This window comes from Podarcis cretensis (assembly GCF_951804945.1).
Source record: "Podarcis cretensis genome assembly, chromosome: 2".
Classification (NCBI taxonomy): Eukaryota; Metazoa; Chordata; class Lepidosauria; order Squamata; family Lacertidae; genus Podarcis; species Podarcis cretensis.
In genome coordinates this window covers 1,122,070-2,173,250 of record NC_137171.1, presented here as the reverse complement: position 1 = coordinate 2,173,250, position 1,051,181 = coordinate 1,122,070, and the positions used below count along the sequence as shown (strand labels likewise).

Here is a 1,051,181-nt window from a genome sequence, read left to right as displayed (position 1 = left end):
CCATCACCCACAATCTGCAATATGGGGAAGAGAATAATAGTGATCTACTTTACAGGATTGTTGTAAGGACACAAATGTCAAATAAAATGTCAGCTCTACATCCTTCTGATGCAGATATATACCTCAGGTAGGGATGGGGTGAAATTAGAAGTAAATCGCATTTAAAGGCAAACTTACTTAAGTTGAAATTTTTGAACATTTTTTGAACTTTGCAACTGTACAAGCAAATATTAAAAATTTCTGTGCCAGATATTGCAGAGGAATGTTAATCTGAAAAGTGTGTGATGAGAATTTACAGATGCTTTCATATTTTTTCCAGCTCTAACTGGAGGAGCATAGATAGATAAATGTTGTTGTTGTTGGCAATCTGTCTTGAGAAACAATGGAGTGCACCTTCAGGAGTGAAGTCAAACTGTTGTGTTAGAAACCACCTTCTTGGCCATTGGACCCAATATTCCATTGACCTTTCTTGTAGTTTGGAACCATTGGAACCATTGCTCCGTGTCCGCTTCTCTGGAGCAGCAGAAAACAACCTTTCTCCCTCCTCTATGTGACATCATTTTATATATTTGAACATGGCTATCATATCACCCCTTAACCTCCTCTTCTCCAGGCTAAACATGCCCAGCTCCCTTAGCCGTTCTTCATAAGGCATCGTTTCCAGGCCTTTGACCATTTTGGTTGCCCTCCTCTGGACACGTTCCAGTTTGTCAGTGTCCTTCTTGAACTGTGGTGCCCAGAACTGGACACAGTACTCCAGGTGAGGTCTGACCAGAGCAGAATACAGTGGCACTATTACTTCCCTTGATCTAGATGCAATACTCCTATTGATGCAGCCCAGAATTGCATTGGCTTTTTTAGCTGCCGCGTCACACTGTTGGCTCATGTCAAGTTTGTGGTCAACCAAGACTCCTAGATCCTTTTCACATGTACTGCTCTCAAGCCAGGTGTCACCCATCTTGTATTTGTGCCTCTCATTTTTTTTGCCCAAGTGCAATACTTTACATTTCTCCCTATTAAAATTCATCTTGTTTGTTTTGGCCCAGTTCTCTAATCTCTTAAGGTCGTTTTGAAGTGTGATCCTGTCCTCTGGGGTGTTAGCCACCCCTCCCAGTTTGGTGTCATCTGCAAATTTGATCAGGATGCCCTTGAGTCCATCATCCAAGTCGTTGATAAAGATGTTGAATAAGACCGGGCCCAAGACAGAACCCTGTGGCACCCCACTAGTCACTCTTCTCCAGGATGAAGAGGAACCATTGATGAGCACCCTTTGGGTTCGGTCAGTCAGCCAGTTACAAATCCACTGAGTGGTAGCATAGTCAAGACCGCATTTTACCAGCTTCTTTACAAGAATATCTTGCGGCACCTTGTCAAATGCCTTGCTGAAATCAAGGTAGGCTACACCCACTGCGTTCCCTTCATCTACCAGGCTTGTAATTCTGTCAAAAAACGAGATCAGGTTAGTCTGACATGACTTATTTTTCAGAAATCCATGCTGACTATTGGTGATCACAGTATTCCTTTCTAGGTGCTCACAGACTGTTTGCTTAATGATCCGCTCCAGAATCTTCCCTGGTATTGATGTCAGACTGACTGGGCGGTAATTATTTGGGTCCTCTCTTTTCCCCTTTTTGAAAATAGGGACAACATTTGCCCTCCTCCAGTCTGCCGGGACTTCGCCTGTTCCCCAGGAATTCTCAAAGATGACTGCCAGTGGTTCTGAGATCACATCTGCCAGTTCTTTTAATACTCTTGGATGCAGTTCATCTGGCCCTCGAGATTTGAATACATCTAAACTAGCCAAGTATTCTTGTACTATCTCCTTAGTTATTCTGGGCTGTGTTTCCTCTGCTGAATCATTTGCTCCAAATTCTTCAGGTTGGGCATTGTTTTTTTTTATCGGAGAAGACTGAGGCAAAGAAGGCATTGAGGAGTTCAGCCCTTTCTGTGTCCCCTGTTTGCATTTCACCATCTTCTCCTCTGAGTGACCCCACTGTTTCTTTGTTCTTCCTTTTGCTACGAACATACCCATAAAAGCCTTTTTTGTTGCTTTTAACCTCTCTAGCCAGCCTGAGTTCATTCTGTGCTTTAGCTTTTCTGACTTTGTGTCTACACGTGCTGGCTATTTGTTTGAATTCCTCTTTGGTGGTTTCCCCCCTTTTCCATTTTTTGTACACATCCTTTTTAATCTTAACTCAGTTAAAAGTTCTTTAGATAGCCACCCTGGCTTCTTTAGGCACCTTCCATGTTTCCGTCTCATTGGTATTGCCTGAAGTTGTGCTTTTACTATCTCCCTCTTAACAAACTCCCAGCCATAATGAACTCCCTTTCCTTTTAGTATTACTGTCCATGGGATCTCACCCAGCGCTTCCCTAAGTTTTATGAAGTCAGCTTTCTTAAAGTCAAGAAATTGAGTCCTAGTATGCTTGGCTGCTCCTTTCCGCTGTATAGTAAACTTCTGAAGAGCATGATCACTCGCGCCTAATGATCCTTCCACTTCTGCCCCACTAACCAGGTCATCAACATTGGTTAGGACCAGATCTAAAATGGCTGTTCCTCTTGTTGCTTCTCCCACTTTCTGGACAATGAAGTTGTCTGCAAGGCCAGTGAGGAATCTGTTTGACCTTATGCTCTTGGCTGAGTTTGACATCCAGCAAATATCCGGGTAATTGAAGTCCCCCATTACTACTATCTCCCTTCCTTTTGCATGCTTGGCCATCTGTTCCAGGAAGGCATCATCTATGTCCTCCGTTTGGCTTGGGGATCTATAGTAAACTCCCACAATGAGGTCCCTGTTATGCATCTCTCCCTTAATTTTGTTTTTTTAAAAAAAATAATTTTTATTCATTTTTCAAACACATAATAAAAACAAAGCACAAAACAGAAAGTCAAAACACAAAACAAAAACATACAAAACATTTAAACAAATATAACTTCAAAATTGTATTTTCATACCCTTCTTTCCTTCGACTTCCCCATACCTCCCCATCCCTGCATCCTTGTTTTGTAATTCTTTAGCAACCCTTTGATCAATTTATCCTGATTCCCTTTCATTAAATTTCCTTTAGTTTTTTAGTTACAGCTGTAATTCTCTGTTTCTTACCCCTTGACATCTTAGCATTCCTCAATTTTGCAACAGTTTTTAAGGTATATTTTAAATTTCTTCCAGTCCTCTTCCACTGTCTCCTTCCCCTGGTCACGGATTCTGCCCGTCATCTCAGCCAGTCCCATAAAGTCCATCACCTTTGTTTGCCATTCTTCCAGAGTAGGTAGTTCTTGCATCTTCCAATACTTCGCCAGTAGAATTCTTGCTGCTGTGGTAGCATACATAAAGAAAATCCTATCCTTCTTTAACACCAATTGGCCAACCATGCCCAAGAGAAAAGCCTCTGGTTTCTTAGGAAAAGTCCACTTAAGGACTTTCTTAATTTCATTATAGATCATTTCCCAGAAAGCTTTAATCTTCGGGCAGGTCCACCAAAGGTGATAAAAAGTACCTTCAGTCTCATTACATTTCCAACATTTATTATTTGGCAAATGATAGATTTTTGCAAGCTTGACTGGGGTCATGTACCACCGATAGATCATTTTCATAATGTTTTCTTTTAAAGCATTACATGCAGTAAATTTAATACCGGTAGTCCATAACTGTTCCCAGTCAGCAAACATAATATCATGACCGATGTCTTGTGCCCATTTAATCATAGCTGATTTCACCGTCTCGTCCTGTGTATTCCATTTCAACAGCAAATTATACATTCTTGATAAGTTCTTAGTATTGGGTTCTAACAATTCTGTTTCTAGTTTTGACCTCTCTTTCTGAAATCCTATTTTCCTGTCCTGTTTAAATGTCTCATTTATCTGATGATAGTGCAACCAATCTCGAACTTTGGGCTTTAATTTCTCATAACTTTGAAGTTTAACCCTTTCACCATCATATTCTAAAATTTCACAATATTTTGGCCATTTAGAGTCCATATTAAGCTTTTTCACTTCCTTAGCTTCCATTGGTGACACCCACCTGGGAGTTTTACTTTCCAACAAATCTTTATATAGAATCCAAACATTATACAATGCTTTCCTTACAATATGGTTTTTGAAGCCTTTATACACCTTTGCCTTGTCATACCATAAATATGCATGCCAACCAAAGCTATTATCATACCCTTCCAGATCCAAAATGTCCGTGTTCTCAAGAAGTAGCCAGTGTTTCAACCAGCAAAAAGCTGCCGATTCATAATAAAGTCTTAAGTCCGGCAGAGCAACCCCCCCTCTATCTTTTGCATCAGTTAAAATCTTAAATTTTATTCTGGGCTTTTTGCCCTGCCAGACAAATTTTGATATGTCTTTCTGCCACTTCTTGAAACAGTCCATCTTGTCCAAAATTTGCAACGTCTGAAATAAAAATAGCATTCTAGGCAATACATTCATCTTAATAGTAGCAATTCGGCCTAACAAGGAAAGTTTCAACCTTGACCATATTTCTAGATCTTTCTTTACTTCTGACCAACATTTTTCATAATTATCCTTAAATAAATTCACATTCTTATATGTTAAGTTTATCCCCAGGTATTTCACTTTTTTCATTATTTCCAAACCTGTTTCATTCTGAAATCTCTCTCTTTCCTCCATTGTTAATTTTTTTTCCAACACTTTCGTTTTTTGTTTGTTCAGTTTAAAACCTGCTACTCGACCAAATATTTCAATTAATTCTAATACTCTTTTAGTACTAGTGTCTGGCTATTGCAGGGTCAATACTAGATCATCTGCAAATGCTCTTAGTTTGTAATGTCTAACTCCGACCTGAATTCCTTTGACCAACTGGTCCTTTCTAATCATGTTTAACAAAACCTCCAGGACTGATATAAAAAGCAAAGGGGATATTGGGCATCCCTGCCGTGTACCTTTTTCTATGAATATTTCTTCCGTTACCACATTGTTTACAATTAACTTAGCTTTTTGTTTAGAATATATTGCACCTATACCGTTTTCAAAACCTTGGCCTACCCCCATCCCTTGGAGATTCTTCTTCATAAAGCTCCAACAAATATTGTCAAAGGCTTTCTCCGCATCCACGAAAATCAGAACAGCCTTCCTGTTGATATCGACTTCTAACAACTCCAAAATGTCTATAATGTTCCTCACGTTGTCTGACATATATCTCCCTGGGAGAAAGCCCGTTTGGTCCTTATGAATCTCCCCTATCAACACTCTCTTCAATCTTTTTGCCAAAATGTCTGCAAAAATTTTATAATCCACATTAAGTAAAGATATAGGGCGGTAGTTTCTAACCTGGTTCTTCTCAGTCTCTGTTTTCGGTATAAGTGAGATGAAAGCCTCTTTCCACGATTCAGGTGCCTTTTTCCCCTCCAAAATTTCATTACAAACTTCCTTCAGTGGTTGTATTAGCCATTCCTTCAGCACTTTATAATATTTAGCCGTCAAACCATCTGGTCCTGGTGATTTTCCCAATTGCATATTCTGAATGGCACCCTCTATTTCTTGTTCTGTTATTTTCTCATTCAAGATCATTTTACTTTGTTCTGAGATTTTTGGTAGGCCATATTTTTTAATAAATTCTTCTATTTCTTGTTCGTTAACTGGCCCTTGTGCATACAATTTCTTAAAAAAACTTTGAAAACAATTACTTATCTCATTAGGTTTGTAGATAATTTTTCCATCCATTTCTAGACTTGTCACAGTATTCAATTTCTGTCTCTTTTTCAATTGCCATGACAGAAGTTTCCCACATTTATCTGCTGATTCAAAAGTCTTTTGTCTCATTTGCTTTATTTTCCATTCTATTTCTTGATTCATGAGTTCCATGTATTGCATCTGATAAAACTTTATTTCTCTCAAAATCTCATGGGACTTTGGTTTGGACCTCAATTTCTTTTCTCCTTCTTTCATTTTTTCTAAGATTTTTTCTTTCCTCTCATTTTGTTTCTTCCTCTTTATGGAGTTCTGTTGAATTAGGAAACCTCGCATCACGGCTTTGCTTGCGTCCCAAATTGTTCTTTTCTCCACCTCTGTTCTCAAATTTATCTCAAAGTAATCTTTCAATGTTTTTAGGGCCTTCTTATAAATCTCTTCATCTCTAAATAGGGTGTCATTCATTCTCCATCTAAAGGATCCAGTTGTTGTTAATTTCATCTCCATCTTTACGGCGTTATGGTCAGAGCAGGTTTTTGGGCAGATTTCTATTTTTTTTGTTCTTGGCGCCAGGCTACTAGAAACCCAAATTTGGTCGATTCTTGTCCATGTCATTTTTGCTTCAGAGAAAAAAGTTCCCTCTCTCTCAAGAGGGTTCCTTGTTCTCCATATGTCAATCAGGTCCATAGTTTCAGTCATTTCAAAAAAAGTCTTTGGTAGTCTCCCTTTCTTTGAAATCACCTGTCTCTGTGCTTTATCCATGTTTGTGGAGACGGCTCCATTCATATCTCCCATCATTACGATTTTATAGTCTAAAAAGTCCATTAAAGTCTCATGCAACTTCTTAAAAAAATCAGCCTTCCCCTCATTTGGCGCATAAACTCCAACTATCAAAAATTTTTCTCCTTGAATTTGTATTTCAATTGCCAGGTACCTTCCTTGTTCATCTTTAAATATCATTTTTGGAGCCAATTTTTCCTTTGCGTAAATCACCACACCTCTTTTCTTCACTTTGTCTGATGAAATAAATTCCTGTCCAAGTCTCTTGTTTATCAGCAATTTCCTGTGTATCCTGGCAATGTGGGTTTCTTGCAAACATATTAGGTCTAATTGTTCTCTCTTCAGGATATGAAAAACTTGACGTCTTTTCCGGGGAAGGTTCAAACCGTTGCAATTCCAACTAAGAAGTTGCAGAGACATTTTGTTCTTAAGTACCTGTTCCTCCGACTGCTCCAAGCTTTTGTTCTTCCTCCGATGGTGGTGGTAAAAGTCCGAATGATAGATTTGCAATGTCAGTTGGTTCTTTCTCCTCTACAATTCCTTTCTGCAGGTCTTCCACGTATCTCTCCAGAAACTGTTCTTTGTCTTGAATTGTTCTTATTTTAATCTTCCTTCCTTTAAAGTTGAAGGACAGTCCTTGTGGGAACTCCCATCTAAAGGGTATGGTGTTTTTCTTCAGCAGGTCAACCACGTTTTTGTAGAGGGTTCTCACCTCCAAGATATATTTAGGGATGTCTTTAAAAATCTGTATTTGAAAGTTCTGAATCACCAGTGCCTTTTGATAATGCAGGTTCAATATTTTATCTCTTTCTTCCTTTGATCTCAGTGTAATTAGACAATCCCTTGGTTTCTTGTCCTGCCTCCTGCCTAGCCGAAAGGCTGTTGTTATCTCAAATTCATCTTCTTCCCCCCATTCCTCTTGCCAAAAAACCGCAAAGTTCTCTGTAAGGAAGTCCACGAGGCTGTCCCCCTCACTTTCAGGAACCAGTCTTAATTTCAAGTTTTTCTCTTTCCTCTGGAGTTCCAGTAAAGACAGGGTTGCATCATGTTCATTCACTTTTTTTATGATCGGCCCAAACTTTTCCCTTGTCTCCTCTGCAGTATTTTTTGCACTTTCCGCGATCTTTCGTGTTTCAGAGCTCTCTTGAATTAATCTATTTATAGAATCTGTGTTAGATGTTACACTTGCTGTATTCACATCTAGTCTTGCTGTCAGCTCTGTCAATTTTTTGGAATTTTCTGTAGACAACTTTGTCAGTGCTTCTAAAGATTGATTTATTTTAAGCAGTGCCTGTGTCATAGGATCCATAGAGGCTGTTGCTGCTTTTTCCTGTGCAGCTGGTGTTGTGCCTGATATTGAGCCCCTTTTATTCTGTGATTGCTTTGCTTTAAGTCTAGTTACTATCTCTTCTGTTGGGCCACTCATATCCTCACAGAAAGAACATCCCACTGTTTCTTTTTTGGTGCAACAGTTTCACTTAAAACCCTCTAGAGGGAGCATTCAATTGTGTCCGAATGGAAAAAAGAAACAAAGGAACAAGGAAGCATGAAACAGTAAACAGCAATTTCCAAAGTCCACACTGTAAATCCTCAGTCTTTCAATGTAACCAAAAATGCAGCAGGCTGAATTAAAGTCCAGTAACTTTGTTTCAGACAAACCCCCACTTTGTATCCAGTTTAATCTGACAGTTCACTTTCCCGGTGCCTTGTTTAGGCAGCCTGACCTGGGGGATTTGGCAGTGAAAGATCTTATTTTCCCGTTTATTTTCACGCAGGTTATCAATGTCCAACTCTCTTCCCCCCTTCTCCTGCCTGTCGGGGGGAAGCCTAAGTCCGATGTCAGGTTTGACAGCTTAAAAAAATTATTTTCCCTTCAAATGCAGCTTGCTTTTTTCGTTGCTTTGTTTATCATGCAGCTCAGTGGAGGCAGACTTCCTTAGTTTATGCCTTTCCCGTTTTCAGCCAAATTTCCAAATTTTAGTGTCCCGTCAATCTCTCGATCTTACTCATGGGTGTTGTAGTCAATTTTCAGTTTCAGGAAGGAATCGGCGCTCTCCGTTCATGGCGACGCGGCTTCACTCCGCGGGCTGGGTGACGACTCTCAGCACCGCGCTTACCCCGATGCCGCTCCGAAGCCTTTAAAAAGGCTCCTTCACAGTACCGGGGGGCGCAAAAGGTGCCCACCGAATCTCCTTGTTCACAGGCTCCGCGCCTGTGATTTTAGGGGTCCCCTGCTTGCCGTAGCGGGTCAGACCCAAACTCGCAGAGCAGTCCTGCCTCGGAGCTCGAGGCAAGGACCGCCATTAAACGCTGGCGCTGACCGGAAGTCCATCTCTCCCTTAATTTTGACCCAAATGCTCTCACTTTGGCTTTGAGGTTCTAAATCTTGGATCTCTTCACAGGTATACACATCCCTGACATATAACGCCACTCCTCCTCCTTTCTTGTCTGGTCTGTTTCTCTGAAATAGATTGTAACCCTCCATTATTACATTCCAGTCGTGGGACTTATCCCACCAGGTTTCAGTGATGCCTATTATGTCATATTTAGTTTGCTGTACCAAGAGCTCAAGCTCATCTTGTTTATTACCCATGCTTTGCGCATTAGTGTACAGACATTGAAGTCCATTAATCATTCCCCCGTGTCTCTTATTTAAGGATTTTTTCCTCCCACCACTAGGTCTGCGTGCTGTTTGCTCCATTTGGTCTATGACATTTGGATGATCATGTTCATCAATTGATAGACTCCTACCTTCAGGAGCACTGTCTTCCTCCCCCATATTAGTCAGTTTAAAGCCCTCCTGATGAGCTGCCCTACAAGCTCTGATAAGCTCCTCCCACAGCTAATCACCTACCTCAACAGAAACCCTGCCCCCTCTGACCTTTGCACAGGGAGAACAGCTAATCAGCCACAAGAAACACACACAGGAGAAAACCCTTTTTGCTCCTTCTTCAGCCGCTGCCCTACAAGCTCTGATAAGCTCCTCCCACAGCTAATCACCTACCTCAACTGGTAGGTGTAGTTTGGTAGGTCAATGGTTCCAAACTACAAGAAAAAAGATTCCACCTAAACATTAGGAAGAACTTCCTGACAGTAAGAGCTGTTCGACAGTGGATTTTGCTGCCAAGGAGTGTGGTGGAGTCTCCTTCTTTGGAGGTCTTTAAGCAGAGGCTTGACAACCATATGTCAGGAGTGCTCTGATGGAGTTTCCTGCTTGGCAGTAGGTTGGACTCGATGGCCCTTGTGGTCTCTTCCAACTCTATGATTCTATGATTCTATGATTCTATGATTCATCTCACCAGCTCAATCTGCCAGCGCTTGTCTTCGCATGTAGGGGAAGTCCCTAACTCACTGAGGGGTTTGACACCCATCAGCCCCCCTCACCTGATTTAGCTGACCAGTAAAAACTGTTCCTTGGGTATGCCCACTGTCGTATGCTGACAGCTTCTAGGAGCCATGTGAGTGCTGCTGAGTACAGAGTGGGGACCAAAGGTGGACAAACTACCCCAGAAGAAGCTTGACATGTCCCCCACCAGAGGTACTATCCCTCCCCTAACATCCTGTGTGTGTGTGTACTGATCCCTCAGATTTGAACGAAACCAAAAAAACTGCACCAGCTAGCCAAGTTAAAGAAAACTGTGTGCTGAGAATTTACAATTGCCTGACTGTGTGCTTCTGCACATTTCCTAAAAGCTGCTCTCTGCATTTATGTCCTGTCTGTACTTAACTGTCATAATATAATCAACAAATTAGAAGCCAGGGACAAACACAAAAGAGAATGCCTGCTCTTATGACTGGGCAAAACCAAAGTTGCTCCTCAAATACAAATTCACATAAATGCGGGTGTGGACTGCTCTGGTCCAGTTCAAAAGAGGGGTGGAATGGATTAACAGCTAAATAATGCTCACCTGTAGACAAGCCTGTTTCCAGCAAAAAAAAAAAAAAAAAAAAAAGTTGACAGGCAGTGAGTGAAGACATCCTGGAGAGACAGCTGTGGAGTCCCCTGGTTATTTTAGTTTGCAACTAATGTTAATGGTCTGGACTGTGCCGTCTTCCCCAAATAAGGGAGGTTTATAACTTGGACAAGAAAATTGGCTTTCAGGTGGAAAAATCAAAATTGGAAACAGAATTGTTAGATCCTAAAACTAAGAATTTGACAAGAATGTATAACTTGCTGTTGAAATGGAATACACAAGATGAAATGGTTAAATCTGTTATGATTAAATGGGCACAAGATGTTGGACATAACATTATGATGGCTGACTGGGAAATGATGAAATGATATAATGAAAATGATTTACAGGTGGTACTTGACACCAGTCAAGCTTGCAAAAATTTATCATTTGCCCGATAATAAATGTTGGAAATGTAAAGAGATTGAGGGCACATTTTTTCACCTTTGGTGGACATGCCCAAAGATTAAGACCTTCTGGGAGATGATCTATAATGAAATGAAAAAGGTATTTAAATATACCTTCCAGAAGAAACCAGAGGGCTTTCTCTTGGGCATGGTTGGCCAATTGGTGCGAAAGGAGGATAGAACTTTTTTTATGTACGCCACAACAACAGCAAGAATACTCATTGCAAAGTATTGGAAGACACAAGATCTACCCACCCGGGAAGAATGGCAGATGAAGGTGATGGAGTACATGGAACTGGCTGAGATGACTGGCAGAATCTGGGACCAAGGAGAAGAGTCGGTGGAAGAAGATTGGAAAAAATTTAAAGTTTATCTTCAAAAATATTGCAAAATTAAGGATTGTTAGAAAGATGTTGGGAAAAGAAAATTACGTGGTTTTAGTAGAAATGACATAAAGGATTAAGTAAAAATGAGTTGGTGAAAGAGAGAATGTAAAATTATAGTATATTAAGACAAATTATTAAGATAAAAACAAGGTTGGAAGGATTTGCTGAAATAATTTGAATTAGAATACAAAAATGGGAGGTGTGAGGAGGTCAAGGAAATAAGTAAATGAAAGAAAGCTATGTAAAGGTTCGATTTGTTCTTTTTTTAATTGATTGTATTTTTTCTGTCTTTTTTATTTTTATTTTTTCTCTTTTTTCTTTTTGTAACCTTTAAAATTTTGAATAAATATTATTTTTTTAAAAAAAGGACTGTGCTGTCTTCTCAATCAAGTCAGCGATTAGCAATTTAATTTGGTTATCATCGTGATTTGTAAGTCTGAACCGTTCAAGAAGCTATGAGGACAGTCCTCATCTTTGCACAGGACAATCAGAAAATCCAAATGTAAGCATAAAAGGGGATATGTATATATGTTCCACACATATCTGTGAAGATCCAGTTAAAATGCCACACCCTTCACAATCCAACATGAAAAGAGTTACAATGGCAAAATGTCAGCCACTGGAAAAAGCACACGGTATCTCCCTTTGTCTAGATTAAAATTGCAAGCTTCTCGTGGACAGGAAATGTCTTTTGTTTGTGCACTGATGGAACTATTTAATTAAAAGCCGTCATCACTGATGAAAGGGCAGGGAAAAGGTCATAGAATGAAGACATAACAAGGGAACACACAGTAAAACCATCTGGTGCAGGAGATCCTGGCTTTCCCCCTGCTTCACAACTGGAATTGTGGATGTACATACCAAATAAAAAATGATTGCTAATGCAGCTTTCAATGTAACCCTTTGCCAATGCTTCAGGTAGGTGCTAACCTTTTATGCTGTTTCTTAAAGTGCAGATTTATCCATTTCTCCTCTAACTGGTCATTAACTTTGTTTGCCTTTTTTTCTTTATTTGACACTTTTCCTAAAAGTGCAAACTGCTATGGGAATTTGGGGGAGAGTGTTATTTGGTGACGAGTACCATACAGTATATAGGGACGCGGGTGGCGCTGTGGGTTAAACCACAGAGCCTAGGACTTGCCGATCAGAAGGTCGGCAGTTCAAATTCCCACGACGTGGTGAGCTCCCATTGTTCGGTCCCTGCTCCTGCCAACCTAGCAGTTCGAAAGCACGTCAAAGTGCAAGTAGATAAATAGGTACCGCTCTGGTGGGAAGATAAACAGCGTTTCCGTGCACTGCTCTGGTTTGCCAGAAGCGGCTTAGTCATGCTGGCCACATGACCCGGAAGCTGTACGCCGGCTCCCTCGGCCAATAAAGCGAGATGAGCGCCACAACCCCAGAGTTGGCCACGACTGGACCTAATGGTCAGGGGTCCCTTTACCTTTACCTTTACCTTTACCTTTACCTTTACCTTTACCTTTACCTTTACCTTTACCTTTACCTTTACCTTTACCTTTACCATACAGCACAGCATCCTCAAAATTTGGCAACTATCAGAAACAGAGTGAATTATGATACCTGTTGAGCCCGTGACTGAAGTTTCCTGGACCAAAGTTTCATCATATTCACTTTCTAACAAATGTTATCAAAGCCACACCATCTACTGGGATAATAATGCATTACTCTAGGCTAGGAGTATCGTTTGCATCACTGGTTGATTGTGCTGTACAACTGTACAACTCTGCGCCAAAACTATGCTCCTTACAAATGTTTAAGTAGATTTTATTCAATATGCCTCCTCATATAAACCCTAGGCAGCTTACAAGCTCGTTTCTTTTTGCTGTTAAGGCAAAAACTCCTACAGAGAATCCTCCTTGATACAGGATGGTGTCTTAGGGACTTATGATGCCAACATCACATTATGACGTCACCAGTGAGGTCATCAGCAGTTTCCCAGCAACAGGTAAAAGCTAACAATCGGTCGGTAGGGACAGGCTGCCACTGGCAAGGCGGGAAATGAAACGCCGCCCCAGAAGAAGTGAGATGCGAAGCGACTGCAAGGGAACAAAAGTACTGTCCCAAGTTTTCAGAGGTGCAGATGGGCAGACAGGAGGGAGGTCCCGAAGTCACTCTTTGTGTCCCAGAGTGAGACACACTCCCACCTGCGCCATGCCGAGAAAGCAGGGGTCCGAGCGCTTCCCCCCTTCCCCTTCCAAGGGAACCCCCCCCCGTTCTTTAGTAACCGATCAGAACAAATAGCAATCTTTTGGAGCGCTAGAGAGCGGCTTTCCAGCAGAGGTGTGGGAGCAGCTTGCCAAGAAGTGTGGATAAGCCCTGGGAAATGTTTCCCAGGATTGGGCGTTTTGTCAGGAAGTAGCTGTGAAGAATGATAAGAAATGCTTGGCAGTGACAATCTCCTCTCTTTAAAGGAGGTTTGGCTACGCTTTTGAGAGCTGAAAGTACAGTGGTACCTCGGGTTACAGACACTTCAGGTTACAGACTCCACTAACCCAGAAATAGTGCCTCAGGTTAAGAACTTTGCTTCAGGATGAGAACAGAAATTGTGTGGTAGCAGCGGGAGGCCCCATTAGCTAAAGTGGTGCTTCAGGTTAAGATCAGTTTCAGGTTAAGAACGGACCTCCAGTACGAATTAAGTACTTAACCCGAGGTACCACTGTAATGGCTAGGCTGAATTTAGCAGTCTGAATTTGTGGGCTAGGGGGCGAGATTAGACAAAGACAAAAGCGTACATAGCCTCTTGTTTTCAGGACTTGGGCTAGTGGTTGTCCTCTCCCGCACCTTTTTTGGGATTTCCCAGAAGTTCCTGCTCTGAGGGTCATGTTGGTGAGAAATGACCATGAGAAAAATGATATTTGCCTGCCTGCTGGCATTTTAAAGAATTCCATTAAGCTCTGTCAAGCTTCCCCCCAACCCCAAGGAATGAACAACTGAGTTGCCTTCCTCATTTTGTGACAAGCGGGGCTATAAAACTGAGGTTTACAGCAGATTTTTGCCTAGACAGCCTTAGCTGAAAAAGAGATAGTTCTGAATTCTAAACTGTTTCATTCTTACAACCAAAAATGTTCCTTTTTAGCGTATGTAACATGCCTTTAATATATGGTTGATGTAATGTGATCTGATTGCATTTTAATATTGTTTTGTGAAACACCCAGACGACTTTGCTATTTAAACAGCTAAAGGAAAAAAATGAATGGCTCACTTTCTGAGGAGTATTTAATTACTGAATTTATATCCTACCTTTTCTCCAAGGAGCTCCAGGTGATGTCCATTGCCTAATTTAACCCCCCCCCCTGCAAGGTAGGTTAGGCTGCGAGGCAGCAACTGGCCAAAGGGCGCCTAGGGAGTTTCATGGCTGTGTGAGGATCAGGCCCTCTTAAAGTATTAGTTCAAAGTCCATTGTAATGAGATGGTTCACCTTTATTTATCTGTAGGACACAAATCTTTCCTTGGGTTAGATTTAGCCCTTTCAGCTCCTCCAGACCCTGCATGCGGCCGCCAACCTCTATTGATGTCACCAAAGTTCATAATTACGGGGGTTCATAATTTGCCTCATCATGCTTGGATGTATTCAGATTGGAGGCATGCTCTCTTGGCATTAAATTCTTACTCCGTTTTTTCAGGGGGAAGCCTGCAGAAGTTGTGTTTGCACTTTACTGAATGGAGGGCGGCTTTTCCACGAATTTTAAATTCAGTATCATTTACTTTATTTTTATTTATTTAAAACATCTGTATACCACTTAATTGCTAACATTTCTAAGCTCTGTACAGAGAAGCAATCCACAGAAAATGGGGCAATATAAATGATAAATTTTAGCACCGTGAGCCTTAAAATGCTTGCTGGAATAAGAAAGTCTTAGTTGTGCATTTGAAGTTCAGCAAGGAACCCTGCTTAATCTCATGTCTGGGGCTTTTTTCTAGAGCAGTGAATCTGACTGTGGGGAATGGGAGCGAACTCTGCTGGATCAGACTAGAGAAGTGTCTGCCCAACTGCTTCCCATGAACCTCAACCCTTTATCCACCAGACCTACACATAGCAGATTACACTGTGCTACATCTGCAGGATTAGGAAAGCATTTTATTCCACATGTGATGAGATGTGGAGCAGAAAGGCACTTAATACAGCAAACAACATCACTCAAGAAAGTGAGCCAAGCCTCAGGAAAGCCAACATCTAATTCTGGAAGAAAATTATTTCTGGGCCTTGTGTCTGGAAAATTAGGTGGATCTTTCCCAGACAAAAACTGCAGCTTCCAAATCTTCCTTGCTGGGCTGTATATCTAATACTTTGGCACATATAACTTTGTCTCTATCTCCTGGCAGTGAGTTCCACAGTTAGCACTCATTGGAGCGACGAGCAAGATTTCCCTGATGTCTTGCTGGATGCTGGTCGGATGATGAGGGGCGCATCGTTCAGCCCCCCTGCCCAGACCCCAGGGTAGAAGTATGGGCGGAGGGGTCCAGAGAAGGAGTCTGCAAAGGTAAAGATGTGCGACCCATTATCAGCATTATAGAAGGAAACCTCTCCTGCATCATAGTCCAGGAAGATGCCTATTGCCCCAGGCCTGGCTCTCAGAGCTAGTTCCGTGAGAGGCGAGGTGAGGGCTGCGTACTCATTGCCATTCCTCAGCCACACAGTCCAGAAGCCGGTTGCCGGGGAGGGAATGAAGATTCCTTGGCGGCTCACAGATTCTCGGCACACCCCCAGAGTCCAGCTGGTCTTGCTCTCCACACACACTTCCCAGTAGTGTCTCCCAGCTGTGAACTGCTGACACCCCAGCAGGCAAGTGCATGTCTCAAAGCGGGACAAGCTCTTGGGCAGGTCTTGCTTTTGATCCCCTACTTGCACACAGAGCAGGTTGTCAGAGAGGAGCAGGTAGGGATTCGCTGTGTCCGGGTCGAAGGTCACCGGTACTGCAGGCAGAAAGAGACGCGTTCAGTCCTGATGTGATGTTACTGCACCAATACAGAACATGTGACGTTATAGTAGGATGCTGAATTATAACTACCCTGCCAGGGATTCCCTGCTTGTTGTTCTGCCTGGGCTGACAGCAAAGTATAAAGGGGCCTTCTCAGTGGTGGCCCCCCTGGTTACAGAACTCCCTTCCAAATGGCATTATGATGTCCCCCACATTAGCCACATTCAGGTAACCTTTTTCATTTGCCCAGGCCTTTGGGGTGTAAGTGGTATTTTTGGATGATTTTACATCTTTGCTCTCTAATGTTGTTTTTATTCTACTTTCATATATGGTTCTGATGTAACTGATTACAAGTGTACTGTTGTGTGTGTGATTTTGTATGGTTAGCTGCTTTGTGCTCCCACTGGGAGCAGGGGCAGGATAGAAGGACAAGGTAGACCAGGTCAGACTATTGGACACCTAGTCAGAGATTGTCTCCACTGGTGTTGGCTCTTTAAGGGATGCACAGCCTGAACAGATGTTACTAGACCACAGCTCCCATCGGCCCCAGCCAGCATCAGAGTGATGGCCGTTCTAGTCCAGGAGTAGCTGGAGGGCATTGCACTGGCTTCTCCTCCTCTAGGTTGTCAATCAGGCAAGGGTGTTTCCTTTCCCCTGCTGAGAATCCATTTAACTCCAGATGTCAGGGACTGAACCCAAGATCTTCTGCATGCAAAACCTGTGCTCTACTACCAAGTCATACATGATTCTCTCCCAAGTTTTGCGCATGTGTTTGTGCTTGGGGTTTCAACTTGAAGTGAAGAAGGTGCTCAGGCAAATGAGTACAAGAGCAACCGCGCTCCCTCCAGCTGCCGTTGCTTCCATATTGCCATGCTGACTTGCCATAGCCAAGTTCACCTAACTCAGAGCATTCCAAACTTTTCATGTTGGTGACACACTTTTTAGACATGCATCATCTCGTGACACAGTAATTCGGTTTTACTAGCAAACTGGAGGTTAAACTAACCCCTTTCCAGTCCCAGGAGGAGCGTAGGGAGCATTCGCGTGACACACATACACACTGCAATAGACACACCAACGTGTCGCAACACACAATTGAGTTAGCTCTGACCTAACTCAATAGAGCTGGTGGTGGGGCTGTCAATGAAGGATGAATGCTCATTGTCATATAACCAGTCCAAAAGCAAATTGGAACAAATGATTAAAGCTGGGTATAGGCTAACTTGGTATGTTTTGTGCAAGCAGAATGAATGCTCAGTAAACAGGTTACCTGGAGAAGCCCAAATAAAATCAGCATCCTGTCTGTTGATAGACCTTTCTCTGGTCTTTTATTGCTTAAGAAGGCTACTTGCCATATCTGTCTATACATCACTCAAATCTGGAAGTAGCTTTTGGCTGCAAAGTTCCATACCTAGATGTAACCTAGGTCACTTTAATCATGATGGTAATAAGTCTTAGCCTGCCAAGTGTGTTCAGGAAATTTATTCACCTCTACCCAAGACAATGACGACAAGGGGCTTATGAATGGTAGATGGCAGAAGCACTGCTCATGGAACCACACCTTTACCCTGATACCAGTTTTGGTGTGACGCAGTTGGGTGAGCAGCCGACTGACTCCTGTTATTCCGGCAAGTGCTGAGCTGATGCATAGGCGCATCAGGTTTAAAAGATGTGTTGTTGGCACTCAAATTTGCAGTTGCTTGTGGTTCTTTATGGTTAGAAATATCAAAGCAACTGGTGAGTCATCTTGAAAGGGGAAACAAGCTTTGGCTGCAGGCTTGAATGAAAAGCAGATTTTATGGTTTTGTTTCAATAAACCCAGATGCAAGGAGGGAAGGGCCAGTACAGCTGAAGTAACAGTCATTCAAGAGTCCATAAGTCTTTAGCTGTCACCAGTCTCATCAGTTAACAGATTGGAGAAGCTCATTTTGATTTGTGATTAAAGCTTTAGTTGAGTAATCTCACCCAGTTGAAGTTCAGAGGCTCCCAAACTAAAAGCTACAAATTGTGTGTGACAACCACATGCTGAGAAGAAACCTTTCTCTTTGTTGCCAAGCTCACATGACTAACACAGCTCTGTACCATTGCTCGCTTACCTGAGTATCTCTGGAGTGACTCCATCAGCCCAGGAACATCATATAAGTCCTGTAGATCCATTGAGATGGGCTGGGGTTCCTGCAGTGATACATCCTCACTCCTAAGGAGAACATGTCAGTAATTATCTCCCAAAGCCAAAGGCACCATTTTATGACGCCACAGTGTCATGAATGAGACCAAGTCACAATCCAATGCACATATTCTTGGGAGTAAGCACCAATTAACACAACAAGACTTATTTCTAAGTAAGTGGGCTGCAATATGAATTATAGTTATAATGAGAAGAGAAGACTCCCTGGAAAAGACCCTGATGTTGGGAAAGATGGAGGGCACAAGGAGAAGGGGACGACAGAGGACGAGATGGTTGGACAGTGTTCTTGAAGCTACTAACATGAGTTTGACCAAACTGCAGGAGGCAGTGGAAGACAGGAGTGCCTGGCGTGCTCTGGTCCAGGGGGTCACAAAGAGTCAGACACAACTATACAACTAAACAACAACAACAATAAATTATAGGGTACTGACCTGGTCAAGGCTACCTTAACATCCTAGAGGAGAGAAAAGAGAAGACTGTAAATGTCCGGGGACTAAAACTGACTCATGAAAATTGCTTAAGAAATCCAGAAGTACCAGAATTGCGTCTGCTTTATCAAGGTCATGTTAGGAGATGCCATTCTGTAGAGTCTCACCTTCAGCAGGGAGGCAGCTGGCTGCTGGCATTTCTGCTCCATCTCTGAGATCAGATCCTGTAGTCTTGTGCACTGCCCAAGCAGGAAGGCCCAGTTCATCTGCAGCTTCTTCAGCGTCTCCTGCGCCTCATCCTGAAGCTGCCTCAAAAGCAGCTGCTCCTCTTCAGCCATTGCCTGGCGGCGTCTTTCGTACCCTGACACAATGAGCGCTCTGCGTTCCTCCACTTTCTCCTGCCAGGGACATACACAGAAAGCAGAACTGGCCATTGGATCAGACCAGAGAGAGACCCATCCAGTTCTGCACTCTTCCCACGTGGTCAACCAGATACTTGTGGGAAGCCCGTGCGAGAGCAAGAGCATTCTTCCACTCCTGTTCCCGAGTGACTGCAGACAGAAAAATCTGACAGTTTCAATTTCTCTGTCTCTTTCTCATTTTTCCAGTCCTAAACTCAGTTCTCGACATTTATGTATTATAAATGTTTTTTAAGGAAATTTATCAGTATTTTAGTGTACATTTCTACAAATGCATTTTTATCTATTAGTTCCATGAATACACACATTTTTAATGCACATTTCCCCCCTAATGTTTGTGCAGATTATTTAGTTGGAGAACTGAGTCACAAAATTAGGAGAATTATGAATTTCAATGGTTAGCTGTGTTGCAGTTTCCATATACTTTCAAGAAGTGCAGATCGGGAAGGTGCACCAAACTGAGTTTCTTCCCCCGTCCCTAGCAGAGACTGGTATGCTTCCTCTGATACTGGAGCTAATATGTAGCCTGTGCTGAATATTATTCTTTAGCTGTTTAAAAATAAGTCATCTGTCCCACCTAAAAGGGAAACAATCCATTAAAGAACACATATAAAATCCCATCCATGTTCTTATTAAGGTCCACCAAACACCTAATAAAACTCCCCTGTCATATCTATGGCCTTGTTGCATGATCCTGACTGATATTTAGGCTGGTAATAGTATTTAATGTCTTTTGTCTGTGCTATTTGGCTGGAAGATTATTGGTGTTTTGTAATTTTAGTGCATATTTATAGCTGGAGGAGAGAAAGTCTGCCCACTTTTTAATGAGGTTTTCTTATTCAGAACATCCCTCAAAATGGTTCTGTATGAAGAAGCAATTCCCTGTTTAGTTCCCATGGCAACATATCACCTGCATTTGCTTGACAAAGAGATGTTCCAGGCCAGCTTTCTCCAGCCCCCTAACCTCATATAAACCATATTGTATCTTGTGGCACAAAGGGTCAGTGCACCTGGCTGTTAACCAGAAGGTTGGTGATTTGAGCTACCAAGGGGTGACTGTGGACAGGATTCCTTGAGGCCCCACCCAACTCTACTGCGATTCAATGTACACTTACATTCCAAGGCCTGAATATTAAACTGCTGTTAACAACAAAACTACAGAGGCCTATTCAAAAGCTGGAATTTCTAAGCTTGCCCATACAAGCCCCTTACACTTTTCCTGTCCTGCATGGCTAAGGCATTTCCTACCTCTAATCCATTTGGTTATAGCAATGCAGTGTGTTTTTGTTTTTCAACATAAACAGTATTTCTCAGAGCTGACTTCTCAAACACCTTCTTTCGCCATGCAGTTGCATAACCACATTCCTCAGTGACTGAGAAAGCATAGGGCGGATCTGAGTAGGGCCTTTGTAAAAGTTACCTGAGCTGCTTAGAAGCTGTCCTCACCTTACAACGCCACCACCATCACCCTGTGCTGGTTCCTTGTACAACTTGGGTTACATACTGTATACCGTATTTTTTGCTCTATAAGACTCACTTTTTCCTTCCTAAAAAGTAAGGGGAAATGTGTGTGCATCTTATGGAGCGAATGCAGGCTGTGCAGCTATCCCAGAAGCCAGAAGAGCAAGAGGGATTGCTGCTTTTGCTGCACAGCGATCCATCTTGCTGTTCTGGCTTCTGAGATTCAGAATATTTTTTTTCTTGTTTTCCTCCTCCAAAAACTGGGTGCGTCTTACGGTCTGATGTGTCTTATGGAGCAAAAAATACGGTACTTGATCCAATGACATGCATGAGGGTCAAGTGCCTCTGAGGAAGTGCAGAGTACCTTCTCATTCCCCCTGAAGTAACCACAACCAGCTCCTCCTCACACACGCAGGATCAAAGGTGAAGATTCTCAGGAAGACTCTCAGCTCATTGTATTCTATTTTAGAGAGAGAACTTAAGCAACAGATTGGCCCATTGTGGGTCTTTCCCAACCCCAGGAACAGAAGAGCTTCCTGCTGATTCACATTCCGGGTTGTGAAAGACACAGGGGGCGGGGAGAGAAAACGGGCAAACCCATGCACAGAAAATGATGCTTGTGCCCTTTACATCGTTCAGAAGCAGGAAACAATCGTAGCACACACATCCATCACAGCTTTGTCACCTATAGTTAAAGCTGCAGCAAAACACAGAGAAAATTAAATAGTTGAGTTTTCCCAGTACTTCTCTCCACATGCATGCCAGGGCCAGTAATAGAAAAACCAGCCCACAGACCTATTTAAAAAAGTTGTTGAGCAGGCAGTGGTTTAACTTAGCCACAGGATGATAGTAGAAGCCAAGGAGCTGCCACAAAGTCCTCCACATCTGGTGCTCGAGGAATGCAGAATGATCCTTGGTCCAGCCTACCTAGCACTGACTGGCAGTGTCTCCCCAGAGCAAGCCTATCCGATGTGATGCTATCCATCCACATGTTGTTGGATGACAACTCTATTATCACCCACCATTGGTTATGCTACTTGGGGCTGATGGGATTTGTAGTCCAACAACATTTGTATCACATTAGCTACCACTGCTCTAGCGTTTCAGATGGGTGATTTCCCCAGCTGTGCTTGGAGATGCCAGGAGGCTTCTGTGTGTCAAATATTTGTTCTGTCACTGGGCTAAGTTTCTTGAGGGAAAATCCCATGTTGTCCTTATTTTCATGATACAGGTGTCTGTAGCAGCACCAGTCTACTTGTTTTCCTGCATCCCACTTTGAGCCACAAAGCAAAACATCCCTGAAGAGCACAGATCTCTGTAATTGCAGGCTACTGAAAAATGCACTATGGATGCCTGTTCCATGTTGTGTCCATCACAAGTACAAGGAACTGGAATACAGGTGGCACAAACGTATCAGCTGCTTTTTGAAGGTGCCACAAACACAAGTTTCCTTCGCCATTCATGAATGTTGAGCCATGTGGCATATTGACCCCACCAGCCACCCACAACATTGCTCTGACTTGCAAAAATCTGGATGAATTGAGGGATTTGATCTTTGCAAATTTCTGTTTAACAACCAACCCCTTTATTATTTGGACATGATAAACTACATCCTCCCCCCAGGCTTGTGCACAGCTGCAAGGAAAAGAACAAAAGCCTGCACTTCTAATGAGCATTCTTTCTGATCCCTCAACCATGGCTAGTCTTAACTATGGTTTGTTGAAACAAGGCTGTTCTATAAGCCATGGTTTGAAATTGGCTTGTTTTAAGCAAACCATACTTAAAGATCAGCTGCAGCTGGGCCATGTGGGGAAGGGGAATACATCAGCCTGAGACTCATTCGCATTACAATAAGCAAGGCTGTATCATGATGTGTGAATGCAACCGTGGCACATGAAGTAGCACAGATGCTTCAGCTGGGCAGGTTGTATTTTAAAATACTTTTTTGAGGAGAATTACACTTTACTGTCCTGGATCGCCAGGTGCTCACTGTTTTAAATAGCCTTGCTATTTCAACACCCAACAGACTAGCTGCTATGACTCCATGGCATCGCTTAATGAAGCTTTGATTAGGTACTTACCTTCCACTGAGCTGTCTTCTCTGCCTCTTGGGCTTCCAGCTTTGATGCTTCCCCCAGAACCTTCCTGAGAACATCCACAGCTTCTCTGAGCTTAATCTAGGGGAGGAAGCACAAACAACTATCGTGGCTCTCAGGAGTTTCGCTCCAGGACACTACACTTGGAAGGTAGCAGTATCTCTGGGGGACAACAAGTGTTCTGATAGAGAAGGAGCAGCCTATGGGCAGGATGGGGCCTCCCCACCTGGACTACAGTATCCCCTAGGGCAGGGGTCAGCAACCCGCGGCTCCGGAGCCGCATGTGGCTCTTTTACACCTTTGCCGCGGCTCCGGGGCGGATACTAGCGAGGGGAGGAGGTGCATTGTGCGCCCCGACACTTCCCACTGTGGCGGGCGCTGTACTGGCTGTGACGTCGCATGGGGGCAGTGCGTGTGTTAGTCACGCACTGTCCCGACGTCACCTTCCCACCTGCTGTCAGATCGCGGCTCCGGAGATATATTTGTTTTAAATGTCGCAATGGTTTTGCGGCTCCCAGTTTTTTTTTCTTCGGAAACGGGTCCAAGTGGCTCTTTTTGTCTTAAAGGTTGCAGACCCCTGCCCTAGGGAGGGGAGTCTTCAACTGCTGCTGCAGATAAAGCAAGAAGAATATACAAGAGACAAAGCACTGAATGGGTGCGAAAGCCATTTTAACGAAGGGACTTAATAGAGTTGCCACCTTTCTTCTCCCCCCAGCCCTTCTCTGCTGAATTTAACAGCAACTGACAGCAATTAAGCAAGTGACTCTTTCCCTCTCTTGACTCTCCCTACCAGGAAAACCTCACTTGCTGAGTCTGGGCACATCAGATTGGGGAAAAACCATGGAACAGACTCCCCCGAAAGGTGGTGGACTCTCATCCCTCAGAGGTTTTAACCAGGGCTTGGATGGGCATCTCTCATGTATGACCTACTTGAGATTCCTGCCTTGCAGGGGGTTGGACTAGATGAACCTTGGGGGTCCCTTCCAACTGTACAATTCTGTGATTCTATGAAAGGAAAAGGGAGCAGGGACAACTGGAAAAAGAGCGTGCTGGCAACTCTCATGCCCAAACTGACTCCCACCAGTCAAACCACAAGGTTTGTGGGAAGTTGCTGAAGAGCTGCATACCCAAAAATGCTGCAATATTCAATTCATAAAGGAACCCTTGTCTATGAGCTTGTTTAAAACAATGGTTTAAAACCACAGAAGCATTGGCTTGCTCATTCAGAGTATTATTTTAATGTCCTACAGAACTTGCCTTCCAGCTGGATGTTAAGCAAAAGAAGAAATTGGTTTGAGGTAGGGAGAAAAGCTATCAGATCTCCCTGGCTCCTGTGCTTAAATACCAGGGGCTAGAGGAGGTCTTGTGTCTCACTTGTTTTTAAAAGGGTATGGCAAGGCAGGGGCTTGGTTAAAATTGGAGAGAGTGGAGGTGGCTTTCCATAAGGGCCCCTGCTTCCAGGCACCCCATAAGTCAAGCACAGGCAGACTCAAATTAGGCAAGTCCTTGTCCATAACAAAAGAATCTCAGGTTGTAGCAAAGCCTATTATTGCTATTATTACCAATTTTGGGGGGATCTTTGAGGTGGGGGTCAGAAAAGCGACACAACAAGCCCCCAAGTCTCTGTGTCTACACCTACATTACAGGTATGTCAGGTGCTGAAGTTATTGTTTTTTATGCCAGATAAAGACATTCCCATTTTACTCAGGTTTTTTATGGTTTTGATGAACAACTCTTGTGGCCTCTTCCTTTGCTCAGCTGTTTGTAGTCATATTTCAAAAATACATTTTGGTTTTGGTGTTGTTGTTTTTATGCATTGGGTATATTTGTTCTCTCTCAGCCTGCGGCTGTGCACAAGCTATATCTTTAAAGCACATTTGGGGCACATCTTTTATCTCAGAGAATTCTGGGCACTGTTGTTTCTAGCAACCCTTAACAAACTACAGTGCCCAGAACACCCTGGGGTGTGTGTGTGCTCCAAATGTGCTTTAAAGGTATAGCATGTGCACAGCCCAGCAAAGCTCAGAATAGACCCCTAATACTCCCCACAACATTCATGACTGGTGCAGCAGACACATGGAGAAAACAGAAGGTCTGCTTGCCCCAGCTCATTTCACGGTTATAATTCAAGACACAGGCTCACCTTGTAGTCATGAGCAGCCTCCTCAATGGGCAGGACCGTGTGCGCCCGATGCTCTCGGGATTTGTCACACACCAGGCAGATGGGCTCGCCGTCGTCTTGGCAGAAAAGGCGCAGCTTCTTGCCGTGCCTCTCGCACAAGGCCTCGCCGGGGCCTCTGCCTGGCCGCAGAGCCAGCCGCTCGATGCCCTCCACGATGTTGGCCAGCTGCTTGTTGGGCCGCGAGCTGCTCAGCAAGAAACCAGCCCGACATTGTGGGCAGAGAGCCACCTGGGCCACAGACCCCGCTGCCCGCTCACAGTAGTTGGAGATGCAAGCCTGGCAGAAGTTGTGGCCACACTCGATGGTCACTGGGTCCCTGAGGTACTCCAAGCAGATGGAGCAGGACACCTCCTCCTGAAGCCTCTCCACGGGGTCTCCCACCGAGAAGGCCATGCCTGCCCAAGAAGCCTCCCTCAGTTCTTCCGACGCTCTCCTGAAGCGAGGTCCAGAACTTTTGGCCGTGGTGGGTGTGGCCACCATAGGGAGAGAGATCTGGTTGACAATTTCCTCCTTGGAACCCCTCCATGGGTTTTTCTGCGGCTGGCAGTTTTCATTCCAGACTGCTCAAAAAAACACAACAGCCTCCGAAGCGGAGAAAAAACTGGGAACCAAGCCAAGAGATGACGCCACCACCGTGGAGGATCTCACAAACAAGGCCAAGGATCATGTGACCTTTGCTTGTCCTGCACTGTAATGGGCTGCAGGCATCTTTGAAAGAGATTCCACACAGTATTTCCACTGGGATATCTCCCTCTGCCTCTAGATTATTTGGAAGCAGTGCCAGCCAGTCTCCTCTATTCAGGCAGGAGCCTTTTTATGCTTTCCTACCACATCTTTGCAACAGCCCACACTGTAGACGGTTCTTGAGAAACACACCCACATTCTTCCTGCTGGTTTAGATTGCATTCACTCCCCCCCCCAAAAAAATGCATAGAAACCCCCCGCTGCCACCCTCTGCCACCCTCAAGCAGGGATTAGTTGTAGGTGGTGCCTGTCTGCCACTTATTCTGCTAGCAAACTCAGGTAAGGAGGGTTGACAAGAGGGGGCCAGTGTGAAACAACATGTCTGGGAGAGTGCCAATAGAAAATATTTTAAGACATCGGCCTGAGGAAGACAGAGCATGCTCAGTGACTGCTGGAAAAGACACATGGAACATGACTTGGAAGGAATGGCATGCTGGAACCCTGAAGAGGAGCCCTCCTTTTGTGAGGAAGGAGTCATTGAAACATCAAGTTGCAGATGCCACGTGTCTGTGGCTGAGTACACAGCACATTCAAAGTACATTCCCCACCCCAAAGAATCCTGGAAATTGTAGTTTAACCCTCACAAAGCAACAGGTCCCAGCACCTTCAAAGAAACTACAGTTCCCAGGATGCTTTAGAGGGTGCTTTGAGGGTATGGTGTGAATGCAGCCTCAGAGAATTAGGAAGCTGCAGACACAAAGAGGTAAAACAAAAGTGGCTCTGCAGGCTGGCTGAAAAGATTGAAGAGGGTTGGGAGAGAAGCTCTGGCTCCTCCTCAGACCATCCCTAATGAAGTTTGCATGCTTCCCTCTTGACACATGATAACACGAGAGCAGGCCTTTTCTGCAGTGTCGTCCTGTCTATGGAGTGCTTTCCCCAGGGAAGCTCGTGTGGCAGCTGCATTACATACTGTGTTGTTATGAGTCTGTGGGTGCCAGACCACTCTTATCCCTGGATCCAGCTAGTCTTAAAAGCCAATCAAGCCAGGCTAGCTTCCTGGGTGATGAGAAAGTGGGTGGGGTGGGGCCCTCCTTCAACTCACAGGTAGTGAGAAGGACATAAGGCAGAGTTGAGAGTTGAGATGGGGGGGGGGGGTATGCAACAATATTTTTGGTGCCAGGCAAAATGTTTATTTTCATTCAGGCATTTGGCTGACTAAACCATCTGTGACCTTCTAAATGTGTCAAATGGGAGGTTTTGTTAGTTTGTTTGTTGCTATTATGTATTTTGCTGTCCATACAAGTCCATCACATTCTTCTGGCGCAGGGACTGAACGCAGTCCTCAGGGCCCCTCAGTGTGGCCCTCTGAATTCTCCATAGGCCACACCCATCACAGGACCTGCTTCAAACCCCTTGTCTGGATAGAGAATGTAAAAGGGTGTGTACGTGTGTGTAAAAACCAGCCTACTGTACAAAAGTAACATTTACCATTGTTCCTCTGCTTACTTTTGACCCTAGCCTGACCCACGACTGACAGGTGGCCTTCAGAAGGCTGTCCAGAAAAGAATGTGTCCCTTTGTGAGGTTTGAATGCTGCTCCGGGCATCAGACTCTGCATGCACGCCCCATAGGCTGATATCCCAAGATCCTTTGCAACACTCCAAAGAAAGATTTATGAAAATCAATATGTTCCCAGGGTGCAAGTAAGAAAATGCCGGTGTGTGGTGAATCAGTTTCCTTGAATTTTGGTCCATTCATGTGTGCTAAGACAGTAGTAGGCCAAAGCCTCATTGGAACGAGCTCTCAGAGACGGAGCACAATTGTAATGGGGTCTCTATCCAACCTTAGAACCATGGCCCCTTAAATGTCTTTTGACACCTCAGCTACAGTGCTATAGTCAGTAGAAAGAACAAGGATAAAAGGTGGGAAAGCTATTCACAAAGTCACAGTCCACCAGAAATACACAAGCAAATCTTACTGTATGCCTTTTTAATAGAAAAAAACCACATTTCCATTGAACACTGATAAGTGATATATGGGAGCTTTTGCTCCTTTCTCTTAAGGCAGCAACATGTGGTCCATAAAGCAGTCTTTCTTCGGATCAGGAACCTTGCAGCCTACAAAAGCATCATCGGTAGCAACTGACATGTCCTTTCTCTGGCCTGGACATTGCTGGCACCTACATCCTGATTGCAGAACAGAGAGCAAGGGAACCACCAAGAGAATGAAGAGCTCTCCCATCTGCTTGGTATCTCCCCATCTTGAAAGTAGGGCTAACTCAGTAGTCCTTTGCCCAGGTCAGACAATATGCACATCCCGGGTCCTAGCCTCGGCTTCTGGCAGCATCAGGATTCGAGGTCTCGTGAGAGCCGCAAAAGTTCCTTCTGGCTGTCGATCACTCTCAGGTGCTGGGTGTAGGCCCAGGTAGCAGCTGGGCTTCGTGTGCTAAGAGACTGCTCTGAACCTGAAAGAAAAAGATCCCGATATCAAGGAAGGATTTTGAAAGAATTCATAGATCATTTTAGGGACATAAATTTTAACAAGGTAAAATTCAGGATCTTGCGAGTGACAGAGATTTCTAATTGCCGGGGGGGGGGAGGGGGTTCAGTGATCTGTATGGCTTCTTAATGCTCCTCGTGGTTAGAAATTAAAATCTTCAAAACTAAAAATAAGTTCTATTTGAATCATTTCCTTACCTGGAATCTTACCTAACCCATTCCTTAGTTTGGAGAGATCCTTTTGTAGCTGGATTGGGTCCTTGAGACAAGGAGACTGAGGGTTTTGACAGTTTATTCTGCAAAGTACATGTTTGATGAGGGGATATTGAATGTAGCTCTGCACACATCACACAGGAAATGAACTATTAAGGATGGTATCCCGAATTGTTCAGGCACCTGCTATATTATCCAGGGTGGTGAACAGCTAATCAAACTGCACAATCAGGAGTGTGAAAAAGCCAATCAAATTGTAGACTCCAAAGGGAGACTGAGATGGGCTGGGAAATTGCAGATGTGTAAGGAAGTGTAAATGTAAGGCACATTGGGTCAGAAATACTACATCATATAGCATTCATATAGGCAATGGCTTGTGGCTGCCCCACAATTGAAATATTGGGGTTGTGGCTAGGCAGCTTAATGAATACATCAGCTCAGAAAGCAAGGGTAGTGAAAAAGCAAATTCCACCTAAGAGATTATTATGAAAGGGACTAAATATAAAAATGGATGGTGTCACAATGTCTTCATTAATAACTATCCCTTTAAAGCAAAATATTGCGATCTCAGTTTAATGGAAAGAAAAGAGGACAAAAATTGGAAAAACTAGTAATCTCTCTCTCTCTCTCTCTCTCTCTCTCACACACACACACACACACACACACTTCAGGCAAGCAATAAAATGGGCAAAACCTGCAAAAAAAGGAAGTTTTCTATTTAGAGCAAGGAGATTCCTTATGCCAAGTCCATCTAGCACACTACTGTCCACACTGACTGGCAGCCGACTCAGACAGGAGTCTTTTCCAAGCTCTACCGAGATGGAACCTGGGACCTTTTGCATGAGCTCTTGCAATTTATAAAAGGGATCCCCTGGAAGTTCTAACAGTGCTGTGACTGTTACTGAACCTGGGTTTTGTGGCCCTCTTGCCTCCCCCAAACCTCACCGCCACTAATGGTTTTTTGTTTTTTTTTGGGGGGGGGAGCCTCAAGACAATACCAAAACACTGGAATGTAATTATTTCGATGGTGTTGTGTGCCTTCCCCATAAAAAGTGTGTGAACAAAGGAGGGCAGAATCAGAGAAAAGGGGTTGGTGTGGAAGCACTCTGTGTACAAAACCCCTCCCTTGCTTACAGGTAGAGGCATGCAGTGCCCGGGCTTCTTCCAGGAGGTGCTGAGGACGACTCCGCAAAGGGGAGAGTGGAACTGGAGTGGGGAAGAAGAGGAGAAGGGTTAAAAAAAAGTCTGCTTAAAATCCGTTCTGCTTATTATCATTTAATTTTTTGTCATCCTTTCAGTCTGTTTGATCTACGACTCACCTGCCTGCCTTTGGCTAGTGGCCTTACTTCAATACTAGAGCCCTCACAACATTTCAATTCAATTTCATGGCCTCTCCCCTTCCCTTCCCTCCCCACCCCACCCCTATTTTTTCTGTCTTCTGACCTGTATCAACCCTGAAATAAACCCCCAATAAGCCCCAAGGCCGTAGAATTATATAATCATAGAATTATAGAGTTGGAAGGAATCCCAAGAGTCACCTAATCCAACCTGTCCAGGTGAGCTGTAAAGTTTAATCAATTCTGAAAAGAATTCAACTTAGCGCAAAAGAAGCAGTAGGGCACAATGGTTTGCCTCTGAAAGAGGAGGCCATTCTAGCTGCTCCAACACTTGTATCTGTTTAAATGCATTGACCTGAGGGTCTACCCTTAGGGATGGAGGAGGAATTTGCTTGGTCCACTTTATGCAGAAGACCAGCCCAATTTGACGGTCCAAAACTTTTGGGTTGGAATGCAATGTTTCAAGATTTTGCAATGCAGCATCAGTGCACAAAAATATCTATCTTGTGAGTCCTGGAAGACCTGTCTGCAGCCTTGCTGGCCTTTTCCCACCTGGCCTGGGAGGGAAAACTGACTCCAGCTACAAAAGCTGAGGCTCCTGAAACCATATTGGCTGTGGGTCCTGGAAGTTCTTCTCCCCACCTGGCTTGGGAGGGCGGGGCCCTGGCAGACTGATTGACTGCTGTGGTCTTGTTTAGGTTGTTTCATTTGGGTTTTTCATTGCTATTGATTTTTGTATCTTTAGTTTTAGATATTATTAGGATTTATGTGGAAATTGTTTCAATACTTTTTGATGTGTTTCCTTTATTGTTTGGGTCTTTTGCTATGTTTGCAATGCTGTAAATCTTGTCATGTTGCCTGCTGCCTTGAGCATGGTTTTAACAATGGAAAGGTGGCATACAAATAAAATGATGATGATGATTAAATGAAGATAAAAATGTGCATTTTATGGAAAAGCCCACTGAAGAGTATCAAAAACTATGTATTTGGAGAGAAATGCATACAGTGCCGTGCATGATAATGTGTATAACAATACTGCATACAATATAAATGCAAACCCTTCTTTAAAAAATTCCACATAAAATAAGACAGGGCAGAGCTATAATTGTGTGCCAGTAAAAAAAAGCTCCAAGGGATGAGGTTAGGCTGATCTGTCCATCCAGCTCCCATTCTGGAATGTTAGGTGCACTTTGCTTCCGCTTATCCCTACTGACACCTGTCTTGTGCCCCTGCTCCCCTGCCCCACTCACGGTTGGGGTGACTCCGACAACGATGCACGAGACGAACTGCCTTGGCCATCATGCGCTGCATGGAACAGACAGGTTTAATGTTAGGCTCAATCGTTTCATCCTCATCTCACCCCTAAGTGAGTTATTTGCAGACAAAGAGGACAAGAGAGCATGTTCAAAGTGTCCTTATGCACAACTGAAATTTCTCAACACCTAAAAGGGAACTGTAGCTTCTTCTCTCCAGCAGGGGAATGATAACTTTCTCTAACTGATACTGGCTCCTCCTGCCATTACCATGCCACCCCAGTTTCCCCAGCCATGTCTCTCCACTCACCAGCTTCTCAAAGTTGACAAGATTCTCCACCAATGTGCAGTTACCCTCATGGATGAATGTCAGGTCTGCGAAGGGAGACAAAGATCTGAGTCTGTTCATCACACAGTAGCCCAGGCACCGGGATGCCCACAAGGGGCCTGGCACACACATGTGACGTCAAACATGTGCCCCCAACATCACGCAGGCTGGTGCAGTCTTCCACTAGCTGCAGGTAGGTCTGATGGGGCCTGATGGGCCACGGAATATTGAAATGGGGGGCCTTCCCTCCCCCTCCGATGGTGCCCCTGCACAGTATGTACAGACAGTGAAGTTCAGCAGATGAGCTGATGGGCTTATATATTTAGTATATTCTGCCTTTCTTACATGATGCAACTCAAGGTGACATACATGGGACTATCATGCAGTCTCCCATCCAGGCACTTACCAGACCTTCCCAACTTCATCAGGCTGGCTGCAGCATACGCCCTCAAGCCGGGCCCTGAATCTAGTCTTGTGCCCCACCTTTGCCAAGTAATGCAACGAGCAAGAGCAGAACTCCTCCCAAGGCAGCAAAGGTTATTAGAGGACACCTCCACATTACCCAAGACATTCATTCAGGAGAGGAGCCATAGCTCAGGGGTCAAGTACTGTTACTGAGACAGGCTGGAAAACACAAAACTTGCTTCTGACCATGTGTGAGAATCCCCTGAGCCAGATGGGATGGCAAGTCTGAGTTCCCATGGCCAGACCCCAGTCTTAGATGCTGTTTCTTAATTATTTCAAATGTCATATGCTTTGTGAGTTTAGATCCCTAAGGTCTCAAGATACAAAGAGCATTTATGCATGCAAACCAACAGCCAAGGTAAATTTAGTAAGGAGCATGCAGCTTATTATACCTTTAAGCAGGAGGGGCATAAAGGGAATCAAGGGGGGAGTCAGTTTTGCCATGGCCAGCCTGTAGACCCGGTGATTCCAAGAAGGGTCCTGGAAAGAAGGAAGAAAGATTAGCGTTGGGACTGTATGCAACTGCGTGTGCATCAGGCGCACGGTGCCTCACCCCAAAGCTACACTTTAATGGTGTTCCTTTGCTTGTCCAGGACAGTAGAGTCTAGTTCTCACCAACAGCAGATTAAGTTAGTAAGTCTGTTTCTGGACTATACCATTTCAGGTGAAGGCTTAGAAGATAGCATGCTTCCCCGCCCCTGCCCCCCCCCAAAGAGAGACCTATGCACACAGAACTCTTCTCCTAGATTTTTGGCACTGGAGCATATAGTTATGTGAGTCCCCAGCTGCATCCACACTAAGGGCTGGTTTCACCTAACCCAGTGTGTTGGCTGATGCCTGTGCACTAGCTTAACGGGGCTTTCCACCACCTCCCCCCATGCCCTCTGTGCCACCCACCACCAGTAGGTCAGGAGAACCCCCAGAACAGCACACAGGGAACAGAGAGGGGAAATTGTTCCATTTCGTAAGCAGAAAAAAGACCTTAGAATAAACAAGAATTGACTTTTCATCCCTTCTCAAAAGAGCCTGACTCTTTTGCTAAACCAGCTTGAAGGGCTGGTTGGTATCCTTCTTGGGATTCTTTTGGGAAGCCTGTCTCCTGCTGGATGAGCCAACAGCCACAGAGGACAGTTCAAAAAGCCCCAAGGGAGAAATCTGGGCTCACATCCACATCTCAGCCATAGACTTTATAAGGCAACTGTGCAGAGCACTCTTTCAGCCCCAGTTCCCCATCTGTGAAATGGGAAGAGCAGCGATTTAGCTTGCAGACTGAACACAGTAAAGAATAGCAAAGCGCTTTGCACATGGGGAATGGTGCAGAGATGAGAGAGACACAGTGACAAGGCTCCAGCACCGTCCAAAGATAAACAGGACCACCACTCACCAGCATGCGCTCCATGGTGCCGAACAGCTTTCGCGTCTTGTGTGGGAGCTTCTGTGGAGAGGAGATAGACAGAGGCAGGGGGGTCTTCAGAAATGGCCAACAAATTACTGCAGAAAGTCAGGGCAAGTTCACGCATGCACCGTTTTTACTTTGAGTAGAAGGGATTTGCATTGGGGGGGGGGACAGAATTGACACATCCAGTGCCACAGATAAAACTTTAGTATTTTCCTGCAATATCTCAAACAGAATACATACAGTTAATCTGTGCAAGTGATGTGTTATCAGGCTAGGAGATACAGGCAACATCCAGGCATGTGTGATGTGACCATGATGAGGCTGGGCTCCTTCTCACATAATCACATTCCCCCTTTCAACAGCTGTTTTGCAGCCCTGCCTTCGCTTCAGCCTTCACCTGCACCCCCCAAAAGGAATGCTAGATCCATGGTGGCACCTTACAAAATGGTGGCAAGGACTGGCAATTGAAAAGGCAGCAAATCACTTCTCATTATTGCTGCTGTTATGACCTTTCTCAACCTGGTGCTTTCCAAATGTTTTGGATAACAACTCCCACCAGCTTAATCAGCCTTGTGGCCAATGGTCAGGGGCGATGGGAATTGTGGTCCAAAGCATCTGAAGTGTACCAGGTTGGAGAAGGCTGGTATATAAGCAGTTTCAAAACATGCATGGTTAGTTCAGTTTGTTTCCCTTCCCTCTGTGGCAGAAATGTACCTCCCAGGTCCTAGAGAGGCGGCTGATGGTGGAATGGCTCAGGCCAAACATCACTGCAAAGAAAGAGTTCAGGTTCTTTTGGTCCTTCAGGCTGAAAACAAAGACACAAGAGGCACTCAGCTCAAAGCGGAAGTTTGTGTGAACCCCCAGATGCTTCTCATGTGAAAGCAGGATAGGCTTTACTGGTCCCACAGTACTTAAAGCCATGGTCTCTCCTAGAAAAAGGAGGTGACCTACATACATGAGTGGCCAGAAGCTAGTTCAAACCTACAGGTAGATCTTTGGATCAGTAGATCAGCAAGGATTTCCGCTTTCCAATAGTTTAACAATAGTGATAACATTAAGACCTCTCTCACACATACCCTTTCAATATATTTGACTGTGTCGGGATCTGGCTCTGGTTTTGCTATTTTTCATTCTTGTGACTTTACCCCAGCCTGGTGTCATATTGTGGTAAAGGGTGGCTCAGAAATCTTTTTCAAAAATCAATGAAATAAGGCTGCTGAAACCCAGAGATCTTGGGAGAAAATCAGGAATGGCACTTTCCAAAGGTGACAACTCTATGGGGCCATGGTACCTTCGCCCCTCCCCCGCAATAAAATATTTAGGGGGGCAGCCCCCCAATGTTTTATGCCAGTTGCTGCCTTCCACCCTCCTTTCCTCCCTCTCTCCAAACTGAGCACTGCCCTCTTTCCCAGCCTGACTCCTGGCTTTTGGTGCCATTTCAAGGTGTGTCTATGCCAGGGCAGCTGGGGAGAGGCAGGACCGTAAGAGAGGTGAGTGGGTGATGGGTGGGAGACAGGTGAGCAAGCAGAAACTTCTTGCATGCAGGTGGGGAGTGAGAGGCAAGTGGGGGGAGGCCTGTGCCCAGCTGTGCATGGCTGAGGAAGGTGCACTCTGCAGAAGTACTGGGAGGTGCCCATATAAGTGCCCATGTTTTGTTCAAGTTGGCACCCATGGCATTTTCAGAGAACAGAGTGTAAAAGTTACCGAGAACAAATTTCTGGGCCAAGCATGTCTGTCTCACAAATAACTTATTCCCCTGAGCCACTATTTTGCTCTCAGCTCCGGACCTTGGGGTTCTAGTGAAAACAAAACACAGCCTCAAATTTGCAAGCCTGATGCCTGCTCATTCCTGGCCAACTGCTTTCCTTTCAGCCAAACTCTTACTGTGCAGCCAGCTTGATGAATTTTCGGAGCAGCTGGGCTCTCTTGATAACATCAGGACAGAGGCAGAGCTCGGTGGTGACCCAGAACTGCAGCTCATTGAAACGGCACAGAAAGCGCTCCAGGTTCGCCGTGGTTGCATTGGGAAACTTCTGCGGTCCAAATATGTAGTAGATCAGCTCCACCTTAAAAAACACAACAGCCAGGAGAGTCTCCGCTGAAATCCAACCTTAAAAATGTAATGCTTTGGCTCAGCTCCACTTGAAGACATGCAACCCACTCTCCTCCACCTTAGACATGCAGGGCAGCTGTCAAAATCTCTGCACAATGCCATGGACCTGAGGGTGAGGAATGGCAGGTTGCAGCGTGTGTGCACAGCAAGATCTCCTCAGTCCCAGGGTCTGGTGCCTCACTACAACAGATTTCATCTGGGAACAGATCTCCTTACTTGATGGATGCTTTTGAAGAGGTTCCAGTCATGCTCAGTGAACTGGCTGGCCAGGTCCTTGGAGCTGATGAAATCCAGGTTTTCTGAAGAACCCGCCGTGGGGCCTTGCTGCTCAGGGTGAGGGGCCTGTGCAAATGGGTGGAGAAATAAGTGCAAGCCACTCTGCAGGTGCACCTGTGCGCATGCAGGCCTGTGTGCATGCAATTTGGCCTATAAGGCATTCCCCCAAAACTGTGCCCAGCTGTTGATAGACTGGTATGTTTATTTATTTATTGAATTTGTATACCACCCTTCATCCAAAGATCCTAGGGTGATTCACACAAGCAAAAATACAAAATGAAAACACAAAATACATAAAACAAAAACAAGCGAATAGCCCTGCTCCCACAGATACATTTAAAAGGCCATAGAATGTTAATCAGCCCAAGGCCTGGTTGAAGAGAAACCTCTTCTCCTGGCACCTAAAGGTGTGTAATGAAGGCGCCAGGCGAGCTTCCCTAGGGAATCCATTCCACAAATGGGGAGCCACCACAAAAAAGGCCTGCTCTCAAATATACACAACTTCTGGACCTGTCGTGGAGAAGGCATACACAAAAAGGCCTCCAATGACGATGACAAGGTCCAGGTTGGTTAACATGGCGAGACGGGGTCCAAGAGGTATTATGGTCCTGAGTCGTTTGAAGTTTAGCTGATGCCACTCTGGTGGGTGAGTGGCATCAGCTGGTGAGTGCACCAAGTCTGCAGCAGTGGCACCCACTCCTTCCCACAGGAAACCGATGTGCTGAGCCAAAGCAGAAGGATTTAACCTCCTTACTGCTCAGTTTGTCTATGAGTGCCAGTTCCCCTGCTGTGAACAGGGGTGCACAGCCAAAAAAGCAGGATTTAACCCACCATTCACCAGCTGATGAGCAGCAGAGAATTCAAGCGTGCTTCCTTTTGTCAGATGGTTACATCCATGGGGATTGTGCAGAAGATAATTTTACCAATTGTCTCCAGGGGGTTGAGCCAGAGAATCAAAGTGAGAGCTTTGTGAGAATCTGCAGGGAAAACACACTCACCAAGCTGTGAAGCTCCTGGACAGTGGCAGCAAAGAGTCTCTCGTTCAGCCCCAGGGATGTAAACACAGCAAAGGCCTCCAAGGGCAAGACCTCTTTATCTGCCAGAAAGAAGGAACAAGAGACATGGCAGTGCCCCAAATTGCCACAAGGGAGCAGTATTGCTCAAGGTACCCTTATTGCCAAGCCTAACTGACAAATCTAGGTGTGAGCAGAAGAGAAAATAAACAAACATACATACATACTGGTACATACATACGTACATATATACATACCCTGCCCATCTGGCTGGGTTTCCCCAGCCACTGTGGGCGGCTCCCAACAGAATATTAAAAACACGATAAAACATCAAACATTAAAAACTTCCCTAAACAGTTTATTGGTCCTGAGAGTGATTTGTAACATATCAGCCATGAGTTCCAACTCCCAATTCAACAATGCAAGAACAAAACACCTAAACTGATGCAGAAAGCTAACCGGGGTGGACTTTCTGGCACTGCAAAGAAATTCCAAGGCTCAGAATGTAGTCAGAAGCACCCTGTTCTTTAATTCCAGCTACATGTCTTTTGGACCTGGCTCTGGCTGGTTGATCTTGGGGTTCTAGTAAAAAAGCAATCAATAACCCTGAAATCCGTCCACGAGGGGAGGCCAGTCACTAAGGCAAGACAGGGCAGTTTTCTGCATCCCCAAATCCAAAGCTAGACCACAGCGGTCCTGTGCCCCCGTAGAGTCACATTCATAAAATTCCTATCATTCAGTACTTCCCCGGAGTCTTTTCTCTCTGAGTATAAGCAGAACTTAAAAGAGGTACAGAAATTAATCATGTCTGGAGGGATACACACACACACACACACACACACACACACACAAAACCCCCTATGGTGTGGGCTGGCAAGGTGTGTCATTTTAGGAGGTGAAGCTTAATTTTTGCAAATTTCTTCAGTGAGGGATCTTAAAAACATGTTTTTGGGTGTGACGGATTCAAATATGCTATCATTTTTGTGATTGGTAAGTCTATGTTTGATGAAAAAGCACATAGGCTGTTTTCAGAAAAGCAAAGAATTTTAAATTTCACCTTCTGAAAATATCAGGTAATGCTAAGTAATAACAACAATAAATAAATAATATTAATATATAATATAACTACAATCATTTTTAATGATTTCTAGGCAATTTCACACACATTTTACTTAGCAGGTCAAACTAAATTATGTTAATTTAACCAAAATATCTTGAACGCCCAAATCACGTTACAAGTTCTTAGCCCTCTTCATTTTGGGAATTTGAAAGCTGATAAATTCAGCATGGCCTCCCAGTGGGCTGGCTGCTTCTTTGCCTGCTCATTTAAACAGGGCTCTTTCCCCATCTCTGGCGCTTCTGGAAAAGGTGAGAAGGTGGTGAAGTGGAGACAGCCAATCAACCCAGACCAGCAACAGGTAAGCACTACAAACACAGGGGCAGCAGCTCGGAATGGGGCAAAGAGAACTGGTAGAGGGAACTGAGAATGATGAATACGCACAGGATAAGCTCAGAGGACTCCGGAGGGAGGGAGAGAACCCAGGAGGTTTTGAGGAAAGGCATTGTATTACAAAGGAGCACTGTATATACCCGAAGGAGAATTGAGGGGGAGGGTACTCAAACAGTTGCACGACAGCCCCACAGCGGGGCACTTCAGGCAACACAAAACCATGTGGTTGGTTACCAGGGAGTTTTGGTGGCCCAAGGTGTGGGAAGATGTACGGGAGTATGTAAGAGGGTGTGACCGATGCCAGCGAGCAAAAGGGGAGAGGCGGGCACCGGCGGGGTTATTGGAACCACTACCCACACCAGAACGACCATGGGAGGCAGTATCCATAGATTTTATGACGGATCTGCCGAAATCCAAGGGAAAAACAGCCATAATGGTTGTAGTAGACCTGTTAACCAAGATGTGCCACTTTATAGCATGCTCACATGCGGTCACAGCAGAAGAGACAGCCAAGTTGTTTGTAGAACACATTTTTAGGTTGCATGGCGCCCCCTTGAGGGTGGTCTCAGACCGAGGGAAACAATTTACGTCCAGGTTCTGGAGGAAGCTCATGAGCTTACTGCACGTAGAGGTTAATTTTTCGACTGCCCGACACCCAGAAACCAACGGGCAGGCGGAAAGAGCAAACAGTATACTCCAACAATACTTGAGGTGTTATGTCAATGACAGAGAAAATGATTGGGTAGAAAAGTTGGCTCTGGCAGAATTTGCCTACAATAATGCGGAGAATGTGTCCACAGAGATGAGTCCCTTTTTGGCCAACTATGGGTGTCATCCCAGGGCATTTCCAGGGGAAGGAGGGGAAAGATGGAGCGTCCCGGCAGCAGAACATTTTGTAGAAGAGATGGAAGCGATCCATCGTCAGCTCCAACTCAACCTAGAAAGGGCCAAAGAAGAATACAAGAAGCAGGCAGACAGGAACAGAAGGGAAGGTGAAACCATAAGGGTGGGGGACCAGGTGTGGCTATCGACCCAAGGGTTGCCGTTCAAAGGGGGTTGTAAGAAATTGAGACCCAAAAGATTGGGACCATTTGAGGTCATACAACAGGTCAATCCAGTGGCGTTCAAACTCAGGTTACCGAACCACATGAAACTACACCCAGTATTCCACAGGTCATTACTGTCACCGTACAGGGGGGGACGTGAAGGGGAGGTCACACAGGGACCAGTCATAGAAGGGAACGCAACAGCCACGTGGCGGAAATCATTGACTCCAGGTGGAAGGGTAACCAGGTGGAGTATTTGGTGGCTTGGGAAGGGGAACCAGAGTCAGAAAACACCTGGGTAACTGTAGAGGAAGTCAATGATGAGGTTTTAATAGAAACGTTTCATCAACGGTTCCCAAGGAAACCTCAGTCTGTAACGAGGTTCCGGAGGGAACACTTTGGCACCACCGACGAGGAAGAAGAGTTCGAAGGGTTCCCAGAATCGGAGCTGGAAGAAGGAGTAGACTCCGAGGAGGAGGAGTACCCGGGGACAAGGGACGGCAACCGGTGGAGGGAAGTGTTCGAGTCTTCGGAGGATGAGAGAGGTTCTTTCCGGGGTTTCGCACCCTCACCGCCCGTGGAGGAAGAGGCGGGAGGGGGTGAAGGGAGCCCTGGAGGGGAGGTGGATGTCAGGGAACTGCCATCAGGAGGGCAGGTGGTGGAAGGGCTCACGGAGGTTAGGAGAGACTCGGCAGCAGAGGAGGGAACCAGCAGGGGGAGAGAAGGAGCTCCAAGGGAAAGTGACTCGGAGGGATGGCTCAGAGAGACTTCCAGTGAAAACAGTGGGGAAGTTTCAGAACCTCCTATAGGGACACCCACCCCTCGCCGGAAACTGTCGCGCCGAGAATCCCGAAGACGCGTTTCCGTTAAGGAGCTTCTATGTTGGAAGCGTTTCCGTAAACGCCCACTGTCGGATTCTGCCAGCGATTGAGGGAGTCATGTTCAAGGGGCTCCGCTATAGACAGAGCTTTGTTAACCAAGCCAAACTCTGAGGGACTAAGCTTTACGCACAAGCAGCTCATCCTCCCATCACAGAATTCTTTCCCAGTGCTGCAAAACAGTTTACGTCTGTTTCATCCTTGAGAAAGGGCTGCTGAAATCATGCACATTGTGGGGGCTGCAAGTGGATCCATATCACCTGCATCACCATGCAATACTGGGCTGCCACCAGAGACCATGTATGTTCTCAGAGGGAATCATGAGAGGCTCACTCACCTCCCACGGAATTGATCTTGACCAGGACCCATTCTTTGCTCCAACCAGGACAGTCTGCCAGGGATGTGAGCACTTCCTGGACTGAAGCATTCACCCGAAGCACCGTCGTGAGGCAGGAGTAGTCTGGCCTGTATATGTCATATGGGACTATATAGGAGAAGCGGGGAAAGAGACGGAAAAGGAGGGGACAGCAGCTTTAATGCAGGAGCTAAAGCTTTGTACACTTTGCTCACAGAAGCTTTCAAGTTCAATCATCAGTAATGCCAATTATAGCAGGACTGCATCACCTATGTGGACATATGAATATAAACTTAATAAATAAAAATAAAATAAATCCAGCCAATTGGAACTCTCCAGCCATGTTACTGTAGCCACCTTGGGGGCTGGATATACGTACCTCCCATGTTGGCTGGGGCATCCTGGCATTCTGAGAATTGTCCAGGCGAAAGGGCAAAGCAAAGGGCAGGCTGGCTTGGCGAGCGACCGAGTGAGCGAGGAAGCAACGCTAAATTACCTTTGTCCTGGGCTCGGATAGTATAGCTGCTGTTCAGAAAGGGTTCCTCCTGGCTGGCAAACCAGTCCACTGCACTTTGCACCTGGGGATGACGGAAAGACAGAAGGATGCATGAAGGTGCAATGGGATTCTCTTCCACCCAGAGGCATCTTCAGGCCCAGGCCTGTAAATAAGGCTAAAACCTACCAGCAATAACCTGGAGAGTAGGAAATCTTTTTCTGTCAGAGAGTCGCTTGCCCTGAATGAGCAATGCTTGAAGGGAGGGGCACATTCCCCTGGTGAAGGGGGCAGAATCAAAAGTGGGCAGCACATGGGATGTGGCGCTTGCCTTTGTACAGGAGGCTCCATTCCAGCCACAGAACAGCCAGAGGTCTCTGCCCTCTCCGTCTTGGCGAGATGCCTTGGTGAAGAACTTTGGGGTTATCTGTGCTTGCCTCAAACACAAACTCAGAGATGTGACGAACTGTCACTCCTTGGGTGTGGCACATGCCTACCAACTACGGAGCTAGCCCAAACCTTGAGGGTGAAGCAAACAGGCCCTATTTGATGGCTACATAGAGACCAGAATCCATCTGACAGGCAAGGCTGTGAATTTTTGGATCTTCCTTTTTATTCTGCTGGGGAAATGAGATGGCTCCATCCTAGATTTTATTTTCACATTTCTAGACCTCATTATTTTGAGAAATACATAACCAGGCAAGTTGCCTAAAATGGAAAAGAGGAGAGTTTTGGATAATTCCTCTGCTCCTGCCCCTGGTGCCATGGAATGGAATAACATGACTCTTGTCTGTCCACTGTCTTTTCTTGAGTGTCGCCTAACTTGAGTTCTGCTTTATTTCTGACAAAAATATTTCAAATTAGGGGAGGGGAGGGAGCCGCCTTTTCAAATGAAAATAATTAAGCATGTTTGTCTGCTGTGCGTTGTTTGCAACTGCAGCTCCCTTTAGCGAAGAACTGTTGATTCTCTGGCAAAGGACTTTACCTGAAGCTTCGGAGATGCACAGTTGCTGCCATTTTCTAACCTGTCCAAAGAGGAAAGAGGGACCCCGTCACCATTACTGTTTATTCTAGGTTTGGAAACCCTGGCGAGATGTATGACCCTTCACCTGGCGAGATTCAGATGAAGGAATAAAAGGTATAATGACAGCTGGGTGCAAAGCATATAAACTGAAAGCATTTGCGGATGACCTTGTGATAACAGTAGAAGACCTGATGGTAAGTATACCAAGGGTCTTAGATAGAATTTCTGAGTTTGGCCAAGTAGCAGGTTTTAAGTTAAATAAAAACAAAATGAAAATGTTGGTAAAAAATGTGACAGAACAATACAAAAAAGATTTACAACAAAAAACAGAACTGTTAATTTAAAAAATGTAAAATATTTAGGGGTATGGTTGATGACAAATACAGTGGTACCTTGGGTTGCGAACGGGATCCGTTCCAGAGCCCCATTCACATCCCAAACAGAATGCAAGACGTGACGGCACGATGGCACGATGGCGTGTCTGCGCGTGCACAGGTCGCGAGTGGCGAAACCCGGAAGTAACGCACTCCGTTACTTCCGGGTTGCCACGGAGCGCAACTTGAACGCACTCAAACCGAAGCACATTCAACATTCAAAAATAACACTGTAAACAATTAAAAACATTGGCAGGATTTTAAAAACATTTGCAATGTAACAAGAACTATGGTAACAGCTGAGTTTTAAGGAAATATGGAGAACATTATGTGATGCTGTTGGAAAAGAATAACTATGGAACCCATGAGGGGGGAGGGAAGTCTAGGGATTCAGAGAATCCTATTTGAACATGTGAATGCAAACGTTAAATGTAAAATCGAATAAAAATATTTTTTTAAAAAAACAAAGAGGGAATATTATCAGATCTCAACAGCTATTCATGTTGGCTCAGCTCTTGCAGACTGCATTTGCAGGAAGTGCGAGAAACAGACTCTGTAGCAAAGCAACAACCGCTCAGTTACAGCAATGAAAGAAACCAGTAAGATATTGAGGCCCCCCAGGTGCAACCAAACAGCAGACCTCCCCCACCCATTTAAAATAACTCACCTAGTGTAGAGAAGGAATGACCGGGGGGTGGGGTGGGGGTTAAGGAACACATTTTGTCCATATTTTATGTGACCTTGCTTCTCCCCTTCACCTCTCAGAACAAAAGACACCTGCTGAGTCAGACCAAAGGCTCATCTAGTCCAGCCTCCAGTTCTCAAAGTGGCCACACAGATGCTGCTGAGAAGCCCACAAGCAGGACTCGAACACAATACGCCTCTCTCCTGCTTCTTGTTCCCAGAGACTGGCACTGAGTTGTACTGGAGGTCAAACATAGCCATCGTTGTGATTAGTAGACCTCTCCCCACACCGAGATGGAAGGGCAAAGGGTCTGCAGAACTGAGCCTCTCAGAAGGTCAGAGTTCCCTTCAGATGTGTTCGTGTCATCACAGAGTCTTCCGAAACCACCATCAATCACCTGATGGGGTGAGCACCTACCAGGTAAGAAGAGCTCTTACAGACCAACTTTGGTCTGATTGACTGAGTAGCTGCACATCTGAAGGCTGCTCTAATATGCTTCCTAAATCAGGAAATAAGGTAACCCTGCAATCATCCACATGTGTATTTTGATACACATATCATAACATATCAAATCACATTACAGACATTAAGACTTGCCCTGAGGAAACCAGGTATTTTGCCATTCTTTTTTGCCTCATCTTCCCCGCACATACCCAGATCCTCGCAAACACAAACTGGGGCAGAGTAGAAGACTCACACTCGGTTCCTCCGGCGATCCTGCATCTGTTCCCTAAGCAGGGGAGCCAGACGAGCATCCTGGGCTGCACACTCAGACAGGCTCTGCAAGAGAACAGCCAGAGCAGATGAGCAGAAGCAGCCAGGCTGGTTGCTACAGAGCAAGAAGGAGCAGACCAGCCTCCTGCAGATGCAATCTCATGCCAAGCAAGCAACAGCTTCCCACCAACCCAAGTTGACTTTTATCCTCTCATCCTCTCTTTGTGTTGCACCTATAGCACTGCTCCCTGCACCCATCCTGTTACCTGCAAAAAGGCCACAGAGCTGGATTCTGCCTGCAGCAGGCGCCCATAGAGCAACACCCACTGGTTCACCAGCCACAGGATCTTCTGCCTTTTGCCCAGGATGTAGGCAGCTTTGTCCTGTTCGGTGCCCTCCGACGGCTCCGAATGAAAGGTGAACAGTAGTCAAGGAGACACAGAAACACAGCCATATGCAAGGTGGACCAGGCCTGGCTCTAGGTTTTAGGGGGTCTTAGGCTAAGTCCCTCTGGTCGGAGTCCTAAAAATGGCAGCTAAACCCAGCTGCTGCTTAAAGCTTAAATCAATGAGGCAAGTTAGTCATGATTTACAACTTTTGCTCCCTTAATCTGAGATGCCCTTTTAGTCAAACTAAAGTTTATTAATTGGTTAACCTAGCCAATTAATCAACTAGAATTTACAGCCCTGATTAAAATGTATGCTGTTCAGACGAAGCCACTTTCATTCTTAACTTGGGACACTAGAGATGTATGGAGCATACATCTGGGATCTCTCTAGTGCAAGGATGAGCAGCTAGCAGACCCTGGGCCAAATCTGGTCCCCAAAGTCTCCTCCCCAACACTGCTATTTAGCATCCCAGAGGCAAGGCAGGCATGCACAGGGAACAGCTTGCCAGCAGCCCACCAAACTAGGCCTCTAAAGTAGCCTTCCAAACAGAACTGCTTGGTGACTAGGGCTGTAGGATCCAGCAGAGAAACAAACCACAAAGGATATTGTTGGAGCAGAGCTCTGCACAGCTGTGGTGTTGGCATGAACACATTATGTGTCAGAAGGAAATCTCCAAGGAAGGTGTCTACAGAGATGGCAGAGAAGCATGGTGAAACATTATTACAAGGGCTAGATGATCTCCTAGATGATCTGCATTTAAACTCCTGTAACCTGACAAATAGTCCCATGCGCATTCTTCCAGTGTACACACATTGCCCTGTACACTTCAAGGGAGACGACAACTCCACAAATACAAAGGAATGTGCCTGTGTAGATGCCCCTCTGTTCAAAGTTCTTTCCCCAGTTCTTAGCTCTAAAGTGGCCCATGAACCAAGGACTGGCATGGGGTTTTCTCCAGTGTATTAACTAACCCTTCTCTTTAAGGGTTCTCGACTTACCTATGGGGTCAGAGAGCGTAGAGTCTGGACGCATGGTTTCCAGCAGATAATCAAGTATTTTTTCAGGGGTCCCAGACATCACTGAGTACCTGAACAGGAGAGGAAAGCATGAACTTCTCAGATAGCATGACAATGAGGTGGAAACCAGAAGCAAGCGATGCACCTAAGCAGTAAATGCCCCCCCTTCCCATATCATTAGCTGATTTTGGGGGGAAACAACAACCCAGGTTTGGCATATGAATATTTTTCTCACAAACACATTACATAATAGGTTTTGTAGTCTAGAATTGCCACACAAACAATGAGTGATGATCTCCTGTCCATATTTTGTGCCCACAGTTGTACAGTATCGTATATTTTGTAGTCTTCAGGTTGCACATGAGCAAAGAAGCATGCAGAAGAACTACACTATCGACAACTACCATACTTGCCCAGTGGATCTTACAGAAGCAGACGGAAATTTAAATACATCTTCCTGTGGGGGGAGTGGGGAGCCCCAATGTTTTGGCATCAGGAAAACTCCAAATGTTCTCTCTGATTCTATTTCATGTGGAATCCAACAGCAATGCTACATTAAGATCCTCTAGAAAAAGCACCATGGCAGTTGGGATGAGCTGCTTCTGCAGCTGCCTGCAAAGCACTTCCAAGAGCAGGAGGTACACCCAGCCCTGTTTTGTGGGGAAGGCAAGAAAAACAAGCAGAAAGAGCTTGTGGGTGCATCAGACAGAAGCTACTTCTGCCTCTAGGAGGGAGCACGGAAGCGAAGGGGGCCAGACCGCAGTACCTACTGCTCCCTGGAGTCCCAGGAAGGTGACTGGAGCTGCTGCCTTGCAAATTCTTCTCCAGAACAAGCACCACCTTCCCATGTTCCTTCAGCCGCAGAGTGTTGGCTTCAACATCCTAGACAGGAAAGCATAAGCTAGTGAACTGGGTTGCATTACCATGCTTCAGGCACGTCTACACTGGAGCTGAATAACAGCCACTGGCCCTAGGCCAATGACATCCTCAGATGCTATCCTAATGGGCCTCCTTTAGGGCAGAAAATCAGTGAGTTGTACACTTCTGAATTCCATGTTGGGTATCACATCAAGATACTAGCCTCGTGCAGCTCAGCCCAGTCTGCTCACTCTGCCACACAACTAATTTCATAATGGTGTAAAGCAGGGAAAGAGGCCTAGGATTCTAGTTCTATGCTATATCTGCTGTGAGAGATTGCAGTCAAATCCAACAATGCATATTCTTGCTAGTTAGTAAGTTGAGGGGCAAATAACCACAGGGCTGTATTGCTGATAGGCAAAGGCTCAGACCATGGAAATGTAATGGGTAGAGGGGGCTCTGTGTGATGTTATTTTCCCCTCCTCTCCTGGGGGACAAGGAACATACAGAATTTCCTCTTTCCTCCTCTCTCTTCCTTCATCAAGTCATGAGGGCAGACATGCCCTCTGCTTGTTCCAGTAAAAGGCATGCGTCTGAAGCTGTTTTTACTGTAAATATACCGTATTTTTCGCTCTATAAGACGCACCAGACCACAAGACACACCTAGTTTTTGGAGGAGGAAAAAAAGAAAAAAAAAATTCTGAATCTCAGAAGCCAGAACAGCAAGAGGGATTGCTGCACAGTGAAAGCAGCAATCCCTCTTGCTGTTCTGGCTTCTGGGATAGCTGCGCAGCCTGCATTCGCACCATAAGACGCAAACACATTTCCCCTTACTTTTTAGGAGGGAAAAAGTGAGTCTTATAGAGCAAAAAATACGGTAAGTATTTTGCCTGCATAGTTTTTACTGCTGCTGTAGCTGAGAACCAATGCAAGACCTCGTGTAAGTAAATAATATCTGAAGCTTATTTTTCAGTCTGGGTGAATGAATAGGGGGAGTCAGCTTGCTTCACAGCTGGACACAATTAAAAGAAGGCTTTGCAGACTATTCCTATATGCATACATTTTGCATTACACTGATAAAATGGAAGCATGCGGAGGAAGACCAGCCAGGAATGGGCAAAAGCCCAGGTGAAACAGAGTGACTGGTCATTTGCAACCTGCCCTTCACAATGGACCCCTGCTCAGGTGCCTAAGGGAAAGCAAGGCTGCTTCTGGAAAGCACAGGATAATAAACAACCAGGCTTTGCAGGTGGGATGGAGGGACTTCAAAGCAAGGAGCTTAGTGTACAGAGGAAAGGAGAACATTCAGGCACAGAGGTGTGGCAGAAGTCCTGGAGAAACCGCTGGTAACTTCGTTTATTGCTGCCTCCTGATCCCTTAATGCCCTCAAATTCCTTACATTTGAGACAAAATTCCTTCCCAGGGCAAACTACTGAGCACTGAAAACTGTCAGAGAATGGAAGGACCCCAGCCTCCATGTGTGACCCAACTCCTGGCCTACCTTGAGGATGCGATTGAAGTCCCGTTTGTCCACACGCAGAAAGTGGCAGCTGTCTTCACGGAGGATGATGGTGGCTGCACGGGGGGCATCATTCACCAGCGCCAGCTGCCCAAAGTCATCACCCTCGTGCAGAGTGGATACTAAGCCCTGAAAAGTGAGTGCCCCACGTCCATTACTGCTCCAAGAGACATTTCCATGGCAAATACGGGGGACCCTGCTGAGGGCAACTGAATACCAAGGCCACTCACCAATTCTCCTTTATTTTCCCTCCCCTCGCTGCTGTCACCACCACCCCTCACAATAGGCTTATTTTTGTTCTCTGACTGGCAAAGCATCTACATCTCAGGGCAGCCACTCCTGGTGGGCAGGGGCTCTTCAGGGTTTCATGCAGGTGTCCTTTCCAGACTCAACTCGGGACTTTTTGGGGGCAACACCTGCACTCTTGCTAAACCTGAGGCTGCTGACTCATAGGCTGGGCATTGTTTGGGGGTTTGGGGAGTGGGGTGGGGGTGGGGATTGTTGCTGTTACTGATATTTTTTATGTGGAATTCATTTCTACTTGGCTGTGTACTTTTGGATGTTTTATTTGTTGTTTATGATCATTTTTGATATGTTTGTGATGACATATTTTTCTCCATGTTTCAAGCTGCCTTGAGAATGGTTTCAACCATGGAAAGGTGACATACAAATAAAATTATGTGACTTTGTAACTTGTAAAGTAGCCCTTTCTGCATTGGCAGCTAAGAAGATCAGGAGGAAGGAACTAGATAAAATAGCAGTCAACTGCAAAGGGGATTCGGATATTTAATTTGGCACATTTTACTAGAGAATCTTCTGCTATTCCATTTTATGCAACAAATAATCATGGTAGTTGTGAACGTGGTTTATACTGTATGTGTAGTGCCTGATGATTTTATGGTTATTGCTGTTTTTCCTTTTGTATTTTTCTGAATGATGCCATGGCCTATGATTAGCGCAATAAAAGTCTATGATGATGATGAAATAAAATTATGTTTGTATATATGTAGATATATGAATCACAGTCCTCCCCCAAAGGTATGTTGACTGACTGAGTTATTTTTCAAAAGAACACCAGAGGGAGAGCCGGATCAGCATATTAAATATGACAAGCAAGGTGTTCATACTACCGTGAAACTTTGGGACAAACAAGTGTTATATTGTATATAAATGTAATCTGATCTAAAAGCATCAATATATGACAAGAAACATCTACGTAAATAGATTTCTCTTAGTCCAGATGTGGATATAAAATTTCCTACACACACCGAACTTAACCCCAAGCTGACCCTTTCCAGAGATTAAACATACAAACCTTGTCATGTGTGACAACGTTGACTGATCCCTTCCAGATGATGTACCAGGAGGTGCCCTTGTCCCCTTGGCTGAACACTGGAGGGGGAAAATCCTTCGCATCAGTGCTATGGGACTTATGCTTTGAGACACATGCAAAATGAGTGCCCAAGGGCACAGACCAGCCTTCCCCAATGTGTTTGGGACTACAACTCCTATCTGCCCCAGCCAGAATGGCCATGCTGACTGGAGCCAATGGGAATTATAGTCTGAAACATCTGGCGGTCACAGCAGGGCAGGGAAAGAAGCACAGGCAACATGTTAGAGGCAAAGGAGGAAATGATCAGCTTGGACTAGGGTGGGGTGGGGGGCACAGGAACAAGTGGGCAAAGCAAGAAGAACAGGTTCTCAAGGGAGCCTTCAAAAGAGCTGCCACAGGGAATTGGAAATGAGGATAAATAGGAAGTTTTCCTTCTGAATTGCACAGGGTAGAAGATTGCTGTGTGTCACATTTGACCCTCTCAAAAGTCACTGGGATGATGGCACAGCAACAACACACAAGACCCATCCCCATTCCAAAGACTACTGCAATGCACTCTTCTTTCCTTGCGCCTGATCTGGATATAAAACCTCTGCTCAGAGACCTGCCCTGGTTGCTGATTTGCTACCAGGCCAAGTTCAAAGTGTTATTATTACTATAAAAAAGGTAAAGGTACCCCTGCCCGTACGGGCCAGTCGTGTTCTACTCTAGGGTTGTGCGCCCATCTCACTTAAGAGGCCGGGGGCCAGCGCTGTCCAAAGACACTTCCGGGTCACGTGGCCAGCATGACAAGCTGCATCTGGCGAGCCAGCGCAGCACACAGAAACGCCGTTTACCTTCCCGCTAGTAAGCGGTCCCTATTTATCTACTTGCACCCGGGGGTGCTTTCGAACTGCTAGGTTGGCAGGCGCTGGGACCGAGCAACGGGAGTGCACCCCGCCGCGGGGATTCGAACCACCGACCTGACGATCGGCAAGTCCTAGGCGCTGAGGTTTTACCCACAGCGCCACCCGCGTCCCACTATTATTACTATATAAAGCCCTTAACAGCTTGGACCAGTTTACCTATGCGATCATCTTACCCCCCTGAACACCCACCCGACTGCTTCCATCTACAGAACTGGTACTGTTACAAGTGCCACATAATTAATACTCAATCCACATTTGTAAGGAATTGATGCCTTAGTGTGGCAGCATCCCAATTTTGAACTCCCTGCCTAATGACAGCAGGCAGGAGCCTTCACTGGACTCTTTTTCAGTGCCTTGACAGGCAAGCCTATCAAGACAGGTAGAATGCTGACATATCTTAATCTGGTATTTAGCTTATCGTTGGTTTTAATTATTTTTTGGAGGTTTTAAATTGTTGCTTTTCACTGATAATTTTATTGTTTTGCTCTTTTTTGTAAACTGTGCTGAGGTTTAACTACAATCAAGAAGTGTATAAATATTGTGAAATAAATAAACAAGCCAACTTATAGTGGCTGCAAGATACTGCTCCTTGATAGTGTTTGCCTGGTTGAAATGTGTCCTTCAACACTGATGATACACGTTGATAGCTGGGTGGAAGGGAGAAAAGTGTGTGTGTAGAAAATTGCTCTTTGCACAAAGGTAAATTTGACATTCCTTGCTCTGACCACTTTTGCCTCGGGCACCACCCACCCCTGCCATGTGGCCCCAAGAAGGTCGCTGAGATGAGACATGGCCCTCAGACTGAGCTATGGGAATGCTTGCAGGAAGTCAAGAGAAGAGCTAGGCTGAAAGTGACTAAACCATTGCCGGCCAGTTACTCACACACAGTTCCAGCCTTTGCATGGGATTCGAACAGCAGGGCAGCAGCCAGTTCCCTCTTCACCTGTGGCAGGAGGGAGACAAGCAATGAGCTTGCCCTAGAAAACCACTTGCACAAACAGCTGAGGCAGAACATAACTTTGGTGATTAAAGGTGTTGGCCACACTGGCAGAAGAAGAGGGGGGCGGGGGGAGTGCACCACCCCCGGCAGCGTGATCCTGGTGGGATGCCATTGCGGCTGCTCCCCCCACCCATGCTGGGCGCCATGCCTCCGCAGACAGTGTGCCATGCCCCCAGGATGCACGCCAGCCACGCCCCCGCCTGCTCTCCACCCCCAATGCCAGAGCATGAAGCTCCGCCACTGGTTGGCCAAGCAGGAAGCAAGTTCATGGAAGGTACACGTGCATAAAGGCTTCTAGGGAGGAAACATCCACGCGTGGGTCAGCACAGTTCTGATTCCTACATACTATTCATACTAGTCAATAGCTATACTCCTCTGTAATCTTGGTGGTTCTTAAAGAGAAGTCCACCTAGAAGCTCATTTATGTGTACTAAATTATAGTCAACAACAAAAATGTAGTGATACATATTTCTTAACATCAACATACGGTGCTATATTTGTCAAATTTTGCTGATAATGCTGGATGACAAAGTTCTGGTTACCAGATGCCCCTGGTGGTGGTGAACTGCTCACCACCTAATCTTATTTGTGGACTTAACAGCCAGCTGCCATTCTTTCGTTTTTGATTTCTGGACTGTGCTTAGACTGCTTTGCGTGTTCAAATTGACACAGCTCCCCTCCTCTGATTCACCCATCAAATACAGTCCATTAAGTCACTCAAGCATACTGAGTTCAGAACTGAAGAAAAAGGGACTCTTGATGCAATGGCTCTGTGTGTGTGTGTGTGTGTGTGTGTGTGTGTGTGTTGGAAGTATGTGAGCAGAGAAAATAAGCAAACTGAAATATTTAGAAAACTTGACAGGTGCCAATTCTAAAAGTAGCATCATAAATTCTTTAAATCTAGTGTAACAGCAAACACCCTCCCCTCCTAACGTGCATGTGTTTTCACCCCCTACATCTGTATAGGAGATGGATCCAGTCTGACGCGGGCTCAGGCAGCAGGTGGGCAGGTGTGAAGTGACTGGCAAATGAAAGGAAGCAACCAGGTGGAAATAGGACAAATCTGCTAGATAGGTTCATCCTATCAAATGGAATAGCTCATGGGTGGGGGTGGGTGGGATTTGTTTGGCCATCCCATTGGTTTCCATTCCTAGCCATCCATTACTCATGGCATTCAAATTAAAGATGGGCCAAATGAGGCAGAATCTGACCGTTACTTACAGAACTGGAGAGATGGGCGACAGCTTTGATGTGCAGCAGCTCCTCAAAGATCAGTGCAAGCTCCTCATCTGTGCGCTGGCCAGGGCTGGAGGAGAGTGTACAGGTAAGGCACACATATGTCAGGTTCTCCTGTCACTTTACAGCACTCACCACCACCGCATCCTCATTACCCTGACTCCATCAGAGCAAAGGATGTAAATTCATGGCATAAACCTCCTTGCTTCTTCTGATCATGGGGAAGGACAAGGAAGAGAGCAAACTACCAATGCAGCAACTGGACGTCCTTAACCTCCATCATATCCTCTGGCACGAGGGCCAGACGCCAGGTAGCTTGGCTACAATCATGAGGGCGAGAAATTCACTTTTAAAGTTAGGAAGAGCCTGCTAGAACAGGCCAGTGGGCTATGTAATCCAGGATCCTGTTCTCACAGGGGCCAATCACTTGCTGAATCAGATCTTATCAGATGTGCATAAAATCCAAAGAGAGATTTTCCTTAACCCTGCGTCAATTCAGGACGTAATATCAGATTTTTGTAAAGCATAACTGCGAACAGTGAGAAAAGCTCTCAGACCCAGGGGAATTAATCAGCAAAGAACAGCATCAAAATACAGGTCAAGCAAAAGTGTGAATGAGTCCTAGAAAGGCAGGATTTAAATAAAGCGAATGAATGAAATAATCAAGGAAACAATATATACATTTCTTTCTATCTATCATCTATCCACCTGCATAAATCCACTAATAAACAGAAATGGCTTTGCTGTTCTATCAGCAGCAAAGCCTTAAACCTTCCACATTTCCTCCCTGCCTGCCACACTATTGCTCAGTCCTCACACTCACGGTTTGTGCAAGATGGTGGTGAGCAAGGCGGTAGGGCCCAGTTGGGTGAGCAACGCCAGTGCCTCGAGGAGCTCCTCCCCACCCCGGTCTTCAGCGCTTGGCTCCAGGGCCACGAAGCGGAAGAACTGGGTGTCGCGGTCCTGGAAATAGCTCTCCTGCCGCACTGCACAGGGAAGGCGGGTGAAAGCAGGATGAGAATAAGAGAGCACAAGGGGATGGGGAGGGAACCTGTGGTCCTCCGGGAACTATTGGACGACACCTCCCATCACCCCTGATTGCTGGCTATGTTGGCTGGGGCTGATGGGAGCTGTAGTCATCAGCTACTGGAAGGTCACAGCTTCCCTGCCCTTAGAAGAAGCCAACAGAAGATGTGAAGAGCCCCCTGCCAGCATATCTGTTCCCAGTTGCGTCACCTCTTATAGCTTTCCCTTTCTCCCTGTGACAGGCAGCTATCTGGACAGCGAAGGAGTGCAAAGTGGCATTACAGCTGCTGGGTAAGCCCAGTGGGCACACAAGAACCAAAGGGTGAGGGGTCCTTGGAGAGCACCCAATCCAGCCCCCTTCTCCAGTGGCAGACCTTGGGGTCTCAAATATCAGCAGTGCCCTGTGCAATGCCAAAATTCGGTGCCCCCCAAGGCTTTCCCTGTGGAAACCTGTTCTCTTCTGCTGAATCGGAGCAAAGAGCAATCTGCAGAAAACCCAAACTGCTGTTTGCATCAATTCAGCAGTTCAGATTGGGTTTTGCTGGGGGAAACAGCAGGGCAAAAAACAAAAGTGCTCTGAGGTGGACCGGCTTGGTTAGGTAGCACCGTGAGCAGTGCCTAACGAGCAGCGGGATCCTGAGACTGTCATGCCCCCCCGTTTCTTTCCTCTGGTTGTCTCACCATGAGCCAAGACTCCTTCGTCCACCAGCACCTGGCAGAGTCCAAGGGCCTGACTGCGCGTCTGTACAGAAAACTCTGCGCTGAGCAGTGCATCCACCAGCTCCTTCCCAGAACAGCACTGCCTGGAAGGGAGACATCAAAGAGTGGAGAGTTCATGGGAAGAATTCCCACAATCTGCAGCAGAGCTAGATGAGCAAGTTCTGAACTTCAGATTGGATTTCCAGTTTTAAAGCTCTAGATCTCCCCTCTGCTCCCCTCCCCCTTTCCTTGGTTTTGGGGGTTTCATCTTTTGGTTGTCTGGGACAAGACAAGACATAGTTAATTTCTGGAACTCATTGCCATAAGATGCGGCATTGGCCACTGTCTTTAAGGGCAATTCATGGGGGGGGGTCCTTCCAGTGGCAATTTAGTCATGTATAGCCTTCAAGTTCAGAGGCAGAATGCCTTCCTTACCTACCTGTAACTATTGCCATCACGTCCTATTTATGGTTTCCCCAAAGCTGGTCACTCTGGGAATGGGTTGCTCGACTAACTCAGGGATGGAGAACCTGCAGGCCTCCAGATGTTGTCGGACTCCAACTCCCATCAACCCCAGCCAGCATGATCAATGGTTAGGGATGACCAGAGTTGTGGTCCAACAATATCTGAAAGGCCAAGTTTCCTATCCCAGGACCAGCTGGGCTTTCAGTACAGGATGAATAGGGATGTTAGGTTGGTCCAGCCAGCACAGTGTTGTCTACTCTGACTGGCAGAGAGGTCTCAGGCAGAGAAAGGTATTTCTTGCCTCTTGTTAACTGATCCTTTTAGAAGCTGCAACCTTCTGCTGTAGAAGGCAGAACTGCAGCAATAGCTTCCCAGCCGCAGAGTCACTACCATTTACTGGGGGTGGGGGAGCACTCACAGTGGTGCACCCACTTTGAAATTCACTTTGGGGGAAATTTCAGGGGCAGCTAGTTGGTTCACTCGCAAGAGCCCCCCGCCCCTAGAGGAAGCAGCATGCCCACAGACCCTGCAGCTCACTAGCCGCCCCTGACTCCTTCTAAGAGGGACAGGTATATGCACACCTGTAAAGCCGGAGGTGGTGCTTGTGATCGCGGATTAGGTCCGGGTACAAGATGACCAGATGTGCACAGAGGAGCCTCCCTGCTCTCTGAATTTTGTTCGATGAAGCCTGTGAAAGAATATGGCAAGAGCTTGCTTGCTTGCTACATTTGTAGCAAACAGCCATTCCACCAACCAGTGCTCCAGAATGGCAAATGTGACCATTTCAAACACAACAAAACAAATGCAGGAACAATTAAATACAAGTATTTATGCACCTATTTATCTGCAGCATGGGTGGGGAACCTCTCTATTGCATGAAGGGGGGGAATCACATTAATTGCTCTGCCCACTTTGCTTTTGGCTCTGTGCACCACTGGCATGTGGCCCTTGGAAGGTTGCCCAGAAGGGAATGTGGCCCTTGGCATGAAAAGGTCCCCTGCCCCCTATTCATGGCATTTCTACGCTGCTCCACAACATAGAGCACCCGTGTGGCAAAGCGGTTGGTTTGTTTTTGCTCAACACATAACGAAAAGGACAAAATAAACCATAGTGAGAATACCATCAGTTGCACCTTACATAGAGAATTAATATAAATTTCATAATCCATAATTCTTTCCTTGGTTTGTTTTTTAATTTTTCAGATAGGCTATCTAATTCAGCATAGTCAATCATTTTTTGGACCCACTCTTGTCTTGAGAGAACTTTTTCACTTTTCCACATTGTAGCTACTGCTACTGTTGCATAGAGAAAAATATCATTATTTTTTTAGGAAAGTCCGTATCAATAAATAATACCCAGTAAGTATGCCTCTGGCTTGAAGTTAAAATCTTGAGGACTACATGTGGCGTAGTGGTTACTGTGCAGGAGAAGGACCAGGAAGACCAGGGTTCAAATCCCCACTTGGCCATGAAGCTCCCTGGGTTACCTTGGAGTCAGTCACTGTCTCTCAGCCTAACCCACCTCACAGGGTTGTTGTGAGGATGAAATGGGGAGGAGAAGTATGGATGCCACCTTCAACTTTTTGGAAGGAAGGTGGGATAGGATAGGGTAGGATAGGATAGGATAGGATAGGAAGAAATCACAGTAGCTTACAGAAAATAAGACAAAACTTCCAAAACCACCAAAGTTAAAGCACCAATTTTAAAATGGAGGGACCTGTGCCATATAGTTATTTAAAAGGCCTGGGTGAACAGAAAGGCTTTCATCTGGCACTGAAAAGACCACAAAGATGGTGCCAGTGAGCCTCCCTAGGAAGGCTGCTCCATTACTGGGGTGCCACTACTAAAAAGGCCCTCTCCCTGGTGATTACAGCCTTTGCTTCATTTGGGGAAGCACTCAAGAGTAAGAAAAATATTGAAAAGACAGATAAAACAATAAAAAACACTGAATGCAACCAGTTAAAACCAATTACACTATATTCACAAGGCAACCTGTGAGTCAAAGCTTTGCATAAATGGGAATGTATTTGCTTGGCAGCAGAAGATGAGAGACAGGGCTAGCCAGGCTTCCCCGCTCAGGGTCCCACAAAAGGCACTGGGATAACGAACCTTCTGGCTCAGTCTCCAGATACTCAGTATCTGGAAAGCCCAAAACTAATTTTGGGTTTGGGGGAAAGCAGGGAGGAGAGGAAAGGGATGTTATGCATAGTTGAACAAGTTGTCGTTTGCAGAATAATAAATATACATGAACAATTGTGTCATATTTATAAACACTTGACCTCCAAAGTCAGATATTTTTGTCTCTGGTTCTTTTCAGCCTTCCACTCACTGTTTCATAGAAGCTCAAAGGTTCAGTCCTAAGATATCATCAGTATGGGCCCATTCTTGTTTCCATTGAATACAGAATTTCCTTTTAAAAGCTGATTATTTTGAAGGGAGAATACATGGAAACAGGTTCGTTTTAAACTCCTCTGTCAATTTGGTTTTAAAATCTGATTTTCTTCCAACTTGCATCTTGGCTACGATGATTGGCTCTTAGCCAGACATGGATCACAGGCTTCCGACCAGGCCTCTCAAGTACTTGCCAAATAGAACAGGAGAGGCATGGAGTCCCTATAAGATTATTAGCCTTAATATTAATAATAAATACCTAGTGTGTCTATATCTCTATATATCCCCTTTGACTGCCCGCAGCACTTCACAAACATGGCCTTGTTTCAATAATCACAACCACCTTCTGAAGTAGGTGAGTGTTAGCCTCCCTCATATGGGGGAACAGAGTGGGGGCAGGACTGAGTCTGAGTGGTTTGCCTAGGGACACGTGGCAGATCCTTGTCAAGAACTGAGACTTGAAGAAAGGGCTTTCTGATTTCACAGTCATAAGAACATAAGAATAGCCTGCTGGCCCATCTCGTCCAACATCCTGTTCTCACAGAGGCCAACTAGATGCCTGTCGGAGGCCAGGGAGCAGAAGACGAGCCCCAGAGCCTGTGCTCATCACCACCTGTGCTTTCCAGCAACTGGAATTGGCAGTTGTGATTTCACCAGGCATCATCCAGCACACCTGCAAACTGATCTTCACAATCATGAGGACTAGGAACTTTTTTAAATATAAAAAAATGCAAATAGAGATTTGTAGCTTCAAATTCCATGGGACAGACAGGCCTTTTCTACAGCTACACCTACATCATGTAACACCTTGCCCCTTGAGGTTCTTATACTTCTGCCACCAGCCAGCTTCCACTGTCAGCAAAGACCTTTTCAGGCTTTTGCTGCACCACCATGTACTAATGGGATTTTAGTGTGCAAAAGCTCCCATGAATGTGGCATAAGCCTCAGAAAGGTGGGGTGGAAATCTAGAAGAAGAAGAAGAAGAAGAAGAAGAAGAAGAAGAAGAGGAGGAGGAAGAAGAAGAAATGCTTGCACACATCCCTGAAATACATACACAGACCTGTGTGAAAGGACACACATCATACCACAAGCCTGTTAGCCCTGGGGGGGGGGAGTAACCGCCCCCACTTTTAGGCTGTGCTTCCTTTGTCCCTGTCAAGACGGCTGTTTGATATTTACCTGCTTTAGGCTGTGGCCAGGCACTAAGGCTGATTCGTTGTCTGGAAGAGGGGTCTGGAAAACAAAAAGATCAAGGACATTTCCTTAGTCCATTTACAAAGTGAGGAAGGGGCTGTCGGTTGTGTGTGTTAGCCCAGTACGCAGCCCAGTGCAGAAGCAGGCAGGCATCCTCCCTTGCAAAGGAAGTGGTTCCTCATCCCTGCAAAAGAGAACCTGTGCGGGGGGGGGCGGGGGGCGGGGACAGTTACCAGGCTGACCAGATGTCACATGCTAGGCGCCCACTGAGGCACAGTACATCCGAAGGGAAGAAACACCATGCGGTGCCACAACCCATGCCCCCAAGCCTTCGACAAAGGAAAACAGGTGTCTTTGTCTGACCTTCATTGGGCAAAAAACGGCAGAGTTTGGTAGCCAAGTCAACTGTGGCCAGAATGCTAATGGGAGTTGGCTCTGGGGTGGGAAACATGTGGCTCTCCAGATATTGCTGGACCACATCTCCCACCATCCCTGACCATTCCCCATGCTGGTTGGGGCTGTTGGGAGTAGGAGTCCAGCAACATCTGGAGGTGCCACAGGTTAGCTACTCCTGAGCTAGGAAGTCTGTTTGCACAATGTTGAGTAGGACTTCCCACGTGAATTTGAGCCCCATCACATGATTACACCTGATGGGGAATTGGGAGAAGTAACATAACGGCACGATGGTTGAGATTCACTAAAGGAGAACTGCTCAGAATGATGATAGTGTGCAAACTGATAACTTAAGATGCCTGAGGCAAAGGTAGCAGATGAGTATCACACCTGAATATGCAACCTGCCTCCATTAAAGATAAATTAAAGGTCCAAAGGGATACAAAAGTTTTGCCTATTTTGATCTGTTTGAGCTGTGATGGTGGTCCCTTCACATACATATGCATCAGTTGATAGGCATCATGTGATACTGCTCTCGTCATGTGATGAGCATGCAGGTGCAAACTCATCCTGAGACCCACAGCAAAGTTTGCCCCACCCAAGGAGAAGCGGAAGGGAGCTCCACCCCTTTCTGAAAATCAGCATGCAGCAGAAACTCACACAGAGTAAGAAAATAGTTCTCAGATGTTGGCCTTGTGACAAATGGTTGGCTGGAGATTAGCTGTGCTCTGGGTGTGGTTGGTGGGAATGAGTTTTATATGTAAAAGATTAATAAGGATGCCTTTGGGAGATGTTACTATGGTGGAAAAGTATTGTCTCAGAAATTTCATTTAGTTGCCAATGATGCTTTATATGTGGATTTTTTTACTGCATTTTAGCATTTGATTCTTACTTGTAACCAGTGCTATTTTTCTAGAAAAAGAGGTGCTGGAACTCACCATGAAGACCTCCCTTGTTCTCTTAGAATGGCAACAGCGCTCACCTGAGAGATGGTGGAGCTGAGTTCCAGCAAGTTCCAGCTGAAAAAAAGGCCTGCTTGTAACTCTTTTGTTAAGAGAATGTTTTGTTTACCTGCTAATCATGCTGCTTTAAATGGGAATCTTATTGCATTTGATTTTCTTTTGAAATTTTATATTTTTTCCATTTTGTCATGTTCTATTTGATGTTTTAAGATAGGCTGTAAAACCACTTGGATATTTTTTAGAACCGTGTAGAGGTAGAGAAATGATTTAAATAAGTTCATATGGTAAATAAAGATTATACTTTCAAATAAACATATCTGAAGCTTTATGCAGAATCTACAGAGATTTCCCCCCCAGAAATGTAAATCAGTATAAAAATTATTTAAATAAATGGTTTATTTTCTACTTACTTTAATAGACATATTTGCAGGGACCAGCCTTAAGCACAGCCAGACCTACAATGAGGTAATGTGAGGCAGCTAGCCCAAGAAGCGGATTCTGTGTTCCATTACAGATGGAACTTCCTACAAATGAACCAGATTTGCTACAGAACACAAACACAACTCTAGTTCAAGTGTTTGCTTGGCCAGAAAGCTCTGGAATTTGGAGTGGTATCATGATAGAGCCCACAGAAATATTTCAGCCTTTGAGTGGTTTGCCAAGTTACCAATAGTTTCTTGAGAAACTGCCCAGCACAGAGAATACAGCGCAAGCCCCAAGAAGCATCTCTCCTGGCCTGAGATAGAGTAACACTAAACAATATTCAGAATGGAGGGAAACATCCAGAGAGACAGAGCCAGGGCTCTCAGAGCTCATTTCTGGGTACTCTGCCCCTAAATGCAACCAGAAAAGCCCCAAATGCATGACCTACTTGTCCCTATCTCATTCAGTTACAGAACAATCCTCACTGTGTCTCCTAAATTTCACTTGTGACAAGGGGAGACACCAGAAGCACATCTTCAGCATCCCAAAGGCACATTTCATGTGGCCACCCAGTTGTAATGCCTGCTGGGCTCCTCCTGCAAAGCGAGGTTCCGCTGGAGTGGGGCTGACAGTGGGAGGTGCCTGACTATTCTGCTGTGACACCCACCCAGGGGCACATGGGCTGTTACCTCCCTGTCCTTATGCGCTCCCTCTTGTAGCTGTAGCAATGTGTGTGCATGTCCTTCTCCCTGCCCCACAACCAGGGGGAAAGAAGTTTGGGTCTGTGTGTGGTGTGGCACATTCCTGTGGTGAGACTTCTGGCACTCAGGAGCTGCACACTGCTTGCCCACTTACCATCCTCCCTGGGGCTGCGCTGATCCCCACCCCCAGCCAGTATCAGGGAATATCTGAACCACCGTCCTTGAGAGCACATGTGCGTCTGTGCAGTTGTACTGACCATCCCCTTCTCAGTGAGTGATAGCTAGTAGGAAAGGATAAACAAGCATGACAGGGTAGATTTGAACCAGTGACCTCTCTGGCATGTTTGTGCCTACTTTGCAAACTGCACCACAGAATCCCTTTGCCTGTTGCAGCTTCCTACTTTTGGATCCTTTCCTGCAGAAGGGGAAGGGAAAATGTTCTGTGTGATGGAGATTTCAACCTGCGACTCCTGAGCATGCTAGTGGAAGATCCCTTGGCCCCTGCCTGGTTTTCTGCTTTGTTTGTGCTCGGCGGGACATGGCAATGTGATACGACGCTCCTCCAGCTCAGCCTCCAGAGGTGAGCTCCCTCCAAGCACACACTGCTGTCCTTGTATTGGTTGGCATAGGTGATATTTCCAGGGACACTGGAAGAATGTCTGCTACTTTTATGTAATTTCTCCGCCCCAAGGTTGACATCAGACACAACAACTGTGATTCACTTAGCTGAGATTCTTGCATTGCAACAGCAATTCTGGCACTGCAGGGGGTTGGTCTAGATGACCGCAGGGTGCCTTCCCAACTCTACAATTCTGATTCTACAAACTGCTCTGCCAGCATAGCACCAGAGTACCTCTCTCTCTCCTCATCTGCAAAACTGCCGTAGGAGCACCTCCAGCTACTGTAACCTCAGAGGTGATGGGAAGGTGCTCTGCACATGCTCTTAGGACAAGGCAGAGAACCTCAGCTTGAGGGCTAACGGAGCCCTCCATGCCCCTTTCCCAGCCTTCAGGAGTCTGCCCAGGCCACACAGAGAGACAGACTCTGCTCCATGTCCTTCTCGAGTGGTCTTAACACGGATGGAGAAAGGTATGCTGAGAGGATGTGTGTGTGCAAAAATTCCTTTTGCGTGGCAGGAATTTGGCCTATTGCACAAAGGTCAAAAACGCATCCTTTTCTCCTCCCCTTTTTACCTCTGATCCAGCCTACAACCAGCATGTGGCCCCCAGGAAGCTTTCCATAAAGAAATATGGCCCCTAGGCTGAAAAGCACCCCCTCCCCTGCTGCAAAACATTCTTTTATTTCCCTGCATTTATTCTAGGCCAGAGCTCAGACAGCAAACATGGGCTCCAGGGCTAAAACGCTAAGCCCGCCACACAGGGCCAGATTGAGGTTTGATGAGGCCCTCAGCTACTGAAGGTAATGGGGCCCTTTATATGTCCAGCTGTCCTTTGTCAACAACAATTTGTCACTGTTTTTTGTGTTGAATATATGCTATATGGTAATCTATGGACCTAATAGGTATCTAAAGCCATTTGCACAAAGCAAAATATGTATTTTATCAAAGTAATTTGTTTCTTCTCTTATATTTTGGAATTGTACATCCACCTTTTTTACCTTTAATTTTTTTGGGGGGGGGGGGCCCAAGAGGGTGGGGCCCTAAGCTATAGCTTGTTTAGCTTATACATAAATCCAGCACTGCCACCACAGCACCAACGGGCCCTATTTTAGCACCTTTCTAAAATCAACGCATTTGAGATCAGAGGGAGTGGGCAGGCCATGCAGCAGAAATGCCCGGAGTCTCAGGAAGGCAGCCTCCCTTCCCAAGGTCTCTTGCCAGTTCTCCAGGACTCCTCATTTCCCCAGCTGTGGAGTACAAACAGCACCCCGCCCCTTGGCGTGTTTACACGGCAAATATCACAAGGGCTGCCATCTGTCAGGAGCTGGAGAAATGCCTCCAGACTCAGCAGGTAAGGGAAGAAACACCGGAGAGGCTTCAGCAACTGAGCCCAGCAGGCAGGCAGCCAGGGAGGCCCCAAATTCTGCCGAAGCCTCATCACATTGCCTCGTTTGCAACCCAGAGATCAGAAGAGCTTGCCGATGCCAAAGTGAGACACCCAGAAGTCACCCTGCCTTTCCCTGAAGCAATATCCTCGCGCATCAAAAAGCATGCAGAAAAATAAATGGGTTCGTCCCTAAGAGCTTAGCTAATTAATCATAGAATCATAGAGTTGGAAGAGACCACAAGGGCCATCGAGTCAGGAGTCAGGAGTGCTCTGATGGTGTTTCCTGCTTGGCAGGGGGTTGGACTCGATGGCCCTTGTGGTCTCTTCCAACTCTATGATTCTATGATTCTATGATTCTATGATTAATTAGCTAAGCTCTTAGGGACGAACCCATTTATTTTTCTGCATGCTTTTTGATGCGCGAGGATATTGCTTCAGGGAAAGGCAGGGTGACTTCTGGGTGTCTCACTTTGGCATCGGCAAAGATATTCGTGCTGATATCTTTCACCTGCCCAATAACAATTTAATAATAACAATTTAAACACAGGAAAGTAGTGCGTAAAGCAGAGTGTGTTGCGATGACCCCCAGACTTTGGAACTCCTTGCCCCTTGATGTACACCTGGCCCCCATCACTGGGGGTTTCCAAAAAACATGCAAAGGCGTACCTTTTCACCCAGGCTTTTAGGAATGTGCAATGATTGTTTCCTTTCTGCAAATGTTGTTATTGGTTGGTTTGTCGTTCTAATTGTTTATCTACTGCATTTCATTGTGTTTATGCCATTGTAATCTACTGGTCTTCAATTGGTGGGTCAGGGCCTGATCCAAGGTGGATTGTCATAGCAGCAGCAGCAGCAGCACCATGCAGATGTGATGTAAAAACTTAATTAATGGGTTCCAAATGCATGTTTGGGCTAAAGGTGAATACCAGGTCTGAAAAGGTTGACTACTGTTGTACTCAACCCCGACATCTTTGGTGAAGGGCTAGTAATAAATATGCTAAATATATGCATAGCTCCTCCCCATAGGTTCCGATTCTCACCTGCTCCCCTTAGGCCTCTTTTATCTTCCCTACACCTTTAGACAGCCAGAGGTCAGCTTGGTTATCCACAGACCCACCCAGCACCTGAAAAAGGCCCATCCTGCTGAGATCTCATCAGAACAGGTGCTTTGGCAGCCACACATATTACCCCCAAAAGAGGAAATACATCTCCCTCCTGAAAAAGGACACATATTCCCAACTCATATTCGCATAATCTTTGCATAGAATAATATATAGGCGGCACAGAGGCAAGTTTTCACATACCGTGTTGGCCTGAATATAAGCCGCACCCACAAATAAGCCCATAAGGTTGTGAATATAAGCCACACTTTTCACGGTCAGAATTTGGGAGAAAAAAATAGTGCAGCTTATATTCGGGCCGATACAGTAATTGCTGTCTTTTTTTCTTTTCTTTTTAATGCATCTTGCCATAGTGAAGGCGGCTGTGGCCAGGTGGCCTGTCCGCCTGCTCTGTTAGATGTTCGGAATGGAGTTAGCTGTTGATGGGCAACTTTCTCCCCTAGTGCACCTGCTCCCCTGCACTCCACTTTCTGTTGCATCTCTCCTCATTCCTTAGGTAGGGCCAGCTCCGGGTTTGAAGAGACTACTGCACTAGCTGACGGGTCTCCTCTGTTGGTGGGTGAATCTCTGGAGGCAACAGTGCTCCAAGTAGCACAGTCTAACCTCAAGTTCACTTTCTCACAATGGCCTCAATGTACAGTGGTGCCTCGCAAGACGAAAAGAATCCATTCCGCGATTCTCTTCGTCTAGCGGTTTTTTCGTCTTGCGAAGCAAGCCCACTGACGGCTTAGCGGCTTAGCGCTATTAGCGGCTTAGCGGCTTTTAGCGGCTTTTAGCGGCTTAGCGGATAAGTGGATAAGCGGCTTAGCGGCTTAGGAAAAGGGGGGGGAGGGAAAAAAACCCGCAGGAACTCGCAAGACATTTTCGTCTTGCAAAGCAAGCCCATAGGAAATTCGTTTTGCGAAGCACCTCCAAAACGGAAAACTCTTTCGTCTAGCGAGTTTTCCGTCTTGCGAGGCATTCGTCTTGCGGGGCACCACTGTAATGTTGCTTTGGGGGGATTGTGGGAAATTAAAACAGAAGCTAGAGCCAGCCTCCTTGCTCTGCTTGGAGCATCAGAAAAAGGGGGTGGGGACTAAGGTGGCCCAAAGATGCCATGCTGTCCTGTTGATGTTTCTATCACAGGCAAGGGCCTGGTTTGGAATGAAATCTTAGCCTGTGCTTTTCCACTGACCTCCAATCTTCCCTTCAATACTCCAAATAATCAAAATCCTACCATTTATTACTTTCTAGGGTTTAGGGGGGTCCCCCCAAATCTATAATGTATTTGACACTCTAGGGTGACATTAAACATGGATCCCAACTCTGAAAAGGGTGAAGACGGCTGATTGCTGTAATCACTGCAACTCCTTGTAATCACAGTAGCTCTGTTAAAGAAGCCGGCCTAATCTGCAATCTCAGAAGCTGTTACATCAGCAGGGCAGGCGTGCCAAGCATTCGTGCCAGGGGCCTTGTGCCGCCTCCTGCTTTGCCAAGATAATGTTGAAAAGGCGAGCGGATTAGCACAGGTGAGTCAACCTCCCAACTGATGTGCAGCTGGACCAGCCCTTTCCAAAGCTTATGAGCACCTTCACATTGGCCCCTGCCACATATCTACCTGATAAATTAATCCACCCATGCACATGCTAGTGCTTATGTTAGTCCTCAGCATCTAGGGGGGCAACATCTCCACTGCAGAGGAACTAACTCCTGTTTGAGGCTGAGATGATCAAAATTATTTACAGCATGTGGGACCTTCAGCATAAGATTGCAGTGTAGCCTCACCATCTCGTGGAGTGCTCCTGTGCAAGGTTCCTGCCAACCAGACTGGCCCTTCTCTGCAACACTATTAGTTGTAAGGTGCTCAAGCAATGCATTCCATTCTATTCCCCAACAACGCTCCTTGCCAGGTTTTACATTCCCCCCCCCCAAAAAAAAATACACTGGGTGTTCCGTGGTTAGTGGGTAGTGAGCCTGCTCAGTCCTCACTGGGCCGTTTGTTGGCCCCTTAGCTTGTTTTTCCTGAAAAGCGTGGGGTTTGTTTTCTTTCTTATTACTGCAAGCCTTGGGCTGCTCAGGGCATGCTAATAAATTCCTCTTGTTTCTCAAAAACCCTGCTTTGGCTCCATTTTCGTCATCACTCACTACCTGAGTTTGCTATTAGAAGAAATAATATATTTTGGAGGCATGGAATAGTCCTTAGCCACAAACAAAGTGTCAGGAGCTGGAGTCGGGAGCAGGTCAGAAATAAAACACTCAGTCTCAACTAAGTTAACTCTTTATTCAAACAAAACAGCTCAGGCCTAGTGATCCCAGCAACTCTTCCCAGTAGGTCTTGTCCCAGTAAAGCAGTTGCAAGGACTGAAGTGTTGAAGGACTCTAAGGCTCCTCTCCTGGGTCCTTTCCAAGCAACCTGAGGCTCCTTCATCTTGTCTCTCTTAGCTCTGCCCTCTTCATTCCTCTCTGTGTTCTGGGAGACCAGTAGGGATAAGACCTGGTCACAGCAGGAAGGGAAGACTCCCTGGCTTCTTCAGCAGCCTGCCTCATCTCTGTCCCTTCTCTCCAGCCTCCACTTCTGCCTCTAACTCTGGACTGCTCTCTGCCACAGCCTCTTCCTTCTCACTAAACCCTGTTACCAACACCTCCTCCTCCCAGTCTTCTTCCTCTTCTTCTGACCACACATTGTCATTCCACCACCAGTCCCCTGGCTCTGAGCCTTCTTCCCCTGGGGGTTCCCTAGCTGTTGCCTCTCACCATTTCTCTGCATCCAGCAGGTCCATGACACAAAGCTGCTTTCCAGCAAGTTCTGTTGCCACAGAAGCTACTTTCTGCTGCCATAAGTGAGCCAGTTTTGGTACAGGGAGTTCCATGTGATAAGACACCTAAGCTGCCCAGTCCTGTGGGCTCATAATGGGTAACAACAATTATAAAGCCTAAATATAAATCACTAATGAAAACCAGCTTTTTCTCAGTTATAATGCTAGCTGTTGAAAGCTTGCCATCCCGAAAAGTTCAGAATTAAAAGGGCAATTTTTGCACAGCTGAAATCAACCTAGAGGGAGGACACCTTAATCAGGCAATGGCATATTTCAAGTTTGATGACCCTTGTGTTCACTTTAGTTTATATATTATTTCCTGTGTTTTCTCCAAGGACCTCAAGATTATTATTATTATTATTAATAATAATAATTATAATTTATATCCTGTCCTCCCTGGCCAAAGCCGGGCTCAGAGTGGCTAACAACAGTAAAAATAGCACAATTTACATAAAATCACAGTCAATTAATTAAAATACATTATAAAATCAATTCAGAATCAAATTAATGGCAACCACTGGGCTAGAGTTCTATGAGGATTACAGAAGGAGAGAGGGGGTCAGACTGCGCCTTGACCAAAGGCCTGGTGGAACAGCTCCGTCTTGCAGGCCCTGTGGAAAGATGTCAAGTCCCGCAGGGCCCTGGTCTCTTGGGACAGAGCGTTCCACCAGATCGGGGCCACAGCATATAGTGCTGTCAGCCCCACATTTTATGAGAATTTGAACCTGGTCTTCTTGGTCTAATTCCACAAAAAAACCACTACACCACAGTGCTAAAGAAGCATTTCACTTCTATGAGGCTCACACTGGATTTTCAGTGGAGATTAAGTCACATTTCATTACCACGCTAGAAAGAAAAGCCAGCATCTGCCCCCTTAATCATTTGCCATGAGGATGGAGCTGGGAAGGTCATCTGACAATGGCCTGTGGCCCAACCGTGTTTGCTCTAGAACCACTGCAGTCACCAACAAACACCCAGCAGGGAAAACCATGGTAAACTGCAAGATAAGTCAACACTGATTTATTTCCAAACCATTATTGATCAGGTGTGATGAGGTGGCAGAGGAACTTTCACAAGTAATTCCGCAGCAAAACAAAAGTAGCCAGTAATTATCAATGCAGCATCAGTTACCCACTTTTTTCCCAGCTGTGCCTTTAGGCCAAATCACCTGGAGGTATTTCTTTCCAAGGAAATAGCCGGATTTTAAATAGATATTTAGAATTCCAAGGGAGACAGAGAACGGCACCATTTTCCTTCTCCTTACCTCGGGGTCAGGCAGGTGAATGCCTACTGAGACCATTGGAGCTGCAGAAAGGGGTCCAAGCTTCATAAAAGATGACGCAGGCTCTGCTATTTTGGAAGCAGCAGATCCTTCTTCACTGCCATATCCTGGAGATGTAGCATTTTACTCTGTAGCCACACATGCCAGACACCCTAGGGGCAAAGCTTGGCCAGAAGAGGACCAGTCTGACCTGTTTCTTAGCCAGACTGTTAGAAAAGTCTGGGATGAAGCTTCAGCAATTAACTCCATCAGTCCTGTTTCCAAGCAGGAGGTGACTGCTTGCCAAGGAATTAAGAATCAGATCACTCTGTTTGGACATGTGGCTATATTTAGTTGGCTACTGATTCAAAAATACACAAAAACCAAGCTCCCCACTCGTGGCTTACTAACAGTACATGTGAAAAGGATCATGGGGTCTTGCTTAACATGAGTCAACAGTGTGATGAAACAGCAAAAAAACCCTAATGCTATCATAGGTTGCATCAGCAGAAATATAGTGTCCAGATCAAGGGAAGTAATAGCCCCATTCTCTTCTGCCTTGGTCAGACCACACCTGGAATATGGTGGCCAATTTTGGGCACCACAATATATGGAGGATATTGACAAGCTGGAACATGTTCAGAGGAAGGTAACCAAGATGTTCAAGGGTCTAGAAACCAAGCCTTATGAGAAGCAGTTGGGAATGTTTAGCCTGGAAAAGAAGAGACCGAGAGGCGATAAGACAGCCATCTTCAAATACATAAAGGGCTGTCACATGGAAGATGATCCCAGTACATACCGAGGGCATGAGTTTGCTTCCCTTGGAATAAATGTCACAGGAGACGTATGGTATTTCTGTGATAAAAGGTTTTGTATGCATAGGTATACAGGCTGGGCATAAAATAGAACAGGGCCAGCCCAGAACATTTTGTCGAGAGAGACAAAACAGAAATGCTGCCCCTTCTGCTGCCTCACCCTCTATCACATGCCCACCCATCATGCACGTCCACCCACCGCAACCCAGAGGCAGTGGCAGTAGCACAGTGGCTGGAGGGTGTGCAGTGGGGGAGGCAGGAAGGTGCCAAGTGTGCAACAAAGGAGGAGAAGGAGGAGTTTGGATTTGATATTCCGCTTTATCACTATCCTAAGGAGTTTCAAAGTGGCTAACAATCTCCTTTCCCTTCCTCCCCCACAACAAACACTCTGTGAGGTGAGTGGGGCTGAGAGACTTCAAAGAAGTGTGACTAGCCCAAGGTCACCCAGCAGCTGCATGTGGAGGAGCGGAGACGCGAACCCAGTTAAGAGTCTACCACTCTTAATCACTATCACACTGGCTCTCAAAGGGCAGGAGGTGTTGAGCTCCTCAAAAGCCTGATCTGCAACCCCTTCCAGGTACTCAGAGGCCACTGCCTCGTCTCACCTCGAAATGGAAGGTTCACAACACTAACACTCCACCAGACCCTGCTCCCCAACAATGGGGGGGGGCACTTTAGCCATAGCTTCTCTCTATCACTTTCAGAACCAGCTTTGAGACAGCCAGTCTGTTGTTTTTTTCCACACGCACACACAGGCAGAGGAAGGGGAGAAGAATGGCATCACACTTTTGAGAAAGATGTACGGTACAGCTATTTAGTTTCTGGGACAACACATCACCTGTACTTGGCCATCTTTTTAGTTATGGAAAGACCCACTTTTTCCAATCAGAGGTTTCTCCCAATCTAATGCTGTCCACCTGATTTGACCTTTTTAGCAATATCTTTTTACAACCATGGTCACAGCCCAAATGTCACTGCAACATGTTTCCTTAATTCCCACCACTATAGGACACATCTAGTCCTTTCCCCAGTCTAACCAAAGTGCTGCTTCCCTTGAAGCAACTACACTGATCTTTATCTTTCCACCACAGACCCTTCCCCCTCAGAGTATCTGTAAACATTTTGGAGCAAATTTGGCACCAGCCAGGAATGTGGACTCAAAGAGGCAAGAGAGGAGCCATTTTTAGCACACAGAATCACTTACGTCAGCACATTTATGAAGTGTGAGAAAACAACAGCAGAACAAAAGGCTGTTGTAAAAGATACGCCATGGTGCATGGGCTGATTCTAGCTGTGCCACTACAATGGGTGAGACTGTGTAGGTTGAAATGCAAAGCCCACATGAGATGCACATTGGTTTCAGATGCAACAATGGTCAAAGCCAAATGGGCACCTTAAAGGTGCTTTAATTATCACTCTGTAATCTCCCCCCTCCTTCAGTTTACAAGTATTACCACCATTCACAAATAAAGCTTTTCGAGCTTCAAATGTCACCATGCTCGTCTCAAACAGTGAGGTCCAAGGCACTCCCCAATTTGCCTCCCTAGATGATGGTTCATAATATATTGTAGCCTCACTCAGATGCAATTCCATCATGGCATGTTTTGTGACATTCTTGACAGTGTGTGACCTTCACCCCTCTCCATTTTCTGCATTACCTGCCTACCAGGTGACCTCTCTGACTAAACAGACCAGATTGGGGAAATGCCTTTTCAATTTCCCATGGCTCATTCAAAGGCCCTCTCTTTAAAATGGCAGGGATGTGTACACCAGTAGGCACACACAAGGTAGGAACCCTGCCTCCCTGCAGATATGGTTGGCCTACAATTTCCCATAATCCCTGACCATTGGCTCTGCTGGTTGGAACTGAAGGGAGCTAGAGCCCAGCAACAGTAAACCATAGACTGAGGTTGCAGATGATTGAGCATTCTATAAATCCACTTAGTCAAATGAATGACTAATTAAACATCTGGAGGGCACCAGGTTCCCCACTCCTGATGAGCACACAAAACTGATGAGACAGCTACAAAGCCTTTCCCAGCACTGTCAGTTTCACCACAGACTGGGCAGTGGGGGAGAGAAATGGAAGGGCTGGCCAGGCAGCAGATTCCCATAGTCATGTAAAAAGTAGAGAATGTGAGAATCATAGAATCATAGAATCACTGAGTTGGAAGAGACCACAAGGGCCATCGAGTCCAACCCCCTGCCAAGCAGGAAACACCATCAGAGCACTCCTGACATATGGTTGTCAAGCCTCTGCTTAAAGACCTCCAAAGAAGGAGACTCCACCACACTCCTTGGCAGCAAATTCCACTGTCAAACAGCTCTTACTGTCAGGAAGTTCTTCCTAATGTTTAGGTGGAATCTTCTTTCTTGTAGTTTGGAACCATTGCTCCGTGTCCGCTTCTCTGGAGCAGCAGAAAACAACCTTTCTCCCTCCTCTATGTGATTAAAGTGATTAAGAATCCACAAAAACCCACAAAATCCATTAAAACAACAAGAATCAATTGCCACAATCCAAACACCCTCCCAAATAGACATGTGTCTTTTTTAAAAAAAAAAGATTAAAATTTAAATATTTATAGTAATTGCTTGAAATGTAATGAAACCTTTTTTTTATTTTATAAAAAAGGAGCAATAAAAGCAGCCAGCTACTAGAGGATAAGGGAGAGTCAGGGGGGCTTTGTCCCCAGTGCAGCAGGACCCCTCTTAGTGGTCCTAGTTCTACGCTAGTTTAATCCTTGGCATGCAAGTGTTCTGTGTGCAGAGTGCGAGTGGGTGCACATTGAGAAACAAAAGAACCTGTCCCACATGGGCAGTGTAACGGAAGAGGGAGCAGAAGGGTGTTTGACAGCAGGGGAGCATGATGGAATGTGGGCTGGAGTTAGAGTGAGTGACAGGTGGACCGTGTCTCTCAAGAAGACAGTTGAAGGCTGCTGGGAAAGAGAGAGGCAGAAACAGAGAGGGAAGAAGGGAGGGACAGAGAGAGCTCATCCAAAAGACCTGTTCATTGAGCATTCACCCTCCTTCACTTGCACAAAGCTTACACACAAGGTTAGATGATACCCTGTATTCACTGAGCATTTGATTTACTTATATGGTGGTTATGCAACAATGAGCACTCGCTTTGGTTTGCTTGCACGGTAGCTACATGTCTTCCCATTAAAGGTAAAGGTACCCCTGCCCGTACGGGCCAGTCTTGACAGACTCTGGGGTTGTGCGCCCATCTCACTTAAGAGGCCAGGGGCCAGCGCTGTCCGGAGACACTTCCGGGTCACGTGGCCAGCGTGACATCACTGCTCTGGCCAGAGCCAGAGCCAGAGCCAGAGCCGCACACGGAAACGCCGTTTACCTTCCCGCCGTCTTCCCATTAATCAGTTGTTTATCCCACACTTTTTAGTACAGTCCACTGGTCACTTTCCTAATGGCAAGAAAGCCTGTTGTGGGTTTTTGTTTTTGTTTTTAATGTGGATTTGTTGCACCAGAACACTGCAATCCACTTTAATGGCACAAACCTAAATTTCCTCTATGCAGCTCAATGTCTCCTGCAAAGCCAGTACTGGAGGTGACCAGTGAATGAGATGGAAGGGATAACGAAAGCCTAAGTAAAGGTAGCTTTTTCAGGATTCGTTATGTGAGGTAAGGGCAGCCTTCCTCAAGCCGGTGCCTTCCAGATGTTTTGGGACTACAACTCCCATCATCCCTAGCTAACAGGACCAGCGGTCAGGGATGATGGGAATTGTAGTCCCAAAACATCTGGAGGTCCGAGTTTGGGGATGCCTGCCCCAGGCCAGGCTGGCTGGGACTGATGGGATTTGGAGTCCAACAACATTTGGAAGTCACCAAGCCAGGGAAGGCTGGGTGAGAATATTTGAACTTCTCTTTTAGTATTCTGTAGCGCTGTGGGTTAAAGCCTCAGCGCCTAGGGCTTGCCGATCGAAAGGTCGGCGGTTCGAATCCCTGCGGCGGGGTGCGCTCCCGCTGCTCGGTCCCAGCGCCTGCCAACCTAGCAGTTCGAAAGCACCTCCGGGTGCAAGTAGATAAATAGGGACCGCTTACCAGCGGGAAGGTAAACGGCGTTTCCGTGTGCGGCTCTGGCTCTGGCTCTGGCTCTGGCCAGAGCAGCGATGTCACGCTGGCCACGTGACCCGGAAGTGTCTCCGGACAGCGCTGGCCCCTGGCCTCTTAAGTGAGATGGGTGCACAACCCCAGAGTCTGTCAAGACTGGCCCGTACGGGCAGGGGTACCTTTACCTTTACCTTTATGAAATGGCTACTTGTTCTAGGTACTATATTCTAGAAATAAATACATGTTTACTGTTTTAAATGCCAGTGTTCTAGCCTAGGTTGATTACAAGGTTGGTGTATCCCATCCCACATGTCTAGTCAAACAACAATAGAGAGCGAGAGAGAACCCTTTTGCCCGCTATGACTCAGTAGGTGTGGCAGTACTGTATTGCCAGGACCATTAAGGGGCCTCTAGACTCAGCAGAGTAGCTGATCTCATCACCCTCTGGGCCTCTAGGGGACCCTGAGAACGTCGCAGACCATCTGTAGTAGCAAATTCTAGGGACAGGTTTGCCATAGTGCAGTTCAGGAGCCATAACTCAGTGGCAGAGTACATGCTTGGCATCAATACCTAACATGACATTCTGTGGCTAAAATTATTTCTGGGAGCAGAGCTGGGGAAGACCTCTGCTTGTGACCCTGTATTGCTGCCGCCAGTCAGGATGACTTGGCATGAAAAAGCTGCCTGTATCCTCACCACACACCTGCCCAACTGTGACTCACCAATCCGAAGGCAGCACATCACCCACGCGTGGGTCCCAGTGCAGTGCATGCAGAGAAAGCTGGAAGGGATCCCCACCACACATTCAGGCACATTTGGGCTGGCTGCCTTTTACCATTGCTCATCTTCTTTCTTGGTGACTGCATTCCTAGAATCCTAGAATTGTAGTGCTGGAAGGGAACGTGAGGGTTATGTAGTGCAACCCTCTGCAGTGCAGGGATCTTTTGCCCAACATGGGGCTCAAACCCATGTTCATGAGATTAAGAGTCTCACGCTCCACCAACTGAGCTGTCCTATGCACACTTTCTGAATAAACATGCAGAGGATTGCACTGTTAGCTGCTGAGACGGGATATCAGCTGAGTGAAGCAGAAAGCGCAAGACACACCGGCTCCTCCTTGCCTACACATCTGATTGCTATCCAGATTTTTCTCCATGTCAGCAAGAGAGTCTTTAAACTCCCACGAGGCAAAGATGGGAGCCTGTCCAATATAATGTGCATCTCAGCTGCACTGGCCAGGGGCCTCCTGAACCTTTAATATTTGTGTGGAAGAGGAAATTTCAACAGGTATAGCTTGTCATGCCTGCTACACCTGCTTAAATTCCAACACAACTATTAAAGGTGCAAGAGCTGTCTCTTCCTTTGTATCTGGATTCCTTAAGCTTGGCTCTTCTTCATCCTCACACAGTAGTCCTGAAAGATGGGCTCCTTTTATCCTCATGGTACTAAAGAGGACTAGTGGTCATCAACAACAGGTGGGGTGATGACCAGACTGTACCATTTCAGACTCAAGTAATGAGACGAGGTCTCAAAACAACTGAAGGCTCCTTCATAAGCACACACTAATTCTCTGCATATGAAAATCTAGGTGTCAGCTAGTGGATAAATATATTTTTGCACCTAGGAGCATTGCCTCATACAAACCCAGCCACACCATCTGCTGCTTGGGAGGAGTGGAAGTAACAGGTAGCAGCTGTGCCCTCACAACCTCCAGAAAACCTACTGCAGAGCTGAGCCCTGTATCACCTTGTGCAGACTCTAAACCACAGCAGCAGGGCTGGTGAATCTTTACAACATTCCTGCAAGGCAGGCTGGTATTATTTTGCACAGAAGGGGGAGCTAAGGCTTTGTGGAACATGGAAAGCTGTTTTACATCAGGTCAGACTAGAAGTCAGCCCAGTATTGTCCACTCTGACTGGCAGCAGCTCTCCAGGGGTCTGTGGCAGAGAGGGTCTTTCCCCACACCAGCTACATCAATCCTTTAACAAGATATGGAAGGTGATCCTAGGGCCTTCAGAATGAAAAGCTATGGGCCTTCCAAAGGGCTCGCTGCTGCATTCACTCATGGAAAAGGAAAGAGATGAACCAGGGACTTGGCTCTTAGCTGCTGTAGGAAACAAGCACAATCTGAAGTTGTTTCTACCTTTGGTTCCTATCCCATATGTTTGCCTTTAGCCCTTACAAAATAACATTCCCAGATTCCCAGGATTAGACAGCTGATAAGTTGCATTTAAGCCGTATTCATTGCTGCTCCCACTTACTGCAGTGAGCGGCTGGATTCTGTCTTCTGAAGGCAGCATCCTCAAGCTCCAGCACCCTGCCTTCCTCACCTCTCTGATTTCCTAATACAAGCAAGTTGCAAGCAAGTTGAAACAGGATCAGCCCCAATTGTGTCCTTGGGGTATCCCAATGTTTACATCCCCACCCCACTCTTCCCTGACGACTGCAGCCCCTGTGTTGTTGATCAGGACAGCTGTTCTTCCGGCAGGCAGCGCCAGCTCTGAGCGTCCAAGCAACTTCCTAAGGGGCTGTCACCTCCCCCACTTTCCTGCCTGTGGACGCAGGGAGAAGAGAGTCTGCCTGTCGCCAGAAATCCGGCCTGCACGGGCAGCCAGCCAAACCTGGGGCCTGCCGTTTTCTTCCTGGCTATGTTTGGCTACTTCTGTCCCCAAAAGGCCATCGCCCTTCCTCAGACCAAAGAGAACAGTCAGGAATTCCCCTGGGGAGCCTCCTTCCTCTGGGTTTGATTGTATGGTGGACTGGGCTGGTGATCAAGCAGGCTTGTATGGAATGAGGACTGTTTGCTTGGTCTTGGAACAACTTCCTAGAACTCAGGGACTTGAGGATCTGTCTGCTTACATATGTTGACGTATGCTGCACGGCTTCATTGACAGCCAGTGTGGTACAGTGCTGGACTAGGACTTGGGAGACCAGGGTTCAAATCCCCACTTGGCCATGAAGCTCACTGGGTGACCTTGGGTCAGACACTGCCTCTCAGCCCTGCCTCCCTCACAGGGTTGTTGTGGGGATCAAATGAGGAGGGTGGAGAAGCATGTATGCCACTTCAAGTTCCTTGGGGGGAAAGTGGGATATAAATGAAAGGAATTTCCTTTCTCCTGGTTGCCTTCATCCACTCCTGGCTGCCTTCATACCAAGGTGAAAACCTTGGTCTGCTAAAACAGCTTTGGAAATAATAGCCAAGTGTGGGGGTCCTTCTGAGACCAAGTGCTTGTCTTTCACAGCTGAGTATTGACACCCTGCCTTCTCATCTCTCGGATTGCAAAGGAAGACTCGTATTCTCAGAAAGCAAGTTCAAGTGCTCTCACATACTGGTCAGATGCAAGCTATTGGCTGCATTTATTTTCCTGCTTGTTAGAGATTGGTATCCCCCCCCCCTTCCTCCAAGGAAATCAGCTCACCAGTTTTTGCCTTATGGCAGTGCTGTGAGAGAGGGGAGGCCAAGCGACAAGGCTTTGCCCAAAGTCATCCAAGACAGTGTCCCTTCCCAGTAGAGTCCAAGAGGGAGAGGGCATGGGGACAAGATTTTGTCACTGTCCCATTTCTTCTAGAGGTCTGTTGTTAACTTCCCAAATTCTAGAGACGAAAGGGTATGTTCACAAAACAGCAGCAGCATTTAAGCTGGAGTCCTGGGGGCAGGGAGTGGCGTCCTTGCCTGTTAGCACTAAAATAAAAGAGGGAAAATAAAGTGACTTGTGCTTGTTATAACTTGACACCGATTGCTTGCTTCCTCCAGAGAACCAGGAAAGGAATCCATCATCTCAAAGGGGTGGATGGTGGAGTAGACCAGTTAGCAATAAGCGGGAATCTCATTTGGTCCAGATGTACCACGGCAATGAACCAATGAGCACAGTGGTACAACAATTTTTAAAACTGCCACCAAAGCTAAGGGGGTCTGGGATGGCTCCAAATTGAATGGGGGACCGTGTGCTGAGAGTCCCGCATTGCCGGAGGTTGGACTAGATGACCCTCGGGGTCCCTTCCAACTCTGTAATTCTATGATGAGAAGCAAAGGACTGCAAGAGGTAAGGCTGTTCATGAGCCCCATGACTCATTGATCCATCTCAGATCCCTGGCAATCCCAGCTTTTATTTTATAGTGAAGATTACATTTCAAACTATGTTTTCACACAAGCAGATGTAAAGAAGCCCAATGGCGTTGGATGCAGGCTTTAAAAAACAAAACCATGTGTTATCTCTCCGGTTCAATCCATGCAACTGATTTATAGATACTACACTAGTATAAAGCTAGAACTCTAAAAAAAATAAATGAACGATTTCTTTTTAAAGGAATCTAAATTCAGTGAAAGGTACCAGATTTCATATGTGCACACCTGTGGGAGTAAGCAATCTCATCTGTAATTAGATCTTGATGAAGGTAAAGGTACCCCTGCCCGTACGGGCCAGTCTTGACAGACTCTAGGGTTGTGTGCTCATCTCACTCTATAGGCTGGGAGCCAGCGCTGTCCGCAGACACTTCCAGGTCACGTGGCCAGCGTGACAAGCTGCATCTGGCGAGCCAGTGCAGCACATGGAACGCCGTTTACCTTCCCGCTGGTAAGCAGTCCCTATTTATCTACTTGCACCCAAGGGTGCTTTCGAACTGCTAGGTTGGCAGGCGCTGGGACCGAACGACGGGAGCGCACCCCGCCGCGGGGATTCGAACCGCCAACCATGCGATCGGCAAGTCCTAGGCGCTGAGGTTTTATCCACAGCTCCACCCACGTCCCTTTGATGAAGGTAGGGATAAGCAGTCTTGTTCCACCTCAAAACAGCTAAACTCTAATGATTTTCCTTGTGGGTTGGAGATGTTAAGCATTGTGTGAGAATGATCCAGCATGGTTTGTGTGTGAATGCAAGGGATCCCAGGGCTTAAGGACCCAAAGGACACATTTGCTCCTATACCTTCTAAACATTTGTCCTGTTGATGCTTCTGAATAGGTCTGCACACAGCACAGCTTCTACCCATATGCAGGATTGTCTTATGTTCTCCACATGCATTAGCCTGCTCATTCCTAGACTAGTGCAATCTATGGGTAATACTGACCTAGCTTACATGGTGGTTTTGAAGATTACTGAGCTGGTATGCAGAGCACTTTGCATACTCAGAAACTCTAAATAAATGCTTAATAAATAATAATAATAATAATAATGTGCAGTCCATGTAGGAATTCTAGAACTCCAAAACCTAAGGGGCAGTAGAGAATAGACCTCAACAGGGCTTACATCTCTGACAAAATTCATTGGGATTGGCATCTGTCCCTACTTACTTGGGAGCAAGTCCTTTTGAACTCAGTGGGACTTACTTCTGAGTAGACATATACAGACGTGTGCATATTATTTAATCTCCTGTCAGAGATACAGTGCAGAATAACTGAGCTCCTTGGAAGAAGGCAAGGTACAAATGTGAAAAACAAAGACTGCATGCCTAGTGGCTTTAACCATTTGCTACATTGCCACGATTAGAAAGGGTGTGTGTGGAAAGAGACAAACCGAGCAAAGCCAGTGGCCACACAACTTCTGCAGAGTACAGCACTGAAAACAATTGCGACCAAAGAAGTAAAGTGGACAGGCTGGGTGCTACAAACGCTGGTCCAGGAGACACCTGAGAGAGTGTTTGTCAGCCCTGTGCTAAAAGGTTATGCACACAGACACACACACACACACAGAGAGAGAGAGAGAGAGAGATATTCCAGTTATGGAAAATGGCTTCATGTCTTTTCTGGAGCCAAGAACACGCTGAACCCTGGCCCTGTTTGTGCCAGTGGTTTTGCTATCACATTGATTCACAGCAGCCTGCAAAACCAGCTCTGGGCATAATGACAAACAGGTAGCTTATCCTGAGTGGCTCCACATGCTCACTTGGGGTCAGGAGAAGCCTCCCTGTCCTTCAGAGCCACCTGCCTACCCAGTCAGAACAAAAACCACCTGTTGAGACGCAGCATCCAGCTGCAGAGCATCGGTACTCACCCATCGGATCCCCTGGATCCTGGGGGCACTGCCCACCTGCCCCTCCAGCTGGATCTGATAGCTGTAGCTGCGGAACAAGTGCATCTTTTTCCAAATCACTTCGAGAAGACTTTCTTCTGGGATGGGATCCATGAGCCCCTTGGGGAGCTGGGGCAAGTCTGAGACGTCACCAGGCAGAAGCCCGACATTCCACCTTCTTCCCTGTCCCCTCCACGCCACCTTGGGGAGCAAAGGAAGCAGTGAGAAAATAAAAAAAGGCATTTTGCTCATGCTGCATTCTGCCTGGTCAATGGGAGGGCTGGGCTTCTTAGGAGTTCCTCTGCCCCCCCCCCCCAACAGCAGTACTGTAATATTGTTGTTATTTATATTTCTGTATTACTGCGATATCACAGCACTCCAGGGTGCTTAAAGCACGTTGCCGACACTGTCTTATACTCTTAACGACAACCCTGCATGGTGGGTGAAAATGCTTAACTCCAGGGACTGAAGGTAAGAGCAGTTTTCCTTGCCTAAGGCTACCACTTAAGCGATATTAAGGGTGACATCTGAATTCTGGGCTTCCTGGCTCACAGCTGGCAACTCTAGCATGCCTCCGTTCTCACGGCTCATTCATCTGCCAGCCAATATAGATGGTGGCTGCGCCGGGCATCTGGCAAAAGTGGTGCCGTTTCGTCGTTCTTCCATGGACTCTGGTCCGCAAAAGCTTGTGGCTATCAAACATCCGTTAGCCTTGGTTGGAGGTGTCACGAGGTGGGTTGTTTTTGCGGCTTCCCCTCGGCTGATGCCGCTTCTCGCAGGCTTTTAACTTAGCTGCCCGCACATCCATCCGAGGCGCTGCCAAGCCCGCACCCCACCTGTTGCCAACAGGTAACCTTCCTCGGGCGCCACGCACTCACCTTCATGCCCCCTACTCGGCCCGCCTGGAGAAGCCTGTCCAGAGTGGGGGCGCTCTCTTGGGGGGCCCGGATGGATGACCTTACGGGGAAAAGAGGCGAGCCGAACCATCCTCGGGTAGGAGAAGCCCCGAGGAAGCCAACGCGGAACCCATTGGAAGCGACGGTTTTTTCGGAGCCGGTACGCGCTTTACGCAAACAGCCCTGGCCGGCTGGCCCGCTTAGAGACGCGCGCGCCCCCGCCCGCTGGCGCTGGAGCAAAAGCCGCCAGCAGGATCTTGCTCTGGGCTTCCTGGTCCCACACTCGCCCGCCCGCCGTGCCCAGGACGGAGAGCGGGGGCTCCGGCAGCGCCTTCCCTCTCTGCCAGCCCGGCGAGCAAGAGCGCGACAACGCGCCGCCGGGGCTGCAGGCAGGCAGGCAGGCAGGAGAGCGCCTGGCGCGGCGCCCGGAAGCTCTGGGCTGCAAAAGGCGCTCGCGGAGGCCGGGAGCGCCACGCCCCACCACCCGCGCCACCCCACCCGGGGCTGGGCAAGGGACCTGGCAGGCAGCAACGTTTCGGGTGAAGTGAGTCTGGAGGAGCTCGAAGCAGCCGGACCAGCGCCTCGGCAGCCTTCAGAAAGCAGCAAAGAAACGGGCCCCAACGCCCTCCTACAAGGGCCGGCCCAAGATATTTTGGCACCCAGGCAGACCACAAAATGTGCCCCCTCTCCGGGCTAAAGAAGAAGGGGCGAATGAAGAGCTACTACATCACGAGCAAGGAGGCAGGGAAGAGCTATATCGGTTACAAGGGGTGGGAGGGGGAATTGGTTTGTTTTATGTTTATTTTTTATTTATAAAATTTGTATACCGCCTCTCATCCAAATATCCCAACAGAAAAATACAAAAACAAACAAACCAATAAACCCCGCTCCCACAAACACATTTTAAAAGCCATAGCGCCCAGCTCACCTGGCTTTGGGAAGGCAGAGCAAGGGCTGGTGGGAGACCCTCAAATGTTGCTGGGGGGACGCCCAAAAAATCCTCAAGGGCAGCATGTGGCCCTTGTGTTGGACCACCTTTGTTTAGGATGATGTTAGTCTGAATTAGTCACTTAATACATACAGTGGTACCTCGGTTTACAGATGCTTCAGGTTACACGATTTTGGGTTGCACACCGCACCGAACCCAGAAGTACCGGAAGGGGTCACTTTCGAGTTTCGGCCTTTGTGCCTGCACAGAAGCACTAAATTGCACTTTGCACATGCGCAGAAGTGCTGAATCACAACCCATGTGTGCGCAGACATGGCACTGCAGGTTGCAAATGCTGCGGGTTGCGAACGTGCCTCCCGCACGGATCACGTTCGCAGCCCGAGGTTCCACTGTAATTACATTTTCATTCTGGACTTACAGCTGTCCATGCAGGCACAGGTCAGGACGGCTGTCTACCAGCTCCATCTGGTACGCCAGCTGAGATCCTACCTGCCTGCACATTGTGGCACATGCTTTGGTTCTCCTACTTAGATTATTGCAATGTGCTCTGTGTGGGGCTACCAGTGAAGGTGACTTAGAAACCAGTCCCATCAGATGTCAAGGAGATAAATAACTACAACCTTTAGAAGACATCTGAAGGCAGCCCTATACAGTATAGGGAAGTTTTTAATGTTTGATGTTGTATTGTGTTTTTACTAAACAAATTTGTTGGGAGCCACCCAGGTTGGCTCGGGCAACACAGTCAGATGGGGGACATGTTAAAATACCTATAAACATACTTCCTATTCTCAATATAATATTAAAACACACAGATACACATGTGCAGCAAAAGCAGACATATTAAGTCAGGCAGGCTGCAGATTCATCCAGCTCAGCGTTGTCTACAGTGGGCCAGTCAGGATACAAGGCAGTCGTCTTTCCCAGGCATATCTATAAATGCCAAGGATTGAACTTGGGACCTTTTGCACGCAAATCATGCACTTCATCACAGAGCTATGCTCAGGGCCATCTTAAGCATATCCGGCGCCATGGTGCAAAGATCCCTCTGCCCCCCCCCCATTTCCCAGAGTTGTCAACCTTTTTAAAGGAAAGGTTCCCGAGAGTTGTTGACCTTTTTGTAGGGACCTGACACCACGCTTTCACATTATCTCTAACAAGTCCCTAGAACAAAATAAAATGAAAAGGCAGAGGAAAATCTAATGAAGTCCTCCATTTCAAAGCAAGACTCATTCAAGACTCAGCTGTTCTTCTAATTCATCCTCATGATTCAAATTACCACATATCAAAAAGTTAAAGCAATCACCAGTTTGTTGTTCTTTAAATAAATTGATAAAGACACAGACAATGAAGTTCCCGGCCAATTTGTGTTTAAGTACAAAGTTGACGTTTTCAAATATTGTGGTGGGGGTGTGTGTGTAAAGCAGTGACATCCTGAACCTAAAAAAGACCAAAAACTTGGGTCACAAAGGCTGCAGCCCTAACTGCACTTACCTGAGAGTAAGCCCTGCTGAATCTAATAGGACCTTAAAACCCACCCCCGTCTTTAAAGGACTTTTTGTTGGTGTTTGTTTGTTTTTAACCACTAACTGCATGGAGAGCGCGCTCTTGAGTCCATCCTTACCTCTGAACTGAGTCCTAATGGTAGTGCGCCCCCCCCTCCCAGCTTTCCCCTCCCACCGCCCCAAACCTGAATGAATCCCTCCTCCACCTTTTTCCTCAATGGAAGGGGTGGGGGTGATGTTCTCATCTCCCCTCCCCCTCCCCGTCCTCCCCACCCCCTGCGCTGGGCAGCTCGAGGCTCACTTGCCGCATGGGCTTCCTCAGCAGTCCTGCTACTGCCGCTGGGTGGGCAGGTGGGAGAAGGGTGTTGCATAGCTTTGCACGCCGCTGCCACTGCCTCCTCTCCCAGGCAGAAAGCAAGAGAGCGTGGCTGGCTGTAGGAAGAGCCTCTGCCACTGCCCAGCATGTCCTTGCAGCTGTTCCTGGTCGGTCCCGCACTCCCGCTGCTGGGTGTCCCTGATGGGCAGGCGCCGTGGCGCAGGGTGCCACTAACCCTAATGGGTAAGACGGCCCTGGCTATGGTCCCTCCTCCTTGCCACATCTAGGGGAACATCTAGGAATAATGACATTTGACATGGTGCTGAGTACATGATTTCATCCACTGAAGTCCCGTGACATAATGCAACACATTATACATAACTGCTTATGCTATGGTGTTACCTCATTCAGTGGACCAAACTGATCTTATCTACAGAATTAATTGCCCAAGACAGGGACCAAAGACGTAGTGGGGAGAATACGAAAGATATTTTATAGTTAAATCGATTTGGGGATAATTGGATTTCTCACCTTAACAAAACAATTCTGCATCTTGAAAAATGCAAAACTTAGTTAAGAGAATCTAAGACAGTGAAAATTCAGCTTGGCATCACAGTTGGTACAACTTTGGGCTAGATTTTATTTGGTAGAAGAATGTCCCCAATATCCTAAACCAATTAGTTAATACAGTACTAACTATTCTGCTCTGAAGCCCATCTCTCAGAAACACACAGTCCTTCATGGGGCCTTATTTACTTAACACAGAGGAAACACACCAGACTTATCTTGAATCAAATTCAAAAAGCTGCAAAAATTAATCAGTCATCAGATTCAGATCAACAATATTCAAAAACAAGCCACAATCTTACCTCACTGATTAATTCAGTTGTTAACCATGTTGAAACAAGTCATATGGGTTTATAAAGCAATTGCTCAACTGAACCAGTCCTATTCCAATATTCGCCTGCATCACAGGTCAATCACCCAGTAAAATATCACCCCCTGCACCTTGTGACACCAACCCGTCAGCCACCAGATTTGATGAGCTGGTCTGTATGAAATATTAAATTGATCGATTTCACACATAAGCGCCAGGTTTCCTAAGGCACAGGAAGAGCTTCCATTCAGTCCTGGCTCATGGCAGTTTTTACTGGCATAAATGAGAACAAGGAGATTGAGTTTGGAGATTAGGCAGTTATAATAGCGCTGTCTCTAATGGCCAGTAAAATCTTGGAAGCCTACTTAAAGGCTTCAAGGAAGGAGCATGTGTGAGAGAGATATACGGATGCTGCCTTCGGAATGCTGGATGTTTGGGCCCTTGGCTTGTGCCTTTGATTTTGGCTGTGTCCATACTAGGCTATCCTAGTATCCTGGGTCGCTGTTTCCATATGTGCGTTGATGCATCTTCGTCCACACAGGAGCATTTCAGTTTTAGGCCTCTCCAATCTATCTCAGTGTTTCCTGTCCACACTGTGGGGCTGTGCAAGATGGGATGGATATATTTGTTCTTTGTGCTGTTGTCCTCAGCCCACAATTACAACACTCTCACCCACCATGAATCCCAGAAGCCTGAGGTCCATGGCAGTCAGGTGTGCAGAGGCAAAACTGGGCAGAGCAACACAAGTGATTCTCCCTTTGTCCAGTAGGCTAGTTACTTCACAGACTCCCCCCCCCCTCTTCCTCCTCCCCCCAGGCACGCAAGAACCATTGTCAGAGTTCAGGGACACATTCCAGCCAGGCAAAAAGCAGTGCAGGGTGCAAATCAGGGCCAGGGAGGAGAGTGACAGCGGCATGATAGAACTTAACATAAGAAGAGCCCTGCTGGATCAGACCAAAGGCCACTGAACTCAGATCTCACAGCAGCCAACCAGATGCCGGCAGAAACCCAGCAAGTGTGACCCGAGCGCAAGAGCCCTTTCCCCACTGGACCTTTGCTTGTGTCAGCCAACCAACTGGACACCCACAACTCTAGAGGAAGAAATAAAAAGGCAATAAAGACAGAATAGGTTTGTGAAGATTCCAAAATACTTGTCTCGAATACACTTGGGGGCGGTCAGATGCAGCATTCTGTTCCATCTTCAAATGTACTATTGCTGTAGAAAAAAATCCAAATTGGGGGAAACAGGCTGAGATTCCATCAGAACTGTCTATTTTGTAAAGCAACCCAACCAGGAAAGGTTATCCTTGCTGATCCACAGGAAATGGTGATATGACACTAATCCCTGCTCCTTGAAATCTCCAATTCCCTTCAGCTCCGACAAGCATCATCAGCAGTCAGGGATGATGAGCGTTTAGTCCACCCCCGCTGAACACAGTGAAATCTGTTTTGAAGGAAACACAAACCAGACTGAACTTCTAATTTGCTCCAGCAAAATCTAAATGTCTCATGACACCTTAGAGCCTAACAGCGTTATTGTGACTTTGGTAGACTTCACTGCATAACAGAAAGAGTCATCCCTCCCTAGAAAAGAGGTAACAATGCAGGTCTGCGCCACTTCTTTGTCAGGCTCAAATATATACAAGATAAGAACAGAGTGATTAATTTCATAGCAGCAGCCACTGAAGACATCGGCTTTCAAGCTATTACATGCTAATTTAACACGTGAGAATGAAACCCAAACTGCCCATAAATCCACCCTGAATACAAACATATTGTATTGTATGTTTTTATAGGCCACAGCCCAGCTCAGCAGACGCAAGCCTTTATTATGAGTGCAGTGGCGTGCGCTGAAACTTTTCATAGGGGAACAGGGCTAGAGGTGGCAGCTTGTGAGAGGGAGTGCGCTTGACCTCTAGGTGTCCTATGAGGCATGAGCATTGGGCCTCCCTCCCTAAGTTGGCCAGAAGCTTCCCAGGCTTTGGAAGGGACACACCAGGCCTCTGACAGGATGCTGGACAGGGCCGTCTTAAGCATATCCGACACTGTGGTGCAAAGCTCCCTCCGGCACACACACACACACACACACACACACACCTGTTTCCCAGAGTTTTTTAAGGAGGACAGCAGGGCTGGAGGCGGGCAGTGGCTGGAGGGCGGCTCCTCTGGGGGGAAGAGGCAGAGGCTGGACACGGCGCCTCCCGGCTCAGCTGGCCGCTTCGTGCCGCGGTGGCCACTGCAAACGGAGGCTCCGGGTGCAGTGCTGCTTCGGCACGGCATGGCAGAGGTGGGTGAGGGCAGCAAGCTGATGCCGGGAGGTGCTGCGTCCAGCCTCCGCCTCTTCCCTGAAGCCCTCCAGAACTTGGCGCCCTGCGCCTCTGTGGCTAAGACGCCCCTGATGCTGGAGCCCTGCGGCCTCCTTCCCAAAGCTGCATGGGCTTTGGAATGGTAGTGGGGGGGCTCTTGGACCCATTGGAGCAGATGCCTCCCTCCCTAAGCCAGGCAGAAGCTTCCTAGGTTTTGGGAAGGAGGCGCCAGGGAAACATTTAGGTCCCCCAGTCCACTGACTGCACACCACTGTATGGCACCCTTTCCCTGGCCAGTCTCTGGCACTTGAATACAGACTGAATACAGATCCAAACTTTGGTCTCAGGTAAGACAATTGCCTTTTGTAGGGCCTCACCTTTCAAAGAGGCAGCCTTTGTTTTTAGGCCTAATGATACTTGCATAGTAAACCGTAGTTAATCATAACTGTGGTTTAAAGTGACCTGTAAACTCTGTCAATGGCTATAATTTGTCAGCATTACACAGTTAATCGGACTGTAAACTGGAACAGTACATGATTCCACAGGGCATTCAAGATGAAGGCTGTGCTTTGAGAATGACTTAGTCTGGCATGGTAGTCAGTGCCCTGTGAGTCAATTAACTAAGTTAAGAGACCGTCCTTCCTTCCTTCCTTCCTTCCTTCCTTCCTTCCTTCCTTCCTTCCTTCCTTCCATGCTGGCCCAAGAGAGTCAAAGTCTCCTGCCCTAAGCAGGGACCTTTAGAGAACTTAAGCACTGGGAGGGGGGGGTGGAATCAAGGTGCCTCCTCATGTAATTCAAAATAAGTAAGTAGGAAAAAGAAAATATAAATGGGAGAAGAGTGTCCAGTGGAGTCTAACAAAACTACTCCAATGCTTTTTTAAAAAATCAAATGTTAAATTCTTTCCAATATATCTATCTATCTTGTGTGTGTGTGTGTGTGTGTGTCCCTGCTTGGCTGGTGCCCCCAGCATGTTCTTAGTCTGCCTATTTGGTAATCTAGCCCTGAGCCAGACCCCCAAATGGTGCCATGGGAACAAAAGAGGTTTCTTGGCAGAATTCATGACCAAATGGAACTGCCATGCTTATTTATATACCCCTGTCCTGAGGTTTTTGCATTCAAAGTGAGTTTGCAACAAAACTAAATGCACTAATGTTCCACAACAAGAGAGTTCATTATAAAACCCCTCCATTCCTCAGGTGCCTGGGCAGGAGGAAGGCACACAGCAGACCCTCCTCCTTCCCACAAGCATCTGGACTGGATGCTGCTCCAGAGGGATCTTTTGTTGACCCATCAAAGTTCTTCAGGTATTCAAAAGGCAAAGTTGGCAAAGCTCTGCCTTGTACTATAGTACAATCTTCACAGCTAGCCATAGGGTTGCCAGATGCAAAAAGGGCACAGGGCTCCTGCACCTTTGGTACCGTATTTACTCAAATGTAATGCACAACTTTTTTGGCCATGTTACGTCGTGAAAATTAGGGTGCGCATTAGATTTGATGGTGCATTTTCATTCACCAGCAAATACTTTTTTGGTTTCAAGGTTTCAAAAATTGAGGTGCGCATGAGATTTGCTGGCGCTTGAGATTTGCGTAAATACGGTAGTTGTGAAGAAGGGGGATTTCAGCAGGTGTAGTACCTACATTTTCTGAAATGTCCTCTTCTACAAAACTACATTTGTAGGCACGTTTGCAACTCGCAGGAGCCACGCCCTCTTTTTGCACCTGACCAAGGTGGTCTCCTCCCCTGCTCTTCCTAAAAGCAATTCTTTAAGACCAGTGTCTCCAGGAAAGTCTTTCCTGGGCCACCTGAGCTTCAGCTTACAACTCCAATTCCACCTGGAATTCCCCATCCTTTCCCTGACACTTTTTGACAAACCCTCTCATCTCTATGCACCTGTCGAGACTCATCCAATGAAGATAATAAAACTTCTGTTCAGGGACCACACACTGCCTCTAATCCCCTGCACACAATACCTACAGGGTTGGTATGAAATTGTTTAGTACAGGAGTGCCAATTTTTCAGCTGGGCTTGTAACTGTGCTTTGCTCCTTTGGGCTTTGCTCCTTGATCTGCAGGCATTTAGTGCATAGCTGTCAACTTTCAGATTTGAAAATAAGGGATCAGCAGCCTTGAAAATAAGGATCAGCAGCCTCACCTGTCCCGGGGACAGTCTATGGGATATCTAACAATCCGGGATAGCAGCAGGAAGCAGCGGGAAACGGTGCTGGAATAAGGGAATTTCCTGCAAAAAAAGGGAAGGTTGACAGCTATGATTAGGTGGCAATAATGTTTCTATCTGCTGCAAAAAAAGCTTTACCTGCTGATGTCTGCAGCTGAAGTGCAAAGGATATCTGTATTTATATATATATATATTTCTCTTATGTTGTTAAATCAAAGCAATGAGAAGCTGCTAGGTCCTGACCACTATGTCCACCCTGCATCTTTTATACCAATTGCAAACATCTAATCCAGCAATAAATGAAAGCTGCTGGGTTTGGGGTGGAGGGGGAAGGGATGTGAACAGCAGCCCCAGTTGATTTCCTGTAATTGCCCCATTAAACAGAGCTCTTTCCACCATGTCAAATGCAGGTACCTGAGTCTGCTCTATCTCACACTTATCAGGTTATTTAACTGGCGTTTGCTACCTGTATCTGAGTAATCATTAATCTTGTTTAAGAGCTGCAGCAGGCCCAGGCAGGCTTGCTGCTAACATCACATATATGTGTTGACGTGTGAGTGGTTTTTGTGTGTGAGTGTCTATGTGTGTCCTGGGCAAATAGCAGAACTCAAGAAGGAAACTGAGCTTTCAAAAACACAGCTTTGCAAACTGAGCTAACAGAACTTTTATCGCAAAGCATGCCTTTGGGATGCCAACCTTCCTTCAAGCCCCTGTGAATACAGTGCAGCTTGGATCAGCATGAACTAGCAGGTGATCCTGCGCCACGGGCAGTTTTACCTGCTGATTTCTATACATCAACTACTGCCAAAGGCCAAGAGCAAGTCCAGCCAGGTTTTTCTTCTGGTCGGCTGGCCACCTTATTTCGCATCGTAGCAGCAGCAGCTGTTCCCAAAGGCTTCCAAAAGAGCATTTGGGAAGGGCAAGGAGAAGGACTGGTGAGCAGGGTGAGTCCTGAGGGCCACATCTGGCTTGCAGGCCTAAGCTCCCCACAACCCCGCTCTACGTAGCTGCAGGAGGGGCCCTGCTAGGATGTAGCATCAGGGCCCCCCATGATTTCTGGAGAAGAGGACCCCAACCATCCCTGGACCCCTCGGAATAGAAACAGCAACCGTAGGAATGATGCCAGAAGCAGCTTGAGCGAGGGCAGCCACCTCAGCCTTGCCAGTGCCATTGCCTAAGGAAAATATTTGCAGCTATTTCCTTTCAACTGGAAAAACCCTATTTCCCCATCCCCAATGCCACCAACAAGAAATAAATCTGGCTTGGTTTCATTCCCTTGGGACAGGCGTGACCTGTTCTGCTTTCCATGCTTCCTGACCTTAGAGTAGATGTGGGAGATAAGGACTGTGACGCAGACCTGAGAAGCGGGAGGCGGACCGTGATGGGGAAGTCCAGGAAACTCCGGAAAGGATCGCACAGTCCGACACGGAGAGGGGCTTTTCTGCACCAGCGCTTCATACCAGGCAGTCCACAGAATCCTTAGTAGGGACAAATGGTGCAGAAACACCCAAAGTTGGTCAATGGATGCCTGGATGCAAACATCACAGGAACGGGCAGTAGGAACAGCCAGGAACGGGGTTAATTACTCATTTATCACATTTTGAATCCTCTCTCTCAAAGGAATTTAGGGTGGTGTAGAGGGTTTTCTCCTCTCCAGACCTTCACAACCATCTTGTGAGGTAGGCTTAGAACGAGAGATTATGCCTGGTCACCTGGCTTTATGGGTTAACAGGGATTTGAACCCAGGTCTGGTTCATGTTCACAAGAAAGTACTCTCTTTCTACTATAGCACACTTGCTCTCACCATGGACACTTTATAAGTGAGAATAATCATCAGCCCTGGAACCGATTTTAATTCACATTTAGTTATTTTAATATTTTGCTTACTAAAACAAAAGACCTCTAAGAAGTTTAAAGTACACTTTTCTTTAAAAATATATTTTTATTAGTTTTCAAATTATTATGGAACTACAGAGACAAGTAAACAATATCAAAAAATTCAATAATATATCCAACTAAGAGCAGAGCATATGAAACCTAAATGCCTTAACCTAAACCTAAATGATGCCTTATGAGGAACGGCTAAGGGAGCTGGGCATGTTTAGCCTGGAGAAGAGGAGTTTAAGGGGTGATGTGATAGCCATGTTCAAATATATAAAAGGATGTCACATAGAGGAGGAAGAAAGGTTGTTTTCTGCTGCTCCAGAGAAGCGGACACGGAGCAATGGATCCAAACTACAAGAAAGAAGATTCCACCTAAACATTAGGAAGAACTTCCTGACAGTAAGAGCTGTTCGACAGTGGAATTTGCTGCCAAGGTGTGTGGTGGATTCTCCTTCTTTGGAGGTCTTTAAGCAGAGGCTTGACAACCATATGTCAGGAGTGCTCTGATGGTGTTTCCTGCTTGGCAGGGGGTTGGACTCGATGGCCCTTGTGGTCTCTTCCAACTCTATGATTCTATGATTCTATGATTCTATGAAACACCCAGTAGTCTTGAACACAGAGTGTGAGAGCCAGTGTGGTGACTAACAACACACTGAGCATGTCCCCGAGGCGTCGGGTCTCAAATCCCACTTTAGGGATTTTTATTGTTTTTATTGATTTTAAAATGCAGTGTATAACACACTGAAACATGCAGTCCAGTCCACTGTTCTGGCTTCTGAAGAATATGCTTGGTAGTTTTGACCAGCCTTGTGCAATTTTGTGGTCCTCGCAAATTTCTCTCCCACATTGTTCCTCAAGAATTCACAATGAAATATAGCACTGGTGGTCACAAAATTGCATGGAATGATCTCTGGCAAGATCTCATGACTAATATGATTCCAAACATTGGGTTAGCCTCTTGTCAGAACACGATTATGAATTCAGAAGTGAGATCTAGAATCATATATAGAACTGTCGAGCTGAAAGGGATTCCAAGGGTCATCTAGTCCAACTCCCTGCAATGTAGGCATCTCAACAAGGATTCAAAACAGAGAATAGGGAGAGAGGTTAGAAAATGAATGGCATGAGGGGTATCCAATATCATCCCTTGGGTGCTTTCCAAATAAGGATGGGCCATTAGTCAATAATTTACAGGAGTTTCTCTTAAGAGTTCCAATTGGCCAGCAACACTTTCCTCCAGGAATACTGCATTCTGTCCCTCCAGCCTCATAATTCACTATTTTTATTTTCCCACTGTTACTGAACACAAGAACTTACTGGATTTGTTGGTTTGGTGTACTGGGATTGCTGGAAAGATCCCCCTTCCCCATTTTGCAAGCCTTCCTAAGTATGCTGATACCAACCTTTTTTTCCTTCCTTAGATCAATTTTTGCCCCATTTCTATCAGCACTCGCCATCTCAGTTCACTGAAAACACACTGGACCGTGTACTTCTCACCACTGTTTTGAACTTACAGAATGTGGAATTTCTTTCTTTATTTTATAGTGGGGCGAGGGAGGAAGGGCTTAGGTTTCTGTATTTTATTTTGGTATGACTAGTCAACCATGCACTTTGCACATTGCCCTGGGATCTGGAAGGATGGTTTAGAATATTTTTAATCAATATCTCTGGCTGGAATTTTTGTAGCCATACACACTACTGCAGCCTTGATTCTATTTTATATGATCATTCTTACACATTTGGAAACAGGATTCAATTTTCCAAATCTTAAGTTGGAATCATAAGGCATATCTTTAGCTCATAGAAATAGTTGGCAAGTTTCCTTTTATGCAAATATATGTTCAAACTTAGAGATGATGTACTTGGCATCCCTTTATGGGTGGATGGCAATAAAAAGGATCACTTCCACCTGCAGTTTAAGTGACCAGCAAGGTAGAGGAAACAATGTCTCATCAGTTACATTTGGACCCTGCAAAGAGAAACCTGCAATTGGTTTTTTTATAAATGTTTGTGGGAATGTTTTAAAGTGGACGTTCAGCATCTCAAGAAATAGGATGGAATAGGGCGTTTGACTGGGCTGTATGGAACTAATGTGCTTTAGAATCTAATGCAATGCTTATTTAGAGACTGATCCAGTCAAAATAGTTGTTTGGGGTATACTGGACTCCATGGTGTGTACATGGAAAGGAATCTCAGGCCCAGGAGCCAAATGTACCCTTCCAAGGCTCTGTTTTGGATCCTGGATCCTCCGAAGGCCACCCACCCTCCTCCATCACACCCTCCCCCGGCCCAGTTCCACACCCTTCTCAAGTCTTCTAGCCCAGCTGAAATGTGTCCCTGAACTCTGAGAATGCCTCTTGCTCGCCTGGATGTGTGTAGAAACTATCCTACAGAACAAACTTCACATTCATTGCTCCAGCCTTGCCTCTGGCCCTGCTCACCGCAGGCATGTGGCCCCCAGAAGTTTGTAAATGGTTCCCCACCTGATCTGAGGAAAGTGAGTGGCCAGTGATGCCCATTGACACAGAAGTTCCTAACTTCACATGCACACTGATGGGTCTGAACAGGCTGTGACTAACCAGGGTGTGTGTATATGAAATCACAACAAACTGTTCATGGAAAACATTAATTCAGTATTTGAAACAATTGAAAAGATCTAACAGGCAGTCTTCAAGTAACTGGTCCCATTAGGACAACTATTGTTTGCACAATGGGATTTCAGCAAACCCCCCCTTCCCTTGTACCCAACCCTATTCTGCTGCAGAGGGTGGGAGGAACCCCTAGAATGGATGGGAGGGGAGGGGGGAGGGAGGAAGTCCCACTGCAGTAATCCATACTTAGTGCTGACTTCAAGATACACTGAATACAGCCCAAGACAGGGAATCTTGGGAAAAGAATTGAAAATAAAACTGCCAATATTGCAATGCCGTTCTACAAATTGATGGTGCAGCTACATCTGGAATAAAGTGCAGAGGTCCAGTATTTCCCATCTCACAACAGGAGACACTGGAGCTGGAAGAGGTGCAGAGAAGGGCCGATGAAGAAGACAGGGCTCCTTCTCTACAGGAAAAGAGTGGCCTAGGGCTTTGGGCTGTTTTTGTTTTAGGGGGAAATCCAGAATATAATTAAGGAAGGATGTGGTAAAGATTCTGATGTATGTTGAGGTGTGGAATGAAAGAAAGGAGTCTCCCTCTCTCAGGGCTGGGCAGCCCATGAAACTCAACCTGGCAGAACAAAGGAAGCGAAAGAAGGAATTTTAGAAGGATGTTAACAGCCAATGAATGAGGACCCCTTGTGGAAACATTGTGGAATTACCAGTCTTTGCCAGTATTTTTTGGACAAGCCACTCCATTAAGGGACTGTCGCAAGTGATGGCCTCACCTGGGTTGCTAATGGGCAAGGGGGGCGTGATAGGTAGCCTCCTCCATCTCAGGGTCTCCAAGGGAAAGAGTTCAATGCTGTTTGTGTACATTATTTCCCCCACATAATCCTGGAACCTGTAGGTTCTAAAGGGTCTGGCAGTTGTAGTAGCTGAGAGTTCCCAGGATTCTTTGGAGGAAATAATATCATGGAATTGTAGATGAAAGGGACCCTGAGTGTCATCTAGTCTAACCCTCTGCATTGCAGGAATCTTTTGCCCAATGTGGGGCTTGAACCCACAACCCTGAGATTCAGAGTCCCCTGCCCCATCTACCAATTGAGCTACCCAACATATCAATATTCTCTAAATGTGCTTTAAACGTACAGTTTATATTTTGGTAAATGTCAATGTGCAAATCTTATAAAATTGAAAATGATTTTTTTAAAGGGAAAAAGAGAAAAAAGAAACTAATAGTGTGTACATCTCAAGGAGAGGGCCAGTTTCTGACTCTGTTAGATAATGTCACTGAAAATTGAAATTTCATATTGACAATTTAAATGTCAACATTTGGAATTTTTGAATCAACTTATTCTATGTTTTTATTAATTAGAGTTAAGAAGACTGTTTCTGAGGGTGTTTTCCCAGTTTCTGAGGGTGTTTTGTTTTGGGGGCCTGTAACCCTGCAATGGGACGCAGGTGGCGCTGTGGGTTAAAGCCTCAGCGCCTAGGGCTTGCTGATCGAAAGGTCGGCGGTTCGAATCCCTGCGGCGGGGTGCGCTCCCGCTGCTCGGTCCCAGCGCCTGCCAACCTAGCAGTTCGAAAGCACCTCTGGGTGCAAGTAGATAAATAGGGACCGCTTACCAGCGGGAAGGTAAACGGCGTTTCCGTGTGCGGCTCTGGCTCGCCAGAGCAGCGATGTCACGCTGGCCACGTGACCCGGAAGTGTCTCCGGACAGCGCTGGCCCCTGGCCTCTTAAGTGAGATGGGCGCACAACCCCAGAGTCTGTCAAGACTGGCCCGTACGGGCAGGGGTACCTTTACCTTTACCTTTAACCCTGCAATGAAGACCTAGTTATGCAAACAAATTGCTTACCGACTTGAACACATGGCTGCCCGTCGAGCATAATTGTTTTTTGCTTTGTTTTTATAGTTTGTATTTGGCTTTTTAAGGGGAGAGGGTCAGGGCTGCTGGGGAGTGGGCCTCAGCCAACAGAATGACTGGGGCAGAGAATTTTGGTCTCTGGAAGAGGATAAAGATTTTAAGATAGTAAGTGCGTTCAGACTTGGAAAGGGAGGGAGGAAAACTAGGTCGAGAGACTGTTTGATCTCCCTCAGAACGAAGGAAGAGAGAGACAAGATACTGAGTGCGCACTTCCAGGAGATCAAAGATTCAAGAGTGGAAATTTATAAGGTTATCCCGAAACATCTGCTTGAACTTAGAGCTAACTACGGAGACTTAGTGGCCCTATTGAGAAGCAACAAAATTGTTTTTAGATGGGAATTCCCCCAGGGGCTGTCCTTTACCTTTAAGGGGAAAAAAGTTAAAATAAGATCAGTTGAAGACAACTATTAAGTTGGAACATTCATGGTCTAAATTCCCCAGAGAAGAGGAGGAAAGTTTTTCATTTATTAAAAAAGGAACAATTGGACTTAATTTGTTTGCAGGAAACACACATGATTAGGCTACACAGGAAAGTATTGATTAATAAAAGATTGGGTCAAGAATTTATCTCATCGGACAAGGTTAAAAAGAGAGGAGTGGTTATTTATGCAAAAGAAAGCCTATCACCAAAATTTCTTTTTAAAGATGAACAAGGAAGAATTCTGGCAATTGAAATTCAATCCCAAGGAGAAAATTTTTTGATTTTAGGAATCTACGCACCAAATGAGGGGAAATCGGAGTTTTACAAGAAGTTGCATGAGACACTGCTGGACTATATGGACTATAACAACTTCCGGTCGGCGCCAGCGCTTAATGGCGGTCCGAGCCTCGAGCTCCGAGGCAGGACTGCTTCGTTAGTTCGGGTCTTACCCGCTACGGCAAGCGGGGGACCCCTAAAATCACAGGCGCGGAGCCTGTGAACAAAGGAGATTCGGTGGGCACCTTTTGCGCCCCCCGGCACTGTGAGGGAGCCTTTTTAAAGGCTTCTGAGCGGCATCGGGGTAAGCGCGGTGCTGAGAGTCGTCACCCAGCTAGCGGAGTGAAGCCGCGTCGCCATGAGCGGAGAGCGCCGATTCCTTCCTGCAATTGGAATTTGACCACAGCACCCGTGAGTAAGATTGGAAAAGTAACGGGACATTAAATAAGAAATTCGGCTGAAAACGGGAAAGGCATAAATTAAGGAAGTCTGCCTCCCCGGAACTGCAGAAGAGATAAAGCAACGAAAATCAAGCTGCATTTAAAGGGAACCTTTCTATTTTTTTAAGCTGTCAAACTGACATCGGACTTAAAACTTCCCCCCAGATTGGCAGGAGGAGGGGGGAAGGGACTGGAACGCTGTTAACCTGCTGGAAAATTATTGGAAAATTAAGATCTTCCATTGCCAAATCCCCCTGGGTCGGGCTGCCCAAATAAGGCACCGGGACGTGGACTGTCAAACTTTGAGAAGCGGGGGTTTGCTTGTAACAAAGTTACCGGACCTTAGAATTATTCTGTTGCATTTTGGCCACATAGAAGATAGAGACGTTACAGCTTGGATATTGGAAACTTTTGGCTACTGTTATACTTCCTTGCTTCTTTGTTTCTCTTTATCCTTGCCACTTGGATACAATTGAATGCTCCCTCTAGAGGGTCTCAAGTGAAACTGTTGCACTGGGAAAAGTAACAGTGGGATTTTCCACTTGGAAATCAACTCTGTGAAAACGACCTTGAGGATATGAGTGCCCCTACAGAAGAGATAGTAACAAGGCTGAAAGCAAAACAATCTCACAAGAAAAGGGGCTCTATATCAGGAACTGTCTCAGCTGCACAGGAAAAAACACCAGCTTCCATGGATCCTATGACTCAGGCACTACTTAAAATAAATCAATCCCTGGAAGCACTGACAAAGCTATCGACAGAGAACTCTAAAAAACTAACTGAGTTGACAACAAGATTGGATGTGAATACAGCTAGTGTTAAATCTAACACAGATTCTATAAATAGATTAATTCAGGAAAATTCAGAAACACGAAAGATTGCAGAAAGTGCAAAAATAACGGCTGAAGAGACAAGGGAAAAGTTCGGGCCTATTATTAAAAAAGTGAATGAGCATGATGCAGCCCTCTCCTTACTGGAACTTCAACGTAAAGAGAAGAACTTAAAACTTAGATTGGTGCCTGAAGGGGAAGGGGACAACCTTGTGAAATTTCTTACAGAGAACATTATAACTTTTTGGCAGGAGGAATGGGAGGAAGAGGATGAATTTGAGATAACATCAGCTTTTCGATTGGGTAGAAAGCAGGATAAAAAACCAAGGGATTGTTTAATTACACTGAGATCAAAAGAAGAAAGAGATAAAATATTGAATCTGCATTATCAGAAGGCATTGGTGATCCAAAATTGTCAGATACAGATTTTTAAGGACATCCCCAAATACATTTTAGAGGTGAGAACATATTATAAAAGCCTAGCAGATCTGCTGAAGAAAAACACCATACCATTCAGATGGGAGTTTCCACAAGGATTGTCCTTTAACTTTAAAGGAAGGAAGATTAAAATAAAAACAATTCAGGACAAAGAACAATTTCTGGAGAGATACCTGGAGGATTTGCAGAAAGGAACCGTGGAGGAGAGGGAACCGCCTGATATAGCAAATTTGTCATTTGGACTTTTACCACCACCATCGGAGGAAGAGCAGAAGCTTGGAGCAGTTGGAGGAACAGCTACTTAAATACTTAAATACAAAATGTCTCTGCAACTCCTTAGTTGGAACTGTAACGGTTTGAACCTTCCTCGGAAAAGACGACAGGTTTTTCACATTTTGAAGAAAGAACAATTAGATATAATATGTTTGCAAGAAACCCATATTGCCAGGATACACAGGAAATTACTGATAAATAAGAGACTTGGTCAAGAATTCATCTCATCAGACAAAGTAAAGAAAAGAGGTGTGGTGATCTATGCAAAGGAAAAGTTGGTTCCAAAATTGATATTTAAAGATGAACAAGGAAGATACCTGGCAATTGAAATACAAATCCAAGGAGAAAAGATACTAATTGTGGGAGTATATGCCCCAAATGAAGGGAAGGCCGAATTCTTCAGGAAGTTGCATGAGACATTAGTTGACTTTTTAGATTATAAAATCCTAATGATGGGAGATATGAATGGAGTTGTCTCAACAAATATGGACAAAGCACAGAGACAAGTGATTTCAAAAGAAGGGAGACTACCAAAGATCTTTTTCGAAATGACTGAAACAATGGACTTGATTGATATTTGGAGAACAAAGAATCCTCTAGAGAGGGAGGGAACTTTCTTCTCTGAAGCAAAAATGACATGGACAAGAATAGACCAAATTTGGATTTCTAGCAGTCTGGCGCCAAGAACAAAAAAAGTAGAAATATGTCCAAAAACGTGCTCCGACCATAACGCGGTGAAGATGGAGATGAAACTAACAACAACTGGATCCTTTAGATGGAGAATGAATGACACCCTATTTAAGGATGAAGAGATCCACAAGAAGGCCCTTAAAACATTAAAAGATTACTTTGAGATCAACAGGAAAACAGATGTGGAAAAAAGAATAATCTGGGACGCAAGCAAAGCCGTGATGCGAGGTTTCCTAATTCAACAAAATTCTATAAAGAGGAAGCAACAAAATGAGAAGAAGGAAAAAATTTTAGAAAAAATAAAGGAAGGAGAGAAGAAGTTGAGGTCTAAACCAAAGTCCCATGAGATTTTGAGAGAAATAAAGTTTTATCAGATGCAGTACATGGAGCTTATGAACCAACAAATAGAATGGAAGATAAAGCAAATGAGACAAAGAACTTTTGAATCAGCGGATAAATGTGGGAAACTTCTGTCATGGCAACTGAAAAAAAGGCAGAAAATGAATACTGTAACAAGTCTAGAAATAGATGGAAAAATTATCCACAAACCCAATGAGATCAACAATTGTTTTCAAAGTTTTTTTAAGAAATTGTATGCACAAGGGCCAATCAACGAACAAGAAATAGAAGAATTCATCAGAAAATACGGTCTACCAAAAATTTCAGAACAAAGTAAAAGGATCTTAAATGAGGAAATAACAGAACAAGAAATAGAGGGTGCCATTCAAAACATGAAATTGGGAAAATCACCAGGACCAGATGGCCTGACGGCCAAATACTACAAAATGCTGAAAGAATGGCTGATACAACCATTGAAGGAAGTTTGCAATGAAATTTTGAAGGGGAAAAAGGCACCTGAATCGTGGAAAGAGGCTTTCATCTCACTTATACCGAAAACAGAGACTGAGAAGAACCAGGTTAAAAACTACCGCCCTATATCTTTACTCAATGTGGATTACAAAATTTTTGCAGACATTTTGGCAAAAAGATTGAAAAGAGTGTTAGCAGAAGAGATTCATAAGGACCAAACAGGCTTTCTCCCAGGTAGACATATGTCAGACAATGTGAGAAACATTATAGACATTTTGGAGCTGCTGGACGTTGATATTAACAGGAAAGCAGTTTTGATTTTTGTGGACGCGGAGAAAGCCTTTGACAACATTTGTTGGACCTTTATGAAAAAGAATCTCCAAGGGATGGGGGTAGGCCAAGGTTTTGAAAACGGTATAGGTGCAATATATTCTCAACAAAAGGCCAAATTAATTGTAAATAACGTGGTAACAGAAGAAATACCTATAGAAAAAGGTACACGACAGGGTTGCCCAATATCCCCTTTGCTTTTTATATCAGTCCTGGAGGTTTTGTTAAACATGATCAGAAAGGACCAGTTGGTTAAAGGAGTTCAGGTCGGAGTTAGACATTACAAATTAAGAGCATTTGCAGACGATCTGGTATTGACTTTGCAACAGCCAGACACTAGTACTAAAAGAGTATTAGAACTAATTGATATATTTGGTCGAGTAGCAGGTTTTAAATTGAATAGACAAAAAACGAAAGTGTTGGAAAAAAATTTAACAATGGAAGAAAGAGAGAGTTTTCAGAATGAAACAGGCTTGGAAATAACAAAAAGGGTAAAATACCTGGGGGTAAACTTAACATCCAAGAATGTGAACTTATTTAAGGATAATTATGAAAAATGTTGGTCAGAAGTTAAAAAGGATCTGGAAATATGGTCAAGGTTGAAACTTTCCTTGTTAGGCCGAATTGCTACTATTAAGATGAATGTATTGCCTAGAATGCTGTTCTTATTCCAGACGTTGCAGATTGTGGACAAGATGGACTGTTTCAAGAAGTGGCAGAAAGACATATCAAAATTTGTCTGGCAGGGCAAAAAGCCCAGAATTAAATTTAAGATCTTAACTGATGCAAAGGATAGAGGGGGGTTTGCCCTGCCGGACTTAAGACTTTATTATGAATCAGCAGCTTTCTGCTGGTTGAAACACTGGCTACTTCTTGAGAACACTGACATTTTGGATCTGGAAGGGTACGACAATAGTTTTGGTTGGCATGCATACTTATGGTACGACAAGGTAAAGGTGTATAAAAGCTTTAAAAACCATATTGTAAGGAAAGCATTGTATAACGTTTGGATTAGATACAAAGATCTGTTGGAAAGTAAAACCCCTAGGTGGGTGTCACCAATGGAAGCTAGGGAAGTAAAAAAACTTAATATGGATTCTAAATGGCCAAAATATCATGAGATTTTAGAATACGATGGCGAAAGGGTGAAACTTCAGAGTTATGAGAAACTAAAGCCTAAGGTTCGAGACTGGTTGCATTACCATCAGATAAATGAGACGTTTAAACAGGACAGGAAAATAGGATTTCAGAAAGAGAAGTCAAAACTAGAAACAGAATTGTTGGAACCCAATACTAAGAACTTATCAAAAATGTATAACTTGCTGTTAAAATGGAATACACAGGATGAAATGGTGAAATCAGCTATGATTAAATGGGCACAAGATATCGGTCATGATATTATGTTTGCTGACTGGGAACAGTTATGGACCACCGGTACTAAATTTACTGCATGTAATGCCTTAAAAGAAAATATTATGAAAATGATCTACCGATGGTACATGACCCCAGTCAAGCTTGCAAAAATATATCATTTGCCTAATAATAAGTGTTGGAAATGTAATGAGACTGAAGGCACTTTCTACCACCTTTGGTGGACCTGCCCAAAGGTTAAAGCTTTCTGGGAAATGATCTATAATGAAATTACGAAGGTCCTTAAGTGGACTTTTCCTAAGAAACCAGAGGCTTTCCTCTTGGGCATGGTGGGCCAAATGGTGCCAAGGAAGGATAGGATTTTCTTTATGTATGCCACTACAGCAGCAAGAATTCTACTGGCAAAGTATTGGAAGACGCAAGAACTACCTACTCTGGAAGAATGGCAAACAAAGGTGATCGACTTTATGGGACTGGCCGAGATGACGGGCAGAATCCGGGACCAGGGGAAAGAGACAATGGAAGAGGACTGGAAGAAATTCAAAATATATCTTAAAAATAATTGTAAAATTGAGGAATGTTAAGATGTCAGGGGGTAAGAAGTAAAGAATTGCAGCAGTAAATAAAAAACTTAAGAAATTTTTGATGAAAGGGAATTAAGACAATGGACCTAAGGGTTGCTAAAGAATTATTAAATAAGGATGCAGGGTTGGGGAGGTATGGGGAAGTCAAAGAAAAAAGGGCATGAACCGATGAGCTTGAAGTTATACTGTTTTATATTGTTCTTTATTATTTGTGTGGAAAATTAATAAAAATTATTATAAAAAATATATATATATATATATAACAACATCATCATGATGGGAGATATGAACGGAGTGGTATCCACGAACATGGACAAGGCACAGAAACAGTCTGTAACAAAAGAGGGCAGACTACCGAAAACTTTTTTTGAATTGACTGACAATATGGATTTAATTGACATTTGGAGAACCAAGAACCCCCTTGGAAGAGAAGGTACATTCTTCTCTGAAGCCAAACTGACATGGACTAAAAGGTAAAGGTAAAGGTACCCCTGCCCGTACGGGCCAGTCTTGACAGACTCTGGGGTTGTGCGCCCATCTCACTTAAGAGGCCAGGGGCCAGCGCTGTCCGGAGACACTTCCGGGTCACGTGGCCAGCGTGACATCGCTGCTCTGGCGAGCCAGAGACGCACACGGAAATGCCGTTTACCTTCTCGCCGGTAAGCGGTCCCTATTTATCTACTTGCACCCAGAGGTGCTTTCGAACTGCTAGGTTGGCAGGCGCTGGGACCGAGCAGCGGGAGCGCACCCCGCCGCAGGGATTCGAACCGCCGACCTTTCGATCGGCAAGCCCTAGGCGCTGAGGCTTTAACCCACAGCGACTAGAATTGACCAAATATGGACACCTAAGATAAGAAAGGTGGAAATCTGCCCAAAAACTTGCTCCGACCACAATGCTGTAAAGATGGAAATGAAACTAACACCAATCGGTTCCTTTAGATGGAAGATGAATGACACCTTATTAAGCGATCAAGAGATTATTAAGAAGGCCCAAAAGACCTTGAGAGACTATTTTGAAGTAAATTTGAGAACTACGGTGGAAAAAAGAGTAATCTGGGACGCAAGTAAAGCGGTTATGAGAGGGTTTCTAATTCAACAGAATGCAATAAAAAAGAGGACTCAAAATGAGAAAAAAGAATTTTTTTTGGAGAAAATAAAAGAAAGAGAGAAGAAATTAAGATTGAAACCAAAGTCACAAGAGATTCTGAGAGAAATTAAGTTATATCAAGTACAATATATGAAATTGATAAATCAAGAAGTAGAATGGAAAATTAAACAGATGAGACAAAAGACATTTGAATCGGCCAATAAATGTGGAAAATTGCTAGCTTGGCAGTTGAAAAAAAGACAGAAGTTAAATACCATTACAAATCTTGAGATAGAAAGAAAGGACATCCAGAATCCAGTGGAGATTAGAAGGTGCTTCCAGAGATATTTTAAACAACTTTACAAACAAGGGCCACAGAAAGAGACTGATATAGACCAATTTTTAAGAACAAATGGATTACAAAAAATCTCTCAAGAAAATAAGATAATGTTGAACCATAAAATTACAGAACAGGAGATTGAAGGTGCCATCCAGAACATGCAATTGGGCAAATCTCCAGGGCCGGATGGGCTAACCTCCAAGTACTATAGAAATCTGAAAGACTTTTTAATTCAACCACTAAAGGAGGTTTGTATCGAAATTATGGAGGGGAAGAAGGTGCCTGAGTCGTGGAAAGAAGCTTTTATTACACTTATACCGAAAATTGAGTCTGAAAAGACACAACTTAAGAACTACCACCCCATATCCCTATTAAATGTGGATTACAAAATTTTTGCTGATATTTTGGCCAACAGATTAAAAAAGGTATTAGTTGAAGAGATACATAAGGACCAAGCTGGCTTTCTCCCAGGTAGACACTTGTCTGACAATACAAGAAATATAATTAACATTTTGGAGAAATTACAAGTGAATATTAACACAAAAACAATTTTAATTTTTATTGATGCGGAGAAGGCCTTTGACAATATTTCTTGGAATTTTATGAAGAAAAACCTTCAGGGAATGGGGGTGGGACAAGGGTTTCAAAATGGTATAAGTGCAATTTATTCAGAACAAAAGGCTAAATTGATAGTTAATAATGTGGTGACAGAAGAATTTAAGATAGAAAAAGGAACACGACAGGGTTGCCCTATCTCTCCATTACTCTTTATTTCGGTCCTGGAGGTTCTGCTGAATATGATTAGAAGGGACTGTTTGATTAAAGGTATTCAGGTCGGAGTTAAACAATATAAATTGAAGGCTTTTGCAGATGACTTGGTTTTGACAACACAGGAGCTAGAATCTAGTACGAAAAGGGTATTAGAACTGATCCAAGAATTTGGTAAATTGAACAAGTCAAAAACTAAGGTTTTAGAGAAAAAATTAACACCAATTGAAAAAGAAAGGTTTCAGCATGAGACAGGTTTGACTGTGGTTAAGAAAGTGAAATATTTGGGGATTAATATGACAGCAAAAAAATTGAATTTATTCAAAGATAACTATGAGAAATGTTGGTTAGAAGTTAAAAAAGATCTAGAAATATGGTCAAAATTGAAGCTTTCCTTGTTGGGTCGAATTGCAGTTATAAAGATGAATGTATTGCCAAAAATGTTATTTTTGTTTCAAACTTTGCAGATTGTGGACAAGATGGACTGTTTCAAGAAGTGGCAGAGAGATATTTCTAGATTTGTCTGGCAGGGCAAAAAGCCCAGAATAAAATTCAAAATATTAACTGATGCAAAGGAAAGAGGTGGGTTTGCCCTGCCAGACTTTAAACTTTACTATGAATCAGCAGCATTCTGCTGGTTGAAAGACTGGCTGCTTCTTGAGAACACTGACATTTTGGATTTAGAAGGTTTTAACAATGTTTTGGGTGGCATGCATATCTGTGGTACGACAAGGCATCCTTCTGGACTGTCTGGGGGTGGGGTGGGGCTGGGAGCACTGTTATAGAGTGGTTCCGCTCCTTTCTCCTGGGCTGTGTCCAGAAAGTGGTGTTGGGGGATGAGTGTTCAAACCCCTGGGCTCTCATTTGTGGGGTGCCTCAGGGTTCCATCCTCTCCCCCATGCTTTTTAACATCTATCTACATGAAGCCACTGGGAGAGATCATCAGGGGGTTTGGGCTGGGTGTTCATCAATATGTGGATGATACCCAGCTCTACTTCTCTTTTAAATCGGAACCAGTGAGGGCAGTGAAGGTCCTGTGTGAGTGTTTGGAGGCAGTTGGAGGATGGAAGGCGGCTAACGGATTGAGATTGAATCCTGACAAGACAGAAGTACTCTTCTTGGGGGACAGGGGTGGGCTGGTGTGGAGGACTCCCTGGTCCTGAATGGGGTAACTGTGCCTGCCAGGTGCACAGCCTGGGAGTCATTTTGGACTCACAGCTGTCCATGGAGGCACAGGTCAATTCTGTGTCCAGGGCAGCTGTCTACCAGCTCCATCTGCTACGTAGGCTGAGACCTTCCCTGCCTGTGGACCATCTTCCCAGTGTGGTGCCTGCTCTGATTATCTCCCACTTGGACTACTGCAATGCACTCTGCGTGGGGCTATCTTTGAAGCTGACTCAGAAACTGCAATTAATCCAGAATGTGGCAGCTAGACTGGTGACTGGGGGCAGCTGCCCGAGACCACATAACACCGGTCTTGAAAGACCTACATTGGCTCCCAGTACATTTCCATCCACAATTCAAAGTGTTGGTGCTGACTTTTAAAGCCCTAAACAGCCTCAGTCCTGTATACCTGAAGGTATACACCCCCACCATTCAGCCCAGACACTGAGGTCCAGCTCCGAGGGTCTTCTGGTGGTTCCCTCACTGTGAGAAGTGAGGTTACAGGGAACCAGGCAGAGGGCCTTCTTGGTAGTAGTGCCTGCCCTGTAGAACGCCCTCCCATCAGATGTCAAGGAAATAAGCAACTATCTTACTTTTAAAAGACATCTGAATGCAGCCCTGTTTAGGGTTAGGGTTAGGGAAGTTTTTAATGTTTAATGCTGTATTGTGTTTTTAATATTCGGTTGGGAGCTGCCCACAGTGGCTGGGGAAACCCAGCCAGATGGGCAGGGTATAAATAATAAATTAGTAGTAGTAGTAGTAGTAGTAGTAGTAGTAACTTCCTGCATTGATATCTGGTGGAGGGGTTGGGAAGGAATGAGTAAGCAGTTTTAAGAGTTTTAAATTTTGGCACACTTGATGTGTGTGTATATTTATTTCACCCCTACAAAATGCTGATTTGTCTCAACATGCCCCCCGCCTTAAGCCATTGCTTGCAGTTTCAGTTCCTCTTACCTCTAAAGCCCCATGCTTGCTAATGAGAATCAAAAGGCTGATTCAGATATTATATTTCCTGGCTGTCCCTGGGCTGCCCATCACATGAACAAATGGAGCATGTGAGCTGGCATTATCCTTTAATGGTTGGCACCAACTCCCAGAACTGCAAAGGCAGCATTCCCATACCACTTGCACCAAGCTAAATGCAACCCTCATACCACTTACACAGTAAGTAAGTAGCACAGTAAGGACTCAGTCAACATCCTATTGATCCTGCCTTCATCATTGGGTTTCAGTAGGGAGGCCTTTCCCCTCCTCTGCCTGAAGAGGACAATAAACCTGGGTCCAGTCTTGGCTTGGCTGGGAACAAACACAGCTTGGGGGGGTGGGGTGGAGCAGGGGATAGAAACCTAATGGGGAGCAAGATCTGTTGGAATGTTAGTGCTGTGAGCCCAACTCGTGCTCAGTCTGTATGTATGTGCAAATACAAGCATTGATCACAAAGACATCACACCACCAACTCTGTTGATCTTCATTTCAAGGAAACCAATGTCTAGCAAACCTGAAATCTCTCACTGTTAGGAAATTAGGGTGTGTGCAACAGGCTGATGTGAAGGACATAGAATGATTGTTGTTTTTTTAATTGTGGGGTGGAATTCTTGCATTTGCAAACTGCTATATAACGAAAGCACGGTACCGCTCTAGCGGGAAGGTAAACGGTGTTTCCGTGTGCTGCTCTGGCTTGCCAGAGTGTGTGCAATTGAACATCCTTCTCACATGTGAATTGTACAAAGGGGGCATCATCAGGCAGCCTGCTTCCCTACTTGCTACTTGCAAGCAGGCTGCTGTGTGATCTGGACTCCAGTAAGATCATAACTAATTGGAATGGGGGAGGGTAGCGTTATTTCAAGATTTGCCAAGGGCAATCCTACACAACTTGTGTCGCATAACTGTGTTGTCTCTTGAAGGCTAATTAGTTAATTTATTTGGTTCCATTTATGAATTGCTTCACATAAAATATCTTGTAGCAATCTCACAGCAAAAGTAACTATAAAAACAATACAAAATAATTCTACTGTATATGTAACAAAATTCAATATACACAAACAAGTATATACACAGTTTCATGTGTAAAAACACTTTCAAATCCAAACCTATTTAGGAGCCCTGCTCATACTAAGCTGTAATAATTTAGTCATTTTCAGTTGAACAAGACAAAACTAACTCAGTGGCCTCATTCACACATAACGCAAAACTTTGGGTCATGGTTTCATCCGATCATCTGTACCTGTAGTCCAGCATTTTACCCATGGTTTATTGGCTATGAACAGACCATGCTCATAAGTCAAGGTTTGTTGCCAGTTTATAATGCAAACCTGGGTTTATGTCAGGGGTAATCTTTCATAATATTTTGCCTGTATGAGGCCAAAATTTGGCACCCTCAAATGGATCTTCTCAATTTTGCGTCCCCATGTGCTGGGCCACCCACACCACCTTAAATCTGTCACTGCTCATGTGAACCATGACTTAGCATTATGTGTGAACCCAGCCAGTGTCATGTTTTTTGGCATAACTCAATTGTTGAGCTGGCTTCAAAATCTCTTAATTTCTGTCACTCTGCTCGCCACCCCTACTTTTTTTTATTTCAATAACCAGCTTTCGTTTTCTCACGGGCACTTTCATAAATCAGTGTCAACATAAAATAATTGACTAGGAACAACATAGGTCAATCCCAGCTACTGTGGGAAAAACAGTGAATTCACATTTTTAATGTTCACTATATGTCAAAGCAGATTATTTTCATAGCCCAGCTTTCTCATGAGAGCCATTGGTACTCTTCTCAGTGGTCAATACCGAGGGGACACATTTTTTCTCAAGATGGAAGTGTGCCAGATCTCTGTCTCCTCTGTTGGGAACGGAGCAGAGAGGTGTCTTTAGGCTGCAGATTCTTAGACTTTGTCAAAGTGTGTATGAGGTAAGTGATTCTCATGCCAACCCCATACTCACTCGGATTGCCACGTCTGCACTCCCAAAGCCTAAGAAGCATTGGGAAAGACATAGTCATAGTGTGGGGTTCAGTGCTTGTGCCAGACTATTTTGCACCCCAGGCAAGGCTAAAATGGATGTAGAAAAAATGAAAAGCACAAAACCTGAAACTGCTAAATTCATTTAAATTGCAATAATAAGTGATACAATCATTTTTGATCATCTTTCTCAAATACAAAGGAAAATCACAAAGAACTTATAACCCACCTACTTTCAGCAGCCAGAAACACCATAACCAACCACTGGAGAGACCTGTCAGGAGTAAGCATGGACCAATGGTACCAAATAGTATGGGAAACAAGAATCCACCAACAGCATACAAATCAATATGGCTAACCTGATCCAAAACACCCACCCACCCCACTCACACACGAAAACAAAAATAATCACAGCCAATCACAAACAAACAACCACACCCTAGGCCAACCCCAACCTCTCTCACCATCAAAGAAACACAAATGAACAGCAGAGAACCTGCACAAGCAACGCTGACACCAAACCCTACATACATTAAGCAAAATAGAAACATCGCCACCCGACCCCACCCCCATCCATCTTCCCCCCTCCACCCCTTCCCAATCCCCAGTGTCTCAACAAATGAAACTGATTAGTAAAAATGTTACATGGAAAAAATACGAGAGACATTACACATGCTTCTGTAAAACAAAAAAATCTTTAATAAAAAGAAAAAAGAAAGAAATACAAAGGAAAATGCTTCAGCACACAAATAATTTTGAATAATCTTGTGAATGGTGATGTTGAAATTTAAATCTCTTTAAAGTTTCAGGTCAAGTGCTGACACCTGGGCATGTTCAGCTGATCCTCTACCTGAGCACTGGTTCCTCCAATGCCAGGAGAGGAGAAGTGGGCCATGCTGGGGGTGTCCGCTTCTTGTCCCCTCAAAAATCCATGCCCAGGGCCACGGTCCCTCTGGCACCCCACACCCCACACCCTGCTGGCACCCACAAACTCCTGATGCCCAGGCAACACCCAGTTGTGTAACCCAATATGTGGTAAGTTTAAGTATGTTGCACATACCCAAGACAGTCAATGCTGCCATGTGCTGAGGAGTTCGGAGGAAGCAATAAAAACCTGTTTTCCAAGCTCAGTGGTGTCATTTGAGTCAGTGCCCAGACCAGGAGCAGGATGAAAGACAAATACACTGAAGAAAAGTATCTCTGAGAATGTACAAAGTACCTTTCCCTAAGCACAAGCAAATCCTGCACAACTGAAATTAGAAGGCAGGATATGTGTTTGATGATAAGGAAATGCTACTTTAGTTCAGCAACTTTTCTTTCTTGACATATAATGTAGTTATGCATACTTGTTTTTAAAATCTGCAGCTTTTATCTGCATATTATGGATAATTATGGGCTCCCCCACACTTCCCCTTGTGCTGTGCTTAGAAAGCAAGGGCCCAAGAAGTTTTCTGCTTGATCTGTGCTTAATAATAATAATAATAATAATAATAATAATAATAATGTTACGCAAAAATCTAGGTGTGAGGCTGCTCAGTCACCCAGCTCATAGAATCATAGAATCATAGAGTTGGAAGAGACCACAAGGGCCATCGAGTCCAACCCCCTGCCAAGCAGGAAACACCATCAGAGCACTCCTGACATATGGTTGTCAAGCCTCTGCTTAAAGACCTCCAAAGAAGGAGACTCCACCACACTCCTTGGCAGCCAATTCCACTGTCAAACAGCTCTTACTGTCAGGAAGTTCTTCCTAATGTTTAGGTGGAATCTTCTTTCTTGTAGTTTGGATCCATTGCTCCGTGTCCGCTTCTCTGGAGCAGCAGAAAACAACCTTTCTCCCTCCTCTATGTGACATCCTTTTATATATTTGAACATGGCTATCATATCACCCCTTAACCTCCTTTTCTCCAGGCTAAACATGCCCAGCTCCCTTAGCCGTTCCTCATAAGGCATCGTTTCCAGGCCTTTGACCATTTTGGTTGCCCTCCTCTGGACACGTTCCAGTTTGTCAGTGTCCTTCTTGAACTGTGGTGCCCAGAACTGGACACAGTACTCCAGGTGAGGTCTGACCAGAGCAGAATACAGTGGCACTATTACTTCCCTTGATCTAGATGCAATACTCCTATTGATGCGGCTCGTCGGGCAGAGCCCGCGGGTCCCTGCGGAATAAAGGAAGGAGTTCAGCCAACCGGAGCAAATAGCTGTAGACCAAAGTTTATTGCGCAATAGGTTCAAAGAGCAAATTTGAACCCCGAGGATGGGGTGACAAAGACTTTTAAAACTTTCCCACCCTATCCCAGAATACAGTTCGTACAGCATCATTGCTACATCACTGACATGTCACAAAAGGGGAGGGGTTAACCTTGGCAAACATGTCCAGACAAGTCCTTGGTACAAGATTAGCATAAGCAGACATGTCAGGGCAAGGCTCAGATATAAGATTAGCATAGACAATATGTCTTAAGTACCCACCACCCAAAAGTACAATAGAACTTCCTTTGCATGTCTGGAGCCTGAGGCGAGTCAGGTGATGAGATCTGGCTTCCCTTGGCTATCAATGAGCCCAGCAATTGTCACCTCTGGGAACTTCCTGGAGTCCTTTTTCAAGGGGAAAATAGCTTTGGAATGGAGAAAACTGGCAAAGGAGATGATTTTATATTATTTTTAAAGCTAGGTAACTTCCCTGAGCTGTCAAGTTGAAAGGATACATTCAGGCATAATATTTGTAACATTTAACTTTAAAGATGTGTCCCCCGTAATTTCCATTATTATTATTATTATTATTATTATTATTATTATTTATTATTTGTACCCCACCCATCTGATTGGGTTGCCCCAGTCCATGCAGTCTTCCCCACTCCTCTCCCAGAAAATAAACACTCTTTAGCGATAAAACAAGTATCAATCCAACACTCTTTATGACAGAATCATAGCAAAGAGCAACCTGCAGAAAACCCAATTTGCCATTTGTTCTGATTCAGCGTTAAAGAGTACATTAGCCATTTTTGCAACTGCATCACGCTGCTGCCTCATGTTCAGCTTGTGATCAACTACAATCCCCAAGTCCCCTTTCATATGTACACTGTCATGCACTGGGTCATTTTTGCCAAGATACAACACTTTGCATCTGTTGAATTTCCTTTCCTTTGTTTCAGCTCTTATCAAAATCAATCTGAAATTTATTCTAGTCTTCTGAAGTGCTAGCTACCCCTCTCAGTTTGTGCCATCCACAAATTCAGAATGATTCCCATCAGGCTTTCATCTAAAAATTGATGACAAAATGTATAGAGGTGCTGACTGATTCCAGGACACAACCCTCAGTGCCCGATTACCAAATAGGCAGAGTAGACACTTTTTAGGCGACAATGCATCAAAATAAAATGGATTTGATCTTGAAAGTGTGATAGGAATTTTATGGTCTTAGATATATGGTAATGTTCATAACCGCACATACATAGATCAGCACAGGAAGACCAACCTCGAACCATTTTGATTCCTAAACTGACCAAATGTTTCCTCTGCAAGGTCAAAGTGGAAAAGCCTCCCCATTGACTTTTCCTTCACAAATCCTGTCTTAAGGGTATGTCTGTGTTTGAATAGGGTGATCCTGTGACCTGGCCCAGGAACTACCTATTTATCATTACAAAAGACTGGCCAGGCTCCCCAGGGTATCCAAACAAGTAACCTGCCAGACAGGAGATAAACAACGACAGGAGAAAAACATTCAAATTTCTGTTTAGACCGCCTTTTCTGTGATGTAGGTGTGATGTATCTGAGGGGTGGTCTTAGGTTACACCCCTTCTGTGATGTATGCATGATGTTTCTGGGGGTGGTCTTGATCTACAGGGTGGCAATTTCAAAAGTCTTTATAAGGGCTTGTGCGCCACTGTTCTGGGTTCCTCCTCCTTTCCTGCGGGTGAGGGGAGCACCCTTTTGCAACAGATCAATAAAGACCAAGCTTACTAGCTGCTTTGCTTCTCAATATTCGCTGGTTGGCCTCTGTTATTTTCTCCTACCAATAGGGAACTTACGTAAGGACTCTATATGGGCTCTTGGATACCCCACAAGGGAAAAGGGCAATTTTTGTTTACAACAAAAGAAAATTACAACCAAGCTTCCTTAGTTCAATATTATCCCACTATAGCCATGGGGCCTCCACAAGGTTTAACCCAGCACTGGCAACCCTTCTGGACACACCCTCAAATCTGCCGAGAAGCCACCAACAAACCATTTCTAAGTACGGTAGTTTTTTTGACTCACTGTGAATCCATCTGATGTAACCAGCTTCTTGGCCAAGGTCTCGGGATGGGCTTTATCTGATAGGAAAAGGGATCCCGTGACTCTCCAGACACTGTTAGGCAACAAGTCCCTTATCATTTTGCCATGCTGGTTGAAGCTGATGGAGCATGGATACATGGGGGGGGGCACAGTTGACGCTTCTCACTCTGTCTTATTAATCTAGCTCTTATCTGATGCTGGTTTTTGTCTTTAATTTTGTAGTTCGAAGGCGATCCCTTGATTTTGTTTCTTTTTTCATTGAATCTGTAAACTGGCCTTCAGTCCATTCTTTAGCAGAAATGAGGGGATTAAAAGTAACAACTTTAAATTAAAAAAACTAGATACAGTTAAAACGATACAGATACAGTTAAACTGTATCTAGTTATGAAATTGTTTGGTGGGTCTTTGGACCGCAATAAAGTTTTGATTTGATACAGGGCGGAATTGAAAAAGACAACCACCACCACTTAGGATTGCAAAGCAGTTAAGAGGAGAGATCTGGGTTCCAATTCACACTTTGAGCCAGTCACTATAGAATCATAGAACTGTCAAGTTGGAGGGGACCCCGAGGGTCATCCAGTCCAACCCCCCGCAATGCTGGAATCTCAGCTCAAGCATCCACGACTGCTGAGCCTCCAGCCTCTCTTCAATACCTCCCAGGAAGGAGAGTCCGCCTTCCAAGTTGCCCCGCTGCCTTGCGCTGGGCGTCCGCCCGCCCCGGACTCCGGGCGAAGCCGAGCCTCCCCCCGGCCGCTGGGCGCCGCTGCCGAAGGGGGCGTCTCCGGCGGGGCGGCGAGAGAGGCGGAGCCGGGGAGGCAGCGGCAGGCGGGCAGGCGGGCGGGCGGGCAGGCAGGCGGGCAGGCGGCCTCGGACGGGCACCGGCGCAGCGCGCCTTCTCGGCCGGCTGGGCGATGGCGGTGACGCGGAAGCTGGGCATCCGCCTGGCCTACTCGGCGGCCGGGAGCGTGTCGGGGCTGTCGGTCTTCCTGGTGTGGAACCTGGCGCCCAGCCTGCGGCAGCCTTACACCGCCGCCGCCGGAGGGCTCTCCGGTAAGACTCTCTCCGCGCAGCCTCGCCTTCCAGGGCGCCCCCCCCGCCCGGCCCGCAGGGGAAGCCCGCCTCGGGAAGGGCCCGCTCCGGGGAGCCCCTCTCTCCCCGCGCCCCCCCCCCTTCTCGCCGGGGCTTCCTCGCGAGTCCGCGGCGAGTTTGCAGCACACAGCCGGTGGGTTCGCTTTTGTGCGGCGGGGCCACAGCTTGAAGGGGGCCTGGGGGACTCTCGGCCACCTCAACTTTCTGAGCAGCCAGAGGAGGGTTATTTGCAAACTGGCCTCGCGGGACAATCCACATTGGATTTACAGTATTTCCCCTTCGCTGCCCCAACCGGAGAGCCTTAAAAACAACAACCTAGTGTCCCTACAGTTCTTTCCCCGGGTGCTAAAGGTCACTTGAATTCTTTTAAGTGCTTTTTCTAGTTGTAATACTTACCAGTTGCCCTTGTTGTGAGTATAAATGTGACAAGTTGTAGCTAATCTGTTTTTTAATTGTTGTTGTTGTTATTATTATTATATCTGAAGAAGGGACTCGGATGCTATTTATATGGAGAGAGGCAGTTCTTTGGATATTGCAGTCCTTAGTTACACTTATCCACCTTGCCCCAACAGCTCAGAGTGACATTTTAATCCTTTGCAACCCTGCGACATAGGCTAAGAGATAGCAACTGGCCCATTGATTCCCAAAGAGCTCCTAGCCTATCCCTGTAACCATTAACAGCACTCTAACATATACGGTACTTCAGACTAAAGGCAGTATGATAATTTGTGTGCGTGGAGGGGGAGACAATTATTTTGTTTATTCCTGCATTTACAGTGGTACCTCAGGTTACATACACTTCAGGTTACAGACTCCGCTAACCCAGAAATAGTACCTCGGGTTAAGAACGTTGCTTCAGGATGAGAACAGAAATCATGCAGCAGCAGCAGGAGGCCCCATTAGCTAAAGTGGTGCTTCAGGATAAGAACAGTTTCAGATTAAGAACGGACCTCCGGAACAAATTAAGTGCTTAACCCGAGGTACCACTGTATATTGCATCTTTCCCCCGAGAAGCTGTAGGTGCTGTGTGTGAGTCTCCCTCTCCTCATTTTGTCCTTGCAACAACCCTGTGAGGTAGGTATGGCTGAGAGATGCTGGCTGGCCCAAGATCACCTCTTGGGCAAATGGGGATTTGAACCCTTGTATGCCAGGTCCTGGTTTGACACTCAGACTGCTGCATCTCACTGGCTGTTAGGCTTTAAAGAGCCACCAGGGCACCTAATATTTAGGATCCAACCTTCTACAAAAATATGGATATGTTGATGTTTAAAAATAGCTTGGTTTTGGCATTAAATTGCTAGCAGCTTTGTACTACCAAGTAGCAGTTTTAAGACAGGGCTTAAAAGAACGGAATTTCAGCACTTGGCACCTGTTGAACTCAAGGCCACTCTAAGCATGACTTCTTCTCCCTGCATGTAGAAGTGCAGTTGCATGCAGCCTGTTTGTGGTTTGCAATGCATGCATTTTCCTGATGCCTTTTTGAATACATTCTTCCCCTTTGTCCAGCATCACAGTCGTCTCTTGTAGGCAGGCAGCATGGAGAAAACCTTGTGTCTCGTATAATTGTCAGGTCATGTCAGGGTACAGCATGGCATGATGGGATTTTGGCTACTTTCTTTTTGTACTTCTGTAGTAGTTGTCAGGGCAACTGTCACCCTCTCATCATCACCTTCATGAGAATCATATTCATTTTCATTCTTTCTTTTATCCCCAGTGAATTTCTGAACATGGTTCTGAAAGCATTGATGATGAACCGGTTTAAACCAGAGAGATTTGGGACTTGAAGGAGCACAAGTTCAAATCCCAGCTTCTCTGACTTTGTGACATTGGTGACACTAATCCCTTGGCCTTGGCTATCCTGTCTGTAAAATGGGAACCAGAATAACCAGTCCTGCAAGGGATAGGGATGACTCAGGTGCTGCCTTTGGAGCCTAGAAATGTTTTTCAGTACCTGATCATTATTACCCTGTTAGGAAGGATATTACCAAGTTAAATGAGAAGGATTGATGACTTTGTTTATTTGGGGAAAGGCAGCTGCCATTTAATTACATTTTATTTATTTATCCAGTTTGTACACCACCCTTTACCCATAGATCTCAGGGTGGTTCACAGCATAAAAATACAATATAAAAACACTACACACACACCCCACACCCCACACCCTCCCCCCCCCATTTAAAAGGATTGAGGAATTTAGCCAGCCATATTCATTTCTTTTTTTCTCCATATTCATTTCTTTATTAAGTACATATGAAGCTCCTATATAATAATAATAATAAATTTTTATTTATATCCCGCCCTCCCCAGCTGAAGCTGGGCTCAGAGCAGCTAACAACAGTAAAATAACACAGTTTACATGAATCAATTAATTGAAATACATTCTAAAATCAATTCATTCTAAAATCAATTCAGAGTCAAATTAATGACAACCATTGGGCTAGAGCTCTATGAGGATTACCAAAGGAGGGGGTCAGACTGTGCCTTGGCCAAAGGCCTGGTGGAACAATTCTGTCTTGCAGGCCCCGTAGAAAGATGTCAAGTCCTGCAGGGCCATAGTCTCTTGTGACAGAATGTTCCACCAGATCAGGGCCTCGACCAAAAAAGCCCTGGCTCTGGTTGAGGCCCGTCTAACCTCCCTGTGGCCTGGGACCTCCAAGATGTTTTTGTTTGAAGACCGTAAGGTCCTCCGTGGGACATACCAGGAGAGGTGGTCCCATAGGTACGAGTCATAGGTACGGGTCATAGGCTGTATAGGGCTTTAAAGGTTAAAACCAGCACCTTAAACCTGATCCTGTACTCCACCGGGAGCCAGTGCAGCTGGTATAGCACCGGGTGAATGTGCTCCCGCGGCAAGGACCCCGTAAGGAGTCTCGCCGCGGCATTCTGCACCCGCTGGAGTTTCTGGGTCAGTCTCAAGGGCAACCCCATGTGGAGTGAGTTACAATAATCCAGCCTGGAGGTGACCATCGCGTGGATCACAGTGGCTAGGTCATGGCAAGAGAGGTAAGGAGCCAACTGCTTAGCTTGGCGGAGATGAAAAAATGCCACCTTTGTTATAGCTGCAATCTGCGCCTCCATGGAAAGGGAGGTGTCAAAGATTACACCCAAACTCTTAACGGATGATGCTGGCACTAATTGCGCCCCCACAAGAGATGGGAGTTGCCCCCCCCATCCCATATCGTCCCGTCCCAGCCATAGGACCTCTGTCTTCAAAGGATTTAACTTCAACTGGCTCCCACGTAACCATCCAGCCACAGCTTCCAGACATCTCGCCAGTGTGTCTGGGGCCGAGTCAGGATGGTCATCCATCAACAGATAGATGGCAGCCCAGCCCAAAACTCCGGACAAGCTGGGCGAGGGGGCGCATAAAGATGTTAAAAAGCATTGGGGAGAGTATCGCACCCTGCGGCACTCCACACACCAAGGAGTGGCACGATGACAGTTCCCCCCAAGTGCCACCCTCTGTCCCCAACCAGAGAGAAGTGAGCACAGCCATTGAAGGACTGTATATATAGAGTCAGATTTCTGTTCCATCTTCTGCAGTACAGTGGTACCTTGGTTTGCAACCGCTTTGGATTATAACCATTTTGGATTACAACCATGTCAAACCCGGAAGTGTGTGTCCCTTTTTTTGGATTACAACCCATTTTTATTTTTATTACAACCAATTTTTGGGGGGAGGCCCCATTGGCGAAAGTGTGCCTTCGGTTACAGCCTGTTTTGGTTTACAACCGCACCTCCGGAACGAATTATGGTTGTAAACCAAGGTACTGTACTGTACTGTCTACTGTTACTGACAGCGAATCTTTAGGGTGTTGGGCTGTTGCCTTTTCCAGTCCCCAGATCCTTCAAATCTATTTTGACCCTGAGACTGAGGTTGGAGACCGCCATGCAAAGCATGAGCTCTACCATTTGTCATATATAAACGGCTACTTATATATCGCCACTAATTCTTACAGTCTATTAGAACGTGTTGTGTTCTGAGTCGAGAACCCGTGGCCCTCCAAATATTGTTAGAACACCAGCCCTGATCAGCAGTGGTCAGGGATGACGGCGTTGCTGGCCAATAGCACCCACCCCTGCTCTACTTTTGGACCTCAGCATGCAGGTAGGTATAGGCTTGATTTTTGGAGGCAGAAGGCCAGAAGCAAATCTAGACACCATCCTGGAGTTTATGTCTTCATCCTGGCTGGGTGTTCTGGCCCTCACTGGGGATGGGAATCCCACAGGCCTGCGCATGTCTGTGTGCAATGTGACTATAGCCACGTTCACAACATACATTTAAAGCACAATGATGCCATTGACATCACTGCACTTTCCAGCGCTCCCTGTGAAGAGGGATTGTTTGGTAAGTCACTCTGGAAATTGTAGTTCTGAGAGGGCAGCTGGGCTCTCCTAACAACTCACAGCACCCTTTAAAAACCACAGCTCCCAGACTCTTTTGGTATCACCGTGCTTTAAATGTATGACATGAATGTGACTTTGTGCAAAATCCATAGAGAAATGCAGGAGAACCCACCCATTAATGAGCTTTTCCCCATCTGCCATGTCTAGCATTCTGACAGTTGGAAGTAAATTTTGCTAGGTTGCAGTCTTCTGTCTTAAGACGCCGTGAGCTGTAAGTGAAAGCTTCCTGCTGAACCTCTGGGCTGTGGAGTGCCTTAGCTGGGAGCTATGCCCAGACGGGGAATCTTATACCCTGTATCAGAGCTTGGGTTGGTTTGGCAGTGCAGAGGCATGCCAGTTAAAACATGTTTTGGTTTGGGGTTTTTTTATGAAATCATTTTTATTGATTTTACAAATACAAACTATAAATGAACACAAACTAGTAAAAACATATCTATATAAAGAGATTCTCCAAATCTCAAGACTTCCCCCATCTCCTCCATGAGGGTCTCATTTTAAACATCTACAACTGCATATTCATCCGTATCAAACCATATTGTCCATAATAATTTTTACACTACAAGTGAGTCAAAATCTTGCTCTTGATTCCATTTGCTTACAGTGGTCTCCTAAATAACTTATAATCTTTCCCACTCTTTTATAAAGTTTTTATCCTTTTGATTTCTGAGTTTTCCAGTCAGCTTTGCCATCTCGGCAAAGTCCATCAGCTTGGTTTGCCATTCTTCTCTGGTAGGGACTTTGTCTTCTTTTCAGTTCTGGGATAATAACATCCGTGTGGCCGTTGTTCCATATATAAAGAGTATTTTCTGCTCCTTTGGTATGTCAGTACCTGTAATTCCTAATAAAAAAGCTTCTGGTTTCTTAACAAAAGTTATTTTAAGCATTTTTAAATTTCATTATATATCATCTCCCAGAATGCTTTTATTACCTTACAAGTCCACCACATATGATAAAAGGTACCTTCTTTTTCTTTACATTTCCAGCAGATATTTGAACTTGTCCTATACATTTTTGCTAACTTAAAGGTAAAGGTAAAGGGACCCCTGACCATTAGGTCCAGTCATGGCCGACTCTGGGGTTGCAGCGTTCACCTCGCTTTATTGGCCGAGGGAGCTGGCATACAGCTTCCAAGTCATGTGGCCAGCATGACTAAGCCGCTTCTGGCGAACCAGAGCAGCACACGGAAATGCTGTTTACCTTCCCGCCGGAGCGGTACCTATTTATCTACTTGCACTTTGACGTGCTTTCAAACTGCTAGGTTGGCAGGAGCAGGGACCAAGGAATGGGAGCTCATCCCGTCGCGGGGATTCAAACCGCTGACCTTCCAATTGGCAAGTCCTAGGCTCTGTGGTTTAACCCACAGTGCCACCTGCGTCCCTTTGCTAACTTAGTAGGAGTCAAATACCACCGGTACATCATTTTCATATAATTTTCTTTCAGTGTACAATGTGTTGTAAATTTCAAATCTGATTTCCATAACCTTTCCCAATCTGCCATCTGAATATTATGTCCCAAATACTTTGCTGACTTGACCTGTTCATCTTTTGTGGGCCGCTCTAAAAACCAAACTATACATTTTAACTAATGATTTTAAATAATGATTTAACATTATTTTCTAACAAATCTTTTTGAAATCTTGATAATTCACAACTAAAATTTTCTTTTTATCTATCTTAAATATATCATTTAATTGATGAAACTGTAACCAGTCCATTATTAAATCCCTTATCTATTCATAATCTTTTAGTTTCACCAGCTCTCTATATGTCAGCCAATTAATTCTCATATTCGCTTTTTTCAAATATATTACTTCTAAAGGGGAAAGGCACCAAGGTGTTTTTGGCTTTTTCCCATATCAGAAAGCTTGATTTTCTTATTAGATGATTCTGAAAACCTTTATGCACCTTAGCTTTCTCATACTATAAGTATGCATGCCATCCAAATCTGTTTTCATGTCCTTCCAAATCTATTATATCTGCCTTTTTCAATATTATCCATTCCCGGAGTCACCAAGACAGGATTCCTCATAATAAGGTTGTGCTGTAATAAACCTCTTTCTTTGCTCTCTGCCTCCACAGTTGGAGGCAGCAAGGCTTCTGAATAGAAGCCACAGGAGGGAAGAGGGGCCTTGTGCTTGGATCCTGCTTGCTGGTTTCCCACAGCTTGGCAACAGCGAGAACAGGGTTGGCCTGATCCAGCAGGCTCTTCTTTTGTTCATCTGTGTTCTCTACAGCTCAGTCTTGCAGTAGTTTACAGATATGCTGAAGCTTGTTTTAATGAAACGGTTGCACTTTGTTTTTCCTTCTGCTCAGCAATTTTAGAATATTAAGCAGTTTAGTTGCTTTTAATCAACTAAGTAAGTGGTTGAGGGGGAAATCCATGAGCTGTGCTCCTTCAGACAGCCGATGGCAGCTCACATGACTGAATGCTGATCCATACAAAGCAAATTCCTTCCACATAGAAAAGGACTTTTGGGTAGGAGTGTATTTTGTAAAGGAGCATCAGAGCCCTTTCCTGCAGCCTGAAGCAGTGCAAGACCATGAGAACCAAGACGTGCTGACTTACATTATCCTACCTAACTAGGCGCTGCCCCTACCCAGCTTCAGACTCTGATCAAAACTCTTATTTCAGTAGGTCTTCGCACCCTGAATACACCTCAAATATTTTACATTTTGTTTTAGTTTGTGAAGTTTGTGAGGTTTTATATTCTTGAGGTTTTAAATGATGTATATAGTATGGGGTGTTTTTTTATTATTGTACACTGCTTTGAGACCTACGTGGTGTGAATAGCTCCATAATGGCCAGAGATTAGGAGTCCAGTCTCCTCTGAAAAGGCCACAGTTTCCTCATGCCTACTTTATGCGATGGGAGCTCCCCTCAGATCTCAAGGAAGTGCCCCACTGAATTGGGGAGTGGAGCTCTGGAAGGCGGAAGCCACTCTCCTGATTCTTGGAATGAACCTGCAGGACGATGACATTCATTCTTAAGAAGCTTTTTTTGCTATTTTTAAGTCAGGCAGGTAGTTCAGTCAATTGGATAAAGCAAGGCTTTGGATTAAGATTTTCTCCAAAGGGAGACGTTGCCAGACAAGTGGATCAAAAGTTCAATGTGGATGTGAAAGACGGGAGAAGCAATGGTGTGTGCTGTGCAAAAGTGGGGGGTTGCATTGTGTACAGGGCACACTCCTTTCAAGCTGGCCTGTTCCCTGAGCACTGCTTGTTTTGTAGCAAGATGGTTCCTGTTATTCAAGGATGGGCATCCTGTGGCCTTCCAGGTGTTTTTATTAATGATTACATTTATGTAGCACCTTTGTCTTCCAAGGAACTCAAGGTGTACATGGTTCTCCTCTTCTCTACTTCATTCTCACAACAACTCTGTGAGGTAAGAGATGCCAGCTAACCCAAGGTCACCTAGTCACCCCGACCACATGTCAGGCTGGCTGGGATGGAGGAGATTTGGAGCCCAACAGCACCTGCTTAGGTAGATGGCAGCATTCTGTAAAACCAGAAAATATTGTCTACTTGGCACCTAAATGTATAACAAGCATGTGCAACTGTAGAAATGTTAGGCATTGTGGAATACCTGGAATGAGGCCTTGGAGAGTTGTTAGCAGTCAGTGTAGACTGAATGGGGAATCTGTAGATGCAGTTGGACTCCAATTGCCAACAGCCTCCAGTAGAAGGTTGCTTTATATGCTCATATGTAAAATTCTTTGCAAAGAAATGCTCCCTGTGTGGGTGGGAGAAGAGGCTTCCTGGATGGCGCTTCAGCGTTAGACTGCGTGCATCTCATCACTCCCAGGACTTACTCGTCAAACCTGATGCCACATTGGTGAAGGTTCTGTGTGAAATCTCCTTTCAGTTTTGCCTTCAGGCGCACTTCTTAGCCACTGCTGTGCCAAAGGGTGCCGTCACGCAGTCAAAGCTGTTAATCCAGCTGGCTGCTTTGGTGATTTCTAACAGCCGCAGTTGCCGGCAGGAACACATGGTGAGAATTGGGGGCATTGCAGGAGCCCTGGGGCTCAAATTAGGCTATTGCTGGAGTGTTGATGCTCAAATTGGGGGTGTCTCTGACAGCTGGAGCTTCTAGAGGGGCAAAGATTTATCAGGAGGCATGATCTTGAAGGTTGTTTTTGGCAGAGTGCATGAAAATGTGAAGGAGGCAAGGCTGCTTCTGTCTTGAGCAATGATCTCAAACGTTTCTTGTTCCGTTTCAGGAATGCAGGCCGAAACTTTACCAAGAAATGAGTCCGGGTGCAAGGCTGCATGGGTGTGGGCCAAAAGGATGCCTGTCTTTAGGGCTAGGGGGCAGCGCTGGGTTGCAGAATGGTTCCTCCCTTGAATGCCTTCCTCCTCCTTTCCAGCCAGGCAGTTGCTGATGTCACTTATCTCATTCCAGCATTCAGAAAAGGACAAAAAAAAAAAAAAAGTTCAAAACAACTGTATTGTGGATCTGCCCAGTTGAGCCTGCCAAGGGTTTGTTTGTCCTGGATCTGGACCAAAGAGATCATGCTCAGCTGAACAGCCTTCTCACAATTGCTTGTTGTGCCCAGGGGTCAGGTAGCAGGAAGACACAGAGGAGGCATTTGTACACTCCAGATGTTTTGCAGGGGAAGGGTTGCCACCACTCTGCCCCAGCGGGGTGATAGGACGGCTTAGATAACAAAGACCCTAAACCCCAATCTGAGTGTTGGAGAACTGGAAAGGTCTTTAATGCTGTTACTAGCAGTGAATCATAGAATCATAGAATCATAGAGTTGGAAGAGACCACAAGGGCCATCGAGTCCAACCCCCTGCCAAGCAAGAAACACCATCAGAGCACTCCTGACATATGGTTGTCAAGCCTCTGCTTAAAGACCTCCAAAGAAGGAGACTCCACCACACTCCTTGGCAGCAAATTCCACTGTCAAACAGCTCTTACTGTCAGGAAGTTCTTCCTAATGTTTAGGTGGAATCTTCTTTCTTGTAGTTTGGAACCATTGCTCCGTGTCCGCTTCTCTGGAGTAGCAGAAAACAACCTTTCTCCCTCCTCTATGTGACATCCTTCAACCCTGTGCCTAGTTCAATTTTAATTCAATTAAATTCAATTTGGGAGGCTGCTGTGCAGAGTTCTTGTTTTGCCCAGCATTTTCTGCCAAGTCACTCTGAAGACTTCCCTTCCAAAGATTCCTTTGCAAAGTCATGGTTTTTGGGAAGTGCAGTGTCAGGTGTCCCCTAACACAAGGAGGCAGCCTTGGGTGCTGAATCAGTTTCTGACACGTGAGGGAGAGCCTCTGACCACACACACTTCCTGCTGAGAGAAGCAGACTCTGGAATGACCCTGCATTTTTTTAAAAAACATCCATATTATTTTAAATGTAGACCAGAAGATTGTTTCTTTTTCTTTTCTTTTTTTGGTTTGTCAGCAATGTTGAAAATATTATTTTTAATGTGTTTTTTTAAAAAAAGATTTTCTTGATTTACAAAGGTGTGTGCAATCCCTCTCTCTCTCTCTCATATTTTTTCGCCATGTAACTTTTTTTTTTTTACAAATCGGTTTCATTTGTTGAGACATTAGGAAGAATAGGGGGAAAGAGGTTGGGGGGGGGAGATGGGTGGGGGTGGGGTCGGGTGGTGATGTTTCTATTTTACTTAATATATGTGGGGTTTGGTGTCAGCGTTGCTTGTGCAGGTTCTCTGCTGTTCACTTGTGTTCCTTTGGTGGTGAGAGAGGTTGGGGTTGGCCCAGGGTGTGGCTGTTCGTTTGTGATTGGCTGTGGTGGTCTTTGTGTTCAGAAGCCTGTGTTTCTGTAGCCTCTCTGTGGAAATCGGCACCTGCAATCTGGGAAGTTCCCCTTCTTCAGAGCTGGCAAAGCACTGCTGAACTTCCTGTTTCCCCACCCCTTAAAACTTGCAGGAATCCTGTCTTATTGCACATCTATGGTTCTTCCAGAACAGCCCTTGCCAACCTTGTGCTCTCCAGTTCCTTTGGACTACAGTTGCCATCACAGCCACTGGGCAGGACTGATGGGATTTGGAGTCCAGCAGCATCTCCAGGGGCACATTCCACGCTAGACTTCCCACTTGGGGTGGGGGATCCCTGTCTCTCCAGATGTTGCTGGACTGCAGCTGCCTTCATCTTTTGGCCAGGCCAGCAGGGGCTGATGGAGTTGGAGTCCAACGTTACCTGGAGGGCCCAAGGTTCCCCAGCCCTGGTCTGAATACACCTGGTCTGAGCACCAGAGATGCAATGCCAAAATCACATCAGTGCACATAATACAAGCCCTTCAGACAGAGTAACCTCTTTTGGCTGGCAGAACTGGTAAAAGTGGATCTCTCCCCCCCCCTCAATTTCCCCTCTTGTAAGGATAAAAACACCTGGTTCTAGGAACAGTGATCACCTCCATGCTGCTTCTCAAAGCTCAGGCACTTTTACATAGGTTTGTTTTCAAACCTGTGTTTGATCCCTCAGTACATCCCTGAAACAGCTGCAGATCTTGCACTCAGTCCCCCCCCCCCAGTACTGATGGCTGTCTGCAGCGCTGTTTTTTGTCACAGGAGGGCATTCCTTCCACTGTGTCCTCTCCCTGATTTTATTTGGCAGCTAGACTGGTGACTGGGAGTGACTGCCAGCACCATATAACACCTAAAGGATCTTCACTGGCTCCCATTATGTTTCCAAACACAATTCAGTGTTGGTGCTGATTTGTAAAGCCCTAAACAGCCTCAGCTCAGTATAACTGAAGGAGCGTCTCCACCCCCATCGTTCAGCCTGGACACTGAGGTCCTCCTCTGAAGGTCATCTGCTGGTTCCCTCACTGCAAAAAGTGAAGCTATAGGGAACCAGGCAGAGGGCCTTCTCAGTAGTGGCACCCGCCCTGTGGAACGCCCTTCCATCAGATGTCATGGAGATGAAGAATTACACAACTTTTAGAAGACATCTGAGGGCAGCCCTGCATTGGGAAGTTTTTAATGTTTCACGTTTTACTATGTTTTTATATGTGCTGTAAGCCGCCCAGAGTGGCTAGGGAAATAATAAAATTATTGTTATTATTATGACTACTACCTATTGTGGAAGAGAACCACAATAGGTGTTTGGTGGGCTTTTGGAAAATATTTTTTCCTGCTCAGACTTTTATTTTCTGTTTAATGGCAGTGTAGTGCCCTCCAGCTGTTTCTTGACTCCAACTCCCATCATCCTCAGCACAGCCAATGGTCAAGGGCTGATGGGATTTGGAGTCCAGCAGCAGCCACAGTCTCCCCACTCCTGGCCTAAGACGTGTGTGGAGATGGATGATCTGCCCTGCAGTTCGTGTTGCCATTGCTCTTGATTCTTCTCCTTCTTTGCTCCCCCAGGGGTGCTGGCTCTCTGGACCCTGATCACACATGTGATGTACGTGCAGGATTACTGGAGGACGTGGCTGAAAGGCTTGAGGTTCTTCCTCTTTGTCGGCGTGCTCTTTGGCATCATCTCTCTGGTGGGCTTCTGCACATTCCTGGCCTTGGCCATCTCACAGCATCAGTGTAAGTTGGGGGGCATTTGCTGTTCGGCTATAGCAAGAGCTGAGTAGGTTCTGTGTGGCCCCAAAAGCAAAACAAGCAAAATCAAAATTTTGCTCCCCGAAAATGCTGTATTCTGCAGTCCATAATCCTCAGTGGCAGAACACTTGCTTTGCTCACAGAAGGTCCTTGGTTCAGTCCCTGGCATCTCCACTTGAAAGGATCACCCAGCAGCAATGGGGGTGGAATGGACCTTTTGCCTGAGGCTTTGGCGACTCGCTGTTGGAAAGAGCAAGCTGCACTGAGCTCGATGGGTCAGTAGACTGGCTTGGTCTAAGGCAAATTGGCATGCGCAAAAGATAGAGGGATAAGCCATAGCTGCTGCTTTGTATGCAGAATGTCTCAGGTTCTGAGCTGGGTATCTCCAGCCAGAAGAATCTTAGGGAGCAGGGCTCCAAAATGTCTCTGTGGCTAAGAATTTACAGAAGGATGGCCCAACTTTTTATACCAAGTGGGCTGCAAGAGTATTTTGAACCCACAGGCCGCACACTGCCTGGTTGTGGAGTTGGGGAGAGCAAGGCCAAAATTGGACATGCACCCCCATGCTGCCTACCCAAAGGTGGATAAATGAGGCTCTGGGCTTTGGGAAGGAGGCACGAGGCTCTGGCAGGGTCCTAGAGCCCTCCTTCCCTCATTTCCAAAGCTGGGAAAGCACTAACTGGGCTTTGGGAAGGTGGAGGGAAGACTCTAGGACCCTGTCAGAGCCTTGTGCCTCCTTCCCAAAGCCCAGCATCTCACCTGCCCAACTTTTGGAAGGTGGCATGCTGAGGGCCGTCAGAAAATGCGTTGGAGGCCACATGTGGCCCTTGGGCTGCGCATTGGACCAGCCTGATTTACATGGATGCTACTGTTACGAATAGACAATACTGGGAGAGATGGACTAGCAGGAGTCCAACTGAGCATAAGAGAAGGTCATATTACTTCCATATTAATGCCATTCGCATTACTTAGTGTTTCCATGTGTACTGGGGAGGGGAATTTTTTAGGGATCCTGCCTTGAAGCACTTCACACTGATCCACTTTAGCTTCAACTTGGAGCCAAGGGGAGCTTTGCTTTTGCTTCTGAAGCTTCAGGTGCCGGCCTTCCAAAATGCAGGGAAAGGGATCCTGCGCACCCTCCTGCTACTGCAACTCCCATCACCCTGACTATTGTCTGTGCCGGCCGGAGCTGAAAGGAGCAGGAGCCAAGCATCACCAGGAGGGTCTCAGGTTCCCCATCCCTGCTGAAGTCCATCCTGCCTGGTGATTCCCATAGGAGGCATTTATTCCACTGGCTTCCTTTGGTTGTGGCAACTCATCCAGTGGAGTCTTCAGTAATGAGCAAGGGAGGCTCTGTTCTCTCTCTCTTTTGTTTAACATTATTAATGGTGCTTGTTCTTCTGTTTAGCCCTGAAAGACCCGAAGAGCTACTACCTGTCCTGTGTCTGGAGCTTCATCTCCTGGAAGTGGGCCTTCCTCCTCAGCTTGTACTCTCATCGGTACAGGAATGAGTTTGCAGACATCAGCATTCTCAGTGACTTCTAATAAAGACCCAGACTTTTAAACTCCAGCAAGGAGAGGAGGCACGTGGAAGGAGGGGAGGCCCCCCCTGGACAGACCCTGGCAGGAAGGTGCTGGCAAGGAGGACGACCCCTAGGAGGCCGAGAGCAGGAGCCTGCGTCCACCTCTGCTTTCCCTCCCTTTGCTGGCTTCCGTAGGCGCTCTTCCTTATTCCATTTAGCCTGTCGCTCTGCCTTGCTCCCTCAGTCTCGTACGTATGTGTGTGCTTTTAATTTTCACCAGCGTTTTCTTCCAGCTTGGAGGGATGGTTCAAGGTCCACAGCAAGACCCAAGGTTCTGGTCCAAGTCCTCCTGGGCCCAATACATTTCCCTCTTGTACTTTGGAGCGGTGGGGAACAACATGAAGGCTGAAGAAACTGGCAGAGCCACCATCGCCACCCATAAACGTTGTCTTGTTGCCGCCTGCCAGGTGTGTGGTGAAGGCCCAAGGAGGTGAAGAAAGCAAGGGACTCCTTTCACAGAGAGATGTATTTTCATAAGCGCAAGGCACAAATCCATTTTAAGAGGAAGCTATTTTGAACAGAAACCCTGACCCCGTTGTCGTCTTGCCGTTGCTCGTGGCTTTTGAGGCAGGAAGAACGTGGGGAGTTTCGTGCCCAAAATAGTCCTCCTGCCCAGTTCTTCTCCTGGCTCCTTTTAAATTGTTGGGTTTGACGTTTCAGAGTGAGATTCAGACCAGGGATGGGGAAATTGTGGTGCTTCAGCTGCTGTTGGGCTCCAACTCCCAACTGCCTCAGCCAGCGTGGCCAGTGGGCAGGGATGCTGGGAGTTGTAGTCCAGCAACAACAGGTGGACCACGAGTTCCCCATACCTGGTTCAGGTGAAGCTATGTCCCTGCTGTTGAGGGTTAGCCTTATGGAATTTGGAAGTGACATAAAACACCCTTCAAACCCCACAGCCCAGCCCCCCTTTTAAGGGTCAGTTGCTAATGTCTTCCTTGTATCCATTGTCCAAAACTGTTACATTATAAAGCAGAACAAAGCATTTATTTAGACTCTAATGCTCCAGTCAGTTCTGAGTGTGTCATCTGTGTCTCACACATATCTTTGGACCAAAATACGTAATTAGCCACTTGGTTCTTGCACGTGAGGGTGAGTGGATGGGTCAGTGGAAGAGGAGGTTTCATGCCTGAGGATTGGGGGTGGCTGGGGTACCCCTGTGCCCCTTCACCCCAAAAGCTCTTGGACTCAGCTCCCAACAGCCCCCAGCCAGTATGGGGTCAGGAATTATGGGAGCTGAAGTCTAGCGGTGACTGGGGGGCCCCTGAAACCTTCCCCCCCATCAATTGAAAATGGACTTCAACTAAGGAATTCCAAGATAGCCACTGGTGGTTGCATTAAATAGCATCACATCTGCATTTTATTATTGTAACACTTAACCTTTTAAGATCAAGCCTGGCCAGGAGCAGAGGTGGCTCTATGCAGTGGGTGTGATCTTGTAAGGAGGAATGGGTTCTCGGAATCTCTCTGCATCACTTGGATCTGAATCGTTGCATCTGATCACCTGTGAGGGTTTGCCACTGTGCTCAGAGTGCTCTGATGGTGTTTCCTGCTTGGCAGGGGGTTGGACTCGATGGCCCTTGTGGTCTCTTCCAACTCTATGATTCTATGATTCTTAACCCAGAACCGTTTGCTAGTACCGGATTCTGTGGCGCCATTTCTCTTCTCCACCCCCCGGCTCACACCATTCCCCTTTGCAGTGCTGATCTTTCTGTTGGGCACAGAGGGCTTGCTGAGTGCTTCCCATCTCTTCTCAAACAGAGAGCTGTAACCATCAGCTTGTGTCTGGTAACCTGGGTCTCATCCAAACTAGGGCCCGGATTTCTTAACATAACCTTAAACTTGACAATGTGACTAAGGGATGGATCCACTCTTTATAAACTTCTTACATCCTTATACTCTGAGTGTGTGGACCCTGCACACTGGATGCTCCCCAGGTATTTAAGTGGTGGCTGGCCCTTCTTGTTTCTCGGTTTGCCTGGAAGCAACTTGATGAGAACCATGTGTCCCCTTTGGAGATGCAGGAGTTGTTCACCCACTGAATGTGAGCTTATTGCAGATCTAAATCTGGCCCTTGAAAGAATGCTAAGCAGTTCCCATGCGACATGCCTGGAGACCCAAGGAAGACAGATGTAGCAACTCTTCCCACCTTTCAGTGAATTCTGGATTTTTCATGCGGCCTCCTGCACTTTGTAACAGCTTCATTGTTTTTAAAATGGGCATCTCAATGGCCTCAGAAGTAGATCTTAAGAGATTGGCAGGTTAATGCAGGCACAGCTATTTGTAAAGGTAACTCGGACCCAAACCATTTAGGACTTTAGAACTCATCCCCATCTATTTGAATTGGGCCTAGAAGCAAGCGGTGCAGCTAGCAAGTCAAAGTGTGATGCTCCAACTTCCTGCCCACAACCAGGAGCTGGTGAGCGGCATTCTTTGCCAGCTTTACGTTTCTGAACCATCTCCAATGGCAGCCCCATGTGGAGCACGTGATGATGTCCACTGATTGTCCCCTCCTGAAAACAAGAAACTTTGAGAAGCACAGAAGAAAATTGGTGGCTGCCTATTGTTATCTATTTGCAAATGCAGGAGAAGCAAAAGGGCAAATCCTGTTGCCTCGTGGCCCATTTAATGGAATGAGGGGCAAGCAGGGATAATGAGAGAGCGGGTGACTAGCTAAAGAGGACTTGGCCACTCTGGTGAAAAATAATCTGCCACACCAACATGGGAAGTCAGGTCCATCTGTAGTGCATGCAGGTGTAGGCAGGCAACAGGGTGCTCTCCAGGTGCTGGACTCCAGCTCACATCAGCTTCAGCCAGCATGGACACTGGACAGGCATGATGGGAGCTGGAGTCCAACAGTATCTGGAGGGCTTGAGGTGGGCCACCCCTACCTTTTGTCCTTTGCTCTCCATGGAAACTTTGACCCTCGGCTCATTAGGGGATGGGACCTTGTGATGTTGCCCTGCTTTTGCAGTACAATTCATAGGCTGCTTTCTGTTCCCCTGCTTCAGCCCTTGGAAATAACTTTTACCAGCGTGTGTTTTGTTCTCCCCTCTGTGTGTGCGCACGCGATATTGGGGAGTCAGTGCACAAACTGCTTGCCTGGGAGAAGACTGTCCACATGCCACTTTTGTTAAAAATAAAGGGGGGAAACAGTACAAGGTGTCTGACTGTATTTCTTGCATTGGGAAGCCAAGAGGGGTGTGGGTGGGTGTGGGTGTGAGACCCAGAGAGGCAGAGGGAGGGAGAAACCCCTGTGGCTGGGGAGCTCCTGAGCCAAGGAAGTGTGTGTTTTTGCCTCCCCTGGTAAGAACTGGTCTAGTACACACATGGTCTTGGTTACCTGTCTGAAGCCGTCAGTGGATTTGGCTGCAGGGAACTCATGGCATCAGTAAATTCACACAAATTCCTTTTTCTTATTGGAGCAGAACAACTTCAAACAGCCTTTGAAGAGCTTAGAATCTCAGATATGACAACAAGGGGCAGCTGGGGGGGGAGGGGTGTGTGTGTGGAGGGCTTCCAGTCCTTTAGTTCTGCTGTCCTCAATCTGATGCCCTACAGCCAGCTGGAGGGCACAGGGTTGGGGCAGGCTGGTCTGGTTTCTCTCCATGGTTAGCTGCAAGCCCACATTAGTTAGGTTGCAAGAAGCTGGACTTCAGTGTTCAGTTGCAGTGGGCAGTAGGGCAGATGTTACGAGAGACTTGCAGAGAAGATGGGGAAAGTTTGCTGTTTTGCACATAGCCTTAGGTTGTGTGGTGGCATTATAAGTTCTTTTCCAAAGCTGATGTGTGACTTTTGCAAAGCAAATCCTGTTTGTGCTTCTCACTCCCCACAATTGTGTATTGAAAAGCACAGCCAGACACCCAGCCTTGGATCACACCTGAGCCATGGGCTAAAATGTTCATTGTGTTCCTTATTCAAAACTGGACAGCAGGTGGAAGTTCAGTGCAGCATGCATACAATTGGCTCAATATTTTGCTTCTGTTGTACCAAATTGCTGTGCATGAGTTTGAGTAACAGTTTCCTCTCAATGGTTGCAATTCTAAACTCACTTACCAGGAAGCAAGCCCCACTAAATTTCATAGGATTTACTTCTGAGTAAACATGGTTAGGATTGTGCTGCAAATCCTTAGGCAATGCAATGCTTGCTTTTCAGCTGAGGGTTTGGCAGTGCAGAGGGGGCCTTGAAAGAGCCCTATCCCATAGTAAGCTGAATTACAATGCAGCAAACACATCTGTGGGGTGTACTGACACCTGCAATGCTAACAGCAATAGCAATGTAGGGTTGCCAGGTAGGCAGAGAAAAACCTGAACCTGCTCCCTTCAACAGCACTTTGAACGCAGAAATCAGGCATCACACTTGCCCCAAGATGGAGCGGAATATGGGATGGCCTGCTAATCCTGCAGATCAGAGCACTGTTAAAAAGACGCCAACTACAAAGAATGGCTCAGATTGGCAGCAGTTTGTCTGCAGAGTCTAACTAGAAGTGTTACTATATGTATTGTTTGGCCGTGTGTGTGTGTGTGTGTGTGTGTTTGTTTGTTATAAATTCAAATTCCAGAAAATAGCAGCCAATGGGGGCAGGAGGCAGATCAGAATTCGGACTGTGCTGTGCAGTATTGGGTCATCCCACCCATGACATCAACCTGATCTTGTGGGACAGTCCCATATTTTCCAAGCTCCCCGTGTCAGGGTTAGGAACATATGGTGCTCCAGAGGCTGTTGGACTCCCAGCTCCCATCAGCCCCAGCCAGCATGCCCGATGGTCAGGGATAATGGGAGTTGGAGTCCAGCAACAATGGCAGGAGCTTCTGCCCATTTAACTGAGGGCAGATATTGGAAACCAGATCACCATGTGGAGCGGCAGTGGGCACAGAAGGATTCTGGGGAGGGCAAGTAGGTGTCTGAGAGAAGAACTATGCAAATGTAACTAATGTGGTTTGCCTGGCCTTTTGGCCTGCAAGAGTTACCTATTCCAAATGAAACCTTGCAGCCTAGTTTAAACTAGGAGCATGGGCCCCTGAAGCATGGAGGCTCTAGAGAGTTGTAACGTATTTGCAGATGTTCTCTTTTGCTAAGGAAAGAGACATAGATCATCTGCCAGCAGGCCGCTTGTGCAGTCCCACAAAGATACACGAGGAGGTCTTTCCATTTCTTTCTCAGCCCCCTTTTCTCCATGAGGCAGCTGGCAACCATAACCCTGACCAAAAACACTCTTCTTCTGCCTTACACAAAAGCATTAAAGCAATAAAATGGCATGATCAGAAGGAGTGTGGCATAGCATTCTTGCTGAAGTGAAGGGCTAAACCAAATCAGATAATAGAGATCCATAATTGAAATTGAAATACTTTATTGTCACTTGTACAACTTGTATACAGTGAGATTACACAAGCACCCCCACTCAGATGGACATCACTCTTAATTTTTTGTAAAAGCACCGGTGGGGTAGGGGTGTTTGTGTGATTCATGGTGTGTGCCGGGGTGTGTCTGCTAGCTAGCTCTTTCTTCCTCCACCATTTCCCTTTTCTGTACCCCAAAGCTTTCCCTAAGTGACGTGGAAGCTTGTTCCCCTTGCCAGATGTGGCAACACTACAATTCCCATCATCCCTGACCACAGGCCATGCTTCTTGCAGCTGATGGGAGTTGGAGTCCAGCAACGTCTGAGCAGCCACAGCTTAGCTGCCAACAGAGGGGGAGGGCTATTTTCATTAGAAAATGGTGCAGGGGGAAGGGTGAAACCTCCCCCCCCCCAAGGTTGTGCTGCCAACCTCAATTGCCACAAAATGGGGGGGGGGGGGCTGCGTTGGCATTTCAACTCTTATTAACCCATTCTGACTTCTAGTAGCACAAAGGATTTACGTTTTGTCCCCTGACAGGGTCCTTAATGCAGGCCTGCAGCAGTTTCTCCTAGGCTCCTAGAAGAATAGGGGGAGGGAGGCAAGTCAGGAATTTGGGGTATAGTTAATACAAACTGTCTGAACACGGCACACCATGCAACTCCATGGCTAGGGTCAAGAAAAAGGCAACTTTGGCACACCCAGCTTGCGTACCTTGATGTCCAACTTCACCATACTTGGGAAGTGGTGTTGGGTGGGGGGGGGGGAGAAACATTTGTTTAGAAGATGCTGCCAGACCCTGTTTCAAGTCAAGTTTCCAAGGCCTCAGCCTCTGTCTTGGCGCGTTGACAGGATAAGGCGTGGATGTTTGCTTCTCCTCATCTGTGGATTTTTGTCACAGAGCCAAGAAGCCAAGAGATGCTGGTGGGAGGCCTCGATAATTGGAACATTTGGGATGAATTTGGATCCAAAGGGCTGGGACGGCCTCTCGGCTTTGATAGAGTTCCTGGAGCAGGACATGTGCCAAGGCTCTGTAGCCCTGCGGTTAAACACCCTGGCCCTGCAATTCTGCAGCAGCCAGCTGAAGTCTGGAGCCAATTACAACCGGAGTGAGTTTGGAAGAGCTCAGCTGAATTCTGTCTCTCTTCCACCCCCCACCCAGTTCACTCTGCTTTTGAACATCTGGGCCTTCTTGGAGGAAAAGAATCATCCACCCATCACTGTGGCTGACTATTCCCTGCCAAGGGGCCTCAATGCATGGAGAGCAGAAATGGGTGGATTCAACAGAGGGACAATAGTCAAGCAAAGATTTCTGGACTAAATTTGGCACTGGGGTTCTGGATGCTTTAACTGAAGCACTGTGGGTCTGTGCTCGCGCAATGTTAAAACTGTCCAAACTGCAGAGTATCTCCCATACGCCTTCAATTGAAATATATGGCTTTTCACCCCACATAGTAGTAAAACAGATAAAACAGATATGCTCCTTGCCTCTATGTAACAATTAGTATTAACTGCTGAGCCAGCTAACTTTAAAGTTTTTAAACTATTCAGGATTAAAACATAATAAAATTAGAACAGACCTCGGTGCTGAAGGACAAGCAGCTATACTCGTCCCCATCCTCACTTGGACCACTGGTTTATATACAATAGAGATCCTAGATGAACTTCATATATTGTTTTCTTTCTTCCCAAATCTTATCACTATATGAACCCCTTAACCCACCCTTCACCCTCACAATTATATACCACTATGAAACATTTAAAAGCCACAATTTTCAGTTTCCAAGGTTCCTTATTAATACTGTAGTGTATTAGACTGAAGCTACCAAAACATACTGCTTTATACATATGCAATGTAATGCACTGGCCAGCAGGGGTCATTCATTGCAACAGTCTGCAATTGCTTGCCATTAAATACAATGCTCAGTGTTACTTACAGAGGTCCCTCGGGTTACATATGCTTCAGGTTACATATGCTTCAGGTTACATACGCTTCAGGTTACAGACTCCGCTAACCCAGAAATAGTACCTCGGGTTCAGGATGAGAACAGAAATCGCGCTGTGACTTCGCAGCGGCAGCAGGAGGCCCCATTAGCTAAAGTGGTGCTTCAGGTTAAGAACAGTTTCAGGTTAAGAACAGACCTCCAGAACGAATTAAGTTCTTAACCCGAGGTACCACTGTAATTGGAAAGTGAATGAGAAAGGCACTGCACATGGGGAAACAGTGCAAAAGTTTAAATCTTTCAATGTCCATTGCAAATCCTCCTCCCATTAGCCTTTCCTTTTTTATCCTTCCACCAAGTCTAATTTGGCAAGTGTAGGTTTGGGAACACAAGAACACACAAATACACAGGCACACATGCAGAGAGAGATGCCTTACTCACTCACAAAGACCCAATATTTCTACTGTTGTGGATTCACTTTGAAGTGATGCTGGATCATGTTGTTGTTGTTGTTTAGTCGTTTAGTCGTGTCCGACTCTTCGTGACCCCATGGACCAGAGAACGCCAGGCACTCCTGTCCTCCACTGCCCCCCGCAGCTTGGTCAGACTCATGCTGGTAACCTCGAAAACACTATCCAACCATCTCGTCCTCTGTCGCCCCCTTCTCCTTGTGCCCTCCATCTTTCCCAACATCAGGGTCTTCTCCAGGGAGTCTTCTCTTCTCATGAGGTGGCCAAAGTACTGGAGCCTCAGCTTCACAATCTGTCCTTCCAGTGAGCACTCAGGGCTGATTTCCTTCAGAATGGAGAGGTTTGATCTTCTTGCAGTCCATGGGACTCTCAAGAGTCTCCTCCAGCACCATAATTCAAAAGCATCAATTCTTCGGCGATCAGCCTTCTTTATGGTCCAGCTCTCACTTCCATACATCACTACTGGGAAAACCATAGCTTTAACTATACGGACCTTTGTTGGCAAGGTGATGTCTCTACTTCTCAAGATGCTGTCTAGGCCTGTCATTGCTTTTATCCCAAGAAGCAGGCGTCTTTTAATTTCGTGGCTGCTGTCACCATCTGCAGTGATCATGGAGCCCAAGAAAGTAAAATCTCTCACTGCCTCCATTTCTTCCCCTTCTATTTGCCAGGAGGTGATGGGGCCAGTAGCCATGATCTTCGTTTTTTTGATGTTGAGCTTCAGACCATATTTTGCACTCTCCTCTTTCACCCTCAATAAAAGGTTCTTTAATTCCTCCTCACTTTCTGCCATCAAGGTTGTGTCATCTGCATATCTGAGGTTGTTGATATTTCTTCCGGCAATCTTAATTCCGGCTAGGGATTCATCCAGCCCAGCCTTTCGCATGATGAATTCTGCATATAAGTTAAATAAGCAGGGAGACAAAATGCAGCCTTGTCGTACTCCTTTCCCAATTTTGAACCAGTCAGTTGTTCCATATCCAGTTCTAACTGTAGCTTCTTGTCCCACATAGAGATTTCTCAGGAGACAGATGAGGTGATCAGGCACTCCCATTTCTTTAAGAACTTGCCATAGTTTGCCATGGTCGACACAGTCAAAGGCTTTTGCATAGTCAATGAAGCAGAAGTAAATGTCTTTCTGGAACTCTCTAGCTTTCTCCATAATCCAGCGCATGTTTGCAATTTGGTCTCTGGTTCCTCTGCCTCTTCTAAATCCAGCTTGCACTTCTGGGAGTTTTCGGTCCACATACTGCTTGAGCCTTCCTTGTAGAATTTTAAGCATAACCTTGCTAGCGTGAGAAATTAGTGCAATTGTGCGATAGTTGGAGCATTCTTTGGCACTGCCCTTCTTTGGGATTGGGATGTAGACTGATCTTCTCCAATCTTCTGGCCACTGCTGAGTTTTCCAAACTTGCTGGCATATTGAGTGTAGCACCTTAACAGCATCATCTTTTAAAATTTTAAATAGTTCAGCTGGAATACCATCACTTCCACTGGCCTTGTTATTTGCAGTGCTTTCTAAGGCCCTTGTTATTTGCAGTGCTTTCTAATGCTGGATCATAGTTTTGGGGAGATTGGCAAAGGAATGTTACTGTCTTGGATCCAAGGTTGAAGGTTCTTTAATGGAACTGCAATGACTAGAGAATAGTTGGAGGTATTCCTTGAATGTTTTGAGCAAGAGAAGCCACTGGGACTGGGGAAGTGACTCATCCCCCATTGCCTGCTACCTGGGATGGGTGCAGGGACCAAGCCAAGAAATTTGTGCTCAAGGTAACTTATTGTTGCAATCTGTCTGTCTCGAGAGACAATGGAAGAGTGCTCCATCGGGGATAAAGACAAAGAATTGCATAGTTATAGTACCTGCTATGGCTGTAAAGACCAATATGAGAGAGACATGTTTTATTGCAGCTGAGGTGGATGAAGGCATCCAGTTTTGTTGCTGCAGATGCACCATAGAGTTTCTTCTCTCTGTGCTCCTCCCAGTGGTCATTCCTCCTCTGGTCACTGCTATGGATGCGCAACCTGTCTGCCACCACACACTGCAAGGGGTTCCCACAGGTCAGGGTTGATGTTGCCAACCTTTGTGTCGCATCTGCAGACATCTTTGTAACGCAGGGGAGGCCTGCCAACAGGTCTGGTGCCTGAGGCCAGTTCCTCATAAAGCACATCCTGCCATCTTCCATTCTGTGGACATGACCAAGCCAGCATTGATGTGGCTGGGACAGAAATGTGAACTTGCTCAGAATGTAGGCTCGGAAGAGCACATCTTTGTCTGAGACTCTGTTCTGCCACATGATGCCCAAAATCTTCCTGACACAGCACATGTGGAAGGCATTGAGGTGTTGCTCCTGGTGGGTGCAAGTTGCCCATGGCTCACTTCCATAAAACAGTGTGCTAAACATGCAGTCAGGTAGACCTTTCTCTTGGTATTGGATGCTAGCATCACACTCTCCCACATCCTGTCGGAGAGGTGAGCCATCGCTGTCGCTGCCTTGCTGATATGCTTATCCAGCTCAGTTTCAATGGAAAAGTGACTGGTTATGGTAGAGCCCAGGTAGCAATAGAAGTCATTTTAGAAGAGGGCTAAGGGCTAGCTGGCTGTGCAACTTGTCACCTTCCAGATGTGGTTGGACTCCATCAGGCCCAGTCAGCATGGCCAATGGATGTGGAACTTCTCACTCCTTAGGAAAATGAGGAACACAAAACTCTTACACACTGCCCAAAAAGGGGGGCAAATAAGGACATCGATTTGCATAAACTTTGCTTAAGTGTTTTTGCTGGGCAAGGCTGAGACCTGGTGGCCTGTGTGTGCTTGCTCAGCCTGCTGATGGGCAAGTTCAAGGCTCCCTCCCTGCATGGTGTGAAAGTGGCCTGTGATTCTCTTTGTTAACAAGTTTTATAGGATTTGACATCGAAAACCTGCACAACCTGTCTGACCAAAACAACAGTATGAGAAACAAAAGAAGTGTATTGTGCACACGTCTCTACCCCTTTGACTCTATTGAATCTCTTCTACATAAGGCCTTGCAAGATTTGAAGGTAGGGGTTGTATTTATTTTTAAATGGCAGACGATGCGTAGTCAGCCAGAAGAGGGCAGGCGCCACAACAAGATCTAAACAGAGGAACTGTCTCCATTGGCGCTCCAACTAATTGCAGTTTTTGCAAGAGGAAAATACTTTTTCCAATAGAATTTCACACTACAGCATATTTTTCTTCACCCATCAGGAATTCCTTGAGGCTTATACCTGCTTCATGCATCTTTGGAAGAACTGTACGGTTCCCGTTGTCTTAGGAAAGCAAACAACATCCTGCAGGATGCATCTCACCCGGGATACAGTCTGTTTGCACTACTGCCTTCTGGCAGGAGATATAGAAACATCAAGTCAAGGACAAATAGACTGAAAAATAGTTTCTATCCAAGAGCTGTGGCCTTTTTAAATGCTGTAACTCGATAGTGTGACCTGGGAGTTTGATGGGTGTGGGTGTGGGTGTGGCTGGAATGTGGTTTGTTTGGTTGTTGTTGTTGTTTTGCTTTTGTTGTTTTTAAGGGATGGCATCCAATTTCGTTGCACTTGTGCAATGTTGCACTTGTGTAATGACAATAAAGAATCTATCTATCTATCTATCTATCTATCTATCTATCTATCTATGCATATATTTTAAATGATGTCTTAAAAACCTAAGGTTGATATCCTATGCACACTTACCTAAGAGTAAACACAGTTGGAGATCGGAGTTGCTTCTTAGTAAACACACATAGGATTTCCACTCTTACCAGGTCGTCCTATGCAGCTTTTCTCAGAAAGATATGCTAATATGTTCAATGTGGCTTACTCCCAGGAAAGTCTTGCAGAGGATTGCTTCCTTAAGGTTTCATTTTATGCAGATCGGATACAGATACAGGCTGAAAACACAGAGCTTAATCCAGTCCAGCTGGATTATTGTTTTTGTTTAGTTTGTGAATCAGTTTTAAAACTGTAATGAAGAGGCAATGTGTGTTTGTCTGTGTACGTGTTAAATAAAAAAAATTAAAGGTAAGAATTTAAGAGTTTGAAGGGCTTGCTAAGCACCTGCAAAACACTCTCCTGGTAAATTAATGGAATTTACAACCTGTTTATTCAGCATATCTTGATTTGCTGGCAGAAAGCTTTACATGATGGTTGCACTATTACAGTCTTTACTGAGTATTCATTCTAATTTGTTTATGGGGCAGTTATATGACAAAAAGCATTTCTGCTTATTTATTTGTGGGGTGTTTGCTATTTGTTCATTCTGCCCTTTTCTGCACATTTCTCCATCTCTTTTCCAAAGGCAAAAAGTCTCCTTTTCTTTTCTTTTCTTTTCTTTTCTTTTCTTTTCTTTTCTTTTCTTTTCTTTTCGTGGATTTATTACCATTGAAGTGAAGGCCCAAGACAGGTGTTGATCATGATGTGAGCTGCGCGCAGGTGGTCTGAAGCGAGCGAGCGAGCGAGCGAGCTACCACCATTCCTGTGGAGCCTCCTTTTATTGAGACAAAATATGCAAGCTAGGCAGATACATTTTGGGGCTGTGACCTTTACACATCTTCCGTACCGAGATCGTGGGGTAGTACAAAGCTATTTTGGCACCTGTTCCACAGCGTCATTTTCCCCTTGCACAGTGTATGATGTAGGAGACAAAGGTCTCATGGAAAATGGTTACAGACAGGACACCGCAAACTGCTGAGATTGCGAAAGGTCAGGCCGAGGTAGAACGATGTACAGACAGCTGTGGCTTGTCTGGGGGGGGGGTTTCCCTGCACCCCAAGGTCACGCGTGCAGGCCGACCGTGGCTGCCTGCTGGTGGGGAAGTGTGCTCCCTCCGGACCCCACTCCCCACTCCGTGATATCCCTACAACCATAGAGCAATGAGGTGTTTGACCCACTTTAATTCAGGAAATCTAACTTTCCTGGTACGTACTTGATGCCCTCCTGCAAAAAAGGATAGAGTCTACAGTCACCTTTTAAATGTGTTTACCTTTGCCAGGATTGTGCCCATAACCTACAGATGCTTTTGGATTGGGGGGGATCCTGCACTTACCAGCCTATAGCAGCAGCTCGTTTGTTCACCACACAAGGGCTGTGCTGATAATGCCTTTGCTGATCTCAGCAGCTGCTTTTCCATCAGCAAACGAGGGGTCCTGTCGTCAAGCCCCTCCACCCAGCTCCACAATAATCTGGTGCCCAACCTGCACAAAAGGAAAAGTATACAGTGTTTAATGTCAAGTGGAAACCTGCTTCCTGAATACATTTTATTACACGGACAATGTTCTTTTTAAACGTGTCACATTTGCATGAAGTTGAAATGCAACGGTGGTTGCAGTTTGCAAAGGTAAAGGGCTCTTCCCCATGACCTATTTATTTCATCCTAATTTGGCTGCACGAAGCTTACTTGGAGGTTAGATTGTATCCAGTTTTTATTGAGCATTTGCTCTGATTTTATTGTGGGGGCAGTTATACAACAATGAACAGCCTCCATTCATTCCATCCTTTCCAATGCATTTTCCTGTCACTTTCCTGACTGCATAAAGTACCATATTTTTTGCCCTATAGGACGCATTGTCCCATAAGGCGCACCTAGTTTATTGGAGGGGAAATAAAGGGGAAAAAATTATTTTCCCCCCAGGCACGGGGCTGGGGTGGGGGAAGCCCGAGCTTCCCCCGACCCCAGCCCCCAGAACAGGCAACTCTCCGCAAGCCGTGGGAGCCCAGTGCCGGGCTCCTGCGCCTTGTGGAGAGCTGCGCGAAGTCTGGGCGCACTGAGCTCAGCGCGCCCAGCCTTCGGCATGCAGGCAACTCTCTGCAAGCCGTGGGAGCCCGGCGCGGGCTCCCATGGCTTGCAGAGATCTGTGCAAAGCCTGGAGAGTGAGAGAGGTCGGTGCTCACCGACCCCTCTCGCTCCCCAGGCTTCAGCAAAAGCCTGCATTCGCCCCATAGGACGCACACACATTTCCCCTTCATTTTTGGAGGGGGAAAAGTGCATCCTATGGGGCGAAAAATACGGTATGTTTGCTTTAAAGCTGATTTGCCATGCTAGGGTGGCAAAGCATCCATTTTCATGGCATAAACTTAAATTTCCTGGTATGTGCTTGAATCCTCCCCACAAAATACTGAGTCTGGAGATGTCCAAAACAAATATTGTGCCACTGTTCTTTGTGATGGAGAATAGCTGTAGTGAAGTGTAATAGCTGCAGTGTAGTTGCTACACCCCAGGAATGCCTTCAACTGGCCGGCTAAACCAGGTGAGGGGAGCCAATGGGACTCAAGCCCTCAGTGAGTTAGGAACTTGCCTTGCATGCAAAAACAGGTTCTGGCAGATTGAGCAGATGAGACCAAGAGCGGGTCCAATGGTCAAAAAGATGGTTTCTGCACCTGCTGCAGAGGAAAGTGAGGGGCAGATGAGGCTTATCTACCTGGGAAGGGAGCCCATCTAGGAGAAGGAAAACTCTGATTCCAAACCTCTGCTGCCTTGCAGGAAATTTTCGGGAGAAGAAAAGTCTCAGGAGTCAAACCTACACAAATCTGGAGTGGAGTCCCTAAGGCTGGCAGCTTGTAAGTCTCCTGCCAGCAACTGCGGCAGCCCAGCTGGTAATAAACATCTTGCTTTGCTTTCCATTGGACCCCCTCAGCGAGGCCGAGAGGGGGGTCTTGACATCTGGGCAGCCCAGGACCTCCAGACACACTGTCCAAGCTTGGGCCTCAGGGAGGTCACTTCAGGGCTGCAAATGCAGTTGTTTGACTTCGCCCTCCATGGTTTCTTGAGACAGATGCCAACTAGTGGCTACAACTGTGAGCTGGAAAGCCCTAGATTCAAACTTCTACTTGGCTATGAACTTTCTGGGTTGTAGGGTGCCCCTGCGTTCTACTGTACAGAGCAGAGCCCTCTGAAGAGCTTTCCAGCCCAAATCTGATCTAAAGATAAAGAATCTTAAGATGGGAGGGACCTTGAAGTTGCCCATCAACCATTAGCAACTCCTGGACAGCAGACTGAGCAGGCAGCCACACCCAGGCCACAGTCTTCCCCTCTGCAGTGAGATGCATTGAATTTCTATTACCTTGGATTGCATATCTATCTATACCTACCAAGTAGCACATGCAGACTCCGTACAAATCTGTGTCCTCTCTTGGGCATTGTGTAAGTGGCCATTCTACCATATGGCTTGAAACAGGTCACTGTTGTCTCAGTCTCCCAATGAGGATAGTAATACATGCCATACCCCACAGTTGTAACCATTCCTGGCCTTTATGATGTAATCCCAACACTTCGAAGGCAATATAAATGGGCAAAAAAGCAATAGAGTTTGAGACACTCCCATGGAATGTACCATCAGAGTCCAAACCTGGATGTAAGGCCTATTGATTTCAACAGTACTTGCTTCCAAGGAAGATGTATCAAGACTGTAGTGTCAGTGTCTGGGAACTGGGTCAGAATGATTCCCCATCACCCCCCCTTCCTTGCTTTTGTTGTTGTTTAGTCGTTTAGTCATGTCTGACTCTTCGTGACCCCATGGACCAGAGCATGCCAGGCACCCCTGTCTTCCACTGCCTCCCGCAGTTTGGTCAGACTCATGTTTGTAGCTTCAAGAACACTATCCAACCATCTCACCCTCTGTTGTCCCCTTCTTCTTGTGCCCTCCATCTTTCCCAACACCAGGGTCTTTTCCAGGGAGTCTTCTCTTCTCATGAGGTGGCCAAAGTATTGGAGCCTCAGCTTCACGATCTGTCCTTCCAGTGAGCACTCAGGGCTGATTTCCTTCAGAATGGATATGTTTGATCTTCTTGCAGTCCATGGGACTTTCAAGAGTCTCCTCCAGCACCAGAATTCAAAAGCATCAATTCTTCGGCGATCAGCCTTCTTTATGGTCCAGCTCTCACTTCCTTCCTTGCTACTTCTGCATAAATTCTTTTTCTCCATACATTGTCTTCTCAGAAGACCAGGAACAGGAGTATTTGGTTTGTACATGCATATGCACTAATTTACGTTCTATCTTTATTTTGTACTTAGCTTTATAGTGCTTTATAGTATGCTGGTGTCTCAAAACAAGGTTTAACTTGTTTTGGTGGGCAGGTGAACCAAGCAACCCTGCTGAAATTCAGAACCAGATGTGACTTACCAGCACCAGGTGCAAAACTCCTTGATTTCCCAAGCATTTGAATTGTGGCTGAATTTTTCATGCATGCGCATTATCAAAGCGTTCCTTCAGAACACAGCACTTTGAGCATCATATTACTTTTCTGCCCATTTGTGGTACAGCACCACACTGCCCAACAGATCAGCCTCTTACTTCCTTGTGCCTGGTTTACAGACCACTGGATAGACATGGAGAAATTGAAGGGTTAAAGTAAGTGACCACAGATGCACAAATATGGTGAATACCACCAACTGTTTCTGCTTTTCCATACTAGCTGTGCAGGAGGCAGAGATGCAAAATAGAGAATTAATTCGTAATAAATCTGTTTGTTTGCTTTTTTAAAAATATGAACAAAGCAAAATTTTGGCTCATCGGAGTCAGGGCACATTATACATACAGGAGTTACAAACAGGCTAGATTCATATGATGGACTGGCTATGGACTTGTTTTGGTAGGCAGTTTTATGTTTTTGTGAATTCAGCAGCTTTGCTGGTTATCACCATGATTAGAGAAAACATTCTCTCTCATATGTCCTATATACAGATAGCAAACTCATTCTTGGAGTGCTAAACCTTATGTAGTCAAAGAGAACCACAAGATTTGCAGAAATACTTAAAATATACAGCCTCCCCCACCTCCTGGCCAAAGGTGCCCAATGAGGACTGTGCATGCTTAGCAGACATAGAATGCTGATGACTGTTGCAGGGGGGGGGGACTGAAGGGGAGTGAGGAATGGGATGGAATGTCTCAAAAGAGGGCATGGCTGGCAAGCAGGGCTTTTTCAGCTGGAACTTGGTGGAACTCAGTTCCGGCACCTCTCAGCTGAATGCAGTTGTCATTCTAAGAGAACAAGGGAGGTGTTCGTGGTGAGTTCTCACACTTCTTTTTCTAGAAAAATAGCACTGCAAAGAGTGTTGAGCAAAAGGATTCCATTCTGCAACATCTTACTACAAATATCCCTTGCGGTGCTTCCAGACTCTCACTATTTCGGGTGCGATTCAATCCCATCCCAGAAAAATCAGATGGCGTGATTAAAGCTGATCTGGAGTTCTTCTAAAACAAACTCACTCACCCCAAAATATTGTGAAGCTTTTGTGATGAGGAAAGTGACTGGGGAAATGCACTCACCGGGAAGTGTGGAGATGACACTTGCTTTGGACTCAAGGGCTGTCTCTTCATCCCACAAAGGAATTGGGCAAAATGCTCATCAGGCAGCTGATGTGGTGTCACCTCTCTGGAAGTGACTTTACTGCACTGGCAGGCTAAATGCTGAAGACGCTGTCATGGTCAGTTCTGGTTTTGTGTGGCATACACTCCATTTCAAAGTTGTCTGACAGTCCGGTTACAAAAACAGAAAGCATTTTCTTTACCTCACTTCTATTTATTTAAAAAAGTAGAAATCTGAAAAAATAAAAGGTTTTTTAAAAAGTTAAATAAATTTGGTGATTAATAACCTGTTCAATGTAGTAAGAACCAACCTTTTGAAAATGGCAGGTATCCATCCATGACACTGGAAAGCCAACCCAGGTACGTCTGGCAGCTGAGCCACCCGACAAGCCCCGGCCATTCCTGCCTGTGTCTCAGTGCATGCCTGAGGCTCCGGGAGGGGGCACTGTGGCCGGCTGTCCTCCCCGAGGCGCCGTGCGCCTGGATCCCGTACAAGAGCGCAATGTGGAACGCGTTAATAGGGAAGGAGACGTTGCCTTTGAAGTGTCTCCCTTTGATGTTTCTCTCCCTCTTTCTCTCTCGCACATAATAAATGGAACCTTATTTTCTCTGTCAGACAAAGGGGAATCGCCCCCCTGCAGCCCCAGGCGCTGACGCTCTTTGCTTCTCCCTCCCCCTCCACCCACCACAGCCCACATGCCAACAGGGGCCAACCTGGTGGGGAGAAGGAAAGCAGGGAGAGTGGCCAGAGCAGCAGGCCTGGCTTCTTTCCTCCTGGGGCGGAATCTCTGCTAGCAAGGAAATGCCTTGCGGAAGGACTTTCTGAGCAACCAGCCCTGCAGGGGCTTGGGAGCAGATGCCCAGGCACCCCACTCAGAGGACTTGGCATGGGGGGGGGAGCAGAGCAAGGCTACCTCAGCAAAGCTTGAAGGGAAATACATAGTAGAAATTTCATCTAAACCAATGTGGCCCTCCAGCCCTCTCTGTGTGGCCCTTGGAAACTCTCATTAGGCCACATGCAACCCTGTCTGTCCCCTCACTGTCCTGCTTGGCTCCCCCCAAAGTGCTTTTGCCCAGCTAGAAAGTACTATTGAGCTCTGATACGTGCAGAGCAGAGCAAGCAAGCAAGGGGTGTGGCCTGGGGAGGGGGAATAGTTGGGGAGAGTCCTGAGGGACAGAAAGAGAGGGCTGGAGGACCACTTTAGGTTCTCTGGCCCGGGGTTCCCCGCTCTTGTCTTAGATCTGATGTGGGGAACCTTTGGTGCTGAACTACAAGTCCCATCATCACTAATCACTGGCTATGCTTGCCAGGGTTGATGGGAATTATAGTTCAGCAACATCAGGAGGGCCAAAGCTTCCTCACACCTGCTCACACCTGCAACATCTGCTAGTTCAAAACAGCAGATTGGCAAATGAACAGATTAAGCACAGTCCAAACAATCAGGGATCCCACCCCCTAAAATCTAGTCTAATGATAAATGGTCTATTTTCCCACTTGGTATTTCTTCCTACTGGATTAGTGGACATTTTTAAAAAAACCACCCCCCACCCCCACCCAGAGGCTAGAGCGGACTATTTTGCCCTCTCACACAAGCTTTCCACGGGAGGATTTTCTGAAGTGGCTCAGTCTTAGAATCGGACTGCATGTGCCATATGTTTCCCCCTGAATGTGTGGGTTAGTCTTTAGAACCAGGCTTGGTCTTTCTCCCCTGATGCTGGAGAAAGCTAAGAGAGGGGGTGGCCCACAAGCCTAGGCAGCTCCCCCCTCCCTCCCAACTCCCAGTCTCCTCCTCCATCCTGCCCTCCTGCCCTCCTGACCAAACCTGAGAACAAAAGGTAGTGCTGGGCTGGCACTCCAGGGACGTCCTGCCTTCCCTGGGTTGCCTTTGCACCAATTTCAGCTGTGCAAACATCAGAGCTGTTTGCTTTTCTATGGGCCAGTGCTAGCCCAGCAGTGGCCAGTAGTGACCCAAGGCAGCTCCTTGCCTATATGCTACTGTGAGGGTGAAAGGGGAGGTCATGGGAGCAGCTGCAGGCCCCCATGGGATCCAGGCAACACTCCTTGACTGCCCGTTCTCTACTTAGTAGAGTCCTTGTGGCTGTTTGGCATATTCCCCTCCTATGAACAGTGGAACAATTCACGGGGCGCATTCATGCTTCCCTGCAGACGGGCAACTAGATGTATCACGGAAGATCCATAAACTGGATCTCCAGGTTCTATTTTTTAATAGCAGCTGTGCATGTTTGCCCTTGGGTGGGTGTGTTGGCAGTGAGATGGTGCTTGATTCTCATTAGAACCACAGTGCTGAGGAAGGGGTGTGTGTGGTTATTTGACATTTTAAGAGAATAATACTGACGCTTATTATTTACATTTCTCACCCACCCTTCACCAAGAGGGCAGGTTACAACAATGTAAAATACAACATTAAAGCAGTTAAAAACTTATCACACCCGAAAGAATACAGTAGACCCTCAACTGGGACTCATAGTTAAGCTTTCGCTTCACTCACCACAAGCTGTATCTAGGGATGGGTGAATTTGTCAATTTTGGTTCCTCATTTTCCCCAAGCTTAAGTTCTGTCCTCTGCATTTGCGTATCAGTTTGTGCCTTCTTGAGATGAAATGAAAATCCACCAGCATTTTAGTGCTAATTTCTCCTAATATGCACATTTGTGTATGCATGTTTGCCCAATATACACATTTTTGCAAAGCCATTTCCCCTAATGTAATGCATTTTTAAACATTATTTTCACCAATTAAATGTTATTTCCATGCACACTTAACTGGAGTATCTCTTCCTTTCAACATATTACTCAGCAGGAGCACTGCACTGCAACATTCAGATAAGTGTGAATTATGAAGGATGGCTGTGTTTCAGTTTGCACATTGTTTCAGCCGATGTGGATTAAGTAAATTAGTTCACCTTTAAATGTGAACTGAACCAAATCTCCCCCTCACTCTGAGCTGTAGACAGGATTTGTTCACCATGAATCCCAGTTTGGATTGCACACTGAGCCAAACCTTGACTTAAAGCCCGATTGCACTGCACATTTAAAGCAGCATCAAAGCCCTTTGCACAGCCTTGGCTTCCCTAAAAGAATCCCTGGAAGTGGAGCTTGTTATGAGCGCTAAATTGTTAGGCTAAAATTCTCAGAGTGGCTTAACAGTCAATCCCTCTTCCCAGGGAACTCTGTAGTTCTGTGAGGGGAATCGGGATCACCTCACAATTGTCAGCACCCTTAACAAAATACTGTTCTTAGGGGAAGCCATGGCTGCTTAAAGTGGTCTGATATTGCTTTAAAGGTGTAGTGATGATGGGTCTAGCACTTAGGATGGCATCAAAAAGGACCAGGGAGGAGCAAAGCAGCGATGAGAAACTATCTGGGAGCCTGCAGATTTGTGTGGCCCCAAGAAGCCACCTTTGGGCTTGCTATATTGTGCAAACCAAGCCAAATAAGACACAGGAAGGGATAGGGTCACATCTGCTATTCCATTCCAAAGCCCCAGAATAAGAGGAGAAACATACAGGTTTTAAAAGCAAGAGAGAGGCAATTCTTACAAGAGGAGGTAAACGAAGTTGACCCAACTCCGCTACTTCCCTGCTGTTAACCACCTCCTCCTGAAAACTGTTTTTCTATAAACAAAGCGGTGGTCAAGTTTGAGAACAAGAGTTTGCACGCCACACCTAGCTTGGCCCTGAGGGTCAGACCCTTCATGGAGAAATGAGAACAGCAATTGGGAGAAGCAGAAATACCTCGGCAGCAGCAGCCACAACACAGGATGGCAAGATTTTTTTCCTCCTTCCTGAGTGTTTTCTTCTGCTTTTGTTAAATGCAAGGCTTATTTGTTTTGCATGTTCATTACAGGTGTTTATCAGTGGTGGACTTGATTCTGCTGAGTTAGCCATTTTATTGCCTCCTCTTTTTTTTTATAAAAAAAAACATTTATTAACATTTTAAAGACTGCAAAAGAAAGACAAAGAATTAAACAAAACAAAACAATACAATACAAAAACAAAAACACCACACAACACCAACCCCCCAAACATTAAATTAACAAAACCAAACAAACACAATTTAAAACACATCTAATAAGATTGATTGGTTTATTACGGCCATTGGCCCATATCTAAAAACAATACATCAAAATTTATCCATAAACAATACAATTTAAACAGTTCCAAGTTAAAACACCCCTATAAAACCAATTTTAAGTTCAGTAATAAGTTCATCTAATAAGTTCATCTAATAAGTTCAGTATCTTAACTTTCATTTACTTGTTTCAACGACCTCCTCACACCTCCCTTTTTGCATTCCACTTTAATTAACTGTTTCAGCAATTCCTTTCCATCTTCCTCTGTTTTCTGTCCTGTAATTTATCTTAACATATTCTAACCTTATTTTTCCCTTTAATATATAATTGTCTTAACATATTTTAACTTTATTTTCCCTTTAATACTCTAATAATCTATTTGTACTTAATTCCTTGTAACATTTCTACTAAAGCCATATAGCTCCTTTCCAACATTTTTCTAACACTCATTAATTTTACAATATTTTTATAAATAGTCTTTAAACTTTTTCCAATCTTCTTCCACCGACTCTTCTCCCTGGTCCCGGATTCTGCCAGTCATATCCGCCAATTCCCTATAGTCCATCAACCTGGTGATGTTCTGTCCGATGCTCTTAACTCTTTTCCAAGTCCCTTCTGCGAGTCTTCTTCATATTTATACATGAACTTTACTTTGTCTTCCACTGATCTTATTTTCATTTTCCTTCCTTTGAGGCTAAAGAGTTTCTATTTGTATTAGTCCTTTTAAACTCAATTCAAACAATAAAGTTAGTTTCAATTTTCTGTTACTTTTACTCCTTTTTAAACGCAGACGGAGACCATGGAGACAATGTATTCCTCTTATTTAACTAACTGTCAGTGAACGTTCTAATCACGGTCAGTCCTGTTGGCAGCCCGTTTCCAGGATCGGAGCGGTGGTATATTAACTCTGTTCGCTCTCTCCTGCAGGTATACTCAGTCCAAGACTTTCCCCCCTCTTCTCCTGCCACCAAGGGGGGTTTAGTATTTTTTACTGATGGAAATTTAGTCCTTTACAATAGGCTTTCCGAGACTTCAGCTTGCATCCTCATTGCTTCAGTCTGTTTACAAAAGGGGAAGGTGGACTTCCTGTTTTAGACCTCCCCATTTCGGCACCAAATTAAGACGTTTAAAAATCCAATTCTCCGCTCTACTCACGGGTAGTTGCTTTAAGATCAAATTGTCCACAGGAAAAAGTCAGTGCTCTCCGGCAACAGCTATGTGGCTTCGCTCCATGGAAGAAGCAGTCAAGTCGAAGCACCGCGCCGCTCACCCCACGTCGCTCCGGATCCCCAAAACCGGGTTTCCCCGCGAGTAGGGGAGGCGCAAAAGGTGCCAGCCAAATCCCACGTTCACAGGCTTCACCTGCCTGTGATTTCTAGTGGGTCTCCGCCTTCACCGTGGCAGCCAGACCCGGATTCCTACGAAGCAAATTCCTCCCGATCAAAGGAATTCCGCCATTACCGGAGGCGCTAACCCGGAAGTCCCATTTTATTGCCTCCTGTTTGACAACTGGCTTTTGAAAGCTTATGGTTTGGAAATATTTTTTTTTTTGTCACCTGCCTTGAGCAATAGGAGAGGTGGTCTGGCAAGGTGTTGGCAAAGCACAGCAAGACGTTCTCTCCCCCCATTTTAACTTCATAATAGCGCTAGGAAATGTTGACTCATCCAGTGAGCTTCACGCCCAACATTGGATTTGCCTCCCTCCTCCGCACCTCATGCTCTACCTACAACCTTGCCACACTTAGACCTGGTCAGCACACTTAGAAGATCAGGATAGCTGGATGAGAAGAGGGGACTGTGTTGCTTCATGCCGCAGGGCAGGGATCACATTTTCTGATGTAGGAAACAAGTACAATTCTAGCACAAGGTTGGACAAGAATTTTTCTCTCAGACATGCTTTGTTTTGTTTAGAAGTTGCATGGAATGAATATATACATAGACATTTTTAAAAGATTTGCCGTACCTCCATCTTTTGCAGAAAAACTGCTTGGGGTCTCGGAGTCAGAACCGCTGCTGCCTTGCTGTAGGAGCAGCGGATTTTACTGATTTTACCAGAGGGAAATTCACATCCACTTTCACCCTGTTTGATGTTGAAGGAGAAGGGGGGGGGGCGGCAGGGTGAGAAAGCGTTGGGGGGGGGGAGGTCTCTCTTTCTCTCTCTGCCATTGCCCAGCCTCTAACAAATGGTTCAGAAGGCAAGGAAGAAAAGCAGTGCATCTGGAACTTTGCTCTGGAGATGTTTTCAGTGGCTTTTTAAAAAGTGAAGGCAGCCCGGAAAAAAAGCCAAGGCAGGAAATCTTCCTTACATGCTCATAAGGAGGAACAGCACATCTGCACCTTGGACGCATATGGAGTTCAAAGCAGTCCTTGCACGCATCTCCTGCTCACTCTTTTAGGGCTGGTTTCTGCATCACCTTATCCCAGTACTTGAAAGGAGCCAGTTTGGTTGAATGAAGTTCACAGAATTGTAGAATTGGAAGGGACCCCAAGGGACCCCAACCTCTGCTTATAAACCTCCAAGAAAGGAAAGTCCACAGCCTCCCAAGAGAGACCGTTCCACCGTCAAACAGCTCTTACTGTCAGAAAGTTTTTTCCTGCTATTGTGTTGGAATCTCCTTTCTTGTAACTTGAAGCCATTGGTTTGAGTCCTACCCTCCAGGGCAGGAGAAAACAAGCTGGCTCCATCTTCCATGTGACAGCCTTTGAGATATTTGAAGATGGCTATCCTATCTCCTCTCAGCCTCCTCTTTTCCAAAAGAAAGGCCAATACTCGTGTAAAATTCTCAAAATTCACTCATGTCCCAAATTCAAAAAGTATCCCCCCACTTTCATGGGAGATGAATTGTCCCATGAAACCCTGGGATATTTGGCAAAGCTTTATCTGAAATTCATGAAAAACTAAAATGGAGCACCCATCTTTGTTCCAGTTTTTGCATTACTTTCATATTGAAATGAATATTTCTACATTATTTTAGCTCTGGGGCAGCTGACAGGGTGTCCTCTCATGTGGTTGGCCTACATTATCCTCAGTGTTTGGCCATGCTAGCTGCAGCTAATGGGCATTATAGTCTATTTATTTACAAAAAATATTTATATACCACTATATCATCAAAACAAGACAAAACCATTCAATAAAATAAGACAAAACTATATAATAAAAGCATAAAAAGTAAAAACAAACAACAACAAAGCATCTGGAAGGTACGACACCAGCTACCCTCTGGTTGATTTTTGCATTTGTTTTTGAAACTAATGTACAATGTTAATCAATACAAAGGAATACTATTTGCTCAGATCGCTCATCTTTTCCCAACTTACCTAAATAAATTAAAAATTCTGCACCAGGAAAAGTTGGATTTGCAATACAGTGCAAATTACTCATATTTATCTTTCTTAATTTATTCTGCTCATGCTAGTCATAGTGAAGCTCTGCTCACTGAAAATCCTGGAAATTCCAGGTGTCACTGCCTACTTGAAAATTATTATCTTTGTCGAAAGTGAGACCTAGTTGAGACCACCCTAGACAGTGTCCTCATGGAGAGCAGCAAGGCTGGGAAACCTCCGAACTTTCCAATATTGTTGGATTCCAGCTCTCCTCAGCCCTATAGGAGCTATGGTCCGGTGACCACAGCTTCCCCGTTTCTGCAAATGAGTAAGGGAACATCAGTGGCTTGGGCCTCTCCTTCCTCCGCTCTGAACCAGGGATGGGGAACCAGGCACCTTCATTACATTGCTGGACTCCAACTCCCATCAGCATGCATAGCCAATGGTCTGGTCTGATGGCCGTTGGAGTGCAGCAACATCTGGGAGGACCACAGGTTCCCCCTGCGCTGCCTAGGCTAAACTTTCATAGCTTCCTCAGCTCTTGCCTCATGGTGGGGTGGGGTGGGGACCACGGCTTTAGCCAGCGTCTTTTAGGTTTCCATCCATTTCCAAAAAAGGAGAAGCAGCGGGGGAGGGAGTTCCATAGAGGAGATGTCACAGTGACAAGGAAATGAACGGAGAGGCCATCATCGATCAGGGCTGCAGGCGCCAGGATCAAAGGGACTTTACAGCTCGCCTCCCCGGGATCCTGCATGCCCATGTTCCCTGGGGTTACCGGAGCAACAGCATGTTCCAGCGGATGCTTTGCATTTTTATTCACACCACACATGTTTCCACTCTTCGGCAGGAATAATAAGAAAAACCTGCAAACCCAAATCTGCTGCCCACAACCCCTCCCCCAGTATGTATGCACGCACACAAGGACACATGCGCACACCCACAATCACACCCACCAGGCAGTGGCTATTTATGTCTTCTTTAATTTCTTGGTGCAAGGCATTTAGCCAGTTTTGTTCACTTAAGACTTAATTTTCTGACTCTCTGCCAGGTACTGCTGGATGTCCTGATTTTCTTGATTAGAAATCACTCTTGTATTCCGAACTGCTTTCTGGTGAAAGAAACAGCCTGCACTCATAAGGTATGGATTTGGATGTCTTTAGAAGGGCGAAGGCTGAACATTTTTTTGGTGCAGGTGGCAGTGGGGGGGGCAGTTTAAAGATACAAAGCTGTTCCATACCAAGTAGAATCATTGGGCCACCTAGCTCTCCCTTCTCTGCCCCAGGAGTAGCAAACATGGTTCCCAATGTTGATGGACTACAACTCCCATAATCCCTGACTGTTGACCATTGCTGACTGGGGCTGATGGGATCTGGAGTCTAACAAACTCTGGAAGGCAACACAATAGTAACAAAGAGACGAGTCCTGTGCTTGACTCTCAAGCAGACCCCCATATGCATTTCAGGGAAGCTTCTCCACCATTAGTGATCTTTTCTTTCAAAAGCCCCCTGACGAGTGTCTGAGGAAGCCCAGGGTTCTCTAGCACATAGCACTGCTCTGGTCTACTGAGCACATGAGAGGCAAGAAGGAACACTGCTCTGACACGCTACCAGGGATGGGGAACCTGTGACCCTTCAGCTGTTGGACTCCAACTCGCCCCAGCCAGCATGGCAAATCATCAGGGATGATGAGAGTTGTAGTCTAGCAGTATCAGGAGGGTCATAGGTTTCCCCACTGAAATATACTCCAGACTCTAGGGTTGCTCCTGCTCTGGCTGTGGTGTGTCACAAGCGCCTGCTGAAGGCTGAGGGTGAAATTATGGGATGCAGCTTTGAGTTGGTTCTGGCCAAGCTTGTTGTGGCTCCAGGCACATCACACTGGCCTATGTCACAATCAGGCGCTCCCTCTGTTACTTTCCACTTCTGGATGAGAGTCTTTAATGCAATAGATCTGCTAGGACAAACTTTTTTGCAGATGTGGGTGGTAGTTGCTGTATCAGGGCAAATAGGTGTTCCCTAAGATGGGGTGCGGGGAAGGCATTGGCTGGCCACAGTCCACTTGCTATTTTTGAAAGAGAAGCTGATGGTGGGAGCAAAAAAACCGTGGACTGCTCAAAGGTGTAGTGAGAAGAAGAGAAGAGTTTGGATTTGATATCCCACTTTATCACTACCCAAAGGAGTCTCAAAGTGGCTAACATTCTCCTCCCCCACAACAAACACCCTGTGAGGTGAGTGGGGCTGAGAGACTTCAAAGAAGTGTGACTAGTCCAAGGTCACCCAGCAGCTGCATGTGGAGGAGCAGGGACACGAACCCGGTTCACCAGATTACTGCTCTTAACCACTACACCACACTGGCTCAATGGTGAGTGAACTGAGAATACAGCATGATGGGAATTGTAGTTCTGAGAATGAAAAGTTAAGAAGACAGAGACAGAGTAGCTTTGATGGATCTTTGGACAAGTTGGGAATATAAGATATGGGGAGCCATTGGGGCTAGGAGCTATGGCTAGGCAATACCCGGTTTTCAACATCATGATAGATGACCAGCTAAACATTGCAATATACTGATATATCACAGTGTCTGTCATGACTTTTTCCACATTGTGATTTTTGCATAGCGTGCGCGCGCACACACACACACACACACACAATTCACAACACATTGCCAGGTCAAAAATTAAGAAACCAATATCACGATATGGACTTCAAATCAGTTTTGGATGATATATTGATATATTGCCCAGCCCTACTAGGAGCCATTGTTTGCCTTATCCTCCATGAATTTGCCAACTCTTTTAAAAAAGCCATCCAAGTTGGTGGGAGCAAATTCCAAGTTTAACTCATCATTACACCAAAAATAGGAACCCATTAAAAAGCCTTCATTTTTTCTCTAAATTCCTTTCCACTTCCAAAACTTTCTTCTGCATTCAGCCCTTGTGAGATTATTAATCTCTCTGTCACCTTCCTCACTGTTGCAATAAAGCTATTTAAGGGGAAGGTGTCTGGCTCACAAAGTTCCTGATGTCGCCCAATGCTCATCCATCTGTCTGAAGTGTTTTGAAATCATAACCCATTTTTCCTGTCTTCTGTTGAAAACTGACATGTTTTTCTGATTTGTAATCTAGCTAAATTTGTATGATGCTTAGTAAAAAACAAAACAAAAACCCAATGGTATCCAAAAGCCTTTTTGTTAAAAAAAGAGGGGGGCATTTATAAAGTTTTTATTTGTCAAAAGAAAATAAAGAAGTGGCATTTTTCATGGATCCTCAGTTCACCGAGGAAGCTCCAGAGGCAAATGCAATTGGATCAAGAGTTTTCTTGCAAGGAGAGCACATTGGAAAGTAATGGTGGGGTTTTGTGATGTCCTTTAAAAATGTAGTACTTTCTGCATGAGCAGAAACACTGATAATACAGGGAAAATAAAGCACCCAGGCCAACAGTTATAGTAGTGAAAGCAACATCAGTACCGCCCAAAAGATATGCTTGGAGCCTCCAGTCAGCTGCAAACCTCAGATATCTTCCAAGCTGTTTCTCTCCACCTCCCACCAAGGTTGTGCACATTACTAGCTAACTAATAGCCAACAACCATCAAAAAGCCATTAAAGACATGTATCTTACTATGTATTAGAACTGTAAGCCTGTCATCATGTTGCAGTTTGCATGGCCATCCATAGGTGGCCAATGTAATTCCAGAATAATATCAAAACAGCAGGCAGGAGAACCAACAAGCAGTGTGGGTGGCAGGCGACCCAGGCAAGCTGTTGAAAGGAGGTACTTCAGAGAATAGTTTGGCAAAGCAGACTCTGAAGCACACACCCTCCCAGGTAAACCATCATTGGCCATGCCAGTGCAGTGGTGGGCAGGGCTAGCTACAAAAAATAGGTGGAGCACAAGTAGGTTGCAACAGTTGGGTACATTTCAGATCCACATGTAGCCAGAGGTTTGGTTTTTGCACAACAAGATATCTCTCCACCCAAGGAAGCAAGGGGCTTCATCACAGGTCAGGGATGCATTCCAACCAGGCTAAAGCACTCAAAGAGGATGTGGAGCAGGGCAAGAGAGCACTGGAGCTTAGACAGAGCCCACAGGACTAAAAAGAGAGGGCTGGAGAGCCAAAATTGGCTCCGAAGCCTGAGATTCCCCAACCCTGCAATAAGTAAATTGGAACGCAGTTATGGCAGATGTGGCTATGCACTGTATTTGCACCCAGACACTCATTTGGGTCCCATTGAACTTGATAGACTGGGATTTTGTGAATTGTGAATGGTGCCTGCATGCTCTCTGAGGCGATTTCTTGAGTGTACACCATATGCCCAGAGCTGAAGAGGGATCAAGATGCATAAAATATATTTGATAGACCCCGCTGCCCCCACCACCCAACCATCCAAATATTAATGTTGCAAAAATTGGATGTACAAATCCAGCCACAATCAGCATGTCAAAGTATGCCATTGCTACGGACAAGAGCACATACAAGCAACCCACAGTGCATAGGCTGCATCGAAATTAATAGATCAAAATTTGTCATGTTCATTCATTTCAAGGGGTATACTCTGAGTAGGAATAACATTAGATACAGGCCCATGTTGCTTTTACATATATTCATTCCATACCATTTCCACATTGATCTCTCTTTTGTTTTGCTTAAAGAAAAACAATCCACGAAAAAACACAAATAAGTGAATTTCAGTTTCTTGAATGCGTTCCTAAATGTGTTTTGATGCATTTTTTACTCCGAGAACTGCAGTGCAAAATTTGTAGATGTGCAAAATCTGAAGGATAACTGCATTCTGATCCACAGTAACAACAACAACAACAACAACAATATATATCTCTTACCCTCCTTTCATAAAAAGGTCTCAGGGACAGTTTGCAGCGCATGACACCACAATTAAAACATTAACTTATCCACATTAGTATGGGAGGCATACTAATCCCACATTACTATGGGAGGTCAGTTCATACTGGAATTCCCAAAAATCAAATCCCTCAGGCTTCCCCAGCTTTGACAGTACCAATCACTTCCTTTGAAGGCATTGCAATACCAGCCATCGAAAGTCACTTCCTCCCAACTTGAAGGTCCCGGAAATAACATAAATCATTCACTAACCTCAGGCAGGAAAATGCAACTTTGCACCTCTTAAGACTGGCACCTCTTAAGACTGGAAAAGGTCTACATATTTTAACAATTTAAACTGCAGAGACACCATTAACATTGCTTCGAGCAATCATATGGGCAAAACCGCTTTTAAAAAGATATATTTGGAATTAATAGTTGAATGGGGAGGGAGGATTTGGTTCTTATTTGAATATAACCTACATTCCAAAACAATACTGTGAACATACAAACATACATATGTTTGTATCTTTGTATTTTAAACCAATAAATCTTTAATAAAACAAAAAACAAAACAAGAACCAATACTGTGAACAGAGCCACCCTTCAGAATTCACACTTTTCCAAATTTTGCAATGTATTTCTCCAGCCAAAAAGTTGCAAACAAAATTGTGTACACTTGTGTTTTAAGATGTACATCTTGCTGAAAGTAATATAAAATGTATTGTTTTAAGCAAAACTGCACAAAAAGATAAGGAGAAATGCACATTGTGCTGGTGAACTTTAATAATGCAAATGGATGGAGAAATGTAGCAAAGTGAACTTGAGAATATGAGCTGTGCCAAAAGTGACAGTGATACGTCTCTCCCTCTGCTGGGCACTGGCAGCCCCTCTCCCCTGCTGCTTCTGCTTTCTCCTTCTGGAGTCATCTCCACACCACCCACTCCTATACCACTTGAACAGTCATGGCTTACCCCTTTCAAAGATCCTAATGTCCCACACTAGTCTTGCCAAACAAGACAAACCCCCAGAGTCACTAGTCCACACTAGGTTTTGTTAGCCCATCTGATGACATACACCTACAATGATTTATTAGCATAGCTGCTAAATTATCTGTGGCTTGACAAAATCTGTGGCTTGACAGAATCAAATGGAGTTTGGCTTGCATGGTCACCTGGATTAGGTTTATGATCACCAGAGGCAACCAGACAAGAGGCCTGCCCAATGCTGAGTCATGTTCTGAAATGCCAAACATCTGCCACATTCTGTCCTACAAAGCCCCATATAGGATTGCTACCTCTCAAAGAGAGAGCGAGATTCATTGAAATACATGCATATTAAAAGGGATTTTGCATTGCCTTGCAGTGGAGGTGCACCAGGGCCAGAGTACTGGGTGCTGACTTGGTAAGGTTGCAGAGGCTTCCAAGTCAGCCTTTGACATGGCCCAGTAAGGGCTTGCTGGGTTCTCTCCCACGCCCCAGTTCTGGGAAGGTACACATTCCAACACACCCACCTTCACCCACCCCATCCGCCAGCTCTCTGGAGTTGCCCAAGGCCCGTCTCATTGCAGGGGGTTTGCAGGAAGCTGGATGATTGTAGCCAGTGGAAAGTCCCCAGACAGACACTTCAGGCTAAGGGAAGTGGCCCAAACCTTGGGTCCCTCAGCTGTGTGTGTGTGGGGGGGGGGGACAATCAAAACTGTCCCTGCTCCTTCTGTGCTGCTTGACACAAGCTGGCTGGGTTTTGGAAACAGCAGTGGCTCCACACCGCCTTACATTTCCTCTGCAAGGCTGCAATCCTGTGCTCGCTTACGTGGGGATATCTCAACAAAATGGGGACTGCAAACCTGCAGAGGATTGCTTGGTAAAGAGTACCGTAAGTCTGTTTACAAGTCCCAGAGACAACCCTGGGACATTTATGAGAAAAAAAGCATAGGGTTGGGTTGGAATGCTTGTGTCTCTAATGGAAAAAAAACTACATTTTCAGACTTTTTTTGCCAAAGCATTTGGTTTAACTCTAAAACCAGTATGTTCCTGTGTAAATAGAAGTTGACACAGGGAAGGGACCACTTTACCTACTATTAATCCCCTGTGACTAAGATGGCAAACACCCCATCTCTCTCTGATATATCTATATTGATTTGTTCCTCCTGAGAATAGCCTGCATTGTTATAAGCTTGTGGCACTGCAGTAAGTAGCCCCAAAGAGTCCACCCAGCAGCAGCAAATGCTGCCCCATTTATCTTTTGATCACTGGCGAAGGCACCAACCCAATGCAACAACTGCTTTGCAATCTTCACTGACAAGGTTGTGGGCAGGGGTCAGCCCCGGCAGACCCTTGTCAATTACAGTGGGTGAGGGAAACATCCTCTGGCATCCAAACGGCTGGCTAGAGCATCTGTGCCTAAGGGCTGAGGGGGGGGGGGAGGATGTTGGGGGAGAAGAGAAGAGGAAAGGAAGGCAATCTGGAACCCATAAGCTCTCTTGATGTTTGCATTATCGTGGAGGACTGCATTGGTCTGTGCACGGCCCCTCCCCTGGAACGCCTTACCCTATCCGTAAAGGGCATTAACAACATTTTCATAACGTCCCTCCTCTCTTTAGCCCTTTAGGAAGGGTGGAGGGAAAGGAGGGTGAATAAGCAGATCCTTGAAGGTTGGAGCAACTCAGAAAGCCTTTGCCGCTCTGGAAGCCGTGGGGCTTTTTTTTTGGAAGGGTCCCACCCTTAAGGTTGCCCCATTTGAACCTCGGGTCGCCTTGGCTTGGATGCACCACGGCCTGTTAGATCCAGGTCCTTGCTGCGTCTACTGAGAGGGAAGGGAAGGAGATTCGCAAAGGATGAAAGAGGAAAGCATGTGCCCAGATTCACCGGAGGGGAGCTTGGTGACCAGCGAGGAGGAGAGCGAGAGGGTCCCCAAAAAAGGCCTGCGCAAGAGGACCCAACTAGGCAAACCCTTGGCCTCAGCTCCCCTGCAGGAGTGCAGTGCCCCCTCACCCCAGGGGAAGCGCAGCAAGCGCAGCCCTGTGCCACAGACCTTCGAGGACATGCACACGCAGCGGGTGATTGCCAATGTGCGGGAGCGCCAGCGTACCCAGTCGCTGAACGATGCCTTCGCTGAACTGCGCAAAATCATCCCCACGCTGCCTTCCGACAAGCTCAGCAAGATCCAGACACTCAAGCTGGCGGCGCGATACATCGACTTCCTCTACCAGGTTCTGCAGAGCGATGAGCTCGACCACAAGATCTCCAGCTGCAACTACCTGGCCCACGAGAGGCTCAGCTACGCCTTCTCCGTCTGGAGGATGGAAGGGGCCTGGTCCATGTCAGCATCCCACTGAGACCCACCAGGAAGGTATGTCCTGCTCCATGCTCTTCTCCTGCCTTGCACTTCTTCTCTAGGCTGAGTTCCAAGACCAGGGCATGGCTAGCTGCAGACTGCTCTTTAACTCTAAAAAGTTATAGTGCACATACAAAAAAAGCACAACTTTGGGCATGTGCAAAATATCTTTCCAGTCACCAGTGAACAACCATAACCAGCTTCCAGATATCTGCAACTAGGCATAAGGGCTTTCTGGTCAGAAGGCTGAAAAAGCATGGTACCCTGACAATCTTTAGATTTGAGCAGTTTTAGACTACACAGAGACAATGTGGAAGTTGAAAGTGGCACATTCCTGCAGCCGATGGACACATGCCTTTCTTTCATCCCACAGTCACTTCTGGTCCCCAGACCTGCTTGCCAGAAGATAGCGGGTAAGGAATAACCACACTACAGGCAAATGACTCCTCTCTCTAAGACACCAGCATAAAACAATGTGCACACTGTCATTTGTCCCCTGTAAAAAAACTAAAAAAAAAAATCCCATGGCATTTCATAAAGACATTGAGCAGGGATACAAGAACTGCATCCTAAGCACACTTCTTTGGAAGCAAGCCCCTCTGCATTTGACAACCATATGTCAGGAGTACTCTGATGGTGTTTCCTGCTTGGCAGGGGGTTGGACTCGATGGCCCTTGTGGTCTCTTCCAGCTCTATGATTCTATGATTCTATGGTAGGACTCGCATTCGAAAGACGGTGCTTAGGACTGTGCAGGACTTTGCATGGGACTGGGGGAGAAAGGTAAACTTGGGTCAGCAACTTGGGTTGTTGTTTTGTTAGAAATAGGCCTGGGCTGTTGTTTTTTTGTCCCTCCTAAATTGAGCAGTTCCTGGATTTCAGTAGCAAAACCCACCACAAAGCAGGTGCTGGATCTCAGCTGAAACCGACATGCTTGAACTGGTCATTTTTATGTGTTTGATTAAGCTCAACCTATATGTTCATGTGTATTCAAATTTCATGAACCATTTATTTCTATAAATGGCATTTATGTAAGCAGAAATGCCACAAATATGTATCATTTTCTGCGCCTGATGCAGTTCCAGCCCAAGACGGTCTCCCCCCCCACTCTCTTGGTGCCTAAGCAGAGCCCACCGAGACCAACATTTTTGTAAAGTCTCACTTCACCATTCAAATACCGATTCCTGCCAATGGCTTGTCCACAAATCCAGATAAATTCAGAGATGGTCAGGCCCAGAAGATGCCTTTATCCTTTTAAATGAAAAGCTGGATTATAGGGAATTAAGTACAAATTGCTTTCTGTTTTGGCTGTAGGTTGTAATCCAACGTCAGTCATATTTAGAGTAGAGCCACTGAAATGAATCGAGAGGACTAAATTGTGCCTTCTGATTTCAGTGAGTCAGTTTGGAGTATGACTAATGTTGTATACAATTTTTTATCTTTATTTTGTGTTTGGAAGGCAGACCCATTCCATATCGCCTTTATAAGCAGGCCAACAAATTTTTCACCAGGGACACATTGCATTCATCCATTTCTAATAGAAATATAAAACCTACACCCACTGAAACATACATTCAATCCCCCACAATTCTCCTCCATATTAAACACATTCATAATGAGACAAATAGGCATGCCAGAGCCCCAAACACACTTCATAACATGACTTGCAAAGCCATCCTGTTTTTTGTATATTATGCACAAACCATCTGTCACCCTTTTCATGTTCCTGCAAGAGAAGTCAGCTCTGCTGTTCCCATTTCACAGACTTGGAAATGGAGGTTGATAAAAAGAGCCTATCGCCTGGATGCCTGTTCATGTGCCTGCCCTGGATAACAATGGCACCTCATCATTATTTCTATGTGTGAAAATGATGTATACCTCCCTCAGAATAAAACCACACTTTTGGCATTATATAAATGTAAACAGCTAGCATCTCCTGCCTCCATATGTGAAATCACAAACATGGATTAAAACTGCACCACTGCAGATATGGTTTTACATTGGGATGCCACAAATAGATAAGATAAGATAAACTTTATTTGCATTAGCCAATGGCCATAGCAACATAAAACAAGCAATATATACAAATAAAATATATACAAATAAAATATATACAAATAAAAAATACAGCAATGGGTAAAAAGGGCAATCATATGGCCAAGATTATCGTTCAGATAGTGGCCCTTAATCTCATTGCACCCTCGATAAACCTCACAACCTTTGCTGTTGTCTGATCATTTTTTATGCCACAAATATTTATGCGCTCCTTGCTGCCTCAAGTAGACCTTAAATGCTACCCCACTTCCCTCTGCAGTTAGGGTCAACATTTTTAAAAAGTCTCACTGAACCATTTGGACATAAATTCCTGCCTTCATCTATTCTTTTCTTGCAGAGGGCAATGATTTCCTTTGGACATGGTTTAAAAAATCATGGCAGGCTTGGGTAAATGCCGCTTTTGAAAAGCACCCAAAATTCAGCCGTCTGAAGCAGCTTGCATCACTTTGCTGCATGGTATGATTGGCTCAGTTTTGGTGCATTAAACTGCACATTTCCTGCTGTAAATTCATAGCCTGAATAGTCAGGGAGCCAGTTTGCGATTATTACCATCAGATCCACACACAGCCACCCAAAATTTTTTGCAGGGTGTTGTGCAAACAAGCTAAATGCACATTGGATGCACAGCAATGATTCAAATCAGCGAGAGAAAGGCTTCTATGCTCTTGACCAGGAAACATGATGCACAGATATGCCTACCTCAGTTAATGAAATGCATTGCAGAACAAAGATTCGGATCTGCATTGCAAAACAGAATAATTGTAAATCAGCATGTGGGGAGGCAGAAATACTGTGGCAGGTTTTAGACACCCCTAGTTGGCTACATTGCTTGACACCCTGACAAGTCTGCTGTGACTTTAAGGGTTTCCAGGAAGGAAGAATTTCACTAGCTGTGATCCCTTCCCCTGCCCCCCCCCGACATTTCTCTCATTTAGAAACTGAAGAATCTGGTCCTGGATGCCACTAAGGTTGCCCAGGGAGTTAAAGAATGTTATAAGGTTACTTATTCATATCAAACAGGTATCCAATGCCAAGACAAAAAAAAAAAAAGGAAACTTGCACTAACGTACCCCAAAATTCTGCAACAAGGAAAGCATAATTCTGCAACCCATATAAGATATGGGCAAAATTTCACAACCTCTCTTCTTTTGCATCATTTATCCTACATTTTATTCTTCCTTTGCATACATTTCCCCGCACCTGTTATTTGAAGTTATTTGAAGTGATGCAAATAACTATGTGACAGAGCAGGGAAGCCCAGTCTTCTGGTCGCCAGAACTCTTGTTCAGCAAGCATAGTCTTGCAACCATAAGGACTAGAAAGCTTAGGGGAAGAGATAGAACTTAGTGGTGGTGGCGCATCTGCTTTGCGTGCAGGTGGTCCCCAGGTACAAATCCTGGCATCTCCAGGTCGTGCTGGGAAATAATTCTGTCAGAAACCCTGGAGAGCCACTGGCAATCCGTGCCAAGAGCACGGAGCTTGAGCTGGACAGACCAGCTTCCTATGCCTTATGAAAAAAGCAAGCAAGCCAGGATTCATGTGGCCCAGTCCTTACAACTCTGCTTTCTAGTGCTTAAAGACTTGGGGCAGAGGCCCATGGCGCAACTCTGCATAATATTTGCATATGCTGATTTCTATGGATAGATGCCTCTGATAAATTGCAATGGCAGGTGGGGAGCAGAGGTCTCACCAGGATGAAATAGGGAAAGTGAATATATATTTCTTTTTAAAAAGGGAAGGCAGGAGATCCAAGGCCTGCTGCAAAAGACACGAGACATGGGCCCTCTAGGCCACCTCCTAAATATTCCCCTGCTCAAAAGTTAAGTTCCACTGAACTTTAGGGTTACCAAAACTCCAAGTAAGCATGCAGAGGATGGAAGCTTTCAAAAATGAAGGCTGCAATTGTGCACACATTTTGATGGTTAGTTAAGTCCCATGGAATTCATTGGGACTTACTTCCAAGTGAAGCTGCACAAAATTGTGCTACAAACGCCACAGTCAATATTCCAATTTTGCAGGTCTGGGCTCCCCCCCCCCCCAGTGAGGAGAGGTTTCTGCGGAATGCTGCTTGACATTTTAAAAGACAACCCCGTCCACCTCCAATCATTCTGTTGACTTCTTCAGTACATAGCCTACTTTTCTGGACCAGCTGCTCCCCAAAGCTGCTGACCAACACCTTTATAAAAATGGGAACATTTGATTTCAAATTGACAACTAGCAAGCAAAAATATATATCAAAATCAATACTTGTAAAAACAGGAAATGGCATCAATTCTTCAAAATAATGAGAAATGATTGAATTAAGTAGCTTGCCCTGTCCTCCTAATGGGGTCAATGGAACAAATTTGATCCATCACCCTACCAACACCCCGCAAAGGAATTTCAGAAACATGTAGGTGCAACCCTGGAAATGCCAAAAATTACCTCGGACAGTGGCATCACTCGCAAAAGTGTACATTCAAAAGCACACACTCCAGGATCAGCTCTGCACATGCTGGAACAATCTTCTTGGTTAGCATGTCCCATCCATGGCTTAAGCCCCTGGGATGGGATGAAAACAAAACAGGGCAATTAATGCCGAAGAAAACGGTGATTGCTCTTTGAGATTGCTGCAGGCAGAGTATCACCCGGAAAGAGGAAAGTATATCAGACCTAGCCTGATCTCTGACCCTGTGGCTACTCTCTCCCACAGGGCAATAACCTCTCATGATGCCCCCCCCCCCTTCGGCTCAGCCCCTTTTTATTATACAACAGTGAATTCAGTTTTTGTTTTCTGCCATATGTTGGAAAAATATTGTCTGCTGCCGGAGGAAGGAGAGATGAAGCATGGGGGGGGGGAATCTAACCAACCTGAGAGTCTTTCCCCTTGGCCCCTCAACCTTCAGGATGAGTCTGGGTAACATTAGCTCCGGGGTCATTCTGTCAGGAGGACAACACCCCTCAGCTGGGCTACAGTTAGTTGCTCTTTTTCCCCAGCAAGAACTGATGCGAGCCCGAGACTGATGGCCTATGGAGGTTTCCCTTTTCTCTAGGTTGGTTCTCACTTCGTACCTTGACAATGATCATGGGCACCTTGCAAGCCAGCGCAAAGTGCTTACAGTAAGTTCCAAATATATACAGAACATACTGGATTTTCGTAGCCTGTAAGTCCCATGGTCCATGTGCTCAGTCCTTCCATTAGAATCAATGGGGCTTAAGTAGCAGCTAACATTGGCTGGGCTGTGAGTGCATAAGGAACAATCCTCAGTCCTGTTCAGATCCATCTGTATTCCTACCCGAGTAAGCAGCATCTGATTGGGGCAGACATCAGAGGCATTACTACCCTACACATTTCCTCTTTTTCCTTTCAGCAGGGCAAACAACTCTCACAAATCCAAAGCACAGGGGGAAATAAAGAGAAGTCCCCTAATCAGACTTTAGGCAAGGAAATCTTGGAGCACTTTGTGCTCCTGGATACTGCAAATAGGTTCTTTCTGCTCTTGAAATTCTGTTAGAAAGGCTGGAGCTGCACAACCTGCGGGAGACTTCTGTGTTAGTAGCTGTAGCTATGCTACAGGCCTGGTTCCCCAACTGAAGCACCCATTCACAAAGGTCGTGATTTAGGACTTCTTGTCTGCACTGTCCCCTTCTCCACTTGTCCTGTGGCTCCTTCACTTTACCACATGCAGCAGAAGAGCCGTGGCTCAAAGATGGAGCACCTGCTTTGTACGCAAAAGGTCCCATGTTCAGTTTCTGGCATCTCCTGGTACGGCTGGGAGAAACCTCAATCCAAAATGCTGGAGAGCTGCTGCCAATTAGTGTAGACAATACTGAGCTAGATGGGCCAACAGTATGACTTTGTAGAAGGCAGCTTCTTGTGGTCCTGGGTCACCCTAGATTCACCACACTATATTTGAGTTTCAGATGTTTTCAGGAGGAATGTTGGTGGAACCACCTGCCACCTGGTTCCCATTTAATCTCCTGGGTCCTTTGGTTTAAGTGGCATTTTGCTTATTTATTTTCCCACTTAATTTATATTCCTCTTGACTGTTGCCATTTTTAAACCTGCCAATCAAACAACTCATGGCAGTGAGCACACAAGGAGCAAAATGACTTCAGTTTTAAAAAAACAAAAGATGAAGCTGTATTGCAACAAAAATAGCAAAACCATTACACGGTGAGCTAAATTCAGAGCCACCTAACCCACCCATGCTCACTATTAAAATAAAAGAGCAAGCAAAGCATTTCCCTGCCACCTCCAAAATGTAGCAAGTCTTGCATTCCATCAAGTTACCGATGGGAGAATGTTTCAGAACAAGATTAGATAAGTCCTGCAATGCAGAACATCGAAAGCTACTTTATACCGAGTCAGACCACTGGCCCATCTATTTAAATTTACTGCATTTATATCCCAGCCTCTTTTCATCATGGAACTCAATGTGTCATGCATTGGACTCCCAGGTGGTCACCCATTCAGGTACTAAACAGACCCAGACCTGCCTAGCTGCCGCCAGGTGTCTGCCTCATGTACCTTTAGGCCAAACCCTGGCATCTAGCTCAGTACTGCCTCTAGCAGCTCTCACTGTTCCCTGAAGATCAAGGGAGGAGCAGAAACACTGTCTCTTTATCTTCAGAAAATAGTCCCTACAGAGCAAGAGACCTCATCTGTCCTCCTCATCACTGCGCTGGGCTGGGCTGGGCTAGGAGAGGAACCTCTCCTCCTAGCTTAGCATTGCAACAGGGAGATCACTGCTGCTAGAAAATTTTTGCACACAGGAAAGAGGATGGTGCCGCGCCAGAGGGAGATGGTGCACCTTTGCAAGAACATTGGGTGGAAGAGAAGGAGGTGCCTAATTTTGGGAAAGGGCTGCTAGGCCACCAGAAGTAGCTTTGCAGCCTTTATATATACCTGGGCCAGATGCAGACTGTGGGTTCACCACCCCTGCGGTAGAGTCTCAGGTGAGGTTTTTTCCCCCAGCCCTACATGGAGATGGCAGGGACTGAAGTGGATATCTTCTGCTGGCAAAGCTGGTGCTCATCCAACAAATGATGGTTCTTCCTAGAACAGATTTGAAATGAACAGCTGTGATGGATACTAATTTGATTAACCATGGTATTTGTTGCTACTGGATTTAAAAACAAAACCAAAATGCACAAACCTTACAAATACAAGTTGGGGTCTATAGGGGGTGAGATTCACTGGCTGTATGTTGTATCATCAAGGGGTGGAATCTGGAGAAACTGCCCTCAAATAGGCTCTAGTGCACCAACAGGGTGATTTTCCTTCTCCTTTAGTTCTTTATGGTGCAATCAATCGTACGCATGCTCACTCAGAAGTTAAGTCCCATTGTGTTCCATGGAGCTTAATGCCAATAAAGTGTGCACAGGATCTTAACCCCAAACTGAGAACTGGACTACGATCCCAAGGAAATTGGGAATGTGTGTGTGGAAAGTGTCTCAGAGGATGCATGCATCCCCAAATGCCAGCTCCATCCCCACTTTTAGCCTGCTTGCTGAAGGGAAGCAAACAGTAGGTGGCCCAGATTAGGCGGAAGTCAGTTCCCAACCTTCAGGATCACATATGGTGCCAATGCTTCATTGAAGCATGTAGGAAGCACATATCAGTTTTTGGCTGGCAAACATCATTTTGACTTAAATGTTTTCCTGCAACACTCCCCCCCCCATGCTGCATGCTCCCAGCACATGCACAAACACATGCTCACTTTCCCATACTTTAATTATTACCCAAGTTTATGTATCAAAGTGATTCTGAATAAGAGAATACCACATACCTTATCAACAATTGGTGCTATTCAACCAAGTGTCACTTAGAGTAGACCCCCTTGAAACTGATGAGCATAACCAACTTAAGGTCATTTAATTCCAGTAGATCTACCTTGAGCAAAATTTAGCTGCATAACACCTATCATGAAATTCAGAATAAAATGAATCACAGTACATAGCTCTGAGGTCACATTTCAGGGAAAGCCTCTGAAAAGAAAAATACCAAAGCAAGAGTCTGAAGCTTAACGTGGCTGGTGCTTGCCTAATATAAGTAGGAAAGGTGTTTCATAAGGCAGGTGCTGCAACACCTTCCTCCCGATTATCTTGGAGTGGACATCAAGAGCACAGGGCTCTGCTCAAAAGGTTTCTCCTGACAAACAAGGTGACTGGACAGAAGCACATGGCGTAAGGCATTCCATGAGATATTAATACCACTAGGGATGTGGGAGAAGTTCTATATTGTTTGCATTTTAGTAAGAGACTACCTAATTCACACTCCTTGAACCCAAACACAAGAAATTTGCACTTTCCTGAATTTTGCAATGCAGTTCCCCAACCTAATAATGGGTACAAAATTCATATATTCAGGGGAAATGTGCATAAATGCATACAATTGTGAAAACACCACACAAAAAATGCATTGCATTAGGTGAAATTGCTTGCAATAATATTAGGTGAACTTCACACAAAAATGCTGACAATTTTTTCATGTTTTTTTGTTTTGTTTTTTAAAAACTGAATGGCTGCCGGAATGTAGAAAGCTGAATTTAAGGTTGCAAAGATGAGAAATTGAGGCAAAACAAAACTGATGCATTTGTCAATCCTTAATATCATCCATGCCACCCAAAGCTACTAAAAATGTTTTAAAAAGCAAGAATTCCATGAAAATAAAGGGCAGTCACTGCCAATGCCCCATTTATGTTCCCAGAAGGAATTAGCATGTATATGACAGGGTGCTCAGAAATCACCAGGGAGGGGGCTGCTATATAACTCAGACCCTAGAGAAGTATAGGCTTGTCCCTGTGTGATGAAGCCAAAGCCTCTCGGATCTGGGTTTGGTTCTCAGTGGGTTGTGTTGTTGCTGTTGTTGTTAAACCTAGGATAGTGGTTGCTTCTGGACTTTAGCACTTTCTGCCAGGATCACACATATATTCAAGTAGATGCCGATAACGCCCTTTGCGCAATAAGAATGCATCTTCATAACTCACCATAAAAGAAAAAGGCTACGTTGAAATAAATAACAATGGCTAAACAGTGCTATTGCATAATGGATCCATTTCCAGTAAAGAAATAAGTAGGACTTTGTGTGGTAAGATAAAAACCACTCGGCAGTGATGTTGTATAACGTCTGCACAAATTCCGTGAAAGCAAATCAGAGAGATTACTCAACGTTCGCTTTGTCTGGAAGTGACCACTGGCTCCTTTCCAGGGTTTGCATTTGATTGAAGGCAAAAACCCATTTCTTCTGAAGTGAAATTCCAGTCATCCCTCTGCTGGAACCCTGGAAAGCCCCTGCCAGTCTGTGTGGACAGCACTGAACTAAATGGACCAATGGGTCTGATGTGATACAAGGCAGCTTCCTATGTCTGTGGGGCAGGCTGCAGTTAATGAAAGAAAGGCACCAGGGGCACAGGCGGCAGCTAACCTGGAAGTAGTGTTGTTGTTGTTGTTTAGTTGTTTAGTGTCCGACTCTTCGTGACCCCATGGACCAGAGCATGCCAGGCACTCCTGTCTTCCACTGCCTCCAGCAGTTTGGTCAAACTCATGCTGGTAGCTTCGAGAACACTGTCCCACCATCTCGTCCTCTGTCGTCCCCTTCTCCTTGTGCCCTCCATCTTTCCCAACATCAGGGACTTTTCCATGGAGTCTTCTCTTCTCATGAGGTGGCCAAAGTCTTGGAGCCTCAGCTTCAGGATCTGTCTGTGGGTTAAGAACTTTGCCCCAGGATGAGAACGGAAATCATGTGCTGGCAGCATGGCAGCAGTGGGAGACCCCATTAGCAAAAGCGCTCCCCAGGTTAAGAACAGTTTCAGGTTTAGAACAGACCTCCGGAACGAATTAAGTTTGTAACCCAAGGTACCACTGTATAGCTCAATTCCAGTCTTTACAGTGGGGCCAGAATCTGGCCTGATTCACATATCACTTATCTTTAGGCAGGCAAGCCACAGGGGGATGCTGGATTCTATACTAATATCTCTCTCTCTCTCTCTCTCTCTCTCTCTCTCTCTCTCTCTCTCTCTCTCCCCTCCTATGCATTGTGCAAGTTTAGACTTAAGACACAAGCAGCCCTAGCCTGCTAATTCTGGACGGATGTGGCCTGGGTGACATAGCAGGTCTCCTTGCCTCCTGATGCAGCTAGCCAGATGCAAGCAGCAAAACACAACTAGGATACATTCCCACGGCCTGTGTACCCAGCATCTCCCTCCCTCAGGCACCTGCCCCCCACCCTTCATGGCAGGCAAGAAGGGGCAAGCAAAAGGGCCATGGAAGGAACAGGCAGGAAGGAGCCACAGCTGCCTTTTCTCTCTTTTTAAATCAACCTATTAAAGGGCAATGAAGTGGCAAGCCTGCGGCAAGGGTTGGTGCAGTGCATGGAACATGTGAAGTCTGTGCCCAGAGGGCTTATGGTCCATCTACATGAGGGATGGGGAACATCTTGCTCTCCAGATGTTGCAGGACTCCACCTCCCATCAGCCCCAGTCAGAAAGACCAAGGCTTATTAGAGGGTGATGCTGGGAGCCGTTGTCTAGCAACTTCTGGAGGGCCAGAAGCTTCCCCACTCAGGTCAGCATTTGCTGCACAGATATCGAGTGAACTGGGAGATTAGATAAGTGATTCTCAAAGGATGTGGCAGGAGAGGATGACAAGTGTGGCGGGATACTTTTTCAAAATGAGAGCAAGAGCATTGGCTATTCTTCTACAGTTCTCCATATTGTTGTGAACAGGGATGTTCAACTTGGACAAATATGAAAGACTGGAAAAGAGAAAGGCTTCTTTCTCTTTCTGTTGAGGAGAGAGTTTGTTTGTCTCAAGTAAGACCCAAATGTAAATGAGATTACCCAGCAAAAACATGCTCACTCCTCTCACTGAGTTTGTATACATACTTATTGCAAGAGGCTTGTTTATAATTATATTTTGGGAATGATTCATGTTCCTCTGTAGCTGCATTGTTTTATACTTTCTGGTTGTCCTGTGATCATATTATAAAGTAGTTGCGTTCTGTGCTATAAATCATGCACTGCTGGTTGTTTGTTTTTGTTAACAATTAAAAATCCAGTGCGGCACCAACTATTTTTTTATTATTATTCTTTTTTCTATTTTTATTATTATTTTTTCCAGAGAAAAAAGGACCAATGGATTAGATGATCAGTTTAAGGGTGGGATAGTCTCTGGACAATAGGCAGAGAAGCACAGCTCTGCTGGAAAGATTGTGCGAAAGCAGATGGTCGCAGGGTGGGGTGGAGAACAGGGAGCTTGGCAAACAGGGAGGATCTCCCAGCCCAGACTGTAGCATGTCCACATTACTACTTTTTATACCAGTTTAGCTACTAAGGTTTCTTCCCTGCGCCCCAAGGTATCCTGGGAGTTGTGGTTTCATTAGGGTGCTGTGCTAATCCCAAACACCCTCTAAGCTACAGTTCCCAGGCTACTGGGGCGGGGAGGCAGGGGGGAGAGAAGAGGGAATGGCTGTCGGTCATACATGTCAGCTCAACACGGCACGTTTTACTTGAACGTCTCTTCCACTCCAGCTCATCATATTTAGCCCTGCCACTGTGCTTCAAAGTGCTCAGAGCACTTCACAGATCTCCTATGAAGATCTCCTATGAACCGAATGAAGCTTAAAGCTTCAGGGCCCCTGGTCCTAGAGGCAGTGGGGGAGCATTCTTTGCTGGCACCCAGGGCAGGCACATGTGTGCCAGGTGCGGGAACTGCCTTGTGGGGGGAGGGCGCACTGCTGGAACGATCCCCACCCACCAGAGCTAAGTGGGGCCGCACTGCACTGCACTGCCTGCCCAGCCAGTGCCACCCTGCTTTGAGGAGTGCACTCACGGCGCCCTACAAGCCCAGCACCACTTTGCAAGACTTGCAAAAACAGTGCGGGCTGGCAGGGTGCGTGCCTGTTGCATCCTTCTCACCCACTCTCCAGCTGGATGACATTGTGAGGAATACCCCCTCCCAAAAAAACCCTGCGCCTGGGGTGATGGTGCCCCAGACTTGCCCATGCTACGCCTCTGCCTGGAGGAGCCCCAGAAACTACCTTTATCCACATGAAGTAGCAGCACTCAAATTGGTTTTTGTTGTTGTATATATTTCAACAATCCCAGAGTTTGAGAGTCAGGAGCACAGATGTTGTAAAAGTGTGGTGATCTGTCATGCAACAACCCCATTGAAGGAGAGAACCTTGTTGGTTGCTAAGGGGCCCCCATGACAACTCAAGTTCCAGGGCCCAAAAAATGCAGGTCTGCCACTGCACAGATGCATTAGATGCTTACTAACAACCATGTAAGGTTGACCAGTACGATCATCCTTAAACTGCTTAGGAGAACCAGAAGCCTTCCTATTAGGAATTGTAGGTAGAGAAGCACACAGGCAGAATCAAACATTATTCTTATATGCTACAACTGCAGTGAGAATTATTAGCCCAATGATGGAAACAGGAAGAGATACTATTGAAAGAAGAGTGGCAGATGAAATTAATGGACTATGCCGAATTGGCGAAAGTGACTGGGAAAATTTGGAACCAGTAGGACCAGAATTTCTTGAAAGACTGGAACAAGATTATGTTGTATTTGAAAGATGACTGTAAACAACTGACATCGCTAATAGGGTTACAAGAAGCTTTGTAGGCTTAAATTATCATTTATTACTAAATGCAATTTACAAATTGTTTATTTAAGATTAGGATCTAATAGAAATATTAATAAGAATAAAATGCATATTAGAGATTAAGTTGGAAAACCATTAGTCGAGGAGGAGGGTAGTTCTAGACTTATGTAGCCAAATGTTTTTATTTATTTATTTATAAGATTGATGTTATGATGGAAAATATTTGGAAAAACCAATAAAAATTATTATAAAAAAATAAAAATAAATGAACTGCTTAGGAGAACCCAGTAAGTTTATGGAAGAGACAATTTAAACCAAGAACTTCCTCGTTCATTGCTCAACCTTCAGGGCCACAAGACTAGATTTTATTTTATTTTATTATTTTTAAAGAACTAGAGAGTCCCAAGAATCCATGCCTAAAATTGCACTCTTAGAATCGCTTGTTCAACAACTGCATTATGGTGGAGTGGAAAGAATACCCATCTGATTTTATTCTTATGAAAAGCAGACATGGTCTGCATGATCTTTGAGGGTGCAGAGAGATTTGAATCAGAGCTGTGGCACTGGAAGACAGCCACCGTAGGGTCATTTGGGGGTGGGGCTTTAAGTGTCCACCGTACCAGCAAAGGATGGAGAGCTGCACTGCAGCTCTGTCCCTCTTGGGACTTATCTCCAAAACCCCCCAAACATGTCAGGGCTGACGGAGAAAGAGCATGATGTGGACGACTGAGAGGGGAAGAGCCAAGCCTGTTTTCAGTAAATGCTGGCTTGGGTTTCTTTGTGGGGAGAGGGGACTTTGGCCTTGTTAAATCTTGCATAGAGATTAAAAGGGAGAGGGGTTTCCAGGATGGGCTTTTCAAAAAATCTTGGCTGGTGCATTGTTCGCTCATCCCAAGCATTTCGCTTTTGAAAGCAGGAAGGTGTGAGTTATTGCTACACATAAGGCCAAACTATTCCATGTGTTCCAATGCATGATTGATTTTCACTTGTCTAGATTGTTTTCTTGTTTAATGGCATTCATGGGAAGCGAGTGATCAGGCTCTTGGCAAATGGTGTGGGTGTGTAAACCCCCGTGCTACCACCCCAATAACCCCCTCCCTGAAGATTGGTATTTGCAGAAGGGCCGTTACTATTGAACATTTTTAAAATTTTTCCCTCTGCCAATTCCTCCCCCACCCCCACCCCCCGGAAAAGCATTTCCCCCTGGATCCCCCCCCCCCCGGGCCTTAATGTTCCTCTTTCCAAGAACTGCCCATCAAGGACAAAGGCTCTGTCCAGATTTTTCATCTCTGAGGTGGGCTGGTCCAGGGCACCAGCCCTGCAGAGCTCCCAGGCCAAAAGGAAAACCACAGCTTCTACCACCCCTCCGAAAACTTCCACCCAACCTTTTGTGGCTCCCCCCCCCCCTTGTGGCTCCCCCCCACCAGCTTTGTTAACTGCAGCTCCTTTCCCTCACTCCATACAAGTTGAACAGAGCAAAAATGTTTATTAAAATCAATCAATCAATATATCATTTGTAATGGAGGAGGATGGGGGGAAATGTGCCTCCCATTAAGAAAACTCTTAACGGGTTTTATCCCCCACTCCAAAACAATTATTCAAAAGATCTGAGGGTGGTGGTGGGGAAACATGCTTTTAACCCCCCCCCCCCCATATTGCACTTTAACCTAAAGTGGCAAACAATCATAAAACACTAAAATATGAAATGCAAAAGATTTCAACAAAACAAGATAGTAAAAGTCCAAAAATAAAATAAAATACATAGGAGCAGGATATAATAGCGGGATCTCACTAACTGAAACAACAGCAATCTGAAAAAAATAAAAACCCAGCAAAGTAGACAGACAATGCAAACAGGTTCTGCCGACTCAGAATCATCTTTATAGAGCGGGCTGCTTACAGCCGTTTATTGAGCTTTTGGCTATTTAATGAGCATTCCTTTGAATTTCTTTTCAGGGTAGTTAGGTGGCATTTATACCAAAGCAAGTGTGATCCTGTGCATTTCTTCACCAATTTCCCATCTTTGGGAAAATTGATTTGTTGTGCAACAGCTCGAATCAACTATAATTGTACTTGAATCTGTATGTGATTTGATCCAGTGTTTTGGGGCTAGTGGCATTTTTTTAGGTGGATTTTTTTTTTTTTTTTTGAAATTTTAACTGCACTGGACTCTTTTGGTTCAGTTTCCTTTCATTCTGAAACAAGTGGCAAGTGCAAACACTGCCCCTTTACTATCAAGCCAGGTTCAAGCTACTTGTTTTAATTTACAAAGCCCCCGAATGACTTAGGTCCAGTGTACCTTAGGGATCCCTGAACCCTGTACTTCAACTCAATTACTAAGATCATCTTGAGGAGGATCATTGGCCATTCCCTGAGTTGGTGGCGCTCACTTGAGAGTGACAAGAAACTGAGCCTTTGGCATCATTGGCCCAGTGCTATGGAATCCCCTGCCAACTGAGATCCAGAAGGCACCTTCTCTGCCATCTTTTAAACACCTGCTAGCACTACATAGTTAGCTGGGGAAACAACAAGAGACGGATTTCTGCCCAACTGCTTTGTAATTTCAGCAGCCTTAGATTCAGGGACAAGCAAGCGTCCCATGACTAGAGGCATCATATGGCGTGCACACTCATTTATTTCATCCCACGTCTCAGCTCAAAGAGGTTTGAGAAAACTCTGCAAAACATTTAAGCAGTGAATCCTTCCCAACGATCTGCCCGCATCCCGCTTGCTCAAAAGCCCCTGCTGACATGAATGGATTACTTACGCAAGCAGCTTAATGTCGGAGCAGCAACCTTGCGCAAGTTCACTGCTCTGATGGGACACTGCCCACCCACGGTGACCACTGATGCGATGAGCAGCAGGATGGCCATTTCAAAAAGGTCACTGTAACTGTGTCTCTAAGAGACACTAGCAGAGACAAATGCTTATCTCACGGTGTGAAAAGCTTTACTAAACCGACTGTATCTCAAGCAGCTGCAAGTACAGCAAGAGCTTCTGACCACATCAGGCAGACTGAAACTTAAATATCCCCTATGACTATGGAGAACCAAACTTCTCCTCAACTTCCTTTCCCTTCTTTGTTAGTGATCTTGTTGCTTTCTTCTTTCTTACAACCTGTATTTTAAACTTTGTTTCTGAGTCAAAATGCTGAGTTGGTTTGAAAATGCAAGAGAGAACAAACACATGTGGATCTCTGCCTGCAATTTTAGATCTTCTAAAGGCTAAAGTAGATGTGTTCCAAATATGATGCTGCCACTGGTGGCCTATTGGCACCACTTTTAAGTGTGCCTGAATTCAGCTGTCAGGGAGAAAAAAGCCACTGCTTTGTAGTTTTGGAAAAGCCCACAGAGGCAGCATCAGCCAAAAGCTACAAGTGCATTTAAAAGCACTTTGGAATACCCCCCCCCCCTGCATCAGATAATGTGCATGGCCCCTTCCAGAAGTTATGCTGTTCCTGCCTTCAGGTATCATCACATTCCCTTTCCCTGGGTGGGAACTTGGCTCACACTGTTCTGCACCCAGGAGTGCCAACTAGAATAAAATATTGTGGGGGCCCAGGTAAGCCCCACCCTGCATAATCAATCACATGATGCAGTGCACACACATGATTTCATAAACTTTGTGGGGGTCCAGCCCCCTCAAATATTTCATTGTGAGGGCCAAAGCCCCACAGCCCCTAGAGCTGGCTCCTATGTCTGCATCTAAGTTTGGAAACAACCCCAAAAGGTATCCTTCTAGCCTGCTCCAACACTTTCATTCACACAGAGAGAGCTCTGCAGTGAAACTGACAAGACTGAGGAAAGCCTGATCAATTTCATGAGAAAACAGAGAGGAAGACTTCGAGAGAAACTGTCATCAGGGAAATCCATATTGTTTCCCCTAAACTTGCCAGTTTCAGTAGAAAGCAGAAAATGTGTAGGTGGAGAAACTGGTGAAAACTGACAAGGTTTTCCTACGTTAGTTTGTTGGGGGAGGAAAAGACGAAAAAGAGAGAAAGATTGGGGTGGGGGGCACTGCCACTCTTTTCAGAAGGGATCCAATCACACACCAGAGAATTCAGGTTGCACAATTATAGTTTATTGGGAGGTCTTGCTCAACAAACCCACTTCCATTAAAATGGGAGTTTTGTGGTAAGGAAATTGATGGACGGAAATGCACTGGCAAGTGTGAGGCAACGCTTGCTTTGACGCAACTTCATCCAACCTTCCCAAACAAGCAAACCAGAATGAATGTTCATGAAATAACTTCCCTTGTCTAACATCCCTGCAAACAAATCAGGATGAATGCTCCACAAACAGTTCCTCTGGAAGTGTTCTATACGTATGGAGATAAATGAACGAGAAAGGAAGCAGGAAGTTGTTCTCATGCAGACACCCCTGCAAAAATGGCAGGAAGCGGAATTGTGCTTCAGTTACTTCCACTCACAAGATGCACAATGACAGTATGAGAACATTTAAAAATGCATTGTTGCCTTTCACACCAATGGCAGAAGAAACACTCAACTGTGCTTTTAGGGCGTCAGTTACAGATTGCAGACCCAGCCAAGGCTGTCATGTGTAGTTCAGCCCCAACTGGCATGCTTGAAAGTTGACCGCCTTAGCAGCTCATCAGCTGGTCCATTTCTCCTCCTTGCTTGCATTCCAGGAGGGACACAAGAGGGGAAAATGGGGAGGAGCAGGCATTGAAAGTGTGAAAAGAAAATCCAAGTAATTTAATGTGATGTGGCTATGCTGATGATTTAGTCCAAGTAATTTAAGGTGCTGATGATTTATGGTGCCGGGGGCCTTCTCTGTGGCTACAATCCCAGGCTCCACAAGTCTGGGCCAAGAGAGATCTGGCTAGCCCCACTTCTAGTTACCTTCAGCCAGCAAGATTTTACTTACCGTATTTTTCGCTCTATAACACGCACCCGACCATAACACACACGTAGTTTTTAGAGGAGGAAAACAAGAAAAAAAATTTCTAAATGAAACAGTGGATGTATGATTTTTGTGGTTCATGCTGTGGCCACAGACATGTGATCTGACTGTGAGTTTGGAGTAGCCCAATGCAAAAATCCTGAGGATCCATGTGGATCCATGCTTTGTAACCACGTTTTTGCACCACTGTGGCCCTAGGCAAGTGGGTGTGTGATTTTTTTGGTGCAAGGTGTAGCCATGGAAATGCTATGTGATCTGATGGTGAATTTGGGGTGACCCAGTGCAAAAATCCCAAGGATCCATGTGGATCCGTGCTTTGTAACCACGTTTTAAGTGGGGAGAGAAGGAAAAGCACTCAAGGGACAAGGAGCATGTGTGGGGTGTGTGGAGAAGGATGCTGCTAATAATGCAGGAGAGGGGTTTTGAGGGGAGAAGCACGCGTGGGGTGGGTGGAGAAGGATGCTACTAAGAAGAGGGGTATAAGGGGAGAAGGCTCCTCTCCTCTCCCACTTTGCTCCTTTAAAGAAGCAGGCTCTCTGTCCCTCTCTCCTCCCCACTCAGCGGCTCTTCTCCCGCTTTGCTGTTTCAAAGCGAGCCACGGAGGAGGGAAGGAAGGGGAACCATGGATCCTCTGCTCACGACTGCAGCAGATCCCCCCGCCACCCGTAAGCATTCCCTCCATAACACGCACAGACATTTCCCCTTACTTTCTAGGAGGAAAAAAGTGAGTGTTATGGTGCAAAAAATACGGTAATCAGATTTTCGGTGGCATTTGGATGAGGGTGCTGTGTAGATGCTGCACGAAACTTGTGCTGGCAGCCCCAAGTCCACAATGAAGTCCCCTTTGGAAGGACCCTCCGGCAGGCCTGGCAGGCACAGCTGCTGAAATCCTTTCTCCCAAAAGGTTCAGAATGTCTGATCCTCCCTTTTCTCTACTTTTGGCCCATTAGCCAACATGCAATAAACAAACAAATAAACAAACATTGCAACAGGATGCTTTTACTCTGATGTTTTACCTGTCTCTTATGGCTGTTTTCAACACACTTTGTTGTATTCCATTGCTGGACTCCAACCCTCAGCACCCTTAGCTAGCAGGAGCAGTGGTCAGGGCTGATGGGAGCTGTAGTCCAGCAATAGCCAGGGACCCCACTGTGTCCCTGCTCCCCACCTGCCTCCTCACTTTGCCTAACGGTATAGGTCTGGCCATGAGGATGGTGGTTCCTAAGAGGAGCTCAAGAGGAGGCAAGCAAGGACGACTTAGAATCATAGAATCATAGAGTTGGAAGAGACCACAAGGGCCATCGAGTCCAACCCCCTGCCAAGCAGGAAACACCATCAGAGCACTCCTGACATATGGTTGTCAAGCCTCTGCTTAAAGACCTCCAAAGAAGGAGACTCCACCACACGCCTTGGCAGCAAATTCCACTGTCGAACAGCTCTTACTGTCAGGAAGTTCTTCCTAATGACTTCTGAGCTTCACGTCTTTCACTTAACATAAGTGGCAGCCCTGCCACCCCAGACCCGGTGTGGGAGTGTGGTGGTGTGTAGGGACCTTTGATGATAGCTTTGCACAATGCATTAGTGCTACATGTAACTTGGAGAGTGGAGTATTCCTGTAACATAAAGAGCTGGACTGTAGGTACTTAGCACTCGTTAGGAGCAGATAAATCTTTAAAGCAAGATAGAGTTACAAAGACTTGCTGATCAATATATATATATATATATATATATATATATATATATATATATATATATATAAAATCCTCATCTGGTTTGTGATCCCTGGAAGGATGGTGGTTTTCAGCTGCTTTCATTTAAATAATAAGGAAATGCAGTTCAAAAGGATCAGCTCTCTCATCTCAAAGGGGTTTTATGCATTTAATTTCCTTTGGAGAACAGGCCCCGGAGAGGACTGGGGAAAAGAGAGGCACTAAATATGAGCCAGCCCAGCCAATCAGAAGGTGTAACTTTTAGACGTTAAAGGTTTCCAACAGAAGCAAAAAGGTGGAAGACCTTCAGGCCAGGCCAGTGTCTTCCATATGTCAACATCCTTGAAGGTTTGGGCTTAACCTCCTGAGACTACCCTGAACAAACAGCTGATAGTTTAACCTGTTCAGTTGATTGTTATCACTTCAGACTGGAGACAGGGAATTTTATTATTATACATTGCATTTCTTAATACAGCTCTGCCCAAAGGACTTTCAAAGCAATATATAGCATACCAACCAACAATAATGGCATTGAAAAAAATGAACCAGAGCACAAATGAATTTTTTAATGCCTCCGTGCACAGAGAAATCTAGCACATTGTGGTAAGAGTTGTAGCTTACCCTTCTTGACATACTGGTTTTCTATGTGCCGGGTTGAGTGCATTCAATCCTGCCATCTCCCATTGCAGTAGAGGCTAGAAACTTGTTTACCATGCAATGAGCTACTTGCTGAGAGACAAACGCCCAGGCACCCAGATGGCCTCATCCGTTCTGCTTAGCAGGGGGGAGCCATGGTGATAGTACTTGTTGCATCCAGTATAAATACAGACCTTCTGTAGGCCAGGCTGTTTGTTCCTCTCCCATACAAATACCCCCTGTAAGTTGTCAGTTTGAGTTTGCCAGTGATTTCTTTTTGTGGGTTTTGTTTCTCCAGGTCCATTCAGGAAGGTGGCCAGCAGGTAACACGCTTCTGCCTCACCCAAGAGCAGCAACAGAGGAACTCTTCTCCAGAGAAACTCAGGGCATATACTCTGTATGATTCTCCATCGCCAGCTCAAAAACGAGACCAAACGTGATCACCATCCTCTTGGGGAGAAGAGAGCCCAGCTGAGATCTAGGATGGAGAATCCAGACTTTCCACCATTACTCTGGGAAGAACTGCAGACATAAGCGAGGCAGTGACTCAAAGCAGGCCCAGACTGCTTTTGCTTGTAACAAGCTGATCTCAAAATGTATATCTAGAACTCTTTCAATGAGCTAATTTATTTTTGAATTTGCAGGTTTTAAGAATAATTGTTTTATTTTCAATAGCTTTCTGCTTCCTGGGAGGTTCTTTCCACTTGCTCCCCTCCAGCTATCCACTAGGACCCAAAACAACAGGAATGACTTAAATCCTCTTGAGGTGATCTCCTGTCACCCTCCTTCAACAAGGACTTGAGCTCTAAAAGCCTCACTCCCTCCTCTCCCAATGGGGTTATGGTTATTCCGCTGCCAGAAAAAAACATATTCTGTACATGCTCAGGAGCATTACACTTTTGGTGGTGCTAGTTTATGATTCAAGGCTAAATCCTGCCCCTAAAAAGCAGGACCTGCCCTGGCCTGGTGAGACCCAGCTTCCTCCATTGAGGTCAGCTTGCCCCTTCTAGTGATCCCACAATGGCACATTCTGGTCCAAGTCTCATTGGGATAAGCACACCTTGCTATTGCCTAACACAGCTACTCACCACTGCTAAATGGTCACCATATGGTGGTGGGAAATGAGAGAAACCAAATGCTTCTGGGGTGGGTGTGTATCTATCAGTAGCACAGGCTCAGTAAGTGGTGCAGTGGTCATTCTGTCTCCCCAGGGAACCCTGGGAACTGAGGGACTCATAGAATGTAGTTCTGTGAGAATTCTGAGAACCCGCACCAAACCACAATTCCCAGGAACTGTGGGAGTGGGTGAGCCATTAATCTTAAAGTAGCCTATAAAACAAACCCAAATTTATACTTCAGACTTACTCATTTTTTTCTGAACACAGTGGATTGCAAAGGATGCAAGGCCTTCATTGAGAGACTGCAACTCAGTGGTGGAGCACATGATGTGAACTGCCCTGAGATCTTATGATAAAGGGTGGTATAGAAGTCCTGATGATGATGATGATGATACTTTGCAAACAATGTCCCAGACATCCAGCCTCCAAGGAATGCATTGCCTGCTGCCATGTGACAGCGACAGATGTGGCACACTCTTTCAAGGCCAGATCTGCTGCCTCCTTGACAGTCCTCCCCATGTTGCATCTACAGTGGCCTCTGGGCAAAGAGGAGGTCCTGCTGGCCTCCTGCCACCCTTGTTCCTGATGTAGATCTTCACTCACTACTGACAAGGAGGTGGGCGCCATTTTGTGGTATGCCTCAGGTGCCAAAACGTCTTGGGCCGGCTCTGGTCGCAGACTCAGTCTCTGGCATCTCTAGGTAGAAGGATCAGAAAACTGATGGTGGTGGAAGAAACCCCTCTCCACCAAGATCCTGCAGAGTTGATAGTCCTTGGAAAATGGCCTGACTGGTCCAAGGCAGCTTTCTACATTCTCTCTTTGCCAGGGTTACTTGGCGACTGTGCTAATATCCCATCATTCCCCTTGTTGGGTGGCTTAAGGTTGGAAAATGACACTTCCTCACTAAATGTAACTGACACGTTCTTTGAATTGCTTCACAGGGGGCAGAATAACTGCCGAGCCCTTGCTTGTAAGCTACCTACTGAATTATGGTACATAAACTGGGGGCTTGAAAAAGGGATGAGGCCAGAGGTGACCACTGGAACATATACCATAGAGAGCAGTAGCCCTGGCTACTGACCATGCTTACTGGAGCTGGTGGGAGTTGTAGTTCAGCAGCCTCTGAAGGGCCAAAGGTTCTCCACTCCGGATTTAGAGAGGTGTGGGAAGCAGGCAGACAGTTCCCGTTCCCAGATAGGAGGAGGAGGGAAGGGGGTCACCTGCTCTTGCCTTTAGAAGTAGCTTGATTATCTGCAAAAACCAGAATGGGAAGCTTTTCACTGCCAGCTGGAACATTGCTGGCTCATGCCTGCAGATCCAACTGCTATACAGGCACAGCTGAAGAGGGTGTTAAAACAGCTGGCAACCCTAGCCTCCTGTTTCAAAGAACACAAAGCACCTGTATCCTTGAACAGTTCCCTGATTCTACAAGACAAATGACTATTGTTATGTATGATTATATGGGTCCCTAGAAAGACATTCAAAGGGCATAAATCCCTTTGCAAATGGCAGGAAGGACGTACTTTGTAATTATTCTGCTCTGATAATGCTATAGATGTATAAACATACATATGGAGAAACAGAGGGAGACTTTTTTAAAAAGTTGTTTTGCAATTGTTTAACCCCCCCCCCCAATTCAGGGCTTTTGGATCTTGCTAAATCTCAAGCACTTCAAAACACAATAAAAGCTATGATGGTGCCCTTGTTTGCAGATAAGACTAGTATATTTTCCAAGATTCAAAAACAAGCCAACATCCTCCACCCAATATAACATGTGATTTTGTAGTAAGAATGTTTTTTAGAGAGCCTTACCAACAAGGCTGTCAGCTTTCTGAGCTGCTCCTGCTCATCTGCCTTTAACTGCTGAAGTTAAGCAAACACTTTAAAAAGTTCAGCAGGAGCCTGGAACTTAGGGGGAAAGCAAGGAGAGCTGTTCCTGGTGTGAAAACAAAGTGCTAAATATCTGCACGATGAGTTGCTACTTAAGGTACAGGGACTGCCAGTAATAATGCTGGCCACCCTTTAGTCACAAATTTTACTAGCTATACAGTTCCAGGCTTTAGATGTGCAGTGTGGATGTGAACCTAGCCTGGCATCACCTCTTCCCCACCGCACACAATACAAACATTAATGTATTGTTTTGTATATTATTGTATTGTATATGAGCAACCCAATTCACACATCTTTCAGAATCTAAAACACAGCTCCAATATTCCACAAAAGTCAGTCTTGACACTCACCTTCCTTGAGCAACTTTTCATCATTCAGCAGGATGCTGCAAAACTGAGGGACTTGCTGCCTCCATTTCCCCAAGTCTGTTTTCCTAGAAGAGCTCTTAAGAGAAGCTTGCTTCCCGCTGGCTCTTCCCATCTCCTCTACTAAGCCTAGGCAAGAGCACAGCATCCTTCCCCAGCAGTTCACTTCATGGATTGAGGCCATTGTGACCTCAGAGTAGATTGCACCAATCAAACACATCTTACTTAACTTTTGAGCCCCATCCACCACTAAGTGGGCTGTAGCTACATCTTGCTGCAAGGCTACCTTTTGAGATGGAAAAATGGGCTTATGGCCTGAGATCAGGGCTTGCACAAATGTACCTAGAGAGAGTTGGGGTTGGGGTGGGGAGAGAGGGTGGTATATGTGGGATTTTCAAGAATCACAACATAATGTTAATAAATAGCAAAACCTGCAATCCTGGGTGTCAGGTGTTGCTGTGTATCTTCACAGTGCTAGCTTCCTGATTTCACAGTGGGGTGTGTGTGTGTGGTCTTTCAAAGGGTTTTTGTTAACCTGTGAGTGTGAAGAGAGCTGAACATATTAGGCATTAATCAAGAGTAGCACTGTGTGAACCACCCTGAGACCTGCAGGTATAGGGCAGTATATAAACTCAGTAAGTAAGAATACAGTGGTACCTTGGGTTACAGACGCTTCAGGTTACAGATGCTTCAGGTTACAGACTCTGCTAACCCAGAAATAGTACCTTGGGTTCAGAACTTTGCTTCAGGATGAGAACAGAAATCGTGCAGCGGCAGCAGCGGGAGGCCCCATTAGCTAAAGTGGTACCTCAGGTTAAGAACAGTTTCAGGTTAAGAATGAATCTGCAGAACAAAATAAATTCTTAACCTGAGGTACCACTGTAATAAATAATAGCACCCTGGGTCCACAGTCACAATTGTTAATAGAGATCAACTATTTGCATCTTCCTTTCACCCACAGGTTCATGCTCAAAGACATGACCCCCCCAAAGAACCATAGGGACCCCAGCTTGCCTCTCACAAAGCTACAACTTCCCAGAACCCTGGAATCTCATAATGGTGCAATGAGGAAAAACAATCCCATTTTCCAAGGCTGGCAGGAATGTGAAGTGTGTGAAAGGGGCCCTGGAACTCCCATAAACCAGCATTTCCTCCTGCAAGCGGCTTTGTGTTGGAGCGCCTTCTATGATGATGTAGAGAGTTTGACCTCTGGGTGTAAAAAATGCTCCATTTCTCAGACTTTCTTAGTAATCAGGGAATTTTAGTGCTTAACATTCTGGCTTTCTGGCTCATGTTGCAGCCAGCACCCTAACGATCCCGATACCCCTGCGAGTGTGAGTCAGTCCTGCATCCTAATATGTGTAACAACATCACCGCCACGTCTGGAAGTAATTAAATGTCTCCGCACTCTTGTCATCTGACTTCCTGTTGCAGCTCTCTCGTCCCTTCCTCCAAAGGCCGAAGCAGCCTCTCCTCTTCCCACTTAGCCAGCAGCAGGACTCTTTAATAAGGTCTGGCATACCTCAACCCACCCCAAACAAAACACTCACCTAAACCTTGTGACCTCTCCCTGCTTAGAGAGTCTGATTCCAGACTGGTAATCAGTGAGTCAACGGTTTAGCACATTTGCACATGCATGCTCTGTCTGGCCCTAGGAAGTCCCAGGAGACCCAATCACCTTGCCAATTCCACTAGCCAGGAAGCTCACTTTCCCAGTCTTGCTTCGATCAGGCAAGTTCAGTCCCTGGAAGGAAGAAACCGTCTCATTGTCCATGAAACTAGGCAGTGCAAAAAGGCTTTCTTTGTGGTGGCCCCTGCTATGACCGGAGGTGAGGTAGATCAGCACAAGATGATTTCACAATGGAGGACTCAGCACCTTGAGCATTGCCAGGAGGGTGTGTGTGTGTGTGTGTGTGTGTGTGTGTGTGAGAGAGAGAGAGAGAGAGAGAGAGAGAGAGAGAGAGAGCTGCCCCTCTAAATCAAGTAAATAAATAAAAATTACTTAACCAATTGAATTGCAGATAACTTGGTTCTCCCCACCCCCAAAACCTGCTCCCCAACATAAATCCTGGTTACGCCCGTGCCCAGCACCCTTCCTTTTTAGCAAGATGTGTGCTGACTCCCATAGGCACCACTGATCAATACCTGCTGCTGGAAAAGAGCGTTCCAGAGCCTCAGTAAGAAAATCTACCCACTTTTTGGGCAGAGCTCCAGAAGCCACCACCCTCAGCATCAGCACCAGCTCTGCTACTGTCACCACCACACCTGGGACGGAGCACTCAGCCCATTTCTCATACTTTCAACTCTGCAGATCTGCTTCAACAAACAGCCGTTTATCAGCAAGCCGCCTGATGGCTGTTGGGGCTGGTTAGGGCAGCTATAAATAAAAATGCTGTGCAAGGATATTCCTGCCAAAATCCCCTTTTCTATACCTCTGTTAAAGATGCAGGAGCCCTGGGTCTTTTTTTACCTAGTCACCCTACTGCAGGTTGTGGAGGAGCCACCAGCCCTGTTCACGCATTTTGAGGAGGACTTGTCAATGTGTGATGATGGGGGAGCAGGCACAAGTGTGCTAGCCTCCCTCCCCATCCTTGTCTCCATCGCCCTCTGCATCTTCCCCTGAACTGTGTGCAGCAGGGAAGCCTTCTGTACTCAGGGAGGCTTTGCATGTTTTGGATCCTTGATTTTCCAGAGCTCCAAAACACATTGGATCAGTCAAGGAGGGGGGCCTTTGTGTGCAGTGACATTTACCCACACCCACTGCTGGTATGCTGCCCTTGGAGGGTCGGCAAAGGTTGTGGGCAGCCCTCTGTCCAAAAAGGGGTTCACCACCCCTGCTTCACACGTGTATCTGTATACACACTTGCCAACTGAGAATTACCATTCATGCATTTGATGGAGGAAGCTGAAGTCAAAGAAGTCCAAACCGCAACAAACTTCATTTGCAGCTGTGTTGAACCTCCAGTTTGGGGGCCAAATGCAGATCCACAGGCCATGCCTCCTCCTCAGACAACACCCCTCTCCAGATTGCTCCATGCCCTGCCTCAAGTGCTTTTCCGCTGGTTGGGATGCATCTATAAACTATGGTAATGTCTCATTTGCCTGACTGTAGACAGGCGTGTGTGAATGGAGAAACCTCTGACTTTTGTTGGAATGTAGACTACCATACCAAGGAAAGAATCATATCCATTTGCTTGGACTGCTTTTGCCTCCCTGGCAGATTTCCTATGAGCAAATGCAGTCCTCAGACTGAAACCCTGCTTTAAGGTGGCACAAGACTACGGTTTTTGTAGCTGGTTCTAGTTGTGCCGTTGTTTGAGAAATGGAAGCAGAGCTCAGACACATGGAAGAATGGTCCAGCTTTGGGCTACAAGAAGCAACATGCATGGGCTGCAGCAAAGGCTCAATTTACTGGTTGGTTGAGATCCAATGGTTTCCATACATGGTCTGTCTGTACACTGCATCCTCCCCCCACCCCCATTCCTTAGCCAGACCACCCTGCAGTGTTGCAACCACCCATCTCTCAAATCTGGCCACTGACAATGGGTTGCGGCTCCATTGAACAGGGCAATTTTCCAGGACAGGGAAATTCCTCAGCGTAGGAAAAAATGGCATTGGGATCATTTCCATGGGTGCCCAAAACCAACTGACTGCAGCTTTCCAATATACGTAGACTGCTTGTACACACAGCAAAACGGAAGTGTGCAGAATAGTCACATGTCAATGTGCATGAAGACGACATGCCTTTTCTCTGCATACAAGTGCTTTTGTTTTTTGTTTTCATAGAAAGTTTGCTATGTCAGTAGCAGCCCTTTACAGGTGAGAATTATCTACCATCCCATAAAACCATAAAGCAGCTATGTGGAACAGAAACACTGCTCATCTGAATAATGGAGCACCTGCACATTTTAAAACATAAGGACTAGAAGCCTGTGTCTTTCAAACAAACAAAAGGAACATGGAAAAAAACCCCAAACAAATTAGATTTACAAGAATCCAAAGTCTGCATATTGGTTGGGATAACAGAGGACAAATTCCTCACTCATGTTTTCCATTCTACCCCCACCCCAAGTTTGCTTTTTGGAATAAGGCTGCTTGTTTTCACGAATCAGGGAAAAACAAACCAGCTGCAAGCACCATAGGGTTGTGTATTTACATAGCGCCTTGATGATGGTGAAACAGTGGACCAAGGGCTTTGAGTCCACAAGGAGGTGCAATTGCTCCCCACAAAGTTCTATGGAAGGTAGACAAAGTGTGTGTCTGTATGATCTGTATATAGTGCAACTTAGGAAGGTCCTAGACAAAAAGGGTAAGTTTGGAACAGTGGTTAACAGGAGCTGTTTGACATCCAAATGTCTTCTTCTGAAAATTCTCCCCTTGCAAAACCCAGCTCCTGTGATGATGGGGCATCCTGGCATAAGGTAACGATGTCTTGCTTAGAAAAAGGAAGGGAAATAGCATCTTGGCTCCTCCTCAGCAGGCTCCTTCCAAGTGGTGGTGGGCGGCAGGGGGGGCGTCTTTGGTTCTGGAGGGGAAAAGGCACCACCCCAACGTCAGAGCAAACTCTCAAGTTCTGCATCCAGCCCCCTGTGTCCCACTGGGAGCCCTTTGTGATGTCAGATTTTCAACCCAAGACGATTCCAGAGAGGACTTCAGGTTTGCGACCGCTGCTTGCCCTGTGGAGTTCCACATGAGGCAGCTCCCAGTCACCAATTAATCCTGGCCACCTGCCACAGGCCCTTTCTACAGAGTCTCTGCCTGAACTTTTAGTCCGTTTTCCAGGGGAACGTGGGCTGCATGGCCGGCAGGAGCCTGGGCTGTGATATGAATAAGAAGCCACAAAGGAAGCTGTGTTCCTGTAGGAGGATGAAGCAAGCCTTCACTGGTTCATGGGCTCTTCTTCCATTGGCTCATCCTGCCGCCTAAAAGCAAAGGAAATCAGTTAGGATAATACCTTTGTAAAATCATAGGTGGCAAAAGAGCCAGGGTTCTCTACTGGAGAATGTTGAGATTGTGCAGGTCACTTGGCAACCATCATATGCGCATTTGTAACCTCAAGGACTGACTGCCGCAACACACACTTTATGGGACAATTCTTGAAGACTCTTCAGAAGGTGCAGAATGCAGCAAAAACAGACGTCCTGGTTGGGGTGGGACAGCATATATCATCTGTGCTGCATAATTTGTGAACAGCTGAGGATCAACACACAACCTAAGTAGGAGTAAATTCACTTCCAGCCCCAAATATCAAAGCATATCCTTGACTGTTTCTTGTTGGAGGTGTGGAATAAAGTTATCATGAACTTGGGCCCACCAATCTATTTATTGACCATATTTGCATTCTGTCCTCACAACCTTGAGAGACAGACTGGATGTGAGGCCACCCAGTGGGTTCATAGAGAAGTGCGCACATGAACCCAAGTTTCCCAGATTTAAATCAAATGTTCTCATCTAATATATCACCCTGGCTCTTTCTAAAAGTGGTGGCTGTCTCTTCAAAGTGTGAGCCTCCACTGAAACAGATGCTGCAATCCTCACTGGATGGCCGTTTTGAAATGTTTCCTCCTGCAAACAAATGCATTTCAGCAGTTCCTAAAAAAAAAAAAAAAAAGTCTGATGGAATTCCCAGCATGTCCCAGAAGGGTACATGAGCTCCAGTAGGATTTGCATTTGGGAAATTTTGCTTTTTCCCTTCTTTCAAGTGGTTATCTTTTGAATTAAATGTTGTAGCAGCCATATTTATAGCTGTATGTGTACATGCGTGCACAGTTTGCCTGCAAAACCGACTTTCACCCATGAAACCACTTTCATAGTCCAAGGAGGCATAACTCACCTTTTCTCTGCCATTACGGAAAGTGAGGCCAGTGCTGTCACCGTCTCCACCTCTTCTGTGTCATGATGTTGCGCTTCCAGGAATGAATAGGCCACAGTGGGGGCAAAGCGCCGCACAGAGCTCCAGTACTGGCCTGAAACAGAAGAGCAGGATCAGTGCCTGGCTTGTCCCCACTGGCCAGTACTCAGTCAAGCACCTAAAATGGTGCACAGGGCACAGGAGCTTCTTTGAGGGTCAGAACCTGTTGACCCAACTCCACAACCTCAGGATGCTGCTCTCAGCTGAGTTGTGATGGCAGCCTATGGTAACTCAGGGCAAACAAGACTGGATGGTAAATACACCTTTGCGTTTCATGTGCAGGTTTTTAAACAACAAGCTGCAGCTATTGGTGTGTTGCAATGGCACCAGAACAGGCATGGAAAGGGAATTTAACCTTTTCTCTCTCCTGCTGTGGTCTTGAGGGAAAGGGAAGCAAAGCCTTTCCTTTTGAACTCTGAGATACCAAGGAAAAGGCAAATGACAGAACTAGCTGCTGCCTGTTAGTCCATCCTTCCCACAGGCCTGCCAGCCTGCTGTGCAGGAAGGAAGGGCCTTCACCACACTTACTTTGTACTCGGATCACTGCCTCCAGGGAGCGCACCGCGTTGGCACAGGGCTTCTGCTGCAGGGTTTCCTCGGGGAGAGGCTCAAGCTGTGGGAACAAAACAGGCTGGGATGTGACTCTCATTCTCAGACTGTGCTATGAATGGTTTGCACACAAGCAGGTCCTCCCAGTGAGCTTTATCCACATGTCCAACTGCATGGAGATGGACTCGGGGCTTATCCACACCTCGGTGTGCCCCACCATTTTCCCCTGGGAAAACTCACAGTCTAGTGATGAATCAGAAATGACAATCGGGTTTTCTGTGGAGAGCTGATTGTTCCAATTTAGCACTAAAGAGGGGTTTTCTGAGGGAAAGCAGAGGGGCCAAGGCAAAATCGCTTGGACCCGTGCCTAGAAAACATGGGACAATTGAAATAATAATAATAATTAAAAAATATTATTTATATCCTGCCCATCTGGCTGGGTTTCCCCAGCCACTCGGGGTTGCTTCCAACAGAATATTAAAATACAATAGTCTATTAGACATTAAAAGCTTCCCAAACAGGGCTGCCTTCAGATGTCTTCTAAAAGTCTGGTAGTTGTTTTTCTCTTTGACATCTGGTGGGAGGGCGTTCCACAGGGTGGGTGCCACTACCAAGAAGGCCCTCTGCCTGGTTCCCTGTAACTTGGCTTCTCACAGGGAGGGAACCACCAGAAGGCCCTCGGCGCTGGACCTCAGTGTCCAGGCAGAACGATGGGGGTGGAGACGCTCCTTCAAGTATACTGGACCGAGGCCGTTTAGGGCTTAAAAGGTCAGCACCAACACTTTGAATTGTGCTCAGAAATGTGGAGGAAGTGTGGAGGAACCCTAAGAGAAGAAAAAAGGATGCTTGCAGGCAACTGTTTTACAAAAACTGTTTTTCCATACAGAGCAAGGGGTTTTCAGCCTGAAGGCAACATTCCCTTGTAGAAGGTGTAGAAAATAATCCTGCTTGTTTAAACTGTGTTTTAATGAGTATGGTGCAAGGTGGTCTGCCATTTGTATTGTAAAGTGTGTGATGGGGGAAGTTGGAATGTGCTCAGAGGAGGGCCAAGATAATCAAGGGTCTGGAAACCAAGCCTTATGAGGAATGGTTGAAGGAGCTGTGTATGCTTAGCCTGGAAAAGGAGAGACTGAGAGGTGGTATGATAGCCCTATTCTAATAACTCAAGGGCTGTCCCATGGAAGAGGGAGGAAACTTGTTTTCTGCTGTTCCAGAGGGCAGCTCCGCAACCAGAGGATTCAAGTTACAAGAGAGGAGATTCTGACTAAACATCAGGAAGAACTTTGTGATGGTAAGAGCTGTGTGGCAGTGGAACTGACTCCTTTGGGAGGTGGTGGGCTCTCCTTCCTTGGAGGTTTTTAAGCAGAGGTTGGACAGCCACCTGTCATGGATGCTTTAGCTGAGATTCCTGCACTGCAGAGGGTTGGACTAGATGACTTCCGGAGGCGGCGCGAACGGCAATGGCTGCCCTCTTCTAATCGGGAGAGGGAAGCTCCGCTGAGAACGGGTCGTCCGCTGCGGCGAAGCGGAGACCCATTTTGGAAAACCACAGGTGGCAGAAGCCTGTGGTCCTGGGACCCGGCGGGCGCCAGGAGCAGCCCCCAAAACGTTGAAGGAACCCCGTAAGGGGCTCCGGATCGCGGAGGGGGTTGCGGCGCTGTGGGTCGTTCCGCAGTCAACGGAGCGAAGCCGCGTTGCTGCTGCCGGTGAGCGCTGACCTTTCTTCCTAAAACTTCTGATTCGGAAAGCAACAATCCGTGAGTAATAAGGATTTTACAAAATTTTGAGACCTAAAAACATTGAATTTGGCTGAAAGCGGAGTGACGAAAAATAGGAAGTCCGTCTTCCGCTGACACCGAACTTCAAAGCAAAGAGCTGGAGGAGTGGAGGCAAAGAGTGAACTTTTAACTTAACTGATCTGGGCACCCGTGGAAATTATTTCTAAGCAGAATAAGGACTTTAAGTAATTGATTATATGACTTCTATTTGGACTGTGATACCTTTCTTCCATTTGGATTACAATTTAAGCAAAAAACCCAGGTGCTGGAACTGCCTGAGTAACTGAGCAGTCAGTCTGCAGGGTTGGATATCTTGAACTTAAACTTTGAAACAATCTGAGGGAGTTTGGACTGGCTATTTTGAAGCACCTTTCGGAACACCAGTAAGCACTGTCTGAAATACTGTGGCTTTTTAAATACTAACTCTGCTAAAACCTACCTTATTGAAGGTTCCTGGACATTAAATTAGACTTTATTAATTTTATTGGAATTGATTTCTTCCCTAAAGACATTTTAAGCTCCCCCTAGAGGATTTGGGATTTACAGCAGCGACATTGTTTTACTTTCCTTTTCCCGGCCTCCTGTTTGACTGTTACCATCTGGGCCGTTGTTTTCTCATGGGAACAACTGAGCTTGACCTTGATTCTTAGATAACTTTGGAATGAGTGGTGCAAGAAAAAAGGGACCGAGAACCAGACAAACAACTTTAACAACTTTAACCGCAGCCTCTCTGGCACGTAGATCATCTGTGCCTACTTTGCCTACTTTGCCTATTTTGACTTCTGAGGAAGAAGCTGCTTCTCTGCCACGGGCAGGGGAGGGAAAAACTGAGGAATTACAATTGGAAGAGATGGCCTCAGGAGCAACTGGCTCTGTTTTAGAGAAAATTCTTGAAAAATTGGAATCTTTGGATAAAAAAGTTGATCAGCAAACAGCTAAAATTGATCAAAACACAGAATGTTTAAATAGATTAACTGGACAAGTCGCACAGAATGTACAAGCAATTGGAGAACTGAAGGAGACTGCAGGTGAAAATCAGAAATTGGCTGAGGATACCAGCCAAAGACTGGGAAATTTAGAAAAAGAGGTAAGACCACTCAGCAAACAAGTAGGTGAACACCAGACCTATCTTTCCATGATAGAACTGCGGAACAGGGAGACCAATTTAAGGATAAGGTCGGTACCAGAAGTGGAAGAAGGCAACCTAGCTGAGTTTTTGACTAAAGAATTTTCCAAGTTTTGGAACTTAGAGGAAAAAGATCTTAAAATCATATCAGCCTTCAGGCTTGGAAGACTTATAAAGAAAGAGAAGCCCAGAGACTGTTTAATAACATTGAGATCAAAGGAGGAAAGGGACAAGATTTTGGGCCTGCATTACGGAAAGTCACTGGATATTTTGGACAAAAGAATTGAAATTTACAAGGATATTCCTAAACAACTGTTGGACCTTAGATCTGATTATTTGGAACTAGTAAGACTGTTGAGGAGCAACTCAATCATCTTCAGGTGGGATTTTCCTCAAGGATTATCTTTCACTTTTAGAGGGAAGAAGATTAAAATCAGAACACTGGAAGATAGAGATAAGTTTCTGATCGCCTACGGAGAGGACCTTCAAAAAGGACTTGAACTACCTTCGGGGCCTGGAGCACCAGGGGTGCCTGCACCCTCGGATCCTGAAGATCCAGCGAACAAGGTACCACCCCTAGAAAAATAACCAGATTTATTCAGGCTGTCTCTGCAACTTTTGAGCTGGAATATAAATGGCTGCAACATCCCGGAAAAAAGGAGGAAAATTTTTCATATATTAAAAAAGGAACAACTGGACATTATTTGCTTACAAGAAACACATGTGACTAGGCTCCACAGAAAAGTATTAATAAACAAAAGACTTGGCCAGGAATTTATATCTTCAGACAAAGTAAAGAAGAGAGGCGTGGTGATATATGCAAAAGAGAGCCTGTTACCTAATTTTTTATTTAAAGATGAACATGGAAGAATTCTGGCAATCGAAATACAACATCAAGGAGAAAAGATTCTGATATTAGGAATTTATGCACCAAATGAAGGGAAATCGGAATTTTTCAAGAAGTTGCATGAGACCATGCTGGACTATCTGGACTATGACAACATCATTATGATGGGAGACATGAACGGGGTCGTATCAACTAACATGGATAAGTCACAAAGCCAAAATCTCACAAAAGACGGCAGACTACCAAAGACCTTTTTTGAATTGACAGACAATATGGACTGGATTGACATTTGGAGAACGAAGAACCCCTTGGGAAAAGAAGGAACATTTTTCTCTGAAGCCCAGCTGACTTGGACAAGAATCGACCAAATATGGATAACTAGAGGTCTGGCACCCAAGGTCAGAAAGGTGGAAATCTGCCCAAAAACCTGCTCCGACCATAATGCACTGAAAATGGACATGATACTATTACCAACCGGCTCCTTTAGATGGAAGATGAATGACAATTTGTTCAGAGATCAGGAGACTATTAAGAAGGCCCAGAAAGCTTTGAAGGACTACTTTGAGATAAATATGAACACTACGGTGGAAAAAAGAATTATTTGGGACGCAAGTAAAGCTGTGATGAGGGGGTTCTTGATACAACAGAATGCTGTAAGGAAGAGGATACAAAACGACAGAAAAGATAAGATTTTGGAGAAAATAAAAGAACTAGAGAAGAAGTTAAGATTAAACCCGAAGTCACAGCCGATCTTGAGAGAAATCAAACTCCATCAAGCACAATATTCTAAACTGATAAATCAGGAAATAGAGTGGAAGATTAAATTAATGAAACAAAAAACTTTTGAATCGGCAAATAAATGTGGGAAACTGCTAGCTTGGCAGTTGAAGAAGAGACAAAAATTAAATACAGTTACAAATTTGGAAATTGAAGGAAGAAACATTCAGAACCCCACGGAGATCAGAAAGTGTTTTCAGAAATATTTCAAAAAATTATATACTCAAGGGCCGCAGGATGAGGTTGAGATTAAACAATTTTTGGAGAAAAATGGACTTAAAAAACTGTCACAAGAAAATAGATCACTCCTGAACAGTAAAATAACACGCCAAGAGATTGAAAAAGCCATTCAGAACATGAAATTGGGCAAATCTCCAGGGCCAGATGGGCTAACCTCCAAGTATTATAAGACATTAAAAGACTACTTGATACAACCACTGATGGAGGTTAGCAATGAAATTATGGAGGGGAGGAGGGCGCCTGATTCGTGGAAGGAAGCATTCATCACATTGATACCTAAATCGGATTCTGAAAAGACACAACTCAAGAACTACCGTCCCATCTCCCTTTTAAATGTGGATTACAAAATATTTGCAGATGTCCTGGCAAGTAGACTTAAAAAAGTTTTAAATGAAGTAATTCACAAAGACCAGGCAGGCTTTCTCCCAGGTAGACACATGTTTGCTAATACAAGGAACATTATTGACATCTTGGAACTTTTGCAAACAGACATAAATACAAAAGCAGTGCTAATTTTCATAGACGCGGAGAAAGCCTTTGATAATATCTCTTGGAAATTTATGAAGGGAAACTTAAAAGAAATGGGGGTGGGTCGGGGTTTTGAGAATGGGATTGATGCAATATATTCAGAACAAAAGGCTAAATTGATAGTAAACAATGTGGTTACAGAAGAGTTTAAAATTGAAAAAGGAACACGACAAGGCTGCCCCATTTCCCCTTTGTTATTTATATCGGTTCTGGAGGTGCTCTTGAATATGAATAGAGGGGACCGGTTGGTGGAAGGGATTAAGGTCAGAGCGAAACAATATAAACTTAAAGCTTTTGCAGATGACCTAGTTCTGACCCTGCAGGAGCCAGAATCTAGTACAATAAGAGTATTACAATTGATTCAAGATTTTGGTCGGGTGGCGGGATTCAAACTAAATAAACAGAAAACTAAGGTGCTGGGAAAAAATCTGACAGATACAGAGTCGGAACGGTTTCAGAGAGAAACAGAACTAACTGTGGTTAAAAAAGTAAAGTACCTAGGGGTAAATATAACAGCAAAGAATCTGAGTCTATTTAAGGATAACTATGAAAAATGTTGGTCTGAAATTAAGAGAGACTTGGATAGTTGGACAAAATTGAAGCTTTCCTTGTTAGGCCGAATTGCTGCTGTTAAGATGAATGTATTGCCAAAGATGTTGTTTTTGTTCCAAACATTGCAGATTGTGGACAAGACGGAGTGCTTCCGGAAGTGGCAGAGAGATATATCTAAATTTGTCTGGCAGGGCAAAAAGCCCAGAATTAAGTTTAAGATACTAACTGATGCGAAAGAAAGAGGGGGCTTTGCCCTGCCAGACTTAAAGCTGTACTATGAAGCTGCAGCTTTCTGCTGGCTAAAAGACTGGCTACTTCTCGAAGACACTGATGTACTGGACCTGGAAGGTTTTAACAATGCTTTTGGTTGGCATGCATACTTATGGTATGATAAGGTTAAGATCAATAAGGTCTTTAAGAACCATATTGTCAGGAAAGCAGTATTTAATGTCTGGACAAAATACAAAGACTTATTGGAAAACAAAACTCCGAGGTGGCTTTCACCTCTGGAAGCTAAGGCCCGAAAAAGACCCAATATGGAGGCCAAATGGCCAAAATATTGGGAAATATTAGAAAAAGATGGAGACAATTGGAAATTGCAGAGTTTGGAGAAAATGAAGGATAAAGTGCGAGACTGGTTACATTACGCTCAGATTAAAGAAGTCTTTAAAAATGATAAAAAGGTAGGGTTCCAGGTGGAGAAATCGAAGTTGGAAACAGAATTGTTAGAACCAAAGACTAAGGTATTATGAAGAATGTATAACTTGCTGTTAAAATGGAATACACAAGACGAAATGGTTAAATCGGTTATGATAAAGTGGGCTCAGGACATTGGGTATAATATTATGTTTGAGGACTGGGAAAGGTTGTGGACCACTGGGCTGAACTTCACTGCATGTAATGCTCTGAAGGAAAATGTAATGAAAATGATATATAGATGGTACATGACCCCAGTTAAACTTGCCAAAATATACCATTTGTCTGATAATAAATGTTGGAAATGTAAAGAACATGAAGGAACATTCTTTCACCTCTGGTGGACCTGCCCTAAAGTGAAGACCTTCTGGGAAATGATATATAATGAGTTGAAAAAGGTATTTAAGTATACCTTCACTAAGAAACCAGAGGCCTTCCTTCTGGGTATTGTCGGCCAGAAGGTGCTAAAGAAGGACCGAACATTTTTTATGTATGCAACAACGGCAGCAAGGATACTCATCGCTAAGAGCTGGAAAACTCAAGATCTACCCACACTGGAAGAGTGGCAGATGCAGCTGATGGACTATATGCAACTGGCCGAGATGACTGGTAGAATCCGAGACCTGGGAGAGGAGAGGGTTGAGGAAGACTGGAGGAAATTCAAGATTTATTTACAAAAATATTGTAATTTGGTTGAATGTTAAGAAGGATGCTAGATCATAAATAATTGCCCACCACTGAATTAGATCTGAATTTGACGATAAGTGAGATTAAGGAAAATACAAACTTTTTGGAGAATTGCTAGATTTTATGTAAATGAGCGGAGATAAGATTGCAAACAAGTGGGTAATTTGCTTGGAATTTTTTTTTGTAACGATGTTAAGTGCGAGCGGGAGACGTGAGGGAGTCCAAAGAAGTGACGAAATTATGTTATGATATAAGTAATGTTGTTTATTATTTATGCATTTGTATTCAAAAAACTTTAATAAATATGTATAAAAAAAAATAGATGACCCTTCCCACTCTACAATTCTATGGTTCTGTCTGGTCAGGTGAAAGTCAGAAGGGGTGGAGATGCCTTATCTCAGTAGCAAAAGAGGGATGTTCTGGTTGGTGACTACAGGCTTAGAATTTTCATTTGGACTGTGTGATTGGCTGGTGCTGGGCTAAGAGGGACCACAAGAAGGGTATAAATGGCCAGGTGCTATTGAGTTGGGGCCAATCTATTCCTGTGGGTTGGAGGCTGGGTCCATGTTGGTTTGTGCTAGACTTGAGAGGAAGACCGAGTAGCTTGGTGGCAAAAGACTTTCTTGGGTGACCAGATCACTTGTCTCAGGCTGAAGAGACAAGGGGAGGACCTGTCTGCAGCACTGATGGAGAGCAGGAGGCAGTTTGAAATGCTGCCCTCTGGTGCCTGGTAGCAAAGTCAGAGGAAGACTCCAGGGCAGGCTGCAGTAAAGACAAGGCCAATCGGGCAACAGAGTTCCTCAGAGCTGTCTTGGTGCGTGGACCCATCCAGTTGGACAAAACCACCCAAGCAAGTACAGATCAGCTCCTGTGAGGGCTGGGGGAAGTACCAAGGGCAAGAGCCTGTGGTTTCCCATCCCTGATAAGGCAGCGTTTCCCAGACTTTGGTTCCCAGCTGTTGCTGGACTACAGCTCCCATCGTCCTTGACCATTGGTCCTGCAACATTCTGTGGTTTGCCTCAGGTGCCAAAATGTCTTGGGCCAGACCTGGCTGGAAGAAATAAATTTGTGGAGTGGCCACATCTGAGTGGTGATATCACCTGTTTGGCTTACAGAAGGTCTCAGGTTGGATCCCTGGCACTGCCAGTTTTTCTGTTTCTATTTTAGATTGTGAGCCTCGTGAGATTGGGTCCTATTACACCTGGGTTTTTTGTAAAGTGCTATACACAGTCGAGGGCAATTTCGCATGGGGGTTTCGTTCCTGGCCCCTGTGCATGTCCTGCTTCATCCCTGTACCGCCCATTTCATGACGTGTTGAGTGACATTTTGGGTCAGTTCTGGGTTTGGTGCTGTGTACGCACACATGATGGCAATAATCAGTTGTAGCCTGTACATAGATGGCAGTTACCAGTGCTTGTGTGTGTGTGTGTGTATGTGTGTGTGTAGGTGCTGGTACTCACCATGAAGTTGTTATATTAAGTGCCACACTTTTAGCATTTGGGGAGAAATGGTGCTGGTCTTGTATACCCTTGGGTATCCCCAGTAAAAAGCACTGGCAGTTACCTAACTATATCATTCTAATCCCCGGAGGCTGTCCTTGATTCTGTTAAGGATGGGCTCCACTCACCTCATTGCCCAGCAGGACAGAGACACAGGCCTCTGAGGCATCGCAGATGGCAGTCAGATCATGGCCCCCTTCCAGGGCAAGGACAAGAGCACCTCCAGCCACACTCATCAGCTGCCGGGTCATGTAGCCAAAACCTGGAGGAAATGGGAGAATTAGACCTTGTGGCCCTCACAGACAAGAGCACCCTCCCTGTGCATGGAAGATGTCCCACACTGTCCTCTTGAACACACCCAGACATTCCACACTTCTCTCTCTCTCTCTCCCTTTCTGCCCCCCCCCCCAGCACCCCACTTTCTCTGAACCTCCTTCCCAGTTATAAAGTGGATGTGGCTGATTCATAAGGCAAGCACTGCAATGCCTCCTTCCCCAAGAAGGAGTGACATCTGTAGTCAGACCAGGCTGATGTGGGCATAATGATCAATGGGCCACCTAAGTGCACTAAATCCGTATTTGGCACCCCACCAGCAAGTAATCTTACTGAAGTTTTTGAGTGGAGTGCTAAGCAGACATTGATGCCCCCACCTTTAAACACTTTCTGGATATAACTGAATTGATGGATTCCTTTTCTGGCCTTTTTTAGGACAAACTGGTTGGGAACCCAGATTCCATTACAGACTCTGAAGTCCTGATACTGTAAAGAGCGCTTTTCCTGCTTAGCTACCCTGTGGGTCCTGTTTCTTCAGATACACCACTGTGTAACCAAGGGCTGGTGAGGAGGACACCCTGTTCATGGTGTGAAGGCCACAGTGGGCTTTGAGGCCCTGGTGTTTGATTGTGACATCATTATCATGGGGTAGGTGAGGATGCCATCATTTCTGACCAAACCTGGACCCCCAATCAGTCTTAGGTGATGGAGGCAGATTTCTAATTATCTGGAAAGAAGGGTAAGTTTTTCAGTCTGTCAGCAGCCTTACATTTGGCTGAGACCTTGTAGCCTCCCAGTGGCGGGGGATGGCCGTCAGCTGCATCAAAGCCTGCAGACACCAGTACCACATCCGGAGAGAACTCATGGGCTATCGGCATCACAACAGTCCTGCAGAGGAGGGAAAACAACAGCAGTCTAGGGTGGCTAGCGTCACTGGCACTGGGCTAGCACACTCAATGCTCCTGGGCTTCTGCTCCCAGAGTAAAGCAGAACACACTCTAGCTGTAAGGATGGTGCAGAATTCTGCATCAAACCCCTACCAAAAATTCTGCAATGGAAATTCATGACCAGTGTGTAAGGCACAGAACTGTGTGTGCTTTTACGATGCATTATGCTTCTGCTCGAGACTATCCATATTCCTTCCTTCCTTCCTTCCTTCCTTCCTTCCTTCCTTCCTTCCTTCCTTCCTTCCTCTCTGCAATAATTCATTCTGATCTTTGCAAGTCACATGGAAGAATAAGAACCTACACATGGCATGGCCTGAAGGCACCTGATCATTCAGCCACCTTGCTGAAATTAAGAGGGTTGGGGTCTGATCCCTGACTAAGTGGGGGATCACCTGGGAACCCCATGAATTCAATCCTCAATCCTATTACGGACGGAAAGTGGACTATAAATAAAGCAAACCATAGAACACAAGGCACAGACACACAACCTTCTATGAAATATTAAGATCAATCAACAGAAGACAATGGGCCATATAGAATTTTTACCCCAAGGTGCTGCTTTATAAAGTAATTATGGAAGGGTCATAGCTCAGTAACAGAATGCCTGCTTCTTTTTAGACAAAATGAAACAGGAGATTTTTATTACAGATTTTGAGAAATGCAGTTGAAGTACCAGACAAACAAAAAATAAAAGGGAAAGTTGAAATAGGAAAAGGGGACATGTATTGAGGTGTTTTCACCATATAACCGTTAAATGTAATACAGTATACTGCCCTGCTGACTATGACGGACAAGAAAAAGCTGATCAAATGTTGACAGAGCACCTCCAGGAAGGCCCTTGAAAATCTGACACAAGTAAGTGTGCATTTCTGTCCTAAGACTTTTCCTGAAGCTTTTCTTCCATGGCTAATGAACCAATGTTTTCTTTCTTTCCATAAAGCAGGAGAGGGCAGGAAAGTTTAGGCAGGAAAATGTCTGGAGGGGAGAGGGTTGAGATGCACTCTCCAACCTAGCATAGGTCTTTCAGAGGAGACTGTAGCTGCATCTCCTAAACAAACAAGCAGTCCAAAACACTCCCCCCAAACCAGAACACCCCCCAAACATGAATAAATGAACAGGACTCTGAGGATTTTTATTTTCTGAATGTGGTTCAGCAACATGGATAACTTGGCCAATGTTCAGCACCCTCTCTTGCATCAGAGACATTGGCAGCCATTGTTTGTGCATTTTCCAAAGCTCACTTTAGCAAATTAAGGGCTAGAACTTTTCTTTCTCCAGCTGCGCCTAGTTCGATCTTCTACTTTTTGCTATCTTTCTTTCCTGAGTTCCTGTGGTATGACATGGACCCGGTGGCCTATGGCTTCTCTCTCCCTGCTCCTCTTCTCTTTCAGTGTTTCTCAGATGTTTTGAGCTCAGCCTCCCTCCCTTACCCTTGACACTCGGCCAGAGGCGAGCTGCTTCTCAGCCCTGTGTTGCCAGACTTGCTTTCTGGGACCACTTCTAAACCCTTGCCAGTCGCCTTGGGATGAAAGCAACCCAGAGCCCTTGTTTGCATCAGGAGGCTGTTCTGTAGCGCTGCCTGTGAAATGATGAGAGCTCACGGGCTTGGACCCGTTCCCAGCAACGCCAAGGCTAAGTTGGCTCAGGATTGAGTTCCTTTTTAGATGCTCCGTGGCGCAAGCTTTTCCCAGCTCTCATACAGAAAGTTCAGCAGGCCTGCAATCTTGCCCGCTGGGATGAAATCCCAGCCTACTCCAAAGGCCCATCCATCAGCTGGGTCATGCTTGCCAAGCAACTCAAAAGAGGCACGATATCCATAGGGCCTGGGAGCTGCATTTCTGTGTACAGTGAGGGTGGGGGAGAACTATTTATAGAGCCCTTTTAAGTGCAATCAAAGCACATATGCTGGGCAGCTGTGGGAGGGCGGCCTTTTTCCAAAGCCCAAGCTTGGCACGTATTGGGTTTGTGATTCCAAACTGGGGTTGTGCCAAGCAATTTCAGCCTCATTCATGGGGACAGAGTCCTGGAAGTGCAGGCTCTGGCCACGTGGCTAAGAAGAGGCCTGAGGACCCCTTGTCCCTCTCCCCACTGGAGAGCAACTCCTTCTCACACTGAGAAGGTAACTGACAGCTAGTGGAGAATAGCAGCTAAAGGCCAAACCACACATGACATTAGTCACACAATTGGGTGAGTGTTTTTTGAAATAGCACCTATGGAGACCCTGATCTGCATCACAAAGGTGGGCCTGGGGGGCTTTAATCCCTTGTTCCCCTCTATGCACCAGACCCTGATCAGCCTGCCTATGTTTGCTAGCTTATTTGCATTGTAAGGAGAGCTTCCATCCAGGTCAGACACAGTGCAAAGAGCAGGTATGGTGTGTGTGAGTGATCTGGATTGGGACCATTGTGGGAGTGGGAAGAGTTAAAAATTTCTTTACCTGTTATGTGCTGTGTGCATGCTATATACTTTTCTCACATAATTAACACAGGTGCTAATTGTCTTGCTTGGCCACAAGAGGCTGAGTTATGAATCAGGAAGGTCTCACTTTTGCCTTTCCTATTAAGTCACTGGGTAGCCACACTCTTGGAGCCCCAGACCCTATTCCTTTGAAAATACAGGGATAAGAGTATGGGTCTATCTTACAGAGCTGTTGTAATAACTATAACAAGACAATGTCTGCAAAGGGCTTTGAATATTCCAAAAGTACAAAAAATTAGAATTGTTGCAGTTATTACATGGGAAGTCCAAAATCTCTCAGAAACTGGGACCATGTTTTTGACATTGCCGCCACAGCAGGGCTAGTCCATGTGGGATTCTCTAGATGTTGCTGGATGTTGCCAGCTACCACGGTCAATGGTATGGGAGAGGCTAGCAGGAGAAGCCACGCTGCAGCAAAGCAAACGCCACAGAGCAAATGTGAGAAGGGGCCAAACAGAACTTTGGGTCTTGGCTTAAGGATTCCAGATGGCTTGCTAGGGGGCAGCCAGGGATGGGGGCCAGGGCCTGAGGAGTGTGTGTTGGGGGAAGTGCTGGAGCTGTCAGCAGAGGTGTGCGTGCAACTTTTGACAATGCAGGAAAGAGAAATTTACAGCCTGGTCCTAGGTTTAATCATGTTTGCTTGGAAGTAAGTCCCACTGGATTCCGTGAGAGTCGCTTCCAAGTATGTACACTCAATATTGCAGCCTTAAGGCTTCCTTTCCTGACTCTGAAGTTCTCCCCCCCTCCAACCCCCCCTCCCCCCCTCGTGATGAAAATAAAAAGAAAACCAGGCAACTCTGCATTCCTTCAGATAATATAAAACCAGTAACCATATTCAAACAGTTCATATTGCCATGTTGTAAAGTCAAAAGGGCAGACTGAAGCTTTCGTTCTACTTAGTTTCTCAGATCAGATTGAGGTATCTCCTACTTAGCTAGGTAGTGAAGAAGCTGAGACTGTGTGCAGAATCTTAAACTGAAAATTTCTAACAGCACAGCTTTAGAACAAATATAGGAGCTGAGATTTTGCAAGGATCACTCAGGTTCTGCAGAGCACATTTAATTTAGAATGTGCTACTCTCTTGTGCCTGTTTCCTCGTTCTTCTGTTTCTCCCTCCCAACTTAAATTGTAAAATCAGAACAGAAGTTGACCTTTGGAGGCTCACCATGTGGCAATCCAAGGGAGGGTCTTCTTGGCACCTCAAATGTGGAATTCCCACCCCCTTCTGAAATGGGGCTTTGGGCAACCCTGATCAGTTTTAGATGTCAGGTAAAGACATATGTTTCCGACCAGGTGCTTAATGGGTACTAATGCCTGAGGTCACTTCTGGACAACCTGTCTGTAGAGCATCCATCCTGATTTGTTTGCAGGGAGGTTATATGGTGCTTTGTCGAACAATAGTTATCCTGCACTTTCCAGTGCTTTCCCCACAATCACATTCCTTACCAAAAAAGGTCCATTTTGGGCAGGGCTGAGCAAACTTACTGCGCCTTGGGCCGGTGTCTCCAGCGCCGATTGCATGGCGGGCCAGAGAGCGCGTGCCCATACGCGTGCACACACGCTATTTCCGGCGCACTTCCGGTTCGGAGAAGCACCAGAAATAGCTTGTGTGCATGTGCACGGGCCTCCACCGAGCTGGATGTGCCCCAGGAATAATGTGTGCGCATGCGCAAATAACGTTTGCGCATGCGCACAAGCTATTTCCGGTGCTCCTCTGACCCAGAAGTGTGCAGCTGTGCAGCGCAGTGCCGGTAAGAGCGGGTGGCATCAGTGGTCGCCGCGGGCTGGATAAATGAGTCCCTCAGGCCTTATCCAGCCTGCGGGCCTTAGTTTGGGGACCCCTGATTTTGGTGGTTGGGAGTAGATTAGATTGCCAAATCCACTTTAAATGTGCAGCCTGAATTTGCCAGTATGGAACTGGATCCCACTTGCAAAACAGTGACAAGCTAGAAGTGGCCTGAATCTGTTGTCATTGTGCTTTCGTATCCTGGTTGTGGTGCAACACTCATGTGCGTGTATTAGTTAATATCGCTCTGTCTAGATTGCTTTGCGATGAAGGGTGCAGAACAAATATTTTAAATAAATGAAGAACAATGTTTCATTAAGCCACCAGTAGTGAATAAGAAGAGAATGCTTCTCAAAGAGAAACAGAACTGTGAGACTGGAGAACTCCAGACTGGTGGTGTGTATGTGTGTGTTTTGTAACACATCATTGACACAATGATAATGAATTAGTAGTGGATTTACACTGGACAGTCCACACATCAGCCTGCTTTCTTTAATGTTCTGTGTTTCTTCCCCAAAGTTATGACATAATTGCTGCCTGGAGGGGCATTACTGCACTATGGTTAAATGAACGTGGGAGAAAACAAATAAACTCAAACGTAAATGGTATAAAAAGTCACAGGATTTCAGCAGGAAGCTAGAGGGCATGCACAGATTGGAAATGAAACAGTATGTCCACCCCAAAGCTTTTGTAGGCACAAGCGTTACTGAAGCGTGATCACATATAACCACCCTGATAATATCATGAGCACAAATCATCATATATGCACAATAAAAAGGATGTCTGGAGGGACCCTGAATCCTCCACTTGTTCCGAATGCAACCAAAAGGTTAATACAAGAAGACTCTACTGGTGTTAAAGCTGTGGGGGCCACAGGAAGTCTGGCATGAAGGGGAGGCCTACCGGAAAGCAGCTAAGTACTCGGGGTCCCCCATGGGTGGGTCGAGGCCACCTGTCCAAGCAACGTTGACGGTGAAGCCCTCTCCAGCACCAGAGCCCACCTAAAAGAGAAAACAACACAGAGGCTCCTTATGCAGTGTGTTCTTCTGGCCCATCTCAGCCATACAAAGGGAGCTTTTATTTTAAAAAGAATCAGGGAGGAGTCAGACTTCAGCTTCGCCCCCCACTCCCCTGCATTCAGCTGTGATGAGAGAAGCAGGAGAAACTGAATGCTCCATGGTGGCCACACTGGGTTTCTTGATGTACTAGATAACATGCTCAGAAGACCCGGGCAAATTGGATACACTCTCATCAACACTGGGTATCTATGGAATTGCTTACAATAGTAGGAAAAAGAGCAGCACAAACAATGTAAGTTGGAGATGTGTCCTTAAATCAGTTTTTAAATATACTTTGCTTCTGTGTGATCATATCACAGTGGCTTGCAAGATGGAGGTCCAAATGTAAACTTCTAAAAATGTTCTTTAAAGTACAAAGCAAATCCACAACTTCTCAGGACAGGAGAACCCAGGTGCTGTGTTTTTCTTTGGGAAGGAGAGGGACTGGTGACGAACCACAGGCAGCTTCTCCAATCTGGGGGCAGGGGTGTCTTTATAAGTTGTTGGACTTCAACTCCCATCAGCCCCAGCTAGCACCACAGTCAATGGTCAGGGATGATGGGAACTGTAGTCCAGCAATGTCTAGAGGAAAAATATTGGGGATAAGCAAGGTGTTTTCGTAGAATTTTCCTAGTTCAAATTAGAATTGGCTCTTTTCTGTGCTGCATGATGGATGGGGACACAATGGCATTTTAAGACTCACTAGAGGAAACAGCCTCATGGTGATGACAATATATATCCATTTCTTAAATGTATTAATGTGTCTTTCTAAACATGTACTGAATGCAATGCACAAAAGAAGTTTTTTAAAATAAAAACCCCAGATTGTAAGAAATCAAAACTTAAACGATTGAGTACTTGTAAGTAATGTCAGGGGATCCAGGATCCTATCACAACAATGAAAGGTTTTCACATTGCTGCTAAAGCAGTACAGTGGTACCTCGGGTTAAGTACTTAATTCGTTGTGGAGGTCTGTTCTTAACCTGAAACTGTTCTTAACCTGAAGCACCACTTTAGCTAATGGGGCCTCCTGCTGCTGCTGCACCGCTGCTGCACGAGTTCTGTTCTCATCCTGAAGCAAAGTTCTTAACCCGAGGTAATATTTCTGGGTTAGCGGAGTCTGTAACCTGAAGCACCTGTAACCTGAAGCGTATGTAACCCGAGGTACCACTGTAATTTTAATGTGGCTTGATGGATCTTTGTCCAGGACGGCAGTGTCACCTTTCAGAAGACCCTGCCCTTTTGGCACTGCACATGAGATCCAGAGTAAGGCGTCTCCCAAAGAATTTTGGAGCCTGAAAAGATTTGTAAGGGGAACAGCTCATAGCTGTGAGGCCAAATTCACATACAAAAGTGTTTCAGAAAAGCAACAGAAGTTTTTGATGCATAGAATGGGCAGTTGTTCCTTTCTGAAATATGCTCATGTGGTGTGATACGTTAAGAATGTGAGCAGAGGATTAGCTACTTCTTCCAAGCTGCAGCTCTACGTACAGGAAGCACGCTGACTTCTTTACCCCTCTGCACGGTGGGCCCCAGTTCTACGTTGCCAGCTAAATCAAGAATTATCTCAAAACTTGAGTGCTGATCTGGCATTGGTGATTACCACAGAGAGTTCGGGGCTTGTCTGTGTGCATGTGTGCATGGTCATGTGCACTTGTGTGTGTGTGTCTAAATGCTTGCACCACACCCCATAATGCCAAATGAAAATGCAAGTCCAAAGCAGGTCAAAAGAATGTAAGAGTAGCCCCTGCTGGAGCCAACCAAAGGCTCATGCAGCACCCTGTTTTCCACCCTGGCCAACCTGACGTCCCCATGGGAAGATCACAAGCAGGACATGAGGGCAACAGCATTCTCCTCCCTGTGATCTCTAGCAAGTGGTATTCAGAGGCAGATGCCCGCTGACCCTGGAGGTAACGTAGGTCCCCAAATATGGCTTTTTATTGCTGTAAACAGAGAGCAAGCATAGCCTACAGCAGGACTGGCATATACTAACTTTTATTACATGTATTTCAATGGTCCTTGTAGAACTTTGAGTTGCATGCCAGCTGTTGGAGTTTGCTCCACAGCCTTCATCATCCTTGGGATGCAACCAGGTGACAAGACAGGACAGGAATTTTGCAGGAGGGGCCAGAGCAGTGGCCTTTTTCCATGGTAGCAAGGGTAATCAAACAAAATCAAATGGGAATGGGTGATGGGGGCAGTGGGTGGGTGGGTGGGAGGGAGGAGATAATATCTGGTGTACAGACAACAAATTTATGCATGTCCAATTAACATTGTACATCAGCACAACCCAGAAATGGCCAGAAAAGGGGGCATAACAGGGGTGGGGGCATTGACACACGTGAGGGTCAGAAATACCCCCCCCCCCACCAAACGGTTGTTGCCTGTAGTTCTGCACATCTATATATTAACTTGTATGCTAGTTGGGAGGGAGGGGGGAGGGACCCATACCAGAGGCCCTGAGAATTCTGCTCCAGTCCTGCTTCTCGGCAGAGCTGCAACATCAATATAGACAGTGGGGCAGATGAAGGAGGGGGAAACAGCTCATAAAGCGCAGGGAGGGGAGCCTCGGGTGATACGCCACAGTCTCACAGGGATTCGCACAGCATCATAAACAATCCCTCAGCCCCTTTGATATCTCCTGCTCACAGGGAAAGATGAGAACCAGATGGGAGCCAACTATAGTTCTGGCCACTCTCAGCGCTAAGCCCCTTTGAAAGCAGATTGTAAAACATGATGGATTTGAAATGACAAAGGGAGTTCGGCCGACTCTCCCCAACCCTTGGCTTGCAGGAATCTCCACCATCTCCTGCTAGAGCTCTCCAGTGTTGCCATAAGGAGTTCTCCCTTGAGAATGCTTTCCCCAGCCCTTCAAAGAGGGCACTCATGCTCCTAACTGGGAATTTTTGTCATTTAAAACCTTGTGAATATGGGTGAATGTGGTATGTAAATACTGGAAGCAGCCACTGCTTAAATCCTGGTAGGTTTCCAAGGGCTTATTCATACTGCATTGCACTTCAGACAGTGTAACCTCCTGACTGCTTGAGCTGATGTGTCCACCAATGCCCCAGTTGCTCAGGGAACAAAGTTGGTCAGTCAGGATGAAAACTGTGGGAAAACTGAACTACCTGTGTAAGACTAAGTTATGGGAAGCTGGTTGGGAAGAGACCTTAGAAGGTAGAGAAATTATAGGTCAGAGTGCTCAGAGGAAGGGTGGCTGGAAGAAAAGGGGAGAAACAGAGAAACTTGAAGGAAGGGCAGGTAGAATGAACAGAGGCTTGAGGGCTGTGGGCCATGGAGATAAGAGAGCATGAGGTTGGTAGGCCTTGTCCCTGGGAGGGTCCTGTACTTTTATGAGAGGGATGGGGACTGGAGGCCCTCCAGATGTTGTTTGACTCCAGCAGAAGGGAACATTCTGCCAGCTCTGCCACCTCCCATTTCCTCAATATTGTGACTGGGCAATCATAAAGAAGCAGTGAGGGAGAGTACTGGGTTCTGTTTATCAGTTTGAATGGATCAGTCAATTCCTGGGCTAGTTTTATTTCAGGGATCTGGTGGATGATGCAAACTTCCTGTCTTTTGTGGACAAACAAAAAGACACATTTGCATCACCCATATTCTTTTCTTTCTTTTTCTTGGTGGAGGCACCAAACACCTATCATTCCTGGGCCCTTGTGATGTAGCAATCCATTCACGGTCACATGGTGAGTGCATGATGAGACCTGTCAGCACTTGTGAAATGGGGCTTCCCCTCTCTCCTCTTCATACCCCACACTCTCCCCATATCTGCTTACTTGAACAGATTTTTAGAAGGCATGTGGGCAGAGGGAGGAGAGAGGGAGAACATTCCTTTGCACAAGTAGAAATCCTTGCACCAAAGAAATGTTTGCTTTAGCTTTGCTATTGGCATCCGTCTGTCTCGAGAGACAATGGAGTGTGCCTCCAGTCAAACCACTAGAGAATCACAGCTCCTGCTGTGGCTGCTGAGACTGGCAACTCGTAACTGCTACCTCCTGCATTGTTTTCACTGCATTAGCAGCACCAAAGTGACCTCTCTGGGATGCAAGCCTGGGCAGTGTGTCTGGAGGTTCTGGGCTGCCCAGGTGACAAACCCCACTCTAAGCCTCAGTGATGTGGTCCACAGGGAAGCAGAGAAAGATCTTTGTCACCAGTTTGGCTGCAGGAGTTACAGGAAGGAGGCGTACAAGGCACCATCCAACCATCTTAGGAACTCTTTTGTAGGGTTTACTCTTTACCCTTTTCTTCTCCCAAATATGTCCCACAGGGCGTTCACTTTAGCACTACACAGGATTCTACCCAAAGCTGCTAAGTCAGGATTTGAAGTCAGGTCTCCAGAAGCAAAAAATCACTATTTGATTTTGATTTTATAGCCACACTGGCTATAAAACAATGTTGCTTGGCTTGCATTCCTCAATTCTGTGATGCCTCCTGCCTCAGGAATGCAGACCCTGTGTCCCTCCAGATGCTACTGGCTCTCATCACCCCCGGCTCACATGGTGAATAGTCAGGGATGATAGGAGCTGCAATCCAACAGCATCTGGAGGGCCACAGGTTCCCCCAACCTGTCCTATCTCCTACCCACTTTCCCCTAACAAGGGGCTGTCTTTCCAGGGTTGTGAAGAAGAGATTCATTCAACAAAAGCTCACCTCCTCGGCTGCTCCGCTTCCAGGGAAGAAGTTGCCATCATCATGGCGATGCAAAGACATGTAGAGGACATTTGGGTCCCTGTAGAACACTTGCTGAGTCCCATTGCCATGGTGAACATCCTGAGGAGGAGCAGGAAGAGGGCAAGAGAATGTGAGAGAATGCTGTTATTATTATTATTATTACTGATTAGATTTCTGATCCGCTCTCCACTACAAAGTCACGGAATGGGTTACAACAATTTAAAAATGCAATATTAAAAACAGTTTAAACAGATTACAATCCAGACACCAGGGTGGTGCCCTAAAATAAATATCTCAGGGGTTAAAGGCCAGGTGTGTAAAGAGATGCATCTTCAGCATCCAATGGAAAGTACAGAAAGAGGATGGTGGATGTACCTTGTTCTGTAGGGCTGGGAGTGGGAAGCTGCTGGCCATCTCCTCTCACTGCCTCGCCTGCTTGCTGAACCCTAAGCTTACATTCTACATCCCTGCAAGAATCATGGGAAACCAACTTGCAGTCTGGGAAGAGGGAGAAAGACCAGCTTGGTGGATGGAGACTCACCCAGTCTATGATAAGAATCTTGCTGATTTTCCCTTTCTGCTGAAGCTGCCTGGCTGCAATCGCCACTGAATTGAAGAAGCAGAAGCCCCTGGCAAGGAAGGAGGAAGGCAAGAAGGTCAGCATCCAAGACAGACAGTGCCCTGGGGTACTTCCCCCCCACCTGGGGCACCCAAGGCCCTCCCTTGTGTACTGTTGCCTCCATGGAATGGACCACTCCCTGTCCCTTGTCAAAGGCAAGTCTTATAATATGGAGCGAATTTTGACATTCCTCAAGAGGACCAGATCACAGGCAGCAAAGGTGATGAAATCTGTTGCGCTATTCCATTCATGTACCTCTTTTGGACTCTACAAAAGTGCATCACAAGGACACATTTTTGACCCCCTTGCCACCAGAAAACTGTTTTTTCCTGGAGACTTGCCAAAGCCTGAGCTCAGAATTCCTCTGGCTCCAACATCATGCTCATCGCTTCATGCATGTGTGAATGAGCAACCAGGGGTCAGACACCACATGCAAACCTTTCACATTGTCTCAGACACCATGCTTTTCACTGGAATCTTTTCATGTGCTGAGCTGAGAGCCAACAGGTGCTGTGCACTGAAGTGATGCATCTCACATGTCTGCACCAGGGTGAATCCTTCAAGTGCCATTGTTTCTTGTACAGGCCAAGACTTTTACCACTTTCTATAGGTTAAGACTAGCATCTCAAATGGTGCCTGGATTGCAACTGGGAAATGGTGCAAAGTCTGGAGCACTGGGATGATGGGCTCAAAGGGCACCTTCTCATTAGGATGAAAAGCTTTGACGCAGGAAGGAGAGGACAAAGGGCCAGATTGGACAAAGGGCAAGCTATCGCAAGCCGCACAAAACCTCCAGTTAGCACAACGTGGTTCTGGGAGAAACCCTTAAAGAGCAGGGGGGGGGGAGGAGAGTGGGGGTTGTTCTGTCTGGCAGGCAGAAATGCTTGTGCAGATGGAGCTATCCTAAGAGCACAAGAGGGACTTCCTCCCCGAAAGGTGCGATCCTTACATTGCAGTTGAGGGATCTGCATGGTGTCCAGGAGGTCGAACAACAGCAAAGCCATTCTGCAAAAAACATTATAAAAAAACAAAAACTGGGTGACTGGTTTCATAAACAGCATTGCGGCATCATTGCTATTACTGTTGCTGTCATTACTAATATTTACATTGCTTAAAATAAAACAAGTGCTTCAAGGATATTTTAAAGGTCCGAGTATCAAATCATAGATATTGAATGAGTAATCACAAGTGAAGTGGTTTTTGACTTCTACTTGTTTCAAATCATGTCTGAATATATGTGGCGGCAAGTTAAATAACTGGACTTCCTTCTGTTTTCTTTCTTTCTTTTTCTTTTGCCTTGGTCTCATTATTCTTTAGATCTAGTTACTGCACTTACTGTATTCATTACATTTCATAGGCACATCACAGCCAAAGCGAAGCTCTTCTCTCTGTCACTTAGGTGACTATTTCTAGCATCTGACAAGATAGGCTTTGGCCCCCAAACAGAATAAATGAGGTTTGGTGTGTTTGTTTGTGTGTTAGAAACCCCCCCCCCCCAATAAATGAGTTGGCCTTAAAGATGTCATATCACTCTTCTTTGGTTTTTTTGAAGCAACGTACTAAGAAGGCTGTTCCTTTGGGTAAGATCTGGCTGATTTTGGTGGGAAAGACTTAAACCTGTGCTTGACTATTCCACTGAAATGGTTAGACAAAGAAGCGCTTAACTTAGTTCCCATTTAAGTCCAGGTGAAAACTGAGTCGTGACTAAGGTGAGTCCCACTGATTTCCAATGGGACACAAGTGCACTTTGCTTGCTCTGGATCCAACCTATTAAACAAACTGTGCTGATGAAAATACTGGCATTTTGAGAAAGCTTTTTTGTATAACATGATCTCTTAAACACTCTTAGAACAGAAAGAATGTTATCTAAGAAATGTGTAACTCTGGTTTGATAATATATTACAAAACCTGTCAGGCATGATTCATTTAAAACAAATGCTGTTTCTGATTTATTTGCCTCTCTTGTAGTTTGGGGTGGCTTTATAAAATCAATTACAACACTGCTCACTCCATCAAACTATACATCTAAAGGAAATAACAGCAAACTCATGTAAACACAATTTAATACTGACAGACATATACCACTTTGAGGCTTAAAGCTAAGCATTTAAATGTTTGCCCTCACTCTCAGCTGATTTTGTTTGCCCTTGGTGATGTCATCAATACTTAAATGTGACACCATCACACCCATTATGTTTGCCCTGAGTGACTGGGTTCACTCTACTGGGGGCGGGATGTGCCAAAAGTAGGCAGTGAGAAGGGAAACGAACAGCAGTGAATAGGCTTGAAAAAGCTGACCATTAAGGGGTGGGATTTTTTTTTTTGGGGGGGGAGCATTTTCCCTCATCAAGAGAAAGAGAGAGAAATTCAGCCTGAAAATGGAAATAAGTAAACATTCAGATTAGCCTTAATTAAAATGTCCCTGCTGCAATTGCCAAATGTCTGTGAATAGAAATGGGCACCCCCCCAACTGAAAACCCAGCAAAAGGAAACATTGCTACACCTCCTCTGAAGTTTATGCCAAAGCCTTGGGGCCACTACAGAAAAGGCACTCCTCCTCCCAGCTGCCATTGTGACTTCACTGCAGGATGTGATTTTTGAGCAAGATCTTACTGTAAGTTCCTAATAGCAGCAATTTCTCACAGTAAGTCTACTGGAACAGTCTCCCCTCTCTTCAGATGTGTGTGTGTTCTGCACCATAACAAATCAAAACTTTTGAGAAACTCTAATCAGCCTCATCAGATCACAAATCACATCTATTTCCACACATCTGCTGAGTTTTGCATCAGCTTTTCAGATTCCTGGTTTATTAAATGGCTTGGAATATCTGACAGTGAAACTGGAGACAGAATGGATGAAGGACTAGCTATAGAAAGGCATTCCTCGATCCACTCTCTACCCCATGCAACAATGAGGACTAGACACAAGAAGGAAGGAAGGAAAGAAAGAAAGAAAGAAAGAAAGAAAGAAAGAAAGAAAGAAAGAAAGAAAGGGTTATAGCCAACATGGGTCATAACCAGAGTTGATCCACTCTAATCAGTGGACCTAAAGGCCCAGATTTCGATGGGTCTGCTCTGCATATGACTAATGATGGATATCACCCAAAGAAATATGAGATGCTGAGGACAAAGAATACAAATAGCCTGTCTATGCATTTGCAGGAATCATCTCCATGCCTTTGTCTTTTCCAAGCCACTTCCAGAAGTGTATTTCTCTGCTATGAACTCAGAGCCTACAAACTGTAGAGACCTTGGCCCTATACACCTGGCTGGTTTGGGGGCCTCATCCAACACCTGCAAGCAAATTTTTTCTCCCCCTCTTAGCACTCTGACAATTTGGGTGGTGGCAGCAAAAAGAAAGAAAAGGACAAAAGTAGACAGGGCTGTGGAGAGGTTTGTTGAAATTCTGTGCAATTCTACTCAGAGATTCTGCCGCAGAATCTGCAGAGACATGTGCTCCTTCGTGGAAGGAGGGCTGCCCTGCCTTCCTGTCATCCTCTTACCTTGAGCTGCCTGCTGGCCACTTTGAAGGCCAGTTCTGTGACACTGCCAGCTGCCCAGCGTGCCGCATTGCTGGAGTGCAGCTCGTTCCAGATGGTGTCGCTGTCCACCTGGACGCAGGAGGAAATGAAGAGAGGTTAGCCCACAGCGCCTTGGTGAAGGGCCCCCATCTAATCCCAGATCACACAATGGCGGGATAGGAGCACACAGGGCTATAAAAGCACTGGAAAGACCCCCCAGGGTAGACCTTTAACTTTGGACCAAGGAGGTCTGGATTCAAACATCAACTAAGCTCAGAGCTCACTGAATGGCCTAGGATACCTTTCAACCTTAGTTCTCTGCCTGTAAAATAGGCATTTTCAAGGAATCTGCCTCACAGGGCTGTTGTGAGGGCAAATAAGAATCGCTCAGCACTTTGCATGCAACAAGTGCTCATTCATGATTAACCATGGAAATGTGGTCCCCAACAAATCAAAGTTTTTGTGGGCCTCCCTCAGACTTAACACCATCCTCCCCCCAGGCTGCATTCCAGTGGGGCTCGACTTGCCCAGTACAACCCCCTCTAGGCAACAAAGTAGGGGCAGGAAGAACCCATTCTTTTTACCTTCTTGATTCTATTTGATTTTTTTTTTCAAAAACAAACATCTTGGTTTGATCAGGATCACGTCATCGGCAAAGTAAGAGCCGGAAAACCTCAGAGATTCTCTTCTGATCAACTCCATGTGTGAGCAGAACCCCCCTTCTGCCTGACTGCTCCGGGCGCGCTTCTCTCGCTCTCCCTCTCTTTCTCTCCGGGTGCAGGGGGGCGGGGGGGGGGAGAGGAGCCAAGGCCCATCCGTAAGGACAAGGGGAAGGAAGAGGGATGAAGGTACAGAGAGGCCCAAGAGAAAGAGCGCGCAAGAGGTTAAAGAGAAGGAGAACAGGGCTGGGCTGGGAGGCAGCATCCTGGAAAAGAGAGCGAGAAAAAAACAAAAACAGAAAACAGAAGAGGCACGCAAGAAGGCCATGAACAAAAGTGAGCGTGGCAGAGCGCCCAGAGGGAGGGGGACACAAGAGACAGAGAGAAGGAGGGATGGGGAAGATCCCCCCCAAACTATCCCTATTCCCACCCCAGAGGCAATGAGGGGGCTCCCAAACTGTGACCAGGGGGCCACCCGCAGTCTGCGAGCTTCACTCAGGTGGCCCACGGTGTGTCCACATTTAATACTCATGTTAATTTTGTAATTGTTTTTTCATTGCTTCTTTTATTTCTCATATTGTATTTTATGGGACTCATTTTGTAATGCAATAAAATACAATGTAAGGAACAAAAGAAGCAATAAAAATGCAATTAAAAATCATACAGCATCTAGCACATTGCTAAAACAGGCACAACAGAACCATTAAGTCTGTCAAAACCCTCAGCAATTTCTGTGGGTGGGGGGAGCTCTAGGTTTGAGCTCCAAAGCTGAAGAGGCAGCCACAGTGGAAATACCGTATATGTGCATTTGAAGATGTATGTGATGTGTGGATGATCACATAGAGCACCCCCTTAAAGCTATTGATTTCTGGAAGTTGCAAGCATAAGGCCTAGCTCTAACAGAGATGGTAAGCACATGCACAGGCTGTACCATTTCAGAGGAGGCTCACCTGGTAAAATCCTCCCCCATACAAAAAAACCCAAATAAAAATAATGCAAACCTGTCCTATGTAGTACACTAGATGTCATGGAACAGCCTTGTCTTGGCATCTAGTTTTCTATGCTGACAAATGTACCGAGGAGCATCCTGCCATGTGAGGACCCCCCTTCCCACCACATCTGCAGTCTGAAGTGGGGCAGCACCAGTTTAAGACTTTAGTGAGAAGCAGGCCTTTGAAGCACGGTGGCCAGCTGAAAAAATGGACAATTGCTGTGTAGAAGCCAGAGCTTCACCAGGAGTAGCATGTCAGGTGAATGATATCTGGTGAAATGCCTTCTTCTGCACCAAGTTCTGGGGAGCCTGTCCTTTTCTGCACTCAGTCACCCTACCGGTGCTGGCAGTGAGGTGGCGATGGGGAGAGCATATGGAAGAAGGGAGCCTTGTCTAGGATGTGCTGAACCTCTTGGTCCTGCTTCAGAAATGTTTTGGCTGAATCAGATTTTAAAGGACATCCAGCCAGATCCCACCAAAAGCTCTGGCTGGTGTTCTGGATATCTTCAGGCTCTGCATATGGATTACGGGGTGATCATCAGGCCCTGTTGCAGATGCCCAGAGGCAGCTCTTGTGGGATCTGGTGTCACCAACAATGTCATTGTGACCTCACAATGTTCTGGCGAACCCTGTCTGTGTGTAGCAAAGGCTTACTGGAACCTGCTTTATCCGGTGGCAAGATGCTGCCAAGGCACAGTGCTGGAGCCAGAACACACCAGGGGGGATTCCGGTTGGGGTGGAGGCCATTTGACACTCTGTGGGATGGTTTATGGGGCACCTCCACTTTACCAGTTTACCCCTCCCACCCCAGCCAGGATGTTGGAAAGAGGTCCACGGCAGACGCAGGAAGAAGGAGGTAAGTGGCTGGCCACAAAGAGAAGCCCAAGGGAAGGGGGCTCTCTTCACTGGCCTGTTCCCTTGAGCCAGAGAGAGGCAAGAGCTTCTTGGTGAGGAAAGGCTTGCTGGTGAGCAAGGGTGGCTGGGAGTGGTGGGCAGCCACATAACAAGGGCTGGGGAAGGACTCTTGATCCTCTGTAGTCAGAGACAGGGACAGCCAGAAGGAGAAAGAACAGGACAGGAATATATATCCCCCATTCCTTTGACAGAGCCTAAGGATTGCGTCACCCCCTTAGTCAGATCCTCCTCTTGCCTGCGCTGATGTTGCATCAAGGAACAGCTGGCGGGGAGAGGAGACAGGGGAGGATGGCGCCGTGTGGATGCAATGAGGAGCCAGTGCGTTGGTGAAGCATGGGTCCCCCCCCTGTCACCCCCCTTCCAATCCCCACTGGCCACTCTTGCTTACATCATTGCCTATCCCAGGGAGGGGTAGCTGCAGGCCAGAAGTTGCTGCGACTTAAACTTTCAAGCTGTCCCCCGACACCCACCCACCCTTGTGTATCCCAGTTGAATGCCTCCTCCATTTTGTGCCAGCCTAGCACACAAGCTGACTTGAGAAGGGAGAGCCCCTCACTGGGCGAGGCAAGGTTTGGGAGGGCATCTTTGATGAGAAGAATCTGGTTTGATAGGGAAGAAGCTTACCCCAACCCCACCACAGGGGAGCATGACAAACATCCGCTGGGAAAGGATTCCTGTGAGAGAAAAGAGAGAAAAAGAAAGGGACTGAGGGTGCAGGTGAGCATTTTATGTGCATAAGTGCATTGTAAAACATCACTTTAGAGCACAGCTTCTGACTACAGGCCTCTTTGTTTCCTCTCAGCCTTGGGTTGGGGGCGAGGGGTGGCATGCCTTGGCTCCTACCTGCTAGCTTCCCGTTGTCCAGCTTCAGGCGGCTGAGGGGGTTGGTGCCATACAGCAGCACATGGCGCTCCGTGTGGACGGACTGCAGCTCCTCCAGAGTGGCCTTGCGCCCCCGCAGACACTGGCAGAGAAACAAGTGGCTGTATTAAGTCAAGGGAGCACAAGGGCCAGCGGCAGGCAAAGAGGACCCCAAGGAAGAAGATCTGGAGTGCCGATCAGAGCAGAAGTCTAGGTGGTTCTGACGCAAGGGGCGCAATCCATGCAGGGGAATTTTGCCACATGCAAGCACTGTTCAAATGAGCAGCGTGCCAAAAAAAGGCTTGGCCGGCCTTGTTCTTCATCTCAGGCTCTTCCCAGCTACCTCCCCACGCTCAATGAGTTCTTAAGTCCTCCTCTTCTGCTGCCACTTCACCTGCCAAGATGCCACCATGTTTCAACCTTGGGTAGATGTTTTTCCCCTGGTTCAAAGGCATGGAAAAAGTAAGCTGCCATTGCCTAGCAACCTCAGAGTGACTGAGCCAGTCATGTTTGATTCTTAAGTGGGAGATATGTTTGGCACCCAGACTTGAGGTTTCCTGGACCGTTCTAAAGCCTGCCTTGCAGTTGCCAGGTAAAGAGGGGAGCAAAGAAAAGGATCTACACAGGGAATCCAATTGTTCCAAAAGAAAAATGGCTGCTCATAAATTTCCCAAAAATGTGTGAACGCTTTGGTGAAACACACATCTGCCCAGCATCTGCAAAGCGGGCGTCTTCAGAAAATGTGGCAGTGTTTACTTGCAGGATAGGATTTACAGAGCCTGAGAATGCTTTGCTGCTCAGTGAGTCAACAACTTTTGAATTAACAGGGCCATCCTGCGACACTCATAATTATTTTACGTGCACGTTGGGGAACAAACATTTTAACTGCGGAAATTTGCATTGTTTTACTGTTTTCTTTTCTGAAGGGCATCTTAGTCACTGGTTAGAATAAGTGCTGTCAGCTAGCATGGGTGGGGAAGGGAACAAGGACAGCACTGGGGATCCATGGTCCCTGTTGTCCTGTGATTGTTTCTCTGTGAAGAGCAGGTTTTTCTGCCTTTCATCTTGGGTCTCAAAAACTTTCTTCCTTTCCTCTCCTCTTATAGTGTTCTCCCCCCCACACACACTCAAACACACACACTCAAACACAGGCTTGTTGGGGAATTGGGGAGGAAGAGGGTAGATTCAGGAAAATACACACTTTTTTATTTTGCAGCTTGTTTTTTGCCCCATTCTATAAAAGGGCTCCCTTGGCCAATAAAGCGAGATGAGCGCCGCAACCCCAGAGTTGTCCACGACTGGACCTAATGGTCAGGGGTCCCTTTACCTTTACCTTTATAAAAGTTTAAACTAATAAAAGCTCACTTTAATCACTGTGGCTAGATATGCAGAAATCAGAAGGTGAAGAAGCTTTTCACAGTGTGGAGATATCACCTGTAAAGGTATGCAGATTAAGTGGCTGTTAAATGCAGAGCTACAAAGGCTGGTAAAAAGTTGGCAACCCTTGCTGAATTGCTGTAAAATGCATATATGTTTATACTTTAGAAATGCAACTTGTTGAGATGACAATCACAATTTGGGTTTGCTGGTTCTCTGTGCTCTGTCCTATTTCCAGACTTCTCAGCCACCATAAGAAAGCATGATTAAGCAGCTGCCAAATTAAACTCAACAGATGCATTTCTTTGTTGGGACCATGAGCTAATAAAGCCACATGAGATTAGTGGGGAGAGCTGAGCACACGTCCAGTGTGTCTTTGAAGTTTCTACTGCAGCCACATGCATGGCTGAAGGTGGAAGTAGTCTCTTCTCTCTTTCAATTTAAACTGGAAAGGGGGTTACTTCTTCAGCATACAACAGAAACTTGAAAACACACACACACACACACACACACACACACACACACTCATCGCTCTTCATCATCTTATTACTTTCACCGTGATCTTCTATGAGCACCTGAAAGTGCAACTGTCAACCAGTGGTGTTTCCTGGCTATAGTTTCACGAACAGTTACTCTAAATTTTCTAACCACTTGGACACAAGGGCCACTCCTTCATCCAAAGATAAGAGAAATGCCCTGCTCCTAGATGTACCAAAAGTAAAAATACTGGTCATAAGAGGAGTTAATAGGCACTGTGACAAATTATATGTTTCAACTCTAGCACTTGTGGTTGCAGAAAATTCCCTTTCTTCTACTCCTCTCTGCCACCTCCTTCCTTGCATAGATAAAGGTATCCCAATGAGCTAAAAATGAAAAGGAAGCAGAATATATTATGAAAAGCCAGGCAAATATATCCCTGGATGCTTTGTTTGAAGAAAGTGTTCAGAACACAGAATTTGGAGGGTATGCATGTATGCAAATTTCTTGCAAACTTCCCATCTCAGACTTCCAAAAGCTACAGCAAAACAGTCTCAAACCCTCCATTCATTACCCTGGACCTGCACTGCCTCCTACCTCACACTGACTGCGTAGGCCACGTTCTTGCAGGCGAGACCAGATGCTCTGGATGCGGCCAGCATGTTCAGGGTGGTTGCTGTTGTCACCACACGAGCACTGGTGCTTCAACATGACTGAGTCATACACGATGCCTGCAATGAAAAGAAAAGCAGCACCCAGGTCACTCACAAAGCTGCAACACTCTCTGGGCTTGGTGAGCACTGGAAAACCAACTCGAGCATACAGGAACCATGTGGCACAGCTCTTCCAGAATGCAGTATGGACTGCAGGTGTGGAATTAGGAACTGCAATAATTACTAATGTAAATAAACTCTCTGGTGGGGAACATGTCCTGGTTCTTCTGTCCACCTTTGCTTCCCATCCTGCACTCAGCTCCCACCTGTGGCTCCTAGAAGTTGTCAGCATGTGACAGTGGTCACAATCCCGGGAATGGCTTCAACTGGCCAGGTAAACCAGGTGAGGGGAGCCAATGGGTCTCAAACCCTCAGTGAGGTGGGGACTTCCCCTGTGGTCTTGTCACCTGGGTAGCACAGGACCGCCATATACACAGCCCCAGAGAAGTCACTTCAGTGCTGCTAATGCGGAAAACAACAACACCAAAGCAGTGGTTACAAGTACCCTCTCCCCTGACCATTGGGCCATGTTGGCTGGGGCTGATGGGAGCTGGAGTCCAAAAGCCTGGAGGGCCACACGTTCCCACTCCTCTTGTAGGGAGTCCTTGGCTTGTGTGTGAAGGCTGTTGCATTACCTGTGGTGAAGCGTGGCTTGTTCGACTGCTCTTGCACCGGCAAGGGGATTGCCTTGGAAGATGTGTCCTGGCTCAGGTGGGACGCAGTGGCAGGGGCAGGTGACGAATGAGCTCTGGAGAGCGGCCGGTGGGAGCCGCGGCTTGCCGAGACAAGCAGGGAGTCAGGATGCCTCCGCAGCAGCTGCTGCTGCTGCATGCGCTGTTGCTGCTCCCAGACGTATTGGGCCTGTTGACCGAATTAAGAGAGGCACCATGTCAAACAGGGAACCCCCTCATGTCCCCTGCTACTCCTCTTGAAGTGCAGCTGTGGGGATACCTGCCTTCAGAGAGACGCGGAGTTCGCACCTGGGTAGCTGCTGCCCTCTAGTGCCTCTGCCCTGCATAGGCAGAGTCCCTTTGGTTCGCCAAAAGCAGAGGCTGGCCAAGGAAAGTGTTTCTGGGGTGCTGGGGTCTAGTTATACTGATGGAGCACAGAAACAACGTCACCCTATTTTGCTGGTTTGTGAGTGTTGCAGAAGTGTTTTCTCCCTTATTTTAAGAGAACCATGGTGTGCTTTTAAGAATTTGTTTCTATTTCTTACTCTTGGGAATGTGGATCTGTGGGCGTCTCCAAAGACTTCTTGCATTTGCCCTTGTTCAGGGTATGGCAATGTTTTCTTTTTTCAAGTGGCAATTTTTTCCTTGGAAAATTATATATAATTTATTTGTTAGTCACTTTAACTTGCCCAAGGAAACCCAAAGCAATTTACAATGAGCTAACCAAGCACACAAATGAAAAACCCTACATAGATACATTAAAACCTAGAGGAAAAAGAAATACAGTAAAAACACCCCACCCACTTCTAAAAGTCCACAGATAGTTTAAGGCCAAGGGCTTGGTTTTAGAGGAAAGCTTTTGCCTGGAGCCAAAAGATATATACAGTCATACCTCATGTTATGTTTGCTTCAGGTTGAGCGTTTTCAGGTTGTGTCCCATGGCAACCCGGAAGTACCAGAAAGGGTTACTTCCGGGTTTTGCTGCTCGCGCATGCGCAGACACGCAAAATGACATCACATGCATGCGCAGAAGTGGCGAATTGCGGCCCGCGCACACGCTCAGACACAGGTTGCGTTCTGCTCATGTTGCAAACGGGCCTCTGGAATGGATCCCATTTGCAACCAGAGGTACCACTGTAACAACGGCACCAGGCAAGCCTCCCTGGAGAGTGTTTTCCAATATACATATGCATAGATAGTGTGTGTGTTCACAATTTTAATTAGGAGTTTTTATTTTGCAGTTGCATTCTAATGTTGGTGTATCCCATTTGGCAAACTGGGCTAAAGAATCTGGGTTTTTGAGACAGGAAGGGCTTTAGGCGCTTTGAGAAAACATTTGGAAGGAAAAAGGTGTTAAGCAGAAAATTACCTCAGGGAAAAAGGAGTAATTCCTGACCCCTTGGAGTCAGGAAGCTTAAAGAGAGGCCACTACATATTTTACTATTAGCCCAAGATCACTGCCGTTTCCTGTATGTATGGACTTAGGAACATTTAAAAAGGACCAGAGTCACAGAATTGTAGAGCTGGAAGGGACCCTGAGGGTCATCTAGTCCAACTCCCTGCAATGCAGCAATCTCAAGTAAACTGTAGGGTGCTGGGAGCAATAACCCAGGGAGCTGACTTATGCGGAGTGGGACCATTGGTCCATCCAGCTCAGTACGGTCTACACGGGTCGGCAGAGGCTCAACATCATCTCTTTCAGACAGGGTTCTCTCCTAGCCTTGCCTGGAGATGTTGGGGACTGAGCAGGCGGGGGGACCTTCTGCACGCAAACCTGATGCTCATCCAGTGAGCTATGGATCTTCCCAAACCTGAGGATTGGGACATAGCATAATGCTGACATAGCATTTTGAAATGCAGAAAGCATTGTGTGTGTGTCCCCTTATCAGTGTGTCCCTTTTGCTCTCTTCCAATACCTGCTGAAGGACATGCTCCTCCTGAGGCTGACCCAACCGGGAGCGACTTTCTGTCTCTTTGCTGCTGCTTCCCCCTGCTGGCAAAGGCTCTGCCTGGGCCTGGGCCGGGTCGCTCGGATCTTCTCCTGCCTCTGCCTCCATGTCTTCTGAAGAGGGGATCTGCTGCAGCCGAGGTTTCTCACTGGACTTGGCCATGCGCTGGGGTGGGAGGGAGAGAAGACCGAGTAAATCTGGGCTATGCAGGCTCAAAATAACCAACCCCACAAATTTCACTGGTTCTGCAAATGTAGGCAGTTTGACTGTGTTTTCCTATTCTGCATCCTGTATCTGAAATGCATTGCATACCGATGAATGGCCAGGCACCTTTCCTCAAGAGCTTGTTAGACGAGGGAATTAATCATTTTATTTGTATGCTGCCTTTCCAAAGTTAAAATGATGCTCAAGGTGGCTTACAATATATTAAAAATTACATAGCAAAAGTGCTCATAAACAAAACGCCAACAAGCACACAACCAAACAGAACATTTTCCACATAAATCATAAAATCCAAAGTAAAGATACAAAAATCAACAGCAACCATCCCTCCCCACAATAAACCCCCTAAGCGTTTGTTCTGCAGCCTCAGCTTTTGTAACTGGAGTCAGTCAGGACCGTTTCCTCCCAGGTCAGGTGGGCAGAGAGCAGGTCTTCCAGGACTCACAGCCAAGACAAAAACAGAACCTTGGGTGCTGGGGTTACAGCATGCCCCCTGCACTGCATTACCACACCAGCACACAAGGAGTGCTGCCTAGAGGTTGTTTATGTCAGTGGCCCCTCAACACAGGGACACAGAGAGCTGCTTTATATGAAGTGGGACCGGCACTCCACCTAGCTCAGCATTGTCCCCACTGCTCTTGGCTGTGAGTCCTGGAAGATCTGCTGCCTGCCTTGCAGACCTTTTCCCACCTGGCCTTGGAGGGTAGGACCCAGACTGACTTCGGCTGCAGAAGCTGAGGCTGCTGGATGACTCTTGGGCTGGAGGATTGTTTAGAGGGTTATTGACAATAATTTTGTTTGTAACTTTATTTTAGATGTTATGATTTATGTGGAAATTGTGTACTTTTTGATGTCTTTTATTAGTTAGGGCTACTTTTGTTACATTTGTAATCATGCTAGCACCTTGAGCATGGTTGTAACTGTGGAAAAGCAGCATACAAATGCGTGCATGTATATATGTATGAATGGCAGCGATTCTCCCAGGTTTCTGGCAGGGCACATTCCCAGCCCTGCTTCACGACTGAACCCAGCCCTTCCCCATCTGGAGGAGACCAGAGAAGAGCCTGCCTTGCCCAGCTGGGTCTGCTGCTTCAGCCTCTCCAGGAAGAGCGCATGGTGCTGCTGGTAGGCCAGCTGTTGCTGGACAGCTCTGGGGCTGGACGGCAGAGGCTCCGAGCGTGTCCTTCCCAAGGGCTTGTGGGGCGTGGGCATTGACAATCGCTCTGGGGGAAGCAGCTGGGAGCGGCTGAAGTGGAAAGGGACCGTTCCCAGTCCTGGAACTGCAAAGGAAAGAAGAGAAGCTAAGAATATAATCTGGAATACATCGCTTGTCAGTATTGTTCCCATAGGTGGGAAAGTGGGAGAGTGAAATGTTAAAAACCCAGTGTACATTTCCAGCTAAAGCAGGCTCTGCGTTCACAGCACAAGCGGGAAGGAAATACAGCAAAGCGAGTTAAGCATCACTTTGTGATAGTTCCTCCATTTTCACGTTTCCATCCCACAAGATTAAAATAACAACAACAACAACAACAACAACAACAACAACAACAACAACGCAGCAAGAAAACAGGCAAACAGTTTCTGCTGAATCCTTAGAAATGTCAAAGTGGCCTGGAAGGGGCTTTTGTCTGCCTCACTCATCACAGGCTGCCATAATAATAAAAAAAGAATGGAAGAAAAAACAAGAACAAATTCCTGAATTCTGTTCTGATAACCTACTCCAAATTGTGAAGGAGCAAAATCCTTATATTTTTATTTTTTTTAATGCCAGAAATCTGCTTCTATCTGCTGCTTAAAAAATCTAGAGGAGCAGTGATAAGTGAGGCACATTCACAGCTGTCACAGCACAGGTGGCTAGCTGGGGCGGCAGAATTCAGACGCTGCAAGGTTAGTCTGGAAAACCCGTCCATGATGTTCTCCTCTTCCCCTCATTCTATGTATGGGGCAGAGGGAAGGAGCTGCATGAGAGGGTCGGGATCTCTGTTTGACCGAGCTGATAAAAGCTCATCCTCCTCTGGCCGAGTCCTTCGGAATCGCCCTCGACGTGATTGACGACCTGAGCTTCTGATAAGGCTCCAGGCACAACCCCCATTCAGCAGAGTTTCCAGCAGCATGCGGAAGGATGAGATAGTATGAGCTACATGCTAGGAGTTTTATTTCTAACTACACAGACAGCAAAGAAAAATACATCCTCTCTCTGTGAGAGCAGAGAGCAACTGAAACAAAGGAACAGGAAACCAGTAACGTCACATCCGTCTCCAGTCTCCTGTGAGACTTTCAACAGTCTGGAATGTGTGGAATGTAAACAGAGTCTTGTGACTCCAAAGCACTGCTCAGTGACAAACAGAAACTAACAGAGAGAACACTTAAGCGGGGACCACAGTTCCTCTTCTTCCTCCTTCCCCTAAGATGTCGTGTGGGGCAATCAAAACAAATGTTCTTGCAATAATGCAGTGTGAGCTGCCTCTCTGCATGGCATTTAATTACATAGGGTTTTGTGGCACAATCTTGTCCGAAGGCCAAGATGTAAGGGGGACAATGAAGGACATAGCAAGATGGTTATTGTGGTATTTGTGATGATCATCAAAGCAGCAAAATGAGGAACTGACAAGTGCAAAAACATATATATAACCTGCTTGTTCAGTATGAACGTTATCAGCCTAGAGCATTCTTCTCCCAATAATCCCTCTGCTGCTACAGAACCTGCTATAAACACTACAAAACCCATCATGCTGTGCTATTTTTTTCTCCCTCGCATCTTGCTCATCTTCAATTACCCTTTGAGGAATACTGAACACAGTTCTCTTTTGTCTATGCAAACACGCACCAGTATCTTATTAAGTAAGACCCTTCCCTGCCCTATTGCCCCAAAGTGAGGGGCTGGTACGCACCTGTCACAAGAGGAGAATGGGGGAGAGAGGGCTCCAAGATTATAACAGGCTGCAGCCGAGTGGACAGTGGGTTCCCAGGCTCATGTTGCTCCAAGCTGGTTGGCAGGAAAACGGGCGCATGAGTGCTAGTCAGGACAGGCACCTTGTGAGCAAGGCCTGGGTGTGTCCGATGATCTCCATCGCCCTACAGAGAAAGAATTGGAGACGGTGGATCAAGAGCACCTCCCTGAGCCCTGAACCTGGTCACAAAGTTCTCAAAGCGATGAGGTGGGTGCAAAATAGGTGAGGTACGAGGGATTAGTTCAGATCAGGGGGTGGGCAGAAAGGAGATTGAAGAGGCAAGCAAGGAGATTCTGCCCCATAAAAATACTGTCACTGAAGCTTTTCTTCAGGAGAGAATCTGAGTTTGCTACTCAGAGAACTGTAGAGTTGGAAGAGAGCCCGAGGGGCATCCAGACCAGCCCTCAGCTGAAATCAATGGGCCTAACTTACTCATGCCCACTGGTTTCAGTGGGTCTACTCTGAGTAAACCACAGCAGAATACCACCCCCAGATCACTTGCCCCTTGACAATGCCTGGTACTCTAGAAACGGTCCCAGGTACACAGGAGAAGAGCCCTGCTGGATCAGGCCAAGGCCTAGAGTGGAACACAGGAAGCTGATTTAACCACTGGTACATCTAGCTCAGCCTTGTCTGCACTGACCAGCAGCAGCTGAACATGGATTCAGGCAGGGTTTCCCCCTCCCCCGCCCTGGAGATGCCAGGGATTGAACCTTCTGCATGCAAAAAGAAGAAGAAGAAGAGTTTGGATTTGATATCCCGCCTTTCACTCCCCTTCAGGAGTCTCAAAGCGGCTAACATTCTCCTTTCCCTTCCTCCCCCTCAACAAACACTCTGTGAGGTGAGTGGGGCTGAGAGACTTCAAAGAAGTGTGACTAGCCCAAGGTCACCCAGCAGCTGCATGTGGAGGAGCAGAGACACAAACCCGGTTCCCCAGATTACGAGACTACCGCTCTTAACCACTACACCACACTGGCTCTTAAGGCAGATGCTCTACCGCTGAGCTACAGACCATCTAGCTCAGCTTTCTGTTTCCCACTGCAACCAACCCAGATGACTCCAGAAGCTTCTATCATGGTTGTCACCTCGGCAAAGCCCCTCTAGACATACCCTGGCAGACGCTGCAGAAGTGGTCGGAAGTCCAAGGGTGAGTGCTGGGAGGGAGCCAGTGGTCTGAAGAGCAAACTGAGCCAATGAGCTCTCCTGCATTCTCAGGCGCTGAGCAAGGGGTGTCTGCATTAAAGACAGCAGGTGGGAGAACCAATCAGCTTCAGCGACTTTCAAGCTTCTGGGCTCAAGGGGATGCATGACCTGTCGCCAAGCAACTCCACTGTTGCTCTTCTGCCATGGAACCACTGCATGGCGGAGAGGATTCTGGGAGATCTGCTCAGGTTATGTAGACCCTCTGACAGACCGGCTGGTCCTTCCCATCTGCATAAATCATGTGTGCCTGTGAGAACACTTCCCAGAATCCTCCATCTGCAGGAGATCCTCAGCAGACGTTGCTGGCAGATCCTGGCTTTGATCTTGTTTGAATCTCGAGTCCACCCATTGATGCCCATTCACCCTGATTCCACCACATATTACAAAGGTGAACCAGCAAAAGAGAAGGGATCTGCACAATGACATGTTTGTGTATGGGAACTGTATGTGCAGCAACACATTTACTCACTTTCCAGCTCTCCACTTTTCAACCACTTTGATGTCGCAAAAGCAGAAGAAAGTTGACATATTTACACCTTTCTGCCCCAATTTTCTAAGAAAGGGCCTCTACAACCACTAAAATACCACTGGCAATAACTTATTAACATAGGAAACTGCCTTAAATGGAGTCGCACCACAGGTTGGTCTACGTAACTCAGTATTGTCTACGATTCTACAGCTGAAAGGCAGGGGCTTTGCTGGGTTTCAGGCAGGGACTCTTTGCCCCACCCTGCCTGAAGATGCAGGGGACTGAATGGGAGACCTTCTGCTTTTAAATATATGCTCAGCAACTGAGTTATGGCCCTTCTTCAAAAGGAGGAGGAGGAGGAGGAGGAGGAAGATTTCTTTAAAAAAGAAAGAAAAAAGCAGTAGATAAAACCAGACAGAAAAAAACAGCTTAGCAAATGGGCCTGCTGGAAGAGGCACAGTGGTGAAAAGGACATTTTTTGCAATGGACTTAAAATTTGCCAAATCGTAGTGCAAATAACCCTCAATTATAGGGTGAATGTTGTAAAACTTAGAGAAGATTGGAAGCATTTGTGTGGGGAGAAGGGGCTGATGAGGGAGTGAAACGGAGCCATTCTTACTAGAATTAAAATGATCAAAAGGCAGGTGGAAAGGTGTTTGTGTGTTACAAGACACAACTGCCTCTTTGTGTGATCCTGGTAGGTGGAAGCCAGCATTGGGTAGGTGGGTGGGTGCAGAGCCTAAGAAACCTGCTCTTCCTGCAGGTTTTCTTGGCTTACTGATCCCACAGGCCAGTCACAGACTCCATGGGGATCAACCCAAGTCTCCAGTCCTACAGGGTCCATACCTCTTGTGCAAGTCCTGGCGCGGCCGGCAGGGCTCCGTGCTCTGGCACCAGGCTGTCATTGGGTGAACTGCACCCAGACACTGGGGTGCTGCTGCTGCTGGGAGATGAATCTGCAGGTGAGAAAGAACATGCACAGCTTTGTCTACAGCAAGACCAGGACAAGCAAAGGAAGGGGAAAGAGAATGCTCAGGTACACAGTCATGGGAGACTTGAGGATTACTGGAGGAATGCCATAAGTCTTGGATGCAGTCATGATCAGGTATCGGGAACCTGTGGTCCACCAGACGTTGTGTGACTCTCAGCTGCCACCAGCCCCAGCCAGCATGCCCAATGGTCAGCGATGATGGGAGTGGTACTTGGAGGGGGACAGGTTTCTCATCCTTGGTTCATGCCACACAGGTATGGTGAACCAATCATGCAGGTTCACCATGAAGTTAAGCAGGTTCTATTTTGTTTATTTTTAAGATTTCTTACTCACCTTTTATCATACCATCCCAGGGTGGGTTACGACAATATGGTATGCAATTATAAAAACGTGGAAGAGTTATCAAACAAGTAAAATTGTCTTAACCAGAACAGTATAAATTCAGGAAGTGTCACTCCCCCGTGCAAACAGATGCACATGATAAGTTATACCTCTACCCAGCCACATGAAGTACACAACCTTTCCATCTTATAAGCCATTTCTTTTCCCAGAATACTTCATTCTGTCCCAGGTTTGTACCCAAACCCAACAGTATTCCATAGCTCAGGGGTGTTTTTTTCTTTAGGTTCCCTCCCACCTTACAGGATTATTTCCCAATGGGGGGGCACTTTTGCCATCTTTCGGGTTCCGTTGAACTTTTCATTTAATAAATAAAAATAACTGTGTTGTGGGGTTATTGTTTTTGCTTATTACCATGTTGTATACTTTTGTGTTGTCATATCGTAAACCACCCTGTGATCCTTGGACGAAAGGGGCAGGGAATAACTCTAATAAATAATAATTACATTTAATAAATAATAATAAATTTGATACTTCTCCCTTATGGGCAACACCAGGAACCACACTGGATAACTCTGACCACAGCCACACTGGACTGTTGTAAGGCAAGCCTGCATAGCTTGTGACCCGTCAGCTATACACAGTGGAAGTATCACTGGCACTGAAACGAAGGGGGAAGCTAAGCTTGGGGTGAGCAAGCTCCCCAGACCTCTGTTTCAAATGGGCTCATCTCAGCTGACTGAATGGGGGCTTCTTCACAAACAAGCTCATTCTTAGCCCAGCTGCGTCACAAACTATGGTCCCACTGCATTCCCAACAAAGGCAGTTAATCCTCTGAACCAGGAAATCCTTGGAACCCCGGAGCATCCTCATGGCAGTGGATGCTCCATAGCAAGACCACACCCACCAGACTCTTACCAATGGCTTCTGTCGGGCGCCTCTTCAAGGAAGGGGGTGCACTCTCCTTGCGCGTCAGTGGGTTTTTGCGCCGCTCGCCGGCCTTCTTTGTCTTGTAGCGCAACTTCAGGTTGGGTTCAGACGCTGTAGCAAATTCAGGAAAGAAGGTGAGAACCACCATATTTGACCGCTGGGGGTCAGGAAGTGCACTGGCCAGTGAGTCTTTGCTCTGGCAAGGCAGGCTCAGCACAAAGGTTGGGGATGAGAAGCTCCCCAACTCCACAATGGGGAAGATGCAGGGCTGGTGGAACCAAGGCCAGCCCAAAACTCAGGACCTCTGCTAGTCCCTGAGGCAGAGAATCCAAATGTATGCCATAAGGTGGAACTGAATGAATAAAAGTGATAGGCAACATCTGCACAAAGCACAATCCAATTTCTCATCTCATCTCACATTGGATGGTCATCTGTCATGGATGCTTTAGCTGAGATTCCTGCATTGCAGGGGCTCAACTAGATGACCCTTTGGGTCCCTTCTATCTCTACAATTCTTTGACTCTGTGATTCTTACTGTCATCACCCTTATCATTGCTACTAGACTGAAGGGGTGAGGAGGCCAAAGGATCTGCCCTCTCAGCAGAGGTGGTGGGGAGGCCCCTCTGAAGCTAGCCTGCATGAGACTGCATGAAAAGTTGCTGGTGCACACACATCTTAAGAGACTTCCAGGCTTTCCCCCGATTGTTCTATGCTTCATGCCTGTTACCCTTGAGTCTCCCTAATTATGACATTGTTTTTGTACAGCCCTGTTTTCTTCTTTGTAAGCACCTTTGAGCATAATCTGTTTGTGTGTGCAGAAAAGCAGCATTCAAAAATATGAATGAGTGAATGATTAACCCAGCAGCCATGTGTCTCACAGATAAGCCATTGATCACGTTCCTCTCCAGGTCAGGAAAACCAGGTTTCTGCAGATCAGACCAAGGCTGGCAGCCCTGTCCTCCTTGCCCCCCCCCCCTGGTTCACCTGGCAAACCCCACAAAAATGCTCTCTGACACTGCTCTTCCTCCTCACCTGTTTTCCTCAGTGGAAAGTGCTCTGGGGAGTCTCCGGAGCTGTTGGAGACAGGAGGGAAGAAACTGGGGAGGGCAGGGTTGGATGGGCCTTCATGTTCCATCGGTTCCAAAGATCTGCATGGAGGAGAAGAGAGAGCTTTGCTGCTGACTTGGTTTGACCTGAGCCACATTGTGGTTAAGGGAATGAGCAACCAGGAAGGAAGTCTGCACTTCAAATCTCACCTCAGCTGTGAATTATGGCTGGAGACAGACAGTTGCTGTGTCAAATCTGGCATTGCACATTTACCTGTAAAGTATTTATACCCCTCAGAGCCAGAGATGCTGGGGACTGAGGTATCACCTTTTGTATATAAAGTGTTTTCTCTACCACTGAGCTCATGTGTGTCCCCCACCCCCTGCAAAGTTCATCCTTCCAGGAGCAGCTAATGTCACTCTTGCAACCAAGAAAGGACACTTCAGACCAGTGGCGTAGCGTGGGTTGTCAGCACCCGGGGCAAGGCAAGTAATTTGCGCCCCCTAACCTGTGGATTTGCCCTAACCCCAGATGTTGCGCCCGGTGTGGCCGGCCCCCCCTGCACCCCCCACGCTACGCCACTGCTTCAGACACAGCACTCTTCCTTCCTATCTCCAACGACATTGCATGGGAAGTGACAGTCAAAACGGGTCTTATTCCCAATGACTTACAACAGCCTTCGCCAACTTGGCACATTCCAGTCTATTTGGACTTCAACTCCCATCATCCCCAGCCAGCACTGGCTTGGACTGATGGGCACTATGTTGGCTAAGGCTGGCTTACACTTTCATACTTCTGTGCAAACTAATGACATTCTATTTGATTTGTGAAAGCTGGGTGGTTAAGGACTCTCCATGTGATCAGTGCCTCAGATTTATTAGACCTACTTGGGATATAGGTCAGCGACCTTTGACTCAATTCTCATACTTCTATCATCCCAAACCAAAACCTTCCACACATTCTCTCTGACTTAAAAGCTTTAAATGTAACGTCACGGAGCATTACAGAATGGAAGACCAAATTAAATTATGCAGAATTTTTCAGCGTTCTTTCTAGTTATGACATCATGCTCTTGTGAAAAACTTGGCTGACATGACTTTATCGGTTTGGAGGGTAAACAGGTCTTGCAGGTTTGGGCAGTGCATTCTGAAAACCTGTCAAACATGTTTGACTGAAGAAGGAAGTGGGGAAAAGAGATTTGTGTGGATGACATCAGCAATGGTACTTCTATCATACCACTTTAAACTCGCTTCCATACAACAGTGCTTCTCCAACCTTAGCCACTATCTCTCAGCCTCAGCCCTTTACCTGCAACAAGGAGATGAGAATACTGGTCTGTCTTACAGGACTGTTGCTAAGGCTGACTTTGAGCACTTAGAAAAAGCACTACAGGGATCTCTGCAGCTGGACTCAGGATCAAAGCCCACTGAGTTCAAGAGGATTACTCCTGCACTCAGTGGCGTAGCGTGGGGGTGCAGGCCGCACCGGGCGCAACATCGGGGGGGGGGGCGCTCGCTGCCTCCGGAGTCGCCGAAGAGCCTCGGGCGCAGGCTGTAGCAGAGCCCCATGTCTCGCGGAACCGATGAGCTGTGTGCGCGTCTGGGCTGAAGGAGTCCGGCAGGCAACAGCTCTTAGTGCTCGCCGCGGTCCCCGTGCGTCAGGGCCGCGGAGGGCGCACCAGGCAGCCCCTCCTCACAGCGCCGCCGCCGCCGCTGCAGCTGCTGGGCCATGTTGCATTTTCCTCGCCTCTCTGCCCTCCTCCTCCTCTGGGCAAGCGGCGTCGTTTGGGCGGCAGCGGCAGCTCGCCTCAGATCACCTGACATGGACCCGCCGCCGCCGCCGTGGCTACCTTACCGTAAATACCCCAGCCCAGGCAGCAGCAAGAAGAAGCTGGCAGCGGCAGCAGGTTAGGGGTTAGGGGCGCAAATTACTTGCCTTGCCCCAGGTGCTGAAAACCCACGCTACGCCGCTGCCTGCACTAGCATGCACAAAACTTAAGTACGTCTGCCCCCTGAGTCCTGCCACCCACCCACCGGCAGAGCAGCCTTCTCCAACCTGGTGGCTTCTAGATGTTGCTGGACTACAGCTCCTATCATCTGTGACCACTGGCCATGCTGGCTGGAACTGATGGCACTGTAATCCAAAACATCTGGAGGACATCAGGTTGACGGACTACTACAGGTTTTCTTTCTTCCAGATGTGGAAAGCAGCTAGCACAGCAACACCCCCATTCTTTTTGGGTCTGAAGATACATCTGGAAATGTGTCTCCAGACTAAGCAACTGTTGTGGGCACCATATAATTTCTTTCACCAAAGAAAAACTGGTGGTGCTGGCAAGAGGCAACACATCTACGAACACCCCAAAACAAAACAAAAAAGCAGGCAATACCCGCCTCATAAACCCTGGTACCCCCATTCCAAAAAATAAAACATTTTAAAAAGAAAATATTTGGGATGAGTGGAATAGTATGGATGTTTCTGATGGTGTCCATGGGCAAGATCAGATCAGAAGGAGCAGATGTCCTTTTTCCACGTGAACCTTCCTGACCAGGACCATGAGAAATGACAGGCCCTCACAGGGTATGTATGCATGTATATGGCCGGCACTTCTTTTGTGACATAACTCTGATTGCTGGTAATGTAAATGGGCCAACTACTCTGTCACAGGGTGTAATAATAGAAGTGAAAGCAGGTCACTGGAGATGTGCCCAGGCAAGGCAATGGTGTGCCAAGAGCCAGAGCACGGGAGGTGGGAGGTGTAATACCAGACAGGCTAATCATGATCCGAGGGGTGTGTGAACTGGCTCAGTTTTGCCAGCACACCTAACACCCACAGAAAGCAGGTGGAGGATTATGGAGATGTAAAACCAAGTGCATGAAAAATAACACAGCACCAAGATGTGAAGCAGGGTCCTATGCATGTTTACGTGGAAATACAACCCCTATATTTAAGCAACTTGTGTTGGGGGGCAGCATATGGGCATGTGCACCAGCCCCACCCTCTACCCTCTGACTTCCCTGCTTGAGCAGGGAGCTCTGAAGGGGATTTTTTTAAGATTATTCCTCATGACTGGGAACTCTGATAATTCAGGGTTCCCAACCGTGGGAAGGTCAGGGTGGAGCAGCTCAAGAAGGGTGTGGAACACACACTGTCCACAAGCTGCTTAAACACAGAACGGAGCCTGAATGTGGCTTTTGTTCAGTGGGCCTTGCCCAAGGACCAGGAGCATGCAGGATTGTCTTCTTCATCCAGAATGTCCATTCTAGCCAATGGAGGTTTAATGTTCATAGTACGGGTGCAGAAAATGATATGAGCATATGCTGTGTGTGAAAATGGTGTAAATCAAGGACGCTCACATCTGGATAAATCAGGGTGAAACCCAGGGTATAAAATCAACCCAACCAGCTGGAGATCAATAGCCAAGCCATCCCTGCTTTACATTCTTTGGGGTTTGGGCTTTAACAAGAACTGAGACCTGGCATAGGACACAGCCAGCATACATGTATGTATTGACCTATATGCATCTACAACCAGATCACCTGTATGTAATGACTGGTGCATTGGTCCTTTCCAGAGCGGCCTGCTGTTTCTTCAGGATGACCTCAGCCAGCTTCTGCTTCACAACCATACTCGCTACAGCACCTGTTGAGCAAAAAACCGTCATGAGACGATGCCACCAAGACACAGCTCAGAGCCGTCTTTAGCACCTGCCACCCATCGGAATTAGGCTTCAGCTCCTTTCAGCAAAAGCCACAGCCCCTGAAGCTGTATCAACCCACTGGTAGCAAATCACTGGGAATCTGATTAAACTCAAAATGCATGCTAACATTTTTCAATAAGTAATTAAAGAATGGATTCACTTAAGAAGAGTGTGTGCTTTAAAAGAAGCAGCTTGCCATTCTCACTTTTCAAAAGAGACATTTGGTAGGACATGAAGGCAAATGTTCCCCCCTTTAATCCTCATAATGTGGTGATAATAAGTTGCAAAAGTTAGCAACGCACCAAGTTTTTTCTCTTTGTCATAGGAAGTCATCTTAATTCAACTCAGACCAATGGGCCCACCTACCACAGTATTGTATATATACCAAGGATGGGGAACCTGTGCATCTCTGGATGTTGTTAGACTCCAACTCCCATCAGCCCCAGCCAGAATGGTCAATGGTCAGGGAGAGTTTGTAGTCCAGCCACACCTGGATGGCCAAAGGTGAACCATCTTGTTCTGGTTCTACCTGGAGATGATCTACCTCAAGATCATCTCCTTGCACAGCATGGGCTCCACCACTCAGCAGCAGCTTTGTCCAAACCAATTTCTGCCAACCTCCTTCATTGAACGGCCCCAACTTGTACCACAATCCCCCCCCCATATCCTCACCATTCACAAAACTTTCCACTGTGTCTCTCATGAAAACACTCCCCCCCCCCAAAGTAAGAAGCTCCAAAAGCTTTGGCCTTTTCTCAAATGCAAAGCCACCCTGCTCCCTGATTGGCTGTGGGGCCCAGCAGAATAAGGGTCAAGCTCCTCACAGCCCTCAACTGTTCATTGCATGACTCCAGGGGGTGTGGCATTGGGAGCAGAAGGGGGGCACTCTGACCTAGAGCTGCAGAGATGCCTACTTTGCACATCATAATGATCAGAGAGAAGAGTTGCCAGCTGTGTGCAGGAGCTACCCTGCTTTGATCATCACTGTTCAAAGAAGTGCAGGTTTGTGGGAGGCACAGCAAGAGCTGTGCTGCTTCTCTATGAACACCTATGAGAGATCAAGGAGCAGGATGAAAGCACACACTCTCACATGCACCTTAGAGCACTTTTATGTTATGTAGAATTGCTTGCAGGTTTCCTACAGACATCTGGTTGGATACTGTGAGAATGAAATGTTGGACTAGAACATTTATGTTCTTAAGGCAATGTTTTCCAAACTTGGGTCCCAGTTGACTACAACTCCCATCATCCCTAGCTAGCAGCAATGCTTGTTTTCTAGAAAAATGGGTGCTGGTACTCATCATGAAGTTGTTACAGTAAGTGCCACAATTTTAACAATAAAAATGCGGTGCCGGCACTGCGTACTCTTGAGTACCCGGGGGGGGGGGGGAGCACTGGCTAGCAGGACCAGTGGTCAGAGATGATGGGAGTTGTGGTCCAACAACAGCTGGGGACCTAAGTCTGAGAAACACTGCTTTAAGGGAAAACACACTCAGAACTTGGATGAGGTCACCCTTCCTGTGCCTCCCCAAGAACCAGATTGCTGTTTCCAGTATCGGAACTGTGCTATGTTATTCTGGGGCACAGCACCACCTCCAAAGTGCTGACACAGCATGGGAAGTGACTGAGAGGAATTCCCAGGGGTGTCTCTCAGCAGACCCAAGAGGTGTGAGTGCAAGCCAGAAAGTAGGCTGCTTCCAATCACTATAACACCACCCCAGCAGAGTGCTATGGATGGGCCTTGGGCCAAGGGGCTGAAGTTCACATTCCTCCTAGCCAAGGACTGCCTAGGTCACCGTCTCAGCCTCAGTTCCCTATGTGTAAAACAGGTGCATTACTGAACCAGCTGGCATGTATGGATTTTTTTAAGTTACATTTTTGATTTTTTAAAAAATAATCAGTGCAAGAACATTACAGCCCCACTAGATAAGAAATTCCATTTACAACAGATTAAGTCTGCCATCCTCAGCTAAAGACAGGAATTTCAGATTAATATTGTATCCTTTCATCTACCTATACTGTCACTACCAAATGCTTTTTATTAATACAATGAGATGGCGGCAACCCTATGCCAACTCAGTGGGACTTCTTTCTGAGTAGCAACATATAGGATTGGACTCTACAATGTGTATTTTTCTTTCTCTACTATAATTTATGCTGTGTATGATGCACACACACAAACACCAGACCCCCAGGTATATAAATTCAAAAAATAAAAATAAAATAAAATAGGAGAGTTGTATCTATCCAGGAAGAAACGGGTGCAAACCAGCCCATTGTTCTAATTTTGAAAAATCTCAGGATCTTATGCAGATCCTATGATCCGCAGGGCTGCTTTGAGTGTTATTATCTGAAAACAACAACAGCTGGGTGTAACTTTCTGAGTCACTCCTTGGTCTGAAAAACATTTGAGATTACAATGTTCAAATGGTGCAGGCTCCAGACCTCAGAAGCTTTCTCTCCTGATGATACTTGGCTACCACAATGCGTATGAAGACGTATTCTAGGAAATGGTGGGAGATGCAGCTGCTCTCCATTTTAGAATCTGTGGGGTTGAACACACTTACAATGCAAGAGCAATGCAGCTCACTCGGACCATTAAGCAATGCATCACATGGGCTGAGACTAAGGGAGAAGAAGCTTCAAACAACAGGTGATTTGAAGGAAGGGAAAACAGAAACCAGTGAAACAGGGAAGGTGCAGCTCTAGAGCTGGACGCTAGATGGCAGAAAGGGTTAACATATGGGGACCAATGCCATCAGCAGTATGAGAAATTGGGTGCCCCTGGTTGCTACTGACATGGACCACCTAAATATCTTAGAACTGCAAGAGACCTAAATTAGCTGGCTACTGAGGCAGGGCCATCCACCAGTTTCCTTTCCTGATCAACCACCAAACTCATCCATCTGCTTCCGAATAGTCCTGCCGGTCAACTCACAGGCCCCATCCATACACCCACTTCAGCTTATTTTTTATTAATATATTGATTTATTTGATTTATATACCACCCTTCATCATAAGATCTCCAGGCGGTTCACAGAATAAAATACAGGATAAATACAGGAGTGCTGCCCCTCATGGCCTTTTCCACACTACTGGCCAACGCACAGCATCCAGTTACACTAAATTGCAGCAGGGAGTGGGCTTCATGTGGCCCTTGGATGAAATTTCATGTGAGTGGCAAGGAACAGAGGAGGGGTAGCAGAAAGAGACACAATGGAGCGCCAGCATGCAGCCCCTGACAGATCACCCCCCCCCCAGAATGCAGCCCTCAAAAGAGAATTACGGGCCAGTCCTTTGAAGGATGCCAGAAAGTGCATGGGGCGAATTGTTCATTCCACCCACCGGGGATGTAAAGAAGCTGGAGTCAGACTTACAGGAAGATACAACCAGACTAAAGATTAAGAAATGCCACTAGCTCCCTACCTTGCCAGCAGCACAACTGTGGAGGTGAATCGCCAAGATGTGAGTCATCAAATGGGACATGTAGTTTGTCCCAGTTAACTCTGATATTCTGTATTAAAAGCAGGGACTGTGGATCCTTGGCCCTCCAGATTTTGTTCAACTCCATCTCCCATCAGCCCCAGCAAGCATGGTCAAGGATGATGGGAGTTCTAGTCCAGCAGCATCTGGAGTGCCACATGTTCTCTGCTCCTGGGCTAAAGCATTCCTGCAGGTAGGCTCCCAAACCTGCCTGGCAAGGAGATTCCAGAACCCAACCCATGCAGTTTTCTCTGCTACTAGGCTGCTCTTCAGCCTGGTTCACACATTTCTGGAGTGCTGTGGTTGCTTCTTCTTGGGTCTCGATCCTACGCAGTTTGGGAAGCTGGGAATCATGTGGGATGGGTGCAGCACGTGGATACTACCAATGGCAGCAGCTCCGAACCTCCAAACCTGAGAGCCATGATCTACCTCATCCCATGATTCCAGGATTCCTTCTTCACTGGAACATCACAGGAGAAAGCCATGGGAAGTGGCCATTGTGCCATTCCAGGAACACACCAGCCATGAGCTAAAGTAGTCCAGCAATGAAGTAAATCACCAAATGGAGGAAGCTATAGAATCTCTTGGCTGGGAAGTTTCATGGCACAGTTGGGTAGGCATCTGCCAGGAATGCTTGAGACACAGGATATCCTGTCTTGGGGTAACGAGGGCGAGTTACACAGCTTATTTATTTCCTTGCACTGCTCAAGTACGCACCGTGACACACCCTATTTCATGGAGCATCCGCCTGCCCCATGATTGCTTGTATCGCCTGGACCACTATATGCCACGAGGGAAGTGCAGGCATGAACACAAAGTGCTCCAGGAAGGTGCTGACTGAGCTTAGCAGGTGCCTAGCAGGATGCTGATGCTGGTCACCCATTTCTCCTGTGCTCCCAAATTTAACATGTGTCATAGACTATGCCAGGTCTCCGCAGCCTGGTGCTCTTCAGATGTTTTGGATTATGACACCCATCAGCAGTAGCCAGCATGGCCAATGATCAGTGATGATGGGAGCTGTAGTCGGAAAGAGCTGGCAGGGACCAGGATGGAGAAGGCTGGGTACCGTCATGTGCGCTGTGTTCTTGCATCAAGACTGTGGCTGTAAACTGAGGGGCAGAAGGAGACAGCACACTCAGAACCAAAGGCTTTACTTCTCTGGCAGCTCCCGAGTTGAAACAGGAAGCCTTTTATAGGCCTTCTTCCTGTCTAGAACTGCCCAAAGGCCAGCCACGGTGGGCAGGGCCAGGCCTGATCCTTAGAATACTTACTGCCAAGGAAGCAGATCTAAGCTGTAGTTCCCATAGTTCACCACATGGAGCAGCAGTACACAGAACGAAAGAGTCCTGGATTCTTATGGCTGCTTTCACACATACAAATCCTCAGGGGCGACTATGCTTCCCAAGGAGTACTATCAGGCAAAATCAGCTTACAAATATGTGCAAAAAAAGGCCAAACAGGAATGGCAACTGAACCGCTGGCATGCACTTATAGCTGCCTCAAATACCCGTAACTCCCGAAAATTCTGGCTGTTGGTTAACAGAAAATCTAAAAGTTACCCACTAACCGTTATTCCTGCCCCAGTTTGGGAATCATTTCTAAGGAACTATTTTGCCTTACCAGACCTTAATATTAATACAATCGATGGATTCTATGAGCAGCTCCCTCTTTGGCCACCCACTGACCCGGAAGAAATCCACGGACTCATTTCCAATCTCAAAGTTGGTAAAGCCCCCGGTCCCGACCTAGTCCCGGCGGAAGCGATAAAACTTCATGCACACTGGTGGGCGAAAATCTTGGCCGTTACTTTTGATGCCGTAAACAACAGTGGGAAGGTTCCAAGAATTTGGAAGGATGCGATTATTATTCCAATTCATAAAAAGGGCTCGACAGATGACCCGGGAAACTACAGGAATATCAGTTTATTGTCAATAACTGGGAAAATATATGCACGGTTCTTGTTAACTAAGCTTACTAAGTGGGCCGAAGAGAACAACCTGATTGGGCCTGAACAGGCTGGTTTTAGACCGAATCAGTCAGCGGTTGATCATGTCTTAGTTTTATACCACCTTGCCCGGAAATATTCCGCCCCAAATAGAGGCCAACTTTGTGCGGCCTTTATTGATTTAAAGGCCGCTTTTGACAGCATCCCCAGGGGATTACTTTGGGGAAAACTAGCACGATGGGGAATAGACAAAAGACTTTTGTGGCTAATAACTAAATTGCATGACGGATCAGCCGCAAGGGTGAGAATCACTCCGGCCGGCGACCTCTCAAATTCAGTAACCATCAACAGAGGTGTCCGTCAAGGATGTATCCTTGCTCCGACCCTTTTTAATCTATTTATAAGTGATATGAGGGCGCCTCTGATAGATTCTCAAGAAACGATCCATGCCCCCCGCCTTGCCCAATATCGTTGCCCCCTTCTACTCTACGCAGACGACGCAGTGATCCTATCTTTCTCAAGAGTAGGCCTTAGGAGGGCACTGAAAATTTTTGATGCTTACTGCAAATCAAATTTTCTTACAATTAATCATGCCAAGTCCAAAGTTCTAATTTTCACCAAGAGTCGAAAAACCTATAATTGGAGAATAGACGGAAAAGCCATTGACCAAGTCTTTAAATTTCAATACTTGGGAGTCCTTCTCCAACACAACATGGGCTGGAAGGTCCATCTGGCATATGTATTAAATAGAGCTAAAGCCCTTTCCTTTGCGCTACTGCGTTTTTTCTTTTCAGATGGGGCTTTCCATATTCCATCAGTGTTAAAAGTTTTCAAGGCAAAGGTGATTGCAACAATAGCATATGCAATCCCAATATGGGGGTCCTTTGTTAATCTAACCCAATTGGAGGTAATCCAAAACCAGCTGCTAAGAAGGTTGCTAAAATTACCCAGGTGTGTAAGCAATACTGCTATACGTCTCGAACTAAATGTTACAGCTCTAGAAACCACATTATGGAAATGCATCCTCTGTTACTGGTTGGCATTATGGCATAAACTTCCAAATCTCCACTTGATACAGTGTCTCTGGAGAGATGACTTCCCTAGCCCTTGGGCAAAAATAATACATGGGAAACTTGTGTCCTTAGGACTATCTCCATCTGAACTACTAAAATTGGATTTAATTTCTGCCAAGAGAATTATAACTCACAAATTAGAGGAGATGGATTTACAATTTAATATTGCGACAGGTGGTGGCACCTGTTCGCCAATAAACCTTGGCTTAACACCACCAACGAAGAAATGGATCACTGTATGACTCTGACAGCTTAGCCTAACTTAAGAACCATCAATAAGTGCCAGAACTAAGACGCATATCCCCCAAAATCTGAGGGATTTGAATTGCGGTTGACATAGAGGGAGCTTATTGTGTATACTTTACTTAATTGAAGTAAAATTGGTTTTATAGGGGTGTTTTAACTTGGAACTGTTTAAATTGTATTGTTTATGGATAAATTTTGATGTATTGTTTTTAGATATGGGCCAATGGCCGTAATAAACCAATCAATCAATCAATCAATCACACATACAAGGGCCAACCTGGGTCTGTTAATGTGTCATCCAATCCTAGGCATCTGACAGACATTTCTGTATGATACAGCTATTTGGGAAGACACACAATAGACTCATGCTATGCCTTTTTAAGTGTATATTAAATAGGTAGGCGTGTGCCTAAAAATGCAATGTGTGGTTTCATTTAATCACACTGTGAAGGCAGAAATCACCAAATGGGGGCAGCTGTACTTTAAAGCACCTAAATTAAAATTAAAATAAATCTAGCTGTTTGCATTTGTGCCTCTGTGCCCTGAACAGTTCTGCTGCTTTCTTTGGCAGAAACAGAAGTATGCCAAATAAGCCGATATTTGCAAATTTTATTTTATTATTATTTATGTATTAGATTTATATACCACCCTCCATCATAAGATCTTGGGGTGGTTCACAGGGTAAAATACAGGATAAAAACCATGAAAATAAGTAAAAACAAAACAGCAAAACAACCCCATGCCTCCCCACAGACAGATTTATAAGGCTGTAGAATATTAATCAACCAAAGGCCAGGTTGAAGAGAGAAGTTTTTGCCTGGCACTTAAAATATATATAATGAAGCATTCCACAACTGGGGAGCCACTATAAAGAAGGCCCATTCTCGTGTTGCCACCCTCTGGACCTGTCTTGGAGGAGGCACACAGAGAAGGGCCTCAGACAATGAAAGCAGAGTCCAGGACAGTTTACATGGGGAGAGGAGTCCTTCAGGTATTGCAGTCCTGTGCCGTTTAAGGCTTTATAGGTCAAAAGCAACACTTTGAATTGGACCCAGAAACTAATTGGCAGCCAGTGCAGTCAGGCCAAGATCTGCTAAATTAATGCAAATTTATACGAGTCATTCAATTCAGCTTCTCTTGGTGCTTAATCTGGGTTCCTGAAAGTGACCAAAAAACCTCTGTTAAGTTTTGGAAAGTTTTAGTTTGCAGTGCCATGTACACAGAGTTCCTAACTGCACATGCTGCAAAACGAATCACTCCCAACCAAGTTAGCTCAGCTGGCTACAGCATGGTGCTGATAATGCCAAGATTGTGGGTTCGATCCCCATAGGGGCCAGCTGCATATCCCAGCATTGTAGGGAGTTGGACTAGATGACCCTTGTGGTCCCTTTCCACACTTCAGTTCTTTGATTGTTGGTGTTTTCCCATCAGGACCACAGCACGGGGGGGGGGGGGGAGGTTTAACCCTTTCCTCCACAGCTATGATCCCAATGACACCCTCTCCCTCCATGCACTGCAATTAGCGATGGGAAAAGGTCCCTTTAGGACCAATGGAAGCTTTCCCCATATCACTAATTGCAGTACACAGAGGGGTTGCCATTGGTATTGAAGTTGTGGAGGAAAGGGTTAAATCTCCCCTTTCCCTTTGCTGTGGTCCCAAAGGAAATCACTACTCCTGTTCTTGCTATAAAATAAACAAATATCACTGTCATGACCGCTAGTGACACATTTAATGCCTGTACTCTCCAGGAGCTCAGCAAAGGTCTGACAAAGTCTACTGTCTGTCTCCCCCACCCCACCCCCCACCTGGAGGTGTTTGGGATTGAATCTGGGATCTTCTGTACACAAAGCATGAAGTCTACCACTGAGCTATGGCCCTTCCTAGGAGCATGAGAATTCATGTGTGCAGGGATCTATGGAGCCTCTGAATTCTGTGCTTTTCTTAATGGTTGCTTAAGGGTGACTGCTGAAGAGACCACTCTTCCCACTGTTTTTAGTACCTGCTGTTGAGAAGCAACTTGGTTCAAAACACAATGAGATCTAGTGTTTTCTTACTGATGATTTTGGGGGAGCAAGTTCACCCTTTCGGCTCCCTCATCACCTTGCTGAAGAAGCTTAGGTTTGACTGGTCCATCTGCATCCCTGACGAATGTGCCCAATGGAACATGCTGGTTACATGGAAATGTCCTGCATCTTACAAAACTGCATCTGTTAGTGGCCAAAGGAGGTGGGGGGGGGACACTCAGCCAGCAAACATTTTTGCATGCCGTGAAGCCTCTTCTAATTTTGTGCTGCACTGACACACCCACACCTGTTCCTAGGCAAGCTCTGTGATGCTGGAGTAACACAGCACAGATGGGAGCTATATCTGCCTCACATCATCACTGCAGGCAGCAAACGACTATTGCCAAAGCAGGCAAGTTTCTCAACACTTGTGGGATTTTTGCTCTGTTACAATATCCATACGTTAAAAAAGGTGGGGGGAAGCAGCAGACATCTAGTGCAATGTTCAGGCAGCCTTATCATGACTCCTGCATGCCAGGCAGACAGGAAGAGATGGAATTAGCGATAGGAGGGTCTGAGAAAAACAACACTGGAGGAAAAGGAGGGCGGTTTGCTTGTTTTTCATTTCCCCGTTTCCTGGTTTAACCTTCCTCTGCATTTGTAGTTGCAGCTTAACCCCAAGGATTATACAAAAGATCTAAAATTCCCACCCACCTGTAGGAATTTCATATTTCATTAATTCTCTCAATTTTTAAGGGGGTTAATTTTTGAGGTGTTTCACTTCTCCCTGCTTTGGATGTGTACCATGTGTACATTTAAGGGGTTAATGAAAAGGGAAATGGGGTCAGTTAGATCCTAACACAAGTAAATGAGGAGGGGAACAGAAACCTACATCCAATGTGCTGAGGGTCTCCCCCCCCCCCAAATCTCACATAACGTTATGTTAATGCCTTCCGAATTGCCTTGTGATTCTTTTTGACAATTTATGGTATGTCACAATGAAAACAACAAGGAGTATTGTGGTAACTTAAAGAAACCGTAGCTGCATCCAAACAAAGTGGTTACACTCAGGTTTCACTGAAGTCATTGTGAAAAGTTGGTCATGTCAATGGTTTCAATGGAAAGTGTAACTAACACCGTCAGGATCCAACCCTGATTGCACCATTAGCTTTCATAGGCACTAAACCACTGAGCCTCTTGGGCTTGCCAATCAGAAGGTCGGCAGCTCAAATCCCCACGATGGGGTGAGCTCCTGTCACTCTGTCCCAGTTTCTGCCAACCCAGCAGTTCGAAAGCACGCCACTGCTAGTAGAAAAATAGGTACCATTGTGGTGGGAAGGTAAATGGCGTTTCCATGCATTCTTGTTTCCGTCATGGTTTAGTCATGCTGGCCACATGACCTGGAAAGATGTCTGCAGACAAAACGCCAGCCTGAAAGCGAGATGAGTGCCGCAACCCCATAGTCAAGTTTGACTGGACTTAACCCTCCAGGGGTCCTTTACCATTTTTTACTTCATAGGCATGAGATACAACTGAGAGTGAATGTAATATTCATGCTTTAAATCTGCTGAGTCTTTATAGTTTCAGTAGATACTGAATTTATGTTTCGCTGTCAGCACAATAACATCTTTCACATATGGTTAAGGATTTGTGAAAGCTCTCCTTTTACTTCTATGGGTATTTGCACCTTACCACTTACTGGTATTTCGTATTTGGGACATTTATCTGCAAAAGAGAATGTTGATTTTATTTTATTTTTTATTTTTTGCAGGGGGTGGGCAAACTGGATTCATACTATCGTTATGCATCTTGTGTTTATAATTGTATCTGCTACCGAACTAACAGTGTGTTGAGTTTTCATTCAAAAGCATACCAGACGTTTCTCTATGAAGACATCAATCAGGGTTATGCATCCATTGTATATTATTATTTGCAAATGACTTAACTGTTCCCTGTCTGATGCATCCATTTCTTCACACAGACATTCAATAATATGATTTTTAAACATACTGCCATATCTACAGTTATACACAACAGGGAATATGAACTTTTCACAGAAGAAATAATAATAATTTAAGAAATGATAGCTATTGAAAGCATCTCTATATATATTATTCCCAAGTTTACCTAGAGTCAAATATTGCAAACAATTCTCAAGACATGAATTTTTGTTTACAAATTTAAACCATTTCCCCTTTGTGTCTGTAATAAATCAGAATGTTTATATCTCTAAACCGACACTCCTATACACCCTTACTAGGGAATTAAGTCTTACTGAACTCAGGGCTCCTCCACACTTCTGCTTGCTCCTTGCCTTGAAAGCATTGGGTCCCAGTGGTTTTCTCAGTGTCCCACTTTCTAAGCCTGGGTCCAAGTGGTTTTGCATTTGCCCCAGAGCATTCCCCTGAAAAATATGCTCTTTATTGCTGAAGCAGGATGAACGAAAATCTGCAGAAAAATATGGTTGCCATTTGTTCCAATTCAGCAGTAAAGAGTGTGTTTTTTTCTGGGGGAAAGCAGCACGACAAACAGAAGTGTGGACGAGCCCTTAGTATAGTTTATTTTACAGTAGACATGTACAGGATTGCACTGTAAATGTGGGACCAGATTCCCACCTTGAGTACCAATGGAGGATAATCCATTAGGACAAATGGGGCACTGTCCCACCAATGGCCAGATTCTTGGCTGGGGTTGCCTTCAGAATTCATATAACCTAATCTTTAAAAAAAATGTACAGGCTGACAGTTTGTTTCCAGAGCCAATTCAAGGCGCTCACATTAGTGTTCAAAGTGACTTCAGCCCCAAATATCAGAATGGCTGCCTCCTTTCCTACAGATCCTCCTGGGGGTTAAGCTCACCAGAGAAGACCCGCTTGGTCGTTGCACCTCCCAAAGAAGTTTGGAATGTGAGGAGGGAGAGGGCATGTTTTCGTGGTAGCCCCTAAGCTGTGGAATTCCCTCCCCACAGAGGTACGTCTGGCTTCTTCATGAATGCTACAGACCTCTTCGCCCCACCCTTTCAAGACCTGAGATGTGTGTCTTCAGGGCTCACCCTGTTCCTGTAAACCATTTAAACTTTCTTAATTGTTGCAACCTACCCTGGGACCAGCTGGTGAAGGGCAGGTAATAAATGTAACAGCAGCATCAGCAAAAGCCTCATTTTGTCCTTAGCCAGTCACCACCTTCTTACTTACGACCAATCTAGGGGGCAGCACTGGCTGCCAGCTTCCTCCTTGCCCCTTGTGGAACTGAGCCAGGAAGACAAACCGAGAATCAGTTGGCTCTGCCTGGCTCTGGATCCACCCTGTGCTTGGCCTACCGGCTGCTTGTCCTACCAGTCCAATGGGTGCCAGTCGCCATTGCCAGATACATCATGTCACATAGCAGGTAGAAAAGAGTAGGTGACACAAGATTATGGAACAGCAAGGAAGGAACCGTGGGCACTCCAGTCAGGGGGATGTGGGGGAAGGAGAAAGTGAGTGGCTCTTACTGCGTTTGCTTTTGTCTTTATTCAAGAGCAGCCGCAGCTCCTGTTCCTGCTTCCCAGGCACGGGATCCTGAGGCGGTGGCTCCATCGACACCTGCAAATGCAGAGAAGACGAGGTTTGATGAGCTTATCAAGGATGGAGTCCGAGGGAGGGGCCATGGACCAGAGGAAGAGCATGTGCTTTGCATGCAGGAGGTCCCTGGTTCAATCCTCAGCATCACCAGGTAGGGCTGGACATGTGCCCTGCCAGAGACCTTGGAGAGGTGCTGCCAGCCAGTGGAGGCAACCCTGAGCCCAATGGACCAATTTCCTGGCTCGGCAGAAGGCAGCCTCCTGTGTTCGTATGAGTCAATAACCTCTTCAGGAAGAAAGCTTTGTGTGAAATGACCCACCTGGAGTCTGACACCTGTGTCTGAGACACCTCGGTTCCCAGCACCAGGGATCAATGGCACACCCACGGCGGGAGACTGCTGAGGAGGCAAGATGGTCCCACCCCCCTGTAAGTGTGATCTCAGGCATTAGTTGTGACTCAAAACACTCCTTGTTAACCCCTTCTCTTCCTGTCCTCACACCCTGTCTGGGGTGAGTGTCTCCCATCTGACATTCCTCACAGAGGCTGAGCTTTGCCAACATGCTACTGTTGGCACTTTCTCCATCCATGGCAAAAAATGCCCACGAACACTGTGCATCATTTGGGGAAGGAAGGTCACAGACAACCACCAGATGACAGGGCTCCAGTTGCCAACATACGATGGTACAAAATTTGCTTTGGGTATATAGGTATAACTTGAGGAAACTGCATGCCCTGTCTGTGGAAGCAAGTAAGCAGATGAGGCAGGCTAGAGAACTTGGTGGCCCCTTGACCAGACGGAAGAGCAGCAGAAGCAGCTCCTGGGATTATGGAGAGTCCCCTATAGCACCACAGTTCTTTCATAGAATTGTAGAGCTGGAAGGGGCCCTCAAGGGTCATCCAGTCCAACCCCCTGCAATGTCGGAGGCATGGCTCAATAACACAGGAAGTCTTCGGCTGGAGGGGAGAAGTCCATACGCATGTGTCAGAGCTGCCCGAGGTCGCAGCTCACAAAGGACCAACGCCAGTCCGTTGTTATATATAAAAGTCTTTATTGAAGTGCAGTTTCGATTTCAAACCCGCGGCGCGCAGCTCTACGTCTTAAACTCTAGACCGCTGAAGCTCCGTCTGAATCTCCTCCCCCCAGACACCAGTTTAAGACTCTAGCCTTGCTCCACCTCTTCCTTTGCTCTTTCCTCCTCTGGGTCCGCCTGTCCGCTGGGGTCTTGCCCTTTCTAGACTCTTCTGACGCTGAGTCCCCTGAGTCTTCCCCCTCCCTCCGGCGGGCTTTAGGACCTGGTTCCCAATCCGGGTTTTCTGCTGTGCCGCGCGCCTGTACATTTGAACTTGGTGCGCGCGCCCAACCGGCAACCTTCCTCCTGACCGTTACACTGCTCCTGTCACTGCTTCCCCCTTCGGGGAGGCTAGCTGGACCTGACCTCCCCTCCATTCCCTCACTCTGCGATGGAGGCGTGGCCAGCCCTGATTCATCTTCTCTCCCTGCTGGAGGAGACGCTGGTCCTGACACATGGGACTCTTCCCCCCCACTCCGCTCTGGTGGGGGAACTGGTCCTGATCTCTCGCTGCTGCTTTGGGAGTCCCCGCTGGCCCCTTGCTTCTGGTGTGTCCCCCTTGGGACCCCCCTTGCCCTGGCCGTTGGCGCCCCCCTCTGGGAATCTTCTGATTCGCTGGAGAAGCTCATGGAATCTCTCGGGCCACTTTCATACTCCCCTACGCTGCCCTCAGATTCTTCCCCTTCGCTCTCCATTTCCTCTCTCCCCTGTGCCTCTGCTCCTGAGCCCCTGACAGCATGAAACAATGTTTCCTAACAATGTTTGCTACAGAAGTGCAAAAGGAGCTCTTCTGCCAAAGAAGTGCCATGAGAAGCATCAGGAAGGCAATTGAGGCAAAGCTGACTGGAGACTAACTGCTCTTTGGGGCAGTATATGTATGCATCACCTGCTTCCCTCACCCAACCCTGAGAAAGTGCAGGATACTGACCCGCAGGTGCTGGTGGCTGAGTTGCTCCACTTGCTGGTACTCCAGTCGGGGGTGCAAACTAGCCAGGAAGAGCTGGTGTTGCAGCTGCTGTGTCTGCTTCAAGGCCAGCAAGGCAGTGTCAGGGCCAGGTTTGGCGAGACGCTGTCCAATCCGCAGGTCCATGGGGATGGTCTGGGGGACCCGCAAGGAGACGCAGAGCTTCACGGCGGCTGTGGAAATGACAGGAAAATGCACTGATCAGTATGTGCCCATCACAGATTCTATTAGGTTTTGCCGTTTGTGCCACTTTGAGCTTTTACTCAACTAAGCTGTATGCCTTAGATAAACTTTCCCCCAGCCTGGGGCCATTCAGATGTGGCTGGACTACAACTCCCATCATCCCCAGTTGCAGTCCAACAGCACCTGCAGCCCCAAGGTTGAAGCACGCTGTTCCAAAGCAGTGGCTTGCAATCGGAGTTCCAAGGAACAGTGGCATTTCTAGGAAGCCTGGCAAAGCTTCCGCAGTGGAAAGTTCTGGAATGTTGAACAGGCTTCTCCAAAAGACAGCTGGCTCACATCTGCCCGTAATCGCTTTCAATGCCCACCACAAAACAGTGGTTAGCATTCTGGAGCAGACTTCTCCAACCTGGCACCCTCCAGATGTTTTCAGGTTACAAGTCCCATCAGCCCCACCCAGGGCAGCAAATAGTCAGGAATGATGGGAGTTGCAGTTCAACACCTTCCGGCACACCAGGAGGTTTATATGTATTTAACATGTTTATTCCCCACCTTTCCACTGCAAGGTATTCAAGGTGACTAACAATGCAAAATAAAGCAATTGCCAAATACTACGAAATACACTGACACCGACATGTCCAACTTCCAAGAGACTGCGATCTACGAAATGGTGAAATCTGTTATGATAAAATGGGCACAAGATGTTGGACATAACATTATGATGGCTGACTGGGAACAGTTATGGACCACAGGTATCAAGTTCACGGCATGTAATGCCTTAAGAGAGAATATAATGAAAATGATATATAGGTGGTACATGACACCAGTCAAGCTTGCAAAAATTTATCATTTGCCCGATAACAAATGTTGGAAATGTAAAGAGATTGAAGGTACATTCTTTCACCTTTGGTGGACGTGCCCAAGGATTAAGACTTTCTGGGAGATGATCTATAATGATATGAAAAAGGTACTTAAATATACCTTTCAGAAGAAACCAGAGGCCTTTCTCCTGGGCATGGTCGGCCAATTGGTGCCAAAGAAGGACAGAACTTTCTTTATGTATGCAACAACAGCAAGCAAGAATACTCATCGCGAAGTATTGGAAGACACAAGATTTACCCACTCGGGAAGAATGGCAGATGAAAGTGATGGACTATATGGAACTGGCGGAAATGACTGGCAGAATCCGAGACCAAGGTGAAGAGTCGATGGAAGAAGATTGGGAAAAATTTAAAGTTTATCTACAGAAACATTGCAAAATTAAGGAATGTTAGAAGGATGTTGGAATGAAGTAATGTGGTTTTAGCAGAAATGATATAAAGGATTAGGTAAAAATGGATTTGTTAATTGGTGAAAGACGAGAATGTAAAATTACAGTATATTAAGATAAATTAATTGGATAAAAAAACAAAGCTGGAAAGGATTTGCTGAAATATCTAATTGAACTAGAATACAAAAAAGGGAGGTGTGAGGAGGTCAAGGAAATAAGCAAAGGAAAGAAAGTTATGTAAAGGTTTGATCTGTGTTGTTGTTTTTTAATTGCTTGTATTTTTTCTGTCTTTTTTAATTTTTCTCTTTTTTCTTTTTTCTCTTTGTAATCTTTAAAAGTTGAATAAATATTATTTTAAAAAGAAAGAGAGACTGCGATCTACTCCCAGTACAAAAAACTGGCAGTGACCTACCCATTGTCACTGGAGGAACAAGGAGCATGCGCCAGGTGCGTGTGTGGAAGGAGGTGGCTAACTGGATGTGGGAGGGGGGAGTTTAAGGGGGGGAGGGAAAGGAGGCAAAAATTTGGATCACTGGAGGAATGGCACCCAAGATAAAAAAAGTTGAAATCTGCCCAAAAACATGCTCCGACCACAACGCGGTAAAGATGGTGATGGACTTTACAACAACTGGTACCTTTAGATGGAGGATGAATGACACATTATTTAGAGATGAAGAAGTTTGTAAAAAGGCCCAGAAAACTTTAAAAGACTATTTTGAAATTAACATGAGGACTAAGGTAGAAAAAAGAATAATCTGGGACGCAAGTAAAGCAGTGATGAGAGGATTCTTGATACAACAGAATACAATTAAAAAGAAAAGCCAGAATTACAAGAAATTTTTTTGGAAAAGATAAAAGAGGGGGAAAGAAAATTGAGATCAAATCCAAAATCGCAGGATATTTTGAAAGAAATTAAATTATATCAGACACAATATATGGAGCTGATGAACCAAGAAATAGAATGGAAAATTAAGCAAATGAGACAAAAGACTTTTGAATCAGCTGATAAATGTGGTAAATTGCTGGCTTGGCAAATAAAAGAGACAAAAATTGAATACTGTTACAAATTTAGAAGTGGATGGAAAGAACATTTGCAAACCAATAGAAATTAGAGACTGCTTCCAGAGATATTTTAGACAACTTTATACACAAGGGCCTCAGAAAGATACCGACATAGAACAGTTTTTGGAGAAAAATGGATTGAGAAAGATCTCACAGGAAAGTAAAAGAATTTTGAATCAGAAAATAACAGAGCAAGAAATAGAAGGTGCCATTCAGAATATGGCATTGGGCAAGTCTCCAGGACCGGACGGACTGACTTCCAAATACTACAACGTGTTGAAAGAGTGGTTGATACAGCCTTTGAAAGAAGTTTGCAACGAAATTTTGGAGGGAAAGAGGGCACCAGATACGTGGAAAGAGGCTTTTATCACACTTATACCGAAGACTGAGACAGAAAAGACTCAACTTAAAAACTACCGTCCTATCTCCTTACTAAATGTGGATTACAAAATTTTTGCTGACATTTTAGCGAAAAGGTTGAAAGTAGTTTTGATGGAGGAGATACATAGGGACCAAGCAGGCTTTCTCCCGAGAAGACACTTATCAGACAATGTAAGAAACTTAGTTGATATCTTGGAACAGTTGGAAGTGAATATTAACACTAAAGCAGTTCTGATATTTGTGGACGCTGAGAAAGCCTTTGATAATATTTCTTGGAGTTTTATGATGAAAAATCTTCAGGGGATGGGGGTAGGCCAAGGGTTTGAAAATGGTATAGGTGCGATATACTCTGAACAAAAGGCAAAATTAATTGTAAATAATGTGGTTACAGAAGAATTTATTATAGAAAAAGGGACACGTCAGGGATGCCCAATCTCTCCATTATTGTTTATATCGGTCCTGGAAGTTTTGCTGAATATGATTAGAAAGGACCAGTGGGTTAAAGGAATACAGGTCGGAGCGAAACAATATAAATTGAGAGCATTTGCAGATGATCTGGTACTTACATTACAAGAGCCTGAATCCAGTACTAAAAGAGTTTTAGAATTAATTCAAGAATTTGGTCAAGTGGCAGGATTTAAATTGAATAAGTCTAAAACGAAGGTTTTGGAGAAAAATTTAACAACATTGGAAAAAGAAACGTTTCAGAATGAGACAGGGTTAACGGTGGTTAAGAAAGTGAAATATTTGGGGATAAACATGACATCTAAAATTTTGAATTTATTTAAAGATAATTATGAGAAAACTTGGATGGAAGTAAAAAAAGATTTAGAAATCTGGTCAAATATGAAGCTTTCCTTGTTGGGTCGAATTGCAGTTATAAAAATGAATGTATTGCCTAGAATGTTGTTCTTGTTCCAAACATTACAAATATTGGATAAGATGGATTGTTTCAAGAAGTGGCAGAAAGATATCTCCAAATTTGTCTGGCAGGGCAAGAAGCCTAGAATAAAATTTAAGATATTAACTGATGTGAAAGAAAGGGGCGGATTTGCCCTGCCAGACCTTAAACTGTACTATGAATCAGCAGCTTTCTGCTGGTTGAAAGACTGGCTACTTCTTGAGAATACTGATATATTGGACTTAGAAGGTTTTAATAACTTTTTTGGGTGGCATGCATACTTGTGGTATGACAAGGTTAAAGTTCACAAGGGTTTCAAAAATCATATTGTCAGGAAAGCATTATACAATGTCTGGATTAGATATAAAGATTTGCTGGAAAGTAAAACTCCGAGGTGGTTGTCGCCAATGGAGGCAAAAGCCGTTAAAAAACTTAATATGGAGGTTAATTGGCCGAGATATTGGGAAATTTTGGAGCAAGAGGGGGACAGATTGAAACTGAAAAGTTTTGAGATGATAAAAGGGAAAGTAAGAGATTGGCTTCATTATTATCAGATAATGGAAGTTTTCAAAACAGATAGGAAAATTGGCTTCCAGGTGGAAAAATCAAAATTAGAAACTGAATTGCTAGAGTCCAGTACTAAGAATTTGTCAAGAATGTATAACTTGCTGTTGAAATGGAATACACAAGATGAATTGGTCAAATCGGTAATGATTAAATGGGCACAGGATATTGGTCATAATATTATGTTTGCTGACTGGGAAAAGTTATGGACCACTGGGATGAAATTTACGGCATGTAATGCCTTGAGAGAAAATATTATGAAAATGATGTACAGGTGGTACATGACCCCAGTCAAACTTGCAAAAATCTATCATTTGCCCGATAATAAATGTTGGAAATGTAAGGAAATGGAAGGAACGTTTTATCATCTTTGGTGGACGTGCCCAAGGATTAAGGTCTTCTGGGAAAAGATCTATAATGAACTGAAAAAGGTACTTAAGTACACTTTTCTTAAGAAACCAGAGGCCTTTCTCCTGGGCATAGTCGGCCAATTGGTGTTAAAGAAAGATAGAACATTTTTTATGTATGCTACAACAGCAGCAAGAATACTCATCGCGAAGTACTGGAAGACACAAGAGTTACCCACCGTGGAAGAATGGCAGATGAAGGTGATTGACTATATGAGTTTGGCAAAGATGACGAGCAGAATCCGAGACCAGGGAAGAGAAACGGCGGAAGAGGATTGGAAAAAAATTTAAGGACTATCTAAAGAAATATGCAAAAATTAGTGAATGTTAGGCTGATGCTGGATGAGAAAATAGGGGTTGATAGCGGTAATGGATAAGTAAAAAGAAAATGAATGTTATTAAAATTAAATTGAAATAAGGGGGGGATTTGCTAATAAATTACTGACATGAGAATGCAGAAAGGGGAGGTATGAGGAAGTCGGGAAAGTAAGGTATAAGAAATTAAGATTTGAAATTATATGTGTTTTATGTTTTTATTGTTTTGTATTTGTGTTTTGTTTGTGTTGAAAATTTTGTGGAAACTTTAATTAAAATTAATTTTTTTTTAAAAAAAGTTCTCTCTCTGAGGAGCCAGTCAGCTTATCTCCCCCGGCTCAAGCGCCTGCCCCCCCTCCTTCCCTCCCATTGCCAAAGGGACCAAGGACCCCAGTGAAGGCTGGGCTGGGCGACATTCCTTGCACTTGCCACCCGGCCTGGCCTTCCCTGCTGCGGCAATGGAGGGACCCAGCGCTGGGGGGCAGCAATATTCCTTGCCCACTTTATCTAATCCCACCATTGACCAGGATCACACCCACGATCGACCGGTTGGACATGTCTGCACTAACACATCTGGCAGGCCATCTAGTCGAGGGGTGGAGCATCTCTCTCACCAACTGTTCACCAGAGAGCCTTTGGCCCTTCAGATGCTGCTGAGCTACAGCTCCCATCACTCTGGCCCATTGGCCATGTTTGCTAGGGCTGATGAGAGCTGCAGAGCAGCTTCATCTGGAGGGCCACAGGTTCCCCACTCCTGAGCTAGGGCATTAAGGGACTTGGAGAACATGCAAAGTGCCCAGTGGCAGCTCCTTCTTCTGCAAGAAGATCTGTTGGAAGGTGATCAAAGCAGAGGTGGAAATGTCTGAGCAGAGAGGTAGGTTTGCCAACATGCAAGTCCATGTACTTGTAAGTGCAAGCATGAAAGTTCAATGGTTGCAATTGTGTTTCAAAGTTTGAATAGCTATAAGGCCTTGATGCTATTTGCATTTGTCCAGTGTTTCTGCTTTTTGAACCAGAAAATGGTGCTCATGAGCTTTAACTTAACCCCCCCCCCCAAATTTAAGTATATGGAGATAATGAAAGGTAAAACCTGAGCAGAGTTCCTAAGAATTAAATATATGTCTCTGTTTCCATGAAAAATAGCTTTTCATGTATGACTGAGTATCTGGGTGTGTCTGGTTTCCCCCCCCCCCCCGACATTGCTGCCCCGCCCTACTGCCAGCTTTCCACTGGGGGAATGTGTCCCTCAGCGCTCCCTCCAAAAGGGTTCCCTTCCCCTAAACTAGTCCTGACCCCTCCTTGATGAAGGAAATTCAGAGCTGGACCATCTCTAACAGATGGTCTCCACATAACTCCCTCCAGCAACAGACCCACCACCAGCAAAACAGGCAGTAATGCCAGAGAGATGACGTTATGATTCCCCAAAAGCCCCTGGGAACAAAATGGTATTCACTGGGTGTCTAAAGGATAGTGATGTAGTTGCTAAATGAAGATCTCTGGGGACAGTACTCTATTCCACAATCAGGTCACTGCCATAGGAGGCCATTTCCTCAGTAGCCCCCACCTAACTCCCAAAGCTGGCAGCACCCAGAGCAGGGCCTCAGCTGATGTCCACAATGAAGGGGCAGGTTTGTTCATGCTGCGGAAGAGACATGTGGTGTAAGGAAAAGAGAAGATGCAGGTGGGTAGGGAAGCATGACCAGGAGCCTGCAAGGGAGAGCAAAGAGCCCTCCTGGCCACAGAATAATACCTGGTATCAGAAAGACCAGACCCCGTGGCAGACGCTGCCTTTCCCAAACAAAACTGCCTCTGGCCAGCTTGGAACGCCAGCTGAAAGGAGACTTAGAAATCTATCTGACAGCTAGTCAGTCAGTCAAAGCAGCCACATTGAGGACTAGAATCATAGTGCATTGTTTCCGCTTCAGTTAACTCCAAGTAACAGAATAATCCATGCTGCAATTCTGTTTCCATGCAAAATTCAATGTAATCCAGATCCCAAAGCCATTCTAGTGGTGCTGATCCACTGAAAACCAGTTGTGCTCAAATCCCAATGAAATCAACAAGAGGCTTGGTTTGGGCAAGAGACTAGTCTGATTAATTTTAAACCTCCTTTAAAAAAAAAAAACCCAAAAAGAAACCAGGGCAGTTGGCTGCATTTAGAGTCAAGTACATTCTGTGTATGTTTGAATGTATCATGCCACAGAATATTCAATATTTGGCGCAGAAGACAGCATCCTGGAAGCCTCTGCTTTCATTTTAAAATCCAGCCTGCACAGTTGTGGAGATCGTTCAGGAAAAGTTGCACACCTTGACTGGTGCTAACTTCCAATTCAGCAGGTAGCTTGACAGGAGTGAGTGATATATATCATTCCCTGTCCCCTCCCAGGTTATCTGCGTATTAGTTTCAATTTGGCATGAACAGGCATTTTCCGGGGGCAGAATCTGGGTCAGTTTGGCACAGACTGTGGATTGTGGGTGGCAGTGAAGAGATGGCAGAGTGTACTTAGCCCTGGTTATGCTGCGCTTCTTTATAGAAACTCCCAACTAGCTATCAAGCAGCCTCAAAAGGAAGCCAGCTTAAGATTCCACCCCAGAAAAACAAAACCACTAATCGCATCCTCTCCCTCCAGACACTTACGAACAAGCCCACCAAAACCACCCTGACAGCTAGCGAATGGCTTGCTTTTGTAGCATCTAACATGATCTGACATTTTTTGGTGTTAAACTGATCCTTGGGAGGAGAGCCAATATGAAAACACACACACACACACACACACACACACCCCAACCACCTCCAGTTGGCTCAGAATAGGAGAAGCAGGCAACAGGGCACTTGCAGGAAGGGAAGCAGGAACACCCCAGCCCTGCCCTGCCCAAGAAGCAGAGCTGGCTGGAGGCTGCTGTCTTTGTTAACTTATTCCAAACTTCCTTCCGTGTGTCAGGCCAACAGGATAAACAGGCTTAGAAAAGTGGAACACGAGAAATGAATGAAGGAAAGGCTTCCCACAAAGTGGGTTGCCTGCTGCATCTCTGCACGAGTCACTGATCCAGCACAGCCTATTTCCAATCCAGAGGAGGAAGGTTCCCAACAGTGACTCATGCAGAAACACAACAAGCTGCAACTCTGAGAAGCAGCTGGGCAGGTGACAAATCCTACATCTTGTTCTAGGGCAGAGGACAGGCTCAGTTCCCCACCCCAAAAACAGTATCCCAAAGTTTTATTTTCTCCCCTGAATGGATGCTTTTCATTTGTATGAGGGAAAACAAAACACAAGCTCACATATCAAGTCCAACATAGAGGAGGGAGAAAGGTTGTTTTCTGCTGCTCCAGAGAAGCGGACACGGAGCAATCGTTCCAAACTACAAGAAAGAAGATTCCACCTAAACATTAGGAATAACTTCCTGACAGTAAGAGCTGTTTGACAGTGGAATTTGCTGCCAAGGAGTGTGGTGGAGTCTCCTTCTTTGGAGGTCTTTAAGCAGAGGCTTGACAACCATATGTCAGGAGTGCTCTGATGGTGTTTCCTGCTTGGCAGGGGGTTGGACTCGATGGCCCTTGTGGTCTCTTCCAACTCGATGATTCTATGATTCTATGATTCTATCATAGAATTGTAGAGTTGGAAGGGACCCTGAGGGTCATCTAGTCCAACCCCTGCAGTGCGGATGGCCATCTACTTTGCTGGCCTGTTTTCTGATGGCTGCACACTGTGGTTAATCTGTAGAGAAACATGTTTTTGCCCTCACTCCTCTGCCATCCATCCTCTACCTCGCTGCCTTCTGCCAAATCACACCATTGGCTCATCTCAATGTTGTCCACGCGGCAGGCCCTCTCTCCTGGTCTTAACGGGGGATGGAGCCCGGGACCTTCTGCATGCAATGCACACACTCTGCTGCTCTAGAGTCACAAATCTTCCTTTGTGGAGATCAGTAGCAGAATCTGCAGAGTTTCTAAACCATCTCAGATAGCAGGAGTTCTGGGGCCAGATGAGGCAGGGTCAGCAAACTTTTTCAGCAGGGGGCCAGTACACTGTCCCTCAGACCTTGTGGGGGGCCGGACTATATTTTGAAAAATAATAATGAATGAATTCCTATGCCCCACAAATAACCCAGAGACGCATTTTAAACAAAAGGACACATTCTACTCATGTAAAAACACGCTGATTCCTGGACCGTCTGCGGGCCGGATTGAGAAGGTGATTGAGCCAGATCTGGGCCCCGGGCCTTAGTTTGCCTACCCATGAGGCAGATGGAAGAATAGGCTCACTTAAGTAAGTCCAACAGGCAGCTTCGTGCACATCCAGAAAGCAGCAGAGGAGAACACTGGGTCAGGATCCTGGTAGCAAGAGACACTGCCTCCAAATGGGCTGCAACTTTGGCCTCTTCTTCCAAAGGCCAACTTGGGCAGCCTCCTGAGGTCAAGTCCCTGGGGAAGGTCACATTTGCTCATTATTTCAGCCCTGAATTCAGCTTGGCCCAAACCACTTCTTGCTTGCTAGTTTATTTACTTTTAATGCTCTGCCAGGGTCTCATTAACCAGACCCTGCTGAGAGTGCTGTGACATTCTCAGATTAATGGTGCCCTCTGCCAGCTGCTATTATAGCAGCTTCCATTGCCACCCCCATGCCCATCGAGCCTGCGGACGGGTGTTTTCTAAGTGCTGATAAAAAGCGCAGCCAAACATTTGTGCCTCATGAGAGTTGCTGCAGCATTTAAATCATTGCCAGCACATCATAATGCCGCAGGATCAAAACCTCACAGGGTCTTCAAGAGAACAGACAAGGCGACAAGGAAGCCATCCTAGGAACACTTTCTTAGTGGCAAGTGCCACTGAAGTCAATGGGACCTACTTCCTTCCCACCCTTTCCCCCCAACGGGACCTACTTCTGAGAAGACGAGGCATAGGGCTGCCCTGCCGGTGATCTGGCATAGCAACAGGGTTTGGGCGCAGGTGCCAGCATCCTTCTCACCAGCCAGAGAAACTAGAAAGTCAGCAAGAAGAGTTCTGCTAGTTCTCCCTCTCGATGTGCGAGCACCCCTTTTCCATAAAGGCACATGCTTGCCTGAAATAGCACTGTACAGGAAAGGCTTTGCCATTTGTTAAACATATAAACTGTCCTGGGCTCACCCCATGGGCAAAAAAGCCACTGTTGTTTTTTGGGAATTAAGAGAAGCACCATCCCTGGAGCTCAGGAACACAAACTTCTACCTCTTTCATCTCCCAATCTTTCCCAACAAGTGTTACGCAGATGACTTCTTTCATCAGGTATGTGCTTCTATTTTGCTGAGCTGGATGCTGCCGTGGGTGGTTTAATGAGGCATTATCGCCCTCCCACAGATTCTCCCAACAACAGCTGCTGCCCCAAGGCCAGGGCCGGGCAGCCGGGTATACATAATCTCTGGAAGTCAGACTTCTGGAAGTCCGTTTTACATCCCTACTGTCTTTTCTCGGGGCATCATGCCATGTGGAGGCAGCAGCAGCAGCAGCAGCAGCAGCAGCAGCAGCAGCAGCAAAGCCTCTCCTGCTCCCACTTCCCCTGCATGTGTATTCTGTGTGATCTTTCTTTCTTTCTTTCTTTCTTTCTTCTCTCTCTCTCTCTCTCTCTCTCTCTCTCTCTCTCTCTCTCTCTCAAAAACTAAGTTTCTAAGGCCCTAAGGCCATAGGAAAGAGTATGAGAAAATGTCTGCAGTGCCTGGGAAAAGACTCATAAAGCACACCACGCTGCCTGCAGGTGGGGGGGGGGGGCTTTGGTGACCCAAATTCATCTCCACACCTGTTTCCCTTGCTATGAATGGTCCTTCTGTAGGAGTTTTTCAGGAAAGTGTGCCTTACTTCTGTGGAATAGAAGAACTGCCTTCTGCATTTTCTCTTGACGTCTGGAATTCAGAGGTATACTACCTCCAAACATGGATGCTCTGCTTTAGCATGAATTTTTCTAAACCGGAGGCGGGGAAGCTGATGTCCTCTGGATGCTGAAAGACTACAGTTCCCATCATCCCTGACGATTGGCCATGCTGGCTGCTGGGGATAGTGCAAGTTGGGAGTCCAATAACACCTGGACAGTCACAGGTCATCTCAATTGAAATATGTGGCTACCCAAGAGTTCTGCTTGGTTCTGCTTCCACCATCCAGGTAGCTCTCATTTCTGGAGTGGGCTGTTAGATAAAAGCCATCGCTTGGGCGTGGGCAACTTGCAGCCCTTGGCTGATTTCATGCAGATTGGGGAGCATGGGTGATGCAACAGCAAAGGGGTGGCACAGAGAGAGAGAGAGGGAAGATGGTGAAGGTCCACTTTCCCCCCCTCTGGTCCCTCCCTCTTTTGACCCTGGACCCACCTGTCTCTAGCCCCTGTTCTCCATGGGCTCCACCCACTGGGATTCAAATAGAGCCAGATATAGGGCAGCATGACCAGTTCCCTTGTACCGGGTGTCGGGCCGAGGGGGTGCCACAGGGTGCCACAACTATGATGCAGTGAACTGAGCAGAATGGAAGCCAAGAGGTAGGGGCGGGTTTGTTTGCCAGATTTTGCCCTCTCAAAAGGTGCTGCTGCTGAAATCTGAAATCCCAAAGTCCACCCCTGTTCACCAACACACCCTGGCAGATTACTTGAGGGACAGTGGAGCTCAACAACAACAAAGGGTCCCCAAGCAATCCAGAGTAGTTCTGTTTTCCGAAGGACCCCTATCTGTTCTGTGGGGCAAGTGCAAAACAGCCATAATTCTGACTTTCACTTCAGACTTTGGGATCATCAGGGGCAGGAGGCGGTTTTGCTCCCCACCCAACAGATGGCGACAAGTGGGTTTTGCTTGGCTAACTCAGATGTGAGATCTCTCCACTGACTCTCCTAGGGCTGCAGCGATCACCAAAAAGAAGCCCCCAATGTTCAGATCCTTTCCTCCCAGCCTTTCGGCAGCCAGTGTCTTCCTGATGTTTTGAAGCACAACTCCCGCCTGCCCCAGTCAGCACAGCAGGTGGGAGCTGTCTTCCTGGAGGCACCAGGTTGGGGAGAGCCGTTCTATGTGCACATGCCCCACATGCATGAACACACCTGCCAGGGGAGCAGGCATTCCACTGCTGCTGTGGCTGGGTAGGTGTGTTGGGGAAGGTGGTTTCCTTTCAAACAGCTCCCAGCGGCCATTGGAGAAAGCGGCGTGTGTTTCCCTGCACACGGAAAAAGGCCTGGCCCCCAAGTTGTGGGGCTGTGGCTTTGGCAGCAGGACAGACGCTGTCAAAAAGGGCTGAGCCCAAAGCCTTGGCAAGAGCCCGAGCAAGGGAGGTTTCTGCCTAGAGCGCTTCCTTGCCTAGTCGGGGAGAGAAGGGCCAAGCACCTTGGGAAAGGGAAAGGGAGACGTCGCTTCCCCCTGGAGGATGCAATGGGTTCCGACTGCAAGCTGATTACATCAGCACAGGGAGGATGCGGCAGCAGTGCCAAGGGAAGCAGAACAAAGATCAAAGGCAAAACAAGTGCCTCTGTCCTATTAACGGCCATTTGCATAAGTAGGGGTGGATCTCCCAACTGGTTGGGCTGGAAGTTCACTCTGGGCTGGATGCAGCAAGGCAGCTTGTTCAAAAGGCGCACCAGCCCCACTGCAAGAACACATCTCTCTGTGTGAGAGAGAATGTGGCCCTTGCTCTGCACCAGGTGTGGGGAACCCCTGGCCAAACCACAACTCCCACCACCCCTAGCTTCTGCAGGGGCTGATGTGAGTTCAGCAATACCTGGAAGGGCATAGGTATTTGTGCACATGTGCACCATCAATGTGCCATCTTATGCTCACATCAGAGACTTATGGCACCCAACGCTAAGCCATCACTGTGGGGGAGAGGGCTGTGTCAGCCATTTGTTGTGCTACTGAGTCTTTTCAGAGCCTTTAAGGGTTACGATTTCTATATTCATGTTCTATAGGCTCTCCTTAAGAGTTTAAGCAAAATTGCCTGGCTAAACTCAAACGATCTTACTATACTTTTAATGCTTTTTGTTTATTGTCACCCTTGTCTGCTTTATCATTTTAATGTTTATAAAGGTTTCAGCTGATTTTTATTACTGCTTGTTGTACACTGCTTTGGTATTTGTTTAATTTAAAGCTTTTAAATCCGTAAGTTAACAGAAAAGAAATGGAATGGTTTGGACCAGGGCACTGCGTGTGCCACAACCCCACTCCAGCAAGTAATACAGCATTTATTTGCTTATGCAACTGCCTTTCTGGGGAAGCTCTCCCAAAACAGCATATAGTCATTAAATACAATTAAAATGCACACCAGCACACGAAACAAATAAAACCTAGGAACAGAACCACACAGAAGTCCGGCTTGCCAGGATGCAAGAAGAGCCCTGCTGGGTCAGGCCAATGGCCCTTCTGTTCTCCCAAGGGCCAACCAGATGTTGTAGCTTCCCTGCGTAGAGAGAGCATGGTGCTGATAATGCCAAGGTTGCAGAGTCGATCCTGGTGTGGCACAGCTGCATATTCCTGCAGGGCATCATAACTAGATGATCTTCAGGGTCCTGTCCAACTCTACAGTTCTCCGATTCTGTGTCTATGGGAGAAGGATGGACCATAGCCCATCTTCTTAGGTTCTGCTGTGTCAGACACTTGTGAGATTTTGTTGCTTGGCCAAAGACTCTGAAGTGCTGGGGCTAAATGAGTTTCTTGGAGGAAGGAACCAGGGACAGGAGGGGTCACCATCCTGTCTCTGCTGCTTCTGAACCTCAACTGTTCTGGAAGGCAGGCTTGAGAAGATGGTCGCTGAAGATGAGCTCAAGGCCTGGTAGGCTCATAAGGTTGTAGGCAGTCTTAAAAAATAAATAAATAAATAAAATGCTCCAAACTGTTGCAGGCATAAAGCAGAGCTGTAGCTATGGGGGAAGGGGGGAGCTGTTTTTTTGGGGGGTTTTTTGCCCTGGGAAGCCTCCAGAGGGGTGCCATCGAGGCTTCCAGCCTCTCTCTCTCTCTCTCTCTCTCTCTCTCTCTCTCTCTCTCTCTCTGTGTGTGTGTGTGTGTATACACAAATGCATGTGTGGTGAGTGTGCCCAACCTGGGTGAAATGGGGCTCACATCCTGCCTCAACAAACACCCTCCACCAATGATCGTGGAGATCCCTGGCTGTAGCATTTGACAGCTCTGCGTGCCTTTCACTCTCCCTGTGCTTTGAGCAGAGTGGATTTGATTTAAATCACTAGTCAGTAAGACTTGATTTAAATTTTTTTTTACAGAAAGACTCATTGTTGAGGGTATAATTTTAATATTTACAACAAGACAAAGGTTTCATTTTAGGAATAATAATTTTTCAGAGTAGTTTTGCTTCTACATTCAGGTGCCTATTCTGTACAGTTGAGGGTGAGTGCAGTTGCTGAGACCCAGTGGGATTGGGAAGAGGCTGCCAGCCGTGAAGTGCCTTCAGCACTTGCCTCAAGTCCGAGTTGCACAGACATGAACAATCATTACACAAAGATCCCAAGACTTGTGGAGTATTCTGCTCACAAGGTTGCACTTTCATTTTTACTGCTTCACACTTAGCTACTTGTGCAGATCTATTCTACTCCAAACTATCTATTCATTGAACCTCTTGGAACTTAGCATTTAAGGGGTTGATTCTGTTGTATGTAAATTTGCAAAGGAATGATGGGATTAAGGTTTTTCCCCTCAACTCTGTATTTTTATTTTATAACATTTTTTTCCTGTGAAGAAAAGGCATGCTATCTCTGTAGACACAAATTTACACTTTTAAGAACAGCAAAAACAAGCATCTGTGATAATCTCATTAGAAAAACTGCCCCAAATAATCTTACAGAAACCTCTGGAAGAGCATGACATTGTGAATGGATTAATGAAATTCAGTTACCAAAAAAAATAAACATTGCATATAAAGCCTCATGCTACATAATTTTTTAAAAATCCTTATTTCCTGATGAATAGCCTTTGGACTATAATGTAAAAATAGAAAACTATCTTTAGAAAGATGTTTCATCCAAAAGCATTTTATTTTTAAGAAATCCAATTTAAATCAACAAAATCCAATTTAAATAAACAAAATCCAATTTAAAATTTAAAAATCCGATTATTATTTTTATTTAAAAAAATCAATCATTGATGTTTATCCCCCCGGCTTTGAGCTCCCAACCTGGATGATTAGATGATTACCAGCTATTTGCTGAGCATTCACTCTTATATGCTTGCAGGGAGGTTAGATGATGTTGCATCTAGCAAACATTATTCCACACTTTCCAGTGCATTTTTCCTGTTACTTTGCCTATTACAAAATGCTCAGGGGTAGGTGGGTGGGTGGGTCTGCAGCTCCAAATCCAAAATCAGCCACAGTTGATTTTGATTTCATGTTGATTTCATTTCACAGTTGATTTCATGTTAGAAGGTGATCATGTTTATCTCTGTGAAAATATCCCCCTGCTGTTATCTCTATGTTGAGCTCCTGCAAAAGATACAGGAACAAGCCTCGCCTCGCCCCGCCCCCCTGCCCCGGCCAGTTGGCAGCAGAACTGGCAAGGAACAAAGGCAGAAGCAAAAAAACCGGTTGGCTAAGTTTTAATGGTAAAGGATCAAAGGCATTATCCTTTATGAAAAGGGAAAAGATGCCAGCCAAGTTCCCTGGTTCAGTTTCCTTATAGCCTGCCTACCTGAGGGTTGGCAAGGCAGCCAGCTGATTTTAATCGCACCCAGCAAAGTGCTCCCACTTTTCAGTCTATTCCAACCTTTCCAGTCTAACTGGCAAAGTTGAGGGGAAACTGCCAGCATCCTGAGGCCAGAAGCGTAAGGTGATCTGCATGGGCAGAACAAGTGGGCAGGGATTTATGACCGGAGCAAGGCAGGGTAAGTGGGTGGGCGGTGGATCACAAGCCAACAAATCCTGCCCAACTGGAGATCTCTGCAGGGCCCAAAGAGTTTAGGGTTGTCAGCTTCTGTACTGTACTCTGCTCCTGTGTCTTTAACCACAGGCTGGCTTGAAAACTTCAGGAGGCAAGAACTGCTCGTCAGACACACATTCCTCCACCCTTCCATTCCATGTGATGAAAAGCTTCACCAGCCAAATTCTGAACATTAAGGTGCTGTTTCTAAAGACACAGGAACAGGCCAGGACAGCTGGCAGTCCTTACAATAGTTTTAGATTAATCTGGGCTTGTACTGCTTGTGGATCCACCAAGTCAAAATCAGCCAATAGCCACCCACTGTGTGGCCAAATAATAATATAATTTGGGGGGGGGGGGGGTTGGAGCATGCATAGGAACTGCAAACGTATGTGGGCTGTTATCAAGTGTCCAGAAAGCCATAATACTGTATGCAGCTAGTGGGCTGCCATCAGCTTGGGGTGGAGAGCTGTTTAGCTGAGCAAGCCAGGATCAAGTACTTCACTTTAGAAAGCCATTGATAAATATGTATACATCAAGGAACCTAAGAAGGAGCAGGAAGATGAGGTGCTTGTTTGCTATGCTGTCTATGCCAACTTATTGTATGCACATGCCCCAGAAAGGTAGTACATGAGACCACTCTGTGCTCATCCTTGCTTACAGGAAAAGTGGGGAGGAAGCAAGCACAGCAGGTATGTTCCAAACCTTAGGCTGATTGTGAAAAGTCACTTGTTGCATTGGATTGATTTCACAACTGTTGGCACCTAAGGATGTGAGCAGGGCACCTGGAATGTTCCAGCCAACCCCTCAAGAACCTGACCCAGGTTCCTCCTGGCTGCTGGTCTTTGCTATTTAGGACTGGTTGGCTGGGGTGATCTAGGATGATCAGTGCCTCGCTTCATTTGGGGAGCAGGGGCAAGGGCGGGCAGCAGCTAATTCCTTCCCATTTGAAGGAGAAATTTGTGAGATCTTCAGTAGTCATCCATCCATCCAAAGCAACAATTGGGCTCCCCTGATCTGAACAATTACTGGGCAATCTCTAATGTAACAATTCTGGGCAGGTGATTTGATTATGTGGTGGCAAGTACAGCTCCAGACATGTCTGAATGAAACGAGTTGTTCAGATTGTTATCAGTTTGGCTTCAGGCCCAGTTTTGGTACTGAAGCTGCCTTAGCAACCCTGGTGGAAGAAAGACAGACAGGGAGAACATTGCCCTGTTGATCTTCCCAGGTCCTCTGGGCTGCTTTTGATGCCACTGAATGCAGTCTCCTTCTAGGCTCTCTGGTTAGATTAGGTGTTGGGGGTGCCATTACCCAGGAAAGTAAAAAGCTCCTTTACTCTACCATTAGGCCACCTAGCTTAGGACTGCTCATGCCAGGTGTGGGGAACCTTTGGTCCTCCAGATGTTGTTGAATGACAACTCCCATCAGCCCCAATCAGCAAGACTAAGGATTATGGGAGCTGTAGTTCAGCCACATCTGGAGGGCCAAAGGTTCCCCATGCCTTGTTTACACTGACAGCCAACAGCTCTTGGGGGTTTCAGATGGAAAAGTCCCTACCTCACCTGGTGATGGTGGGATCTTCTGCAGTGGCTTTGACTCCTGTCTGCCAAGCCTGACCCCAGAAGCGGTACAGGGGAAACTGGTGCTGTCACATGGGACTGTCCTGGGGGTTAGGTACTCCTGGTTTGAATTCTAAACCCCTAAAAAGGCTTCATCCAGTGTAAGTCAGGGCACTCCTCCTCCCATCAGAAACCAGCTTACGTGGTGCTTTTGGTTCTTTGAAGGCGGCTTTGCTCTGAGTACCAGCCTGCACTGAAGTTACATTGGCAGAAGCAGCGAGCGAAGCGGTCACAGGCAGTTATAGATGAATCTGTCTATTTGTGTTCTACATCACTTCTGCATGTTTTTACTCGTGGTTCAGTGCTGTTACATTTGTGCATTAATAGTATGTAAATAAACATTTTCTTTTTCTTTCTTTGCTGTTTCTTTTCTGCTTTATTGTTCATCAACACATCTGTACAACATAAACATTCATTCATTATTATCTATAAATCAAAATTGTCAAACATCACACCAACACCAACAAAAAAAGCTACAAACTCTCTGACATTAAATTTTCTTTATCAACCTATGACTTCCTGTCCTTTCCACATTTCTTCTGTCACAATAGCTATTTAAATCCTTGCTTCAGCACTTTTAAATCTGCTGGATGACTTAAGTTTAAAGCTGCACATCAGAGGTGCAGATAAGGTTATTTCATATAGAAATATACAAAGATGGGATTCTTCCAGCCTGCCTGTTCTCAACATGGACCTTATGAAATCTCCCCTCCCTTAAGATTTGAATAGCTCACTCCCTGTTTTATTCTGGCTAACATTTGCATTTGTGGGGGGAGGTTGCAGAGGTTTGAAAAATTTTAAGATTAAACAGAACACAAACACAATTATGTTCTGTGTAAAACTGTTGTTGTTTTTTTAACATGGTCTTTACCTGCCCTGAGAGCACTTTTGTGGCATGTGTCAGAATATAACTTTTCAAAAATAGTAATAGAATAATGGATAAACAGGCCTTAGGTCCATTTAGTTCAGTTTTGTCTAGACCAGGCTTTCTCAACCCTGGGTCCCCAGATGTTGCTGAACTACTAATCTCAGGTCCTGCTAGCGAGGGATGATGGGAGTTGTAGTCCAGCAACACCTGGGGACCCAAGGTTGAGAAAGGCTGGTCAACATGGACAGGCAGTCACTCTCTAGGGTTTCATTCCCAGCCCTACCTGGAGATGCTGAGGACCGAACTGGAAGACAATATTCCACCACTGTGCTGTGACTCCCTCCAAAATTCAACCTTTCCTATACAGTTTTACCTTGGTTTTCGAACAGCTTGGTTCTCAAACGTCTTGGCCCCTGAACGCCACAAACCCGGAAGTGACTGTTCTGGTTTGCGAACTATTTTTGGAAGCTGAACGTCCAATGAGGCTTCTGTGGCTTCCAATTGGCTGCAGGAGCTTCCTGCAATCAGAAGCCACACTTTGGTTTCTGAACCAAACCAAATGTTTTGGAAGTTGAACGGACTTCCAGAATGGATTCCATTCGACTTCCTAGGTACAATTGTACTGGGAATCAGGCTCAGGCTGCCTGGGTGAAAACCAAGAATCTTAGCCACTGGATCATATGGAGGAATGTGAAATATTTAAAACAAATAAATGTTTAAAGACTTAAATAGAGTGTGCTGCAATACATATGCACCACCTGCCCCTGGCCTTTTGTGTCTTAGTGCTTTGACTACAGCCTGCTGAACCAGTGGCAAGCAACATCGCAGCACCAGGTGGGCCAGTAGGAGGCGCTATAACATCCACACTGCTCTTGTCCTAATGTGTCACAGGCTGCCCATTCAATAGCTGAGGGCACTTCTGGACTGCCACTGTGTTTGCATAGGATTCAGTCACATACTGGCCCATTCAGTTAGGGCTCATTTGGAGCTCTTGTGCAACTAAATCAGGTTCTCCAAAACCAACCAACCAGGCTTTTTGTGATCAAGAAAGTGATGCAAAGTATGAGATAGAACTTGCTTTCACACCACGTCATCTAACCTACCTAAAAACAAACCGAAATGAATGCTCACTAAATAGCCAACCGCCAACCGCTAACCTCTCTGCAAACATATCAGGATATATGCTCAATAAACAGTTGGTCTGGAAGCAGCCCCAGCATCCTCCACGTTGGGGACTACAACATCCCTGACTGCAGGCCATGCTGGCTGGGCTGATGGGACTTGGAGCCCAGTGACACCTGGAAGGCCACAAGTTGGGAAAAGACTGTGTTATAGCACATTTTCTTTTTACAAAATATTTGCTTTGCTTTGTTTTGCTTTCTGAAGGTCCCTTCCCTATGGCCTCACACGGTCATGTCTCTTCTCCCCGCTTCTGAGCATTTGGTTTTTTAGACCTTGACTATAGCCCCTTGCAGACGTACTTCCCAACTTTCTCTTGTTTTCATATAGGGCCTGCACAGGGCAGCTATAATGCATGTAGCAGCATTTCTCAAAAACATAACATGAGCTTCCCTTAGAGGAACCAGTCACAGCCCTGCTATTTGCATAGACAGCTGCTGACATGATCGGCTGCAGAGAAGAAGACATGCCAAAGAGAAAAGGGCAACCTCTTCCGCCGGTGCAAGGATATTTACATTTTCATGTATTTTAGCATTTGGCCCACCCTGCTAAATGAGAGCCCAACATTTAATTTAATGAGCAGTCAAAACACAGCTTCAACCAACAACCATACCAGCAAAATAACATTCTAATAGTATGCAACCACAAAAGACACACACAAACCTATCAAATAAAGGATCTCACATTGTTATGAAATTATGAAGCTCCAAGCTTTGCTAAGGAGTTGCAAAGGAAGGGGAAAATCCCAAAGAATACCTCGCTGTGTGACCTCAGGACAAAGGGCACCACCCAAAGCATGGTGGTGAGAGTGCAGGACTAGGACCTAGGAGACTAGGGTTCGAATCCTGACTCGGACTCTCAGCCCTACCTACCTCACAGGGTTGTTGTGAGGGAGACTGCAATGGGGCATGGAAAAGGTGGCCCATGATTAGCCTGTGAAATCTTTTGAACAAGCCCACCAGCTTTCTACTGCTTTCCCGCCTTGGCTTTCATCTTGCTCTAACCACCTTCTCTTGCCTTTCCCAACAGACTTGCTGCTTCCCTCGGGAAAGGAAAAAGAAGCTGGATGGAGCACCTTGAGTGATGAAGCAAGAGGGTGATGGAAGTCACCTCTGTCAGGAGCTGTCACCTGCAGTGCCTCACTGTGAGGTTCCCAAAGGAGCTGAGCAGGACCAAGAAGGGGAGATCTTGCATCTGAAATGAGAAAGGAGTTCTTGAAAATAGGCATGTCCCAGGCTATGAATCTAAGGTCTATGTTGCTGAGCTGCCACAGAAAAATCACTTCCCTGCCTTCTGGGAAGGGATCACATTATTTGGGGGTTTAGAATCATAGAACTGTAGCGCTGGAAGGGATCCAAGGGTCATCTAGTCCAACCCCCTGAAATGGGAAGGATGCCTTCACTGGTATCTGTTTTTGTGTATGCCACTGACGCACAACATACCTTCAAACACCTAGCAAACAACTCTGTTAAATCACTTGGGTGTTACAGAGTTCACACCTTTCTTTATATTTCTTTTATAAAATCAAAAGAAAGAAAGAGGCAACAATAAACCACAAATGAAGGCAGGATTGAGGCTTCGCAAACACTGCATAGATTTTCAGCTTACACAGAACTCTCCAACAGTGAGGTTTTCTGCAAACTGAAAAACCTGCACACTGTCCATAGTTGATTCAGCAAAAGGTGCTACATTTGTGGCTTGTTGCTTGAAGTGCAATGCGCTTCTGTGGGCAACTTCTGTGCAACATGATAACTTGCCATTTGTTTGCCTTCCTCCTGGTTTTAGAGTTCTGCTGTTCTGCTTAATCACAGCAGAACCCCCCACTCAAAGTTCCAGATGGGGCCTGCCAGCTGGCCTCGGGTACCCATCTGAGCATCCTTGTGAATGGCCACTTTTTCTGCACCTTGCAAAAGTTTGGGTGAATGTGCTGCAACTTGGAGGTGCCAGTGGGGGGGGGGGGTAGGGAGCAGAATCTCTTTTGCCCCAAACTACTACAGTGGTACCATGGGTTAAGTACTTAATTCATTCTGGAGGTCCGTTCTTAACCTGAAACTGTTCTTAACCTGAAGCAGCACTTTAGCTAATGGGGCCTCCCGCTGCTGCCGCACCGCCGGTGTAGCACGATTTCTGTTCTCATCCTGAAGCAAAGTTCTTAACCCGAGGTAATATTTCTGGGTTAGCGGAGTCTGTAACCTGAAGCGTCTGTAACCTGAAGCGTATGTAACCCGAGGTATCACTGTATTGCAACATCACCAACAACCACAGCCAACTATTGTGGTTTCTGCCTGGGGTGCTCTTGGTTTTCAAGCTGTGAGAATTGTATTATTAACTCTCATTGCTCCAAATCATCAAAGTAAATAATTAAAAGGCACACACACACCTATTTTGCTGAGGTTGCAATCCACATAACTCCTCCTACTGTAGAGCCCAACTGCTGAAATTGGCCAATTTATCTTAGCGTGCCTTTAATCTGTGAGGGTTCCCCCATTCCCTAAAACATTATGCTGTGCTGTGATTGCCTTTTAACCTGCTGTTTAAGATCTGGTTTTAGCCACTGCTGTTTTTTAATGGTTTGCTTATCCAGCTAAGTCACACTCAGAACAAACCTATTCAAGTCAATGGACTTGAGTAACACAAGTCAGGAGCTAGCGTGGCACAGTGGTTGGAGTGTCAGATTGGGACCTGTGGGACCAGGGTTCGAATCCCCACCTGGTCATGAAGTTTCCTGGGTGACCTTGGGCAGGTCAGTGCCCCTCACCTTAACCTACCTCACAGGGTTGTTGTGGGGATGAAATGATGGGGAGAAACGTGCACCCCACCTTGAGCTCCTTAAAGAGAAAAGGTGGCATATAAATGCAAAAAAAACCAGATAAACCCACTGTATTTCAATGGGTCTGCTAAGTATGGCTAACATAGGATGTTACCGCATGGCAACTGCGTTCAGCTGTTCTAATGGTTTTATTGAACTTCCACTTCTATAAGCCAGCTTTGTCTGTCTTCAGATGGAAAAGCTGGGTTTTGTCTTGTAAATCAAAACAATCAAAACTTTTAAAGATGAAATGCAACAACAACTAGTTCTGGGGCCATTGGAAGCATAAAAAATCCTTTCCACCTATGGCGGCAGAACAGAGTGTGTTGGCCCTGCCAACAGCCCTGCTAGATCCCTTATCAGGTGGGCTTTTGACACAGATCTGCAAATCCCTCCATCCTGTCTGCTCAGGAGAGACTGGCATATCATGCTTGTGTGATGACACAATCATGGCATGAACTCTTGAGATGGACTACATACCATAAGCCAGTCACAGTGCACAATCTCTGAATGCCAAAGGTCCTGGGTTTTCAATCCCTGGCATCTCCAGGCAGGGCTGAGAGACTCCTGCCTAGACCTGGGAGCCCAAGTGTTGGTGGACTCCAACTCCCACCAGCCCAAGCCAACATGGCCAATGGCTGAGGAAGATGGGAGTCCAAGGACCTCTGGAGAGCCTCAGGTTCCCTCCCTACTGCTGCTCTGCACTGGCTGGTAGTGGCTCCCTGGCCCTCCGTATTGAGTTAGGGCATCCTACAGCCCACCACACATCTTTGTCAGTCCCACACTAGGACTACCCTCTGGTCCATTTAGCCCAGAGCTAACAGTCTGACTCAGATGGTAGATACCTACAGCAGAAGACAGCACGAAGTGCCAGTGCTTGGCAAGCCCTCAGATTCCCGATTTATTGCGTGGGGAAGGAAGGAGGCCCTTAGGGAGTTCCCAGCTTGAGGAGGAACTTCAGTGGAGCAGAGCTGGCCACTCCTTGGAAGAGAACTGAGAGCCTCTTCTGCAGCTCTTTAGGCAAAAAGCTTCTCTCCCCCGCCCAGTGGCCATTTCCTTCTGCCTGGCCATTTCTTTAAGGGCTGTAGCTCTGTGGCAAAACATCTCCTTTGCCTGCACCAAGTCCCAGGTTCCATCCCTGACATTGCCAGGTAGGGCAGGGAAAGACTCCTTCGTGAAACCCTGCAGAGCCACTGTCAGTCATTACAAGGAACTAGATGGGCTGTTGGCCTGGAGCAGTACATGGCAGAGTGATTCTTTCAAAAGTAAAGCAGCAGAACCAAAATCTAGCAAATTCTGCCAGCAAGACAGCATGTGCCAGAGCGTAAGCTGTCTCTTGCTGGCTCATTTTACCAACCAGAATCTAAAGAACAGCAAGCAAGCAAGCAAGACTTTATAGGTTGTTCTTTTAGCCTTTAACTGTGTGTGTATGTGTGATCTGAAATAATCTGTGCAGATAGGGGCACAGCTGGGCCACCAAGCCGATGGAAGGCACTCCATGCCTCTGAGCACCTGAGTCTCAAGCAGCAATAGTGGATCCAGAAGGGCCCCGAAGCTGTGCACCAGCTCCTTCAGAGGGACTGTAGCCCCATCAAGAGCAGGCAGCCTCCCATCCACCTGGTCTAGGGAACAGCCCAGTAACAGGGCCTCAGTCTCATCGGATTGAGCTTCAGTTTGTTGGCTCTCATCCAGTCCATTATGGAGGCTTGTTTGTTGCTTTGTTGTAGTTCTTATTTTTATTATGTATTTTGTTGTTTTTATATTGTAATTAAATGTTGCGAATTACACTGAGATCTACAGATGAAGGGTGGTATACAAATTTAATAAGTAATAATAATAATAATAATAATTGGGCCTTGTTTTTTAAGGAATCTGGGTTAGAAAACATTTTTTTTAGGAACCCCAGTTAGAAAACAGCCAGACTTACAAAAGTGTAAGAGAAGCAGAGTTGACAGCCCTGCAGTCTTGAAAGTATTTATAGCCACTTCCCTTTGCTACCATAAGAGTTGTTTAGGCAAATACACAGATGTGTTAATGAATACTGATCTCTGGGCAGATCAGAAAAGGCAGCTCATCCAGATTCATCCCCCCCCCCCTTCTACTATTTCCTCTTTTGAAGCTCCAGGAGGCTTCCTTAATGGCTTTCTCTGCTTTCTCTAAATCCTTGGCAGGAGGCCTCCTGGGGAGGGGGGGAAGTGGAGATGCCATTCCGGGACAGAGCCAGTGACGGCAGAGGCAGTTCTCGCCAACGTCAATGCAGAAGCAGGGAGGGAGAGGGAAGAGAAGTGCTTTTGTGCGCCTTGCCTGCTCATTCTTAGGAGAGAGGGAGAGCCCTGTGGAATGACACCAGATGCACCAGGAACAAAGATTGGCAGGATTAGATGAAATGAACCAGGTGGCAATGAAAATTAGAAAAATAACAATAACTGAAAACTCTCAAGACAGGAGGCAGATCAGGATCTGTTGGGATAGCAGGGTGGTTTGCAGTAGTTCAGGCAATTGCCAATTGCTTCTCAGTCACAGGGGTTGTATCCACACTCAAACAAGGCTGTGTTGTAATCTCTGATCAGCAGATTGGGACTTGTGCATACAGGTCATCCCAGTGGGTAGCTTGTGATGGGGTGCAATCAGCCATGGGCTCTGTGCCCTCAAGTCAGTGTTTTACAACCCAGCTCTCCTTTGTTGGATGGACCTCGAGGTGCTAGTTAAAAAGAAAGCAAGGTAGACCCTGGAAGCTTGGTGTCTGTCTAAAGAGGGAAGAGGGATCCGGATACATTGAGACCCAGGGATCCAAAAAGCTACCAAGCTACAAATGGTGTTGTGAACTTACTTGTCCAGCATCAAATATGTATGAAAAAGTCCTGTAATAGCTTTCATTCAACTGTCAAGGATGCTGCAGAAATGGATTTCATGAATCAGTAGGGGGCTAGTCTAGATGTCCTTTGGAGGTTCCTCTCGACTCTATGATTGTGTACTTCAGTGCTGACTCGACCCTTTTTATTTTCTATTATTTTTATTTTATTTATCACCCAGCCTTCATCATAAGGTCCCAGCATTAAAAACTCTTAGGTACAGTGTGCTTACAGTTTCTGATTCTATGGTTAATTTTAACTGATTTTCTCTATCGTTTCTCTTCTAAACCTTCGTTGTACACTGTTTGGAAACTAGCATGTTGAGCAGTCTATACATTGATGAAATAAATAAACAAATAAACCAACCAACCAACCAACCAACCAAAGTGATGGTTCTTTAAATGCTGCTATGCTAACTCTCGGCCCAACAGAAAGACGCTTATAGCAACATTCCATTCTCATAACCAACAATCACTTTGTGAACCCCAGTTTATGGACACTTGAAGATCTCATCCAGTCTCCTTTTTTGAAGTGAAATGGAGCATATACTGCTCTAGCAACAACTTCAAGGTGAGTTCTGGAAAGTATTTTACAAAGTTCTCGGCTCAAAAGGGGGGGAGGGGCAAACGACAAAAATTAATTACTCCAGATTCAGATCCAATCACTGTTGCACATTCCTGAAGACTCTTCCTCACCTGTCTTGCAGTCACTTACTCTCCAACTGTCTATTCCCCACTGGTTTAAAAGCCAAAAGCTTGATTACTGCTTTAGTTCAAAATTTAACAGTTGCTTGGGGGATGAGGGTCATAACTGTCCAACAAAAAACATAGATCTAAAAAAAGGGTAGACTCGCACACGCTGGCCAGCTTCCCTTTTGACTTGAAATGTTTGCTTTTGGCTTCTCAGAAGTATGTAAACGCAAGAAGCGGGCGGGGGGAGTGCCAGCCCACAATGGCACCCACCTGAGAGGGGCCAGAACTGCACTGGAAAAAAGCACTGCATACAGCCTTACGATCCTCTGCCAACTCCCATGCTCAGGAAGGAGTACATGTTTATATGCTCAAATATTTGTTCAGCACTTCCCCTGCTTTCATTTTACACTTTAAAAAGTGCTCTGAAATTTGGGCTGGGGGGCACCTTTGTGACAGGCACGGGGCCAGCCCATCAGCATTTTGCTCAGAGAAACATAGCACCGTGCAGACATGCCTTTCAATATACATTCCCCCCCCCCCACCTGCAGAATGCTGTGGCCCCCACTCAATCCTACTTCCTCCAGGGACTCTCCATGGCACGTGTGAACTGCCTCACAGGGGAAAGCTTTTCAAATTTTGGGGTTCTTCTTCCTGGCAGAGGTGAAATGGAGATATTTTACCTAAGGCCACCTTGGATTTTATCAAATTGGAAGGTAGCTTGGCTGACATGCCTTCTGGAGCTGTTCTAACCTTCTGCAGCCAGCACCCCCCTTCATCTCCCCCAACCCCTCCAAAAAGAAAGAAAAAGAAAAAGATTTGGGACAAGGGTGAGGCCCGGACTTTGCACCGAAGTAGTGACGGCTGCTGACATCACTTTCCATGAGAACGTTTGCATTGGCTCTGGCACTGCGGCAGCGCTCTCCACCCAGCAGGGACGCTCCCCAGCTCCACTCCAGATCCAATTTCAATGCTTGTTTGCACAGAAAACAACACAGGAGACAAAAGGAATGTCCAGATTTAAGCCGAGGAGCTGCCTTGCACAATCTCCGGCCCCAAGGGGGAGGGACTTCCACAGCCATTCAGAGAGAGAATGTGCTTGGCTCATGGGGATTCAGTCTGACCTGCCCTTCCACTCAGCTCTCAAAAACTTTGCTATACGTTGGATATTTATTCACCGAAACGGGTGAGGAAAGCCCCACCTTCCCCTTCCACAAAAGGCAAAATCATAATTGGCAGCGACGGAGGCTGTTTCTTGGCAGATGGACCTGCAAGAGTCAGACCAGCTGCAATGCTGAGTGGGGTATGTGTGTCCGTACACACAGAGACACACAAACACACACATGCACAGCAGAGACTTTTGTTTATTTGGCTCAGTCACACACAGCCTCTCCCTGCTGACAGCCAGCCAGGAGGATCTTCTGTACCAAAGCATGGTCCATTCTAGGTATACTCTCAACCCTTAGCAAAAAATGGGGGAGGGGTGAAGCTGCAACTCTCCAGATGCTTCTGGACCACGACTCCCATCATCCCTGGCCATTGGCTGTTCTGGCTGAGGCTGATGGGAGTTGGTGTCCAGGCCACAATGCCCTAGCCTAGCCCTTGTGCAGAGCTTCCATTGCACAGAAATAAGAGCTTTCTCAGAGCTTTGCTACCACTGCACTAGCAAAATAAACTGGGGGTGGGAGGAAATAGGGGGTCAGCGGCAGGGGAAACCTAACACTTTGGTGGGTGGGCACTCCAGCCCCCAATAAAAGTGCTGGTTTTGACCTATAAAGTCTTAAATGGCTCAGGACTGCAATACCTGAAGGATTGCCACTCCCCATATGAAGCAACTGAGTAGATGATGGCTCGGTAATTGTATGATTTTGTATTTTTATTTTGTGAACTGTCCTGTGGACTTTGGATGAAGGAGAGAGATATTAGGTCAGTGAGTGCAGCTACAGAAATTCCAGGAAGCCCCAGGCCCTCACTTGCGCAGTGCCCTTGACGCCACCAAGTGCTTCTCCACCCTTCCTCCACGCAATCGGATGCTGCTGGTACTGGAAGGGGGGGTGATGTAACAGGATAATGACATCAGGATGTTTACACACACACACACACACACACACACACACAGAGAGAGAGAGAGAGAGAGAGAGAGAGGGAGGGAGGGGGGAGAGAGAGAGAGAGAGAGAGAGAGAGAGAGAGAGAGGAAGGCTTCCTCAAAAAGAGTCTGCCGTTTTTTGGAACACACAGATATTAAGACACAGGTCTTTGGAGCCCTGCCAGCCCTGAAGAGTATGATGGGGAGGAAAGCCACATTGCAGCAGTAAGGAAGTTTGGCCAAATTCAGCATCTGCATATTGTTTCCAGGGGGGGGGGGGGAGGAAAAAAGAGGAAAAAATAAAACTTGCACACATTTTCCCCACCCTGAGGAGCATGGTGAAATAAAAAGCCCAGGGTCCCAGCATTTCCCATGGCAGGCAGAAGGAGAGTGCCAAGCCCGCTGTTGGCACATGCAGCATGTGCACCGCCCACCCTGCCATGCCCCTCGCCAAAGGGCACTGCAGTGACGCACATCCCGCACAAAACGTTACAAGGCTGTGTGGATCCAACATGTTGAGGCTGCTCCATCCCACTCCTGCCAGCCCTGTGTGCATTCCAAAGTGGATCCTTTGCCAGCACTATCATCTCCGTGCTACAAGGCCTAACTCCCCCCCCCTCGCCCCCCCCTCTTTTAGAAGCACCCAGGACAGATCGAGTGCATTAATTGGAAACACAGGGTGTTGCAATCGCACATGGATGACTCTGCTTTCAGGAACAAATGTATTCATTCTTTGTGCTGGAAGCAGTTCCCCAAATGGAGGGGGCACATTTTTGCTGAATTAGCTCATCCTCCCTCCCAACGTGAAGGCAGCAAACAGCACCACAAGGACCTCGCAGCCCAGGCTCCGGACACTGCAGCTGCGCCCAGGCAGACGTGCTGCTTGCGTCAGAGAGAAGGCCACACAGAGGTGGTAGTGGCTGCCTCAGAGATCCCTGCCTTTCACAGCCAGCGGCTGTTTGGAAGAGCTGGGGAAGAGATTTTACCATGACTTAATTTGAGCCCGAAGGTCAACATCACATTTACAAAGTCAATAAGGAAGAGCAAAATAAAATAATAACAATGGGCAACATCCAGCATTAGTCATATGCAGAGTCAAGCCTGGTGTCAATGGACTTCATTGGCACTACTCTAAGAATCCATTGGGTTCTACCCCATAAACAGCAGCTCCTTGGAACACGAGGGGCTCCTTTTCAAGCTTCAACCCAATTAAAGACATTTTTAATCAAGCAATCATAGGGATGCTAGGGGAGCAGGGGCAAGAGAGTGCTAGAGTCTTGTCAAGTTGCATGGAATCAATTCCTATCTGTTACCTCAGAGGATGTGGACAGGCTGCTTGGACAAGTGAAACCAACCACCTGTCTTCTTAATCCTTGCCCATCCTGGCTTACAAAAGCAAGCTGGGCAGGGCTGGGCAATGGGCTCCACGGGGCGGGGGGGGGGGGCTTCCCTCTGTGAGGGAGCCTTCCCAGACCCACTGAAAGAGGCATTTATTAAACCGATTCTTAAAAATACAAGGCAGCTTCTTACGTTCCTGTGAAATGTCCAGCAGTGCCTCTTGGGAACACAGAAAGCTCCCTTAAATTGAACCAGGCTCTTGGTCTCAGTACAGGGGAAGTGTTGAGATGCTGCTGGACAGCACACCTGCCATCCCTGATCATCCGACATGCTGACCGGGGTGGATGGGACCTGGAGGGCCTTACTTTCCCCATCCCTGATGCAGGAAATAGACACAGCCTTAATCGACAGCACAGTTAGCACGGGGGTTGATCCTGTCCTCGTGTGTGGCTGCTTAAAAAGGTAAAGGTAAAGGTACCCCTGCCCGTACGGGCCAGTCTTGACAGACTCTGGGGTTGTGCGCCCATCTCACTCAAGAGGCCAGGGGCCAGCGCTGTCCGGAGACACTTCCGGGTCACGTGGCCAGCGTGACATCGCTGCTCTGGCCAGAGCCAGAGCCGCACACGGAAACGCCGTTTACCTTCCCGCTGGTAAGCGGTCCCTATTTATCTACTTGCACCCGGAGGTGCTTTCGAACTGCTAGGTTGGCAGGCGCTGGGACCGAGCAGCGGGAGCGCACCCCGCCGCAGGGATTCGAACCGCCGACCTTTCGATCGGCAAGCCCTAGGCGCTGAGGCTTTAACCCACAGCGCCACCTGCGTCCCGTGTGGCTGCTTACCAGATGACTATTCCACAGAAATTGCCTTTCTTCCAAGCTATGAATGATCTCAAACATCTCCCAAGTTCAGGCAAGTTCCAGTTCTGCCATTAACCACCTGCTGTGTGTTTATGGTCCAGGATCTAATTTTAAAAACAAACAAACATCTATTTGTGAAACTATTCCAATCCAAGCAGATGGAAATCTATTGTTCAAATTAAGATTTCGAGGCACATGGCTGGTGTAAACGCTGTACAATGAACTGAGGTGGAAAAGTAGGCTAAAAGCCCTGCCTAGGGCCGTAACTTTCTCAAGTGCAGTGACCTCAGCACTAACCAGCTACCCTTTACCGCTTGAATATTGAGATTTTAATCAAAGGAGCACCTCTAGGCTCAGCTAACATCATGGAATTTCCACTTCTGGCTTTAAACTCATTGGAAAGTTTCAGTTCTCTTCAGTTCTTGAGAGCAATGTCAGAACTCCCCATTCAGGCAAGCTTGTAAATAGCTACTCGCCTACTCTTCTGCGGTGAGTAACCATTGCCACTAAGGTGAACAGCTAGAGAAGAATTTGCAAATTACGTGAGAGCTGCTTCTCTACCCTTGCCCACCCTTTCAGCGTCCTGGGCTGCATCCATACCACACATTTAAAGCAGATGGCTTCCCGCAAAGACTCCTGGGAACTATAGTTTGTTCAGAGCACTGGGAATTGCAGCTCTGCAAGGGGGTAACCTAGAGTTCCCAGGATTCTTTGGGGAAAGCCATGTGCTTTCTATGTGTGGTGTGCACAATGCCTTACACTGGGATAGAGAGGCAGGTGGGCAACTAATCCATGTAGATCAGTGGTGTCCAAACTTTTTTCAAAGAGGGCCAGATTTGATGAAGTAAAGGGCCGTGAGGGCCAGCCAATGGGTCAACCAAAGTGAGACCAGAAAACTCCTTAAAAAAAAAGAAGACCCACCCCTGTTCCTCAGTTTTTGGGGAGTAATTCAATTATGATACTGATTCACCAATAACTTTTAAAACAAACTCACATTTTTTAAAATTATATGAGGTGATAAATGACTGGATCAATGACTGAAAATATATGTAGCACTGAAAATGAATATATAGTGTAGGCAGCAGCATCTCGAGGAGTGTGCATGAACAAAGGCAAAGTGCTGAACCAAACATTTGATTTGCTGGCACAGTACGGCCACATGGTGTGTGCAGGATTCCAACTATGCGTGGGCAAGACCTCGCGCAAAGTCAGCTTGTACCGTGAGATCTCATGAGAAAAGCCCTTCCAGTTCTGGAGCTGTCGTGCAGTACAGGCACTGAGAGATTAAAGGTTTTTTGCCTGCTGCATCCCCTTGGGGTTACCCTGTGCAAAAAGAGGTTTCAAGCTCTTAGCCTTGCTTCCTGGGCTAGACCCACTCGAGGTGCCAGCTCTGTGACTGGTAGGCGTGCTCCCCTCCTCTCTGGCCACCTTATAGACGGCAGGCTGGCCAGACATGGGTGGCTCCAAGGGTAGCACCCTTTTCACATACACACATTACCGTTCGACCTGAACCCCCACGTAAGATGCAGGCTGACTGTGAATGCATCCATCACGTGAACTGCAAAGCCAGGAGGTAGCCTGTGCCACAATGCAGGCTGTGACTTTCTCTTTAAATCTTGTATCTTTTGTCACACTTCCACATTGGGGGAAATTAAGTAGTAACAGTCTTATCTGCCCACAGTGCTGCATTTTGCATGTGTGCCGAAGCTGGTAGTATTTCCAGATAATGTACTTTATTCTTCTACATGAAGCTGGGGAGAAACATGGGGACTATCAGATTTCCATTTTTTAAGCAACCATTTCAAATACATCTGGCAGAAAGGTAACAACTGGTTCAGAGATTTGAAACCCTTCAGGTTCAACACAATGGGCCTATTCACTGACAAAATGCAATTGTGAACTGCTATGTGTGGCTAGATATAGAGAAAATAGTTTGTTTGCATCAGGGACAAAACAAAACAAAACAAAACACCTTATGTATCAATGCACTAAGAAGCAAAGAGAATTTGGCTTCTACCTGCTTCAGTGAAAGGCTCCATCTAACGCAGCTCAACTGACCTGCAGTCAAATTTAGATAGCTTAACCCATGGGTAGGCAAACTAAGGCCCAGGGGCCAGATCCGGCCCAATCCCCTTCTAAATCCAGCACACAGACGGTCCAGGAGTCAGCGTGTGTTTACATGAGTAGAATGTGTCCTTTTATTTAAAAATGCATCTCTGGGGTATTTGTGGGGCATAGGAATTCATTCTACCCCCCCAAAAAAAATATAGTCCGACCCCCCACAAGTTCTAAGGGACAGTAGACCAGCTCCCTGCTGAAAAAGTTTGCTGACCCCTGTACTCTTGTACCCAATTAATCTGGTGATAAGCCCCAGGGGGCTTACTTCTGAATAGTACTGCACTGAATGGGATGTACCAAAGGAACTCACTGAGTCTTTAGACTTCAAGTTATCCCATCCCCTGCCTTAAAGCTGAGAAGCGTTTCTGTGACATCAGAGCAGCAAAGCCAATAATAACACATATAATAATAATAATAATAATTTATTATTTATACCCCGCCCATCTGGCTGAGTTTCCCCAGCCACTCTGGGCGGCTCCCAATCAGTGTTAAAAACAGTACAGCATTACATATTAAAAACTTCCCTGAACAGGGCTGCCTTAAGATGTCTTCTGAATGTCAGGTAATTCTTTATCTCTTTGACATCTGTTGGGAGGGCGTTCCACAGGGCGGGCGCCACTACCGAGAAGGCCCTCTGTCTGGTTCCCTGTAGCCTCACTTCTCGCAATGAGGGAACCGCCAGAAGGCCCTCGGCGCTGGATCTCAGTGTCCGGGCTGAACGATGGGGGTGGAGATGCTCCTTCAGGTATACAGGACCGAGGCCGTTTAGGGCTTTAAAGGTCAGCACCAACACTTTGAATCGTGCTCGGAAACGTACTGGGAGCCAGTGCAGATCTCTCAGAACTGGTGTTATGTGGTCCCGGCGGCCACTCCCAGTCACCAGTCTAGCTGCCGCATTCTGGATTAATTGCAGTTTCCGGGTCACCTTCAAAGGTAGCCCCACGTAGAGCGTGTTGCAGTAGTCCAAGCGTGAGATAACCAGAGCATGCACCACTCTGGCGAGACAGTCCGCGGGGAGGTAGGGTCTTAGCCTGCGTACCAGGTGGAGCTGGTAGACAGCTGCCCTGGACACAGAGTTAACCTGCGCCTCCATGGACAGCTGTGAGTCCAAAATGACTCCCAGGCTGCGCACCTGGTCCTTCAGGGGCACAGTTACCCCATTCAGGACCAGGGAATCCTCCACACCTGCCCGCCTCCTGTCCCCCAAAAACAGTACTTCTGTCTTGTCAGGATTCAACCTCAATCTGTTAGCCACCATCCAACCTCCAACCGCCTCCAGGCACTCACACAGGACCTTCACCGCCTTCACTGGTTCTGATTTAAAGGAGAAGTAGAGCTGGGTGTCATCTGCATACTGATGAACACCCAGTCCAAACCCCCTGATGATCTCTCCCAGCGGCTTCATATAGATGTTAAAAAGCATGGGGGAGAGGACGGAACCCTGAGGTACCCCACAAGTGAGGGCCCAAGGGTCTGAACACTCATCCCCCACCACCACTTTCTGAACACGGCCCAGGAGGAAGGAGCGAAACCACTGTATAACAGTGCCCCCAGCTCCCAGCCCCTCTAGACGGTCCAGAAGGATGTTATGGTCGATGGTGTCAAAGGCCGCTGAGAGATCCAGCAGAACTAGGAAACAGCTCTCACCTTTGTCCCTAGCCCGCCGGAGATCATCAACCAGCGCGACCAAGGCAGTTTCAGTCCCATGGTGAGGCCTGAATCCCGATTGGAAGGGATCCAAATGGTCCGTTTCCTCCAGGCGTGCTTGGAGTTGTTCAGCAACCACCCACTCAATCACCTTGCCCAAGAATGGCAGATTTGAGACTGGGCGATAGTTGGCCAAATTGGCCGGGTCTAAAGATGTTTTTTTAAGAAGCGGTTTAATGACCGCCTCTTTCAGCGGGTCTGGGAAGGCTCCCTCACATAGGGAAGCATTCACCACCCCGCAAAGCCCATCGCCCAGCCCTTCCCGGCTCGCTTTTATCAGCCAGGATGGGCAAGGATCAAGGAGACAGGTGGTCGGTTTCACTCGTCCAAGCAGCCTGTCCACATCCTCGGAGGTAACAGATTGGAATTGATCCCATATAACAGGACCAGACAGAACTCTAGCACTCTCCCGCCCTGGCCCTGCTCCCACTGTGGAGTCTACCTCCTTCTGAATCTGAGCGATTTTATCTGCAAAAAACTTTGCAAAAGCATTGCAGGAGATCTTGGGGTCCCTACCAGGCCCCGGTGGTACAGGTGGTTCCGATAAACTGCGAACCACCTGAAAAAGTCTCCTGCTGCTGTTTTCTGCAGATGCAATGGAGGCGGCGAAGAAGGCCCTCTTCGCCGTCGCCATTGCCACTTGGTAGGCTCGACGTTGAGCTCTAACCCGTGTCCGGTCTGATTCAGAATGAGTTTTCCGCCACCGGCGCTCTAGCCGTCTCAACGATTGTTTCATCACCCTCAGCTCCGGGGAAAACCATGGGGCTGTCCGGGCTCCATGCAATCGGAGAGGGCGCTTCGGAGCCAGACAGTCAATAGCCCTGGTTAACTCCGCATTCCAGCGTGCCACCAGGGAATCAGCTGAAAGGCCATCAACTTGGGATAAAGCATCCCCTACCACTCTCTGGAAGCCAATTGAATCCATTAAGTGGCGGGGGCGGACCATCCGAATCGGTCCCACCTCCCTGCGGAGGGGAAGGGTTGCGGAGAAGTCCAGTTGCACCAGGAAGTGATCTGACCATGGCACTTCTTTTGTTTCGCTTTTAGTTAATGTCAGATCACCAACATCCGTAGAGGTAAACACCAAGTCTAAGGCATGTCCGTGGCTATGAGTTGGGCCAGACTTATTCAGGGACAGCCCCATGGAGGCCATGCTTTCCACGAAGTCCCGAGCGGCCCCTTGTAAGGTCGTGTCGGCATGGATGTTAAAATCCCCCAGGACAACCAAGCTAGGTGTCTCCAGGAGCATATCCGCCACGACCTGAAGCAGCTCGGGCAGGGAATCCTTGGTGCAGCGGGGAGGTCGGTACACCAGTAGGAATCCTGTACTGCCCCTATTGCCCAACTTCCAGAACATGCACTCAGAAAACTGGGTCTTCCCAATAGGACGCCTGGTGCAGACTAATGACTTCCTAAAAATCACTGCAACCCCCCCTCCCCGCCCACATGACCTGGGTTGCTGTGCGTAAGAGAAACCTGGTGGGCAGGCAGCGGCAAGGACAGGCCCATCTGCCTCATCCAACCAGGTCTCTGTCACACATGCCAGGTCAAATCCTCCATCCACAATCAGGTCGTGGATGGCAGTGGTTTTATTCATCATTGACCTGGCCTTGCACAGCAACACTTTCAGGTCATGTGGGTTTCCCTTGCTGATTACTGTATCCTTCCGGTCAGGACCAGACCTGGAGGCAGGGATAGTCCTCAAACAACGACTAAACCTGCCTCCTCGGTAATGACATGGTCTGGTCTTAGCATAACTCCGCCTCCTGCCCGTGATCACTGAGATCGGGTGTCCCAATACATCTCCCCCTGTGGAACCTGCCCCACCCAATCTATTGGCTGAGGCCCACTCCCAGGCAGCCATGACCCTTCCCCTTAAAAGGCAAAATACAAACTATATAATAATTTAACAGAATAATAATAATAATAATAAAACAAAACAGAACAAAACAAAACAAAGCAAGGAACAACAGTGCTGACTCAGTGCTTATCCCACCCCAAGCAAAAATAAAATAATGAAATAATATAATATTATAAAAAACAACAACCACCATTTAAAGTGCTGCAAATTAAAAGCGATTAAAACATTTAAAACCATTTTGTCCATTGCTGCCGGTAGCTGCTCAGGCCTCTTATGCTGTGGGTGTGAGTGCAGGCCCCGCCCCCTAAGCCGGATGGAGTTGGCAGGAGAGGGAGCGGTCCTCCCAACACTCACGCAAGCAGCAGCAGCAGCAGCAGCCGTGTCCCGGAAACCTCAGGCCTCTTATGCTGTGGGTGTGAGTGCAGGCCCTGCAGCTTCCATGGAGATCAGCAGTTCTGGCAGATGACCCTCAGATCATGAATTATAAAGGGCATTTGTCTAGATACATTTTTTTAAAAAAGCACATACCGTGATCACTGCTCTGTCAGCAGATCTTGAAAGGCTGCATGATTGGTCTGAAGTTCCAGTATCTATGTGCAGGCTTGCAATGGAATAATAAGGGACGGGTAATCCAATTACCGTATTTTTCGCTCTATAAGACGCACCAGACCATAAGACGCACCTAGTTTTTGAAGGAGGAAAACAAGAAAAAAAAATATTCTGAATCTCAGAAGCCAGAACAGCAAGAGGGATTGCTGTGCAGCGAAAGCAGCAATCCCTCTTCCTGTTCTGGCTTCTGGGATAGCTGTGCAGCCTGCATTCGCTCCATAAGATGCACACACATTTCCCCTTACTTTTTAGGAGGGAAAAAGTGAGTCTTATAGATCAAAAAATACGGTAGTTCTTAAGAATCTTGCTAACATTAAACCAGGGATTCAAACAAGGGTTGCAGCTGTTGAGACAGAAGTTGACTGCTGCCCCCCTTCTTCCAAATCAAGATGGCCTCCTCTTGCCATTACAGGGCATGTTTTGAGAGATATCCTTACCCTTCACCCCTCAGATTGCTTGGAAGAGTACAGCAAATCAAACTTAGTGAAACAAACAAATGTTAATCTCAGATACTGTTGGTTACACTGCATGTGATAAAATTGGAGAGGGGAAGAGATACCTTTCAAGATGGACAGTGGCACTCCGAAAAATCCATCACCTTCCCCAGTAACTCTTCGGACCATTGGGCTGGTCCTGCTCTCAAACCCAATTTCTCAGGGCTGGCTCACCCATGCAGGAACACTGCTTCATTTCTTTACACTTGACGGCAGATGAATGTGTGAACGTATTCCACTGAAAAGGACTGCTCACATTCACATGTCAGAATAAGCTGCTAGTTTACTATGAATAAGCACTACATGGCTACATGCAGCCTGATCACACATCCCCTGGTGGAAAATGCAGTGAAGTCAAAATTAAGCTTGGTTTGCTGTGCCACCCAAACCCAGGATCCTGGGCCAATACAATGGGGGAGACATGAATGCTCTGTTGGTGGCATCATAGCCATTGTGCTCTATTCACTGCAGTCTTCAGGGAATGAAAACCAGCCCTAAGCATCCTTTGATTGGGTCACAAGGATACTCTGTGTGCATGCACACACACACACACACTTATTTTATAATGGAAAAAGCACTTCAAATTCTTATAGCAAAATGTTTCAGATTTCACCTGCATGAAGGCAGAAGTTGAAAAGCTTTGCTATAAGAATTCTAAATCTTTTTTCTTTCTTTCTTTCTTTCTTTCTTTCTTTCTTTTTCTTTCTTCCTTTTTTTGGGGGGGGGGTCTACCAGGATCTGTATCAAACTTGTCTGTTGTGTTGTTTGAAGCTTTCATTAGACACTTTTATACACTCCAGTCTTGAATGTGTTCAAAGAAAGTGTGAACGCACACGCAAGGGGCATTTCCTGACCCGCAAGAGGGTGTGGCGTGGCAGAGATGGGCTTCCACACACTCCACCCAAGTGGACAATGACCCAGAACGTAACCCATGGGCAAAATGGGGGGTGCCAGTACCTGTGTGTATCTGAGAATCTCAAGACCTACACAGGGACTGCACCCTTCCTTGTAAGAATTTTGCAACAGGAGCTGGTCTTAAGAGGAAGGATTCCAAGATATAACCTGCCGTGTTTATAACAGTAATTTTCCACCACCGCCACCACCTCTGGACGATGTCTCTCTAGCCCAAATCTCACACCACCCCCTACATATCTGTAGGTCTGTCAAACATTCTTTATGCTCAGGGTGAATTGTGGGAAATGGTATCACAGTGTGATTTGGAGAGAGGGAGTGCAGTGTTTAAAAAGAAATAGTGAATTCCACAGGTGCTCAAATCTTATAACAACTAAATTTATGACCTGTATAACTCATGCTGATCACAACATGGTCAGTGTTTTGTTTTGTTTTTAAAGATTTTATTGGGCATAGCCCAGAGTCTTTTTCAAGCAAATCTTCACAACTGTCAGGGATAAAAACTTGTTGATTTTTAAAGGGAGGGAGGTGAGATTCCCTGGAAACTTCCTCCTGACAGAGAAACTCCTGGGCCCCAAGGCAATGTTAGTGAAATCCAAGGCTGGTCCCACTGGTAGGCTTGGCCCCCTTTCAAGATAGGAGTGGCCAAACCTATTTGCGGGTTCTAAATGGGAGGCCAAGGTGGCTGACTGAAAAGCAAGAGCCCCCACAGGGCAGGAGCTCAGGAGTTTGAAAGTCCAGTGGGGAAAGTAGGCCAAAAGAGAGAGGAGAGGGCCTGTACAGGATGTGGGGTGGGCAGGTGAGGAAAGACCAGGAAAACCGAGTTTGACAAAGGAACTCTCCAAATCTTTACCTGCAGGAAGCATGCCTGCAAAAGTGGCTGACTTACACAAGGAAATGCATCACAGGATAAAGGAGGACACCCATTTGCACTGCTTTGCGCAACCGAATTTATATGGTTTGGTGCACATTTGGAAATCATCACTGTAAATTAAGCAGAAATGCAATGCATGCCAAGGGGCGATGGGTAACTTCAAGGCTCCTGCTGGGCCTTTTTATGGCTCCTGATCCTCAAACCAGATGTGGACCAGAAGCCGCCCATCAAAGGCAGAACACCTTCAAGCAGAGGACTGTTCATTGCAGGACACTTGGCCATCTGAATGCCTGCCCCATTCTTCAGTGGAGGACCATGTTCTCTGTGTCCTCTTCCTCCTCCTCCTCCTCCTCCTCTCCTCCACCCCCCAGGCCCTCCTTGCTTGTACCCACTCCCTTCCCAGCAACCCCCACTTTTTTACTGTCTCTGCTGCTTGTTTGCTGCATCTCTTTCCTGCCTCCTCCCCTAAATCCCCTGAGGATCTGCACCCCCCACGCTACGCCACTGGCTTCAAGCAACACAGCCAATGGTCAGCTGTAGCTCAACAACATCCAGAGGGCCACAAGTTCCCCTCCCATGCTATAAACAGTGCTTTTTTCTGGGGTGTATGCAGGGGTATGCATACCCCTAAATATTTTGTGAATCTAAGTTTAGCTTCATTTAGGGGCACTATTTCAATATGAGTAGGAAAATGAAAGTGCCCCTAAACATTTTTTTAAGAAAAAAAGCAGTGGTACATGTGACTATTGTAGCTGGAAACCCGCCCCCATCATTCAGTTTGTACAAACTTCACACACACTCACACTCACACACTACATACGCTACGCTTCTGTTATATATTCATAGAAAATCAACCATGCATCGGATTTGCACTGTTCCACTTTTATTTTACTCCATGAAGGAAGGACTACAAAATGGGGAAGGTTTGATACAGGCCAGCCATAATCCCTTCACCATCCCAGCACATCCACAGGAGCCCTGCCCAGTTGCTATGCCAACCCTGATGGTCCTAGACAGAAGACCATCAAGATCACAAAGAACTTGCATATGGGAGTGGATTCAGCATGGACTGGAACAAAGGACAATGATCAGATCTTCCCTCTGGGGGCAGGAAACTGCCAGCTCCCCTTTGTCTCCTGGAAGTGACTCATGGGGAGGGGGAGAGAAGGGAACCAGCCAGGTGACAGGACACTCAGGTTACCACTGCAACTCCTCCCTCAACCCCTCCTTTCTGTAATGTATGCATGATGTTTCTGGGGGTGGGCTTGACCTAGAGGATGGGAATTTCAAAAGTTTTCATAAGGTCTTGCGCACCATTTTTCTGTGTCTTTCCTCTCACCTGCAAGTGAGGGGAGCACCCTGTTGCAACAGTCAATAAAGGCCAAGCCTACAGGCTGCTGCTTTGCTCCAATTTACTCTGGTTGGTGTCTTTACTTTTTGTCCAAGGGAGCCCTCGGATTTTTCCGGTAACACTATAACCACATGTACCACTACCTAGGAGTAAGAACCACTGAGCCTGATCAGCTTATGGAGCAACAGACTTCTGTGCTTCAAAGTTGCACAGTCATCCTAGCTTCTCAAGAATTTATTTCATAAAATTTACGAACTGACAAAAGAAGTTATGATAAAATGGGCAGTCAATTTTGGATATAATATTGATTATGATAACTGGGTAAAATTATGGAATGAAGGTGTGAAGTTTACGGCGCGTTCTACTTTAAAAGAAAATTTAATGAAAATGATGTACCGGTGGTATATCACTCTGGTTAAACCAGCAAAAATGTACAGAGTGGGTAACAAAGCTTGTTGGAAGTGTAAGTTAAAAGATGGTGAATTTTTTTCACATGTGGTGGACATGTGAAAAAATGAAAAAATTCTGAGACATGATTTATATCGAAATGAAAAAACTTTAAATACACCTTCCCAAAGAAACCAGAGGCTTTAATAGGGGATGTATTAAGAAAAGAGGATCATAAATTATTTATGTACGCCACGACCGCCACTAGGATTCTAGTGGCTCAAAAATGGAAAACCCAGGAAATCCCAACTTTAATGGAGTGGCAGATGAAAATGTTTGAATACGTAGAATTGGCGAAAATGACCTATAAGATTCAGAACCAAAAAGTAACAAAGTTTGAAGAGGAGTGGAGTAAATTTGTTGAGTACATACGGAATAACTGTAGAAGCTTAAAGACCTGTAGCAGGATTAATATAAATCTTGTGATGCGGACAGCGTGTAAATAAGAATCTGTAAGAGAGGATGTTAATTGTGAAAGCCGAAGTAGGGAAGGAAGGAAGTCCGGGTGCGATAATGAGCATGGTAAATAAGAAGATACAAAAATGTTGAATGTAAGAGTATATGTTTTATTTAATTTTGTTTTGGAAAACCAATAAAAAGCATTTTAAGAAAAATTCATAAAATTCATTGACTGCTTAATGGAGAAAAAACCTCAAAGCAGTTTACAAAAAAGTTAAAACTAAATTTTCACTTTAAAAAAATCACAATGATTTAGAGCATACAAAAAATAGACAAAAACAAATTAAAACTCACATCAACTTCTAAACATCTGGGCAGGCAGGCTTGTCTGAACTAGAACGTTTTTACTAGGTGCTGAAAAGAACACAGAGAAGGCGCCTGCGTGACCTCAACAGGCAGGGAGTTCCAAAGTGCAATTGAGTTCTTCTTACAAAGATGGAACGGATATTCTGTGGCACCTGTAATAGTGCCAATTCCGCAATCTCATGAGACTATTCTTTCCTGTGCAGGGATACAGAATTGGATACCAACCTAACTAGCTAACGTTCCACACTGATTTCAATGGGATCTAAAGACAACCAACTTACGCTGGATTCAAACCACCACATCTGCCAGCTCCTCAGAAGTGCAGCATTCTGTACCCTGGAAAATGCAACACTGGCTGGCTGTTCAAAGCTACTGCGATTCCTGCATGGAATGGGACTGAACGGGGTTCAGGGGCATCTCCACGGTGTTTCTGTGCAACAAGCAATACCAAAAGAATCCACAGCCCCCATTTGGAAAAAAAATAAATCCCTTTCTCCAGCATTCAGATCCTAGTATTTTGTCACTGGGAAAATGCAATTCTTCTCTCAGCTAGTGGGGCCCTTGCTTGTTGGAAGTCCTGAATGGAATGTGATTGAGCAAGTGATTAGGCATCTGTGGATGCAAATAAACAAATAGTGACAGCTTCCCCCACCCACCATGCTTGTGCCATTCAAACATGCACCTCTGTGATTATTTTCTCTCCTGTTACACATATTATTCTCCTTAATTGCAGGAGCACACCTTGCAACCATCCAAAATCCACCCCCCTACACACTTTTCACACCAGCCACAATCTAACCCGGCTTTCCTCCAAACTACTGCTTTTGGACTCCAAATCCCACTAAGCCCAGCCAAAACAGGAGGCAGTCAGGGACGATGGGAGCTGTAGTCAAGAGAAATCTGGAGCATGCCGGCTTAGTCAAGGCTGAACTAATCCAGCCTCATCCACTGGCCCTGACCAAAACCGTCCCCATTTTAAGAAATGTCTTGATTTAAATGGAGTGGGAGAGAGAGATCTTACTGGCTATGTGCTCCGTCCCCTGCAGAAACCTCATTCATCCTGCCCTAATCAGTGCGTCTCCCACTGCAAACAAAAACAGAGTTTATCTCCCCATCCCATGACCCCGAAAAAGCACTAGCCCAAGCGTAATGCTGTGGGTAGAATGCTTGTATATAACTTAACTGAAAGGGGCTTAGCATGAGCTGGGCCTGTCTAGAACAGTAATCCTAGGCACACTTAGTTGGGAAGAAACCCCACCAGGGCCGTCTTACTCATAGGCACTAGGGGTGCGGTGCACCTGGGCACCGGGCTCTCAGGGGTGCCAGACTGAGAGTCTGGGGAAGAGCCTGCCCATTTGGGGGCGACTGAGCCAGCGAGGCACTGAGGCGGCCAGCTCCACCCTCCCGTGCGCCGGGGGTTGGGGCACCGGGCAGATCTTTGTACCCTGGTACTGCATATGCTTAAGACAGCCCTGAACCCCACTGAACAAAGTGGAGCTTATTTCCAAGTAAGCATGCATAGAACTATGCTGTAAAGAATCTGCAAGCAGTTGTTGCATGTGTTGGTGGGGCAGGGCCTGGCCTCCCCAGTCCAGTTTGTTTGAGACTGCTGAGTCCAGCAATCCAAGTCTAAGCAGCCAGGATTCCCTCCCTTTTTAAGCACAGCTGGAAGCTTTGGGTTAGAATGGGCAGCTGTGAATAAAGAAAAAGAACAGCATGTATTTGGAAGAAATCAGCTCTAGGCTGTTACCAAATCCCACTTGCAGATCACTGCAGCCTTCACCTACACCTTCTGTTGGCAATTAATAATAATAATAATTTTAAAAGATACAAGGACTAGAAACACTATGCTAAGTTATGGGGGCAGGCAGGTGGGTAAGGTAGCACCGCTGGAGCAAGTGGCTGGTGTGCTAAATGCCACATTTCACACTCCCATTTCCAGATTCTCAGCCCCCATGCCAGGAGCCAAACTTGGTAATGCACCAAATTCCCAGTACATGCTGCTGCTGCTGCCCCATCCCCCAGAGTCTGCAGCTGGCAAAAATCTGCACACCTCCAGAGCCTAAGCTGGCTCCTGAGGCTCTACTGCCTAGGCAAAGCAGCCAACGGTGCTCAGACCACCAGCTCCCGGCAAAGCTGCTGTCCTCAGCCCATCTGGCAAAATCATTCCTTCTCTCACCCCAAGCAGCTCCCCCCCCCCCCCCCCGCCAACACATTTGTTTCTGAACTTGTCTAAACTAAGCAGGGAAAGGAATGTCTCTTTGGGGAGTCTGGCAGGAAGTGGTTTGGGTGCTCCCCCCCCCCCCCGTTTACCCAGGATCCTTTCATTTCCAGCTATTGTGGGCAGAGGAAGCAGCAGCCCCTTCTGAGGATGCACAACTGGAACACTGCAATCCTGGAGGAGCCTCCAAGAGCCCTTCCGCTCAGCCACTCAGGGTGAATTAAACCCACCATTGACGAAAATGCATTTGGTCTATTTATAGCAACTGCCAAAGACTGCCTAAGTACTCTTGCACAGCTTGGAATATATAGTCTCCTCTTCCTCTCCTTTATATAAGAAAGGAAGGGGGAAAGAAATTCCAGCAGAAGTGGGAAGTGGGACAGTCTCAACAAGTTGTAAAGTTGGCTTTGGATACATTCAGTGTTCAGCTGCAAAAAAGCAGTACATTTCAAGAAACTTGTGCTCCCTCTCTATGATTTTTATTTTATTTTCAAACATTTCTATACCAGCCAGGGTGGTTCACGATGATATAACATCAAGACCAACAAATGAGGGAGTTGTGGTCCTACAACATCTGGAGAGCACCCCCCCCCCTGCTTCAATGGTGTGTGTCATTTTGTGATTTACTCTTCCAAATTTACTGACTTGTTATTATCATCATCAACAACAACAACTACTACTTGCTGGTTCTGACCCCTTTTATTTTATAGCAATGCTGTCTTTCATTATAGGTCCTTCAGATTGGTGGCTTTTATCTTAGTTATCCATACTTGGTACTGTTTTTAAATATGCTCTACACAACTTGAAAAAAACTTGAAAAATTTGTGGTCTACAAAATTATGAAATACATATTATCTATATTAAGCCTTCCCCAAAAAACCCTGAAACCCCATAATCCTATGCAACAGAGGTAGATTTCTGAACACCCAAAGCCACCAGGACTATCCCAGTTCTTCCTCAGTCCAGCCACACTTCCATGTCCACACTGCATGAATTAGTGGCTTGCTGCAGGCTCAGTCAATGCCCCAGTACAGGTGATGGGTTGGCACAGGAGAAATGAAGCCTGCTTCCTCCAGGTACTATCCTCACCTGGCCTACATTCTTGCTTTTGAGTTAACGCAGAGACTACACTGAAGGTGAAAGAAGCTGGCATGCTAACACACTCATATGCACTGCCCAGTCATGTTTTTCCACTGGATCTTGAGCCTCAGCCCTCCAAGAGAAAGAGTTTGGATACATATCTCCCTATTTCCCCATATATAGATCAGGGTGGGGAACCTGTGGCCCTCCAGATGTTGCTGGACTACAATTTGCCATGGGAGTTGGAGTCCAACAAGCTCTAGAGCATCACAGGCTGCCAAGGGCTACAAGCCATGGTGTTTCCTCTCCTCTGTCGCAGGCAGCCCACCGCCAAAGAGTTTTGGTCCTGCTTGCGGCCTTCCTTAGGCACCCAGTTGGCTATTGTGAGAGCAGGACACTAGACTGGATGGGCCTTGGGCCTGATCCAACTACATCCTTCTTATGTTTATCACCTCTTCTTATGTTTGCCTCTTAGAACAGGATTTGTATGTGCGAATACTGAAAACTCACATATAAACCTTGAATTTTAAGGCAAAGAAGAATCATCATCTGAGGTCACAGAGGCCATCCTAATCTGTTGCCAATAAAGTTACAACTCTGCAATTGTTCTACATTGCACAACCCACGCCAATTTCCATATACTTGCCACTTTGCATCTTTCATTCTGCTTCTCTTACTCATAGAGACATGCAAAACAATGGCACCTATCCTCTCATCATGGAAAATCCTCCTCGGCCCCCTCCCACTCAAGAGTGCAGTAGGTCAGCCTTTCTAACCTGGTGCCCTCCAGAGGTTGTTGGACTACAACTCCCACCAGCCCTGACCATTGGCCATGCTGGCTGGTGCCGATGGGAGCTGTAACCCAGCAAGACTGGAGGGCCAGTTTTCTCTGCCTTGCAAGAGTGTAAGGGTGAGAATCAGCACCACCTCTGCACCCGACCTCAGAGGACCCCACAGTGTCCTTCCTGACTGGAAGAGAGGAAACCCAATGCCTCAACTCATGGCAAGGACACAGGCAGCATCTTCAGAGAGCCAATGATTCTGCTGTGTTTTTGTCTCAAGAGAAAATGAACACTACAATATAAAAATAGATGCTGCAGAAATAGATGATTTATTCTAGCCCAAGGCTGATTGGAACGAGGAGAGACCAAATCTTTTGCAGAGATGCATTGGGCAACCTCCTCTCTGTGTGGGTATTTCAGAGTCACAGGAAGCTACAGAGATTTCATTTTTCATTAAGGAGCACACAATTTAGTTACAGAGAGCTAGATACTCTTTAAAATCAACCAACCAATCAAACAAACAAACGCAAGAGGAATTCATTTGTGCAACACTTCATTCCACTAACACAGCAAACACAAGCTGAGGAGCTAGTGGGGGTGAACCAACTTGGAAGTGGACTCTTTGCATTGATAAAAAATATATAGTTTAAGAGTTCTAAGTTTGAATAGCTAGTTGGACACTGACCTGGGAAGTGTGGTGAACTTGGGTCTAGGCCACCTCAAGATGGTTTCTGAGATTTTGACAGAAACACATTATTAAAAAATATAAACAAATAAAAGCCTTTAAAAGAAAAATTTGGAGAGTATTCTTATGGCATATGCTCCCAAAACATGTAGGCTCTCCCAACTGTGATGCACATGGCTTTTGGTGTGTCTCTTTTTTCAAAGGTTTATACACTGTAACTTTAAGAGCATGTGCTCGAGTTTACTTTTCTTTTCTTTTTTTAAATAATATTTATTCCAATTTTAAAGGTTACAAAAAGAAAACACTAAATTCACACTAAATACAAACAGACAAAAAAAATAGAAAAGAAAAAAAATAAGAAAAACAGCACAGAAAAATACGAACAAAAAACAAAACAAACCTTATTTTTCATCTACTTATTTCCTTGACCTCCTCACACCACCCTTTTTTGTATTCTAGTTCAATTAGATGTTTCAGCAAATCCTTCCAACTTTGTTTTTATCCTAATAATTTATCTTAATATACTGTTATTCACGTCTTTCACAAATTAAAAAGTCAATTTTAACCTAATCCTTTATATCATTTCTGCTAAGACCACATAACTTCATTCCAACAACCTTCTAACATTCCTTAATTTTACAATGTTTCTGTAAATAGACTTTAAATTTTTTCCAATCTTCTTCTACCGACTCTTCTCCCTGGTCTCGGATTCTGCCAGTCATTTCCGCCAATTCCATATAGTCCATCACTTTCATCTGCCATTCTTCCCGGGTGGGTAAATCTTGTGTCTTCCAATACTTCACAATGAGTATTCTTGCTGCTGTTGTTGCATCAAGTTTACTTTTCCCTCCTCCCTCCTAGTCCTTTTTCCTTAAGTGTCATGTCTTTTTAAATCATGAGCATGAAGGCAGGCACTGTCTTAGCATTGACTTTTGTAAGCTGCTCTGAGAGCCTTTTTAGCTAAAGCACGAGCTATAAAAGCTTTAAATAAATAAATATCAATAAAAATAGGAGTATCATCATATTTACTGTCTAGCTGTTCAAACCGTGCCTACTTAAGTGCACCAGTTTAGCAAGGAAGCGTGGGACTGAAGCTCCATGGTGAAGAACAGCCTTGCTGTTGATCATGAGGCTCCTGTATGGATGCCATACCTTATACCGTAGCTCAGCAGAAGAGAGCACACTTTGAATGCAGAAGATCCCAGGTTCCATTGCAAACACCGGTGGGAAATACTAATGCCAACACACACACACATACTTGGAAATGCTTCAAATGCACTTCACAGCCTTTTCTGAAACCTCTGCCTTGATTTGACTTGGAAGAAGGGACAGGATAGGAAACCAATACTCAGTTGCAAAGAAGGCTGCACCTCTCATGCCACATGGAGATCAGAAAAGGACACAGCAGACAAGAAGGCAAATTGATGCCTGGGGTCCCCTTGCAGATGCCCTGGCAGGAACCAAGCGTGCAGATATGTTCTTGGACATCTCCCACTTAGGAACGAACCCACTGTCCTGCCAGCACTGGGGCCCCTGTCCACTAGCCTGGGAACAGGGAGAGGGAAGTTAATGATGCTTCTTTCAGGACCAGAACTGAGATAATGACGAGAGGAGCTGCCAAGGACAAAGGGGTCCTGACCTCAAGAAAGCCAAAAAACAAAAGCAAAACCTAGAACTGCTTGATGCTACATTGAATAATAAGGGCTGCTCACTGGGCCCTCTACTGCAGCTTGAAATAAGCAGTGGAGGATTTGGCGAACAGCTTGTCTGGGCGAAGGACACACATCAAGGCATTACCTTCCACTGTGCAAGATGAGGGGTCCATCTAGTTAAATCAATGACCCACCTAGTCAATGACCCACCAAAGCAGCAATGTCCTCAAACACAGGTTCTAAGTCTGTCCCAGACCTTCTACCTGAGACCTCCTGTCATTCTGTGCTTGAAGCATCACTGGCTGGGCTATCACAACCCATTCTGGTTAAAGCTATGAATCATAGAATCACAGAATCATAGAGTTGGAAGAGACCACAAGGGCCATCGAGTCCAACCCCCTGCCAAGCAGGAAACACCATCAGAGCACTCCTGACATATGGTTGTCAAGCCTCTGCTTAAAGACCTCCAAAGAAGGAGACTCCACCACTCTCCTTGGCAGCAAATTCCACTGTCGAACAGCTCTTGCTGTCAGGAAGTTCTTCCTAATGTTTAGGTGGAATCTTCTTTCTTGTAGTTTGGAGCCATTGCTCCGTGTCCGCTTCTCTGGAGCAGCAGAAAACAACCTTTCTCCCTCCTCTATGTGACATCCTTTTATATATTTGAACATGGCTATCATATCACCCCTTAACCTCCTCTTCTCCAGGCTAAACATGCCCAGCTCCCTTAGCCGTTCCTCATAAGGCATCGTTTCCAGGCCTTTGACCATTTTGGTTGCCCTCCTCTGGACACGGTCCAGTTTGTCAGTGTCCTTCTTGAACTGTGGTGCCCAGAACTGGACACAGTACTCCAGGTGAGGTCTGACCAGGGCAGAATACAATGGCACTATTACTTCCCTTGATCTAGATGCTATACTCCTATTGATGCAGCCCAGAATTGCACTGGCTTTTTTTAGCTGCTGCGTCACACTGTTGGCTCATGTCAAGTTTGTGGTCAACCAAGACTCCTAGATCCTTTTCACATGTACTGCTCTCAAGCCAGGTGTCACCCATCTTGTATTTGTGTCTCTCATTTTTTTTGCCCAAGTGCAATACTTTACATTTCTCCCTGTTAAAATTCATCTTGTTTGTTTTGGCCCAGTTCTCTAATCTGTCAAGGTCGTTTTGAAGTGTGATCCTGTCCTCTGGGGTGTTAGCCACCCCTCCCAGTTTGGTGTCATCTGCAAATTTGATCAGGATGCCCTTGAGTCCATCAGCCAGAAAGACAGGCCAGCCTACACCCAAAACTCATCCTTAACAGACATCTATCTTAACTTCTCTTTGAACATTTCCAAGGAAGGAGATTCCACAACTCATTGAATTGCTCTTATATAGTCATGATTTCTCTCTCCTCCTCTTCCCTGCCCACCTGCCCAAATCTCTTTATGTTTACTCTAAATCTGCTTTCACCCATCCAATAATCTAAACCCTTTAACTTCCTATTCTCCTATTTTTCCCCTTTCTTACATTCTTCTTTAAATACTTGAGTTTTGTTTTTGATTTTTCAAACAACAGCAAGTCAACATCTCGCTCCTTAATCTTATCTCTCCAGAACAAGCATATCCGCTGCTTTTGGCTTTTCCTCTTCAGGATACTTGATCTTCCTCATAGCTTTCCTCTTAATCCTTTTCAACTTGTCAACATCATAATTTTACTGAACAAAAGTATTCCAACCATGACTTACCAACGCAGCACACAGCGATAACATCACCCCTCTTCTTATTAGGCAAAACACTTGGTATGAGGTCAGGTACATGCTATGCAGATGTTGGATCAGTTCATATTGTTATACCTAACTAGCAGTTCATTTTTCATGTCTGCAAAAGCTGATGTTCTCCCCGCTGCCCCCAGCACTCCTGACTAGTTGTTAGGGCAGTTCACAGATGAAATATTTGTGTTTTGATCAAGTACTGATCCAGCCTCAAAGCAATAAATCCCTGTTTAAAAGGCCTGCAGCACTGCCCTCCTCCCCCTGCTGGTGTTGCACTCCAGCTCCCATCAGCCCCAGATCAAGGATGATTGGAGTTGGAGTGCAGCAGCATCTGAGGGTCAAAGGTTCCCCATCCCTGACTCCATTGCTGAATTGCCCATATCATGTTCTCATGTTCAGCAAAAAGTACCCCCTTGGAGCTAGAAGGACATGATTTAAGCAGGAGCAGTGTACACTGTAGTTAATTGTTGGAGCTTGTCTTCACTTATCCCACCCCACTGCCCTGCTCACAGTTGTGAAGAATATTTCTATGTTATAAATGGTCTGTGTCAACATTAAGAAAAAGAGGAAGGTAGAGAATAATATATATGTGGATGGCCCCTGGATCAAGTGGCTTTTCTTCTTTAAGTTCTCAGAGTTCTTAACCGAGCTCAAGGTTGTCCTCTGAACTAGCCAGATGCTTAACTGAGAATCAATCATAGTCAGTCAATCCTTGGGGGGGGGGAGAGAGAGACACAAGTTTTTAGAGCTGTCGTTATAACATTAAGAACAACATTAAAAACTCTTAGGTCCAGTGTGCTTACAGTTTCTGGCAACCAGACATTCTGTTTTGGTGACTGTAACATTGGTTTAGGAGCCATGTGGCACTTAGCTTATGTATCTGAGTTTCTAACACTGTGTATTGTAGAGATGAAGAATCTGTGGCCCTGATGCAGCTGAACTACATCAACCCAGACCACTGACCATGTTGGCTGGCGCCAATGAAAGCTGCAGTCTAACAACATTTTGAGGGCTAAAGGTTCCCCTGCCCTGTGTCTATTTTGCATGATTTCTGTTTTAAATATTTCTGTTGTTTTCTGATATCTTTATTGTACATTGTGCAGAAGGTGATCACAATAATAATAATAATTCAAAGTACGATCAGCAAAAGGCAGACACATCTGCTGGTTTTGGACTGAAGCAGAAAGAAAAGCAATCTAAATTATTCCTTTTCATAAAATCTGGCTCAAGGTGTGCTCTGCAAAGCAGAAAAAACATCCTTCAGGAATCATAAATTTCACAGTTCTCTCTTGCATTATAAATGGCAATCAATCTAGATCAAATTTTAAACTTTAATCAAAGCTTTGGTTTATTGGTTAAACCCAATCAATTTTCTGAAGCTTGAAGACTGAAACTACAAACTGATTACAACCACCTTCCTTGCCTGGACCGTGGAAACTTTGTTCTAAAATCAATCAATTAACAATTCTGTGCCAAGGAAAAGCTGGATTCTCGACAAGCAGAAATTATGCAAAATTTTCTTTTCTCTAATGCAGCACAATGAATTTATTCCATTTTTAAAAGAAATTGTTTTACAGAACTTATTCTAGCACAGCTAATCACAAGGAGGGTTTTTTGGGGAAACCATGACTGTTTAAAGTGGTACAAAAGGGGGCCTAGGACCTGCAAGACCAGGGATCAGGTCCTCACCCCACCCAGCCAGGGCATGGAGCTCCCTGGGTGGGCTAGTCACTGGCTATCAGTCTTACTTACTTACTTACTTATTTTACTGTCCTCAATCCAAAGATCACAGGGCAGCTTACAATATAAAAGCACAAAAATAATACTATAACAAAACCAAAACAAAAAACCAATAACCAATGACCCCAACAGTTTTAAAGGCCACATATTGTTTAATTAGCCAAAGGCCTGGGAGAAGGATGGTTTTGCCTGGTGCCTGAAGATATGTAAGGAAGGCACTAGCTGAACCTGCCTGGGCACAGCATTCCACAGATGGGGATCCACTGCAGAAAACGCCCATTCTATTGTTGCCCCCTCTTGTGGGGGAAGCACACAAAGAAGAGGCTGATCACAGGATCTGCGTTCATATAGGGAAAGGCAGTCCTTGAGGTACTGAAGTCCTGAGCCATTTAAGGCTTTTTAGGTCAATACCAGCACTTTGAATTGGGCCCAGGAACCAACTAGAAGCCAGTGCAGTTGGGTCAGGATTGGTGGAGTATGCTCAAACCATCTTGCCCCAGTGAGCAACCTAGCCACCAAATTCTCCACCAGCTGAAATTTCCAAATCATTTTCAGAGGCAGTCCCACATAATCTATCTCACAGGGTTGTTGTACAGATAAAATGGAGTGAGAGGAGAGACTACGTCTGCCACCTTCAGGTCCTTGGAGGGAAAAATGTGGTAGGAATGCAATACAGTGGTACCTTGGTTCTCAAACTTAAGCCGTCTGTTCCAAAACCAAAGCGTTCCAAAACCAAAGTGCACTTTCCCATAGAAAGTGATTAAAAATGGATTAATCTGTTCCAGACTTTTAAAAACAACCCCTAAAACAGCAATTTAACATGAATTTTACTATCTAACAAGATCATTGATCCATAAAATGAAAGCAATAATCAATGTTCTGTACTATAACATAAATAAGATAGTATTGTAGATGATAAAAATAATAATAATAAAAATTCTTACCTGCACTGATGATTGTCATTGTTTGGATGGGGGGCTTTTATCCATTTCCGCAGTCACTCACTCAATCAATCAATCAATCAATCACAAAAGAAAAAACAAGCCACAGTCACAAAAATGAAAAAGCCCCACAAACAAAAACACAAAAAATAGCAAAAACGTAAGCACCAAATATCACCTCAGAACACTGCAGTCAGAAATGGAAGGCTTTAATTACGATGGGGGGGGACGACTTAAATTTGCCACACAAGGGTAAAACGGGATGAAAAAAGCCTTAATTACTTTGTGGGGGATTCAAATGAGCTGTGCAGCAGTGAAAATGGAAGCTCAGGAGCACGTTTGGCTTCTGAGGCAAAGTTCGAACATCTACTTCCGGGTTTGCAGCGTTGTTGTTTGGGAACTAAGCTGTTCGAAAACTGAAGTACCACTGTAATAGGCAACGATAAAATAACTTATCTATTTCTGCCTCCAAGGAAGCAGAAAACAACTCCTTGTACCTTCCGGTATCTGAAGAATGCTGTCACATCACAAGTCTCCCCTTCTTCAACTATTCATCACAGAACTTGTTCTCCATCTTCCTGCCCTCTCCTGCATCTAGAACCAAATCCTGCACTTGCAGAAACTGCAGCTGACACCCTACCTGTGGTACTTAGGCAGCACTGGTCTTCAGCTGATGGGTCAGAGCCCACTACTAAAGGGATGGGCAGAACCTATGGCCCTCCAGGTGCTATTGGACTACAGTTCCCATCAGCCCTAGCTAGCTTGGCCAATGGCAAGGAGTGATTGGAGTTGTAGTCCCAACAACACCCAAAGAGCCACCATTTCCTCATCCCTACACTGATGGATCGCAGCCTGATCTAAGGTGGGTCACAACAAAAAACCACCACTATACAAATATATGGTAAAAATAAATGGGCCCCCAAATGTATGGGACGTGGGTGGCACTGTGGGTTAAACCACAGAGCCCAGGACGTTCCAATCAGAAGGTCGGGGGTTTGAATCCCCGCGACGGGGTTAGCTCCCGTTGCTCGGTACCTGCTCCTGCCAACCTAGCAGTTTGAAAGCACGTCAAAGTGCACGTAGATAAATAGGTACCGCTCCGCCGGGAAGGTAAACGGCATTTCCTTGCGCTGCTCTGGTTCGCCCGAAGCGGCTTCGTCATGCTGGCCACATGATCTGGAAGCTGTACACTGGCTCCCTCGGCCAATAAAGCAAGATGAGTGCTGCAACCCCAGAGTCGGGAATGACTGGACCTAACGGTCAGGGGTCCCTTTACCTTTAAATGTACATTGGGGTTAAAAGGTGGGTCCCAGTCTGAAAATGTTGAAGTCTATGACTATACACAGTGAGTCAACCAGCAGCGATCTCAAATGTAACTGCTAGATCAGAGCTTTCCAAACTTTTCATGTTGGTGACACACTTTTTAGACATGCATCATTTCGCAACACAGTAATTCAGTTTTACTAGCAAACTGGAGGTTAAACTAACCCCTTTCCAGCCCTGGGAGGCATAGGGAGCATTCGCTCGACACACCTACACACTGTTGCGACACACAGTTTGGAAAGCTCTGCGCTAGATGCGTTAAAGAAATCTTTAAGTATCCTATCCCTGGAGATAACCAAAGGCTCTCTTGCTCTCTACACATGTGCCAGACAAGTAGAAGGCACAAAAGAGAGAACCTGTGGCATGAGAGCTGGCATTCAGAAAAAGACTGTGATGTGGTTGCAGAACTGTAAAATCACATGCATGGAGTTCCCATTCAGGAGCTGGCATTGCTACAGCTGGGCAGAGTGTGATCAAGAGAAGAGGCAAAAACCTATTGCCTGGTTATTTGCTTCCCTCACAAGCCTCCTACACCTGAGATTAAAAAAACACTGCAACACAAGGACAAAACAGGAATTGTTAACAGTTAACAGTGGCAGCAGTCTAGCCCAAACATGGCCCCTTTTAAAAAGTGCTATTGATTTCCAAAGGGAAGCACCTGCTGAATATCAGGGACAAACCAGAGCAGGTTGAATCCTGAGCATCTCTAGTTGGAAAGATCTGGCACAAAATGATGGGAAAGAAAGACCTCTGCTCTGAAATCCCAGAGAGCCATTGCTAATCAGTGTAGATAACAGTAGGCAAGTATAAGGCACTCTTCTGCAAGTGGACTTCAGTTCTTAACTTTTGTCTGGATCGTGCCCAGTTCTAGGGCCTTATAACCAATCAGAAATAAGAAGGTAGTAAGAGTCCCTGGCATTTATGCGTAGTGTATGCACTATGTGACCTGAGATTGCAACACACTCCTGGCAACTCTGCACAGAATTTGCCATTTCTTCATCTTTGAAGAGAAGCTAGCAATGCCTGTGTTGCCCTCCTCCCTCTAGCCTTGCTTTGCTCTCATGCACTTTTTGGGTGCATAAGGAGAAGGTGCAGGTGGGGGTGGGGGTGGGGAAGCTTGCCCTGGCCTGCTGCAAAACAACAGGCAAACAGCAAAAGACCTAAAAAAAGAAGTTCCCACACAGCATGGACCTGTCACAACTGTGGGAGGAGATCAGCACAGGTGGCAAATGTCTCGACGTGGGTGGGGAGATAGCATCCCCCAGGTTCCACCCTGGAACCTGCCCTTCCTCTTCCACACACCAAGCCATTATCACTTGCCTCATCTGATTGCAGCAAAGGAGAGATTTGCATCACCCACACAGCTGGGACAGAAGCCACTCGCTGGACAGAAAGGCACAAAGGCTGGGCTGGAGCCTTGTCACTCATGCTCACCTTTGCATATACATCAGGTGTGCTGACACTGGGAGCAAGCTAAGAGGTGTGCACTTGTTATGCAAGCCCTAACTGTCCCAGGGACCGTTACTGAGGACCAGTTTCACCACACAGCAAAAAACAAACAAACAAAACCAACCAACTTGACATTCTGGGTCAGCTAATAAAAAATCCACATGGCAAACTCTGCCACATGCAGCCCAGGAGTTGCTTGGAGGATTATTAGCAGATTTGGAAGATCCACAGTGGTTGACAAGGCTACCACATCTGTTCCATGCTGGAAAGAGGATTTGAGCCTGCACTGCCCAGCTCCACATTGTTCCTTAACCTGGGACTCCAGTTCCCATCACCTGCTCTCTGACCACATTGGGTTGACAGGGGTCCATGACACCTGGAGAAAGCACTCTCCCATGTGCCAATTTTGCACACTGAGGAATTGAGGGTGAAAGACAAGTCATGCTCACACCATCCCCACAGAGCCACTGGTGGAGGAACGGGGGCGGGTGGGGGGAGCGCACGCCCCTGGCACCATCAGGGAGGGGGGGGGTACCCGTGGCCGCCCCGGGACACGTGCCGTACACCCCCCATTGTGCTAGGTGCCATGCCCCAGTGGGCGGCACGCCACACCCCCAGGACTGATGCCACATCCCCACAGGTGGCGCGCCACACCCCCGCCCCCCAGTGCCAGAGCATGCAGCTTCGTCACTGCACAGAGAGTGCTGGTCTGGCACTTTTCCATCATCCCTTTCCAAATCACAGATGAGACATTTGCAGAGTAATAGGCACTTTCCTCCCATTTAGAGTCACGAGGAGCTGGTAGGGGGAATCAGCAGCTTGTGCCTTTGGGCGGAAGAAGGGGGGGGGGCAGCGGAGGAGGAGGGGAACAGTTTCCCAGCAGCAGCTCTAGGTTTAGATTGCAACAGAATTATGTATGTATTGGCTAGAATTATGTATGTTGTGTGTTTAAGGGGGTGGGGGCTCACGTCAAAACACACAGAAAACAGAAGGGCAGCTCAGCCCACCTTTTAGGCCACAGTTTAGATGATGGCAGTAAGGGTAAGCAAGCATGGTCCATGCATTCACCTATATTGATCTGGGTACATAGGCTGCCTTTCTATCCCAGCCTTCCTGCAAGTTGTTCAGAGGGGCATACAAGGCTCTCTTCCGATCCTCACAACAACCCTAAGAGATTGGTTAGGCTGAGAGCACATGAGTGGCCCAAGGCCACCAAGGTAGAAAGTTGAACCCAGGCCTCCACATGACACTAACCCTGATTGTTCTGGACTGCACCTCCCATCATCTTTGACCACTGTCCATGCTTGTCTGGGTCAACAGAGTCCCAACAATATCAGGGTGGACACACACACAGGTTTCCCCATCCCTGTTGAACCACTAGGTCACAATGGCTATTACAAAAGACATGCTCTTTGTTGCTTAACACTGTCAGAATGGCCAGAAATAAAGGTCAGAGAGGAGGTGGGAACAGGCTTTGCTTGGAGTCTGGAGGGGAGAGCATCCAGCATTAAAGTACCTCTTGCTGCAGCTATAGAAGTTAGAGAACTCTACAAAATTCCTCTCTCAAACAGACTCCGTTAATACAGACACAACCCCGTAATTTATAGCTCTCCTGTCAAATGAGCTAGATGATCATGAATTTAAAACATCTGGGCTGGAATCAGTCATGTTCCTCTCCCCCTTCTCTATGTTTACAGCTGTTATTCTTATCTTGCTTCCCTTCCCCACCCTCAAAAGTCTTGAACTCCTGACTGCTGTTGGGCAACGTGACTTACTCAACTAGCTGGTGGGCTAAGAATAGATGCCGTCCATGAAATTTCATGTATCCAGGAGCGTAAAAGAGGAATGCTGAAACAGGATGTGGGGAGGAGGCCATGTGCAACATGCATCTCAGAGGCTCAAGAAGGGCCTTCACAGAATAGACACTCTCTGAGCACACACAGTCTGTGGAGATTGTACGTGAGGAAAGTACAACAGTTTGGAATTCTTCAGCTAAGAAAGAAAGAAAAACTTCTCTTCTTTGAAAGCTGGAATTCTCAGGATATAGTATTCAATGCACCATTTCAAATCCCACATCTCATGCAGCAAGACTTCAGGAATCCTAAAAGGCGAAAACCACCACCAATGACTAGGGCCTGATTCCACAAGCCCATCAGCTTGGAAGTGGATAGACCTGCATGATCAGAAGGGGCACAGTGAACCAGCACACAGGACACACAGAAACCTCGGACCGGAAGCCCCACGGCCCAACTACTAGAAGCAATCTCTTGCCTCCTGCTAGCAGTCCAGTAATCAAGGGACGGACGTTTTCCTCTGTGTTTTCTAGCTGCTCCAAACGAGATGGCCAACCTTCCTAAGCCCAAAGGATGCACTCCTCCAGAGAGTCACACACCGGTTGGGCAGGGGGCAGACGTAGGCTAAGCCACTAACATGAATTTTTACCTTTGTATAATTGGCTAGCTTCTCTGTGAGGGTGTGACCTGGGAAGAGTTATAAGGTCTGGAGGGCCGCATTCAGCTCCCAGGCCTAAGGTTCCTCAAGCCTGACACGGCCCACGGGGGGGGGGGGGGGCTGAGAGGGAGTAGGCAGGAGCCTCCAGGCAGACTTTGCCTCTTGCCACAAAAGGCTTAAAGCAGGGGTAGGCAACCTAAGGCTGGTGGACCGGATGTGGCCCAATCACCTCCTCAATCCGGCCCACGGATGGTCCGGGAATCAGTGTGTTTTTACATGAGTAGAATGAGTCCTTTTATTTAAAATGCATCTCTGGGTTATTTGTGGGGCATAGGAATTTATTCATTCCCGCCCCCCCCCATATAGTCTAGCCCACCACAAGGTCTGAGGGACAGTGGCTGAAAAAGGTTGCTGACCCCTGGTTTAAAGGTTATCTGCATGTCCTCCAGCTTTCAGCCCTGGTGAGGCTGGGACTCCACCTGGAGAATGGGGGTCAGTCAGGGTGGTCCACACAGTGGAGGGCTGTGACTAAGACAGTGGCCCAGTTTTAAAACATCAAAACAAAGATGTATCACCATGCATCTAGAATTTCCAGAAATGCACATTTCCCCCCGTTTGGAATCAAAAGGCTGCTGAAGCACAAAATTTGTATATGTGAAAAGGCAGCTTTGACTCTTTGCCCAGAAGCCTGGCCTATAGTGTCAAGCTAAAAATATTTCAATTTATTCCCAATATTTGCATGTATGTGTGTCCCCCTCCCCGCCCCCAAAATATCCATATCTGGAATTATGTATTTCTAGATGCCCAGTGAAAGAAGCTCCCCAGCTGCCTCCCAAAGCCACTTCCTCGCTTTACAGTGTCCATTTGCCAAGCCTGCTCACTTGCTCTGCCAGGAACTGCCTACAGGAGTTTTTTTGGAGTGACTGTTTGTTATGCACTCTGTTGCCTCTGAAGAGCATTCAAATAAAACCCAGCAGAAAGGCAGCTGGCAGGCTCAGGTGGCTTTCTGATCTATTATCCAGGCTATAAATAGCTGCTGGAACCCAGATGCCCGGCTGGCTTCTAATGGTTCTTGGAAAATTCTCAAGCACACCTTAAAGGGGTGGGAGCAGACCAATAGCACCTTAACCCTTAGCAGAACAAGGCTTGAAGGCAGAAAACTTTTGGAAATACCGGTAGGTCGCTATGAAATAATCTTTGCCACTGAACAGTTTGGCAGTGAAGCAGAGGCAAGAATGCTGAAAGTACAAGAAAACAGCTAGCAATGATTTCAGCTCTGATTCTACATTGGGGCTACAGTTTATTAAAATTAGTATTTCAACTAGCAAACAGCCTTTTCAATTGCACCCCAGTTCCTAGCACCATAATTCTGAAACCAGATGATGTTTTTTTTTGGGGGGGGGAGAATGGGGTGAATCATACATCCCTTCCCTTTGTTTTGTATGAACTGTAGTCACTTTGGGGCAAAGACTGCCAATGTTGGGAGATCTCATGCCTGACAGAGCATGGCAAGTTCAAGGATTAAGGGAATGAAAAGGTCAGGGGTTACAGACAGCAATGTTTTTCCAAACATTCTACAAACAAAGAACACTTTAAACATAGGCTGCCTGCTGAGGAACATTGCACAGGACGTTGGGACCACATTTTAGGGCACATACTTGGTTTCACACAAAGCACTGGCCAGGACAGCTGGAACTCCTCATTGGCCCAAGTGAACTGAGTGTACAGCTTACAGGAAAAAATCAGTGCTGGTATAGCATATATTTAAAGAACATGAGTTCCCCCTAAGAATTTTGGGAATTGTAGTTTGTTATGGATGCTGGGAACTGTAGCTCTGTGGAGTTCCCAGGATTCTTTCATAAAAGCCTCGTGCTTTAAATGTATAGTGTATATGCAGCCTGAGCTACAAATCTTGCCATGAAAACACTAGGTGGCTTTAGGTCAGCCATTCTTTCTTAAGTCTCATCCCCCCCACCCCCCCAATCTGGAAAAGGCAGGGCAGGGATAATAATTCTGACTTACTTTACAGGGCTGTTGTTTGAGGTTGCTCAAAGGTTCACAAATTATGAGAACAAGAAAGAAAAAACAGAAAATATAGGGTGAAATTGATCCGAAACTACAACTGAGGTCAGTGTTCGAAATTAGCCAGGCATATTTTGCACCTGCCTATCAACACTTGCAACCGAGTGAAGATGCCTGGGCACCAGGATGGGGCCCGACATCTCCACCATCTGGAGGTGCATACCTGGGGGATCATTTAGTGGCGTAGCGTGGGTTGTCAGCACCCGGGGCAAGGCAAGTAATTTGCGCCCCCTAACCCGTGGATTTGCGCCCCCTAACCCGTGGATTTGCGCCCCTAACCCTAACCCCCAGATGTTGCGCCCGGTGCGGCCGGCCCCCCCTGCACTCCCCACGCTACGCCACTGGGATCATTGGATCTTGACTGTTTTTACACACCAATACCCCATCATGTAGAATTCCATCAGTTATATTTTATCTGCACAATTGGAATGAGTTTCAGGAACCAAAATGCTTTTTCTGTGCAGCCAGAGCAGGAGCAGACACCATTAAGAAAAGGATATGTGGACCATCCCTGGATCAAGTGATTTTTCTTCTTTAAGTTCTCAAAGTTTTTAACCTGGCTCAAGATTGTCATCTGAACTAGGAAGATGTTTCACTGAGAATCTACCACAGTCAGTCCATCATTTGAAAAATAAAACTTTAGTGTTGTCTTGCCCCAAAATGGCAACTAGGCATCCTGTTTTGGCAAGTGTTACCTTGGTTTAAGGAGCCACGGGGCACCTGGCTTGCATATCTGAGCTTCCAACACTGAGGCGGAAGAAAGACATGTACCACTTGTGACTGCAGGTGGGGAAATCACATGCCTGAATGCTTTGCCATGGGGCAGCGGAGAGGAAAGGGAAACCCTATGTAAGGAAAGCAGATGAAGATAGCAAGGCCATCTAGTTTTTGATGTTTGTTTTTTGAATACAGGGAAGAATTTAATAGTCTCTCCCACCCCACCGAAAGGTAACAAGCAGTTTGAAATGGTACAATCCAGGAGCAGCTGTACCACCTGAGCTGCATATTTGAAGAGGAAGGCGTGTGGCTGGGTGGTAGACCCAGAGCAAGAAGCACGGATTAGCTGCAGCTCCCTGTGAAACAAGGCAGATCTCCCCCTCCACTTATCTGGCATACAGGCAGATAAATAGTAAGCCATCGCCCCAGTGCGAAAAGAGGAGACTAATCTCTGAATGCCAGAAACTTTGACTGACCCTCCTCTCACTTGAGGCAAACGCCTCTTGAACATTTTCCAAAAAATGTAAACGTACCCATGATGAAAGCAGAGGTTGCTCAGCAGCAAAGCTGTATGCCAGTTCCCCCAGCCCCACCCACCCAAATAGCACAAGAGTACACGAATTTCACAGGTCTGGCTATTAATACAAGCACAAAATAAAATGATGACAGAGAGGAAAGTTGAGCAGTGTTTTCCACCATTTCATCCATTTTCAGCACTTCTTTTGCGGAATTCAGCAGATTTAGGTTGCCATTGTCCCGTCACGTGTGTACACGCCAGAGGTTCCTTCTGAACCAATGATGTGCAAAGGCAGGACTCAGAGCTTCTTGTAGTGCAAGTCCCACAAGGCAATCACAGACACCAGACACAACACTGAGCAGGAGCTTCTGACGCATTTTCCTTACGGAATCGCCATGGCAGTGGAATTCCCCATTGGAACTCTGACAATAAAACACCAACCACAGCAGCACATGGAATAGTTCAATGCATGGGGCAGCACTCTTAAGCCAAAATCTAGTTGCCTCTTTCTGCAGGGGACCTTAACCAGTACCAGCCTCACCCCCAAAGTCAGTAGTTCCATAGCAAATTGGATCAGGTCCTCCAAATGTTGGACTCCAACTCTAATCAGTCCCAGCCAGCATGGCCAACAGACCAGACACAGACCTGGCTAGCTTCAGTCAGACTGCTACATCATGTGCCCTCCAATCATCGCTTTGACACATTACAATTAAACAGCAGTGATTTCTGAGCTTCTGCACCACTCACATACACACCCCAAATCTTTTTTTAATGTATTTTTATTAAATATTTCCTTGATTTACAAAAGTATATGTAATGTCTGTCTCTCATATTTTTACCATGTAACATTTTTACAAATCAGTTTCATTTGTTGAGACATTAGGAAGAATAGGGGAAAAGAGGGGGGGAGATGAGTGGGGGTGGGGTCGGGTGGTGATGTTTCCATTTTACTTAATATAAGTGGGGTTTTGTGTCAGCGTTGCTGGTGCGGGTTCTCTGCTGTTCACTTGTGTTCCTTTGGTGGTGAGAGAGGTTGGGGTTGGCCCAGGGTGTGGCTGTTCATTTGTGATTGGCTGTGGTGGTCTTTGTTTTCGTGTGTGAGTGGGGTGGGTGGGCACACACCCTAAATCTGAAATGAGGTTGGGACCACCATACACTGAGGACCAGCCATGAAAAAAGTTATAAACTCAAACAAAAAAGCAGCCAGCTCCTAGTTGGACTGCCTGGTCAGCATAGCACACGGAGGCCCAGAGCAAGTGTACCCAGCTGCCCTCTCCTCTGCATGGGCTGATCAAGACTAAGGTATGTGTTGACAAACAGATCTGTACTAAAAACCCCCACAAAATCCTTTGAACACTTGAGATGGAGCTACAGGTTGGAACTCAACCTAAAGGCTGCTTCACCTTGTAATCAGGGCTGAGAGGGAATTGGGGTGCTTAAAACTTTAATTGCACAGCCATTTCCCCCTCCAAATCCTAGACCTTTGCAAAAAAAAATTTGCCATGGTGCAAAGAAAGGACAGGGAGCACCTTTAACTGTGGCACGCCAAAATCCCCTCTACCAAATAACTATTAAAAGTGCAGGAGCCTCCTGTCCCCTTTTTGCATCTAGCCAGCTCAACCACCACTCATGAGAAGGGTTTAAAAAGCTCTGTGGAAAAGATGGATTCATCTGATGCTGCTCGTCAAAAGCCTGTTGAGATACCCACACCTGTTAGAGCAGGTATGGGACCCTGCGGCCCTCCAAGTTCTGCTGGACTACAATTCCCCCTCCTTTCTTCACCCTCCTGCATGGCATGCATCAGGAGGCTGCTGTATGGTCTGTCCCTGAACCCTCGTTTGACTGTAGAAAACACAAAATAGATCCAGTAACCTGAATCAAAATATGGATGGTATAGATCAGGATGAGATAATAGGCAAAGATGAGCAAGGCCTCAAAAGAGAGGAGTCATGAATCTTATTTGGTGAGAAAGATGGGAGAGGGCTCATCCTGCACCTTTAGGAATTGCATATCAAGGCTGGCGGGGGGGGGGAGGCGAGAATATCACTAGGTGGGGCATGGCTCACCCAAGTGCTGCTGAGATGGAAGAAACTCACCTGCTGGAATTCTTTCTTCTCTGAAAAGCACAAACGCACACTCTAGAATTTGACTTCATTCCAAAATAAAAGGCAAAATCTTACACATGTTCAGTGGGGCTTACTCCCAGGTTAAGTGTTAAGTATAAAATTACAGCCTTGAGTTCTTAAGAGATATAAACAAATCAGAGTGATACAGAGGTCAACAACACCTACACCCGGGATAAACCTGTCTGGTGGGACTGAAACCCTAAAAATGTTTGATAATGTAAGAGAAAAATAGTGGATTTCCAACCTCTCTCGTTTTCTGGTTTTTTCTTCTACATGTCAGATGGAAACACTAAAAGCACCAGAATGGTACAACCTCAGCCAGGAAGTGCTTGAAATTTTCTACCCAGTTTCCAGAGTAGATATCTTAGAACCAGGGCTGCCAACCTTTTGGAGCCCATGTGCACTGCACACACCCTGCAACCAAGTGCACACCACAACTTACCCTACTGGCTCCAACACAATGTCTTCTTTCAAGCTGCTTTCAAGAGGGGGGGGGGGAGGTGCAGGGGAATTAATCCTGTGGGCATCAGGGAAGACCTCTGTGGGAGCTTGTGTGTCCATGGGTGCCCTGTTGGAGATCACCAGCTTTAAATGTGTGTATCCTGACTCTGGAAGGAGAGAAACCAAAGTCCCTTAAGCCCTTGATCACATGCAGAAAGTAGAATGGGACTGTGCACATAAGCCTGTCCATGGCTGTAGGCAGCAATGCTTCTGAATACCAGTTGCTGGAAACCTCCGGAGGGGAGAGTTGCTCTTGCACTCAGGTGCTGCTTGTGAGTTTCCTAATGGCACCTGGTTGGCCGCTGTGAGAAGAGAATGCTGGGCTAGATGGACCATTGGCTTGACCGAGCCACGCTTTTCTTATGTTCCTATGAGGGCTGTACATTCAGCAAAAGGGTGGCTATGCATGAGCAGCTGCTCATCTACGGATGCTGCAAATAACTGAGGATCCCACTCATTCAGAGGTCACAATTGCATGGACCACCTACACAACAGTAGTCATGTTCTTAACACAGAACCACAGCTCCATGGTGGAGCATCTGCTTTGCATGCAGAAAACCCCAGGTTCAGACTCTGGCATCTCCAAGTACCTGCCCATCAGAGAAGGTAGACAATACAGTTGCTAGATGGGCCAATGGTTTACCTCATGATATAGTAGTTTCCTATGAGCCGCTGATCACAACTATCCACCCCTTTTGTCCATATTGAATATATAAACATCAAGAGACAGCACCAATGGTGCAGTTACACTCAACCCCACAGCACAGAGGGAGAACCTGCAGGCCCCCAGGTGTTGCTGGATCCCCAACCTATCAGCCCCAGCCAATGATTGAGGATGATGGGAGCTGGAATCTTCCAGAATCTGGAGGGTCAAACTTTCCTTCATTCCTGCCCTACAATTCAAATAACATGAGAAAAGGGTTCTCATGCCCACTGAACATCGCCAGGTCTGTTGCTCAACCACACTCCCTCAGTGTGGTTAACATCCCGAAAGAGAGGCCCTCCTCACATTTTGAGGACTCTTGTTCCTGACCATTTCACAAACTTCAAACAGATTGCACTCAAGGTCCCATGACAACAACCTAACAAAGTATCACATTCAGAGGTGCATACTAACTACCAAAGCCTGAAGTGTGTTGACTTTTCATCTGCACCAAGTCATAAGATCAAGTATAGGGACAAGACCATGAGCTTATCAACACTTACCTTTTGCCTCTGCACTTTCTAGGCACAGCCTGCACTTTCAAGTTCCGGGTCCGAGTGCTCTATTTTGGCTCTGAAGCTTTTCCCACAAAAATCCACTCTTCACCGCAGCATCGCACCAAATTGCAATTCACAGAAAACTCGAATTGCTGTTTGTTGCCCTTCAGCTTTAAAGAGTGAGTTATCATGGCAAAAGCTCCGGGGCGAAAAGAAGAGCGCTCCAGTGTGGACTGGGAAACCACGGACCTGTGCCCAGAAAGTGTGTGGCAAAAGTTAACTGTGGATAAGGCCTGAGACACAATCAGACAGACAGACACCTCAAGACTGCGAAGACAGCTAAGCTGTGCTGCTTTGACCTGTTGTGAGCACACTGGAAAGTCCCCAAGTGATTCTTACCTCCAAAAGGATGGTGAATGAGGATGAAAGGAGCACCACCAGCGCATCACGAACCATCTCTTTACATCCAGAGCTACTCACAGACATTTCTAACTTGGGCTGTGTGTGGGTGTGCAGAAGCTTTAAAGCTACACTTCATTAAATGTGTCGAGCAAGCTGGAACTCATCCAAAGGCCAACTAATGCCACCCATTGCTTCAGCCAAAGCAGCACTGCTCCCTCGTGGAAACCAGGAAGAGATGGCCAGGTCTTCATGCAGACCTGGGGCCTGGCCCTTAAAAGCCCCCAAGGCCCAGAGAACCTAGGAAACTGCCTCATACCAAGTCAGATCATTGGCCCATCTAACTAATAGTGTCCGGGCTGACTGACAGCAACTCTGCAGGGTTTCAGGCAGAGGATATTCCCAGCCCTACCTGGAGACGCCAGGGATTGAGCCTGCATGCAAAGCAGATGCTCCACCACTGAGCTGTACAACCCTTTCCCGAGTGTAAAGGCCACACCATGTCCCAGTTTAAGCTGCAGATTTCGGATAAATTGAAAAGCAGGATGCTGAGAACAACTTAGGGAAAACTAGTCTGTGTCCACAGGTAGATAAATGCAATGCGGCGAGGAGAGAGATTTGCAATCAAGCAATATATATATAAAGCGTTTTGAAAACACAAGACACATTTTTATAAATACCATCTGCTGTATGCAATGCTTAATCTCGGGGTTAGGAGCTTGAGCCCCACAATGAACCAAAGATTCCTGCATGGCAGGAGGTTGAACTAGATGAACCCTTGCGGTCCTTTCCAGCTCTACAGCTCTATGACTCTAGAGGAACATTACTGGGGAAGGAGGGCTGGGAGGAAGCAAAAGGATCTAGACAACTCACGCCAGTGAGCCAAGCCACAATGAACAACGTCAAAGCCATGCACCCAAAGAACATGTAACGGGGCGCAATGACACTCCGGGCAACATCGCGCGCCTTAAAGGTGGGGGGCGGAGGTTGGGGAAATAGGTGAACTACCAGGAAGCCACGAGAACACGGGCCGTTCATTGGAAGCCCCAGTAACTTGCGAGAGTCTTCCCTCGAAGTGCACGCGTCATTGGGACTGCAGCCCCGGGCGCTCAACAAACCTTGCCCTCGGCACAGCACGCGGCCTCTCCGCCCCCCGTCGGCCGAGAAAGAGAAAGGACAGTCAAGCCTCCGCCTCCCCTTTCTCTTTCTCGCGGGCGCTCCGGCCAAGTCCCTCGCCTTGTCACACACACACACAGGCCGAGTCACGCGGGGGGGGGGGGGGAGATGCAAAAAATAGCTTCTGCGGGCCTCGCCGCCTCCTTCCTTTCCCTTTCTGCCGCGCATCCCCGGCGAAGCGCCGTCTCCCTTTGCGCCCTTCGCAAGCGCAGCTGCGCGGGCAGCCGGCACCCCTCCGCCCTGCAGGGCGCAACCGGCCGACCCGCCCTGGCCGGAGAGTCGCCCCCGGCGCGCCGCTGCTCGCGCCTTACCTTGGCTGGAGGCGCCGCGGTCGCCGTCGGCGCTCACGCCCTTCTCGTCGCCTGCCGCTCGCCCTTTAAGTCCATCTGCGGAGGAGAAAAGAGAATCGGCGTCGTGAGTGGCGCTGCTGCTGCTGCTGCCCAGCGCAGGGTGCAGTCCGGGCATGGGGGGGGGGGCTCTCCTTCCGCCGGCTGAGCCCCGTCGAGCCCGCCTGCGGAGCTCACATCCACGGCTCCGCGCGGACCTGCGAGCCGGCTGCTCCCGCGGCCATCAAGCCCGCGACGCTTTTGTCCTTCGCGGCGGAGAGAAAGTCGAGCTCAGCGGCGGGGCTCGGCGATCCCGGCCCGCTCCATCCCTCGGCAGCCCCGGGCGGATCCACCTGCGCCCGGCCCCGAGTCTCCCCGCCTGCTCTCTTCACACCCCCGACGGCAGCGAGCGCAGCGAAGGCGGCGGGGGAGGAGCCGGCGAACCAGAAGGAACAGCGGGATGGAAACGGGGGGGGGGGGGGCGCAAGAGAAAGAAAGAAACCCACACGGGAGGGGGCGGGGGAGAGGCGCATTGTTCGCCAGGGGCGCTCGCGATTGGCGCAAGCGCAGCCAAGAGGCGGGCTGACGGAAAGTTTGCTGTTCAAGCGCTCCATCTGGTGCCGGGATCTCGGGCGCGGAGCCCCGTCGCCAGCGGCTCCAAAGCTTCTCTTGTCCTGGGCCGGACTTTTAGAATAAAAATTTGCTGGAGCCACACCGAATTAATTACTGAGAAGAAATACACGGGGGGGAAGAAGCAAGTTGATTCATTGATTGATAATATTTAACCCAACTACTTTAGAATACGATTATGGGTCATCCAGAAAGTACAAAAGAAAGCAGCTCCATAAGGACACGAATCATTCCCAAAATATTATTATATATGAGTCTCTGGCATGTGCACCATAAGTACGTACAATCCCAATGACAGCTGTGAACTTGCCTTTAGCCGGGTAATCTAATGCATATTAGGTCTCCTTTGAGACAAACACGCATCAACATAAAGAAGCCTCTCCGAACTTTCATGTTTGTTCCCTGTTCACAACATCACGTCAAGGAGAACTGCAGAAGAATAGCCAATGCTCCTGAGAGAGGCAGGGATACTGTATCTGGTTGTATATCCCAAAATTTATTTTGATACTATATGATATGACTCGATATTATACAACCCAAAGCGCACACTGATTCCCACACCCACCTCAAACTGAATTTAATTTCATTTAATTTAGGGTTGCCATATTCTGAAGAGCAAAAAAGAGGACACATTTGCTGACTTCTACGTTTAACTATGGATTCCTATGACAACTCTATCCACGAAAAAGAGGACATGTCTTGGAAAAAGAGGACACATGGCAACCCAGGCCAGCCCAAGACATTTGGCTACCTGATGTGAATGACAAAAGAACGCCCCTCCCTGCCAGGGAATGAGGAGTCTGAAGAATACTGGGTTATAGCTGGGTTGTTTTTATTTTGATCATGTATTTTGTGGTTTTATATTCTGATTTTATCCTGTAAATCTCCCTGAGATTCTTTTGACAAAGGGCAGTATATAACTCAAATAAATAGATACTAAATTAAAGAGAGAGAGAGAGAAAGGAATCAATTTGTGGTGCCTTGTGAGACAGAGGCTGTGGCGGAATGGACAGTTTTATGAGTGGAATGGTAGCAATTCTTCTCTCTTCACCCTTTGGAGCTCCCTGAGTAAACTTCCACTATGGTTGATGGACAAACACAATAAATGTTATTCTCTATTCCATAATGCCCCTACACCATTTTTATTTCTTATTTTTTTATAAATCCTGTTTATTGGAGAATGGAGGAACTACAGCTCTGACTTGACTCACTAAACCATTCTTAAAGAGGGTGAGGGGAGCTGCGGGCTTGTGAGCCAGAAATGTTGGTGTTGGTCGCCAGAAGGTAACACTGTATATACATTTTTACCAGACCCAGATTCTTGATAAAATCTCTTTCCTTCTTTCAGTAAGTTTACAGCCCTCATGGTTGGCAGAGTGAAAACTTGAAAGTTTCATGCGTTTGGTATCACTGGAAGAAGGTGTTTAGCTAGGCAGCCCCTCTTCTCCATCTCCTACCCTGCCCAATACTCTGCATGCTGCAAGCCACACCCTTGGCCCCCAGTTCTCTCTGTTACCACCAGTGCCATAACTAGCATTTCTGAGACCTGTGCAAGCATCCAAAAATATGTCCACCACCAACCAAGGGACCAGCAGTGGAGGGCACTTTAAAGCTGGCTATGAACTTTTAAAGGTGCACTTCTGAAATCCCAGGTTCTTCCTGCTCCAGCAGAACTGTCTCTATTGAGGAACTGTTGTGGAAAATAAATAAATAAATAAAGCTGGTGGCTGTCATCATCAATCTTCTCCTTCCTCACCAAACAGCACCAAACAGGGTTTTGCTGTTTTAAGATGCAGGCAGAGGGCTAATAAGAAACTACTGCAGAACCACTCTGCCTGCCCAAAGCAAGCCTCCGAGATGGCAGTCTGATACACATTTGCTCAGAAAGAAGCTCATCATGTTGAGTGAGGCTGACTCTCAGGTGTGTATATGATGCATATCTGTTTTTCTGAGGAACAACAACCCTCCATTACCAAAACAATGCTGACTACAACAACTCCCCTTGTCCCTAACTATTGGTGATACTTAATGATGGGAATTGGAGTTCTGCAGCAGTGGCTGGGGGTGGGGCACAGGTTCCTCACTTCTGCTGTAGAAAATGAGAAAAGGCACCAGTTCCACTTCACGGAGCCCTAGGGAAAGTATGTGCATTCTGTCACAAAACTTTGGTGCTCTCTAGATAAAGTAAAAGGGACTATTCTTTTAGCACACTCTCCATTAATTGCATTTTCTTATGGGTTCTCTTTAATGCCACTGCATTTACAAAGTGTGATAAAGTAAAGCAGTCCCAAGAAGTGAATTTACCCAGCAGCTGAGTCATCACCTGGCATCTCAAGAAAGGAACTTTACCCAGCCTTTACCCAGTGGTTGAGTCACTGCCTGCCTTATGTGATGAGTTTGCCACTTCATTGGCAAACAAAATTGTTTTAGTTCGGCTAGATCTGGGACTGCTATTCAAACACAGAGGCTGTGTGTGTGTATGTCTATGTATGTGTGTTATTCCAGGTATTTGAATCAAAACCAGCATCAGGGTAATGCAGAAGGTTATGTCTAGGCAAGAGATACATAAAAGGTCCCTTGAGGGCTAGATCCCCATCTTAGCAGGTGAAAGGTCAACTCCCTTACCGAAAAGGGTTATCAATAGAGCTGGATCATTGTTCAAATGTGAACATCTCAGCACTCATAGAACTGCCAGCTCAACACAGACACCTTGCAAAACAGTTTTGCAAAATTCTTCTGGAAGTGAGACATGTTGAAGCAATAGCTTCTCCAGCCCTCTTCCTCTACTAGAGCTTTTGTATTGCTCCTTCCCTATTGGCAAAAGTAATGTACAGAGGATGGGGCAGGACAGGGGTGGATGGAGAAACTGGGTGGGTTATCTTCTATTTCCTCTGCTCTTTCAAAGGTATATGCCAGGGAAAGCTCATGTGGTGTCCTCCAGATGTTGCTGGTCTACAAGTTCCGTTATCCCAGACCATTTGCCATGCTGGGTTGGGCTGGTGGGAATTAGCATCCACATTTAGTATATCACAGAATAATGGAAAATACCCCAGTGTATTTTTCTGGCAACCCTACCTACTCAAGGTAATGAACCTCAATGGCCAAATCTGGGTGCAAAGATACAAAAGAGGAGAGGACTCGCGTGCTTGTAAGAGTGGCATAAGAGAAGGGATTTTTAGCAGATGTAGTTTGTCAGCTATTAAATCCCTGTCTGCTTCTTGCATCTGCCCACCCTACTTGGTACTGGCAATTTAATGGTTATTACCCCAGTTCAAATGTTTCAGTTTCAGTTAAGATTGTTGAGCGAAGAGTTTCTCTTCAGAGTCAGGTATAGCTGGATTTTATCTCCTGTTCCAGACTCCGGTTGCTAGAGAGCAAACATCAGCAAAAGGAAACTATTGTAGTCAGAGGAAACTTTCAAAATTTAAGTACATGAGAAGAGTCCTGCTGTATCACTGCCAACCTTGCATTTAAGCACTAGCCTGGAAGTGGTAAGCAACCAGAAATTCCATGTAGGTTAGTGGGAGGACTGGAGGAGCAGGAACAGATGACTCCTTACCTCCTCTGCACTCCACACAGAAACTAATCAGGATGCTAGAAGAGATAAACCCCCTCTTCTATATCCAGCATAGAAATGCAGTGAACTGCCTGCAGGAGCCACTCCCCCCCCCCCAGTTTGTTTGTTTGTTTGTAGGCTGGTTGGTACCTTTGTTGAGTTTATTAACAAGGCTGTCATATATCCAGATGAGAGTGAGGCTGGAGGTGTTTCATTTCACTGCTGTCATTTCCTGCGCCTGGTCTCCAGGGGACTCAGTTACGAGCTACACTTCCTTTCAAGTGGCTGTTTCTCTGACATTTGATATGACCCAGCTCATCAAAACCAAAACCAAAAACTATGTCAGCAAGGGAAGAGGCATAAAATTAGCACAAGCCGCTCTCATGCGGCTATTTATACCCACAAGACAAAAACAAGACACAAAAAAGGTAGCTTAATTGGATTATCATTACAAGAAAATATATACCAGGGAGCATGACTATCATGGAAGTGGGGGGAATGTGTTGTACAAATCAAGAGAATTCATTCATGTGAAACTAAAAAAGAAGTCCCAAGATGCTAAGGTCCTAGCAAGTGCCACAAGGTCACTCAGAGTGAACATGGTATAGATGACCCAGGTGCGAAGGAGGTAGGAATCTCCTGCCCCCCAATAGTTGTGTAGAATAAAGGTGTGGCTCGCATGGCTTTACAGATATTTGAGGCTACATTCTGCAATTGTAGGAATAACTCAGTCAGTTCCAGAGTAGCACTTCCTATAATATGGACGCTCATTCGCCCTCATACACTCTACCACTGAATTATGGTCTTTCTTGTGGCTCTACTGCCTGATGTGGGGGTTTTCCATACTTGAGACACCAAAGAACCATGTGATGATCCACCAAGCCACCCTTTATGGTGACAAAGTGGAGAAGCCATCAGGCAAAAGCAATTTCCAGCTTCTTGCTCAAGTGCGATGTGACACATAGACCAGCTTCAACTCATCTTCTTCTAAAAGACCAGGAACTGCATTTCTAACAAACAGAATTGCATGAGGTTTCCCTGGCCACTGGATTGCACTTCCCTTTTCCAAAGAAGGAACAGCACAGAAAGAAAGAAACCCATTGACTCCCTCTGCAAGGATGCACATGGGCTTTTCTCTTCAATGTCTCCTTCAACGTCCCCATTGACTGGAAGAGATCGTCCTGGCTCAAGCCAGCAGATGAGAAGCAACTGGGTCCACAAAAGAGAATGCTGGCTGCAAATACAGGATCTGCCTTTCTAAGGGATACACCAGGTAAAATTTCCCTCTTCAGCAGACTCCTAAAAGACTCCCTTTCCTCAACCCAGAAACCTATTTGTAGGCCTCCACCTGCATGGTCTAATTCAGCTTTCCCCAACATGATACCTCCAGGTGTTTTGGAGTACAGCTCCCATCTGCCCTGGTCAGCGTGGCCAATGCTCAGGGATGAAGTGAGCTGCAGCCCAGCAACATCTGAAAGGCAACAAGGCTGGTCTAATGGAAGGACCAAACTGTGACTTAGGGACTGTATGTGGTCCTTGATGATGTTCAAGAATCTGCATGGAAGTTCAAGAAGAAAAGCACCTGTTTCCTCAGAGGAGAAATAAAGGTTTGCCCTTAGTATGTCCTAACAGTCAGGGGTACCTTTACCTTTTTTAGTATGTTCCCCTCCCTTCTCTTGGCCACATGCAGAATCTATGTACACCAGGAGGCAGGTAAGGGAGGCAGCATTGTCACCCCAAATGGGCAGGTAGTATCCATCTCAATCTGTCCTGGAGACTGAAGTCACACATCAAAGTGGGATGCAACAGAGACACTGCTTCCCCCATGTCATTGCTGCCCTGCCTGTTGCTTTGCACACACAGCTCTCAGTGAGACAAAACAAACCTGCTCCCACACCATCAGACTTCATTTTTTTCTGGCTAAAGAAAGTGACAGTGAATGCACCTGAAAATGTGGGGTGCTTGAGGCAACGTTGTTTAACCTCCCTGCAAACAAATGAGAATAAATGCACAATAAATGGCTGATAGCCTCAAACCTCCCCACAAGCTATGTGTAAATGTAATCAGGATGAATGCTCAGTAAACAGGTTGCCTGGAAGTGACTGGTGACTCATGCAGAAGCACAGAGGGATGGCTCTGTAAGCCAGCAATTTGGGTGGGGGTCATGTTCCACAGATTGTGCCTAAAACCAAAATTGCGTGTATGGGTTCAGTGGCAGCTGGGATTGCCAACTGTCATTTCCCCTGGAACCCCTCCCCTGTTTTCTTTTGTTTTGTTGTTTGATTGCCACACACATAAAGCTGAATGTGCCCAAGTTAAATGCTTGAAAGTTCTGGGGTAACTATAAAAGAAATGCTGGGGAAACACAGGGTTCCTCTTTCAGGAAGGCAGCTCTGCAGTGAGCAGAAGGAAAGCAGCACCTAAGCAACTGGATCCACCCAAACTAAATCAAAACCAGAAAGAAGCAAAGGTTGCCTGCAGTGCATGTGTGTCCTACATTTGATTCCAAATAAACAAGACTGTGAGCAACTGCTCTGCTCCTCTTTCTACTTCTTTCAGGAGAGTTACAGTTTGGGCCATCTTCTGCTCAAGGGGAATGCAGAGACCCCCCTTCCCAGCCCCAGGCCTATGGCTCTGTCTCCTAGTGGTACAGGAGAGAGGTTTGCTTTAAATGACTTTACATTAATTTAAACACAAACACACACTTGAAAAGCCCAGTACAAATGGACAGCCTGGAGACATGGTCACATCACAGAGGACTAGTATTTACGATAATTACCCCTCCATTCTGGGAACTCTGCAGAAGTGAAGGGCTGGGTGCTTTTTCAGAGGGGTGAAGGTGATGTGACAGACTCCTTGATGCCCACAGTCTGACTCTCTTTCAACCATCCACTATGTTTGGAAACAGATGACAGGGTGTTTTTTCTCCCCACCTGAGATTTGTAGGTAGATTGGAAGAAGGGGTCAGTGCTCCTAATGTACATAGTACCGTTACAGTTTTATCTCTGGAAAACAGGCTTTGCAGGTTTTTGTTGTTTTAAAACCTACAGAACCTGTTTGACCAGTAGGCAAACAAAAATTCAGGAAGCGGAGCCATCTGCCAACCACTTTCTCTGCATTCTTAAAAACAGTTCACTGTCTCTGTTCTCAGATTTTCACAGTGCTTTTTAAAAAAGCAACAACCCTGCAAAATTCTTTCAGCTAAAGATGGCAGTAAAGAAATGAACACCATTTTCTACCATGCTGCCTTTGACTCTTTTTCTTTTCTTTTTCAAAAGGATTGTCTCTTTCCTCCAACAGGAGGGACAGAAATGCTATGTTGGAAATTAAAGTGAAAGAAGCAGCTGGGTGGTGCAGCAGCAGCAGTGCCGTTCCTCTGAAAGAGTCTGGTTATAGTTAGGGGCCTCTCTGACCTACTTTCTACATCATTTACTGACGGAAATGTTAACATACTCCCCATGCCCCAAACAATATAAACCATGGCATGGCAACTTTTTTATTTTACGGCCAATGGATCGTTCTCAGAAAAATCAACACACAGAGAGACAGAGGGAGAGCGCGAGAGGCCCAAGTCCCACTCGGCCCTTCCTCCTTCAAGCTACATTCGTGTACCATTAACAAATGACCTTAACCGCCACAATTAGCATTTAAACAGGGCTAGCCTCACCCTTGCTTTCAGCAGCAAGACACTCCCAGCACCAATTATAGTTTGGCCACAAACATCACAGGGCTGTGCGGAGCATAATGGCTAAGAGATGGAGCTGCAGATCAGGGCGTCCCAGTTCAAATGTGCTATGAAGTCACTAGATGGCCTTTGCGAAGTCTCTCACTCTCACTCACTCACCTCCTCGCCCCTCCACCTGCAGCATGGGGGATCATTCTTCTTTCTTCCATTCCTCCAAGGTGCATGTAATTGTCTTCCTCCCTATTTTATCCTCACAACAACCCTGTGAGGTAGGTTAGGCTGAGAGGGAGTTTCGTGGCCCAGTGGGAGAATTTGAATCCTGGCCTCCCAGGATCCTCATTGGACACTCTTTAACAATGACACCACATTGGTTTCCAACAGAGCTGTTGCAAATACCCCAACTAGGTAATGACTGTAAAGCACTTTAAGCATCTGAATTGCATTTATCATTCCATTTGTACCCTAGATTTCTTCCCTTAAAATTTAGAATCCCTGACCAGTAGTTACTGCCACACCTACCCCATGCATTCACAGCACATGACTTCTCCTAAGGAATCTTGGGAACTATAGTTTACCCCTCCAATTCCCACCACCCTGAACAAACTACAGTTCTCAGGATTGTGGAAGGCCAAATGCACTTTAAATGTGTTTTCAATGTAGTGTAGATGTGACGTGTACTTGCACAGGCAGCTCATCCCAGCCTATGCCTGATGGGTCTCTGCTGGTAAATGGCTCCAGCCCGTGAGTTTGCACCTCAAAGACACTATTTTTGCACCAAGACCGAAGCTCTGGTTGCAGCTGTGCCTACACACTGAAGCCGCTGAAGCCCCTGCTGCCCCTGTTTCCTTGTTATATGTTTGCTTCTCATCTCTGCTCAGGGTGTCTTGGCAATCGTAACCTGGCTTCAGTTGCCAGAACCCACAGTGTCAGGGCAAGTGAATGATCTTCCCCGCCTGTGCAAATTATCCCCGTTTACCAGAGCCACACTCTAGCAAAAGGTCGAATGTGGATGTGCCCCCGCCCCCAGCCTTGGAAGCCGCACTAATAAATAACCAAGGTAGAAACACACAACAATCACACTGAGGTTCAGAGCAAGCTCCCTTGACTAGGACTGTGAACTTTTTATCCTCCTCCTGACAGGATCGCATGTGCAGTTCACAGTGGTGTGACATACAAAAACCTAACGGGAGAAGCTCTCCCCATAATTATTTATTGAGTACATCTCTCTACCCCATCTTTCCTCTGTGGAACTCCAGGCAGGGCAATGGACAGGGGGTTTCCATGCAATCTCCCATCACCACATGGGCCAGATCTGGACCAGCTGATCTTCATCACAGTTGCTGCACCACCTTGTGCCTTCAGATCCCGTGTGGTAAGAGCCTGCATGTTGTAGGGGTGGGGAACCTCAGGTCCAAGGACGGAATGCAGCCCCCCCCCGGGCCTCTAGAGCTGGCTCTTAGAACTCTCCCCTTCCCTCACCCTGCTTCACCTCTCCAAGTTTTTGCAGCTGGAATGTGCTCCTGAATCCTGATACTGCCTCTTGCTTGCCTTGCTGGAAGATAAAGAGGGTGTGAGCATGTGTAGGAACTGGCCTACTGTACACAAGGAAAATTCACATTAGTTGTTCCACCCACCTTTGTCTCTGGATGTCGTGGACTGGTTGGACGCAGAGGAATAGTGGGAGGAACCAGCTGGGGAGCCCCCAAGGGAAGAAGGCTCAGAGGCTGGGGAGTGATGGTGGGACGACAATGAGTGGTCAGAGGCAGAAGAGGGAGAAGACTGGAAGGAGGAGGTGGCAGAAGCTGAAGAGGTAATGGGGCTTAGTGAGCTGGGAGAGTCTGTGGCAGAGAGAAGTCCAGAATCAGAATCAGAAGCTCAAGCAGGAGAGTGGGATGAGGGAGGCCAAGAGGCAGAGAGGAGTCAGGCTGGTGAAGAGTCACAGGTGTTTCCCCCTCCTGCTGCAACAAGCTCCCCTCTCCGCTTGTCTCCCAGAACCAGAAGTAGTATGAAAAGGGCGGAGGAGAGGTTGGTTGCAGGCAGGCGCAATCTCCAATTGCTTGGGGAAAGCCCTGGAAAGAGGAGACATAGCCTGTTGTGAGGAGGCAGGGATGTTCAATCTTGGCAACTGATTTTCATGGAGGAAGGCCACTGGGAATGAGGTGTTCTGCTCCTTAGGCCTGACACTCAACCAAGTCTGCGGAGGTTGTGTTTTTGCTAATGAAGAGTTATCTCCATCTTTGAACTGTGCCCACCTGCATGCTCCTGTGACCCTGGCACTACTCACCCCTGGCATGAGACCTTTGGAAGGCCTTTGGGATTTGGCTGGCACAGCGTGTGGCAGCAGAGCCAACGAAGAGCATAAAGGGGAAAGTGGGAGTGGTGGGAGTGATAGACCATGTTCTTCACACTGAGCCTGGGGAGCTGCTAGTGGCGTACTTTGGGCTTTCAAATTTCAGCTGTGCCCTGGGCTCCCCCCGCCTCTTGCACTCCATTCAAGTCACTGTTGTGGCACCAACTGCTGTGCACTCTCGGCTCAGTGCCCAGGGTGGGCCAACCAGTAGCATTCCCCTAATCTGCCTCTGATGTTGCTCCATCAAAACAAGCAGGGCACTGCCCCACCAACCTCAACCTGCCCTCAGCCGCCACCACCCATCTGCCTGTCTCCTTTCTTACGACCAGTTCTGGGAGTGGCATTGCCTGTCAGTTTCCTCTGCGGCAGCCTCAGTCTTGCCATTGCCCCTTGCAGAACTCAGCATGAAGAGCACGGGGACAAAACTAGGCCACATCTGTACCATACATTCAAAGCAGTACTGTACCACTGTAACAGTCATGGCTTCCCCCCTGCCCCAGACCCTTATTTCCCCCGCAAAGCTACAATTCCCAGCGTGGTCGTTCCCTCTTCCCAGGAAACTCTGGGAACTGCAGCTCTGGGAGAGGAAAAGGGCTCTCCTAACAACTCTCAGCACCCTAAACAGGTCACAGTTGCCAGGATTCTTTGGGGGAAGCCATGATTGTTTACAATGGCGTAAATGTACAGTGTAAATGGAGCCTTAGGTGGCTCTTCCTGTCACTGGCTCTAGCCTCCTGTTGGCTCGATAACGTCCACCAAAGCTGTGCCACGAGGCACCATTGTGCTGAACTCTTGGAAGGGCAGGATAGACATTTAACAAAATAAATAACTTGGGCTTGCTGTAACTTAATGCAAGGGAAAACCTGGCTGGTTAAGTGCCTCCCTGTGGTGCCTGGCACAGGAGTATTCCCAGGAAATGAGGTCGCAAAACATCTACCCGTAATCCTTGTCAGGACTCAGCTGCACCCCTGTCTGGACAGGAATGGCCTAACTTACAGCATCTGTGCTCTGGCAACCTCTAGTTTAGATTCCTGTAACACATTAAACAGACAGCTGCTTCTGAAGAGGATTTGGAATCTTCAGCTATATGCTCAAGACAGTTTAAGCATATAATGGATCGTGGCCCAACTGCACTGCCTGCCAATTCTGGACCCAATTCAAAGTGCTGGTTTTGACCTACAAGGCCTTAAATGGCTCAGGACCACAATACCTCAAACCTCTCCCCTTATGAACCTACCCTGATGCCGGGATCATCCACTGGGCCCTTCTTCGTGGGCCTCCTCCATGAGAGGTCCAGAGGGTGGAAACACAAGAATGGGCCTTTTCTGTGGTAGCTTCTCATTTGTGGAATGTTCTCCCCAGGAAGGCTCATCAGGTGACTTCATTACAAATCTTCATTACATATCTTTAGGCATCAGGCGAAAACATTTATCCTCAACCAGGCGTTTGACTGAGTAACATTCTTAATAATAATAATAATAATAATAATAATAATAATAATTTATACCCCGCCTATCTCGCTGGGTTTCCCTAGCCACTCTGGGCGGCTTCCAAAAAATATTAAAATATATGTCTATAATGTCTATTAAACATTAAAAGCTTCCCTAAACAGGGCTGCCTTCAGATGTCTTCTAAAAGTCTGGTAGTTGTTTTTCTCTTTGACATCTGGTGGGAGGGTGTTCCACAGGGCGGGTGCCACTACTGAGAAGGCCCTGGTTCACTGTAACTTGGCTCAATGTGAGGGAAGTGTGGTTATTGGTTTGTTTTGTTTTATTACATATTTTGTGTTATCTATGTTGTGAACCATCCTGTGATCTGTGGATGAAGGGTACTATATAAATTACAAACCAACAAAATAGCATTCTTGAGCCCATGAGCAACATAATTGCGCACTGCTGTGACTCTGGCATCTAAACCCTTGGTGGAGAAGGAAGGACGTTGCTCCACAAAACCACTCTCCACCCTATGCATTGTCAGGGCACCACCACAAGTTATTTTTGGAACCCAAACCAGTTTATTCTGGTGAGAGGTTTCCAAAGCGTGGAGTTCCTCTTCTCTCCTCGAAAGGCACGAGAAGTGGGTTTCTCGCCACACCTCAAAGGAAGGCTGCTTGGGGAAGCCATTTTTAGAACGCCAGCTGGGGAAGGAAGGCGCTGCTGGGGTAAGAGCTAAGATCCGAGTCCTTCCTTGCTCACAGCGCGATTGCAAAAGAAAGCATCCGGAAAAATAGAATGTGATTCACCCCAGTGCATTGCGCAATCTCCAGGCTGCAAATGAAGAGAAAAGAAGAGGCGGTCCAGTTGGGAAATATGTGCTTGTTGGCACTCAGTTCTGCCCTTGGATTAAGACCAAAGTAGGGGGCAGGCCTGGGGAGCGTGCTCTCCTTCAGTCAGGAAGAGGATGAACGGGCAATCAGTGTTTCAATTCTGTGAACCCCCCTGAGACCCCGGGTATAGGGTGGTATATAAATTCTAATAATAATAATAATAATAATAATAATAATAATAATAATAATAATACTGTAGGTGCTGCTGCAACCAGGCTATGGTGTCAGTCTCAGTCAATGGTGATGTAAAATGGATCCACAGATTGGCTCTTCCGTCAGCAAAGCCTTGGAAAACTGAACCTAATGAGGTATGGTATAAGGCAGCTGTGGACAGATTTCAGGCTTGCAGGATCTACTTTGATTGATTCATTGATTTTACTAGGATTCCAAGGTCCATGAGGCTCCAAAAATAACAGATTGGCAAATCAAATTACAGGAATTGGTGGAGACGGCTGAACTGACTAGTAAACTCAGAGGAAACTCAAAGCAAAAATTTGCAGAAAAATGGGATGGTTATAGAAGATATGTTCAAAACTACAATAATAGTTTTGACTCCGTGCTAGCATTCGAGTGATAAAAGAACTAAAAGGAGGTGGACAACAATTAAGGATTTATTATGTTTTCAGAATGTATTAGAAAAGTTATATAGAAAGGTTTATTGTTTTGTGTACATTCAAATGTAAGATAAAATATATGCAAAGGGAATTGACAGGAAGTCAAAGTTGAAGAAAAGATTTTGAAAGATAAAAGGGGAAAAATATTTACTTTCATTACTATCATTTTGTGTGAGGGTGTGGGTATGTGGGTGTCTACACATATGAGTGTTGTTGTATGCAATGTTTGGGAGGAAATAAGATGGTAAATAACAAATAAACTAAATATCGATGTATGTAATTTTTATTTCTTAATTATATTCAATGGTAGTATGGCTGTATTGTTTTTTGTAACATAAAATCATTCAATAAAAAATATTATTAAAAAAAAAAAGGATTCCAAGGTCCACCAACTAGATGCAAGGGTCCATGGATTTGCTTCAGGAGGAAAGAAATACAAAAAACCTCATACAAAAGCTTTTGTATGAGTTTGGATTTGATATCCCGTCTTTCACTCCCCTTCAGGAGTCTCAAAGCGGGGAATCCTTTGCAGATGACAGCCAGTGCCTGGAGACAGACAGTCAGGTCGTACATCCACAGCAGTGACCAGAGGACAAAAGACCACTAGCAGGAGAACAGAGAGAAGAAATGTCATGGTGCATCTGAAACCTTCATCTGCTCCAGCTGCAATAAGACATGTATCTCCTGTATCGGTCTCTACAGCCACAGCAGGAACTGTAACTCTCCAACAATTACAGTGACTTTACCCCCAATGGCACACTCTTCCATTGTCAAGACAGATGGATGCTAAAAATATGTTTATGGGCATTTTTCTGTGGAGAGGGTCCATACCCCTCATCTGATTCTGAAAGGGGTCTGTGTGATCCTCAAAAAGGTTAAGAACCACTGAGCTAGAGGCAAACCACAGTTCAAAATAGTGGCTTGTGGGAGGAGTCAGGTGCAAAAAAAGATGGTGGGTCAGGGAGCAGAGCCAATCACCAGATCCATCACCAGGATGACCTTCACACACATGTACAAATTTACTTTGGAATATTTACCAGGGTATTATTCAGCCTATAAATCAGGGGTCGGCAACCTAAGGCCCATGGACCACAAGCGGCACGTGGGGGTCGTTTAACCGGCCCATGAACCCCTGCTGCCTGCTCGGTCAGCTCCCGTGCATCGTGCTAAACTGGTGTGGAGCAGAGCGGGGACTCCTGCAGCAAATGGGAAGCTGTGCACACCTCCTCCGTGCCAGAAAGAGCACCAGAAATAGTGTTTGCACATGTGTGCATGTGTGCGCACTCTGGCCCACCGCGGTGTCTGTGGGACCGTGAACTGGCCCAAGCCACAAAAACTTTGCCAACCCCTGCTATACATAGTATAACCCTACAGTACTCAGTTTGCATGATCTGAACCATATTTGCAGGGCTAGTCAACTTGTGAAGATACACTCCTCAGCTCTGCCATTTTGCACCTCCACTTATGAAGGAGAACAGTTCCTGGTTGATGTGATTAAAGCACCAGGAAGATTGCCAGATAAAAGAGAAATAAGAGAAAGATATAGGTCAGCTAAATTCGTCATAGTAAGAGATGCCTCCCGTGACTTTCCCTCATCCATGCAGCTGGCATCCTTAGGCAGGCCAACGAGATCTGGAGGAGACTACATTGCCTATCCCTAATCTCAGGCAGAGACCCATTCGCATGCATTGACCAACCACATTCCCCACATATAGCTTGCTATAAATCTTGGAAGAAGCAATTCCTTTGTGAACACAGCATAACTTTAAATCACAGCCCTGCCGCCACCCCCCAAAAGGAATTATGGGAACTGTAGTTTACCTCCTCACAGAGCTACAATTCACAGCACCCTTAACAAACTGCAGTCCCCAGAATTCTGGGGGGGGGGGGCTTAGTGTGTAGAGTTTCAAAGTTTGAACTGGATTTAAGTTAACAAACAAAGCTTTTCTACAAGGAGCCTTCAGATCTCCAGTTTTTGTGAGGGGGCTGAGCCAGAATCCCAGGATGCCACTGCTGGATCAGTGCCCTGCAGACACCACAGAAGTCTCCAGAAGTTTATCATTAGACATAGCCCCAGCATGTGTTGAGAACCAGGGACTTTCCAAGAGTAACCCAGGGAAAAAATAATATTTATATGTATATATATTTACAATATTTCTATGCCACCTTTCCAAGGCTCAAGGCAGCTTACAAGAAATAAATGTTAAGGCACATTTAAACAAACGATAAAATCCAAGAGAAATAACTGAAAAATCTTCAAAGACCAGCCAGCAGGACTGAAGGCAGGATGGAAAAGATGTGCCTTGCGAACTCTGCTTACAAGCCAAAGAAGCAGGAGGAACTATTAACTTTTGGGGCACAGACATTCCACATCCTGGGGGCAACTGACGTATTTATTTCTTCCTTATTAAATCCACACCCTTCACTTTTCTTCTAAGTATTCAGGCACGGTTCTGCACAGGCACCATTGTATCTTCACAACAACCCTGTGAGGGTACGTTAGGCTGAGAGTAAGCTTCATGACTGAGTGAGGATTTGAACCCAGAATTCTCCAACCCTAGTCCAGCCCTCTAACCACTACACAGCACAGGTGTAAAAAGCCTTCTTGTGGCCACGATGGCTTGCATCTCATAAGGAGCTGGGCCTTGAAGCAGGGCCTGAATAAATGACCAGCCATAATTGCTAGTGGGAGAAGCAGCATCTAAGACACACACTCTGAACTCTGCGTATACATTACTTTTGAATAGACATTCATAAGATTACAGTGTGAAATATGCAGGATCTGCGCTATGAAGAACTTTTAGTAACAACAGATGTGTGCTCGGAAGCATACTGACAACTACAGCAATCAATGTAACATTGTAGGCTGTGCATATATTTATTTCCCAGGCATCAGGAGACAGGCAAGTCTCACTTCACACCAGAATCATAGAATCACAGAACTGTAGAGTTGGAAGGGGCCACTACAACTGTCATCTAGTCCCACGCCCTGCAATGAAGGAATCCTTTGCCTCATGTAGGGCTCAAACCCACAACCCTGAGATTAAGAGTCTCCTGCTCTACCAACTGAGCAATTCCAAGTCCTCTTCCGAACCATCTTCAACGGCACATTTATTTATGAAATCCCACTTATTAATCACACTTGCATCTTGCCTTCCTCCAAGGAACTAAGGGCAGTGCCCACAAGGGTGTTTCCATTGTATCTTCACAACAAGCCTGCAAGGTAGACTTAAGAGCATGCAGCCGGTGAAGTGAGCTTCATGGCTCAAGGACTTTGAAAAGCTAAGGGGTGAGGAAATAAGCATATTTATTCAACACTCCTTGCCAGCAGTTTTCCCACTTGTTCTATTATTCCAGCTTTTGACTGTTCCCCAGCTGCTTTCCTCACCCGGCTCAGGAAAAGAAGTTGATCTGTCAGACTGGTGGGCAGCCCACAACCTGCTGACTTGAGTGCTGGGATGGTTAGGAACAGCTGGTGTTCTCTATCTTCCTCTGTCTCCTTAATTATTATTATCTGCTGATGCATGGTTCGGGAGAGGAATCAGACCAGCGGTTTCATGCCCTGCCTTGCACAAGACTGCACCAGTGAAGCTGGGAAAGCCACGCTTCTGCTGAGCAGGGACGCAGGGCAGGGCAGGGCTGGGTGTGTTTGGCAGCCACAGGGTTCACACGCACACGGAGCCTGGGACTTTTCAGTGCACTTGATTTGCAACACAAAACCCATCTGTGAACAAACTTTGTTCTAGATGTGCAGCATGAAGACCTAGCCAGATTTCCAGAAATATTTTGCTGACACCAGCAAGGTACAGACTGGATCAGGAGGCAAATGGAGGTTTCAGCTGCAGCACATTGTCGGTTGGGGTCCAAAGATTCCATCCAATCTGTGAACAGGAGGAGTGGAATTCTCCTGCAAGCAGAATTCTCCTTTTGTGAATGGAATTGTGAGAGTGGAATTCTCCTTCCATGAGCGGAATGGAATATTTGCTCCCATTCCATAAGCATGGCTGATCTGAAATGTGTGTGTGTAATGAGGTCTCCAGTTTGCATCCTGGCAGGGAACCCCCTCCCCATATCTGTCACCTTTTAGATGAGCACAACAACAAGAGGTGTGTTTCCTTTAAAGGAGACTGAAGCAGCAGTATGGGTAGCTGATCCTGCCACACTCTAGTATAGTGGTACCTCAGGTTAAGTACTTAATTCGTTCCGGAGGTCCGTTCTTAACCTGAAACTGTTCTTAACCTGAAGCGCCACTTTAGCTAATGGGGCCTCCTGCTGCTGCCGCACTGCCGGAGCACGATTTCTGTTCTCATCCTGAAGCAAAGTTCTTAACCCGAGGTACTATTTCTGGGTTAGCGGAGTCTGTAACCTGAAGCGTATGTAACCTGAGGTACCACTGTATTGCTGTAGATTGGACTTCTAGAAAGCAACGGAAGATGCTTTAAAGGAGAGTGCTATGTGCAGCCCAATTTTCCCACTTTCTTGGCAAGGGAGGAATACCATTTCACAAGAAAAGGCGATTCCCCTCCCTGCTGCTGGTGGGTCCTGGTGTTTAGAACAAAACTCCCCCTGTGTTCCAAAGCATCATTTTCCAAAGGGAAAATCAAACCTCAAAAAATACAATGTAACTCTAATGATAAAATCCAGCTTATATCTCAGCACTTTGGTGACAAAGCAGCTGCATTTATCCAGTGTAGCAGCTGGGGGCAGCATGAATGCCTCCAACAGAGCATGGGCAATAATATGGCAGGTCCAAGATCACAAATCTACTGCCGGCAAATTTGCTTGAGTAAGCCATTGTGTCTTATTCATTATGCCATTATTTTTTAAAGGAAAAATAGTGTTCCACCTCACAGGATTGCTGAGAGGCAAGACACAATGAAGATTGCTAAGCAGTTTGCACAAGCCTTTCCTGTCACAGCTGAGCTGAAGCATGATGGAACTGGAGATCCAATGCCTGGTGCTGCTGCCCCAGTTTCCTCATGGCCCTTGGCCGTGGGTCGCACCCCAACCTGACAGGCTGAACTCCAATCCCATTATGGAGAGAGTAGGGCAGGGGGTGTAGGAAGCGGGAGGATCTGGTTGTCCCCATCCCTCTATAAATCAACCGTCTCCATCCTGGCATCCTCTGGATCAGAGTCAGCCAATGTGGTGACCCCAGATTTTGCTGGACGACACCATCTCTTGCCACTGGCCATGCTGGCTGGAGCTGACATCTCTGTAGGGCACACCGAAAAGCACCACATCAGCTCCTCCTGCTCTGGATGCTGCACTACAACTCTCATCAGTTCCAGCCAGTTAGGGATGATGGGGGTTGTAGTCCGGCGACATCTGCATGGCACCAGATTGGAGAAGGCCAGTGTAAATGCTTGCTTTAAAAGCCGTTGTTCCAAGTGGGCACTGTGTGCCCATGCGAAAGAGAAAAGGCAAGGAAAGGACATCAGGTTTATTTTTTGGCCTTTGGCGCTGATGCTTTTGGCACCAGCATCCAGACACGTCTGTTGCTGTCACCTTTTCCCCTGGTACTCAAGCAGCTCCTTCCCACGGCAACAGGATGCAGTTTTTTAAAAATGTTCTCTTTTCCCCCGATTCCCCCCCTCCTTGAAAATAGGAAAATGTGATTATAAAACCACAAATTCTGGCAAACAGCAACAGAGCAGAAGCAGGGTGCAAAAAATCACTTGCGTCTAAACCAGTCTAAGAATGAGCAATTGGAATGCCACCGTGAGCCAGATGGGAAAGGGCAGCATACAAGTGAAACATAGTGGCTGCTGCTGAGGGGTCTGCAACTGCCTTGACCACCGACCAGCTTCCTGAGCCCTTCTAGGCTAACTGGTTTACTGAAACATGGACCTAGGCAGCATAACAGCCTTCTTCCAAGTGCTGCTAACCGTCCTTAACTTGATGAGTGAATCTAGAAAATGACCAAAAAAAAGTCATCACATACCCTTCATGTCCTGAAATCTAAAATTACCTCTATACTGTACTCATAGTGAAGGCCAAACCAGGTGCCAAATTAAAGCACAGACTACACACATTTGCAGATAAAATTCTGCAATTGGTTTCTTCTTCTTCTTCTTCTTCTTCTTCTTCTTCTTCTTCTTCTTCTTCTTCTTCTTCTTCTTCATTTATCCCCTCAAAACTTGTACAGGAACTTGGGGAAAGGGGGACTTTGAGGTAATACATGAGTGACTGGGTGGGCCCTCAGCTTCTTCTGTCTCATAAGGTTTTTGTGAGAGTAAAACAGCTTAAAGTTTTATGTCATGCCTGAAACTCCTTGGAGGAAAATTGGGGGCGGGGAATGTGATAAATAATTTCTCAGGCATAACCTGGCAGAGCCAAAAGAAGGGGTGGTAAGAAAGGATGAGGAGAGGAGAGGTGGATTGATTTTCCAATGCGTCTTCTGCTTTCTCAGATGCATTTGTCCCACTTCCTGGTCATGGGAAATTTAAATAGAGGTTCATTCAGGAGCACCTTGACGAGTCCTGACATGTATGATATGAAATGTTGGTGGAAAGGCATGCAAAGCAAATGCTGGATTTCCAACGCATCCTCTGCTTCTCAGGGATTGCGATGGCTGTGGACCTCTCCCAGGATAGAAAACACACACATATAAGGTGCAGAGCCAAGGAGAGCTGCAGGTGGAGCTGCCAAATTAAGTGAAAAACACGCCCCATAACTGGAAAGAGATGCGGAGCAACCTAACCCCGTCCCTCTCATCTGAACTCCCGGTGCCTTCAATGCACTCCCACCCCAGGAGCTCCCAGGCCCTTGGACTGGGACACTCACCTCTGTTTCAGCCACACTCCAGGTCAGGGCCAGCAAGATGAACCAGAGCCAGCAAAACCTGTGGTGGCCACACCCATGAAAACGCCAATGATTGTTTCATTAGTAGGTTATTTCTGGGCAGGGATGGCCCAACCATGAAGCATGGTGAGGCGGTTGCCTCAGGCGGCAAACTCTGGACAGCTGGGAGAGGTGGCAGATCCACCCCCCCCCCTTGCACTTGTTGGCCTTCTCTGCTGCTGTCGCTGCCTCACACACAATACTACCCACTCTTCTCTGGCATCCATTTATTCCCCGGCCACCTTCAGTTGTGTCAGGCAGCAGCAGCTGCGGAGCAGGAGGGGGGCTGTGGAGGAGAAGGGGGCAACGGGGGGGGGGGGAGGAGGCATTCTCAGTTTTGCCTCAAGCTGCAAAACCTACTCAGCCAGCCCTGTCTCTGGGGTCAGATGAGACCGAAGCCCAGGTGGGTGCATGGTGTGCATGCTTTGTTGACCATTTTCAGCAGCACTGAAAAGCACCCTCTTGCGCCCTCCCATTGGTGATTTTGGATTGTTTCTTTGATTTAGCTGCTGCATCAAAAGAGGATGAAAGTATCTTCCCCACACAGTGAGGTGACGAGTGCAGGAGGCGTTCCTCTTGATGCCTCTTGCTTGCCTGGGTGGAAAGGGGTATGCATAGAAACCTCCGGCTTTTGCATGGGTGGAACGTAGATTATGGTGCAAAGTTTGGAGTCGCACCTGTTGCTCCACCCATTTTTGCCTCTAGCTTCGTCTTTCACTGGCATGCGGCCCCTCCAAGGTTGTCCACAAGGCAATATGGCCCTCAGACTGAATAAGGTTCCCCATCCCTGACAAACCAAATCCAGTTGGTTACAGAAAAAACAGCAACTTATCAGGAAATGTATGGACTGTTTGCTTTAAATTGGGCTCCCCAGTCGTATCTTTACAACTATGCCAGATGACTTAACAGCAGGAGACTGTGACGTCATAATGGTTGCTACATGATGCAGCGGTTGCTTACATGATCTTCTGTGGCCAGGATCAGTCCCTTTTCTGCCTTTGCTGTGCAGTGTATCTATTTACATTTCCCTATGATAGATTCTTTATGCAAAATAGGAACAAGCCCTTACAAGAAAAACAGCAACAAAGATGCTTCAGCCACGGAAAAGAGGGGAAACAAACAGCAGCAAATCTGCTTGGAGAAAAAGGCTACTTGACATTGTTGATGAAGTTATACAGATAGATATGGTTACAGCTATGGTACTTTTATCACTGCCCCCCCAAGGCCATACCTTTCGGAGCAGACTTAAGGATGCAAACTGCTTCCGCCACAATCTGTGGGATCTCTTCAAACGGATAGGATGTAAGGACTGGCTGGATGCAGAGGAATGGTGGGAGGAAGCAGCTGGGGAACAACCAGGGGAGGAGGTGTCAGAAGCTGAAGAGGTAACAGGGCTTAGTGAGCTGGGTTAGGCTGTGGCAGAGAGAAGCCCAGAATCAGAGGCAGGAGCTGAAGGAGGAGAGGAGGGAGGCCAAGAGGCAGAGATGATTCTGGCTGATGAAGACAGCTGTGGGGAGTCTCTGCAACTGCCTCATGGGGGCAAGACCTGCCAGAGATGAGTTGCTGTGCTCAATAGGCCTGTGGCACTCCTCTGTTGATCATGTTTTTTTCTAATAAGGAGTTAACTCTAACTTTCAGGGTGTGATTTACTGCTGGCTCGCTCTTGACGTGGTCCTACCTATGTCTGGCATTGCATCCATTTACCAGCCTCTTTCAAGGCAGTGGGCTGGCCAGATGCAGGAACACCTCTGAAGGAGGCTGCTACGCAACTTCCTCAATGCCCCGCTAGATTCTAATGACAATTGTATTGTTTAACCACTACTGTAGTCATTCCAATAATAAAAATAGAAACACAGCTTAAATCTGCAGAAGCAGGAAACTATAAAAATACCACAGAGTCCTATCGTCAAAAAGAAATTTCTATTTTGGCATGGTGAGATACTCTATAGCTGCCTTTCCCAACCTTGGTCTCCATATGCTGCCAGGCTACCCCTCCCATCAGCCTCAGCCAGCATGGCCAACGGTGAGGGGTGAGGAGAGTTGGACTCCACCAACATCTGGAGAGAAACCACATTGGCAACCCCTGCCCTATAGGTAGCATATTTATCACAGCTGTGCAAATGGCATTTCTTTTTTTAAAAATAATATTTATTAACTTTCCAACAATTTAAACACTACAAACAACAAAAAGAAAAAAAACCAATACAATACAAAAACACTACTGTCAGGGAACTGCCATCGGAGCCAGAGGGAGAGGGAGGGCTCCAGAGGGATTACGGAGAGCGTCCCAGGAGGGAGAGAAGCAGCCCAGCTATTGGGGAGGGAAATCAGCGTAGCACCAGTGGAGAAGGGGGGCAGATGGGGGAATCGGCGAGGTGGCTCCATGACTCGTCGCTGGAGACCAGCAGGGAGAGCACGGGTCCTCCGCTGCCCACACCCTCCCTGCGCAGAAGGCTTCCGCGCAGGGAGAGTAGGCGGAGACTAGGCGTCAAAGAGCTTCTTTGCTGGAAGAAGTTCAAGAAACGCCCACTGACGGATTCTGCCAGCGACTGAGACAGCGACGGGTGAGTGGCTGTCCGGACAGAATCGGGTTCACCCAGGTAACTCAGCCAGGTGTGGCGACGACTTACGCACGAGCAACCCCTAGAACCATTACAACTACCTAACACAAACACATTAAACTAACAGAACAAGACAAAACAAAAACAACTTAAAACACATCAAACAATTTCAGTATCTTATCTTTCATTCACTTATTTCACATCTCTCAAATCATTTGTTTCTCCAGCCTCTTCCAAGAGGGCTTGACAGCGCCTGTCTCCCGGGAACTGAATAAACAGAGCAATGTAACAATAAAGTAAAAATGACAGAAACATTCTGAAGCCCAGAATCCAGGAGCCCATCAGCACTGGCTTGTTGGCACCTTAGAGCAATGAATAGCTGGTTAGATATTGAGACATTTTCTGAAATTTCAGGATGATGTGTTAGATGGTCATGGAGAAAAAACTGCAATTTATGAGCCTCGTTTATGAATTTATAATATTTGTAATCTGGGGGGAAAGCCAAGACTTGGCTATGATCCCTATTGCCCTACTTTAAGCATGTAATCTTTGGCTAAACATCCATCTGTTTTTCTAGTGTTACAAACTTTGGATCCGTTTAATTGGTAGATGAATCAGCTAAAGCTTTAATTGCAGCTTAAAGTTTGCCTGCCAATTAAGCTGTGAGTTTTGAGTCTGAGAGGCTCACCAGCTTCCTTGGCACCAGTCCAGCAACAGATTATTCGCTACACTTTATGGGCTCCCTCTTCCCCTTGCCAGATACTTAAAAATAACCAAAACAGATAAATGAAAATACACAAGCTGTAAAAATGTAGCTATCAAAAACATTTATACAAAATCCTTTAAGCTGTTATTTGCATTCTCGTAAGCTCTGCTCAATATCTAAACGTTTTCAACCCCTTTAACCATTTCTTAGCTTTACTTGCCAAAACTAAAGGCCAAACTATGTGCTGCCTCCGTCATGACTGACACAGCACAAGCAAACTCTGTTGGCCCCAAAAACATGTCAGTGCAGCAGCTGTGCAATGTGATGTCACTGCAGTCCTCTCCTGCTTCACTGGCTGCCGTTTTGGGGCACAGATAGGTGCTGCTTTGACTAGACCAAGAGTGGGGAACTGGTGGCCCTCCAATTGGTGCTGAACTACAGCTCCCATCATCCCTGACTATTAAGCCACGCTGGCTGAGGATGACGGGAATTGGAGTCCAATGGCATTTGGAGGGACAGAGGCTCCCCACCCCTAAACGAGGCACTGCCACAATATGCAAACAAGAGGTGTGGGTTGGCATCAACCATGCTTTAAATTTAAGGTAACATGTATGATCTAGCTGAGATTCATGCCTTGCAGGGGGTTGGACGAGACGACCCTCATGGTCCCTTCCAACTCTTCAATTCTGTGTTTTCAAGAAGGCAAACCATAATAACGTTCATATGTAGATTAAGTCACTAGCCCTTATGATCCCCACTCTAATTAATTGGTGGGATGGAAATTGAAGGGCACACTTCACCTCTGGAGGCGCACTCCATTGTCTCTCAGTGCAAACGTATGCCAACAACAATAACATCCTGAGCAAGGACTGCAGGGGTATGGAGTCAAGCACACAGGAAAGTCTAGCCCTGAAGCAACCTCTTCCGCCCACAAGGCAAAAGAATAAGACAATCCTCTCTCACCAGAAATCTTTCAGCAGCTTTGACAGACTGACACAACTAGGCTTTGAATCAAGGTGCCTTCCAATATAGTTTTAGGCGAGACAAACCACTGACACTGAAAATTTTGAATTGAAGAAAAGTTTCCTGTGCAAATTAGGGATAAGGTAGCCAGGGGTCTTAAGGTGGTTAACAGAATAAAATCAAGATATAAAACCACAAAATACAGAATAAAAATAAAAACAACCCACTAACTCCCCCAAAAACACACATTATAAAAGGGCATAGTAGTACAGTGGTACCTCAGGTTAAGTACTTAATTCGTTCTGCAGGTCCGTTCTTAACCTGAAACTGTTCTTAACCTGAAGCACCACTTTAGCTAATGGGGCCTCCTGCTGCCACCGTGCTGCCGCTGCACGATTTCTGTTCTCATCCTGAAGCAAAGTTCTTACCCTGAAGCACTATTTCTGGGTTAGCAGAGTGTGTAACCTGAAGCGCATGTAACCTGAAGCGTCTGTAACCTGAAGCGTATGTAACCCGAGGTACCACTGTATTATTTACTGAATTTATATATAAAGGTTGCCGGGCTCCAACTCCTGTCAGCCCTGGCCAATGGTCAAGGATGATGGGAGTTGTAGTCCCAAACAGGCTTCAGGTTCTGGATACCTGCCTTAGAGAGTGATCTACTTTAGCTGACTATTTTACTTGCATGTAGACAACAAAGCCAAAAGCTTGCCTAACAACTGTAGGTGGCATCAAGCTTGCCTAGTTATTTGCAGTTGGCATCGATTCAGTGCTACTAATGAACTCACAAAACAGATTTTTTTTCTGCAGAAAAATAAAGCACTGGACCTCACTGGACACTGGTTTTCATCTGCTATCATCAACAGCCAGCAAATATTGCCTGAGAGAGAACCCTTTCTCCTCTTTGAATAACAAGGGCCGCATGGAAGCACCACTTTAATACTAACTCTGTTCCAAAAGAGCAGGGAGAGAACCTGTGGCCGTCCAGTCATTGGATTCCTGTCTGCCCTGACCAGCATCACCCAGCACGGCACGAGTTCTAGTCCAGAAAAATCTGGAAGGTCACAGGTCCCTCATCCCTGAAACGTAGCACTGCATCAGCAGGTAGGACACACAACACAAGATAACACTTGACAAGTTCAAACCTTGCAGAATAAAAACCTTGAAATAAAGATTGGCTTGCCGGACTAAGGAGTGGATTTCGAATGGCTTCTCTACAATGTAGTTCACATGAAACTATTTAATACAGAAATGAGATATGTAAAGGGTGGAGCTCTAGCACATTTACTGCTATTTAAAGTAATAATGAAATAAAGAGAATGGGAATAGTAATACTATGTCAATGACGTCTTCTGAACGGTGGAGAAGACTTCAAAATGCACTTCAAAGTAGCAAAAAACAGCCTAATACATTATGAATAAAAATGAATTTTAATAACCACACATTCAAGCTTGTACTTTAAAAAATATATTCAGTGGTTTTCTTCTACGGTTTCTGAGACAGAAAGCATTCTTCTTTCCTCTGCGTAAGGGGAAAAAACTGACTCGCTCTGTGACCCCTCAGTCATGTTCGCTTTCTGCTGTGAGCCGCTGGGCGCTGCTTCCTTCACAGAATACCCAGCGACTCAGCAGAAGGCTCTGTGCTGAATCAGATGAGTTTGCAGATGTCAACTGGAAATTATGTATTTCCTTTGAAAATAACAAGGCAGGATGCAACCATATAACCATATTATTGTTGTTGTTTCAAAATCAAAATCAATAATATAGTTGGTCTGAAATGGTTACCCATAAATCAGGATGTCTAAAAATAAGTAGTTGTGGGGAAGGGGGCTTACATTAGCCCCCACAGGGCTCCTCTATCCCGCCACATTTCAAGCAAATTCATCTATGAAAGGGGAGAGTAGGGCATGCTGAAAGCTGCCACTTGCTCATGCACCATCACCCAGCACAAGAAGCACCAGCAGACTTGCAGGCACGGGCGCAGTCAGGGGGGTGGGAGGGGCTGCTGCCCCACCCCCAAATCAGTAAAAAGACATAGCTAGCTGAGGTTCTGCCCCCCTAACAAAATTCCTGGCTACGCCCAAGCTTGCAGGAGTCCCAAGTGGAAAAAAATCTTTTGAGGGATAGAACTGCGGAAAGGAGCACACACATCCCCAACAGCCCAGTGAGGACAGACATTGTTGGACGATATTGGGGTTTGCATGTGTGGAAATAAAGAATAGGGTGGGCGGGGGGTGGAATGGAGTCAGCTGGCTGGCTGGAACAATGAATAGAAGCGCCCCATGCTGCCACATTTTGTTGCAGGTCCCACGTGTGCTTTGTCAGTTACCATTGATGCCTGGCCCCTGGTGGCTGCAGGAGACTGCACCACACACAAACACAGAGAGAGAGACCCCTCCACCTGCTTGGGGGCAGAGCTGAAGGGGACAGGGAGTTTTTAAGAGACAGAGATGTGTGCCTGGCTGGTAAGAAAGGAGGCCAGAGGAAGAGGGTTTCAAGGGGAACTGGTAGTATTGACATCAGGTGGGCGGGTGCCTTGACTGTACTCTTTGCAGCCTTTGCTAAAAGCATTTTTGTTTTGCCAAGCCTACCCAGATATTTAGAATGCCAATGTGGTTTTAGTTTATTGTTGGATCCTCATTCCCCCCCCAAAAAAAAAGTTGTTTTTTTTTACTAATAATATTGCTGCTTTATTCTGTTTGTAAACTGCTTTGAGGTTTTCTATGATCAAGTGGTATATATGTTTTATGAAATAAATAATTGCATAAATACATCAAAGATTGACAGTGCCTGCCTGCTGCCTGCTTCTCAGCTTGAATATTTCTAAGTAAATAAAAAGTAAAAAGTAAATGAACAGATATGACAGATAATTTCAGCATGTTTTCAGCGCTATTTGTGCATAAGGAAACTGACCCTATTAGGAGGTTCTCCAGCTTCTGGGGGCAGCAGGGAGAGCGAGAAATGAAAGAGCGTGCTGCTTCACAGTCACCAGATTACTCAATCCTTGATGGTGACTGACAGCTGAAGGTGTAAAGCGATTGAGCTGAAAAAGGGTTTGCTTGAGGTTGGCATGGGGTGATGCCAACGATGCCTCTGTGGTTTTCCATCTGCAATGGCTCATTCACACTTGAAAGTCATCCTTTCACATGGCGGCTCTATATGTGAACCAGCCTGAAACTTTAATCAGATGCTATAGGAGGAATGGGGACGCAGGTGGCGCTGTGGGTTAAAGCCTCAGCGCCTAGGACTTGCCGATCGAAAGGTCGGCGGTTCGAATCCCTGCGGTGGGGTGCGCTCCTGCTGCTCGGTCCCAGCGCCTGCCAACCTAGCAGTTCGAAAGCACCTCCGGGTGCAAGTAGATAAATAGGGACTGCTTACCAGCGGGAAGGTAAACGGCGTTTCCGTGTGCGGCTCTGGTTCGCCAGAGCAGCGATATCACGCTGGCCACGTGACCCGGAAGTGTCTCCGGACAGCGCTGGCCCCTGGCCTCTTAAGTGAGATGGGCGCACAACCCCAGAGTCTGTCAAGACTGGCCCGTACGGGCAGGGGCACCTTTACCTTTTACCTTATAGGAGGAATACCCCTGGCTTCAAGGTCTTGGAGGAGCTGTCACATGAAACAAAGCAAAGGCATGTGGGGTTCCTTTGTTTAAGGAGAAAATAATGCAATCACTGAGTTAGAGAAGACCTAAAAGGTCATTCAGTCCGACGCCCTGTCAATACAGGGAATCTGCTGCTACCCCATCCCTGATAGGTGGTCGTTCTACTCAGAGGTAAGACCATTGAGTTCAATGGGACTTATTCACAGGTTAGTGTGCACAGAATTGAAGCCTAAGGGGAGCACGTGATAGGGATTTATAAAATTATGAATAGTATAAAGAGAGGCAGGCACACACCCCACCCCAGTATATTTATTTATTTTATTGCACCTCTGTCTTTTCCTCTGAGGAGCTCAAGGCAGTACAGTGGTACCTCGGGTTAAGAACTTAATTCATTCCGGAAGTCCGTTCTGAACCTGAAACTGTTCTTAACCTGAGGTACCACTTTAGCTAATGGGGCCTCCCGCTGCTGCCACGCGATTTCTGTTCTCATCCTGAAACAAAGTTCTTAACCCAAGGTACTATTTCTGGGATAGCGGCGTCTGTAACCTGAAGCGCATGTAACCTGAAGCGTCTGTAACCCGAGGTACCACTGTATATACAGTCCTTCTCTCCCACTTCCTCTGCACAGCAATGCTATAGCTGGCTTAGTGTTATTGACCAACATTCACCACTGAACAGGGATTTGAAAAGGTATCTGAAGAAGTGTGCATGCACACGAAAGCTCATACCAAGAACTAACTTAGTTGGTCTTTAAGGTGCTACTGGAAGGAATTTTTTTATAGGGATTTGAACGTGGATCTCCCCAGGCAAAGTGACACCCTTAGCAGTATAGCATGCGGTTCTCTTTAGGCCCATCCAATGAAAATTGACAGGAGGAAGTATTTTTTTCACAAGCACACACATACAAACATATGGAACTCACTGACATAAGATCTGGAGACAACCACGGGATAAGGTTGTAATCCCACACAATTACCTAAGAGTAAGACCCATTCCACTCACTTTTGAGAAATGACATAGTTAGTTATCTTTAAAAAGATTTATTTCACAAATCTGTGGAGGAGGGGAGGTCTATCAATAACTATCAGCTATGAGAGCCAAGTGGAATTTCCACATCCAAAGTTTGTATATCCCTGACTGCCAGATACTGAGGACACACAACAGGTGTAAAACCAGCACTGTTATGCCCAGGTTGTGTTAAGTGTCCAAAACAACAACATCCATCTCACACATTGGAAAAGATAATATTGTGATGATGATGATGATGATGATGATGATGATGATGATGATGATGATGGACAAATAACAACTTGCTGCCCTTTCTTGGAACCCAAAACCAGCCGTCTGTTGCAGTCATCTCACTCTGTCTAATAGTAGGGCTGGCCCTGAGACAAACTCTGACAGGTTGGCTGCATCCCAACCTATAAGCCCATCAGAGCTCTTCTACCCTTTCTATCTCCCACAGCTCTGTATCCCTTCTGCCGCACGAAGTGAGTTAAACAGCTCAAGAACTGCAGAAGAACAGCTCAACATGTCCATGACCTTGGAAGCAAACACTTCACCCAATAAATATGTGGATATTTAATCTGGTCTGCATCTTTCATTTGGAGGAGCCAAAGCAACTACCAACACTTCAGTCTCCTCCAAAAGATTTCTTCCAAGAACTGACGAGGAGCACCAGCTCCTGAGTAGTCACTTCTCGCCAAAGTTTTTGCTCGTTTTATATAAACTGATCTTGCACTTTCACATAATGTTTCACTGAGGTAACATTGAAAATATCCCAGAAAGGAATTTAAAGCACTACGTGGAATTGCACAATCTTTGCCACGAAGCAGTGATCGACTGGGTACAATGTGAAAAGTCAAGGCTTACTCCATGGGCCGCAAGAAAATAAATCAATAAATCCACCCACTTGGACGGCTAAGTTCTGCAAGATTAAAAGATGTTATAGCATTTATTCAACACTTGGCTTGTACGCAAAGTTGAAGAGACCAGAGCTCTCAAGTACAATCCTTGACATCTTTGGATAAAAAGATCACGTAGCAGGTGTGGGGAAATGATTCAGTGAGGGGAATTCAACGTCACACTATGGTGCATGAATGATCCCCTTCCTCCCCCCACAGGGGTTCTCCTGACACCCCATGAGCCTTTCCCTGGGAGGGAGGGGCCCTGACTGACTCCAGCTACAAAAGCTGAGGCTGCTGAAGAGGCCAGAGACCATCTTGGCTGTTTCTTAGTGCAGACCCAGGTCACTGATCCTGAGCTTCCACAGCTTCTGCTGTGGAAAACATCACATGGTGTGATTTGAGTGGATTTTGGAATATAGGAAGGCCACCAACCCATCTACTATCTACATGGACTGGCCGAGGCTCTCTGCAATTTCAGGCCTGTTTTTCTCCCAGTTCTACCTTGAGACGGCAGGCCAAGAACTTGGGACCATCTGCATGCAAGGCAGCTGCTCTACCACTGAGCTACGACCCCCCCCCCCCCGGAAAACTGCACTTTCCGGGATTCTGTAGTGTGAAGCCATAACAGTGAGACCAGTATAAAACTGGTAGACTTTAAGAGGATCAATATACCCGCAGAAGAGGACTCGGGTGCTGAGCAAGCCACTAGCTCAGCATTTGCAACAGGTCATGGGCAGCAAAGAATCCATGGGAATGCCACAACCCCTTCGTCTTAATTAATTACTTGATTTGACTCAAGACTCATCCAAATCAGGTCAGGTGGAGTTGCCAGATCCTTGTGCCAAGTAGGTCCCTCATGCTCAGTATTGTCTACACTGACTGGCAGTGGCTTTCCAGGGTTTCAGACTGAGGGCATTCCCAGCCCAACCTGGAGATGCTGGGGATTGAACCCAGGACTTGCTGCATGCAAAGCAGATGATCTCCTCGCTGAGCCAAGCAGCTGTTGTGGCTAACACAGCTGGTCCACCACCTACTCCTGGTTTAGTTCTGGGCTGCATACAGTGTTTTATGGTGCTTGGGTTTTTATTCCAGTTGCCTCTTAGCCTTACTGTGGTTTCACTGCATTATGGTCCCATGTTTGTTCTCTTTTTATTTGTACACTGCCCAGGGGATTTATTTTTACGAAGCATCTCATAAATATAAGTAGCATATTGCAGTTGCTAGACATGCCCCCACTTCAAGTTCACACACACATATTGTGTTGCCCACAACAATTCCCCCCCCCCTCCGCCGGCCGCATGGTGCCTTTCTCCCTTTGCAGATGGGGGAGTGAGAACCATTTCACTTCCAATCTTCTGATACTGAGCTTCTTTGTGGCTGAGACAGCAGAGAGGAGAAGTGAGATCGGAGCTTGAGAGTCTGGGGCAGCACAGAAGCCCAAAGTTAAAATGATGCCCCCCACACCCTCCTGCTTCAAATTAAAGCACCCTTCTTTAGAAATGACACAAGAGGTATTAGCAGTAAGAAAGCACTATCCACTTTTGGAATCTGAAGTGCCGAGTTCAAGCTGTTTCACCATGGATAAGACAGGCACTGTTGAGATTCTTTATGAGATCTCAGCATAAAATGCATTCACAGCAGCCTCCACCCCCCACCGGCCACCAATTTGAGACAACAGTCTCATCAAGAAAACTGCTAGCAAATTTGCAAAGCTAAGCAGGGCTAGGTATGGTTTCAAATTGGATGAGAGACCATGTGTTGAGATGCCTGCATCACAGGGGTTGGACTAGATGGCCCTTGGCACCCCTTCCAACTCTACAATTCTATAAAACAATTTCCACCATGCTGGCTTTGTGTGGTGCCAGTTATGGAAGGAGAGCACCTCCTGCTGGAAGTGGAAATACAGTACACTGGACTCAGGACAAATGGCTGCCAAGTGAGGAGGGGAGTGAGACGTTGCTGGTGGGGGGTGCTTAATCCTCCCCCTTCATACATTCCCGCCACCTTCCATCAACTCCTCCCTCCCAGCCACTTTGCTCTTGGAATGGTTGTCACTTTCAAGGGGAAGGCAGTGAGGGATGGTGAGGGCTTCAATGTACAAGCGGGGAAAATTGTGACCCCCCCCCTCACTGCAAGTTACACACCCCTCTCCCACCGAGACTCGGATTCCCAGGTCTGTGTCTACCACCCATCTTGTCCTGCAGTGTTTCCAGAGTACTGTTTGGTACTCAAGACACCACAGATGGAAGCGTCTCTTGTAGCTCATGCAATGCAGCAGCAAATGCAATAGCTGGATCTGCATATGCTTCTCTCTCTCCCCCCCCCCCCGCCTGACACACCCAGGGTCAGTATTTGAGGTCTCGAGGTCTAGGGTCCAGTTTTTTGAAAAATCCCTGAAAAAAGTTACACAACTTATTATTACTACTTGTGACTTTCACTCCCCGCTCAGCGCCCACACATTAAAAGGCACCCCTCTGAATGCCAAGAGAGCCTCCAAATTGGTCCTGAGGCCCCACTTGTTCAGCTTTTGGAAACTCAGACACCTGAACACATTTCCTGCCTGTCTCAACAGCCCCACTCCATCCTCCCACCTTTCTGACAAGGAAAAGCAGATCAACCAAAAACCTGCCAAATGAAAAGCTATCAGAGCGGTACGGCCAGCTGTCTCAGGCAGAGAGTGGGACTGACACAAGTCCACTTTCTGAGAGATGCGGATCATTTCATTGGTTGTGAGCCATGTAGCTGCCAAACATGTTGAGAGTCCAATTCTGTCTGGCAACCAGGCAATAAAATAACAAAAAAGGAATAGTAGCAAAGATTCCAGCAAGCAGTGGGGGCAGCAGCTCAAGTTTGTTTCAGTCTTGCTCACTGCTGCACATAATGGGCTGCGTGTGCCTAGCTTAGGACTGCCGTAAACAAGACTTGACTTGGCCTGCTCCATCCTGTATTCCAGGGGTAGGGAAGCTCTAGCTTAGGGGCCAAATGTGGCCTCTCAAGCTGGCCCTGGGTGCTGTCCCCAGGCTGTATACCCTCCACAGCCACACAACCTCTTCCAAAGTCACATCCCAGATGGGACTTGCTTCACACCCTCCTTGGGTGTTTCTGCCTGGCCAGAATGTGTCCCTGAATTTTGATAATGACTTTTGCTTGTTTGAATGGAAGATAGATAGGTGTGATTTATTGGGGGTAGATACTAGCTCTCATGGACTGGCTGGACACAGAGGAATAGTGGGAGGAACCAGCTGGGGAACCCCCAAGGGTAGAAGGCTCAGAACCCGGGAAGTGGGGGTGGGACAGCAATGAGTGGTCAGAGGGAGGAGACTGGGAAAAGGGAGTGTCAGGTGCCAAGGAGTTAACAGGGCTTAATGAGCGAGGAGAATCTGTGGCAGAGAGAAGTCCAGAATCAGAGGCAGAAGCTGAAGCAGCAGGTGGGAGGCAAGGGAGCCGACTTGGGCCCCAGTTTATGGGCGCCCAGTGTGTGTGGCCTCCTGACATCCTGACGCACATGCCCTGGCCTCAGAGCCTAACTTCATCAGTACAAAATTGATGCGAGTTACAACTTCAGGACATAAGGAATGTATCACTGAACAAGCCCTCACCGTATGCCTCAACACGACATTCAGAGCATCCATCCAGGAAACCCAGCCAGATGGGCGGGGTATAAATAATAAATTATGTATATTATATTATATTTCTATACAAAGTCAAATATGCTCAAAGTAGTAATTTTTGCTAAATCAATTTCAGCTCTACGGAACCTCCAGTATAGATTTTAAAGCAATTTTCAAAAGTTTAGGTTGCATAAAACCTTCTCATTCCCTGTTCCACACTTCTCTAAGTTCCTGAACCAATGAGCCAATATGCACCACGTCTTTCTAGCTGCTAAAATGGAAGGTAGTATAGCTCCCTGTCTTGTGATATTTTGGCCACAGCACCAGCCAACCAAAGCCATCTCTGCAACTATCCAAAGCTAGGGCATTGATAGAAGGAGAAACTATAGCGGACATCTCTTTAGTAAAAGAATAGAATAGCTGCCTCTTAAACACTCTCAACAATACTCAGTTTCTGGATGGGTGATTGTGCAGAGCTTATAGGGGAAAGCAGCACAACAACATTTTGTGGTCAGAGCAATAAGAATCAGTTTAGACACAGCCTGGATCTGGCCACATAATTCACAAGCAAAAATGGGACTACACATTTTAAAATCCTAATTGTCCCATGTCATCTGTAATCATACTTAATAGGTCCCAAAGGTCATGGATGATGGGAGCTGTAGTTCCAACAATACCTGGAAGACCCACACCTTCCCCATCCCTGCCCTAATGTGAATATTTTTGTATGTCATTTCGCCATGTTTGCAAGAAGATTTTGCTAACATGATGCATTTTGCACATTGTTTTCCTCAATACTGCTTTTTTGCACTCGTTATCAAGTTGGAGAGCTGCATGGCAAAATTTGGAGAAGTGTGAATTTCAAAGGATACCAGAATTGTAGTTCATCACATATTTTGGAAAGTACAACATTCCCCCAATGCATCCTTTCCCCTTAATATGTATGTTTGCATACACAACATTTGGGTTGGAAGACTGAGTAACAAAATTCTAAGAAGTGTGAATTTCATGCTTTGGCTGTGGCTAATTGGGGTTGGAGTCCAACAGGATCTGGGGGGAATGCCAATAGCCGCTGCCCCCCCCCCCATGATATATGAAGAGAGAAAGAATCTACTGACATCTTTCAGCAACCCACAAAGGTGAAAGGAAAAGGTGAGAGATTTACAGTATAACCCTGGTAGAACTATCAGGTAGAATTTCAGTTTGTGTGCATGGATACTGCTTACAATGTGACAGATAGGCTCCTGTGCATTGAGGATGCTAGACCACTGTGCCAAGTGGGTTTTTAAAGAGACAGGCATCATAGAATCATAAGTACCCTGGGACCAGGGTTTGATCTGCAGGTACGTTTTGTTTATGCCGTATTGTATTTTATATTTCTTGTGAGACACCCTGGGAACACTATGTTGAAGGTGTGCCACACGAGTTTGGATTCTTAAAAAAAAACAACAACGAGAAAAAAGACACCTCTGCTTTGTTGTTGTTTAGTTGTTTAGTCGTGTCCGACTCTTCATGACCCCATGGATCAGAGCATGCCAGGCACTCCTGTCTTCCACTGCCTCCCGCAGTTTGGTCAAACTCATGTTGGTTGCTTCTATAACACTGTCCAACCATCTCGTCCTCTGCTGTCCTCTTCTCCTTGTGCCCCCAATCTTAACCAACCTCAAAGTTTTTTTTCCAGAGAGTCTTCTCTTCTCATGAGGTGGCCAAAGTATTGGAGCCTCAGCTTCAGGATCTGTCCTTCCAGTGAGCACTCAGGGTTGATTTCTTTCAGAATGGATAGATTTGATCTTCTTGTAGTCCATGGGACTCTCAAGAGTCTCCTCCAGAACCACAATACAAAAGCATCAATTCTCTGGCGATCAGCCTTCTTTGTGGTCTAGTTCTCACCTCCATACATCACTACTGGGAAAACCATAGCTTTAACTAAACAGATCTTTGTCGACAAGGTAATGTTTCTGCTTTTTGATATGCTGTCTAGGTTTATTATCACTTTTCTCCCAAGAAGCAGGTGTCTTTAAAAGGTAAAGGGACCCCTGACCGGTAAGTCCAGTCGTGGACATCTCTGGGATTATGCACTCATCCCGCTCTATAGGCTGAGGGAGCCGGCAGTGTTCTCAGTAGACACTGGAGCATAGGATAGTAACAGGAAAACTGGTTGATAACTCTGCAGCCAAAATGTCAAGCCTGACAGCACTGGTTAAAGAGCAATTCAGGGGAACCAAGAAACAGAAACCTAGTGCTATTTCTGTGGCTGGTGCCCATGTGCGTGTCAGCAGCATAGGATGTTTCAAATGTCTGCTCTGCATTCTGTACATCTCTCCATCTGAGGGGGCCTTCCCTCCCTGTCTATATCTCATCTTGTTCTCTCATGTGGTCTGCATTCTGCATTGTGTGAGAGCCACTATAATTTCCAAGGCTAGTTTCAGAATGACAGCAGCACCCAGCCTTACTGCTGACAGCCTCCTTGCTTGCCCTCTGGATTACCTGTCAATGGCCTGTTTGTCTGTTTGTTTAAAGCTTGTGTCCTTCACTTTCCAATCACAGCTCCTCTGACAGGCTAAAACCTTGCAAGGCAAGTGGTTGCTGACCAACTCCAGGCACACCTGGAAGAGGCAGACCATTTGGATCCCTTCAGGCCTCACCATGGGCCTGAAACTGCCTTGGTTGCACTGATCGATGATCTCTGGTGGGCTAGGGACAAAGGTGAGAGCTGTTTCCTAGTTCTCCTGGATCTCTCAGTGGCTTTTGATACCATCGACCATAACATCCTTCTGGACCGTCTTGAGGGGCTGGGAGCTGGGGGCACTGTCATACAGTGGTTCCGCTCCTTCCTCCTGGGCCGTGTTCAGAAAGTGGTGGTGGGGGATGAGTGTTCAGACCCCTGGGCTCTCACTTGTGGGGTGCCTCAGGGTTCTGTCCTCTCCCCCATGCTTTTCAAAATCTACATGCAGCCGCTGGGAGCGATCATCAGGGGGTTTGGGCTGGGTGTTCATCAGTATGCGGATGATACCCAGCTCTACCTCTCTTTCAAATCAGAACCAATGAAGGTGGTGAAGGTCCTGTGTGAGTGTCTGGAAGTGGTTGGAAGATGGATGGTGGCTAAGAGACGTTGAATCCTGACAAGACAGAAGTACTGTTTTGGGGGGACAGGAGATGGGCAGGTGTGGAGGACTCCCTGGACCTGAATGGGGTAACTGTGCCCCAGAAGGACCAGGTGCGCAGCCTGGGAGTCATTCTGGACTCACAGCTGTCCATGGAGGCACAGGTTAATTCTGTGTCCAGGGCAGCTGTTTATCAGCTCCATCAGCTATGCAGGCTGAGACCCTACCTGCCCACAGACTGTCTCGCCAGAGTGGTGCATGTTCTACTTATTTCTTGCTTAGACTACTGCAATGCACTCTACGTGGGGCTACCTTTGAAGGTGACCCGGAAACTACAACTAATTCAGAATGCGGCAGCTAGACTGGTGACAGGGGGCAGCCGTCGAGACCACATAACACCAGTCTTGAAAGACCTACACTGGCTCCCAGTACGTTTCTAAACACAACTCAAAGTGTTGGTGCTGACCTTTAAAGCCCTAAATGGCCTTGGTCTAGTATATCTGAAGGAGCATCTCCACCCCTTCGTTCTGCCCAGACACTGAGGTCCAGTGCCGAGGACCTTTTGGCAGTTCCCTCCCTGTGAAAAGCCAAGTTACAGGGAACCAGGCAGAGGGCCTTCTTGGTAGTGGCACCCACCCTGTGGGACGCCCTCCCACCAATGTCAAAGAGAAAAACAACTACCAGACTTTTAGAAGACATCTGAAGGCAGCCCTATTTAGGGAAGCTTTTAATGTTTAATAGACTATTGTATTTTAATATTCTGTTGGAAGCCACCCAGAGTGGCTGGGGAAAACCCAGCCAGATGGGTGGGGTATAAATAAATTGTTGTTGTTGTTGTTGTTGTTGTTGTTGTTGTTGTTGTTATGCATCTACAGCAGCACAGCCAGATGCCTTCATCTGCCCCAGCTGCAACAAAACATGTCTCTCCCATGTCGGTCTCTGAAGCCTTCCAACAATTTGAGTTTGACTTCACCCCTAAAGGTGCACTCCTCCATGGGCTCCCAAGACAAGCAGATGTCAACAAACGGCAGGCTCCAGCAGTAGAGGCCGAACATAGCTCCTGTGCTAGTAACCCCCAATAGCCTTATCCTGCAGGAAGTTGTCTAATCTTCTTTTAAAATCATCCAAGTTGGTGGCCATCTTTGTCTCTTGTGGAAGCAAATTCCACAATTTAACTATGTGCTGTGTGAATAATTATTATATTTTTGTCTTCCTGCGTTTTATTGAATGAGCATGAGTTATAGGGCTATAAGAGAAGGAGAAAAACTTTTTCTCTACCTACTTTCTCCATACTATGCATAATTACTCATAGGGGAGTTTACTCCCTCAATAGAGCATTCATAGTCAGCCAGTAGATCTAGTTCAGTACTGTCTGCACCAGGGATGGAGAATCTGTGGGCATCCTGGCGTTGTTGGACTCAAAATCCCATCAGACTCAGCCACCAAAGCCAATGGACAAGACTGATGGGTGCCGTATTCCAACAGCATTTGAGGACCACGATCTACAATGATTGGCAGCAATTCTGCCGGGTTTCATATAGGGTCTTTCGCAGTCCAACCTGGAGATGCCAGGACCTGAACTTGGGACCTTCTGCATGCAAAGCATGTGCTCTACGAATGAGCTACAGTCTTTCCTCTGCTAGCCATCACTAGGGAAAAAATCTCTACTCCATCCCAACTATAATTCCTAAGGTTGCCCATATGCACTGACCGTGCTGCTGTGCCTTTAACAGCAAACTGGCCTGCAGAAATTAAGCAAGTGATGCTTATCTTCACACAGATCTGGAAAATGTTGCTGGCTAAACTGCTGCATGGCACAGGCTGTTCCCACATGTCAGCACACCAGACACACTGGTTTGCTTGGACTGTACTCACTGGGGAGCCACAGCTACTACCTTGTCTCTGATGGATGAACCTGCACTGCTTATTCTCCTACGCCTTACATCTTTAGTGGTCTGCTAGAGTTATTTTTAAAAGCTTTATGTATACACCTTACAAATGTAATGTGCAAAAAAAGAACTATCAAGGCAAAGACAATTAAAAGAGAGAGAGAGAGCTGCCAACACATTTATCTTCCATACTTTAATATGGAAGATTTACAACATTTCAGTGTGGCTGATGATTTTTATTTTTATTGCCTAAAATAATAATTCCACCTAGAACACCACAGTCTTCTAAAGCTCAAGCAGAGGGGTCCTTTCACTCACCCTTCTCTCACACACACCATAGCCCAAGGAAAGGACAGGGAGCAAAAAGCAAAAGTATGAATCACTCCTGTCTATATTCCTCTGTGTGTCTGTTTAACTCCCCCAATGTTCTGCAGAAAGAAGGGGAAATAAGCTGAAGACCATGCATTCTTTCCCCAAATATCCTCCAGCCTGTTAATCTCATGGCCCCTTCCAGAGCTTTCTTCCTGGGGGGACGAAGGTGCGCATACCCCTAAACATTTTGTGAATCTAAGTTTGGCCTCATTGAGGGGCAGTATTTCAATATGAGCAGGAAAATGAGAGTACCTCTAAACATATTTTTAGGGGAAAAGCCCTGGCCCCTTCCATTACAACCTCTCTCTTTCCCTACAGGTCTCTTACCTATTGTAGCATCCATGACTGATCTCTTAAGACGGGTCCACAAAGCATGCTGAGGCCAGTCTCTATCATGGCTGCTCGTAGGTTAATTAAGCTAATGGCACCACGGAAGGCTTGGGTGTCTCGGTACTATCAGGTGTCCTGCACATGCTCAGACATTCTGCACCAAGTGGAGTAAATAAAATAGAACAGCACCTTCCCTGTTGTCATGTGCTGCAACCTAAACTGCTAAACTATTGAAGCACACAGAGGCATAAGCCAAACTAACAAAATGACCAAAAGGTATCTGGGATGGCCAACCGCAAGAGGACATCATCTGGACCTTCCATAGCTCTACTTGTACGGAAGTGAGAAGTTCTGCTGCTCACCTCACTCCTGAAGGTGTAAGCTGAGCCATCAAAAGTTTTCCCTGTGCTGCAAGGATAGGGATCCTTGGCCCGCCAGATGTTGCTGGACTGCAACGCCCATCATGCCTGGCCACTGCCCATGTTGGTTGGGCCTGATGGGAGCTGGAGTCCAGCGAAACTCGGAGGACTACAGGCTCCCCACCCTCAGTTCAAAAAGCAGCATTGCATTTCATTATAAAGTAAAAAAGGTAAAGGTACTCCTGCCCGTACGGGCCAGTCTTGACATACTCTGGGGTTGTGCGCCCATCTCACTTAAGAGGCCAGGGGCCAGCGCTGTCCGGAGACACTTCCGGGTCACGTGGCCAGCGTGACATCGCTGCTCTGGCGAGCCACGGAAACGCCATTTACCTTCCCGCTGGTAAGCGGTCCCTATTTATTTACTTGCACCCGGAGGTGCTTTCGAACTGCTAGGTTGGCAGGCGCTGGGACCGAGCAGCGGGAGCGCACCCCGCCGCAGGGATTCGAACCGCCGACCTTTCGATCGGCAAGTCCTAGGCGTTGAGGCTTTAACCCACAGCGCCACCTGCGTCCCTGCCATTTCATTATACTGGTTTTCAAAAGAATTTTTATAAAGTTTTATAAATACTGGGGGGAAATCATACTCGCAAAAGATTCCTGCATTGCAGGGGTTTGGACTAGATGACCCTCATGGTCTCGTCCAACTCTATGATTCAATGACTCCAGCTCCCATCATCCCAGACCATTGGCCATGTTGTCTAGGTGGCTGATGGGAGCTGGAGTCCAACAACATCTGGAGGGCACCAGGTTCCCCACCCCAGTTTAAGGGAATCTTGGGGGGGTTCCTTGGAAACACTGCAAGACTCCTCAAAGCAGCACCAGCCTAAGAGATGATGGTGCCTGAAGCCAAATGGTGCCACTCAGCCATCCTAGAACCAACATTTCAAAGCCTTTCTGCGCTCCATTTTAACCCTCTTCTCTTCAGGGTCAGCAGCGGCACCCTGCGAGCCGCACCCTTGTCCCAGGAAGCCAGTTCTTGCTGCTTGGCTCCCAGCCTCCTCTTCTCTTCTCATTCTTGTTTATTTAGTTTCTGTTCTGCTGGAGTTATTTTTAGGTAGTGATGCCTAGGGTATTTTGATGAAGGATATCCGGTCTAAGCCACTTTCTGGGAAGCCCATATGCTTTAATTACTAACAGCCCCATTCAGTTGTTGCGAACAAACATAGAGCTGAGTTGTTTCGGTGGGGCATGTTGAGTCAATCAGGAAGCCTCTTGCAGCAGCAGAGAGAGAGAGAAAGCAAAGAACAAGTCCAGGCAACGGTTGCTGCTCAGGGTTTTTGACAGGCTGGAGGGTGAATACTGTCAGATGGTTTGCCAGCAGATACATCTGGAATTTGGAGCTAAGTGTTTCAGCACCAATCTGGATATACTGATCTTTAAAAACCATTTTGGCTTCACATATGGAAACACGATTATAGCTCCCATGAGGGTACCACAGCCATGCATTCTTAAGACCATGTTTTCCTGCCCCCCTTTTCCATTTATAGATATCTGTGGTGGTGTTTATTTGTAATGTTCTGAACCCAATTTTTAAAAAAATGTTTTGAAACTAGTTATTAGTTGCTTTTATTTGGTGGTTGTAAATCACTTTTCCAGTTGGATGGGGAATCGTGTGTTGAGAGTCCTGCACTGCAAGGGTCTGGACCAGGTGACCCCCAGGGTGCCTTCCAGCTCCACAATTCTGACTTCCATGACCTTGACGTTTGTATGAAAGGTGATTCATAATTAAATATAACAACAACACCTGCCTATGGTGCCAGTTTAAAGCACTGGCAGCTGGCAAGATATTCAGCATCCTTCAGATGCTGCAATTCTCCAGATTTTGTGATATGGTTTTCAGCTAAAAAAATAATATTTTTTTTTTTTTGGAAAAAGTAAATTAGAATAAAAAGTGCATACATGGAGATAATATATCTATTTAATTGGCATTTTGAGAGAACACACAGATGTTCTTATTGTTTTTAACAGATTAATGTGGAAATGGGATGGGACGGGCAGATACAAAACTGACATGTGCGAGAAACAGACTCATTCCATCCATTCCTAGATATCTCTGAGAAGCTCATAAGCCGTATCAACTTTCTTCTTCTGCAACATCCTGCCTTGACCCATCCACATTCCTACATTACAAAGCCACATCTTCCTGACACCATTCTGCAAAAGTTAGGATTGTACACAAACAGCATGAGTTGCCTTTAGCCATTAAAACACTTTACACTCACGATGGTACTGTATTCTTTCTCTGAATGTGGATGGTAAGAATAGGTGTGGAGAATGTTTTATAAGACATGCTGGATCCTGAAATGGGGTGAACTTACTTCCACCCACCCCAGTGAAGTTCTGCTTCCTGCCCCTGAATTTTTTGTCCAGCACACAATGAAACATCTGTCGCATCGCTGTCCTAAAATTGAAACACAACACGTACACACACAGCTATGTTCACTCCTCTGATCTGACTAATTACGGAATCTCTCAGGGGAAGCACTGGGTCTGATAAAGAGCCCTCTGTTTTCCCTCCTCCACATTTGCTAACTGAAAAAAATAATCTGGTGTCTATTTTTAACCCTCGAACGCCCACGCCATGGTGCGCCTTGTGCTAGAGAGTACAAGCAGGCTGATCCGCTCTCTGCTCTGTTGGGAGTTTGCCAGTTTCTCAGCTACGGCTGGCAACGGTTTCTGCTCACAAGGGCAAATAACAACTAGAGCAGCACTGCAGCAGATCTGGTGGGGAGCAGTGGTGGAGTAGCTGCTGCCTCCAAAATATATGCACTTGGCATATCTATACAAATTGTTGCAACCCACCCCTGGGACCTGATGGTGAAGGGCAGTTAATAATGATGGTGATGATGATGATGATGATGATATATTGCATGTGCCATATCTCAGCACTTCTCAGACTGTTGATACCCAAAATACATCCCTCTTTTTTAAAAAAAAATGAAATCACTGGATTTATAAATTGCGCTGGAAAGGATTTCCTTTAGAGTCTTTACCTGCCCTCACAGGAACCCACTTTCTGCATGAGTCACTGTTCTGGCTATATGCCAGATTAAAAGGAGACCCACCCAGTACAGTAACTCATGCAGAAAGCCAATAGGCACCCTCTTCTTTAGATTGTTTTTTTAAGAGAACCACAGAATAGAGCTGGAAGAGATGGGGGGGGGGCATCTAGTACAACCTCTTGCTTAAATGGGGATGGGGATTCCACCACATCTCAAGGCAATTTGTTTCTCCATCAAGCAACTCTTACCATTCTCCTAACATTTAACCCCAAACTGCTTTCCCACTATTTCCATCCACTGGAAGGCCACATTTGGGCTCTGAGGTTCTCCACATTTGCTCTACGGGTACAAAAAGTAGAGTAGACATGATAGTCACCCACCCTCCCTATCATGGCATCCTTGCCAGTTATCAACCCTTTATTCTACCCTTTTTTTCTTTCTTTAAGCTAGTATCCTGCAACCAGAGATATTTGGCTTAAGGTAGGTTGGGAGTGGGGAGGGAAGGGATGCTAAGGAACTGAGCATGGGGGGGGGGGGTTGTGTATGTGTGTGTTTGCAATAAACTTTCAAGAATGCTGCATAATTTATTTTTAAAAACCTGGCTTATTTTAACCTGACAATGAATGAAAACATGCTATAAAATATGCCAGTTATTATTTGTTTTATGATGTTGCAATCTGTGTGTCATATGCAGCTCATTCAATTATGAGCTTGCTGCTGAAATGAACCTTCAATTTAGCATCTTATGCTGAGAAAGAGGGTTGGCGGGGGGGGGGAGAGAGAATGCAACTAAAACAAATGACAGAGAACAACCATTGGAATGCATCAAGTCGTTCTGAAACAACGTAAGAATGCTGTGTATTTCCAAATAACCATTGGCATGCATTAGAAATGGGTCGTGATTCTGTGCCCTGTCCCAAAAGCACATCTCTTTCCAAATGGCCACTGAAATGCATCAAAACTGTTCTGGATCCTAATGCAGGTAACTTGCAAGGGGGTCCCCTGTAGGCTTACCCAGACATGCCACTGCTTTCAGTGAGACTTACTCTCAAGCAAGCCTGCACTGGACTGTGGTTTGCACCGATCTTGTACATGAATGCAGGAAGCACAACAAAGTGAGAGGGGTTGGACCACTATTGTGTGCATTGGCTGTTTTCATAGAGTTGGAAGGGAGCCAAGGGTCATCTAGTCCAGCCCCCTGAAATGCAGGAATCTCAGCTGAAGCATCCATGACAGATGGCCATTCAGCCTCTGCTTTAAAACCTCCAGGGAAGGAGAGTCCACTTCTTCCAGTTTATGGTTATTTGACTGGACCTTTTGAGATCAGCTTGCCACCTTTTGGAAAAACTGTTCCCACTCTTGATACAAGGTCTGAAAGAGAGATAGCAGCCCAGTTTCCAGATGGGGCAGGCCACACAAGTTAGCACCTTTTCAGATTTGTTGTGTAAGAGGGGAACACTTTCATGAGCATCTAAGCAGAAGGAGAAGAAGAGGGTTGTTCCTAACTGCTTGTTTCCTAAACTCTGTCTAACCTAGGCCGAAACACGCTGAGAAAGAAGGTTTCCACCCATCCCATGAGGGAGGCATTCGACAGCCAAAGCCCATTCTGAGCAGCTGGGCTGTTACCATGACGTTCAATCTACAAGTTGGTTTTGCAATAAGAGCCCCCTGCTAACATACCATGAGCCCTGAACAACCCACACCCCTGGAGCACTTTGGGAGTTTGCAAAGTCATGCAGATGTCTTGCAAGAGGCACTAGCTGAGGTACTACAGGCCAGGGGTGGGGAATCTGTGGCCCTCCAGATGTTATGGGAATGGGGAACAGGAGACACCATCATCTCCTTTGCTTCAAGCAGCAAAATATATTGGGTCTGCTCTGCACGCTCCTTCTCCCCTTCTCTCTGGCTAACCTCTGGGTAAATGAATACTTGGGCCCTGTTCACACAAGCATGCTCATCCCTCTAACAGCAAGGGAAGACTTGCATGTATAAATGGGTCGGTACAGAGATAACACTACAGGAATAAAAAACCTATCATATCTTTCAGAGGGCTGCTGAAAGGCTAAACAGGGGTTCAGGAGCCGAGACACAGGGGAGAGAGGAAACGGAGAGCGAAGGGGAAGAATCTGAGGGCAGCGTAGGGGAGTATGACAGTGGCCCGAGAGATTCCATGAGCTTCTCCAGCGATTCAGAAGATTCCCAGAGGGGGGCGCCGATGGCCAGGGCAAGGGGGGGTCTCAGGGGGGACACACCAGAAGCAAGGGGCCAGCGGGAACTCCCAAAGCAGCAGCGGGAGATCAGGACCAGTTCCCCCACCAGAGCGGAGTGGGGGGGAAGAGTCCCATGAATCAGGGCCAGCGTCTCCTCCAGTAGGGAGAGAAGATGAGTCAGAGCTGGCCACGCCTTCATCGCAGAGTGAGGGAACAGAGGGGAAGTCAGGTCCAGCTAGCCCCCCCCCCCGAGGGGGGAAGCAGTGACAGAAGCAGTGTAACGGTCAGGAGAAAGGTTGCTGGCTGGGCGCGCGCGCCAAGTTCAAATGTACAGGCGCGCGGGACAGCAGGAAGCACGGATTGGGAGCCAGGTCCTAAAGCCCGCCGGAGGGAGGGGGAAGACTCAGGGGACTCAGCATCAGAAGAGTCGAGAAAGGGCAACACCCCAGCGGACAGGCGGACCCAGAGGAGGAAAGAGCAGAGGAGGAGGTGGAGCAAGGCTAGAGTCTTAAACTGGTGCCTGGGGGGTGGAGATTCAGACGGAGCTTCAGCGGTCTAGGGTTTAAGACGTAGGGCTGCACGCCGCGGCTTTGAAATCGAAACTGCGTTTCAATAAAGACTTTTGTAAATAACAACGGGCTGGCGTTGGTCCTTTGTGAGCTGGGACCTAGGGCAGCCCTGACACCTATCATATCTTTCAGAGGGCTGCTGAAAGGCTAAACAGTGCTGTGCATCTCGGGAAAGGGCAGGGTACAAATGAACCCAGGAAAATAAAGACATACACAGATGCAAGCAATGGCAAGCACTCTAAAGGCACAACACTGCTTGCATGTAACTGTCACACTCTCTGGCCTGGAAACCCATTCCCAAATTCCAGATGTGCAAAGTCAATTGTTGTCAGCAATGTCACTTGGAAGCTCATGTTCACCCCACATCACAAATCAAGCCCCATTTCTCATTAATCCTCTCTTACCCAACTCAGGGTTTAAACTGAGCACCTCCTTCCATGCGGCTGAATGCTGCGACACCAGGGCCCCAGGGCATTTCCCAGGGCTCCTGAGTTCTTACCATCATTGTCCTTCCCCTGGAAACTCCATGTCCCAAGTTCATTGTGCCTATAACATTGCTGGGCATCAAATGTGGGCAGCAGGAGGCATTCAAGCCCTCCCGTGCTCTCATTTGTATCACCAAGTACAATAGCATCTGTATTTTAAGAATGTGTTCAGGCAGTGGGGATGACAGGGGTGGACGGACAAGTTGTTTTCCATTTTTTTTGGAGGGGGAATACTTTAGTATTCTTAGTTGAATTGAAATTAAGCAAAAGGAAGTCCATCCCTATGTTGTTGTTGTTTAGTCGTTTAGTCGTGTCCGACTCTTCGTGACCCCATGGACCAGAGCACGCCAGGCCCTCCTGAGTACGTATCCCTATGTACTCAGCACTAAAGGGAAAGCACACTTTGCATGCTCAGAGGCTTTCTAGGAATAATTGCTTCACAGATTCCATGGGTGAGTCCTGGTTTCCTGCAGTCCTGAGCTAAACCCCAGTGTGCCCCAGCTTAGCTATGCTGCTCCATCACAAAATGTACTACGAAAACAATCCCCTACCCCCTCACACCTTTATGTATGTTTGTGGAATGAAACCATAGGCTGGGTCATGTTTCTGAACCATCATGGCTCCCCATAGCAACCATTAGTGATGTTGCCAAAAGGCAGCCACCAGAGAGAACTGGTGCCTAGGAGTGGAAGTCACCTCAGAAGTGAGAGAGGTGGGGGCAAGAACGTGGTCAGCCGAAACGCAACCCAATAGATATTTTCTTTGGACAGCCTGAAGGCGAGGAAGCCCCAGCTGCGTAACCTGCTCAGGCAAAAAACATCACTCCTGCTCCGATTGGGGCAGGTTTAAACAATTCAGAGCAGGGGTGATGCAAAAGGGTCTCAAGTTTCATGACTCATGGTGATTACAGCGAGTCAGCGGAATCTGCTTTCGAAACCCAAGTTTGGCTCTGGTGCATCTTGCCCCAGGATCACCCCCTTCATGCAGAAGGGAAAAAATAAAAAGGTCTTGGGTTGGATCTCGGGGCTTCAATCCCCAGTAGAATGGCAGGAAACTCCCCAGCCCCAACTCTGCCCACACAGAAAGGGAGGGGGAGAAAGCCCTCCCCATTTCTGCTGGGCTGACCACCACCAAAGGTTGGAAAGCAGAAGAGTGTCCCTTGGAAGGGTCAAACCAGGTGTGGGAAACCTCTTCTGCCCCCCAGACCTTGCTGGTTTAAGAAGAAACATAGCACAGACTTTTAAGTAACCATTCATCTGATTGCCTGTAGTGAGTAAAATTTACCTAGAAGCGACCAGAAAGGAAAACATATTAAAAATTGATGTGTGTGTCCCCCTCCCTCCGCCGCCACTTTTTAGACCACAAATGACTTATGTGGGGATTCTAAGGGCAGCTGGACACGCAAACGTTTTTTGTGGGCGAGCATTTTTGTGGACGGTGTTAAGCAGTTGCACTTTGATGTACAGGTACCGCAAATGTATCATGCATGTATCCTTGATGGTTTGATTTTTATGCAAACAGAACCCATGGTACCTTTCCACCATAAATTTGCTGGTGATACCTCTGAAGGACAAGCGCCATTCACACATGCCTGCTCCTCACTTGCAACATGCATGCATGATGACACCAACACTAAGTAATGGCTTGCAGGATCAAAGGAGTCATTACAGCACAGCACAGATGGAGGGTTTCTGAGTGAGCTCAAACACAGTATGACCATCCCTACGTTTGGGCAATGGGAGAGGCACATGACAATTGTTATGCAAAAGTCTCACAATATCCACAATTAAAACCACACACTGGGATTTCACACTGATCTGGGTTCCCATATCAGACAACAATTATATGCAGTCTGAACCCTCCAGACAGATGTCATTTCCCCCTTCAAGTGACTCAGTGGAAGCACTCTGTACATGCTCAGAAGTACTCTCTCATATCTCCTGCACTTGACTCTCCCTGGCACTGAAAACTATTTCTACAGTTGCATATTGACTCTGTTTTGCACTATATTCTGATATCTTTGTGAAATATGCAATGATAACAACAACAACAATTGTGCACCCAGGGCACCAAAATCAAGAAAGCCTGGATTTTGTGGCCTGCACAAAGCAAGCAAAGCAAGCAGACTTGCACAATTTCATGTATTTTGTGTAATTTATTGTGAAATATTTTGTTTTGCACAATTTGTCCTGGTTTTATTACATGTGGGGAGGGGCAAGAATCTGTGGAGGGCATTCAAACCCTGGCTCCACCCACTAGGAAACATTATTGACACAAACTGACTCCTTACCCCTGCTCCAATGATTGCTGGATCAGAACGAAAAGCCATCTAGCCCAGAATTCTGTTCCCAGTACTGGCCAACCTCAACTGTCCCGATTTAAGCAGGACATTCCATTGGGGGGCATGCTCTCACAAGAGTTACATGACTCATGTGGGAGCACAGCCCCAAGAATGTGTGTCCCGATTTTCCTCTGGGCCACGTTGGAGGGTATGCCAGATGCTTCTGAGAAGCTTACTTGAAAGCAACAACAATCCTCTCCTGTTGTCTATGTCCATCTGATATTCTGAAGAACACAGCCCCCCCCCCAAAAAAAAAGACATACCTAGGCTCCCTTGCACCCTTGGCAAGGAGGTGAATCAGCACCTCCAAAGCCAGGAGGGACCATGGACAAGAAACTCAAAAGTTCGCTTTTTGTGGCGTTTGTGGGCTCCCAGCCACTCCAAGTCAGAGGCAAGATTTTTCCGCCCCCCTGGGCTTGTGCCTTTGACAGGGGCTAACGCAGCCAACCCCTAGGTACACCCCTAAACATGGAGGCTCTATTTAGCTTTTGAGCTTTTAAGCGTAACTTTGTAGCCAAAAGGCTTAGAAATGTGCTTTTCAAAAAGAAAGTTGAGATTTCCATAAAGCTGAATTCTACATTCAGCATCTACACATCCCCTTGACTGTAAGTTTTTTCCTCAGAGGGAAGATGCTAGTCTGCTTCAGCAAAGAGACCTTTAAAGATTAACAAACCGATTGCGGCATATAAGCTTTCATGGAACAGAGTCCACTTCTGATGAAGTCGACGGTGAAGTGGACGGTGATCCATGAAAGCTCATGCCATAATATGTTTCTTCGTCATTAAGGTACCACAAGCCTCATTTGCGGTTTTGAGTGCACTTTGTAGGTCAGGGATGGGGACGCGTGGCCCTCCAGATGCTCCCAACTCCCATCAGCGCTCACCAGCCAACTTGGCCAACAGTCAAGGATGATGAGAGCTGCAGTCCACCAGGAACATCTGGAGGGTCACAGGTTCCCCAACCCTGTGATAATAAACCCTGGAGAATCTTGACATCTTCCTCTTAGTGGGTCAAATGAAAGATACTGTTGCTTACTTCCCGTGTTTGTCTTGTTCTTCGGCATATGCAGAAGCCTAGAGGTGGTGGAGAGAGAGACCTCTGCAAACTCCAGACCTCTTGCCTTTCTTGTCTACTGGAGGCATAAATCTCAGCTGGAGGTTTCCAGAGGGACGGTAAATATTTGGGGATAGTTGCTATGACCCCTTCAAGACTCGCAAATGCTTATTTGGTTGTCGTCATCAGTTATCATTCCCTTGGGGAGCCTGACAATGCAAAACCATGTTCACGGTGGATGAAAGAGAAAATAAAAACAACACACACTCACATAAACATAGAAGACTTCCCCCCCAAAAAAAAAAATAGTGGGGAGAGGGAAGGGAGGGCTTGTTTGAAAAATGAACACGCAGCACAGCCCCTACTTCCTGCGATGAGGAGAGTGAACAGGAAGTCCCTGTTTCCTGCTTGTAGAACACGGAGCCCCATCTGACGCCTCCAATCAGAAAACAAGCATAGCTTTGATTAAACAAACAGAAAGGGCCACAAAAGTCTCTCCAGCACTCACTTGCAGCCCAGGTCAACACCACTGCTGGGGAAACGAGGGAGGGAGGCTTGTAGCGCTGTTAGGATAACAATCCTTCATGTTTGTTTTCTTTGCTGCTGCTTCATCTTACAGCCCCTTCGCCAACCCAGCCCCCTCCAGATGTTTGGGATTACAACTCCCATCAGCAAAATATCTAAGGGGATGCCAAGTTGGCAAAGGGTGACTTACAGCACCAAAACCACCAGGGCAGCCATCGCGCCTGAAGCTATGCCTTGCATCCCATCCTATCAGACTTCCTCCTTGTTTTTCTTTTCTGGCTTCTGAAAGTTTTTATTTCTCCCCTTCACAAACGCGCGCACACACACACACACTCAACCATTCAACTGTAACTCCCATCAACCCTGGCCACACTTTCTAAGGCTAATGGGAGCTGTAGTTCAGTAACACCTGGAGGGTCAAAGGTTCCATTTTAAAAAACAACAACCATTTGATAAAAATAATTGATGCCATTTAAAGCACACACACAACTCCCCCACCCCCCGGTTCCATGCTCTATTGCTGAGTTACATTCTTTCTTTCTTTTTTAAATGATGATTATAAGAAGTTTCAAAAATTACAAAAAAGCAAAACAAAAGAGAGAACAACAAAAAATTAACAAAACATACATAACAATACATCAAAAAAGAGAAAAAAAACACATAAAAGCCAATACACCAATAACAATAAAAAAAGAAACACACATCCATTATTCCATATCTCCATCCTTCATTTACTTGTTTCATCGACCTCCTCACACCTCCCTTTTTGTATTCTAGTTTAATTATTTGTTTCAGCAAATTCTTTCCATCTTTCTCAATTTTTATTGAGTAATTTGTCTTAACAGTCTAACCTATTAGTTAACTCAGCAAATCCTTTCCATCTTTCACTATATTCTGTCATTCAATGTACCTTAATTTATTTTAACCTTATCTTTCTATAAAATACCTTAAAGCTTAAAACTTAATATTTATTTGTACATAATTCCTTATATCATTTCTACTAAAGCCAAATCTTTTCATTCCAACATTTTCCTAATGCTCATTAATTTTACACTAATTCCCAATATAAGTTAAAAAAAAAAAAAAATTCTTCCAATCTTCTTCCAGCGTCTCTTCTTCCTGGTCTGGGGTTATGTCAGTCCTTACTGTCCGTTCCATCTAGTCCATCAACCTGGTAGTCTTATGTCCGAGGCTCTTAAGTCTTTTCCATGTCCCTTCTGCAGATCTTCCTCTTGTTTGTACTTACACTTTACCTTATCTTTTGTTGATCTTTCTTAATTCCTTTCCTTTCTCATTGAGGGGTAGGTGTCGGGGATGTTCCAACTCAAAGATATCTCCGTCTCTCCTCAGCAGATCGGCCCATTCCCCACAGTCCCATTCCCCATTAAAGGCATGTTTCAAAGTCCCTCCAAACTTAAGGGCCCCCACAACTCCAGATCCCCCCTGGCCCACTCCAGATTCAACCTTCGACAACAACAGCTTATGCTCCTGTAGGGCCTCGGGCTTCTCCAATTGTGTTACTTAGGATTCAATAGCAGCCTCCTCCATTATCTTCTGCGTTTGCACTTCCTCTGTCAAAGCAGGTTCCTGAGTTGGCTCCTGGATGGTTTCTGTATTCGCTGTTTGTCCAAAATTTTTAACTGCAACAGTCATCAAGTCCATCTTCTCATGCATCTGCTCCAACAAAGCACTTGTCTTGCAAAAGGCAAGCACCAAAACTTCTTCCAAACACATTTTTGTTCAAGGTCACAGTCTGATCCCACGATCCTTATCACCGCAGCTGTAGAGTCCCAGATCGACTCCAGCAACAATTTAACAAGCTCCCTCTAGAGGAGACAATTTCTATTTGTATCCATCTTTTAAAAGCAGATCCAACAAAACAAAAAAAGTTACTTTCATTTTTCAGATTTCTTGTTTCTTTTAAATGCAAAAGGCAACATTGGAGACAATTTGTTTCTCTTCTTTAACTATCTGTCAAAGGATGCTCCTTTCACAGTCAATGAACTTCACCAAAAATATCTTTCTCTGACACCCCGTTCCCAGGTTTGAGACAGTGGAAATTTATCTTTCTTTACTCTCTCTCCTGCAGGCTTAAACAGTCAAAGTTCCCCCTCTTTACTCCTGTTTCCAAGAGGGGTTTAGATGGTTAAAACAGGAGGAATTAAAAACCTTTATATACAACTTTCCAGACTTTAGCTTGCACAATTTTTGCTTCAGGCTATTTACAAAAGCGGAAGGCGGACTTCCTGTTTAGAACCTTCCCGCTTGAGTGCCAAATTAAAATGTTTCTTAGCCCAATTTTCCATTCTACTCACGGGTACTTGTTTAGAGTCCAATTGTCCACAGGAAAAAGTCAGTGCTCTCCAGCAATGGCTGTACGGCTTCACTCCACAAAAATAGCGGTCGATTCAAAACACCGCGCCGCTCACCCCACGTCACTTCGGATCCCCAAAAAAGGGGTTTCCTTGCGTGTAGGGGAGGCGCTCCTGGTGTCAGCCGAATCCCACGTTCCCAGGCTTCCTCCGCCTAGGATTTTTAAAGGGTCTCCGCCTTCGCCGCGGCGGCAAGACCTGATTTTCACAGAGCAGGTTCCTCTGGATCAGAGGAATTCCGCCATTGCCGATGGCGCTAACCCGGAAGTCTCTACATTCTTTTCCCCCAAGAATGTGCTTGCACTGACTTGGGACCCATTTTACCGAAGATAGGAAAAGAGGTAGTCCTTCAAAGGAATTCAAATTTCCAGGGCTTGATGAGCTGCACTCAAGGGGACTAAAAGATTTTGCAGATGTAATCTCAAAGTCTTTGTCTATGATCTCTGAGAATTCCTGGAGAATAGGTGAGGTCCCTGCAGACTGAAAGCAGGCAAATGTTGACCCCAACTTCAAAAAGGGGGGGGGAGAAGACCCAAGTAACTACCGACCGGTAAGCTTGACACTGATACCGGGGAAGGTCACTATAACAGATAATTAACTGGTTTGTCTGGGAGCAATTAGAAAAGGATGATGTGATTACTAAAACAGCATGCAGTTCTTAAAAACAAGTCATGCCAGACAAATCTCATTTCTTTTCCTTTTTATAGAGTTACAAGCTTGGTGGATCAGGGGAATGCTTCTGTATCTTGCTTTCAGTAAGGCTTTTGACAAAATCCACCATGATATTCTTGCAGAAAAGCTGGTAAAATGTGGGCTGGACGAGGTAACTGTTAGGTAGATTTGTAGTTGGTTGCCTGACCAAACCCAAAGAGTGCTCATTAATGGTTCCTCGTTATCCTGGGTAACTGACAAGTGGGGTGTGCAGGGGTTCTGTCCTGGGCCCATTGTTGTTCATCATCTTTATAAATGACTTGGATGAAGGAATTGAGGGGATACTCATCAAATGTGCAGATTACAGAATTATGGAATCATAGAATTGTAGAGTTGGAAGGGACCCTGAGGATGGTCTAGTCCAACCCCCTGATGATACCAAACTGGGAGGGATAGCTAACACTACCAATGACAGAATCCAGATTCAATATGAATTTAGCAGATTGGAAAACTGGGCACAAACAAAATTAATTTCAACAGGAACAAAGGTAAGGTTCTGCACAAGCAGCAGCAGAAGAAGCTGCACAAGATGGGGGACACCTGGCTTACTAGCAGTACATATGAAAAGGATCTAGGGGTCTTGGTGGAGCACAAGCTTCACGTGAATCAGTAGTGTTATGCAGCACCAAAAATAGCTAATGCTATTCTATGCTGCATCAACAAAAGTATAGTGTCCAGATCAAGGGAAGTACCACTCTATTCTGCCTTTGTCAGACTACACCTGGAATACTGTGTCCAGTTCTGGGTATCACAATTTAAGAAGGATGTTGACAAGCTGGAACGTGTGCAGAGGAGGGCAACCAAGATGATCAAGGGTCTGGAAACCAAGCCTTATGAGAAGCGCTTGGAGGAGCTGAGTATGTTTAGCCTGGAAAAGAGGGGACTGAGAGGAGATACGATAGACATCTTCAAATATCTCAAGGGTTGTCACATGGAAGAGGGTGCATGCTTGTTTTCTCCTGCTCTGGAGGGGAGGACTCAAGGCAATAGCTTCAAGTTGCAAGAAAGGAGATTCCAACTAAACATTCAAAAAAACTTTCTGACAGTAAGAGCTGTTTGGCAGTGGAACAGACTCCCATGAGAGGTGGTGGACTCTCCTTCCTTGGAAGTTTTTAAGCAGAGGCTGAATGGCCATCTGTCATGAATGCTTTAGTTGAGCTTCCTGCATTGCAGGGGGTGGACTAGATGAGCCTCGGGGTCCCTTCCAACTCTACATTTTCTATGATTCTGTGATTCTATGATTGTATGTGATGTTAACTGTCATGGCTTTTACCAAAGAACCCTGGAGATTCTAGGTTGTGGAAGCTGAGAACTCTCTCACAACAATCCCTTGGCCCTCAGGCACAGAGCTATAATTCCTAGAGTTCTCTGGGGCAGATAAGATGAAGCTTCCTTATACAGAGTCAGACCAATGGTCCCTTGCACACAGCTGTCTGAACTAACTGGCAAGTGGCAGTGCAATTTCAAACAGGTCATGTCCCGTCCTCCCCAAGCAAGGGTCATGTAGTTCAGGGGCAGAGCACCTGCTCTGCAGGCAGAAGGTCCTGGTTGAATTCCCCATCTAGGTAGGACTCTGAACTAAGGACTCTGAACTACACAGTTGCTGCCAGTCAATGTAGTCAATTCTGAGCTAGATGGACCAACAGCCCAATTCAGTACAAGGCTACTCTCTGCATGCAAGGCATATGCTCCACCACTAGAGATCTTGCATGGACACAACATTCTGCATGCTTCAAGCTTACTGGAATCCTGGGAGTGGGGTGGGTGTTCATATTAATCTTTTCTATATGCATGACTTTTTTTTCTTTTTTGACTGTAATAGAGTGTAGAGTGTTTGTTTTTAGCTGCTAAGACAGGGTGGGGTGCAACAGCCCTCCTGGTACTCTCATTCAATACTTTTATTAATGGCACTTCCCCCAGCCTTTTTTGTACAGAGCTTAGAACAACGTTAGTGTGTATATTTTAAGATTGTGCCAGCAAACTGCAGCCACCTCCTCATTTGCAAGTGATCATTTGCATAAATTGCCAATGCTATTATTAGCTTGCATTTATTTTTAATGCTGGCTTTGAGCAGTTGTTGTACAGAAGACTCTTGAATTATGGGCTTTTCTCAGAAAAAAAGCTATCACACATGCTAGACAAGCAAGATGGGGTTGTGAGGAGTGGGCAAGATTACGAAATGAACAGGGAGGAAGGAAAGTCTGTTGACTAGGAAGGTGTCAACCTGGTAGACCAAGGCCAGTTCAGGAATGATCGGTTAGTTATTTGCATATGTTTCAGTCACACCCATTCAGCCACTGACTAGACCCAGATCTGCTTAGCTTCAGCAAAGTGGTGGCTTCATATGCTTTCCCACCATAACCTGGTTCTACTTATGCAGAAGCAGCTCTTAAAGAAAGACTTGAGAAGTGAGAGGGCTCAGTGGCAGGGCGCATGCTTTGCCAGGAGAAGGTCCAAGGACCTATCCTTGGCACTTCTAGTTTAAAAAAATGATCAGAAACCACTTCTGAGCCTCTCTAAGGGAGGGATAGCCAACAATGTTGTTGAACTACAGCTCCCATTATTCCTGATCATTGGCTATGCTAGCTGGGGCTGATTGGAGTTGTAGTCAAAAATGACTGGATGGCCCCCTGTTGGCTACCCTTGCTCTAGGGCTTCCTATGGTCAACCTCAGGCTGGAGTCTTCAGCACAGTTTTCACCACCACACCACTTCAGGCACAGTTAGCCACTGCCACACCAGTTAGCCTCAGCTGCCTCCAACACAGTACCAACTCTGCATGTACATAAGAAATGTACACATTTATAAATAGCTCATTGTGCAACACCCAAGTTGGAAAGCAAAAAATGAGTTGAGACACATGCCTTCCGTATAGAGAAGCTGAATTTGGACACTTAACCTCCTGGCCTTCTTGTGGTTACAGATGCAGCTGCTTGTCTTTCGAGTATAGAATACAGAAGGACTTCATTGTAATTAACAAACAAAAAAAGTGCTGTACCAGGAACTTCAAGACAGCTGTTTTCTTACTGGCAGAAGTCTCGTGACATTCAGAAAAACTATTGAGGTGTTTGCTTTCACTCCCCTGAAGCTCTTATAAAGCTTGCCAAGGATCTCCCCAAGAATGGTCCATGGAATTTGCTAAGCCTGTGGTTGATTCTTGCATTCTGTTGTGTCATCTGATGAAGCTTACCTTCTGAATTCAAGTTCCATACAAGTTTTAGGTGACATAACTGGTTTGTTTGCAAGGCTCCTTCCAACCTACTGGCAGAGCTCCTAACCCAGGCCTGCAGCAGGGTTCCTAATTCAAAGGATCAAAAGGAAGGGGGAGGCTGCTATATCCTAGAAGGGGACAGCATTAATTCCCTGTGCTAGTCAATAGGTCAGCCAAACCCTTTTCATTTCAACCAAAAACCACCCCAACCCCTGCTGTCCCAGAGAAACTACTTGCTGTTTTCCAGATGGGAAAAACGAATTAGTCTAAGCCAGTGCTTTTTTCTAAAAAAAATGTTTAGGGGTACTCTCATTTTCCTACTCATATTGAAATACTGCCCCTCAATGATGCCAAACTTAGATTCACAAAATGTTTAGGGGTATGCATACCCCTGTGTCTCCCCCAGAAAAAAAAGCACTGGTCTAAGCTATATTTGGAGCAGGAAAAGTGGTAATAAAATGGCAGATGACTGAGGTGGATGACAGAATGTAATATTTTCAGACTACTGCTTTTAAATGGGGGGGGTGTCTCCCTGCAAGTAGAAAACTAACATAGCAAGCTCAGCTACAGCACCTCTCTCCAAAGCTATAGTTCTTGTTTTTTTGTTTTAAAAAAACATGCAGGGATTTTTTCTTATTAATGTGAAGGAGCATTCCAAAATGGCAACCCCTCCCCTGAAGTCTGAAGTGGTACAGTCCACTTGGCCCCCTCAAGATTCTGCCATCTCATTCAGCTACATGCAGAGACGAGGCCAAAGGCTTCAACACTTTTATGTCAGTGCTGTTTTATCATTTAGCTACACAATCCTATTATGATTGTATGAAACAAAAGATTCCCATTCTTAGGTTAATCTGGGGATAATGCATGTAAAAAATTAGAGGGACAGAAATGCTAATATCTGTCATTCACTGAGGATCTACCTGTCTGTAAACTTGGTTTTCTGAAAACATATTCCTGAAACATCTTATCACGATTCTAAACCGAGGTTCTAATTCCTAGGCAATGTTGTATTTTCTTTGCTGGTATTTTCAAAACTGCTTTGGAAACACTTTACAAAGTCATCAGTGAATCTGATCTTTCTCAGCTCTTTCCACTACATTTTGCAAAATATTTTCTTGTATGCCTGTTTTACCACTAACTTTTTCCTTTGCCATGCTTGAATTTAAGAGCTGTTTTCATGCATGACTATTGGCACTTGGGTGGTATTACCTGAAAACAAAAATGCATGCATATTCAATCAGGCCCACGCTTTTGAAAATGGTTGTTTTCCCCCTTCATAAAAGTAATATATGCAAGCAGGGTCCTACTCCTTTCCCACTCGTGGCTGACACTCTTATCTAACATCACATGCCAGATGTATACCTAGTTACTTCATATTTGGGAAACTGTGGTAACTAATAGCTAAACATCTATGAAGCAACCCTCGGACTCTCTGCCCTCTGAATGAACTCACTCAAAATGCCCACAAATTGGGTCAAGTGGGCTTCCATATTTGCCCATGCAAAAACTGAACACCATTGCTGTGATGCAGTGGCTGAAGATGTAGTCCAACCAGCCAGCCTGGGGAAAGAGGGAACTGTCTGGAATTCAGAATTATTTTCTGAGCTTTAAAAGAAACTAAAACGTTATATAATTCTATGATTCATTGGTGGTTTTCAAACAAAGGTTGGGTGGCCATCAATCAATCAATTTATTTAATTTTATTTTTTAATTAAATTTATATACTGCCCTTCATCTGAAGATCTCAGGGTGATTCACAGCATTAAAATACAAAATAAAAAGACACAATGTATAATAAAAACAAGAACAAAACAAAACAGACCCATAACACCCCTCCCCAAACACACTGAAAAGGACATAGAATGCTAATCAGCCAAGGGGATCTTTAGCTGTGATTCCTGCATTGCAGGGGTTGGACTAGATGACCCTTGGGGTGCCTTCCAATTCTACAGTTCTCTGATTATGTTTCCAGATCTGGACATTACCCATCTTTGTTAACATAGCAAAGTTTCACTGCTAAGCAAACAACACACTAACAGATCAACATACACGCCAACTCAGAAGTAAGCCCCAGGTAAGTGTGTATATAGGTTTACACCCACATCACAAAATAATTTTCTCTTTGAGCTACCCAAAAAACCAGCACCTTGGTCAGCAACTAGTTTTGTCAGAGGGCCACTCTGAAAAGGGAGTGGGGCATGGTCTTCCCAAATGCCTTGCTGCCACTGCACATTGCCACAACTCTTTCTGTAGCAGGCAGTAAAGAGGGACATAAGGCAAGGTGTCAGGTTATAGCCAGGGATAACAAAATACTCACCCTTAGCAAACAGGTTCACGTGAAACTACTTTTGTGTTAGTTGACTTTAAAATAAGAAGACCCTGTTACTAGTACATGAATTACAAGCAGGGACCAAGAGGAGGCACTGTTAAGGGAGGAATGGAAACCCTTTGTAGAGTATTCGAAGAAGTGTAACAGTCAGATAAATTTACCAGTAGGACCTGAACTGTGAGCAGCAGTAATAAACAATTAGATACTAAGCTGAGTGAAAGAGGGTGGCAAAAAATGATATGCAGCAGGACAAGGAGGAATTGGGAAACCATGGAGAGATGGGAGGGGAGTGGAGTAAAGACACACCAGATAGATGAAGGCAATCAAAATTTGTATGTATTAAAACTTTGGAAAAATATTTTTAAAAAAACAAAAAACCAACAACTGACAATGAAGCATTGTCTAGAGACCCATGAAAATATTACTCAAATTTTACTAGCAGAACTCTTCAAAATAAAACAGGAACATCAAATGATACATCCAAAATTATCCATACAATATCTTGTACAAGCTCAGTATCTTAGAAAATATGAAATAATACAAACAGCCCTATAAACAAAGGTCCCTCTCTCTCCACAATCTGCATTCCAGCTTTCATTGCCTTAGATTATTTACTCTCTCTTCATTTACATCCTCACTCCATGAAGTTTGGGAGACAAAGACTCAAAGGCAACTCCCTTCAAAATAGAGACTTGCAACTCAATACCTTCATCACATGATCTAAGATTACAAAAGTTTAGAATAACAGAAAACAATCCACAGGTATTCATTAACCCATTGAGGAGCTTTGTTCTCCTTGGCTTTAATACAGCCCCATGGAAAAACCATGTTAAACCTTCTGCAATATACCTTCAGCCATTTTCAATTTTAGGCCATCATTAATGCACATATATTTTCATTTCTGTGCGAATTATATCAATTATACTTAACAATTCTTACCTAAAGAAGCTCAGACCATCCCTTCCACAAACACTCTGGTTCAAGATGGCTCTTGCTCAATTTGTGATGCCAGATGTGACCCCCAGGTTCTGCAGAACCCAATTACTGCTATTCTATGCTTATTTTTCAATGAAGAATCACTCTTGCTGAAATCAGAGGGAGTTATATCTCTGCTTCCATTTTAAACGTCAGATATTGTGATGCTCCCCACTTCACAAGGCTCTCAAAGGACTCCATTTTTATTCTGAGTAATCAGAGGGGAGGGGGGAAATTGCTCTATGTCAGTGCTTGGTTGCAATAGATATTTGGCTCTGGGCACTGTTTTATCAAGAGGCAAATAAACTGGCAGAAGTTCAGAGAGGAGCAACAGAAACAATCAAGCAGCTGCAGGAGCTGAGATAGGAGAGAAGATTAAAGAGCAGGATACTTCCAAGGGGTAACCACTTCCAGAGGGGCAGCCTTGTTATCCTGTTGCTGTAAAAGTGACCAGGAGTCTCATGGCACCTTCAAGATAGATTTATTGTGGCATAAGTTGTTTTTGTGGACTGGACTCCACTGGTGCATTAAGTCCATGACAGTTTACTACACCGTGATAAATCTGGCAGTCTGGAAGGTGTCATGACTCTTCGTTGTTTTTGCTTCAAGGGGGTGCTCCAAAGAACCACGAGAATGAGTGAGTTTTTACCTAGAAGTCTTGGAAAATTCTGTGTGATCCCTTGGACATATGACACATTTCTTCACACAAGTTTGGGGCCATGATTGTGAAAACAGTAAATTCAGTTTAACAACTCTTCCTCCTCCTCCTCCTCCTCTTCCTCTTCCTTTTTAATCTAATTTATTTTGCATGTTTGCAGTCTGCTTCTCAGCTTGGATCATCAAATGACCAGAAAACAAACCCAACTCAGCTCCTTGTGCCTATGGCCTAACTGCCAAATTTGTTTAAAAGTCAGAATTCGTAGTTGGTTAAAAACATGTCTAAAAAACCGGGACACCCTGAAAGCTGTTGAGCTTTTTTTTACAAAAATGCCAAAACACCAACACAATTATCCAATTGACTTGCCTAAGATCCAGGATAAAGTGCCACATTTCGGAAATTCCCACCCCTGGGCATCATTTCTGCCTTTGAAATCCTGGTAATGTCCAGGAAAATCTGGATGTATGGCAGCCCTACTAAACTGAAAAGAAAACCACAAAAAATTAACACAGTCTTCACCAACCTGATGCCCTCCAGATGTTTTACAGCATGGCCAATGGTCAGGGATGATGGGAATTGTATTCCAACAACATCTGGAGAACCCACAGGTTTTCCTAGTCAGGAAAACACAGGAAGTATACAGAAAACAGTAGGGTGATCAAGACATAGCTGAAAGCTATCCACCTAAGACATCTGTTTTAGATATTTATTAACTTCACCTTTTTCTTTAACATGATTTTATGTACATTTGTTTTTAATTGGTTTGTGTCTATTTTACTCCTGCTTTATATATAATTAAATATGTCGACCACTTGGAGATATTTCTGAGCAAGCTGTTTATAAATCTTCTTAATAAAATAATATAAAGCAATGCATCACCACCATGGCATCTCATGTTGACATCGTTCTTCTCAGTGGAATCATGGAGAGGCTTTAAGGAGGGGGGCAAGTGGCCCTGCAGCTGTGGCACTCCAGATGTTGAGGGACTTCAATTTCCATCAGCCTCCAGCCAGGTCAGGGATGATAGGAGTTGGAGGACAGAACAACACATATATTGAAAGCACATTCAACCCAAATTTAAAGTGCATGGTTTTCCCCCCAGAGGATTATGGGAGCTGTACTTCGCCAGGGATGCTGGAAATTGCAGCTTTGAGGTGGGAACTACACATCCCAAGATTCTTTGGGGGTAAGTCATGCACTTTACATGTATGATGCAGACCTGCCCGTAGCCTGCAGTATCTGCAGTAGAGCCACACAAACTCACCCCCCCTTTCTATCCCCAAGGCAGGCAAGCAAGAGGCATTATCAGAGTGCCATACCCTCCAATGTTTTCAGCAGAAAATGGGACAAGTGTCAGTTGGTGTGCCGGCTGGCTTGGGCAGGAGCACGACACCCAAAGATGCATGAATCAGCTGGCTGCCTACCCTGCTTTAGCCCCTACCTGGCAGCTGCTCACTCTCTTCCCTCTTCGCTTGCTTCCTCCACTTGCACTGCACCTCAAACCACCACAACAGCAGCAGTGGCTTTGGCAGAGGCAGAGAGGGGCTGGCATGAGTGGCGCACATGTCCGCTCTGGTGGGAAAATGCCCCATCTCACCCTGCACACAAGGGTTCTGCTTTACAAAAGTTCCTCTGCTAAGCGTAAGTGCTGGCTCCACCACCACCACCACCACCTCCTCCTCCTCCTCCTCCTCCTCCGCTTGGCAGTGGCAGTGCTGGATGAAATCAGTTTCTTGGATGAAATCAGAAGCTGGGATGGCTTCTGTAATCCCATGAATGTCCTGGGGAAATAGGGACATTTGACAGGTATGGAGTACAAAGACACAGCACTCGATGAGGGTGTGAAGAAAGGCTGGTAAGGGTATGTGGCTGAGGAGGGTGTGTAGCCTAGGGAGAGTGCCAAGGGCCTGATAAAGAGTTCCAAAGGGCCACATTTAGGTTCCCCAACCCTGATCTATTCCTTTGTTATGAGCATACAGACCTGAACAATGAGCTCCAGATGCCTTGAGTAATGCAACATTTGCCTCTCAGCTAGTCATCCACTACAACGATGGGATATATAAGAATGGACCAGCCAGGTAGTGCCCCTGCCCCCACCCCACCCCACCGTCTCATGTGTAGCCTTCTGTTTGTAGCTTTCTTTCTCCTGCTAAGGGCTGCTTTCCTCTTAACTGGGCTCAGATCTCCTCTTTCAAGGACAAAGCAAGATCAAGCCAGGGAGCCCACCAGGAAATGCACCACAAAGAAAGAAGTAAACATCCTCCTCCCTTTGTCCAGTTTCCTTTCTAGGATGTCAATCCCCAAAGAATTTGCCAGACTGCAGGAAAAGCTGCTCAGGTTCCTGCCGCAGCAAAAACAAAAAAACCCCATGCTGCAGTTGACGCCTAGGGGACACAGGAAGCTGCCAGAGTGTCTTCACCAACTGGCACAGGCTCTCCAGGGTTTCAGACAAGGGACAGTCCCAGCCCTAGCTGTAGATGCCAGAGACTGAACTTGGCTGCTCCTGAATGCAAAGAAGAGAATCATAGAATCATGGCACTCTGGAGCTGAAAGGGTCATCTACTCTAACCCCCTGCAAGCAGGAATCTCAACTAGAGATTCATCCATAACAGATGGCCATCCAACATCTGCTTAAGAACCTCCAAGGGAAGAGAGTACACCACCTCTTGAGGGAGTCCATTCCACTGTCAAACTGCTCTTACTGTCAGAAAGTTATTCCTGATGGTTAGCTGAAATCTCCTCTCTTGTTACTTGAAGCCATTGGTCCTCCCCTCCAGAGCAGGAGAAAATGAGCTTGGTCTACCACTGAGCTATGGCCTTTCCATTAGCAGGGAAAGCGACTGGTTGCCACAGGCTTCTTGCCTCGTTGCCCCCAGGTTGCAGGGTATCTCACAAGTCACAAGGCAATCCTTAGCCTGAGAAAACTAGAAATGAAGCAATATGAAGAGTCAGCCATGATTTAGGTCACAGTCCCATGTACAGTTTGATGAGTTTAGCAGTGTGATTCTAGTCAAATGTTCCCTACAGGGAAATTAACATGATTTCAACTTAAGGTTTATTTGGAAGCAAGTCCCATTGAATGCAATGGGATGCGTTTCTGAGTGAGTTGTGCAGGACTGCACTGCAGAGTGAGGCTTCTGAGAACATACAGATAGGACTGGACTTCAAACGGCATTTATAAAAACAGTCAAGCTGCAAGAAAACCTATTCCATGCAGCAGGATAGGGATAAGGAACCTCTGGGCTGAGGCCACATGCACCCCTCCAAGTCCCTCTACTCTGTCAAGACCACACCATCTTTCCAGCTCTACCTGCCCTGCCTCACACCATCGTGGAATATTTTTGCCTGGTTGGAATGCGTCATTGGTCTCCAATAATAATATCCTGCTTGCCTGGACATGTCATAGAGAGGGATGTGTGAATGTGTGTAGGAATGACAAAAAGGCAACATTTACCATTGCTGCTCTGCCCACTCTGAGCAGGTGTGCCTCTCCAGACTGGTGTTTTTTGCTACAACATGCCACTGATGCAATCGCACTGCATCGGCAAAGGATCCGTACTGGACACATTGTTCTGCTTTATTAGCTGCTCAGAGATGCTTTCCCAATGTTGCAGCATTATTGTCATCTAGAGGGACACACTTGTGCTACAGCACAACAAAAGTGGGCAGAAAAATAAACCTGGAACATCTGGGATATAAAAGAGAGAGAGGAATTCAGCAGGAAGCTATAGAACAGGTGCACAAACAGTATTGAAAGTGGGATCAGGAATAACTGCCCTGGTATTACTGTGAGCCTAAATCATGATGACTGCATCAGAAAGGGAGAGGTCCTGAGTGGCTGCATGCACGCGGGAGTAAATTGCCACTTGCTACAAGCTCTTCCACATTCACCCCGTGCAGTGCTTGCACACCTGGAATAAATGGGGGGAAATCCTCCAGCAACGCTTCAATCAGTTTTAGGAACAAATAAACAACCATTTATGTTCACCTAATTCTCATTTCCATCTTGGTACTTTTGAACATTCATGCTGCTGTGATCACTGAGAGTTTTTCAACTGAATATATAATAGATTTTCCATGTAAATCTACAATATTTTATTTTTTTAAAAAAAAATATAAAATACTCAAATGTTTTCAAAAGTAAAATATATAAAGTACTGGATTTCTAAAGTGTTGTTGAATATTTTATTAACCAACAATATTTGATTTAAAAAAAACAACCCATTTTTTGAACAACATTTTCAAATGTTCAGAAATGGAATTCAGATTCAGAGCCCCCTCTGTTCTTCCCTGGTATCGATGTCAGTAGTTACCTGGGTCTTCTCCCCGTCTTTTTTTTTTTTTTTTTTTTTTTTGAAGATGGGGACAACATTTGCCTGCCTCCATTCTGCGGGGGCCTAACCTGTGTGTCTATTTTAGTACAACTCACAAATGCCGAGTCCAGAGCAGAACTGGCTAAATTGGCCAGTGCAGATGCAACTTTATTGTTCTCATCAAACCATGCTTCCTCTCTCGCTCTCAGAAATGTAAATATGTATGCCTTTCCTCTTTTTTTTTTTTACACAGTCATGCTTCTAAGCAACCTAAGAATTCGTTCCACTCACAAAACTCCTTGTGCTTCCTCAGTCTCCCTGCTTTGCTGCTTTTGCCTCACTGTCTGAAACCCGTGTACCAAACATCACACCCTGAACCCAATGCATGCCAATTGCAACAAATAACTATGAGAAGCTCTTGAAGGAAGCTGGTAACAAAAGTGAGCAAACAGCACATCACTGAGGAAAAAGTAATCTGCTCTGGATCTATTAGGCGGCAATTGTACACCCAGTTTCTTGTGAGTAAGCCCCCTTGAACTCAATGGATAGATTGCAACCCTAGCTGGACTTACTGCCAGTGGTGCAGCGTAGTTTGCTAGTGCCTGGGTGGGGCAAGTATTGCGGCCCCCCAATGGACTAGGCAGCTGGGTTAGGGGCATGTGCCAGGGGCATGTGTGGAGCCCATGTGGAGGGCAAACAGAGCCTGCCTCCAACAGGCTCCTCACCCGCTGCCTCCATCCACCTGCCCATTAGACAAACCCACCTGCTGCTGCGCCTCAGCTGCCTCTGGGCCAGGCTACATATTGATCATACTTAAAAGTTATTAACTTCCTGCCTTCATCCAGCCTGAAGATCTCTCCTGAAAGTTCCCTTCCTTGTTATCATCCCCTTTAAAATTCTAGATAGGATTGCACCTTGTCTCCAGAAGGATATCCTCATTGCAACAGCATTCCAGCTCATACTCAGGATGGGCAAGAAGAGAAGGCCAGGAGGAAAACAGCAGCACATTGCCTGTGCAGGCTGGGGTGCCACTGAAAGAGGGGTAAAGCACAAAAGAGGCTGGCTCACTAAAGCAGAGTGGGAGAACCTTCAACTCCCATCAGTCCCAGCAAGTTGTAGTCCAGCACCATCTGGAGGGCCACAGATTTGCCAGACTCACCCTAAAGGCGTGGACCGTTTCACATGCAACTCTTTCTTTTCAGTCAGGTAGAATGGGCAATGCATTCAGTGCTTCAAGGAACAGTTACAACACCAAGCATTTAACTCTATTTCCATGCTTCCCAATAGTAGCATTCTGTGTAACTCAGAACTCTGCCAATTTACCACAACAGACAATGCTGACTAGAAAAGCTAGCTGAACAAACAGTTAATACAACCTAGACAATTCGGTGCCTTGCCCATTTTATCCATTCTGGGGACTGAAATCGCTGCTGACTTGTTTTAAGAATGTACATCCATAAATCCAGAGTCTGGCTGCGAAGGCATGCGTCGGAAGGCAGCTATGGCATGGCCAGGCCTGTCACAGGAGCCAGGCCACAGAGTTCTTTCTCTCCCACCACGTTCAAGGGGCAGCATAGTGTCAGGCCATGCTTACCAGCTAGTGGTTTCCACCACCAACTCTTTGAGTGCATCTGTCTGCCTAATGTGAGAAAGTAGGAAGTCACAAGACGCACAGAAAACATCAAGAGCAGCCAGCTACCCGCAAGGCTGCCTGTTCCCATTTTCTTCTCTTAGGCAAATAAAGCAACCTGTGTGAGCTGCAACGACTCACCCCTGTGGAGTCCATGCATCCAGGGCGCTTTCAGTAAAATCCTCGAAGGCAACGTCTCATCGTTCGAAGATAACTTCTCTCTCTCTCTCTCTCTCTCTCTCTCTCTCTCTCTCTCTCTCTCTCTCTTTCCTTTTTAAGAAGGAGGCAGTTTTCTTAAACCACAAGATTTACCGAGGTTCACAGAGAATGAGAGAGAGAGAGGGAGAGACGAGCAGGCAGGCAGAAGGGGAGGGGCTGGGAAAAAGAAAGGCCCAGAGGCCGTATAGAATGACAATGGAAGGAAATGCTTTATCAGACTCAGAAAGACCAGCAAGCCAACTCTACCCTGGGAACAAGGGGCGGAGAGAAAAAGAGAGAGAGAGAGAGAGAGAGAGAGAGAGAGAGAGAGAGAGAGAGAGAGAGAGAGAGAGATCCTGCAGAAGAGAAAAAAGTTAGCCAAGCTGCTGTGGTCCCCTCCCTTGGCAGCAGATGTCCTCTCAAAAGCACCGTGTCACACACAAGGCAGAGAACAACAATGCAACAGTCCACTCCGCTTTCTAAAAAAATAAATGTGAAAATAATAAAATGAGGTATAGTTTCTTTAAGAACCGCGACGTGGGGAATGAGAAAGAGAAAGAGAGCATTAGAATCTGAACAGCATTTTTCAGACACACCCTCCTCCTGTCTCTCTTTCTCTCTCTCTCCCCGACTTCCATCCTTCCAAGATCTTGTGAGTCAAAAGTTAGCAATGTGTTACCGTAATGTTACCAATGTGGTACATGGAATCCGAGAGAGTTTATAGCTAATAAAACACATACACATATGTTGAAGGAGAAAGAAAAAAGGATTCCCAAGTGGCACAACCCATCAAGACAGACCCCTGCCCAGTCCAAACTTGTGCAAAGGACACGTTTGTGGTCCAGGCAGGTCCCCACCACCAAACTTCAAAATCTCAGAGCGATTTTTGTCAACAGCTTCTCTGTCCCTGGGTGAACTCTTCTGAATTTAGGTGCAGAGTGCAAATGATTATTTTGTGTGTTTGTGTATTTGTGGGGTGTTTTGTATTCTTTCTGGTGGCATAATGTATGTTTTGTTTTTAAATGTGTTTTCGCTTGGAGATCTTTGGATAACAAGTGCCATGTTATTATTATTATTAGTAGTAGTAGTAATAATAATAACAACAACAACAATCAGTGCTATTTTTCTAGGGGGGAAATGGTGCCAGAACTCAGCATGAACCCTTGCACTCTTATAGTGGCAATGGCGTCCACCTGAGAGGGGCCAGACCTGAGTTCCTGCGACTTCTGGCTGAAATAATAATATCTTAACTAAGTCTGGGTGTGACGTGGCATTTTCACAACTGTGCTTTTTGCACACATCTTTTAAGATTGGTAGAGGGCAACACTCTTCACATCCTACATTCTTACAGAATAAAGTTTAGTAAAAACATGCAGGTGATATTTTGGAATTCTTTTTGCCTCTACAAAAACAAACTACCTTTGTGTTCTTTGGCTTCTCTACGCACAACAGACTTGAACTGCTTCAGCCAATCCCATTTCCCAGATAATTCTGGGAACTGCAGTTCTGTGGGACATCAATAACAGAAAATTTTCAGCATCCACTCTCGCCAAAATACAATTCCCCAGGATTTTTGTAAAGAGATTTGAGGACTAAAGAAGATCTGATACTGCTCTCTCTGCTACAGCAGCCAACCCCAAAGGGCTTCCTAATTTATGTGTCTATGGCTTGGCATTTCTTATCACTGAGCCTACGCAGCCATCTAAAGCATATTCAATGCCCATTTAAAGCACACAGTGGCTTCCCCCAAATAATCCTGGGAACTATAGTTTGTTAAGGCTGGTGGCAATTGTATCTCTGTGAGGGGTAAGTTATAGTTTCTGGGATTCACATGCTTTAAATGCGCACTGCATGTGGTGCAGATGTGACCATTGAAGGAACCATCTCCAGCCCGGAGCCCTGCAGAAATGGTCAGACTTCAGCTCCCATCAGCCCTGACAAATATGGCCAGGAAAGGTATGAGTTGTATCCCAACTAGATCTGGAGGCACCAGGTTGGGGAAGCCTCTGTTAGAGCAACATAATTTTGGGCCCTAGGATGGATTCAGTTAGAAACGTCATACGTCATATGGTATCTGGAAACACAGCAACAACAACAGTTTACCATGTACAATCTCTGCAGGCAGACAAGACTGGCAGATCTCATCATGCAATGCAAACATTTGGTCCTCTTGCACATTTGTTTTGGAATATTTGTGATGACCCAATAATGTGTGTTGGGAATAAGCTGGTGATTTGGAAGGGCTGTGTGGAAGCTAGAATACGTGTATTACTGGATTTAATAGATGAGGAAAACATGATGTTACTGCCTTCTGAATAACTTAAAAATAAATTCCAGTTTAAGCCAGAATATAGCTGGCATTATATTCACTTATATGACATCTGTTAGTGGAACTATCTAGACCAGATGCCTGCCTTGTCTATAGGATTATACTTATTAAAATCAGCACCAGCTACAAATAATAATAAGAAAAAGTATATGATGTGTATATGTGTGAGAGAGAAGGAGAGGGGGGGAGAAAGAGGGAGGGTTAAAATAAGGATGAAGAAAATGGGTCTTCCAGATGTTGTTGGATTCCAACTCCCAAGCCAGCATAGCTAATGGTCAGCAGGTGATCCCAGCATGTTCAGACTCCTTTCTCTGCAACATCTGCACTGGCTTGGTCATGTCCACAGAATGGAAGATGACAGGACCCCAAAGGACATGTTCTACAGGGAGCTGGCTTCAGGCAGACCAACTCTGCATTATAAACAAGGCGTGCAAGGCTGGCAACATTAACCCTGCCATATAGGAATCTCTTGCAGAGGACCACAGTGCCTGGAGACAGACAGTCAGGTTGTGCATTCATAGCAGTAACTAGAGGAGCAATGACTGCTGGGATGAGTGCAGAGAGAAGAAAGGCCCTGGTGCATCTGCAGCAGCACAATTGGATGCCTTCATCTGCATCAGCTGCACTAAAATATGCCTCTCCCGTATTGGTCTCTACAGCCACAGCAGGCACTGCAGCCGTCCAACAGCTTGACTTCACCCCCAATGGCACACAGGAGTTCCTCCATGGACTCCTGAGACAGATGGATGACAACAAAGATGAGCATCAAGCAACATCTAAATGTCTGGAGGTTCCCCAGTCTGGCTTTAAAGCATTTGCAGGACCCAGCATTATATCACATAATATAGGAAATGAAACTAGAATAAGTATTGCAATTAGTTAATTTGTTTATTCTATCATTTGTGAGTGAGAAATATTTAGTATCCTCCCTTCCAATTTACAACAAATCTCCCAGGACACAGCAGCTGCATAGCTGCAGAGGGGCAGGGACCAAAGTTCTTGAGCTTTTCTTGGGAAATCAAAGTTTTTGAGCTTTTTTTTAAAAAGGAAATCAAAGTTGCCACATTAGGGATTACCATGCCACCCTACAGACCCCCATGGAACCCAACAGACTGCCCCGGCTCCCTATGCTACTGCCAGGACAGCTTACAAAGATAGCTAAAACTCTGCTCTTGCAATCGTATGAAAGGGGTCAGTAGAATTAAAGAAATCCAATGTCAGATTTGAAATTAAAATGTTAAAAGGGCAGGGCAAATAAAAACATATTTACCTGTTGCTGAGGAGACAGGAGGCTGAGCACCAGGCCAGCCTCTTTAGGAAGAGAGTTCCACCAATGGGGAATCACCACCCAAAATGCCTTTGCCCATAGCTTCCTCCATGGAAGCCCCCTCCTGTGGGTCCCTCTTGCAGCAGACTTAACCACAGGGCCTGCTACTCCTCAGGTGGGTGCTGTGCCCTCCATGCAGTGTCCAGCCAAACAACATTTTAAATTCCCTATGGTGTCCCAAAGGGATGCTGTGCCAGGCACTCTGGAACATGGTGGGAAATGTAAAATGGCAACTCGCCGTGGTGCACAGTTTGAAGGCCAAGGTCCTTTCTTATGGCTTTTCTGCCCAGTAACTGGCATCCCACCTCTGACCAAACAGGGTTGCTTTTATCAGTCATCGCTATTAGCTGTAGAAGCCATTGCGACTTCTGGTGTCACTCCTGTGAAGAGGCCTGGTACTGCAGAGCAAGGCCTTTGGCATTCCCTTCCCCCACCCCAGACAGGTCATTGGATCTTCTCATGGGAAAAGGGCATTGGAGAAAAGCCTATTCAATCAGGCACAGAACAGAAGCTGCAGTGCTAAATATGGAGCCCACAATCTCCCCTCCCCCGCCTTTCCACTCCGCCCCCCAGCGCAGGCTACTTTGTGCTGATGAATGAAGCTTTGAGCGTCCCCCATGAATACCGCATGGAAGAAGCTGCATATCGCCTTCCACCCCAGGGAGGTTCCCTTATCAAGAGCCACTGCGTTTTGTTTGGTTCAGGACAGACAATGGGATGCTCTTACCCTCCCCCCACCCCCAACAAGTGTTACCTTATCATTCTTCTACCAAAAGATGTGAGAAAGGTCACTAGCCTAGATGACTTTTTAAAACAAAAACAACAAAAAATAGGCAGATTCGTAAGGAGATAGATCTATAGATGCAGAGCAAATATCACCGGTCATGTTCTCAGCTGCAACAGGAGCCACCAGTCTACCACCCAAAAGGCCTTGTCCTGTCTACAAATTCACACTTTGTTTTTGCAGTGGCCAACTAAGGCAATAGCTCTTTACCAGCTCACATGTGAAAGGCTGGCATTGCAAGTGCATTCAAAGCCAGAACAATCACCACAAACTAGGTCTTTAAATAAATAAAGCTGGAAGGGCAATGAGAAAAACACTGGAATACAATGGCTTGGCAGCGACATCATCTGGACACACTATGGTAACTGAAAGAAGGGATGATAACAACTCCAGGGGAGCCAGCTAGTGCTGGAGCAGCCAAGCAAAGCAGGCTACCTGTGGCTGGAAAAACGTCAGATTGATTCACAGCGGATTAGTGCATCACATGGCTTCTCCACCCTGCATCTGGGGTTGGTTCTTGGTCACAGGAAACTGGAGACAGGGCAAGATGGTAAAGAGTTTGACCCAATCTGACAGAAATGAAGTTCTTGTTTTGGGTTCTGGCACCAGGGGCTGCAGATGGCAGGCAGTGAGCAAGGCTCTGTATCATCTCCAGCCAAAGAGCCATGTCTCAGTTGGACCTCACACAGTATTATTGGGGATGAACAATCAAGGGCAAGAAATGTACACTCCTAGAGTCTAAGAGAGACAGTTGGCTGGAAGGTAAGAACAGATATACACACTGCACTACCAAGTTCTTTCTCAAGGGGATGGGAGGAAGCAATTCTAAGACCTTATAAAAGTATGCAAATCTATCTCATTTGGATAGATTTGGTGATTTAAGCTGTCAACCGCTTAAAATATTTGTTTTTGTCTACCTTTGACCAACTAAGTATAAATCAGTTTACCTATCACCAAAACCTCAGCACAGATGCCGTTTTTAGAATCCAAACTCATGTGAGTAAACTTGGTGCACAAGTTTACTCATATGCAAAGCATGACATCACACATCCAGCTCCTCTTCTGTAGTGTCTGCTAGAACTTTCTTCTTGGGATGTTTCAGCAGCCAATGAGGTGAAGCAGTGGACGTGGTGGTTGATGCAGAACTAGAGCATTGTGACACAACAGGTTAAGTTCTAATAGGTCCCAGGGGCTGGTATGAAGATATATTAAGCAGCCCCTTTGCTGAAGCTTAGCAGGGCTGCATCTGGTCCGTGAGGATGGGTCAGGAATTCTCTGTATGGTACTTTGAGTTCTACCCTGGGAAAAAGGTAAGGGATGTGTAACAGACAACAAAAGAAACCACCATAAAGCAAAACCAGCTGCCATTCTTAGAAAGGACCATCTTTAATATCTTCTTTTTTCATTTCCTTCTACAGTAACTCACCAGAAGCAAAATGGCTTCAGAAATAAGCATTTGTGCCCTCTAAACTCCTTGCCCCTCTCTGGTCAAAATCAGGACTTACTGATTCATCAAGGATGGGGGCGGGAGCCTTTTTCAGACTGAGGGCAACTTTCCCTTCTGGGCGGGCTGCCCCATGTGTCACCACTGAGGGGGGTGACAAAATGCCAGGCAGCACTCACCGCGGGGCCTGCAGCGTGCCCAATCTGCCACCCCTGTCCTTCCACTATGTCTCCAACGTACCGTACTTCTACAAGGCAGTTTATTGTGGACCCCGCACTGCTCATTCATGGCAAATTTTACACAATACCCACACGGAACAGTCCTCATCAAAATGACACCCCGTATTATTTTATGATTTAATCCAGAATGCACCATTTCTGTGGAAAATCTGATGTGTAAGAAAGGCCCACTCACTTGGAGAAAAACAAAGCTCTTGCTGCTATTGTTGAGGGTTGCTTTGTGCATCTCTTAGGAACTGGACATGTTTTCATGTAAATGTGTTTATATTATAACATGCTTTCACCCATGCGTATGCTTGGAGATCAAGCAACTAAGAAGTTAAACTACAAATGATAATGATGGTGATTAGGATTATCAGGGTTAAATGAGGAGTTGTCAGTTGGCATTTTGTGGATGTTGCGAAAAAACTTGCATGCATGAACATCAACTTAAAGAATAGCACATGTTACTGCAGCATAAGCTCTCATGGACTCAAGTGCACTTCATGAGATGCACTTTTCTTCAGAGTGTTTCTTCCTGCCATGACACTGGCACAGTGGCATGGCATGGGTTGCAGGCACCTGGGGCAGGCAAACTGCTGCCACAAGACCACCCTCCCTCCAGAGCCAAGCGGGGACATGCTGTGCCACCTGCCCACAGTGGGGAGCCCAGCCAGCCAATGCAGCCCTTGGCAAATGAACCCCCTGACATCCATGGAAAGGACTGGGGTCACCGTGGGCCTGGCCACCGTAGGCCTGGGCTGCTCCTGCTGCCATCTGGAGAGCTTGGTGTGTCAAGCACAGAGTGAGCAAGCACTGACCAGGTGGCCATTTTGCAAGGGGACCAGCCTTGGTGTGGCCTGGAACCCCCGACAGCAGGCCAGCAGCAGACAGTGAAAGACAGGGAACCGGGGACAAGGGTCTGCCAGCACATGCCTGGGCGGCAGCAGCAGATACCCAACGGGCTGCTCTGCCACCTTCCCTGGGGCAAGACGTGGAAGCCAATGCTTTTGTGGTTGTACCCCTTCAGAATTTTGCACCTGGGGCCATGATCCCATCTGCCCCCCCTCCCCCCGCAGTGGCACAGCTTTCTACTGTGTGCCTGTTTTTTGGTGTGGTTGATTTGCTCTGGCCAGTTGCAATTGATGAATGTTCCTCTGTTGTTTGGCTTTAATCTGTTAATTAAATAAGCAACTGTATTTGTAAACCGCCCTGGGATCACAGATGACAAGCAGTGGTGAGGCATCTAATCATAGCCTGCATTTTTATTGAGACTTGATCAGGGCCTGTATCTTAAAATGAGCTTAAAGATTTTCAAATGTTCATGCTAGGCAGAAGACCAGCTGCCTAAAAACCTTGGCAAGATGTTTTTATTCCTAGACAAGGGGCCCCCCTGATTTATAGCAGAAAACAATTCTCAAAGTCGTAAAAAGGGAATTACAGGCTGAGAGCGAGGACACTGACCCTACATATTACAGAAGATAAAAAAGCAGAGATAAACATAATTAAGAGTGGGTAAATAGTAAAATAAAACCATGTGCCTCCCGTTAAACTTGAGCCATATTTTCCTAAGGTTCAAAGGTCAAGAGCAATGGAAAAGCTTCTAGCTGGCAGAAAGGAAGAGAGTATTTTGGGAAGTCTTTTTCTAAAGTTGTTACTTTCTTAAACTGAGATCCTTTTAAGATTTCTTTTCCTTTTAAAATGTTATTTATGTTATGTATTAAATATATTGGCTTAAATGTAATTATGCAAAGGAATTAGAAACTAAGAAATGTTAAATCCTTATGCTAGATTCTTATTTCATATAGTTGGAAGAGATCACAGGGGCCATCAGCCACCAGCCCAGCCCCCCTGCCAAGCAGGAAACATCATTAGAGCTTTTGTTTAGAGACCTCCAAAGGAAGGAGATCTTTCAATGATGATCCTTGACATCTGTTTAAGATAAAAATTTAAGATTAACCATTTGTTTTGGAGGGCAATAGGGCGAGGTGAGCTGGTAATTAAGGTTCCTTGTTGAGACACATGTAAGATATATTACTACTTATTTGTCATTTACAGATAGAAGAATATATAGCTTTTTGTTTCCCATAAAAGGACAAGAGGAAATGGGTGTATCTTTTGTGATTGGTTCTAGCAAACAGCCAATAGGAATTTCAACCAGGCTGATTGGACAGAGGCAGCCACAGGAGGAGGAAGGGGGCTGGATTAAGGAAATATAAGTGCTGGCCAGAATGGCAAGAGGCCAGGCCAGAGCTTGGTAACCATATACCACTGTGCCTCTCATTTATTTGTCTGACAAATAAATTATTATTTTAATTTCTCTATTGCTGCGTTGAATATTTCATTCCAGCTAAGCGTTAACCACAAGCAGGGTGTTACAGCGGTACAGAAATCAAATCAATAAAACATAGCCTGCTGATTTCAGTGTGGGTGGCTTACACTGAAGTAAACTGCCTTATTTCATATCTGAGAAGTTTGCAGCTGATGTTATTGCCCCTGGTTACTTTCCTCCCTCCTATTTTCTGTAACAATGTGCTCTATGGGGCACAAGAATGCATTTGCCTGGCACCTCTCGGCACCCTCTGCCAAAACACAGCTTGGCTCCGAAGCAGCTGTAATGTGTGGCAGCAACAGCTGATCTCCATTTTATGACTAGTAACTCCAGTTACAATCCATGATTTTTCAGTCTGCCTGGAGCTATTTATAGCCGCTCCAAATAGGAAAAAAAGAGGGGCATGAGGAGGAGGCTGCGAAGAACATGTGCAGCTGTTTGCTCCCCTTTCCTGTCGCAGCCCCTGGAGGGGAGATTCAAATATTCCAACAAAACAGGAAGGGGGGGTTGAATGAGGAACAGCTGCTAAAGGGGAGGGAAGAAATGCAACCTATAGGGAAAGCCCAGCAGACTTCGGGAAATAGACAGCGGTCCACAGATGCTTTAAAAAAATTAAAATGAAAATAAGAGACTTTATTAGGATTCCACCTAGGGATTTAGGGGAGAGCCAGCCAGAGCCTCCACACCCTGATGCTAAAAGGGGGGCTTCCAACACTACAGTTCTATAATTCTATGAAATCACACTAAGCTGGAAATGGATGGACTTTTGCAAACTAAACAGAGACTCAGCAGGGAGAGGCAGCCTGGCTCTGATGGCTTCATTCTCTCCACCCTTGCATTACAACCATGCTCACCCCCACCCCACAGAGCCCAAAGGAAAAATGGTTTCCCACAGTGTGTGCTTGGGTGTGTTTCATAAAGGCCATACCAGAGTTCCAGAAATTTTCTTTTTCTTTTAAGTATGCCTTGGGAAATGGGCCAGGGCAGAGCAATAGATCTCCCTCATTGGATTTCTACTGGTGAATAGTACAACAGCTAGTCTTACCCATGGCATATTGTGAAGCATTCGTTTCGAGTTAGGGTTGCCAACTTTTCTACCTGTTGCTGCAGCTGGGCATTTAGCCGCAGCTAAGCAAGCAGATATCAGCAGGGGGAAATCTGCAATGGTCCCCTGCTGATGTCTGTACATCTTAAGTGGCTGTTTAAAGGTACAGGAACAAGCCTGGTTAGTTCAGTGCCTCCCCTCCCCCGCCAATTAGTTGGCACCTCTATTTTGCCCAGTGCTTCTCATCTGTATCTTTTCTACCCCACCATTTCATAAGTACCCAGCGTATTTTGAGTGTGTTTCTTCTCAATGACTTTTCTTTCTCTCTTATTCAGCTTCTGCTTTCCCTGTGCTGCTGCCTTTTTGACTGCCCCCAACAAATAAAACAACCCACAAAATCTTCTGAGTTGTGCACTGACATGTGCAAGGTGACCGTGTCTGTGTGCAGATGAAGAGGGAAACCTGGGGAGTTGTTTGAATGGTTACTGCAGAGCCATAGTCACCAGGAGACTGCCCCCCACTGTCCGATGGCTGGGATGGGGAATCTGGAGTCCTCCAAATGTTGTTGGACTACAACTCCAATCATCCCTGACCATTAGCAATGCTGGCTGGGGCTGATAGGAGTTGGAAGCGCCCCCCCCCAAAAAAAAAAAAAATCTGGAGGGCCACAAATTCTGAGATCTTCCCCTATTTTCATATTGTTTAACATCTACATGAAACCACTAGAAGTTATTCAGCCTTCACAACTCACCAACCAAGCCTCTGTGCAGAGGAAGTTCTGTAACTTTGGTGCCGCAAAAGAAAAAACCTGTCTCGGGTCCCAGCCCATCATTCATCTGGTGGTGGTGGGATGCATAGTAGAGCCTCTGAAGATAATACTTTATTCGGCTATAAGCCCACAAGGTAAAACAAATCAATAGATAAAATAGCATTTTACAATCTAAAATATCAACTAAAATATTTCAACGCATAATCTCTTTCACATTATTTACAATCTCTAAATATACCGTGTTATGGCCTTGAAGATCAAGATGGTGCATAGAGTTTACTGGATTTTTAATAGTCATGCAGCATTCCATGAAGTCTTTTATATGAAAGAACTGAAATCAGGAATCTAGCAACCTGTAATGTTCTATAAGAGTCAATGTCCTGGAGTAGATAAGCTAGATGTAATTCAGGTGGTTTAGCAGCAATTTCCAGAATGATTGAACTCAGGATACTTGATCGGGGAACAATGTATAAGGGGCAATTAAACAAGATATGATAGAGGGATTCTATTGATTTGTTGTCACATGCGCATAAAACTGAGGTTTTACCATTAGAAAATCTATTGCTCAGAACATTTGAGGGGAACACATTAAATCTGGCTCTAACAAATGCGAATCTATGCGACGCAGCCGATAAAGTAGACAGATATTGAGGTATCTGGGACATAGATGTAATGCCCTGATTTATCGGGGAACATGTACCTCCACCTGTAGTAAGATTTTGTTGCAAATCTACCTCCTCCAATCTTTGTTTGATGACCTTTTTAGCTGTAATTAGATCTAAATTAAGTATATCGGAAGGAGAGATTCCATAAGACAACAGTTTGGAATGGATTTTTGTTGCCCATGGGTTGGTGAATTCATCTCTCCAAAGGCACTGAATAAGATGGTAGTTTGGCAATTTATGCCAAAGGGACAGCCAATAATTAAAGGCATGTCTCCACATCAGAATCTCTAGGGAGGGGATCTTAAGTTCTAGGCGAATGGCAGAGTTGCTTACACAGGAGGGTAGTTTCAAAAGGCGTCTTAGAAAAAGATTTTGCAATGTCACCAGAGGCAAGAGGTTTACAAAGGCGCCCCATAAAGGGACCGCATAGGCCATAGTTGCAACCACTTTCGTACTATAAACTTTTAAGGCGGATGGAACATGCATAGCCCCCTCAGTAAAGAAGAAGCGTAATAGAGCATAGATAAGGGCTTTAACCTTATTTTGTAAATATGTGATATGCGCTTTCCATCCCGTATTATACTGGAAGTAAATTCCTAGATATTGAAATTTGTAAACTTGTTCAATTGGCTTCCCCTCGAGTTCCCATCTATACAGTTTACGACTCCTGGAAAAAATTAGGACTTTAGATTTGGAATGGTTAATAGTAAGTAAATTTGTTTGGCAGTATAACGCAAAAATCTTAAGGGCCCTCCTCAAACCGATTCGAGAATAAGAGAGGATCACCGCATCGTCAGCGTACAATAATAAGGGGCAGCGATAGTCTGCAAGCCTGGGTGCATGAATGGAGGTTTGGGCCTCAGCTAGGGGCGTTCTCATATCACTAATATAGAGGTTAAAAAGATAGGGGGCAAGGATGCACCCTTGTCGTACCCCCTTATTTATTGGTACAGAGTTTGTGAGATCGCCCTCAGGTGTTAACCTCACCCTAGCGGCCGTCCCTTCATGTAATTTAATCATAAGCCACAATAGCCTTTTATCTATGCCCCACTTTGCCAGTTTTTCCCATAACAGCTCTCTAGAGATACTGTCAAAAGCCGCCTTCAGGTCTATAAAAGCGGCACATAGAAGACCATGAGTAGGGGAAGAATACTTCCGCGCCAAATGATATAGAATTATAGCATGGTCAATAGAAGCACGATTTGGTCTAAACCCGATCTGTTCATGGCCTATCAGATTAGAATCTTCGGCCCATTGGGTTAGTCTGGTTAGCAGGAAGCGAGTATAGATTTTCCCGATGATTGATAATAAACTGATGTTACGATAGTTTCCTGGGTCCTCTGGTGGTCCTTTTTTATATATAGGAATTATGATGGACTCCTTCCATGATCTAGGTATCTGGCCCGTGGCATTGATTGCATCGAAGATTTTTGCAAGAATTTTAGCCCACCATGTTGGGTGTTGTTTAATAGCTTCCGCCGGGATCAGATCGGGCCCTGGGGCTTTATCAGTTTTCAGTTTAGCAATTAAATCTACTATTTCCTCCGGGTCAGTATCTGGCCATATGGGCAAGTGACTTGAAAGAGTATCAGATTGAGTGTTGCAGATATCTGTCTGGGAGAAATATTTTCTTAGAAATTGTTCCCATGTCGGGGCTGGGATAACCGTCAATGGGTATTTCCTCGATCTTTTGTTGATTAAATTCCAAAAACTGCGAGAGCTGCGAGGCTTAGAGGCAGCAATCAGCGCTTGCCAGCGTCTTAGCTGCCACTCGTGCTTGGCTGACTTCTGTGCCTGTTTGTAAGCAATTTTGGCCTGCAAGTACTCTGGGGGGAGAGTTTCAGCTCCAGAAGATTTATATCTGTTGTAGATACAACAGAGAGAGAGTCTAGCTTGCTTACATTTGGCATCAAACCAAGGTGCACCGAACCTGGGTTGGTCTCGGTTAACCAGGTGAGCCGGCATCGTAAAGAAGCTAGTTAAATCTGCAGAGAAGTGGGAGAACCACTCCAGTATCTTATTTGGATCAGACAACTCCGCCAATGAAACAATAAGGGATTCGGAGATATTCCTCTGGAAGAATTCTGCATATTTTTGGGCCTGTTTCATAGACCATTTAATGCCTCTTACTTGAGCTGTGGCATTTAAACCTACATGAGTTGAGTGTGTACCGCTAACCGGGTGCCAGTCAAGCGATAGCTTGGCAGCTAGAGGTAGGTGGTCACTGGAATGTATATTATCTACTTTGAAATAAAAGAAGTTTGAAAATAGGTCTTCTGAAACTAGAAGATAATCTAGGACACTATTTGATGATGTGCCCAAGTGAGTGAATTCACCTGGCACGTCTGGAGGGCAGTTGCCATTTAAAATGTTCAAATTCATACGAATGGCCAATTGATAAAGAAGGACTCCCGCCTCATTCACTCTGATGTCCTTAGATCTTCTTGATGTAAAAGAGATTAAATCAGATTTTGGGTAGGGGGGAGATACCCACCACTTGGCCTTAATTATCCCATCCCAGTTGGCAGCTGTACGTGCATTAAAGTCACCACCCATTATCGATGGAATATTAGGGTACATAGCATAGCATGCCAATAAATGATCTTCCAGAGAATCCCATCTATAATGGAGGTCTGATATAAGACCACCTGGAGGAAGATAAACATTGGTGATTAATAGTGAGAATTTTTCACTTGAAATCAGACCAGTAAAAGCAAAAGGAGGAAAAGTCTGCACTAGCAAGAGTTTAGCTCTCATTTTAAGCGATATGGCGATTGCAAGACCGCCTCTGGACCGGCCACCTTTCTGGGAGGGGATAGCTGGAAGTGATATCAGTTCAAAGCCATTTATATCTATTTTATCTTCTTCCCATGTTTCTTGCAAAAGGATTATCTGAAAAGAGTTTATATAGGACAGAAATTCGGGATCTAATCTTTTCCTTTTCCAGCCAGCAATGTTCCAACTTAGGACTGCTAGCTGGGGACTTCTGTGTTGTTCTTTTAACAGTCAAAACGGAGGGGGGGCAGACTCTCTGTTAGAGACAGAAGATGTAACAAAAAAGTCAGTTATTTTACTTTGCGAAGATGGTAACTGTGAGGAGCCCTCCAAATTAAAGTTTTTAACGATTTGGTTCGACTGTTGGCACACCGTGGATGATCCACTGAAAGTAGATCCCTGAACAGGAAGTCTCTTCATTTCGAAATTCTTGGTACAACTTGACAGAGAAATACCCAGGGAGGAAGAAATTAAGTCCGTCGGAGGAAACCCTCTCACAGCTTTATCATCAATTAGGATGATTTTATTGATGCGTCCCATCGGGTCTTCAATCGTTTCCGACGGCGGGTCCCGAGGTGTAACATTCGCAGTTTCCTTTGAGGAAGGTAATTGAGGGGGCATCACGGGGGCGGGAATTGCGGAAGGCTCTCTCAGGGGCATCACTTGTGGACTACTTCTATATCTGGTCGAAACTGGAGAAGATTCTAGCTCTGGCATAGATGAGTGAGTTAAAGAGGGATTTGGGTCAAGCAGGGAAATCAGAATTTCGTCCTTAGGTATGTTGGTCGATGAATATAGATGAAGGTTCAGTGAGGATGGCAGAGCCTGGTCGTCTTGTGATGTAGCGCACGGGGCAGAAACAACTTGAAGATTTGAGTCTTGTCGGATGGTTTTTGTTTTCAGAGTGGGGCTGAGCTGAAGAAGGTCAACCACTTCTGTCCTGTGAGCCCAAGTGGGATTATTTGAGACATCGTTAGTATCTTCCCCTCTATGTTGGACTTGCAAAAGCTGAGATTTAAGCGTGTCAAATCTTTGCATCATCGCCGACTGTTCTTTTGGAGGGAGGGCTCTGAATGAATCAATAAGTTCCCTTTCGTCAAGGGCAGTCTGCAGATTCTCGTCCTCATATATGGCTGTTTGAGGGGGTATCGAGTTTGGTCGAGGATGGCACGCTGCAGAGTCATCGCAGTGGGGCCTGACAGTATTTTGAGGTAAGGCAGAGTCTCTTGTCCTAACGTCCTCACCGCTAGGGCACCTATTTAGAAGGGGTTTGATCTTGGTGTCTGTAAAAACCCTCGTTGCTACGATGTCGGCCATGGACAAAAGCGTTTTCCTCCTAACAATAATAGATGGTATCTTTTCAGAGTGGAACGCAAGTATCACCTTCAAGAAGTTGGTCTGCCGGGGAAGGGGCATCACAGCATATAGGTCAATCTGATGTTTCTTAATTTTTAAAAGTTTGCTTAAACAGTCTTTAGCCCCTTCTAGCGTTGACCATCTTCCTATTTCCGACCTAACAGAAAGGCAACTTTTCTTGGGTTGCAGAGTTAATATCTGATTGTTCAATTGGGAATTTAAGATATATTTAATTTTAGTCTCCTTTATTTTATCTGAATTGGGGTGAGGCAGTAAGTTTTTGACCTCACAAACTGAGGATTGTGTTGTTGATTCAAGTTTTTCAATTTTCAGCAGGATATTGGATAATTGTGAAGATACCTCGTCCAGCCTTTTAAAAATACAGTGAAGGGTCTTAATTACTAAGTGTAACTGCTCACAACCGGGGAACTCCCCCATGTCAGGTGCCAAACCATCTTCCTGTGCTGAGAGTTTATCTTTCGTATTCTCCTTTACAGGCTTTACTTTTGAAGCATTTTGAGTCATCGAAATTGGAGTAGCTTCTAAATCAATTAGAGGTAGGAAGCGATTTTGGGTTTCCACTGCAAAGCACTGCTCGGCATGGTCTGATGTTGAGTACAATGGGTGGACAGGATTCAGTGGGAAGAGGGACTCCTTCAAACATCCTGGTCCCCAAACCATTTGGTGCTTTTAAGGTCAGAACCAGCACTTTGAATTGTGTCTGGAAATGAGTTAGAAGCTGGTGCAGATGACACCAGGTTGTGGCTAAGGCTGATGGAACAATACACAAAGTGGGCTCTAGAAACCAACCTGGCCACCCCATTACGTTGTGGAAAATGCTTCTCACGCTTCCTACATTTCTGTGTCTCAAGCTGCCATTAAAAGTTTGTCAGTGTTTGTAAAAAGCAAAAAAAAAAAAAAAAAAAAAAGAAGAAGGAAGGAAAGGGTTCTGACCTCCCTTTGTCTCTTCAGCCTGGTCCTCGGACCCTTGTCGGCACAAAAGAGTCCACGAGAATATCCTTGCAGAGTTTTATTCTTAAAAGTCTTTGTGCAAAACACGACTGAATAACTATACACACCAGCACTAACCAACCAACCAACCCAAACACCAGCCTCAGCAACAAACTAACATTTCTCACTTATATATACAACCTGCTGCAGGCCGCTGAGTCATGCTGACCCAGCTTTATTCGCATTAAAGAAACAGCGGCCATTTTAGCCGTGACAAAGTTTTGAAACAGGGCCAGGAAAATAGTGGCAATTCTTGCTCACCCACACAAAGAGAGGTGAAGGAATCTGAAGGCTTCAGGCTAGGATGACCACTTGACCAATTCCAGAAGCTCAAACAGTGGTCATAGACATAGGAAGGCTGCAATGCTGAACCTACTTGCTGAGGGGCAAATTTCCCTGATGTTAGTGGGACATATTTCTTAGCAAACGTGCCTAGGATTGCGTTGCCAGGCCCTTCTGCCTCACAGCATCCCTGGCAAATCTCCCAATCTGGGAAGAAAAGAAGAAGCAGGCCAGTGGGTAGAGGTGAAACAGATCTCCAAAATCATGAATGGTGGGGAGAAAGTCGATAGAGAGGAATGTTTCTCATTGCAAACAACAGGCAGGGCCAGCATCAAAGCTTGGTCTGGTTGGGCACCTGCCAAGGGCCCATATCTGAGCAGGGGCACCATTGAGAAGACTCAGCCCACTGGACTTGGTCTTCTCCATTGCAACCTCTTGTTCACTTGCCCCTCACTCTTGCTACCAAACAACAGCTGGGGGGGAGCTAACCACTGGACCTGCTTGCTCAGTGGCTGCACCTGGCAAGAAGTGGTGAGGGAGAGGAGCAGCAACAGCTGGCAAGAAGGGGATAGGCTGATGGATGGGACCTGCTGAGGGTGTCTTGCCTAAAGCCTCCCCCCCATCCCCCAATGCTGGCACTGACAGCAGGACTTCATAGGCAGGAGAGCAGGCTTCACCAGTCATGAAACTGTGGAGCTGGAAGGGACCCAAAGGGTCATCTTCCAACCCCCTGCAAAACAGCCCCAGCCGTGCTGGCTGGAGTTGATGAGAGTTGTAGTCCAGAATATCTAGAGGGCACCAGGTTGGCAAAAGATGCAGTTGATTCAGAAGAAGAAACAAACAAGTTCTTATTTGCACTTTGCATTTTATCTTTTGTTTTTATGCTGTGAACTGCCCTGAGGTTGTAGATGAAGGGCGGTGTACAAATTTAAGAAATAAAATAACTAAATAAATAATTAGCTTGTAGAATTTTCTGCCACAAGATTTTCTGATCACCTCTAGCCCAGACGGCTTTAACAAAATAAAACAAAAATTGGACAAAATGCTGGAGGATAATTCTATTCCAAATGGATCTTCCTTGCTCAAAGATAGTATACCTGATACCAAATGCTGAGGACAAAGCATTGGGAAGGGCCGTTTGCGTTTGTGCCCTGTCTGTGGGCTTTATCTGGTCAGCCAAGAGTGGAAAGAGGCTTCTGGACTAGATGGCCCCACAACTGCTCCAACAGCTTTGTTCTTGCGTTTTTAACCCTGACCTGTAGTCCCTGCAGTGTACCGCCTACATCCCTTACCTGCTTGGTGCTGTGAGGGTTAAAGGAAAGCAATGAGGCAGGAAGCAGTTACATGGGGGAGAAAATGCAAAAACCCCAAGCCTGCCTCTCACTTTTCCCGCTCTGCACCTGCAGTGTGGGTGCTTATCAGATCAAAAGGCAAACCACGGTTCCCATGTCACTCGCAGGTGCAGTGCCTTCCTGCTGGCACCTTCTCTCTCTCCAGGCTTTTGGCACCTGAAGTCTGCTTCTGCAGAAGGAGGTGGCTTGTCCGTTTAACATCTCATTTTTGAGACAACCAGAGAATAAAGGTCCAGGTTTAAGGTGGCAGCAGGGGTGGGGTTGGGGAGGGGGAGGAGGGAGAGGGAAGCAAACAAATGTTGAGCTCTTTAATTTCAAGTAAGAAATGCCTTAAATCAGAGAGTGGCCCTGCAGATGTTTTAAAGCACAATGATGAGAACAGTTGAAAACAACTTACAGTCACAGAAAGAAGGTGCATCCTAAAACCTCTCTCCCCCCCCCCCCAGGTGTCATAAGCCAGAGTAAAGAGGAGGCCTTGGCCACAGCCCGGCTGCCAGTGGTATGAATGATAGAACTCGTAATCCAACAACATCTAGAGAGCCACAGGATCCCCATCCCCAATGGCTATGCCAGTGAGCTGAGCTCTAGAATTAGGGTTGCTAACTCTTAAAATAAAAAATAGCTAAGGAAAAGGACTTGTGGCTGCTGGGAAGATCTGTGGGCAAAGGCCAGAGAGCCCTAATCATTCGTTCATTTTTGCAAGTCTGGGGCAGAGTGGCCAGAGCATTGGAAAGGGCTCCAATTCCCACTTAGCTATGAAGCTCACTGAGCCACTTGCTCCTTCTGAGCCCAACCTACCTCACAGAGCTGCTCTTGCAGCAATAAAATGGGGAGGAGGGAACTTGAAGTCCTTGTGGTAGATTATTGGGGGTGAGCTTGAGAGAGGAACCCAGTTCACAAGCTGCCATGCATTTGGAGTACATTTAAAGCACATACCACTCTCCCACAGAATCCCAGGAACCATAGCTTGTTCAGGGTTCTAGGAACTGTGGCACTGTGAAGGGCACAATTCTTTGGGGGAAGCAATGTGCTTTAAATGTCTGGTCTGGCTCTGGTTGGTAGATCATGCAGTGGGAGAGAGGGTTTGACTGAAAAACAAAGTAGATCTAACAAGCCTGATCTTTGCCTGTCCCTGGGTCTGGGATGCCAACAAATCCCTCCTGAGAGACCTATTCTTTAACTGGTGCATTCAATACTGCCTGTCCAAAATTCTCAGTGTGGTAGCTATGAAAAACCCTGTGAAATATTGTGCACCTTGCCGGTTGAAACTAAATGGCTGATTCATATCTACTGGTGGATGGATGTTGAGGGAAGGAAGGGGATACGACATTTCAACCTGCCAGCTCTTCAAAAGGAGCCTTGCCACTGAACAAGTTGTCAGGGAGTCAAACTGGGGGTGCTTGAGGGGGTATACTCTGAGAAAGAGCAACAACTTTCTCTCCCGCATCCCATCTCTTCCCCACTCCAGTCACTTCCCAGGGGAGGGAGAATGCAACACCTTATCATGGGTGTAGCCAGGGGGTGGGGGGGCAGCTGCCCCACTAAATCAAGTTGTTTCACAGATAACTTGGTTTTGCCCCCCCCATAAAGCCTGACACCCCCTAAAATAATTCCTGGCTCCACCCAGGCACATTATGTATTTCTTTTTCTTTGTGGGAAGAACATCCATGAATTTTGGCTCTGGGACAGCTATAGATATATTTCAGAAGCCAGGAGAGAGAGAAGGTGTGAAGGGGCCAGGCAGAATGACAGGCCTGGGGAGAAATGGGGCCAAAGATGATCCTGTTGTACAAACAAAAGCTATGGCTTGACATTGATGTCTTCTTCATTGCTACAGCTCATATCCTCTCCCTCCAAACTCTGGTGCATCAATCAAAATCGGGAAGGATAAAAGAGAAGCACGGCAGAGACTCAGTGTCTGCTCAACTTTCTCCATTAATGAACCATGGCTTGGCTGCTTTGGGAACACCACTAGATTGTGACTTTGGGACTCACCTCAGGCAGCAGCATTGAGTGGTTTGCCAGTGCCCGGGGGGGCATGTGGGCACTGGGGGGGGGCACAGAGCGCAGGGTGAATGGAGCCTGCTGTGCCACCCCAGCCCTTGCTGCTGCCGTCAGAGCAACCCCCCACCAGAGCCAAGTGGACTTCCTGACTCCTCTCTAGCATTGGGACTGTGTGCACTATCAGACTTATTTCCTGGTATGCTGAGGTTCAGGACATCAAGCATACAATGGGGAAATAGTGTGCCTACTGCCCCATATATGGCTTGGCTTTCACTGTGTTGACCTCTGCAATGAAGTAAGCTCTGGGTCTTGCCTTCTGACCATATGATGCCCAAAGCACCCCAGTTTCAGACCTCCCCTGCACTCCGCTGAGTAATTGTGGCATCTTGGTTAACATGTGTCCTAAATTTCAACTTTCTGGGTCAGGCAGATGGTCTGAAAAAAATAATTGACATACACTTCAGTTCCTTTGTTTTGAGTAATGATGAATAATAGTGTTGAGCAGCAAACTCCCTTCAACCCAGAATCGAATTGGCAATTATGAATACTTGGAGTATGAAATAATTGTCTGGGTTTTTTTGCACACCGCCCTCCTTTCCAGGGTGTCTGTGAGTCCCTACAATGCTGCCTGGGGCATGTAGCATGGATGCAGCATGTTGCCTAGATGACTAGGCTGAGGATCACTCATTGAGCACCCAAGTCCTAAAATGGGAGGCTCATCCCCACCCCCTGCAAAATGAATGACATAAGCGAGCCTCTATGAAGCTAATGCACAATAATCTTTTCCTTGGTGGAGTAAGCAAGATTTGGGACATCTCCCTGACCCACATACTCAGGGCTTTGGCCCAGGGGTAGGCAACCTAAGGCCCGTGGGCTGGATGTGGCCCATTCACCTTCTCAGTTCAGCCCACGGATGGTCCGGGAATCAGCGTGTTTTGACATGAGTAGAATGTGTGCTTTTATTTAAAATGCATCTCTGGGTTATTTGTGGGGCACAGGAATTCGTTCATTTTTTTCCTTCAAAACATAGTGAATGTGCCCATGGCTGAAAAAGGCTGCTGACCCCTGCTTTGGCCTCATCTGCTCGGTTGTGGGTCTTTTGCTTAGCTAGGGCAGGACCCCACCTGAACAGCTACCTATCCTAGGGTTGGGATTTAGCCATCTTCCCGGTTGGGGCTGGAGTAAAAAGTGGGTGGGGCCAAAGGTGGGCAGGGGCAGCCCTTTCTTTCAATTTATTTCTCTTTCCTGCCCTCTTTGCTAACCCCCTTCCCTGCCCCTTGTCACCCAAATGAAACCAAGCAGATGGCTCTATGCACCCACAGATCCCTTCATGATTCAATTGCTTGCACACTGGCAAAGCATGATCTGGGGCCACACCTGATTTTTCTCCCCAAATTTTGAATTTCCTTGACCAACTACAACACACTGTTCTGTGAGTGACATACTCCTTTTAAAAAGTTCTAACTTAAGAAAATAAGAAGAGCCCTGCTGTGTCAGGCCAGGCATTGATCTCGTGCACCATCATCCTGCCCTCGCAGTGCTTGGAGGAAGCACACAAGCAAGACAGGAGAGCAACAACCCTCTCTCCAGTTGGGATTCCCAACAAATGTTAGTCAAATCAACTACAATTTAATCTAGGGTAGGGGGTTAAATCACTCAACTTGTAATTGGTATTGTAAGGGTGATTTAGTGGAGTGTTTGGCTAGAACAGGAGAGGACTTGGGTTCAAATCCCTCCTCTGGCATGAAGCTTTTTCACCTGTTGTTCTCCAGCCAAGGATGATGTGACATCGAGCCAGGTAAGGTGAAAAAAGGCCCACCCTTGGTCTGTATGGCAACAGAGAACCCTCTTTGGACATGTAAATGGAAGCTCTTAACTGGCCAGTATCTCACAAAGAGACTTGTCTGATCCATTCAGTGTAGATTCTAACCTCACTGGATATAGGATCAAAGGCCTGGAAGGGATCCACAGATGTCATCCTGACTGACCCTGCAAACCAAAACAATTACCGTATTTTTTGCCCTATAGGACGCACTTTTTCCCCTCCAAAAATGAAGGGGAAATCTGTGTGCATCCTATGGGGCGAATACAGGCTTTCGCTGAAGCTTGGAGAGTGAGAGGGGTCGGTGCACACCGACCCCTCTCGCTCTCCAGGCTTCAGGAAGCTATCAGCAAGCCTGGGAAGCCCGCGGGAGTTCCCGCAGGGCTCCCTAGGCTGTGGATAGCAGCCTACTGCCCGGTGCGTGGGCGCCCTGAAGCAGAGCGCCCCTCGCGCCGGGCAGATATCCGCAGCCTGGGGAGCCCTGCAGGAGTTCCCGCAGGGCTCCCTAGGCTGCAGGTAGCAGCCTGCTGCCCGGCGCGTGGGGCGCCCTGAAGCAGAGCGCCCCGCGCGCCGGGCAGACATCGGGCAGCCCCACAAGCTCGGGGGACAGCGGGGAGGCGCAGCGCCACTATCCCGCTGTTCCTCGACCTGGTTTGGAGGCTGGCACTGGGGAGAAGCGTGCTCGGGGCCCCACAAGCTCGGGGGACAGCGGGGAGGCGGAGCGCCGCCATACCAGCGTTCCGCGACCTGGTTTGGATTCCCCGACCTGGTTTTGGCGGGGGGGGGGGGGAAATAAAGGGGAAAAAATTTCCTTTATTTCCCCCCCAAAAAACTTGGTGCGTCCTATGGGCCTGTGTGTCTTATGGGACGAAAAATACGGTATATACATGCATATTTTAAAATAAGTCCCATCAACTGCAGTGCTCCCAAGTGAGTGAGTACAGGATTGTAGCCTTGGGCTAGTCACTATCTGCCATTCAACATCCTTGGTGGAAAGCGGAGGGATATAAATATAATAAAATATATAAATGATAAAACAAACTCTCTTCTGAGCATTGGTAGAGCATGAAACTCTTAATCTCAGGGTTGTGGGTTCAAGCCCCGTGTTGGGCAAAGAGAGTCCTGCGTTGCAATGGGGGGAGGGGGGGCTAGACCAGATTACCCTTGGGGTCCCTTCCAAATCTACAATTCTGTGATGCTACATAGGAGCAATGGCTACCAGCTTTAGCGTGCTTACTAGGATAAATGCACATAGGTTTGCAATATTCTTGTCTTAAAGTACAAGCAGAGAAAGAGTGTCAAGGCAAGGGAGCTCTCCTCTGAATGCACCTGGCCATTAGGAGCTGGGCAAATTTGTGTTCTGTGCCTGCTATTTTAAAAAAAAGTTTTGGCCTTATTGCTGTGTTTGAGGGAAACACCCACACAATTGACAAACTTTTCTAGTAACCCTATATTCTCTGAGTATCACACTTTTAGGTAGTGTGGAAGTGTGCCAACAATTCTGAGACATCCATATGTGATCAAGAGAGCCCGAAGGCTTGGGAAAGTGCTCTGTGTGGCTGCGCTGCATCTTTTAGGGCTTCATTGACTGGGCAACGTGGGTTTTCTGAGCAATTCCACAAATAGCTCTGTCAAAATCCCTCTGCTCCTGACACAAATGTTGCCTTTTTTATTATTATTGGCAGGACGTCTTCTGATTGCTTCTGCACTGGATACTTTCTGGGTAATAACAGCACTCTGTTTACTCACTTTTTACAGAATGTCTTCACTACATCATTAACCCCCCCCCCACACACACTTGTATTGCTGTCCCCGGGTTCAGCTTCCATTTTTGTTCAGTGAGTTTCAGTGGGCCTTACTCCCAGGTGAGGGTGTGTGGGGTATAGTGTTTAATCATCCTCCGGATGACAAGATCTTTTTGCACCAGGTCAGTGAAGACCACTTGCTTTTTTAAATTCTCCCATACATACAGAACTCCCTGTGCACTTTTGGACTGTATCTGTTGATTTCCCCCTCTGTGTCAAATAACTGGGGTCAAATAAGTGCTGTTTACTTTTTATAATACATGGAGGATGGATCTCCCTCAGGAGATTCTGGACTCTCCTTCCTTGGAGGTTTCTAAGCAGAGGCTGAATGGCCATCTGTCAGGGATGATTTAGCTGAGTTTCCTACATTGCAGGGGTTGGACTAGATGACCCCTGGGGTCCCTTCCAGCTCCGGGATTCTATGTTTTTCTGCTTCAACAATATTTCATTATGGTCCTATCATTTTAAGTAATTGTATTTTGTATGAATTATTAAAATTATAAATAAAACATGTTCTATTTACAAAAAAACCCCCACATTTATATAGCTACCTTTCTACTGGTAGGATGGGGGAAGCATGAACGTAGCCAGGATTTTTGTTAGGGAGGGCAGAACCTCATATTTGTATTGATTTGTATTGATTTGTACTTATGGGGGGCTGCCCCCCTTAGCTACACCCATGGGGGGCACAGGAAGGAAACAAGGTCAGAAGAGAGCCATGGTCGGAAAAAGGTTGGGAAACACTGGATTACGCTGTGGATCTTGTTCTGTCTATTCATGCCAGTAGCTCATTGGTGTGGGTGACACCCGTACTGATTGGATCTTGCACTCATGTGACTGGATGCATGTGTGCTATATGCTCTCAATAGGATTGTGACATACCAGACCAATATTCCTTGCATTGCATGATACTCTGGTCTCCTTTATAAAAACAACACCACAACGAAGGATTAAATTTTCTTTTGGCTCCACTTGCCACACCTACTGTACTTGTTTGAGACCATTTCATGCATCTGATGATGTAGGGCTGTCATATTTCAAAAAGTGAAAATTTGAGCTAGTTTTAAGGAAATTCTCCAAAATGTAGGCTCCTGACATCAGCTGCCATATGTTTGGATTTCCCCAGACATTTTTAGCTATTTCTGCCCAGACACGGCTTCTGACTGCAGTATTCCAGCTGTGTCTGGGAAATTCCGGGTGTATGGCAACCCCAGATAATGTGTTCTCTGGCTCACAGAAGCTTATGTGACACAATACACTTGCTGCATCATGCGACTTCTTGTTGATTCAGGGTGGGGGAAAGGTGGACGAGTCCAGCTCTACTGTTTGGCAGGGTGATGTGACTCTCTCTCTCTCTCTCTCTCTCTCTCTTGTCATGGCTCTTTATTGGTTGCATTAGATATTACATCTATTCCATTCATCATCAAAAAATATCACTGAGTACAGAAAAGAAAAAACCATGAAAAAACACCCATACTTATTAAAAATATTCAACACCATATATCTCTGTAACTTTAAATCATAAATAAATAATCATCTACTTTTCTAATGTGACTTCCGTCTACCTCACTGCAGGACCTTTCTTTCTTTTTTAACTGCATCCCTTTTCACCTTATCAATCACCATCATCAAATAAAATACATTATCCATCTTTCATGCAATTTGCAAAAAATAATCGAAGCACAATAAAGATTTTATTTGGGAGCAATGTTTTTTAAAGTACTCTATAGCGCTCCCACTCAATTATAAACTTTTTGTTTATTTGATTCCTGATTATTTCTGTCATCTTTGCAAGTTCCAAATACTCAACGAGTTTTATCTGCCATTCTTCTCTCATTGGGGTTTTCTCTCCCTTCCAATCTTTAGCAATCTACATTCTTGCTGCTGTTGTGTATAGGAATACCCTTCTCTTATTGCAAATGTTTGTTTGAAAAAAAATTAAAATTCCTCACCACATGTGTTACATTGTTCCCTCAGCCTGTTTGCACCTCCAGCATATGTTTAAATTTGTTTTTTACATTTTTGGCAATTTGCTGGGGGTCATGCGGCATCTATAAAACATTTTCATGAAGTTTACCTTTAGTGTGTAACAAACAGTAAACGTTAGAAATTTAGTCCATAATTTTTCCCAAGCATCCATCTGAATGGTATACCCAAAATCCTTTGACCATTTAATCATTGCTTCCTTGACTTCTTCCTCTTTTACTTCCCAATCTAGCAGGAGTCTATACATTTTAGGTAATTGTTTGTTTGTTTTTTTTGTATTAAGTCTTTCCCCAAGCGTAAAACTTCTGTCGCAAATCTTTTTCTTCTATCTAATTTTAAAATGTCATTTATTTGATGGTACTGCAGCCAATCCGTGAAATGATGTCTGATTTCTTCAGACTTCCGGAGACTTCCGGTTAGTGCCATCGTCTAATGGCGGATTTCCCTCGGAGCTCCTGAGGGAGATCTGCTCCGCGGGTTCAGGTCCTGCAGCTACGGCGAAGCGGGGACCCCTAAAAATCACAGGCGCGAAGCCTGTGAACTGGAGACTCGGTGGGCACCTTTGCGCCCCCCCAAAGCTGTGAAGGAGCCTTTTTAAAGGCTACGGAACAGCAGCGGGTGAGCGGCGCGGTGCCGAGAGTCGTTTTTACCCAGCCTGCGGAGTGAAGCCGCGTCGCCATTGACGGAGAGCGCTGACTTCTTCCTGAGAATTGGAGCTAAAGAAATAATAATAATAATAATAATTTATTATTTGTACCCCGCCCATCTGGCTGGGTTTCCCCAGCCACTCTGGGCGGCTTCCAACAGAGATGAAAATACACTAAAATGTCACATATTAAAAACTTCCCTGAACAGGGCCTTCAGATGTTTTCTGAATGTCAGGTAGTTGTCCATCGCCTTGACATCCGATGGGAGGGCATTCCACAGGGCGGGCGCCACCACCGAGAAGGCCCTCTGCCTGGTTCCCTGCAACTTGGCCTCTCGCAGTGAGGGAACCGCCAGAAGGCCCTCGGAGCTGGACCTCAGTGTCCGGGCAGACCGATGGGGGAGGAGACGCTCCTTCAGATATACTGGACCGAGGCCATTTAGGGCTTTAAAGGTCAGCACCAACACTTTGAATTGTGCTCGGAAACGTACTGGGAGCCAATGTAGGTCTTTCAAGACCGGTGTTATATGGTCTCGGCGGCCGCTCCCAGTCACCAGTCTAGCTGCCGCATTCTGGATTAGTTGTAGTTTCCGGGTCACCTTCAAAGGTAGCCCCACGTAGAGCGCATTGCAGTAGTCCAAGCGGGAGATAACCAGAGCATGTACCACTCTGGTGAGACAGTCTGCAGGCAGATAGGGTCTCAGCCTACGTACCAGATGGAGCTGGTAAACAGCTGCCCTGGATACAGATTTGACCTGTGCCTCCATGGACAGCTGTGAGTCCAAAATGACTCCCAGGCTGCACACCTGGTCCTTCAGGGGCACAGTTATCCCATTCAGGACCAGGGAATCCTCCACACCTGCCCGCCTCCTGTCCCCCAAAAACAGTACTTCTGTCTTGTCAGGATTCAACCTCAATCTGTTAGCCGCCATCCATCCTCCAACCGCTTCCAGACACTCACACAGGACCTTTACCGCCTTCACTGGTTCTGATTTAAAAGAGAGGTAGAGCTGGGTATCATCTGCATACTGATGAACACCCAGCCCAAACCTCCTGATGATCTCTCCCAGCGGCTGCATGTAGATGTTGAAAAGCATGGGGGAGAGGACAGAACCCTGAGGCACCCCACAAGTGAGAGCCCAGGGGTCTGAACACTCATCCCCCACCACCAGAAACTGCTATCCGTGAGTAGGATCAGGGTTTAAGGACTAATCGGGAACCAAATTGAAAGAATCCGGGCACCGAGACAGTAAAGGTCTAAAAGGAAGTCTGCCTTTCCGCTCTGCAGTAAGATCAAAGCAAAGGATTGTTAAGCTTTAACTTTTGAAGATTTCTCTGGCTAAGTTATCCACCGTTAAAGAGACTGAGACCTTCCCCTCACAGGCAGGAGTGGGGGGAAAGAAACTGTACTTTAAATTGCCTGCATTTACAGAAGGATTTAAAATTTATACCGCTGTATCCTAACCCTGGAACGGACTGCCGGAGAAGGGAAGCCGGCTGCTGACTGTCAACGTGTTAAAGGTACAAAGTAACTGATAAGTTAATTTCGACTTTGGAAAGTTACACTTTCCCTGGAATTATCTGGACTCTGTTGCAATCTGGAAGGAGATTAACATTGTGGCCTTTGAGAAAATCTTAAGAGCTTTGGGGACTATTTTCTATGTAAGAATGTTTCCATGTTAAAACTGCAAAGAGAACACAGTTATTTCGCCCTCTGGAGGAGATTTGGTTGGTTTCAGCAACAAGTGGATTTTAGCCTGCTGAATTACTGTGAAAGAGGATTATGAGTGTGGGAATGACCTTGACTGTAAGATAGTGTTATGGCAAATGACCAAGAGAAAGGAGAGCTACAGGAAAAAACACTGAGATCTGGTAGACAATATAAAACTGAATCTTTCATGAAAAGAAGGGCTTCTACATCTAGAGCCTCTGGAACAGCTGCTACCCCACAGGAAAAAGCAAAAGCTATGTCTGAGGAGGCCCTATCGAAAGTACTAGGGAAAATTAATGATTCTTTGGAGCAGTTAAAAAAGCAAGGCGCAGAATTAAAAAAGCAAGGCGCAGAAACTAGTAAACAAGTTGCTGAAACTAACAAGACAATAGCAGAGATCTCAGGGAAAATCGACTTAAATACTAAAATTATAATTGAACTTGGAAATAAGGTGAATTCTAATACAGAATCAATCGGAAAGTTATTGGAGGAATCATCCACTACTCGAAAGATAGCCGAGGAGGCCAAAGAAATTGCAACTGCCGCTGACGAAAGGTTTCCACCGGTTATTAGGAAATTGGAGGACCATGATTTGGCATTGGCTATGATTGAGATGCAGAGGAAGGAGAGGAATTTAAGGATTAGAGCAATACCTGAGAGTGAAGGAGACAATCTGGTGGACTACGTAACAAAAGAGTTTTCGGATTTTGGGCAACAGGAATTGGAGAAGGAAGAACTTAAGATAGAGAGTGCATTTAGACTCGGCACAAGACAAAGAAGGAACAAGGCAAGAGACAAGGCAAATGCGGTCTTGACTATGCTACCACTCAGTGGATTTGTAACTGGCTGACTGACCGAACCCAAAGGGTGCTCATCAATGGTTCCTCTTCATCCTGGAGAAGAGTGACTAGTGGGGTGCCACAGGGTTCTGTCTTGGGCCCAGTCTTATTCAACATCTTTATCAACGACTTGGATGATGGACTCAAGGGCATCCTGATCAAATTTGCAGATGACACCAAACTGGGAGGGGTGGCTAACACCCCAGAGGACAGGATCACACTTCAAAACGACCTTGACAGATTAGAGAACTGGGCCAAAACAAACAAAATGAATTTTAATAGGGAGAAATGTAAAGTATTGCACTTGAGCAAAAAAAATGAGAGGCACAAATACAAGATGGGTGACACCTGGCTTGAGAGCAGTACATGTGAAAAGGATCTAGGAGTCTTGGTTGACCACAAACTTGACATGAGCCAACAGTGTGACGCGGCAGCTAAAAAAGCCAATGCAATTCTGGGCTGCATCAATAGGAGTACAGCATCTAGATCAAGGGAAGTAATAGTGCCACTGTATTCTGCTCTGGTCAGACCTCATCTGGAGTACTGTGTCCAGTTCTGGGCACCACAGTTCAAGAAGGACACTGACAAACTGGAACGTGTCCAGAGGAGGGCAACCAAAATGGTCAAAGGCCTGGAAACGATGCCTTATGAAGAACGGCTAAGGGAGCTGGGCATGTTTAGCCTGGAGAAGAGGAGGTTAAGGGGTGATATGATAGCCATGTTCAAATATATAAAAGGATGTCACATAGAGGAGGGAGAAAGGTTGTTTTCTGCTACTCCAGAGAAGCGGACACGGAGCAATGGTTCCAAACTACAAGAAAGAAGATTCCACCTAAACATTAGGAAGAACTTCCTGACAGTAAGAGCTGTTCGACAGTGGAATTTGCTGCCAAGGTGTGTGGTGGAGTCTCCTTTGGAGGTCTTTAAGCAGAGGCTTGACAACCATATGTCAGGAGTGCTCTGATGGTGTTTCCTGCTTGGCAGGGGGTTGGACTCGATGGCCCTTGTGGTCTCTTCCAACTCTATGATTCTATGATTCTATGACTGTTTGATAACGTTAAGATCAAAGGAAGAGAGGGACAAAATTTTGAATTTGCACTCTCAAAGAACTTTGCGAATTGAAGATTCCTTTGTGGGAATTTTCAAAGACATTCCGAAACACATTTTGGATGCAAGAGGGCAGTACAAGGATTTGGTGGTATTACTGAAAAGGAACAGTATACCATTCAGGTGGGAATACCCTCAAGGCTTATCTTTCAAGTACAAGGGAAGGAAAAGAAAAATAAAGACTGTGGGTGACAAAGACAAGTTCTTAGAAGAACACGAAGAGGATCTCTACAAAGGAGCGGACTCGGGACAAGAACATCCTTCTTCAGGAGAAGGAACTTTGGACATAGCTAATTTACCATACGGATTGAAACCACCGACAGAAGACGAACAACTACTCGGAGCAGTAGGAGGGGAAGACAAATAGCCCCATCATGGCTCTGCAACTTCTAAGTTGGAATTGTAACGGTCTAAACATTCCCCGGAAGAGAAAAGGTGTTTTTCATATATTAAAAAAAGAGCAATTGGACTTGATTTGTTTACAAGAGACTCATGTGACGAGGTCCCATAGGAAATTACTTATCAATAAAAGATTGGGACAAGAATTTATTTCTTCAGACAGAGTTAAAAAAAGAGGAGTGGTGATATATTCAAAGGAAAAATTGCAACCGAAATTAATTTTTAAAGATGATCAAGGAAGATATCTGGCAATTGAAATTCAAGTTCAAGGAGAGAAATTTCTGATCGTGGGAATCTACGCACCAAATGAGGGGAAAGTTGAATTCTTTAAGAAGCTGCATGAGATATTGATGGATTATATGGACTTAAATTTAATTTTGATGGGGGACATGAATGGAGTAGTATCGACTAACATGGACAAAGCCCAAAGACAGGTAATTACAAAAGATGGAAGACTACCAAAAAATTTTTTTGAAATGACTGACAATATGGACTTGGTTGACATTTGGAGAATAAAACACCCACTTGAAAAAGAGGGAACCTTCTTTTCTGAAGCCAAAATGACATGGACTAGAATTGACCAAATTTGGGTTACTAGAGGAATGGCACCAAAGATAAAAAAAGTTGAAATCTGCCCTAAAACTTGCTCCGACCACAATGCGATAAAGATGGAGATGAAGCAAACAACAACTGGCACCTTCAGATGGAGGATGAATGACACCTTATTTAGAGATGAAGAAGTTTGTAAAAAGGCCCAGAAAACGTTAAAAGACTATTTTGAAATTAATATGAAGACCAATGTAGAAAAAAGAACAATCTGGGACACAAGTAAAGCAGTTATGAGAGGATTCTTGATACAACAGAATGCAATAAAGAAGAAAAGCCAGAATGAAAAGAAAGATAAAATTTTGGAGATGATAAAAGAAGGGGAAAGGAAATTAAGATCAAAACCAAAATCACAGGACATTCTGAAAGAAATTAAGTTATATCAGACACAATATATGGAGTTGATGAACCAAGAAATAGAATGGAAAATTAAACAAATGAGACAAAAGACTTTTGAATTGGCAGATAAATGTGGTAAACTGCTGGCTTGGCAAATAAAGAAGAGACAAAAATTGAATACGGTCACAAATTTAGAAGTGGATGGAAAGAACATTTATAAACCAAAAGAAATTATAGACTGTTTCCAGAGATACTTCAGACAATTGTATACACAAGGGCCACAGAAAGATTTAGATATAGAACAATTTTTGGAAAAAAAATGGATTGAGAAAGATTTCACAGGAAAGTAAAAGAATTTTGAATCAGGAAATAACAGCGCAAGAAATAGAAGGTGCCATTCAAAACATGGCATTGGGCAAATCTCCAGGACCGGATGGATTGACTTCCAGATATTACAAAGTTTTGAAGGAGTGGTTACTACAACCGTTGAAGGAAGTCTGTAACAAAATTATGGAAGGAAAAAGGGCACCAGATACGTGGAAAGAGGCTTACATCACTCTTATACCGAAGACAGAGACGGAAAAGACTCAACTTAAAAACTACCGCCCTATTTCGTTATTAAATGTGGATTACAAAATTTTTGCTGACATTTTAGCAAAAAGGCTGAAAATAGTTTTGATGGAGGAGATTCATAGAGACCAAGCAGGCTTTCTCCCGAGAAAACATTTATCAGACAATGTAAGGAATATAGTTGATATCTTGGAAAAACTGGAAGTGAACATTAACACTAAAGCAGTTTTGATATTTGTGGATGCTGAGAAAGCCTTTGACAATATTTCTTGGAGTTTTATGATGAAGAATCTCCGGGGAATGGGGGTAGGCCAAGGGTTTGAAAATGGTATAGGTGCGATATACTCTGAACAAAAAGCAAAACTTATTGTAAATAATGTGGTTACGGAAGAATTTAAGATAGAAGAAGGGACACGTCAGGGATGCCCAATCTCTCCACTACTTTTTATATCAGTCCTGGAGGTTTTGCTGAACATGATTAGGAGGGACCAGTTGGTTAAAGGAGTGCAGGTCGGAGCTAAACAGTACAAATTGAGAGCATTTGCAGATGATTTGGTACTTACTTTACAAGAGCCTGAATCTAGTACAAATAGGGTTTTGGAACTAATTCAAGAGTTTGGTCAAGTAGCAGGATTTAAATTGAATAAGTCTAAAAAGAAGGTATTGGAAAAAAAATTAACAACATTTGAAAAAGAAAGGTTTCAGAATGAGACAGGGTTAACTGTGGTTAAGAAAGTCAAATATTTGGGGATAAATATGACAGCTAAAAATGTGGACTTATTTAAAGACAACTATGAGAAATCTTGGACAGAAGTGAAAAAAGACCTAGAAATCTGGTCAAATATGAAGCTTTCCTTGTTGGGTCGAATTGCGGTTATAAAGATGAATGTATTGCCTAGAATGTTGTTTTTGTTCCAAACATTGCAAATATTGGACAAGATGGATTGTTTCAAGAGGTGGCAGAAAGATATTTCTAGATTTGTCTGGCAGGGCAAGAAGCCTAGAATAAAATTTAAGATTTTAACTGATATAAAGGAAAGGGGCGGATTTGCCCTGCCAGACCTCAAACTTTACTACGAATCAGCAGCTTTCTGCTGGTTGAAAGACTGGCTACTTCTTGAGAACACTGACATTTTGGACTTAGAAGGTTTTAACAATTTTTTTGGGTGGCATGCATATCTGTGGTACGACAAGGTCAAAGCTCATAAGGGCTTCAAAAACCATATTGTCAGGAAAGCATTATATAATGTCTGGATTAGATACAAAGACTTGTTGGAAAGTAAAACTCCAAGGTGGTTGTCGCCAATGGAGGCAAAGGCTGTTAAAAAACTTAATATGGAGGTTAATTGGCCGAGATATTGGGAAATTTTGGAACAAGAGGGGGACAGATTGAAATTGCAAAGTTTTGAGAAAATAAAAGGGAAAGTGAGAGATTGGCTTCATTATTATCAGATAATGGAAGTTTTTTAAATGGACAGGAAAATTGGCTTCCAGGTGGAAAAATCAAAATTAGAGACTGAACTGTTAGAACCCAGTACTAAGAATTTGTCAAGAATGTATAACTTGCTGTTGAAATGGAATACACAAGATGAAACAGTTAAATCTGCAATGATTAAGTGGGCACAGGATATTGGTCATAACATTATGTTTGCTGACTGGGAAAAGTTATGGACCACCGGGATGAAATTCACGGCATGTAATGCCTTGAGAGAAAATATTATGAAAATGATTTACAGGTGGTACATGACCCCAGTCAAACTTGCAAAAATCTATCATTTGCCCGACAGTAAATGTTGGAAATGTAAAGAAACTGAAGGAACATTCTTTCACCTTTGGTGGACGTGCCCATGGATTAAGGCTTTCTGGGAAATGATCTATAATGAACTGAAAAAGGTACTTAAGTACACTTTCCCTAAAAAACCAGAGGCCTTCCTCCTGGGTATAGTCGGCCAATTGGTGTTAAAGAAGGACAGAACATTTTTCATGTATGCTACAACAGCAGCAAGAATACTCATCGCAAAGTACTGGAAGACACAAGATCTACCCACCGTGGAAGAATGGCAGATGAAGGTGATAGACTATATGGGTTTGGCAGAGATGACGAGCAGAATCCGAAACCAGGGAAGAGAAACGGCGGAAGAAGATTGGAAAAAATTTAAGGACTATTTAAAGAAATATTGCAAAATTAATGAATGCTAAAATGACGTTGGATTAGAAAATAAGTGGTTAGTAGTGGTAATGGTTAATTCAAAGAAAATGAGTAAAATTTAAATTAAGCTAAAAGTAAGGGAAGGATTTGCTGAAAAATTAATTAGAAATTGGAATACAGAAAGGGGAGGTACGAGGAAGTCGGGAAAGTAAGTTATAAGAAATTAAGGGTTGAAATTATACATGTGTTTTTTTGTTTTTTCCCTTTTTTTATATTGTCTTTTGTTTGTTATTGCTTTGTTCTGTCTTGTTGTGATTAATATTTGTTGAAACTTTAATAAAAATTTTATAAAAAAAAAAAGATTTCTTCAGACTTTCTCTATTTTAATTGGTTTTCGTCCTCCTCAAATATTTGTTTATAGGTTGCCCAGTTTTTCTCCATATTTTTCCTCTTTATTGAAATTGCCTCTAGGGGGATAACCACTAAGGTGTTTTTTGTTCTAATAGGTTTTTATACCTATCCCACACTGTATATAATGATTTCCTTATTATATGATTCAGAAAGCTCCTGTGTACTTTGACTTTTTCATAGCCTATGTAAGCATGCCATCCAAATCTGTTGTCCCATCCCTCCAAATTCAATAAATCTGTATTCTGCAAGATTATCCACTCTTTTATCCAACATAGGCAGAATGCTTCATAATAAAGTTTCAAGTCTGGCAATGCAAAGCCCCCTCTATCCTTAATATCAATTAATAGTTTATGCTATATCCTGGGTTTTCCCCCCTGCCAAATAAAATTTGATAAGTCTGGCAATGCAAAGCCCCCTCTATCCTTAATATCAATTAATAGTTTATGCTATATCCTGGGTTTTCCCCCCTGCCAAATAAAATTTGATAAATCCCTCTGTCATTCCTTGTGACCCCCTCAATGCAGCTGATTTTGAGTATGCAGAAAGGATAACAAATAGATCATTCTTTATTTAATTTTCTCCCTTTTACTCCCTGGGACAGTTGCTTGTGAGGTTTTCTGCCTCAGATGCCCCAGGCCTTGGGTCCTGGGCAGCTTGACTCTGGGAAGCTCTTTTGGTTGAACTCTCTGATTTAGAGGCCTGATCAGAGCAAATAACTGTGGTGTAGTTTGTGATGATAAAAGTGGCAGCTAATGTATGTGGGATTATAGGGGAACATATGAGCTGGCAAGGAGGATCACAATTTATTTGGCTGGCTCGTTTCGAGAGAATGCCGGAGCCTTAAGTGAATTTCCATTCCTGGATTTGGGGATTTGGCACAAGGACACAGGAGGATTGCAGCAGCCCTTTGCATAGTTGCTTTGTGGTATTATGATGATGATGATGATTATTCCGTTTGTGTGTATAAGTGAATCCAGAAAAGAAATGGGACTTAGCAAAGCCAGGGATTGTTGAGATCCTGGGCCACAAAGACAGGAATCTCAGATAAACCATTGACACAGAGAGCATTTCCCTTTTCTGGATAGGACTTTGGCCAAACAAAACAAAAAACTCTTTTCCCTCAGCAGGAAGTCTCGCTCAAAGGCTTTTGTTGTGACCAAGTGTAGATGCTGATCACAGACAAACTGGGGAGTCTGATTTGGAGAGAATTATCTCTACACAGAATCCTTTGCCCTGTTCAGCTGTTCAGAGATGTTCTGTTTACCCCAGATGATACTTTCATGCAGAAGGTCCCAGACTCAGCCCCTGGCATCTCTAGCAAGAAGGATCAGGTAGCAGGTGATGGGGGAAATCTCCCTGTCTGCACAATACCCTGGAGAGCAGCTGCCAGTCAGAATAGGACAATACAGGGCTAGACAGACTGATGGCATAAAGCAGCTTCTTAAATTTCCAACAGGGATGTAATCTGAGCTAGGGTTTCCCAGGGCTGGACTCTAGGTAGAGCCTGATCAGTTTTATCCTACCCTTCTTTCTTAAAACAATAAACATTTCAGTTGCCAAAGCTAAAGGTCACTCCACTGAAAGAGCCACTATGAGCTCTCTCTATTTTTTATTTATTTATTTATTTATTTATTTATTTATTTATTTTGCAAAGTCTTCTTTGCCCATAGTTGTTCCGACTGAACAACTGAAAGGAAAGAAGGCAGTTTGAAAGAAGGCTGGCTTGCGCTCATCGGAGGCTCACCTCTGACCCTACTGGCTGGGATGTGGGACTGCTGGCCCTCTAGATGTTTGTTGGACTAAAGCTCGCATATTCCTGACCATTGGCCAGGCTGGCTGGGGCTGATGGGAGCTGGAGCCCAAGAACGCCTTCAGGGTCACAGACTCTTTCTCCTGGGCTGCTGCTCTAAAGCCTGTGGAAGAAAATAAATGTGTGTACATGGCGAAAAGGAAAGCAAAGGCTTCCTCAAGGCACAGCAAGTCTTTTCCAAACTACATTCTAATTTCCGCTGGAGAAGGGATCTTTTTTATATAGCATTAGTGCTGGTCTGATCCTTCTGCAGACAAAAGGAAAAAGACACATTCAGAACCTGGGAATTGGTGGGGGTGGAAATCGGGGGGCTGCTGTCTCTGCTCCCTTACTCCAAAGTGAGCCCAATTAAAAGACTTAGGGCAGCATCTGTGAAAGGGGTTTGCCAGTCTGATCTTTTTATTATTTCACTGATATCCCATGTGATAGCCTCCCAGAAACTCCTCCTACACAACCACTGACCCAGTGAAATTCATGTGGGAGTGGGGAGGCTTGAACCCCAGTCTCCCAGGTCAGAGTCTAACCCCTCCCATACTGATCTGTCCTAGGATTATCAACCTTTGCCAGCCCAGCTGCTTGCAATCCTCTGAAGATGAGGAGACCCAGATTCAAATCCTCACTCCATCATGAAGCCCATTGGGTGACCTTGGGCCGGCTGCACTCCCAGTCTAACTTACCTCACAGGGCTGCTGTGATGATAAAATAGGGGAGGAGAGCCATGTATGCCAGGGTGAGGAAGCTTGATGCCCCCCAGATGTTGTTCCTTAGAGGAAAGGCAAGATGTAAGTTAAATAAATAAATAAATAAATAAATAAATAAATAAATAAATGAAATTTATTTATATCCCGCCCATCTGGCTGAGTCTCCCCAGCCACTCTGGGCAGCTTCCAATCAAGTGTTAAAAACAATACAGCATTAAATATTAAAAACTTCCCTAAACAGGGAAGTAAGTGGAAGTGCATTGTGTGTGTGGTCATATCACACACTCAAGTTTGTGTGTTCACTGACACAGTCCTTTTGAAATGCGTGTGTTTGTGTGTGCACATATTTCTATCTTGGCTCATGCTGTCCTGCGTAGCTGTCTGGGTGTGTCGATGGCTTACAGCCGTCTGTGGTCTGCAGCTCACTTTGCAAGGCCGGGATGATACCCAATTGCCCACAAGGCCCAGAGGATCTGGTTTCCAGTCATGCTCTGAGTCGGATTAGTTAATCACAAACATTGCAAATCCCCGTGCACTTTCCCACGGCCTGATCTTGGGGCTCATCCCAGCTCTGCTTCATAATCTGCAGCATCACTCCCTCTTTCCAGAAGCAAAGGTGGGGGGGTGGGGAGCCACCATAAACCAGCCTGAGCTGCAGATGAAGCCTGACATGAAGCAGAGGTTCCCTGGGCAAGGGCAGGAGCTCGGCAGCAGAGCAGCAGCTTTGCATGCTGAATGTCCCAGGTTCAATCTCCGGCATCTCCAGGTACGGCTCTGAGAGTCTTAGAATCATAGAATCATAGAATCATAGAGTTGGAGGAGACCACAAGGGCCATCGAGTCCAACCCCCTGCCAAGCAGGAAACACCATCAGAGCACTCCTGACATATGGTTGTCAAGCCTCTGCTTAAAGACCTCCAAAGAAGGAGACTCCACCACACTCCTTGGCAGCAAATTCCACTGTCGAACAGCTCTTACTGTCAGGAAGTTCTTCCTAATGTTTAGGTGGAATCTTCTTTCTTGTAGTTTGGATCCATTGCTCCGTGTCCGCTTCTCTGGAGCAGCAGAAAAACAACCTTTCTCCCTCCTCTATGTGACATCCTTTTATATATTTGAACATGGCTATCATATCACCCCTTAACCTCCTCTTCTCCAGGCTAAACATGCCCAGCTCCCTTAGCCATTCCTCATAAGGCATCGTTTCCAGGCCTTTGACCATTTTGGTTGCCCTCCTCTGGACACGTTCCAGTTTGTCAGTGTCCTTCTTGAACTGTGGTGCCCAGAACTGGACACAGTACTCCAGGTGAGGTCTGACCAGAGCAGAATACAGTGGCACTATTACTTCCCTTGATCTAGATGCTGTACTCCTATTGATGCAGCCCAGAATTGCATTGGCTTTTTTAGCTGCCGCGTCACATTGTTGGCTCATGTCAAGTTTGTGGTCAACCAAGACTCCTAGATCCTTTTCACATGTACTGCTCTCAAGCCAGGTGTCACCCATCTTGTATTTGTGCCTCTCATTTTTTTTGTCCAAGTGCAACACTTTACATTTCTCCCTGTTAAAATTCATCTTGTTTGTTTTGGCCCAGTTCTCTAACCTGTCAAGGTCTTCCTGCCTGAAAGTATGGAGAACAGCTGCCAGTCAGTGTAGACAATACTGAGCTAGGGGAACCAACTGTCTGATTTGGAATAAGCCACTTTCCTATGTCCCCATGTTCAGTCCAGAGTGGGGTATGTACAGTGATTTTAGACTCTGGACTTCCTGGCCTTATGAAGGGGACATGTTAAATGGTGTTTTCCAGGGCCCTCTTACTCATTCTACTCAGGAGTCCCCCAGATCTCTGCTCCAAAGTCCTGCTCTGATACGGCCACTGGGAACCTCAGGGTGAAACAGTGGGACATCCCAATGCACACATCTGAGAAAGTCGTCTTTTTGAATGCATGAGGATTGGGCCATTACTTCACCTAGAAATGCTCAGCTTGGCTCTGACCAGGGAACACACATACTCCACCAGTAAGCTGCAGCTCCTCCCTGGCCTCTCTTGTTATAAACCAGATCATCAGTAAGAACCATTTTTGCATGTAACCAAGCCCAGAGGGAGGGCTGGCTCCCTCAGGCATGCTGCAATCTCCCTCTGGTCCCAAGCCCCACCACTGTGCAGTTTTAGGGTAGCACGACCACTGTGGCTGCCCCGGCTGCCATGCTGCAGTGCCGCAGAATGGAGTGTGAGTGGAGGAGGGCTCCGAATTTTAACATCGCACAAGGTGCCACTGAAATCTGAGAGCCCAAAGTCTGCCACCAACCTCCCCTAGGGAAAAGGCTGGTGAGCAAGTTTGCCGGAGCAGCTGCTGATCCTTCTGCTCATGCCCACGGCTTTCTGGCGCTCGGAGTGGGTGAGCAAGTGGCAGGAGGAGCAGGGACAGGAGTTACAGGATCTAAGCGGTCAGCAGCCCCAGGGGCCCCTTCCAAAGCGATGGGCTGTGGCAGCTGCCTGGTGAGACTGACTCTGCAAGCTCCATTTGAGCCTCTTGTCCATTAGGAAGAAAACTTACTCCCGCCTTCCAGGACTCCAGAGTTCTGGCTACTGAGTGCAAAGGCCCTGGGATGGGTGACAGGCATGTAGCACTTGAGAGCTAAACTGTAATAGTTGTGGAAGTCTTTATGCCAGGAGGGGAGGACCTGTGGCCCTCCAGATGTTGCTGGTCTCCAAGTTCGGAAACAATTACCAGCTGCAATTAGACAGGCACCTTGCATCAGAATGTTTAGGCATTTACTTGAAGACTTTTTAAAGAAAGCTTTTCATGACATGTGGCCCATTTATTTATGGGATATTGATTTTACACCTATAGAAATAGTTTTCTTGTTTTTAGACTTCATACAGATGGCTTTATTGTGTTTAGAGTTTGTTGGGGGGGTTTTCTGACTTGGTTGTCAAACTTAATCTGTTCTGGGAGTCCATTTGACTCCTGGAATGGTTCGAAAACCAAGGTGCGTCTTCCGATTGGCTGCAGGATCTTCCTGAACTCAATCAGAAGCCGTGGAAGCCACATCGGACATTCAGCTTCCAAAAAAGTTCACAAACTAGAACACTCACTTCTGGGTTTGCAGCATTTGGGAGCCAAAATGTCTGAGTACCAAGGCATTTGACAACCAAGGCACGACTGTATTTCATTTTTATCTTGTTGGCCCCTGCTTTAATGGCTTCAGGCTGTGAAGCACTTCATAAATTTGAAATATAATGATGGCAGCCTCAGCTCCCATCAGTTCCTGACCAGCAGGTCTACAGACCATGATGGGAGTCGTAGTTGAGCAGCATCTAGCAGGGTGCAGATACCTCTTCTCTTTTTTATGCCCAGTGGGCAACATGTTATGGAAAGTGACATACAACGTCAGGCAGACAGGTCTAAGAGACACATGACCTATCAGATCTGCTGCCACAGCTGTGGAACTTCCTTCCCAGTGTGCCAGGATCTTACTCCTACTCTTTCAAATCAGCAAGTCAACTGATTGATTAATGGATCAATTGAAGGCTTTTTAATTGACAAAAATATCATAGCTGTTGAGGGATGAAAGCAGGCAATGTGCAAACTCACCCTCTGATGGGAACACTTCATCCATCCTTGCTGATCCATCATCTCTAAAAAGGCAAGGGAGGGATTTATTTCTGGCAAGCCTGCTTGCCTCACCCCACCCAGCAACACCCCACCTTCTTTTTATCACAGCGGTTGGAAGACAGTTGAATGTCTCCTTAAGCACAGAGGGTGAGGAAAGCTTTGCTTCTGCAGATAAGGAACCAGGACCCTTTGGGACCTCTTCAAAATCTGCATGTGGACGTGCAAGATGGGGAGGCTGTGCGCCTGACAGACGGCGGACACAAGCAGATATCCAGGAGCTGTGTTTTTGAGGTCAATTAACCGAGTCTCTCTGCCGTTATCTTTGTTTCTGTATTTGTTCCATTTTTTTTTAGCAGGGGGGGTAGTCTTATCAGCTGATTCCTCCTCATGTTTACCTTACGAGCTTGGTGGAGAAGAGCCCTTTGTGGTTAAAGTAGAGCTGCACCACAGGCAAGCGTTGGCCCTTTTGAAAACACACACCTGAGAATAGCAGGGACTGAACCCGGGCTCTTTGGCAAGGGCTGGAAAGCTTATGATCACTCATAGGGCTAAGATCCCTTTCCCAAGCAGACTACAGTGGTACCTCAGGTTACATACGCTTCAGGTTACAGACTCCGCTAACCCAGAAATATTACTTTGCTTCAGGATGAGAACAGAAATTGGGCTCCGGTGGCGCAGCAGCAGCAGGAGGCCCCATTAGCTAAAGTGGCGCTTCAGGTTAAGAACAGTTTCAGGTTAAGAACGGACCTCCAGAACGTTCCCTAAGAAACCAGAGGCCTTTCTTTTAGGCATTGTCGGCCAGAGTGTGCAAAAGAAGGATCGAACTTTTTTTATGTATGCTACAACAGCAGCAAGGATACTCATCGCTAAATGCTGGAAAACTCAAGACTTGCCCACACTGGAAGAATGGCAGATGCAACTGATGGACTATATGGAATTGGCGGAAATGACGGGCAGAATCAGAAACCTGGGAGAAGAACTGGTGGAGGAGGATTGGAACAAATTTAAGGACTATTTACAAAAATATTGTAAATTGTATGAATGTTAAGAAAGATGTAAGATTAGTAACAGTATGGCTTCAACAAATCAAACATAAAAAACATAAATTTAAGCGTAATTGGAAGAAAAGATAAATTTTGGTTAAACTGTATTTTATAATTAAGTATTTTATAAGAGTGATTTTAAATTCCGAAATTTGAGAATTAATTTGGGGAAATTTTATCATATGAATGGAACTAATTTAATAATTTGCTAGCAAAATTTATAAGTCTAGAATGCAGGAGCAAGAGTTGAGAGGAAGTCCAAGGAGGTGCATGAAATATGGATATTTGAAAATACCTATGTATTTGATTGTTTTAAAAAATGCTTAATAAATATTTATAAAAAAAAAACGAAATGAAAAGGAGAGAAAAAAAAAAAAGAACGGACCTCCAGAACAAATTAAGTACTTAACCCGAGGTACCACTGTATACTGTAACTCATCAACGTCAGTGCCCTGGGAAGATGGCGGAGGTTAATCTGTCTCAAGCCAGAAGCGTGACTAAGGAATCACCCAGACTTCCTTTTGTGCCACATTTCTAGGTGCAGGTCCAGCCTTTAAAGCACCATGTCCTGGCAGTCTCTCTCTCTCTCTCTCTCTCTGTGTGTGTGTGTGTGTGTGTTCTAGCGCTTTCCCCAGGAAAACGCACATTTTACTGCTAAATCTGGTTTTTCACATATTACCGTTTGCTCCGATTCAGTAGTAGATTTTGCTGGGACAAAAAATAAATCTGCTTGGACACAGAGCCTGAAAAGCATGGCAGCAAAGGAAGCCTGGATGAACCCTCAGATGAGGTGTGCTCTGTTCAGCTTGGGGGATGCAGCTGCTGCTGCTGCATCCTGAGAACCTGCTTCAGAAGTGGTGCAGGGCAGAAACTCCATGCCGCTTCTGAGCTGGGCTCTGTGCTTTCTTTGCACTGGAAAAGCAGCAGTGTGGATGCCCCCCCCCCCCGAAGCAGCTGGGACAGGAGGTGGAAAGGGAGGGAGAGAGGAAAGAAGGGGCTTCTTTCAGCCTAAGGAGGTAAGAGGTAAGAGGGGCATGGAAGGGAGAGAGTCCTTGCATCTTCCTCTCCTCTCCTCTAGTGTGCAAACCCATCTTCAGATTGACCACTTCTAGGGAGTCTTCACAGTGGCATAGCTCAATAATTTTAGACTGGGCAGAATGGTCTTACCCTGGCGGGTGGGTGCTCTTTAGCCGGTAATGTGTATTACTTCACTTCCTCCAATATGTGGGAAGTCAGTTCTGCTGCATTTGGGGCCCCTCCTGCTTGTTCTGGGACCCCAGACCTCTGTTGTTGGTGCCGGTTGAACCATTTTGTTGAAGAGACTGAGATTCCGGCTCCAGACCTTTGCATCCTTTCCTGTCCCTTCAAACATGGTGGGGCTTGGCAGAGGCGGAGCTTCATGCTCTGGCACCGGGGATGGGGGCAGAGAACAGGAGAAGGCGGGGCTGGCACACATCCTGGGGGCGGGGCAGCCACGATGGCACCCTGCCAGGACCACGCTGTTGGGGGCAGTGCACTCCCCCCGCACTCCTCTTCTTCCGCTGCCAGTGGGGCTTCTCTCTAACTAGCAGGGGCAGAGGAGAGGAGATGCTCTCCTGAACAGTCCTGGGGCAGAACATTGGCAAGCCAAGGCAGTGGCCAAGGCAGTATAAAGGCATGTCCCTAACCCCACCCTTCCTAGTCCCATCATGGAGGATAAGGAGGGAAAGGTCAGCTGGATCTTGATGGCTCTGCTGTGTGCTTCTGTGCTGCTGGAAACTGCAGGAGGGGAGAGTGACTGTTGCTCTCAGGTCCTCCTTTGTGGCTTCCTGTAGGGATCTGGCTGGCCACTGTCAGAAACATATGCTGGACTAGATGGACCTTTGGCCTAATCCAGCAGGGCTCTTCTTGTCTTCTTATGCACCACTGGCTTCATGAGGCTGCCTCTGCTCCACCATGTGCTCCACTCCCACCAGTAACAGTGAACTTGCAGGCAATGCACAGAAAGGTCTTTGACAGCCTCTCTCCTCTGACCTGGTCAGCTTCAATGCCCTCAGCTCCGTCTCCCCAACTGCCTCTCTGTTCATGGGAGCTATCTTCTCCCACATCAGACCATTGGTCCATCTAGCCCAATAGTGACTGTGGAAGAAGATGACAGCAGGACAATCACATTGAGAAGTGAGGGAAGGAACCCCCTTGCACTTCCTCTATAGCATGTCATCCATGGACACCAATTGTTTCTGTGGCACTCCTTTTTTCTCCTTTTTTCTGATCAGCAAATAGGATTCAAAAGCCTTCCGAGATTCTGCCAGGTACTGTCCATGTGCTCTCAAGCATATCAGTGAAACCATAAGGGCTAGAAACTTTCCCCATTTTTAAAAAATCCACCCACACCTTTGCATGAAAGCTGATGTGCCAGGAGGCTGGATTCTGTTGCTGCACCTTTGCTCCACTTGCACAGAATTGTGACACAAACTCAGCCCTGTGGTTTTAATTGTTTGACTTATTCAACCCTCAAATCTTAAGGAGGGGCAGAGGGGGCTGGCAAGTTTAGAAAGCTGCTGTTTTTACAAAGATATGAGAGAAGTTGTTTTGGCAAAAATGGAGGGAGCTGAGAGGTGCGGGATTCCGTTAATATCCCCCCCCCCAAAAAAAAAAAAAATCTAAGCACTGCACATATTCTTAAACCGGGAATAAATCTGACCTGGAGTGGAAGGATTTTTCAGGTTTGTTGTTCAGAGGTTACAAAGGAAGCACTGAGTCAGACACTTTGCAGACTGTCTACATTAAATCTTCAGTCTCTTCCTTTCCTCTGTCTTGGCTGCGAATTGTTCCACCAACAGTAACTGCCCCCATAAGAAATAAGGGAGGGGGAAAGAGATCTTTACTGAAGCCCAAATAAAATAATAATGGTAAAGTAAAACAAAACTGCCATGAGATTTCAGAAGGAAACGAACCCCGAGAAGGCCTCTCCCCCTTCCACTGCAACTGCTTGGGAAAGAGGCAGCGCCACACAGAGCTGTTGTTACGAGACCAGAGGCTTCCACTTCCCATTTTCTAATTAAAGACTCTTCAGAGAACCAGGGGCGTTGCTAGGTGCTAAAAAAGGACCCAGGGGTGCAGGCCTGTGGCACAAATTTGCATCCATTTTGCATATGCTAATTTAAGGATGTCTCTGGGCAAAAGTAGAGGGCAGGTGGCTGAGGACTCCCAGCACTGCCTGCTCGCTACTTTGCCCCATGGTCTGTGAGGGATGGCAAGAGGCAGCAGAGATGTGCCCAGGGCCCAGCTGTCCTGTAAGCAAATTTAAAGAGAGAGAAAAATTAAAATGGGAGAGAAAGGGGCAGGAGATCTTGAGCCAAGGAACCCGTGGGGTGGGATGGAGGGGGGAGAGAGATTTGAGTCACTTCACATTTAAAGCTCTATCAAACGCACAGCGCTTTCAAATCCATATGTTCCAAAATAACACAAGAACCAAAACACAGATACCCTTGGAAGTCCAAGTGGAGTAAGCCCACTTGAACGCAGTGGGGTTTACTTCTGAGTAGACCAAGGGCTTTTCTGTTGGGATGACAGGGTGGCAGGCCTGCTACCTCTAGCAATTCCTAGGACATGATCTATGTTCCACTTCACTTGTGTTTTATTCATAGATCCTCTACAATTCTATATGCTTGTAGAACTTTATAATGGGCACAGCATACAACATCCTAAATAACTAAGGCATACCTTCCAACATTTCTCTGGTGAAAATAGGGACATCCTCTTCTGCATCAGGAAGCTTCTCCTGTGCTTGATCTCGCCCCACACATAGACGTCATGCTCACATGTACACATAGATATCAATCACCTTGAGTCAATGACAGGTTGTCCTTGCAGGATTGTTGTAAAGAAAAAATGTCTGAGGGAAGGAACTGTGTATAACACCTTCCACAGATAAATAGAATAAAATAAAAATTTAGCCTTAAGCTGCCTTGAGTCCCTGTGAGGGGAAAAGGCGGGATATAGTAGCAGTAATGGAAACTGTGAGAAAGATCAGGAACACACGATAGAAGAAATCCTGTTGAACTCAGTGGGATTGAGTTCTGAGTAAAAATGCAGTGTAAGGCTGCCCAGTCTTTACCCAGTTACCTGGGAGTAAGCTCCATTGAATACTGTGGGACTTACTTCTGAGTAGACAGTGTAAGGCTCCATTTTCAATAAAGGAATAAATACTCATTAAAAACGGCTTGCTGCTGAAGCATTGCAGTTCATGGATTTAAAGTGTACTGGTGACCTTTTCCTTCAAAATTACAAGAAGGGCTTCGTATGCCAGATTTACCATTTCCTTCATTGGGTGCAGGGATTTTCTTTTCAGGATAAACAGGACTCTCACTCACCCACACCACTTTTAATTGTTCTCTGAGATGGGGAGGGGAGGAAAAAGGAAAACCGGGACATTCTGGGATCAAATGAAACCGGGACATCTTCTGTAATTTCAGGACTATCCCTGGAAAATCAGGACACTTGGAGGGTATGCTAAGGTTGTGTTGTTGTTTGTAAAAAAGCAAGTTTCTAGACCTCATTGTGGCTGCAAGTATGGATTTCATAGGGAGAAGAGAAGTAGGAAGGTTTAAATGCGCTGCATAGCAGTTGTCTTCTGGAAAAAAACCAGAACAAATGGTCAAATTTGCATGACTTATGCAGGTCGCATCCTTCTGGGCATGTCATTTGAGTGGCTTTGGGTCACGTGTTTTAAATGCATGTATAGCTCTGCCTGTGCCCACCCAGATGATGTCAGTGCTGGTACCTTGGGGAGGATTAGCTTGAGCAGCATTTACTGAAACATGATGGGCCATTGGAGTTCGTTGAGCCTTTTGCCTTGGAGGACAAGAAGATTCACTCCTCAATTAGAGTTTTGATGGTTTCGGAAGTGGCACACTGCCCTCCAGTGGCCAGACAGCTGAACTGAACAAAACAACAACATGTACCTCTCTTCCTCTGGGCTGGGCCAGACGTTTTGCTTCCTGGGAGGCAAAGGACAAGATGGTGCCCCCTCCCATTCCACATACAGAAGCCGAATAGGCTGGCACCGGAATGTTAGTTCCACACTGGTGTCAGTTTGGGAGAGTGAGGCAACCAGGGGCGCTTAGGAGAGGCCTTAGGAGAAAGAGTCCAGGGGATCCTGACCCTGCCCACCAGCACCTGCTGCCTCACCAGGCCTCATGGCAGAGTGTCTCAAGAGACCTTCCATATCAACCCCAATTGTACGACATTACAGCAGGATCATGAGCCCTCTCCCTACAGTGTTGTGCAATGTCTTTCGACTTAACCTGAAGCAAATACATATTAAAATGAATGTGTAGAATCAAACAACAAACTACCAGTGTTCTAAATTTCAAACAGTCAGTTTTCCTGAAGTCCACCAGTGGACAATGCAAGGTACCTGGCCTCCCTCTAGCCAATATGTTCCTGCATCCTGGGATGGAGAGGGGAAGGGACAATGTGGCAGCAAGGTTGTCGCAGTGGAAATGCTCCAGCAGGAGCTGCATTGGTTTGGCTCTGCTGATGTGTTGACCCCATGACAATCTCAGAGTTCGCTGGGAAGAAGGATTGACTGTTAAACCACTCTGGGAATCTGAGGGGAACATGGGTTTCTAATAACTCTGAGCACCCTTAACAAACTACATTTCCCAGGATTCTTTAAGGGAAGCCATGACTGTTTAAAGTGGTGCAGTACTGCTTTAAATGCATAGTGCAGATGGGGCCCCTGTGTGGGCAATGTCTACTCTAGTCTTAAAAGTCACAATGATTGCTAGTTTTCCAGTTGCTATTATGGGGCTGGCCTCAGCACCAAGTTTAGCTCACTGCACATTGCTTATGTCTTAACAGAAACCAGAAGAAGCTGCAAGAAACAGTGAAACAGAACGAGGACTAAATGAACTATATATAAAATTATAATCATAAAATATGCTCATCTGCTTAATTTGAATGACTTTATCCATGGCATAGGAATCCAACTGTCATTGGCTGCCAGAGTCTAGATTAGTGCAGCAGAAATATTTTGTGGGGGGAAATGATTGATCTATCTGTTTTGTGTTTTGTCCTTAGAGCATCAGCCTTCTGACTCATCTGAATTTTGTACACCTCCTCAAATGTGGGAATTGCTAGCACTTTTTGTGAATCATTAGAGTAGGTGGGTAGATCATGCTCTTTGATTTGCTCCAAGGCACTCTGCCTGCCTTCTCTGAGTTCCCCAAGTGCACTCCTGGAAAGAATGGTGAAAGCACCCAGAGCGGCGGAAGTGATCACAAGCCAGTCAAGCTATTGGCTACAATCCTGAAATTCTCAAGACACAGTGAACCATCACTGAGATTTGAAATATTTGTGTTCTCACAGTTCCCACCCCTTCCAAAATTCTGCTTAATTGCTTGAGCGGCACAACTGGTTACCAACCAATTTAACATAGCTCACATCCTGCCAGATGACTGCTGTATGACTGCACATGCCCATTAGGTGGCAGTATAGAGAATGACAAAGAAGAGGGCTGTAAAACACCAAGGGAACAGGGATCGCACTGCTTATTCTGTAGCTATCATATTCTTCCTAATACGGAAGCAGCTTGCACTTGTTAAACTGGGCTGCCCCCCGCTCCGCGCCATGCCATTTTCCTAGGAAGCCTATTGATGCTGTGCCGCAAGTGCCCCCCTCCGCGCCCCGCCAGGATCTCTGAGGCTTAGAAAAGTGCCCAGCAGGAGACACCCATCCATATACAAAGAGGCTGTTGTCTCAAAGCTTCAATAAAGCTTCCCGCTGAGCCAGTGGCGTAGCGTGGGTTGTCAGCACCCGGGGCAAGGCAAGTAATTTGCGCCCCCTAACCCTGGATTTGCGCCCCCTAACCCTACCCCTAACCCCCAGATGTTGCGCCCGGCCCCCCCTGCACCCCCCCCCACGCTACGCCACTGCGCTGAGCAGATTCTTTGGGGGAGAATCGGGAGCAGCGAGCGAACTGGACCTTCACCATGACTAGATCGATTCTGCTATACTAACTTGCCCAGGTATCGATGAATTGCATACAGGTTGAAGGATGGAGCATTCAAGTCAGTTTCAGGAGTTAATCTCTGCCCCTAAAACGGACGAGGTGCTCAAGTGTTCTAACTAGCGGGACCATCACCGCAGAACGTAGCCTACTGCAAGCTATATAACTAGATTCCTTTTATGTAGATTTGGGCTCGTTTAAAAATTGTAGCATTTTTAAAAGGAAATTAAGGCAGTACTAATAAGAAATTTCTGTGGCAAAAGCAAAATCCAGAACTGTGTGACTGCAAAACCATCTACGAAACTGATGTAACGGAGGATGGGCGGAAAGAGGGAAACGTTGCACTTGTTTGATAGGTTGCCGCAGTAGCAGACCAGCTTATGCGTAGAAGATTTCTGGAGAAATTTAAGAAGTCATTGCCTTTTATTGCGGGGGGGGGGGGAGGACGCCAACGTGCCAGGTAAATATACTGCGGTTTGGAGACAAGTGACTCGCTCTCTTCTGAGAAAAGTGGGTGGCTCTTAAAAGAGCCTTTGGGTTCTGGGTGGCCTTTCTCAGCAGCAGAGTCCGCTTACTTGGAGCTGGTGTACTTGGTGACAGCCTTGGTGCCCTCCGAGACCGCGTGCTTGGCCAGCTCCCCCGGCAGCAAGAGGCGCACGGCCGTCTGGATCTCCCGGGAGGTGATGGTGGAGCGCTTGTTGTAATGCGCCAGGCGAGAAGCCTCTCCGGCGATGCGCTCGAAGATGTCGTTCACAAAGGAGTTCATGATGCTCATGGCCTTGGAGGAGATGCCGGTGTCGGGGTGGACCTGCTTCAGCACCTTGTAGACGTAGATGGAGTAGCTCTCCTTGCGGCTCTTGCGGCGCTTCTTGTCGCCCTTCTTCTGCGTCTTGGTCACCGCCTTCTTGGAGCCCTTCTTGGGGGCCGGAGCAGACTTGGCTGGCTCGGGCATCGTGCAGGAAGCCCCCCCACTTTCTGTACCAGCAAAAAGAAGAAAAAGCGAAGGGTGAAGCGGGCTAACTCATCCCAGCCCTGTATTTATAGTCTCCCTATGCAAATAAAGGGTTCCAATGCCGAACGTTTCCATTGGCTGAGGGCAGCATTTTGTAGCGCCGCCACTGCGCACGCACATGCAAATTAGAGTGCTGCAAGCGCCGGCTCTTCATTGGGCGGCAGCTGCCTCTCCGCTCCCGATTGGCCGCCTTTAGAAATTGTCTTCTTATTGGCTCTGCTGTGCTGGTGACAGATCTGACCAATCCGTAATTGCGCTTCCCTGGGCGAGGAGGGCATAAAAGGCGCCGGGGGTTCTTTTCTTCCTAACTGCAGTTTTATTTTTGGTTGCGCCTCTGAGCGGAGCTGAGTCAGGGTCGCCATGTCTGGCCGCGGCAAGCAAGGGGGGAAGGCGAGGGCCAAGGCCAAGTCGCGATCCTCGCGCGCCGGCCTCCAGTTCCCCGTCGGCCGCGTGCACCGCCTGCTCCGCAAAGGGAACTACGCCGAGCGGGTGGGCGCGGGAGCCCCCGTTTACCTGGCCGCGGTGCTGGAGTATCTCACGGCTGAAATACTGGAGCTGGCGGGCAACGCTGCCCGGGACAACAAGAAAACGAGGATCATTCCCCGTCACCTGCAGCTGGCGGTTCGCAACGATGAAGAATTGAACAAGCTGCTGGGAGGAGTCACTATTGCCCAGGGGGGAGTCTTGCCCAATATCCAGGCTGTTCTGCTTCCCAAGAAGACAGAGAGCCACAAGCCCAAAGGCAAATGAGGAAGAAGCGGGCTCTTTCACCTAACAACCTAAAAAATCTGTGCATCACAAAAAGGCTCTTTTAAGAGCCACCCACAAATATCAAAAAAGGCTGAAAAAAACAACTTATAGTGAAAATGCGTTCCCTTTCCCTCCTCCCCCCGCAAAAAAGGGAAAGGAGCTTTTGAATTTTGGGGGGATGCGTATAACGCGTGTTTAAACGGAAGGGAGTCAGTAACTTTCCTTCGCTGCACATAATCTGCAGTATGATTTGGAAACGGGAGGTAAAAGAGCCCTGACGTCTGGCAGCTACAACAAAGTATAAACTTTAGTGGCAGAAAGTTTGGTACATAAGGCTACTTTGTAACAGCAATACAACTCTTTGTTGAAAACATGGATGGCCCTTAAAAGGGCCTTTTGAGTATTTTTTTTGGTAACTGCTAATGCTACTGCGGCATCGCCCAATTTTAGCCGCCGAATCCGTACAGAGTGCGGCCCTGGCGCTTCAAGGCATAGACCACATCCATGGCAGTCACGGTCTTCCTCTTGGCGTGCTCCGTGTAAGTCACGGCATCGCGGATGACATTCTCCAGGAAAACCTTCAGCACGCCCCGGGTCTCCTCGTAGATCAGCCCAGAGATGCGCTTGACTCCTCCACGGCGAGCCAAGCGGCGAATCGCAGGCTTCGTGATGCCCTGGATGTTATCGCGCAGCACCTTGCGGTGGCGCTTGGCGCCCCCTTTCCCGAGCCCCTTCCCCCCTTTTCCACGGCCCGACATCTTAGAGCTTCAAAGACCTTGCGAATGAGAGCGACAGGCAGCAGTTTCAGTTTATATAGTCTGAAAGCCGACCTGAAAGAAAACTTTGAGCGGGGAGAGAACATAGGCGCGTATACTGTTACAACAACGCTATAGGGCAATGATAAGTCAGCTTCTCCAATAAAACGCAGCAGTATTTCAAATCAGCCAGTAATAAATTAGCTGCAACAATTTAACTGCAAGCGCGCGCTGGCGCCTTCCCTGCTTTTGAGCAGGCGTAGAAAGGTATTCTTATGACGTACAATTCACTCGCTTCCCCTTCATTTCTGTGTAGGGTCCCTGAAAACTCTGACCACTACCAGGACAATGGTACAATCTGAGCATATGAAAGCTGTTTTGTAATGTCATCCTATTGGACCATCAAGTATTAAAATACAACTCAGCTTGCGCTGGAGATTGATGTACTGTACCTACATGAGAGGGCATGGGCAACTCTAGTCTAGTCTGTCCTTTAACCCATGATGGCCTTTCTTCAGGCTTGAGGGATACTCTTAAGGTTGCTTCCCTCATTACCTAATTCCTTTCTTCTTCATCCTCACGTCAGTAGGAGGGGAAATTTTTGTGTTTTCCCTGCAGAGATGTGACACCAAGCATGGCTTGCTGCATTCCCAAACTGAGGTAGTTAGAACTAGGACATTTCCTGTAAAACATGTATTTCCTGCACTAAACATAGCCCTGTCCCCAACGCCAAGGTAAAGCGGGCTCTTCCACCCAAGTTCTAGTGTAAAGTTCAACTTCTGCTGATGGAACTTAATCGTCGACATGGACGGAGTTCCGCCTCCTCATTCAGAGTAATGTTGGCGATCTAAATAAATAATTAAAAAAATGTCCAGTAGCACCTATTTTATTTATTTCGACTGCGTCAGACCAACACGGCCTCCTACCTGAATCTAGAATCATGGTTGGCGATCTTGTTTGAATGTGACCCCCTATTTCCCAGGACACATACACTCTCAACCAGGTTCTACATGCTGGATCTGCCTGGACACACTGCAGACCTTTGCCCCCCAAGCTAAGCCCCAGCAGCGTGCAGCGGAGCTTCATCAGGCACGTCTATTCCGCACATCTCTGGGACCTGCGTGTTAAGGGCGAGAAATAAACAATGATTATGGTAATAATTCAAAGGATACATCTATAATTGACCAGCTGTCCACGAGACCAAAGCTGACACATTGACTCTAGGGCGAAATATAGCGCGCACACGACAGAAACAAGCTCTTCCTTATGGCATAATTTAAATTACTTCTTTTAAATGAAGTAATTGAAGAAGAAGTGTGCATGCACACGAAAGCTCATACCTAGAACTAACTTAGTTGGTCTTTAAGGTGCTACTGGAAGGAATTTTTTTTTTTTTTTGTTTTGTTTTCATTCACCAAAGCACACCTCAAGTATTAGAAACACTCTCACCCCTTCTGTCAGACGACTGTAAGAAGAAGCCGCGGAAGATCGGAGTGGGGGCTGTTATGCCCCAACTTTTCGATTGGCTGAGAGGGCTCTTAAGCTCATCCCCACTTGGGCGCGCACATGCAAATGATAAGCCTGTGATTTCCGACTTCCAATTGGATGAACGCGTCGTCTCCCCCTCAGGTTGGTGCAGACTTAGAAATCTTTTTCCCAATTGGTTTATTTTATTTTTTTACTCCATCTCCAGCCAATCAGAAGCGTCATTTTCGAGCCTCTCGGAAGGTATAAAAGCCCCTCGCCGGCTTTGCCTCCCGTAGTTGGCTCGCTTTCCTGGGAGAGGAAGTTGTGTGGATTCAGCGACGACAGCATGTCTGGCCGCGGCAAGCAGGGAGGCAAGGCGAGGGCCAAGGCCAAGTCGCGCTCTTCGCGGGCCGGCCTGCAGTTCCCCGTGGGCCGCGTGCACCGCCTGCTGCGCAAGGGCAACTACGCCGAGCGGGTGGGCGCCGGCGCGCCCGTCTACTTGGCGGCCGTGCTCGAGTACCTGACGGCCGAGATCCTCGAGCTGGCCGGCAACGCCGCTCGCGACAACAAGAAGACCCGCATCATCCCCCGCCACCTGCAGCTGGCCATCCGCAACGACGAGGAGCTCAACAAGCTGCTCGGCAAAGTCACCATCGCCCAGGGCGGCGTCCTGCCCAACATCCAAGCCGTCCTCCTGCCCAAGAAGACCGAGAGCCACAAGGCCAAAGGGAAGTGAAGCTGCTTTTCTGGGCCTCGCAGTTCTCCTTGAAACTGAACCAAAGGCTCTTTTCAGAGCCACCCACACCTTCCAGAAAAGAGCTGACAATCGCCTGATGGCTGTTGCCTCAATCCTTTCTTGCTTTCCCCTTTGCTACAGTTGGTAGAAATGGAGGCCGTATGACATGTGTGCTTTCAAATCATTTATCATTAGTTTTATTTGTTGATGATATGGTTATCAAAGTTGGCAATTATGTCTTTGATATGTTACCGGAAAAATCCGAGGGCTACCTTGGACAAAAAGTAAAGACACCAACCAGAGTAAATTGGAGCAAATCAGCAGCCTGTAGGCTTGGCCTTTATTGACTGTTGCAACAGGGTGCTCCCCTCACTTGCAGGTGAGAGGAAAGACACAGAAAAACGGTGTGCAAGGCCTTATAAAAACTTTCGAAATTCCCATCCTGTAGGTCAGGCCCACCCCCAGAAACATCATGCATACATTACAGAAAGGAGGGGTTGAGGGAGGAGTTGTGGTGGTAACCTGAGTGTCCTGTCACCTGGCTGGTTCCCTTCTCCCCCTCCCCATGAGTCATTTTCTGAAGACAAAAGGTGGTCGCAGTTTCCTGTCCCCTGAGGGTGAATCCAATCACTGTTCTTTTGTTATAGTCCGTGTTGAATCCACTCAGGTATGCAGTCAGTTGTGTCCTTGATAGTCTTCTGTCTGAGCCCATCAAGCCAGCTATCAGAGTTGCCATGCCAACTGGGAAATGATCTCAAGTTTAAGGGATTATGGCTGACCAGAACCAAGCCACCCCCCTTTGATAGTCCTTGTCATATGGAGTAAAATAAAAATGAAACAGTGCAAATCCGATGTATGGTTGCTTTTTCTATGAATTTATAACAGAAGCGTGGCGTATGTAGTGTGTGAGTGTGTGTGAAGTTTGTACAAACTGAATGATTGGGGTGGGGGGTTCCTGCTACAGATCCAAGTTTAAATTACAGCTGTATTGTCATGGTTCTTTTTGGATAAGCTCCTGAGCCTGACAAACCAAACCAAAACATAATGTGTGGTGCTGGGAATGTGATAGCTTGTCAGTTTGGACATTACTTGTTGCAGGCAACTTCAGCACGTGAAGCACCCAAACACTTGGCTGCCAGCCTGTCTCAAAGTGTAAAAACAGAAGAAGAATAAGCACTATAAATCTAGATTAAGGTAAGTAGCCGTGATGGTCTGATGCAGCCAAAATAAATAAATAAAATTGTCCAGTAGCAACTTAGAGACCAACTTAAGTTTGTTCCGGGTATAAGTCTTTGTGTGTATGCATTTCAGGTATCTGAAGAAGTGTGCATGCACACGAAAGCTTATACCCAGAACAAACTTACTGTAGTTGGTCTCTAAAGCACGATAAAGATTTTCTAAAAGTTGCTTGTCATTAAAAACTAGGTATGGAGTTTGCTGTCGGTGAGCAATTCTTCCCCTAGAGCAGGCGTTACTTTCCTGCCATTGGGGGGCCTTTTTCCAATTTTCTAGCTGGAGAATAACTTGGGGAAAGCGAAATGGAAGATGAAAAAACATGCTTGGGCTGCAGCTACCTCTGTGTTGGCAGGGATCCTGTTGTAGCAGGACCCCCCCCCCCCCCATCATTCAGTTTGTACAAACTTCACACACACTCACACTCATACACTACATACGCTATGCTTCTGTTATAAATTCATAGAAAATCAACCATGCATCGGATTTGCACTGTTCCACTTTTATTTTACTCCATGAAGGAAGGACTACAAAATGGGGAAGGTTTGATACAGGGCAGCCATAATCCCTTCACCATCCCAGCACATCCACAGGAGCCCCGCCCAGTTGCTATGCCAACCCTGATGGTCCTAGACAGAAGACAATCAGGATCACAAAGAACTTGCATATGGGAGTGGATTCAGCATGGACTGGAACAAAGGACAATGATCAGATCTTCCCTCAGGGGGCAGGAAACTGCCAACTCCCCTTTGTCTCCTGGAAGTGACTCATGGGGAGGGGGAGAGAAGGGAACCAGCCAGGTGACAGGACACTCAGGTTACCACCACAACTCCTCCCTCAACCCCTCCTTTCTGTAATGTATGCATGATGTTTCTGGGGGTGGGCTTGACCTAGAGGAGGGGAATTTCAAAAGTTTTTATAAGACCTTGCACACCGGTTTTTCTGTGTCTTTCCTCTCACCTGCAAGTGAGGGGAGCACCCTGTTGCAACAGTCAATAAAGGCCAAGCCTACAGGCTGCTGATTTGCTCCAATTTACTCTGGTTGGTGTCTTTACTTTTTGTCCAAGGTAGCCCTCGGATTTTTCCGGTAACACTGTGTGCCCCCCCCCCTTCATGTCCTGGAGCATGGTCTGATTCCTGCCTCCATATAATGTTTTCAACTAGCTGTTGAACCATTTTGTTGAACATATGCATATTTTGGCAGATCCCCCTTCCTTTGGAGGATCTAGTCTGACAGCACCCTTCTGAGTGCTCTTGTCTTAACATACAAATTATACTGCTGCAAGATCATCATGGGGTCACTCAGAGGAGAAGATGGTGAAATGCAAACAGGGGACACAGAAAGGGCTGAACTCCTCAATGCCTTCTTTGCCTCAGTCTTCTCCGATAAAGAAAACAATGCCCGACCTGAAGAATTTGGAGCAAATGATTCAGCAGAGGAAACACAGCCCAGAATAACTAAGGAGATAGTACAAGAATACTTGGCTAGTTTAGATGTATTCAAGTCTCCAGGGCCAGATGAACTGCATCCAAGAGTATTAAAAGAACTGGCAGATGTGATCTCAGAACCACTGGCAGTCATCTTTGAGAATTCCTGGAGAACAGGCGAAGTCCCGGCAGACTGGAGGAGGGCAAATGTTGTCCCTATTTTCAAAAAGGGGAAAAGAGAGGACCCAAATCATTACCGCCCAGTCAGTCTGACATCAATACCAGGGAAGATTCTGGAACAGATCATTAAGCAAACAGTCTGTGAGCACCTAGAAAGGAATGCTGTGATCAACAATAGTCAGCATGGATTTCTGAAAAATAAGTCATGTCAGACGAACCTGATCTCGTTTTTTGACAGAATTACAAGCCTGGTAGATGTAGGGAACGCAGTGGATGTAGCCTACCTTGATTTCAGCAAGGCATTTGACAAGGTGCCCCATGATATTCTTGTAAAGAAGCTGGTAAAATGCGGTCCTGACTACACTCAGTGGATTTGTAACTGGCTGTCTGACCGAACCCAAAGGGTGCTCATCAATGGTTCCTCTTCATCCTGGAAAAGAGTGACTAGTGGGGTGCCACAGGGTTCTGTCTTGGGCCCGGTCTTATTCAACATCTTTATCAACGACTTGGATGATGGACTTAAGGGCAAACAAGATGAATTTTAACAGGGAGAAATGTAAAGTATTGCACTTGGACAAAAAAAATGAGAGGAACAAATACAAGATGGGTGACACCTGGCTTGAGAGCAGTACATGTGAAAAGGATCTAGGAGTCTTGGTTGACCGCAAACTTGACATGAGCCAACAGTGTGACGCGGCAGCTAAAAAAGCCAATGCAATTCAGGGCTGCATCAATAGGAGTATAGCATCTAGATCAAGGGAAGTAATAGTGCCACTGTATTCTGCTCTGGTCAGACCTCACCTGGAGTACTGTGTCCAGTTCTGGGCACCACAGTTCAAGAAGGACACTGACAAACTGGAACGTGTCCAGAGGAGGGCAACCAAAATGGTCAAAGGCCTGGAAACGATGCCTTATGAGGAATGGCTAAGGGAGCTGGGCATGTTTAGCCTGAAGAAGAGGAGGTTAAGGGGTGATATGATAGCCATGTTCATATATATAAAAGGATGTCACATAGAGGAGGGAGAAAGGTTGTTTTCTGCTGCTCCAGAGAAGCGGACATGGAGCAATGGTTTCAAACTACAAGAAAGAAGATTCCACCTAAACATTAGGAAGAACTTCCTGACAGTAAGAGCTGTTCGACAGTGGAATTTGCTGCCAAGGAGTGTGGTGGAGTCTCCTTCTTTGGAGGTCTTTAAGCAGAGGCTTGACAACCATATGTCAGGAGTGCTCTGATGGTGTTTTCTGCTTGGCAGGGGGTTGGACTCGATGGCCCTTGTGGTCTCTTCCAACTCTATGATTCTATGATTCTATGATCACATGGATGATGTATTTACAACAATTATATCCTATGCTTAGGCTTTGAGTCATAAATTTTAATAAGCTGGAAAGGCAAAGAACTTAGAGGTGCACCCCACCCCACCCCGTAACCAAATATATGGCAGAGGGCCTTGGGGAAATGAGTATAGCACGAAAGAGCAGAATACTACCGTATTTTACCTTGTGTCAGGGAAGGTGCTGTTTATGGTGTAGCCTAGAGAGGCCTTTTGAATTAATGTGACGTGATGCACATATCTAACTTGAGTCCAAAATGCAGCTGTGGATATGGGCAGTAGATTTGGGAAGAAGTGCAATGACAGTATTCCACCAGGTGATCTGCTGGAGCCTTTAGGACATATCAAACGTATTTTACTGCTTTGTAGTGGGGAGTGGCCAGATGGGAATTGGGGAAAAAGAAGCACAAACAATAATTTATCAAGCAAAAGACTCCATTTTAAAAATCAGAGCTGCTCTTCAAAGCACAGGAAGGAAAATTGAGAAAAAGCACACAGCATAAAGTCAGCAATTGTGCAAATAATACTTGTTGTTGTTTTACATTTAGTGGTATGGGTAGCAGATGCAAGAGGAAGCCAAGGGCTCTTGCCCCGTCCAAATGGGTGTGGCAGAAGAGGTGCAGGGATGGAAGAAGCTGCACGATCAGAAAACTGCCCCTCTCCTTGACAACTCTTTTGTCCATCAACTTGGGTCACCATACTCTGCATCTCTGCTACCATGGATGCCTTTAAGCCCTCACACTGGACCTCAGATATACAGTGGTACCTCAGGTTAAGTACTTAATTCGTTCCGGAGGTCCGTTCTTAACCTGAAACTGTTCTTAACCTGAGGTACCACTTTAGCTAATGGGGCCTCCCACTGCTGCCGCACCACTGCCACACGATTTCTGTTCTCATCCTGAAGCAAAGTTCTTAACCTGAGGTACTATTTCTGGGTTAGCGGAGTCTGTAACCTGAAGCGTATGTAACCCAAGGTATCACTGTATAGCATCTGCAGATGAACAGAGGCAGAGGCACTAACGGGAAGTGAATGAATGGAGAATCCCCACCTCACATGTATCTGTGGAGTTTTACACACATTCAAAAGTTGCCAATTCAGCCAAAGTACACCCTGCCATCAGTAGAGAATAAATACCATTTAGATTTGCAGAACTGGCACTTGTAAAGTGTTTGCTCTGCACTTGCAGGAAACCAGTTACTTAGTGTGGCAGCTCCTACACTCTGGAACTCACTGCCCATTGATATTAGGCAGATGATGTCTTTGTATTGTTTTCAGTGCCTGCTAAGAACCTTTCAGTTTCAGCAAGACTATCTAGCCATGTGGTTTTAGCATGTGATTTTTAAAGTATAACAGTTGTGCAGTTACTGGTTTTAATTTTCAGTGTAACTTGTTTCTAATGATTTTAACAATATTTTAATGAAGAATTTCAATTGTCTTTTGTTCAAATAAGTGGTATGTAAATTTTGTTTCAATAACTAATCCAGCTTTCCCCAACCTCGTGCCCTCTGGACATTCTGGATGGCAGCTCCTGTTATCTGCAGCTGTCTGGTCTGCACATAAGGTGGATTCAAGCACTGACAAAACCATTGTACTGACATGGGAAAACTAACTTTTGTAAATTGAACTAAACAATTTGTTTTCTAAAAATGATGTTTTAAAACTTGTCTCATCACGTATTTGAATATGATCTACTGCACCCTCTGGAGAGTTTATTTCAGGTGTGTGTCAGAAGGTAGAGGCCCAGTTAACAATGCAAGATCAGTCTTAAAGTGAGCTCCTAGCTGTGTACTATTGGCCTAAGAATCCAAAGAGACCTGGAACAGGAGGCTGAAACATAAAGCTCTGTACTGCATATGCACACATATTAATAGCAAAAGCAATCTCCCTAAGGTGCTACTTGACAATTTTTTTATTTATCCAGATAGAGAGTGAGATAGTAATTTTCTACCCACAAATTTCAGCAAATGAGAGTAGTTAAGAAAGTACTGACTTGATATCTTAGGGTGTTTATGCAATGGCATGTATTCAGTTGAAGAGTAGCAGAAAAGGGTTCCAAATGTACTCAAGCAGCCAGTATCTGCCAGCTTCCACCATCTTATTTGGTTTCAAAACAGTAATTATATCCTAGCTGACAATTATTCAGTCCCATGTGCTTCGTTTAACACAGGATGTCTCCAATGGGATGTTTTTGATCTTGATTTCTGGTTCTTCAAACACAAGAAATGCAAAGAGCAAGGAAAGAGGCTGTTGCAAATTCTCTGGATTAACGAGCAGTTGCTTTCTCAAGCTACCAAGCAAGCAAGCAAGCCTTGGCCTAAGTGGAAATTTAGTGACCAAAAAAAGTAGACTGAAGTGGCCCTCTGGGTCTTCTAGTTGCCAGAGCAGCCTCCAGATTTCCAAGGCCTTGGGTGCATCACAGACTGAAGCAGTGGTTTGTCTTTGAAATTAACAAATAATTCCTTCCCCAAGGGAGTCCCTGCCTCATAAGGAGGACTGGGACCTGGGAAGATTGGTGAAAAAGCAAAGTCTGATCTTTATTGAAAGAACAGGAAAAAACAAAACTGTTGCAACAGGGTCCCCCCTCACGCCATAACAACGGAGTGAGAACCTCGAACAAAGGGCTGCTTTGACTCTTATACCTTTTGGTTTCCATACAGATCAATAACAGCAGAGGTGGTGGGAAGCGACCTGAATGGGGAGAAGAGGGGATTAACATAAGGTAAGTAGGTTGTTGTAAGATCTTGGGAGGTGTCAATTTTGCTGGAGGGCTGGAATAATATGTGCTGAGCTTCTTCTGGATCTGGTTAATGGCTGTTCCTTTATCTACAGGAAAGCTTTCCGTAGCTGCTAATAATCAGTATGCAGATTGTGAGGCTGGATGTTTGGGAAATGGCTTCAGTGTTAATGTGAGATCCTGCTCTGCATTGCTATCAATTCGAGTGTGATAATAATAATAATAATAATAATAATAATAATAATAATAATATAAATAAATAAATAAATTTATTTATACCCCGCCCTCCCCAGCCAAAGCTGGGCTCAGGGCGGCTAACAACAATCAAAATAATCCAACATTCTAAAAACCTTTCATTATAAAAATTAATTAAAATCAAATTGATGGCAACCATTAAGCAAAATTCTGTGCAGATTGCCAGAGGAGGGGGTCAGGCTGCGCCCTGACCAAAGGCCTGGTGGAACAGCTCTGTCTTGCAGGCCCTGCGGAAAGATGTCAGGTCCCGCAGGCCCCTAGTCTCTTGTGACAGAGCGTTCCACCAGATTGGAGCCACGGTCGAGAAAGCCCTGGCTCTAGTTGAGGCCAGCCTAACCTCTCTGTGGCCTGGGATCTTCAAGATGTTTTTATTTGCAGACCATAAGTTCTTCTGTGGGACATACCAGGAGAGGCAGTCCCGTAGGTATCAGGGTCCTAGGCCGTATAGGGCTTTAAAGGTTAAAACCAGCACCTTAAACCTGATCCTGTACTCCACCGGGAGCCAGTGCAGCTGTTATAGTACCGGATGAATGTGATCTCGCAGTGAAGACCCCATAAGGAGTCTCACTGTGGCATTCTGCACCCGCTGGAGTTTCTGGGTGGGTCAGTCTCAAGGGCAGCCCCACGTAGAGTGAGTTACAATAATCCAGTCTGGAGGTGACCGTCGCGTGGATCACAGTGGCTAGGTCAGGGCGAGAGAGATAAGGAGCCAACTGCTTAGCTTGGCGGAGGTGAAAAAATGCCGCCTTTGTTATAGCTGTAATCTGTGCCTCCATAGAGAGGGAGGTAGCGAAGATCACACCCAAACTCTTAACGGACGATGCTGGCACTAATTGCACCCCCGCAAGAGATGGGAGTTACCCCCTCAATCCCATATCGCCCCATCCCAGCCAGAGGACCTCTGTCTTCGAAGGATTTAACTTCAACCGGCTCCCACGTAACCATCCAGCCACAGCTTCCAGACATCTGGTCAGTGTGTCTGGGCCGAGTCAGGATGGCCATCCATCAACAGATAGAGTTGGGTGTCATCGACATACTGATGGCAACCCAGGCCAAAACTCCGGACAAGCTGGGCGAGGGGGCGCATAAAGATGTTAAAAAGCATCAGGGAGAGAATCGCACCCTGAGGCACTCCACACACCAAGGAGTGGCGCAATGACAATTCCCCAAGCGCCACCCTCTGTCCCCGACCAAAGAGAAACGAGCGCAGCCATTGAAGGACTGTGCCCTGGATCCCCACGTTGGCAAGGCATGGTGATCGACCATGTCAAAGGCTGCTGACAGGTCTAGAAGAATCAGCAACCCCGACCTGCCTCGATCCAGCTGCCTGCGGAGATCATCTGTTAGGGCGACCAGAGCCATCTCGGTCCCATGACCAGCGCGGAAGCCGGACTGGAATGGATCCAGAGCCGATGTTTCATCCAGAAACCTACCAAGCTGTTCAGCAACCGCTCTCTCAATCACCTTACCCAGGAATGGAAGATTCGAAACCGGGTGGTAATTGGATAGATCTAAGGGATCTAATGATGTTTTCTTTAAGAGCGAGCGCACCACTGCCTCCTTCAGTTCCCCTGGGAAAATCCCGGTGCCAAGGGACAAATTGATGATATCACCCAGGAGGGTCCGCACTTCGTCTGGACATGCTCAAATCAGCCAAGACGGGCACGGGTCTCATGTTTGCATACTTATTGGAATATAAAACTATTTTGGGTTGGACTCAGTAGATGGCAGTGTGGTGGAGAGTGTTTTGGCAGCTATGATTGGATACATGCAGAAAATACAGCATAGTACAGCGTTTTGAGAAAAATACATTTCAGTAAAGATACATTCAAGGAAAAGTTATATATTTCAGTAAGGATACATTCAGTACTTTCTGATTCCTATACATTTCCATAAGGATACATTTAGATACATTCTTAAGTCAATGAGAAAACACAGCAAAATGATTCATTCTCAAACAATGCATTCTCCAAGGCACAGTTTATTTTTCTTGTGGTATTTATTCCCCTCTCCGACCATGACTCTCTTACGACATCTTCAAGAAGCAAAAGGGCTTGCTATTCTATTCTCAAGGCAGCACCAGCAGCCGAAAGTTACTAAATATGTAGAATAGAACAGCACTGACCAAGAAGTGGATGAGCCACTTCAAAGGCATCTTAGTATATAGACCAACGTCACTAGACCCTTGGGCTATTTTAACAGGGCAGACAAAGTATTGTCTAAGACAGGCATAGGCAACCTTGGCCTGCCAGATGTTTTGGGACTCAATTCCCATCATCCCTGACCACTAGTCCTGTTAGCTAGGGATCATGGGAGTTAGTAGTCCCAAAACATCTGGTGGGCCGAGGTTGCCTATGCCTGATCTAAGAGCTTTCTTTTCCTTCTATCTTTTAAAGATTTGTCCTCCACTACCTTTTAGCATGTAGGGGACGCAGGTGGCGCTGTGGGTTAAAGCCTCAGCGCCTAGGGCTTGCCGATCGAAAGGTCGGCGGTTCGAATCCCTGCGGCGGGGTGCGCTCCCGCTGCTCAGTCCCAGCGCCTGCCAACCTAGCAGTTCGAAAGCACCTCCGGGTGCAAGTAGATAAATAGGGACCGCTTACCAGCGGGAAGGTAAACGGCGTTTCCGTGTGCAGCTCTGGCTCTGGCTCTGGCCAGAGCAGCGATGTCACGCTGGCCACGTGACCCGGAAGTGTCTCCGGACAGCGCTGGCCCCTGGCCTCTTAAGTGAGATGGGCGCACAACCCCAGAGTCTGTCAAGACTGGCCCGTACGGGCAGGGGTACCTTTACTTTTACCTTTTAGCATTGACGTAATCTTCTGCCACAATCTCTTCCCCCATTTCACAAGTTTTCTTCACTTGCCAAAGAGGCTTCCATTTTCCTGCCTCAGTCAAGGGTGGTGTCTGTGCTTTTATTTCCACCAAACATTGCTGCAAGCTCCAGATCTGAAAAAAATCCCTATCAGAGGAGCTGCCCGATGCCGCCTCCCCTGAGTTTTAATGGCCATGTGGGCATTGGGAATGCTGCAAAGGGCAGACTGCTGATGAGCTGGCTGGCTCATCAAGACACCCAAAGCACTACTTGGTCATTTCAGAAGTAACAAGGTAGGCGTGTAGCAAACTCTGCACCCCACCCATTAAAATTTCATCCATTTTTTAATTCTCCCCTGTAATCTTCAAATGGAATTTATTAAGAAAATAAGAACTGGAGGATAAAAACTGGGTTTGAATTGGAAATTGAGAAATGGAAGGATCTCCTTTGGTGGAGATCTGAAGATTTATGGTCTATAAATCTGATCAAGGTGGAAGTTGGAACCTTTCGGCTATTTGGACTTAGAAGGATTGAGAATCAAGACTTGAGCCTAACTTTTAAATATGGAGATCCGGCTGGAAGGAACAGGGACATTATAGGGATAGTGCCCTCCGAGACTTGGTGTTCAACTTAAAAGACTTTCAAAGAAAGAGAGGGTCTGAAAGAGATTTAAGGGCCTCAGACGTGAGGCTGCCAGGCTGATAATAGATGGACAAATGGACAATGGTTTGGGGATCGAAACCGGGGAAGGGAGGGTGGGGTTTGGAAATCCAAAGGGTGTTCAAAAATATTCTGATTTATTCTATTTTTTTTTTCTTTTTGTGCTGTTACTAGTATTAAAATGGGGAATTCGTGGAAGGGAAATTGGGTTGATCTTACAAAAAGTTTTCAAGTATAATGATTGATGTATATATGCTAAAAGTTGATATACAAATTGAATTTAATATAACAACAAATTAAGGTTAAAAATTTAGGGAGAAGAACTTGTTGAAATAGATTTCTGGACAGGGAATACAAGAAGGGGAGGCGAGGGGAAGTTCAGGAAAAAGGGGTATTGAAAATATAGATTGCAAATGTTGAATTTTTCTTTTTTTTTGTTTTATTTTTCTTTGGTTTTTTTTCTATTACTGGAAATTCTAATAAATATCATTTAAAAAAAACAAAACAAATGGAATTTATTTTCTCATCTATTAAAAGAATATTTCTAAACTGCCAGCTCATAAAAAATGTGACGGTGGGGTACAATGAAAGCATGGAGGGATCATAAAACTATAAAATATAGAAAAAAAATGATTACCACAGAATCAGAGTTGGGACCACAAGGGTCATCTAGTCCAACCACTGCAATGCTGGAAACTTTTGCTCAATGTGGGGCTCAAGCCCATGACCCTGAGAATACAGGAAGATCTTGGGCGTGTGTGTTGAGATTCCTGCATTGCAGGGGGTTAGACTAGATGACCCTCAGGGTTCCTTCCAACTCTACAATTCCATGTTCTGCAGACACAAATGTGTTTTCTGAAAACCCTTTGTGAAATGAACATTTTCAGCAGGTAATGAAATACAGTATAGTATCAGAATTGTAGGTACATGTCTCCCTCAGCCTACTCATAGTTATAAGGAAACAGTAAGAAAGCAGCACGACATTTAGGAGAGTGTACACATGGACCCTACCAGGTCACATCCCAATGAGGCATTGCTCCTGAGGAAGAGTGAGTATGCTTGCCATCTACAATTTTTATAAACCAACATGCTCTTTGTAAAAAATGGAGTATTTGTGCCCCTAACTGAAGCATTTGAGGCATGCAAAATATTTAAAACAAAAAAAGACAATGGTGCCGATGTTCCTAGAGTGAAGCAAAGGTGTTATATAAATTTCCCTCTCCCTCCTTGAAGTGTACAGCAAGTGCCAATCAGCACCTGGATTTCCTGACCTGACCTGGATCAGGCTGATCCAAAGATGCCGAAGCCCATTGCAGTCAATGAATGCATGGCGCTGGGCCCAAACAGTGCAAAAGAGACCCAGCAGAATCAAACCACAGAGCAGACCGAAAGACTCCTCTCTTTGCTTGGCTTTGAAATGCCAGTTTCTGGGTGCTTTTAATTGTTAGAAAATGCGTTGCTGAATTAAATCAGGATATTAAAATAAAGTCAATCCATTTCATTTCTCTAGAAATCCCGACCGGTTGCAACCAATGTACACCCATTCCTATTTAAAGCAGGGGATTTCCAGCTCAAAATTTCCACTAAGGCTCAAAGCCTATAGCCACTTACCCAGAAGTCTCAGCAGGACCTCCGAGTGAACATGCACATGGTCATACTGAACGTCAGGAAGGAGAACATCAATGCCCGGTGCCCAAACGCTTGCCGACCTGCACCTGTATTGTGCAGTGCAAATATACTGGCTAGGAAGTAACGACAGCTCCTTTTTTTGTTATGTGGGTGGCCCTTAAAAGAGCCTTTGGGTTATTTCTAGCTGTGCTGTTGCGACTAGGAAGCAGCTCAAGCCCTCTCGCCACGGATACGACGTGCCAGCTGAATGTCTTTCGGCATGATGGTGACCCTTTTGGCGTGGATGGCACACAGGTTGGTATCTTCGAAGAGACCCACCAGGTAAGCCTCGCTAGCCTCCTGCAAGGCCATGACGGCAGAGCTCTGGAAGCGCAGGTCCGTCTTGAAGTCCTGGGCGATTTCTCTTACCAGGCGCTGAAAAGGCAGTTTGCGGATCAGGAGCTCCGTCGATTTCTGATAACGGCGGATCTCCCGCAGGGCGACGGTGCCCGGCCGATAGCGATGGGGCTTCTTCACCCCACCCGTGGCCGGGGCGCTTTTCCGGGCAGCCTTCGTGGCCAGCTGCTTGCGAGGGGCTTTTCCTCCGGTGGACTTGCGGGCAGTCTGCTTGGTCCGCGCCATGGCTCTTCCTCAAGCAGCGAGACGGCAGCTCGCTCCTGCAGGACGAATGCAAAGCGGCCGAGAGGACCTGGGAGCAGAGAATTTATAGGGAAATCCTCCTTCCCTGATTGGCCGAGAACGCGAGCGTAGCGGCTCAGGGGTTTGAATTTCCCGGGCTCGGAAGGGATTGGAGGCCACCTCTGAGCTCTCGGTCCCCTCCCAGACCTTCGGCCTGAATGTGCTCCAGTTATATCATTGATCCTAAGCACACGACCTATAAAATAACCTTTTGGTCGGGGGGGGGCCGCGAATCCCGGCCTATCCTACCTCACAGGGTTGTTGTGAAAGTAAAGAACGACACATATCATGCGTTCATATGTAAACACACATATCATGAGTGTTTAGCGGTAATTCCAGCTCCAGTAGCGCGTATCTTAAAGTTGCTGCCGTTAAAAAGCTGACGAGCCAGATTTGTGCGACCACAGGGCATCCCAACCCCCACCGTTCCTAGTGTGACAACCGTTTTTGGATCAAAGAGAATTTAATTAGCAGCAGTTTTGAGTTGAGGACCTGAATAGGCTTCTTTGAACTTAACAGGCAGAGGCAGTTATAGGGCTAAAAAAACCCGCGCTACGCAATGATTGGTTCAGAATCGTACCCCCTACCGCCGAATCCTTTGATTTTACGGGCAGCGGTAAAAATACCAGGGTTAAATACTATGTGTCAGCTCCCGCGTTACACATACGTAATTCTTTCTCAGGCTGCATCAGAGCCAGATTGCCTTGGCATGCCAATTCGTTTTCTAATATTTATATGTTCGAGTACCCCAAGGTGTATTTTAGATATAAAATGGGGGCGGGTAACGACTGCGTGATCCACGTAGGACATCATTCTTTAACCAAGAGCTGTTCACCAACGGGCATTATTGATACCCCGAACAGCCAATACTTCTCAACCACGGAAAGTACAACTAAAACAAGGCTCAGCTTCACCTAATTTGGTGGAATGGCAATTGTTCTTCGCGGATTTATACGATTTAACCTTAAGAGCTAGGAATATTTTGAATTCCGTTCTAAACACAAGACAACTTGCTTTCCAAAGTACTAACAGCCTGGACTCAGCTCTTTTCTGGAAAACGTGGGTGGCTCTGAAAAGAGCCTTTGGGTTCAGCGTTCAGCGAGGGGTTTCTTTCCTTTGGGGGCAGCCAAGGTTTACTTCCCTTTGGCCTTGTGGCTCTCGGTCTTCTTGGGCAGGAGGACGGCTTGGATGTTGGGCAGGACGCCGCCCTGGGCGATGGTGACTTTGCCGAGCAGCTTGTTGAGCTCCTCGTCGTTGCGGATGGCCAGCTGCAGGTGGCGGGGGATGATGCGGGTCTTCTTGTTGTCGCGAGCGGCGTTGCCGGCCAGCTCGAGGATCTCGGCCGTCAGGTACTCGAGCACGGCCGCCAAGTAGACGGGCGCGCCGGCGCCCACCCGCTCGGCGTAGTTGCCCTTGCGCAGCAGGCGGTGCACGCGGCCCACGGGGAACTGCAGGCCGGCCCGCGAAGAGCGCGACTTGGCCTTGGCCCTCGCCTTGCCTCCCTGCTTGCCGCGGCCAGACATGCTGTCGTCACGGGCTCTCACGCACCACACGCAGCGCGCACAATGCAAAAGCAGCACTGACGGGCCAGGGCCCAGGCGGGGGTCTTTTATGCCTTCCTGGAGCCTGCAAGTGCCATTTCTTATTGGCTCATCGGGCGTCCTGCAGCCACAAGCCAATGAGAAAGCACATTTCCCGACCTGACCAATCACAAAAGTGGAAACGGCACTCTTCCAATAGGAACGTGAAAATCACAGTCCTATGATTTGCATGTGCGTGCGCAGCGGAGATGATATCAGGAGGCGCGGCAGCCAATAGAAACATGTCAGCCCAGCAACCTTCATTTGCATAAAGGGCCTTTAAATAGAGGAAGGGCTGACACCGGCAGCGCCGCATTCCTCTTTGCACTTCGCCGTGACCAGAGAAAGGTGGTTTCCGAGGGCCTCTTATTTTCTCCAGAGCGAAAACTTCTTTTTTTGCCAGAATGCCCGAGCCAGCCAAGTCTGCTCCGGCCCCCAAGAAGGGCTCCAAGAAGGCGGTGACCAAGACGCAGAAGAAGGGCGATAAGAAGCGCCGCAAGAGCCGCAAGGAGAGCTACTCCATCTACGTCTACAAGGTGCTGAAGCAGGTCCACCCCGACACCGGCATCTCCTCCAAGGCCATGGGCATCATGAACTCCTTTGTGAACGACATCTTCGAGCGCATCGCCGGAGAGGCTTCTCGCCTGGCGCATTACAACAAGCGCTCCACCATCACCTCCCGGGAGATCCAGACGGCCGTGCGCCTCTTGCTGCCGGGGGAGCTGGCCAAGCACGCGGTCTCGGAGGGCACCAAGGCTGTCACCAAGTACACCAGCTCCAAGTAAGCAGATCGTGCTGCTTAGCATAGAACTCAATAACCCAAAGGCTCTTTTAAGAGCCACCCACTTTCTCACAAAAGAGCTTGAGTCATTTTTCATCCCGAGTTTGTATAAATGCTGACATTGCACACCAATTTTTATTAACTATTAAAACATATGTGGTGGTGTTCTAAAGACACTCTTTCCCCATGTAAAGTATTATGTCATACAGTCTTGTGGGTTCTGTGATTCTTTCCCATATTGCATGAAACCAAGTTAGGTAGGGCAGTTTATGGGAAAAAACTACTTGCAGGTTAGAGTGGTGGCATAGCTCAAATACACCTTGAGCAGGTGTGCTTCACAAAGCTATGCAAAGTATTTTCAAAAACTTAATAAAAGCTTTATGCAGTAAACTTGAGTTTGTGGTGAATCAAGAATATGCTAAGAATGTGGTTTGGATGATTGGAGCATAAACTTTGCTACAGAATAACTAGGCCTGGCGTTTACAATAGAGACTCCTAATTTCTGGACAAGCTTCTACAACTAATTTTTATGAGTAGCTAAAAGTCACATGTTTTAATTACTGTTCTTCTGTAGCAAAATTTCCCAAAGGGTAGTTTTTAGCAATAATGTCTCCTGGTATCTTAGAGCCTCAGAACTATTATGGTGCTGGGTTTTTGTGTATCACAGCCCCACATCCTTCAAGATACATAGAATTGTATAGTGGGACTAGTTGTTGAGGGTCATCTAGTCCAACCCTCTGCAATGCAAGAATAAATTAGATCATACATGAAGTGCAATCCTAAATTGGAAGGCAAATATAGGTATATCTGACATTTGTTTTGCAACCTATGACAGGCATTCTTCCTCTCTAAGGTCACAATGAGGAGCTACTGAAGGAGTTGATACTAAATTATGAATAAGGTTTGCAAGTTTTAAATTAAAGGGTATTTATTATAGAAGCCCAGATTTGGATGTAGCCTGTGGGTTTTGCTAATTATATGTCTGTATTAAAAATGAGGATGCAGCATAACTTTCATGTTCTGGAACTGAAACTTCCAAATTAAGTTAATTTTGATTGTTCCTATACGTCACCCCTAGTGATGGCATGTAAGGGGGGGGGAACACTTTTATTGGCATTTACCACAACTTTATCCTGCTTTTCTGAGGCTTATAACAGCCCAATAAGGTAGATCTGGTTTAGGTGGTAAACTACTACTACTGAAAAGAAAACCTTGCCAAGGTAGTCCAGTGAGTTTCAAGTTTGATCAGGGATCTGAATAGGCAACTCCTGGTACCATAACTCTTATTTTATTACACTACACTTCGCTCTCCAAAGTCCATTATATATTTGTTTATGTGTTGTTGTTGTTGTTGTTTTTGTGTGTGTGTGTAGAGAGAGGGAGAGAAGAAATCAAATACTTAAGCACACCAAGTAGGAATCGGGACCAGATTTTTTTTTTTTTTTAATATTCCCTCCATCCATGTTCCAAAACACGTTTGGATTTAATCTCATTGCAATCAAAGCAGAAACAGTTTTCAACACAAATGGCATATGCACCAGTTTCTACTGAAAACATGGTCTTCTCCACAGGACTCCTGCAAGAAAACACACTTTTCTTCCTCAGTAGGTGACAGCACGGCTTACATTAAGGCGTCTTTGGCGTCTCTGTAGTTTATTAATTGTATGCAAGTGTTAAAATAATTTATCACAAATGCACATGGGCGCAGGCTGCTCTCATTCCTAAACTTCATTTACAGCGTCAAAGAAAGAGGACCGACTTTTTTATCGAAGGTATTATCAGTCGTTTTTATCTTGCAACAGTTTCACAATTTGCCCTCTGCTAACAAAGTAGCGCAAATAAGCAGGAGAGGGACGAACGAGTTCCGTTGGGCAGTTTTGTATCCATTTTTTGCTTGTTTGTCTGCTCTCTCCTGCCTCCTCTGGGCAACCTGAGAGCGTTCTCTTCTACGCAGACTCAAGAGCAAACGAACGGCGCCAAATTATTCAACTTGAAGCGGCGATTTGCGATTGGGCATTTTGAAAATCTCCCGCTGCTCATTTGAGGAGCAGCGCCCTATAGCGAGAGAGGCGTAGTTAGGTGGCACCGCCCTCCCTGGAGCTGCCAGTTTTCATTCTGGTCCGCTTACAGAGTATATAATTCAGCCGCGTTCTCGTCTCTTCCGCACAAGCCGGTTCTTTCTTTGTTGGTGCGTTTGTTTGGAAGATGTCGGGCCGTGGAAAAGGGGGGAAGGGGCTCGGGAAAGGGGGCGCCAAGCGCCACCGGAAGGTGCTGCGCGATAACATCCAGGGCATCACGAAGCCTGCGATTCGCCGCTTGGCTCGCCGTGGAGGAGTCAAGCGCATCTCTGGGCTGATCTACGAGGAGACCCGGGGCGTGCTGAAGGTTTTCCTGGAGAATGTCATCCGCGATGCCGTGACTTACACGGAGCACGCCAAGAGGAAGACCGTGACTGCCATGGATGTGGTCTATGCCTTGAAGCGCCAGGGCCGCACTCTGTACGGATTCGGCGGCTAAATATTCCTGCAGCGAGCAACAAAATATCCAAAGGCCCTTTTAAGGGCCACCTACTCATTCATAAAAAGCTGAATTTTCCTCATTGAGTAACGTTAACAAGGTAGGGATGGGAGCTTGTGAAAAGGCGGTAGTTGCTTGATTTGCAACTGGTCCGACGTGTATGTACGTAAATCAAGAAAGTCGAGATGTGCGGTGGCCGCTTATAGTTCTGTTCGTTTTTTTAAAAATACTCCTATGCAACGCTTTGAATCATTTCTTTATCTCATGTTTCTGACCGTTTTTTGAGTTAAAAAAGCACCCTATTGGTGGTTCTTCAGTGAAATTTCTTGGGGAGGCGGCCTTTGATCACGGCCCGAGGTTAACCTCGAAGGGGCTTTTTGCGCAGAACTCTGCTCCTCCCTTCGCTGTCCCCCACTCCAGAGTAAGGCTCCAAACTCGCTTAGTAGCCGCAGGAGGATTCCGGACGCTTTTCCTTTAGACCTCGGAGAAAAGCGCGGGCAGACAAAAGGCAGCGAACAAAAGCCTGGTCTCCGGGCTGGAAACCGCTCCGCCTCATTTCCCAGCAGCCTTTGTTCGCCTCCTTGTGACCTTGTGCTGTCTGTGGCTAATGAGAACCTGCAGCGTCATGCCGCCGCTTAGAGACGCAAAGCACTCTGGGATAAGTAGTTCCGAGGCGGCCCGCGGGATTCAGATCCGGGCTGCGCCTTCTCCCTCGCTGTGGAAAAAGGGACGACGGCAGCAGCTGGAGTCCTTCTCTCAGACTTACGATTTTTCTGCCCGCGTTTCTTATTTCGGATTTTCCCCACCGGCTTGTCCAAAGCCAAGGGGGGCACTTGCCCCCCCCCCGTCCAATCAAAATCAATAGAAATCTGAGGTCCTGCGCTCTTGTCGGGCTCTTGGGCACGAAGCCAGCTCCGGCATGTACTGACGGAATGGCTGTCCTGGTTGCCTTTCTTCTTTCTCGATTTGCCTCCTCCAGCTCTGGTCGTTGGCCAGGAGGATAATATTCCGGCTTTGCGGCAGCCCTCGCCCCCCCTCCCTCTGTGCTTGTGCTGCGGAGCCTTCTAGGCAGGAGGTGCGAGCTGAGCATGTCAGCAATTATCTTGAGATGTGTCAGTTGAAATGCCTCCCTTCTAAGGGTGGTGCCGGGGAGTGCAAACAGGATCGCAGCCAAGGCAGGGAAAAGGAGAAACAAGAGGGGAGGGGAGCTTGAAGAAGTAAATCTCTCTCCCTCCTCCCTCCCCCATAACCAGCAATATCTTAAAGATAAAGGTACCCCTGCCCGTACGGGCCAGTCTTGACAGACTCTGGGGTTGTGCGCCCATCTCACTTAAGAGGCCAGGGGCCAGCGCTGTCCTGAGACACTTCCGGATCACGTGGCCAGCGTGACATCGCTGCTCTGGCCAGAGCCAGAGCCAGAGCCAGAGCCGCACACGGAAACGCCGTTTACCTTCCCGCTGGTAAGCGGTCCCTATTTATCTACTTGCACCCGGAGGTGCTTTCGAACTGCTAGGTTGGCAGGCGCTGGGACCGAGCAGCAGGAGCGCACCCCGCCGCAGGGATTCGATCGGCAAGTCCTAGGCGCTGAGGCTTTAACCCACAGCGCCACCTGCGTCCCACAGCAATATCTTAGCAGTAATTAAATAATGGGTTGTATTCAACTAACTTTTATTTCCAGTACACCTGCTTAGGTTCATTAATTCTAATGGGTGTAAAGGTAAAGGGACCCCTGGTTTCCCCAGCCACTCTGGGTATCTTAAAGCATATCTAAAAACAAATAAAAACATAAAGCATTAAAAACTTCCCGAAACAAGTCTGCCTTCAGATGTCTTCTAAAAGTCAGATAGTTGTTTATTGCCTTGACATCTGCTGGGAGGGCGTTCCACAGGGCAGGTGCCACTACCGAGAAGGCCCTCTGCCTGGTTCCCTATAACCTCATTTCTAGTAGTAAGTTACCCCATTCAGGACCAGGGAGTCCCACATATCCGCCCGCCCCCGTCCTCCAAAAACAGTACTTTTGTCTTGTCAGGATTAACGACGCATGGCAATCCCATGCTGAATGCCTAGTTTTTTTAATTAACTTATTAATTGATTCTTATTCATATATACATAAATACATAGCCATTACAAAGTATCTTTTTGTAATATACTAAGATAAGACAGCTACTGAGTCTGAAAAAGAACAAGGTCAGAAAGAGGAAAAGACAATAAAAGGAGAGACCTAAAAAGAAAAGAGAAAGGGAGAGGAAAGTGAAAGAAAGTTAAAACTACAGAAAGAAAAGAGTGTAAAAGGACTTCCAGGTCTCGGTTCTGCATTCTATCTTCTATAAACCGATATTTTTTCAGTATTCAAATCCTGATACTATAAGCTCATTTTCTCTTTCAAACAAAAAATCCACAAGGAATTTCCAATCCTTAACAAGTGTCAGTTATGATTTTTTTTTGACGTGCTTTCGAACTGCTAGGTTGGCAGGAGCTGGGACTGAGCAATGGGAGCTCACCCCGTCATGGGGATTCGAACCGCCGACCTTCTGATTGGCAAGTCCTAGGCTCTGTGGTTTGACCCACAGCGCCACCCGCATTCCTCAGATGTAAGCATAATGGAACTTAATAGGAGGACTAACTTCTGAGTAAACATGCATAGGATTGTTCTGTGCAAAAGAATAAAAACATTCTGAAGAAAAAGGTTGTATGTTTTAATGTTGGGCCAGGAGCCAGCATTGCCAGGCACCTGAGGAGGTTCACTGCCATCTACACTGTCTGGAGCTGTGACTGGATCCCACCATTTTGTGTAGCCTTGTGTGTGTATGCCTCCGCCATGTGTAGAAGGCCACCTAGGTTCCTCCTTTGCCAGAGGAGGAAGAGGAGCCCTTCAGAACCCCTATCCCCCAGACAACAAAGAGGAGCAAGAATAGCATCCACTGGAGGCAGAGAGCTTTGGCAGCTTCTCACCAGTGATGGCAATGAAGAGAACAGGGACTTCTATGGACAGGGGAGGAACAGCAACCAGGTAGCTGCAGAGCCCTCTCTGTCTGGACTCACTGTTGCACTAGCAGTGGTGAGGAGGGAGCTGCTCTCTGGTGGCCCAGAGCAAGGGAGCTACAGCACTGACTTCTGGTGTTCTCCCCTTCGCTGCCCCACAACAAGTGTCTCTATGCATGGGTGAGTGCACAAGGGGGCCACCATGCAGAACACAATCTTTAGGTCTCTTGCCCACAGCCCCAAAACCTGGAGCCAGCCCTGAAATGATGCCCATATGTGGTGCAGTTGGTGTGCCTTAGCATTCCTTCCATGGGGGCGGGGGGGGGGGGGTAGAGGAAGGGGAAGTGCCACTTTGAAGCACCTGCTATCAGTGCTTTGAAAACATATATTTAAAATAACACACTAAAGAAAATATGGTGCCCAATTACTTGAAGGTGCCCTTTTAATTGACCAAATGTTTTATGTAAACTGGTTAATCAAAGTGATTGATCAAATGTGCAATCTTACTCTAAGTAACTATTCTGCATGGGTATAAGTGTCTATGCTACTGAAATATCTCTCCTGCACATTGTCTATACAAAAGCTTGGAATGGCAAACTGCCCATTTGGCCTTAATGGGCAGTGTCACTAGTTGCATGGCACATGCACTGCTTATTGTATCCTCCTTGACAAACCATTCGTCTCCAGGAAAACAGTTTCATTCACAGGCTGACTTTCCCAGGCCCATCTCAAGAACACCATTCATGATTTTCCTTTTGGCATAATAATGATTTTCCTTATAGGTCACATGGCAAGCTTCTACCCTGCTTGGTGAGGATGAAGTTCACCAACCATTATTCAGCACTGGCACTCCTTTTGGGAGATTAGAATTGGCAAACAATTATCTGTGGATACAAATGCCATATAAATTCTTACTGGTGATCATATTAACTGGTTAAGGAGGGTGGTAGGGTGGGGCAGGTGGCCAGGCTTGTGGAACATAATGAAAGAGCCCTGCTGGATCAGGTGCATCTAGTTCCGCTCCTGGTTCTCAAATTGGCCAAGCAGATGCCTAGGAAAAACCCACAAGCTGGACTTGAGGGCAACAGCATCTTCTCTCCACTGATGCTCCCCAGCAGCTTCTCCCTCAGGTGGTAGTGCCATCATGGCTGAAAGCCACCGGTAGCCTTACCCTCCATGAATTTGTTTAAACCCTCTTTGAAAGCTATCTAAGCTAGTAGCCATCATTACATCTTCTGGCAGCAAATCCCATAGCTATAAATATGTACTGTGTGAAGAAGTGCTTATTTTGATCTGTCCTGAATGCTCTACTATTCAGCTTTATGGGAACAAGAACCCTGTATGAGTAGGGCCATAAGACTTTATATGAGTTTTTTGCCAGGTCCCATGGGGCTGCTTTCCCCCACCAGACTTGCACAGTTCTGGCGAGGTTATTTAGAGTCTGAGAAGGTTCACTGAAATATACCAATATCCTTTCAATTTCCCCTCACACTTCTGCCTAGTTTTTGTCCTGGATTTATTTCAAACTTCACTGGAGGCAACATTCCACCCTGTGTTTGTCGCATGCAGCACGGTTGCATTCTGCTGCAGCTTACCTTCTGCCGCAAACTGTGCTATTGGTCTTGCTGTCTGCTGTGGTGAAATTATGCGACTCACATAATTTATGCACTTAATTACATAAAGTATGTTGCTGTTACATTATTCTACCCTGTTCATTTCAATGCAAATAGAGGGAAATGTAATCAATTATGTATCATTTGCGGACTGAAAGCAATAACAACAGCAAATCCCGATGGCATTCGTTGGGTTGATTTCTGTTCAAACATGGGACAAGTAAACAAACATTGGCAAGTCCTGCTCCTTTTTCTGTTGGAAAGCTCTGACATCCCTACTCACACCCCAAGGGACCTGTTGTCTTTAATTCCTCCCCAGCACACATTCCTTATCTGTAAATTCACCAGAACCTGGTAGCTTTAAAACATGGGAGTGGACTGATCTGTTGCAGAATGTCTCTGGTCATCCGACAGAGCCTTAGCAGGGCAGTGGGAAGAGGTGAGGCTCTGTTGCCATCAGGGCCTCACCCACCCTGACCTCAAGCAGGTGTGACCCGGCGCCGGAAACAGCTGCATGTGATGCATTTGAGGAAGCTCATGCTGAGGTGGAAGATGCCTGTGAAGCGAAAAAGCAGGTTGTAGTAGGTGCCAACGGACAGATCCCCTGAGGTGTCCGCATACTTCAGGGCCACCAGCGGTGTGTATAGAGTGTTCGTCTGTGTCCGGAAAGGAGGACGCTCCTTGGCGATGACGTTCACAACAGCCTGAAGGAAGGCAAGGTGGAAAGAGGTTGGTATTTTGATACAGCTGCTTCACATCCCCATCCTAACAACTGCTGCTTTCACGTGTTTGGTCTTCCTTGATTTTGAAGCAGTGATTCTCACAGTGTGTGCAGGAGAGGCCAGTGCTAGACAGCAATAGGCAACTGTTGTTATTTTTTCATGGACGTTTGGGGAGGTGCCTTTCCGTTACGTAAAAGGAAGAGGAATCCTGGCATATTGAGTCCAGCATTTTGCTCTTGTGGTGGCTAGCTCACAAGCAGTGCATGAGCACAATACCCACCCCCCCATGATCCCTAGCAGTTGGTAGTCAGAAGGATACTGCTTTTGACACCTCATTGTTCCACAGTGAGGCAAGAGCATCAACAGGAGCACTGTCCATGTCAGCCAGAAAATCCCCCAGGCCATGCAAGAATCCAGCAGGTTCCATCAGTCTCAGGGTGGACCATCTTAGTGGTTCCATCACCCTTGCACAGGGGAGCAGGCAGCCCAAACCTTACCAGGAATTGCGTGGCCACGGCAACTGATTCAAAGCAAGCAGCTCCCCACCCTGCCCCAGCCATCAAGGTCTGCTCTGTGGCAAAGATGAGGCTGAGGGTGTGGCTGATATACTGACGCAGCCTCAGGGTTGTCATGGAGGCCATGATGTCCCAAGCTGACCTGTTTGATTGCAACTCTCTCCCACAAGAAGTTAAACAGGCACCGTCCCTACTGAGTTTCAGATGCTTGGTCAAAACCAGTTTATTTCTGGATGCCTTTGCACCCTGAATGCTTCTTGGATGATTCAAAAAAACAAAACTTATTAAAAATATATTTTAAATTATGAGGTTTAAATTTCTGGAAGCTTAATTCATGTTTTAAATCCTGTATGTTCTGTATTTTATCGTAGTATGTCACTTTGAGACTTACATGGTGAAAAGTGAGAAATAAAGTTAAAAAGAAGCAAATAGTAGCCTGAGCTGGATCAAGGCATTTTGCTGTCTGAGGTGAAGAAGAAGATGATGCTCCTCCCAGTTCCATGTACAGAAGTCAGGTGGACTGGTGGTTGAATCTCAACTTCAACACTAGTAGCAGGACAACATCCTCCACTGCATCTGATGGGAACAGGGGAACTGAGTGGGACAGGGAAGGCCATGTGTGGCCTGCACAGCTCTGTCCTCCCAACACCTTGCAATCACTCCTCACCATTCAGCATTTGCCACCTGAGGCAGCTGCCTCACTCTGTCAAATGGTAGAGCCAGTCCTGGGTCTGAGTATGCATTACAGGACAGAGCAGGTATCACGACTGAGCCAGCCCAGCCAGCTTTCAGTGGAGGAAGTAGGCAGGAAGAGAGAGGGTTAACTATCAGAAGAGAGGAGCCTAGCTGAGCACCAACTTCCCCACCCTCAGGAATGCAGGTTGCCAAGGGAACTAGGATCTCCCCAGGTCTCTCAAGGGGAGGGAAAAGGAGAGGAAGAGAAGATTGACAGTCTGTCTTTTCAGGAAGAAGTTGGAGGGGATCCAATGAGCCCACGGAGGGAGTCCCACTGGGGGATGGTGTGTGATAGGAGGCGGAAGCAGAAACTTCAGGATCAGAAATCCCATTTAAGTTGGAGGAAGGAGAGGGACTCAGCACAAGAGTCATCGCAATTCATGATGGCGGCAGCTGGGTTAATGCCGTCTGGCGTTATCTGTGTACTTGGTCCATAAATCACCATTTCTACTTAACTACGCTCCCTGTGCTGGATTCCTGACAGCAGGCTAGAGAAGGAGGGACCAATGGATGCCAGTGTGGAACACTGGAAGAGGCCAGTTCCTGCTTTGTCTTATGCAAACAACTCCGTCCGGTGAGGTGAAATCTGTCAGGGAGGCTGTAGAAGAACTACTGGCTTTAAAGCTTTCCTACGTCACTCATGAGGGTGACCCCTACCTTAGCCACATACTCAGGGGTCTGGCCCATGGTGGTGAATATCTCATGGGAGGCCGGAAGATAGACCTCCTTGAAGTACCGCACGGTGGCAGCATCGGCTCCCGGGAACTCAGAGCGGGCCACTTCCTCCATCAGTTTCATCTCAAATTCTGTGTTGACTGGACCGGGCTCTACCATGGAGATGCTGTGTAGAAGAGGGATTGAAAGAGAGCAAGAGAGAGAAAATGAGGCAGCATTTGGGCCTGGGATCTTCCCATCAGATGCCTAAAGTTGGAAGGAAATGGCCAGGGCCCCTGTGCCCTTGCCTGCTTAATTGCCCCAGGGGAATTTCCTTGAATTAATGTTCATTTTAGATATATAAAGGCCTCCATGAATGGGACTTAGCTCTGCCATTGAGATCAACATGAGATCCATTATTTATATATACAGTGGTACCTTGGTTTTCAAACATAATCCGTTCCGGAAGTCCGTTCCAAAACCAAAGTGTTCCAAAACCAAGGCGTACTTTCCCATAGAAAGTAATGCAAAATGGACAAATCCATTCCAGACTTTTAAAAAATAACCCCTAAAACAGCAATTTAACATGAATTTTACTATCTATGTAAGGTCTCTATATGGGCTCTTGGATACCCCATAAGGGAAAAGGGCAATTTTTGTTTACAGCATAACGAGACCATTGATCCATAAAATGAAAGCAATAAACAATGTACTGCAGTCACACAATCAATCAGTAGCTGAACTGGGTTCCACACAGTCACACACAAAAAGAGCCACAAAAACAAAAGTGCAAAATAGCAAAAACAGACAGACCTCGGCATAAGACTCAACAGGATGCTGGACTAGATGGGCCATTGGCCTGATCCAGGAGGTGTCATCTTTGTTTTAAACTGTAATTTAATATGGTGTGTGAACTGGGCCCATCTCTGTTTCTATCTGAGTGTACCTTTCCCTGATGTTTCGGGGAAGGACGTTGCTTGTGCAAATCCCTTCCAGTTTCACTAAATTGGGTAGAAGAATTTAAGCTCTTTGAGATCTGCCCCCATGTCGCTCACTCAACTCACAAAATGTTGAATTTGAGGAGTTGCACAGCTAGGCTTTCACAGAAACCTTCCATGGCAAACTTGGAGGCAGCATACACATCATTGAAGGGGACACCTGGTTGGAAAGCAGAAGGGATTTGAGGTGAGCATACCGTCATAGCACACTGCTCCACAGGTTGCTACATTCTTGATAAAACAGAAATGGTAAGGCCAGAGCCAGCTATACAAATTTTGCCCTAGCCTTCAACTTGACCAGCCCACCTCCTTGCTCGCCCCACGAAGAGGAAGATGAGCAGCTGTGGTGGAGATGGCTGGCAGTGGTGGTGGAGGGACTGGGGACTATGGGGAGAAACTCTTTCTCACTGTTATGGTTGTCATCCTCTTGCAGCCACTGCAGCTTCTTGGCTTCCTCTTCCTGGGGATAGCAAGGAGGAAGACTTTTCTCTTCCAATAAGTGGACCCTGGCTGGAATGTATGGATTCACTAAGTGTGTGCACAGCCGTGACACACCTCTCTCCTTGCTGTTTGGCACCCCTTCCACCTGTCACCTGAGGCATGTGCTCCTCCTGCCCCCCACCTCTTCCTGCATTCAATCCAGGCCTAAGTAACACAGAGGAACAGCTTAACTGGGGCGGTACTTAGGGGCTTGAGGAATATTAATGGTTGCGACACTTGGATGTGTTGCACCAAGGAATAAATACAAACTAACAATCAAAGCAGGATTGCATATTATATTGGAAAATGTGTGTATGTACCCTAGAATCCACATCTGCCAGAACCAAGCAATTTCCAGAACTAACGATTAGAGCCTTAAAAAAAGTCAGATCCTTAATGCTGAAAGTTTGTCACAGATAGGCATAGATCCAGGAAAATGAGACCCAACATTTTATCTGAGAAAAGGTTCAGATTTCTTTTCTAAATTTTTGAGGTAGAACTTGGTGTTCCAAAACTCATTCCAACTCATTCCTATCTCAAATGAAAGATCCTGCATGCTCCTTATCACTTGTGGGAGTTTCACTACTGCTGACAGAGAACTGATCTATGGGGCCATGAGGTCTCTTTAGCTACAGAGGTACAGAGCTAAGCCAAGGCTTTGAGGTTGTATCAGTTTGGATATCTTTGCTCTGCTTCCTCCTGCCCTCCCTATTCCGTTCATACCTTGCAATCCCATGACGCTGCTGATCACTACAATGTGTCCTCTCTGTCTTTGCTTCATTTCAGGGAGAACTGCTTTGATCATGCGGATGGCACCAAAGAAGTTGGTCTCAAAGATGCGCTTCATGTCATCGATGGAAATGGACTCTACAGGCCCAACGAGCCCCACACCGGCATTGTTCACTGGGGAACATAAATTATGATATTAAGAAATATCTATGTTCCATTAATCTCCTGCCAGCATAGCTTCCCATCCTGCCAGAGCGTTGTCTGGACAGGAATGGAAGTCCCACTTTATTTCCACCGCTGGTTTCATCATGCCTCTCCATAGTCTCCTCCTAACAGGAGCTCTTCCCCTGCCCCCCTGCAGTGCTCAATCAATGGCTGTCATTTCTTCCTGCGGATTAGCCCAAGATTACGTCCTCCAGCTGTTTTGGACTACAACTTCCACAAGTCCCTGCCAGCATGGCCAGTAGTCAGAGATAATGACAAGTGCCATTTAACAATATGGGGGGGGGGGCACCAGGTTGGGGAAGGGATGTTAGAGATAGATGTGTGAGCGCTCTAACTCTGTTGTGGACACTTTGTTAGGCCTGAGAACAAGGGATAGAGCCTGGGACAATTAGTATCCCAAGCATGTACTTGGTATACAAAATGGCCTCTCCCCATGGGAAACATTGTGGTTGCTAGGCAACCACAGCATCTCATCATCACAGCTGTACCTAGCAACCCCAGATACAATGCACCCCACTCTTCTTAGACATGACAAAAGGGACTAGGCCATGATGGATGACAGAGGGCCCATTTTGGACAGAGAGAGAGTGTGTGAATTTGCTGCTGATATATCACAGCCCGGTAGGAGCCTCTCAGACTTCCTTTGCAGCTTTTCTACCTGTAGTGTAGTAGAGGGGGATGTCATTGAGGGCAATGACACCATTTGCCACAGCACCAGGATAATAGATAGACCCTTCTTATTCTGGCAGTGGAATGCAGTGATAACAGGGCTCTCAGGTTTTACCATTGTTTGTGACAGATTCGCACAAAGGAAGTCCTACACTGTGGCTGTCAGCCTATTTTAGTACATTCTCATAAACTAGGTGCCACATTATGCCATGTGCTGTGTGTGTGCGTGCGTGCGCATGCCTGCCTGTTTATCTAATAAATAAAACAGCTCCCTGAATTTTGACTCTCCTTGGAAGCAAGGCTATTGTTTTACCTCACTTGAAAGTAGTTTCTGTGCTTGTGAAACATACACATTTAAGGATCTGAGAAAGGTCCTGAGCACATTGAACTGAAAACACAAACCAACATGTAAAAATGGGAAACAGAAACAAAAACAATAAGCTATTTTAGTAGGATAGTGGATTGAGCACCCTGATCTACAAACCAGATCAACTGCAGTTAATTTACGCTTTTATTGCTTAGTTGGAATGTGTCCCTGAGCTGTGATAGTATAGTTTGCTCCCTGGGTGAAGGATGGAGCTGTGTGTGCACGTGGCTTTGGTTTCCATGTGTCTTGAATGCAGCCTAAGGTACAAAGATAAGGATCATGTTCCTTGCTCTGCCCATTTTTTGCCTCCAGCTCCACCCACCACATTCAAACGCCCCTCAGAAGGTTCTCTCCAAGGGAATGTGGCCCCCAGGCTGATGAAGCTCCCACAGCCCCTGCTCTAGAGTGACCAACCAATGAGGGGGGGCATGCGCAGAAAGGAGCAGGCTGGATTCTCAGTGGTGGGTGGGAGGGGGGGCACCAAGGGCAGGGAACATATTTAGCCTCCTCCCCGCAACATGCCCCTTTGCTTTTTTCTTTGTAAGTGTGTGGCAGACAATCTCCCCCTTGAGGATGAAAGCTGCAGAGAAGGCAACTTCTGCCTACCATAGGGGCTTCTCCCGTTTTTCTCTTGGGCAGAGAAAATGCCTGCCCTTCAAGAGCTGAATAAAACCTGCTTATGAAACCTGCACGAGTAATTAAGCTTCAGGAGAGAAGATGTGGTGGGGCATGCGCTTAACAGAGTAGAAAGCACCCTCTGCTGAATTCTCTTTAGCACCTCCCTTTCCTCACCACAGCAGATCGCTGTCGATCGCGGGCTCATTTTCCTTTGCTTTTTGCCTAAGAGCACCCGGCGCCGCTCGCTCTCCCCTGCCTGGATTTTCTCCTGAGCTGTGAGGCAAAATGCTTCCACAGCGCTGTTTTGGTGAGCGACCAAAGTCTCCCCGCCCCCAAAACGGAACCCCCACCTCTAAAAAAAGCTCAACAACTTTGACCTGAACCCCTAAAAAGGGGGGTAGATCACTGCCAGATTTTAATTCTGAAAGTCCCTCAGGAGTTGGCCACCCCTGCTATAGGATAAAGGAGTTCCTCCTGGCTGCACCTTACCCAGAACATCCAGTCGTTTCTCTGGAAGGCTGTTGATGCACTCAGCCACAGACTCATCATTGCAGACATCAAGGCGCTGGATGCTGAGGGTCTTGTTGAGTGTGTCCCCAGCAGCTGCCTCCAGCTTGTCCTTCTTACGCAGGTCGCGCATGGTGGCAATGACTGGAAGGGAGACAGCACACAGGAGCATAGCCAAATGTTCTGTGGTGCTGAGATGCATTCAGAGTAGATTGGAGGGGCATCATGTCCATGAAAAACTGCCAAAGTGTGCATAGTAATATACATCTAACCCCACAGGTTTAAATTAGTATTTTCAAGTGTGTGTGTGTGTGTGTGTATCCAAGAGCTTTGCACTCATTGGACAGAGCACTGAAAACCAGCAACAGGTTTGCTTTTTACTGAGCAATCATGTGGAAAAAAGCCTGTATGCATTTAATCAGATCCCTACAAGGACTAGAGACTTGAATGCATTTTAATGAAAACTGAACATCTTGAAAAGAGTGGGTCAGGAACCCTGAAGCTTCTCCAGTTCAGAAAGAACTCAGAGAGGGGGAGGGGGGTCTAGTAGCTCATAGACATGCTCCCCCGCCACCTCAAAGCAGTGGCATAGCGTGGGGGGTGCAGGGGGGGGCGGCCGCACCTGGTGCAACATCTGGGGGTTAGGGTTAGGGGGCGCAAATCCATGGGTTAGGGGGCGCAAATTACTTGCCTTGCCCCGGGTGCTGACAACCCACGCTACGCCACTGCCTCAAAGTCAGTTTGCTGTTACATAGCCTGACACCTGTGTGGCCCAGGGAGCCAATTGGCTGGCTTAGAGGTAAGGAATGTGAGATTTTTTGCTAGGGGTCAGGAGGGCAATTGAGGATTCATGCATTGTAAGCCGCTTTGGGGTCACGATGCTAAATCCCTCTGTCGTTAATCCCCTCTGTGGAGGGAAGGTGGGGGGGATACTTTGTTGCCAAGACTACTAGCAACATGTGTGTGCACTTACGTTTTTCTGTGCTTATGCTTGGGTTTTATACATGTGTGTGCCAGAAATAATGATGAGGATAATGAATATCAACCACAAAACACACAGACACACCATGGATGGGGAGTTATGTAACAAGAGCACTTAGCATATATAAAGGGCAGGGAACCCTCAAGAACCATCCAAAGCTCTTGGGTGTCAAATAGCTCCTGGAGAGCCCACAGGCCCCCAAACCCGGGTCTAAATATGCTGCAGCAGACAGCTGTATAATACTTAGCATTTAGATAACACATCCAGGGGGTTCAAAACGCATGCATCAACCCAGTTACAGTAATCCTTACATCAAACTTGCAAGGTAGGTTAGTGTTATTACCCACCACCCAAAGTTTGGCAGTTTGGTGGTCAAGGACATACTGGGCATTGCCCTCGGCTAATACCCCTTTGGGGAGGGGCTATAGCCCAGGGACAGAGCAACGCTTTGGACTCAGAAGTTCTCCATTTCAGTCCCTGGCATCTCTAGTTTTTGTTTTGTTTTTAAAGGACCAGGTAAACAGGTGTGAAGGATGCAAAATGTCTCCCTGTGACTCTGGAATCTAAGAGCAGAGAGAATACTGTGTTAGATGAACAAATAGCCTGACCTGGTGTGAGGCCTGATCCTGTTCCACACTGCAGATGATGCAAGGGAGGTCAAGGGAGGGTTGTTCATGTGGAAGGAAGCTGCAAGGCTGACACCCTGATTCATAGCTTTGCTTTATGCTGGCAGGTGAGGATTCTTTGTGCTCTCTCTCAGTCTGGCCTCAAATTGCAAAGAGCTAAAGCTTCTTGTTTGGTTTCAAGCAGCATCCTGCATAGCAGAGGCCTACGGGGCTCAATTCAGGTGGATTGGTTTTAAATTTTTTTTAAAAAATCAAGTTTCTAGACCCCACAATTGTAGACAAACAGCTTTAAATGTTGTAATCAGGCTATCCGGATGAAGCTTTCTCGATCTACCTTGCCCACCTTCCTCTTTCCTTTTCAAAGGCTCCAATCACCTGCCCCAGCAATCTGTCTCCTACTAATATCCTTTAAAATCCTACTCTTCTCCCTCCTGTATTCCAGTAGCTAAGAGAGACTGGGGTGAGGGGAGCTAATATCCTCCACACATGTAATTTAATACAATAGAGCATTTCTCTGTTGTCACAGAATGTAAGGGGGGAAAGGGAATGAGCAAAGAACTCTAGACTCTTTTGGTAATGGTATTTGTGATTGTATTTGCAATCGGAAGTGTGAGTGTTTCATAAGGTTTTTCAGTCTGGGGAGCAAGCGCCACAGTGTGTGTATATACCTGCAGTGTGATTGCAGGCTGTGTTGACTCACTGCGACCACATGTGATACTCTTCTTGTTGTGCATGATGTATGAGGTGACTGTCACCAGTTTAGATGGCCTTAATAAAGGCTTGTTCAAACTCACGGGGAGGCGGGAGTAGGGCTGTTAATGTCTATTGCCCATGATATCAAAATGGAACCTACATGTATAGGAGCAGTGGACTTTAGAATATAGATTTGGGGGGATGGACAAGAAGAGGATGATCATTCCTGCCCTCCCCCTTTTATTGAGCTTCCAGAAACATCAGACTGGCTGCTTCTATAAACAGTATGCTGGACTAGATGAATGTTTTAGCCTGATCTAGCAAGCCTGTCCTTGTGACATTTCTGCCAGTGTGACATGTCTATTTTTTTGTAGATGCACAAATGTGGTGCATGCAGTGTGTGTGTGTGTGTGAGAGAGAGAGAGAGAGAGTGAGAGTGAGAGTGAGTGAGAGAGAGAGAGAGAGAGAGAGAGAAGCTGTGTGGTTTTGGAAAGCTGTGCATACTGGGCAAACAATGTTTGTGTCTGCTGTTGAACACACAAGTGTTTGCATTGCTGCACATATCTGGTGTTTGTGCACATACAAATGTATGTCAGTCCATCATGCCTTACCTAACAGATCACTCTCTACCTAATGCCCTTTGGACTCAGCACCTTCCTGATCTAGTTACTTAACTCTGGACTGTGTGAGCACCACGAGGCTTCTCATTAGGATTCTGCCTCCCATGGCAAGCAAAGAGCAAAGTAGGTGGGACTGGAATGGAGAGGGGGGGGGGCAGAGAAGAGCTGGGCTTTGGTAACATTCTTACCCCCATGCCATGTGTAGTTTGTTATGCAAGTGGCCTTTGGACAGTGTCTGGATCCAGCCAAACTGCTGGGCAAAGAGGAATGGCTTGTTTCTGCTTAGCCTGTGGAAAATAGGGCAGCAGTGGGTTGGGGGAGATTTGGAGGTGGAGGTGGGAAGTGGGCAAAGGCGTTGGTGGCTGGAAGTGTAGCTGCTGGGGGGAAATCCTGGGAAACAGGCAGAGAATATAGCAAAGTTCCTGCAGTACTGAAGGGAGGTCCGACTGGGTGGGCAGCACAGGCAGGCACATTCCCTGGGCGTGAAGATGCCAGGGTGGGTGTGACGGCATGCTCTAGCTGCCAGACCATAACAGAGCCCTGAGAATAATAGCTGGCTCAAGGGAGAAAACCTGAGCATGCTGCATTCTTTTAACTCTCTGATTATCACCCTCCCTGGTTCCACAGTCCCTTCCTGCAAGTTGCAGGGCTGAACAGTGCAGAGCTTTGTGGGTACCCTGTTTCCTCCATGTGGGTTTGCTCCTCTGCTAGAGGTCCCACACCAGAGTTTCAGAATTCCAAAAAGAGCACACAATCCTCCCCTGAGCAAGTTCCACACCAACCCCCTTAGCGGATGCCCCAGTCTCACCGTGAAATCGCTTGCTTGGGTCCTGTGCCAGTTGCACAGCCATGCGCAGCCCGATGCCCGAGGAGCAGCCGGTGATAAGCACAGTGCGCGGAGCCGCCTTGGCCATGGCTGAGCTGCAGTGAGTGGTGCCCGAAGGGATCAGGGTTGAGAGAATGACAGAGCTCCTCCAGCATGTGACCCAGGGATCAGCTGGAGGCTTGAGCTGGTGACAGGGCTGGGCTGGGCGGGGGAAGCTCTGAGCTCCTTCAGGGCAGATGGCCACCCCTCAAAACCTGTGACTGCATTTCCCAGGGCTGCATCAGCTGCGCCTATGGAGTTTTCACCGACAAGCCCGGCATTTTGCCCTGTTATGGTGGGTACATAACACAGCCAGGCCTGGTGGATGAATAGCTGTCAGATCTTAGGCACCTTAGGAAAACATAAAAACTAGAAACCCTATATGTGCAGGCAGGCATGTTAGTGCACACCCAACATGAATGTGTATTTATAATAGGGTAGTTAAACAATAATCAGAATGAAGACTGATATGGTTAACATGCGGCTAAAAGAGTGCTCTATTAGCCAGGAAGTCCCGAGTTTAGTTGGGCAAGCAATGATCTCTCAGTCTTTTGCCCTCCAACTGAAATATGGAGGGTAGGAATTCAGATTTGCCTTATGGAGTCATTGATGAGATAATATGTGTAAAGCCTTTAGAACACTCAGAAGACAACAGTTATGATTTACATCTATATAGTTGTTTTTAAAGAGATGCCTTTCTTCATTTTCCTTCAGTTTTCCAGTCCATGCTACAAATGACATGGGGGAATTTAGTAACATGTTACCAATTTTAAAACAAAACCAGGGGAATGGTACTAATTAAACCACGTGAATTAATGCAGAAAACAAGGGTGTGACAATAGGTAATGCAAGTCTGGGAGAATCGGGATCCAAGTGAGGGGCAGGAATGTGAAGCGATGCTTTATGTCACATGCTTGTATAATATAGGGGTCTAGATCCATTTCTTCCCCTTCTATTTGCCAGGAGGTCATGGCCATCACCCTCTGGCAAATAGAAGGGGAAGAAATGGAGGCAGTGAGAGATTTTACTTTCTTGGGCTCTATGATCACTGCAGGTGGTGACAGCAGTCACGAAATTAAAGGATGCCTGCTTCTTGGGAGAACAGCAATGACAAACCTAGACAGCATCTTAAAAAGCAGAGATATCAGCTTGCCCACAAAGGTCCGTATACTTAAAGCTATGGTTTTCCCAGTAGTGATGTATGGAAGTGAGAGCTGGACCATAAAGAAGGCTGATCACTAAAGAATTGATACTTTTGAATTATGGTGCTGGAGGAGACTCTTGAGAGTCCAATGGACTGCAAGAAGAACAAACCTATCCATTCTTAAGGAAATCAGCCCTGAGTGCTCCCTGGAAGGACAGATCGTGAAGCTGAGGCTCCAATACTTTGGCCACCTCATGAGAAGAGAAGACTCCCTGGAAAAGACCCTGATGTTGGGAAAGATGGAGGGCCCAAGGAGAAGGGGACGACAGAGGACGAGATGGTTGGACAGTGTTCTCGAAACTATGAACGTGAGTTTGACCAAACTGCAGGAGGCAGTGGAAGACAAGAGTGCCTGGCGTGCTCTGGTCCATGGGGTCACAAAGAGTCTAAACAACAAGAGACTAAACAACAAGATCCTTTGGGCCTGACGTTTGCAGTTTTGTGTTTCTGCAGTTCTGTGTTTCTGATCTCTGTCACTAGATGGCGATATACCCCAATAATGGCTCAGGCCTTGGCTGATGATCAAGATGTTGCTTCACCTCTCTAGGCTGTGCTGGGACCAAACAGGCCCCGCTGAATCAATTAGGGAATTGAAAGGATGTGGTTTTAAAAAATAAAATAGAAAATTCCCTAACAGTTTAAATCTGCCCTTTATTTCAAAAAGCTAAATTATTGTGAATTATAACTGCATAGCTTCTGTACACCACTGAATCTGGTCCATGGGGTCACGAAGAGTCGGACACGACTAAACAACTAAACAACTAACTAACTATATATTTATATATTTGATTAACAATACAAATACTGGGTTTTTTTAAGGGGGGGACTTTCTGATTACTTTTACTGCATCTGCAGTATTTGATATGTCTGACCTACGGTAATTAGATTTACCTTACTGTGCAATCTTGCATATATACTCAGAAGCCATTCCCATGGAGTTCAGTGAGATTTGCTTCTGTGTAAATGAGTACAGGATTGCTGCAGTCCCCAGGTGCCATTGCACTCCAGACTGATAAAGAAAGCCCGAAATAAATAATGAGAACCCGGACTCTGCTGCTTCATAGGAAGGATTACCTACCTGACAGAAAACAACAGTGAATCTTGTGGCATCTTAAAAGATGAATAAATTAATTAATTATGGCACAAGCTGTTTGAAAAACCAGTCTAGTTTACCAGGGCATGATTTAAAATACAACATGAAAAACTGTTTACAACAAATTACAATCACAAAAATAGGATGTGCCCTAAAATACATATCTCAGGTACCAAAGGCCAGGTTAAAGATATGCTCATGCTATGGTAAATTGGTTAATTTCTAAGGTGTCACAGGACCTTTTGCTGCCACTGCCACCCGTACTTTAACCCGCTACCAGCCTGTAGTATTATGCCCACTCCCAGCCCCCCATCACCCCCCATTCCTTTCCTTTCCCCTCTCTTTCTCTTCTTCCTTCTCTTTCTTTAAATGAACTTAAGACTGCTTTACAGATCTCCAAGTGGCTTCTCACATGGTTTGCACTTCAGCTAGTCATGTGGGATGGTGTCCAATCACCAGGGCTGTAAGATCTAATTGCCAGTCTGGCTGGCATTTGTATGCAGCAGGGCTAGTGAGTTTGGTTTATTGAATTTATGTGTTGCTTCCCGAAACAGACACTCCAGAGCAATTTACAAGAAAAAACCACAGTGGTACAATAGAAGATTCATAAACATAATAAAAACATAATCAGTGTGAAAGCATCTAGCATTGGTGCTGCTCAGACTCCCAGGAACTCAGAAATGTCTGTGCCAAAAGGATGACAAAGTCCCTGGGAGTGTGTTCTGTAGGTGGGTGGTGCTATCTTCCTTTGGCCTTGGCCAACCAAATGAAGGGAAGTGACAGAGGCTCAGGCACAATTTGACTGTATCTCATTAAAGAAGTACAGTAGGTCCTAGCTGTGTGCCGAGGGCTGATGTTTTCAGGGCCGTTATCTACCTTCTGTTGGTTGCACAATGAAGGTGTGCTCATTTCTCATGCAAAATCCACTTGTAAGATTTGTTCTGTTGAGAAAACACCACATCTTAATAATCAGACTGCCAACTTTCATTATCATGGGTGGTGTAGTCTTCCACTATGTAAAATGGGATTACAAATGAAGATACTTTGGGGCAGAAAATTCATATGGCATCAATCTCCCACTAATCAGCATAGTATACAATCCCATAGGAAATTCTTCCCATTGCTTTTGCATCCCTTCCACTCATTTTTGTGGGGAAACATCATCATCATTATATACCACCCTACCACAGGAGGTCTCACCCTACCCCAGACTGTGTCCAGTCTGCATAGCCTGCTGCACAAAATCCACTGTCTGAGCTGCCCCCTCAACTTTCCACATTAGGATTGCCTCTCCACGTTTCCCCCAACTCTTTCACCAGACAATGGGTGTACCTGTTTTCCATTGATCACCTTCCTCCCATCCTACAGAGATGTAGAGTCCCACATATTTTTGAGAAGGGACTTGACTATATGTTTACCGTGAGGGGAGAGGATGAGAGGGCAAGTGGATCTGCCCTATCACTAGGGTTTGTTGTGGCTGTTCCATTGCACACCCCCTTCCTTCTCACCCCCCACAAGTCCTTGGGGGTGGGAGAATGAGACTGAGTCATCCTGTTGCCTCATGGTATGAATCACTGGCTCAGCTCCGAAATTGTTGACCCAGATTGTTAAGTTCCCAGCAAATATTTACAGCTGTATCTGGAGTAACATCCCTCAGCCCCCAGGCTGGAACCAGCCCAGTCTTCCTGCTGGCCCTGCCTTTATGGCTGCCTCTGCATGCAAGAGCCTAGTGGGGCCTCTGTCTGGGAAGGAAAGCAGCTTTGTCAAGCTTGTGTGTCCATGTTTCATCACAGGACTGAAAGCAGCGAACAGTCAGCTGGGATGTATTGATCAGGATAGGCAGCACAAAATAATAATATAAAGGAGCATGTGCCATTTTTTTGCCCAGGCAGATAAAGGGGAGGGAGCATGTGCCAGCTTACTGCAGGTGCCACCTTACTCCCAGTACGCCCGCTGCTGCTGGGGTGGGAAAACACGACATGTAATGACAACAGGGCATGGGGTAAACTGGACTAAAGACTAAGAGAGCATGCTAGGGAACTTGACACAGCATTTCTATTTTCCATGGCAGATACCATCTTGGCTATGAATCCTGGAAGACCCGCCTTGCAGGCCTTTCCCCTCAGCTACAGAAGACCATCTTGGCTGTCTCTTAGTGCAGACCCAGGTAACTGAGTCTCAGCTTCCACAGCTGCTGCCTGACATGAACTACCATTGGCAGGATTGGCAGCAACAGCAGCAGAGACCACCTGGGCTATCTTTGGAGCTGGAGGAGGAGGAAGAAAGGACAGAGGGTGAAGAAAGAGCTGTGAGTGCTTTCCCCATCCTTTGAACCCCCTTGAAAACACCACAAACTGCTGTACCTAGACCTGTGTGTGGATAACGCAGCTGAATGGGGCACAGCTGTGGGCAGCCTGAGGAAGGACCACCCACCTTGAGCCTGCCCATAAAAGTCCAGAGTGAGAGACTTGGGTGATGTCCACTGTGTCCAGCAACTCTTCTCATTGTCTGCTTTCTGTGGGTGAGCTGAGTTGGTTTTGTCCCTGGGTGAGAACCCAGAGGTGGAGGGGAGGGTGTGTTAGAAGGAAAATGAATTGTTATTGATTTATATAAATTAGTACAGTAACTTTGTATTAATGTAACCTTTTTATATGTAACAATGTACTTTTGTAATATTTTGCTTAAATTGTCTGTTGTCGCTTCTGTTTTCTGTACACACCTTAGATATATTTTTAATATATTACCGTAAGTGGTATAAAAATTAAATAATAAATAAACATTTAGTGACTCCTGCAGGGCTGCTCACATTGCTGGATTCTGAAAATGCACTCAGGAAATCAGAGCAGAAGTAACTTGGACTGGTTGCAACCCTCCATCTAGGACACATGCTCTCCCTCGCTGGTCGAAAGAGAGGTGATTTGTGATTGGGCCTGTTTGGCAACAGGGACATTGGACAGGACAACCCTTTGGTTTCAATGGACACTGTGTTCCTCTGACCCTGTGCCTCAAAGAGTAGCCTGATCGGTAGATATTAAGCAAATCTGAAACTGGAATAATTGGCGGGAAAAGCTTTTTGTACAAAATTTCTATGTTAGGAGACTGCTGCTTAAAAACACAGGAGTAGGGTTTGTCTGTGGTAGGAATCCTACTGGGGTCTTCCAATCTGATAATTTTATTCCCATGGGGGGGGGCTGTTTTATTGGCCGTTGGTGACGCATTCACCCTGTGGCAAATGCAGCAGTGATGCGATGCCTTGTGCACTCAAGTCCTGATTGCGGGTTTCTCTAAAGCCACCAGAACACCACGCTGCACTGAATGTTGGTCTGATCCAGCAGGACTCTTCATCCGCCCTGACGCTGCTGGGACTGAGGCCAATGTAAGAGTGATTGTGTGGGATTTTGTGTCATGTTTGCCTTAAAGGAATATGAGCAGAGCCGAAGATATATGAGCAGGGCTGAGCTGCAACTGCCCTGAGCTACTGCAGCTGAAATGATATGACATGAAATGACTTGATAACATATTCATCAACACAGCGATATTAGGAGTTGTGTGTGATGGATAGAAGGTGCCAAGAAGCATTGTGAGTTGTTGATTGAGAGGTGGGGTAGGTGGAGGAGGAGGAGGTCCCCATGACTTCCGAGCTCAGGCCCCATAACTCAGCACAGGCTCCTGACTAGAAAACTGCCTGATGCTGCACCCCCCCCCCCGCTGGCATCTCCCTTTGGGTGCCCCATCCTGAGAGAACAGAATAAAGAGGAGAGGGCTGCATTGCATAGCTCTCATTCCCCAGCTTCCCTGGCCCTGCGTCCTAACATGCCTGGGCTCCCAGGGGCTTTTCTAGCCTTCACCATCTGCAAGTTGAATGCTGGCACTTGCACCTCCACCAGTATCTCACCCCCACCCCCAATAAAGGCATTCAACTTTACCACCTCCACTACCCTGACCTGGGGGAAGCAGGCGCGCGCACACTGCGAGTGTTCCTGTTTCTGGGCGCTCATTCTAAGTGGGAATGCAAGCACTGCTGGGGGAGTGACGCGCCCTTTGCTGGCCTCCGGTCCTAGCAAATGCCCAACCTGACACCCTCTAGAGCCAGCCTGACCTCCCTATACATAGCCTCAATCTGAACACCACCCAGCTGCAGTATAGAAATCCAATAAAGGATACTAAATAAAGGATACTAATAAAGGATACTAATACAATAAAGGATACTAATAATAAAGTGGGAATTATCAGGTGTGTGTGCTGGGTGAAGGAGCATTTGTATGTGCGTGTGAGAGACAAACAGAGCCAGAGACAGCGTTAACATGCTGTTCATGCTGAGTACCCCTTCATGGATCACTGCCTTGCCGTGGCGAAGGGGCTTGAAGAACTCAGAGAAGCTATGAACTATGCCGAGCAGGGCACCCAAGATGAACAGGTCATAGTGGAGAGTTTTGACCAAACGTGATCCACCTGGAGGAGGAACCGGCAAGCCACTCCAGTATCCCTGCCAAGAAAACGCCATGGACAAAGACAACAGGCATATAAAAGTTATGACGCTGGAAGATGAGCCCCTCAGGTCGGAAGGCGTCCAACATGCTACTGGGGAAGAGCGGAGGGCAAGTACAAGTAGATCCAGAGCTGATGAAGCGGCTGGGCCAAAGCCGAAAGGACGCTCAGTTGCGGATATGCCTGGAAGCGAAAGGAAAGTCCAATGCTGTAAAGAAAAATATTGCATATGCTTTTGAATTATGGTGCTGGAGGAGACTCTTGAGAGTCCCATGGACTGCAAGAAGATCAAACCTCTCCATTCTGAAGGAAATCAGCCCTGAGTGCTCACTGGAAGGACAGATTGTGAAGCTGAGGCTCCAGTACTTTGGCCACCTCATGAGAAGAGAAAACTCCCTGGAGAAGACCCTGATGTTGGGAAAGATGGAGGGCACAAGGAGAAGGGGGCGACAGAGGACGAGATGGTTGGATAGTGTTTTCGAGGTTACCAGCATGAGTCTGACCAAGCTGCGGGGGGCAGTGGAGGACAGGAGTGCCTGGCGTTCTCTGGTCCATGGGGTCACGAAGAGTCGGACACGACTAAACGACTAAACAACAACAACCCTGAGGAAAGTCAGGGCGCGCTCCCTTAGCCGCTCTGGGGCAGCCCGCTCCTCAACTCTTAGCAGCCCGTGGGAGCGCGCGGCGTCCGGCTCAGGGAAGCCCCTTCGCGTCCCCTCCCGCCGGGGCGCCTGTCGGGCGCGATCGGGGGCGGGCGCGGGGCGGGGCCGGCGCGTCTCTCCCGCCCCTCTCTGGCCGCGGCGCTGCCTGCGCGCCTCCCCGCGGAGTCTGCGAGCGGAGCAGGGAAGCGCCCTGTGCGATCCCGGCGCCGAGCGAGGATGGCACAGCCTGCGAGGCGCCTGATCTGCTTGCTGGCCCTCCTGTGGCGCGGACTTCCCCGGACGGGGGCAGGTAAGGGGCGCCGGGCGCTAGAGGGAGGCTTCGCAGGAAGTGGTCTGGGCTGCTGTCCGGGGGCCTCTTACGCGCAGCGCCGAGCGCGCGTCGGACAACGCGATGTAAAGGAGCCGGACCGAAGTGGCCCCTCCAGCTCCATATTGTCCACCCAGGCAGCCAGCAGCTCTCCCAGGGGTTTCAGGCAAGGGACGTTCCCAGCCCGATGCGGAGAAGCCGGGCATTGAACGCGGCACGTCCTGCGTGGAAAACAGGCGCTCATCCACGGAGCCCCTTCAGTTTGAAGAATGGACGTGCCATTTAAAAGAATGGCTTCCAGCAACGCCTTGGGGCAGCCCAGGTTTTTGAGGGCTACCTATGCCAGTGGGTTTGTCACACTGTTTGAGTCTGATAGCTCAAGCTGAGAGCAGGAGACACTTCATTTCAGGGTCCTGGGTTCGAGCCCCACATTGGATTCCTGCATTGCAGGGGGTGGTCTAGATGACCCTCGTGGTCCCCCTTCTAACTCTACGATATATTATTCTATTATCTCCCTATTCCCTGGCGCCTCCTTCCACACCATCACCAGCCACCTGTTCCACAGGTGAGCGAGCAGAGAGCCCTGCGCCGTTTGAGGGGTTCCCGCAGGCATGTGAGGAGGTGTGGACTTTAGGTATCCACAGGCATCGGAGACCCAGGACACCTCCCTCCGAAAATCCGTGCAGGGGAAAAGCAGAAGCCCCCCCCCCAGCCCCACCGAGATGTCGGAGGGACCGCAGCGAGGGCCATTTATCCCGCGCACATCCAGTTCGGGAGAGTCCTCTGCCGAGGGAGGTTTATCTGCGTCATGTTTTGGCTGGTGCAAAGGAGGGAGGCGCCACCTGCCAGTATGGATCCAATTTCTACCTCAGTGTTTGCCTCCCTTTCCAGGGGTCAATGCACATAATCCCAGGGTGCACCCAGGGTGCTTGCCCACAGTATGATGGTGGTAAATATTTATATATCACTTTTTAGTGTTCAAAGTATTCAGTTAGAAAATTTGGTTGGTTAAAAAAGAAAATACAATTTGAGTTTAAAGGTGCCACAATTAATAGGGACAGTGGATTTTTAATGAACACATTATCATTTTTAGTACAAGTGCTTATGGATGTCTCTTCTAAGATGCTGCCTGATGCTGGCATGTGCATTTGCGTCTAAATACAAAGGAAGTGTGATTCTTGCTTCAGAAACTATCCACATGTTAATACATACAAATATAATTGATGGATTAACCAACCTTAATTTAACATAATGCATACTATTGATTGATTAAAATGTATTTAATAGAGTTGCAGTCCTAATGTTATCCCATCATTGTGGACCTCCAGACCTTCTTGGTAGTAACATATACTTAAAATACCTTGATCCCAAACACTCATTTAGCATTCTGAGCCTGCAGAGCATGCTCCATCCTCTGCTCCGAAGAACAGCATCCCTCAAAATATTTTATTTTTGTGCTTCTGCAAACAGTGTGGTTCTCTTAAGCCTGTTGTTAGCTCCTACTTGTGCATGGATGGCACTGGTGTGGCTACAGAAGGACCAGCACATTATGAACAGATCATTATTAGTACATACAGATGGTGCCTACAACAAAGTGTTGCAGTTGTGAAGTGCTAGTGCTCATCATTCCAGCCATTTCCATATAAATCGGATCACTTTCCCAAGGCCACACCTTAAGCTTCATTGTGTTAGGCTACATTGTTCTTATGCAGTTCATGCTTAAAATATGACTTGTAGCACCAAGAATGCATACTTTAAAATATATGTTGGTACATATGCATGCCATGGAGAACTTCTGCAGCTATCATGCAAATGGCTGCAGGATTGTATTGGATATAGCAAGGTCCATAAATTTAAAGTTGCTCAGAATACAGGGGGCAGGTTATAAAATGAGACTTGTTAAATTTCTTAAAATATCTTGTTAAATATCTTCACCACTCGTGTTAAGTTTGGTAGTTTTAGATTCTGGACTTAATGTGGGCTATGTGTGTGGGCTGGTGGGGTGGGATTCCCATTTAGATGATGCAGTAAGTCAGCCCTGCTGTGTTTGGGGGTGGGGTGAGTAGTGCCCTGGACTTCTGTCCCCAACCAAGTTCTTCCCTGATCCTCAATTGCCCCCAGTTTGTTTGTTGGTTCCATTTAAATTGCTGGTCTTGATCTGTAAAGACCCACACAGCTGAGGACTGAGGTTGTTCTCCTGCATGAACCAGCCTGTTTGGTGTGTTCACCGTCTAAGACCCTGCTCTCTGCGTAGGACATTCCCTCTTGTGAAATGCCTTCCTTGGAGGTATTAGGCTGGTTGCTTACTCTTCTTTCTATTAGCATCAACTTAAAATATATTTTCATTGCATGAGTGTTTGGTGGGTGATTGCATAGAAATTATGTCCCTGACCTATTATTTCTACCTGCTGCATAGTTCTACTCCCTATCTATCTATCTATCTCTATATATTTGTTATTTAAGGCCAGCCTTATGTGTATGTTTATAAAAATGTGTTATATTTTCCCCCAAATTGCATTTCTTAATTCTTATGTCAGCTGCCATGAAGATTGCTGTGTAGAAAAGGTGAGGGGTGAGAAGTGTTTGTTAATGAAATGAAATAAGTTAATAAGCAGGAATCTATGAACCACCGAACCACCAGTGTTCCTAAGATCTTACTTATAGATGGGCTGGAGGCAGAAGGCTTGCAAGGGAGACTGGATGGGGCTCCAGGGTGTGTGGGGCAAGCTGTGCAGTTTGCCTTTCTCACAGCCACCCATGAAGATGAATAACGCAGACAGGCACCCACAGCGAGGGGCTTAGATAAACACTGTGCAGCAAAGTACACACTCTTGTATCTACCCTGCGTAGAAGGCAACCCTCAGACACAAAGAGATGGGCAAATACAGATGGGAAATGGACACATTTGAATAATGTTCTCTCTGTATCTCTCTCACACACATGCACACACAAATATTCAAGTGTACATTTCTTGATATTTATTTACTTACTTATTTTCATTGCTTATTTAGAGCAACTACCTTTCTCCTTAAAACAACCCAGCCAAACCTCAGAGTGACAAGCAATGCTACGATCACATTGTTTTTGCACCAGTTTTTCCTAGGAAAGGAGTTTTATGGCATCTGCTTACCCCAGTGTAAGTAGCTATCTAAGGAGACCTACCTTACAAACTGTGCTTGTTAGTTTGTTTAGATCAGAGGTAGGGTACCTTGTTGGCCAGATCTTTATCTCCCCACCAGCTCCTGTGGGCCAACTCATCTGTCAAAGTTGACTTGTGGGGGGAGGGATCTACTTCATCAGCATGTTCCCCACAGGGAACTCTCTGGCAAAGTGGCACCTAATAGGACTGAACCCTGCCCTTCACCCATCAGCTGATTGCACCCTGTGGTTTGGGGGAAATGGTCTTGTGGACCAACTTGGACCCTCTGGTGTCCCAAATTACCCCATGGACTGGAGGTTCCCTGCCTCTTGTTTAAATTTATACTCTGCCCTTTAGATACACCATTGTGATTATGCCTTAAGTAACATAGCCACTCTATAAAGAAAGTATCCATATAAAGCAAATAAACAAAACTTTCAAAACCTGTTTGGGGTGAAGAATATTGTTTCCTGGCAGCCTTGCTGTGGAGAACATTCCAAAACTTGGGGGGGGGGAGGGTGTTGTCATCACTGAAAAGGCCCTTTTCCTGGTAGCCACCCACCACACCTCAGATAACATGGTAAGCTGGAAAAGGGCTTCTGAGTATGGACAGTCTGGCCACTTTCACATACTGTGACCCCTTAAAGAGCTTTGAAAGTTAGGAGCAGCCCTTGAAACTGGGCTCAGAAATGCAGGAGAAGCCAGTGCAGCTGAAAAAGCTCCGCCACAATGTGCTTGTCATGCCCCTTTCCCTGTAAGCAATCTAGCATCTGTATTCTGAACTATTGTAATATTCATTCAGGTAGCAAATGTAAAACACTTTGAAAAGAGAGGCTTTGTGCAAATGCTAAGTGTTATTCCAGGCGTGAAACAAGTAGCAGCAGTACCGTCTAGAAAACAGGTTTGCCGCAACCTGTGCTGATTTTGCACAAGGCTTGATATGACACCTGCAGGGATCAGCATGGGGATCTATGCAATCTTGTAAATTGCAAGATACCTCCAGGTATGCAAACACTAAGCAATGCAAAAGAAAAAAGAAGGAAATCTTGGGCAAGGCCAACGGCAAGGTGGTAGTTTTTACACAACAGCCTTCTGTGACTAGAAGTGCATGCAAGCTTTTGAGCAAGATCTTGAATGAGCAACGGTGGCTTGTGCAGCTCAGAAGCTTATTGTACCCTTGTGCCAAACTGCTGTGGCAAATACAAAAAAAGTTCTTTTCACCCACACATGGATGCTGGAACATGTTTCAGGCTACTTTTGTGTGGCCTGTTCTGGAAGGGCTGGTGTGTTTCACCACGGGATGCCTGGTGCTGAGTGAGTCTCTGTTGGTTCAGATCAGATCAGAAGAATCTTTAGTTGCACCAGCCACTAGCCATAGCAATAAAATAAAATACAATGAACCGAAGTTATAGATAAAGGCTTAGCTATACAAAATACACCCTAGAGGTTTTCATCAATACCTGTAATCAAATAATATATCTTATTCTAATTGCCCCTGCTAATTTTTTTGCAGTTTTGCTGTCACTTGGTTATCTTGATCTGCCTGAAGAAAAGGCTCTGTTGGTTCTTGCACTTGCCTTCATTGATGGTGAGTGGTGAAGACAAAGCCCGTCTGGGGAGCGTAACTGAGCATGCTCAGAGAAGACAAAATGGTAGCGATCCACCAAATGATGATATTTTACTGCTTTTAGGATGGGGCTGGATTTTCACTGCATCAGCAGTAAAATTCTAAGCATAACGATCACTCCATGTGGGATGCAGCACATGGCACAAGTTTCTGCCCTGTCCATGCAAACTGCCAAGATAATAGCTTGTGGTGCCATAGAGAAATTGATGTTTACACAGAGGTGTAGAGTCCTTTGTGGCCTTGGCAAGGAACTGTTTCAGTGCCCCCCTCAAAAAAAATCACTTTACTGTGACCCAATAACTCGCTCTCTCTCCAACAAGTGAGTGCATATACATATTTTAAAAGTACAGGTAAAGAACCCCTGGATGGTTAAGTCCAGTCAAAGGTGACTCTGGGGTTGCAGCGCTCATCTCGCTTTCAGGCCGAGGGAGCTGGTGTTTGTCCACAGACAGTTTTCCGGGTCATGTGGCCAGCATGACTAAACTGCTACTGGTGCACGGAGGACCATGATGAGTGCCAGAGTGCACAGAAACACTATTTACCTTCCTGCCGCAGCGGTTCCTATTTGTCTACTTGCACTGGCATGCTTTCAAACCGCTAGGTTGGCAGGAGCTGGGACAGAGCAATGGGAGTTCACCCCATCACAGGGATTTGAACTGCCAACCTTCCGATTGGCAAGCCCAAGAGGCTCAGTGGTTTAGACCACAGCACCACCCGAGCCACTGTTCAGAGCATGCACACACTGACCTGCATCCCCCGCCACTCAGGCACTGATGTATGTGACATCGGATGTCTGTCTGTGCAGTGAGTATTAAACAAACAGTCTCTCCTTCATGTTGCAGATGTCTGGAAATGCAGCAAAGAGCAGGCAAATGCGTTTGATCACCCTCATGGCCATTGTTGATGCTCGGTAGTGTTAACATCATCATGTCAAACATTTGCTAGGGGAATGCAAGATACTCCTGGCCCCTTAAGCAAGTTCTGACACGGGTCTAGGACAACTACAGAAGGGGAAGAGAAGACTGATAGTATGAGATCTTGATGCTTTATGATGGCTTGGCAGCTGGACCAGAGCTGGACAAAACAGCCCTGTTCTCTTTAACCAGAGCTGAATGAGGGCATCAAAAGCAGAAAGGCCCAAGACATTTGAGCCCAAGAAACATCTACAGCTTCATTCCAAGCTCATCAAAGACTTGTTTAGACATGATGGAGAAAAAATGAGAGGCCTTTCAGGCAGATGAGCTCAGCGTCTGCACCTGAAGTGCCACAGGGATTGAGGGACGGCTCCAGATGACAGTTGCCAGGAGATGGGCTTTGTCTGCATGCATGTAGCAACAAGCTTGCGGGCATCAAATAGTGGTCAAGAACAGAGACAGTCATAGGTGCTTGGTCTCTGTGCGATTTGGATGAATGTATCTCTTTTTGTCAATCACCATTTGATTTCCACCAAATATATAATCACTGAGGACTGATGCTGCTTATTCCACCTCCTAATTTCCACTGTCTCAAGTGCTATATATAGGAACATTTTGCAGAGCACTGGCAGTGCTGCCAGGACTTTTAATCAAAGAATGATAGAGCAGGAAGGGACCTTGAGATCATCTTGTTCAGGGCACACTGTGTGGTGCCCTCCAGATGTTGCTGGACTGCAACTCCCATCCACCCCAGCCTGCATGTCCAGTGGTCGGGGGTGTGTGCCAGTTGTAGTCCATCAACATCTGGAAGGCCCACAGGCTCCCCTTCCCTGTCTTGTCTCACCCAACCTCTTGCTCATTGTGCATGTGTCTCTCACAAACCACATGTTCAGGCAGGGGAGTGGGGGTTATCCTTGTTCTGTGGGCCAGCAGTGCAAGTATGTGAGGGTGGGAGAAAGGGAGGGCTATCACTATGCCTAAAAGTCTATCATAGTTCAAAATAGTAGCCCTAATAACAGGGAGCACTTCTACGGCAAGGCATTTTGTTTCCCATTATCATTGCTCCTATCACTAGCAGCTGGGAGCAGCTGAAACCCTTCAGTCCAGTTTTCCCTCCTTTTGTGTGTCTGTTGCTGCCCCCCTACAACAACTGGTGTCCCCCATGCACAGCCGTCCATCGTTCCACACAGGTGGCTTGCTCTCCAAATATAGTTCACCCCCCCCCAACCTCGGTCACCACCCCAGTTGCTTTTGTGCAACAGCAAAATGCTGGACCCCCCCCCCCACTGCCACGGTGTCCGTTTGATGGGGTAATATGTTGCAACATAGGGAAGTGATCAATTGGCCTTTCTGTTTTGTCTCAAAGGGTAGGAAGAGCAACATGTCCCCAGCCTAGGGTATCCTTTTCCAGACTGTAACCTCTTATCCTGTGCAAGTAGGTTATGTGCAGATTTCCTGAATGACTATTAGCTAAGATTTTGGGAGAATATGTTATTTTGAAGATGCATTTTGCTTCTGATTCTCCATAGTGGTAACTTCATGAGAATGATAAGGAAAGACTTGTTTGGTTCAATATCTTGCAGTCTATGTGTTCACAACCAACTGAATCACCCACAAATCCTGCTAGTCCACATGGAGTAGCAGGATCGTGGGCCGGGGAGGGAGAGGAGGAAGCTATTTTTGCACCCTTTATTTATTTATTTGAAGATATTTATACCAGTCTCCATTATTGTTTCCAGAGAAGTTTCAACAACTAAAAACAATAAAATTAAAATACTATTTAAAATAAAACAGTAACTAAATTCATAAAAAATGTTTAAGTTGCTCAAAAGCCCAGGCAATGTGTGTATAGCCTATGCCTTAAAAGGAGTTGTTCAAGCTACCACTTTTTTGAGGCACTGTTTGTTTTGAGGTACTGTTTTCTTTTCTGTTGTGACTAGTAGGAATGTCACGGATGTATTGACACATCTCTTGAGGGACAGAGAAACTTCAGTTTTTCTAGAACCTGCCCACTTTTATTTAAAAAGCAAGGGAAAAAATAATGATGGGCTGATGTTACTCAAACTCACTGATCTGCACACACAAATTGGCACTGGAAAAGCAATGTTTGTTTCACTTCAGCACTCATGCCATAGTGACTCATGGGAATAAATCATCTGGAAGCCCTCTTAATGATTATACATGGAGATAGATGCAGGATACAGCACCCTGAGAATGTTTGGTTTTGAGTTTTAAAAAGCATAAGTTTCTAGCTCTTGTGATTGCAGAGAAGAACATGAAAATAAATAGGCAGTCAAGAAGTGCAGGTGGAGGAAACCGGGAAGGGCTTTTAGTGAGAGAAAGTGGTGCATAATGGCTAAAAGACTGAGCTGTGAAACAGGAAGACCCAGTTCATATTTTGCCTCTGCCGTGGACTTGTTTGGTTTTAAAACATGGGAACAGTAATGCTGACCTACCTTTAAAAAATAAAATTATTTATACTTTTCAAATATATACATTTCATTGATTTTACAATCATTTTGACATTTTAAAACTTAACTTCCTTCCCCCTCTTTCTGCGGTTCCTTAAATTTATTTTTAATATCTTCTGCATATCCAAATTAACTTAACTTACTCATTTATTTATCTCACACACACACACACACACACACACACACACTTATGTAGCTGCAGGTTATTACAATAATCCTGCCAGTGTTTATATCTGTTTACAATTGATCTGTAAATATTAAATAAACCATTTCCATTCTTTTATAAAAAGTTTGTTATCTTGATTTCTTATTCTTTCACCATTTCTGGGTATTCCATAAGTTTTTGTATCCATTCTTCCTTTGCCGGGACCTCTTCTTTCCAGTTGTGGCCCAAAATGCCCAGTAATGCTGACCTACCTTAATGCTATGGCCTACCTTACAGGGTTGGTGTAAAGACCACATTTTGTGATTGTGAGGAACACTCTGAAAATGGAATATTGCTGTTAATGTTGTTATTTCTACAGGGAAGGGGAGAGATTCTTTATTCAGTTGTTCAACATGTATTTCACTTTTGCAAGATTGCCAGACCAGCAGAGTATCTGGCTTAGATTTTAGCATCCAGACAGGCTCAGCTTCTAGAAACACATGGGAGTTATTTCAGTTCTGGTGTTTGCTGATATCTTTTGTGAAATACCACAAGCTATATCTGAGCTGAGTGGGGTTTTTGGTGGTCCCAGGGTGGGACCTAAATTTGCTCAGCATCTCTTGGTTCTTCCTTGGTGATTACTGTTTTACTGGTCTTACAGTTCACCTCTCCCCATTTTTCATAACTCTCCACACTACATTTGCCCCATTTCTTTCCACAAATTCTAGTTTTGAAATGAGAGAAAGCCTAAATGATTTCTGTATTGCGATCCCAAAGCATATAACTCTCTTGCTCTCTCCCTCCCCCCCCCCCGTGTGTACACAGAGACACACACACATACATATACCTCTATAGGCTGTATCAAATGCTAATCCTACTCAGAGTCCTCACTGAAATTAACGGGCCTAAATTAGTCATGTTAATTAATTTCAGTGAGTTTACTCTGAGTAGGATTAGCAATGGCTGCTATCTTATCTATCTATCTGGAAGCACACTGCATAATTTATTCCAAATCACCCAACATGGGTCTTCTTGTTGCAAAATTTCATTTTGTTTTTTTATTTAAAAATCTTTGTTTGTTTTGATTCATTGTATACAAAGTTATGGTTGAGAACAAGGGCTGGGGCAAATACCTTGGATTCAAGAATGTACACAGCTGCTTGCATTCTGTTCTTTGGCCTCATTCCTGGACAGCTAATACTCAGAAGCATGCAGTTTCAACCACAACTTTCTCTGAAAGGGGGTCAACAGGACATCAGGCCATATAATGTAGCCTGCACTTCCATGCCACACAGGATTGCAAGTACTGCTGCCTGCCAGATATGTCCCAGTATGGTGGCTGCAAATGCCAGTACTAAGGTCTGCCAAAACCAGGCCATCTCAGCTGAGTACTAAGGTCTGCCAAAACCAGGCCATCTCAGCTGAATGTAGGAAGCTACCTTCTACCTTAGTCAAACTGCCGGCCCATCTCATTAAAAATGGTCTAGGCCATTAGTAGTGGCTCTCCTGAGTTTTCAGATGGGAGTCTTTCCCAGCCCCTTACCTGGTGATGTTTGAACCTGGGGCCTTCTGCATGCAAAGTAGGTGCTCCAGCCCCAGCCCCATAACTCTATGATTTCCCCACAATCATAATCATAGAACTAAGAGAATGACACACAGCCTTGGCTTCCAATACTAAACTGAAACCAGCACTAAGTCGAATGTTAAGAACTAAGAGAGTGGCCTTGCTCCGTACTCCAGTATCTCTATGTATTTCTGGCACTGGCAATTAGAAAGGCAACCAGGCGTGTCAAACACCAGATATACGTTAATTGTTGCTAGCCACTCTTGGCAGTGGGTTTCAATTGTCATATAAATAAGTAGGACTGCATTAGGAGTAGCCTTCTTGGCAGTCACAGGGCCAAAGGATCACAGAGATGGATGAAAGGATTGAAAATTATGTGGTGGCTGGCCACACAGGGCTCTTCTAATCTCTATTGTGTGGGGGAGAGAAAGGCATGGATAGACATGTGTCTATATGGAACAGTGCTTCTTAAACTGTTGTCCACTGCAATAAAATATTCGGCTTTTCTAGCACTGGGCAGAGTGTTACATTCTCTAGCTATATAACAGACACATGGGGGTAATCTTGAGAGGCTTCCAAACAAAATCTTCACCGCTTCATTTGCCTTTTCTAAGTGTAACTCAGTGCATCAATATGCTCATGTGGCTGGGATGAAGTGTGCCTATAGCTTGTGAGTGCCTATAGCTTTCCACTGCAGTGCCATGACTGAAAATGCATGTTTTAAAAGGCAAGCTGTAAAATATCAAGAGGTATCGTATGTGTTTCCTTGTGGCTTTTGTATCTTCTTCTCCCCTACTGATGCTTCCTCACTATTGAAACGTAGATTGTAAGCTCCTTGGGGATGGGGGCCTATCTGTTTTAGCTTCTGAAACCCTCAGTTGTCATGTATATTGGAAGTTCATGATGGATATAATTTGCTGCTGCTGTCATTAACTATCATCACCACCATGCAGTTTCTTTATTTTGAAAATGTCTGTGCTGCCCTTCAGTAAAAACCCTCAGGGCAACATATAATGAAAACCAGTAGAAATACAGAGCATAACAGAAATGAAATAGCAGAAGCAGCAAGAGAAACAAAATAAAATTTAGCAGAATGGACAAAATCATAACCAAGACTAGCTTATACTACTTGCTGAAATGCATGTGATTCTGGGAAATGTCCAGTGTTGTGGTATATCAAACATTCTGTTAGTGCAAGCATTTCTGCTTGTCAGATAAAATGACCCCCCCCCTGCTCTGGGGGTTCTCCTGTGCCCCACTGAGCCAATTTCATGGGGCATTGGGGCTCATGGTGGAAGGAGAGTGGGGAAAGCCCCTTTGCATAAGCAGAAGTCCTTGCACATGGCTTCCTGCCCATTCCATTCCATTTTTATTAATAACATGGTGGGAAAATGCCTGTTCAGGTTCCTGATAATGGGACTTGCTGCTCCTTAGAACAGATGACAAGATGGACCTCCTACTGCTGACTTGGACCTTGACTTTCCACTCATACATTTGTACTCACCAGGACAACATTCATTTTCTCTGCAGTGGTGGTTGATTCTCTAATCTAAATGTCATCAGCTTTCCCCTTCATATTCTCCCAGAACAGTTTGTTATCATTGCTTTATACTGGAGGGTTTTATCTGTTTAGACAGCAAGGATAAGTTAATGTTTTTTGTATTTGGCTTCTGAGGAAACTGGAATATTTTCTAGCTCTGGAATGAGGTGAATGATTCTGTGTTTGGTGAGACTCTGTGTTGTGTTTTGCACATCTCTCTGCATTGGGGTGCCTGTTTGTGCAGTTGTTCCAGGCAGCCACTGCAGACAAATTGGCTTCTTGCTGGTTTTGAGTCAGCTTTCCACCTGCTTCTAATATTAGGATGGTTCCAATGGGCTGCACCACTTATTGTTCAGCACCATGGACAGGTCACCAGGGAGGTCACCTGTGCTCAGGGAAGGAGATTCAATAACATGCAGCAGCAGTAGGTGGTGCTTACAGGTTTGACATCATTGGCTCGGGGGTTGCCCTGGAATTTATCTTCTTTTACTGCTGGGAATGGAAAATCCAGATTTTGGCAGGTCGTGTAGATGAGCCAATGGGGACATACGCCCAGCTGTGAACATCTGGCAGGCAAGGGCTCTGGCTGGAGCTCCATGGCCCATGTATCCGGTGGAGGAAGACTTGGCTGGCCTGTTTCCTTTTCCATATTTTTTCCTCCAGTGGAGCTGTTGCTGCCTGAGCTGGTAACTTGTCAGTGTATCTAGCAGCCCCCGAAGCTGAGCCAGGGACACTCATTATCTGGGGCCAGGGATGGTCCCTAGGCCTCTTTCATTTAATCAGTGCTGAAAAGCTTCTGTGTGCTGAAAATTAGCACCATTTTATGTCTCTTGCATGCCCCCCCCCCAATGTTTATGTATTTGCTCCTTTCCTGTTGCTGAATCCTTCATCACACTAGGAATGCTTGGATAACGGAATCATCCTCATTGGCACTCCTTTACCCGAGGGGTCTGAAGTAGCACAATTTCTGTGGTCACAGGAATCTATAGCTCCTGACTTCTACAGGGACCATCACCAGGCAATCCTGCTACTTTGCTGAGTAATGGAAGTAGCCAGACACACAGGGGAGCTTTCCCCTCTCTCCTTTCCTGTGGCTCCCTTTGAGGCTTATAAGCCACCAGGAGGGTCTGGAACCTTGTAGCATCTCTCCAGCCCTGCCCTTCCTTACCTGGCTGAACAGCTTTCTTGTGAGCAAACAGCTGATCTATCAGCTTCCTCTTATTCTTCACGTATATCCCAAGTGATTCTATCATCAGCACATTATAGGATCTAGCTATAAAGGTAAAGGGACCCCTGACCATTAGGTCCAGTCATGACTGACTCTGGGGTTGCGGCACTCATCTCACCTTATTGGCCAAGGGAGCCGGCGGTCATGTGGCCAGCATGATGAAACCACTTCTGGCGAACCAGAGCAGCGCACGGAAACACCGTTTACTTTCCCGCCAGAGTGGTACCTATTTATCTACTTGCACTTTGACGTGCTTTCGAACTGCTAGGTTGGCAGGAGCAGGGACCGAGCAACGGGAGTTCACCCCGTCGCGGGGATTCGAACCACCGACCTTTTGATCGGCAAGTCCTAGGCTCTGTGGTTTAACCCACAGCGCCACCCTAACTACTAGTGATACCTGAATTGGACTCACATCTCTGTATACTCCACTCTGTAGCTTCAATTGGATCTTGGGTACAAGAGGTGATGGGGGTGGAAATAGTGGTGCTGAAATTCCTAGGATAATGAGGAGAAGAGAGTTAGGGCTACATGCAGCTTAGCAGAGGAAAACCCATTTCCACTGGTCAGCCAGCCATTTTGTATTGTCCATGCAGAAGCCAGCTACTCTGAATGGGAGAAAGTTTAGAAGATACTGTTCCACTGGCCTGCTGGCCTATTGTATTGCATGCATATTTATTTTATTAGCCACCTTAAGAAAAAAGAGATAGGAGTTAATGAATAAATGAAGTGTGATGGTTATTCAAAGAGCCGACCTAAGAGACAAACAAGGTGTTATAGCTATCTTGTTCAGGCAGAGTTGTGGGGACGGGTGGCTTTCCCCCACCTAAAACTGATCTTTCTTCAGCATAGTGATGGTATTTTCCCCTTGGTCAGTACTGACTTATGTGCCTGCTTAGCACACACCCCTTCTTCACACTTCGTCTACTGGGAATCTAAATTTATCATCCGTCACTTCCATTCAATCCTAGTTTGTGCTGAGCCACTTCAACTGCAGGTGAGGGAGGAATCTTATTGATTATCTGACCTTCCATACTAGCAAAAATTCCTTGCAGAAGAGCAGGAACCCCAAACCATTGCTGAGAAGAGTAAGCAATAACTTTACTCTCCCTTGTTCCCTGCTTCTGTACGGAGGAGAAATATATGTCTCCTCCCGTATCTGCACTGTGAAGCAGCCCAGCCTAATGACACAGGTTTATTATTTCCCTGAGAGCTAGGCCTCAGACTTGAAGCCTGGTGGGGTTTTCTGCCTGCATTCCTCTCTTTGGTACCAGCACATTATGTTCCTTGGGATCAGATCCTGACTACATGAGGCGGGGCCTGGGATCATCTCAGTTTGGGGCAGAGCAGGTCAGGGCTGGAGCCTACAAGCAGCCAGAGACCACCCACAGTGCATTTTTTCCAGGCCACTTGTGGTTCATCATTTCCTCCTCAGCTCCCAGGCTGCAACTTTGTGAATAAACCTCCTCCTTCCCACCCAAGCTTTCCTAGTATCCTTCATTCCATCCTGACCCTAGCCCTGTCCCTTCTCCACATTTTTGATGCACACCAGGGCAAATTGCAGATGAAGAGGGAGATCCCTTATTCAGCCTTCCAACATCTTTTTTAAAAGGTAAAAACACAGCCATGAGGAGAGGGAATTTAATCCTGCCCCCTTGCCATTTTCCTGATTGAAATTCACCTTCCTGAACTGCTGTTAGCCCCAGGAGGGGAAGGCAATGGGCACAGTATAGGTACTTGTGTTCCTGCTGGGCCTAGAAGTGAGCTTGGGGGACAATTTTGATCAGGGAAATGGCACTGGAGGAAGGGTTAAGCCACCTTTCCTCAGTGTGATGGCCCAGATCCGGTTTTTGCATTCTCCTATGCCTTCTTTTTAGCTTAAAAAGATTTCTGGAGATCCAGTCATGGACCTCCCATGTCACATGTACTTTTGCATTCAAATCCAATTCAGAGCTTTTTGCTGCCTGATGTTATCCAAAAACATTGTGGGGGAATGATAAACACATAGAATAACCGATGCTGGGTCCACTTAGCCCTATGGTTTTCCAACTCCCTACCCACTGGGAAACGTTTCCTCGATTTGCCAGCCAAGGACTCTTTGCACATGTCATTGCAGGAGATTTGGTTGGAGGCAGCTGAAGACTAAGTGGCCAGTGGCTCCATGCAGGCATACTCTGTGCTTCCCTGTGACTGAATTTCAGGAGAAGGTTGGACCTCTTTTAAAGATCATCTTGCCATGGGACCCTGATAAGCTTCCCTGGAACTCCATTTGGAAAGTGCAGATGCCATTCAAAGTTATGCTACCCGTAAGCAACAGCAACATCTGTTAGCTAGAAGCTAATAGCATGAAACTCAGCATCTGGTAGTCAGAGGAGTAGCATAGACATGGAGGCTTAGGTTTGGGCTATTTATTTGGGCTATAGCAATGAGATCTGCAACAAAATGTTTTATTGAACTTATTTCAGATTTTAAAAATATATTTTATTACAGGTTTTGTTTATTTAAAAATTGGAGCCTTTTTTAGATCAATATTTCAGATTCTCTCAGCAGAGGCAGTCAATGACATTTGCAGCCAACTCTGAATGGAGCCTAGCTGGTATCTGTGGTTTTGATTTCCCACCAATCATCCTAGAATATTCCTGTTCTAAATGGCAGGTTGCTCTGAACCACAATGTCATTTCTCTTGTGGCCTCAGAAACATAGTCGGGTTGGGTGATATTTGTCTCGCACGCTTGTGTGAGCCCTTCTCACCGTCTCTGGGTGTGTACTTGCATGAGAAACTGTGTCATGTGAGTCAGGAGCTCATAGATCTTAACCATGGCAACTTCTTCAATCTGAGAACTTTGGAAAAATGTGCTTTCCAGATTGCAGATGTTATTGCAGCCAAGATCCATGAACTCTTGGCTCACATGAGCATGCACTCCTGAGCTGCTGAACTAGCCCTCAGTTTTTTCTCCCCTTTGGCTTCTGATGTGAGATTTTGTACAACTCTTGTTTATTAGATGGAAACAAAAAATCTTGTTCACATCTCTTTGTGTTTGGAACACTGGCACACAGAATGTATCCATCTCAGCTTACTTTAACATGAACAAAGGCAAACCGCATTAGGGATTAATTCAGAAGGCATGTGTGAAACTTTATGGGCAGAATACCATTTTCAATCCCCCTTTGCTGGCTCTAAGAAACGGATTTCCGTGGGAAATCTATCTGCCTGTTCAAATTTTAGTTAGCCGTGTAAGCACACTGTCATTCTTTCAATAATGTCAATTGCTTGTTTCTGTTGAACCGCCCTCATTGTTTTTGTGCACGTGTGCATCACACAAAGTTGCACTGAATCATGGGTTTTGTAGTCTCAAGGCTGAGGTGGGGCAGCCTCTCATTAATGGGCAGTTCCTATACCTGCCATTGTATGTGATGAGGCTGCAGAACTCACGAGCTCTGCCAGCCAGTGGCGTAGCGTGGGGGGTGCAGGGGGGGCCGGCCGCAGCGGGCGCAACATCTGGGGGTTAGGGAAATCCATGGGTTAGGGGGCGCAAATCCATGGGTTAGGGGGCGCAAATTACTTGCCTTGCCCCGGGTGCTGATAACCCACGCTACGCCACTGCTGCCAGCCGAAGCCTCTGCCAGCAGGTAGGCTGGGCCTGCCTCAGATTCCATCCCTGTTTTGCCCCTGTTCCTCTGCTGGCTTACCTTCCCCCACTGCCGACTGTGGGACAAACTTAAAAGTCCTGCTGGTCACAAGAGATGGGGGAAAGAATGAGCTTCTTTCATGGAAGGAGTCAGGAGATGTAACAGCTGCAGCTGTTAAAGGATGGAGGAGAAGAGCATCAAATCAATTATTCTGGAGTAGATGCCTGTACAAAGTTATTGGTTTTGTGCAGAAATCCATTCCCTACTTTTTTCCACCTCAAAGGAGACTGTGGGAGGGCACTGCAGAGTTCTTTCCTGTTCTGCATGCTAGCTGTGAAGCTGTTCCTTCTATTGTAGGCAGCAGATCCCTAGGAAAGGAGTGTGTTTGCAGGAGCAGGGAAAGGTCTTCATCTTCCCCCAGTTTACCCCTTGTCCTCATAGAATCATAGAGTTGGAAGAGACCACAAGGGCCATCGAGTCCAACCCCCTGCCAAGCAGGAAACACCATCAGAGCACTCCTGACATATGGTTGTCAAGCCTCTGCTTAAAGACCTCCAAAGAAGGAGACTCCACCACACTCCTTGGCAGCAAATTCCACTGTCGAACAGCTCTTACTGTCAGGAAGTTCTTCCTAATGTTTAGGTGGAATCTTTTTTCTTGTAGTTTGAAACCATTGCTCCGTGTCCGCTTCTCTGGAGCAGCAGAAAACAACCTTTCTCCCTCCTCTATGTGACATCCTTTTATATATTTGAACATGGCTATCATATCACCCCTTAACCTCCTCTTCTCCAGGCTAAACATGCCCAGCTCCCTTAGCCGTTCTTCATAAGGCATCATTTCCAGGCCTTTGACCATTTTGGTTGCCCTCCTCTGGACACGTTCCAGTTTGTCAGTGTCCTTCTTGAACTGTGGTGCCCAGAACTGGACACAGTACTCCAGGTGAGGTCTGACCAGAGCAGAATACAGTGGCACTATTACTTCCCTTGATCTAGATGCAATAGTCCTATTGATGCAGCCCAGAATTGCATTGGCTTTTTTAGCTGCCGCGTCACACTGTTGGCTCATGTCAAGTTTGTGGTCAACCAAGACTCCTAGATCCTTTTCACATGTACTGCTCTCAAGCCAGGTGTCACCCATCTTGTATTTGTGCCTCTCATTTTTTTTGTCCAAGTGCAATACTTTACATTTCTCCCTATTAAAATTCATCTTGTTTGTTTTGGTCCAGTTCTCTAATCTGTCAAGGTCGTTTTGAAGTGTGATCCTGTCCTCTGGGGTGTTAGCCACCCCTCCCAGTTTGGTGTCATCTGCAAATTTGATCAGGATGCCCTTGAGTCCATCATCCAAGTCGTTGATAAAGATGTTGAATAAGACTGGGCCCAAGACAGAACCCTGTGGCACCCCACTAGTCACTCTTCTCCAGGATGAAGAGGAACCATTGATGAGCACCCTTTGGGTTCGGTCAGTCAGCCAGTTACAAATCCACTGCGTGGTAGCATAGTCAAGACCGCATTTTACCAGCTTCTTTACAAGAATATCATGGGGCACTTGTCAAATGCCTTGCTGAAATCAAGGTAGGCTACATCCACTGCGTTCCCTTCATCTACCAGGCTTGTAATTCTGTCAAAAAACGAGATCAGGTTAGTCTGACACGACTTATTTTTCAGAAATCCATGCTGACTATTGGTGATCACAGCACTCCTTTCTAGGTGCTCACAGACTGTTTGCTTAATGATCTGCTCCAGAATCTTCCCTGGTATTGATGTCAGACTGACTGGGCGGTAATTATTTGGGTCCTCTCTTTTCCCCTTTTTGAAAATAGGGACAACATTTGCCCTCCTCCAGTCTGCCGGGACTTCGCCTGTTCTCCAGGAATTCTCAAAGATGACTGCCAGTGGTTCTGAGATCACATCTGCCAGTTCTTTTAATACTCTTGGATGCAGTTCATCTGGCCCTGGAGACTTGAATACATCTAAACTAGCCAAGTATTCTTGTACTATCTCCTTAGTTATTCTGGGCTGTGTTTCCTCTGCTGAATCATTTGCTCCAAATTCTTCAGGTCAGGCATTGTTTTCTTTATCGGAGAAGACTGAGGCAAAGAAGGCATTGAGGAGTTCAGCCCTTTCTGTGTCCCCTGTTTGCATTTCACCATCTTCTCCTCTGAGTGACCCCACTATTTCTTTGTTCTTCCTTTTGCTACGAACATACCCATAAAAGCCTTTTTTGTTGCTTTTAACCTCTCTAGCAAGCCTGAGTTCATTCTGTGCTTTAGCTTTTCTGACTTTGTGTCTACACGTGCTGGCTATTTGTTTGAATTCCTCTTTGGTGGTTTCCCCCCTTTTCCATTTTTTGTACACATCCTTTTTTAATCTTAACTCAGTTAAAAGTTCTTTAGATAGCCACCCTGGCTTCTTTAGGCACCTTCCATGTTTCCGTCTCATTGGTATTGCCTGAAGTTGTGCTTTTACTATCTCCCTCTTAACAAACTCCCAGCCATCATGAACTCCCTTTCCTTTTAGTGTTACTGTCCATGGGATCATACCCAGCACTTCCCTAAGTTTTATGAAGTCGGCTTTCTTAAAGTCAAGAAATTGAGTCCTAGTATGCTTGGCTGCTCCTTTCCGCTGTATAGTAAACTTCTGAAGAGCATGATCACTCGCGCCTAATGATCCTTCCACTTCTACCCCACTAAGCAGGTCATCAACATTGGTTAGGACCAGATCTAAAATGGCTGTTCCTCTTGTTGCTTCTCCCACTTTCTGGACAATGAAGTTGTCTGCAAGGCCAGTGAGGAATCTGTTTGACCTTATGCTCTTGGCTGAGTTTGACATCCAGCAAATATCCGGGTAATTGAAGTCCCCCATTACTACTATCTCCCTTCCTTTTGCATGCTTGGCCATCTGTTCCAGGAAGGCATCATCTATGTCCTCCGTTTGGCTTGGGGATCTATAGTAAACTCCCACAATGAGGTCCCTGTTATTCATCTCTCCCTTAATTTTGACCCAAATGCTCTCACTTTGGCTTTGAGGTTCTAAATCTTGGATCTCTTCACAGGTATACACATCCCTGACATATAACGCCACTCCTCCTCCTTTCTTGTCTGGTCTGTTTCTCTGAAATAGATTGTAACCCTCCATTATTACATTCCAGTCGTGGGACTTATCCCACCAGGTTTCAGTGATGCCTATTATGTCATATTTAGTTTCAGTGATGCCTATTATGTCATATTTAGTTTCCTCCTCCCAGCATAACTACAGAACTACAGATGCATTAAGCTGCTGTTGAAGTACTTGTGCTGGCTGGATGTGGTCTGGATGTGGTCTTAGTTCCCACTGGGCTCAGCCCTAAGCCTGCATTCAAAACAGGCAGTAGCTTGTGTTGTGTAATGGGCTCAGTTGTACAACTTCAGACTGGTGGTGAGGAAATCACATTTTTGAATGTTTCCTATGTTGTTTTGTGTGGCTTTAAAAAAAGAACATCCCTGCAAGTAGAAAATTTGCTCAGCAGCGGTCTAGGCCACCTTTCTCTGTGTAAGGAGTTTAAAAAGAAACAGGGAAGGGCACTGAAATAGTAGATGACCCTCAGGATCCCTTCCAACTCTACAAGTCTAACTCATGTGAAATCTGTTTCATATAAAACAGAACTGTACATCCAGGCCGCATTCTGTTGCGTGTGTCAGTTTGTTTTATAGAATTTCACTCTATAGGTGGGATTCTATTTTGATTTTGCACATCTAACTGCGACGTAGGCATGCTGTGTGATTCCCAAACTCCTACATTCTCCTGTCCTGGGGCTCCCTGAAACCAGCCTTTGTTGGCAGTGGGTTGCTGGTGACATTTAGAGAGGGACAAGAGATTGTTTGCAGATGCTCAGCTCCCAAGGTCACATTTTCCACCACTGAATTTCTGTGTGCAAATGGGATGGCAGGAAAACAAGCCTCCCCGCACGTCCCCATCATGCCCAGTTGCCATCCCAGCATGTGGCTGCTAATGTGGGAAGGTAACGTGGAAATCCTACTGAATGCTTTGCTTGGACAGGGAATGGTGACGGGGGTGGGCAGAGAGCAGCAGAGCGGAGACAATAAGTCCATTGGGAGCATTGTCAGCTGGAAGCAGGATCTTAGAACTAGGTCAAAGGAGCATGGGAGATGGGGCAGAGTTGTGGCTTCTCTAGGGTCAGAGGTTCCATGTTCCCATCCCAATGCAGGAGGCAAAAAGAATTTGGTGGAAAAGGACTGAATGGACAGACTATGGTGTACTAGAACTCCCCACACAATTCCCAGCAAAGGTTAGAAAATTTGTTCAGGGAGAGAGGGAGAGAAACCATTTTTTAACCTCCAAGGAAATCTTTCTGCAGCCTCCTCACCCATCCCAACCATTGTGGAAGGTATTCTCAGAAGTGGGGGTGGTGCATGCGAAACCTCCAGTTCTCTTGCTACAAGGACCCTTAAAAAAGGCAAACATTAAAAATGCTTGAATCAAGTGAAACAGACCTTCTTGTCAGTATAAGAAGCACACAATGGCCCCAGACTTAATTCTGAAGGGAGGGGGAGAAATGGTAGAACCTTCCCGCCTTGAGAAACTGCCACAGACAGCTTTTTATAACCACAGTGAGTGATTGAGGGGAGGTGTTTAATTTCCATAACCAATTTATTAGCTTTTAAGGAGCCACAAGGCTCTTGGTGGTGTTCAGTTCCAGAGCCATGGGAGGTGCCCGAGCTCAAGTCTGCCAGCTAGGATATGGTTCTCTGCCCTTGTGCCCTTTCCTGATGGATGGAGGCTGTGCATAGATTGTCAGTGCACTCCGCATATGCACAAATGCATTCCTTCCTTTAATGTAGCGTGGTTTTTTCCTGGCTGAGCTCTGGCTTCTTTGCATAGGAGGGGAAGAGAATGGACACGACTCCTCCTTTGCCTCCCCCTCTTAGTCTTTTAAAAATGGCTCTGTAACCCTGGTAGAGAGCCTTGCTCTCTCTCGCCCCTGGACCAATGTACACACACAGGCTAGCCTAGGAGTATGCATGTGTGAAACACAGGCAGAATTTGCTTCTGTAATAAATGCCCAGGCCTCCTCACGGGGCACCTTCCTGCTTTCACAGACTTAGACCGACCTGATGCACTTGTGCTCTGCTTTCCTTTGGTTATGTGGGCAATTTAACACTCATCCTTCTGTATACAGGCCCCCAGAGGAAGGAGGGTAGTGGCTAAGAGCATGAACTATGAGCTCTCAAATCCTTCACTTCCATACCCTCCAACATTTCTCTGATGAAAATAGGGACGTCCCATTCCATGATTATAATTTTACTATTTATACCCCACACATCTTACTGGGTTGCCCCAGCTGCTCTGGGTGGCTTCCAACACATATAAAAACATACTAAAACATCAAACATTAAAAACCTTCCCATATACAGGGCTGCCTTCAGACGGCTCGGGGGTCGGATAACTCCATACCCTCCAACATTTCTCCAAGGAAAATAGGGACATCCTAAGGAAAAGTGGGACATTCCAGGATCAAATCAGAAGCTGTGATGGCTTCTCTAAATCAGGGATGTCCCTGGAAAATAAGGACACTTGGAGGGTCGGCACTTCCAATTCATATCAGCTATATACTCACGGTGTGGCCTTAGAAGCTGCTTCGTGCCATGCCAGGTTTATTGGTCTAGCTCTGTACTGTCTACATGGACCGGCGGTGGCTGGACATTCACCTCTCCCTCTCCCTGACATTGTATTTGAATGATTTCCTTCTCTATGTTTTTAGCTGTTCTCATTTTATCTGTAAGATGCTGTCAGGGAAAAAGGCATACAACAACATAATTGCAACACTAGCCTGCCTTACTGGGATGCTGAAATATATAAAGTCAAATATGGACACAGCTCTGAGAGATGGAATTCTAATGCAAGAAAAAGATAGGCCCCACAAATGGCACCCAACACATTACTTTGAATTGTGCCATCCTTTAGTATAAAGTATCCAGGCAAGCCAAGGGAAGCCATAGAAACACACACACAGGCATTCTGGACATTGCTTTAGTCCTTTACATATATGTGTGTGTTTACGTATAATATTTTGATTCAAATGAAAAATAAATAAACTGAAAGTTACTTTTCTAGATATTTCTGTTATTTCCCTTTACATACCCTCCAACTTTTCTCTGATGAAAATAGGGACATCACATCCCATGATTATAATTTGCGAATGAAAATAAATTCCCCGTCCGGAATATTGGGTCCAGCAAGCTTCCCAGTTCAGCTCCGTATCCCTGGAAACTCTGAGCTGGCCTAGCAGAGTAAATGCAGCGGTCCTGAGTCCATGTGAGAAAGGGATAAATCAAGTCCAAAAGACAGATCGGTTCTTATCTCTAGAAGCATTTATTTACAAGCCATAAATCAGTCTCTCCATCGGAAACCTCCGCCATTCTCCAAAGACATTCCTCCGTGCTTTCCAAAAGCACACAGACACAGCCTGTCTGTTTAGCTGTGTCTCTCAGCGTCTCTCGGTAGAACTGAAAGTAACTCTCACAGACAAAGCCTGTGACGTAAAGCCCTGCTTCCGCCCCCTCCCAGATGCAGGGCACCACGGAGTTTTAACCCTGTCTGTTCCAAACTCCACACCCCCTCTTGTCCTGCATCTGGGGACAATAGCCAACAATGCTTTCCCCATACACAAACCCTCACAGAACTCCTCGTGCTTCTGGAAGGTTAATGGTTTTGTGAAACCATCAGCGAGGTTCTTTGTTGAGGGACAGTATTTCAGAGCAACTAGCCCCTCACGAACGCTCTGACACACATTTTGAAAACGTATGTCCAAATGTTTGGTTCTCGCCTTGAATTGCCCCGTCTCAGCTAATTTAAGGCACGGTTGATTGTCTTCATGCACCACAACGGGCAGACAATCCTCTCCACAGATTTCCTCGACCAAACACACATAGAACTCCAACTCTCTGCAAGCATCTGATAGCGCACTGAACTCAGCTTCAGTAGATGAAAGCGCTATGAGACTTTGCTTCCGGGACCTCCACCCTAGTACTGAGTCCCCAAACTTCACCACTAGACCTGACACTGATTTGCGATCCTCAAGGTTAGCCCAATCCGAGTCCACCCAAGCAGTCAGCTTGACATCTCCTTGAGCTGACAACTTAAGACAAAAGTCTTTGGTATCTTGCAGGTAACGCAGCACCCGCTTTATACCATTCCAGGCCTGCACACTAGGACTTGAGGCCTCTCTACTGAGCAGATTGACAGCAAACGCTATATCTGGTCTGCTCCACTGTGACAGATATAACAGACTACCCAGAGCTGACTGAAAGAGCTCAGTGTTTTCGAACACCACACGTTCTACTTGCTGACACTCCTTTACAAAACCAGCCTCCATGGGTGATCTGGCACCTGCACACTCAGACATCCTGAACTTCTCAAGCAACTGTTCAATCTTACCTTTCTGGCAAAGCAAGAAGCTTCCATCACTTGCTTTTGTGATCTGCACGCCCAAATAGGATTTGACATTTCCAAGCTGCTTCAGCTTGAACCGCTTTCCAAGCTCTCTAGCAAACTTTTCCACCTGTTTACCTGTCTGTGCGATCATCAAAAGGTCGTCAACAAACACCTGGATCACTTCCTGTTTTAAGCCTGACTCTTTAATGTAAAGACAACTGTCTGCAAGAGATCTCTTAAAACCTAGCTCTTCTAAGGCTTCATGTAGGCACATATTCCAATTCCTGGCAGATTGACGTAATCCATAGATGGATTTGTGCAACCGCCACACAACGCCTGGCTCACTGACTTCAAACCCTGGAGGAGGAAGCATGTACAACTCCTCCTTGAGATCTGAGTTCAGGTAGGCGACATCTACATCAAAATGGTTCACCTTCCAACCTCTCTGTGCCGCTATCGCCAAAAGCATTCTCAGAGTCTCCGCTCTCGAGGTTGGCGAATATACCTCTGTGAATTGGATACCCTTTTTCTGTGTGAATCCTTGGGCCACTAATCTCGCTTTATACTGTGGTTCTCCTGCTTCTGTGGATTTCAAACGGTAAACCCATCTGCAGCTAACAGCTTTTTCGCCCATCGGCAACTTCGTGAGAGAGAACACACCTAGAGACTCCATTGAGTTCATCTCCTTCTGCATCGCCTCATGCCATTTGCTAGCTTCTTCCTGAGGCAACTTCTGAACATCCTCAAAGGATTCAGGCTCACATCTAGCCACACCAACCCAGACACTAGTGGCTTCATACCTTTCAGGTGGCTTTCCCTTCGTTGATCTAGCTGATCTCCTCAGCGTGAATTCTGGAACTGCGCCTGATTCACCTGGATCAACTCTACTATCCTCTGTGTCAGACACATCCCCCTCTGACCTGCTGCGCCGTTTCGGGCGTACAGCTGGTTCTGCTGGTGAGGATGGTGCACTCCTTAGCTCAGACTTGACAGTGACCTGTGGAGGGGTCCTGGGACTCCCTTTTGGAGAAACTGGCGCTGGACCCTGTTGCTGTGGACCGCGCGCATCGGCAACAGGTTCAGCTTCGCCTTCCTCCTCTTCCTCATCTGAGTCTGACAGAACATCTGGGTTCCCATGAAGACGCTTCCACCCACTCTGCTCGCAAAACTCAGCACTGCCGCTAATAAGCAGCTTAGACTGGTTGCCAGTAGGGTATGCGAAACGCCATGCCTTTGAACCCGGCTCATAGCCCACAAAGATCATCTTCCTAGACCTTGGCTCACCCTTTCTGCGCATGGCCTTTGGAATGAGAACCCAAGCCGGAGACCCAAAAACATGAAGAAACCCCACCTTCGGCTTCTTCTGATGCAACAAGTAATACGGTGTGTTGCCTACACTGGAATTGTACACCCTGTTCTGTACAAAACATGCTGTCCGATAACTCTCTGCCCAAAAGCGCTGTGGCAAACCTGAGTCTGCCAACATTGCATTCGCAGATTCCTGTAATGTGCGAAGCTTTCTCTCCGCAACCCCATTCTGTTGCGGAGAGTAGGGGGCCGTCAGTCGATGATTGATACCCTTCTGCCTGAAAAACGATTGCAGCGCAGAACCTGTGAACTCCCCCCCGCGATCAGATTGAAAGGAAATCACCCTGGTAGAGAACTGTAGTTCTATCGCAGTGATCCAATCCCTGATCAATGTAGCCGCCTCTGACTTGCATTTAAGCGCAAAAACCCAAGAAAATCTCGAAAAATCATCAATCAGAACCAGAACCCACTTAGACCCAGCTAAAGAAGGTGTTGGCATGGGTCCTGACAAATCTGCATGGACAAGTTCAAAGGGTTTGCTTGTCCTCCTCTCTGATCTGGGATATGGGCAAGTTGTGACTTTCGACTGCTTACAGGCTTGACAATCTAGGTATTTGTCACAAGCCTTGAACCTACAACCAATGGTGTTTTCGGCAGCCTTTCGCACAAGCGACCACCCCGCGTGCCCAAATTTTCTATGCCATAAATGAATACAACCATCGTGTGGTGGGACATTTGCACACTGCACATGGGCATCTTCAATGGACTCTCCACTAGCCCCATTTTCCACCAGCCCCATTTTTCCACCAACCCCATTTTCAACAGGCATCTGCACCAGAAAGAGCCTGTCTGTTCTCTCAACGCTTTAGATCTTCTTCCCATCCCTGTAGAAGGAACAACAAGTGTTAGAGAAATGAACATCGAACCCAGCATCATTTAAGGCTGTTACACTTAAAAGAGAGTGCGCAAGCTCTGGGACAACATAAGCTTGCACCCAACAATCCAAGAAAGAACAATATAAAGACCCAGATTCAGTCAGTGGTCTCTTAGATCCATCTGCCATTTTGACATTTTGTCCAGATTTAACTGTCTTGCAGTTCCTCAGGAGCCCACCAGATGGCACAAGACAGTGAGTCGCTCCCGTGTCTATAATTAGAGATAAAGTGTCTCTCTGGCTGTCTTCCAAAGCTGCCATGGCAACGCTCGCACCCCCACCGGGGTCTGTGTCAATGCCAGTGTCCATCCTGGTTGCCATGGTTACTGCACAGCTGCTACTGCTGTTCCCAGGCTCTGTTGTCTGCGAAACGCTGTTTATCTGCCTTCCTTGCAGGTGGCTGACCTTGCATTCCAGAGCCTCAGCAGAACAATGCCCCTTGCTGTTGGACTTCGCCTCAAAGCACAAACAACTCTTGGAGACTTTGGCTTTCTCAGAGCTCTTGGATCGGCCTGCACCCCCACTCCTGGGTGCCACGTCGCCTAAGGAACAGCTTGCCACTGCTTTCCTCTTTCCAGCTCCCAGCCTTTCTCCAGGACACAGATGTGTTGAAGCATAAAAACAGCTCCCCAAAACAGCCCCAGCTTCTTCTGGGCTTCTCTTAGCTCCCTCTGGGCTTTCTGGGCGTTGCTCAGCCCCTCCTGGGCTTGCTGCTCCCTTTGGGCATCTTCTAGCCCCCTCTGGCCTGGCTACTACTGCTTTCTGACATGCAGTCTTCAGTGCCTGCCACGCGACCCAGGGCTTCTTCCCTTGGAGCTCTGGCAACAGCCATGCATGAATGCCGCCCTTTAAACTGGCTAGCACCCTCTGCTCTCTCTCTAGAGCATCAGCCACGTCTGCTTTGGGCTGGGCCTGGCCTGGATCAGCTTGCGTGCATTCCCACAGCTCCTTTCCCTTTAGCCAGTGGTACATGTGCTCACTCCAGGCCTTCCAGTTGGCCCCATTGAGCCTTTCACCGGGGTAGCTGTCTTGGCCCTGCTGTGCCTGAGCAGCAGCCATTCTCCTTCCCCCGGGGCTTTCAGCGTACTCACTCTGCCAGCAAGCTGGACGTCCGAAGCAGCCGTCTCTCTTGGCTTTTGGCTCCGCTCCCCAGCATCTCCCACTGCCTTTCCTGGCAGGAGATCACAGCAACTCAAAGCTGGCGTTCTCCTCCCTTCTCACACTTGTCAGGAAACACGTAAGATCCATAACCTTTGGGAATGAAAATAAATTCCCCGTCCGGAATATTGGGTCCAGCAAGCTTCCCAGTTCAGCTCCGTATCCCTGGAAACTCTGAGCTGGCCTAGCAGAGTAAATGCAGCGGTCCTGAGTCCATGTGAGAAAGGGATAAATCAAGTCCAAAAGACAGATCGGTTCTTATCTCTAGAAGCGTTTATTTACAAGCCATAAATCAGTCTCTCCATCGGAAACCTCCGCCATTCTCCAAAGACATTCCTCCGTGCTTTCCAAAAGCACACAGACACAGCCTGTCTGTTTAGCTGTGTCTCTCAGCGTCTCTCGGTAGAACTGAAAGTAACTCTCACAGACAAAGCCTGTGACGTAAAGCCCTGCTTCCGGCCCCTCCCAGATGCAGGGCACCACGGAGTTTTAACCCTGTCTGTTCCAAACTCCACATATAATTTTACTATTTATACCCCACACATCTTACTGGGTTGCCCCAGCTGCTCTTGGCAGCTTCCAACATATATAAAAATACAATAAATCATTAAACATTTAAAAAACTTCCCTATACAGGATTGCCTTCAGATGGCTCGGGGGTTGGGTAACTCCATACCCTCCAACATTTCTCCAAGGAAAATAGGGACATCCTAAAGAAAAGCGGGACATTCTGGGATCAAATCAGAAACTGGGATGGCTTCTCTAAATCAGGAGAAATAGGGAAATAGGGACGCTTGGAGGGTCTGCCTTTAATCTAACACAGGTCAAAAGATTAAATACTGTGGCAATAACTCGGTGGGGTTGATGTTAAAGCTGGTGCCTTAATTAACTTAACATACTTCTTGGTACATGATTTGTTAGTTCCTTAACTCTTTGCTTAAACCACAGGTAGGCTTCTTTTTAAAAGCTAAAAAACTTAAAATAAAATAAAAACCTTGTATGAGCAGTCCACTAATAACTGAGGAAATAACCTTATGAAGAACTTTGTCAGAATGAGGGAGGTTGACTCAAATCCCCCTGCTCCGGGAGTTTGCTGGAATCCCTTTGTGTGGAAGAAACTGCCATTATTTTTCGCTTCTCAGTACATTGAAAAAATATATACGGTACAAAGGTTGAAAGGCAGGAAGCATGCCCACCTGTTGGAAGAGAGGCCATCCGAATAGTGGCTCTGGTTGCTCTAGGAACCAGAGAACACCAAGGAAGAGGTCGCCTAACACAGGATAAAGGGAGAAGGTTACTTGGAAGTGACAGGGGGATTCCATTAATGCCTTTGGGTGCTTCCAGATGACTTATCTATAGAGCATTCTTTGTTTGCAGGGAGGCTAGGTGACGTTACAACAAAACAAGCATTATGCCATGCTTTCCAATGCAATTTCCCATCGCTTTCCTCATCACAGAAGTCCCATCTTTTCGGGAAATGGGTTTGTTGAGCTCAGTATCCACTTGAATTGTACAATCTAAATTTGCCAGTATGCAAGTGAATCCTAGCCAAAACCATCAAAGGTCTGGATGCACCATCTCTCTCTCTCTCTCTCTCTCTGAGCATCTAGAGATCTGGGTCTTCAGCAAGCCTATATTGCTTTAAAATACCTGCAACTGATACAATTTTAATAATAATGAAAACTGGGTTTCTGGGATTCTTCCAGTTTAGGAAAGATGCAGAATGTCTCTTGTCACAGTCAGTGGTTTGCCAGTTCTGGTGGGTTTTTAATTTTGGGCTCTAGAAGTGAGCCAAAATTTCCAAGAAGACAAGTTTCTGAGAACTTTTGTGAGATCTTTCTTTTCTTAGGCCCACCCCGTCCCTGGAAAAAGAGGACCACTTTGTAGAATTTTACCCAAATACTGTATTTGGGTAATACAGTAATACAATTTGGGTAATACAATAAAGATTGTATAAGACAATCTTTCCCCCCAAATTTTTTAAGTTTGAAATTGGGGGTCATCTTATACACAGAATGTTGTAATTAAATATATAAATATATAAATACCATGCCACCATCCATATTCATTCCCCCCAGCCTCCCCTCACTATTGGCCTCACAACAAACCCTGCAGGGGTCATCCGGACATTTTCCCATCCACCTGGTTCCCTCAGCCGCCCCCTGGCTACCCAGACCCCCCATTCCCCAAGCGCACTCACTCAGGCAGCTCTGGCAGTCACAGCTCCTCGACCAGCGTCTGCATCTGCTGGCGCTCATGGAGTAAATATGGCACATACCGTAAACACTGAGTCAAAAGTGCAACACACAGGTGGGAGAGCTGGAGCTGCAGCTACAGTGGAGTTGCACTGAGCTGACAGGAGCAGCCGCCATTACACAGCTTGCCTCACTGTTTGATGTTTAAATATACTGTACTAAATATACTGGTGTTTTGAATATTTAATAAAATATAAAAATTGTTCAGTTTGGTGTTTAAAATATTTATGTCTTAATTTGGGGCTCAAAAAATAGGGGTCATCTTATACATGGGGGTGTCTTCAACACGGAAAAATATACTGGCTGCCAGCCTCCAAGCAATGCCCCAGAGTGATACTAGGTCTGGGACATTGTGATGAATGCAAAATGCTGCCCACACAGTCGATGTTGCCATTTGCAGAAGCTCTGCTACTGCCCTGCTGTTGAGTATAACAGATAATGGACATGCAAGTCTTAAATGTGCCAGCTAATAGGCCACCAACACTACTGTTGCTGGGCTGACATGGTCTGCCATATACAAATTTTCTAAGGCTTGGGTCTACATTTCTTAGTTTCCTTTCATCCCACACCCACAGTGGGGCAAGCCTATGGATCAGGCTGGTTTTTATTGGCCAGGAGGGCACTCTGGTCAGCAGGATGTTGTGTTATCCCTTTAACCGCTGCCAATGCTGAAGATGCCTACATGTTGGGAAGGTAGCCAGTGATGGCAAGAATGGCTTGACAGAACCTGTATCCTAAGGCCATGGTGAGACTGGCTTCCACAGGCATTCACTGGATCAGGCCAGAGCCCAGGCTGCCATGAGTCATGCATATGCTGTCGCTGGTCTGGAAAGCTCCAGGGGAAAAGTTATATGGTCTGTTTGACTGATGAATTCCAACTTCTGCTAGTTTGTGATAAAGCAGAAGGCACAGGAATAAATGTAAATGTGCTGCTTAAGATTCAACCAATGCCAGTCCTGTTTTCTTTCTGGATTTTCAAACATCTTCCAGCCTCACTATGGAATCCATTCTCAAGAATGGTGGTTGTGAAGTAGTTTCCCTTGCCTTTTTCATTTTGTAGATGCAGAATGACAAAAAGGTGCAGAATTCCCCCCACTTCCCTTCCCATTCAGTGTGTATTAACGTGCACAGTGAGGTTTCTATCATGATTATTGATGGTGAGCATAGAACAGAAGTGGTAATGATTGTTCCAGATTAAGTTATCCATATTAAAAGTATGACATTCTGTTTAGACTCCTCAGTTTATTGGAATTTGAAGGCATGTTGCCACATGGCATATTTTAGGAATAAGATGCATTTCCCCCCATTCATCCAGCCCCCGCAAGCCACGTGTGCCATGAGCTGAGTGCATGCAAGCCATCAGCCCATCTGCACAGCAGACGGAGATGATGGAAGAGCTGGCATGGCAATGTGATGGTGCTCTGAGCCATGCCGTTCTGCTAGACTTGGCATGGCTTTGTTGTTGTTGGGGAATGATGGTCTCTAATGTGCAATATGGCCGTTATTGAATAAGGCCATCTTAAGAACATAAGAAGAGCCCTCCTGGATCAGGCCAAAGGCCAATCTAGTTCACCATCCATTTCTTCTCAATCACCCACCAGATGCGAAGTTGGGATGCAGGATTTCTGTGCAACAGCACTCTCCTTGTTCGTGATTCCCAGGTCCTTCAGAGGCATACTGCCTTTGACAGTGGAGGTAGAACATACTCATTGTGGTGGTGGTGATGATGATATTAATTTATATCCCACCTCTTCCCCAGTCTGAAACTTAAGGAAGCTTACACAGATAAAATAGAGCAAGCTAAAAAGACAGAAAAGACCATCATAAAAATGTAATTAAACACTAATAGAATTAAAGGTAAAAGGTAAAGGTACCCCTGCCCGTACGGGCCAGTCTTGACAGACTCTGGGGTTGTGCGCCCATCTCACTTAAGAGGCCAGGGGCCAGCGCTGTCCGGAGACACTTCCGGGTCACGTGGCCAGCGTGACATCGCTGCTCTGGCCAGAGCCAGAGCCAGAGCCAGAGCCGCACACGGAAACGCCGCTTACCTTCCCGCTGGTAAGCGGTCCCTATTTATCTACTTGCACCCGGAGGTGCTTTCGAACTGCTAGGTTGGCAGGCGCTGGGACCGAGCAGCGGGAGCGCACCCCGCCGCAGGGATTCGAACCGCCGACCTTTCGATCGGCAAGCCCTAGGCGCTGAGGCTTTAACCCAGAGCCATTAAAATCACAGACAATAACAATAATAAAAAACACACATCACAGCACCAGCCCTTTCCTCAAAAATAGTCAGTTCCCAAAGGCCTGTTGGCATAGAAAGGTCTTTACCCACTGGCGGAAGGACAGCAAAGAGGGAACCAGCGCAATCTCTCTAGTAGCAAAGTTACAAAATCGAGAAGATCCTCTCCTGCCACTGATCTTCCATGATTTTGTCTAATTCTTTTTTAAAGCCATTCACCTTGGTGGCCATCATGACTTTGGATGGAACTTCAAGAGATACCTAAGATGCTGGTGCTGCTTTGGGACAAATACTGTCTGCCTGTGTGTTTGCTTCTGTATCTCTAAATGCCTATGTGTAAATAAATGCAAAATATTAGGAATACAATATGTGTTTTTATAAAGTTAAGGTTGAGGGGAGGAATCTCCTGTTTTTCCATCACCAAATCAAAAGCCCAAAATGTTTCAGGTGCACCCAGAAGTTTTTGGAGTTTAGCTCCCTTTAGCCCAAGACAGCATGGCCAGTGGTCAAGGATGATGGGAGAAGTATGAAATGTAAGAGAGGCGTGGAAAGGGTTTCAGTTTCCATGGTGTCCAAACACTCCCTTTTTGATCCCACATCTACATCTAGCTAAGCAGGTGCTATTGTTTTCAACAAACACATCATCTTTATGGTGTGTGGCAAGGCTTTCTCGTCTCATAGAAGAAAAGTGACCTGTCTGGGCACAGAAGTGAGGACTGCCCTTATTTCCCCACCCCCAGGTATGACTTTGTATTGTGGGCAAGGGGTAACTGTGTACTGTTCTTCCCTTCCAGATGGCCTTGTGGATGTGCTCCAGGCGTTTGGTGTGCGAGAGGGCAAAAATGGGGTCTCTATCGCTGCTGGTATCTGCACCCAGAGAAATGGCTCTGATGAAAGTGATCTTGCCTTCCGCCTTGAGAACCAGACATATTTCAGCGCCCCAACCAAGCAGCTCTTTCCTGGTAAGGCTGGAGCATGAAAACTCATTGGATTGTGTATTGCATCAAAGCTGATGGGCAGACTCTGAGCCTTTTTTGTAATATTTTTTGTTTAAATTTTCAAAAGTTTAACATATATTTCAGTACATGAATTTGTATTTTTCCAACTTCCCATCGCATTTTCTCCCCATCTGCTGCACAATACCTTCTATTTCTTATACCATCACTTCAGTAATGTTTTCTCTAATTCCTTCCCAGTTCTCACTGTCATGATGCATTGCCTTCCTCCCTTGCAGATGGCTCCTTCCCAGTGGACTTCTCAATACTGGCTACTCTGCGAGCTGTCAAAGGAAGCCAGTCATTCTTGCTCTCTGTATATGATGAGCGGGGAGTACAGCAACTTGGTGTAGAGATCGGACGGTCTCCGGTCTTCCTCTATGAAGACCAGCTTGGCCACCCAGTGCCTGAGGACTATCCTCACTTTCGCCGAGTCAACTTGGCTGATGGCAAGTGAGTTGGGATCGGTGGGGTGGGAAGAAGCCACTGAAAGTTGTTATCTGATTTGGGCACACATGCACACAACTGAAAGACCAGTTTAGGTCTACAGTGTCTTATATATTTTCAAAGAGCTGATGGTTGTATAATGAAAGTCTCATGGGGAAGGGCCACAGTTCAGTGGGTAGAGCATCTGCCTTGCACAAAGAAAACTCTTGGTTCAACCTCCAGCATCCCCAGGGCTAGGAGTGTCCCCTGTTTGAAACATGGAGAGCCACTGCCAGTCCGTGCAGACAATACTGAGCTAGATAGACCAGTGGTCTGACTCAGTAAAGACAGCTTCTGTATGCTTCTATCATATTCCCTTGTGCACACATTCCCATCGGCCTCTCCGGTCAAATAGATTTTGCCAATAATCCAAACCTTTTTAAAATCCTTGAACAGAGATAAGAAGAATGAGTGGACACTCCCCACCCCTGTGGACACACCCCAGGCACACACATACACAGATTTTTCCTAAGGTGGTATCCCAGCCCTAACATTCCACTTTCTAAAGATGGGGAACCTGTGGTCCTCTAGCTGTTGCTGGTCTTCAGCTTCCATCAGCTAGAGTCAGTATGGTTGATGGTCACGGCTGATGAGAGTTGTCATCTAGCAACGTCTGGGGGGTCAAATGTTCCCCATGTCTGCTTTAACTCTTTGCTTTGATAATTCCTTATTAAATGCCATTGAATTGTGGTGAGACATTTCTGCTCATCTCTATCCCATGATTCTCATATCCCATATCTGTTCCTGTGGTCTTCTCCAATTACACCATTCCTTTTGGTATGTGTGAAGTAGTGAATAAAGTATTGGGTTTGATCATGCCAGACATTTGTTCACATTATTCCAGGGCCATTAATTTTACTGGATGGTCTTAGCAAGTTCCTTATCACATACTCTGTCAACCCAGCCTACCTCTTGGGGATGTTGTGAGGATAAATGAGATGTGAACTTTTAAATGATATGGAAGCGATTATCAGTGGAGATCTTCAGTCCAAGTTTTAGCTGAGTAGTTCAAATCCATATATCAAAGGGTTGGTGTATTGGATAGATTTTGGACTGTGAAGAGCTGGGTTCAAATCCCCACTTGTACATATTCAAAAAACTCGCTGTGTGGTCTTGGGCAAGTCACTCTCTCTCATCCTAGTCTACCTTATAGGATAAAACAGATAAGCGCACATGTGCTTTCCTGAGTTCCTTGGGAACAGGGTGGGATACAAATAATGTGAATTTTAAGATGTGGGAAACAATCATTATTAATGTGAAAATTCAGTGTTGCCTCTTTTCTCCTCCTGGATCATATTACCACAGCTTCTTTTATGCCAACAGCAAATAGCACTGTTTCCAGTCTCATTCTCTTGGCCTCTCTGGGTCTGTTTCACACCCCCTGTTTCACTATACATGGTGAAAGTCAGTCCACTCCACTGTCAGATGAGAGTATGATCTAGGTCCCCAGTGCCCTGTTTCCAGGCACCTTATTTATCCCACTTAATACCCACCTTTCTGACCTGTACCACCCCTTGGCAGGTGGCATCGCATTGCTCTGAGTGTGGAAGGTGGGAATGTATCTTTGAGCATTGACTGTGAAGACCCTGCAATACTTCCCCTAAAGCGAGGCATGCAGCCAATTGTCAGTGTTGATGGTGCCACCTTGCTTGCAGCTCGCCGGCCAGATGAAGATGTTTTTGAGGTAGGAAATATTGTTCAGAAGTCTCAAATGCTTTCTTTGATCATTTCATGCACCTCTAACTGCCGCCAAAGAGTGTACCAGTCAGTTAGATAGTCTATATTTGCCTACAGATGTCTTCACAAACAAAACTCTAGTTGGGATGCATGACCCACCAAACATCTGGCCTTACCAATGTGCCAACATTGTTTCTTATGGGAGTTACTGAATCCAGAACTCTGTGTACCCAATTCCAGTCATGACACCTTCTTCCGTTGGTCTGGCAGGAATCTGGGAGGCTGCGTGGACTTTAGGCTCACAGGGCCAGATATTTTATAGTGCACAAATCTTATAGAATCCAGATGCCCTTTTCTGCCCTAACAGTCACCTTGGCACCCTCTGAAATGTAAATTGATGTTGGAGCATGGAAAACCAATGACTCGTGCACAGGTCCCCCCACCTCCCGTTTCCACCCTTCACTCTCTGAAGCTTGCTGCCTGTATGGTTGAGGGAGTTCAGCAGAGCCTGCCTTTGTATGCCTGTACTGACTGCCGGATTTACGTTAGGATCTTTCTGTTGGGATACTGTCAGGGAGATATGGCCCATCATGGCCCCCACGTCGCCTCCGGACGATCCATCGATCTCCCGTAGATACAGTATCAGCAATTAGCGACACGAGCTCCAGAAAATAGCTTGCCACATTCCAGAGCTGATGCACGCTCTATCAGCACAATTCGCACAGTGAAAGATGCACGCAGGAGAGCATTATTTAGAAGTTTATTCAGCGTTGGTCAGAACAAAGGAAAAAACATGACTGCCTGTTTGCGTGTTCAGGCACAGAGAGAAAATAAAAGCATAGACACAACAGAAACATCCTGTGAACAGGAAATACGCAGGCTGTGACACAAACATCCTGCTCCCTTTTAAGGTGGAACGGAAATATCCTAACACTTTCTTATGGAGCTTCACTTAATTTCAGGCAGGGACTGCAGACACAGAACTGAATGGGCTGTCCTTTTATGGCCTTGGAGTCACAATGAGAAAGTTAGATCATCATACCATGTGACTGTGACAGTGAAACTTCTGGTATGGGTTGCCTGAGCTCATGAGATGACACAGAATATTGTCTGCAAACATTTCAGCTACTCAGGAATGTTTGCTGTCAGGATCAAATGAAGAAAGGAGACAGTTGTCAGTTTGGCTGGGATTAAAACCTCACATAGGCCTTATGACTGGAAAGAGGTCCCAAGACGTAGTGAAGCTAAAGGACAGGGAGCCCAGAGATAATGTAAGTGATGGAAGGGTGCACAATAGGCAGCAAAAATGGCTTGTCTGGTAGGAGCTGCAGCAAAAGCCTCCGGGCAGTAGTGTCATGGCTGCTTACGGGGAGGAGGAGTAAGGCAGCAACAAGATCAGGGCTGGGTGGGCAAACAGGTGGGAGCACTGGGTTGACTCTAGTGATGTGACTGCATATTCCCAATCTGGCTGTTGCTTCACCCGTCCTCCTCCCAGTAAATGGCAGCAACACTTCTGCTGGGAGGCCATTAAGGTGCCTCCATCCCATGAAGTGAGCCACTGTGGATAGGCAGAAACAGGAACCTAAAAAGGGGTAGGGGAAGAAGGCACGAGGAGAAGGCAGAGAAGAGGAAGCCGTATCTGTCTGCAGTGAGGAGATTCTGCACCTTTGTGGAATGAGTGCCCATATATCTTACCTTTTCCAAACAGAAGTGGAAATAAAGTTTTAAAAGGAAAACCAAGAAGGCAGAGGGCCTTCTTGTTAGTGACGTCCTCCCTGTGGAACGCCCTCCTGTCAGATGTCAAGGAGTTAAAGAATTACACAACTTTTAGAAGACATGTGAAGGCAGCCTGGTATCGGGAAATTTTTAATGTTTGATTTTTTTTATTATGCTTTTAGATATGCTGTAAGCTGCCCAGACTGATTGGGGAAACCCAGTCAGATGGGTGGGGAATAATAATAATAATAATAATAATAATAATAATAATAATAATATTTCAAGTGCTGCAGATGTTTTTTCATCTGAAGAGAAAATCCCCGACCTCGCCCCAGGGATTCCCAAATCTGGGCGGGACAACGCTGGCCCTTTTCCAGTGGTCTCCAGAAGCAGAGAAAAACCCCAGCCGCCTCCTACATTCTTCCCCGAAGCACAAAATGTCAGAGGGCAGAAGGTCTTTGAAGGCATCTAGGCTGGGTCCTGGGGGTGGCCAAGAACAAGCGCTTCTTGTAGTGGCTCTCAGGAAACCTTGGCCCAGAGCCAGTAGCCTCTGGGGAGTTGGGCGGCAGCGACGGAGTGCCTGGAAGGTTTGGATGTGGCCATTTTGGACTGTGGGGCAGCTGTCTGTCTGTTGGGTAGCAATGTGGTGGGAGGGCTCACTGGAACTGTGTGTGTGTGTGTGTGTGTGTGTGTGTGTGTGTCTGTCTGTGTTTGTGTGTGTGTGTGTGTGTAAGGAACCAGGAGGAATGCTCCAAAGCTACATTGTATGCCTGTTCTGTCACACTTCTCTCATAATCCTCTCTCCTACCTCCAGCAAGGAATGCAGCTAATCCTCCTGAGGCAGAACAGAGTGCTCCAGGCAAAGGCACCAGGGAGCCTGCAGTGAGGGGTGGGCTTGAGAGGAACAACAGGGCAAGAAGTGCAGGAACTATAGTTTCACAAGCAGTCACTATTCTGCCTTCTGTCAAATTCCATTCTAGTTAGGTGAAGGGGGACTCTGGGACTCTCATTCCTTGCTCCAGCCCTTCAGTTAAAACCACTCCACACAGCAATCATGCTCATGGCTGCAACACTGGCATTTTCCACAGTAAACAGAAAGTATGAAGGGCAGGTACACATCCCTGGATGTGTGGTGGATCCTTGGCCAACTGAGGCTCCTCAGCATGTGTTTGCTGCCTGTTTCGGGATGCTTAGTCAGAATTTATAATTTCTAAGGAAAAAATGTTTTTTTAAAAGCCTCTGTTGCTAAAGACCTGCTTAAAATATCTGAATGACCCATTTGCAATATTAACCACCTTTCTGCAAGCAGCCAGCCTGAATGTGTGAGAGAGTAGAGTCTGTCTCTTTGTTCGACTTTTGGTGATGCAATTTTGGTGGTTAAAATTCTTGGATATCTCTGTAACCCTCCCTATCTCCAAGCCCACCTAACTGGCTATTCTCCCCACAGAATAAATCTGGGAGGGGGTTATGCACAGAGGGTTCACAGCATGCTTTTTGCTAGACAGTAGTATATGAAAATGTGAAACTCTGCAATTTGGCTGGAAGTAGATTGAATGAGCTGTGACATCAGTGAATGGGAACAGAATGCTAGGAGGTATTTTAGAAGTGTGCCTTAGTAAATATGCATTCACAGGGTCTTAAGTGTATATTTTTTACAAAGCTGGGTATGCAGATGTTCTCTCTCTCTGTGTATGTGTGCATATGCGATTCTATTTGTTTATGTGTCTGGGAATCTGGACACTCTCCCAGTCCTGGCGGCTCCTCCCTCCCTGTGACTTCCTTTTTGACCGAGGGGCTTCCTTTGCTTGATCCAGCCCTCTCTGTCCCTACCTGACCCTTGGGCCATGACTCACTCCCTTCCCCTGTGCTCTCCATTTTGCTGCTCGATTTTTTCCCCTTTCCATTTCCAAATGAATGTTGGGAGCACAGTAATTGTGGGTCCCAGCTGAGCAGGTGGGAGCAGGCGGTTCCGGGGGCTGTGCTGGAAACAGACCCAATGGACATACTTTAGGAGATGATTTATTGGGAGCATATGTTGCTTGTGCACCAGGGCTGGCTAGGATCACACAGGCCCAGTGGAGGGAGAGGGGGGCATGTCCAGCTGCAACTCAAAGCATGTTTGTGTACATGCACAGTCATAACAATTTGGCATACTGTGCTGTTGGCATTGTGGTCCCAGGCAAGAGAGACGAAAAGAAAGAAGGGAAAAGGGGACGATTGACTTCTTTTAGTGCACTCCAAGTTCCATTGGCATATGAGTATGCAGACTTTCAGACTATACAGAGCTCTTTGCCAGGCTCCATCATTGGCTGGGTGCTAAGTTCTGTGTTGCCTAAATGTTTGCTGTCTGGAGCATGGTCCAGAGATAGTGAATCCAAGAGTGGACAGGAGATTATTTGGATTGTTGTGCTGTATCCTTACAAAGTCCATTTAGGAAAGGATGAGATCAGCAGTCAGGCAAATGGAAGAAGAGTCTGATATTCATGAAGCCAATTCTGTATGAACACTGGCAAGGAGGCCTGCTAAGAAAATATCCAAGACCAAGGTTGAATTGATCTGGACAGATGGACACAGGGCTTCTAGCCAATTTGAAGGTTGGGCTGAGGACCAGACAAGGCCTGGGAGTGCTTGCATGGGCAGCAAACAATAGAGAAGATCAGCGTTCGCCAATCCTTCGGGCTGGCTAACTGACTGAAGCTGTGGCTTCTGGAATGGGAGGATCTGGGTTAGAGTTCTGTGAGGTGTGATACCTAAAAACAGCATAGTTCTGGGGAGAAAAGTTATGAGTTCTTATCCTTGCATGGCAGAGAGAGAGCAACCTCCTCCTAAGAGATGATGTGGTATTGTGGTTAAGAGCAGGAATGGTTCTCCCACCTCACCAAGTTCCAACTCACAGGGTGACCTTTTGTAACTAGTAAGGCTTCAGGCTCCCCTTTCCCAATTTTGTAACAGAGGGATAGCTATTCTGATCTTGAAGGCTGTGGTAAAGATTACTGAGTGAATGCCCATGGAGTGCTTTGAGCATTTAGGGCAAGTTATATAACACTAGATGTTGTAGGAGGAGACAGTCCAAGAAAATATACACATTTGTCTCATTTAATTGTCTCCACAGTCTTACCACACTCTCTTCTCATTGCAGTAGAAATGTACACACAGACATGTGGCAGATGGTACATGCAAACATATACACCCTGACAATGACTGCCTGCTCTTTCAGTGTGTGTGTGTGTGTGTGTGTGTGTGTGTGTGTGTGTGTGTGTGTGTACACACACATGGGCACATGTTTGCAACAACATTCTGACATGCTGTGTTCACTCCCCCACTCCTGTCTTCCTTTCAGGGCGATCTCCAGCAGCTGCTGATTGTGCCGGATTCAGCAGCTGCAGCCCACTATTGCCAGCATTACATGCCTGATTGCGACAGACAGCTCACCTACGTGTTGCATGCCCAGGATCCCGAAGAGGTAGGAGAGCAAAGTACAGGGGTTCCCTGTATTCGTGACTATTACCCCAGAGCTGAGCCAAATTTGGAGGCCTATATAGGAGCTAGGGCTGGGGGAGATATTTGATTAAGTCAGCATTTAAAGGCAAGCCTACTTAATTCACACTTTCTGGAATAGTACATGGACTGAAAAACAGCCATTCTGTGAACTCCACCCTCTTCTGAATTCTGCAATGTACAGAAATGCATATACTAAGGTAAAGTGTGCATATAGACGTCTATATTGATGAATGTAACATACAAAATGCTTTATGAAAAAGGCGAAAGATTTATACGATCTGAAGAGAAACCAGAGTATCAGCAGATTCACCCATCCGCCGATGCTCCCTGGCCTAGTCAGTGAAGAAGACCTTTTCTGACCATGGAATGTGACTTATGTGACGTATTAGGCTTGCTCAGTACCATAGATGCTTCCCTCCCCCATTCTTAAAAGTCAATATTTGCTCCCACTTTAAGTCTAACTGACTCCCCTCCATCATCAGCACCTGCTTTCTGAGGCAGTTGCCCCACTCTGGTGAATGGTAGGGCCAGCACTGCTGGTTCCATAGGGGCAATATTGGTTACTTGAGGTGGCAGAATTCCAGAGATGCTAGGCTGATTCAGAAAGCCTTCATACACATACAGAGCTGGAGTCATCCAATGAGTCCTGCTAGGAGAAGCTCATGCCAGGACTTGGGAATGCTACAGCAAAGGCATATTCAGCCTGTGGTAGAGATGTGGAGACTGGCCTTTTTTTTTTTGTTGTTGTACATCATCATGCCTTGCTGAAACCTGGACCTGGACCTGCTTAATGTGGGGGCCTCTGATGTATTCTCCAGATATTGCTTGTCTTCTGCATTTATTACACACTGACAAGGGTTGTGGGGGTGGAAGCAGTATGTGATGGGGCCATGGTCAGGAAATATAGAGCCACATATTTTTGTGTTATCAACTATGGAAATCCCCAGGCTCTCAGCTTCAAAGCATGAGCGTATATAAGCATCACTAAATGGACTGAAGGATTCATGCAGTCTGACCTTTTAAGAGGGCTCATGGGGGCAGGGCAGGGGAATTGATTGGAGGGCAGCATGCTTTGAAATGTCAGTCAAAACATGGAGCAGAGCCTGCTAACTTCAGGGATGTGGGAGAGATAATAGAATCATAGACCTGTAGAGTTGGAAGGGACACCCTGAGGGTCATCTAGTCCAACCCCCTGCAATGCATGAATCATTTGTCCAAAATGAGGCCCAAACCCACAACCCTGAGATTAAGAGTCTCATGCTTGACCAGCTGAGCTATTCTGAGTTATTAATCTGTCGTCTGGGGAAAGTGGATCTCCAGAACCAGGCTACACCCTTCCCATCATGATCAGAATGACATCCATCACTCTGCAGCTGCCTGTGGAATTACTGAAAGGTCTCAGTGCCCTGCTCTGCCTGGATCCTATGTTGGAACAGAACTCTGTGTGGAAACCCCTCTTGCAGGAACTGCTTTTAGTTCCATTTGGTAAGCCCACAGCTAATAGGGCCAGCCCACTTGAGGGTTGATGGAGATTGCTTCTGCAGCCTGTGGGATGTAGTGGGCAAAATGGGGTTGACCCCAAAGGCATCCAGCAGAGCCCTGGGCATGATGGAATGGAGGCAGAACGTGAGTATGTGGGCAGAAGGGACAGGTATAAACTGTTACTGGATCGAGCCATCTTGGCCCCAAAGCAAGCAAGGGCTAGACTATTGGGTGAAGGGTCTCTCTTCTGTGTGCCCTGTTCCCCTCTGCCTACCTGTCTCTTGGGAATGGGCTCCTGGTGGCTGGGGGTGGGGGTGGCATCTCTTGGTGTTCCATGGGAATAGTGGAGTGCCTCTCTTCTTTCTCAAGTGTCTGCTTTCTCTCTCTTTCCCTCCCCCCATCCTTCATTGTTTCCTCCCCTTCTTCTGTCTTCTCCCTCCCTCCCCCCAATCCTGTGCAGAACATTCCCCGCAGGAAGGGCAAGAAGGGCAAGGGCAAGAGAAAGGGCAAGGGCAAGAGGAAAGGGAGAGGCAAGAAGAAGAGGAACAAGGAGTCGCCGGAGACGTCCTCGCTCACTCCGGCCCCTGGCCAGGTAGAGAGTGCAACTAACTGCCCTCTGCTGGCCTAATAACACAAAGCCTCTCCTGGCCTAACCCTCTGCCCGCCTAACTGAGCTGTCCTGCCTAACCTGCCTAACTCGCAGCTTTTCTCCTGCTTTGTCCCAAGCAGTTCTTCAGGCAGAACTGCCTGCTCAGTGCTTGCCTCCTCTGTCCACATGTTGCTGCCCCTCAGGGGCAACCATGAAAACCATGTTCAGCAGCTGCTGGCCTCGGGGGTCATGAACTCTAGGAGAGCCGGGAGTTCTGGGCTCACCTCCATGCTTCTGATTCCACTGGTGCCAGTTGGCCACAAAGCTTTTTCTTCAGACGCGCAGGTGAGTTTACATGCCTGAGGACACATTCTCCTCACCTGTGTGCCAGGTCATGTCTCCTATGGGTCTTCTCCTGATGTTCAACCATCAGTCATTTTCAAAGTCGAGATGAGCCCGTGAGTCGATGAGCTTGATCAGCCAAATTTCCCCAGTAAACTGGAGTAACGCAGGTCGTTTGCATGGATGGGAAGCTACAGTAGCCTCTTGGTAGATCACAGAGAGTGTTCACATAGATTTATGGCTGGCTTCATCATGGTGTGATGATACTGGCCTTTAACAAGGCAGGCATGTTGAAATGTAAATAAAGAAATGTAGGCTCAAGAAAATGGATTGCTTTGGACCTTGATATTTTGAATCAGTAATCAGTATCTCTTAAGACACTGTCCTGTTAGGCAGCCTGGATTTTTTAAAGGTATATTTCCTAAAGGTTTTACTTATACAACACAGTATAGAAAAAAGTGCATTAAGGAAAGGGACATAAAGAATATCAGCTTAATTCAGAACTTGGTGTTGATATTCTTTGTGTCCCTTTCTTTATAGTGCTTCCCCCATATCCCTTGAATTTTGTTGTAAAAATAAAAATGTTCAGAAATCAAGGCTGCGTAATATGACAATGTCAAAAGAGACACATCATCAATTACTGGTCTGCCCTTGAACTTAGACCAGCTTTTCATTTGCTATATTAGGGGTGGGGAGCCTGTGGCCCTGCAGATGTTGTTGCAGATGTAACTCCCACCAGCCTTAGTCATTGGTCATGCTGGCTGGGGCTGATGGGAGTTTTGGAGTACAACAAGGACACTCCTCGTGGAATTCACTGCAGTTCCAGTTTCCTTCCTGAGTGGAAAACCTGAGTTTGCAACTCTGTCATGTGTGAAACAGCCTAGAGAAGTGTTTCAGGTCGGTTAGAACCCCAAAGTTTTGATTCCCCTCCCCCCATGCTTAGGGGAGAGAAATGAACATCATGCCTCCCCTCTATCCAATCCTTATGACATAGGTATGTCTTCCTGTGCCCATTGTATTCTCTTCCTGCATTTTGCTGCCCTCCTTCCTCCCTCCCATTACTGGCTCTTTTATGTCAGGGCAGTATCCAGAAACTTGTGAAATATGGGTCAGGGGGCTGCTGAGCTCATCCTGCCAGTGAGTCACTGTTGGCTTGGCCAGGGAGAACCATTTTCCTGCCAAATGGAGCAGTTGGAGGAGTTCCTCCCTCTGGGATCAGAACTCCAGCTGCTGGACTGCTCAGTACTGGCAGAGAAAAAACATATTTCCCTCTCTTCCCTTTCCCAACTTCTTCCCAGGAAAGAGCTGCCACCCACCTGCCCTTGCTTTTCGCCTTGACGTGGGCTTATCCCTCCCTTTCACCATTCCCCAAACGCTTGGCTATGAGCAAAGTTCAGGACTGCTGGGCAGTTGATCACAAATAGGCATTGGATACTTTTACACAACCCCCCCCCCCCCACCATTTAGCATGGTCAACAAAAATGGATCATTTGGATTTTGGCAAGGTCACCTAGTCTTACAAAGGCTGTGGCACATATGTAGAGATCACACCCTGCTTCATCTTGAGACATCTTGGCAAAGCTCACTGAGCCTGCCAGAGGGCTTGCAAATCTTGTTTGTTATTCCAGAATCAACTAATTCAAATTAAAAACTGCTCGTGTAAACCTATAAAGACATACTGTAACTTGGAGTTGGAGAGGTGGCAGTACTGTTTTGGAGGTCTGAATATCAGGTGTTGTGGGTGGGAGCTAATGCATGTTGGATGCTGGAAGGGAAAATTCTACCCTCCTCTCTCCCCCCCCCCCGGCCAATTTTGGGATCTCTCTGAGATTAAATTGCATAACAGCAGTGCATTTTAAAATAATTTGTTGTGATTATTTACTTATGCCTCACAATGACCCAAAGTTTAAACACTCCCAGGGAATAAATACATGGGAGATGAAATATGCGGCTGGGTGCACTTTGTAAGCAGTGCCCTTGGGTTCTGTTTCCTTTCTTTTCCTCCTGCTTTCTCAGGTCAAACACTGGGTGAATAAGTTAATTAAACCATTTTTATCCAGTTCCCCAGCTGAATAGAATCCTGGAGTTGGAAGAGACCACAAGGGCCATCGAGTCCAACCCCCTGCCAAGCAGGAAACACCATCAGAGCACTCCTGACATATGGTTGTCAAGCCTCTGCTTAAAGACCTCCAAAGAAGGAGACTCCACCACACTCCTTGGCAGCAAATTCCACTGTCGAACAGCTCTTACTGTCAGGAAGTTCTTCCTAATGTTTAGGTGGAATCTTCTTTCTTGTAGTTTGGATCCATTGCTCCGTGTCCGCTTCTCTGGAGCAGCAGAAAACAACCTTTCTCCCTCCTCTATGTGACATCCTTTTATATATTTGAACATGGCTATCATATCACCCCTTAACCTCCTCTTCTCCAGGCTAAACATGCCCAGCTCCCTTAGCCGTTCCTCATAAGGCATCATTTCCAGGCCTTTGACCATTTGGTTGCCCTCCTCTGGACACGTTCCAGTTTGTCAGTGTCCTTCTTGAACTGTGGTGCCCAGAACTGGACACAGTACTCCAGGTGAGGTCTGACCAGAGCAGAATACAGTGGCACTATTACTTCCCTTGATCTAGATGCTATACTCCTATTGATGCAGCAATCTCTGCTTGCAGACTTACAACCTGAAAGGTGCAACACAAAAGGATGGGGAGGAAACAGCGAGGAAAGCAAATTTGGACCAGAATTCTCAAAGTTACAAAGTAGTTCTTATAATGACCAGTTGGAATGGAAACAGTTCAAGGAGAAGAGGGACCGAAACCAGTAGATTTCTCAGCAGAGCTGATGGAATGGCCTTGGTTTCTTTCTCTTCCATTGCTTCAGCCTAGCCTGATAGATTCACCACAAATCACATGTGCTATTCCATTCTGCTGCAGCCTCTTTCACTCCTCGATGGCAGTGGGCCTCAGCAGGAGTAAGAATGGACTGGCCATGTTTATTCATTTGACTGAGGAATGACAGCTCAGTGTGAACCAGCATTCACTGATGCACTTAAGTCCCATGCAAAAATCACACTATGGGTGACCAGTGATCCATAGGATGGGCAGTCATAGCTGGCATGTGAAGCAGATGCACAGAAGTGATTCTGCCTCCCCCTCATGTAGCAGCTGTACTTAGATTTCCAGATATGTAGGTTTTGCTGATATGGAATATGCCTGATGTCAAGAACTGTTAGGGTCGCTGTGTCTTGAGGTTTGGCTTTGAATTTCACCAGCCTTCAGGGTCTCCAGGGGAGGTTGCAGATCTCAGAGTGTTGAAAGTGACAGACTATTTTGTGCTTGGCTTGAGAGCTTCTGCTGTTCATACTGCCTCTGTGCCCACTGGGCTCTTCCCTGCAGACATTATGCAAAGCCATGCTCTTGCCTTACCTGGTGCTAGTAGCACCTGGAACTGCCCTACCAAACTTTATCCCCATATCTGCTAGCAAGTAGCCTTTAGCTCTCAGGCTCCACCCTCTGGAATGCCAGTGCTTGACCCCCCAGGAAACCTGGCTGCCTTAATGCTAGGAGGCTTTAGGGAATGGTAGCTTATTATTTTACATTTCCACCCCAACCAAACCCTATTGGCTCAGAAGCATGGCTGGCTCTAGTTGGTGCAACCTTTAACGTGCTGGGCTCCATTAGCCCTGGTGTTTTCCTTTCACCATGACTGCCCTGGTTGGCTTTTGGCTGATGGCATATTTCTAACTCCTGGACAAATTGTACACCACCATGCGCTCACTGCTAAATATATAACAGCACATCCCAAAAATTCTGTATTTAACATCTTATTTACCTTCTGCCACCCTCAAGTATGAGATTCCAACTCGAGCTACACCTACAAAGGCAGCCACTGAGTCCTGGGAAGAGAGTCCTGGAGTTATTACTGCAGCCACCGTCGCAGTTGGCTTTAACCTCACAGACAACTATGAGGTAAGAGGGCTTGGGGGAAGGACTATGCCAATCATGGGAGAAGTGTTCTCTCTTTCCCAGTGGCCATAGAAAGTCTGATACAATTTTCATGAGTATTTTAGAAAGGGATTACTTTGGTCTAATCTATGTGTTTAGAAGAAAAAATGTGGTTCAGCCTCTCTGGGACTTTACCATGTTAAATTACAAATGGATCACCACACATTTGAAGGCTTACCTTTTGTTGTATTATTATTATTATTATTATTATTATTATTATTATTATTATTATTATTATTTTAACCCACACCTCTAGGCACATGGAGAAGAACATGTTAGAGAGAAGGAATCTTTTGGTCTATTCATTTTTACAGTCTAGTTTTTGACGTGCCAATATATTTTGATGTTTATTTGCCTACCTATGTTTTGAAATCCTCCAGTTTCACAGACACTGTCCCACTTGCTTTTGCCTAACCTCAATCAGCTGCTGCGAATCACAGAGGTTAAAAGGGCTGTCTACAGCCCCCATGATGCTGAGCAGTAATTAAACATAGTTTCTCCACCTCAGCAGTACTCAGCAGTCCCTGCAGTCTGCTGCTTTTCATTCATACTATAACATCCATGACAGATACCTAAACTTTCTTTGAGAAACCTCAGGAGGAGATTCCACAACAATCCGTATTCTCTTCCTGAATGAGCCTTATAGAATGTGCTTTCACTGACAGGTGATTAGAGTTCCAATCCACCGCTGGACCTTGAGTTGGATGTGTCTCCATCACAGTAGGGTTTGCACATGACCAGTCATAGTCGAGTGATTAAATTACTACTGGGGAAATGTAGCTGTAGTTTACTGCAGTTTCCCCAGGGATAATTGAAAGAGAAGATGTGGACGGTTCTAGGGTAGAGAGTACGGTATATCTATCACTGTCTGGGGCAGAAATAATGGGATATTGTGTCCTTTTCAAGGGCAGCATTATTCAATAGAAGGAAAGGAGAGCTGTTAAATTTCTTTCTCTGCATGTGGGTAAAACAAAGAGGGACAGCAGGAGTTTAATCCTCGCATACTGGCAGTGTAAACTACTGCTTAATGTAGAAATTAATGTGGGAGTAAAACCCTGCTGTTTGAAAACATGACATTTCCCTCTAACATTTAACCTCAATTTACATTCCTGTGATTAAAAACCATTGTTTCTTCTCTTATTCCCCAGGCTATTTCACACATGGCCCTGTCATTCTACCCAAAATGCTTGAGCAAGCCTTGTGCTGAAGTGCTACCCCACACAATAGCCATGGAACTAGGGACTGTACACATGCAAATGCATACTTGTAGCCCTTGGTCCTGCTCTATATTCCATACAGAGGAGGGGCGCCCCAAGGGCCACTGTGATTGGATGCTCTCGATTGGATCACTGTAATGTGTGGTTCAGAGCTGCAGCTGATGCAGAATACTGCAGCAAGGTTATTTGGTAGAGTAATAGATGGTATATAAATACCTTAATAACTTTCTTAAAGGAAGTATTGAGACTGATACTCATGTGTAGAATCATGTAGAACTTTACACTGTCTGTGCTGGCCCTCCCAGGAATGGATGAACAAATGCTCTTTACTTTCTTTGAAAGGGCAATAGAATGTCATCATTTGGTCGTGGGGAGGTAGTCTAGCAAAGGAAGCAAAGTGGCTACAGGAAACAGGCAGTCTCTGCTGTGCTTAATTTCTCCTATCCTGACAGGACCTTTTTGGAGAACAGTACGAGATTGGTGAGGACTCAGACCTGGATGCCAATGGCACTTACAGAGCATATGAGGAGAGACTTGACTACAGAGACAGGGAATATGAGGACTACTATGACCGAAGGGATGCGAATGAGGAAGAGCGGTATGATCCGGCTGAGCGCAGTGAAGACACCCTCCAGCTCCCCCCGGTAATGACCACAAAGACACACTTCTGAGGTCTACTAATTCCCCATCCCTGGTTGAGCCCCCAACATACCATAGCATTTGGCCACCTGCCATTGCCCCATTATGGCAGAATTGGAGAACCTGTTACCCTCCAGATGTTGGACCAAAACTTTCATCATCCCTGATCACTGACTATGCTGGCTGGTGCTGATGGGAGTTGTAGTCCAATGACACCTGGAGGGCTGCAGGTCTTTCCCCCTTGCATTGCAGTCTCAATCTAAAGTAAGCAGAGTCAACTTGAGAAGGTAGCCCATCTAGGAGATGGAAAACTCTGATCCTAAACCTCTGTTGCCTTGTGGGACATCTTCAGGAAAAGAGAAGGTTAAGGAATAAACCCTACACAAATCCAGAATGGAGTTATTAATAGAGTTAGATGACACACTGTAACCTCCTTCTGGCAACTCCTGCAGCCCAATGTGCTTTCCTTTGGTCCACATCAGTGAGGCTGGGGGGGGGGGGCTTTTACCTGGGCTTCCCAGGACCTCCAGACACATTGCCCAGGCTTGCCTCCCAGGGAAGTCACTTCAGTGCTGCTAACACAGTGCTTTACTTCACCCTCAGATGCCCACTCCATTGTCTCTCAAGACAGACAAATACCAACAACAGCATAAACTTAGTTTTGCAACGTGTGCTGTGGATCTACATGCCGGCAGTCAAATGCTGGGTCAGCTATCAGTCTTGTTTCCTTCTCATCACGTGTCAGGAAGGGATTTGCCTTAAAAAATATATATGTTAAGATTTATGTATTCATCCTTTATTAGGAGCATAGGAAGGTCAGTATTGTTTACACTGTCTAGTAGAGGCTCTCCAGGGTTTCAGACATGGGTCTCTCCCAAGTCCCAACCCTACCTAAAGTTGTCAGGGACTGAACCTGGGACCTTCTCTATGCAAAGCAGAGGCCCTACCACTGAGTTGTGCCCCTTCCCTTACTGAAAACAATAATTGCAATGTGTTTTAAAGATGTGTTTGAGTCCTTTGGGAACTGCAAAGGGATGTGTGCTGCTGATGGCATGGGCATTAGCCAACAGCCACCTCTGTAACTATCTTCTGCCTCCCTGCTCAAGTGGAACCATTCTGAAAACAGCTGTTTTTAGCTCCACAGCTTCCCTCCAGAAAGAAACAGCTATGTTTGTTTGCAGTGGAGCAGAGGTGCTATGAAGCGACCTCTGCTGTTTCTTAGACCATTGCATCTGTCTTCACCCTGAGAATCGCCAAGAATCCCCTCTTTTTATGAGGAAAGGGTGAGGAATTTAGGAGCAAGTAGACAGCTATAATGTTAATGACAGATGTCTACTTAAAATATTTTTTCCACAGAACAGCTTGTTGCTGTTCCCTCTCCCTCTCGGCCCACCTCACCAATTTGTTAGTCAACTGGCCTGTGCTGGAGTGTTGGCATTTAAACCAGCACATCAGGGAGGAGCAGCAAATGTTCCAAGCTACAGGAGTTGTGTCACTTGCAGAACTGTCTAGATTCTGGCACAGAGGACATTAAAACTGGCATTCTGTGGACGTGCCCAAGCCTAAGGTGGGGCAGCTTTTTGAAGAAGAACTGCAACATGTCCCTGATTAGGCTGAGCTCCAACCAGGACCCCTCCATACCAAGTGAATGGGTTGTAAAATGGCAAATGCAGGCCAATATAAGTGAATGTGGATACATGTCAGGGCAAAATATATATCTATCTTAATTTAACATATAAGGTCATGGGGTCTAAACTGGTGGTGACAGATCAGGGGTGCTTCCATTAGGAAAGGAACTGAAAATAAAACTTCTGATGTTGTAATGACATCATACAAATGTATGGTATGACTGCATTTGGAATAGTGTGTACAGTTCTGATCGCCTTGCCTCAAAAAGGATATTGCAGCATTGGAAAAGGTTCAGAAAAGGGAAACTCAAATGATCCCCTATGAGGAAGGATTGCAGCATTTGAGAGTTTTAGGTTTAGAGAGGGAAGAGGTGACATGGTAGCTAAGTTTATAAAATTATGATGCCATGGAGAAAGTGGATAGAGAAAAGTTTTTCTCATTGTCATAAGACTAGAATTCATGTGCATTCAGTGAAACTGAATGTTGGAAGATTAAGGGCAGAGAAAAGAAAGGGACGTATTTTTCGCTCTATAAGACACACCCGACCATAAGACGCACCTAGTTTTTAGAGGAGGAAAACAAGAAAAAAAATATTCTGAATCAAATGTTGTTGAAGAGGAAGGAGGAGGGAGGATCAGGCTATGGCATCACAACAAGAGGCGCTGTGCAGCTCTCCCTCTTGCTGTGCTGGGTTCAGCAGAGCTGCGAGAGCTCTTCGCTGAAGAGGCTTTGCGCAGCTATCCCTGAAGCCAGCAGCAATCCCTCTTGCTGTGCAATCCCTTGCGCAGCAATCCCTCTTGCCTGCCCACTGCTCCCAAACCTTCCCAGGGCTGCAGGGGGAAGCCCCGGCTGCCGGCAGAGCAGCACAGCTCCCCCAAACACACCAAAGAGCAGCTCAGGAGCATGCCGCACTCTGGCAGTTTGGCCCCAGGGACCACACATTTACTCCATAAGACGCACAGACATTTCCCCTTACTTTTTAAGAGGAAAAAAGTGCGTCTTATGGAGTGAAAAATATGGTAGTTCTTCTTGCAGTTCATAGTTAAACTATGGAACTCAACTCCTACAGGAGGCAGTGATGACACCAGATGGCTTTGAAAGAGGAATAAACAAATCCATGGGGGATAGGACTATCAGCAGTTACTAGCCATGATGGCGATGTTGCACCTCCACTCTCAGAGGCAGTAGATCAGTTGCTGGGAATTGCAGGTGGGCAGAGTGCTCCTGCGCTTGAATCCTGCTTAACATTTTCCCCACTGGGGCATCTAGTTGACCACTGTGAGAACAGGATGCTGTGCTAGAAGGGCCTTTGACCTGGTCCATCAGATTCTTCGAATGCTCTTATGTTAATAGACCTCCACCCAGTGCTATTTTTCTAGAAAAAGAGGTGCCGAACTCACAATGAGTTCTCTTATAATGGCAATGGTGCCCACCTGAGAGGTGCCAGAACTGAGTTCCTGTGGGTTCCGGCTGGAGAACCCCCCCTGCCTCCACCCCCTTTTAAGCTGCTATGGTTTGTTTCTATTCCATGTAGCTGAACAGCAGACTATAAAAGGCTCCTTGTCCATTCATGATTTCCATTTAATTTACCTGTCTCCTTTCTGTTCATCAGGGAGAGATCTCACCCCTTTAGGGGAAAGGCAGCTTTCTCCATGGTATGAGTGACTCATGCAAGTTGGCCATTGCTGTTATTTATATGTTTCCTTTGTGTCTTTACTAGGAAAAGAATCTGAAAGGAGAGAAAGGGGAGCCAGCCATCATAGAGCCAGTGAGTATGGTACATGTTCTGTACTGGTGCTCCTCCATCAGTATGACTAGGGGCTGAAAGCCACTTGGTGATGGGGGTGGAAGGGGTGGAAGATACCAGCAATAAGTTATGGGAAGGTTTTTGGGTGTGTGGCAGGCTGTCAGTAGTAAATATGGGAGACAGTATAGAAGTGATGCAAGCTGTGCAGCAGAAGTCGAACCCTGCTGTTAGGCCCTGAACAATGACCCAATTCTGCTGGCAGTTCCCTTTGGCAAAATGTTTGCTTGCAAATGTGGCTGTGCAAAACCTTTCTCTTTATTTTCTTGGATTTTTTGCCATCTTCTTGCACACTAGCATCATAAAAATAGATATGCCTTTTTCACAAGACAGATCTGAAGCAACCTTGTGCATTGTGTGCATATTATTTTGGCCACAGTGTAGATCTGAAGCACAGTTGTGTTTTTTGTGTATACTACAGTTGTGCATCATGTTTTCCAAATAAAAGTGCTTGCAGCTGTACAAGTCTGCATCACATGCACAATTGTTGATGCCATTCAAAAGCACAGGCCCTAGGAGACATTACCTAGTAGATTTGTATCATTGTTGCATATCAAATATGCAGCTGGCCTCAGTGTTCAACAGCTGGGACAATTAACCCTCTTCTTCAACTGAATAGTAATATTCACAAGTTTACTGTCTGCACAAGACACCTATCCATAACTTCATAACAATAGAACATAGAGTCTTTAGTGGCCTGGAATTGTGGAATACTTTGCCAATAAAGATTCAGCAGACATTTTCTGTTTTAACTTTTAAATGTCTGCACAAGACTTTTCTATTCTGCCAGGCCTATGGAGGCAATTAGTAATACATTTTTCCACAATGGTTAATTGATATCTATTTTTAATTTTTAAACATTTTTACTGTATGGTTTTGTGCATTTTTGTTGTTAACCTCTTTGATTTTTTTTTTATGAAAAAGCAGTCCATAAATACTTTTATAAATAAAGTAAGTGCATATATGTTTATTTCTTTGGAACTGCAAAATCACTGGTATTTCTGGTATCTTTACAGGTACCAAAATGAGGTTTTAAGTGTGTTTAAGAGTGAACTAATCTATATAATGTAACTTAGAGTACATTTCATTCCTTGTCCATGCCATCTGTGTTAACAGCTGTATTAAATCTTTTTCTTTTAATTGCAGGGCAGGCGTTTTGAGGGGCCAGCTGGTTACCCAGGTCCACAGGTAAGGAAAGTAATAAATTCAGGCCGTAGGAGGAGAGCTGGTGTTAGTCTGACACACCAGAGGATTCCAAAGTGGATGTGTCACCTGGTCCCCCGATTCACTTGTTCCTCTGTGGAATAATTGTACCTTGTGCCCTGACTGTATTTGTTGGGCATGTTCTGTACTGATGTTTTGGGCAGTACCCATAAAATATTGATATCATATTGCATGGGTTTCTGAGTGAATTGTTCCACCTTCATGGTTTCAAAGATTCTCTTTGGAGCCATGGGATTCAGCATGGAATTGGCTTAAGCGCACTGGGGCTTTCAAGGATGTTGTAAGTTATTTCTCCCCAGTTACCTCTCCCATATTAGGCCACCAGCCTGTCTCCAAGTGAGAACAATGGGCATCTTATAACTGAGTGCCAGTTTCAAAAGAGTTGAGCTAAGGTTTGGGGAAACAGAGTTCAAATTCTATTCTCCCTCTGCCCCCCCCCCCATTTATGCTAGCCTCTACCATTCAAAAGTGACACACAAAAGTATATCATGGACTGTGGGTATTTCCAGAATTTGCAAATGTGTTGTGGAGATACTACAAACACATCGTTGGCAACAGGGTTGTTTTCTTATTGGATTTCTCCCCAAAGGGTACATCCAGATCCAACAGGAGAAATGGTACTGGTTGGCATTTTGCTGTTGATGGTGTCATGTGGGTTCTGTGAAAAACTTGCTTGCGTGAGGAACACTGATCCCACAATGAGCACTTGCCTGGTAGCAACCTAATTTGCACTTCTAGGGGAGGGACACAATGGAAAAACATATCCCCATTTTTAGCCAAAAGAATTTCCCCAAAGGTTCTGAAACCTGCAACCTGTATAAATTAAACACGTTGGCAGAAGCAGAATAAGGGCACAGGTCCATGCTTAACAGCTCAGTGCCCAAGCGTTTGTTTGTTTTTCTCCATGAAAACCCACTTTTTAGTACTCGGACTCAACGTCAATTTGGGATTTCTACAGATTGCCATTTTCTTTGGTTGAGCATTAAAGGGTGAGTTTTCATGGGGAAAGCTTCAGAGGAAAAAGAAAAAAGGGGTGCTTGGATGTGGAGCTTTAAAGTGCAGGCTGTACCTGGAAAGAGCAGAACAAAGGATAAGTGTGGATAAGCCCATAATGATGGATATTTGTATCTAGTAGTAGTATTCTGTTCTGGCTAGATGTGGGGAGGAATGAGGAGCTCTGTAGAGCATTGATGCTTCACCCCCTGAGTACAGTGGTACCTTGGTTTACAACCATAATCAGTTCCGGAGATCCAGTTGTAAACCAAAACAGGTTGCAACCAAAGGCGTGCTTTCACCAATGGGGCCTCCCCCCCTAAATGGGTTGTAATAAAAAATAAATAAAAATGGGTTGTAATCCAAAAAAAGGGACATGCACTTCCAGGTTTGATGTAATCCAAAACTGTTGTAATCCAAAGTGGTTGCAAACCAAGGTACCACTGTACTTAAAATCTTTGGTACTAGAATCTACTAGAACCAGGGTCAGGTACAGTGTTGGCACTGAAGGCACAGTGGTTGCAATGCTGGCTTGGGGTTTTCTGGTGCCACAGGGTTTCTGTTTGGAAGGGGAACTGGGTGTTGGATTTCGGTCAGTGAGGTGCTTATCTTCATTTTCTGTTTGTCTCTTCCCAGGGTGAGACGGGTCCAATGGGACAGGGAGGGCCAGCAGGATTGCCAGGAGATCCCGGTGAGCGGGTAAGGAAATCTCTGTGCAGTTCAAGAGGCAGAAGGGTAGCCTCCCCCTTCTCCAGCCTGGGGATTCTTAATCTTCTCAGAAGCTGGTGGGGGCGGGGAGGAGAAGGTGAGGAATCACCGGCATGCGCCCCTTTCAGTGTACCTCAGTGCTTGGAGACAGGTCCTAGCTTGATGCAGATTTCTTCTAGCTCAACACTTCCTGGGAATGATTGATGGGTGTTTTCTTGCTTTTTTTTCTGTACAGGGACCCCCAGGACTCCCAGGCCTTCCAGGAGCTGATGGCATTCGTGGGCCTCCTGGGACAATGATTATGTTACCGGTAGGTGATGCAGGATGATGGGTGAAGCGGGTTTGAGGAGCTGAGATCAGGGGAGATCTTTAGGAGGAAGCTCGAACAGCCAGTCCCTTTGGAAAGCAGATTCCAGAGGAACACCATCTTTTGGGCTGGCTGGGATTTAAAACAAAGTCTGAGCTCTACTCCAGAGCATGGGAGCCTCAGTGTACAGCTCTTCCCAAACCAGTGGTGGGAGCCCACTGGATCCAGAGTAACGGGAGTGTGTACCCAGACAATGTCTGAGGGCAAGGACTGCATTGTTTTTATTAATCTGTAAACTGCTGTGGTAGCCTTGCTGAACACTGGGATTAAGAAGCCTTGCAACCACCAAATAAATGGATTAAAAATTGATTAACAAAGAAAAAGGCACATATTAGCCTTTCCGCAATTTAAATGTCTCATTCTCCCATCCTGCCAATTTGACAGGCAATAAAATAGGGATTCAGCAACCAAAATAGAAAGTCAGCTTGAAGCTTGATCACGCGGTGCTTTCATCAAGGAGGATGCTGCCCAAAGTGGGCAGGGCGGTGGCTTGCCTGCCACAGAGGCCGTTTTTGGCAGCATCTGCCTGGTGACTCTGACATGTGCTTTGGTTAATCTAGCCATGATCTCACAATCCCATCATTTCCTTCCCTGACTTTGTCTCATTGACCCATTTCTAGTTCCAGTTTGGTGGTGACTCAGCTAAAGGTCCATCTGTGTCCTTCCAAGAGGCCCAGGCCCAGGCTATTTTGCAGCAAGCCAAGGTACGTGCGGGTATCCCCTGATCCTCTTCTTGTCGTGGGGCTTAAACTCTTTGAATGGCTCCTTTTTGTCATGCAGTCAATATAGCTTCCTTGCTCTTTTCTATGTGTCTAGCCACTTGGCATGTTACATATTCTCTTCCCCACCCCCTCATCTCCGTCCAGATAATAAACTGCAAGCTTCCAAGTGTGGCCCATCACAAAATATTTGCCACATAATCCAACTTCATCTGCACATTGCGAAAGAACGTCCCTCTCAAGCTATAGCAAGGCTCTTATTAACCCACACCATTCTTATTCCCACAGTAATAGAAAAGGCGCCCCAAGCAGAAAGTTGTAGCCCAGCTCAAGGAATAGGCTAGTAGAAATGTTCAAGTCACTTAGGCAAGTGAGACAACATGATATAGGAAACCAGGAAGAAGACCCGCACCCTGTAGGCTTGCTAGCCCACTTGATCTGGGGCAAAATGTTTCTTACTGAACACAGACAAGGTTGATGACTAGGCTGAGAGATCATCTGAAGAAGAGGCCACCATACGAAGGTTTGCTTGATGCTTACCCTGCAGCTGTATCCTAAGTCAAGGGTAGCACAGCTAATGGCCAGGGATTGTGGGTGGTGGGGACAAGGTTGACTACTCCTGCCATAAGTCTTAAGTGAGGAGGCAATTTCCATTTTATCACTTGACTTATGTCAGGTAGATTAGAATCATCCCTGTTTTTAACAGATGAGAGAACTTCCTTAGTTAACACTAATCTCTGGGGTGCTGCTAGTTCCTTAAAAGATTCAGGGCACAGGAGACAGATGCAGTTTGCACCTGCTAATTTGATGTATAGCTGCAAACTCGGGCCAACATTCAGAGTGGAAATAGGAACCATAAGCAAAGTTTTAAGAAAGGTTTAAAAGGGTGAAGGCATAAGAGATTCAGAATCTGGGCCACTCCTCATAGCACCCTGCCATGCCAGCCTCTTGATTTAATAGGATTGTATATACTGCCTAATCATCCAAGCCTCTGAAAGGCTGGCGGCAGTATTGCTTTCCTGTTTGATGACTTACAGTGCTTTAATTTGTTTGGATCTGCCCAGAGTGGCTGGGGCAACCTGGGCAGATGGGCAATATATATAAGAATTACCAATCAAACCAGAGGTTAAAACAAATAAACCTATTCCCCCCAACCCCAACCCCCATGCTCCCAATCCCAGTTTGGTCTCGCATGCACACAATTGTGGTAGAATGCAGCAACAATTACAGAAATCTGTTTATTCCCTTCTTTCTTCCCTACTTCAGTTCTGCCCTGTTGTCCAGCTTCTTCCCACAAACCTCCTTGCTTGCTGCACCTCAGTTTGTCTTTGGTTCTGTTTTAAATTGCATCCCTGAGATTCATTGTTGTATTTCTCTCCTTCTCAGCTATCCATGAAAGGTCCCCCTGGCCCCATGGGACTAACAGGGCGGCCAGGCCCACTGGTGAGTAGCTGACATTGTTTGGAGCTACCCTGTATAGTCTGGGGAGTGTCTTTTTTGTGGAGGGAAGATTTGGACATTTGCCCTTTCTTTCACACCATGCAAGAGGCTTGGCTGAGAAGTGCACTGTGCATCTGGGCTGGAGTGAGAGGAGGTGATGGGGCCAAATTTTGAAGTTTGCATTTCTGCATGGAAAATGCTTCACTGGAGTAATGTGGAACATGGCATCCAGGTGTTTCTACCTCTATTAGAAGATTGGGGCATAGAGGGTGAAGAACATGCTCACCTAGCACCCGTCAGCTGATGGCTGGGGCTCGTGTGCTGGGTGCATGAGGGGGGTGCCTGGTTCATGCCTCTCCAAGATTCTGCACCTGGGGCCATGCCCCCTCCCCCACACTACTGATATTATGACATCACATTGCTCCACTCTCCTCCACCTCCTGCTGTTGGCAACATGCAATGTATGGAGAAGTGGATCATTGTGCTGCCTAGTAAGACAAGCAAAGTTCTCATAGAGTTACAGAGGGGGTTGCTGTTTTCAGAGGCAGATGGGCATCTATTACTGTTTCATCTACATTGCTTCTAGAAATGCACTGCTTCTCCTGGTCTGCCCCGCAGAGGACCTTTTTTTTTTTTTTTTTAAATGATTTTTATTAATTTCCAATTTTTTATCACAAACAAAAAACAACATAAAAACAAACAAACAACAAACTCATATTTTCTTAACCTTATTTTCATAACCCTCTTTTCCCGGACTTCCCCATACCTTTCCCTTTTTGCATCCTTAGTTTAGTACCATTATTCAGCAACCTATCTTACCCAATTAAATATAAATTTGTCCTCTTTCTCTATTCCACCCTAAATTTTTAAACCCAATTATCGCTGCAATTCTACGTCTTCTTTCCCCTCAGCATTTTAACACTCCTCAGTTTTATAATAATTCTTAAGATACATCTTAAATTTCTTCCAATCTTCTTCCACAGTCTCTTTCTCTTGGTCGCGGATTCTGCCGGTCATTTCTGCCAGTCCCATAAAGTCAATCACTTTCGCCTGCCATTCCTCCAGCGTGGGTAGCTCTTGTGTCTTCCAATACTTTGCTAGAAGAATCCTTGCTGCCGTAGTAGCGTACAAAAAGAAATTCTTATCCTTCTTCGGCACCAACTGGCCGACCATACCCAAGAGAAATGCCTCTGGTTTCTTGTTAAAGGTGCACTTAAGCACTTTCTTAATTTCATTATAAATCATTTCCCAGAAGGCCTTAATCTTTGGGCAGGTCCACCAAAGGTGGAAAAAGGTACCCTCAGTCTCTTTACATTTCCAGCATTTGTTATTGGGCAAATGGTAAATCTTCGCAAGCTTGACTGGGGTCATGTACCACCTATAAATCATTTTCATAATGTTTTCTCGTAAGGCATTACATGCCGTAAATTTAATACCTGTGGTCCATAACTGCTCCCAGTCAGCAAACATAATGTCATGACCTATGTCCTGTGCCCATTTAACCATAGCAGACTTCACTGTCTCATCTATTGTATTCCACTTCAACAGCAAGTTGTACATTCTTGATAAATTCTTAGTATTGGGTTCTAACAATTCTGTTTCCAATTTCGATTTCTCCACCTGGAAACCAATTTTCCTGTCTTGTTTGAAAGCCTCCATTATTTGAAAATAATGGAGCCAATCTCGTACCTTGGACTTTATTTTCTCATAACTTTGTAATTTAAATTCACCACCTTCTTGTTCTAAAATCTCAGAGTATTTCGGCCAATTGGTTGTCATATTAAGTTTCTTTACTTCCTTAGCCTCCATAGGTGAAAGCCACCTGGGAGTTCTGTTTTCCAGTAAATCTTTATACCGTATCCATACATTATATAGTGCTTTCCTGACAATATGATTTTTGAAACCCTTATACACTTTAACCTTGTCATACCAGATATATGCATGCCAACCAAAATTATTGTCAAATCCTTCCAAATCTAGAATGTCTGCATTTTCAAGAAGTAGCCAATCTTTTAACCAGCAGAAAGCTGCCGATTCATAGTAAAGTCTTAAGTCCGGCAGGGCAAACCCCCCTCTTTCTTTAGAGTCGGTAAGTATCTTAAACTTGATTCTGGGCTTTTTGCCCTGCCAGACAAATTTAGATATGTCTTTCTGCCACTTCTTGAAACAGTCCAATTTATCAACAATTTGTAATGTCTGAAACAAAAATAACATTCTAGGCAATACATTCATTTTGATCACAGCAATTCGACCTAACAAGGAAAGCTTCAGGTTTGACCATATTTCTGAATCTTTCTTTATCTCAGTCCAGCACTTATCATAGTTGTCCTTAAATAAGTTCACATTCTTAGATGTCATGTTAATCCCCAGGTATTTTACACTCTTTGCCACCACTAACCCAGTTTCCTCTTGGAATCTTTCCCTTTCAACATTTGTTAAGTTCTTTTCCAATACCTTGGTTTTTTGTTTATTCAACTTAAATCCTGCGACCTGGCCAAATACTTGAATTAATTCCAAAGCTCTTTTGGTACTAGTGTCTGGCTCTTGCAAGGTCAGTACTAAGTCATCTGCAACCGCAGAGGACCTTAAGGTCCACAAATGACAACATTTTGAAGGCCCCAAGTTGCAAGGTGGTTAGATTGATCTCAACTAGGGCCAGGGCCTTTTCAGTACTGGCCCTGACTTGGTGGAACGCTCTGTCACAGGAGACTAGGGCCCTGCGGGATTTGACATCTTTCCGCAGGGCCTGCAAGACAGAGCTGTTCCTCCTGACCTTTGGTTTGGTCTCAGTCTGACTTATGTTTCCCTCCCCTTATGGTTTTGATCTATGGGCTACTTTTAAAATGAGGCTGCATTTTAAATTGCATTTTAAGCTGTATTTTAAATTGGTTTCTTTTCCTATTATGTTTTTACTGTAATTTCACTGGTGTTAGCTGCCCTGAGCCTGGCTCTGGCCGGGGAGGTTGGGGTATAAATAAAATTTATTTATTTATTATTATTAGAAAGGATATAAGGGGGAAGAGATTCCACCCCCCTATTTATGGGGCTGCCAGCTCTACTTGCATTCATGGACATAGCCAAGGTGTGGGGTGGGGGCAGCTTTCTCCCCCAAATCAATAAAAATTAATAAAAGTCTGAGGTTCTGCCTCCTCCCAACAAAAATCCTGGCTACACCCAGGCTTACATTCTTGATATTTGGTGAGACATTAAGGGATCAAAACTGCTTATAACATTTTTCTTACCAGCCCACCAGATGAAGGATAATATAAGAAATATAATCGATGTTATAGAATATCTGGAGGTCAGGTATGAGAAACAAGCAGCTTTAATGTTTATAGACGCATAAAAGGCCTTTGATAATATTTCATGGGCCTTCATGAAGAGGACAATAGAAATGATGAACTTTGGAGAGGCTTTCGGTAGAGGCAATATACTCGGACCAACAGGCTATTGTGAACAATGTGATTAAGGAAAAATGTAAAATAATGAAGGGGACAAGGCAGGGGTGTCCCGTCACCATTATTATTTATTTTAGTGTTAGAGACCCTGGCAAAAAAGATACAAGTGGATGAGACAATTAAAGGAATAACGGTAGGAAGTAAAGCATGTAAATTAAAAGCTTTTGCAGATGACCTTGTGATAACTGTAGAAGATCCCAAGAATAGTTTACAAAAGGTTTTAGAGAGGATCCAGGAATCTGGACAGGTAGCAGGTTTTAAATTAAATAAAAATAAAACTAAAATCTTGGTTTAAAACATGACAGAGCAATATAAAAAGGACTTACAACAAGTTGCAGATTTATGCATACATTAAAAAGTTAAATACCCGAGGGTATGGCTGACAGCTAAGAATATACAGTGGTACCTCTGGATGCGAACGGGATCCATTCCGGAGCCCTGTTCACATCCTGAGTAGAATGCAACCCACGACTGCACGTCTGTGCATGTGTGGGTCGCGATTCGCTGCATCTGCACATGCACGTGATGTCATTTTGAGCGTCTGCGCATGCGCAAGCTGCAAAACCTGGAAGTAACGCATTCCGTTACTTCCAGGTCACCATGGAGCGTAACCTGAAAACACTCAACCTGAAGCATATTTAACTCGAGGTATGACTGTAAATGTATTTAAAGAAAATTACATAAATTATTGGAAAGAAGTAGAGAAATTTAGAGATTTGGGGTAGGATGAATTTATATTTTTGGAGAAAGTATCAGTGATAAAAATGAATGTATCGCCAAGAATGTTATTTTTATTTCAGTCAATACCGGTACAGTACACTTCAAGGAAGCAGTGCAGAGCAGCAGTGCAGTGCACTTCAAGGAATGGCAAAAAAATATGTCTAGGTTTATCTGGCAGGGGAAGAAACCAAGGATAAAATATAAATTGCTAACAGATGCTGCCAGATTTAAAATTATACTATGAGGTGTCCTGCATTTGCTGGATCCTGGAATGGACAACATTGAAAAATGCAGATATTTTAGATTTAGAAGGGCATGATAATAGTTTTGGATGGCATGCATATTTATGGTATGAAAAAGCAAAGGTACACAAAGGTTTTCAGAATCTTTTAATAAGAAAATCATTTTTTATGGTATGGGAAAAATATAAAAACTTATTAGAACAAAAAAACACCTTGGTGGCTTTCCCCTTTAGAAGCAATATCTCTGAAAAAACTGAATATGAGAAGTAATTGGCCAACATATAGAGAGCTGAACTGAGGCAGAACACCAGGTGAAACTAAAAGACTATAAGGGATTTATTAACAGATTGGTTACAGTTACAGATAGGTAGCCGTGTTGGTCTGCCATAGTCAAAACAAAACAAAACAAAACAAATAAAATAAATAAATAAATTCCTTCCAGTAGCACCTTAGAGACCAGCTATGCTAGTTATTGGTATGAGCTTTTGTGTGCATCTGAAGTATGCACACAAAAGCTCATACCAGTAACTAACTTTGTTGGTCTCTAAGGTGCTACTGGAAGGATTTTTTAAATATATTTTTTATATTTTATTTTCTTTTGAGATTGGTTACAGTTTCACCAACTAAATTATGTTTTTAAGACAGATAAAAAGAAAGGTTTTAATCATGAGATATCAAGATTTCAAAAAGATCTGTTAGAAAACAATAACAAATTATTGTCGAAAATGTACAGTTTGCTCTTGGAATGGCATACAAAAGATGGACAGGTCGAGTTGGTAATGATACACTGGGCAAAAGATTTGGGACACAATATTCAGATGGCAGATTGGGAAAGGTTATGGAAAACAGACTTGAAATTCACAGTATGTTGTGTGCTGAAGGAAAATTACATGAAAATTATGTACCAGTGGTATCTGACTCCTAGTAAGTGACCAAAATGTATAGGGCAACTACAGACACCTGCTGGAAATGTAAAGAAAAAGAAGGTACCTTTTATCATATGTGGTGGACTTGTAAGGCAATAAAAGCTTTCTAGGAGATGATATCTAATGAAATTTTAAAAAATGTTTAAAATAACCTTTATTAAAAACCCAGAAGCTTTCTTATTAGGAATTATAGGTACTGACATCCCAAAGGAGCAAAAAAGACTTTTTATGTATGAGACAACAGCTGCTCGGATGTTAGTAGCCCAGAGATTGAAAGAAGACAAAGTCCCTTCCAGAGAGGAATGGCAAACCAAGCTGATGGACTCTGCAGAGATGGCAAAATTGGCTGGAAAACTCAGGAATCAAGAGGACAAAAACTTTATAAAAGAATGGGGAAAATTATAAGTTATTTAGGAGACCACTGTAAGCAGATGGAAACATTTCCAGGATTTTAATTTTTCTTGTAATGTAACAAAAATGATTTCCCAAATGGACTACATGGAACTGGCGGAAATGACTGGCAGAATTCGAGACCAGGGAGAAGAGTCGGTGGAGGAAGATTGGAAGAAATTTAAAGACTATCTACAGAAACATTGTAAAATTAATGAATGTTAGAAGGATGTTGGAATGAAGTTATGTGGTTTTAGCAGAAATGTTATAAGGGTTTAGGAAAAAATAGACTGTTAATTGGTGAAAGGAGGGAAAGTAAAGTTACATTATATTAAGATAAATTACAGAACAAAAAGTGGAAAAGATGGAAAGGATTTGCTGAAATAGTTAACTGAACTAAAATACAAAAAAGGGAGGTATGAGGTGGTCAAGGAAACAAGCAAATGAAAGACAAGTTATGGGAAGATTAGCTGTGTTTTTTTGGTTTTCTTTCTTTCTTCTTCTTCTTCTTCTTCTTCTTCTTCTTCTTCTTCTTTCTTATTGTGATGCGTTGTTTTGTTCTTGTTTGATATGGTGTTTTTACTTTTTCTTTTTGTAACCTTTAAAATTTTAATAAATATTATTTATAAAAAACAACAAAAAAAGATTTCCCCAAAAACCCAAAACCTGCTTATAACATTTTTGTTTTGGTAGGGTCTTCCAGGGAATTCTGGTCTGAAAGGAGACTCAGGTGATCCCGGTCCACAGGTAGGTTGCTGGAGATGAGTAGGCAGGGTCTTTAATTACTATGGGATGGAGCAGAGAAATGCTACCCACGTTGAATAGGCAGGAAAGCTCTTTCCCTGCCGCCTTCTCCGAGGGTGTCCTGCCTGCTGGCCTTGGGCTTGGACTTGGGGGATTCCCACAGCTGAGGGAGGGGGAACTGGAGGCCCTCCAGTTGTTGGCTGCTTACGGCTCCCCTGCATCCTTGGCCATTGAGCATGCTGTCTGGGGCTGGTGGGAGCTGGAACTCAGCAACAGCCAGAGGACCACAGGTTCCCCATCCCTGACTTAGCAATTTAAACTTGCAGGCATTTCCTGCTGTGGTGGGGAAGCCCTTGCACTGCAGGGCTCTGGAATTACTTGCAAATGAGTTATGAAGCCCATTTTCTCAGTCTGTTCTCCTTCTCTTTTCCCCCAAGTAGGCAGGGGTGAAAATCTCCCATCTCCTCAGGATCATGTACATCTCTCCCCTTTTGGATCTTTCATCTACATCCCTTTCATTTTTTTCATTGTGCTTTGCCTAATCTCTTCATCCCATACTGACAATTTCCTTCTCCTTTTTTCCTTAAAAAAAAAAAAGTTACTGCTTCCAGGCAGTAATATCCTGCTTCCAGGCAAAAAAAAAAAAAAAAAAAAAAAGCTTTCACAGCAGCTTATGGTAAAAGCAATGATGGAATTCATTCAAGCCATTGAAGCAGTAATACATAAAACAAAGCAGGGCTCCAGGGAGACAATAAGATTGCTTCCTAAGTAAGCAACGTCTTACCACCCTTCTCATTGCAGGTTGGGAATTTGCCAGCCCAGCTTCCCTCAGCAAGGTATCCCAAAATCAGGGACTGCACTAGAGGAGGCCTTCTGTCTGGCAGGGGATCCCAAAGCAGATCCTCTCCTACTTTGAATTGGGCTTGTATAATCTCACTGATGGCCAATGCAGTGTGTTCACTGCAGCCGGCACAAGAAAGCAATCTTGCCATTGCATTCTGGACCCTCTGCAACATCTGGGGAAATGCAACTTTGTAAGATAAATGTTACAAGTCATATCATAAGTTTCCATTGATGGCAAAAGCTTCCACATGTCAATCATTACAAAGGGCTCCATTCTTCTTCTAACATGGAGAAAAATCTTGAGGTGTTAGGAGAGGTGACATGTGAAGCCACTCTTGATCTGAACTGTTTCCCTTTTTGTTACAGGGCTCACCTGGGATCCAGGGATCAATAGGGCCCCCAGGGAAAATTGGCAAGCGGGTAAGCACCTTTGCTCCAGGATCCCATCCCATTATTACATTGCGTAATAATCCTGCCACCCCTTTTCCTAACCCTTTCCTTTCCTTTCTCAAAAAAGGGTCGCTCAGGAGCAGATGGTGCCAGAGGACTTCCAGGAGAAACTGGACCTAAGGTCTCTAGATCTTTCTTGAGGGGTGGAATTGGTGGAGGGGAGGGAGTGAATTCCAAGATGCCCAGTCCCACTGTGGGTTGACATTTCCTGCAGTTGGCACAACTAGTAGGGTGCAAGTAGAGCTAAGACAAATGTTTTCAATTGGTATGTTGACATGGGATCGTTTTCTTTCTTTCTTTCTTTCTTTCTTTCTTTCTTTCTTTCTTTCTTTCTTTCAAAACTTCTTCCTCTGTATTTTGTCCAAGTCCTGGAAGCAAAACAAATGTTGTCTAGGGACATGAGAAGAGCCCTCCTGATGGAACAGATCCAGGGCCTATCCCCCTCCTTTCAATACTGGCTGGCCAGAAGCTTCCACTCAGCCCACAAACGGGGCAGGAGGGGAACAGTCCTTCTCCATTGCCTGTCCTTAGCATCTGACTACAAAAAAACCACACAAAAAAGCCCTAGAACGTATAATTTTTTTAGCAGGAATTAATGGGATGAGCACTATAGTGCAAGAGTGCTCCTCCAGAGAACAGCCACACGGTAATATTGGGGAAGCATTGCAGAACACCCGCTAAAGCAGAATGATGTGTCAGCACACCAGTATAAATCCACCCCATGAACCATTATTGCATCAATTACATATTGCAGAATTCATCTGCCAAAAAAAGGGAACCAACCAAACACCAGTTTAGACAGACAGACAGACAGATATAGATATTACACATACACTTCACTCTACTGGGAATACATATATGGAATATCCCCCCACAGACCTTGCTGGGTTGTCAGGATGGATTTGATCATTACAACAAAGCTTTTTTGAACAATTAAAAGGATTGTAGGAATGAGAAACAAAGATCTTGGGGGATTTTAAAAAGGAAGCATTTTCAATATAGGCAGACATGCTCACTGGCCCAAATATTGGGCTGTCCTTGTGGTGCTAATGCTTCTTTCTTACAGGGTGACAGGGGCTTTGATGGGCTCCCAGGACTTCCTGGAGAAAAGGGAAATCGAGTAAGTATCTCCAAATATTTGTAATACCAGGGCTGCCTATTTTTGGTACCATTTCTAATTCTTGCTTTACTTTTTACAGGGAGATGTAGGTACGCCAGGCCCCCCTGGAGCTCCTGGTGAGAAGGGCCCCAAGGTAAGCATTGATCCAAGGCTTGTGGATGGAAACTGATAGCTGGAAAGTGCAAGATGCAATGAGTGTTGTTCTTTGGAAAAATACTGCAATTGCTCTAAATTGAATTGCATTGGCCCAAATTATTGTGACAATGAGCAGAGAAATGTGTGGTTACGAGATAAGGGCTGCTGTAGCATCACTAGGGTGGCCCAGTGCATTAAAGCTCAAGGGAAAAGGTGGAAAAGGATTGGATCAATATGTGGGATCATCTCATAAATCTATGGAAAGAGGAGATACTTGATCAGTTTCAAAGCAGACCAGAGGCGCCATCTTCTTGAGAAGATTGATGGGGCCTGTGCATGCGATGCCATGACATCATGTGTGTGACATCATGATGTCATGTGTGCAACATTGCATGATGCCACGCAATGCCTTGACATTGTACGTGCAATGCCAGGGGTGGAGCTGAATGCCCCCTGAATATTGAGGGGGCTTGGCCTCCTCCAAAAATACTTCAGGGGGCCTGAAACTGCCTTGGTCCCTAGGAGCTGGTGTGCTTGAAGCAGACATTATCACAATTTATATTTGTGGCAGGGCCACTGCAATGCAAGCAGGGTTCAGGTCTATGATACAAATTTGCATACAGTTTGCTAATTTATATGTATAGAATGCTATGAGAAATTAGTATGATGGATTTCACTAGCACTGCGCTTTTTGCAGTGCACCTAGCTGCTCTGTAAGTGAAATGATAGCATGAAATAAAATGTAAAGAAAGTGTAGGTGCAGGAAATCTTGGGCTTGCTGCAAAGCTTTGGAGCTCAAGCTCCAAGTGCCACTCCATAACATTGCCCCTTCTCTGTGGGTTTTCAAATGGTGTTCCATGGTATTGCTTCTCAGGGATTCTGCAATGAGATCAGTCATACAACAGACCAGCTTTTATGAAAGATGGCTTCCCCACCACTGCCAGCCTTCTCTTGCAATGTACAAATGTAGGGAGGTTATTAGACACTTATGGGAGTTGATTAGAGCCTGTTTAGTGCCCATCATGAACTGGGTGCATCTTGGAACATGTCCCAGAATCCCCTGCACACAGAGGGATGCCACAGGAGACTGGTGATCCTCAGCAGACAGGTCAGTCTCAAAAGTATTCTCTGAAGACAGAAAGGGTCTATTTGGCGTCGGGCGGAAGCTGCTTAATACATAGGAGCTCTTAGGAGCAAAACACACCATCAGAAATATGGTGAAATTGAGGGTAGGGGTGGTGAGTGCACATTAAGTGGTTATTGTGTGTTTCCTCCTTGGGTTTTCTCCTGTGTGTTTCCTCCTTGGGTTTTCTCTGTGAATGAGTTTGTGAAAGCTGGGGAAACCAGCAGCTGGGGTGGACACAACTCAGCACCAGGGTGGTGCTCTCACTCTACCTCCTTCTTTTCACAGGGCTCTGATGGTGCGCACGGCCCCAGAGGACAGCCTGGGGAAGCTGTGAGTATCTGCCCACCAGATGCAGGACTGCTCAGGATGCCTAGGTGCTCTGGGATGAAGTTGGCCTATGCCACTTCCGTGGGGGTGGGAAGCAGCAATGGAAACCAGGAACCTTTGGGGAAACATGCAGTCTTGCTGTAGCTGGGAATGTGAAATGACAGGTACAAGTGGGGGTATCATAAACAACCTAACAACTGCCATGCTGGCTGATTTTTCCTTTTTCCTTTTTCTTTTTAAATGTACTTCAAGGAGATGGCACAAACTGCATGCTTTCAACAATTTTCCTGTCTTTCTAAAGCATTTGTTTCTGAGAAACGAATGAGATATTGTTATTAATGCCTTACCACCTTAAAGTAATAACCAGCTGTTATGCTCAAGTAATAACCATCATAAGTCTCATTTTGGAAAATGAAAGATATAGGAAAGCCAGATAATGCAAGGCTTTAATGTGTTGTTTGCTGTCTTTTTTGAAATACCATGGCTGTGGGGGAAATAATTTTATAATTTATTGAATCAGTGCAATGGTGCTTTCTAATCTCCATGTTAATGTTGCAAAAATACTATATTATATCTAAAGCTACATTTTAAAATAAAAAGAAATAAAAACAATGACTAGGCCAGGCTAGATCAAATGTCCCTCTTAATCCTGCAGTCTTTCTCTGCACTCATCCACACTTCAGTTTGGCCTGAGCTATCCAGGCACGGGTTCAAGAGGTTTTTCTTTTGTCCCACCGATTTCCCTGGGAAAAGCTGGGGTTTACTGCTCAATCAGAACAAACTCAACAGTAAACTGTGGGTTTTCTCAGGGAAACTGGCAGGACAAAATAAAAGCTTCTTGAATTTGTGCCTGGAAATCCCTGGACAAAGGGAAGTGTGGAAGACTGGAGGAACCAAGGGGTAAAACTGTTTCTGGACTGAAGAACTTTAGGCTGCCGTAGTGAAGTTGGATGTTCAAGTGCTCCCACATAAAAAAGAAAAAGCTATGTTTTTTCTGGGAAGGAGCCTTCTTCTTAAGATGTTCTTTTTGTATGCGCAGGGAATGTTTTGGTGGGGAAGCACTCAAATGTGCAACATTGCCACCTACTGCCCATAACGGTACAGTCCAAGAGAAGATTCTTCTCCCCTCTGCCCAAGATTCTATACTGGGCCGGATTTCTATACTCAGTGCCGGATTTATGTGTAAGCTAAACAAACTACAGCTTAGGGCCCCACTCTCTTGGGGGCCCCAAAAAAAATTAAAGGAAAAAAACTGGATGTACATTTCCAAGATGTAAGATAAAAAACAAATAAAATAAAACTGACATACAGCAACAGTGTTTTGTGTTGTGTCGGCTCCTATGATGTAAGTAATGGGCCCCGCCTGCTATATAAAGGGCCCCATTACCTTCAGTAGCTTAGGGACTCATCAAACCTAAATCTGGCCCTGGCTACCCTAAAGGCATTCTTCCTGAATCTGTCTGATGCATTTTTAAGGCCATTTATACTGAGGCGGGATGAAGCACCTGCTCAGGTGGTGGGGCCTTCTTATTGGCAGCTGCTGGCAGAGGGCAGGGAACAGAACATTGTAACAACATAATGCAAAGTGAGGCATGACAGACATTGCAGAAGTGGAGAGAAGGGAGGACCTTTACTGTAATGTCTACCTCTTTGGGGTTGCATTCCATTATAGGAACACCACAATTTTCCATAAATTTGATTCTGCGTATTCATTGCAAGTATAGTCTTTGCTGCAAGTTTTCTAGCATGCACTTCTGGGATGGATAAAGTTTTGCAAAAGGAGGCTCCACCGAAAATAAAATAACGGTTGGGGCACACTTGTCTGAGAATGCAGAAAGGCCTTCAGAAGAACATGCAGTGCACATTATTTAGGCATCACTAACATGTCCCTCTTTTTTCCTAGGGTATCCGTGGTTTGGCTGGCTCACGAGGTGCTCCTGGTCCCCCAGGCCAGATGGTATGAATCCTTTTTCCTCTCCCCTTCCTGCGCTTGGAGAAAACAGAAATGAATTCAAGGGGAGGGTTGGACTAGGGGGCTTCTTCATCCTTCCAATTCTGTAATTATTCCATGGTTCAGTGAATGGGAAGAATAGCATTAAGAGGCAACGTTTAACACATCTGAATTCCTGCTCTGCTATTTGCAACTCAGAACTTGACCTTACCATTTGAATTTGGGGCATTGTTTAACTTTCGAATTTTGAGTTTGGTTTTGAGATTCGCTTTTGATGTTGTGGTATTTATGTATGTATTTAAGGCCCAGTGCAGATATAACATCTCCCAATCCTCATTTAGGAGATTAGGCATGTGCTGTAGATTTGCTTTCACCCTTCCCTCTTCTCTTCCAAATGAACATTGTCTACTCTTTCATGGTTTGTTTTAACCACAGTTTAGCATCACCCTGCACAAGTGCTAGCCATAGGCTGTGCCCAGATGGGTGCATTATCTTGCAAATGGGTCATTCTCCATGTTTTTTCACTCATATAAATTTCTGTTCCTCTGCTTGCCATCCCCCAGCTCTGTGCTTGGCAGAAAATATCCTCAGTATGTTGTTGTTTTGCCTCTCTCCTCGGTCACCCTTCCCTCAGTTAGTTTACAGAACTAAACTTGTTTGTTTGTTTTTTTTAAAAAAAGAAAAGTATTTTTGTACACTTCTGATGTAATAGGATTGTGCAAGATCTGTGGTAGTTTTTGTTATGTGAACTGTGGTAGTTTTTGTTATGTGAATGGTGCCGCAGACCCCCTGGGTGGGTTACATGGACCCCCTGGGGTCCGCGGACCACCAATTGGGATCCACTGCCCTAGTACTTCCTCCTACAGCTGCAAAGGCTCTTAGAAAACAGCAAGAGGCTTCCACCCCCCTCTCAGCAACACTATTCCCAAGGTGCTTTAAGGTGAAGGTCAGTTGGAGATGGCTGGGAAAGAAGAATTACCCTAGTTTACAAGAAGACTGGCACACACTTGCTGTCCCTCTCTATTCAGAGGACTAACTGGACCCAAGCATTTATTTTTAGAGAATTTGTGCAAGTCTGCTCATGCAAGGAGCAAACAGAAGAAGGGGTATGGCAATAGACACCACACAGTGAAGGTGACACACACACACACACACACACACACACACTGCACCAAGGAGCACAAGGAGCATGATGGGATATTTGTTATGACTGGATTTTCTACAGTAAGGAAAATTCTGAAGTGAAGGAGGAAAAAGTACAGGCTGGCATTTTGAGGAGGACAACGTCATGTGGATGGTGTGGATGATATGAAAAGCTTCCAGGCATGAGCAGCACAAAGTCCACCATAAACTGCTGTGTGGAATGGCCTATAGTTAGCATGAGCCAGGATTGTGCTAATAACTGGTTTGAAAAAGGGGTTTAGAGAGAATTTGCAAGCTGTGCTATTAAGCATGAGCCTCACAGCAGACACAGCAATACCCTATAGTTAAATTAGATAATGGAAGGGAGAAGGGCATTCACATGGGAGATTGGAGGAGTGAAGAATCATGTGAGTGATTAGCAAACTCATAATTTGATAACTGTGAACAGGAGATTGGAAATATTACATCTGCATTGGGTCTGAAGGGCAGAACTCACATTTCAGTGGCAAAATGCCAATGACTTCTCAGAGTAGCAGCCCAAAACAAAACAAAAAGCCCAAATGGAGACTAAATCTGAGAATCCTGAAGTTAGAATTTGGAGCTTCCTGTTTTGAAACTGAAAAACAAGAAGTAGTTCATAAGACTCTAATAGGGGTGCCATATATCAAACAGTGAAAATCCAGTCAGAGAAGTTGTTGAGCTTTTGAGGGTGGGGCAAAGTTGTTGAGTTTAGCGATTTCTACCCAGACACTACTTCTGACTTCAGTATTCTGGATATGTCCAGGAAATTCTCGATGTATGGCAACCCTAGATTCTGATACAGTTTCATTCTTGGCAAGTCTTTTGAGTTTGTTCTCTGTTGTGTGTTCCCATCCCATAGGGTGTCAGCGGTATTGATGGGGCCCCTGGACACAAAGGAAACTTGGTAAGAGACACAGACAGTTGTGAATTTCCCTGGTTTATGGTAAAGGGAAAAGTTGACTATGCTCATGTGATAAGGCAGAGACACAGCATGGCTCCTGACAGTCCGGCTTTTGTGTGTCACATTCCTCCAACCAAGGGTTCATCTTCTGCAATGGGTAATCTTCCTCCTCCCTAGGTGGACCCCACCTGTGTTGCTGTTCCAGGACAGTCCACCCTGTTCTATCAAGAAATTTCTCGTCTTGCCCAGTAGCTCAAAATGTGGATAGACAGGCCTCAATTTGCTGCATCTTCTCTTCCAGCAAGGCAACCAGCCTGCACTTGCTGCAGATGTAGTTTTGCACATTCCTGGCAGGAAAACAAACGTGTCACAGGTGTTGCGGTCATGGCAGCAGCTCCCTCACCATCCATGTCTCTTGGTCCCATGTACACCATGAGACAGCGCTCTGGGCCTCCCTTTCATAGCACCCTTGCAAACGCCCCTGTTCACCTAGAATTTAATTCCTACGATGCTGTGGAATATGCTATTTACCGGAATGAGATCCGGAATATGTAAAGGAAAAATAAAGGAAATTGGTCAATCATAGAATCATAGAGTTGGAAGAGACCACAAGGGCCATCGAGTCCAACCCCCTGCCAAGCAGGAAACACCATCAGAGCACTCCTGACATATGGTTGTCAAGCCTCTGCTTAAAGACCTCCAAAGAAGGAGACTCCACCACACTCCTTGGCAGCAAATTCCACTGTCGAACAGCTCTTACTGTCAGGAAGTTCTTCCTAATGTTTAGGTGGAATCTTCTTTCTTGTAGTTTGGATCCATAGCTCCGTGTCCGCTTCTCTGGAGCAGCAGAAAACAACCTTTCTCCCTCCTCTATGTAACATCCTTTTATATATTTGAACATGGCTATCATATCACCCCTTAACCTCCTCTTCTCCAGGCTAAACATGCCCAGCTCCCTTAGCCGTTCTTCATAAGGCATCGTTTCCAGGCCTTTGACCATTTTGGTTGCCCTCCTCTGGACACGTTCCAGTTTGTCAGTGTCCTTCTTGAACTGTGGTGCCCAGAACTGGACACAGTACTCCAGGTGAGGTCTGACCAGAACAGAATACAGTGGCACTATTACTTCCCTTGATCTAGATGCTATACTCCTATTGATGCAGCCCAGAATTGCATTGGCTTTTTTAGCTGCCGCATCACACTGTTGGCTCAGTAGGACTCTAACCCAGTCAGAATTCTTTTGGCCTATCTCAGATTTTAGCCTCTGAATTAGTTGCTTAATTGGAGATTGCATATCCAGAAAAACATAAGATCCAGCTGAAATAGTGCATTTAGGTGCTTTCATTATGCGTGAAGTCATGGGGAGGTGGCTGCATTTATAGTGCAAATTCACACATGAATGCTGAGATTTCTGCAGGGTGGTATTTTTTATTACAAGGCAATTTAATTCAGTAAGTAAAATCACACAAAGAGGAAGTATGCAATGAAGTCATTCCATTTGTGTAAGGACTTCCACTTGAGCATCAGAACCTCCCCTCCCTCTCTTCTCCTTGCCCCCTGATTTGCTCCAGTACGTTGGGGGAATCCCCAGAATAAATTTGGGGGGCACGCATAGGGAGGAGAGGAAGAAGAGGTTCTGTTGCACAAAAAGTCCTTGCATAACTGGGACAATTTTGTTGGATCCAACCCATAGTTTTCAATCAAGCTTTCAATTTTGTAATTCATATAGTTCCTAAACAAAGTACATGCTAACTTGCTGCTGTAACAATTAACACATGCTGATTTGCAACTAAATGCAGCCTTTATGCTACTGAGGAACATAATCCAAAATCTTTATTCATGTGGCCCACATCCTTTTGCACTGCAGAATTATGTCTCCTTAGAGACAAGAGAGTCAATTGTGAAATAATGGATCTCTTGTTTTGCTTTCTGTGCACTTGGAAGGACATTGTAAACAAGATCACTCATTCTGAAGATGAAGGCTACAATATTACCACGGAATTAGGTGTGCTCCTCCAGCATATTTAAATCTGTTGCTGGATTGTGGCCTAAATGTCCAGAAAAGCCTAGAAGCAACATATAGTAATTACTGTACTTTTGTTGATTTGTTTCCATCTGATAGATCATAAGCACTCATGTTCTTTGCCTATCATGCAGTTTAATTATTTGGACTGGATCAATAAATAGGTTAGCTCAGGTTAGCTCAGCGAGGTTAGATGAGCCGGTTCCTAGTCTCTGTGCAGAATTTTGTAACTACACTGAGGTGCTTCTACTTACCTTTAGATGAAATCAGACCCCAGCTCAAACATGTCATAGAATCATAGAATCATAGAATCATAGAGTTGGAAGAGACCACAAGGGCCATCGAGTCCAACCCCCTGCCAAGCAGGAAACACCATCAGAGCAGATAACTGCTGAGGAAGGTTTAGAAGTGGTAAATGCAGCCCAGCACCATAGTTCCAGTATCCCAGATGGTCAAAGACACAAACCTTCCCCTTTTCACACTTTTCATTTTTCAAATCCCTCCAGCAAATTTAGCCACAATTTTGTAGCACTTTGTGTGTTGTCTCTTTTGCTCTATGCTACTTATGTAGCTGTAGCCGTATATGCACAGAATATTGATTGACTGCAGGATTTCATGTCCCCAGGGCATTCAAGGTGAACCAGGCCCCCCTGGACAGCAGGGAAACCCTGGATCTCAGGTGTGTGTTTTTCACTACAGCATATATGTATGTGATGTGGGGAGGGCAAATTAGATGTGATAGAAACATACTGAACCTTTCTTAAAACAGCAACAAACAGTTGATACTGTGTGTGTTGGGGGGGGGGTTAATTTTGAAGGGACTGTGGCATGCTCTGGCTAGGGGCAGCTAACTCTTTACTCCCAACTATGGTCTCGACATAAATGTTCTCTGCACATAGCTGCTGTTAACCCCAGGGCTGAAGTTCCCCTTAGTATCTACTTCAGTCCTGAGAGTGATAACCAAGGGTACTAGGGTTGGGCTTCATTGGGTAAAGACTGGGGAACATAAAACATATGGAAACACAAACAACTCTCAAGATGTGATAAGAGCCTGCTTTGTTCCCTCCTTTACAGGTGAAATGACAGGCAGGAACACCAGCAAATTGAATGCTGGTTCAGCCATCAGTCCCCCCACTCACATTTCAGATGCACAGTGTACCTACTTATTTTTAAAAGTACTACCTGAATATTCTCATCATGGGGGAGCACCTTTCTGATATCTTGGGGGTCTTCAAATCAGTGCTGTGCACAGCTGATCTACTTGAAACCTGCTCCTTTGCCCCAAGTTTAACTCTGGAGGAGAGAATGTATGTTTAAAATTGAACAGAGCAGCCTAAGTGCTCTGAAATCTGTCTTCACCTGTAGAAGCATCAGGAATGTAGGACTGTTCCCCCCCTTTTAATTAATATTTGCCTCATCCCCTCTAATTTGCTTCTTTCTCATAGGGTCTGCCTGGTCCCCAGGGTCCTGTTGGGCTTCCAGGCGAAAAGGTGAGTTGGAGCATGAATGTTTTGAGCCTCGGCATGAAAATATTGCTTATGGGCTGGGTGGGTGTGTTTTAGAGGCCTGCTTTGGAATGTACTGGTTGGCCTGTTGCAGTGTGTCCAGATACATGCTTTTCGGTCTGGGAGATCTCTGAGCTGTACTAGAAAATCCCTGTTCACAAAGCATTTCTTGCTACTGTCAGGATTCACACCTCCTTTGCCATTCACATTTAAAAGGACAAGTTATGGGGCAATATCAACACAAACACATTTACATCGCAGTCTCTATTTTCCTGCTCTGCCTTGAGCAAGACAGGATTCAAATAGTGCCTTGTTGACCATCCCTTTTCTTCCTTGCAGGGCCCACAAGGAAAACCAGGGATACCAGGAATGCCTGGGGTGGATGGACCTCCAGTAAGTGCCAAGGATCCACAAACCGTACATGACAATGGGTGTTTCCTTCTGTAGTTGCTGCAACACCTGGATCAGTGGTGGCTGGTGCCCATTGCGACTGGCTGGGTAGACATTAGGGACACAAACAGAGGTTGAGCCAGAGCCCATGACAGGCAGAACCAACTAATTATAGTGGCCCCCTCCCACCTTCCTTCCTGCTGAGTTCTGCAAGGGCAACACTTGGGCTCACCCACATTTCGGTTTGCCATGCCGCTTTCCTCCAGGAAAACCCTCTCTTTACCACTGAATCGGATCAAATGTCAGTTGGGTTTTCTGCAGACTGACCTTTGCTCTGATTCAGTGGCAAATAACAGGTTTTCCTGGGGAAAGCGGCGGGCAAATGGAAAACCATTCAGACTTCTGCCTAGAAAGCATGGGACAGCAGAAAACCGCTTGGATTTGTGATTTCTTTTTTTTTTTTTTAATAAATTTTTTTATTAAATTTTCACATTTTTTCAAGACAAACACACACACACATAAACAAAGACAACACGTATGAAGTTTCATAACCTTACTTTCCTAACCCCAATTCTTGACCTCCCCCCACCCCCCCTTCATACATCCTAGTTCAATTAAATTAACTCAGCAAATTCATATCTCTCATCCTTTACATATTATTATTGTATATATATATTTTTAAAAAACCTTTTACTTGGCCAGATTTTGCTTATCCAATTTTCTTATTAATATTAAAACCTTTTCTAAGGTCGACTCGAATTCCTTCCACGAATTTCCCTTTTATCTTAAAAATAAATCATAATAATCAAACACAGAAGTCATAATTATTTTTTTTTTAAAAAAAATTCTCCTTCCCCCCCCCAGCCCCGGTTTCTGTCCCTTCCAAATGTCCCCACGTCCACAAAAATAGTTTTTAGCCTGGATTCCTCACATCTGAGGCCTTTAAGTCCCTGTCAGTCTCTCTTTGCCAATCTTGTTGGTGGCCCTCCTCATTGGTCCTCGGTTTCGAGGAAGTTCCAGCTCGGTCTCATCAGAATTTCTTCCATCCAAAGTACTTGACACCAGCTGCTGCAGAAAGTCAACCAATTCATACTCGAAGAGGAAGCCCCAGTCATATTTCTTGTTTCTTTTAAACTCAAATATTCCAAAAGTTCCAGGGGCTTCCTCCCTCCTCTTTCGCATCTTTCGCAGATTTGTAATCCAAGGGTCTTCTTTATATTCTAACAATGTAAGCTTGTGGTTGGTAGTCTCCATCTGTATTGGCCCTTGCTCACTCTCCCCCTGTTCCAAAGTTATCTCTTCTGATTCAGCTGCAGATTTTTTCCCAGTCAAGTCCATTGTGCCTTCAGCAGAGTCACTTATTTTAGAGTTCAAGGTTATGAGTTGTTTACTCATAACCGTGGTCTGCTCCTGCAGTTTTCCCACAAGAAAAAACATTCTTTCTAACTCTGCCTGTAATTTTCCATCTGCAGCCATTGTAATGTTTCAATGTTTCCCCTAGGGGGATCCTGGTTACTTAATAGTCTTTTCCCAATAGTCCTTTACCTTGTTATTTCCCTACTTTGTTTCCAACCACTTTAGTTCGAATGTAGCCAATTAAGTCCAAAAAAAAAAGGTTAAATAATAGAGTTTTTAACTTTCGCTGCCCGTTTGACAGCTCCTTTGACAGCTGTCAAACTCCTCGTTCCTTTTTCTCCAGCTCACATAGAGGACACCCCCGGGTCTGGGGAGGTTTAGATGAAAACTTCTAAAATTCCACTCTTACTCTCCAGCACAAATCTTCTTCTGTCAAATTCGTGCAAATATTATCTTTTACAAAACACCAAAGAAAGAACTCTCCACCTTAGTTCTCCGATCTTTGCTTTAAATTTTCTGTAGGCAGGGGGGTGCGGACTTCCCTTTAGCACATCCCCCGATCGTGCCGAATTCAAGGATAAAGTTTTTAAAGTCCAAATTCCAATCTACTCACAGATTAATTAAGGTCCAAATTTCAGGGAAGAAAGTCAGCGGTCTCCGGCCATGGCTCGCGGCTTTGCTCCACTGCAGTAGCGGTCTACTCACAGCACCACGCCACTCCCCGTACCCTCTCCGCAGCCTTTAAAAATGCTCTTCGTACCCTCTCCGCAGCCTTTAAAAAGGCTCTTCGTGGGTCGGGGGGCGCTTTAGGTGCCCGCCGAGTCACCAGGTCCGCAGGCTTCCGCGCCTGCGGTTTATAAGGGTCCCCGCGTCGCCGTCACGGTGAGACCCGTCTGCAATGGAGCCGATTCCCTCCGGAGCTCGGAGGGAATCCGCCATTAACCGGATTGCGCTAACCCGGAAGTCCCGAGGTAGGATTTGTGATTTCTAGGCTTGGAGGAAGTGGAAGTGTGGATGAGCCTTTAGACTAAGGAGCTGGCAGGCAGAGTCAAACTCTGGACCAGTTGTAAACAGGAAGGCAGGCAGGTGGGGGCTAGGTGGGGGGCAGGCTGAGTTTAGTAGGTTTTGGATCCTATTCAACTCAGTACATAACAGTAGGGTAGTTCACCCTAATGTACCAACATGCATTCTCACTCGCGGGATCATCGCCTTGTTGTGGTGAGTGGGCTTGCACGTTCCTATGACCCTTGTGAGCGAAGCCGTCGGGAATCTCGTACTCCCAGCAGGGTCACCCAAAGCGGTAAGGTCAAAAGGAGGAGCTAGGCAAAGAATGATCCAAAAAGTCCTCAACAGCAGAACAGGTGGATGATAACAAGTGGTATGTTACAACAGCTGTGAGGCGATGAAGGCTGTAGCAGATAAAAATCTGCCAGTTGTCATGATCATCATGCCATTGGAATAGAGCCTTACTGCGAAAATGGGCTGGTGAGCGTGCACTGATCTACACATGTAGAACAAATTTACGCACAGGCGTCTTCCAAAAACCCATCCCAAACCCAAACCCAAAAAAGTCCCATGGCAATCGGCAGATGGTAATGGGGCAAGACTGTGAAATCTGGAAGCACCTAGTCATGAACCGGCACCGGGGCAGTGGATACAGATTCAATCTCTCTGACTCAAGGAATGAGGCAGTTGAGCAGCCCTACTTAGGATCCACTCTGCTCACCCCCAAAAGGGGGAGGGGCTAGAAAAGGTGCCCTAAGCATAGTCTGCCTCCCCTTTTCCCCCGACTGGATTACTGCACCCAGTAGGGTGCACCCAGCGGTCATAAAGGACAACTGAACTTTGGAACATGGAATATACAGACTTCGTTGGATAACACAGATAATGAGCATCCCGAATGCAGAACTGCCTTCATTGCAGGAGAGCTGTGACATTTTAACATTGATATTGCAGTGCTTCAAGAAACTTGAAGAGCAGGTGAGGGACAACTGAAGGAAGAAAAGGGAGGTTACACATTCTTCTGGAAAGGTCTACCTGAACGTCAAATACATGGAGTAGGCTTTGCTATCATAAACGATCTTGTGATGCTCTTGTCAGAAGTCCCTACCGGCATTAATGAGTGACTTTCAACCCTTCGAATAAAAACTAACAGTCTACTATTTTAAGTGCTTATGCACCAACACTGGATGCTGATGAAGACATTAAAGAAAAATTTTACTCTCAGCTGGATACCATCCTATCAGAGACACCTAAGACACATAAAAAACACCTAAGACACATAAAACTATCCTCCTGGGTGATTTTAATGCAAGAGTTGGCCAAGATTTCATTCTGTGGCCTGGGACCAGGGGTGTAGCTAGCTGCTCTGACACCTGGAGAGGCAGGGGCGAGGCGATCCATGCACAGGAACACTGCGGTGATCCGCCCAGGGGGGCAGCACAGTGAGCTGCCCACGGAGTCTGCCTGGCAGATGCAAGCCCCACACTGCCATTTTGGACAATGTGGGGCCCCAAGCCACCGCGTCAGTCCCAGGGGAGATGCATGGCTCAGGCGTGCTGCCTTCGTGGTGTGCCATTTTGTCACTCAGGGATAACACCTGGGGTGGACTGCACCACCCGCACCTCCCTTCCTACGCCCCTGCCTGGGACTATTGGGAAAGAAGGAATTGGCAACAGCGACCAGAATGGAATCTTACTTTTGATGATATGTGCAGCACACAACCTTGTTATTACCAACAGACTCTTTAGACAAAAAGCAATAAAACATCTTGGAGGCACCCCCGGTCAAACCACTGGCACCTCTGAGACTTTGTAATTGTCCGAGCTGAAGATCGCCATGATGTGCTCCTTACCAGAGCTATGATGAGTGCCGATAACTGCTGGGCAGATCACTGATTAATGCACTCCACAATGGCTATCAAGATTATACCTCAACACAGGCTTCAAGGAAGTAAACCAAGGTACAAAATGAACACTCAAGCCCTTCAAGATCCTATTAAGCAGGACTGCTTCCAAATGACTCTTACGGACCATCTGCTTTTGGAGTTCCCTGGTAACAGCAAGGAACACTGGACCAAGCTAAAAACATCCATTATTGCCGTCTGTGACCAAACTATTGGATACCAAACCAAGAAACACCAGGACTGGCTTGATGAGAATGACAGTGAGATTGAATGCATTATTGACAAGAAAAAGAAGGCCTCTGCTCTGGTCAGACCTCACCTGGAGTACTGTGGTCAGTTCTGGGCACCACAGTTCAAGAAGGACACTGACAAACTGGAACGTGTCCAGAGGAGGGCAACCAAAATGGTCAAAGGCCTGGAAACGATGCCTTATGAAGAACGGCTAAGGGAGCTGGGCATGTTTAGCCTGGAGAAGAGGAGGTTAAGGGGTGATATGATAGCCATGTTCAAATATATAAAAGGATGTCACATAGAGGAGGGAGAAAGGTTGTTTTCTGCTGCTCCAGAGAAGCGGACACGGAGCAATGGATCCAAACTACAAGAAAGAAGATTCCACCTAAACATTAGGAAGAACTTCCTGATAGTAAGAGCTGTTCGACAGTAGAATTTGCTGCCAAGGAGTGTGGTGGAGTCTCCTTCTTTGGAGGTCTTTAAGCAGAGGCTTGACAACCATATGTCAGGAGTGCTCTGATGGTGTTTCCTGCTTGGCAGGGGGTTGGACTCAGTGGCCGTTGTGGTCTCTTCCAACTCTATGATTCTATGATTCTATGATTCTTGCAAAGAGATAGAAACTGCTCCACTAAGAAGAAAACCTATGCCAATGCTAAGGCTGAAATTAAAGAAGAACCAAACAACTAAAGAACACCTGGTGGATAAAAAAGTTCAAGAGATCCAGCACTTAGTCAACACTCATGATGCACAGAGTTTCTTTAAAGCCACAAAGACCATCTATGGGCCAATAAATCATATAACCCCTACACTCAACAGATGGTACTACACCTCTAAAAGATAAGCTATTGTACTGCGCTGGAAAGAACATTACCAACATCTCCTTAATTGCATCTCCCCCATAGCTGCTGAGATCCTCTCACAAATTCTGCAAAAACAAATTAGAGATGAGCATGTAGTATTTCCAAATCGGGAGAGCTGTGTACAGCTATTAACCAAATGAAAAACAACAAAACCAGCAGACCTGATGGGATACCTGCCAAAGTCTTCAAAGTGGGCGGAATTGAACTTGCACAACAACTTCACAAGCTCAGCAAAAAAATTAGAGAGAGAGGAGATCCCAGCAGACTTTAGAGGTGCCAAAATTCTCAGTCTCTTTAAAAAAGGTAACAGAATGGATTGTGGAAACTATCAAGGCATCTCTTTATTAGCTGCAGCCAGCAAAATTCTTGCAAGGATCTTAGCAAACCGTCTATTAACAATATCTGAGGTGACCCTTCCTGAATCCCAAAATGGTTTTAGACCTTCTAGGGCGACAGTGGACATGATTTTACCAACTGACAGCTTCAAGAAAAATGCAGAAAGCAAAACCAACCCCTGTATACGACCTGACTAAGGCATTCAACACTGTAAATTGTAATGCCCTGTGGACTCTCCTTCTGAAAACTGGCTGCTCAGATAAATTTGTGAACATCATCCAGTTCCTCCATGATAATATGACAGCAACAACCGCAGATAACAATGGTTCTCAAAGTGAACCATTCACAGTGGGATGAGGTGTTAAACAAGGTTGTTTTATTGCCCCAACTATTCATTATTTTCATTGCAATGATCCTACACTTTGCCGAAGGGAAACTCCCCTCTGGAGTAGAAATCGTATATTGAACAGATGGAAAGTTCTTTAATCTGAGCAAGTTGAAAGCAAAGAGTAAGGTTACTATAACTTCTGTCATAGAGCTTCAATATGCTGATGACAACGTAGTCTGTGCACGCTCAGAAGATGACCTCCAAACCATCCTAAATATATTTGCAGAAGCTTACGAAAAGCTTGGCCAATTGCTCAACATTCAAAAAACCAAAGTGCTGCATCAACAAGCACAAAACAACCCTTCCGCAGCACCACAAATCCAACTCAATGGTGTAATGTTGGAAAATGTCAGTCACTTCTTCTACCTGGGCAGTTATCCTTCCACAAGGGCTGACATTGATGCCGAAATCCAGCATCGCCTGAGCTCTGTGAGTACGGCTTTCTCCCAATTGAATGCAGGGTGTTTGGGGACTGGGACATTTGCAGGAAAACCAAAATGCTTGTTTACAAAGCTATTGTACTACCAACCTTATTGTATGCCTGTGAAACGTGGACCACTTATAAACGCCATCTCCAACTCCTCAAAAGATTCCATCAACAATGTCTCCGGAAATTTTTACACATCACTTGGGAAGACAGGCAAACTAATGCCAGTGTACTGAAAGAAAAAAAGATCAGCAGTGTTGAAGCAATGATTCTTCAACATCAATTTCGTTGGACTGGTCATGTTGTGCGGATACCTGATTATAGTCTTCCAAAGCAACTACTCTATTCTGAACTTAAAAATGGTAAATGTAATGCTGGTGGCCAACAAAAGAGGTTCAAAGACTCTCTCAAGGCAAATCTTTAAAAATGTAGTATAAACACCGACAACTGGGAAACACTGGCCTGCGAGCACTCCAACTGGAGATGGTCATGGGTTTTGAAGACGCTCAAATTCAGGACGCAAGGGAGAAACATGTTAAGAGGAAGGCACGCTTGGCAAACCCTCACCATGATCAACTCCTGTCCGGAAACCTCTGTCCCCACTGTGGAAGGACATGTGGATCCAGAATTGGCCTCCACAGTCACTTACGGACTCACTTTTAAAACCGTGTTTATGGAAGACAATCTTACTTGGCTACGAGTGATCACTAAAGAAGAAAACCAACCTGCATTGATCAGGATGGAAAGAAACCCACAGAGAGATCTATGTTAATGCTGTGGGGTGGGGGAAAATCAGGGTTGAACTATCAGCACTGAACCTGGTAGGGACGCAGGTGGTGCTGTGGTCTAAACCACTGACTTGCCGATCAGAAGGTCAGCGGTCCAAATCTGAGTGAGGGGGTGAGCTCCCGTTGCTCTGTCCGAGCTTCTGCCAGCCTAGCAGTTTGAAAGCATACCAGTGTAAATAGATAAATAGGTACCACTGCAGCAGAAAGGTAAACATTTCCATGTGCTCTGGTTTCTGTCATGGTGTTTCGTTGCACCAGAAGTGGGTTAGTCATGCTGGCCACATGACCCAGAAAACTGTCTGTGGACAAAAACCAGCTCCCTCGGCCTGAAAAATGAGATGAGCGCTGCACCCCATAGTTGCCTTTGATTAAACCATCCAGGGGTCCTTTACCTTTTTACCTTTTATCGAACCTGGTTCAAGCTCTTACCATACCCACACATCCTTCGAGAAGTAGTTTTTCTTAAGTATTTTACATTTTCTTAAGTATTAATAGATTCCATTTCTTTCTCCACATTTCCCAGTATTTCTTTAACAGGCCATGGAAGAAAAACCAGCCAACTAAAAGCAGATGATTGCTGATCCCCACCCCACCTGCCCCCTGCTTACATGTGTTCATAAGCAAAAGCAGGAGCAGCCAGGAGGGAGAGCTATTTTTTGTTGCGGGGGGAGCATATTCCATGTTCAATGGCTCTTTGTTGAGGGCTGCAGTATCTTTAATCAGGCATCACCTCTTCAAGCAGCCGTATCTTTCATCGGTGTCTTCTACGTTTTTTTTCAGGGTCATCCTGGAAGAGAAGGGCCAGCTGGGGAGAAAGGAGCACAGGTAAAAGCCTGAGTCTACATGCTATGGAGGGACCTGAAGATTGTCCCTTGGACTCTTCCTCTATGCTAAAAACTCAGACATAGTATAGACTAGGTCATTTTAATATTAGTGTCTTCAAGAAATGTTTTGGGATGCATCTTTTAAAAAATCTATCTCATTGCTTTTGCTCCCACTGTTAGAAGCTTTTCAAACAATTAAGTACAGATTTCTGAATTCCAAAATCTCAGTAGAGCAGCCAAAAAATCTTGCTCTCTGTTGAGGCCACTCCATATTTACATCACCTGTATGATCCCCACCAACACAGAGCTTTCTCCCTTGCAACATGTAAAGTCATGCCAACTGCAGTCCTGCAGGGAAGATTCTCAAAAATTCCATATTCAGAAAGTCCTTGTCCTTGTGGTAAAACACAAGTCAAAGCCATTGCATGTCTTATTTTACTGCCTGTTTTACACAAAAATCTGTGACAAATATTTAAGGTTAAATTGCTCTGATTTCTCCACAGTTTCCTCTCTTCTGAACAGTTGAGGCATGACATCAGTGAGAATGTAGCAAAATGTCTGAGATATACCATGAAATGATATCACTATAAGACTTTTAAATCTTAGCATGTATTAGTTCTATCTTAAAGTATCTCCTTTTATGAATAGACTCCAATTTAATGCTTTGACTTATAAATTTTTGTGTCCTCTGTATGCCAATAAGAGAGACTGATTGAAAAAAGAACAACCTTTTTTCCTCCAGGGTCTGTCTGGTGCAGCAGGTCCAATAGGCTACCCAGGTCCCCGTGGAGTCAAGGTAGGTCCTTGTTGCCTCCTTTTACTAAGTTCTTTAACCCAGAATGAGAATCACGGCTGGGTTTTCTCCCCCCACCACACTGCCACATGCTACTGGATCCTCAATTTACAGCTGCAGTCTTGGAAGTAAACCTAACGAAAACCAGTGCCATTACAAGCAAGAATTATTGAATCATCATAGAATTGTAGAGTTGGAAGGGACCCTGCAGATCATCTAGTCCAACCCACTGCAAGGCAGGAATATGCAACTGGCCATATGGGGATTGAACCTGCAACATTGGCATTATCAGCACAGTGCTCTAACCAACTGTGCTATCCAGCCATACTCAGGTTATGTAAGGTTCTTCTGTGTACTCCTTTGGTACCTCTTCATACCTGACTTCTTGTTTTTTTAAAAAAATAAATTTTTATTAAGATTTTAAAGGTTACAGAAAAAATAAATAAATAAAAAGAGAACAATCAAAGAAAAAACAGAAAAAACAGTACATATACAAAAAAGACATCATCAAAAAAGAGAAAAGAGAGAAAAAAATAAAAAAATAAAAAACAAGTCAAACCTTTAACTCACTTACTTACATTCACTTATTTCCTTGACTTCCTCACGCCTCCCATTTTTGTATTCTAATTCAATTAGATATTCCAGCAAATCCTTCCAACTTTGTTTTAATCCCAATAATTTATCTTAGCATACTATAATTCCCCTCTTTGTATTCTAATTCATATAAATATTTCAACAAATCTTTCATCTTATTTTTATCCTTATATCTTTTCTTATTATAGTATAGTTTTCCATTCTTTCTTTCACCAAATAACCATCCACTTTTACTTTATCCAATCTTAACTCTCATCAAAACTTATATATCTGTACTTATTCTTAAGACGCTTCCCCTAGGGTCAAAAAAGATTCCATTCCACGATTTCCCCATCTCTCATTAAAAAACAAGAAACAAATTATATTATATACACTTTAAATTCCCAATTTTCTTCCACCAGATCCCCTCCCCGGTTTCGGCCCCTAGCAATGGTCCATCAGTCTCGGAAAACCATCAGCCCGGAGATCTTAAATCCGAGGCTCTTAAGTCTCTTTCATGTTCCCTCTGCCGGTCTTTTTGATAGTTTTTGGTGTTGAAAACCAGATCTCGGGGAAGCTCCAACCCAACGGTAATCATATTCCTTCCTGCCAAACTTCCATAGTTAAAAATAGGGCCTATAGGATATTCCCAATCTTGTTTCACACTCCTTTCAAATCCAAAGGCCCCCAAAACTCCAACCTCCACCTGGCTCAGATTTGTATCCCAAAGGTCATTTGATCTCCACATAGGGTGATCTCTCCATCTTTCATTTTCCAGGCCAAGCCAGGCTTCCATCTCCAAAAATTTGCTTCTCCTTGTTGCCATCATGTAAGGCCTCAAATTGTAGTCCACCATTTGCCTCTGTAGGGTTACAGCTCCCCCTTTCATCACTTTAATCACAATATGATTCTCCTTCTCAAATTTTTCAATTTGTTCAGTTGGAAGAGGTTCCTGTGCCGAGTTCTTGTCGACTTCTTTACTAATACCCACTTTTGTTCCCAAAATTACAACATTAGTAACCATAACATTTATCTGGTCTTGCAGCTTTCCCAAGAGATAAAATGTCCTGTTCAGTTCACACTCGATTTCCTTCCCGACCGCCATCCTTAAACAGTCCAAGGTCAAAAACTGATTTCTCAAGGCTTTTATCTTTAAAGGCAATTTCCCAGCTGCTCCTTACGACAATATCACGAAGCTTCCTCTAGAGGGATTCAAGTTCCTTTTCACTCCTTCCAGCACAGACCCAAAGGTCCCATACGTTAAATTGTAACAGTTCCTTCCTTCTTTAAACGTAAGCTTGTAACAAAAATGGACAGTAGAGACAAAGTCCTTCTTTTGTATCTTGACAGCTAACTTGACAGCTGTCAAATTTATCTATTCACCATCTACGGGCTCTCACAGACCACTCCCGGGTTTACGGAAGTGGCGCTTCAATTCCCGAATTTTAACCTTCTCCTGCAGGTTCCCCTGCTTCCAAAAAAAAATAAAATATTGATGGTAGTTTCAATCAGTGGAATTTAAATCCTTTACATAAAACTCTCCACGACCTTAGTTAACAGGTTCTTTGCTTCAGTTTATTTACAGAAAGGGGAGGCGGACTTCCTGTTTAGACCTTCCCCGATTGGTGCCAATTTAAAAATACTTTAAAAATCCAATTTCCATTCTACTCACGGGTTGTTGTTTGAAATCCAATTGTCCACAAGAAAAAGTCAGCGCTCTCCAGCAACGGCTATGCGGCTTCACTCCGTAAAAATAGCGGTCGATTCAAAACACCACGCCGCTCACCCCACGTCACTTCGGAACCCCTGAAAAGGGGTTTCCCTGTGGGTAGGGGGGCGCTCCTGGTGTCAGCCAAATCCCACGTTCCCAGGCTTCATCCGCCTGGGATTTCTAAAGGGTCTCCGCCTTCGCCGTGGCGGCACGACCCGAATTCCACGAAGGGTGCCTCTCAGTCAGAGGAACGCCGCCATTGCCGATGGCACTAACCCGGAAGTCCTTCATACCTGACTTCTTGGCCTTGTCTTTCCAGACTCAGGATCTGCTCATGTTATCCCAGATCTAGCATAGAGCTCTCTCGAGCTCTCTCTGCGCACATGCCATAAACTGAGTTAATTTGCACTTATTTTGTTTTAAAAGAGGTACAAGAGCATCCATTGGTACTGCATCTTTAATACAAGCCACAATCCCCACTATTTAGTTTGCATTATTTATTGAACCTTTAGTGGAAATTATTAGATCAAATGCTACAAATAATGTAGCTAAAATTGGTCAGAAGAATTTAAAATTAGCTCATATGCAGATGATGTCACACTATTTGTAAACAAATAGAGCAACCATACAAAATCTGAAAAGCTAGCCTTGAACATAAGCCAATAGTTTAAGAGAAAAATTGCATATTGGTCACATTTAATTACTTCATAGTTGGGGGAATTGTTGGGGAAACAGCAGTCTAAAAATGATGGTGTTGCCAAAAATAATACTTTTATTTTTGAATTTACCTTTGGGAATTCACTTAAATCTTCTACAATTGGCTAAAGGTTTTTGTAGATGTTTTTGGTGAAAGACCCAGAGCAGTTCAAAAATCTCTATTTAATGTAGAGTTGCCCCTTTGTTAGATTCCATGTACTGGGTAAATCATTGGGTATATACGGTAATTCAAAGGAATATTTTCCTCTGCAAATTTAAGATTATTCTGTACAGTCATGTTGATCATCTCTTTATTACCTCTGCCAGACATAATGGAGTCCAGTAAGTTCTGAATAATACTGTTTGTTGCTTGACTCTTAGTTTAAAGTCCAGAGACACCCTTGTTATAGAACTTAATACATTTTCCCATTGCTTGGTCGAGACCGAAATCTCAAATCTTTATTCCATTCCTCCTTTAATATCTGTGTATCAAACTGGTTTGCTGCTAATAAACGTTTGTATAAGACGATAGTGGATTTTTTTGTTAAGAATTGATCAGCTGTTTTAATATCTCTATCATCTCTGAAACTGTAAAAACCGCTCATCCAATATTTGCAACTTAGAAACAGTATTCATACCTTAATTACTGAGTGTGGTTCTTTAGGAAGACTCGGTGAATTTGAAACACCAACAAATACATGGAGATGGGTGTGGCAGAATGGGTCATAGAATCATAGAATCATAGAATCATAGTGTTGGAAGAGACCACAAGGGCCATCGAGTCCAACCCCCTGCCAAGCAGGAAACACCATCAGAGCACTCCTGACATATGGTTGTCAAGCCTCTGCTTAAAGACCTCCAAAGAAGGAGACTCCACCACACTCCTTGGCAGCAAGTTCCACTGTCGAACAGCTCTTACTGTCAGGAAGTTCTTCCTAATGTTTAGGTGGAATCTTCTTTCTTGTAGTTTGGATCCATTGCTCCATGTCCGCTTCTCTGGAGCAGCAGAAAACAACCTTTCTCCCTCCTCTATGTGACATCCTTTTATATATTTGAACATGGCTATCATATCACCCCTTAACCTCCTTTTCTCCAGGCTAAACATGCCCAGCTCCCTTAGCCGTTCCTCATAAGGCATCGTTTCCAGGCCTTTGGCCATTTTGGTTGCCCTCCTCTGGACACGTTCCAGTTTGTCAGTGTCCTTCTTCAACTGTGGTGCCCAGAACTGGACACAGTACTCCAGGTGAGGTCTGACCAGAGCAGAATACAGTGGCACTATTACTTCCCTTGATCTAGATGCTGTACTCCTATTGATGCAGCCCAGAATTGCATTGGCTTTTTTAGCTGCCGCGTCACACTGTTGGCTAATGTCAAATTTGTGGTCAACCAAGACTCCTAGATCCTTTTCACATGTACTGCTCTCAAGCCAGGTGTCACCCATCTTGTATTTGTGCCTCTCATTTTTTTTGCCCAAGTGCAATACCTTCCATTTCTCCCTGTTAAAATTCATCTTGTTTGTTTTGGCCCAGTTCTCTAATCTGTCAAGGTCGTTTTGAAGTGTGATCGTGTCCTCTGGGGTGTTAGCTACCCCTCCCAGTTTGGTGTCATCTGCAAATTTGATCAGGATGCCCTTGAGTCCATCATCCAAGTCGTTGATAAAGATGTTGAATAAGACCGGGCCCAAGACAGAACCCTGTGGCACCCCACTAGTCACTCTTCTCCAGGATGAAGAGGAACCATTGATGAGCACCCTTTGGGTTCGGTCAGTCAGCCAGTTACAAATCCACTGCATGGTAGCATAGTCAAGACCACATTTTACCAGCTTCTTTACAAAAACATCATGGGGCACCTTGTCAAATGCCTTGCTGAAATCAAGGTAGGCTACATCCACTGCGTTCCCTTCATCTACCAGGCTTGTAATTCTGTCAAAAAACGAGTTCAGGTTAGTCTGACATGACTTATTTTTCAGAAATCCATGCGGACTATTGGTGATCACAGTATTCCTTTCTAGGTGCTCACAAACTGTTTGCTTAATGATCTGCTCCAGAATCTTCACTGGTATTGATGTCAAACTGACTGGGCGGTAATTATTTGGGTCCTCTCTTTTCCCCTTTTTGAAAATAGGGACAACATTTGCCCTCCTCCAGTCTGCCGGGACTTCGCCTGTTCTCCAGGAATTCTCAAAGATGACTGCCAGTGGTTCTGAGATCACATCTGCCAGTTCTTTTAATACTCTTGGGTGCAGTTCATCTGGCCCTGGAGACTTGAATACATCTAAACTAGCCAAGTATTCTTGTACTATCTCCTTAGTTATTCTGGGCTGTGTTTCCTCTGCTGAATCATTTGCTCCAAATTCTTCAGGTCGGGCATTGTTTTCTTTATCAGAGAAGACTGAGGCAAAGAAGGCATTGAGGAGTTCAGCCCTTTCTGTGTCCCCTGTTTGCATTTCACCATCTTCTCCTCTGAGTGACCCCACTGTTTCTTTGTTCTTCCTTTTGCTATGAACATACCCATAAAAGCCTTTTTTGTTGCTTTTAACCTCTCTAGCAAGCCTGAGTTCATTCTGTGCTTTAGCTTTTCTGACTTTGTGTCTACACGTGCTGGCTATTTGTTTGAATTCCTCTTTGGTGGTTTCCTCCCTTTTCCATTTTTTGTACACATCCTTTTTTAATCTTAACTCAGTTAAAAGTTCTTTAGATAGCCACCCTGGCTTCTTTAGGCACCTTCCATGTTTCCGAAGAGCATGATCACTCGCGCCTAATGATCCTTCCACTTCTACCCCACTAACCAGGTCATCAACATTGGTTAGGACCAGATCTAAAATGGCTGTTCCTCTTGTTGCTTCTCCCTCTTTCTGGACAACGAAGTTGTCTGCAAGGCCAGTGAGGAATCTGTTTGACCTTATGCTCTTGGCTGAGTTTGACATCCAACAAATATCCGGGTAATTGAAGTCCCCCATTACTACTATCTCCCTTCCTTTTGCCTGCTTGGCCATCTGTTTCAGTAAGGCATCATCTATGTCCTCCGTTTGGCTTGGGGATCTATAGTAAACTCCCACAATGAGGTCCCTGTTATTCTTCTCTCCCTTAGTTTTGACCCAAATGCTCTCACTTTGGCTTTGAGGTTCTAAATCTTGGATCTCTTCACAGGTATACACATCCCTGACATATAACGCCACTCCTCCTCCTTTCTTGTCTGGTCTGTTTCTCTGAAATAGATTGTATCCCTCCATTATTACATTCCAATCGTGGGACTTATCCCACCAGGTTTCAGTGATGCCTATTATGTCATATTTAGTTTGCTGTACCAAGAGCTCAAGCTCATCTTGTTTATTTCCCATGCTTTGTGCATTAGTGTACAGATATTGAAGTCCATTAATCATTCCCCCGTGTCTCTTATTTAAGGATTTTTTCCTCCCACCACTAGGTCTGCGTGCTGTTTGCTCCATTTGGTCTATGACATTTGGATGATCATCTTCATCAATTGATAGACTCCTACCTTCAGGAGCACTGTCTCCCTCCCCCACATTAGTCAGTTTAAAGCCCTCCTGATGAGGTTTCTGAGATTTTTGGCAAAAACAGTCCTCCCAACCATTGTGAGGTGCAGCCCATTGCTTGCCAGAAGCCCATCTTCAAGAAACTGCAGTCCGTGATCTAAGAATCCAGACCATTCCTATTTACACCATTTGCGAAGCCAGCTGTTCACTTCCACTATTTTCCCCTCTCTCCCTGGGCCACGTCGTTCAACTGGGAGGACCGATGAGATGACAATTTGTGCATTTAATTCAATTTCCTGCCCAGAGCCTTGTAGTCTCTTTTGATCTTCTGGAGGCTATTGCTTGCAGTGTCATTGGTTCCCACATGAACCAAGAGGAAGGGGTATTTGTCAGTGGGTTTTATGATTCCTTGCAGTCGTTCAGTTACATCTTGGATCTTAGCCCCGGGGAGACAGCACACTTCCCGAGACATCTTGTCAGGCCCACAGATCACTGCTTCTGTTCCCCTCAGTAGGGAATCCCCTATCACCACTACACGCCTCCTCTTAGGTTTGGTCGGGGTTCTTCCGTGAGCTGTCCGTTCCAAGGTCGCCTGCACATTCCCTGAGGACTGACTTTGCTGCTCGTCTTCATATACCTGATTGACTGTAATGAGGGAGAGATCCTCAAATGGAGTCTGCTCTTCGTCTTCCATGCTAGGGGAGAGGACCTCAAAGCGATTGTGTATTTCTAAACAATCAGAGCATACCCTGGGCCTCCTACTTCTTTGAGTCACGTTTCTCCATATATCTGGCTCCTGTGTTGGTGAACTAGCCTCCTTCTCAGGGGAGTCCCCTGTCTCCTCCTTGGTGGAGACGGTGTGCTCTGTTGCTTTCCAAGAAGAGCTCCAGATCTCTAATTCTTTGGAGCGTAGCTACACGTTCCTCCAGTTGCTGGACTTTGTCTTCTAAGAGGGCAATCAACATGCAATTGCTGCCTGCAACCTTTGGCAAGATGGCAAACATTGCCCAGGAACCGCAGGCGACTGCAGCTGTTCCCTCACCCTCCATCTTGAGAACGTGTCGTTGGGGGTGGCTACAGCGCTCCTCCATCATAAAAAGCGTGAAGACAGGACAAATAACTCCCCCCCCAAAAAAACCTAGGTCTCCCCCAACAAACGTTTGAGACTAGCTCCCCTAAATCTAAAAGATGGATCAAACTGCCCTGCAAGCTCTGATAAGCCACAGCTGGGGGGCCACAGCTAATCACCTGCCTCAACAGAAACCCTGCCCCCTCTGACCTTTGCACAGGGAGAGCAGCTAATCAGCCACAAAGAAACACACACACACAAGAAAACCCTTTTTGCTCCTTCTTCAGCTGCTGCCCTGCAAGCTCTGAAGGTCATTGTTAACCTCAAAGGAAGATTCTATAAAATGATTTTTAGATCTTATTTAACATCAAAACATCTTCACTGTATGTATGAAATGGTCAGTGTTGGAGATGTAAGATGCCTAACACACACATCTTAAATATTTTCTGGTACTGTCTTAAAATAAAACAAATTTCGGGATTGATATCGTTAAAGAAATTGAAACAATTGTGGCATATATTCTGCCAGTAGACCCACTTGTCTTCTTATTTGATTGTAATAAGGATGCAGGGACATGGGTGGTGCTGTGGTCTAAACCACGAAGCCTCTTCGGCTTGCCGATCAGTGAGCTCCCATTGCTCTGTCCCAGCTTCTGTCAACCTAGCAGTTCGAAAGCACACCAGTGTGAGTAGATAAATAGATACCACTGCAGTGGGAAGGTAAACATTTCCATGTGCTCCGGTTTCCGTCACGGTGTCCTGTTATGCCAGAAGCGGTTTAGTCATGCTGGCCACATGACCCAGAAAGCTGTCTGTGGACAAACGCCGGCTCCCTCGGCCTGAAGCAGGAGGAGTGCCACACCCCATAGTCACCTTTGACTGGGTTTAACCATCCTTTTTTAACCTAGTAAGGATGCAATACCGACAGATGTCAGAGAGATGGTACTCTAAGTGCAGCCTATATACCTATTGCTTACAACACATGCCATTGGCACATGTCAATGTGCATGACTGGTTCACTAAGGCTGGGGCACAGTCTGTATGGTTACCGTAAATTAACCGATTTGTTTCAGATCAGAGTGGGTTGACAGATTTATGACTCTTTGGCTGAAATATTTTTTGTTGTTAAATCATGTACTGGTATAGTAAGATATATGGAAAATCTAATTTACATGTTTTGTCAAGAATACTGGTACTTTATTTTTAGACTAAGGTTAGTGGATTATTGGACTAAGGCTTGTGAATAGCAGCTATTTCTATTTTTTAATCAAATGTGTTAAATCATTCAAATGGTTTTTTCTTTAACAATATGCATCTATTGTCAAATAAATAAATATTTTTTTAACACTTGATGCTATTAATTTTTCTGGCTAACACTGTTGTACCTTTCCATGTTTCCGCAGGGGGCATTTGGCATGAGGGGCCTCAAAGGTAGCAAAGGTGAGAAGGTGAGTTTTTAGGTGAGGGATCTATTTCAGACAACAGATCTCATGGATTTCTTCTAATCTCCGAATATGACTTGTCTGTTCCTGCTTTCTCTACTTGTTGTACACCATGTAACAAATTATGGAAGTTTAATCTGGGGAATAATCTGGGTTGTCTATGCTCTGGTGGCCTCAAGGTTAAAATACTGCAATGCGCTATGCCTAGGGCTGCCTCTGAAGACAGTGTGGAAACTTCAGCTAGTGCAGAATTCAGCGGCCAGGCTGCTCACTGGAGTGTTCTTTTTTAAACAAGCTGAGATTTTATTTCTTCCTGATGAATTATAAAGTAATGGTGTTAAGTATCTACCTGCCAAATTTAACATCTTCTTTATTTTCTAAAATTCTTATAATTGCCAACAATTTGTAACTGGGAAAAGTGAAGATGTTCAGGAGAATCTGCATTCAAAATTTTGCAAGTAAATTTGAGTTAGTAGTTCTGCTAGCAGGTTTGCCAGCTAATTGGCCTAATACAGGCAATTTGTACCAGTCGCTGGACACTCGGTTCCTGAATGGGACCCCTTACCCTCTCAGAAAACTGGAATATTCCAACACTTCCCAGTCATCCTCCAGGAGCAGTTTTGTGGCTCAGCCCATTTGGGTCCTTTGGAGGGTTTGTGCTGTTGGCAAGGATTGTAAGGGGAGGTTTTGGTAAAAGGTAAAAGGGAAGGCTCTCTGAGCATCACCCAAATTGGGCAGCTAGTACAGCAGAGAAGTTGTGGACACTGGTACTGTGAATATGTATGCTTCTTGATGCCACACCTCAGTGTCAAAGTTAGAGGGACGCAGGTGGCGCTGTGGGTTAAAGCCTCAGCGCCTAGGGCTTGCCGATCGAAAGGTCGGCGGTTCGAATCCCTGCGGCGGGGTGCGCTCCCGCTGCTCGGTCCCAGTGCCTGCCAACCTAGCAGCTCGAAAGCACCTCCGGGTGCAAGTAGATAAATAGGGACTGCTTACCAGCGGGAAGGTAAACAGCGTTTCCGTGTGCGGCTCTGGCTCTGGCTCTGGCTCTGGCCAGAGCAGCGATGTCACGCTGGCCATGTGACCGGCCAGTGTCTCCGGACAGCGCTGGCCCCTGGCCTCTTAAGTGAGATGGGCGCACAACCCCAGAGTCTGTCAAGACTGGCCCGTACGGGCAGGGGTACCTTTACCTTTACCTTTAAAAGGGAAGGCTCTCTGAGCATCACCCAAATTGGGCAGCTAGTACAGCAGAGAAGTTGTGGACACTGGTACTGTGAATATGTATGCTTCTTGATGCCACACCTCAGTGTCAAAGTTAGAGACCTGGGCACTTCTACTGCTTCAGCTACCTGTTGTCTCTTTATAGGGAGAAGATGGATTTCCTGGTTTCAAGGGTGACATGGGGCCAAAAGGTGACCGGGTGAGCGATACCCTTCCCCATATGCTAATGGTTCTGTACGTTTGAGAACTTTGAGTGTGCTAATCACACAGTTTAACACATTTGTAAAGCAAGCTAATGTATACTTAGCTGCATCATTTTCCTAAATGACTCCAGTTCTTGTACTGGGGAATCTGTAAATCTCTGACCTCCCAATATTTTTACCCCCGGGTTCTGCTACAACCACCCTTTTGTTTTTATTTCTGACAGGGTGATGCTGGCCCATTGGGTATACGTGGTGAGGATGGCCCTGAGGGGCTGAAAGGGCAGGCAGGACCTGTGGGGGAAGCTGGTTCTTCTGGGCCAGCTGGTGAGAAGGTGAGTCATTGCCCCATCACCCTCCCTGTGTCTAATTTTAGGAATCCCTGCTCCCCACATTAAATGGGGGGCACCCTTTGCTTGGTCTCGCTCAGCCCCCTGGGGCACCATTAGCGCAGGCTTGGCTTCACCTTCCCCAGGTGGGATACCTGGAGGTCTCCGCCTACCTCAGCCAGTTGCCCAATCCCACCTGAAGAGGCGTTGCCAAAGTGATCAGGCCAGGTAGGGGGAGGGACCACCTGCCCACACAATAGGGGGAGGATCTTACCTGGGAATAGGTAGCTAGCTGCTTTACGCTGGGTTCACACTACTTTGCACCCAGTTCTCTTCTCTACCCACTTTCAAGGACTTGTCTAGTCCTTTTTTGCAGTGGTGTAGCATGGGTTGCCGATGCCTGGGGTGGGGAAAGTGTTGAAACTGGGGAGCAGCTGGGATGGAGGTGCACACCAGGGGGGCCTTTCCCCCCTTGGGCCCTTTCCTGCCTCCCTCCCTCCTGGGTGGTCGGCCATGGCCCCCTCCCCCTTGACTCGGCTGGGTGGCATGTAGGTGGCAGTGGCAAGGCATGTGGGTGGGGGGCACACTGGTTGGCATCCATGCTAGGAGAGCTCAGGGCTGCCCTTGCATGGCCCACTGTTGCCTGCTGGCCATGACCCCTCACTGCTGGGGAGGCCAGTGCCAGGAGTGCCAAGTGGAGCTGCCACTGCTCCTTCCGCAGCTACCGTGGCTCAGCCCCCACCGCAGCCTCTTCCTCCCTGGCCTGGGCCTGGGCCTGGGCCACTCCTCCCTGGGTCTGGGCCACTGCTCCCACCGGCACCCAGTGTTCCCCGGACCTCGCCACCTCACAGGCCAGGAGAGTCAGCGCCTCTGGCCAGTCCAGGGGCAGGGCGCACACAGGCGTCCAAGAAGGAGGCACTGCCCAGCCCCAAAGGATGAAGGTTGAGGGCCTGGCCCAGGCATGGCCCAGGCATGGCTTGCTTCCATGTGGCTCCAGAAGGCAGCAGGAGCTCAGCAGGGAACCTGTTGTGGGGGTGCCTGGTTGCGGTCCTCTCATAATTTTGCGCTTGGAAGTCACCATCCCCATGGCCCCCCACATGCTATGCCACTGTTTTGGGGGCACTTTAAGACTTTGATCTTTTATTTTTGCAGGGGAAATTGGGGGTGCCAGGCCTACCAGGATACCCTGGACGCCAGGGACCTAAGGTGAGTATGAGGAGATTTCTGAGGTAAAGGAAGGATGACATGTCCCCGGCCGTCACCTGTTTTACTGAGACGGTGTGGTTTTCCTGCAGGGCTCAACTGGATTTCCAGGGCCTCTGGGCCTCATTGGAGAAAAAGGCAAACGGGTGAGTGGAGCCATGGGAAACAGGGGCCACATCTGGAAAGCACCATGTGAATGGAAGGTACATCCTGGGTTTGTAGGTGTGGTAGGGCTGCCATATTTCAAAAAGTAAGTTGCTGAGCTTTTTTTAGGGAAACTTGATTTTTCAATTGACTTGCCTCATGAGAAGTTGTGAGATAGTTGAAAGATAGCAAAGAAAAGAGAAGCCAATGAGATTAAGAGAGTGGCATGACAGAGCCAGATGGAGGAAAGGCCACTACATTGGTACCTCTGGTTACGAACTTAATTCGTTCCGGAGGTCCATTCTTAACCTGAAACCGTTCTTAGCCTGAGGTACCACTTTAGCTAATGGGGCCTCCTGCTGCCGCCAGCACGTGATTTCTGTTCTCATCCTGAGGTAAAGTTCTTAACCCGAGGTACTACTTCCGGGTTAGCGGAGTCTGTAACCTGAAGTGTTTGTAACCCGAGGTACCACTGTATAAGCTATGGAATTATAATTTTAATATTTTAGAATTGCTATGTTTCCCTTCATATCATTAAGTAATTGGCACCAATCCATGTTCATCATCATCATCATCATCATCATCATTTTTATTTATACCCTGCCCATCTGTCTGGGTTTCCCCAGCCACTATGATCAGCTCCCAACAGAAAATTAATAATAAAAAAGTGACAACATCAAACATCAAAAACTTCCCTAAAGAGGAGGTGCACACCAGGGGGCCCTTCTCCCCTTGGGCACTTTCTTGCCTCTCTCCATCCTTGGTGGCAAATATGGGTGTCAGAGAACAAGGCCTTCAGTCTTTTTAATAGGGTTCTCTGGCCCACGCCTTGCAATGTACTAGGGCTTAATCTGATTTGGGGTTCAACCCTGAAACCTGATTTCAAAGTGAAGGGCTTAGTTCTGAAATTTATTAAACCAAGATAAAAGTGCATCTGAGCATGTGCAGAGTGCTTTTCCTCAGTCCTTACACATCTAGGATTGAAGATAAGGCTTGCCAGGGCAGAAGGCATGATTTTCAGGGGCAAGCCTGCATCTGAGCTAACTCACCCCTTCCAAACTTGGCCTCCCATCATCCCTCACATTGGCAAGGGATGATGCGAGTTGTAGGCTGACAACATCTGCAGGGCAATAGGGTTTCCATCTCTAGTTTGCGTAATCAAGCGATGAATTGGAGCTGAAAGGAAGACAGCATCTCTGGGCAAGACAGGACTTCTTTGCCTTAATAACTCTGGTGAGTGGAGCGTCCTAGAGGGACAGAGGCCCCTGGGGATGACTAAAGTGCTGAGGCACGGTGCCATGTATGGGTGCCCTACTTTTGTGTCTCATCTTCTGTTTCTCTTTATGTTTCACAGGGCAAAGCTGGCCAGGCTGGGCAGACAGGACAACGGGGTCCCCCGGTGAGCTTTTACCCAATGTGACAGCACAGCTTATTTTTATTGTTATTAACCTCTTTTAGTTGCTTTGTACAAAAAGGTCTCAAAGCAGCATAACAAGATAAAATATAAACAGAAAAAAATAGCTTTAAAACCAGACAATTTGAAACAGTGAACAATTCAAAAATCATAATATGTTCATCCAACAACACAATGCATTGAACAAGACCTACCCCACCTCACTAAAAGATTAGCACCAGGGGACTTCCGGTTAAGGCAGCATGGCGGACGCCACGGCAACGGGCAGGTCCTGAAGCCAGCCAGAACCTACAAAGCTACCTGGCTGGCTCCTGGGCTGCTGGAACTGCTGCTGCCAGCACCACTGGTGTTGTTACCAGCACCATTACCAGAGAGGAACTGGTGGCACCCGGAGCAAACAGCAAGCCCCACCCCCTGACCTTGACCAAACCAGGACCAAGGGCACCCATCCACCCGGAGCTCCGAGTTCAGGAGGACCTCAGAGCCAGCACGGAAGCAGGAGGGGAAGGAGAGAAAGGAGCCCACACCCCACCACTTCTGCCTCCACTGCTGCCAGCACCACCGCCAGAGGGAAACCGGGGTGTCCGGCACGCCTACCGAGGGAGCCACAGCCTCCCTCCCTCCCCCCCCCACAACCCAGTGGAGCTCTAAGTATAGGAAACAGCCTTACTAGAAAAATTAACCAATAAACTGAAACTGACATGGGGACAAATAGAAGAAGATGCCTTTGTTGGACTTGCGTTCGACCGAGCGACTCTTCCGGTCGGTCGAGTCCTCCGACATAATTAATGACCTGAGCCTTTGATGAGGCTCCAAGCACGTTCCCCTATTATGCAGAGTATCCAGCACGCAGGGAAGGAGCCGAGATAGTATGAGCTACATTGCAAAGAGCATTTTATTTCTAACTACACAGACAGAAAAGGAATAAACATGCTCTCTCTGTGAAAGCAGAGAGCAACTGGAACACAAAGGAACAGGAAACCAGTAAACATCACATCCGTCTCCTGTCTTCCGTGAGACTTCCAACAGTCTGGAATGTCTCTGGAATGTAAACAGAGTCTTGTGACTCAAAGCACTGCACAGTGGCACAAACAGAAACTAACAGCCTTCACCCCGGTATGACTCCCCTTTATCATATACATAGCCCAACAAGACAATGACAAAAATCCGCCAACAGCATACAACTCATTATGGCTAACCTGATCCAAAACACGCACCCATCCTACTCACACATGAAAACAAAGACCACCACAGCCAACCACAAATGAACAGCCACACCCTAGGCCAACCCCAACCTCTCTCACCACTAAAGGAACACAAGTGAACAGCAGAGAACCTGCACAAGCAATGCTGACACAAAACCCCACTTATATTAAGTAAAATGGAAACATCACCACCCGACCCCACCCCCACTCATCTTTTCCCCCTCCACCTCTTTCCCCCTATTCTTCCTAATATCTCAACAAATGAAACCGATTGGTAAAAAAAAAAAAAATTACATGGGGGGGGGAAATACGAGAGAGAGACATCACACATACCTTTGTAAATCAAGAAAATCTTTAATGAAAATACATTTATTTTTTTTAAAAAAAGATGAGCACCACAGCAGAGACCAACTAAGCTACTGAATGCCTGAGGGAATAAAAATGTATTGGACTAATGCCTAAAAACATATTGTGGTGCCAGGCAAGTTTCCCCCGGGAGAGCATTCCACAAATGGGGGCAAGGGAGGGACACCACTTCAAAGGCCTGTCATTTTACTCCACTGGAGCGCTCTAGCTATCTCTATCTCTATCTCTATCTCTATCTCTATCTATTGATCGATCATTCAATTGATACAGATCCATGTTGGCCAATTTCCTGTATTTAAGCACCTGTATTCCTGACCCACGCCACCTGAACATACAATTACTTACTGAAAAAACCAATTACAATGATGTGAAAATACTGATAAGAAAAGTGGGACAGAAAGATGTTGGGCCCCTTCAGTGCTGGCTTTTAAATTGGTCTTGAAAAGCCATTTATTCTGAGCTGCTTTTAATTAAGATGCTGAGCTTTATTAGTGTTTTATATTGCTGCTGGTTTTAAACTGTTGATTTCACATTGTTCTTATTGCCTGTTTCAATTAATTTTATAAAAGCTGTCTTATGAAATGTTTTAACTTTAATACTATAGCACTTATCTTTGGTTTTATTCTACTAATGTAAGCTGCCATGAGAGTGCTTTTACTAGGAGGGTGGCCTAGAAATCATTAAAATAAAAAGAACTTTTTAAAATGTGATGGGTAATGGCAAGGACCAGAGCTAAATATGGTTACTTCCATTTTCTGTGATATTTATTCAGAAGAAATGAATATTCTGTGTAACCCCCAGCAATTTACAGAAATTACAGAATCAAAATGCAGTAAATGTACTGCTACAAATAAAGATAGAATAAGAAAAATACAATTAAAATCCTTCATTTAAAACAGTGCAGGCAACTGAACAGGATAGCAGGTGACCTTCTCAAGTGGCCATGTAGTTGTTAAACAGCCTTCAGGATAAGATAGTGGCTTACAGCGCCCTCCGTTCAGCTGCCAAGGGACTGAGGCACCAACGCTGAACGTGACTCTGCAACTGCCTGGCTTCCCTGGCAAGTGAGAGTCAAGCCAATGGGAGACAGTGCTTCTGTGTTGCAGGCCATGGATACAATCCAGGAGAATACCTTACCAACAGTATCAAAAGCAGCTGAGTTAGGAGTCTTGACAGGGACACCCCTGCCATCTTTCCTGGAGAAGGTCATCAGGGTAAAAAACAGACCTGAATCCAGATTGAAATGAGTTCTGACAATCAGTTTCCCTGAAAAAGGCCTGCAGCCGGACTGCCTGCCCTTTTCTCAAGCACTTTGCCCCCAGAAGGAGAGTGGCCAACCAGGCAGGACATGGAAGAAACCTCTGAATCCAGGAAGAGTTGTTTCAGGAGTGGCTGCCCCACTGCCTCTTTCAAGTTCAGGGGCCTTCAGCACCCTTTCCACCCCTCATATATCATATCAGATACTTATACCATCTTTCTTTGCCCTCTAGAGAGCAAAAGGTAGTCTTAGAATTCCTGAGAGCTCAATATAAGGAGGATGAAGGAAAGGCAGATTGCCCGAGCTGCCTCCTCTGAATTGGGGACCTTACAATGCCCACATGTAAGAGAGCTGAGGGGACCAGGTTCAAGAATAGGCAGAACAACTTCATCCTGTAAGCTTAGCAAAGGTCTCTGCAACCAAGAACTCAGGGGCTGTGTAGGATTGACTCAGACACTTCCCTGTGCTGATGTGGAGCTGGGGGTGGAGGAGGCGGCTGCTTACCGTAATTTCAAATACATAGACACTAACAAAAAATTACTTTGCTGTCATTTTTCACCATGCTCTAAAGTTTGATGCTCATCTAAAATTGCACTAACATAACCAGTCAACATTTCCCATCCATCCATCCACTTGGAGCCATGGTGTTCTAATGAATGTAGATGTTATTGGGGGCTGTCTACTATAGAGCTGAAATTCTAAATCAAATCCTCCTGATTTGAATTTGCTCATGAGTATTTGAATTTATATTCTCATTTGAATTTTCTTCCCAGTCTTCATTTTTTCAATTATGGAAGCTTTTAGAGTGGTTTTTTTTTTGGGGGGGGGGTAAGTGATAGTGTGTAAAATATTTGATTTATCAAATTAATTGGCACTTCCTCCAGCTTCCTCCAAACTGACTCTAAGTAAAGTTGAATTTGGTGAGTTAATACCATTATTACCTTAAAACCCACTACGATTCTTTAAAAGAACTTCTAAGTCTACTTTCAGTGTGAAATTTGAACACACAAACATAACATTCAAAAAGATTACTTTAAAATCTTGAAATGTTACTTCACTTTGGATTTGGATGTCATTTCATTTCTGTTCTGGTGCAGATACCAGTTCTGAAAGGAGAAACCTTGCCTTTTGTGCACATCTGCCTGCAATCCTTACACTCTAACACAGGCGCTCTAAGGCCCATGGGTCACAAGCAGCCCACGGGAGTCGTTTAACCCATGAGCCGCCCACTCAGCGAGTCCCGGCTTGCGGTGCTAAGCCGGTGCAGCACGGCATGGGGACTCGCTTCCTTGGTGCCAAAAATTGCACCTGCGCATGTGCAGACTCTTAAAAACATGTCTGCACAGATGCTGGAAATTGTGGGCGCACTCGTGATCCGGCCCACGGAGGGATCTCCGCTGGAGTGAACCGGCCCAGGCAAGGTAAACCTTGCTGACCCCTGCTCTAACACCTCTCTTCCTGCAGCAAGTAACCTATTTCTGTCACTTTGGTCCATAATTCAGGCAGGGGGTTGTGCATGAAGTCATGATCATGTGACATGCCATACCCCCCCCCCCAAAGTTGCAATTCACTCAGTTATCCTCATGCATTCCTAGTTTAGCATGCAAGTGCTGTAATGACAGTGAGAGATATTGTCTTCTGGAAGTACCCAGTCTGGTTGCTCAATTTCATCACTCTAAATCATGTGGGACCTCCAAAGTCTGGCGCAGCCCCCACGTGGCATTTACCAGGCTATGAAATTAGTGTCATTTCTCCCTTTCTAGGGTCTTCCAGGTGAACGTGGTTTGCAAGGACCCACAGGAAAACCAGGACCAAAGGTATGTCTGTCTTTTTGCTGTGCATGTTGTACATTTCTCTGTGACCTCTGTTTGTTCACCTGTGCCCAGTGCTCTCCATTGGAGCACAACACTACTCTCATCTACATAATTTATGTGTTGGCTTCCACTGATCTCATAACAGGACCTTTTTAGACTCTGCCTAGAATATTTTCTAAGGAACAGCCCTGAGGCCAAGCTGTCTTCAAACCTTTTGTTCTCCCCTCCAACCCCCCCCCCGCCCAATCTCTAAGTTATGTAATTTCACTACTACTAAGAGGCAGAGCTGTTCACTAGAGACTACTGTTTCACCACAGGCTATTGTTGAAATCACTTGTACATCCTTTGGGTGGTTTAGCCATGATTACGACTTCTTTTTGCTGTGTCAGTTTCTTGCTTACAGTGCAGTTTCCTTTTAAATGATGTTAATTTAAATGAAGAACCTTTTGACGGTAAGAGCTGTTTGACCATGGGATGGAAGGTGGTGGACTCTCCTTCAATGGAGGTTTTTAAAGCAGGTCTTGGATGGCCACCTGTTCTGGATGCTTGAGCTGAGATTCCTGCCTTGCAGGGGGTTGGACTAGATGGCCCTGGGGAGCCCTTCCAACTCTACAATTCTATGATTCTATAGGTTATTTATGAACAAAGAAAACAAGAATATTAGGCCATACACTCAGTTACCACAACCCTCTCCCCAACTTGCTGCTTTTCCCACAGGGAGTAAGATTTTGATATGGAGGAGCATTCAAACGTGCTATTCAAAATTGAATAGTCGCAGGAACTCTGCACCAAGTCAGCCATCTGGATGAATTACTTGACTCACATGAATTTCTAGTCCTTATTGTGCCCCCAATGAATGAGAGCTTCTTAATGCTGCCTCTTCAGCCTTATTCCTCTAAGACCACTTTACATGCTAGTCCCCAACATTTATTGCAATCAAAAGCTGGGATCTTTTTCTGCCACCCCTCAACAATGCTTTCTTCCCACAGGGTGATTCAGGCCACGATGGAGCCCCAGGAATTGTTGGGGAAAAGGTAAGCTGAGGAATTAGGTCAGTGCAAGGGAAGGAACCCTGGAGAGGGTGATATCAGCAGAGTCCAGTTTCCTGCTTTGGCCGAAGAATCTATGATGTCTTAGATGCCACCAGAGTTGTGGAGGGTGAGGTTTTACTCTAGGTAACAGACCCATGCTGCAGTGGGTGGGAAGAACAACAGCTGAATTGAAGAATACAAATGCCACCAATGAGGTCTAAGAGGTTAAGTGATAGAGATGGGCAGGAGGAGGTCAAAGGCAAGACAAGGAAGATGGAGAAAACCTCTCACAATCACGTTTCCCCTTCTCTTTCCTCAGGGTCCCTCCGGTCCACAGGGCCCTAATGGATTCCCAGGCCCCAAGGGCCCACCTGTAAGTATCCCACGGACCCCCAGGCCCAAGTTCCTACTTGTCTAGAAACATGGTGTTGGTAGTCGTCCCATGAGGCATTCAAACACAAGAGTGTCTTGTGGAAGAAAAATGTACAGTCTAGCTGTTTTAGGCCGACACTTGAATTAGAAGTGCAAAGAAAGCAAAACCCAGTTTAAGCATCTGCTATGGAAACAGCCTGAGATAATATTGTGTCCTTTACAAGATAGGACCCAAGTATGTGAGGGCAAAGGGGGGAGGAGCCCATGGTGACAGCCAAAATGACTCCCTTTTGCCTTTGAGGTTTTGAGGTATTGGGAGGGGGGAAACTAATTCTTTCTTGGAGGTACTCCTCAAGAATCTTAAGAAGCCAGTCCCTGCCTCACTTCTCCTATAGGAAAAATGCTTTTAAAGCCAGTCTATATCTATCTGTCTGTCTGTCTGTCTGTCTATCGTCTTTGTTTGACTCTGATTCATATAACAACTTGCAGTTACTTGTATATTTTGTGAGATGTGTTGTATGGTATATATATTATTTTGAAATGGCTTATTTTTATATTTTGAATGACATCATACTGATTATATATTTACTAACAGTTATTAGCCAGCGTGTTGCATTTGCATTTTTGTAGATTGTCACATTTTGCAACACAGGGGTTTGTGTCTGTTCATGGTCACGGCAGTGCTACCTTTTGATATCTAAGCTTCTGATTTCTGGTCAGTATTTGTTTGAAGGTGAATTTCTGTTCAACAGTTCTGAAGAAATTTGTTCAAATTGAAATCTACCCCCACCCCCGTTTGTTGTTGCCACAGGCGATACATTCTGACAAAATGAACTTTATCTGCAACTTCTAACTGTATGAAAGAGATGGGGGAGGGGGGAACCAACATAAATTGTGAGGCATGTTTCTATCACAAAATTGCAATGTTCATTTTGAAGATTCCTGGAGAGTACCAGGTGGCTGATCATATTCGATCTCAGTTAAAAGAACCCCGCCCGAGCTGTCTTATTCCCATCTCTGCTCTCTGGTGTTTAGACTGGGGTCCAGCTGGCTTGTCTTCATATTCCACTGCCTTCCCCTCTCCTCCCATGTTCTTGATCAGAGCACTTGAAAGAGCACAATCCTTGTCTGCTTTTGAAGGACCCATGATCTGGTTTTCATAGGCTTGAAATGTTTCCCAACTGCTAATCTTTCTCACAGGTTCTTATTACTTTATTGCATTGGTTTTATTAATCTGCCTCAGCACAGGCTGTCCAACATGTGCTGCGTTGTGAAATGGGTACATAGTTTCACAACAATCTCACACCAAAAGACAAAAAGTATTGTAGGCAGTACCATGAAGGGCAGTTATAGACCAGACCGAGTCCTATGACACAAACCTTTTGCACACTTTCAAACTTTCTGGTGTGTGTTTGGAGTGTGCCTGCAGCTGTCTAAGGAGGGATTCTTGGGTAAAGGATCCCTCCTGGCCATCTGAGAGTTTTCTTTTAACTCCTGCTGCTTGTAGGGCCCTGCTGGGAAGGATGGTTTACCGGGACATCCAGGTCAGCGTGGTGAGCCAGTGAGTATCATTTTGAGCACAGTGCAAAGTTGGTTCTAGTCATTTGGGGGCTCTAGGCAAAGGCCATACATTCCAAGTGTTCTTTCCCTGTAACCTCAAACCCTCTTCTTGGCCTGCCTATACCAGCACGGGAACCTCCACCCTTTTCTCTTAATGGGCTTTGCATGCCACTGCTGGCTCTCCACAGTGCCTTCCACTTTGTTGCTGGAGCAAAGGAAAACAAGATACCATTTCCAAGTGAACAGAGCTAGCTGATTGGGCAACAGCTGAACCTCTGTTTAGTAATGGAAATGGTGAGGCAACTGTAGTGCTGGGCACATCAAGCAGTTGTTTGGCAGTGCCTTAACAAACTCAGCAAATGTTCCATTTTTTGAATGGATGAGTGGCCATGATTGAGATCTACATGGGACTCCTTGCTTGGTGCCATTTCTTTGGATCCTGACCTTCATTTCCCCTCCCCTTAGGCGAACCGATTCAGATGGCCCGCCCCTGCCACTTAATGTATCCAAATGGTTTCCAGAGAGTGGTAGGGGATGTTTTATCCCATGTTGATGGCCTTTCAGCTGATTCCCTAGTGACCCATTGGAATGCGGAGTTAACCGGGGCTATCAACTGTCTGGCTCTGAAGTGCACACTCTGAGTACATGGAGCCCAGACAGCCCCGTGGTTTTCTCCAGGGCTGAGGGCGATGAAACAATTGCTGAGACGGCTAGAGTGCCGGTGGCAGGAAACTCATTCTGAATTGGACCGCACACAAGCCTACCAAGTGGCGATAGCGACAGCAAAGAGGACCTTCTTTACCGCCTCAGCTGTATCTGCAGAAAACAGCAGCAGGAGACTCTTTCAGGTGGTTCACAATTTAACAGAACCACCTTTGCCCTTGGGGCCTAGAAAGGACCCCAAGATCTCCTGCAATGATTTTGCAAAGTTTTTTTTACAGATAAAGTCACTCAGATTCGGAAAGAGGTAGACTCCATCATGGGAGCAGGACCAGGGTGGGAGAATGCTAGAGTCCTGTCTAGTCAGTTTCATGGGATCAATTCCAATCTGTTTCCTCTGAGGATGTGGACAGGCTGCTTGGACGAGTGAAACTGACCACCTGTCTCCTTGCTCATCCTGGCTCATAAAAGTGAGCCGGGAAGGGCTGGGCGATGGGCTCTGCGGGGTGGTGAATGCTTCCCTCTGTGAGGGAGCCTTCCCAGACCCACCGAAAGAGGTGGTCATTAAACCGATTCTTAAAAATACATCTTTGGACCCAGCCAATATGGCCAAATATCGTCCAGTCTTAAATCTTCCATTCTTGGGCAAGGTGATTGAGGGGGTGGTTGCTGAACAACTCCAGGCATGTCTGGAGGATGCGGACCATTTGGATCCCTTTCAATTAGGATTCAGGCCTCACCATGGGACTGAAACTGCCTTGGTCACGCTGGTTGATGATCTCTGGCGGGCTTTGATACCATTGGCCATGACATCCTTCTGGTATGTCCCAAGGGGCTGGGAGCTTGGGGCACTGTTATACAGTGGTTCCACTCCCTCCTGGGCCATGTACAGAAAGTGGTGTTGGGGGATGAGTGTTCAGACCCCTGGGCTCTCACTTGTGGGGTGCCTCAGGGTTCTGTCCTCTCCCCCATGCTTTTTAACATCTACATGAAGCCACTGGGAGAGATCATCAGGGGGTTTGGGCTGGGTGTTCATCAATATGCGGATGATACCCAGCTCTACCTCTCTTTCAAATCAGAACCAGTGAAGGCGGTGAAGGTCTTGTGTGTGTGTCTGGAGGCGGTTGGAGGATGGATGGCAGCTAATGGATTGAAGTTGAATCCTGACAAGACAGAAGTACTCTTTTGGGGGGATGGGGTGGGCGGGTGTGGGGGACTCCTTGGTCCTGAATGGGGTAACTGTGCCCCTGAAGGACCAGGTGCGCAGGTGCCTTCTTGGTAGTGGCGCCCGCCCTGTGGAACGCCCTCCCATCAGATGTCAAGGAAATAAACAACTATCTGACTTTTAGAAGACATCTGAAGGCAACCCTGTTTAGGGAAGTTTTTAATGTTTGATGTTTTCTTGTGTTTTTAATATTCTGTTGGGAACCACCCAGAGTGGCCGGAGAAACCCAGCCAGATGGGTGGGATATAAATATATTATCATTATCATTATCATTATCATTTGTTATTTGTTAGGGATTTCATGGCAAAACTGGCCCACCAGGACCTGCTGGAGTTGTGGGACCACAGGTAAGGAAGAAAAGCTTTAGTTTTCATGATCACAGTCAAAACAACAAAAGATATCAGTAGCCACCAGATGAAGAATAGATGGTGGACTAGAGATGAGGGGTTCAGAACTTCACTGTGGGGTCTAGAACCTCCTTTGTGTGATCCTGTGCAGAGGGCAGATTCTGTCAGGCCTTGGCCTTGCTCTGAGTCAGGCTGCAGCTCGGTCCAGTTGAGGCACAGGCAGATAAGGATAAAAAGAGCTGAATGTTAGAAAGCTGATCAATGACAGGGAAGGATCAGGTATCAGCCATCAGTTTAAGGAGGCTAGGAATCTGCTGGCTGTTCAGGGACAAGTTGCTCAAACTGAGCAACTGATTTACTGCAGGAGTCAGTGTGTCCCAATAGTCTGGTTAAATCACCTGAAGATATTCAAGCTGGGAGGTCAGCTGACTTTCTTTATTCATAAGGCCTGGTCTGAGGAACTGGAATCCGGCAGGTGCAAGAGGAAAGGTGTTGGGGACTCTGGTTTGACACACACATACACACCAGTGCCTTGTAGCTTCTCACAACTGTAAGAGGATAATAATTGTCTTGTTTGATTGGAATAAAGTAGGCTGCAGATCTATCCAGTTCAGCCATCAATCTCCACCAGGGGATAGTTAGATACCCCGCGAGATGTTTGCAAACAGAGTGTGGTAGAACTATTTATTCCCTGTTTTCCTTTTAAGGGGTCAAGGCTTTTTAGTTCAGAAGAAAAAATGGGAAAGACACAATCAAGATTTATAGTGATTAGAGAGAAATTGCACACTCCCTTGCTCTATCAATACTCATAGTCATTGATTGGAAATAGGTTCAGAATACAGGAACAGAAATACTTCTTCAGGCAGCTCATAGTTAACAACAATACCCACAAAATGTGATGATGGACACTAATGTACATGACTTGGGCTGGGGGACAGGTAAGAGAATTCATGTAGGAACGGAATTATCCAAGGCTGTCAACCATGATAATTTTCAACAATAGCAACAGCAGCAGCAGCAAAACCCTCCATGCACAGCCGTCATAATCACGGGTGCAGGAAAGAGGTGGTTGGGTGGGAAGGGGCAATCTTTTATCATGCCCTGCTTGTTGCTGCATTGTGCAATACATTCTCACTCTGGTGTCTCATGAGGCCTACCGGGAACTAGGAACCAGCAAAATCCGTTGCCAGTTGTCCCAGTGCATCCAGGCAGTCTCTGCTGGTTTTTGCTTCCAAACTGCTCTCAAGTGGTATACCTTCTCCGTACCACAGGGAAACTCTGGAGAAACTGGTCCCATGGGAGAGAGAGGCCACCCAGGCTCCCCCGGTCCCCCTGGAGAACAAGGGTTGCCAGGTGCTGCTGGAAGGGAAGGTGCCAAGGTGAGTGCTCACCCAGGAAATGTGTGTCATAATAACAAGCTATAAGAAACTTGTGAATTAACACATCAGATCTGACACAAACAAGAAATAGGCTTTTAATGCCTACTGCTAATTTAAATTAATTTATGAAGGCTGGGATTTCATAGAATCATAGAATTGTACCCAGTCCAACCCCCTGCAGTGCAGGATTCTCGACTAAAGCATCCATGGGAGACGGCCACCCAACCTCTGCTCAAAAACCTCCAGGGAAGGAGAGTCCACCACCTCCCAGTCCACTGCTGAACAGCTCTTACTGTCAGAAAGTTATTCCTATTTTTTTTTTAAAAGTTTTCCATTCTTTATTAAGTTTCATACATAACAAAAACAAACATATAAACAAAAAATGTTTAAGTAATCTTATGTAAATATACAAATAAAAATTGATTCAATCTTATACAGTCTCTTTTGTTCAACGTTCTTACTAATGTGTGATAGTCTTCCCACCAACTCCTGGTGCATTTAAAATTTCTATTATCGAATGTACGTATGATTATTACCATCTTTTGATATTTTCTAATACATTCTTACAACATATCGTACCAATTTTCCTTATTTCTTTGTTATTATTTTATACAGAGGTCATTCAAATGCAGCCATAGATGTCACACCACTGTTAAATTTTTGTAAATATCTCTTAAACATGTCCCATTTTTGAATAAATGATAGTTTTGTGTTACCTCTCAACTGATAAGCCAATTGTGCCATTTTTGCATATTCTGGTAATTTATTCTGCCATTCCAATCTCTTTGGAACCCTTTCCTCTTTCCAGTTCATCGCGATTAACATTTGGGTGGCCACTGTTGCATATAGAAAAATTTCTTTTACATTTTTTGGTATTTTCTCTGCCAATGATTCCAAGCAGGAAAGCTTCTGGTTTTTTATGAATGTTAATTTAAAAATCTTTTTCATTTCATCATAAATAATATTCCAAAACTCTTTGGCTTTCCTGCATGTCCACCACATGTGGTACATATTTCCTTCACTTTCCCCACATCGCCAGCATTTGTTTGAGACATTTTTATACATCTTTGAAAGCTTTGATGGAGTGAAATACCATCTGAACTGCATCTTCATTAGGTTTTCCTTGATGGTATAACATGTTGTAGACTTCATATTTGCTTTCCAAAGAGGTTCCCACTTGCTGATCAGAATGGTATGAACAATATCCGGGGCCCATTTAATCATTACTGTCTTCATTGCTGTCTTCACCTCCTCCTCCTTGACTTCCCAGTCAAGGACGAGTCGGTACATCTTTGAGATTATCTTGGTTTTATTATTTAATAATTCTCTTTCCAATTTAGAGGGCTCAGTAGCAAAACCATTATTATTATTATTTTGTCTTGTCCGAATGTCTCAAAAAGTTGGTGGTATTGTAATCATCCAGAGAGCTGATATTTAATTTCATCATAGTTCTTAAGTTTTATTTGATCCCCTTCCTCTATTAATAAAGAGTTATATATCATCCAGCTCCCTAATGTTTAGTCAGGAATCTCCTTTCTTGTAACTTAAATTCATTGGTACGGGTCCTGGCCTCCAGAGCAGGAGCATACAAGCTTGCTCCGTTTATATTTTTCTAGTTCTATGTTTTCTTTTGTTTTGCTATATTTCAGATTTTGTACGCTACTAGATGTAGGAAGTTTAGAAAAAAATACAAAAATAAAATTCCAAGGCATGATTTGATGCATTGAGTTTGGCATCAATATATTTGTTTTTTAAAAAATACAGTTAATCAACAAAACATTTGAGAGTTTTTTAAAGTATTCCTGAGGGTCAAATGGCAAAAGGGTGAAAGCTGTTTTCCTTTTGTGTACAGTGTTGCTTCACTTGTGTTCCTTGCAGTTTATGTGGTACCAGAGGTGGGCTAGATATTTTTGCAGATTTAATAATAATGTTTAGTATTTCCACAGGACTCTAGAATGTGCAGAGTACTTCTATGTTTTCTCACTGCAGCAATACTGTAAGGCAAAACAATATTATTACCTACATCAGGCATAGGCAACTTTCGGCCCTCCAGATGTTTTGGACTACAATTCCCATCATCCCTGACCACTGGTCCAGTTAGCTAGGGATCATAGGAGTTGTAGGCCAAAACATCTGGAGGGCCGAAGGTTGCCTATGCCTGACCTACATACTGCAAATGGGGAACTCGGCTGAGACAATGGTGGTATACTCCATTTAGGATTGTCCCAAACCAGCCATCTTTTCTGAAGAGTTTTCTGCATTTCTGACCCAAGGAAATGTCATGGAATGTCTTGGCTTGCATAATTTTGCTTTCCTGAATAACTATTGCATATTAGGGGTGGCATGCCAATCAATTGTTAATCAAAGACATTACACAGGAACCTCCTGTCATGGTGCAGAAGATAATTTCTTCAAGAATAGAGAGGGCAGCTCCCTGCCATCTCTCCCCATTGGAGTAATGTCTTTCTGCTTGTGACACATGTGGGGGGGAATTTCCCTTTTGAATACCACCCACCAAAATGAGAAGGATGAATCTGGGCAAAGATGCCACCAAACTCTGATCCTAGCCTGAAGATAGCTCAGCTGCCAGCTGTTTTGGAGGATTTCTATCCCAAACAGATAGGAACCTCTCACTTTAGGTCCAGCTCTAGAAATACTAAACTGTAAGGAGCTTTGGATTTACTTTCCCAAAGTTCAGAGGAAACAGAACATAAAAGAGTGTGAATTATATTTACAACATGGGAAGGTTGCTTAACAACTGCTGCACAGAGCAGCATGTGGGGAAGATTTTAGTAAGGAATTCCAGAGAAAATCATTTCAACACCAAAGTCAATGCATTTAAAGAAGGCTTATTTAGAGAAAGGGGGGAAAGTAAGGAAAAGAAAAGCCAACAATCACATGCACACACTTGCAAATCTAAAAGAGGTTCTGAGACAGTGGAACACCAGATTTGGTTATCTGTTTGGATGGTTCCAAGGGGAAGTGAGGGTGAAGCTTGCATATTTATGGAAATCTGAAACCAGTAAAAGCTGATATTTTTATAGTTAGATTGGTGTTTGGATCAACAACTAGGAAATCTCCATCTCTCATGCAAGCATCCATACAAAAATTACACAGAGACTGCTTCTGCCTCTTTAATACATTATTGTAAACAAGGAATTGAAGATGAAAATGTGCAATGAAGATAAAAACAAGGGTGTATATCTACTCAGGGACCACCAGAGGGGTATCAAATCACAGACACTCAAGAGGGAGCTGTTGGTTTTCATCATAATACAGGAATTGTCAAACTGCCAAATTCTGTCTGTAATAGAATCCCTGTTGAAATTTGGATTGTTAATTCATGCAGAGTTCTTTCATGTAGTCCCAACATGGACATCCATGTTAATGTCAATGGATCTATTTCATGTATGTTGCAAAAGTGCTGCATCTGGGTTTTTTTAATATATAGTTTCAGCATTTCGGTAAAAGCCTACATGGGAACTAACAATTTATTTCTGCAGCCTGAAATCTTCAAAATCCAATGCAATGAGACACGTGTGCAAAGTACACATGCATGAAGACATCTGATATCCTTTATGGTCTAAAGTACAGGAGGGAAAACCAGACCAGCCCATATCAATATGGACAGAAGTATTTCCCATGCAGATGGACAAAGAGGGCATAATTTTTCTCCCAAGATTTTGTACCTCTTTCCTTCTCCCTGCATAGTAACCAGGTTTTTTTTCTAGGGTGATCCTGGACCTAGTGGCATCCCAGGCAAAAATGGCCCTCCTGGAATGAAAGGCTTCACTGGGGCTCGAGGTCCTGCTGGGGAGACTGTAAGTGTTTGTCACATGGGTGAGAAGGGACTGGTGTGTGTGTGTGGGGGGGGTGTTACTCCATTGGATATGGAGCAGAAGCTGCAGCTTTGGCATATCCTGCAAAAAGTTTATGTGTGTCTCATTTATCACCTTTCTCCTTAAACTAAGAGCCTCAAATTATGAAGTTTTCAATGCAGCCCTCCCCCCTTCTAAATGCTGCCTACACACCTCTCCCCAAATCAAGCTCAAGCAATCTGCACACATAGAGATCATGCCCACATTTGAGGAAGGTGTAGCACTTAGCCCACCAGCTTCCTTTATTTCTTAGAGCTACTTTCATATCACCCTTCAGTCACCCTTTTTGGCATACTGCACCCTCTGGTGAGAGACTTACCCTATAGTGCAGAAATAGCCAATATAATGCCCTCCAGATGTTGCTGGACTACAGCTCCCATCCCCCTTCACTGTTGGCCATGCTGACTGGAACTGATGGAAGCTGGAGTCTCAACAACATCTGGAGAACACCTGCCATAGTGTATGAACCTAGAAATGAAGTAGAAGCACAAATACAAATGCATTTTGTTTTTACTCTGCTAGAGGCACATTCCTGCTTTCACAATTGGGGTGAAGTTAGCTAAACCTTGGCTTGGGTCTGTTAGTTATACTTTGCCTCTGACCCTAGAGGAGGAACTCCCTTGCCCAAGACTTCCTGCAACCAATCTGACTTTTCATTCTAAATCAATTTTTGCAGGAAACCAAAACAAAGGAAGATGCTTTAGACTGATTCAGGTCATGGACCCATCTAACTAAGTATTGTTTATATTGATTGTTCCCAGCCCTAACTGGAAATGGCTGGGGATGGAATCTGGGATGTTCTGTGTACAGAGGATGTGCTCTGCCACTGAAGCTGCATCCATTCACTTCAGGTCTCAAAAAGATGAACAATTCTGAACCCTCCCTAAATGTTTGTTTTGTTTCCTCCACAGGGACCAACTGGGTTGAAGGGGGCTGAAGGGCCCCCTGGTCCTCAAGGTCCCACAGTAAGTAGGCTGGCATTTCCTCTGGGGCTTAAAAGGAAGGCAGGAGTCCTCAAATATGTGTTCTGTGGGGCACAGTAGTGTCAACTGTTGATGAGGTAGAGCAGCCTTCCTGACACGGTACGGGCTGTGATAGGGAAGCATTTGTTGCAGCAGAAAGGAGTCTCACCTGGAATGCTTGGAAGTGACATTGCAGCCTGTGTTGGTTTGGTAAAGATGACCGTTGCCTCCAGAAAGAGACCTAGAATAGTGAGGACTCCAAAAAAGGAGATGGGTATATATGTTTGTTCTCTTCCAACAGGGTTCCCCTGGTGAACGTGGCCCCTCAGGAGCAGCTGGGGGTATTGGGCTACCCGGGCGAGGGGGCAACCAAGGACCTCCTGGCCCAGCAGGGGAGAAAGGGGCACCGGTATGTATCAGTCACACTCCCATGCCATCAGTGACCAGTCACTGAAAAAGAAAAGTTCATGATTCAACCCATGGGCATAGTCAGGAATTTTGGGGGGGTTGGGCAGAACCTCAGTTAGCTATGCATTTTTATTGATTTAGGGGGGTAGCTCCCCCTCCCTGCTCCCCCTTGGCTATGCCCATGCCTCAACCCATTCAGGAGGCCACACCCCTGACCCTGCCAACTCAATAGGGCTGAGGTGTATTCAGCCCCCAAAGTCTGTTGGGATGGGGCTGAGCCCTCCCCAATATTGAGGGCTTGGGCCTTGCAGCAATAGCGACAAGCCTCGCCAGGCCTTGTGTGTGTGTCGCAACACACTTGATGTCATACAGCATTTCATGTGATCAACTAATATCCAGTTAAGTCCTACTCATAATAGATCCATTGAAATTAATGGACTCAAGTTAGTTGTGCCCATCAGTTTCAGTCAGTCTGAGTAAGACTAAGATTGGACATAAATGCATTCCTTCCTCTCACATTGAATTGGCTATTGTTTGAATTTTTGGATGGGGAGTTTAGGGTTTCTTAGGCAACAACAAATGTGCACACAGACCTCTTTGATAGCCACTCCAAATCTGACTGAGCTGTGTAAAACAGAAAAAGGAGAAAGGAAGAAATAAGTTCAAGAGAGCATTAAGATGTTTCAGTGTGTATCTGAGTGTTGTGTCAAAGGGGAAGAAAACAGGAAACAAGGTTCAGTGATGGAGATTTGGTGTGTCACACTGCTACCAATGGAAAATGTTAATAAGAAAGGAAAAGGGGTTATAGGCAAAGATGGGTGCCAAAGTCAAAAAGTGGGAAAGGTGTTGTAAAACAGTTTTCCAAATGGCCAATTATATTGGTAAACAGGTTAATATTTGCTTGTATGGGTTGCTAACATCAGCACTTTTAAAAAGAAGCCAAAGTGGAATGCTCATCAGGACAGGACAAACAATTCCCTGTGAATTACATAAGCTACATATAGAGCTCACTAGAGCAAGTAATGAAAAAGTCGGATGAAGCAGACATAGCCCGAGACGTTTTAGGGTCCCTGTAAACTACTAGTCTCCATGCCCTCTGTGTGATATTACTGATACTGTTCATAAAGGTAAAGGCAAACCCTCACTGTGATCAGCTCCCGCCCAGAAACTTATGTCCCCATGAAGGAAGGACATGTGGATCCAGAATTGGCTTCCATGGTCACTTACAGACTCACTGTTAAGACTGTTCATGGAAGACAATCTTACTTGGCCACAAGTGATAACCAAAGAAGAAAATAAGAAGACTGTTCATGTACTTACCCCAGTGCCATTCTCTGTCCTACCCCCCCTCCGGTCCTCATTTGTATCTCCCCTTTCCCAGGGTGAGCGAGGCCCAATGGGCCCATCTGGCCATGATGGAATCCCAGGCCCATTGGGTCTGCCGGGCCCAACTGGACCACCAGGACTTGCTGGAGAAGATGGTGATAAGGTAAGCAGCCTGTGCTCCACCTGAATTTGGAGGAAGAGGGGAAACTTGCACAGGGTTCATACAGCTACAAGGACCAGTTTTTGTTTCCCAGACAACAGATTCTTGGCTATCCCTAGCAATGATTTCCACAGCCTTGGTTTCTCCAGCCAAGACTTGACTCAGTGGGCATGTGTTTTGCTTGACAATGGTTTCTGCAGCAATGGTTCCCATGGTGACGCTTTATGTTCTCATGCTGCTCTGCTTCTTTCTGCAGGGAGAGATGGGTGGCCCAGGACAAAAGGGAAGCAAGGGTGACAAAGGAGAAGCGGTGAGTTTGAGGCAGGTGGCTGGCAGACCAGGGTATTATCCCTTAAACTGTGTTGCCATGATTGCTTATAGATTCTTTATTAGCTGGACCAAGGAGATCTTTTGAAAGAAACTAGAAGAGAGAGAATGAATAATTAGGGAGAGCATTGCTGTTTCATGTTCTTTCTCTTCTTATAGGGTCCCCCAGGACCTACTGGGATCCAGGGTCCTATTGGACATCCAGGCCCTGCAGTAAGTATTGACTCCATGCCAAAATCTGTACTGGCCTACATACTCCCAAAACTTTCATAGAAAGGATTGTCTCCTCTCACAGTCCTCTGGGCGCAGCTCAACTACCCTCCCATATCACCATTTTCTTTCATCTGTCACAGAGTTTTTAAAATTATTTTTAACAAAATGAAAATACTTCTTACTCAACAGAGGACCTCTAAGCAGCTCTGATTGATGTTAGTGGACATCACCATATGCTTCAAAACTAGAGGCTTGGCTGAGTGCGATGCCTCCCACTTCTGTAATCCCAACTTTTTGGCTCTACTAACGAGAGATGGAGGGTGTTTCTGTTTCAGTGGGAATCCTGACATGGTGTCTTGCTAACAGGGAGCGGATGGAGAACCTGGGCGCCGAGGGCAGCAGGGCATGTTTGGCCAGAAAGGAGATGAAGGAGCCCGTGGATTCCCAGGTGTTAGTGGCCCATCTGGTTTACAAGTGAGTGCCGGAGCCAGGGGTTAGACAACATGAAACTATTTCATTGGGGGTACCTTGGAATAACTGGGCCTCTCCTTAAGTGAGCTCCTGCAGTGAGAATGAAAGTCAGTGATTTCCCCAGCTTTGTTCAGTAGGTTTCTTTCTCTTTTTTTGTAAATAATTTTTATTAATTTTTGATTATTAAAATCCAATATAAACCACATTTTATCAATCTCAAATTACAATTCAGATTCAAATATATATCAATTATAAAGCCAATTATAAATTTTGTATGACTTCCCGTGTGCTAGATTTCAAGGTGAGATGATTTTATTTCATCCTGCTTCCGAAGTCTTAATTAATCCAATTACATTCTTAATCTTGATCCCAATTACATTCTTGATCTTAATAGCTTATCAGCAGCTACAGAGTTTTTGACTTCCATTCGTATTGGCACATTTAATAAATTGTATTTCGGCAAGAGGAGTTCTGTATCCCATATTGTTCAGTAGGTTTCAAGCCTATCTAGAAATGGTTTGTAGGGAACTTGGGACTGTGACTAAAGCTAAGGCAAACTTCTGTATGAAATTTTAAATTCAGTGAATTCCATGAAATTCAAAATATTTTGTTTTTCTAAACGTTGAGGGTTAAATAAATGGTTTCACAACTGTGGATTGCTGAAAAAATTATATTTGCAATAGTAAAAATTCAAAATTTCTTATTTTAATTTCTGTATTTAAAAAAGGATTTCAGTCAGTTGAATCTTACCACAAGGGCCTTAACTATTCACAGGCACACACATCTCTCCACCAAATTTGAAATTTCTCCCCAGATTGAAAAACCCTGATATAAATTCTGAAATTTAAAACTAAGCATTCACATTTGAATTCTGAGTACTTAGATTATGGCTTTTGAACTCTCATATGTGCCTGCTAGCCAGACTAGTGGAACATCAGCAGAATGGTGGAAATGCTTTACACTTGCTTACTTTGTTGGGGGGGGGGGTCCTTTCTTCACAGGGGATGCCAGGGCCGCCAGGGGAGAAGGGCGAGAGTGGCGATGTTGGCCCAATGGTAAGAGTCATTTGCTTCACCTAAACCTGCCCGCGAGTCATCTGCCTGTGACTCGTTGTGAATCTCATCCTCTCTCTCTCTCTCTTTCTCTCTTTCTCTCTCTCTTTCTCTCTCTCCTCTCTTTAGGGCCCACCAGGAGCTCCAGGGCCCCGAGGCCCCCAGGGTCCCAGTGGGGGCGATGTGAGTAACATTTTTTTCATCTATATAAAGCAAGATGGGGCAGAATTTATTTATTCATGATGACACCACTCTTTAGCCTATAAGACTCTTACAACCGCTTGTATAAGAGTAGTTAAAAATAAAACAGTCCTAGCCCCCCAGGCTTGCAATCTAAAAGACTCAACATAAAGGGAAAGGGGGCTGAGGAGAGCAGATGAAAACAAGGAAACTCAGGCATGCATTCTTAAAGTTACACTGTAGTTCTTAATGACCAGCTGGAATGGAAAAGGGCCTCTTCATCAATCGAAACACCCTGGTTAGACATTTCCTGGACTCGTTCCTCCCCTGGGGAATGGTGGGAGCACCAGCATATGGACCAGAATTTGCTGGATGGGTGGAACTCTGTTGTTTCTGATTTTCTGTAGAGGCTGAGCTCAGGGGCTGAGGAGAAGGATGTGAGGATTTCTGATACCACTGTGGTTGGAATACTATGAATTGATTGTATGATTTAAAAACAAAAAAACAAAAACCCCATAGATTGCATAAAATGGCAGGACAGATAATAAAGCAAAACATAGCATGTATCAACCTCAATCTACCCCTGTTGTGTCACATGCCAGAGATGTCTTCTGGATTTAAATCTTAAATCTTCTGGATTTAAGAATCAACTACGGAGACCTAGTTGCCCTACTGAGGAGAAACAGAATCCTCTTTAGGTGGGAATTTCCCCAAGGCCTATCTTTCAGATTTAAAGGAAGAAAGATAAAAATAAGAACAGTTGCTGATAAAGATAGGTTTCTGAAAGACTATGGAGAAGATTTACAAAAAGAAGCTGAATCTGGAGAAGATCCAAGAGCACTGGAGAAAGGAATACTACACATTGCAAACTTATCATTTGGACTCCATAGTCCAGGGAAAGAGACACCACCGACAGAACAAGAACAGCTACTTGGAGCAGTCGGACGTAAAGCGAAGTAACCCCACCATGGCTCTGCAACTTCTAAGTTGGAATTGTAATGGTCTCAACTCCCCTCGGAAGAGAAAGAGTGTTTTTCATATATTAAAAAAAGAACAATTGGACTTGATTTGTTTACAAGAAACACATGTAACGAGGTTACATAGGAAAATACTTATTAACAAGAGACTGGGACAAGAGTTTATTTCATCTGACAAAGTCAAAAAAAGGGGAGTGGTGATATACGCAAAGGAGAGACTCTTACTGAAATTAATCTTTAAAGATGAGCAAGGAAGATATTTGGCAATTGAAATTCAATTTCAAGGAGAGAAATTTTTGATTGTAGGAATTTATGCACCGAACGAGGGGAAATCTGAATTCTATAAGAAGTTGCATGAGACCTTAATGGATCATTTAGACTATAATCTGATTTTGATGGGGGACATGAATGGAGTAGTATCTACAAACATGGACAAGGCACAAAGACAGGTAGTCACCAAAGATGGTAGACTACCAAAAACTTTTTTTGAAATGACAGATAATATGGACTTGGTGGACATTTGGAGAATAAAGAACCCTTTGGGAAGAGAGGGAACCTTCTTTTCTGAAGCCAAGATGACATGGACTAGAATTGACCAAATATGGGTAACTAGAGGAATGGCACCAAAGATAAAGTAGAAATCTGCCCCAAAACTTGCTCTGACCATAATGCTGTAAGGATGGAGACGAAACAAATATCAACTGGCTCCTTCAGATGGAGGATGAATGACACCCTACTTAGAGATGAAGAAGTTTACAAAAAGGCCCAAAAAACCTTGAGAGACTATTTCGAAATAAATATGAACACTGAGGTTGAAAAAAGAGTAATCTGGGACGCAAGTAAAGCCGTTATGAGAGGGTTTTTGATACAACAGAAGTCAAAATGAGAAAAAAGACAAAATTTTGGAGAAAATAAAAGAAGGGGAAAAGAAACTGAGAACAAAACCAAAGTCGCAGGAGATCTTGAGAGAAATAAAACTATATCAAACACAATATATGGAATTGATGAATCAAGAAATAGAATGGAAAATTAAACAAATGAGACAAAAGACATTTGAATCAGCGAATAAATGTGGGAAACATCTGGCTTGGCAAATGAGAAAAAGACAAAAATTAAATACTATTACAAATTTAGAAGTGGAAGGAAAGAACATACATAACCCAACTGAGATTAGAAACTGTTTCCAGAAGTATTTTAAACAACTATATTCGCAAGGGCCACAGAAAGAAATGGATATAGAATGATTTTTGAAGACAAATGGATTACAAAAAATTTCTCAAGAGAGTAAATTGATGTTGAACTATAAAATATCTGAACAGGAAGTAGAAGGTGCCATCCAAAATATGCAGTTGGGCAAATCTTCAGGACCGGATGGGCTGACTTCCAGGTACTATAGAACAATTTCAATTGGAATACAAGAAAGGGAGGTATGAGGAGGTCTGGAAAATAAGTTAAAAGAAAATAAGTAACGGAAATTCTATGTGTTTTTCTTTTTTTTGGTTGTTTTTATTTTTGTATTTTTGTATTTTTGTTGTTTTTTCTTTTTGGTTTTTCTATTGTATTATTTTTGAAAACTTTAATAAATATTCTATAAAGAAAAAAGAGATGTGGATAGCTCAGTTGGGAGAGCACAAGTCTCTGAATCTCAGGGTTGTGGGATTGAGCCCTACGTTGGGCAAAAGTTTCCTACATTGCAAGGGGTTGGACTAGATGACTCTCAGGGCCCCTTCCAACTCTACAGTTCTATGATCCTATGCTCTGAGTGCATTGATTCCTTGTGGTGAGGTCACACGTTCTGCTTACATGATAGTTATGATGTACTTATCACAGCATGAGTAATCCTCTACATGGTAATGATGTGTGGTAATTGACTATTAAATGAAGTTATAATGACAACTTCAAACCATTATCAAGTGGTGGGTGGCTACCATGGTATTTACTGATTGGGTTTTTATGCCATCATTCTAATAGCTCTAGCTGCAATATAAACAGAACCATAAAACATGGGTTCTTGAAGGTTCTCTGGATCTAAAGGTAGAAAACAAATAATTTAATCAGATTAGTGAATTTTGCCAATAAACCCAGCATATAACTAAAATGATAGCCAAGGTAATAGTTATAATTATTAATTAATAGTAATAATTAATGATTTAAAAAATCAGCCTTCCCCTTTATCAGTAGCACTGCTAAGCAAATTTAATACATAAAAATAAAAATCCACCCCACCACCAAGAATGTCTTTTCACATGCCTATGCTGTACTCATTTGATGGACAGATGATACCACCAGAGGAGTACACCCAGTAGGTCTCATTAGCTGCAACTGTTGAGGATAAATAGGATAAAATAGCATGTAAAGTAACCTCTCGAGGACCTCCAAGAGCATTTAGGCAAGTGCCCAGACTCAGAAGTGTCTGCAAAGAATGAAATGATTCCAACTTCTATACCACAACCTGTATGCATAGGGAGGAGTATCAGGGTTAGGAAATATTTTGCATATATTGATCATCACATTGAAACAGGGCTAAAGATAATAAGTGTTGGTTATTTTCTCTGAGTCTGAGGGGGAAGCTAACAGTGAATGAGTTAAGTTGCAGGATGGAAAATATTTGGTTAAATATTAGTGGGTGGGGAAAGTCCTGAACTGTTCAAACAGGTGATAAGATTTGACAAGGGAGGCCACTGTGGTGGTCTAAGGTGTGCTTTTGTCTTAATGTGTCTCTTTTCATTCCAGGGCCCACAGGGGCAACCTGGTGGGCTGGGACAGCCAGGTGCTGTTGGTGAAAAGGTGAGTCCAAGCCAAGATATTAGGGGATGAGAGCTGCTCTCTGAACTTTGTGGTGAGTTCAGGGACTGGAAGCATTGGAAGAGCCATGGGATTTTTCTCTAGGGTGCTTGCATACTGGGGGTAGAAGCAACAAGAAAGGCATCCTTCAATGTGTAAGGGAAGGAGATGACTGGACTCTTCACCAGCAGCACATGCAGATATGCTCTTCTCTCCAGCAGCAGAGTATTTTGCCAGGTGCGGGGAACTGTGGGTTAAATAGGACAGAGAAAATGCAGTAAGTTTTAGGAAGGCACAAAGTGGGAGCTGTTTGAAAGCTGGAGGTGTTAAAGGGGCTGTAAGTGTTGATTATGTGTGTGCATTAAATGCTGGCATGTGGAGAGAAAATCATAGAGCAAATTGGGGGTCATGAGGTGCATAATTAAACTGGGAGATAGGGAAAACTTTCTCAGAAGAGCCAAGCTCAGTTTACAAAGTGAATAGCGCTCTGGCTGAAACTTGCCTCAGGATATAGTCCTCCTGATCCCAGAGCCCCAATTCTTGAATGTTTGTTTGGAGACAGAAGGCTGTGTTTGCAGAGTCACACAAGAAGCTCCCTTTGCATGAATGCAAGTGCAATCTCCTTCCAAATCATGCATCTGAAACAGATCAGAGAAATCACATCTCCTTCCATGTCATTCTGGCTAGAAATGGGAACTGAGCCATTTCCTGCTTGACCCGCACTTTCTGGGCATGGGTCTGAGTGGTTTCCCCCCCTTGCCCTGCTCCTTTCCAAAGAAAAACCAGCTCTTTAGCGAAATATCAGAACTAATGGCAATCTGGGAAAAATCCCAATTGCTGCTTGCTCCAATTGAGTGCTCAGGAGCAGCTTTAGCTGGACAACATAAGCCCTGGATGAGTCCTGAGAGATGCGTCCTTCTCTTAGCAGAGACCAGCTCATAGAATAGTGACTATATTACTTTACAACCCTATCAGATAGGAAAAGGAGCATCCAGAAAAGGTGTCAATAGGTCCTTGGGTCTTTTCATTTTTTAAAATTGTGTTGATGGAGGGATTTTAATATGTCAGTGCACATTTTCTGAAAAGCCGTTCCAGGTTGGAACTGGAGAGCAGCATGACTGGACTGAGATTTCCATTTCTTTCTCCTCTTCTAGGGTGAAGCAGGGGAAGCAGGAGACCCTGGACCTCCAGGGGAGCCAGGCCGGCAAGTGAGTTTGGGAGAGAAACGGGGGGGGGGGGAATGCAATACCCCTCCCCGGAGCTCTCCTGGAGTATGTCTGCTCCAACCCAGATTCTGTTAAGGCTGGATAAATCACTGTGGCTGAGTCACTTAGCAGAGATGTGACTCTCTTTACTAAGATTAAAAGAGCAGCATGAGAAGCTGCTTTTGCAAAGTCTGTTCCCATCCTAAATCCCATCCCCATCTGATTGGCGTCTCTCTGTGTGAATTTGCAGGGGGTGAAGGGTGATGTTGGTGAAAAAGGAGATTCTGGCCAATCCGGAGCTGCAGGGCCCCCTGGAAAGAAGGGCCCCCCAGGAGAGGATGGAGCCAAGGGGAACCTGGTGAGTCGTTGACTTCGGAACTGAAAAATGGCAAGGGCTACTTTCTTCAGTGATGTGTCAGTTTAGCTCCCAAAGAGCTGCAAAGAAACTCCCTGGCCCTGCTGATCACCCAGTCCTATGATCATAACAGATTCCAATGAAACTGGCACCACAGAGGCCCATTGAGCAGAGTTATAGCTTCAAAGAGACACTCAGAGAAGAGCCATGGAACAATACTAGAAGAGACAAAAGAACCGTTTGTTCTTACCTCTGGCACAAGACAGAACAATCCAAGGCAGGAATGTATGTTTACCCATCAGCCAGTGAACTGTGCAATCAGTGACGGACCTGCATTTCTGGGGCCCTGAAACTTGAACTGTTATGGGGGCCCCTTTGAAACCAGCAATGAGGTCTGGGTAACCACTGTTAGGTTGTTCAACAACAGATCACCACAGGGGTTTTTTGGATTTTTTTTTAATTAATGACTACGCTTCTGATTTTGATTAAAATTGCTGTACTGGATTATCTTACATGTCAAAGTCACTGATGTGGATAAAAAATTCCTATGCATTATAAATTTCGAGTTATGGAGGGGATGAAAATTGGGGAAATGTTATGTATTTTATTTTTATTTACCTACCAAATTTATATACCACCTTTATCACAAGATCTCAGGGTGGTTCACAGAATAATATACATGCATGATACACTTTTAAACCAATGTGGACTATAGTTGTTTCCATTAGTTTCATAGTAGATTCACCCCTGTGTGCCATCCGGACTTCTCTAGGTTTCCTCTCTAGAGAACTGGTGCTTTTTGTAGTCTGGTATTCACCACTCCTATCCCTCCATTGCAGGGTCCAATAGGATTCCCAGGTGACCCAGGCCCATCCGGAGACCCTGGTCCTCCAGTGAGTATCTGAATTTGAAAGGAGCCACTGCATGTTTGGTATCTGGCTTTGGGTGATGGATCCCAGTTTATTGGGAGAATGAGAAAAGTCTTGAAGACATTACTTTTCAGTTTCCAGCACTGGATGAAAACTTAAATATCAAAATGATTGGGGGGGGGCGTTTGGGGAGATCTGAGCATGCTTGGTGATCACAAAATGCTGGCTAGTTGGAACCAAAATGGAAAACTGAGGGATGAGGGAATGGTTCTGGAACCCTGAACTAGAGCACTCAATGCTGCAACATTTTGTTGCAGTTCTCTGTAGTTAAAGCAATTTGTTCCCAGGTGAGAATCGATAGGTTCTGATTCGCTTCTGTCTTCTTCTGCTCAGGGTCTGGATGGAGTTTCTGGTGAGAAAGGTGATATAGGGGATCCTGGACTTCCAGTGAGTATGGCAGATATATTACCCTACATTGGTTATGTTGTTGTTTGGCTTCTTAAAAAATCCCTATGGTCAGGAGCCAAACAGCACCTGTCTGTAGTTTGTGACATACATTGAGTATTGCTTCACTGCATAGTTAAACTGGTTTGCTTCATAGTTACTCTACCCAAAGAAACACAATGAGTTGACATTCATCAAAGAGTTTAAATATCTGTGATGTAGGAAGCTTTCACTCTTTGCATTTTTTCTCACTTTATACTAGGTGTGGGGTGGGGATACTTTGGCCTTCCATGTGTGGATGAACTACAATACCCATCATCCCTTGGCTATGCTTGCTAGAGATGATGGGAACTGTAGTTCAGCAACATCTGGAGGTCTAAAGTTTTCCCACACCTGCTTGATACTGTTACCTAGGGCTGGTGCAAATATAAAGGCAAATAATATCATTTCATGTGGTAACTGACTGTCATTCTTTTTATTTTTTTAATTATTACATTTATGTACCACCTTTATTGTCCAAGGATCTCAAGGTGGTGTATATGGTTCTCCTCCTCCTCATTTCATCTTCACGACAGCCCTGTGAGGTAGATTAAGCCAGGGGTTGACAACCTGGTCCCTACCACCCACTAGTGGGCGTTTCAGGATTCTAGGTGGGCAGTAGGGGGTTCTATGGTACAAGCTGAATCCTCCTTTCATCGAGCACTGGTGGGCGGTAAGGAAATTTTACCATCAAGAAAGATGTGTTAGTGGGCAATAGGGATAAAAAGATTGACTACCCCTGGATTAAGCTAAGAGATGGTGACTGACCCAAGGTCACCCTGTGAGCTTCATGGCTGAGGGGGGATTTGAACCCTGCTCTTCCAAGTCCAAGTTCAACATTCTGGTACCCTTACACACAGTGGCACTCCCAGAGACACTGGCAATGGGACTTGCTGGAGAGTAAGTCTCATTGAGCTCAATAGAGTTTACTTCTGACTTGACATGTAGAGGATTGTGCTGATTTTACAAGAGATTTTCTGTCTCTGCCACCAGAAATCCCTCACCTGAATGATGTGGTGGTTGAAATAATAATCCACTCTGTTTTATTTTCAGGGACCCCCTGGAGCTTCTGGGGAGCCAGGTCCTCCTGGATCACCAGGAAAGAGGGTACGTTGGGGCTGCCTTTCCAGTGAGAGGGAAGTCTAAGAAGCTGCACATTCTCATTTACATTGCTTACATAGATTACACCTTCGAAATAAATGCCAAAGGATTTAAATTTTTGGTTGAAATTATATGTATAAATACTTGGGAGGCTGCTCCATTGAACTCAGGAGCATGATTTTGAAGAAATCACTCGTGAGATTTGGGCTGTGTTGTTTAACAGCATGCTCCTATATCTCATGGTTTCAGAGGAAACCTGCACAATGGCAGACAATTTCATCTTGTGTAGATGTGTGGATCTGTTGCACATCAGGTGCATGCCCGCATAAAGAATTTGATCTAGTCCATAACAAAAACAAAACAAAACATAAAAAAGAATCCTGGCCTAATAAATACATGTTACTAAACAAACTTTTCAAAAAAGGTGTTCCAGTTCCAGTGCAGAGCTCCAGAGCTTCTTGCTGAAACAGGTCATGGATCCAGCCTTGGAATCCATGCTAATGTCTCTGTACATTTGGTCTTCTTCTAAAGTTTGTTACCAAAAGACTGTTCAGATGATACATTGGTTTGCATTTTCATTTAATTACTTTTTGGGTGTGTGTTGTAAGGCAGCTAAAACAGAATTTGAGGGTAGATTAAATAATACTTATGTACATATATCCAAAACAAGAGCCCTCTTCAGTTCTTCCCTGCCATGCGTAGTGCCCACTAATGCAGGGAAGAGGGAGCAGGGCTATTGGCCGTGCCTCTGGTGTTGTGTGCTCATTCCTCCTCTCCTGCCACATCCACACAATATACATATACTTCCACACAATCTGTGCCCTGATCCTTTGTATTTCATACATCTGAGAGGAGTTGATGCTCCAAGTAAGACTGAGAGCAGTAGGTTCCAGAATAGATGGAAAACTTAAGGTCACGAGACCCTGGACAAGGACTGTGGTGTTGATTTAGAGGTTGGTAGGTTCAGGACCATGCTCAGTTATCCAGCAAAGGCAAGGAGGAAGTGCTGGCGCAGAGCAGCTGTTAGAGTGGGGTGGTCTGGGCTAGATAGTCAAGATTAAAGTCCCAAGCCCTGAATGCTACATTTGTCCAGTTAAAGATCACTTGCCTTTTTATGTAGCTGTTTGCATCTTCCAGACTGCTTGGGAGCCTTCTGGTCTCTGGTACCAACTGGTCATGTGAATAACTAGAAGGTTGACCTGTCTCCTCAGGTTCAACCTGCATTTAAGGATTCCTAATCCAAATAGTGCCAACCTTCTTGAATAGCCCACTGGCAATAGGGGTGCCATTGTGTTGCTCTCTGCTTGACATTACTTACTTATTTGTCACCTAATTCAGGACTTGCAAGACTCTCATGAACTTGTGGTTATCTATCCAGGAGTAGGGGGACTGCCAGTCAAATTCAAAGCTGCCTGTTTGGCATAGGAGTCAACTCCTAGGGGATGAGGTCCCTTTGGCTGCTCAATAAAATATTTGAGGGGGCCAGCCCCACCCCCAGTTGATAGGCATTACCATTCAAATGATATGCATCCAGACATACCAGGAGAGTTCACCCACCTGGGGTTAAAATCAAACAGTGTTCTCGACTATGTTTTGGTTTCCCGGGATTTATTTTTGAAAGTCACCTCTTTTAAAATTGATAATGCCCAATTTAGTGACCATCTCCCCCTGACAACCAAGTTATGTGTTGACTGGCAGTTGCTCGACCGCTCCCACCCAATCCCGGTGACTGTGGAGTCGTCCACTAAAATAAAGGGGACTAGATGGTCCCCTGCCCTTGCTCATAGATATATGGATTTTATCAGAGAAAAGTTTCCTGGTAACCAGCCGGATGTAGGAATAGTCCCGTGTGATCCTATTACCTGTATGAATTTTTTTTCTTGCCTGATAGAAGTTTTAACTCGCTTTTTTACTTCTCCAACCCATGGAGTTAAAAACGATTATTTTAAATTTGGCGCCCCTTGGTTCAACTCTGCTTGCAAGCTAGCCAGACTCCATTTACATTCAATATATAATGACTATAAACTTTCCGGCGCTCCGGCCTTTCCTCCATCTTATTCCCTGGCTAAAAAAGCATACAAACAGGCCCAGAAATCGGCCAAACGGGAATGGCATTTAAATCGTTGGCAGACTATAATTTCTGCCTCAAAATCTCATAACTCCCGGAAATTTTGGTCCTTAATAAAGGGAAGAAACACGAAATATCCCTTAACGGTGATCCCGGCCCCTACATGGGAGCAGTTCCTGAGAAAATATTTCTCTGTGGTAGAAGCTCCGGCCACTCATTGGAGACCTTCTAATCCCCTTCCCGTCTGGCCCAATACCGACCCTGCTGAAATCCTAGAATTGATAGCTGAGCTGAAAACTGGTAAGGCCCCTGGGCCAGATTTGGTCCCTGTTGAGGCTATAAAGCTTCATTCTGCATGGTGGGCAGGGATTTTAGCTAAAACATTCGACGCAATAAATGCCACAGGCTTAATTCCAGGAATGTGGAAGGAGGCCATTATAATTCCTATCTACAAAAAAGGCCCTCCCCGTGATCCAGGGAATTATCGGAATATTAGTCTGCTATCGTCCATTGGGAAAATATATGCCCGTTTTTTGCTGGCAAGGTTGATGAAGTGGTCAGTTGAGGCTGACCTGATTGGACATGAGCAAGCTGGATTTAGATTAAACCGATCCACAACAGACCAGGCAATTATACTTTATCACTTAGCCCGGAAATACTCGACACCTAGACGGGGCCAACTTTGCGCAGCTTTCATAGATTTGAAAGCTGCGTTTGATAGTATCCCGAGGAAATTACTATGGGATAAACTTGCCAGTTGGGGAATAGATAGACGGCTCCTGTGGCTTATCTCCCAACTTCATGCCGGGTCCGTGGCCAGGGTGAGATTATCCCCTGCTGGAGACCTGACTAACCCAGTGCCAGTAAATAAGGGTGTACGCCAGGGTTGTATTTTAGCGCCGCTTCTTTTTAACTTATTTATCAGTGATATGAGGAACCCATTAGCTGTCTCACATAAATTTATCCATACCCCTCGTATAGCAGATTACCGTTGTCCTTTACTTCTCTACGCAGATGATGCTGTACTACTCTCTTACTCCAGAGTGGGTTTAAGGAGGGCACTAAAGATTTTTGCGACATATTGCCATTCTAATCATCTGTCTATCAACCTCACCAAGTCCAAAGTACTGATATTTTCAAGGAGTCGAAAACTTTATTCATGGAAACTGGAGGGCACGAAAATCGAACAAGTACACAAATTTAAATATTTAGGAATATACTTTCAATATAATTTAGGGTGGAAAGCGCATGTTGAATATCTTCAAAACAAGACAAAAGCCCTATCACACTCCCTCCTTCGTTTTTTCTATTCTGAGGGGGCCTTATTCATCCCTGCGGCCCTGAAAGTGTATAGCATCAAAGTGATGGCCACAATGGCCTATGCTGCACCTTTATGGGCTGCCTTTGCAAACCTCTCACCATTAGAGTCACTTCAAAGCCAATTCTTACGCCGACTTTTAAAATTACCAACATGCGTAAGTAATGCGGCTATTCGCTTAGAAATGAAGATCCCGTCAGTGAAGTTAGTTATATGGAGGAGAGTTTTGATTTATTGGATATCCCTATGGCATAAACTCCCGAACCACTATCTCATTCAATGCATGTGGCGAGATGACTTCACAAATTTGTGGTCAGGAAAAATCCATGCCAAATTGCTGTCCTATGAGATCTCGCCCACTGAATTGCTCAAACTGGATCTAAATGTGGCAAAAAGGTGTATAAATCAAAGGCTGGATGATGCGGAGCTATACCAAAATTTCGTAGCTGGTGGTGGAGCCTGCTCGCCGTTAAATTTCGGCATAACCCCTATCTACCGCACTCCGTCCTACTTAACATCGCTTATGGCCGCGTCTCACCGATATGCCTTCATTAGAGCTAGGTTTAATGTCTTTCCAACAAACGTGCTGAGACATAGATTCACTAAGGGCCAAGTCCCTTCAACGTGTGCTTGTGAAATGAAAACATCTGAATCTCTACATCATGTTATGTTTATCTGCCCTTTGTACAGTTCAGTCCGTGCTAGCATACTAAACTCCATAATCCAGCCTATGGCTGACAAACCAGTAGAACTACAGCTTGCCTGGGTTCTTCAAGATGTGGATCCTTATATTACCCTAAGTAAAGGTAAAGGTACCCCTGCCCGTACGGGCCAGTCTTGACAGACTCTGGGGTTGTGCGCCCATCTCACTTAAGAGGCCAGGGGCCAGCGCTGTCCGGAGACACTTCCGGGTCACGTGGCCAGCGTGACATCGCTGCTCTGGCGAGCCAGAGCCGCACACGGAAACGCCGTTTACCTTCCCGCTGGTAAGCGGTCCCTATTTATCTACTTGCACCTGGAGGTGCTTTCGAACTGCTAGGTTGGCAGGCGCTGGGACCGAGCAGCGGGAGCGCACCCCGCCGCAGGGATTCGAACCGCCGACCTTTCGATCGGCAAGTCCTAGGCGCTGAGGCTTTTAACCCACAGCGCCACCTGCGTCCCTACAGGTTGCTAAATTCCTAACAGCCGTCCTCTCGTACAAGAGACGGAATGGAATGTTAGCTGATTATTGATAGCTATAAGAATTTTTTATAACGACATCGGATATTGATTTTAGTGTAGTGTAAAAATTTTTTTTTATTTTAATCTTAATCTTTTCTTATGAATGGCCAATATTTGTCCTTGTGAGACGTGAATTGTGTTATACTATTTGTGGCTTGTACGAGTCCGCTGTTTTATTTGATTTGTTTTTGTTGTGTTGAGTTTCATGATGGGCGTAAAGCCGAATAAACATTTTGATGATGATGTTGATGACATGTGATCTATTATATGGGGCAAGGCTTACCTGCCCCCCCCCCCATTTTTTTATTCAAGTTGGCCCCCTTGCTGCTTGGCAACTTTAGCTCATCACCCATCCTGATTTCCCATGCACTAGAACCTAGTAACATAGCCCAAATGATCTAAGGGCAGGGCAGGGACTAGTATCACTTGAGTAGTTCTAGAAACCAACAGACCCCAGGAATTCAGTTAGGAAATGTATTCAAGAGAAATAGATGTGCGGACAATCACTATAATTTCATCACTAATTATAGTTCTATCATTATAATTCCATCATTGTTTTTTCTTATTTGTATTCCTGTATCTATTCCCTGTGTTTCCACTAAGGTTTAGATGGCGCTCCATTTGACCTCTTTGTTTGTTTTTAATTGACAATACAGTGACAATACAGCAAGACGAAAAGAATCCGTTCCGTGATTCTCTTTGTCTAGTGGTTTTTTCGTCTTGCGAAGCAAGCCCATTGACGGCTTAGCGGATTAGCGCTATTTAGCGGCTTTTAGCCTTTTAGCGGCTTTTAGCGGCTTATCAGCTTAGTGGATAAGCGGCTTAGCGGCTTAGAAAAACGGGGGGGGGGGGGGAGTCGGAAAAACTCGCAAGACATTTCGTCTTGCAAAGCAAGCCCATAGGGAAATTCATTTCGCAAAGCGCCTCCAAAACGGAAAACCCTTTCGTCTAGCGGGTTTTTCGTTTTGCGAGGCATTCGTCTTGCGGGGCACCACTGTATGTTTTTTGAAAAAGCATATGTTCAGAACATAATTGGATTTAATAGGACTTTGAGAACGAATAGGACTTCAATCTTTCTCTAGAAGGAGGGGAGGAAAGTTGCTCATCGAACCATTTTATGCAGTGATTCTCTTTCTCTGTTCCAGGGACCTTTTGGGCCAGCTGGCCGTGAAGGTCGACAGGGTGAGAAAGGAGCCAAGGTAAGAGAGAACACTGTCCTGGGTTTCCTCCCCACTGTTTTTTTCCTTCTGTTTCCCTCTGTGGAATTCAGTCCCTCAACTCAAGATACATAACTATTCAAATAATAGTGCAAAACCAGCCACTGCTGTGTGGCGCATCTTGCATCTGCTGGAAACCTGAATCAGTCTTGGATTAATTGAGCATCCCTCCTCTAGGTTTTGATTAGGGATGTTGGAGAATTCTGACAAAGATTGGAAATGGGAGTAGGAAGTGCTGGTGACCGCTTACTGCATGGAATGGAAATCACTCCAGTGAATACATCAGTTATGTAATTTTGCCACAACAGACCGTGAGACAAGTAACAGCTTTGGGCAGAAGAGAAACTGCAGGGGAATGAAAACAGTGCTGCCTGCATGCATCCAATACTGGGCAGAACGGAAAACAATGCTGATATATTTCCCTTTCTGTCCGTCTACAGGGGGAGCCTGGCACAGATGGACCCCTGGGGAAGATGGGGCCTGTGGGTCCGCAGGGACCCCCAGGCCGACCTGGCTCAGAAGGTCTACGTGGAATTCCGGGTCCTGCTGTGAGTATTTTCCTTCACTTGATAACAAATGTCTGGGAAAAGGATGAAAGTAATTAGAAAACTAGACCCCAAACATTTTTTCAACAAAGAGAGTGGACAACTATTCTTCAACATTTTCACTTCAGAGAGGACCAGAAACAATTATATTTAAACTCCAGGCAGCAGGTGAAGTTAAGTTACCTTCTTTTTTAAAAAAGAAAAAGCAGCATTTCCCTAATGCCAAGAGAACTTTGGCAATGAGCAAGGTGCCTTGGGAGGGGTGAAGAAAGAACCCCTACTTTGGGACAATCCCAGTCTTCAGGAGTGAACAGACTAGGTAGTTTGTTAGATCCCTTTCAGATGCAGGCAGTGATTCAACAGAGATGTTGATGCACGAATAAGGAAACCATGTTCTCTTTTTAAAGCAGTTCATTTTGTCAGCTTGATGGAACTGAAGCAGTGAAAAAATGGCAAAGGAAGCTCCAGCTGTGCATGTAGTTGCCTTACACACAAACACACAGAGCTTCTTTAGATTTCAGCCTATTTAGAGATACAGTGGTACCTCGGGTTAAGTACTTAATTCATTCCGGAGGTCCGTTGTTAACCTTAAACTGTTATTAACCTGAGGCACCACTTTAGCTGATGGAGCCTCCAGCTGCTGCCACGCCGCCGGAGCACGATTTCTGTTCTCATCCTGAAGCAAAGTTCTTAACCAAAGGTACTATTTCTGGGTTAGTGGAGTCTGTAACTTGAAGCGTATGTAACCCGAGGTACCACTGTATATTTTGTTTGTGTGTTTCAGTTCTTCAAGCATCCCTAATTGACAATCTTTGCAAATCCCGATACAAATTGACCTGATCTGCAACTGCCAGTCTAATGTGTGGATAAGGATGCAGTTACCAGCTTTCACACTTCCTGAATATCCCAGCTTAGTTCTTGGCTCTAAAACATATAAAAAATGCAGTTCAAAATGTATATTTTGAGGGGGGGGAGTTTAACATTATGTGTTTAAATACATATTTTTATGTATATAGAGAAGTGGGTTTTTTTAAAGAATTGCAGATTAGTGTGGAAATAGTAGGTGCCTCCAGAAAGGGCACAGACTAGAAATTGTCTCCTCCATCCATCCATCCCCATGCCAACCCCACTATATCTGCTATGACTTCATAGGCCTGCTTTCTGTAGTCTCTCCCTCCCCGCCTTCAGCGGGGCTCAAAGCTGTGTAAGTGTCTTTCTTTGCATAATGCTTCCTTCTGTGGTCTCTCACTTTGCCCTTCTTTCTCCCCTAGGGTGAACAAGGTCTCCTGGGAGCGCCTGGCCAGGCAGGGCCACCGGGGCCTGTGGTGAGTGGCAGGAAATGGAGGGTCCAGGGCAGGACAATCGGACAACAGCTTCCCTTCTTCTGGAACTCTTAAAATGGAAGCTGTTTATTCCATGCTACTCCTTTACTAAGCCCCATCCACCATAGAAAGGGTCTTTCACGGGTATTTATTTGGGTGGGGGGAGAGCAGTGCTAGAAGCATATTCCTGGAACTACAGTAAAGAGCAGCCTGGCAGTGGAATAAGTTTCCCAAGTTTGCTTTGTATATTATGAGCATTGGGCATCTGTGGTGAAAAAAGCAAGGGAGGAAAGCAGCTGCTCATTCAGATTGAGCAGTTACTAAAGCTACAGGCCAGGACCGAGTTGGACTGAATTCCCATAGCCATGGGCAGCTGTGAGCTGATGATTTGTGCATGTGAAGCAGCCATCATGGATGAAAAATCATGTCAAGCGAGTCAAATTTCAGCCACATCAATTTGATAAAAAGGCAAAATGATCTGAAACCCTCCTACTGATTCCTGACTGGATTGTGGCCTGCACTGAGTCCAGAAGCTCAGATGAGCTCTTGATGCAGCTCTTCTTCTGTTCACAGGGTCCCACGGGGCTCCCAGGCCTTAAAGGTGATCCCGGCTACAAAGGAGAGAAGGTGAGTGTGAGCAGCACCTGCTTCCTGGTGGGAACAAGCAACTGGCTCCTCCCCCTAACTTCCTAAATCTCTCCTCTTTCCTTCTAGGGTCATGCAGGACTCATTGGGTTGATTGGCCCCCCAGGTGAGATGGGTGAGAAAGGTGACCAGGGGCTGCCAGGGAACCAGGGAACACCAGGCCCCAAGGGCGACCCCGTGAGTAGATGGGAGCTCCGTTCAGATGGAGGGGGGTTGGGAGCAAGGCTGGGAAAAGGGACTCTGGCTGATGCTGTCTCCTCCTCAACAGGGAATCATTGGACCCTTTGGGCCCCCAGGCCCACCTGGATCTCCTGGCCTCTCAGTAAGTACCACCACCAACCTCTTCATCCTGGATTCTTGTCAGTTTCCAGTGCGTGACAATTCAGATCTCTGTACATGTTCCTCAAGAGAACCTCACCAAAGTGATGTCTGAAATGAGGCCCTGTTTGGTACCCAGATCCTCTTCCCCAGGGCAATGCATGTCTGCCAGTCTTCACATTCTTATGGGTTCCCAGGTGCCTCTCCTTTGTTCCAATGTCCCTCTCTATTCATACAGATGCATTTCCCTTGCAACATTTCTGCTCCGCCGCCACATTAAAACATGCTTCCTCCCTGACCCCTCTGCACTTCCTAATCCCCCTTGATGCACAACCCCCTCCTTGCTTCTGGGGCCATCTCACCAGTCACAGGGTGCCCTGCAAGCTCCCTTTCACTCATCCACCCCTTTTCTATCTCCTCAGGGACCTCTGGGACAAAAAGGCAGCAAAGGCTCACCGGTGAGTGGCTCCAGTTCCAACAGGTGTTGTGGGCCAGAGGAAGGTGGGAACTTGCCCCAGGGCTGCATGTAGTGGTAGAAAGAGCTGGCTTCTTCAGCCTACATCATGGGAATAAATGTACCCACATTGCATAGGTTGGCTGGTATATAATTTATTATGCTTCAAGTAGCCATAGGAAGGGTCTAAAAATCTAAACAGTGGGCGGGGACACTGAAATCCTTACTCATGGGAATGCTGCTTAGTTCCCCTCCCCAGCTTCTAAAGGCAAGATTTCACTATTCACTGTTGGTTGAAGCTGCCATGATTGCAAATGAATTGAGACCCTTCACCAGGAAAACTGGATATTGGATGGAAGGATTCCAGTCTAGTTTTCTCTGTGGAAAGAATACTGTTGTATGCAAGAGCATTCAGTCCTGGGAATGGCTAGAATTGCCACATGAGTACATCCTAGATGCAGGTCTGTCACCTTATGAGAACAAAGGCACAAAACCCAAAGTTTGGGAGCCAAGTGGGGTTTTTAGTGTTCAGGAACAGGGCCTTAGTGGTCCTCCCCCTACCATTTCCATTAGGCGTTTCCTATGTGTACTGAGATGAAGGGGTTCTGAATTTGTGCTCAGGCTCTGTTCTGTTGTCCTGCAGGGGCCTATTGGACCAAAAGGTGATCCAGGATCTGCAGGACCCCCAGGGCCACCAGTGAGTGACGGTAGAGAATCAGGAGGAAGGGATTATCCTGGGACCACCACCACCCGCTTCCTCCCCCCTCCCATTGTCCCTTACGTCACACCTTCCCTGCTTCTGGTTCCCCCACTCCTAGGGTCGACCTGCTGAGCTGCGGGAGCCCCTGCCTTTGGAGAGCGGCCGCAAGAGCCGCCGCGACTGGGAGCTCAGGGATCAGGGAGATGCACCCAGGGAGATGGATGCCGACCCCGATGCTGAAGGGATGGCAGAGGTCCTGGCAGCCCTGAGCTCCTTGCGTGACGAAGTGGAGCAAATGCGGTGTCCCCTGGGCACTCAGGAGAGCCCAGCCCGGGTTTGCAAGGAGCTTCAGTTTTGCCACCCCCACCTCACAGATGGTGAGATGAAGAATCGTCCAGGGCATAACCAGGGCTAAACAGGGAGCAGGGAGTGGGTCTGTACCTGTTGCAGTTCCAGCCTGGCAGGAAGGAGGAGGAAATTGTTCCTGCCTTCTTATCTTGCCTCCCCCGTGGTGAATGCTAGATTACAAATGCTGTGGGGGCAGGGACCTTCTTCTCATTAGTCTGCAAAGTGTGCACTTTGATTGTGCTATATAAGTAATCCCATTTCAGACTCAGGGGGGAATTGCCTGATTGAAAAATATCCCCACGGGAGAGCGGGGCAGGAGAAAAATCCCTACACCTACAAAACTAACATATCAGAGAGAAGGCTGATTCTGAAAACTCTGTGGGTGGTTTCTCCTGCAAAGGCTCACATCTGAAACCACTGTGACGTCTCTTGGATATTTTCAAGAAATGAGGTGCCTCAGGGCTAGGGAAGGTATCTGGGCTAGGAAACATTGGCCCAGCTTCAAGGTTGATTTCTCCAAGTTGGTGCAATCCCAACCCCACCCCAAGCAGGTTTGGGAGTATGGTGCTTGCCTTAGCAGTAGTTGCATGTCCTTAAACTTTTTTTTTTTTAAAAAAAAAAAAGCTGTTTAAATCCAGCTACAAGGGAAGAGGTTTAGCAATCTTCCGCCCTTGCATTCCATCCAGTATTTTAAATTCAAGCTTATGGTGGCTTGAAGCAAAAGCTGTGCTGGCCTCCCTGTTTGCCCACTCCCAGCAAGGCTCAGAGAGAAGAAATGTGGCAGCTATAGCTCTCACTAGAGTGTGAGCCATGGCAAAATACCAGACAGGGTGCTGGGGGGTTAGAGGTGGAGGAAAGAGGTAGCCCACCACCGCCTCGCATGAGCCAACACTGGAAAATTTATTTAAAAGGGGTCTCTGGGTAGCAGTCAACTATGTTTTACTCAGAGTAGACCAGTTTAAATTAATTGACCTAACTTGGCCATTCCAGTGGGTGTACTGTGCATAAAACTTGATTGAATACATCCCACTGTAACAAAGCTATTCATCCAAATGTGATGACCCAGCCACCCTCCCTGAAATCTCACAATCGCTATGTCAGTTTTCCTGTGAATTTAAATACTGTACATCCATAAAAGACACTTTTATCATGGGAGTGCAGAAAAGAAACACCTAGTGAGGGGAGAACCTCAATGATCAAAGAGGACTAATCAAGCTTAGTAGCCATGGAAAGCTGGCTGGCTGCTGAAGGAAGAAAATGGAAAACATAGGAGATAGAAATGGAATGGAGTGTTCTGGAAAAGGGTATGACTGAGTGGCTGGGAGAGAAGCACTCTGCACTGCAGCATTTTGTTGCAGTCCACACTTGTAGCCTTAAAATTAGAAGACTGTCATCTAGGAGATAAAGCAGATATTAACTTTTTACCTACCTGTCATGGATTCTTTTAACAAACTCTGGGATTGAAATACTCTCCAAGCATTCATTTAGGCCTCTGACTTCTCCTAGTTGCAGTGGGAACATCATCATCCCCTAAGGATTCCCTGGCCTCTCCTGCACTGACACCTGTCCGTTTGTTGTTCTTCAGGTGAATATTGGATTGACCCAAACCAAGGCTGCAGCCGGGATGCCTTCAGAGTTTTCTGCAACTTCACAGCTGGGGGGGAAACTTGCTTATTTCCTGACAAGAAAGTTGAGGCAGTAAGTAGTTGTGCTCAGTATCATTAGGGATGGCCGAGGGAAAGGACAGAAGCTGTGGTCATAGTGTGTTGTGAACAAGTAGAATGAGGACTCGATGAATATAATAAGGATTGTAAAGTAGTTTGTTCATTGAAAGGTCTATGCAAAGGATTGGTTTTATATACATGCATGGCTCAGGAACCTGAATTCAAAGTCCTAAAATGAGAAACCAATATGCAACCTGTGCCCCTAGGTGCGACTCGCTGCCTGGAGCAAGGAGCAACCAGGAAGCTGGTTCAGCACGTTCAAGAGGGGCAAGAAGGTAGGGCTTTTCCTTCCATTTTGCCACCCCTGATGACTCCCGGAAGCAGTCTGAGAAGGCCATGCAGTGCTTCTCCCCGTCTCCCATGATCTCCCTTGATCAATCCCCAAGTGGATCCCCAGGAGGTGTGCTTGGGGGGGTGGGGATAATCATAGCAGGAAGAGTATACAGCGGCTTTCTACCATTTGGCCTAATCGGGCCACCCCTGTATCTTTCTGTTACCAGTTCTCCTATGTGGATGCAGATGGCAACCCCATGCAGGTTACCCAGCTCACATTTCTGCGCCTGCTTAGTGCCATTGCACACCAAAACTTCACCCTCCTCTGCCAAAATGTGGCTGCCTGGTATGAGGCCGACACCAACAGCCACACTCGGGCTTTGCATTTTCTTGCCTTCAATGGTGTGGAGCTGATGCACAACAGCACAGAAGCCCTTGTACGAGCCTTATATGATGGCTGCCAGGTAAGTTGTTGGCCTTCTGCTCCACTGTGACCATGTCTTTACGTCAGGCTTGCCTTTCCCTATATATCTCTGGAGATGGTCTTGGGGCCTCCTGATGTTCACCCCAGGATTTGGGAGGAGCTCCATGACTTGCAAAGGGAGGGTCACTGTTATGGATGGGCAGCTCACTTTCTGGTCCATCTCAATTTTGCATGTGTTTACCAATTAGATCTCTTCCATCTCATTTCTCCAGTAATTATAAATATCTGCATGAAAATTAATGTTTAAACATGTATTTCAGTATGATAGATTGGCTCTGCTGGTTGGTGCTAGATGAGAGCTGCAGAGCCACAGGTTACCAATCCTGGCTTAGAATAACATATCACTAAGCATTTGGGATGCGGGTGGCACTGTGGGTTAAACCACAGAGCCTAGGACTTGCCGATCAGAAGGTTGGCAGTTCGAATCCCTGCAATGGGGTGAGCTCCCGTTGCTCAGTCCCAGCTTGTGCCCACCTAGCAGTTCGAAAGCACGTCAAAGTGCAAGTAGATAAATAGGTACCGCTCCGGCGGGAAGGTAAACAGCATTTCCGTGTGCTGCTCTGGTTCGCCAGAAGCAGCTTAGTCATGCTGGCTACATGACCCGGAAGCTGTCTGTGGACAAACGCCAGCTCCCTCTGTCTATAGAGATGAACGCCGCAACCCCAGAGTCATCCGCGACTGGACCTAATGGTCAGGGATACCTTTGCCTTTAAGCATCATTAGGCGATGGGGGTGAAGTGCACAGTTCTCTAGAGCATGGGTAGGCAAACTAAGGCCCGGGAGCCAGATCCGGCCCAATCGCTTTCTCGATCCGGCCCACGGACAGTCCAGGAATCAGCGTATTTTTACTTGAATAGAATGTGTCCTTTTATTTAAAATGCATCTTTGGGTTTTTTGTGGGGCATAGGAATTTGTTCATTCCCCCCCCCCAAAAAAAAATATAGTCCAGCCCCCCACAAGGTCTGAGGGACAGTGGACTGGCCCCCTGCTGAAAAAGCTTGCTGACTCCTGGTCTAAAGCAACAAGGTGATCTGTGAATGGCCCATGGTAATTAGCAGAGTGGGGTGGCTGAAATACCCAGGGATTCATATAAATAGGGCTCTAGTCAATCTCTTCCTTAATTGCACGCACACCTTGAACAACAAAGGCAAAGTGAGACTACCGTCTGGCCAAACAACCTTTGCTGCTTGAGGTGAGCAGGAAGTCACACCCCCCCCCCCACCGCACCCACTGCCTGACTTCTGTTGTGCTCTGCTTGATGGCAGACTCAAAGCATTTGTCAGAGGGCTTAGCTCTAGAGAAACCCTGCAAGATAAATAGATGGAAAGAGAAAAGAAGACATGACCCTGTCCTGCAGTCTGAAGCAGTACAGTCAAGACACAGGGTTCAGTTACCACTTTTGTAACTAGCCTTAATTTCTCTGCAGGGATAAAATCAAGGCAAAGGCCCCACCTTTCTTTTCTCTTGGCTGCTGCTTTGTCTAGAGGCTTGTCAACTCCTCATCTGGCAGGTGTCCTGGGTTTTTTAAAGCTTCCTGACAGCCTGAGATTTAACAGATCTGTTTTGTATTCTGAAACCTCGGCCAGCTGGCAGTTGTTGCCTGGAATTCCTGGGCCTGCAAATATAGCAGAAGGAGATGATTGGTGGACTCCCTGGTGATGTCACAAACTGTCCTTCGCTCTGTATGGAAAGGTTGCTTGTTAGTGTTCTTCCTCATGGGGATGTGCCTGCTCTGTCTCCCAGGAAAAGGCTCACATATTCCCCCTCTACAATTCTACAATTCATCCTTCTCAGTGAGAGATACATGCCCTGGCATGTGTGTTGACACTGGTTATTTCCATAGTTAGATAGCTTTCTCCCTTGTCTCTCTGAGTAGACCGCCTTGTCTTTGTGGGTTCAAGGCCATTGCCTGCTTGCCCCCCCCCCCACCTTAACTCAGTGATCTTATGGCTCTCTGACTAAGAGAATTCTTTTGCCTTTCCCAAAACCTCCAGTGAAACCATGAAACCATGTCATCCTCTGTTCCTCAATCAACTTCCCTACAGCAAGCACCCACAACGTGGCTACTTTGCCCACTGATGTGCTCTTCCAGCATTGTCATGTGATTTCCTTACTCCTGTCTCAGGGCTTCTACACAGGCTTCTCACCCCCTACCTCCCCCAAGATTTGGCTCCTGACGTTCTCTTCTCTACTCCTCCAGGTACGCAAAGGCCAGGAGCGGACAGTTCTGCAGGTTGTGACACAACGCGTGGAGCAGCTTCCATTGGCCGATGTGGCTGTTCAGGATTTTGGGGACACCAACCAGAAGTTCGGCTTTGAGCTTGGGCCTGTCTGCTTCAGCGGCTGAGCCTGAAGATGGACAGCTCCCTCTAGACTGTGGAACCACCCCTGGGGAAAGAGAGAGCTAAAATGCTCCATTCTCCCTGAAGTTGGGCGTGGGAGATGAGCCAGCCCTGGAAAGACCTGCCGTTGTATTTAACCAGATGACAGCCTCCTATTTATGCGGCCAAGGTCCCCTTGGGGCTGTGACTCTTGGGGAGCAAAGCAGGGTCCAGACTGAGCCAGGGCCCTCCCTTTCTGCAGCCCCGACAAATGGTGCTATTATGCCGCCTTAGTGAAGCACTGGACTGACTGCTCAGCACTGGCCACCTGCAGGGATGGGGGCAATGGAGACCACATCCCACACTGCTGACCTCCTGCCCGTGCCCCCCAAATGAAGTTCCCAGGGGCATTAAGACCTTGCCCAAAGTATCTTGTAACCTGGGACTTCAGGACCATTCTATCTGTACAGCTTCCCGTGAATGGACATGGGCACAGTGCAAACTGAATAGGGGGAAAGGAAGACTTCCTTGGGTGATCACAGAACAGGATTCAGGTTTGAATTTTACCCAAGACTTAAGGACTGATCGTAGGTGATCCAGAGCTTCTATGCTCTCCCTTTTGAGCTCAGTTTAACTGAAAGATATGTGTCTGGGCATGACAGTGGTATCCAGCTTAGATTGGATAATTTGGGCCCAACAGAACCTCTTAAGATCTTCTAGGGACTAGTGGGACAGGGAGGGGCCCAGCCCCCCAACCAAGAAATGCCTAGATGCTTGGAGTCTGTGCCCCATTTTGACCATTATTAACTCTTGTCTATTTCTGTTCTGGTGCCAGATGGTACCCATGTAGCACACAACACAAAGTCTGGGGAGCTGAGAGGGGGCTGGGTATTCCCCACCCCCACTTTTAGTCCTTCTAATAATCCCAGCTGTGAACTTTCATGCTAGGAATAGGAAATAAGAGGAAGCTCTCCATCCCCTTATCACCCTTGTCTATCATTCCGTCCATGCTGGGCAGAGAGTGAAGAATTCTGGGTTCTGTTCTCTAGGCCCTCTCCCCATTTTTGACAGATGCCTCAAAGATATGGCTAGCGATTCTGACATTCCTGTCCTTCTGTGGAAGGGTGATGATATGGTGCTAGTTAGTTCCCAACTATCAAAGAACCTGAATGTCTGCCAGCTTCCTGTTGACCAAAGCTCCTTGAGAGTGGACGCAGGACAAAAGTCTGAAATGTTTGTTTTCTGTGCTGTCCCACACTCATCCCTTGGCACTGACCTCCCTTCAAACTCTGGTGCTAAAAGCCTTTATTTGTATGCCTTTTCTTTGTATCTCAGGCTGTGGCGCCAAGTGGATATGTGTGTTTATCTGTGAGCGTGTGTGCGTGTGTGTTATTGTATCATCTAACAATCTGTATTAAAATCCTCAGAGCGTGTGACTGCCCCACTGTTTTTTGTGCCAGCTGGCTGTTCGAGAGACACCAGCCAAGCCAAGACTGCCTAGGTGCAAAAACAGAACTCAAAGCTAGATAGAAAGGCTTCCGGGATGGTTTCCTTGCCTGTTGGCTTTCTGGAATGACAAAAACATCGCAGATGACCTCATGGCTTCCCTGTTCTTTTGCTTGGTAACTAGGATTCTGTTTGATTAAAAGCAGATGTGTTTTCCTTTCTCAAGACAAGGGGCTATTTTCTAAGTCAGGGATAAGGAACCTTTTTTCCTCCAGATATTGCTAGACTCCAGCTCTGACCCTCCTTGCTCATTGGCCACAGCGGCTAGGGCTGATGGGAGTGAAGTCCAACCATACCTGGAGGGCCAAAGATCCCGTACCCCTGTGCTTTTCCCTCCCAGAGTTCAGAGGGTGGCTATACTTGCTGCACCAGCACCACTTGTATTGGCAGGACTTGACAGATAAGTTTAAGTCCATGGCTAAAATAGCTTCCTTGAGAGATGAGCACAAGTGCTGAACTAAAATGGAACAGGACAGTGCAAGATTTAGGGTGGTGTGGGTAGTTCCCACCCCCCAGGGCACCAAGCTGAGGTGGGTGCAAAATTGAGAAGATCCATAATTGAAAAGATCCACTTGGGGGTGCCAAATTTTGGCCTCGCTCAGGGTGCCATATTACCCAAAATTACCAAAGTACACCCCGGAGTTATTTACACAAACAATGCACCTGCTCCTCTTCTCATTTTTCCCCCCTCCATCATGGGTAACTATGCACAACCAGAGAGGGATTTAGGAGAAGTGAAATGCCAGTAGGCAAATGTCACAGCAGGGAGTGCTGTTAGGAAGAGAGTTACATTCTGTCTGTCCTCCTATTCAGCGGGAGGTAAATTGAGGGCTTTATATGCACTCCTTGATGTCAGTCCATGGCCAGATCTGATTGGCTAAATAGCACTGTGCTGTCAATGTCATATTCATGGCAGGATTCCCTATTGGCAGCGAAAGCAGTGGGAGGAAGCAGCATATGGGGAACAGTGGCTATGAGCAGGCATGAACAAACATGCTAAAACTTAGAATTCTCTCCCATTCCCACCCTCCCCATGGCAAGTTTCACTGCAGAATGCCTCTCTTACAAAAGATGTGATATAGGACAAATCCAGCTCTCCAAGCTTGGCTATCTATGTTAGTTTTAGCAGTTAACTGTGACATGAATATTTCAGTAGATAGAGGCCTAAATTCTAATATTTCTTTTTCTGTCACTGCCTTCACTTTCCTGAACTTGCTCATTTTATTCATTTTTGGCAATTCTTGGGGCTTAATTGCAATCAGGATTCAGAAGAGCTATTTTTTTTTTTAACACCAGGACATGACCTTACAAAGTGCAATTTTTTTAAAGAGAGAGAAGATGGCAGTGCTTCCAATCAGAGGCAGAGGCAGTTGTGTTCAGTCATCTGCCTGAGCACATGAACATTATATTTGCGGATGAGGTGCACCCACCCCCAGGGCCCTTGTGCATCCCCAAACATCCCTGTATTTGCATTTCATAGGTAGAAATCTCCATGTGATCTGGGACACTTACAAAATCAGGATTCTCCACTGAACATAATGTTCTTCTGGCATATAAGCAACATGGATTGAAGGGACTTGCAGATCTTCCCTTTTCAACACAGGGACTGGCCAGGACAAAGTGTGTGTGTGGATATCATGTGTGAGGGAACAGGGAGTGAGGCGTATGGGCATAGAATCATAGAATGGTAGAGTTGAAAGGGACCCCAAGGGTCATCTAGTCCGACCACCTGCAATGCAAGAAAATCCACTAAAGCATCCATGACAGGTGGCCATCCAACCTCTGCTTAAAATCTCCAAAGAAGGAGAGTCCACAACCTCCTGGGATGCCATTCCCCTGTCAAACAGCACTTACTGTCAGAAAGTAAAAGGAGATAGTAAAAGCACAACTGGAGATAGTAAAAGCACAACTTCAGGCAATACCAATGAGACAGAAACATGGAAGGTGCCTAAAGAAGCCAGGGTGGCTATCTAAAGAACTTTTAACTGAGTTAAGATTAAAAAAGGATGTGTACAAAAAATTGAAAAGGGGGAAAACCACCAAAGAGGAATTCAAACAAATAGCCAGCACGTGTAGACACAAAGTCAGAAAAGCTAAAGCACAGAATGAACTCAGGCTTGCTAGAGAGGTTAAAAGCAACAAAAAAAGGCTTTTATGGGTATGTTCGTAGCAAAAGGAAGAACAAAGAAACAGTGGGGTCACTCAGAGGAGAAGATGGTGAAATGCAAACAGGGGACACAGAAAGGGCTGAACTCCTCAATGCCTTCTTTGCCTCAGTCTTCTCCGATAAAGAAAACAATGCCCGACCTGAAGAATTTGGAGCAAATGATTCAGCAGAGGAAACACAGCCCAGAATAACTAAGGAGATAGTACAAGAATACTTGGCTAGTCTAGATGTATTCAAGTCTCCAGGGCCAGATGAACTGCATCCAAGAGTATTAAAAGAACTGGCAGATGTGATCTCAGAACCACTGGCAGTCATCTTTGAGAATTCCTGGAGAACAGGCGAAGTCCCGGCAGACTGGAGGAGGGCAAATGTTGTCCCTATTTTCAAAAAGGGGAAAAGAGAGGACCCAAATCATTACCGCCCAGTCAGTCTGACACCAATACCAGGGAGGATTCTGGAGCAGATCATTAAGCAAACAGTCTGTGAGCACCTAGAAAGGAATACTGTGATCATCAATAGTCAGCATGGATTTCTGAAAAATAAGTCATGTCAGACTAACCTGATCTCGTTTTTTGACAGAATTACAAGCCTGGTAGATGAAGGGAACGCAGTGGATATAGCCTACCTTGATTTCAGCAAGGCATTTGACAAGGTGCCCCATGATGTTCTTGTAAAGAAGCTGGTAAAATGTGGTCTTGACTATGCTACCACTCAGTGGATTTGTAACTGGCTGACTGACCGAACCCAAAGGGTGCTCATCAATGGTTCCTCTTCATCCTGGAGAAGAGTGACTAGTGGGGTGCCACAGGGTTCTGTCTTGGGCCCGGTCTTATTCAACATCTTTATCAACGACTTGGATGATGGACTTAAGGGCAAACAAGATGAATTTTAACAGGGAGAAATGTAAAGTATTGCACTTGGGCAAAAAAAATGAGAGGCACAAATACAAGATGGGTGACACCTGGCTTGAGAGCAGTACATGTGAAAAGGATCTAGGAGTCTTGGTTGACCACAAACTTGACATGAGCCAACAGTGTGATGCAGCAGCTAAAAAAGCCAATGCAATTCTGGGCTGCATCAATAGGAGTATAGCATCTAGATCAAGGGAAGTAATAGTGCCACTGTATTCTTCTCTGGTCAGACCTCACCTGGAGTACTGTGTCCAGTTCAGGAAGGACACTGACAAACTGGAACGTGTCCAGAGGAGGGCAACCAAAATAGTCAAAGGCCTGGAAACGATGCCTTATGAGGAACGGCTAAGGGAGCTGGGCATGTTTAGCCTGGAGAAGAGGAGGTTAAGGGGTGATATGATAGCCATGTTCAAATATATAAAAGGATGTCACGTAGAGGAGGGAGAAAGGTTGTTTTCTGCTGCTCCAGAGAAGCGGACACGGAGCAATGGTTCCAAACTACAAGAAAGAAGATTCCACCTAAACATTAGGAAGAACTTCCTGACAGTAAGAGCTGTTTGACAGTGGAATTTGCTGCCAAGGAGTGTGGTGGAGTCTCCTTCTTTGGAGGTCTTTAAGCAGAGGCTTGACAACCATATGTCAGGAGTGCTCTGATGGTGTTTCCTGCTTGGCAGGGGGTTGGACTCGATGGCCCTTGTGGTCTTTTCCAACTCTATGATTCTATGATTCTATGATTCTATGATCTAAAGTGACCCTGGCCATGTATGACAAAGGATATCTGAGAGAGATTCCCTTTCGAGCAAAGCCTTTAAATACCGGACTCTTTCTGTGCTATCAAATCCTGACTTATAATGAAATGCTTCCCTTTAAAAAATGACACCTGACCCTAAGCACATCAGGGGCATTTTAAATTGTGTGTCTGATCACTCCAGTCATGCATAGAACAAGGATGTTTTAAAACAGTCTTTCCAAAGCAGAGCACTGCCATTGTGCAACTAATCTGACACTTTCCCCCTTGAAATTTTAAATAAAATTTGACTGCAGCATGACCTGACTTCCACATCCACTCACACAAGAACTCCTTTTAGTGCAGGGATAAAGAACCTGTGGCTTTTCAGGTGTTGTTGGACTGCAGTTCCCATCATCCCTGGCTACTGGCTATGCTGGCTGGCATTCATGGGTGTTGTAGTCCATCAACATCTGGAGGCCAATACTTTGGGGGAGGTTGCTCTAGCCCTACACTCATTAATATGAATAATTTTCCATAATTGCACCCATTATTATCTTCTGTCACAGGAGAATTGTACATGTAGGTCACCCTATTCATCTCTGCAACAATCATATAAAGTAGGCTAATCTGAGAGAGGACATACTCAGGCTCACACAGGCTGGGCATCAGGATTGGGAGTGGATTTGAACACAAATCTCTGGTCCAAATGCAACACTCCATCCACTGTACTACTTTCGTTCCACATAGGCATTCACAGAAAGAGCAGGGGAAGGAATCACCATTTTATCAATAACCAGGAATGTTTGAAGGAGCTACTGAAGCAGCTAATTCACATATGGGATTCTTCCTAGATCTGAACTGGAAGTGCTTGCTCTATTTCATTAACACTTCTAGCAGCAGCAGATACTGCTCCCCCACACCCAATGCTCGAGGAGAAGATATTTGTCTTCATTTAGATTGTCCTCACTAGCTCTTCAACTGACTTTATTTGTCCTCAGTGAAGTCGTCCCCTAACTAGATCTGATTAGATGTGTCTGTTGCCACATGTTCCCATTCACATGATGGGACCAGGACTCATGCAAGAAGAATAAAGAAGCAGTAAAGAGAAAGCAGGGGGCGAATAGCGACAAGGCAGACCAGATAACAGAAGTGAGAGCAGCAATCAGAATCAGAAAAATGTGAATATGCTTTAAAAATTAAGAAGGTTGGGATGGGGAATATTTTTACCCTGCAGTGCTACTTTTGACCCAAATATAAAAATTCAGTGAATTCCTACATGAGCCATCCCTTGGCTATGGGTACAACAGAGTAATTAAAGCAGCATTTTCCAAATTCTTGCTAGTTCAGAGACGCAATGGTTGGGGTTTTTTCCTGTATTGAAATGAGACATGCTTCACTCTTAAAGTTGGATTTAATTTTAGGGCATACAATGACAGCCTGTCCCCAGAGGACCCCCCCCCCCCATGCTTCTGCAACAAGAGCTACTGTTTTGCAGCATTCCTTCTCTTGGGAGACACCTTGCATGCCCAGGCGCCCCCATCCTACAGACCACCTTAAAACCAATGAATAATGAAACATGACAACTAGTATTTGGGTCAAATAAGACAACATTATTGGCTACAGGTGTTGGGTAGAACCAACCATTTCTGACCGGCCTGCTGGGAGGATATTTATTCGGGGTCAATCGGAAGTGAGGGAATTCTTGAGCTGCATCAAGGAGTGGCTCCCTCGCTGGATTGCTCCTGGGGTGTGCTGTTATCCTTGCCCCCGCCTGGACATCTGGACAGAAGCATCACCCTTGATCCCTTTAATGGGATACCCCATTTTTCAGAGAAGCAGGCAGAGACTACAACCTAATGGTCAGGGGTCCCTTTACCTATACCACTTAACAGCTTCCCACAAAGAATCCTGGGAACTATAGTTAGTTAAGGGTGCTGAGAATTGTTAGGAGACCCTCTCACAGAACTACAATTCCCAGCAACCATGACAAACTACAGTTCCCATGTTGGTTTGTTTTTAGGAAGCCAAGATTGCAAAAGTGGTGCAATGGTGCTTTAAATGTTAGGTTATAGATGTGCTGTTAGATGCCACCCAATGAACCCATATTTGGCATTGGGAATTCTGTGCAATTACACAGAGACACCTCTAACACTTCCACAAGTGATGCTGTGAACAACAGAAGCTGCCTTAAACCAGGTCAAGTCCTCTATCCCAGGCCTCATTCACATCATTCATGAAGAGCTCTTTGATACTACTTTACACAGCCATGACTTCCCCAAAGAATTCTGGGTTTACCATAAGATTTTAAGTTTTTCTTAATACAATAAAATAGTGGCTATAACAAATACAAATATAATAAGTAGAATACTGAGTCCTCTTTTAAAAGTAATTCTGGGAGCTGTAGTTTGTTATGGGTGCTGAGAGATGTTTGGAGGCCCCTATTCTGCTCACAGAGCTACAATTTCCAGAGCTCCTTGGAAGAGGGATTGATGGTTCAGCCACTCTGGGAACCGTAGCAGAGTGAGGGGGATAGGCATCTCCTAACAACTCTCAGCATCCTTAATAAACAACAATTCCCAGAATTCTTTGAGGGAAGCCATGACTGTTTAAAGTGGTATCATAATGCTTTAAGTGTATGGGGTGAATGTGGCCCCAGTATTCCTTCTGGAACTTCCAGGTGCAGAAAGGTCTTCTATCACATCACTTGCTACCAGAGCTTTATTCAGCTGGGATGTGTGTGTTTTTCTAAGCAGGCAGGCACTGAAACCAGGACCTCTTAAATGCAAAAGAGGTGCTCTACCACTACGCTACAGTTCTGGTGGGCCAGTGTGGTGTAGTGGTTAAGAGGGGTGGACTCGTAATCTGGTGAACTGGGTTCGTGTCTCCGCTCCTCCACATGCAGCTGCTGGGTGACCTTGGGCCAGTCACACTTCTCTGAAGTCTCTCAGCCTCACTCACCTCACAGAGTGTTCGTTGTGGGGGAGGAAGGGAAAGGAGATTGTTAGCCGCTTTGAGACTCCTTCGGGTAGTGATAAAGCGGGATATCAAATCCAAACTCTTCTTCTTTTTCTTCCCCCCCCCCCTCAGATGGGCTGATGCTGAACTCTGACATCACTTTGAAACTCTCTCTGGGCTAGCAAGCAGAGAAGCCACCCGGACACCTGTGTCCCATTCTCAGTCCTGACAGAGAATGGTTCCTGTATTATGGAGGAAGAAAAGATCAAGACTGACCTTCATAAATCTTTCAGCTGCACTGTTCAGGGTGGTTCCCCCCCCCCCCACATCCAAAATAGAAGTTGCTTGCTCAACACATTTCCCCAAACCTGTGCAAGTTCACAGGCCAATCACCTTCCCCAAACATTTGCAGTGGAAAGTCTGGCAGGCGTTGAATATTCAAAAACTTCCGCTAGCTGCAAGTGTGTGGGGGTGGGGGTTGGAATGGCTATTAATGTGCAAACCAAAGCCAAGGGCCGAGTGAAATTTGTATTCCTGAGCAGGATGAAGGCAGCAGGTAACATTCTTGCATGCTGATGATTTCTGAGCCTTCTGTCCATGTGGGAACTTAGTACTGCATCACCAGCAGCACACAACTTCCCAGCCCCCAACCACCAATAATAATAGCTTCTCAGGAACTCTCTGTTAAGATTTGAAAATGAGAAGCAGTTCACAGATGACAGGGCGCACAAACCACAGGGCTCCCATGCCTTCCAATGCGGCTTAAGCAGCAGAAGACCAGAAGGCCCCTGTGGTGTGTGCTCCCTGTCATTTGTAGACTGCTATTTGTTTCAACGGGTCTACTTTGAGTAGAGCTTTGCGTGGCAAGTTCCCTCCCCCATAAGAAATGAAGACACAGGACACATTATTTAAGGTTAATGGGCGTAAATGGCCACAACTTTATTGATTACAGAATTGAAGGTATTGGCCTTAGGCATTGGCTCCTATCAACTACCCGGCATGGTGACCAGGAAGGGTTGAACACTAACCGTGGGTGTCCTGTTGAAGTACGCCAACTAGGACCCCACGGGTGTCACCGCTCGTGGGCGTGCCGGTGGCCCTTACCTTACTAGGTCTCGGACAAGGCAATGCCCCCGGAGTCCTCTACCGGACTACCCTTTTCCTTGGGGGAAGGTGATGGCATTTCCTTCCCCCCGTCCATTTGCATAACAATTGACCCCTGCCAATGCCTAACCGCCACTCGAGCGGAGCTCGCCGCCAATACCTTCAGGCCTGTAACCAACCCTTAATCCCTGCTATGATGTCTCCCAGCCATATATCATTTCCTGCATCAGACAGATGCACACCATCACACCTGTAGAGGGCCTCATTGCAAAACTGTATGCTAGGGTGCCCAATAATGCACCCGCCCAGCGCCGCCACTCTACGTCTCACTGCCCGCTCCAAAACTTTCCTTGCTTTATTAACTCCTACTGGGCTCACGCAGTCTCTCCACGTCCTCCTTTCAAGCAACGAGGACCATAATATTGTGATGTTTGGGTATGTTGTCATCAGACCGGACAGGTCGTCAAAAATGTTCCATCTCAGATCAATGCCCTTACGATAAGGGAGGTCGTTCTCCCCTAACTGAATCACAATCGCATCGGGCGGCCCCTCAGCAGCCGCTCTCGCCATCACTGCTGGTTTAAATTCACTCCAGCGCATCCCTCTTCGCGCTACCCATGCCAGCTCTACGTTTGAAGGTAATTTTAAGTTGAGGCCCAGCCCTGTCCTCATGGCACGATTCTTGGCCCAGTGCACTATGCTGTGGCCTACCAACCAAATGCGCACCCTCTTAGATCCTGAAAGGCAAACAAACAGGGAAACCAGGGTCAGGGTTACCAATTCTAGTCATAGATTATTTCTGACATAGGTTTTGTAAGCATTGGACTTCCATCTCCCCAATTCCTTTATCCTCTCCGTGGTGAGCCCCAACTGTACTGCAGTGGTGGCCGCTCCGATCCAAAAAGAGTGTGCTGCGAACTCGGCTGCGGGTAGACCGCATGCCGCCAAAGCCATGCGCAAGACCCGAGTGAATTGGTGCCTGGCCAAACAGGATCCATCCGCATGGATCAGGAAGGGGCCAGGGTTTTGGGGTCTTACATATAGAAAGCGCCTCGTATCCCTCACTGGACAAGGACCCTTGTCCTGCACTGCTGGAAGCCAGAGAAGGGCCCCTTTTCCCCGCTGATCTGTCTTTGAGTTGCGAACATGAACGATTAGGTCAGTCTCGGAGAGGGTGAGATCACTTAATAAAATTCCCCTCTGGGCTGGGGCGGCCACTCCTTCACAGACCACCTCCCCTATGCGTAATGCACCGAAAAAGGCTATGGAGAAAGCGGCTGAGAATAGACGTGCTTTGTACTTAGACCAGCATATTGAACGTAATGCTTTGTGCATCTGGGACAGGATGTCATAAGTTATAGGACGCCTCCTATCTACACTGGAGGGGTGCTGTCTGCGCCATCCCTCTAAGGATTTACGTACAATAAAAGCCGCACACAGGTCGGTTGCAAAAAAGGCTTTACAGAAATAAGAAATCCCTGCCGACTGGATGTTAAGTGTCCTAGGGGCCCTGCCTAACCCCTTCAGGTGAGCCAAGTAGCGGAGAATCTCCCTGGTCGAAGGAGTGGCCAAGGGCCTCGAACCAGGTATGCTACTGCGAAACTTAAGAAAATCAGCCCAAGCCTTCTTGTAAGATCGCATCGTGGAGGGGGCCACAGCACCGAATACTCCCTTGATTACTTCACATTCCCATAGTTCCAGAGATGCTCCGGGAAAGGCATTGATGATTGCTCCGCATCCAGCGCTAACGAGCGGAAGCGCTCCATCTGAAAACGAGATAGAGCATCCGCGATGTCATTATTAGTGCCAGGTACGAATTTAGCCGAGAAGTATATATTGTTTTCGAGGCACAGGAGCACAAAGGACCGTAACAGGTTTCCCACCCTGGCGGATCGCGCGGACTGTCTAGAGAGGACCGCTACCACTGCTTGATTGTCGGTATTGAAACAAACCCTGTGGTTACGGAAATGTTCCGCCCAGAGATGTACCGCCACCAGTATTGGGAAAAATTCCAAAAATGTAAGGTCCCGCGTGATGGGTTGTCCCTGCCAGTCAGGCGGCCATTTTCTGGCACACCACTGACCCCGAAAGTAAACCCCGAAACCCAACGACCCAGCCGCATCAGACTGAACTTGGAAGTCAGTACTCAAGGCCATGGAATCCTGCCATAAGGATATCCCGTTGTATTTATCTAGGAATTGCAGCCAAATCCCCAGATCGGCTTTGACTTCTTTTGAGAGTCGCACTCTATGTTGTGGTGCCTTAAGACCTGCCGCCAACCTGGCTAGGCGGTTACAAAATGGACGACCCGGAGCCACAACCCTACAAGCAAAATTTAAGTGGCCTAAAAGGGATTGAATTTGCCTTAGGGTGATCTTCTTCAGGGGCAACAGTTGCTGAATCATTGCTTTGAGCGCCTTGAGCTTTTCAGCTGGCAGCCTAGAAGTCTGGGCCACAGTGTCTAGCTCTATACCCAAATAGACCATGGACGTGGCTGGGCCCTCCGTTTTGTCAGCGGCCAGTGGTACCCCCAGCTCCCCTGCTAGGGCCGTGAAAGCCTCCAGGAGGGCGGAGCACCGCAGTCTGCTATCCGCCGCCAGGATAAAATCATCGAGATAATGTGACACGCCCACCGACTCTGTTCTGAGCCGTAGGGCCCAGTCCAAAAATGTGCTAAAGGATTCGAAAGCAGCGCAGGCTACAGAACAGCCCATGGGCATAGCTTTGTCAATGAAATACGCACCCTCAAATTTAAAGCCCAGCCAACGGAAGTCAGCTGGATGCACGGGAAGAAGGCGGAAAGCCGACTCAATGTCGCATTTTGCTAAAAATGCACCTTGCCCGAATCTGCGAATCATCTTAACTGCTTGATCAAAAGAGGCATATTTCACTGTGCAAAGTTCCTGAGGAATTGCGTCGTTAACTGAGCCTCCCCTTGGGTAAGAGAGGTTATGAATCATCCGAAATTCCCCAGGTGCCTTTTTTGGTACAATGCCCAATGGAGACAGGTGAAGTCCCTCGCAGGGGGGCTCAACAAAGGGACCTGCCACTCTCCCAGCCTTGATTTCTTTTTCTATCTTTTTCCTAGCTACATCAGGCCTTTCCCTGACTGATTTTTGATTTTGAGGGACCCCAGTGTTAGGGGCAACCGATACCGGGATTCTAAATCCTTTGGAGAAGCCCTCCCAAAGATATTGGGCAGCTTTACGATCTGGATATTTGTCCAGTAGGTTTTTTAGTGGCTGCAGGCGGATTGGGGAGAAGGCCAGACCGAGATCCAAATTATTGACGGTTACCTGGTCCCTGATGGGAGGATCCGGGGGCACCTCTGGAATTGTTATGGAAGTACCCCCTGCCCCCCCGAAAAGGCTGCTGCTTACTCTTGTAGCACGCGGAGGCTGGGTGGTTTCCCCAGCAACGCTCGCATTCATGGAGGTACTTACAAAAGGGGCGTGAGCATACGCCCCTGTTGAACTCCCAGCAGTGGCGACGCCGTTTTGTCTCGTTCTTACCCACTTTTGCGAGGTCTTGATTTTTCTTTTCAATGTATGGATTTACATCCTCACCCCAGTAGTTTGGATCCGTAAGGTCCCATCGGGTGGCTGGGAGTAGCGGAAATTCTCATCGTAGGTCAGAGCAGCGTTTTCGCCAGCAAGCGCGCGAGCCCTCCTCACGTGAGCCAGGTACGCCACCAAATCCATGGATCGGCGAGGATAAGCCGCACACACAACTCCCATGAAGATCTGGTAGCCATCTAACCAATTCTCAAAAGTGCGCTCCGCCCTGGGCGTTCTATACCTCCTCTTACCATAAGAGCGCCTCTTTTCACCTTTACCAGTTAATTTAGCCGGAGGGAGGAGTGTAAAGATGTCTACATAATCCCCATTGAGGATCTTATTCCTCTTCCTTTGGGATAGATGGTTCCCCAAAATAAAATCCGTGGGATGGTTGGTGGCAACCTTTACATCCTCCACCAGGGCCCCATCTTTCCAATCAAGCACTCCATTGAATGTCTTGAGGTGTGAATTGGCCCTGCGCTCATGCGCCCACAAAGGGATCCCATGATTATTTTCCCCCTGACCCCAGTACCCATCCATGGGGCCCTCACTATCAGAATCTGAGGATGATGTACCTGAATCCTCTTCTGTCTCCGATTGTTTGCTCCTTTTCTTCTTCGCTGAGGTGTGTTTCCTCTTCGACTTCCTCTTACCCCCGTGCGTGTCTCCAGTATCTGGGTTGGAATTGGCAGCAGGCTGTGGCAGCTGGGGTTCCTCACGCTCCTCATCGGACCCAGAACCTGCGCTGTCATCGGTGGAGCTATGCTGAGGCTGTTGTTCCTGAAAAACACTTGGAATACCTGAGGCTTGTGAAGAGGGGATGTTACTGGCGCCCTTTGCAGGTGCTTTTCCCTTGCTACCACCTTTTATGGGCGCCTTACCTTTACTACTGCTTTGTGCAGCCTTCTTAGATAGTGCGGACTGGGCGCGTGTATTAGGGCGGCTTGCGGATGCAGTCTCAGGCCGTGCACTGGCTGCTTCCGGCTGCCCTTGATTGCCCGGCGGTGTGTCGGGTATGACGTCTTGCGATGGCTCTGGAGCCGGAAGTGCCAAAGGCCCAGGTCTGCACTGCCTATAAAATGTTTCAAATGCCCTGAAAAACTGAGCAAAGGCTTGGGGGTCGCAGGGCATGGCCGCCATGTGCGCGCTTCCATTACTTGTGGTAGGTGCAAACTGATTGCCAGAGGTGGAAGGCTGTTGGTCACCTCCAGAAGCCATTGCCACTCAGGTGCAGTAAATTTAACTAATTTAATTTATTTTATTTTTAATATATATTTATATCTCTATTTTATTTTATTTTATTTGTATTTATTTATTTTATTTTATTTTATTTTATTTTATTTGTATTTATTTTATTTTATTTTATTTGCATTTCTTTATTTATTTTATTTTATCTTTTTCTTTTTTCTTTTTTCTTTTTTTATTTATTTATATATTTCTATGTTTTTTGTTTATCTATTTTATTTTGTTTTTTAATTTTCAAATTATTATTTCTCCTGACTGCTCCGGTAGAACCACCAGTCCGCTCTGGCTTAAATAAACTTTAATCAGCAGGAATCCACTTTATAGCTAATAATGGAGTGCCAATGAGAGAACGGTAGGAGGTGAGTAAGCTATCCGAGGAGAATTTCCTTACTCTAACTGCTATGCAATACAACCAGAAATTACTGGCAAGATTTAGCAGTTCTCACAGTGCCTATGTAAATAATACAACAGCAAGCTAGGTTTCTTTCAAAGTAATCAGCCTTCGCTAGCCCCTAAATTAGCACTGAAGCTATTAGATAAGAGTGTTCACTGTTAATTAGTTGCCAAATGGAGCACTAAATTAATGAATTAAAATTATTATATAAACCTTGGAGCACGATACACTTGAATATAATATTCTCAAGCCTGTGTATAAACTGGTATAAAATAATAATAATAATAATAATAATAATAAAATAAAAATAAAAATTAAAAAAATAAAAACAAAAACAAAAATAAAAATAAAAATAAAAAACTGGGCTTCCTATTTTTTGTCAAAATTGCAATTCCCTAGTCTTTGTTTTAAAACCGAGGGGGGGGGAGTGCCGGGTGAGATAAGCCCTTCCCACGTGGCCTTGCCTGCCTTAAGATGGCGCCTGCCTCAAGCCTATGGAGAATTGAATGAAAGTATACCAAGAATAGGGATTAATGTTTTAGCCCTTAGCAATTATTCCCCGGATAAACAAGCACCATAGGCTGAAAGAAATTAGTTCAGCAACCCTACACACTACGCTGCTTGCCTAAACAGCAGCCTGCCGCTTATGCTTGTGGGGCAAAATAATATTTGAAGTATCCTTCTGGAAACACGCCCTCACTCAAAATGGCCGCCCTGGCTTCAGCGCGTGGCTGGAGAACTACCCACTCTCTGCCCACTCTAAGGCTGGCAGCCCGTGCTGCAGTACTCAGAAGCTGTTATTAAGCACTATAAAACAGCTAAAACTATGTTAAAATGCTGCCGCACAGCTTGTGCTGGTAAAGCTAAATATTTTTAAAGTATCCTGCCAGTGACTTATGCCTCACACAAAATGGCCTCCCCGGCTTCAGCACGTGACCACAAACAAAATGGCGCCGTCGAACTGCCCACACCCCCCGCCTCTTCCAAAATGGCCACCTCCGCTTCACTCACATGCACCACTATGATGGCCCCAGCGACCTGCCCTCACTGTGGCCCTTACAAGAAATGGCTGCTAAGACTTCAACATGCACGCCCCCAGATGCAGGGTGGGCGGAAACCTTGGCAACGGAACACAGCACACCTGCCTTTGGAGTGAAAGGAGAAGGCAACACAGAAGAGGCAACAGGGAGGGGGAAGCCTCAAAACGAACAGGAGTTGAGAGTATTGAGAGGATAGGCAAATCCCCAGATAACAACAAGTGGTGTAATCCAAAAGCCTCCGTGCACGCCTCCCGGCTCAGAAAGGAAGCCACGTGTTAACAATGCTGCTCGCAAGGAAGGAGGATGGTGGAAAAGGGGAGAAGCAGAATCCCTCCCAGCGACCAGAAGCCCTCAAGGAAGGAGGATGCCTGGGAGCTGACTTGGCTCAGGAGCGTCCAGTAGCGCCTACGTTACCCTTTCCGATCCCTATGGTGCGATCCTCCCGCTGGTGTGATCCTGCTGATCCCGATGGTGCAATCCTGCAGAAATTGTGAAAAAATCCGGGCAAGGAAGCAAAGCCTCTCCCTGATTTCGAACAGAAAAGGTAAAAAAAAAGAAAAAAAGAAAAAACCTCTCGGCTGCCGAGGAGTGAAGAGGGCGGACCCGAGGCGTGCCTGGCCTTAAATAGTATTAGGCCACGCCTCCCTGGCCCGCCGATTGGCAGGCAGGGGGGGCAGGCACGCCCAGGGATTCTCTGGATCTCGCGGGGGCTGAAATCCAGCCCCCACGCATGTGGGAGGGGCCAGCCCGCAACCCCCTCTCTTCCCCGAGGCTCAGAAATGGCTTTGTTGGCTATACCTTTCTGTCTCTCTGAATTAGACTAATCTTTACATGGGGAACACATGGGCTTCTGAGACGGCCCAATACCTGGGAAGCCTTGATTGTATGCAGTCAGTGCCCTCTGGAACTCTTTGCACAAAGGTTCTCATGGAACAATACATTTGTCGGCCTGCTTTGGTAATTCTACACAAACCAAGCTGTGATGAAAGGAATCTGACACCTGCTGAAACTACTCTCCCTTTTATTAAGTATTGCACTACATTTTCTTTCTCCTCCCCTGTAGTAATAAAATATTTCACTTAATAAATATTGCACTCATTTTTTATGGATGCAACTTTCTGGATTGTTTAGCAGCATGCTTAGAAGAAAACATTATGCCAGGATTACCGCAGAAGAAGCCCAAATTCATTCTCCTTCCCTACCAACCCTGCAGCATCTGATTGTTTCAGACTTCCACAGTGGCTTGTTTTATGGTTCTGGAGCCCGGATTGCCAATCTTAGAATCACAGAATCATAGAATCATAGAGTTGGAAGAGACCACAAGGGCCATCGAGTCCAACCCCCTGCCAAGCAGGAAACACCATCAGAGCACTCCTGACATATGGTTGTCAAGCCTCTGCTTAAAGACCTCCAAAGAAGGAGACTCCACCACACTCCTTGGCAGCAAATTCCACTGTCAAACAGCTCTTACTGTCAGGAAGTTCTTCCTATTGTTTAGGTGGAATCTTCTTTCTTGTAGTTTGGATCCATTGCTCCGTGTCCGCTTCTCTGGAGCAGCAGAAAACAACCTTTCTCCCTCCTCTATGTGACATCCTTTTATATATTTGAACATGGCTTTCATATCACCCCTTAGCCTCCTCTTCTCCAGGCTAAACATTCCCAGCTCTTCTTGACATAATAAAGACAGGCCAGCGGTGGCCATAAAGAGCAGTATTAAAGAGTCTTTTTTCAGCAAGTGAATATGCTGTATAGGCCCCTGCAGGGGTGAAGGAAGGGGGTGCAGTGGGGGCAGGCTTCCATGGGTGTCACCACTGAGAGGGGTGACAAAATGCTGGGTGGCACTCACCACAGGGCCTGCAGAGCACCTGAGCCTTGCGTCTATCCTGGGAGTGACACGGTGGCTTGGGCGCCCGCAGGCTCCGCACTGCCCAAACAGTTCGCCTGCTGCCTCTCCCCCAGCTGTAGGGCGACTAAGTAGGAGGAGGCAGGCAGACCCTTCGTGGAGCATCCTGCCCCGGCTCGCCCCACCCCACTTGCTTGCTCCACTGCTGGGCCCCTGGACTGAATGCTTTTGCTCTGCTGCAGATGGACCCAGGAGAATACAAGCAATAAAAAGTAAACCAAACCAGATCTTATTGTGGCGATAAAGATATGCTTGAAAGTATATAAGGAATTGGGTGGGGTGTGGAGTACAAGAATGGGCTAAGGATGGGCTTGTGGGGTCTAGTCCCCAATTGTTTTTTCTTTTTGAAGTAACTGAAATGCTTCTGGGTGGTTGATGAATGTGAGGAGAAACTAAATTTGTGGGTGATCTTCCGGGTTAGCGCCATCGGTGAATGGCGGAGTTCCTCCGACTGGAGGAACGGGCTCCATGGAAACTGGGTCCTCCCGCGAAGGCAGGGACCCGCTAGAAATCCCAGGTGGAAGAAGCCTGGGAACGTGGGGTTCGGCAGAGCGCCAGGAGAGCCTCCCCTACTCGCGGGGAACCCCTTTTTGGGGCTCTGGAGCGAAGTGGGGTGAGCAGCGCGGTGCATCAAACCGACTGCTACTTTCACGGAGGGAAGCCGCGCAGCCATCGCCGGAGAGCGCTGACTTTTTTCTGATGACAATTGGACTCTAAAACAAGTACCCGTGAGTAAAAACGGAAGATTTGATCAAACTACAAAATTTATGAATTGGGCGTGAAGCGGGAAGGTCTAAACAGGAAGTCCGCCTTCCACTTTGTAAACAGACTGAAGCAAATATTTTATAAGCTAACCAGCCTGGAAAATTGACTTAAAGACTGAAATTTCCTGCATTTATAAACAACAAAATCCCCCTTGACAGCAGGGGAAAAGGGGGGGGGATTCATCTTCTAAGCCTGCGGGGAGAGAGTAAAGGAACATAAGCCTCCGTCATCCCAAACCTGGGGACGGGGTGTCAGGACAGAAAGCTTTGGAGATGCCCATCAATTGAAAGTGGTTTATTTTTGACAGATAGAAAAAAAGGGAAATAAATTAACTTTAATGCCGCTTTCTGCATTTTGCATGTTAAGGAAACAAAGTATTTGAAAGTATTTGAAAACTGAAAGTAAACTTTCCTTTGTTGGGTACATTTTAAAGATGGATTTGAATTGAAACTGTGTCCCCTAGAGGGAGCTTGCCAATTTGTTGCTGTAGTTTATAGTGAAACTCTACAACTCTGGGAATTAGACCGTGGGACCAGCTGCCTGACCTTGAACAGCAATGTGGGAAGAAACCTTGTTGTCTGACCTTGGCAGAATAAATGCTGTGCTGCAACAGCTGCATGAAAAAGTGGACTTAATGAAGGAAAAGCTAGACTCTATATAGACTTCCGGAGGCGGCGCGAACGGTAATGGCGGCCCCTTTACTGCTGTGAAGGGGAAGCTCCGCGGAAACTGGGTCGTCCGCTACGGCGAAGCGGAGACCCACATCGGAAACTGGCTGAGGACACTAGTAAAAAATTAGAAAATTTTGAAAAAGAGGTAAGATCAATCTGCAAACAAGTAGGTGAACATCAGACTTATCTATCTATGATTGAACTGCGAAACCGGGAGAGTAATTTAAGGATAAGGTCGATACCGGAAGTGGAAGAAGGCAATCTAGCTGAGTTCCTGACTAAAGAATTTTCCAAGTTCTGGAATTTAGAGGAAAAGGACTTTAAAATTGTGTCTGCTTTCAGGCTTGGAAGACTTGTAAAGAAAGAAAAGCCCAGAGATTGTTTGATAATATTGAGATCAAAGGAGGAAAGGGATAAGATTTTGGGCCTACACTATGGAAAGTCACTGGACATTTTGCACAGAAGAATTGAGTTTTATAAAGATATTCCTAAACAACTGTTGGACCTTAGATCCGCCTTCCTTGAATTGGTTAAACTGCTTAGGAGCAACTCAATTATCTTTAGGTGGGAATTTCCTCAAGGATTATCTTTTACCTTCAGAGGGAAGAAGGTTAAGATTAGAACATTGGAAGATAGAGACAAATTCCTGACCACATACGGAGAGGACCTTCAAAAAGGAATTGAACTACCTTTTGGGCCTGGAGCACCAGCGGTACCGTCACCCTTGGAATCTGAAGACTTAGCGATCAAGACACCACCCCTGGAAAAATAACCAGATTATTTCAGGATGTCTCTGCAACTTCTGAGCTGGAATATAAATGGCTGTAACATTCCGGAAAAAAGGAGGAAAATATTTCATATATTAAAAAAAGAACAATTGGACATTATTTGCCTGCAAGAAACACATGTGACTAGGCTCCATAGAAAAGTGCTAATAAATAAAAGACTGGGCCAGGAATTTATATCTTCGGACAGAGTAAAGAAGAGAGGTGTGGTCATCTATGCAAAAGAGAGCCTGTCACCTAAACTCCTATTCAAAGATGAGCATGGAAGAATATTGGCAATTGAGATACAGCATCAAGGAGAGAAATTTTTGATATTAGGAATCTATGCGCCAAATGAGGGGAAATCGGAATTTTATAAGAAGTTGCATGAGACTATGCTGGACTATTTGGACTATAACAACATCATTTTAATGGGAGAGATGAACGGGGTCGTATCAACTAATATGGATAAGTCACAAAGCCAAAATGTTACAAAAGATGGCAGACTACCAAAGACTTTCTTTGAAATGACAGACAATATGGATTTAATCGATATTTGGAGAACGAAGAACCCCTTGGGAAGAGAGGGAACATTTTTCTCTGAAGCCCAGCTGACTTGGACAAGAATCGACCAAATATGGATAACTAGAGGTCTGGCACCCAAGGTCAGAAAGGTGGAAATCTGCCCAAAGACCTGCTCCGACCATAATGCAACAAAGATGGACATGACACTACTACCAACCGGCTCCTTTAGATGGAGGATGAATGACAATTTGTTTAGAGATCAGGAGATTGTTGAGAAGGCCCAAAAAGCCTTGAAGGATTATTTTGAGATAAATATGAACACTACGGTGGAAAAAAGAATTATCTGGGACGCAAGCAAGGCGGTAATGAAGGGGTTCTTGATACAACAGAATGCTGTAAAGAAAAGGAGACAAAATGAGAGGAAAGATAAGATTTTGGAGAAAATTAAAGAATTGGAGAAGAAGTTAAGATTAAATCCGAAGTCACAGCCGACTCTGAGAGAAATCAAACTTCATCAAGCACAATATTCTAAATTGATAAACCAGGAAATAGAGTGGAAGATTAAATTAATGAAACAAAAAACTTTTGAATCGGCAAATAAATGTGGGAAACTGCTAGCCTGGCAGTTGAAGAGGAGACAAAAACTAAATACAGTTACAAATTTAGAAATTGAAGGAAGAAATATTCAGAACCCTGTGGAGATCAGAAAGTGCTTCCAGAGATACTTCAAAAGATTATACACTCAAGGGCCGCAAGATGAGGTTGAGATCAAACAATTTTTGGAAAAAAATGGACTAACAAAATTGTCACAAGAAAATAGATCAATCCTGAATTGCAAAATAACACGACAAGAGATTGAACAGGCCATTCAGAACATGCAATTGGGCAAATCCCCAGGGCCAGATGGGCTGACCTCCAAGTACTACAAGACATTAAAAGACTATCTGATACAACCACTGATGGAGGTCAGCAATGAAATTATGGAGGGGAAGAAGGCGCCGGAATCGTGGAAAGAAGCTTTTATCACATTGATACCAAAATCGGAAGCTGAAAAGACACAACTTAAGAACTATCGTCCCATCTCCCTTCTAAATGTGGATTACAAAATATTCGCAGACGTTTTGGCAAGTAGACTCAAAAAAGTATTAAATGAAGTAATTCATAAAGACCAGGCAGGCTTTCTCCCAGGCAGACATTTGTTTGCTAACACAAGGAATATCATTGACATTTTGGAACTTCTGCAAACAGACATTAATACAAAAGCAGTGTTAATTTTTATAGATGCGGAGAAGGCATTTGACAATATTTCTTAGAAATTTATGAAGGGAAATTTAAAAGAAATGGGAGTGGGACGGGGTTTTGAGAATGGGATTGATGCTATATACTCAGAACAAAAAGCTAAATTGATAGTTAACAATGTGGTTACAGAAGAGTTTAAAATTGAAAAAGGAACACGACAAGGCTGCCCCATTTCCCCTCTGTTATTTATTTCGGTTCTGGAGGTGCTCTTGAACATGATTAGAGGGGACCGGTTGGTGGAAGGAATACAGGTCGGAGTGAAACAATACAAACTTAAAGCTTTTGCAGATGACCTAGTTTTGACCCTGCAGGAGCCAGAATCTAGTACGAAAAGAGTGTTACAATTGATTCAAGACTTTGGTCGGGTGGCGGGATTCAAATTAAACAAACAGAAAACTAAAGTGTTGGGGAAAAATTTGACAGATACAGAGTCAGAACGGTATCAGAGAGAGACAGAACTAACTGTGGTTAAAAAAGTAAAGTACCTAGGGGTAAACATAACAGCAAAAAATTTGAGTCTTTTCAAGGATAATTATGAAAAATGTTGGTCAGAAATTAAGAGAGACTTGGATAGCTGGACAAAATTGAAACTTTCTTTGTTAGGCCGAATTGCTGCTATTAAGATGAATGTATTGCCAAAAATGTTGTTTTTGTTTCAAACATTACAGATTGTGGACAAGACGGAGTGCTTCCGGAAGTGGCAGAGAGATATTTCTAAGTTTGTCTGGCAGGGCAAAAAGCCAAGAATCAAGTTTAAGATATTAACTGATGCGAAAGAAAGAGGGGGTTTTGCCTTGCCGGACCTAAAGTTGTACTATGAGGCCGCAGCTTTCTGCTGGCTAAAAGATTGGCTACTTCTCGAAGACACTGACGTGTTGGATCTGGAAGGTTTTAACAATGCTTTTGGTTGGCATGCATATTTATGGTATGACAAGGTTAAGATCAACAAGGCCTTTAAGAACCATATTGTCAGAAAAGCAGTGTTTAATGTCTGGACAAAATACAAAGACTTATTGGAAAATAAAACTCCAAGGTGGCTTTCACCGCTGGAAGCTAAGGCCCGAAAAAGACCCAATATGGAGGCCAAATGGCCAAAATATTGGGAATTATTAGAAAAAGATGGAGACAATTGGAAATTGCAGAGTTTGGAGAAAATTAAAGATAAAGTGCGAGACTGGCTACATTACGCTCAGATTAACGAAGTTTTTAAAAATGACAAAAAGCTAGGGTTCCGGGTGGAGAAATCGAAATTGGAAACAGAACTGTTAGAACCTAAGACTAAGATACTTTCAAGAATGTACAGCTTGCTGTTAAAATGGAATACACAAGATGAAATGGTTAAATCGGCTATGATAAAGTGGGCACAGGACATTGGGCACAACATTATGTTTGAGGACTGGGAAAGGTTGTGGACCATTGGGTTGAACTTCACTGCATGTAATTCTTTGAAGGAAAATGTAATGAAAATGATATATAGATGGTACATGACCCCAGTTAAACTTGCCAAAATATACCATTTGTCTGATAATAAATGTTGGAAATGTAAAGAAAATGAAGGAACATTCTTTCACCTCTGGTGGACTTGCCCTAGAGTGAAGGCTTTCTGGGAAATGATATATAATGAGCTGAGAAAGGTATTTAAGTATACCTTCACTAAGAAACCAGAGGCCTTCCTTTTGGGTATTGTCGGCCAGAAGGTGTTAAGGAAGGACCAAACATTTTTTATGTATGCAACAACAGCAGCAAGGATACTTATCGCTAAACACTGGAAAACCCAAGATCTACCCACACTGGAAGAGTGGCAGATGCAGCTGATAGACTATATGGAATTAGCCGAGATGACTGGCAGAATCCGAGACCTGGGAGAAGAGAAGGTTGAAGAAGACTGGAAGAAATTTAAGATTTATTTTAAAAAGCATTGTAATTTGGTTGAATGTTAAGAAGGATGCTAGATCATAAATAATTGACCACCACTAAATTAGATGGAATTAGGATGATAAGTAGATCGAGGAAAATATAAACCATTTGGAGAAAGATTAGACTATGTTTAAAAGAATGGGACCTAGGAATATAAATAAGATGATAATTTGCTGGTTAAAATTTAAGAAGATGTAAGTGGGAGCGGGAGATGTGAGGGAGTCCAAAGAGGTTTTGAAAATATGTCATGATATATGCTATATTGTTGATTATTTTTGCATTTGTATTCAAAAAATTTTTAATAAACATTTATAAAAAAAAAGAAAAAAAAGCTAGACTCTATGTCTGTTGTAGCCAGTAAATATGAGCCAACAGAAAATAAGGATGAAGCTCCACAACAACTAATTCAGGAAACTGGCTTGACAGGGCAAGTTCAAGGGCAGATGAAGACGGAAGAGGTTGGGATTGCACCTCAAAAAACACAGCTGGAGAAACTTAAAGTCCTACATGACCAAAAGTTGCAGTATCGCAAGATTGAATATGATGTGCCTCTGGAAGTGTTTGGAGTTAAGGAAGCTTTTAACTCCGGCGGGACTCCGGAACGGGTTGACAATTACTTCTGGAACAACGATTTTTTGGATTATAAAATTAACCTGGGGGAGTGGGCTAGCCTGATGAAAGAAAATGGAGACTATTACCAGTTGGAGTTCCCCGGAAGCCCACCTCCCAAGGAGAAAGGGAAGAAATCACGAAAGAAACCAGCAAGGGACAGGGAAGGATGTAAGATCAAACAGGAACAAGAAAATCTGCAGAGGGGGCATGGAAGTGACTTAAGAGCCTCGGATATCAGAACACCAGATTGATGGACTGGACGTGAGACTGAAAGGACTGACATAACCCGAAACCAGGAAGAAGGGACGTTGGATAAAAAACTTGAGGTGAATTTCTTTTTATTTTTGGAACTAGCTTGATATTAATGAAATAACTGGGAATTTGTTGGAAAGGAAATAATTGGCGTTAGTAGACAGGTTTGAGGAAGTTAAGTATAAATATGGCTTAAATTTTGAAATTATATGGGAAGAAATTTAAGGTCTATTTGCAGAAACAGTGTAAAATTAATGGATATTAAAATGAAGTAGGAATGAAACGAAGTGATTTCTAAGAATAAGGTTAAAAAGGAATATGCAAAAAATGGCTTGATAATTAGATGAGAAATAGATTGATAAAATATGTTTCAAGATAAAGAACGAAGATAAAATAAGGAGGGGGAAATTTGCTGAATTAACTATTTGAATTGGAATACAAAGGAGGGAGGTGTGAGGAAGTCATGGAAATAAATAAATGAATTATAGGACAGAGAAAGAGGGATTTTGTTTTTAATTTGTTCATATTTTTTTGTTTTTTGCTTTTTTTCTGCATTGTGTATCTGTTTTTGTCTCTTTTTTGGATTATGTAACTTCTTTATTTTTTGTACTTTTTTATCTTTTCTCTTTTTTCTTGGAAACTTTAATAAATATTATTTAAAAAAAAAATAAAAAAAAAAATTTGTGGGTTATCTGGGTTACTGGGTAGAGTATTAATTTGGGGAAAATAAATTAATTTAAGATTACTTTTATCTAGAGTTGTATAGTGGTAGTTGAATGGTCATCACTGAAAGAGACTTCAATTCATCTGAAACAGGATCTACTGGAAAATGAAGAGGAAGTGTTGGCACAGGGTGATTTACGGTGCGATTCAAACTAATGGAAGCATTTATCTGGGCTGATCTGGGTGGGAAATTTGTTAGCTTGCCTTCTGGGACGTTTCAGTTCTAAACTTGCACTGGTACTTATAAATTAGGCTGTGCAGATTTTGAAAAGTGCTCTATATAACTTCTGTTGAAGCAGTAAAAAAAGGAGATTTCTCTGAAGCGATCTTCTCCTTCCCCTGCTGTGGCTATCAGGTGTCCAGGTGTTCTGCACCTATTCCTTTATGTACATAGTGGATCCCAAAAGCATTTTGTGAAAACTTTACAGTGCATTATGGTTCCCTTCTCTTCCTCTCTCACACATGCACAATGCCTAGAATTTGCTCAGCTAAGACTACAAGACACTAACAAGGTAGGCAGGTGTGCCTCATGACTAACCTGCACCAAGGCTTGCAGGTGGTCATTTGCTGTCTGTGTGTTTTCTTACAAATCAAGTGCCTAAAATTTGTCCCCCCTCCTACCTTAGCCTAAATCTGAAAGACCAGATTTGTTCCCGAAATGGAATTTTGAAGCCTAGTGCAGAGGAGGAAATCTGATGATGATGACCAACAAGCCCTGACCCATACCCACTGTTGGGGGCCTGATGAATATGCAGAAGGGTCTCTTCCTCTTCTAAGCTTCCTGTGGTCCAATGGCAGGAACAGGCACTAGCTTATTGTCTGGGGATATTAAAGCCTTGAACAAGGAAAGCAAAAATACCAGACCTTCTTGAATATATCCATTGTGAGACCCAGAGACTCCTTTCAGATTAGAGACCCAAAACACAAAGGGAAGATGAGCAAGATCCTAGCAGGAAGCTACATTAAACAATGTTGGTTCTTCACAAGGTAGATGTGGATTTCCTGTTGCTCAGAGTCTAATTTTAGATCAAGTACCCAAGTGGTGTTCTACTCCAACTGGGATGAAATCCACCTGGGGCTTAAATCAGAACTGTGCAGGTTATACTGTATTTTATTCAGTCAGAATGATCATCATAGTTCTTTTGGGTGTCTTTATCCCTGCTGGAGTCCTGGAGATTCAGCCCCACCAGTTATGGGCACAGGAAATGAATCTCTCTTTTCTTGGTCCCAGGCTATGTAGGAAGAACATAGAGAAATCATTGGGGCAATCAAAATCTAAAAAGAAAAGGCCATGGTGTGATTCTTTGCAGAATTAAACAAAAAGGGAAGGAAACTGTGTGTGTGTGTGTGTGTGTGTTTGTTAAAGACATTCACACACATACCCATACCACTGCCTCTCTGTACACCTGATGGCTGTGCTTCTGCTACTTAGCAAGGAATTCCTTAAGAAAGCCAACTTCATAAAACTTAGGGAAGTGCTGGGTGAGATCCCATGGACAGTAATACTAAAAGAAAAGGGAGTTCATGATGGCTGGGAGTTTGTTAAGAGAGAGATAGTAAAAGCACAACTTCAGGCAAGACCAATGAGACGGAAACATGGAAGGTGCCTAAAGAAGCCAGGGTGGCTATCTAAAGAACTTTTAACTGAGTTAAGATTAAAAAAGGATGTGTACAAAAAATGGAAAAGGGGGGAAACCACCAAAGAGGAATTCAAACAAATAGCCAGCACGTGTAGACACAAAGTCAGAAAAGCTAAAGCACAGAATGAACTCAGGCTTGCTAGAGAGGTTAAAAGCAACAAAAAAGGCTTTTATGGGTATGTTCGTAGCAAAAGGAAGAACAAAGAAACAGTGGGGTCACTCAGAGGAGAAGATGGTGAAATGCAAACAGGGGACACAGAAAGGGCTGAACTCCTCAGTGCCTTCTTTGCCTCAGTCTTCTCCGATAAAGAAAACAATGCCCGACCTGAAGAATTTGGAGCAAATGATTCAGCAGAGGAAACACAGCCCAGAATAACTAAGGAGATAGTACAAGAATACTTGGCTAGTCTAGATGTATTCAAGTCTCCAGGGCCAGATGAACTGCATCCAAGAGTATTAAAAGAACTGGCAGGTGTGATCTCAGAACCACTGGCAGTCATCTTTGAGAATTCCTGGAGAACAGGCGAAGTCCCGGCAGACTGGAGGAGGGCAAATGTTGTCCCTATTTTCAAAAAGGGGAAAAGAGAGGACCCAAATCATTACCGCCCTGTCAGTCTGACATCAATACCAGGGAAGATTCTGGAGCAGATCATTAAGCAAACAGTCTGTGAGCACCTAGAAAGGAATGCTGTGATCACCAATAGTCAGCATGGATTTCTGAAAAATAAGTCATGTCAGACTAACCTGATCTCGTTTTTTTGACAGAATTACAAGCCTGGTAGATGAAGGGAACGCAGTGGATGTAGCCTACCTTGATTTCAGCAAGGCATTTGACAAGGTGCCCCATGATATTCTTGTAAAGAAGCTGGTAAAATGCGGACTTGACTATGCTACCACTCAGTGGATTTGTAACTGGCTGACTGACCGAACCCAAAGGGTGCTCATCAATGGTTCCTCTTCATCCTGGAGAAGAGTGACTAGTGGGGTGCCACAGAGTTCTGTCTTGGGCCCGGTCTTATTCAACATCTTTATCAACGACTTGGATGATGGACTCAAGGGCATCCTGATCAACTTTGCAGATGACACCAAACTGGGAGGGGTGGCTAACACCCCAGAGGACAGGATCACACTTCAAAATGACCTTGACAGATTAGAGAACTGGGCCAAAACAAACAAGATGAATTTTAACACGGAGAAATGTAAAGTATTGCACTTGGGCAAAAAAAATGAGAGGCACAAATACAAGATGGGTGACACCTGGCTTGAGAGCAGTACATGTGAAAAGGATCTAGGAGTCTTGGTTGACCACAAACTTGACATGAGCCAACAGTGTGAAGCGGCAGCTAAAAAAGCCAATGCAATTCTGGGCTGCATCAATAGGAGTATAGCATCTAGATCAAGGGAAGTAATAGTGCCACTGTATTCTGCTATGGTCAGACCTCACCTGGAGTACTGTGTCCAGTTCTGGGCACCACAGTTCAAGAAGGACACTGACAAACTGGAACGTGTCCAGAGGAGGGCAACCAAATGGTCAAAGGCCTGGAAATGATGCCTTATGAGGAACGGCTAAGGGAGCTGGGCATGTTTAGCCTGGAGAAGAGGAGGTTAAGGGGTGATATGATAGACATGTTCAAATATATAAAAGGATGTCACATAGAGGAGGGAGAAAGGTTGTTTTCTGCTGCTCCAGAGAAGCGGACACGGAGCAATGGATCCAAACTACAAGAAAGAAGATTCCACCTAAACATTAGGAAGAACTTCCTGACAGTAAGAGCTGTTTGACAGTGGAATTTGCTGCCAAGGAGTGTGGTGGAGTCTCCTTCTTTGGAGGTCTTTAAGCAGAGGCTTGACCACCATATGTCAGGAGTGCTCTGATGGTGTTTCCTGCTTGGCAGGGGGTTGGACTCGATGGCCCTTGTGGTCTCTTCCAACTCTATGATTCTATGGGCAAAGTGATTCTTTAGCATTGATGAAAATGCAAGGAGCAGTGTGTGGGGAGGCTGCTTATTCTTCATACAGATCAATGGCTAGATTCTCAAGAAAGGGAAAATCTCTCTCTCTCTCTCTCTCTCTCTCTCTCTCTCTCTGTGTGTGTGTGTGTGTGTGTGTGTGTGTGCGCGCCTCTGCCTTTTGCATCACTAGCTTCCTGTATGAAGGCAAAAGACACTTCTGTTGCTCTCCCCACTTTTGGCTGTGGCCCCAGCTGCCACTTGCCTGTTCCCAAACCCTGCAGAATTTGCCCACAATAGAATGTGGACTTGGGCTGAAAAAGTTTCCCCAGCCCTATATTAAATAAAATAAATCTGGGAGCAAACCCTCATCACTCAGAAACCAGGTGGAAACATTTGCTAATAAATTTAAAACTCACCCTCTGGAGGAGTAGCTGCCTTAGGCTGCACTCCTAACCACGTCTACTCTGAAATTAGCCATTGAATTCAGTGGGGCTTACTCCCAGCTGAGTGGGGTTAGGAGTGCAGCCTTAGTCTGTCACAGCAGAATGAACAGATTTATTATAGCATAAGCTTTTTGTGGACTGGAGCCCACTCAATCTGATGGATTCTAGTCCATGAAAGTTTATGCTATTATAAATCTGTTAGCCTTTAAGGTGCTGTTTTTCATCTCATCGAGGGGTATTTGGTTTCAGTGAATTCAAATCTGGAAGATTTTCAGGGAATTTTCTGGGGGTTTTGGGGTGGGGTCTGTTTCCCCTTTAAAGCCAACTATATATATGTAACCATGAATGTCCAAAAATGGGTTAATGTTGACACTCATCCAATCTGAGAAATTTACTGTAATATGTAGCTCTTCCCTCTATCCTGTATGAACTTCTTTTGGAAGCAGCTGGAACAAGGGGGTGTTAGTCATGAGCTGTTCTTCTAGACCAGGGATGGGGCACCTGTGGTCCTCAAGATGTTGTTGAACTCCATTTCCCACTAGCCTTTGGTAGCATGGACAGTGGTCAGGGATGATGAGAGCTGTAGCCTTTCTGCAGCTGGAGACCACAAAGTTTGCCACCCCTCCCCTTGACTGCCAGGGAACAGGCTTGCTAGCAAATGGTTAATGTCAGCCAGACTCCGCAGCCACCTCTGGATTTGTGTTAAACAAAATATTAACACTTCCACACTGATATCTCCTGCTAAAGGGGGATAATCTTACAGCTTCTGCTAAAATCTTTATGAGACTGCACTAATCCTATTCTGTAGAGACAAAGTGAGATGCAGGATTTAGTTATCCTCCATGTTTTTTCTCACCCAAGAGGCCTATGGCACACTCTTCTTTTGTGCAAAATGGAGATGAATGACCCTCTCTAGGTTTGCGGCAGCCTATCTTCTTGTTGATGGGGCAAAAAAGGTCATTAATTGGCAGTTGGTTATTCCAAAGATATGGGGCGCAAGTTGCATTCCATCCTAGGGAGGCTGGAGCCTGTTGGCTGAAGAAGGGTCTTTGAGTGCAGTTTTGTGGCGTGAGATGGCACAGAAGATGCTGCTCTTCTACGACTAGTGCAGTCTGTGTTCTTGCTCCTGTGCCCTCATGGCATGAGCGTGGGGGGGGGGGGGCTGCCAAAATGACTCAGGGTCTATTGGCACAAACTTGCATATTAAGCACTTAATTCGTTTCGGATGTCCGTTCTTAACCTGAAATTGTTCTTAACCTGAGGCACCACTTTAGCTAATGGGGCCTCCTGCTGCTGCCGCACCGCCGGAGCACTGTTTCTGTTCTCATCCTGAAGCAAAGTTCTTAACCCGAGGTAATATTTCTGGGTTTGCGGAGTCTGTAACCTGAAGCGTATGTAACCTGAAGCCTATGTAACCCGAGGTACCACTGTATAGGCAGAAATTAAAGTGTTGGGTGTCTGGGATCTTACTGGCACTGCCTTTGGCAATATGCTCTGCAAGCATTTTTTATGTGGTTTTTTTAAAGGTGGGGGTGGAGAAGGGAAGGAGATCTGGAGCTCAGGCTCTTCCCATGGGCCATGGTGGTTTCCCCCACCCCACCCCCCACCCCAAACCACCTATACATTGTTCTGTTTAATGATTTATTAATTTTACAAAGAAAAACAATCGACAAAAACAATACAAATTTGATACATATTACCAAGGGGGGGGGCAGATTCCATTATGACTTCCAATCACCCCAATGTGGTTCCTAAGTTGCATTTTCGACTGCGCACTTTCCATTGTCTCTCCTAAATCGTCTCAATTGTATTGGTTTTGTAAAATTTCCTACCGTCATGCAGGGGTCGATCCAAACCTGCCAAAGAATTTAAATTTTTACAACGTTCTTTTAGGTATACTCTGTAAGTATCCCATTCTCTATTAAATGTTTGTTCTGTAACATCTGTAAGTCTTCCTGTCATTCTTGCTAGCTCTGCGTATTCTAGCATTTTCGTCTGCCAGTCCAACTTAGTAGGAATGGATTCCCCTTTCCATTCTTTTGGTATTAAGATGCTTGCTGCAGCTATTGCATACATAGAAATTCTTCTTAGACTTTTTGGAATATCATTACTCATTATACCCAGCAGAAAGGCTTCAGGCTTTTTTTTTTTTTTTTTTTGAAAGAAAATTTAAACATTTTCTTAAGCTCATTATATGTTATATCCCAAAATTATCTTATTTTTTTACAAGTCCACCCACATGTGGATCATCGTGCCTTCCGCCTCTCTGCATCTCCAACAAATGCCTGACCTAGTTTTATACATTTTGGCCAGTTTTGAAGGTATAAGGTACCAATGGTAAAGCATTTTCATGAAATTCTCTTTCAGATTGTAGTACACAGTGAATTTCAAGTCCTCCCTCCATAATCTTTTCCATGCTTCCAATTGGATGTTGTAGCCAAAATCTTTGGCCCATTGGACCATTACCGATTTTACTTCTTCCTCCTTGACTTCCCAGGCTAGGAGGAGTCTGTACATTTTAGAGAGTGACTTTTCTTTAGTTTGAATTAATTCTTTCTTGAATCTTGATAATTCTGTGAAAAAGGCCTTCTGTTTGTCTTTTTTAATAATAATAATAATAATAATAAATTTTATTTATATCCCGCCCTCCCCAGCCGAAGCCGGGCTCAGGGCGGCTAACAACATTAAAACAGTATGACATTATAAAACATTATAAAAATGAATTAAAATCAAAATTGATGGCAACCATAAACTAAAGCTTTGTAAAGATTGCCAGAGGAGGGGGTCAGGCTGCGCCCTGACCAAATGCCAGGTGGAACAGCTCTGTCTTGCAGGCCCTGCGGAAAGATGTCAAGTCCTGCAGGGCCCTTGTCTCTTGTGACAGAGCGTTCCACCAGGTTGGAGCCGCAGCCGAAAAAGCCCTGGCTCTAGTTGAGGCCAGCCTAACCTCTCTGAGGCCTGGGACCCTCAAGGTGTTTTTATTTGAAGATCGTAAGTTCCTCTGTGGGGCATACCAGGAGAGGCGGTCCCGTAGGTACGAGGGCCCTAGGCCGTATAGGGCTTTGAAGGTTAAAACCAGCACCTTAAACCTGATCCTGTACTCCACCGGGAGCCAGTGCAGCTGGTATAGCACCGGATGAATGTGATCTCTAAGCGAAGACCCCGTAAGGAGTCTCGCTGCGGCATTCTGCACCCGCTGGAGTTTCTGGGTCAGTCTCAAGGGCAGCCCCACGTAGAGCGAGTTACAATAATCCAGTCTGGAGGTGACCGTCGCGTGGATCACAGTGGCTAGGTCAGGGCGAGAGAGGTAAGGAGCCAACTGCTTAGCTTGGCGGAGATGAAAAAATGCCGCCTCCATGGAGAGGGAGGTATCGAAGATTACACCCAAACTCCTAACGGACGGTGCTGGCACTAATTGCACCCCCGCAAGAGATGGGAGTTGCCCCCTCAGTCCCATGTCGTCCCGTCCCAGCCAGAGGACCTCTGTCTTCGAAGGATTTAACTTCAGCCGGCTTCCACGTAACCATCCAGCCACAGCCTCCAAGCATCTGATCAGTGTGTCTGGGGCCGAGTCCGGGTGGCCGTCCATCAACAAATAGAGTTGGGTGTCATCAGCATACTGATGGCAGCCCAGCCCAAAACTCCGGACAAGCTGGGCGAGGGGGCGCATAAAGATGTTAAAAAGCATCGGGGAGAGTATTGCACCCTGAGGCACACCACACACCAAGGAGTGGCGGGATGACAATTCCCCCCCAAGCGCCACCCTCTGTCCCCGACCAGAGAGAAACGAGCGCAGCCATTGAAGGACTGTGCCCTGGATCCCCACGTCGGCAAGGCGGTGGTCCAGGAGTTCGTAATCGACCATGTCGAAGGCTGCTGACAGGTCTAGAAGAATCAGCAGCCCCGACCCGCCTCGATCCAGCTGCCTGCGGAGATCATCTGTTAGGGCGACCAGAGCCGTCTCGGTCCCATGACCAGCACGGAAGCTGGACTGGAATGGATCCAGAGCTGATGTTTCATCCAGAAACCTACCAAGCTGTTCAGCAACCGCTCTCTCAATCACCTTACCCAGGAATGGAAGATTCGAGACCGGGCGGTAATTGGATAGATCTAAGGGATCTAATGATGTTTTCTTTAAGAGCGGGCGCACCACTGCCTCCTTCAGTTCCCCTGGGAATGTCCCGGTGCCAAGGGACAGATTGATGATATCCCCCAGGGGGGCCCGCACCTCTTCTGGACACGCTCTAATCAGCCAGGACGGGCACGGGTCGAGAGGACAGGTGGTGGGCTTTCCAGCTCGGAGGAATCTGTCTACATCAGCTGGGGATATCCAGTCAAAGTGGTCCAATACTGAACCCGAGGACAGTCGAGGGGCCTCCAGTTCCTTTATTGTATCCAAATTGGCAGGGAGGTCATGGCGGAGCAACAAGACCTTCTCCGCAAAAAAGCTCGCAAATGCCTCACAGCTGTGTGTCAAATTGTTATTTAAATTTGGCTGTCCTTCGAGGGACGTTAAAGACCGAATTATACTAAATAATTGCGCCGGGCGAGAGCTAGCGGATGCAATGGAGGCCGAGAAGTAGGACTTTTTAGCGGCCTTCACTGCCATCTCATAGGTTTTCATAAAAACCCTATAAGATGTTCTTGAGGCTCCGTCACGGGCACCCCGCCATAATCGCTCTAGCCGTCTGAGGTCCCGCTTCATTTTCCGGAGCTCCTCGGTAAACCAGGGAGCCCGGTTTCTGCGGGGTCGCAGAGGGTGCTTAGGTGCGATCTCATTGATAGCTGCCAGGAGCTGGGTATTCCAGGCCTCAACAAGCTCAGTCAATGAGTCGCCAGGGGGAGAAAGGTCCCGCAAGGCTTGACGGAATCTATCAGGGTCCATCAGCCTCTGCGGGCGAGCCCAAATTGGCTCGCCACCCAAGCAGGGTGGGGGTGGAACGTCAATCCTGGCTTTCAGAGCATAGTGATCAGACCATGGCACCTTCATCGAAGGAAACATGATCACATCTATACCGACGCCAAAGATCAAATCCAGCGTGTGGGCTGCTTGATGTGTGGGGCCCGAAACAAACTGGGAGAGCCCTAGTGTCGCCATGGAAGACACCAGGTCCAGAGCCTGTGAGGAGGGAGTGGCATCAGCATGGATGTTGAAGTCCCCCAATACCAATAGGTTAGGGAACTCCAAGGCCCAGCCGGCCACCGCCTCCAGCAGGCCTGACAGGGTGGCTGCTGGTGCGCTAGGTGGCCGGTACACCAGCCAGACAGCCAAGCTCACCTCGGAGCCCCACACTAGGCCAACACATTCAATGCCGGGGATCGATGGCGATGGTAGAGCCCTGAAAGAACAATCTTCCCGGATTAATAACGCCACCCCTCCCCCCCGGCCCACAGTCCACGACTGGTGAAGGACGGAGAAACCCGGGGGCGCCATCTCTCGTAAGGTAACAGTATCCCCTTCGCGCACCCAGGTCTCAGTCACACATGCCAGGTCAACCCCCTGAGAGGTGAAGAAATCTCGCAGGGTGGCGGTTTTGTTGCCTATAGACCTGGCATTGCACAACACCAGTGACGGAGGTGAGTAATCCTTGCTCACCCTACCCTCGTCTCTCGGGATGGGGCGCAGATTGGAAGGGGTACGAGCATATCCGTATCTCGATCCCCTTCGCCTATGACATCTGCCCCCACCGCCATACCTCCCTCGCCCCTCCACAGTAGGAATCCCAAGCCTCATACTTGCCTCCATTTACAAAATATAAAAGCAAACAAACAAAACAATTACATGAAAACAAAACCAATCCCCACCCCCACTCCCCAACCACCCCACCCCAACCCAAAATAAATCAAAACAAAATAAAAGTACATGGATAAAAACCACCGCTTATGGTGGTACAACAAAGCAAAAAAATAAAAACAATTTAAAACATATAAGAACACTTCCAACAACCGCTGCAGCAGCACCAGTGTCCCCGAGGCTGCGGCGGTGGTGAGCGTGGGCCCCGCCCCCTGGCCTGGTGGAGAGTGGGCCTGCAGGGGGAAGAGCCCTCCCCACAAACGCACGGCAGAGTGGCAGCAGCGATGTTCCGAGGCCTCCGTGGAGCCTTATATGCTGAGGTGGAGTCTGGGGCCCGCCCCCAGGCCCAAGGTGGAGAATGGGCTTGCAGGGGGAGCGGTCCTCCCCAAGACTCACCGGCAAAGCGGCAGCAGCAGTGTCCCGGGCCTCCTTGGAGTCCTTCACGCTGAGGTGGAGTATGGGCCCGTCCCCAAGCCCAAGATGGAGAATGGGCTAGCAGGGGGAAGAGCCCTCCCCACAAACGCACGGCAGAGTGGCAGCAGCGATGTTCCGAGGCCTCCGTGGAGCCTTATATGCTGAGGTGGAGTCTGGGGCCCGCCCCCAGGCCCAAGGTGGAGAATGGGCTTGCAGGGGGAGCGGTCCTCCCCAAGACTCACCGGCAAAGCGGCAGCAGCAGTGTCCCGGGCCTCCTTGGAGTCCTTCACGCTGAGGTGGAGTATGGGCCCGTCCCCAAGCCCAAGATGGAGAATGGGCTAGCAGGGGGAAGAGCCCTCCCCACAAACGCACGGCAGAGTGGCAGCAGCGATGTTCCGAGGCCTCCGTGGAGCCTTATATGCTGAGGTGGAGTCTGGGGCCCGCCCCCAGGCCCAAGGTGGAGAATGGGCTAGCAGGGGGAGCGGTCCTCCCCAAGACTCACCGGCAAAGTGGCAGCAGCAGTGTCCCGGGCCTCCTTAGAGTCCTTCACGCTGAGGTGGAGTATGGGCCCGTCCCCAAGCCCAAGATGGAGAATGGGCTAGCAGGGGGAAGAGCCCTCCCCACAAACGCACGGCAAAGCGGCAGCAGACATTTTTAAATGTCTGATTTAGCTGGAAATATTGTAGCCAGTCTGTTAAGTGGGTTTGAATTCCTTCAATTTTTTAGGACTTCCGGGTTAGCGCCATCGGTGAATGGCGGAGTTCCTCCGACCGGAAGAACGGGCTCTGTGGAAACTGGGTCCTCCCGCCGCGGCGAAGGCTGGGACCAGCTAGAAATCCCAGGGGGAAGAAGCCTGGGAACGTGGGGTTCGGCAGAGCGAATCAAGAAACTACAAAATATATGAATTGGGTGCGAAGCAGGAAGGTTTAAACAGGAAGTCCGCCTTCCGCTTTGTAAACAGACTGAAGCAAAGATTCTATAAGCTAATCAGCCTGGAAAATTGACTTAAAGACTGAAATTTCCTGCATTTATAAACAACAAAATCCCCCTTGACAGCAGGGGAAAAGGGGGGAAATTTTTTGATCTTCTAAGCCTGTGGGGGGAGAGTAAAGGAACATAAGCCTCCGTCGTCCCAAACCTGGGGACGGGGTGTCAGGACAGAAAGCTTTGGAGATGCCCATCGATTGAAAGTGGTTTATTTTTGACAGATAGGGAAAAAAAGGGAAATAAATTAACTTTAATGCCGCTTTCTGCATTTTGCATGTTAAGGAAACAAAGTATTTGAAAGTCTTTGAAAACTGAAAAGTTGCAAGATGATAATTTGCTGGTTAAAATTTAAGAAGATGTAAGTGGGAGCGGGAGATGTGAGGGAGTCCAAAGAGGTTTTGAAAATATGTCATGATATATGCTATATTGTTGATTATTTTTGCATTTGTATTCAAAAAATTTTTAATAAACATTTATAAAAAAAAAGAAAAAAAAAGCTAGACTCTATGTCTGTTGTAGCCAGTAAATATGAGCCAACAGAAAATAAGGATGAAGCTCCACAACAACTAATTCAGGAAACTGGCTTGACAGGGCAAGTTCAAGGGCAGATGAAGACGGAAGAGGTTGGGATTGCACCTCAAAAAACACAGCTGGAGAAACTTAAAGTCCTACATGACCAAAAGTTGCAGTATCGCAAGATTGAATATGATGTGCCTCTGGAAGTGTTTGGAGTTAAGGAAGCTTTTAGCTCCGGCGGGACTCCGGAACGGGTTGACAACTACTTCTGGAACAATGATTTTTTGGATTATAAAATTAACCTGGGGGAGTGGGACTCCGGGGAATGGGCTAACCTGATGAAAGAAAATGGAGACTATTACCAGTTGGAGTTCCCCGGAAGCCCACCTCCCAAGGAGAAAGGGAAGAAATCATGAAAGAAACCAACAAGGGACAGGGAAGGATGTAAGATCAAACAGGAACAAGAAAATCTGCAGAGGGGGCATGGAAGTGACTTAAGAGCCTCGGATATCAGAATACCAGATTGATGGACTGGACGTGAGACTGAAAGGACTGACATAACCCGAAACCAGGAAGAAGGGACGTTGGATAAAAAACTTGAGGTGAATTTCTTTTTATTTTTGGAACTAGCTTGATATTAATGAAATAACTGGGAATTTGTTGGAAAGGAAATAATTGGCGTTAGTAGACAGGTTTGAGGAAGTTAAGTATAAATATGGCTTAAATTTTGAAATTATATGGGAAGAAATTTAAGGTCTATTTGCAGAAACAGTGTAAAATTAATGGATATTAAAATGAAGTAGGAATGAAACGAAGTGATTTCTAAGAATAAGGTTAAAAAGGAATATGCAAAAAATGGCTTGATAATTAGATGAATCATAGAATCATAGAATCATAGAGTTGGAAGAGACCACAAGGGCCATCGAGTCCAACCCCCTGCCAAGCAGGAAACACCATCAGAGCACTCCTGACATATGGTTGTCAAGCCTCTACTTAAAGACCTCCAAAGAAGGAGACTCCACCACACTCCTTGGCAGCAAATTCCACTGTCGAACAGCTCTTACTGTCAGGAAGTTCTTCCTAATGTTTAGGTGGAATCTTTTTTCTTGTAATTTGGAACCATTGCTCCGTGTCCGCTTCTCTGGAGCAGCAGAAAACAACCTTTTTCCCTCCTCTATGTGACATCCTTTTATATATTTGAACATGGCTATCATATCACCCCTTAGGGTCGCGGGTGGCACTGTGGGTAAAAGCCTCAGCGCCTAGGGCTTGCCGATCGAAAGGTCGGCGGTTCGAATCCCCGTGGCGGGGTGCGCTCCCGCTGCTCGGTCCCAGCACCTGCCAACCTAGCAGTTTGAAAGCACCCCCGGGTGCAAGTAGATAAATAGGGACCGCTTACTAGCGGGAAGGTAAACGGCGTTTCCGTGTGCGGCTCTGGCTCGCCAGAGCAGCGATGTCACGCTGGCCACGTGACCCGGAAGTGTCTCCGGACAGCGCTGGCCCTCGGCCTCTTAAGTGAGATGGGCGCACAACCCCAGAGTCTGTCAAGACTGGCCCGTACGGGCAGGGGTACCTTTACCTTTTACCTTTATCATATCACCCCTTAACCTCCTCTTCTCCAGGCTAAACATGCCCAGCTCCCTTAGCCGTTCCTCATAAGGCATCGTTTCCAGGCCTTTGACCATTTTGGTTGCCCTCCTCTGGACACGGTCCAGTTTGTCAGTGTCCTTCTTGAACTGTGGTGCCCAGAACTGGACACAGTACTCCAGGTGAGGTCTGACCAGAGCAGAATACAGTGGCACTATTACTTCCCTTGATCTAGATGCTATACTCCTATTGATGCAGCCCAGAATTGCATTGGCTTTTTTAGCTGCCGCGTCACACTGTTGGCTCATGTCAAGTTTGTGGTCAACCAAGACTCCTAGATCCTTTTCACATGTACTGCTCTCAAGCCAGGTGTCACCCATCTTGTATTTGTGCCTCTCATTTTTTTTGCCCAAGTGCAATACTTTACATTTCTCCCTGTTAAAATTCATCTTGTTTGTTTTGGCCCAGTTCTCTAATCTGTCAAGGTCATTTTGAAGTGTGAGCCTGTCCTCTGGGGTGTTAGCCACCCCTCCCAGTTTGGTGTCATCTGCAAATTTGATCAGGATGCCCTTGAGTCCATCATCCAAGTCGTTGATAAAGATGTTGAATAAGACCGGGCCCAAGACAGAACTCTGTGGCACCCCACTAGTCACTCTTCTCCAGGATGAAGAGGAACCATTGATGAGCACCCTTTGGGTTCGGTCAGTCAGCCAGTTACAAATCCACTGAGTGGTAGCATAGTCAAGTCCGTATTTTACCAGCTTCTTTACAAGAATATCATGGGGCACCTTGTCAAATGCCTTGCTGAAATCAAGGTAGGCTACATCCACTGCATTCCCTTCATCTACCAGGCTTGTAATTCTGTCAAAAAACGAGATCAGGTTAGTCTGACACGACTTATTTTTCAGAAATCCATGCTGACTATTGGTGATCACAGTATTCCTTTCTAGGTGCTCACAGACTGTTTGCTTAATGATCTGCTCCAGAATCTTCCCTGGTATTGATGTCAGACTGACTGGGCGGTAATGATTTGGGTCCTCTCTTTTCCCCTTTTTGAAAATAGGGACAACATTTGCCCTCCTCCAGTCTGCCGGGACTTCGCCTGTTCTCCAGGAATTCTCAAAGATGACTGCCAGTGGTTCTGAGATCACATCTGCCAGTTCTTTTAATACTCTTGGATGCAGTTCATCTGGCCCTGGAGACTTGAATACATCTAAACTAGCCAAGTATTCTTGTACTATCTCCTTAGTTATTCTGGGCTGTGTTTCCTCTGCTGAATCATTTGCTCCAAATTCTTCAGGTCGGGCATTTTTTTCTTTATCGGAGAAGACTGAGGCAAAGAAGGCATTGAGGAGTTCAGCCCTTTCTGTGTCCCCTGTTTGCATTTCACCATCTTCTCCACTGAGTGACCCCACTGTTTCTTTGTTCTTCCTTTTGCTATGAACATACCCATAAAAGCCTTTTTTGTTGCTTTTAACCTCTCTAGCAAGCCTTAGTTCATTCTGTGCTTTAGCTTTTCTGACTTTGTGTCTACACATGCTGGCTATTTGTTTGAATTCCTCTTTGGTGGTTTCCCCCCTTTTCCATTTTTTGTACACATCCTTTTTTAAATCTTAACTCAGTTAAAAGTTCTTTAGATAGCCACCCTGGCTTCTTTAGGCACCTTCCATGTTTCCGTCTCATTGGTATTGCCTGAAGTTGTGCTTTTACTATCTCCCTCTTAACAAACTCCCAGCCATCATGAACTCCCTTTCCTTTTAGTATTACTGTCCATGGGATCTCACCCAGCACTTCCCTAAGTTTTATGAAGTCGGCTTTCTTAAAGTCAAGAAATTGAGTCCTAGTATGCTTGGCTGCTCCTTTCCCCTGTATAGTAAACTTCAGAAGAGCATGATTACTCGCGCCTAATGATCCTTCCACTTCTACCCCACTAACCAGGTCATCAACATTGGTTAGGACCAGATCTAAAATGGCTAAAATGAGAAATAGATTGATAAAATGTGTTTTAAGATAAAGAACGAAGATAAAATAAGGAGGGGAAAATTTGCTGAATTAACTATCTGAATTGGAATACAAAGGAGGGAGGTGTGAGGAAGTCATGGAAATAAGTAAATGAATTATAGGACAGAGAAAGAGGGATTTTGTTTTTAATTTGTTCATTTTTTTGTTTTTTTTCTGCATTGTGTATCTGTTTTTTGTTTCTTTTTTTGGATTATGTAACTTCTTTATTTTTTGTATTTTTTTTATCTTTTCTCTTTTTTCTTGGAAACTTCAATAAATATTATTAAAAAAAAAGAATTCCTTCAATTTTTTAAAGTTTTAGCCTATTTTCCTTCTCTTCCAATAAAACTTTGTAGGTTGCCCAATTTCCTCTCATGTTTCCCCCCCTCCCTTGACAGAGAATGCTTCTATCGGGGATAGCCACCATGGTGTTTTTGTAGCACCCTGCTTGTGGTTAACGCTTAGCTGGAATGAAATATTCAACGCAGCAATAGAGAAATTAAAATAATAATTTATTTGTCAGACAAATAAAGATGAGGCACAGTGGTATATGGTTACCAAGCTCTGGCCTGGCCTCCTGCCATTCTGGCCAGCACTTATATTTCCTTAATCCAGCCCCCTTGCTCCTCCTGTGGCTGCCTCTGTCCAATCAGCCTGGTTGAAATTCCTATTGGCTGTTTGCTAGAACCAATCACAAAAGATACACCCATTTCCTCATGCCCTTTTTTGGGAAACAAAAAGCTATATATTCTTCTATCTATAAATGACAAATAAGTAGTAATATATCTTACATGTGTCTCAACAAGGAACCTTAATTACCAGCTCACCTCTTGCCCTCCTTGCCCTATTGCCCTCCAAAACAAATGGTTTAATCTCAAATTTTTATCTTAAACAGATGTCAAGGATCATCATTGAAAGATCTCCTTCCTTTGGAGGTCTCTAAACAAAAGCTTGACAAATGCTCTAATGATGTTTCCTGCTTGGCAAGGGGGGCTGGTGGCTGATGGCCCCTGTGATCTCTTCCAACTATATGAAATAAGAATCTAGCATAAGGATTTAACATTTCTTAGCTTCTAATTCCTTTGCATAATTACATTTAAGCCAATATATATTTAATACATAACATAGATAACCTTTTAAAAGGAAAAGAAATCTTAAAAGGATCTCAGTTTAAGAAAGAAACAACTTTAGAAAAAGACTTCCCAAAATACTCTCTTCTCCAGCCAAGCCAGTTGCCTTTTTCACTGCTCTTGACCTTTCAACCTTAGGAAAATATGGCTCAAGTTTAATGGGAGGCACATGGTTTTATTTTACTATTTACCCACTCTTAATTATGTTTATCTCTTTTTTATCTTCTGTAATATGTAGGGTCAGTGTAACCTTGGCTATCAGCCTGTAATTCCCTTTTTACGACTTTGAGAATTGTTTTCTGCTATAAATCAGGGGGCCCCCTTGTCTAGGAGTAAAAACATTGCCAAGGTTCTTAGGCAGCTGCTCTTCTGCCTGGCATGAACATTTGAAAATCTTTAAGCTCATTTTAAGATACAGGCCCTGATCAAGCCTTAATAAAAATGCAGGCTTATGATTAGATGCCTCATTTTAGGCTCTAACAAGTCCTTATATTTAGTCCACACCATGTATAGCGATTTTCTTACCACATGATTCAAAAAAGCTTTGTGGACTTTAACCTTTTCATATGTTATACATTGTTCAAATACCTGTACTGTTATAGAAAAATCCTTGGGCTCACTTGGATTGCCAGACAAAGACACCAGCCAGGAATAGAGGAGCAAAACAGCAGTCTGTAGGCCTGGTCTTTATTCAAGGACTGTTGCAACAGGACTTCCACCCACCACATGGAAGAAGCAGGAAGAAACCCTGCTCCCTCTTTTATAAGTATTCCCTTTCCCCTGTAAACTCCTCTGGTGAAGCATCATGCATACATCATAGATACATCATACGAACAGGGAATATGAATAGACATAGGAAAAAACTGTGATGAAGTGTTTTGCGGGGACATTTGCAGGAGTGATTGTGTGGATTTTGGTAGTCGGTGTATGTGTATGATATCTGCTGGAGGGGCAACCCCCCCAACCTTTACATAAAGGTTGTAACGGTATACAGATTATTTATAGCTCTTGTGTTCTCTCTTCCAAAAGAAATTAAAGGGCTGCTCAGTATATTCCACTGTTTGGGAGAAGGCATAGAACAACGTTCTTTAGTTAAGTCACTTTTGCCTTCAGAACACAACAAGAATCAGCTTCAGAGTTTCATCTTCAGGCCCCAGAACTTCAGTTTCCCATAAAATATATGCTGGCTGGGCCTCTTCCTTCTTCCTGCTCCCCTTAAAGCTAGCTACAGAAGAATATATTTGGTGAGCATGTACAGATTGCTTTCCTTCCACCACTAGGAACAACAGAAAAGTAAATTTATGTTTTTGAGCTATTTTTATGGAACCGAAATGGGTTGCCATACGTCCAGATTTTCCCAGACATTTTTGCCAATTTCTGCCAAACACTGCTGCCACCTGTGGTACTCCAGATATGTATGAGAAATTATGGATGCATGCCAACTCTACATTAAATATCCTCAATGCAGAGGCTTCAGCTGGTTCAAAGCACTGTGGTTGGACTGCTGATGGCAGCAGACTATCACCAGCACATAACTCAGGTGCTCAAATGTTTGTGCCAGCTACCCCTATGCAACTGGGTCATGTCAATATTCTTGTATTGACCAAGGACTGCCTAAGCCCCTATATGCCTGCCTGATCACTGAGGTCTTGGCAGGATTCACTATTAGTGGTCCCCCTTGGCTCAGATGCATGGCTCCTCCACCAGGGGCCATTTAGTATTATGGGCCTACTGTATGGAACTCCCTTCCAGCTGAGGTCAGACAGGCCTGCTATAAACTGAGCTTCTGTTGTCCCCTGAAGACTTTTTATTATTATTCCAGCAGACATTTTAATTGAAGCTTTATTTTATAGTTTTAACTGATATTTACCGTATTTTGTGTATTGCATCCTTGTAAACTGTTTAAATAAAATAAAAATTAGGCTGTGGGAATGGGAGCAATTAAGCATTTGCCATGATTTTGCAAGCAGAGGGGAATGGAGGGGGCTCTGCAGCTTGCAAATGAACAGGTCCATACCTATCAGAACATCTGCATCCAACTGATACTAAGTCAGCCCATGGGGTCACGAAGAGTTGGACACGACTAAACGACTAAACAACAACAACAACAACAAGTCAGCCCATTAGTCCATCTGACTGGCAGTGACTCTTCTAGGTTCGTCCTGGGGCCTTTACCAGCTATACTGGGAGATGCCATGAATTGAACCAGGGACCTTTTGTATGCAAATCTTGTGCTCCCTACTGCTAAGCTACAGTGCATTCCCTTAAAAAGCACAGAAAAGGTCACAAAGCTTGAAGACAGTTCCAAGCTGCCAGTCACAAGTTGCACAAGAATTGTTAGCCCTGAGGACACACATGATGATCTCTCTTCAGGATGGTCACAATGGAGAGTGAAGCCCCCCAAATCTGATGCAGTGCTGCATGAAAATATGTCATTCTGGAATAATCAAAATCCCATTTCTTTGCTTGCTTTTGCACTCTTATCATGGTTGTTTCTTCTTCGGACATCACAGTTTATTCCTTTGACACCCTGGCTAAACCTGCATTTCCGTCAATCCCAGACACAATGATTCAGACCTCTGGCCCAGACAGGAGATCTTCTGTGATTGCCATGACACTTGAGTAATGGGCAGACAGATTGGAAGTGGCAGCAGATATTTCAGCAGCAGGCCAGAGTCCATCAGGCTTCAGTCTGAGCCATGACAACCCATTAAAAGGAAACCTTCCCAACCTAGCAGCACACAAGGAGGAGAAAAGCAGACCTTTCTCAAGGTCGTTTGACCTAGGGCCACTTCTTATATTGCTTTACCTACTTACAAGGTGTCCCTTTTCAAATCCCTGACCTAAAGAGTGGCACCTGCTGAAGTTCTCTCACTCTATAAAATGCTTGAAGGCACCAACCACTAAAGGCACCAGCAGCTCTACTGTTGCAGGGCTGGCTGTTCTTTTAAGTCAGGGGTGGGGAAACTGTGGCCCTCTAGATCAGGGTGGTCCAGCACGTGGCCTGAGGACCACATATGTCCTTTGAGGCCTTTTTGGGTGGCCCTCAGCAACATCTGACACCCTCATACTGCCTTCCCAAAGGCAGGTAAGTGGGGCACTGGGCTTTTGGAAGAAAGCACGAGGGCTCTGACAGGGTCCTAGAGTCCTGACTCCTTCCCAAAGCCAGGTTAGGTCTTTCCCAGCTTTGGAAGGAGGTGGGAGGACTCTAGAACCCTGCAAGAGCCTCATGCCTCTTTTCCAAAACCCATTGCCTCACTTAGTTGGCTTTGTGAGGGCTGGAGGGGTGTCAATTTTTAGCCTCACTCCCTCCACCCACGTGACAAGGCAGTGTGCCACCTGCAGGTTCTGTGTTGAAGTACTCTTGCAGCCCACTTGGTATGAAAAGCTGGGCTACCCTGCTCTTGATGTTGGACTTCAACTCCCATCAGCTCCAGTTGGAATGGTCAATAGTCAGGGAAGATGGGAGTTGCAGAGTGGTAACATCTAGAGGGCCACAGGTTCCCTGTCCCTGTTTTAAGGAAATCCAATGACCTGGGATAAACTCCTGTGTTTGGGGGACTTGGATAGAAACCAAGTAAGATTCATGCATGCACGTTCATCATTCATTGACTTCAACAAACCATGATGGCTTCCATGCAGGGGAGAGTCATTTCAAATCCAATCACAACAGATAGAATTTATTTATTTATTATATAAATATATTTATATGCCACCTTTCCAAATAAATATGCTCAAATAAATATTCCAAATATGCTTTCCAAATAAATATGCTCACCCAACAGTACAAAAAAGCAAATCAATGCATCATTTCAAAACATAACATGACAACCCAACAAATGGTTCCGTTTGATTATATAACCACTATAACATTTTAAAGTTATCATAAAACAATCATTCACTAGATTAATGTCAAATCCAATAAACACTCCAGTGCAATCGCTTGTCAACAATAACCAGACACAATGGCATGCTACAAAAATAATGAAGTGTATACAAATTTTCATGGAGGCTAAAACTTTAATGCAAACATAGTCCCTAGCAGCTTGATTATATATTGTTTAAAAAGGGCAAATAATTATATAAATACATAGCACTTAAAATATAGATAGAAGAAACGTTTCTCAATTGCAGTCTGGAGATGTTGCATTTCCATTTAAAAGTAAAAAGGCTGCAGAAGATTCAGCAGCTGCATTCTGCCTTCCTTTCATGCCTGATGGAACATGTAGGACTTCACTTCTGTTCCATTCTGAGCCAAAGGTTGGGTGGCCATCTGTCATGGTTGCTTTAGTTGAGATTCCTGCATTGCAGGGGGTTGGAATAAATGACCCTTGGGGTCCCCCCCAACTGCACAATTCTATTGTTCTATGCCATTCAGTTGGTGGCCTTGAGCTTTTGAAGGACTGGATCTAGAGGATTTGTGTGGAATATTAGGAGAAACTTCATCATGGAATGTTCAGTTTGACAATGGAGCCACTTACCAAGAGTGTTGCTTCCATCTTCCTTTTAGTGCTTCAAGCCTCTGATAAATCTTTGACTCTTGCAGGGTCAGCTCTCCTATTAGGCAAAGCGGGTTGCAGCCACAGGTAGCTGACTGTCAGCTATGTTCCTTCTTAGTATTGTGTCAGGGAGAGGTCTTTGTGGTGATTTTCTGTCTCAGATCAGATGGGCTGGCCTTGCTTACTTTGCCCCTTGAGTTGGAGGTGGGGTGTCATTTGCCTCTCACCTCAGGCAGCCAAGCGCCCTGGGTCAGCCCTGGAGTCTCATTTTGTCAAGATCTTGAAACAATATTTGATTGCTCAGGGTGTGTATATGTGAGAAGAGAGACTGACTAGCATCCTATATATCTGACTCCCAGGGTATTTCAGTCAAGACACTGTGCTAATTACCTTGGGCCATTCATGATCACAATATTTCTCTAGAGAACTGTGAACTTCACCCACACCAGACTAATATTAGCAGATACTCCATGGGCCAACAAAAGCTTGTGTGTGCAGTTTTAGTATAAGGGAAAATACTCTCACATCTTTGGAAAAAGGAGACACTCCATGCTTAATCCTGTAACTTTCTGTGTTTTGTCCACAAGCCACACATTTAGAGCTCTTGGATATCTCTAGAAACAAACAGTCATGGCTTTCCCCTAATCATGGGTCATATAGTTTGTTAAGGGTTCTGAGAGTTGTTAGAAAACCCCTATTCCACTCAGAGAAATATTTGCACCACAGTATTTCACTTGTGATTCCTTCCTCCAGGAGTAAATAAACCAGAATTTGAAGAATGCTCCTGGGTTGTGATCCCAGAGCAGCGGTAGTCAATGTGGTGCCCTCAAGAGGCTGTTGCACTCCAACTCTGATCTGCCCTGGCCAGCATGGAGGGCACCACATTGGCCAGCGCCATCCCACAGGGGCATTGTGGGGGCAGGTGTCAGCTCTAGGCTGAACTAGGATTGTCCAGACGATCCTTCTGAATCAGATCTTACAAATCAGCCCCTATGCAATAAAGAGAAACCCTGGTCAGTGGGGATGGGAAGGGGATATGGAAAGAAAGAAGGAAAGAAGAGAGAGAGAGAGGGAGGGAGAAACATCTCATTTGATCTAGGAGGGAGGGGGACAGCAAGCATCTGCAGCTGTGAGGAAAATGGGTCAAGGAGAGCAGTTACATTTGTAAACGCTGAAAGGGCTTTAAAAATAATTGGCTTCTTCAGAAGGTGAACTGTCACCGTGACTCTTAAATAAATGGTTAGGGTACAAAGTGGGAGAAAGTGGAAAAGCAGCAGTGGAAGGAACCACCTTCACTTCCTCCTCAAAAAAAATGGAAGGAGGGCCTGACAGCTGATAAACTGATATTTATTAATGTTCTTGTTTATACTCCTATGGATCTTTTGTTGATTTTATCCTTATATGTTGTACCCCACCTTGCTATATTTTTTATGCAGGTGCTGATTATAGATTTGTAAATAAATAATACTTGGGAGAAATAATATTTGGCAGGAACTTCCTGGGCACCTGCAGATATCCTGCTGAAGAAGCTTCATTTCTGAGTTTACCTGAATAATTCCTTCTTAGTTTTCCCGTCAGGCGCTTTCCACCACTGCTGTGCTTCTTTAAAATAGGGACAGGGATGTTGCTGGGCTTCAGCTCCCACCGCCCCTGACCCTACAGCTGTGCCGTAGGGGGCTGTTGGGAATTTGGGAATTGGAGTCCAACAACACTGGGAGGACGGAAGGTTGCCATTGTTGCTTTGCATGTTTATTACCTGTGTGTACCTTCCATGTGCTTCAGAAGAAACTGAAGATGGAGATCTGAGGAAGAAAGTAAATAAGAGAGGAAAGCGGAGAAAAGAGAGGAAATGAGGAAAAATGAACTGATGGAAGAACCTGTGACAGAAACTGCTACTAACTAACAACAGCTGACTATCAATATTTATTCATCCATTCAACAAACTCACTGTTGCCAAGTATTCAAGAGAGGTTTGGGATGGGTTGTGTTTGATTTGTGATAATTGTTCATTAACTAGTTATGTTAATAATTCTAAAGTTAATGAGTTCAATAATTACTGCTGCATCTACTTGACTCCTGCATGCTTGCCAGCCTGCCCCTCCTCCTCCTGATCAGAGAACCTGGAGGCATTACAAAGGCATAGCAGCAAATGGGGGGTGGGGTGGGGATTCAAATCCATAGTTGTGCTAGTAAATGCCAGAGCAAAGGGGTTTTCTGCCCTCTCCTCCCCCCATGTGCACCAGCCTGTGGAATCTTCTCTTGGGGGTGGGAGGACCCTCAAAATAGCCCAGGAGGGGAGGGGAGCAAGCAGAAATGTCTCTGTCACTGGAACAATTGTCTTGTCACAACACTGAAATCTACCCCTAGTAGGGGTGCCAACTTGAATAATATATTGTGGGGTCCCAGGTATGCCATGATGCAGTGCACACACATGATTTGAATGGGAATGCCCATAAACTTTGTGGGGGCTCAGCCCCCTGAAATATTTTATTGTGGGAGCCGAAGCCCCCACAGCCCCTAGGAGCTGGCTCCTATAAGCCCTAGTGCCATGTCTAGTATGACCCAAAGAGAGATTGATGGAATTTTATTTTATTTACGGAGTGATCACTGTGGGTTCTTTCTCTGTCTGAAGCCCCAGGATGGAGGAGGGGTGAGAAAGAAGGAACCTGGGGCAGCTATCTTTCCCAGAGTCCCTTGGGAATAAGGAATGGTTGTTAAGTCCTTCTGAAAACTGTATCTCTGACGGGAATAGGAGGCTTCCTAACAGCACCCTTAACAAACTACAGCCCCAAGGTAGTTTGGGGGAAAACTATGACTGTTTAAAGTGGCATGATACTGCTTTGAATGTAAAGTGCAGATGGGAGCCCAGATGCCTACGAGAAGCTCACAAGCAGGACCTGAGCGCACAGCACTTTGCCTTTGCTGCTTCCCACCAACTGGTATTATTCTCTGGCATTCTGCCTCTGAGCAGGAAGCTGGCATATCACCAGTGTGGCCGCTGCTGATGTACCTGGAAGTGGATTGAGGACAATTCTGCAAGTGTGCTAAGCACACCACCCATGGCAGTTTCTTCTCTGTGCACAGGCAAGACAGAATCCCATGGTGGCCCTATCCTGTGTCAAGTGTTCATATCCCGTTGCTTAAATAAATCAAACAAAAGTTTGACTGTGATGCTGATGTGGTTAAAATGTCCTTGATGTATTTGTATCACCTTATAAAAATGGCAGATGGTCCCTGTAAATAAATAAAGTGCTCTAGTAAAAAGCTTGAAGCATCTTCAGTGTTTTGCTTGCAGACTCCCGCCCCCCCAAGAAAATCATACAGTTTTTTCATTTTTGCCATTCCACACATAGTATTCCTCCATGAAATAAAATGATTGTACTGGTAGCAGCCCAGAGTCCAAATGTTTTGTTACTTATGCAAATGTATGTGGACTATTCATTCCCCAACCCCTAACCTCCAGGGTTTCCCTTTGCACAAAACATTGGGGGGAACAGATGACATGCATCTCTTCCTCCCATCTCTGCAGGGCTTCCCTTCCCCCTGCCTTCAGGCATCAGCAATGTTATAAATTCACTCAGGAGCTTCCCAAAATGACACCACCTGAGTTCCTAACGTGCAGAGAATTTTTAAAACCTTCTATGCTTTGTCCTTCCTTAAGAAATGAAAAGAAACCGGGTTCCTCCATGCAGACATTGGGGGGGGGGGGCAGGCGGTTGGCAGGGGAGGGATGTATGCTCCAGTGAGCTTCATGGCTGAATGGGGATTTGAACCCAGGTCTCCCATGGCCTAGTCCAACACTCTAACCACTACACCACACTGGTACTCCTGAGCTGGATACACACTGTACTTTTAAAGCACATTTGAAACACATTCTTTCTGGACACTGTAGTTTACTCCTCACAGTTTTGATTCCCAGCAACCCTTAACAAACTACCACAGCCAGACTTATTAGGCAGGGGGAGTGTGTTTCAAATGTGCTTCATTTTCTGCCTTGCACTCCTGAACCGATTGATGACCCCTGGGGGACTGTGGACAACACCTGGAGAAATCTCCCCCACTCCTGCCCTACGCCATGCTAGCTGGTTCTAGTCTTGTATGGTGTAGCTGCCTTTGCTAGAAGGACTGGAAATGAAGGACGAAAAACACGGGTTAGGAACAGTTGAAATGAAGAAAAAAGATCATGGCCACTGGTCCCATCACCTCCTGGCAATTAGAAAGGGAAGAAATGGAGGCAGTGAGAGATATTACTTTTTTGGGCTCCATTATCACTGCAGAATGGGGACGCAGGTGGCGCTGTGGGTTAAAGCCTCAGCGCCTAGGGCTTGCCGATCGAAAGGTCGGCGGTTCGAATCCCTGCGGCGGGGTGCGCTCCCGCTGCTCGGTCCCAGCGCCTGCCAACCTAGCAGTTCGAAAGCACCTCCGGGTGCAAGTAGATAAATAGGGACCGCTTACCAGCGGGAAGGTAAACGGCGTTTCCGTGTGCGGCTCTGGCTCGCCAGAGCAGCGATGTCACGCTGGCCACGTGACCCGGAAGTGTCTCCGGACAGCGCTGGCCCCTGGCCTCTTAAGTGAGATGGGCGCACAACCCCAGAGTCTGTCAAGACTGGCCCGTACGGGCAGGGGTACCTTTACCTTTACCTTTATCACTGCAGATGGTGACGGCAGTCACAAAATTAAAAGACGCTTGCTTCTTGGGAGAAAAGCAATGACAAACCTAGACAGCATCTTAAAAAGCAGAGATATCACCTTGCCAACAAAGGCCCGTATAGTTAAAGCCATGGTTTTCCCAGTACTGATGTATGGAAGTGAGCTGGACCATAAAGAAGGCTGATCGCCGAAGAATGCGTGCTTTTGAATTATGGTGCTGGAGGAGACTCTGGAGAGTCCTATGGACTGCAAGAAGATCAAACTGATCCATTCTTAAGGAAATCAGCCCTGAGTTCTCACTGGAAGGACAGATCCTGAAGCTGAGGCTCCAAGACTTTGGCCACCTCATGAGAAGAGAAGACTCTCTGGAAAAAACCCTGATGTTGGGAAAGATGGAGGGCACAAGGAGAAGGGGACAACAGAGGACAAGATGGTTGGATAGTGTTCTTGAAGCTACCAGCATGAGTTTGACCAAACTGCGGGAGGCAGTGGAAGACAGGAGTGCCTGGCATGCTCTGGTCCATGGGGTCATGAAGAGTCGGACACAACTAAACGACTAAACAACAACAACAACAACAACTGCATACTTGCCTGGAAACTGCTAGGTGGTTGGTGAAGAGGGGCTGGAAGGAGAGAGAATTGGGCAGAAAGGGCAGGTCTCTGTAGCCTGTAGGAATCATAGAATCATAGAATCATAGAGTTGGAAGAGACCACAAGGGCCATCGAGTTCAACCCCCTGCCAAGCAGGAAACACCATCAGAGCACTCCTGACATATAGTTGTCAAGCCTCTGCTTAAAGACCTCCAAAGAAGGAGACTCCACCACACTCCTTGGCAGCAAATTCCACTGTCGAACAGCTCTTACTGTCAGGAAGTTCTTCCTAATGTTTAGGTCGAATATTTTTCTTGTAGTTTGGAACCATTGCTCCGTGTCCGCTTCTCTGGAGCAGCAGAAAACAAACTTTCTCCCTCCTCTATGTGACATCCTTTTATATATTTGAACATGGCTATCATATCACCCCTTAACCTCCTCTTCTCCAGGCTAAACATGCCCAGCTCCCTTAGCCGTTCCTCATAAGGCATCGTTTCCAGGCCTTTGACCATTTTGGTTGCCCTCCTCTGGACACGGTCCAGTTTGTCAGTGTCCTTCTTGAACTGTGGTGCCCAGAACTGGACACAGTACTCCAGGTGAGGTCTGACTAGAGCAGAATACAGTGGCACTATTACTTCCCTTGATCTAGATGCTATACTCCTATTGATGCAGCCCAGAATTGCATTGGCTTTTTTAGCTGCCGCGTCACACTGTTGGCTCATGTCAAGTTTGTGGTCAACCAAGACTCCTAGATCCTTTTCACATGTACTGCTCTCAAGCCAGGTGTCACCCATCTTGTATTTGTGCCTCTCATTTTTTTTTGCCCAAGTGCAATACTTTACATTTCTCCGTGTTAAAATTCATCTTGTTTGTTTTGGCCCAGTTCTCTAATCTGTCAAGGTCATTTTGAAGTGTGATCCTGTCCTCTGGGGTGTTAGCCCATCATATGGAAGCATCATATGAAGCATCATATGGACAGCTGAGAGGGGCGCCCTCTAGTCCCAACTAATGGGACCAGATCCCCATTGTTCTCAATGCCCTGAAGTTCTACTTTCAGGGAACAGACTAACTTTTGCAAAATAAGCACATACACAGACCACCTTGCTCTGCATTATGTATTCCAGTCACAGAATATGGGTCACCTTGGTGTGGAACTTGTGTTTTATTTGGCACAGGGTGCACATACACTGCTCTGCCTGTAAATCTCAGTCACTGGGAAATGAATGAAAAACGAGAAATGAAAGACCTTTTCCCCACCACGACATCTTTACTGCTTCCATCCAGGGCAGAGCACCACTCTGGGACTGAGGAGCTATCCATGGTACTCGACCCAGCCACCTCTCCTCTGGGAAACCCATAAGTATTCCCCACCCTCCCGCCTCAATTTCCCTTTCAAAGGCATGGGAGCAGCTGGGGAGGAATGGGGAGGGGGGGAAGCAGGGGAGCTGTTCTCTCCAGCTCAAATTATGATCCATACAAATCAACTTGTCAGTTCCCAGCAGCTGCTGCCTCCACCGGCAGAGACAGCTCCATCTTCAGTGCTGGAGAGACTCCCAAGGCCATTACTTCTGCAGCAGCGAAGTTAGTAGGATGGAGATTAATCTCCAGGCTGTCACTTTCCCCTTACTGATTGATAAACTGGTCACTGGCTGCAGTGGCGTTTGGATGAGAAGAGAAAGCCAGAGGAGCTCCTCCTTTACAGTTCTGAATAGCGCATCTGGCTAGTGGAGCCAGATGTGCTCAAAGAGGGAAAATGAAAAGCCTGGCAACTGTATCATATTTGTTTGCAGGTCTGTGATTTGCACTGCACAAGGAGGAAGCCAGGTGCCAGGTGCAGAACTGAATAGTCTGAGAAAAAAGGAAACCCAAGCAGTCCTCAGTGCTACAAATACATGCTTAAAAATTAAGTTTGTTAAAGCCAATGAAGACTAAAATATTATTTTCTTTGGGCAAAGGATTCTGCTTAACTTCTTAAACCTCAACTAGCAAAAGCAGTATTTACTGAAGTTCTAGAACTGGGAAAATTAATATGAACTGGGAAAATTAATATGAGAGGTAAATGGTGAATTGACAATGAAAGAAGGAGGAAAATGGAAATTAAAACCATATGAGCAAGTTAAAGAATATGTTTATGATTGGTTGCATTACTTTCAGGTTAATGAAATGTTTAAAAAAGATATGAAAGAATGTGGTTATGCAGAAAAAGACTCTAAGTTTCAGATTGACATAATAAATAATGATTGTAAAATTCTGTCAAAAATGTATAAGATATTGTTGGAATGGCACACGAAAGATGAAGAAGATGGGCCAGGGATTTTGGTCATAATATACAATTTGAAGATTGGGAAAAATTATGGAAAGATAACTTAAAATTCACTGCATGTACGGCGTTAAAGGAAAATGTGATGAAAATGTTCTATAGATGGTATATAACACCAGCAAAATTGTCAAAAATGTTTAAGACGTCTAATAAGTGTTGGAAATGTAAAGAAAAAGAGGGAATGTTTTATCATATGTGGTGGGATTGCAAGAAAGTTAAAAGTTTCTGGGAGATGATATATAACGAGCTGAAAAAGATGTTAAAGTATACATTTGTAAAGAAACCAGAAGCTTTTCTTTTGGGGATTACAGGAAAAGAGATAAGAAGAAAAGACTGTGAACTCTTTCAATATGCTGCTACAGCTGCAAGGATTCTACTGGCCTAGAAATGGAAACAAGAGGAAATACCGATAGAAGATTGGAGATCGAAACTCACGGACTATGCAGAATTGGACAAGCTAACTGGGAAAATCAGATATCTTAAAGACCAAAAGTTCATCGAAGACTGGGGAAAATTTGTAGAATATCTGAAAAATATATGTGATGTGCAAACAACGTTAGTGGGATTTAAAGAAGCATTGTGAAATCTAAGAGGTATTGTCAAAACAATAGATGTGGGAGGGAAGACTAAAGACAATACTAAAGGAGAAGGAATGTGTAACTAAGAGGTACAGATGGATGATTGTCAGAGAAGCTGAAGGAAGTTCAAAAAGAGAGAATTTGTTTGTTAAAATTGGATAAAATTGTTTATGTGTGTTGTAAAACAATAAAAAATTATTATATAAAAAAAGAACTGGGAAGCCCCAGTTAGATGACGATATTAGAAAAATCTGCTTATAACCATGAGGACTAGAAACTTCCTCCTTCAAAGCAAACCACCCAGCTTTTCTGGGGAGTGAGGAAAGCGACAAACAATCCAAACCCTATGATCTCAAAAATGCACATGAAGGAGGCAAAGTTTATGTACAATTTTGTTGGCTGAGATTCCAAGTGAGATATCTTCATCCCTGTACTGCTTATCTATTTGCACCCACAATCTACAAAAATAAAGGCTTTTGGTGTTTGCTTGTTTTTAAACTGAAGGGATGCACTTGAGTTTATCTGTTTGTAGGACCAATTTCTGTTTTTTTAAGGATTCATCAGTGGGAAAGTACAGTATATGTAAACAGCACTAACCAGCAGCTGAGGTTTCTTTCACAAGAAGCTGTGTTTGTCCTTGGAGGAAGCCAGCAAACACCTCTGGATTTCTATTGCAGCAGAATTAGGCAACTTGGTCTTAACTGTGGGGAGTGGGAGGAAAGGAAGGGAAGGTGTAGCCAGTAAGGGAAGGGCACTAGAAAGTTACCCCCCCCTCCAGCAAACATAGCTGTTATTTCAGATTGTGAACCCCCTATGGATCAGCAGTTCTTGGCAACAACTGCCCAACCTAGCCAAGCTGTGGCCCATATTTCTTTTTCACTGCTGTTTGTTTTTCCTCCTCCTCCCCATCAGCAAAACTTGATGTTGGAAAGGGCTAACATATCTCCTCTGAGAAGGGAAAGGAAAGCACTATAGGGAGCCAGGGCAGCTGGGTTTGAGGAGGGGAATAAAGCCCAGCGGCCAGAACAAAGGAAGTCCCCAAAGTTTCTTGGATGAGAGCAATGTCTAGTAGATACACCACTGAGTCCATCTCCATTTCTGGATGGAGAGTAAGATCTAAGTGGCTAAAGGCAGCAGAGAAGGGCAGGAGAAGCCGGGCTTCCATTCGTTGGCTGTGATGGGTGAGGCCTTGTGGTTCTCTTGCCATCTGGCATAACGAGGCTTTAATCTGTTATCCTTAGTGGGGTTTGGTTTCCAGGCCCAGCGCTGTCATGCGCTACTTCCTGGAGCCATTTCTAATCCTGTCCAAAGAAAGGCACATTCATTTCACAATTAATATGATGGAGAATTAATTAGGAGCAATTTGATTTTTTTGGCAAAAAGAAGCAGCAGTAGCAGCTTGGGCCAAGCAAATGCCTTAGTCGGTGCCCCAAAAGTCAGGCTATGCTTCTCGATCCAGTAAATCCCACTTCCTTACACATTGGTCCTGGTCTTGTGGCTGAGATCTGGCCTACACAAGCAGCAGAATAAGATGAACAAATCCTTAGGTGGTAGAATGGGCAGGAACATTTTGGATGGCCAATGACAGGCTATGCCTTTAAGGCTTGCCATGTAAAATAGCAACTCCTCACAAGGGAGAGAGCGTTCCCTCCAGAGCTGAGTGAGACCAGCCCCAAGTCCCTGGTGAAACTATGGCTGCACACATACCACAGATGCTGTATAAGATACAGAACTTGGCCTGATTTGCATTGAGTTACCCAATCTGTCTCCATCTTCAAGGCAAGAGATTCATTTCTTCTTGCTTCAGTACACATTGGCCTTGGATAATTTGAAAGCCCCAGGAAGCTGCCAGGTTGTGACCTATTGAAACGGCTTTACCACAAGAAGAATCTTCACTCAGTCCCTGCCTTCTCTGGAGATGAAGATGATCTCCCACCTTCTCAATGGTACTGTCTTGTTTCTTACGGAATTTGCTTTTGCAGAGAAGCTTAACAAGGCCATTCAGCTGTGCTCTTTGGGATTCAGGGGTGAGCACTGGCAGCCCTGGCCTAATTTCAAAGTCCTCTGTGCATGATCTGATCTCTGGTAAGAATGAGTGGTGATGTCTCTCCTGGCAGCTTCCTAGTGGGGAGGAAGATATTATATATGGGGGGGTGGGGCACTCGGAGAGATGGAGGGTGGTAGAAAAAAGGTGACCCTGCCCACTTTGGGCTCTGGCTCCACCCACTGCCAGCTGTGGCCCTCACAGAGTACACCCCCACCAAGAAATGCAGCCCCTGATACAAAAAATGTTGACCACTCCTGATTTAGGTGGTAAGCAAAAGCCATTCCATTTCAGCTACCCATTGCTGCCTAGGCCACTTGTGGTGCTTTGTTTTTAAGACTCTGAAATATTTCTGCAATAGATTTTTATTATGCTGCTGTTGCTGTTTAAGTACCTTGCATGTTATTGATGTGTGTTTGAGTGACTGATGTTTTGTAGGCATGTAGCCCTGGGACCTTTTAAAACCCACCTTGATGGGATGTAAATTTTGCAACAATAAACTTGTCATTGTTTAAAGTAAAAGGCGCAATCTCCAGGTTGCAACCTCGCAACCTTAAGCCCTAATATAGTTGCTGTACAGGATTCATGTTAAATGCACCACGATTTTAATAATGTACTTAAGGGAGAACTTGGGACCTCTTGTAAAACAATAAAATAAAATTCAATTTAGGGTGCATGTGAGGTGCTGAGTTCTGCCAGTCCTTGTTATACTGACACTGCTGCCACCTGTATTTCGTCCGCTGATGCTTCACAACAGATTGTACTCCTTTATAGTTTCACCTTTACTGCTTGTGCAGGCAAACAGCAAGAAACGATAAGCTCCCTCATCAATCTCACTGCCATCTCATCCCCAAGTCAAGTTTTTAATTTGGAGCTATTTCTTTCCAAGCTAATTGAGCTTTCAAAGCTACACACTCTGCTGGGATCTTTTTTTCCTTTTCTTTTTTTAAAAAAACTGCCACCATAAAAATGGCAGACCGGCATGTGGTGCTTAGTTTACAAAGAGGGAATTGTTTCAGTCTGTGCTTGTTGGCAAGCAACAGCTTCTTCTCCTGGAAGACTCGTTGGAACTGCAGATGTGTTGGGGGGCTGCTTTGAATGATTTCAGAGTGCTGAGAATGAACTCTGTATTGCTTCATGCCACCCCCAATCTCTGCCAAGTGGTAGCAAGATTCCAGGGCCTTCCAGCTGCTCACCCAGGATTCCACTGGAGTCTGCAGTGTCTTAGAAGTATGGTGTAGTCACGCATATTTACCCCTGGAAGCCTTCAATGGGAGGGGCTACAGAACATTGCACTCTCACAGCTGCAGCAAGCCTGGGTCCAAAGCAACAGCCAGTCATGACCCCCAGTCTCTCAGTGCTGCCTCCTCCATCCAGCCCCACATGGAGTTCTTCCCCACTTCCTCCTTCTTGTTCCCAGAACACCTTGCCAAAAAAAAGCCTCTGTGAAATAGCATCCACAACCTGGGAAAGCTTCAACTGGCCACTTAAACCAGGTGAGGGTAGCCCACTGCCTTGCACGATATCTTTGGGAGAAGAAAAGGCTAAGGAATAAATCCTACACAAATCTGGAGTGGAGTCCCTAAGGTGGTTGGATGGTGCCTTGCACTCCTTCTGGCAACTCCTGCAGCCAAGCTGGTGCCAAACATCTTGCTCTGCTTTCCTTTAGACCATATCAGTGAGGCCGAGAGGGAGGGGTCTTGCCGTCTGGGCAGACTAGGACCTTCATATGCACTGCCCAGGCTTGTGCCCAGGGAGGTCACTTCTCCCCCAGAGGCGCACTCCATTGTCTCTTGAGACAGACGGATGCCAACAACAAGAACAACGGCAGGGCCCTCTGCCCATCTGCCTGGCAGAAAAACAACCTCAGCCTGCCATCTCCAATGAAACCCCAGCATGCAAGAATCTAGAGGGGGAAATCTGGCACCCAGGGATCAAGGGGATCCCTGTTCCCCCGCCAACCCATATGCAGATATGTACATATGCAACAGTACATATGCAGAGGCTCTGTGTGTTTATTTTTATTTTTTTAAGAAAAATTCTCTGCTGCCTCTAGGTCCCCTGAAGGGGACTTCTGGATTCAAACCATTAAAAGAATGAGATAAAAACCTCAGATGCAATATATCAAATAAATCATTAACACAGCTATACAAGAGGGGAACAACAAGTAGCAAAAACAAAAGCCAAGTTCATTTTAAAAACATATTGCCACAACAGAAAAGTGAAATAGATTAAAAAGAATTGGAGGTGAAAAAAGGTCTCTCTCCCCTCCTCCACCTCCCAAAGTGTTCACTTAAAAGGTAAAGGGACCCCTGACCATTAGGTCCAGCCGCGGACGACTCTGGGGTTGCGGCGCTCATCTCGCTTTGTTGGCCAAGGGAGCTGGCGTACAGCTTCCGGGTCATGTGGCCAGCATGGCGAACCAGAGCAATGCACAGAAATGCCGTTTACAGTACCTATTTATCTACTTGCACTTTGATGTGCTTTTGATGTGTTCACTTACCTAAGTGTTAAACTTTGGAAGCAGTGTTTGGATTTCAGAGTGACTTTTGATAAACACATCCTGCTGGGTTGGGTTTTTGTTTTTGTTGTTGCACTCTCTAATGCTTCTTCAACCTGCACACTTGTAAACAATAAATAGATTTCTTTAAATAAATAAATAAAATGCCACAAACTTTTGGAGTTTTGTCTTCTAAAGGAAGCAAACTCTCCAAAGGCTACCTTGAGCATCTCTCCCACTGCGGGTGCAAAAAACAATGTGCAATCCCAGATGTGGATGTGACCTAAAAGGCCTGGCCAGCCGCATTGCATTTCTGCATGATCTCCTACTAATAAAGGTGCAAGGCAGAGGTTTTCAACCTTTTTGAGCCCACGGCTCCCTTGACCAACTACATGCTTTCTGTAGCACCCTGTGGCGCTCAGGAGCCCAGTTATGCCACCCCTTACTTGCAGAGCTGGCAGCCTCGAGTCTCCAAGTGTCCCTATTTTCCAGGGATGTCCCTGATTTAGAGAAGCCATCCTGGTTTCTCATTTGATCCCAGAATGTCCTGCTTTTCTTAGGATGTCCCTATTTTCATTGGATAAATGTTGGAGGGTATGGAGTTATCCAACCCCCGAGCCATCTGAAGGCAATCCTGTATAGGGAAGTTTTTTAATGTTTAATGGTTTCATTACATATATAATGTTGGAAGCTGCCCAGAGTGGCTGGGGCAGCCCAGTAAGATATGTGAGGTATAAATATTAAAATTATCATTATGGAATGGAACATCCCTATTTTCATTAGAGAAATGTTGGAGAGTATGAGCCTCTCACCCCTTTTCAAACAACCTCTCTTGTGGAGTGTTCCCTCAGCCACCTCTCCTCTCCCCTCTCCTTGGGAGTCCTCCAGTCAGCCACTGCCACCGACTGTGGTCTCTGAGCCACCCCCATGTCCCCCACCCCAAAGACAGGTGCCTCCTCATGCTGCAAAACTCTGTTTCGCCCCTGCCCTCCCTCACACCATAGTCCTAATCCATTACACACACTCTCTCACGCACGCACGCACGCGCACACACACACACCAAACCATTTACTAAAGAAATATATTGCACACCCAGGCTAACTAACACACCGGTGGAGCTAGACTGTTGACTGGGAGCAGCTGCCGAGACCATATAACACGGGTCCTGAAATACCTACATTGGTTCCCAGTACGTTTCCGAGCACCATCCAAAGTGTTGGTGCTGACCTTGAAAGCCCTAAATGGCCTCGGCCCAGTATATCTCAAGGAGTGTCTCCACCCACCATTGTTCAGTCCAGACACTGAGGTGCAGCTCCGAGGGTCTTCTGGCGGTTCCCTCACTGCAAGAAGCCAAGTTACAGGGAACCAGGCAGAGGGCCTTCTTGGTGGAACACCCTCCTATCAGATGTCAAGGAGATGAGTAATTATATAACATTTAGGAAACATCTGAAGGCAGCCCTGTATAGGGAAGCCTTTTAAGTTTCAATGTTTTACTATGTTTTTAAATTTGCTGGAAGCTGCCCAGAGTGGCTGGGGCAACCCAGTCAGATGGGTGGGGTGCAAATAATAAATCATCATTATTATAACTATTTGACAAATAGTTTCTAGCTCAGCATCCTGAACCATTTTTCCACACCGTCCTGCTACGTAACAGATTCACCATCCCTATTATCTTTTTTATGTCTGTTTAAGAAATTCTTTTTTTTCAAATCACCATTTTAGTGTGTATATTTTTAATCCCAGATGGTATCTATATTAGATCTGAAATTGTTTTTTTATATATGCAATTGTTTTATGCATGTTTTATTGTCTCGTGAAATTGGTTTCAGATGCTTCATAGGAAAAGATTCATAAACCACCACAACAACTCCCTTTTTATGGAAATCGTGTCCTCCATTAAAGAGGGCACGTGTTGCGGTGAGACCTGGAAACCGATCCCCTGTGTTGTGGGTGGGCAAGATTGGTCAGCCACAACACCTGATTGGTAGGTCCCTCAATGCTGGGTTTAATCTGGCCAATGGGGCACAGTCCAAACGGATCAAGGGACCTATATATACCCATGCATGTGACCCAGAGCTTCCTCTTTTGGCGTGTGTATTCAGAACACCCACCCACCTCTCCCTACTTTTAGGGCTTTTGCGCTTGAACTTGCTATGCCGTTGTGTCGTCTGTTGTTGGGACAGGGGTATGGCAGGAATTCCCCCCACTTGGCTGATTGGCTATTGCCATTTGGGTTTTGCCTGCTGCGTAGCAAATCATCACAACTTGTAAGGTTGCAGATAGGCTCTGGTTCAGGTGATAGGGATAGGAGAACGCTCTTGCCATCCCTATGTGAAAGGTATTCCATTAAAGGAATCCAGGGACTCAAATTGTTTGGTCAACCCCTGAGAGGGGGTTGTGCCCATGCCAGAGTTCAGGGGGACATCTGGATGGCAAACATAGTCTGTTCCCGACTTTTCGCTTATCCAGGTGTTCACCCTTGGCTGACCTATGCTGGAACCCTGGGTCAACGCTACCTGCATGGCAGAGAGCTAGTCGAACCAGAGCCTATGCAACCACTCACTTTCTGTAATCAATAAAGTTGTGGCCTAAATACTGCCAAAAACCAAAACTAACATTTGAGTCAAGTGTGAATTTATTTAGGGGGGATTTTTCTGGGTCTGAACAAGCAATTAACAATCTAGAGCAAGGGTAGTCAGCCTGGCGTCTTTGGATGCTATTAGGCTACAACTCCCATCATCCCTGATTACTGGCTGGGGCCAATGTCCCAAAAACATCTGGGGGTGCCTCTGAAAGACTAGGAAGTATCCATGTGCAGGATCAACAGTGAGGACTGTGAAGAGAAACCCAACGTAAGAAGGGAATATTAATTCCTGATTATAAGGAATGTAATAGCTGGATACCATAAATTGCTTTGCTAAGGCAAAAATTTTGTATAGAGAGCATTCTTTTTTATATGAATCAACCTCTTGCTCACTGTTGTTATGGTCTACATAATAACAATGGAAAGAACACAGAACAGAAACTAAAAGCAACAACAACAAAGTCAAAAAATGGTTTAATGTTAATTTTAATGGAGATGTAACTTCACACAAGATCCAATGTAAGAGCCATAATACTGGCACGCAGAGGTAGCTCATTTTCTATGGCCAGCCTAGGTTAGACAAATATAATTTGACCAAGCCAGCTCTAGCAATTTGAAATCAATATGTGAATTTCAGCAGCTCTAACTTTACCTCTCTCCCTCCCCTTTTCAACAACTTGGCAATACCTGGGCCAGTGTGAGGTGTTTAAAGGACGCCGTCCTTTCATGATCTGCAATAGATGCTTCCTGAGAGAGATGTGTCAGATGGTGCGTGTTTTGCATAAAGTGGGTAGGAAGATACTTTTCTCCCCCTCTCATAATATTAGATTTTGGGGGCATCCAATGAAACTGAATGTTGTAAGGTTCAGGACAGACTAAAGGAAATATTGGGAATATCTGAATGAAGTTAGAACAGTAAGGCAAGATTTTTCATGGAAAAATGAAATTCCTCGTGTATTTCAAGAAAAAAAACCAAACATCTTGTATCCAACTGACAGTGCAGTGCAGGAAGGACCTGTAGCTGCATCTGGGTGGCTCATTTTGTGGTAGCGGCAGAGACTAATTTTCCAGCTGGAGTTATGCTAATCATTTAAAATTATCTGCCTGGCCGGATGGCATCATAAATGCTTACTACGCTCATAAGAATAATGGCTAACAGCTGCAAGGGGACTCGGAGGACAAAGTAAAAGATATGAGCATGGGTTTATTTGGTGGCAGAGATTATGTCTTTCCAAAATATTGACAACAGGGCGTAGAATTTAACCCATCTCCCTCCTTCACTAATGCAAGCCTTGCTCCAATGTGTTTTTGGAGGTGGGGGTAGGGGTGATTAAAGCTGGTTCACACATGCATGTACATCACTTGTACATTTCTCAGCCCAGTGACCACATACTTGATGGCTGTGGGCTGAATACCATTAATATTTAATTTATTATTTAGTTTATTATCAACGCACAGCCCTTAACAGAGTTCAATAGGACAGATCTCTGCCTTGAGGGACAATTTAAAATTCAACACAGGGAAAGAATGTGTGAACTGATGCCATTAAAAATCATAGCTCCTTTGACAATACACAATTTCCATCTGTGATTGCCCACTTACTTAGACACGAGAGGCATTGCTTGCTGCTGCAGTCATCCAGTGATGGACATAAATGGATAAATTACGGCAGTTCCTAGTCCTTGGGTACTGGGTTTCAGGACCTGCGTTGCCACATGGCAGTGCAACTTGCTGGATTTTTAAGCCAGTGAAGTTTCTCATCCTCTATGTGTGAGCCCTTTAACCAAGTTCAGGGATGGGGAACCTGTGACCTTCCCAATGTTGGTGGACTCCAGCTCCCATCATCTCTGACCATTATTGTTTTGGCTGCAGCTGATGGAAGTTGTACTCCAACAGCGTATGGAGGGTCAAGTATTGTCTGTCCCAGGTATAAGCTTCTGTGGGTATAGAGACCAATTCAACATATCAATGAAGTTCCCAGTAGGCAACTATACTGCATAGGGCAGGATTGTCCTAACTGGTACCATCAGGTACAGGTAGGTAGCCTTGCACAAGGTCTTCTGCTTGTGCAATGGGGCTTCCCCCTTTTTCCCTGCAAGCCTCCCCAAAATTGGCTGGTGGGAGTCAAGAGAACCCCCAGAAGAGCACATGAGGGGAGGAGGGATTGCTCCATCTGGCAAGCTGAAAAATTTGCACTGATAGAATGTTCTACATAGTGCAATGTTGAATTCCTCTTGGATTCCTCTTGCATGCAGGCAGTAAAAGATGAGGGGTTCATATGAAAGTGGGAAAGCATTAAGTTTAGAATCCTAAGCACATTTACTAAGGGGTTGTTGTTGTCTTGAGAGACAATGGAGTGTGCTTCTGGGAGGTGAAGTCAAACCACTGTGTTAGCAGCACTGAAGGGACCTCCCTGGGACACAGACCTGGGCAGTGTGTATGGGGGGCCTGGACTGTCCAGGTGTCAAGATCCCCACCCCCTGGCCTCACTGATGTGGTCTAAAGGAAAGCAGAACCATCTGTTTGTGCACCAGCTTGGCTGTAGGACTTGCATTCCAAATTTGTGTAGACTTCACTCTTCTCCTGCAGATATTCTACAAGGAAAGCCTTTTCTTCTCCTGCAGATATTCCACAAGGTTTAGGATCAGAGTTTTCCTTCTCCTACAATGACTACCTTCCAAGGTTGGCAAGCCCCATCTGCTCCTCATGTTCCCCTACAGCACATGCAGAAACCGTCTTCTTGACTGTTGGACTCACTCTTGGTCTTGTCCACTCAATCTGCCGGAGCCTGTGTTCACATGCAGGGAAAGTCCCTAACTCATTGAGAGTTTGAGACCCATCAGCTACCCAAACCTGATTTAGCCAGCCAGTCAAAGCCGTTCCTGGGGTGTGGCTGCTGTTGCATGTTGGTGAGAGCTGAGTGCAGGGTGGGAAACATTTAGGTTCATTAATTTAAATTAATCTACTCTGAGTAAAACATAGTTGAATACAACCCAGAGACCCCTTTAAAATAAAATTTCCAGTGCTGATGTGTGAGAGGCTCCTAGGAGCCACAGGCGAGAGCTGAGTTCAGGGTGGACAAAGGTGGACATGCCATCCCAGAAGGAGCACAACATGTTCCCCACCCAAGTTACTATCCCTTCCCTAACACCCCCCACACTAAGAATACACGAAGGGGTAAGCCGCCCTAACTGAACTAGGGTGAGTTCTTATTTAGTAGGAATTGGGGACCTGTGGCCCTTGGGATGTGTTGGGTTATAGTTCTCATCATCCCTCACCATGGGCTGTGCTGGCTGGGGCTGATGGACACTGGAGTCCATCAATATCTGGAGGGTCATAAGTTCCTCATCCCTGACCAAACCTATTGACTAATGAGGACTTAAGTGAAGAGGAAGCTGGAACAGATGATTGATTATCACCAATGCTGTGCCTTGAAGACAGTGGGAAGCTAATCTTCTGGGGCCCTTGCCTTGTGCTTCACTGAGGAACAGCTGCTCACACACCCACTTCTCTGAGGAGCACACCTTCAGCATAGCGGAGGTGGCTCACACAGTACATTTTAACAAGATAATTGCTGGGCTGTCTCCAGCAAACTATTGTTCGAGGAAAAGACAAAATCATGTGACTTCCCTTCCGTCAGCAGAACAAAGAACACATTCTCCCCCCCCTTTCCACACCTCCTTTTATCTGGAATATGAAAGGTCCTGGGTTTGACAAAAGCACAAGCTCAAACATCCTTTCCAGCAGAGACTAGATTCTCAAATGTTGAAAAGCCTTCTGCTGTTGCAGAGATAAAATCCTCCATAACATGCTGTCAGGGCTGCCCCAGTCAAAGGGCAGGGAAGGGCTGTGTCTCAGTGGCAAAGCATTTGCTTTTCACACAGAAGCATCCAGTTTCAATCCTCACCACCTCCAGGTACAGCTGGGAGAGACCCCTGCCTGAAACAGCTGCTTCCAGTCAGTGTGGACAGTATTGAGCTAGATGGGTCAATGGCAGCTTCTTATGTTCCTGGAGTGGGAGATGGGAGTATGCTTCAATTCAGGATCACCTAAGGGAGCCAGCAAAGTTCTTCCAAGTCAGGCTCAGAAACAAACTTCAAAGTCTCTTAAAAAGAAACCTCACAATTCAAATCCAAGCTGGAGAATTTCCAGCTACTCCTCCACTTCCTATGAGTTGCCCCTAATCACTAAAACATTCTCCTTGCCAGTCCCTTACTTCATCTAACACCCCCCTACCCTTTCCTTAAGCAGCCTTTCTCTACCTTGGGTCCCCAGATGTTTTTGGCCTACAACTCCCATCATTCCTAGCTAGCAAGGCCAGAGCTCAGGGATGATAGGAGTTGTAGTCTAACAACATCTGGAGACCCAAGGCTGAAAAACACTGCAAGGCTTAAGGTCATGGGTGTGGGATGTAAACACAGGAGCAGTCAATGACAACATTCCTAGAGTGTACATGTTAGAACATGGGGAGGGATGTCTGTCTAGCAAGCAGGTAAACTTCCTGGGGACGGACTTCCTCTGCATGTGACCAGAGGTGGGTGTGGCCTCACCTGTGCAGGTAAATGATAAAAGCACAGGGCAGGCAGCCATATCTCTCTCTCTCATCTTCATCTTCTGAAGGAGCAACATGCCCTCTTGGCTCTCAGCCAAGAGAGGACAGTACTATCTTCCTATAAGATAGATTCTGAGTGTATTTTACCTTTTTTAAGCTGTCTGCCTTCTGGGATCATATTGTGAACAGAACGTGAGTAAACTCTTTTATACTTTTATAAAGACTGTGTCGTGTCTTGTATTTTAAGAGGGAACAAAAGGGGAAATTACCAGAGTAATTATTATAGTGGTTCTAGCGAACCTGTGCAGACATTACCGTTGCGAACTAAACGGGGAATGTCATAAACTCTGCTGATATTTTGGGAACTTGTTAGCACAAGTTGGATTAGGATATAATCTCACAATATATCCTCTCCTGCACCCCTGAACATTCCCACAATGGGTAGGAAGGAAGTGTCTCCTAAAAGAGTCCTTCCAGACCAGAGGATTCTGCTTTACCAGATTCCAGGGGACTCTCTCCTGGGACATCCCTCTCACCCTTCTGCAAAAGGCCACAAAACAGAGCAACAGCTCTTTAAAGACAGAGACAAGTTGTTCAAGGGAGCTGAGCTAACAGCAAGTCCCCTGTGATCTCCGAACCTGGCCAGAACACATGGCAATGCCTCTCAGTACCAGCTCCACTGATGCTTTCTTGTTAGCATGGCTGACCTGCTTGCAATTCGCCAGAGTCTGAAAACTCATTACCAGCCCTCTAGTCACCAGTTCAAGACCTGCTGCAGGCTTGATCTCTCATTCAAGATATAATGTGAACTAAACAGATGTTTTAAATTATTTGACACAATAGCACTGCATTGAAAAGCATGCAAATGTCGACTTCCGGTTGGCGCCACCGATTAATGGCGGACTTCTCCTGGAGCTCTGAGAGAAGTCTGCTCCACGGGTTCGGGTCCTGCCGCTACGGCAAAGCGGGGACCCTTAGAAATCACAGGCAGTGAAGCCTGTGAACAAGGAGGCTCGGCGGGTACCTTTGGGTTCCCTCCGAACTGCGAAGGAGCCTTTTTAAAGGCTCCGGAACGGTTGCGGGGGGAGCGCGGTACTGAGAGCTGCAACCCAGTTTGTGGAGTGAAGCCGCATCGCCATTATCGGAGAGCGCTGATTTCTTCCGGCAAATTGGATTTAAGAGCAACTACTCGTGAGTAGGATTAAAAGCTTAAATTGGACTTAAATTTTAACAGATTTGGAAGACCGTCACGGGAAAGGTACAAAAAGGAAGTCTGCCTTTCCGTGCTGTAGATACAATAAAGCAAAGAGACTGCGAAACTGTAACCTTTGGAGATTGTGTGTGAACAAGAGAAATCCATTGCTAAAAGCAAGATTTACCCCCCATTTAGCGGGCAGGAGCGGTGGGGGAGAACTTTTATTGAATTAATTACCTGCATGAAAGGAGAGGAGGAAATAGATAGGTGATTAGCTGAGGGAGGAGCTTATCAGAGCTTGTAGGGCAGCGGCTGAAGAAGGAGCAAAAAGGGTTTTCTCCTGTGTGTGTTTCTTGTGGCTGATTAGCTGTTCTCCCTGTGCAAAGGTCAGAGGGGGCAGGGTTTCTGTTGAGGTAGCTGATTAGCTGAGGGAGGAGCTTATCAGAGCTTGTAGGGCAGCGGCTGAAGAAGGAGCAAAAAGGGTTTTCTCCTGTGTGTGTTTCTTGTGGAACCAGGCAGAGGGCCTTCTCGGTAGTGGCGCCCTCCTTGTGGAATGCCCTCCCACCAGATGTCAAAGAGAACAACAACTACCAGACTTTTAGAAGACATCTGAAGGCAGCCCTGTTCAGGGATGCTTTTAATGTTTGATGTATCATAGTATTTTAATATTCTTTTGGAAGCCGCCCAGAGTGGCTGGGGAGGCCCAGCCAGAGGGGCGGGGTATAAATAATAAATTATTATTATTATTATTGTGGCTGATTAGCTGTTCTCCCTGTGCAAAGGTCAGAGGGGGCAGGGTTTCTGTTGAGGTAGGTGATTAGCTGTGGGAGGAGCTTATCAGAGCTTGTAGGGCAGCGGCTGAAGAAGTACATGTGAAAAGGATCTAGGAGTCTTGGTTGACCACAAACTTGACATGAGCCAACAGTGTGACGCGGCAGCTAAAAAAGCCAATGCAATTCTGGGCTGCATCAATAGGAGTATAGCATCTAGATCAAGGGAAGTAATAGTGCCACTGTATTCTGCTCTAGCCAGACCTCACCTGGAGTACTGTGTCCAGTTCTGGGCACCACAGTTCAAGAAGGACACTGACAAACTGGAACGTGTCCAGAGGAGGGCAACCAAAATGGTCAAAGGCCTGGAAACGATGCCTTATGAAGAACGGCTAAGGGAGCTGGGCATGTTTAGCCTGGAGAAGAGGAGGTTAAGGGGTGATATGATAGCCATGTTCAAATATATAAAAGGATGTCACATAGAGGAGGGAGAAAGTTTGTTTTCTGCTGCTCCAGAGAAGCGGACATGGAGCAATGGTTCCAAACTACAAGAAAAAAGATTCCACCTAAACATTAGGAAGAACTTCCTGACAGTAAGAACTGTTCGACAGTGGAATTTGCTGCCAAGGTGTGTGGTGGAGTCTCCTTCTTTGGAGGTCTTTAAGCAGAGGCTTGACAACCATATGTCAGGAGTGCTCTGATGGTGTTTCCTGCTTGGCAGGGGGTTGGACTCGATGGCCCTTGTGGTCTCTTCCAACTCTATGATTCTATGATTCTATTCTATGATTCTATATATTCACTGTTTTTTTACCCTGGGGGAGGACTGCCTTGAAAGAGAAAGAGACTTGTAAACTGTTGAACAACTTTGTGAACTTTGTTGAACTTTGCTGAAAGATACAGTATTGGAGGATTGCTTTACAGACTGTTACATATCTGCAACTATTTAGAAAAGAACTGGAACTGGGGCTTTTTTGCCTTTAGGAAGAGTGGGGGGGATTTTGAAAGAATATATCTGTTTAAAAACTGTGAAACTAAGTTGGGAATTCCCCCCCCCCCAGAGGAGACTTTGTTACTTTTTGAAACAACCAAGCTACTAAAAGCTGAGCCACTGGAAATTTCCTATTGAAAACAAACCTCTAGGCGTGAGATTGACCTTGGCTGGGCATGATAGTGGCATGGCAGATGGCAAAGGAAAGATAGAGCTGGTTCAGGAGAAAAACCTCAGATCTGGCAGACAATACAAGACTGACACTTCACAACAAAGAAGGCCGTCATTGACAGGAGCAGCTGCAGCCTCGCAAATAAAATCAAAAACTATGTCTTCAGAAGATGCTCTGACAAAGGCACTGGGAAAAATAAATGAATCTCTGGAACTCCTTACGAGACAAGGGACTGATACAAGCAAACAAGTTGCAGAAACAAATAAAAAAGTAGCTGAGATCTCAGCAAAACTTGATCTGAACACTACAAGTATAAAAGAACTGGGAGCACAAGTTAGTGCTAATGCTCAAAATATTGGGAAACTTTTAGAAGAACCAGCTACTACTCGAAAGATTGCGGAGGAGGCAAAGGAGGCAACTGCAACAGAAGAGAAAATACCACCGGTTGTCAAGAAACTGGTGGACCATGATTTGTCCTTTGCTTTGATAGACCTACAAAGAAAAGAACGGAATCTAAGATTGAGATTTGTACCAGAAAGTGAACAGGATAACTTGGTGGACTTTCTTACAAAGGAGTTTTTTGAATTTTGGCAAGAGGGCCTGGAGGAGGATGAAATTAAAATTGTGAGTGCATTTAGACTTGGAATAAGACAAAAAAAGAACAAGGCAAGAGACTGTTTGATTACTCTGAGATCAAAGGAAGAAAGAGACAAAATTTTAAATCTGCACTACCAAAAAACACTGGAAACTGAAGATTCTTACGTGGAGATTTTTAAAGATATACCTAAGCCCATTTTGGATGCAAGAGGTGAATACAGAGATCTGGCTACACTATTGAAAAAAAGTAGAATCTTCTTTAGGTGGGAATTTCCCCAAGGCCTATCTTTCAAATACAGAGGAAAGAAAATAAGAATAAAGACACTGAGTGATAAAGACAAATTTTTGAGAGACCACGAAGAAGATCTGTTGAAGAAAGTGGAGGCTGGAGAGGAACCAACACTACCAGGGAAAGGAATACTGGACATAGCAAACTTATCATTTGGATTGCAGCCACCGACAGAAGACGAACAACAATTGGGAGCAGTAGGAGGAGTAAGTAAATAACCCCATCATGGCTTTGCGACTGTTAAGCTGGAACTGCAACGGTTTGAACGTACCTCGGAAGAGGAAGAACGTTTTTCATATATTAAAGAAACAACAACTGGACTTGATTTGTTTACAAGAGACACATGTGATGAGAGTACATAGAAGATTACTTATTAACAAAAAATTAGGACAAGAATTTATCTCATCTGACAGAGTGAAAAAAAGAGGAGTTGTTATATATGCAAAAGACAGTCTGATGCCGAAACTGATATTTAAAGATGAACAAGGAAGATATTTGGCAATTGAAATTCAAGTTCAAGGACAGAAATTTTTGATTGTAGGAGTTTATGCACCAAATGAAGGTAAATCTGAATTTTTTAAGAAGCTGCATGAGACACTGTTGGATTATTTGGACTTTAATGTAATTTTGATGGGAGATATGAATGGAGTAGTCTCTACAAATATGGACAAAGCACAAAGACAAGTGATTTTTAAAGATGGAAGACTACCAAAAACCTTTTTTGAAATGACTGACAATATGGACTTGGTTGATATCTGGAGAACAAAAAATCCTCTTGAGAGAGAGGGGACCTTCTTTTCTGAAGCCAAAATGACCTGGACTAGAATTGACCAAATATGGGTTACTAGAGGATTGGCGCCAAAGATAAAAAAGTGGAAATCTGCCCAAAAACATGTTCAGTTTCTGTTAATTGATTCTCATGAAAACTTACAGATTCTGGCTTCACACAATTAAGTCAAGGCAGTGTCAATTTACTCTGGGCAGAAAGCCAAGGTCTGCTTGACCTAGAAACTACTTACTCCGATTGGTTAACGACCAGCACTCAACTCTGTTATCTAGGAATGCTAGCACAGTTTGGTGTTAGGTGTGTTAGGAGTAGGAGTGCTTTGTATGGTTAAGAGAGAGAGAGAGAGAGAGAGAGAGAGGATTTATTTTACTTTGTTTTGTATGCAGAAACTGCTGGTTTCTTTTCCTTTTAATAAATCCTGTAAATAGTTATTCTGAGTCTAGCTGACTAGTCATTTCCACCTCAACTAGCTTCTTCGCTGTGCAGGAAAACTCTTCTACGTTTGGGCTAAAGCCATTAGAGCTATGCCTGACACTTCAAAGTTCCATGAGGTTATGGGTATTGTGTTGCCAGCCTGAGTTGTGGTGGTGTCAGCATCAACGGTGTTGGTTCCAGTAGTTCCGGAAGTTGTTCCTGTTGGTGCAGCAGATGGACACTGGCTGGTTCCTGAGTGTTGTGAGCTGGTGACGCAGTGGACACAAGGACAACAGCTGCAGCGTGTGAGTGCTGGGTGCTGTGGTTCCCGTTTTCTCTCTTGGTGGTCATGAGTAGCTGGTTCTGGGTTCCAGGGACATCGCTCTCAAGATGGCCTCACAACCAGTTCAGATGGCTTTTGAGCGTCTGACTGACTCCAATTACTTGCTGTGGTCGGAACGCATGCAGGCAGTGCTGCAGAGGGATCGTCTCTGGCAAGTGGTGAGTAAGTTTCCTGCGAAGCCTGATGATGAAGACCTCGATAAAGACCAAAGAGCAAGGGCCACAATTGTTTTGGGGCTGGAAGATTCCCAGTTGCCGTATGTGAGGGGAATCAAGACAGCTAGAGGTGTGTGGCTAGCACTTAAAGAACTTCATGTGCGTGAGACAGCGGTTTCCAAGCTGTTCATTCGCAAGGCATTGTACAAGGCAATGTTACAGCCTGGGGTTACAATGCAGGAACACCTACACAGTTTACAGTTAAAGTTTGCTGCGCTACAGGAAAGAGACTGTGCGTTAGACCAGCAGGAGAAGGTGGCTATTATTTTGAGTTCTCTCCCGGAAAGCTGGGATAATTTAGTTTTGTCTCTAGAAGGCATACAGGAGCGTGATTTATCAGTCAGTTACGTCACTGAAGAATGGCAGAAGAGGCAAGAAAGGTCGTTTGCTGCAGAGGCTTCTACAGGAGGGCGGTTTGGAAGGAGTTCTCATGCCGTGTCAGAGGTGAAGCAAAAGCAGCGTACCGGTGAGGAGTCAGCGTTTGCTGTTAGGCGTTGTTTCCGATGTGGGTCTTCAGCGCATCTAAAACGACAATGTCCGGAGTTGGTCAAGTCTCAGTGGCCGGTGCAAGAGCAGAGACGAGATCAGCAGCAGCAGCAGCGTAAAAAGAAATTCTTCAAACGAAAACAGTCGGCTCAGCTGGTGACCGCCGAGGTCAAGATTGCTGATGAGAAACAAGCTGTCTGGGTGGTCGATTTGGGAGCGTCTCGGCACATCGTAAATTCAGATGAATTGTTTGTTTCCAAGAACTCAGCACAGCGCAGCCAGGTGGCCCTAGCAGACGGAAGTACTTCCGAAGTGATTTCGGGGGGGGGGTGCAGTTTTCGTTCCTTGTTTTCGTGAATGCCTGCAAAATGTACTTTGTGTGCCTTCATTAAGGAGCAATCTGATGTCTGTAGATTGTTTGCTAAAAGCTGGGTTTAAAGTGTATTTTGAAGGGGACAGTTGCATTATTAAGAAGGCTGGTGAGATTTTAGGCACTGCTAAGTCAGAGGGAGGCTTGTTTTGGCTTAAAGCAGGATCTCAAGTTGCAGCAGTAGTCAGTAAATCTCAGCCTGCAGTGAATAACAAAGCTATACATGACAACTGTGTGCACTTATTGCATAGGAAAATGGGGCATGCTTGCTGGAAAAGTGTACTAAAAATGTCTGAATTGGCTGATGGGGGTAATTTAAAGAGTTGTAACAAGTACCTTGATTGTAATGTCTGTAAAAAGGTTAAAACCCACAGAGTCTCTTACCCCAGAAGTGACAGAGTTAGTGAGTCACCGCTACAGCTGGTTCACATGGACGTAATTGGTCCATTTGCTGTAAGCAGGGGTGGATCACGTTTTTCATTAACAATTGTGGATGAAGCCACGCGTTACTCTTGGGTTTTTCCCATGAAGAATAAGGGTGACGTGTTCACTAAGTTTAAAGCTGGGTGGCATCTGTGGAAAGATTTCTGTCCATTAAACTCAGAAGGATTCAGACGGACAGAGGTGGCGAATTTATGTCAAATGCTTTTAGAGATTGGTTACAAAAGTGTGGCATTGGGCATAGAAAAACGAACGCTTTTTCCCCAGAGGAGAATGGCGTTGCAGAGCGAAAACACAGATCTTTACAAAATATGATGTTTGCCATGCTTGATGATGCTGATTTGCCCATGTCTTATTGGGGGGAGAGCATGCTTACCACGTGTTATCTCCAAAATAGGCTTTTTCATCAAACAATAGGTACAACCCCGTACTTTAAATTGTTTCAGAAAAAACCCAAAATTGATCATTTGCATGTGTTTGGATCAAAAGCCTGGGTACTAATTCCAAAACAAATGAGAAAGAAGGGAGATCCTAAGACCAAACAGTTAGTGTTTGTGGGTTACCAGGAGCTGGGAAAAGGTTTCCGCTTTGCTGAAGGGACAAATGGCATTGTGATCTCCAGGAATGCCAATTTTTGTGAACATAGTGGCTGGGAGAGACTACATGCCAATACTGAGGTTTGGTTTGAACCTTCCCAGGAGCTTCATGACTCTGAAGGTAAACATAGAGAATCAGAGTCTGAGGGGGAGGAAAGTTCAGATAAGAGCTCTCAAGAAAGTGGAATTAGCCAGAGACCAGTTACTAAGCAACAAAAGAGAGGTCGTAGTTCTGAGGAGGAAAGTGGGTCAGAAGAAAAATTTTCTCCAGGATGATCTAAAAGACAAAACAAAGGAGTGCCTCCAGTGCGTTTTTCTCCAGATACTGCAAATGTGTTTAGTGTAATTGCAGAGCCCAAGAGTTTTCAGGAGGTGTTAAAGTTACCAAAAGAGGAGGCAGAGCTCTGGAAACAGGCAATGGAAGAAGAGATGTCCTCTCTGAATGAGCACAAGGTCTTTACACCAGTAGCAGCGCCTGAGGGGGCAAAGATTGTAGGCTGCAGGTGGGTGTACAAACTTAAACCTCTGGTGACAGGAAAGTACAAATACAAAGCTCGTTTAGTGGCTCAAGGATACTCTCAGAGGCCTGGAAAAGATTATGACGAGTCTTTTTCCCCTACTGCTAAGGGGGACAGTGTAAGGCTGATTCTAACGCTTGGAGCAAAGAGAAAACTCCTGTTAAACCATTTTGATATCCAGACTGCATATTTACATGCAACAATATCAGAAGACCTATATCTAGCCGAACCGCCTGGTTATGAGACAGGTTCCAATAGAGTGTTGAAATTAAACAAAGCTCTATATGGTCTCAAACAGGCGGCAAGATCTTGGAACAAATGTTTCCATGAGGCCTTAGTGTCATTTGGTTTCAAGCAAAGTACAGCTGACAATTGTGTTTATGTACGTGGTACAGGCAGTGATCAAGAGTTTTGTCTGATTTATGTAGATGTATTGTATGCTTGCAAAACAGATAAACTAAAAGGTTTGCCAAGCAATTGTCCAGTAAGTTCAAAATGAAGGACTTAGGCCCGGTTAGGACATATCTAGGATTGGAAGTTTGCTGGGCCCAAGATGGCAGCTGCCTAATTAGTCAGCAGAACAAAGTTAAACAACTACTGACTACATACAGGATGCAGGATTGCAAAGGGGCAGTGGTGCCTATGGATCCAGGTTTCATAAAAACACTTCATATAGATGAGAGTCCTGAATTTGAACATCCTGATATATATCATTCTGTAATTGGAAGTTTATTGTATCTAGCACAATGGTCCAGACCTGATATTAGCTACGCAGTAGGCATATTGAGTAGATTGGTCTCAAAACCTACACTAAATGCCTGGAAAGGGGTAAAACAAGTTCTGAGATACCTCAAACAGACAATTGGCTATATGTTACAATTAAATTCTTCAGAGGATGAAATGTTGAGTTGCTACTGTGATAGTGACTGGGGAAATTTGCCAGATAGAAAATCTGTCACAGGACTAGTCATAATGGTCGGTGGAGCTTTAATCAGCTGGCGGTCACGCAAGCAAGATGTTGTAAGTGTGTCATCAACGGAATCTGAGTACGCCGCATTAAGTGAATTGTGCAACGAGGTGATTTATTTCAAGCATCTGTTAGCAGATTTAAATGTAAATTATGGAGAACCAGTACGAGTTTACATTGATAATCAGGCTTGTATAACCTTAAGTAAAACAGAGGGTTTCAAATCACGTTCCAAACATATCTCTGTAAAATACCAAAATGTACGTTGCTGTGTACAAGACAATATAATCACATGTACTTATGTATCAAGTGAAGAAAATGTAGCAGATGTATTAACCTAAACCATTGGCAAAGATAAAGAACAAGCAAATGTGCAAGGGTTTAGGTTTGCTGGAAAAATAATCTCCTACATAGGTGTTATTTGATGTTAATTGTCCAGCAGAATCTGTGAGGGGGTGTTCAGTTTCTGTTAATTGATTCTCAGGAAAACTTAGATTCTGGCTTCACACAATTAACTCAAGGCAGTGTCAATTTACTCTGGGCAGAAAGCCAAGGTCTGCTTGACCTAGAAACTACTTACTCCGATTGGTTAACGACCAGCACTCAACTCTGTTATCTAGGAATGCTAGCACAGTTTGGTGTTAGGTGTGTTAGGAGTAGGAGTGCTTTGTATGGTTAAGAGAGAGAGAGAGAGAGAGGATTTATTTTACTTTGTTTTGTATGCAGAAACTCTGCTGGTTTCTTTTCCTTTTAATAAATCCTGTAAATAGTTATTCTGAGTCTAGCTGACTAGTCATTTCCACCTCAACTAGCTTCTTCACTGTGCAGGAAAACTCTTCTACGTTTGGGCTAAAGCCATTAGAGCTATGCCTGACACTTCAAAGTTCCATGAAAACATGCTCCGACCATAATGCCGTGAGGATGGAGATGAACCAAACAACAGCTGGTACCTTTAGATGGAGGATGAATGACACCTTATTCAGAGATAAAGAAATCTGCAAAAAGGCCCAAAAAACATTGAGAGACTATTTTGAGATTAATATGAGGACTAATGTTGAAAAAAGAGTAATCTGGGATGCAAGCAAAGCCGTTATGAGAGGCTTCTTGATACAACAAAATGCAATAAAAAAAAAGAAGCCAAAATGTGAAAAAGGATAAGATTTTGGAAAAGATAAAAGAAGGAGAAAAGAAATTAAGATCAAAACCAAAGTCTCAGGAGATTTTGAGAGAAATTAAACTATATCAAATTCAATATATGGAATTGATGAATCAAGAAATAGAATGGAAAATCAAACAAATGAGACAGAAGAGCTTTGAATCCACAGATAAATGTGGTAAATTTTTGGCTTGGCAATTGAAGAAGAGACAAAAATTAAACACAGTGATAAACCTGGAGGTGGATGGAAAAAATATTTATAATCCAACAGAGATTAGAAGCTGCTTCCAGAGATATTTTAAGCAATTATATGCACAAGGGCCACAAAAAGACTCTGATATAGAACAATTTTTGGAGAAAAATGGACTGAAAAAAATTTCAAATGAAAGTAAAGTACTTTTGAATCAGAAAATAACATGAAATAGAAGGTGCTATTCAAAACATGCAATTGGGCAAATCTCCGGGGCCTGATGGATTGACTTCCAAATATTATAAAACTTTAAAGGAATGGATATTACAACCTTTGAAGGAAGTCTGTAATGAAATCCTTGAGGGGAAAAAAGCACCTGAAATGTGGAAAGAGGCCTATATCACGCTTATACCGAAGACAGAGACTGAAAAGACCCAACTTAAGAACTACCGCCCAATTTCCTTACTAAATGTGGATTACAAAATTTTTGCTGACATTTTAGCTAAAAGATTGAAAAAAGTTTTGATGGGGGAGATTCACAGGGACCAAGCAGGCTTTCTCCCGAGGAGACATTTATCAGATAATGTAAGGAACATAATAGACATTTTGGAAATGTTAGAAGTTAATATAAATACAAAAGCTGTTTTGATATTTGTTGACGCGGAGAAAGCCTTTGATAATATTTCTTGGACTTTTATGAAGAAGAATCTCCAGGGGATGGGGGTAGGTCAAGGGTTCGAAAACGGTATAGGCGCAATATATTCTGAACAAAAGGCTAAACTTATAGTGAACAATGTCATTACGGAAGAACTTAAGATAGAAAAAGGGACACGTCAGGGGTGCCCAATTTCCCCATTACTTTTTATCTCGGTCCTGGAGGTTTTGCTGAACATGATAAGAAAGGACCAGCTGGTTAAAGGGGTTCAGGTCGGAGCGAAACATTATAAACTGAGAGCATTTGCAGATGATTTGGTACTTACACTACAAGAGCCAGAATCTAGTTCTAAAAGGGTTTTGGAAATAATTCAAGAATTTGGTCAAGTGGCAGGATTTAAAGTGAATAAGTCAAAAACTAAGGTATTAGAGAAAAAATTAACAGTTATTGAGAAAGAGAGGTTTCAGAATGAGACAGGTTTAACTGTGGTTAAGAGTGTAAAATACTTGGGGATTAATATGACAGCTAAAAATATGAATTTATTTAAAGACAACTATGAGAAATGTTGGAAACAAGTGAAAAAAGATTTAGAAACTTGGTCAAATTTGAAGCTTTCTTTGTCTGGTCGAATAGCAGCTATAAAGATGAATGTATTGCCTAGAATGTTGTTTTTGTTCCAAACATTGCAAATTGTGGATAAGATGGAATGTTTCAAGGGTTGGCAGCAAGACATTTCTAAGTTTATCTGGCAGGGCAAAAAGCCAGGAATAAAATTTAAGATTTTAACTGATGCAAAGGAAAGGGGGGGATTCGCCCTGCCAGATTTGAAACTTTATTATGAATCAGCAGCTTTCTGCTGGTTAAAAGATTGGCTGCTTCTTGAGAACACAGACATTTTAGATTTGGAAGGTTTTAATAATTTTTTTGGGTGGCATGCATATCTGTGGTACGACAAAGTTAAGGTTCATAAAGGTTTTAAAAACCATATTGTTAGGAAAGCATTGTATAATGTTTGGATTAAATACAAAGATTTGTTGGAGAACAAAACTCCAAGGTGGCTGTCACCAATGGAGGCAAAGGCATTGAAAAAGCTCAATACGGAGTCTAAATGGCCAAAATATTGTGAAATTTTGGAACAGGAGGATAACAAGTGGAAATTGCAGAGTTTTGAGAATCTAAAAGATAAAGTGCGAGATTGGCTTCACTATTATCAAATAATGGAGGTTTATAAGTTGGACAGAAAAATTGGTTTTCAGGTGGAAAAATCAAAATTAGAAACAGAACTGTTAGAACCCAGTACTAAGAATTTGTCAAAAATGTATAACTTACTGTTGAAATGGAATACACAGGATGAAACGGTTAAGTCAGCTATGATTAAGTGGGCACAAGATATTGGTCATAACATTATGTTTGCTGACTGGGAAAGGTTGTGGACCACCGGTATGAAATTTACGGCGTGTAATGCCTTGAGAGAGAATATTATGAAAATGATCTATAGGTGGTACATGACCCCAGTCAAGCTTGCAAAAAATTACCACTTATCAGATAACAAATGTTGGGAATGTAAAGAAAATGAAGGTACATTCTTTCACCTCTGGTGGACATGCCCAAGGATTAAGGCTTTCTGGGAAATGATATATAATGAAATGAAAAAGGTATTTAAATATACCTTCTTGAAGAAACCAGAGGCCTTTCTCCTGGGTATGGTTAGCCATGTGGTGCTAAAGAAGGACAGAACGTTTTTTTTGTATGCTACAACAGCAGCAAGGATACTTATTGCAAAGTATTGGAAGACACCAGATCTACCCACTCTGGAAGAATGGCAGATGAAGATGACAGACTACATGGGACTGGCAGAGATGACTGGCAGAATCCGAGACCAGGAGAAAGAGACAGTGGAAGAAGATTGGAAGAAATTTAAAGACTATCTTAATAAATATTATAAAATTAATGAAGGTTAGAATTGACATGGGTTTAAAAACTATGTGGTTTTCAGGGGTGTTGATTATGGAAAAAGAATAAAATTATTTAAAAATATGGGAAGTAAGGGAATGGATTTGCTGATTTGATAATGAAATTGGAATACAGAAGGGGGAGGTGTGAGTAGGTCGGGGAAATTAGATTCAAGAAAATAAGGATGGAAATTATACTTGTTTCTTTTTGTTTTTTGTTTGTGTATTTTTATTGTTAAACTTTAATAAATATCATTTAAAAAAAAAGCATGCAAATGTCTAGAGATTAATGAAAAGTGTGCTACCCATGACTTACAGTCACTGAGAGTAATAGGGCAAGACCATCAATTTGCATGCTTGATAAGAATATAGCAAGAGTCCTGCTGGATCAAACCAAAGGCCTACCTAGTCCAGATCCTGTTTCCCACACCAAACTGGACAACAGAAACTCACAAACAGGATCTGAGTGCACTAGCACGGTGTTGCTCATAATCCCCAGCAACCATTATTAAGAGGCACGCTAACCATGAGACTAGGGGCAATACAGTAATCCCGACTATTAGCCACTGATAGCCTAATCCTCCACAAATCTAAATGAGCGACCACCATCCCAACCGGTAGCAGCAAATTCTATTTAGTGTGACTAGAACAATGTGCAGCATTAAGAAATCCTTGGTTGACTGATTATTTAACTTCTATACTGCTTAATATATAAAGTAGTGTATAGAAAACTGAAGCAGCATCAACTTAAAAAAAGCATTACAAAAATACAGTTACCTATATAAATGTTACATTAATGCAACCAGAATCAATTCATTTTCCCTCCAACACACCCTCCCTTTCAGCCTCTGGGTTCTCACCCAGGATCCAAACAAATTCTCAGCTCACCCCCAAAAATCTCACAAGAAGAAGAGTTCCTGGAAACAGTAGACATCACCCTAATCTCCCACTCCAGACTTGCTTTTTATGGATAAGCCCAAGGTAGGTAGTACTTCCTCAGCACTTTCTCCACACCCAGTTCTGGATACAGCAGGTTTGCTGAGTTTCTCAAGGGGCCCAGGGAATGGGAAAAGGACTCCCCCTTATGTTCACCTTCTGTTTTCTCCTCCTCCAGCTGCTGTCCTTGGTGCTGTCTGTGTCCTCAATCAGCCACCATTCAGCTTCATTGGAAGCGGTTTTAGTCATGCCATCCACATGACCAGGAAGGCTTCTGTGGACAAACAACGGCTCCCTCAGCCTGAAAAGTGAGAAGAGGACCACAACCCTATAGTCGCCTTTGACTGGACTTAACCATCCAGTGGTCCTTTACCTTTTTACTTTACAAAATTGGTAGTTTTATTTTTGAACCTTTTCCTGGTGATTCCTAGAAAGGAATTCATTCTTTTCACAGCAGCCACACACCAGGTCAGCATTTGCATTGAGCTATCCATGATGTCTCAAAGATCTGTTTCTTGGTCATTGATTGCTAGCTCAGGCCTCATCAGTGTATATGTGAATTTCAGAGTTGGTCTCAACATGCAGTACTTTACAGTAAACACAACTGCAGAGTCTTGTGGCACCTTAAAGACCAACCAAATTATCATGGCATAAGCTTTCATGGACTAAAGCTCAATTTAATAGATGCATTATGTGAAATATTAGTTGGCAGATATAAAAAGGAGAAAATTGTAAGGTGGGAGTTGAATGGCAATGAGATGCAAAAATTACCATTGGTGATAATTGGATCTTAAATATATGCAAAATTGGCACACCTTTAACTTTTTTGCAGTAGCAGATTACTTGCTGAGATGATGGCATCAACCCCTGTTGTGAGGCAGGGAGTCATTCACAAGGAACAGTCATAGACAGCATAGATATCAGAAACACCCACAGGAAGCTGGTCAGACATTTCCTTCATCTAGCTCAGTGTTGTCTGAACTGATGGGCATTGGCTCTGCTGGGTCTCAGGCAAGGAACAGTCCCAGCCTTATCTACCTGGAGAGACCAGGGATTGAACCTGGGATCTTCTGCATGCAAAGGAGATGCTTTACCACACAGTTCTTTCCATCCTGGCGCTGATGAGCTAAATCAGCACATGTAGTGTGGGGAAAAATCATTTGTCTCAATTTAACCAACAAGTGATGGCACTGAACTTGATGACTTGTAATTCATCTGTTTCACACTGTTCTTCCTCTGAAGTTTCAGAATTGCCACCTTAAAGTTAGTTGCAGAGTGTCTTGGAAGGCTGACATGTTCTTGAAATGGTTTAAGGATATTGCCATTTATACCAAGTAAGATTTCATTTCACGCATCTGACAAAGTGGGCTTGAGTCTCATGCTGTAACAAATGTACTTGTCTGATTATTTTTGCTGCATGAGGCTAACACAGATACCCTTGGGGGATACTTTATGCTAACTTACACTGAACCACATTTGCTATGGTTTTGTGTTTTTATATTGTGATCTTATCCTGTGAACTGCCTTGAGACCTGTGGGTATATGGCAGTATACAAATTTAATAAATAAAATAAAAATAATAAAATTTGGGACTTTATTGCCCATTTCCCCAGTTTGGAGAAATTCTTTTAGTGTCTTTCTTTCTTTCTTTCTTTCTTTCTTTCTTTCTTTCTTTCCCCTTTTTATGACCCTGTTTGTTATGATCAACAAATATGGTCACCTCACTATTCACAACTTCAATTCACTTATGAACAAGTTAAATTGCTTTGGTCCCCTTCCAATACAGGTCTTTAGGGCACTTCATCTTGTTGGCTATTTGCAGTATAGTAGCGCTGCAGAGAGCTTGCTGGGGAGACCATGCATTAAAAAGGGACTCAAAAATAACTTAAACAAGGTTTTAATAAGAAAAACAAAAACTCTTTATACATCAACAAACAAACATGACCCAACCACCAACCCATCCCCCAGGGTAATGGGAGAGCTAGGTGCTGCTCCTTATATACTACACCCAATTGCTGACAGAGCTTAATCAATACAACTCAGCAGCACCTGCTATGTTTCACAGCTGTAAAGCTGGGTCTCGTTATTTAGCTCTGGCCCCTTAAAGACATACACATCGAGTGGAACAATGATGAACCTTTACATTTAAAGAAACCATTCAACACATCTCTTACACCCTCCTATTATGCATTTTCTCTTGTGATACGAAATGTGTAGTACAAGCACTACCAAAAGACAATAAGTAAAAACATGTGAGGAAGAATGTTGGGTTGTCACGGTTCCAAAAGATGTTTAGACTAGCAAATGTGATGTAGCAACCAGGAACTGAAGTATGAAAATGGGACATCACACATACATGTGCATACATGTTTTAAAACTGACCTTGTCTGCTAAGTACAGAAGCTTTTGCTAATTATAAAACAGTTGGTTCCCTCGCTCTCTTTTCTGGCCACTGATCCAAACGTGCATGTGGCAAGCAGGAACATAACTGTGCTTTCAGAATACATTTTGCATATTTACAGATGTACTAATTTATGCAATAGGGAGTCAGTTAAGAGCTGGACTTTTAACTAATTGGGAAGCTGGAGCCATATTGGTTTGTTTGCTTCCACCAGCACAGACACATTTCCAGAAGCTAACAATAGTATTCAAACTGTGACTTCATTTCAGGGTGGAGTCATCAGGAGTGTGGCAGGTAATGCAAACAGAGGAAGCCCTCTCTCCTTTGATTTGATTATTTTTGATTATTTAATTTCTATGTTGCTTAATGTATGGCCACTGAAAATAGGAGTGCAGAACTCTCCTGCATTTCTCTTCCCACTTGAATGCACTCTGAATTATCTCCCCAACCTGACAACCCTCTCCCAGTATCCCTGTGGCTTCCCTTTTTATGTGGCTAACCATTCTGCAACTTAGAGAGCAGAACAAGCCCATTCCCACCCACCTGCCTGGTCCAGCCACCACTTGGTTCCTCTCCTTTTGGATTCTCATTAGCAACCTGCCATTCTGAGGTTTAGCAGCAGGGAAGGGTGAGATGGTGAGGCTTTTCCCACTCTCCTGCCTAGATAGACTTGCCTCAGCTAATTCTGCTGTAGATGGAGAGAGAAAGAGAGTGAGATCAAATCCTCTTTCTTTGGTTTGCTGTGATTTGTATTTTATTTTTTAATTCTTTTTTAAAAGCATTTGTTAACCGCATTAAAACAAAAACACAGCTATAAAAGCAATAAAGCAGTAGCATAAAAAAAAATTCAAAAACAGGATTTCAGGGAAAGCAATCCAGTAAAAACAGGCTCTGAGTTTATGGACCAGGGAATGCCTGGGCCTTTCATATTTCTTTTGTTAGGTCAGTGCTGACTGTTGACAAAAAAGTGAGCTATAAATAAAATTAACCCATAACCAATAAATAACAAGCCACTCAGCTTTGAAAATTCAGGGATTTGGATTCCTTCATACTGTTAAAGCTGAGACCCTAGGTACACCCGCCCCCTCCCCAATCCTAAACCAGGGCTATAGTCCAGGACAACCAGAAGAGATTACACTGGTTTACTCAGGAGATAATTAAGAATGAAATCCTATACCTACTTCCTTGGGAGTACTTTCTGCTGGATTCAGTTTGGTTTACTTTTGAGTTGACAGGTATCGGCTTGTGCTGTAATTTTACTAATTCCTATACTCAGGAATTCTATCATGTAACTACTACCCTTGATATCATACATAATAGAATTCAGAAAAACTAATCCAGAGCTAGGCATGAGAGCCTTCAAATGTGCCCCAAATTGCCAGCACCAGTTAGAATTTCCACTTCTCCCATACATTTTTGGAGAAACCGGTCAAGTGGGAGGAAAATAATCGCCCTGGTGACTCTCTTCCAGGAAGCACCCGGAATGTATATTTCAGCCTAATACGGATCAGTTGCCCGGAAGAGCGTGTTTCCTGCGCGGCGTGGCTGAAGCATGGCAGCAGGACAGAGTCTGCTCGCTGTCTTCCTCTGTGTTCACCTGGCTTCGTGATGTAAGTCCAGGGTCCAATAAGGCTGGTTAAGCGAGACATGTATTAAAATAAAAGAGACCATTTGCAGTTTGACCCACTCTACTGATCTAGTTAAAAAACAAAACAAAAAACAAGTGGCCATTATGTTAGATTCGTTCTCGAGTCAAAGATGTTTTAAAAGATGGAAAAGAGGGGGCCATTGGGATCCGCCCTGGGAGTTGAATATCCCCCGCCAACACCCTTAAGCAGAGAATCCCGTCGTGATATCGAGCATAGTGTCTCCCTACCCTATTAGCCTGGGGAAGGGGCTCCCCCGCGCCTCCCTAAGCGCTCGGTATTGGCAGGCGGTCGGCTTGAGAGGACCAATGAGATATCGGCTCGGAGACCCCCCCCTTTCTCCCCCTCTTCAAGGTGGGACCCCGCCGTCCTCGCCTCCTTCCCCTCGCCGGTTCGGAGAGGTGGCGCTGGGGCCGTGGGAGCGCACGGGGCGCGCTGCCTGGCTGGCCCAGCGCTAGGCGGAGCCTGCCTGCCTGCCTTTGGCCGGATCTCGCTCCCCCCCCCCCCCGTCCCCTGCAGCAACAGTAGCCGCCGCGGCGGGCGGCCACCGCCTTTCCCTCGCCTTCGCCCTGCCCGGGGGAGAAGAAGGGGGCGCCAGCGGGCGCCGTCGGTCCACCCGTCTATCCGCCCGCCTGGGGCGCGCTGGAGTCTGGCGACAGCGGCCCCGCTACCTTTTTGGCGCGGGGATGCGGACGAGCCGCTGAGTGAGCGAGCCGGGCGGGGGGAGTCGGCTGGCTGGCACCCGCCCGAGGCGAAGCTGGGCTGGGCTTGGCGCCTGCACGATGCGCTTCCTCGCAGACCTGCTCTTGCTGTCGATTGCTGTCTCCAGGGCGGCTCAGGTAAATGTCCGTCGTGGTGCCCAAGGGTGCGCGTGTGAGTGCGCGCGCTCTGCTCTCGCGCCTCGGTGCAGGGCGCAAACGGAGCCTGCTGCTCTGGCCAGATGGGGTTGGTGGAGGGAGGGACGCGAGCTGAGGCAGCAGAGTTGGCGCCTTCTCTCCCAGCGAGGGTCAGGCTGGTGATGCTGAAGTCACCCCCTGCTCCTTAGTCGGAAAGAGTGCCAAACACGGGTCAAGGGGCGGAGTCTTGCTCGTGTGTGTGTGTGTGTGTGTGTGTGTGTGTGTGTGATTTGACCGGATCTTCGCAGAAAAAAAATCCCACACCCAGTTAATTTATTCGCATTTTAAGCCCCAAGACTAGTGCGCAACGCTGTCCATTTTAGTTTTCCCCGCCGCCTCCGTTCCTGAGTCCACACCCACCTTTCCATCTCTCCATGCTATGAGACACTTTCCTGCTTCTGTCCTCTTGCCAACCATGCTGTGAGTTTGTCTATGTATATTTATTTTCTTTTCGATCTGGCTCTCAAAGTTCTGCTCTAGGGTCAGTGTGGTTTTATTCTAAAAGCGACCCTCTTATTTCTTGAAACACACCATTATATGAAAACCAGTCTATCGGATTTCCTCCTCTTCTCCCCCCTCCCAACATCAATTTGTACTTAGGATAATAATTTGATGTTGATTTAGGTGACCTTGAAGTCTTTACTGGTCTCCAACACATTAACACCAACAACATGGACAAGTTTCTTCCCAAGTCTTGCCCCAAAAGGGGGACTCTGATGGTGTTTCCTGCTTGGCAGGGAGTTGGACTTGATGGCCCTTGTGGTCTCTTCCATCTCTATGATTCTATGATCTATGATTCTATGACATACTCCTGAAAGTGGTTGGAATCAGGATGCTGAGAGTGAGTTATTTGGAAGGACACATGTTGAAGATTTCGCAGCTGTGGTTCCACACACTGATTCACAATGGCTGAGAAAGTTGATTTGTTTCTGTCAACGTTTGTGTAAGTTGGTTCTTTGAATGGGACAGTCCTGCTGTGATGAACATATGCGTGCTCCCAGGGGATGCCAGTCCATTAGGGTGGATGAAGCACTGCCTATCTACTTACAACCAGGCAAGGCATGGCTCTAATTATAACCTTCTTCCTCCTTAGAGAAGGAGGAAGATGGGGACAAAAGAAGAATCAGTTGGCTCTGCCTATCATTGGCTCTGGCTGAGCCCACTTTTGGTTTCTCTGCCTTCTGCCCCACCAGTCTCAATGGGCACCAGCCACCATGAAGGATGCAGCTACGTCAGTGAACCAGGGCATCCTGGCATTCTTTAGAAATGAATTATGATGGGTTCCTCAATTTGAGAATCAGGAATTGCCTGCAACATTAGGCTGCTGAAGGGAAGGAAGCAGAGGGAGAAACCAGAAATTGATTTTTTATGGGAAAGGGCCAGTGGTGTGCAGTCAGTGGACTAGGCTAGTCCCATAAATGTTCCCAGTAAATTAAACGCTTCTGCATGGCTTAGGGAGGGAGGCTCAATACTCTGATGGGGCCAAAGAGCACACCCACCATCTTCCCAAAGCCTGCCCAGCTTTAGTGCCTCCTTCCCAAAGCCTGGGAAACTTCTGTCCAGCTTAGGGAGGGAGGCACGATTCTCGCACATGTGATGTCAGGACGCTGCAATATGACATCAGGACAATGTGATGTCTCGCATGTGATGTCAGACCCGCCACCCTCGCAAGCTGGCGCTTCTGGCCCTAATTTCCCCTATGGGAAATTTCACTGCACGCCACTGGAAAAGACTATGAGCCCTGTTATGACACTGAAAATCCATTCCTGCTCTGAGCATGTGTTCAGAGGTGGTGATGTGATCCTAAAGTCTATGGGTGGAATTCAGTGTAGGGCTAAATGTGGTATGTGTGCACAGAACAAGGTCCGTTCATGCAGTGGGACTCCTCGCCCCTGCATGTCCACTAAACCTGTGCTACAGCTTCCTGCAACCCTCCAGAGCAGATGTAAGAAGTGTGGGAGGCACACTGGGGGAGGTGGAAAGTCCTGTTGCAAGAGTGAACCTTGTTCTATGTATGTCATTGGATAGTTGAATTCCACCCTATATGTAGATCTGATCCCTCCTGATCAGTAGTCCTATTGATGGGGTTCTAGTAAAAAAAAACCACCAAGAAAGTCAACCCTGCATGCCTAAAGTCTGCCCACCCTTCTTCAAGGCCATGCTTTCAGTTCATGTGGCCAACATGGAGGGCCCCAAAAGCCTGTCCAGTGACACCAATGAACTGGATGTACTTCAAAACATACTGCCCCCTTTTGCAATGTGTCAGTGTTCTCAAGGGTTTTTAGTCAGGTGTGCTTGAGTTTCCTTGGCAAATATGGTGATCCAGGAAGGTAGAAAGATTGAGCAAAACAAGCACTGCTCCAGGAAAAATGTTATCATATTGCTCATGCTCCCACAACAGGGTCCCACACAAAGTGCTAGAAGACTGGCATTCACACTCATTTTAAGGGTGACTGATGTAGATGTTGACAGGCATGTCGAACCAGTCACTTGTGATCTACAGGTCGATCACGGGGTGCTCCTGGTCACTGTGTCCTGACCAATCACCTGTGTCCTGACTGATCACCCCCCCCAAAAAAAGCAAAAGAAAAATCCTCCCCCCCAAAAGCTCACCATGCAGCCCTAGATATAAGAAGGATGTTTGTGGGTCTTCCATTAGCTCTACACATGCTCAGAAGCATTCCAAGACTTCTTCATAGTCCAAAGTGGAGCAGAGCTATTAGAAATTGATTTTGAGGCAGCCCTGACTAACCCTGGCTCAAATGGGGGAAAAGATTAAACAAACCTAGAGCGTTGTTGAGTATGGCTATGAATACATGATCAGCATGAGATCTACAAGATGCTTTAAGCGTGACTAGACAAAGACTTGGAATCTATTTTCTCTTGCTTCATTCACTAAAACCAGTCCATCTCTAGCTCCAGATCTGAAAGGTGGGATCAAATAGCTGGTCAACTACTTTTATGAGTCCTGGTTTGCCCTTCTGTGTCCTTTACTTCAGGGATAGAGAACCTGGGGCCCTCCAAATGTTGTTGGACTACAAATCACATCATCCTTGACCACTTGCCATGTTGGCTGGGGATGATGGGAGTTGGGATCCAGGAACATCCAGAGGACCACAGGTTTTTCATCCCTGCATTATTTCATTGCAGTCTCTTGGTGTTAAATAGGGACCTGGTTAGCACTGACTTTATAAGCAGAGACCATATATTACTTAGTAAGACCATATGTACATAGTGATACAAATAGAAGACTGCTATCAAAATACTCATAAAAGAAATGTAAACAGAAGCCATATGTTCCACTGAGCAGATGCCAAAGAGCTGAGCACATTGGCTCTACTTCCATATGAAATGAGCTGTAGTCAAATCGCTCTTTAACCTCTTCTCACCCACCATTGAAACTCTACCTCTAAGCATCCTAGCAACCTATATCAGTTTCTCTGTTTCTTGTGCATGGGAGTGAGCAGCTGTGGTACAAAAGGAAATGACTTTGGCAGAGCCCTTTCTGCTGTTAACCCTGGGTGAGAGCAGGTGAAGGAGTCCATTGTCTTTGTGCCAACTTAAGCCATGGAACCTTTGGTCCCTTAGATGCCAGTGGGCTGTGGCTCCTATCAGTCCCAGCCAACATGACCAATGGTCAGGAATGGTGGCAGTTGTCCAGCAGCCTGTGGAGGACCACAGCTTCCTCATCCCTGATAAGAGAAAGTGGCATCCTTGATAAGAGAAAGAGCGTAATTGTCCTATCCACCTTCTTCAGGGAGGAGGGCTGTGTTGACAGACTTTTTTAAAACACACACAGAGAGAGAGAGTAAGTAATGAGTTCTAGAAACTTGCTCTTAAAATAAACTTGTTCTTATAGCAGGAATGTGTTGTATGGATGGATGAGTGAGTGAGAGAGAAATGAACCATATTATAGCAGACATGAGGATCAAGAGAACACTGCCATTTAAAACACCAACAGGAATGCAGGTTGAATATTGGGTTTTTCTCACTTTTGAATTCTGATCTCAAAATTCTGGTGGCCATTGCAAAATCTACAAACTTAAGTGGTTATGTTTATGAGCAATGAAACCTTGCAAAATTTCAATGTTTTCATTTCCTAAAGCAAACACACCATTGAGTTATTTTTAACCCTTTGGTTTCATTCTTATGCTAACTGCTGAAAGAAAGCCAATGCATCACAATTTTAGAATCTGTGGTGTAGTGTGACTTTGTGAGCCAAATTCCATGCAGAAAAGTTTTAGGGGCTCAATTATGCCATGAGCAGTATTGGGGCGTAGCTAGCTGTTCCAGCACCCGGAGTGACAGGAGCGGGGCAAGCCACCCACAGAGTCCACCAGGTGGGCGCAAGCCTCACGTTGCCATTTCGGGCAGCGTGGGGCCCCGAGCCACCGTGTCACTCCCAGGAGAGACACGTGGCTCAGGAGCGCTACAGGTCAGGCCCCATGGTATTTGATGCCCCCCATAGTGTGCCATTTTGTCACTCCTTCAGGGATTACACCCAGGGCGGACCGCACCCCCCTTCCTATGCCCCTGGACAGTATTGAAAGGATGGCAGACTAAATTTATTTTAAAATTGACAGGATTTGAATAGGTGGGTGGATTTGTGTGTGTGTGTATCTTGTTTTGAAATTGAAAATAGAATTGAAACTAAAATTCTACACATGTGTGCTACATGTACAAAGTAGCAAAGTCAAATTTGTGGGCAACATCCCTGTTCCCTGTCCACTGATAAACAGATTCCTAGTTGCAATGCACTCCAGTGTATTAACAAATTTGTCAACTCTTGCTTTTATCCCAACATTACAAAATTAGGCAAAAACTACAGTGTTTAAACCCCCATACCAGTGCCCCCCTAAAAAAACAGCAGTAGCTGAATTAAGCCATGATTAAAATGTGGTCGTAGACCATCACCTGGCCCCTCTTCACTCTGTAATGAATTTCTGATGTAAACTGCAGGCATGGTAAAGGATTTAACAGAACAGCAAATATCAAGAGTGAATACAATTAAAAGCTTGATAGTTTGTGCAGCATGTATATTAGGGGTTGCCAACCTTTTTAGTCTTGTGGTCACATTTGGATTTTTGAACAAGTGCCATGGGACCCTCAGGTCACTTCTCTGCCCGCCACCCACCACTAAGAGAACAGAGGAGAAATGTGTGCATGCACACATTCATTTCTCAAGGCATCTGGATAAAAGTCATCTGGTTGAAAGAGGAGGCGGGAAGGAGCACCACTCTTTCAACTGCCTCCTTTGGCTATACACACTTTTCAAGGGAGAGTAACTTAACCACTTGCACCACCTCAAGATCAAGGGGGCAGGAAGCTTGAATGGGGAGGGGTGAACTCAGAGGCACCGGGGAAACTCTAAAGGGCACCATTGCACCTATGGGTGCCGTATTGGTGACCCTGATGCAATACCACTTAAATAATAGAATCATAGAATTGTAGAGCTGGAAGGGATCCACAACGTGGGTCTCCATGGAAGGCAAAACTGCTGGCTGAGGTGCTGACAAGCAGCAGCACTGGGATCTCTGAGGTAGCTTCAGGCCAGCCATCATTTTAGTTCACTGTAATGTCCCTGAGGAATAATTGCTCCAGGACATCACGGGAAATTAAAATGCTGGTCTCCAATGAGCAATACTCTGCTGGGTGTATTGTGGGTAATTTAAAATGGGCTCAGAGGCCCAGGTGCCGGGGCTGAGCACTCTGCTGGGGCCCCGGCCGTTGCCAAAGTGAGTAGACCTGGTGCAGCGGAAGGGTGGGAATCAACTGGCCACTGCTGGGAATGCTTCCAGGAAAAGGGAGGAAGGTGCAAAAGAAAGCAGTGACTGGCTGCAGATGCCAGTTACAATCTGTGGACCTCTGAGGGAGTCCATTCGTATCCAGGCCCTGGGCTCTTAAGATTTGACTGAAAACCATTGGGGGGAGCCTTGTCTTTTAATCCTACACAGGTATAAGTGGGATGTGGGATGCAGTTAGTCAGTGGCTAGTATTTTTATGAAACACTTCATGTGCTTAGAGGCACCCTTATGCCTTTTGGTTTTGAATCCTAGCCTGCTAAGCCTCACACCCTCCAACCAGCCCAGCGTGCTTTGGTTTCTCAGAAGAATGAACCCTACTCTATTCAGTGCAGCTGCAAACAGCAGGTGTCAGATAGATTTTGCCCAAGGTAAAAGAGCCTGCAGTGTTTAGAAAGGTCAGACATATGCATGTGTTCCTAACTTTTACTTAAAGAGTTTTTGTTTTTAATAATGGAGGCCAGTTGTGTTGATGGTGTGAAGTGGAGGGAGTTAAGCCCCATCTCTTTTCTGTCTTCTTGGCTGTATTTTGGATGGTGGAGAAAATGTGGGTGTCTTCTGTAGACTTAGACTTAGACCGGGATTGGGATTGGTTGTAGGATTGTTGGTGTGTTATTTATATTTATATTTATAGCTTGCCAAATGAGGTTCTGTAGTGCCCACAGCTGGGGTAAAATGCATATTATCTTATTTCATTGTCAAGTTGCATGGTGTTGAGGCCTCTGAAGAATCAAGGTCCAGCTGTCATGGCAAAAGAGGCAGGCTGCTACACTGCAAAATATTGTCAGGCAGGAGTGAGTAAGCAACCAGTGGCCCTTTTAGATGTTGTCAGATGATAAGCACCATCACCTCTGGCTATTGGCCATGTTGGCTGAGGCTGATGAGAGTTGGAGTCCAACAACATCCACAGCTCTCCCAGCTCTGTGGATGGGTTACTAAGAGGTCCAGTGTTAAACCACAGTGTGGAAGGAAAGAAGAAGAAGTGAAGTAAAGCAATACATGACAAAATGAGGATACGTGACCAGGTATAGGAGGACAACTGGAGAGCTAACCTTAGTGGTGGGGATCTGAAGGCAGAAACAGAAGATGGAGTGTGTTTTGTTCATAGTCACCAGAGTCTTGGCTGAAGAGAACCTCGCCTTGTTTCCAAGGCTTCTGTTTTGAGCTCAGTGAAATTTAATTCTTGAGTTTGGTTCACACCGGCATGGACATCTCTTGATTTCCTTACACTTGACTGTTGGCTGCTGACATGAACTAAGGAGGGTTGTGTGGCATGAAAGATGGTTTTGTCAGTGACATTTTATCCGTGATGGCCCACTCACATACGCAAGTCTCGGTTCTCAAGTGAGAAGCATACATGTGTGAACCCACTTCTGAAGTCAGATGCACCTTCTCTGCTGTCCTTGTTTTCATATGCTTGTGTTTACAATGTACAAAAAAAGTTACACTACAATGGAAAAGATAACTTCTTTGTTTAGAAAAAGTTGCTGCTACTCCCCTCAGGGCAAGATGGTCCTTCAGATGGCCCTGCAGTAACACTTGTGGAGAGGGAGGGCCCACAATGGGAGCTGGAAGGCATGAGTTCCTCCAGCTTCTTTCTTCTCTCCTACCCTCAGGGCAAGGAGTGCAGTACAGCCAGCAGATAGTCAGTAGAAAAACTGAAGTCACTCAGTCCCTTATTAGAGCACTGACAATGTACATCCGGTAAACATCACATGCAAGAGGGCAATCCTTTTCTAAGAAATGATCACACAGCAGTTGTAATGGCATTTATAACCTAAGAAGGTGCAATCTCTTGCCTTATTGGAAGCCATGCTATAGAAGAAGTCCTGCTTTTTAATCAGGGATCCATTTGATGAATCGTTGTATTCTAATATTCTGCTGGAAGCCACCCAGAGTAGTTGGGAAACCCAGGCAGATGGGTGGGGTATAAATAATTATTATCCACAAATCTGAACTGGACTTTCACTTGAGATTGCTTCCCTGCAACTCCCAGCCAGGCTTGTTCTCTGTTGCTCCTTCCAAGGGGTGGAACTTTAGGAGAAACATCCTCAACAGCAAGGGGATGTTAAGCAGTGGAACAGACTGCTGCAGGAAGGGCTGGGATCTCCTTTACAGATCACAGAAAATGGGTGGGGTATGCGCCTCAATTTCTCCAGGTTTTAGAGAAAGATAGAAACACCCTCACCTCCCGTGCTGATTTTGCCTTTTCCCCTGAAAGTCTGGTACAAAATGAAAGATGAGCCCAGAAGTGAGCTGAGGGAGTGGGAGCAAAGTTTCATATGTATATGTTCTTATCTAGGAAGAGCAAACAGCCCTCTCCCTTTGTGGTGATTTCTGCCCCCCAAGGAGAAACGTTCATTCCTCACAGAGCTACAGTTCCTAGAGTGGTTTACCAGTCAATCCTGCTTCCCGGGAAACTCTTGAAATTGTAGCTATGTGAGGGGAACAGTCCTCAGTAGGAGCAGCCTGCAGTGAGATGGGAATTTGCACCCCCCCCAAGCCATGCTTCTGGGGTTGGCTGGCAGCAGTGGCTTCTGGCAAGATCTTGTGGAGCTCTCACGAGGTCTTGAGCAAGCTCTGAGCTAGCTCACAAGAGCTCCGCAAGATCTCACCCAAAGCTGTGAGGTCCCAGCGGCAGCAGCATGCAGCAAAATACACATGTGTGTTAATCTCATGTGAAAACTACAGAGGTTTCCCCCTATAATAAACTTCTTTTCTAATCAAAACATTTCCATTAGGAAAATAATAATAATAATAATAATAATAATAATAATAATAATAATAATTTATTATTTATACCCCGCCCATCTGGCTGGGTTTCCCCAGCCACACTGGGCGGCTTCCAACAAAGTATTAACAAAGTATTAAAATACAGTAGTCTTCCCTAAAGAAGCTTTTAATGCTTAACAGAAAATCTGATGTCTGATGTACTTGTTGGTAATATAGAAGCACAATCCTAATGTGACTAAATACATTCATGTGATCTGTCTCTAATGACCTTAGAAAAGTGATTCATTGTAGGGTCTGTACCTTTCGTAATTCTTATTTAACAAAAGGTTGTTTTTTTAAAGTGGCTGCTTTGTGCTGTGCTGTGGTTGAGTTCTCCCTTTCTGCACAAGGGATTAGGAAGCAAAGGTCACTCTTCTGATCACTGAGAATGGTGATACAAAGTCAACTAACTGAACCCAAAGTCTGCCTCAAGGAAACACAACTTGTGCATTCAGATTTCTAACCTATCATGTTACAAAGACTGAGGATGAGAAAACACACAGAGAGAATTAGCATTTTCAAAATGAACATTAAAATCCTCCTTTTGCATTTTGTTTTATTCTGACAGCCAAAATCCAGCCAAAATAATAAATAGGTATTGTAAGTGAATGGGTTTGGGATAACATGGCTCAATTCACACTGTATATAGTTCACTGAAAGCAGCATTGCTTTGGTTCCTGTGTTTTAGCTCTAATTAGCACATCAAATACTTTTGAGACAATAGTGGGTTAAATAGCAAAAAACGCTATAGAGACTGATAGAGTGACTCACAATGCCAGAGTCTCTATTCAATCCATTCAATCCATTGTGTTTTCTTCTTCTTTTTGAGAGAAATCATTAGAGTTCTGAATTGTATTTCCCAAGCCTGGTTTTTGTTTTTTGGAAAGGCATTGTACAGGTTTCCTCTGATTAAAATAATGGCCAGGAGATGAGGTTTGGAGTGGGGCTTTGGGAGAAGATTTCATCTTTTTGTATGTTGCAGGGTGGGGTGAAGTTGTTTGGCTATTCTTAAATCGTTCCCTTGAATTCACGTAAAGAAGCTGTTTGGGCACAGGCGAAGTGTCAGGATCTTCCAGGTGTACCACCTATGCTGCTTTCAATGTATATCCTTCAGTGTGTAAATAAAAAGGAAGAGACTGTATTATCAGATGTGTGCATGCTGATGCATGCATTACATAGGTACAATCACCAAATGTGGGTGATTGGCCACAGCTCAGTATTGAGCATGCATCTGGTAGTAAAAACCAGGCTCATCTCTCATGTGTGAAATAGCCACAAGCATTTGTAGTAGAGATGGAGAGCTCTCTCAAAAATCAGAAAGATAATCCCCACCCCCTGCTGTTCAGAAGACTGGAAAAAAAACACTTCAGCTCTCAGTCTCCATTGAATGGGGACAGATTTAAGAGGCTACAGTAGCAAAACACATGGGGAGGGTGGAAATCTCATCATATCCATCCCTTAGTTTTTTTTGGGTTCCCTCTTGCTGCTGCAGCCTCTTACTTTCTCCTCTATATGTAATACAGTCAAGTGATCTCTTACTAAGTTAACCTTGTAGGTGATGAGCTCCCCACCCCCAGAACACCTCGCTTTCTCCCATGCAAGCAAGAGGAAAACTGTGGCCCTCCAGTTGTTGCTGAACTAAAGCTCTGATCACCCCTGACCATTGCCTATATGGATTGAGGCTGATGGGATCCGGAGTCCAACAACTTCTGAAGGGTCTCAATTCCTTTCAGCATCCTGTTCTCACAGTGACAGTGGCCAACCAGATGTTCATGTGATGCTCTCAAGCAGGACTTGAGGACAACAGCACTCTCCCCACCTGTGATTCCCAGCAACTGGGATTCCAAGGCATAGCACCTCTGACAATGAAGGTAGTAGACAGCCATTGTGGCTAGCAGCCATGGATACCCTTATCCTCCATGAATTTGTCTAATCCACTTTTAAAGCTTTCACAGTTGGAGGCCAATACTACATTCTATGGGAGTTTTAACTGTGCAAACATAAATTTGCCCAGACGTAAATGTGGATTCCTGTTGAGCATTCTTCCAGCGGTGAGCCTTCTGTTTTGTTGTTGTGTAATGGAACCTTGCCACTTAAAATTGGCCATCTCTGAGTAAGAGCAGACGCCAATGATCAATTGAGCAAAGCTTTAGTTGATGGATTGGGATCAGTTAATAATTGTTAAGCCCATAAAAATATGCAGGTTTGCTGCATGTGCTACAGACTGTTGGTTTATTATCTTCTGTGATGCATCCCTTATTTAACCTGGCTGTCCAGCAAGGAAAAGACTTTGAAGTCCCCCCGCCCCCTTGCATAACTTGGTTTTAACTGTGCTTCTGTTCTTGGAAGCCAATTGAAGGTGGGTGGTACACTTAGTTTCTTTTATTCAGTTTGCCCAGTGGTTTTTTATTAGACAGCTTGGCTTCTTGAATATTCACTGGGGGCTGCAAGTCCTTTCTTCACATTGGCTTTGCCTACTGAATATTCAGGAGGCTGCCAAGAGCTTTGCTGCTCTTGCTGTGGCTGTTTGGAAGCAGTCCATGAGATTTTGGCAAAGGGTTCTTCCTCCTGCCCTTGGATAAGAGAGGCAACTGAAGGAGAGGTTTCTGCTTCTGCCTTGGGCTTCCATTTGCTCAGCAGTTTGAATGGTGAAATTTAGGAAAGGAGAAATGCTTGGGGCAAGAGAGGGTTTTGTTCCCTTATTCCAGCCTTCACTAGCCTAGTGACTTCCAGATGTTTTGGACTACAGATCCCATGAGCAATAGCTCATGAATGTAGCTGAGACTAAGGGGAGAACATGTGGAGAGCACCATCTTGCTAAAGGATGCATTATTCCCTGGGATGGCCTCCATATTCCACAGGTAGGTCATGCACTAGGTTCACACCAACTTCATCACACCACAAGTGCACACAGCACATGGTGAAACTCTGAAATTGGCTCCCACTAGAAGTAGTGGCTTTAGAAGATGATTAGACAAATTATTGTACTGGAGGAAAAGAAGGCTGTCAATGGCTGCCAGTCACAATGGCTGCGTTCTGCCTCTGTTGCCAGGAGGCAGCCTACCTCTGAATCCCAGTTGCTGGTCAAGCTGGATTATTATAATTATTTATTTGGTTTTCTTTCTGGCCTTTTTAAGCTTGCTGAAGTTACACAAGGAAAACAAAATGACAAAGATACAAGGTACAGAAAGAACAGACTCACATACGCATAACAGACAACACACATAACAGACACCATGTAACATGTAAACATAGATATTTCCATCCTTAGTTGATTATCATAAGGAGTTGGCTCGCTTCTTGTTTGTTTCATTAAATGAAGTTAGTAGGAGGTCCTACATGAAGTGGTTTTAGGAGCATCCTTGCCTCTTCAAACACCACCAGTTAATCAAACTGGCAGCACTCACAATGCTTAGTTGCCTGGGTACACTTTTATATATGCGTTGTTGTTTTTTAATTTCTTTTTTTTTTAAAGAGAACTAAAGGGAAAGGACCCCTGGCTCCCTGACTTCAAAGAATCTACCCTGAGTGCAGCTGAGGGGACACATGCTCCTCCCTTGCTTTTCAATGCCTGCTTTGGGCAGCTGCCCAGGATAATGAAAACTTAGAGGAAAAGCAAATTACAAGGATTCTGAAAACTGTCCACAAGTCCCAACCACTCATCTGACACTTTTTCATGGACTGACCTTTCACAGGGTTGGCCCCGAGTCCTGAGCTATCTAGTTTCCTTCCCAGACCTTTGGCCCTCACCCTTATTCCATATTCCATGGGTGCTTCCTTTCCACTCTGCCATGTCCCCCTAGCTCCTGCTAGGCTATCCCTCCTGGCAACCTCCTACCTATCATTACAAACTTGAGAAAAGGGACCCTACTGGACACCCATGAAGCGTGGTGCCAGGTCAGGTGCTCCCTGGATAGAAATTTTGCATCAGAACACCCCCCTTGCTTTCAGAAGCGAGTTCACGCATGACACACGTGTTACATGACTCAACTGGTGTGGCTGGGGTGAGGACAGAAAGAACAGACCTTCCAGCCCCTTGCTTTCAAAGAGACGGCACCACGTGCATAGAGGTGGGTTTTGAAGCCGGTCCTCTGCGTCTTAATGCAGGCTCTCTTTGGGGTGGTTGGCTGGAGATTAAGAGAAGGTATTGAGCTCAAAACTCCCCTGTCGAGTTGAGTGGTGGTCCACAGGCTCTCTCACTGAGAGAATGACCGAGAGAATGTCAAGAAAGAACAATAGGGAAGAGGGCAGAGAATTCGGTTGCCAGGAAATTGCCACCCAATTCCACCAGTGCACTGGATTTTAACCTATACTCACATGTCTTCCTAGCGATCCCAGGATCAATGAAACAAGCCAGCTGGATCTTGCCTTTGCTCCCTGGCTGGGTCCTTTGAGGCCAGCTAGTTACCACCTATGCAGTATGGCCTGAGATCAGGACACTTTCCCCGGGCTAAGTTTGCCTGGTGCACGCTGGAAAATCCAAAATTTCCTGCCAAACCACACAGGAGAACCACTAGCCCCACATGGGGTGCCATCTGTTAAGGAAAATTCCGGGTTGAGAGACTACTCAACAGCCCGGCTTGTCGGAGTACAAGTATCCCACGGGTCCATGCAGTCAGTAAAAGAAGAAAAATCCAGCCAAGCAATTTGGAGCAAAACACTAGTCAGTAGACTTAGATCCTTTATTTAACAGCAGAGAGTGAACCCAGAGCATGGGGCGACGTTGACTTTTAAAACATTCCCATCATATCCCAGAATACAGTTCACACAGCACCATCAATATATCATTGCTACATCACTAACATGTCACAAAAGGGGACAGTTACACAAGATTAGCATAGACAGATATGTCAGGGCAACACCCAAGTACAGTGGTACCTCAGGTTACCGATGCTTCAGGTTACAGACTCCGCTAACCCAGAAATAATACCTCAGGTTAAGAACTTTGCTTCAGGATGAGAACAGAAATCGCGAGGCGGGTCAGCAGCGGGAGGCCCCTGTCAGCATCGCTGTTGAGCTAGTGCCACCAACTGGACTCATCCACTTCAGCCCCGACTGGGCTAGGCGAGCTGGGTAGCACTTCCAGAGACCACCTTCTGCACAGGAACAGGTCAAAGTGCTGTGGACTCACAGCTTAGAGTTGTGAGCACCGGATTCACTTCTACAAGAAGACAGTCGTCGCACAGCAGAGTATAGCAGAGTATAGCAGAGTATAAACGACTCGGAGAGCAGCTCTGTAGAATATCTTCTTTATTCTATCTACAATTATGTACAGAGCTAAATGAGGTCTAAACGAAAATGCTGAACTGCACTGAGTGTCTGCAGCTGCTCTTAGCAGCAACCTTATCTATACACATGATCTCTCTCTAACACTCAGTCTCTCTCTCTCTCTGATGTGAGGCTGGAGCGAAATAAGTAGAGAGCAGAAAACCGCCCCCTCCTCTCTGGAGAATCAGCAGAGAACATCAGCAGATTCTTGGATATGGGAGGGGTGAAATCTCCTCAGCCCCATTAGCTAAAGTGGTACCTCAGGTTAAGAACAGTTTCAGGTTAAGAGCGGACCTCCAGAACGAATTAAGTTCTTTACTCAAGGTACCACTGTATAAGATTAGCATAGGCAAACATGTCTTTAGTACCCACCACCCAAAAGTACAATAGAACTTCCTTTGCATGTCTGGAGCCTGAGACAAGTCTGGTGATGAGATTTGTCTTCCCTTGGAGAACAATGAGCCCAACAATTGTCACATCTGGCCATTTCCTGGGGTAGGAAGTGTGTATACATGTCTTCAAGCTTGGGGAGGTGGCAGGGGAAAGAGTCCTTTTTCCAAGGGCAAAAATGGAATGGAGGAATTGATTTTATATGATTCATAAAGCTAGGTATCTTCCCTGAGCTGTCAAGTCGAAAGGATACATTCAGGCATAATATTTGTAACATTTAACAACTTTAAAGATGTGGGGCCCCCCTGTAATTTCCGTAACAACTGTAATGGAGGAAAAGGCTGTCAATGGCTGCCAGTCACAATGGCTGTGCTGCACCTCTGCTGCCAGGAGGAAGCCTGCCTCGGAATCCCAGTTGCTGGTCATTCCGAGTGGGGAGAGTGCTGCTGGACTCAGGTCCTGCATGTGGGCATCAAGGTGCTGGGCTAGATGGGCCATTGGCCTGAACCTATGAAGCTGATCTAGGCAGAATCACCTCCTCTCCAAAGTGCATCTTACCTTGACATTGCTGTCATTAAACATGGCCAATCAATATTTTGTGAGAAAATACATTCAACAATATGTGTTAAAATATTAAATTTGGGCTAGTACAGATAATATTATGTGATATCTAGAGGATGAGCAAGATGGTATTGCAAAGGTCCATTGAACCTTATTCTGGGTTTTTCTTATGGCTAAACTGTGAATTGGAGGGTGCTTGTCTCTCATAAGCATGAGTGGGTGTGATGGATTGGAAGATAGCATCCTAACATCATTTAAAGTTGTGTAAGCACCAAGAATGCTTTCTGAGCAATCTGATTTGGAAAACTGAATATCCTTGGGGTAAGAAGTACTCACGAGGATGCAGGTGGTGACCTTTCCCCCTATGGTTTTACTGATGTTCTGGAATATGGGGAGGGAGAAGTGAAAGGAGATCCTTTCATTTGTGGGAATTAGCTGGTGTCCCCTTGTTTGCCCACTAATTACCGGTAGGTATTCCTAGAGGCCTACATCCTCCCAATAATTCTTCCTTCCTTTGTGGTATGCATATAACTAACTTTTGACCTTCCTATTTTGCTTCTTCTGTTAGTTCCTGATCAATGTCCTATGCTTCTTTTCATCTCCCCAACACTATCCCCTGGTTTCCATTTCCTTAGTGGCCCAGTCATCCCTGGAAAACCTGCTTCCAGGTTTCTTCCACTGAAACTAGAGGGATCCACAATGAACATTCTCTCTCAGCTGCTGTAGGTCTTGCAATGTCAACTGGGCGCCAGTGGCTCTTGAAGGGTGTGTATGTGCTTTGGGACTGGGCATGTCAGAGGCATAGGAGCACTTCCACAGCTCTTTCATACATGCATACATCATGGCAGCCCGAGACAAGCCAACTCAAGTTGCTGCCCCACCACCGTCTTTCTCATAAAAAGACCTTGATCATTTTCCTGTAAACTAGCAAAAACAGACTTGCTATGAAAAAGGATTTCATTTGTGCATACCCATCTTCTACAATCTGCAGGTGACTGCAGGCAGGGTATTACTGGAATGGTTGTCAGATTGTCACCTCACTATTAGCAAACTTTGCCGGTAAGTTTGATTCACAGTCTCTTTGGGTGGATGATGATTTGAAAGGATATAAATGTGCTGCGTTGGTGCTTCTTGTGACCACTGCACACCATACAAATGGCCAGTCCATTTTCTGGAGCTTAGGATGGAGCCCTTCCCTTCCCTACAGGTATGAAGGTGGGCTGTTGCCCAGAGACCAGGAGCAGGTAGAATATCACTGTATATTTGAAGAACCAAGCACACATTTATTGAGGAAGGCCTTTGTTAGGAACATAGGAATCTGCCTTATTCTGAATCAGACCCATTGGTTTTTCTGGCTCAGCATCATCCACGTCAAGGGTGGGGGACCATTGGCATGCAGCCCCAATCAGGCTCATCACAAGGCCATCTCCCACAAATCATGCCACCTGCCCCACACATGATGTCAGGTGTGGGGCAGAGACAGATGCAGCTTGAAAGGAACGATTGGGAGTTTAGAGGCAGCTCCCATTTTTTAAATTTGCAAGTGGGATTCCCTGGCAGCACATATTGGCCAGAGCCAGTTCCCTACCTCTGGTCTGCATTGACTGGCAGAGGCTATCCAGGGTTTCAGATACTGGAGATGCCAGGGATTGAACCTGGGACCTTCTGCTTGCAGTGCTGGTGCTCTCCCACTGAGCTATGTATGGGCCTTCAAGTCTGCATGCACACACACACCTGTTGGGAAGGAGCTGGTTTTTGTGGGTCAAGCTGACAGTCTTCTTGAAAACATTGGAAAACTGGACGAGTACATACATTAGGCATAGTTACCTAGTCTAGTCCTGCAAAACTTTTACTTTCTGTTCCATAAGGAGACAATTTCTTCAGCACTACGAGTAATTTTGTTTCTGACCGCCTCTCCTCCCTTCCTAGTCTTGTCCTGTGACAGACAGCAGTGTCTCTTCCTTAAAATGAGAACTTCCTTAAAATGCAACAACTGTGGTATTTAACTCCTTGAAAACTCTCTAAGATGTATAGAGGTGTCCCAAGTAATTGCTGGAGGTGTAAAGAAAAGCCAGGCACTCTATTCCACATGTGGTGGCAGTGTAAAGAAATCAAGGTGTTCTGGGAAGATATCTATATAGAATTGGAAAAAAATGCTAAAAATATCCTTTGATAAAAAAACCAGAAGCTTTTCTTTTGGGAATTACAGATCTGGACATTCCCAAAATGGTAAGAGAGATCTTTCTATATGCTATGGTCACAGCAAGAGTTCTCATTGCGGCAAATTGGAAGAGTAATAAAGTTCCCTCAAGATTAGAATGGATTCAAAAATTGGCTGAATATGCGGAACTAGATAATTGTCTTATTAAAAAATAAACCAAAACAGGTATTTATCTCAAAATGGGAAGTCTTTAAAATTTATTTGAAAAATAACAATTGTAGCTTAAAGTCTGTCGCAGCTTTCGAATAATTTCAGTAGCAGTTTCAAGTATGAAGTATACGTAATATAGATTAAAGATGGTTGAACTCTAACAAAACATGTTATGTTATGGCAGTGAACAAATGATGAGAAATTGAAGTACAGTGGTACCTCGGGTTACATACGCTTCAAGTTACAGACTCCACTAACCCAGAAATAGTACCATGGGTTAAGAACTTTGCTTCAGGATGAGAACAGAAATCGCGCAGTGGCGGCATGGTGGCAGTGGGAGGCCCCATTAGCTAAAGTGGTACCTCAGGTTAAGAACAGTTTCAGGTTAAGAACGGACCTCCAGAACGAATTAAGTTCTTGATCCCAAGTACCACTGTAACGAGTGGACAGGAAGTCGGGTCTATAGAAAAAGACCATTTTTATTTAAAGATTTAGAGATTATGATTTGATGTATCAATTTTCTTTTGTGTTTTATGTTGATGGATATTTGTTTTTTTCTTTTTGGTGTATGTTAAAGTGATATATATATATATATATATATATAGAGAGAGAGAGAGAGAGAGAGAGAGAGCAGTGTCAGGAGGCCTTCATTGTGAATAAGCAAGCTTTCAGCCACCTTGGCATGGCACATTTTAATTCAAAGATTATTATTATTATTTTCTGAAGCAGGAGGCACCAAGCTGCCTCTTTTGCCTCCAGCAAAGTGAAGGATGATTCCCCCAGGCAGCACCTAGAAGATTTAAAAATTATTATAACCCACCCAGAAGGTTTATAATCCAGTGGCCTGAGTGGCTGGAACTGAAGACCACTGAAAAGGAGAAAGTTTCTGTGGTGCCCATGTATAACCCGGTGATTCCCACATGGTGTGTTTTGAAGCATGACTGAGATATGCTTTGAAAAATCAATAAGTGTCAGCCTTCATATGCCTGGCTCAGATATCAGGCCCGCTCAGTTCAGGAGCACATACTCCCAGGTAAGCAAGTTAGTATGCAGTTGTAACCTCAGCTGCTGTCACTGAGGCATCTGATCCACTTTGCCCTTCTGAGCAGTGAGGCTTTGGGCAAGAATGATCTCCCTTTTGTTAATCTATGAGCAAAGAAATCTTCCTGAGAGACAGAAGCTGCAGTTGCAGAACACCAATCCACAGCACTGGAATTTCTCTGGGGGAAAGTGAGCATGCCTGAGACAAGTCTTCTAGTATACCCACAATGCTTTGCAGGGAGAGCAGACCCCTGGCTTGTGTGCTTGCCTGACTTTCTTTCCAGCTGGTTAGCATTTTAATGGTAGCACAGAAAACTGTTGAGTTGAGGGCAGAGGAGTACAAAAATCTAGGGCACGTTCCGTCAGATGAACAGCCTTGGGGGTGATTTGGGGAAGGGGTAACACCAGTCCTAATAGCAGTGGATACACGGGATGAACTTGTGCTGTTGGGTTTTATATTAGCTTGAACAATTTGCCCACAGGGCTTAGCAAGTACATGTGGAAGACAGTTAGCTCTGGAGCCTCACAGTTTCATGTAGGGCAGCCATTTCCAGCCTGGTGCCCATACCCTCCAACATTCTGCATGAAAATAGGGGCATTCTGTTGTCTTATAGGAATTCTGGACTACATTGCCCATCAGCCTCAGCCAGCTGGGGCTGGCAGGTACTGATGGGTGTTGTAGTCCCAAAAATCTGAAGAGCATCTGGTTGGTGAAGGCTGATGCAGGTCTTTTGGCCAGAGCTCATATAGACAGATGTTTACATTTTACACAGACAGTTGTTTGATGGAAAGGAATCTTTACCCTTATTTTGCAGCTTAGCATTTCAGGAAAAGGAAAGGAAAAAAGCTTCACTGCTTTAGAGCTGAGGTATTCAGTTATTGTAATGCCCCTTTTTATAGCTTCCATTTTTAACAGCCTATTGTTTTAAGATTCACCACTGAAAATTAAAGTACACTGTGTCACATTCGCTCCACCCTCTCCACATTTCACTATGCAATTAGTTGCTGTATGTTCCCTTTCCTGGGGAGGAAAAGTTATATGGGTGGGCTAGAATTTTCCACGAGGATTTGATTGTTTTCTGGAACTCAACCTGCCTAAAGGCAAGAAAGCATTTGGGGGTACATTGAATGTTCCCTTTCGTTTGACCAGCTCTGTTGCTGGGGGGAGGGGGGTTGAACTGGAATCAATGGGGAAATCTCACCTGTGGCTTTCTTTTGTTGCAAGGAGGGATCTGGATACCCATCTGTGATTTCACTGCAGATCTGTAGCTGATGTGCCATGGTCCTGAACTCTGGAAATACTGGGCTTGGGTGGTAGATTTGTGGAATCAATTGCTTGTGGAATCAGCTGCAGTGCCCTCAGTTTGGGGTTGAAATGATCTGGACTTTCTTGGAGGCATCTAGGCCAGGGGTGGGGAGCTGGCACCCTTCAGAGTTGGACTACAACTCTCATTATATCTGACCATCAGCCATGCTGCGTGGGACTGATGGAAGTTGGAGTTCCAACATCACCTTGGGAGACCACTTCCTCCCCTTCCCTCCTCTAGGCCCTGGTAAACTCTGATTATGTTATCAGGGATCTTCTGGAGCCTAGAGCCTAGAGGGACCTGATCTTGCAGCACCTATTTCAGTTCAGCAGAGTATGGCTGTCTATATGTTCTCCAGTACATGTGCTGATGTTTGTGTGAATGATGTACGTACATGCATGCGAGTTGGGATGCTACACCTGCACTGCCTTCCCAGCTGCAATAGTGTTGCTACTCACTAGAACTGGGCTGGGGCAGGGCAGGGTAGTGGGGCAGGGGTAGGGCAAAGCACCGGTGTGACAGCCATGCCGGATGTGGGTCTGCCTGTGCCTGCTGCCACCACCAACCTTTTGCCACCACTGCCCCACCTCGCTGCAGTCCCAACAAGCATTGTTGCCACTGGGAAGGCTGTGCAGAGGCAATGTCCCCCCTTATAGGTCACCGCTGTGTACATGTGGCCGAATTTAAAACTCAGCCTGTGTACTACATTCCTCAAAAATATGGTGAACACATTGGGCGTATGCATGAGCCACACCTGCTTTGAATAGAGCTGGGTGAGAGTGCATGCAGCATTCCTTGAATTCTCATTTTGAGTGTCAGCTGACCGGCTCCTGTTCCCCACATTGCCTAACTAGACTTAGCGTTACATAGTTTATTCTGCATTTTCAATTGCTTTGTATAATTTATTTTCCTAGGCATAGAGAAGGGTGAGAAGCTCTGTTCCTTGACCTCTTGGCTCAAACTTCTTCTTGGTGAGATTTAATGAGGCTTTGCAAACAATGCATCTTCCAAATCCCAGGGGCTAGGAGCTCTTTTTTTGTTTTTGTTATTTTTAAAAAACATAGCTGCATTTGGAATCCGTGTCCAATGCCATATTCTCTTCATGCTCTGCTTGATATATCTCTTTCTCCTCTCTCTTGCTGGCAAGCGCCTGCCTTGTTCCTTTTTAATGGAATGGGCCCTCCACCCGTGCACCTCATACCCAGCTGGAGGCAGGGAAATTGTATACTAGCCCTCCCAGGAGACCTGGCTGTGTGAGTCCCAGTTAGACTGCTGCTCCAGCCACCCTTTGGAGGACCCTTCTTCTTTCTCCCGCTATTGCAGAGAGTTGTTTCCAAATAGGTTTCTCTGATTCTAAATGCTGCCCAAACGTGCCTGAATTAATGAGCAATTTGCATGCAGATTCCCTGTAATTATGTTAAAGGGCTGGCCAATAAAAAAAAAAAAAGAGGAGACCAGAGGCTCAGGCTGAGATTAGCAACTCAGCCAGTGTCTCTCCAGGGGTTGTGTGGAATGAGAATGGAGAGTTTGGGTTTCTAGTGGCTGTCTTGTAACATCATAGCATGCTACTAGAGAGGAGTGATTTTGATCTCTCTCTGCATGCATGAAAATATGATTTGGGTGTGTGTGAGAGAAACATTCGCCCTGTTCAGGTATTCACCTCCACACATCCCCAAAAGGCATGGAGGGAGAAGTTGGCCCTCACGCCCATGCCTCCCTCCCTGCTGACTGCAGTCTTGACCCTTTGCACATTGAGCAGAATTTCTGAGGGCTGAATGTGCTTAGAATCCCATGTGTGATCAAGACCCTGTAGGATCAGCGTTTGGCCACATGAAGATTCCTGCTGCAGATCTCCCCTGCCCCCTCAGCACAGGAAAGTCTGGAGTGAAGCTACTTTCCCCTCATGTTCTGAGAACACATGGAGGTGAACACCTCAACAGGACTAGTATCTTGTTATGCATCCTAGATCCTGGTTCAACATTTCATTCTACCTGCCTGCTGCTATTCAGCTCAGCAACAGAACCTACTCTCATTGTTATGAAGAGAGAACTGGAAATTTGGGGGATGTACCTGCAAAATGACCAGGCCCCTCAGTATTAATTTGCAAAACATTTTCACCTTAGCTTTCATGGAAACAGACAGTTATTGTTGCAGACATCCACCATTCAACTGGCATTGCAACAGGTGCACTCATGGGCATTATTTTCTGCTCATGTAGACACACAAGACAGATGAGCATCCTTAGGGACATGAACGCTCTCCTGGCAAACAGTGTTTGGTACAGGAAGCCAGTCATTCAAGGGACCCTGGCTACAGACTGGATGACTGGATTTCTTTTGCATGACAGTGTTAATGAAAATGTTTCCTCTCTGGGAAATGCACAGGATTACATTTTTGTAAGGTACTTTTAAAAAACCAATTTAGCCTATTTTGCTAAAGCCTGTCCATTAAATGGAGCCATTTCAGCTATGACATCCTTAGCATCCTTAGTGATAAATGAACATGGTAAGATGACATCAAATCTTAAGCAACATTCAGAGATTGGCAAACATTAGGGGCCCTTGGGCACCTTTGGAATTTTGAGAGACTGTCAGGGGCACTACCACCCTGGCCACTGCCAGGGGGTTGAGTAAAAGTCTGATTCAGTACAATGAACATTGATCCTCTTGAATTTCCATGATTTTGCATGGAGACTCCAAAAAGCCAACAACAAATTAAGGTGTACATTCCTTCCACAGTTCACACCCACACCCACACACCAGATATAGTGCTTGCCAGCACCTCAGAAACATTAATTCAAGCTCCTCATGGTTTTTACATAGGGTAACAAAAACAACAGTGACCCATCACCAAGAAGCAGAAGAAATGGCAAGCCAGGCAGAAGCTTCAGGGCTGCTGCTGAGGTGCTCTAGTAGCTGCACATAAGGCTACTTGGGAGGAGGAGGAAGCATGTGGAAGTGCCAGGAAGAAGCCAGGAAGGTGTGTGGCTTCCAGCTCTTATATAAGCTCCTTGTCTGAGCTGCTTCATTGCTGATGTAACCACTCCCTTATACACACCACATTTCACTGCTCCTGAACAAGGAATCACTTCACTTTCTCCCCTGATCCTCTTCCCATCTACCCTCTTGGTAATTCTGCTTTCTATTCAGCTGTTTGGGTGCTAATCTGAGGTTTGAAATGCACAAAGAGCTGAAACAGGAAGGGGAAAGAGCACCACTTTTCCAACTTCCTCCTTTAGCTCTATGAACTTTTCAAGATGGAAAAAGGGTAAACTCATGTAAGAGCCCTGATGCTTAAAAAACAAAAGAAAACACAAACAGCTTCAGAAGCAGAGAATTTAGAGTGGAGAAGCAGCAGCAGGAGGAAGTGCTTGACCCTTTTTCACCCTCAATTTTTTTTTTATCCAAAATGATCCACAACCTCTTCAACATGAATCTCCAGGGGTTGCTTTGGGAGGATGATTTGGACAAGGCAAGCTGCTGAAGGGTTAAGCACCCCTAATCTCCACGGCATTTCTGCAATATTCTTTGTGCCATGGCTGCTTTCGTGAAAGAAAAATATAGAACGCTAAACTGAGCTCTCTTACACGTTTTGCACATGTAATGTACTGATGTTCTTGAAGGCTCACATATCTGAGCTCTGAGAGATGAGTCTCAGGAGCTTGGGACACTCACTTCAGAGACTCCACAGATTCTTCTCTGACTCTAATTTCAATCAGAGCAATGATTCTCTGCTACTTGCTTAACTGTTGGGCTCAATAGGTAGGGCAGCTTTGGAATCATAGAGTTGGAAGAGACCACAAGGGCCATCGAGTCCAACCCCCTGCCAAGCAGGAAACACCATCAGGGCACCATCAGAGCACTCCTGACATATGGTTGACAAGCCTCTGCTTAAAGACCTCCAAAGAAGGAGACTCCACCACACTCCTTGGCATCAAATTCCACTGTCGGACAGCTCTTACTGTCAGAAAGTTATTCCTAATGTTTAGGTGGAATCTTCTTTCTTGTAGTTTGGAACTATTGCTCCGTGTCCGCTTCTCTGGAGCAGCAGAAAACAACCTTTCTCCCTCCTCTATGTGACATCCTTTTATATATTTGAACATGGCTATCATATCACCCCTTAACCTCCTCTTCTCCAGGCTAAACATGCCCAGCTCCCTCAGCTGGGTTTTTTGGTTGCCCTCCTCTGGACACGTTCCAGTTTGTCAGTGTCCTTCTTGAACTGTGGTGCCCAGAACTGGACACAGTACTCCAGGTGAGGTCTGACCAGAGCAGAATACAGTGGCACTATTACTTCCCTTGATCTAGATGCTATACTCCTATTGATGCAGCCCAGAATTGCGTTGGCTTTTTTAGCTGCCGCGTCACACTGCTGGCTCATGTCAAGTTTGTGGTCAACCAAGACTCCTAGATCTGGGGACCCTGAGTTGAAAACATTGGTGAAATAATGGGCTATAGGGTCTATCAGACCTGCATAGAGTGTTTCTTCTTCCTGGAGTGAAAATAGATCAAACCGATCCATTCTGAAGGAAATCAGCCCTGAGTGCTCACTGGAAGGACAGATCCTGAAGCTGAGGCTCCAAGACTTTGGCCACCTCATGAGAAGAGAAGACTCCCTGGAAAAGACCCTGATGTTGGGAAAGATGGAGGGCACAAGGAGAAGGGGACGACAGAGGACAAGATGGTTGGACAGTGTTCTCGAAGCTACCAGCATGAGTTTGGCCAAACTGCAGGAGGCAGTGGAAGACAGGAGTGCCTGGAGTGCTCTGGTCCAGGGGGACACGAAAAGTTGGACACGACTAAACGACTAAACAACAACAACAAAAACCCAAACCCTTAATTGTACCTTTTTCATCACCTGTCTTATGCTGTCATGGACAATCTCTATATCTTGCCCAAGCTTTCTTCTTGTCCAAGAGATACAAACTAATCTGGGATTCATTATAAACTAGGCTTTATTTCACCCCAGTCAAAGACCCAGCTTGGCACCCTCACGGACATATTTGCATACATACGCACACAGAGGCACCCCTCACCCAGGGCAAAAAACCCCAGCTGGTTGTCCCCCCTCCTCCCTGTAACTATGGCTGTTTAACAACATCACTGAGGACAGCATTTGCTTTCTGGACTAGTCATTGAGTGTGCCCAAACATTTGATGCTTTCAATGGGTCAATGCTTTCTCCTGGATACATTCCCAAAGCACACTCCCCCTTTAGGCTCAGTTTGAGATCTGATACAGCCATATTTATTTCAAATGTAAAATGAGCTTTTGATTGAGTGTGTTAATATCCTTAAAGTGTTTTTTGTGTTCAATATGCTCCTTTGTCTCTCCTGAGCTTACTGTCTGTTAGTTTGAGTGCATGGCTGTGTTTTCCCTAGGATTCCAAAACACATAAAATAAGTTCTCTGTTTCATTTCTATTTCATTTCTAATTTGCATATCACCCTTTCTATATGACTATGCAGAGTTTACAAGCTGAAAAAAACAACAAAATATACAACAAAGTTCACAGACCTTATAACAACCTGATCCAATATAAAAAGTCATAATAAAAACATACCTTTAACATAGACAACTTTTATCAAATAATGTTGAATAATCCATTAGAACATAATAGTACACAATAAAATTAAATAGCAGCAAATAACAATTAAACAGAAATTCACTCTTAATTGCAATAAATTACTAAACCGTAATCAATAAAAATAACAATGTCACAATGCATAAAATACTACAATACATACTTTGTTGTTGTTTAGTCGTGTCCGCCTCTTCGTGACCCCCTGGACCAGAGCACGCCAGGCACTCCTGTCTTCCACTGCCTCCCGCAGTTTGGTCAAAACAATACATACAAAACAATACATACAAAACCATCAAATTGAGAAACAAAGTCACACACCTTATAAAATTATTTTAATAGAGTAGCATCAGTGCATGTTGCATGGGGCATGATCTATTACAGATTAAAGAATTCTGCTCCAAATTTGCTTTTTGCACAGTTCACGTTGCCTGTGCTGAGAAAGGCCACAGCTCTCTGGCGGAGCATCTGCCTTCATGAGAAAGGTTACACTGGAGAGTCACTGCCTGTCAGTGTAGACAGTACTGAACTCAATGGGCGATGGTCTGGCTTGCTATGAGGCAGCTTCCCAAGTCCTTGTGAGCTGATGTCTACAGGAAGCTTTTTGCTCTGATCCCAAGAACCCCTGTATAAGACATCTGCCAGAGAGGAGTGGCACTCCAGCCCTCTGCTGGGCTTTCAGTTGCAAATGAATGGTTCTGCCTTGCAACAGGAATTTAGACTACAGCCAAAATGAAATGCTGCAGAATTTTAAAACTGGGCAAAATTTTTAGGTGGTGAGTTTTCGACATTTGAAACATTTCAATGTCACTTGTCGAGCTTGAATTTGAAGGATGTTCAAAAAACAACAATACAACACTTGTGGAATTTAACTGGCTGATCAGTCTTTTCCTTCTCCCTTCCTCCTACGATCTAATCCCAAAGCCCCCCCCCCCCGCCCCGCACTCAAGAACACCGCAGGGGCAGAAATTAGCCTCCAATTAGAAGAATATAACATTCACATTCTTGCAAGCAGTTTAAAGGGACGCTCGTTTGCTTGCCATTCCTCTTCCCTCCTCACAAAATGATCCAGCTCTAGTTTTGTGTAGATGGCCTTTACGATGTGGATGAAAGCATATTAACAGGCCTCGAGTCCTGCATCAGTCCAAAAAAGTAAGAAAGCCCAGCTTCTTCTTTCCCCACAGCAGCCAGTCTGATGCCTCTGGGAAGCTAGCATGAAAGGTGTAAAGTCCACAACAGCCCTGCCCAGTTGTTTGTCCTGAACATTTGGTAATCAGAGATAAACGGCTTCTGAACATGGAGGCTTCACTGCTGGAGGTTCCAGGGCAAGGTCTGAAGGTGCATGAAGACTTCTGCCTTTCTGAGGAGTTATGTCTGTAACATGCCGGAGGGAAGCAGGGCATAACTTGGAATAATACTTCTGCAAAATGCAGCATCATGCTGCCACCTGTCTGTGGTTAGCATGTGCTGGAACCTTACTGCTGGATGCCTAGGAAAGAAAGAGGGGGGAAACACCCCAGTATTTGAAGGGATGGCTGTGTGCACACCACAACTTTCCACCAAAGAATCCTGGAAGCTCTAATTTGCTCCCCACAGAGCCACAGTTCTCAGCACCCTTACAGTCTACAGTTCCCAGAATTCTTTGGGGGAGGTCATGTGTTTTCAATGTGCTTTAAACATACGGCGTGCACACAGCCCGAAACTCAGTTGCAGGAGCCTGACGTTGGTGGTCATCGCTGCTTCCTGTGGGAGGGAGTTCCATAGTTTAACTATGCGCTGCTTGATGAAGGACTTTCTTGGGTCTGTCCTGAAACTTCCAACTTCTGTTTCCTTGAAGGCCCACAATTTCTAGAGCTATAAGAGAAAAACTTTCCTCTATCCACCTTCTCCATGCCATGCAGAATTCTGTAAGTTTCTATAATGTCACCTCTTACTCAATTTTTCTCTAAACAAAAGAATCCCTGATGTTGCAACTTTTTTCTCATAGGGAAATTGTTCCGCCCCCTTGATCATTCCAGTTGCCCCTTTCTGGACCTCTTCCAACCCTAGGATATCCCTTTGAGGTCCAGCAGACATAATTGGACATAGTTTTCCAAATGCATTTGCAACATAGATTTATATAATGACATTTGTGATATTGGCAGTTTTATTTTCAATTCATTTCCTATTGATTTCTAGCCTGGAGTTGGACTTTTTCACAGCTGCCACCCACTGGCTCAACATCTTCACTGAGGTATCCGCTGTGACACCAAGATCTCGTTCCTGGTCAATCACCACCTGTTCAGACCCCAGGAGCAGATATGCAGACTTCAGATGCTTTGCCCTGACATGGGATAGCTTTACACTTGTTTACATCAGATTGCATTTGCCCATTTAGCACATGTTTACTCCATTTGGAAAGGTCCTTTTAGAGCTCTTCACAATCTTTTTTTGCTTTAACAACCTTGAGCAATTTAGTATCATCAGCAAACTTGACCACCTCACTGCTCAGTGAGCAGGGGCCAGCAAACTTTTTCAGCAGGGGGCCGGTCCACTGTCCCTCAGACCTTGTGGGGGACTGGACTATATTGGGGGGGGGATATGAATGAATTCCTATGCCCCACAAATAATTCAGAGATGCATTTTAAATAAAAGCACACATTCTACTCATGTAAAAACATGCTGATTCCCGGACCGTCTGCAGGCCGGAGTGAGAAGGCAATTGGGCCGGATTTGACCCTTGGGCCTTAGTTTGCCTACCCATGCTCTAGAGCAAGTTAAAAAGCACAAGTCCTGATTCTGATCTTGGGGGGGGGGGATTCTACTGTCTACCTCTCTTCATTTGGAGAACAGTCCATTTATTCCTACTCTCTGCTTCAGCATACCTGAAGAAGTGTCTCCACCCCCACTGTTCAATCCGGACACTGAGGTCCAGCTCCGAGGGTCTTCTGGTGGATCCTCACTGTGACAAGTGAAGTTACAGAGAACCAGGCAGAGGGCCTTCTTAGTTGTGGCACCCTCCCTGTGGAATGCCCTCCCATCAGATGTCAAGGAGATAAAGAACTACACAACTTTTAGAAGACATCTGAAGGCAGCCCTGTATAGGGAAGTTTTTGATGTTTGACATTTTTAAAAAATATATTTTGCTGGAAGCAGCAAAACATTATTATTCCTGTTACTTAACCAGTTCCTGGTCTACAGGATGATCTCTCCTCTTTTTCTATGACCTAAACTTGCAGATTCTCCCTGCTTGAGTTGGTTAGGTTCCTGCTGGTTTTTCTTCATTGTGACTGCAGACTAGATAATGTGCTACATTTTGCTTAAACTCTTGAGAATTATGTGAAAAGGCTCTGAAGGGCAGATGATTAAATTGAAAAGACCTACCTCTCACATCTACAGCCACAATGAAGCCACTCCACCAAGGAGTGGTTAAAATGAGAAGAGGTTGTCAATTTTGCCTCTATACTGAAGTGGCTTCCAGTGGGCCACAGAGGTGAGTGGAATCTCTTTTCCAATTTCACCATCGTGTTCTATGTCATCTTTGGGATAATGTGCATAAGCTCCAACTGTGCTCAAAGGCCCCTCATCTCTTTTAGAGGTACGATTGACTGTAAATTCCACAGTGGATTCAACTCCCTGGTGAGGTAAAGGGAAAGACTTGTCAGTTTTACCTCTCTTGCCTTTGCCTTCTTTTCACACAATTCTTGCAGGTTCAGCAACATGCTGTGCATTGTCTACTCCCTGTTTTCAGGAGTATAAAACTGACTTTCCATTTACCTTCAGGGAATCTAGAGGAGCTCTTTTGCCATAGATGCAATATTGACACTTAGTGGTTAATTTTATCCAGTGCTTTTTTTTCTAAAAAAATGTTTAGGGGTACTCTCATTTTCCTACTTATATTGAAATACTGCCCCTCAATGAGGCCAAACTTAGATTCACAAAATGTTTAGAGGTATGCGTACCCCAGTGTCCTCCCAGAAAAAAGCACTGATTTTATCTCTGGATGAGAAGAACAGCTTGTTAGTTTCATGCTCTTCTTGCAGATCTCTGCACTTGAGTGAGGGGTTGCACATTCAAGTGCTACTCTTGGACTGTAGTTTGCAAGAGCTGCCCCTTCATCCTTGATAATATGTTGTTCTTATGAGAACATGAGAAAGGGCCAAATGTTCCTGAGAAAAGAGGACAAATTATTATTATTATTATTATTATTATTATTATTTCCTACCCATCTGGCTGGGTTTCCCCAGCCACTCTGGGTGGCTCACAGCATATATGAAAACACAACAAAGCATCAAACATTAAAAAACAGAATATCCTATACAGGCAAGAAACAAACAAACCCATAAATCAATATAGAAAGACGGAAAGAAAATATTTACTGAGTAAAAAGTACTGTGTTATATAATATAATTATTAAAAGAAAGAGTTTTACTGACAATCCCTGCAAAGAAGTGACAATGCAAGATCTCAGTAGCGGATGGATCTGCCATCATTCTTCATGCACAACCTCAGTGAGACATTGCAGAAATAAACAGCCTCAAGGGATGTCAGGATATGCTGAAAGACAGGAAGAGGAACAAACCAAAACAAATGATGATTGACAGGAAAGAAAGGGGAAGCAACGGGACAGCACAACCCACGGGGAAATCAGATCAGAGCAAGAACGTCTAAATACAGAAGCACATCAGAAGGATTGACAGAGGGGCTGGTGCAGGGTGCATGAACAACAATGGAGGGTATATGTTTTGTGCCTCTAGGACATGCCAGTGGGAAACAATATCAGACGGCTCAAGGGGGGAGAATATGTGGAGCCCGCCTGGTGTAGTGCTTATCTCAGCCTAATTTACCATAGTTGTGAGGCTAAAATGGATAGCAGGCAAAACATAGATGACACTGAGAGTCCTTTGGAGGAAGCGTGGCCTGTGCAATATATTAAATAAAATAATGATACAATGCAGTTGATCAGTTGTGAAAAAGGAATGTGATCTGTCAATCAAATACATTAATTTCCATTCTATTATTTATTATTTTACTGTAGCATATTGCAGTCTCTGCCAGATTTGCTTTGTGAGCCATCAGGCGCTGCAATGACATCAGCACTAATAAGGACCAGAGTCACAGGGTTCCTGCTCTAAGGAATAAGCCTGTGCCCAACCTCTACATGTGCTCTGTAACTATGAAGCCTTTATTGTATTCATTGTCCTAAAGCAGGCTTCCTCAACCTCGGCCCTCCAGATGTTTTTTGGTCTACAACTCCCATGATCCCTAGCTAGCAGGACCAGTGGTGAGGGATGATGGGAATTGTAGTCTCAAAATACTTGGAGGGCTGAGGTCGAATCCACTCCAAGTGCCAAGTAATGATATATCAAAACAGGTGAGGTTCCAGTTGTATCCACAGGATGGCAGCATACAACTGTTAATGGATCCTACATTCATTCAAGATATTCTAGTTTCCCCTTCTACCATTCAACAGGCAAATATCCAGTTCCATCATATGACCAGGTGGCTGTTTTGGGAGAGCACCTGACTTTTGCAATTATTTCCCCACATCTCTTCTTCCAGGGTTGATGCAACATTTTTCAACAGATTTTGGATCAGAAACTCACTGTTTCAATAAATGAAATGTTGGGTTATACACACAATCTGAAACCTACTATTACACCTGATAGCTGCCCCCGACTTCCGGGGAAGATGGCGCCGGGTCAAGTCTCAGCTGAGTCTCTGCTGCGTGAGTAGGAGCTCTAATGATCAAATTACCCTGATAAAAAGGCTCAACCTTTGAAAATATCTGCCAACTTTTATCAGTAAAGGACTCCGGGAGCTGTCGGGTGGACTTTTAAACCTACCCTCCCTTTTAAAGCTACTTAAATCAACTTTGAACCACCTCCCTTGAAAAGCCCATAAAGCTGTGGGTTGGATAAAATAGCCCCATTTATTTCTGAGTACGACCTGGATGGTTGCCAGATTCTGTGTGCAAATCTGTAGACGCTGACCATCGCCCAACTCAAAATAGTCCGGCATGAAAATCCCCAAACTCGGTTCCATGGGTGACTCTGAGTCAACTCCCTGGGATAGTTTATTGTTGCACATTGTATCTAAATTTATTGTTGTACATTGTTTTAATTGTCTGTTTTAACCATATTTGCACATCAGTTTCCAATGCTGTGAGTGTCCTCTATTTCAGAGGCTTCTACTCTGCAGCCTCTTATAGTTGTTTTAACTGTGAGTCTTTTAGTTCTTACGCTCTTACAGTTGTTTTAACTGCATGTTTTTATTTGTTTTTAGTTTTTATCTGTTTTAATTATCAGTTTTTATCCATCCATTATCAGTGTTTAATCTTGTATTTTATTCAGATGTTTTATCCTATGCTTGTTTCTTTGTCCTTATTTGCTCCAACATTTATCAGTTAAAAAAATCCTAACTGCTATTTTATTTATATGTTTGCTTGTTTTTTATCCTGGTCTGTGACCATAATAAAGTTCACCTGATAGCTCCCCGGACACCAGGTCAGGAACACTGCACAATAACTAATGGTACTGTCCTGCAGAACTCTAAATGTTTAAGGGTTTTGTTTTTGTTTTGTTTTTTGTCATATTCCATAGGATAACAAACCAGGGACGCGGGTGGTGCTGTGGGTAAAACCTCAGCGCCTAGGACTTGCCGATCGTATGGTTGGCGGTTCGAATCCCCACAGCGGGGTGAGCTCCCGTCGTTCGGTCCCAGCTCCTGCCCACCTAGCAGTTCGAAAGCACCACTAAGTGCAAGTAGATAAATAGGTACCGCTTCATAGCGGAAAGGTAAACGGCGTTTCTGTGTGCTGCACTGGTGCTGGCTCGCCAAAGCAGCTTCGTCATGCTGGCCACGTGACCCAGAAGTGTCTTCGGACAGCGCTGGCCCCCGGGCTCTTAAGCGAGATGGGCGCACAACCCTAGAGTCGGACACGACTGGCCCGTACGGGCAGGGGTACCTTTACCTTTACCTTTATAGGATAACAAAGAAGTACCATCACACAACTGTAAAAACGTGACAGCTGAATCTACAGCAGATCGTGAATTAAATGTGGGGTGGGAGTATCATCACACATTGCAATGATTTGTTTGTTTATACAGTTTCTACTCTTTTATCATAAGGTCCCAGGGTGGGTTACAAGTCACAACAATGAAATGTACAAGTACATAATATAAAATGATTGCATTTTGTAATGGAAGAGCATTCCTATAAATGCAAGTGATTTTGCATTTAGTAATTTGCAGAATGTTTGTGAAGCTTAAGAGGCAGATAGATTTTCTAGAGCTAACTTGGACTGTGCCAACGAGAGGAGAGGGTCCTTCATTGCTCCTTACCAATGATAACAATCTGAATAAAATATTGAGGGCTGCCCCCCCCCAGTAGGTCGCTGGAAGGAGGGACAGAGGGCGGAACCAAGTGAGCTAGTGCCTTTTCTCCTTACCATCCAGACAGTGCATAACAGAGAGATGCCAGGGCTGAAACCTGCCTCCCAGGGTTGCTTCTGTACTGCTCCTGGCAAAATCTCCCACTTCTACCTATGTAACTGGCAGGTTGCATTATGTTCCATGTGGGATGTAAAACTGTGGGAGGTATTCAGTGTAAGTTCTACTCATAATAGTCTGATTGAAATTAATGTTAATTTGGGGCCTTAATTTCAGTGGGTCTACTTTGAGTAAAACTTAGATGATTACAACCTTCACATTGCAAACAGCAATAGGATTCATGTTAGTATGGGTAAACATTGCAGGTGTTACTGCATATAACTGAAGGACTGTGGAAAACTTGATACTCTGGGCAACATATAAATGGCAACTTTGGATGCCAACTCCCATCAGTCCCAGAACCAGCATGGCCAGTGGTCAGGGATGTGTTGGGATTCAGAACTTACTGGGTTAATTTGTTCTGAGTTGTGCCTCCCATTCTGACGTTTGGAAGGAGGGAGGAGCTCTACTTGTTGTTCTCTCTTTGTCTCTGAGAGAGACGGACGCCATGAATGCTAGCAGTCCAGGAGAATCTGAGAAATGCTGAGCTGTAAATATTTGCTGCAATAAAGAACTGATGAATTTGGACACACAGGTGCTTGGTGTGTTTGTCTGGATCTGAAGCAGACTGCAACAGTTTTGTTCCGCTGTGTTTTTACTCTGCAAGGCGAAACCGGAGAGCAGAAGGTCTGCGCAGCTTGGCTAAGAAGTGTGCCGGACCGCGATATACTGGGGCTAATTGGGGCCATAAAGCAATTAGCTAGCCAGTGCCAATTAAGATTTCGTCACAGGTTATGGGGGACCTAATTACCGCTTATAAAACTGTTGCTGAAAGTCTGCCGGTGCTTTGAAGTCAGCTTTGAAGTCAGCTTGAACAGCTGGGAAGACGCTACCGAAGCGGAGCGGAGGTCTGCGTTCTGTGTTTTGCCTGCTGCTAAGAGGCAAGAGTTGCTGAGAGCTGAGAGCTGGGAAAGCAGCTGAAAAATCGGGTGCCGGAGAGCTGACTGGTTTTACGTGAGTAGCAGCTGGGGCCCCGGGAAAGAGGAGAGAATGGCAGACAGCCAGGTCCTTGAGGACGTTCCGCTTGAAAAGCTCACTTTAAGAAGTTGGGCAACCTGGTCCAGAAGAGTAAGGGGTTGGTTTCTGGTTACTGGGCTTTGGGATGTAAGCCAGAAAGAGCCACTTTCCCTGAATCCAGGTCCTGAAGGGACAGACATTGCAGGCTTTGAGGCTGCGTTGCCTGAAGATAGCCAGCAGAGAATGCAAAGAGAGCTTGCTATGCTGAAAGCATGCGTACATGCATCACTTTTGCCCAGTTTGGAGGGCGTAAAGTCAGCAAGGGCTGCCTGGGAGGTGCTGAGAAGTTTGTGTGAAACTTCAGCAGGAGGCCAGGGCCCTGGAGAAGTCATGGAGAGCCTGGAAATGGCTGTAGCCCCAGTCCCTGAGGTGCACGTCGGGGGGGCTGAGAATTCCAAAGGCAAGTTTCAAAAGTTTTCCACTGTGAGTGCTGGAGTGGAACGCAGTTTCAGCGAGGGCAGGGCTGGCACAGAGTGCTCTTCCGGAAGAAGGGGGGCCAGGCCAGCTGAAAGGAGCCCTGGGCAGTATTTTTCCACTGGTGTTTGTCGTCAGCCAAAGTCTGGAAGGCTGAGGAGAGCTAGACGCTTCAAGGTCGGCCACCTGGACAAAGTGAAGATAAGGCCTAAAGAGTCACGTGGGAACGCAGAGACCAGTCCGGTCTCCAAGGCAACGGAGGAGGCTACTTCTACGGAAGCTGCCAAGGTCCTGAGCAAGGGGGAGTTGGTTGCCGAGACAACCAGAGAGAACTGCTGCAGAAGCCCAAAGAGAGGGGGCAGCGAGACGTTTGTTGCCAGTATGGCGTTGTTTGAGGACAGCTCTGAGAGAGGCACTGACTTACGCTTTCTAATCGACTCAGCAGCTAACTGCAACCTGATTCCAGAGACCCCTGCAGTCGAGATGTGGAATTGCAAGGCAATTCCGGCTGGGAAAACTGTGCAGTTTGCAAATGGGACAAAGAAAAATGTAACTAACATTGCAAATATCTTTTTTTCTGTTTTGCAGGAGCAGATGGAAGTTTGCATTGTGCCGGGAGTGCAACACTGTATTTTATCTGTGCCTTATTTGTTGAAAAAGGGGTTTAAGGTTTGCTTTGAACACGATTTTTGTACAATCTCCAAAGGAGGGAAGCAACTGGTCAGAGTTGCAAAGGGGCAGAATGATCTCTTCATTCTTAAAACGTCTCTGGAGGGTGAGGGGAAGGTTGAGAGAGCACAAGCCCTGCGTGCTACAGTTCCCACTCATGTTTCATGTTCTTGTGCGTGGCATAAGAAGACAGCTCATGCTTGTCTTGAAGAACTACAGGTGCTACCTGAGGTTAGCCAAGGCTGTAGAATTGAGGAATGTGCAAGAGTCCTAGATTGTCAGGCTTGCAGACAGGCGAAGGTAAGAGGGTGCAGTTACCCCAGGGTGGAGAGGGTAACCACAAAATCTTTTGATCTTGTGCACATAGATCTGTTGGGTCCCATGAAGGAACCAAGTTTGGGAGGGGCCAGGTTTCTGCTGACGCTGCAGGATGATTTTTCGCAGAACACCTGGACACATGGTCTCAAATCCAAGGAAGATGCAGCACAGCTGATTAGACGTTGGATTGAGGAGGTGGAACTAAGGTTCTCCACGAAGGTGCAGGAAATTGCTAGTGACAGAGGTTCACAGTTTACTGGGTCTGCTTTGCAGAAGTTCTTTCACAAGAAAGGGATAAGTCACACAGTGACTTCTCCTCAACAGAGGGGGGTGGCAGAGCTAAGAAGTGAGGCTCTGGTTAAGGCTGCACAGGTGATGCTGTCAGATTCTGGGTTATCTCCGAGGTTTTGGATGGAGTCAATTATGTGAGCTTCACCTGGAATCGGTCCTACAATTCAGTGGTAGGAGACACACCGTTTTTCATGCTTCACGGGAGGAAACCTCAGGTTCACTTCCTCCGTGCGTTTGGATTAACGGCCTCGGTGCCGGTGCCTGAAGCTTTGCGAGGGCCAGGTGAACCCAAGTTCCAGAAAATGATCTTCTGTGGGTATGAGCCAACGGCTCATGCATGGAGGTTTGCGTACCCGTCAGGTGATCAGAGTAAACTGCTGATCAGTAAACACGCTGAGTTCTATAAGCAGGAGGAAAGGTCAAAGACCCCTGCCAGACGCGATATTCTTTCAGAATGTCTTTCTGATTCAGAGCAGGAAGGTTCTGATGAGGAGGAAGGAGAGCCAGGGGCTGAGTCTGCTGATGACGATCAGCTCACTGACCAAAGTCAGGAGCAGGATGGGGCATCTCTGCAAGTTGTAAAAAGAGAGCCCAAGAGTGAGCCTAGTTCTCCTGTGAGGGTAATTCCAAGGATTCGAAGACGCGTTAAGTCAGAGGGGGAATCCCGGGATGCAAGGGACACACCTGCTGACCACAGTGAGTCAGAGGAAGTGCCTGAGTTTGTGCCCAGGCGGTCCAGTCGCACAACGAAGGGAATTCCACCTGAGAGGTATCAGGCCACAGGTGCGTGGGTAAGTTTCGCACAGTGCGAATCTGAGAGTTGTGAGGATGTTCCACAGATGCCTGACAGGAACGCCAGGAGAGGGCGCAAGGCATTGGGGAAGGGATTGATCTCACAGAGGTCTGCAAAGGTACATCCACAGGTCTTGTCAGAATACTCGGCAAGAGGGGGTGTTGGGATTCAGAACTTACTGGGTTAATTTGTTCTGAGTTGTGCCTCCCATTCTGACGTTTGGAAGGAGGGAGGAGCTCTACTTGTTGTTCTCTCTTTGTCTCTGAGAGAGACGGACGCCATGAATGCTAGCAGTCCAGGAGAATCTGAGAAATGCTGAGCTGTAAATATTTGCTGCAATAAAGAACTGATGAATTTGGACACACAGGTGCTTGGTGTGTTTGTCTGGATCTGAAGCAGACTGCAACAGTTTTGTTCCGCTGTGTTTTTACTCTGCAAGGCGAAACCGGAGAGCAGAAGGTCTGCGCAGCTTGGCTAAGAAGTGTGCCGGACCGCGATATACTGGGGCTAATTGGGGCCATAAAGCAATTAGCTAGCCAGTGCCAATTAAGATTTCGTCACAGGATGTTGGAGTCCAACAGCACCTGGAGGGTCATAGGCTGACCACTGGTCCTGTAGGAGCACAAAAACCTATGCTTTTCTTTTTGTTGGCAGCCTAGACATGGCTGGCAAAATAGTTGATTGAGCAGAATACATTACGTTTGGGGCAATTATTCATACCTGGCTGGAGGAAGGGTAAATGGAGTTTCAGAGTACAGTGGTACCTTGGTTCTCAAACGCCAAACCCAGAAGTAAGTGTTGTAGAGATATCGCGGAGTGGGGAGTGGGGTCCGGAGGGAGCACACTTCCCCACCAGCAGGCAGCCACAATCTGCCTGCATGCGTGACCTTGGGGTGCAGGGCAACCCCCCCCCCAGACAAGCCACAGCTGTCTGTACATCGTTCCACCTCTGCCTGACCTTTTGCGGTCTCAGCAGTTTGCGGTGTCCTGTTTGTAACCGTTTTCCTTTGAGACCTTTTGTCTCCTATGTCATACACTGTGCAAGGGGAAAATGACGCTGTGGAACAGGTCCCAAAATAGCTTTGTACCACCCCACGATTTCAGGACGGAAGATGTGTAAAGGTCACAGCCCAAAAATGTACCTGCCTAGCTTGCATATTTTTCACAATAAAAGGAGGCTCCACAGGAATGGTGGTAGCTCGCTTCAGACCACCTGTGCGCAGCTCACATGATGATCAACACCTGTCTTGGACCTTCACTTCAAAGTGTTCCAGGTTTTGAACTTTTTGCATAAGCTGAACATCTGATGTGGCAGTCAGCTATTGTTTCTGGGGCGCCTGCACCAATCAGAAGCTGCGCCTTGGTTTTTGAACATTTCAGAAGTCAAACAGACTTGTGGAATGGATTACGTTTGGCACTTTTGTTTTGGCTATTTATTTTGCATTTTTGATTTTGAGGCTTTTTCGGTTAATTTGTTTTTGTGACTGTGTAGAACCCAGTTCAGCTACTGATTTACTGATTGATTGATTGATTGATTGACTGTGTGACTGCGGAAATGCATAAAAGCCTCCCATCCAAACAATGACTATCATCAGTGCAGGTAAAAAAAAATAAATTTTAATTTTTATCTACAATACTGTCTTATTTATTTTATAGTACAGTACTTTGATTATTGCTTTCATTTTATGGATCAATGGTCTTGTTAGATAGTAAAATTCATGTTAAATTGCTGTTTTAGGGGTTGTTTTTAAAAGTCTGGAATGGATTAATCGATTATGCATTGGTTTTGGAACACATTGGTTTTGGAACAGTCTTCCGGAACAGATTTAAGTTTGAGAACCAAGCAGTGGCGTAGCGTGGGTTATCAGCACCCGGGGCAAGGCAAGTAATTTGCGCCCCCTAACCCATGGATTTGCGCCCCCTAACCCGTGGATTTGCGCCCCCTAACCCGTGGATTTCCCTAACCCCCAGATGTTGCACCCGGTGCGGCCGGCCCCCCCTGCACCCCCCACGCTACGCCACTGGAACCAAGGTATATCTCATTCTGCACCAGACTGGGTCACAATGAGTTTCCATAGCAATGGGTTGGTGGTGATAGACTTCTCCTTTCAGGAAGTCATTTCACCCACTGGAGCAGCTGTATTCAGGCATGGCCAAGTCCATGCTAGCTAGATTCATTATCTGGATTCATGCCAGCCAGAGCACCAACTGGTCTAGCCCCACAAGCACCTGGGTCTGGATCCTGGCTGATTTTCCTCTGTGGTCCATTATGACATCACAAGCAGCCAGAGGAGAGTGGACCAAAGGAGGGAGATCAGGTACATAGCTGTAAGGTAGCTTCATCTGGCTTGTGTACACTAGATTTGGGAAGCTTTCCTTTGAGGGCTGGATAAGAGCACCTTCATGAGAACCTATTTGCAGGAGGACAGAAGTGACTGAGCAGTGCAGCTATGTAAGTCAACTCAGGCTGAGTTCCCTGATTGGTGCTTCCATCTATTGCTATTGTCCATCTTGCCCAAGGATCAAACATCAGGTTCAAGCCCAGCCAACCTATTAGTTAAGATGGGCATTGTCCAGAATATATGATCTATGAAATTTCAAATTCTGCAGAAGGGTGTGTATGTGTCAAATAGACTGATAGAGCCACAACTGACTATGGGGTCTTCTGTGTGCAAGACAAGTGCTCTTAGATTCTGAGCTGCTTCTCAGATTTAACTGAGAAGTTTTAAAATGTGAAGTAATTGCAGCCATTCATTTAATCCCTTTGGTTAACCTGTGTTGGTCTCCAACACTCAACTAGACATGCCCTGGTCAATTTAAGCCATGTCTCATGCTAAGGCAGCCATCTTATGCTCACATACTTGGGAGTAAATTCCAAGGAGCACAGCAAGGTTTACCACCCAAGAAACTTGTGCAGCATTGAGCTGCATGAACACAATACAGCTATCAATTATGGGAATGCAAGTTCGATTCATTCAATCAGCAAAAGGGTTGCAGACACGATAGAGCAGCCAGAGAAATCCTTTTGGCACATCTGAAGCAAAACACTTAAGAATCAAGGAGGCCAAGATACTTTCCACTGGCTTGCTTAGTAAGCCCATGTTTTGACTCCATGTGCTAACACAGTTAAAACTACCCCATTATAGGATTCCATTTTGTCCTGGTTCATGATCCAACCCAAAGGTTGCACTTTTAAGTCATATTTATTTCTGTGGCAGAGTGCTCTGCTCGCTTAGTTGGGACTGAGCCCTACTGAACTTGGCAAGACTTACTTCTTGGTAAACATACATGGGATTGGAAGTTAGATGTACTTAACTTTGGCTGGATCAGGTCCATGGCTCTGTCTTATGGCTTTTCTTAGGCTCTGCAGCAGCCAAGCTAATTTATCAGGTAGTTATTTCATGTGAAATACCTGCATTTGCTGATAAAAACCTGAGCTAGACAAATCAGTTGTTTCCAGTGAAGTGTGCTGGCTGTGTTGATAGCTATTTCATGATAAATTGAGGGGTGTGGTGTGCTTTTTAAAAAAGAAAAAATGATGAATGGCACTATTTGTTTTTCTGGATTTGAAAAGGAATCCACATTTTGCTGCCTCAGCAGCAGTTTGAGAAGCCAAGATTTGTGGTGACTATTCAGTTAGGAGTATGACGGGATCAGCAGATCAGGACAGTAATACTAAAAGGAAAGGGAGTTCATGATGGCTGGGAGTTTATTAAGAGGGAGGTAGTAAAAGCACAACTTCAGGCAATACCAATGAGATGGAAACATGGAAGGTGCCTAAAGAAGCCAGGGTGGCTATCTAAAGAACTTTTAACTGAGTTAAGATTAAAAAAGGATGTGTACAAAAAATGGAAAAGGGGGGAAACCACCAAAGAGGAATTCAAACAAATAGCCAGCACGTGTAGACACAAAGTCAGAAAAGTCAGAAAAGCTAAAGCACAGAATGAACTCAGGCTTGCTAGAGAGGTTAAAAGCAACAAAAAAGGCTTTTATGGGTATGTTCGTAGCAAAAGAGGAGAAGATGGTGAAATGCAAAGAGGGGACACAGAAAGGGCTGAACTCCTCAATGTTCAACATCTTTATCAACGACTTGGATGATGGACTCAAGGGCATCCTGATCAAATTTGCAGATGACACCAAACTGGGAGGGGTGGCTAACACCCCAGAGGACAGGATCACACTTCAAAATGACCTTGACAGATTAGAGAACTGGGCCAAAACAGACAAGGTGAATTTTAACAGGGAGAAATGTAAAGTATTGCACTTGGGCAAAAAAAAATGAGAGGCACAAATACAAGATGGGTGACACCTGGCTTGAGAGCAGTACATGTGAAAAGGATCTAGGAGTCTTGGTTGACCACAAACTTGACATGAACCAACAGTGTGACGCGGCAGCTAAAAAAAGCCAATGCAATTCTGGGCTGCATCAATAGGAGTATAGCATCTAGATCAAGGGAAGTAATAGTGCCACTGTATTCTGCTATGGTCAGACCTCACCTGGAGTACTGTGTCCAGTTCTGGGCACCACAGTTCAAGAAGGACACTGACAAACTGGAACGTGTCCAGAGGAGGGCAACCAAAATGGTCAAAGGCCTGGAAACGATGCCTTATGAGGAACGGCTAAGGGAGCTGGGCATGTTTAGCCTGGAGAAGAGGAGGTTAAGGGGTGATATGATAGACATGTTCAAATATATAAAAGGATGTCACATAGAGGAGGGAGAAAGGTTGTTTTCTGCTGCTCCAGAGAAGCGGACACGGAGCAATGGTTCCAAACTACAAGAAAGAAGATTCCACCTAAACATTAGGAAGAACTTCCTGACAGTAAGAGCTGTTCGACAGTGGAATTTGCTGCCAAGGAGTGTGGTGGAGTCTCCTTCTTTGGAGGTCTTTAAGCAGAGGCTTGACAACCATATGTCAGGAGTGCTCTGATGGTGTTTCCTGCTTGGCAGGGGGTTGGACTCGATGGCCCTTGTGGTCTCTTCCAACTCTATGATTCTATGATTCTATGATTTTAAGATCTCACCACTTTGGTCATTAAATCATTGTTCCATTCCTTTTGCTCACCCACCTGCTGCCACCTCTGACTCTCACTTCAGTCTTACTGTACCAAGCTCAGTTTACCTGCTCATCAGTGTGGCCACAAAAGAGCCAGGCGCAAGATATTTTAGTAACCTCCCCAGAGTAACAACAGACTAAATCCAGCAACTGGCATGTCTCCAGCCTAGGTCTTGCCCCACCACCTATTGCCTGACCCTTTTCATTGAAGGTTCTAGTGAAAAACATTTTAAAAAACCTAAGATCATGGCCACTGTTCACATCGCCTCCTGGCAAATAGAAGGGGAAGAAATGGAGGCAGTGAGAGATTTTACTTTCTTGGGCTGCATGATCAGTGCAGATGGTGACAGCAGTCACAAAATTAAAAGACGCCTGTTGTCACAGTCCGGCCTACAGGTGATGAAAGTCCAGGCTGAGGATGTCGGGACCGTGGGCAGAATGGCGGGGCGGGAGCAGGAACGAGAGTCCAGAAGCCAGGGGTCCGAGGGTCAGGAAGCAGGGAGTCATGAAGTCAAGGGCCAAGGGTCGAGAAGCAAGGAGTCACGAAGTCAAGGGTCCGAGGGTCGAGAAGCAAGGAGTCATGAAGTCAAGGGTCCGAGGGTCGAGAAGCAAGGAGTCATGAAGTCAAGGGTCTGAGGGTCGAGAAGCAAGGAGTCATGAAGTCATTGGTCCGAGGATCAGGAAGCAAAAAGCCAAACACAGCAAGGCAGGAAATGTGTTGCTGTGGCAAAGAGCCAAAGGGAAATGCTGACGTTATATCCATTCCCAGCTCTAGCCACCAGGCACAGTGAGTTACCAATTGGCCTCACCTGTGCAGCTGCGCCTTGCCTCTCCAGAACAAACTTAGAACAAACTTAGGAAGGCCCCGGTCCTGCGAAGCCCTACTGGTCACAGGGCCCGGCTCCTGCACGCACTCCTGACACCTGCTTCTTGGGAGAAAAGCAATGACAAACCTAGACAGCATCTTAAAAAGCAGAGACATCACCTTGCCAACAAAGGTCCATATTATTCACGCTATGGTTTTCCCAGTAGTGATGTATGGAAGTGATCACTGAAGAATGGATGCTTCTGAATTATGGTGCTGGAGGAGACTCTTAAGAGTCCCATGGACTGCAAGAAGATCAAAATTATCCATTCTGATGGATAATTTTGATCTTCTTGCATCCTTGGATGACAAATACAACATGGCGCCGAGGTAAGACGCGCTTACCGGTGCTCTTCGGACTTCTTTTAATCTTCTTTTAATCTTGTATATTTTATCTTAACTGACCCAGTCAGTTTTTGAAGTATTTTATAATTGCTGCAGCCGCATGCTATGGAAACTCTCTGAGAGATTTGGCCCTGCTCCAGACTGCTGCAGCCTGCTCTTTGTTTCTCTCTTATCAGCGAGCCGGCCTCAGCTGCTAAAAGAGTTGAGACATTATTTTAATTTATTTTAATCCTTCCCTATCCAGCCCCAGCAAAGCCCTTCTTGTTATCTTAATGTCCGGAGGGTTTACTCCCCACGCCGTCACTCTCCTCAAGTCTGTCCGATAATAAGGAAAACGGGTGACAGCTAATTTATTGCCAACTCCGTGTTATGCTCTGAACTATAAGCTATCAAATTACAAACAGCCACCCCAAACCTTGCCTCAATTTGGACTTCAGTCTACAGCTGGGTGGAGTTTTTGACTTCCTAAGAGACATAGTTTCTGAAACAGGAAGAATAACCCCTGACTGGTAACAAAGATTTACAAATGGTACTTACTAGGAAGAAACGTAAGGACCTGGGGATAGCGACAAGTCCATTGTTCCAGGAGTGTTATGAGAAACAGAGTAAAATCACGCAATACTTTTCACATACAAGGGACAACGAGAATGGAAATGGAAACGAGCAAAAGATGGCTGAGATGATTGAGTCGAAGCAGGATGAGGCCCTTCTTTTTTCCTCTGCTGCTCAAGATCACTCAACCTTCTCTAGAGGAATACAGGACTCGGAGAATAACAACCAAAATAGAAATACAATGAGCCTGGCCCATGAAATAGTCTTGGCTGAGATATTATCCTCAGAGTTACAGGAAGAAACCCGAAACTCCCAGAAAACCCAGACTTCATCTATGGGCTCCCAGACGGAAAACAATGACTGCTATCCTCAGGACTGGCTGCTCTCTATAAATCTGGATCTGGCAGCTATGAAAAAATATTTAACAATAACAAATGGGCTGCTCCTGACACTAGTGGAAAATTATTCCCTCCAAGCTAAAGGCTCAGAATCTCATGGTGTTGACCCACCAACCATCCCTCAAGAGTCAGAATATACAAAGCAACCAGCAACCAGCAAGTGCACACAAGGATCATCAGTGGAAAATCATTTATACCAAGGAAAGGACATAGGGTTGTATGTCTCTGTCCCCAAAACTGAATCTCCTACCCAAGTAAATCAAAAGAAGCGAGGTATCAGTAAGAGATCCCATAAGAAGAAAGCTGAAACTAAAAAGAAAAGTAAGAACATAAAAACTACAAGGAAATCTGTCATAAACCGACGTGCATGTAAAGTATGTTGGAAAAGACTATATAAGCTGATTCCAACAAAATCAAAAACAAACTCTAACAAACCTGCTACACACGGCAGCAGAGAGAACAACAGTGTGGATCCAGGAAAAAAGATCCAGCTGAAGTCCTTGAAAGAAACACCATTGCTGCCCAACAAAATAAGTGAGGTAACGGAATCACTACCCGGGTGCTCTATGCTGAAACCTCAAGGACCCATAAATATTAAAGAAGACTCACCCCATACCATTAATTATGGCAGATCTCAAGATGAGCCAGTAGCAGGGCAAGATCTGTCCCAGGATAAAGGATGGAAACTGATACTGGCAGATAGGAAGTTGGCTTTTCTAAACTACCCGAAGCCAAAGGGCTTCCTCACACAGAAAGAACGCTCGGTGCATTTTGTGAATACTTTAGATGATATGCTGCCAGGGAAAATAAAATTAAATGACATTATCTCAGTAGATTTCATATTCTACAATGGATACTCCCTGCGAGTGATTGCCTCCTTCAAAGATCAAAACTTGGCTAAATATATATATAGATTAAGACATTTGCTGTTAAAGAAAAGGATAACGGTAACAAGATATTTTGAAAACAGCACATGTTTGAATTTGTTTTCTGATGATCTTACGACAGCTGAGATAAGATTTACTTGTAAAGCAAAGGAGGAGAGAGGACACTCAAAAGACAAACTGGAACATACTGAGCAAGGGTCCCTGAAACTAAGACAGGAGATGAGACTGCCTAATGAGGGGACTGATAACTTCTATCCAGAAGAAAAGGCATTAATAAATCAGTTTGGATTGTTGCCTTTCCTTGCCCAATCTGAGATCTTGGGAAGATTGGAGACCCTTAGAAATAAGCTAACAGAGATGAATGTTCAGGAAAAAGTAAGAGAGAAAGATCCGGCAACGGACCAATTAAAGAAAGAGAACCTCCTTGAAAAAGCCAAGACAGACCCCATGAAAGATTACTCCTATAATACCTCTGCAACTGCAGAGATAAACCTGTTAACAATAGATCTAACACAGAGCGCAAGGGACAACAACAAACTACCATCTAAGAAGGAAACCATCCCTATGGCAACCATGAAAGACTACCCTTACAATATCTCTGCAGCTGCAGAGATAAATCTGACAGCAACAGATCTAACACAGTGCGTAAGGGACAGCAACAAACTACCATCTAAGAAGGAAACCATCCCTATGACAACTACAACGCGCTCTTGGACTAGCATGAGATACCTGGATGAGGATGAACTTGGTATCAGACAAATAGAACACCCTAAGGTAGATTCGCCAAAAAAAGGAGTACTGATCACTAATGTTAGCACGCTGCACCCTTCAATCGATTCCATTGAGTATCTGGGTGATAATACATCTATGGACATTGCCAAAATGAACAAAATTCAACCAATAAATAAAAAGATAGGCCCTAAAAACCTTTTAAAGGCAAATTGACTAAGATCAACTTTTGGCAAGACAACGTGCAACCTTGCCCTGCTAACTTGGAATATTGCAGGTTGGCAAAAGAGGACTTCTGACCAATCCTTTGCTAAATATATTCAGAGACATGACATTGTGTTTCTCCAGGAGACCTGGAGCACAAGTGAAGTGGAGTTAAATGGCTTTTCTGCGTTCTCCCTCCCAGGTCTCTTAAGTACTAGAGGGGGGCGAGTTAAAGGTGGGTTAGTTACTTTAATCTCAACAAGGCTAAGGGCCATATTTAAAAAACTAGACCCACTAGCCCATCTGGCCACAGCTGTGCAAGTACAGTGGAGAACCCACAGCTTGCTGCTGATTAACGTATACCTACCCCCACAAAGAGAGAAAAGATTGATAAGAAATACCTGGGCTCAGTTAGAACAGTATCTTGACAAACTATCAAATCAATTTCCTGATGCCTCTGTAGTGGTGGCAGGCGACCTAAATGCCAGAACTGGACAATCTGATGAGGCCTTGTATGCCCATTTCCATGAAACAGCCCCCATTATAGAGGAAGCCTACTCAATACCAGCTAGAACCTCAAAGGATAAAGGCTGCAATTATGCCGGCTTATGCCTATTACACTTGGTCAACAAGTTGGACTTGGTTATACTGAATGGCCGTACTGAGGGGGAGAAGGTCGGAGAATTTACATTTATATCTAATAATGGCGCCTCCACAATTGATTATATAATCGTGTCGTATGATCTTCAAAACAAAGTTTTGGAATGCAAAGTGGAGGAGCGCTTAGACAGTGACCATCTGCCATTAAGTGCACTCGTAGTTGCGGGAAAGGATTTATCCTGCGCTGAGAAAATCGAACATTCGAGCCCTACAGCTTTGGAGCTCAGATATTCTCGTATCAGATGGACAGATGAACTGCATAAGGAAATTTCAAGTAGGCTGTGTTCAAAGGAATTCCTCATTAAGAGAGATAACCTTATAACTTCCTCAAGCCATGAATTAAAAATAAATTTATTTCAGGAGTTAATTTCACTCCTTCAAGATTCCCTGAAGGAAAAAAGGAACAGGTCAAGTAGGCAATCCTCAGTATATAAAAACTCCAAACCCTGGTTTGATCAAGAATGTCAGGACATGAAGCTAAACTTACTGAAAAAATACAAGAATTATAGATCTGCCAACCTACCCCAACTCCCCACGGTCTGGTTTGAAGATAAACGAAATTATAAAATCCTGATCAAAAACAAAAAACTCCTGGCACAGAAAAGAGAATGGAAATGCCTAATAGATGCATCCAGAGAGAGAGACTCGGCCACCTTCTGGAGAATGGTAGCAAATGGAGTGCGATCTACCTCCTCAGAAGTGGAGTATACTATACCTGCAGGGACATGGGAGGCATTTTTCCAATCTTCATATTCAGCTCTGCCTTTGACACAGCCACTAACACAGTGTGAGGCAGGTGACGAGTGGCCTCCGGTGTCGGTTGCGGAGGTCAGGAGGCTTATTCAGGCACTCAAACACAGAAAAGCCCCGGGAGCAGATAATATCTCTCCTGAGCTTCTTAAAGCCAATGTTGACTGGTGGGCCCCAGTCCTTGCCAGCCTATTCACCAGCATAGATCAAACAGCAATAATACCAGAGGACTGGGGATTGGCAATCATCGTTCCCATATTCAAGAAAGGCTGTAAACTTGATCCAGCCAATTACAGACCAATCAGTCTCTTAAGCATCATCAGCAAACTCTATGCAACTCACTTACGTGGAAAGTTTGCGGACTGGCTGGAACGGGAGCACATCCTTAAGGAAGCCCAGGCTGGTTTCAGGGCACATAGATCAACTCTAGACCAAGGACTGGTATTGCAACATCTAGTGGAGAAATACACCTCAAAGAAAGGAGGCTCCCTCTATGTAGCCTTTATAGACTTCAAATCAGCTTTCGATTTGATACCCCGGCACAGACTTTGGGAAAAATTAAATGCCACAAACATCGACAGACGTCTTTTGCTTCTCATCCGTAGATTACATGAAAATACTCGGATCCGTGTTAGATGCGACCGTTATGGGAACCTATCAAAGGAAATCCAAAGTTTCCATGGTGTCAAGCAAGGCTGTGTTCTTGCCCCTATTCTATTTAATTTCTATATAAACTCCTTAGTCGGAAAGATGGAGGAAGCAAGTACTCACCCCCCAAACCTAAATAATATACCAATTCCAGTCCTTTTGTACGCAGATGATGCGGCACTTATTTCCTTCTCTTGTGTGGGCCTAAGAAAACTTTTACGAGCTCTTACAGAGTATTGCGAAGCCGAAGACCTAATAATAAATTACACTAAATCAAAAATTATGGTGTTCTCCAAGAGAAAACTCCGACATAAATGGAAAATTAATAACCAACCTATTGAGCAAGTAACATCTTTTAGATACCTTGGAATAATCTTTGATGAGAAGGGATCTTGGTGCCATCAGATTAAGAATTCCATTGCAAATGCGCAAAGATCTTCTAGAGCTATCATAAGATTCTTCTACAGAAAAGGAGGTCAATATGTTCCTGCTGCCTCCCAGGTCTTTGTCGCAAAAATACTTCCACAACTGATGTATGGCACCCAGATATTCAATTGTCAAAAACTTAAGTCCCTGGAATCTGTACAAACTAAATTTTACCGCTCCCTACTAGGGCTACCTACCTGCGTTTCCAACGCAGCCATTAGGCTGGAGGTAGGTCAACTCTCTATAAATGCCAGGATATGGATCTTGAAGATTCACCTCTGGCTAAAACTTATATTTTTCCCAGTGGGAGTGGCTCCATTGACTCTATTAGACCCGTTCCAGTCTAAATGGAGAGTGTCGCTTTATGAAAAATTGAAGGGCCTGGGGCTTTCCTCACAAGAACTTATAGCCTCAGGTTTTGAAAAGGCTAAAAGGATGGTGAGCCAGCGAATAGGAGATGCAGAGCTTCAGGATCATATGAGCAAGATAGATAAATATCCAGCCATCCAAGATTATGGAAAAGGGTTTAATCTAACACCATATTTGCTGGATCTACAAATCGCAAAATACAGGCGGGCGTTTACCCTTACCAGATTTGATGTACTGCCATCTGCCTTACTAAAGGGCAGATACGAGGGCAAACCCTATGCTGAACGAGTTTGCCCATGTGGTCTGAAAGAGGTGGAAACGGCTTTACATGTGTTGCTACACTGCGACCTTTACGGGGATATTAGGTCACTGTTTATCTCCCCCATCGTTCAGAAATTTCCAGGTCGATCTGAACTTCAGCGGCTGAAAATCCTACTAGGAGATAAAAACCCAGAAGTAACACTGAAAGTGGCCAAATTTTCTGCGGCTGCGATCAAGCGGAGGGCATTAGCTGTAAAAAAGTAAAAGACTTGACCCCTGGACAAGCCCCCTTATCTTTTAAGCCTATACATATATTGCAGTGCATAAATGTGCATATATGTGTGTGTGTGTGTGTGTGTGCATATGTGTTGCTTTTTATGTATAATTTTACAATTTTTTTTTTTTTTTTTTTTTTTTTTTTTTAAATTGACACCATTACTCCCTTTGTAAACTATTGTTGTTCCATGTTTCTCTGGTCTATGACCGTAATAAACTCATTTCCATTTTCCATTTTCCATTTCCATTCTGAAGGAAATCAGGCATGAGTGCTCCCTGGAAGGACAGATCCTGAAGCTGAGGCTCCAATACTTTGTTGTTTTTTTAATAATTTTTTTTTGAGTTTTCACATTTTAAACACAGACACACACACACATACAAAGACAGCACATATAAAGTTTCATATCCTTACTTTCCTAACCCCAGTTCTTGACCTCCCCCCACCCCCCCTTCATACATCCTAATTCAATTAAATTAGCTCAGCAAGTTCATATCTCTCATCCTTTACATATTATTATTATATATATATATATTTAAAGAAATACTTAATTCTTATTACTTGGCCAAATTTCACTTATCCAATTTTCTTATAAATATTAAATCCTTTTCTAAGGTCGACTCAAATTCCTTCCACGAATTTCCCTTTTATCTTAAACATAGATCATAATAATCAAACACAAAGGTCATAAATATTTTTTTAAAAATTCTTTCCCCCCCCCCGCCCCGGTTTCTGTCCCTTCCCAATGTCCCCATGTCCACAAAAACAGTTTTTAGCCTGGATTCCTCACATCTGAGGCCTTTAAATCTCTGTCAGTCTCTCTCTGCCGATTTTGTTGGTAGCCCTCTTTGTTGGTCCTCGGGTCTCGAAGGAGTTCTAGCTCAGTCTCATCAGATTTTCTTCCATCCAAAGTACTTGGTACCAGCTGCTGCGAAAGGTCAGCTAATCTTCCATACTCAAAGAGGAAGCCCCAATCATATTTCTTGTTTCTTTTAAATTCAAATATTCCAAGTGTTCCAGGGGCTTCCTCCCTCCTCTTTCGCATCTTTCGCAGATTTGTAATCCAAAGGTCTTCTTCTTTATGTTCTGACAAGGTAGGCTTCTGGTTGGTACTCTCCATCTGTACTGGCCCTTGTTCCCTCTCCTCCTGTTCCGAAGTTATCTCTTCTAATTCAGCTGCAGATTTTTTCCCGGTCAAGTCCATTGTGCATTCAGCTGAGTCACCCATCTTAGAGTTCAAGGTTATAAGTTGTTCACTCATAGCCATAGTCTGCTCCTGCAACTTTCCCACGAGAAAAAACATTCTTTCTATCTCTGCCTGTAGTTTTCCATCTGCAGCCATTGTAGTGTTTCAATGTTTCCCCTAGGGGGATTCTGGTTACTTAATAGTCTTTTCCCAACAGTCCGTTACTTTGTTATTTCACTACTTTGTTCCCAACCACTTTAATTCAAATATAACAAATTTAGTCCAGAAAGGTGTTAAATAATAAAATTTTTAACTTTCACTGCCCGTTTGACAGCTCCTTTGACAGCTGTCAAACTCCTTGTTCCTTTTTCTCCAGCTCATATACAGGACACTCCCGGGTCGGGGGGGGGGGGTTTAGACAAAAGCTTCTAAAATTCCACTCTTACTCTCCAGCACAAATCTTCTTCTGTCAAATTCATGAAAATATTATCTTTTAAAAAACACCAAAAAGAAAAAACTCTCCACCTTAGTTCTCCGATCCTTGCTTTAAATCTTCTGTAAGCAGGGGGGTGCGGACTTCCCTTTAGCACATCCCCCGATCGTACCGAATTCAAGGGTAGAAATTTTAAAGTCCAAATTCCATTTTACTCACGGATTAATTAAAGTCCGAATTTCAGGGAAGAAAGTCAGCGGTCTCCGGCCATGGCTCACGGCTTCGCTCCACTGCAGTAGCGGTCTACTCACAGCACCACGCCGCTCCCCGTACCCTCTCTGCAGCCTTTAAAAAGGCTCTTCGTGGGTCGGGGGGGCGCTTTAGGTGCCCGCCGAGTCACCAAGTCCGCAGGCTTCAGCGCCTGCAGTTTCTGAGGGTCCCCGCGTCGCCGTCGCGGTAGAACCCTTCTCCAGCGGAGCCGATTCCCTCCGGAGCTCGGAGGGAATCCGCCATTAATCAGATCGCGCTAACCCGGAAGTCTCGAGGCTCCAATACTTTGGCCACCTCATGAGAAGAGAAGACTCCCTGGAAAAGACCCTGATGTTGGGAAAGATGGAGGGCACAAGGAGAAGGAGACGACAGAGGACGAGATGGTTGGACAGTGTTCTCGAAGCTACCAGCATGAGTTTGACCAAACTGCGGGAGGCAGTGGAAGACAGGAGTGCCTGGCGTGCTCTGGTCCAGGGGGTCACGAAGAGTCGGACAAGACTAAACAACAACAACCAACAAACAACAAAGTGAATGGAGTAAGGATCCTCTGCATGGAAAGCATGTGCTCTTCCACTGGGCCATGGTCCCTTCCGAGGGAGCCCTGCACTAGTGCCATAGCTACAGGGGGACTAGTTGGGGTTTTTGCCCCAGGTGGAGCCACCGGAGGGGCCCCAGTAGGGCTCCCAGCCTATGTGTGTGTGTACACAAATGTGCATGTGTGTGGGGAGGAGTGCCCAAGTGGGTCTTTGACCAAGTGAAAGAATGTCTAGTTTCATCCCTGCCCTGCACTCTCAAGCCATTTAGCTCAGTTGGGAAGCATCTTGCTCCTTGCCTGCAGACTCTCAGGGGAAGAGGCTGGGAAGAGCCATACACCCAGGCACTGACAAGCAGAGTGGTGGGTAGACTGTCAGGCCAGCCCCTGGGAGACCAGGGCTCAAATCTCCACTCAGCCATGAAGCTCGTGGTGTGACCTTGGGCCTATCCCACCTCATAGGGGTGTTGTGATGATAATAAGGGGGGGGGGGATAACCATGCACACCACCTTGAGAAGTAGCACATGGGAAAACACAAAGCGGAGAGCTGCATCCGCTGCCAGTCTTACTCAGCATAGACCCATTGAAATTGGTAAGTGTGACTATTTTATTTTAAAGTTTCCTTCCTCCCCAAAGAGCTCCCCAAGGAGTGGCAGACAACAAGTGCTAAAAGCATCTTAAAAACAATTCCAGGATACATGCAGACTGGGAATGATTTCAGCTTAAAGGGCTGGTTAGAAGAGGCAGGTCTTTTGTGGTGCCAAAAAGACAATATTCTAATATGCAAGGGGATGGCATTCCAAAGGGCAGGTGCCACAACACTAAAGACTTGATTTCTACTTTTTGTGGAATGTGCTTCCTGATAAGATGTAGGAGGCCCTCACTTGCAGAATGCAGAGACTGACTGAGTCTATATGGGGTGAGATATCTTTCAGGTCCATTCATGTCAATGGGTACTGTCAGGGAACTGCCATCGGAAGAACAGGTGGTGGAAAGGCTCCCGGAGAATACCAGAGACACTGCAGCAGAAGAGGGAACCAGTAGGGGGGAGCAGGAGCTCCAAGGGAAAGGGAGTCGGAGGGGAGGCTCTGGGATACTTCCAGTGAGAACAGTGAGGAGGTATCAGGACCCCCTTTAGGGACCCCCATCCCTGTCACGCAGAGAATCCAGGAGACGCGTTTCCGTTAAACAGCTTTTATGTTGGAAACGTTTCCGCAAACGCCCACTGTCAGATTCTACCAGCGACTGACGGAGCCATGCCAAAGGGCTCCGCTCAAGGCAGAGATTTACTACACTGAGTAATCTCTGAGGGATCAAGCTTTTACGCACAAGCAGCTCATTATCCCATCACAGCAATCTGACAGTCACTGAAAGCAGCTTGTGCAAGCGGAGGCATCATGAGCAACCCAGCCGGAGCCGGAGATGGGGGAGCAGCTGCAGCCAGTCCAAGCCTGGAAGAAAGGTACAGAAAAGGGAAAAGCCACCCAACTCTTGAGGAAGGACTGGTGCGGAAGTTTGGGGGTGATCCCAGGAACTATCAAGCCTTTAGGACAGAGATGCAATATGCCCTCAATCTGCAGTTTGATGATTTTCCTGATGAGGAATCGAGGGTAGCGTTTGTGATTGGCCATCTCGAAGGCGGGGCGAAACGCTGGGTGAGACCCCTAATGGCAGCCAATAATGAGGCCCTAAAGGACACAAGGAAGTTTTTTCGCGCCATGGAAGCGAGAAGGGAAAGGGGAGCGTTGGAGGGATTTCCGCATTCCAGAGATTCCAGAGCAGCCTTCCCTGCCAGCAGAGCCGATGGAAATTGGAACAGCGCGCGCGCGCGCAGTTTCAAACCCCAGTGAAGGGCGGAAGAAGGAAGGAAAAGGCGCCAAGAAATGTTTTCTCTGCCAACAGCCAGGTCACTTTGCCAGAGTTTGTCCGCAAAGAAAGGAATGGCAAGGAATGGCGGGAGCTGTTGGGGGGGAGGCAGAGGGAGCTAAGGAGCAAGTAAAAGCCAACGCCTGGCTGCCACCATCGGGGCACAGCAGCCAAGCCAAGGAACAGTGAATGTGCCCACGCCAGAACCCCCAAGACCAGCTCTTGTAATAGAGGTGTTGCTAGAGCTGGCAAACGGACACCCACTAAAGGTGAAGGCTCTATTGGACTCAGGCAGCTCCTGCAACTTTATGAGTAAGGAGTTTGCAGCCGAACACCAGATACAGACTATCCCCTTAAATAACCCTCTGCAGGTGACCACGATTGATGGGAGGGAGTTGTTGGGAGGAGCTGTTAACCAGCAGACGGTCCCCATGATAATGAGGGTGGCAAGGCACACAGAACGGATAGCGTTTAACATAGCCACCTTGGGGGGAGCACCCATTATTTTGGGAATGAGCTGGCTAGCGCTGCATGATCCGCTAGTGGGATGGCACCAGAGGGTGGTTTCCTTTGGGTCAGCGCACTGCCTGGTATATTGCACGGAGAGGGAGAGCCAAGTAGGCACCCAAGCCACGCTAGCAAGGATGGAAGTAATAGACCCAGGGAGGGTACCACGACAATACGCCGATTTAGCTAACGTCTTCAGCGAAAGAGAAGCAGATAAACTACCCCCACACAGACCCTTTGACTGTCAAATCAACTTACTCCCAGGAGCACAGTTGCCAGTGGGCAAGCTGTATGCAATGTCAGACAGAGAGATGCAGGAGTTAAGGGAGTTTATAGACAAAAACCTCAAGCGAGGGTTCATCAGAGAGTCACGAGCGGTGGGGGGTAGCCCAGTGTTTTTTGTGGACAAAAAAAATACAGATAAACCGAGATTGGTCGTAGACTTCCGGGCCCTAAATGCTGTGTCCGAACCAGTGGCTTTCCCCATGCCCAGGATCGATGACATTCTGACCAGGGTGAGGAAGGGGAAGATTTTTACCAAGTTGGACCTAAGGGGGGCGTACAACCTGATACGTATGAGAAAGGGAGACGAGTGGAAAACCACTATGTTCACCCCTTTGGGGGCCTTTGAATACCTCGTTATGCCCTTCGGCCTCCAGGGGGGGTCGGCCGTTTTTCAATCGTTCATGAATCACGTCCTAGGACCATTGCTTTACAAGAACTGCGTAGCGTTCTTAGATGACGTACTAGTGTACTCAGAGAATGAGGAGCAGCATGTGCGAGATGTACGAGAGGTACTGAGCAAACTGCAAGAAAACCAGCTGTGGGTGAAACTGGAGAAGTGTCAGTTTCACGCCAGAGAGGTGGAATTCCTGGGGTACCGGTTGTCAGACAAGAGGCTGGCCATGGATCCTAGCAAGGTTCAAGCGGTACTGGAATGGAAACCACCGAAAACTAAGAAAGACGTGCAAAGGTTCTTGGGTTTCGGAAACTTCTATCGGAAGTTCATCAAGAACTTTGCCCACTTAACGACGCCCATCACGGACTGTCTCAGCAGTAAGAAGAAATTTGTCTGGACGGAAGAAGCGCAGCAAGCGTTTGAAAGGTTAAAGAGGGCGTTCACTTCGGAAGAACAACTCTTACATGTGGATCTGCAGCAGCCAATGAGAGTGGAGACCGACGCGTCAGACAGAGCGGTGGGCGCCGTGCTCCTACAGCCGAGAAAAGATATGTCAGAATGGAGACCGTGTGCCTTCTTCTCGCGGAAGTTGAACAAATCCGAGAGGAACTATACAGTGTACGACAGAGAATTACTCGCCATCCATGAAGCGTTTCGGAAATGGCGACACCTGTTGATTGGGGCGCAGCACAAGGTTCAAGTGCGGACAGACCACAAAAATCTAGAATACTGGAGAACGGCCCGAGTACTGAACCAGAGACAAGTAAGATGGGCGCAAGAGTTCTCCAAGTTCAATTTTGAAATTCGCTACGTGCCAGGGCCAGAGAACGTCAGGGCGGACGCTCTCTCCAGAAAACCTGAGTACTTGGAGGGGGAGGGAGCGGCGGAGGAAAGACATATCATCCCCGAGGACCACTGGGTTTGTGGGGCGGCATTGGTGGGGCAAAGAGAACTGGTGGAGGGTACCGAGAACGATGAATACGCCCAAGAAAAGCTCAGGGAACTCAGGGGAACAGGGGAGAACACAGGGGGTTTTGAGGAAAAGAACGGAAAATTGTATTACAAAGGAGCACTCTACATACCAGATGGGGAACTAAGAGGCCGAGTGCTCAGACAGTTACACGACAGCCCCCCGGCGGGGCACTTCGGGCAGCACAAAACCATGTGGTTAGTTACCAGGAAGTTTTGGTGGCCCAAGGTAAGGGAAGATGTACGGGAGTATGTCCGGGGATGCGACAGGTGCCAGAGAGCAAAAGGAGAGAGGCTGGTGCCAGCGGGGCTCTTAGAACCCTTACCCACACTAGAAAGACCATGGGAGATGGTATCCATAGATTTTATGACAGATCTGCCAAAATCCAGAGGAAAAACAGCTGTCATGGTGGTGGTGGATCTATTAACTAAGATGTGCCATTTTATAGCCTGCTCACATGCAGTCACAGCGGAAGAAACCGCAAAGTTGTTTGTAAAGCATATTTTCAGGTTGCATGGCGCCCCCTTGAGGGTGGTCAGCGACAGAGGGAAACAATTTACTTCCAGGTTCTGGAGGAAGCTAATGAGCTTGCTGCACGTGGAGGTAAGTTTTTCCACCGCCAGACACCCAGAAACAAATGGGCAGGCAGAAAGGGCAAACGGGGTGTTGCAACAATATCTGAGGTGTTATGTAAAGGACAGAGAAAATGATTGGGTAGACAAGTTACCTCTGGCAGAATTTGCCTACAACAACGCGGAGAACGTGTCCACAGGGATGAGTCCCTTTCTGGCAAATTATGGGTGTCATCCTCGGGCATTTCCAGGAGAAGGAGGGGAGAGGTGGAGTGTACCGGCGGCGGAACATTTTGTTGAAGAGATGGAAGCGATCCACCGTCAGCTCCAACTCAACTTAGAGAAAGCCAAAGAAGAATATAAGAAGCAAGCAGACAGAAATAGGAGGGAAGGTGAAACCATAAGGGTGGGTAACCGGGTGTGGCTATCCACCCAAGGACTGCCGTTCAAGGGAGGGTGTAAGAAATTGAGACCCAAACGGTTGGGACCCTTTGAGGTCATACAACAGGTCAACCCAGTAGCATTCAAACTCCGATTGCCCAGTGACATGAAATTGCACCCAGTATTTCACAGGTCATTACTGTCGCTGTACAGAGAGGGACGTGAGTGGGGGGAACATGAGAGGGAGGTCACCCAGACACCCGTCATAGAAGAGAGAGAACGCAACATGGATGTGGCAGGAATCATTGATTCCAGGTGGAAGGGAAATCAGGTGGAATACTTGGTAGAATGGGAGGGGGAGGAAGAGTCAGAAAACACATGGGTACCAGCAGAGGAAGTCAATGACGAGATTTTAATAGAAACGTTTCATCGGCGTTTCCCAAGAAAACCACAACCCGTGGCACGATTTAGGAGGGAACACTTCGGGACTACAGATGAGGAAGGGGAGTTTGAAGGGTTCCCAGAGTCAGGGGTGGAGGAGGAAACAGATTCTGATGAAGGAGAGGAAGACGGGGAAAGAGACGGAAAGCCGTGGCTAGAAGTGTTTGAATCCTCTGATGATGAGGAGAGTTCCTTCCGGGGCTTTCCATCCTCACCGCCAGTAGGAGAAGAGGCGGGAGGGGGTGAAGGGGGCCCTGGGGGGGAGGTGGATGTCAGGGAACTGCCATCGGAAGAACAGGTGGTGGAAAGGCTCCCGGAGAATACCAGAGACACTGCAGCAGAAGAGGGAACCAGTAGGGGGGGAGCAGGAGCTCCAAGGGAAAGGGAGTCGGAGGGGAGGCTCTGGGATACTTCCAGTGAGAACAGTGAGGAGGTATCAGGACCCCCTTTAGGGACCCCCATCCCTCGCCGGAAACTGTCATGCAGAGAATCCAGGAGACGCGTTTCCGTTAAACAGCTTTTATGTTGGAAACGTTTCCGCAAACGCCCACTGTCGGATTCTACCAGCGACTGACGGAGCCATGCCAAAGGGCTCCGCTCAAGGCAGAGATTTACTACACTGAGTAATCTCTGAGGGATCAAGCTTTTACGCACAAGCAGCTCATTATCCCATCACAGGTACACTGTGAATAAAACTTAGTTGGATATGACCTTGATGCTCTATTAACTTTTGGCACTGGGCAAAAAACCTTTATTTTCCCAGGCCTTAAACTATGCTGTTTTGTCCATCTGCAGCCCCTTGGATTTTATTATCATTTTTGTTATGGTATAGTTTTATTCTTTATTCTTTGTGCATTATGAGGCTGGGATTCAGTTAATTAGTCCTGCTAGTAGAGGCCTGCACAAAGATTTGTGCTAGTTCAATGGGGCTTTCCCCTCGCCTCTCTGTGTTCCCCTGCACTCCTCAAAATTGGGTCGGGGGGGTCAGGAGAACCCCCAGAACATCACGTGGAGGGAGGAGAGAGGGATTGTTCTACCCAGCAAGCTGAAAGGCTTGTGCTGGTGGCATTATTGCCATAGTGCTACGTTGAATTCCTCTTCCTGCAGATGTTTATATTCAAGGGAGGCATAGAACTTTTAATAAAAGCATCCAAAGAGAAGAGTTTTCCACCATATTAGATACCCCCAAGGATGCTTTGGTTCCCAAAGACTGGACTGTAGACAGAATCAAAGGTTTGTTGGAAATCATTAAAGGCCATAAAACAAGCTTTGTTGAACTCGGCCTTTTTTGTAATTAACTACTGTCAGATGGAGATGCTAAAGCCAGCTTGTTTCCTGGCATTGTCTAGTGTAGCTCATCCTGACCACATCACACTGAATCACTCTCAGGTAAGCCCCATTGGATGGCCATTGGTTGCAGTCCTATGCCCTTCTTGCTCTAAGGATGTGGTGCAAAGTGAATACCTAAGGGCATGAATGAAAAGCTCCTGGACCTACAAAATCTATCCTCTCTAACAATTGGCCATGCTGCCTAGGGCTGATTGGAGTTGCAGTCCAACAATATCTGAGGTTGCCATGTTGAATATCCTGATGCATATGATTACACCAGTGGTGGGAAGCCTTTGTCCGGAGGGCCCAATTCCACCGGGCCTCCCTATTTTGCCCAGCAGACAATATGGCCAAGCCACGCCCACCTGTCCTACGCCTGATGTCATGTAAAGATGCAGCTGGGTCAAAGGGATTTGCAGGTGGTGCCAATCCATGGATCATCACTTGCAAAGTTGATTGTCAGAGCTTGCAAAGAGCCACGAGTGGTTTGTATAACTTCCTGCATGGTTCTTCCCAGCCCCCTAAGATCAGCTGATCAGCTGGAACATCAGGGAATGGGCAGATGGGCAGTCCTGTCTACATGCCACACTTGGTTTGCATAGGGAGGGAGACATTAGTATCTGGCCCCCTAGCCATCTGTAGGTCCCACCTCCTGGATTATACTCTCTGCCTGCCCAGCAGAAGTTTTGCTGCAATGAAAATTGTTCCAGCTATTGACAGGAGTCTGGCTCCTTGATAATTGAAACCTATTGACCGATCACCTTTCTTTAAGAAAGGCGATACAAGACCTGCATTCCAATCCTCTGATTTGTTCAGTGTGCTGCATTGCTTGGAGGGAATGGTGGTGATGAATTAGGGATTCTGGGTTCAGGGTCCCCCACCCCCCATTGCACTTTAGCTTTGATTGGAGACCATTTTTATCTCCGTTGCTCATATCTAATGTCATTTGCACCTTATATGTGCCTGCGTGACAGGACTTCCCAGATCTGTTTAAATCTCTCTTGACTGTCACTCTGCATGCTGTGTCTGAATTAACTCAGGAGGCTGGATGTTCGACAAGGTTGAGGCATTTTCTCTGTGATCCCAGGTCTCTCCTTTCATTGCATGTCTAGAGGTTATATTTATGCTGTGATTCCACATAAGCTGAGGAGGGGGAAATTAAAAAGATGGTACTGAGCGTTTACCTAACAACGTTAAAAGGTAAAGGTACCCCTGCCCGTACGGGCCAGTCTTGACAGACTCTGGGGTTGTGCGCCCATCTCACTTAAGAGGCCAGGGGCCAGCGCTGTCCGGAGACACTTCCGGGTCACGTGGCCAGTGTGACATCGCTGCTCTGGCGAGCCAGAGCCGCACACGGAAACGCCGTTTACCTTCCCGCTGGTAAGCGGTCCCTATTTATCTACTTGCACCCAGAGGTGCTTTCGAACTGCTAGGTTGGCAGGCGCTGGGACCGAGCAGCGGGAGCGCACCCCGCCGCAGGGATTCGAACCGCCGACCTTTCGATCGGCAAGCCCTAGGCGCTGAGGCTTTAACCCACAGCGCCACCTGCGTCCCACCTCTAACAACGTTAGGCTCCCTTTAAAAAAACAAGCAACACCCAAGTTTCTAGCCCTCATCGTTCCAGAAAGATTTATGGAAGAATTGCCTGAGGAAATCTCAGAAGCGAGAGACAGAGGCTGTGTATGCACAACATTTTATTCTAGAATCAATGGACACCACATGCTTATTTTTTTATGTAGTCCACTCAGTTGAGATCTATTGCAGAGTTGTTGGTTTTGTTTTTGCCCTTGAAAAGCACTTCTTAAGAACATTAGAAGAGCCCCGTTGGAACAAGCCAAAGGCCCATCCTGTCCTCACAGTAACAAGTGGAAGCCTGGAAACAGGACCTGAGCACCACAGCCCCTCTCACTCCCCACTTGTGCTTCCCAGCAACTGGTTCTCAGAGGGAGGACAGAGCCGTCATAGTAAGCAGCCTTATCCTCCATGAAGTTTTATGATCTCTACCCTCCCTTGATGCTTTTGAATTATGGTGCTGGAGGAGACTCTTGAGAGTCCCATGGACTGCAAGAAGATCAAACGTATCCATTCTGAAGGAAATCAGCCCTGAGTGCTCACTGGAAAGACAGATCCTGAAGCTGAGGCTCCAATACTTTGGCCACCTCATGAGAAGAGAAGACTCCCTGGAAAAGACCCTGATGCTGGGAAAGATGGAGGGCACAAGGAGAAGGGGACGACAGAGGACGAGATGGTTGGACAGTGTTCTCAAAGCTACAAACATGAGTCTGACCAAACTGCGGGAGGCAGTGGAAGACAGGAGTGCCTGGTGTGCTCTGGTCCAGGGGGTCACGAAGAGTCGGACACGACTAAACAACTAAACAACAACAACAACAACAACAACACCCTCCCTTCCACATGCTGACCAAAACTAGAAGAAAAATTAGAAATAGCTAAAATTGCATGAAATCCCATTTAGATTCTGCACTTAGTATAAATGATACAAATTAAGCATCTTTATATCTATTAATTGGCCATGGTTATCACTGGAAGGTGTCCCACTCTTGTTGCATACACACACCTGAAAAAAGGTTCCATTGAACTTGAGGGGACTTAGCCCCGGGTATACATGCACAGGGATATCCTTGACTTCTGAGACTCTTCTAGGTGTTGCTGGCATTGCCTCAAGTGTTTGCCTGCATCCAGTTCCAGAGCCCAGATTCTCTGCTTGCTGGCATGGTGTGATCAGGTTGCACAAGACATGCACAGATCTGTCTGCTCGTGACTCCTGACCTTGTCTTACCATGCTCTCAAGCTTTAGTGCCTCAATTGTTGTTGTTGTCATTTACTCGTGTATGACTCTTCGTGACCCCATGGACCAGAGCATGCCAGGCACTCCTTTCTTCCACTGCCTCCCGTAGTTTGGTCAAACTCATATTGGTAGCTTTGAGAACACTGTCCAAACATCTTGTCCTCTGTCGTCCCCTTCTCCTTGTGCCCTCCATCTTTCCCAACATCAGGGTCTTTTCCAGGGAGTCTTCTCTTCTCATGAGGTGGCCAAAGTATTGGAGCCTCAGCTTCAGGATCTGTCCTTCCAGTGAGCACTCAGGGCTGATTTCCTTGCATTTCTCATTATTAGCAAAAGCAGAATAAAGCACTGCTAAAAAAGAGAGACATCATGGAATTTTTTGAAAATTGGATCATATTGCTGAACAATGACTGAATACACACTTCCAGTGCTCTTTTCTCTTCCAGACACTTAAAGGGTGTAAATTTCTTTTTATCCACTGTATTTGACACAATATGGATCCCTCCCCCTTCACTAGCATTTTTCTAAAATTATTCTATTTGCAATCAATACATTTCCAATCAATTCTCTCTCTAGGAGTTAAATGATATCCCTCTATTGACAGAGCAATATAACAACAGAGTCAAAAGACAGATGTTAATTGGTGGTTTTATTTATAGGTATAGTTTGTTCCTGATGTCTAGTAAAAGCAGTAATGAGCTTATAACATTTCAAATAAACAGCCAACCAGTGTTAGATACGGGCAAGCAGGGCAACCGGTGGCATTCTCCCACTTGGCTAGTTGTGGTTGACAGGCCTGCAGGTGGAAAGAGGCAGGAATGAAAATGGAATGATCACACTGATAGCCATTGTAGTCATTGACAGCCTTTGTTCTACCTCCACTTCAGTTGCTGGGAATTATAGAGGGGGGAGGGCTGTTGCAATCTGGTCATGCTTGCACACTTCCCATAGGCATCTGGTTGGCCACTTTGGAATGGGATGCTAGACTAGACGAGCCCTTGGCCTGATCCAGTGTGGCTCTTGTCATGCTCTCATGACAGCAGCCACTACAGTATTTCCAGTTAGACGTGTGCACTTGAGGAGGGATCCTCCCCACCCCCTTGAAAATGGGTGGGGGTGGCATGAGTGGGGAAACTGGTGCCCTTTTGATGTTTTGGACTACAACTCCCATCAGCTGTGGGCAGCATAGCCAATGGCCAGGGGTGCTGGAAGTTCTAGTTCAGTGTCATCTGGAAAGTCGCAGGTTCCCCATCTCTGAACTATATTCCCCCCTTCTTTTCCCCAGCAGTGGTGCTTCACCTGTTTTGTGGTTGGTTTGGTTTTCAGTGGATGTCCTGCCCTGCTCTGTTTGTGATATATTGTAGGCTGGAGCAAAAGGTGGGTCCTGCATCAGGAGAAAATTGAGAAGTCACTAGCTTTTTGTCCAAAGAAGAAAGCTATTTCCGTTTTCTAAATGGAGAGATGAATTAGGATCTTGACAGCCACCACTAGAGGACTCTGCTGCCCTTCCATCTGCATCCCTTAAGGCAGGAGGCCCAGCTGTTTGGAATGGCTGCAGAGCCATAATTTCCTCATTCACCATTATAACATATTAACTTGCTGTTTTTCATTTGCAGCTTTGTTGCTCACTGCTGTACTGAATCTCCTGTAAAATGTTACAGAATCAAGGGGTTCTTTGAAGGGCCCCATTGACCAGCAGAAGCTGGCACAGCTGGCCAGAGGCATTTACCTGACCTTCTCGCAGGTGAGTTTCTGCAACTTATCAGGAGGGGAAGGGTGAGGAGTGAGGTGGTAGATAGAGTGATGTGGTGCAAGCACATTGACAGGAGTGCTGATGGTATGCTTGCACTACACCAACCTCACCACCAACTCACCTTGCTCAGTAAACAACAGCAACTTAACTGCTGGGAGGTCAGGTAAGCACCTCTGCCACACTATGACATCCTCTGCTGCTGTTGACTGACTGCCCTAAGCCAGTACATCTCCCATTCCTGTAGAAAAATCCACATGTTTAACTAACAGGACTGCTGGGAAATTCATATCTGACCAGGAAAGGGCCGTGTGTGTGTGTGTGTGTGCACGCGCGCAGATGCCAGTCTGGTCTTTCTTCTCTCTCTCTCTTTGAAAACTTTCAAGGAAAAGGACTCTGCAGCTACCTTAGACAATGTGGTCCATTGCTCAAATACCACTAGGCTTTCTGCTAGTTTTTAAATCTAAGCCTGTTTTACTGTATCCTTCAACTAGGGCTCACTGATTTACACAAACATTTAAATAGTACTGGAAAATGTGCCTCTTTCTTGGTGATTTTCATTGAGAACCCACAACTTCATGTTGTGGAATCATCTCACCTTCTTGTGTTCATAAATCTATGAGAATGGCATATACTTTCCCATTCTCTGATGGGTCAAAGCTCAACGGCAGTGCACATGCATTTCGTGATAAAGTCTAATGTTCATTGTCTTGCATCTCCAGGTGAAAGATTACAGCTGGACTGGGAAAGAACTGTGCCTGAGAACCTGAAGAGCTGTAGCCAGCTGGGGAAGGGACATTGCTTCATGGCAGAGCAAACATTTTGCATTTAGAAGGACCCAAATTCAATCCCTCACATCTCCACTTTGGGCTGGGAAAAACTCATGTCCAAAATGATGGAGAGCCACTGTCAGTCAGTGTAGATCATGGGCAGTCACTATGGCACCTTCCGGAGGTTGTTAGACTTCAACTCCTCCGCAGCCCTGGCCAGCAGGGCTAATGGTTATGGGTTGATGGTAGCTGTAGTCCGATGGTACCTGTAGTTCAACAACATCTGGAATGCCACAGATTCCCCATCCCTGATAAGCCTAGTAGACCAATGCTCTGAATCAGTAAAAGGCAACTTCTAATGCTCCAGCTGTATGTCAGTGGTCTGCCTTGAGTTGGTGCCATCTAATACCATCACTTCCCAATTGTTGTGCATGCACCCTCTCACCAGCATTTCTGCAGAGGATTGTTCTCCTACACCAAGATTATGAGCTTTGTCTAATAGACTGGGGAATGTTCCTTTAAGACTAATCAAGGCTCCCTTCCACACTGCTGTGTTCTGACTCCCTGTCCCTTACTTTCACACCTAAGTTGGTGGCACTTGGAGAAAAGTTTTGATTGGCCAGATGTGTGTCTTTCCTCCCACCCCACATTCCAAACCCTTCAACATCTTCCAACGTTTATTTCACATCATTCTCATTTCAGGTCTAGCCTTGCTCACATGTACGTAGGCTGGAGTCATAAGGAGTGAGTGTGAGTAAGCAGGATTGTCAAATCAGCCTGCATGCTCATTTGAACTGCAAATATAATCTTTGTCTGTATGATCCATGTTTCCTTATTATGTGGAGACAGCTCTACATGCATATAGTCATACCTGCATAGGCTATGTTCTAACCAGAGGTGCTGCCTTGCGCCCAAAATGGGGGGGGTGCACGGTGCACACGTGTGATGTCATGTGTGCAATGCATGCACAACATAGCATCATTGGGAGGAGGTCAAGGGCAGAAGTCAGCATGACGTAGATTCCTCTCTTGCGCTCAGGAGGAGCCAGCCACTGAACCACACCATGCTCAGCTTCCTCCACTCCCTCATCATCATGGGGGCCCAGCCCCCTGCCAGCAGATATTGAGGGGGCCCAAGACATCTCTGCCCCTAGGAGTTGGCCCGCCTAGTTCTAATATTCAGTTGAACACTCATTTTGGTAGGGTGGGGCCTGCCACCATGACCTCGCCCATCCCTCCTTCACACTCTGTTGCCATGATCCTGCCTCTCCTCCACACTCTTTCATCTATCATTTGAAAATCAGTCTGCTCCATTTGCAGTCAGTGTAACTTCCTGCTGAAATCCCATAACTTTCCATACCGCAAATGTTCTGAGGTTGTTTTTTTGTTCCAACATTTGTTGCACTATAGCACCTCCCATAACAGTGTAGCATCACAGCACTAATAGAACAGAATCAATCCACCACTAATATACTATTATTGGGTTAAGAACATGTTGCAGGCAGTTATCTTTCTACAAGGGCCAACATTGATGCCCAAATCCAGCATCGCCTGAGGTCTGTGAGTGAGGCTTTCTCCCAATTGAAGTGCAGAGTGTTTGAGGACCAGGACATTCACAGGGAAACCAAAATGCTTGTTTACAAAGCTATTGTACTACCAACCTTACTGTATGCTTGTGAAACATGGACCACTTATAAACGACAGCTCCAACTCCTGGAAAGATTTCATCAATGGTGTCTCCAAAAAATTTTACACATAGAATCATAGAATCATAGAATCATAGAGTTGGAAGAGACCACAAGGGCCATCGAGTCCAACCCCCTGCCAAGCAGGAAACACCATCAGAGCACTCCTGACATATGGTTGTCAAGCCTCTGCTTAAAGACCTCCAAAGAAGGAGACTCCACCACATCACTTTGGAAGATAGGCAAACTACTGCCAGTGTATTGGAAGAAGCAAAGATCACCAGTGTTGAAGCAATGATTCTTCAACATCAACTTTGTTGGACTGGTCATGTGCAGATGCCTGATTATTGTCTTCCAAAGCAACTACTCTATTCCGAACGTAAAAATGGAAAATGTAATGCTCAACAAAAGAGGTTTAAAGACTGTCTCAAGGAAAATCTAAAAAAAAATGTAATATAAACACTGACAACTGGGAAACACTGGCCTGTGAGCGCTCCAGTTGGAGACCAGCCTTTACCAAAGGTGTCATGGGCTTTGAAGACACTCAAACTCAGGACGCAAGGGAGAAACATGCTAAGAGAAAGGCACGCTTGGCAAATCCACACCATTATTAACTCCCACCCGGAAACCAATGTTCCCACTGTGGACGGACTTGTGGATCCAGAAATGGCCTCCACAGTCACTTACGGACTCACTTTTAAAACCATGTTTATGGAAGACAATCTTACTCAGCTACGAGTGATCGCCGCAGAAGCAGAAGCAGAATACATCTGCAATAGCCCAGACTCTTAAGACAGAGGTGGCCAAAGCTGATGGACTCAACCACATTTGAATCAATTTATGTTTTGTTTTTTACTTTTTAAAAAGGTGGGGGATGCCTAGCTCCACTTGTTGGAAAAGGTGAGGGAAATTTTTCAGTCTAGGTATTAGCACTGTATCTCTCCTTGGGCATAGCTGTGCATAATGCTATGGCTATGCTTGGGCACATGTGGTCCATAACTCGTTCTGCTAGATGGCTCCATCTTCATTATCAATGAGGACATCATTGTGGGTAGTCTATGACCCACTATCAGGAGCAAGCTTCCTGCTGCCCTGTGGATGTTGTTGAACTACAGCTCCCATGTCCCCTGGCCACTGGTCATGTTAACTAGGGAGTTATAGTCCAAAATATCAGGAGGTTTGGGAAGACTGGTTTGTAAAATATAGTATTTCATAAGCATACGGAAGTTGGCCATTTCTACTTTAAATCTGCAAAAAGATTGTGTTATAGCTCAGTGCACCAACATAATACATCTAATCTCTACAGAAATGCTAGCTGGTCTATCTGGCAAATTGGAAAAAATCATAGCATAGGAAGCACAATCAATGCAGATGGATCTTTTTCAATGCTCCTTGCTTGTAGATATTGTTTTTTACACCTGGTTTAGTGCTAAAACACCACATCACTGACAAAGGATGCTTCCAGTTGCCCCGAACAATTACAAACAGATATACATTTTTTTCATGAAATGACTGTATGTGTGACTTTCACAGATATATAATAGCAAATATTGCACCCGCAAGTTATAAAGCAGATTGTAACAACTGGTTGTCCAGTTGATTTCAATGGGGAAGATGTGAGGCCTGATTCTGTACATGTTTACTTTGAAATAAGCCCTACAATGTTATTTTTTAGGAAGTTGCACAGGATTGCAACATTGAGCACGTTTACTTTTTCCAATGAAACCAGTGACTTTCAATGCAATCTTATGCATTTCTACTCAGAAGCAAGCCCCACTGAGTAGGTATAAGATTGCAGTCTTGTAAGGATCTGACTTTGGCTGAATTGCATGGCTAGTAAAAGAAAGAATCCTCCAAGACTAAAATCTTTGCCTCCATCAATATCAAATCGTGGGGCAGATAAAAGCAGCAAAAGCAGAGCACCTGTGCTATAGTGATGCAACAGTAAAAACCAAACCAGGCAGCAAACAACTCCCACACCCTAAGGCAGGCATCCCCAAACTTGGCCCTCCAGCTGTTTTGGGACTACAACCCCCATCATCCCTAGCTAACAGGACCAGTGGTCAGGGATGATGGGAATTATAGTCCCAAAACAGCTGGGGGCCGAGTTTGAGGATTCCTGCCCTAAGGGTAACCAGTGAGGTGTCCTTCAGATGTTGTTGACTTCTTGCTGGACTCCAACTCTCATCATTCTTGACAACATATGAAGGGCATCATTGGCTATCCCTGCCCTAGCCTACTACTGGATGCCTAACCCAAGTATACAGGTGTTTGTGTGTGTAGAAGATGTGCAACCTTTTGTGCAGTTATTCTGAATTACATCTTTCTGAATTGAGGACAATGCCTTGTACTAAAACAGACCATTATAGAATCATAGAATCATAGAGTTGGAAGAGACCACAAGGGCCATCGAGTCCAACCCCCTGCCAAGCAGGAAACACCATCAGAGCACTCCTGACATATGGTTGTCAAGCCTCTGTTTAAAGACCTCCAAAGAAGGAGACTCCACCACACTCCTTGGCAGCAAATTCCACTGTCGAACAGCTCTTACTGTCAGGAAGTTCTTCCTAATGTTTAGGTGGAATCTTATTTCTTGTAGTTTGGATCCATTGCTCCGTGTCCGCTTCTCTGGAGCAGCAGAAAACAACCTTTCTCCCTCCGTCCGTCTTTGCTCAGTGTTGTCAACACTGGCTTGAAGTGGGACTCCAGGATTTCAGACAGGAACCTGTCTGAACCTCAGACCTTGGCCATGCAAATCTCATGCTGTACCACTGAGTAATAGCTCCTCCATGAGAGAAATTTGGAATTATGCAGCTGCAGATATTCACAAGCAAGCCCCACTTTGTTCAATGGACACAGACCCATTTAACCACTTGGTTACACGGGCTTGTAACTGGGCATAGTATTGCAGTCTGCACCCTATGTACTGAGTCCAATGGGGCTTGCTCTGTAAACATGCATAGCACTGTTAGGGAGATCTCAAGATACAGTAGCAGGGAGAATCAGTTTTTGTGATAGAAGTAGCATTGGGAAAAGTGGAGCCGGGGCATCTCTGATGTTTGAAATTGACACTATTGGGAAGACAACAAGGAACACATTTATTATGGCATATGCTTTGGTGGACAAGAGCCCACTTCACTGTATACAGAAAGCATAATCTTGAGCTGGCAAGCATATGTATTATACATATAGTGGTAATAGTGGGAATTGTTGTTGTCTATCTCATGAAAATCATAGAATTGTAGAGTTGGAAGGGACCCCAAGGGTCATCTAGTCCAACCCCTTGGAATGCAGGAATCTCAGCTAAAGCATCCATGGACATAGCTAGGATTTTTGTTAGTGGGGGGCAGGACTTTGTGGGGGGGGGGCAGGACTTTTGTTAGGGCAGAACCAAGATGATTGGTCAGTTAAGTATTTCTATTGTTTTACTTGATCTGGGGGGGCAGCTCCCTCCTGCCCCCCCCCCCCCCCGCTGCACCCATGAAAGCATCCATGACAAATGACCATCCAACCTTTGCTTAAGAATCTCCAGGGAAGGAAAGACAACAACCCCCTGCTGTCAAACAGCTCCATTGTCAAATGACTCTTACTATCAGATAGTTCTTCCTGATGTTTAGTCGGAATCTCCTTTCTTGTAAGACTCCTAAGACTCGGTTGTCAGACCATCGATCATCTTGGTTGCCCTCCTCTGCACATGTTCCAGCTTGTCAACTGTGCAGTTACATGCTGTAAGAATGTCGAGGAATAGGTTTCGAAAGGGGTGGAGAAAGTGAAATGAGCAGACCGTGATGATTCCCTGAAAAGACATTACCATAGTTGCCGTGACCCCACTTAGCAAAGTAGCAATGGTGGTGACAGAAGCTTCCTGGCATTGATAATTAACACATGTAGCCTAATAAAAGCAACAGCAACAGCAACAACAGCTGTAACCTTGATTCAGGCCACAGGTGACACGATTGAATTGCTGGATCAATTGTAATTCAGCAGTTCCCCACTGGAGTTTCCCTTCCAAGTACTGTTAAGTGCCTTTGCTCAAGCCTGGCCTCCTTAAGGTCAGCTGCGGAGTGCTCTGGTAGGTTGAAATGATTTCCCTTTCTGCTATCAGACCTGTCCATTTTTTGCAGATACTAACCTGCGTCTGTTCCAGGTAGGCTGCAGAAGGGGACTGCTGGCAGACGGCGGCCTAGCATATCACCTTTGAAGATGATGAGCAGGCGGATGAACCCCTGAAGGGGTGGCTGACGCCAGCAAGAGCGCTGGTTGAGCAGATGGGCAGGCGGCTAGAGTTCGCGTAGTCTGCGCTCTTCCTTAGGTGGTCTCTTGGGCTACAAGAGTTTTTGCTACCACAGACTGCTACTTTTCTGGAAAGTTTAGTTGGCACTTGGAACGCTTATTTGAGTAATATGCAGCGACCGCGGGAGAGGAAGGCAGGTTTAATTTAATCCAGCCCCAGCCGCCCAGCCCCACCGCCGCAGCCTGAGAGAAGCTCCATAATTCCTTTCAGGGAGGCAGGTGGTGGAGTCTGCAAACTGAGAAGAGGGGGAAACCCTGTCCAGTGAGCAATGAAGTGCGCTAATTTGGCGCAGGAGTTGGGGTGAGAGCGGATTATCCTGAAATCGGATTATCCGCCCTGCTCTATTATTCTGTGAGCTGCGATTTTCTTCAGGCATCCCGCTCCTATTGCATGGCTTGCACGGACACAAACCTGCGTGCATTCGGTGGAGGTTTCCTCCGAAGTAAGCGCGCGCAGGAGGGCAGTTCCTCTTGGCTCAGGAGCTGGCTGCAACCCCAAGTGCAAGCCTCAAGCCTAATTTCACCCACGCCGCCCCCAGCCACGCGCACCCTCCCTTTAATTTGCGCTGGGCGCTCCCCCCCCCCCCTCGCTGAGCCGGCCTGTGGCCAGTGGCGGCGTGACGTCAGAGCGGCTGCGAGAGGCCGGGGCTGTTATAAGGAGGGGCGCGCGAAGCGCCCCGCTTCTCGGCTGCTTCCTCGCCTTCGAATCGGCAGTCGGAGACGCGCGGCCCGGCCAGGAAGGGAGAGCGGGGTGGAGGCCGGCGCGTGCCCGACGGGGCAGATGAGCCGGGAGGCGGGCTGCGCCGCGGGCTTCGCCGGAGGGCGAGGGGCATGAGGCAGGGGGCGACATGACCGTGCCGCTGCTCAAGATCGGCGCCGTGCTCAGCACCATGGCCATGGTCACCAATTGGATGTCCCAGACGCTGCCGTCGCTCGTGGGGCTCAACGGCACCATCTCCCAGGCCGGCACTTCCGAGAGAAGCGTGAGTCCGCCTCTTCTTCGCCTGCCCCACGGCCGCCCCTTCGAGGCTGCCAACGCGCGTTTCCCGGGAGCCCGGCGGGCCTCCCTTAGCGCCTTTGCAGCTCCATAGGGAGGCCGGCTTGAAGGGTCAAGGGTCCCAGTTCATCTAGTTGTGCAAAGCGGGCGGGGAGGCGGGGCACGGGCACACTGCCATTCCGGGACTCTGTCACCCCCACCCCGTCCGACGAGGCTTTCGCGAGGGTCCCTCTGCTCCCTCCCGACGAGCTGCAATAAGCTACAAAGCCGCCAGCTCCGCGCTTGCCCGTCTGTTTACTCGGCGAGGAGCTTCTATCCACCGTGAGGAAGTCGCGCGCCGCGGAAGAGCTTTCCAGGCGCCGGGTTCCCCGTTTCTCCCCGGCCCTTGCCATCCCGCGTTGGGCATCCACTAGTTTTTCTAGGCCAGCCATCCCTGCTTCCGAGTGTGCTGACGCGGTGTGTGTGTGTGTGTGTAACCCTGGAGAGAGAACTTATTTACCAGCAGATTTTTGAGGGGGTGGGGAGTGCCTGAACGGACGCTGTTCAGTCACACCCACACTCCAGCCTTTCCAACGGGTCTTTCGCCGGGTGACCTGGACCTCCTCCCCGCCCTGGCCTCCAGCATCCCTATCAGGATGCCAGTCACAGATGGGCTCAAGACACCGGACGTTTCCGCGCGGGAGATTCGGCTCGCGTGGGCGGACTGAAGGGCTCGGGCTGACACCCAGATTTTCTTGAACGAACGCGCTTTGCATGATCCTGCCTAGGGTTGCGTGATTTCTGCCTTGCGTGCCTTTGCTGCAGCTTGGGCCGCTAGAGTCTCTTATCCACTCGAGACCGATCTTCTCCCGCTTTCCGCTCCTCTCAGACCACGGTTGGCTTGCTCTTTCCTCCGCCCCGCAGCTCCTTCAAGTGTTTGTTTATTCCTCCAAATCCACCCCACCCCACGACGCTTCCCCCTGACCGTGGGAAGTGGAGGATGGCAAGGCAATTTTTCGCCCCCCTTTCAACAGCGCCCCTCCAGATCCTGGCTAGATGACACCTTCTGTGGCTTCTTGGTGTTCCCTGCTCCTTTCTTGAGTGGAAAGGGAGAGCCCCCTTCCCCCTTAGCCAAACTGGGGCTTCGGCATCGCGGTAGCTGCGACGAATTTCTCCCTCTGTCCCTCCCAGGCTTGTAGCCTGGCCGCTTTCGGGTGCACCGACGATCTTCAGCATCCGCACTTACTCCAAAGTGCCAGCATCCGCACTTACCCCAAAGGCGCTGTAGCTTCCTTACGTCCACCTTGGGGTTAATTTGGCTTGATTACCGTATTTACGCTAAATCTGGAGAAAGAAGGACTCTTCTCTCCCCCCCCCCCTTTTCTTCCCGCCCCCATTCCTTTCACGCTTGTCTGAGTAGATTTCTCTACTACTAGAAAACTTTCCTCCTTTCTTAAAGGAGAAGCGCTTGCTTTGTGTATGAGAAGGGCAGTGGCGTAGCGTGGGGGGTGCAGGGGGGGCCGGCCGCACCGGGCGCAACATCTGGGGGTTAGGGGGCGCAAATCCACGGGTTGGGGGGTGCAAATTACTTGCCTTGCCCCGGGTGCTGACAACCCACGCTACGCCACTGGAGAAGGGGGAAGAGTTGGTTCAGAAGAGCCCGTGGGTCGTGGACTCTGCAGGGTTTCTTGGGTATGTGCGGGAAGAAAATATTGGTCCCCCTCTCAAGTTCCTGCGGCGAAGGGGAATGTTCTTGCAGCTGGGCTGGGACAATCTTTTCCTTTTCTAAACTACACAGTCATTTTTAGAAATCCGGGGGGGGGGGGTATAGGTGTCAGCTTAAATAGTGTCTAGCAAATGTGTAGATACAAATTCCTGTATAGAGCAGATTTTAGTACCGCGGGGTGGGGTGGAGGAGTAAATGTCTTATTTTTATGATCAAGCCTTCCGTTGCCTGGAATTTTCTGACGCATTTGATGGACAGTTCTCCAGGGAAATTTGTGTTACAATAAATGTGCTAGTCTAAGCTTCCACAAGACTGTCTGCATCTGTCTCTGTCTGTCTGTCTCTCCCTCTCTGTGTCTGTGCGCGCGCGCGCGTGCATGTGTAAATTTTCCCTAGCTTTGTGTCCCATTTGCAACCTGGCAGAAAAATTCTATGTCCCGAACCTGAAGCTGCCTTTCCCTGGATAAATCAGTGCAGTGCTGGAATGATCTTTAAAACACATCCATACAAAGGACTTCTTTCATATTCAAAAAGGAGCTGTTGATTGCCTGGCATTGGGCAGGTTTCTCTGGAGAGATTAGGGAGTTGAAGGACTGGCACAGATAAGAATGACTCCCTCACAGCTCAGCTACTAATTCGTTGATATAGAATTATTAGTGGAGCTGGATCCTGTGCTGAAGTCCCTCTAGTGATTATTGCTTAATGGCACGGCAGGCAAGACCAGTCTGGAAACATTGATCATGGGATTATGTGTGTACATGTGGACTTCCTGTTTCCAGAGCTCCATTATTTTTTGTTACAGATTTGTCGGTTTTTAGCAGAGGTGATAAGTGTGTGAATGCAGTTGCCCAGCATGGCAAAATAATTACCTGTGAAAAGTAAGTTGTAAAATGTCCACTTAATTAAGGAAAATGTAATCTTAATAAGAAGTGGGATCACAATTCCTGCTCACTTCTGTGAAAGGGATGGGTAGGATTTAGTAGGGCCAGTTGCACATGAGTTTTCCACTCATCCCAAAATGTAGGGGCTGGGAGAAGGAAGCCCCCCCCCCAACATTGAACATGTCAGGTATTAAGACATGTATGCAAGTATGCAAGGCTGTAGATGATGTGAAAAAGAAAAGACTCTTTATTGAGTGTGTGTGGAATCTGGCAAGTGGCAAATAAATGTTTGGGAGCAAGTGAATGCAGGAATTTCTGCCAAGGAGCTTCTATGGCAACTGGCAAGCCCCCCCCCCCACAACTGCATTCCATCTCTGTAGGCTGCAGCTAATCTACCCACTTAAAATGTCCATCTCCTGATGTTCCCTTCCTGCCTACATGGATCTGACTTCAACTAAGTCAAGACTGAGGTGTGACATTCATGTCCCCCACTTCCATTGTAAAATACAGTGGTACCTCGGGTTAAGTACTTAATTCGTTCCGGAGCTCCGTTCTTAACCTGAAACTGTTCTTAACCTGAAGCACCACTTTAGCTAATGGGGCTTCTTGCTGCTGCTGCGCTGCCGGAGCACGATTTCTGTTCTCATCCTGCAGCAAAGTTCTTAACCTGAAGCAGTATTTCTGGGTTAGCGGAGTCTGTAACCTGAAGCGTATGTAACCCGAGGTACCACTGTACACATTTGTTAGTTCAAGTAGTGCTGGTTCTTATTGCTTTGGCACTGCATCTCGAACCTCACTCTGATCAAAATTGTCCTTTGTCTTTCACATGTGTATAAAACTTCTATGGTCTTCTAGAATGTGACGGATCAAACAAACAAGCAAACAAACGACTGATGTGTTCTTCTGCATTTGATGGATCTACCATTCACACGCTCACATAAATAGTGAGCGATTCAAAGGTGTTTTCTGTGTTGCATGTGGAAGTGCTCTGTTTTCATTCTAGAGCAGCTTCTTAGCCTCTTGCTTACTGACTATGGGCAAAATTGGAACTATGCAAGCGTGCATTGAAGAAAGAAGGCTCAGTGGTGCTCCTTTGCTATGGATCTTTCTTGTCTTGCTGTGGAGCTTCCCCAAGGAGCTGATCTTGAAACCTTGTAAAGGGTATAGAACTGTTCCACCCTCTGCACAATAGGGCTAGGCCACCATAATATATATGGGTGGGTTTTTGGGTGTGCTTCAATGCTCCTTTGCATTCAGAACTCCTTTTCCATGGGAGGAAAAATGGTTCTAGCTCAGACTTCTCCCTCGTACATTTTGAGGAGGGTGAGAACATTCAAACATGAGTTCTCTCGCAGTCTTAGGAGTGAAGTACTGAACCCCATGCTTTTTTATTTTCATGAATTGCTTCTATAGATCTTCTGTAGGCAGCTTCCATATGCCTTCCCTCATGACCATAGTGGTTGGTTAGTTGGAGCCAGGGAAAGAGGAAGTGGTAAAAGTGTAATCCTAGGGCGTGTGGCAGAGGTGGGGGTGGGGAAGAGGACAAAAATTCTGATTTCTGTTAATGATGTAATATGAAGGCAAGAAAACAGCAGTTATTCTGTATCGATTTAGGATTGAATGGTATCTTTCATCTCCACTATTTGATTTAATATCATTTGGTGGCTGACAGCTGACTGTCTGCACTTATTTAGTTATGCTTGTAGTGATACAAGAGTTCTGTGTTTTGCTAGATCTCTTATAGCCTGTTCATGCATTAAAGCCATCATAATATCATTGTCCTAGTGATGAACTAGACAGCGTCTTAAAAAGCAGAGACATCACCTTGCCAACAAAGGTCCGTATAGTTAAAGCTATGGTTTTCCCAGTAGTGATGTATGGAAGTGAGAGCTGGACCATCAAGAAGGCTGATTGCCGAAGAATTGATGCTTTTGAATTATGGTGCTGGAGGAGACTCTTGAGAGTCCCATGGACTGCAAGAAGATCAAACGTATCCATTCTTAAGGAAATCAGCCCTGGAAGGACAGATCGTGAAGCTGAGGCTCCAAGACTTTGGCCACCTCATGAGAAGAGAAGACTCCCTGGAGAAGACCCTGATGTTGGGAAAGATGGAGGGCACATGGAGAAGGGGGTGACAGAGGACGAGATGGTTGGACAGTGTTTTTGAAGCTACAAACATGAGTCTGACCAAACTGCGGGAGGCAGTGGAAGACAGGAGTGCCTGGCATGCTCTGGTCCATGGGGTCACGAAGAGTCGGACACGACTAAACAACTAAACAACAACAACAAAGTGATGAACTGGTGCATATATCTCAGCCTGTAATGTTAGGGAGTTGTAGTTGTGAGTGCAATAAGGTTAATTTCCAGCTTTCCTTTCAATCTAACTGATGACATCTATCCCCTGCTATTGGTGAAAATATGGTTCTAAAGGTTTGATGCTCTTCCCTTGCTGCTGCACCATTGCATGCTTAGGGATTCAACACTACCATAATGTGGACAGTTCTGTTAGACAATACAGCTCTGTATGAGTGAAGCTTCCTTTGCTTCTGAGAATGGAAGTGTTGGGATTTGTTTTCTTGCAAGTAGCCAGGATGAAAACTATCTTGTTTGTTTCAATATGGTCAGAGGCAGCTACTGAATCTTTGTCAATACATAAATGTAATCATCTGACTCTTACTCAAGTAACCAACTGATTTTTAAGCTTAATCAAGTTTTTTGTGTTGCTAAGATTGTGTTCTGAAGTCTACTGTTGATTATACTTTGTTGCTTGAAATTAATCCTCTTGTCCCGTAGAATTGTAGCTCCTTCCACGTCTAGGCTTGATTTTTTTTCAGAGGCACCATCTCAGAGCTACGAGATGGTGGACTGTGGCATTGTCCATTTTCTCTCTCTCTCTTTTTTTAAAGAAAGATGATGAAAGGATAGATGAGCTAAATAAAATTAATGGTCTAGGCAACAGGCCTTATGATAACAAATTAAAATGCTTGTGTCCCAACAAAGCAATCATACATTCAATACCAGAATGTCAAAGTGAAACTGCCAAAATATTATTTTTCAACATCAACAGTTAGCTTTTAAAATAAAATTTAAGCAAGGGGCATGAATAGTTTTGAAGACAATACAGACCTTGTCACATCTATCTGTTCCAAGCAGCTTTTATTCCTATGGATCCCTTTTAATTTTAATGGAAAAAAATCCCCAGTAAATGTGCTTGAGATCACAGCCTTAGAAATGTTTTTGTTTTTGTTTTAATGACAGTTTCATGTCATTTTTGATGAGTATTAAAGCATTACTTTCTGGTAGCCATTCATTGATATTTGAAGGGGGGGAATTGGTTTGGAATAGCCTGCTTCAGAATGTTCTCTAATGAATTACGAAGTGGTTTTTGAGTGCCTACCTTATTGCAGTGATTCATGACAGTATCTGCCAGGAACTATGTATGTAATAAGGGTGGGAACCTGCCTCCTGCAATGAGGAGCTAGTCATAGCGGCAGGAACTGGAGAGGTTCTGTAACCCACATTTGATGCATCAATATTTTTTTCAATTATTTTAAAATGTTTATAAATGTTCCTTGAGATACTCTGGCAGCAGCTCACTTATTGTATGCTAGGGCAGGTGAGTGTGCTGCATGGAAAAATAAAATTTCTCCTCTGATCCAGCCCAGCAAAGAAGCTACTTGCTACAGCTCTTTGTGAGCTATTGCTCTAGCCTTTGCCTGATATCTGTATCAGGTGAGAATGCTTCATCCATTTGCCAGTGGTGCTGTCAAGGGTCAGAAGCCAGGGTTTCACTCAGCAGCATGTGCAGGAGGCTCTCAAAATGCAGCATGGGTGACTTACCACATTTTGAAGTGAAGTCATGATTGCTGGAACACCACATATGTGATCTAAGGAGCCCCCCGCCCCCCATAAGTCGCTCCTGATGCAGAGACTCAGATGAATTTATTCCCCTTGGAGGAGGAATGCCCCAAGCAGCATAGGTTTCTCTTTGGAGGGGTGGTGCTATAGCCCTTAGGCTTTAATAGTCTTAAAAGCCAACCTTGCTTTATGTAAGAATGAAATGTGCCTCCAAGAAGTGTGTCCTAGTGATTAGATGTTTAATGTAGGAAGCCACCTTAGACCAAGCCAGGCCAGGGGTTCCATCTGGCTGAGTATCGTCCACACTGACTGGCAGCAGCTCTCCAGGGCCTCTCCCAGTCCTACCTGGTGATCCTGAGATTGAACCTGGCACCTTCTGTATGTGAAGTTGATGCTCTACCTCTGAGCTTCTGCCCTTCAGCTTAGTACTGTTTTATGCAGCAGGTGGGCCAATAGTCAGTAACTGCTTTTAGATGTTTTTAATTAATTACTTTTAGAATGTTTGAACTGGTTTTTTTAAATGTTTCTGCTTTTACAATTTTCAATTGCTTTTCAATTGTGAATTTGTTTGCTACCCAAGGTTCCTTTGGGAGGAAGTGAAGGATATGAATTCTATAAATTAATCAATACATAAACAGGCTGCAATTCTATACACATTTATGTGGGAATAAATCCCACTGGACTAGGATTGTGATATATATATAGGTGTTTTTGATTGTAAGCCATGTAAGAGCTAGGCTGGCCTTACCTTTTCCTAATAAACAACAGTAAATATTTTAGAGTGCTAAATGTGCTTCATTTACAAATCTTGTTACAACAACATTCTCAGTGGTGACACCACAGCTGTGGAATTCTCTTTGGAGGGGCACTGACATGCTTTCTCTCTTTTCATTTTTTAAGATGGTGTTTAAAACATTACTACTACTACTACTACTACTACTACTACAGAAAGTGTTTTATGATTGACTTAGCTGTTTTGTTTCATTTTACTGTGTTCCACTCATTTTTGATCTTGTGTATTTTAAGGATTTTTAAAGGGTTTTTAATTTTTTAAAAAATGTTACATTTGTATATACATCCCACTTGGATAGAATTAGTCTGAAAAGCACAGTATGGATAGTTTAAATAATCAAGGCTGCTCATTATACCCATATTATACCCAGATAAGTGTGCAAAGGACTGGAAATGTAGAGAATTATCAGAAAAAAAGATATTTACATTTCTCGACTTTTGGCCTACTACACTATACTGGCTTCCATTACCTGAAATATTAACGTGTTCAAGACCACACAGTGAGCTGAGCTCTGAATTCTGGTCTAAATGATGTTTCTTCCACTTTGGTTCCTGGACCCATGGTAGCTTTTGTTTTTTTGGATAGTTTTCCATTCTTAACCATCAGGTTGGGCAATCTGTCTACAGTATGTTCTACCTCTACTGTTGAGGCACTTTGCCTCTGAATACCAGTTATGAGGAACTGTGAGTGGGGAGAGGGTCTTGCACTCTGGTCCTGCCTGTGGGTTCCCCCTATAGGCATTTGGTCGGCCATTGTGAGAACAGGGTGTGAGACTGGATGGGCCATAGGTCTGATGCAGCTGGGGTCTTCTTATGTCTTAGCCCAGGCTTTGGGGGTGCAAGTACCTAATCGTATTGTATCTGACACTTTAGGGCAGCCTTCACCAGATGTTTTGGATAACAACTCCCATCCTAGGCTGTCTGGGTCTGATGAGAGTTTTAGTCCAAAACATCTGGAGGGCATCAGGTTGGTGAAGACTGCTTTAGAGACGACCATTATCAGCAGCCAAACTTTCTATATTACTGAAGAGCAGCTGAGTGTCAAGGACCATAGAAAACAACTGTTACTACAGGAGCCAACTCCTAGGGGCTGAGAGCCCTTCAGTCCCTTAATAAAATATTTCAGGGGGCTGCCCCCGCAAAGTTTATGGGCATTGCTATTCAAATGGTGTGTGTGCTGTGTCATGTGACCAATTATGGGGGTCAGGGCTTCCCCGCCCCCCCCCCCCAATATTTTGTTCAAGCTGGTACCCCTGATTGTTACACAGCATATCTGTTGCAGGAGTTGAAGCAAAAATCTGTGTTTCACATTTTAGGACTGGCTCATTCTGATGAACATTCAGATTCAAATGCGCTTCCTCTGGGCAGCATCAAATTCAAACAGAGCTGGAACTACTCTGAATCTGAATGAATTTGAATTCAGATGAGTTAACATGAATGCCAATAAACTGCATTAATTCCACAGTGAATTCACTTTAGGCAATTCAGCTTCCATTGATTTTTTTATTTATTAAGAAACACATTTACATTCATTTTAAATTAATGATTATGAAGTGCAGAGTGAGCTAGCTGGCTGGAAGGAATGGTCATCACATTGTATTGAAGTCAGCTTGGAAGTTTTGGTTTAGAACAAGGGTCGGGAACCTTTTTTGGGCTGAGGGCTGACTGTTGCTCCCTGCTTCTTGGGCAAGAGTCTTAGAGTCACCTTGCTACACCTCAGCCTGTCTGCTTCAAGCCTCTTGCATACTGATGAGGCAGTGATACCCTGCAAATGGGCATGGGAAATGGGGGCTGCAGAGCTGAAGGGCAGCTTGTGTTGGTCTCTTCCATCAGCACAGAGGACCAAAGACTACTGGGAGGCTTCTCTGCCTGTCTCCCAGGAAGAACATCATGGTACCTGGGAGGCCATTCTGGCCCCTTCCATTGACCAGAAAAGGAGAAGCTGTAGGAAGCTTGATTCCCCCCCCCCTTGCCTTGCTAGAAAGAATGCTTTTCTCCAATTGCCCTAGGAGTGCAGGAGTAAGGGGGAAAGGACTCTCTGCCCCACATCCATTGGCCAATGAAACAAGAGCCACCAATTGCTATTGAAGAAAAAACACCAATAAGAAAAGTTCAGCCTGGCCGTTACAGGACATAAATGCCCATTTCTGTCTTAATGCTTCATTCTGGCTGTAAAGATCTATCTCCCTCCCCTACCTATTTACTTCACTCTTTTCCTATGTATGTCTTGCCCCCACTTTGTAAAAACATTGATGGCAGGGGGGCCTGTCTTTCCCTTAAGAAATAAAAATAAACATAAACTGATGGTGTGAGCTGCTTTCAGAGACAATGATTGTGTGGAAAGGGGGGTAAAATATGCTGTATATGTGGGCAGTGCAGAGCCTAGAGATATTCAAGATTGTGTTATGCTCAACTTCAGTTCATTTCCAAAGGTAACCCAGAAATCAGCAGGCTTTGGACTGGCCCTGAAAATACAAGCTGTGATTTCAGTCTAGATTCCTGTGGCCATAGAGCCCCACCACTCAGGTCTCTTTGTGGGCATCAACGGTAGACTTTCATTAAAGGAGTAAGTCTGAAATGTTTTGTCATGTAGGATGCAGAGGCTAGAAGCCACTGAGCATAATGTTGCTGGAGCCAAAACAAAACACACTCTCTGAGTAAACCAGAAGATTTCCAGTGCTGTTCCTCTGAATGCAGTCTTGTTTCACACTGAACACACTTTTTAGCTTATTTTGAACATCCTTTGAAAGCATTCTCAATTATTATTAGTTGTTCCCACATAATGATCTGTTTCTTGAATACACAGCTGTGAATTTTACAAGCAAGAAATTAAGTGCAGAATGTCTTCAATGTATTCACGCTGAAGTTGAATTCACTGTTGAATGAGCTTGCTTCAAAGCTTTTAGAAAAGTAATTTGAACTGAATTAAACTTGCATCCTAATTAATGCTAAACTGAACATCCCAGGAGATGATGGTACCTTAGGGTTATATAAGTGAGGTGGTTGAAAGGCATACCAATATATGGGTGAGCTGTGTTCTTCACCCACATGTGTCCCATGCAAAAATTACAACTTCATTTAATCTAATACAGTACCTTCCCTTGAACTCACTGGGACTATATTTGGCTGCTTTTGTTCCATAGCAGGGATGGATAACCTCTTCTGGCCAGATCTTCACCTTCTTATCCCTCAAGGGCCAAATTTGACAGGTAATGCTAGATAATGTTGCACTTTGACACCTCAACTGTTGGGACTTCAAAGGGCAGTGAGGGGCTCTTTGAAAGCCCTTTTGCAAAGAACCCCACACTGCACTTTGGCTTCGCATGCCTGTTTCCAGTAGGTGAACAGGTGTATGCAGCCAAACTGAGCTGGATTGAACCTACCACTCACCAGGTGTTGAGCAGAGGGTTTGATCTTGCTTGCTGCTGGAGTCTGCCTCACCAGTTCCCTGCAGGGAATGCACTGGCAAAGCAGATCCCAGCAGGAATGAAACTCTCCTTCTGCCCATCAGCTGACAGCACACAGCCTTGGTCAGCAGAACTATTATGACCCATTAAAGAAGGCAAGTGGAAGAATTCACGTAGAGGAGAAAATGGGCTAGCAGTTCCTCTGGTAGCCTTTCCTCCCCTTTTCCCCATGATGTCATGATGCACAAAATGAGTCAACCCATTCAACAGTTTGGTGTGGCTTCTGTTTCGATTTGCCTGTGACTGAAGCATACAGTATATACAAATTTCTTTCCTGTCCTCCTGGTGCCCATGCACTACAATCCTTTAATATCATAACAACTCATTCAATAAAAATGTGGGGTGGGGGGAGAGTGCAGCAGAAGCAGGGATCACAGATAAAACATAACCTTGGAAACCTAAGGTACCTTTTGTTCTAGTTACTGTTCCTACCCACTTCATGTGTACAGCTGAAGCAGATGCTTCCAGCTCTTGACTTCTTCTGTTTGTACAATTTTCTGCTTCTTAAAATCAACAGTATTTCAAAAAGAGGGGAAAAGATCAAGTACTTAACAGACGAAGGTCTACTGTAATGTGTCCGTCAACCTGTGTAAGATAGCCGGGGGGGGGGGGACTTGGTAGTTCATGGGCCAAGTGTTGAGGCAGACTCTGAAAAGGCCCTGTCTCTTGTTGTTGTCGCTGACCCAGAAGACCTCTTCTCTTGATCTGAGGGTAGACATGGTAGTATGGGAGAGGTAATACCTGAACCCATGCCTATTCTGTTTTGGTTCTGGTGGATCTATTCTGGCATAGTTCTAGTTTGTCAATATATCATTCATATTAGGATGCCGATAGGGGGAAATTTACTGGTTACTATAGTTTTTTGTTTTGTTTTTTACATTTCTGTCTCACCCTTTCCCCCCCGAGGACCTCAGGGCAGCATACATGCCCCATCCCCAGTTTATCCTCGCAACAATCAGTAGTGGCTGGTGAGGTGCAGCCCTGGTGCTTACTGAGAAGGAGGGGGGAATGGCAAGGCACGGGAAGTGTGGCCTGGTGGTGCACAGCAGCAGAAGTGTCAGATTGGACAGCCTGCCATGCACCACACTGAGCCAAGCTCCTTGCACCTCACTCTTTCCTGCTGACTCTCAGTAATCACCAGCAGCCCACTGTGTGGAGAGACAGCCTGGAGAGCAACAGTGTCCTACCTACTGTTCAGAACCCTGTAAGGTTGATTAGGCTGAGAGATAATGGCCCAAGGTCACTATAGGCACTATAGGCACTATAGCTTTATAGGCACAAAGGAAGTTAAAACTGGGTATCCCTGATTCTTTTCCAACACAACTGCACCATGCTGACCTTATGTTTATCATTTTTTTAGAGCAGCTTACCTCATTCTGGATACTGAGAAGCTGCTACATTTTCTGGAACTTTGCAAACCTTCCCACCACAGAGGATTCTGCCTCTAAAACAATTAGATCTTTTGTTAAACAAGCATGTGCTGGTGATTTCTTAAGTCATTTTATTGAGACCACCTGCTTTCCATTTTAATAGCACCTTTCACAGCTGCAGAGAGACTGGCTGAGCTCCATACCCTGTGGGAAAGTAGTTGGCATGTGCAGAAATACAGGCCTCTTTCCTCCTCACCTTCCTCTACTAGTCTGATGCTGAAGCAGGCTGAAGATCAAGCAGCCATTCTTTCTCCTGACTGCTACATCATTGTTGGAGAAACCCAACTTAGATGTTCAACTTTCATTTTTCCCAGGCCACCAGGCATTTTATCAGTTTAGTTAGTCAAACACTAACCCCACCACCACTTTTATTGTGTGGTGGTTCTCTCGGATCGGGGGGGGGAGGATTTGACTCCTTGTTGAGAAGGGCTTTGTAAAGTTGACCAGACCCTGTCCTTGTTGGGTGAGGAAGACAAACATGTTCTTCATGCAAAGTGGAATTACATGGGTGATGTGGACAGGACAGCAGTTGGACAAGCACAAGTCTTTAGTAGTCAACTATGATTTATGAGATGGAAAAACTGTCTGTGGACAAACGTCAGCTCCCTCGGCCAGTAAAGTGAGATGAGTGCCGCAACCCCTGAGTTGTTTGCGACTGGACTTAACTGTCAGGGGTCCTTTACCTTTACCTTTTTTATCAATAAGTGATCCAAGAAGCATAGGGCAGAAAAGGCATTTTAAAAACCATTTTAAAGAAAGGATTGACTGAAAAGGAGGATTTTAAAACAGTCTGCTTAGCGGACATGCTCCCCAAACCATCACACTGTTGGGAAACTAGTACTGAAGTTTAGGAGCCACCAAAGAGGCACATTGGACAGTGACCACCAGCTGAATAGATTGTGTAATTGCCAAGTTATTAAAGTTCAGGAAAGAATATGTGGAAGGAGACATTCTCCCAGATACCCAGAGCCCAGACCAAAGGAAGTTTTAAAGATAAACACCAGTACCTTGAATATAGCCTGGAAACAAAATCAGCAACCATTAGACACAATAAATAATAGATGTTATATGCTCATGGAAGTACTGATACACAGCTCAACTATGGCTCAAAATGGCTCAAGTAAGTCTCCCTGTCATTTAAAGAAGTGTTTCCCAACCCTGGGTCTCCAGCTGTTTTCAGACTACAATTCCCATTATCCCTGACCACTGGTCTTGCTAACTAGGGATGATGGGAGTTGTAGTCCAAAAACAGCTGGAGAACTAAGGTTGGGAAACACTGATTTAAAGTATATTCTCATCCTCTTATTTGACAACCACCCACAATCTGAAGCAACCTCACCTTTAATCTGCAAACTATCAACCCACCATGCTAAGTGGGAGACAATGAGTGGGAGAGGTCCCTCTTCATGTTAAATATGAGAGACCAAGCCCTTTCTTTCATAGTTCTGCTTGTGCCAGAAGATTTGACAGCATGGTGGTCTTATCTCAGTTTGCATCAGGCATTGCTCAAAAGTCAGAAGCAGTGAGAGACTTGGTTAAGCTAACATATTGTGAGGCCCCCTGTCACCTCCTATTATGTATCTGTGCCTGAGGGAATATTGTAGGTCCATGGCAAATATAAATCATAAAGGCAAAAGGACCCCTGACCATTAGATCCAGTCGTGAGTGACTCTGGGGTTGTGGCGCTCATCTCGTTTTATTGGCCAAGGGAGCCAGCGTACAGCTTCCGGGTCATGTGGCCAGCATGACTAAGCCACTTCTGGTGAACCAGAGCAGTACACAGAAACACCGTTTACCTTCCCGCCGGAGCGATACCAATTTATCTACTTGCACTTTGACATGCTTTCAAACTGCTAGGTTGGCAGGAGCAGGGACAGAGCAACGGGAGCTCACCCTATTGCAAGGATTCGAACCGCTGACCTACCGATTAGCAAGCCCTAGGCTCAGTAGTTTGGACCACAGTGCCACTCACTGCGTTTTATTATTGATAATTAAGTTTAAAAATATAATACAAATAAACTAATTCACAAGGGAGAGATTGGCTCTAATTATGGTTGGGGAACTTTACCCCCTGACTGATGTGTAATAACAACTGACCCAAATGCATCTTAGGGAAAGGGTCCCCAATGTGGAAACGTCATTTCTAGGAAGGCAAGGGTTTAGATATCTCCTTTTAGAAACAGTTAAGCTCTTTCAACTTGTCCCATGCAAGAAGCATCTCCTGTTGTTTTCACTTTCCAAGGAGCACCTGGCACCTTGCTGTAGCTCTCCTGCAAGTAAGATAGCCCTTCCTCTTCGGGCAGTGCAGAACTGGCACATGACTCTGGCTGCTACAAAGCATTGTTTTCTTTCTCATTTGGATTTCTCCTCCTTCACTTCCATCCATCAGTTCCCCACTGCCCCCCCCCAAGACAGCTTGTTCGCTTTTCCTGCCAAAAGTTTTATTAGTGCATCTGGTTTCAGCCAGCACATAAATGCCCCCAGCAGCAAAATTTCCCTTCCGCTTTAAGAATTTACACTGCCAACCCATGCCAGCTCTGTGAGAACAGCTGCACATTAAAGCTATAAAAAGCCTCTGTGCCGTCGTCTTCCCTAATGGATCTACCCTCCTAAACATTGAGTTACATGCTGCGTGTTGCACCCAAATTTAAAATAAAGCCACCACACCAGCCACTGGAGCGTGAGATGAAATGTTTTGATAAAGCCAGAAAGGGCTGCTAATGGATCACAGTTGGAGCAGCACCTTGGACAGCGGCAGTGGGCTTAGGTTTGATCTGAAGGTCTATGCCAGGGGTCTGCAACCTTTAAGACAAAAAGAGCCACTTGGACCTGTTTCCGAAGGGAAAAAAACTGGGAGCCGCAAAACTCGTCATTATAAAAATAACTTTTTTGTCACTTTTTTATTATTTCTTTGTTTGACCCCTCAGAATTACTCCTCCTCATAGAAATAAACGTTAAATTAACAAGTTACCTTTTTGTGTGTGTGTGTGTGTTCTTCACTCCCCTTCAAAACAGTGACCAGCGTACATGCCCCCTTTTAATGCAGTGACCAGCGTACATGCCCCTTACAATGTAGCGGGCAGGCGGGAAGGTGACGTCAGGACGGTGTGTGACTAACGCACGCACCGCCCCCATGCGACATCACAGCCAGTACAGCGCCTGCCACAGTGGGGAGTGTCGGGACACACAATGCGCCTCCTCCCCTTGCTAGTATCCGCCCCAGAGCCACGGCAAAGGTGTAAAAGAGCCACATGCAGCTCCGGAGCCACGGGTTGCAGACCCCTGGTCTATGCGATAGCATGGCAGTTAATCGGCTTCAGGTAAATGTTGGTTTTCTGTGTAGAGATTTCATTTCTCTGGAGGGTTTAACAACAACAACAACAACAACAACAACAACAACAACAACAACAATATAACAATAATTTATTTGTACCCTGCTCATCTGACTGGGTTGCTCCAGCAACTCTGGGTGGCCTCCAACATATATAAAAACATAATAAAATATTAAACTTGAACTTAAGGACTGCAGGGTTGTGGTATGCAATGCACTCTTGCACCCAATCTTTTCTATAGCATTCAAGGGGCACTAAGATTGTGAAACAACATGACACCTCTGTAGCAACGTTGTGGTTCAAATTGACTTTTAGTGAGGGGAACTGAGGGTGAGTGATAGAGCAGCACTTTACTTTCTAGTTTTTCCTAGCTCAACAACCTTATCTCGACTAACATACTTCCCTTGACTGCAGTAGTAGTTTTTAGGGCACAGATGACCTGCATTTGGTGTATGAGTTGCATCAACCCAGATGGGAAATTGCATTGGTTTGGAGAGGGCCAAACCTCTCTCTGCAACATTTTTGAGTTTAAGAAAAGCAAAATGAAATGGCTGGCCAGAAATGTATTCCATCTTCCTTTTGAATAACTATCATATTTAAGAACTCAAGGTGTGGGTTACAGTGTCTTATTTTACTCCTAACCCTATGAGATACTGGGCAGCCAGCCAGAGAGCCTTTTGATTGCCCTGCTCCTCAATGAGTACCAGACAGCCAAGCCAATTGCAGCAAATTTTTTTTTTAAAATAGTATTTATTCAGATTTTAAGGATTACAAAAATACAAAAAAATAAAAGGACAAAAAAGAAAAAGAAAAAACAGAAAAAATACAAACAATTGATAAAAAAGAACCGATCAAACCTTTACATAACTTTCTTTCCTTTGCTTATTTCCTTGACCTCCTCATACCTCCCCCCTTTGTATTCTAGTTCAATTAGATGTCTCAGCAAATCCTTTCCAGCTTTGTTTTTATCCTAATAATTTATCTTAATATACTGTAATTCTCATCTCTCACCAATTAAAAAAAAATCAATTTTTAACCCAGTCCTTTATATCATTTCTGCTAAAACCACATTGCTACATTCCAACAACCTTCTAACATTCCTTAATTCTGCAATGTTTCTGCAGATAAACTTTAAATTATTTCCAAAACATTCTCTTCTTTCACCAATTAATCATCCATTTTTACTTTGTTTAATCTTATTTCTCATCAAAACTAATATATTTGAACTTAATCTCTTAAAACATTTCCCCTAGGGTCATAAAAATTTCATTCCACGACTTTTCCATCTCTCATTAATTTTTTTTTTTAAAAAATCTCCATATATACACTTCAAATTCCCAATCTTCTTCCACCATCTCCCCTCCCCGGTCTCGGCCCCCGCCGTCAGTTCCATCAACCTCCCCGCGTCCATCAACCTGGAGATCTTATATCCGAGGCTCTTAACTCTTCTTTACTTCCCTTCTGCCGATCTTCTTGACAAACCTTGATGCTAAAAAGCAGATCTCGGGGGAGCTCCAACCCAATGATGATTATATTCCTTCTTGACAGGTCCGCCAGACTTCCATAGTTAAAGCCAGGGCCCACAAAGTATTCCAAATCTTGTTTCACAATTCTTCCAAGTCCAAAGGCCTCAAAAGCTCCCATCTCCTCCTGGCTCAAATTCATATTCCAAAAGTCATTTGATCCCTGCATAAGGGGATCTCTCCACCTTTCCTTTTCCAGATCAGGCCAGGAACCCATCTTCAAAAACTGGCTTCTCCTAATTACAGTCATATAAGGCCTCAAGTTGTAATCCTCCATTTGCCTCTTTAGGGTTAAGGCTTCCCCTTGTTTTACTTTATACTCAACAACAGCAACTTTGTCCTTCTCTAATTCATCAATTTGTTCAGTTAAGAAAGATTCCTGTGCCGGGTTCTTATCGACTTCTATGTTGATACCCACTTTTGTTCCCAAAATATCAATATTAGTAGCCATGACATCTATCTGTTTATGCAGCTTTCCCAACAGATAGATTATCCTTTTCAGTACAGACGCTACTTCTTCCTTTGCCGACATTCTTAAGATCATAGAATCATAGAATCATAGAGTTGGAAGAGACCACAAGGGCCATCGAGTCCAACCCCCTGCCAAGCAGGAAACACCATCAGAGCACTCCTGACATATGGTTGTCAAGCCTCTGCTTAAAGACCTCCAAAGAAGGAGACTCCACCACACACCTTGGCAGCAAATTCCACTGTCGAACAGCTCTTACTGTCAGGAAGTTCTTCCTAATGTTTAGGTGGAATCTTCTTTCTTGTAGTTTGGAAGATGTAGTTTTTCTTTCTTGTAGTTTGGAAGATGTTCAAGGTCAAAGCTAGTTTCTCACAGTCTTTATCTTAAGACCAATTTCCCAGCTGCACTCTTGTAACAATGTCCCAAAACTCCCTCTAGAGGAAGACAGTTCCATTTGTATCAATCCTTTCCAGCACAATTCCAAAAATAAATTAGTAACAGTTTCCAGTTACCTTTTCTTCTTTTTAAGTGCAGAAGCGGACAGTAAAAACAGTGTCTTTCTTTTAAAGCTATCTGTCAAATTTGTCCTGTTTTAAAGCCAGCTGTCAAATTTGTCCTGTTTACCGTCGATGGACTTTTTGCAAGCCGTTCCCAGGTTCAGAGACGTGATGCTTCGGTTTTTAATTTTTCACCTTCTCCTGCAAGTTCACTTGGTCTAAATCGATAGTTTCAATCAGTGGAATTTTAATCCTTTACGTAAGACTTTCCAAAACCTTAGTTAAGAACTACTTTGCTTCAGTCTATTTACAGAGAGGGAAGGTGGACTTCCTGTTTGAACCTTCCCCGTTCGGTGCCAAATTAAATTATTTTAAAAGTCCAATTTCCCGTTCTACTCACGGGTTGTTGTTTAGAATCCAATTGTCCACAGGAAAAAAGTCAGCGCTATCCGACAGCAGCAATGCGGCTTCGCTCCGTGAAATAAGCGGTCGATTCAAAGCACCGCGCCTCTCACCCCACATCGCTCCGGATTCCCAATACCGGGTCTCCCCGTGAGTAGGGGGGCGCAGAAGGTGCCAGCCAAATCCCAGGTTCACAGACTTCTTCCGTCTGTGATTTCTGAGGGTCTCTATCTTCGCCATGGTGGTCAGACCCTGTTTTTCACGGAGCCGGTCCCTCCCAATCAGAGGAGCTCCGCCATTGCTGGAGGCGCTAACCCGGAAGTCTGCAGCAAAATAATTCTTGGCTGCTACTGCTGCCACCACAGAATCTCTAGGTGTAATGATTGCTAACTGCAGGCCGAGGGCAGAATCTTGCTGCCAAAGCAACAGTGGACTTAACAGTACCCTTCTCCAATCTTGTGTCTTCCCAGTGTTTTGGACTACAAGTCTTCATCAGCCTGAGCCAGCATGGCTAATGCTTGGGGAGAATGGTAGACTGTTTACCATTAGAGTCTAATGGATTGTTGAATATTGCTTTATTTGATATAAGTTGTTTATTTTAAAGTTATTGTGACTATTAATGTTATTGTTGCTGTTAATGTTTGATGTTTTATTATGTTTTTATATGTGTTGGAAGCTGCCCAGAGTGGCTGGGGCAGCCTAGCCAGATGGACAGGGTATAAATAAATTGTTGTTGTTTGGAGGGCAGCAAGATAGAGAAGGCTGGGACAGGTGCACTGTTGCTTGGGTGGCTGAATTCTGCTATTGGGCTGTTGGTTTGCCATCTTTGCACACAGAAACGCCGTTTACCTTCCCGCTATGAAGCGGTACCTATTTATCTACTTGCACTTAGTGGTGCTTTCGAACTGCTAGGTGGGCAGGAGCTGGGACCGAACGATGGGAGCTCACCCCGCCGTGGGGATTCGAACCGCCGACCATGCAATCGGCAAGCCCTAGGCGCTGAGGTTTTACCCACAGCGCCACCTGCGTCCCTTCGCCACCCGTGTCCCTTACAGCTAGGTAATTCTGACCTCATAAAGCCTGACTACCCATTGGGAATCTTCAAGTCTCTCAACTATTGTGTGGAAAATAGGATAGCCTGTCAGTGTGCACAAACTGGCTATTCTTCATTCAATTTATTACAGTATGGATGCTGAAAGGAACAGCAAGCTTAGGGAAATGTAGGGCTGGTAATGCAGACTGCAGCTACACAGAGTATAAGAGAGATCATCTGCAGTTCAGAAACAGTATAGTTATGTTTCTTTAAAATACATTTTAAAATTTGAAAAGGTCCCTATAAGTTACTGAGATGATGAATAAGGCAATCTATCTTGACTTGTGCATAAAAAGTAGAAATAATTGAATTGAATTAGTTCTAAGTTTCTCAAACTTGCTCTTGATTACCTTTTATTAAGGAAAGCATTTTTGGAACTATTCAAAACATTTTATAGGTCACATTGCCTGAGGTTTGATCAGGCAGTACTGATCCCCCACCTGAGCCATTATAATGGATGTACTCACATCAAATGGCATTGCAGCTGATTTTTGCAGTTTTAGTTGGCCATCATTAGGTGTGGTTTGGGGTTATTGTAAATGAAACACAGCCCTGCAGTCTACTGCGCACCTACTCACCTAGGGTGAGAAGCTTCATGCCCATTTAAAGAAGAGAGTATTGAATGCTCAGGAAATCCCAGGAATGCAAATGTGGAAGGGAGGATTGCCCATAGTCTAGTTTTCAAAAATATGCTTAAATTATAGCTTTTGGATTTCTGATGAAGGCCTGGTAACTACTGCATAAGAGCCTGAAAAGAGCCCCGCTGAATTTTTGCTGATGACACTACGGTGGTGGGGCTCATTTCAGGAGGGGATGAGTCCGCCTATCGGGACGAGGTGGAGCGGCTTTGTGTTTGGTGTGGAGAGAACAATCTGGCTCTTAATACGGCTAAGACCAAGGAATTGGTGGTGGATTACAGGAAAAAAAAGGCGGACATTCAGCCCTTGTATATCAAAGGGGAACGGGTGGAGAGGGTGGCGGAATTCAGGTTTTTGGGAGTGACTATCGATCAGGGCATGACTTGGAGCGCAAATACCACTGCTCTGGTGAAGAAGGCCCAGCAGAGAATTTATTTCCTCAGACTTTTAAAGAAGAACAATCTGAGTGAGAGACTGCTGGTGTCCTTCTACCGAGGCTCCATAGAGAGCATTCTCACATACTGTATTTGTGCCTGGTTCTCCAGTTGTACAGCTAGGAAGAGGAAGGTGCTCCAGAAGGTCATAACCACAGCCCAAAGGATTATTGGTCATCCTCTCCCATCTTTGGAAGAACTGTACAGTTCCCGTTGTCTTAGGAAAGCAAACAACATCCTGCAGGATGCATCTCACCCGGGATACAGTCTGTTTGCACTACTGCCTTCTGGCAGGAGATATAGAAACATCAAGTCAAGGACAAATAGACTGAAAAATAGTTTCTATCCAAGAGCTGTGGCCTTTTTAAATGCTGTAACTCGATAGTGTGACCTGGGAGTTTGATGGGTGTGGGTGTGGGTGTGGCTGGAATGTGGTTTGTTTGGTTGTTGTTGTTGTTTTGCTTTTGTTGTTTTTAAGGGATGGCATCCAATTTCGTTGCACTTGTGCAATGTTGCACTTGTGTAATGACAATAAAGAATCTATCTATCTATCAAGTGCCCATCTAGTCCACCGCTAGGGTGAGATGATTGCAGGGTTCTCTACTTGGGACTGCTCTTAGTTTTTTAGCAGCTGGACTAGACTGTGCAGCTAAAATATTTAATGACATGTTTCATATTATTCAGTGCTATAAGCAAAGGGAAAGAGCTAACCAGATGTACCACCTCTAAACTGCTGGGTAGAGGGGCAGGAAGCACCTACACAGGTTAACACAAATAGGAGATCTTAATATTTTCTCTCTCCCTCTCCCTCTAGCCACATAATTTCCTGGAACTGTCGCCTGCAATCTCTGCAAATGCTTCAGCCAGCATAAAAGAGTAACTAATCAAGCAGCTAATGCACATCCGAGTGCCAATTGTGGGCCGGTGAATGGCAGTGGGTAATCACTCCAATTGGATCAGGCATTCTTTGCTGTCAACAAAGACCACACAGGGATTAATCCCCTAGAATTGGTCTGACCACATTTTGGCCTTGTATACATACAGTTCTGAGCTGGAGGCAGTGGGGTGCCCTGGGATCCTCTCCCACTGTTCCTACTTAATCTCAGGCTCACCCTCCCAATAGAATCTTCAGTGAGGCTGGAAAGCTGGAAAGTGAAAGCAGCCAACCAAACCGCAACTACTTTTCCTTTTGAATTTTGCATGCGGGAGAGAAATAAGTGTTTCCATGGTTACTTGTTGTGGAGAAGAGAGCCATTCCCTCCCATCCTAACAATAGAAAAAGTTCAAACAACTTGAGTGCTAAAGTAGCTGATTTGTCATTGGATCCACAGTGTGTGTGATGGATGTTAACAGCTACGCATCTTCCAGAAAAGCTCTCCATCCTTCAATGTATGGAAACTTTCAGCAAAGCATCCTTAATTAGTAGCTGTTAATAGGGTCTGTTATCCTCTCCTCCGCTGCCCGTGATTACCCAAGACAAATTAATGTGCTCTTAAAGTACTTAGCACTGATGTATTTAATTCTGTTTGTTGTACTTGGTCACAGTTGGTGATGCTCACTTACAATTCGCTGTGAGTTTAGCATCTGAAGTGGACACGGATCTCCAAGGAAGGTGTTATGTGTAGAAAGATGAATTCTGGCGTATGATGGACCTCAGTTATTGAGAGGACTGCTCCATTAATCATACCAAGCAACTCTGGCTCTGAGAGCTGTTCAGAGCATCTGCTGATCAGGACTGGAGACAAGAATGTAAGCCAAGTAGGGCCACAAATCTAGGGAACACAGCAGCTGCCTCTCAGGAAGAGGGAGCCAATGAGAGGGCAGTGTTGGTGAGCAGTGAATGTGTGATAGGGATGTGGAATCAGAAGACAAGATATCAATTGGAAAAGGCAGCCACCACAACAGCAGCAGCAGCAGCAGTAGTTGTAGTAGTAGCATGTCATGAACACAACAGCCCAAAACCAAGAAGGGCAGCCTGAGTTAGAAGGCAGGCAGGCAGAAGGAGAACAGGGAGACTTGAGGATTTCTCAGACAGCTGGAACCAGTGGGCTGATGCCTCCTCCCTCTGTAGCTGGCAGGAATGTGGTTTATCAACACAGGAAAGGTGGGCTGGATAGGAGCCAGCTCTCTGAGGAATTACAGTCACTCACAGCACAAGAGAGGGAGAGAATTTCCTCGGTGGGAGGTAGCTGACCCCATCAGTCCCAGAACTAGACAAATGGGAAAAGTCCGAGACAGACGACGACCCCAGAAACGTAAGGGTAGGAGGTTCAGGATATTCTGCAATAGCCGGAAGTATTCTTCAGAAGAGTCAACATGATTGTGATAGATGGTCACTCGGAGAGAGCGATCGGAGGCTAATTGCTTGTATGCAATAAATCTTCTGTTAATTACCTCTTGCATCCTGACATACTACTACTACTAGTAGTAGTAATTAATAATTTTATGATTTGTATGCCACCCATCTGTCTGGGTTGCCCCAGACACTCTGGGCGGCTCCCAACAAAATATTTAAAACATGATAAAACATCAAGCATTAAAAGCATTAAGTGGACTTTATTTGAGAAATTCCACATTCTACACCAGCCTTTCTGAACCTGTTGGGACTACAAATCCCATCACCCACAACCACTGGCAATGCTGGCTGGAGCTGTTGGAAGCTGGAGTCCAAGAACATCTCGAGGGTACAATGTTGGGGAAACCTGACTCATGATAACCATTTAATATTATTTGTGCCAAATGGATGCTGAATGACATTATTTGAATATAGTTTTATTGCTGCCCATCAAAGGCAGCAAGAGTATGTAAGTGGGGACCTGTGGCATAAGCGAGGCAGAGCAGCTGGAAGGAGGAGTAGATGCAAAGTGAGAAAAGAGAGTTGCCAATAGTCTCCTGTCCCAGCAATCCACTTCTTATTCCCCACACTGCTTTTTCACAGCAAGGCTATGGGATGAGGGACTGAAACGTAAGGCCTGTATTGGGTGATATGAATGGGGTGTCTAGTCCAGTATCATATTTCCAGCTGTGGCAAATCATATGCTTCTGCAAAAATCACAAACAGGGCACAACGGCAAGAGTGTTGGTTATTCAGAGGTATATTGTCCTTGAGCATCTATCTTGGTTAATATCTATTAAGACAAATTCATGGAAAATGGATCTAAAAAAGGGGGAGCCAACAAGGTGTCCACCAGATGTGGCCGAACCACACGTCCCAACCTTCCTGACCAATGGCCACAATGGCTGGGGCTAAGGAGAGGTAGTCTAATGTATTTTTGAGCCACCAGAGCTAGTGGCTCTCACTGCACCTTATGGCAGTGAATTTCAGAGTCAATATCATTGGGTGACACTGACTTCACATATTATGCATGTGGAGAAGATGTGAAAAATGATCTCACAACACAATGCAGTGAATTGTCTGGTATTAGCATAATGCTGCATTTATTAATGTGAGGCATTTTGGTGGGACTATTGGAATGCTGATTCTCCGTTTATATGTTGTTGATGTGTTCTGAATGAGTGGTTAATGCACTGTTTTGGGATGTTGCTCTTATATCTAATGTAATATATTTGGGCATGGTTTACCATGGGAAGGTAGCATGGATGGTGTTGATACATAATTTTATAATCCTCTGCCATGCCCACCCTGCCAATCTTTCCCCTCTTTTAATGAATAACTGCAGGTGCTTTAGGCTTTCCGCAGTTGAAATGTGTCCCAATTGCCACACAAACACACAATCTAGGCAGCAGTGTGACTAACATTTTTGGCTTAGGTGAAACTGACTGCTCTTCAGCTGAATATGAATCCTCATCTCCAGGTAGGGTTTCCTGGCTCCCGCCGTTCCCCATTAACCGAGCCATCCATTAAATGAGAGTGCTGATGATGATGCCTCTTAGAGCTGCATTAGCAACATGCTCCCCTGTTGTGATTAATGATTTTACAGTGACTAATGATTAGCCAATTATTGTAAAGTGACGCTTGCTTTCCCCTGGGCCGTGCTAATTAGCTTTGCAGCCCAAGGACCCAATAAGGGACTTTTTTTAAAAAAAGCTCTCCCTATTGGTGGTACCCCCACCTTTTGGCAAACATGACATTGGCAGCAGGATTCATTGCAGGAACAGATGTCATGAATTTGTGGCAGAACACAGAAACAACACATACTCCCTAGCTAGTTTTCTTTCCCTCTGTGGAGATCTTGCACTCAGCAAACTGAGGACCATCTTCTTGCATTAGATGGGAACAGGTTACGTACAGTTTTTGTAGGAATAGCTGGCTGAGGGGGGAAATCAGCTGGCTGGTGAAAGGATGCTCAAAATGGCAAAGAAGTTCTTGTTCAAGCATTTGTTCAGTGGATAAGGATGAAACACAATCCTCCAGTGTGGTGTAGTGGTTAAGAGTGGTAGACTTGTAATCTGGGGAACCGGGTTCGCTTCCCCGCTCCTGCACATGCAGCTGCTGGGTGACCTTGGGCCAGTCACACTTCTCTGAAGTCTTCTTTTTTTTTTAAATTAATTTTTATTCGTTTTTCAGACAGATAATAAAGACACAACGAAACAAACAAAACAAAAACAAAAAGCAAGCAAGGCACACAAAACAATTAAACCAATATAACTTCAAAATCATCATTTCATACTCTTCTTTCTTTTGACTTCCCCATACCTCCCCATCCCTGCATCCTTGTTTAATGATTCTTTAGCAACCCTTAAGTCAATTGTCTTAATTCCCTTTCATAAAGTTTCCTTTAGTTTTTTAGTTACTGCTGCAATTCTTTACCTCTTACCCCCTGACATCTTAGCATTCCTCAATTTTGCAATAGTTTTTAAGATATATTTTAAATTTCCTCCAGTCCTCTTCCACTGTCTCCTTTCCCTGGTCGCGGATTCTGCCCGTCATCTCAGCCAGTCCCATAAAGTCCATCACCTTTGTTTGCCATTCTTCCAGAGTAGGTAGTTCTTGCGTCTTCCAATACTTTGCCAGTAAAATTCTTGCTGCTGTGGTGGCATACATGAAGAAAATCCTATCCTTCTTTAACACCAATTGGCCAACCATACCCAAGAGAAAAGCCTCTGGTTTCTTAGGAAAAGTCCACCTAAGGACCTTCTTAATTTCATTATAGATCATTTCCCAGAAAGCTTTAACCTTTGGGCAGGTCCACCAAAGGTGGTAAAAAGTGCCTTGAGTCTCATTACATTTCCAACACTTATTGTTAGGCAGATGATAAATTTTTGCAAGCTTGACTGGGGTCATGTACCATCGGTAGATCATTTTCATAATATTTTCTTTTAAAGCATTACATGCAGTAAATTTAATACCGGTGGTCCATAACTGTTCCCAGTCAGCAAGCATAATATCATGACCAATATCTTGTGCCCATAGCTGATTTCACCGTTTCATCCTGTGTATTCCATTTCAACAGCAAGTTATACATTTTTGATAAATTCTTAGTATTGGGTTCCAACAATTCTGTTTCTAGTTTTGACCTCTCTTTCTGGAATCCTATTTTCCTGTCCTGTTTGAATGTCTCATTTATCTGATGATAGTGCAACCAATCTCGAACCTTGGGCTTTAGTTTCTCATAACTCTGAAGTTTAACCCTTTCACCATCATATTCTAGAATTTCATAATATTTTGGCCATTTAGAGTCCATATTAAGCTTTTTTACTTCCCTAGCTTCCATTGGTGACACCCACCTGGGGGTTTTACTTTCCAACAAATCTTTGTATCTAATCCAAACATTATACAATGCTTTCCTTACAATATGGTTTTTAAAGCCTTTATACACCTTTGCCTTGTCGTACCATAAATATGCATGCCAACCAAAGCTATTGTCATATCCTTCCAGATCCAAAATGTCTGTGTTCTCAAGGAGTAGCCAGTGTTTCAACCAGCAAAAGGCTGCCGATTCATAATAGAGTCTTAAGTCCGGCAGGGCAAACTCCCCTCTATCCTTTGCATCAGTTAAAATCTTAAATTTGATTCTGGGCTTTTTGCCCTGCCAGACAAATTTTGATATGTCTTTCTGCCACTTCTTGAAACAGTCCATCTTGTCCAAAATCTGCAACGTCTGAAATAAAAATAGCATTCTAGGCAGTACATTCATCTTAATAGTAGCAATTCGGCCTAACAAGGAAAGTTTCAACCTTGACCATATTTCCAGATCCTTCTTTACTTCTAACCAACCTTTTTCATAATTATCCTTAAATAAGTTCACATTCTTGGACGTTAAGTTTACCCCCAGGTATTTTACCCTTTTTGTTATTTCCAAGCCTGTTTCATTCTGAAATCTCTCTCTTTCTTCCATTGTTAAATTTTTCTCCAACACTTTCGTTTTTTGTTTGTTCAATTTAAAACCTGCTACTCGACCAAATATTTCAATTAGTTCTAATACTCTTTTAGTGCTAGTGTCTGGCTGTTGCAGGGTCAATACTAGGTCATCTGCAAATGCTCTTAGTTTGTAGTGTCTAACTCCGACCTGAACTCCTTTAACCAACTGGTCCTTTCTAATCATATTTAGCAAAACCTCCAGGACTGATATAAAAAGCAGAGGGGATATTGGGCATCCCTGCCGTGTACCTTTTTCTATGGATATTTCTTCTGTTACCACATTATTTACAATTAACTTAGCTTTTTGTTTAGAATATATTGCACCTATACCGTTTTCAAAACCTTGGCCTACCCCCATCCCTTGGAGATTCTTTTTCATAAAAGTCCAACAGATGTTGTCAAAGGCTTTCTCCGCATCCACAAAAATCAGAACTGCCTTCCTGTTAATATCAACGTCTAACAACTCCAGAATGTCTATAATGTTCCTCACATTGTCTGACATATGTCTCCCTGGGAGAAAGCCTGTTTGGTCCTTATGAATCTCCTCTATCAACACTCTTTTCAATCTTTTTGCCAAAATGTCTGCAAAAATTTTATAATCCACGTTAAGTAAAGATATAGGGCGGTAGTTTCTAACCTGGTTCTTCTCAGTCTCTGTTTTCGGTATAAGTGAGATGAAAGCCTCTTTCCACGATTCAGGTGCCTTTTTCCCCTCCAAGATTTCATTACAGACTTCCTTCAGTGGTTGTATCAGCCATTCTTTCAGCATTTTGTAGTATTTAGCCATCAGGCCATCTGGTCCTGCACACTTCTCTGAAGTCTTTAAGCCCCACTCACCTCAGAGAGCATTTGTTGTGGGGGAGGAAGGGAAAGGAGAATGTTAGCCGCTTTGAGACGCCTTCGGATAGTGATAAAGCGGGATATCAAATCCAAACTCCTCCTCCTCTTCTTCTCCTGAAATACTGAGGGAGGGAAATAAATTTCTCTGTAATTTTTGGGTGTCTGTTGCTGCTTAACTCACTTAGTCTTACGAAGTGGGCAGGTGTGTTTTAGTTTTTCTTACTTTTTAATGCACATATTGAAAGAGCCATAATCCATGCACAGCCATGCAAGGCTCTCACCGCATCTTTCTACTGGCTACATTTCTTTGACTGCATTGGTAGCAGTACTGCACCATGTTTCAACATGTAGCTCCCAAGGCATTTCAGCAAGTGTGGCTGGCAAAAATCTACACAAGGCTCTCTCTGCTGTACAAAGGTGCCTAACCTTTTGTTCTGCCAAGGGCAGGGTTCTTTCCAGATCTGGAGCCAATAAGCACACCAGTGGATGAAGAATAAGCAATGCTTTATTTGCATAAGGTTAACAGATAGCAGCAGGCATACAAAACACAAATTATAGCATACCAGAGAAGAGTCACACACAATCTCCCCTTCAGCTGCCCGGAGCTCCAGTTAGAGCAGCAAGAGAGACCCCAGCCAACAGTCTCACAGCATCTGGTACCTCAATTTGTGAAGAAGCTCACTGAGCCCCTTCAGCCTACAGCTCTTATAGTCAACTTTGATTGACTTGATTGACTGCACCTGGTTAGCAAGCATCACTCATGATCAACCCGGGACATGGAGTGTGATTCAACAGGAATGCGGAGCAGCTGAGAGTCTCCAACCCAATTCACTGCAACTGGGTATCCTCCCCACTAGCCAATTAGCACTTAAAACACAGGAGACCCAGGAAACTCCTGACACAGGTGTGTGGAAAACAAGTTATACCAGCATGAATCGGCAAACTTAAAACCGGGGATGTAAAGGGAAAGAGACATGTCATCTAACTCATTGAAATTACAATGGTCTTCCACATTTCCCCTACACCTGTGCCCCTCCAAATGTTGTTGGACTCCAGCTCCCATCAGACCCAGCCAGCAAGGGATAATGGGAGTTGGAGTCCAGCAACATCTAGAGGGCTATAGCTTAACAACTTCTTCTCTACAGCTTTGAACCACTAAGCACAACCACCTAAAAAGAAATGTTGAAGAAATTTCTCCCACCCCAAGAAGGCATAAGGAAATTCACTCCTGTTTTCACACAGGGAGTGGTGTGGGAATTTTGGTCCAGCCTTGAGGTGAAGAGTGATGAATCTCCTCCTTACCTACCATTTTCTCCCTGCTGATGCTTCTACCTTCCCCCCAAAGCATTAGGAGGCCGCCTTGTAAGGTCTGGTCCCTGCCATTAGTGGAGCTTCTATCCAGGTAATTCACAAGATTGCAGACTGGATGTTAGCACTAGCAGCTGGGATACCAGGATGTGAAGCTTCAGGGGGTTGGTGGCTGATCCAAGAGGAAAGAAGAGATGCTAGCCAGCAGCCTGTTGCCCTGTGAACAGCAATCACTGTGTGCATATTTATGCATATGAGCATACATGTGATGAGCTAAGTAAACAACTCAGGCAAATGTCAGCCCGTGTCTCTTTCCCAAAGCTTCATTTAAATTAGCCACCAACCTGGGCTAGGTTGTTTATTTGAGATTCTCCAGCTGCTGAAATATGTGTAAGGAAGGGACTATTGCTGTGTCTTGCCCATATATATATATATTCAGATGTTTGTGGTTTGATATTTTCAGGATCTATGTTCAAGATGTTCAGTGAATGAGCTGTGGCCACAAAAGAATAGTCCAGTGAAGGGGTCAATTCTGAAAACTTTGATAGAACTAAACATTGCAAGATACCTATAGCTGCCACCATAGAAGCCAACTCTTAGAGGCCAAAGTCCCTTCAGACCCCCTGCCCAATGAAATATTTGAGGGGGCTGGGCCCTCCAAAGTTGATGGGCATTGCCATTCAAATGGTGTGTGTGTGTGTGTGTGTTTGTGTGCAAGGTGTCTTGTGATTGATTATGTGGGGTGGGGCTTACCTGCTCCCTATTTTATTCAAGTTGGCACCCCTGGCTGTCACAAATCTTCTCCCCTCTTTTTGGGCAGGAGTGGATGACATTAGTGAAACTACCACAGACTCTTCAAGTGTCCCTATTTTCCAGGGGTGTCCCTGATTTAAAGAAGCCATCCCAGTTTCCGATTTGATCCCAGAATGCTCCACTTTTCCTTGGGATGTCCCTATTTTCCTTGGAGAAATGTTGGAAGAGTATGGAGTTATCCAAACCCCGAGCTGTCTGAAGGCATTCCTGTATCGGGAAGGGTTTTTTTAATGTTTGATTTTTAAAAAAACGTTTTTATGTATGTTTGAAGCTGCCCAGAGTATCTGGGGCAACCCAGTAAGATGTGTGGGGTATAAATAGTAAAATTATCATTGATGGAATTGTACGTCCCTATTTTCATCAGAGAAATGTTGGAGGGTATGCTGTCAGTGGTGTGAGGTGGGTTGGGTGTGGGAGTGGGAGACACATAGTAACCTCATTTCATATCATATAATACTTGTCCTGAGAATCCTAGATGTTTTACCAGGGAGGGGAGAGAAAGAAACAATGAATGGTGGCAGCTCCACATCTCTCTAACCATAACTGAGACCACCCATAGCTCCTCTGAGGTTTTGAAAGGTTTAGCGGAGAGTATTTAGTACACCTTCCTGAGTCCCTGAATGATGAGTGTTTTACTCATTTCTGAGAGCTCTGACTGTTCTTGGGCTGGGGTGTTGTTTAGGGGTTTTGTTGCGGTTGGGCTGTTGCTGTTAATTTCTTGTATCTTTATTTTGGATCTTAAGATTTATGTGGAAATTGTTTGGTTTGGTTGTGTACTTTTTGAAGTTTTGTTTATTGTTTGTGACTTGTTATGTTTGTAGTTATGTAATTTTTTATATGTTGAGCATGTTTTTAACTTTAGAAAGGCAGCATACAAATAAAATGATTGATTGCTTACTCCAAACTAAGAAGGTATGAAGCTGCTTCAGGGGCCAGATCCAGCCAATCAGCTATCTTTTTAGCACCCATGCTGTAGACCCAACTAACCTCATGAAAGATGCCTAGGCTGTAGAGGACACATAGAAGACACATGTTATTTCAAACATGTTATTTCATAGAAGACACATGTTATTTTAAACTGAATTGTTGGAGGGCAAAGTTAAATTGCTATCAAAGATGTATAATCTGTTGTTGGAATGGTATACAAAAGATGAAGAGACTAAAGTTATGATAAAATGGGCTATTGATTTTGGGTATAATATTGAGTTTGAATCTTGGTCAAAATTGTGAAATTGTGGAATGAAATTTTAAACTTTAAGCTTGCACGGCCTTAAAAGAGAATGTAATGAAAAATGTATAGGTGGTATTTAACACCAGTGAAGTTGGCCAAACTGCATAGGATGAGGAACAAATTATGTTGGAAATGTAAAGAAAAAGATGGAGATTTTTACCATATGTGGTGGGCTTGTGATAAAGTAAAAGCATTCTGGGAATTGATCTATAATGAGTTAAAAAAGATGTTTAGATATACCTTCCCCAAAAAGCCAGAAGCATTTTTGCTGGGTTTGATGGGATAGGAAATTGCTAATGTAGATCAAAAGACTATTTATGTACGCCACGACAGCAGTAAGAACTTTATTAGCTCAAAAGTGGAAAGTGCAGGAATTCCCAACGATTGAGGAGCGGCAGATGAAGATGATGGACTATGCAGAATTAGCCAAGCTGACCAGTAGAATCCGGAACCAAGACAACCAAAAGTTTCAAAGAGACTGGAGTAAATTAATTGGGTATATGAACAATTATTGTAAAAATGTGAAGACACTAGCGGGATTGAGATAAATCCTGCAACGAAATTTAAAACATTTTATATCTTTCTAGACCAAAGAGACAGAGTTACTGTAAGGACATGAAGGTCAGAAGTGGAGGTTTTAAAGTGCAATGTAAAGACTTGAAAACAAAAAACCAGTTGAAGGGATGGAGGGAAGTCACGAGCTCAGCAGAGCAAAGGGTATTTTTATTTGCTATTGTAATGTTGGAAATATTGTGTTAAAAAAGAAATTAATAAAAATTATATGTAAAAGAAGAAGAAAGATGCCTAGGCTGTAACAATGGGAAAGTGGCCCTCTCAGGTATACTGAACATTAAGTTTAGAAAGTGGACTTGATTGACACCATTTACACTCATTGAGTAACTGAGATGATGTTCTGTCAACCAGGCGTCCACCAATGGACCAGGCAGACACAATCTGCAATGGGATTGTGCAAACCCCCAGACAGAGGTCTCATGAGAAACGAGCCACTGTATTGCACTAAGTAGAGCGTAATCCAATCTGTGAGCCGCACGTCTCCCTCCTACACCTCCCAAATGGGATTTAAATGGGAGCTTACACGGGAGCTCTTTGCTAATGAAAGGGGGAATTAACAATTCTTCCTCAATGCTCCCTTGATTTCCCCCCACTGTTCAGAGCTATTATCCTTTATGGAAACAAGTGCTTTATTTCCTTAGAACTGGTAGTGGCAAAAGACGGAGCCACTATTTCTGGTGGCTGGCAGGGGAAGGAGAATCTATGCCTGGGGACATCTGGCTAAACAGCATCAGCAAAGCAAAAGGATCTCTGGGAAAGGGGGGGGATGTTGAATATATAATCTCCACATGGTAAGCGAGTGGCTGGGAATGTATTGTCCCTACATGCTCTTCCTGCGAAGATTAATAGCTGTCTTCAAAACAGCTGCTGGTATTAGTGATGAAAGACTGGGTTGCTCACTGGTAAAGTTCTGGTGCTCTAACCTGAGATGGGGTGGTGGTGGCTTTCCAAATGTTGTGAGACTGCAAGCTCCCATCGTGATTGATGCTTGGTCATGCTGACTAGGACTGATGGGAGTTGGAATCATAGAACTGGAAGGGACCACAAGGGTCAACTAGTCCAACCAGTGGCGGAGCTCCATGCTCTGGCACCAGGGGCAGAGAGTAGGCAGGGGCGTGGCTGGCGCGCATCCTGGGGGTGTGATGTGCCACCTGTGGGGGCGTGGCACCCAGCACAGGGCAGGTGCAGCCCCAATGGCACCCCACTGGGATTGTGGTGCGGGGGCGGTGCGCTCCCCCTGCCCCCCTCTTCCTCCGCCAGTGAGTCCAACCCCTGCAATGCAGCAATCTTTTGCCAGCATTGTCTAAATTGGATGGTAGCAGCTCTCTAGGGTTTCGGGCAGGAAGCTCTCCCAGCCCTACCCGGAGATGCTGGTGATTGAGCCTGGGACATTCTGTTGGCAAGGCAGGTGCTGTGCCACTGAGCTATGGCCCTTCCCCAAATTCACCTCTCCACAGCTCTGTAGCAATTTGTGATTAAACAATAATAATCATGAATATTATTCAGTATTTTGTCAACACATTTTTGTCCACATTTTTGACAAATGTACACATACTTGCAAACAACTGTCCCGAGACCTCCAGGTATAGGGCGGTATAGAAATTCAGTAATAAATAATAAACAACCTCTCCTGATACAATGCATTTTAATCTTATTTTCAGTGGTATATTCATTTGTTTGCACATTTCCCTGTAAATTTAATGCATTTTTGTGAACATTGGTTGCAGAACTGCATCCCAGCATTTACATAAGAGATGGCTGTGTTTCTTGTATTGTTTCAGAAAGTGCAGAGTTGATAGATTTTGCTTGGAATGTGAATTGAATCATATTTCTCCCCCATTCCTTATGGAGACCCAGGCATTTTGCCAAAAATGGCATCCCTCTGTTGAGTTCTCAGTGGGGCTCCCCTGTAATGAGTGTCCTCTCTTGACTTCATGTGAGTGTATGTTTTGTCCCATTCTGTGCCACTGGGTGGTGAAGATGGGGAAACTCGTCTTGCTACACTGCAAAAATGCTCATGCACATTGGGGGGGGGGATGCACTAGCCACAGAGGTACAGTTTGCTGGCAGCTGTCCCATGTCGTCTGCAGTGTGTGGTCCCTTCTACTTTCCCCTGGTCCTTTTGGCCACTCAGAGATGACACCAGACTGCAGGCCTCTTAGTCTCCTCTCTTCCTCTGCCCCGCTCTGTTTCTGGAGGTGGTGGCAGTAGCAGCTTTCTCTCCATGGGGAATCTGGTAGGGTCCGTTTGCACTGTTGAATTTCTTCCTGCCGTTATGTGCCCTGGTACATGTCGGTGAAGAGAGAGGTTAATGTGTACCAGACTGAGTGTGCAGAGAGCCAGAAGCTATCTCCAGGCTCACTCCCACCCCAGCAGCTGTGCTCAGAGAAATGGCTGCCAGCTCACAGCGGGTGCAGGGAAGTGCATTCCTCATCTTTCAATGTGTTAGTTGCCTTGCATCTGGTGAAATTAAGCCACATGAGGCAGCCCCAAGTCCTAATACCCATGCGAGGCTTTTGCTCTTCTCCCACCCCCATGTATCCTCCACTTGATTCTTTACTCAACATAGTTACAATTTTTTTTTAAAAAAAAAGAACACTCAGTTGCTGCTAACATTATTCACACGTGTTCATTCCTCTATGTGACTGAAGTCCCACAGAGCCAGCTGTTCACTACCATCCTAAAGAGTTATTTCAAATGCAATGCCAGGGTGTGACCCTCGAGATGCTGTTAAGCCTCCAACTTCCAACAGCTCTAGCCTTTATAGCCAACAGTTAGGGATGATGGGTGTTGTAGTCCAGCAACCTGAGAAGAGCTACCAATTTCCCATCCCTGTGCTACCCAGAGGGAGATCCATGATCGCTGCACTGTTCATGCACCACAGCCAGTTGAGGTGTTCCTGATGAGTGGGACCTATGAAGCCTTTGTCATATTTATATTTTTAGGTATGTGCTTAATGCTTTTGTTTCTTTTGTGTGTGCACCAACAGATGTGATGGATGAAGTGGCTCTAACTCAGTCCTGTGTCACATACACACCTATGGAAAGGACCATTTCCCTTCTACTTGAGTTTTAGGGTTTAGAAAGGTGCATCTTCCCCAAACAAGCTGCTAAGTCTGGGGAGGGAAAACCTGTGGTGTTCCAGATGTTTGCGGACTCCACCCAGCCTGATTAATGTCCAGGGTCAGGAATATGTGAAGATGCCTGAGACTGAGTCAGGCTGTCTAGCTCTCGGGATATTCCACACTAACAGAGAGCAGCTCTCCAAGGTTTCAGACAGGGTTCTCTCCCAACCCTCACTGATCAGGGTAGAATTATTGTTCAGTAAAAAAAGAGAGGCTGGATAGATGGTTTATTGAGACAAGGTGAAAACCCTCCAGCTTTTAAATGGTGAAGCACAATGAGCCCAATTTGTAAAGCTGGAGAGAAAATAAAACATGCTAGAATGTGGCAAAAGTGGTCTGAAAACAGCATCCTCTGCTCTCAAAACAATTGCCTGATAATGCAGCGAATTGTCATTCAAACCACTTCCACCATCATTTAGAATGGGGGTGGGTAGCCTGTGGTCCTCCAGCTGTTGTTGGACTTGAACTTCCATCAGATATAGCCAGCATGCCTAGTGGTCAGAGATGAGGGGAGAAGGAACAACACCTAGAAGACACCACATTGGCTTCCTCTGCTTTAGAATGTCTTCTGGTTTCCACCCAAAGAGAATTTGCTAACACTGTGAAGAGGGTGGAGGAGAAGGCAAATTACCAAAGAGAAGTGGCTGTCATAATTTTAAAAAAGGATAAATACCTTTCAGGGGCCGTTTAAGCTTAATTGACCCTGCTTATAGGAAGAGCTGTTTGGCCTGTGAATTTACTACCCAGCTTTGAAATTCACTTTGTATTAAGTAAAATGGGGCATTCAGACAGTGGTTGTTGTTATTTTTTCCAAGTGAAAGCTGCTGAGGGAAGCAGACAAACAGTAACAGAGAAGGAGAGGTCTCAGCAGGAGCTTGGGAGGGCGTGGGGGCAGCACTTGATGCCTCAATCCATCACCTGGACTGGCGTCAGCGATTTTCTTTCTTTTTTTCTGTTGCTCCTGAGACTAGAGCTGGCAGCTCCATTTAATAACCAGGTGACAGATAACACAAGACCCTGTGTGGTGTGTGCTTCATGTAATAATGGAGCTCACAACCAAGCAGAGTTAGAGGAGGAGGAGGAAAGCTGCTAGGCTATGCATTTTTGCTGCGACCCACTGCAAAATAATTCCCTCCCCACCCCTTAAACTTTCAGGCTTTGACATATATATCTTCAGTGAACTTACGAGATCTTCTCCACACTGCGTGGTTACATAAGAGCCTAAGAAGAGCCTGCTGGATCAGGCCCATGGTCCACCTAGTCCAGCTTCCCATTCTCACATTGGTCAACCAGATGTCCCATGGGGAAACCTGCAAGCAGGACCTGAGGTCAACAGCACTTGTGATTCCCAGCAATTGGGATGCAGAGGCATACTGTCTCCAACAGAGAGAGAAAAACATAGTGATCTTGGCTAGCAGTTACGGTACTTTTAAAGCCATGCATCCAAGTTGGTGGCCATCATTTGGTAGCAACAGGCTTCCTGCTGAGATGTAAACTTTTTAAATCTCCCAAAGTAATGGGAGATAAAGCAGCCATGCTTCTTTTGGGAACAAGTCATAGCTGGGTGGTACACCCCATGCTCTGCATGCCAGATGTCCCATGCCCAATCTCCAGAATATCCTGTTAAGAATCTTGAATGGAGTCTCATGTCACACAAGTGGCAAAGACAAGAGAGCTCCTGGAGATCAAAGGCTGTACTGAGTTAAATATGTTATTCCATCCTTCCCCTTACAATTCCCAGCACCTGCCCCTCTCCCTCAACCTGAGGGTGTGCTTGGAATGTGAGAGAGGCAAGTGGATGACGGGAGAGGGGGTGGCATGTGAAGAAGATTCAGGGTTGATTTGTTATCTGCTGCAGTTGCAGAGGTGCTCAGGTGGTAACACAGGGAGCTATAAGAGGGACAGAGGGACCTTGACGCTGCAGTTGTTGCAGTTCCAGATGAAGTACGCAATGCCAGAGTCAGTGATGTGCTGTAGGAATGGTTTCTGTTTATGCAGTTTGCTGATGTGGACAAGGTGCTGGTGACAATCCCTCTGTCCTGCCTGGCTAATTAAATCTAGCAGAGGGTTGGGTCCAGAGTGTGACCAACACTTCAGTGTGCAAGGGGGTGGTTCCTGCTACATTGAAATGGGTGTTGGTGTGACCACTTCTAAAGAAATCAGCCCTGGGTTAGAATAACTATTGACCACTTTTGGAGGAAGCTTTTTGGAGAGTTTTGGTGGGGCAGCTGCAAGCAAGCTTAGATGGCATGGATTATTGATATCTATTCCAATCTGGGTTCCCATCAGAGGAAGAGAGTGGGCGTATCCAAATCTTTGTTTAAACTAGCTGCAGTTCATTACCTCTGAATTTAAGAGCTGTGGTTACTTTAAATTATGGTTTATTAGAACATGTCAGGATCAGAAAGCATTGTCTCCTTGGGATTTGATTCAATAAACTGTGGCTTAAATGACAGTTTGTCCTTGTTAGATGTAATGGCAAAGCACTGTTAGGTTGAAACCTGGAAGTGGATGCTTCTGACCTCACCCTCTTGACACATTCCAGAGGATTGGGGGGGGGGGCGGCTGCTTCACTTCAAGTTTGTTCATATTGCTAAGCTATGTTTCTATCACACTCTGAGGTGAACAAGAAGGGGAGTAGCTGGAGGGGGTATGGTGCACCCCTTAAAGCAAGAGTGTTATATTAATGTATGGTGGTAATATACAGGAACCTAAGTTGGCTGAATGATTCCCAAGTGCAAATCATAGCTCTTGGAAATATATGTACTATTGCAGCCCTCATCTGTCTCAAGAGTATCTGGCTTTCCTCGAAAACCCCTTGTGTTTCCATGTCGCTGTCAAATCATGTTACAGCCTCCAGTCACATCCCTTGCTGTAAAGAGAGATGGCAGAAAAGAGCCTCATGGGACAGATCACCCTGGAACATGTCATTTGTCATGTGGGTCACGGTCTGTTTGGATTTTGCTATTTTACACACACACACCCCATTTCCCCCTTTTGCCAGCAGCACAGTTAAGTAAAAATGACACTGGGTGTATTATTAGAGCCCTTCTGCTTTGTATTGATCAGGCCTCACTGGCGGTCTAGGGTCATAGTCTGGGCAGCCGTGCTCTGTTAAAGAGGGGATGGTTGGAAAGGGTCCAAACCAGTGAGGAAAGATGCTTTAGATCTAATGCAGAAAGGCTGGAAAGGCTGGTGGGTCTGCCCTGCCCACAGAAGCAAAGGGAATTGCAGGATATGTGAGAGGCATTCCAAATGTGAGTCAGAACCATGTGTTCCATCCCCTTTGCCCTATTCCATTATTTGGCTGGCATCCCAATCCCATGAGTATGTGTAAGGATCTGCTGCAGTGGCGCCACCATGTGCACCAGAACAAGCTGGTTAAGCACCCTTCCTGTCTAGTTGCCATGCACCTGGCTAAGGGCTCTGCAACCTGGTACTCTCCGGTGATGTCCCATGCTAGTCATACTCAGAACAGACCCACCCATTAATGTCTTTGGGATGAAAGTACTTCGATGCAACAAGGGGAGCATGTCTGCCTCCAGTGGAGGGTGAGGTAGGAAAGATGGCAGAGGCCCTAAATTTGCCAGAGAGCCCAGTGAAAAGGTCTGTAGAGTAGATTGGACACAAATCACCCTTTCACATAAAGACATCACACAATCCAGGTGTGGGGAACGACAGGCCTGGAGGCCAGATGTGTTTTTGCCTGGCTGGAATGTTTCCCTGAATTATGGTCTTGCCTTTTGCTTGTTGTAATGGGATAAGGGGTTGCTTGTGCGTAAGCGCTAAAACGCTCCCAGTTTTGTAGTTAGTTTCAAACTTTCCCTAACCGGACAGCCATGAGTGCGTGGCTTCCTTAATCACTGGCAGAATCCGTCAGTGGGCGTTTCCTGAATTTCTTCCAACATAAAAGTTCCTTGACAGAAAGTCTCCTCCTTGATTCCCTGCGCGACAGCTTTCTGCGCAGAGTGGGCGTTCCAAGGGGAGGTCCTGAGCTCTCACCATTGGTCTCGCTTGAAGCGTCTCTGAGCCTCACCTCCTTCCCTTCTTCTTCAGTGGAAACTCTCCCTCTCCCCCTGCTGGTTCCCTCCTCAGCATCTGAGGGTCTCCCAGCATCCGAGAGCCTCTCCACCACCCTGAGCTCCGATGGCAGTTCCCTGACATCCACCTCCCCTCCAGGACCCCCCTCACCCCCTGACCTCCCCCTTTCTTTGGGCGGTGAGGCTGGGAACCCCCGGAAAGAATCTCCCCCATCTTCTGATGACTCGAAAACTGCTCTCCACCTACTACTATCCCGTCTTCCTGAAAAATCTTCCCAATCTGATTCCCCCTCTTCAGATTCTTTTTTCTCTTCCTGCCCAGAGTCCGGAAATCCCTCAAACTCCTCTTCATCATCGGTGGTGCCAAATTGCTCCTCCCGGAACCTAGTTAAGGGTTTGGGCCTCCTTGGGAACCTACGGTGAAACTCTCCCAAGAGCAACTCATCCTTGATGGTTTCCGCTGGTACCCATGCATTTTCTGACTCCGGTTCCCCTTCCCACGCCGCTAGGTGTTTACCCTTCCACCTTGAATCGAGTATTTCTGCTACATGACTGTTGCGCTCCCTCTCTTCTACTTGTGGTGCCACGGGAACCTCTCCCTCTCGTCCCTGAAATTCCCACCCTTCCCTGTATGGTGATAGTAATGATCTATGAAATACTGGATGTAGTTTCATGTTGTCCGGCAGGTTGAGCCTAAAGGCCACCGGATTCACCTGTTGTGTAACCTTGAAGGGTCCCAGTCGTCTCGGTCTCAATTTCTTGCAACCTCCCTTGAACGGTAACCCTTGTGTTGACAACCACACCCGGTCCCCAACCCTTATGGTCTCTCCTTCACTCCTGCTCCTATCTGCCTGCCTTTTGTACACTTCCTTAGCCCTCTCTAAATTCAACTTAAGCTGTTGGTGTATTGCTTCCATTTCTTCTATGAAATGTTCCGCCGCCGGTACACTCCATCTTTCCTCCCCTCCCCCTGGAAAGGCCCTAGGGTGACAACCATAATTGGCCATAAATGGACTCATGCCCGTGAACACATGCTCGGCGTTGTTGTAGGCAAATTCGGCCAGGGCTAATTTTTCTACCCAGTCACTCTCCCTCTCATTGACATAGCACCTCAAGTATTGTTGCAAAATACTGTTTGCCCTTTCCGCTTGCCCGTTGGTTTCTGGGTGTCTGACCGTTGAGAAATTGACCTCCACGTGCAGTAGGCTCATGAGCTTCCTCCAGAACCTGGATGTGAATTGTTTTCCTCTGTCAGAGACCACCCTCAAGGGGGCGCCATGCAACCTAAAAACATGTTCTACAAACAGCCTGGCGGTTTCCTCCACCGTCACCGCATGTGAGCAAGCTATAAAATGGCACATCTTGGTTAACAAATCGACTACTACCATGACCGCCATTTCCCCCCTAGATTTGGGCAAATCTGTCATAAAATCTATGGACACTGCCTCTCATGGCCTTTCTGGTGTGGGTAATGGTTCCAGTAACCCCGCTGGTGTTGCCCTCTCCTCTTTGGCTCGCTGGCAGCGGTCGCACCCCCTGACATATTCCCGTACATCTTCCCTCACCTTTGGCCACCAGAACTGCCTGGTGACTAGCAACATGGTTTTGTGTTGACCAAAATGTCCCGCCGTGGGGCTGTCGTGTAATTGTTTGAGTACTCTACTCCTCAATTGCCCCTCTGGTATATACAACGCCCCCCTGTAGTACAGTGCCCCATTTCTTTCCTCAAAACCCCCCGGGTTTTCCCCTGCTCCCCTGAGCTCTCTGAGCTTGTTTTGGGCGTACTCGTCGCCCTCGGTCCCCTCTACCAGTTCTCGTTGCCCAACCAATACGGCCCCACACACCCAGTGGTCCTTGGGTATCACATGTCTTTCTTCCGGTGCTCCCTCTCCCTCCATATATTCTGGCTTCCGGGAGAGAGCGTCCGCCCTTATGTTTTCTTCCCCCGGTACGTAGCGAATTTCAAAATGGAACTTGGAAAACTCCTGTGCCCATCACACTTGTCTCTGGTTGAGTACTCTTGCCGTCCTCCAGTATTCCAGGTTCTTATGGTCGGTGCACACCTGTATCTTGTGTTGTGCCCCTATTAGTAGATGTCTCCAGCGTCGAAATGCTTCATAAATGGCCAGCAGCTCCCTGTCGTACACTGTGTAGTTCCATTCCGACTTGTTCAACTTCCGGGAGAAGAAGGCACACGGTCTCCAGTCGGACGGATCTCTTCCCGGCTGTAGCAGTACTGCTCCTACCGCTCGGTCTGATGCATCGGTCTCCACCCTCATTGGTTTCTGCAGATCCACGTGCAAGAGCTGTTCTTCCGAAGCGAACGCCTTCTTTAGTCGGTCAAACGATTGCTGCGCCTCTTCCGTCCATATGAACTTCTTCTTGCTACTGAGGCAATCGGTGATGGGTGCAGTTAAGTGGGCAAAGTTTTTGATGAACTTCCGATAGAAATTTCCAAACCCCAGGAATCTCTGCACGTCCTTCCTGGTCTTAGGTGTCTTCCATTCCAGTACCGCTTGTACCTTGCCCGGATCCATGGATAATCCCTTGCCGGACAACCGGTACCCCAGGAATTCCACCTCTCTTGTATGGAACTGGCACTTCTCCAGTTTGACCCATAGCTGGTTCGCCTGTAACCTGCTTAGCACTTCCCGGACGTCTCTGACATGCTGCTCCTCATCCTCTGAGTAGATCAACACGTCATCTAAGAAGGCTACACAGTTCTTGTACAGCAAGGGTCCTAGAACGTGATGCATGAAAGATTGGAAACATGCTGAACCCCCTTGTAATCCAAAAGGCATAACGAGGTACTCGAAGGCCCCCAGGGGGGTAAACATGGTGGTCTTCCATTCATCCCCCTCCCTCATTCTGATCAGGTTGTACGCCCTCCTTAGGTCCAGCTTGGTAAAAATCTTTCCCTTCCTAACCCTGGTCAAAATGTCATCAACCCTGGGCATGGGGAAGGCTACTGGTTCTGACACCGAATTGACGGCCCGAAAGTCCACGACCAGCCTGGGCTTATTTGTGTCTTTTTTGTCTACAAAAAACACTGGACTGCCCCCCACCGCTCTCGACTCCCTTATGAAACCTCTCTTTAGGTTCTTGTCTATAAATTCCCTTAACTCTTGCATCTCCCTGTCCGACATGGCGTACAGTTTGCCCACTGGCAGCTGAGCTCCCGGGAGTAGGTTGATTTGACAGTCAAAGGGCCTATGAGGGGGCAGTCTATCCGCTTCTTTCTCACTGAAGACGTCTCGCAGGTCAGCGTATTGCGGTGGTATCTCCCCTTTTTCCCCCACCGCCAGCCCTGCCACACTGGCCATTGCCATCCTCGGGTCCCCCCCCCCCCATGGCAGTGTTCCAAGCAGTGAGCTGACCCGAAAGAGACCGTCCGCTGGTGCCATCCCACTAACGGATCATGTAGTGCCAGCCAGCTCATTCCCAGTATGATGGGTGGCCCCGCCAGGGTGGCTACATGAAAGGCAATGACTTCCGCATGCCTGGCCACCCTCATTCTCATGGGGACCGTCTGTTGGGTTACTTCTCCCCCCAGGAGTTCCCTCCCATCAATGGTGGTGACTTGCAAGGGACTACTTAGGGGCAGAGTCTGCAGCTGGTGCTCTGACGCAAATTCCTTGCTCATGAAGTTGCAAGAACTGCCTGAATCCAACAGCACCTTTATCTTGAGGGGGTGGCTGTTGGGGAGCTCTAGCACCACTTCTATGGCGATGGCTGCTCGGGGGGCTCTGGCTTAGGCACATTTACTGGTTGTTTGCCTGGCTGTTGTGCCCTGTAATCGGCAGCCAGGCATTGGCTTTTACCTGCTCCTTAAGCCCCTCCTCTTCACTCCCCACAGCCCCCACCATTCCTTGCCATGCCTTTCTTTGAGGGCAGACCCTGGCAAAATGTCCTGGCTGTTGGCAGAGGAAACACTTCTTGGCGGCTTTCCCCTCCTTCTTTCGCCCTTCGTTGGAATTTGAAACCCCACGCACGTGCGCGCGCCTCCTATCTCCATTGGCTCCACTGGCTGGGAAGGCTGTTCTGGCATCTCAGGAATGCGGAAGTCATTCCAACGCTCTCCTCTGCCTTCCCGCTTCTCTAGAGCCCTCGCTTCCTGACGCGCTCCAATCGCAAGTGCTGATTTGGTCAGCTGATCCATCGACTGCGGGCGGGGCGCGCGGGAAATTTCATCTTTCACTGCAGGGGCTAGGCCTTCTTCGAATAACATTTGGATTGGGTCCGAAGCCAGATCCCACCCCAGTCTGTGTATGATCATGGCAAATCGCGCCCAGTACTCTCGGACTGATTGATTCCCCTGTTTGCACGCCATCAACTGCCTGCGTACAATGCCCTCCTCAATCTGGCTGGAAAACATCAAGTCCATAGCTAAAAAAAATTTCCCCAAGTCTTTCAAGGCGTCATTATCCGATGCAATCAGGGGTCTAACCCATTCTCTAGCCCCCCCTTCTAGGTGTCCGATCACAAAGGCTACTCTCGCCCCCTCGTCGGCAAAGTCATCATACTGCAGGTTCAGTGCATACTGCATTTCTGTCTTAAAGGCTTGGTAGTCCTTTGGATCACCCCTGAATTTATGCACCCGTCCCGGTACCTTCCTTGCAATGGGGGTGGGTTTCCCCTGTGCATCCTGAGCTCGCCTTTCATCGAGTCGCGCTGCTAGCAGAGCCAGCTGGTGTTCCAAATCTCTGTTTCTCTCCTCCAGAGTTGGTCCTCCTCCGGCTCCCTCTGCTCCTCCGACTCCCGTTGGGTTGCTCATGATGCCCTTCCTTCGCACAAACAACGTCAAAGACTGACGGATTGCTGTAATGGGATAAGGGGTTGCTTATGCGTAAGCGCTAAAACACTCCCAGTTCTGTAGTTAGTTTCAAACTTTCCCTAACCGGACAGCCATGAGTGCGTGGCTTCCTTAATCACTGGCAGAATCCGCCAGTGGCCGTTTCCTGAATTTCTTCCAACATAAAAGTTCCTTGACAGAAAGTCTCCTCCTTGATTCCCTGCGCGACAGCTTTCTGCGCAGAGTGGGCGTTCCAAGGGGAGGTCCTGAGCTCTCACCACTGGTCTCGCTTGAAGCATCTCTGAGCCTCACCTCCTTCCCTTCTTCTTCAGCGGAAACTCTCCCTCTCCCCCTGCTGGTTCCCTCCTCAGCATCCGAGGGTCTCCCAGCATCCGAGAGCCTCTCCACCACCCTGAGCTCCGATGGCAGTTCCCTGACACTTGTCTTGGAGGATGGAGAGTGATGTGCGCAGAAACTAGCCTACTGTACAAAGGTAGAATTCCCATTTGTTGCTCCTCCCATTTGGTCAGGGTGGATGTCTGGGTCAGGTCAGCAATAACTCACAAGATGTCAGCGTGGTTAACTCTTCATTCAAAGAATGAAGTATGAGTATGGGAACTCTTCCCAGTAGCTCTTGCCCCAATGACGCAGTTGTGAGGAATGAAGGTCCCTGTCTTCCCAAAGTTCCTGAAGTCTTCTCCTCCCTAGATCCTTCCCCAGCAGCCTGAGGCTCCTTCATCTTGTTTCTCTATGCTCTGCACTCTTCATTCCTCTCTGTGTTCTAGGAGACATGGGGGGGGGGGGATAACTGGTCACAGGAGGAGGAGGAGGAGGAGGAGGAGGAGGAGATCCCTGGCTTCCTCAGCAGCCTGTCTCCTCTCTGCCTCTAGTGGCCCCTCATCTCCAGCCTCTGTTTCTGCCTCTGGACTGCTCTCTGCCACAGCCTCTTCCTTCTCACTAAACCCTGTTGCCTCTTCAGCTTCTGACACTTCCTCCTCCTCCCAGTCTGCCCCATCTTCTCCCTCTGACCAGGTATCAGCGTACCATCACCAGTCCCCTGGCTCTGAGACTTCTTCCCCTGGGGGTTCCCCTGGGGGTTCCCTAACTGGTACCTCCCACCACTCCTTTGCATCGTATCAGTCCATGTCAAATTCCACCTGAATATTAATTTATGAGAAGTCTTTTTAAGTTTATGCAGAACAGACTTTAGCTATGCCACCAGCTGGAAAGGTGGTATGTTTTCAAAAACGTTTTGTTCATGTGACTTGACTTGCTTGTTTGAGCCATCTGATTGTGGCTGCTGCTTGAATAGGCTTCCATTTGTGAGTAAAGGGAGAGGGGCACTGATGATGTCTTGCCAGGCACCCATCACAAGCGTGAAGGAAATTCTGAAGGAGTGCTTGATAGACTCTTCCAGACAAACAGAGGCACAAACTGAACCTACAGCAACTGCCTTTTATATGTGCTTATCTAATTCACTCCTCACCTTTGAGATGCTCTGAATATACACCTGAGAGAGTTTCTCTTCCCAACCTTTCCAGCATCTGGAAAGGTATACCAGCGGGGCCCTATGGCAGATCCTTTTTTCCCCCATCTCACAGATGAGGAACTGAGACCTTATTTTCCCATGGACTCTCCCAAGTTGGATTTGACCCCAGGTAGCCTTGGGGCCTCACTAGAGGCAGACATAGAGGTGACACGTGATTTGTGACTACTGCTGCTGAAAATGGCAGCCAGACATTTGAGTTATTAATTTATTGCTATTATTTTTAATTGCATTTATATCCCACCTTTTCCTGCAAGGAGCACAAGGTGACATGCATTTAATTCCCACAACAACCCTGTGAGGGAGGTTGGGCTGAAAGGCAGTGAGCTTTGTGGCTGAGTGGGGATTTGAACCCAGGTCTTCCAGGTCCTAGCCTGGCACTCTAACCACTACACCACATCAGCTCTCATGTTCTCCCACCTCCTGCTTTTCTCTTCAGCTGGTTTTCTCTGTGGGGTTGCCAAACAATGATGTGGAGCAAGGATAGGGAATTATAGGTCGGCTGACTTTGCTGCCTCTGAACCTAGAAGGGTGCTTGCTGGCCATTGAGGTTTGCAGCCCATGGACAGACTTTTTCCTATGCATTTGTCCAATCTGCTCCTTTGAAGCCCTTCTCAGCCCATGGCAATCACCCTCTAACAGATGCCATAAATGAGTGGCTAACACCTAGGATTTTCTTCCAGGCTGAGCAAGGAGTGCTTTCCTCCTGAGGCCATCCAATGGGTTAATGTTGGAGCCTGGGACTTGAACCTGCCTCTGCTCAGGGATCCATATACATTACAGCACAGTGGGGGCAAAGTGATGGCTTTTATTGTTTTCATAACATGGTTAGTTCCACGTTACAGAAGCAACCGAGCCTGCAACCCTCTGGTAAATAAGAATAATAGCAATTATATCATGTCCAATCTTCTTCCTTTACGAGTCCCCCTTTAGGGCTTTTTCAGTCCACCAGGTTCCAGTCGCTTTTCGGTTCTGCAAACATGCGCATTGCAGCCAGAAATCAAATGGGAAAGAGAGAGAGAGAGAGAGAGAGAGAGAGAGAGAGAGAGAGAGAGATTACTATTTCCCAGCTGCTTTCCGGGGGCCCTGCAGCCCACTGTGCACATCCATACATCAGGAAAATGACCTTTTGGTATTATTTTTTCCTCCATTTCCCTACTGCTGGAGAGGTTGGGGTGGGCAGAGGGGAAGTAATGCATTCTCTCTCTATGTCTCTTCCTCTCTCTATTTCCAGTTGACTTCACTCAGAGCTGTGGAGCATCTCTGCCTGGGGGAGGAGGGAGGGGGCATAACAACCGAAAGAACCAGACTGATTTCCACCTTCTTTCTTAAACAGAGGAAACATTACTGAGTGAAAGTGGCCTATTTTCAGGGGAAGTGGATTAAATTACCCTATGAAACATGAGATCGGAGGAGGAAGCGGGGGCAGGGAAGGGCCAGGCTTGCAATGTCACTGTGTGTGTGTTGATGTGCACATATTTTTACACACACACACACACACACACATTGTGGCAATGGAGTCTCTGCCTCAGACTGGCTAGCCTGGTGTGATGTCACAGAATGTCCAAAACATTCCAAGGGTTCAGGGGAGGAAGCAGCTGTCCAGTGGAAAGGCTGCTGTTCAGCTCTTCAGAGGGAAGATAAGGTTGGTGGCCCCAGGCCTAGGAAGGATTGTATGTGGCAGACTGAGGGTAGCAAAGTGAGTGGGAAGAGCTCCTGAGAGGTCAGTAGAGTGGTGCACAGGAACTTAAGAGGAAGAATAGGTGCAAGAAGAGGAGGACACTGAGCAATGGGGCAGGAAGGGCTCCTTAGAAAGTGTTTGGTGGACAACCTCAGAGGCCTCAAGGGCAGGAGATGCTGTATGATCTTAGTCTGGCCACAAGCTGGAGGCTAATTTAGGGGAGCACTGGGCACTGAGCCTTGGAGGCACCACAGGGGATGCCGCAACTTCAATTTAGAAATGGAGTGCAGGAGGCAGGGGGTGCCGAATTTTGGCATCACACAGGGTGCTGCTGTAATTTGAGATGCCATGGCCCGCCATTGCTAGTGGAAGTGTGGCAGAATAGACAGAGTCTGAATATACTACAGTGATTGGAAAGGGCAGATTCAAGGAGTCTGTTCCGTGTTTCCCAATTTGAACTGTGTGGTAGCACCTTTTCAAATAAACTGATATTCTAGGGACTTCAATTTCTGTATGTTATACCACTGTAAGTGCTGTTATACCGAGTCACACTGGTCTGCCTAGCCAGTGGTGGGCAACCTCCAGGCCCTGGCCTAATTGCAGATCTTATTCTCTGGGTTACCTTTCTGGGATTGCTGCCTCTTCTTTCTTTCTTTCTTTCTTTCTTTCTTTCTTTCTTTCTTTCTTTCTCTCTCTCTCTCTCTCTCTCTCTCTCTCTCTCTCTCTCTGTGTGTGTGTGAGAGAGAGAGAGAGAGAGAGAGAAATCCTCCACATGTCTCTTATATATTATACATTCATAACAATATCAGGTGGATATACATGATCCCACTTTCAATACTGTGCATGTGCATGCCCTGTAGCTTCCTGCTGAAATCCTGTAACTTTCCATACCATGACCATTCCAGGGTTGTTTTTCTCCTGCTTCTGTTGCACTGTAGCACAGGAGTGCCCATCCAGGAAGCAATAATGTGGTGACATTGGGGAAGCATCACAGAACAACTAATAAGGTGGAATCATATTGAGCAGCCCACTATAAATCCACCACCAATGCAGTCTAACTGCGTCAATGACATAATGCAGCAGACACCTCCCCCAAACTCAGCAATCTAGAGGAACCCGGAGAGAATGCAAGAGGGTTCTCTGCGACCCTGCAGTCCTACAAATCCCACCCACTTGTGGCTCTGGTGCCTCCCACTGCTGGCATGCAGCCCCCCAAAAATGGCTTGTTGAGGGAAGGTGATGCTCAGGAGTTCCCCACCCCAATCCAGGCTGATTATGACAACTCTGTCTGGTAGCAGCTTTCCAATGTTCTGACCCAAGGGCTTCCCAGTTTTGCTGCCTTGATTCCTTATCTGAACCAGCAGCCTTATTCATGCAAAGCATACCCTTTATCCCTGAGCCCTCCCTTCTTGGGATGTTGCCCCAGAACAGCTGACAGTAAGCGGTGCAAAGCAGAGCGTTGACTCCCAGTGGGCCTATGATGCAAATTTAAATGGCAGGGAAGGGTGTGCAGAATGGCTAGTGGCTCACTCAGTCTTCATAATGGGAGAGGAACGTGTCGCTTCTGTTTAGGTCTTGATTTATGCAATTGGATCTGTGTATGGACTCCTGCTCTGCTTCCTCGTGTTCCATATGTCCACTAGAAGTGAATTTATTGAGAAGGAGAACTTTGAAGCTTCTTATGCAATATTTGGGTGGACTGAAATTCTCTCCCAGAGTATTTAAGGTGGGTTGTTGTTTTTTTTGTATTTTCTTTGTTGATTTGTTCTTCATAGCTCATGCAGCAAACATGGGACTTTAGTGAGAATTACAAGGAAAAAATAAGGTAACTCCCTACCCCAATGAGCTTATGGTATAAAATGTTGACAGTCAGCAGGGGGGGACCAAAGGATTAGGCGAGCGTATAACAGAAAGAAGAGGGGAATGGAAGAGGCAAGGTTAACAAGGCATGAATGAAGAAGTATAGATAAGGCCATGTGCCAGTCGGGGGGTGGGAATCTCTCTGTGTGCCAAGAAAATCCAAGTTTTGCAACAAATATATTTGCAGGATGAGAACTTAGGAAGCAGCATCTCATCCCATAGTGTCTGCTCTGGGTCCCAGGCAGAGAGGGATTTTCTCCACTCCTTGCTCCCTGGTCTATCTGCCGCCTACATCAGGGGCAGGGTGTACAACAGGGTGCTCTCCGGATGTTACTGGACTGCAGCTCCTTCATCCCTGGCCACTGGCTGTGCTGATGGGGAGTGGAGTCCAACCACATCTAGAGGGCCACAAGTTTCCCACGCCCCTGGAGATGCCAGGGATTGAACCTGGGACCTCCTGCCTGCAGAATATGTGCTTTCCCACTGAGCTGCAGCCTCTTCCATCTGATACAGCTGTGACAAGGAAGCTGGTGCTGATGGCACTGGGGGTTGGAAGTGGTATATCAGTTTTCTAAGGAGCATGTAAGTGCTACTGCGGCTGGGGACAGGGAGAGATGGGCAAGTCCTTTCTCCTGCCACTTAGCAGCTAAGCAGGGCTTCTTTGCAATTGCCTCACTGTCTCCTGCTCTCACTCACAAGCCGGTAAGGGAGACAGAATGGGCTTTCTGAGCTGGCTGCACACAGCCTTGTTCACAAACCGCCCACAAGAGTCTAACAGTAGCTGACAAGTGACTGTGGGTCATGGATACAGTTTGGCAGAAGCAGCAAGAGTACAGTAGCGACGGCAAAACAAATGGGTGATGTGGTTCTACATTGAAGAAGTGTGTTAAGGCCTCTGCTGGAGCCCCCCTCTGCATCTCTCCAGGTGGCTGCTTTGCAAAAGGGGGGGGGGGAATGAGCTTAGGCAAGAGGAAGTTTAATCTGTAGTAGTTAAGTAGATTTGAGTGAGTAAGTGAGTGAGTGAGTGAGTGAGTGAGTGAGGAGATCTGTGGTTCAAATCTCATGTTCACCATAATCTCACTGTGTAGCAATAAATAAAATATCCCTCTCTCCCCTCCATCTACATTATGGGGGCAATCTTGACCTAACTTTCAGGGTTGTTGTAAGGATTCCAGATAAATTTGCTTAAAGTGTTTTGAACACTTGAAATGTGCAATATAAATGTCTGTTCATTTTTTAAAAAAACAGTGTATGTATATGTGAACTAACAGCATCCCTGTGTAGATTAAATGCTAAGCTTGTATGTTGGGAAGTACACCTTTTAAAATGGCAGGTGCTATCCAACATGCAAGCCTAGAATATCTATTTTGGGTGGTACAGACTGCAGGCTTTTGCACTGACTTGCCTCTGCCTGTAGCACATACCACAGGGCAGAACTACTGCCATGAGTTGAAGGCTAGAGGAATCTGTTATGCACTGCATACACATCCAGCTTCTTCAGAAATGTCTGCAGTCCTGAAACTGGCATGAGTCCAGCTGAGATGCTTAAGCAAACACTTATTGCCTGTGTCAGTATGATCTCCACAGATCAATCAACCCTCAGAATCCTAGGCTAGTTGCATTCTTAGTGGTAATAGTTAGGACAGAGTCTATTCTACTTGTTCATTTCAAAGCAGGGGGATCTAGTAACCATTTAACAGTCAGCGTGGAAGGAAAGGAGAGTTCTTGTATCTGTGAATGAGGAGCTGCCCTCCCTGGCCGTAGCCTTGGTAGACTAACATTTCTGCTTTGATTTCAGGTTATTGGCTGCTGTTAATTACCCCTTCCCCATTCTCTTTCTTAAGGTTTTTTGTTGAATGCGTTAAGCATCCTGGGCAGGGTTGTGCAAGCACATAATCTGGCAATGTGAACTGAATTCAGCATCTCTAGAATCATTGTTTTTATATTGTAAAAAAACCCAGACACAAGTTGTTGGAAATACATGTAAACAATTTTTGATGGGATTGCTCAAGCTAGAGAGGAGGCTGGGTGAGATTTCCAGTGGTCAGAAGGCAGCACTGCTGCCCCATGCTTCAATCCTTGCTTTTCCCAGTGACTAAATAGGAAAGCACATTCAAATATGTGAGAGTTGCATAGCATATGCAGGTAATAGAAACAACTGGTGCTGATTTCTGTTACACTCAGTGCCGACTGTTTTATGCAACATGCACACATACATTGATGCTGTTTCCCCTCATCGTCATCTGCTACCTGTTGCACTGAGAACAACGCTGAGCCAAGGGAGCCGATTCTGCTGGACAGTGAACCGCAATGGCATTGTTTGGCAAGCCTGCTTAATCTCCACTGTGGGATCCTCCGGCTCATCAATCAAAGTGGAATTGGTGTAATACATCAGTAGATAATAGAAAGGACAGTGCAGTGTTCTTTAAAAACCTAGGAGTGACAGTAAGCTGTCATTCCTGACATATGTATTTGATGACTGTGCATGATATTAATTTTATCTGTCATAGCAATAAATGAATGATACTGCTCAGTGCATCAGATCTGTATTTCTTAAGTGATCATTATTATGAGATATTGTTTTTCCAGGTAGATAAGCTATCTTTAGAGTTAAGGATGTCTGGTGCATAGATTTATGCATGTTGGCTCTGATACATCTATGCGCAGGCAGGCAGGCAGGCAGGCAAGCAGATACACATCGATACCAATAAAAAACAAGTTCCCATCCAATTCTCATTTGACAGGGGTCATCATAACTGCATCAAAAGGAGAAAGGAAAGAAAAGGAGAAAGGAACTTGGCAAGGCTGCTTTGTCTCTGTGTTGGCAGGAAATTGCTTGCAAAGGGAATTCATTGGCTTGAGCAGTATTAAGATCAGAATGGCCCATCAAGAGCATCCAGTGTGACAATTCAGCTGGAAAGGGCATTGAATTCTGACCAAGTCTTACTGAGGAACCTTCTTAGAACTTTAAAATGGTGGTAAAGGCCTTGGGGGAGGGGGAATGTTCCAGGAGACCCCATGGAGACCCAGATTATACCTCCGGACCCCCAATTAGCTCAGATCTGTTTGTTTGTTTGTTTGTTTGTTTGTTTTTACTGTGGACCTCCAACAAGTGCCCCGCAAGACACTAATTATATTCCTTTTAGCAGCTGTTAAACTGGAAATATCCACCATTAGAGCCATATATTCTTTTTTCTCCAGACTTTGAGCTACCATTTTGGTCTTACCATCTCCATAAGCATTGATTTTTAATAATGGGAGATTTCCTGGTGTTTTGTCAGTATCAGCACCCTTCCCATTTATTATACTAGACAGTTTGTGTACATGGATGTCTCAAGTGTCACCTACCAATTTGCCTTACATGTGAGAATTTGTTTATGGGTTATTTATCCCTAGTGTTTGCATTTATACCTGTGTGTTTTTATACTCCTTTTGAAATGAAATAAAAATAGTTTACAAAAAAAATAATATTGCATGGTATTGACTTCTCTAAGTGACTGGTTCTCAGAGTGGGCCATGAGCTCTTCTGGAGTGTTGATTGGCAGAAAGAATACTAACCCATTTGAAATTGGTACAAGCAATGAAACAGGCATAATACAATGTGTGCCTACTTTGGGGGGGAGGATGTCCCTAGAGCAGTATATCCTTCACTAAAAATAAATTCTGCACTGAGAGAGGCAGTATTATATAGCCTGCGTAACTTGTGCAAATTAACAGTGAAATTCTGTGGATGTGTACTTTGAAAAAGTGACTCCTTCTGTATTCCCAAGAAAGTGAGCATGGGATTGCAGGCTCAGATAATCTTTCTTTCCTCTTCATGGGGAGAGGGGCAAGGAGCAATGAAGGACATCCGAGCCACACCATCTGACTGCTGGCACTCCTACATGACTCCCAATCTGCCTTCTGTAGTTTCATAAGGTCTGTTTCACATGCTTTCATAGAGACCTACCAGGTCAAACTTTTTATCTCATCTAGCCTAATAAGTCCACAGTGTCTTTGGTAGGTCTTTCCCACCACCTGCACCACAATTAAATAAGGATGTTGACAAGCTGGAACATGTGCAGAGGAGGGTAACCAAGATGACCAAGGGTCTGGGAACCAAGACTTATGAGGAGCACTTGACAGAGCTGGGTATGTTTAGCTTAGAAAAGCCTTATGAGGAACAGTTGAAGGAGCTCGGTATGTTTACCCTGGACAGGAGGACACTGACAGGAGATATGATAGCCATCTTCAAATATCTCAAGGGCTGTCACATGGAAGGAGGAATAAGCTTGTTTTCTCATGCTCTGGAGGGTAGGACTCAAAACAATGGCTTCAAGTTACAAGAAAGAAGACTCCTACTAAACATCAGCAAGTAAGAGCTGTTTGACAGTGGAACAGTCTCCCTTGGTAGGTTTTAGATTCTCATTCCTTGGAGGTTTTTAAGCAGAGGTTGGGTGGCCATCTGACATGGATGCTTTAGCTGAGATTCCTGCTTTGCAGAGGGTCAGATTAGATAACCCTTGGGGTCCCTTCCAATTCTACAATTCTATGATAACTCCCAATATCCCTTGGCTGGGGCTGATGGGAGTTATGTTCATGTGGAAAATGAACATAATATTTTTTTTAAAAAAAAATTATTCATTTTATAACACAAATAAAAAACACAGACAGAAAAGACAAACAATACGAACAAATTCTTGTCATATCCTTATTTTTCTAAACATTGTTAGTTGGCTTCCCCAAGTCCCACCTATCTGATTTTCATTTTACTTCATCTTTAGCAGTTTACATATATCATAACTTCTAACCATCTTTTTTTAATCATACTTAAAATAACTTCACATTTTATCACTTACAAATAATACTATTTTAAAATACCCTATCTTCTACTTCTAACCCTACTTCTAACCAGTCTTCTTCCACCGTCTCTTTTCTCTGGTCTCGGAGTCTCCCGGTCAGTTCGGCAAGTTCTATATAGTCCATTATCTTCATCTGCCATTCTTCGATCTTGTTTCTTCTAATTCTTTGCTAACAATATTCTCACAGCTGTTGTGGCATACAGAAAAAAGTAACATCCTTTTTGGGGATTTCATCCCCCACTATACCAAGTAAAAAGGCTTCTGGTTTTTCAACACTTTTTTCAATTCATTACAAATCCTTTCCCAGAAGCCTTTTACCTTGGCGCACATCCACCACATGTGGTAAAAGGTTCCTTCTTTTTCTCTACATTTCCAGCATTTATTATCATGAGCATGATACATTTTTGCTAATTTCACTGGTGTTAAATACCATCTGTACATCATTTTCATCAATTTTTCTTTTAATACATTACAAGCTGTAAATTTGATTCCCTTTTTCCACAATTTCTGGAATGAACATAATATTTTATGGGTAAAAGCCCTGGAATGAACATAATATTTTAGCTGCAGTTCATTCATTTTCAGCTTTGTATTCTTGTTATAATAATGTGCACCTAGACATTCTGTTGTTGCACCCATAACTGAGGTGCCATTTAGCGCTTAGCTTTCATATCTCAGTTTTTAACACTGGTGCTGAGGATGGGTATTCCATCCTCTAGTAGCCAGCTAGGTTTCTATACTGGGCAGGGAGGAGGGATAGAGTACTCTAGCCCACTCACTCACCTGCATGCAAATCCTTATTGCACATGGCGGCTACCAGGCAAATGCTTAAATATCACACTGTGTCTTGTGGTTTGCAAAGCTGAGTAAATAGGCATGTTCAAAGTGCTTGGCGCATAGGTTTCCCCATTCTGCTTTTAGGGGTTGACAGCTGTTAACAGCTGTGGAGTGAAAAGGTCCTGAAATGTGGTTCTGTAATTATTCAACATGCCCAGAATCTCCTGATAAATCTGTTCCTGGGTTTAACCTAACAGGTACAGGTTTATAAGCTTCCAGTGTTAACGATGCAAATACATCACTCAGTCAGTGATCTGATATTGATGTGCAAAATTCTATCAAGTAATCAACAACCCAGGCCTGGCCACATTTTTTTTAAAGGTATTTTATTCCTAATTAGATTCTCACCACCACCACTCTCCTTGTTCCTGCTGCAGGATTAAAAGACTTAATTCTATAATGCTCACAGGCACCCAAGCCCTCTGTTAATGTGCAGTTGAAATGACTTGGCACACTCTGTACCCATTCAGAATGTAAAGTGATCTAGCATGAACTGGAGGGAATTCCCTCACCTAATGATTTTCAGCAGTGTAGATGGAATGACTTCATTCATACAAGGCACCCAACCTTAATATCTCTGCGTTCCATTGTGCAGTGGTAACAGGTTTAATAACATCCTTAATTGGGCTTATAGAATAATCATGCAAATAATAATAAGCAAAATTTAAGTGGAACTGACTATTGGCTCAAACTCATATTTGCCATATAAGGAAAGCAATCTATTATTCCCATTTTATAGATGGGAAGTCAAGGCTGAAGGAGAGCAATTTACTTCATTTTTCTTCCTTTCTGTTGCTCGGTCTCTGCCTTGTCTTTTTCAGTTCACATTTTCTCTGCCTCTGGCTTCTCCCCCCCCCCCACATTTTTTTCCTCCCCTGCATTTTTTAAAAAAGGATAGTGATTCTGTCACTATTGCAGAGCGCAACCCAGATGGAAGTGCTGAACACCCAGTGCGGTGGTGGCTGAGCTGAGATCTGAAGTAGCATTGAAATGGAATTGTGGCAGAATATAAAGTTTTATAGATTTCCTACAAATGCAAGTGCCAAATCTATTTGGGGTCTTTATAAGCTATTGAATCTTGTAACATCTCAGATTGATGGGCAAAATCCAGCAGAACTCAAAACCTTTAAGATGTGAGACACCTCCTCCCCCACAAAAAACTAGGGGCTGCTGCATTGCCTGCCAAACTGCCTATACCCCACCAAACCCACTTTCCGGCCCCATGCCAACCCCCGTTCCCTCACATTCCTTAAACCCCCCCATCCTTGTGTACCTGTCACCCCCCACCTTGTTGCCAAATTGCCAGTCCCCAGGAGCTCAGGACACGACCCAAACCAGCACCTCTTGCCCTGGTGCTGGGAGCTGCGTGGATGCGAGGGATGGGGTGTGATAGGACAAGGGCTCAACAGAGAGGTGTAAGGGAGGTGGGGAGGCGTTACTCTGTGAAGCACCTCCCCTCCTTTAAGAAAGAGTGGGGAGAGAGGTAAGCTGCAGGGGGAGAGGGAGGGGTGATCTGAAAGGGGCTAAGAGAGTGGGGGGGTCAGCTGTGGTTTCAGGGCAGTTGACAAAGGGTTCTGTGGGTAGGTGGAGTTAGTGAGCGGGGTGACCAGGGGCAGCAGCCCCTAGTAATAATCATTAAAATTCTTGTGGAACCACGTCCAAGAGCCTGTAAATGAATAGTTATTAGTCACTTTTCAGGATTGACATTGGCTATTTGAGTGGAGATTTGCTTTGTCCTGTCCTGATTTAATTCTGTTTTGAGTGTGGTTTGAATCTGTTTCAACATTCTTTCCTTTTGGGGCTGCTGCTTTGTTTTGGAATAGTAACCGTTTGCATTTGGGAATAGATGGCAGCCCAGGCTATTACCATATGTAAGCTGTTGTGTGTTCTTCTGGAAGAAGAGCTGGATACAAGTGTAGCCACTAAATAATAAATTGTGATTTTCAGAAGAGCAATTTTGCTATAGGGCACTCTGCTCTGCCATAATACATGTTGTGTCGCCTTGTTCTCAGGCCCACCTCGCTTTCTACTCCCCATTTAATTTAAGATTCATTGTGCAGCTGCATTCAGTCTGTATTATCCAGCAGTGTGTCCAATAAATCCCCTTTTCCCTCCAAAGCGAAACATGAAGTTAAAGCCAGTCTCTGCAAAAACAACATCTCGCCCTGGCCTTATAAGAAGAGATCAGGTCGTTTGTCTTTGCCTGGCTGTATGCAATGGATGACTCTGCTCTTGGTTTTCATAATTAATAATTATGAATTGCCCATGGCACTTCAGTGGAGAAGCACCAGCATATGGGGTGAATAAATCAGTGGGTGAATGTCAAAAAGGTGGAATAGCTCTCTCTCACACACATCCCTCTCGATTTTCCCATGCTGAAGGAAACCAACCAAAAGGCAATGCAGCCCAATGGGACTCAGTGGGAACATAATTGGCCCATTCCTGGCTATGAATTTTGCATGGGAAACACAGCAGACATTGTCGGGCTAAATCAGACATGTGCTCCATCTAGCTAGACTTTCTCACAACAGAGGGTTCTCTGGGAAGGGATGTGACAGACCCAGGGATCCCGCCTAATTCTACAGCAAAATAAAATCCATGGCCTGGATCCAGCTCTGGTCACGCTTCAGTGCAGGAGGTGAGCTGCAGCCACAGTTTCTGCTGAGTTCAGAGGGAGACTAAAAGAGTCTTGTGTTCCTCATTGACACTTGGATATGCCTGTAGGGGTCCCTTGCTTGACCAGGGCAAAAAGCTCTACTGATGGATAGGTGGAAGTTCCCCCTCTTCTCCTGTTGAACTTGGAAGCGCTTAATCAAAAAACAAAATAAGTGTTTATAGGACAAGCGCTGGTCATCCAAATTAATTGGGTCCCAATCAGTGACACATTTAAAGACTCAGGGCTCCTCCTGAAGACATAATTGCAGCCTCTGTCCCTCCCAACCCGGCCAGGTCCTTCATCACCGCCATCTCCAGTGCAGGAGGGGGGAGGCATTCTGGTCAGCTTGGGGGTGCGGGTGCAGGGAAGCATCTCAGTCTCACGGCGCTCTGAATGGTTGCATCAGGAATGCAATGGCACCCTAGAGACCTTAATGTTACCATGCGTCAACCAGCACAGATCCGGCTTTAGCCTGTCTCCCTTCTACCTCTGCATAACTGGGTAGGGTATGGCAAGGTCTGACACCCCTGTCTTCTTTCAGAGTATGCAACCTTCACATGGTCTCAGAAATGGGGCTGAAAACAAACAAAGGAGCTTCCACATATCCAATAAGATCCATGCTGGGAGAAGACACACTTGATAGAATCTTAATCAGCAGACTCTCTTATCTATGAGATGATCTGAAAAATGTCTGTGTGCTTTCAAAGGCCTGACTGCTATTTCTCCCATATTCTGCTGCTGATTGAGATGCTCTGATGTTTCAGAAGCGCTTCATTTGTCCAGGGAGTGGCATCTGTAACAGGATGCTGTAAAACACTGCTGATTTTTGTATGGGAAGGGAGATGTTAGTTTGAATGGGTTCAAATAGCCACTTTCAGAAAAACAGCAGAGCTGTGCCACTGGGCCCACACCTAGCCACTGAGCCTGCTGCCTCCCCACAGTCTATCCACATCCAGCTGAACATGCACATGTGCTCCATGTAGTCTGGAGAGCTGCATGGCAAGATCCCAATCACATGGAGCTGAATGCAAGCCAGCGCTCCTGCAAACATCCTGCTCAACATTCATGCTTTGAGGTGGGCAGGGTCTGTGATGCACAAGGTGTCAGTAGTGGTTCCAGTGGCAGGACCCCACTCCCTGTTCCCCATCCGTATTTTGTACATATGGATTACTTTCAAAAGGGCTAACCTTACCCAGGCTCCAGAGACAGGATGTATCCAGATCAGGTCAGGGCACCAGTTGTGGGGAAAGAGGTGGCTGCAAAGAGCACTTTGAAAGCTGGGGAAGCGAAAGAACAGAGAAGCCTAGAGTCAGGCTGACTGGGAGGTGGTAGGCTGTGAGCAAGTGCAGAATCTGGAAAATCAATGCTATCACTTCAAGCAATCAGCATCCGCCAATGCATATTCCCCAGGCTTTGGCCGGAAGGCATAAGTGACTACCACCTTACTAAAGCTAAGGTGGTTTAGGTCTGATCCATTTCTAGATGGGTTACTGCACAGGAAGCACATGAATGACACTTTGCCTTCCAGGATGGAGGAGAGGTTGCATAGAAATGTAAGGAAAAACAACAACCATCTTGGAAATGTGTGAGCAGAATTAAAATGCTTGTAAACTAAAGAAGTGGTCAGTGGATAGCACAGCCCCACAGCCCCCATTCCTCTATTTCTCCCCCTCTCTCCTGTGATTATAAGCTCTCAAGGACTACAGTCCACTTTGTGCTGGCTGAAGTATGATGTCTAGCAATTCTGATGAGACAACCCAGACACCAAAGGGGGGTTTCATGTGAGTTCCTTGACTGTTGTTGGGAATGAAGAGAACAGGACTCTGGTTGCATTGAACTTGTGATCTCACTCGTCTTAGGTTTTGATAAGGTACAAAGAAAGAATCCGTTGGATGATCTGAGCCAGTGCTTCTTGCTTTGGGGAAAGCGAAGTTCTGCTACACAGTGGGAGGGAAAGTTCAATCAGTGCCTTTTGCTCTCCTTTAACATAGCCCTGCATTGGAAAAGAGAAGGGATCGACAACAAAATGTTGCAACATTGAGTGCTCCTGTTCAGAATCCCAGGCACTTCATTCCATTTCCCACCCACTAGTTTCAAATTCCCCTTCCCATAGCATTGCATGGCCACTGGGCATGCTCAGTGCTCATTGGTCCATTTTGGGGTTTGCCTATTAGATTCCCCTCAAAGATTTTATGTACTCCTGCAAAGCTAAAGGCCATCCAGCCTGCTGATACGTCCCTTATAGCAGTGGCCCATCTAGTACTATTCTCACAGTTGCCACCCCAATGCTATTATTTTTATTTTTTTATTACATTAATATCCTACCAATGAACTCAAGGCGGTGTCCATAGTTCTCCCGCTGCCCATTCCTATACTCACAACAATCCTGTGAGGTAGGTTAGGCTGAGAGACGGTGAGTGGCCCAAGATTACTCAGTGCGCTTCATGGCCAAGTGGGGATTTGAACTCAGGTACCCCAGGTTCTCGCCCAACACACTAACCACTACACCGCATGTATTGGCTGGCAGTGGCTGTCCTGTTCTCCTAGCGGAAGGGGGCCTTTCCATGATGCTTTTTACCTGGAGATGCCAGGGGTTGAACCTTTTGCATATATATATATATATATATATATATATATATATATATATATGCTGTGCTTTTCTACTACTGAGCTGTGCTTTCCTCAAGGGTGAAAGAGTGTTGATACTAGAAATTCAGAAGTATTGAGGGGACCTATCAGGGTGGGGAAATTCTCTTGTCATGGTTAGATCCTGCCCAGGGCCTTTGGATGGAGAAGCCACTGTGCCACATCTCATGGGGCAGAGTTGTGCCTCAGCAAGCCCCACCCATCCTCAGCATGTGCCACCTTCATGACACACTAACATGACATCACAGTATATGTGGGTGGAGCTAGAGCTGGGTTGCCATGGCGTAGCCTCCACTTTGAATGGCTGCTGCCCAGCCTTCCTCATAGGCGACATTCCTTCTGAATGTGGAGGCTGAAGATTGGACCATGCTCTTCTCGCCATACCACCGATTCTGAAATGCACACACTGTTTCCATGACACTGTTGACATGAGGAGTGTGGATTTATGGCTGACACAATAATGTAAGCAGCTGGTAGCCTATAAAAGTATCCTATTCCCCACTACTCCATCCCTCATAGATTCCTTTTGGCATTTGAAATTGTTCCAGAGAAGCATATGGTGATGGAAATTAGGATAAACACAGCTCCTTGATCTCCTGCCTTTCTCTCTCCAGTTGCCAATCTCATGCCAGCACTTTTCTTGTTATAACTTAGCTGGCTTTTGACAGGCCATGCCAACTCCAAGGTTTCTCCATCTACTGGCTGCATCTTCCATGTCAAGGCTGAGGGAAATGACACAAATTGCTGGTTTGTGGATTGTGGAAGGGGGTCCCGAAAGGAGCAACCTATGCTGGGTGTATCGCTGCTGCAGCTTACCTTGCCTCAGAGTTGTCTGTGATACTGAAATTGATGGGAGCTCCACAAGATAGCTAACCATGGATGATTGTATCCTTGGACTGATTGATTGGTGATGGCAAAGTTTAAACAGCATGGCTGCAAGTTAAAGACACACGGTGACTGTTTTGGTTCTGGTGTATTACTTACCCGACTTTATTTATTTGATGGTGGTGATATTGGTGGTGACTAGTTTGGTTCAGGGCACAATTGTTGTTAAGGCTCTTTTGGTTTTGATGTTTTTATTAAAACTACACACTTTTTAGATAAACATTTCCATTTCAATGTGTATCACTGGCCTAATAATTGGAACATATGTCTCGGAATAAACAGCACTGATACATGCGCTGCAATCTAATGGTTTTGATGCGTTACTGAATAGGGCACAATTTATCACGTTTGTTAAGGCTATTTTGCTTCTGGTGTGTTACTGCAATACAGGGGTACCTTGGGTTACATATGCTTCAGGATACAGACTCTGCTAACCCAGAAATAGTGCTTCAGGTTAAGAACTTTGCTTCAGGTTGAGAACAGAAATCATGCTCCAGCGGCGCAGCAGCAGGAGGAGGCCCCATTAGCTAAAGTGGTGCTTCAGGTTAAGAACAGTTTTAGGTTAAGAACGGACCTCCAGAACGATTAAGTACGTAACCAGAGGTACCACTGTAGAGAAAAACTTCTTTCTTTCTTAAATTAGCTTACTAGTAATGAGTGGTTAATTTTTGATAATTCAGCAGCTAACTAATTTTGCAGTTCCTCCCAGGACCTGAATAAGCAGTTTATGCTGATATTGTGCAGTTTTAAATTTTTAAGATAATTGATCAACCAAAGTAGCTTATCACTTGACAGCCACAATTGCATGTGAACTTCAGTGCAGAACTGCACATATTATGTAAACATACTTCCTCATTCTGGCATAAATGTAGAGTGGAGGAGGCATCAGTCAGTGGGGCGGTGGGGTGGGGTGGGCTCTTAATCCACTCTGTACCCTAAAATTTCCCCTTGTTGAATGCCCTCCTTGTCTGTTTCCCACCCCAATTCCTTGTTTCTGGGGTCCTATTTCTAGTCTTGTGAACCTAGCAGAGAATTTTTTGGGGGGTGAGGGGTAGCTTGTAGGAAAGTATGGGAAGAGTACATCACCCCTCCCTGCTGCCAGTCTTCCCTGCAGCTGCCCCCCAACCCCTTGTTAGCCCTGAAAACCTGGGCATGCCTGCTTCATATGAAGTTCTGTCCTGAATCATTTGTAGTTGACGCTTCTGAGAATGTGATTTGTGTAGCTTATCAATATTATTAATGTAAAACACTGGAGAGAAAGTGGGGAGGGGGGGAGAAGCGATTGGGAGTTTGATTCAAAGTTTTTCTTTGCTCATAACTGGTTGCCCTCAGGCCATTTGTGGTTTATGTGCCAGAAAAGATTTGAGTGTATGAAACTGCTACCTTCTCCTACAAAAGCATTTTAAAAAATGCCACAAGGGAAATTTGAGGGCTTGCACCTTTTAAAAGCAACTATGTTTTACTAGCAAAGGAATTTGCCTTCCAAGAGATTTTTGCCCTTATACTTCAGAGCCAAGCTGGAATCATCAGAGGCCCCCCTCCCTCTGTGTGTGTTAGAAGCAACGATTATAGATAAGCCAGTGTTTGTTCTTTGTGACTTTCGCATGTACAGGATTCTACATGCAGAGAGAGAAATCTGATTTGGGAATTTGACTATATGCCAGTTTGCAGGGGTGGAAAGAAAATGTTTTCAATTCTTCCACACCAGAAGGAAATTCTGATGAGCCAGCAAGTGCCTATGTACTTGGGTGCCCACAATAAAATATATAACATTAATTCCAGTAACTGTTACAACAGAAGAAAGTGGCCATTTGGAACTCTTTCCTTGTACAGATTAGATGCCTCACTTTGATTATACATCACTCGATCACTCCATATTTGGGCCTGGTCGCCACATGTAGCAGAATGAGTTGCAAGAGACCTGAAGCGGTAGAATGGACTGTCCATTCAGCTGCCACATATTATTGAGCAAACAAACACAGAAACCTCCCTGCAAGCAGAAAACCAGCAGAGCAAGGAGATTGCTGGACTGTGTTTGCTATTTACTTTCAGGGATTTTTTTTTTTATAGTGGCAATCTGCTTACCTGCAGTTGGAATGAATACATAGTCCACTCTCTTGCCTCGGGTTTCTGCCTTCTCATTCAATTACCTTGGGAGGTAAGCAACAGCTGAATGTGTGAACTGGCTCCATTGTGCATGCTGTTAAGAGCTAGGATGGCCAATTCACATCAAATGAGGGTGTGTAGCACCCTGCTTGTGGTTAACACTTAGCTGGAATGAAATATTCAACGCAGCAATAGAGAAATTAAAATAATAATTTATTTGTCAGACAAATAAATATGAGGCACAGTGGTATATGGTTACCAAGCTCTGGCCTGGCCTCTTGCCATTCTGGCCAGCACTTATATTTCCTTAATCCAGCCCCCTTGCTCCTCCTGTGGCTGCCTCTGTCCAATCAGCCTGGTTGAAATTCCTATTGGCTATTTGCTAGAACCAATCACAAAAGATACACCCATTTCCTTCTGCCCTTTTATGGGAATCAAAAAGCTATATATTCTTCTATCTATAAATGACAAATAAGTAGTAATATATCTTACATGTGTCTCAACAAGGAATCTTAATTACCAGCTCACCTCTTGCCCTCCTTGCCCTATTGCCTTCCAAAACAGATGATTAATCTTGAATTTTTATCTTAAACATATGTCAAGGATTTTGAGTTCACATCAACATTGAGAGATCTCCTTCATCTGAAGGTTTCTAAACAAAAGGCCTGACAACCATATATCAGGAGTGCTCGATGGCGTCTCCTGTCTGACAAGGGGGCCGGTGGCTGATGGCCCCTGTGATCTCTTCCAACTATATGAAATAAGAATCTAGCATTTCTTAAATCCTTTGCATAATTATATTTAAGCTAATATATTTAATACATAAATAACCTTTTAAAAGGAAAAGAAATCTTAAAAGGATCTTAGTTTAAGAAAGAAACAGCTTTAGAAAAGACTTCCCCAAAATGCTCTGTTTCTGCCAGCCAGACCAGTTGCTTTTTCACTGCTCTTGACCTTCTTAACCTTAGGAAGAAGATATGGCTCATTTTACTATTTATCCACCCTTAATTTGTAGGGTCAGTGTAACCTTGGCTGTCAGCCTGTAATTCCCTTTTTACGACTTTGAGAATTGTTTTCTGCTATAAATCAGGGGGGCCCCTTGTCTAGGAGAAAAACATTCTGCCAAGGTTCTTAGGCAGCTGGTCTTCTGCCTGGCATAAAACATTTATGAATTTGAACTCATTTTTAAAATACAAGCCCTGATTAAACATATAAGCTTTAATAAAAATGCAGGCTTATGATTAGATGCCTCAGGTGATGTATGGCTAGAGGTTTCTCAGCAGCATCCTGGAGAGAGAGCGGCAGCTAATCACCTCGATTTACACTGATCTTTGTTGCAAATTTACTAAAACAAGTTTCATTTTCCCAGAGCTTTTATCCTGGAGGGGTAAAGAATGTGTTAGTCGTAATCCAGAGGTGGGCAAACGTGTCCAGCTTTGGAGGCTGCATTCTCTTCTGGGCAACCTTCCAAGGGCCACATGACAGTGGTGGGCGGGGTCAGAGGCAAAAGGGGGTGGAGCAAAGGATGTAAATGACCTTTGTATAGGAGGCTTGTTTCTGGACACACTCACACAAATCTCTCTCTCACCCATGCAGGCAATGAGGAGCTGCCCAAGGACGCATTGCAGCCAGGGCAAAAACTCGCAGGGTGTGACGCATGGCCAGGGTGGGGTTTGGCCTGGGAATAGTTCCAAGAACCAGGGAGAGGAACTTTGATGAGTTCCTCATCAATGATTTAATGCAGTGAAGGTGCTTCTAGATTGGCTTCGCCAGTCAGCACATGTGAACATTGACCTCCTCCTCTGGCCGGAGTAAAAAACCAAAAAGATTATTCTTCCCCCCTCAGCACCCTTCCTTCCTGTCCCATGTTACTGTCATAAGAGCATGGATCTATCTTGTCCAGCATCCTGTTCTCACAGGGGCCAACCAGAGGAATCACAGATTCAAAGAATTTTAGACTTGGAAGGGACCCCAGGGGTCATCTAGACCGACCCCCTGCGATGCAGGAATCTCAGCTAAAGCATCCATGACGGGTGCCCATCTGACCTCTGCTTACAAACCTCCAAAGGAGAATCTACAACCTCCCCTGGGAGACTGTGTCACTGTCTAACAGCTCTTACTGTCAGAAAGTTCTTCCCGATGTTTAGTCAGAATCTCCTTTTTTGTAACTTGAAACCATTGGTTTCAATCCTACCCTCCAGAGCAAGAAAAAAATTAAGCTTATTCACTCTTCCATAGGACAGCCTTTGAGATATTGGAAGATAGCTATTATAACTCCTCTCAGTCTCCTCCTGTCCAGGATAAACATACCCAGCTCCTTCAACTCTTCCTTATCAGGCTTGCTTTCCATACCTTTGAACATCTTGGTTCCCCTCTTCTGTACATGTTCCAGCTTGTCAACATGATCTGTCTAAAATTGTGGTGCCCAGAATTGGATGCAGTACTCCAGGTGTGATCTGATCAAGGCAGAATACAACAGGACTACTACTTGATGCAGCTTAGAATAGCATTGACATTTTGGAGGATGAAATTAATGGACTATGCAGAACTAGATAAACTAACAGGAAGGATTCAAAATCTGAGGGACCAGTAATTCACAGAAGACTGGTGTAAATTTACAGACTATTTGAAAAGCAAATGTGATGATCAGACTATGTTTGTAGGTTTGCAAGAAGTTTTGTGAGGGGAATTATTGGAACTATTGCAAAAATGGATAAAGAGGAGGATGGTTAGTTATGATAATTAAAGGCAATATGAATTTAAGAAATGCACAAGAAGTAGTTAAAACGGTGGATCATCAGAGGTGCTGATGGAAGTCCAAATAAAGATTGTATAAGTGGTGAAGTTTTGTGGTATGTATTATAATTTATATGTTAAAATTAATAAAAATTATTATAAAAAAGAATAGCATTGACATTTTTTGCTGCTGCATCACACTGTTGACACATTTTAAGCTTTTGGTTCACCAAGACCCCTAGATCTTTTTCACATGTACTGCTAGTAAGACAGGTGTCCCCCGCCTTATATTTGTGCATCTGGTTCTTCCTACCTAAGTGCAGAACCTGACATTTGTCCCCCTGTAATTTGTTTCAACTGGTGTTCAGAGTCATGATGCCTCTCAGCAGAGATGGTACAAGGCCACTGTGTCACTGAGTTGCGCTGGTACCTGGTATCTATGCTGCCCTGCACAGGGCACAGACCAGATCCTGCCCTCAACCTTGCAAATATTTACATTTCATGAATTCCCCAAGCAGTGTGATATTCTGCATGTTAAGTTTCATGTAATGTGTGTCATGTTCTCAACATAGTCAAAAGGATTTTAAAGAAATGAACTGCTGCCTGTATTTCAGCTATCCCACAAACAGTTCCTCTTCCATTGCAGACTGTGCTCTCTCATGTACTTACGTTGTTGCAGGTCTCCTCTATTCTGTGACCAGTGAGATGTTCCTGGGGTGCAGCACTCACCCAGATTTTGTTTCCATTTGGAAACAGAGCCCTGGATATTTCTTGGCAGTTGTTTTTCCTTTTTATACTTGGGTTTGCTTACAGCTATACAAGCTGAGCTTAGGCAAAGGTGCAGCCTCCAGATGTTGCTGGACTACAACTCACAAATCACCTGTGACCATTGGCTGTGCTGGCTGGGGCTGTCTAGGCCCTGTTGTTCATAGAATCACTGGATGAGAAGGTCCCCTGCAGGTCATCCAGTCCACCCCACAACTTTTAGCTCACCAAGGATCTCAAAGTAGCACATATGGAGGTGTAGCTCCCAATCCTCATATCAAATCTGGCTGGGCTGAGAAGTGGTGACTGGTGTGCCGGGGCAACAAAATAAGCTTCCTGGGCATGTTGGGATTTGAACCTGGCTCTCCCTGGTAAAAGTAATACTCCAGCTATGACACCATCCCAGATTCCCAGACCTTGCTGTTTCCTTTCCAAGGAATGTGGGCATTTTTGCTGCATCCTCCATAATTGATAAGCTCCAAGCTCTGAAAAGCAAGGGATGGAATCGGCACATCTTGAGGTGTCAAAAGAGAGTCTGGCCAGGGAGGGGGAGCAGGCAGGGGAGAGCTTTCACAACAAAGGCAATATTTCCTGCCTCCGCCGACGTGCCTGGGAGAACAGCGAGAACACACTGCCAGCTTTTGACAAACGTCCCTTCTGCCGAGTGTCCGTGCTCCTGCAGCAAAATCAACATTTGGCATTAGCATATGTGAAAATAAATGGACTGGGTTTTTTTTAAAAAAAGAAAAAAAGTATGGTCTTGTTTGCAGCATTTTTTTTCATAGAGAAAAGGGCTGCAATGGTTTTGGCTGTCGTAGAATTCCAAAAATTAATATTTTCTCGCAATGCATTTTGCCATTATGGAGTAGAGGTTGGACAACCATTGGTTGCCAAATACCAGCGGTGGATGGGGCTAGCCAGTCCAACCCCCTCCACTATGACTTTAAAATGTGAGGGGTGGGTGGGTGTGAACCCCTTGTGCCTAGGGGTAGGGCTGTGCTCAGCCCCCCTGATATGGCAACCACAGAGCAACCACAAGCCAGCTTGGATCATTATGGGGCCGATCCATATCTGGCCCCAAACAGAACTGCCCCATGTTTAATGAGGGCTTTAAACCCCAATTAAACATGCAGTGAGGAGAGGAGGGAGGAGGATAGGATAGAGAGGTCTCTGTGAGTGTGTGTAGAGACGAGTCTACTGGACAAAGGGTACATTTGCATTCCCTGGTCTGCCCACTTTTGCCTCTGGCCCCACAAAGCAGTGGCATGTGGCCTCTGGGAGGTTGCCCAGAAGGGACTGTGGCCCTTGGGCTGAACAAGATTCCCCCATGTCAGGCATCAGCAGTCCTGAGCCGGAGGGACCAGGGACTCCGCATAAGGCAGCTTTCTATGTTCCCTATTTCCTGTATCACAGTTGTTTTACGGTGAAGATGGTTCATACAATGATGGATTGGATGTTGTCCCTGCATGCCTGAACCAGTCCAAGGGAGACGATGACGTCTGTGCTCGGGAGATTTATGTGATGCAATTGAATCTCTGGGAGTAATTTTTGTCTTCTTAAGGCAGCCTTGAGAAGTGAGGATTCAGATCTGGTGTGTGTGTGACTCCTCCAAACCCACCTTCTCTGCAACTACAACAAGAACGTTACTTTGGGAAAGTCTGCCATGGATTGCCTGTGTGACAACTACTTAGGGACAAAGTTACAGCTAGACAGGCCGCGATAGAAAAGTTTGGGGTAAAGAGAAAATGAGGAGTGACATGGCATAGCCAGGACAGGGCAGACCATCAGAGTGGCATGGAGGCCAACAGTAGGTGGAGCCAGAGCCAGGTGGAGCCACTAGGAATTTGAATTTTGTCCCCATCCACCCAGAGCTACCTTGTGCCCTTGTCAAAGAACTGTTTCAGCAAACACACACACACATTTACAGATAGTTAGCCGTGTTGGTCTGCCACAGTCAAAACAAAACAAAAAAAATCCTTCCAGTAGCACCTTAAAGACCAACTAAGTTAGTTCTTGGTATGAGCTTTCGTGTGCATGCACACTTCTTCAGATACACTGAAACAGAAGTCACCAGACCCTTCTATATAGTGAGAAGGTGGGGAGGGGTATTACTCAGAAGGGTGGTGGGATTGGGTGATTGGCAGATAGCTGTGATGAGCCTGTTGACGACTCTTAATGACTGCAATAGGTCTTACAGGAAAAAGCAAGGGGTGAGAAGGTGAAAAATGGCTTTGTCATGTATAATGAGATAAGAATCCAATGTCTTTAATTTCAGAAATAGACTGGAAAGAGAAGCTGCTGAATTGCAACTTATTACCAAACTTAAAACCATGGAGAGACCTGGTCTGAACAAAGACATTGGATTCTTATCTCATTATACATGACAAAGCCATTTTTCGCCTTCTCACCCCTTGCTTTTTCCTGTAAGACCTATATAGAAGGGCCTGGTGACTTCTGTTTCAGTGTATCTGAAGAAGTGTGCATGCACACGAAAGCTCATACCAAGAACTAACTTAGTTGGTCTTTAAGGTGCTACTGGAAGGATTTGTTTTGTTTTGTTTTGACACACACACATGTCCAACAAGCAGATTTTGGCCACCCAGAGCAGCAGATGTTGGCCACACACCCAGGGAGTGTGCAGATGGGTGGACAGGCTCCTAGCCACTCCAAGCCAGAGTGGAGAGGTGCGAATATTTGCACTCTTCTGGGCCTGCACCCTTGGCAGTATAGCAAAAATCAACATTTGAGGCTGAAGGAAATCTTAACATGGCAGTGAGAAAACCAAGGGTGCTTATTGCTAGCAATAATGGCTCAGTGGGATCACTCTCCAAAAGCTGAGCAAAGCCCCAGAAGGGTGGGGCCTTCCTAGTATGCATAGCTGCTATCTATTAAAGGAATACATGTGCATAAACTTCCTTCAATCTAAAGTTACAACACAAAACTAATTAAACCATGTATGGTCTTTCCTTCATTACCTATTCATTGAGCAAGCGAACAAAGAACTCTCTCTAAGCCCCCCCACCCACCCTGCACGTGATCTCTTTGCATTCCTTTCTATCTGAGGGGTTAGGACATTTGAAGGTACATCTCAGAACAGCAAGGCATGTCTCCTTTCATATGCAGATGCTTAGGAATGTGTTTACAACCTTGGGAGTAAAGCTGCTCCTAGCACAAGATAAGGCACAAGGCCTCTAGCCTGGCTAGTTAGCTGAGCTTATAGGTCTCTATGTGCATCAGCAGGGGCCAACCTGCCCAATCCTTAGGTATGTCCAGTGCTTTTTTCTGGGGGGAAGCAGGGGGATGCATACCCCTAAACATTTTGTGAATCTAAGTTTAGCCTCATTGAGGGGCAGTATTTCAATATGAGTAGGAAAATGAGAGTACCCCTAAACATTTTTTATGGGAAAAGCGCTGGGTACATTCCTGCACCCACTTCCTTGGTGAGTTCTGCGACCTGAGGAAGACAGTGCTGACAGGCTGGCTGGAGGGCAGCCTGAGGGTTGGTGGTGGGACAGTGTTGCATTTGTCCTAATGGACTAGCCTCCCTGCCCTAATGGTCCCCTTCCCTGCTGCCAAGGGGCCTGGGAGGACTGGGGGGGGGGGGAAGGATGGTCAGTGGGTGATTAACAATTTCCTTGCCAGTCATTTGCCCTGAAACAGCCTCCTTTGGACTGCGCTCTAGCCTTTGCTGCCATTACAGCAGCAGCCAGCTCCATTCCATGGAGGCTAGATCTGCCTCAAGCAGTCAGGGAAGGATCACCAGACACCTACAGGCACCCTTTGGGACAATGGCCACCTTCATGTATCCCCCCTCCCCTGTAATAATGGGTGTTTGCACAGGGAAATGAAAGAGCATGTAGCAAAAGCAAGAAAAACACACATGTCTTGGGATAATCCTGCAGGCAGCATGACTGAGTCCGTAGGAAGGTATTGGTGGGAATGAAGACGCAGAAGAGCCTCAACTGTTATAAGCTGCTTTGTTGTGTGGGTGGGTGCAATTTAAAGGGTGTAACGTATTCTCAATTCAGTGCTTTTGATTTTACTTTTATCTTCACAAATACAGAAGCACAGGTGAAAGGAGAAAGAAAAACCTGCCTTTGCAAAAAGAACCACAACCACTTAAAACCTATTATTCACCCAACCCACAACAATACCCCTACAGCAAACAATACATTAACAGCCACTCTCAAGTTTGTTTGCTTTCCCCCCCAGTAAACAATTTATTTTCTATGCCCAAACCAAAAGAATAAATAAAGAAGTATGCCTTTCTAAGGCTCAAAGTGGAATTTCTTATTTTCACACTTATGAAATATTTATTAAAACAAGAAAAAAACTTTCACTGTAATCTTAAGTTCCAGGCTGTTATTTAAAGTTCTAAGTTTTTAAAATGTAGCTCTACAAACATAGACCCACAAATGGGGGGGGGGGGCAATTGGAGCATCTACTCATTTTGTTTTGTTACAATTCTACCTCCTTTAAAAAGAAAACCCTATAAAGGAAACCCATCCATCTCTAAACATAAAAATGTAACTTATCGATCATCCAGTGAAGCTGAATACTGAAAGATTCAAGACAGATAAAAGAAAGTCCTTTGTGTCGTGCCAAGGTAACTATAGAACAAAGCTCCCCCAGGAGGCGGTGATGGCCACCAGACTAGATGGCTTGAAAAGAGGATCCTTGTTGGCATCCTCTGTCTCGGAGACAGTACAGTAGAAGAGTGTGCCTTTGGGGGTGAAGTCAAACTGTTGGAGGGTTAAGGCACCTGCTGTGTCTGTAGAGACTGATACGGGAGAGACATGTTTTGTTGCAGCTGGGGCGGATGAAGGTGTCCAGCTGTGCTGATGCTGATGCACCAGGGCATTTCTTCTCTCTGTGCTCCTCCCAGCAGTCCTATCTCTTCTGGCCACTGCTCCGGGTGCAGGAGCAGACTGTGTCCAGGCACTGCTGTCGTCTTGCAAGGGATTCCCAATGGCAGGGTTCATGTTGCCAGCCTTCACATCACGTTTTGCAGGCATCCAGCTTGGGGAGAGGAAGAAGAGGGGTCGGAGGGTGTGCCTCATCCCACAACCAGACCTCACATTTGGACCAGGTTTTTGGGAGACTGGTTGAGGTGCAGCAACTGGAAAATATCACAGACCTTTACCCACCCACTGACTAAGTTCGTACACAAAGTACATATAGAGTTTTAATTTTTTTCCCAGATGATCTTTATTGAATTTTTAGTTACATACTGTACATACACATACATTATATTTCACATTTGTTCTTGCTCTCCCGAGCTGACTTCTCTTCCTTCCTTCTTCTGGCTTTTTTGTGTCCTCTTTGACTTTTCTCATTATCTTTGTCCATTTTCCACAAGATTATTCTTCTTCATTTTTTCATTAAATGTCCGTAAACAAATAAATATTTCTATATATACAAATTCTTGCTGTCTGTCTATATTCATTTACAAATATTGTTCAATAATAATCCTAATATACATTTTTAATTCATTTTCATATTATTATCCAGTAAATTTCTTGTATTTTCCCGTTATGAGATATTATTTTAATTCTACTGGTTTCCCTATTTCACATCATCTTCTCTATATATAACATAAATTTTCCCTATTCTTTTTGATATGTTTCATTCCCCTGATGTCGAATTTTTGCTGTTAATTTGGCTATTTCTGCATACTCCGTAACCTTGTACTGCCATTCTTCTATTGTAGGCAATTTTTGCTGTTTCCATACCTGAGCCAGCAATAACCTCGCTGCTGTTGTTGTGTATAAGAACAGTTTCTGGTCATTCTTGTCAATGTCTTCTCCCACCATTCCCAACAGGAATGACTCTGTTTTTTTCAAAAACGTATACTTTAAAATCTTCTTTAATTCATTGTATATATTTTCCCAATACGTTTTCATTATGTCACAAGTCCACCACATGTGGAAGAAACTGCCTTCTTTCACTCCACACTTCCAACAATTTTTATTTCCTGTTTTATACATCTTTGACAATATAATTGGCGTGAGGTACCATCTGTACATCATTTTTAACAGATTTTCTTTTAACAATGTACATGCTGTAAATTTTAGGCCGGTATTCCATAATTTTATCCACTTTTCATACTCAGTGTTGTGGCCCACATCTATTGCCCACTTAATCATGACACTGCAGTTTCTAATATTGATTTTGTTTGTTCAAACCCTCTTGTTTTCTTATCCTTTGAGAAGATATCACCCATTTAACATATAGAGTTTTAATTCTTTGCTACCTATTACACAATCTCTTGGAAGATTTACCTGCCTATATTCTAGAAAGCAATTCAGGGCAAGTTTAATATTTTCAGGCAATCATGGTCCAGGCTTCAGATTAGCATGAGGTGTTTTGTTTTGGGTTTAAAAAATAAATAAATAAATCTGCTGCTTATCCTCTCTACACTTTTCTTGTACAGCTCTACCATCTCTGCCCACATATTTTGGAGTGCTGTTTCTGCTATCATGCAGTGGCCCAGTTACAGTAGGTGATTTTAGATCTGGACTTAATGGTCTTATGCTTCACCCGCTTCCGCTTTTGATAGTACTGAGTAATTATTTCGCTTACTTCAAGCCTTGCAGCATTTGGGGGCCCTCCTGCTCATTCCGCTAAGCAGGGTCCTGGATTCCTGCCTCAGAGTCCTGCCCTGAGTACCCCACTACACCCAGGAGGACTAGCTACTTGCTTTAGGTGGGGGGGGGGAGAGGCACAAACTCTTCAGCTGGCATTTTGGTATCACTCAAATTTGGCTGATCTACTGAGAAGTCATAGGAAGGCATGGTATCACTCGCTGATGATCTCTAAAGTGCTGAATGTAAATTATGGGCGGGTTGCCGTGCCACATCCAGAAGGAGAGAGCATGAGGCTGGCTAACATGGGTCTGACCTAGTTTGCATTCTCTGTCCACCCTCCACTCTGTTAAGGGCTGCTCCTTCTGCTCTGTTTCCCAAGAGGCTTTCTCAATTTTCTTGCATGATGTGGTTGGTGGAAAGGAGGCACTGATGGACTCTGAAAGAGTACAGACTATCTGGCTGTGGCTTGTTTGCCTGTGAATGGTGCTCTGTGGGCCTTCCTTTCTCTCTTGCAGCCTTTCCCTCCAATTTCTTAGCAGGCGCCTCTTTAAGAAACTGAAATGGGATGGGGCGGGGGAAGAGAGAAGACAGCCAAATGGGTGATGAAGCTTCGTGACATAACAGGAAAGGACAGAATAGGTCACGCCACAACTCATTACGTGCGTTCGGCATGTCCCAGGGCAAGCAGGGACTAAAAATAGCATTTGCCGCTCCATATTTAGTTGGGGAAAGAAAGGAATCAAGTGAATTTTAGAAACACATTGCGTTTGTGTGGGTTGGGAAGAGGGAGGTGGCATCGTGGGAAAGAGGGAAGGAGGGCAGGCAGTGCAGACTTGGGATGGAGTCAGTGTGACAGGTCTGCTCTTGTGGCCTATAACCCCAGGGTTATGGTCCCAGAGCGCTAAAGCATTTGGACACAGAGACAGCACTTTAATGATCAAGAGGCACTGGGCCAGAGAGTTTTTCCACCTTGTCTTAGTCAAACAAGCACACAATGACCTATGTTTCCAGGATCTAGCTACATACAAGAGTTCCCAGTGTTCTGTCACACTCCCATGTGACCAAGAAATGAAAAGCAGGGAAGAAGGGGGCAGATAAGAAACAATGCTTGATTCTGATCAGCTGATTTCAGCAGTGGCTGGAAACCTGGGGTTGTATTTCAACCACAGCAGGGCATCTCTTCACTCACCCATCTCCATGCCACAGCAAGCCACAGGGAAGACTTTACCATGAGCAGGGTAGCACAACTGGTGTGGCTGCACTGGGCACACACTGCAGGGGGTGTTAAAGCAATGCTATAGCAATGGAGCATGAGAGGTGGGGGATGTAAAATTTTAGCATTGCACAGGGTGCTGCTGAAATTTGAGAGCTCAACGTCTGTCATGGCCGTGAGCACACCTGTCAGGGCTGGTTTGCTCAAACCAGCATTGCATCTGAACCCAGGATCATGGTTCCATTCACTCTAACAAACCATGATCAGTAAGCCAAGAAGAAACTCTGGCTACAGATAGTGGCTGGTTGGGAGCAAAACAAATGACAATCCTTGACTGTGAGACATAATGTCAAGTCAGCAATCATGTTTCCTCTGTGTGTCATTTTAGACCATTCCCTGAGAGGAGAATAGTGTCCCCCGGTGAGAGCTGCCATTTTTTAGCGGCAAGTGCCACTTTTTTTGCCAGAATGCCCCAGAGCAACAGAAAAGTGTGGAGAAACTGGATAGTATCTCTCTCTCTCTCTCTCTCTCTCTCTCTCTCTCTCTCTCTCTCATATCTCTCTCCTCTTTCTCTCTCTACTAAGAGCCATCCAATGAGGCTGACTGTTGGAAGACCCAGGAGAGAGAGATAGAGGGAAGTAGTTTGCCCCATAATGCCTAGTCAACGATGGAAATCACTCATGCAATCATACCTATCCAAAACTTGGATAACTTCAAAAACAGGTTGGACAAATTCATGGTCAATAAGTCTATCAGTGACCACTAGCTATGCTGGCTGTATCCCACCTCCCTGGTCTGAGGCCGTCTGCCTCTGAATGCCAGTTGCTGAAGAATCACAAGTGGGGTGACTGCTCTTGCCCTCCGTTGTGGGCTTCCCACAAGCATCTGGCTGGCCACTGTGAGGACAGGATGCTGGACTCGATGGGCCTGATCCAGCAGGACTCTTTTTATGTTCTTAATATCTGTGGCATTCTGGGAAAAGAAGACAGTGGCTTATGGGAGGGAGGGAGCCACCAAAATACAGTGGTACCTCGGGTTACATGCGCTTCAGGTTACATACGCTTCAGGTTACAGACTCCGCTAACCCAGAAATAGTACCTCGGGTTAAGAACTTTGCTTCAGGATGAGAACCGAAATCATGCTCCGGCAGCGAAGTGGCAGCAGGAGGCCCCATTAGCTAAAGTGGTGCCTCAGGTTAAGAACAGTTTCAGGTTAAGAACGGAACTCCGGAATGAATTAAGTACTTAACCTGAGGTACCACTGTAAGCATTACTGCTGCCGCCACATAAAACAATAACAACAAAGAAGGGGGAAATGGAACTGAACATGAACAAATAAATGCTGAAACAAATGTGCTTTTAATGGCTGAATAATGAAATGAGTGAAGTTTTTAATAATGGAAACAAATGGACTTACAAAATAGAGGGGGAAACTGTACACCCCTAAGAATCATGATGTATTCTTGTTTAACTGTAAGCAGCACATTAGCATAATTTGATAACTGTCTGCTTTTTATTTTGTATTAAAGATCTCCCAGACTTGCCTGCATCTCACAGTTCTGCAAGTTTTGTGGGGAAGTGTGTCTGTGCATGCACACAATGACAACAGCCAATGCTAACTCTTCAAAAAGCCAGCAAATATTTACAGAGATGCCATGTGGGCGGGAGTCAGGCTGGGGAAGATGAGGAGAGACAAGCAGCAAATCTTTCCCACAGGCTGTTGTGTTGGCAGAACTTGGCATCTCCAGTCTCTCTGGTGGCTTCTTTTTCATGGGAACTCCGAAGAAGCAGGATAAGCCCTGCCTCTGTTTCTCAGGCTTTTTTCTAGAGCTTTCGCTCTTAAGATGCCTTCAGCCCCATGGCCTCCATGGCCAAATTTTCAGGGGTGGAGGGAGTTAGAGTCCCAGCAACATCTGTAGGACACTAAGTTGGGGGAGGCTGGTTTCAAGCTTGGGATGGAGGCTATGTGTAGTGTATTTCTTTACATTTCCTAATCAACAGATAAAACCCTTCTTATTCTCAGCTGTGTCCCTCCAGGTTGTTTGTAAGCAAATTAACATAATTTCTGATGGTCACAACTAGTGAATTATACTACTATATATTATTAATTTACTACACTATTCAGGAATAATTAATAATTATTGTATATTGTTGTCTAATTAATTAATTGCATTCGTATCCTGAATTACCTTCAAAGAGATCAAGGTAGCATTCATGGAAATATAAAGTTTTCATCCTCAGAACGACCCCTGTGAAATGGTTTGGAAAATGGTGATTGACTTCTTGGATGAGCAGTGTGTGTGTGTGTGTGTGTTTGTGTGTGTGTGTGTGTGTGTGTGTGTGTGTATGCACGTGTGCAGAGGACTGCTCCAAGTCTCCCTTTCTTCCATTGTGTTCCCTATGTGACAGCCCAATCTGAGATGGTGACAAGGGCTTACTGTGGGGTTTCCTATGTAAGACCCTTTTGACACTGTGGAGTGAGATACACTCCTGGAGCAGGATAGGATGGTAGAATGAACTGTACCACTTCAAGAAAAGGCACATTTTTTTAAATCTTCCTCATTCTTTGCAAAGAGAGCAAGTGAGAGAGAAACAAATCTCTCAGCCCCACATTATTCTGCTGCATATATAGATATGACCCAAGTCAAAGAGTGTACATGTAGTAAACCAGAATACCCTTTGTTTGGATGAGATCTCAACTTGGGGCAAGAGAACTTACCTAGGCACATGACATCTTGCCTTTCTTTCTCTGCCTCATTTGCACTAAACTCCTATGCCTGCTGAAAAGCCTATTTGTTTATTTATTAGATTTGTGTTCCCCGCCCACAAATGAAACTCAAAGCAATTTCCAGGATTTTGAGCCTTTGTTCTCCCATGAAGATCTTCAGCACCTCTTCAACACCTCTTTAAAACCCCTTTCAGTTGGGTTTGACTGTCTGCCCGCCCCTGCAAGAGAATCCAGTAGTGCTTGCTGTGAGGACTTCCTGTAATTCTGAAACTGGTTTCAATGTGTAGTGCAAATATACTGGTGTCTCCTCCATCTGCAGGTATTGGGATTAGGAGCAAGGCCAGAAGCCCTGACCATGTTGCTGAGTGCTCTATGCTTCTTTCTCTTTGCAGACTCTCTTCCAGAGCCCCGATGAAGGCTGGCAGGTCTACACTTCCGCTCAGGCCCCCGACGGCAAATGTCTGTGCACGGCTGTCATCCCTGTCCAGGGCACATGCTCCAGGGACCTGCGCAGCCGACAACTACGGCAGCTGATGGAAAAAGTAAGTGATGTATTTTTAATTTGGGGTGCTGGTGGGGACTGCTCTAGACCTATTGCAGATGCTGATTGGGATGGAGGAATAGATCCAACTGTTTCTGCAGCATGTCACTTTTGCAGGTGTTCATTCATCAGTCTTTTCTGTCCCATTCCCTTAATTTTTTGGTAAAGTTTTTTAAAAATTCATTCTATAATGTATTAAAAACAGATATTTAAACAGAATTTAAAACAAAAAATTATAACAACAGGTGAAAATTAAAAGATGGAAAACAAAACTGCAAAATAGGCACATAGAATTAATACAGTTGCACTTGGGTTAAAAAAACCCAAAGTCCAAGTAATGACTATCAACATCACCAGATTATCAAGTCTAGTTTCAGATTTGCCAAGCTTGTGACATGGGTTCATCTTGAAAATGATGGTTCTGCTATATATTTCATAAAAGAATGCCAAATCATATAAAAAGCATTTTCAGGTTCTAGTCCTTATCACAAATTATGTGTTATTTTCTCCATTATAGCTATATTCCAGAGACAGTGGAACCAAGCGCACTGTATAAGATTTTGGGATGCTTCCTATTGAGTTGCAATTCCTATTCATGCTGCCAATATCATATATAAGACCAAGTATTTTGGTTATATATCTACATTAATCTATGCTTTAAATAAATAATAATGAACAAACAAGAAAATCCACATTTACATAAGAGGTTTTGAAAGCGTATTTCAAAAAACCCCACTTATTTCTCAATGTATTTTATTTCCAAGGTGCAAGTTTAGCTGAGAACTGTATCACAGAATTTGGAGAAGTGTTAACTTTGAAGGATAACTATCTTCCAAATTCCAGCCTCCACAGTAGTCCAGGAGGTGCAGCAGTTTGTATAGGGGTTCACAAATATCAAATTCCTCAAGCAGTGCCAACAGATGCTGCAGGAATTGTGCCCATTTTGGTTGAGAAAGGAGCGAACACAGAACACTTCTCTTTTCCCAGGACATTCACCACGAAGCTACCTACTGCTCCAACAGCGGAGGGAGACTAACACAGCCACCATGGCTGGCAGCCACTAACAGCCTGTTCTTCCTTCCTCTAATCCTCATTTAAAGCCATCCCAATTCATGGCCATCGTGATATCTTGCCGGAGCAAATTCTATAGTTTACCTACCCACTGCGACAAGAAGTGCTTTGTTTTGTCTCCCAACAGTCAGCATCATTGGATACGTTGTATTAAGCAAGAGGGAGTTGAGAAAGGGGGAGTCTCCCTGTCCCCTTCCTCCACACCAATCATACATTTGGGTCCTCAGCCAAACCTTTCAGTCTGGTTGGGGCTCATTTCCATTCTATTGTAGGATTCATTCCAAAACAGAGCTTGAGGGGTCGCAGCGTTGCCCTTTGTGCATCAGAACGCATAGACTGCTGTCCCGTTGCTAAAACAAGGAAGAAAGGGGTAAATCTCAGGTTTGGGCTCTCATTTAGGTACAAGGCCTGTTTCCTACCCCCCCCCCCAAACAACTTTTAATTACTGCATTTCCCCCACAGCCCTTTGCTCTTGCAACATTTAATTGGAAGCCGGAGACTTTGATCCTTCTGTTAGCTGTGCTTTCTTCTCCAAGACAGCTCCGCTTCTTAGGATTCCAGGGAGGATGCATGAAGGCTTCCTCTGTCTCACCTTCTTCTGCTTAATGAGATGCAAATGGTGCCTTTATTGCTCCACATGGAGCCTCCACATGGCAGGCTGAGCAGTAAATCCCCCTCCTCCAGATTAATTGTGTTAAAATCTTATTACAAAGAGAAGACGGCTTCTTATTGACTTCGCACGTGCAAATAAAGTATTTATTAGCCAAATAAGAATCACATCAATTTACAATTGCAATTACTAGAAGTCCCCCCACAAAGGAGTTGCAGGCGAAAAGAGTCTGCCAAGCTCAGCTTTCACATGGCTTTTGAAAGCTTCAAAATGGGGGCAGGGATGGGAAACAAGGGACCCACTTGGCACATTTACATGCTAGCTGTTGATAAGAAACCTGGGAGTGCTTGTATGTGTTTTATAATGTAGGTTTCTAGCCCTCACAGTTTTTGGAAGATGACTTTGAGACAGTAGGGTGGGATTTAATAGACCTGCCCACATTTGACACTGAGGAGAAGGTAGAAGAAATGAAGCATGAACTCAAGTTTAGAAGAGAAGCTGGTGGAACAGGTGTGGGGAGGAACAGAGGGAGGATTGCAAGGACTGTAAAGTCCATATCCCTTGCTAAGTATATATGGGATGCAGTGCAAGCAGCATTTGTGGTTGTGAGGCCCATTGTAAATTTGTCAAGAAATCAAATGAGGGATGCATACTATATGCATTTATTTTGTTTTATTTTTGGTTGGAGAACTTCATGCCAAAATTCAGGGAAGTGCAAATTTCAAAGGAGAGCTCTGTTTTGACTTGTATCTTGATTTGGGTAGTGCACAATTGGTAGATTTTCATGAAAACATCAACCAAACAGTTCCCCTCCCCTCCCTAAATACAGCTCCCAGAATCCCTGATCATTGCCCATCTTAGCTGGTGATGACAGACCTGGAGTGGAGTCAAACAACATCTGGATGGAACTGACGTGATTGTGGTGGCAATTTTGATTTATTACCTGCCCTTCTCCCTAAAGTTCCAGAGCAGGTTACAACCATTCAAAATGCAACTTAATAAACAGTTTTTAAAGCTTAAAAAATAGGGAGAGTCCTGGTATAAAAGACGCTGTAAGACAGCTCATAAGTTTGGACTGGGTCTAAACTAGGGGTGGTCTACATGCCCCCACCCAAAAAATACATGGCCATATTTGGATGTTTTTGGAATGCACCAAAATTTACCCCCTTACCATTTAGGAATGTGATCAGCTCTTTCACATTTTATGTTTAATTTGAAGTTTATTGCTTTTGTAGACAATGGCAATCACTTCAAAATAGTTCTGTTTCCAGATGCATGACCATGATACAGCATCATTTTGGGATGTGGGGGGTGGGGTGGGGAGAATGCATAGTGGCTGCAACAAAAGTAGCCAAATAAACATGCTGCAAAACCATCCCTGGTAGGTCCATTAACTCCAGGATCTATAATTATTTAGCTGCATCACAGGTATGCGGTTTAGTCCTGCTGGCCTCATGACACGGAAAAGCTGTCTGTGGACAAACAGGCCCCCTCGGCCTGAAGCGAGATGAGCCCCACACTCCATAGTCACCTTTGACTGGACTTAACTGCCCAGGGGTCCTTCACCTTTTCGTACCTTTTATCCTTTCATAAATCACTTAGAGGGTTTCCTTTTACAATCAAGTGGTATATAAATGCTATGAAATAAAGTTTTTCCTGCTTGCATCCCCCCCGCATTTCCTCTTGTTTGCAAGAGTTGCCTCTTGTTGCACAGATCTAGCTACTACTTACTCACCTTTCAGCAGCACATACCCTCCAACATTTCTCACTCCCCTGCAACTGACCCTCCTTGACCCACCATTTTTGTCCTTTCCACACAAACACACACTAGCCACTGCAGAGCATTTCCCTCAGAAGAAGGGAGAGTGCCACCACCACTTCACCAATGGGACACATGGCAGCCACCATCCTGAGATAATCCATTAATCCCTATTCTATTCTATTCTATTCTATTCTATTCTATTCTATTCTATTCTATTCTATTCTATTCTATTCTCTGGCAGATTTACAAAAGGAAAAACACACACCAATATATAGAAAGGGGCAAGTAGATCTTTGATTTTTAAAAATCAGGACTCCTTGTGCTCCACTCTGCTCACCCTGGTGGCCCTGCCCTCTGCCTGTAGCTCAAAGCCAGCGCATCAAGCAGGGCTGGGCCTCAGCAGCCTCTCCTCCTCCTTGCCTGCTCCCCAGCAGCAGCTATGAGCTGCCCAAGGGAGGAGGCCAGTGGGAGGGGCCCAGGAGAGGCAATGGGATGCTCCCCTGCAGCTGCAGCTGCTCAGGACAAGTGCTGGCTCCTCCTCATCCCCAAACTTGGTGGTGGTGGTGGTGGCCCTGGTGGGGAAAATAGGGACATTCCAGGATCAAATCAGAAGCTGGGGTAGCTTTTGCAATTCTGGGACTGTTGCTGGACAATAGGGGCACTTGGAGGGTATGGCGGCATTTGCTACTTGCTTCTTCTATGGTCCAGTCGAGATGGCAAAGCAGCATAGCAAGAGCCTGGCTAGGCAACCCCAGCATATGGGTCTTGCCTTGCAGCTCAGAATGTGTTAACTTGACTGAAAGCACAGAACAGGCAACAGCTGGTCAGTGAAGTCTCCAAGTTTGTTTGCTCTCTCTGAGCTCCACAAGAGACACTTAAGCGGCCCTTAGTTGGCAGTGTTGCTTGGGGGTGCTCTGGGTCCCCTCCCCCTTAATGGAGCTGAGATTGGAAAGGAGCTCCATTTCTCAGCAGAGGTTTGGCTTTATGGTCTGCATTTGCAGGTCAGGATATGAGACAAATCACACTGATCTATTGGGTGCTAAGGGCACTATTACTCTTGAGTCCTATCGATCATTTGCACTGAAAATTGCAACAGCCAAGATGGTACAGTAAGACTGTCACCCAATGGCTGGGAATTTTATGCAGGAAAACAAAATGAAGAGCCTATTTTTCGTAGATCTGCACCATATAAACCTAAGTCTGCTTTATACTTATACCTGTTTTGCTGTCTCTGGCTCCCCCCAGACTGTATTTTGGTGAGGGTGCTGCAAATTAGACTGGCTTCCTTGCAGCACTACAGGTCTCTGTTGAAGCATCTTGTGGTGTAGATTTGCCTTTAGTGACAGCATCCCACAAATCAGGCTGCTGCAGTCACAGAATCAGCTGCTACAAGGTGTGGAGATGGTTACTAATCTCTGTAAGGTATGATGTGCTTGCTGTCTATGCTTTGTGAACTTTCACTTCTTTCTGCAGGGGTAGAGAAGTCAAGTATCAGGCTTTGGTTTCAAGACTCCTGTCTGCAAAACCTCCAACATTTCTCTGATGAAAATAGGGAAGTCCCTTTTTATAATGATAATTTCACTATTTATACCTCACACATCTTACTGGGTTGCCCCAGCCACTCCGGGCAGCTTCCAACCTACATAAAAACATAATAAAACATTAAACATTAAAAAACTTTGCTATACAGGATTGCCTTCAGACGGCTCAGGTGTCGGATAACTCCAACGTTTCTCCAAGGAAAATAGGGATATCCTAAGAAAAAGTGGGACATTCCAGGATCAAATCAGAAACTGGGATGGCTCCTCTAAATCAGGGATGTCCCTGGAATATAGGGACACTTGGAGGGTCTGTGTTTGGCACTTCAGGATGGTAAGTTATAGTAGGGTTATCTGCTGGTCTGGCACACCTACAGACTTGATGGTTTTCCCTGAGTGTGCAGCTGTGCTAGCCTAGCTGAGCTGACCCTTCCTCCCCATGGCAGCAACTGAAGGCACAGCTAGGACACGGCTGGCAGTGAATTGCCCTGGTCCAGAAGTTAGCAGCAGAGAAGTAAGTAGAACACTGAAAAGTGCTTTTAAAAAATCTCACTAATCGCTCAAAATATATTTTTAATATATAAAGTATATATTTTTTTTAAGCCCATCATCATCTCTTCCCTGATTCCATACCCCTGGACCTTCATATCTCTGGCCTGCTGAAAGCTTTTCTATTCTATCAGTATTACAGAGGCAATTAAGAATACATCTTTCATAATAGCTAGCTGATCCCCAATTTTAAGATTTTTATGTGGTTTTAATGGTATGGTTTTATGTAAACTGCTCTGATGTTTTTTTAATGAATGGTATATAACTATTTTTATAAATAAATATATAGCTGTACTGAGACAGACTCTCAAGTTCAACCCTCTTGTCAGGTTTCAGACTTCCAAACCCTGTGGCATCATGGGAAACTCTGCCTTGTGACATCACTCAGCCTTTGTTTGAGTGTGCATGTACACGCACACATATGATATACGTAAAATATTCTTGAGAAGGGGAGGGAAGCAGGGAGAATGAGGCACCCCTGCCCAGCCGTCCCATCCCCCCCACCTCTTTACCTCCCCCAAAGTTCTGAATTGCAAGCAAGTGGCAAAGAGTGCATTGCAAAAATGCACTTTTGAAACAATGACCTTTAGATGCTCTGAGTGGAAAGCTCTTGCACTTGATATTTATTTGTTTTATCTCAGCCTTTTGTTGCAAAGGGTTATGCATTGCTGTTTCCATTTCCACCTGGGAAGCCAAGGACACCCTGCCTGGATTGGGCAGCAAGGCCAGTGTGAGTCACAAACAAATGTATAATTGATCCTTTCTCCCCAACCCTCTCACGCCGCAAATGTATTCTTTGCTCCTGCCATTTAGAAACATTTGATACTTAATTAACTACTCCGGTGGGGAGGTTGTAGTTGAGGCAGGAAAAAGAGCTGTGGGCAGCCATGAATGCTGGAGGGACACTGAGGGATCAGGAAAGAAGAGTAATGGAGGGGACTTCTGGGTTGGCGCCTCCGGCAATGGCTGAGCTCCCCCGATCGGGAGGAACTTACTCCGTGGAAAACAGGGTCTGACCGCCACGGCGAAGGCGGAGACCCATTGAAATCACAAGCGGGAAAAGCTTGTGAACCTGGGATTCGGCTGGCACCTTTTGCGCCTCCCCTACTCACGGGGAAACCCTGTTTTGGGGATCCGGAGCGACGTGGGGTGAGCAGCGCGGTGCTTTGAATCGACTGCTTTTTTCATGGAGTGAAGCCGCATTGCTGTTGCTGGAGAGCGCTGACTTTTTCCTGTGGACAATTGGATTTTAAAAAACTAACCCGTGAGTAGAATGGAAAATTGGATCTTTAAATATCTTAATTTGGCGCTGAAGCGGGAAGGTCATAAACAGGAAGTCCGCCTTCCGCTTTTGTAAATAGACTGAAGCAAAGACGTTACAAGCTAAAGTCTTTGAAAGCCTTTGATAAAAGATTAAATTTCCATCGGTTAAAAATACAGAACCCCCCTTGGAGGCAGGTGAAGAGGGGGGAAGCTTTGAATTTTGAACTTAGTAAGCCTGCAGGAGTGAGGGGAAAATCAAATCACCTCAGCTCTGAAACTGGGAACGGGTTGCCAGATGACGTTTGGGGAAAGTTCGTTGACAGAACGGATTTGACAGCTAGCTAGAGCAAGATACTGTTTCCATTGTCCTCTTCTGCACTCAAAATGGAGGAAAAGTAACCGAAAATCGAAACTTTGTTCATTGCTTGAGCTGTGCTTGAAAGAACTCATACAAGTGGAGACTTTCCCTCTAGAGGGAGCTTTTGAAACTGTTATAGGAGTGTAACTGGGGGATTTCCAGCTGCAAGATAAGGATTTTGAGAACCAGTGATTGACCTTGGACTATTCAAAATGTTGATAGGAGAAGATATTGTGACTCTATTATGTAAAATAAGTCATTCTCTGGAAGAGCTTAATAAAAAGACGGATGCCACGACTTTTAAAGTTGATAACTTGCAACAGAAAGTGACTAATTTGATACGAGAAGAGAGCACCAACACAGAAATAATTCAGGACTTGGCACAGGAACCTACTTTGGCAGAACAAATGGTGGAGGAAAAGGAGAAAGTTGTTTTTGAACCTAAAATAACACAAGTGGGACTTTTAGTTTTACAGAAGCAAATTGAGGACTATAAATTGAGGCCTTCTATGATTGAATATAGAAAAAGTCAGATTTCGAGGATTGGTTCCCGGTTTGGACTGAAGAAGGAAAGTCGGAATGATCCCTCTATCCAGGGATTAATTGATTTTTGGGACATGGACTTGGACTTGGAGGAGATTGAAGTTTTGGGGGCCTTAGGATTTGGAAGAATCTTGAAATACGACCTGAAACACTTTATAGACCCTAGCCTTAACTATGGAAATCTGGCTGAACTGTCTAGAAGGAATAAAAATATTGTTAAGATGGAGTTTTCTCGAGATTTGCTCTCTAGCATTAAAGAATATGAACAAGATCGGCAGAAGGGACCTGGAAAAGAGTTAAGAGCCTCGGACATAAGATCTCCAGGTTGATGGACTATATGGAATTGATGGAAAGGACTGGCAGAATCCGAAACCAGGGAGAGGAGTTGATGGAAGAAGATTGAAATATTTAAAGTTTATATATAGAAATATTGCAAAATTAATGAGTGATAGAAAATTGGTGGATTGATATTTTATGGATTTAGCAGAAATGTTATAAGGAGTTAAGTATTTTAGTTTTAACGTTAAAATAAGGTTAAAAAAATATGTTATGTAATAACTGACTGTTAATTGGTGAAAGGAGGAAAAGTAAAGCTACATTAACTAAGACAATTTACAGGACAAAAATTTTAAAAGAGGAAAAGGACTTGCTGAAATAGATAATCGACCTAGAATACAAAAAAGGGAGGTGTGAGGAGGTCAAGAAAGTAAGTTAATGAAAGAATAGTAATGAGGAGATCTGATGTATTTTTCTTTGTGTTTTTGTTTTTTTATGGGTTTTATTTCTCTGTTTTTTTTGTTTTTTTATATTGCGATGTGTTGTTTTGTTTTTGTTTAATGTTTAATGTGGTATGTTTATTTTTTCTTTTTGTAATGGTTGAAACTTTAATAAATATTATTTTTTTAAAAAAAAAAAAAAGGAAAGAAGAGTAATGGCACCCTGGAGATTATCGTCTCCTGGTGGGTTGAAAAATTGGACTTCCTGCCCACATACCACCTTACTTGCTGCTGCTGTTTCCTTGCCTGTAAATTATCAGAGTGGGCAAATCGATTTGGAGCCAGTTGAGAGCAGGGCCTACAGAGTTTTCAGAAAACAACACATTCAGCATCCTGAGTTCCAGCAAGCAACACTTCTAATGAGGTTTGGTCTGACCTGCAGGTTTCCCTTTCCTTTTTAATTGGACAGAGTGAAGAAAAGGCTTCAAAGGTCAAGGATGGAAGGGCTCCTAGGGATGGCAAAGTCAGATGCAAACAGAAACTGGACAAGAGGAATAACTTGACTCCAACTCCCATCAGCCCTAGCCAGCATGGTCAACTCTCAGGAATGATGGGGGTTGTAGTCCAGCTGCACCTGGCAGCTGATAGGTTGCCCAGACCTGCTCTGTTTCTTTCTACAATGTCTTGAGGGAGAAATGAAATACTTCCCACCATCCTTTTGGGCATGACTGTTTGCAAGCACACCATTTCCCCAGCACTGTTTATATTGCACAGGTAGATGACAAACCTCTTTCAAATGTGCCTAGAGAGGCCCTGCTGAGAGTCCCAGCTACAGCCATGGCTTCAGTGACTTGTTGTAGGGCAGGGGTCAGCAAGGCTTACCGGGCATGGGCTGGACTGGTGCAGCGCGACACCGGAAATCATGTCTGTGCGTGTCTGCGGTGCCGGAAATTGCTTCTGTGCATGGCCAAATGCCAGAAATTGCGCCTGCACTGAAGCAATTTTCTGTATCTGGACATGCGCAGAAGCGATTTCTGGAGCCCCCACACACTGCCGGTTTAGCACAGTGGGCTGGTTAAACGTTGTAGGGCCTTCTCTGCGGTTTTGCAAAAAAAGCTCAACAACTTTTCGGTCCAGATTTTTCAGTGTTTGAAATATGGCAGTCCTAACCAAAGGTACACTTGTCCCCCTTGCTGATGCCTTTTCAATTTCTGCTGAGGGCAAACTTGTTCTGTCTGGCCTTTACGGATTGATGCAATTGCTGGCCTGTTTTTTGTTTTGTTTTTTTTTGCTAGTGAATCAAGGTCTATGAGTTTGAGAATTTTGTGGTTTTAATGTTGCTTTTTATATTGCATTTATTGTGGTCCTTGTACACTATAATCTGGTATCCAGGAAAATAGATTCTGGGAGTGGTTTTTCTTTTCTTTTCAGGATGGTGTTGTTAGAATTAATTTTCATCCTTAACAGGGAAGGGTGTTAGTTCTTATCCCCACAAGCACCTCTAGCTATTTTGATTCCATTTTCATATGTTTTTATTGATCCAGAAAGAATTGAGTTTAGAGTGGAGGCATAGAAAGCAAGGAGACATAGTGACTTCCAAATAGCCAATTCTTTGAGCTATTTCGTGCCAACCCTCTCCCTCCCTCCCTGTTTTATGAGAAACATAGGATTTGTCTTAAATATACCTATTCCCCCCCCCACTAAATTGCCTTTTAAAACCTTTTATGGCTCACAAAGCCCTGGATACGGCACATTGGCTTTATCCTGGCTTTTATTGATAGTTTTTAATGCTGGTTGTAATCTCAGCCTGATTCCTAATGTGTTAAACCAGACTCACATCACAGTGTATTGGAAGGCAGAAGGAGGGACAGCTGCAACTCCAAAGGACAGCTCTTCAGAATTCTTGTGTGCATGACAACTGCAGGGGACGGGCCTAACTCAGGGATAGTTGTATGAAGTGTCCAATTGGAGTTTGTTTGGCCAGCTCATGCTCTAAGGCAGGGGTGGGCAACCTGTGTACCTCCAGGTGTTGCTGTACACCTGCTCCCATCAGCGTCCAGCCAGCATGTCCAATAGTTAAGGATCATGGGCACAGCCTGCAGGATCTCCCTCACACCTTGATCTGTTTGTAGAGTTCTTTGCCAGACTGAGGCACTGGAGCAACTGGGGTGAATGGCCTCAGAAATCTCTGTGAGCGGGTCATTGACCACTGTGCTATAGTGACAGATATTTAAACAGTGTATGCCACAGTAGTGGGCCAGTGGCATGGAGATTCTCCAGGGCCACCTCGCCTTACAATGCCTTGATCTAAGAAAGGATCCTTCCCTGGAGGGAGACATTGGGGTAGCAGAGAGCAGCCAGTACATGGATTGTCAGTGGAGGACCAAACAGCAGCAGTGGTTAGTTCTGTAGTGAGGTTGGGTAGGGAGCACCAGTCACCACTTGTCCTGATTCATTGCCTGGAATGAATGTCTCAGCTTGCCCTAATTGTGTGTGGTGGGGGATGGAGGGGTCTGTAGGGTAGATCTTGCAGCCTAAGCCCTTGGCTCTCCTGTGTGTCTATTGAGCTTTCTTGGGACTGTGGTCATAGCAAGCAAATGCAGTGGTTGCAGATTAATGCAGAAGCCTTTCATGGACCTCTGAATGGGGTTGGTCTTAAGGAAGGAAATTGTAGTGATCTTCAAAGAGCAAGGATTGTGATCTTCCATGCAGCAAAGCTGAAGACTCCCCGTACCCCAGTGACAACCCAGTCCAGTCCCGTCCAGCTGGGGAAACCAAGCCGGATGGGCGGGGTATGTATGAATAAACAAAAACAAACAAACAAACAAACACTTATTATCACAAGTCTGCAATGCCCCCACCACAGATTATCAGTACCGGAGAGACCTGTTTTTCTGCCCTCTCCTCCCCCCCTCCCCCACTGCCCCCAAATAACATATTAGGTCCCTCTGGTATTGCCTTTTCTTTTTCCCATTTTTGTATTTCATCATTTGTTTTAAACTTTTAGCACTTAGTTAGTTTATAACTCTAAGAGATCTCAGTTGATTCATTGCATGAGTTTTAATGGCCTCCATCTGCATTCATTTGCCTATGAATAAAGCCATTGTTCTAAAGGGAAGGAAACAAGCTTTGTGCTTTAGATTATGTGCATATATGTCACAGAAGGCACTATCTCAGAAAAGTCACTGCCTCTTGAGAGAGAGAAAGGATTGTCTGTAGCTTAGTGGAACAGCCTATGCTTTGCCTGAAGAAGGTCCATGTTCAGCACCAGCATCTCCAGGTAAGGGCTGGAAAAGAGCCTGCCTGAAACCTTGGAGGTCTACTGGCAGTCAGTGGAAAGTAGGCTTGGGGAGCCTTTGGTCCTGCAGATGTTGCTGAACTACAACTCCCATCATCCCAGGTCATTGGCCATAACTGTAGGGGCTGATGGGAGTTGTTATCCAGGTACATCTGTCCAGAGGGTCAAAGTGCCCCCCCCCCGCTGGTGTAGAGAATACTAGACTAGGTGAGCTAGTGATCAGACCTTGTAAAAGGCAACTTCTTCCCTTGTTCCTAAGGAGGAGAAATGCCTCTTCTAAGACGGTACATTCTAAGAAGGTACTAAATACTTAAATTAAAGGTGGCAGTGTTTTTAAAAACCTGCTACCTGATTAATTGAAGCATCTTTTTAATTAGTCAAAAGACGAATTATACTAAGTGGTGTCTAGTCTTTAAGGTGCCACATGGATTTCTTGTTGCTGCAGCAGATGAAACAGCACAATTCTCTGGAGGTCAAGTACTCAGAAGTAAGTAACCATATATCTTAGGGTTGTGGGTTCAAGACCCATATTGGGCAAAAGATTCCTGCATTGCAGAGGGCTGGGCTAGACAGCCCTCATGGTCCCTTCCAATGCTACAATTCTAGGATTCCATTGAGTTCAGCGGGACCTTGCGAGGTAAGTGTGTACAGCAAGGGTGAGGAACCTGTGGCCCTGCAGGTATTGCTGGACTCCAACTGCCATAATCACTGACCATTAATTATGCTAGCTGAGAATAAAGAAATAAGCAAGTCATGCAAATGCAAAACTGTAGGACAGCTTCCTGAAGTTATTGTTCCCCCTTCTCTTCTTTTCAGAAATGTGCTAAATTAGAATTGCTTTCATTTGGTGTCTAAAAGGAAAGGGACTAGATGGGCTTTTCTGGAGAGAATATTCCTGACCCTAAGCATCACTCGCATTATGTCTCCTGTTTCTGCCACCTTTTTCTACTCATCTAACAGAGGAGCTTCTATTCATTGCATTCATATCTCACCTTCACGGAGCTCAAGGTGGAGTGCACAACAACCCTGCTAGATTGGTTAGGCTGAGAGGCTGTGACTGGCCCAAGGTCCCCCAGGGATCTTCATGCTGAGTGGGGATTTGAACCCTGGTCTCCCTGCTCCTAGTATAACACTCTAACCACTACACCACACTGGCTTGTAAGAGGAAGAGAGCCTTTTACAATGATCTCAGCATATAGGAGTAGTCAGTACTTTAGTTATCCTGGACCCAGACCATTAAAGGCCTAACATTTTAATTGTGCCTGGTGTACCTAGGTGCAGTGTGCTCATAGAGTAGCAAGTCCTGCTACACAATCTCACTGCTGTGTTTGGGAGGGACCAGCTATATTCCTACTATACTCCCGCCAAATGCTTCTCACAAACAGCCCTGGCATTTGCAGGAGTCTAGTTTGGAAGTGAGGGAGACAGTCTGGAAGACTGTGGCAAGTTTTCCCCTTCCCTAGGAGAGGGTGCAGCTTGCACACCAGCCAAATTATTCCTTTTATTATTATTGTGTGTGTGTGTGTGTGTGTGTGTGTGTACACAAATACATACATACAATCATACATACATATTCACCCCACTCCACAACAATAAATCATAATTTGGTGAAATGTCTCACTCTCACACGTCAGGCCTTATTTCACATAATAACCAGAAGTGTCCTATCTGAAGGAGCCTTCTGGCTGTAGCTAAGATATCAGGTAATAACAAAAGTGATTCTATTTTACCATTAATGCACACCTTGTTTCTCTTCCTCCCTTTCAATTTGTACGTGTTAGCTTCATCATAAAAAGAGCTGTGCCGTGTTCTCTGCAGCCAGTTCCTCCGCTTTCCACACACTCTCTGTGCTGAATGTCAATACATCCAATACTTTGTTCTCTCCCTGTAACATCTTTTCTTTTTCTTTTCTTCTGATTTGTTTGTTCCTGACCTATACAATAGCATACAACCTTTTTATTTCCTGCCCCTGCCACTCCTATTTCCCTCAGTGAAATCATGACAAAATATTCATTTTAATTATTGTGGATGCAAATGCTTTGGTTTAAAGCAAGTTATCTTCAGGAAAAGAGAAGTAACAGAGAAGACATTTTATATAGAGCAGGGCAAGAGCAGGAGATCCTTTTGGAATACTTTATTTAGATTAGTAGGAACTGGGAGAGGCTGCTATGGACTTTCACAGGCTGCCTGATTTTACCCAGGGGTTGTAAGTGTTCTCTCCTCACTATTTACTATTAGGAGATAAAAAAAAAAAGCAGCTATATGTTTTATTTTCTTTTGACAGAAGGGATGACGATTGCAGGCATATTTGCTCTTGCCATATTACAGGCAAATAGGCCCAGGGGCATTTTTGCTGGTCACCTTTGCATTTTTTAAAAAATGAACTTCTGTAACATTTAGGGTAGAATTGAATGAAATTTTCAGGTGAAGCCACCCCTTCTGAAGACACAAATCTTGCCAGATTTCAGAGGTGGAGAACCTGCAGCCCTCCAGAGGTTGCAGGACTGCGGCTCCAGTCATGTCTGGCCATTGGCTATGCTGGCTGAGATTGGAGTTCAGCAGCAGCTGGAGAGTCACAGGTTATCTATTTGCTTGAAGGCGCCAGGTACAGACCCTTCCTTTGTCATCTGCTGCATTTTGGTACTGATGAGAGAAATACTCTCTAATAACTCCTCCTCTCAGGTGTGAGTAGTGGTTGTGGTAGAAGATCAAGCCTGAGCAAAAGGCAGCAGTGTGCAGTTGACTCTTGTCTAGCCCAAGAGAAATTATTTAAGATGACATGCACAGCCCTCCTTGGAGAAAGTCAGAGAGGCATTTCTTCACAGCAGGGAGTAGTGAGAAAAACGTGCCTCCTGATGATGCTGCATAACATAGCTATAAATCTTCCCTTGAGCACCAGCAGGGCTCAGGTGACAGTGAGGTCACTGCTTGACCTTGGCAAGGATTGAAATACCTGGAAGGGAAGAGGGATGGGTCAGAAGCTGCCTTCTTCATAGATCTGCACAGCAGAGAGCTCAGCTTGAGCTGCTACCAATTCAGAGGAATAGTGCAGATGGGTCACCCTGGCTTGTTTATACCATCAGGATGCCATAAATGTCGATGATGATTCAAGGTTGATGTCCTCAATCCCCTCAGTCCTCACCTCTTGTTTACACAGAGAAGTCCCCACGGCTGGCCCAGGCCATTTGGGTGCAAGAGGCAGAAAACACAAGTGATGTCTCTTCCTCGACAACTCAGCCTTACGAAAACAGACACCACCCTCCTTTTTAAAAAAGCCATTTATTTCCATCACACTCTGTGCCTCTTTAAACATCACTTTTACAACACAAAATCGTTACATTTTATGCAGCAGAATGAGTGGCATGTGCAGGTGATCAGAGTTAAATTAAATTTAATCACAGCTTGCTGCCCTGTAGCAGCATCCAAAATCAGTTGCTTGAGGCCGAGCCTCATGACAGGGACCAGCAATAGAGCTGGACGAGCTAATTTTAATTTTAGTTTTTGGTCTGAAGACTGCATCTGCCCTTGGCCAATCTTCTGGGGGCTGCATGCTAGCAGTGGGTGTGACGGCCCCACTTTCCTGCACACACAATCTCACGTATACACATGGGACACACACAGCAACAACACCCTTGGCTGATCTATGCAAATCATCTGAGGAGGATTTTTGCCATCTCCCCACTCATTAAAATGATTGGTCTGATGTGCAGAAGCCCTCTGACCTCTTCTGAATCAGGCTGGCCTATGGGCTGCACATAGAGTTTGGCTGCCCAAGTCTGCGGACAAGAAAGGGAAGTTGTTATGTACTAAGGCAGGATCCTAGAATGCAACAACCTGATTGGCCTGCAGGAGCAGCCCAATCAGGCTCTAGGAGGGAAGCAGAATCATCCAATCAGACAGGACGCATTGTGTAAATAATGTATGTAAAGCTTGAGGTTTTGGGGGAAATCCATTCACTGTTTTACGATCTGCAATAAAGAGCATGAAATCACTATGCGACTCCAAGTTTATTTCACTGGCAACAAAGGTGGGATGTAGCCAAGAAGTGGGCGACATTATTCAGCATCTGTGGAGAAGAAATGTTCGAGATTGTCCGAGTTCTCCTTGCACCCGCAAATATTGTGACCATTCCTTACAACATGATAATGGAACAGCTGAAGGGGCACTTCTCGCCACAGCCCTCGGTGGTAGCATGTCGCAACGCCTTCTAAGCAAAGCAGCAGACCCCCGGAGAAACAATAACCAGGTATGTGACCTCCCTCCACCAGGCCGCCCAGCTCTGCAACTTCACAGAGCCGGAGAACATGCTCCGCGACCGCCTCATCAGTGGCCTGAGGGACGAGAAGCTGCAGTGGCACCTTTGCGCCAAGAAGGACCTGATGTTCCAGGTCACCCAAAGGAGGCCCTGGCAACTGAAGCTGCCGAGAGGTCAGCGCAAGGATTCTTGCCGAACTCAGCGTCCCAACCAAGGGTCCACCACAAGGACCTCACCGACGACTCAGAATCCAACAGGGAGGATGTACACTGAGTGCAGCGGCACACACAAGCTGCACATCCACCACAATAGCCTCGGACGGAAGAGGGGAACTGCACAAGCTGCAATGAGAGCCATTAGTGGAGGACTTGCCGTTTCCTCAACGCAAAATGCTGACAATGCAGAAAAGCGGGACACATCGCCCGGGTGTGTTGTGCCCGACCTGGCCAATGCCTCACATCAGATGGCCAACCCAAGAGTCCCAGGCCCCACAGTCCAACACACCAAGGCAACTCGATGGAGATCACAGACCGTCAGGTATACCAGTTGCCTCATTCCAATGCAAAAAAAATTACATTGAGGTACAGATAGAGGGAGCCCCGTGCCGCATAGAGCTTGATACAGGCTCAACCCTGTCCATAATCTTGGCACAGAGATTAAGGAAATTGTGTCTCAGCGGTGGTCCCAAGCTTATGCTGGCCCCATTCACCCTCCGGTACTTCCAAAAATGCAAAGTCCCCACAATGGGGGTGGGAACCTTCAATGTACAATATCAAGAGCAGAAGCAGCAGTTAGACTTGATCATGGTCAAGGGGCCCTATGTTAGCTTACTGGGGTTGGTGTGGTTTGGACCACTGGGGCTAGCCATCACTGGGGTGAACTGCACCAGCTCCCACATGGACATGGATTGGGTCAGGGACCAATCACAGGAGGCAGGAATGCAAGAGGGGAGGCAATGACCTCCTAAAGCTGCTAGGGCCCAGGGTGATGGTATTTTTCTAAAGTGATAGTGACTCCCAAGGAACAAGAATCAAAACCAGCTCTTAGAAGCTCCACCTGGGGCTGATGGCCTTAAGACAGGGTGCCAGGTGGAAAAGACGGCAAGAGTTTCTTTTCTTTTCTTTTCAAAGTTTTTTATTCATTTTATAACACAAATAAAGAACACAAACAGAAAAACAAACAATACAAACAAATTCTTGTCATATCCTTATTTTTCTAAAGATTGTTAAGTAGGCTTCCCCAAGTCCCTCCTGTCTGATTTTCATTTTGTTTCATCTTTAGCAGTTTACATATATCATAATTTCTTTTCTTTTTTTAATTGATATTTATTAAGTTTCACAAAATATAGCAAACTTCAAAACAACAAATAACAAACATCAGAAATACAAACAATATCAAAAAACATAAAAAACAAAAACATACAAAAGATTCAACATAATAATAGCAGAAACATTAAAAGAAAACTCTGGTTCATTCTAATAGTCTTCAAAACCTTATTTTCCTTACTTCCTCCCGCCTCCCTTCTTGTATTCCACTTTAAAAGTTTTTTCAGCAAGCTCGTTCAAAATCGTTTTATCCTTTATCTTTCCCTTTATACTCTTCCTTATCCTAATCACTGGAACCCCATCATTTCATTTACACTGCCCTTAGCACTCATAGATTTTACAATGATTTTGTAGATAAACTTTGAACTTCTTCCAGTCTTCTTCCACCAACTCTTCTCCTTGATCTCGGATTCTGCCGGTCATTTCTGCCAATTCCATATAGTCTATTACTTGTGTCTGCCATTCTTCCAAGGTGGGTAAATCTTGTGTCTTCCAGTGTTTTGCGATGAGTATTCTTGTTGCTGCGGTAGCATACATAAAAAAGGTTCTATCCTTCTTTAACACCAATTGGCCGACCATGCCCAGGAGAAAGGCCTCTGGTTTCTTTAGGAAAGTGTATTTAAATACCTATTTAATATACATATATCATAATTTCTAACCATCTTTTTTTTAATCACACTTAAAATAACTTCACATTTTATCACTTACAAATAATACTATTTTAAAATACCCTATCTTCTACTTCTAACCCTACAGCCTATATCCACTTCCAAAGCTATTTTAAGATTTAAATATTAACATATTTTTGCAAATATTTCTTAAACTTCTTCCAGTCTTCTTCCACCATCTCTTTTCTCTGGTCTCAGAGTCTCCCGGTCAGTTTGGCAAGTTCTATATAGTCCATCATCTTCACCTGCCATTCTTCGACAGTTGGTAAATCTTGTTTCTTCCAATTCTTCGCTAGCAATATTCTTGCAGCTGTTGTGGCATACAGAAAAGAAAGTAATATCCTTTTTGGGGATTTGATCCCCCACTATACCAAGTAAAAAGGCTTCTGGTTTTTTAATGTGTTTTTCAACACTTTTTTCAATTCATTATAAATCCTTTCCCAGAAGCCTTTTACCTTGGAACAGGTCCACCACATGTGGTTAAAAAGGTTCCTTCTTTTTCTCTACATTTCCAGCATTTGTTATCATGAGTATGATACATTTTTGCTAGCTTCACTGGTGTTAAATACCATCTGTACATCATTTTCATCAATTTTTCTCTTAATACATTACAAGCTGTAAATTTGATTCCCTTTTCCCACAATTTCTCCCAATCCACCATCATGATATTGTGCCCCACATCCCTGGCCCATTCAATCATTACAGATTTCGCTTGTTCATCTTTCATATGCCATTCCAGAAATAAGTTATACATCTTAGATAGGTTTTTTGTTTTTGTATCTAATAATTCCGTTTCCAGTTTGGATTTCTCTGTTTGAAAACCAATTTTCTTATCCATTTTAAACACTTCATTTATCTGGATGTACTGGAACCAATCATCTATTTTATCTTTCAACTGATCATAAGATTTTAATCTAAATTGGTCCCCTATTTCCATCAGAATATCATTATACTTCAACTATGTCTCTTTCATATTCAAACTTTTATGGGTCTTAGCTTCCAATGGTGATATCCACCTGGGTGTTTTCCTTTCTAACAAAACCTTATATCTTATCCAAACATTGTTCAAAGATTTTCTAATTATATGATTTTTAAATCCTTTATGAGCTTTTATCTTGTCATACCATAAATATGCATGCCAACCAAATACATTATCAAAACCTTCCAAATCTAAACCATCTGTATCTTCCAATAAACACCATTTTTTCAACCAGCAAAAGGCTGCAGCTTCAAAATAAATCCTTAAATCTGGCAGGGAGAAACCCCCTCTCTCTTTCACATCTGTTAATAATTTAAACTTAATTCTGGGTTTTCCCCCTGCCAGATAAATTTAGATAATACCTTTTGCCATTCCTTAAAACAATTCAACTTATCAATGATAGGAAGTACTTAGAACAAAAGTAACAACTTAGGCAATACATTCATTTTTATTGCAGAAATTCGGTCCAACAAAGATAGTTTCAACCTTGTCCAGATATCCAAATCTCTTTTAAGATCTTTCCATAGCTTTTCATAGTTGTCTTTGTACATTTTTTTTTTTTTTTTTGCGGTCATATTTACACCCAGATATTTCACCTTTTTCGCAAACTTCAGCCCTGTGGTTTCAAGAGGACAAGAGTTTCTTGCACCTTGAATTGTTCTGTGAAAGAGGGACTCTATCTGCAGATGCAGCATTTACTGGGGACAGGTGCTCTGTCTACACATGGTGGTTTTCTTACTTTCTGGGTGGCACCTTGGCAATCAAATAGCCTCGGGTGCTGGGGGGGCAGTGTGGAGTCCCAGCTGAAATAAAGCTTGTTTTAGCATCTCCAAAAAGGCTTGGACACAAAACAAGCAAGTCAGCCTGTCCTCTGCCACCAATATGGATTTCAAGGTCACTTTCAAGTTGTTGTTACTTTAGACATTTGTTTGTGTGTTTTAATGACTGCTTGTTTCCTGTCTGTATCACAGAAGGGATCCTTGGAGAAGCTGTGTTTCCTCTCTTTCTGTCTTGGCTTTTTGTACACAAGTGTGCATGCTTATACAGAAAGAAAGAAAGAAAGAAAGAAAGAAAGAAAGAAAGAAAGAAAGAAAGAGGGAGGCTGGAAGCTGATTAAACTTTTATTACAGCATGCTGCAAAATGCCTCTTAAATAGCTCCCTTCAGAGGCCCCAGCCATAGCCGTAGAGTACCAGCAGGGGCTATGTTAATAAATAAATAACCATTGAAAGAACACTACTTGCAATCTAGTCTCTTTAAAGCCCCCAAAATAAAATTACTTTACTGTTTATGCTGGATGAAATTGAAAAAGCTGGGAAAGGGGAGGAAAGTGCCTGGTTTGGGTAAAGGAAGGTACACTGGAGTGATTTAGGGTGTTTGTGGTGGAATAAGGCAAATAATCACTGGAAATAAGTTGAGAGAACGTGTCATTTTTGAATGCTGAATGTGCTGAGGGAGGCCTGTTCCTGGCAATGTTTACATAATTGCCCTAAATATGCTTTGCAACCCCAGCAGAGGGTGAGAGGGCTGGTATCCGAGTATAATGGAATAAATGATGCTTAAGGTTGCAAGCCTTGCAAAGTAGCCAAAATCCACTCCAAATAGTAAGCCAAGAAATGAAGAGTTGACTCAGAAACAAGAGAGTCAGAGGTAAGAAGGAAAGGAGGTGATGAGGGTCAAAGGGATGTAGGGAGGCCCATTTAGGCATCTGTGGACACTTTCCCAAGTGGTACTAAGAAGCCCCTTTTCTTTCCTTCTTACATTTATTTCCTGTGCTTCTCCCATCATGGACCTCAAGTGGCATGGATGGGCAGTCTCCTGTCTGGGCACTGACCAGACTTAGAGCTGCTTAGCTTCAGTAAGGCCACTGTGATCCACTTTGCACTGAATACTAAGACAACCTATGCCTTGGTTTCACCCAGGTGTCATGGAGGACCAAGAGAAGAAGCAGCACATGCAGGTGCAATCTCCTTTCTGGGAATCTGCACACTTGGACATCCATGCTGAGCCATGGTTTGGCTTAGCATTGCATGCAAACATAGACCATGTATCCCATGCCTTCTGGCCATGCCCAAGGGCATCGGGTGGGTATCCTTTTCCAGCTTAAGGACTGAATTCCTTTCTTATCAATCTTCCAGGGGCCACATGCCAGTGGTGTGTGGGACCAGAGGCACAAGCGGGCAGAACAATTACACTTTCCCTTGTACAGGAGTCTAGCTTCTAAACACACTTGGACGCCCCTCTCTACCCTCCGTCCATGCAATGAGGCATTGTCAGGGTTCAGTGAGGCATTGTCAGGGTCCAAGCAGGTGTTTCCTGCTTGGCAGGGGGTTGGACTCGATGGCCCTTGTGGTCTCTTCCAACTCTATGATTCTATGATTCTAAGGAGACATGCCAGCCCAGTGAAAATATTCAACGCAGATGTGAAGCAAGGCTGAGGAGGGGATGTGGCTGCATAGGGGGCTGGCTTGAACAGAGTTCCAAGGGAGGAAGGCGCAAAGGGCCACATCTGTACCTTGAGATTCCCACTCCTCCTGCATTGAGACTGTTACTTCTGTCACTCTTTAACTTGGATCAGTGAAGGCTAGAGGAAAGAAGGTGGATTCAGCTGAATGTACATTCAAGACAATAGGGATTTTGTATATATATGTGCCAACTGAAGCATGGTTTGTGAAAGCAAAAATGCAGAAGCACCAGGAGGAAGAAAGCAATTGCCACATGCAAATGCAATGTAAGCAAAGTGACACCTGCACCAAACACCATGGAGGTAACCTACCATGCAGACGCATGTTTGTATGATCCGTGCAAGACCAAAAGAAATCCAGCAGAGAGGGGGTATTTCTTTGTCACAACCGAGCTAATTTCTGTCTTGCATTTGGCATGTAAATTACTCGCACACAAGAATGTGCATGGTTTGTAACAAGAAAATGTGTTCTGCACATATGCTTGCACATGTGTACTTCTCTCTGTGTGTATTTATCTATGTGTATATATAAATTTCTGCTACCAAATCATTCACATTTTAGAAATTTCAGCTAGATTCCTGAGGAATGCAAAGCAGCCGAACTTATTGATAGCTATTAATGACAATAGGGCCTCTGAACTTAATTGAGAGCAGATTCATTTATTCATTTGGGGGTGGCAGAACTTGTGGCTGTGCTGTTTGGGATGCAGTTCTTATTTGGGAGGCTCCATGCTGAGTCCATGTTGAAGAAAGTCAGAAACCACACTCAAGATCTCTAGTAATCTACTCTCATGAAGAACCCAGGGATGAGGGACTTGAGGCCCCCCAGATGTTGTTGGAGTCCAACTCCCATCAGCACCAGGCAGCTTAGCCAATGATCAGGGCTTATAGAAGTTGGAGTCCAACAACATCTGTAGGAAGAGGACTGCAGCTCAGTGGTAGATCATCTGCTTTGCTTTCAGAAGGTCCCATTTTGAATCCTTGGTATCTCATCTGAAACCTGGATTTGCCAGTCCTTGTTAAAATACTGAGCTAGGTGTACCAATGGTCTGACTCAGTAGAATGTTCATATGAAGGGCCACAGGTTCCCTATTCTTCCCTCCCCATGAGGACAAGTGGTATGAACACAACAACACTCTATATAATGGCCCTGCATTTAACTAAAATGTCAGAGAAGTCAAAATCTGGACTCCCATTAATGTTGTTTGCACACCCAAGAGTCCAGGGGCTAAATCACCCTATCATGGTGGAAATCATTATTTAAACAATACAATAAGTACTATATGTTGATTCAGCCATTAATGCACGCAAGATATTTTGAGTTGAAGGAGAAAGAGCCTGAATATGATGTCTTAGAACAGGCATAGGCAAACTCAGCCCTCCAGATGTTTTGGGACTACAACTCCCATTATCCCTAGCTAACAGGACTAGTGTTCAGGGATGATGGGAATTGTAGTCTCAAAACATCTGGAGGGGTGAGTTTGGATATGCCTGTCGTAGCACATGCCATAGGAAATAACATGGGTGTGTGTGGAAGGAGCTATTAATAGAGACCCAGGTATAATCATTGTATATTTGTACCCATGCATTACAAAAAGTAACCCTTAATTTCAGGGTGGTGTTTTTTGTTTTTTACATTAACTCAGTGTTGTTGACTTATGCATGGATGGAATTCAACATCACACAAATTTGATTGTTCCAACAATGCGAGCATTTCTGCTTGCCAGTCAGAATGATCCCCTCTCCTCCTGAGCAGTGTTCTGGGGGTTCTCCCACCCCAAGCCAATTTGGGGTGGGGTGGAGGGATGAGAGGAGAGGAGAGGGGGAAATGCCCCATTGCATTAGTGGGACTTGTGCTGGTTCCTGCTAGTGCAACTATTTAGCTGAATCCAACCCTAAACAACTATGACTTAAATGGGAACTCAGTTGCAATATCAGGCAGATAAAAGAGCCTTTACAAGCATAAGTACCTAAAGACCGCTGTTGGAATACTTCCCTGAACTTGCAACTGTTTTGACAATGTTCTACATAAATCTGGGCTCCAGACCTACAGTAGGTGTGTCTTCTGCCAGGAATTTCATCCGTGCCCACACTGCTGCAACTAACTCTGCTAGCTGTTTGTTCAGCTGGAACTGGTGCAGTTGGCTGACGCGCCAGCCGAGACACCACACACAGCCATTGAGCAAGCAAATTGTATTTGCAAAATATCTCCACACAACAACTCTTAACCTGGGGCTATGGACATTGTGCTGCCGCGTGTGACGAGATGAGAAAGGAACTGATGCTTGGGAGGAATACAGTCCTGGGTTATTTAGGGATCAGAGGGGTTTGGGTTTCCTCCTTCACCTATGCCAGCAGGAGGTGAGAGAACCAAGGCATTCAAACATTTGAGTTGGTTTTGGAGTTGCAGAAGTGCATGCAGCAGATCACACCCCAAAATCTGCCAACCTATCAGAGGAGCTGGTTTCCTTTGGTGTTTTGGGCCAAGTCCCACAGATGAGATTATTCTCTGGTAATAGAAGCCAAACCTCTCCAAAAGCATGCACAACTTGGCAGGAGTCAGATATGGAGGTGTCTGATCTGACGCCATTTTGATGCCTCTTGTCGTTTGGCAGAACAGTGGGCACCTTTGGCAAATTCTCTAATGAAAGCAGCTGCGGAGTCTGGACATATTGTGGAATGGCAAGAGGGACTCCATCAGTTGTTGTTTGGGGAAGTGAATGGAGTAATATTGATTTAGTACTTCATAGACCAGAAGGTCACAATGGAGCATGGAGATTACTTTGTTGTTTGTCGGAATTTAAAATGCCAAACCTATTCAAGCTGGCATCTCCAAGGTCACTTGATTTCCTAGCCCCCATCTAGAGAAGATTAGTCACAGTTCAGTCCCATTCGAAAGCAACGAGACTTAGGTCAGTCACATAACTAATTTCCCCATTGATTACACTGAATGTGAACATGTCTTTCTTTAGATCAGGGAAGCTACTGAAATCATGTTGCTAGGAGAGCTCAGGCTGAGGATTGTGGAGATTCTTGCTAAACTGTGCTCTTTACAAAACAATATTTTGGGAGTTTGGGATCTGTATCTTCAGAGATAAGCTTGCCAAGATGGTGGGCAACACTGGATGCCAATGCGTAGGGTGCATATGTGCAAACAGGACTGAGGGTCAGGGCTTTAGGGGTCTGCATCTCTCCTAGATCCAGAGGCATAAAACAGTTTAAATTCTTATATGCAGATACACAAAATTGATTCTGATCGCAGTCTGATCACATAAAATCCACATTGCTTACTTGTGGCTGCCCTCCCTGATAGTGGATCACAAAGTGATGGCCAGTTTCTTCTTTTGCCTACTTTCAGTCTTCAGTGTTCTTCCTTGCACTGCCTCCCTCTGCTGGATTAATGAAGGCTTTTTAACACACACACACATACACCCCACACACCCCTAATCACTTTCATCATGACAGGATCTTTTCCCCCTGTCACTAAGTAACCACTCAACCTTCTTTAGAGGAAGCTATAAAAGAGAATTGAGGTTAGCAATCCTATACTCACATTACTCCAGTGGGGAAGATGCAGCACCTCCACACTGGTGGAATGGCTCCTGCACCCTGTACATGCTCAGCCTGAGATGGGATGGGTAGCACAGAGGAAAATCCCCAATCAGCAGAGATAGCCACGGAAACGTAGTCAAAGCCCACCAATTGGGGTTTTTGCATGTGACAACACGAACATGAGATTGGAGCCAGTGGGCACATGACCATAAGGACCCCCCCAAGCACACCTGAATTGCACAACCCAGATTCCAATGCCTAAGTGCCCCTACTGCAGCCCCAGTGGCAAAGAAAGCTATAGCCCCTTTATGACACTCACAACCACCATTGTGTAGCAAAATACATGTAGGCAGTGCTTTTTTTTCTAAAAAAAAAATGTTTAGAGGTACTCTCATTTTGACTCAAGAAAATTACCATTTTGTAGTTCAAATCTGGAAAAATAAATACAGTAAATGGACCAAAGTACAAAGATTCACAAAATGTTTAGGGGTATGCGTCCCCCTGCATCCCCCCCAGAAAAAAACACTGCATGTAGGGAAATGAGAAGCCACACAATGCAGACCTGCTGCATACTTTGGGCAGGAGACATACAGAAAGTACAAACAACCCAAGGAAAAACAATCTTTTGACAAGGGAGCAGGTCAGGCAACAAGGCAAACCATAGTTACACACTGACCACAGCTGCTCCCTGCATAGGACGTGGGGTTGGGAAGCAGCAGGCATGAATTTGAGCTCCACTAAGAGAAAGGAGTAGCATGACTCCACTTGCCTTTTGTATGACTAGTCATCTCGGAGGAAAAAGAGGGAGCTCCCAGGACTCGGTCACACCACTAGCAGCATAGGGCAATTTTCTAACCACTCAGCCACAGTAACAGGCGGGAATCATACCCACCATGGGGCCTTTGCCTCTCCCCACCTGCAACACACACACGCCATGATGTGATGTTTTGAGTTTCCATCAGCAGCCAATGATGGAAATCAGGGGAGGGGAGCGTGTGGCCCACCAGATGTTGCTGGATTCCAACTCCCAGGATGGCCAGTGGTCAGGGATGGTGGAAGCTGATATCCAGCTGGGATAACAAGTGATGTGATTGCTGATTTTATAGATTGTTGAAAGCTCCAAAAAAGCACAAGAGAAAAATCTCTTTCTTGAGAGAGTGCAGACCCCATTGCTGCACACATCTGCCTTCCTAAGGAGGTTTTGTTCAAGCTTGCTTCCCCTCAGCTAGGCTGACTCCATCTATCATCATCATCATCATCATCATCAATATCATTATTAATTACATTTATTGCCAACCCTTCACCAGCAGATCCCAGAGCAGGTTACAAGAAAAGCTGGAAACAGTTGTGAAAAGAGTGGGGCCCTACACATCTCAGGTAAAGAGAGGTGTATTCATCTAGGGAGGGAGGAGGTTGCTTGGTTCACGTTTTACCTCTGGGATGGGGAACCTGTGGTCCTCCAGAAGTTGGTAGGCTCCTCTAACTCCCATCAACCCTAGCCAGGTTGGCCAATGGCCAGAGATGTTGGGAAATGTGGTCCAACCACAGCTGGAGGGCTTCAGGCTCCCCACCACAAATGTAGGGCACACTGATCTGGGTGGAACCCAGAACATGATATCAGGACAAAAGATGAACTAATGCACAGCTCCTGGTTTAGTGGTAGCCTCACACTTCAGGTGGTGGCTGGCTTGCTTTTGAGACCAGTGTGTTCCCCTTCCTCATCAGCAGACTCCAGAGGGACTGGTGAATGATACAGCTCTATCAGATGTGAGTGTGTTGCCCCTCTCCTAAAAGCTACATACAGGATGGGATGAAGCTACATACAGAGAGGGCTCCCCCCCTCCCTGCATCGAGGGCACCCTTACTCAGCCACCTCACTTTAAAAGATCAGCTTTGATAGCTTATTTCTCTTTCCTCTCTACCCCGCCACAACTCTAATAAGTATTCAACTCAGCCTGGTTACATTATCATTCATATTTCATGGGTGCAAAGCAGGGGAAAGAAGCTTGAATTCCAGCTGGTGCACCAGACTGCCAGTTCCAGCTCAAGTCCCAGAAGAGAAGACTCCACTGTATGTCTGCCGAACCAAGACTGTAAATCAATTGCAGTCTGTAATGTGACAGAGGTGCTCAGGAATACTTGGATGGAGGGACCTGGCTTGCCTTTGCTTTTCATATTCACACATTCTGTCTGTTGATTGATGCTGGGGGATAGGGGCCTGTGGCCCTCCAAATGTTGCTGGACTCCAGCTCCCATCATCCTTGGCCACTGGCTATTCTGACTGGGGCTGATGGGAATTGGAGTCCAATAGGATTTGGAGGGTAGCAGGTCCCCTCATCCCTCATCTATATGCTGTATTGTTGACCTCATGGATGGAAACTGCAAGTTCCAGCAGAGGCACCTGAACATTTGCACCCCAAATTGCTTTTAAAAACATAGCAGCAACCTAAAATACAGAATATATGGGATTTCTTTTTAAGACCACAGGATTGTGGCCATAATATTTTAAAGTATGGAACTGAGGGAGAGACACAAGATCGGATATGATTGTAGTCATCTTCATTACAGCAGTTAATAAATAAGGACCAATTTTCTAAACACTTATTTTCTTGCTCATTTTGCTTAGATTTTAAAAAGTGTGCACACATGAAAACTTCATGAGTTTTGCATTCAAAGCAATCTCCCTAATTTTTGTCAGCTGAGGGAACACCTCTTAAATAAAACACAGAACCAAGAGAATTACAGCAAGCAACAGCAGATCCAGTTAGGGACCCAGTTTATTAACTATTGCAATAGGTCAGCCTTGCCAACCAGTTGCTCAACAGCACCAGTTACCAAAGACTGCCCAGAGGCAAATCAGAAGAAAGCTTATGTTGTAGTTCAAACACAGCAAACAAACAGTCCTAAAACCTCAAACATTCTTCTACATACATCAAGAAAAGTTACAGGTCATGGGGTGATAAACATGTATGGCTCCATACTGCTATCTGCTCCCCCACAATTACCTTGGGGTGCCCCAGGTGCCCACTTTATCAGTGTTTCCTTAGCAACCAGACCTTTGATGGGGCTGTTGACATTTCTGTCTCTCACTTCTCTTCTTCCCTGACCTAGCTCAGGAAGCTTCAAGGAGATGTTTGTATTTACACCCTGATACTAACTAGAACATCTTTAATGACCATTTGTGCCACTTTCAGGGTTAGATGAGGTTTCTTCTTTATAGCCTAGAGAGCACAGGGGTTTTAAAATGTTATAAAATGTCAGTGATGCATTCTATCTTTCTAAAGGTTAAGTACCATTAATATTTGAAACATAATGGAATCAAAATATCTACCCCGGGTTTCTGATTCTTATGTCAGGGATACCTTCAAGAAGAAGACCCACTCCCTGGTTGCCTCCACCACCACAAGCTCCTCCATCTATCTACCGTAATCCCATGTATAATACTCTGCAATCTGACCATCCTTTAGGTGGTGTGTCTTAAGTTTCTTTTCCTTTTTTTCATTGAGCAGGTGCAAAACATCTCCCAGTCCATGGAGGTGCTGGACCTTCGGACCTACCGGGACCTGCAGTATGTGCGCAATACTGAGTCGCTAATAAAGGGGCTGGACTCCAGGCTGAAAGTGGCCACAGAGAGTCAGAAAAATCTGAATGCCAAAAGTTTCCAGGTAACTCTTCTGCTTGGCCAAGTCCTTTCTGATCTACATAGTCACTATCTCTGGAGGGACGTTGTTTGTGGACTGGTTTTCTGATGCTGGTGGGTTCCTAGAGTATTATTTTAATTGCTAATGTTGCTGTTTGAAAGCCAGTTGAGAATGAGAAGGTGTTGGGTGGTGTTTATCACATATGCCTGATGGAAGCAGGTGTGGCCCTTCAGAAGTTGTTGGACTACAGCTCCCATCATCCCTTACCATTGGCCATGCTGGCTGAGGCTGATGGGGGTCGGAGTCAAAGAACATTCAGAGGGATGCAATTTTCCCATTGGGGAAGAATAAAATAACAAAGAGGAATAAATTCAGCTTGCAGCCTTCAACTTTCAGCCTTTCCTGTTTAGTTAGACTGGTAAAGGTAAAGGTAAAGGGACCCCTGACCATTAGGTCCAGTCATGGCCGACTCTGGTGTTGCGGCGCTCATCTCGCTTTATTGGCTGAGGGAGCCAGCATACAGCTTCCGGGTCATGTGGCCAGCATGACTAAGCCGCTTCTGGCGAAACCAGAACAGTGCAAGGAAACGCCATTTACCTTCCCACCAGAGCGGTACCTATTTATCTACTTGCACTTTGACGTGCTTTCGAACTGCTAGGTGGGCAGGAGCAGGGACCGAGCAATGGGAGCTCACCCCGTTGCGGGGATTCGAACTGCCAGTCTTCCGATCGGCAAGCCCTAGGCTCTGTGGTTTAGACCACAGTGCCATCCACGTCCCAGTTAGATTGGTACTAAGCAGCAAAAAATAAAAAAAATAAAAAATGCACATTATGTATTCCCCTCTCCATTGTAGCTTAGGAGGGGAATGATTTTGAGTAGGAAAGCAGGTGGAAGGATTAAACACACCTTTTAATCATAGAATCATAGAACGATAGAGTTGGAAGAGACCACAAGGGCCATCGAGTCCACCCCCCTGCCAAGCAGGAAACACCATCAGAGCACTCCTGACATATGGTTGTCAAGCCTCTGCTTAAAGACCTCCAAAGAAGAAGACTCCACCACACTCCTTGGCAGCAAATTCCACTGTTGAACTGTCAGGAAGTTCTTCCTAATGTTCCTAATAGTAGTAGTAGTAGTAGTAGTAGTAGTAGTAGTAATTTATTTGTACCCCAGCCACTCTGGGCGGCTTCCAACAAAGATTAAAAATACATAAAAATGTCACACATAAAAAACTTCCCTGAACAGGGCTGCCTTCAGATGTCTTCTAAATGTCAGTCTCACAGCCACCTGAGGCTACTCCATTGCATGCTTTGCATGCATTGAAATTTGCACTTCTCCAAATATTTGCCATGCAATTCTCCGAACATAAATGCATATCTATGCATACCAGTGCATATAATCATGAAAATAGCACAAAATATGCTTTATATTACAGTGTAGCCAAAGGCAGGAGCTGTGCGGCCTTGAGCTTGACAGCTGCAGCAGCCAAGCCATTGATTAAATATCAGAGCAGCAGCCAACAGCTTGGTTAGTTTTAGTCACAGTGTGTAGGCAGTGGGGCCCCAGGGGCTGCTGGTAACCCAGCCAATGGATCAGGAATACAGCCCAGGCACCCCTGCTGGGAAATCAGGGGACAGTGAGAAGAAATATGGCAAAAGAGGGAGAGGCAAACTGGGCATGGCTCCTACTCAGCAGCTGCTGGAGAGTGAGGTGGCAGTTTGGGGGAATGACCAAGTGCTGCATAAATTGGTCATAATAAAGTGATTGATTAAAAGAGAATGAAGAGGGCAGAAATGGAGTGGTGATTTCTATCAAAGCCCAGCCCCATCTCTTTTGGGAAGGAGCAGAAATAGAGTGACTTATCCAAAATGGAAAAGAAAAACACCTCTCAATGCATAGATAGATAAAAATAAAAAATGAAGCTCCGCCCCTGGATGGCCAGTGGCTCTTTTGGGGTCCCATTGCCACATGCATACACTTAGTCAAGGAATACAAGCTCAGGAAACACCGTGCCAAAGTATTTGACCGATTATCAAAAGTATTCCAGGATTTGAGTTTTTCCTTGATAAAAGAAATGCAAGAGATGCAATGAATGAGCCAGCCACTAACAAACCACCCTGTCTTTAGAACATCCTCAGCAGAGATGGGTACGGACCATGTTTTGAAAGTTGCTGTGAAGGGAAGGCTATCTGGGACTTTGGGGAAATGGTAAAAATCACCATTACAGTGTGGAGAATAGTATCTGTGCATTTTGACTCATCTTGTGTCTTACAAATGTTAGAAACTTATTGTTTAAGTAAAGGTTGAGGATCATGGTTCATGCCTAAGAACCACACCTTTGGTTAATCTAGTCTAGCATTACAGATTATGACTCTCAACTGCTCTCTTTGGTCTCAGGCATGAGCCTTTCCCATAATCTACTACCTGACAGCAAGGATTGAAAATGGGGCCTTCTGATACAAAAGCATGTGCTCTGCTGGGCCACAGCTCCAATCACCCCTGTCCATTGGCCATGCCAACTGGAGTTGATGGGAGCTGGAGTCCAACAACATTGGAAGGGCAACAGGTTGGGGAAAGCTGCCATAGGCTATCCCTCTAAGACTCCAGACTGCCTGTGCCAGTTTCAGTGGTAAGGTTTGTATTGTGGCTGGTAAGGTTCATATTGAACTGTCAAGTGTGACATCATCAGATAAACCTTACATATCATAAATATTTAAAAGAAACTTGTGCCTTGCATAGAGGCAGCTGGGAAGTTAATATGTTCAGATGCATATGTTCCATAACACCTCTTTCTTTGGGCTGATGATGAGGCTGCACCTTCAGCCACATCCTGAGAAGGGTAACAGCCATGCTGGCCACAGTTATTTGAGCACTTCAGCACCATGGACAGCAGAACTCTGGGAAAGCTGACTGTAAAAAGGCTACAAGTTGTCCAGTGAGGCAGCTGTCTCAGCAAATGAAACTGATCTGTAGAAAATGTAACTTGAAAAAAAAAGAGACATTGCACATACTTTTGTAAACCAAGAAATCTTTAATAAAAAGACATTAAAAATAAATAAATAATAAAACGGAAGTTGAGGCAAGGTATGCCAGTGCAGCAAATCAGCCAACCAATTTACATTTTCTTCCCCAAGGATACTTACTCACTGTCAGTGGCAAAGAAAAAGAGCACTTTACAATGCAATTCTTTGCACATCTACTAAGAAACAAATCCCATTGAGTTGAATGGGACTCACTCCCAAAAGAATTTCCTATGCAGTCTTATGGCAGCCTTATTGAACAAGTCCGTGTCTATCGTGTCTCATGGCTGATGCTTAGCAAGCCATAGGACTACTCTGTGTATTATACAGAGAAAAACCCACATTCACCATTGATTGCATGCTCGAGGGAGAATGGTAGCCAGTCACTGTTCTCCGATTAGCATACCTTGATTGTTTGCAGACATGCATTTGCCATGTTTGCACATTACACATTTAATTAGTCACACTTCGTTGATTAGTCACACTTCTTTGAAGTCTCTCAGCCCCACTCACCTCACAGTGTTTGTTGTGGGGGAGGAAGGGAAAGGAGAATGTTAGCCTCTTTGAGACTCCTTTGGGTAGTGATAAAGTGGGATATCAAATCCAAACTCCTCCTCCTCCTCTTCTTCTTCTTCAAATGCCCACCTGAAAGATATGAAGTGATTGAATAACACCAGAAGTGGTTGCTGACTGTTTCTGGGTCTTTTAGAAGCAACTAGCATTTTTCCTTGGCGGCAGCAATTTCATGTTGGCCTTTCCCCAGAGTCAGGGCATATGCTGCAGAAGGTGAGCCAGGGAACTGATTGCTTTGCCTTGGAGCTGGTTGCTCTTGGTACTCTCTGTTCGCAGACGTAACTCATGAATCAGCCAGAGAAGTATCACATTTGCAATTAAAAAACCAAGCGAATCAACAAGCCCCTTTTGCCTCCCTCCAGGCACCTGTGAGGAGGAATCGGTGCTGCTGATAAATGAGCCAAGGCCATCCATATTCTGGGCCCTTTGCCATTCAATTACCTTTCCTGGTAATTTCTCAACCCCAGCCAGAGTGATTAGAGACATTTTGCTGAGAATAATGGGCCTCTGGTGTGTGTGCATGGTTGAGAGTGCAGCAGTGAGCCAGAGAATGCCATGCCATCCCAGAGACAGCTGGGATGGGGGTGGCCCCTTGGAAGGTCTCTTGATTAGACAGCTGGCCTGCTAGGGTCTATGATTCCCTTCTAGATCCACGTGCCAACATTTGATAGGTCCAGGTGCATGCTGGGTTATGATCAGTTCAGGGCTAGCCCTTGACCAGTGGGCCACCTTGATGAACCAGTTTCTTGGGTCCCAGAGCTTGGAGCCCATCATGTTTATAAAGATAGTGGCTTTGGTTCTCTGAACAAAGTCACCTCAAGAGAGGAGACCTGGTTAGCAAGAGTGTCTTCTGACCTTTCTCCAGTTCCTCAACTGGTTTTTCAGTGCCTGATTGATGCCCAACTCAGCCTTTTGGTTGGTCTCTAAACCTATATAAACTCCTTTTGCCAGCTCAGCCTGCACTGAAGTTCCAGCTTCTGCTGCTTCAGTGACTCATGATCTTTTACTTCAGGGTCATTACTTCAGGGTCATCCTTTCTATATAGACATCATTAACCTACTCTCTCTGCTGCTTTCACTTTCTATCCACCCTTGCCTGGGTTATCTTCTTATCCTCGGGAACATAGGGAGCCAGCTTATACTGAGCCATGTCATTCATTCATTTAGCTCAGTGTTGACTACACTGGCTAGTAGTGGCTCTCCAGGATTTCTGGTAAGGTTCTCTCCCAACTCTCTCCCAGGATGCTGGGAACCTGAGATTGAACCTGAGACCTTCTACATGCAGAGCAGTTGCTATACCCATTGAGCTACAGGCTTTCCCCTTGAGCCTGAGTGCTACTTCACCAAGTGTTGGCTCCAGTTTTGGTGGGGGAACTGGTCAAGATGCCCTTGGTCCAGGCACCTCCCTGGGCCCTGGGCCCACCTCCTTATCATTGCTCATCACTGCCCATTGTTTGTCCTTTCCCCCTAGGTCTGATTTGCACTTCCACCTATGTAGAAGGAGAGGGCAAGGCTGCTGCTCTCTCTCCTTGGTCTTGGCACAGCTCACATGAAGATAGATAAGTAGCAAAAGCAAGGAGGAGGAGGAGGAGGGCAAAGGACCCCTAGGCAGAAGCTTGTGGGTCTCAACAGGTGCCCAACTATGCTGACCCAGCCTAAGGTCTAGGCCCATGAAACTGTTGTTCAGGTGGATTCTACTGATCCATCCATGTTGACATCAGTGGAACCACATTCCGTTCCCCATAGCTACATGGTAGCCAGACTCCTGATACTGGGTGTTATGGTCTTTGGCTTAAGAAATTTGAGAGCTGTTGCTGGTCATTGTACACAGTACTAGGCTAGATGGAACAAGAGTTTGACACTATCTAAGCTGGCAGCTTCCTGTGCTCCTCAGCAGTGCAGGGCTTACGATCTTGATGATACTAGGTACTCTCATTATCTTTGCCCCTTCTTTCTTTCTTTCTTTCTTTCTTTCTTTCTTTCTTTCTTTCTTTCTTTCCCAGGTGCCTGGGAAAACATATTCCACTTGGATAGCCAGATATGGATCCTGGCCTTTCAAAATAAGACTCTATTCCCACCTACCACACACACACACACACACACACACACACACACAGTGAAAAGCACTGTATATTTTTGCATGACTTTTTCACCCCAAGGTCACTTCTTATCACTATGCCCTGGGGCACAGCTAACGCACATGCAACACATCCCTCTCCCCGACCCCCGCCACTCCATTAACATCTCAGTTCTCTGAACTCAGAAGGTTTTTTTTAATTGTTTTGTGATATATTTACCTAAGAATCATATTTACTCAGTGCTCAAAGTGGAGTGGGGCAGTGGACCTAGTGCCCACCCCACAACTGGATTATTATCTTTTAATGCAACAAATAACTTATAGCCATGGCTTGAGGTAGATAATTCATATCTGCTTAGCAAAAGAGGAAGCAATAACCAAAATGTGAAGTTGCCCACACCTTTGCTCTTGCAATCCATCCACTTGCATGCCATATTTTCACACCCCATTCTGTTCACACACCTAAAGGTATAAATATTGTTCTTAGCTCAAACATTTCCATTTCCCCCCTATCTCTTAGGGACACAAGAACTGCCTTACACCAAGTTAGGCAATTGGTGCACCTAGTTCAATACAGTTGACACTGACTACCAGCAGCTCTCCATCTTTGAAAGCAAGAGTCCTTAACAACCCTACTTGGATACACCAGGGATTGAACCTGACACCATTTGCATTTGGAGGATGGCCCTTTTCAACTCTGATAATTTCTACATGCTTTGCCTTTCTCTTTATAGAATTTGCTTTACTTTTAACTTAGCTTTCTTGCTTCAGAGAACTGGATTTCTCCCCCTTTTTTGTTCACCCCAATTTATTTGCTCTTTAACTCCCATTATTGTCTTTGTTTAGTGTTGATCTTTTTGTTCCACAATTCTTTTTAGAAACTGAGGCCAGCTATCCCTTCCCTAGGCATTGCCAGTAAGCACTGACTTCCTTCCACTGGATGTGCCCAAACCCAGCCTCCGCCCCTTGCCCCCTGCATAGCAATGCTGGCCTGGCATTGCCAGTCTAATTAGAATGGATGGAGCCTTTCTGACCTGCCAACATACTGGGTCATGGCTGCCATTTGCCACTGAGACCGCAGGAATGACCTCTGACCCAAGCTAACTGTAAGTGGAGCAGTTTCTGGCAGGTTGAGGTGGAGATGCAGCCATTGGGCAGATGTTCCACAGTATCAAGCCGTTAGGATTCTAATTAGCTCTCGTGTACAAACAAGCATTTAACAGGACACTTTAAGTCAAGGGGGCAAGATGGAAGCCTCTGAGGTTGAGATAACAACCTACACAATGATACAAAGAGGTTTTGTAACCCCGACAGTAAGAGCTGTTTGACAGTGGAACAGACTCGCTTGGGAGGTTGTAGACTTTCCTTCATTGGAGGTTTTTAGCAGAGGTTGGATAGCCGTCTGTCATGGGTGCTTCAGCTGAGATTCCTGCCTTGCAGGGGGTTGACTAGAGGACCCTGGGGGTCCCTTCCAACTCTTCCATAGAATGATTCTATGTTTCTATCCAGCCTTTGTCACTCTTCCACATTGGCACAAGCATAAAGCGTGGAAGACGTTTCCATTTTCAGTATTAAAAGCAGATTCATTCCACGTAAACATGGAAGTGGAAGCATCAGGCCAAATGGTCGACCTTAAAGTATAGTGGGTACTTGAAAGATATCCACACATAATTTTTATCATCCCCCCCAAAAAAGTTCTGCCTTTTTGAATTGGAAAAATATTTATTAGGGAGCATAATGAGGTATGATACATGTTAGATCATAACATAAACCTAACTTGTACACTTATATGTACAGTCATACCTCGTGTTGCATCCGCTTCATGTTGCATCTTTTCGCGTTACGTCCCATGGCAACCCAGAAGTACTAGAATGGGTTACCTCCAGGTTTCGCCGCTCACGCATGTGCAGAATCACCAAATTGTGCCATGCGCCTGTGCAGACACAGCACTTTGAGTTGCGGGCATTTCACATTACGGACAGGCCTCCGGAACAGATCCCGTCCGTAACACGAGGTACCACTGTAATTGGTTAGCATTACAAAAATTAATTTTTAAAAGGCATCCAGTTCTTAATAGATGGTGCCACTATTATTATTATTATTATTATTATTATGTCATCAGGATACAGTGGTACCTTGGTTTACATACACTTCAGGTTACATACGCTTCAGGTTACAGACTCCACTAACCCAGAAATAGTACCTCAGGTTAAGAACTTTGCTTCAGGATGAGAACAGAAATTGTGCAGTGGCGGCGCAGCAGCAGCAGGAGGCCCATTAGCTAAAGTGGTGCTTCAGGTTAAGAACAGTTTCAGGTTAAGAAGAGACCTCCAGAACAAATTAAGTACTTAACCCGAGGTACCACTGTATGTTCCTACCTTTTTCTACAGCAATTCTTGTTCTTTTCTTTAAAAAAAATTCATTAGTTTTATATAATTTTATACATTCCAACTTTAACCATTTCAAAACATTAAAATGAAAGGTTCTTTTAAACCATGGGTAGGCAAACTAAGGCCCAGGGGCTGGATCCGGCCCAATCGCCTTCTAAATGCGACCCCCTGGTGGTCCAGGAATCAGCGTGTTTTTACATGAGTAGAATGTGTCCTTTTATTTAAAATGCATCTCTGGGTTATTTGTGGGGCATAAGAATTCTTTCTTTATTTCAGAATATAGTCCTGCCCCCCACAAGGTCTGAGGGACAGTGGACTGGCCCCCTATGAAAAAGTTTGCTGACCCCTGTTTTAAACCTTCGGACTTCCATCCCTCCATGGGTTCCATATTCAATGAAAAAATATTCTTTTTTTTCCCCTGCCTCTTTTACCGTTATCTATCTGTTATATATCCATAGTTACCAAAGTTCATTTCACATTACAAGCGTCATTGTATCCCTGCCAATGATTTTAACCATTTAGAGTCTTTTAGGGATATTAAAAATTTTCTCCAGTCTTTTGGAATACATGACCTTCCTGGTTTCTGATCTTTCCCTCCAGTCTTGCCATCTCTGCATCCTCCGTCAACTTAGTCTGCCATTCTTCCCTGGATGGCACTCCTCCCTCCTTCCACATCTGGGCTAGAAGCATTCTCGCTGCTGTCGTTGCATACATAAAAAGTCTTTTCTCTTCTCCTATTACACCTAACAAAAAGGCTTCTGGTTTTTTTAACAAACATTTTCTTAAACATTTTCTTTAACTCATTATATATCATTTCCCAGAAAGCTATTACCACTCCGCAAGACCACCACATATGGTAGAAGGTACCCTCTTTCCCTTTACATTTCCAACACAGATTTGAACTGGTTCTATACACCCCAGAGGACAGGATCACACTTCAAAACGACCTTGACAGATTAGAGAACTGGGCCAAAACAAACGAGATGCATTTTAACAGGGAGAAATGTAAAGTATTGCACTTGGGCAAAAAAAATGAGAGGCACAAATACAAGATGGGTGACACCTGGCTTGAGAGCAGTACATGTGAAAAGGATCTAGGAGTCTTGGTTGACCACAAACTTGACATGAGCCAACGGTGTGACGCGGCAGCTAAAAAAGCCAATGCAATTCTGGGCTGCATCAATAGGAGTATAGCATCTAGATCAAGGGAAGTAATAGTGCCACTGTATTCTGCTCTGGTCAGACCTCACCTGGAGTACTGTGTCCAGTTCTGGGCACCACAGTTCAAGAAGGACACTGACAAACTGGAACGTGTCCAGAGGAGGGCAACCAAAATGGTCAAAGGCCTGGAAACGATGCCTTATGAGGAACGGCTAAGGGAGCTGGGCATGTTTAGCCTGGAGAAGAGGAGGTTAAGGGGTGATATGATAGCCATGTTCAAATATATAAAAGGATGTCACATAGAGGAGGGAGAAAGGTTGTTTTCTGCTGCTCCAGAGAAGCGGACACAGAGCAATGGTTCCAAACTACAAGAAAGAAGATTCCACCTAAACATTAGGAAGAACTTCCTGACAGTAAGAGCTGTTCGACGGTGGAATTTGCTGCCAAGGTGTGTGGTGGAGTCTCCTTCTTTGGAGGTCTTTAAGCAGAGGCTTGACAACCATATGTCAGGAGTGCTCTGATGGTGTTTCCTGCTTGGCAGGAGGTTGGACTCGATGGCCCTTCACTTTCTTACATTCCCACCACATATGAATAAATGTACCCTCTTTCTCTTTACATTTCCAACATTTGTTACAAGTTTTGTACATTTTTGCTAATTTAGCTGCTGTCATATACCATCTGTATACCATTTTCATAACATTTTCTTTTAACATAGTACATGCTGTAAACTTCAGATTTTTATTCCATATTTTTTGCCAATCTTCCATATCTATATTATATCCTAATTCTCTGGCCCATTGAATCATTACCACTTTTACTTCCTCATCTAACGTGTGCCATTCCAGTAAAATTTTGTACATTTTTGAGATTATCTTACAAACATTATTAACAATTTCTATTTGAAATTTTGAATCTTTTTCTTTATACCCTTTTTCTTTCACATCCTTTTTGAACATATCACTTATCTGATAATAGTGCAGCCAATCATATACATGTTCTTTTACTTGCTCGTATGGTTTCAATCTCCATTTCTCTCCTTCTTTCACCACCAAATCTCCATAAGTAATCCATCCGCTCCTCATATTAGTTTTTTTGACTCCTATAACCTCTAATGGGGATAACCAGTGTGGGATCCCCGTTTCTAATATATTTTTGTATCTGTCCCAAACTTCAATTAACGATTTCCGGAAGATATGGTTTTCAAACGATTTGTAACCCTTTTTCTTTTCTTTCCATAGATGCGCATGCCATGATTCTATGATTCTATGATTCTATACATTTTTGCAATTTTACTCAGTGTTAGATAGCAATGGTACATCATTTTCATATAGCTTTCCTTCAATGAACAGCATGCAGTAAATTTTAAATCCTCTTTCCGTAACTTTTCCCATAATGAAAATTGGATATTATTATGTCCAAATTCTCTTGCCCAGTGAATCATCACTGCCTTAACTTCTTTGTCTTTTGTATACCATTCTAAAAGTAATTTGTAAATTTTTGAAAGTACTTTCAGGTTATTTTCCAACAGATCTCTCTGTAACAAAACCTTTTTCTTATCAACTTTAAAAACATTGTTTAATTGATGGTACTGTAACCAATCTGTTAGTTATCTCTTATGTCTTCAATTTTTTTCAATTTTAGTTCGTCTTCTGCTTCTCTTAACAAATCTTTATAGGTGGCCCACTCCCCTCTCATCTTCAATTTTTTAACCGAAATTGCTTCCAATAGAGAGAGCCACCATGTCAGGCTTCGGGATCAGCTTTCACTCTCACTTTGACCTTAGATAAGCAATGCAAGAGAAAGCAGTCTCTTAACAGCAACAGAAATCTTTAATGAATGCAGCAAAAGAACAAACGACCATTCTCACAATGTAGGTGCTCCCAATTGAGTTCCTCCCACTTTCCTCTAGTCACTTCCGTCTTCCCATTTCCTATTTACCCAAACTCTCAACCAATTAGCCTTCTGTGAAGTTAGCTTATCTAATCTCCTAGCCCTGGGACTAAGAAACTGTATATCCTCCAGTGAGGGAGATTTGGTTAACTCTCTCTCCTTCTGTTCTGCCTCTTTTGTTCGCCTCCCAATTCTGCCCAACTCCCATCCTCCAAACTGTGTCCCTCAGCAAACCATTGTTCCAGGTCAATACTACTCTCCTGCTTCTGTGGAGCCCCAGGATTCTGGTTCTGAGCAGGGGGAGAGGGGGGTTCCCACCACTCATCAGAGTAGTACTCCCCAACCTGATCCCTGACACACCATGGTGTTCTCCGCTCCAATAGATTTTTGTATCTATCCCATACCTCATAGATTGTTTTTCTTACCAGGCGGTCCAAGAATCCGTTATGCACTCTTGTTTTTTCATACCATAAATATGTGTGCCACCCAAATCTATTATCTTGTCCTTCCAGATCCAACAGATCTGTTTCTTTTAACAAAATCCAATCCCAAAGCCAGCAAAGGCAGGATGCTTCATAATATAGCTTCAGATCTGGCAAGGACTCTCCCACACTTTTTCTGTGATCTGATGTAACAATTATTTTCATTGTACTGTCATATTTTTAACCAACATTTTGGTTTTTGTCTTATTAAGTTTAAAACCAGCAACTTGTCCGAACTCCTGAATCCTTTCTAGTGCCTTTGGTACACTAGTCAAAGGTTCTCCAAATGTCATCCACAAAGGCTTTCAATTTATATTCTCTGTTCCCCTTTCGCTCCTTCACTTTTCCTTTCACTCCTTCTTCTGCTCTTAAAGTTCTTGTAAGGACTTCTAGGACTAAAATAAACAATAATGGTGACAGGGTCCCCTGTCTAGTTCCTTTAGTAATATCACATTTTTCAGTCAGTACATTATTAACAATCAGCATGGCTTTCTGCTCAGAGTATATAGCGCCTATTCCTTTAAGAAATGATCCTCCAAATTCCACCGTTTCCATAGTCTTTTTCATAAAAGTCCATGAGATATTGTCAAAGGCCTTCTCTGCATCAATAAACATCAAAGCTGCTTGCTTGTCATTCCTGGCCTCCAGATATTCTACTATGTCTATTATATTCCTTATGTTGTCTTTCATATGTTGGTCAGGAAGAAAGCCCGCTTGATCTTGGTGGATTATATCATTTAATACAGTTTTTAGTCTTTGCTAAGATATTAGCATAAAGTTTATAATCATTATTTAAGAGCGAGATCGGCTTATAGTTTTTGACTGAAAGTAAATTACAGCAATTCTTTGGCAGCTGGTATGTTCATTTGTCTCCAGGTTTTGGTGTCTGTGACCCCTGCAGCAGTAGCCGTCTTAGAATTCCATTCCTTATCTTTAAATAGATAGTCTTTTATCAACATATGCCAAAAGAAATGAACATTGCAGTGTATCACTCCCTTTAATAGCAAACACAGGCGCTGGGTGCCAGCAGAATTGGAGCCAAAATGAAGCAACAAAGAAGCAAGAAGGAAGTATTAGAGTTTTCTGCCTCCACAGTCTGAATACCAGTGGCTAGGAATTAACTGGTGGGGAGAGCACGGTTGCCCTGGGTCCTATGTGTGGGCTTCCAATGGACAATGGTCAGCCACTGTGAGGACAGGATGCTGGACTAGGTGGGCCATTGGCCTGATCCAGCTGGGCTATTTGGGTGTTCTTATGAATGCTTGGGGGAATCCATCTGAAAGTGTTTAGACAACCCTCCTCCAGCAAACAAACAAACCCCACAAGAGCAAGCCATCCCAGTCTGAATATAGTGCTTGTCAGATAGAAACAAAAGGCTAAAAAAAGGAGGGTATGGGGGGGGGGAGAAGTATTGTGGACAAGGGCATGGCTGCCTGGACCCCTGAACAAAGAACACCACCTATTGAGAAGTCAGCAGAATATGCTGCAGCACTGAGCTGCTGGTCCTGCTTTTTTCTGATTATTACTTATTTTTTGTACATTTATTCAAGCGTTCATATCTCTTCTAAAATCCACTAAACCTAATACACTTAATATCCTTATTTCTTTAATTCTGTTTTCTTTATATTATAACTTAGTTTTCTTTTTAACATGTATAAAAAATAAATCATTCCCAAACAATTCTAAACCATACAGCTTTCATTGCTTGCTTACATTGCAGGCAGTTTCATTTCTCCAGTGTCTTTTTCGTGCATGGCCAGAAATGTGGGCAGACATGCTCCAGTTTTTTGTTGTTGTTTTTTCATTGTTATGCTCTCTGTTTGCCCTGGGCAAGGGGGAATCACTAAATTGTTTAGAAAATAGACTAGTGTTTCTGGGGTTGGCAGAGTGAATGGGTCAGCTTATCCCTTTGCCCCTCCAGCATTGTGTGGTATCTGAGAGGAAAGAAAGTTGACTGAAATTTCTACTCAGTTTATTCCATTTCTCATCGTTTTATGTTGTCAGCTATTGTGCCATCCATTTCTTTTGAGAGCACACGTGTATAGCCAGAGAGTCTTTTTTTCCCGCCCAAGAATAGGTCTTTCTTTTAAAGCAATTAATAATAATTATTATATTTTCCTGCATTCTCCCCCCCCCCAAAAAAAAACTATCCTGTTGTTTACTCTTGTCCTCTTCCTGAGCTCATTTTTTAGGGCCCAGGTTACACACAGGTCACACACCATTTTCACTAGGAATCATAGAACTGTAGAGTTGGAAGGGACCCCAAGGATCATCTAGTCCAACCTGCTGCAGTGCAGGAATCTCAGCCAAAGCACCCATGACAGATGGCCATCGAGCCTCTGCTTCAAAGACTCCAAGGAAGGAGAACCCACCACCTCCAAGGGAGACTGTTCCACTGTAGGAATGTGGGAATTTAGGAAGCAGCATTATACACAGTCAGACCAGTTGACCCATCTAGCTCAATATTGTCTACAGTAGGCTGACAGGCAGTGGCTCTTCATGGTGGACAGCGGCCTTTTCCACAGCCCTACCTGGAGATGCCAGGGATTGAACCAGGGACCTTCTGCTAGTAAAGCTTGCGTTCCACGCACAAGCAATGTCCCTGCTGGCTACTAATAGTCAAAGTGATGCAGAACAAACACTTCAAATGTGCCATTATGAATGCTAGCCTGGATCCTTTCGCCCATTATCTGTCTCTGTCCTATATCAAGTGGCAGACTGGAGCACTTATGCCCAGGTCGATGGGTCAGCCTGCTTCTTGGGAAAATAGGCTTGAGTGCTTCTTCACAAGTACACCCATCCTGGGCTAGGCGTGGCAGCTGCCTGCTGAATGCTGAACCTCTCCCAGAGCAAACCAGCAACTAACTACATGTCCTTGTGCACAAGGAGCAAAGATCTTCACTTTGAGTGCAGGCTCCCAAATATCACAAGGAAGCTGCTGTATACCAGGTCATCCTCTTATATCCACCTGGTTCAGTATTCTCTATTCTGGCTGGCAGCAGCTGCCCAGCGGCACAGGCAGTGGTTTTTCACATTAACTGCTTTTGGATCTTTTTCTTAAAGTGGATATGCCAATGGGTTGGACATGGGGCCATCATATGCTCTGCTGAGCTATAGTAAGTGTCAGAGCCTGGCTTCTCATATCTTGAATCAGATCTGAACTGAGTATTCAGCTCCAGGGGATCTGGAATGCAGCCAGCGGAAGATACTGAATGCATACACTTCTGGATAATAGGCTAGGCTAGGCTGCTGCCTGAGACCATGAAGCTCCTGGTTCAAGACCCATCTACCTTTATTGTATTTTTGGTTTGGTATTACCTTCCTGAGAACAAAAACAGATATGGAAGAGTGGCATTAATTGGGGACGTGACATGGGATGGGAGAACCAGGTAATGTTGGTATGTTATGGGACATATTTGCGGGTGGGGTAATACTAGCCTGGACACCCACTTGCCATAAACAGAAGCACCCTGAGATCAGGTAGAGTAGAGCCTACTTTGCCAATGTTAGCATTTGATGTTGGGGGTCGCTAATACAAAAATAGGATACTGTTCTGCTCTTTAAAGGGTTCCCACCTTACTTTTGCAGCTTCTCAATAAGAACAAAATTAAAATCAGTTAATAAAGGGGCAATTTTTACATTCAAAAGAGTCAAGTGTTAAAGCTTTTCCTGGACTGCACCATGTTAGGCTGCAACTGGGGGGGAGGCAGTCACAAATTTTAAGTTTCCTCAAACAAAAGCCTGGCCGGGAGGGCGGGGGGCTTGCTGTCCCTTGGCAAAGAGTTACCAGACTCTGGTGCCATATGCTGCATACCAAAGCCAGCAGGGCAGGAGGAAGCACCCAGCATAGCCTTCTTGCTTGCATATTGGTGTGTGTGTGCATGTGTGTGTGTGTGTTCTGGATCAGGGCTGACCTATAAGCAGCTATCATATGGGAGCTGAGGAATGCAGTAAAGCCAGAGAGACCTTGTTGCTCAGGCCCAAATGGGAGGCATTTGATAGCCCTTCCTGCCTAGGAGCACCCCATTAGCCAGGGTGGGGCCAGACCAAAGCTTGAGAGTTCGTACTCCAACCACCCCCAAAAGTTGTTCCAAGCTGCAGTTCCAGAAGCTCACCACGTGGGGATGCTGCAAACAGAACACTTATGTGAAGAGAAGCATTCAAAATATTGCACACAGTTTCCTCCATCCTCAACTGCAGATTTAAGTAACTGCAGGGAAAGCTTCACCACTTGAACCAGCTGAAATTTAAGAGAGAGAAAAGCTCTAAGAGTGATGTAAGGAGAGCCCACACAAGGCTTGCTCTATCTGTTTTTATTTCAAGCAATGATTCCATCTTTAGTGATCCTTGCCAGGGCTCAGTAGCTGTCAAAGGGCCTGTTATCCCAAGGAGGTCAGGGGCCTTTTGAGAGAATTATGTTTGCTCCACCAACCTGCTCCAGATTAAGACGGTCCATGGAGAGTGTCTCAGTCTACGGAACTAACAAAACCCTGGAGCCAGCACTGTTCATTAAGTGTAGCAGTTGATATCTGGTTGTTTGTACACACACACACACACACACAAACACCATATTTTGCGTCAGCAACAACCCAAGATTTCCCAGCTAATTTTCATGTTCTGTTTCTTATGCTATCTTCTGCATCTTCCAACACATTCTGTGCTGCCTGCTTCACTGCAGTGCATGCACCCCCACCATATTTATTGCTTCATTCTTTTCAGCATTCCAACCTTCCCTCACCATTTTTTCATTTAGAGCCCTCTTCTCCTTGCTTTATGTGCAAATGTCAGCAAGCTCAGCCATTTCCCCCGCCTTCTCCACATCACCTACACTTTCTCTTCCAAAGGTTCCACCTTCCTTGCTGCTGTTCGTTCATGACCCCTCCCCCCCTTTCACAAACACACTTTCACTCTCAGCCAGGGTCATAAAAAATGCAGCAGCAATTTCGCTCCCACCTTTAAGTCTCTCAGCTTGCCATCGGCTGCACACAGCTGGCCCTCCCCAGCAAGTAAGATCTGGCCTTTAAAGTTCAGAGAGCTCAGAAGATGACGCAAGGATTGCCAAAGGCCAGCAGCACTGGCACCTGCATTGTGTCTCACCTTTGGATGTCGACCTGCTTGACCTGTGAAGGCATCCACCAGCATGAGGCTTTCTGTGCAGTGTCTTAAGATGCTGCAGGTGGGCAGGCTGGTCAGGCAGGAAGCCCGGCTCCATTTCCACCTGGTCCTTCCACCAAGGTGACCCATCTCATATTCAGTGGTTATAAGAAAGAGAGAGATTAAGAGAGAGAGTTGCTTCTCTACATTGCCCACTCTGTGGAGGAAGGGCTGTGGCCCAGAAGCAGAACATCTGCCTTGCACTTTGCAGGTTCCAGGTCCCAGGTTCAACCCCCCATGGCATCTCCAGGTAGGGCTGGGAATGCCTGAAACCCTGCCGAAGCCTGCTGCCAGTCAGTGTAGACAATGCTGAGCTAGATGGACAATGCTTTGACTCAGTGCAAGGAAGATTCCTAGGTTCCTATTCATATTTTCACAGACCTCTTTTAATTCCCAATGCCAATGCTTCTCTAGCTATTATGTTCTGCCACTACTGGCAGCCTGTGCCAGGCAATGATTTCTTGAGCTGGTGAAAGTTCACTTCTCCAGCCCATCATACCTTTTGTTCTGTTGAAAGTGAACAGGGAAAGTGGTAACATTTGTGGGCTGAGGAAAAATATGGGGTGTCATCCTGGATTTCAGGTTTATATACTCAGGGTGGGGCTGAGGATTGGAAACCGTCAGTAAATCATGTAATTAGCACTAATTAAGCTCAGCTATAGCTCAGCTGCAGAACCCCTGCTTGGCATCTGCAGGTGGGACTGGGATAGACCACCCTCTAAAATCCTGGAGAGCCACTGCCAGAGTAGGCAGTGCTATACTAGATGGAGCAACTGTCTAATTCAATACAAGACCAACTTTCTATGTTCTTGCCTTCCTTCCTAAGAAAGTCATTTGACTTTCAGGAGGGTTCCTAGCAAACCTACATTGGCAGTCCAAGGGCTTTTGAAACAATATTTCAAAGAATCCCAAAGGATTCTCTGATGTGCAGTTATTGCTATCATGCTCATGCCCTGCTTCTGGGCTTCCCGTAGGCCTCTGGTTAGCTGCTGTGAGAACAGCATGCTGGGTTAGATAAGCCTTTTCTTATGTTCCTGTGGCTCCTGCCACACATTCTCAAAATGGGTCTGTAAGAATGTCTCTTCCTAGACTTCCGGAGGCGGCGCCTCCGACAATGGCGGATTCTCCCTGATTTAGAGGGAGACAGCTCCACAGAAACCGGGTCTTACCGCTGCAGCGAAGCGGGGACCCCTTCGAAAATCGCAGGCGGAAGAAGCCTGCGACCGTGGGACTCGGCGGGCACCGTTTGCGCCCCTCTGTTTGGCAAAGGAGCTCTACAAAGGGCTCCGGAGTGAGACGGGGGTTGGCGTGGTGCTGAGAGTCAATCGCTACTTCTGTGGAGTGAAGCTGCACAGCCAAAGTCGGAGAGCGCTGTCCTTTTTCCTAGGCCAATTCGGATTTCAAAAACAACCCGTGAGTAGGACAATTGAAACTTGTGGATCAAAAGTATACCTTTGAATTAGAGCTGAGACGGGAAGTGTAAATAGGAAGTCCGCCTCCCGCTCTTTGTAGAAAGATCAAAGCGAAGACTTTACAAGCTAAAAGCCGTAAATTGACAGCCTGGAATTTCCTGCTCTTTTAACTACCAAATCCCCCTGACAGCAGGAGGATAGGGGGAAAATAAATCCTGCAGAGAGTAATTTAAGAAAATAAGTCTTCACTGTTCCTTACCTGGGGACAGAATGAAAGGAAAGAAACTGTCGGTGGTGCCTATAACAGGAATATAAGAAATCTGACAGATAGAGTTGGAAGGGGGAAAAAAGTCCAATGCTGCCTTCTGCCTGATTGTTTTATATTGAAAGGAAACAAAATATCTGAAAATCGAAAGTAACTTTTATTTTCCCTTGTTGGATACACTGTAAAAATGGATGCTAAAAAGTAACTACACCCCCTAGAGGAGGTCTGCCAGTGCTTTTGTTTTATTCTATAAAGAGAACATAGCAGCTGGGAAAATCAGACCGTGGGACCAGCTTTCTGACCTTGACAGAATGATGAGAGAGGAAGTTTTATCTGCCCTGGACAAAATATATGATGTGCTGCAACAGATGGATGAGAAAGTGTCTCTTATGAATCAAGATACGGCCTACATTTTAGCTGCAGTTAACAAGGAGGTGCCAATGGAACGTACAGTTACAGAAACTGCACAACAATCTACCCAGAATATTGATTTAGGGCAAGTGCATGAAGTTAGGAATGTATCTCATAAGACACAGAGTCTTCAAGTTTTACAGGATCAGAAGCCGCAAGATTGGGAGATGGAATTCGCAGGACACTGGTTAAATTGTGGACTTAAGAGAGTCATTATTTTTGGTGGGATTGTGAAACAAGGGGAAGATTATCTTTGGAATGACTACCCTTTGGATTACAAACTAGATATTGGGGAGCGCAACACTGGGGAATGGGACATTTGGACAAAAGGAGATGAAGAATTTTACTACATAGAGTCCTCCAGAGATTGGCTCCCCAAAGAGAAAGAGAAGAAAATGCGAAAGAATACAACAGGGAACAAGGATCTATGTAACTACAAACAGAAACAAGAAAACTCGCAGAGGGGGCCTGGAGGTGACTTGAGTGCCTCAGATATTAGAACTGACAAGGGTTAAAGACTTAAGGACTGACATTATCCGGAACCAGGAAAAGGGACATTGGAGAAACTTAAATTGAGAAATGCTTTTGTAATAAATTCATATTTATGGAATTAGTGTAATTCTAATGAAATACTAAGAGATGCTGGAAAGGAAGTAATTGGCTTTAGTAATGGTTTAAATCTAAGAATTTTAAAGATTTGAGGACAAGATAAAATTGGGGAAATAAGAATTTGTAAGAATGGGTTGATTATAAATGAAAATATGAGGTAAATATTACATGGGGACATATAATTAAGGGTAAGACAAGTGGCTATGAATTTGCTGAATTAAATTTAAAATGGAATACAAGGAGGGAGGTGAGAGGAAGTCAGGAAAATAAGTTAAAGAATGCTGAGATTTTGAAAGGAGAGATTTTTATTTTTTATTTTTCTTATTTTTTTGTTTTTTGTGTGGAATTTTTGATTGTTGTAATTTCTTTTTTCTGTCTTTGATGTTTACTTTTTTTGTTATCCTTGTGGTCTTTATTCTTGAGAAAACTTAATAAAATATTATTTTTTAAAAAATGTAAGAATGTCTCTTCCTAGTCTCTCACTAGGACTTTTATCACCCAAAGGTCACCCACCTTCAAGAGGGGCTCCCCCCTGTACTCTGGAATCATGGAGCATTCCACCGGCAGAATTTTGGGATCTGCCCTGCAAGTTCTCGCTTCACCACAAGGACATCTGACTGAAGAAGGAAACTGCTGGGAGACTCACACTGCAGGCCAGAGTCCTCTTACTCTTGGCAAGCATGTGATTCCAGAGATCCACTTCCATGGTGCTGCCTGTTTATAAAACTCTAAGTTCTGCTGCACTCTCTTAGAACCAAAGTGGATATGTCACACTGCACTTCTGATTTTCTATGGGTTTTTGTTCTTTTCCTGCACCCTCCTTTTCTCTCTCTTTTTTTACTAGTTTGTAGCCTCTTGTGGTTGCTTTGAAAGTTGGGGATGCTCTGGGAAACAGTGTTTTTTCCTTAGCCCTTTTCCTAATGTAAATATTCCTTCCTCTTTCTAAAGCGGCTGCTGTTGACTACATACAGCAAGAAGGAAGAAAGGCAGGTATGGCACCTGAGAGGGTAATGAAGGAAAGTGTGAAAAGACCTCCATAAGCTGCATCTAGAGTGGTTCTCAGCCTGGCCACTACATTCTTGTGAGAAGCCTCTCGGCTGTGTATGCCTCCAGTCATCTGACCCCTCTGCTCCAGATACTTGCCACCTCTCACCCTGGCAGGGGTGGGGAACTGAGCCTTATCAGTACTAGAACCAGCTTGTTTACTACCCATGTTAGCTATGTCCTACTTCCAGCATCAGAGGGAGTGTTGCTGAGAATGGCGAGAAGAGTACCATTGCATTCAGATTCTGCTTCTGGGCTTCCCATGGGATACTGGACTTGGTGAGCTTCCAACCTGTCCAGCAGGGCTATTCTGTTATGTTTAGAGTGTGTATGGTGTAGCTCTTGATGGCATGGAGCATCTGTCCACAGGAGGAAGCTTGTTCTCTCTTGGTAAACATCTACAAGATTCCCATACCAAACCTTTGTAATGGGCTGGGTTCCCCCCTCCTTCAAACTGTGGGTGCAGTTTTCCTTGCTTAGGTCTTGCTCGCTATCCCAAATAATGAGGGGTGTTATTTGGGGCTGTAGTGAGGAATTAGGTAGTGTTTTTAAAGTGCTTGGAATGAACCAGAGTTAGCATAAGCATTATTATTGATTTTGAATCTGGGAGGCAAAATATGCCTTGTGCACATTTATGACTCCCTAACCATATTCCAGGAGTTCTGTCATCATTAACAGGCCTGTGGTAAACAAGATAGGAAGCCTTTGATCTTCATTAGGGGAAGGTGAAAGAGAGCAATGCAGTGCTTGAATGGAAAGAGAAACTAGCTGATGATATACTACTGTTTTGTAGCACACAAATTTAGGGATGTTGTCAGCCCCTGGCATCTCCAGGCAGTTGCCGAAGCCCCAGAAAGGTCCACTACTAACATATTCCTAGGCTTCCAGGCACCATTTCTGTTTTCAGCTGTGTCTTGGAAGATGACTCATCTTCTTGGCTATTTTGAGGTGAAATGGCCATTGCCACAAAAACTCATTTCCCACTCCCACACAATGGCCCAGATGTTGTGTCAACTTCCTCTCACATCCCCCCTGGGACCCAAGGAAGCAAGGAAGACTCAGAGGAGAGCAAGGTACAGGCTGGTTCACCCAAGGAAGATCTATGAGGACCTTCTCCCATGGCCTCCCTGCCAGAAGAAGGATCCCTTTCCTTCATCTCAGGAGTCATCAGCAGCACTTCCTCAGCCTTGCAGAAGCCAGAGGATACAAAATCAAGCAAGAGCCTTTTTAAAAACAGAGCCAGCTCCTACAAGAAGGTGAGATCTTTTCAGGGTAGGACAAGGCTTCTGCTCTTTGCTGAGATGACATCATACAGTAGATGCTATAGGAGGCAATAGGGCCACTATGAGCTGCCCATGGTCGTGACTTCCCTGACTCTTGCTTAAAGAGATGTGGCCTGACTCTATCCCAGAGGTTGGCAACCTAAGGCCCATGGGCTGGAAGCGGCCCATGAGGGTCGCTTAGCCGGCCCATGACCTGCCCCCAAACCGAGCCGCCCACTCGGCAAGTCCCTGCGCGCTGCGCTAAACCAGCGCGGCACAGGGACTCTCTTCCACTGCTCTGGAAATGGCTTCTGCGCATGCCCAGTTGCCAGAAATCATGTCTGCGCATGTCCTCTGCACCAGAAATTGCTTCTGCGCAGACATGATTTCCAGCATCTGGGCAGGTGCAGACGCGATTTCTGGCGTTGCGTTGTGCCAGTCCAGCCCATGGAGGATCTCCGCGGGAGTGATCCAGCCCATGCCTGGTAAGCCTTGCCCTTTCTTCTGAGAGCCTACAGAACAGGATGAAGGGAGGAATGGCTACTGCTACCTAAATACTTTATAGTGGTGACAGTCACTCACCCCCACCAGTGTCCTTCTAGGAGGCAGGGTGCTGACTGGAGCTGCAAGCACCAACAAATAACTCCTTCCCCCTTGAATCCTAGGGTTGGGGTCTACCATTGTAGGTAAGGAAGCCCATTGAACAGCACTTTGCTGAGAACCTTCTCAGTCAGTAGAGCATGAGATTCTTAATCTCAGGGTTGTGGGTTCGAGCCCCACATTGGGCAAAAGATTCCTGCATTGCAAGGGGTTGGGTTAGATGGTCCTCATGGTCCCTTCCAACTCTACACTTCTATGATTCTGTGATTATCATATGCATGACTATTCCACAGGTGAGTTTTGCCTAGATCCAGGGATTCCCATTTGTAGTCCACACTTCGTCTGAAGAACTCAGGATTATCTTATTATAGACTCACAGAATCCCATGCAGATGGTTAGGCTGAAAGAGCCAGTGATTGTCACTGCTGAGCACAGAACAGAGAAGCCAAGCCTCCACTCTTCACTTAAGACTGTCTATCCATTGTGAGGTAGACTTCCATATACAGGCAAGGACTTTTTGTATCTTATTGCCTTTTTCAGCAGTCCTGCTTTATGGCACTGCATTTCCTCAATTACAGCAGTTTGCTACAGTTTTATTTTGTGTTCTATGTATACACTTCTTTTAGGCAGGAATTAGCTGCTGAATCATAATTCAGTCAATGAACATGAACAAGGATGAATCTGAGATGCGCTGACAAAAAATAGTATTCTGCAGGGCTTTTTTTTTCCAGCCAAAAACTCCGTTCTGGCACCTCTCAGGTGGGTGTCATTGCCATTCTAAGAGAACAAGTTCTGGCACCTCTTTTTCTGGATTTTTGTGTTTCATCAAACATGATGTTTTACCTTGAATCTTTCTCTAGTTTGAACTAGAAAATAACATGTCTGAGAGATTTCATGGATCACATTGCAAAATAGGATGCATAATGGAGATCACCTTTTCTGCAGTGGTGTCTAGTAAGTGGAAGGTCCTGGAAGGTCAGATTGTCTCCCTCATTTTCTGTATTCTGCCATTGATTGAAAATTTTCTTGCTTTAGCCAGCTGTCTGATCACTGCTGCTTACATTTCCTTGGGAATACTTGTAGAATTCTAATACTGTCTAACTCTCTGTTGGTTGTTACTTTGTCAATGTTTTAATCTGCTCTTTTGATATTTTCCTGTTGTTGTTCTGATTGGAGAATTGATACTAAATAAACTTGGCATTAAACCTTTAAAGAATTGTGTCATAAACAATCAAAACAAGTCTCTGTGCCTTTGAGTGCTCAAGGGAAATATCACATGATGAAGAACGGTGTCCTGAAAATGCCCACAAGCTCTCATTCCAACATCATTCCTCTTCCCTCCCCCTCCCCATTTCCTTTTCTGCCATGTCTTCTAGATTGTAAGCCTGAAAGCAGGAGCTGCATTATTATTTATTGATTTGTAGGCCATTCTGGAAGCCTTTCCATCTGTAAAGTCAGCAATAAATGATTTAAATAAAAATCAATAAATTCTTTAATCTTCAAGCTACCGTAGATATGACATTAGTTCATGTGCTTGCTTTTTTCAATAAATGTTCTTTCCTTGAGCACAGAATTGCTTCCTGGAAATTCATACCAGATTTCATTCTTGATATCTCAATGTTATGAGCTAATGCTACACAGGCAAGTAGGTGAATTAAACCAAAAGGTCTCACTTATCTCAGCCAGTTAGTTTCTGGGTAATTGCAGGAATTTATCAGATGCTTTGCTGCTCTCAGGGATGCGGGTGGTGCTGTGGGTTAAACCACAGAGCCTAGGACTTGCCAATCAGAAGGTCGGCGGTTTGAATCCCCACGACGGGGTGAGCTCCCGTTGCTCAGTCCCTGTTCCTGCCAACCTAGCAGTTCAAAAGCACGTCCAAGTGCATGTAGATAAATAGGTACCGCTCCGGTGGGAAGGTAAATGGCATTTCTGTGCACTGCTCTGGTTTGCCCGAAGCGGCTTAGTCATGCTGGCCACATGACCCAGAAGCTGTACGCCGGCTCCCTCGGCCAATAAAGGAAGATGAGTGCCGCAACCCCAGACTCAGTCACGACTGGACCTAATGGTCAGGGGTCCCTTTACCTTTACCTTTGCTGCTCTCACATGGCATAGTGTGAAAAGAGGGGTGCTCCTAAGGTCCTGCAGCCCTTGTATGGTAGCAGAATGCCAATGACTGGTTTGCTAGGGTAGGAATGGGAAACCTGCTGCTCTCCAGCTGCTGTATTCCAACTCCCATCAGCCCCAGCCAGCATGGCCAATTGCCAGAGATGGTCATTATGGGATGTTGTATACCAGCATCACCTGGAGGGCCACAGGTTCCAAAGCCCTTTGCTAGTGTCCTTTTATTTCCCCTCTGATTTGTCATTTCCCCACCGGCAGGAACTAAAGGACAAAATGGCAGAGCTGATGCCACTTATCCCTGTGCTGGACCAGTACAAGTCAGACACCCGCACCATCATGCAACTGAAAGAAGAAGTGAGGAACCTTTCGGGCAGCTTGCTGCAGATCCAGGAAGAGATGGGAGCCTATGATTACGAGGAGCTCCAACAGCGTGTGCTGGTCCTGGAAGCTCGCTTGCATGCTTGCATGCAGAAGCTAGGTGGGTACTTTTGTGGGTCCTCTTCTCTCTTCCTCTGTGGACTGATTCACAAGCCACCCTCTAAGTGAGGTGGTAGATGTATTCAATCCTCTTTTTGCCTGTTATTGCAGAGTTTGGGAACTTGGGCTCCTGCAGACATTGTTGGACTAAAACTGACCATTGCCTAAGTTGGCTGGGGTGATGGTGGGTGAAAGCCAACAACCTCTGAAGACCAACAGGGTCTTCATCCTTGCTCAGGAGCAGTGTTCTTCAACCTCAAGGATGGGGATGATGGATGAGGATGAGGATGGGGATGGGGATGATGGGAGTTTTAGTTCAACAACTTCCAGGGAGTTCAGGCTGAGGAACAATGTTCTAGTACCTTTGCCACTCTGGAAGAACTGTCCCCAACCCTGCCATAGAATTGCTCTTGTTTGTAAAACAAAGGATAGTTGTTGCTCATGCTTCCTGTTGTGGCTAAGAAAGAAATGGCAGCTTAGATTGTCTCAGCAAGAGAGTAGTGGCCATTTTAATCTTTTCCATGTCAATATGTCTGAAGAACTTTCCCTGCTAGTTTAGGCAAAATGTCTTCCTGGTCCAGCACCCTCTTTCTAACAGTAGCCAATCAGGTGCTTCTGTAAAACTTTCAAACAAGGGATGAGGACAATAGCTCCCTGCTTTCCTTCGTATTCAGCATCTAGTTCTCAGAGGCATACTATTCCTGAAAATGGAGGCTCCATTGTCTGTTGATAGAACTTTCCCATACCATCTTGCCAATGAGGAGCCACTGTCCAAGTCAAAGATTGAAGGGTGAAAGTACTTCTCCCCTGCCATATCTGCATTGCAGTCTGCATGTAAAAGTCCCTCACAGAACTGAGTGTGGAAGGTAGATTTCCTTAGGGAATGTTATGAACTTCCCCTGGCTTTAGAGTTGGAACATCCAAAAAACAGAGCTGAGAGAGGTAAAGCACCACATCCTGAGATGCTGACATTTTATCAACCTCAGATTCTGGCAAGACATACAGATTGCCCCACAGGAACTGGCAATTAGATCTGTTCAGACACATTCAAGGTATTTGCCTGATTTTCCCTGGAGGGAAAACTCAGGCAGAGAGCAGAGCTTTGAACTGGGATCCTGGAATCTGGAGAAAATGAAGGCACTTTGCACGCAGATTTGTTTGTGAGCTGATTATCTGGTTTACAGATTAAGCAGACTGAGAGCTCACCAGCTCTGAGCTGCAGGTGGGTGACCGCGTCCTCTCTCTGCCTTGCAGCAGAGTTGAGGTAGGAAAACTCAGGCTCTATTATTATCGATGTTGTTACAGCAGTCATTGTGCAATGACACTTTACAAGCTTGAATAAAGTAATGCCCTATTGTAAGCTTGGAAAACTTTAACACTAGGAGAATGATAACACATACATCTGTAACAATATAAAGAGCAAAGGGGAGAGAAAAGACACCTGGCTGAAAACGGAAGCATCAGCCAAGTGCATTTTCTCCTAAGCCTGAATTTCACAGCCTGCAATCAAGCCAAATAACAGACAACAGGAGTGCACCCCAGCGATTGAGAGGACGGCAAATGCATTTAATAAAGATGAACTAAGCACAGCATGTATCAATCCACTTCCCTACCAGTCAGTGCAATGGAGGTATTTTCTGTGCCTCCTCCACCTCCTCTCCCCTCCTCACTTGTTGTCAGCATCGGATACCACTTGGCAAACCTTTTTGGAGCCATTTTTTGTGCCTGCAGAGTTGCCTGTTCCTTGTACTGCTTTTGGCTAAATGTTGGAGGAAGACTGGTCCTCCCTTTGCACCTTAGCAACCAAGGCCTGAAGTGGAAGGCTACACCCAGATGAGCAAAAGCCTGCCATTGGATGGGAGGGCATCTAGGCTCTCACTACCAGACATAGAACTCAAACTCCCAGCTCGGTTTCTGCCAGAGACTTTAATGCTTAAATCAGTGCAGGTACATGAGCAAGGCATGGTTACAAGGTATACCAGGTGCGCAAGAGGATTAGGTACTTGGCTAGGTGTATGCTGAGTTGTTGATCCAACAGGCAGTGGTGTAGCATGTGTTGGCAGCACCCAGGGTAGGGCAAGGATTGCGGCTCCTAACCCCCTTGCAGGCATTGTTCGGGAGGCAACATGCAGACTTGGCTGTGCCTTCAGTGGCTGCTGCTCATGGAGATTGCCTGCTAGTGGCCACGTTTGCCCTCTCAGCTCAGTGAGCTCCGAGCAGGAGTAGCAGCTGATGCTCCTTGGTGGGCTTAGCAGCTACAGCAGGTCTAAGAGGAGGGACACAGAGAGCAGGCTGAGGCACCAAGTGCAGCTCTTCCCTGGCCACCTTTCCTGGCCATGTAGTGTGTGGGCTGGTGCTGGTGGGTCTTGGGCAAGCAGACAGCTCTCCTCTCTGTGCTCTCTCTGTGAGGTGTGCACTTCACCGAAGGACACATACTGGGACGGATACCCTGGGGAAGAACTGGTGCAGGCCAGGAAAAGTCAGGGCTCCATCCAGCAGGAGTTCCACCTGGGGTGGAACATCCCTTTGCCTGTTAGGAGAAGGGGATGCCACCACAGCCCCAAAGGCCTGGCCCAGCACAGCTCACCTACCTGCAGCTCTGGAAGCTGGCAGTCATGTGGCCTTGGCAAAGGGAGCCTGTCGCGGGAATTCTGCACCCAGGACCACAGCCTCCCTCACCCCCATGCTACGCCCCTGCCAACAAGCAATATGCTTGCTGCACCTTCTGTTTGAAGGAGAGGAAGACATGGCACTTAGCATGGCAACAACCTGTGCCCCAAGACTGGGCAAGGAAGCAGGTACTTCTCTGAGTGGGCTGAGCTTGTAAGGTCTATTCATGAGGTGGAGCAGCTCAGCATCTGATTTGCTCTCAATAGGCTCCTTCTCTGAAGGGGGCTCATCCCTGACAGGGGGAGGCACTGGGGGCAGTTCTATGTCAGGAGGGATCAGACTAGGGGTGTCCAGTTGGACCAGAGTAGAACAATCCTCTGCTACCCCAATTGGCTGGATCAAGCTCATCATATTACACACTGCTGCCAATCCATTTCCTAGATTTCTTTGGGTCTTGCCAACACTTCCTCCGTTCCAGTAGGACTCCACCTCTCTGATCTCCACCCATTATTCCTCAGGATCAGACTACCTCCTTCATGACACTTTCATATGGGTCTCATGACAGAGAGTACCCCAGGCTCAGAAGCTCACTTATGGCAGAAAATGAGGAAATCATACATCTGAATGTTCCCCCGCAGGTATAAATTTCCCACTCGTGAAGAGATGCCAGAGAGAAATCTAGGTTAAAACCTCCCTCTCTCCCTTCTCTCTCCTCCAGCTGCACTTGGAAGTGGAACAGCCCAGGAAGGGCTGTACCATATACTGATGCTGCATGTTTGAGCCAGATGTAATGTGGGTAATGTTGATAGAACCTTTATAAAGGGCAAAGCCAGTTCTGTGTGCTGAAATCTGAATGCAACCCATGGGGGTATCTGGAGCAAATTCTTGCCTCTATTAGCTGCTACACCATATGTTTTTCTTTTCCAGGCAGCAGCTGCCGTGAGCTCTCTTGGGCTCGTGAGCTCAAACTGTTTTGCTGCACTGCTGATACCTTGCGAATAATAATCTGGGTGTCATGTGGGCCTTACTGCTGTGCTGAACAGAAAATAAAAGATGCAGAGATGTCAGAATATCACTAGGGTGCACTTATCAGAGGGGCAATTCAGATGAGTCGCCACACATCCAGCTTGCAATGCATCTCACGTTTACGGCATTACTGCAAAGTGCAGAGAAAATGGGTGGAAGAGAATCCGCAGGGCAAATGTGCATCTTCATTTGCGGCCTGTGGGTTCTGCTGCTGATTCAGTGGTATGGTTGCTTAACCAAGAGCTGAATTATCACAGAGCATACAGTGCACAGTCTGGACATATTGAACTCATTCAAATATGGCATTGAAGAATTCTGAATGCTTTTGGAATTGGAAAAAAAAATGTTTTGTTCAAGTTAAGCCAACAGTGTTGATCATGCAGTAATATCAGTGCTGAAGTAAGCCTTGGGGGGGGGGGTGTGAGCAGGAACTCAGGGGAACTGAGTTCCCTTAACCTTTTAAAATTAAATACCCCCCCCCCCGTGGGGGCTGGAATGGATATACACCCAATGCCTGAGCCAAAAATCCATCTATATTTGTAATCAATAAAGTTGTGGCCTTTTCTAATCCAGATGATTGCCTGCTTGAGTTTATTAATCATTCACATTTAGCCACTGCACGGGGGGGTTGGGGGTGGCACTGCAATTGGGCCCAAACAAACAAACTTTTGTCCCCTCACAAAAGAACAGTGATTTGTCCAGGGCTGCCCATGGATCCCATAGCCAAAGAGGAATCTGAACTCGGGTCTCAAGACAAAAATCTTCCTGGTGGGCCACATTGCTTTTCCTTGGCCAATGAGACCTGCTTCCAGCATTTCCCTTCTCACATGTCCTCTAAGCCTCTCATCCCTCTCTGCTTTGTACTTCAGGGTGTGGAAAGCTTACAGGGGTAAGCAACCCCATCACCATCCGGGCATCAGGCTCCAGATTTGGCTCTTGGATGACGGACACCATGGCCCCAAGTTCTGACAGCCGGGTGAGTGCATGAGAGACAAAATTCCCCTAGGCTCACTTATTTAGAATCAAGGATGAATTGCTCTCAGGAGACTCTGGAGCTGCTCATAAGTGGGGTTGCTGGCTTGTACGTCAACAGCCCACAACCCAGAAGGTTAATGTTTTGTTTAAACCTAGCACAAATATAAATTAGACTGAACTCACAGAATTTCCCCAGGTTATTTGATTTTAATGAGTGAAACCTGACTGAATAAGCACAAAACCTTCTAAGTTTTGAGACTGTACCAAACACATGGCATAAAGTTATCTGTCCGGATTGTAGGATAGAAGATTAGCAAAAGGCAGAGGGGAGAAAATGGTGCTAATGAACAGGGGAAGGGGCGTGGCTCAAGGGTAGAGCATCAGCTTTGCGTGTCCAAGATAGGAGGTTTGAGCCTCAGCAACTCCAGAAAAGGCTGAGAGAGATTCCCAGCCTGAAATCCTGAATGCTGCTGCCAGTCAGTGTAGACTATACTGAGCTAAATGGACCAATGGTCTGACTCTGCATAAAGCAGCTTTCTATCCTCCTAACATCTTAGAAGAGAGAAGGAGAACTCTTGCTACTGTTGTAAACAAAAGCTGCCCTTTTTCCCTTATAGGGTATCCAAGAGCCCATATAGAGTCCTTACGTGGGCTCCCTATTGGTAGGAGAAAATAACAGAGACCAACCAGAGAATATTGAGAAGCAAAGCAGCTAGTAAGCCTGATCTTTACTGATCTGTTGCAACCGGGTGCTCCCCTCACACGCAGGAAAGGAGGAGGACCCAGAACAAAGGTGTGCCTGCCCTTATATAGACATTTTAAATTCCCTGTCCTGGAGCTCAAGACCACCCCTCCATACATCATATATCAGAGAAAAGGCGGGGTACAACAGAAATTTGAATGTTGTTGTTTTTCCTCTCTGCCAGGTTATCTGATAATGCCTTATCCAATTGCCTTTCCTGGTAGTCTGGCCATTCCTTTGAAATGGTGATTACCCAATTCCTGTAACAAGGAAGGTTTTTTCACCTCCTCCCTCCTTGCAGAGAAACATTTGGTCAGCTTGGGAGTCAAAATGGTTTCAGGACTGTCTTCCTGTGCGGCTTCAGACATGGCTTGCAGGGCAGCAGCTGAAGAAGGAGCAAAAAGGGTTTTCTCGTGTGTGTTTCTTGTGGCTGATTAGCTGCTCTCCCTGTGCAAAGGTCAGAGGGGGCAGGGTTTCTGTTGAGGCAGGTGATTAGCTGTGGGAGGAGCTTATCAGAGCTTGCAGGGCAGCAGCTGAAGAAGGAGGAAAAAGGGTTTTCTCGTGTGTGTGTTTATTTGTGTTTGATCCATCTTTTAGATTTAGGGGAGCTAGTCTCAAACGTTTCTTGGGGGAGACCTAGGGGTTTTTTGGGGGGGAGTTATTTGTCCTGTCTGCACGCTTCTTATGATGGAGGACCACTGTAGCCACCCCCAACAACACGTTTTCAGGATGGAGGGTGAGGGAACAGCTGCAGTTGTCTGCGGTTCCTGTGCAATGTTTGCCATCTTGCCAAAGGTTGCAGGCAGCTTTACCTGCAGCAATTGCATGTTGATTGCCCTCTTAAAAGACAAAGTCCAGCAACTGGAGGAACGTGTCGCTACGCTCCAAAGAATTAGAGAGCTGGAGCTCTTCTTGGAAGCAACAGAGCACACTGTCTCCACCAAGGAGGAGACAGGAGACTCCCCTGAGAAGGAGGCTAGTTCACCAACACAGGAGCCAGATATATGGAGAAACGTGACTCAAAGAAGTAGGAGGCCCAGGGTTCGCTCTGATTGTTTAGAAATACACAATCGCTTTGAGGTCCTCTCCCCTAGCATGGAAGACGAAGAGCAGACTCCATTTGAGGATCTCTCCCTCATTACAGTCGATCAGGTATATGAAGACGAGCAGCAAAGTCAGTCCTCAGGGAATGTGCAGGTGACCTTGGAACGGACAGCTCATGGAAGAACCCCGACCAAACCTAAGAGGAGGCGTGTAGTGGTGATAGGGGATTCCCTACTGAGGGGAACAGAAGCAGTGATCTGTGGGCCTGACAAGATGTCTCGGGAAGTGTGCTGTCTCCCCGGGGCTAAGATCCAAGATGTAACTGAACGACTGCAAGGAATCATAAAACCCACTGACAAATACCCCTTCCTCTTGGTTCATGTGGGAACCAATGACACTGCAAGCAATAGCCTCCAGAAGATCAAAAGAGACTATGAGGCTCTGGGCAGGAAACTGAAGCAATTAAATGCACAAATTGTCATCTCAAAACAAAACAAACAAGATGAATTTTAACAGGGAGAAATGTAAAGTATTGCACTTGGGCAAAAAAAATGAGAGGCACAATTACAAGATGGGTGACACCTGGCTTGAGAGCAGTACATGTGAAAAGGATCTAGGAGTCTTGGTTGACCACAAACTTGACATGAGCCAACAGTGTGACGCGGCAGCTAAAAAAGCCAATGCAATTCTGGGCTGCATCAATAGGAGTATAGCATCTAGATCAAGGGAAGTAATAGTGCCACTGTATTCTGCTCTGGTCAGACCTCACCTGGAGTACTGTGTCCAGTTCTGGGCACCACAGTTCAAGAAGGACACTGACAAACTGGAACGTGTCCAGAGGAGGGCAACCAAAATGGTCAAAGGCCTGGAAACGATGCCTTATGAGGAATGGCTAAGGGAGCTGGGCATGTTTAGCCTGGAGAAGAGGAGGTTAAGGGGTGATATGATAGCCATGTTCAAATATATAAAAGGATGTCACATAGAGGAGGGAGAAAGGTTGTTTTCTGCTGCTCCAGAGAAGCGGACACGGAGCAATGGTTCCAAACTACAAGAAAAAAGATTCCACCTAAACATTAGGAAGAACTTCCTGACAGTAAGAGCTGTTCAACATGAAGATGATCATCCAAATGTCATAGACCAAATGGAGCAAACAGCACGCAGACCTAGTGGTGGGAGGAAAAAATCCTTAAATAAGAGACACGGGGGAATGATTAATGGACTTCAATGTCTGTACACTAATGCGCAAAGCATGGGAAATAAACAAGATGAGCTTGAGCTCTTGGTACAGCAAACTAAATATGACATAATAGGCATCACTGAAACCTGGTGGGATAAATCCCACGACTGGAATGTAATAATGGAGGGATACAATCTATTTCTGAGAAACAGACCAGACAAGAAAGGAGGAGGAGTGGCGTTATATGTCAGGGATGTGTATACCTGTGAAAAGATCCAAGATTTAGGACCTCAAAGCCAAAGTGAGAGCATTTGGGTAAAAATTAAGGGAGAGAAGAATAACAGTGACCTCATTGTGGAAGTTTACTATAGATCCCCAAGCCAAACGGAGGACATAGATGATGCCTTCCTGGAACAGATGGCCAAGCATGCAAAAGGAAGGGAGACAGTAGTAATGGGGGACTTCAATTACCCGGATATTTGTTGGATGTCAAACTCAGCGAAGAGCATAAGGTCAAACAGATTCCTCACTGGCCTTGCAGACAACTTCGTTGTCCAGAAAGTGGGAGAAGCAACAAGAGGAACAGCCATTTTAGATCTGGTCCTAACCAATGTTGATGACCTGGTTAGTGGGGTAGAAGTGGAAGGATCATTAGGCACGAGTGATCATGCTCTTCTGAAGTTTACTATACAGCGGAAAGGAGCAGCCAAGCATACTAGGACTCAATTTCTTGACTTTAAGAAAGCTGACTTCATAAAACTTAGGGAAGTGCTGGGTGAGATCCCATGGACAGTAATACTAAAAGGAAAGGGAGTTCATGAAGGCTGGGAGTTTGTTAAGAGGGAGATAGTAAAAGCCCAACTTCAGGCAATACCAATGAGACGGAAACATGGAAGGTGCCTAAAGAAGCCAGGGTGGCTATCTAAAGAACTTTTAACTGAGTTAAGATTAAAAAAGGATGTGTACAAAAAATGGAAAAGGGGGGAAACCACCAAAGAGGAATTCAAACAAATAGCCAGCACGTGTAGACACAAAGTTAGAAAAGCTAAAGCACAGAATGAACTCAGGCTTGCTAGAGAGGTTAAAAGCAACAAAAAAGGCTTTTATGGGTATGTTCGTAGCAAAAGGAAGAACAAAGAAACAGTGGGGTCACTCAGAGGAGAAGATGGTGAAATGCAAACAGAGGACACAGAAAGGGCTGAACTCCTCAATGCCTTCTTTGCCTCAGTCTTCTCCGATAAAGAAAACAATGCCTGACCTGAAGAATTTGGAGCAAATGATTCAGCAGAGGAAACACAGCCCAGAATAACTAAGGAGATAGTACAAGAATACTTGGCTAGTTTAGATGTATTCAAGTCTCCAGGGCCAGATGAACTGCATCCAAGAGTATTAAAAGAACTGGCAGATGTGATCTCAGAACCACTGGCAGTCATCTTTGAGAATTCCTGGAGAACAGGCAAAGTCCCGGCAGACTGGAGGAGGGCAAATGTTGTCCCTATTTTCAAAAAGGGGAAAAGAGAGGACCCAAATAATTACCGCCCAGTCAGTCTGACATCAATACCAGGGAAGATTCTGGAGCAGATCATTAAGCAAACAGTCTGTGAGCACCTAGAAAGGAATGCTGTGATCACCAATAGTCAGCATGGATTTCTGAAAAATAAGCCATGTCAGACTAACCTGATCTCGTTTTTTGACAGAATTACAAGCCTGGTAGATGAAGGGAACGCAGTGGATGTAGCCTACCTTGATTTCAGCAAGGCATTTGACAAGGTGCCCCATGATATTCTTGTAAAGAAGCTGGTAAAATGTGGACTTGACTATGCTACCACTCAGTGGATTTGTAACTGGCTGACTGAGCGAACCCAAAGGGTGCTCATCAATGGTTCCTCTTCATCCTGGAGAAGAGTGACTAGTGGGGTGCCACAGGGTTCTGTCTTGGGCCCGGTCTTATTCAACATCTTTATCAACGACTTGGATGATGGACTCAAGGGCATCCTGATCAAATTTGCAGATGACACCAAACTGGGAGGGGTGGCTAACACCCCAGAGGACAGGATCACACTTCAAAACGACCTTGACAGATTAGAGAACTGGGCCAAAACAAACAAGATGAATTTTAACAGGGAGAAATGTAAAGTATTGCACTTGGACAAAAAAAATGAGAGGCACAATTACAAGATGGGTGACACCTGGCTTGAGAGCAGTACATGTGAAAAGGATCTAGGAGTCTTGGTTGACCATAAACTTGACATGAGCCAACAGTGTGACGCGGCAGCTAAAAAAGCCAATGCAATTCTGGGCTGCATCAATAGGAGTATAGCATCTAGATCAAGGGAAGTAATAGTGCCACTGTATTCTGCTCTGGTCAGACCTCACCTGGAGGACTGTGTCCAGTTCTGGGCACCACAGTTCAAGAAGGACACTGACAAACTGGAACGTGTCCAGGGGAGGGCAACCAAAATGGTCAAAGGCCTGGAAACGATGCCTTATGAGGAACGGCTAAGGGAGCTGGGCATGTTTAGCCTGGAGAAGAGGAGGTTAAGGGGTGATATGATAGCCATGTTCAAATATATAAAAGGATGTCACATAGAGGAGGGAGAAAGGTTGTTTTCTGCTGCTCCAGAGAAGCGGACACGGAGCAATGGTTCCAAACTACAAGAAAGAAGATTCCACCTAAACATTAGGAAGAACTTCCTGACAGTAAGAACTGTTCGACAGTGGAATTTGCTGCCAAGGAGTGTGGTGGAGTCTCCTTCTTTGGAGGTCTTTAAGCAGAGGCTTGACAACCATATGTCAGGAGTGCTCTGATGGTGTTTCCTGCTTGGCAGGGGGTTGGACTCGATGTCCCTTGTGGTCTCTTCCAACTATGATTCTATGATTCTATGATTCTATGTGGTTTATATATTTATGTACATGTTTGCTTGGTACATTTATGAACATTTATTATATATCTAAGACCTTAAAATTCTTATAACACCACCACTTGACATTGGACTTGGACTTAGAGGTGGGGTATGGGAGTATTATGCTCTACTACTTCTGATAGTAATCTCAAGTGGCCCAGAACCCCTTTCCTTTTCTCTTCCTCAGATTATTCTGGTGGTGGGCTGGAGTCACAGCTGCACCGTATATTTAAAGCACTTTTATGCCACTTGTACAGGCCTGGTTCCCCCTGTGGTGTAGTGGTTAAGAGTCTCGTAATCTGGGGAACCGGGTTTGCGTCTCCACTCCTCCACATGCAGCTTCTGGGTGACCTTGGGCCAGTCACACTTCTTTGAAGTCTCTCAGCCTCACTCACCTCACAGAGTGTTTGTTGTGGGGGAGAAAGGGAAAGGGAAATGTTAGCCACTTTGAGACTCCTTCGGGTAGTGATAAAGCAGGGTATCAAATCCAAACTCCTCCTCCTCCTCCTCTTCTTCTTCTTATTCCCTGCCCAAAAATCCTGGGACCTCTAGTTTGGGACCTGTAGTTTAAGGGTGCTGTGAATCAGAGCTCTGTGAGGTGTAAACTACAGCTTCCAGGATTTAAATTACTAACACCCTTGGTTCCCCACCCCCCCATCCTGGAACTTGTGGTCTGATAAGGGTGATGCAAATTATAACAATGAAGAAGAAGAGTTTGGATTTGATATCCTGCTTTATCACTACCCTAAGGAGTCTCAAAGCGGCTAACAATCTCCTTTTCCCTTCCTCCCTCACAACAAACACTCTGTGAGGTGAGGAGCAAACTACAGTTCAGAATTTTTGTGGGGGGAGCTATGGTATAAATGTGCTTTAAATGTATAGTGCGGACATAAATTGAGAGGGGGAAATGGCCTAGTGGCTCAGCAGTGGAGGTATTGGGCTGGATTGAGATCTTATCTCAACTGAAAAGGTGAAAGATTTATACAATCTGTTGAGTAGTCGGAGGATTATCTCTTATCTTTCCACCTTCCCAATGCATCCCCAATTATCAACTTTTTTGTAAAAGAGGGTTTGGGAGTGGCCTGGAAAACAGAGCTTCCTCCTGTCTAAAAGGTAAAGGTAAAGGGACCCCTAGCTCTTTTTCCTGGTCACACCAAAAGCTGACAGAGAAGCTGGCTGTTTAAACAAACACACAGTTTTCCAGCATAAGTATGGGATGACTAAGTCAGCATCTTTTATAACTTAATTTACATTGGTTTTGCAGTTCAGCTTAATTGATGCTCTGTGAGAAATGTACGGGTTTGAAAGTGGCCAATGTGGTCCCTAGGAAGTTCAGAGTCCCTATTGTAGGCAAAAATTGAAAAATGGGATAGCAGAAATGTTAACGGTTGGAAATTAGTCTGGTAATAAGAAGCCTAAGCATAGGAGAGAGATTAATTGTTTTTAAACTCCCATGTATGTGAAGCTGATTAAGTGATGTTGTGTGGCTGTCCCTGTGCTCCTCTAGGAGATAGGGCGGGACTACAATCTTAGTGTCATCATTTATCATGAGAATTATAGTAAATTGAGTATAATGAAAATTATGAGTAAAAGATTTTCCGCTGAATTTGAAATTTAATTTATCTGCTGAAACTTAATTTGTCTCTCCAGTTTCACGTGAGATTTATAGCACTGGATTTGCAGAATTAAAAATATACCATCCCTTGCAGCATTTAAACTGGAAACTTATTGCAGTGGCTTGGGTCTCTCCCACATACGTGAGACGACTCCGGCAGTTAATTATTCCAGATTTATTAGTCAAATCAAAAGGTCCCATTCGGAGCTCCACTAATCTCCGTCATCCTCAGAAAGCACAGTTGCCCCCTCTTCCCCTGACAGGAAAACCCCCACCTTCTCTCCCTGTCCTGATTGCGCTTCTCGGACACTCTCGTGAGTCTATGAGATTTGGGAGAGGGCACTCCCTGCCCCCCTGTGCCTGTGTCCCTGTCTGAGCTGACAAGCTGCCCTCTCCTTCTCCCTGTGTCCAGAGATCCAGTTCCGGCTGCTCCCTGCCGCTTCCCCTCCCTCTGCATCCCACTCTTGCCTGTTCTCTCTCTCGGCCTGCCTTCTCATTCCCTGTCAGTGAAGGAACGGAGCTGACACTTCTATATATTGATTAAGGCTGCCCCAGCAGGCTGAGTTCCCCTCTTTATCTTCTACAAAATAATCAGGCAACAGACTGTATTGTAAACATGAAAAATGTAACATTTACTTACATAATAGTCTTGCTCAGGACTCAGCAGTGAGCAATTAGAAATACAAGATAGGCAAAGCTACTTCTAAATTACTTTTAAAATATGTGGTTGAGATTGAAGATGGTGCGTGGGCTTGGGAGAGCACAGACCTTGCGTATTATCCCTATAGCTGCATGACGAGGAAAAAACTGTTCCTCAGGTGGGAGGAAGTTCAAAAAATTAAGAGCCATTATATTTTTCCTGCTTGTGCAAGTAGAGGATGTTATCTCATAAAGTGCCCTCTAGGAATTCAGGAGCCCTATGAGTCTTAACCCCTTCATATTCCTGTTTAGAAAAACATATTGGCCCTTTTGACTGAAGTTTTCCTCACAATTCTGTGGTCTTAGTTATTTGGGTCAATCAGAAGATCTGTCTTGAGGATTATTCCACTTTGTGGAAGGGGGGTTGAGTAGATGACAATATGGTACCTTCTACTTTTGTAATTCCAGTGTATCGTTCTACTTGCTTCTTTGTCTTTCAAGTTACATGTAAAAGAAGCTTATCTCCAGTTCATACAAGAACATGTGAATGAGGTTCACTATGGTCAGTAGTCTCTGGGTGAATGTAGCAGCTGAGGGTTCCAACAGCTGTGATAGCGACCTGCACTACCTCTCACTACTAGTTCACTTTCCCTCCTTGCTGGGAATTGGGCAGGAACTTCCTTATAGTCTCCTCTGCTGCTTTGAGCCCAAGAAGAATCTAGATGCTGTGGTGGCGCAAAAACAGGGTTGGAAGGGAGCAGCTGTTCAAACCTCTAGCTCATGGGTAGGCAAACTAAGGGCTGGGGGCCGGATCTGGCCCAATCGCTGCCTAAATCCGGCCCTTGGATGGACTGGGAATCAGCGTGTTCTTACATGAGTAGAAGGTGACCTTTTATTTAAAATGCATCTCTGGGTTATTTGTGGGGCCTGCCTGGTGTTTTTACATGAGTAGAATTTGTGCTTTTATTTAAAATGTACGGTATCTCTGGGTTATTTATGGGGCATATAAATTCATTCATTTCCCCCGCCCCCCCAAAAAATATAGTCCGGCCCCCCACAAGGTCTGAGGGAGAGAGGGACCAGCCCACTTCTGAAAAAGTTTGCTGACCCCTGCTTTAGCTGCTACAGTCACTTGGAGACTTCTCTTTCATGGGCTCCTATGTTAACTGAGGCTTAATGTGAATTTCAGTCAATACAAGCCCTTATAAACTTTTGCAGGATCACATATTCCCAGTTTTCAAGGACTTGGCAAAGTCCTGTGTCTCCATAGAAAAATGATTTATTGAGAAGAAATCCAAACAGGCTCCCTTCCCTTCCACCCCAGCTCTGCAGAAGAGACCAAGGAGGGGAACTTTGTCTGATCATCCTCCAAGTGTGAAATCAATCTTGCCCACCTCTTGCTATCACAATTCTTCTTCAGTTATTAAAAACTACTCGAGCGTTTGATCAGCAGAAAAAGAGTGAAAATGTGTTTTAACTCTGTAAATTAAAGGAGAGAAAACATTTAATAAAACAAGCATAAATCATCCATAAAGGTTGGGATATGTTTACTCATTCTTTGCAGTTGAGCTTTTTGGCAGAGGGAAACAAGTGGGAGACAAAATTTGGATGGCAGAAAGCCCATGATGAATGAGTTACTTGGCCAGAGTTTACAAGCAGCATTCACAGACTCGGTATCTTCAGTTAATAGAGCATAGGTAACAGAATGGGCTTGATAGCCCAATCATCTGATTCAGTACAAGCAGTGGGGCCGGGGGGACATATGTATGCATTGGTGGCTGGTGCCCATTGAGACTGGTTGGGCAGAAAATCAACAGTAGGCAAAACCAGTAATGGGCAGAGCCAACTAGTTCTAGCTTGTCTCCATCCTCCTCCCAGCTGAGACAAAGGAAGTAGAAGCTGACAGTCAGTGCCACCTCCAGGATTGGTGGAGCAGCACCCCATTTGGCCCAATGGGACCTGGAGCCCCCAAGCCACACATTGCCCTCATGGCTATGAGGTGGTCAGCTTGGTTACCATTTTTCTCTTGAAAAGTACATAGAGCTGAAGGGGAAAGTTGGAAGAGTGACAACCTTCCCCACTTCCAGTTTCAGCTCCATGTGCTTTTTCAAGACTCAGATTAATTCTTCTGGATATGACTCTTCCCCAGATCCATTGGAAAAATGATGTGTTTGTGCACACTTTCTCTCTTTTATGATTTGGGGAGGGGAATTAGAAGTGACCAGAGTGAGTAGTAGCCATGGCACTTGCTCAAAAATAAAATGTACCCTTGGGCCTAATAATGCAGGTTGGCAGCCCCGGGATTCCAGGGTGTGAGGATGAAGGAATCCAGACTAGCTTTCTCCAAGAGATGCTGGTTCTCTGTATTCTAGAATGGCATGCTCCAAAAAGGGTTGTATCACATGATTTTATTTCCTAACTATATAGATTATCACCAAGAACATTGCAGGTATTCTGCACAAGGACAGGCTAACCATATAGCTGACTGGGCAGTCTACCCATAGACTGGTTGGTAGGGGACTCATGTCCCGGACCAATGCATGTTGGAATTCATGAAGACAGATCTCCCATGGCTGCAATGGCTGAGTTGTGGCCAGTAGCCCAGATCACTTTAGACATGGACATAGGCTAGGGATCACATGGAATCTAGGCTTCATGTCCAACTTCCATTGCCAGCTCAAATTCATGTCTGTCTTGGCAGTGTAGATACCCTAGGATGAAGGGGACACCTTGTAAATACTAACTACTGGAAACCACAGGAGAGGAGAATGCTGTTGTGCTCAAATTCTGCTTGTGGGTTTCCCACTGGTATCTGGTTGGCCACTGTGAGAACAGGATGCTGGATTAGGTGGGCTATCGGCCTGATCCAGCAGGACTCTTTGTATGTTCTTATCACCCAGATGAGTCACAAATGAGGCCCCAGAACTGGAATGTCAAAATAGTCTAAACTAAGAGGATACACCAGTCCTTGGCAGGAGAAGGCAAGATAGAAATGTGATCAGTAACTGGGAAGTTACATGAGGAGAGACTGGATTCCTGGTTGAACTGGAATTTGAAAAGGGTTTCCTCTTCGGCAGAACTGGCCACACTGTCTACTACCCTACATAGCCTCTTTGAATTTAACCAGCTCTCTCTTGAGATATTTCCACCAGGAACACTATTCTAAAACCTGACATATGTAACAGTTAAACAATAACTCCAGGTTTCAGGGGACTCTCAGCAAGTGCTCCTGTTGGACCCTCTCCAACATTGGTGGGCCCCTTGCCACTATCAACTCCCAGCATTCATGGCCATTGAGCAGGGCGGCTAGGACTGATAAGAGCTGGAGTCCAGCAACACCTGAAGGGCACCAGGTTGGGAAAGGTTGCTCCAGGGCATTATGGGGAATTTAAAATGGTGGTTCATTGACCTAGCATTATGATCACAGGGGAGGAATTAACACTGGTGGATCCCCAGCAGTTATCTGAGGGAGGTGGGAGCTGAGGCGGCTAATTTTAATGATCAAGTCAAATGATCAAGCTGCAAACCATAGTTTTTGCACTCTCAGTCTTCAGTCCCATCCGATTAACTTCTGGTGATAATGCAAACTTTCTCAGTGTCTTATTTCTAGTTGACAGTTGGCTCCAGGGGACTTGGAAAGCATGCGTGTTATATGTCTGGCTGTATCTCTCCCCCTCCCACTATGCCTTTGCTTTTGAGTGAATTATATTTTAAATTTCAAAAGGTAGCCCTGAGCTTTGGAGAGAAAGAGAGGAGGGGAGGGGGAGGGATCCAGTTTAGGCACCAAACACAGCTAATCCGATGCAGGGAGATGTCAGCTGCTCCATCAAATGGGCTTAATTGTTTAAAGAAGAATGAAAGGGGAAGAGAAAGGCACAGATCCCTGAGGCTGCTCTGCTGAGCCCCAGTGTTAGGCAGAGAGCAAAGAAGCCTCCGGCAAAGTTTATACACTCAAGGCTTCCTGTCTCCTTTGCCAATGTTTGAAGCAAACAGTGGAGCTCTCCAATATGGCATCTGGTCAGGGCCTGTGAGAGCTGATGATGAGCATGTTAATGGTCTGGACCAATTGTGCAGCTGACAATGAGCTGAGATTGGAAGGATGTGCTGCTTGGGCTTCAAAAGTGCTTGCCAAGTTGCTGTGATGCAGAAGGCAAAGGGCATTTGCAGGGGACTGCCATTGGGTCCCACTAGTTAACTGCCCTTGCAACCCTTGCTACCAGGTTATTTTTCACCATCTCCCACCACAAGCTTATTCTCCGAAGGAAAAACACAGAGAGAGCTATGAAGGCAAGCTACAGTGAAAGACTCGGCAAGCAAGGAAAGGGTTAACTCAGCTTGTGATCAGTGCTTGTGCTGACTGCCCAGAGGTCACATTTCAGAGATGGTTGCCATCTTGCACGTGGCACCAAGGGCAGTTGAGCATCCTATCTGGAAGGAGGAGCTTGCTCCACAGATGCACCAGTGTCCTGTGCTGGAGCAATCTCATGCGCCCTCTGGGGATCAGAGGGAGAGAAAGAAGGCCTTGATCTGGGTCTGCACAATTCCAGTGAAATGGTCTGCGCACAGGGTGTGACGAAATCTTAGAGCAGTAAAATCTTAGATACCAGTGTTGTTGTTGTTGTTGTTTAGTCGTTTAGTCATGTCCGACTCTTCGTGACCCCATGGACCAGAGAACGCCAGGCACTCCTGTCCTCCACTGCCCCCCGCAGCTTGGTCAGACTCATGCTGGTAACCTCGAAAACACTATCCAACCATCTCGTCCTCTGTCGCCCCCTTCTCCTTGTGCCCTCCATCTTTCCCAACATCAGGGTCTTCTCCAGGGAGTCTTCTCTTCTCATGAGGTGGCCAAAGTACTGGAGCCTCAGCTTCACAATCTGTCCTTCCAGTGAGCACTCAGGGCTGATTTCTTTCAGAATGGAGAGGTTTGATCTTCTTGCAGTCCATGGGACTCTCAAGAGTCTCCTCCAGCACCATAATTCAAAAGCATCAATTCTTCGGCAATCAGCCTTCTTTATGGTCCAGCTCTCACTTCCATACATCACTACTGGGAAAACCATAGCTTTAACTATACGGACCTTTGTTGGCAAGGTGATGTCTCTACTTCTCAAGATGCTATCTAGGCCTGTCATTGCCCTTCTCCCAAGAAGCAGGCGTCTTTTAATTTCGTGGCTGCTGTCACCATCTGCAGTGATCATGGAGCCCAAGAAAGTAAAATCTCTCACTGCCTCCATTTCTTCCCCTTCTATTTGCCAGGAGGTGATGGGACCAGTAGCCATGATCTTCGTTTTTTTGATGTTGAGCTTCAGACCATATTTTGCACTCTCCTCTTTCACCCTCAATAAAAGGTTCTTTAATTCCTCCTCACTTTCTGCCATCAAGGTTGTGTCATCTGCATATCTGAGGTTGTTGATATTTCTTCCCGCAATCTTAATTCCGGCTAGGGATTCATCCAGCCCAGCCTTTCACATGATGAATTCTGCATATAAGTTAAATAAGCAGGGAGACAAAATGCCGCCTTGTCGTACTCCTTTCCCAATTTTGAACCAGTCAGTTGTTCCATATCCAGTTCTAACTGTAGCTTCTTGTCCCACATAGAGATTTCTCAGGAGACAGATGAGGTGATCAGGCACTCCCATTTCTTTAAGAACTTGCCATAGTTTGCCATGGTCGACACAGTCAAAGGCTTTTGCATAGTCAATGAAGCAGAAGTAGATGTCTTTCTGGAACTCTCTAGCTTTCTCCATAATCCAGCGCATGTTTGCAATTTGGTCTCTGGTTCCTCTGCCTCTTCTAAATCCAGCTTGCACTTCTGGGAGTTCTCGGTCCACATACTGCTTGAGCCTTCCTTGTAGAATTTTAAGCATAACCTTGCTAGCGTGAGAAATTAGTGCAATTGTGCGATAGTTGGAGCATTCTTTGGCACTGCCCTTCTTTGGGATTGGGATGTAGACTGATCTTCTCCAATCTTCTGGCCACTGCTGAGTTTTCCAAACTTGCTGGCATATTGAGTGTAGCACCTTAACAGCATCATCTTTTAAAATTTTAAATAGTTCAGCTGGAATACCATCACTTCCACTGGCCTTGTTATTTGCAGTGCTTTCTAAGGCCCATTTGACTTCACTCTCCAGGATGTCTGGCTCAAGGTCAGCAACCACACTACCTGGGGTATATGAGACATCAGTTTCTTTCTGGTATAATTCCTCTGTGTATTCTTGCCACCTCTTCTTGATGTCTTCTGCTTCTGTTAGGTCCTTTCCACTTTTGTCCTTTATTATGGAAATCTTTGTACGAAATGTTCCTTTCATATCTCCAATTTTCTTGAACAGATCTCTGGTTCTTCCCATTCTATTGCTTTCCTCTATTTCTTTGCATTGCTTGTTTAAGAAGGTCTTCTTGTCTCTCCTTGCTATTCTTTGGAAATCTGCATTCAATTTCCTGTATGTTTCACGATCTCCCTTGCATTTTGCTTGCCTTCTCTCCCCCGCTATTTGTAAGGCCTCATTGGACAGCCACTTTGCTTTCTTGCATTTCCTTTTCATTGGGATGGTTTTCGTTGCTGCCTCCTGTATAATGTTACGAGCCTCCATCCATAGTTCTTCAGGCACTCTGTCCACCAAATCTAAATCCTTAAACCTGTTCCTCACTTCCACTGTGTATTCATAAGGGATTTGACTTAGATTGTATCTTACCGGCCCAGTGGTTTTTCCTACTTTCTTCAGTTTAAGCTTGAATTTTGCTATAAGAAGCTGATGATCTGAGCCACAGTCAGCTCCAGGTCTTGTTTTTGCTGACTGTATAGAGCTTCTCCATCTTTGGCTGCAGAGAATATAATCAATCTGATTTCGATGCTGCCCATCTGGTGATGTCCATGTGTAGAGTCGTCTCTTGTGTTGTTGGAAAAGCGTGTTTGTGATGACCAGCTTGTTCTCTTGACAGAACTCTATTAGCCTTTGCCCTGCTTCGTTTTGATCTCCAAGGCCAAACTTGCCAGTTGTTCCTTTTATCTCTTGACTCCCTACTTTAGCATTCCAATCCCCTATAATGAGAAGAACATCCTTCTTTGGTGTCACTTCTATAAGGTGTTGTAAGTCTTCATAGAATTGGTCAATTTCAGTTTCTTCAGCACCAGTAGTTGGTGCATAAACTTGGATTACTGTGATGTTAAAAGGTCTGCCTTGGATTCGTATCGAGATCATTCTATCATTTTTGAGATTGCATCCCAGTACAGCTTTTGCCACTCTTTTGTTGGCTATGAGGGCCACTCCATTTCTTTTACGGGTTTCTTGCCCACAGTAGTAGATATGATGGTCATCCGAACTGAATTCACCCATTCCCGTCCATTTTAGTTCACTGATGCCCAGGATGTCAATATTTATTCTTGCCATCTCATTTTTGACCACCTCCAACTTACCCATGTTCATGGTTCTTACATTCCAGGTTCCTATGCAATATTTTTCTTTACAGCATTGGACTTTCCTTTCGCTTCCAGGCATATCCGCAACTGAGCGTCCTTTCGGCTTTGGCCCAGCCGCTTCATCAGCTTTGGATCTACTTGTACTTGCCCTCCGCTCTTCCCCAGTAGCATGTTGGACGCCTTCCGACCTGAGGGGCTCATCTTCTAGCGTCATAACTTTTATATGCCTGTTGTCTTTGTCCATGGAGTTTTCTTGGCAGGGAAAACCAGTAGTATATGTGAAAAGGATCTAGGGGTCTTGGTGGACCACAAGCTTAACATGAGTCAGCAGTGTGATGCAGCAGCAAAAAAAGAGCTAACACTATTCTAGGCTGCATCAACAGAAGTCTAGTGTCCAGATCAAAGGAAGTCATAGTCCCACTCTCTTCTTTCATCTGCCTTGGTCAGACCACACCTGGAACACTGTGTCCAATTCTGGGCACCACAATTTAAGAGGAATGTTGACAAGCTGGAAGGTGTGCAGAGGAGAGCAAAGAAAGTGATTAAGGCTTATGAGGAACAGTTGAGGGAGCTGGATACGTTTAGCCTGGATAAGAGGAGACTGAGAGGAGATATGAAAGCCATCTTCCAATATCTCAAGGGCTGTTACATGGAGCAAGCTTGTTTGCTCCTGCTCTGGAAGGTAGGACTTGAACCAATGGCTTCAAGTTACAAAAAAGGAGATTCCAACAAAACTTCAGGAATAACTTTTTGACACTAAGAACTGCTCAAGGTACCCCTGTGGAAGCAGTGCAGAGAAAGATACAACCAGAGGGTGGAGTGTGAAGAAGGAACCAGGGGAATGACTGTAGATACTAGAAGTGTGCAACAACCACAGGATTGCAAAGCATTGAGCAGCAATGCTCTGCCTTCCAGGCTTCTAACTAATCTGGTTCCCCAAGGGGTGGAGCTGAAGTTTTAACTGTTTGTGTGCTGTCTGCAGCTTTGCTTCCCATTTGCTATTGTTGCAGAGCACTTCTGATCCTTCAACTGGCCCAAGTGTGGCAGTTCTAGCAGTTTTTCTCAACCTTGCATGAAAAGCTGCATGAATCGAAATTCTTTTTTCTACACAGCTGCTGTACAGAAGTGCAATGAAGGGTTTCCTCCTTTGTGCCTGAGGGCACCTTCCCCATGCAAAGGCCATGCTCCCAGCCTCTTCCCTCACCTGCTGCATTCAGGGAATACATTGCTTTAGGAACAGGCACCTCTGGCCATTTGGGTCTCTCAACTACTGCATTCTTCAGTTATGTTCTCCACATTTAAAAAGTACTCATGTAAATTCATGAGCCTTTTAGTGCTTTTAGAGCCTTTTCTAATATACACATTTTAGCATGCAACTTTTGTGTAATAAACAGTACCCATCTTTGCTAGCAGTCTAATGCATTTGATGTATTCTTTTTGCTAATCCATAAGCATTTTTATGCACACTTTCTGCTAAATGATGCATTTTTGGACATATTTGGCTGGAGACTGCACCGCAAAATTTAAGGATGGGGGGGATGTAGGCCATAGGAGCCAACTCTTCAGGCCCCCCCCCCCATAAAATATTTGAGGCAGCCAAGCCATCTTAAGTTGATGGGCATTGCCATTCAAATGGTGTGCATGCACCACATCATGTGATCGATTATGCAGGGTGAGGTTTACCTGCCACCCCCCAATATTTTATTCACTTTCTTCCTCTTCTCTAAGATGATAATACTAACAATAATACTAGAAAATGATGGGTGCTGCTGCCAGTGGCCATACCAGAAGGGGCTCAGAAAGGCAAATTTTATTTACAGGTAGACAAATTGTGGTGCTGTGGTTTAAACCACAGAACCTAGGACTTGCCAATCAGAAGGTCGGTGGTTCAAATCCCCACGACAGAGTGAGCTCCTATTACTCGGTCCCAGCTCCTGCCAACCTAGCAATTCGAAAGCATGTCAAAGTGGCGGGAAGGTAAACAGTGTTTCTGTGTGCTGCTCTGGTTCGCCAAAAACAGCTTAGTCATGCTGGCCGCATGACCCAGAAGCTGTACACCGGCTCCTTCGGCCAGTAAAGCGAGATGAGTGCCACAACCCCAGAGTCAGTCACGACTGGACCTAATGGTCAGGGGTCCCTTTACATTTACCTTTAAGTTGTGTCCTGAATGTTATGATCTTGCAAAGAAAAAATAATAGTATGCATTAAGGACAGGAGTCTAGCAATTGAGGAGGCAATTGGAGAAGGGCTGTATCCTTGGGGCTGGGGCAATTTCCTCCCTCTGGCACTGCCATGGCTCTTGCTGGTGTGCTTGAAGTGTGCCCTAAGTCTGGCTCTCAAAACACCCACCAGCTGAAGAAAAGTGGACTATATCCAGGTAGGCAGTCACCAATGACCACATAAGCACAGCCACATGTTGTTATGTGAAATGTGACTTTTTGGATGACATGGTGTTTACAAGTGTTTCTGATGAAACCAATTAATAAAGAGCTTTTCAAGAGCATATTAACACTTAGAACCCTGGAAGGAGATCAACACCTTCCTTCAAGTCTTTTAACAGCGCCATGGATGGCATTTTCGCCTGCCTCTTTAGGTGGCTTTCGCTTTCGAACCTTAGCTTCTAATCGCCAGCTGATTACTTAATTGTGGACGGCATGTGAAAAGTGCCCATTTTTTATGTAAAAACCACTGCAAGGTGGGGAGACTTGTCCTTGCCCCCACCCTTACCTGCGCCTCCAACCACCCCAGTCCCACGAACAGCTGGAATAAGGGGACTTCGTTATCTTTCTGCCTGAAAGGCCAACCCAGAAAGGGTGTTGATGGGGCAAAATCCTGATTTCAGAAATGCAACTCCTCCTAAGTTCTACCTGCTCTGCTTTTGGTTCAGAACATCCAAACGAGCCTGCTCAGGAGGGTGCAAGACATCTTCTGCACCCCATCTTTGATGCTGAAGTGGGCAGAGCAGGGCGCCTCTTGCGAGCCGCCCCTTTGGGGTCTGAGGAATTAGGGAAGGGGAGGCAGAAGCCCTTGCAGGACGCCCTTCCTCTGACTCCCCCACCCCACCTAATGAGCCGCTGAAAGGGAGAAGGTTCCAGTGCACGTGGCTAGCAGGACTCTCCAGTTGGCCAGCTGCACCTCAAGACCCCCATTCATTAATAAATTAGGAGTCAAATTAAATAGAGAGATTACAGTGCCCTCTGGTCATTTAAAGCAACACATGCATTAACTAGAAGCTTAAGAAAAGGAAATGTGCCTGCTTTCTTCCAACAAGGGCCACCACTAGAAAGGCCTCTTCTTGCGCATCTCCCTTGGGTGGGACACACAGAGAAGGGCTTCTGATGAAGACCTTAGGGTCTGGGCTGGAACTTTAAGTGAGGTAGATGATGCTCTCTTTTTTCCATTTAGATTTTCAGCTTTGGACCTCAAAATACCTGTTCTTCCTATATAGCTACACTGAAGTGATCTGGTACAGAGTAATCTCAGCAGGGCCCATTCTAATACCCCTTGTGCTCTTCCTTAGGTCTGGTACATGGATGGCTACTACAAAGGCCGTCGTGTCCTGGAATACCGTACACTCAATGACTTCATCACAGGCCAAAACTTTGTCCAGCACCTGCTGCCTCATCCCTGGGCTGGCACCGGCCACGTGGTCTTCAATGGGTCCCTCTACTACAACAAGTACCAGAGCAACATAGTGGTGAAGTACCATTTCCGTTCACGGAGTGTGGTCGTGCAGCGCAGCCTCAACACCGCTGGCTACAACAACACCTTCCCCTACTCCTGGGGTGGCTTCTCAGACATCGACTTCATGGTGGATGAGAATGGGCTCTGGGCAGTCTACACCACCAACCAGAATGCTGGCAACATTGTAGTAAGCAGGATGGACCCTGTCACGCTGGAGATTCTCCGTAGCTGGGACACCGGCTACCCCAAGCGGAGTGCAGGTGAATCCTTCATCATCTGCGGGACCCTCTATGTGACCAATTCACACCTGGCTGGGGCTAAGATCTATTTTGCCTACTACACAAACACTTCTAGCTATGAGTACACGGATATTCCCTTCCACAATCAGTATTCCCACATATCCATGTTGGACTACAACCCCCGGGAGAGGGTCCTCTATACCTGGAACAATGGCCACCAGGTCATCTACAACGTGACTCTTTTCCATGTCATCAAGACTTCAGGAGAGTTATAATCCCATAAGCAAAGAGGCCTCAACTCTCTCTCAGTTGTCATTTTTGTTCATTTTCTCTCTTATCCTTGTGGGTTTGGGAGGTGGGGGAGCACTGCGGCCTGCAAACTCAGTGGCCTGGGAAAACACTCCGTGATGCCATTATTTCTACATAATAAAGCAAACAGATTTCTTCTTTCTCTTTCTCTCTCTTTCTCTCTCTTCTCTCTTTCCTGTGGTTGATGACGCATGGATCTGGTTTGGGGCTTCTTTGGGGGGTGGCGGCTATTTTTTTATTTTTTTATTGATTTTATTTTATTTATTTACCGGTGGCAAATAAAGACAATCTCGTTGAGGTTAGATGGAGTTTGGGCCCTTCTTGGTTCAATGAATGACTTGGATGCTGGGAGATATTCAGGGTTCCAACTGGGGATATGGGCATTGGCTTTGAAAACAAAGATCCAGGCTTTCCCTTTGAAAGCTCCAAGGAAACGCAAGAGGAAAATCGTCCTTGGGAGGCTGTGAGCTCCAGTTCTGCGCCTCCCAACCCTCTCTAAAGCTATGGTTTGGACCACAGCTCCCATCAGCCCCAACCAGCATGTGCTAACTAGGGATGATAGTTATTGTAGTCCAAAACCTCTGGATGTCTTCAGGTTGGCAAAGGCTGCGCTAAGGGCTTCTTCTGTGGGAGTTTGCCTCCCATCAGCTAGGCTGGCTCCATCTCCCTAGGGAAGACTGCTTGGTTCACTTTTAATGGGAACCAATGTAATTCAAATTCCCTGAACCAATACGCAACCCGAAATGCAGGTATCTTTCAGGTCCTCCTTGCAGGCTTCCCACAGCCATCTGGTTGGCCACTGTGAGAACAGGATGCTGGACTTGGATGGGCACTGGCCTCATCCAGCAAGGCTCTTCTTAGGTTTTTAAGTTGACACTTATCTGAATTTTGCACTGCAGTTCTTCAAGCAAAAAACATGCACACACACAGCTTCTATTGGGAAATAACATACAACAATTCATTCTGTTAGGGGAACAACTTACAAAAATGTGTTTGTTAGTCAAAATCCCATGCAAAAATGAACATATTAGGAAAGATGTGTATGAAACCACCCAGACTAATGTGTGGGCTAGAACTTAGGTCTCTACTGCCTTGCATACCAAAATACATTTTAAAAAAAATATGTATTTTTTGAGAGAAAGAAATTTAAAAATTGAAAATGCTTTTAAAAATGGGTCCTTAAATGTGAATGTCCATGCAAGTAGTTGATTTTTTAAAAGGCAAATTAATGCAGAAATGGGACAGAACAGACTTGCATCTAAACAGATTCAAAATTTGGATGGATCTGGAAAAGTCTGACCGGCCCAGCCCTACATCCACCCGTAAAACTCCCAGTTTGCAGCCTGGAGAGTTGTTTTGCTGCTCTTAAGCTGAAAATACAGTGGGAGATGTCGTTGCCAGTGGTAGCTCTGCAGTCTACCATTCATAGACAGGGAAGGAAAGAACAGGAAAAAATGACATGTGATTAACAACAAACAACATTGTCTCCTGTGTAATGGGAGGGACAGTAGCTTAGTGGTAGTGCACAGGCATGGCTTGAGTGCTGCAGAGGAAGAAACAACAAGTAGGGCAGGAACTGGTCAGAAAAGCCACGGAGAAGCCCTCTGGATTGGTAAAATGATCTGCTGTGGAAGAATCATCCCTCCTGAGTTTCTGCATGAATCACCATCTCCTGACTGGGTCATTTAGCAGGTGATGGGAAATACCTCTTTTTGCCTGAGAGTGTGGAGAGGCACTGCGGAAGAATCAACAGGATTGGGCAAGATGGACAGAGAGTCTGATCTGGTGTAAGGCAACTACCTACACTTCCCATGAAGGAGGCAGGCTCAGAGGCAGAGACACAACAAGCACCTTCCTCTGAGGAGAGGTCATTCTCCTCAATCTTAATGTTAGGAGCAATCAAGTAATTCAAATCAATGCAAATATGGGCAGAATATGTTCTTCTTGGCAGATGCTGCTTGCATGAAGGGACAGCCAGAGAAACAACAGGCAGAGACACAACGCGATAGATACCGTGGGTTCCCAGGAGACTTGATTGTGCCAAGCATACTCCCCATTCTCCCACTCCACCCTAGCAGTGCCCTTGCACATAATTTGTGCAAGGAAATAGCTGCTGTAGCCCAGCAGGATGGAGCATCAGCCAATGGTTTCTGGCCCTTCCCGACAAGTTGCCCAACAAAGCACCTAGCAAATTGCTATTCAGAGTGAATCATGTTGTGAACTTCCCTTGAAACTGAAAAGAATATTTTAGCTGCAAGAACAGTCCTATTATGCCCTGGGCAAAACAGCTGTCTCCCTTCCTGGCAGAATTTTACAGGTTGAAGAAACGTGAGTTTAAAGATTTTGTTTTAAATATCTTGGGGGTTTTGGGAAACACACAAGGTCATTCAGGAGGAAGGCAGGTCCACACCACCCCCAATCAAAAAGGCAGAATCATGTCACCTCCCAGGATATTTTCAGGCCTCCCACAAGCCAGCTTTAAGAATCCCTCAATAGCTATTATGCTTGCAGCTCTGAACAGCGCTGAATTAGCCAGGTGACAATGTTTGGTACAGTGCAATGTCCAAGGCCCACTGGAGTCCTTCCAGTTGTGAAGTGAGCTGAAAAGGTGCCCATGTGAGGTGCGTAAAATTAGAAGTTAAGCGAGGCCACAGTTGCAGGAGGCTGTGATCACTGTGGCCTGTTAATGCTGATGGAAAAGAAAACTGAGTTCACAAATCACAAGAGGCGTGGGAACCTCTTGCTTCTAGAATCCTGTTTGCTGATCTTGGAACGTAGGTCTCGGTTCCACAGTATCTTTTTTTTTAAAAAAAATGATATTTATTAAGGTTTTCCAATTACAACAAAAAAAAAAAAAAAAAAAAACAAAACATCCAATTTTAAAATCTTTTTCCCAATAACATCTTTCCGGGACTTCCCCTCCCCTCCCCCTCTTGTATTCCAATTCTTACAAATAAACAAATAAATTCAACAAGTTCTTATCCCAAATTTAAACTTATTATCATTGACCCAATTTTAAAAATATTTTCCCATCCCCTAAAATCGACCTGTTCCCTTCCGCGAGTTCCCCCCTTTAATATGCAATACAGATTAAAATAGAAAAAGGTAAAAAAATAATTTTACACCCTTTGGATTCCAAATTTCCCTCCCCCCTTTCCCGGTTGCATTCCCAATGTTCCTCAACGTCTGATGTCTTCCTGGAGTTCCCACATCTCTCTAAGCCATAGTCCTTTACCAGTCATCTTTAATTTCGAATGTCCAATCTTGGAAGGAATCTGTCTCAAGAAAGGCCCATTTCTTCCATCCAGATTTTTATATCTAGGAGTAAAAACTCCAATTTTATTTCTTTAAGCCTGTCAAATCTGGATGTCCCAAATGTTCCCACTTCCAGCTTTGTCCAGTTCTTATTATTTTTGTTATTCTTGTTGATCTCACTCCTCCCTTCCCCCCCCCCCCCGCTCTCCTGCACAAATGTTCTAATTCCAAAAGCTTCTAATTCCTCTGCAGAGGCTTGTTATTCAGGAACAAAACATTACGTCAAGTCCCTTTCATTCTTCAATAGATAAATCTATTGTCTCCTTTAGTGTGTAGACCTCTGTAGACAAAATAGTGTTCCATTTCTGCAGTTTCCCAGGAGATAGAAAGTTCTGGTCAAATTCCACGCCAACAATACTTGTAATATCCCTCAGCTCCTCTAGGTGGTTTGCAATAACTGAATTCCCTTCCAGATCACGTCCACCAGTCAAAATAACTTGTTATTCCTTATTTAAAACAATTTGTATCCAATTTGTAACAAATGTAACCGGCAAAGTCCTCGTAACAAAGTTCTCTATTTTATTCTTCCGCTTTGACAGCTCTTTGACAGCTGTCAAAACCTCTATTTCTCTTCTCCCGGCGCTCTCACAAATCGCTCCCAGGGTTCCGGGGGGGGGGGGTTGCTTTTTAATTCAATTCAATTCCACTTTTCTCCTCCAGCTCAGTCTTATAATTTTCCCTCGCGAAGTTAATAACTTTGTCAAAGTAGGGTTGCACTCGATCTTAGTTGTCAAATCCTTTGCTTTAACTCTTCTACAACAGGGGGGGGGCTGACTTCCTTTTTGCGCCTCCCCCGCTCGCTTCGAATTTTTTTTAAAAAAATTATCCCCCTTTTTAGTCCAGGTTCCGATTACTCATGGGTTATTCTTTTAAGTCCAGATTTTCAATAGAAGAAGTCAGCGCTCTCCGTCGAATGGCATGCGGCTTTGCTCGGCAGGGGAAGCGGAGGACTCAAAGCACCAACCCCCCCCCCCCTGTCACCCTCTCCGCAGCCTTTAAAAAGGCTCCTTCGCGGGTCGGGGGGGCGCAAAAGGTGCCAGCCGAGTCACCATGTCCATGGGTTTCAGCGCCCATGGTTTTTGAGGGTCCCCGCGTCGCCGGCGCGGTAGGACCCAGCCCCTGCCGAGCAGGCTCCCTCCAGAGCTCGGAGGGAGTCCACCATTCGGCGATGGCGCCAACCCGGAAGTCTCGGTTCCACAGTATCAGTCCTGCTGCTTATCGAGTCCATTCACCTGACTCCAAGCACACATCAAGACACCCCTTCCCTGTTCCCCTAATTCCTCCTTGTCCCCTCAGTCAAAAGACTTCAGAAGGTGCCAAACATTCAATAGGGAGGAGCCTTCTCTGATCTCTTTTTTTTAAAAAAATGATATTTATTACTTTTAAAACTTACAGGGGAGAAAAGAAAACGAAAGAAAAGACAAAAGAAACAATACAATATAGACAATACAAAATACAACCTTAACATCTAAACACCATAAACTATACAAAACAAAACAAAAACAATTTAACACACATCATACCTTTACCATAATCTATCTTTCATTACCTTGTTTCATTGACCTCCTCTCACCTCCCTCCTTGTATTCCACTTCTATACGTTATCTCAGCAAATCCTTTATATTAAAATATTTTTAATCTTATCCCCCATTAAATCTAATATACCTATTTACACTTAACCTCTTAAAACATTTCCACTAAGGCCAAAAAAAATTCCATTCCAAGATTTTTCTATCCCTCATTAAGTTTTACAAAATTTCCCTATATAGACTTTAAATTTTCCAGTCTTCTTCACCGTCTCCTCTTCCTGGTCTCGGCCCCTGCCTGTCCTTTCCATCAATTCCATATAGTCCATCAACCTGGAGATCTTATATCCGAGGCTCTTAACTCATCTCCACATTCCTTCTGCCAATCTTCTTCATATTCTTTAATTCTAGAGAGCAGATCTCGGGGAAGCTCCGACCCAACAGCACTTTTATTCCATCTCGACAGGTCAACCAGATTTCCATAGTTAAAACTAGAATCCATAAAATATTTCAAATCTTGTTTCAAGGTTCCTCCAAATCCAAAGGCCCCCAAAGCTCCAATCCCCTCCCGACCCAAATCCATGTCCCAAATGTCAATTGATCCCTGCATAAGGGGATCTCTCCAACCTTCCCCCTCCAGTCCAGGCCAGGCTCCAATCCTCAAAATCTGACCTCTTCCAGTTTCAACCACAAAGGGCCCCGACCTGTAACCCTCAACCTGCCTCTGTGAGGTTAAGGCTCCCCCTTGTATTACTTTAAGTTCGACAACAGCAACTTTCTCCTTCTCCTTTTCAACGATTTGCCCTGTTGAAATAGATTCCTGTGCCAGATCCTGAGTTATTTCTGTGTTGGTATTCACTTTTAGTCCCGAAATGTCAATTTTGGTAGCCATAGCATCTATCTTCTTGTGAAGCTGTTTCAGCAAATGATCTATCCTGCAAAATGCAGACACTATTATCTCATCTGCCGACATTTTAGTCCAAGGTCAGTCTCTAGTTCTCACAATTCTTATCGTACAGATGGATTCCTCAGCTCGACTCTTGTAACAGTTTCAGCTCAACTCTTGTAACAGTTTCAAAGACTCCCTCTAGGGGGGAGCAATCTCCACTTGTATCAATCCTTTCCAACACAATTCCAAAAGTAAGATAGTTTCAGTTTTCAGTTACTTTTTCAATTGCTTTTTCTTCCTTTTAAAACGCAGAAGCGGACAGTGAAAGCAATATATTTCTCTTACTAACTGACTGTTTTTCGCTGTCAATGAACTCTTCCAAACATCAATCTGTTGGCAGCCCATTCCCAGGAGTTCAGAGCAGTGATACTTTAGTTTTTATCACTCTCTCCTGCAGGATGCACAGTCCACAATTTCCCCCCTCTCCCCCTGCTTCCAAGGGGGGGTTAATGGTTTCAATCGATGGAAATTTAATCCTTTACATGAGGCTTTCCAAGACCTTAGCTTGCAACCTCTTTGCTTCAGTCTATTTACAAAAAGGGAAGGCGGACTTCTTGTTTTGAACCTACCCCGCTCGTTGCCAAATTAAGGTATTTAAAAATCCAATTTTCCGTTCTACTCACGGGTTGTTGTTTAAAGTCCAATTGTCCACAGGAAAAAAGTCAGCGCTCTCTGACAATAGCAATGCGGCTTCACTCCGTGAAAGAAGCAGTCAATTCAAAGCACCGCGCCACTCACCCCACGTCGCTCCGGATCCCCAAAACAGGGTTTCCCCACGAGTAGGGGAGGTGCGAATGGTGCCAGCCGAATCTCAAGTTCACAGGCTTCTTCCGCCTGTGATTTCTATGGGTCTCCGCCTTCGCCGTGGCGGTCAGACCCTACTTTTCATGGAGCAAGTTCCTCCTGATCGGAGGAGCTCTGCCATTGCCGGAGGCACCAACCCCGGAAGTCAAGCCTTCTTTGATCTCAACCAGAAGAGAGTTCCTTAAAATTGGGACTTGGGAGCCAATTGTGGCTTTTGAGGCCTCTCAATCTGGGTCTGGGGATTTCCCCAAAGCCACACTTCTCATCAGCTCTATGCTTCACTCACCCTTTTTGGGTGCTTTCACTAGTCTGGAATTTGTCCTTGAATGACTCTTGTTTGCCTGCATGGAGAATCGAGAGATGGGGTGGAAGAGGTGCAAGTGCTGGTTTTTACATTTCTGCAATGCATTCTGCTGCTAAAGTAAGAGTCACATCCATTGCTCTTCCCTATTTTTTCTTCTGGTCCCACCCACTTTTGGCTCCACCTCTTCCCATCAGTGGCATGCAGTCCCTGGAGAGCTGCCCAGGCAGGAACGTGGCCCTCAGATTGGAAAACTTTCCTTGCCTTAATCTGAATTTCAAGGTGTGGCCAGGGCTACCCCCCTCCCCCCGCCCAGGACGAAATGGCAGGAGCTGCCCTTTGAGGTCTCCTGGGCTCTACACCAGCTCAGCATGATTCAGAGCAGGGAGCCCTAGATGGCCTTTAATTCCCACTTCAGTCATCAAGTAAGGTTGTTTTGCTATCCCCTGCCTGATTCCTGATGTAGATCTTTACTCACCCCTTCTTACCTGGTTGGGAGGGTGCCATTTTGTAGTTTGCCTCAGGTGCCAAAATGTCTTGGGGTCATGGCATGGGTATAGCCAAGGGGGGCAGCTGCGGCCCGTAAACCAAGTAAATCAATAACAATATTTAACTAACTGAGGTTCTTCCCCCCCCCAACATAAAGCCTGCTCCCCTAACATAAATCGTGGCTACCCCAGGGTGGGGTGCTAGGCAGAATGGCCTCAACTGTTGAGTTTTGTGAACAAAATTCAGATCTGTGTTACAGACATCAACAAAATACAAGCACAGAAGGTGGGCCATTTGGAGTGGCTTTTTCTCTTTGAAATGCAGGGAGGAATGCCAACTGTAGGGGGGAGCGTGAGAGAGCACTTACTTTGCAGGGTGAATATCTTGTGCTTTGTCGGGTAGTGATAATTCTTTGAGATCTACAGCAGGACTCACCTAGGCGCTTGCTATCCGCCTTTGTGTGTCTCAGATAAGGCTCTTGGCATACCCAAGTGGACATTTGTTTAAGCAGCGGAGATCCTATCGCTCGTCTCAGTGGCTGACACCAAATTGACTCAGAGAAGTGATCAAAGGCAGGCACCGTCCATCTTGCAATGTAGCTTAGGGCTGAGATATTCTCTGCCTGGGAGGATACAACAAACTCATTTACTCTATACTGTGCAAGGATTCATGTGCCTTCACATCTCCCAGGGGTTATGAGAGATAATAGGTTTTACTCTAGCAGCACCACGTGGTCCAATGTTTCTCAAAATTGGGTCCCCAGCTGCTGTTGGACTACAACTTCCATCATCCCTGTTCTACTAGCTAAGGAAGATAGAAGTTATAGTCAAGCAACAGGGAGGCTGTTTCAGGGCAGGAGACTGGATTGAAACCACTGTGCTGTTTGACACATTTCAATATCACTATTTCAGACCTATTCTAAGGACGTAGCAGACTTTTATAGCAGGCATTTTCAGGGCATCTTTGATTACAGTTACAACTGAATTGATCCCACAGCATAATGTGGAGATTCCTCCTTGGACAAAACATCCCAGGAAAGGAATGGGGGAGGAGTGTTAGTTAGCTTGTCATAAACCCCAGTTTTCTAATTTTTAAATGCCAAAAGCATTCCAACCATTTAATTTGAGGGAAATGCCATAGCTCTGTGGTAGAGCATCTTTTATGCATACCAAAGGTCTGAGGTTTGATCCCCAGCATCTCCAGGTAAGGTTCTCTGAAATCCTGGAGATCTGCCAGCAGACAGTGTAGTCACTACTGAACTACATGGACCAATGATCTGGCTCAGCTTAAGGTGCTTCCTATGTTCCAAGTTCTGGCAACAGTTTCTCAGCGTGGGTGATCCACTCACTCCTGCTGTTGTGTCACACCACACCCGCTGGTGGTATATCAATCCACAATTCCATAACATTACAGGCAATGCAGTGTAAAAGCACCAACTAAGAAAAGTACACAATAAGACCCATGTCCCAACACACCCCAATGTTGCGATCTTAACCTCATTTACCTGGGAGTAAGCTCTCTTTAATTCAGTGGGACACATTTTTGCATAGGCATGTTTAGGATTGTGCTGGAAATTACTTTCTAGTGAATGGTGTTTTATAAGTAAACAGCAGGTATGTGGGGCGGGGGGGGGGGCAATATGGCTCATGACCCTAGCCTACATTGACCCTATTAACACAGCTTAGGAAAACAAACGTTATAAACTGCAGCAGTACACCAGTGATGCATCCTAATGCAGACCCTTCAAGTCTCCCTATATTCCAGGGACATCCCTGATTTAGATAAGCCATCCCAGTTTTTGATTTGATCCCGAAAAGTCCCACTTTTCCTTAGGATATCCCTATTTTCATTGGATAAATGTTGGAGGGTATGGAGTTATCCAACCACTGAGCCATCTGAAGGCAATCCTGTACAGCAAAGGTTTTTTTTAATGTTTTGTTATGTTTTTATATATGTTGGAAGCTGCCCAGAGTGGCTGGGGCAACCCAGTAAGATGTGTGGGGTATAAATAGTAAAATTGTTGTGCTGGAAAGAGACATCCCTATTTTCACTGGAGAAATGTTGGAGGCTATGCTAATGTGCACTTTCCCAATCCCCATTTATAGCAATTCTCCCTCTGCAATCCTAGGCACTTAAAAAGTATTTAAATTTGGCTCAGTTCTGCCCATAGAAATTAATTTACCCCACATCTGCTTAAGAAGGAAACGGATAAATAAGCTGCTTCAAGTGAGTGCAAGCAAGGAAACCATCTAATGTTTGCAGTGTTGGGGGTGTTGGCATCAAAAGTGTTGACATCAAAAGAAGGAACAGAACCTCTTCCACTCTCTAAATAATCATTTCTTAAATAATTGAGACCATGGGCCACCAACATGTTGCTCACAAGGGCCAGCAAGCACACCAGGACCTTCTATGATGCTTGTGAAAGGTCTCTGGAAATATCAACATGTATGTTTGCTCTCCCTGCGCCATTCCTGTTTGCACTGGCTCAGCCTCTCCTAACACTGAACACCCTGAAACATGCCCACATTTCATGAGATTCCAGGTCTAAATGCTCATCCTCCAATCAGTCAGCTCATGTATCCACAGCAGGTGACCAGAGGAGGAATGACCGCTGGGAGGATCACAGAAAACAGAAATGCCATGATACACCTGCATCAGCACAAATGGACACCTTCATCTGCCCAACCTGTGGCAAAACATGTCTCTCCCGTATCAGTCTCTACAGCCACAGCAGGTGTTCTAACTCTCCAACAGTTTGATTTTACGGTGTCTCCTGAGACAGATGGATGCCAACCAACCATGTAAGTTGCAGCTGAGGGGAAGCCAGGCCTGCCTTGAGACCATGCAAGCTGGACTGGGGGAGCTTAACCTTTTCTCTTCTTGACACAGTCATGAGAAAAACTCTTCTCTGAAGGTGCTCTTTGCATTTCAAGGGACTCTCACATTCTCCCATCATGTCTAGCATGGCCATTGGTCTCTGTCCCCTCAAACTGCGCCTTTTGTCCCTATGCACACAGGCACACAAACACACACCTTTACATCTGAGATCAACCCCTTTCCCATAGCAGGAGACTTAGGACATTTCATTTTTTCAGTGTTCTAACCCTCCTGTGCTCTTCCTATAGGTCAAAGGGAGACAGCAGGCAGCAATTGCAGGAGAGCCAGGAGGGCCTCTTGCAGGGGCTTCTTGCTGAGGCGTGGACCTCAGCGGGTGTCTGACACTGCCGACCCCCAGATATTGTCCCAGATTGTTTTTAACATCAGGATCAGCTCTGGATTGTGCCAAGTTTATAACGAAGATTGAAGTGCCTCTGAGCATGCTGAGGGACCTCCTCAGCACAAGAACAGCTACTTTGTAGCACATATAAAACTGAGACGAGATCAGGGTTTTCAGGTCAGAAGAATTTCTCTCTCTTCCCCCCTCCTGCCCACCCAGGACTCCCTCTCTCTCTCAAATGGTTCACAGCTGGAGACTCTGCAATGTGCTTTGAAAAGCCTGCGTTTAGACAGCAGGGACTCTAGGTCAGGGACTCATCTTCATGGACCTTGGACCATGTGTGCCCATCAGCTACTCTCAGTTTGCAGCCTGATTCCTTGAGCTTTTTATTATCCCGCCTCCGTGATTACAGTCCTTGAGACAGCAATTTGTGCTCTGTGGTGCACAACAGAGCATCCTCCCCCATCCTTGGCCAGACCTTGCCGCTAGTAGAATTATAGCCTGGGAATCTGGGATCAATTGGGCCTGATTAAGCTCAGTGACCCTGAGCTGCTCCCTCCTCCCCTCCTTCTGTCTCTGGCCCTTTAACGCTTCTTTCGAATGGCAGTCCCCTTTCGAGGCAGGGAATTCTCTTTCCACATCAACACAGCCGTGTCCTCAGGCAAAGGAGCCAGTGTACCTCTGTTGCGTTTGCAAAGTAAAGGAAGGATCTGACCCTGATTAAAAATCAAGACACGAGGCTTTGACCAGCAAGGCTCTCGGAGGAAAGTGCGTAAACCACACTCCTCACCAGGCCATTTTATTAGCAAAAGAATCTTTTACACAGTGCTCATAAGAACCAATCATATTTCCTCTGAGCATTTCATCAAACCCCACGTGGGGAAAAAGTTACACTACAACACTAATTAGCATGCATATATTTTGGGCTAAATATGTTGAGAACTACAAAGGGGTAGTAAATAACTTGAGAGCTACAAAGGGGTGGTAAATAAGTTGAGAACTACAAAGGGGTGCATCTGGCAACCCCAGAGGTGAGAAATAAACATGATAAGAAGGATGGCCAGAAAGACCAGATCACTACCACCTTCATGTGAGATCTGTTTCCTGGCTCCAAGATTAACATTTTAAGATTATATATAAGAAAACTACATCAAAGAACTCGCCCACTATCTTTATGGCCCGGGATGCCTGCCTGGCAAAGCAACTGCTGCGTACGTGACATGTGGGGAAGAGAGGAATGGAACGGGGATGCAGGGGTGTAGATTGATCAAGAATCATATCAAAATAGTTTAAACCCAGTCAACGCAACGCTTTCATTGCTGACACAGATGGCTTACTCTATATCTGTTATAATTCCTCATAGCAATCCCACCTGATCACTACATCTCTGGATATTTGCACTCCTACATCTCACCGTTTTGTTTTTGTTTCTGTTTTGTACAGAGGAGAGGCATTGCATCCTCATCATCTGTCTGCATGTGTGTCTGTATCACATAAAGATGTCTAGCAACATTCCTGAAGGAAGGCGTGGAAAAAATGTAGTGCAGAGAGAGAACAAGGAAGGGATACATTGTAAAAAACCAAGTTCCAATTAAGGCAACAATGATTAGCAAACCATACATGAGCCAGGTTTGAAACCACCCAACCTGTGGTAACCAAGACCACAGAGCGTCCCACCAGGAGGGAAGAACATCCAGTGTGATGTTGTATGCTAGTGCTTGCAATTGATCAATTTGAGTTTCCACATGGTGACTATTATCAGTCAAATTAAAACAGCAAAGATTAGACACAACTTGACATCCTAGATGCTGGCGTAGCAAGAGATAAGTCTACAGAAGCTTTCAGTGTAATAACAGCTTCTCTTAAAATCTTCTGTTCTTGATTTAAAAGAGCTAAAGCACGTGAGGTATGTTTTATAGATTTTGTCAAAGAACAGGTCAGGTGAGCATTGTATATAGCCAAAGCAGGGACTCCCACTAAGGAAGCAGCCAAGGAAGTATACTCTGCTTTGGAAAAAAGCTGTAGATTGGAGTCACACATGTCTGTTAAACTTTCAGCATGACGTTAAGGGCGCTTTGAGTGCTGCTGCCTGTTTTGTTCTAAAAGTGAGCGACTAAGGCATAACTAACGTCAATCGGTTAAGCAGCATTGAGCATCAGATAAATTGGCGGGAATGTAGTTATAAGCGCACATGAGCATAATTAAAAGCAATCTGCTGAACACGTGAACAATTCCAAGTTGGCCTTCCTGTGTCCAGACAATGAGTTGCTTTCTTACTGCAATTCACAATCTGAGCACAAGAGGTGTCTGGTGGTGCTGCAACCCTAGGCGTATATAACGAGATTGCATTGAGGGGTAACTTTTGTGTCACTTTTCTCCAATCATGGAGATTGGTATAACCAATGATACCTTCAGGAATCCATTTAGAAAACCACTTTCCCATGTGTGTGGCATGTGCCATGTGAAAAGCTGTGTACAAACTGGAATTATACAATTTCCTAAGTCAGTGTGTATATCATGTTTCACTCAAACAAAAAATGAGAGACATTAGTAACTTCAGCTAAACGCATCTACAAATTATAACTATGACTAGAAGAAGTATCAGGAGAAAGATATATACATTGAGTACTAGGTATCAAGAAAACAAATAATATACATGTTAAAATCAGCATAATATACATGTTAAAATCAGCATAGAGTTCATATGTAGCTGAGTAGTTAAAGCTACTAAAAAAAGTCTCTGGTGCTTCTGGAACATCATACTGCTAAAATCGTGTCCTGGCATCAGAGGTCAAGGTCTTCAGCATTCCCCATGTTGCCTTCGGGCATCCCTCAGCCTTTCGAGGATGAGGATGGACTTTCGCACGGGGCTGCTGAGCCTGTAGAGGCGAAGTCAGGGTCATGGTCCTTGCAAAGTCTGGAATGGGATTCTGCAGGCCTTGGTGCCAGCGCATGTCTTGGCCAATAGGGATGGATACAGTGATCTGGAATCCACACAGGACCTGAGGAAGTAAGAACAGTAGGACATCCTATCCCTAGGTAATTAAAGGAACAGGTAACCAAAGGAACAGATCCCTCTCACTGCGGGTTGGGGAGCAGCTAGTACGTCACTAGAGGGAATTCCAGAGATACCTCTTCCCTACAATGGCATTTCATAGGAGAAAATTTATTAAGAAAGGAAAAAATTGATTTAAGGTGAAGTTAACAGAAGTTAAAGCGCAGGAAGGACATCCATCAACAATATCCTTAGCTTGTGTTAAAGGAATGGAAAAATAGTTTTAAAATCAGCTGCTTAGCTCCTTGGTGAAAAAATGCATGGCTGTCAATTGCATTAGAAAATAATGGACAGAAAGATTTCAGAGCAGAATCAGCATGTTGATTTCCTTCAGCAATTACATCTTTGAATCCTGTATGGGAGCAAAAGTGAGAGCAAACATGAGCAGCATAGAAAGGCATAGTTCTATGCGTTAAGAGATACAGTGGTGCCTCACAAGACAAAAAGAATCCGTTCCGCGAGTCTCTTCGTCTAGCGGTTTTTTCGTCTTGCGAAGCAAGCCCATTGACGGAGTAGCGGATTAGCGCTATTAGTGCTATTAGCCGCTTTTAGCCGCGTTTAGCGGCTTTTAGCGGCTTTTAGCGGCTTATCGGCTTAGCAGATAAGCAGATAAGTGGCTTAGCGGCTTAGAAAAGGGGGGGAGGGGGGAAAAACCGCAGGAACTCGCAAGACATTTTCGTCTTGCAAACAAGCCCATAGGAAATTCATTTTGCGAAGCGCCTCCAAAACGGAAAACCCTTTCGTCTAGCGGGTTTTTCGTCTTGAGAGGCATTCGTCTTGCGGGGCACCACTGTATTTCAGTGTCAAGAACAAAGAGAGTAGATTAAAATCTAGCATAGGAGAAAGATAGAAATTAGCCAAATGTGATAAAAAGATACCCCACTTCACACAAAAATCACATAATGCAATGTAAGTGTAGGCTGGTCTCTGTCAGTTTCCTGATTAGCTGCAAAAAATTATGCCAGTTATTTTCAGAATCCTTATACATTAAAACATTCTAGAGGTGTTGAATAGGAACCTGTTTTTGGACAGAAACCAATTTCTAGGGTACCTGTTGAATTAAAAGTAGGCATGAATCTTTAGGAGGGTTAAAATAAACTATCTCAAGGTAATCAGTAAATGCAAACAGATAGGAAAGAGAAGAACTCATTAAGGACTCATGCTCCTGTTTTAGAAAAAAGCAAATAACAAACAACAATATCAAATCCAGTGTTAGGCAAATCAAAGTGTAGCCACTCTAAAAATCACTATTCTGTCAGCAGCGTCTGGAGAAAAAAGTAGTCCTGTAGGTGAAAACATTGTATTAAGAAGAATCACGCGTATGAAGTAACTCCAAAACTCTGCAACTCCTGTAAAGTAAATTCATTAGGAATTTTAAGTTCAGGAAGGAAAGGAGAAAAAACAGTCTGCAACAGGTGATGAAGAGTGATTCTCACTGTCTGAGGTGGAATCAGACCTGTATGCTATGTCTTAATTCAATAAACCACCATAGGGCACTGGAACTGAAAAGTAGCAAGTTCTGCTGTCAGTAGATTCAAACCAGCACTGCCCTTAGCGGCATGGCGCAGATTTGTCACAGGAGACTGTGTGTTAAAAGCAACTGTGTTAGAAGAGATAGCTGGCTCTGCTAATATAGCTTCTGTAAAAAACTGACAATCAGCTGGCACAACAGTCTTTGTTCTCCCATTTAAACTCAGGCTGGAAGGCCATCCGTTGTGGCATTGCCTGTCTTTAGCAGGATGCACTGAAGGAGACAAAGCTGCTGCTAGGAGGGCAGATTTGTGAGTCTCAGTGTCAATATTCTGGCAAGGCTTACTCATTTGAGCAATCTCTGTTTCTGGATTCTGATATATTCCTTTAAGAGCAGTCTTGCAATCAGCATTTTCATAAGCCAATTGTTTCATTGAAACTTCAGAGGCTTCAAGGTTTGGAATTAAAGTACTGGCTCCTCTTAGCCCATCAAGAATGCCATGCAAGCCATTTTCTGGCACACTTCGCTTCAATTTGTTAAAAACTGCGAAGGGCAATGATTCATGGGCTCTCTGTTCCTGTGCATTCTGAACAACAGGACGGACTGCTAATAATGGTAAGGTGTCCGTTATGGGTTAAGGGGCTGCTTGTGCGTAAATGGTTGAGTTCTCAACTCATGCAATCAGTTTCTAAAGACTCTCCCAGACCACGGAGCCATGGGTGCATGGCTACCTCAATCGCTGGCAGTTCCCTGACATCCACCTCCCCTCCAGGACCCCCCTCACCCCCCGTTTCCCCCTCTTCTCTGGGTGGTGAGGCTGGGAACCCCCTGAAAGAATCCTCCTCATCTTCGGATGACTCGAAAACCGCCCTCCACCTACTACTGTCCCTTCTTCCTGAATACTCTTCCCCATCTGATTCTTCTTCCTCTTCCTGTCCTGATTCTGGGAACCCCTCAAACTCCTCTTCCTCATCAGTGGTGCCGAAGTGTTCCTCCCAGAACCTAACCAAGGGCTGAGGCTTCCTTGGGAACTGGCGATGAAACGTTCCTGCTAAAACCTCATCATCGACCATTTCTGCCGGTACCCAGGTATTTAGGGACTCCGGTTCCCCTTCCCATGCCACTAAGTACTCCACCTGCTTACCCTTCCACCGAGAGTCGAGTATTTCTGCTACATGACTGCTGCGCTCCCTCTCTTCTACTTCCGGTGCCGCGGGAACCTCACCTTCACGTCCCAAAAATTCCCGCCCCTCCCGGTATGGTGACAGTAATGACCTATGGAATACTGGATGCAGTTTCATGTTGTCTGGCAACCTGAGTCTGAAGGCCACCGGATTGACCTGTTGTATAACCTCGAAGGGTCCCAGTCGTTTCGGCCTCAATTTCTTGCACCCGCCCTTGAATGGCAACCCTTGTGTTGACAACCACACCCGGTCCCCCACCCTTATGGTCTCTCCTTCCCTTCTGCTCCTATCTGCCTGCTTCTTGTATTCTTCCTTGGCCCTATCTAAATTCATCTTGAGCTGTTGATGTATGGCTTCCATTTCTTCCACGAAATGTTCCGCTGCCGGTACGCTCCATCTTTCCCCCTCCTTCCCCTGGAAAGGCCCTAGGGTGACACCCGTAATTGGCCATAAATGGACTCATGCCCTTGGACACATTTTCCGCGTTATTGTAGGCGAATTCGGCCAGGGCCAATTTCTCTACCCAATCATTCTCTCTGTCATTTACATAACACCTCAGATATTGTTGCAGAATACTGTTTGCCCTTTCCGCTTGCCCATTAGTTTCTGGGTGTCTGGCGGTCGAGAAATTGACCTCTACGTGCAGTAAGCTCATGAGCTTCCTCCAGAACCTGGACGTAAATTGTTTCCCTCTGTCTGAGACCACCCTCAAGGGGGCGCCATGCAACCTAAAAATGTGTTCTATAAACAACCTGGCGGTTTCTTCCGCCGTCACCGCATGTGAGCAAGCTATAAAGTGGCACATCTTGGTTAACAGGTCTACCACTACCATTACCGCAGTCTTTCCCTTGGATTTTGGTAAATCCGTCATAAAATCTATGGAAACTGCCTCCCATGGCCGTTCGGGTGTGGGTAATGGTTCCAGCAACCCCGCCGGTGCCGCCCTCTCCCCCTTTGCTCGCTGGCAGCGGTCGCACCCCCTTACATACTCTCGTACATCTTCCCTCACCTTGGGCCACCAGAACTGCCTGGTAACTAACCACATAGTTTTGTGTTGCCCAAAGTGCCCTGCGGTGGGGCTGTCGTGTAGTTGTTTGAGTACTCTACCCCTCAATTCCCCTTCCGGTATGTACAATGCCCCTTTGTAATACAACGCCCCGTTCCTTTCTTCAACCCCCCCCCCCTGTGTTCTCCCCAGCTCTCCTGAGCCCTCTGAGCTTATCTTGGGCGTATTCATCGTTCTCTGTCCCTTCTACCAGTTCCCTTTGCCCCACCAATGCTGCTCCACAAACCCAGTGGTCCTCTGGGATAATATGCCTTTCCTCGGGCACTCCCTCCCCCTCCATATACTCTGGCTTTCGAGAGAGAGCATCCGCCCTGACGTTCTCTGGTCCCGGTATGTAGCGAATCTCAAAATGGAATTTGGAGAACTCCTGTGCCCATCTCACTTGTCTCTGGTTCAGTACTCGGGCCGTTCTCCAATATTCCAGATTTTTGTGGTCCGTGCACACCTGGACCTTGTGCTGCGCTCCAAACAGCAGGTGTCGCCACCGCCGAAACGCTTCATGAATGGCGAGCAGTTCCCGGTCGTACACTGTGTAGTTCCTTTCGGACTTATTCAACTTCCGCGAGAAGAAGGCACACGGTCTCCAGTCCGACGCATCTTTTCCCGGCTGGAGAAGCACCGCCCCTACCGCTCGATCAGATGCGTCCGTCTCTACCCTCATCGGCTTTTGTAGATCTACGTGCAAGAGCTGTTCCTCCGACGCGAATGCTTTCTTTAGCTGTTCAAACGCTCGCTGCGCCTCTTCCGTCCAGGCGAATTTCTTCTTACTACTGAGACAATCGGTGATGGGCGCCGTTAAGTGGGCAAAGTTTTTGATGAACTTCCGATAGAAGTTTCTAAACCCCAGGAATCTCTGCACGTCCTTCCTGGTTCTGGGTGTCTTCCATTCCAGTACCGCTTGGACTTTACTGGGATCCATGGCCAATCCCTTGTCTGACAAACGGTACCCCAGGAATTCCACCTCTCTGGTATGGAACTGGCACTTCTCCAGTTTTACCCACAGCTGGTTTGCTTGCAGCCTGCTTAGGACCTCCCGGACATCTCGGACATGCTGCTCCTCGTCCACTGAGTAAACTAACACATCGTCTAAGAAGGCCACACAGTTCTTATAGAGCAGAGGTCCCAGGACGTGATGCATGAAGGATTGGAAGCATGCTGAGCCCACCTGTAATCCGAAGGGCATAACGAGATACTCAAAGGCCCCCAAGGGGGTGAACATGGTGGTCTTCCATTAATCCCCCTTCCTCATCTGTATCAGGTTATACGCCCCCCTCAGGTCCAGCTTGGTAAAAATCTTTCCCTTCCTCGCCCTGGTCAGAATGTCGTCAATCCTGGGCATGGGAAAGGCCACTGGTTTTGACACCGAATTGACGGCCCGGAAGTCCACGACCAGCCTGGGTTTATTCGAGTCCTTTTTGTCCACAAAAAAACACTGGGCTGCCCCCCACCGCCCTTGACTCCCTGATGAACCCTCGTTTCAGGTTCTTGTCTATGAACTCCCTTAACTCCTGCATCTCCCTGTCCGACATAGCGTACAGTTTGCCCACTGGTAGCTGGGCTCCCGGGAGTAGGTTAATTTGACAGTCAAAGGGTCTATGCGGGGGCAGTCTGTCTGCTTCCTTCTCGCTGAAGACATCACTCAGGTCTGCGTATTGTGGGGGTATTTCTCCCTTTTCTCCCACCACCATCCCTGCCAGACTTGCCCTAGCCAACCCCTGAGTTTCTCTTCCCTTGCAGTGTTCTAGGCAATGAGCTGACCCAAAAGAGACTGTCCGCTGGTGCCATCCCACTAGCGGGTCATGTAACGCCAGCCAGCTCATTCCTAATATGATGGGCGGCCCCGCCAGGGTGGCTACGTGAAATGCAATGACTTCCGTGTGCCTTGCCACCCTCATTGTCATGGGGACCGTTTGTTGGCTCACTTCCCCTCCCAGAAGTTCCCTCCCATCAATCGTGGTCACCTGCAAGGAATTACTTAAGGGCAGCGTCTGTATCTGGTGCTCTGATGCAAACTCCTTACTCATGAAATTGCAGGAGCTGCCTGAGTCTAACAGGGCTTTTATCGTGAGTGGATGTCCATTGGGTAGCTCTAGCAGCACCTCTACGACTAGTGCCGCTCTTGGGGGTTCAGGCTTGGGCACGTTCACTGATCCTTGGCCTGGCTGCTGTGCCCTGTCGCTGGCAGCCAGGCGTTGGCTTTTACCTGCTCCTTAACCCCCTCCTCCTCACTCCCAACAGCCCCCACCATTCCTTGCCATCCCTTCCTTTGTGGGCACACTCTGGCAAAATGTCCTGGCTGCTGACAGAGGAAGCATCTTTTGGCGCTCTTCCCCTCCTTCTTCCGCCCTTCGTTGACGTTTGAAATTCCGCGCGCGCAGTCCCAATCTCCATTGGTTCCACTGGCGGGGAAGGTTGCTCAGGCATCTCAGGAATGCGGAAATCACTCCAACGCTCTCCTCTCCCTTCCCGCTTCTCCAGAGCCCTTGCCTCTTGGCGTGCTCCAATCGCAAGAGCCGATTTGGTCAGCTGATCCATGGACTCCGGATGGGGCGCGCGGGAAAGTTCATCTTTCACCGCCGGGGCTAGCCCTTCTTCAAACAGCATTTGAATCGGGTCCGAAGACAGGTCCCACCCCAATTTATGTATGAGCATGGTAAACTGTGTCCAATACTCTCGGACGGACTGATTCCCCTGTTTGCATGCCATTAACTGTCTGCGTACCACGCCCTGTTCAATCTGGCTGGAAAACATCAAGTCCATCGCGATAAAGAATTTCCTCAAGTCTTTTAGGGCATCATTATTCGATGCCATCAGGGGTCTCACCCATTCTCTAGCTCCCCCCTCGAGGTGCCCAATCACAAAAGCCACTCTCGATTCCTCATCTGCAAAGTCATCAAACTGCAGGTTCAGTGCGTACTGCATTTCTGTCTTAAAGGCTTGGTAGCTTCTTGGGTCACCCCCGAATTTCTGTACCAACCCCGGTACCTTCCTTGCGATGGGGGTGGGCTTCCCCTGTGCATCCTGAGCTCTCCTCTCCTCGAGACGTGCCATTAGCAGTGCCAGCTGGTGTTCCAACGCTCTGTTTCTCTCCTCCAGAGTTGGTCCCGCTCCAGCTCCTCCCGCTGCTCTGTCTCCAGTTGGGTTGCTCATGATGCCTCTCTTTCGCACACGCAGCGTCGAAGACTGACGGATTGCTGTTATGGGTTAAGGGGCTGCTTGTGCGTAAATGGTTGAGTTCTCAACTCATGCAATCAGTTTCTAAAGACTCTCCCAGACCGCGGAGCCATGGGTGCATGGCTACCTCAATCGCTGGCAGTTCCCTGACAGGTGTCAGTTGTTTTTTCTTCACTGCTTCCTTCTGCCATATTTGGAATAGTCAATTTTTGCACTGTGGTCTGAGCCCCTTGCAGGCATTGGTTCACCGAAGGTGGCATGGAATTTACATTCGACCCAGGCAAATCTTTGGCAAAGGAAGGTGCCAATGGAATTACCTTTGGCATGGCCTCAGAGGAGAGAGGCTGGAAATCTAAAGGCTGAGATGGAGGGAGCAATATTACGGTATTTTTAAAGTCAGCTAGGGGTTGCAACAATATGGGAACATTCATAGAAACAACTGGTGGTTGGAGCAAAGGGTTAGAAAGCTTTCCAACCGCGTCTCTACACAAATGCCAGGTGTGCAAGACTTGTAGAGATGCCTCAGGATGTCTATGGAGTGCATCTCCCAGCTCATTCCATTTCTTAATGTCATAAGTACCCCCCTCTGGAAACCAGGGGCACAGTCTAGCAATCTCTAACAACAATTTCTCTACTAAGGGTGCTAAATGCTTATCATGCCCTGCCTGAGCTAGCAAAAATAACAAATTATTCCTATGCTTTTCCTGCACTTGTGAAAGCTTGCTTCCCATGATCTCACCTGAAGGGTAATAGATGCACGTCTTTGGGGCTTGTTCCAAGCGAATGAGATCCTAAGTCCGGGAATCGTTTTGCAGGAGATGATCCACCGCGACTGAGGGATAGCAGGTTGCTAGCCCCGAGGGGAGTCCAATCCTGGAGGTTTCCTTTTGCTGAGGTTGCCTTTTGCTGTGCCTCAAACGCTGAGGTTTTTTACAAGCCTCACACGTTTCCTTTAGGTGGCCTCACACGGTTTCTTTAGGTGGCCTCACACGGGGCACCACTATGTTGCGTTCGCAAAGTAAAGGAAGGATCTGACCCTGATTAAAAATCAAGACACGAGGCTTTGACCAGCAAGGCTCTCGGAGGAAAGTGCGTAAACCACACTCCTCACCAGGCCATTTTATTAGCAAAAGAATCTTTTACACAGTGCTCGTAAGAACCAATCATATTTCCTCTGAGCATTTCATCAAACCCCACGTGGGGAAAAAGTTACACTACAACACTAATTAGCATGCATATATTTTGGGGTAAATATGTTGAGAACTACAAAGGGGTAGTAAATAACTTGAGAGCTACAAAGGGGTGGTAAATAAGTTGAGAACTACAAAGGGGTGCATCTGGCAACCCCAGAGGTGAGAAATAAACATGATAAGAAGGATGGCCAGAAAGACCAGATCACTACCACCTTCATGTGAGATCTGTTTCCTGGCTCCAAGATTAACATTTTAAGATTATATATAAGAAAACTACATCAAAGAACTTGCCCACTATCTTTATGGCCCGGGATGCCTGCCTGGCAAAGCAACTGCTGCGTACGTGACATGTGGGGAAGAGAGGAATGGAACGGGGATGCAGGGGTGTAGATTGATCAAGAATCATTTCAAAATAGTTTAAACCCAGTCAGCGCAATGCTTTCATTGCTGACACAGATGGCTTACTCTATATCTGTTATAATTCCTCATAGCAATCCCACCTGATCACTACATCTCTGGATATTTGCACTCCTACATACCTCCACTATGCTGCCTGCCTGCCTGCCATTTGCAGCCATTGCTAGGTTTCGAAGTAGACAGTTTCTAGAGGGGGTTGGAGCTGGCATTGGCCCCTTGAAGGAAAAACAGCAAAGAGTCTTGTGTTGTAACATTAAAGACTAACATATTTAGTATGGCACAAGCTTTGGTGCACTATAGTCCACTTAGTAGATGTATGAAGCATTGTCTGTGTTACATGCATGGGTTTCTTTGTGAAGAGGGGAATGGTGAGGTCCAAACAAAAAGAAATTCAGAAATGTACAAAGTTGCCACAATCCGAATCTTTCTCCAACACTCCAATCCATCTCCTTATTTATTTATTTGCATCTAGATCTCACCTTTCTCCCATCATGGAACTAAGAGTTCCCAGGTGCCCACTCATTCAGGCGCTGCCACTATACCCAGATCTGCTTCAGCAAGGTAGTGGCCTCATGGGCATGCATGCACACACAAACACGCACTGCTTCTCCTGATCAAATAGCTGATTGGCAAGGCATGGTTGCTGGTTTTATGGTTCTTTTTTTTTTTTTTTTTTGTTGATAAGGCATAGTTCAGATGTAAAGAATAATAGTAAAGTTCATACAAGCACTGAAATGTGAGAGATTGGAAGTTGCTAATATCAATAAGAAGATAAAAAACCAACTCCCAATATATTTGCAATTCAATACCTTAATCACCTGATCTAAGGTTAAACACTATGTGTTAGAGCAGAGAACAAAAACAGTTAATTATCAAACCAGATAGGAGCTTCTAGCTCTTATTTAGCTACAATGGAATCTTCCAGTTAAACCTTTTCATCAACACACACAGGCATTCTCCTCTCCTCAGTGTGAATTAAACAATTTACAATGCTTTCCTGTCTCAGTGGGGCAACAAAGTCTACCTGAGCCATTTCTGATTCCTGGGTTGTTCTCCCCTTCAGCGTTCTTATGTGCACTTTGATCCTGACAGCTCTTTAGCTTTGATTACCAGTTCCTGGCTCACTCCAGACCATGGCCTAGCTCAGACAGTGGCATTGTGATGTCCTCATGCTGGCTGTGCAATCTGTTATTGGCTAGAACATGATTGGCTGAAATAAAAAGATTTCCCCCCCCCCTTTTGTTTTCTGTTTCTTTAGTGGTGCTGATGCAGCTTCTGAAAGGAGGAGCAAACAGGTGCTGAAGTAAAGGGTGGCAGAAATGTGTAGAGGTTTTACTCAGAATGTGTCAAGCTCACTAAATGCCATTTTCCCAATGAACCTCAAACATTTCCCCCTCCCAATAACTCAGTGAAATCCTAGAAATAACTAGTTTATTGAGTAGAAAAGATGCTACAACAGAGGTGGGGAACTTGTGGCCCTCCAGATGTTGTTGGACTCCAGCTCCCATCAGGCTCATCACACACATTACATGCAGGTAAATGGATACAGAACTGTCACCTCGGTGTCATAACTGGTTCTTAGGATAGTGCTATAAACATTCTGCCGAAGAGGAACCTACATTTTGTGCCATGAAACCTATGACCTGTATAAATTTGCAAAATTTCATGGCCTCAGATTATTATAATTTTCAGACACAGAGAATGACAGAAAGCTAGGCTGAAATCCTGTGTAGACCATCCTGTTATCTGAATAGATTAATGTTACTTTAAAAACGTAATTGATCAGTCAATGATGCACACTTATTTGGGAATAAGTCTTCTCTGTAGTGGCTGATGCCCGTCTGGGATTGGTAGAGCTGGCCAGCAGCAGGTGGCACCAAACCAAGTGGCTGACAGAGCAAGAGTCAGTGAGAGAGGCAATTAATTCTGGTTTTGTCTCATCTTCCTCCTGGCTGAGAAGGAGGAAGCTGATGGTCAGGGACACCCTCTAGGCTGGTTATAAGTTTGGTGGGGGCTGGCTGGAGGCAATGCAACCTTGGTGGGGCAGTGCCCCCTTGTCTTAATGGACTATTCTCCACTGAGTCCCACGGAGCTAAATGAAACTTACTTTTTGATCAACATTTCTAAGATTGCACAGTTAGCCGCCCATCATCACCACCCATCTCTTAAGTTCTTGAGATTCCCTTTCCTCCAGCTTTCTTCATAACTCCAGCTTTCTAAATATTTTATCGTCTCTGTCACTTTTCTTTGATTCTTAGAATTTTCACCATATCTGCTTCTTCTTTTTAAGCCTTGAAGCCTGACAGATGCCAGACAGAATGAAATATCTATTTTTTAAAAATAATACATTATTCCTGGTATCTCATTTATTGGTTCATGCTTTCCTCCAGACGTCTCTGTACTATCTTGGACTTTCCCACTGTGTTGCTTCCTAGAACCAAGCCCATAAGCAGCCCGTGGATGAAGCTGTTGGGTTCTCCATTGCTTGTTCCAGGCTTCCAAGTTCAATTAGCCCTCTACTTACAAAATGTCTTATTCATTCATATGGATGGATGGCAATGACAGGGCAATGCTCCACGTCCTTTAATAACTTCTCCCAGGATTTATTAAGTGAGATGCACTTTTGCCAGCTACTGCCCTCACAAGGCTGTCTGGGGAGGGGCATATTTGCATGATGTAACTTTTGCTTATGAACATGTGGATGTCTGTGGCTGGGGATATATCAAGTGAAAGAGTGCTGGATAATTTAATAAACTAAAAATATATATAATTTGGCAGAGAGATGGATCTGTAACTTATCTCCTTAATGAAATATGTCTGAGAACTCTGAGACTTCAACCTGTCAAAAAACGAAACCCAGATTATATAGATAAAACAGACCCCTCACCTGCTGTTATCACTTTTCCTCCTCCCTCTTTGTCAGTAATAAACCAGGAGAAATAACAGAGAGCAAATTGATGTCCTTGTTCAGAAGTGAAATCAACAAGGCATAACTGACAAGGCAACAATTTGTGAAGGTGAGAGCCAGCAAAGCATCCTCACCTCCACATTAGTTTGATCTGGCAATTGCTGGAGGGGATCCCCCAGGTTTGATATATTTACAAGTCCACACCTTCTTACTTCATGCAATGAATCTGTGGAGTATTTTCTTGTTTAAAATGCAGGACCAGAAAAAGAAGCCCTGTGTCAACATGCCCCTGCCATTCCACCCCAAGCTATTTACTCAGAGAGGGAAGCCCTTCTACGGTTGAGAACAGGACTTCAGCCTCACACTTTATGAAAATGTCCATGTGCTTGAACTTGGGCTCCTCTGGCTCAGTAGCATATGAGAAATCACATAGAACCATCATACAGCTGAGCCCTGTAGTTCAGCTGCCTAGAAATGAAAATTATACATTAGGACCAGTGATAGGAATTAACAGGGTCCTCACTCACCACACACAGGAGGAAGGAGGAACCCAGAACACTGGCGCGCAAGGCCTTATATAGACTTTTGAAATTGCCACCTTGTAGATCCAGACCACCCGCAGAAACATCATACATACACCACAGAAGGCATGTAACCTAAGACCCCCCCCCCATACATCATACCTACATCACAGAAAAGGCAGTCTAAAACAGAAATTTGAATGTTGTTTTCCTGTTAGCCAGGTTATCTGATTGCCTTTCCTGATTGTCTTTCCTGATATTCTGTCACCCATTAAAATGCTGATTACTCCATTCCTGAGACAATGGGAAGGCTCCCTGACCCCCCCCCCCCCCTTGCAGGGAAAACATTTGGTCAGTTTGGGAATCAGAATGGTTCCAGGTTGGTCTTCCTGTGCTGATGTATGTACATGCTTGGTTGGTACACTTATGAACATTACCATAAATCTAAGACCTCAAAATTCCTATCACAGACCCGTCCCAAACATTGTTGGGGAACTGGTATCAGCTGGTAATGGTATAAGCTAGCACTGTGCATGCCCACCCTTCAATTCAGGGCCCAGCCCAGTGTTTCAGAGCAGCCCCTAACTGACTTGGAATGTTCCAGGGATGACCCAACATGGATCTAGGCCCCAAACTGATTTAGATTTGTAAAGTGTTTGATTAAAGTTTAAAACTAATTAAACATGATATCAGGAGAGGAAGAAGGAGAATTGAAATTTACAGATTTTTCCACTCCTGATGAAGAGAAGACCTTCTTAATTTCACCAGTGTCTTACTAATGACATTAGTTGGGTAGGGGCAGGCTGCATGCCTGGGACCCCCTTCTAATTCCTGGAATAGCCAGGCTAGGTTTCTGCTGAGGTGATAGTGGGCCATTAAGGAAACAAAAGAAGTGGCTCTGTTCCAGAGACCAAATGGGTGGGTGACACTCCCTCAACTGGCTGATAGTTAGAAAGATAAAGGCCAGAGGTAAGAGTTCAGTGATGTAAGGTAAAAGGTAAAGGTAAAGAACAGTTAAGTCCAGTCAAAGGTGACTCTGGGGTTGCAGCGCTCATCTCGCTTTCAGGCTGAGGGAGCTGGCATTTGTCCACAGACAGTTTTCTGGGTCATGTGGCCAGCATAACTTAACTACTACTGGTGCACGGAGGACTGTGACGAGTGCCAGAGCGCACGGAAATGCCATTTACCTTCCCGCCGCAGTGGTATCTATTTATCTACTTTCACTGGCATGCTTTTGAACTGCTAGGTTGGCAGGAGCTGGGACAGAGCAACGGGAGCTCACCCCGTCATGGGGATTCGAACTGCCAACCTTCCGATCACCAAGCCCAAGAGGCTCGGTGGTTTAGACCACAGCGCCACCAGCCTCCCTTTAATGATGTAAACTAGAAGCTGGAAGCAAGGCAGCAGGATGGGAAGCCAAAAGGACAAAGTGGTGCTTGATTTCTGTTGCAATCCATGGCTGTGGCTATGGGGGAAGCAATGCCCTCTTGGGGTGTTACTGCTGTGAACCCCTCCATCATAGGCTCAAGTTGTATATATAAAGAAACCATATATCCTAAAGACGCCACAGTCTCTGCTGTGCTTCATTCCTAAAGTAGGACAAACTCTGGGTAAGCGCCTGGAACCCCTGGAATCTCACACCTCTCAGAAACTTGCAACACTATGGTCGCCTATGGAATTGATAGGAGGGGAAGACTTTAGTCAGCTTCACATTTCTGGCTTTAAAAGGGCACGTTGTGTTGGAAAGCAGACACACAAAGTAATATTTGTAGGATTCGGGGGGGGGGGGTAAAAAACAAAACAAAACGAGTGCTATAAGGATTTCTCTCTGACGTTATCCATTTCCCCTGAAATGAATGAGGGCATCTTTGGAATTGACATGTTCCATCTCGGATTAGGTTTGTGGTTCATACCACTTCAGACTTCAGGGTTCACATATTGGAATGTTCCTGTGTGTGTGTATCAAACAGACTCCATCCCAGGTGTCAAGGATGTCTTGGCCATTTTTACACATGCCACTTAGAAATATCCTTGAGCATCCCTCCTGACATTTGAGTACATGTATAATAAAAGTTAAGAAGCAGGGCTGAGCACAAGTGAAGATGCTGATCCAGCAAGCGACAACTCTTAGCAAGGTAAGTGGCCCAGGTCCCTGGACTGGGCAAGCAAACAAGCACCCCTTCGAGTCGGTTGGGCCAACATCTCTGTGCCCATGCAGACTGGAGTAGGTGCCAGCTCAGCATCTGATTGGACTCTCAGCTGCCTCACCAGAAGGAGGAGGCTCATTCATTAGGTGCTGTGGAGGTGTCTCCACAAGAGGAGAGGTCTGACTAGAGGTATCCAATATCATGGGAGGGGACGTTTCTTTGTTAGCCTGCTTGATGCCTCCTCTGGATCCAGTTGTGCTGTCTGTAATTCATCCACCCTCTTCTCAGGTTCCAACATTTCTTGGAGGCCCAATTTCACCTTCCCTGACTGGCGGCCCCCACCCCCACCCCCTCCATGCCACTTCCATCGGACATTTGTATTTACGACCTCGTGTGCTCAGTGAGGCCTTGGTGAACTCCTGGTTTAGACGGAGTTTTGAGTGGTGTTGGTAGCTGGGCGGATAATGCAGCCATGATGCAGTGGGGAGACGTCAAGGATTGGTGGGTGCGCTCTCCTCGTCCTCCCCTCTCCCCCTCAGTTGCCACTTCCTGCAAATTCTTCCCTGCAACCTCTTCTCGTTGCAGCCTGCCTGGCGCCCCCTCCGCTGGATGTCCTCTGCCTGATTTCCCTCTGCAGAGCAGCTCTGGCTTCCTTCAGTCTCTCTCCCTCTCAAATGTATCTCTATCATCCCGTCTCTTCCCCTGGCTGGGCCTCAGTTCAATGATTTGATTGTTCTCCATTAGGGAGCAGTTTGTGTTGTATTGATTTTTATGGCTGTTTTCGAAGCTAAGAATAGACCTGCACTCTGGGATTCGTAGTGTCAGGCTCGATTTGAAGAAGGCTGTTCGGATGCTAAAGAGGGGGAAACGGCTGCCGAGTCTTGAAAGTCTCCCTCCCAGCTTCACGCTGCTTGAGGGAAAGGGTTTGAAATGTGGAAGGGTTAAGTGCAGGAGGAGGAGGAGCGGCGGCGAGCTAAATGCTGCCTCGTTGCCTTAGCTGCTCATTAACGATGAATGCTGATTAATGGGAAAGCAAGGTCAGTCGAGGATGCATCTCTCTAGAACACAGCATCGCTCCATCTAGCTTAGTATTTTTAACTCCAACCGGTAGTGGCTTTCCAGGGTTGGGGGCAGGTGCCTTTTCCAGCCCTGCCTGGAGGTGCAGTGATGGAAAGTTTACCATGGGGTGAAAAAGACATGCAAAAATATCTTCCTATCTGGCAAGATGAAATCTAATCCTGCCCTTTCTTGCTGGTGGCCTAGTGTAGCTTGGAATTGTCCAGAGAATCTTAAATAAATTTTTGGAGGTTTTGGGAATTATTGTTGGTATATTTATACCCTGCCTTTTAACCTGATGGGACTCAAGTTGACTTACAGAGAAGAACAAGAACCACTAAAAACACGGCTACCTACCTGACACTAAAAGCATGAAAAAGTCAACCATTAAAATACAATTGAACACTGATAGAATTAAAACTATAGACATATATAAACTTGGTTTTAAAACCTTGCCTTCCTTACATATCTTCAAGCACCAGCTAAAAATGTTTCTCTTTAACCAGGTCTTTGGCTGATTAACATTCTATGACCTTTAAAATGTGTTTGTGGGATGGGGGGTGGGTTATTGGCTTGTTTTTGTTTTTATTATTTTTTAGTATTTTGTGTTTTGTATTTTTATGTTGTGAACTGCCTGTGATCTTTGGATGAAGAGCGGTATACAAATAAATAAATTCAGCAGGCAACTTCTGTTTGAAGCCTGCTTAAAACTTTACTATTTTGTCAGCCTTAGGCAGGCAATTAAGAATACACATTTCCATAATAGTTGATTTACTGTTTTAACTTTTAAATATGTTTTTATTGTATGGTTTCATGTATAACTGTTGTAAACTCCTGTGGTGCTCTTCATGAATAGCAATATATAATTTTTACAAATAGTAACCCCTAGGTTTGTAGCTCTAACTTTACAAAACAAATATCTGCAGTCCCTCTGCTCTTAGCACCCTCATGGGTTCTGCCCACAGCAGTATCTGATGCTTCCTGCATTAAATTCCTTCCCTCGGGCAGGAAGGGAAGGGCAAGGCGGCTGCGCCTCTGCCTCCTGACGCTCATGGCGACAGTGGGCACATCTGGGCTTTTCTCCATTCGGCGTCGTGAGGCGCGTCCACCCCGACGCCATTAGAGGCTCTCTCTCTTTCCCTTTCCCTCCCACGCCGCCCCCGTCCCCGGCGGCAGTGAAGGAGGGTTACCGCCGGGCTCTCGGGAGGGATTCCCGGGGGTCATGTCCAACCAAGGGGCGAGGAGGAACGGGCCCGTCAAGCTGCGACTGACAGTTCTGTGTGCAAAAAACTTGGTGAAAAAAGATTTTTTCCAGCTTCCTGATCCATTTGCTAAAGTTGTGGTTGACGGATCTGGCCAGTGCCATTCTACAGATACTGTGAAGAATACCCTTGATCCAAAGTGGAATCAGCATTATGACTTATACATTGGGAAGTCAGATTCGATAACGATCAGTGTATGGAACCACAAGAAAATTCATAAAAAACAGGGAGCTGGTTTTCTGGGCTGCGTAAGACTTCTTTCCAATGCCATAAACCGCCTTAAAGACGCTGGTTATCAGAGGTTGGATCTGTGCAAACTTGGGCCAAATGACAATGTAGCACTTCAGGCACAAAATTGCCAGGCTGATGGAGGACCACTGTAGCCACCCCCAACGACACGTTCTCACTTTGGCTTTGAGGTTCTAAATCTTGGATCTCTTCACAGGTATACACATCCCTGACATATAACGCCACTCCTCCTCCTTTCTAACTTTTATGAAGTCGGCTTTCTTAAAGTCAAGAAATTGAGTCCTAGTATGCTTTTAATTTTAACAGGGAGAAATGTAAAGTATTGCACTTGGGCAAAAAAAATGAGAGGCACAAATACAAGATGGGTGACACCTGGCTTGAGAGCAGTACATGTGCAAAGGATCTAGGAGTCTTGGTTGACCACAAACTTGACATGAACCAACAGTGTGACGCGGCAGCTAAAAAAGCCAATGCAATTCTGGGCTGCATCAATAGGAGTATAGCATCTAGATCAAGGGAAGTAATAGTGCCACTGTATTCTGCTCTGGTCAGACCTCACCTGGAGTACTGTGTCCAGTTCTGGGCACCACAGTTCAAGAAGGACACTGACAAACTGGAACGTGTCCAGAGGAGGGCAACCAAAATGGTCAAAGGCCTGGAAACGATGCCTTATGAGGAACGGCTAAGGGAGCTGGGCATGTTTAGCCTGGAGAAGAGGAGGTTAAGGGGTGATATGATAGCCATGTTCAAATATATAAAAGGATGTCACATAGAGGAGGGAGAAAGGTTGTTTTTCTGCTGCTCCAGAGAAGCGGACACGGAGCAATGGTTCCAAACTACAAGAAAGAAGATTCCACCTAAACATTAGGAAGAACTTCCTGACAGTGAGAGCTGTTCGACAGTGGAATTTGCTGCCAAGGAGTGTGGTGGAGTCTCCTTCTTTGGAGGTCTTTAAGCAGAGGCTTGACAACCATATGTCAGGAGTGCTCTGATGGTGTTTCCTGCTTGGCAGGGGGTTGGACTCGATGGCCCTTGTGGTCTCTTCCAACTCTATGATTCTATGATTCTATGAAATCCAGAGAGAATAGGCCTCATGGACCACAGAGCACACACCATCTCTGGGCCATAACTGGTGCTCCAGATGGCAGATGCCTTTGAACGTCCCCTTTCTCCATAGCCAACTTTGACTTATTTAAGAACAAAACCACTAAGAGAAGGGTGGTCCTGATATAAAAGAAGCTTTATCGGCCAGTACTTAGTTCACCTGGCCTGTTCTCAGGAGCCAAGCTTTTACTATAACTGATGAATCTGATCATGCTTTGTCCTTGACTTTTTTTTTTTTAAAAAAGAAAGAAACAGTTTTTTCCAAGGAGACCCCTGTTTATCCTAAGAGATTTCAAAGTTCTTCCATGCCATGCAGAGCCAAGATTGCTTCCACACTAGAGCCATTTTAGTGATGCTGAGGCTTTGTTTGTCCACAATCAGATGGAAGTTGGATTCAATTGCTTTCACTCATCTCTTCGCACAGTGCCATACAGTGGTACCTCGGGTTAAGAACTTAATTCGTTCTGGAAGTCCATTCTTAACCTGAAACTGTTCTTAACCTGTAGCACCACTTTAGCTAATGGGGCTTCCCGCTGCCGCCGCGCCACCGTCATACGATTTCTGTTCTCATCCTGAAGCAAAGTTCTTAACCTGAGGTACTATTTCTGGGTTAGCGGAGTCTGTAACCTGAAGCGTCTGTAACCCAAGGTACCACTGTATTATGCAAAAGGGCCCTTCCTCATGGGAAAGATCCTTCAGATGCATTTACTCACAGGTAAATCCTATTCAAGAAAAACCCTTGCAATATTACTTAGCAGATCCTGTCAGGTTTCCAACAAGTAGAATCAAAATAAATTATGCAAAACATTTAAAAAAAACAAAAACTAGACATGTTTGCATATTTTACACAGAATCAGGTTTTCCTGTTTTTAAAAAATAAAAACCTTAAATATGGAGTTTTCTGGTCATATCTCCCAAAGCAGAAGCAAAATAAAGTTCCTCTGTAAAGGCTAACACCAATTCCATTGAAAGACAAATACAAGCATTGCCAGAAATAAGCTTTGGGGACTGTGTGCCCTATGTTGCACTCCCCACACCCAAAAAGGGGGAGTTTATTTACTTAAAAGCATTTATACACCACTTAATATTTTCAAAATACTGTATCTGTAGTGTACAACATTAAAGCTGCAAAAACTACAATTAAAATAAAACAAAACCACTAAAACTGTAATATAAAATCATATGAAAACACAAATACCAACTAGTTCTGGGTAAAAAATATCTACCTTTACAAGACATCTGGAGCAACAGATGTGTCTGGAGGCTAACAATCTAACATACATAATATAAAGGGGTGGGAGGGGTGGGAAGAGCGAAGCACACATTGGAGCAGCTACTCCATCTCTGGCCGATAGATGACGCTAGGTTCGTCCCTCTCATTTCATAATGTTCTTCCTCATTGGCTCCCGTGGCTGGTGACATAATGGGCCAGGGACTGCCTTCCTCTAGCTCTACAGGGGGGTGTAATCAGTGGGCCTAAAAGGTGATCAAATGCTAAAGTTACACAAGGGCTCTCAGATTTCTGTGCAAAGCTGTAATTGGCTAACTCGGTCTAGCTTTGTTAATGCTAATTTAATCTTGCAACTTTAGTGTTGGCATTAGCAAACTGAGAGTCTCAGCCAAAGTATTTATTTGTAGGAGATTGCATTGTGAGGAACACAGGAGTCAGCTTTATGACTGCAGTTATCCATTACAAACATCTGTAAATGTTAGCCATTAGCTGGAAAGCAGATCTAAGGATCTGTGTAGAAGGCCCGCCTGAAGAGAGTGTCTTGTAAGATAAAACAGGTATGAAGAATCTTCCAAGATCGCCCAGTTTTGGCAAACAACAGTATTCTTAACAGAGCCAGCATTTTCATTAGGGAAACAGCCAATTTTCCTCCTGAAAAGGGCTTATTGGACCATGGAAGGCCCACATGCACCCATCAATATGCAAATATGGCCAAATAAGGCTATTGCATAGATCAATACAGCAATAAGGTGGATCACCAGGGCATCAACAAGGCAGGGCAGGAAGAGACGGGAGCATCCTCATGTCTGGATTGTGAGGTCAAATATGTTGAAACAGCAAACCCCATTTCTGAAATGAGAGACATCTGGATGTGCCATGGTTGTTGTTGCAGTCATCATCACCATCATCCGATCAAGGCTCTTTTGCAGAGCTATATGAGCAAAACAAGAAAAGGAAGGTCCTTGCTCCAAGAAAATATAACTTAAATTTCAACAGTAAGGAAGGTAAGGTAAGGAAGGAAGATGACGCTTCTAACTACGACAGGCCTGCCAGCCGGTTTAATCCGGCCCCGTGGCAGTTTATTTCCCAGGGTAAAATCCAAAAAAAAACCCTCAACCATTTCAATCCTAAAAAAAGATTACCGGTAACAACTTTGGTTGGCCCTCACAGCCCTTCACTTCATCAAATCTGGCCCTCTTTGAAAAAGTTTGGACACCACTGAACTAGGGGATGCTCACTGTCATAGCAGATCTCTGGGTGCTTGAGAGAGAGAGAGAGAGAGAGAGATAGAGTGAGAGAGGAAAAAATGTGGCCCTCCAGATGTTGCTACAACCATGGGCATAGCCAGGATTTATTTTAGGGTGGCAGGCTTTATGCTGGGAGGCAGAAAGGAGTTATCTGCGACACAATTGGTCAGTTAGTTAAGTATTTTCATTTATTTACTTGATGTGGGGGGAAGGTGCCTCCCCCAGCTATGCCCCTATAAATACTGATGATTGATTGATCTTGCTGACTGGGGCTGATGGGAGTTGAAGTGCAACAACATCTGGGGAGGCACTAGTAGGAGGGAGAGGGATTGGACACTCAGATAGTGCTAAGTAAGCGTGGAAGGATTTTAAAGTTTAACTCTTGCTATATATGGTGCCTTTAAAACAGTTGTATGGCATGCAAAGATTCAGCAAGTGTGGTTTTCCCTTACATGTCATAGTCCTTGCTGGAGGTCAAATTTCTGCCTGCCACACAGCAGTTAAAACAACACAGCCTCTGGCAGACACAAAAAGTGGAAACTAGATATATTTCACTCCAAAACTGAAATGATGTCTTATTTTTAATAGCCTCATATGGTTGACAATAAATCAGCTCTTCTCTCTCTCTCTCTTTCTCTCTCTCTCTCTCTCTCTCTCCTTTTTCGCAGTCCTTAAGGACAAGGGGGGAAATTGCCACATTTGGATTATGAAGTATTAAGTGGAAGTGAGTTGGATGCATCATCATGTCACATTTATATCCCCAACTCTTGAGAAGCCAGTAGGGGAACAAGGGGATAATCCCCACTAATCCCATTATCTGCTTATGAGCAAGAGCAGAGTCTGAGATGGTGCCAGAGTCTTTGGTACCTCTTGGCTCTGCACTTATTTAAATGTACCTTCCATCCTCTTCTACTGGATGTTCTGTACTTGTGCTGCTGGCATTTGCATGAACTTGGGCTCTAAGATGCCATTTTGTAGTGTCCCCATCCTTCCACCTTAAACTGAAGGTTTAAGGCAAGGATGGAATAACTGTGGCAACAATGGCCATCATCCCTGCCCCTTGCTCATCATGCTGGCTGTGGCTGATGGGAGCTGGAGTCCAACAACATCTGAAGGGCCACAACTTCCCCCTCCCTGGTTAGGGAAAGAATACAGAAGGCTTTTGCTACAGAGCACTCCTTTTTTTGGAGCTTCAGTCCTCCCCACTATGCTTGGAATAAATAATGTAAATTATGTGCATTGCTATTGTTTGATCAGACTGGTTTGTTCCAGTTTCAGCTTTGATATTTCGGCAACAGACCATTTTGACAAAGGCTGTGGTGGTAAAGAACCATGAGCAGGAAATTCAAGCTACCGGTAAGCAGGATCCAGCTTCAGGGCATGTTTTTATTACTCAGCTATCCATGACTTAATGCCGGTGGTGGGGAACCTGAGGCCAGATGGCCAAAAATGACCCTCCAAGCCTCTCTATACAGACCTTGGGACTCTGCCCAGGCCATGCCTCCATTGCCAAGCCACAAGGAATAAGTCGCAAAACATGGATCATGGGGCAGGAGCCAGCCCTAAACCATGCCAACACTGATCCTAAGAGAACTTGTGTGGTGCTGCCATTACATTCCTGGCATATGGGTGGGGCTTTCTACGGTGCCCCAGCAACACGAAGGAGAAACTTTTATGCCACCATTTTCAATGTATGGCTGCCATGCTCCCGTTGTAATAGGAGGCACCAGCTTTTGCTGTGGAAAGGGTCCAGCTCATTGCCACAGACCAAGTGCTATTCAGCAAACTGGAGAATTCAGACTTGCTGAACAAGCGTTGACCCATGACTGAGAGATGAAGCACAGGTTGCATCAGGACACTGGATTTTTACAACAATGGCAGGAGAAACCTCTTCTGGTGCCAAGAGGGAACAAATGTGGAGATGGAATCTAAAAGGTACTAGTGCGAGACTGGAAACAGCAGAGTTGGAAATTGGCAGGGTTTCAGCATTTGAGTTTGAAGGATCCTCCAACTTCCCATGTGAAATGTAACCAAAGTAACATGATGTGGTAGTTTGCTTATTTCAGTATATTAATACATCTTGGGTCCCATCCCCAGTCTTGACATGCAAGTTAGATCAGGGCCCTGGAAGGATTTAAGTCATTGAAAGGCTGTGCTGGATCTACAAAATTTGCCATAGGGGGCAAAAGTCTTCCCTGCCACTTCCCTCTCCCCAATTCCTTATTGTAAACTTTCATTTTTTTTGGGGGGGGAGTCCATGTATTCCCAGGATAAGTGTAGATGGAGACTCTGTAGCTGCTCGAGTTCCCACCATCCCTGACAATTGTGCTTGGTAGCTGGGGCTGATGAGAGTCGCCATCCAACAGCAGGTTCTTCATTCCAGGTGTTAAGGGACTGAAACCATTGACAGCCTTTGGGCATCTTTTCTGGGTACGTAGTGTAGGAGAGAGTCAATAGTTCACTGGCAGGTCATGTTCTTTGCATGGGGATCATATCAATTTCAATCCCAGGCATCTCCAGCAATAAAGAAAAAAGGAAAGAAGGATTAGGCACATAAGAAGGTAAGAAGAGCCTGGCTGCTGGATCAAGCCAGTGGCCCCTTGGGTCCAACAGCCTATTGCCGCAGTGGACAACCAGATGCCCAAAATGGGAAGACCACAAGCAGGAATAAGGGAGCACAGTGAACTCTCTCTCCACTTGTGATTCCCAGGAACTGATATTTAGAGGCCTCCCCCCCCCCCGACAGTGGAAGTATTTGGTTATTTAGAAGTATTTGGTCTTCATTGGTTGTAGCATGTACTGGGGAAGAGTCTCTGTCTGAATCACTACAAAGCTCTTCCCAGTCAGAATAGCCTATAGTGGGAGAGGCGCACAAATTGTCTGACCGGCTATGAGTAAACTCCTTAATAGCTGATGTTCAAAGAACAATTTGTCATTTTCCCAGTTTCTGTGTAACCTGTGTGTGTGTATTATATAATTTTATATATACGACAAGAGCACTGTTTCCTTTAGGTGAACATTTCCCTATTGTAACATGTAGGTTTCAGCAGCCGGATTTCTGTTACTTTCACAGCTGTTATAAAAGGCAAAGAATCCTGCTAAAAGAATAGGGGGCAGAGAATCTAGCACACCACTTCTCCCATATAAGTCTTGAAGACCAGTCCTTCCCTCCCTTCTCCCCACATCAATACTCATAGATGGGACTGCACAGTCATTGCTTTCGCAGCAGGCAGCACAATCTAGTAAATTTCTCACTTCACATCTCTAGTGATTTTTGCCCTCCATGATAGTAGGGAGGTAATTAAGCTCAAGCAGGGATCATTATTAGCCGCCATTGGGAAAGTGTGTGCAACAGCAGCAAGGCCACAGATTCCTGCTTTTGCCATTCAGATAGATCTTCCCTGAGCTGCAAATGGACAACCAGCTTACCCCAGAGATCAACTCCAACCTCATCAGAAAAATCCTGTTGTTTTCCTTTCCTTTCCTTTCCTTTCCTTTCCTTTCCTTTCAGGGGGATATTTGTTGCCTTTCTTGGGAGAGTTTAAACATGGTTTATGGAATTATGTATTTACCTGCTTTCAGTATACAGTATATACAATTGCAATGATTTATATTAAGGATGGGAAACCTGTGAACTTTCTGGATTTAGCTGGACTCCTTTCCATCACCCCTGGCTGGGGCTGATGGGAGTTGTAGTCCAACAATATCGGGGGGGGGCACAGGTTCTCCACCCATGCTTTATATTAGCTGTAGCCAGACTGTTGATCATTTGTGCAAATTAATGGGAGAGTGAAAACCTGGCGGTAAATCCTTACATGAATTCTCTTAATCACCCTCTGGAATTTACTAGTGAGTTATATTTTCTATGAGCATTAAAAAAAAATGCTTTGCCTTGTTATGTACTAAGCTTGGATCCTAGAACAATAGTCAGGTCCTAGAATGCAACAACTGACTGGCTTGCAGGAGAAGACCAATCAGGCTCCAGGAGGAAGTTAATCAGCCTATTAGGCTGGTAGGATCATAGAATGCAACAACTGATTGGCCTGCAGGAAAAGACCAATCAGGCTCCAGGAGGGAAGCAGAAACAGCCAGTCAGATGGGACGCATTGTGTAAATATTGAATAGAAAAGCCTGAGGTTTGGGGGGCAATTCAATCACTGTTTTACAAGCTGCAATAAAAAGCATGAAATCACTGCAGGACTCTGAGTATATGTCATGCCTTTTTATAGTTCTCGATTTTGATCCAATCCCAGTACGTTGTTTCCTGGATTGAACAAAGTAGCAATTCTCCTCTAACTCCTTCCAAACACAACATCTCCCATTCAGTGATATTTTCCATCAATGAGTAGAATTCTTCTTATTCTTCTCCTTCTTCTAGAAAAATGGTGACATATGGGAGGTAAAATTCCTGCCAAAGGTGATTTTTTTTATTTCAGAAAAACTGGGGGGGGGGGATTTCTTACTGTCCCACATCCCCCCATTTTCCTGGAAGTAAACCCCATGATGATATCGCTTTCCTGGATTGTTAGGGGAAAACATGACTGGGAAAGATGCAGGTCACCTCTACAGTCAAACTCCATTACTTATGTCCTGCTTTCAAAATGAAATTCAGAGGAGAAAAATGGGCCATGTATGCACAACCCTGCATATTTACTTAACACCGAAATCACTGATTGGAGAGCGCTGGGGAAATGTTTCACTGTGATTAAAATTTAGCTAGTGCTATGCATCAAAACAAAAGATGCTCCCCCACCTCTGTATCCTCTCAAGTATTTCCTAAGTCAGCTTCAATTAATTCCTTAGAAAACAAAAACAGGGGTGGTGAGAGGCAGTGTGTTCATGATGGCATTGGTGTGGCTGTGTGTGATCCCACTTGCAATACTGTTTGTGCCGCCAAACGGTGCAGGGTGGACATACCCCATTGTTTCCAATCAGTGCATATCCCATATCTTCCTGTTGAAATCTTGTAACCTTTGATACCACAAACGCTCCCCCCTCTCTGTGTGTCCTGTTCTGTTGAGCTATAGCACAAGAGTACCCCTCCAGATGACAACAATGTGTTTACGCTGGAGAAGCATTGTTAACATCAAATAAAGTGGAATGGTGTGTGGACAAAGACATGCTGAAGAAACTACCTGCTAGTTTTTCGACTGCTAGAACACTAGGGGAATCCCATCTGCCTCTGAGAAAAGGGAGTAAAGAGGCACTGCCATATGCTTCTTTTTTATTTTATTTTTACTAGTAATTGTTTATAAATGGTTTCCTGAAAATAACTTTCCCTGGCATTACTATATTTGGCATTACTATATAGCTTTCTGTTTCTTCAGCTTTGATGGATATGCTTCAGTTCCGAGCAGTCAAACAGCGCTGACCAGTGCTCCAATGGGCTGTCAATACAAATGGCAGGGCACCACCTAGCCCTGGCCGCTAATTCAGAGTGGAATGACACATTGTGCTTGGCATGGGTCCACAGCAGAAAATGAAACACCACCCTGTGCTACAGAAGGTAAAGTTCCCCATAATGGAAAAGGTCACGTACCCCATGCTATAACATGGTCACAATGTGATATTCCTCACTTATGTCATTCACTAGCAAGGATGGGGAAATCTCAAGTAAAAGGGGTGCTACAAAATATGGCAGAAAAGACAAGCTTGACTCTGGGATGCCAGTTTGAGTGGCAGCTCTGTGTCAAGTGTCATGGGTAGTTCCACCCTAACATGGTGTACAATCCACCAAGGCTGTGTACACACTATACCTTTGAATACTCTTTTGAAGCATATTCTTTCCCTTGAAGGGTTCTGGGTGCTGCAGTTTACACTTCACAGAGTTGCAATTGCCAGCAGCCCCTAAGAAACTACAGTGCCCAGATATGTACTTCCAATGTGCTTTAAAGTCTTAGTGAATATGCAGCCAAAGAAGTAGGTTCCCAGTGTATTGTGCCCCAACATCCTATTGTGATGCTGTGAAAGGCACCTAAAAAACACCAGCTGCCGTGCTTATGATGCAGCTCCCCCTGGCTTGCAGGCCAATTAAGTTTACCTAAAGGCATAGCCTGCTGTGCAGAGTAGATGTCCTCCACCAATGGTTTTGTGTAATGTGGCTTATAAATCTGAATCCAGCATCATTGAAACCTTTCATTTTGTTAATGTTAAAAGAGTCTAGATAGAAGTGCATGAATTAGACACAACTTGCGTCTGTGTTTGGAGGTGGGGGTGGAAGGGAGAAATGGGACACACAAAACATTCTGATATTCAGAGGCAGGTCAATAGGATGCTTCCCTAGCTATTGTCCTATCTGCAGATTCACAATACCACACTGATGAAGAGTAGCACAAACGCTTGTATCCAGAATTTTAGTGAAATAAAAGGTAGTAAAGATGGGTTAAGGCTTATGAGTTAAATACACATGACTGAGGGAGCCAGTTCCTAAACTGCATCACTCTTTAGAAACAACGATAAAATCAATAGCACTTGTAAAACAAATATAGATATTAGATAACTCCATCATGCATCTGGACAGGCTTGCTGAAATGGAAGATTTTGTCAGAAAAGTTCAGCCAATGGCCATTAGCTATGATTGCTAAATGGAAGCTTTAAGTGAGGGGTGGGAAACCTTTGGCCCTTTAGATGTTGCCACTCCAGCTCCCACCAGCCCCACCCAGCATGGCCCAATAGTCAGGGATGGTAGGAATTGTAGCCCAACTCCACTCCAGAGGCAGGATACCTCTGAATACCAGCTGGGAGCAAATGGGAAGCAAATGGCAAGGCTGTTTCTGCTTACAAACTTCTCAGGAGTAAGAGGCTGGCTTCTGTGAGGAGCAGGATGCTGAGCTAAATGAACCTTTGCATTCTTTGTGCTAGATCTGTCTGGAGTGCAATTCCCATTGCTGTTGCGGCTGCAACAACAACAGCACATACCACCACCATTTCCTCAAAGCTGTGCACTGGCATTTTTTCATCATCTTTTTTTTTACACAGACATCCTTCCCTGCACACATTATCTCCTGGCGTTTTGAAACAGGATGACTCTTCATTTTCCATTCCTTATTAATTTTCCAGACCTGTGCATGGGTGACAGAAATTGATTGCATTTGGAGGTGGGGGGAGGATGAGAGAGCCTTTTATGGAGCTGCTGGGGCATAAGAGGGTGGGAGGAGGCATGGAAACAGCCTGCAAGCCAAAGGTAGGAAGAGGGCACAGCAAATTAACCAGAGAAACCCCACAGTTGAAGCCAAAGGGTGACACTCTTCTTCTCTCCCTCTTGATCTTAATTTCTTCCCCTTTACATATTGTAACACCAATAATAACAAAAAGAAAGTAGCATCTAAAGAAAGCACAGAAGTGGTACCTTTAAGTTTAAATAATAGCTATTAATGACAAATCAATACTTAAATGTATGCTTGTTAATTGGCCTATTAATGTAAGATAATCATTCCTTTTAGAAATATATCATCCATTATATATATGAATGATCTATAATCAATATATAGCGAGCAACCAGCAAAGTATGTGCTTCTGGGGCTATTCCAATGGCAGTGCAAAGTGCTTTACAGCTTGTCTTTTAACTTTATGAAAAAGATGCAGGGATGTGTTCTTTAGAGATGGGGAACCTGTGGCCCTTCAGCTATTGCGGGACTCCAGCTCCCTTCAGCCCCAGTGGGAGTTCAGAGTCTAACAACACCTGGAGGGCCAGAGGCTCGCCATCACTATTCTAAACACAACTTGGCAGTTTGGTGGCAGAGTCAGGACTTGAGTTCTGGGCTCCTGTTCTAGAGTAGGAAAATTGGACCTTTAAAATGGGATATAAAAAGGGAATGGTGTGGGGAAAGAGTAACAGTCAATGGGCCAAAAGGGCACATTTCCTAGGAATGTTTACTCTGAAATAACTCTCACTGCATTCAGTGGAACCCATGCCAAGTAAGGAAACAGGATTGCAGCCCAAGTATTGTACTGATAGCCAGTGGTTTGGAAATCAGGGGATTTGGAGAAGGAGATGTTTGTGTGTGGCTACTGCCAGGGCAGTGAGAAGGGGGGAGTGATGCAAGCATGAAGTGCATGTGACCCAGGCATCACTGTGGTGTCATGGGCCCTCATTAATCATTTCCCCCTTAATGAGCCTTTCTGAGCTCCACCTCCCTTAAGTACCAGGAAGGGAGTTTAAATTGAGCTGAAGCATGGGTTGTAAATCATGTTCCATTTACTATTGAAATATGTGGAGTGTTTGCTGAATCATATTGATGCTCTGTCAATGGGAAGTGTATCATATTAATGGTAGCCTGTTGGGCCCAGTCTCACAACAAAGTATGGTGGTGCAAGTGCAAGGCAGCAGGATGCTAAGTAATTTCCAAATATTGTGAACATATCCGGAAAATATAAAGGAGACATAGAATCATAGAACTGTAGAGTGGAGGGGTGCCTGAGGGTCATCTAGTCCAACCCCCGGCAATGCAGGGATCTCAACCAAAGCACCCATGATAGATGGCCCTCTGATTAAAAACCTCCAAGGAAGGGAAGGAGAATCCACCTTCTTCCAAGGGAGTCCATATTCCACTGTCAAAAGGCTCTCCCGATCAGAAAGTTCTTCTTGATATTTAGTCAGAATCTCTTATCTTGTAGCTTGAAGCCAATGGTTCAGGTCCTGTTTTTTAAGCAAGCTAGTATTAAGGAAGGTAGGAGAGTATATATTGTTTTGATATTATCCCTCCTCACTCACACTAGAGAGTAAACAGCAGAGCACATTCCCTTTGCAACTTATTGGAAGCAAGTTGATGATTCATTAGAATCCTTTGATTAAGCAATCCAGTTTTGCTTCTCCAGTTTTGATTATTCCTGTTAAGTTTCCCCTTTATTGCCCTCTTAAAATAATAATAACACAACAGTTTTCTTTAAAAGTAAGAATAAAGTTTTACTCACATTCGGTTCACAGCAGTAATCTGAAGGCAGGCTTTATCTTATGGTTACAGTGAAAAGAAGTGTGAGCTACATCTCAGACTTTCTGCTTGCGGGCTCCATCCTATGTGAAGGTTGAGCCATGTGCTGGCTAAGAGCCAGGAGAGTGAGAGTGCAAGAGTAAGAGTAAGAGTAAGAATCCAAGAGAAAGATGGTTGTGTGGCCAGCGCTTTTATCTGGTCAGCTAGGGTCACACACAGAGGGAGGAAGCTCCAGAGCACGTATGGCAGGAAGTCCTCCCTGTCTGGAGCCACATTGCCCTGTGTGTCCATTCTAGGCAACAGGGAAATGTTGTACTTGACTGCTCTAGTAATAATACATCCCACAGGTCCTACCCTCCAGAGCAGGAGAAAACAAGCCTGCTTCATCTTTCATGGGACAGCCCTTTAGATACTTGAAGGCAGCCATCATATCTCCTCTCAGACTCCTCTTTTCCAGACTAAACATGCCCAACACCCTCAACCGTTCACCATAAGGCTTGGTTTCCAGACCCTTGATCATCTTGGTCGCCCTCCTCTAAACATGTTCTAACTTGTCAATATCCTTCTTAAATTGTGGCACCCAGAATGGACACAGGCATTCACACCCATCCTCCAAATATTCTTCAGCATCCTACTTTCCACCTTACCTTTCCTATTCCCTCTGGGAATACTCTATTAAGGGGATTGAAAAAGAAGTCCACACTAAGATCATATTGGCCAGTGACATGATGGTTGAGGACACCTTGTAACAGTCCTGGTCCTATATTGCCAGGTGAACCTGCTGTGAGTTGACCCATTCCATACCTGATGTCTGGTACTGCATTTAGAGTTAGGGTGGGATTCCATTGCAGGGGGGTCCACCTCAAGGCTCAGAGGTTCATGTTTTGATATATTCAAGATTAAAATAGCAAAAACTCATAGGAATACTCAGATTATCAAGGAATAGTTGCATGTGGTTTGAAATCCTGTGTGTTTGTGACTGCTTCTACTGCCCTCCAGTATTGCCACTCCTCAATGGGAGTTTGCGGTTACTGCATGATGCAGGTAATGGGGGGGGGGGGGGAGGAGATGGTTTAGATTTAGCATTTTTGGAGGTGGCCTTAAGGGCTTATGGGCAAGATGCAGGATGGGAAAGAAGGATGATCAGGAGGTAAGGCTAAGGTAGCATGCAACCTTTCCTTGCAGAGCTTCTATGCCTAACAATTGTGTGACAGGTAGAAAATCAACAGGTAAAGCTTTATAGCCATAGTGATGCACTGATATGGGCATCATCTGTTGAAGGCACACCTGTGCTACCCCTGGTTTTAAAAGGCTGGAGACTTGAGAGGAAAGGTTTAAAGTTTGGGGGTGGACAGTGAGGGTTACCAACCTCTTTGCACCAACCTCTGGCCTCTGATTTTATTTGAAGTACAGACCCCAACAGGCCACCTTTCTTATCTCCATGCTCTGAGAAGCTTCCCCTCCTGATTCCTGTATGTAACAGTCTGTTGTTAAAGGCAGGAAATGAGCCAGAGTGCTTGTTTTCTGATCAGCTGGCAGCCCTGCTAGTGGTGGTTGGGGGCTGGGAGGGGAAGTTGGCTGGCTGGCTATGCCAGGCTTATGTTTCCAGTCACCTGTGGGTGAAAATTGCTCTTTCGCAGTCATCTCTCAGTTTTCCTCCCCCGCAGGTGGCCTCCCCAAGGAGGGAGTTTAATTTTCTGGCAAGGAACTTGCGTAGGCTGGAGCAAGCAGGGGAGGAGGAGGAGGGAGACCATCAACCGGTTATTTATTTGAAAGGGGAGATTCTTCGCCTCTGCTGTGGTGGCTCTGTCTGTAGCTCGCTCTGTTTTTGCTCTGGCACTTCCTACGCAGGCTGCTGTCCAGGGAACAGACATCTGCATTGTGACGCCTCCGCTGTTTTTGACGCCTTCACTTCCTTACTTCATTGCACACTGCAAATGAATGAGTACTCACCCTCCTACCCCACCCTTTTTAATGTCTGCGACAGCAAGCAGAAAACAATGCCTGCAGAAGGACCCTCCAGGAGGTAGGCGGGGCAGGTAGGTAGGTCAAGACGCACAGGGAGATGTCATGCTCATAGGCTGAAGCATTTCAGTACCTTGGACAGAGCTCGGCACTCTTCATTGGGCCGCAGAGCTCTGTCTAAGGCGCTGAAAAGCTTGTTCCAGCTTCCGTCGCCTTCTGCCTTTCCTTGGCTCACTCGGCAAAGAAGCACATCATAACCGCAGAATGCACGGAGCTATCCAATCAGTTGGAGGTGGCAGAAAGTCCAGGTGTGTGTCCTGATCTGCTCCTTTGGCCTTTGGAATTCCTACCCAAAGATATTGGGAATCACGCCTTGCATGATCAAATGCAACCTCCATCCAAGGAAGCTGCTGGAGACACATTAATGAAAGTAATAAAAGGATTGGTCATCACCTTTATGGCTTGCTTATGAGGTATCCAGCTGGCCTCCAGATGAAGCTTGTTTTTGCAATACGGGAGCAGGCCTGATTCCCAATAGCTTGAGGTCACATGAGAGAAGTTTAATTTCTACCTAAGTGGTGTCCTTGAGTGCACCACTTTAGTTTCTTCCATACAGGGAAAGTCTTACTATTCACGGCAAGGGCAGGAGAAGCAGTGCACTGCAAGCGTGGCTATTTTTTTTCTGTGTAGGAAAGCCATTCCTGGTCTTCAGGTGGTGTCAGGAGACCAACTACTGGGTCACAGCCTGAACCAAGGTGGGTTGCAACAGCAACACTGCCACCATAGAGCTATATGAGAGTGAAAGAAAGAAAGAAAGAAAGAAAGAAAGAAAGAAAGAAAGAAAGAAAGAGGTTCCTAGATGCATGTGTGGGTCTCAGTTCTGAAAAGTGGAAAATTACTAGCCTAGATCTTGCTGATAGGTATTGTATGGGAGGCGCCATGTGTCTCTGGGTGTGGAGACCTATTACATGTCCCACAGTCTTTTCAGAATGCAAGTGCTCTATTCAGTGTTATGGGCTCTAGCTACAAAGGAAGTTGCCCTAGACTTAGACCACTGGTCTCTCTAGCTCTGTATTGGCCACACAGACCAAAGCAGCTCTCCAGGATTTCAGAGAGGACATGATCATGTTTGTTGTGAGTGGGGCCACATTTTTAGTCCCACTCCTGATATGGAGTCTCCTTCCAAAAGCAAAGACAAACCTCTGAGAGAACAGGACACCCACACATCCATGTGGCCTGATCATGAGGAGGCCCTACATGTTAACAGGAGCTTGTGGATTTGAGCTACTTTTCAAACAACCAAGGGTAATGTGGTCATTTGAGAAAGGAGGCATGATGCTGGGGCAGAGCTAAAAGTACAGCTCCACTCCAATTAGACATGAGCAAATTCTACATGTGAGTAATGCATGAACTGGACTTACATCGCACCATGTCTGCACCAATCCTAAATATCTGCAGTGCAAACATTTAACAATTCCTCAAATTTGGCACCAATTTATGGTGCTCTCTTCATACACACCTGATAATTGTTAGTGTTTCCAGCAGAGATGGTGAGTGTTTGCCAGGAATGGGAAACGATCAGTGCTCGCCTTAAGGCCAGGAGAGGCGGGTCTCCTCGGGGCCGGGACAGCCCCTGTCCTCAGAGAAGATAAAGGCCAGTCAGCCCGGTCCCAGGTTGCAGGAGCAACATCGTTGAAGAGCTGTTTCGGCCAGCACCCAGTCCGGTTCCCCCAGAGTTCCTGTCCTTGCCCGGCTCCTCGCTGTGGACCCCGCTTCGTCTGTGGAGGACTGTCTGCTGACCCTTGACTCGGGTCCTGGACCTCGCCCCACAGTAACCTCCCCCCTGGACCAGCACAGTTTGCTCCCGCCACACCCACACTCCCCCTTCGTTGGGGTGTGTTCGGGAAAAGCCAGAAGCCATGGCCATGGTCTTTTGACTGCAGCATAGACCTCCAGCCCGGAGCGCCCCTGCCGGTGAGTCGCTTATACTCTCTTACAAAGCCAGAGCGTGAAGCTTTGCAGGACTTCCTGCGCAAGAACCTGGAGCGTGGTTTCATTAGGCCTTCTACCTGGCCCACCGCTGCACCAGTGCTCTTCGTTAAGAAGAAATGTGGGGAGCTTCGCCTTTGCCACAATTACTGGGCCCTGAACAAAATTACCATCCCAGACTGGTACCCCTTGCCCCTTATTTCGGAGTTGCTGGAGCGGGTGCAAGGGGCGCAGGTGTTCACCAAGCTAGACCTCCGGGGGGCCTACAATTTAATTCAGATCCGAGCCAGGGATGAGTGGAAGACAGCATTCGGGACCCGGTACGGGCAGTTTGAATACCTGGTTATGCCCTTCGGATTGTGCAATGTGCCCGCTGTGTTCCAATGGTACATCAACCATGTGTTCCAGGACTTGCTAGACAAGTACATGGTGGTGTACTTGGATGACATTCTGGTTTTCTCCCATGACCCGGCTCGCCACGAGGGTCATGTCCGGACCGTGCTGCAGCGCTTGCGGGAGCACCGCCTGTATGCGAAGCTCAGCAAGTGCGAGTTCCATCAGTGGTCAGTGGACTACCTTGGTCACCAACTCTCTCCAGATGGGGTCAGATGGATCCTGGGAAGGTGGCAGCGGTTCGGGAATGGGCAGCACCTCAGAACCGCAAGGGCCTACAGCGATTCCTGGGTTTCGCCAACTATTACCAGACCTTCATTGCGGATTATGCTCATCGCACCACCCCGTTGACCTGGCTACTGCGCCCCAAGACACCATTTTCCTGGGACAAGGGGGCAGAGGAGGCGTTTCAGGGGTTGAAGGCCTGTTTCCAGAGAGCGCCAATCTTGCAACATCCTGATCCCTCTCAACCCTTTGTGGTAGAGACTGACGCCTCCAGTACGGCTCTCGGTGCCGTCTTGTCTCAGCAGTACGGACCTGATGCGCCACTCTTACCCTGCACCTTCTATTACCGCCAGCTCCTTCCAGCGGAGCGTAACTATACCGTGTGGGAGCAGGAACTACTGGCCATCAAGGTGGCATTTGAGGTCTGGCGCCACCAACTTGAGGGGGCACGACACCTGGTGGAGGTGAGAACCGACCACCGGAACCTGGAGTACCTCCAGACCACCCACAAGCTGAACCAAAGGCAGATCCGGTGGGCGTTGTTCTTTTCCCGGTTCCAGTTCCGGATCCGCTACATCCCTAGCTCCCAAAACCAGAAGGTGGATGCCCTGTCCCGGAAACCTTAAGACAACACAGACACGGTACAGCAAGCAGTACCCACCACGATCCTACCACCGGCTGCATTCCTGGCCACCCAGGCGGCTGAGCCACTGCAGGCTCGGGTGCGGGAACAGCAGCGGGTCGACGCTTGGGCCCAGGAACGACTCTGGGAACTGGCCGAAGGGTCATGCCCTCAGTATCCGGGGCTGGTCTTGCATCAGGGCCTTCTGCTGCACCACAGTCGGCTGTAAATCCCGCCAGGGCCACTGCTGGCTGAGGTTCTCCAGATGCCCCATGATGCCCCAGCAGCGGGACACTTTGGGCAGTATCGGACCACCCATCTGGTAAGCTGTGAGTTTTGGTGGCCCCGCCTGAAGGCTGACGTAGCTCGCTACGTCGCTAGTTGTGATGTCTGCCGGCAGGCCAAGGGCGACCCCCCGGCCTACTTCAGCCGTTGCCAGTCCCACCACGTCCTTGGCATACGGCTTCGCTGGACTTTATAGTGGACTTACCCCCCGTCTTGTGGCCGTACCTGCCTTCTAGTTTTCTCCGACCATTTCACTAAGATGGTGCACTGTGGCCCCTGCCCATCCGTACCCACAGCTAAGGAAACCGCTCAGCTGTACCTTCAGCATGTCTTCCGCCTGCATGGCCTACCTGAGCGTGTGGTGTCCGACCGGGATGTTCAGTTCACATCCTGGTTCTGGCGAGCATTGACCAGACCCTCGGGACAGAGGTCTGTCTCTCATCAGCCTACCACCCACAGACCGATGGCCAGACGGAACGGGCAAACGCGGTGCTGGAGCAGTACCTCCGGTGTTACTGCAGCTACCAGCAGGATGACTGGGTCGACCACCTAGCATTGGCGGAGTTCGCCTACAACAACGCGGTGAATGCGTCCACCCAGCAGACCCCGTTCCAGGCCAGTTACGGTTATCATCCACGGTTGTTTCCGGATGTGCTGCCGGCATCCGCGGTCCCTGCAGTGACGGAGTGGCTTCAGGAGCTCCAGTCCCAGCAACAGCTATTGATGGAGCAACTGCGCCAGGCCAAGGAGGTGTACAAGGCCTAGGCCGACCGCCACCGCCAGGTGGGGCCGGAACTCCACGTTGGTGACCTGGTATGGCTCTCCACTCACCACCTCCACCCCTCTCAACCTTCACGGAAGCTGGACGCCCGTTTCACCGGCCCGTTTCCTATCGTGGACCAGGTCTCGCCTGTGGCATTCCGTCTCCGGTTGCCCGCAACCCTGAAGGTTCACCCGGTATTCCACAGGTCCCTTCTGAGTCCGGTGGCCCCACCCAACGAGTTCCACCCAAACCGTCGCCAACCGCAGCCAGTTTTGGTTCAGGGGGAGCCTGAGTACGAGGTGGAACGCATTCTGGACTCCCGATACCGCAGGGGAAAGCTACAGTATCTCATAGACTGGAAGGGGTATGGACCGGAGGACCGTTCCTGGGGACCAGCAGCCAACGTCCACGTGCCTGCCTGCCTCCGAGATTTCCATGCGGCGTACCCCAGCAAGCCGGGTCCAGACCCTCGATTGAGGGGGGCCTGGGAGGGGGGATGGTGTGATGGCCTGGGAATCCGATTCAGAGGCTGAACCGGAGGAATCCCAGCCTGCACAGGAGTCCCCGCCTCCAGGGCCAGCTGAACTGGGGCAGGGCCTTGATTCTGAAGCGCCTGCACCTGCGCCGGATCCTCAGGAGCAGGCACCAGGTGAATCCACTCTGGCTCCGGAGGTGGTTGAGGACTCAGTGCCTACAGATGAGTCTCCCCCTGGGTCCAGTAACCCTTCAGCCTCTCCTGAACTGCAGAGGCTCAGGGCAGAGAGGCGAAGGGAACTGGTTTCTCCCAGGAGGAGTGCTCGCCTTAAGGCCAGGAGAGGCGGGTCTCCTGGGGGCCGGGACAGCTCGTTGAAGAGCTGTTTCGGCCAGCACCCAGTCCGGTTCCCCCAGAGTTCCTGTCCTTGCCCAGCTCCTCGCTGTGGACCCCGCTTCGCCCGTGGACGTGGGTCCTGGACCTCGCCCCACGGTAACCTCCCCCCTGGACCAGCACAGGCCAGTAGGATCCTAGAATGCAACAACTGATTGGCCTGCAGTAGCAGCCCAATCAGGCTCCAGGAGGGAAACAGAATCAACCAATCAGACGGGACTCATTGTGTAAATAATGTATATAAAGCTTGAGGTTTTGGGGGAAATCCATTCACTGTTTTTCGAGCTGCAATAAAGAGCATGAAATCAATACGCGACTCAGGGTATATTTCACTTTCCTTCTACAGAGTTGGATGCTGAGACAGGCAATTCCAGGTTCCTTGTTTTCCAGGGTCTGTTCCACAAAGCACTGACATTTGCCATTTGCTGAAGTGACTCCTTGTCCTCCAGCTTTTCTGCACAACCTTAATGGATTGCTTTCTTTTGTTCTCCCCCCTCAACCCTCCAAATGACTTGAATGACAGTCCCTCTGTATCTCAGCCAATACATTCATTTGGTATCTGCTTCCTAGAAGCTTGCAGGTGGATATGGTTTTGTGAGAGAGGCATTCTAATAGCTAGGCAGAAATTGACCCTTCTGCAGCAGCCCTTTCCCCAATTCCATCTCCTTTTCTGTTGGGCTCAGGCCTGGCTCCTCCTAAAGGGGTAAATAAAATGTTATGAATCAGTGCAATCAAAAAGCTGTGGCTGTTCCCAGGGAAACCAGATGCCTCCAGATACTTGTTTAGCAATTAGAGCCCAACTCAAGCTCCCCGCTCAGTAACTGTGGCGTCAAAGGCAGTTGTGGAGATGAATATTAAGCTGGTCCCAGTGGCTGCTGCTTCTCTCCTTCAATAATACTGCGTTGTTTGATCCATTTGAGGTATTTGTGCATGGAGGCGGTGTTTTGCTGATGAGTATGATAAAATGGTTGTCTGGACGGCTTGAAATATATGCTGATGCAAGTTTGGGAAGTGACCCCATAGATGGTAAAAGAGCTTCTGGTGTGTGCTGTATGTACAACAACTGTTTGTTTAACTGGTCATGGAAGAAGCAAACCACTGTAAGTTTAAGCGAGGCCTTGGGACACTGCTGCTGCTGCCAATGTGAGTGTTGGGGAAGGCCAATTCCACCGGGCCTAGGGGGCGGGGCCCACACTCACCACCACAGCTCTAAGAGGCTCCAGCGAGGCCTCAGGACGTTGCTGTTGCTGCTACTGCTGCAGCAAATGTCGAAAATGGTTGTACTTATTTTAAAATGTTTTTAAAGTGTTTTTACTTTGTTGCACTGTGAACAGTGTTTTTTATTTATATATTTTTATTTTATTATATTTTATTTTTGTTTGGTGTGGGATAAATGTTGACTTGGGGTGGGGATTAGTTTTATTTTAGTGTAATTGTTTTTGGCTTTGTTTTTACTTTTACTATTTTGTTAGGCTACTGTATAGTTTGTATTTTGCTTTTTAAAGGGAAAGGGTCAGGGCTACCTGAGAGTGGGCTTCAGCCAACAGAATGGCTGGGGCAGGTTCCACAGGGGCAGAAGCACCGGGACACCTGATCTCAGTGATCACGGGCAGGAAGAGGAGCTATGCTAAGACCAGACCATGTCATTACCGAGGAGGCAGGTTTAGTTGTTGTCTAAGGACAATCCCTGACTTCAGGTCTGGGCCTGACCAGAAGGATACTGGAATCAGCAAGGGAAACCCACATGACCTGAAAGTGTTGCTGTGCAATGCCAGGTCAATGATGAATAAGACCACTGCCATCCAAGACCTGATTGTGGATGAAGAATTTGACCTGGCATATGTGACAGAGACTTGGTTGGATTAAGCAGATGGGCCTGTCCTTGCTGCTGCTTGCCCACCAGGTTTCTCTTACGCACAGCAACCCAGGTCATGTGGGCGGGGAGGGGGGGGTTGCAGTGATTTTTAGGAAGTCACTAGTTTGCACCAGGCGTCCTATTGGGAAGACCCAGTTTTCTGAGTGCATGTTCTGGAAGTTGGGCAATAGGGGCAGTACAGGATTCCTTTTGGTGTACCGACCTCCCTGCTGCACCAAGGATTCCCTGCCCGAGGTGCTTCAGGTCATGGCAGATTGATTGTCCTAGGGGATTTTAACATCCATGCCGACACGACCTTACAAGGGGCCACTCGGGACTTCGTGGAAAGCATGGCCTCCATGGGGCTGTCCCTGAATAAGTTTGGCCCAACTCATAGCCGCGGACATGCCTTAGTCTTGGTGTTCACCTCTATGGATGTTGGTGATCTGACACTAAGTAAAAGCGAATCAAAAGAAGTGCCATGGTCAGATCACTTCCTGGTGCAACTGGACTTCTCCGTGACCCTTCCCCTCTGCAGGGAGGTGGGACCGATTTGGATGGTCCGCCCCCACTGCTTAATGGTTTCCAGAGAGTGGTAGGGAATGTTTTATCCCATGTTGATGGCCTTTTAGCTGATTCCCTGGTGGCCCGCTGGAATGCAGAGTTAACCAGGGCTATTGACTGTCTGGCTCCGAAGCGCCCTCTCCAATTGCATGGAGCCCGGACAGCCCCATGGTTTTCTTCAGAGCTGAGGGTGAGGAAACAATCACTGAGATGGCTAGAATGCCGGCGGAAAACTCACTCACAGGTTAGAGCTCAATGTCGAGCCTACCAAGTGGTGATGGCAATGGCGAAGAGGACCTTCTTTACCGCCTCTATTGCATCTTCAGAAAACAGCAGCAGGAGACTCTTTCAGGTGGTTCACAATCTATCGGAACCACCTTCGTCACCGGAGCCTGGTGGGGACCCCAAGATCTCCTGCAATGCTTTCGCAAAGTTTTTTGCAGATAAAGTATCTCAGATTCAGAAAGAGGTAGACTCCACCGTGGGAGCAGGGCCGGGGCAGGAGTGTGCTAAAGTCCTGTCTAGTCATATTATATGGGATCAATTTCAGTCTGTTACATCCGAGGATGTGGACAGGCTTGCTTGGACAAGTGAAACCAACCATCTGTCTCCTTGATCCTTGTCCATCCTTGTCCATAAAAGCAAGCCGGGAAGGGCTGGGTGATGGGCTCTGTGGGGTGGCAAATGCTTTCCTATGTGAGAGAGCCTTCTCAGATCCGCTGAAAGAGGTGGTCATTAAACCGCTTCTTAAAAAAACATCTTTAGACCCAGCCAATATGGCTAACTATCACCCAGTCTCAAATCTTCCATTCTTGGGCAAGGTGATTGAGCGGGTGGTTGCTGAGCAACTCCAAGCATGCCTGGAGGATGCGGACCATTTGGATCCCTTCCAATCGGGAATCAGGCCTCATCATGGGACTGAAACTGCCTTGGTCGCACTGGTTGATGATCTCTGGCGGGCTAGGGACAAAGGTGAGAGCTGTTTCCTAGTTCTGCTGGATCTCTCAGCAGCTTTTGACACCATCGACCATAACATCCTTCTGGACCGTCTAGAGGGGCTGGGAGCTGGGGGCACTGTTATACAGTGGTTTCGCTCCTTCCTCCTGGGCCGTGTTCAGAAAGTGGTGGTGGGGGGAATGAGTGTTCAGACCCCTGGGCCCTCACTTGTGGGGTGCCTCAGGGTTCCGTCCTCTCCCCCATGCTTTTTAATATCTATATGAAGCCGCTGGGAGAGATCACCAGGGGGTTTGGGCTGGGTGTTCATCAGTATGCAAATGATACCCAGCTCTACCTCTCTTTCAAATCAGAACCAGTGAAGGCAGTGAAGGTCCTGTGTGAGTGCCTGGAGGTGGTTGGAAGATGGATGGCGGCTAACAGATTGAGGTTGAATCCTGACAAGACAGAAGTACTGTTTCTGGGGGACAGGGGGTGGGCGGGGGTGGGGGACTCCCTGGTCCTGAATGGGGTAACTGTGCCCCTGAAGGACCAGGTGTGCAGCCTAGGAGTCATTTTGGACTCACAGCTGTCCATGGAGGCACAGGTTAATTCTGTCCCTGGGCAGCTGTCTACCAGCTCCACCTGGTACTCAGGCTGAGACCCTACCTGCCCACAGAATGTCTCGCCAGAGTGGTGCATGCTCTAGTTATCTCCCTCTTGGACTACTGCAATGCGCTCTACGTGGGGCTACCTTTGAAGGTGACCCGGAAACTGCAATTAATCCAGAATGCGGCAGCTAGACTGGTGACTGGGAGTGGCTGCCTGGACTACATAACACCGGTCCTGAGAGATCTGCATTGGCTCCCAATACGTTTCCGAGCACAATTCAAAGTGTTGGTGCTGACCTTTAAAGCCCTAAATGGCCTCGGTCCTGTATACCTGAAGGAGCGTCTCCACCCATCATTCAGCCTGGACACTGAAATCCAGTGCCAAGGGCCTTCTGGCGGTTCCCTCACTGTGAGAAGTAAGTTTACAGGGAACCAGGCAGAGGGCCTTCTTGGTACTGGCGCCCACCCTGTGGAACGCCCTCCCTTCAGATGTGAGGGAAATAAGGAGCTATCTTACCTTTAAAAGACATCTTTAAAAGGCAGCCCTGTTTAGGGAAATTTTTAATTTTTGACGTTTTATCATGTTTTTAATATTCTGTTGAGAGCCGCCCAGAGTGGCTGGGGAAACCCAGCCAGATGGGTGGGCTATAAACAAATTATTATTATTATTATTATTATTATTATTATTATTATTATTATAATCATCATTAAACTAGGCTTGTGAATTTTACTTGATTTTACGATTTTATCTCTTGTAAACCACTTTGAGGTTTTTACAATCAATCAGTGTATAAATTTTATGAAATAAATAAATGATTTCCCCTTTAAAAGATATTTTTTGTTGTTTGTAATGATTTGTGTTTGAATTTCTACCACATACTAGAAATCCAACAAAATACACCACAGAAACCATTAATGGGATTATTTTTTCACCCATTGGATGAAGGTGAAAGGGGTGTGAAGAATATGGTAAGTGAATGAATATGGTTGAATGGGAAAGGAAAAGGTGTGGCCCAAATAAGAGAAGGTAGAGCAAAGAGTTTGGGGCTCAAGTGGATGCAACAGACACTGGAGCTGCCTCTGTTTAAACCACAAAAAGAAAGGGGCAAAACCATCCAGGAAATATCCAGCTCATAAGGGTAGGCTCATATAGGCATATCCGCTGAATATACCCCCTGTCCTCAAAAGCACAGAAGACTGGTGCTTGTTGGTCCACCTGGATCCATTTTAACTTAAACCTATATAATTTAGTACCATTGAGAACAACCAGCACATTGAAATGCATCCAACAAACATCTATTGAATTATTTTTGCACGAGCATTCTGGTGGTGCTTTGTAAACTCAATTTTTGTTCTAGTGGGAATTATGTATGGGCAATTTCATCCGTATCAACTTCCAGTTGACAGGCATGTACTTTATCATTCTTGAGAAAACAGATTTGTGCTTTGTAAATCTAAACTTGACTTTCTGGTAGTCATGCAGCAATAATTTGAAACACTTCTGTGTTTCATATAAGAGTTTCAATTGATGTTTTATGGAAAACTTTTGGCATTGTGGTGCTGAATACACCTAACTCAGGAAAGAGTTGCTGCTTTGTGGTAGAGTACATTCTTTGCATGTAGATGACCCTGGGTGCAATGGCCAGTTTCTCCAAGTAGACCTGGACTGTCTAAAATCCTGGAGAGCCACTGCCAGGCAATGGAGCTAAATGAATCAGCTCCCAGCATGTGCAAGAGGGAATGCCAACTCAACACACCACACAAGGCATCACAGTCCATAATTTACCAATGTACAAAAATAATGTTATATGTGCAGGGACCCACTTTTTTTTTTTTTAATAATTTTTATTAACTGGCCAATCACATCAAATTAAATCACATCATATAAATTCCGAATTACAAAGCCAAATTTTTAAATTTTGTTGGGGGAACCCATACTTCAAGATCCAAAGGGGAATTCAGATCATCTTCTTATTACTGTGTTAATGTCCAAATCAGTCCCAATCAGTCCAAACAAAGTTCATAATTCTATCCAGTCTTATCTTGGTGTTGCCACATCATATCTTGTTCGTATAGTTTCTCTTTTTCCTTTACGATCTCTTCTGTTAGTCTCCTTAAGCCGATAGCAAGTGTAATAATCCTGTGTGGATTTCCCGTTCCTTCACTAAGTCCAGATGGTTTCCATATATCTCCTTCGTAGATAACATCACTTTATCCATCGTAAATTTTGGCATTTGTCGCTCTTAAGTCCCACCGAGGAGTTGATTCACGATATGTAAACAACTCTATTTCTCTCTTTCTCCTCCCACACCCAAGAGCTCCCACAATGCCTCACAAAATGGCGAACGGCATTTTTTCCTGACTGCGTCACTCCAAAACTCTTAGCTTTCCAGCTTCATCTTGAAACATTGCTTTGGATCAAAAGTTTATCTCCACACAGCCTTAAATCCACAGCTTAAGTCCTTAATTTCTGACTCATTAGGGGAGGGGGATTCTTGTTAAATCACATAAAAAGGTAGAGGCAGGTTTTTCCCCCCCTCCCCCCTCAGTCATTACCGTATCTTGACGTTCTTCTCGTATTTTATTGTTGTCTTGTTATCAGAGATCTCTTCTGTCAGCAGTATTTACTCCCCTTTTTCCTTGATGTATGTGCAATTAATCATGTCCAAATTATTTCTTTTAAAGATCATTGCAACCAGCGGTGCGAATCGGGGACGGCGTCGAGGAGTGCCGAAAATCCCACAGGAGGGCTTTGTGCCTAGTGCCCCCACCCCCACAAATTCAGGGGTGGTATAGGGCACAGCAGGCAAGGGCCGTCCCCCCCATAATCCTGGGGGGGGGTTAAGGAGGCTAATTACCCCCATCATAGCCTCCAAATTACCTCGTGTGGGTCGGAGAGATGTTATTGTCAGCCATCTTCCGATGCGCCACCTAGTGGCCCCTGTGCAGGGACCCACTTGACTGTATGGCTATGCATCATGAGCCAATACTTGGCTTGCAAAGCATGTGTGCTACCACGGAGCTACAGTCGTTCTCCACATATCCACTGGATTCTAGAGAATATGCATACATTTGCCCTTTCATTCACTAGAGACTAAACATTCTGTTCTATGTCACCCCAATCTCTGAGCAATGTAGGATTTCCAGAGTTCCAGGAGCTTACCAGGGGTTTGTGTTTCCTTTGGAATGAGGTACAGCAGAGGCTGTGGTGTCCTTATGACACATAGTTAATTACACATATATACAACCTGAGCCTATACTGGAGGGGTTCACAGCATTCGCACCGCAAGAGGGTCTTGCTTCTCCCACAGCCACAGCATTGGATTTCAGCAGAAATCAGGCATGGCTCTGACTTTCTGCCTTCCCAGCCTGCAGCCTTGCTTCCAGCTTCCACCTCACATAACTCCACTCTCCACCCTGAATTTTGTCTTTCTAACTACCAGTGAGTTGAGGGAAAGAAGCCCACCCATTTGTTTTCTGGCACAGATCTACTTCCTTTGTTACCTTAACATTCCTTTTGTTACCTTACCATTACCTCACCAGGAAGCCAGCCTGGCTATTTCAGGAATTTGAACCCTTGTTTAGATTTTAACACATGCTGGATCCAGGGATTAGAAGGGTCTCGGCATATAACCTGCCCTCCCCATCTCATAACAATACCGATATTCCTTAGATTCTTTCTGGAGAATATAATCTCTTTCCTTTCAAAGGCAAGTAGTTCCCAACCTTTTCAGACCCAGGGCCCACTTTTATCCCTGGACCACAACAGGATCCCTTTTTAATTATTTATGGAGCTGATCGTCTGTATTTGTTTTTCTCCTCTCTTTGCTGCCACATTGTTGTTGCTGTTCTTTGGTCCTTCTCTTAAAAATACCACCATAAACAACAGCTACCAAAAAAATTGTTAGTGATACAGCACAACCCACCTTAGAAAAGGATGGGTGATGCAGTTGTGGATCAAGACTGACCAAATGAAAGCAATTACCTACAGTTCTGTTCATACATGGAAGTAGAGAGTCTGTACCAACAATGATGTTCAGGTGTTGGGGTTGGGAAATGACAGGACGTGACTGTGGTTGCCTCCAGACTGTCAGAATTTTGTGGGAGGCCAGATAATCCCCCTATCAGGGAGACTCAGAGGCCACCACTTGCTAATCCTACCATGGATGCTTCCTGTGTCTTGCTTTGCAGCTTTAGATGCCTCGTGTCTTTCTTTTTGGACTTAGCCACCCAAGGTAAATGTCACACCGGATATATATAATATGTGCAAAAACTCTTCCTCCCTCTCTTTCTTTCTCTCTCCATCCCACACTTCCTTGATGGCAAATATTGGCTTGAAAGTTTTTGGCTTCTAATGTGATCAGTGAGACAAGCACTCTGGAAGGAGGCATTGCAGGGATGTTGCTATAGAAACCACCAAAGGAGGAAGATAAAACAGGGACACTTTTTCTTTTCAGCAGGTAGTGATTCAGCAGAGCCGTGCTCCAGGCAGCTCTGGGAGTGACATACAGACGTTTCTTTTCTGCGGTAGGTCATGGTTTCAGGAAGCAAGAAGGGAAGTGTTTTACTCTGTGCTGATTCCTTTCCTGTTTGTAATGGTGTGGTAGAATATCCAAGGCAGGACTTCCCTGCTTGATGGTAATGTGCATTTAAATGCTCTATGTGCTGTGTGGTGTGTCATACAGCATATGCACACACTAAAGAGGAAATTATCCACTAACAAACACTGAGTTCTGCAACCTGTGTAAATCATGAATGCTATCACTATTTCTCTTGTTTTGGATAGTTATGGGGGCTAGGTGGGATATTGAAGCCCCACTTCTATCAATGGAGATCTATTTCAGCCAACCCTCCTCTGTCTTCTGAAATTTCAGCAGTTCTAGTGAAGCTTGCTCTTTCATTTTTTAAAAAGAGGTTTTTAGAGATAAAGTTTAGATCTAAAAAAACCCAAACCAAACTGCAGCCAGTATAAAATTATGTGGATTTCTGTGCTAAAGGCTTGCTAGGAAAGAGGGAGGAAAGTGGAGAGAGCTCCCCGCCCATAGAGCAGCCCCCCCTCGCCCTTCTGCATGAACCGTCCTGGGTATGTCACCTGGTTAAAAAGAGTGATGCCCATTGCAGGTGCTCGTTGCTTGCCTGGAATCAGGAGATTTTGCTGTGCTCCAAAGCAAGAGTGATCAAATGCTTCAACTGCCCCCAATGCAGAAATGGGATAGAGTGATTTACTGTCACCAGAGGCTAGCTAGAAGCAGACAAAACTCAGTGCAGTGGATCAGTCATGCAGCAACACTCTGAGCAACCTCTTCTGTGCCTTCTGTGCCTTCAGTTACTTTGGAGTTCACTTGGAGGAGAAGCATAATGTTACAAATCTAGGGTAGCAAAGATTTGGGGCACAAGGGCACCCATAAATACTAGAGTTGGTGAATGTTTGAAATTAATAAATGGTAGAATTTAGATAATATTTGGAATGTTGGAGGGAAGGTGCCAGGCAAGTGAAAAATACAGGCTAAGCTTGGAAAAGCTACAGAGAGGCAACAGGGTGCTCCCTTGCATCTGCCACTGTTGCTGCCACCGCAGCTCAGGACAAGGGCTGACTCCACTGGTGGAGGAAATAGGAATATTCCAGGATCAAATCAGAAGCATGGATGGCTTTTGTAATTCCAGGACCGTCCCTGGAAAATCGGGACACTTGGAGGGCATGGAAGTAAAGAGCCCTCATTTAGTTCAATGGGGTTTCCATTGCTTGGGGGATGTTGGAGGATATAGGATAGAGGTCATTAAGAATGACTAAAGGTGCCAGAAGCAAGTCATTAACCCAGGGCAGAGGCGGGAGTTCCCATGGTTATCATGGGTGGAGAAAGGTTTAGGATTTCAGTTTCCATGGCTAGGAAAACAGGGGAGAGGCAGGCTGTGCTCACAGGAAAAATGTTTCATTTCACAAGGCTTGGTTTGTTTTTTTCTGGCAATGGTCTTTGGGATGGAGAAGGGTGGAGCCAGAACTCCAGGCAGAGGCCATGTGGGGCAGAACCATATTGGAGGCTGAGACAGAGCCATGGAGATGATGGCAAGCAGGATGCCATAGGCCCCCACTGCTGCACTGCTGTTGGGAGCAAGCCTCTCTTGAGATGGAACCCTCTCCAAAGTTAGACCCAGGTGTCAATATGTGTACAATAAACTACATTTCTTAAAGACACTAGTCTCTGCTGTGCCTTGACTTCTCAACAGAAACACAACTCCGCATGAGCGCCTGGAACCCTTGGAATCTTGTGTAGCCACTCAGCAGAAATTGGGGTGGTGTGTAACAATAATTATCTAATCCCTTTCTCATAGATTGTTTGCTCATGGCTCATACATTGGGAAATTAACGCCATAAGAGAGGAATGCAAGAGAAAAGTTATTTAGGAAGGAAATGGTGAGCAAGGCAGATCCAAAGACAGTATCTGAAAAGACTGCAGACTGCAGAATTAGGCAGAAAGCTGGGCATTAGAGCTCTGAGGTCAGCTTGGAGTGTGCTTAGCTCCTCTCTGAGTGTGTGTCAGCTGCTTTCCCTCTCCCATGAGCAAAGCCAGGAGGATTCAGTTGTGCACTCCAGACAATCCTCTGTGGCCCTCTGAGGTTGGGATCAGCTGCCATCTGTGCCATCAGCATCTTGGCAAAAGTTCAAGTCATTTCTTTTAATTGCACATGAGTATCAGAACTGCTCCATCCCCATCAAAAAGCAAGCTCTTCATTTTTCAGATGACATATTATTCAGAGTATGCAAGAAAACTCAGCTTGATAAAATAGGCGGGCTAGGAGGAAAACCCAAGCAGCTGCCATCTGGCTACAATTCTTCTCTGTTTGTTCTTCATTTATTATTGACATGGCATCTTGACTATGCGCTAAAAAAACTAATGCCATCGCCATCATCAAAGCATCTAAAAGTTCACTACAGCTGCCACCCTAAAGGCACTTCTGGGGAGAGTAACTTAATGGGGCATGTCTGAGAAGACGTGTATAGGACTGGGTGACAGAGAGAAGGCAGAACTACTCAACACCTACTTTGCCTCTGTCTTCACCCAAAAGGAAAGTAATGCCCAACTGGGTGATAACAGAATAAATGACGAAAGGAGGGAGCTGTAGCCCAAGATAGCAAAAAAGTTAGTAAGGAACCCCTAACTAGTTTAAATAAATTCAGATTTCCAGGACCCGTTGAACTGCATTCAAGGGTACTAAAGGAGCTTGCGGATGTAATCTCAGAGCCTTTGTCTATTATCTTTGAGAATTATTGGAGAACGGGTGAGGTTCCTGCAGACTGGAGGTGAACAAATGGTGTCCTCATCTTCAAAAGGTGGGGGGGGGGGGGGAGAAGACCAAGGTAACTACTGACCGGTGAGCTTAACATCAATACCAGGAAAGGTCCTAGAAAAGATAATTCAGCAATTGAACTTAGCACTTAGAAAAGGATGCCGTGATTACCAAGACCCAACATAGGTTTCTCAAAAATAGGCCATGTCAGGCAAATCTCATTTCTTTTTTTGATGGAGTTACAAGCTTGATGGATCAGGGGAATGCTGTGGACATAGTGTATCTTGATTTAAGTAAGGCTTTTGAGAAACTAGCCCATTATATTCTTGCGAGAAAGTAAAATGTGGGTTGAAAGAGATAACTGTTAGGTGGATTTGTGGCTGGTTGACTGACTGAATGCAAAGAATACTCATTGATGGTTCCTCATCATCCAGGGAAAAAGTAACAAGTGGGGTGCCATAGGGTTCTGTCCTTGGCCCGTTGTTGTTCAATGTCTTTATAAATGACTTGGATGAAGGAATTGAGAGGATGTTCATCAAATTTTGCAGATGACACCAAACTGGGAGGGGTAGCTAATGCCTCAGAAAACAAAATCTGAGTTAAAAGATGACCTTAACAGATTGGAGAACTGGTCGCAAGCTAACGAAATGAATTTCATTAGGGACAAATGTAATATTCTGCACTTAGGCAGGAAGAACCAGATGCACAAATCTAAGATGGGAGACAACTGGCTTACTAGCAGTACATGTGGAAAGGATCTAGGGATCTTGGTGGAGCACAAGCTTAGCATGAGTCAACAGTGTGATGCAGCAGCAAAAAAAAGCTAATGCTATTTTAGGCTGCATCAACAGAAGTCTAGCGTCTGGATCAAGGGAACTAATAGTCTCACTCTGTTCTGCCTTGGTCAAACCACAGGAGCACTGGAGGCCCCTAGTAAGTCATTTGGAGCTTTCTGAAAGGAAAACTTTGGAAAATCAAGATTAGTTTTGTGATCGTCACTCTTCCCCCCACCCCCACATGGTAGGATGTTCCAGAAGGAACATTTTAGAGAGCTAGTTTTCCCACAAAGAACAGAAGGCTGGAGATTGATGGTGTTTTGCATTATGTGTTTCTTCAGCATCCAGACATACAGTGTGAGGCTGAATAGCAGCCTGCCTTGGGAGCCTCCCTCCCATCCCAGTGTCATCTTACCAGCCAGCTGCAAAGCTGCATTCAAACTCTTTTGTTTAGCTGTCAGGAGTGGGCCCAGTTGTGAGAGGCCACCAGCTATCAAAGGCTGTTGATCCATCTTTCGAATCAAACTGTACCAAAGTCTTCTCCGAAGAAGGGCATTCTGCACGCCAAAAAGAGGGTGTGAGCTACAGTATATACATCAGTTTGAAAAGTGTGTAAGCTAGAAAACCAATTGTAATTCCCCACTGTTTCCTTCAGCTGAGAAGAGACGTCTCAGGCTAGATGACCTCAGGTGTTCCTTCTGACCTAGAATCTGGAAGCGGCACTTAGGTGAAGTGCTCTCATTCTCTAATGGCACTGCAGCACTGTGCTCTGTCAAATTTGCTCAGAATGCCTAATCTGACTGTCAGGGAACTGCCATCGGAAAGACAGGAGGTGGAGGGGCTCTCAGAAGTCAGGAGAGACTCAGCAGCGGCGGAAGGCAGCAGCAGAGGGGGAGTGGGAAATCAGGGAGAGAGAGAGACGAAGAAATGGCTCAGGGAGTCTTCCAGCGATAACAGCGGAGAAGTCTCAGGTCCTCCCATAGGTACACCCACTCCTCGCCGGAAACTGTCGCGCCGAGAAGCTAGACGACGCGTTTCCGTCAAGGAGCTTTTATGCTGGAGTAGATTCCGTAAACGCCCACTGTCGGATTCTGCCAGCGACTGAGGGAGCCATGCTTAAGGGCTCCGCTAAAAAAACAGAGCCTTGCTAAGTTGAGCAAACTCTGAGGGACTAAGCTTTACGCACAAGCAGCTCATCATCCCATCACACTGACCAAGTGCGTAGCCAAGCCAGCCCAAGGTAATGCTTGCTGCTGCCCAAAGACGCCAACAGGCCATGTGTCAAAAAGCTTTCTGTGACAAGGGTCAGCAAGCGTTTAAAATTTGATGCTGGGAGCACGGCATGATCAAAGTGCCCCTCCTCACTCTCTCTCCAAGTCATAAAGCAAGCCCTCACTTTTGGATTGGCACAAATCAGGCCACAGTTTTGCACAATGCCATTTGGAACAAATTTGTGCTAGGTTACCAGAGGCATCTTGTAAATGTACTGGTTTTACAGCCAGAAAATAAGACCTGTGGGATCCCCTCCTTGTCCCACAGCACCAGACTTCTCTGGAGTGCAGCAGAAATGGCAGCGTCCTGAGCCCAGTCTTGGAGGCAGCTTCCCAACAATTGAAGCTAATGATACTGGGGAGGACCATCAGGCAAGCAAGGCACACAACCAGACCCCACCCACTGGCCAAAGAAGAAACAGCTAAAAGAGGCTTTCATCCCCTTCCCTACCAGGTAGAACCTTCGCTTTTAACTACCAGTTTCCCTGGGACTGCTGAAGTGGCCAAGGGAGGGACACTAACTGGCCCATTCAACTACATGGGGATTGCCTCCCTCTTGTGTGCCAGAATGAATACAAGTGTGAACTTTGGAACTAAGAACTAATGCATGTTTGTTGCTTTCCTCTTCCCTCCTAATGACCTTTCCTTTTGTGTTGTTTTTCTTAGCTTGTAAGTCAGTGGGTAGTGACTGTCTTTTTTAAAAAGATATTGTAAGCCACTTTTGAAAGCCTTTTTTGGCTGAAGAGTGGGATAACAATGCTTGAACTAAATGAGTAATAATTTTGCTGGAGAACATTCAGGCCACATGTACTTCCAGTTAACTGGAAGGTAAAGAGACATGTGTGGCATAAACTGGTTTTGCAAAAGCAGTTTTGTGATTCCTCATGGCCTTCTCTTTAAATGATCTTGCCTCACTTCCCATTATATCCTGCAATATCCCTACTCCTGATCTTCCCGCCATCTCTTCAGCTTCAACCACCTGAAGGCCCCCTGCACTCTAAAAAAGGGCCATTTCCCCCTTTCTTTTCATTATGTCTGGGACTCCCTATCAGAGCACCTAAGCTGGTGCGACTCTTACTGCTAACAGCAGATTCGGCAACAATAATATTAAGCATAGGTCTTAAGGATCCAACAAATGGAAGTAAGGGAGAGAAAAAGTTTATTGAAACAGCCTGCTCTGTTGTGCAGAAGTGTGATATGTGTTGTCTCTGGTCCCCTGAATGAATTCCTCTCTCACACACACTCATTTATCTATGTCCAAATTTAGAAACACAATAAATGCAGAACCATTTAAATAAATACTTTTAAAGCATCCAGACAGTAGGGGCGAAACTAGGCTTTATTTTACCCAGGTCAAAGACCCCCTCCAAAGCTCCCCTGATCTCCATAGGGAGCTCATTCCACAAAATGGGCACCATAGTGCAAAATGCCCTGCTCCAGCCCTAGCCAAATGACAGGACAGTCAGGCAGACTCCTTCCACAAATCACAGCTACCTGGGCAGACTATATGGGGAAAAGGCTCTATTGCACCAAGTACTTATTCACGATTCTCAGCTCTCTCAAAAGGAGAAGCTTCTAGACCTCATTGTGGTAGAGGATAGCTATCAAAGTGGGGCATCAATCTTCTAAAGCCTTGCAATTGGGAAGGCTCAGGGAGAGATTTCCAGCAGCTGCGATAGAAGTAGATACTTTAGATAGTGACAATCACTAGAACATAATGGAAATACGTTTTTGTGCTCTTCATTCTCCTCTCCATGTTGCTCTCCATTAACCCTCAGTGCCTTTGTCCTCTGCCCTTGCCTGCTGTTTGCCAGCCTTCCCAATGCCGCTTTCACCCTTCCTCCTGACTTACAGAGCGAGGATGAAGTATCTAACCGAGTGAGGGATATATTGAGATCTCAAAGAAAGCTATCAGTTCTGCTGATGCTGCAAAGGAGTTTATGTCTAATAAATCACATTTGATTCAATTCTTAGTGCAAATAATCCAATATCATTTACATAAGTGGTATAATATGCATAATACATTCTTCTCCTCCCAGCAAATTTTCAGAATCGAGGTTGTTGGATTTTTTTGGGTTCTGCAGCAGCAGTAAACTGGCATAGTAATGGATAAATAAAACATGTCAAATGTTTGCACAAAACCATCAAATTCATGCAAATTAAGCACATAATTACAAATCTGTCAAATGTGTACTCTTTCTACACATCTGCACATCCCTTTTCTCTTTGCTCCTATATCCTGCTTAACACCCCCTGACAGTGACCTTGGGGTCTGGAGCCAGGAACGTGGTTATAGCATATGGTTTCATTTTGCGGGCCACATTTCAAGGAAGGAAATGGGCATTCTTGTGTAGTGGCTCTCCTGTTACAACACCAACAGCACGGCATATGCTGAATGTTGCATTCATTTGCTCCACCTACACTAACTTGGAAGCTAGCATGTGTTAGTAAACTGAACCCACAACAGTTTTCTGTTGTTGTCATTTTAAGCTGGTTTAATCAAATGTTTCCACCCACAATGGATCCAGTTCCAACACATTCGGAAAGCACTACGGCTAAATGATGATCACGTGGCCTAATGGATAAGGTGTCTGAATTTAGACTAGAAGACTAAGGATTTGAGTCCCTTCATGGTTGGTTATCTGTGAAGAAAGTTCCTGATATTTTTGAGAGCCAGTGTGGTGTAGTGGTTAGAGTATCAGAATAGTACCTGGGAGACCAGGGTTCAAATTGCCATTCGGCCATGAAGCTACCTGTGTGACTTTGGGCCAGGCACTACCTCTCAGCCTAATCTACCTCACAGGGTTGTTATGGGGATAAAAGGAGATGTGAGGAAAACCATTTATGCCACCTTGAGCTCCTTGGAGAAAAAGGTGGGATATAAATGGAATGAATAAGTAAACAAACTGTCATTTAAGGGTGCAAAACATTGCTGCAAAAAGGGGGGACCTCTGCCCATATGAACTTGCCTGGACCCTGTGATCATCACCTGAGGTCCTTCTTCATGTTCCCCCTCCTTGAGAGGTCCAGAAAGTTGTAAGAGAAGGGAGCTTCCAGGTTGGCGCCTCCCGCTAATGGCGGATTCCCTCCAAGCTCCGGGGGGGACCAGCTCCACGAGATCGGGTCCTGCCGCTGCAGCGAAGCGGGGATCTCTGAGAATCACAGGCGGGTGAAGCCTGTGAGCATGGGGGCTCAGCGGGCACCTTTTGCGCCCCCTCCGAACTGAGAAAGAGCCTTTTTAAAGGCTCCAGAAAGGATCAGAGTGAGCGGCGCGGTGCTGAGAGCCGACTGTCATTTTCGTGGAGTGAAGCTGCGCAGCTGTGGCCAGAGAGCGCTGACTTTTTCCTGGACAATTGGACGCTAAAAGATCTACCCGTGAGTAGGCTTTTTGAATCAAATTGGAGAACAAATTGAAATAAATTCGGTGCCGAAAGGGGAAAGTATAAACAGGAAGTCTGCTTCCCCTGCTTGTAGATAGAACAAAGCAAAGAGACTTACAAAGCGGAAACCCTGAAAGACTCTTCTTTGAAAAGATATAAAATCCAACACCAAAAAGTGGTCTCCCCCCGAGTTTGCAGGAGCCGAGGGGGGAAGATTTAAGCTTTATTCCTGCATGAAAGGTGGAGTTTGAAAGTTAAATCCGCTGTCTCAAAGCCCTGGAAACGGACTGCCTTTTGAAAGGAGCTTGACTGGAAGGGGAAAATTAAGACCTCTATGTAACTCTGTGAAAAAGATACAGTGTTTCTGGACTTCTTCTAAATTTAAAGTAACCCTTTTAGGGTTTCACAGTAGCTATTTGGGACTCTGAAATTGTAGCTTTGAAAGGCTGGAGGGGCTTTGTAAAGATTACATTTGTTGCTAAAGATGGCAAACTGAAGTTGTCCCCCTAGAGGAAAGTGACATTGTTGCAACAACATTGGAAAATTCCTCTCTTGCAATTACAACTACGCCACTGGAAAATTTCTTCTCAAAACAAACTTTTAACAAATCTCCCAGGCGTGGGACCGACCTTGAATTCTTATGAGAGGGCTATGGCAGATGGTAAAGAAAAACTAGACCCAGCATATCATACCAGGTCAGGCAAAACATACCACCAGCGAAGGCCTTCAACCCCGGGAGTAACAGGAGGAGTAGCTGCCACGCAGACTAAATCAAAAACTATGTCAACAGATGATGTATTAACCCAGGCACTTAGCAAAATTAATGACTCTTTGGAAAATTTAGCAAAAGAAGTGGTTGATACAAAAAAACAGGTGATGGCAGCATCAGCAAAAATTGATGTCAATACAGCAAGTATTAATGATCTGGTAAAGAAAGTGACATTTAATACAGAATCTATTGAAAAATTAATTGAGGAATCAGCTACGACTCGGAAAGTAGCTGAGGAAGCAAAACAGATTGCATCTGCTGCTGAGGAGAAGATTTTACCTGCATATAAGAAATTGGAGGATCACGATCTGGCACTGTCTTGTATAGAATTGCAAGCTAAGGAGAAAAATCTGAGAATTAGAGCAGTGCCTGAAAGTGAGGAGAATTTGGCGGACTTTCTTACAAAGGAATTTACAGATTTTTGGCAAGAGGAATTGGGGAAGGAAGAATTTAAGATTGTGAGTGCTTTTAGAATTGGGGCACGACAGAAGAAGAACAGGGTAAGAGATTGTCTGATCACCCTGTGAACGAAAGAAGAAAGAGACAAAATTTTAAATTTGCACTACCAAAGAACTTTGGAAATTGGAGATTCATTTGTGGAGATCTTTAAGGATATTCCAAAACATATTTTGGATATAAGGGCATACTATAGAGATCTCGTGGTTCTGTTGAGAAGAAACAAGATACTTTTCAGGTGGGAATTTCCCCAAGGCCTATCGTTTAAATATAAAGAAAGGAAAATAAGAATAAGAACAGTAAACGACAAAGACAAGTTTTTGAAAGATTACGGAGAACATCTTCAGAAAGAAGCAGAATCAGAAGAAGTGCCAAAAACACTGGAAAAAGGAATTTTGGGCATAGCAAATCTACCATTTGGACTCCCTAGCCCAGAGAAGGTAACACCACCGACAGAAGAAGAGCAACTACTTGGAGCAGTGGGAGGTGAAACGAAGTAATCCCATCATTGCTCTGCAACTCCTAAATTGGAATTGTAATGGACTGAATTCCCCTCGAAAGAGAAGAAATGTGTTTCATATATTGAAAAAAGAGCAATTGGATTTGATTTGCTTGCAAGAAACACATGTAATGAGGCAACACAGGAAATTACTTATTAATAAGAGATTGGGACAAGAGTTTATTTCATCGGACAAAGTTAAAAAAAGAGGAGTTGTGATATATGTAAAGGAGAGATTCTTACCGAAATTAATTTTTAAAGATGAACAAGGAAGATATTTGGCAGTTGAAATTCAACATCAAGGAGAAAAAAATTTGGTAGTTGGAATTTATGCTCCGAACGAGGGAAAATCTGAATTTTTTAGGAAGTTGCATGAGACTTTTTTGGAACATTTGGATTACAATTTAATTTTGATGGAAGATATGAATCGAGTGGTATCTACGAATATGGACAAAGCACAAAAACAGGTAGTCACCAACGATGGTAGACTACCTAAAACCTTTTTTGAAATGACTGACAATATGGATTTGGTGGACATTTGGAGAGTAAAGAACTCTCTGGGAAGAGAGGGAACCTTCTTTTCTGAAGCCAAAATGACATGGACCAGAATTGACCAAATATGGATAACTAGAGGGATGGCACCAAAGATAAAGAAAGTGGAAATCTGCCCAAAAACCTGCTCCGACCATAACGCCTTAAGGATGGAGATGAAACAAATAACAACTGGCTCTTTTAGATGGAGGATGAATGACACCTTATTCAGAGATGAAGAAGTTTATAAAAAGGCCCAAAAAACCTTGAGAGACTATTTTGAAATAAACATGAATACTGAAGTTGAAAAAAGAATAATTTGGGACGCAAGTAAAGCTGTTATGAGAGGGTTCCTGATTCAACAGAATGCAATAAAGAAGAAAAGCTAAAAAAGAAGAAAAGCTAACTTCCGGGTTAGCGTGATCTGGTTAATGGCGGATTCCCTCCGAGCTCCGGAGGGAATCGGCTCCGCTGGAGAAGGGTTCTACCGCGACGGCGACGCGGGGACCCTCAGAAACCACAGGCGCTGAAGCCTGCGGACTTGGTGACTCGGCGGGCACCTAAAGCGCCCCCCTGACCCACGAAGAGCCTTTTTAAAGGCTGCGGAGAGGGTACGGGGAGCGGCGTGGTGCTGTGAGTGGACCGCTACTGCAGTGGAGCGAAGCCGCGAGCCATGGCCGGAGACCGCTGACTTTCTTCCCTGAAATTCGGACTTTAATTAATCCGTGAGTAAAATGGAATTTGGACTTTAAAATTTCAACCTTTGAATTCGGTACGATCGGGGGATGTGCTAAAGGGAAGTCCGCACCCCCCTGCTTACAGAAGATTTAAAGCAAGGATCGGAGAACTAAGGTGGAGAGTTTTTTCTTTTTGGTGTTTTTTTTAAAAGATAATATTTTCATGAATTTGACAGAAGAAGATTTGTGCTGGAGAGTAAGAGTGGAATTTTAGAAGTCTTTGTCTAAACCCCCCCCCCCCAGACCCGGGAGTGTCCTGTATGTGAGCTGGAGAAAAAGGAACAAGGAGTTTGACAGCTGTCAAAGGAGCTGTCAAACGGGCAGTGAAAGTTAAAAATCTTATTATTTAATACCTTTCTGGACTAAATTTGTTATATTTGAATTAAACTGGTTGGGAACAAAGTAGTGAAATAACAAAGTAACGGACTGTTGGGAAAAAACTATTAAGTAACCAGAATCCCCCTAGGGGAAACATTGAAACACTACAATGGCTGCAGATGGAAAACTACAGGCAGAGATAGAAAGAATGTTTTTTCTCGTGGGAAAGTTGCAGGAGCAGACTATGGCTATGAGTAAACAACTTATAACCTTGAACTCTAAAATAAGTGACTCTGCTGAATGCAGAATGGATTTGACCGGGAAAAAATCTACAGCTGAATTAGAAGAGATAACTTCGGAACAGGAGGAGAGGGAACAAGGGCCAGTACAGATGGAGAGTACCAACCAGAAGCCTACATTGTTAGAACATAAAGAAGAAGACCTTTGGATTACAAACCTGCGAAAGATGCGAAAGAGGAGGGAGGAAGCCCCTGGAACACTTGGAATATTTGAATTTAAAAGAAGCAAGAAATATGATTGGGGCTTCCTCTTTGAGTATGGAAGATTAGCTGACCTTTCGCAGCAGCTGGTACCAAGCACTTTGGATGGAAGAAAATCTGACGAGACTGAGCTAGAACTTCTCCAAGACCCGATGACCAACAAAGAGGGCTACCAACAAAATCGGCAGAGAGAGACTGACAGAGATTTAAAGGCCTCAGATGTGAGGAATCCAGGCTAAAAACTGTTTTTGTGGACATGGGGACATTGGGAAGGGACAGAAACCGGGGCGGGGGGGGGAAAAGAATTCTTTAAAAAAAAATGTTTATGACCTTTGTGTTTGATTATTATGACCTATTTTTAAGATAAAAGGGAAATTCGTGGAAGGAATTTGAGTCGACCTTAGAAAAGGATTTAATATTTATAAGAAAATTGGATAAGTAAAATTTGGCCAAGTAATAAGAATTAAGTATTTCTTTAAATATATATATATATAATAATAATATGTAAAGGATGAGAGATATGAACTTGCTGAGCTAATTTAATTGAATTAGGATGTATGAAGGGGGGGTGGGGGGAGGTCAAGAACTAGGGTTAGGAAAGTAAGGATATGAAACTTTATATGTGTTGTCTTTGTCTGTGTGTGTGTGTTTGTTTTTATAAAATGTGAAAACTCAATAAAAATTTTATATAAAAAATAAATAAATAAATAAATAAAATGAGAAGAAAGATAAAATTTTAGAGAAAATAAAAGAAGGGGAAAAGAAATTGAGAGTAAAACCAAAGTCACAAGAGATTCTGAGAGAAATAAAATTATACCAAACACAATATATGGAACTGATGAATCAAGAAATAGAATGGAAGATTAAACAAATGAGACAAAAGACTTTTGAAGTGGCAAATAAGTGTGGGAAACTTTTGGCTTGGCAAATGAGAAAAAGACAAAAATTAAACACCATTACAAATCTAGAGGTGGAAGGGAAGAACATACATAATCCAACTGAGATCAGAAATTGCTTTCAAAGGTACTTTAAACAACTATATTCACAAGGGCCACAGAAAGATATAGACATAGAATGTTTTTTAAAGGCAAATGGATTACAAGAAATTTCACAAGCAAGTAAATTGATGTTGAACCACAAAATTTCAGAACAGGAAACAGAAGGTGCCATTCAAAGCATGCAACTGGGCAAGTCTCCAGGACCGGATGGGCTGACCTCCAGGTACTACAAATCTTTGAAGGAGTATTTAATACAACCTTTGAAGGAAGTCTGCAATGAGATTTTGGAAGGGAAAAGGGCGCCAGAGTTGTGGAAAGAAGCATACATTACGCTTATACCGAAAACAGAGACTGAAAAGACTCAACTTAAGAACTACCGCCCCATATACTTATTAAATGTGGATTACAAAATTTTTGCTGATATCTTGGCTAAAAGATTGAAAAAAGTATTGATGGAAGAGATTCATAAAGACCAAGCGGGCTTTCTCCCGGGAAGGCATTTGTCTGATAATTTGAGGAATATAATTGACATTTTGGAAAAATTAGAAGTGAATATAAATACGAAAGCAGTTTTTATATTTGTGGATGCGGAGAAAGCCTTTGATAATATTTCTTGGAGTTTTATGAAAAAGAATTTACAGGGGATGGGGGTAGGGCAAGGGTTTGAAAATGGTATAGGCGCAATTTATTCTGAACAGAAAGCAAAATTAATTGTAAATAATGTGTTTACGGATGAATTCAAGATAGAAAAAGGGACACGACAGGGGTGCCCAATTTCCCCATTGCTTTTTATATCGGTCTTGGAGGTTTTGCTGAACATGATTAGGAAAGACCAGTTGGTTAAAGGGATACAGGTCAGAGCCAAACAGTACAAGTTGAGAGCATTTGCAGATGACTTAGTTTTGACATTACAGGAGCCAGAATCTAGTACGAAAAGGGTTTTAGACTTAATTAACGAATTTGGTCAAGTGGCAGGATTTAAACTGAACAAATCAAAAACTAAAGTTTTAGAGAAAAATTTAACATCAATTGAAAAAGAAAGGTTTCAGAACGAGACTGGTTTGACTGTGGTTAAGAAAGTGAAATATTTGGGGATTAAGATGACAGTGAAAAATGTGAATTTATTCAAAGATAATTATGAAAAATGCTGGTCAGAAGTGAAAAGAGACTTAGAAATATGGTCAAATTTGAAGCTTTCCTTGTTGGGCCAAATTGCAGTTATAAAAATGAATGTATTGTCTTCGGATGAAGGACAGAATACAAACTTAATAAATAAAAATAATAAATAATATATAGAAAGGATAGTTCCTGGATGCCAAGATCCAAGTTTGGGGCAAGGACCTGGGAGACCAGGGTTCAAATCTTCACTCAGCCACAAAGCTAATCACAGTCTCTCAGTATAACCTACCTCACAGGGCTGTTGTGAGGATAAAATGTGCAGGAGGAAGAACCATGTGTCTCACCTTCAGCTCCTTGGAGGCAAAGGCAGGATATATAAGTAATTAATAAAAAAACAATCCTGAGTACACCCAACAACTTAAAAAGAAGTGTCACCAGGATCACACATGAAGATATATTACAGACCTCTGGATTCATTGGAGGCAGGTGTCCCAGAACAGGGAGTGTCTCAGGACCCCAACGTCCCTTTGCTTTCTTTGGATTACTTGATTCTATTGATTGCTTCTTTTCCAATCTTACAGAAGGCAGAAACCTGTTCAGAGATGTATGGTCGCAACTCCTAAGCGGAAGAGATTCAAAGTGCCAATTAAGGCATCCTGCCAGTTCCACTGCAGAAGAGCCTTGCCCTTGTGAAGGGAAAGGGAGTCCGCAGACCAATTTCTATGGGAGATTTTACAATCAATCCAGGAATTTGGAAAGGTAGCCAGACTAGAACATGACCCCCTCCTTGTACAAACACACACATTCACTCAGCTCACTTCTCCCAAGAGGAAACTAAGGGATGACTGATGCGTTATGGCCCTCTTGTGGAGTGCAATGCAAACCACATCTGTGCCATGGTTTCTTTATGTAATATGTGTGTTGTGACAAGGGCTGTCAACCAATTAAACCATTTCTAGTTGATAAATCATCTGCCTTTCCATGGATTAATTGCTTAATCAATTTTAATAATGGTGCATATGACCAAAACCTCATAGTCACAGTTTGAAGACAATTTGCAGTTTAATACAAAGACAGTATGATCATGTTTAAAAGGTAAAGGTAAAGGACTCCTGACAGTTAAGTCCAGTCGCGAACGACTCTGGGGTTGCGGCGCTCATCTCGCTTTACTGGCTGAGGGAGCCAGACAGCTTTTCCGGGTCATGTGGCCAACATGACTAAGCCACTTCTGGTGAAACCAGAGCAGCGCACGGAACGCCGATTACCTTCCCACTGGAGCGGTATCTATTTATCTACTTGCACTTTTTGGCATGCTTTCGAACTGCTAGGTTGGCAGGAGCTGGGACTGAGCAACGGGAGCTCACCCCATCGTGGGGATTCGAACCACCAACCTTCCAATCGGCAAGCCCTAGGCTCAGTGGTTTAGACCACAGCCCACCCACGTCCCAGTTAGACTGGTACTAAACAGCAAAAAAATAAAAATAAAAAAATGCACATTATGTATTCCCCTCTCCATTGAGGGGACATATGACCATATGACCATGTTTACTCAGGAGGAAATCCCATTCCATTCAATTAGCCTTTTTCACTGGGAGGCTCTGTAAGGTTGTGCTTAAAATCTCATTACAAGGAAAGGCCATCTTTTTCACAAATGTTTCCTTTGCTCCATATTACAGTATCATATGAGTGATTGGGAATGATTATGGAAAAAAGATATTTGATTCACTCTATGTTATAATTTAAGAGAAAATGTACTGAAAATGCAATACAGGTGGTATTTAACCCCAGTCAAATTGGCAAAGATATATAAGAAGAACACAAACATTTGTTGGAGGTGTAAAGAAGGAATAGGCACATTTATCCACTTGGTGGAAGTGCAAGAAAATAAGAGAATTCTGGGAGGTTTTTTATAATGAAATTTTTAAAATGTTTAAATTTTCATTTAACAAAAAACCTGAGGCTTTTTTATTTGGTATTATGTCACGAGAAATTACAAAAACTGCCTGACCTATATTTATGTACATGACCACCGCAGTGAGGATGTTAATAGCAAAAAATTTGAAAAGTAACAATATTCCCATGAAAACTGACTGGTTAGAAAAAATGATTGAATACAGCTTGCAAAATTATCTGGGAGATTAAGAGGAAACACCACACAAAGAGTTAACGGATTGGCCAATATTTAATGATTATCTCAAAACCTATATAGAAAACACAAATCTCCTTACAGAAGTATAAATAAATCTAACAAATAGAGAAGTTAGACGAGAGGAAGAGAGGAAGAGAAAAGTTAGGCATTTCACTCCCTCCCCATGTTTCTCTCCCTCTTTAAAAAAGCCAATACCTTTGCAGCCCAAGCAGGTGATGTCACTTAAATGTTGCTTGTTTCTGCAATCAAACGAACTCCTCCAATACACTCCTGCCTGCTCCAAAACTGGAAGTTCTGCCACGCACAGAGGCACTGCCAGATTTGAGGGTGACCTGGAACAGGTGCCCTCTACCTGCCACCACCCCCCCCCCAGCTCTGCTGACTTATTTTATATCTTACTGTTTGCAGCTATTGGCCCTGTGACCCGCCCGCCCCCCCAAGCTGGAGACTGATTGACAGAGCTCACAGCTGCTTTCACCCTGGGGTTAGCCATTTCTAAGGATAGCCCGGTAAGAACATGTGTGTGTGTGTGCACGCGTGTGCACATGCCAATCCTGAGAGTACCACATGACACAGCCCTAAGACACAGCTGTTCACTTCTCTCTGTGTTGTACAGCAGGAATGGGGAGCTAGTCAGCCTCCAGATGTTGCTGGATGATGCCTTCCATAATCTCTTGATTGCTGACCATGCTGCTGTGGGCTGATAAAAAAAAAATATTATTTATATACTGCCCATCTGACTGTGTTACTCCAGCCACTCTGAGCAGCTTCCAACAAATTAAAAACTTCCCTATACAGGGTAGGAAGTTAGTGTCCCACAAACCTCTGGAAGGCACCAGGTTCCCCATCCCTGCTGTTCTCCTCTGACCAGCATCCGTCATCTGATGAAGAAAACAGTTTTCTGGATCCACTGATCTCCAGTCTTATTTTTCCATGATGGCTGGATACATATGGACTTTACTTCAGAGTTGGAGGAAGCAGCTGCCACTCCTTTGTAGCATTTGTTTCATCTCTCCCCGATCAATATAGCCGTAATTGAAATTCTCCCTAATCGGAGTTCCATCTTCTTTTATCTGTTATTTGTAGGGTCCGCTAGATGCTCTGAAGCACAGAGATTTGCCCTTGTGTTAAAAGAAGATGCTCCCTGTCTTTACTTCTGTGCTTCAAAAGAAATCAGGAGGCTAACAGGGGAAGGATGGGAAGAATTTTTGAGGTGTGAGAGTGCCAGATGAGTGTCTTGCTGTTAGATGCCAATGGACCTCTGGCTGAGATCACAGCACAGATAGACATGGATACCCTGTGAAAATTACACCAGCAGAAGTCCCATAATTTTACATTTTTCATTAGCCTATGTTTTAGACATCCATTCATATTTATAGCAGGGATGGGGAGGCCATGGCCCTCCAGATGCTGGACTCCAACTCCCATCAGCCCCAGCTAGCATAGCCATTCATCAGGGATGATAGGAGTTGTAGTCCAACAATATATAGAGGGCTACTGGATTCTCACCTGCCCTGCTTCACATGAACAGAGTTCAATGTTTCTTTTTTAAAATGTTTGTTTTTATACCCCCCCCATCCTCCAAGAAGCTCAAGGAGGCTCTCCCTGTGTCTCCATATTATCCTCACAACAATGCTCTGATGAGAGGTGGTGACTGGCCCAAGGTCACCGAGGGGGATTCCTGGCTAAGGATTTGTGTCCTCTTCACTGGTGTCCACTTCACTGCACTGCGTGTAATGAATCAAAATCATGAGTGCCACCCCTGAAAAGGCTCTGCCTGAGGTGCCTCAATGGTGGAACATCCAGCAGAAGCCCACTTGAAGATGTAAAGGTGCTTGGAGAAAAATTTGGTAAGTGGTGCTCCTCCCATATGCAAACCCAGACTAACTATTGAGGGTTTTCTACACAGATGGGGAACTTGTGACCCTTCAGATGCTGTTGGGTTTTAATCCCTGCCACCCCCCCCCACCAGTCACCTCTAGCATCAGGGAGAGTCATGTATGCAATTGTGCCACTGAGTTTACAACTACCTGGCCACGCTCCATGTCATGAAATTAGCCGCCTACCCTCTGGTGTTGGGAATGACGTGGTTATCCAAACATGATCCAGTGATAGCATGAGGGCAGCAGTCCATAAGGTTTCTTTAAGCTTATTGTCATCTCTATTGTCTAGGCCTTGAGAGCCTAGGCCTTGGGAAGTGATAGCTATGGATTTTATCACCAATCTACCAGAGTTGCAATGTCAGTCGGTGATCCGGGTAGTGGTGGACCTGTTCACAACGATGGCACATTTCATGCCCTTTAAGGGGCTGCTGACAACACAAGAGACAGCGCAGCCCTTGTGAATCATGTGTTCAAGCTTCATGACTGCCTCTTAGAGTTATTTCAGATTGTGGAATGCAGTTCACCTCACAATTCTGGAAGAAGCTCATGCAGCTACTTGAGGTAGAGGTATGTCTCACCTCGTCAAGGCACCCAGAGACTAATGGAGAGACAGAAAGGATTAATGCCATGATGCAGCAATACCTTGGGTGCTATGTGAACTATCAGCAGGATGACCGGATGTCCAAGTTGCCCTTGGCAGAGTTTTTGTGTACAATAATGCCCTTCATGTGTCTACGCAACAAACACCCTTTTTTGCCTGCCACAGGCATCATCCACACACCTTTCCTTCAGAAGTGGACAGCCTGTCAGTGCAAGCAGTGGAGGGGTTCGCTAAAGAGATGGAAGCTATGCATAGTCTGTTGAAGGAACAATTGGACTTGGCCAAGGAGTCGTACAAAAAGAGGGCACTAAGTGCAGACAGCCTTTTAGAAAGATAAGGGTGGGAGACAAGGTGTGACTGTCCACAAGAGATTTGCCCCAGAAAGGCAGATACAGGAAGTTGGGCCCTTAGTGGGTGGTGCCCTTTGAAGTAATATAGCAGATCAATCAAGTTTCTATGATGATACATCCTGTGGAATCATAGAGCTCTGTTATCCCCAGTAGTTTCTGCACATCCCTTACAGATCCCTAGGGAGGCACCTCCTCCTCCTGTAATGGTGGAGGAACAAGAGGAGTTCAAACTGGAGCAGATTTTGGACTCACGCTGGAGGTGTTGGAAGCTACAGTATCTGATAGTGTGGAAGGGATCTGGCCCAGAGGATAGATCCTGGGAATACACACAGAATGTTCATGTTAGAATACCTGCTCCATGATTGCAGTCATGGGATTTTTGTCTATCATATGATGGTGTATGTTTTGACTCCACAGAGTGGGAAGTGACAGAGACAGGATGTTTGTGTTACTGTGTTCCATGAAGTGGGACTATTGTCCTTTGTTCTTTCTCTTTGCTGTCTGATGCCAGAGAGAGAGGGAGCTATGTTGCAGTGCTCTGTGTGTGTTTAGATGTAAATAAAGTAGATTAGCCAAAATGCTGAGTTGCTGAGGTCTGTCACACAAGCTGTGAAGACTCTGTGGATCCCTAAGTGTGCCAATGTCTGTTGGCATTGTTGAACATCGCTGTGATGTTCGGGCTGAAAAAAGCTTTTGAAGCTCCCAAACGATCAACCAAGAGGGAGGGAACATGCCAGTCAGGCATGTGTCACTGCCAGGGTCCTACTCGAGTGTAGGATGAGCTCATGACAGTTCATGCCCCAGAGCTCTGGAGGGAGTTTCACCATAGCCACCCCAACAGACCTAGACCCAGGGGGTGGAGGGAGGAAGACAAAGAAGAAGAAGAGGAGGAGAGTTATGGATGGGGTGGTGGTGTTGGGAGCATAGCCAAGCCAAGTGACAAAGGAGAAGGAAGAGAAACAGGGTCTGACTCTGAATATGACAATCTACAATTAGAGTAGGACGAAGTGGGCCCAGCCCCCCTTATCCAAGAGTTCATTGAGTTAGAGCAGACACAGAAAGCTTGCAAGGCGAGGGAGGGGAAGAGATAGATGTCACGGGAGGAGTTACTAAGCAACAATCAGATAGGCAGAGGACTGAGAGCTCTTCCTTGGAAAGTGTAGATTCCCCCCCCCCCCCCCACTTGTCCAAAGAGCTGAAAAGGCCAGATTGCAACGGAAGTACAAAAGGGGAAAGGCAGAACATTGGCGTTTTCCCTGTTGTGACACAAGTGATTTCTCAGAGTGACCAACAGATATCTATGGAGCAGAGGGTTGTAGCCACGCTCTGATTGTATTGTGAATAAATGAAATCATAAAAAAAACTGCCAGAGACTTGTTACTTCTTATCTGGGCTTGGAAGCCTGCCTGGAAATTATTGCACCCCAGCATTTTGAACTGAACTGGAATACAAACAGGTAGACAGTGCAAATGCTACAGAATCAATGGGACCTGTCCTCTTCTGCCTCCACTTGCCAACAAAGGGGCCACGACATTTTGCACCCACTGAACTTCAACAGTCATCCTACACTTTTCTTCATAAACATTTTGGGGTTCAGTGCACATTACAAGAGATGTGTTGCTCCTTTCGAATCATAGAATCATAGAATCATAGAGTTGGAAGAGACCACAAGGGCCATAGAGTCCAACCCCCTGCCAAGCAGGAAACACCATCAGAGCACTCCTGACATATGGTTGTCAAGCCTCTGCTTAAAGACCTCCAAAGAAGGAGACTCCACCACACACCTTGGCAGCAAATTCCACTGTCAAACAGCTCTTACTGTCAGGAAGTTCTTCCTAATGTTTAGGTGGAATCTTCTTTCTTGTAGTTTGGAGCCATTGCTCCGTGTCCGCTTCTCTGGAGCAGCAGAAAACAACCTTTCTCCCTCCTCTATGTGACATCCTTTTATATATTTGAACATGGCTATCATATCACCCCTTAACCTCCTCTTCTCCAGGCTAAACATGCCCAGCTCCCTTAGCCGTTTCTCATAAGGCATCGTTTCCAGGCCTTTGACCATTTTGGTTGCCCTCCTCTGGACACGTTCCAGTTTCTCAGTGTCCTTCTTGAACTGCGGTGCCCAGAACTGGACACAGTACTCCAGGTGAGGTCTGACCAGAGCAGAATACAGTGGCACTATTACTTCCCTTGATCTAGATGCTATACTCCTATTGATGCAGCCCAAAATTGCATTGGCTTTTTTAGCTGCCGCGTCACACTGTTGGCTCATGTCAAGTTTGCGGTCAACCAAGACTCCTAGATCCTTTTCACATGTACTGCTCTCAAGCCAGGTGTCACCCATCTTGTATTTGTGCCTCTGATTTATTTTTTTTGCCCAAGTGCAATACTTTACATTTCTCCCTGTTAAAATTCATCTTGTTTGTTTTGGCCCAGTTCTCTAATCTGTCAAGGTCGTTTTGAAGTGTGATCCTGTCCTCTGGGGTGTTAGGCACCCCTCCCAGTTTGGTGTCATCTGCAAATTTGATCAGGATGCCCTTGAGTCCATCATCCAAGTCGTTGATAAAGATGTTGAATAAGACCGGGCCCAAGACAGAACCCTGTGGCACCCCACTAGTCACTCTTCTCCAGGATGAAGAGGAACCATTGATGAGCACCCATTGGGTTCGGTCAGTCAGCCAGTTACAAATCCACTGAGTGGTAGCATAGTCAAGACCACATTTTACCAGCTTCTTTACAAGAATATCATGGGGCACCTTGTCATGTCTTCCTTGCCTCTACCACTGCCACCCCCATTCCCCATGGCACGAATCTCTAGATCCAGTGAGGGCTTGAGTCTGCAGCTGGAGCAAAACCTGGGATGTGCCAGCTGGGGAGTCAGTTTCTGTGCCACTTCCAGGCTCTCTCCAAAGAAAGACATTTTGCTCCTTGGCCTTGTGACTAGTGAAATATACTCGGAGTCGAGAGTGGATTTCATGCTCTTTATTCAGCTCATAGTGGTGAGGAGGAATGGAAGTCCCCCCAGAATGTCTGCTTTATATACATTATTCAGACAATGGGCCCCACGTGATTGGCTAATTCCGGGATTCTCCTGTGGGCCAATCAGGTTGCGGATTCACTTCCACCTGGAGCTGGATTGGGTGGCTCCTGTGGACCAATCAGACTGCTGCATTCTGAATTCTATTCAACTCAGTACATAACACCTAGCTGCCTGCCCACCTGCCCACACCAGGCAGCCTCCAGTTCTCCTTGGGCTTCCCTTTCTCTGAGTCATGAAAATGCCCCATTGCAGCATTCTGACTGCAGCCGCGCACTCTGCAGAGCTAAAGCACAGGACAAAGCCTCCACCTACCCAAGAGCTGGGCCTGATCTGACAATCCCATGCAGCCTTCCTAGCTCATCCACACTGGAGAGGAATCTATACCCTTCGTTGTCTCCTTAGGAGCCGCTTCAGATGGGGCTGCTTTGGGACATATGCCAAGGACGAATGGATTGGAAAGTCCTGAGCTATTCCTGCTTGACACATTCTCTTCCATCTTCTACTTGTCTTTTTTTTTCTATGTTGTTGGTAATGAAAGTCCTAATGACTCTGGCGAGATTTGCTGCTTCCCATCTCAGCTAGTCACAATGTCTGGAGTCTGATTAAAATCCTGCCAAGGCTCCTTGTCCACCTTATGTGATTTATATGTAAATTAGGCCACTTTGCATAAAGTGCTGCAAGGTGAGGCTCTAGGAAGAGGAAGCCTGCCCCAGAGAGCTTCCCCTCTACCAGTGGTGTAGCATGGGGGGGTGCAGGGGGGGCCAGCCGCACCGGGCGCAACATCTGAGGGTTAGGGTTAGGGGGCGCAAATCCACGGGTTAGGGGGCGCAAATTACTTGCCTTGCCCCGGGTGCTGACAACCCACGCTACGCCACTGCCCTCTACATATGGGACATGAGAGAGGGCTGCAGGAGCAGTCTGTGGGCTGAGTGATGTCAGAGCTGAGACTTAACTTCTCTGATAATATAGATCATGGAAGAACTGTAGCAAAATGTTGCAGTGTGGAGTGCTGCTGTTTGGGATTCTAAGTCTCTCCATTCCACTCCTTTCCTTCCCCATATTTCCCATTCCATTCTCCTCCCAGTTAGTGTTCCATGGCCACTGAGCATGCTCAGTCATAATTGCATTGTTTTCAAGGTTCCTTCACCTACCCCACCCCCTACCCCCCACCTCGCCCTGATTTTTTGTTTTGCAAACTTTGGAGTCCCCAGTCCCCATAGCCTTCTGATACCTCCCTCTTGTGCATGAATGCAGGCAGTTGGGCACTCTTAGCTCAACATCAGAAACAGAAAGAGCGCTATTCAGGGCTTGGCTGAGTGCCTCATTAAGGCACCTTACAGAGATTGAAAAAGCACAGCCCCCAAAATGTGTCAAGCCAAGAGTCAGAGAGGAGGTGCAACCCACAAGTGAAGGGGCTGCAAAATGAAAAGGGGGTCAGGTGACAGTGGCCTGGACAGAGGGGTGGGCAGATTTGTGTGTTTCAATTTCTAATTTTTTTCCTATCTGCAGTTCAATGCTCCAGATTTTCACATCATTTAAATTTATTGGCATGCATGTGTGAATTTTTCCTCACATGCATCTTTGTCTAAGAAACACATTTTTCTGATTATTTTCCATAACACAATGCACTTTTGTATGCTACTTTTACAAATATATGCATTTTGGGGTACATTTTACCTGGCTAGAGGACTGCACTGCAGGAAGCAGAGAAATTCCCTTTCCAAGATGGCTACACTTCGGTTCATATAATTGCTTTGAGAGGCACAAATTTGTTCTATTCTCATTAGAATGCAAATAGCATCAAATTTCCCCTCCGTCCCTGTTATTGACAGTGATGATGGATGGAGCCAGGTAAATGTCAGGGGAGAGGGAGTTTCAAAGGGAAGAGCTAAGAGAAACATATGGAGGCAAGAGATGGAGATTGCTGGCAGATGCTCAAAGAGGCAGGGGCAGAGAATGTGGTAGCAAAACAGATAAGAAAAAAGTAATGAGAGAACAGTGATGGCTAATGGCAAACTGGAGAAGCTTGAATTGAACACGATGAAGTTGATGAGCGAAGTGATCAAAGTGACACAACATGAATGACATTGTGAACGATGCTCTAGCGGAGAAGCAGCAGTTACCTGCGTCCCGGGAGAGTTTGGCACAAGGGCAGTGACTCTAGGGGCAGCTTTTTGTTTTGGCAATAAGATCCCTCTGCCTAGGGATAGGGCAGATCCAGTTTGCATTTTATGGCAAATCTCAAAGCTGCATGATAGCCCTGCTGTTTTGGGAGGGGGTGGCATCTGCATTGTCCCCTGAGAGGGGCAGCTCTGGTCTTCTGTCCCTGCCCCACTCCCTGCTCTGATGGCACCACTGTTGGGAGTTGACCCCCCCCCCTTTGTGGCCCTGCTTGACAGTTTTATGGAATCAGAATAATACTGACTGGGTGGACCTTGGCTTGATAAAGCAGCTCTTTGTAAAGCAGGTGATGGCTTTGGCCTTTCAAGTTGTGACCAGAATATCTCAGGAACCACATCCCATTCCTGGGACCATATAGTGCTGATTCAGATTCTCTCCTTCAGATCCCACCATCCTCTGAGATAAAGTACTCAAGGGGATTGGGCACCCAGGTTGTGGTGGGGTCGGCCCTCTCCGTGCCTGCTTCTAGGCAAGGCAGGGAAGATTATCTAACTGAAAATGCACCTTTTTAGAATATGCTGGTGATTTCCATTGTTGTTCCCCTGAAATTGACGTTCGTTTCACATACATGTTTGTTTTTGCAAGATCTTTTTTATCTTACCTTGTAGTTTATTTATTTTATCAAAGCTGCCTTGTATACTTGTTGTAAAGAAGCCGAGTTTGCATTCATTTAAGACCAGCTGCAACAACATGGGAAGCCTTTCCCACTGACCTTTTTAGTGCTGGTACTCATACCTTGAGAAAACAGCCGTGGGTGCCAACAGAAAATGACAGGCATGATCAGAAAAAAAAAGCATTGCTTGTCCCCATATTTACTTTCCCAGTTTGACTCCAGCCATCCACTCCATCTGCCTTGAGAGCGATGCTTGTGGGCGCAACAGTTTATCCAAGGAAGAGGACGGATGATAGTGGGGAAATGGCATGTTGCGCAGAGGCAGAGGGGGGACCAGGAGAGATTGGCAGTTGGGAAATGACTGTTAAGCTCCATCTGCACTAGACATTTAAAGCAATATCATACCACTTTAAACAGTCATGGCTCCTCCCAAAGTATCCTGAGAACCATAGTCTGTTCAGGGGGCTAAGAGGAGACATACTTTTGCCTCTGATTCATCTGCCACAGGCATACAGCCTGTGGAGTTTTGTCCAGAAGGGAATGTGGCCCTCAGCCTGGAATTTTTCCTTGCCCCCTTTTAAGAAGTCAGGACTCACTGAGGCAGCTGAGAGACTGGACTCTAACGACAACACATGGAACAGGCTGGGGGATGATGCAGAATTCCAACAAAAAAATGGGAAAGGAAGTGGAAATTGCTGCAGTTTATGTTTTCGTATGTGATCAGGAACAGAAATCAGATAAGGGAATGTGCTCAGTAGATGGGACATTCTCTGATATATGGACTCTTTATACAGATCTATTTGTTTTATGATCTGCAGACTTGGCTGAACCCTCCCTTCTCCCTCTTACTTGTATGCTTGGAACAGGTCTCCATTTATTATCATTTAGTTTGTATTGACTGTATTTGTCTTCCTTTTTGGAAAAGTCAGTAAAAACTATTAATAAAAAATGGAATATGATTAATATTCATTCACATCAGTCTTGTTTTTCAGTCTGGAAACATAATTAATGACTTCTTTTTAACATTGTTTGGATGTTATGTAAGTTACATAAATAGTTAAGTAACTGATGTGAATGATGTTAAACAGCAGATGATGAGATGAATCATGTAGTAATTTGCAGAAACTGAACTACAGTGGGACAGAAACATCACTGATTGTGATAAATACAGTTTGGAATGGAAATCTCTGCTTTCTTAACATCCCTAGATAGACCCAAGAGAAGGGCACTGGGAACATGGCATTTGGGGAGAATGGAGATGTGTGGAGTGAGAACTTTCTTTTCAGTGATCAATTTATTGGGGAGTTGGGAAGGCTGCTAGGTTGTTGTGGGTGGGGTGAAGGCTTGGAGAAGCATTCCTGGAAAAGAAAATGACACTAAACATATTGACTTAAAAAGAGATCCATGTCAATGCCACTTTAGAATGATTAAATTTTATTGATTTCATTCTGGAGCCTTTTCTACAGGGGTGGGGGGAAGGTGACATACACTCAACTTGCTGAGAGTGGAATTGATAATAAATTGAAATCCTGAAGTGGTATTGGCGAAGCTCAGGCTCCTTCAGGATTCCTACCGGTAATAAGAAGTGTGACCAGCAACGTGATGTTGTAGAGAGGGGTGCTCTTGTTCAGGCTTCCAGCCAGGCAAAACTTTTTCCAGGGTATTCCATGCCACTCCATTCCTGTGGCCCCTGAGCATGATTAGCCCTTATTAGGCTGCTTGGGGCTCTCCATCTTAGGTCCCCCCCAAAAAAGTTGTCAGTACCTTAGCAAACATTGGGTTCTCCCAAGCCTGCTGAAACCTCCCTCTTGTGTGGGGGTGGTACTGTTTTAGATACATAAGGACAAAGGATCAGAAAATGAATTTGCCATTAGTATATAAGTGTAAGATCTCAGAGGGAGCTGAACTCTGGTGGGACCTATCGCTTCCAAATTCCTGGCTCTCATGCAGGTGTCCACAGTAACTTTGGCCATCCCATATTGATCAATTAAGGGTGCTTCCAGACTGTTACTCCTTTCAGGTGGCAGTCAATCACATATCAACAAATTCATATGATGCCATTATAGTTGATTGGGAGGTCTTGCAGAACAAACCTGTTTCCTCAAAAGATCAGCATTTTTGCAATAAGGAAAGTGGGGTGCCACCTGGTTGGATGCAATGTCATCTCAGCTCTTGGGGGGGGGAGTGAATGCTCATAAAATATCCACCATCATCTAGCCTCCCAATAAGTGAACAGAAAGAAGAGAGAAAGAAGAAAACTGTGGGAAAGAGTAATTGGTTTGGCCAGTGAGGTGTAGTGGTTAAGAGCAGTAGACTCGTAATCTGGTGAACCAGGTTCACATCTCCACTCCTCCACATGCAGCTGCTGGGTGACCTTGGGCTAGTCACACTTCTCAGAAGTCTCTCAGCCCCACTCACCACACAGTGTTTGTTGTGGGGGAGGAAGGGAAAGGAGAATGTTAGCCACTTTGAGACTCCTTAGGGTAGTGATGAAGTGGGATACCAAATCCAAACTACTCTTCTTCTTCTTCATGAAAAATTATTGCTAAATTTCCAACTTGTTCTTTCTTCCTTGTTGACTTCTGTGGGTCAGATCTGGTCCACGGGTTCTCGGCTTCAACAATGCTGCAGTATCAGATGCTTCCAGACCATTAACAGGGCCTGGTGTGACCTAATGTAGCTGTCCCCGGGAAATGGGGATGTCTGGTAACCTAACCCAAAGGTGCACTCCTCCTTGTCTCCCAAGACAAATGGATGCCAACAATACATAGATTTGTTTCTGCAACTGTTTGCGTGCATGTAAAGAAAATGTGGCACGGAAAAGCACTGGAAAAGACTATTTGAGCATGCTCAAAGGTCCTCATCTCTTTTTGACTCTAATTGTAAGCCATCCTGGGAATGCTGTAATGTTGGGGGGGGAGTAAGATACAAATGTCCCAGTCTAGATCCCTCTCAATAACAGCCAAGTATAGGGACAACTATCTTTCTCCTGAAGTACTGTGGAGATTTGGAAGGAATTCTGGGCAAGGAACAGTCATTGTTTTCCAAAATGGCATTGATAAAGGCTCAGAATCAGTAAAAACACAACAACAACAACAAATGCAATGAGCTCCTCATGCCTAGGCTGAACACAGCTTGGACAAAAATGTGTGCAGCTTAAGAATTTGAAAGCAAGATTATTCTTTTCTACAACCTTCTTTTGCATCCAGTGCTTTCTGTTGCAAAGGAGCCTGGGATTGCCTCTTCTCCCCTGAACTACCTGCTGCTACACAAAGAAGGTGGTTCTGATTTTTGTCTGAAAGCCGTGCATTTTCCCCCCAATGAGATTCCATTGATTCCACCTTCAATCAAACGCACAGCTACACAACTCAGCCCATTTCATCAATGGACTATGCTTCATATGGTTTTCAACTCAATCCTCTTGCCTGTCCCAGCCAGCTATAGGCAGCCTCTGGCTCCCTCCTGCTCTCTGGTCTCAGGGTCCTTTCCCTGTTGTTGGCATCCTTTTCTTATTCTTCAACTCATCACACCTATCATTATGGGCTACAGAGCAAGGTTAAAATGGCTCAGCATCCCATTCTCAGAATGCACTAGCAATCAGCCCCCTGGTGTTAATGCAGTGGGCTGGTAGGAGCACATCAAATTATTCCAGTTGCCTTTCATGAGTCTTTTATTTTTGAGCTGGTGAAAGTTATTCCACAACCTGCTTCTTCCTAAATCCAGGGTTCTCAAACTGTCAGGCCAGCCTTTCTGAGGTGTGCACAGTTGCTTTGATGTGACCTGCATTTATTGAATGATCCGGCAGCTCCACACCTCCCCAGACTCTCTGTGCAACAGCTACTCATGCTCCAAGTAAGATCACACAGGAGCTTATGAAGAGGAGTGGGCCTGTTGGATCCTTTTTCAGTGAACTAAATTGGTCAAGTCTGAAAATGAGGAGGGTCGATTTTATGCTTCTTTGGGGACCCCTCCCACACATGAACATCTTTTCAGGGGCACACAACAGCATGCATGGGAGGAGATGAGTTGTATGCCATATAAATAAATCCCCAATGATCAATATTGTGTTTTTTCTTCTCAGGGAACTCTGGGAATTGCAGCCCTTTAGGAGCCTAGGGGTCTTCTAGCAACTCTTGGCATCTTTAACAAACTATACTCCACAGTGGTATACTGCTGCTTTCAATGTACAGTGCAGATGGGCCTGTGTTAAAGGATTTCTTTGTGGTTGTAATGAAGTTTCTTGTGCCCATTGGCTGGGCAGTGCTGATGTCACAATGACACAAAGAACAATGAGGAGTGCATTGCCTGAGCAGCAAAGACATCACAAAGAGACTAAGCTCAGTAGGGACCAGGAGCCTAGAACTGGATTTCTGGAGGAAGGCAGCAGCCAGAAGGTTGAGAGCCAGGATATGGTAGGTGGAAAGAAAGGAAAGAGGTCGAGTCTTAAAGAGGGCTGAGACTCGTTGGGAATAACTTAATTTACAGAGAATGGAGTGTGAGAAATGGAGCTGGCAAGAAAGTTGGGCTTAAGAAAGAATATAAAAGTTATACATGGGAAAAGAGAGGGGGTGGGGAGGTTAGAAAAAGTAGCCTGTGAGTATTGCTTATGAGTGACCATGATTATAGCCTGAAGTTGCAATCCTTCCTAGCATACTTACTTGGAGGTAAGCCCCAGCAAGCTTAATGATGAAACTTCCTTCTGAGCCAACCTCCCTGCAAACAAATGAATGCTCATTAAGGAACCAATGATGTCTAATCTTCCTGCAAAGAAATCAGGATGCTCAATAGACAGGTCATCTGGAAGCACTGTTAGTTCTCAGATCTGTGACCTCAAAAATTAGACAGCGAGCAACCTTATGTCCTCACACAATTCTCTTTGGGAAGGGTGGACTTCATACTGTTATAGGTTTGTGGGGTTGGTCTGGATGATATCTGTGGGTCCCTTGCAGGCCTGTGATTTCTAAGCCGCTAAGCCGCTTATCAGCTGATCCGCTAAGCTGCTTATCAGCTGATCCGCTAAGCCGCTAAGCCGCTAATAGCGCTAAGCCGCTAAGCCGCTAATGGGCTTGCTTCGCAAGACGAAAAAACCGCAAGACGAAGAGACTCACGGAACGGATTCTTTTCGTCTTGCGAGGCACCACTGCATACCCTAAAAGACACAACATTCTCTATCCCAAGGAAACCAAACCCTGATTAAGCCTAGGCATCCCAGAGTCTCTCACCACTCAGAGATTGGGGTGTGAGCAACAGTAACCTCACAAAGAGTTTTTCTACCCTACATGTCTGTTATACAGGGTCCCTCCTGACCCCTGTGTCTGCCGGTAATCAGGATAAAAATCTTTTCTGTCTGCTGCTTGTGTTACCTTGTTCCTTTGATTGTAGCTGATCCTGACCAAGGACAGATTAATCCAACAATCGTCACAAAATGCCATATCTCCCCTGCTGTGGCTTCCAGATTTGGAGATTTGATAATGAAGATTGATCAAGCAGAGATAAAAATGTATGCTTTGACTTTGAGGTGGGGGTGGCAGGGGGAGGGAAGAGGATAGAAGTTGGGAAGAAGAAGGAGGTTGAATTTGATATGTTGATTAAATATGTAGGTTTCAGTGATCTGTTTGACTGGGCAGGCAAGATGCCTGAGAAGCAATTGCAAAGAGGACGAAGAGGACACCCAAAGGAGAAACGATAACAAGCAGGCAATTCATTGAGGTGCAATCCTTTCCTCATTGCTTCCCCCTGTTTCTGTGTAGTTGACCATCAAGTCACAGGGGGTGTTTCAATCAGTCCTTAACAGGCTGGACCCAGGGGTATCTGAAGGACCCCTTTCTCCCATAATCACCTCTCCTTTCACTTAGATCACAACTGGAGGCCCTGCTTTGGATGTACCCATCTTCTGAGCTTTGCCAGATGGCTACTGGAGACAGGGTCTTCATGCCTCCAAAACCTGAACAGCAACAGTCCACCCTGCAACAATTGTGCTGCAAAGGCCCACTTGGTTCTCAGTACAGTATAAAATTATTCCTGATTTTCCATTCTGCATTATTTAATCAAACTCAATTCAGTTATTTGTTTGATCATAGCATTTATGCACTGTTTTCCTGCTCACCAAGGGCTAGGGATGGACAAATCTGTCAATTCAGTATTGGGACCTGTACAATGTAATGTTTGCCAGGGTTAGGTTTAGGTTTCTTCTCCCAGGCTGCTTAGTAGGGGAAAAGATAGACCTCATCATCTCCCTGAAACCTACTGAGATAAGTATATTGAGCATTTCTTCTATCACCATGGTAAGATCTGTGAGGGTGAACAGGAAAGCCTTTTCATTGTGATGCCACCAAGTCTTTTGGACTCCTTTCCAACAAAACCCCAGGCTCTCAACTCCTACCATGACACTTCCTGATACAAGTCGTTGCACTTGTTAAAAGTTCTCTCTCTCTCTCTCTCTCTCTCTCTCTCTCTCTCTCTCTCCCCCCCCCTCCCATGGGCATTTGTAGCAATGGTTGGTTGCTGAAGATGATTCATTTCCTGCTACTTTCTTGTTTGCTTTTCTGCTTTTCTTTCTTTTTAAATGCTTTCATTGTGGCCTCAGACATACTCACCCTGATATGGTTTGCACTTTTTAAATGAAATGTGTTACTTTTACTTTCCTCCAGCATTGGCAGAATGCCCTGGTTTAGTCTGTGGTATCTCTAGTTAAGAAGATCAGGCAGCCAGTGCTTTTTTTTTTTATTAAATAATATTTATTACTTTTAAAACTTACAAAAAAGAAGGAGAAGAAAAAAGAAAAAAAGAAAAAAACAAGAAGGGGAAAAAACAATACAATACAATATATAAACAATACAAAACACAACATTAACACATTGACCTAAACAAAACAAAACAAAAACAATTTAAAAACATACATCATACCATTTCAGTACTCTATCTTTCATACCCTTGTTTCATCGACCTCCTCTCACCACCCTTTTTGTATTCCACTTCTATTAATTGTTTCAGCAATTCCTTTCCATCTTTCTCTATTTTCTGTCATATAAATATCTTAACTTATTTTTACCCTTATTTTCCATTAATACTATAATGCTTATTTATGCTTAACTCCTTATAACATTTCTGCTAAAGCCATAAGATTTCATTCCAACATTTTTCTAACACTCAGTAATTTTACAATATTTCTATTTCTAAAAATAAGCTTTAAACTTTTTCCAATCTTCTTCCACCATCTCTTCTCCCTGGTCTCGGATACTGCCAGTCATTCGTCGTCACCAGGTTGACGGACTATATGGAGTCCATCAACCTGGTGATCTTCTGTCCGAGGCTCTTAACTCTTTTCCAAGTCCCTTCTGCAAGTCTTCTTCATATTTATACATGCACTTTACTTTGTCTTCTACTGATCTTGTTCTTATTTTCCTTCCTTTGATACTGAAGAGCAGATCTCGGGGAAGCTCCAACCTAGCAATGCTTTTATTCCTTCTCAACAGGTCAACCAAATCTCCATGGTTAAATCTAAAATCCATAAGGTATTTCAGGACATGTTTCAAAATTCCTCCAAATCTAAAGGCCCCCACAGCTCCAATCTCCTCACGACCCAAGTCCAAATCCCAAAAGTCAGTAAATCCCTGCATGAAGGGATCTATCCAACTTTCCTTCTCCAGTTCAGGCAGGGCTCCGATCCTCAAAATCTGACTTTTTCTATATTCAATCATAAAAGGCCTCAACTTATAGTCCTCAATTTGCCTCTGTAAGGCTGGGGCTCCCACTTGTATTACTTTAGGTTCAACAACAGCAACTTTCTCCTTCGCCTTCTCGACAATTTGCCCTGTCAAAGTAGATTCCTGTATCAGATCCTGAATAATTTCTGTATTAATGTTCACTTTTTGTCCCAGATTAGTCACTTTTTGTCCCAAGTTAGTCACTTTTTGTCCCAAGTTATCAATTTTAGTAGTCATAACATCTGTCTTCTTGTGGAGTTGTTCCGAGTGACTTATCTTACATAATGCAATCACTAAAGCTTCTTCTGTCGACATTCTCAAATAGTCCAAGGTCAATCCCTGATTCTCACAGTCTCTTATCTTGCAGCTGGTTCCCCCAGCTCAGCTCTTATAACAGTTTCAAAGGCTCCCTCTAGAGGGAAACAGTTTCTATTTGTGTCAATCCTTTTAAGCACAGTTCAAACAGTAAATATAGTTTCAATTTTCAGTTACTTTTCCTCCTTTTTAAACGCAGAAGAGGACAACGGAAACAATATATTTTTCTTATTTAGCTAACTGTCAAGATACGTTCTATTCACAGCCAATGAACTTCAAAACGTCAATCTTACTGGCAGCCCCTTTCCAGGTTCAGAGCAGTGGTGATTTAATTTTCATCACTCTCTCCTGCAGGCTTGCGCGATCCAAAATTTCCCCCCCTCCTCTTCTGCTTCCAAGGGGGGTTTAATAGTTTTAATCGATGGAAGTTTAATCCTTTGCGGAAGACTTTCCAAGACCTTAGCTTGCAGCATCTTTGCTTCAGTCTATTTACAAAAGGGGAAGGCGGACTTCCTGTTTGAAACCTTCCCGTTTTGGTGCCAAATTAAGACATTTATAGATCCAATTTTCCGTTCTACTCACGGGTAGTTGTTTAAAATCGAATTGTCCACAGGAAAATGTCAGTGCTCTCCGGCAACAGCAATGCGGCTTCACTCCGTGAAAAAAGCAATCAATTCGAAGCACCGCACCGCTCACCCCACGTCACTCCAGATCCCTGAAACCGGGTCTCCCCGCGAGTAGGGGAGGCGCAAAAGGTGCCACCCGAATCCCAGGTTCACAGGCTTCTCCCGCCTGTGATTTTTAGTGGGTCTCCGCCTTCGCCGTGGCGGCCAGACCCTGTTTCCACAGAGTAAATTCCTCCCGATCAGAGGAATTCCACCATTGCCAGAGGTGCTAACCCGGAAGTCTCCCAGGCAGCCAGTGCTTTGAATGGCTTCTGTGGGCCTGAAGCCTTGGAGAGTTTCTGCCAGTCATAGTAGACAAAGCTGAGCTAGATGGGCAGATGGGCAGAAGGCAGCTTCCGACTTCTGCTCTCTTTTCACCCTGCTGGCAGGAGCAGAATGGGCCCCAGATTATAGTTTGCAACCCTATAGCGAGTGACGTGGATTGTGGAATGCTCTCAGAGACTTCATTACATATATTTAGGCTCCAGGCAAAAACATTGTTTTGTTTTTTATTATGTTACATATTTCTGTGTTTTTATACTATAAACCACCCTGGCATCCTCAGACGAAGGGCAGCACACACACCCCTGGCATCCTTGGCCATTGGCCATGCTTGCTGGGGCTGGTGAGAGTTGCATTTCAGCAACCTCTGGAGGCCACAACTGCCCTATGGATTGGATGCACATTAAAATCTGGATCCACACATCACAGATGTGGTGAACAACTCTGGGATCCCACAAACCCAAGAGCAGTTCACTAGTTTGTGAAGTTATCAGTCACTCGCTTTCCTAACATTTTCTGTTTCCCTGTGATGTGGGTGTACTTTTGGCAGGCAGCTAAAGAAACATGCTGCTAATACATTTTGGGTGTTGATTGAATCGCTATTCTATTAGCATACTCCCCCCTCTCTCTCATTAGCTCCTGTCTCTCAACTGCTATAAATAGCTTTTAATTGCTGGCTTTGGTGCCCTCTCATTCCCCATCTCCCGCCTGCCTCTTCTGCATTTCAGGGACTCAGTCAGCAAGAAGGGATTTGAGATGAAGTTGCTCAAGGACTCAAAAGTTTAGTCCAGGGAATTAAGAGGCTTGCTTTGGAGGAGGGTGGTTAGACTGCTCCTGGGGCTTCAGTTGGAAGCAAAGTCCTTTTCAGGACTGATATTTCCAGGGAGAGGCAAAGATAGGATGGATGAGGATGTTTTTATAGGGGCCTTACAACGCACACTGTCTGTTGGTGTGATTGCCCATGTTGTTAACCACAGCACCAGGGTGCATGGTCCTGTCTCCTGGCTAAAGCTAAGCTGGCTCAGGCCTGGTCAATGTTTGGATGGGAGACTGCCTGGGAATTCTCTCTTTTTTTATATATAATATTTATTAAATTTTAGTTTAACAATAAAATACATAAATAATAACACAATCTTTTCCAAAATCCACATTTCATATTCATCTTTGGACTTCCTCACAACCCTTGTTCCTGCTTTCTAAACTCATAAATTTTACCAGCAAATTATTAACTTGATTTAATTCATATAATATAATTTTTCAATATTAATATCTCAAATTTTAAGATTTAACATACTCTTATTGAAACTTAATTATAAAATGTTACTTATCCAAAATTTATCTTTTCATCTTCCAATTAAATTTAAATTTATATTCTTTATAACTAGTTTGTTGAAGCCATGTTTTTGCTAATCTTACATCTTTCTTAACAATCATACAATTTACAATATTTTTGTAGATAGTCCTTGAATTTCTTCCAATCTTCCTCCACCAGTTCTTCTCCCAGGTCTCGGATTCTGCCCGTCATCTCCGCCAATTCCATATAGTCTATCAATTGCATCTGCCATTCTTCCAGTGTGGGTAATTCTTGAGTTTTCCAGCTTTTAGCGATGAGTATCCTTGCTGCTGTTGTAGCATACATAAAAAAGGTTCGATCCTTCTTTTGCACACTCTGGCCAACAATGCCCAAGAGAAAGGCCTCTGGTTTCTTAAGGAAGGTATACTTAAATACCTTTTTCAGTTCATTATAAATCATTTCCCAGAAAACCTTCACTCTAGGGCAAGTCCACCAGAGGTGAAAGAATGTTCCTTCAGCTTCTTTACACTTCCAACATTTATTATCAGACACATGGTATATCTTTGCAAGCTTGACTGGGGTCATGTACCACCTGTATATCATTTTCATAATATTTTCTTTCAAGGCATTACATGCCGTAAATCTCAAACCTGTGGTCCATAACTTTTCCCAGTCAGCAAACATGATGTTGTACCCTATGTCCTGTGCCCATTTTATCATGGCTGATTTGACCGTTGACTGCCTGGGAATTCTCACCTACCTGACTTTGAGTTCCATGACAGAAGAAAAGTGGGATGCAAATCTAACTAAATAAATAAGGAGCACCTCCTGGACAGGACAAAGGAAATGTGCTCTATCCTGCAAGACTGTTTTTTGAAATGGATTCTAGTCCAGCAATATTTGTGCCTTGGGCAATCTGTTCATCTTTAAGATGCTTTAAGACTCCCTTTGCTACTCTTTGGGAATCCACCCTATATCAATGACCCTAAGTTTTGCCCACACGCTTTCAGAGAAGGGGAACATGAAATGGTAATATAGAAACTCCATCCAGAGTTTCCAACAGTGAATGTGCCTGATTTAAATTCCATCTTGGCTTCTTTTTTTGTTCCTCCACCCTCTAGAAAAGGTTTCCCCCCACTCTTGACTTAGGAATTCTGTTCACAAATCAGTTTGTTCCCAGCTTGGGAGCACACAGGTCACAGTTGGATGATGAGACTAAATTGGACAGAAAATCATTCTTTGGGGAGATTGTCACTAAGCTGATGAGACTGCCAGCCCCACACGGATAGATTTTGAGTCACTCCTTGTGTCACATCCACAACTGTCCTGGTAGCTAATTGCTTGCTTTTGCAGGGAACTGATTTGTCCTCTTAGTATCTCCCACCCAGTCTTGGGAAGATACTGCAAAACTTCACAAAGCCTGAAAGGTGAAGTAGAAATCTCAATAATCAGAACTAATTCCATGGGCGTAGCCAGGATTTTTGTTGTGGGGGGCAGGACTTTGTGGTGGGGGCAGGGCTTTTGTTAGAACCAACATGATTGGCCAGTTAGTTAAGTATTCCTATTGTTTTACTTGATCAGGGGGCACCTGCTGACCTCATTCCCCCTGCCTCACTAGTGTCCAAAGAGCAGGTAGCAACCTGCACTACAAGCCCTTTCCCTTTGGCCAGGGACATTTTTCTGACCTGAGGGCCAATTTGTCTTCTAGGCAACTTTCTGAGGTCCAAATGTCATTGGGGCAGGGACAGAAACAAAAGTCATGGAAAAATTTTAGCCAGACAAAAACACACAAGGGCCAGTAGCATATATGGCTGGGGAGAGGGATGGCCTGTGGGAAGTGTCAAGGACCAGATAGAGGGTCTTGGATGGCCAGAGCTTCTCCATCTCTTACTTAGGTGCTCTAGTTGTTTATTTGCAAGTTGGTGGTGGTGGGGTTGCCCCCAACAGAGTAGCATCCTAAAACCACACCACCTGCATGAAATGTCCATTCAACAACACCCACTAGCAAGGATTCTACCTCCTCCCTCTGCTGCAGGGCTGTACCCCAAAGAAGAACAAGTCCTTCTTGCTAGAGCTGCAAGAAAGGGACCTTTCCCCTCCGTCAGCTGCCAGGTTGGCAGGCCTAAGAGACTGCATCAAGGTACTGTCTTTAAAAAAACAAAAACAAAACTTCCACTGAATTCCCCAAAGGGACCTGATCAGCCAACCAAGGAAGCCACGCTGAAGGCACAAGCATGAACTGTACAGCTAAAGGTCTCACCCAAGAGTCAATGTCCCACAAAATGCTGTGTGCGGAAAACAGGAAATGCTGTATGTGTGTACGCAGGGGAGATCACTGAGCGCTGCTTGGCAATAACTGTTAGGTAGTGCCTCTGTCCCCTGGAGGGTTTGCCAGTGTCAGAAGGATGTATGTATGACATCTCCATCTCACCTGAGGGCATAGAGGCATCAAATTGAATGATCGGCTAGAAAGGCTTCATGTCTGCTCCAAAGCACAGCAGATGCTTGTGCCAAGCCTAGCCTTTATCACACCCTGGCTGAAGCGTGTGTCCATCTTAATGCTAAAATTGTATACAGTGCTTGGTTCACACTGAATTCTGTTGTTGATAGCAGTGCGGTGGGGAACGTCTGACCTCGGGGCCAGATGCAGCCCTTTAGGCTCTTCAGGCCACATCCCTCCTCAGGCCACACTTCCTCTTCCAGGCCACACCCCTCCCCCTCCAGCCACCTTGAGTGCTTCTGCCTGGCTTCTTGACAATGCGTCTTTCTGCTTGGATGGAGGACAAAGAGAAGGATGTGTGTGTCTATAGAACCTTCTGTGGGGATGGAATATAGTCTTCTGTGGAAGGTAAAAGTCCCATACATTGCACCCCAATCTTTCCCTCTGGCCCTCCCACTATTATGTGGATCTGTGTAGGAACCTCCCTGCGCAGTCAAGAACAGAAGAAGTGCCCTGCTGGATCAGGCCAATGACCCATCTAGCCTAGGATCCTGTTCCCACAGGGGCCAACCAGGGGCCTGTGAGAAACCAGCAAGCAGCACCCGAACACAAGAGCCCCTCTACCCTCCTGGTCTTCAGGAGCATGGCTGCCTCCGACTGTGGAGGCAGAGCAGAGCCATCCTGGCTAATAGCCATCCCTAGTCTTGTCCTCCATGAATTTGCCTCATCTTCTTTTAAAGCCCTCTAGGCTGCTGGCCATCACTGCTTCCTGTGGCAGGGAGTTCCATAGTGTATGTGATGCGTGAAGAAGTACTTTCTTTTATCTGTTCCAAATCTTCCAAAATTCAGCTTCATTGGATGTCTGAGGAGTTTGGGGTTGTTTTGCTATTAAAACAGAGCAATGTAGGATTATTATTTTTTAAAAAATGAACCTTTCATTCTTTCTTTCTCTCTCTATATATAATCTGCTGTGCTTTAACAGCAGCAGCACCAACAAACCCAGAACTCTTCAGACACTGCTCATTCACAGACAACAGTTTTAGATCTTTCCCTAGACATTCAGATAGTTGTGGTCGTGGCCCTTGTTAACGCAACAAGACAAGTCTCGTGCCTGCTTATTCCAGGTGTGGGAGCAATTATCATGGCATCCCAGTGGCAGCTGGCAAAATGGATCACTAGGGGGAAGTACTGACTCGCACAGAGCAGTCTAGGGCAGAGGGGCTTTTCTGTCTCACTAAAGCTATTGGGAGGCATAGGTGAAGGCAGCGGAGGGTCCTTCAGTCAGCATGGTGGAAGTGTGTGCTTGCTGATTGGCTAGCAGCCCCAGGTGTGGGCATGGGATGATGACATCAACAAAGGTGGGCAGCCAACTAGCAACCATTCACCTGCATAGTGCTGAGGCATGCCTTGCCCCCACCAAGGTCTCCTCATCTTTTTCAGTGAGGGCAAGAATTTGCATCCTTCCTCAGTGACCCAAAAGCAGCAGCTGATGGTCCTACTGGGAAACTGCTTCACTGCCCTTGACAGCAAAGATCCTAAATTATTAACTGTTCATAAAAATTATGAACTGCTGGCAAGCCTTCCAATAAGTATTCCAATGGTACTTACAACAGCCCTCCTTGGTAGACCATTATTCTTATTCTCTCCCTCCCTCCCTCCCTCCCTCCCTCCCTCTCTCTCTCTCTCTCTGTGTGTGTGTGTGTGTCTGTCTCATAAGTTATGGAGAGGAGACAAGAGACCTGAGAGATTTTTCTTTCCTTTTCAAAATTAATTTCTATCCCGCTTCTCCATACACTCAAGGAAGCTTGTAACATTAAAACCACACATCCATAAAACCATAAAAACAATTAAAGTCATATTATCATCTCAAAACAGAGCACTAGAGCAGGCATGATAAAATCTATCAGCATTACCTTGGGTAACCTCATGTGCTCTCCTGAAAATGCTGGTCTTGCACATCTTCTGAACGATGAAAAACAAAGCGCCAATGCTTATCTGTTAGGGCTCTGCTGATAAGTTCTCCCACTTTTAAAAAAGAGTCTCCAACAATTAATGAGAAAATAAATTGCATTTGGAAATTATCAAGGGAGACAGACAACTAAGGTGAAATTTGCATGGGTGAGGCTGTGGCATGTGGTGTTTTGAGGTGTCTAGGAGGACCCTTCTTTCATTCTACAAACCAGTACTCTACAGCCTTTCTTTTGCCTCTGCTTCCTGAAAACTACTCTAGGTCCTTGGCTGAACTCTCTTATAAACAAGGGAAGGTGAGGAATGTGTCTGCTGTGTTCCTAAATGGAAGTACTACCCTTAAAAACAAACAGTGCGGATGCACTGATCTGTCAAATTTCAGTTCTCTCGGTTTCTAATTTTTATTTATTTAATGCATTGGTATCCCAAGTAGGGCTTTGAACCCTGGTCTCCCTGGTCCTAGTTGGACACTAACCACTGCACCACACTGGCTCTCTCCAATCTCTCCAAGATTTTTCAAACCTTAAATTTGGTTCTCCATATTTCTGCAGCAATTTGCATTTTTAAAAACTGCTCATGAATATTCTTCAGCATTTTAGTGCACATTTCTCCTAATAAACATATTTTTATATGCAGTTTTATGGAAGAAAAATCTGCATGTGAATTTTATTGGACCCAGAAAACAACGGGCAACCAGTGTTCTTTTAAGATGGAAAATTATGTTAATACAGTTAAAGCAGTATCATACCACTTTAAACAGTCACAAAACTACAATTTGCAGAGTTCCTTGGAAAGAGGAATCGACTGTTAAACCATTCTGAGAACTGTAGTTCTGGGAGGAGAATATGGATCTTCTAACAGCTCTCAGCTCCCTTAACAAATGGCAATTCCCAGGATTCTTTGAGGGAAGCCAGGACTGTCTCTTTAAATGTATAGTGTAGATGGGACCCACATGTAGTCAGCTGTACTGCTCTCATAAGCACTCTGGCTGCTGCATAACTGCAATTTCTGCAGCATCTTCAAGAGCAGCCCCACATAGTGTGTGTGTTACAGAGTGATACTCTTCTGGAATCCAAGCCAGCATAATAGCTGTCACTTGGTGGCATTGGGATTCAGTCTGGTGTATCAAGGAGCAGGGCTTTGTCTGCCCCTGCCTTCCCCCAGCCAGAGGGAGCAGCCGGACTGTGCTATTGTGCTGCCTGACCAGAGTTAGTCCTACTGCAATCTCTGGAGTTTAGGATTGCAGTAAATGTTTCTAGGCTGCCCACTTCCTGGGAAGAAGTCCTACTGAACATCATGTGATTTAATTCCAAATAAATGTCCATAGGATTCTGCTGTTAGACTGCAATCCTGTGCACATTTATGTGGAAGCAGTGCTTTTTTCTAAAAAAAAAGTTTGACTCCAGAAAATCACCATTTTATGGTTCTAATTGGGAAAAATAAATACAGTAAATGGACATAGTAATGGTTAATAAAGTACAAAGATTCACAAAATGTTTAGGGGGGGTGTACCCCCCCCCCGGAAAAAGCACTGTTGTAGGCTTTACCTCCCACCTAAATACACACAGGATTGTGTAACTAATATTGTCTCTCTTCCCAGGGATCCTGCTTCTCCAGTTACCCCATAAATTCTAGACCCTGCGTATAACCATTACCACTGAATACTGGATGTTTGTGTGTGTGTCTGATTTTGATAACCCTCAATCAGGGGTGCTTTGAAACCAACTTCTTCTCGTATCCCTGCATTTGAAATTAAAGAAGAGAGGATTAATTTCTGACAGATACAATTGTATTTTGGCAGTGCTCACAGGCCAGTCACCTGCTATCTGGCTCCATGCCCTGGTGAGTCGTAATTCCGTTCATATCACCTTATGAGCCACAGTAAATTACCCAAATGCATCAATGACCACCATCAGCTTTGCAGTGGCTCTGTTGGAGGAGACAGGGAAGAATGCCAGCCCCCCTCCCCTCCGCAAGTGCTTGAGTGTTTGGAAAGCAGGAGGGAGAAGTGGCTGGTGGATTTTGCAAAGGAAATCACTGCACTTAATTTTCCAAAGAAACCACCTTACTTTCCAAATGTCATTTTCAAATGTCAGAATGTCTTGTCCTAAGTCTCTTCTTCTTCTTCTTCTTCTTCTTCTTCTTCTTCTTCTTCGGTGATCACTCGTAGCCGAGTAAGTCTGTCTTCCATAAACACGGTTTTAACAATGAGTCCATAAGTGACTGAAGGCCAATTCTGGATCCACATGTCCTTCCACAGTGGGGACATTGGTTTCCAGGTGGGAGTTGATGACAGTGTGCCTTCCTCTTTGCAAGTTTGAGTCCTGAGTTAGAGTGTCTTCAAAGCCCATGACACCTTTGATAAAGACTGTTCTCCAGTTGGAGCATTCGCAGGCAAGTGTTTCCCAATTGTTGGTGTTTATACTACATTTTTTAAGATTTGTCTTCAGAGAGTCTTTGAACCTCTTTTGTTGACCACCAGCATTACACTTTCCATTTTTAAGTTCGGAATAGACTAGTTGCTGTGGAAGACGATCATCAGGCATCCGCAAAACATGACTAGTTCAGCGAAGTTGATGTTGAAGAATCATTGCTTCAACACTGGTGATCTTTGCTTCTTCCAGTACCCTGGCATTAGTTCGCCTGGCTTCCCAAGTGATGTGTGAAATTTTTCGGAGACACCATTGATACAATCTTTTGAGGAGGTGGAGATGGCATTCAGAAGTGGTCCACGATTCACATGCATACAGTAAGGTTGGTAGTACAATAGCTTTGTAAACAAGCATTTTGGTTTCCCTGCTAATGTCCCGGTCCTCAAACACTCTGCACTTCAGTTGGGAGAAAGCTGCACTCGCAGAGCTCAGGCAATGCTGGATTTTGGCATCAGTGTTGGCCCTTGTGGAAAGATAATTGCCCAGGTAGGAGAAGTGATCAACACTTTCCAACATTACACCATTGAGTTGGATTTGTGGCACTGCAGAGGGGTTATTTTGTACTTGTTGGTGTAGCACTTTGGTTTTTTGGATGTTGATTGATAGGCTAAGCTTTTTGTAAGCTTCTGCAAAGATATTTAGGATGGTTTGGAGGTCATCCTCTGAGCATGCACACACTACATTGTCATCAGCATACTAAAATGATGGTGATGATGATGCAGTTGCTGGAGGGGTGACACCCATGATGGAATTGCAGTTGCCAAGCAAATTAAAAACAAATGTTCCTGCAAGGGAGTCAACTCCCATCATTCCTGACCATTGCTCTTGTTCGCTGGGGAGGATGGGATTTGTGTTTTTTGTTTTTTTTTAAATGCTTTTATTAACTTATTATACTAACACCAACACAGACGTCACTCACAAGACAAACTTACAAAAAGATATAACTACACATGTAGAACAAATGATACACATACATCCCTATTTCAATTCTTATTCATTTATATTTGACTTCCTTCCCCCTCAGCGCGGGTCTGGTTGTATACTTAATAAACTGTTTCTTTCTCAACTCCTCTTCTTGGGGGTGGATGGGATTTGGAGTCCAGCTGCAACTAGAGGGCCACATCTACCCCACCCCTGGACCTTCGCCCATCCGTTGTGGATCCTCCCAAGTGTCCAACCTTTGAACAGAGCCAGATTTAGGGGAGCACAACAAGTTTGCCTGCACTGGGCACAGAACTGAGAGGATCCTACAAGGAGCACTGCAACAATGACAAACAGCAGAAGATGAGAAGCGGGAGGGGGCACCGAATTTTGGCGTCGCACAGGGCACCACTGAAATTTGAAAGCCCAAACAAGTGCTGTGAGAGATTCTTCTTTCTCTTACAATGCATTGGTTATGCTCCCCCAACAACCATCCATCTTGCCTATCCTTGCGAAAAGCTCCATTTTTCCATTCCCAAGTTGGGACAAAACAAAAACAAAAAACAGGCATCCTTCCAACCCAGGAATGAAGCTTTGACATATTCTGTGTGCTCGCAACCAGGAGAAAGCAAACTCTCAATGTATGCAGAACGAGGCTGCAGCAGCATCCAATGAGACAGAGATTCTTTCTGTGTTCCAACCATACTGAAAACGTCCTCATCTTTCTCATCTGACCGGCCTCTGCGTCCACAGTGATTGATGCCATCGCCAAGCCTCCAAACCCTGCCGGGAGGATTTTGCTCTCCCGCACCCCAATTGTTCTATTCCTCCAGAACTCTCTCTCTCCCCACCCCACCCCACCCCACCCCACCCTGCTCTCTCTCTCTCTCTCTCTCTCCTCTCTCTTTTCCTCTCCATCCTGCCTCCCTACCATCCATTCTGGGACAATGAGTGAATCACCAATTCTCCTCCCGTTATCTCAGATTCTTTGCACACACCCTAACGAGCCAGAAATGAGGCCCAATTATGCCAGGTGAGCTGTCTGAGAGGCAGGCAAGGAACACCATGTATCATTTCCACTGACTTATTGCACATGTACAATTGTCCGATTACCTTGTTCCTTTTTCTCTTGGAAGCATAATATGATAAAATGATAAATATTAGAGGGAGGGAAGGGAGTTATGTAAGCCAGAAGATTTTAAATCTTTGGGAATCGGGTAATGCACTGCACCATTCATTCATTTATCCACTCACCCTGCTGTGTCCTGGCTGAAAGGAGTCTTACTGTTACTAGCCAGTCAGGGTACCAACTCCATGACATTCTCAATGGGGCATGGATTCCCCCTCTTGTTTATGATGCCACTAAGCCTCTTGCCTTGCCTCAATCTTGATGGCTGCTGAGTGAGGGGGGGAGTTAGTACACCCAATCTGGAATATGCATAGCATATCTGTGAGCATTAGCTACATTGTTTACTACCACTGCATGAGAGTCACCAGCTTCTGCTTCTCAGCTCTGATCAATAAACCACTGCACCATTGACAGCATCTGCAGAGCATCCCACACCTGCCTTGGGGAGCAACACAAATCCCATTTACGATGGAAACTTATTAGGCTGTTCACAGCCAGCCACAATTCCCTCCAAGGCCCACCAGATAATTCATTTTTTTTTTATAAATTTTTTATTAAGAATTTTGTTAATACAATAAAGAAAAAAAGACAGAATAAACAGACAACAAACAAAAAATAAAACAAACATAAAAATATACATCTTAAAATAACCATCTTTTCTTCATTTTTTCCTTTTGGACTTCCTCACATCTCTCGCTCCTGCATTCCAAGTTAATAAAACTTTAGCCAGCAACTTATCACCTTATTTTCATTCTTATTGTACACAATTCCAAAATTTTATCCATAACTTTAAATATTTTTATCAAAATCCTAAATACCTAGTTTTAATATGATATTCATTCAAAATTTATCTTTCTCATGAAATTCACTCATTCTCATAGTCTTTTCGGCTAACTTTATGGTGCCCTGTTGTTTTCAAATCTCTCATCCTTCTTAACACTCATATAATTTACAATGTTTTTGAAGATAGTCCTTAAATTTCTTCCAATCCTCCTCCACTGCTTCTTCTCCCAGGTCTCGGATTCTGCCGGTCATTTCTGCTAGCTCCATGTAGTCCATCAGTTGCATCTGCCATTCTTCCAGCATGGGCAAATCTTGAGTTTTCCAATGTTTAGCGACAAGTATCCTTGCTGCTGTTGTTGTGTACATAAATAATGTTTGGTCCTTCTTTAACACCCTCTGGCCAACAATGCCCAAAAGGAAGGCCTCTGGTTTCTTGGGGAAGGTATACTTAAATACCTTTTTCAGCTCATTATATATCATTTCCCAGAAGGCCTTAACCCTAGGGCAAGTCCACCAGAGGTGAAAGAATGTTCCTTCAGTTTCCTTGCATTTCCAACACTTGTTATCTGGCAGGTGATATATTTTAGCTAGCTTGACTGGGGTCATGTACCACCTATATATCATTTTCATAATATTTTCTTTCAAGGCATTACATGCCGTAAACTTCATACCGGTAGTCCATAACTTTTCCCAGTCAGCAAACATAATGTTATACCCAATGTCCTGTGCCCATTTTATCATAGCTGATTTAACCGTTTCATCCTGTGTATTCCACCTCAGCAGCAAGTTATACATTCTTGAAAGCAATTTAGTCTTAGGTTCTAACAATTCTGTTTCCAATTTCGATTTTTCCACTTGGAATCCTAACTTTTTATCCAATTTAAAAGCCTCTTTAATCTGAGCGTAATGTAACCAATCTCACACTTTATCTTTAAGTTTCTCCATACTCTGCAATCTCCAATTGTCTCCATCTCTTTCTAATATTTCCCAATATTTCGGCCATTTGACCTCCATATTGGGTCTTTTCACAGCCTTAGCTTCCATAGGTGATAATCACCTTGGGGTCTTATTTTCTAATAAGTCTTTATATTTTATCCAGACATTAAACACTGCTTTTCTTACAATATGGTTCTTAAAATTCTTGTGAATCTTAACCTTGTCATACCACAAATACGCATGCCACCCAAAAACATTGTTAAATCCTTCCAAGTCTAAGACATCAGTGTTTTCAAGAAGCAGCCAATCTTTCAACCAGCAAAAAGCTGCTGATTCATAATACAACCTTAAGTCTGGCAGGGCAAACCCCCCTCTTTCTTTAGCATCAGTTAATATTTTAAACTTAATTCTGGGCTTTTTGCCCTGCCAGACAAATTTAGAGATATCTCTTTGCCACCTCCCGAAACACTCCATTTTATCCACAATCTGTAAAGTCTGAAAAAGAAACAGCATCCTTGGCAATACGTTCATTTTTATAGCAGCAATTCGGCCCAACAAGGAAAGTTTCAGTCTTGACCAACTTTCTAAATCCCTCTTAATTTCTGACCAACACTTTTCATAATTGTCCTTAAATAGATTCAGATTCTTTGCTGTTTTACTTTTTTAACCACGTTTAACTCTGTCTCTTTCTGAAACCTTTCTGACTCTGAAGCTGTTAATTTTTTTCCCAATACCTTAGTTTTTTGTTTATTTAGTTTAAATCCCGCCACCCGACCAAACTCTTGAATCAGTTGTAAAGCCCTTTTCGTACTAGATTCTGGCTCCTGTAGGGTCAAAACTAGGTCATCTGCAAAAGCCTTAAGTTTGTACTGCTTCGCTCCGACCTGAATTCCTTCCACCAACCGGTTCCCTCTAATCATATTCAAGAGCACTTCCAGGACCGAAATAAATAACAGAGGGGAAATAGGGCAACCTTGTCGTGTTCCTTTTTCAATTTTAAACTCTTCTGTCACCACATTGTTAACTATCAATTTAGCCTTTTGTTCTGAATAGATTGCATCTATCCCATTTTCAAATCCCCATCCCACTCCCATCCCTTCCAGGTTTTTCTTCATAAACTTCCAAGAAATGTTGTCAAAGGCCTTCTCCGCATCAATAAATATTAACACTGCGCTTGTATTAATATTTGTTTGCAAAAGTTCCAAGATATCAATAATGTTCCTTGTATTAGCAAACAAATGTCTTCCTGGGAGAAAGCCTGCCTGATCTTTATGGATCACTTCACTTAAAACCTTTTAAAATCTATTTGCTAAAATGTCTGCAAAAATTTTGTAATCCACATTTAGGAGGGAAATGGGGCGGTAATTCTTAAGTTGTGTCTTTTCCAATTCAGATTTAGGTATCAATGTGATGAAGGCTTCTTTCCATGTTTCCGGTGCTTTCCCCCCCTCCATAATCTCATTGCAAACCTCCATTAGTGGATGTATCAAGTAGTCTTTCAATATCTTATAGTATTTGGAGGTAAGCCCATCAGGCCCTGGAGATTTGCCCAATTGCATGTTCTGAATGGCAACTTCGATCTCTTGTCGAGTTATTTTACAATTCAGGATTGATCTGTTTTCTTGAGACAACATTGGTAATCCATTCTTTATCAGAAATTGTTCTATCTCAACCTCATTTTGCGGCCCTTGAGTATATAGTTGTTTAAAGTATCTCTGGAAGCACTTCCTAATCTCCGCAGGGTTCTGAATATTTCTTCCTTCAATCTCTAGGTTGGTGATCGTGTTTAATTTTTGTCTCTTTTTCAACTGCCATGCTAGCAGTTTTCCACATTTATTTGCTGAGTCAAATGATCTTTGTTTCATTAACTTAAATTTCCACTCCACTTCCTGATTTATCAATTTGGAGTATTGTGCTTGGTCAAATTTAATTTCTTTCAAAATCTCTTTTGACTTCGGTTTCAATCTTAGCTTCTTCTCACATTCTTTAATTTTCTCCAAAATCTTATCTTTTTTCTCATTTTGTGCTCTTTTCTTTACAGCGTTCTGTTGTATCAGAAACCCCCTCATAACCGCCTTACTTGCATCCCAGATGATTCTTTTTTCCACCGTGGTGTTCAAATTTATCTCAAAATAGTCCTTCAAAACTTTTTGGGCCTTTTTGATGATCTCCTGGTCTCTAAACAGATTGTCATTCATCTTCCATCTATAGGAGCCGGTTGGAATTAATCTCATGTCCATCTTTACAGCGTTATGGTCGGAGCAGGTCTTTGGGCAGATTTCCACCTTTCTCGTCTTAGGTGCCAGACCTCTAGTTATCCATATTTGGTCGATTCTTGTCCATGTCAGTTGGGCTTCAGAGAAGAATGTTCCCTCTCTTCCCAGGGGGTTCTTTGTCCTCCAGATGTCAATCAAGTCTATATTATCAGTCAGTTCAAAAAAAGTTTTAGGTAGTCTGCCGTCTTTTGTCACATTTTGGCTTTGAGACTTGTCCATGTTGGTTGATGCCACCCCGTTCATATCTCCCATCATAATGATGTTGTCATAGTCCAGATAGTCCAGCATTATCTCATGCAGCTTCTTATAAAATTCCGATTTCCCCTCATTTGGTGCGTAGATTCCTAATATCAAAAACTTTTCTCCCTGATTTTGTATCTCAATTGCCAAGATTCTTCCTTGCTCATCTTTAAATAAAAATTTTGGTGATAGGCTCTCCTTTGCATATATCACCACTCCTCTTTTCTTAACTCGATCCGAAGAGATAAATTCTTGTCCTAATCTTTTATTTATTAACACTTTCCTATGGAGCCTAGTCACATGTGTTTCTTGCAAACAAATAATGTCCAATTGTTCTTTTTTCAATATATGAAATATTCTTCTCCTCTTTTCCGGGGAATTGCAGCTATTAATGTTCCAGCTCAGAAGTTGCAGAGACATCCTGGACAAATCTGTTATTCCTCTAGTGGTGGTATCTTTTTCTCCGGGTCTTCAGGTCCCAAAGGTGCAGGTGCAGGTGATGGCCCAGATCCTAAAGGTCTTTCAATCCCTTTCTGAAGATCCTCTACATAGGCACTCAAAAATTTTTCTTTATCCACGGCTGTTTTAATTTTAACCTTCTTCCCTCTAAATGTAAAAGATAATCCTTGGGGAAATTCCCACCTAAAAACAATTGAGTTGCTCCTCAGCAGTTTTGCTAACTCAGTATAGGTGGATCTAAGGTCCAGAAGTTGTTTTGGGATATCTTTATAAATTTCTACTCTTTTGTCCGAAATATCCAGTGACTTTCCGTAATGTAGGCCTAGTATTTTGTCTCTTTCCTCCTTAGATCTCAAAGTGATCAAGCAATCTCTGGGCCTGTCTTTCCTTGTTGATTTTCCAAGTCTAAAAGCAGTCACAATTTTAAAGTCCTTTTCTTCCTCCAAAGGCCAAAACTTGGAAAATTCTTTTGTCAGGAACTCAGTTAAATTCCCTTGTTCAAGTTCTGGTATAGACCTCAATCTCAGATTATTTTCCCGACTCCGCAATTCTATCATAGACAAGTACGCCTGCTGTTCACCAACCTGTTTATGCAATGGTTTTACCTCTTCTTGTAATTCTTCAACTTTTTGGCTGGCTTCCTCAGCCAATTTGCGGTTTTCTGCAGTGGCCTCAAATAACTTTCCAATCGATTGTGCATTCAGAGCAACTTGTTCAGTTAATTTATTAACACTGGCTGTATTTTGGTCAATCTTGGCTGTTTGTTCATCCGCCTTTTTATCCAAAACTTCCAGTTTTTCAAAGATTTTCTCTAATACTGAACCAGATCCTCCTGCAGCCATATCTTCCAACAGTGGTTGCTCAACTTCTTCTTCCTCTGCCAGCAAAACAGTAGGAACAGATGATCTACGCGGCTGTGAAGTTAAAGTCAGTGTTGTTTGTTTAGCTTTCGCTTTAGCCGCTCTTGTTTTCCCAGTGCCACTCATTCCAGTATTGTCTACTAGTCAAGGTCAAGCTAAATTGTTCCCATGGGAATCCAGCAGCCCAGAGGGTAAACAGTCCAATAGGAGGAAAGGAAAGAGAAAGTAAAATCACATACAAATGTACATCCAAAATCCTCCAGAGGGAGTTCGAATATGTCTTGAGGGAAAAAGCCGAATTGTTAAAGTCCAATTAATTTCCAAAGAACCTTCAATTTTTCTTGTAGTAAGCAGAGTTGGTTTAAAAAGCACTACAATGTCTCTAGCAAAATGCCAGAAAGGATGTTTCAGTGTAGCAGTTCCACAAACACTCAGATTGTAACAAGCCCAGGTAACAAAGTATCAAAGTCTGCAATCTGACAGTTTTGTTGATTCAGGCAGTCCAACTGTCTGGGCTACTCAGTAAGATTGCAATTCCAAAAGGAGAGGTAAAACACAGTCCATATGAGAAGTAAATCACTTAAAAGAAGTTAAATCCCAATTTTGCATAGAGGCAGCTTCAACGGATGCACAGAATAGTTATTTTTAACGCCTCTTCAAAGGCTCCAAACATCAAAGTCTTTTGCTTTAGATCTTAAGCAGAAGCGGAAGACGGACTTCCTGTTTGCATCTCCCGCTTTTAGCCGAATTTATAACAGTTTAGTTTCCAATTCTTACTATCTTTTCTTACTCACGGGTTGTTCTTTTCCGAATCAGATGTTTCCAGGAAAAAAGGTCAGCGCTCACCGGCAGCGGCTATGCGGCTTCACTCCACAGGAATAGCGATCGACTCACAGCGCCGCAATACCCCCTCCACGTTCAGAGACCCTTTACGGGGTCCCTTCTCCGTTTCGGGGGACGCTTCTGGCACCCGCCGAGCCCCACGACCACAGGCTCTTGCTGCCTGTGGGTTTTCGGTGCGGGTCTCCGCTTCGCCGTAGCGGACGACCCGTTTCCACGGAGCTTCCTCCTCACAGCGCAAGGAGGACCGCCATTGCCGTTCACGCTGCCTCCGGAAGTCCCTTTTTTTAAAAAAAAATTATTAAACGCTTCACGAATTTGCGTGTCATCCTTGCGCAGGGGCCATGCTAATCTTCTCTGTATCGTTCCAATTTTAGTATATGTGCTGCCGAAGCGAGCCCACCAGATAATTCAGTCTACCCTGAAAGTGGAGCCTATGTGATAATTGGTGATTATGGCAAGCAAGTGGTTAAAAGCATTATGGAATAGCCAGCTTTTAAAATAGACCCAAATGAAGAAAAACACATGTATGAATTGCAGCGTTCTTGCTAGCTGTAATAAGATCATGGCTGGGGCAGCAATCTTCATTAGTCCCTAATATTGTTCTCCGAGCTTCTTTCACGCTGCTCAGAACCATGATGCTTCCTGCTTGCCTTTTTGTTGTTGTTGTTGTTTAGTCGTTTAGTCCTGTCCGACTCTTCGTGACCCCATGGACCATAGTATGCCAAGCACTCCTGTCTTCCACTGCCTCCCGCAGTTTGGTCAAACTCATGCTGGTAGCTTCGAGAACACTGTCCCACCATCTCGTCCTCTGTCGTCCCCTTCTCCTTGTGCCCTCAATCTTTCCCAGCATCAGGGTCTTTTCAGGGAGTCTTCTCTTCTCATGAGGTGGCCAAAGTTTTGGAGGCTCAGCTTCAGGATCTGTCCTTCCAGTGAGCACTCAGGGCTGATTTCCTTAAGAATGGATAGGTTTGATCTTCTTGCAGTCCATTGGACTCTCAAGAGTCTCCTCCAGCACCATAATTCAAAAGCATCAATTCCCTTAAAAGACACATATTCCACCAATTGCTGGCAGGGACCATAATTCAGAGAGAGAGCACAAGCTTTGTATTCAGTTGGGCCCAAGTTCACTCCTTGCAGGATAGGTCCATCCCCATGGGGTCTTTCAATTAAGTCATAAAGAGTAGGTTATTTATGCTGAATCAAACTGGCACTTAATAGCAGAAGCACCAGGCTGAGGGGGTCAACTGACATGATCACCCAGACTCTGATGGTTGGAAAGCAGTCCAGAAGAGGGGACAGCCTTCGTCCATTGATCACCCCTTCTCCTAATCTGGCATGGCCAGCCCCCATCGCCATACCTCCCTCAGCATCTCACTCCTTAAAGGGCAGCTCCCTCCTCGTCTTCTCTCTCTCTTTCCTTGCTCCCCACCATTCCATCACCCAAACACATCGCATACCCTTGTCAGCAGACGATCTTCAAAGCAGGGCACTAAATTAAATGTGCTCACAGTCTGAATGTACTAATAACAGGAATACAAGTATCAAAACATGAACACTCAAATACAAAATGATGGTAAAGTTGGATTATATTAAATAATGGACATAACTTGAGCCGAACTGGTTCTTAAATGTGCCTATTTAGATCTTAACAAAGTGATTTTATGAAGTCAAGGCTTCTCCACAACTATCCAATTCCTCATCTTCCCTCCTCATGGATGATGATAGAACATACACAGAGCCCCCTCTCACACATCAGGCTCACCCCCTCCCTTCCTGTCCTTTGCCTCCCACCCAAAGGACCTCAGTTTTCAGTACAGTACGCTGTACTGTTTTTAACACTTGATTGGGAGCCACCCAGAGTGGCTGGGGAAACTCAGCCAGATGGGTGGGGTATAAATAATAAATTATGATGATGATGATGATGATGATGATGATTGACCTCTACCCTCACCATTGGATCTCACCTTAGCCTAACGCAACCCCAGACTATATCTTCTCCAGAGGCTGACCCTCAGGCCCTGCTAAAAGATTGAAACGTTTGCTAATTTATAAGTATAATGTCCCTGGGAAATTACAGTGATGGGGGCGGGTCTAACTAGCACTGTGCTCGGCATAAACTGTTGAGGCCCAAAACCTGGACGCTCCTCTTCCCAGCCACACTCCCGTGAGAGTCACATGACCTCATGTGTGCTGAGAGCACAGTACCCTAAAACGGGATGTTCCAACTTGAGACAGTTGAAGGCTATGGCTTGGCAGTGCACCCAATTGCCCTTTAAGAGGAGGAGGAGTAGAAATTGCTTAAAAAGAAGGAAAAGCAGGAGATCTGGGGCACACTCCAAAAGACAGAGTGTTTGCCCCTGCTTCAGCCACACCCCATCAGCATTTTAGGAGTTATCCCACAACAGCTGAGTAGCCAAGATTTATGTGATTTTGGGTGGATTTCTCTGCTTGTACCATGTGGCGCATTCTTCTGCCATCACCCACCCTCTGCATCCATCCATCCATCCATCCATCCATCCATCCATCCATCCATCCCCAAACTCCCACCAACCTGTGACAACCCCAAATAGCAAAAGAAAATGAAATTGTAGCTGCTTTATGCCTCCGTCTTGCTGCTTGTCTTTCTACCCCCTCTCTGCCTTGATTGTTTGGCGAATAGTTCGGGGACCCCATCTGCTCAGCATTCAATCCTTGTCGTGGGCTGTCAGGCGTAGGAGAGTGTTTGGGGGACAAGTTATAAATTGAATGCATTTCAATCTACAGGTGAGGGAAAGCAATAGCTGAGGTCTCCAGCGAATGGAGGAATTATGGCCAGTAAGCACATATTGCAATATACGGCCAAAATAATTTCTAGCTAACTTCTAGCTTTAATAACTAGGTTATTAAAGCTGCCTGTCCACAGAAAGAGGCACTGTCCTCTACTCTTTGATGATTGTCCCTACAATTTGTACAAAAGCCCCTAAGACTAGGCTGGGGGACTCCAAGTCTATTTTACCAAGCTTCAGCCAGCACCTTGGTGGGAAGGCTCTAAGCACTAGGCCTCACTCTCCCACACACTATATACAATCTCTCTCCCAATTGCAGCTGGCATTGGCCAAGAATCATAAGCTGCAATGGCCCAGTGGGGAGGGGGCTTCCCTCCATTAAGCAGGGATGCAAGGCTGTAATATCTGTAGCACTTCAACTTAATTGGGCTGAAAATGAAGAAAAAAGAGCAAGCCCGATGAAGCTGTCAATCTCACTGAATTAAGACACAGAACAGTCTTCCCCACTCCCCTTTCTTCCCCCTGCTGAACAGCCTGCAATTTAAAATGTAAGAGACAAGCAGTATAAAAATTTCCCAAAAAATCAAGGGCTCTGACAGGGGTTATGCCTACCTGTCGTCCAGGTTCTGGTCCTCCTGTGTGTGTGTGTGTGTGTGTACACACGCGTGCATGCGCATGTGCATGCATCCATGTGCATGCATGTATAGGCCAGAAGCTTCTCATAAGCAAAGTTAGGATTTTTGAAATCCAAACCAGACAGTAGCAGCATCTTTACTCTGTCTGCATGCTCAAAGCATGCTCAATCCAATGCATGGACATGAGCATCAGGCCACGGATTGTGTCTGCTTAGGAACAAAGGAAGTTGCCTTACACTAACTTTGACCCTTGGTCCATCTTGCTCGGTATTGTCCATTTATCCATCCATCCCCCAACCACCACCAACCTGTGACAACTGCAAATAGCAAAAGAAAATGAATTTGTAGCTGCTTTATGCCTCCGTCTTGTGGCTTGTGGACAACAATTCTCATCACTGCCAACTGGGGCTGATAGGAGTTGTAAGCCCAAAACATTGGGAGGCTACCAGGTTGGCGATGCCTGGTCTGCTCTACTCACAGACTGGCCGTGGCTCTCCAGTGCTCCAGACAGGATGTGTGCCCAGTCCCACCTGTAGAGGCCAGGGATTGCACCTGCACACAAAGCATGTGCTCTGCCATGGAACTATGCGCCCTCTCCCATTGGAGGAAGCTTGGTTCCAGGCCCCAATTCATAGTTGCACATTACACATGAGTAGTTCCTCCATAGCTGCCTTCTCTGTTGAGCCAAGGGCTTTGTGATTAGAGCCACATACCCACAAGGGGGCAGCTGCAGCTGAAGCAGAGATGGCTCTCATGCTGGCTTTCCTGTGCAACCTGGTTCTGTTTGGGGCTCCACCACTAGCCCAACCCCATCCAGCTCCCATAACTTTTGAAATCAAAAGTTGACAGTCCTACACTCCTGCCAGTTGAAGCAGGACTTTCTAATCTCCCCCCACCCAGCCCACCTCCCTTATAGGGGCGAAAAGGGACTTTGATAACCCTAACCTTAGCCCATCCTGCTAGAGTCAGTGGGAAAGAATTTCAGCCTTTCTCGTCTGTAGAAAACTAGCAAGTTTCTACCTGCCATGCTTGTTTTCTACATTCAGGTGCTCATTTACAAGGAAGCAGAATTAAGAAAATTGTACTCGCTTGCTTGAATTTGATGTGGTCTGATAAGAGCTGTCCCATGTGAGCAGGAAGGAGGGGGAAAGATGTCCCAATGGGAGTTTTTTTCTAACCCTAATAGTGGGGGGGGGGGCAATTTTTGACAGGAGCATGGTGGGAAATCTGGGACACTGTCCACTTTTGCCTGGGTAACAGATCTTCTCCTTCTTCTCCGCTCCCTACAGACCCCTTAAATATGTTCTGGGTTTTCCTGTAACCCTCCAGAGCAAATTTAGGAAGAGGGAGAGAGGGGAAGATTCATTGTTCAGTCCAAAGTGCTTCTGCTAGTGAAACTGCTTTGTTGGATTTGTAAGGACATGTTCAGCTTCACATCCAGTTTGACCCTTAAAGTGCACAAAGGAAAGTTTGAGGGAGCCACACCCTGTTTGCAGAAATCATTTGCTTGATGTTGTGTACCTAGCAGCTAATGCCATGCAGATCTTTTGAAACTTTGCCTGAGTCCTTGGGATTGGTGCTCTGCAAGCAACTACAGCTGAATTGTTTTTCTTCTGCATTAGGATTCACATCTGATCAAAGCTAGCTTGATGAGTAGCACTCATTTCCACACAGAGAAATGTTGCACAAGTACACAAATGGTGTGCATAGACTTGACATTTGGGGCACAGATATCATTGTCAGGCTTGTAAAACATTGTGGGCTACTACCATGAGACTAAGGACCAATGCTAGTTTAGTACAGAACTATGAATGTTGGGTTGTCTTCTGTTTTTCAGGTGTCCAAAAATATTTTCAGGTCCCTGAGTTCTGGTGCTGAGGATATCACTGATTTATAATGAACTAGATATGAGATTATCTAGAAGCTAGGCCAAGTTCGAGTTCATAAGCTTATTGTTCTAGCCAAAGGCCATGACAAATTTGTATTAGGCAATAGTATTAATAAAATAATACATAGCGTACATCCATAATATAAAAACGACTTTGCCAAGTTCCTGAGCAGTAAAACATAGTTTCCCTTGTGCATCTCTGACAGCTCCAATTTTAATGTTATTTTACTTTTTAAAAATCCAATTTGAGAAGCTAGACCAAGAAAGAGGTGATGACTGAGCATGGAGCTGGGGGAATGGCAAAGGTTAGGGGATATTGCATTTGATGTTTCTAATCTGGGGGCTGTGTTTGTGATCTGGAGGGCTGCCCAGCAGATTAGTGCATGCGGTCCTCTATCGATCCATGTCAGACAGACGCGCTGTTCAGGCAGCAGATGAGCAGGGGACGAGCTGCTTTATTTTTATCAATGCAAGAAGAGTGGCATAAGCCAGCGACAGATGAAATGGGCTTTTCACACATTTCTGACTAACCTTGGAACCCTTCACAAGGTTTCAGTGATTGAGGAGGTCGGCACAACCTCATATTTTGCAGATTGCACCCCGGGGCAATGATGTGCTTGGAAGAGCGTGTGCCATCCTTACCTTCCCCAGGATTTGTCTTCCAACCTGAAAGCTTTGTCTCCTCCTACATGTGCCCCCATAGCAATGGCACCAACACAGCTTGGGGAGGGGGCAGCATTCCACCATAGGCTCATCCATGCTTCCCTTGGTCCCGTGAGTTGCATGCCCAGGCACCGGAAGCACGCAGTGCAGTATGAGGCTGACCAGGGGTGAAATGAGACACAGGATACCAGGCCTGGGTTGAAATAAGCACAGCTTTTATTAATTACAGGTGTAAGTAGGTTTCGGCTAATGCATTGAGGTCTGGGATCAAGCAGCCTGCTTACTGGTTGATCAAAGGGTGATGGGTCAACCCTGGGTGGAGGGATGCCCCCTGATGTGTACCAAGTTGACAATCCCGCCAAGGCCACCACTCAGAAGGGATGCTATGGCCCATTGGGCCCCATATTTGCTCCTCGACAACAATACTCCTTCCTGGACTCCTTTAATGGGCCATACTAACCCAACCCAATGCTTTTTCCACCAGAGTTGTGACATCTGTTATGAGGCAGGCGAAAACCCACAGAGTGGGAAATTTTTCTGTGGGGAGAATTCCTCCCTGGTCCTCAGTACAGTGACCAAATATTCCATAGCAAGGTCCACACACTGACCTTGGACAGGACCACAGAGTGGGAGGGTGAGGAATCCCACATCATCAGAGCAGGTGGAGTCCTGGTGTGGCTTCACTTTTTAGGGACTGGGCAGACCCAGTTGACACACACCCAGCTGTCTTCTGGTTGGCCCATTTAAATGGGCCTTTCATGCCAATTCCAGAGGGAGAAGATAGCTCGCACCCCATGCCCATGCCACGGCCTGCCAGGCAGCAAATGGCCACTTCACTGGAGCCCCAGGTCAACGGCCATTCTTTCATTTCCTATCATTTCTCTTGTGTCCTTCCACTCCCCCTGGGAAAACCTGCTGATTACTGCTGAATCAGAACACAGGTCACTCCATAGAAAACCCAATAGATGTTTGTTCCAATGCAGCAGCAAGCAGAGTGTTTTCCTGGGGAAAGTGGCAGAGCAAAAGAAAACCTCCCAGAGCTGTACCTGAAAATCACAGGACAAACAGGCAGTTCTGTTTAGGGAAGTTTTTAATGACTGATGTTTTAATGTATTTTTAATCTTTTGTTGGAAGCCGCCCAGAGTGGCGTATAAATATATTATTATTATTATTATTATTATTATTATTATTATTATTATACTTGTCCTGGGTTAAAACTGTGCTTGTAGAATTGGGAGAAGACCCATCTACTGCCAAAAAGTTCACATTTGGGTTTGAGGACCAAGCCTTTCTAACTGCCTAAAACTGAGACTCATATTTAGATCTTACCCCACACCATCTGCCATAACCACCATGTCTTTGCCATCCTCTGAGGCCCTTCTTCATGTGTCCCCCCCATGACAAGTCTGGAGGGTAGCAACATGAGAACGAGCCTTTTCTGTGGTGACTCCCCATTTGTGAAATACTGGTAATCTCTCTAAGGAGGCTTGACTGGTGACTTCGTTACATCTCTGTAGGCACCAGGCAAAAAGTTTCTCTATAACCAGGCCTTTGGCTGATCAACCAATCTATGGCCTTTAAAATGTGTTTCTGGAAGGGGGAAGCGTATTGGTTTGGTTGTTTTTGTTGTCATTTGCTGTGTATTTTGTGTTCTCACTTTGTATTTTTATGTCATGGACCACCCTGTGATCTTCAGAGGGGAGTATAAAAAAATAATAAGTAATATTTGGTTGGCATCTGTCGGTCATGGGAAACAATGGAAGAGTAAAAATAAAAATAATAGTTTCTCTGCCCACTCTTCCCTGTGACTAGGAATGAGGAACCTGTTGCCCTCCAGATTGGTCTCGAAGAGATCTGAGGAAGCTGTGGGAGAAGAAGCAGAGAAAGCAGAAGCAGGAGCAAGGAGAAAGCCAACGTGGACTCTGATCGATGGAAATACTGCCATTTAGCCAGCAACAGTTAACTGATATCTTTTATTCATTTATTCAATAAATTCACTGTTGCCAGGTAACCAGCAGCAGTTTGGGTTGGGTGACTCTAAAACATTTGGTTTCTTAAGTGGTAATGTTAATCATTCTTTGTTTGTTCTGGTCTTCTTGTGAGACACAGAGATCTTGTTACACCCACTTGACTCCAGAGGGATTGCTAGGCCACTCCTTCTCCTGATCATGGAACCAGACTGAGGCATCCCCGGAGAAGCCTGCCAGCACCTGCACCTCAGCCGTTCACCCCACAGGGCAGCACTCCTGGGCATATGGACTCCTGCGCTGCTGACACCCAGGGAGAGATTCTCATTTCAAAGAAGGTGCCTCTGCCTCCACCTCCCTCCCCAAACCATCTCTTCCATCCTCCCCAGTAGCAGCACAGAAGGCTCCTTTGATACGGGGAGGGGAGCAGATTGGAAGTGACAATCCACTCGGTGCCCCAGAGGAGGCTGCTGGTGATCAAAGGGCTTTGATTAGCATAGATCAGTGGCAGCAACACGGGGAAGAAAAAAGGGGGAAAGGGGAGAAGAAAAGAGAGAAACGGGGCAGCGGCTTGAAGAAGGCAAGTGGGAGAAGCATTTGTTTACTCACTGCCATCTCCATCTGCCCATCGCTCCCCTTGTCATTCTCTCCCTGTGCCTTTCTCCAAGGAGGTCTCTGGAGAGAACAGAACTGAAGGTTAAAGCCAAGATTGAATTGGTTGCCTGAGATCATAAGAAATTCTAACTGTAGCTGTGTCACAGCTCAATTCAGCCAGTCCTGTGAAAATGTGCTGCACCTTAAAGGCCTTGTGCCAGTTTGTGAAAGGTGGATGAGATAAGAAGCCTGGGTCTGGTAAGTTCTGCACCCTGAAGTCCTGCCCCAAGAGCTCACTCACCTTATAGACTAATACATACAGAACACCTGGGCTCAATTGCTTCCTGCATACACCATTCAAGATGCAGTTTTCACTTCTTTAAAAGATGATTAGACAAATTCCAGAGATGGATTTGGGGCAGCGCAAGCAGTGTGGTTGCACCAGGCACACAACTGAGGAGAGTGCCTTCTCAAAGCCCGGTAAGTGCTTACGCTGTAGCACCCTGCTTGTGGTTAACGCTTAGCTGGAATGAAATATTCAACGCAGCAATAGAGAAATTAAAATAATAATTTATTTGTCAGACAAATAAATGAGAGGCACAGTGGTATATGGTTACCAAGCTCTGGCCTGGCCTCTTGCCATTCTGGCCAGCACTTATATTTCCTTAATCCAGCCCCCTTGCTCCTCCTGTGGCTGCCTCTGTCCAATCAGCCTGGTTGAAATTCCTATTGGCTGTTTGCTAGAACCAATCACAAAAGATACACCCATTTCCTCTTGTCCTTTTATGGGAAACAAAAAGATATATATTCTTCTATCTATAAATGACAAATAAGTAGTAATATATCTTACATGTGTCTCAACAAGGAACCTTAATTACCAGCTCACCTCACCCTATTGCCCTCCAAAACAAATGGTTTAATCTTAAATTTTTATCTTAAACAGATGTCAAGGATCATCATTGAAAGATCTCCTTCCTTTGGAGGTCTCTAAACAAAAGCTTGACAACCATATGTATGCTCTAATGATGTTTCCTGCTTGGCAGGGGGGGCTGGGCTGGTGGCTGATGGCCCCTGTAATCTCTTCCAACTATATGAAATAAGAATCTAGCATAAGGATTTAACATTTCTTAGCTTCTAATTCCTTTGCATAATTACATTTAAGCCAATATATTTAATACATAACATAGCTTTTTAGAAGAATAAACCTTTTCAAAGTAAAAAAAAAAAAAGAAGGAACAGTTTCCAGCCTCAAAATAAGATAGAAAGAAAACCTCTTCTCCAGCCAAGCCAGTTGCCTTTTTCACTGCTCTTGACCTTTCAACCTTAGGAAAATATGGCTCAAGTTTAATGGGAGGCACATGGTTTTATTTTACTATTTACCCACTCTTAATTATGTTTATCTCTGTTTTTTTTTATCTTCTGTAATATGTAGGGTCAGTGTCCTCGCTCTCAGCCTGTAATTCCCTTTTTGACTTTGAGAATTGTTTTCTGCTATAAATCAGGGGGCCCCCTTGTCTAGGAGGAAAAACATTGCCAAGGTTCTTAGGCAGCTGCTCTTCTGCCTGGCATGAAACATTTGAAGATCTTTAAGCTCATTTTAAGATACAGGCCCTGATCAAAATATAAGCTTGATAAAAATGCAGGCTTATGATTAGATGCCTCAACGCAGCTCCAGGAAGGAGGCATGAGGATTCTGACAGGATCCTAGAGCCCACCTACCAGTTATTTATATACAGCTAAATTACCAAAGTTTTTTTATCCCCCCCCCACCTCCCAAGGGAGACTGTTCCACTGTGAAACAGCTCTTTTTTTTAAAAAAAAAAAAAGGTGCATTTACTATGTGCTGCTTCCTTTTGTAACAAAGTTTCTAAGCAGTTCACATAAACATTACAGGAAGCATGCAGTGGATAAAATTAATAATAAAAACAGAAAACTTCCTTCAAATACCTGCATTAATCAAAAGGTCTTTGTTACTCCCCTGAAGATCTCAGTGATCAGGCAGGGATATAAGGAATGCTGCACCCAAGTTGTTAAGGGCCTTGTAAATCATACAGGAACCTTGAGCCTGGCCTGGCAGCAGGTGGCAGCCACTGCAGGCTGTTGAGCACCAGAGCTATGAGCTGGTGATGGTCTGTCCCCATCAACAGTCCAGCCGCAGCCATTTACACCAGCTGAAGCCTCTTGTCCAGGCCCAAGGGTAGCCCAGCCTCAAAGGAATTCACACTCAGAAAGCTTGCTTTTAGCAAATTGGATAATATCAGTATATAGAATAATAATTACAAACTGATTGATAGATTTTGAATTCTAAAAATAAATGTTACCATTTCGCAACAACAGGCTTTGTAATTAGCATTAAGTATCAAACCTGTGGATTATTAAATATTGGTGGGTGTTCAGACACGACTAAATGACTAAACAACAACAACAACTGATCGTTCAATTGACCAAATATTATTCGGCCATTCAGAACCCAAGTCTTCCCCTCTAACTAATACCAGTTGAGAGTGGGGGCGATTTAAGAGTCAGGGAACTGCTACAGGAGCAGTTATTAACACGGTAGATACTTTCCAGTAGATCTGTTCCAGGCTGCTTCCAGACTGTCACTATTTTGATTCAATCATACGCAGGCAAATTTATGTTGTGCAGTTAAGTGGATTTGACACCCATAAGAAGAACATATGAAGCAGCCTTACACCTAGTTGGGCCACTGCTCCATCTGGCTCAGTACTACCCACCCCAGCTGGCAGCTTCTCTGCAGGGTCTGTTCTCAGCCCTACCTAGAGATGCCAGGGATCATAGGAGCCAACTCCTAGGGGCTATGGGGGCTTCGACTCCCACAATAAAATATTTGACGGGACCAGGCCCCCACCAAGTTGGACATTTCCATTCAAATGGTGCATTGCGTCATGTGATTCATTATGTGGGGTGGGGCTTACCTGCGCCCCTACAATATTTTATTCAAGTTGGCACCCCTGCCGGATATTGAATCTGGGACCTTCTGCATACAAATCCAATGCTCTCCCACTGAGCTATTGCCCAGCTGTGAGCCCTGGGAGAGGATTATCCTGATGCCAGCTCTGTCTCCAAGGACCGAGCTAAAGTGCAATCAGCTCTGAGGCTTCTGCTCTTACACTCGTGTGTGACAAACCCCCCAAACCCCCAAATTTGTTGTGGTAAGAAAAATGACAGGGAACAGCATGTTATTATGGCAAATACACAAACAGATCAGAATGAATGTTCAGTGTCATATAACCTCTGTGATTTTTTTCTGCGAACAAATCAGGACAAATGCTCAATAAACAGATCAGTTTGCAGCCCAGCCTTGATCTGCTTGATCTGCTGGCGCCGAGTGACTTTCTTTTCCATGGGTTGTATTCAGTCATGGGATCACCCCACTGTGATCTGGAATGGTCCAAATGAGTCTGAAGTGGGGCAAAATCAGTGAAATTAATTTTGCTTTGTCTGGTAGAGTAGGGGGAGAACCGGTGTGATTAGATTTTGAAGTGCTGCTACTGCCTCCACCTGCCTCTGTGTCCTCAAATTGCCTGCTCGGCTTGTACACTTGTAAGTAAACAAATGACTACAAAGACACTATAAATCTCCAATGCTTTTTCTTCCCAAGAAAATTTACCCTATAAAAGCTATTGCTTATGGAAAGAGACCACAAAGCACAATCTTTTACACAAGCTCCAGTCCAGACACATAGCAAGAAGTATTACAATGTTTCTGGGAATTTTCTCTCCCGTAGTCTGTGTGCATTTTATATCTCAAGCACTGTAAGCTCAGATAGAATGAACAACCCACACCAAAATCTCTGTAAAATGCCTACATTGCTGTGTACAAAAGGTGTAGATATACCACCAGTCCCTTTGAGGATGCTTAAAATCCCCACATGGAAAATGATGGAGTCACTCGGAGACTCCAGGAATTTTAATTTCCTTTGGGAATCAATAACATTGGTGCAAATAAGAGGAAAAAATAAAATGATATAAAATATAAAATAAATGCAGAACTGGGAAAGGGAGGAGAGAAGAGGGTCTGGCAGTTGCAATTTATAGTCCTGTCTCCATCAAACCAAGCTGGAGTCTCATCTGTATGCAGTGCCAATTTCCCCCTCTGGGTCCTCGCCGAGCAAATTTCAGCTGAAACTCATAAATAAGCCCTCTCCCTGCACCAGTTAAAGTTTTATTCATTGCTCATTTTGTGATATGCTGGAATTAAAAAAAAGGGGGTGCCTCCAGATTTATCTTTTATCTGAAATGTTAAAGATTAAAGCTTCAAATCACCTGCCCACCCCAGGAATAAATAAAATGTGGGGCTTAATCTCAGCCAGAGATTCCTGGGGATCCGCCCCAGAACTGTATCCAGGCTCAGGATTTGGTTGTGAATATTGATATTCAAACTTAAAGAAGAACTATCCCACCCCCAGACCTCCCTGACTCACTGGATTTCAGTTATTGATCCAAGCACTAGGAAGCTTTGGAAGAACAGCATCCTATAGCATCAGTTTTCAGGGAAGGAAAATGATGGCGATTTGGGGTGTTTTGTGTTATTTGTTGTTTGTTCACAATGGCTCAAGGGTGGCAGGGGGGGGCGCTGTTTAAAGTAACATCAGTTCACCCCAAAGCAAACAACATGTCCTTGGAGCAGTTCTCGCCCCCCCCCCACTATCCCCAAACTGACCCTCTCTCTTCCTGGCCATAGGCAAGAACATTAACCTGTCTTGTTTGCTGGCTACCCAGGTGCATGGGGGGCTCAGCAGCTGGAATAACCCCTCTTGCAAGGTCTTCTCCCAGATTGTCCTTTCCACAACAATCAGCTGCATTAGAATGAACTGCTATAGCTCATTGGTAGAGAATACAATTTGCATGCAGAAGATCCAGGCCTTATCAATTTCACTAGTGTCTTGTTATCGACAGGGCTTATATAAATATAATTTGCTGGAATTTGCTGGAACTCAGTTCTGGCCCCTCTCGGGTGGGCACCATTGCCATTATAAGAGAACAAGGGAAGCGTTCATGGAGAGTTCTGACACCTCTTTCTAGAAAAAATAGCATTGGCTATGGACATTTATGAAATTGATATCAAGGGAAGACTGTGGTCTCTGCTGTGCCTTATTCCTAAAGGAGCACAAACTCTGGGTAAGCACCTGGAACCCCTGGAATCTCACACCTCTCGGAAACCGGGGTGGCTTGCAATACTGTGGTTGCCTATGGAGTTGGAACTGCCAACCTAACAGTTCGAAAGCATACCAGTGCAAGTAGATAAATAGGTACTGCTGCGCTGGGAAGGTAAACAGCATTTCCATGCGCTCTGGTTTCCGTCATGGTGTTCCGTTGCACCAGAAGCGGTTTAGTCATGACCCGGAAAGTTGTCTGTGGACAAACGTTGACTCTTTCGGCCTGAAAGCGAGATGAGCGCCGCAACCCCAGTCACCTGGGGTCCCTTCCCTTTTTACCTTTTTTTTTTAATAACAGGGGAAGACTTTAGTCAGTTTCACATTTCTGGCTTTAAAAGGGCACGTTGTGTTGGAAAGCAGACACACAAAGTAATATTTGTAGGATGCTGTGGCGGGGAGAATAAAAGCAAATCAAAATGAGTGTTTTGCATTAGTAAAACTAATCAGGATTTGTCTCTGACATTATTCTTTTCCCCTGAACCCTTTTGTACCTAGCTGTCTCCCATAATCTTACCAGATACCTCAATCTTCTAAGTTGTGGAGGTTGCCTTCTTTACATGGGAAGTCCAGACTGGGATTTTGCTTTGTGTGTGTGTTTTTAGAAATAAAACAAGTAAATTATTTTTAAAAAATCTTAGCTCAGGCCTTATTTACTCCACAGAAGTATAACAGACAGATTTACAACACGTTAAATGTCATCGCTTTCACCAAGGAATCTTGGGAAATGTAGTTCAATGAAGTGGTGAGAATTCCCTCCTGGAGATCCACAGCCCTCAGTGACGAACTTCAATTCTCGGAATTCCCTATGAAAAGAGAATGTCTCTTAATTGAGTTAAAATCTGTTGTGTGCCATTGTGTGAAACCCTTAGGTGTTGTACATCTTCACTACTATATATCTTGTTCCTGCTGGCTGCTTTTAGCCACTGAAAATCTGGGTTTTTAAAATGTAATTGGACAAAGAATGAAAGCTGCATTAGACTGAAGTTTAATATGTCACACAATTATGATTTTTCATTGACACTGCCTTTCCCTATCCCCTCCTTTCCGTCTCTCTTAAGAGAGAACTATTTTTCCCTTCATCTTTAATTAATTAGCCCTGCTAATGAAATCGTTGGCAAGTTTCTAAACCAACCTGAGAATTCCACATTAGGCCTGGTTATCATGGCAATATTTGGAAATTAAACCAATAAATAATAGATGTATGTTTCTAATGAACTAATTTGCAATGGAGGAAGAGATTGAAAATTGAAAAAAATAATGAGAAGTTTTGTCACTCTTCAAGAAACCAATTAGCATTTGCTCTGATCAAGAATTAAGGTGGCAAATGCATAATCAATTTGTTTTATTAGCAAACTTGAGAGGCACACTTAATATTTATTGGCTTATTGTTCGGAGATCAGAATTCCCCTTGCCCCTGCCCCCACTCCTTCAAGCCTCCCCTATGAAACCAGCTCCGTTTCAAGAACAAAATTTATTAAGGGCATAAATTTGTAATGGGCCAAGTCGCTACACAGATGGAATATATATTGCTAATGTAATTTTCCAAACCAGTGACGAGCATGTCTCCTGGAGATTTTTATGGCTAAGTAATATAGTCTAATATATCGCCGAACAGCAAAATATATTAAATATGTATATGAAACACATGGGGGGGGCGGGATGACAGATTGTCCTTTCGCTGTGTTATATACAGCGGCAAGGGGACAGAAAGGGAGCTGTTCAATCCGTCAAAGAGAAAGTTGCTTAGTTCAGATGTCTTGATGCAGAATGATCATCTCTGTCATTTGATAATCTGTCATGAGGCTCTCCCCTACATCACCCTGTTGCTTCCTAAGGGACACCATTCATACCTCCAGACTTTCAGAAGACAATTTACTTTTCAAGTGCAAGTTCTTTAGCAACACTCATTTCCAGTGCTGTCAGACACAGGGAAAATTCTCGGGCATGTTCAAGAATTGAGGGCCTCCTTTCTAGGAATGAAGGCTTTGGCATGTTCTCAGGGGGAGAGGGACCACCACCCGAGTGCAACAACATGGAAGCCCCTTCTTCCAATCTGGAGGAATCCATCACTGCTCAGGATGGCTGCGCTGATGTGGGAAGACTGGAAGTGGGCACCAGGTTGCTGTGGCAAAGGGGCTCTGCTCTGCTGGAGCTACTAGCTCCTCCCAGAAGGGACGTGGTGGCAGCATGACCAGTGGTTAGTGAATTGTAGTCTAGGGTGGCAACCTTTGGCAACCAGTATCTAATGCTGTTTATGAATGTTTCTTATTATATTTTAAAGATCTTGGTTGTTTTTTTGTATTTTATGCTTTAAGGTGCCTTGATTTATTTTAGGAGAGCAGGTCATAAATATTCAAGTACATAAACAAAATTTAACTCTTTCTCTCTCTCTCTCTCTCTCTCTTTCTCTCTCTCTCTCTCTCCAGGGACTTTGGTAATCTTTCCTAATATGGAGCCCCATGCAAGGCCAAAATTTTGCTGATGGATCATCTCAATTTTGCAGCCCCCCCCCCAGCTCAATGCCCTGTGCAGGACAACCGCCCACACTGCCCTAAATCCCATGCTGTCTCTAATACATACAGAACCCTTAAGGCCTGCTTTTCTTTCCCCAGGAAAATTGCCCACCACCTCCCCCAGGCATATCCTGAAGAAGAAGGTCTTGAAGACCCACCACTTTCCCCACTCCAGTTGCATTGCAGGCGGTTCAACTAGATGGCCCATGGCATTTATTCAAACTCAACAATTCTATGATTCTATTATTTCAGTTCCTTTCAGTGGCAAAATCAGTCCTAAGCAAGATTCCTTGGTTCTCCATCAGCGTGAGGAGAGAATGGCTAAGTCCCATTTGTGCAAGCGGAAGGTTGTTGTGAAAGTCATAGAATCAAAGAATCATAGAATCTTGGAGTTGGAAGAGACCACAAGGGCCATCGAGTCCAACCCCCTGCCAAGCAGGAAACACCATCAGAGCACTCCTGACATATGGTTGTCAAGCCTCTGCTTAAAGACCTCCAAAGAAGGAGACTCCACCACACTCCTTGGCAGCAAATTCCACTTCTCCAGGCTAAACATGCCCAGCTCCCTTAGCCGTTCCTCATAAGGCATCGTTTCCAGGCCTTTGACCATTTTGGTTGCCCTCCTCTGGACACGTTCCAGTTTGTCAGTGTCCTTCTTGAACTGTGGTGCCCAGAACTGGACACAGTACTCCAGGTGAGGTCTGACCATAGCAGAATACAGTGGCACTATTACTTCCCTTGATCTAGATGCTATACTCCTATTGATGCAGCCCAGAATTGCATTGGCTTTTTTAGCTGCCGCGTCACAATGTTGGCTCATGTCAAGTTTGTGGTCAACCAAGACTCCTAGATCCTTTTCACATGTTCTGCTCTCAAGCCAGGTGTCACCCATCTTGTATTTGTGCCTCTCATTTTTTTTGCCCAAGTGCAATACTTTACATTTCTCCCTGTTAAAATTCATCTTGTTTGTTTTGGCCCAGTTCTCTAATCTGTCAAGGTCGTTTTGAAGTGTGATCCTGTCCTCTGGGGTGTTAGCCACCCCTCCCAGTTTGGTGTCATCTGCAAATTTGATCAGGATGCCCTTAAGTCCATCATCCAAGTCGTTGATAAAGATGTTGAATAAGACCGGGCCCAAGACAGAACCCTGTGGCACCCCACTAGTCACTCTTCTCCAGGATGAAGAGGAACCATTGATGAGCACCCTTTGGGTTCGGTCAGTCAGCCAGTTACAAATCCACTGAGTGGTAGCATAGTCAAGACTGCATTTTACCAGCTTCTTTACAAGAATATCATGGGGCACCTTGTCAAATGCCTTGCTGAAATCAAGGTAGGCTACATCCACTGCGTTCCCTTCATCTACCAGGCTTGTAATTCTGTCAAAAAACAAGATCAGGTTAGTCTGACATGACTTATTTTTCAGAAATCCATGCTGACTATTGGTGATCACAGTATTCCTTTCTAGGTGCTCAGAAACTGTTTGCTTAATGATCTGCTCCAGAATCTTCACTGGTATTGATGTCAGACTGACTGGGCGGTAATTATTTGGGTCCTCTCTTTTCCCCTTTTTGAAAATAGGGACAACATTTGCCCTCCTCCAGTCTGCCGGGACTCCGCAAAAGTTGTGCTTTTACTATCTCCCTCTTAACAAACTCCCAGCCATCATGAACTCCCTTTCCTTTTAGTATTACTGTCCATGGGATCTCACCCAGCACTTCCCTAAGTTTTATGAAGTCGGCTTTCTTAAAGTCAAGAAATTGAGTCCTAGTATGCTTGGCTGCTCCTTTCCGCTGTATAGTAAACTTCAGAAGAGCATGATCACTCGTGCCTAATGATCCTTCCACTTCTACCCCACTAACCAGGTCATCAACATTGGTTAGGACCAGATCTAAAATGGCTGTTCCTCTTGTTGCTTCTGGACAATGAAGTTGTCTGCAAGGCCAGTGAGGAGTCTGTTTGACCTTATGCTCTTGGCTGAGTTTGACATCCAACAAATATCCGGGTAATTGAAGTCCCCCATTACTACTATCTCCCTTCCTTTTGCATGCTTGGCCATCTGTTCCAGGAAGGCATCATCTATGTCCTCCGTTTGGCTTGGGGATCTATAGTAAACTCCCACAATGAGGTCACTGTTATTCTTCTCTCCCTTAATTTTGACCCAAATGCTCTCACTTTGGCTTTGAGGTTCTAAATCTTGGATCTCTTCA

The 1,051,181-nt window shown here is 45.4% G+C and overlaps 12 protein-coding genes, 12 long non-coding RNA genes and 4 pseudogenes across 54 annotated transcripts; 14 read left to right on the top strand and 14 right to left on the bottom strand.

The window, feature by feature from the left end:
• Nucleotides 1-14,879: 14,879 nt before the first annotated feature.
• Nucleotides 14,880-25,787, bottom strand: LOC307211309 (E3 ubiquitin-protein ligase TRIM58-like). Of its 2 annotated transcripts, XM_079967836.1 has the most exons (6): nucleotides 24,851-25,785; nucleotides 22,693-22,788; nucleotides 18,899-19,129; nucleotides 18,735-18,757; nucleotides 18,212-18,312; nucleotides 14,880-16,110 (listed from the first exon to the last, which is right to left on the bottom strand). In XM_079967836.1, the coding sequence occupies exons 1-6, from the start codon at nucleotides 25,367-25,369 to the stop codon at nucleotides 15,539-15,541; spliced, it is 1,542 nt and encodes a 513-aa protein (XP_079823962.1). In that variant the 5' UTR covers nucleotides 25,370-25,785; the 3' UTR covers nucleotides 14,880-15,538. The 2 variants fall into 2 exon arrangements, with proteins under 2 accessions (XP_079823962.1, XP_079823963.1); XM_079967837.1 differs by lacking the exon at nucleotides 18,899-19,129 and having other exon boundaries at nucleotides 24,851-25,787.
• Nucleotides 25,788-27,546: 1,759 nt separating this feature from the next.
• On the bottom strand, nucleotides 27,547-79,357 carry RAPGEF3 (Rap guanine nucleotide exchange factor 3). 4 transcript variants are annotated; one of them, XM_079967819.1, is made up of 29 exons: nucleotides 78,948-79,357; nucleotides 78,052-78,270; nucleotides 58,851-58,931; nucleotides 57,505-57,558; nucleotides 54,517-54,623; nucleotides 53,453-53,574; nucleotides 52,569-52,731; nucleotides 51,731-51,815; nucleotides 50,392-50,452; nucleotides 48,584-48,660; nucleotides 47,251-47,397; nucleotides 45,658-45,773; nucleotides 44,874-44,962; nucleotides 44,482-44,560; nucleotides 43,753-43,903; nucleotides 43,470-43,552; nucleotides 41,675-41,714; nucleotides 40,693-40,774; nucleotides 40,179-40,325; nucleotides 36,453-36,550; nucleotides 35,395-35,520; nucleotides 34,950-35,131; nucleotides 33,780-33,870; nucleotides 33,051-33,101; nucleotides 32,059-32,146; nucleotides 31,184-31,248; nucleotides 30,871-30,925; nucleotides 29,418-29,489; nucleotides 27,547-28,036 (listed from the first exon to the last, which is right to left on the bottom strand). In XM_079967819.1, the coding sequence occupies exons 1-29, from the start codon at nucleotides 78,951-78,953 to the stop codon at nucleotides 27,918-27,920; spliced, it is 2,856 nt and encodes a 951-aa protein (XP_079823945.1). In that variant the 5' UTR covers nucleotides 78,954-79,357; the 3' UTR covers nucleotides 27,547-27,917. The 4 variants fall into 4 exon arrangements, with proteins under 4 accessions (XP_079823945.1, XP_079823947.1, XP_079823946.1 ...); XM_079967821.1 differs by lacking the exon at nucleotides 78,948-79,357 and adding an exon at nucleotides 72,787-72,940 and having other exon boundaries at nucleotides 58,895-58,931; nucleotides 78,052-78,186; XM_079967820.1 differs by lacking the exon at nucleotides 58,851-58,931 and having other exon boundaries at nucleotides 78,948-79,355.
• Nucleotides 79,358-108,478: 29,121 nt separating this feature from the next.
• On the bottom strand, nucleotides 108,479-111,234 carry LOC307211360. The gene is made up of 2 exons (XR_013836406.1): nucleotides 111,026-111,234; nucleotides 108,479-108,878 (listed from the first exon to the last, which is right to left on the bottom strand). It is a non-coding gene; the product is annotated as an uncharacterized lncRNA (long non-coding RNA).
• Nucleotides 111,235-111,416: 182 nt separating this feature from the next.
• Nucleotides 111,417-128,312, top strand: SLC48A1 (solute carrier family 48 member 1). The gene is made up of 3 exons (XM_079967884.1): nucleotides 111,417-111,608; nucleotides 123,389-123,556; nucleotides 124,980-128,312. The coding sequence occupies exons 1-3, from the start codon at nucleotides 111,470-111,472 to the stop codon at nucleotides 125,114-125,116; spliced, it is 444 nt and encodes a 147-aa protein (XP_079824010.1). The 5' UTR covers nucleotides 111,417-111,469; the 3' UTR covers nucleotides 125,117-128,312.
• Nucleotides 125,359-132,288, bottom strand: LOC307211339. Its single transcript, XR_013836381.1, has 2 exons — nucleotides 126,999-132,288; nucleotides 125,359-126,898 (listed from the first exon to the last, which is right to left on the bottom strand). It is a non-coding gene; the product is annotated as an uncharacterized lncRNA (long non-coding RNA).
• A 26-nt stretch (nucleotides 132,289-132,314) lies between these two features.
• LOC307211354 lies at nucleotides 132,315-136,560 on the top strand. Its single transcript, XR_013836400.1, has 2 exons — nucleotides 132,315-132,942; nucleotides 134,475-136,560. It is a non-coding gene; the product is annotated as an uncharacterized lncRNA (long non-coding RNA).
• Nucleotides 136,561-137,776: 1,216 nt separating this feature from the next.
• On the bottom strand, nucleotides 137,777-183,070 carry LOC307211344. Of its 3 annotated transcripts, none has more exons than XR_013836385.1 (5): nucleotides 182,765-183,070; nucleotides 164,745-164,890; nucleotides 162,281-162,397; nucleotides 137,961-138,108; nucleotides 137,777-137,851 (listed from the first exon to the last, which is right to left on the bottom strand). It is a non-coding gene; the product is annotated as an uncharacterized lncRNA (long non-coding RNA). The 3 variants fall into 3 exon arrangements; XR_013836386.1 differs by lacking the exon at nucleotides 182,765-183,070 and adding an exon at nucleotides 148,274-148,390 and having other exon boundaries at nucleotides 164,745-167,258; XR_013836387.1 differs by lacking the exon at nucleotides 182,765-183,070 and having other exon boundaries at nucleotides 164,745-167,249.
• Nucleotides 157,014-180,530, top strand: LOC307211328 (twist-related protein 2 pseudogene; annotated as a pseudogene). The gene is made up of 2 exons (XR_013843916.1): nucleotides 157,014-157,818; nucleotides 178,012-180,530. The product of XR_013843916.1 is annotated as a twist-related protein 2 pseudogene (transcript).
• Nucleotides 183,071-184,974: 1,904 nt separating the features above from the next.
• HDAC7 (histone deacetylase 7) lies at nucleotides 184,975-379,027 on the bottom strand. Of its 6 annotated transcripts, XM_079967813.1 has the most exons (27): nucleotides 378,935-379,021; nucleotides 376,305-376,529; nucleotides 312,930-313,004; nucleotides 246,421-246,629; nucleotides 244,353-244,443; nucleotides 231,952-232,054; nucleotides 228,397-228,512; nucleotides 227,353-227,475; nucleotides 225,951-226,060; nucleotides 224,543-224,665; nucleotides 223,373-223,556; nucleotides 221,550-221,761; nucleotides 220,227-220,424; nucleotides 218,275-218,500; nucleotides 217,524-217,657; nucleotides 215,055-215,175; nucleotides 214,836-214,885; nucleotides 211,629-211,736; nucleotides 209,076-209,131; nucleotides 208,049-208,136; nucleotides 207,487-207,606; nucleotides 202,664-202,761; nucleotides 197,319-197,437; nucleotides 196,405-196,538; nucleotides 187,526-187,610; nucleotides 186,920-187,052; nucleotides 184,975-186,008 (listed from the first exon to the last, which is right to left on the bottom strand). In XM_079967813.1, the coding sequence occupies exons 4-27, from the start codon at nucleotides 246,580-246,582 to the stop codon at nucleotides 185,966-185,968; spliced, it is 2,937 nt and encodes a 978-aa protein (XP_079823939.1). In that variant the 5' UTR covers nucleotides 246,583-246,629; nucleotides 312,930-313,004; nucleotides 376,305-376,529; nucleotides 378,935-379,021; the 3' UTR covers nucleotides 184,975-185,965. The 6 variants fall into 6 exon arrangements, with proteins under 6 accessions (XP_079823939.1, XP_079823937.1, XP_079823940.1 ...); XM_079967811.1 differs by lacking the exon at nucleotides 376,305-376,529 and having other exon boundaries at nucleotides 378,935-379,027; XM_079967814.1 differs by lacking the exon at nucleotides 312,930-313,004.
• On the top strand, nucleotides 229,002-232,279 carry LOC307211352. 2 transcript variants are annotated; one of them, XR_013836398.1, is made up of 3 exons: nucleotides 229,642-229,867; nucleotides 230,394-230,991; nucleotides 231,987-232,279. It is a non-coding gene; the product is annotated as an uncharacterized lncRNA (long non-coding RNA). The 2 variants fall into 2 exon arrangements; XR_013836397.1 differs by lacking the exons at nucleotides 229,642-229,867; nucleotides 230,394-230,991 and adding an exon at nucleotides 229,002-229,632.
• LOC307211332 (histone H3.2) lies at nucleotides 251,818-445,182 on the bottom strand. 2 transcript variants are annotated; one of them, XR_013836380.1, is made up of 2 exons: nucleotides 443,756-445,182; nucleotides 251,818-251,837 (listed from the first exon to the last, which is right to left on the bottom strand). XR_013836380.1 is itself a non-coding variant. In XM_079967888.1 (1 exon), exon 1 carries the CDS (start codon nucleotides 444,835-444,837, stop codon nucleotides 444,427-444,429), a length of 411 nt encoding a protein of 136 aa, XP_079824014.1. In that variant the 5' UTR covers nucleotides 444,838-445,182; the 3' UTR covers nucleotides 443,746-444,426. The 2 variants fall into 2 exon arrangements, 1 of the variants encoding a protein (XP_079824014.1); XM_079967888.1 differs by lacking the exon at nucleotides 251,818-251,837 and having other exon boundaries at nucleotides 443,746-445,182.
• On the bottom strand, nucleotides 427,641-428,243 carry LOC307210225 (histone H2B 5 pseudogene; annotated as a pseudogene). Its single transcript has one exon. The product of its transcript is annotated as a histone H2B 5 pseudogene (transcript).
• On the top strand, nucleotides 428,442-429,070 carry LOC307209781 (histone H2A type 2-B). Its single transcript, XM_079965155.1, has one exon. It carries the CDS (start codon nucleotides 428,609-428,611, stop codon nucleotides 428,996-428,998), a length of 390 nt encoding a protein of 129 aa, XP_079821281.1. The 5' UTR covers nucleotides 428,442-428,608; the 3' UTR covers nucleotides 428,999-429,070.
• On the bottom strand, nucleotides 429,433-429,822 carry LOC307209782 (histone H4). The gene has a single exon (XM_079965156.1). The coding sequence runs from the start codon at nucleotides 429,754-429,756 to the stop codon at nucleotides 429,445-429,447; it is 312 nt and encodes a 103-aa protein (XP_079821282.1). The 5' UTR covers nucleotides 429,757-429,822; the 3' UTR covers nucleotides 429,433-429,444.
• Nucleotides 431,564-432,195, top strand: LOC307209310 (histone H2A type 2-C pseudogene; annotated as a pseudogene). The gene has a single exon. The product of its transcript is annotated as a histone H2A type 2-C pseudogene (transcript).
• A 630-nt stretch (nucleotides 445,183-445,812) lies between the features above and the next one.
• On the bottom strand, nucleotides 445,813-446,469 carry LOC307211334 (histone H2A type 2-C pseudogene; annotated as a pseudogene). Its single transcript has one exon. The product of its transcript is annotated as a histone H2A type 2-C pseudogene (transcript).
• Nucleotides 446,470-446,762: 293 nt separating this feature from the next.
• Nucleotides 446,763-447,645, top strand: LOC307211336 (histone H2B 5). The gene has a single exon (XM_079967892.1). The coding sequence runs from the start codon at nucleotides 446,879-446,881 to the stop codon at nucleotides 447,257-447,259; it is 381 nt and encodes a 126-aa protein (XP_079824018.1). The 5' UTR covers nucleotides 446,763-446,878; the 3' UTR covers nucleotides 447,260-447,645.
• Nucleotides 447,646-448,708: 1,063 nt separating this feature from the next.
• On the top strand, nucleotides 448,709-449,849 carry LOC307211361 (histone H4). The gene has a single exon (XM_079967904.1). It carries the CDS (start codon nucleotides 449,461-449,463, stop codon nucleotides 449,770-449,772), a length of 312 nt encoding a protein of 103 aa, XP_079824030.1. The 5' UTR covers nucleotides 448,709-449,460; the 3' UTR covers nucleotides 449,773-449,849.
• A 3,329-nt stretch (nucleotides 449,850-453,178) lies between these two features.
• On the bottom strand, nucleotides 453,179-465,484 carry RDH8 (retinol dehydrogenase 8). The gene is made up of 6 exons (XM_079967054.1): nucleotides 465,316-465,484; nucleotides 461,569-461,730; nucleotides 459,195-459,374; nucleotides 458,058-458,151; nucleotides 456,997-457,180; nucleotides 453,179-455,071 (listed from the first exon to the last, which is right to left on the bottom strand). The coding sequence occupies exons 1-6, from the start codon at nucleotides 465,419-465,421 to the stop codon at nucleotides 454,847-454,849; spliced, it is 951 nt and encodes a 316-aa protein (XP_079823180.1). The 5' UTR covers nucleotides 465,422-465,484; the 3' UTR covers nucleotides 453,179-454,846.
• Nucleotides 459,774-470,448, top strand: LOC307210873. The gene is made up of 2 exons (XR_013836189.1): nucleotides 459,774-460,046; nucleotides 469,741-470,448. It is a non-coding gene; the product is annotated as an uncharacterized lncRNA (long non-coding RNA).
• A 2,513-nt stretch (nucleotides 470,449-472,961) lies between these two features.
• Nucleotides 472,962-615,402, top strand: COL5A3 (collagen type V alpha 3 chain). Of its 7 annotated transcripts, XM_079967785.1 has the most exons (67): nucleotides 472,962-473,108; nucleotides 505,499-505,666; nucleotides 505,939-506,152; nucleotides 507,707-507,869; nucleotides 512,919-513,041; nucleotides 515,022-515,153; nucleotides 519,334-519,453; nucleotides 521,159-521,350; nucleotides 524,695-524,742; nucleotides 525,925-525,966; nucleotides 527,632-527,694; nucleotides 527,939-528,013; nucleotides 528,691-528,774; nucleotides 530,176-530,232; nucleotides 536,659-536,712; nucleotides 537,919-537,972; nucleotides 538,070-538,123; nucleotides 539,069-539,122; nucleotides 539,202-539,255; nucleotides 540,669-540,713; nucleotides 542,614-542,667; nucleotides 544,685-544,729; nucleotides 547,372-547,425; nucleotides 548,192-548,236; nucleotides 548,591-548,644; nucleotides 556,713-556,757; nucleotides 557,499-557,552; nucleotides 566,497-566,541; nucleotides 567,899-567,952; nucleotides 568,181-568,288; nucleotides 569,435-569,488; nucleotides 569,578-569,631; nucleotides 570,984-571,028; nucleotides 575,636-575,689; nucleotides 576,676-576,720; nucleotides 577,037-577,090; nucleotides 578,597-578,650; nucleotides 580,828-580,881; nucleotides 582,153-582,260; nucleotides 585,992-586,081; nucleotides 587,050-587,103; nucleotides 587,402-587,509; nucleotides 588,890-588,997; nucleotides 589,251-589,304; nucleotides 589,481-589,534; nucleotides 589,901-590,008; nucleotides 591,007-591,060; nucleotides 591,187-591,240; nucleotides 594,948-595,001; nucleotides 596,153-596,206; nucleotides 596,454-596,561; nucleotides 597,398-597,451; nucleotides 597,821-597,874; nucleotides 598,964-599,017; nucleotides 604,764-604,817; nucleotides 605,276-605,383; nucleotides 606,652-606,705; nucleotides 607,276-607,329; nucleotides 607,417-607,524; nucleotides 607,616-607,669; nucleotides 608,088-608,123; nucleotides 608,763-608,816; nucleotides 608,938-609,196; nucleotides 610,753-610,865; nucleotides 611,098-611,166; nucleotides 611,392-611,628; nucleotides 613,849-615,402. In XM_079967785.1, the coding sequence occupies exons 1-67, from the start codon at nucleotides 473,036-473,038 to the stop codon at nucleotides 613,993-613,995; spliced, it is 5,358 nt and encodes a 1,785-aa protein (XP_079823911.1). In that variant the 5' UTR covers nucleotides 472,962-473,035; the 3' UTR covers nucleotides 613,996-615,402. The 7 variants fall into 7 exon arrangements, with proteins under 7 accessions (XP_079823911.1, XP_079823912.1, XP_079823917.1 ...); XM_079967786.1 differs by lacking the exon at nucleotides 515,022-515,153; XM_079967789.1 differs by lacking the exons at nucleotides 472,962-473,108; nucleotides 505,499-505,666; nucleotides 505,939-506,152 and having other exon boundaries at nucleotides 507,736-507,869; nucleotides 515,036-515,153.
• Nucleotides 484,352-486,349, bottom strand: LOC307211359. 2 transcript variants are annotated; one of them, XR_013836404.1, is made up of 2 exons: nucleotides 486,167-486,349; nucleotides 484,352-484,611 (listed from the first exon to the last, which is right to left on the bottom strand). It is a non-coding gene; the product is annotated as an uncharacterized lncRNA (long non-coding RNA). The 2 variants fall into 2 exon arrangements; XR_013836405.1 differs by having other exon boundaries at nucleotides 486,152-486,236.
• Nucleotides 615,403-622,362: 6,960 nt separating the features above from the next.
• On the top strand, nucleotides 622,363-630,687 carry LOC307209905. The gene is made up of 2 exons (XR_013835782.1): nucleotides 622,363-623,086; nucleotides 630,356-630,687. It is a non-coding gene; the product is annotated as an uncharacterized lncRNA (long non-coding RNA).
• Nucleotides 630,688-685,918: 55,231 nt separating this feature from the next.
• LOC307211345 lies at nucleotides 685,919-689,712 on the top strand. The gene is made up of 2 exons (XR_013836388.1): nucleotides 685,919-688,059; nucleotides 688,474-689,712. It is a non-coding gene; the product is annotated as an uncharacterized lncRNA (long non-coding RNA).
• Nucleotides 689,713-698,389: 8,677 nt separating this feature from the next.
• OLFM2 (olfactomedin 2) lies at nucleotides 698,390-924,185 on the top strand. 5 transcript variants are annotated; one of them, XM_079967842.1, is made up of 6 exons: nucleotides 698,390-698,714; nucleotides 845,820-845,969; nucleotides 874,425-874,583; nucleotides 899,288-899,507; nucleotides 904,012-904,118; nucleotides 923,172-924,185. In XM_079967842.1, exons 1-6 carry the CDS (start codon nucleotides 698,658-698,660, stop codon nucleotides 923,847-923,849), a joined length of 1,371 nt encoding a protein of 456 aa, XP_079823968.1. In that variant the 5' UTR covers nucleotides 698,390-698,657; the 3' UTR covers nucleotides 923,850-924,185. The 5 variants fall into 5 exon arrangements, with proteins under 5 accessions (XP_079823968.1, XP_079823970.1, XP_079823966.1 ...); XM_079967844.1 differs by lacking the exon at nucleotides 698,390-698,714 and adding an exon at nucleotides 737,205-737,343; XM_079967840.1 differs by lacking the exon at nucleotides 698,390-698,714 and adding an exon at nucleotides 768,404-768,764.
• On the bottom strand, nucleotides 826,889-828,391 carry LOC307211349. Of its 2 annotated transcripts, XR_013836392.1 has the most exons (3): nucleotides 828,341-828,391; nucleotides 827,613-827,755; nucleotides 826,889-827,039 (listed from the first exon to the last, which is right to left on the bottom strand). It is a non-coding gene; the product is annotated as an uncharacterized lncRNA (long non-coding RNA). The 2 variants fall into 2 exon arrangements; XR_013836393.1 differs by lacking the exon at nucleotides 826,889-827,039 and having other exon boundaries at nucleotides 827,590-827,755.
• A 37,791-nt stretch (nucleotides 924,186-961,976) lies between the features above and the next one.
• On the bottom strand, nucleotides 961,977-968,639 carry LOC307210889. Of its 2 annotated transcripts, XR_013836199.1 has the most exons (4): nucleotides 968,313-968,639; nucleotides 966,683-966,782; nucleotides 966,294-966,407; nucleotides 961,977-962,137 (listed from the first exon to the last, which is right to left on the bottom strand). It is a non-coding gene; the product is annotated as an uncharacterized lncRNA (long non-coding RNA). The 2 variants fall into 2 exon arrangements; XR_013836200.1 differs by lacking the exon at nucleotides 966,683-966,782.
• A 42,909-nt stretch (nucleotides 968,640-1,011,548) lies between these two features.
• Nucleotides 1,011,549-1,013,263, top strand: LOC307211469. The gene is made up of 4 exons (XR_013836470.1): nucleotides 1,011,549-1,011,636; nucleotides 1,012,607-1,012,724; nucleotides 1,012,825-1,012,933; nucleotides 1,013,080-1,013,263. It is a non-coding gene; the product is annotated as an uncharacterized lncRNA (long non-coding RNA).
• Nucleotides 1,013,264-1,051,181: the final 37,918 nt, after the last annotated feature.

Bases quoted from the DNA above. Each gene is read 5' to 3' on its own strand.
- LOC307211309 (XM_079967836.1), bottom strand. From the start codon at position 25,369: ATGGTGGCCACACCCACCACGGCCAAAAGTTCTGGACCTCGCTTCAGG. The intron at 19,130-22,692 runs GTAAGTACCTAA...TGTCCCTGGCAG, and splicing joins AGAAGACAGCTCAGTGGAAG to GAGAAAGTGGAGGAACGCAG. The intron at 18,313-18,734 runs GTCAGTACCCTA...TGTTCTCCTTAG, and splicing joins GTTAAGGTAGCCTTGACCAG to GAGTGAGGATGTATCACTGC.
- RAPGEF3 (XM_079967819.1), bottom strand. The intron at 41,715-43,469 runs GTGAGTCTTCTA...CTCTTTGGACAG, and splicing joins GATCGCCGGAGGAACCGAGT to GTTAGAAAATGGCAGCAACT. The intron at 28,037-29,417 runs GTAAGCAAGGGA...TTTTTCTTTCAG, and splicing joins GGCACTGCATGCCTCTACCT to GTTCAGAGCAGTCTCTTAGC.
- SLC48A1 (XM_079967884.1), top strand. From the start codon at position 111,470: ATGGCGGTGACGCGGAAGCTGGGCATCCGCCTGGCCTACTCGGCGGCC. The intron at 111,609-123,388 runs GTAAGACTCTCT...TTGCTCCCCCAG, and splicing joins CGCCGCCGGAGGGCTCTCCG to GGGTGCTGGCTCTCTGGACC. The intron at 123,557-124,979 runs GTAAGTTGGGGG...TCTTCTGTTTAG, and splicing joins GGCCATCTCACAGCATCAGT to CCCTGAAAGACCCGAAGAGC.
- HDAC7 (XM_079967810.1), bottom strand. From the start codon at position 313,083: ATGCCCGGACTGCACCCTGCGCTGGGCAGCAGCAGCAGCAGCGCCACT. The intron at 196,539-197,318 runs GTAAGGCTGCTG...CATTTCCTCCAG, and splicing joins CTACAAGGTCTCAGCCAAAT to GTTTTGGCTACATGACCCGG. The intron at 186,009-186,919 runs GTGAGTTATGCC...CTTTGCTTTTAG, and splicing joins TCCGTAATGGCAGAGAAAAG to GCGGCAGGATGAGCCAATGG.
- LOC307209781 (XM_079965155.1), top strand. From the start codon at position 428,609: ATGTCTGGCCGCGGCAAGCAAGGGGGGAAGGCGAGGGCCAAGGCCAAG.
- LOC307209782 (XM_079965156.1), bottom strand. From the start codon at position 429,756: ATGTCGGGCCGTGGAAAAGGGGGGAAGGGGCTCGGGAAAGGGGGCGCC.
- LOC307211332 (XM_079967888.1), bottom strand. From the start codon at position 444,837: ATGGCGCGGACCAAGCAGACTGCCCGCAAGTCCACCGGAGGAAAAGCC.
- LOC307211336 (XM_079967892.1), top strand. From the start codon at position 446,879: ATGCCCGAGCCAGCCAAGTCTGCTCCGGCCCCCAAGAAGGGCTCCAAG.
- LOC307211361 (XM_079967904.1), top strand. From the start codon at position 449,461: ATGTCGGGCCGTGGAAAAGGGGGGAAGGGGCTCGGGAAAGGGGGCGCC.
- RDH8 (XM_079967054.1), bottom strand. From the start codon at position 465,421: ATGGCCAAGGCGGCTCCGCGCACTGTGCTTATCACCGGCTGCTCCTCG. The intron at 461,731-465,315 runs GTGAGACTGGGG...TCTCCCTTCCAG, and splicing joins CCCAAGCAAGCGATTTCACG to TCATTGCCACCATGCGCGAC. The intron at 459,375-461,568 runs GTAAGGTGCAGC...TATGTTCCCCAG, and splicing joins GAAACGACTGGATGTTCTGG to TGAACAATGCCGGTGTGGGG.
- COL5A3 (XM_079967785.1), top strand. From the start codon at position 473,036: ATGGCACAGCCTGCGAGGCGCCTGATCTGCTTGCTGGCCCTCCTGTGG. The intron at 596,207-596,453 runs GTGAGTTTGGGA...GTGAATTTGCAG, and splicing joins CAGGGGAGCCAGGCCGGCAA to GGGGTGAAGGGTGATGTTGG. The intron at 609,197-610,752 runs GTGAGATGAAGA...GTTGTTCTTCAG, and splicing joins CCACCCCCACCTCACAGATG to GTGAATATTGGATTGACCCA.
- OLFM2 (XM_079967840.1), top strand. From the start codon at position 768,630: ATGACCGTGCCGCTGCTCAAGATCGGCGCCGTGCTCAGCACCATGGCC. The intron at 874,584-899,287 runs GTAACTCTTCTG...CCCCACCGGCAG, and splicing joins TGAATGCCAAAAGTTTCCAG to GAACTAAAGGACAAAATGGC. The intron at 904,119-923,171 runs GTGAGTGCATGA...GCTCTTCCTTAG, and splicing joins CCCCAAGTTCTGACAGCCGG to GTCTGGTACATGGATGGCTA.